This window comes from Desarmillaria tabescens (genome assembly GCF_030435595.1).
Source record: "Desarmillaria tabescens strain CCBAS 213 chromosome Unknown EV420scaffold_1, whole genome shotgun sequence".
NCBI classification, from domain to species: Eukaryota; Fungi; Basidiomycota; class Agaricomycetes; order Agaricales; family Physalacriaceae; genus Desarmillaria; species Desarmillaria tabescens.
The window spans coordinates 1-986,023 of NW_026848300.1; the positions used below are offsets into that span (position 1 = coordinate 1).

General features: G+C 48.1%; 384 protein-coding genes and 4 non-coding genes across 388 annotated transcripts; 190 read left to right on the forward strand and 198 right to left on the reverse strand.

The window, feature by feature from the left end:
- Window positions 1–3,274: 3,274 nt before the first annotated feature.
- EV420DRAFT_1215778 (peptidase C14, caspase domain-containing protein) lies at window positions 3,275–3,802 on the forward strand (the record flags this gene model as incomplete). Its single annotated transcript, XM_060466404.1, has 1 exon — window positions 3,275–3,802. A coding segment is annotated over one exon (528 nt), but the record flags the coding sequence as incomplete, so codon positions are not given.
- Window positions 3,803–5,748: 1,946 nt separating this feature from the next.
- EV420DRAFT_1472291 (uncharacterized protein) lies at window positions 5,749–7,216 on the reverse strand (the record flags this gene model as incomplete). The annotated part of the gene is made up of 6 exons (XM_060469039.1): window positions 5,749–5,995; window positions 6,063–6,137; window positions 6,340–6,395; window positions 6,535–6,870; window positions 6,925–7,098; window positions 7,172–7,216. The coding sequence occupies 6 exons, from the start codon at window positions 7,214–7,216 to the stop codon at window positions 5,749–5,751; spliced, it is 933 nt and encodes a 310-aa protein (XP_060338773.1).
- Window positions 7,217–8,541: 1,325 nt separating this feature from the next.
- EV420DRAFT_1258021 (FAR-17a/AIG1-like protein) lies at window positions 8,542–9,417 on the forward strand (the record flags this gene model as incomplete). The annotated part of the gene is made up of 5 exons (XM_060466868.1): window positions 8,542–8,690; window positions 8,745–8,809; window positions 8,835–8,920; window positions 8,970–9,252; window positions 9,305–9,417. The coding sequence occupies 5 exons, from the start codon at window positions 8,542–8,544 to the stop codon at window positions 9,415–9,417; spliced, it is 696 nt and encodes a 231-aa protein (XP_060338774.1).
- A 34-nt stretch (window positions 9,418–9,451) lies between these two features.
- On the reverse strand, window positions 9,452–11,181 carry EV420DRAFT_132 (alpha beta-hydrolase). The gene is made up of 7 exons (XM_060468712.1): window positions 10,683–11,181; window positions 10,504–10,633; window positions 10,260–10,446; window positions 10,067–10,204; window positions 9,759–10,016; window positions 9,595–9,707; window positions 9,452–9,544 (listed from the first exon to the last, which is right to left on the reverse strand). Exons 1-7 carry the CDS (start codon window positions 11,124–11,126, stop codon window positions 9,486–9,488), a joined length of 1,329 nt encoding a protein of 442 aa, XP_060338775.1. The 5' UTR covers window positions 11,127–11,181; the 3' UTR covers window positions 9,452–9,485.
- Window positions 11,182–11,651: 470 nt separating this feature from the next.
- On the reverse strand, window positions 11,652–13,373 carry EV420DRAFT_1472294 (uncharacterized protein; the record flags this gene model as incomplete). The annotated part of the gene is made up of 12 exons (XM_060469040.1): window positions 11,652–11,792; window positions 11,847–11,911; window positions 11,955–12,075; window positions 12,138–12,193; window positions 12,235–12,261; window positions 12,307–12,383; window positions 12,424–12,493; window positions 12,576–12,714; window positions 12,821–12,877; window positions 12,990–13,070; window positions 13,229–13,246; window positions 13,296–13,373. 12 exons carry the CDS (start codon window positions 13,371–13,373, stop codon window positions 11,652–11,654), a joined length of 930 nt encoding a protein of 309 aa, XP_060338776.1.
- A 955-nt stretch (window positions 13,374–14,328) lies between these two features.
- Window positions 14,329–15,631, forward strand: EV420DRAFT_1491723 (VIT family-domain-containing protein). The gene is made up of 3 exons (XM_060470715.1): window positions 14,329–14,660; window positions 14,720–15,150; window positions 15,203–15,631. Exons 1-3 carry the CDS (start codon window positions 14,422–14,424, stop codon window positions 15,505–15,507), a joined length of 975 nt encoding a protein of 324 aa, XP_060338777.1. The 5' UTR covers window positions 14,329–14,421; the 3' UTR covers window positions 15,508–15,631.
- Window positions 15,632–17,124, forward strand: EV420DRAFT_1322400 (FAR-17a/AIG1-like protein). Its single transcript, XM_060468716.1, has 5 exons — window positions 15,632–15,908; window positions 15,962–16,026; window positions 16,085–16,128; window positions 16,189–16,492; window positions 16,543–17,124. Exons 1-5 carry the CDS (start codon window positions 15,763–15,765, stop codon window positions 16,653–16,655), a joined length of 672 nt encoding a protein of 223 aa, XP_060338778.1. The 5' UTR covers window positions 15,632–15,762; the 3' UTR covers window positions 16,656–17,124.
- EV420DRAFT_1258394 (AAA domain-containing protein) lies at window positions 16,856–22,282 on the reverse strand (the record flags this gene model as incomplete). The annotated part of the gene is made up of 25 exons (XM_060466888.1): window positions 16,856–16,945; window positions 16,995–17,123; window positions 17,173–17,198; window positions 17,254–17,301; window positions 17,356–17,482; window positions 17,596–17,654; window positions 17,706–17,752; window positions 17,806–17,847; window positions 17,898–18,051; window positions 18,106–18,289; window positions 18,344–18,421; window positions 18,469–18,625; window positions 18,675–18,810; window positions 18,870–19,079; window positions 19,134–19,458; window positions 19,514–19,523; window positions 19,576–19,604; window positions 19,659–19,901; window positions 19,955–20,392; window positions 20,444–20,600; window positions 20,648–21,589; window positions 21,643–21,674; window positions 21,724–21,846; window positions 21,893–21,959; window positions 22,008–22,282. The coding sequence occupies 25 exons, from the start codon at window positions 22,280–22,282 to the stop codon at window positions 16,856–16,858; spliced, it is 4,128 nt and encodes a 1,375-aa protein (XP_060338779.1).
- A 2,185-nt stretch (window positions 22,283–24,467) lies between these two features.
- EV420DRAFT_1633426 (FAD/NAD(P)-binding domain-containing protein) lies at window positions 24,468–26,797 on the forward strand (the record flags this gene model as incomplete). The annotated part of the gene is made up of 18 exons (XM_060476180.1): window positions 24,468–24,624; window positions 24,674–24,771; window positions 24,825–24,848; window positions 24,908–24,938; window positions 24,994–25,019; window positions 25,071–25,179; window positions 25,235–25,321; window positions 25,374–25,445; window positions 25,503–25,659; window positions 25,707–25,779; window positions 25,831–25,861; window positions 25,915–26,008; window positions 26,058–26,176; window positions 26,227–26,380; window positions 26,430–26,561; window positions 26,620–26,640; window positions 26,697–26,707; window positions 26,766–26,797. The coding sequence occupies 18 exons, from the start codon at window positions 24,468–24,470 to the stop codon at window positions 26,795–26,797; spliced, it is 1,428 nt and encodes a 475-aa protein (XP_060338780.1).
- Window positions 26,766–27,914, reverse strand: EV420DRAFT_785 (uncharacterized protein). Its single transcript, XM_060483453.1, has 3 exons — window positions 27,396–27,914; window positions 27,219–27,336; window positions 26,766–27,169 (listed from the first exon to the last, which is right to left on the reverse strand). The coding sequence occupies exons 1-3, from the start codon at window positions 27,735–27,737 to the stop codon at window positions 27,018–27,020; spliced, it is 612 nt and encodes a 203-aa protein (XP_060338781.1). The 5' UTR covers window positions 27,738–27,914; the 3' UTR covers window positions 26,766–27,017.
- A 200-nt stretch (window positions 27,915–28,114) lies between these two features.
- EV420DRAFT_1615832 (SYF2-domain-containing protein) lies at window positions 28,115–29,177 on the reverse strand (the record flags this gene model as incomplete). Its single annotated transcript, XM_060475074.1, has 6 exons — window positions 28,115–28,183; window positions 28,233–28,329; window positions 28,381–28,511; window positions 28,560–28,714; window positions 28,766–29,015; window positions 29,067–29,177. The coding sequence occupies 6 exons, from the start codon at window positions 29,175–29,177 to the stop codon at window positions 28,115–28,117; spliced, it is 813 nt and encodes a 270-aa protein (XP_060338782.1).
- Window positions 29,178–29,732: 555 nt separating this feature from the next.
- On the forward strand, window positions 29,733–32,861 carry EV420DRAFT_926 (uncharacterized protein). Its single transcript, XM_060484008.1, has 13 exons — window positions 29,733–30,290; window positions 30,349–30,424; window positions 30,488–30,618; window positions 30,668–30,685; window positions 30,744–30,849; window positions 30,903–31,114; window positions 31,226–31,439; window positions 31,489–31,513; window positions 31,562–31,807; window positions 31,858–32,057; window positions 32,109–32,177; window positions 32,231–32,558; window positions 32,607–32,861. Exons 1-13 carry the CDS (start codon window positions 30,092–30,094, stop codon window positions 32,664–32,666), a joined length of 1,884 nt encoding a protein of 627 aa, XP_060338783.1. The 5' UTR covers window positions 29,733–30,091; the 3' UTR covers window positions 32,667–32,861.
- Window positions 32,862–32,954: 93 nt separating this feature from the next.
- EV420DRAFT_1472301 (uncharacterized protein) lies at window positions 32,955–34,194 on the reverse strand (the record flags this gene model as incomplete). The annotated part of the gene is made up of 6 exons (XM_060469041.1): window positions 32,955–33,173; window positions 33,243–33,339; window positions 33,424–33,628; window positions 33,791–33,921; window positions 33,977–34,069; window positions 34,157–34,194. The coding sequence occupies 6 exons, from the start codon at window positions 34,192–34,194 to the stop codon at window positions 32,955–32,957; spliced, it is 783 nt and encodes a 260-aa protein (XP_060338784.1).
- Window positions 34,195–35,229: 1,035 nt separating this feature from the next.
- On the forward strand, window positions 35,230–37,798 carry EV420DRAFT_1472302 (uncharacterized protein; the record flags this gene model as incomplete). Its single annotated transcript, XM_060469042.1, has 14 exons — window positions 35,230–35,425; window positions 35,484–35,562; window positions 35,623–35,753; window positions 35,803–35,820; window positions 35,873–35,978; window positions 36,035–36,242; window positions 36,304–36,307; window positions 36,358–36,571; window positions 36,621–36,645; window positions 36,694–36,939; window positions 36,990–37,189; window positions 37,241–37,309; window positions 37,363–37,690; window positions 37,739–37,798. The coding sequence occupies 14 exons, from the start codon at window positions 35,230–35,232 to the stop codon at window positions 37,796–37,798; spliced, it is 1,884 nt and encodes a 627-aa protein (XP_060338785.1).
- Window positions 37,799–39,962: 2,164 nt separating this feature from the next.
- Window positions 39,963–40,573, reverse strand: EV420DRAFT_1258292 (transcription factor subunit Med10 of mediator complex-domain-containing protein; the record flags this gene model as incomplete). The annotated part of the gene is made up of 3 exons (XM_060466880.1): window positions 39,963–40,091; window positions 40,146–40,329; window positions 40,380–40,573. The coding sequence occupies 3 exons, from the start codon at window positions 40,571–40,573 to the stop codon at window positions 39,963–39,965; spliced, it is 507 nt and encodes a 168-aa protein (XP_060338786.1).
- Window positions 40,574–40,622: 49 nt separating this feature from the next.
- EV420DRAFT_1491789 (uncharacterized protein) lies at window positions 40,623–41,561 on the forward strand. The gene is made up of 2 exons (XM_060470716.1): window positions 40,623–40,940; window positions 40,990–41,561. Exons 1-2 carry the CDS (start codon window positions 40,874–40,876, stop codon window positions 41,451–41,453), a joined length of 531 nt encoding a protein of 176 aa, XP_060338787.1. The 5' UTR covers window positions 40,623–40,873; the 3' UTR covers window positions 41,454–41,561.
- Window positions 41,562–41,649: 88 nt separating this feature from the next.
- On the forward strand, window positions 41,650–42,758 carry EV420DRAFT_1296849 (uncharacterized protein). The gene is made up of 3 exons (XM_060468342.1): window positions 41,650–41,696; window positions 41,750–42,137; window positions 42,193–42,758. The coding sequence occupies exons 2-3, from the start codon at window positions 41,879–41,881 to the stop codon at window positions 42,429–42,431; spliced, it is 498 nt and encodes a 165-aa protein (XP_060338788.1). The 5' UTR covers window positions 41,650–41,696; window positions 41,750–41,878; the 3' UTR covers window positions 42,432–42,758.
- A 3,192-nt stretch (window positions 42,759–45,950) lies between these two features.
- On the forward strand, window positions 45,951–47,334 carry EV420DRAFT_1397 (uncharacterized protein). Its single transcript, XM_060468994.1, has 2 exons — window positions 45,951–45,986; window positions 46,047–47,334. The coding sequence occupies exon 2, from the start codon at window positions 46,182–46,184 to the stop codon at window positions 46,920–46,922; it is 741 nt and encodes a 246-aa protein (XP_060338789.1). The 5' UTR covers window positions 45,951–45,986; window positions 46,047–46,181; the 3' UTR covers window positions 46,923–47,334.
- A 458-nt stretch (window positions 47,335–47,792) lies between these two features.
- Window positions 47,793–49,003, forward strand: EV420DRAFT_1488 (uncharacterized protein). Its single transcript, XM_060470588.1, has one exon. It carries the CDS (start codon window positions 47,938–47,940, stop codon window positions 48,709–48,711), a length of 774 nt encoding a protein of 257 aa, XP_060338790.1. The 5' UTR covers window positions 47,793–47,937; the 3' UTR covers window positions 48,712–49,003.
- Window positions 48,770–49,231, forward strand: EV420DRAFT_1257251 (kinase-like domain-containing protein; the record flags this gene model as incomplete). Its single annotated transcript, XM_060466820.1, has 1 exon — window positions 48,770–49,231. A coding segment is annotated over one exon (462 nt), but the record flags the coding sequence as incomplete, so codon positions are not given.
- On the forward strand, window positions 49,004–50,021 carry EV420DRAFT_1487 (uncharacterized protein). Its single transcript, XM_060470470.1, has one exon. The coding sequence runs from the start codon at window positions 49,297–49,299 to the stop codon at window positions 49,948–49,950; it is 654 nt and encodes a 217-aa protein (XP_060338792.1). The 5' UTR covers window positions 49,004–49,296; the 3' UTR covers window positions 49,951–50,021.
- A 72-nt stretch (window positions 50,022–50,093) lies between these two features.
- Window positions 50,094–51,295, reverse strand: EV420DRAFT_1633437 (FSH1-domain-containing protein; the record flags this gene model as incomplete). The annotated part of the gene is made up of 9 exons (XM_060476181.1): window positions 50,094–50,233; window positions 50,291–50,475; window positions 50,526–50,583; window positions 50,636–50,672; window positions 50,719–50,739; window positions 50,789–51,027; window positions 51,082–51,124; window positions 51,173–51,206; window positions 51,264–51,295. 9 exons carry the CDS (start codon window positions 51,293–51,295, stop codon window positions 50,094–50,096), a joined length of 789 nt encoding a protein of 262 aa, XP_060338793.1.
- Window positions 51,296–51,683: 388 nt separating this feature from the next.
- Window positions 51,684–53,078, reverse strand: EV420DRAFT_1756845 (uncharacterized protein). The gene is made up of 2 exons (XM_060480500.1): window positions 52,035–53,078; window positions 51,684–51,980 (listed from the first exon to the last, which is right to left on the reverse strand). The coding sequence occupies exons 1-2, from the start codon at window positions 52,959–52,961 to the stop codon at window positions 51,906–51,908; spliced, it is 1,002 nt and encodes a 333-aa protein (XP_060338794.1). The 5' UTR covers window positions 52,962–53,078; the 3' UTR covers window positions 51,684–51,905.
- EV420DRAFT_1823 (uncharacterized protein) lies at window positions 53,062–54,861 on the forward strand. Its single transcript, XM_060481116.1, has 7 exons — window positions 53,062–53,335; window positions 53,405–53,857; window positions 53,914–54,121; window positions 54,179–54,290; window positions 54,348–54,388; window positions 54,439–54,497; window positions 54,555–54,861. Exons 2-7 carry the CDS (start codon window positions 53,522–53,524, stop codon window positions 54,717–54,719), a joined length of 921 nt encoding a protein of 306 aa, XP_060338795.1. The 5' UTR covers window positions 53,062–53,335; window positions 53,405–53,521; the 3' UTR covers window positions 54,720–54,861.
- A 44-nt stretch (window positions 54,862–54,905) lies between these two features.
- On the reverse strand, window positions 54,906–56,353 carry EV420DRAFT_1722 (uncharacterized protein). Its single transcript, XM_060479776.1, has 3 exons — window positions 55,949–56,353; window positions 55,768–55,900; window positions 54,906–55,716 (listed from the first exon to the last, which is right to left on the reverse strand). The coding sequence occupies exons 1-3, from the start codon at window positions 56,012–56,014 to the stop codon at window positions 55,004–55,006; spliced, it is 912 nt and encodes a 303-aa protein (XP_060338796.1). The 5' UTR covers window positions 56,015–56,353; the 3' UTR covers window positions 54,906–55,003.
- A 339-nt stretch (window positions 56,354–56,692) lies between these two features.
- On the forward strand, window positions 56,693–57,460 carry EV420DRAFT_1633441 (uncharacterized protein; the record flags this gene model as incomplete). The annotated part of the gene is made up of 4 exons (XM_060476182.1): window positions 56,693–56,903; window positions 56,949–57,118; window positions 57,169–57,349; window positions 57,402–57,460. The coding sequence occupies 4 exons, from the start codon at window positions 56,693–56,695 to the stop codon at window positions 57,458–57,460; spliced, it is 621 nt and encodes a 206-aa protein (XP_060338797.1).
- A 64-nt stretch (window positions 57,461–57,524) lies between these two features.
- EV420DRAFT_1633442 (cytochrome P450) lies at window positions 57,525–59,659 on the reverse strand (the record flags this gene model as incomplete). Its single annotated transcript, XM_060476183.1, has 13 exons — window positions 57,525–57,708; window positions 57,758–57,787; window positions 57,835–57,957; window positions 58,009–58,090; window positions 58,144–58,163; window positions 58,213–58,279; window positions 58,338–58,440; window positions 58,496–58,624; window positions 58,681–58,930; window positions 58,984–59,109; window positions 59,169–59,305; window positions 59,358–59,454; window positions 59,514–59,659. The coding sequence occupies 13 exons, from the start codon at window positions 59,657–59,659 to the stop codon at window positions 57,525–57,527; spliced, it is 1,494 nt and encodes a 497-aa protein (XP_060338798.1).
- Window positions 59,660–60,468: 809 nt separating this feature from the next.
- EV420DRAFT_1633443 (Smg-4/UPF3 family-domain-containing protein) lies at window positions 60,469–62,100 on the forward strand (the record flags this gene model as incomplete). Its single annotated transcript, XM_060476184.1, has 5 exons — window positions 60,469–60,707; window positions 60,758–60,867; window positions 60,920–61,015; window positions 61,073–61,147; window positions 61,196–62,100. The coding sequence occupies 5 exons, from the start codon at window positions 60,469–60,471 to the stop codon at window positions 62,098–62,100; spliced, it is 1,425 nt and encodes a 474-aa protein (XP_060338799.1).
- Window positions 62,101–63,032: 932 nt separating this feature from the next.
- On the forward strand, window positions 63,033–64,511 carry EV420DRAFT_1970 (uncharacterized protein). Its single transcript, XM_060481176.1, has 2 exons — window positions 63,033–63,138; window positions 63,198–64,511. Exon 2 carries the CDS (start codon window positions 63,426–63,428, stop codon window positions 64,413–64,415), a length of 990 nt encoding a protein of 329 aa, XP_060338800.1. The 5' UTR covers window positions 63,033–63,138; window positions 63,198–63,425; the 3' UTR covers window positions 64,416–64,511.
- Window positions 64,512–64,623: 112 nt separating this feature from the next.
- EV420DRAFT_1942 (uncharacterized protein) lies at window positions 64,624–66,675 on the forward strand. The gene is made up of 3 exons (XM_060481156.1): window positions 64,624–64,805; window positions 64,859–66,397; window positions 66,445–66,675. Exons 1-3 carry the CDS (start codon window positions 64,733–64,735, stop codon window positions 66,459–66,461), a joined length of 1,629 nt encoding a protein of 542 aa, XP_060338801.1. The 5' UTR covers window positions 64,624–64,732; the 3' UTR covers window positions 66,462–66,675.
- A 554-nt stretch (window positions 66,676–67,229) lies between these two features.
- On the reverse strand, window positions 67,230–68,111 carry EV420DRAFT_1853 (pyridoxamine 5'-phosphate oxidase). Its single transcript, XM_060481124.1, has 2 exons — window positions 67,445–68,111; window positions 67,230–67,391 (listed from the first exon to the last, which is right to left on the reverse strand). The coding sequence occupies exons 1-2, from the start codon at window positions 68,029–68,031 to the stop codon at window positions 67,289–67,291; spliced, it is 690 nt and encodes a 229-aa protein (XP_060338802.1). The 5' UTR covers window positions 68,032–68,111; the 3' UTR covers window positions 67,230–67,288.
- A 413-nt stretch (window positions 68,112–68,524) lies between these two features.
- Window positions 68,525–70,732, reverse strand: EV420DRAFT_1491840 (S-adenosyl-L-methionine-dependent methyltransferase). Its single transcript, XM_060470717.1, has 10 exons — window positions 70,500–70,732; window positions 70,433–70,440; window positions 70,068–70,384; window positions 69,833–70,013; window positions 69,656–69,777; window positions 69,415–69,597; window positions 69,336–69,360; window positions 69,246–69,284; window positions 68,978–69,199; window positions 68,525–68,922 (listed from the first exon to the last, which is right to left on the reverse strand). Exons 1-10 carry the CDS (start codon window positions 70,681–70,683, stop codon window positions 68,815–68,817), a joined length of 1,389 nt encoding a protein of 462 aa, XP_060338803.1. The 5' UTR covers window positions 70,684–70,732; the 3' UTR covers window positions 68,525–68,814.
- On the reverse strand, window positions 70,733–73,807 carry EV420DRAFT_1491845 (phenylalanine ammonia-lyase). The gene is made up of 10 exons (XM_060470718.1): window positions 73,556–73,807; window positions 73,328–73,502; window positions 73,251–73,275; window positions 72,571–73,193; window positions 72,320–72,521; window positions 71,942–72,269; window positions 71,794–71,885; window positions 71,683–71,745; window positions 71,167–71,624; window positions 70,733–71,111 (listed from the first exon to the last, which is right to left on the reverse strand). Exons 1-10 carry the CDS (start codon window positions 73,636–73,638, stop codon window positions 71,049–71,051), a joined length of 2,112 nt encoding a protein of 703 aa, XP_060338804.1. The 5' UTR covers window positions 73,639–73,807; the 3' UTR covers window positions 70,733–71,048.
- Window positions 73,808–73,880: 73 nt separating this feature from the next.
- Window positions 73,881–76,295, forward strand: EV420DRAFT_2221 (uncharacterized protein). Its single transcript, XM_060481281.1, has 11 exons — window positions 73,881–74,131; window positions 74,184–74,299; window positions 74,354–74,450; window positions 74,507–74,549; window positions 74,601–74,665; window positions 74,716–74,937; window positions 74,997–75,123; window positions 75,183–75,485; window positions 75,540–75,693; window positions 75,746–75,858; window positions 75,910–76,295. The coding sequence occupies exons 1-11, from the start codon at window positions 74,117–74,119 to the stop codon at window positions 76,257–76,259; spliced, it is 1,605 nt and encodes a 534-aa protein (XP_060338805.1). The 5' UTR covers window positions 73,881–74,116; the 3' UTR covers window positions 76,260–76,295.
- EV420DRAFT_1491854 (major facilitator superfamily domain-containing protein) lies at window positions 76,258–78,549 on the reverse strand. Its single transcript, XM_060470719.1, has 11 exons — window positions 78,137–78,549; window positions 78,018–78,086; window positions 77,887–77,958; window positions 77,771–77,837; window positions 77,663–77,722; window positions 77,541–77,607; window positions 77,363–77,483; window positions 77,081–77,306; window positions 77,002–77,026; window positions 76,858–76,946; window positions 76,258–76,806 (listed from the first exon to the last, which is right to left on the reverse strand). Exons 1-11 carry the CDS (start codon window positions 78,302–78,304, stop codon window positions 76,331–76,333), a joined length of 1,440 nt encoding a protein of 479 aa, XP_060338806.1. The 5' UTR covers window positions 78,305–78,549; the 3' UTR covers window positions 76,258–76,330.
- A 1,476-nt stretch (window positions 78,550–80,025) lies between these two features.
- EV420DRAFT_1491860 (major facilitator superfamily domain-containing protein) lies at window positions 80,026–82,677 on the reverse strand. The gene is made up of 15 exons (XM_060470720.1): window positions 82,539–82,677; window positions 82,444–82,486; window positions 82,097–82,388; window positions 81,917–82,042; window positions 81,764–81,859; window positions 81,683–81,714; window positions 81,567–81,631; window positions 81,498–81,513; window positions 81,410–81,442; window positions 81,253–81,351; window positions 81,032–81,196; window positions 80,888–80,976; window positions 80,656–80,833; window positions 80,525–80,592; window positions 80,026–80,474 (listed from the first exon to the last, which is right to left on the reverse strand). Exons 3-15 carry the CDS (start codon window positions 82,264–82,266, stop codon window positions 80,217–80,219), a joined length of 1,395 nt encoding a protein of 464 aa, XP_060338807.1. The 5' UTR covers window positions 82,267–82,388; window positions 82,444–82,486; window positions 82,539–82,677; the 3' UTR covers window positions 80,026–80,216.
- A 371-nt stretch (window positions 82,678–83,048) lies between these two features.
- Window positions 83,049–84,694, forward strand: EV420DRAFT_1491894 (uncharacterized protein). Its single transcript, XM_060470721.1, has 6 exons — window positions 83,049–83,647; window positions 83,698–83,905; window positions 83,962–84,073; window positions 84,125–84,165; window positions 84,214–84,272; window positions 84,326–84,694. The coding sequence occupies exons 1-6, from the start codon at window positions 83,312–83,314 to the stop codon at window positions 84,620–84,622; spliced, it is 1,053 nt and encodes a 350-aa protein (XP_060338808.1). The 5' UTR covers window positions 83,049–83,311; the 3' UTR covers window positions 84,623–84,694.
- Window positions 84,695–85,269: 575 nt separating this feature from the next.
- EV420DRAFT_1633453 (cytochrome P450) lies at window positions 85,270–87,455 on the forward strand (the record flags this gene model as incomplete). Its single annotated transcript, XM_060476185.1, has 13 exons — window positions 85,270–85,421; window positions 85,476–85,575; window positions 85,625–85,761; window positions 85,811–85,936; window positions 85,995–86,244; window positions 86,297–86,425; window positions 86,480–86,582; window positions 86,636–86,702; window positions 86,760–86,766; window positions 86,916–86,962; window positions 87,009–87,131; window positions 87,180–87,209; window positions 87,260–87,455. The coding sequence occupies 13 exons, from the start codon at window positions 85,270–85,272 to the stop codon at window positions 87,453–87,455; spliced, it is 1,467 nt and encodes a 488-aa protein (XP_060338809.1).
- On the reverse strand, window positions 87,104–88,832 carry EV420DRAFT_1658099 (uncharacterized protein; the record flags this gene model as incomplete). Its single annotated transcript, XM_060478875.1, has 6 exons — window positions 87,104–87,792; window positions 87,848–87,906; window positions 87,961–88,001; window positions 88,062–88,176; window positions 88,234–88,441; window positions 88,494–88,832. 6 exons carry the CDS (start codon window positions 88,830–88,832, stop codon window positions 87,601–87,603), a joined length of 954 nt encoding a protein of 317 aa, XP_060338810.1. The 3' UTR covers window positions 87,104–87,600.
- Window positions 88,833–95,076: 6,244 nt separating this feature from the next.
- On the forward strand, window positions 95,077–96,400 carry EV420DRAFT_1491989 (uncharacterized protein). Its single transcript, XM_060470722.1, has 2 exons — window positions 95,077–95,314; window positions 95,377–96,400. The coding sequence occupies exon 2, from the start codon at window positions 95,410–95,412 to the stop codon at window positions 96,169–96,171; it is 762 nt and encodes a 253-aa protein (XP_060338811.1). The 5' UTR covers window positions 95,077–95,314; window positions 95,377–95,409; the 3' UTR covers window positions 96,172–96,400.
- Window positions 96,401–99,617: 3,217 nt separating this feature from the next.
- Window positions 99,618–100,454, forward strand: EV420DRAFT_1472324 (uncharacterized protein; the record flags this gene model as incomplete). Its single annotated transcript, XM_060469043.1, has 1 exon — window positions 99,618–100,454. The coding sequence occupies one exon, from the start codon at window positions 99,618–99,620 to the stop codon at window positions 100,452–100,454; it is 837 nt and encodes a 278-aa protein (XP_060338812.1).
- A 1,277-nt stretch (window positions 100,455–101,731) lies between these two features.
- EV420DRAFT_1472325 (uncharacterized protein) lies at window positions 101,732–102,616 on the forward strand (the record flags this gene model as incomplete). The annotated part of the gene is made up of 1 exon (XM_060469044.1): window positions 101,732–102,616. The coding sequence occupies one exon, from the start codon at window positions 101,732–101,734 to the stop codon at window positions 102,614–102,616; it is 885 nt and encodes a 294-aa protein (XP_060338813.1).
- A 912-nt stretch (window positions 102,617–103,528) lies between these two features.
- On the forward strand, window positions 103,529–104,864 carry EV420DRAFT_1492002 (acyl transferase/acyl hydrolase/lysophospholipase). Its single transcript, XM_060470723.1, has 4 exons — window positions 103,529–103,642; window positions 103,700–103,838; window positions 103,893–104,132; window positions 104,187–104,864. The coding sequence occupies exons 1-4, from the start codon at window positions 103,591–103,593 to the stop codon at window positions 104,839–104,841; spliced, it is 1,086 nt and encodes a 361-aa protein (XP_060338814.1). The 5' UTR covers window positions 103,529–103,590; the 3' UTR covers window positions 104,842–104,864.
- Window positions 104,865–105,067: 203 nt separating this feature from the next.
- EV420DRAFT_1615847 (sodium:inorganic phosphate symporter) lies at window positions 105,068–107,397 on the reverse strand (the record flags this gene model as incomplete). Its single annotated transcript, XM_060475075.1, has 12 exons — window positions 105,068–105,507; window positions 105,556–105,714; window positions 105,767–105,991; window positions 106,052–106,183; window positions 106,237–106,386; window positions 106,442–106,589; window positions 106,652–106,761; window positions 106,818–106,893; window positions 106,951–107,001; window positions 107,061–107,192; window positions 107,243–107,262; window positions 107,322–107,397. The coding sequence occupies 12 exons, from the start codon at window positions 107,395–107,397 to the stop codon at window positions 105,068–105,070; spliced, it is 1,719 nt and encodes a 572-aa protein (XP_060338815.1).
- Window positions 107,398–108,507: 1,110 nt separating this feature from the next.
- EV420DRAFT_1492008 (uncharacterized protein) lies at window positions 108,508–109,891 on the reverse strand (the record flags this gene model as incomplete). The annotated part of the gene is made up of 2 exons (XM_060470724.1): window positions 108,508–109,664; window positions 109,715–109,891. A coding segment is annotated over one exon (678 nt), but the record flags the coding sequence as incomplete, so codon positions are not given.
- A 1,470-nt stretch (window positions 109,892–111,361) lies between these two features.
- Window positions 111,362–113,117, reverse strand: EV420DRAFT_1492015 (uncharacterized protein). The gene is made up of 8 exons (XM_060470725.1): window positions 113,037–113,117; window positions 112,952–112,980; window positions 112,849–112,898; window positions 112,744–112,802; window positions 112,369–112,694; window positions 111,802–112,212; window positions 111,664–111,747; window positions 111,362–111,608 (listed from the first exon to the last, which is right to left on the reverse strand). The coding sequence occupies exons 1-8, from the start codon at window positions 113,053–113,055 to the stop codon at window positions 111,576–111,578; spliced, it is 1,011 nt and encodes a 336-aa protein (XP_060338817.1). The 5' UTR covers window positions 113,056–113,117; the 3' UTR covers window positions 111,362–111,575.
- Window positions 113,118–113,245: 128 nt separating this feature from the next.
- On the reverse strand, window positions 113,246–119,340 carry EV420DRAFT_1492019 (uncharacterized protein). The gene is made up of 17 exons (XM_060470726.1): window positions 119,036–119,340; window positions 118,858–118,982; window positions 118,688–118,808; window positions 118,127–118,631; window positions 117,645–118,070; window positions 117,509–117,596; window positions 117,238–117,455; window positions 116,947–117,186; window positions 116,593–116,896; window positions 116,394–116,537; window positions 116,197–116,342; window positions 115,988–116,142; window positions 115,820–115,930; window positions 115,087–115,769; window positions 114,494–115,033; window positions 113,662–114,442; window positions 113,246–113,615 (listed from the first exon to the last, which is right to left on the reverse strand). Exons 1-17 carry the CDS (start codon window positions 119,131–119,133, stop codon window positions 113,366–113,368), a joined length of 4,935 nt encoding a protein of 1,644 aa, XP_060338818.1. The 5' UTR covers window positions 119,134–119,340; the 3' UTR covers window positions 113,246–113,365.
- Window positions 119,341–119,951: 611 nt separating this feature from the next.
- On the forward strand, window positions 119,952–120,240 carry EV420DRAFT_1492024 (uncharacterized protein; the record flags this gene model as incomplete). Its single annotated transcript, XM_060470727.1, has 1 exon — window positions 119,952–120,240. One exon carries the CDS (start codon window positions 119,955–119,957, stop codon window positions 120,183–120,185), a length of 231 nt encoding a protein of 76 aa, XP_060338819.1. The 3' UTR covers window positions 120,186–120,240.
- Window positions 120,241–122,168: 1,928 nt separating this feature from the next.
- EV420DRAFT_1492028 (uncharacterized protein) lies at window positions 122,169–124,239 on the reverse strand. The gene is made up of 5 exons (XM_060470728.1): window positions 124,113–124,239; window positions 124,029–124,057; window positions 123,780–123,979; window positions 123,612–123,728; window positions 122,169–123,557 (listed from the first exon to the last, which is right to left on the reverse strand). Exons 1-5 carry the CDS (start codon window positions 124,113–124,115, stop codon window positions 122,407–122,409), a joined length of 1,500 nt encoding a protein of 499 aa, XP_060338820.1. The 5' UTR covers window positions 124,116–124,239; the 3' UTR covers window positions 122,169–122,406.
- A 2,218-nt stretch (window positions 124,240–126,457) lies between these two features.
- Window positions 126,458–127,998, forward strand: EV420DRAFT_1633465 (alanine aminotransferase; the record flags this gene model as incomplete). The annotated part of the gene is made up of 3 exons (XM_060476186.1): window positions 126,458–126,676; window positions 126,728–126,899; window positions 126,953–127,998. 3 exons carry the CDS (start codon window positions 126,458–126,460, stop codon window positions 127,996–127,998), a joined length of 1,437 nt encoding a protein of 478 aa, XP_060338821.1.
- A 351-nt stretch (window positions 127,999–128,349) lies between these two features.
- On the reverse strand, window positions 128,350–131,008 carry EV420DRAFT_1633466 (origin recognition complex subunit 3 N-terminus-domain-containing protein; the record flags this gene model as incomplete). Its single annotated transcript, XM_060476187.1, has 13 exons — window positions 128,350–128,760; window positions 128,847–128,886; window positions 128,937–129,140; window positions 129,197–129,585; window positions 129,639–129,758; window positions 129,809–129,974; window positions 130,026–130,122; window positions 130,169–130,258; window positions 130,311–130,490; window positions 130,540–130,660; window positions 130,709–130,845; window positions 130,895–130,925; window positions 130,973–131,008. The coding sequence occupies 13 exons, from the start codon at window positions 131,006–131,008 to the stop codon at window positions 128,350–128,352; spliced, it is 2,022 nt and encodes a 673-aa protein (XP_060338822.1).
- Window positions 131,009–131,100: 92 nt separating this feature from the next.
- On the forward strand, window positions 131,101–134,478 carry EV420DRAFT_1296896 (cell division control protein 54). The gene is made up of 8 exons (XM_060468343.1): window positions 131,101–131,397; window positions 131,448–131,562; window positions 131,614–132,302; window positions 132,352–133,178; window positions 133,228–133,343; window positions 133,393–133,486; window positions 133,542–133,817; window positions 133,871–134,478. The coding sequence occupies exons 1-8, from the start codon at window positions 131,154–131,156 to the stop codon at window positions 134,444–134,446; spliced, it is 2,937 nt and encodes a 978-aa protein (XP_060338823.1). The 5' UTR covers window positions 131,101–131,153; the 3' UTR covers window positions 134,447–134,478.
- A 2,203-nt stretch (window positions 134,479–136,681) lies between these two features.
- Window positions 136,682–137,372, reverse strand: EV420DRAFT_1257915 (uncharacterized protein; the record flags this gene model as incomplete). Its single annotated transcript, XM_060466862.1, has 2 exons — window positions 136,682–137,143; window positions 137,193–137,372. Coding segments are annotated over 2 exons (642 nt in total), but the record flags the coding sequence as incomplete, so codon positions are not given.
- A 2,225-nt stretch (window positions 137,373–139,597) lies between these two features.
- Window positions 139,598–140,865, forward strand: EV420DRAFT_1258247 (uncharacterized protein; the record flags this gene model as incomplete). Its single annotated transcript, XM_060466878.1, has 4 exons — window positions 139,598–140,108; window positions 140,163–140,252; window positions 140,310–140,628; window positions 140,685–140,865. The coding sequence occupies 4 exons, from the start codon at window positions 139,598–139,600 to the stop codon at window positions 140,863–140,865; spliced, it is 1,101 nt and encodes a 366-aa protein (XP_060338825.1).
- Window positions 140,866–140,962: 97 nt separating this feature from the next.
- EV420DRAFT_4170 (tryptophan synthase beta subunit-like PLP-dependent enzyme) lies at window positions 140,963–142,778 on the forward strand. The gene is made up of 2 exons (XM_060482031.1): window positions 140,963–141,697; window positions 141,750–142,778. The coding sequence occupies exons 1-2, from the start codon at window positions 141,398–141,400 to the stop codon at window positions 142,506–142,508; spliced, it is 1,059 nt and encodes a 352-aa protein (XP_060338826.1). The 5' UTR covers window positions 140,963–141,397; the 3' UTR covers window positions 142,509–142,778.
- Window positions 142,779–143,260: 482 nt separating this feature from the next.
- EV420DRAFT_1492068 (uncharacterized protein) lies at window positions 143,261–144,786 on the reverse strand. The gene is made up of 3 exons (XM_060470730.1): window positions 144,651–144,786; window positions 144,464–144,600; window positions 143,261–144,410 (listed from the first exon to the last, which is right to left on the reverse strand). The coding sequence occupies exons 2-3, from the start codon at window positions 144,506–144,508 to the stop codon at window positions 143,541–143,543; spliced, it is 915 nt and encodes a 304-aa protein (XP_060338827.1). The 5' UTR covers window positions 144,509–144,600; window positions 144,651–144,786; the 3' UTR covers window positions 143,261–143,540.
- A 4,642-nt stretch (window positions 144,787–149,428) lies between these two features.
- EV420DRAFT_1492091 (uncharacterized protein) lies at window positions 149,429–150,251 on the forward strand. The gene is made up of 3 exons (XM_060470731.1): window positions 149,429–149,637; window positions 149,689–149,889; window positions 149,943–150,251. Exons 1-3 carry the CDS (start codon window positions 149,488–149,490, stop codon window positions 150,225–150,227), a joined length of 636 nt encoding a protein of 211 aa, XP_060338828.1. The 5' UTR covers window positions 149,429–149,487; the 3' UTR covers window positions 150,228–150,251.
- An 83-nt stretch (window positions 150,252–150,334) lies between these two features.
- On the reverse strand, window positions 150,335–152,285 carry EV420DRAFT_4424 (uncharacterized protein). Its single transcript, XM_060482143.1, has 2 exons — window positions 151,885–152,285; window positions 150,335–151,832 (listed from the first exon to the last, which is right to left on the reverse strand). The coding sequence occupies exons 1-2, from the start codon at window positions 151,910–151,912 to the stop codon at window positions 150,436–150,438; spliced, it is 1,425 nt and encodes a 474-aa protein (XP_060338829.1). The 5' UTR covers window positions 151,913–152,285; the 3' UTR covers window positions 150,335–150,435.
- Window positions 152,286–152,658: 373 nt separating this feature from the next.
- On the reverse strand, window positions 152,659–153,768 carry EV420DRAFT_1472340 (uncharacterized protein; the record flags this gene model as incomplete). The annotated part of the gene is made up of 4 exons (XM_060469045.1): window positions 152,659–152,684; window positions 152,735–152,944; window positions 152,995–153,056; window positions 153,107–153,768. The coding sequence occupies 4 exons, from the start codon at window positions 153,766–153,768 to the stop codon at window positions 152,659–152,661; spliced, it is 960 nt and encodes a 319-aa protein (XP_060338830.1).
- A 1,630-nt stretch (window positions 153,769–155,398) lies between these two features.
- On the forward strand, window positions 155,399–156,085 carry EV420DRAFT_4500 (uncharacterized protein). Its single transcript, XM_060482177.1, has 3 exons — window positions 155,399–155,648; window positions 155,705–155,746; window positions 155,799–156,085. The coding sequence occupies exons 1-3, from the start codon at window positions 155,597–155,599 to the stop codon at window positions 156,014–156,016; spliced, it is 312 nt and encodes a 103-aa protein (XP_060338831.1). The 5' UTR covers window positions 155,399–155,596; the 3' UTR covers window positions 156,017–156,085.
- EV420DRAFT_1658184 (uncharacterized protein) lies at window positions 156,086–157,154 on the reverse strand (the record flags this gene model as incomplete). The annotated part of the gene is made up of 2 exons (XM_060478876.1): window positions 156,086–156,977; window positions 157,035–157,154. 2 exons carry the CDS (start codon window positions 157,152–157,154, stop codon window positions 156,432–156,434), a joined length of 666 nt encoding a protein of 221 aa, XP_060338832.1. The 3' UTR covers window positions 156,086–156,431.
- Window positions 157,155–157,467: 313 nt separating this feature from the next.
- Window positions 157,468–160,022, forward strand: EV420DRAFT_1633476 (uncharacterized protein; the record flags this gene model as incomplete). The annotated part of the gene is made up of 14 exons (XM_060476188.1): window positions 157,468–157,508; window positions 157,556–157,580; window positions 157,632–157,713; window positions 157,767–157,799; window positions 157,848–157,859; window positions 157,915–157,928; window positions 157,981–158,089; window positions 158,140–158,207; window positions 158,263–158,325; window positions 158,386–158,496; window positions 158,666–158,676; window positions 158,728–158,863; window positions 158,917–159,000; window positions 159,816–160,022. 14 exons carry the CDS (start codon window positions 157,468–157,470, stop codon window positions 160,020–160,022), a joined length of 996 nt encoding a protein of 331 aa, XP_060338833.1.
- A 1,006-nt stretch (window positions 160,023–161,028) lies between these two features.
- Window positions 161,029–161,729, forward strand: EV420DRAFT_4937 (uncharacterized protein). Its single transcript, XM_060482364.1, has one exon. The coding sequence runs from the start codon at window positions 161,167–161,169 to the stop codon at window positions 161,605–161,607; it is 441 nt and encodes a 146-aa protein (XP_060338834.1). The 5' UTR covers window positions 161,029–161,166; the 3' UTR covers window positions 161,608–161,729.
- A 2,226-nt stretch (window positions 161,730–163,955) lies between these two features.
- EV420DRAFT_4860 (uncharacterized protein) lies at window positions 163,956–165,474 on the forward strand. The gene is made up of 3 exons (XM_060482344.1): window positions 163,956–164,177; window positions 164,240–164,441; window positions 164,494–165,474. Exons 1-3 carry the CDS (start codon window positions 164,113–164,115, stop codon window positions 165,388–165,390), a joined length of 1,164 nt encoding a protein of 387 aa, XP_060338835.1. The 5' UTR covers window positions 163,956–164,112; the 3' UTR covers window positions 165,391–165,474.
- A 507-nt stretch (window positions 165,475–165,981) lies between these two features.
- Window positions 165,982–167,193, forward strand: EV420DRAFT_1257359 (uncharacterized protein; the record flags this gene model as incomplete). The annotated part of the gene is made up of 2 exons (XM_060466826.1): window positions 165,982–166,242; window positions 166,297–167,193. 2 exons carry the CDS (start codon window positions 165,982–165,984, stop codon window positions 167,191–167,193), a joined length of 1,158 nt encoding a protein of 385 aa, XP_060338836.1.
- A 670-nt stretch (window positions 167,194–167,863) lies between these two features.
- Window positions 167,864–169,753, forward strand: EV420DRAFT_4844 (uncharacterized protein). Its single transcript, XM_060482338.1, has 8 exons — window positions 167,864–168,018; window positions 168,134–168,590; window positions 168,650–168,790; window positions 168,857–169,023; window positions 169,082–169,094; window positions 169,150–169,248; window positions 169,312–169,381; window positions 169,444–169,753. The coding sequence occupies exons 2-8, from the start codon at window positions 168,285–168,287 to the stop codon at window positions 169,680–169,682; spliced, it is 1,035 nt and encodes a 344-aa protein (XP_060338837.1). The 5' UTR covers window positions 167,864–168,018; window positions 168,134–168,284; the 3' UTR covers window positions 169,683–169,753.
- A 1,449-nt stretch (window positions 169,754–171,202) lies between these two features.
- On the forward strand, window positions 171,203–172,943 carry EV420DRAFT_1472346 (aromatic compound dioxygenase; the record flags this gene model as incomplete). Its single annotated transcript, XM_060469046.1, has 12 exons — window positions 171,203–171,420; window positions 171,475–171,543; window positions 171,596–171,656; window positions 171,714–171,818; window positions 171,872–172,098; window positions 172,155–172,198; window positions 172,250–172,343; window positions 172,400–172,503; window positions 172,553–172,573; window positions 172,630–172,655; window positions 172,708–172,778; window positions 172,844–172,943. 12 exons carry the CDS (start codon window positions 171,203–171,205, stop codon window positions 172,941–172,943), a joined length of 1,140 nt encoding a protein of 379 aa, XP_060338838.1.
- Window positions 172,944–173,669: 726 nt separating this feature from the next.
- On the reverse strand, window positions 173,670–174,990 carry EV420DRAFT_4960 (uncharacterized protein). The gene is made up of 2 exons (XM_060482369.1): window positions 174,939–174,990; window positions 173,670–174,883 (listed from the first exon to the last, which is right to left on the reverse strand). The coding sequence occupies exon 2, from the start codon at window positions 174,787–174,789 to the stop codon at window positions 173,752–173,754; it is 1,038 nt and encodes a 345-aa protein (XP_060338839.1). The 5' UTR covers window positions 174,790–174,883; window positions 174,939–174,990; the 3' UTR covers window positions 173,670–173,751.
- Window positions 174,991–178,797: 3,807 nt separating this feature from the next.
- On the reverse strand, window positions 178,798–178,888 carry EV420DRAFT_t35. Its single transcript has one exon. It is a non-coding gene; the product is annotated as a tRNA-Gly (tRNA).
- Window positions 178,889–179,384: 496 nt separating this feature from the next.
- On the forward strand, window positions 179,385–180,216 carry EV420DRAFT_1258355 (O-methyltransferase family 3 protein; the record flags this gene model as incomplete). The annotated part of the gene is made up of 4 exons (XM_060466886.1): window positions 179,385–179,608; window positions 179,662–179,743; window positions 179,796–179,981; window positions 180,037–180,216. 4 exons carry the CDS (start codon window positions 179,385–179,387, stop codon window positions 180,214–180,216), a joined length of 672 nt encoding a protein of 223 aa, XP_060338840.1.
- A 76-nt stretch (window positions 180,217–180,292) lies between these two features.
- EV420DRAFT_4987 (O-methyltransferase family 3 protein) lies at window positions 180,293–181,387 on the forward strand. Its single transcript, XM_060482387.1, has 4 exons — window positions 180,293–180,698; window positions 180,751–180,832; window positions 180,883–181,074; window positions 181,127–181,387. Exons 1-4 carry the CDS (start codon window positions 180,472–180,474, stop codon window positions 181,325–181,327), a joined length of 702 nt encoding a protein of 233 aa, XP_060338841.1. The 5' UTR covers window positions 180,293–180,471; the 3' UTR covers window positions 181,328–181,387.
- An 18-nt stretch (window positions 181,388–181,405) lies between these two features.
- EV420DRAFT_1492199 (uncharacterized protein) lies at window positions 181,406–182,634 on the forward strand. The gene is made up of 5 exons (XM_060470732.1): window positions 181,406–181,604; window positions 181,661–181,733; window positions 181,782–181,834; window positions 181,890–181,978; window positions 182,035–182,634. The coding sequence occupies exons 1-5, from the start codon at window positions 181,534–181,536 to the stop codon at window positions 182,361–182,363; spliced, it is 615 nt and encodes a 204-aa protein (XP_060338842.1). The 5' UTR covers window positions 181,406–181,533; the 3' UTR covers window positions 182,364–182,634.
- Window positions 182,635–182,813: 179 nt separating this feature from the next.
- EV420DRAFT_5662 (carbohydrate-binding module family 1 protein) lies at window positions 182,814–183,883 on the forward strand. The gene is made up of 4 exons (XM_060482610.1): window positions 182,814–183,038; window positions 183,098–183,319; window positions 183,378–183,665; window positions 183,717–183,883. The coding sequence occupies exons 1-4, from the start codon at window positions 182,958–182,960 to the stop codon at window positions 183,849–183,851; spliced, it is 726 nt and encodes a 241-aa protein (XP_060338843.1). The 5' UTR covers window positions 182,814–182,957; the 3' UTR covers window positions 183,852–183,883.
- A 93-nt stretch (window positions 183,884–183,976) lies between these two features.
- EV420DRAFT_5915 (uncharacterized protein) lies at window positions 183,977–185,385 on the reverse strand. The gene is made up of 5 exons (XM_060482723.1): window positions 185,056–185,385; window positions 184,890–185,001; window positions 184,452–184,832; window positions 184,080–184,397; window positions 183,977–184,027 (listed from the first exon to the last, which is right to left on the reverse strand). Exons 1-4 carry the CDS (start codon window positions 185,187–185,189, stop codon window positions 184,185–184,187), a joined length of 840 nt encoding a protein of 279 aa, XP_060338844.1. The 5' UTR covers window positions 185,190–185,385; the 3' UTR covers window positions 183,977–184,027; window positions 184,080–184,184.
- A 587-nt stretch (window positions 185,386–185,972) lies between these two features.
- On the forward strand, window positions 185,973–186,837 carry EV420DRAFT_1258313 (uncharacterized protein; the record flags this gene model as incomplete). Its single annotated transcript, XM_060466881.1, has 4 exons — window positions 185,973–186,293; window positions 186,351–186,421; window positions 186,474–186,546; window positions 186,595–186,837. 4 exons carry the CDS (start codon window positions 185,973–185,975, stop codon window positions 186,835–186,837), a joined length of 708 nt encoding a protein of 235 aa, XP_060338845.1.
- A 194-nt stretch (window positions 186,838–187,031) lies between these two features.
- EV420DRAFT_1492232 (permease for cytosine/purines, uracil, thiamine, allantoin-domain-containing protein) lies at window positions 187,032–189,830 on the reverse strand. The gene is made up of 15 exons (XM_060470733.1): window positions 189,624–189,830; window positions 189,523–189,536; window positions 189,369–189,474; window positions 189,255–189,320; window positions 189,085–189,201; window positions 188,825–188,963; window positions 188,626–188,693; window positions 188,363–188,566; window positions 188,083–188,313; window positions 187,883–188,028; window positions 187,782–187,835; window positions 187,649–187,724; window positions 187,537–187,595; window positions 187,418–187,483; window positions 187,032–187,364 (listed from the first exon to the last, which is right to left on the reverse strand). Exons 1-15 carry the CDS (start codon window positions 189,744–189,746, stop codon window positions 187,145–187,147), a joined length of 1,689 nt encoding a protein of 562 aa, XP_060338846.1. The 5' UTR covers window positions 189,747–189,830; the 3' UTR covers window positions 187,032–187,144.
- A 1,711-nt stretch (window positions 189,831–191,541) lies between these two features.
- On the forward strand, window positions 191,542–192,367 carry EV420DRAFT_5956 (uncharacterized protein). The gene is made up of 5 exons (XM_060482743.1): window positions 191,542–191,588; window positions 191,634–191,704; window positions 191,759–191,938; window positions 191,994–192,238; window positions 192,296–192,367. Exons 2-4 carry the CDS (start codon window positions 191,701–191,703, stop codon window positions 192,200–192,202), a joined length of 393 nt encoding a protein of 130 aa, XP_060338847.1. The 5' UTR covers window positions 191,542–191,588; window positions 191,634–191,700; the 3' UTR covers window positions 192,203–192,238; window positions 192,296–192,367.
- A 771-nt stretch (window positions 192,368–193,138) lies between these two features.
- On the forward strand, window positions 193,139–196,429 carry EV420DRAFT_1492263 (fungal-specific transcription factor domain-containing protein). The gene is made up of 10 exons (XM_060470734.1): window positions 193,139–193,749; window positions 193,811–193,863; window positions 193,918–193,971; window positions 194,026–194,097; window positions 194,147–194,211; window positions 194,257–195,137; window positions 195,188–195,436; window positions 195,493–195,550; window positions 195,605–195,879; window positions 195,937–196,429. The coding sequence occupies exons 1-10, from the start codon at window positions 193,225–193,227 to the stop codon at window positions 196,204–196,206; spliced, it is 2,502 nt and encodes an 833-aa protein (XP_060338848.1). The 5' UTR covers window positions 193,139–193,224; the 3' UTR covers window positions 196,207–196,429.
- A 124-nt stretch (window positions 196,430–196,553) lies between these two features.
- EV420DRAFT_t1 lies at window positions 196,554–196,639 on the forward strand. Its single transcript has one exon. It is a non-coding gene; the product is annotated as a tRNA-Gly (tRNA).
- EV420DRAFT_1492269 (kinase-like domain-containing protein) lies at window positions 196,639–198,447 on the reverse strand. Its single transcript, XM_060470735.1, has 2 exons — window positions 197,218–198,447; window positions 196,639–197,165 (listed from the first exon to the last, which is right to left on the reverse strand). Exons 1-2 carry the CDS (start codon window positions 198,338–198,340, stop codon window positions 196,939–196,941), a joined length of 1,350 nt encoding a protein of 449 aa, XP_060338849.1. The 5' UTR covers window positions 198,341–198,447; the 3' UTR covers window positions 196,639–196,938.
- A 1,447-nt stretch (window positions 198,448–199,894) lies between these two features.
- EV420DRAFT_6289 (uncharacterized protein) lies at window positions 199,895–201,610 on the reverse strand. Its single transcript, XM_060482846.1, has 5 exons — window positions 200,947–201,610; window positions 200,832–200,898; window positions 200,762–200,773; window positions 200,353–200,700; window positions 199,895–200,301 (listed from the first exon to the last, which is right to left on the reverse strand). The coding sequence occupies exons 1-5, from the start codon at window positions 201,330–201,332 to the stop codon at window positions 200,089–200,091; spliced, it is 1,026 nt and encodes a 341-aa protein (XP_060338850.1). The 5' UTR covers window positions 201,333–201,610; the 3' UTR covers window positions 199,895–200,088.
- On the reverse strand, window positions 201,611–204,651 carry EV420DRAFT_6288 (P-loop containing nucleoside triphosphate hydrolase protein). Its single transcript, XM_060482845.1, has 8 exons — window positions 204,482–204,651; window positions 204,368–204,428; window positions 204,108–204,319; window positions 203,855–204,053; window positions 203,039–203,805; window positions 202,707–202,985; window positions 202,153–202,647; window positions 201,611–202,095 (listed from the first exon to the last, which is right to left on the reverse strand). Exons 1-8 carry the CDS (start codon window positions 204,629–204,631, stop codon window positions 201,889–201,891), a joined length of 2,370 nt encoding a protein of 789 aa, XP_060338851.1. The 5' UTR covers window positions 204,632–204,651; the 3' UTR covers window positions 201,611–201,888.
- Window positions 204,652–204,723: 72 nt separating this feature from the next.
- EV420DRAFT_1492276 (batten's disease protein Cln3) lies at window positions 204,724–207,132 on the forward strand. Its single transcript, XM_060470736.1, has 12 exons — window positions 204,724–205,004; window positions 205,057–205,128; window positions 205,180–205,370; window positions 205,422–205,488; window positions 205,546–205,618; window positions 205,668–205,767; window positions 205,817–206,078; window positions 206,130–206,143; window positions 206,193–206,213; window positions 206,275–206,376; window positions 206,431–206,657; window positions 206,706–207,132. Exons 1-12 carry the CDS (start codon window positions 204,860–204,862, stop codon window positions 206,920–206,922), a joined length of 1,491 nt encoding a protein of 496 aa, XP_060338852.1. The 5' UTR covers window positions 204,724–204,859; the 3' UTR covers window positions 206,923–207,132.
- Window positions 207,133–207,214: 82 nt separating this feature from the next.
- On the reverse strand, window positions 207,215–212,063 carry EV420DRAFT_1492278 (uncharacterized protein). Its single transcript, XM_060470737.1, has 13 exons — window positions 211,828–212,063; window positions 211,584–211,772; window positions 211,423–211,461; window positions 211,306–211,371; window positions 210,936–211,242; window positions 210,175–210,804; window positions 209,962–210,063; window positions 209,801–209,909; window positions 209,526–209,741; window positions 209,266–209,471; window positions 209,083–209,214; window positions 207,626–209,026; window positions 207,215–207,561 (listed from the first exon to the last, which is right to left on the reverse strand). The coding sequence occupies exons 2-13, from the start codon at window positions 211,679–211,681 to the stop codon at window positions 207,529–207,531; spliced, it is 3,339 nt and encodes a 1,112-aa protein (XP_060338853.1). The 5' UTR covers window positions 211,682–211,772; window positions 211,828–212,063; the 3' UTR covers window positions 207,215–207,528.
- A 672-nt stretch (window positions 212,064–212,735) lies between these two features.
- EV420DRAFT_6586 (TB2/DP1, HVA22 family-domain-containing protein) lies at window positions 212,736–214,269 on the reverse strand. Its single transcript, XM_060482957.1, has 3 exons — window positions 213,973–214,269; window positions 213,758–213,913; window positions 212,736–213,663 (listed from the first exon to the last, which is right to left on the reverse strand). Exons 1-3 carry the CDS (start codon window positions 214,002–214,004, stop codon window positions 212,886–212,888), a joined length of 966 nt encoding a protein of 321 aa, XP_060338854.1. The 5' UTR covers window positions 214,005–214,269; the 3' UTR covers window positions 212,736–212,885.
- On the forward strand, window positions 214,121–215,614 carry EV420DRAFT_1492285 (uncharacterized protein). Its single transcript, XM_060470738.1, has 7 exons — window positions 214,121–214,277; window positions 214,331–214,376; window positions 214,424–214,532; window positions 214,578–214,639; window positions 214,690–214,766; window positions 214,817–214,926; window positions 214,974–215,614. The coding sequence occupies exons 1-7, from the start codon at window positions 214,145–214,147 to the stop codon at window positions 215,496–215,498; spliced, it is 1,062 nt and encodes a 353-aa protein (XP_060338855.1). The 5' UTR covers window positions 214,121–214,144; the 3' UTR covers window positions 215,499–215,614.
- Window positions 215,615–215,640: 26 nt separating this feature from the next.
- EV420DRAFT_1633496 (uncharacterized protein) lies at window positions 215,641–216,238 on the forward strand (the record flags this gene model as incomplete). The annotated part of the gene is made up of 3 exons (XM_060476189.1): window positions 215,641–215,694; window positions 215,743–215,861; window positions 215,917–216,238. 3 exons carry the CDS (start codon window positions 215,641–215,643, stop codon window positions 216,236–216,238), a joined length of 495 nt encoding a protein of 164 aa, XP_060338856.1.
- Window positions 216,239–218,061: 1,823 nt separating this feature from the next.
- On the forward strand, window positions 218,062–221,577 carry EV420DRAFT_1322514 (uncharacterized protein). Its single transcript, XM_060468717.1, has 6 exons — window positions 218,062–218,212; window positions 218,262–218,348; window positions 218,397–219,362; window positions 219,414–220,110; window positions 220,160–220,407; window positions 220,456–221,577. Exons 1-6 carry the CDS (start codon window positions 218,187–218,189, stop codon window positions 221,219–221,221), a joined length of 2,790 nt encoding a protein of 929 aa, XP_060338857.1. The 5' UTR covers window positions 218,062–218,186; the 3' UTR covers window positions 221,222–221,577.
- A 611-nt stretch (window positions 221,578–222,188) lies between these two features.
- EV420DRAFT_1615866 (beta-lactamase-like protein) lies at window positions 222,189–223,451 on the reverse strand (the record flags this gene model as incomplete). The annotated part of the gene is made up of 5 exons (XM_060475076.1): window positions 222,189–222,620; window positions 222,679–222,790; window positions 222,846–222,954; window positions 223,009–223,031; window positions 223,090–223,451. The coding sequence occupies 5 exons, from the start codon at window positions 223,449–223,451 to the stop codon at window positions 222,189–222,191; spliced, it is 1,038 nt and encodes a 345-aa protein (XP_060338858.1).
- A 1,131-nt stretch (window positions 223,452–224,582) lies between these two features.
- EV420DRAFT_1633499 (uncharacterized protein) lies at window positions 224,583–225,135 on the reverse strand (the record flags this gene model as incomplete). Its single annotated transcript, XM_060476190.1, has 3 exons — window positions 224,583–224,612; window positions 224,677–224,984; window positions 225,063–225,135. The coding sequence occupies 3 exons, from the start codon at window positions 225,133–225,135 to the stop codon at window positions 224,583–224,585; spliced, it is 411 nt and encodes a 136-aa protein (XP_060338859.1).
- EV420DRAFT_1492310 (uncharacterized protein) lies at window positions 225,124–226,098 on the forward strand. Its single transcript, XM_060470739.1, has 3 exons — window positions 225,124–225,392; window positions 225,442–225,522; window positions 225,574–226,098. Exons 1-3 carry the CDS (start codon window positions 225,198–225,200, stop codon window positions 225,799–225,801), a joined length of 504 nt encoding a protein of 167 aa, XP_060338860.1. The 5' UTR covers window positions 225,124–225,197; the 3' UTR covers window positions 225,802–226,098.
- A 250-nt stretch (window positions 226,099–226,348) lies between these two features.
- Window positions 226,349–228,498, reverse strand: EV420DRAFT_1472364 (uncharacterized protein; the record flags this gene model as incomplete). The annotated part of the gene is made up of 11 exons (XM_060469047.1): window positions 226,349–226,741; window positions 226,817–226,844; window positions 226,941–226,959; window positions 227,066–227,167; window positions 227,234–227,290; window positions 227,586–227,716; window positions 227,759–227,936; window positions 227,972–228,109; window positions 228,152–228,226; window positions 228,283–228,310; window positions 228,388–228,498. The coding sequence occupies 11 exons, from the start codon at window positions 228,496–228,498 to the stop codon at window positions 226,349–226,351; spliced, it is 1,260 nt and encodes a 419-aa protein (XP_060338861.1).
- Window positions 228,499–232,190: 3,692 nt separating this feature from the next.
- On the forward strand, window positions 232,191–232,887 carry EV420DRAFT_1633502 (uncharacterized protein; the record flags this gene model as incomplete). The annotated part of the gene is made up of 2 exons (XM_060476191.1): window positions 232,191–232,231; window positions 232,293–232,887. 2 exons carry the CDS (start codon window positions 232,191–232,193, stop codon window positions 232,885–232,887), a joined length of 636 nt encoding a protein of 211 aa, XP_060338862.1.
- A 240-nt stretch (window positions 232,888–233,127) lies between these two features.
- On the reverse strand, window positions 233,128–236,582 carry EV420DRAFT_6939 (SNF2 family DNA-dependent ATPase). Its single transcript, XM_060483121.1, has 12 exons — window positions 235,579–236,582; window positions 235,434–235,523; window positions 235,283–235,383; window positions 234,971–235,222; window positions 234,819–234,915; window positions 234,625–234,766; window positions 234,345–234,576; window positions 234,114–234,288; window positions 233,815–234,056; window positions 233,592–233,761; window positions 233,438–233,536; window positions 233,128–233,385 (listed from the first exon to the last, which is right to left on the reverse strand). The coding sequence occupies exons 1-12, from the start codon at window positions 236,124–236,126 to the stop codon at window positions 233,260–233,262; spliced, it is 2,274 nt and encodes a 757-aa protein (XP_060338863.1). The 5' UTR covers window positions 236,127–236,582; the 3' UTR covers window positions 233,128–233,259.
- Window positions 236,583–236,636: 54 nt separating this feature from the next.
- EV420DRAFT_1492337 (uncharacterized protein) lies at window positions 236,637–238,468 on the reverse strand. The gene is made up of 6 exons (XM_060470740.1): window positions 238,361–238,468; window positions 238,231–238,297; window positions 238,128–238,178; window positions 238,031–238,073; window positions 237,858–237,981; window positions 236,637–237,806 (listed from the first exon to the last, which is right to left on the reverse strand). Exons 1-6 carry the CDS (start codon window positions 238,428–238,430, stop codon window positions 236,911–236,913), a joined length of 1,251 nt encoding a protein of 416 aa, XP_060338864.1. The 5' UTR covers window positions 238,431–238,468; the 3' UTR covers window positions 236,637–236,910.
- Window positions 238,469–238,548: 80 nt separating this feature from the next.
- Window positions 238,549–239,228, forward strand: EV420DRAFT_1492339 (uncharacterized protein). The gene is made up of 4 exons (XM_060470741.1): window positions 238,549–238,639; window positions 238,685–238,761; window positions 238,815–239,028; window positions 239,077–239,228. Exons 1-4 carry the CDS (start codon window positions 238,568–238,570, stop codon window positions 239,161–239,163), a joined length of 450 nt encoding a protein of 149 aa, XP_060338865.1. The 5' UTR covers window positions 238,549–238,567; the 3' UTR covers window positions 239,164–239,228.
- EV420DRAFT_1741881 (eukaryotic translation initiation factor 4A-like protein) lies at window positions 239,229–241,455 on the reverse strand. The gene is made up of 5 exons (XM_060480036.1): window positions 241,338–241,455; window positions 241,173–241,278; window positions 240,429–241,098; window positions 240,244–240,372; window positions 239,229–240,194 (listed from the first exon to the last, which is right to left on the reverse strand). The coding sequence occupies exons 2-5, from the start codon at window positions 241,202–241,204 to the stop codon at window positions 239,670–239,672; spliced, it is 1,356 nt and encodes a 451-aa protein (XP_060338866.1). The 5' UTR covers window positions 241,205–241,278; window positions 241,338–241,455; the 3' UTR covers window positions 239,229–239,669.
- A 44-nt stretch (window positions 241,456–241,499) lies between these two features.
- Window positions 241,500–242,008, forward strand: EV420DRAFT_1256636 (DUF339-domain-containing protein; the record flags this gene model as incomplete). The annotated part of the gene is made up of 2 exons (XM_060466780.1): window positions 241,500–241,811; window positions 241,859–242,008. The coding sequence occupies 2 exons, from the start codon at window positions 241,500–241,502 to the stop codon at window positions 242,006–242,008; spliced, it is 462 nt and encodes a 153-aa protein (XP_060338867.1).
- Window positions 242,009–242,576: 568 nt separating this feature from the next.
- On the forward strand, window positions 242,577–243,845 carry EV420DRAFT_7049 (uncharacterized protein). Its single transcript, XM_060483165.1, has 4 exons — window positions 242,577–243,035; window positions 243,087–243,141; window positions 243,198–243,600; window positions 243,656–243,845. Exons 1-3 carry the CDS (start codon window positions 242,620–242,622, stop codon window positions 243,582–243,584), a joined length of 858 nt encoding a protein of 285 aa, XP_060338868.1. The 5' UTR covers window positions 242,577–242,619; the 3' UTR covers window positions 243,585–243,600; window positions 243,656–243,845.
- A 441-nt stretch (window positions 243,846–244,286) lies between these two features.
- EV420DRAFT_1658266 (acetyl-CoA synthetase-like protein) lies at window positions 244,287–248,888 on the forward strand (the record flags this gene model as incomplete). Its single annotated transcript, XM_060478877.1, has 19 exons — window positions 244,287–244,924; window positions 244,985–245,324; window positions 245,379–245,447; window positions 245,505–245,596; window positions 245,649–245,780; window positions 245,830–245,883; window positions 245,943–246,025; window positions 246,074–246,108; window positions 246,162–246,259; window positions 246,310–246,468; window positions 246,523–246,740; window positions 246,798–246,855; window positions 246,905–247,158; window positions 247,214–247,459; window positions 247,513–247,801; window positions 247,852–247,885; window positions 247,947–248,090; window positions 248,150–248,409; window positions 248,463–248,888. Exons 1-19 carry the CDS (start codon window positions 244,661–244,663, stop codon window positions 248,886–248,888), a joined length of 3,255 nt encoding a protein of 1,084 aa, XP_060338869.1. The 5' UTR covers window positions 244,287–244,660.
- Window positions 248,889–249,078: 190 nt separating this feature from the next.
- Window positions 249,079–249,543, reverse strand: EV420DRAFT_1257026 (ribosomal protein S8; the record flags this gene model as incomplete). The annotated part of the gene is made up of 1 exon (XM_060466804.1): window positions 249,079–249,543. The coding sequence occupies one exon, from the start codon at window positions 249,541–249,543 to the stop codon at window positions 249,079–249,081; it is 465 nt and encodes a 154-aa protein (XP_060338870.1).
- Window positions 249,544–250,276: 733 nt separating this feature from the next.
- EV420DRAFT_1633511 (Intradiol ring-cleavage dioxygenase) lies at window positions 250,277–251,884 on the forward strand (the record flags this gene model as incomplete). The annotated part of the gene is made up of 11 exons (XM_060476192.1): window positions 250,277–250,367; window positions 250,417–250,668; window positions 250,718–250,786; window positions 250,843–250,892; window positions 250,947–250,972; window positions 251,024–251,067; window positions 251,123–251,207; window positions 251,260–251,322; window positions 251,376–251,441; window positions 251,498–251,591; window positions 251,645–251,884. The coding sequence occupies 11 exons, from the start codon at window positions 250,277–250,279 to the stop codon at window positions 251,882–251,884; spliced, it is 1,080 nt and encodes a 359-aa protein (XP_060338871.1).
- A 65-nt stretch (window positions 251,885–251,949) lies between these two features.
- On the reverse strand, window positions 251,950–254,185 carry EV420DRAFT_7534 (amidase signature enzyme). Its single transcript, XM_060483350.1, has 9 exons — window positions 253,849–254,185; window positions 253,586–253,801; window positions 253,465–253,538; window positions 253,245–253,412; window positions 253,093–253,189; window positions 252,619–253,040; window positions 252,539–252,573; window positions 252,305–252,489; window positions 251,950–252,250 (listed from the first exon to the last, which is right to left on the reverse strand). The coding sequence occupies exons 1-9, from the start codon at window positions 253,982–253,984 to the stop codon at window positions 252,015–252,017; spliced, it is 1,569 nt and encodes a 522-aa protein (XP_060338872.1). The 5' UTR covers window positions 253,985–254,185; the 3' UTR covers window positions 251,950–252,014.
- A 911-nt stretch (window positions 254,186–255,096) lies between these two features.
- Window positions 255,097–256,234, reverse strand: EV420DRAFT_1615874 (uncharacterized protein; the record flags this gene model as incomplete). Its single annotated transcript, XM_060475077.1, has 5 exons — window positions 255,097–255,397; window positions 255,446–255,587; window positions 255,641–255,976; window positions 256,024–256,064; window positions 256,119–256,234. The coding sequence occupies 5 exons, from the start codon at window positions 256,232–256,234 to the stop codon at window positions 255,097–255,099; spliced, it is 936 nt and encodes a 311-aa protein (XP_060338873.1).
- Window positions 256,235–256,259: 25 nt separating this feature from the next.
- EV420DRAFT_1492393 (uncharacterized protein) lies at window positions 256,260–257,812 on the forward strand. The gene is made up of 10 exons (XM_060470742.1): window positions 256,260–256,439; window positions 256,499–256,569; window positions 256,623–256,654; window positions 256,705–256,919; window positions 256,971–257,045; window positions 257,093–257,151; window positions 257,204–257,335; window positions 257,389–257,468; window positions 257,518–257,617; window positions 257,675–257,812. The coding sequence occupies exons 1-10, from the start codon at window positions 256,291–256,293 to the stop codon at window positions 257,749–257,751; spliced, it is 990 nt and encodes a 329-aa protein (XP_060338874.1). The 5' UTR covers window positions 256,260–256,290; the 3' UTR covers window positions 257,752–257,812.
- EV420DRAFT_1492396 (GDP-mannose 4,6-dehydratase) lies at window positions 257,813–259,373 on the reverse strand. Its single transcript, XM_060470743.1, has 7 exons — window positions 259,247–259,373; window positions 259,172–259,199; window positions 259,012–259,118; window positions 258,436–258,963; window positions 258,248–258,383; window positions 258,094–258,192; window positions 257,813–258,038 (listed from the first exon to the last, which is right to left on the reverse strand). The coding sequence occupies exons 1-7, from the start codon at window positions 259,335–259,337 to the stop codon at window positions 257,903–257,905; spliced, it is 1,125 nt and encodes a 374-aa protein (XP_060338875.1). The 5' UTR covers window positions 259,338–259,373; the 3' UTR covers window positions 257,813–257,902.
- An 800-nt stretch (window positions 259,374–260,173) lies between these two features.
- Window positions 260,174–261,407, reverse strand: EV420DRAFT_7515 (CoaE-domain-containing protein). The gene is made up of 3 exons (XM_060483339.1): window positions 261,376–261,407; window positions 260,926–261,319; window positions 260,174–260,876 (listed from the first exon to the last, which is right to left on the reverse strand). Exons 1-3 carry the CDS (start codon window positions 261,380–261,382, stop codon window positions 260,576–260,578), a joined length of 702 nt encoding a protein of 233 aa, XP_060338876.1. The 5' UTR covers window positions 261,383–261,407; the 3' UTR covers window positions 260,174–260,575.
- A 71-nt stretch (window positions 261,408–261,478) lies between these two features.
- Window positions 261,479–261,580, forward strand: EV420DRAFT_t2. Its single transcript has one exon. It is a non-coding gene; the product is annotated as a tRNA-Tyr (tRNA).
- A 4,063-nt stretch (window positions 261,581–265,643) lies between these two features.
- EV420DRAFT_1253164 (uncharacterized protein) lies at window positions 265,644–265,928 on the reverse strand (the record flags this gene model as incomplete). Its single annotated transcript, XM_060466750.1, has 1 exon — window positions 265,644–265,928. A coding segment is annotated over one exon (285 nt), but the record flags the coding sequence as incomplete, so codon positions are not given.
- Window positions 265,929–266,455: 527 nt separating this feature from the next.
- On the reverse strand, window positions 266,456–267,028 carry EV420DRAFT_1256537 (uncharacterized protein; the record flags this gene model as incomplete). The annotated part of the gene is made up of 1 exon (XM_060466779.1): window positions 266,456–267,028. A coding segment is annotated over one exon (573 nt), but the record flags the coding sequence as incomplete, so codon positions are not given.
- A 1,511-nt stretch (window positions 267,029–268,539) lies between these two features.
- Window positions 268,540–270,410, reverse strand: EV420DRAFT_7992 (kinase-like domain-containing protein). Its single transcript, XM_060483496.1, has 7 exons — window positions 270,032–270,410; window positions 269,814–269,978; window positions 269,668–269,766; window positions 269,440–269,616; window positions 269,314–269,388; window positions 269,051–269,263; window positions 268,540–268,993 (listed from the first exon to the last, which is right to left on the reverse strand). Exons 1-7 carry the CDS (start codon window positions 270,134–270,136, stop codon window positions 268,790–268,792), a joined length of 1,038 nt encoding a protein of 345 aa, XP_060338879.1. The 5' UTR covers window positions 270,137–270,410; the 3' UTR covers window positions 268,540–268,789.
- Window positions 270,411–271,511: 1,101 nt separating this feature from the next.
- EV420DRAFT_7766 (uncharacterized protein) lies at window positions 271,512–273,499 on the reverse strand. Its single transcript, XM_060483423.1, has 13 exons — window positions 273,251–273,499; window positions 273,035–273,181; window positions 272,930–272,983; window positions 272,831–272,881; window positions 272,724–272,771; window positions 272,615–272,668; window positions 272,515–272,553; window positions 272,434–272,457; window positions 272,332–272,373; window positions 272,240–272,278; window positions 272,142–272,192; window positions 272,030–272,092; window positions 271,512–271,982 (listed from the first exon to the last, which is right to left on the reverse strand). The coding sequence occupies exons 1-13, from the start codon at window positions 273,371–273,373 to the stop codon at window positions 271,902–271,904; spliced, it is 816 nt and encodes a 271-aa protein (XP_060338880.1). The 5' UTR covers window positions 273,374–273,499; the 3' UTR covers window positions 271,512–271,901.
- Window positions 273,500–273,524: 25 nt separating this feature from the next.
- EV420DRAFT_1658325 (S-adenosyl-L-methionine dependent methyltransferase) lies at window positions 273,525–275,316 on the reverse strand (the record flags this gene model as incomplete). The annotated part of the gene is made up of 10 exons (XM_060478878.1): window positions 273,525–273,879; window positions 273,930–274,019; window positions 274,075–274,144; window positions 274,191–274,291; window positions 274,338–274,428; window positions 274,478–274,608; window positions 274,659–274,743; window positions 274,796–274,880; window positions 274,984–275,126; window positions 275,240–275,316. Coding segments are annotated over 10 exons (1,228 nt in total), but the record flags the coding sequence as incomplete, so codon positions are not given.
- Window positions 275,317–276,518: 1,202 nt separating this feature from the next.
- On the forward strand, window positions 276,519–278,310 carry EV420DRAFT_8026 (uncharacterized protein). The gene is made up of 2 exons (XM_060483513.1): window positions 276,519–278,014; window positions 278,068–278,310. Exon 1 carries the CDS (start codon window positions 276,906–276,908, stop codon window positions 278,004–278,006), a length of 1,101 nt encoding a protein of 366 aa, XP_060338882.1. The 5' UTR covers window positions 276,519–276,905; the 3' UTR covers window positions 278,007–278,014; window positions 278,068–278,310.
- Window positions 278,311–279,949: 1,639 nt separating this feature from the next.
- On the forward strand, window positions 279,950–281,865 carry EV420DRAFT_8086 (major facilitator superfamily domain-containing protein). Its single transcript, XM_060483545.1, has 6 exons — window positions 279,950–280,233; window positions 280,286–280,551; window positions 280,602–280,787; window positions 280,844–281,029; window positions 281,085–281,186; window positions 281,243–281,865. The coding sequence occupies exons 1-6, from the start codon at window positions 280,085–280,087 to the stop codon at window positions 281,785–281,787; spliced, it is 1,434 nt and encodes a 477-aa protein (XP_060338883.1). The 5' UTR covers window positions 279,950–280,084; the 3' UTR covers window positions 281,788–281,865.
- EV420DRAFT_8071 (uncharacterized protein) lies at window positions 281,865–283,444 on the reverse strand. Its single transcript, XM_060483541.1, has 4 exons — window positions 282,867–283,444; window positions 282,563–282,814; window positions 282,251–282,507; window positions 281,865–282,198 (listed from the first exon to the last, which is right to left on the reverse strand). The coding sequence occupies exons 1-4, from the start codon at window positions 283,413–283,415 to the stop codon at window positions 281,943–281,945; spliced, it is 1,314 nt and encodes a 437-aa protein (XP_060338884.1). The 5' UTR covers window positions 283,416–283,444; the 3' UTR covers window positions 281,865–281,942.
- Window position 283,445: 1 nt separating this feature from the next.
- EV420DRAFT_8194 (Metallo-dependent phosphatase-like protein) lies at window positions 283,446–286,451 on the reverse strand. Its single transcript, XM_060483595.1, has 13 exons — window positions 286,329–286,451; window positions 286,147–286,277; window positions 285,936–286,099; window positions 285,794–285,890; window positions 285,470–285,747; window positions 285,238–285,423; window positions 284,586–285,188; window positions 284,453–284,534; window positions 284,324–284,398; window positions 284,045–284,269; window positions 283,874–283,989; window positions 283,685–283,820; window positions 283,446–283,634 (listed from the first exon to the last, which is right to left on the reverse strand). The coding sequence occupies exons 1-13, from the start codon at window positions 286,384–286,386 to the stop codon at window positions 283,614–283,616; spliced, it is 2,172 nt and encodes a 723-aa protein (XP_060338885.1). The 5' UTR covers window positions 286,387–286,451; the 3' UTR covers window positions 283,446–283,613.
- A 36-nt stretch (window positions 286,452–286,487) lies between these two features.
- EV420DRAFT_1492458 (uncharacterized protein) lies at window positions 286,488–288,528 on the forward strand. Its single transcript, XM_060470744.1, has 7 exons — window positions 286,488–286,746; window positions 286,809–286,847; window positions 286,903–286,913; window positions 286,967–287,149; window positions 287,200–287,662; window positions 287,716–287,858; window positions 287,909–288,528. Exons 1-7 carry the CDS (start codon window positions 286,702–286,704, stop codon window positions 288,066–288,068), a joined length of 1,044 nt encoding a protein of 347 aa, XP_060338886.1. The 5' UTR covers window positions 286,488–286,701; the 3' UTR covers window positions 288,069–288,528.
- EV420DRAFT_8098 (uncharacterized protein) lies at window positions 288,312–290,143 on the forward strand. Its single transcript, XM_060483550.1, has 3 exons — window positions 288,312–289,576; window positions 289,625–289,716; window positions 289,768–290,143. The coding sequence occupies exons 1-3, from the start codon at window positions 288,554–288,556 to the stop codon at window positions 290,081–290,083; spliced, it is 1,431 nt and encodes a 476-aa protein (XP_060338887.1). The 5' UTR covers window positions 288,312–288,553; the 3' UTR covers window positions 290,084–290,143.
- Window positions 290,144–291,375: 1,232 nt separating this feature from the next.
- EV420DRAFT_1255054 (uncharacterized protein) lies at window positions 291,376–291,870 on the reverse strand (the record flags this gene model as incomplete). Its single annotated transcript, XM_060466759.1, has 1 exon — window positions 291,376–291,870. A coding segment is annotated over one exon (495 nt), but the record flags the coding sequence as incomplete, so codon positions are not given.
- Window positions 291,871–293,649: 1,779 nt separating this feature from the next.
- On the reverse strand, window positions 293,650–294,205 carry EV420DRAFT_1633528 (guanyl-specific ribonuclease C2; the record flags this gene model as incomplete). Its single annotated transcript, XM_060476193.1, has 4 exons — window positions 293,650–293,710; window positions 293,771–293,856; window positions 293,907–293,977; window positions 294,040–294,205. 4 exons carry the CDS (start codon window positions 294,203–294,205, stop codon window positions 293,650–293,652), a joined length of 384 nt encoding a protein of 127 aa, XP_060338889.1.
- Window positions 294,206–295,428: 1,223 nt separating this feature from the next.
- EV420DRAFT_1248757 (Ribonuclease/ribotoxin) lies at window positions 295,429–295,953 on the reverse strand (the record flags this gene model as incomplete). Its single annotated transcript, XM_060466709.1, has 4 exons — window positions 295,429–295,486; window positions 295,544–295,629; window positions 295,675–295,748; window positions 295,800–295,953. Coding segments are annotated over 4 exons (372 nt in total), but the record flags the coding sequence as incomplete, so codon positions are not given.
- A 603-nt stretch (window positions 295,954–296,556) lies between these two features.
- On the forward strand, window positions 296,557–297,324 carry EV420DRAFT_1633530 (uncharacterized protein; the record flags this gene model as incomplete). The annotated part of the gene is made up of 2 exons (XM_060476194.1): window positions 296,557–296,754; window positions 296,812–297,324. 2 exons carry the CDS (start codon window positions 296,557–296,559, stop codon window positions 297,322–297,324), a joined length of 711 nt encoding a protein of 236 aa, XP_060338891.1.
- Window positions 297,325–297,705: 381 nt separating this feature from the next.
- EV420DRAFT_1615884 (ubiquitin-related modifier 1) lies at window positions 297,706–298,086 on the reverse strand (the record flags this gene model as incomplete). Its single annotated transcript, XM_060475078.1, has 2 exons — window positions 297,706–297,823; window positions 297,872–298,086. The coding sequence occupies 2 exons, from the start codon at window positions 298,084–298,086 to the stop codon at window positions 297,706–297,708; spliced, it is 333 nt and encodes a 110-aa protein (XP_060338892.1).
- Window positions 298,087–298,879: 793 nt separating this feature from the next.
- EV420DRAFT_1258334 (hydrophobin-251) lies at window positions 298,880–299,365 on the reverse strand (the record flags this gene model as incomplete). Its single annotated transcript, XM_060466883.1, has 4 exons — window positions 298,880–298,927; window positions 298,976–299,063; window positions 299,115–299,185; window positions 299,237–299,365. 4 exons carry the CDS (start codon window positions 299,363–299,365, stop codon window positions 298,880–298,882), a joined length of 336 nt encoding a protein of 111 aa, XP_060338893.1.
- Window positions 299,366–299,854: 489 nt separating this feature from the next.
- Window positions 299,855–302,031, forward strand: EV420DRAFT_8559 (uncharacterized protein). The gene is made up of 3 exons (XM_060483739.1): window positions 299,855–300,012; window positions 300,064–301,636; window positions 301,693–302,031. Exons 1-3 carry the CDS (start codon window positions 300,010–300,012, stop codon window positions 301,734–301,736), a joined length of 1,620 nt encoding a protein of 539 aa, XP_060338894.1. The 5' UTR covers window positions 299,855–300,009; the 3' UTR covers window positions 301,737–302,031.
- A 113-nt stretch (window positions 302,032–302,144) lies between these two features.
- Window positions 302,145–304,298, forward strand: EV420DRAFT_8609 (uncharacterized protein). Its single transcript, XM_060483758.1, has 3 exons — window positions 302,145–302,195; window positions 302,252–303,842; window positions 303,896–304,298. Exons 1-3 carry the CDS (start codon window positions 302,193–302,195, stop codon window positions 303,928–303,930), a joined length of 1,629 nt encoding a protein of 542 aa, XP_060338895.1. The 5' UTR covers window positions 302,145–302,192; the 3' UTR covers window positions 303,931–304,298.
- A 1,083-nt stretch (window positions 304,299–305,381) lies between these two features.
- On the forward strand, window positions 305,382–306,598 carry EV420DRAFT_1258609 (uncharacterized protein; the record flags this gene model as incomplete). The annotated part of the gene is made up of 6 exons (XM_060466902.1): window positions 305,382–305,443; window positions 305,497–305,600; window positions 305,636–305,844; window positions 305,899–306,089; window positions 306,135–306,345; window positions 306,398–306,598. 6 exons carry the CDS (start codon window positions 305,382–305,384, stop codon window positions 306,596–306,598), a joined length of 978 nt encoding a protein of 325 aa, XP_060338896.1.
- Window positions 306,599–306,697: 99 nt separating this feature from the next.
- On the forward strand, window positions 306,698–308,634 carry EV420DRAFT_8520 (uncharacterized protein). The gene is made up of 3 exons (XM_060483713.1): window positions 306,698–307,356; window positions 307,405–307,545; window positions 307,596–308,634. Exons 1-3 carry the CDS (start codon window positions 306,922–306,924, stop codon window positions 308,265–308,267), a joined length of 1,248 nt encoding a protein of 415 aa, XP_060338897.1. The 5' UTR covers window positions 306,698–306,921; the 3' UTR covers window positions 308,268–308,634.
- A 1,482-nt stretch (window positions 308,635–310,116) lies between these two features.
- EV420DRAFT_8623 (aquaporin-like protein) lies at window positions 310,117–312,111 on the forward strand. Its single transcript, XM_060483777.1, has 9 exons — window positions 310,117–310,543; window positions 310,599–310,722; window positions 310,778–310,811; window positions 310,869–310,927; window positions 310,980–311,031; window positions 311,086–311,222; window positions 311,279–311,453; window positions 311,511–311,598; window positions 311,654–312,111. The coding sequence occupies exons 1-9, from the start codon at window positions 310,362–310,364 to the stop codon at window positions 311,820–311,822; spliced, it is 1,020 nt and encodes a 339-aa protein (XP_060338898.1). The 5' UTR covers window positions 310,117–310,361; the 3' UTR covers window positions 311,823–312,111.
- Window positions 312,112–313,233: 1,122 nt separating this feature from the next.
- EV420DRAFT_1492511 (heterotrimeric G protein alpha subunit) lies at window positions 313,234–316,066 on the forward strand. Its single transcript, XM_060470745.1, has 8 exons — window positions 313,234–313,727; window positions 313,783–313,803; window positions 313,860–314,436; window positions 314,713–314,905; window positions 315,184–315,472; window positions 315,528–315,610; window positions 315,665–315,900; window positions 315,958–316,066. The coding sequence occupies exons 1-7, from the start codon at window positions 313,514–313,516 to the stop codon at window positions 315,764–315,766; spliced, it is 1,479 nt and encodes a 492-aa protein (XP_060338899.1). The 5' UTR covers window positions 313,234–313,513; the 3' UTR covers window positions 315,767–315,900; window positions 315,958–316,066.
- A 797-nt stretch (window positions 316,067–316,863) lies between these two features.
- On the forward strand, window positions 316,864–317,061 carry EV420DRAFT_1247483 (uncharacterized protein; the record flags this gene model as incomplete). Its single annotated transcript, XM_060466701.1, has 1 exon — window positions 316,864–317,061. A coding segment is annotated over one exon (198 nt), but the record flags the coding sequence as incomplete, so codon positions are not given.
- Window positions 317,062–317,467: 406 nt separating this feature from the next.
- Window positions 317,468–319,186, reverse strand: EV420DRAFT_8760 (uncharacterized protein). The gene is made up of 7 exons (XM_060483836.1): window positions 319,124–319,186; window positions 318,590–319,068; window positions 318,451–318,539; window positions 318,188–318,386; window positions 318,058–318,136; window positions 317,636–318,003; window positions 317,468–317,592 (listed from the first exon to the last, which is right to left on the reverse strand). The coding sequence occupies exons 2-7, from the start codon at window positions 318,891–318,893 to the stop codon at window positions 317,576–317,578; spliced, it is 1,056 nt and encodes a 351-aa protein (XP_060338901.1). The 5' UTR covers window positions 318,894–319,068; window positions 319,124–319,186; the 3' UTR covers window positions 317,468–317,575.
- An 86-nt stretch (window positions 319,187–319,272) lies between these two features.
- Window positions 319,273–320,883, forward strand: EV420DRAFT_1633539 (aspartic peptidase domain-containing protein; the record flags this gene model as incomplete). Its single annotated transcript, XM_060476195.1, has 7 exons — window positions 319,273–319,336; window positions 319,390–319,598; window positions 319,651–319,756; window positions 319,815–320,156; window positions 320,204–320,516; window positions 320,569–320,809; window positions 320,866–320,883. 7 exons carry the CDS (start codon window positions 319,273–319,275, stop codon window positions 320,881–320,883), a joined length of 1,293 nt encoding a protein of 430 aa, XP_060338902.1.
- A 277-nt stretch (window positions 320,884–321,160) lies between these two features.
- Window positions 321,161–323,376, reverse strand: EV420DRAFT_1492550 (uncharacterized protein). Its single transcript, XM_060470746.1, has 3 exons — window positions 322,716–323,376; window positions 322,541–322,660; window positions 321,161–322,477 (listed from the first exon to the last, which is right to left on the reverse strand). Exons 1-3 carry the CDS (start codon window positions 323,320–323,322, stop codon window positions 321,246–321,248), a joined length of 1,959 nt encoding a protein of 652 aa, XP_060338903.1. The 5' UTR covers window positions 323,323–323,376; the 3' UTR covers window positions 321,161–321,245.
- A 2,829-nt stretch (window positions 323,377–326,205) lies between these two features.
- Window positions 326,206–326,856, reverse strand: EV420DRAFT_1472400 (uncharacterized protein; the record flags this gene model as incomplete). The annotated part of the gene is made up of 3 exons (XM_060469048.1): window positions 326,206–326,383; window positions 326,472–326,558; window positions 326,612–326,856. The coding sequence occupies 3 exons, from the start codon at window positions 326,854–326,856 to the stop codon at window positions 326,206–326,208; spliced, it is 510 nt and encodes a 169-aa protein (XP_060338904.1).
- A 1,027-nt stretch (window positions 326,857–327,883) lies between these two features.
- On the forward strand, window positions 327,884–329,943 carry EV420DRAFT_1257741 (uncharacterized protein; the record flags this gene model as incomplete). Its single annotated transcript, XM_060466855.1, has 14 exons — window positions 327,884–328,070; window positions 328,127–328,154; window positions 328,217–328,358; window positions 328,413–328,551; window positions 328,605–328,677; window positions 328,726–328,815; window positions 328,867–329,018; window positions 329,068–329,092; window positions 329,149–329,217; window positions 329,268–329,350; window positions 329,407–329,510; window positions 329,611–329,635; window positions 329,691–329,842; window positions 329,893–329,943. 14 exons carry the CDS (start codon window positions 327,884–327,886, stop codon window positions 329,941–329,943), a joined length of 1,320 nt encoding a protein of 439 aa, XP_060338905.1.
- On the reverse strand, window positions 329,901–331,985 carry EV420DRAFT_9041 (uncharacterized protein). Its single transcript, XM_060483939.1, has 2 exons — window positions 330,381–331,985; window positions 329,901–330,333 (listed from the first exon to the last, which is right to left on the reverse strand). Exons 1-2 carry the CDS (start codon window positions 331,703–331,705, stop codon window positions 330,309–330,311), a joined length of 1,350 nt encoding a protein of 449 aa, XP_060338906.1. The 5' UTR covers window positions 331,706–331,985; the 3' UTR covers window positions 329,901–330,308.
- A 746-nt stretch (window positions 331,986–332,731) lies between these two features.
- On the reverse strand, window positions 332,732–334,560 carry EV420DRAFT_9039 (uncharacterized protein). The gene is made up of 3 exons (XM_060483937.1): window positions 334,503–334,560; window positions 333,024–334,451; window positions 332,732–332,976 (listed from the first exon to the last, which is right to left on the reverse strand). Exons 2-3 carry the CDS (start codon window positions 334,442–334,444, stop codon window positions 332,952–332,954), a joined length of 1,446 nt encoding a protein of 481 aa, XP_060338907.1. The 5' UTR covers window positions 334,445–334,451; window positions 334,503–334,560; the 3' UTR covers window positions 332,732–332,951.
- A 16-nt stretch (window positions 334,561–334,576) lies between these two features.
- Window positions 334,577–336,740, forward strand: EV420DRAFT_9143 (class II aaRS and biotin synthetase). The gene is made up of 4 exons (XM_060483968.1): window positions 334,577–335,725; window positions 335,777–336,147; window positions 336,200–336,395; window positions 336,453–336,740. The coding sequence occupies exons 1-4, from the start codon at window positions 334,617–334,619 to the stop codon at window positions 336,649–336,651; spliced, it is 1,875 nt and encodes a 624-aa protein (XP_060338908.1). The 5' UTR covers window positions 334,577–334,616; the 3' UTR covers window positions 336,652–336,740.
- An 89-nt stretch (window positions 336,741–336,829) lies between these two features.
- EV420DRAFT_1633546 (uncharacterized protein) lies at window positions 336,830–337,733 on the reverse strand (the record flags this gene model as incomplete). The annotated part of the gene is made up of 3 exons (XM_060476196.1): window positions 336,830–337,119; window positions 337,175–337,384; window positions 337,442–337,733. 3 exons carry the CDS (start codon window positions 337,731–337,733, stop codon window positions 336,830–336,832), a joined length of 792 nt encoding a protein of 263 aa, XP_060338909.1.
- A 166-nt stretch (window positions 337,734–337,899) lies between these two features.
- EV420DRAFT_1492625 (uncharacterized protein) lies at window positions 337,900–339,701 on the reverse strand. Its single transcript, XM_060470747.1, has 4 exons — window positions 339,621–339,701; window positions 339,178–339,567; window positions 338,506–339,125; window positions 337,900–338,453 (listed from the first exon to the last, which is right to left on the reverse strand). Exons 1-4 carry the CDS (start codon window positions 339,693–339,695, stop codon window positions 338,381–338,383), a joined length of 1,158 nt encoding a protein of 385 aa, XP_060338910.1. The 5' UTR covers window positions 339,696–339,701; the 3' UTR covers window positions 337,900–338,380.
- A 110-nt stretch (window positions 339,702–339,811) lies between these two features.
- Window positions 339,812–340,172, forward strand: EV420DRAFT_1256780 (uncharacterized protein; the record flags this gene model as incomplete). The annotated part of the gene is made up of 2 exons (XM_060466789.1): window positions 339,812–339,952; window positions 340,005–340,172. The coding sequence occupies 2 exons, from the start codon at window positions 339,812–339,814 to the stop codon at window positions 340,170–340,172; spliced, it is 309 nt and encodes a 102-aa protein (XP_060338911.1).
- A 189-nt stretch (window positions 340,173–340,361) lies between these two features.
- Window positions 340,362–340,909, reverse strand: EV420DRAFT_1472407 (hypoxia induced protein conserved region-domain-containing protein; the record flags this gene model as incomplete). The annotated part of the gene is made up of 2 exons (XM_060469049.1): window positions 340,362–340,774; window positions 340,831–340,909. 2 exons carry the CDS (start codon window positions 340,907–340,909, stop codon window positions 340,362–340,364), a joined length of 492 nt encoding a protein of 163 aa, XP_060338912.1.
- Window positions 340,910–341,320: 411 nt separating this feature from the next.
- On the forward strand, window positions 341,321–342,482 carry EV420DRAFT_9244 (uncharacterized protein). Its single transcript, XM_060484003.1, has 6 exons — window positions 341,321–341,697; window positions 341,753–341,961; window positions 342,013–342,125; window positions 342,179–342,261; window positions 342,319–342,343; window positions 342,395–342,482. Exons 1-6 carry the CDS (start codon window positions 341,434–341,436, stop codon window positions 342,451–342,453), a joined length of 753 nt encoding a protein of 250 aa, XP_060338913.1. The 5' UTR covers window positions 341,321–341,433; the 3' UTR covers window positions 342,454–342,482.
- A 29-nt stretch (window positions 342,483–342,511) lies between these two features.
- On the reverse strand, window positions 342,512–343,574 carry EV420DRAFT_1615894 (uncharacterized protein; the record flags this gene model as incomplete). The annotated part of the gene is made up of 5 exons (XM_060475079.1): window positions 342,512–342,917; window positions 342,970–343,109; window positions 343,167–343,209; window positions 343,260–343,302; window positions 343,364–343,574. 5 exons carry the CDS (start codon window positions 343,572–343,574, stop codon window positions 342,512–342,514), a joined length of 843 nt encoding a protein of 280 aa, XP_060338914.1.
- Window positions 343,575–344,084: 510 nt separating this feature from the next.
- On the reverse strand, window positions 344,085–347,181 carry EV420DRAFT_1472409 (uncharacterized protein; the record flags this gene model as incomplete). The annotated part of the gene is made up of 5 exons (XM_060469050.1): window positions 344,085–345,966; window positions 346,101–346,619; window positions 346,643–346,719; window positions 346,765–346,870; window positions 346,958–347,181. 5 exons carry the CDS (start codon window positions 347,179–347,181, stop codon window positions 344,085–344,087), a joined length of 2,808 nt encoding a protein of 935 aa, XP_060338915.1.
- Window positions 347,182–348,790: 1,609 nt separating this feature from the next.
- On the forward strand, window positions 348,791–353,988 carry EV420DRAFT_9410 (uncharacterized protein). The gene is made up of 9 exons (XM_060484076.1): window positions 348,791–348,802; window positions 348,855–349,523; window positions 349,576–349,629; window positions 349,680–350,745; window positions 350,810–350,925; window positions 350,975–353,207; window positions 353,265–353,368; window positions 353,422–353,673; window positions 353,725–353,988. Exons 2-9 carry the CDS (start codon window positions 349,047–349,049, stop codon window positions 353,770–353,772), a joined length of 4,350 nt encoding a protein of 1,449 aa, XP_060338916.1. The 5' UTR covers window positions 348,791–348,802; window positions 348,855–349,046; the 3' UTR covers window positions 353,773–353,988.
- On the reverse strand, window positions 353,683–355,169 carry EV420DRAFT_9479 (uncharacterized protein). Its single transcript, XM_060484097.1, has 3 exons — window positions 354,460–355,169; window positions 354,042–354,405; window positions 353,683–353,992 (listed from the first exon to the last, which is right to left on the reverse strand). The coding sequence occupies exons 1-3, from the start codon at window positions 354,809–354,811 to the stop codon at window positions 353,965–353,967; spliced, it is 744 nt and encodes a 247-aa protein (XP_060338917.1). The 5' UTR covers window positions 354,812–355,169; the 3' UTR covers window positions 353,683–353,964.
- A 2,147-nt stretch (window positions 355,170–357,316) lies between these two features.
- Window positions 357,317–357,665, reverse strand: EV420DRAFT_1633556 (uncharacterized protein; the record flags this gene model as incomplete). The annotated part of the gene is made up of 3 exons (XM_060476197.1): window positions 357,317–357,350; window positions 357,400–357,461; window positions 357,516–357,665. The coding sequence occupies 3 exons, from the start codon at window positions 357,663–357,665 to the stop codon at window positions 357,317–357,319; spliced, it is 246 nt and encodes an 81-aa protein (XP_060338918.1).
- On the reverse strand, window positions 357,516–362,645 carry EV420DRAFT_1756948 (uncharacterized protein). The gene is made up of 13 exons (XM_060480501.1): window positions 362,524–362,645; window positions 362,227–362,475; window positions 361,970–362,178; window positions 361,504–361,919; window positions 360,459–361,455; window positions 360,246–360,407; window positions 359,800–360,192; window positions 359,549–359,746; window positions 359,193–359,496; window positions 358,890–359,143; window positions 358,545–358,834; window positions 358,370–358,488; window positions 357,516–358,320 (listed from the first exon to the last, which is right to left on the reverse strand). Exons 1-13 carry the CDS (start codon window positions 362,603–362,605, stop codon window positions 357,731–357,733), a joined length of 4,263 nt encoding a protein of 1,420 aa, XP_060338919.1. The 5' UTR covers window positions 362,606–362,645; the 3' UTR covers window positions 357,516–357,730.
- Window positions 362,646–363,111: 466 nt separating this feature from the next.
- EV420DRAFT_1615896 (haloacid dehalogenase) lies at window positions 363,112–364,049 on the forward strand (the record flags this gene model as incomplete). Its single annotated transcript, XM_060475080.1, has 5 exons — window positions 363,112–363,418; window positions 363,472–363,523; window positions 363,577–363,682; window positions 363,737–363,847; window positions 363,936–364,049. 5 exons carry the CDS (start codon window positions 363,112–363,114, stop codon window positions 364,047–364,049), a joined length of 690 nt encoding a protein of 229 aa, XP_060338920.1.
- A 3,535-nt stretch (window positions 364,050–367,584) lies between these two features.
- Window positions 367,585–368,181, forward strand: EV420DRAFT_1633559 (uncharacterized protein; the record flags this gene model as incomplete). The annotated part of the gene is made up of 5 exons (XM_060476198.1): window positions 367,585–367,615; window positions 367,668–367,738; window positions 367,787–367,950; window positions 368,007–368,035; window positions 368,096–368,181. The coding sequence occupies 5 exons, from the start codon at window positions 367,585–367,587 to the stop codon at window positions 368,179–368,181; spliced, it is 381 nt and encodes a 126-aa protein (XP_060338921.1).
- Window positions 368,182–373,955: 5,774 nt separating this feature from the next.
- Window positions 373,956–374,518, reverse strand: EV420DRAFT_1492658 (uncharacterized protein). The gene is made up of 2 exons (XM_060470748.1): window positions 374,250–374,518; window positions 373,956–374,188 (listed from the first exon to the last, which is right to left on the reverse strand). The coding sequence occupies exons 1-2, from the start codon at window positions 374,298–374,300 to the stop codon at window positions 374,015–374,017; spliced, it is 225 nt and encodes a 74-aa protein (XP_060338922.1). The 5' UTR covers window positions 374,301–374,518; the 3' UTR covers window positions 373,956–374,014.
- Window positions 374,519–375,147: 629 nt separating this feature from the next.
- EV420DRAFT_9699 (alpha/beta-hydrolase) lies at window positions 375,148–377,701 on the forward strand. Its single transcript, XM_060484193.1, has 11 exons — window positions 375,148–375,424; window positions 375,479–375,582; window positions 375,636–375,784; window positions 375,837–375,920; window positions 375,970–376,150; window positions 376,204–376,256; window positions 376,306–376,361; window positions 376,420–376,471; window positions 376,525–376,910; window positions 376,963–377,434; window positions 377,490–377,701. The coding sequence occupies exons 2-11, from the start codon at window positions 375,489–375,491 to the stop codon at window positions 377,619–377,621; spliced, it is 1,659 nt and encodes a 552-aa protein (XP_060338923.1). The 5' UTR covers window positions 375,148–375,424; window positions 375,479–375,488; the 3' UTR covers window positions 377,622–377,701.
- EV420DRAFT_9690 (TLD-domain-containing protein) lies at window positions 377,463–378,987 on the reverse strand. Its single transcript, XM_060484191.1, has 3 exons — window positions 378,448–378,987; window positions 378,182–378,398; window positions 377,463–378,083 (listed from the first exon to the last, which is right to left on the reverse strand). Exons 1-3 carry the CDS (start codon window positions 378,931–378,933, stop codon window positions 377,854–377,856), a joined length of 933 nt encoding a protein of 310 aa, XP_060338924.1. The 5' UTR covers window positions 378,934–378,987; the 3' UTR covers window positions 377,463–377,853.
- A 12-nt stretch (window positions 378,988–378,999) lies between these two features.
- EV420DRAFT_1492666 (CBF/Mak21 family-domain-containing protein) lies at window positions 379,000–381,285 on the forward strand. Its single transcript, XM_060470749.1, has 8 exons — window positions 379,000–379,385; window positions 379,433–379,692; window positions 379,742–380,259; window positions 380,310–380,370; window positions 380,422–380,532; window positions 380,582–380,751; window positions 380,800–380,984; window positions 381,035–381,285. Exons 1-8 carry the CDS (start codon window positions 379,026–379,028, stop codon window positions 381,200–381,202), a joined length of 1,833 nt encoding a protein of 610 aa, XP_060338925.1. The 5' UTR covers window positions 379,000–379,025; the 3' UTR covers window positions 381,203–381,285.
- A 34-nt stretch (window positions 381,286–381,319) lies between these two features.
- Window positions 381,320–383,456, forward strand: EV420DRAFT_1297056 (tryptophan synthase beta subunit-like PLP-dependent enzyme). Its single transcript, XM_060468344.1, has 5 exons — window positions 381,320–381,448; window positions 381,501–381,913; window positions 381,964–382,732; window positions 382,784–382,887; window positions 382,937–383,456. Exons 1-5 carry the CDS (start codon window positions 381,398–381,400, stop codon window positions 383,151–383,153), a joined length of 1,554 nt encoding a protein of 517 aa, XP_060338926.1. The 5' UTR covers window positions 381,320–381,397; the 3' UTR covers window positions 383,154–383,456.
- A 600-nt stretch (window positions 383,457–384,056) lies between these two features.
- Window positions 384,057–384,688, reverse strand: EV420DRAFT_1258370 (kinase-like domain-containing protein; the record flags this gene model as incomplete). Its single annotated transcript, XM_060466887.1, has 3 exons — window positions 384,057–384,344; window positions 384,396–384,470; window positions 384,524–384,688. Coding segments are annotated over 3 exons (528 nt in total), but the record flags the coding sequence as incomplete, so codon positions are not given.
- Window positions 384,673–386,846, reverse strand: EV420DRAFT_9744 (uncharacterized protein). Its single transcript, XM_060484225.1, has 8 exons — window positions 386,831–386,846; window positions 386,171–386,768; window positions 385,365–386,109; window positions 385,268–385,312; window positions 385,049–385,214; window positions 384,885–384,941; window positions 384,752–384,832; window positions 384,673–384,703 (listed from the first exon to the last, which is right to left on the reverse strand). Exons 2-7 carry the CDS (start codon window positions 386,524–386,526, stop codon window positions 384,807–384,809), a joined length of 1,395 nt encoding a protein of 464 aa, XP_060338928.1. The 5' UTR covers window positions 386,527–386,768; window positions 386,831–386,846; the 3' UTR covers window positions 384,673–384,703; window positions 384,752–384,806.
- A 334-nt stretch (window positions 386,847–387,180) lies between these two features.
- Window positions 387,181–390,529, forward strand: EV420DRAFT_1633566 (Utp14-domain-containing protein; the record flags this gene model as incomplete). Its single annotated transcript, XM_060476199.1, has 9 exons — window positions 387,181–387,567; window positions 387,614–388,151; window positions 388,204–388,436; window positions 388,486–388,563; window positions 388,613–389,422; window positions 389,471–389,980; window positions 390,032–390,106; window positions 390,160–390,441; window positions 390,491–390,529. The coding sequence occupies 9 exons, from the start codon at window positions 387,181–387,183 to the stop codon at window positions 390,527–390,529; spliced, it is 2,952 nt and encodes a 983-aa protein (XP_060338929.1).
- Window positions 390,530–392,205: 1,676 nt separating this feature from the next.
- On the reverse strand, window positions 392,206–392,748 carry EV420DRAFT_1258640 (uncharacterized protein; the record flags this gene model as incomplete). Its single annotated transcript, XM_060466906.1, has 1 exon — window positions 392,206–392,748. One exon carries the CDS (start codon window positions 392,746–392,748, stop codon window positions 392,206–392,208), a length of 543 nt encoding a protein of 180 aa, XP_060338930.1.
- A 389-nt stretch (window positions 392,749–393,137) lies between these two features.
- On the reverse strand, window positions 393,138–393,921 carry EV420DRAFT_9877 (uncharacterized protein). Its single transcript, XM_060484266.1, has 2 exons — window positions 393,669–393,921; window positions 393,138–393,613 (listed from the first exon to the last, which is right to left on the reverse strand). The coding sequence occupies exons 1-2, from the start codon at window positions 393,823–393,825 to the stop codon at window positions 393,396–393,398; spliced, it is 375 nt and encodes a 124-aa protein (XP_060338931.1). The 5' UTR covers window positions 393,826–393,921; the 3' UTR covers window positions 393,138–393,395.
- A 632-nt stretch (window positions 393,922–394,553) lies between these two features.
- On the forward strand, window positions 394,554–395,689 carry EV420DRAFT_1492686 (uncharacterized protein). The gene is made up of 2 exons (XM_060470750.1): window positions 394,554–394,680; window positions 394,737–395,689. Exons 1-2 carry the CDS (start codon window positions 394,597–394,599, stop codon window positions 395,526–395,528), a joined length of 876 nt encoding a protein of 291 aa, XP_060338932.1. The 5' UTR covers window positions 394,554–394,596; the 3' UTR covers window positions 395,529–395,689.
- Window positions 395,690–400,439: 4,750 nt separating this feature from the next.
- EV420DRAFT_1741924 (uncharacterized protein) lies at window positions 400,440–401,281 on the forward strand (the record flags this gene model as incomplete). Its single annotated transcript, XM_060480037.1, has 3 exons — window positions 400,440–400,816; window positions 400,895–401,101; window positions 401,167–401,281. The coding sequence occupies 3 exons, from the start codon at window positions 400,440–400,442 to the stop codon at window positions 401,279–401,281; spliced, it is 699 nt and encodes a 232-aa protein (XP_060338933.1).
- A 511-nt stretch (window positions 401,282–401,792) lies between these two features.
- EV420DRAFT_9934 (uncharacterized protein) lies at window positions 401,793–403,490 on the reverse strand. The gene is made up of 5 exons (XM_060484275.1): window positions 403,149–403,490; window positions 402,867–403,098; window positions 402,634–402,814; window positions 402,370–402,572; window positions 401,793–402,316 (listed from the first exon to the last, which is right to left on the reverse strand). The coding sequence occupies exons 1-5, from the start codon at window positions 403,343–403,345 to the stop codon at window positions 402,014–402,016; spliced, it is 1,116 nt and encodes a 371-aa protein (XP_060338934.1). The 5' UTR covers window positions 403,346–403,490; the 3' UTR covers window positions 401,793–402,013.
- A 902-nt stretch (window positions 403,491–404,392) lies between these two features.
- On the reverse strand, window positions 404,393–407,051 carry EV420DRAFT_1492694 (uncharacterized protein). Its single transcript, XM_060470751.1, has 11 exons — window positions 406,930–407,051; window positions 406,855–406,876; window positions 406,706–406,801; window positions 406,562–406,657; window positions 406,289–406,505; window positions 406,175–406,231; window positions 406,000–406,124; window positions 405,361–405,950; window positions 405,090–405,307; window positions 405,007–405,038; window positions 404,393–404,959 (listed from the first exon to the last, which is right to left on the reverse strand). Exons 1-11 carry the CDS (start codon window positions 406,959–406,961, stop codon window positions 404,645–404,647), a joined length of 1,800 nt encoding a protein of 599 aa, XP_060338935.1. The 5' UTR covers window positions 406,962–407,051; the 3' UTR covers window positions 404,393–404,644.
- A 380-nt stretch (window positions 407,052–407,431) lies between these two features.
- On the forward strand, window positions 407,432–409,399 carry EV420DRAFT_1258403 (CoA-transferase family III domain-containing protein; the record flags this gene model as incomplete). The annotated part of the gene is made up of 6 exons (XM_060466890.1): window positions 407,432–407,694; window positions 407,751–407,951; window positions 408,013–408,673; window positions 408,728–408,864; window positions 408,917–408,995; window positions 409,046–409,399. The coding sequence occupies 6 exons, from the start codon at window positions 407,432–407,434 to the stop codon at window positions 409,397–409,399; spliced, it is 1,695 nt and encodes a 564-aa protein (XP_060338936.1).
- A 554-nt stretch (window positions 409,400–409,953) lies between these two features.
- On the forward strand, window positions 409,954–411,511 carry EV420DRAFT_1615906 (uncharacterized protein; the record flags this gene model as incomplete). Its single annotated transcript, XM_060475081.1, has 8 exons — window positions 409,954–410,005; window positions 410,051–410,125; window positions 410,177–410,239; window positions 410,382–410,677; window positions 410,730–410,932; window positions 410,987–411,132; window positions 411,182–411,393; window positions 411,443–411,511. 8 exons carry the CDS (start codon window positions 409,954–409,956, stop codon window positions 411,509–411,511), a joined length of 1,116 nt encoding a protein of 371 aa, XP_060338937.1.
- A 60-nt stretch (window positions 411,512–411,571) lies between these two features.
- EV420DRAFT_10030 (uncharacterized protein) lies at window positions 411,572–413,810 on the reverse strand. Its single transcript, XM_060465276.1, has 6 exons — window positions 413,576–413,810; window positions 413,465–413,518; window positions 413,393–413,419; window positions 413,317–413,343; window positions 413,171–413,266; window positions 411,572–413,118 (listed from the first exon to the last, which is right to left on the reverse strand). Exons 1-6 carry the CDS (start codon window positions 413,789–413,791, stop codon window positions 411,688–411,690), a joined length of 1,851 nt encoding a protein of 616 aa, XP_060338938.1. The 5' UTR covers window positions 413,792–413,810; the 3' UTR covers window positions 411,572–411,687.
- Window positions 413,811–415,508: 1,698 nt separating this feature from the next.
- Window positions 415,509–416,730, forward strand: EV420DRAFT_1257991 (TPT-domain-containing protein; the record flags this gene model as incomplete). Its single annotated transcript, XM_060466864.1, has 4 exons — window positions 415,509–415,868; window positions 415,920–416,047; window positions 416,103–416,503; window positions 416,561–416,730. The coding sequence occupies 4 exons, from the start codon at window positions 415,509–415,511 to the stop codon at window positions 416,728–416,730; spliced, it is 1,059 nt and encodes a 352-aa protein (XP_060338939.1).
- EV420DRAFT_1658479 (P-loop containing nucleoside triphosphate hydrolase protein) lies at window positions 416,559–419,941 on the reverse strand (the record flags this gene model as incomplete). The annotated part of the gene is made up of 17 exons (XM_060478879.1): window positions 416,559–416,968; window positions 417,024–417,052; window positions 417,102–417,141; window positions 417,192–417,330; window positions 417,378–417,421; window positions 417,473–417,740; window positions 417,791–418,173; window positions 418,227–418,325; window positions 418,373–418,424; window positions 418,473–418,615; window positions 418,663–418,925; window positions 418,974–419,160; window positions 419,206–419,263; window positions 419,313–419,425; window positions 419,476–419,596; window positions 419,645–419,710; window positions 419,769–419,941. Coding segments are annotated over 17 exons (2,286 nt in total), but the record flags the coding sequence as incomplete, so codon positions are not given.
- A 1,173-nt stretch (window positions 419,942–421,114) lies between these two features.
- Window positions 421,115–422,264, reverse strand: EV420DRAFT_1633578 (uncharacterized protein; the record flags this gene model as incomplete). Its single annotated transcript, XM_060476200.1, has 3 exons — window positions 421,115–421,190; window positions 421,239–422,060; window positions 422,113–422,264. The coding sequence occupies 3 exons, from the start codon at window positions 422,262–422,264 to the stop codon at window positions 421,115–421,117; spliced, it is 1,050 nt and encodes a 349-aa protein (XP_060338941.1).
- On the reverse strand, window positions 422,243–423,647 carry EV420DRAFT_10220 (tubulin binding cofactor C-domain-containing protein). The gene is made up of 4 exons (XM_060465355.1): window positions 423,309–423,647; window positions 422,842–423,258; window positions 422,670–422,792; window positions 422,243–422,621 (listed from the first exon to the last, which is right to left on the reverse strand). The coding sequence occupies exons 1-4, from the start codon at window positions 423,579–423,581 to the stop codon at window positions 422,457–422,459; spliced, it is 978 nt and encodes a 325-aa protein (XP_060338942.1). The 5' UTR covers window positions 423,582–423,647; the 3' UTR covers window positions 422,243–422,456.
- A 3-nt stretch (window positions 423,648–423,650) lies between these two features.
- On the forward strand, window positions 423,651–425,556 carry EV420DRAFT_10291 (uncharacterized protein). The gene is made up of 3 exons (XM_060465390.1): window positions 423,651–424,049; window positions 424,097–425,079; window positions 425,128–425,556. Exons 1-3 carry the CDS (start codon window positions 423,725–423,727, stop codon window positions 425,431–425,433), a joined length of 1,614 nt encoding a protein of 537 aa, XP_060338943.1. The 5' UTR covers window positions 423,651–423,724; the 3' UTR covers window positions 425,434–425,556.
- Window positions 425,557–425,999: 443 nt separating this feature from the next.
- On the forward strand, window positions 426,000–427,035 carry EV420DRAFT_1492717 (uncharacterized protein). The gene is made up of 6 exons (XM_060470752.1): window positions 426,000–426,177; window positions 426,231–426,258; window positions 426,317–426,367; window positions 426,429–426,499; window positions 426,553–426,638; window positions 426,692–427,035. The coding sequence occupies exons 1-6, from the start codon at window positions 426,088–426,090 to the stop codon at window positions 426,702–426,704; spliced, it is 339 nt and encodes a 112-aa protein (XP_060338944.1). The 5' UTR covers window positions 426,000–426,087; the 3' UTR covers window positions 426,705–427,035.
- Window positions 427,036–431,116: 4,081 nt separating this feature from the next.
- EV420DRAFT_10319 (uncharacterized protein) lies at window positions 431,117–434,900 on the forward strand. The gene is made up of 6 exons (XM_060465409.1): window positions 431,117–431,784; window positions 431,838–433,838; window positions 433,890–433,994; window positions 434,046–434,159; window positions 434,210–434,260; window positions 434,314–434,900. The coding sequence occupies exons 1-6, from the start codon at window positions 431,230–431,232 to the stop codon at window positions 434,551–434,553; spliced, it is 3,066 nt and encodes a 1,021-aa protein (XP_060338945.1). The 5' UTR covers window positions 431,117–431,229; the 3' UTR covers window positions 434,554–434,900.
- Window positions 434,901–437,221: 2,321 nt separating this feature from the next.
- EV420DRAFT_10322 (uncharacterized protein) lies at window positions 437,222–439,791 on the forward strand. Its single transcript, XM_060465411.1, has 7 exons — window positions 437,222–437,387; window positions 437,512–438,652; window positions 438,707–438,781; window positions 438,834–438,925; window positions 438,983–439,077; window positions 439,130–439,407; window positions 439,463–439,791. Exons 2-7 carry the CDS (start codon window positions 437,584–437,586, stop codon window positions 439,576–439,578), a joined length of 1,725 nt encoding a protein of 574 aa, XP_060338946.1. The 5' UTR covers window positions 437,222–437,387; window positions 437,512–437,583; the 3' UTR covers window positions 439,579–439,791.
- A 247-nt stretch (window positions 439,792–440,038) lies between these two features.
- Window positions 440,039–441,201, forward strand: EV420DRAFT_1633582 (uncharacterized protein; the record flags this gene model as incomplete). Its single annotated transcript, XM_060476201.1, has 2 exons — window positions 440,039–440,807; window positions 440,858–441,201. The coding sequence occupies 2 exons, from the start codon at window positions 440,039–440,041 to the stop codon at window positions 441,199–441,201; spliced, it is 1,113 nt and encodes a 370-aa protein (XP_060338947.1).
- A 665-nt stretch (window positions 441,202–441,866) lies between these two features.
- Window positions 441,867–444,055, reverse strand: EV420DRAFT_1741933 (chromatin remodelling complex Rsc7/Swp82 subunit-domain-containing protein). The gene is made up of 4 exons (XM_060480038.1): window positions 443,160–444,055; window positions 442,840–443,112; window positions 442,280–442,786; window positions 441,867–442,227 (listed from the first exon to the last, which is right to left on the reverse strand). Exons 1-4 carry the CDS (start codon window positions 443,743–443,745, stop codon window positions 442,010–442,012), a joined length of 1,584 nt encoding a protein of 527 aa, XP_060338948.1. The 5' UTR covers window positions 443,746–444,055; the 3' UTR covers window positions 441,867–442,009.
- Window positions 444,056–444,417: 362 nt separating this feature from the next.
- On the reverse strand, window positions 444,418–446,565 carry EV420DRAFT_1633584 (alpha/beta-hydrolase; the record flags this gene model as incomplete). Its single annotated transcript, XM_060476202.1, has 11 exons — window positions 444,418–444,549; window positions 444,602–445,076; window positions 445,127–445,333; window positions 445,384–445,514; window positions 445,568–445,619; window positions 445,678–445,733; window positions 445,783–445,835; window positions 445,892–446,072; window positions 446,129–446,209; window positions 446,270–446,418; window positions 446,472–446,565. The coding sequence occupies 11 exons, from the start codon at window positions 446,563–446,565 to the stop codon at window positions 444,418–444,420; spliced, it is 1,611 nt and encodes a 536-aa protein (XP_060338949.1).
- A 757-nt stretch (window positions 446,566–447,322) lies between these two features.
- EV420DRAFT_1492744 (Thioesterase/thiol ester dehydrase-isomerase) lies at window positions 447,323–448,373 on the forward strand. The gene is made up of 3 exons (XM_060470753.1): window positions 447,323–448,011; window positions 448,069–448,149; window positions 448,201–448,373. The coding sequence occupies exons 1-3, from the start codon at window positions 447,439–447,441 to the stop codon at window positions 448,333–448,335; spliced, it is 789 nt and encodes a 262-aa protein (XP_060338950.1). The 5' UTR covers window positions 447,323–447,438; the 3' UTR covers window positions 448,336–448,373.
- A 1,384-nt stretch (window positions 448,374–449,757) lies between these two features.
- Window positions 449,758–451,677, forward strand: EV420DRAFT_1633586 (uncharacterized protein; the record flags this gene model as incomplete). The annotated part of the gene is made up of 4 exons (XM_060476203.1): window positions 449,758–449,811; window positions 449,869–450,115; window positions 450,171–450,236; window positions 450,287–451,677. The coding sequence occupies 4 exons, from the start codon at window positions 449,758–449,760 to the stop codon at window positions 451,675–451,677; spliced, it is 1,758 nt and encodes a 585-aa protein (XP_060338951.1).
- Window positions 451,678–453,836: 2,159 nt separating this feature from the next.
- Window positions 453,837–456,530, forward strand: EV420DRAFT_1633587 (permease family-domain-containing protein; the record flags this gene model as incomplete). The annotated part of the gene is made up of 18 exons (XM_060476204.1): window positions 453,837–453,869; window positions 453,926–454,006; window positions 454,068–454,097; window positions 454,156–454,173; window positions 454,233–454,460; window positions 454,519–454,598; window positions 454,647–454,754; window positions 454,816–454,829; window positions 454,891–455,044; window positions 455,098–455,296; window positions 455,352–455,362; window positions 455,416–455,468; window positions 455,529–455,538; window positions 455,593–455,759; window positions 455,815–455,956; window positions 456,007–456,087; window positions 456,138–456,296; window positions 456,356–456,530. 18 exons carry the CDS (start codon window positions 453,837–453,839, stop codon window positions 456,528–456,530), a joined length of 1,743 nt encoding a protein of 580 aa, XP_060338952.1.
- Window positions 456,531–458,160: 1,630 nt separating this feature from the next.
- Window positions 458,161–458,754, reverse strand: EV420DRAFT_1633588 (uncharacterized protein; the record flags this gene model as incomplete). Its single annotated transcript, XM_060476205.1, has 3 exons — window positions 458,161–458,349; window positions 458,399–458,465; window positions 458,516–458,754. 3 exons carry the CDS (start codon window positions 458,752–458,754, stop codon window positions 458,161–458,163), a joined length of 495 nt encoding a protein of 164 aa, XP_060338953.1.
- Window positions 458,755–459,031: 277 nt separating this feature from the next.
- On the forward strand, window positions 459,032–461,162 carry EV420DRAFT_1658523 (GTPase; the record flags this gene model as incomplete). Its single annotated transcript, XM_060478880.1, has 3 exons — window positions 459,032–459,184; window positions 459,235–459,277; window positions 459,327–461,162. The coding sequence occupies 3 exons, from the start codon at window positions 459,032–459,034 to the stop codon at window positions 460,790–460,792; spliced, it is 1,662 nt and encodes a 553-aa protein (XP_060338954.1). The 3' UTR covers window positions 460,793–461,162.
- Window positions 461,163–464,208: 3,046 nt separating this feature from the next.
- On the forward strand, window positions 464,209–467,137 carry EV420DRAFT_11072 (permease family-domain-containing protein). The gene is made up of 18 exons (XM_060465865.1): window positions 464,209–464,419; window positions 464,479–464,559; window positions 464,616–464,645; window positions 464,697–464,714; window positions 464,772–464,999; window positions 465,058–465,137; window positions 465,187–465,294; window positions 465,358–465,371; window positions 465,437–465,590; window positions 465,644–465,842; window positions 465,901–465,911; window positions 465,964–466,016; window positions 466,069–466,078; window positions 466,136–466,302; window positions 466,357–466,498; window positions 466,552–466,632; window positions 466,683–466,841; window positions 466,900–467,137. Exons 1-18 carry the CDS (start codon window positions 464,387–464,389, stop codon window positions 466,982–466,984), a joined length of 1,653 nt encoding a protein of 550 aa, XP_060338955.1. The 5' UTR covers window positions 464,209–464,386; the 3' UTR covers window positions 466,985–467,137.
- Window positions 467,138–471,305: 4,168 nt separating this feature from the next.
- Window positions 471,306–476,009, forward strand: EV420DRAFT_1492787 (uncharacterized protein). The gene is made up of 7 exons (XM_060470754.1): window positions 471,306–471,379; window positions 471,429–471,465; window positions 471,519–471,625; window positions 471,685–473,092; window positions 473,146–473,360; window positions 473,415–473,600; window positions 473,660–476,009. Exons 1-7 carry the CDS (start codon window positions 471,324–471,326, stop codon window positions 475,695–475,697), a joined length of 4,047 nt encoding a protein of 1,348 aa, XP_060338956.1. The 5' UTR covers window positions 471,306–471,323; the 3' UTR covers window positions 475,698–476,009.
- EV420DRAFT_11247 (Protoglobin-domain-containing protein) lies at window positions 475,852–477,420 on the reverse strand. Its single transcript, XM_060465939.1, has 6 exons — window positions 476,704–477,420; window positions 476,627–476,647; window positions 476,499–476,570; window positions 476,290–476,437; window positions 476,108–476,229; window positions 475,852–476,056 (listed from the first exon to the last, which is right to left on the reverse strand). The coding sequence occupies exons 1-6, from the start codon at window positions 477,076–477,078 to the stop codon at window positions 476,006–476,008; spliced, it is 789 nt and encodes a 262-aa protein (XP_060338957.1). The 5' UTR covers window positions 477,079–477,420; the 3' UTR covers window positions 475,852–476,005.
- A 1,254-nt stretch (window positions 477,421–478,674) lies between these two features.
- Window positions 478,675–481,255, reverse strand: EV420DRAFT_1322672 (uncharacterized protein). The gene is made up of 6 exons (XM_060468719.1): window positions 481,006–481,255; window positions 479,809–480,952; window positions 479,596–479,754; window positions 479,455–479,546; window positions 479,223–479,397; window positions 478,675–479,169 (listed from the first exon to the last, which is right to left on the reverse strand). Exons 2-6 carry the CDS (start codon window positions 480,936–480,938, stop codon window positions 478,782–478,784), a joined length of 1,944 nt encoding a protein of 647 aa, XP_060338958.1. The 5' UTR covers window positions 480,939–480,952; window positions 481,006–481,255; the 3' UTR covers window positions 478,675–478,781.
- Window positions 481,256–481,300: 45 nt separating this feature from the next.
- EV420DRAFT_1633594 (CTD kinase subunit gamma CTK3-domain-containing protein) lies at window positions 481,301–482,303 on the forward strand (the record flags this gene model as incomplete). Its single annotated transcript, XM_060476206.1, has 4 exons — window positions 481,301–481,356; window positions 481,412–481,511; window positions 481,559–481,821; window positions 481,880–482,303. 4 exons carry the CDS (start codon window positions 481,301–481,303, stop codon window positions 482,301–482,303), a joined length of 843 nt encoding a protein of 280 aa, XP_060338959.1.
- Window positions 482,304–483,353: 1,050 nt separating this feature from the next.
- On the forward strand, window positions 483,354–484,322 carry EV420DRAFT_1472442 (uncharacterized protein; the record flags this gene model as incomplete). Its single annotated transcript, XM_060469051.1, has 1 exon — window positions 483,354–484,322. The coding sequence occupies one exon, from the start codon at window positions 483,354–483,356 to the stop codon at window positions 484,320–484,322; it is 969 nt and encodes a 322-aa protein (XP_060338960.1).
- Window positions 484,323–484,531: 209 nt separating this feature from the next.
- On the forward strand, window positions 484,532–486,768 carry EV420DRAFT_1658541 (uncharacterized protein; the record flags this gene model as incomplete). Its single annotated transcript, XM_060478881.1, has 6 exons — window positions 484,532–485,184; window positions 485,257–485,494; window positions 485,605–485,618; window positions 485,679–485,930; window positions 486,602–486,625; window positions 486,680–486,768. Exons 1-6 carry the CDS (start codon window positions 485,022–485,024, stop codon window positions 486,766–486,768), a joined length of 780 nt encoding a protein of 259 aa, XP_060338961.1. The 5' UTR covers window positions 484,532–485,021.
- A 731-nt stretch (window positions 486,769–487,499) lies between these two features.
- EV420DRAFT_11459 (uncharacterized protein) lies at window positions 487,500–488,235 on the reverse strand. Its single transcript, XM_060466056.1, has 4 exons — window positions 487,910–488,235; window positions 487,758–487,852; window positions 487,615–487,703; window positions 487,500–487,561 (listed from the first exon to the last, which is right to left on the reverse strand). The coding sequence occupies exons 1-4, from the start codon at window positions 488,165–488,167 to the stop codon at window positions 487,545–487,547; spliced, it is 459 nt and encodes a 152-aa protein (XP_060338962.1). The 5' UTR covers window positions 488,168–488,235; the 3' UTR covers window positions 487,500–487,544.
- A 1,289-nt stretch (window positions 488,236–489,524) lies between these two features.
- EV420DRAFT_11483 (uncharacterized protein) lies at window positions 489,525–491,134 on the forward strand. Its single transcript, XM_060466077.1, has 6 exons — window positions 489,525–489,760; window positions 489,809–490,005; window positions 490,062–490,157; window positions 490,206–490,356; window positions 490,407–490,598; window positions 490,648–491,134. The coding sequence occupies exons 1-6, from the start codon at window positions 489,724–489,726 to the stop codon at window positions 491,007–491,009; spliced, it is 1,035 nt and encodes a 344-aa protein (XP_060338963.1). The 5' UTR covers window positions 489,525–489,723; the 3' UTR covers window positions 491,010–491,134.
- Window positions 491,135–493,974: 2,840 nt separating this feature from the next.
- EV420DRAFT_1658563 (phosphatase 2C-like domain-containing protein) lies at window positions 493,975–495,542 on the forward strand (the record flags this gene model as incomplete). The annotated part of the gene is made up of 3 exons (XM_060478882.1): window positions 493,975–494,077; window positions 494,129–494,216; window positions 494,267–495,542. The coding sequence occupies 3 exons, from the start codon at window positions 493,975–493,977 to the stop codon at window positions 495,327–495,329; spliced, it is 1,254 nt and encodes a 417-aa protein (XP_060338964.1). The 3' UTR covers window positions 495,330–495,542.
- A 135-nt stretch (window positions 495,543–495,677) lies between these two features.
- Window positions 495,678–499,136, forward strand: EV420DRAFT_1658579 (exocyst complex component Sec10-like protein; the record flags this gene model as incomplete). The annotated part of the gene is made up of 11 exons (XM_060478883.1): window positions 495,678–496,595; window positions 496,650–496,796; window positions 496,847–497,022; window positions 497,076–497,175; window positions 497,225–497,585; window positions 497,636–497,924; window positions 497,974–498,115; window positions 498,165–498,290; window positions 498,343–498,539; window positions 498,589–498,820; window positions 498,870–499,136. The coding sequence occupies 11 exons, from the start codon at window positions 495,678–495,680 to the stop codon at window positions 498,975–498,977; spliced, it is 2,796 nt and encodes a 931-aa protein (XP_060338965.1). The 3' UTR covers window positions 498,978–499,136.
- Window positions 499,137–499,174: 38 nt separating this feature from the next.
- On the forward strand, window positions 499,175–500,375 carry EV420DRAFT_11556 (uncharacterized protein). The gene has a single exon (XM_060466120.1). It carries the CDS (start codon window positions 499,293–499,295, stop codon window positions 500,220–500,222), a length of 930 nt encoding a protein of 309 aa, XP_060338966.1. The 5' UTR covers window positions 499,175–499,292; the 3' UTR covers window positions 500,223–500,375.
- Window positions 500,376–500,813: 438 nt separating this feature from the next.
- On the reverse strand, window positions 500,814–501,841 carry EV420DRAFT_1492840 (uncharacterized protein). Its single transcript, XM_060470755.1, has 3 exons — window positions 501,543–501,841; window positions 501,025–501,492; window positions 500,814–500,971 (listed from the first exon to the last, which is right to left on the reverse strand). Exons 1-3 carry the CDS (start codon window positions 501,759–501,761, stop codon window positions 500,954–500,956), a joined length of 705 nt encoding a protein of 234 aa, XP_060338967.1. The 5' UTR covers window positions 501,762–501,841; the 3' UTR covers window positions 500,814–500,953.
- A 2,285-nt stretch (window positions 501,842–504,126) lies between these two features.
- On the forward strand, window positions 504,127–505,888 carry EV420DRAFT_12021 (NAD(P)-binding protein). Its single transcript, XM_060466336.1, has 9 exons — window positions 504,127–504,471; window positions 504,521–504,543; window positions 504,596–504,762; window positions 504,818–504,853; window positions 504,909–504,982; window positions 505,041–505,234; window positions 505,296–505,427; window positions 505,483–505,563; window positions 505,619–505,888. Exons 1-9 carry the CDS (start codon window positions 504,354–504,356, stop codon window positions 505,724–505,726), a joined length of 933 nt encoding a protein of 310 aa, XP_060338968.1. The 5' UTR covers window positions 504,127–504,353; the 3' UTR covers window positions 505,727–505,888.
- A 239-nt stretch (window positions 505,889–506,127) lies between these two features.
- EV420DRAFT_1633602 (uncharacterized protein) lies at window positions 506,128–506,498 on the reverse strand (the record flags this gene model as incomplete). The annotated part of the gene is made up of 2 exons (XM_060476207.1): window positions 506,128–506,352; window positions 506,403–506,498. The coding sequence occupies 2 exons, from the start codon at window positions 506,496–506,498 to the stop codon at window positions 506,128–506,130; spliced, it is 321 nt and encodes a 106-aa protein (XP_060338969.1).
- On the reverse strand, window positions 506,330–507,502 carry EV420DRAFT_1492868 (uncharacterized protein). Its single transcript, XM_060470756.1, has 10 exons — window positions 507,480–507,502; window positions 507,422–507,433; window positions 507,352–507,365; window positions 507,191–507,299; window positions 507,073–507,140; window positions 506,940–507,017; window positions 506,670–506,838; window positions 506,599–506,609; window positions 506,403–506,516; window positions 506,330–506,352 (listed from the first exon to the last, which is right to left on the reverse strand). The coding sequence occupies exons 3-7, from the start codon at window positions 507,355–507,357 to the stop codon at window positions 506,710–506,712; spliced, it is 390 nt and encodes a 129-aa protein (XP_060338970.1). The 5' UTR covers window positions 507,358–507,365; window positions 507,422–507,433; window positions 507,480–507,502; the 3' UTR covers window positions 506,330–506,352; window positions 506,403–506,516; window positions 506,599–506,609; window positions 506,670–506,709.
- A 56-nt stretch (window positions 507,503–507,558) lies between these two features.
- EV420DRAFT_1492886 (uncharacterized protein) lies at window positions 507,559–507,984 on the reverse strand. Its single transcript, XM_060470757.1, has 4 exons — window positions 507,927–507,984; window positions 507,771–507,863; window positions 507,699–507,721; window positions 507,559–507,647 (listed from the first exon to the last, which is right to left on the reverse strand). Exons 1-4 carry the CDS (start codon window positions 507,947–507,949, stop codon window positions 507,586–507,588), a joined length of 201 nt encoding a protein of 66 aa, XP_060338971.1. The 5' UTR covers window positions 507,950–507,984; the 3' UTR covers window positions 507,559–507,585.
- A 192-nt stretch (window positions 507,985–508,176) lies between these two features.
- On the forward strand, window positions 508,177–510,588 carry EV420DRAFT_1633604 (WD40 repeat-like protein; the record flags this gene model as incomplete). Its single annotated transcript, XM_060476208.1, has 8 exons — window positions 508,177–508,792; window positions 508,851–509,292; window positions 509,344–509,739; window positions 509,787–510,006; window positions 510,055–510,241; window positions 510,295–510,373; window positions 510,426–510,494; window positions 510,540–510,588. 8 exons carry the CDS (start codon window positions 508,177–508,179, stop codon window positions 510,586–510,588), a joined length of 2,058 nt encoding a protein of 685 aa, XP_060338972.1.
- Window positions 510,589–512,141: 1,553 nt separating this feature from the next.
- On the forward strand, window positions 512,142–512,770 carry EV420DRAFT_11898 (uncharacterized protein). The gene has a single exon (XM_060466286.1). The coding sequence runs from the start codon at window positions 512,309–512,311 to the stop codon at window positions 512,669–512,671; it is 363 nt and encodes a 120-aa protein (XP_060338973.1). The 5' UTR covers window positions 512,142–512,308; the 3' UTR covers window positions 512,672–512,770.
- Window positions 512,771–512,832: 62 nt separating this feature from the next.
- EV420DRAFT_11810 (Di-copper centre-containing protein) lies at window positions 512,833–514,594 on the forward strand. The gene is made up of 10 exons (XM_060466231.1): window positions 512,833–513,113; window positions 513,164–513,257; window positions 513,306–513,340; window positions 513,403–513,520; window positions 513,575–513,900; window positions 513,950–513,984; window positions 514,035–514,105; window positions 514,158–514,183; window positions 514,241–514,378; window positions 514,431–514,594. Exons 1-10 carry the CDS (start codon window positions 512,937–512,939, stop codon window positions 514,530–514,532), a joined length of 1,122 nt encoding a protein of 373 aa, XP_060338974.1. The 5' UTR covers window positions 512,833–512,936; the 3' UTR covers window positions 514,533–514,594.
- Window positions 514,595–514,689: 95 nt separating this feature from the next.
- Window positions 514,690–515,402, forward strand: EV420DRAFT_1633607 (uncharacterized protein; the record flags this gene model as incomplete). Its single annotated transcript, XM_060476209.1, has 4 exons — window positions 514,690–514,740; window positions 514,809–515,069; window positions 515,130–515,270; window positions 515,334–515,402. The coding sequence occupies 4 exons, from the start codon at window positions 514,690–514,692 to the stop codon at window positions 515,400–515,402; spliced, it is 522 nt and encodes a 173-aa protein (XP_060338975.1).
- EV420DRAFT_1492916 (uncharacterized protein) lies at window positions 515,130–516,785 on the reverse strand. Its single transcript, XM_060470758.1, has 7 exons — window positions 516,651–516,785; window positions 516,362–516,599; window positions 516,244–516,303; window positions 516,155–516,189; window positions 516,031–516,102; window positions 515,332–515,981; window positions 515,130–515,268 (listed from the first exon to the last, which is right to left on the reverse strand). Exons 2-6 carry the CDS (start codon window positions 516,581–516,583, stop codon window positions 515,609–515,611), a joined length of 762 nt encoding a protein of 253 aa, XP_060338976.1. The 5' UTR covers window positions 516,584–516,599; window positions 516,651–516,785; the 3' UTR covers window positions 515,130–515,268; window positions 515,332–515,608.
- Window positions 516,786–516,820: 35 nt separating this feature from the next.
- EV420DRAFT_1492918 (MoaB/Mog domain-containing protein) lies at window positions 516,821–518,422 on the reverse strand. The gene is made up of 6 exons (XM_060470759.1): window positions 518,067–518,422; window positions 517,928–518,008; window positions 517,835–517,873; window positions 517,511–517,787; window positions 517,318–517,457; window positions 516,821–517,267 (listed from the first exon to the last, which is right to left on the reverse strand). Exons 1-6 carry the CDS (start codon window positions 518,312–518,314, stop codon window positions 516,949–516,951), a joined length of 1,104 nt encoding a protein of 367 aa, XP_060338977.1. The 5' UTR covers window positions 518,315–518,422; the 3' UTR covers window positions 516,821–516,948.
- Window positions 518,423–518,553: 131 nt separating this feature from the next.
- Window positions 518,554–519,468, reverse strand: EV420DRAFT_1633610 (uncharacterized protein; the record flags this gene model as incomplete). The annotated part of the gene is made up of 5 exons (XM_060476210.1): window positions 518,554–518,866; window positions 518,917–518,997; window positions 519,050–519,147; window positions 519,208–519,348; window positions 519,403–519,468. The coding sequence occupies 5 exons, from the start codon at window positions 519,466–519,468 to the stop codon at window positions 518,554–518,556; spliced, it is 699 nt and encodes a 232-aa protein (XP_060338978.1).
- Window positions 519,469–520,291: 823 nt separating this feature from the next.
- On the reverse strand, window positions 520,292–522,886 carry EV420DRAFT_1633611 (MFS general substrate transporter; the record flags this gene model as incomplete). The annotated part of the gene is made up of 19 exons (XM_060476211.1): window positions 520,292–520,463; window positions 520,517–520,596; window positions 520,651–520,729; window positions 520,778–521,040; window positions 521,094–521,134; window positions 521,185–521,410; window positions 521,461–521,479; window positions 521,530–521,579; window positions 521,639–521,675; window positions 521,733–521,756; window positions 521,811–521,882; window positions 522,075–522,105; window positions 522,156–522,237; window positions 522,287–522,326; window positions 522,378–522,390; window positions 522,441–522,452; window positions 522,509–522,516; window positions 522,571–522,623; window positions 522,683–522,886. The coding sequence occupies 19 exons, from the start codon at window positions 522,884–522,886 to the stop codon at window positions 520,292–520,294; spliced, it is 1,506 nt and encodes a 501-aa protein (XP_060338979.1).
- A 1,006-nt stretch (window positions 522,887–523,892) lies between these two features.
- Window positions 523,893–526,641, reverse strand: EV420DRAFT_1658635 (MFS general substrate transporter; the record flags this gene model as incomplete). The annotated part of the gene is made up of 20 exons (XM_060478884.1): window positions 523,893–524,218; window positions 524,272–524,337; window positions 524,395–524,481; window positions 524,533–524,795; window positions 524,849–524,889; window positions 524,941–525,166; window positions 525,215–525,233; window positions 525,284–525,333; window positions 525,393–525,429; window positions 525,487–525,510; window positions 525,565–525,636; window positions 525,688–525,771; window positions 525,827–525,857; window positions 525,908–525,989; window positions 526,039–526,078; window positions 526,133–526,145; window positions 526,196–526,207; window positions 526,264–526,271; window positions 526,326–526,378; window positions 526,438–526,641. The coding sequence occupies 20 exons, from the start codon at window positions 526,639–526,641 to the stop codon at window positions 524,047–524,049; spliced, it is 1,584 nt and encodes a 527-aa protein (XP_060338980.1). The 3' UTR covers window positions 523,893–524,046.
- A 767-nt stretch (window positions 526,642–527,408) lies between these two features.
- Window positions 527,409–528,362, reverse strand: EV420DRAFT_1257046 (Endonuclease/exonuclease/phosphatase; the record flags this gene model as incomplete). Its single annotated transcript, XM_060466807.1, has 2 exons — window positions 527,409–527,604; window positions 527,662–528,362. 2 exons carry the CDS (start codon window positions 528,360–528,362, stop codon window positions 527,409–527,411), a joined length of 897 nt encoding a protein of 298 aa, XP_060338981.1.
- Window positions 528,363–528,506: 144 nt separating this feature from the next.
- Window positions 528,507–529,978, reverse strand: EV420DRAFT_13558 (oxidoreductase). The gene has a single exon (XM_060468972.1). The coding sequence runs from the start codon at window positions 529,896–529,898 to the stop codon at window positions 528,708–528,710; it is 1,191 nt and encodes a 396-aa protein (XP_060338982.1). The 5' UTR covers window positions 529,899–529,978; the 3' UTR covers window positions 528,507–528,707.
- Window positions 529,979–531,743: 1,765 nt separating this feature from the next.
- Window positions 531,744–534,239, forward strand: EV420DRAFT_13527 (ATP-sulfurylase). The gene is made up of 11 exons (XM_060468969.1): window positions 531,744–531,940; window positions 532,006–532,086; window positions 532,135–532,217; window positions 532,271–532,428; window positions 532,476–532,649; window positions 532,705–532,835; window positions 532,888–533,019; window positions 533,075–533,421; window positions 533,477–533,637; window positions 533,690–534,037; window positions 534,089–534,239. Exons 1-11 carry the CDS (start codon window positions 531,908–531,910, stop codon window positions 534,124–534,126), a joined length of 1,686 nt encoding a protein of 561 aa, XP_060338983.1. The 5' UTR covers window positions 531,744–531,907; the 3' UTR covers window positions 534,127–534,239.
- A 1-nt stretch (window position 534,240) lies between these two features.
- EV420DRAFT_13626 (uncharacterized protein) lies at window positions 534,241–535,691 on the forward strand. The gene is made up of 2 exons (XM_060468977.1): window positions 534,241–534,351; window positions 534,404–535,691. The coding sequence occupies exon 2, from the start codon at window positions 534,421–534,423 to the stop codon at window positions 535,237–535,239; it is 819 nt and encodes a 272-aa protein (XP_060338984.1). The 5' UTR covers window positions 534,241–534,351; window positions 534,404–534,420; the 3' UTR covers window positions 535,240–535,691.
- Window positions 535,692–536,095: 404 nt separating this feature from the next.
- EV420DRAFT_13603 (uncharacterized protein) lies at window positions 536,096–537,864 on the forward strand. Its single transcript, XM_060468974.1, has 3 exons — window positions 536,096–536,255; window positions 536,304–537,149; window positions 537,203–537,864. Exons 1-3 carry the CDS (start codon window positions 536,207–536,209, stop codon window positions 537,610–537,612), a joined length of 1,305 nt encoding a protein of 434 aa, XP_060338985.1. The 5' UTR covers window positions 536,096–536,206; the 3' UTR covers window positions 537,613–537,864.
- A 570-nt stretch (window positions 537,865–538,434) lies between these two features.
- EV420DRAFT_13516 (S-adenosyl-L-methionine-dependent methyltransferase) lies at window positions 538,435–539,684 on the reverse strand. Its single transcript, XM_060468965.1, has 3 exons — window positions 539,492–539,684; window positions 538,739–539,435; window positions 538,435–538,688 (listed from the first exon to the last, which is right to left on the reverse strand). The coding sequence occupies exons 1-2, from the start codon at window positions 539,646–539,648 to the stop codon at window positions 538,759–538,761; spliced, it is 834 nt and encodes a 277-aa protein (XP_060338986.1). The 5' UTR covers window positions 539,649–539,684; the 3' UTR covers window positions 538,435–538,688; window positions 538,739–538,758.
- A 2,384-nt stretch (window positions 539,685–542,068) lies between these two features.
- Window positions 542,069–542,949, forward strand: EV420DRAFT_1492964 (uncharacterized protein). The gene is made up of 4 exons (XM_060470760.1): window positions 542,069–542,431; window positions 542,483–542,581; window positions 542,635–542,705; window positions 542,762–542,949. The coding sequence occupies exons 1-4, from the start codon at window positions 542,194–542,196 to the stop codon at window positions 542,771–542,773; spliced, it is 420 nt and encodes a 139-aa protein (XP_060338987.1). The 5' UTR covers window positions 542,069–542,193; the 3' UTR covers window positions 542,774–542,949.
- A 3,508-nt stretch (window positions 542,950–546,457) lies between these two features.
- Window positions 546,458–546,818, forward strand: EV420DRAFT_1633620 (uncharacterized protein; the record flags this gene model as incomplete). Its single annotated transcript, XM_060476212.1, has 2 exons — window positions 546,458–546,646; window positions 546,702–546,818. The coding sequence occupies 2 exons, from the start codon at window positions 546,458–546,460 to the stop codon at window positions 546,816–546,818; spliced, it is 306 nt and encodes a 101-aa protein (XP_060338988.1).
- A 936-nt stretch (window positions 546,819–547,754) lies between these two features.
- On the forward strand, window positions 547,755–549,178 carry EV420DRAFT_1633621 (uncharacterized protein; the record flags this gene model as incomplete). Its single annotated transcript, XM_060476213.1, has 9 exons — window positions 547,755–547,827; window positions 548,006–548,120; window positions 548,165–548,235; window positions 548,296–548,353; window positions 548,405–548,429; window positions 548,482–548,520; window positions 548,573–548,809; window positions 549,021–549,099; window positions 549,153–549,178. The coding sequence occupies 9 exons, from the start codon at window positions 547,755–547,757 to the stop codon at window positions 549,176–549,178; spliced, it is 723 nt and encodes a 240-aa protein (XP_060338989.1).
- A 2,749-nt stretch (window positions 549,179–551,927) lies between these two features.
- EV420DRAFT_14213 (cytochrome P450) lies at window positions 551,928–554,348 on the reverse strand. Its single transcript, XM_060469011.1, has 12 exons — window positions 554,101–554,348; window positions 553,919–554,051; window positions 553,684–553,872; window positions 553,356–553,623; window positions 553,214–553,299; window positions 553,148–553,151; window positions 552,935–552,986; window positions 552,745–552,864; window positions 552,613–552,694; window positions 552,457–552,566; window positions 552,376–552,394; window positions 551,928–552,316 (listed from the first exon to the last, which is right to left on the reverse strand). The coding sequence occupies exons 1-12, from the start codon at window positions 554,276–554,278 to the stop codon at window positions 552,133–552,135; spliced, it is 1,425 nt and encodes a 474-aa protein (XP_060338990.1). The 5' UTR covers window positions 554,279–554,348; the 3' UTR covers window positions 551,928–552,132.
- Window positions 554,349–554,998: 650 nt separating this feature from the next.
- On the reverse strand, window positions 554,999–556,494 carry EV420DRAFT_14038 (ATPase, F1 complex, gamma subunit domain-containing protein). Its single transcript, XM_060468998.1, has 6 exons — window positions 556,300–556,494; window positions 556,162–556,246; window positions 555,677–556,105; window positions 555,507–555,624; window positions 555,333–555,451; window positions 554,999–555,281 (listed from the first exon to the last, which is right to left on the reverse strand). The coding sequence occupies exons 1-6, from the start codon at window positions 556,438–556,440 to the stop codon at window positions 555,265–555,267; spliced, it is 909 nt and encodes a 302-aa protein (XP_060338991.1). The 5' UTR covers window positions 556,441–556,494; the 3' UTR covers window positions 554,999–555,264.
- A 1-nt stretch (window position 556,495) lies between these two features.
- Window positions 556,496–557,894, forward strand: EV420DRAFT_14032 (domain found in IF2B/IF5-domain-containing protein). Its single transcript, XM_060468997.1, has 5 exons — window positions 556,496–556,847; window positions 556,895–557,227; window positions 557,278–557,442; window positions 557,494–557,623; window positions 557,674–557,894. Exons 1-5 carry the CDS (start codon window positions 556,563–556,565, stop codon window positions 557,841–557,843), a joined length of 1,083 nt encoding a protein of 360 aa, XP_060338992.1. The 5' UTR covers window positions 556,496–556,562; the 3' UTR covers window positions 557,844–557,894.
- A 50-nt stretch (window positions 557,895–557,944) lies between these two features.
- On the reverse strand, window positions 557,945–559,357 carry EV420DRAFT_1472468 (mannose-6-phosphate isomerase; the record flags this gene model as incomplete). The annotated part of the gene is made up of 4 exons (XM_060469052.1): window positions 557,945–558,357; window positions 558,409–558,861; window positions 558,913–559,159; window positions 559,214–559,357. 4 exons carry the CDS (start codon window positions 559,355–559,357, stop codon window positions 557,945–557,947), a joined length of 1,257 nt encoding a protein of 418 aa, XP_060338993.1.
- A 761-nt stretch (window positions 559,358–560,118) lies between these two features.
- On the reverse strand, window positions 560,119–561,658 carry EV420DRAFT_14408 (uncharacterized protein). The gene is made up of 5 exons (XM_060469026.1): window positions 561,208–561,658; window positions 561,010–561,148; window positions 560,861–560,956; window positions 560,708–560,804; window positions 560,119–560,642 (listed from the first exon to the last, which is right to left on the reverse strand). Exons 1-5 carry the CDS (start codon window positions 561,363–561,365, stop codon window positions 560,275–560,277), a joined length of 858 nt encoding a protein of 285 aa, XP_060338994.1. The 5' UTR covers window positions 561,366–561,658; the 3' UTR covers window positions 560,119–560,274.
- A 335-nt stretch (window positions 561,659–561,993) lies between these two features.
- EV420DRAFT_1472470 (uncharacterized protein) lies at window positions 561,994–563,617 on the forward strand (the record flags this gene model as incomplete). Its single annotated transcript, XM_060469053.1, has 8 exons — window positions 561,994–562,250; window positions 562,301–562,463; window positions 562,512–562,703; window positions 562,766–562,893; window positions 562,948–563,035; window positions 563,087–563,286; window positions 563,343–563,478; window positions 563,561–563,617. The coding sequence occupies 8 exons, from the start codon at window positions 561,994–561,996 to the stop codon at window positions 563,615–563,617; spliced, it is 1,221 nt and encodes a 406-aa protein (XP_060338995.1).
- Window positions 563,618–563,861: 244 nt separating this feature from the next.
- On the reverse strand, window positions 563,862–565,182 carry EV420DRAFT_14437 (uncharacterized protein). Its single transcript, XM_060469028.1, has 4 exons — window positions 564,950–565,182; window positions 564,824–564,894; window positions 564,472–564,775; window positions 563,862–564,414 (listed from the first exon to the last, which is right to left on the reverse strand). Exons 1-4 carry the CDS (start codon window positions 564,963–564,965, stop codon window positions 564,224–564,226), a joined length of 582 nt encoding a protein of 193 aa, XP_060338996.1. The 5' UTR covers window positions 564,966–565,182; the 3' UTR covers window positions 563,862–564,223.
- A 150-nt stretch (window positions 565,183–565,332) lies between these two features.
- On the reverse strand, window positions 565,333–567,819 carry EV420DRAFT_14331 (pectin lyase fold/virulence factor). The gene is made up of 13 exons (XM_060469024.1): window positions 567,229–567,819; window positions 567,119–567,169; window positions 566,968–567,069; window positions 566,898–566,914; window positions 566,733–566,841; window positions 566,514–566,682; window positions 566,421–566,466; window positions 566,352–566,366; window positions 566,243–566,296; window positions 566,048–566,189; window positions 565,921–565,994; window positions 565,773–565,868; window positions 565,333–565,716 (listed from the first exon to the last, which is right to left on the reverse strand). The coding sequence occupies exons 1-13, from the start codon at window positions 567,427–567,429 to the stop codon at window positions 565,626–565,628; spliced, it is 1,167 nt and encodes a 388-aa protein (XP_060338997.1). The 5' UTR covers window positions 567,430–567,819; the 3' UTR covers window positions 565,333–565,625.
- EV420DRAFT_14259 (glycoside hydrolase family 28 protein) lies at window positions 567,594–569,951 on the reverse strand. The gene is made up of 15 exons (XM_060469021.1): window positions 569,945–569,951; window positions 569,714–569,888; window positions 569,352–569,658; window positions 569,245–569,295; window positions 569,090–569,191; window positions 569,016–569,032; window positions 568,854–568,962; window positions 568,633–568,801; window positions 568,537–568,582; window positions 568,472–568,486; window positions 568,381–568,423; window positions 568,175–568,273; window positions 568,046–568,116; window positions 567,901–567,996; window positions 567,594–567,845 (listed from the first exon to the last, which is right to left on the reverse strand). Exons 2-15 carry the CDS (start codon window positions 569,776–569,778, stop codon window positions 567,758–567,760), a joined length of 1,278 nt encoding a protein of 425 aa, XP_060338998.1. The 5' UTR covers window positions 569,779–569,888; window positions 569,945–569,951; the 3' UTR covers window positions 567,594–567,757.
- On the reverse strand, window positions 569,681–572,102 carry EV420DRAFT_1493011 (hexokinase). Its single transcript, XM_060470761.1, has 14 exons — window positions 571,914–572,102; window positions 571,815–571,850; window positions 571,671–571,761; window positions 571,551–571,623; window positions 571,271–571,494; window positions 571,203–571,219; window positions 571,044–571,155; window positions 570,784–570,987; window positions 570,636–570,734; window positions 570,432–570,580; window positions 570,165–570,381; window positions 570,052–570,116; window positions 569,945–570,003; window positions 569,681–569,888 (listed from the first exon to the last, which is right to left on the reverse strand). Exons 1-14 carry the CDS (start codon window positions 572,021–572,023, stop codon window positions 569,842–569,844), a joined length of 1,503 nt encoding a protein of 500 aa, XP_060338999.1. The 5' UTR covers window positions 572,024–572,102; the 3' UTR covers window positions 569,681–569,841.
- Window positions 572,103–572,192: 90 nt separating this feature from the next.
- Window positions 572,193–575,447, reverse strand: EV420DRAFT_1493018 (uncharacterized protein). The gene is made up of 11 exons (XM_060470762.1): window positions 575,263–575,447; window positions 575,148–575,214; window positions 574,791–575,096; window positions 574,517–574,740; window positions 574,119–574,468; window positions 574,044–574,070; window positions 573,890–573,990; window positions 573,628–573,839; window positions 573,512–573,574; window positions 573,275–573,461; window positions 572,193–573,220 (listed from the first exon to the last, which is right to left on the reverse strand). Exons 1-11 carry the CDS (start codon window positions 575,358–575,360, stop codon window positions 572,441–572,443), a joined length of 2,415 nt encoding a protein of 804 aa, XP_060339000.1. The 5' UTR covers window positions 575,361–575,447; the 3' UTR covers window positions 572,193–572,440.
- A 612-nt stretch (window positions 575,448–576,059) lies between these two features.
- Window positions 576,060–577,614, forward strand: EV420DRAFT_1493020 (uncharacterized protein). The gene is made up of 5 exons (XM_060470763.1): window positions 576,060–576,362; window positions 576,423–576,563; window positions 576,664–576,761; window positions 576,824–576,904; window positions 576,963–577,614. Exons 1-5 carry the CDS (start codon window positions 576,303–576,305, stop codon window positions 577,252–577,254), a joined length of 672 nt encoding a protein of 223 aa, XP_060339001.1. The 5' UTR covers window positions 576,060–576,302; the 3' UTR covers window positions 577,255–577,614.
- Window positions 577,615–578,128: 514 nt separating this feature from the next.
- EV420DRAFT_14608 (uncharacterized protein) lies at window positions 578,129–579,757 on the forward strand. The gene is made up of 4 exons (XM_060469035.1): window positions 578,129–578,930; window positions 578,979–579,425; window positions 579,477–579,650; window positions 579,705–579,757. Exons 1-3 carry the CDS (start codon window positions 578,384–578,386, stop codon window positions 579,509–579,511), a joined length of 1,029 nt encoding a protein of 342 aa, XP_060339002.1. The 5' UTR covers window positions 578,129–578,383; the 3' UTR covers window positions 579,512–579,650; window positions 579,705–579,757.
- A 1,905-nt stretch (window positions 579,758–581,662) lies between these two features.
- On the forward strand, window positions 581,663–583,812 carry EV420DRAFT_1633633 (cytochrome P450; the record flags this gene model as incomplete). The annotated part of the gene is made up of 12 exons (XM_060476214.1): window positions 581,663–581,829; window positions 581,879–581,918; window positions 581,970–582,123; window positions 582,181–582,308; window positions 582,362–582,711; window positions 582,763–582,961; window positions 583,017–583,079; window positions 583,137–583,185; window positions 583,242–583,381; window positions 583,434–583,472; window positions 583,532–583,633; window positions 583,687–583,812. The coding sequence occupies 12 exons, from the start codon at window positions 581,663–581,665 to the stop codon at window positions 583,810–583,812; spliced, it is 1,557 nt and encodes a 518-aa protein (XP_060339003.1).
- Window positions 583,813–585,399: 1,587 nt separating this feature from the next.
- EV420DRAFT_14870 (cytochrome P450) lies at window positions 585,400–587,886 on the reverse strand. Its single transcript, XM_060470471.1, has 12 exons — window positions 587,490–587,886; window positions 587,268–587,439; window positions 586,942–587,215; window positions 586,847–586,884; window positions 586,704–586,794; window positions 586,547–586,650; window positions 586,294–586,492; window positions 586,231–586,240; window positions 586,126–586,178; window positions 585,930–586,075; window positions 585,698–585,874; window positions 585,400–585,641 (listed from the first exon to the last, which is right to left on the reverse strand). The coding sequence occupies exons 1-12, from the start codon at window positions 587,674–587,676 to the stop codon at window positions 585,548–585,550; spliced, it is 1,545 nt and encodes a 514-aa protein (XP_060339004.1). The 5' UTR covers window positions 587,677–587,886; the 3' UTR covers window positions 585,400–585,547.
- Window positions 587,887–590,021: 2,135 nt separating this feature from the next.
- Window positions 590,022–591,088, forward strand: EV420DRAFT_1472477 (uncharacterized protein; the record flags this gene model as incomplete). Its single annotated transcript, XM_060469054.1, has 3 exons — window positions 590,022–590,149; window positions 590,254–590,291; window positions 590,436–591,088. The coding sequence occupies 3 exons, from the start codon at window positions 590,022–590,024 to the stop codon at window positions 591,086–591,088; spliced, it is 819 nt and encodes a 272-aa protein (XP_060339005.1).
- A 645-nt stretch (window positions 591,089–591,733) lies between these two features.
- On the reverse strand, window positions 591,734–593,872 carry EV420DRAFT_1633636 (cytochrome P450; the record flags this gene model as incomplete). The annotated part of the gene is made up of 12 exons (XM_060476215.1): window positions 591,734–591,827; window positions 591,878–592,054; window positions 592,102–592,247; window positions 592,301–592,353; window positions 592,407–592,416; window positions 592,479–592,677; window positions 592,727–592,830; window positions 592,884–592,974; window positions 593,026–593,063; window positions 593,116–593,389; window positions 593,444–593,621; window positions 593,671–593,872. The coding sequence occupies 12 exons, from the start codon at window positions 593,870–593,872 to the stop codon at window positions 591,734–591,736; spliced, it is 1,566 nt and encodes a 521-aa protein (XP_060339006.1).
- Window positions 593,873–594,901: 1,029 nt separating this feature from the next.
- On the reverse strand, window positions 594,902–596,426 carry EV420DRAFT_14911 (NAD(P)-binding protein). Its single transcript, XM_060470711.1, has 10 exons — window positions 596,018–596,426; window positions 595,925–595,970; window positions 595,758–595,871; window positions 595,681–595,707; window positions 595,568–595,633; window positions 595,445–595,513; window positions 595,340–595,392; window positions 595,192–595,288; window positions 595,130–595,137; window positions 594,902–595,077 (listed from the first exon to the last, which is right to left on the reverse strand). Exons 1-10 carry the CDS (start codon window positions 596,288–596,290, stop codon window positions 595,045–595,047), a joined length of 786 nt encoding a protein of 261 aa, XP_060339007.1. The 5' UTR covers window positions 596,291–596,426; the 3' UTR covers window positions 594,902–595,044.
- Window positions 596,427–596,434: 8 nt separating this feature from the next.
- Window positions 596,435–598,047, reverse strand: EV420DRAFT_1757023 (terpenoid synthase; the record flags this gene model as incomplete). Its single annotated transcript, XM_060480502.1, has 9 exons — window positions 596,435–596,910; window positions 596,957–597,000; window positions 597,061–597,343; window positions 597,398–597,491; window positions 597,545–597,591; window positions 597,643–597,676; window positions 597,731–597,775; window positions 597,831–597,876; window positions 597,931–598,047. 9 exons carry the CDS (start codon window positions 598,045–598,047, stop codon window positions 596,577–596,579), a joined length of 1,044 nt encoding a protein of 347 aa, XP_060339008.1. The 3' UTR covers window positions 596,435–596,576.
- Window positions 598,048–599,579: 1,532 nt separating this feature from the next.
- Window positions 599,580–602,428, forward strand: EV420DRAFT_1493104 (cytochrome P450). The gene is made up of 14 exons (XM_060470764.1): window positions 599,580–599,753; window positions 599,813–600,069; window positions 600,123–600,258; window positions 600,347–600,562; window positions 600,613–600,719; window positions 600,777–600,818; window positions 600,868–600,925; window positions 600,984–601,041; window positions 601,101–601,225; window positions 601,340–601,527; window positions 601,578–601,659; window positions 601,705–601,824; window positions 601,877–602,020; window positions 602,077–602,428. The coding sequence occupies exons 2-14, from the start codon at window positions 599,880–599,882 to the stop codon at window positions 602,150–602,152; spliced, it is 1,542 nt and encodes a 513-aa protein (XP_060339009.1). The 5' UTR covers window positions 599,580–599,753; window positions 599,813–599,879; the 3' UTR covers window positions 602,153–602,428.
- Window positions 602,429–603,094: 666 nt separating this feature from the next.
- On the reverse strand, window positions 603,095–605,824 carry EV420DRAFT_15285 (alcohol oxidase). The gene is made up of 11 exons (XM_060472515.1): window positions 605,376–605,824; window positions 604,737–605,320; window positions 604,512–604,682; window positions 604,411–604,459; window positions 604,067–604,355; window positions 603,919–604,009; window positions 603,830–603,862; window positions 603,662–603,774; window positions 603,551–603,602; window positions 603,378–603,499; window positions 603,095–603,324 (listed from the first exon to the last, which is right to left on the reverse strand). Exons 1-11 carry the CDS (start codon window positions 605,741–605,743, stop codon window positions 603,286–603,288), a joined length of 1,911 nt encoding a protein of 636 aa, XP_060339010.1. The 5' UTR covers window positions 605,744–605,824; the 3' UTR covers window positions 603,095–603,285.
- A 1,145-nt stretch (window positions 605,825–606,969) lies between these two features.
- Window positions 606,970–608,847, reverse strand: EV420DRAFT_15354 (NAD(P)-binding protein). The gene is made up of 9 exons (XM_060472836.1): window positions 608,810–608,847; window positions 608,269–608,754; window positions 608,187–608,221; window positions 607,969–608,135; window positions 607,884–607,919; window positions 607,760–607,833; window positions 607,523–607,710; window positions 607,250–607,468; window positions 606,970–607,193 (listed from the first exon to the last, which is right to left on the reverse strand). The coding sequence occupies exons 2-9, from the start codon at window positions 608,378–608,380 to the stop codon at window positions 607,086–607,088; spliced, it is 939 nt and encodes a 312-aa protein (XP_060339011.1). The 5' UTR covers window positions 608,381–608,754; window positions 608,810–608,847; the 3' UTR covers window positions 606,970–607,085.
- On the forward strand, window positions 608,816–611,041 carry EV420DRAFT_1297186 (O-methyltransferase; the record flags this gene model as incomplete). The annotated part of the gene is made up of 11 exons (XM_060468345.1): window positions 608,816–609,058; window positions 609,107–609,181; window positions 609,232–609,286; window positions 609,335–609,458; window positions 609,513–609,566; window positions 609,614–609,840; window positions 609,891–610,039; window positions 610,092–610,146; window positions 610,204–610,493; window positions 610,546–610,814; window positions 610,872–611,041. 10 exons carry the CDS (start codon window positions 608,816–608,818, stop codon window positions 610,678–610,680), a joined length of 1,407 nt encoding a protein of 468 aa, XP_060339012.1. The 3' UTR covers window positions 610,681–610,814; window positions 610,872–611,041.
- A 2,246-nt stretch (window positions 611,042–613,287) lies between these two features.
- On the reverse strand, window positions 613,288–614,558 carry EV420DRAFT_1615966 (uncharacterized protein; the record flags this gene model as incomplete). Its single annotated transcript, XM_060475083.1, has 7 exons — window positions 613,288–613,640; window positions 613,690–613,813; window positions 613,837–613,880; window positions 613,930–614,080; window positions 614,129–614,224; window positions 614,277–614,473; window positions 614,522–614,558. 7 exons carry the CDS (start codon window positions 614,556–614,558, stop codon window positions 613,288–613,290), a joined length of 1,002 nt encoding a protein of 333 aa, XP_060339013.1.
- An 815-nt stretch (window positions 614,559–615,373) lies between these two features.
- Window positions 615,374–618,522, forward strand: EV420DRAFT_15384 (uncharacterized protein). The gene is made up of 11 exons (XM_060473006.1): window positions 615,374–615,709; window positions 615,758–615,824; window positions 615,876–616,181; window positions 616,232–616,455; window positions 616,504–616,853; window positions 616,902–616,928; window positions 616,983–617,083; window positions 617,134–617,348; window positions 617,401–617,463; window positions 617,518–617,704; window positions 617,759–618,522. Exons 1-11 carry the CDS (start codon window positions 615,612–615,614, stop codon window positions 618,476–618,478), a joined length of 2,358 nt encoding a protein of 785 aa, XP_060339014.1. The 5' UTR covers window positions 615,374–615,611; the 3' UTR covers window positions 618,479–618,522.
- Window positions 618,523–618,670: 148 nt separating this feature from the next.
- EV420DRAFT_1297193 (uncharacterized protein) lies at window positions 618,671–626,004 on the reverse strand (the record flags this gene model as incomplete). Its single annotated transcript, XM_060468346.1, has 11 exons — window positions 618,671–618,926; window positions 618,978–619,432; window positions 619,483–619,584; window positions 619,635–620,879; window positions 620,933–621,251; window positions 621,301–622,729; window positions 622,783–624,023; window positions 624,076–624,260; window positions 624,310–624,634; window positions 624,695–625,336; window positions 625,387–626,004. 11 exons carry the CDS (start codon window positions 626,002–626,004, stop codon window positions 618,870–618,872), a joined length of 6,618 nt encoding a protein of 2,205 aa, XP_060339015.1. The 3' UTR covers window positions 618,671–618,869.
- A 943-nt stretch (window positions 626,005–626,947) lies between these two features.
- EV420DRAFT_15554 (NAD(P)-binding protein) lies at window positions 626,948–628,513 on the forward strand. The gene is made up of 9 exons (XM_060473643.1): window positions 626,948–627,189; window positions 627,255–627,289; window positions 627,344–627,510; window positions 627,561–627,596; window positions 627,653–627,726; window positions 627,778–627,965; window positions 628,019–628,094; window positions 628,146–628,288; window positions 628,345–628,513. The coding sequence occupies exons 1-9, from the start codon at window positions 627,087–627,089 to the stop codon at window positions 628,450–628,452; spliced, it is 930 nt and encodes a 309-aa protein (XP_060339016.1). The 5' UTR covers window positions 626,948–627,086; the 3' UTR covers window positions 628,453–628,513.
- Window positions 628,514–629,311: 798 nt separating this feature from the next.
- Window positions 629,312–630,960, forward strand: EV420DRAFT_15637 (NAD-P-binding protein). Its single transcript, XM_060473949.1, has 9 exons — window positions 629,312–629,517; window positions 629,565–629,791; window positions 629,846–629,861; window positions 629,911–629,942; window positions 629,994–630,018; window positions 630,069–630,159; window positions 630,208–630,313; window positions 630,365–630,475; window positions 630,525–630,960. Exons 1-9 carry the CDS (start codon window positions 629,438–629,440, stop codon window positions 630,797–630,799), a joined length of 963 nt encoding a protein of 320 aa, XP_060339017.1. The 5' UTR covers window positions 629,312–629,437; the 3' UTR covers window positions 630,800–630,960.
- Window positions 630,961–632,671, forward strand: EV420DRAFT_15638 (uncharacterized protein). Its single transcript, XM_060473952.1, has 6 exons — window positions 630,961–631,158; window positions 631,207–631,403; window positions 631,456–631,551; window positions 631,600–631,750; window positions 631,801–631,992; window positions 632,047–632,671. The coding sequence occupies exons 1-6, from the start codon at window positions 631,122–631,124 to the stop codon at window positions 632,397–632,399; spliced, it is 1,026 nt and encodes a 341-aa protein (XP_060339018.1). The 5' UTR covers window positions 630,961–631,121; the 3' UTR covers window positions 632,400–632,671.
- Window positions 632,672–632,710: 39 nt separating this feature from the next.
- EV420DRAFT_15662 (uncharacterized protein) lies at window positions 632,711–634,338 on the forward strand. Its single transcript, XM_060474054.1, has 2 exons — window positions 632,711–633,070; window positions 633,127–634,338. Exons 1-2 carry the CDS (start codon window positions 632,943–632,945, stop codon window positions 634,238–634,240), a joined length of 1,242 nt encoding a protein of 413 aa, XP_060339019.1. The 5' UTR covers window positions 632,711–632,942; the 3' UTR covers window positions 634,241–634,338.
- A 924-nt stretch (window positions 634,339–635,262) lies between these two features.
- EV420DRAFT_1493156 (uncharacterized protein) lies at window positions 635,263–636,938 on the reverse strand. The gene has a single exon (XM_060470765.1). It carries the CDS (start codon window positions 636,896–636,898, stop codon window positions 635,393–635,395), a length of 1,506 nt encoding a protein of 501 aa, XP_060339020.1. The 5' UTR covers window positions 636,899–636,938; the 3' UTR covers window positions 635,263–635,392.
- A 678-nt stretch (window positions 636,939–637,616) lies between these two features.
- Window positions 637,617–639,273, reverse strand: EV420DRAFT_15892 (uncharacterized protein). The gene is made up of 6 exons (XM_060474889.1): window positions 639,263–639,273; window positions 639,159–639,209; window positions 638,906–639,095; window positions 638,570–638,845; window positions 638,142–638,512; window positions 637,617–638,006 (listed from the first exon to the last, which is right to left on the reverse strand). Exons 4-6 carry the CDS (start codon window positions 638,836–638,838, stop codon window positions 637,717–637,719), a joined length of 930 nt encoding a protein of 309 aa, XP_060339021.1. The 5' UTR covers window positions 638,839–638,845; window positions 638,906–639,095; window positions 639,159–639,209; window positions 639,263–639,273; the 3' UTR covers window positions 637,617–637,716.
- A 2,663-nt stretch (window positions 639,274–641,936) lies between these two features.
- EV420DRAFT_1633652 (uncharacterized protein) lies at window positions 641,937–642,798 on the reverse strand (the record flags this gene model as incomplete). Its single annotated transcript, XM_060476216.1, has 4 exons — window positions 641,937–642,101; window positions 642,155–642,216; window positions 642,275–642,568; window positions 642,774–642,798. The coding sequence occupies 4 exons, from the start codon at window positions 642,796–642,798 to the stop codon at window positions 641,937–641,939; spliced, it is 546 nt and encodes a 181-aa protein (XP_060339022.1).
- Window positions 642,594–645,696, reverse strand: EV420DRAFT_1757038 (fungal-specific transcription factor domain-containing protein; the record flags this gene model as incomplete). The annotated part of the gene is made up of 9 exons (XM_060480503.1): window positions 642,594–643,712; window positions 643,770–643,826; window positions 643,876–644,090; window positions 644,144–644,271; window positions 644,322–644,883; window positions 644,934–645,197; window positions 645,249–645,315; window positions 645,362–645,505; window positions 645,557–645,696. 9 exons carry the CDS (start codon window positions 645,694–645,696, stop codon window positions 642,980–642,982), a joined length of 2,310 nt encoding a protein of 769 aa, XP_060339023.1. The 3' UTR covers window positions 642,594–642,979.
- A 752-nt stretch (window positions 645,697–646,448) lies between these two features.
- Window positions 646,449–647,318, reverse strand: EV420DRAFT_16262 (tRNA intron endonuclease). The gene is made up of 5 exons (XM_060476000.1): window positions 647,170–647,318; window positions 647,035–647,116; window positions 646,836–646,965; window positions 646,551–646,779; window positions 646,449–646,489 (listed from the first exon to the last, which is right to left on the reverse strand). Exons 1-4 carry the CDS (start codon window positions 647,185–647,187, stop codon window positions 646,659–646,661), a joined length of 351 nt encoding a protein of 116 aa, XP_060339024.1. The 5' UTR covers window positions 647,188–647,318; the 3' UTR covers window positions 646,449–646,489; window positions 646,551–646,658.
- EV420DRAFT_1297211 (cyclophilin-like domain-containing protein) lies at window positions 647,231–648,682 on the reverse strand. The gene is made up of 2 exons (XM_060468347.1): window positions 647,688–648,682; window positions 647,231–647,632 (listed from the first exon to the last, which is right to left on the reverse strand). The coding sequence occupies exons 1-2, from the start codon at window positions 648,574–648,576 to the stop codon at window positions 647,451–647,453; spliced, it is 1,071 nt and encodes a 356-aa protein (XP_060339025.1). The 5' UTR covers window positions 648,577–648,682; the 3' UTR covers window positions 647,231–647,450.
- Window positions 648,659–650,010, forward strand: EV420DRAFT_16864 (protein serine threonine phosphatase 2C). The gene is made up of 4 exons (XM_060479286.1): window positions 648,659–648,882; window positions 648,932–649,294; window positions 649,350–649,514; window positions 649,568–650,010. The coding sequence occupies exons 1-4, from the start codon at window positions 648,693–648,695 to the stop codon at window positions 649,996–649,998; spliced, it is 1,149 nt and encodes a 382-aa protein (XP_060339026.1). The 5' UTR covers window positions 648,659–648,692; the 3' UTR covers window positions 649,999–650,010.
- A 534-nt stretch (window positions 650,011–650,544) lies between these two features.
- On the reverse strand, window positions 650,545–653,447 carry EV420DRAFT_1615953 (pyridoxal phosphate-dependent transferase; the record flags this gene model as incomplete). The annotated part of the gene is made up of 11 exons (XM_060475082.1): window positions 650,545–650,898; window positions 650,954–651,072; window positions 651,130–651,241; window positions 651,297–651,436; window positions 651,489–651,551; window positions 651,613–651,741; window positions 652,668–652,923; window positions 652,981–653,093; window positions 653,145–653,213; window positions 653,266–653,381; window positions 653,422–653,447. 11 exons carry the CDS (start codon window positions 653,445–653,447, stop codon window positions 650,545–650,547), a joined length of 1,497 nt encoding a protein of 498 aa, XP_060339027.1.
- A 1,676-nt stretch (window positions 653,448–655,123) lies between these two features.
- Window positions 655,124–657,841, forward strand: EV420DRAFT_1258958 (S-adenosyl-L-methionine-dependent methyltransferase; the record flags this gene model as incomplete). The annotated part of the gene is made up of 5 exons (XM_060466922.1): window positions 655,124–655,241; window positions 655,296–655,975; window positions 656,846–656,910; window positions 656,956–657,068; window positions 657,126–657,841. Coding segments are annotated over 5 exons (1,692 nt in total), but the record flags the coding sequence as incomplete, so codon positions are not given.
- Window positions 657,842–657,962: 121 nt separating this feature from the next.
- On the reverse strand, window positions 657,963–658,443 carry EV420DRAFT_1472498 (Rhodanese-like domain-containing protein; the record flags this gene model as incomplete). The annotated part of the gene is made up of 2 exons (XM_060469055.1): window positions 657,963–658,232; window positions 658,288–658,443. 2 exons carry the CDS (start codon window positions 658,441–658,443, stop codon window positions 657,963–657,965), a joined length of 426 nt encoding a protein of 141 aa, XP_060339029.1.
- An 84-nt stretch (window positions 658,444–658,527) lies between these two features.
- Window positions 658,528–659,938, forward strand: EV420DRAFT_1493253 (S-adenosyl-L-methionine-dependent methyltransferase). The gene is made up of 6 exons (XM_060470766.1): window positions 658,528–658,886; window positions 658,940–659,104; window positions 659,157–659,439; window positions 659,493–659,564; window positions 659,630–659,692; window positions 659,744–659,938. Exons 1-6 carry the CDS (start codon window positions 658,674–658,676, stop codon window positions 659,815–659,817), a joined length of 870 nt encoding a protein of 289 aa, XP_060339030.1. The 5' UTR covers window positions 658,528–658,673; the 3' UTR covers window positions 659,818–659,938.
- Window positions 659,939–660,011: 73 nt separating this feature from the next.
- Window positions 660,012–660,961, forward strand: EV420DRAFT_1633661 (uncharacterized protein; the record flags this gene model as incomplete). The annotated part of the gene is made up of 3 exons (XM_060476217.1): window positions 660,012–660,209; window positions 660,263–660,453; window positions 660,505–660,961. 3 exons carry the CDS (start codon window positions 660,012–660,014, stop codon window positions 660,959–660,961), a joined length of 846 nt encoding a protein of 281 aa, XP_060339031.1.
- A 39-nt stretch (window positions 660,962–661,000) lies between these two features.
- EV420DRAFT_16942 (cytochrome P450) lies at window positions 661,001–663,424 on the reverse strand. Its single transcript, XM_060479388.1, has 12 exons — window positions 662,943–663,424; window positions 662,567–662,891; window positions 662,356–662,504; window positions 662,191–662,306; window positions 662,033–662,141; window positions 661,966–661,979; window positions 661,726–661,915; window positions 661,593–661,674; window positions 661,423–661,539; window positions 661,364–661,374; window positions 661,179–661,311; window positions 661,001–661,124 (listed from the first exon to the last, which is right to left on the reverse strand). The coding sequence occupies exons 1-12, from the start codon at window positions 663,139–663,141 to the stop codon at window positions 661,040–661,042; spliced, it is 1,530 nt and encodes a 509-aa protein (XP_060339032.1). The 5' UTR covers window positions 663,142–663,424; the 3' UTR covers window positions 661,001–661,039.
- Window positions 663,425–666,270: 2,846 nt separating this feature from the next.
- EV420DRAFT_1493265 (nucleoporin complex subunit 54-domain-containing protein) lies at window positions 666,271–668,368 on the forward strand. The gene is made up of 6 exons (XM_060470767.1): window positions 666,271–666,365; window positions 666,420–667,389; window positions 667,438–667,553; window positions 667,603–667,696; window positions 667,751–668,113; window positions 668,171–668,368. Exons 2-6 carry the CDS (start codon window positions 666,442–666,444, stop codon window positions 668,345–668,347), a joined length of 1,698 nt encoding a protein of 565 aa, XP_060339033.1. The 5' UTR covers window positions 666,271–666,365; window positions 666,420–666,441; the 3' UTR covers window positions 668,348–668,368.
- EV420DRAFT_1493269 (uncharacterized protein) lies at window positions 668,369–669,011 on the reverse strand. The gene is made up of 2 exons (XM_060470768.1): window positions 668,931–669,011; window positions 668,369–668,884 (listed from the first exon to the last, which is right to left on the reverse strand). Exons 1-2 carry the CDS (start codon window positions 668,965–668,967, stop codon window positions 668,478–668,480), a joined length of 444 nt encoding a protein of 147 aa, XP_060339034.1. The 5' UTR covers window positions 668,968–669,011; the 3' UTR covers window positions 668,369–668,477.
- Window positions 669,012–672,432, reverse strand: EV420DRAFT_1493271 (WD40 repeat-like protein). The gene is made up of 7 exons (XM_060470769.1): window positions 672,022–672,432; window positions 671,820–671,970; window positions 671,738–671,764; window positions 671,568–671,688; window positions 671,417–671,520; window positions 669,800–671,249; window positions 669,012–669,743 (listed from the first exon to the last, which is right to left on the reverse strand). The coding sequence occupies exons 1-7, from the start codon at window positions 672,214–672,216 to the stop codon at window positions 669,266–669,268; spliced, it is 2,526 nt and encodes an 841-aa protein (XP_060339035.1). The 5' UTR covers window positions 672,217–672,432; the 3' UTR covers window positions 669,012–669,265.
- Window positions 672,433–673,885: 1,453 nt separating this feature from the next.
- Window positions 673,886–674,454, reverse strand: EV420DRAFT_1633665 (ribosomal L27e protein family-domain-containing protein; the record flags this gene model as incomplete). The annotated part of the gene is made up of 4 exons (XM_060476218.1): window positions 673,886–674,086; window positions 674,135–674,326; window positions 674,380–674,396; window positions 674,445–674,454. The coding sequence occupies 4 exons, from the start codon at window positions 674,452–674,454 to the stop codon at window positions 673,886–673,888; spliced, it is 420 nt and encodes a 139-aa protein (XP_060339036.1).
- Window positions 674,455–675,670: 1,216 nt separating this feature from the next.
- EV420DRAFT_17277 (hydrophobin) lies at window positions 675,671–676,826 on the reverse strand. The gene is made up of 4 exons (XM_060479859.1): window positions 676,260–676,826; window positions 676,004–676,205; window positions 675,882–675,949; window positions 675,671–675,829 (listed from the first exon to the last, which is right to left on the reverse strand). The coding sequence occupies exons 1-4, from the start codon at window positions 676,399–676,401 to the stop codon at window positions 675,813–675,815; spliced, it is 429 nt and encodes a 142-aa protein (XP_060339037.1). The 5' UTR covers window positions 676,402–676,826; the 3' UTR covers window positions 675,671–675,812.
- A 2,945-nt stretch (window positions 676,827–679,771) lies between these two features.
- On the reverse strand, window positions 679,772–680,572 carry EV420DRAFT_1472505 (uncharacterized protein; the record flags this gene model as incomplete). Its single annotated transcript, XM_060469056.1, has 2 exons — window positions 679,772–680,317; window positions 680,375–680,572. 2 exons carry the CDS (start codon window positions 680,570–680,572, stop codon window positions 679,772–679,774), a joined length of 744 nt encoding a protein of 247 aa, XP_060339038.1.
- A 4,009-nt stretch (window positions 680,573–684,581) lies between these two features.
- Window positions 684,582–686,684, reverse strand: EV420DRAFT_1493290 (alpha beta-hydrolase). The gene is made up of 6 exons (XM_060470770.1): window positions 686,342–686,684; window positions 686,135–686,287; window positions 685,967–686,081; window positions 685,698–685,916; window positions 685,014–685,643; window positions 684,582–684,959 (listed from the first exon to the last, which is right to left on the reverse strand). The coding sequence occupies exons 1-6, from the start codon at window positions 686,548–686,550 to the stop codon at window positions 684,714–684,716; spliced, it is 1,572 nt and encodes a 523-aa protein (XP_060339039.1). The 5' UTR covers window positions 686,551–686,684; the 3' UTR covers window positions 684,582–684,713.
- Window positions 686,685–687,286: 602 nt separating this feature from the next.
- On the forward strand, window positions 687,287–689,568 carry EV420DRAFT_17391 (uncharacterized protein). The gene is made up of 10 exons (XM_060480035.1): window positions 687,287–687,814; window positions 687,871–687,951; window positions 688,020–688,209; window positions 688,262–688,322; window positions 688,384–688,484; window positions 688,596–688,783; window positions 688,841–688,853; window positions 688,908–689,015; window positions 689,073–689,327; window positions 689,383–689,568. Exons 1-10 carry the CDS (start codon window positions 687,687–687,689, stop codon window positions 689,485–689,487), a joined length of 1,230 nt encoding a protein of 409 aa, XP_060339040.1. The 5' UTR covers window positions 687,287–687,686; the 3' UTR covers window positions 689,488–689,568.
- Window positions 689,569–691,571: 2,003 nt separating this feature from the next.
- Window positions 691,572–692,458, forward strand: EV420DRAFT_1633669 (uncharacterized protein; the record flags this gene model as incomplete). The annotated part of the gene is made up of 3 exons (XM_060476219.1): window positions 691,572–691,964; window positions 692,022–692,376; window positions 692,427–692,458. 3 exons carry the CDS (start codon window positions 691,572–691,574, stop codon window positions 692,456–692,458), a joined length of 780 nt encoding a protein of 259 aa, XP_060339041.1.
- An 861-nt stretch (window positions 692,459–693,319) lies between these two features.
- EV420DRAFT_1256867 (uncharacterized protein) lies at window positions 693,320–694,498 on the forward strand (the record flags this gene model as incomplete). The annotated part of the gene is made up of 5 exons (XM_060466797.1): window positions 693,320–693,416; window positions 693,472–693,758; window positions 693,811–693,889; window positions 693,946–694,280; window positions 694,337–694,498. 5 exons carry the CDS (start codon window positions 693,320–693,322, stop codon window positions 694,496–694,498), a joined length of 960 nt encoding a protein of 319 aa, XP_060339042.1.
- Window positions 694,499–694,528: 30 nt separating this feature from the next.
- On the reverse strand, window positions 694,529–697,828 carry EV420DRAFT_17607 (P-loop containing nucleoside triphosphate hydrolase protein). The gene is made up of 23 exons (XM_060480635.1): window positions 697,496–697,828; window positions 697,384–697,438; window positions 697,143–697,330; window positions 697,000–697,093; window positions 696,895–696,945; window positions 696,784–696,844; window positions 696,695–696,729; window positions 696,542–696,644; window positions 696,424–696,490; window positions 696,330–696,377; window positions 696,271–696,278; window positions 696,162–696,220; window positions 695,929–696,100; window positions 695,784–695,876; window positions 695,700–695,730; window positions 695,530–695,651; window positions 695,432–695,476; window positions 695,348–695,377; window positions 695,167–695,290; window positions 694,944–695,111; window positions 694,874–694,893; window positions 694,793–694,824; window positions 694,529–694,741 (listed from the first exon to the last, which is right to left on the reverse strand). The coding sequence occupies exons 1-23, from the start codon at window positions 697,755–697,757 to the stop codon at window positions 694,642–694,644; spliced, it is 1,968 nt and encodes a 655-aa protein (XP_060339043.1). The 5' UTR covers window positions 697,758–697,828; the 3' UTR covers window positions 694,529–694,641.
- Window positions 697,829–697,988: 160 nt separating this feature from the next.
- EV420DRAFT_1658931 (P-loop containing nucleoside triphosphate hydrolase protein) lies at window positions 697,989–701,314 on the reverse strand (the record flags this gene model as incomplete). The annotated part of the gene is made up of 23 exons (XM_060478885.1): window positions 697,989–698,076; window positions 698,126–698,234; window positions 698,291–698,413; window positions 698,469–698,592; window positions 698,644–698,673; window positions 698,729–698,773; window positions 698,826–698,947; window positions 698,999–699,029; window positions 699,079–699,171; window positions 699,225–699,339; window positions 699,395–699,451; window positions 699,502–699,560; window positions 699,615–699,622; window positions 699,673–699,720; window positions 699,770–699,836; window positions 699,888–699,990; window positions 700,044–700,087; window positions 700,141–700,201; window positions 700,254–700,304; window positions 700,352–700,445; window positions 700,495–700,688; window positions 700,742–700,796; window positions 700,843–701,314. The coding sequence occupies 23 exons, from the start codon at window positions 701,312–701,314 to the stop codon at window positions 697,989–697,991; spliced, it is 2,193 nt and encodes a 730-aa protein (XP_060339044.1).
- A 987-nt stretch (window positions 701,315–702,301) lies between these two features.
- Window positions 702,302–702,383, reverse strand: EV420DRAFT_t34. The gene has a single exon. It is a non-coding gene; the product is annotated as a tRNA-Tyr (tRNA).
- A 505-nt stretch (window positions 702,384–702,888) lies between these two features.
- On the reverse strand, window positions 702,889–704,422 carry EV420DRAFT_18317 (uncharacterized protein). The gene is made up of 2 exons (XM_060481120.1): window positions 703,151–704,422; window positions 702,889–703,098 (listed from the first exon to the last, which is right to left on the reverse strand). The coding sequence occupies exon 1, from the start codon at window positions 704,149–704,151 to the stop codon at window positions 703,249–703,251; it is 903 nt and encodes a 300-aa protein (XP_060339045.1). The 5' UTR covers window positions 704,152–704,422; the 3' UTR covers window positions 702,889–703,098; window positions 703,151–703,248.
- Window positions 704,330–705,870, forward strand: EV420DRAFT_1493334 (uncharacterized protein). The gene has a single exon (XM_060470771.1). It carries the CDS (start codon window positions 704,695–704,697, stop codon window positions 705,616–705,618), a length of 924 nt encoding a protein of 307 aa, XP_060339046.1. The 5' UTR covers window positions 704,330–704,694; the 3' UTR covers window positions 705,619–705,870.
- Window positions 705,871–707,340: 1,470 nt separating this feature from the next.
- On the reverse strand, window positions 707,341–709,575 carry EV420DRAFT_1633675 (uncharacterized protein; the record flags this gene model as incomplete). The annotated part of the gene is made up of 8 exons (XM_060476220.1): window positions 707,341–707,404; window positions 707,458–708,406; window positions 708,457–708,750; window positions 708,800–708,846; window positions 708,897–709,110; window positions 709,163–709,342; window positions 709,397–709,511; window positions 709,561–709,575. 8 exons carry the CDS (start codon window positions 709,573–709,575, stop codon window positions 707,341–707,343), a joined length of 1,878 nt encoding a protein of 625 aa, XP_060339047.1.
- A 2,115-nt stretch (window positions 709,576–711,690) lies between these two features.
- EV420DRAFT_1258396 (glycoside hydrolase family 61 protein) lies at window positions 711,691–713,191 on the reverse strand (the record flags this gene model as incomplete). The annotated part of the gene is made up of 7 exons (XM_060466889.1): window positions 711,691–712,066; window positions 712,116–712,246; window positions 712,299–712,372; window positions 712,428–712,633; window positions 712,689–712,853; window positions 712,907–713,010; window positions 713,069–713,191. 7 exons carry the CDS (start codon window positions 713,189–713,191, stop codon window positions 711,691–711,693), a joined length of 1,179 nt encoding a protein of 392 aa, XP_060339048.1.
- Window positions 713,192–713,316: 125 nt separating this feature from the next.
- Window positions 713,317–716,101, reverse strand: EV420DRAFT_1493348 (uncharacterized protein). The gene is made up of 12 exons (XM_060470772.1): window positions 715,668–716,101; window positions 715,501–715,616; window positions 715,403–715,451; window positions 715,263–715,353; window positions 715,070–715,213; window positions 714,963–715,020; window positions 714,492–714,912; window positions 714,274–714,427; window positions 714,141–714,217; window positions 713,965–714,081; window positions 713,783–713,914; window positions 713,317–713,726 (listed from the first exon to the last, which is right to left on the reverse strand). The coding sequence occupies exons 1-12, from the start codon at window positions 716,001–716,003 to the stop codon at window positions 713,601–713,603; spliced, it is 1,821 nt and encodes a 606-aa protein (XP_060339049.1). The 5' UTR covers window positions 716,004–716,101; the 3' UTR covers window positions 713,317–713,600.
- Window position 716,102: 1 nt separating this feature from the next.
- On the reverse strand, window positions 716,103–718,573 carry EV420DRAFT_1297262 (serine palmitoyltransferase 2). Its single transcript, XM_060468348.1, has 3 exons — window positions 717,920–718,573; window positions 717,179–717,862; window positions 716,103–717,122 (listed from the first exon to the last, which is right to left on the reverse strand). The coding sequence occupies exons 1-3, from the start codon at window positions 718,460–718,462 to the stop codon at window positions 716,310–716,312; spliced, it is 2,040 nt and encodes a 679-aa protein (XP_060339050.1). The 5' UTR covers window positions 718,463–718,573; the 3' UTR covers window positions 716,103–716,309.
- Window positions 718,574–719,255: 682 nt separating this feature from the next.
- Window positions 719,256–720,965, reverse strand: EV420DRAFT_1472517 (uncharacterized protein; the record flags this gene model as incomplete). The annotated part of the gene is made up of 4 exons (XM_060469057.1): window positions 719,256–719,330; window positions 719,382–719,678; window positions 719,732–720,149; window positions 720,211–720,965. 4 exons carry the CDS (start codon window positions 720,963–720,965, stop codon window positions 719,256–719,258), a joined length of 1,545 nt encoding a protein of 514 aa, XP_060339051.1.
- Window positions 720,966–723,002: 2,037 nt separating this feature from the next.
- EV420DRAFT_1633680 (P-loop containing nucleoside triphosphate hydrolase protein) lies at window positions 723,003–726,215 on the forward strand (the record flags this gene model as incomplete). The annotated part of the gene is made up of 24 exons (XM_060476221.1): window positions 723,003–723,372; window positions 723,419–723,473; window positions 723,526–723,716; window positions 723,768–723,861; window positions 723,913–723,963; window positions 724,021–724,081; window positions 724,132–724,175; window positions 724,224–724,323; window positions 724,372–724,438; window positions 724,490–724,537; window positions 724,587–724,594; window positions 724,647–724,705; window positions 724,756–724,812; window positions 724,862–724,976; window positions 725,033–725,125; window positions 725,176–725,206; window positions 725,263–725,384; window positions 725,441–725,485; window positions 725,542–725,571; window positions 725,622–725,745; window positions 725,797–725,919; window positions 725,968–725,987; window positions 726,044–726,075; window positions 726,128–726,215. The coding sequence occupies 24 exons, from the start codon at window positions 723,003–723,005 to the stop codon at window positions 726,213–726,215; spliced, it is 2,028 nt and encodes a 675-aa protein (XP_060339052.1).
- Window positions 726,216–728,141: 1,926 nt separating this feature from the next.
- On the forward strand, window positions 728,142–728,944 carry EV420DRAFT_1633681 (translation initiation factor SUI1; the record flags this gene model as incomplete). The annotated part of the gene is made up of 4 exons (XM_060476222.1): window positions 728,142–728,259; window positions 728,318–728,425; window positions 728,474–728,604; window positions 728,657–728,944. The coding sequence occupies 4 exons, from the start codon at window positions 728,142–728,144 to the stop codon at window positions 728,942–728,944; spliced, it is 645 nt and encodes a 214-aa protein (XP_060339053.1).
- A 246-nt stretch (window positions 728,945–729,190) lies between these two features.
- EV420DRAFT_19601 (uncharacterized protein) lies at window positions 729,191–729,971 on the reverse strand. The gene is made up of 2 exons (XM_060481168.1): window positions 729,793–729,971; window positions 729,191–729,730 (listed from the first exon to the last, which is right to left on the reverse strand). Exons 1-2 carry the CDS (start codon window positions 729,804–729,806, stop codon window positions 729,238–729,240), a joined length of 507 nt encoding a protein of 168 aa, XP_060339054.1. The 5' UTR covers window positions 729,807–729,971; the 3' UTR covers window positions 729,191–729,237.
- Window positions 729,972–730,345: 374 nt separating this feature from the next.
- Window positions 730,346–731,306, reverse strand: EV420DRAFT_1256850 (proline-specific peptidase; the record flags this gene model as incomplete). The annotated part of the gene is made up of 2 exons (XM_060466795.1): window positions 730,346–730,576; window positions 730,653–731,306. 2 exons carry the CDS (start codon window positions 731,304–731,306, stop codon window positions 730,346–730,348), a joined length of 885 nt encoding a protein of 294 aa, XP_060339055.1.
- Window positions 731,307–731,661: 355 nt separating this feature from the next.
- On the reverse strand, window positions 731,662–732,928 carry EV420DRAFT_1258973 (uncharacterized protein; the record flags this gene model as incomplete). Its single annotated transcript, XM_060466924.1, has 5 exons — window positions 731,662–731,892; window positions 731,943–732,277; window positions 732,339–732,417; window positions 732,473–732,759; window positions 732,820–732,928. 5 exons carry the CDS (start codon window positions 732,926–732,928, stop codon window positions 731,662–731,664), a joined length of 1,041 nt encoding a protein of 346 aa, XP_060339056.1.
- Window positions 732,929–733,223: 295 nt separating this feature from the next.
- Window positions 733,224–733,924, reverse strand: EV420DRAFT_1633685 (uncharacterized protein; the record flags this gene model as incomplete). Its single annotated transcript, XM_060476223.1, has 2 exons — window positions 733,224–733,690; window positions 733,750–733,924. The coding sequence occupies 2 exons, from the start codon at window positions 733,922–733,924 to the stop codon at window positions 733,224–733,226; spliced, it is 642 nt and encodes a 213-aa protein (XP_060339057.1).
- A 2,380-nt stretch (window positions 733,925–736,304) lies between these two features.
- Window positions 736,305–738,262, reverse strand: EV420DRAFT_20060 (UDP-glucose dehydrogenase). Its single transcript, XM_060481183.1, has 7 exons — window positions 738,127–738,262; window positions 738,056–738,073; window positions 737,727–738,006; window positions 737,011–737,677; window positions 736,767–736,953; window positions 736,517–736,713; window positions 736,305–736,464 (listed from the first exon to the last, which is right to left on the reverse strand). The coding sequence occupies exons 1-7, from the start codon at window positions 738,158–738,160 to the stop codon at window positions 736,435–736,437; spliced, it is 1,413 nt and encodes a 470-aa protein (XP_060339058.1). The 5' UTR covers window positions 738,161–738,262; the 3' UTR covers window positions 736,305–736,434.
- Window positions 738,263–738,417: 155 nt separating this feature from the next.
- Window positions 738,418–739,063, reverse strand: EV420DRAFT_1633687 (uncharacterized protein; the record flags this gene model as incomplete). The annotated part of the gene is made up of 4 exons (XM_060476224.1): window positions 738,418–738,606; window positions 738,748–738,888; window positions 738,939–738,992; window positions 739,043–739,063. 4 exons carry the CDS (start codon window positions 739,061–739,063, stop codon window positions 738,418–738,420), a joined length of 405 nt encoding a protein of 134 aa, XP_060339059.1.
- A 673-nt stretch (window positions 739,064–739,736) lies between these two features.
- On the reverse strand, window positions 739,737–740,678 carry EV420DRAFT_1493430 (uncharacterized protein; the record flags this gene model as incomplete). The annotated part of the gene is made up of 5 exons (XM_060470773.1): window positions 740,598–740,678; window positions 740,532–740,544; window positions 740,451–740,472; window positions 740,343–740,392; window positions 739,737–740,289 (listed from the first exon to the last, which is right to left on the reverse strand). Coding segments are annotated over exons 1-5 (262 nt in total), but the record flags the coding sequence as incomplete, so codon positions are not given.
- On the forward strand, window positions 740,598–744,197 carry EV420DRAFT_20039 (BRO1-domain-containing protein). The gene is made up of 5 exons (XM_060481182.1): window positions 740,598–740,989; window positions 741,040–741,551; window positions 741,678–742,820; window positions 742,870–743,171; window positions 743,225–744,197. Exons 1-5 carry the CDS (start codon window positions 740,803–740,805, stop codon window positions 744,033–744,035), a joined length of 2,955 nt encoding a protein of 984 aa, XP_060339061.1. The 5' UTR covers window positions 740,598–740,802; the 3' UTR covers window positions 744,036–744,197.
- A 155-nt stretch (window positions 744,198–744,352) lies between these two features.
- On the reverse strand, window positions 744,353–748,069 carry EV420DRAFT_1615978 (transcription elongation factor Spt5; the record flags this gene model as incomplete). Its single annotated transcript, XM_060475084.1, has 10 exons — window positions 744,353–744,756; window positions 744,807–744,984; window positions 745,037–745,487; window positions 745,545–745,930; window positions 745,984–746,173; window positions 746,222–746,319; window positions 746,370–747,377; window positions 747,427–747,668; window positions 747,717–747,807; window positions 747,863–748,069. 10 exons carry the CDS (start codon window positions 748,067–748,069, stop codon window positions 744,353–744,355), a joined length of 3,255 nt encoding a protein of 1,084 aa, XP_060339062.1.
- Window positions 748,070–748,203: 134 nt separating this feature from the next.
- On the forward strand, window positions 748,204–749,998 carry EV420DRAFT_1493436 (uncharacterized protein). Its single transcript, XM_060470774.1, has 7 exons — window positions 748,204–748,394; window positions 748,455–748,518; window positions 748,567–748,907; window positions 748,954–749,127; window positions 749,176–749,523; window positions 749,579–749,755; window positions 749,808–749,998. The coding sequence occupies exons 1-7, from the start codon at window positions 748,221–748,223 to the stop codon at window positions 749,916–749,918; spliced, it is 1,389 nt and encodes a 462-aa protein (XP_060339063.1). The 5' UTR covers window positions 748,204–748,220; the 3' UTR covers window positions 749,919–749,998.
- Window positions 749,999–750,062: 64 nt separating this feature from the next.
- On the forward strand, window positions 750,063–751,328 carry EV420DRAFT_1757072 (class I glutamine amidotransferase-like protein). The gene is made up of 7 exons (XM_060480504.1): window positions 750,063–750,222; window positions 750,284–750,455; window positions 750,513–750,642; window positions 750,692–750,772; window positions 750,829–750,880; window positions 750,936–750,946; window positions 751,001–751,328. Exons 1-7 carry the CDS (start codon window positions 750,173–750,175, stop codon window positions 751,105–751,107), a joined length of 603 nt encoding a protein of 200 aa, XP_060339064.1. The 5' UTR covers window positions 750,063–750,172; the 3' UTR covers window positions 751,108–751,328.
- On the reverse strand, window positions 751,159–752,569 carry EV420DRAFT_1258801 (uncharacterized protein; the record flags this gene model as incomplete). The annotated part of the gene is made up of 5 exons (XM_060466917.1): window positions 751,159–751,275; window positions 751,324–751,689; window positions 751,749–751,911; window positions 751,968–752,272; window positions 752,321–752,569. 5 exons carry the CDS (start codon window positions 752,567–752,569, stop codon window positions 751,159–751,161), a joined length of 1,200 nt encoding a protein of 399 aa, XP_060339065.1.
- Window positions 752,570–756,240: 3,671 nt separating this feature from the next.
- Window positions 756,241–757,672, forward strand: EV420DRAFT_1633693 (uncharacterized protein; the record flags this gene model as incomplete). Its single annotated transcript, XM_060476225.1, has 3 exons — window positions 756,241–756,807; window positions 756,862–757,018; window positions 757,071–757,672. The coding sequence occupies 3 exons, from the start codon at window positions 756,241–756,243 to the stop codon at window positions 757,670–757,672; spliced, it is 1,326 nt and encodes a 441-aa protein (XP_060339066.1).
- EV420DRAFT_20368 (uncharacterized protein) lies at window positions 757,518–759,055 on the reverse strand. The gene is made up of 5 exons (XM_060481195.1): window positions 758,653–759,055; window positions 758,491–758,595; window positions 758,262–758,436; window positions 758,022–758,206; window positions 757,518–757,953 (listed from the first exon to the last, which is right to left on the reverse strand). Exons 1-5 carry the CDS (start codon window positions 758,797–758,799, stop codon window positions 757,831–757,833), a joined length of 735 nt encoding a protein of 244 aa, XP_060339067.1. The 5' UTR covers window positions 758,800–759,055; the 3' UTR covers window positions 757,518–757,830.
- Window positions 759,056–760,562, reverse strand: EV420DRAFT_1658991 (uncharacterized protein; the record flags this gene model as incomplete). Its single annotated transcript, XM_060478886.1, has 6 exons — window positions 759,056–759,555; window positions 759,630–759,719; window positions 759,780–759,958; window positions 760,010–760,184; window positions 760,238–760,342; window positions 760,452–760,562. The coding sequence occupies 6 exons, from the start codon at window positions 760,560–760,562 to the stop codon at window positions 759,313–759,315; spliced, it is 903 nt and encodes a 300-aa protein (XP_060339068.1). The 3' UTR covers window positions 759,056–759,312.
- A 954-nt stretch (window positions 760,563–761,516) lies between these two features.
- EV420DRAFT_1658995 (uncharacterized protein) lies at window positions 761,517–762,958 on the forward strand (the record flags this gene model as incomplete). The annotated part of the gene is made up of 7 exons (XM_060478887.1): window positions 761,517–761,619; window positions 761,675–761,848; window positions 761,898–762,000; window positions 762,053–762,086; window positions 762,139–762,223; window positions 762,275–762,291; window positions 762,354–762,958. 7 exons carry the CDS (start codon window positions 761,517–761,519, stop codon window positions 762,747–762,749), a joined length of 912 nt encoding a protein of 303 aa, XP_060339069.1. The 3' UTR covers window positions 762,750–762,958.
- Window positions 762,959–763,009: 51 nt separating this feature from the next.
- Window positions 763,010–764,920, forward strand: EV420DRAFT_1615983 (aldehyde dehydrogenase; the record flags this gene model as incomplete). Its single annotated transcript, XM_060475085.1, has 9 exons — window positions 763,010–763,449; window positions 763,510–763,654; window positions 763,708–763,812; window positions 763,871–763,969; window positions 764,022–764,093; window positions 764,151–764,448; window positions 764,502–764,636; window positions 764,689–764,752; window positions 764,806–764,920. 9 exons carry the CDS (start codon window positions 763,010–763,012, stop codon window positions 764,918–764,920), a joined length of 1,473 nt encoding a protein of 490 aa, XP_060339070.1.
- A 1,334-nt stretch (window positions 764,921–766,254) lies between these two features.
- Window positions 766,255–767,942, forward strand: EV420DRAFT_1472533 (carbohydrate-binding module family 13 protein; the record flags this gene model as incomplete). Its single annotated transcript, XM_060469058.1, has 11 exons — window positions 766,255–766,366; window positions 766,422–766,642; window positions 766,698–766,775; window positions 766,830–767,018; window positions 767,069–767,197; window positions 767,247–767,302; window positions 767,353–767,399; window positions 767,451–767,540; window positions 767,588–767,655; window positions 767,711–767,766; window positions 767,816–767,942. The coding sequence occupies 11 exons, from the start codon at window positions 766,255–766,257 to the stop codon at window positions 767,940–767,942; spliced, it is 1,173 nt and encodes a 390-aa protein (XP_060339071.1).
- Window positions 767,943–768,278: 336 nt separating this feature from the next.
- EV420DRAFT_1493469 (uncharacterized protein) lies at window positions 768,279–770,816 on the reverse strand. Its single transcript, XM_060470775.1, has 7 exons — window positions 770,570–770,816; window positions 770,195–770,521; window positions 769,113–770,142; window positions 768,912–769,056; window positions 768,784–768,861; window positions 768,674–768,726; window positions 768,279–768,620 (listed from the first exon to the last, which is right to left on the reverse strand). Exons 1-7 carry the CDS (start codon window positions 770,794–770,796, stop codon window positions 768,561–768,563), a joined length of 1,920 nt encoding a protein of 639 aa, XP_060339072.1. The 5' UTR covers window positions 770,797–770,816; the 3' UTR covers window positions 768,279–768,560.
- A 671-nt stretch (window positions 770,817–771,487) lies between these two features.
- On the forward strand, window positions 771,488–773,292 carry EV420DRAFT_20761 (uncharacterized protein). Its single transcript, XM_060481203.1, has 2 exons — window positions 771,488–771,563; window positions 771,614–773,292. Exon 2 carries the CDS (start codon window positions 771,638–771,640, stop codon window positions 773,189–773,191), a length of 1,554 nt encoding a protein of 517 aa, XP_060339073.1. The 5' UTR covers window positions 771,488–771,563; window positions 771,614–771,637; the 3' UTR covers window positions 773,192–773,292.
- An 850-nt stretch (window positions 773,293–774,142) lies between these two features.
- On the reverse strand, window positions 774,143–775,305 carry EV420DRAFT_1472536 (uncharacterized protein; the record flags this gene model as incomplete). The annotated part of the gene is made up of 3 exons (XM_060469059.1): window positions 774,143–774,592; window positions 774,665–774,755; window positions 774,815–775,305. 3 exons carry the CDS (start codon window positions 775,303–775,305, stop codon window positions 774,143–774,145), a joined length of 1,032 nt encoding a protein of 343 aa, XP_060339074.1.
- Window positions 775,306–775,937: 632 nt separating this feature from the next.
- On the forward strand, window positions 775,938–778,330 carry EV420DRAFT_20928 (uncharacterized protein). Its single transcript, XM_060481212.1, has 2 exons — window positions 775,938–776,095; window positions 776,153–778,330. The coding sequence occupies exons 1-2, from the start codon at window positions 776,039–776,041 to the stop codon at window positions 777,932–777,934; spliced, it is 1,839 nt and encodes a 612-aa protein (XP_060339075.1). The 5' UTR covers window positions 775,938–776,038; the 3' UTR covers window positions 777,935–778,330.
- An 8-nt stretch (window positions 778,331–778,338) lies between these two features.
- On the forward strand, window positions 778,339–781,688 carry EV420DRAFT_20844 (caspase domain-containing protein). Its single transcript, XM_060481208.1, has 8 exons — window positions 778,339–778,528; window positions 778,592–778,822; window positions 778,882–778,991; window positions 779,042–779,489; window positions 779,542–779,888; window positions 779,935–780,800; window positions 780,852–781,351; window positions 781,401–781,688. Exons 2-8 carry the CDS (start codon window positions 778,754–778,756, stop codon window positions 781,545–781,547), a joined length of 2,487 nt encoding a protein of 828 aa, XP_060339076.1. The 5' UTR covers window positions 778,339–778,528; window positions 778,592–778,753; the 3' UTR covers window positions 781,548–781,688.
- A 340-nt stretch (window positions 781,689–782,028) lies between these two features.
- EV420DRAFT_20830 (caspase domain-containing protein) lies at window positions 782,029–785,011 on the forward strand. The gene is made up of 8 exons (XM_060481206.1): window positions 782,029–782,117; window positions 782,169–782,375; window positions 782,434–782,472; window positions 782,523–782,976; window positions 783,030–783,385; window positions 783,439–784,316; window positions 784,371–784,771; window positions 784,830–785,011. Exons 2-8 carry the CDS (start codon window positions 782,326–782,328, stop codon window positions 784,926–784,928), a joined length of 2,277 nt encoding a protein of 758 aa, XP_060339077.1. The 5' UTR covers window positions 782,029–782,117; window positions 782,169–782,325; the 3' UTR covers window positions 784,929–785,011.
- A 419-nt stretch (window positions 785,012–785,430) lies between these two features.
- Window positions 785,431–786,614, forward strand: EV420DRAFT_1493490 (uncharacterized protein). The gene is made up of 3 exons (XM_060470776.1): window positions 785,431–786,072; window positions 786,127–786,177; window positions 786,225–786,614. Exons 1-3 carry the CDS (start codon window positions 785,845–785,847, stop codon window positions 786,405–786,407), a joined length of 462 nt encoding a protein of 153 aa, XP_060339078.1. The 5' UTR covers window positions 785,431–785,844; the 3' UTR covers window positions 786,408–786,614.
- A 47-nt stretch (window positions 786,615–786,661) lies between these two features.
- On the reverse strand, window positions 786,662–788,241 carry EV420DRAFT_1232522 (uncharacterized protein; the record flags this gene model as incomplete). Its single annotated transcript, XM_060466552.1, has 3 exons — window positions 786,662–786,809; window positions 787,788–788,148; window positions 788,196–788,241. Coding segments are annotated over 3 exons (555 nt in total), but the record flags the coding sequence as incomplete, so codon positions are not given.
- A 158-nt stretch (window positions 788,242–788,399) lies between these two features.
- On the forward strand, window positions 788,400–789,477 carry EV420DRAFT_20973 (uncharacterized protein). The gene has a single exon (XM_060481215.1). The coding sequence runs from the start codon at window positions 788,550–788,552 to the stop codon at window positions 789,318–789,320; it is 771 nt and encodes a 256-aa protein (XP_060339080.1). The 5' UTR covers window positions 788,400–788,549; the 3' UTR covers window positions 789,321–789,477.
- On the reverse strand, window positions 789,478–791,503 carry EV420DRAFT_20983 (uncharacterized protein). Its single transcript, XM_060481216.1, has 4 exons — window positions 791,387–791,503; window positions 790,974–791,338; window positions 790,591–790,926; window positions 789,478–790,540 (listed from the first exon to the last, which is right to left on the reverse strand). The coding sequence occupies exons 1-4, from the start codon at window positions 791,472–791,474 to the stop codon at window positions 789,635–789,637; spliced, it is 1,695 nt and encodes a 564-aa protein (XP_060339081.1). The 5' UTR covers window positions 791,475–791,503; the 3' UTR covers window positions 789,478–789,634.
- A 180-nt stretch (window positions 791,504–791,683) lies between these two features.
- Window positions 791,684–793,014, forward strand: EV420DRAFT_1633708 (Alpha/beta hydrolase fold-1; the record flags this gene model as incomplete). Its single annotated transcript, XM_060476226.1, has 7 exons — window positions 791,684–791,993; window positions 792,046–792,169; window positions 792,223–792,445; window positions 792,492–792,578; window positions 792,628–792,734; window positions 792,788–792,881; window positions 792,928–793,014. The coding sequence occupies 7 exons, from the start codon at window positions 791,684–791,686 to the stop codon at window positions 793,012–793,014; spliced, it is 1,032 nt and encodes a 343-aa protein (XP_060339082.1).
- EV420DRAFT_21118 (WD40-repeat-containing domain protein) lies at window positions 792,887–795,248 on the reverse strand. The gene is made up of 6 exons (XM_060481221.1): window positions 794,850–795,248; window positions 794,690–794,799; window positions 794,251–794,634; window positions 793,793–794,193; window positions 793,577–793,737; window positions 792,887–793,524 (listed from the first exon to the last, which is right to left on the reverse strand). Exons 1-6 carry the CDS (start codon window positions 795,196–795,198, stop codon window positions 793,208–793,210), a joined length of 1,722 nt encoding a protein of 573 aa, XP_060339083.1. The 5' UTR covers window positions 795,199–795,248; the 3' UTR covers window positions 792,887–793,207.
- A 54-nt stretch (window positions 795,249–795,302) lies between these two features.
- Window positions 795,303–797,257, forward strand: EV420DRAFT_21152 (uncharacterized protein). The gene is made up of 3 exons (XM_060481226.1): window positions 795,303–795,471; window positions 795,537–795,668; window positions 795,721–797,257. The coding sequence occupies exon 3, from the start codon at window positions 795,724–795,726 to the stop codon at window positions 797,083–797,085; it is 1,362 nt and encodes a 453-aa protein (XP_060339084.1). The 5' UTR covers window positions 795,303–795,471; window positions 795,537–795,668; window positions 795,721–795,723; the 3' UTR covers window positions 797,086–797,257.
- On the reverse strand, window positions 797,220–798,655 carry EV420DRAFT_21161 (uncharacterized protein). The gene is made up of 4 exons (XM_060481228.1): window positions 798,165–798,655; window positions 797,937–798,109; window positions 797,534–797,879; window positions 797,220–797,478 (listed from the first exon to the last, which is right to left on the reverse strand). Exons 1-4 carry the CDS (start codon window positions 798,289–798,291, stop codon window positions 797,354–797,356), a joined length of 771 nt encoding a protein of 256 aa, XP_060339085.1. The 5' UTR covers window positions 798,292–798,655; the 3' UTR covers window positions 797,220–797,353.
- A 4,144-nt stretch (window positions 798,656–802,799) lies between these two features.
- EV420DRAFT_21260 (uncharacterized protein) lies at window positions 802,800–804,338 on the forward strand. The gene is made up of 8 exons (XM_060481238.1): window positions 802,800–803,013; window positions 803,070–803,147; window positions 803,200–803,259; window positions 803,348–803,574; window positions 803,677–803,740; window positions 803,794–803,823; window positions 803,872–804,023; window positions 804,099–804,338. Exons 2-7 carry the CDS (start codon window positions 803,079–803,081, stop codon window positions 803,968–803,970), a joined length of 549 nt encoding a protein of 182 aa, XP_060339086.1. The 5' UTR covers window positions 802,800–803,013; window positions 803,070–803,078; the 3' UTR covers window positions 803,971–804,023; window positions 804,099–804,338.
- Window position 804,339: 1 nt separating this feature from the next.
- On the forward strand, window positions 804,340–806,866 carry EV420DRAFT_21217 (general substrate transporter). The gene is made up of 9 exons (XM_060481237.1): window positions 804,340–804,669; window positions 804,721–804,752; window positions 804,809–805,001; window positions 805,059–805,110; window positions 805,178–805,338; window positions 805,393–805,777; window positions 805,834–806,005; window positions 806,055–806,164; window positions 806,217–806,866. The coding sequence occupies exons 1-9, from the start codon at window positions 804,525–804,527 to the stop codon at window positions 806,668–806,670; spliced, it is 1,704 nt and encodes a 567-aa protein (XP_060339087.1). The 5' UTR covers window positions 804,340–804,524; the 3' UTR covers window positions 806,671–806,866.
- A 69-nt stretch (window positions 806,867–806,935) lies between these two features.
- EV420DRAFT_1633714 (uncharacterized protein) lies at window positions 806,936–807,685 on the forward strand (the record flags this gene model as incomplete). Its single annotated transcript, XM_060476227.1, has 4 exons — window positions 806,936–807,205; window positions 807,257–807,319; window positions 807,375–807,518; window positions 807,566–807,685. 4 exons carry the CDS (start codon window positions 806,936–806,938, stop codon window positions 807,683–807,685), a joined length of 597 nt encoding a protein of 198 aa, XP_060339088.1.
- Window positions 807,686–808,189: 504 nt separating this feature from the next.
- On the forward strand, window positions 808,190–811,340 carry EV420DRAFT_21211 (glycoside hydrolase family 16 protein). Its single transcript, XM_060481236.1, has 16 exons — window positions 808,190–808,670; window positions 808,718–808,777; window positions 808,824–809,017; window positions 809,067–809,151; window positions 809,204–809,386; window positions 809,438–809,546; window positions 809,596–809,611; window positions 809,668–809,809; window positions 809,858–810,139; window positions 810,193–810,375; window positions 810,433–810,442; window positions 810,499–810,518; window positions 810,576–810,686; window positions 810,748–810,852; window positions 810,906–810,970; window positions 811,021–811,340. The coding sequence occupies exons 1-16, from the start codon at window positions 808,581–808,583 to the stop codon at window positions 811,112–811,114; spliced, it is 1,749 nt and encodes a 582-aa protein (XP_060339089.1). The 5' UTR covers window positions 808,190–808,580; the 3' UTR covers window positions 811,115–811,340.
- A 21-nt stretch (window positions 811,341–811,361) lies between these two features.
- EV420DRAFT_1757092 (uncharacterized protein) lies at window positions 811,362–813,470 on the forward strand. The gene is made up of 3 exons (XM_060480505.1): window positions 811,362–812,287; window positions 812,334–813,139; window positions 813,195–813,470. The coding sequence occupies exons 1-3, from the start codon at window positions 811,462–811,464 to the stop codon at window positions 813,375–813,377; spliced, it is 1,815 nt and encodes a 604-aa protein (XP_060339090.1). The 5' UTR covers window positions 811,362–811,461; the 3' UTR covers window positions 813,378–813,470.
- On the reverse strand, window positions 813,456–814,874 carry EV420DRAFT_1258008 (uncharacterized protein; the record flags this gene model as incomplete). The annotated part of the gene is made up of 1 exon (XM_060466866.1): window positions 813,456–814,874. The coding sequence occupies one exon, from the start codon at window positions 814,872–814,874 to the stop codon at window positions 813,456–813,458; it is 1,419 nt and encodes a 472-aa protein (XP_060339091.1).
- Window positions 814,875–816,096: 1,222 nt separating this feature from the next.
- On the reverse strand, window positions 816,097–817,976 carry EV420DRAFT_22007 (thaumatin-like protein). Its single transcript, XM_060481270.1, has 14 exons — window positions 817,557–817,976; window positions 817,474–817,502; window positions 817,407–817,413; window positions 817,302–817,351; window positions 817,183–817,252; window positions 817,022–817,120; window positions 816,902–816,968; window positions 816,748–816,840; window positions 816,630–816,694; window positions 816,538–816,562; window positions 816,423–816,482; window positions 816,350–816,373; window positions 816,206–816,299; window positions 816,097–816,154 (listed from the first exon to the last, which is right to left on the reverse strand). Exons 1-14 carry the CDS (start codon window positions 817,617–817,619, stop codon window positions 816,133–816,135), a joined length of 768 nt encoding a protein of 255 aa, XP_060339092.1. The 5' UTR covers window positions 817,620–817,976; the 3' UTR covers window positions 816,097–816,132.
- A 1,925-nt stretch (window positions 817,977–819,901) lies between these two features.
- On the reverse strand, window positions 819,902–826,055 carry EV420DRAFT_21944 (1,3-beta-glucan synthase). The gene is made up of 11 exons (XM_060481263.1): window positions 825,622–826,055; window positions 825,308–825,564; window positions 823,646–825,256; window positions 823,278–823,598; window positions 821,842–823,222; window positions 821,614–821,793; window positions 821,180–821,561; window positions 820,663–821,125; window positions 820,280–820,610; window positions 820,034–820,227; window positions 819,902–819,986 (listed from the first exon to the last, which is right to left on the reverse strand). The coding sequence occupies exons 1-10, from the start codon at window positions 825,827–825,829 to the stop codon at window positions 820,133–820,135; spliced, it is 5,229 nt and encodes a 1,742-aa protein (XP_060339093.1). The 5' UTR covers window positions 825,830–826,055; the 3' UTR covers window positions 819,902–819,986; window positions 820,034–820,132.
- A 1,529-nt stretch (window positions 826,056–827,584) lies between these two features.
- On the reverse strand, window positions 827,585–828,235 carry EV420DRAFT_1257622 (DUF775-domain-containing protein; the record flags this gene model as incomplete). The annotated part of the gene is made up of 2 exons (XM_060466844.1): window positions 827,585–827,981; window positions 828,033–828,235. The coding sequence occupies 2 exons, from the start codon at window positions 828,233–828,235 to the stop codon at window positions 827,585–827,587; spliced, it is 600 nt and encodes a 199-aa protein (XP_060339094.1).
- Window positions 828,236–828,400: 165 nt separating this feature from the next.
- Window positions 828,401–830,690, forward strand: EV420DRAFT_1493630 (uncharacterized protein). The gene is made up of 10 exons (XM_060470777.1): window positions 828,401–828,540; window positions 828,607–828,702; window positions 828,756–828,904; window positions 828,954–829,045; window positions 829,095–829,326; window positions 829,375–829,443; window positions 829,494–829,624; window positions 829,673–829,792; window positions 829,842–830,269; window positions 830,319–830,690. Exons 1-10 carry the CDS (start codon window positions 828,437–828,439, stop codon window positions 830,461–830,463), a joined length of 1,566 nt encoding a protein of 521 aa, XP_060339095.1. The 5' UTR covers window positions 828,401–828,436; the 3' UTR covers window positions 830,464–830,690.
- A 609-nt stretch (window positions 830,691–831,299) lies between these two features.
- Window positions 831,300–832,451, forward strand: EV420DRAFT_1493638 (Mn superoxide dismutase). The gene is made up of 7 exons (XM_060470778.1): window positions 831,300–831,522; window positions 831,578–831,740; window positions 831,793–831,971; window positions 832,028–832,091; window positions 832,143–832,180; window positions 832,231–832,266; window positions 832,318–832,451. The coding sequence occupies exons 1-7, from the start codon at window positions 831,409–831,411 to the stop codon at window positions 832,387–832,389; spliced, it is 666 nt and encodes a 221-aa protein (XP_060339096.1). The 5' UTR covers window positions 831,300–831,408; the 3' UTR covers window positions 832,390–832,451.
- Window positions 832,452–832,760: 309 nt separating this feature from the next.
- On the reverse strand, window positions 832,761–834,027 carry EV420DRAFT_1659114 (velvet factor-domain-containing protein; the record flags this gene model as incomplete). Its single annotated transcript, XM_060478888.1, has 6 exons — window positions 832,761–833,083; window positions 833,146–833,322; window positions 833,389–833,528; window positions 833,589–833,668; window positions 833,732–833,848; window positions 833,903–834,027. The coding sequence occupies 6 exons, from the start codon at window positions 834,025–834,027 to the stop codon at window positions 832,925–832,927; spliced, it is 798 nt and encodes a 265-aa protein (XP_060339097.1). The 3' UTR covers window positions 832,761–832,924.
- A 1,383-nt stretch (window positions 834,028–835,410) lies between these two features.
- Window positions 835,411–836,126, reverse strand: EV420DRAFT_1472560 (uncharacterized protein; the record flags this gene model as incomplete). Its single annotated transcript, XM_060469060.1, has 3 exons — window positions 835,411–835,805; window positions 835,867–836,041; window positions 836,100–836,126. 3 exons carry the CDS (start codon window positions 836,124–836,126, stop codon window positions 835,411–835,413), a joined length of 597 nt encoding a protein of 198 aa, XP_060339098.1.
- A 2,028-nt stretch (window positions 836,127–838,154) lies between these two features.
- EV420DRAFT_22944 (uncharacterized protein) lies at window positions 838,155–838,632 on the forward strand. The gene is made up of 2 exons (XM_060481311.1): window positions 838,155–838,314; window positions 838,379–838,632. The coding sequence occupies exons 1-2, from the start codon at window positions 838,238–838,240 to the stop codon at window positions 838,515–838,517; spliced, it is 216 nt and encodes a 71-aa protein (XP_060339099.1). The 5' UTR covers window positions 838,155–838,237; the 3' UTR covers window positions 838,518–838,632.
- Window positions 838,633–838,655: 23 nt separating this feature from the next.
- EV420DRAFT_22910 (uncharacterized protein) lies at window positions 838,656–840,183 on the forward strand. Its single transcript, XM_060481308.1, has 6 exons — window positions 838,656–838,877; window positions 838,936–838,956; window positions 839,007–839,135; window positions 839,185–839,380; window positions 839,437–839,588; window positions 839,647–840,183. Exons 1-6 carry the CDS (start codon window positions 838,794–838,796, stop codon window positions 840,163–840,165), a joined length of 1,101 nt encoding a protein of 366 aa, XP_060339100.1. The 5' UTR covers window positions 838,656–838,793; the 3' UTR covers window positions 840,166–840,183.
- A 291-nt stretch (window positions 840,184–840,474) lies between these two features.
- Window positions 840,475–841,247, reverse strand: EV420DRAFT_1493664 (uncharacterized protein). Its single transcript, XM_060470779.1, has 4 exons — window positions 841,116–841,247; window positions 840,904–841,059; window positions 840,727–840,850; window positions 840,475–840,669 (listed from the first exon to the last, which is right to left on the reverse strand). The coding sequence occupies exons 1-4, from the start codon at window positions 841,172–841,174 to the stop codon at window positions 840,604–840,606; spliced, it is 405 nt and encodes a 134-aa protein (XP_060339101.1). The 5' UTR covers window positions 841,175–841,247; the 3' UTR covers window positions 840,475–840,603.
- Window positions 841,248–842,295: 1,048 nt separating this feature from the next.
- Window positions 842,296–843,671, forward strand: EV420DRAFT_23156 (uncharacterized protein). The gene is made up of 3 exons (XM_060481314.1): window positions 842,296–842,756; window positions 842,813–843,492; window positions 843,542–843,671. The coding sequence occupies exons 1-3, from the start codon at window positions 842,488–842,490 to the stop codon at window positions 843,628–843,630; spliced, it is 1,038 nt and encodes a 345-aa protein (XP_060339102.1). The 5' UTR covers window positions 842,296–842,487; the 3' UTR covers window positions 843,631–843,671.
- EV420DRAFT_23028 (uncharacterized protein) lies at window positions 843,658–844,648 on the reverse strand. The gene has a single exon (XM_060481312.1). The coding sequence runs from the start codon at window positions 844,337–844,339 to the stop codon at window positions 843,713–843,715; it is 627 nt and encodes a 208-aa protein (XP_060339103.1). The 5' UTR covers window positions 844,340–844,648; the 3' UTR covers window positions 843,658–843,712.
- A 154-nt stretch (window positions 844,649–844,802) lies between these two features.
- EV420DRAFT_1633727 (uncharacterized protein) lies at window positions 844,803–847,357 on the reverse strand (the record flags this gene model as incomplete). Its single annotated transcript, XM_060476228.1, has 9 exons — window positions 844,803–844,839; window positions 844,906–844,939; window positions 844,991–845,120; window positions 845,171–845,455; window positions 845,511–845,518; window positions 845,572–845,609; window positions 845,662–846,902; window positions 846,951–847,007; window positions 847,055–847,357. 9 exons carry the CDS (start codon window positions 847,355–847,357, stop codon window positions 844,803–844,805), a joined length of 2,133 nt encoding a protein of 710 aa, XP_060339104.1.
- A 2,950-nt stretch (window positions 847,358–850,307) lies between these two features.
- On the reverse strand, window positions 850,308–852,006 carry EV420DRAFT_23219 (uncharacterized protein). Its single transcript, XM_060481315.1, has 3 exons — window positions 850,999–852,006; window positions 850,493–850,945; window positions 850,308–850,437 (listed from the first exon to the last, which is right to left on the reverse strand). The coding sequence occupies exons 1-3, from the start codon at window positions 851,840–851,842 to the stop codon at window positions 850,415–850,417; spliced, it is 1,320 nt and encodes a 439-aa protein (XP_060339105.1). The 5' UTR covers window positions 851,843–852,006; the 3' UTR covers window positions 850,308–850,414.
- Window positions 852,007–852,512: 506 nt separating this feature from the next.
- Window positions 852,513–854,507, reverse strand: EV420DRAFT_1258853 (uncharacterized protein; the record flags this gene model as incomplete). The annotated part of the gene is made up of 2 exons (XM_060466918.1): window positions 852,513–853,983; window positions 854,035–854,507. 2 exons carry the CDS (start codon window positions 854,505–854,507, stop codon window positions 852,513–852,515), a joined length of 1,944 nt encoding a protein of 647 aa, XP_060339106.1.
- A 2,765-nt stretch (window positions 854,508–857,272) lies between these two features.
- EV420DRAFT_23231 (uncharacterized protein) lies at window positions 857,273–858,252 on the reverse strand. Its single transcript, XM_060481316.1, has 2 exons — window positions 857,919–858,252; window positions 857,273–857,862 (listed from the first exon to the last, which is right to left on the reverse strand). The coding sequence occupies exons 1-2, from the start codon at window positions 858,179–858,181 to the stop codon at window positions 857,589–857,591; spliced, it is 537 nt and encodes a 178-aa protein (XP_060339107.1). The 5' UTR covers window positions 858,182–858,252; the 3' UTR covers window positions 857,273–857,588.
- Window positions 858,253–859,620: 1,368 nt separating this feature from the next.
- Window positions 859,621–861,348, forward strand: EV420DRAFT_23298 (uncharacterized protein). The gene is made up of 7 exons (XM_060481318.1): window positions 859,621–859,744; window positions 859,803–860,176; window positions 860,237–860,265; window positions 860,315–860,388; window positions 860,444–860,486; window positions 860,539–861,037; window positions 861,090–861,348. The coding sequence occupies exons 2-6, from the start codon at window positions 860,050–860,052 to the stop codon at window positions 860,998–861,000; spliced, it is 735 nt and encodes a 244-aa protein (XP_060339108.1). The 5' UTR covers window positions 859,621–859,744; window positions 859,803–860,049; the 3' UTR covers window positions 861,001–861,037; window positions 861,090–861,348.
- A 53-nt stretch (window positions 861,349–861,401) lies between these two features.
- Window positions 861,402–862,560, forward strand: EV420DRAFT_1633731 (uncharacterized protein; the record flags this gene model as incomplete). Its single annotated transcript, XM_060476229.1, has 5 exons — window positions 861,402–861,614; window positions 861,723–861,839; window positions 861,888–862,077; window positions 862,126–862,154; window positions 862,204–862,560. The coding sequence occupies 5 exons, from the start codon at window positions 861,402–861,404 to the stop codon at window positions 862,558–862,560; spliced, it is 906 nt and encodes a 301-aa protein (XP_060339109.1).
- Window positions 862,561–863,149: 589 nt separating this feature from the next.
- EV420DRAFT_1757106 (uncharacterized protein) lies at window positions 863,150–864,933 on the reverse strand. Its single transcript, XM_060480506.1, has 2 exons — window positions 864,143–864,933; window positions 863,150–864,091 (listed from the first exon to the last, which is right to left on the reverse strand). The coding sequence occupies exons 1-2, from the start codon at window positions 864,746–864,748 to the stop codon at window positions 863,414–863,416; spliced, it is 1,284 nt and encodes a 427-aa protein (XP_060339110.1). The 5' UTR covers window positions 864,749–864,933; the 3' UTR covers window positions 863,150–863,413.
- A 5,586-nt stretch (window positions 864,934–870,519) lies between these two features.
- EV420DRAFT_23358 (hydrophobin 2) lies at window positions 870,520–871,402 on the forward strand. The gene is made up of 4 exons (XM_060481319.1): window positions 870,520–870,756; window positions 870,810–870,880; window positions 870,934–871,021; window positions 871,078–871,402. The coding sequence occupies exons 1-4, from the start codon at window positions 870,619–870,621 to the stop codon at window positions 871,123–871,125; spliced, it is 345 nt and encodes a 114-aa protein (XP_060339111.1). The 5' UTR covers window positions 870,520–870,618; the 3' UTR covers window positions 871,126–871,402.
- Window positions 871,403–872,253: 851 nt separating this feature from the next.
- Window positions 872,254–873,508, reverse strand: EV420DRAFT_1257942 (2-nitropropane dioxygenase; the record flags this gene model as incomplete). The annotated part of the gene is made up of 5 exons (XM_060466863.1): window positions 872,254–872,361; window positions 872,415–872,698; window positions 872,747–873,137; window positions 873,186–873,281; window positions 873,338–873,508. The coding sequence occupies 5 exons, from the start codon at window positions 873,506–873,508 to the stop codon at window positions 872,254–872,256; spliced, it is 1,050 nt and encodes a 349-aa protein (XP_060339112.1).
- Window positions 873,509–874,501: 993 nt separating this feature from the next.
- On the forward strand, window positions 874,502–876,713 carry EV420DRAFT_23745 (voltage-dependent anion channel). The gene is made up of 13 exons (XM_060481338.1): window positions 874,502–874,760; window positions 874,812–874,965; window positions 875,019–875,083; window positions 875,131–875,222; window positions 875,270–875,372; window positions 875,425–875,436; window positions 875,493–875,589; window positions 875,636–875,684; window positions 875,736–875,745; window positions 875,795–875,901; window positions 875,952–876,115; window positions 876,171–876,194; window positions 876,244–876,713. Exons 1-13 carry the CDS (start codon window positions 874,665–874,667, stop codon window positions 876,489–876,491), a joined length of 1,221 nt encoding a protein of 406 aa, XP_060339113.1. The 5' UTR covers window positions 874,502–874,664; the 3' UTR covers window positions 876,492–876,713.
- A 678-nt stretch (window positions 876,714–877,391) lies between these two features.
- Window positions 877,392–880,830, forward strand: EV420DRAFT_1493762 (uncharacterized protein). The gene is made up of 18 exons (XM_060470780.1): window positions 877,392–877,650; window positions 877,703–877,772; window positions 877,823–877,900; window positions 877,953–878,017; window positions 878,068–878,147; window positions 878,197–878,558; window positions 878,610–878,688; window positions 878,738–878,804; window positions 878,859–878,914; window positions 878,965–879,108; window positions 879,160–879,326; window positions 879,378–879,526; window positions 879,583–879,705; window positions 879,761–879,846; window positions 879,905–880,074; window positions 880,126–880,299; window positions 880,351–880,427; window positions 880,485–880,830. Exons 1-18 carry the CDS (start codon window positions 877,543–877,545, stop codon window positions 880,665–880,667), a joined length of 2,238 nt encoding a protein of 745 aa, XP_060339114.1. The 5' UTR covers window positions 877,392–877,542; the 3' UTR covers window positions 880,668–880,830.
- Window positions 880,831–880,903: 73 nt separating this feature from the next.
- Window positions 880,904–883,661, reverse strand: EV420DRAFT_1493764 (major facilitator superfamily domain-containing protein). The gene is made up of 10 exons (XM_060470781.1): window positions 883,527–883,661; window positions 883,384–883,463; window positions 883,153–883,318; window positions 882,975–883,090; window positions 882,742–882,921; window positions 882,540–882,675; window positions 882,439–882,495; window positions 881,795–882,378; window positions 881,658–881,746; window positions 880,904–881,605 (listed from the first exon to the last, which is right to left on the reverse strand). The coding sequence occupies exons 2-10, from the start codon at window positions 883,406–883,408 to the stop codon at window positions 881,402–881,404; spliced, it is 1,557 nt and encodes a 518-aa protein (XP_060339115.1). The 5' UTR covers window positions 883,409–883,463; window positions 883,527–883,661; the 3' UTR covers window positions 880,904–881,401.
- A 268-nt stretch (window positions 883,662–883,929) lies between these two features.
- EV420DRAFT_1493769 (uncharacterized protein) lies at window positions 883,930–884,218 on the reverse strand (the record flags this gene model as incomplete). Its single annotated transcript, XM_060470782.1, has 1 exon — window positions 883,930–884,218. The coding sequence occupies one exon, from the start codon at window positions 884,213–884,215 to the stop codon at window positions 883,985–883,987; it is 231 nt and encodes a 76-aa protein (XP_060339116.1). The 3' UTR covers window positions 883,930–883,984.
- Window positions 884,219–886,120: 1,902 nt separating this feature from the next.
- On the reverse strand, window positions 886,121–888,023 carry EV420DRAFT_23973 (major facilitator superfamily domain-containing protein). Its single transcript, XM_060481350.1, has 8 exons — window positions 887,948–888,023; window positions 887,589–887,890; window positions 887,416–887,531; window positions 887,176–887,364; window positions 886,975–887,110; window positions 886,868–886,924; window positions 886,230–886,806; window positions 886,121–886,173 (listed from the first exon to the last, which is right to left on the reverse strand). Exons 2-7 carry the CDS (start codon window positions 887,627–887,629, stop codon window positions 886,296–886,298), a joined length of 1,050 nt encoding a protein of 349 aa, XP_060339117.1. The 5' UTR covers window positions 887,630–887,890; window positions 887,948–888,023; the 3' UTR covers window positions 886,121–886,173; window positions 886,230–886,295.
- A 121-nt stretch (window positions 888,024–888,144) lies between these two features.
- EV420DRAFT_1633740 (uncharacterized protein) lies at window positions 888,145–889,783 on the forward strand (the record flags this gene model as incomplete). The annotated part of the gene is made up of 6 exons (XM_060476230.1): window positions 888,145–888,318; window positions 888,370–888,433; window positions 888,484–888,827; window positions 888,878–889,396; window positions 889,452–889,628; window positions 889,682–889,783. The coding sequence occupies 6 exons, from the start codon at window positions 888,145–888,147 to the stop codon at window positions 889,781–889,783; spliced, it is 1,380 nt and encodes a 459-aa protein (XP_060339118.1).
- A 1,820-nt stretch (window positions 889,784–891,603) lies between these two features.
- Window positions 891,604–892,708, forward strand: EV420DRAFT_1257559 (uncharacterized protein; the record flags this gene model as incomplete). The annotated part of the gene is made up of 2 exons (XM_060466840.1): window positions 891,604–892,061; window positions 892,123–892,708. Coding segments are annotated over 2 exons (1,044 nt in total), but the record flags the coding sequence as incomplete, so codon positions are not given.
- Window positions 892,709–893,415: 707 nt separating this feature from the next.
- EV420DRAFT_24276 (O-methyltransferase-domain-containing protein) lies at window positions 893,416–894,816 on the reverse strand. The gene is made up of 5 exons (XM_060481361.1): window positions 894,632–894,816; window positions 894,195–894,580; window positions 894,058–894,139; window positions 893,778–893,969; window positions 893,416–893,721 (listed from the first exon to the last, which is right to left on the reverse strand). Exons 2-5 carry the CDS (start codon window positions 894,431–894,433, stop codon window positions 893,542–893,544), a joined length of 693 nt encoding a protein of 230 aa, XP_060339120.1. The 5' UTR covers window positions 894,434–894,580; window positions 894,632–894,816; the 3' UTR covers window positions 893,416–893,541.
- Window positions 894,817–895,731: 915 nt separating this feature from the next.
- On the reverse strand, window positions 895,732–897,567 carry EV420DRAFT_1493813 (uncharacterized protein). The gene is made up of 6 exons (XM_060470783.1): window positions 897,180–897,567; window positions 896,913–897,133; window positions 896,801–896,865; window positions 896,476–896,746; window positions 896,259–896,427; window positions 895,732–896,198 (listed from the first exon to the last, which is right to left on the reverse strand). The coding sequence occupies exons 1-6, from the start codon at window positions 897,347–897,349 to the stop codon at window positions 895,895–895,897; spliced, it is 1,200 nt and encodes a 399-aa protein (XP_060339121.1). The 5' UTR covers window positions 897,350–897,567; the 3' UTR covers window positions 895,732–895,894.
- On the reverse strand, window positions 897,568–898,844 carry EV420DRAFT_1493818 (uncharacterized protein). Its single transcript, XM_060470784.1, has 7 exons — window positions 898,775–898,844; window positions 898,688–898,724; window positions 898,562–898,636; window positions 898,420–898,514; window positions 898,018–898,371; window positions 897,860–897,967; window positions 897,568–897,810 (listed from the first exon to the last, which is right to left on the reverse strand). Exons 1-7 carry the CDS (start codon window positions 898,802–898,804, stop codon window positions 897,655–897,657), a joined length of 855 nt encoding a protein of 284 aa, XP_060339122.1. The 5' UTR covers window positions 898,805–898,844; the 3' UTR covers window positions 897,568–897,654.
- Window positions 898,845–899,337: 493 nt separating this feature from the next.
- Window positions 899,338–901,907, forward strand: EV420DRAFT_1257424 (amino acid permease-domain-containing protein; the record flags this gene model as incomplete). The annotated part of the gene is made up of 12 exons (XM_060466830.1): window positions 899,338–899,711; window positions 899,764–899,871; window positions 899,924–900,158; window positions 900,208–900,379; window positions 900,433–900,605; window positions 900,654–900,726; window positions 900,774–900,951; window positions 901,000–901,179; window positions 901,227–901,434; window positions 901,482–901,605; window positions 901,663–901,700; window positions 901,758–901,907. 12 exons carry the CDS (start codon window positions 899,338–899,340, stop codon window positions 901,905–901,907), a joined length of 2,013 nt encoding a protein of 670 aa, XP_060339123.1.
- A 2,675-nt stretch (window positions 901,908–904,582) lies between these two features.
- On the reverse strand, window positions 904,583–905,773 carry EV420DRAFT_1256824 (nucleoside phosphorylase domain-containing protein; the record flags this gene model as incomplete). The annotated part of the gene is made up of 6 exons (XM_060466792.1): window positions 904,583–904,717; window positions 904,766–905,177; window positions 905,215–905,266; window positions 905,317–905,401; window positions 905,453–905,532; window positions 905,581–905,773. 6 exons carry the CDS (start codon window positions 905,771–905,773, stop codon window positions 904,583–904,585), a joined length of 957 nt encoding a protein of 318 aa, XP_060339124.1.
- A 1,508-nt stretch (window positions 905,774–907,281) lies between these two features.
- Window positions 907,282–912,428, reverse strand: EV420DRAFT_1493851 (fungal-specific transcription factor domain-containing protein). The gene is made up of 15 exons (XM_060470785.1): window positions 911,664–912,428; window positions 911,514–911,600; window positions 911,124–911,278; window positions 910,691–910,863; window positions 910,016–910,636; window positions 909,769–909,951; window positions 909,233–909,717; window positions 909,117–909,175; window positions 908,953–909,064; window positions 908,680–908,905; window positions 908,605–908,625; window positions 908,456–908,544; window positions 908,308–908,400; window positions 907,611–908,258; window positions 907,282–907,556 (listed from the first exon to the last, which is right to left on the reverse strand). The coding sequence occupies exons 1-15, from the start codon at window positions 912,157–912,159 to the stop codon at window positions 907,528–907,530; spliced, it is 3,477 nt and encodes a 1,158-aa protein (XP_060339125.1). The 5' UTR covers window positions 912,160–912,428; the 3' UTR covers window positions 907,282–907,527.
- Window positions 912,429–913,559: 1,131 nt separating this feature from the next.
- Window positions 913,560–917,401, reverse strand: EV420DRAFT_24787 (Sds3-like-domain-containing protein). Its single transcript, XM_060481383.1, has 4 exons — window positions 915,903–917,401; window positions 915,693–915,844; window positions 915,544–915,643; window positions 913,560–915,490 (listed from the first exon to the last, which is right to left on the reverse strand). The coding sequence occupies exons 1-4, from the start codon at window positions 917,296–917,298 to the stop codon at window positions 913,698–913,700; spliced, it is 3,441 nt and encodes a 1,146-aa protein (XP_060339126.1). The 5' UTR covers window positions 917,299–917,401; the 3' UTR covers window positions 913,560–913,697.
- A 1,818-nt stretch (window positions 917,402–919,219) lies between these two features.
- Window positions 919,220–920,871, forward strand: EV420DRAFT_1297367 (Cation/H+ exchanger). The gene is made up of 2 exons (XM_060468349.1): window positions 919,220–919,765; window positions 919,815–920,871. Exons 1-2 carry the CDS (start codon window positions 919,285–919,287, stop codon window positions 920,753–920,755), a joined length of 1,422 nt encoding a protein of 473 aa, XP_060339127.1. The 5' UTR covers window positions 919,220–919,284; the 3' UTR covers window positions 920,756–920,871.
- On the forward strand, window positions 920,872–922,983 carry EV420DRAFT_1493868 (uncharacterized protein). The gene is made up of 7 exons (XM_060470786.1): window positions 920,872–921,392; window positions 921,449–921,514; window positions 921,564–921,704; window positions 921,760–922,160; window positions 922,211–922,440; window positions 922,490–922,767; window positions 922,816–922,983. The coding sequence occupies exons 1-7, from the start codon at window positions 921,249–921,251 to the stop codon at window positions 922,858–922,860; spliced, it is 1,305 nt and encodes a 434-aa protein (XP_060339128.1). The 5' UTR covers window positions 920,872–921,248; the 3' UTR covers window positions 922,861–922,983.
- A 1,429-nt stretch (window positions 922,984–924,412) lies between these two features.
- On the reverse strand, window positions 924,413–926,227 carry EV420DRAFT_1633752 (uncharacterized protein; the record flags this gene model as incomplete). Its single annotated transcript, XM_060476231.1, has 8 exons — window positions 924,413–924,469; window positions 924,524–924,566; window positions 924,622–924,749; window positions 924,804–924,981; window positions 925,031–925,479; window positions 925,535–925,813; window positions 925,863–926,082; window positions 926,139–926,227. 8 exons carry the CDS (start codon window positions 926,225–926,227, stop codon window positions 924,413–924,415), a joined length of 1,443 nt encoding a protein of 480 aa, XP_060339129.1.
- A 74-nt stretch (window positions 926,228–926,301) lies between these two features.
- EV420DRAFT_24908 (cysteine proteinase) lies at window positions 926,302–928,013 on the reverse strand. Its single transcript, XM_060481389.1, has 4 exons — window positions 927,572–928,013; window positions 927,385–927,513; window positions 927,078–927,334; window positions 926,302–927,019 (listed from the first exon to the last, which is right to left on the reverse strand). The coding sequence occupies exons 1-4, from the start codon at window positions 927,799–927,801 to the stop codon at window positions 926,562–926,564; spliced, it is 1,074 nt and encodes a 357-aa protein (XP_060339130.1). The 5' UTR covers window positions 927,802–928,013; the 3' UTR covers window positions 926,302–926,561.
- A 306-nt stretch (window positions 928,014–928,319) lies between these two features.
- EV420DRAFT_25223 (NUDIX hydrolase domain-like protein) lies at window positions 928,320–929,720 on the forward strand. The gene is made up of 5 exons (XM_060481405.1): window positions 928,320–928,982; window positions 929,035–929,226; window positions 929,278–929,435; window positions 929,480–929,603; window positions 929,654–929,720. The coding sequence occupies exons 1-4, from the start codon at window positions 928,402–928,404 to the stop codon at window positions 929,482–929,484; spliced, it is 936 nt and encodes a 311-aa protein (XP_060339131.1). The 5' UTR covers window positions 928,320–928,401; the 3' UTR covers window positions 929,485–929,603; window positions 929,654–929,720.
- Window positions 929,721–929,906: 186 nt separating this feature from the next.
- EV420DRAFT_1297373 (Chloroperoxidase) lies at window positions 929,907–930,961 on the forward strand (the record flags this gene model as incomplete). Its single annotated transcript, XM_060468350.1, has 5 exons — window positions 929,907–930,126; window positions 930,178–930,318; window positions 930,382–930,444; window positions 930,499–930,712; window positions 930,763–930,961. The coding sequence occupies 5 exons, from the start codon at window positions 929,907–929,909 to the stop codon at window positions 930,959–930,961; spliced, it is 837 nt and encodes a 278-aa protein (XP_060339132.1).
- Window positions 930,962–932,093: 1,132 nt separating this feature from the next.
- On the forward strand, window positions 932,094–933,901 carry EV420DRAFT_1659196 (pectate lyase; the record flags this gene model as incomplete). The annotated part of the gene is made up of 10 exons (XM_060478889.1): window positions 932,094–932,138; window positions 932,206–932,282; window positions 932,335–932,435; window positions 932,498–932,566; window positions 932,615–932,785; window positions 932,876–933,088; window positions 933,145–933,237; window positions 933,293–933,349; window positions 933,410–933,430; window positions 933,483–933,901. The coding sequence occupies 10 exons, from the start codon at window positions 932,094–932,096 to the stop codon at window positions 933,596–933,598; spliced, it is 963 nt and encodes a 320-aa protein (XP_060339133.1). The 3' UTR covers window positions 933,599–933,901.
- Window positions 933,902–934,113: 212 nt separating this feature from the next.
- EV420DRAFT_1258489 (uncharacterized protein) lies at window positions 934,114–935,900 on the forward strand (the record flags this gene model as incomplete). Its single annotated transcript, XM_060466891.1, has 8 exons — window positions 934,114–934,369; window positions 934,418–934,471; window positions 934,532–934,551; window positions 934,616–934,901; window positions 934,960–935,177; window positions 935,229–935,369; window positions 935,420–935,679; window positions 935,735–935,900. The coding sequence occupies 8 exons, from the start codon at window positions 934,114–934,116 to the stop codon at window positions 935,898–935,900; spliced, it is 1,401 nt and encodes a 466-aa protein (XP_060339134.1).
- Window positions 935,901–936,107: 207 nt separating this feature from the next.
- EV420DRAFT_1493953 (lanosterol 14-alpha-demethylase) lies at window positions 936,108–938,434 on the forward strand. The gene is made up of 8 exons (XM_060470787.1): window positions 936,108–936,505; window positions 936,559–936,672; window positions 936,729–936,851; window positions 936,907–937,374; window positions 937,423–937,595; window positions 937,651–938,119; window positions 938,172–938,264; window positions 938,317–938,434. The coding sequence occupies exons 1-8, from the start codon at window positions 936,368–936,370 to the stop codon at window positions 938,377–938,379; spliced, it is 1,641 nt and encodes a 546-aa protein (XP_060339135.1). The 5' UTR covers window positions 936,108–936,367; the 3' UTR covers window positions 938,380–938,434.
- A 1,358-nt stretch (window positions 938,435–939,792) lies between these two features.
- Window positions 939,793–940,408, forward strand: EV420DRAFT_1493959 (uncharacterized protein). The gene is made up of 4 exons (XM_060470788.1): window positions 939,793–939,881; window positions 939,933–940,139; window positions 940,191–940,214; window positions 940,271–940,408. Exons 1-4 carry the CDS (start codon window positions 939,866–939,868, stop codon window positions 940,336–940,338), a joined length of 315 nt encoding a protein of 104 aa, XP_060339136.1. The 5' UTR covers window positions 939,793–939,865; the 3' UTR covers window positions 940,339–940,408.
- A 172-nt stretch (window positions 940,409–940,580) lies between these two features.
- EV420DRAFT_1232249 (Chloroperoxidase) lies at window positions 940,581–941,492 on the reverse strand (the record flags this gene model as incomplete). Its single annotated transcript, XM_060466548.1, has 5 exons — window positions 940,581–940,737; window positions 940,791–940,905; window positions 940,960–941,022; window positions 941,081–941,221; window positions 941,273–941,492. Coding segments are annotated over 5 exons (696 nt in total), but the record flags the coding sequence as incomplete, so codon positions are not given.
- Window positions 941,493–943,554: 2,062 nt separating this feature from the next.
- Window positions 943,555–948,310, forward strand: EV420DRAFT_1493966 (linoleate diol synthase). Its single transcript, XM_060470789.1, has 29 exons — window positions 943,555–943,685; window positions 943,738–943,899; window positions 943,956–944,012; window positions 944,064–944,145; window positions 944,199–944,391; window positions 944,448–944,466; window positions 944,513–944,577; window positions 944,628–944,844; window positions 944,897–945,038; window positions 945,086–945,162; window positions 945,220–945,282; window positions 945,346–945,527; window positions 945,581–945,643; window positions 945,694–945,737; window positions 945,791–945,870; window positions 945,917–945,932; window positions 945,985–946,134; window positions 946,185–946,566; window positions 946,629–946,851; window positions 946,907–946,989; window positions 947,041–947,143; window positions 947,195–947,363; window positions 947,412–947,492; window positions 947,541–947,570; window positions 947,628–947,685; window positions 947,739–947,766; window positions 947,815–947,894; window positions 947,953–948,049; window positions 948,096–948,310. The coding sequence occupies exons 1-29, from the start codon at window positions 943,623–943,625 to the stop codon at window positions 948,147–948,149; spliced, it is 3,063 nt and encodes a 1,020-aa protein (XP_060339138.1). The 5' UTR covers window positions 943,555–943,622; the 3' UTR covers window positions 948,150–948,310.
- Window positions 948,311–949,107: 797 nt separating this feature from the next.
- EV420DRAFT_25522 (uncharacterized protein) lies at window positions 949,108–950,271 on the forward strand. Its single transcript, XM_060481429.1, has 3 exons — window positions 949,108–949,351; window positions 949,406–949,472; window positions 949,526–950,271. Exons 1-3 carry the CDS (start codon window positions 949,303–949,305, stop codon window positions 950,190–950,192), a joined length of 783 nt encoding a protein of 260 aa, XP_060339139.1. The 5' UTR covers window positions 949,108–949,302; the 3' UTR covers window positions 950,193–950,271.
- A 1,183-nt stretch (window positions 950,272–951,454) lies between these two features.
- EV420DRAFT_1472594 (uncharacterized protein) lies at window positions 951,455–952,092 on the forward strand (the record flags this gene model as incomplete). Its single annotated transcript, XM_060469061.1, has 5 exons — window positions 951,455–951,615; window positions 951,678–951,745; window positions 951,803–951,853; window positions 951,906–951,939; window positions 952,002–952,092. The coding sequence occupies 5 exons, from the start codon at window positions 951,455–951,457 to the stop codon at window positions 952,090–952,092; spliced, it is 405 nt and encodes a 134-aa protein (XP_060339140.1).
- A 555-nt stretch (window positions 952,093–952,647) lies between these two features.
- On the forward strand, window positions 952,648–953,735 carry EV420DRAFT_26079 (uncharacterized protein). Its single transcript, XM_060481457.1, has 4 exons — window positions 952,648–953,160; window positions 953,215–953,368; window positions 953,422–953,469; window positions 953,520–953,735. Exons 1-4 carry the CDS (start codon window positions 952,894–952,896, stop codon window positions 953,663–953,665), a joined length of 615 nt encoding a protein of 204 aa, XP_060339141.1. The 5' UTR covers window positions 952,648–952,893; the 3' UTR covers window positions 953,666–953,735.
- Window positions 953,736–953,936: 201 nt separating this feature from the next.
- On the reverse strand, window positions 953,937–954,407 carry EV420DRAFT_1235369 (uncharacterized protein; the record flags this gene model as incomplete). Its single annotated transcript, XM_060466579.1, has 1 exon — window positions 953,937–954,407. A coding segment is annotated over one exon (471 nt), but the record flags the coding sequence as incomplete, so codon positions are not given.
- Window positions 954,408–955,137: 730 nt separating this feature from the next.
- Window positions 955,138–957,209, reverse strand: EV420DRAFT_25662 (uncharacterized protein). The gene is made up of 3 exons (XM_060481444.1): window positions 956,525–957,209; window positions 955,984–956,463; window positions 955,138–955,930 (listed from the first exon to the last, which is right to left on the reverse strand). Exons 1-3 carry the CDS (start codon window positions 957,053–957,055, stop codon window positions 955,367–955,369), a joined length of 1,575 nt encoding a protein of 524 aa, XP_060339143.1. The 5' UTR covers window positions 957,056–957,209; the 3' UTR covers window positions 955,138–955,366.
- A 1,090-nt stretch (window positions 957,210–958,299) lies between these two features.
- EV420DRAFT_25669 (tRNA-guanine(15) transglycosylase-like protein) lies at window positions 958,300–960,482 on the reverse strand. The gene is made up of 5 exons (XM_060481445.1): window positions 960,431–960,482; window positions 960,323–960,376; window positions 959,769–960,270; window positions 959,513–959,696; window positions 958,300–959,457 (listed from the first exon to the last, which is right to left on the reverse strand). Exons 3-5 carry the CDS (start codon window positions 960,008–960,010, stop codon window positions 958,318–958,320), a joined length of 1,566 nt encoding a protein of 521 aa, XP_060339144.1. The 5' UTR covers window positions 960,011–960,270; window positions 960,323–960,376; window positions 960,431–960,482; the 3' UTR covers window positions 958,300–958,317.
- EV420DRAFT_25546 (uncharacterized protein) lies at window positions 959,971–961,522 on the reverse strand. Its single transcript, XM_060481434.1, has 7 exons — window positions 961,072–961,522; window positions 960,992–961,021; window positions 960,864–960,927; window positions 960,610–960,810; window positions 960,431–960,535; window positions 960,323–960,376; window positions 959,971–960,270 (listed from the first exon to the last, which is right to left on the reverse strand). The coding sequence occupies exons 1-7, from the start codon at window positions 961,370–961,372 to the stop codon at window positions 960,132–960,134; spliced, it is 894 nt and encodes a 297-aa protein (XP_060339145.1). The 5' UTR covers window positions 961,373–961,522; the 3' UTR covers window positions 959,971–960,131.
- A 41-nt stretch (window positions 961,523–961,563) lies between these two features.
- EV420DRAFT_1258631 (uncharacterized protein) lies at window positions 961,564–962,185 on the reverse strand (the record flags this gene model as incomplete). Its single annotated transcript, XM_060466904.1, has 3 exons — window positions 961,564–961,849; window positions 961,904–962,000; window positions 962,053–962,185. The coding sequence occupies 3 exons, from the start codon at window positions 962,183–962,185 to the stop codon at window positions 961,564–961,566; spliced, it is 516 nt and encodes a 171-aa protein (XP_060339146.1).
- A 499-nt stretch (window positions 962,186–962,684) lies between these two features.
- On the reverse strand, window positions 962,685–964,794 carry EV420DRAFT_25598 (DnaJ-domain-containing protein). The gene is made up of 7 exons (XM_060481439.1): window positions 964,269–964,794; window positions 964,142–964,217; window positions 963,641–964,082; window positions 963,475–963,579; window positions 963,260–963,419; window positions 963,078–963,211; window positions 962,685–963,028 (listed from the first exon to the last, which is right to left on the reverse strand). Exons 1-6 carry the CDS (start codon window positions 964,566–964,568, stop codon window positions 963,107–963,109), a joined length of 1,188 nt encoding a protein of 395 aa, XP_060339147.1. The 5' UTR covers window positions 964,569–964,794; the 3' UTR covers window positions 962,685–963,028; window positions 963,078–963,106.
- A 775-nt stretch (window positions 964,795–965,569) lies between these two features.
- Window positions 965,570–966,360, reverse strand: EV420DRAFT_1616033 (HotDog domain-containing protein; the record flags this gene model as incomplete). Its single annotated transcript, XM_060475086.1, has 5 exons — window positions 965,570–965,647; window positions 965,701–965,770; window positions 965,820–965,921; window positions 965,981–966,038; window positions 966,099–966,360. The coding sequence occupies 5 exons, from the start codon at window positions 966,358–966,360 to the stop codon at window positions 965,570–965,572; spliced, it is 570 nt and encodes a 189-aa protein (XP_060339148.1).
- A 2,008-nt stretch (window positions 966,361–968,368) lies between these two features.
- EV420DRAFT_25805 (uncharacterized protein) lies at window positions 968,369–970,712 on the forward strand. Its single transcript, XM_060481452.1, has 9 exons — window positions 968,369–968,424; window positions 968,481–968,580; window positions 968,633–968,808; window positions 968,868–968,896; window positions 968,951–969,548; window positions 969,607–969,757; window positions 969,814–970,109; window positions 970,161–970,305; window positions 970,358–970,712. Exons 2-9 carry the CDS (start codon window positions 968,562–968,564, stop codon window positions 970,465–970,467), a joined length of 1,524 nt encoding a protein of 507 aa, XP_060339149.1. The 5' UTR covers window positions 968,369–968,424; window positions 968,481–968,561; the 3' UTR covers window positions 970,468–970,712.
- Window positions 970,713–971,187: 475 nt separating this feature from the next.
- Window positions 971,188–973,359, forward strand: EV420DRAFT_1472601 (Zn(2)-Cys(6) binuclear cluster domain-containing protein; the record flags this gene model as incomplete). The annotated part of the gene is made up of 11 exons (XM_060469062.1): window positions 971,188–971,279; window positions 971,333–971,345; window positions 971,418–971,661; window positions 971,715–971,767; window positions 971,832–971,860; window positions 971,911–972,472; window positions 972,526–972,685; window positions 972,735–973,030; window positions 973,081–973,165; window positions 973,212–973,237; window positions 973,291–973,359. The coding sequence occupies 11 exons, from the start codon at window positions 971,188–971,190 to the stop codon at window positions 973,357–973,359; spliced, it is 1,629 nt and encodes a 542-aa protein (XP_060339150.1).
- A 183-nt stretch (window positions 973,360–973,542) lies between these two features.
- Window positions 973,543–975,454, forward strand: EV420DRAFT_1742092 (uncharacterized protein). The gene is made up of 2 exons (XM_060480039.1): window positions 973,543–973,979; window positions 974,037–975,454. Exons 1-2 carry the CDS (start codon window positions 973,673–973,675, stop codon window positions 975,284–975,286), a joined length of 1,557 nt encoding a protein of 518 aa, XP_060339151.1. The 5' UTR covers window positions 973,543–973,672; the 3' UTR covers window positions 975,287–975,454.
- A 1,495-nt stretch (window positions 975,455–976,949) lies between these two features.
- EV420DRAFT_1659320 (uncharacterized protein) lies at window positions 976,950–978,853 on the reverse strand. Its single transcript, XM_060478890.1, has 6 exons — window positions 978,570–978,853; window positions 978,395–978,521; window positions 978,214–978,344; window positions 978,031–978,161; window positions 977,971–977,980; window positions 976,950–977,929 (listed from the first exon to the last, which is right to left on the reverse strand). The coding sequence occupies exons 1-6, from the start codon at window positions 978,778–978,780 to the stop codon at window positions 977,220–977,222; spliced, it is 1,320 nt and encodes a 439-aa protein (XP_060339152.1). The 5' UTR covers window positions 978,781–978,853; the 3' UTR covers window positions 976,950–977,219.
- On the reverse strand, window positions 978,854–980,664 carry EV420DRAFT_26494 (uncharacterized protein). Its single transcript, XM_060481464.1, has 10 exons — window positions 980,619–980,664; window positions 980,489–980,560; window positions 980,339–980,433; window positions 980,189–980,231; window positions 980,066–980,139; window positions 979,844–980,005; window positions 979,665–979,795; window positions 979,461–979,608; window positions 978,998–979,393; window positions 978,854–978,927 (listed from the first exon to the last, which is right to left on the reverse strand). The coding sequence occupies exons 1-10, from the start codon at window positions 980,637–980,639 to the stop codon at window positions 978,888–978,890; spliced, it is 1,182 nt and encodes a 393-aa protein (XP_060339153.1). The 5' UTR covers window positions 980,640–980,664; the 3' UTR covers window positions 978,854–978,887.
- A 98-nt stretch (window positions 980,665–980,762) lies between these two features.
- On the forward strand, window positions 980,763–982,044 carry EV420DRAFT_1494068 (uncharacterized protein). Its single transcript, XM_060470790.1, has 5 exons — window positions 980,763–980,927; window positions 980,983–981,784; window positions 981,833–981,880; window positions 981,933–981,964; window positions 982,023–982,044. Exons 1-3 carry the CDS (start codon window positions 980,774–980,776, stop codon window positions 981,849–981,851), a joined length of 975 nt encoding a protein of 324 aa, XP_060339154.1. The 5' UTR covers window positions 980,763–980,773; the 3' UTR covers window positions 981,852–981,880; window positions 981,933–981,964; window positions 982,023–982,044.
- Window positions 982,045–983,681: 1,637 nt separating this feature from the next.
- On the reverse strand, window positions 983,682–985,997 carry EV420DRAFT_1659392 (uncharacterized protein; the record flags this gene model as incomplete). The annotated part of the gene is made up of 2 exons (XM_060478891.1): window positions 983,682–985,350; window positions 985,400–985,997. The coding sequence occupies 2 exons, from the start codon at window positions 985,995–985,997 to the stop codon at window positions 983,852–983,854; spliced, it is 2,097 nt and encodes a 698-aa protein (XP_060339155.1). The 3' UTR covers window positions 983,682–983,851.
- Window positions 985,998–986,023: the final 26 nt, after the last annotated feature.

A 986,023-nucleotide genomic window follows, 5' to 3' on the forward strand; every position in this document is an offset into this window, starting at 1 on the left:
CATCTCTTGATGACTCCATCGGCATCTGTCGCTTGGTAGCCATGTTTAATGACTGTGGTTGTGTAGGATTCTGTTGAGGTTGCGAGTTCAGATTTGAACTGAAGTTGGTGGCTGGCCTAGTGCTACCAGGAAGACTAGAACTCGGTGAATCAAGTTCCGGGGAAGCGTCATGCAATTCTCTTTCGATCCTTGCTCGGTCCGAGGCTGCTGCAGCAGTGTTTGCTTCTATCTCGGCTTCTAGATCCCACTGATCTGCTTCTTGTCTTCTCCGTGTTACATTCGGAACTATACCAGCTGCTACTTCAGCTTCGTGGTGCAATCTGTGCTCTGCTGCCTCTCATGCTGCTTGTAGTTTCCGTGTGTCTCGTGCGGCTTTCTGCAGCGATTGAACACTATTCGGATCAGGTAGAAGACGTGAATCTTCTTCCAGGTTGTGGAACTATTAATTCCAATACAAGCTTCAACTAGATATATACCCCCTCGCGGTGGGCTCCAGATGAAAGGTACTAACTATGCTAAGGAAGGTGAAGTGCTACACACACACACACCCTAACACACTCAATAATTGCGGTTCGAAGGGGTAAGTTACACCGGGTCGATGCTTGTACTGTGGATACTAGTTCCGGGTTGATAATGAATATAATTTGTTTGATTGCAATATTCTGAAACGACACAAATCTGGACTTTCTGTGTTACCGAACACAATCTGATACCAACAGGCTGCCTGGTGCAGTTTCCTGAATGCGTACTAACTGCCTGGTGCAGTGTCTGAACTGATACTGTCTGCCTGGTTGCAGTTTTACTGGTGCTAACATGGATTCTGGACTGTACTTCTGACTGTCTGTCTGTATCTTTCTGAACTGACTGCTTTCTGAACGGTTCTTGCACACAAAACGTGACCAGGTCACTAAATACAATTCCAGGTGAGTCTAGGACTCAAAGCTCTTAACCAAAACCCGTACTAATTTGCTTGGTAGCGTTCCGGGGGTCAGAAACCTGACCTCCTGCTAGTTACATGGACAGTATTTATACTATTCTACCCTATCTATATTTCCAATCTTTCCAGGTACTATTACTGCGCCTGCTGACTGAGCCGGGTGGATATGAGCTCATATCCCGGCTCCCAGGTGAACCCGATCATGATCTTGTGCCACAATCTGGTGTCCTGGCTCATGATACTAAGTTTTACCTGTACCGGGTCAGAGCCCCTGGTGTTACGGTTCTTGTTTCTCATCTACCCGGTGAGCCAACCGTCTGCCTGAGAGACTAGGAAAGCTGCCAGGTAAGTAAAGCCGTACACGATCATTCTTTGTTTTGTTATTCTTACTTTCAGACCGATGCCATCAGGCAGCCATCAGTGCCTGGGATGCCGGTTCAGCTGGAGCCATGTGCTTTCGACCTGCCTGGACCTTCGGTCACTCGAGCTGAGTCATCAGATCACCGGTCTGTTGCCCGAGCCCTTAGGCTTGTCATGGCTGAGTCCTTACTGACGCAGTGGGGTTTAACACTTCTTGCTGTGTACCTTGCAGGTTCTTTCTTACTCGCACAGCTACAAACGTAGTTTGTAGGATAATAAAATTAAGATTTATACGTGTTTTCCAAGGGTAGACGCCAGGCAGGCATATCACTATCGATAAAAGTACTTTATCATTTGACAAAAGTAAAAAAAAAAAAAAAACAATGCACAGATTGATTAGACATGCATCAGGGGAATTGAACCTCCGGCGGGTCGACAAGGACGTATACGCTAATCGATGGCAATGACCCCGGACCACCCCATTCATACATCTTTCGCCTTTCACCTTTCTCTGCTCACATTCCACAGAATCAGAGCGGAATACGGAGTGACCAAGTCAGAATCTTAATCCAGGTTGACGATATCATCCGCGGGACCTATCATCTTCTCACCAGTACTGGCTGATGCAAACTGATGCAGGATCAACCAGCGTTGACGTTGAAAAGTGATATGCTCCACCGGCCGCACGACGCCCAGGCCCACGTTTTCCTTCGGGCCTATCACTCTCGCTCCTGCATCCTTGCCTGTGCTGACTAGTACTCAGTCACTCAAGTAAGATGCACCTGGTTTTGTTCGCCAATGAGTAGAACACAGCGTCAGCGAACGGTACTGACCTTGTCTTCCCTCCCTGTGATTTGTCTCCGTGGAACCTTTCTCATAGCATCGACGCTAAGCTCAAATCTCCCATGCTCATTTCATGCTAACTCCCAACAAGCAAGCCTCTTGGACTGACAATCAATCTTGGCGTCAATACCATTCCACTAGTGAACTGCATAGCTGCATGATCAGTATAATGATATTTGGTGCACATGGCTATGCATGAAAGGACACACTCACATACAGTAGGTCGTCAATGTGACTCAGGTACTGTAATAAAATGGCGTCAACAATGTGTTCTTGAAAAGATCCGGAGCTGCCTACCAGCCCGGTATGTTTGCCCTTTATTCGATAGAGTTCCGTCAGGGTCAAGTCAGGGTACCATTGACTCGGAAGAGCAGCTGCGTCTAATATTTTTGTCCTTTATTAGACAGAGTTTCATCAGGGCACCATTGGAAGACAGAGTTTCGTCAGGTACCATTGGAAGAGCAGCCGCGTTTGGTATCTTTATCCTTTACTAGATAGAGTTTCATCAGGGTACCATTGGAAGAGCAGCTGCGTCTAATATCTTTGTCCTTGATTAGACAGAGTTCTGTCAGAACACCATATCGGAAGACAGTGTTTCGTCAGGGTACCATTGGACGGGCAGCCGTGTTTGGTATCTTTATCCTTTACTAGATAGAGTTCTGTCAGGGTCAAGTCAGGGTACCATTGGAAGAGCAGCGTCAGCAGAGCGCTCTTGAGTTTCCTGCACTTAATGGCCATCTCTAGGGCTGCCAGTTTCAACATGGTCTTGGTTTGCTATATTTATCTCATCCACGCTGCAACTATAAAGCACATATCAGATGCTCTTAGCCATTACTACAGTTCTACCTTCTTTCTGGAGCATACACAGACCCAAGTGTGCGTATAACATTCAAGTACGCATATTTACATGCATCTCTGGAGTCTGGACTAATACCATTATGCTCTACTTAGGGCTAATATCGTCGACTCTGCAATAAATCCACAAGAGCCCGAGGCGCAGCTAGCAAAAGAGCACGACAATGGACAATTTTGTAAAATTGGATGTAAGGATACACAAAGTATACACTTATTTCCATCGACTTTCAATACTGATGAGGAACAATCCAGTTACGGCCGCGTATTGACCCCCGTCGAGTTTGGGCGGTTGTCATTGGAATTGACGGGTATGCATACTACCCATTGCGCGGCTGCGTGGCGGACGCCTTAACAATAAAACAATACCTTGAAGAAGACCTTCTCGTGCCAAAGGAACGAATCCAATGTCTTCTCGGATCGGCGGACCGGAGTGACAATTCAAACGCTCCTTCCTCCACCCCTTCCCGGGCAAACATTCTATCTGTTCTTTTCGGTCTCGCCACCAACCATAACATCGAGCACGGCGATTCCATCATCATCTTTTTCGCTGGACACGGCTCTCGCTACCCGTTGTCAGACGACGACGACGAGCCCGATTTCGACGAGGAGCACGATAATGAACGCTCTCGTAAATTCGTCGAGGTGCTTTGTCCAATGGATCGCAATACCCGGGCCGACGGTAGTGGGGCGCTCATCCCTGATATCACCGACCGAGAGCTCAACACTATCCTCTCCCAAATCTCTCGTACGAAAGGGCATCGGATTACCATCATTCTGGACTGCTGCCACGCAGGCAGTGTCACTCGAACATTGAGTCCAGGAGTGCGGACTGCTCCTCCACTGGAGCGTGCTTCGCTCAAGGATATGCTCTTCGCTGCTGAAGAAGCCCTCAAAGACCTCCCTGGTTATCGATCCGTCGTTGTAGAGGACTGGGTCCCGGATATGGATTCTCATGTGATCGTAGCGGCGTGCAGGGGAGATGAGGTTGCAAGAGCGAAGCGGGTAAAAAAGGAGAAGGGCGCGGAGGTATGGGGCGGTGTCTTTACGAGTTCGCTCATAAAGATTCTGAGGTCTGATGTGTTGGGAGACGGAGCGACGTATGTCGATCTTGTTAGGGCTCTGCCCCGATTCCGGTTTCAGACGCCGATCACAGCGGGAGGACACATCAATACGCGTCTTTGGTATCAGGACTGATGTAGATCGTCACTTCAGCTCCACTAAAATATGACCATGGATGTTGTTATGCCAGGTGTTGATATACATTCCATAACAGCAAAATTACTGGCGATACGTTCACAGTAAAAATTCTGAAGACATGACGAGAGAGTATCGGTGGGAGCGAGAAACTGTAAGGGGTAGCTGGTTTCCGATCATAGATAAGTAACAATGACAGTGGACTATGAATCGTATCGCAATCCTAGGTTGGGGAATTAGTAAAGAAGGATATGGACATGGAGACAGGAATGAACTTACAGGAAAACCAATCGTCGAAAACATTGCAAGAAATAAGCCACTGGCTGATTTCGCGATTATCAGGGACGCGTCGCGAAGATTATCTTGTCACTAACTCTAGCTATCATCTTGAGGTTTTCGCAACCGGTAACAAAGCGCGAAGAGAGTAAGGCAATCGGATCTAGAGATCAATGAGTACGTATTATCCGAACAGATATACATTCACATCGGAAAGATGGGAATTTGAGGGCAACCAGAACCTGTGCAACAAGGTGACGTTTTGGGAGGTGGATCTTGGCGATTGTTGTACATAAAATTTCAAGTGTCCTTCCGAAATGTATCTCTGGCGGGCGGCATAGGATTTAGATTCCTCCAAAATGCGAAGTTCGTTGTCTCCCAAACGATGCTCTCAAAACGTAACGATTGTGCTCAAATTCTGGTTTGTCGAAAATGTTCATCTTCCCAGTGTGATTCTGTTTCCACGGCTGACCCTTCGATTTAAAGTACATCCAAGGCCCACGCCGCGAACCCGATAGTGTCCTGACTATTGCATAGTACAGACATAAATTGAACGGATGGAAAACGAAAATCATCTCCCAAACCAGGGTCAAGAGATGCGGGCTGTGGCCAGTTCATAAGAGGTCAAAAGAAACTTGTGTAGCGAGCAGGAAGTGGAGGCGGAGTCAGAGATTGTTCATGATGACCTGAAGTCAGGAGTCGTCCATGTCCGACGTGCCATCGGCTTGTATCTCTGCCAGTCTTTCGCTACGAGAGAAGTAAACAGAAGTAGGTTTGGAGGGAGAGACATGGTGGTGGTCGGAACCCAAAGGTGATGGTCGCCACGTGGGTAGTTGCGATTTGTCCAAAACTTATCGTCCATCCTTGCTATTTGTTCTTTGACACGCAAACAGGTCCCAATGCTGATACTTGAGGATCAACTTGCCGATTTCAATAACGATTCTCACCAATTCCAACGATTCACCAGTTACCTTACGCCATCGAACGCGACCGAGACTAGACAAAGTCGTCTTTTTACCAAGAGCCGCAAGAGATAGGGAAGCGGAGCATTCTGCCTCGTCCGATTGTATGCGATAAGAGGGCAGATGAAAGTATCACGAGAGGAGGAATAGACGTCTAGACGACTATTTGGGAGGTTTTAGGTCCGTTCACGCCTCGATTTCAAGGTACAACTTGGCCAGCGTGAACGAGCTTTTAGTATTAGCCTACCCCTCGGATTACCCTCAGCGACGATCCTTGCTCACCTTGCCTGGAGGGAGAGGCATACAACATCCTTCCTTATTCTATACATTTCTCAGAGCTCTGTGTGACCCGACGGACGGTATGTGCGCCTGTTGATGGATGCTGCTTTGGGTTCCATAGTGCTTGCGGTACATTCGGTCGGATCCTTGGCTCAAGATGCCGACCTGGAGAGATGTCTTGCCGTACTCCCCGCTCCCGACCCCCACCTTTCTTCGTTGCTTGTCGGAGGGCTCGCTGCTGGGTGGAGATGAGCGAGGGTTTGTTTGGCGCGAAGTGTGTACCCTCCACCTAGGTGGAGGGGTAGGGGAAGACGAGTTTCTGATTCAATTTACATTTGCTGTCATTGCGTACGCACTTCGTTTGCGATTCCTCTTTCACTGGAAGCAGCTTCGCGCTAATATAGAAGTACAGCTTTGGTATCAACTCTTGACTTCACGAATGTAAGCAAGAAATTTCGTTTTCAACTACAAGGATATGTGTCGACGCGGAATTCAGCCTGAGCAGATCAATCGATCCCGTTTGACGAATCTGGCACTACAGAGCCTGTCCAAGGAAGAACCATGCTTCTTGAACTTCAGGTCCTCCAGTCGCTACAGAATCTCACTGGCACCCCTCATGTTTTTCCACCCTACCTTGACGTAGATCTGCGTCCTCGGGACTTGCTTATCTCATTAGCTGGAGGAACGTCCTATCCATAACATGGGATTGACGAGGGAAAGGGAGGTGACTGCGATGTCATCGAGCTAACTCGAATTCGTGGGATACAGTATCGTGGACTAAGAAGAGATCAATCAGTCGACAAGAGAGCAAAGGAAGATTTTTAATACCAACTTCTTCAGTCCACGATTTGCTTGATCTGAGGCGTTCTGCTCGCGTCCAAGCTCGGACAGCATGCGCAAGTCGCTTTCCCTGAGGTGTCTACCCTCTTTGCGCAGGACAAGATCGTCTCGGAGTATGGTGTGCGTCTGTTTTACACGCTGTCCCTCCTCGCACCGAGCACTCCCCCCAAAGACTCTCCTATCCCCCCAACCTATCCCGTGTCTCTCCCCGCCAATGCACCCGCAGAAGGCCCCTCCTACTTTCTCGGTGTCTTTGCTCCCAACTCCACCAAAGTGACCCTCCACCCCGCGCATCATGACGTCCTCGCTGTGACCACCATCTGCCTCTGTGAAATACAACAATTTCAATTCCTAATCGAAATCACTGAACCAGCGCACCTCCGCGATTGGCTGTTCGTCAATGAAGGTCCTTTCAAAGACCGTTCCCGACCCCATTTCTTTCTCCGTCGCATGTGTAACAATAGCCATCCCATTTTTCAAACGAAAACCCCGATACTTGAGGCTTAAATCCCGAAGACCGGAGTAGTAGCAGTAGTAGTCGTCGTAGTCGCACTGGCAAGAGAGTGGCTCAGTTCAAGTTTAGTTGCCGACGCCGTACAGCCACTAGAAAATGTCCGGACCTTACCGGCACGCCCTTAAACAGCCTTAAAATGCTACCCACCTGCGTCATAAGGCGCGCAACCGTGTATTCAGCACTCGCAGTACACAAGCATTCCGCTTGCACCCAACCTGCACCATCACAACCATGACCAACGACCTTTTCTTCTGGTTACCTTCTGTATAGTAAATACCCTGTAACCGACGACCGAGCTTGATATGACACGAAAGTTTCGCATCTGAAGATGACCACGAACGCGCTACTCTCCACCTTGGTAAGGCCAGTCCTTCGGCGGATTTATTGAAGACTGATTTGCCCTAAAATTAAGCATCCGGAATTCACCGAAAACATTCGGGCCGTTCATTACAGACGTTCCGAAAAACCTTGTCCACACTGCCAAAAAGGGCAGGTAAAATCAAAAAATCAGATAAATACAAGAAAATCGTAGAAATAGCATACAGACTTCATTTGTGCGTGTCATTTAGTAGAAAGATACAAATTTAATGATCCATGGGTGCTGCAGTGTGTCGTAAAGATAATACTTGAAATAAGAACATCTGACCGATGAAGAACTAGTGAGCGCCACCAGATTTACATGTTCAGGCTGTCTCGCACCGAACAGCCGGTCACACCTTCGTTCTTGCCATCATCTTCATTCAAGAGACAAGAAAAGACAAGACAGCTTTGAAGAACGATTCTGCATTCAGTCAAGCAAGCCGCCACCGTGATTTTGCCACAGTTTGGACGTCGACAGCTCCCGGTCTCCTGCAACACAACGCCATAGTCCGCCCGCACCATTTCACTGCGACAAAGACATCTGCAACTGGATATCCTGGCTTTATTTCGTCAGTTTTCACGGTTAGGACTGGGCTGGTGGGGGTTCAGGCGTTGTAGACTGGGAAGCTTTGGAGAGGGCGCAGTGGCTGGTATGCTAAACATACATCTTCAAGGGAAGTTACCCACTTTCATTTTGGAACGACTTATTACTGTTTACAAGGGAGAAAACATCTCCACAGCCTCCCACACCACTCTAATGCTCCGCCGCTGCCTCCCATTACCGCTAGCACAGACCCCGCTCATGACGTCCTACCATTGACCTATTGGCCTCATACCTGTTACATTACCTCTATACACCTCGTACATCCTCAACGAATCTATTTATGATACATTATACTCACGAATGAAGGCACCATGCTATTTTCACAATTTTCTTGCATTTTTTTATTTTTTTAATTTTACTTGCCTTGTTTGGCAACCGTGGACAAGGTTTTTCGGAACGTCTGTATGTGAAACGAATTACTACCTTGACCTCGCCGGGGAACAATCACGGAATTGCACGACTCTCCAACCTTGATCTTCTACTCTATTGAAGCTCTGAGTCCTGTTGTTTTAGCATAATGACGTTCTCCCTGTGGCCAGTACTATTGCACTGTTCAGCTGCAGGCGTCATGGTCTGGGCCTTCAATTGGTTAAATCAATCATTCCCATTGGGTGCTCTCGCATCAAAGCAATATGGTTGGCACTATCCTGCCCTGACCGTCCTGGGGTCAGTGTTTTTGTGTATTGATTCGCGTTAATCTCTCATTTCCTTGTTATTCAGGCTTCATATCGCATTTCTGGCCATGATCGTAGGGCTACTTGTGGACTTCGCGCCTTCATTCAAAGGTAAATACCAATAGCAATGGACTAGGACGCGTCAGCTTGAGTACTAATCCGGCAACTGTTTCTCAAGCCTTGAGGACACTCAAGCGTGCGTTAATCATGGTTGCCATGCCGGTTAGCATTCAGTCTTCCTGCTGCGCCTCGCGGCCTCATGATGGTTTAGGTTGAAGCCGTGATAGCTTCGATCTACTGGACATTGATCACGTTTTTCCCAAGTCTCATAAAGATCAGTGCTACTGTAGATGGCACGCCCGTACCGTTTCTCCCGTTATCCATCGATCTTTCCTTGCATGCGATTCCAGGCATCGCTCTCGTTGCCGATTTTCTTTTGCTGGAGAAGAAATATTCTCAACGTACCGTCGCGCGATACTCAATTCCTACTATGGTAGCGTGTACTGTGTCATATGGCGCTTGGGTAGAATGGTGTGCTCATATTAATGGCTATTGTGAGTTGTCTCCGCGCCAACAAATTCTTTAATATTGATACTTTGGTCCTAGTCACTTACCCTTTCCTCACAAACAACCCTTTTCCGATACGGCTGTGTATATATGCTGGCGGTGCTACTGTCGGATATTTATCCTTCAGAATACTTAATGCCATCCATTCTTAGCCAGTAGATTCTTCGCTTACTAGCAACTGATACCTGATATACAATCATTCTTTCATACTCTAACATGATTATAAATTTGCTTGGGCCTTGCCATACTTCCTTTCCAAGAACAAGGATAATTCCTTTGCTAGACGATCTCCTTTAGTGCAGGTAATCAGATGAAAAGTCATCACTAACCGAGCTCCTTTGGCCTTTCCTGGGCTATCAAATGCCCAGCGCCATCAATTAAGACATTCGACGCGTTCTTCCGAAGGGAAACACGCTCTTGGGTTGCTCCTGGCATGCCCAGCCTGACGCAGCATGAGATAGATTCTTATCGTGGCGATGAACTGGGCGCTTACTCTATCTCTCCAAAACCGGGAACCACCCATCGTACTTCTATCCGCTCGTCTAGCTCTCCTCTGTATAATCTAACCCATGCCTCATCGCAGCCAGTAAATGTATCGACAAACATGATCGCTTCTTGCAATGAAGGAGTCTTCAGAGTGACCTGGCCATCCTCTGTCTCGCACATCCCAAAGTCGGCATAGGACTTGACGACTGCGGGATCCCATCTCTGGAAAAATGGTGATGAAAGTAGTTGAAGAGTAGCCTCTTCTCTGCACAGTGTTGTTAGCGTTTGTCAGCAGGTAAGGGGTTAGTTGATTACCTATTTTTCCACCTGTCTCTGCGGGTGAGCGCACCGCGCATAAGGTCATACGAACGCGGGGACCCGGGCTTTACAATAACGGGATCAACGAGAAAAAGGGAATCGAAAAGAACTGGGCAGTTGATTGCTGCCAAGGTGCTACAGGGAATGGGTTATCGTCAGCAAGAAGTTGATTTGAAACAGCGAAACACACCTAACTGCCCCGCCAAAGGAATGTCCTACCATAACAATCTTTCGGTCGAAGAATCCCTGAGACTTGCGAAGTGCCGATTCTGCGGAGGTGACACGTGAGAGGTGCGTTGGGACGGACAAGGACGGCTTTGAAGGTATATGATGAAACAAGAAATTGAGAATATCACGGGTAGGATCGTGCCAATGGCCTTGAGAACGTCAGAAGTATTTAGTGAGATGCTAGCAAGGAAGTGTCATGGACCCACATAGAGAATTAAGTTTGCCTTGATTTAACAACGCTGAATCGCCCTGATTGACAGCGTCCCAAACCCACATCTCGGATACGTATCGTTCGGATCTCGACGAGAGAAAGGATGAGATAGTTGTCTCCCATATCTGAAAATGCTGAATGCAAGTGCTGGGGTAGGAAAATTGTGTTCCATACCTCCTTGCAGAATCCATTGGCGTGAGCGAAGAAGAGTGTCAGACCCTTGCCGTCCGTGTTCTTCCGAGTGTATTTGTTGAAACAGAGCCACAAGAGCTTGTCGTTGCGGCTAGTTCTGCCGTTTTCCTTCTCTCGTAGTGCCAGTAGTTGCTCGAGTCTTTCAGCCGTTAGCTTCTGTCTTTCAGATTTGTTGGAATTTGCGTCAAAGACGGAGGCCTCTGGGAGTACGACATCAGGAGAAGAGCGAGGATACGCCGCTGGGACGATATGAGTCGTATGGATCCATCCGTCAGGTAGCCATGCAGGAGAACGCTGCGGGGACGAGAGTTGGGGAAGCACTGTGGGGATAGGTGGTAGTTCCAAGGGAATCAACGGTGGGTACTGGTAGCCATCCGGGTTAGACAAGTTAGTCTGTATGATACTCCAAGATTCGAGACGTGGCATGACATGCGCGAAAGTAGTCCAGCTGGTCAATGGAAGAGGTCGTGTTGAACATAAATGGTTGGTCGATCATCCGGCAACACAATACCCGAGCATCCGCGATTAAGGGCTTATTTAACAAAACATTACTTGAGCGACGGACACGGACACTTGTATGATTCTTGGACGAGTACCGGCAATCATCTCATCTCACCACCGACGCTCTTCCAGCTACTATCACCATGTAGAACTAGTTTGTCTGTATCATGCCTCCTCGAAGTTATCCAACTCCGTGAGATGCGTTTGGTCCGGAAAACCAATGATGTTCACAGCGGCATGGGTTTTTGCGGTCTACGATGCTGAATTGTTTGTCAACAACGGCGTAGAAAACCTCGACTGTTCCCTTGATAGGGACCATTTGCCAGTGCGACTACTATTACTACTAAGTAGCTAGTATCATAACCGTAGTCATACTAGCGACGGATTGAATATTACGTGAAGTCAACGAGATAAGATAACAATCCACTAACTTCAATAAAATTACGGTGCCTAGACAGCCCAACCCGATTGATAGTTTTCCGGACCAGTCTTGTTAACGGCTGTGTCAAGGTTGTGCAGAAGATATGCTTCAATATTAGCATAGCTTGCCTTTGGAGCAGGAACACCAGAAGCTGCAGAATGCGAAGAGGACTGCGAGCCGAATAAATCAGTGAAGAAGGCCAGGTAAGAAAAGATATCACCGACCTCTCGCTCCCGACCGGCTTCCGATACATCTATCCGTGCGGTGTGATGGACGTCTTTCAAGAAAGCTTTTCAGTAATTACGTGATGGGGAAAGGAAAAAGCAATTTACGTATGCCTCCATCGCTACTGAACAGTTCCGCGTTAATATTGACCGCTCGATCTTGATGTCCACTACTATGGCCTGAGGAACCTTCGGCACGAAGAGCACTCCTCTTGTTCAGACTGTACAGCTGCAGACACGACCATGAGGGGGTTATAAATATAGTCAGTCATAGAGAACACACACACACACCATTGTGAACGAATAAAGGCGGCCCAAGCAAAAAGCCACCCCGGTCGAAACTGGTCCTTGATTAAAGAATGTCATTTGGTGTGCAACAAAGACCTACCGTTGATCATAGGCATCTTTAGAAAAACTGACAAAATTGTGGATTAAAGCATTGAGGAGCATACACACATACCTATCAGAATTACGATGGCTGCGGTCGTAGATGCTGTTCCCGTAGAGATGACTGACCCGATGAGCCGGTTGATAACCCTTTTTTTAGTGTCAATACAAGGTGTGAGAGGGATATCACTTTACAGGGTACCGCTTGCTCTCCTGAAATGTAGGATTCATCTTTCTCGACTGGAATGTGAGGCTAACGGCTATGCAAACATCACAAGGCACTAGCAAGAAGCCGTATAATATCACGCGATAATTAATCGTGGACCACGGAAATGGACACACAAACGTACGTGACATATACGCGACCCTTGTATCGTTCGGCGTACTGAGGGCACATAATCTGGGTGGCAGCAGTGGCGATTAATCCGGCAGCCTGTGCAGCGAAATCGATGTCATATAGGCCGAGTAGGATTCGACGAGTCTACGCACCGATGTTAACATTCCAAGTCCAAGTATCGCAGAAATATCCATTGGCGCGTTCTTTGGTATTTGTTAGGCTGTATAACGGAGAGCTTAATCGCGCTCACAAGCTCCAAAAACGATATATCAGAAAGGATTACACCACAGCGGTCGTTACGCCTGTACTGAGTAGATACGTTGGTATGGGCTAAGGGGCGGTTTGTGAACGTATTTCATAGGGTTGTTATCATGGAGACATACCAAGTATACACAAGCAAACTGACTTATGGTACAGACCGTATCCATCACCAAGCTGATAATTATCCCAGCCTTGATGAGTGGTCGATCTCGACGATAGTGCTTGAAGAAATAAATAACCTGCCAGCGCGCCCGAATTAATGTGGTGCGCAATAGGCACGTAGTGGAGAAGCAGCTTGCCTGGATAATCTCCAGCATATACAACATCTGCAGGGCTGCTTGATGAGGAGAGGGTAGGAAGTATGGATAAGCAAGTGCAACTGACCGCATTAACATACGATCCAACGACTAGCGACCTAGTGTACTCGGATCAGAGAGATCAGAAGTGCAAAAAACGCATCGCACTCGCCCAAGAAGCTTGTCTTGAAAAGCCGGAGGTACTGGAGGGTCCGTCGCCAATACCTCATTCCGAACCGAATACATGGTCGCTAAACAAGAGGCCTAGGGAAGAGCACAAACTCCCACCCCAGTATCGCGCCTCGAGGCAAAATCATTTTGGCAGACACGGCGGCGTAGGATGGGTGCCTAGAAATTGCACATCCCTGCATTAAGTGCAAATCGTGAGCTGCCAACCGTTTGAACGGCGTCCGAGTCATGGTAGCCGGGTTGCAAGGGTTTCTGTCTGGCAGGAAATTTCGAAGTCGGCGGCCTTTTGGAAGACTGCGAGTCGGAGAGGTGATTAGTTTACTTCTATATGGCGCAATTGGGTCATCATCGAGCGGAGACGCCAGGAGACACTCTTCTGCGTGCACAACCCTGCCCATCTTAAATTTTTGAGATTGAACGCGTTGACTCGCGCTGATCGTTGACCGGTTGACCGGACCTGTTGCCACGTTTGAGTCTCCTTTGAGAATCCTGTCTGATCCTTTTCATGATGATACGGTCTAATAAATTAAGAAGTTAGGCCGGGTTTTGGTGTTAACTCTAGATCAATAACCCCTCTCGCGTATACATTCAGTTGAAGGACATGGGTTCATGTTACATACACACCGTGTTTTCAAGTCGAGACTTTCTTGAGTCAACGTAAGTAGCGTTTTCATCGTAGTCCAGATGCAGCCATGAAGAAGAGGCATATCTTGAAGATCTTCAGATATGATACCAACTTGCCAGCTAAAGTATACGAGCGCGATTCGTCCTGAATAATTTCAATTTACAACTGCAGAAAATGGTCACGTACGAGCCACGTTGTTACCATGTCGTATACATACCGCTGCTTGTCTTTCAACTTCGAGCCGAGGACACGAATACGCCGCACGCGCAGCAAAATCCGCAGAGGAACTCATGACGCATCCCCATGGCCCAATCACATCAAACCACAAATGTGCACACTTTCATTGGCTGATAGCAGTGATTACTGAAGCCGATGAGTCACATGGATGACGTGACGCCCCTTGGCATTAAAATATTTAATCAATGAAGCTGTGAAGATCTTCCTTTTAGCCTTTCACCACGTCCACCACTGCCGTCTGCCATGTCTACTAGCTCTCAGTCCACGGCGGCAGACCCCGCCCTCGCCGTTGCTCTACCAGGTCGCGACTCCTCAATAAAGAGCCGCAAACCACCTGTGTGGCCCATTGACGCCTCGGAAACATCCCAACCGACGCCTTTACCCGCCAAATGTGCCATGAATTCAAGAGAAAATGGTATCTGCTGCAAAGAACTAAAATCCGAAGAACGTCACTTGATTGACCCCGACGTTGTGCGAGATGTGTAAGTCTCATACCCTTCAAACACGTCCTTACTTTTAACCTGGCTCTTTTCGTGACTAGAATTATCGGTCTATCTGATGGTCTAACGGTTCCATTTGCCTTGACCGCTGGTTTATCTTCCCTTGGAGAATCAAAGCTTGTCGTCCTTGGTGGCATCGCCGAGCTGATTGCCGGTGCTATCTCTATGGGTATCGGAGGTTTCCTTGCCTCCCAGGCTGAACGTGATCATTACCGTTACCTGCGTGCGCAGACGGCGTCTCGTGTTGTACGCAGCTGTGCGGGTGAAATGGAGAGAGAGGTGTCGGAGGTTTTGGGACCCATCGGTGTCGACGAACCCACTTGCAGAGCAGTGGCGAAAAGCTTGAGGGATGTTGAGGTGGATGGATATGAAAGTGGCGGACCATCGTCGTCGGATGAGGAAAGCGCAAGTCTTCGTTGGAGTCAAGATGTTGGGTTGACTGCTTTTCTACTCAAGTTTGGTGAAGGCTTAGGTATGTCGGTGGTATTTAATTCCGTATCTGCACGCTGACCATGTTCTCGCAGAGGAAATTCCGACAAAACGACTTTACATCTCCGCGTTCACGATTGGCATGGGATACCTTCTTGGCGGCCTTATACCCCTTCTCCCCTATTTCTTCTTCGCTAGTGCAGCTGTTGGCCTAATCTATTCATGTCTTGTCACTGGGATTGTCCTCCTGATATTTGGTGCTGTCAAGGCTCGCGTAACAGGTGCTGGCACGGGGACACTTAGTATTCTATGGGGTGCTGTTTCCACTTTACTCGTTGGAGGCATTGCAGCCGGGGCGGCCTTCGGCATCGTGAAAGCTTTGGAGGGGTCCTCGGGCTGAGCGATTGGGTGATTTACCATTGTGTATATTAGTTTCTGGTTACCCATGATATCGTTAGATAATTTTAATATTTAGACGCGTACTCTGCAAATTGGAATTGCATTTCATTTCATTATTGTCAACAACAATTTTGACATCACGACAATGACGTAGATTCGCGCCGTCAATCCGTTGGACCCTGGCACTGCCCTGACCTCTTTTTTCCTTTATCCACCATCATCATCTGTGAGCTGTACCGCGCACTGCTGCACCGTCATGGCATTTTCTGCTTCGCCCGTCCTGCTGCACTCCGTCGCCGCAGCCACCATGGCCTGGGCTCACTCTCAGCTCGGAACGAGTCCCATAGACCCTCTCGTCGAGACCCAGTACGGTAGCCATTACCAGTTTCTGACAATTCTTGGGTGAGCCTAGTCCTATTCATCATCTAGGTACTCTATATTCACTAACTGTGAAGGCTGGTCGCGTCGTTGTGCACCATGGGAGTGGCTTTACTTGTCGACCTCTTTCCTTCAATCTCAGGTTGGTTTCGGGCCCTCCTTCCATTCCTTGGCAACCAGCATTGATACATCATCTCTAGCTCTCAGGTCACTCAAGCGCGCTATGCTCATGGTTTGCATGCCGGTTCGTCGTGTCTGTTAATAATCTAAGAGAACCTTGTTATCTCAATGTGGTACGGTCTAGGTCGAAGCTGTCGTGGTCTCCGTGTACTGGACCCTCCTCCTGCTTTTCCCCAGTCTTATTCTCCAAAAATACGTTCCCACGGAGCTTACATCGTCTCATGATGCGCTGCCGCTCGCTCGGATACCCCTGCCCCTGGATCTAGCCATGCACGTCGTTCCAGGCCTTTCGCTCGTGCTGGATTTCCTGGCCTTCGAGAAGAAATACTCGCAGGAACATGTCAAACTTGCGGTTCCTGTGGTGCTTACGTGCGGTGGGATGTACAGCTCTTGGGCCGAACGGAATGCTAAATTAAATGATGGCATTTGTGAGTTTCTGTTCAGCTACATACAGATTCTTTTGTACTGACTTTCACAGTCCCATACCCCTTCCTCACTGAAAATCCATTTGAAACGCGATTGGGCATCTACATCGGTGCTTGTGTCATTGGATACGTTTACTTCCGCGTGCTTAATGCTCTCCACGCTTAGAATATTTAGGGAACATTAAGTCTCCTTGGGCCACAGCATTATCGTTATATTCAGTCTAATGTTGCTTAGATGTATAGACGTATTATGCACTGACAGTTAGTATAACTTATACCAGATACCCGGATTATTAGCCAGATTCGAATAGATCGGTTTGCATTTGTGTTATTCAGCGGAAGATAACTTCATATCGTAACGATCCGCTATACACGGTCTATCATCGTAGACAGAATGCTCCGAAGGACAGTAGGTATGTCATTGGTGTTAGCAACTCTAAAACCTTGTCCAGGGAGCTGTTTGCTTATCCTAGTGGGGATTAGTGTCATGAGTAGCTCGAAGTACCGCATGTACGTACCACGGAGCTTCAGCCCCTTCCCCAATACAAATCAAAGCTGTATGGACCTTGGGATTGCGCTTCATTGCCTGAGATAGCTGCTCCGGTGTAATGTTGTATCGGCCGAAATTGGCATCCTATGTATCATTGCTTAGAAGAGACCTGACCTTGAAAGAGATTACTCACCGTGATAGCAATAACGAACCAATCATCTGCGTCAACGTATAAATCGACAGTCCGGTTGGCAATACGCAGAAAAACACTTACCTGCATCGAATTTACCTACTTCTTGTACGCCTTTCTGTATAGCTTCGACTGTTTTCTATATCAGTCTACCGTTATGGAAAGTGTATAGCACAACCATCTCACCGGTATAATCTCCAGCGAAAGCGTACTGCGGGATCATGTCCATCTTCTCGATTACTCTCCAGCGATCCCGGAGGTCGACAGGCGGTTTGTCTGCTTCAACGAGAGGTATCTCGGGCCCATCCCCGGACTAGGTACTCTCAGACGTCATAAAGTCCTTGATTAAGAGACTGGCTTACGTGACCATACATCTACCATATCCCAGTCAGCGATTGCGAGAAAATAGAGAATATAATAACTCACGTCCCAGACATATTTATCTTTTCGGGAAAGACGGTCGAATGTCTCCATGAGCATGGCCGCTAGAAGCATCTGTCAAATGCAAACGAGTGCAGGATAAGACGTACACCAACCTGTCTCTAAGCTTCGTTTTAGTCGGCCGTCATACTGGAATCGGTACCTATAGAGGCGTTTAACTAGGCTAAAGAACTGCTATCTTCTGTCACAGCTCACATCGAAGCACTGAGGTCAAAGATGAACCGGATTCGTTTGGGTCTATAAACCTATGAGTCAGGTATGGCGACAGTACTTTGAAAAAAGCTGACTTGATCTGGGGCCGCCCCAACTCCGGCTTCTCCATCCCCCGTCGTTTATAAACAGTCGCTTCCCCAGTCAACCCCTCCGTCAACCGTGTATCATCCAGTTCTCCGTCGGTTTGACGTTTAACCCAAACACGTTCCTCTTCTTTCGCAGCCAGGTCTACAAACAGGAATCAGGTTAACGACCACCAGATACTTGAAATGGGTCGCTTACGCTCTAGGAGGTCATAGAGGGAAGCCATGTGAGCTTGCGTGTTTCTGATGATTTCGCCGTAACCTCTAGCCTCATGAATGTTCATATCAAGCTCCTCAAGTCGGCGCTGTAGCTCTTGCTTAGCCATTTCTCGCGCTTTCTCTTTGATGTGTTCAGGAACATCGTCCTTTAATGCGTCTGGTATCTATCATGATGGACTGCTTTAGTTTCATGACGAAAGCGTAGACTAAAAATGCACCTGCTTGATATCTCCACCTTTCCACAGCCGCTTGTACCCACCACGACCGCCTATTCCAGCTGTATCTCGACCGCCAGTCTGCAGTACGATCGTTAGCTCCGAACAACCCCAGACTGATAGCTCACCCCTCCTGCATACGTATTCCCACCGGAATGTTCTTCATTATCATGCTTCCCCTCTTTGGGTCCGCCCAAATCAGTCTCCTTGGGCTCGAATTGTATATCCTGTATCTTCTTTGCAGACTCTCGTGCCGCATCTAATCCAAGGTGTGGAACAGTAAGACTAGGGACATTGTTAGCGGAGCACACATCATTATCGCTTTTTCACTTACCCGTGCTTCTTGAGAATCTCGCCGAGCTTGTCAATTGTCTCCGGCTTGTAGATATCAAAATCAAAGACGTTACGAAGTGCGTCACCAAGTGCATCTGTAGGGTATGTCTGCATGTGCCGTACAAGATTGATCAACTCTGCCGACAACAAGATAATCAACTTAGCTCAAAACTCGAAACTCGAACTTATAGCTCACCTCTCAGCGAATATGGGTAGCCTAAAGAACCATTCTCATATCCTACGCGCAAATCTTGGAAAGCACCGACCAGCCGGTGGATGACATCCTCAGGGAGTTCAGGCGCGAGCTGCTTAAGCAGTTTACGTTCCGAAGCTTGATCAGGGTTAGGCACAGAGTGGGGACTGAAGTTTTCTCCGAGCACTTGTAGGAAGTGGTTTCCGAGGAAGGCTACACGAACATCGTCACTGACAGCTGCATCGAACATATCAAACGAAAGCTTACGATAACCAGGTCTATTTGCAAGCAACACAAGCCTGAAGTTCGGATGGACAACGATGTCATCCTCTCGTTCTCGAGAGGAACATACTCGGCGTCCGTCTGATAGCGTCATCTCACTTTGCCCAGCGAGACTGCGGAAGATGGCCACGACGTGTTCAGGTGCCTTGTCTGCTTCATCAATGATAATGACCCGTCCAAAGGTGATCGCGCGGAGAAGAGGCGAATCCGTGAATTTCAGTACACCCGCCTCGAGAGAGGTAGTGAACATTAGCTGATTGACAGTCGTGTCACGATGCAGTTGGATGTATTCACGAGGCCGACCAAGCAGCTAATAATGTAAATGTAAATATTTGCATGCCGATCACCACAAGAGAAAGCTGTACCTGACACAAGCTACAAGCAGGGGCGTCAGAATTGCTCGACGCATCTGTACAAGGATGCTTACCGATCGACGATCTTATTCTTTCCGACACCCTACATATTGGGAGAAGATAAGAATGGTGCCAGTAAAGACGTCAGTGTACTTACCTGATTGCCCAACAGAACAACATGCTCGCGCATCAGCTCGAGATCGATTGCTAGGTCACGCATTAGCCCAGTTTGCAAACTATTGTCATAAAAGTGGTCCATATGCGGGACGAGTGATTCCACGCCCGCGTGGTCTTGAGAGGGATCGAACAGAGGGATGGGCGTGGGGTTTGTCATCGCACCAGCACTAGTCGATGCAGGGAAGTACAAGGAACTGTCTAGAACCACCGGACTTGGATGGAACTTGGCAGAGGATCAGAAAATATACAAGACGAATAAATGTAGAACGCAGCAACTTTTTCTGTCATCTTCTGGATATCAGCCTCATCAAGCAATGCATCCAAATTCATACGTTCCGCCGCGGGCAAAAAATCAGCAAGAAGTGAACTGCTGATTATGGCGTGCAAGTCATGATCCTCCGGAAACATCGCCAGGCGTCTGGCTATTCTGACTAAAGAACGTGTGCCCAATTTGCGGTGCTTCTGGACACTGTCAGCAGAAATACTACGCCTGTATTTGTCGGCGAAGGATAAAAGGGTCTCGACGAAGGCCGGAGCACATCCCGTGCCGCGCAAGATGAGAGCCTCTTCTTCAACAGACATAGGTTGGCTAGGGACGGGGAAGAACATGTTGGCGTGTTCCTCTGTCAACCAGTCTTTCAATGGGATGGACTTTGATGCGGTGCTTATGACCCGGAATGATGGTTTGGCTAAGGTCAGCTCCCCCGAATCGATCTAGCACAAGGCTTGTGAGTGAGAGTGAAAGGACGCAGGAAAGAATTTTACCCCCTCTTGAGAGGCTTCAGAAACGATCCTTTTCCCCTCCCAAAGCTCAATTTCTCGATCCTGAAGCAGCCTTGATAATGATCCTGCCGTTGACCCTAGAACATCAAGACCGGAAAGATGCACCATTCTTCCTTTCCATGCTGCCTCTATGATGGGACTTGAACAGGATGAGTCGGAAGACTTTAGAACTACGAAAGGTATTACCTAGGCTCCCAAGTCGTCGCACCTCCATTCTGTATTTTCCTTCGCATCACCAGTTCGCGGCCTCCTAGTTCCTTGTACATGTGTACCGCCTCCGTCTCGTATCCTAGTATCCGTCCAAATACATTGACCAAGGTTGAGGTCGACGTCGACGCCGTTGAGGGCTGGGCAGGCGGCATAAGAGATATATCCCATCCCAGCGCGTGAGCCTGCATAAAACACGTTAAAAGCCCAACGAACCTCTCCGTGACATGGAAGTTTGGCGTGTCTGTTAGCGGATATTTCAACAACGCTTTGGGACCTGCTGGCACATTACAAGTTATCTGTTGTGGACCGTCAAATGTGACATCTGCTGTGCGTTCACCCGTCCTTTTGACGGAGGTAAGACGATACCCCAATAGGCCTTCTGACGCCATCGATGGACTTCCCATAGGCCCTAGTCCGCTGTCTTCAGTCTGCACACTGAGAAGTGCCCAGGCCTGGAACGGCGCATGAATTAGAGCAGGGTGAAGGATTAAAAAAAGCTGTCCGAGTTGTGAGGGAGTGACTTGTTCGGAAGGAGGAAATAGAGATAATAACGCGCGAAGTTTGAGAAGGGAAGTCTGAGGGAAAGGTGGTAATACGGATTTTGAGACGGCTTCTAAGGCGTGACGCGATTCGCTAGAATACTGCGTGGATAGAATAATGTCGCGAATTTTGGTGTATAACGAGGTGGTCTTGGAGTCTAGAGAGTTGCTGAGGCTGACCATAGCGCCTACAGGATCCATGAAGCGCGCTTGGAAGCGACTTCGGAATGGGGGATCAAGAGGATAGCCGGGATACGGAGGGACGGGTGCTGCGATTGCGATAACTCTAAAGTTCTTATGCGCTGGTATGAAATTGGTGGCGACATCTAAGAGGGCATATCGATGTGGGTGTATGATATGTGTACCGTCATCAAGGTTCCTGTGGACATATTAGTACGTTTCGGTAAAAATGATATGGGACGCGTTATCTACATTTCACGATTTTCTAGTAAATTGTTCAGAACCTAAGAACAGAAATCAATGACAATCGAAGAGAAAGGATAGTACACACACAGGCATGATTCCTCGTTCGGCCTTCTCTATTCCTTCTAAGATCAAGAGTCTCCCATACTTGGCCGCGTTGACGGCTGGGCTATCCACGTACACCAAATTTCCACCTTCTCTGATTTCTCTTCCCTGGAAGAAGCATTAACAGAGGTCCCACCATACCAAAAGCTCTTACCTGCTTCAGTTCTGTCTCGCTGACGTCTCTATGCAGTGCGATGTACTCGTACTCGGAATTGATTATACTGCCCAAAGGCGTTAGTACAAGAAGCAATCCAGTGAAGCACTCATACCTCGCAAAGGTAAGTGCCAGTCGCCTAGCATAAGGACCAGGCTGCGACACCAAAAACACGTCCTGCCCCAAAAGATACTTCTGCAACATGAAATGGAGGTTGTCGACATTGGCGGGATCGCGTATATCGAGTAAACCCTTCGACCTCGGCAGTCTTGACGGCGTTAGCGATGCTGGGACCTGGTACTCGATAGCGCCGAGCTTCAATGTCCCAATGGATCCTGTCGGAGATGCTAGCCCATCTAAAAGTTGGTGTAACCGACGTCTAGGCGTCATTTTCACGAGAAAACGACGCAGTCCAAGACTTGCTGCCACTGTGACGGCAGTTCACGTTCAGTAGTGTTTCGAAGTGCAGAGCGGTGATGTTCGCAGAATGAGAGCTACACTGAATTTGCTGATACATCGTCGAGGTTGAGACCGAACCGGCTAATAGTGGCCCGCAGCCGGTCAGCAGAATTTCAAATTCCTACTTATCACTAGTCTCGTACCCACCCGTTTCGTGAGATCTTGCCCTCCTCACTGCGTCCGGAGAGATCGGACCGTGTCACGCGAGCGGAGTTACAAAAGGGAGGGCAGAGACCTCCTCCTATGTTTTCAAATAATGATGCCATAATATAACTATATTTAGACCACTTTTTGTAGCGCAATAGCACTCCCTTCGTCTAATGGCCAGTCGAACCTTCCGAGAATGGACTTCACTGATCTACAATGTTGACGGTGATCCAGACAGGCATTCAGAATCTGATTCCGAACCCGAAGATTCACTTTCTCAATCCCTCGGAAGACCACGCCCAAGGAGGGAATTAATCAGCCGAAGTGGAGGAAACTGCAATTGCTGAGCAGGTCTTACCAGTCCTGTCGTTTATGAAGATTGTCGGGCTTAGTTGCCTGAGTTTCTGGATGCACTCAGCTAGCAAAAAATGAACCAAGATGCCGGATGGCAAGAGAGGATGCTGGCGACGATGTCAACGATCGCGGTACGCGTATGACAAAGATGAAATCATAGTAAAATTTGAAAATAGTAGGAGGAGGGGTGAAATCGAGCCCAAATGCCCCAGACGTTCTGGCGTGAGTCCTGCACCAAATTTTCAACTCCGCCGCACGTGGCAACTAACACGTGGTCACGCCAGAACGGATGGGGACGAGACTAACTTATCACTTGTCAGTGATCAATTAAACCACCGCTCCTTTGTACACCGTGTAGAACATCGTACCAATATCGTTCTCCTCATGATCTCAGGTCATGTTGGGCCTTCAAATTTAGTATTAAATCCATGTTTCAAATTGAGATACTTTCTGGGCCTGTACATGCATTGTTTGAGTTGTGGAGGACCAGCATATTATTCTAAAATCATGAAAATATTCATTCAACATGTATAGCCAAATAGAAAACTTTGAGGCTGGACAGAATTACGAAAAACAGCTAACGAGGATTAAAAAATTTGATGTCAAGTTTTGATGTACAGATTGATAACTGTAGAGATTTTTGGGCTCGTCTCGGCTTTGGCCCAGCAAAATTGGAAAGCTAGATTGATTGGCCATCTCCCCTATGGCTCGTTGTGAGCAGTAATGCCAGTGACAGTCGTAGCAACATTCTACTAGCGGACCCTCAGCCTCAGCCTTCTTGACGTGCCGCGGCTCGTCCCGGCCTCCATAGAGCCGCGGCTTTCAAGTAGGTCACAAGAAAGATTCGAACGAACTTCTTTTACAATTGGAGACCACTGTTAAAGATGAATATCCTTTCCAAGATGAGGATATTGTACCTCCTCAAACACAGAGGTAAGCCTAGGCCTGAGTCGGCTTCGCAAATGTGAGCCTTAGAGCCGGCATAAGCCGCGGCAAGGACCGGCTGGCTTCCGGCTCTGAGAGCTGGCAGATTTCTATCGACGAGAGATAGATGTCTACAATAAAGCGGAGCAGTCCAGTGGATACGTCCATCGCTGCCTCTACCTTTTGACAATTCGTTCAGTTAAGGATCAGGACGAAGAGTCCTCCATCTCGCTCCGCATTGCCCAAGAAATCTCGATTTGCGGAGCCCCGCCGGAGGCAAATCCACTTCGTTGCTGATAACCGTTCCGAAAGTTCTCCTGTGAATCCAATGTCTGAACAGGATTAACGAAGGTTTTCTAACGTTTTCTCGGTCGTAGTAAACTGCATCGAACGAAATCAATGTTAAGTCTTCTCAGCAGTTCTGGACGGTCTGGATCCAAGTCGGGCCGCCACCCCCTCGGATTTGTACGTCATCTCAACCTGCGGTAACTTTCTCTTTTGCCTTTCACTTCAATCCCCCAAACGAACGGATATCTTGGTGGATGGAACGGTTCTACGCTGAAATTTTTGTCTCCGTGGTGGTCGCGTCCCCAAAGTGCGCAATTATATGTTCCTGACGTAATTTCGGACCTATATAAATGGCTACTTTCGAATCCGAATCCTCCCGCTCCTATCTTTCTACCTCTCTCCAATGCTTTCCGTGACTAGGAAACAGGCCAGTAGGCCGTCCCAGATATTCGTTCGTACACTGTTCTCTCCGCCGACGCGTGGCAAGCAGAGTCTTGTTATCCTAGGCTCGGGCTGGGGTGGATACGAGGTCTTGAGGGGGGTCGACAAGAAGAACTGGAGTGAGTCAAGCCCCATTAACGTGGATATTGTTTTTCTGATTTTCCGTAGACGTTACTATTATTTCTCCCAACACGTACTTCAACTTTACCCCTCTCTTGGCGAGCGCGGCTGTAGGGACTTTGGAATTCAGGTGTACGGTTGAACCTGTGCGTGTTTCATTCTACCTTGCTCTTCTGCTTTACTTACACGTTGGCTTTAGGTGCGCAGATACACACCTAAAGTGGTCTGTCTTTTATTCACTTCTATCAGTCGTGCATGATATTAATAATTTGCCCCGGGTAGTCGTACTATCAGGCTTGGTGCGACAACATCGGTAAGACAAACCTTCATGTTTACTACTGTGGGCCGGGAATTCACGACTTCGTAAGATTTCAAGCACAAGACCCTCACATGTGTCCGTTCGATATGTTTTAACCAGGCAAACCTAGCTGATCACTCAGCTTAGGTCGCAGCAACGCCTCCGGTCTCTTTTGGTGACTCGCCTCCAGCTACGCCCCAACCATTTTCCATCAAATATGACAAGTTGGTAATCGCCGTCGGTGCCTATCGCCAGAGTGCGCCGGTTCCACCCGCTATATCCCCTAGTCTCCCCAGCTTACGGTTTCCTAGCATTTGGGATCCCCGGAGTCAAAGAACACGCCCATTTTCTGAAAGATGTCAAAGACGCGCGTAGAATTAGGACAAGGATTCTTGAATGTAGGATTTTGCTATCATCGGGACGCGTCTACAGCATTCACGTTACATCAAGGTCTTGAACAAGCGAATCAACCGGATATGACCGACGCAGAGCGCCGGAAGCTACTAAACTTTTGTGTCGTTGGTAAGCCTTTACACACATCCCCAAAAGTTTTGAGACTTATTGGTGTTTGATCCTTAGGAGGCGGACCTACTGGCGTCGAGTTCGCGGCCGAACTACACGATCTGTTACATACCGAAATAGCCCATCAACATCCGGAACTCGCGAAGATGGCCCGAATCAATCTGTATGATGTCGCGGACAGTATCTTGGGAACATTTGACAGGAGTCTTGTGAGGTAAGTCTGCAACACCGTTCACACGACCAATGATAACCCTGCCCCAGGTATACTGAAAACACATTACGACGCGACGGTATCAACATTCATCTGAGGCACCACGTTGAGAAGGTTGAGAAGGTATGTGTTTCGTTACAGCGGTATTCATCCGCCATTCTAATGATCTCGCAGGGAAAATTGTTCATAAAGGATGTCGGAGAAGGTGCCTTTTTCAGAACGATTGATTCAATTAGCCATACTAACATGTAATATCAGTACCTTTCGGACTCCTTGTGTGGAGTACTGGTCTTGCACCCAATCCTCTTATCAGCGCTATCACAGAACTGAAGAAACGGGACACCACTAGCAGGTGGGATCTTCATCATGCGTACCATATCTTGCCATTAATACTTGTGCAGAGTACTCACAGATGGATACCTCAATGCCCTGAACGTAGACGGAACGCCCAATCTTGATGTATGGGCTATTGGGGATGCCGCCTCAATAGAGTCCGACCCTTTGCCCGCAACTGCTCAAGGTGAACACAACTTTTTTGCTTTGACGGGTCTTAGACTTACTTTCCCGAAGTCGCAAATCAGAAGGCTAAATATGTTACCAAGACCCTTAACAAACTTGCTAACCTCAGCCATTCCCACGAAGATGAGGAACCCTTGAAGGGCGCCCACGTTGATGAGCCTTTCCAGTTTAGGAACCGAGGCAGTCTTGCATATATTGGCGGATGGTACGTTCCTCTCTATCTTTAGCCCAGCGTTTTGTCGACCATGTAATAGGCGAGCCATATATGACCGGTCGAAAGCCACGGGTGACGGCGAAAACACATTCATGAACAAAGAATCAGGTCGTGTAGCGTGGTTACTGTGGCGCTCTGCGTACTTCACGCAAACGTTGAGTTGGAGAAACAAGTAAGATCATATTCAGCCCTTGAAATGCCTTAGTGAGCTCACATATGCTCTTTGCTAGAATCCTAGTCCCCACGTATTGGTGCGTATTCTACATCCATGTTGCCTTGTTACTGAATCTCTGTTACTGTCGATCAGGTTCTTGAACTGTGAGTCATCTAACCTGTCTGTTTTTAAAGTAGCGATTAATGTCTTCCTTCGCATCAGGGATATTCGGGCGCGACTTGACAAGATTCTGACCATAAGTTGTACATAGAAGTAATAGAGATAGAGACAATAAATAGACTCGTAAGCTTTCATCTACACGAACATACGCATATACTGACTATGAGTGATAAATAGTTAACTTATCCGTAAAGCATTCATCGTAGTGGTACATCATACATAGCTCACCGAGCTTCATAAATGGTATATGAATCGTATCTGAACTGCACGTTCTCCGGGACAACACTCAGCAAATCATGAACGCTTCGAACGCCATATTCTAGGTATAGACTTCTTCCCAAAGTTGCTTGCCGCCATAGAAGATCGGCGGATTAGGCTTGGTTTTATGCTGAGTTGGAGGGAAACGACAGAGGAAGAGCCGAGAGTCTTCGTCTTCAGTCGGCGACCTGCCAATGGTTGAGTTAGTTGTCACCACAACCTGATCGAAGAACTGACCACTGTCACTTTCGAACGAGACAGGAGAAGCAGTTGCCCTCGTGTTCCGCTCGCATATAACTCTCGCGAACACGCTGGCATCGTCATCATCTTCGAACAGGATCCCAAATTTTCGCGTCTAGACACAAAGAAGAAATGTCAGTTCTCTCGTAACTGCGCACGGCACTTTCCACTTACCAGTCCGTGGAACCAATGGAAGCTTGGCAAGTTGTCCACTCTGTAGTCGAACCCCTTGCCATCGAGTTTGAACACCCAGAGTGTTCGCCATGTACCCTCATCATCGCACAAGAACAGCTTGAAAGAAAACTCGTCGTCTTTCGTCGCGGAGCTTTCTCTGCCAAAAACCAACACGCCCCGATGTCCGTAGTACTTCCATTCAGTCGAAGCGGAGTGGGTGTGATATATCTTGACTGGGGAGTTGGTCATGCAGAGCGGTGTGTACCGAGAGGCAGGTGAGTGCTGGACGATGGACATGGTTGTAACAGAACACAAGGGAAAGTGGCAGTAGAAGTCCACCATATATCCAACGCCACATGTCGAACCCTCGTGTGAACAGCGAGTTGACTTCTATGGATAAGATAGGCATGTCTGTCATTGAAGCACGGGTAGGGCCATAGAGCGTCAGTTTATGCCAAGCGTGGCTAGCTGAATCACGTCTCCCGATGTGGCGCATCAAAAGAAGTCACCTTTAAAAGCCAGAACTGAATGGTTCCTGTTGAAAAAATATGAACAATTGCGTTGACTCGAAAACGTCTGATATTCGCTTTGCATATTAACAGCGCTTAAACCTCTGCAGTATAGAATGAATGCCGTGTTGGATGATGTAGAGTAAATTGATAACAAATAGAATACACTCAAAATACAATATAACGCCCCAAAATTGAATGATTGGCAGGTTAGAGAGCTGTGCCCCGTTCGAAGCTCGCCCGAATCTCTGATGTATACTTGTCGTAGTATCTGGCAATCTAGGAGGATATTCAGTCATGCACTAGTGCTTACCACAGATAGCCATACCTTTTTGTTGAACACACGATTGGCCTCGTTGATATAGGTGATATCTCCTTCTTCCTCGTTGGGACGCTTCCGCGAAAACTTGCTCTTCTTGTCGATGCTAAGACGAAACATGAGAAGACTGCTTATAGTGCGGCGAAACATGACATACTCTTTATTAATCTTTGATACCACACGATCAATGGCGTCCTCGCTAGGCTTACTATCACCGTACATTAGTGTATTTGCATCGCGGTAAAGGTTGTCATGGGCCATCTGCTGTTCAAGGGTCGTAGGAACGACCTGAAAAAAAAATTAGCATATAAATAGAAAGGAACCAGGAAGTCTTACCGCTGTTGACATTGAACCATTCTTGGGGTCAAAGGAGGTCAGAGTCCCTGATGCCAAACCCATCGCAATTTCCTTCTGTTTATTATAGGCTATCAGGTCAGGTTTGATGAGATCCAGCTCTTTCTTGTATCGTCGTCGTGCAGCATGGGCATCATCTACATTCAAATGCATTAGCCATGACAACATCAATGTGGGACGGGACGCACCATGGAACTCGAAATCCGCTCTTCTTGCCTTTCTCGCCTTCTTCTTCTCCCAGTTGTCATTCTCCTCTATTGTCCACTCCCAGTTCTTCTCGCGCTCTACATCTTCCCCGCGTTCCTCTGCCTCTGCCTTGGTCCGTAGCGTTTCAGCCAGCTTTCGCTGCCGCTCTAGTCTTGCTGCGTCGCGCGCTGTCATTTTCAGTTTGGCGCTTTCTTCTATAAGGGATGCACGGTTCGCCTTTGATGACGCAGCCTGAGGCAGCATAAATAACGATGGCGAACAATCATAAGAACAGAAACGCACCAATTTCTTCCGTAGCTGTTCCATCTTAGCTTTCCGTTCCTCCATTGTCATATTTGGAGCTGTCTCCTCAGACGATGGAGTCTGTTCTTCTGTCGGTGCGGCCTCTTCCATCATCACGTCTTGTGAAGGTTCTTCAGCGACTGAGTTGTCCTCTGCAGGGGGTGCTTCCGTTTCTACGATTTTCGTCTCTTCGACTGAATCTTCAGGAGCTTCCTCAGCTGCAGGAGCAGCATTTTTAGGGTTCCTTTTGTTCCCTTTGGCTCTTCGTGAAGGAGGCATATGTGAGTCGAAAGCTTCAGGTTGCATAGTGGCAGTGCTAAGTTGTCAGTCGATCACATGACATTTCATTTGTCAGCATCAGAACCAAGAAGGATTTGCCCGAACTGGCCGCCATGTAGTCTCGTACCCACCCGTTTCGTGAGATCTTGCCCTCCTCACTGCGTCCGGAGAGATCGGACCGTGTCACGCGAGCGGAGTTACAAAAGGGAGGGCAGAGATCTCACTGAAACGTCTGGGGCATTTGGGCTTGAGTCCTGCACCAAATTTTCAACTCCGCCACACGTGGCAACTAACACGTGGTCACGCGAGAACGGATGGGGACGAGACTAGCCGCCATGATGAAAAAGGATGTAAAGACCACCTTATACCGCCTCTCCGTATCTTCACCGTTTTCTTCATGAAGCAGCTTTCTTGATCTCTCGAGAAACAATGGTATCCGGTTTTGTTCCTTACATAGAACTTTTTTCAGTTACAATCCATATTTTTCATGTGGATAGTCCTCCTTCTCTTCGAGTCACAAAGTGTGGTACAATCACGCATTCCCTATGGGCACTGTTAAACATGTCCCATTGGCCCCCGAGCTGGGTACTACCTTGGTTGTTGGGTTCCCACATCTGCAATGGCTGGTATGGTGCACGACCTTCGGACCTGAATTCCCCGTTTTACGTGGCCGCGGCGTCATTTAACGAAGTAGCTTCAGATAGAAGCTCGTTCAACCTTTCTTCCCAACCTTTCTTTTTATACTCATGGTCGAGAGCTCTACTGGTATTCTGCAACGCGCTAGTTCATTGAGAGGCCTGCTGGGCTTGGTCGCTCTCGTTATAGTGCTGCGATATCGACGCTCTAAAGTATCGAAATATGTGAAGGATCTTACCACCGTTGGTCGAAGATTGGATGGCGTGGGATGTGACTTTGATGAGTTTGATATCATTATCATCGGGGGTGGTTAGTTTTCGAGTTTCTATTCATATATTCTTCTACTTCGATTAATCGAGAACTTCAGGGACAGCTGGTTGTGTTCTCGCGTCGCGATTAAGCGAAGATCCTCGTATTCGCGTCCTTCTGGAGTCTGGCGGAAGGTCTGTGTTTGCTGGAACAGAGCGAACGAGTCAGCTACTTATTTTGTTCCGCTTACACAACAGCTCCCAGGGTGTGCCAGAAAGTCGCATACCATCTGGATTCGTCAGCATTCTACGATCAAAATATACCTATCATATCTATACGGAACCTCAAACATTTCTGAAAAATGGCAGAAAGTTATTCTGGCCTCGAGGTGTGTGCTTATGTTTACGTTCTTCGTTTTGTCTTCATTCCGTATGTAGGTAGATTCTTGGGCGGATGTACGTTGCACCGCGATTACGAACTTGAAAGTAGTCTTTGTTCATCCACGCATTCCAGGCTCTTCCATCAACGCGCAAATGGCGCAGTATGGTTGTCCAAGCGACTTCGATCAGTGGGCTGAATTTATCCACGATGATACTTGGTCGTGGAACAATCTTCGTCGGTGAGTAGAGAGGACAACACACAATTCTAGTCCGAGTCAAATCATGCTGACAGATACTTCAACAAATTTGAGAAATACTCTGCAGACCCTGACTATCCCCATGTCAATCCAGCTCACCGCGGATCTAAAGGGCCTATACGTATTGGGTATTTCGGTACCATAGCCCAATCGTCGAAAGACTTCATCAAGGCATGTGTCGATATAGGAATTCCCTATAACCCAGACTTCAATGGCCCCGACGGTACTATGGGCGCGGGCAGAGTATGTGTTTCATTTGGGTATTAACGCCTATACTGTCACTGACGGGTGATACCAATTACAGATCAGTAAGTACTTGCAAGTTATCAAGAAGTGCCACACCTGAGCTTCGGTATAGTGACGTACATTGACCAGAACAGAGAGAGGGTATCCTCAGAATCCGCCTATCTTACCCCCCAAGTCTTAGCGAGGCCAAATCTTAAAGTCGCCATCAATTCGCATGTGACGCGAATACTTTTTGACGGCGAAAAGCGCGCGGTCGGCGTTGAATACGCTAATTCAGAGCGTGGCCCTCGTTACCGCTCTCGTGCTCGGAAGGAAGTCATACTCTCGTGGGCCGTTCCAATTTGTGATGATTTAATTTCGCTTACGACATTTCAGAGCGGGTGCCATCCATTCGCCCCACGTCAGTACGCAGATACATTCATAGTGTGGAGTACTTACAATCCTTTAGATTCTCATGCTTTCAGGCGTTGGCTCAGCTGAACTTCTAGGAAAATACAACATCCCTGTTGTTCACGACCTGGCAGGAGTCGGTGGTAACCTCGTGGATCACCCTGCCATAGACGTCTCTTATAAAGATGCGACCAACAGTTCACCAAACTATCTGATACCGCGAACGTTAGCAGACAAACTGGAGCTTTTCAAAGCTCTCCTACACTACAAATTCCTTCCTTCGGGCGGCCCTTTGGCGACGAACGTGAGGCTCCTTTGGTTCCTCTCTCTGTCCCTCCGCTGACGTAGGTTTAGGTCGGAGAAGCTGTTGCCTTTATTCGTTCGGACGACCCGAAATTGTTCCCTCCTAGCCAATATTCACAGGTATTGGAGGACAGCACCTCTGGTATGGGAGCTCCGGACGTGGAGTTCTTCTGTTCGCCTATAGGGTACAAGCCTTATGCGCAAGCCTCATTTGATGTGCCAACGAGAGCTTTGCATGTCTGCTTGTTGAGGTGTGTCGATCAAGATCTGTATATCACCAGTGACTAAAGGACTTGTCATAGACCAATGAGTTGTGGTGAAGTTCTCCTCAGATCAGCCAATCCTTTTGATCTTCCAAGTGTCAATCCCAAGTAAGAACATCATCAACACGCGAGACTGATTTCTGATTTCAGTCATCTTTTAGCTACATGAAGAACCCTGACGACCTTCAAAAACTCCTTCGCGGACTCCGTCTATGTTTCCGTATCGCACAGACTGAACCTTTGGCTTCCCATCTTGACCATACATTCGAGCACGCCGAACTGGACCATAAGATGCATCTTAAATCCGATGAAGAGCTAACTGAAATTCTCAAGTCCCGGATAAAGACTTTATATCATCCCACTTCCAGCTGCAGGATGGCACCACAGGAACAAAATGGGGTTGTAGATGCCAGATTACGAGTTTATGGTTTGAAGGCTCTCCGGATCTGTGACGCGTCGATATTCCCGTGGATCGTTTCAGGACATACGGTATGTTGATCTGCTTTGATTTATTGGCTGTCACTGGACGCTTTTTAGGCGGGTGCGTGTTTTGCGGCAGCTGAGAAGTTGGCAGATGAGATCAAAGCGGATTTGTAAAGGTCCTTTTTCAATCTTTGTTGCGTTATGATTAAATCTAGCGGTTCGGAAAAAAGACTGCAACTTCCGTACACTGCATACTGACATATGCATCAATCTTATATACTCTCTTCCATTGTCCTGAGATAGATGCTGATGCTCCTTGGTCCGTGCCGGTCAAAATTTATTCCAAGTAAGTCACCATATTATTATATTTATAGTCATCTGAGCTTCGCATGTAAAATTTAAGAAAAAAAACATGCGTACCCTTGTTGATTTAATCAAGTTAGAACAATACATAGCAACATCTCACCGGCCCAAGAGCATAGTATAGGTTGGAGTGGTGCACCGAGATCGAACACAAACGAGACCGCTAATGTGGTCGAGGCAGAATCCGATGTAGACAGTAAAGTGGCCATAAGGACTGAGGCAGAGGATGTCAAAAAAGGCCTCGGGATAGATGTTATCTTCAGTTATCTTCGTGATCAAAGACGGCTCATAATACCAGAAGAAGTCGATGAGGTTGCCCTAGGCACCATGTATCTAGATACCCAGTCCTCTCCCTAGGGCTTCCATCCTCGATGCCAGCTCCGTTACCTTCACCTCCATATTCACCACTATTTTCCCCAAAGCCTCTTCCGTTATTTCCTCCGACACCTCCACCACCAAGCTGGTGACTGTGATGCCTCGATCCCTTCCAAGCCGCGATCAGGTCCGCCGAAAACAGGTCCTCAGATGCCAACATGTCCAGGAGGAGGCGTTGGAATCGCTGACGTACCACCATGGCTTGGCTTTGGGATGGTAGTCGAAGTTGACGGGGGCGTGATAGTTGATCGTGGAAGAAACAGAGCCGGCTTCGGCGATAGTAGAAGATGGAAAATCTTCATGGAGGGTACGAACCCGAGGGCAGGTCCCCCGACGCTCCCCTCCTCCGCCAGGGCCCGAATTCTCCCTAGGAACACCACCATCTCCGGTGAGAGTGGCTGTAGGGGAAAACCGAATAGCTTGCAGAGGGGTCAATAGCCGTCGCACCGGGAAGATGAGAATTTGAGGACAACCAGAATATACGCAACAAGGTGACATTTTAGGTGGTCAATCTTGTGAGAGATTTTACATAACATTTGTGTGCTCCCGAAATTTCGCACTGGCCGGCGTTATGGGGGATCCTCCAAATCGTAAAGTTTGCTGACGTCCAAACTGAGGTCCCAAAACATAACGATTGTGCTCAAATTCAGGTGTGTCGAAAATGTTCATCTTCCCGGTGTGCGTGTAACCCCTGCCATGAAAGAAGGTCAGAGTAATGAAAAGAAAATGTCTGGGAGACTACCCACACGAACAGGCCGTCATCATATTCAAGGACGGGGTCGATACCGTAGTTCGTGTTCTCCACAGTTCCCACCAAGATCGGGTCATCAAGCAAGCTGCTGGGTATTTGTATTGTAAGGAGAGAGATCAGGGATTGATTGAAGAAAAGCCGACTTGTTCAATGAGAGTAGAAGCGAAACACAGACGACAGGCAATGGCTTCCGATTTGACGATCGCTGGACATTTTGAAAGTGTTGGTCTCGAAGACACTTCCATCACTTTGTGCGATGATATGGATATGGTATGATTGACGCGACTGGTGTGGTGGCCTAGCAGTAGAGGTTCAACGCTCGGTCAATGTGAGCACTGGTAGCGTTATAGTGCCAAAACTCCAAGTAAACATTGGCTTCAAAATAAAACCACCGCAAAAGATAACGAGTCAAATTTGACTGTCAAATTTAGGCCCGAGGTGTGATCACCATCATGATCGTACCGATCTCTTCCAGTCTTCCTCGAAAATATGATAGAATGCACACGCACTAAGTGCAATGACAGTATGAAGACTCGATGTTTAATTGTAACTGCATTGAATGATATCGATGATAAACGCGTGAAGACTACGCTCACCACCAAAAGATTCTCGGCCCTGCTCAATCTGACTCCAACAAACATGCTCCCATATTGTCATCGAGTCTTGGCATCGGTAGACACAAGACTGCGTACAATACCATCCCGGGTCCTCTCAATCTCCTGGTAAGAATACCGGGTAAGCTGCCAAGTCTAAGTCACATGACAGTTCATTTGTCAGCATTAACCCGAACCGGCCCGACTGCATGATGTAAAAACTGTCGGCGTTAGTATCTGACTCGGACCACATACTATCGTCTCTTCGTATCTCACCGTTTTCTTCATGAAGCAGCTTCCTTGATCTCTTGGGAAACAACAGTATGGCTGCAGTAGTCTCGTTCCTTGCACCGAACTTTTTTTTTCAGTTACGATCCATATTTTCCATGATGCATCAAAATTCCTTGGACAGTTTTCCTTCTCTTCAAGTCACAAGGCGTGGTACACTCACGCATTCCCTGTGGAAACTGCTAAACGTGTCCTATCGGCCCACGAGTTGGGTACTATCTTGGTACTTGGTTTCCCACATCTGCGATGGCTGGTATGGTGCATGACCTCTCGGACCTGGTTTGAGTTCTCCGGTTTAGGTGGTACCAGCGTCATTTAATGAAGAGCTTCAGATAGAACCCCATACCCAACCCTTTTCGTTACACTCATGGTCGAGAGCTTTACTAGCATTCTGCGCGCTAGTTCATTGAGAGGCTTGTTCGGCTTGGTCGCCCTCCTTGTAGTGCTGCGATATCGACGCTCTAAAGTATCGAAGTATGTGAAGGATCTCACCACTGTTGGTCGCAGATTGGATGACGTGGGATGTGACTTTGATGAGTTTGATATCATTATCATCGGGGGTGGTTAGTTTTCGAGTTTTTATTTGTATATTCTTTTACTTCAATTAATCGAGAACTTCAGGGACAGCTGGGTGTGTTCTCGCATCGCGATTAAGCGAAGACCTTCGTGTTCGCGTCCTTCTTCTGGAGTCTGGCGGAAGGTACGTGCTTTCTGAAACATAGGCGAATCGGCTACTCATTTTGTTCCGCTTGCACAACAGTTCTCAGGGTGTACCAGAAAGTCGCATACCATCTGGATTCGCCAGCATTCTACGATCAAAGTATACCTACCATATCTATACGGAACCTCAAACATTTCTGAAAAATGGCAGAAAGTTATTCTGGCCTCGAGGTGTGTGCTTATGTTTACGTTCTTCGTTTTGTCTTCATTCCGTATGCAGGCAGATTCTTGGGCGGATGTACGTTACACCACAATCACGAAAGCAGTCCTTACTTATCTACCCATTCCAGGCTCTTCCATCAACGCGCAAATGGCGCAGTACGGTTGTCCAAGTGATTTCAATCAGTGGGCTGAATTTATCCACGATGATACTTGGTCGTGGGACAATTTTCGTCTGTAAGTCATAGAAGGGACACTACGCAATTCTAGTCCGAGTCAAATCATGCTGACAGATACTTCAACAAATTTGAGAAATACTCTGCAGACCCTGACTATCCCCATGTCAATCCAGCTCACCGCGGATCTAAAGGGCCTATACGTATTGGGTATTTCGGTACCATAGCCCAATCGTCGAAAGACTTCATCAAGGCATGTGTCGATATAGGAATTCCCTATAACCCAGACTTCAATGGCCCCGACGGTACTATGGGCGCGGGCAGAGTATGTGTTTCATTTGGGTATTAACGCCTATACTGTCACTGACGGGTGATACCAATTACAGATCAGTAAGTACTTGCAAGTTATCAAGAAGTGCCACACCTGAGCTTCGGTATAGTGACGTACATTGACCAGAACAGAGAGAGGGTATCCTCAGAATCCGCCTATCTTACCCCCCAAGTCTTAGCGAGGCCAAATCTTAAAGTCGCCATCAATTCGCATGTGACGCGAATACTTTTTGACGGCGAAAAGCGCGCGGTCGGCGTTGAATACGCTAATTCAGAGCGTGGCCCTCGTTACCGCTCTCGTGCTCGGAAGGAAGTCATACTCTCGTGGGCCGTTCCAATTTGTGATGTTTTAATTTTGCTTACGAGGGTTCAGAGCGGGTGCCATTCATTCGCCCCACGTCAGTACGCAGATACATTCATAGTGTAGAGTACTCACGATCCTTTAGATTCTCATGCTTTCAGGCGTTGGCCCAGCTGAACATCTAGGAAAATACAACATCCCTGTTGTTCACGACCTGGCAGGAGTCGGTGGTAACCTCGTGGATCACCCTGCCATAGACGTCTCTTACAAAGATGCGACGAACACCTCACCAAACTATCTGATACCGCGAACGTTAGCAGACAAACTGAAGCTTTTCAAAGCCCTCTTACACTACAAATTCCTTCGATCTGGCGGTCCTTTGGCGACGAACGTGAGACTCCGTCGATTCCTCGCTTTGCCATCCTGCTGACGTAGGTTTAGGTCGGAGAAGCTGTTGCCTTTATTCGTTCGGACGACCCAAAGTTGTTCCCGCCTAGCCAATATTCACAGGTATTGGAGGAAAGCACCTCCGGTGCGGGCGCTCCGGACGTGGAGTTGTTCTGCACGTCTATAGGGTACAAACCCCACGCGCAAGCCTTATTTGATGTGCCGACGAGGGCTTTGCATGCCTGCTTGTTAAAGTGAGTTGATTATGATCTGTATATCACCAGTGGCTAAAGGACTTGTCATAGACCAATGAGCCGTGGTGAAGTTCTCCTCAGATCGGCCAATCCTTTTGATCTTCCAAGTGTCAATCCCAAGTAAGGATGGCATCAACATGTGAGACTGATTTCTGATTTCAGTCATCTTTTAGCTACATGAAGCATCCTGACGACCTTCAAAAACTCCTTCGCGGACTCCGTCTATGTTTCCGTATCGCACAGACTGAACCTTTGGCTTCCCATCTTGATCATACATTCGAGCACACCGAACTGGACCATAAGATGCATCTTAAATCCGATGAAGAGCTAGCCGAGATTCTCAAATCCCGGATACAAACTTTATATCATCCCACTTCTAGTTGTAGGATGGCACCGCAGGAAAAGAACGGAGTAGTAGATGCTAGATTACGAGTCTGCGGTTTGAAGGCTCTTCGGATCTGTGACGCGTCGATATTCCCGTGGATCGTTTCAGGACATACGGTATGTTGATCTGCTTTGATTTATTGGCTGTCACTGGACGCTTTTTAGGCGGGTGCGTGTTTTGCGGCAGCTGAGAAGTTGGCAGATGAGATCAAAGCGGATTTGTAAAGGTCCTTATTCAATCTGGTTGCGTTATGATTAAATCTAGCGGTTCGGAAAAAAAGACTGCAACTTTCGTACACTGCATACTGACATATGCATCAATCTTATATACTCTCTTGTATTATCCTGAGATTGATGCTGATGCTCCTTGGTCCGTGCCAGTCAAAATTTATTGCAAGTAAGCCACCATTTTATTATATTTATAGTCATCTGAGCTTCGTATGTAAAAAACAAACATGCGTACCCCTTGTTGGTTTAATCAAGTTAGAACAGTACATAGCAACGTCATACCGGCCCAAGGGCATAGCATAGGTCGGAGTGGGTGCGCCGAGATCGAAGACAAAGACGAGACCGCTAATGTGGTCGAGGCAGAATCCGATGTAGACAGTAAAGTGGTCATAAGGACTAAGGCAGAGGATGTCAAAAAAGGTTTCGGGATAGACGTTATCTTCGTGGTCAAAGACAGCTCATAATACCAGAAGAAGTCGATGAGGTTGTCCTAGGCACCATGTATCTAGATACCCAGTCCCCCCCCCCTAGGGCTTCCATCCCCGATGCCAGCTCCGTTACCTTCATCTCCATATCCACCACTATTTCCCCCAAAGCCTCTTCCATTATTTCCTCCAACACCTCCACCACCAAGCTGACGACGGTGATGCCTCGATTCCTTCCAAGCCACGATCATGTCCACCGAAAACAGGTCCTCAGATGCCAACATGTCCAGGAGGAGGCGTTGGAATCGCTGACAGTCGGCTTAGCACCACCATGGCTTGGCTTCGGGATGGTAGTCGAAGTTGACGGGAGTGTGATAGTTGATTGTGGAAGAAGTAGAGCTGGCTTCTGCGATAGTAGAAGATGGAAAATCTTCATGACGGGTACGAACCCAAGGGCAGGTCCCCCTACTCTCCCCTCCTCCGCTAGGGCCCGAATTCTCGCTAGGAACACCGCCAAGAGTGGCCGTAGGGGAAACCGAATAGCGTCGCACCGGAAAGATGAGAATTTGAGGACAACCAGAATATACGCAACAGGGTGATATTTTGGGTGGTCAATCTTGGTAGAGATTTTACATAACAATTGTGTGCTCCCGAAATTTAGCACTGGCTGGCGTTATGGGATTTGGATCCTCCAAATTGGCAAAGTTTGTTGACGTCCAAACTGAGGTCCCAAAACGTAACGACTGTGCTCAAATTTAGGTGTGTCGAAAATGTTCATTTTCCCGGTGTGCGCGTGTAACCCCTGCCATGAAAGAAGTTTAGAGTAATGAAAAGAGGATGTCTGGGAGGCTACTCACACGAACAGGCCGTCATCATATTCAAGGACGGGGTCGATACCGTAGTTCGTGTTTTCCACAGTTCCCACCAAGATCGGGTCATCAGGCAAGCTGCTGGGTATTTGTGTTGTAATATTGAGAGAGATCAGGGATTGATTGAAGAGAAGCCGCCTTGTCCAATGAGAGTAGAAGCGAAACATAGACGACAAGCAATGGCAACCAAGGATTCCGACGTGACGATCGCTGGACATTTTGAAAGTGTTGGTCTCGAAGACACTTCCATCGCTTTGTGCGATGATATGGATATGGTATGATTGACGCGACTGGTGTAGCGGCCTAGCAGTAGAGGTTCAACGATCGGCAAATGTGAGCACCGGTAGTGTCACAGCGCCAAAACGGCTCCAACATAAGAATCAAAGAGGTCCGAGGTGCGATCACCGTCGTAGTCATGCCAATCTCCTCCAGTCTCGAATATATGACGCACTAAACGCAAGGAAAGTGTGAAGAGATTTAAATTATAACTGCATTGAATGGCATCGATGACAAACGCGTGAAGACTACATTCACCACCAAAAGATTCCCAGCCCTGATCAACCTGACTTCAACAAACATGCCCCCATAATACCAGATTCTTGGCATCGGTAGACACGAGACTGCGTACAGCACCATCCCAGGCCCACTCACTCTCCTGGTAAACTCCCTTGGACATCAGAGTCCAGAGCCTGCCGCGAGATATTCTCGGAGTCTTGTCCTCGAGGAAATCTGATTCCTAGGCTTGCGACATCGTAGGATTGATGCCTATAGAAAGATTTCGCACCGGCGTGCTCCTTATGCATGTTATCATGCCCTTTATGGCGGTCAGAGAGAGAAAGCGTTCAAGGTCTGCGGGTAAAATACCTCTCAGTAACCATTTGGAGGCAGAATCCCGTTCGGCTCCACCGTCGTATTAGTATTAGCACTAGGCTGCAGATACTCCTCCAACTCTGGGAAACTTTGTACGAGAGCCTCATTGAGGTATTTGCGATACGACTTTAGGAGAGCTTATTAGCACAACCCAACACGGAGAAAAGAGTAAGCACGCACATCGACAGCAGCAATCTTGCCATTCATGAACTGATTCTCCGTCGCCGTACGCTCGAGCCTTTCCCTCGTGAGCTGCATCGGATTCCGCGCGTTGTCGATGTCCGCGAGGACCTGCATGGGGATCCGGGTCGGGGTCTGCATGGCCATGTCGTCGATGGTGGCTAGGTGGTTGATGACTTCATTTCTGGGGGATCACAGTCAGATGTTGTGGAAGTGAGTAGGGTGGAGACGTACACTCTCATCCCTACGGGTTTGCCACCGCCTGAGCCGGGCTTGTCGCGCTCTTTGGTCGAGTCGTTGATGACTGTCGTCCCGAGGTTGTACAGAGTGTTGGCGAGGCCTAGTAATTCAAGCTCGAGATCGCCTTGGAGGCCTGAGGGCGGTGGTGATTGGGATGAGCGCGGCGAGTCTGGTGCTGGTTTCGCCATTGACGGGGACGTCGAGGTCAGAGTTCACGTTGTGTTGGTCACTGTTTGTCACGGCGTTGACGAGGCTTCTTCCTTTCCTTCCTTTCATCACTATCGAAATCTATTATCTAGGCTCGGGCTCTAAGGCAACTTCGCTACTTATCGTTATCCTCTGAGATTTTCAACTGCCTCCGGCCTACGATGCCTCAAAACGAGCTGCCGTTGCCGACGCACCACGTATCAAGTGACGCAATTCTCCTATATTTCAATACAACCTAGGCTTGGTCTCGGCTTGCTATACACGACTTCCTCCCGACCACCATGTCTGATTCCACCAGCGTACGTGCAGCTCAAGTGATTGGAATCGCAGGCTCTGCATTCGTGTCTGGTACGTCTTATGATTACTGTAGGGAATAAAAATTGACCTTCCCCTTCAGGTGCCATTCTCTCTATATCATTCGTCACCGTCCCTGCGCTGGTCGCCCCTCCCCCAGACTCCAAAGTCCAGTACTCGTACATCGCCGTCCAATGGCGACGTCTTTACACCCTGGGAAAATCCCTCATCCCACCCATTGCGACGACCGCTGCGACAGCCTATACGTATGCTGCGTACCAGATGCATCCCTTCCCCGAATGCACGTGGTATGCTACCGCTGGAGTGCTCACCTTTGGCATCGTGCCCTTTACCCTCGCGGTGATGAAGAAGACCAACGACAAGCTGCATGATAAGGCAGGGGTGGTGGATGACATAGGACTCGAAGGTGCTGAAGAGGCTGAATTGCTGAGGACGGAAAAGACTGAGGATTTGGTGACACGATGGAAGTGGTTGAATGCTCAACGAGGATTATTCCCGTTGGTTGGTGCAATTATTGGTGCAGTCACAACGACTATCTATGCTTGATCCTTTCTGCCTCTTATAAATGTAACATTTTGCAATCTGATTTTTATGACTTTACGAACGTATTATAAGCAGACCGATGTACGGCTCATGAGAGTCGACAAGGACATGGCCTGAAATGGCACTTGCTTTTGTGCCATTGCGTAAACGCAACGAGGCCTTGAGGCCCAATTGTATCAGACGGCGGGGAATTCTTTCTTGGCCGGATTGGCTACAAAGTACGACGGCAATCCGGGGAATTGGTTGGTACGGGTTTCCATAGATCCACTATTTGGCCGTATTTGAATTCCCATATACAGCTATTTCCCTGCTCGCTTCTCTTGATTGACTGCAATGATTCACCGCTATATAACCTCAGACGATGATCCCAACATCCCCCATTACATCCACCGTGGACAGCAGACTCACCGCCTCATCGACCACCGAAAATGTCTTCCTCAGCACCTGCCATCGTTTCTCCCGCTGTCATCCACAGCAACAGAAGCTCTCTCGCGACGATGAGCCCTGTCGGTGACCTGGGATACAACTTCTCCCTCTCCTCCACTCGCCAGAGCCGTCATGACCACCACCGCACCTCTGTGGAGATGCCGCCTTCCTACCTAGAATCGGACCCCGCTCCACCTCCAGAGTACACGCAAAAAGACGAGCCTGTCACGCTTGCGATGTACCTCTTCAAGTTCGGTTTCTGTGAGTTTCTTCATGCTCATGCTCAATCCAGTTCCTCATCTCTCATCGCGTGTAGTGTTCCCACCATTCTGGATTATGGGCGCGTTCATCCTGTTTTCGCCCCTCCATGAGCCATCGTCGTCGCCCTCGGACGCGTGGCTTCCAGACAAGACCGATGCCGAGAAGGAGATGATCATCTCGAGGCTTAGGAAGGCAGAGGTGAAATGGGCTCGACGCAGCCTGGTCGCAATCGTTTTGTTGTTGGTCGTCGGCGTTGGCGTTGGGCTGGCTGTGTGGGCCGTTACGAAGGACTAGAAGAGTCTTCCTCTTCATTCCATTCTCCGCTGTGTCTGTCCCATCATTCTTCTCGGCATTGCATCGACCGTTCTCCTTCATTCTTCTGCATGCACACACATTCATTGTACCACCATGAACCCACCACACTCGCTATGACTTTTTTTTTGCACATGTTGTATCTCTACTAGCTTTGTCGCATCTCTAGCTTTGTCGCGCTATGTTTTCGCTATGTTTATTCGTAACTCGATATGTCTCCATCATGTACCACTTTCTTCACAACAGGCACATAAAATACTTTTTCCCAGGCACTTTGAGGCACTGGATGAAAAAATTTTCTGGCTTGGCAAGATTCCGATTTGCTTCCGAAGTCCGATATAATTTCAAAAAGGACTCGGATAACTCGGATCGGAGCCCGACCCATTTTCCCGTCGGTCTCGCTTCAAAGTCAAGGCCTCACTAGCACTCCTGACACGCCATTTCCCTTAGACTTAACATGCTCTCTATATAGGACAACACTTCGTTCGAGACTGCCTTTGCGGCCAGCGCATCCGAGTCTTCTCTCGAACTCATAACAGACGGCACCTAAGAGACCGGGAATCATCAATGTAGGACTAGTATTGGATCAGCCTGTGCCTTTGGATCAATTCCTCGTGTCGTTACCACCCGTCAAATCCACATCTTTGTCGCTACTTGAGAGCCGGGCATACAATTTCGTGTGAACCTGCAAACAAACATGATATGAGACTATGACTGGTGAGTCTATCGGACCCGTGCTTGCTTAATATGTCAATGACGTGCTGGATAGCTACCGCAAGTGACAGCCTACATCGTAACGATTTCGAGTGATCATGATTGGCACGGAAATGATCACGCATCGTATCTTCATACATCAATGGCGGTCTCTACTCCGCTGCTGTCCCAGAACATGTTCACGTCGATTAATCATTTGTCGATGAAGATCCCTTCCAAGAGCCCCCTCCCCCTCGAGGCTACATCAACGATCGAAGGACTCCGTATCTGAGGACTTCCGTAGAGGCGTTTATGTCCTGTCTGGTACACGGCTGGCAAACTATGAAACCAAGAGTTTCTCTTCTCTATTCCGCACCACGAGTCTTAGTCCGATATCACGGATGACACAAGTCCAAAATCTGTACGCCATCGGAACAGCGGTCCTCACCACTCTTTGTTCAAAATGATGGGTGCGTTTTATGACTAGCGACAACCATACAATTAAACTGAATCCAGGTACGGAGCCATCTAGACTTTTTTTCACTACTCTGCAGCTCAACTCATGCAGCTGTACAAAGAAATCACGAATTCCGACCCATCTTCGGTTGTCTCACACCGGACAGTTCGTTCTCGTTCTCCGTCTACGTCCGGACGAACCTTCAAATCATCGGAATTTTCGCCCAGCTTCTCTCCTCGGCGTCTGTTTAGTTGCAAGTGCTTTCAGCTCTCGACCATCAACCATCAATTCTCTTCTCGAACACAGGATAGTGTTGGGTGTCAATAATCAGCGGATTTTTATATTTTGTGCCGTCTCGCGTTTCGAGGAAAGAATCGAAAACGCAGGGCGGAAATTTTATCTCTCGCGAATAGATTGTACGCTCAAGTATCAATGTTTCCTCAGTTTCGGATATTGGGTTTTGAGCGCATGTTCTTGAACGTTCTTGTTTCATGACCCAATATGTGTAGGAGATCTGACGTCGCATAGAAAGACCATAGACACAGGTCGCTGATACTAGGATGGATTCTTGTGTCCTCGGGGTGTGTTCTCATTTTATTCCGCGGGGAAGTGATAACCTAGGTTGTTTTCATAATGTAGGCATAGACTTTTCGTTCAGCCGAAGGAACAATGATCCCGCTGATATCATGCTCGTAAAATGCCGTTTTGCTCTATTATCGCGATTGAAAATGAATGCGAAGTCACCAAACTTGACCGGATATCTGACTATCGTTGAGACAAAGGATAGGAATACGATTTTTCCACCAATTTTAGCCTGTTCGTAGTTATCGAAAAAGGAATTTTCAGATAACAAACACAGACCTCCAATGATGCATAGTTCGTAAGGAGTTCAAAGTACTTATTGATAGTTCTGCGCCTTCTTTCCAATCCTCTGCGGTCAAGCACAGAGTTTGCTGGAAGCCATACAGGTCTCAAGAGAAGAAGATGCACTAGAGAGAGAGCTAAGACCTTGTCAAATGTTAACGGGGATGCAGGAATAAGCCAGAGATCGGGCCAGACCTAAGAATTGCACACATGCAACCACTGCAAAATGTGAAAGTGCCGGTAGAGCACTTACTACACAGCCCAAGGCTTTACCACTTTAACGAATGATGGGGTTCCGTAACAAAGACAGTGTTAACCCGAGAATATAATTTGACCTCGCCAATAAGACAGTCAATGTTTAATTAGACTGAAAAGAGTCGCTGGGGTCGTGACTGCATGCATCTTTGAACAAAGACGATAGAAGAAGCATGCGGTTAAGTCAAAAAAATGCTGTTCATAAGCCCTTATTTCAATATCAATCTCTTTAAGGCATAAAGCCTTGTCGCGAGGCGTACCTGTCCTTGTTCAAAAATTGGAAATCGTAGATTAAAAGGAGATAACGCCTGTTCTGGACACAAAAATAAGCCTGAATGGTTTGGTCTATGACGAAATTAGAGCGGTTTTTGATTGGCTGAAGTTATTGAGTGGTGAACTTGAAGAAGCGCGCCAGGAAGCCCTTATCCTTTATCGAAGGGCTAAATCTTACCAGACTACTTTGTAGAGCATCGAGATATATATCTAAGTAAATCATTATCATATGTACCCCAAAATAACGCGAAATACCAGTTTCGACGCGAGATATACATTTAGCAAGATGGAACGCAGATGGGCACGTGATCGAGTTTGAGATGGGAGGTAAATATGTATAAACAAAAAGATCGATCTTTAGATTTGATTTCGACGATGCTTTCACCTAGGAAATCTAGCTGAAAAAGCTCTGCATGTGCTTTTCTGGCAGTGTCCCGAAGACAAAGTTTACCGTTTTTGGACAAAGGTAGCGCATTTTTCTCATACTTCCTAGCCTTTTTCTTGGTAGTAACTCTTCTTCAGGGTTTACTTTACGCTTCCTCCTCGCTTCTATGTGCTTCATGCCCGAAATAGGCCATGCGAATGGTCATCTACATTCCTTGTTGCTCCAATACTTCTCTCCTTGGGCATGGACTCTCAAAAACTCACTGTAACACGGATCGCCGCTCCTTGGACTTTCGGTCGAATCACTTCAGGCGTCTCGGCATCTCCTCGAACACACACTTTCGGACAAACATTTAACTCTTCAGGCACAGGTTCAGGGCTCAAAAAATTAATTCTTGGATGAGAAATATGGTATATTGAAATATGAAAATATATCTAACTAGGCAATTCACAGGCGACGCGTGTACGACAATGTCCATGATGGCACAGGTATACTTTGACCAAGTCAAAGCATTGACTCTCGACATATGGCATGCCAAAGACAAGTCCGATACTGTCGAAGCGGGACAAGCCATCTATTGTGTCGTGAAGTATTTAACTGAGGGTTTTCGGTGAGTTGACTGCCACACCCCAGTTCCTCAGTGCTATCTCACTCTAAAATGTTCGACCAGTACAATTACCAGTCCTTTCCTACCGAAAACTCCCCTGCCAGAGGGCACAAGGATGACAAGCCCAGCTGGACAGCGGAAGGACGCATAGCGATTCAAATCACTGGTGCCGACGTCTTCCAGGTTTATAACGCGTTCATGGCACTCCAATACACACCCAACATACCGCCCGAAGACTCCGACGCCATCATATCGAATGCCGCACCCCTTCTGGAGTCGTTTCGTTGCCAAAAATGGCCTGCCGTGACCTTGGACTACTTTCCAACGTCGATACCCTACCAAAGCGCTAATGAGACGGGCAAGCCCGACTGCGCCATCGTGTTCGCCAATTGCCTGGGCGAGGGACTAATGTTTCTCACACACCACCGCATAATCGAAACTAACTGTGGAAGTGTCCCATTTCTTCCCGCCTCAATCACACCCGGAGAGCTCCCAGTCATGGCCATGTATGCAAACACCGACATGATCCCTTTCTGCATTTATCCCGCCACCATGACGTACTTGTACAACCATGATCAGTCGGAGCTCTTCTTCGCAGTGGTCGGACATGTCTTTCCGCCCTGGAATCCTCTCCTCTTTCCTGCTGGCCAGCGGATGACATCCGCCCCTCCGACCATTATTGCCGATGACGTCTTGGAGGTCGTTGCCAGGCGTCTTATGGAGCACATTACGCCGAAGCAACTGGAGTCGCTCAAGATCCATGTCGAAGGGTTCTCCCATATCTGGTTATCGCTCAACATCACCGACTTGGGCTTCCAGGAGGTCGTCTTGACTTCTCTCGAGATCGTCAACAAAGCTCCCAACGGGGGATATCAGGCTGTAATTGATGATCTATTTGGATCGGCAGACCTATTGGATGGGGAGACCCAGCTGAATTGATGGGATCGGATGAATCGTTCGAGTTGGATGAGCGGGTTGAGCTGGACTGTCATGCCAAGGAGGCGTCGAATAAACGATCGCGAACGCATTGTGCCTCGACCGTGCCCATTCTCCCAATTTTGTTGCAGCATCACTTCGTTTATTCGATTACATACTCAGGATTTTCTTATGTAGTATTGATACAATCACTATTTCTATGACAGCTTCTTCGACATTGTTCATTTACGGTCTAGTATGATATAAGTATACACCAGGAATACAAGGATGTATCACTACCTCACAGATGCTGAAGCAATATATTACTTCTACCCTAAGGCTTGTTGCTACGCTCAATGCCTTCATCGACATCTTTTGACACTTTACAAATGTCTGAATGATGTGTGTGTCTCGAGTTAGACTCAGACTCAGAGGTTCAAGTATGTTATCCCCATCGTTTTGGCCCTCGTGTTATTCCTCAAAACTCATTTGCCCTTACAATTGTTCTTTGATATATCCTAGTACGTGTATACACTGTGTATCATATTTTTTTTATATTTACTAGTAGTGATGCAGCCACTGAACTCGAGTTCTAGTAACTGTGATATTTGTCAAGTTACATAGTAGCGATAGAAACAGGTCATGATCAATATTACCTCTTTGGTGCCCGCTGTTTTCTCCGAGAAGACAAAGTACAAGAAACCCGACACGCATAAAAAGGAGTTCGTTCCCCTGACACGGCCCGCCCATCCGACTGCCGAGACGTCGGTTTGAAACCTTCAATAGGAACCCCCACGTCGTTCCAGCACAAGCTCTACTTCTCGAAGAAGCATCCGTATTCTGTACGTGGCGCACGACACCCAGACGACCAACTCTTCTATCGCCGATACGACCCTCGAAAGTTAAACTTGGACTGGAGGCGCGATAACCTATATCTAGGCTAATAACTTCTTACTACCGGGCTATTACTTCTTTCGAGGCTCGCGGTCCTTTTTATTTGATCTGGCCTAGTAGTCCCTCTTTTTTTGTTCTTGGCGATATGTCCTACTCGCAAAGCGATACCTCTCATTCAACCTGTCATGTCCAAGCGAACAAGAAAAACGTCTTCCGAGTCAGTATTGGCGACACAACATCATGTTCTTCTCTGTCTGCGGCTGGGCCACAGACCCCTCCCAATATCAATTTCGGGCACGGACGATTTCTCTCTCTGACTTCCATGAAGACGAGTGCACAGGAGCCGTGTATTATCGCTGATGTATTCTATACTCTCCCGTCTTCGCCATCGCTGGAGTCGAGTCCGGGCTCGACCAGAATCCTAGACGACTCCTTTCTTCAAGACTCGACCTCACAGGATGTCCTGCCGAGTATTCCCCCATCAATTTCGGCATTCGACATAATCGGGACGCTCGGTCGGGGAACGTACGGGAAGGTTCTCCTGGGTACGCGTCCAGACGGATGTGGCCTGCGCGCCATCAAGGTCCTCCAAAAAAGAGGAATGCATCGATACGGGATGGAAGAAGTTCAGCGAGAACTTCGAACGCTCCAGCTGATAGCCGAGCAACCTATGTCCAGGAACGGTGCAGCCTTCCTTCAAAATATGGTGGAGTCTTTTGAAAATGAGCGCTTCGTGTTCATCGTTCTCGTGCGCCGCTATATCTCCTGTGTATTTTGCTCATTACTCACACCTGTGTATATAGGAATACCATCCTACCCCACTCTCCGACCTCGAAATTTCGTCCCGCCTGCGTCTAGGTCGAATATCAGGCATCTCTACTTCCATCTCTGTTCCATACACCTTCCCAATAGCGCCTAGCCGTCAGCAAGTGCACGCCGCACTACATTCCCTGCGCCTTCTCTCCGCTGAGCTAGTACTCGCGGTTCTCTTCCTCCACGAAAATGGAATCATCCACCAGGACTTGAAGCCCGCAAACGTGATGGTCTCGGCTGCAGGACACGTTATTGTCGGTGACTTTGGTGCTTCTTCTTACATGGACAGATGTGGGAACCGGGCCGGGGTAACGCTCCAGCCCACAGACGTCGTAACATTCACCCCGCTGTACGCAGCTCCTGAGTTGAAGTGCCGTAACACAGAAGGACTGGTGGTGTTTGACGAAAGGGTGGACTGGTGGAGTCTCGGCGTGATGCTGTACGAGCTTGCTATGGGATCTGTACCATTTCGCACGGGAGACTGCCGGACGGTGGGAGATTTTAGCCATGCCTTCGGTGAAATGGAGAAGATCTCGTCGTCTGAGGAGTGGTGGGATAGGAGATTCGAAGATTTCATCCGAGATGTTCGTTGTGCATCGCCTTCTTCGTCAACAGTTCTGTGCTAACGTCCAGATTACCATCACAGTTGCTCGTTCACGACCCACAACACCGGATAAACGATCAGAATATCATGGATCAGCCTGTTTTCGATCCAATCTGTGATCTTTGGGATGAGATAGTGGCAATGAAGCACCCGCCTTTGCCATGTCCTTCGATAGGCCCTGTGGACTCGGATGTGGGACTTTCATTGTACCACAAAAACGAGCATTTCGAGCTTGACCGACTTCCTTCCGACCTACCACTACAGGACGACGATACTCACAGCCTGCTTCAGCCCCTCCCTTCCTCCGCATCAATCTATCAACTCTGCACAGACATCGGTGATGAATTCTCTGATACCCCTTCACCCTCATGTTCTTCGACAGCGGACTCGGGGCTGGATATTGGAAACGTGATTTTCAGTCCTTCGTCTAATTTCAACATTGCTGTGCGCGTGGCATCGCCTTTGCCACGGGAACTTGAAGGAGAAATGGAAGCGAGACATCATCATATGCTTAAGCGGCGTCGGGGGAAACGGCATCTGGCTCGAAATCATCGGGAATGGACGCTGGACGAGAAAATCGCGATATCTTTGTTGAGGGCCATGGAACATAGGAAGACGGTGGAGATTCCGCCTCCAGTTACTCCTTCGACCATGGACGAACAGGAGTCGAAACCGAGCGTGGTTGGTAAGGTGTGGAGAAGGCTCAGGCGGATTTCGTTGCGACGATCGTTTGTTTCGTAGGACATGCCTGGATTGTTTTTTTACGCACATTTGTACTTGTAGTCTATCAGAACTTGTAGTTCACAGAGTCGTTTTGTAGGATCTATGTTATTGGATATGTATCAGCACCACATTTGTATCTTCAGAATCACATAGTATTAGTCTCAATCGGTGGCGGCGGGTGTTGCGGTTCCGGAATTGGGGGTTGAGGAAATGTTACTGGGTGAGGGTACATTGCCTAGCGGATCGCGCAGGTAAGCAACGAGAAATTTGCGCCAGTTGGTTTTCGAGGGTACAAAATGGCCTGCGCGTCCATATTTGTCAAATGACATTTAAGAGGAGGGAGAAGGTATAAGCTCACCGCCATCGTGACCTTCGATTCGTTTATTAGCTGAAACTTTCAACAGACCATTCGCCCGTTCTTCGGTGACTATAATGTCCGTCCTGCCAATGACGTGCAGCGTTGGAGTGGCATAAGTTGGGTTGTATACGGTGTCTGATAGTGGATCGGCTATCTTAAAGCCTGCCACGGAAATGCAGAATTGGCTAAATGAACTTATCAGAGAGTGCATGAAATCGATGTGGATGTAGCTGACAACGGAGGATGTGGGGCTTTCCCGTCAACAAGGAATGGAGGATATGCTTCTGGTTTTTCTAGCTGTTGAATGTTAAATGTAAAAAAAATGCGTCTGAGTTTGAAGCGTACTAAAGCTGACAGGAAGGCGGCCAACGCTGCTCCTTGGCTAGCGGAATTTATTACTTCAAGCTTTCAAGTTGTGTAAAGACGACATGCCTGAATCCAAAAACGCCCTAGTTGCGAGTCAGAAACGTAAAGAAATACGAGAGAAAGACTACGCACATCAAATTTCCTCTCCTTGAGGATATCTCTCAGGAACACAAGCGAATCCTCGAGTCCGATGGCTCTCGTCCTGTCATGATTGGTTTTGTACCAGCCCCGAGGGGTGAGAGACGGATCCTCGGAATTCTTGGCTTCTGAGGCACCAAACGCAGAAAGCGTACTTTCTGTCGATTGCGTTACGGAAGCCGTATTAAACTGTAGGTCCACAGGTTGCAGAATGTGTGGTCCGTCGACGAAGACTACGTGGATGAGATGAGACGGGTGCCCGACCTGGTAAAACAAAGACGGCGCACCCAAGTCTATATCCTTCCCACATTGCTTGCGAAGTGCTCCTAGCTACAACGCGATATGAGTCACTGAAGATGCGAGTTCAATATCACGGACTCGTTTGCTGAAGATTGAACCATTTTGGGCATACCTACCTTGAGAATTTCAGCGTGATTCGGGGATTTCAGAGCTTCTAGAAATAACACACCCGTGGAGAACCAGTATTGACCGCGTTGCCATGATATCTGGGGAACAAGAATCTGGAGATGACAAACACGAAGAGAGGTTCCGGGCCGGTGATGCCGAATATCTCTGGGCCCTTTTTACCCTTTCTCTGGAAGTCAGAACAACATCATTGCTACAATATCACAACGAGTATGGCAGAGGGCGTGGGATTGGGAGAATACTGTCTTATGTAACACTTTGAACTCAAGGAATGATAGAGCTCACATGTGACAGTCTGGAAAGAGGTATTATTGTCATAAACGCGAAATATCAGGTAGTTTGATAGTATGGACAAGACTTCCGTAGAGGTGTTTGTGTCCTGGTACACGGATTAATCTACCGGTTGCCCACAGTCCATCACTTGGTTGAGTCTTGACTTTGAAGCATTCATTTGCGAGACCGACACGCAATGGAAAAATAGGTCGGGCGATAGAGATTTTTATAGTATAGCAGAAACAAGGCAAGTACAGTCAGACAGAAAGATAAGTTTGAAAGCGAGATGGCAAGTAGTATTACATAGAACAGTCGAAGATGGTGAATGAGGGAGAAATAAAGACTTCAAGCATTGGTGAACACATTACCAGCAGGCTGCTCAAGTTCAAGTCTCGCTATCGTCGCGAGAAGCTCATTGATTTCGGCCTCTATCTGTAGACGGGCTGCTCGTCCCTGTTGAGGGGCTTCGTTGCAGAGCACGAAGTGCCTGACGAACGCATCAGATGGGTCTATTCTTCTGAAGAATGACGATCAAGCTCACCTGTAGCGACGCAGCCCATTCTTGGTTCGCAAAAACCTTTGCCACTTCCCACTGCAATTTGATCGTCTCTGGCGTACTCACCCCATTCACTTCATTGTCTCCGTCGAAAGAATGTTTACCTGACAGCCACAGCCAAGAAGAATGTTTGCCCTGGCGTACAGCACGCCTTGTTCGCTCTACGGGTGCTCCTGTCTCCAGCGCGAGAACCTTCCAAATAGTGTAGGCAAGCCAAAAGCACTGATTGTGCAGCGGGGCATTTCTCGAGGTGGTCCTGACGAGGAGCAAAAAGTCCTCGAAGGTGACCTGTCTGGGTGCCTGGCGGAGGTCCATCGTCATAAGAACATCATAAGCGCATTGGCCCTGAACATCCAGAGCGTCCTCAATGTTGCGCAGGACGACGAGTCTTTCGCGGGTGTCGATAGGGTCCCATTTCTTTCTGCGGCGATGAGGACGGCTTGAAGTTGCTGTGGGGGGCGGCGAGGTCGTCGAGGAAGGAGCGAAAAGCCACGGAACCGGTCCAATGAAAAAGTATAGAACAGTGAGGAGCAAGGACCAAACCCATTGAGTGATAGACGACAGAATACTGCCGAAATATGACGGAGCCGAAGTGTCGGAAAATGGAGGGTCGTCGTCCAGCCTGTCCACCAAGAGGAACCCTGTCCGCATGAATCTTGACGATTCCTTCACCGTCACCACCAGATACTCATGCTCTGAGTCCTCGAAAAGTGAATTCGATTTACGGTATTCGACGCATTCGACATGAATGTTTCCGAGGCCCCGTAGGAGGAAGTCATAACGAGTCTTGAGGGTCTTGAGAAGGAGCGTGGCGCATGATGCCCCTCGTCGAGGCTCCTCTATGAAGATACCCATATCGGCAGAGTCGAGCTGCATAATAAAGTCATAGGTGGTAAAGGGTCTTTCCCTCATCGTCGTTGAGGAAAAGGCAGTTGGTTGTCCTACTACTGTCTCAATCGTCTGGACAGGGGCTATTTCCTGCTGAGTAATCAATAGCCGATATTCAGCTTATTGGTTCTTCAAATCCAACCACGTATCTCTGGAAGATCGCCCTCATTTCAAGCTTCAAATTCCAACGTTGATTATCTGATCAACGGGCCACATTCCCATATTTTTATTTTCGCTACAATAGGACAAGAGATCTACCCAACAGAGTACCGTCACGCCTACCGACACAATGCGAGCGGCTAGGGAACAGTTAAGCTATAGAATGTGTATTTTCGACTACATTTGCACATGCAACGCCTGCAGTTTGGGGAAACAGTGGAGCCGAGTGCTATTCAATGGTAAGCAGAAATATCATACTCGCTTCCTGAAGCCGTTTCATAATCAAACAAGCCGTAGATGCTGTTTAGATGCTGATGAACTGGATCAGCCGCATTGAATAGCTCTGTTCTGATATATGAAACGGCATACCTCATAAATAAACTCCATCTGGCCCGGCGGAAACAAAGATCTCTCCACATTCGTCCATGGCTCTTACTGAACAAGAAGCCAGCATTGTAGCACTGTTCGTGGAGGGCACCGCCTGGGGCGTCTTCCTGGTCACCTTTGGACTATGCCTTCGCTCCCTCCTCTGGACAGAGTCCGGAATGAAATCCTGGCCTGAAATTAATCGTCCAATGCTTCTCGTTTGCTTGGTCATGCCCATAATTGCGACGGTGCAGGTGATTCTGAATATCATTAGAGCGCTTGAATCACTCGGCTCCACAAGAGTCAGCGAGCAGTTCACGAACCTTGGAAGTGCCGCTGAGGTTTTGAAGTTCATCTGCGTAGATATGCAGACCCTCATCGGGGATGGCATTCTGGTGCGGATAGTCCCAGTTGAACCGTAATCGACTGACTGCCTGACCTTGTACTTCAGACGTATCGTTGCTGGGTGGTTTACGGGAGATCCTGGACCGTGGCTGCGGTACCAGCGCTCCTTTGGATAGGGGCATCGGTGACAGCAGTATTGAATATTGTTGTTCTCAGCCAAATCCATTCCGAGGCCCTCACCGCACCAACCAGCTTACGGCCCATCATCAGTTCTTTCTGGGGCATAAGTATCGCGCTGAATATAATAACGACGTGTCTGTTTCCAGCCACTTGTTTTGATGGTCATTGACTCCCAGCCTTCTTTTTTCCAGGTCTCATTGTAGTCCGTATCTACAACGTTGATCGGACAGTGTCCAGACATCCAGTCACTCGTTTGTCAGGATGTCATTCTGACAGACTCAACAGACTGCAGCGAACGATAAGGTGGGAGGGGAATCTCCATGTAATCAGCCCCCATGCTCACTCGTCACTGTCATCAAGGATTATCATCGAATCTGGTGCCATATATACTAGTGCTGCTAGTATGTCGATATTTTTGTCTTCGAGAATTAATTGATCTTAGACGTCATAGTTATAACCTGCGCGACATACGTCTCTGGAAGCGTAGCCGTGTACTTCACGAGTGCTTTGGTTAGTTCAAGTGCCAAGGAACCGTACTCTTGGAGTTGGTACTGAAGAAAACTATAGGAGGTCAAGACAGCTGGGATTGCCTTCAACCTCATCATTATTCGGGTCCACAATAGATCCCACGATGAAGAGACGAGGAATATGCATGTGTCCACTCCATTATACTTTGTTAAGCGGCCTCGCCAAATGGACACAGAGGTTGAAGCAACCACTGGAAACAGGTGACAGATATACAAGAGCAGAAGCCACACCTTCCTCTCGCGTCTCTGCTAGTTGTCAATCTGGTGATCATCGTCACTGCGATATTCCTTAACATTGCAATCTGTAACCTAGCACCTACAGTTCAAAAAATTAATGTGACGTCTAATGCTTATTGTACTTACCATGCTGTTTTCAACTTAGGAAGCCATCAGCCTTGGTTGATGACGCGGACGTCCACCTTCAGGATAAGTAAATAAATATAGTGAACAACTACTAATCAAACATAAAATATTGTAAAATGCGAAGGACTAATCCAATTTCCGTGACCATTTCCTACCACCTGATGGTGGTGGTGTCCCAGTCCTATACGTCGGTGTGTGAGGACGGGGTGGTGTCTGCGGACGAGGAGGCGGTTGCTCATAGGCTTGCACCTTCTCTTTCACCTCCGTCATGACCTCTTCTTCCTTCACCGGCTCAGGCACTTTCTTCTCAACCTTTTTCGCTTGTGCGCCCCAGTACATCCACAACTGGGCGCCCAACACACCATTTAGCACGAGGGCCAGCGCAAAGCCGGTCAAGACCACGGGGTCACCCACTTCTTGCGTCGTTGTAAACAGTCTAGCGACGCATCCCAGGATCTGAGCTATCACTGCGAATGCACTGAGCTGGCCCGTACTCTTCGATCGGTAATTTTGCGTTATTTGGGGAATTTTCGCGAACAACGATAGCGGAAGAGTGGCGATTTGGAGGTAGGAGAGGATCTCAGTAGGTAGGGAATAAAGCGTAGAAACAAACACAGTCAACCCCGCCGAGACAAGGGTTACCCTTCCTTGAGAGTCAGGGGAGTAGAACACGATGAGTTGGGTGATGAGGGCGTTTTGAATGGTCAAGAAGAGATTCTCGCCATACGTTGAGAAAGGGAAGTCATTCCTGAATGAGTATAGAAGATTTATGCAGTACGACAGCGTCTCGAGGATGTATGACCCGAGCGACAGGCCTTGAGCAGAATGCGATTTCAAGACTACAGGGCACTGTTAACGTCGCGCCGTATACAAAGGGAAGTAGAACGTACCCAAAATAATCTGAGGCACCTTCACAATCGATCCTCCAACAACAATTCCAAGGCCTACGCCTTTGGAGAGGGAGTATTTAATGCATTCAACGTTATTGAAGTCCAAATTCTCTATCAATGACGTGTAGCATTCCTGTCATCTCTTGTTAGACCCGGTCGAACAATCAGAAAAGAGTATTACCTGCCCAATAATCGAGACTCCCAAGTCGCGCACGAAAGGTGGAAGATTTTGGGTGAGCGCCGTCATGGTGGTAAGGTGTAAACGTCGCGAATAGCTCGTGTCTAATTTTTGGCCGCTATTTGCTCCGCAGGCCTGGGACAAATAGCGACACAGCCTCAACCAGGCCCGCGGGTGCCTCGAAGACTGCTCGGCTTCAAGCACTCAGAAAGCAAGCTGAAGTGCCAGTGGGAACTTTGGTATCAAGAACAGGGCCACGAACATGGCAAATAGTAATGAATTGACATTTTTTAGCCACAAGTATTCCTTCAAGTGCACTTGGTGCCAGGTTAGCAGAGTCAAATGATGACTATGTTGCGTAGCCGTTGGCGAGCTTGCATATAACGAGGTAAGAATCCATTCTAATGGTCATCTACTTCTGAACATGAACCGGGGCAGCTGAATTACCACTGGGACGTGTATCGGTAACTGGCAAGCCGCGGGAGGTGACTATGACGTCAGGATAAAACGACGGGGATATGTATCTTCATGCCTATGCAAGCATTCAACAAAGCAAATGCAGCAAACGAGTAGTTACGCCGAGGCAGGCCTCACAGTCATGACTGTTTGGGACATCGAGACGCCAGAAGCAGTGCTTGACTCGGGCCGGAGGTCCCAGCTTCCCACGCCTTTTGTTCTTCAACCACTCTCTTCAATTTTCTTGCTCCATCTCTTCGACGCGTCTCATCTTATTTCGTTTCCACAAACATGCTGAACACGAACATTTCATTGATATCCAACTACATCAAGCCTCATCGTGCAGAAGCTATCGCTCGGATACGAACCAACACTTTCATCCTTGTCCTTCTGGCAGTCGCTACGCATCTGCTTCCCGTGCCATCGCTTTTTCGCGCTTTTCGTGCAGTATCCTCAAGCTCGGATGGGTATGATGGGATATATGGCTACCTATGTCTTCTAGGTGCGTCTTCTTAGTTCCTTTGTTCTTCGCTGACTGTTGAAAAAGAGGTGGCGTTGAGCAGTGTGCTCGTGTATAACATATTACAATCCGTCTATGCCATAAAATACCCTCGCCCGATACCATCGCCACCTGCTTCGTCGGCAAAGGCAAAGCGAAAAACCATTCAAGCGTCGCCGACCCCTGCTCGGAGGCTCTCCGAGCTTGTAACACCCAAAGTAGGTTACGTGTTTTATCACGTTACAAGCAGCACTGATGAATCTGGTAGAAAACCTCTGACCCATCATTCGTACCCTCTTCATCTGTCCCTCATCCTACTGCGTCTCCGTTGAGATACACTCTCCCCGGGTCGTCGACCAGTACTTTTGCGTCGACTGGTTCTTTACCACCAACCCCAAGCCCAGTGGTCTCAGCTTATCGGGGGAAACAGTTGACGTCGAGTATGGGCCGTAGGTTACAGCAACTCTTTCTCTATTTATTGTTCTCACTTGCCATACATAGGTCCAGTAGATGGCGCTTTCATCAGCCGTTTAAAGTCAGAAAATGAAGATGATATGTGATGAGAATAGAATGGGCTATGTACAATTGTCTATCGCAACAATACGAGTCGAGGCATTTACGATATTACACGGGATCATTCAAGATCTGCTTCAAGTCATCTACCGGCATCCGTGTCTCGAACTGGACATTAAAAGGCAAAGGATGGAGGTTAACTGTAGGCGTGAAGGCAAGAGTGTCAATGGGAGAGTCTTTCATTTGCTTCAGACGGAATGCCCAGAGTACAAAAGCCGTGGTGATGAACAGAGATCTGCCTCAGGATGTCAGGTGTGTCTACAAGGGCTCCAGACATAACGTACTTGTTTGCTAAATGCTGGCCAGGGCAGACTCTGGACGATGCTGTGAGCGCAACCCGAAACAAAAAAATATCGCCTACCTTCTACCGAAACCAAAGTTTAGCGATTTGAGGTCATCTCGTATTGCGCCGTCAGAATCCAGCCACCTCTCTATGCGGAAGTCTTCTGGGTCAGGGAAAACCTCTGGAGAACGGCCGATTGACCTATGTAAATGCACCGTCAGAATGTGTTGGGACAAGGACTGACAGAAATACCAGTGACTACCAATCACAGTTGCTCCAGCAGGAATTCTGTACCCTTGCCATATGATATCCTTGGTTGCTCTATGAGGAAACCCTGTCCATATAATTGGTACACCGTATTCAGCTCTGTCAGAAGGTGCTCCTCACCTGCAGCAGTTACTGGTCGCCTTGACTGGTGATCAGTATGAGAAGGACGGGAACGTGAAAGAGGCGCACCACCGATAACACTCATAGATGAACGCAGTAACGAATGGCAGGTCTGATTCGTCTGCATATGTGGGTGCTGTCGTACAAGGTCTGAGATGCCGATGGCAGAGGGTTGTCATATAGAAGGTGCTTACCACGATGCAAACCCACGACAGTATCTAACTGCGCTTGAACCTTGCGTTGTGCCTCGGGGAAACACGCCGCAGCCATCATCATTATGCTTATCGCGGAAGCGGTCTGGATATATGAGTATCAGCACCGGAGATCTTCCTCTGAGCACTGGCATCCTCACTGTATCAGCCCCAGCAAGAAATAGCCCTCCAGACAGAAAGGCAATCTCGTCCTCATTCATCTGATACTCGGCATTTTTCTCCAGCAGATTTTGGACAAAGTTGGGCTTGATAATTTCCTCGTTACGTCTCTATAGTACACGGGTTAGAAGCGAGAAAGGGAGGGGCAAAGAAAAACTAGACCGACGATTTTCTCTTTGACTGTGTCGACGGAAGAACGAGAGAAGGCTAGTTCCTCCTTGTGCCATTTATGCAGATCGGAGAGGTATCCGGGGACATATCGGAGTATTGGCACAGTGTCAACCCAGTACGCGCCTTGTCTTGCGACAGTGCCGAACCGGCGCATGAACATCATGATTTTTTGGACCAGGGGGTCGGCATACGTCGTTGTGGAAGGCTTGCCGTAGGTAAGGGTGATGACCACAGACGCCGCATACCTTGCGGATAGGGATAATAAGACGAATTCTTTGACGAGACGTATCAATCTCACCGTTTTGCGTGCTCAATATGCTGTGAAGGATCGTCTAGTAGATCCATTATCAGGTTTACGGCATTCTTGACTTGCAACGGTTGATACGTCTGTATGACTCGAGGATGAAGTTGGGATTGGACAGCTCTTCAAATATCGTTTTAGGGTCAGAAAGAAACGGTTGCTTAAAAGGATGGTCATCGTACCTACGAAACCGTTTGTAGCGCTCTCCAGCACGCATCATGAGCATACGCATGTTTCTGCATAGCGTTTCCTGGACAGCAATGGATCTCGGGCGGTCTTGCAGAATGGCATTTTCTTTTTCCATGATCTCGAGGGCTGGCTGGAAGCCGGATGAATGGCACTCATGATCGACAATGGCCTGATATACATACCTCATACCGTCCAATGACTATGATGTCTGTCATTCCTCGTCTCATTGAGAATATAGGGCCATACTTTTGAGTGAGCTCTTCGTAGCGTAGGTATGGACTACATGATATATGAGTCCTAGAGTTGTGCGAGTTGAAAGGTGAAGAAGTTGGGCTTACGTCTCAATGGAGACTTCACTTCCAAAAAGCCAGTGTCGAGGTGGTCCAGGCGGTAGCGGCAGTTTTGATCGTGTATTGAGGAACCATAGAGCAGCACTCAGAACAGTAACGAGGAATAAACCGATACTTGATGCATCGAGGGACATGGCAGCTTGTTACCTGCATATGCATACGCGTGGCCATCTTATCCACAACCCAGAGCCGAACCAGTCTGGAAGTAGTGCTTGTCATTTAGTAATGGTTCGTGCGTAGAACATCCAGAGTGACGGACTGATGGGTTCGAGGCAAATTTAGGTCTTTCATTCAGTTGAATCAAACTGTTGGGAAGCAGACGGTCTTCTGATATGTGCGCCTCAAACCCGGGTTGATGACATTCCAACGATGCTCCCCGAGGCAGCCATCCAACGCTCCTCGCATCACACAGAACTTGATAAACAAATAAACAGGACCCTGTTTTTAAAGGTTGACGCATGATTGGACGACGCGCCTACTCCAAGATATAAAACTCGCACAAGAAATAAATCAAAACGATGTATTATTCGCGGCATGTATCTAACAAGGGGAGGCAATGATAATGATGGGCAGCTTTATCTAAGGAAGAGAGGAATTAGTATCATGTCGTGGAGCGTCGAACCAGAGAAAAAAAATTCAGCATTGCAGAAGTAGTTAGTCACCACTGGGATACAAGATCCGTATGACTGTTGAGCTTGATAATGTGATAGGTATTCATCATATAAAGAAGGGCCAGGGAAACAGCGAAAAAGAGGATTGAAATACTCACCAAAAGAGAGGGACAAACGACGACGTTGCGGACAAGACGAACAGAGAATTTTTTTTCGGATTAAATGCAAATCAAACTCCGCTCTTGCCGATGTCATGAATTGTTTCTCCGAAGAAAACTGCCGTCCGGCCGAATCCAGTCACAGCTCCAGCACGACACTCATCGACCTAGTGCATGTCTAGCGTAATTCCCGCGAAATCCTCCCCTTCCAAGAACAAGAAGAATCGTGATAAAGACAAGGAGAAGAAGGAAAGGGCGCTATCACAAGCGGCACCCACCGAGCGTCTCAAAACTGTTGTACGACGGCTACCCCCCAATCTACCCGAGGAGATATTCTGGCAGAGCGTGCAGACATGGGTCACGGACGGGACTGTGATCTGGAAGACTTACTATCCGGGCAAGTTTAGGAAACGGTGCGCGTTGTTCTGTTTAGTAATATCAAGCAGAATCTTACTTTAAACAGCTTGAACAAGGAGAATATCCCATCTCGTGCATATATCGCATTCAAGACTGAAGAACAAGTAGCGGAATTCGGCCAGAGATTTGACGGCCATGTATTCAAAGACAAAGCTGGTTGGTGCAGGCTGTTGGGACCGCTAGAGGTGTTGACTATATACGTCCACAGGGACTGAGTCTCAAGCTGTGGTGGAATTTGCGCCATACCAGAAGGTACCTACAGAGAAGAAGAAACCGGATGCAAGGGTTGGTACCATTGAGAAAGGTATGTCAACCAACAAAAATATCTATCCGCCTTGGACTCAATGCAATAACTCAATAGATGAAGATTACATATCCTTTATAGAGTCCTTGAACGCGGCTAACAATGCCGAACTTGTTTCCGTCGAGGCTCTCGGTGAGTTCTAAATATTTCACAGATTCAAAGTTATTCATGGTTGTTCAGTCGCCTCGGCTCAGCCAGTTCCACAGCCCAAGACCACAGCTCTGCTAGAAGCATTAAAGGCAGAGAAGAACGCGGTCAAGGAGAAAGAAATTATACCTCGCATTCAGATCAAGGAACCGATAAATGGCAGGAATGATTCGAAGAAGAAAGGTGGCCCTCAGAACCAGAAACCTGTCGAAACACCGAAGAAGGGCGCTTCAAAGGCTCCCCCAGCGGCGGCCCCCACGGCGAATGCAAACCAGAAGAATGCACCCAAAGGTGCTGCTCCATCTTCCAATGCGCCTGCAAAGGCTCCCAAGGCTCCCAGAGCGCGCAACCAACCAGCCCAGCAACCTCCGAAGGTTCCTGCGACTCTCAACACCTCTGTGCCTCTCTCTGTTGGTGCAAGTTCTCCATCGACAAGTACCGCTCAGCCTCCTCCCTCTCCTGCAGCTGCCGCTCGTCGTACGCGGCCTATCGTCGGGCTGGCGTCCAGGCAATTTGAAGCGGCTTTGAATGGAGCTGGCGTAGCACCCGGTGAACGGCGTCCCCGTCGTGGGGAGAAAGAGAAGGAAGCTGGGGCTAGCAAGGAGCCAGCTGAGCAGCGCGAGGTCAAAGAAAGACCGATCTCCCCGAAGAAAGAGAGAGGCGGAAGGCGCGGTGCTCCTGCGAACGGTGGTGAAGCCTCTGTCAAAGTCCCCAGCATTTTGAAGCGGGATTCCCCTAAAGCGACAACGCTGAACATCAACGGAAATGAAGGAGCGGGAGGGAACCCTGTTATCGTGAACAAGCTTGAAAAGAGTAACCCGAGTAATGACAGTCATTCCCTCCCGGCTTCGGTGATGCCAAACATTGTCCTTGGTCGTGGCGGAGGCAGGCGAGGAAGAGGCAGGGGCCGAGTCTTTACCGGCATGCGTGGAGGATAACAGCAAGGTGTCGAAAGTTCGTTCGTCCCTCTTGTTTTGCCGTGAATGAGACACTCAAACGACCACTCAGATTGCACTACTTTTGTTTGATTCGGTTTGCAAAGCTAATGGCCATGGGCAATCGCCTGACAGCGAATTGCTACGGCCCTGACGGCACGTCCACCCAGCTTGAAGCAATGAAACACGCTTGCAGTAGTCGTGGCACCATTCAGTACTACAGATATCCTGGCTTCATGGAATCCGCAGCCATGTCTGTGTACGTTATTCTTTACTTTTCAACTGTGTACTTGTAAATTGTCTAGGATGTAACGAATTGAGGATGTATACGCAGAACGTGTGATGGTGACAACCAATCGGACATAGCTGTAGCCCCTGACAATGTATAACCCTCGTTTCTTTCTGAGTGTTGCGACGTCCGGGATTCTCGAAAGCCTCAAACCAGGTTGATGGCCAGTGGCATTCGTCGCCAGTGACTTGCACTGCCTTTTCATAGATGGAAGTACGTGCCCTCTCTTATCTTGTCTCGCGTCCTATAGAGCATCTACTGAATTGTATCTTACAGTCCAGGCTTTGACGATAAGGTTTACATCTCACCATTGTGAAAGACCCCTACAAGTTTGGTCCATATTCTCACTGGCACTTACGACATCACGCTCTCACCCAGATGAAATAGTGCTTTGAAGACAATTTCTCGAACGTTATATATCGTGGTATCTATTTGAAGCTGACGATCGCATGGACGCATCATTGTCAATCAAAGTATTCGGGGGCTAAAGTCGGCAATGGACTTCTCACACAAGTAATGAAGACTCGGAGTAAGGGCGTGGGCCCATTATTACATGCTGTGCGCGGAAGCGCAGAGATTTGTCCGTTCCGTCATTCAACCCGTCCATGGCAAACGGCTAGACTTGGATCCAGCAATGTGCATGACCACGCAAGGTAATATACTAACAGTCTTCCAGCCTTCGGCGTAATCTCTGCGATTTCTTGGGGGTTGTAGCGGGAGGTGTACTCAGATAGAAGCCGTAAACCATCCATGTATGTTCTCTTCTTCACAGCATCTCCTTCTTCATAATGATAACATTAGTAACTTTGAGTTCATAGATAACGCCTACCTTGTAACAACCGAAGCCGATGATATTTTCATTCGTTATCGAACGTGTGCTGATGCCAGCTAATCAGCCAATCACGTCACGCCCAAAGGTGGTCGTGTGCGCGAGCACGTTCATGTGCACACGAGCGAATGACCCCTTTCAGTCTCAGCGAAATAGCAGGGCCTTCTAATACCAAGGTTGTCTTTCGATAACCCCGTCCTCTGCTCCGTCATGCCATATACCAAAGACACGTACGCCGCCAGCTGCAATCCTACTCGTCGGGTGAAACAGGCAGCTCCCAATGTCTCTGCACCTATCTCACACCCCACACTCCTTCCCAAACGACCGAGTCTGCCTAGTCCTCCTGCGGAAGATATGGAGGCGACACCGGCTCCAGTAGCCCCGGTCCCCGCCCCTGCTAAGCGAGGTCGGAGGCCTGGGACCATGTCCCGCAGCGCGCGCGAAGCCCAGCGAAAGCTGAACCACTCTATCATCGAGAAAGCTCGGCGGACCAAGATAAACGAAGCCTTAGCCACACTAAGACAACTCGTCCCCGATAACTTTGGCCAGGCCGAGGAGCAGGCCACTGGGGAGGACGACGATGACGACGGTGACGATGGGGAGTATGGCACGAAGAAGAAACCGGCGACAGGCAAGAAGGCGGAGAAAGAGAAAGAGTTCAAGCTGGAGATCCTGGTCAGGACGGTGGCGTATATGCAGCATTTGCTTGAGAAGGTGAAGGAGATAGAAGCCGACGGCCCGCAGAAGAAGCGTAAGCGGGAGGATGGGGAGCAGGAGGATGAACGAGAGACGGTTGCAAGGAAGAGGCCCAATCTTGAAAGCGACTCCGAGCGTCTTCCATCGATATCGTCGTGGCTCCCGAGCATCGACCCTAGTCTATTGTCGCCGTCAGAGCGTCAGATCCAAACCTCTCCCCGGGCTCCATTCGACGGAGTCACCCAGCTACCTTCCCCGCCGTCCTCGGCTCGCTTTATACCCATTGCACATTCATTTCAAGCTCTACCTGCTCTAACCCTCGGGCCTGTGGCGATGGAAGTGAGAACGCTGGACGAAGAGTCCGCTGCGTCCTTGTTGCTCCATATCAGCTCATCGAGGTCTTCCACTTCGAGATCTTCGTCTCTGGATGGTCAACGGCCGTCAGAAAAGGTTAACAGTATTCAGCCTCTGACGCCGGGCTCAATGTTGGGGTTGAAACGTTGAGGCTTGGGGTCGTTATCATTATTTTCTTTCCCGGCTGAGATGGTCGATTTACTTGTATCCTGTTGTATAACTGTTTCACTCAACCGAAGTGGTCCATAACGATAAATGTAGTTTTCTTCTTTGTAACAGAGTATGTACCGGTGTGAAAGTGAAGTTTACGAGACTTGACGTCGTAATTTGTGGTTGGGTTGGATGTGCCGTCAAATAGCCGCCACTTTCCACTTTCAGCATCACTTTTCTTCTGTACCTGTCAGGTCTCCAGTTTTCAAAGGCGAGTCTGCTCGAAACGTCTGCACCACAATGTTAAAGTTACGTCGATGGCAGCGAAAAGAAGACCACGGTCTTCAAGCGCTATGCAGGCGCATCGTGTTGGGGACGACAGCCATGCAGGTACGTGTTCCTCGAGAGTAACTATAAGAATGTTTACGCTAACGGCTCTGCAGAGTCTCAGTACACTGACGAGGTTCACAAGTACCTCGACAGGACTTGTCCCCATCTTCTCAACAGCAACAGTCCTCCCTCAGAGATAGAAGCCAGGAATATCGCGTCTTTCATTCACGATGCCCGGTCTGAGCTACAAGAAGCGGACATGGAGATCTTATCGTTGCAGCAAGCGATGAACCTGGCCAAGGAGAAGCGTTCTCGCATTGCCCGTTGCATCGCAGCCCCCCAAGCGATTCTTTCATCCATCCGTCGACTCCCTCCAGAGATACTAAGCCTTATCTTCGCATGGGGCCTGCCCACGAAGACGTACCACGTTTTCGATGTCAAGGGTGTACCATGGGTGCTAGGACAAGTCTGCAGTCGCTGGCGAGTCACAGCATTATCATTCGCCTCTCTCTGGTCAACCTTCACACTCACAAAATACCCCCGTCGTGCCTCACTGCACCCCGACTACCTCATCTTCTTACTAAATTCGGCTCTATCACGTTCGCGCCACAAAGGATTGACATTCCACTACTCCCCCCACACACGCAGATACCCTCACAACCACCTATTCATCCAAGCCCTCGTTCGCCACGCGCCTCGTTGGTCCCACGTTACTCTGACCGGTGTACCGGAGAACCTCGTTCCGCACTTCTTCCCCGCAAAAGGCAAATTGCTGTCTTTGCAGCGTCTGGTGCTCGGGCGGCAGAGTATGGGGTATATCGATCTCTTCGAACAGGCCCCCCGGCTACACGATGTCACTTACCAGCCTCCACCCCCGCAGTCCTCAGCATTCTCGTTCCCGTGGTCCCAGCTGACGAGCATCGCCATACAAGACCGCTTCAACACAGTCATGTCGGTCATCACCCTCTGCACAAAGCTCGAATGCCTAACCCACCAACTTGGATTTCTCGCTATCTGGTGGGACAGGAACGGTGTCGTGGGCCCGAGACTCGTGCATAACAAACTTCGCGTGCTGCGGCTAGACTATCCCGCTATCCTTCTCCCCATCGTATCCTTCCCATCTCTACAATCTCTCGAAATCGATGGACCCAGTCCTGAAGAGTACTTGGGGCCCCTCGCAAGCTTCATCCAAACATCAGGCTGTTCCCTCCAGACACTGAGTCTCCAGATGTTCAAGGGTATCCCGCATGAGCTCTATGAGGTTCTGAAGTTATGTCCTGAGGTGTACAACCTCAAACTCGAAATCAAAGATCCGGGGCCAGCCTTTGAGGGTCTCCTCAAGTTCCTCTCGCAGAACGGGGAGCACTGTGAAGCGGACGTCAGCCCTGTGTTACCAAAGCTGAGGCATCTTCATATTGGCGTTCGACGAGATCCTGGTGATGATACTCTGACGAGTGAGCAGGAAGCTTCTTCGTGTTATACTATGGTGGATATGATAAGCAGTCGATGGGCCGTGAACACTGGAGATTCTAGGGAGAGACTGCGCTCAATTGTCTATTGCGCTGATTTTGCGAATGATTTGAAGCTATCAGAGATAGACAGGCTGGAGGAGATGAAGAAGGAAGGGCTCAAGGTCTCGGTGTCGCTTAATGGTGAGTCTTGATTTCATTTCTGCGGACGGATTCTAAATGATATACAGACAAAAAAGTCATCTGAATATTTTTTTAGTGCTCTTGAAGCTCGAGCCAGCGTCAAATTGCATATATCCAGTCCTTTCAAGTAACATTCACCAGACCTTGAGCTAAGATGCTCCCATACGAACTTCTCTCGCCGTTAGTCAGCTTATATCTAGATGTTCCTCCGTTTTTGATTAATGGAGTCGAGTTCGAGTCTACCATTTTATCTCTCGGGACTATTTCAGACTGCCATCTATGTTTTTATCTCTTTTGGCCGACTTGTCATGTCTTGGATTGACTCAAGCTCCGCCTCAACTGTGACTTGAACGTTTGAACGTCAGGACTACCTCGCGTATTTTCAAAATCTAAAACTACTTGGCGCAAGTGGCTACATATAAATATCGTTGATAGGGACATCTCGCCATCTCATTCACCTTTGAGAACGTACACTGCATATCTGCTAATTGATGCCGGATGGCTTAGGTACCGCGCCTTCCGAATCGTGTACCGCGCTACTTGCTGGATCACACTTGAATACAATGAGTGGTGACCTTACCCGGTGTCAATTAATTACGGTTCTGCACGCCATTTTGATGTCGATACAGGCCCGTAGCCTGGAACGGGATCTAGAAGGCAGATTCATCGCGGCCGCTAGTCGTCAGTCTTATGGGCGAAAGCGGGATAACGCAATTAGTACAACTAGCGTATTCAAATACATGGTAATATTACTAGACGTCGCACTAGCATAGCGTATCGAATGAACGGGTCTAGATTCAATCCGTGTATAATAGGTGTATCTGCCAGCATAATGGTAGGCATTTTGGGTAACAATGTAAGTGCTTTACTGTATTGATCATACATCATGCATCATGGCGCTAGTCTCTCAACATTCCATTCGCCGTCGGCCTTTCTAAGATACCTCACGCGGTCATGGAGCCTTGATGGCTTCCCCGACCAGAACTCTACCTCGCTAAACCACGGATGAGTACTCTTGAGATGAAATCCGAACAAAACAAGACACACCTAGGCAATACTCTCCATCCGCCCCAGAAATCCGGCACTTCCACTTCTTTACCCTCGAACCGTACCCTGAGTTCTTCTAATCGAGCCGTAAGTTCCCCTTCCCCAACTACACTGCTTTGCTTGCTAGCCCAAGCCCCCAACTGGCTCTCCCTCGGCCTCGAGCGAAAATACTCCTCCGTCTCCTCCTTCGACACCCGCTCAGCCTTTCCTACCACCCTTACGCTCCGATGCGCTTCCCGCCAGTAGAACACCAACGCACAATTCGGATTCGCGCTTAGCTCGATACTCTTCCGCGAGGTGTAGTTGGTATAAAAGACGAATCCCTTGGCATCGACTTGTTTCAGTAGAACTTGACGGGAAGAGGGGATACCATCTGGAGTGCAAGTGGAAAGTGCCATCGACTCAGGTTCCAATACGGGGGAAGACTCGGAGGAGACTTCGGAGAACCATGCTTTGAATTGTTCGAGGGGATCGCTGTCTACGGATTGGGGAGATAGGGATGCTGTAGCGTTGTATTGGTTACGACCGACGACTTTAACCGTAGTCGATTCGGATGCAACAGTTGCCAGCGAGGTTGGGAGGAACATGATGAGTCGGATGAGAAAGCAATTTTAAGCCCAGGCTCGTTGAGGAGCAGCGGCGGAGCATCGGATCGTGACTCCGGGCTTGGTCGGGTCCAATAAAGTTCTGGCCGCCCTTTGGGTCCGTCTTTTCAGGTCTTCTCGTTAAGAGGCGTGTCTAGCACTGGCTACTGTAAAATCGTCTGTACCAAGTTGTTGCACGTATGATGCGATAATAAGCAATGCAAAAAATACTTATTCTTGATCCATCCCATCTTGGAAGAAGGTATATTGCAGGAAATAAAGCCCTTAAAACTATCCATTTCGCAGGTTATTCCTGGGTCCCCATTTCGCGGAGAACAACTTTTGAGTGAATCGCCACGATACACTGTTCTCTGTGCATATAATCTCTCATGGACGTAAATAAAGAGCCTCGAACAGAAACAGGATCCCAAATTCATTTGGAATTTGGATCTGGTTTGAACGGCCGAACCAACCCAGACTTCATCGAAATGGAGATCCTGAGTCTTGTCTGTCGTTGTGGAAAGCCAGGTGTCATTTTGAGCCTAGACTGCAAAATTTTTTGGTAAGGTACGGTGTCGCAGTGGAGTAAGTCGCCTAGTGGATTTACAGAGAAGACCATACCATAAGTATTTGGTACATAATGCACACAGATTCCTCGATCTCACTCTAGGTCATACAAACTGTCGCTAATGTCCTTGAACGTCTTCGCATCTAAATTGACCACGGATAACTCCACACCCTATTCAGAGCGTTAATGGCGCTACTCCATTAGCGCCACCTCGTCGCTCAATCTGAAGCCACAACATCGCATTCAATAACGGACAATTTAGTTCGAAGCGGATACACTGCAGCTATTTGCATTCCCGCGTTTCGAATTATATTGTCCCACTCAAGCTAGAAGGCCTATTAACACTACAGCGGCGCGCCATCAAGTGTCAAGGTAACGTACCAAAGATCGTTCACGGGCGTTGTACACTCCGAGGAGATGGACACCAAGGCCAAGGTTCATTTTCGCGCAAACACCGAAATTCAAGGGCACGTATGGTGGCGGTAAAGTTGCAGCGTACTTCTCGGTATCAGTGAGCATCCTGAGGCTCTCGTCGCATTGATCCTGTGCCATCGACGATATGGCGCAAGGTTGAGCAACATACTCGATGATGATGACTTTGGTCTGTGGGACTTAGCATTGATTGGCTTGATTTCTGTGGAGCACTTACTGCTCCATATATTGCCGGAATGTTCTTGAGTATCGCAGTCTGCAGGCTATAAGTGAGTATCAATGGCAAGCTGAAGAGGGCCAGACATACGCAGTCTTGATCTGTCCAGTCATGACTACGCGAATATGTAAGGGCTATCAGAGAAGGCCAGGACAGAACAGTAACTCACAGAACCAATCGAAACACATAGGTCGTATTTCCAGATCGTCGCACTTGCGGTGTCCTGAAGTCGTGCGCTTCAACGATGATCCGCCCATCTTGAGCTGCTGCTGGACTTTCCCGGCTAACGTTCGCTTTTGTTATAGGAATGACTTCTGGTAGATCTTGAATCACAAACGTGACATCTTCGAGACTACAAATCATTGAGTTCAACAAAATGCCGCTATATGTGACTTAAAAATAATGCTTACATTCGTGCCAAGGAGATGGTAAGATATCCTTGACCCCCTCCACAATCAACGATAGTTTGGCTATTCAGACTTTTCCAAGGAAAATCCGCCATCAGAGCCGATTCTGCAGCATCTCCGTAAGTCTAGCGGGAAATGAGCTCTAGGCCCCGAGATGCTGAAAAAAATAAATCTACAAACCCGCACTGAGTTTGCCCATTGTTGAAGTTCGGCAGGGTTGGCTTTGAGGTAGTCGAAAAGAGACAATGGAGTGTGATGGGAGAGCTGGAAAGCTGTCTCCAGTGGCGAAGTCGAGTATTTCCAACCAGGATGGGTGATAGCATCGAGCAGAGAATCTGCAATTTTACCCTTTCCCTGTGTACTGGAGAAGAGTCATGTAAGATAGGCAATTTCGGAAAGATACTAAGATTCGTACAGCGCCCATTTTCGTCCATTTCTCCCTAGGCACAATTCCAATGTAGGACGATTGAGTGCATATATTCCTTCACTCTTTTCGTGTAACCATCCTTCCGCAGCAAGATACCGGAGAATTGCCGTCAGCTTGAACGGATCAAGGTCCAAGAATTGGTGGAGCTGTTGCACATGCAATCCGGTGCTTCTGTAGGCATCTTCCGAGAGCTTGTCGATGACCCCAGTTCTAAGAACTATGTCCAAACACGCTGCGTCATAAGGAGCCAGAGTCTGCTCAACTACTTTCTCATACGGAGACTGCAAAAGTGTTTTGAGTTGGCCCTAAGTGCAACGTCAGATAGTGCGCCGACTGGAATCATGAAAACTTACAACGCATGCTTCGTAATCTATAGATAAGCATATAAAAAAAGAATAGAACAGTATCGAGACTTCACACCTAGTGCGAGTCTTCGAGCTTCATATAAGCGTGGAGAGGGCAGGAACTCCGGAGCATCCAACGGATGGGGTTCAATACTGAACGTTGATAACTGTGGCAGTTTTGCCTTCGTCAGTTCCTCTCGGAACGCATCCAGAGCGTGGTTTAGGCTGCTCTGCAGTGCGTCAAGTTCAGACATATCCATCGAGATGGCGTTGCAGTGGGCCGCTCTTCCATCAATGCAACATTTATGCTCATCGATTAAACAAGGTTAGGGCTGAGCGGGGATGCACTATCATAGCTAACTCACTTCCAGAAGCAAGGATAATTTTGGACGACTGGAAGGTTTTCCCCAAAAGTTGCTTAACGGATGCATTGAAATGTGAATTCCGGAAGCTAGTAGACATTTGAAACCAACTGGAGTCCCCCGTGAGATCGAACGGGCGTAACAAATCTTGTTACGGACTCTGTTAATTCATCTCAGCTCGGTGACTGAGAGCCAGTTCGGCGGTCAAAACAAGCTATTATTCAGTTCGAGCGTTTACTTGGGCGGTGTCTTGGCTATGTATATTACAAGTCCCGCTTGCCAATCATCGCTGTAATAACATCATGCATCTTCCCGTCCATGACGGCCTAGATAGAAGTTAATCACGCTTGATGCTCATCTTTATCAGAAGCCCATTCTCACCTTATAGATGACGGAGACTTGATGTCCGATGGTATTGGTGTTTGCATAAGGCGCATTCTCAAACCGCTTTAAGTTTTCCTCCCCATGCATTGGGACTTCCAAATCGACACGGATAAATTGATAGATGTCACGGGTACGACCAAGATACGGGGAAGCAGGTGTACGCCCCTTCGAACCCGTAAGATATTGATCCCTCAATTGACTCATGAGGTCGATACCGCGTGTAGCGAAAGAATTGGTGACTGCCATGATATCAGAAAGTGTTGGTTGGTAATACAACGAAGGATTGGTTGCAAAGAACTTGACAATCACTGGTATGCAAGACGATGCGACTGCTTGCATTTGATCTTTCAGATCCATCGTGGTCGTGGAATGAAATGAATCTCTGAGAGCTCTATTGACCAAAGATGAGAGATCCAAGACATCGGGGGTTTTCAGTTTGAATGCACTCGTCAATTCTGCGTTTAGGCCGATCAGAACGAACATAAACATAAGATGGACAGGACATTCCCTCACCGGATTCCACGATGTCTTTGATGCCAGCAAGGAAATCGTGCTGCATCGCGCGAAGATCCAGAGCTTACGGTAACGATAAGTATAGCGACGTCACTACGGCAGATGACTTGCCTTGACAGAGAATATACAGGTGCGACGAGATCAACATGGCGAGAACTTCTAGAGAGGATATCGTGGCGCGCGCAGAAAGTAAGGCCATAGAGCTATTCATAAAATGAAATTTGATAATAGCCAGAGGGGACGACAAAGAGACGCATACTTCACCGATTCGTTATGCATCTCAGCAGCCTGGGAATGCGTTGAAGCGGGGTTTGCGAGATATCCAAGTTCTGTCACATAAGCTGCCATAACGACATCTAATCCCTTAGCATGATAGTTGAGAGAGGGATCGGTGGCCGCCAGAGATGGAGGTAGGCCTTTATTGATATGTGGATTCAAGATCTCGCTTGATTGCGCGAAGGCGAGTTTCCCGATGTGATCAAGAGCAAGGCGAGTCTTTTCCATGGCATTCGTGACTGCCATGGCCTGGAAATTTCCGCCTAGATGTATCGTTTGCGTTTCGGCCTCGATGAGAGGATTGTCGCTGCCTTTGTATCGCCATTAATAGATATGGAAGTACTGACATCTCTATACTTACTTGCGTTACACTCAAGATCAATAGTCTTTACAGCAGCATGAATGTCTTCTAACTGAGGACCCAGATATTGAGGAGAGGTACGCATTGCATAGCGGTCTTGACGAAGAACTCCAGGATCTTCATTCAAGCGGACTTCGGGGTCGTCGTTCTTTGCAAATTTGCTGCCTTCCAAAAGCGACCATATACATTGAGCCGCTTCCACCTAAAGAGACGTTAGTACTAGTAGTAGGAATGAATTGACGACATCAAACCTGGCCCGGATGAGGTCTAGCGATGGCATGGATGAAAGGAGCAAATGATCCCCTTGCCCCATGCAAGGCTTCGACTGTAAGTGCAGTGCAGGCAAGCGCTAACAACGACAGGTGAGCAGCATCATAGACGGCAAGTGCAGCTACAGCGGCCGAGAAGGACGTTCCGTTGACTACGGAAAGCGGCTCCTTAGCTTGGAACACGAGAGGTTCTATCCCCGCTATAGCAAGGGCGTCTTTCGATGTTGTGATGGTACGATTGCCAGGCGGGCCGCAGTTCACACGAATGAAGGGGTTCCCTGTCGCAGCACCAGCAAGGTAGGATAGCGGTGTGAGGTCGCCCGAGGCCGAAATACTACCCCGGAGTGGTACTAGAGGGAGTATATTCGCATTAAGCATATGCGCAAACTTCTCCAAGACATCCCAACGAACACCCGAGTGCCCGCGAATCATACTGTTCATTCGCATCGTGAGGGCGCCTCTGACCCAAGACTCCGGCATTTGTGTGGCAGCGCAGTTATGAGAGATCGGTAGACTATCGCTTTCTCCATCTATAGATAAAATGCCGCATTGAATTTGTTGCAAAATCGAAACCCCAAGGGCTAGGACATCAGCGGATCGCGTGTCTGCTTGAAAAATCGATGTTGAGGGCAATTATGAAGTTGTTTTGGACAGATATTTACCGCTACCACCAACGCCGGTTGTTACCTTGAGAAGAAATTTAAGCGATCAAGTAGCTCGTGGATGATATGGGACTCACGCCATATATGCTCTTCTTCACCAATATCGCATCGTCAAGGACTTTCCTGCTCAGATAAACGCGTTCCTTTGCCTCAGCTGAGTTGTCGACTTCAGGGTTGATCCCATAACGTGCGACAGCCACCGTTGCGGGTATGGATAAAGATCGTCCGTCAACAAAAATTGGTTTTCCGTTCCTATTTCCGAGATCAAACTCCAAGATCAGTAATTATAGCTGCGGATAGCATACCGATACGCCTTGGTCTGCCTCAGCAAATTGAGAAAGCTGGACAATATACCAGTATTCTCATCGACTGTGCTGGGCGTTGACATGCTAGATGATGTCGGAAAGTGGTGTGCATCGCCGATGAAGACTAGGGTTTATATGTGCGAGAAGATGACTGGCATTGTTGGCCACGACTTGATCATATCAGTGTCTGAAGAATACAGTTTGCAGGGCTCATCATCTAATCTGCCATGGACAACGGATGGAAAGAACAAGATGCTCCGAGTCGGCAGTTACCGCAGAGCCGAGTGAGCGCCGGGCCGTCAACCGGCAAGTATCTAAAACACCGCTTTGTTGTTCCAAACGGTTGAACTTGGACCAAAATCTAGCTTCTTCATTGATATTGCGACGATATCGCGAGATTACCTCCTGAATAGTCAATGGGAAGTTTACAACAGATGGTCACGAAGCTTTCTACGCCTTTTTCTCCCTAGCTGGGCGCTTATAAGCGGCAGGGATGGAGCTGTACATATAAAGTCGACTCGTTTCACCATCCTGGAGAAATCCAGTACCTGAGCAAACATCATGAGCTCACAACCCGTCTGTTATTTGCCTGTATCTTTCGTATGACCAGTCTAAAGTCGCCTTATAGCCTTCCCATGCTCAAATTCTAGTCATCGGCGGCGGGCCCGCAGGGAGCTACTGTGCCTCCATCTTGGCCAGAGAAGGATTCTCCGTAGTCGTCTTGGAGGCCACGAAGTTCCCTCGGTAAGTACCATATCTATCTCTTATTGCCATGTCTTACCGAGAACTTCAATTCAGCTATCACATTGGAGAAAGCATGCTTCCTTCAGTCCGTCCATTTCTAAAATTCTCAGGTGCAGACAAAAAGGTCGCTTCACATGGATTTTGTCCCAAGGTAGAACTATTGTATCAATCTTACTACGTGCCGTAAGGCTGACCGTCACTGACCAGCCTGGTGCGGTGGTAAAGTTCCAGCAACACAAACGTGAAGGATGTACGGCATTATTGCTCTTCACGGTGTACCTTACTGAACTTGAAATTCAAGACACCGACTTCTCTGCCCTTAGAGGCAGCAGCGACGATCCTGATAATGCTGCAGCTTGGAATGTGGTAAATTTGTATTATTGTGTATATTGCGATAAAAGTTGAACTTGATTCAGAAACGTTCGGAATTCGACGAGATCTTGTTGCGCCATGCCGAAGAGCTTGGTGCCCAAGTATTCGAGAACCATAGGGTCACCAGCCTCACATTTTCAGATAATAACGTCAGTGAATGCAGGCCTATCAGCGCCGAATTTAGTCGTCCTGATGGGGAGTGTTATTCAATCTCCTTCGACTACCTTGTCGACGCTTCTGGTCGAGTGGGGATCATGTCAACCAAGGTGTGTACATAGTTAACCGATCGTTCTTTGTATTCTGACAACTTGTACCCCGGATTCAGTACCTGAAAAATCGTAAGATGAACAACACACTTAGAAACTTGGCATCCTGGGGTTATTGGACTGGGGCAAAGCGATACATGCCAGGGAGCCAACGTGACAACGCTCCATTTTTTGAGGCATTAACAGGTTTTATATTCTCTCACCATCAAAATGTTAGTTCGGCATTGACTTGCTATTTTCTCCAGATGGTAGCGGCTGGGCATGGTTTATACCCCTACACGACAGCACGGTTTCAGTAGGCATTGTCACTGACCAGGAATCAAGCACTGCTAGAAAGGCCCTTTCTGCGAGAAAAGGCGTGCATTATTCCTCAAAGGACGACTACCTCGCACAGCTCAAACTAGCGCCTACAATAAGCGAGAAGTTCCTCTGCGAGGCAACCCTCCAAGGGGAGGACAGCCCCATATGCATCCGTAGAGCCAGTGATTTCAGCTATGCCGCTGACAAATATTCTGGCGATCACTTCAGACTCATCGGCGATGCATCCGGTACGTTCCCAAGCCAAAACCCGTCTAAATACTATATAACGACATGTTTTCTAGCCTTCATCGATCCCTTCTTCTCAAGCGGAGTTCATTTGGCGCTTTTGGGTGCGCTAACTGCTGCTGCGTCGATATCGGCCTCGATCCGAAAAACATGTTCGGAACCGCGGGCAGCTCAGTTTCATGACAAAAAAGTCGCTGTTGCGTATACTCGGTACGCCATTCTCTTCGAACGTAGTATTCTGTATACTAACGACCTCCATCAGCTTTTTACTTGTTGTCATGGGTGTCTATAAACAGATTCGCAATCAAGACTTACCTATTTTGTCTGAGATTGACGAGGACAACTTCGATAAAGCCTTTGATATTCTTAGGCCGGGCAAGTAGTGTTTTCAACCTCTCTTTTGATCTTATTGACGTCTACTATCAGTGATCCAGGGCACAGCTGATGTCGGCAAAACCGTATCGGAGGACGAATTACAAAAGACCATGGACTTTTGCAAAGATATTTTTGCCCCTACGGACCCGCAAATGCATGAGGCTGTAGGAGCACGACTCGGACCGGAGTTGTGCTCACCGTCGGTACCAATCATGACTGACGATGAGATCAAGGCTTTAGCCCAGGACGACGACGAGGCCAAATGGGTATTGAAGGAGATCAACGCACGCAGGGCCGTTCATACCATGTATAGTGGACCTATTCACGTTGCAGCAGAGAGTGTTGACGGTTTGGTTCTAAATCTCGAAGTCGGAAACTTTGGTCTGAAAAATGTGCAGTAGTGTAACATCGTGAATAGAGCAAACTATATTTATATACTACATTTGTGATTTTTGGGATCAGGTCGTCCGACCTACAGCCTGTAAAGGAAGCCATCGCTTCTGTCATCATTGACAGGTCCAGGATTCGCCACCCCTCTTCTCTTTTTGTTCTGCGCATTCAACCATACGATATTCGCCAACGCTGCCACTACCATAGCAGCAGAAAAGACTATAGATACGATAGTCGCGTTGTTGTAATCCGGGGGCGTGGATAACGACCCGAACAACCACGTTGCTAAGATACCGCCTAAACTGGTCGAGGTCAGTAAGAACGCTATCACTGCTGCTCGCCTGAACCGAGGAGCCGAGTTGTTGGCCGCCCATGCGAGAAGCGATGGAGGGGTGCAATATACACCCGGGACGAACAGGAAGAGTGAGCCATATCGGACATCATGGTTCTTACTGCCGAGAAAGACGGCAAATCCGATAGTAGCCACCATAGAGTGGAACATGATGGTGACACCACGCAGCCTATATCGGTCGGATACGAAAGCTGTGATGATATTTACTAAAAGAGTCTGTGAGATGAGCCGATCCCGTTCGCGAAGGAAGAGCTTACCCGCCCAAGCCACGGCAAATGGAGGGACAGACATTAATTGCGCTCGATTAGCCGTATAACCAAGGCTTTGGACTATACTAGGTTCGAAGCTATGGTATTGTCATCAGTAAGAGAGACGTGGTGGAGAGGGACCAGCCGACGTACTATGCAAGAGCGGTTAGTGTCAGACCTGCCATAAGTACGACTTGTAAACACACTTCTCAGTGATCCAGACTATACATACCTCCAAAGAATCCTAAGACAAAATACAACAGTACATGAGGTTGTAATAATGCACCCAGGGTCGAAGACCAGCTGAAATGGCCGTCTTTTTCAAGTGTGGTATGCTCTTGAACGAGGAGTGCCTCGGCGTTGGACCTTTCTTCGGGAGTCAAGAGTGGAATCGTCGAAAGTGAACGCGGCATAATGACAAAGCAGACAAGTCCATACAAGATCGTAAAACTTCCTTCCTGGAAAGTAGCTGGATCTAGAGCTGAGTCGTAGATCAGAAGTATCGCAATCGTACCAAGATGAAGATATATTTCCATGCCGGTCTTCCATCATGACCGTCCAGATGACCGATAGCTGATGCCAACAGGCCAGAGAAAGCTCCGGCCAATGCAGTAGAAGCAAAAAATAGCGCTATCCTATCGTAAGAGTCTGTGTCAATGAGCTAGGAACCGACAAGGTACAAAGATACGTGCCTGAGCTGAAGCTTACTCCGTGGATAGAACGATGCAACGTATAAAGATAGTCCTGGGAGCAGTCCACCTGGGAAACATGACTATTTAGTTGATTCAACTGTGCACATGGGTCATTCTATTACCTTCACAGCAACCCAGAATAACTCGACAAGCAACCAGACCGCCGTAAGAAGTAACCAGCCCTTCGATTATGTGAAAAACCCTGAAACTCCGAAACTTCAGAAAGGTACCTTGGAATGCGGTAACTGCGCCCCATATGACGACCAAAGTAGGGAGGACGATGTGAGCTCCGATGCGCTGGCAATCGCTCTCAGTAAATTCCAACAAACCATGTACTGGCACATACCGTCAGGAACAAGTTACTTGGAATCTCGACCAATGCATAGGGGATTAACGTAGCTGTTAAGAGAAGACTATACTGAAAGATAAGGGTGTTAAACAAGATATCGATGACAACTCCGAACCAACACAACCTACCTGACTATCCGTGATTCCGAGATTCGCTTGCAATCCAGCCACCCGAGCATTCCCAATATTTCCGCGATCCTATAAGATGTCGTAAGGAATGATCTCGAAGTGGTTGTTGACGGACTTACCAGGAAGTTTAAAAGATACATGATCGTGACTACCGGAAGAATCTGTACGTCTAGTTTCCACCATGGGACACTTCGAACGTCCACCGATGGTGAGAGGATCCTCGGAGAGTCCTCATTGGACAACTTGTCTCCAGGTAAACTCTCTTTATGACTGGATTTTTCATCCATGGTGGAGTGGCGACTGTAGGCGATGAGCGGATGAAGAAAACAGTTGACTTGCTCTTTAAATCCAGCCAGAAACGAGGCACCCTGTCATATGCTTAATGGATCAATCAAGGATAACTTTAAGAATCACGTTGCCCCCTGGGAAGGACTGTTGATGAGCCCCACCCGACCGTGGTGAATGGGCTTGAAATGAATAGAACAACTGCCGTGTCCAACTCACATCAGAGACGAGCTGAATTAGGTCCGAGGCCTGATGTCGGCGAGGTACAAGGCCGAGGTCCTTGATTTGATGCTATAGATACTGACTGCGAATTATTGTTCACACCTCTATATCATGGACATATAAAATACTTTGGTTGCACACTGCAACGAACAGAGAATGAGGCGACTGCGACTCCGAGTCGGCATCCGACAGAGACCTGACAAGTCCTTGCAGAGAAGGAAGTCATTCGTAGGTATTCCTTTCGCTATCTTTTCCCCTTGTCCTGATGACCACGTCCTCATCACTATTCAGATGTTGATGACGCAGGCAGGCGAAACAAGTACGATCCACGAAAGTGGACGAGTTGAAGATGAGAATATCTTGGGCACAGGGATGATGAAACATAAAAGTTGTTCCCGTCCTGTACTGCGCATTAAACCGTGCCGTATGGTGGAGGACATCACTTCATGTCAAACCGCAATTTTGATATTTTGACCCAGATTTCAACTTTTTTAGAAGGAAACTAGGTATGTATAAGGCCAAATCTGCCATTTTGGACCGTGGGAATTTTGAGAAGTAAAAACGGCCAAATTCCTGCAAGATCAACGACATCATGACTGCCTATTTGGGGGGCCAACTCCTTCCTCATGTAACGGAAGGTGCTTCAAGAAGATTGGAAGCAGCAGTAGTCCAAATTGTCCAGTCATGTCCCTTTTAGATCTCTCGAAGGACTCAATAATAATTTTTTTTCAAACCCAACTGCCATATAAGGGTATTATGTAAGAATTGCACAGCCACCCAACGGCCAAATTCATGGCACTTTGACTCGATTTTTGACCAGGCAAAAATTGGCTCCGTAGAAATGTTCATATGGTCAAGATATGTTCAAATTTACATTAAGAGGCTAAGGTGTACTGAGTTGTGGGAGCCTTAGGCAAAATAATAATTGACATCAAGGTTTGTCGCGAAGTGATGTCCGCCACTATAAGAGAGAAAGATCTTGGCGGGTATCCTATGATAATGCCAGAGCAAGATCTAGTCAAGAGCAGGACATGTCTCCATTGAACGAATGTGAGATAGAAGTAACGGACCAAGATGTGCGCTCATAGAGCTGTACAAAGCATACAGTATAAGGGTTGCCAGCAGCATATGATTAGCGCCCGTCCCGTCCCGTCGCATGTTTGATATACACGGCGGTAACGAACGAAGGAAAGAATAGAAAAAATCTCCCTCAGCTCCGGCGGGCCGGAGAGGTGATGTCGGCCCGATTTTCCGCTCCTCATGGGGGGTATATCGTGCAGTTCGTATCCCAAGTCTGGCATCTCGCTCGCTCACGAGAGAAACAAGAGACTCACTTCATGTGCCTATTTCATCTCCCCCCAGTTTAGGTAGTGTTGGAAAACGGGGTATCGGTTCGTTCCCAGTGTCACATGCGCGGTAGCAAGCCAATAGTATTGCGCTTGGCTGAGCTCTGCAAACGCATGAGGATCTACGCTAAAGTACCTACTTTTATACTAAATGTACTTTTACTAGAACTTTCCACGCTTTTCCTAAGACTTCTACCTTAATAAGCAAACTCGGCATGATGCCGGATTGCCAAATCCCAACAGGTAGCTACAAGTTTGGGGAAAGGTGGTTCTATAACTAAATTATCTTCCGCGGAGTTGCCGCGGAGAACAGACAGGACTTAAAGGTTCTTTCAAAAAACATATTCTAACATCTATCACCTCTCGATCGCTGCTTCTCGTCCTCAGCATGAGCCCCGTTCACGCTCTCGCCTTCCCGTACAGCTCCGACAGAGCGTTTCCTGGAGATTCTATGAAGCAGCGAGACAAGGAGTGTCGCGAGACACCCTCCTATGAACCAACTTCCACCATACAGTTGTACAGGTAAGAAATTGATTTCTCTGTTAGAAGACGTATTCGAGTCAATAATTGCCCCAGCAATAGATGGCCCCACGATTGTTCCAGGCTATCAGTACTATAAGTGAGTAAAATAAATTTAAGTGGATGGCGACTTACAATGTTGCCGGACAGTATCAAGCCGGTAATGCTCGCAAGCTGCTGAGTGCCGTATATCTCTGCCAAGACTTGTTGAGTGAGAGCGTCAGTGAAGTACCTGGTGCTAGAACGGCCTATAGCATTAAACTCACCAACTGGAGGTAAGCTAACGATTCCGCCAGAGAAAAATCCGTACACGGCGGAAAACGCCATAACGTTCGGAAGGCTCCTGCAAAATGGCCATACCGCCATTTGCGCAATTCCGGCTATAAGTTGGCATATGGACAATGCCGTCAGGTGTCCAACGTAGTCACCCATTAAACCGGTAAGCTAAAAGTTGAGCATGAGCAATACCCTTACCAAACGACTTTACAGATATTTTACCACGCGACCAACAGCGGAAAGACCAGCCTGAAGGGCGAGAGCGATAGCACCGTCTTGCGCAGTACGTTGGAGCCTATTCCTAACATATTCTGTACAAAGCAATGACGGTCAAAAATATTCAGCGGAGTATGATAAAGAAAAAACCTGGTGTGTAAAAAGTTGGGATATAATAACCGAAGGCGGACAGAAGCATGAATACCCAGAGGGCATATATGACGGGGTCTTTCAGAAGGTGCGAAATCGCAATAGAATCATTTCTTTTAACTGGTATGCTCTTGGATTTCATGAAGATGAATGCGGCTCCAGCCACTGTTCGGAAACAACTCGCGTAAGGCCATAAAGTCTTATGTAACTGTACAACATACCGGCGAAGGTAAGCAAAGCCATGATGCGTAGAGTCCATCGGATCCCCAGTTCACCGATGAGCTTTTCAGTTACTGGACTAAGAACCAGTCCGCCAATCCCTTAAGTCATTCATGAGTCGGATCACGAACCTGATTTGCGACAATGACTGAAACTCACCGTACCCACTAACACCGACTCCCGTCGCGAATCCTACGTTGAAGGAGCGTAAGGAGTGGCCTCGCCAAAAGTTAAGGACGACGTATACCTCGATATTTGACAAACTAGACCGACATGTCAGCCATTCTAATACTCAAGAAGCCCGATGTATCCTCACCCACTGCGAGGGTATAGTGAGGGCCGGGATGACGGCAAAGGCACTCCCGATAGCGAAGACTATCCCTGCGGAAGCGCATAGTCAATATAAACCTGTAGAACGGAACAACTAAGAACCTTGATTGAGGTACAAATGCCAGACCTTGCTCCTGCCATTTCATGTTCAACAATTGCTCACTTGAGCTCTCACACACTTACGAGAACGAGGCACCCAGAAGACCGATGGCCATCAATGTACAACCAATGATTCCAGTCATCCGATAGCCAATCCTCTCGGCGAGCTTGCCTGCCGGACTGCAACCGGATATCATAAGTGTACACAGTGCGAACAGGAGAGAATACGTGACTCACAATCCCAAAACCGACACACCGACCGCTTGAATAGCTCCCACCCACGCGAGGTTCGAGTTCGAAACGTGACCAAGTTCCGCCGTATTGAAGTAGTAGTCTTGATAAACGCCCCAGGTACTTTCAATGCTAGCCAAAGAGTAGGTAACGTAGCAGATTTGGACGAAAATCTGATGCGCTCACCCCAGAGCCAAGAAGTTCACAATGAATGAGCAAAGCAGACATATCCATGCATATACTCCTTCGTGAGTAATGCCAGCATCGGAATTTGAAGGACTCTGGTGGACAATATCATCGTTACAAATTTGCGTAAGCGGTATATCAGGATTCTCTTGAAGTTGGTTGGAGTCCATCGTCTATGTGGGCCGAATGTGGCGAGCCCAACACTTCTCATCGATCATATACTATTTATGCGGTAGCCAAGAGTCCGCCTAGTCATTTTCGGCTAGAGATTCTTCTGATAGGATCTTATTGACTATCATTAAGGTAAGACGAAGTACTGTCACAAGGAGCGTTAGTAGGAAATTTACAGGCTAATCAAGATTCTCGGACATGCTGCGATTTGACACGGTTCTACCGGATCGGGACTTCAGCGGGGGAGAGGCCAGGGTACAAGATGACGAACCCTTCGCACAGATAACATCAAACACAAGTCAGTCCACGAAGAAGCGAGCTTTCCAGCGCTATCAAAAGTTTCAAAACATGACTTGTGAACTTGGTTTGACAGCGCATGAACCGTACTCCAATATTTGTATCAAATCAGCTTCTATTTCTTTTACCTGATTAGTTCTGGGCGAGAAGGTGCATGGAACACAAACCGAAAGTCCTTTTTCTACGCGAGGTCGTGATATCCACAACTTCCTGGAGTGTAAAAAAGAGACCGGGCGGAGCGGAGTTGTATTACTCGAGGCTCGAACACTGGGATCTCACGGCCCGAAAATGGGTTCTTCCAAACCTTTCCTAGCACAAAACGTCCAAACAATTGCATTGTATCGCGGTTTCCTGCTTTCCCTGCGGCTATCGGCTCGTCCCGGCTACCTTGCCGCATTCCCCGGTTCGACCATGTGTCCCAAACTGATGACGGGCTTGAAGGGAACCGGAATCTTCACGTGCATACATATTACAGCAACCGACTCCCAAATTACCCATTAAGATCCGAGCTCTCCGCACCAAGCCTGCCTCCATTGAATAGCTTTGCCACTATATCAGCCCAGGTTTACGGCTTCTGCAATGTTTGTTTGACAATGTCTTACGTGTACAGCCGTGGTGGGGCTTCTTGTTGGCAATGTTACACTCCCCAGGAATAGGCATCATAGATCATGATGTTCTTGTCCTTTGCTCATTGCTCTGGATAAATATCACAGCAACCGCGCTAGATACCAGCTTCAAATCTCGACTATGGCTCTCACTGACCAAGAAGCAAGCATAATCGCCTTGTTTGTGGAAAGTGCCTTCTGGGGCATTTTCCTGGTAACGTTCGGGCTATGTCTTCGCGCTCTGCTCTGGTCAAATATGGGCTTCAAACCGTATTCCCAAATTGATCGGCCGATGGTCGCCATCTGCATTGCAATGCCAATCTTCGCCACGGTAAATCTGGGCCTCAACGTTCTTCGCGCCGTAGAATCCGTTGGCCCATCCGGGATAAGTGAGCAATTCACAAACCTCGGAAGTGCGACGGAGACCATCAAATTCATTTGCGTAAATGTTCAGACGCTCATTGCTGACGCTATGCTGGTAATAAACATTCATAGTTTTCTGCTTGCGGCTGATGCGCTGATTTCAAGACATATCGCGTCTGGGTCATATACAGTAAATCGTGGGTCGCAGCCTTTATCCCTGCGATTTTGTGGCTGGGAGTCTTGGTGGCTGCGATTCTAAACATCATTGTGCTGCATTCAATTCACTCCGAGGCCCTCACCGCTGCAAAGAGCCTCCGACCTATCGTGACATCGTTCTGGTCAATCAGTATTGCCCTGAATATTATTGCAACGAGTTCGTCCTGTCACCTTTTTTATTTTATTTTCCGCGACTGAATAGTGTCGTCCCAGTACTCATTGTGGTCCGCATATACAGCGTCGATCGTTCAAACGCGGAATTTTCGATTGCTAGCCGCTCTACGTCTCGTTCGAGACGTTATAGCAGACTACAGCAAATCATGAGGTACCACGTTGTTCGCTATCCCTGGCGACGTTTTCTGACAGACTTATGAAGAATTATTATCGAATCCGGAGCACTTTACACAAGCGTAGCTAGTACGTTCACAGAAGCATTAATTTCGTGACACTTACTGTGACTGCCAGTTACAACATGCGCAACCTATGTTTCAGGAAGCCAAGGCGTTTACGTGACCAGTGCAATTGTAAATCGTACGCTTGGCGTTTTCTCCCCTTCCATACTAAATATCGTTCCCAGGAAATGCAAACGGTCGGAATTGCATTCAATTTAATCATCATTAGAGTTAGTCAGGCAGGACGCAATGCCTACGCTACCAAGACCTCCACGCAATCGCATTCTATTCCTTTACACTTCACCAGGCGGATGCCTCCGAAGGACTCGGAAACCATTGAAGTTTCAGTCGACCATCAGGTCGAAGACGATTCAGACCGACACAAGATTGATTCAACGATGACTGAGTCACAAAATCATAGTATCGGTGTCATTCCTGATTTTGATGTCAAAGGCGTGATGGATGAAGGAGTACGGAGTTAGTTGTTTAACTATGTCAACGAATGATCTTCGTGTACTTATATTCTTTAATCCGTGATTGCATCTTACTGTCATTAATTTGACTGAACTTTTGTTTGTGTTACCAGGCGTCTCCTTTGCACGGAACTTTTTTTCCTGGGCGCCAACGACGTGTGGGATGCGCGTATCCATATCTCGTTTTAGGGGGGCCTGAAGAACTTGTACGACGTCCACTGCACCTGATGCTCGAGTATCTACGGTACCAGTGACATAAGTATCTCGTTGATTGTCATCGGGCTTCGGATTTCAGTATCGGTGATAACGCAGCCTTTCTCAGGGAAAAGAGCCCTTGATTGATGGCGAACACGATGGAGTAAATGTATCGGAGAACCCTGATATAGTTCAGTCGGGTTGTCTAGCCAGCATCGCGTGAGATCAAAAATATGCTAGTCGAGCTGGTTCGTGCGGCGTCAAATCAGCACCTGATGGACTCAATGGGTTACTCTGTGTTTGTCACGTACAAAGCGATCGAGCTTATTGGGTGTTGTATCGCAACTTGTAGAGTGTGCATGTTTGCCTGAGCCTGGTAACGTTTTCTGCTTCCCCTATCGGATGTTGATGTTCGATATCAGCCGCCCATGCTGGTAAGGACCTACTTTTCACAAGCAACAATGACCGCTGATACAGCCACTTTTTGCTTGCTATTGGTTATTGGTTTTACTTTAGCTCTGACTGTATGGCTCTCCAATCGACAGTCTAAGCTTCCTCTGCCGCCTGGTCCCCCTCATCACTGGCTATTTGGAACGGAAGCTCTGACTGGATCGTAAGTCAGACTCGCAACTTGGCTTCGAATTATGTATTCACATAGCGCGCGCAGACCATGGTTGCGCTACGAAGAAATGACGCAAAAATACGGTCCCATATTCTCGCTGAGGCGAGGATTGACTGACATCATCATCATCATTGGTCGATATGAGGTATTACTCTAGACGTGGATTCCGAAATAACCCACTGATGATGGCTCAGCCGGCGCTAGAGATAATGGAGAAGGAAAATGCAATCCTGCAAGATCGTCCAAGGTCTATTTCAGTACAGGAAACGATGTGTAAGAATATGCGCCTACTCATGATGAAGGCGGGAGATCGCTTCAAGAAGTTCCGCAGGTACGCTTCGAAACTATTCGATAACGTCACTTAATGAAGGAGTGTGCAGAGCTATTCAGTCCCAACTTCATGCAAGGGTCATTCAAACCTACCAGCCGCTGCAAGTGAAAAACGCGGTTAATCTTATCACGGATCTCTTGGATGACCCTTCGCAGCATATTGATCATGCAAAGCGGTACATCCCATCTTCTTATTTCATTTTCCTCCTCTTATCAGCAGTCGTCCCTTTCTAGTTACGCGGCGTCGGTGGTCATCACACTCACTTACGGAAAACCCTCTACGACATCATACTCTGACCCTCTTGTTCAAAAGATCTTGCTGTTTGCGCATCGATTCGGTACTGTTGTGCGACCTGGTGCTTATTGGGTTGATTCAGCACCTATTCTCCAGTATGTGCCTGGATATCTTTCGCAGTTGCGCCAATGGCACAAGGAGGAGCTTACCTTCTCTCGGTCATCAGTCGACGTAGTGAAAGAAAAGATTGTCTGCCCCGCTACCGCCACGACTCAACAAGAACGCTAATCATCATCACTAGAGCCGCGGCGAGCACATTATCAAACCGAACTTCGTACAAAATCTATTGGAAAAGAACTCGGAGAATGGCATGTCCGAAGATGAAATTGCTTTCCTGTCCGGAGGATTATTCCTTGCTGGTGCCGATACGGTGGGTCATTCGTTATGGGATCCAATATCAGCAGGAATAACATGAATTCTATAGACTGCTTCCGCGATTAGTATAATGATGATGGCCGCCGCATGCTTTCCTGAAGCCCAGAGTAAAGTTCAAGGTCAACTGGACGCAGTCGTGGACCAGGGTCGTGGTGCGTACGGCAGGGACCCACCTTTTGAATATGACTCATGCCGTCATTGTCAGCTCCTACGTTCGCGGACGAAGCGTCTCTTCCATTCATTACTGCATTCATCTTGGAATGTTATCGATGGTAGAACCCTCGCTATTCTCCGATTCTCGTCATACTCACGCTAAAACTTCCCAAAAGGCGACCTGTAAGTGCTACAGGTGGGTCACTTCATTTTCAGAAGAGGCGAGAATATTCCAACGCCATCTAGGCTTCCCTCATAGAGCCATGAAAGATATTATCTGGGCAAGCTTGATATTTCAGCTGCTTTGACATAACCTACTAACAAAACTCCAGCGCGGTTACCGTATCCCCGCCGGTGCAACTGTCATTGGAAGTCATTGGTATATTCCTGACGTCTCATTCAACTTAAAATTAACCTTTGTGCAGGTCGATTGGTCGCTCGCCAGATGTTTTCCCTGAACCAGAGAAGTTCCGCCTGGAAAGATGGTTAGACGACTCTGGAAATTTACGAGACGACATAAAGTCAATGAATTTCGGCTTTGGGAGGCGGTGAGTCGGCTTAGCGCGCCTCCAACCGAAGCTTACCGTCGGACGTAGAGTCTGTCCCGGACAACAGCTAGCCAATAGGTCTGTATCTATCTCTTTCCACGAAGGCTTTTGACAGAGCACACGTCCAGATCGTTGTTTATAACGACCGCTTTCGTATTATGGGCCTTCCGCTTGAAGGAAGTGGATGGATCTCCGATCGATACCCATGCATTTACCCAAACGGCTAACTTGCATCCCCTACCCTTCGCCCTTGATTTCGAGCCAAGGATTCCAAAAGACCAAATCAAACGAATTCTCACCAGTGACCATGAAACGCTCGTATGAACAATGCGAAGCTCGGACACATATCAATTGTCATGGCACCGCCTAGTGTAAGTGCTCCGAAAATAACATTAATACTTTTCTTTCCATAAATATACAAGTTGAACGAACACTCTAATTAATCACCTAAGTGGGGTAACTCTCGAATCTAATTCGAACCCTTGTCATCGACGGTGCCCCTGCTGTCTTGAGGTTTCGTCAAACTGGTCTCAGCGTCCCAAGGACGAGAGCGTAACGTGAATCGCAATGAGGCGGTCATGGGTTTCGTCTCTTCTTCATAAGTTCTGCTATGCACTCGGATAATGACCAGATTAAACGCGATTCCAGCCGTTTGGACCTCCTAGGATACAGACGAGGTGAGCAGTGAAGGAAACATCGTCTGTGGCAGGCCTTACTAGTGCGCTTGTGATATACACCCCCACGTTTCCTGAGACGTATGTGGCAAAAGTAATGACTATCATGCTGATGATTTAGCAGGAACCCTTGAAACAGAAGCGAATTCATTTACTCGCTATGCCGGTATAGATTGCACCGGATTCAATGATGATCCTTTAGAGAAAGAATAACCGGATCAGTGGACGATACCTCTCGACATGAGTGTGCACTAACCTCATTGTCCGCTGCAGTGCACTGAAACGACGCTCCGAGCGAGAAATCGACAACCCAGAAATGGGCTGGAAGACCAATTTCCGATCAACAGCAAAAATGCGCATTACAATGAGAACTGAAAATAGAAATGATGTGAGCGAATAATCAAAATGGAGACCAGAAAACCACGGACACGTCGTAATGATGTTCAGCGCGATGCTTATGACCCAAAATGAAGTAACGATAGGACGAAGTTTCGTCGCTACTGTCAGAGCTTCGGAATGTATGGTGCTGAGCAAATATATGTTCGTGATGGTCGTGCCCAAAACGCCTATCCATAGAAGCAAAGGCGTGGCTACTATCATCCACGACTTGCCGTACACGATCCAACAACGGTAAGTCTGCTCAAAGCTAGTTAAAATATTCAAAGTTCATTCACAGAGTTAAGCTTACCAGAATACCATCCGCGAGAAGTGTCTGTAAATTGACACACGAGAACTTAACGATCTCGATAGGACTCCCGAGGTTCGTGAATTGCTCGCTGATACCTTCAGGGCCAACAGAATCCAGTGCTCTTTTCGTATTGATGGCCATATTTACCGTTGCGAATATCGGCATGGTCAAACACACTGCCAGCATTGGTCGATTGACCTCAGAAAACGGTTTGAGGCCAGACTTGTTGAACAGAAGAGAGCGAAGGCATAGTCCGAGTGTGACCAGGAAGATACCCCAGGCCGTACTCTCTAGGTACAACGCGACAATGCTAGATTGCTGCTCGGTGAGGGGAGCCATCGGGGGGTCGTTATAGCGTTAGGTAGGTTATACAATGGTGAGAGCTTGAACTGCAAGTGCATTTATCAGAAAAAGAACCGTGATGGGCATCAGTTCAGCTGATTTGATGTACAACGTTAAGTAGTGATTCCAGGAAGAAAGAAGCCACGAAGCAGTCAAATGGGAATCAAGCCGATGAGCTGCTTCGTAGATAACGAACCCTAAAAATTCTTACATATCGTGAGAGCAATATAATTGAGCGGCCTCGTGAGCCCTTGGCGTGCACAGTACCCGGGCCCCATGTAGGAGATTCTGCAGTGCCAATCATAACCCTGTTCATTATGCGTGTAGGGCAAGAGTTTACACACGATGGAGTCGTAAGTATTGAAGTGCAAGACCCGTGTGTCGACCAACGATTGAATCGAATCCCCTCTGTTGCTCCCTAAGATGTCGATAAGGTTCATTAGAGTCGTTTTCAGTGGCGTAAAGATCTCTTTGCAAGGTGGTAATGTTCTGATGGCAAGCAACCTGACCGTAGTCGATAAACACTGGGGAAACGGTTAAAATCAGCACACGAGTATACTATATAGGTCGTCGACGACAGTACCTTTTTTTTGAGATCTTTGTTGCATAACTCCTTTTTCAGACATTTGGACCTCAGGCTAGCTTTAGCTCTTCTGATCCTTTCCAAGCACCATAATTGCGGCGGTGAGAGTTTTTCGATGAATTGTAGCCAGGTTAGTATTCGACCAATGTATACTTCAAGCTATCCAGAATTACGGCGGTTCGCAATGGATGTGGAAGAGAGATAGAATAGACCTCAAGGCATCCGTGAAGATGTCGAATGACTCGAATTGAGAAAGGCTTGCAGAACGTAGACGTGACCGTATTTGGTGGGCACCGTTCGGCAGCCTCAGAGCCGTCGTTGCTTCTTTGATTTCTTCCCGCGATACCACGCTTTCCTCGTCCCGCCGTTATCGGTGTACGGACAATTTCTTTCACTGCGCACTGGGTTATGTGGGAGCAGGTCGATTGATCAGCTAGGAAGGACGGGCCTAGGTGAGTACACGTCGGCTTTTCGCGATTGGTCCTTACCATAACGAAATGACAGGGCTGCAAAATAACGGTTAGCTGCGATCTTTTCACCTCAAATTTTTCAGCAGGAAAGGAACCAACCGTGTGGAAAGTAACTCATCTTGACCGCAGTCATCTTGGATTCAGCCTGACAGCGCCGAACACGACTGACCTGTTGCACGAGACAACGGTCAGTGTCTGAATTCGCCATGTCTGTTGTCTGGGAAGGTGCTCCATCGACATATACAGGGCACTAGGTGCGCTTCATTCTACGTGACATAGTGCTCGGCTGTACTAATTTCCTCACAAGGTTTACTGCCAACAACTATTATTCCGTCAGGACGCGCTGCCTTGCTCAAAGGACCGACAGTAAAGGCTGAATGCACATGTCTCAAGGTTCACATCCCCCGCGGATCATCTTCGTCCTGGTCCTACTACCTCATTCCCCCTACCCTATCGGGGTCCGTCAGTCGACGCCAATTCACATCGACACCCGGGTTTATTTACCAGTTAGTGCTCTTCTGAATATCGCCAGGGGAGCACCGGGAGGTTACAATGTTTCCGTGAAATTTTGCTTGTCCCAAAATCCGACAAGGATGGTCTTTTACGGTGTCACAACTTGAATAGTGACTAAGAGTCTGGGCGTCCATTGACCCAAGAAGACTCTCGAGGCCGCCAGCTGGGCCAGCTGCTATGGACAAGGTTGAATTTCAAGGGTGTGTACACCGTTGCTTAGTTGAGATTGCTTCTGACTTCCTTCCAGGACTGCCTTGGTACCAACCAAGAATATGGTTCCTGTCTCGATGACATTGATGGAAAGCACAAATGAGGAGGAGATCGTAAGTCGTGTAGATGTTTAGTGTAACGACACTGACTTCGATCTCAACAGCACGTACAGCACGTGAATACGCATTTTTACCATCCTTGCGCGAATATTGCATCTGAATACCTCGTAGCGGATTGTTCATATCTGGATCCCCGATTCTTTCCGAATGTAATGAGGAGAAGAGAGGGCTTTGTCAAATTGAAAACGACGTTTTGCCCACTGTAGGGTGTGGGCAGGGGCTATTTGGTCAAAGTTTGTTGATGCGTGCAAGATATTGTCGAACAAACACATTTTCCAAGAGCTCTGGCCAATAGGATGAGATCGTCGTGCTGAGTTTGAGTCATAAAGTTGGTTTCGTCCGCTCAGCCATTTTGGTTCTCCCGTTTACAATGTCTCCGCCGCTTTGTGGTTCGCACGTACGTCACTCCTTGTTTTTAAATAAATGTGCTATGCTTGGGAGAGTAGTTTCATCCCCCAGATAATCTGTTGTAGGCATCTAACAGACAGGTGTTTCCATGTTTTTTGCTTGCTGTTTCCTGTTGATCTTTTCCATTCAGCCCGGAACACTGTATAACACATATACGTCGTCCGATACTGACGGTAAGGCTTTGGATCTGTGTTCAACGCTTACTGGTGACTATAGGCACACTTGATCTGTTTCTTGGGGATTCAAGGACGGCATCGATTTGAAGCTGTTCTACTCTATTTGTTGTGCTCGGCGCCCCACCCCCCTCCCCCGGCGTTTGCACTCGGCACTCCTTGTGTTTTGTGCTCGCAGCTCAGCGCTCCTTGTGTTCTGTGCTCAGCGCTCTCAGTGTTTGTGCTTGGCGCTCCCAGCATTTTTGCGCTTGTCCTTTTATATCTCATGTACACTGCTCGGTTGGCGACATGTTTTTTGTATAAATGTCCGTGTCGTGTTACCCGTGTCCTCGCAGAGGAAGACCATCCTCCTTGGGTCGTTGGACACAGTGTTTCTGACTTTCCGGTTTACTATGATGCATTGTACTACTCAGAACTTCATGTTTTCTTCCTCAAACGGGTGTGTAAGTGGTTGGAGCGATCATTTGCGCTGTATGCAGGCTGGGTATACGCGGGCGCATTTTATATCAATGGCTATTTTGTGATTGAGGACGCCGTACTCGATGCTCGTATTGTTTTAAGTGCGAGCGCTGATACTAATTGAGGACTTACATCAAAGAGCAACCGCCCTTAAGAATCCGGAGTGCCCAAACACTAGCGTTGTAGGTGTGTCTCTGAAGGTGTCCGGAAATAAATAATAATGGTGACGGAGCAAAACAGAAGTAAAGGAAAGAATCGGGGACCGGCTTGGAACCGCCGCTACAGGGATATCTTACCCGGACGAACTCGCTGCCGTTTTACAGCATGCCTCGCGCCGAAGGCCCACTGCATCCCCGACCGCAGACATGACGAAGCGTTTAATGTCTTGCTTTCGCTCTCACATACTGTAATCTGGATTCCTGCTATCCAGACACGGCACCGAAGCACCTGATGAACAGTGAACCGGCCTGCTGCATCCAGGATTTCTGATGCCCACAACCAGCAGCGTTAATTCACGCGAACCTGGCACACCCGAAGTGAGAATGTCTAACGGCATGTTGGCGGATCGCAATATTTTTGACTATTACGATAAGTTGGTAGGTGATATATCAAGGAGTTCGTACGCATCTTTAACTGAGTTCGGGGTCAGGTTAACATGCAATCCACCAGGAGGCTTTCTGGATCCATAGAGAAACGTGTCCTCTCCTTGAGACCTACGGTTGGGATCCGCAGATGCTCCTGAATGTGTAATGTCCCATGAAAGCTGTTGGAGGACATTCAGGACCCTGATCACGATCTGCGAACAGTCTGTCTCTACCATCAGTTTGGCACGGCTCCATTCCAAAGAGTCGTACTTGATGTGTCGGATCATATGCCGCCTGAAAAGAGGAAGGCGGGAAGACACAGGAAGCGGGCACGGTATTAGGGCAATAGCGATTTTAAGAGACAATGAGGATGAGGATGAGGATCTGGAGGAGGATGCCTGGTATCGTCGCGTGTCAATGCAGTTGATGACGGTCTGGCTTGCTGTTGATTTATCCAGTCGGGGCGTCCACGGACATCTGTTTGGATGATATCGGTTGTTTACACCTCTGAACGTCTGTAACGCCACTCCAAGAAGATGCTTCCCGGAGCGGAATATTACAGTCCTTTTCCAACCTCTTTGATAACTTCCTGTATGGGCGTCGAACAGTTATCTTGTAAGACCCACTGTTTCATGATACGAGTTTTTGGTCGTATGAATATCGCTACGTACGTCTCCCACCACAAATCAAAGTTGGGACATGAGAATTGAGGAGTGTCATTGTGATATTCTTTCAGAGTTCTAATGACTGCGACTTTGGTGCATATAGGAACTAGTTCCGCTGGCTATCCTCCAAGAAACCGATAATGCGGCCGGCGGGTTTATACGCTGGATAATCAGATGCACGCTCGACAACGGAACGATGTTGTGTTATGCATGGTCCAACAATTCCCATTCACGCTGGCTGTCATCTTGGGAAGCGGACGCGTAATGTTGTCATTCAGATACTCGTGAAGGGCTACGCGAGCGAAATCTTCTTCATCGCTTGAGGCTACCGAGTCGGTAGCATTGGCGTCCGTCGCTTCTCGCAGCAGCCTAACAAATCGCGATTGGAGCTCCAACAGATATAGTTCAAAACGACGGGAGAAGGAACATGATGCCAAAGCTGAACAGCAATCCCAACAGGAAATTCGTGCAGCTGTTGTGCTCACGAGCACGGAAAAGAGGTGTAGCCTGTGTTTGGAGTGCACGGACCTTGCTTCACGTTCGATGGTATGACCTCTACTAGAGACGATGCCGTTTGACATGATATTTTATGATGGCTTTTAGTCGCCGGTGTGAGGCGTCGATTTCTCAAGGGGAGGGTCTTTGCGTAGATCTTCGTGGACGGAGAGCTGATTGAGGAGATGGTATTCTGGGTCGTCGGCGGGATATTGCAGTCGATGTATCTTGTAGATGCGGATAGTAGCGATAGGTAATTATTTCGGCGGCAACTAAATATTTCTAATCATCGAGATGCCGGGCGTCACTTGCTCGAGCTATCTGGCGTATCAGCTTTCGCATATCAAGCAAACAGTCAGTTAGACTCATCAGTCGCAGACTCATATCATCCTCGTTCGTAAATTCGTAGAGATGGTTCTGAAATAACTATCCAAAGAACATATGGATGCAAAGGGTGTTAATAGCGAGAAATTCATCCAAACGTATAGGGCCGGCCCAATGGTCCTTCCTGGGTATTACATTCAAGAGAAGACGAGTCGCTATGGAGAAATCAGGTCTCATAGACCAGGGATGGATCCTGTCTATCGAGACCTAAGAATAACAGGCGCAAAACGCGAAAACGCCAGCGCGTGACACGCCAGGAGGCCAGGCCCGAAGAAAAGTCACTGCACAGCCGGAGTTTCGACACTTCGGCAAGTGACTGGGGATCCGTAACAAATGCAGAATCAACCCAAGAATGCTTACAATTTGACCTCGCCAACAAGGCGATCAATGTTTAATTAGACTGAAAAGAGTCGCTGGGGTCGTGGCGACATGCATCTTTGAACAAAGACGATAGAAGAAGCATGCGGTTAAGTCCAAAAAAGGTTGTTCATAGGTTATTATTTCAATATCAATCTCGTTAAGGCATAAAGACTTGTCGCGAAGCATACCTCAGGTCCTTGTTCAAAATTTGGAAATCACAGAGTAAAAGGAGATAATGCTTGTTCTGGACACAAAAATAAGCTTGAATGATTTGGCCTATGATAAAATTAGAGAGCTTTCTAATTGGCTGGAGTTATAGAGCGGTGAACTTACAGGAGCGCGCCAGGAAATGCTTATCCCCTCTAGAAAGACTAAACCCTCTCAGAGAACTTTTTTAAAGGATAGGAATATTTGGGAGAAGCTAAAATCATGGTAAAAACCGGGAATCAAAGCCAAGTACCAGTTTCGACACGAGATATACATCCAGCAAGACGAAGTGCAGATTGTCACGTGATCGAGTTCGAGATGGGATGTAAATATGCATAAATAAAAAGATCGATCTCAGGATCTGATTCCGACGACGCTTCTACCACTGCCAGTACTAGGGAAACCTAGCTCGATTAACCCTGCAGCCGTGCGAATGGTTACCTACACTCTTCGTTGCTCTAACACTTCCCTCTTTGGACATGGACTCTCAAAAAAATTCACTCAACATGGATCGCTGCTCCCTGGACTTTCGGTCGAATCTCTTCAGGCGTCTCGGCATCTCCTCGATCATCCACTTTCGGACAAAGAGTTAACTCTTCAGGCCGAAGTTCAGGGCTCAAATAATTAATTCTTCGACGAGAAATATGGTATATCAAAATATGAAAAATATATCTAACTAGGCAATTCACAAGCGATGAATGTATGGCAATTTCCACAATGGCGCGCTAGTATCTTTGACCAAGTCAAAGCATTGGCTTTCGCCAAATGGCATGCCAAAGACAAGTCGGATGCTGTCGAAGCTGGACAAGCCGTCTATTGTGTCGTGAAGTATTTAACTGAGGGTTTTCGGTGAGTTGACTGCCACATCCCACAGTACCTCAGTGTTTTCTCACTCTAAAATGTCCGACCAGCACGTCCCTCCCACTGTATATTTCCCTGCCGAAATGCGCAGACATGACGGGTCCGGATGGACATGGGCGGATGAGAGCATAGTGCTTCCCGTTCGTCCAGTCGGACTCGGCCCACTCTTTAACGCAGCTATGGATCCCCCCCAAGAATCTTACGTACCCCCGGGCGCCCGTGACAGTATCAACGCGAGCGGCCAACTCCTTCAGGAGGAGTTTAATAATCAGATATGGATAGAGGAAAGCACGGACCACATTCCAACCTACGTACGCTACATCGACGGCAGTGGTAGACCCAAGCCCGACTGCGTCCTCGCGTATGTGAATTGGCGGGACATCGGGTGGATGGTTGCCACCAATTATTTCCTATTCGCAATGAACTGCCTAAACGTCCCACTTCTTCCTGCCCCGTCCAGACCCGGCGAGCTCCCAGTCTTCGTCATCTATGCAAACACCGATACCATCATTCTCCGGGTTTTTCTCGACACTATGACGTACTTCTACAACCATGATCAGTCACAGCTCTTCTTCGCGGTGCTCGGACACGTCTTTCCTAACTGGTACCCCTTTGCTGGTGGCCAACGGAAGACATCTGCCCCTCCGACCGTCATTGCGGACGACGTCTTGGAGGATTCTGCCAGGTACCTTAGGCAACACATTAGGCGGGAACGGCTTGAGTTAGCCAAGGCCCAGGTCAAAGGGTTCTACGATATCCAGAGGGCATTCAAAATCACCGACTTGGGCTTCCAGGAGGTCGTCTCAACTGCCGTCGCGGTTATTAACAAAACTCTTACTCAATAATAAAGTTGATCCGATGGAAGACGATGGCTTATTCAGATTGAGAGACCTACTCGAATAGCAAAACTCCATCAAATCGAATCGGATGCCCGAGCCGAATCAGGCGATAAAGTCGAATTGATTGATGGAGTCGAGGAGACTGTCGCTTGACAAATATATATCATTGTTCTTTTATTTTACCTTGATTCGACAATTTTACTTTGTTCATTCAACGATGGAGATTCACGAATCATAATATGACTTTAATACAAGAATACTCTGTCTACCGCATCTCGAAACTTGTGAAAGGGAAAGCTCATTATTTGCAATCAATCTGTTCCGTCCTTATATCAGCACTAGCGCTTATCCAAGCGTCAGGAAATCACCGGCGGCGCTACCTCGCGTGACAGTTTGAACCCAAAACATAGCGGAAACATGGGGAATTGAGGAGCAAAGTGGTGGGTGGTGGCCAATCTGGATCGGAGTCGTCGTGCCCGGGGGAAGGGAAGGGGAAAATGCGTGACTGTAGGTGAGGACCAAAGATGATGCGCATTATAGAGGTTTGGGTCAATGTTTGGGTTTGACAAATCGTGTAGTCGGGGAAGAGAAGTTACATACAACCGAGCGGTGTCGATCCTAGCATAGAACTATCGCTTGGTGTTGGTTGGTCATGGAAGGGGAGCACATCCGGAGTGCTTACTGAACGAATCGATGAGTAAACTGTTCCTCGGAGGCCTCGGACGGCAGCAGAAGCAAGACATCGTGAGCCGAATTCTACTAGTGACATTAAATAACCAAGAGCGAGATATGGAAAGAAAGTTGGTGCTACAGCCGTGTTCGACCCGCCAGGGGTTTGGGAGTGTACGTCGCATTGTGCCATGGGATTGACCCAAACTAGTACCGGTCAGGTCAGATCGCCAGAATTAATATTGCGGAAGCAAAGAGTCCCAGACATGCGTCGCTTATGAAATGGAGCTGAGCATGGCGACGGTAGGACCAAGCCGGACATAAGCTGCGAAAAAGTTCAATGAGCCTTGTGAGGTAGGGCCGGCGGAGGCAAATCGCAGGAAGGGATGAGGGCTGGAGACGTAGGACAAAGTTTGCAACGGGAAAGTGATAGAGGGAGTACGCACCTTATACCTGCTTCATCCTTCTCCACGCCTTACAGGTTCTGCTGTATCTGTGACGTTGGCGTATACTGTAGGCGATGTCTTCCGGAGTGGGATGTGGGTCACTAACCACGTAAAGATCGACGCTGCGAAAAAGGTTCCGTGGAAGCGAATCACAGTTTGAAGAAGTTATGGAGAAACACAGTCACTGTTAAACACAAGAGAGCCGGGTGATTTGTCCTGGATGTGGCGTAGCGATGTCAATATAGATCGGAGTCAAACATCGCATCCTCCTCGGGCATCTCCGCTCCAGCACGTTAGGGCTAAACGATATATCTGACGTGAGGTCAGGGAGTTCAACCATGGAATGCTGGACGCAACGAAGGACATGATACATGACAACGGGAACGGGCGATTCCAAATCGTCTTGATGATTGTTCGCTCTCAGTGGATTTGAGTATCATAGTCAATATATATCTACAAGTTCTACGTGTGAATGAATTAGACCTGTAATCAAGGACAAGAAGTTCATGACTCGCCGATCGACTGACCTGACGAGGGTCTTTCAGGACCGCCAACGTAAATGGCGAGGTCTCAATCGGTGAGCATTCCCTCTCCGTTCAGGAGAATAAGGATGTTGCCATCAATTCCAAAGACGATACTTTTCGTATGCTCCCTGATGAACTGTGATATCTCGCGTTAGAAGGTTTCGGATTCAACCGTTTGGTAGCACTCACCTATGAACACCTGCGACACCACCCCCTCAAGAACGTGAACGTGCTTCCCAGAGCGAAACATTGACACTCCTTTGCCAATCTCTTTGGTAAATTCTAGTGCTGATGTCGAACACTGGTCTTGTCAGATCTACAGTTCCGCGATGCGGAAGCGTATTCATGTTTTCATCGTATGAGCATCGTAGCGTACGTCTCCAACAAAAATCAAAATTGGGACACGGGGAAGAATATGATGTTCGTTCAGAATCCTAATGAACTCCGCTTCTGGTTTGCCGTAGTTGAAGTTCGTCACACCAGCTATCCTTCAAGAAATCGAGAATGCGAGCAGCAGGATCATACGAGACATACACCTGCCGACAATGTGGAAGGCGGCCACCATGCAGGTAGTCCAACAAAAATTTCCCATCCCTGCCCTCCCGTATGTGGGACCGATTTTGAAAAGCGGATGCGTTACGGTGTCATCTAGATGATTGTGGTCACGAGTGCGCAGATATTGACTGCACGTTCGGTGATATGGCCTCGAGTAGATTCCAAGCCTTTGGTTGTGATACCTACGGTGTGTGATGTGTGTTTGCCCTAAGGTCCCTTTATTCAACTGTAGTCCAGTGTCCGCCGTCTCAATAGCCGATACACGACTTACTCAAGGAAAGAATCTTACGATTAAGGAAATATAACGCCGTTCATGTCAGCTCTTAGTAAAGTCATATTATGAAGCGCAATCAACAATACTTATTCGACTCACTAGTGTTAGACGAGAGGCGCACACAGCAATTCCAGAATCGAAATCCTTCACTCATTCAAGAGGAAGTACAATATGCGATGCGCAAATAAACCCAGAAGCCTATACGATTTACCTTATCGGATGTATTGCAAGCAGTCACAGCAGTCTGAGGTCGACGTTGCCAACACGAAGAACGACAATACGAGCCTATCTGTTTCATGCCTAGTCTTAGAACCGAAGACAGCGAGCTTCCTGGAAGGAAATCAGCTCTCGATTGGGACGGAATCGCGTCGTAATAACTCGGACGATGCAATAATGGCCTAGTAGTAACCTCTGGAGTCGTTGCCATAGTCGCATTCATGTCGTCGTCGACCCGCCGAAATTTTGATTCTTCCTAGTGCACTGGAAGAGCTACATATTCCCTTGTAGACAGATGGGCGACACATGCTTATTTGAGGGTGGGTAGAAGCCAACATCTAGCCCAGTCACTGATTGTGAAGAGATGCATTTATAGCCTTAATTACCCTGAAAGAATAGGTAGGATCGCGACTTTATCCGTCTTTGAACAAATACCATGGGATTAGCATAGAGGCTCCTCCTTGGATATCTATTCCAGAAGGAACTCTTGGCGACGCGACAGGCTTTGGTCTTACGGTCGATGCATTTAAGCACCTCGCAGATACCTACTTTTGGAAGGACTACCTCTCTAGGCCAACCTTCAGCTTCAGGATCAAAGGATCAAATAGATTGATTCCTACTTCACTGAACAATGTGTGATGTCAAAGCATTTGCGAGACATTATTAAATCGTAATGCCACCGAGGCTGCAAAGACAACCAATTGTGTAGCGTAGTATTTAACGGTGAGTTGGTCTGTCACATGCATCGCTATCATTCTCTCATTTCGAATGTCCTACCATCACCAAGAGAAAGAGGATACAAACATAGCACTCGCAATATGTGGTGTTAGTTCACACCAGGTCTCTAGCGTGTTTCAAGCTCCACGCTATAAATTCGACCTGCCACCGCACATCCACGAGAACATTATCTCGAATGCTCCACGCCTCTTAGAATCCGTTCTAAGCCAACGTTGGCCAGTCACAAGCGTCAACTTTTTCCCATTCTCCGTACCAAGTCCAAATCGCAGTGGTACAAACGAGCCCGACTGGGCCATCGCGTTTGTCAATCGGTTTGGTACTGGGTGGATGCTAGCCCTTCACTCCGACGTGCTCGCGATTCATTGCCAAAGTATTCCACCCCCTGTCGGTCGTTCACCTCCCGGAGAGCTCCCAGTTGCTGTCATGAGGATGGACATGGACATCGTCTCTCTCTGGATTCTTCTCGCTATCTTCATATATATTTACAATCACGACCAAGCACAGCTGTTCTCCGCGATCTTTGGTGGCAATGTATATCCACTCTGGGATCCTATGCCTCTCTTTCCCCCTGGTCGGCATAGAACATCTACGCCTCCGCTTTCGATTGATGAAGGCACCTTGGAGAACTATGCGCGGGTCATCATAGAACGCACTACGCGAATGCAACGCCAAATGATTTTGAACAACGTCAAAGGGTCCCTCAATATCTCTTTCGCGCTTAAAATCGTTGACACCGGGCTCCATGAAGTTCTTTTGACTGCGAGCTCCATCGTCAGTAGGGTTGTTAACATGGATCTGGTTGATTCGGCCGGATTGAATGGCCAGGATGACTTATACAAATCGAGTGTCTTATTTGATTGGAAATGACCAGTCCAATTCAATTTCATGTTGACCTGCGGCATCTATCTACTGTGTTTTTCTCCTCGAGTAGGATTTGTTCCCCCCACACCCCCTCCCCTTGAGCATATCTTTGTCGGTCATTCGACTCCATGTGGGTCTAATCGCTGTCAGTCTTAGTCTACTGATTGCGCGTGATGGGATGCATTCATAGCCCTAATGAACATGTCTTTGAACAAAGAAGATGGTGTTAGCGTGGAGATTCATGCAGACAATTATTTGACATCACATCGAGGCGTAGATGTTCTTTGTTCATAATTTGGAAATTGCAGGGTCAAAGGAGATAAAACCTGTCCTGTCCACAAAGTAAGCTTCAATGGTCTGTTATATGATAGAATTAGAGCGCTCGCCAATTGACTGAAGCCATTGGGTGGCGAACTTGTGGGGGGAGTCGTCTGAGGTCTTCCAGCCATTTATTCAGTGATGCCCATATTTGCTATTTAAAAAATCCGAAAAAAAGTCGAATGACTTACTAGAGTTGAATCTAATCCATAGACCTCAAAATTCGAAGGAAACAAGGGGTTTAGACGCGCGAAGTATATGAGATATATAATCTAGCCGAAGTGGCATTTGACACGTGATCAAGATTGGTATGGGATGCAAACATCAGTAAATAAGCAAAGAGTCCGGCGTCCGCAAGCTTGGATGTTACTCTGCTCTCGAATACCTTTATCTGGGGAATCTAGGTCAAACAGTTTCTCAAATATGCGGGTTTTTGGGAAAGCCCGTATCTTTTCTTATTCTGCTGTCGGCATCTTAACTCTTTTTAGTCGTTTTCTGTCTTTTTCCGAGACGTCCAGGTGATGGGATCCGGAAAGACCAGCTTCGTTCCCCGACTCTGCAAAAACTCCTTGGAAATCTGTCTTTGAAAATTCTCTCTGTAACGTGTATTCTGGTGGCTCAGTCTATGCATTTTGGTACCTCGCAAATGCCCACTTTGGACAAAGGACTACCTCTTCTGGCCAAGCTTCAGGACCCAAAGAATTAAATCTTAGACGAGAAATGTAATGTTTTGGAACCAAAATAGGCAACTGTTTGGATTTATCTAGTCAGGCGATTCCTACCCTGGCGAACAACGCATGGTGTCAAAGACAATCCTGGCATTTGCAAAACATTGTATTTGTTGAATGCCATCGAGGCTGCAGAGACCACCAATTGTGTAGTGCAGTATTTAGATGAGGATTTTTGGTGAGTTTTTCTGCCACATCCCACAGTAACCGCGGTCATTTCAGTCATCTCACTTCAAAATGTTCAACAAGGCCAAGGCTGAATCGTCTTCTGCCACTGGACAGCGCACAGTTGGTACACCCAACAATCACCAAAAAGAAGAGGATACAAGCATCGCAGTCGCAATATGTGGTGTTAGTCCCCTTCAAGTCTCTGACGCGTTCCAAGCTCCACGCTACAAGCCCGACCTGCCACCACACATCTGTGACAAAATCACCTCGAACGCTCCACAACTCTTGGAATCGGTTCTACGCCAACGATGGCCGGTCACAAGCATTAACTTTTTTCCATTCTGTGTACCCAGTCCAAATTGCAGTGGTACAAATGAGCCCGATTGCGCCGTTGCATTTGCCAATCGGCTTGGTACAGGGTGGATGCTGGCACTTCACTCCAACGTACTCGCAATTCACTGTGCAGATCTTCCACCCCTTCCCGGCTGTTCCCCTCCCGGACAGCTCCCGGTTACTATCATGAGTCTGGACGTGGACGTCATATCTCTCTGGATGCTTCTCGCTATTTTCACGTATGTTTACAATCACGATCAGACACAGCTGTTCTCCGCGATCTTTGGCCATGTATATCCACCCTGGGATCCCGTGCCTCTCTTCCCCCCTCGTCAGCATAGAACATCCACTCCTCCGCTTGCGATCGACGATGTTACCGTGGAGAACTACGCCCGAATCCTCAGAAAACGCACTACCAGGATGCAACGCCAAATGATTTTGAACAATGTCAAAGGATTCCACAATACCTCTTGCGCACTTAAAATCGTTGACACCGGGCTTCATGACGTCGTCTTGATTGCGACCCGGATCGTCGGTAGAGTTGCTAACATGGACCTTGCTGATCCAGCCGGATTGGATGACCAGGATGACCTATACAAACAAAGTGTCCTACTTGGGTGAGAATACCTAGTCGAGTCCGATGGACGAATTGATTTTCACGAAAATGTTGAATAATGAGAATATTTGTATTTTCACAATTTACCGCATTCTGACTCGCAAGCCATCGATGCAGTTTCATCGTCTTTACCATCCTGAAGTATGTGGTAGATGTTAAAAATTTCTAGGCAACTGCATGCATTTTGGCTGATGCGGTGACATCTATACCCTAAGTTTCTACTTGGCGTCGGCTTCGCCACTCTCGCCATCGTTCTTGGTAGACTGACCATGCATCCCTTCGCGCCAATTTAACACATGGTCAACGAGGGCAGGACCCGGTTCTTCAGGTGTGGAACTGTCGACATGCTTCCAACAGAACAAAGCTCCCTTCTCCTTCCTTTCAAACACACCCGGATATGTATCTAAAACATCTTTCTCGAGACCTTTTGCGATCCGCTGGAGATTGACCAGGGCTAATCGCATATGCAAAACGTCTAGAGGTCGGTTAAAGTCCCAATCTACGAGCATGACATACTGCGTGTCCAAAGAGATACGGAACTGGTTTTAATGTGGACTCAGATAATAGAAGATAAGACAAGGCAAGTCATCCTCACATCATCTGGGTCAGTGTCCCAAGCAGCATACAATGTCGCCTTAGATCTGTTAACAAATAGACCGAAGACTGAGAATCTGTCGTTTAAACCCAGAGTTTATTTGCTCACCAGCAGGATCATCCCAAGAGCTAGGGAAGAGTCGGCAATCTTGGATCTCCTCACCATCATCGGGGCTGATGCTCATTAAGTATTTCAATGCGCAATTTCCACTTGAACAAGAGTTGAAATTTTTACCGGTTCCGGCGTCTAATTCCGTTTGAGGCTTTCGCCATCATGTGACTCGGCACTATAACCGAGGCCCGACGCTTAGCGCTCGCTTACTCGACAACATCTTACTGCTCAACAGGCACCTTGAAATTTCAATCTATATTTTGCCGCGCTGCGATGCTCCCCTCTCCAACAGTTAGTGAGCCTCCCATTAACTTGCTCTCGCTTGGTGAGTTTCTGTATCTCAGGAGGGCCGTCGCTTGACTGGTATAATCGCTATCGCAAGACGGGGGAGGTATACTCGGCGCATCCGGAATTCTTGTTCTTCACGCGATCATGAAAGGCATCAAGCGGCGTAACGGCCTTGACTACATACCCAAGCCTTGTGAATATTTCCACCTTATCGGTGGTTCTGGTACCGGAGGGTGAGCACCAGAGTAATGCAAGTATTAAGGACCATTCCGACAGTGTTATTCCAGAATTATTGCAATCATGCTCGGGAGACTAAAAATGTCCACCAGGCAAGCCCTACGACGTTACAATCAAATCGCTTCACGCGTCTTCAGTTGTACAAACCAACGGCATCTAAAAGATGGCAGATTCGAAGCGTCTGCTCTGGAAACGGAGATGAAAAGCATAGTTAAAGGACGAAAGGAAGATTACAAAGAGGATGAGCTTTTAATTGATCCTGAATCAGGCAATGAATCCATGGGAAATGCGTTTGTGCCCTTCAAGTTTAAGTTCATCTTACATCCACTCATCATTACTTGCAGTTTTGCCTGCGCATTAATGGGCGTTGCCATGAAGTACCCTCAGCGTCTCCGCACATATAGGATGCCTAACGGAGGTCCAGTCTCTAATTGCACAATCTGGGAAGCGGTCCGTGCGACCACCGCTGCTCCAGCGTTGTTCAACCCTATCGATATTACCGGAGATGGAAATTACAGACATCGATTCGTCGGGACGAGTACTGGAAACCACAATCCTGCCAAGGAAGTGAGGGACGAGGCCATGCGGTTGTATGGAGGCAGCCGACGCATCGGGGTCTTCGTGAGCATCGGAATGGGCCAACCCGTGAACGACGCGTATGTATTTCGGGAGACGGAAAGTATGCAGAAGATATTTCGTTCGCAGCTCGTTAAAGTCTTAACGAGTACTGCGATGGATTGCAAGAAAGTCGCCGACGAGCTCGCGAGACAATATTCCGATATTCCGGGTACGTACTTCAGGTTCAACGTTAGATACGAGGTGGAAAAGATAGGCCTTGATGAGTGGGATAGTATGGACGAGGTACTTGCTCATGCGGACAGTTATATACGCGATCCAGAGGTTTTTAAGTCTGTTAAAGCAGTCGTAGCCTGCCTATACCAGGAAGCATCACGTCAACGGAACTGCCCTACATTGGCTACGATATGTATGTCTTCGTAAAGGCTAATATTAATAAAACTATGGTTTTAACGTATTATTAGTTTGCTTGCAAATAGAGACTGATCTCGTGTGTTCAGCGTTGTGAGCTGCATTGTTCCAAACTAGTTCTGTAAGGGATTCTTTCGCTGACACGACAGGGAGAAAAGGCGGGCACATGAACATATGAACAAGCTAGTGATATAAAATCTATAGTAAATATAGTATTCATGCGAAGGCATTTCTCGAGTTAGAAATGAGGAGCATTTAAAATAATACCCATAACACATCCAGCGGACACACCAGCAATGGGAACAGTCAAAACCCATCCCAGAACGATCCATCCAAGACCGCGCCAATTGAACGACTTGAGGTCATTATTGCACAAGGCAACACCTAGCGTCGCACCGGTGATACACATCGTTGTCGAAACCGGGATAGCGTATTGAGAGGCAAAGACGACAGTGATGGCAGATCCTAGTTCCATGCTGTACCCGCGGGAGGGTGAGTGCAGAGTCATGCGATTCCCGAGGACAGCCATAATATTGTATCCGTACGTTGCGAGCCCAAGGACGAGGAAGAGTGCACCTGCAACTAATATCCACACAGGCGTCTCGCTCTGTTTGCCTGCGGCGACGCCGGAGCTCCAGATGGCGTAGATAGCAGAGTAGGGACCAACGGCGTTGCCAACTAGAACGAAAGTTAAGTAGATATATAGTGATAAAGAGGAAAACGTACGGTCATTAGCGCCATGAGCAAAAGATGCTGTGCAAGCTGTCATGACTTGGAGGAATGAATACAGATGCTCCGTTTTGTTGTCGTACTGTTTAGCCCGTTCATGCATGGCGCGAAGGCGTCTCTGGTCAGTGCCTTCCGTCTGCAATTTGTGGATGTCAACTGGATAAAAAAAGTCAGGAAGTACTTAACAAGCTAAATGACATCTACAAACTAGTGATTCCGTGGGTGAGAAGTTTGTACAACGTAGCCACGAACTTGAAGCGGAAGAATATATAGATGTTTGTGGGGAGATACCACGCTCCTTCGATTGGGTGAGGATCTTCTACCGACGCAAGTGGAATCGATGGTTCGATTGCAGGAGGTACGCCTGCGAGAATTTCTTCTTTCTCATCGGTGGACGTATCTTCCGAGGCGAATCTCTCTTCCTTTGTAATGTCTAATATCAATCAGTCAAAAAGCTGAAAAATCATACTCAGTAGCTTGGAGAGAAACGTACTAGAAGGTCGGGTGTCCCCTTCATGAATTACATGATAGTCAGGCACAGCGGAAATGTCGGTGACGAGAGCATCGGTAGGAGGTTTGCGCCACCAAAGTAGAGGTCCCAAGAAGAAGTGGTAAAACCTCACCGCTGCGTAAAGTTCTTGAGTAAATATATAACAATATTCAGTAAAATGAGCTCACTGTAGTCGTTCCTAACTGTTTTGACATAGACAAATGGTAGCCAAAAGAGAAGAGACAGGACCGTAACCACCGCCGAAGTCCCTACAATCGCTGCAGCAGTGATGTTGTCAGGAAGTTCTTTGAGTTTGAGGGTCGGTGATCCTTTCCAAACTAGAAGGTCGATGATTAATCACAGTGTTTTGAATCTATGGTGCAAAAGACATACTGATGCACATAGTGAGAATTGCGGTAACGCCGAAGAAGAATATGGGAACAGTGAAGAATCCAGCACGAAGTGAGTTCTTGCGAAGCAACACACAATATTTGGTTAGCATGTAGATGATAGCCGCAAACCCAGCAGATATACCGGGTGCCTGTGGAATGAGTAATTGACGATGAGGGACTTGGTCAAGTTGGAACAGGGTAGGCTACTCACGACGACGAACCCAGCAAAGATAGCAGCAAGACCGCTTCCATTGTTCCAGCCCCATTGTACGGCATCTTTCCCGCCGACTGCCACGCCGACACCTGCTACAGCAGACACAACTGCGAGATTGATCTTCAGCACGCACACCAATATTGCTTTCAGGCTCGGCACTTACTAGAGTATGTGGTAGATACGGGCCAGGAGTTCCTCGTTGCTATCATGAGCCATGTCGCCGAGCAACACAAAGCAACCTGTTTTGATCATGAGGATACCGACGTCGGCATGTTTACAAGCGATGCAGGCCGTACCGTGAAACCAAGTAACTGAACCCCAGCATTGTTTTGAAACGCATCAATAGGCTGCGGGCAGTGGTAATCTCAGTCGCGGTAATACTGACTAGCAAAATTTTCACACGTACAACGATGCTATTCTTGATCGTACCAGAAACCCGAGCGCCGACGAGGACGCCACCAAGGAATTCCATCAAGGCAGCCACCATGCACGCTTGCAGCATAGTCAACGACTTTGAAGATACGGATGTCGCGAAAGACTGTATTGGTAGTCAGTACCCGCGGCAAATACCATACTTAATTTACACACGTTAGCGACATCATTGGCACCTTAAATGGCATTTTTATGAGTGATACTATTCTCCAGATGTGCAGAGAAGACTACTTACCAATATTGTACGCATCAAGTGCGGCAAAAATGGTGCCAAAGGCAAAGAGGTAATCCCACTGGTGAAGCGCGGGCATTGCAACTGAGATGAGGCGGTTGGCGCAGTGTACATAGCTCCTCCGTCTACTTTATACAGCTTCAATAGACGAACGTGCGATGTCCATACGCTAGTGATCGCGCCTAGACAGAAAGTAGTGGCTTGGTACGCTTGGACTATGCCAAGTGGTGGTGTCGGAGACCATTTTTGGAAATCGGAACTTGAACGTACCTGAGTGCTTGGGCTTCTATCAGCGTCTCTTCGAGTCCTACCAGAGTTGAGAAGCAAAGAAATAAACACGGTTGGTTACTATATCCGTGCCAATCTTTTGTCGGTGTGTATTCGTCCCGATAGTTTTAAGGGTGCGCATACATTGCTATCGTTCTTTCCGCACGCGACCGGCCGAATTGATGATAAGGGCAGGCAATTTCTTGATTCCGCATCAGCGACATAATACAAAGCAGTGATTGATCCTACTCAAGCACTTTATAATTTCCTGTTGGAGGAAAGCTTGACAGAAGCAGGTGGTCGTTGTCAAGTATCACTCGTCGGGTCAGTAAATCCTGGCGGTCTCGTCTCGGAAATCGGAACTCGCAGAACAAGCTTTTACTTGATCCATTGCTGATAGCATCCGACAGGACTCTCCATTTCAACCTTGGCAATTGCGGATATCAATCCTTTCAGTTAATCTCAGGGACAAATGGTACCTGTAAGTAAATTACTTAGGAAAAGGCCATGAACGTGAAGTTGAATCGGACCGACTCACGGTATTATAGTTCAGCAGAAAGGGACAGTCTCCCGGTGCCTACAAGAACTATAACACTACAGCGTGCTGGCCCGATGATAATGGAAGCGAAGATACCATATAAGAACTGTACTCTCTTCAGAAACCGAGGTGAATCTGCTGCCTGGGTGGCGGAGTTGCGCAGACGTAAGGCCTTTCATTCCTTCGGCAAAGATGCATTGAAGTCGCTAGGATCATGTCAAAACCGGCAAAGTTTGAGTGAATTACGAAAGAAGATGTGACGGTATTTGCCGAAGACCAACACATCGAATTGTCTAGGTGTTGAACTGCAGATAGTTCCAGGTAGATGCGAGCACTCACGCGTGTTCTTCCTCGAGAGGAACGAACTCCTCAACAAACCTAAGTATCTCCGATGAAGAAATGTAGAAATGAACATCAACAAAACGAGACTTGGGTACATTGAATGCGACTTGAACATATTTTGATACTACATTTCCTCCTTCAGAAGTACTGAATGCTAGTCAGATGGTGTGATATACAGATGCAAGTACATAACGGTAGAACAGTGCTGATGGTGTGACAGCAGTAACAGGTAGGTGGGAAAAAAATGTAGCGCGAGCGCCTCTATAAAGTTAAGCCCAAGAAAAGGGAAAGATCGAATCGTGACAGGTCATACACAGCACTCAATGGACGCCACTCCGTCAAACTCAATATCTGAAGACCCGAATCAGCAAGGTTCCAACGTGTGACATCAAGGGTGCCTACCGGGAATGCTCAAATGCTAACGGCAACTCTGGACAAGCTGCTCTTCACATATGACCTGTTTTCCTTGGACCTCGGCGAGGATCGCCCATCGAGCACGCGACTGAGTAGAAGCCCAGCCACTTGTTTTGCAAAAGCGTTGGGGTCAGCTGCGTTATATGAATCCACAGTAGGAAGGGGCTTGTAGAACGTGGATGGAAGTACTACATCAGGCAGCGGGCGGTGAGTCGTGGGATCGTAAGTGTGATGGTGCGTGTAGCGATTTTGGTTCCGATTCGTTGATTCCTCCGGTTCGCATTCGGACTCGTCCTCTTCATGAACAGCGTTGAAGCCCGATGCTCCGGAATGCAGTGGCACGATCCTGGCGTTTCTTGAAACTCCTTTCGGAGAGAGTGCGTGAGCGTACGGACTAGTCCTACCACGGAGGTACGAGGGCCGCCTGGGAATGCTAGGCCTAGATACCGCAGCAGTCACACCATCCCCTTGAGTGAAAGAAGAGGTTGATACGACACTCTGACCACCACCTGGTCGAGGCCCCCGAGGTCTAGCAGCCGCTTGTCGGAAGGCAGCGGCCGTTTTGGGAGTGGAAGGCCGCGGGCTACGATTGTGGTCGATAGAGTTAAAGATGCCTGCATCGTGGCCGGTGGCGGTGGAGAAAGAGGATGAAGAGAAGAAGGCGAGGAAAAGGGCGTCTTGATGAGGCGAATAGACATAGTCGTAGGCAAGTGGTGGGAAATAGCGAAAAGCAGAAGTAAGAATCGCTCAGGGAGCTCGTAAATTATATGTTGGCAACACGGTAGCTAGAATAGAGAGTTATTGAGGTAGAAAGATAGAGAAACAACGGACTTACTCATATAGCAACCAACGTCAGGGAAGTCAACAAAACAAAGCCTTTTCAACAACCGAACCGGTCAGGCCAGGAGAACCTGGAACACCGTCCTGCTCGTATATCTTGAGTGTGCTCTGTTGTGAAAGGAAATGGACGGCTACAAGGAAGTAGGGCGGACACTGTAGTAGTGAAACACAAGAAACAAGGAGGCTGAGAAATACAGCAACTTCATATATTTGTTTGGCTTTATTGTGACAGATAGGTCCTTATTGTCCGATCATCTTGCTTCACCACCATGCGGTGCCGCTGCCCGACGACCAACAGAGGCTAGGCTGTCAGTTATCCTCCAACGTTTAAACTGTCCATTCTAGGCGCTGCCAGGGTATGCGGACTGAATGCTGAAGCTGGAGGTCGGCGCCGCTGTCCCCCCGCGAGACGTTCATGATTCCAGAATGTTCGCTTGTGTTCGCTTCGCGTCTCTCCAGCACTACGAGAATTGTCTGGTGATCATCTCTCATGATAGCTCCTCCACCTAAACCGGACTGCTTCTGTGTAGTGCCCATGGTGATCACGGTCCTTTTTCCGTTATCTATCCCCTTCTGTTGCAATGCGTAACTGATCTGTCCATTCATCTACATTCTACCATTCCGGCCTTCTAGGAACTACGTCCAAGCTGGTTCATCGCTTAATGTGTGCCTCTAGGGCATTTTTCTCGCTTCCACTAATACAGAGGTACCTATACTCTCAATCAATATACCGCTGAAGCAGGATGAGATAAGGGGCCGCTTGCAAGTAACCATAAAGCGGACAAAAGAAGTAAGCTGTGTCTAGGAAACTCCCGTTGTCGAGGTGTTCTGGGCCTGGCCGGACATTACGGAAGTCCTGGAGCTCAAAGGCAAATCTGGGGAGCGTCCTAGGAGCGTCCTCGAAATTGAATGGGTCCGATAGACGACCCAAGTTGTACTGTTTGAATTCTTCAACCATATCTGACCAAGGATGTGTTTAGAACTAGCAATAATCATGTCTGTTCCGCATAACTCCAAGTCTAGACGAATTCAGAATCACACGGAATCCCATTACTTTCAATTGAATAGGGAACGAGTACTCGGAAACTGTTGCTCACGTACACAACTAGATACTATGGAGAAAGTTCGCGGCCTATGTCATCGTCATGGGACTTGATGGTATGATGTCAAGGGGGGCTACCGGTGTTTCTAGTAGTATGAAAATCTAGATTTTAGAAAAGGCAGCAATTATTTATCGAGAGGGTTTCGTTACAAGTGTTTGTACCGCGATGAAAATAAGGGGAGCGGCGATTCCCCGGAGAATTTGGCTTTTGCCTGACAAAAAGGAAAACTCGCAACTTTATTGAAAAAGGACCAACTGCTATTACTGGCTCCTGGGGGAAATACGCGTCATGGCGGCATTACCTATATGGAATGTTGCACTCGAGCGGGGGCGCACCACTTACGGAGTGTGTAGTAGTTCGCCACTGCGCCTGGACTATATCGATTGTTTCATCACGGCACCGAATATAGAGACTCGAAACTCGAAGGCGGAAAGCTTGAACCTGAGGCTTCGGGACTCAACAGTTGAAATCAGGCTAGGATCCTACCGACACCCTACAGTGATCCTCGAAGTTTTACCACTGCCCAGTTAGCTCAATCTGATTCAAATGATAAGTACAATCAAAATAGCATCATTCGCTGCGGCATTCCATCCAGTTTCCTGTGAATCTGTGATATGATGGTAAAATTTTTGATTTTTTTGGACTTGTAAATAGCATACATCGAGTATCAAAGTTCGAACCTGTGGATTCATTATATAAATAACTAAGCCTCAATCCGTCCTCGAAAAGACTAGTACATGTCTGGAATAGTACTCATGTAGTTAGTGACCCCAAGAATTGCGCACGCTGAAAATGTACGCCTTCAATAAAGCCACAGTCGGCATGGTCATGAAACACTCACAAGTTGCTGGATCGCCACACGCTCGCCTTCGGGAAGAGCACCAATCTGATCGGGCGTCATGGCCAAAACTTGCATCAGCATAGCCTATTATTCAAAGTCAGCATCTATGAAATCCTCGAGAACAAGGATGCAACTGACCCTTTGATGCTCGCTGATATTATCCTGCGACTGCGCCGGCGCCGGCGCTTGTTGTTGGGGAGGAGCTAACTGCGGCGGAGGCTGAAGTTGCTGTGGAGGTGGAGGACGGTAATACGACGCCGGCTGTGGCGGTGGTACGAACTGCTGTTGAGGATACATCGGCATGGAAGGCGCAGGCGCCTGTGGCATGCCGTTCTGTGGTGGTGGGAACTGTTGTATGGGAGGCGCGAACGTTGATTGAGGTAGCTGTTGCACAGGTGGAGGCGCAGCCGATGTTGCTGCAAGCATTCGTTGAAGAATCATAGGATCCACTATTTGATTCAACAGGAGAGCTTGGAAGAGCGCATAAGCAAGTTGGGGATGTGCGACTAGCAGTTTTCGTGCTTGCTCGGGATGCGTTATCACGAAGGCCTAGGCAGAGGGATTGAGTCAGGAGGGCTCAGACTTTTTCACAGTCGTACATGAAGAGTTGTTTCTAGTAAGTAATATTCTAATACGTTATCCCAACGTACCAATACCACAGACCGTAGTAGGAAGAGACTATTAGGAAAGTAAACGAGAGCTCACCTTCATTTGGGCCAGAACCTCCATGAGTTGGTTCGGAGCCATCGTACCAAGAGTATGGCTGATAGCATCTGCAGACGACGTGCCAGGAGGTAACTTGATGCCGGGAGGCAGACTGGCTAGAAATGCATCCGTTTCACTGCCTCGGCCGGCTCCACTCCACGTTCTTTGTTCAGCTGGTCCTGGGACACCACCATCGACAAGTTCTCCACGGACAGTAGTCTTTCCTTCAAGGAATGGATCTGAATCAGCCAAATCTATTCGCAGTGGCCGCCCTCCAACGTCAACGTTGTTTAGATTCCGTACAGCTGATGCAGCTGTTTCGTGGTCTGCGTTGTGTGAATGGAAGGCGTTTGCGATCTAGCGTGTGAAACACACCAGTGAATTCGCAGAATCCATATCCCCTAGGCTTTCCTGTTTCGCGGTCGAACACTAATCTGCGGGGGATGAGCAAGTGGCTGGGTAGAGCAGCAGTTTGCTTACCTGAATCCAACAACCTGTCCGACAGATTTAAAAACATCTATCAATTGCTCCTGCACAAAGAGTAAGGTTTCTGCTGATTATTGTAGCAAAAGAGAGGACATGCCTCTCCCATGTTATAAGGAACATTGCCAACTGTTCGAAAAGCATTTCAGCCACACGATGAAGAAAATGAAGGTTATAGCACTCACCAAAAACTACTTTGCTCATCGTTGATACTGAAATGGTCTTCAGCTAAATGATCCTTCAGTCGAGGAAAGGTTAAGGAAAAGAAATTATTGTTTAACTGTTTACACGGTTCCCGGTCCGGGGTGGTGCCACGTGGTCATCCACGTGTTATGACGCAGCTTTTTAAATTTTCTTCAACACAGGTCCCACGGCGATGAAAGGAACTTCAAAACCTGAATCGTCTCCATCTAAGGAGTTGCGCAATGAATACAAGGATATATACAACATACATATAAAGCGAACAGATGCATCTACCGAAAGTGCCAAAAATCTACTGACACAGCGTATAACGCTACGGTTCTCCTGGCTCAACTCTCCAGACCTTGATGATACCTGCACGATCTCCACTCACAATGCCACCGCGGAATGGCGAATCTATGCGTGCCAATGCGGTAACAACATCTTGATGAGACTTCAGAAGATTCTGCTGATTATAAGTGATCAAAGCCATCCGCTGAGGTGCGCGGTTTCCCTGCCCACTCGATGCAGCAGACGGTGGCCACGTCTCGATGTAAGTAGAAGCAGTTCCACTGCTCATGGCACTGCAATCTGTCAGCAAAAGTAGTAGAAGACCGTCAGGGAGCCTACCTATACGAAGGTCTATCATGTTCTGATTCCAGACCGCTAAGAACAGTGGACCTCTCAGGTCGTCCCAAATCCCATAATCGTATCTTGCGGTCTTCCGACCCAGAAATTACAAACCCGCGTCCGGCAGATCGTGTAGAATGGACATCCGTCGCAATGTCGTACATCTCTGTTCGGTGAGTACCACCGAACTCAAATCCTACGACCATAGCGCGAACATCGGGAGCGGGGGATGTAGATAGTTGAGCAGAGTTACGTCTATCGTCACTCCCATTCCTGACTAGTGCCGCAATAGCCGCAGAAGAGGTCGTATCAGCGTCTACCCCAGCAAGCTCGTGAGGATCTGCGAGCGGTTCTGATGCCGACGAAGACGTGCACGTTACAAATGTCTCCACCAGAACGGACCTTTCTATATCCCACACTTCTACCAGGTTGGTAGAACTCTTGTCGGACCCCCACTTGGATGCCTCGACTGCCACCATGACATATTTCCCCTTGCCCTTTGACGGATGGACGACACATTGGTGTATCCGGATTGATCTGCCTGTAGATGCCACGCCAACATGCCAGCTCTTCAATAGCAACCCGAATCGTCTATCCCATAAGGTCAGGACGCCGGTGGAAGTGCCCACTATTATCCAGGTCCGCTTCCGATCAATACACATGCATGTTATAGGCCCATAGTGACGAGGGTTCTGCATTATCTGTAGTTCGCACATCGTCCGCAAGTCCAAAATTGTAATGACAGAATGTGTCGTCGCATAGACAAGATTGGAAGCTAAGTCTGCTCAGAAGCGTCAATGAGTGACAGAGTACCAAGAAAAAAGTGGAATACCTGTGTTATAATGAGCCATACAGGTGATGTATTCGCCCACATTGCCGAGCCTATGTTCACGGATCACCTGAAGCTTACTGTACTTCGGCAGCGCTCCACTCTGAGATATATGAACCCGAACGACATGTAGGCTGCCATCATCAGCCGCACTGGCAAAGCAGTGAATCCCTTCCAGCATACAGACACATTTCACTCTGGCGTGGTGCTGACCGTACGTATGTCGGGGTTTACTTGTAACATTGCGTTCCAATCTCGCGGTATCCCAAACCTTGAGTGTCTTATCATCCGAAGAAGATACGAAGAACAGATGATCAGGAGACACCGCCAAACCAGTGACGGCTTCGGAGTGTGATGTTAGATGGGCAATCAAGGTTGATTCCATCCTTCGCGTGCCATCCCGAGACGTGAAACTCTGTCTAATGGGATTTCGTCGTCGGACTGGACCCTCATGCACGCGTGGCCCAAAATCATTCTCCAGTTCTCGATTGTTATCCAGATAGAGATTCTCCAGGAGTTGGTTGATGCCAGGCTCTTGGCCGTCTATACACAATAAGAATTAGCTTGGTCTATTATTGATCACAGAGCTAGCTTACCATAGGAAGAGATAGGCAAAACGGAGGGGGCATGCGACCGACTGGGATTGCGTATAGTTGCGGTCATGGATAGAGGCGTAGATCTTCCTGATGGCTCAGGAGAACCCTCAGATCGCATTTTCGCATGGGTATCTAGCACGCCGGCCACATTCGTCTTGAAAGATCCTACAGCTGGAGCAGCCTTTTGGCCATCCATGCTACCAATATGTAAGCGACTCGACGGTCGGATGGTTGTGGAATTTGCGGCAGATAGTACAGACTCAGAGGGACTGACAGATCGTTCTGCAATTGTAGGAGATAGAGGTCCTGAAACGGAAGAGGAAGAGCTGGAAGGTATTATCACAGGCGACAGAGTATTGCGAGGTTCTCGAGGAGATTGAGCAACACTGAGAGAAGAAGCAGAGCCATTAATTGTCGCAAGCCTGCGACGAAGGTCTTCGAACGGCGCGCCCTGGCTGATATTGAAATCACCGCTAGGTACCCGATGCAGATTTGGCATTGGACTCGTCACAGGTGTCGACTTCTTCGATGAAATGGATCGCAATGGTCCGGGTGAAGCGTCAGTACCGCGCGACTTGAGAAAGACCGTCTGAGGTTGGACGTCCAATTTTCGAAGCTCAAGGTCAGCAATGGTCTTGAGATTCTTATCGGTCTCGGGTTCCGAACTCAGACGAGATGCAAAGCTGACTGAAATTGAGAACAGAAACAAGCATTTAATACTCATGTGACACACCTTGAGATGGCGTTCGCCAGCTTGGTTATGTAGTCGCGCATAGCAAGGAGCTTAGTCTCGTCGCTTGGCGTCATACCTAGCTGATGCAGCTTGGATAATTGAACTTCGTCACTGCAATGATATGCGAATTAAGATCGTCTCTGCCAGTTCATGGAAGAGATAACTGACTCGTCTGATTTGGTTTTAGGCGTCGCAGTCTTTCGAAGAGACATCACGCTTTCTCTTGGTGTTTCAACCTTACTGCGCCGGGCACCTCGCCAAAAACTGCTCTTCTCTGCGCGCATGGCCCATTGTACAGCGGCATCAAATATTTGTCGAGGTATCTACACGTAGATCATAAGGTAAGAGTAACGATAGGCAGCTGATGAGTTACTGACCGGAGGTTTCATAGCGGCTAAGAGGCTCTGCTCGTCAATTGTGGCAATATCGGATTTGAGGAAGTGCCGAAGGGAAGGGTACACAATACACCAGACGTCACTTGACGGAAGCACCTTTGCCGCTGAAGCAATAAAAGCAGCAGCTCCTAGACAAGAAGTCAATATATAACGGTACACTAACGACCGGACAAGCGAACCTTGACGGATCCACACATTAGGGTGGTAAAGGAAACCAAGTGTTGCGCTCATCAATTCCCAAACACGCATCTTCTGGAATAGCCCCAGCGTGCACAGACTAGTAAGGGCGGCAAGAACCTTCGTTACCACCGTTTCCTCCACATCTGCCGGATGCTCGTCAATGTGTCACTCTGTCGTACCGGAAAGGAAAAGTCGTACCTGAAAGAGCCTGAACCATCAGAGGAAGGATATATTCGTCCAAGCTTCGGCCTCCCGCGCATGCGGCAACATCCACGATACTCTCGAAGAAGGCGTATCGTAGCAGCCAATCACGATCGTTTAGATACGTTATCATATGGCTAAGCAATACATCATTCGTCCTTTGCCGTCCAAGGAAGATACACAGAAAGGAGATATCGTGCAGTACGGCACGCTTAACGACACTAGAGGGGTCCATTAAGAGTGCAGACAAATGTTCCTGAATTCCCAGCTGCAATTCCTGGACACTTGCATCGTATGAGACCTGTACCTTCGTCAGCATCCATGCAAACAAGCCCTATCAAACACTAGTACCTCAAAATGCGCATTCTCATACTCTTGCGCCTCGCTGGACAGCTTGAACGTACCATGAGCCTTCAAAGCATGTCCCATTTCCAGATATCGCATAGCTGTATTGGCTAGTTGGGCAATACACTGCGCATATAAGCATCTCACCGACACCTCAGGGTCTTGAACCAGGTATTTGACATTGGGAATAATATATTCTGGGAAGATGGCAGCGTTGGAGGGAGTGATGACGGTAACGACCATCAGCTAAAAATTGATATGAATGGTGTCCTTGTTAGAAACGAAAACGAGGCTCACCACTTGAATAGCCGTACGTAAAGCAGCCATCCGGACAATCGCGGCTTCATCATGGAAAAGATCTACGATGTAAGGAATCATTCGATCTAGCTTCGCTTCGTCCGTCAAGTGAGGCGACAGTGCCAAAAAGACATCGAGAGCCTTTATTTTCGAGCTTGGAAGTACGCAATTCCGTATGTTAGATGTCACGAGTGCAAGGATGATCAGCGCAGGCCCATCTGAGAGAAGAGCATAAACAATAAGAAATTTCCGGTACCAAGTGAAGTTTCACCTTCTGCTGGAGCTCGCGAACCCGCTTCTACCGCTATCCGTAGTTTGGATTCGCGGTTGGGAATTTGTAGCTCGACGGGGAGAATATCCTGTGGGCTTATGACCGGCGTGAAATGGCAAGTATAATGTGACTTTACCTGAAATGGTTTGGATGTGCTTATTGGTAAGTTGTAATCAATCTTGACATCCATGACTGTATCCTCGGTATTATCAGGAACCAAGTATGGTTCTACACTTTCATAATCATTCCACATCCGCTGCATGCGGTGGTCTGAATCACTAGGAAGAGGCTCATTAGAAGGATCTCCGGGTGGGCCTTCGAGTGTCGAGGAAGGCGCTCGAGCGGACTGTAAGGGGGCAGAGGTTAGCGTAGAGGAGGATAGCCCTGCGTAGAGACCGGAGGTGAAAGGAGATATGCTGGGGAGCTCATTGATAGAAGACACATAATTGTGTAGGAAACTGAAAAATGATTCTGGGAAGACCGATCCTCGAGAAGTGTGAAGCAACGTATCGAATGTCGGACGCGCAGCGAGATCCAGATGTATCATTTGTTTGATCAAGTTCTACTGTCCTGAATGAGATCGCGAAAGAGGTCAAAAAATATTACAGGGTTGCTTACCCGAATGCCATCGTCTTCAATATTCGCCAAGTAGCTGTCAACATTGAATTCCCCTTCCCGGTACTTGAACAATTGACTGAGCGTGAAAAGTGGTGCTCCCTCAAGAAAGAGCTCTGCAATCACACATCCGGCGCTAAAGCAGTCCATGGCCTCCGTCAACTTCCCGTCTCTTTTGCCTTCATTGTCCTCCATTGCAATCTTCGACTTCTTCGCGCTGATTTCGGGGTTCGTCGCCGCCGTGTAGAACCGTTCCGGTGCTATGTAGCACGTACGTCGCCCAGAAGTGTCAAAGAAGAAAGAAAAGTCCGACGGATCGTCGAGAGGAAGATATGTTGGTTTGTAGGACGCAAAATCCGAAAGATATATCCAGTTCCACGACGTGACTAGGATGTTCTCAGATTTGATATCACCATGAGACACCTTGCGATTGCGAGCATCGCGAAGCGCCGTCAGTAGTTGGAAAGCTATCCATTTCTTCTCAATCAGACTCAGAAAAGGACGGGTACTGTGTTCATAACGACGCGTTAGAAGTAGCCACACAGCAGTAGAAAAGCAACGCACCTAATACGATCATATAGGTTACTAGCAATCCACTGCCGAATGATGTAACCTGCTTTGTCCGTTTCAATAAACGACTGATAGTTATATACATTGGCGATATCCGTCAATGCCTCGCGGTCGACTGCTTTGTATGAGACGAGACTGCTAATCGATACCATTCAAGGACTCACTCTTCAAACGACGGTGATAATTGCGCAAAGTCAGCCCAGGATCTGGCTTGATGAATATCTTGACCACCAGGTATCCATTGCTGTGCCGACATTTCACAGTCTTTAAGAATCGCGCGGAACCCAGACTGGGGGGTATTCGTCACATAATTTCACCATAAAGATGGAAGATACGACAGACCTTTTCTCATACAAGATTTCGCCTCCAAGTTCCGCAACGAATGAATCTAAGGCACCAGTAGTGCGTGTCAAGGTCGACCCGGATTGAGTGTTTCCCATCTATTCTCTCATTCACGGTGTACAAGTCATTGGTTGAGTACCAGTGTTAGTTTGAGGGCCTCGAACTAATCGATTATGTATGTGACGAAGAGAGACACTGAAAGCCGTCAAAGAATGGTGGTGACCGTCGCGGTCGAGAAAGGCTTGCACAAGTCAGGCTTCCTAATGGGTAGGGTACAGCTGTGGACAATCAAAGACGACAATTTGATTTCCGGCTAAACCAGATTTTCTGGGGCAAAAATAAGTTCAGATTCAGAAAGCCAGAGGCCGAAAACGTCCAAAAAACACCCTCCGAAGTTTTTCCCACGACATTTTTGCGGTGCCAAAATTTTGGACCAAAAAATCGAATTGTGTGTACAGTTATTTACCGGTCATTGCAACACCATGGTTCAATGAAACACTTAGCCTCTTGCTCTCCCTCCTTTCATCCTTCATCATTAATTTGTATTACATTGCTGATGTGTATTGTATCTTCATGTTCTACAGTAATTCTTCATATGTGACATGGATAATATTCCGAGAAATTGAGGCTTCTGTTCTAAAAATATCTATTTTCTCATGAACTCAAAATCTGACCCAGAAATGTGTGTCCTCCATCTGAATGTAATCACCCACAAAGGCCTCAATAATGTTAATGACCTTCTGAAGAACCTGTATGACAAGTTTGAGACCAGGCGCCCATTATCTGAGGAGTCTAGGGCATAGATAAAAGTGTGGTTCTGCCAAGCTATTGCCTTTGATGGACAGTCTGACAGTCCAATGTGCCTATTATTGCCCCATTGCCTCCGAATTTTATTTCTCCTCTTGCTCAATTTTTTACTATGCCTGGACATGCTAAATCAAACTTGAAAAAGTGCCAGATTACTTGCAAATGCCATGACCAGCTAATGGAAAAGGCAGTCATTGCACACAAGAATGAGCTTGCCAAACTACCCAGTGCTCCTCAGAAAGATGCAAGAAAAATCTGCAAAGATTTCGAGGCTGTATATCAGAGGGAGACTGGAAAGGAGATCTCGCTTTCTTATAGCACTCGAGTGATTCCAAGTTGCTGACTAATGAGGTTTGGGTACATGGGCCGGACTGTTTCAATGACTCAAAATAGCCCAGAATACCCACGCCACAATAATGCTGTGAAAGCGGACTTGTACCTGCACCTTTGAGCATCTTTTTTTTACTGTATCTTATTGTTGCATAGTATTACACATTCTTACATTCAAACCTAGTCAAAATTCCCAACCAATTGGAACCTACAGTAAATATCCAATTTTGCTGTTTCATTGACCGGTAAATAACTGTACCCCTTTTGGCCTCGCCAGCAGACATCACTCAGTCATTCGACTCTATCGGCAATATCCACGGCTGGAAACCACATGGCGCTGATTCTGCTACAGTTGTGGACAATCAAAGACGACAAAAAATCTGACCCATTTTTAGAAGGACCCTGGTCAGGTAAACAGCCGGGTTTTTCGCATAAAAGTGAAGATATAGACTTAATAAAGATACTTGCACGAGCCGATTTTGCAGAATGTGAGTTTTGACCGAAAATTATCCCAAAAATTTGGCGTACCCCCAAAAAGTCGTGGGAAAAACTTCGGAGATAGCGCAATCGACTCCTTTTCAAAATCCACATCCGATGGCGTCAAGATCATTACCGGGTTTCTACAAAATAATGAGAATCGATCGAACTTTTTTTTCGGCTGCCCAATATAGTAATTCCCCATCTTGGATTCCACCAAATGCATAAGCACTGCGAATTATACCTTCCTGACGTACAACTGGGCTATGTTTCTCCAAATTATCCATCAAAGGCTCTGATATCACAACCTGGGCCTTTGGTTTGTGATCCTCATGAATCCGCTAATCTGGTCTGTCAAATCCCAAATCAGCGGTATTTTCTTCATCACTGCAGGCTCCATTGCATGACTTGATGACACCAAAACATTGTGTACTGCTTCAGGAATCAATTCTAAACCATTTATTCTATCATTACTGTTGCTCTTGGTGTTGAGTCGCTGTTGAAAGAAAACCGGTATCTATGAATTACTATATTGGGCAGCCGAAAAAAAGTTCGATCGATTCTCATTATTTTGTAGAAACCCGGTAAATTTTATCGAGCCATTTGCCCACAAACCGGCCGTCATGAAAGGCAGGGGCAAGCCTTCAAAGCTTCAAAATAGGCGGGTCATAATATAAATGGGCTCGGAAATCATGCTGCCGAGTTGGTGTCTGAGAATTGAAGGACCAGGTATTTGCCTGGCCCAGATCCAAGGGACTAAGAGTGAGGAAGAACTTAGCAACCAGAAGTCACAAACTCTTAATAGCATTTATCTAGAGATGTACTCCAAAGCAATCCAGATCTTCTGTTATCCATCAATATAAGTGCTACCTGAGTGACCTGTAACACTCAGCAGCGTTCAAGTGAAGGGCCCGGGCACAGGACTGGTGTAATTAATATCGCTGCCTCACGGAAGATGCTTGCCGAGTAAATGGGATCTTCGGAGATTCAATTTGTCATTGGCTGATGAGCATATAGGGATGTCTGAAAGGTAGCAGAATCAGCACCATGTGGTTTCCAGCCGTGGATATTGCCGATAGAGTCGAATGACTGAGTGATGTCTGCCGGCGAGGCCAAAAGGGGTACACACAATTCGATTTTTTGGTCCAAAATTTTGGCACCGCAAAAATGTCGTGGGAAAAACTTCGGAGGGTGTTTTTTGGACGTTTTCGGCCTCTGGCTTTCTGAATCTGAACTTATTTTTGCCCCAGAAAATCTGGTTTAGCCGGAAATCAAATTGTCGTCTTTGATTGTCCACAACTGTAAGTGCGGCGTGCTCCACGTGGTGGCTGTGCTCCGGGAGCACAGTACAGGCCAGACCTAGGCCCCTCGATATCGCTGCGATTCAAGTTCAAGTAGTAATTTCAGCTACAGATCTCCAAGCTTCTTATATCATACCCCGATGGAACCAATCGGGAGAGAAGGAAGAAAACGCGACCAGCTGCTTCAGTCGCACCTTCCAGATTTTAAGCGCACTGATAGCCCATATTCATGAAATAACAGATATATTCTGTACATGAGTTAGTATAGATAGCTTCCAGTCAAGTAAGATATCAAAAGTACTAGATACTAATACTGACGAAGAAGTAGTCGGACGAACGAGTCAGGTCAATGGCAATAACCGTGATGCGAAAAAAAGGCAAATAATTATCGAGATGACGAAGAAATTGAAATGAAACGAAGAGAAAAACAAATGCAGGAAATGCAGGAAAGTCCATTCACATATCGCTGAACCGAGAGAGCTTGATGTCTGGGTTACTGTCCGTGTATGGAGGGGAGATACTCCCCGACGAATCACCACAGCATGACAGCTTACCTCCAGGCGACGCACGACCCGAAGAACTGGAACGGGAAGACGTCGAAGAGGAACGACTTCGAGCTAGCCCTGGCACCGCCAAAAACCCATCACCCCCAACTTGCGCACCGAAACCTAAAGGTATAGTCGGCAGGGTATAATCGAACGGTGACGGCAATCCGTTCGATAACTCCTTTCGCCTACAGCCTTTCTCGCACATGGTGGTAAGCGCGGTATTGCTTCCATCCCTCACCATGTCGCACTGACAGGACCCTGGCAGGCAGCCATTGTCGATTGGACAAAGCCTGGGCCGGTCTTGGGTCATCCAAGAACCGGATTGAGTCAACTCATTGAACGATGTTGTGCTAAACTGGCGCATCCATTCATCGAGTGTACTAGTCGGGTCCTCGGTCTCCATGGGAGGTGCTTGTGAAACTGAAGGCAAAGACTGCACAAGACAGTCAAGGCAAGCTCCACAAGCACTGGGATTGGAGCAGGAAAAAAAGTTGTACGCAGCACGATCGCCAGACGGATCGTGTTGACGACAACCTGGACAACCGCAGTTGTCACCACAACCGCACATGGAAGACATAGGAAATTCCATGGCGGTATCTGCATTCTGTGGTTGCGACCACAGAGCAGTATTGAATGCTTGAGTCAGAGATTGATTGATTGGAACGCTAGAGCTGGATGGAATGGCACTATACATGTCACTGGTCGGCGGGGAACCAGGTCTAGATGACACATGCGTTTGTCCGTAGGCGCGTCCATACGGACTGAAAGAAGTGTCATGACCATGATGACGGACCGCCGGGATGTGATTAATGCCAGCTGATGGTACATGGACAGGACCGCTGTTAACGGGTGGCTTCGGGAGAACAGGCCGTAATTCAGCAATCCGTGCAAGGATATGGGAGGAATTTGGGGATGGGACTTCGGGAGGATGGGGGGACATTGATGCTCGGGTATCGCTTTCGACCTTGGGACGACTTCGAGGAGCGCTCTTCCGAGGCGTCGCGCAAGCACAGAGCTCATCGGCGGAGAGAACGCCAGACAAACAGGCACAGTTATCACCTGCGAATTTGATCTTTTAAGTTGATAACATTTCAGTCAATGAATTGGACATACCACTGTGGTCTGAATCGGACGATACTCCATCTGAAGCTGCTTGCAGTATCACGGACGCCTCCAGGTCTTCGGGCAACCCATTTGGAAACGCGGCAGTTTCCAGTGTCTTGCTAAGGCCTAGATGAAGGGATCAGCTCCCCCGCACTCGGGGGTGGCGGTACCGCATACCTTTCTTCGCACTACTTGAGGTAGACGCCCCAGGGTCCTCCTTGGCCATGCATATGCATTTAACGTGAACTTGTTTTCTCTTTCGTAATTCTCGACAGTGCTCGCACTGGGTTACTGGTCTGCCTTTCTTTTTAATTTCGAACAATGGACGATCGGTGTGTTTGCATGCAGATGAACGGTGGCCTTTTATACAGGTTTCACTAAAAAGACCGTCAGCGCATTTTGCTAGAAGGAGACGGTGAGACTGACCATGCATACTTCTTACTGCTGATTAAAACCTGTGCAGACGTCTGCTGTCAACGGGGCGTCAGAGACAGGAAAAATGATACACACCATTTTGTGACTACTAGAACCTGTGACGCTGGGGCGAGTACGCCCGCCAGCGACGTGCGCTGGCTCTGTTATTGCGACTCGACCTTCAACGACAGATATACTAACATCGAGTGGGGGTTAAAGGAGGGTTATGTTGACATCCGTTGACGGGCGGGTCTCCATTTATGTCCCCGCACGGACCATTTTCACAAACAGTGCCATACTCAACCGGTCCGACTTCCCCGATGTTCCTCAAGACTCTTTCCGCCTGTCTTTCATTGTCTCTCCTCGATTCATATCGATTACCATTATTTTTCTGCGACATATTATAGTGCCCTCCTGCAAAAATATTACAACATACATACCACCCAGCAGCCCCGCGCTCAAGGTTAACGTTCAATATCCAGCTATCAAGGGTTAGCAATCATACCTGAATGGTGATATGTAGGGCGTGATGATGAATTTCCTGATATCGAACCAACGTTTTTCGAATCGCTGGTGGGGTCGGAGCAAACCTTGCCTCCTTGAGGCTTACCCAACCTGCGCTTTTTTCGCCACAGGCTACAGTTCGACGAACCTGAATTCCTAGCTGGCTTTGAACGCTCTCGGTAGAAGCATGCCATCGATATCTTCCACCCGCTGTTCAGACGACGTCGTCTTTCCCTTTCGAAAGTGTACGGAGTTACCATGTGGATACCCCCTCTTTAGGTGCCTAGTTTCCCGTTTGTCTTTCGGTCTTGCTGCACTGGTCAAAATCAGACTGGCTTCGTACTATTTCTGACCACCTTCACTACTAGCACACCTGCAAGGTTCCGCAGTGAACTTTTCCTCGTTTACGAAAACTTCTCACACTTCTCAAGTTGATCTTTCACTGCACACATTCAGCTTCTAGATGCAGACAATCATACAATTGTCAAGGTCATGCAGTTGATGGTGGCGAATTTAACTTCCTGCGGGCGGCGGTCTATGCAACCTGTATATGGCATGGGTTGCAGTACACTATCGGCACTTATCATGTTGCTGGTCTAAGCCAGCCCTCGTTCTGGTGGAAACACTGCCTCGTTACATCATTCTGCATTTGCTTCCTCTGCCACGGGTCAGGCATGTTTTCTCCTTACATGCATCTCTTCTTACAATTGTCCTCAGAATACTCCCGAATCACGAAATTTGATCCATCGGATATGGTTTGTACAAAATCTGGATGATTCTCAACTACAAGAATCGCAGTCCTTGCGAAGGGTGTTGTCGACAGTTGAGATCTCCTTCCCCCAGGCTTGGGAATCTTAAATATGAATCATTATTCAAACAATCATGACATCAGTGATTAGAATTGAAGGAGGATTGGTCCAGACGTGTACTAAAATTGGCGGAGCACCGAGCTCTTCCAGGGGCTCGAGGAACGGTCAAAAATCGTGCTTTCGAACCCGATCTGGTTTAGAAAGGCTTTCGACTCATAACATTGAGGAAGACAGTCCATCTCTCTTGGCACCATCTTTGTTTATTCAAGTTATTGCTGTCTAAGCTCAAGCGCTCAGCGCTCAGCGCTCGCTCAAGTTTGATCTTTGATCTAGTAAAATGCATTCGATTATGACGCACGATGTACTGAAAACGCCCGGCGAAAGCTATACTGGGTGCTACAGATATTTATAGTCTCAACCTTGCTAAAATTCCCCTACTCTCTAAATACTTCGCGTCTTCTTTCGGTCGACGACTTATAGGGCAAGTCATAAGGACCGTTTACGACACCGTCTAAGCTATAGTAGGCCAGAGTGTTTGTCCGGATAAATATGTATACTTCCTAGTCCGCCGAAGCCTGGGCAAAGCCCGGGTAAGGTTAGCTAAATCGAGAAGATCGAAATTCGGAATATATTCGATCACAATGTGCACCATTTTGTGGGTGGATCTGTTCGTATATGTCGTTTTGTCAGGAATTTTTGTCTGGCCCAGTGCCGCTTTTGTCCATTCCATATGGCGCAGTCCATCACGAAGTCTAGCTTTATCGATTGCACGAGCTCAGGAAAGTCTCGAAAAAAGCATGCTTTATCATTTGTTTTTAGCTGAGGTTCTTTAATGTGCTGTAACGTGCTGTAGAGACATTTAACATCCCATAGCACATATCTCTCAGCTCCACTGCTGTTTCTGCTGTTCGCACCGTCATAGCTGTCAAACGTGTCCGTATAAAAGTTGTACATAATGCCATCGATCCTCGTTGCGTCCTGCCATTTCCAAGAGTTTCCTGGGGTCTTACCTAACACATAATCTGGTCTGTTTCTGGCATGTTTCGCCAGGTCTCGGTTCCTGTGTCGAGGTCCCGTCGGAAGACCACTTTGCTTTTAACTTCCATCTACCCTCGTCCTTCACCAATAATGTCTTCGCATCGCTCACTAACTGTCGAACATTTGAATCCGTCGGTCTTGAAAGTGCAGTACGCCGTACGCGGGGAGCTCGCAATCAAGGCTGAGGAGTACCGCAACAAGCTCAAGGAACCAGACCATGGCCTTCCTTTCGACAGAGTTATCTCCTCGAACATAGGAAATCCCCAGCAAAAGGGATTGGATCAGCCTCCGATCACTTTCACTAGACAGGTAAAAAAATCGAATCTGACTCAACATTGAACTGGACTGACGGCGCCGTAGGTCGCGGCGTTGATGGAATGGCCAGCATTGGCTGAACTCGCACCTAATGCATTCCCGAAGGATGTTATTGCGCGCGCGAAGGAGCTCCAGGAAGAAATAGGCTCGGTCGGTGCATACTCGCACAGTATGGGTGTCCCCTTCATCCGGCAGAACGTTGCCAAATTCATTGAGAGTACGTGTCCTTGTTTCCAAAACATATTTCTAGACGTGCTAAACCATATGTAGAGCGGGACGGGTACCCTTCGAGCCCAGACAACATTTTCCTTACCGCTGGTGCCTCGGCTGGAGTCTCCCTTCTGATCTCGATGCTCATTTCGGCTCCTCATGCTGGTATTCTCATTCCAATCCCGCAGTACCCCCTCTATACCGCAACGCTCGCACAGCATAATGGCGCGGCGATCCCGTATCACCTGGATGAACCCTCCGACTGGGCCACGTCGGTTGAAGAGATCGAGGCCGGAATCCAGAACGCCATCAAATCCGGAATAACGCCCAAAGCTCTCGTCATCATCAACCCTGGTAACCCGACGGGCGCTTTGCTTGACGAAGCCACCCAGGAGGAAGTTGTTAAACTCTGCGAGCGTCACTCGCTCGTTCTCCTCGCCGACGAAGTCTATCAGATTAACCTCCACAGTCCCTCCACTCACCCCTTCACTTCTTTCAAGAAGATTGTGGCCCGGATGGGCTCTCCCATCGGCCTCATCTCCTTCCACTCCATCTCCAAGGGCGTCTCAGGCGAGTGTGGACGCCGTGGTGGATACTTTGAGTGCACCAATCTCTCGCCAGAGATTCTCGCTCTGATTTACAAGATGGTTTCGGTCGGACTGTGCCCTCCGCTCACAGGACAAATCGGTGTGGACTGCATGGTGCGTCCCCCCAAGGAAGGCGAGGAAAGTTATCCTCTTTGGAAGAAGGAGACGGATACCATCCATGAGGCGCTCGCGTCCCGCACTAAACTCATGGCTGCAAAGCTTAATGCACTACCGGGTGTCTCATGTGTTGATTCTCCGGGGGCTTTGTATCTTTACCCTCAAATTTCGCTGCCAGACAAGGCCATTGAGGAGGCAAGGAAAGCTGGGAAGGAGCCCGACGCGTTTTATGCCTTGCAACTGCTCGACGAGACCGGTATCTGTGTCGTTCCAGGAAGCGGGTTCGGACAAAAGGAAGGCCAGTGGCATTATCGTGTTACATGTTTGTGTCCTGGTGTTGAGGAGTACGTCGGCAAGCTTGAGTCCTTCCATAGGGGATTCATTCAGCGATACGGTCAGTAAAAGGTAAATCAGTACAATCGTTAAATGGTTAAATTGACAGACAAATAATCGATGGTCTACCTGAACTCTTATCATCAGACGGAATGACAGTCCCAATGCCAATTTAGGGTGTTATTAAAACGGTATCGGGGGACTCCCAAATCTTGGAAGACACCGATTTTCCTCAACACGGATGTCACATCAACAGGACTGCAGGTCACCAGGGTGTGCGCTGGTGTGCGAAGCTCGCTTGCTCCAAGGATTGCAAGACTTCTGGTATGTAGTAATCTTGGCGTTCGATGTTCTGAACCTGGGTCCTACGAAGAAAGCAAGGCTTCGAAGGTAACACTCGAAGTCAAGAGGAGGTCAACATTACATATCACAAACATCGAACGCGGTCCTAATGACATGATCGGCCTTTCTCCCAGTGTGCTTTATAAAGCCAAGATAATCGAGCTCGTGCAGCGCACGGATGAACCTAGCCTGCACCTGCAATTTCCATTTGTCCTCGTTGCCTCCGACTACCTTCTTTCCCCGTTTTCTCCGGGAACCTTTCCTGGGACCCAAGGTCTCCCTGCGCTGAGTCTCCAGGACCGGCTGAAAAGACTCAAACCAGTCATAGACATTGATCATCTTCCCGCTGTCCAGATACCGTCGGAAAAGAATACTAGTATCCGGAAGCTCCCATAAATTGATCTCTTCCGGGTTTTTGACATTGTCACTGAACTCATGTGAGCGCAGCAGACCCGAGATGATGGATGCTCGTATCGATGGATTTATGAGCTATGCATGTCAATCAGAATAGGGATTAATTGTGAACGTCTGCAACGTGCCTCCATTGGAAATGGTGTTTGCCCTGTGGACCAGACTTCCCACAGGGGGAGTTCCTCGAGGGGTTGCACGAGTTCACTTCAAGGGTACTTCAGAATGTGGTGGATAACCGGGGTTGATGGACGCACTCTAGATAATTAAGTAACCAATCTCCTATGTCAATGGCAAGCTGTCGCATTTTCCCAGAATATTGATCGTCGTCCTCTTGCGGTAAGCCCGAGATGAAAAGGTCAATATGTTGTTCCTCTCGGTCCCGAATATCGGCAGGTGCATCACGATAATAGGCATGTAAGACATCCAAGAAGGGGCGTATCTCAGAAAACTTCAATTTCCTGCATAAGTATGTGTCAGTAACTTTGCAATGAGATCTGTAGGTGAAAGAACGAACCTGACGAGGGAGCTTAACGTCTCAGCATGTTTCGTTGATCGCCCTTTGAGAAGGTCAATAGCAATTCTTAACAAAGCGGTACCGTGATGAGAGTCCCATTCGATACTCTTAGATCCTAAGCGCGCGAAAAATTCGTGGACGACCATCATTATTTCGAAAGCTATCCGTGATTTCCTGACACGAGCATGAAAAACTTCGCGAGCGTCATCGACCGCTGCTATCAATGTAGGCAACGGTTGCTCATGCCAGGCAGCCGAGGTTTTTGTAGTACACAACCGACCAAACAGCGTGTCTACAAAGGAAAAGGATGTTGATAGCATGTCTATCGCGGGAGTAGTCTTCGCTAATAAGGAAAGTGGGTTGATCATGAAATGTTTCAAGTAAGCGAGCTATCAAGTCAGGATCAATCAGAAGATATTATTGACGAAGCAGCTTGATTTACCTGGAACATGTTCAATAAGGAATCCAACGAGGGATTATATCGGGAGTAGTAGTCGACTATGAAACTGAGCGCCGCAGGACCAATGATAACATCAGGGTCGAAGGCGGTAGTAAAGAAGGTCTGCAGAATGTGTGAGGACGTTATTACTCTCATCAGGTAGATGCACATACCTGCCGCAGTATTTCTTCAAGAATATGCAAGCCGAAAGGTACGTGGAATTGTCTAATCCGTAGAACTGCTAGAGTCGAGCGAGGATATGTAACATGCAGATACGAAGGGGATTGGGCAGATGAGAGAGCCACGATGAAAATAAGGGGAAGCTGAGGGATTTGGAGGCTACAAGAACAGTTATAACCTGACGAAAATGAAGGTGCCGTGGCAACAGACCTGCAAATGTCGAAAATATCTTGCATTACAGATGGGTTGAATTGCTCAAAGTCGTGCAAAACAGCAACTAGACTCGGCACTTTTGTGTTGTGCTTTTCTGAAGAGGGCGTTAGCAAAAGCTCATACAGAATTCTGATAGTTACCTCGGTCGTTTCGGACAGCTGTGAACCACACATCAAGAAGGTTAATGTCATAACTCGCAAGCGAAGTTGCTGAGTTTCTTTTGAATTGGGCTAAAGCAACAAGATGAAGCAAGAAGCGGGCAAACAGAGCGCACAGACCTACTTTTCGCTTGATCAGGTGGTTTGTCCGTAAATCCGGTAATCAATGTTTTCATTCCGGCCATGATATTCGAACATTCCACGGGATGCAGGTGTGTGACGAACGTGCTAGGGTTCACTTCATCGTTCGAAGAGTCGAGCTGATTGATGAGTTCATTGAAAAACGACGGCCCACCAGCGGGGTCTGACCAGTTAATTAATGTAGAACTCTAAGCAGCGAGGGTGGGACGTACTGGATATCGTTATGGTAGGTAATTCGGGATAGGGCAATCCGGGCAGGGTGTCTGTGTACGCGCTTTTGACTTCTTCAACAATCGCTTCAACAACGGGTTCATGCAGCTTCCGGATAATAGACTACAGAGATGCTTAGTGTAGGACAGATTTGCAAGCATGGACACTCACTTGAAGCTTGTCAAGACATTTTGCCCATGCAGATTGATACGCCTCCCACCTCAGAAGATCGCCATCTTCAAGGTCATTATCAATAGTATCACGAGCCTCTCGTAAGAAAGTCTCATTTTCTTCTTCAGAATCGTCATCTGCCACAGCTGTCACGACTTGAATTGCATTGGAGAGGCCTCGACGTACCCGGAGAGCTATAAGGTATCAAAAACACAGACTGTTTGACATGAGCGAGCGCTGCAGGAGCTGGACAGGAGACCGAACCTGGCTTATGTCTTCAAAATTCGGCGTCGGGGGCATGACTGAAAAGAAGGAGAAAGTGTGGAAATGTTATTGTTGAGGTCCGGGGTTCTGCGACCGGCCCTAAAGAACCATTTGACGCGTCGCGGTCGTGACGCGACTGCTTCCCTTTACTCCTTCATCTGATCCTTGTTTCGTGTTGAACATGTCTTCTCCTCCCGAAATCAACCTACCGTCCGACGACGTCGATATGGAGGATGCCACTGTTCCTCAGCCATCATCGGATGCCAACCCAAATCCCCTTTTTTTCAAGGGTAGCACCCCGTCAGCAGCAGGCACCCCAGTGTCTCGACGAAGACAAAACGCGCCTGATAGTACACCTATGACAGGAATTATAGCGAGGAGGGCAGTCGGAATGGCTACACCGAAGAGGACACCACTTTTTGCAGGTGTGTCAGACGGCATGCGCTGTTACTGGTCTTACTGACGATGCTGTAAGGTGGAAGCTCGTCTCCAATGGCATATCCAAGTTCTTCTCCTGCTAAAGGAAGTAGACAACGCGTGACTATCGCTTCAGATGGCCCACCAGATTCAGACCACCTCGATTTCCCTCAGTATGTTAACATTTTTTGTCGCATTTTTTCTTAGCTAATTCGCGTGGAAAGGAGCCCTTCTCTCCTTCAAACGCCTACTCCTAGGAACCGTCGAGGAGATATCCATTCCTCTCTATCGATTACTCCCAGCTCAAGTGCACGTCGCCCCCGTCGGTCTGCCCCCAATGTCGAGCGATCCGACCCTTCCAACTCTGACGGTGCTAACCTCGACACCGCTCCACCTCTTTCTGCTCCAGAAGCATCTTCCGAAGAACCAGATGAGATTCGTGCCATCTGGGGTACCACCGTCAACCTCGCAGAAACTATGAAGCTCTTCCGCGACTTTCTCAAAGGCTTCAAAACGAAGTATCGTGTGGCTCACGACCGTGAGCACGGTCGGCCAACGCGTGCACTTGCCACTCCGGAGGAAGGGGAGGTGTTGTTGTATGAGACTTATCTGCGCCGATTGAGGCAGACCGGCGAAACGAACCTGAATCTGGATATGCAAAATCTCCTGGCGTATCCTCCTTCGAAGAAGCTTCATGGACAGTTGGTCAAATACCCACAGGAAGTTATACCAGCTATGGATCAAGTCTTGAAAGATCTTATGCTAGAGACAGCGGATATGGATCAGCAAGCTGGTATGGAAGGAATGGAGGGCGCTGATGGCGACGACGAGATCGCAGATATCATGGGCAAGGTATACAAAGTACGGCCGTTTGGCCTGAAGGCAGTCAATATGCGAGATCTAAATCCTACAGGTGAGAATACCATAAACTTTATTCGTCAAATTGCTAATCATGCCAACAGATACGGATAAGCTTGTCAGCATCAAAGGCCTTGTTATTCGTGCCACTCCCGTCATCCCTGACATGAAAGTTGCGTTCTTCCGCTGCTTGACATGTTCACACACTGTCCAAGTTGAAATCGACCGAGGCAAGATCGAAGAACCAGCACGGTGTCCCCGAGACGTCTGTGCCTCCATGGGGACAATGTCGCTCGTCCACAATCGTTGTGAATTTGCCGACAGGCAAGTTATCCGCCTGCAGGAGACTCCTGATGCCGTACCTGATGGCCAGACGCCTCACACTGTATCTCTCAGCGTATACGATGAACTCGTCGACGTCTCAAAGCCCGGTGATGGACTCATCGTCTCTGGCATTTTCCGCAGCGTACCCGTCAGAGTCAACCCGAACCAGAGGACAATGAAGAGCCTTTTCAAGACGTACTTGGATGTCGTTCATGTTAAGCTCGGTTCGGGGACAGGGCTTGGATTTGACAAATCGACGCGCCCGGCCGGAGGTGACCGCGTACCAGGAGTTGGCGGAGTTGGGGACGGCGTTGATGACGAGGAAGAAGAGCGAGGCCGGGATGGGAGACAAACTCGCAGGGCTGAGATGGAAGATAAGATTCGGCAGCTGAGCATGAGACCGGATATCTACGATGTGCTTTCACAATCCCTTGCGCCTTCGATCTGGGAAATGGACGACGTCAAGAAAGGTATCTTGCTGCAACTCTTCGGAGGCACCAACAAGAGCATTGCTCGTGGTGGAGGTGGAGGTGGCCCACGATACCGAGGGGACATCAATGTTCTATTGGTCGGTGACCCGGGTACGAGTAAATCGCAGATCTTACAGGTTGGGTTTCCATTACTATGAGACGAGAAGTACTAACGTTTTTCCTTAGTATGTGCATAAGATTGCTCCCCGTGGGGTATACACGTCTGGAAAGAGCTCGTCCGCTGTCGGTTTGACAGCGTACGTTACTCGTGACCCGGATTCCAAACAGCTCGTTTTGCAAAGGTAAGCCTGGTGCTGTTGTTTCCTAATCGAAGGCTGACGATGTTCCCAGCGGAGCACTCGTTCTGAGTGATGGTGGTGTCTGTTGTATCGATGAGTTTGATAAGATGGCGGATGCCACACGGAGTGTGTTGCACGAAGTCATGGTAAGTCTGATGACCCCCGTTTGTGACATGCTGTTCACCGCACACATACCTGAAGGAACAACAAACTGTATCGATTGCGAAAGCGGGAATTATTACGACCCTCAATGCGCGAACATCGATCCTAGCCGCAGCTAACCCGGTCGGGTCTAAATATGATGTTGACCTCCCCATTACACGGAACATTGATTTACCTCCAACGCTTATATCTCGATTCGACCTTCTATACCTCGTCCTAGACCAGGTGGATGAGACTCTTGACCGGCGACTAGCACAGCACTTGGTAGGACTTTATCTGGAAGATACACCGGCTTCAGCAAATACTGACATTCTAGTAAGCCCGTTTCATTCAATTAATGCTGTTTCATTGACATTTCCTTTTTGCAGCCCGTAAATGAGCTCTCTGCATACATCGACTATGCACGTAATAAAGTCTATCCCGTGATCACCGAAGACGCAGGAGCAGAACTCGTCCGTTCCTATGTCGAGATGCGCAACATGGGAGACGACCCGCGCGCGAGTGAAAAGCGGATTACTGCGACGACTCGACAGTTGGAGAGCATGATCCGACTGTCGGAAGGCCATGCACGGATGCGATTGTCTGAATTCGTGGAAGTGGACGATGTACGGGAGGCATACCGGTTAATGCGTGAGGCTATCAGGACGAGCGCTATGGATCCTCGGACTGGGAAGATTGATATGGGCATGTTGAATACGGGTACAGGACAAGGACAGAGGAAACTGAGAGATGATATGCGGAAGGAGATATTGAATGTTCTGAATAGCACTGGAGGAGGAAGGGGAGTTAGATGGGCCGATGCTATCAAAGCTCTTGGCAGCCAGAGCAGCGTCAGGATCGATCCCGCAGAGTTTTCTGAAGTCATCAAAGGTCTGGAGAACGAAGGTCTGTTGAAGGTTGTCGGAGAAAGGGATAGGCGTATGATTCGGAAGATAGATGGTTGATGTACAGATATCTTGCTTTTGTAGCATGCTTGTTGTATATGTATTAATTTATTCGGCTGTATCAACGTATTTCAGAGCTACGACACGTGCTTCAAACATTCGCTGAAGATAGGCTATCTCTGGTGCATCTTTATCTCACAAAGTTTAACATTCTTATCAGCTAAACCTGAAGCCCCTGTTCCGGCGTACCCTTCGGCTTTCGACCAAGACACCGTCCTAAAAAACGATGTATATGGCCTGCTGGGGGCTGCGATGGCGATGAATCAGAGAGGACCTAGATCGACAGTCTGTGAAAGGCAGCATTTGAGGAAAGGAATGTCAGCTTACTACGGTATGTGTTCTGCCATCGAAGAAGTCATCAAGCACCTGTATCGCGTATGTGATGTTGGCTTTTTTGGTTTGTACTTCGTCGGTCTGCAGTGGGCGAAGCTCATTATTTCGCCATACGAGCTGTGTACCGGATAGGTCCTCGCCATCACTTTCTACCAGATCACGAAGTTTCCTGCGACACTCATCCCAGGCAGCATCTCGTGGACGCAGCTGTACTAGCGTCGTGATGTCCCTGTACAAGAAATCCTGGATCGTATACTTGAAATTGTGTATGGCCAAGATCGAACACGCAGTGTAAAGATTAGGTGGGCTATGGAGGTAGTCCATGTGCATCCGAAGCGTTGCTCCATCCGATTCGTGTTGCAGGGCAGAGACTCCTGCAACGTACTCGCTAACCATGGGAACGGAGGCTTCATGAAACATGTGAGTTCCAAGAAACTCCAGAAATTGATTTTCAAGGAACGCAGAAAAAGCTACTGGAATGCGCCTTGCGAGGAGATCTGTCAACGCGTCACACCCTATGTTGGACTGGTAAACCGAAGGGGACGTATTGTCCCAATGTGCTGTGATATGGTGAAGTATTGATCGTGGACCGCACAAAGAACAAGCTGAAGGGGAGATCTTAGTCAAAGATTGATAGGAAAAGATTGCACCGTCTCCCAAGTTGCACAACTCGTTCCACTGTGGCACGATATCATGTGAACCTGGTTCCAGAATGGCGCAAGGAACAAGGATATCTTCAAGCACCGTTATGAGAGCAGCAGCTTCCTGGGGTATGAACGTTTTCCGACGGATTGAAGAAGTTGCATCGTTTAACATCCCAATAATGGTGGTATGAGACGTATCAGGATCGGGAAGAGAAAGTCTATGAAACAGGAATTTGATGACCGCAACAAACAGCCTCAGAGATTGGGGCAACGATGGATCTTTGATGAACTTTGAGAACATGTAGAGGACATCGTCGTAGATTTTGTCAAGAAAATAAGGTAACGCATACACGAAATCAACAACCAATGGAGAATTGAAGTCCTGTGTTAAGCCCTGTGATGTGTGGAACGAGCGTACGATGGCAGAGCAGAGATGGAGGGGAAATGCATTGGTGTAATCATCATTATCGGGATCCAAGGGATTAAGGTCCTGTATCGACGCCATTATAAGATGAAACCAACAACGTGGTGGCAGCTGTGAAGAACGGACAATGTCCATGAAAAATTTGCCCGGAAGGACGAACTCTTCATCTTCCTTGACCAAGGCATAATCACCGACGGATAGGATCGCAGTGGCGAGCTCAAAGGAATCAATATTGTGGAAACAAGTAAAATGATCCCTTCTGGTAGAACGAGGATTGAAGCGAAGTAGACGATCGAGTTTGAGTTCCATGCCAGGCACTGGTTCATAATCACTACCAAAACCGCCATGATTCTGCAAGCAGCATCCAAGCAAAGACTCCTTCAAGGTATCCATTGCCCTGGTATCTGCTTGAAGTGCAAAAAACATTTCTTGGGATGCCAGCGGTAGCCCCCCAATTGACTGCATCACTATACTTTGGACAGTGGGATTGGAAGAGACTGAGAAGAGCCAGTCCAATGCTTCAGCCGCGAGACTGAGTGACACGCACTGCACGGACTCGGACTCTATCATTGTCAGCGACGTTGTATTCCTGGTTTCCAGAGGGAGACAATGCATCATGTCACTGAAGCTTCGTCGCTTCCATGCATCAGGGAAAAGATGTATTCTGCTCCATGTCACTCGTGGGACAATACGACAAAAAGAGGCGTAGACAAGATCGCAGAGAGGAGTACGATAAGGGCACTGAGGGAAGATAATGGGGAGGATAGCTGCCGATACATACGCGGCGTAGACGATGGCAGTTGCTGCACAAATGGTCCACGACAGAGCGGCCCGGAGTGGATGAAGGAAAACTACCAAGCCGCCGAGAAAAATTGCTAGAGCGAGATGCATAAAGACAGGGAGGAGTCCTATGATAACTTGAACATGCCATTTTTGAAACCCGGCATACCGAAACTGACGAGTAAAACTGCGGTCGCGTGGTGTTCCTGAAGGGAGGGCAACATAATGGTGCAGCCACTGCTTCACGAGAACGGCAACGAGTGCAGTCGTAATGCTTAGGAACAGACTCGTGAACCAAAGTCCGTTCACCCAAACGTCCGTAGTAGCAGGAACAAAAGTGATGGTGGGATTGAGTGAAGAAGGGGTGATGGTGTCGACCGGGGAGCCGTTGACAATAGCACGTTGAATAAGGACCGATTCATAAAGTAGGGAAGCCGACATGGCAGCATAGTCTGGTTGCAAACTCTGCGACGTTTGGACCACAAATGTCGTCACAATGGCCGAGAAAAGACCCGCCTTCGACAATGCTCAGTAACGAAGTAAAGCAAGGCAACCATAAACTCACAAATACGAGCAATACGTCGACATTATCTCGGGATTCTTCGACCATGTTGGCGTCGTGAATCTTGCTTTCGTCTTCGTACGTTCTCCAAACCCTCGCATTCGGTGTTGTTTCTTCATAGATGGCATCCTCGGGGTATTTCTCTTCATAGTTGTACTGATCATTTCCTGTGTAGCATTTCATAAGATACGAAGCAGAAAAAGAAGGATTCTCCACACCTTTCCTAGCTGTAAGATTCGATCTTCTCATTGCCCCAAAAATCTTCTTTGCATTGGCCATATTGTCAGGATAATTGACAGGGGTGGCGGGGACATCATCCTGCTCCTTCTCTCCTCCACCTTCCTCGATTTCTATCTTCCGGCCATTCTCAGTCTGGTCACGTCCGTACTCCCCACTTTGATCGGCGACTGGTGCGTTCTCTTCCCGTTCGGCAGCACTTGGATTCGAGGAGGCATTGCTTTGTGAGTTCGACATGTTGGAACGTTGTGGGTGGCGCCTAAGTCATTAACAGCCGCTTCTGATTTGAAAGTGCGGTGCCTATGGATAGATGCGATGAACCGGCGATTAACAGCTGACTGTCTATGGTGTTGGTGCCAATACAAGTGTGGCTCGAGGGCGCTGAAGAAAGCGGTGGTATTACCGACCTAGAAGGACACGCTATTGAACGAAAGAGCCTTGCCGGACTCGACTGGATTGACCAGAACAGACCAGAGCGGCAGTCTCGAGTGAGTGGTTATATCTCGATCCCGGGTACCTGAGGATGTTGAAACGAAGAAGCCCCAGATGAAGCGAAGTACAACGGAGAAACTCGGATGATCAGGCCTGACTTACTCGGACTTCCGCGGACACCGTCGGCTTGCAGCAATGTACGCTGAGTTGTGGTATTCTTTAGATTATAGCAGAATTAAAAGACATTTCTACACTGCTACTGGCTCAGAAACGCTTGATAAGGTTCATTGGGGTAAAACATCAACACCGACTCAGCCCTCGTCACCATAACAAGGTTATGATCCGGTCGTAGGGCCTATGGAGCCAATTGCGGGAGCCGTTGAACCTCTGGGTATCCGGCACCTTCGTGGCAAGTGTTTGGCTTATTGCGGGTGGTCGGCATGTGCAAACGGATAGCGACGTGCAAATTTCGACACAGCACGGCTTTCTCTAGACCCACAAATAAATTTATTGTGCATTACTGATTATACAACGTTGTTCAGTTGTAACATTTTTAAAAACGAGGTTGTAATTTGTCGATATAGAGTGTTTAACGTTTAACGCTAAAAAGCGGACTTGAGTCTTGAGAAAGCCAGTGATGTAATGATAAACTGAGGAATTGACAATGGCATTGCAGCAGTAACTTCCACGATAGTCAAGAAAATACCATAGTACCATAGTACCACTGAAAAATCACGATACCTGGAGAGTCGACAATGCATAGACTCTCTCGAGTGTCGGAGTCTCGAAAGCATCCATTTTCATTTCTTCATGTACATTTATTATTTTCTAGATACTATGTCAGTTCGGACTTTGTGCCTTTTCTCCTCTTACGTCTAAGTTCGACATTGAATAATCGACTCAACACTGGCCCCGGGGCAATCCGGCAGATAAATAGCAAGGTGCCGAATAGTTGCTCAGGAAGCGGATGATACCGAAGTGGGGGATCGAGATATAACCACTTACTACAAACTCCCAGAGCGGGTACGGTGCAGGGCCGTCCAAAAATAAATAAATAAAAAGAAACTCTGGGGTAGTTCTCTTGCACAGCCATCATGTGGATCACTTCCTACCCACCGCCGTTCTCAGACGACTACCATCCTTTTTACTTGGCGTATGCATACCATCGATTTTCAAAGTAGCTCTGTGATGTAACCAATCGCTTGTACACCGTTAATAAGAACAAATGGGAAATACACGCAACTATTACCGTTGTTTGAAGAGTGAGTCGGTTCCAGTGATAACCAGTATGTTCTGTCTCAAATCTCTCTGGTGACTGTCCTTATTGGTGTCTTCAATAATTTGGAACTGATGCTATGCCATGTCTTGCAGCGATACTGGACACTGATATGTCTCGTCTCGATGCTCCCGTTCGGTCCGTGCGCCTGTCTCAGTGAATCCACCCCACGCGGCGTCGTTTCATCCTGCGACTCTTCCGAGGAATTGCCGAGGATGGAGCTCACAGGAATCCAGAAGGATACCGGGTCAATGTCTACCAGTGTCTACCACATGGAAGCCAATCACAGACATCCGCGCCCACGTGTGTCTAATACCGTTTGTCTCTCAGTGTTGCCATAGTCGCGTCCTCTGTACTGTGTTTTTCTAGACGTGGTGCGCTGACTAATTCCTGTGCCTCTCAGCAGCATATAACTACCACTCTCCTCACATTCGTTTTTCTCACTCGTTCATCGTCCATCACTATGCGATTCACTTCTATCTTCCTTCTCTTCGTTTTGGCTACTGCTCGAGCCACGCCAGTAACATATCACTTGTCGCTCGGTTCTCCGAATGAGGTCCTTTTATTCGACGCGCCCGCCTTTCAGGACCCGGATAATATTTCCAACAGTCTCGTCAGCTTGCAATCCTTCGTCTATTTCAAACAGCCCGATTTAACGGCCTTGACGAGTACCCTCACCCCGTGGCTGACATTGCTGAAGGTTAGCGGTATCGACACGGCACTGGAGAGACTAAAGTTGTTTGCTGCCGTTGGAGTGCCAGGTGTGTCGCTTTCGGTGGACGTCGCCGGGTGCAATGAGAAGGCGACGCTGTCTGCCACGTCGGGCTTACCAGACCTTGGATTGGCTGCGACTAATGCATCCGTGGGACACTGCAATGGAGGAAGCACTTTTACTGGGACGTTGTCCCATGCTGGCGATACGGTCACTACAACGATATTTCCATCAGGCACTGATGGCTTTGGAGTTATTTCCGGTACGCGTCCATTTAGATTCGTTTGATTTCGTGATGGACTGACTCTTTCTCTAGACATCGACGATACCGTTAAAGTGACCCACGTTCTGGACCGGCTTGAATCCATTAAGACAACTCTCTTCGATACTCCGGAGCCTGTATCAGGTGACTTGCCAATTGCTTGCTTAGTCCTTCTCTTGAGGCTCACTCAGTGATTTCTAGGCATGCCTGATCTGTACGCGTCTCTTGCTCAGTCACTCAACGATCCTGCATTCATCTATATCACGGGATCTCCTTACCAGCTCTTCCCATTCCTTCGCGACTTTTTGAATACGTCTTTCCTCAAGAGCCGCGGTCCTATCTTTTCACAGAATGTGACCCTCGAAGATGTTACCCAAGTCATTGATGTCCTCTTCAACCCCAACGACATCTTGAACTTCAAGCTCTCTCAGATTGATCGCGTCCATGGCATATACCCGGGCAAGACGTTTTTAACTGTCGGCGACTCGACACAGTCGGACCCAGAGGTATATGCTGAAGCGTGAGTCAGATATTTTGACTCGAATGAGCGTGGGTTGATTGATGATGGTCTTACAGGTACAGGAAGTACGGCGACTTTATCCGATGTATCTGGATTCGCCAAGTGGATGGTGCCAACAATACCGACGCGAGATTTGTTACCGCTTTCCAGGGTGTTCCAGAAAGCAAGTACAGAATTTACACGGATGGTGACATTGCCGGCCTTGCAAACATTGATGTTGCAGGAGGTACATGTTAACGCACGGTTATTATAGATATCTATCGTGTTATTTATACCCTATTTGATACTATTCTTGCAGACGACTTCCGCTCACTTCTATGACGCATAGATGCTGCCCAAAAGGTTCGGAGACCGGAAGCTAATTATCTTTGCTTTTATACGTATGATTGTGGATGACTGACACGGCTTGCCTGCATCTTCTTAGGTCGGTTGGTCTGAAATCAGCCGCCTAGGGACAAATCCGATTTGTTCAATCCTTGGATAGGCATGACCTTTTGTGACTTGCAGATTCCTTCCAGATAGCAACTTCTCAGTCACCTATGGAGGTCCTATGATATCTTTCGACTTCGATTGACTACCTTCCATGGCGCATAGATGTCGCGACAGCCTACAGGCAATATTGAATGAATTTGGAATTGATCGATCCGCTTCCCCACACTACGACTTGGCCACGGCGTCTGGACTCTGACTGAAATCTGATAAAGAAATTCCAGTCAGATTAAGTACTGATCTGCGAGAATTATCTCTCCCTCCCTTCACGCACACGACGATGGCCTTTACGCTCCCATCCCCATTTAACGAGCTCCCAAGGGAGCCTTTGCTCTTCGGACCCTCGCCTATCCATACCCTCAACCGGATGACCGAGGATCTTGGCGGCACAGTCAAGATATGGGCTAAACGCGATGACTGCAACTCCGGACTTGCTTTCGGCGGCAATAAAATGCGAAAGCTAGAGTACCTCTTAGCGGAAGCTCTCGCCAAAGGTGCCGACACTCTGGTGAGCATCGGAGGCGTACAGAGCAATCATACGCGACAGGTCGCGGCGGTCGCAGCGAAATACGGGCTAAAAGTACATTCGAACACCACCGACGAGTTTCATTCAATACTGACCTTCGCATTAGGCTAAACTGGTTCAAGAGCACTGGGTAGACTGGGAAGACGTCGTTTACGACAAAGTAGGAAACCTGCAGCTCTCACGGTTAATGGGAGCCGAACCTCGGCTGGATCCCTCCACCTTTGGCATCGAACACAAACCCACCGCAGCCTCTCTCACCGCAGAAGTCGAAGCCGAGGGTGGGAAACCCTACTATATCCCCGCTGGAGCCTCTGACCATCCCCTCGGCGGGCTCGGATTCGCTCGATGGGCATTCGAAGTCGCCGCGCAGGAAAAAGAACTGGGCGTGTTCTTCGACACGATCATCGTATGTGCCGTGACCGGATCCACGTTCGCGGGTATGATCGCGGGGTTCAAGCTCCTTGCCAAGCTTGATCCCTCCTCCCCACCCCGTCGCGTGATTGGGATCGACGCGTCTGCGAAGCCTGCAGAGACCAAGGCACAGGTTCTGCGCATTGCGAAGAACACTTCTGTGAAGATTGGGTTGAGTGAGGCGGATATTACTGAGGCGGATGTGATTTTGGATGAGAGGTACCATGCGGGGTCGTATGGTATACCCGATAAGCAGACGATCGAGGCTATAAAGTACGGAGCGAGGATGGACGCATTCATTACGGATCCTGTGTATGAGGGGAAGAGTCTTGCTGGGATGGTTGATATGATTAAAAAGGGAGAAATTAAAGGAGGGAATGTTCTTTACGCGCATTTGGGTGGACAGTTGGCGCTCAATGCGTATTCGGACATGGAGAACAGGGTGGGAGCCTGAACGGGGTCATTGTTGTGTACCCGGGTGTAATATTAACTAAGAAATCGATGTACTTTAGTCTCGTACCCACCCGTTTCGTGAGATCTTGCCCTCCTCACTGCGTCCGGAGAGATCGGACCGTGTCACGCGAGCGGAGTTACAAAAGGGAGGGCAGAGATCTCACTGAAACGTCTGGGGCATTTGGGCTCGATATCACCCCTCCTCCAAATAATGATGCCATAATATAACTATATTTAGACCACTTTTTGTAGCGCAATAGCACTCCCTTCGTCTAATGGCCAGTCGAACCTTCCGAGAATGGACTTCACTGATCTACAATGTTGACGGTGATCCAGACAGGCATTCAGAATCTGATTCCGAACCCGAAGATTCACTTTCTCAATCCCTCGGAAGACCACGCCCAAGGAGGGAATTAATCAGCCGAAGTGGAGGAAACTGCAATTGCTGAGCAGGTCTTACCAGTCCTGTCGTTTATGAAGATTGTCGGGCTTAGTTGCCTGAGTTTCTGGATGCACTCAGCTAGCAAAAAATGAACCAAGATGCCGGATGGCAAGAGAGGATGCTGGCGACGATGTCAACGATCGCGGTACGCGTATGACAAAGATGAAATCATAGTAAAATTTGAAAATAGTAGGAGGAGGGGTGAAATCGAGCCCAAATGCCCCAGACGTTCTGGCGTGAGTCCTGCACCAAATTTTCAACTCCGCCGCACGTGGCAACTAACACGTGGTCACGCCAGAACGGATGGGGACGAGACTAGATGTACTTGTAGTGCGCTCCTAGGCTATTGGAATTCGGCGATCAATTATGACGATATAGTTGGCAACGCCTCGTTCCCTCGTTCAAACATTTATTCGTAGCCACTTTTTGTTTTACGATTGTACCCCTCACCGACAACCCTTATTTTGTTTCTTATCGTCGACAGACAATGTAGAAAGACGAAAATCGGGCCATACTACATTCTCTTGGAATTCAAGGAAACCTGCACCATAGTGTTTGTATTATGACCCTAATACGACAACTTTCTCGGCGTTATGAGCGGATTTTTTTTCCGCGCCTCCCAGCCTGGATGGACCAGCAGTTCGCCAGCAATATCAGCATCGTCTGCGCTGTGATATTACACTGCTCGATTTCCGCCATTTCCTTCCAATTTTCATCCTCTTCTGTATCGTCGGAACTAGAATCGCTCTCTGTATCACTGTCTTCATCATCGTGACAAGAACATGGCCGCTTCCTGCTCCTTCCTTGCTCCTTTGCCTTTCTCTTCGGAGACGGTAGGTCACCTGCTACACGTTCTATGATGTTGTAATAATTAGAGGTGCCGAAGGAATGGTAGAAGGAAATGATCGTTCGCAAATCTTGGAGCTGGACCTGCGAAGGGTCCTGCTTGATCTTCCGTGGTTTTCGCTCGCTTTGGTGCGCATCACGTTCAGCCGGATGCACCTGTGGATCCCAACCATACACCTGGAAGAGAGGGCATGGCTTGTCGTGAGTCCAAAAGGCTTCCTGTCGATCGCAAGTCAAAAATTTCCCAAAATAAGCACAGGAAAGGATGCATACTCCCCGATATATGAACCACCAATACCTATCGTAAGTCTCATGGAACTGGCACTCCAGCATCATGCCATTTACTGGCATTTCTACGTGGGGTAACCAACCCAGCGCGTAACGCTTTATTGCCGATATGGGAAATCTTACATCTAGAAAACCCTCGGGCTCGCCGTTATAAGTTGGCTCCAATTGAGGATAACAGATGTCATGAATACGATTTGAAAGCCCCGGTAGAGCTTCGTATGCTCCATCGTTCTGTCCACATTCAATGATGTGACAGGCATTTGGCAATAGGCAGTCCGTGAAGGGACAGCGAGCGTCAGGGTAATCCCCTTTGGCAGAAATGGCCCACTATAAGATGCAGACTTCAATCATGATCACTACTACAGCATAGATTATCTTACATTCCTGGGGTGCTGAAGACACACAGCTTTGAGGTCGTTTGTCATCACGTTCAAAAATTTTAGTACTTACGTTGCTCTTGTCCTCGACGGTCAATTGCATGCGCAGTTTGGTCAGATTCGCGGTGGGCGGCGAGCTCCTATGAAAGGGTAAACAAAGGGCATATTGAGGCAATAGCATGATACATACCCCTCCACCTTGATCCATAGTATTTTCCCTGCCAGTTCCTTCAGCGGCATAGAGAGCTCCTCTTGGGACAGACGACGCCCAGGCTCTTGATTCGTTGCAGAGTGCACGCCGTGAAACGTGAATCGGTAAATATTGTCTTTGCGCGGATTTGAGTCGGCGAGAGCATCTGAAGGAATATAGAATCCGCACAATGAGCCTCGAGCGATACTCAGGAGAGCCTCTGCAGTTAAAACCGCTTGGGTATCGATGGGCATCGGTAAGCTCTGACGAGTTTTCGAGGAGCTGCCAGGCAATAATGGAACGGCGAATATAGTTTCTTTGTGGAGTTTTGTTTCCTTCCACCAGCAAACTACTTGAACGTATCTTGAATCTGGCTGTACCAAAGGCATTGGTGATGAGAGATTGAGGGACGACTGTTTCATGCAGACTCCAGAATTTTTATTTATCAGCAAGTGAAACAAATGACTCCATGAAGACCGAAGCATCAAGAAAGAGGTGGAGGATTCTCTAGTCGTCCGTATAGACATCCAGTGTTTACTTTCGAAAATTCCTATCATTGATTGTCGTGGAATGAACGAAGTAGGGGGTCGACGTATCTGCCACGGTACGAATGATCAACCCAAGAAACGGTGCATGCGCTATGAGGAGACGCACACAAAGGTCGAGTGCCAGGAGGTGGTTGATCGTTTGAAACAGAACTCCGGTCGCAGCCGACGCCTCTTTCTCTACAACCACGATTATCATCGACACGTGCCAATTCCATTCTTCAGGGCATTCCTCGTCCTTTAGGTCTTTAGGGATCATCCCCAGTCACCAGTGCACATAGACGGAAGACGAGGTCAACGGATATGACGCAGTGATGTTAGGCTAATAGACGAGACGAGCATTTACGTCATTTCTGATGGCACCAGGCTATTCAAAGTGGCATTATGATGAAGAAAAGAGCCCGACTCGGAACTATGTCTCCACTAGAGTCCAGTCATTTGCGTAGGCGCAAGTTGATCTTCAGCTTGGACGTAGACACGGCGAGGAATACGCCTAGTATGATAGACTCGAAGGGGCCACGTTTCATAGATACAGTTGGGATTCGAAGAACAGCACAGTTCACTCGCGAGGAGATTGATTACACTGAAAAAGAGGTCGCGACACGATTCATTGTACTACTTGTACCTGCTGAGTAAGGGTTAGTATATTGCGTTCAATTATGAAAGATTATATGGGTAACAGCGTACACGACACTGTACTGTTTATCCCCTTGACGAGATACCACAAGTAGACGAAAATGCGAATTCTGCAGACAGAGCGCGAAAGATCCTCAAGATGGGAAAAGTGGTTCAAGCAAGGACTTGTTTGCAGAAGAGGTATCGCGGTAAAGGAGCGTTCGACATGCAAGCCATTTTACCGTCAGCATTCTTGCCAAGAGGTGAGCCCATTGCCATCAGCGAATCGAACAAAAATATATATGGCCGTATAAGCCCGTGGCAAGGCTCGAAATGCGTGGCAACCTCCGAAATAATTGCACCAGCGTTATATGCCCATATGAAGCGTGGAAAAATGACAATTCTACACATATCCTTATGAGCATTTCCGATATCAGTAATGCATGCCAGGCTTCGAAAGGTATTAGTACAATTACTTGATGCCATAGGCAAATATAACACGAGCACCATTGTAAAGCGGGCCCGTAGCAGCTAGTGGTTTTTGGGTGGCTGGGAGCATATATAATTTGTATAGTTTCACTCTTGAAGACTTGGAGAGGCTTAGAACAGTGTATTTATTATTACGGTGAACATAATACAAGTACAGCGGTTTACACAAGTGACCTCAAATTTATACTGTATGTTCTCGCTCCTGCTCCTCCCTCTTTGCCACCAATCACTTTCCATAGTTACTCTTAGGAGGGGACCTAGATATTTCAGTCTTTTCAGCCTTGAAAAGACCTCTAGGAAAAGGAATGTCACCTCAATTTGGCGCCTGACCTGCTCATCCACGATGCTCCGGAGTCCGGACACTATTAAAGAGTGACATCGCATGGGGAAGGGCACAACCCATCGGCCTGAACAATTCCCTAAGATGCTATGGAGTGAATCCCAAGGAGAGAGCCATTATCAAACTCACCGATGCTTGACTTGAGTGCCCTTCAACACGACCACTTCCTCCTCCAACTCTGCAATACGTCACTTCAAAAGACCACTAGTTGAACTTGATGCATTGATAGACGAGAGGATCTGGGCAGGCTGGAAATTTGCGATTCTTGGAGAGGTGAGGGTACGTTGCTTGAGACATTAGCGCTTTGGCCGCGACTTCAGACAGTATTTATATTGAAAGAAATTACGTTGGAGTTCCGAGCTCGGAAGAAGGAGTCCGCATCGGAGAAGAATAGGCCTAGAGGTTTGAAATAGGTCTTCTAGATCTGAGTCTGGCCTAATAGGTCTCCACGACGAGAAGGAAAATGAGTAAGTAATGGTGAGTATAAACTCGGAACGAACCACGAGCTATCACGTGGTACATCACACAACACGATCGCAACTAATCGGGCCACTAAGTAGTCCAATTGCATACTCGTTTTTCATGCCATGCACCCGTCTCACTTCTCGTAATTTTCTTAGTGTCCGATCTTTTTCCTTTCTCCCATCTCCCGCCGATTTAGCAGGGTGTGGCTGAACAGTGAAAATTCAGTAGAGCATCCGAAGGACCGTGAGTCGTGACTTTCAAGAACAATATTCGACTACAGGGTTAAATAAAGCTAGGCAACCCTCCACACACAAAACGGGAACGGCGACGGACCAGGCGATGAAGCTAGCATGGGCAAAGATACAGAGGAAGGTGATGAAGACCGTGATAGCGAGAGCCTTTCCATAGAGGGTGCCGATTCTGCAGTGGATCTGTAGAGTCAAACAACCTCGAGCTCGACATCAATGATATGAGGTTTGCTGACCTGTAATACATTTATGTCATCATTTTAGACACCTAGTAAGAATCAAATTCAATTCTTACTACCATTTTTCAATCAGTCTTAAACCAGTCTGTGCAAGCCAGGCCATATTTTATTGTGCTTACAGTATTGATACATGAGCTGAAAATAATTCTATGCAATCTCAAAGGGCAAGTAATTATTACGTGGGTTTATAATAGCCTATGAAAAGGGCGCAACATCACGCCTTGGTTATATGGACTTGTGAGGCCTTGACGAGGCGGATAAGAATTCCGCCGGACCGTGGTCGCCGCAATCCCCGGCAATTTTTTTCCCAATCTGCTGATGGCCGCACTGTTGATACATGAGCGTGCCGGCGATCATTGTGGTAACGGGCAAAGGGGTATCGGCGACAGCCGAAGTTCTGTTTACGGCATACCACCACCATTAAGACCCACTACTCCATGGATTCGTATGTGTCCCTTCAATACAGAAGACTTTTTTTGGCGAGCACCATCACGACTAATACACAATGCCATTACTTCGTTTATCCAAGAGGACATCGAGCTGGAAGTCTTTTGAACTCATTACGAACCCTGCCCTCTCTTTGAGACATATGGTTCGGGTTCTGGTCGAGCATAATACCTACGAAGGTGAACCATAAGCGTACATCACGCCAGATCATAACCAACGCCGAGTCATCAATTGACAATGATAACCGCCACTACAACTGGTTGATGGATCTTCCGCACCTCAGCAAAGGTATCGCTTATTATGCGACAGTCAACGATTTACTTATGGGCATTCAATAGGCATTTGCCAAGATGTAATGATGTGGCTCAACGACCACTGGCGTTGTGTGGTTTCTAAAAAAGCTAAATATGCGATAGCATTAATCCAACACTAAAAGTTGAAGTTTCGTTATTGCCTCTCTCGAGTTCATTTTAACTATTTGGCCTGTTCGGCTCTAGGGTAGCACGAGCTATGTTTATCTTTTTAAACAAGAGGCCTTTCAACAGAAAGAGTTCCGACTGCACTTGATGCAAGGTGCATCGCTACGATCATGACCTCCAGAGACCCGACACGATCCCCTTCCAAATTACTTACACGACAATCAAATGAACTTGCCGCCGCCGTAGTAAGAGCTTTCCAGACCTTTTTTTTTTCCACTCATGGGAGTGCCGACTAGATCGAACTGATGTTTTGCAGTGCGCGCGGAGTAGTGGTTTGCACGTCGGCACAGACCGTGGTAGGCCGCAGTGAAGGCATTATTCGCCACTTGTGTCTGGTGACTCAAGTTTTCCCCAACTACGGTGTTATAAGAAGAGTGCGGGCTGCCGAGCTCTTGGGCAACACGACGGGTCGTCGTTCATGGCATCGTGTCACCTTGCCGTACTACGTGTCTCCGACCTCAAAGTCTTACCGGTCATCTCGCCTCACTTAGAGGACTAGGTAGGAAGGTATTGCCGAACGATTCCATGGCTACGTAGTATGGGAATATGCTGCTTTTCCATTAGACTAACTACCTCACATCTGCCAGGGCTATAAAGGTGCAAGCGCGAGAGCCATGCATCTCAGTGCATTCAGTCGCTCCAATACTCCTCAACTCATTTCTTATACCGGCTGGTAAGATCGCATTTGCCATCTCCAGGTGCACTTCTGACAGGAATACAGGTTCCGGTCTAACTATTCACGAAAAAACTACTATGAAATTTACCGCACAGTCTGCTATTCTTGCAGCTCTCTTCTGCTCCTTTGTCCTCGCGACGCCTACGAGGGAAAGGCAGATGGCCCCCTTCGGGCATTTGACTACTCCCTCTTTGACCAAGCGCGTGGCAGACCCGGCTGAGGGAGGGTGTGCAAAAAAAACGACTTGCGAGGCCTGCAGTGAGTGAATTGTCACACATATTTTAATCAGGAATTATGATATGCCTTGTTTCAGTTGCGGTCAAGGGAAAAAGTGGAAGTGCGTGCGGCTACGACGGCACCACGAAACGGTGTGCCGGGCTTTCCACAGCCGGCGCAAACCCACTGGCACGGACCACAGCCGAATGTAAGGCTATCACCTCTCAGGTACCCTATATCCAGTTACTTCCTCTATTCGTCGTTGCTTACATCCCGCAGCAAAATAGTCAACACGCCTCTGCTGCAACGGCACAAGCGAATGTGGATGCGGCATGGAATAGCATGAAGGCCCACGTTTTTGGAGGAGCCAAAAAGGCGACGGCTGGGACACATCTAACCAAGGAATGGCTAGAAAAGAATCCTAAAGTCAAGTTGCAGTCTAATCCGAAGACGGGTATAAGTGTAACCGTTGATGGGAAGGTTAGTACCCTCTCTCTGGTCCCTGCCAAATTCTAAGACACAACACATTGCAGTCCTCGAAGAACAGCAATCCTAAAACTCTATGGAACAATAACAGAGAGTCGGGTCATCAATACACTGAAACTGATGTTGAGAGAATGTGCAAAGCCGCCATCAGCTTGGTTCTGGCAAAGCTCAAAACCGACACTCTTCCCAAAAGCCACACAACTCAGAGTTTTTCCGTACTTGCGTTTGGCAGTACGAATATCTGTGTCTCGGTGCAGGGTGACACGAGCTGCTTCCCTATGTCAAATCAAATTGCAAACGCTGAAGCTGGCCAGGAGTGCGATAGCCGGTAAATGGTAGAGGAAGAAGATACAAGGAATTGGCATTAGATATATGGCGATGTTAAATGTACAAATTGTAGTTCGAAGCTATTGGCGTATGTGTGTATGTATCAGGAAGTCGAATGAGTTCTAAGGCTACAAAGAGATGCACGTTTGCAAACAAATAATTAGCGGAGCGCATAAAATATCATAAACTGTCATCATGGCAAGAACAAGAGCATCAAGCCCTCAAAAACATCTCGATAGGAATTGGCTTCCTCCTCAAACCGGAACTACTCGTACTCTCAGCACTAGTTCCGCTACCGGTAGTGCTCGTACTCGTTCTCCGCTTCAATGATGGAGCATCAATCTGCGAGAACCAAGAGGCAGTCGGTGAGAACACCGAGTTGGTCGGAGAGTCGACGCTACTTCGGAAAGGATTTCCACGCTTCCTCCCGCTAGGACTCCGCTTGGTCTTATCCTTTCCTCCCTTGAAGTACGGCAACACGCGCTTGACCAGGGTTGGGCCCGGGGAACGTTCTTCTTTCACGGAGCCCAGAGTAGAGGTACTAAACCTGCTCCGGAGCACCCGCCCGTCCTCGAGCTCGGCTGGGTAGTATGGCTGTTCTCCCTCGCCGAAGGACTGCTCATTGGACGAAGGCTGGGCAGAAATCTCCTCCTCCTTTGCACGGAGCTCTTCAAGACCACCCTGGATGTCTGCTTCCAAGTCAATGGGCGAGCAGGGGAGGGAAAGAGGAAAACGAAGGTTGGTAGACGAGTCCAGGTCGAAGGCGAAGTCGACGAGTGAGACATTGGATGAGATATCGTCTTCGGGTGCTGGGGATGGAGAACTTGACTCCGACGCGGAGTAGTGGCTGCCTGAGCTGAGGGAGATGCCTTCGAGGTAGTAGAGTAGCACGTCGGCGCCGTCCTCGTCAGCCTCAGCAGGTACGGGTAAGGAGGTGCGGGGAGGTGGGCGGACGATGGTGAGAGACTTGGGACGCGTTTTCTGGGTGCTGGGAAGCGCACAACCAGATTCGGGTCGCGACGCGGAACTTTGGGAGTGGACAGGCGCGTAAAGCGATGAAAGGGAAATGATCTTGTTGAATTCCTGCGTGTAGTACTCGTAGTCCTCGTCCAGGTTGCCACTCAACTCCTCACAGCTGATTTTCTTGTGGAGTCGGCGGTGGATTTTGTTAATGACGAGAGGCTTAGTCGCAGGGTATGAGAAAACGTCGTCGTCGTCGTCTTCCGAAGAGGAAGCTTCCGGGGACGTAGGGAGACTAGTGGTGTGAGATCGAGGACTTGAATAGGGAGAAGGGGTGGCGCTCGTGGAAGGCGAAGATGAACCTGGTGAAGGTGGGCATATGGAAGGGGGCATCGAGCTTGGAGTAGGAACTGGAGGATGGGGGAATGGATAGGTCACTTGGGTGAAGGTAAGATGGAAGGGGTCTGAAATGATATTTGCCCGTCGCCTCCGTGACTTCAAGTCTTTGGTAGCGCTCGAAGCGCTGGAGCTGCTTAGATTGGCTGCATCGTCCTCCTCTAGAATCATCGACAGTGGTGCAGCCGATGTGGAAGCTTGGAGATCTCGGCGTGGGCGTATACGTGCTTGTCTTTTCAGCATTGGTTCGTTGTCTGAAATCTTATCAGTACTATGCTTCTGCGAAGACAAAACGAAGGAACATACGGTATGCAGATTTCGTGCTCGGGTTCATAATAATAGGTCAAGGGGGGAAAGTCTGATTCCCAGTCGCGGAAGGGAAAAGAGAAAAACAACGACCCATCCCAGGATGAGGATCGATGTTTATAATCTCTTCGGTCTATTCACGTACCCATTGACAGGCAAAAGCATTGTTTTCTCAATGGCCCAACGCACAAAAGGATTGCCGTTTCGGGAACAAAAGAGATTCCCAATGGGTAAACCACAAATAAGCACAAACAACCATTCATTGTCCCCATTGTTCGCTCCGTTGGTCGCTACTCGTCATCGTATCAATGCGACGCTTGATTCTTGCAGGGTCGAGTCTTTGTTTTCCAGCTCCAGAGCCTTATGATGGGGGTAGAGTGCCGTTATCAGAGAGTCGCGCTATCGCGTGACGCGTCAGCATTTCCGGTCCGGTATGTCGATAGAATGTTACGGCTTTTGTTTTCCTACACTGTAACGTTGTAATGTACATCCAAAAGTTGCAAGAAAAAGAACCAACATTCTTTCCCAATCATGCCCGTTATACGATGGCAAGATAATATGCAGTATCCAAAGGAAATAGGTAGGATAAGCCTTTGGATACCCATCCTCGGCGTCGGTCTTCGCGTATGGAGCATTGCCGCCACCCAAAGTACCCTGTATCTAGCGGACTTAATCAGACCTGGCGAAGTACAAGACAATTGCGAAATGCTACCTATGTTATTGCCTTTATTCGCACTGACACCGCCGCCAGAGAACAAGAACCGCTGTTGACGTTTACGTTGATTCCAAATGTTTTCGAGCTTAGGCCAGGTTGAGTTGAAGGGTTGGAATAATAGAGGGCTCCACTTACTGGTTTTCTTCCGACGCGGCACTCTTGATACGCGTTTTCTTCTCTTTTCCTTCTGTTTCGTTCTATCCTGACGCTTAGTTGGTTCGGGCTCGACTTCAGGCGTCGAAGGGCGTTCGGCTAGAGTGAAAAGGCTAGCGTCATATGGCCCGAGAAGATCAGCTAACTTGTTCCGCGAGTTAATTGTCTGCTGAGCGCGATGACTCGCGTGCACTAGTTAATTGTCAACGATAGTTGAAAAGAGCTGGTTAACATGAACTCACATGGTACAGTGCCATTGGCATCGTACATAGCCCGTAGACGCGTTTCCGCTCGCTCGATAACCCTAATCAAAGTGACAATTAGCAAAGACAAAGAGCAGAGTATTAAACGCACTTGGGATGAACAATTTCCTGGCTGACCAACACATTCAAAACAAATCGCCAATCGATGGGATTCAGCCTATTCTGCATGCTGTCAGCTCGGAGAGGAGTATGAGCAGCAATAGTCGCAAGGATGGCCTCAAGGCAATTAGACGTTGAGAGATGCAGATGTGGTAGGTATTCCCGGTCTTCGTCAGTATCTTCTTCCCCTTCCTCTTCGTCACCCCCGGACTGGTTCTCCTTCTGAAGCTGCGACACCATGACGGAAATCTCATCTTCCAATCCCCACTGCGGTTGAGCCAGATCTTCCGGCAGCAGTGGCCATTTCGTCCATATATCGGCTTGCTTCTGCTTTTTCTTCTTCTTTCTGGGTGCAGGTGTTGGGGTCGGAGACGATGCACCAGCATCTCTGCGTTTGCGTTTTAGAGTCGCGGTTAGAGATGAACTGGGACCTGCTACGGGCGACGTCGAACGTGACTCTTCTTCGTCTTCGTCTTCAGAGTCATCCTCATCGTTCTCCACAATGGCGGGAGTGGACCGGAAGTGTTTAGAGATCTGGCTGCTGACGTCCAATGTACTCTCAGTTCGTAAGGCCCGTAACAGTGAAGAGTACTCGGTCAGTTCACTATGTAGTGCGACAGGGATTCGCTTTTCTTTCCCCTTGCCTTTCGTCATTATAGAATCGAAGAAAATATCATATTCTGAGTAGCAAATCAGTCGGTAATGCGGCATAATGGTGTGGCAACTAGATTCGTACCGGTGCAATGAGTTCAAGAGCGCTTACGCTATCGGTATTCGTCATTTTGCTTGGCAACTCTCTGAAAGCCATCGTGAGATAGTCTTATGTAACAACTGTACAGTCGCTTACATCAGCCGGAACTATACCCCCGCACCCCGCTTCTCCAACAGCTCACCATCTCCACTCACAACAGCTAAGTACGCACCAGTTTAATATTTTCTGTTGCTATCTCTAACGTTTCCTCTACAGAATGAGAGAGAAGTGGAAGAAAAAGAGGTCTCGCAGACTCAGGCGCAAGCGCAGAAAGATGAGAGCCCGTTCCAGTGCGTATATTTTCGTCCATCTTGATTATACTCTGTCTGATGATATTCATCTTGCAGAGTAAAAAACGACCTAACATGTACTGTCGTACTGCAAAACGGGGGAAGGGCTCGATCCTTTCCGACGCTGCTGTGGTACAATGTATAGTTGCACCTCGACGTGATCCTATGGGGTGCGCGTAGCTGGAGCTTTGGACAACTGCAAGCTGTAGCTATTGTTTTTGGGTCGTTTGACTGTATCCGCTATTTTGCAACAGAAATGATATTTCTCGACCAGAATTTCGCATGATTCCTCAGAACTGTGTACTCGATGAAGCTTGAAGTATGAAGTCGGTTGTATTGTGATGGAAACGGCTCGGCATGCCGACGCCTGAACAGTTCATTGGTTTCACTTCGACCCTTGAAAATAACGAGTATAGATGCACGAACCAAATTCTTTCTGAACTCTGGGACGTGGTACTGGTTGAACTTGACCGATCCTCATCAAGTTGTTGGCGGGGCGAGTGCACTCTTCTACAGGGCTTCCATGCCTTCTTTTGTCTTTGTTGGTAAAGACATGTGCACCTCGTGTTGCGATATTGACTGTGTTTTCGTTCTCAATATTATAACATATCAAACTGTTGGTGCGTTGCTGTTCCATCCTGCTATCACGCCCCTCATCTCTCTTATGTCAGATATCTATGATACTCACTGACGGCGACATCAGGAAATGCTACAGATCTTGTCGCGTGCACCATATGGAGAAACCCCAACAAGATACTAACCAACAAGCATCTTGTTTCACCGTGAACTAGTAAGCCCAAGCTTCGTCGAATCTAACATACGCAGAACGTTCTCAGGAATTTCGTCTCTTGGTTATCAGGACATAATTCCGCTATTTTTTTTATACCGATGAGAACAAACATTAGATGGCGTCAACGGGTCAGAATCAGAGTCTTGACGGGGCTTCGTGCTTGAATGGGTTAACTGGAGTCAGTTGGCGTTGGGTAGCAGCTGAGCGCTGAAAAGCGCGGGTAGGCATATCTTCAACTGCCATCAACCTCAGCCGCACGGACATAATTGCAGTGCTAGGTACTCTGATGGTAGACCGTAGTATACTCTAGCATACTGCCCGAGTCTTGAATAAGGAACAGTAAGATGGTGATCTTTTGTCGATTGCACAAGGAGGAGATTGCTGTAGATCCCTGGCCGGTACTGTGGAGAAGTGCACTGAAAGTCGATATGTTGAACACAGCCACAAGCTTCCCAAGGCGAATGCGATGAATCGTGATCGGCTTTTGAGACTTGTGATCAGCATCGACAAGGACGGGCGTTTCACGTTCCCTCCTACCATCGGACTCGGTCGGAGTCTTACAGTTATAAGATCAAAGATAGGGCACCATTCGTATAAAGGACGTACTCTTCTAAGAGGTTGACCACCAACATACTCTCTGTTTACTAAACTATGGCCGACGGCGGTGGTGATATCTGTGCCTCAATATGTTGCGGTTTTTGCTGTACGTTTTCCTTTTCACTGTAGGGGTTCACATTCGCTCAAACAGGTCGTATATAGGCGTGGCTGGGTGTTCGGCTCTCAGCAATTGGTGTATGCTCAGTGCGTATACGTACTACCATGGTCACATAAACTCGGTCTCATGCCCCCACAGAGAGCTATGGTAGCGGTTCGGGCACCTCGACCAGTGGATGTTGTGGGTCATGCTGCGACAAGTCTTTCAACGAGGACTCGTTCGATGAGCAAGTGAGAAGGGATATGGAGGCAACTCGTGATCCTAATGCACCCATCCGCCGGCCTGAGCAAATGCAGCCAGCCCCGAAGATGACCGCTGCCGTTCCCAAAGAAGCTGATGCTCAAGAGAAACCATAGTACTTTTTTGTGCGCCTTCAGTGTTTGTCAGAGCCTTTTCCCTGAACTCTTGTTACTTCTGTAAATCGAACGATACCGAATGAGAGAAAAGGTGCATCATAGAAGTGATGATTCTCCTCCATCCAACTAACTTGCAATCAAATCCTGAGCCTCGTGGTCGCGGGAACATCTTCATTTTGTCCCCCCTGCCCGAGTGCTCGCAGTGTGGCACATTGGTATGCGTCCCAGACAGCCATAGGGACAGACCATCTTACCGGCGTATAAGGGAGACTCGAGAAGCAGGAAAAAAAGTAGGCGTGTATCTGTTCTATCTCTAGGGTCTGTACGTCCATTCATCAAAACGAAGTGTTCAAGACAAGATAACACGCTACAGGTACTTCCAGCACAATCCTACAAGTGTATTAGAAACACGACGCTACTGTACTCGGGAAAGCAACTCACACTCAATATCCCATCCTTCAAATTCATCTTTAGGAACAATATCCTTGAACCACCTGGGCTTACATCCCAAGTATTTCCCCAGTAATCGCATCTGCTTCAATGAAGGGCGCCTGTAGAACAGCTCCCTGCTCTTGGTGCAAGCTACTGCGAGTATCCTCAGCATCTTTCGTCCGTCGAATTCCACGATCTCTTCCGGCTTGGCTGACTCATCAACCTCGGCATTAACAAGGTAAAGATCCGGATAACCAACAAGCCTATCCTTCAGAATAAAGAGCCCAATTCCCGCCACTAAAGAGGTCTTCTTGCTAGCCTCATCCTGATGTTCATGATAGATCTGCTCGAGTTTTTTGAAGGTCGTAGCAAAGCCGTAGAAATAGTAACAGTCGCCATCGGTGGCGTCACTGGGGGGCGCAGGAAACTTAGGGATGTACTTGTATTTGGGGAGGCGCCATTCGTCGCAGTAGAGGACTGTACGAGGAGGAGCATACTTGATTGCCTTGTCTATGTCTTCATCGCGAGACTAGCGGGGCGGTTATATTAATGGCGCTGTCGACAAGAGCATCATGATACAACTCACATCATCACAGTTGAGGCGCTTGAGCAGCTCTCTGGCCTTCGATTTCCGCATGACTGCTACGGACTTGAGTTCTTCAGCCTTGGATGCCTTGATGCTGATAGAATCCAAAATGGGTGGCATGTTGAGTACGGTGAGCAGGTTGGAGACAAGTACTAATTGTCGACATAAAACCAAAGTACTTAAAGCTCAAAGCCCAGTGGACGCGGTCACCCTGTCTCGTGATTGTCCAAATAATGACGTAAAGGTACAAATAACAACAACGCGTCCTTGTATCTTCTTGTCCTTTCCTTCCATCTTCTACCATGTTGGGGTCAGCTGAAGTCATGTACGTGGCATTGTATTCTCTCGTGCTGGCGGAATCATTTGATCCACTGTGTACCAGACATGGCCCTATGTTTATCGGCTTCGTGTTCAACGAGTTCTCTATGGAACCATGATCACTCAGGTGTACCTATACTTTGCTGCATACAAGCAGTGAGTCGCTTGTCGAAGAAGTTGACTCTCATTTTTATTTTTCTCAGAGACAAGCTTGTCGTCAAGCTATTCGTGAGCGCTATTGATTTCGTTGTTGATGCGCATTCTAACGCTTAAAACAAGATCCTCTTACTGTTTCTCTGCGATATCTTAAACACCGTTTTCGACTTTGTGTATCTCTATGATTGTTTTGTCCTGCATTTTTGTATGCGGTGCATGTTTCTATCACTTGCAGAGGATGTCAACAAAGTATCACAGCAGAAGTCGCATACTTGACGAAGGTAACTTGGGGTACGATCGGTTGTTCTCAACGTTCTCATCTATCTAACTTTTTTCCAGTATTTTCTACAGGTACGCTACTGGCCACTGAGAACTTGTCCTCCATTTTGAGCTGTTCCGTTCCCAGATCCTCCCATGACGGTACGTCGGTAGCATGGCCTTTTTGACCTTTGCAATGCTTAGAATCATGAAGGGTATTATTGCCGGTCTTGTTCAACTATTCTTTGCGTGGAGGATTCTAGTCTTGACTTCCAATGTTTACCTATGCGGTATTGTTGTGCTTCTTGCTCTTCTTGGAATTGGTAACCGTTTCTTCTCCTTGTCATCTGCTATTCTTACTTATATATGATAGCCGGTGGATTAGCTACTGCTGCAGAATGCGGTATCATATCTCAATCCGTACAGTTTCAGAGGTATCGAGTTAGTCGCACCGCACTTCTACATCTCCCGAGAATGATGGCTGGTGCAACTATAGGACGTTGTCACCATTTGGCTAGGGTCCGCACGCTCGTGCGATGTTGTTATCACATTTCTTCTTGTTCGCCATCTGTTTGTGTTTTCGAAGCCTCGGTAACTCGTTTGCTGACGGTCATAATAGGGTAAGCATCCTCTACTTGCGCGCGAGTCAATATCGACACTGGTGATGGATAGAGAAGACAAAAAACTGGATTCAAGCATTCAGATAACGTGGTTGACAGGATCATTCGGAGTAAGCATATACTTTCAATGACTTTGATTTCTTCTGGTAACTCCATACAGTCATCGTTCAAACAGGCTTGATCACGTCTGTTTGCGCGCTAGTCAACTTGAAAACATATTGGTCATTAGTAGCATTCATTCTCTTCGTAATTCATCATTCCTGACCTCGTGTTCTTTAGCCGACAGGAATGTGAGTAATCAACTACTCCGTATGCCTTGCTTTCAAGTCCCATTTGAATAGTCACCTCATCTTTAACATGCCTCTTTCCAAGGTTTACACAAACTCGCTCATGAGCAGTCTCAGCTCGCGCCAGGAATCAACAACATCAGCACCGAATCTACTCTCCTCCGCCAATACAACTGCATACAAACATACTGTACGTATCGTCCTCCTGCAGTCACTGAATGTGTGCTAATCAGACGGTAGTAGCAATATTCCTTTGCCCGGCCCTCACAAGAAGAAGAACACAATACAAGTGCTCTCAATTCCCAGGCCAGGCCCCAATTCCCGCAGGTTCTTGGATGTCACGGTTCATTCTGGAGGCGATATTAGTTCATGTCTTTCTACCGAGATGCTTTACCGAGACTCGAGCTCTACTACGGTTAGAAACATCGGCTCCTCTGGTTCTGTATCTGGGACAACGCCCGACTTTGGTATATGCAATCCCGTCTGACCGTGATCCTTCGGAAATTCTACAATCCTACCTCGGCCTCCGTTCCAACGTTCAGGATCAGACCTCTTACAGTGTAGTTATGAACGAAGCAAGGTCTCAGTTTGTATACATACACGTACGTTCTGTTCTATACTCGTATTACAAACAGATTTATCGGTTATAACGTAGACGTTATCGCGAAGCGTTTAGACATTTTAGCCGGACATCACCGTCGCTGTTCAGCGCTGCAGCCTCCATCTATCATCGTCTCAATTATACCACACCTGCCCATCGACCTAAATGATATTAACATTATTTCCAGATCTGGTCCCTGAGGCTGAATAATAGTAACTCCATGCCGATCTTCCTCTGATTCTCTATCTGGGTTTCATCCTTGCAACGACCCTCTGGTGCACCTTGATGATCATTTTCCGTATATTGAGGGTTGGACAGGCTAGTACCGGATCAGAGAGACCAACTAAAGTTTATCGTCACATTATAAAAACTTTGGTCGAATCGTCAGCACTCTATGCAATATTTCTGCTTCTGGATATCGTCCTCGTGGCTCGCGGGAGTATAGCAAAGTATTACATAGAAACTATGGCAGCATTTACAAGGGTACGATAATAACCGTTACTTTCTTGATTTCGACAAGGATCTCACCGTGATGTACCAGGGTGTAAGCTCGACACTTCTCATTGGGCGCGTTGCAGCAGGACACGCGCGACTGGAGGACTCTTGGCGTGATGTCGTCGCTCATTTTGGAACGCAATCGCGTAATCGCGAACAGATCAACTCCCAGGACGATGCTACGCAGAGTGTCATGACCGAAAGTGACCTAGAAGTTTCGCCAGAGAGAATAACCTCGAGGGTGTCTGAATAGAGGGAGAATAATCAAAGTTGCGTTTTTTATTGTTATGATTGTTGGTGTACATCGAAGCATACCCCTGGAACCGCTTTTCCATCATCCTTTATCTCCTATTGATTAGGACGATGATACGATTATATATAGTTTCAACAATCCGTGAACAGAGGTTTTGATTGCGATGCCTAAAAGTCCCCTCTTCATGTCAAGCCAGTTACTCTGGCGTTGCATGGATTCCAGATGTTCTGTGCATCAGTAGATTGAGTGATCAAAACGTCGAAGCAGACTTTTTGGGGGGCAGAAGGATCGAAGTCGCAGAGACGCGGTATTTTACTTTGGCGCCCAATATTTTGACGGAGATTCTCGAGCGATAGTTTGACATCACATCGTAATGCTGTAGAGAAAGCTGTGCCGGTCCAAGGATCATAGTGCGATGGGTCTCTCCTCCCGTGATTAGAATCAATGATACTTACATCTAACTGATCTTGAAAGTTAGGCGGAGAAGCCTGCTTCCTTTGCAAGACGAAGACGGTAATATATCACCCCGCAATTGCTATGTCGATTGTTCTAGGATAACGTAGAGCAACAGTCGGTAAGTCACAGCATCCGCGTTTCAAACATAACGCGAGCAAACTTACATAGCCTTAGGTGTTATATAACTTCGGATGATGATAGCGTAAAATTCATTTTGAAAGCCAGCGGTAATGTTCGATTAGATGGCGCCCATGAGGGAATTTCGATGCGCCGGAATGATATGCGAAGATAAGGCGTCGAAGATGTCATGCTGTCCCAAAGTGGCTTGCCGTCAGCGGTCAAAGTCCAGGGTTTGATAACAGACAGGGAAGATTGTTCGTATGTATTAACAGAAAAGGGTGAAGGATTTTGCGAGTAGCGCAATGTTATGTGCAGGTACCTGATGCGTCCTTTAGAATTCCAAAGACGAGAGAGATACTCACTGCGCAGTTTGGCGCTAAAAGGTGATAGGCACGTTAAGGGCGCTGCCACCGCCACCGTCCTTATGACACGTCGGTCCGATCTCCGGTCTTGCGAAGCCACTTCAACGAACACCATCACGTGCCACTGTCCAACTCACACTCAACCACCGACGACGATTCGGTTCACGCGCCAGAGCGGCTGATACGACGAGAACGACATCTATAGAATGGATTTGACGGCAACAGAAGACATTCTACGCAATCCTGCGGCCCTACACTCCCTCAAGCGTGATCAGTTGATCCGACTTTGCAAGATTCACGGTGTCAAAGCATCAGGGAAAAATGTGGACATTGCTGAACGTCTAGCGAACATACCACTGAAAGCTACACAACAAGTGCCGCAATCGCAACTCGTCACAATCAAGGAAGACACCGTTACCAGCATTGGTACCACTAAAACAGGAAGCGACTTTGGGAGCGTCAAATGTGTGTCTGTCAAACAAACTTCTTTAACTTCTCCTCATCCCAAATATAGCATCATTATCATTAAAATCTATTGTGTCTTCTTTCGGTTTCACTTCGCGCAAAACCACCTCTACTCCGCCCACGTCAATATCCACCACCGCTACCTCTCTACTATCTACAATGTCATCACAAGTCTCATATGAAGCCAGCATTCCTTTACCACCATCCCCTCCACCTCCACTGATTACCCCGTTCACGCCTCCTCCTAACGTCGATACAGTACGTCTGGTCGCTGCTCCCCGTCCGAGCATGGGTGGCACCCCCAGGTTACCGGCTTTCAAGACGACCTTCGATCTGGTGCTGGGTACCCCTGCGAAGTTCGGAGATACCTCTGCAAGGGTAGCCAGGCACATAATGGCCGCTGAAAAGGACCAAGAAGAGAAGAAAGATGATGCTGAGAAGATCGAGGCAGCAGAAGTGGAGAAGGAGCTGGTCGGGAATCTGAAGAAAGTCGAAAATGAGGATAGTGTTCCGGAAAGAGATGTCCAAGTTACGATTCCCCAGACTCCTTCCCGATCCAAGCTCCCGACGCCCGCCCCAGCGTTCACTTTTGGCTCGCCTGCTCCACACGTCTTCCGCCCTCGATTAAGTTCGAATGTCAAGGCAAGCGTATTTGAAGAGATGATGCGGAGGGCCGCAGGCGAGTCGGACACAGCTGGTGATGATACCTTTGTCGTCGTCGGTGAACCTGCCACGCCAACAGACCCAAACAGACTCATTCGACCTCTTCCTAGAAAGTCTCTGCGCGTATCTGGTCCCCCGCCTCTGCCCCCTATCAAGTCTCCCGTTACCACAGCATCAGGACGATTCGACAAAGCCCATGAAGCGGCGTTCAAAAAGATGACCGGAATCAATGAGCCTCGCGGCGGGGCGAAGCGGAAGATCGAAGCCGATCCTAGTATCAACGACCGCAGAGTAAGCACAAAGCTTGCACCGAAGGCTTGTGCTGGCAGGCCGAGTGTTATCGGTGCTAGTGGCGTGAGAAGGACTAGCGGTGTGCATGGAGGTAGGAGGAGCAGCGTTCGCCCTAGAACGAGTGCAGTCGGTGGGCGGAGAATTAGTATCAGGCCGCCTCCTCCGCCTCCGCCGAGAAAGGGTTTCAACTTTGGGTTCTCGGGCTTAAAGGGCTTGTTCTTTGGAAAGAAAAAGGAGGAACCGGAAACCGACGCAAAACCTGCCGCTCCGCCTTCAAATATTGCCGTTAAGAAGAAAGAACCGGAGAAGGGGAAGAAACCAGGTTTGACGGGTTTGGGGCTGGGCAAAGTCGCGGCGACTACGGCTACAACTCAGAGTACGGCGATGGCTGCGCCTTCTCGTAAAGTCTCTGCGCCGGCAAACTCAAACAGCTCCTTCGCCCCGACCACCAGGAAGGCCTCTGCTCCCTCTACTTCTTCCATTTCATCTACCAGGGCGATGGGTCCCCCCACTACCACGACTCAGAGAAAAGTATCCATGAGTTCGACATCCAAGGCTGGTCCCTCAAGTGCGTTGCGCCCCCCAATCGCGACAGCATCAAGTGCGACGACCAGAGGCAGCTTATCGTCTACTACAAGAGGTTCCATTTCAAGTACAACTGCTCGTGCCCCTGTATCGACAAGAAATCCGTCTTTGTCTTCGACGGCACGCACGTCGTCCATTAACTCCACAGCGCGGACGTCTTCCGTATCTTCTGGTACACGTCTCTCTTCCGTGGCTGCTAATACCCGTAGTTCTACGACAAGGGGATCGCTCAGTTCGACCACTGCTCTTGCGCCCGCGTCTACGAGGAATTCTTCACTGACTTCCACGACCCGTGGTTCTATTGGGCGCCCCTCCGTGACTTCAACGCGCCCCTTACGACCGTCTGCTGTGGGTGTATCAAGGCAGTTAAAGCCCACGGTGGCGCGTGGGGAAAAAGAGAACGTCCCATTGCGAGGCGTTCCGGAGAAAGTCGAGCCGGATTTGCAGGATAAAGAACAAGGCATGGTTCCGAAGAAGATATTCAGCCAGCCTTTGACTGTGCCTTCCGAACCTTCGAAGGGTACGTTGAACCGAAGTCTGTCCGGGCGAAGGCCAAGAATATCACGTACAACTGTGGTTGCGAGATTGGCAGCTAGGAGGGCTGGTCCGACGACTGCGCTTTCTACTGCTGGTTCGAGGAGGAGTTTGGTCGGTGGGGATGGTGGGGGACGGGTGCGTTCGAGTTTCGGGACTGGTGGGAAGGCAAATGTGCTCGGAGTTAATGGTGGGCCTAGGAAGAGTATGCCGGGTAAGAGAGGAAGCATGCAGTTGGGGAAGGGTGGAGCTAGGAAAAGCATCCCGGGAAAGAGGCCTAGTATGAGAATCCCGGTGTAGACCCCGAGATCTGGACGATCTTTTTGTTCATATTTTGCAAATTTTGGACATATTGTATACATATGTATCTAAGTATCTATATATCTGCGCTGGTACGAGAACTAATATTATGTATGTATTCAGTGCTGCGGCCAAGGAGTCGTGTACATTGTTATTCAATCAGTACTCATTACTACTCGACGTCTAATAGGTCACGACAAAAAATTTTCTGTGTACAATTGTTTACCGTAAGAATGCACATTCATACTGACGTACCTAAACTCGAAGTACGGCCAGTCACTTTGTACATCTTCGGAATTTGTTTTTGTTAGTGAATGCAGAAATTCGGGCACCAAGACTTACATAACTTATTACCGCGCCTCATCATGGCACGTTCCGGGTTCGTTTTTGCTGGTCGACTCCAACCTCTGCCTTGGGGTAACTTATGTGGTCGCCTAGTAGCAGAGAACCGCCCAGCTGGTCATCTTTTACCGCGATTTTATTGCCTTCGCTGGTGTGCTACTATGTGAGCGCCATCCTCACCATTCGACTCTACCCTTTCCTCGGCCGCATGTTGTACCGATGTTCCGTGTCTCTTGATATGTCGTACACAGATGGAGGCACCCAGAATGAGTACTTGAATTACCGGAATGAGACCTTGTTTGTATGTCACCGTCACTTTTTTGCGAAAATACTTTCTCATTAGATTCGCTCAGGCAGGCTTGACCTTCTTGGCTATGCGTGCTACAGCCTGGACCGTTTCTGCGACACCGCCCAAAAGGCTGGACTCCAAGAAACCCAGTGCCATACAGCTATGCTTCGCAGGCCGATACCACGAATGGAATTGGTCTTCAGGGCTTCATGTACCAGTGGAATGGCGTCCGACTAATTCAAGGACCATGTTTGTTCTCGCCACACTGGCCTCCCAACTCATACATACTGTCATTTTCGATTCCTTGTATTTTCATCTTCAGTCCCTCTCACCGAACACGTTCGGTTCCCCGACTGGTGGGACCATTTTATCTGCCAACGGTGCCCCGAACCTCCGTTCCACGTATATAACCTTCCTCAGCGGTATGGTCCTTTACAGTGCTATCCAATCTGCGCATGACGCTTGCGCCGTGTTCTGTGTTCTCTTCTTCCAACATGATCCCACGCAGTGGCCTCAATTGTTCGACCACCCATGGCGTTCGACATCTTTGAATCGTTTTTGGGCTAAAGGATGGCATCAAGTCTTTCGACATGAGTTCCTAGTTTTGGGGGGCAGACCACTTTACAAGCTAGGTTTCGGACATACCGGTGTAGTACTCGGCGTATTCACCGCCTCTAGTATACTTCACCTCTTGAGCCACTGGGGTCTCCGTCGTGATTCCGAGTGGTCGACTGTCGGAGGGTATTTTATCATTCAAGACGTTGGTATCGTCTTGGAAGGTGTATGGAAGAAAATAACCGGGCATCGGGTTGGAGGTATTCTAGGCTGGATATGGACCGTCACTTGGGTGGTAGGATGGGGTAATATTATAATTGACGCATGGACGAGGGCGGGGCTTATTGGTAGCGCTTTCTTCCCAAATGGGATGAGACCTGTGGATGTGCTAAGGAAGTTGCTGTAAGGTATCACTTCTGCTTGGAAAAGCAGATTATCTCGGAGGATCTGGTCTGACTAGTTAGGTATTGGTGACTTTGTACCTCTATCTGTCCGTTCCTTTTGATTTCATGTTCTAGAATTTAATTTTGTGACCAACCTTCATCGTGAGGGTTTGCTTTACGTGAGTCGGGGTCAATCGGGAGTCGAGGTATATATCACTTCTGGTATCATTTTTCGGGATACACCATGCCGTCTGCGCCTCCCGTCTCGAAAACAATCTATGAAAGAATCAGAATGGTTTTATCTGATTTTCGTATCAAGGGGTGAAATAGTCAGGAAAAAATTAAAAAAAGAACAAACGGTTGTCCCGTGATCGCGTCAATGACATGTGATACATTTTAAATTCGACTTACCGGGTGTAATTAACCGGAGTCTCCCCCCAGGCTCCCCCAGGCTTGTTAGCCATCGACCACAACAACTTGAAACACAACAAGTCACGATCATTCACCGTTTCGCCCGGCGTATTTATTTTCTTGGCTACTGGCCAGATATTGTCAGTCTTATATTGTGGTCTGCTGATTTCCATCTGACTCTCATCCTCGTTTTCCTAGGGAGAATGCCTTTTTCTCCACCTACAAAACCTGACAGCAGGCAATCACTCAACTGGTCGTCCTTCGCCACAATTCTACTTCCCTCTCTAGTGTGCTACTATGTGAGCGCCGTTCTCATCATTCGATCCTATCCCTTTCTTGTTCGCCTGCTTGTCCTACCAGTAACACTGTGCATGCTGTACAGATGCTCCGTCTCGCTTGATTTATCCCGCTTGAACGGGTCAGAGCGGAATGAATGGTTAAATTATTGGAATGAGGCTCTGTTGGTAGGTGGTTGTCCTATCATTAAGCGTCTTTCTCACCTGAGCATCACATGGCAGTTGGGCATGACCCTCTTTAGCATGCGTGCTATTGTCTGGACTTTTATAGCCACACCACCTAGAAGGATCGACTCTAGAAAGCCAAGCGCAGCTCAGCTTTGCTTCACAGGCAGATATCACGAGTGGAACTGGTCATCCGGGCTTCACATACCACCGGAATGGCGGCCGACGAATTCAAGGACCATGTTCGTTTTGGCGACGTTAATATCCATGCTCATCCATATTATCGTCCTCGACGTCCTCCTCTTTCATCTGCAATCTCTTTCACCAAATACGTTCGGTTCCCCGAAAGGGGGCACAATTTTCACTGTCATCGGCATCCCTGACTTACGTTCCACATATATATCCTTCTTCAGCGGCATTGCTGTCTACTGTGCCATACAATCTATGTACGATGGCTGTACAATTTTTGGTATCATCCTCTTCCAACAGAACTCTAATCAATGGCCTCCGCTATTCGACCATCCATGGTGCTCAACATCCTTGAACCGTTTCTGGGCTAAAGGATGGCATCAAGTTTTTCGACACGAATTCATTGCTGTGGGTGCCAAACCGCTGTATGCGCTAGGCTTCGGTCGCGTCGGTGCAGTTCTCGGTGCTTTCACGGCCTCTGGAACTCTTCATGTTCTGGGCAACTGGGGCCTGAGTCACGAGACTGAATTCTGGGCTGTAGGGGGGTATTTCGTCATTCAAGGTGTTGGCGTTGTATTGGAAGGTGTATGGAAGAAGATGTCTGGACGCAAGGTTGGGGGCGCTCTGGGCTGGATGTGGACTGTTGCTTGGGTGGTAGGCTGGGCCAATTTTCTGATCGATGCATGGGCGAGAGCAGGACTCATTGGGAGCGCTTTCTTCCCCAATGGTGGCAGGCCTGTGGATGCGATAGGGAAGTTGTTATGAGACACGGATAACATCACACTTGTTTCGGTTCAGTGGATATTGTTGGTCAGTGAGGCACCCAAGTACGCATGGTGGCGCGTCACGCGTCCAGGACCAACAACTTGCTACCTCCATCTATTCTATTCGATAGCCGGGACCTCAGTACACTCTTGTTCTAGCCCCTTCGTCAGTCGGATTAGGTGTTTCACCGGAATTGGCGCGTAGGCATACTTGCTTCTTAAGCACCCGCTGCGTCTACTTGACTTTCCTTTCGTGGCAACTGCGCCATCGGACGTCATCCAGTCAGCGTTCTCCGCTCATAATCCAATGCTCAAACCGATCTTTCATGGTGAAGGTTATATGAATGGCCGCGGAGCCGTTTCATCTTTCTAGTTCTAGATGGTATCAGGCCAGCAGATCTTGATTTAGTAACGCCAGTACCGTCGCGCTTGATGGCGCGTCAAAGAAAGGGAATTACGTCACTCTTCGACGCTACTAATTACCACCCATAGTTTCGATCCTTTCGATGGACTTCTGTAGACTACGCTCTGAAATATGCTCACGGACATTTTCACCACCGGGCACTTCGGATTAGCATGCGGTGTTGAAGTGGCCGAAACATGCTATGCATGACGCCTGTGTAGATGAAGCTGTGGCTATTCTGTTCTGGCGGTTCAAGTGGAAGCAGGATATCATTCCCCGTGGTGTGTACATTTACAAAGTCACCTTGAACTAAGGAGCGGGGGACGAAGTCGGCGATTCCGATTGTACACGCACACGCACCTCCGTCTGCCTACTGCCTATCAATGACCGGCTTGTCGTTCAGATAGGAGTTTATCTTTACCGGTAAGCAACAATCGTCTTCTCCTGACTTGGCTATCCATCTAATCTTGTAAGTTGCTACCCTACCTCTACAGTATTTGCAACTTACTTGCGTCATCCATCTTCCCAGTTTGGATAGGATCTACACGCCTACCGGAGTCATTATATGATGCTGTATTGGATCACCCACCTACCTGTTGACGTCTGAAATGTATCCCCGCCCGGAGATAAACAATCCCTTAGACAAATATTAACCCAAACATCCACTGATTCGCCGTGTGTGGAGTGCAATGGGTATAAGTATAGGACTTGCCGATTCTAAGCCAAGCACATATTACATTGCTATGGCTCTTTCTACCAACTCCTTTGGACGTATTCTACGCGATGATATTTCTACCAATCTCGCCGTTCAACAGCAGAAGATGGTGGAAGATTCTCGAAGGCGTGTCGATTTCGGACGTAGGCTCGAGACCTCGTTCGACAATATTACAGGCTGCCTTCAGAATCTTTCTGCAGACAGCGATGACTGGAATTTTCTACAAGAGCATGGCCAACAAATTCAAGATCTCATCATCTCGTGGCAGAATATCGCGAAGGTATATCGTATTCTCTGGTCAAAAGTCAAGAGGCACTGACTGATTATTTATGCGATGAGGACTTCAGAAGGGCTCGCCTGGACTCCCAGCTAATCATCCGACTCGCTTCCCTTGCGTCCTGGATGTTCTCAATGGAGTTCCTTGGTGAATTCGAGAAGCGGGAATATTGGCCTCAGGAAGAAATACGAAAGTTCAAGTCTGTATGTACTCATCTTCTTCCTGTACTTCCATCTTATAGTTACCAAGTCATCGGTTCTATTATATAGGACATCGACAGACTTCATATTCCCGAAGCTGGACGCCTCGTAGAGCGCTTTAGGACCCTGGCGGATTCCGTGAAGAAGGCGACAGAAGAGTGGAACGAAGCCTGCGCTGGCAGTAATAATTTTGAATATACTGCTATTACTTGGGACGCGGAGGACAAACTCCACGAGTTAGTATACTTTCATAAACTCCATCAATAAAATTTAGCTGACAGCGATGTTCTACAGAGTTGACCGCGAGGTAGCGTTACTGTGCCTGTTCTCATGCTACGCATTTAATTTTCTGGTTTCTCTAGATTGCTTCGACGATAGAGTTGTGTGGCGTCCCGATGGCGCGTGCCGGTATCTTTGACTTGATGCATACCATCTGTCCATCGGCCTGGTTTACAGCTTTGGTGAGTCCGTGTTATCTGCAACTAATCGTACGGCTTTCTTATATTTCCTTGTCTTCTTCGCAGAGATCTATTCCCCATCACGATGGTGGCGGAATTGCTGACATGGTGTACACGAGATGCGAGGATCGTGATCGTAAGACCAATACAAAGTCACCCATTTTGTCATCATGTTCTCATGTTCCCCATGTTTCTCAGGCATCTTTTTGACCGTGGAAGAAGAACGACGTAGACTGGAGCAATCTTGTTTCCAAGCAAGATCCTTCTCGAAGTTAGATGCCATGATGCGCATGCACGAGCATGATGTGAACACCTACGTTGGTATCATTGCTAAAGCTTGTCACGTATGGGATACGGTTAGGCAATCGCTCATGGATCTCTTCCGGCAGCTGCTGACGGACTTTTCAGATGGATGCAGATATTCGTCTTCTCCTTGAAGCACGTCCCGAGTTCCGGTCTGGAGGTCAGGACAATGAGGACGCTTTAAAGACCATGAAGTATGTTCAGAGCATGTATGATGCTGCCGGTTATGCCCTGTTGGAGCATGAGTTTTGATCTACGGTATATACCATCTTTCTCTTATTTACTTGAATTGGACTTCTGAATACACGCGACTCGAATGAAACTCAGCGTTTCAAGATGACTGTCGTGTGCTTTGACTGACGATATGTAAGGCAATACTACTACCGAAAAGATTTCCATCTCAACCCAACGGCGGACGCCACTAAAGGAGAAGCATTTTAGATTTTCGTCTCCGCGAGAATGTGGACAATGATTCTGGGGAGGATACCTTCTCATTATTTTCAGCGAACGTTTAAGGTTAGAGAATATGCACTATGTCGGTCACTTAGATCCCGGTCCCGGTCCCGCCGCCATCAATGATGGTAATCCAGATCAGATTTCCCGAGTCACCATGATATCAAGTCTCCGAGTACGCCATGCGGCATCCAAATATGTCTAGGGAACATGTCAACTAGCTGTATTCTTGATGTGCATGGAGTTGCGTAAATACAGACGCTAACAGACGTCTTCTGTGCATTTTTTGTAATTGTACTGAATGCGGTAAACTTCGGTCGATACCGGTATTTTCCGATTTCGTATTGGATCGGTCCGAACTCTTTCTTTGGTTGCCTAACGTATCCTCTCTTCTAGATGTACTAACTATACACCTTTTGGCTTCTTGATTCATATATCTCAGGCAGCATGGTAACTGCTGGCAAGCGCTACAGAAACCATGGGCTTCATCGGTTGGACTTGGATCCTCTCGGAGGTATTTCTCGCAGCAAAAGGCTAGGGTTACTGGCTCTGTCCGATCTCTCGCAACTTGATATGGGTTAATCACTCGTATTTTCAGCTTTGCAGCTACACGGCGTCATGGAACTGAATACCCCTTCCTCCGACGCATCGCGTCAATGCTTCACGCACACAAGACTTGATGGGACCGCTAACGGTCTTTACAGCCATGCAGCTCCGTGTTTTTGTTCCCGAAGCGCAGAAACCCTATGCGTAGTTCCTGCGCGACAACGTAACTCTAGTCGTTGGGCAGCCGCAATGATAGCAGCCTTTTATCAAGCAAGTGTTCTTACTCGATCATAAAATCAGGTTTTCAGTTCTATTACAGCTTCGTTCGTTACTTCTAACCTCGACAGCCTCTTAAAGCAACCTCTGCTGTTTGGATATACACCCTGATCAGCAATGCTGATCGGTCTCCGTTAATCACAAGGATGCTATGATCAACAACGACGCAGTACATCGGACATATATCATCGCATGAAAGGACATTTTTCCGTATTAAAAATTGTCTACTTTTTATTGGTCGTATACTACGCGCAGCAGTTGTATGAAATGACCGTTATTCTCTGCGTTCCTAGCATCATTGCAGTAACTGCGGGAATGTCTGTATAAAAGCTGTCAGAATGGCTACTACCATTATACTCAACTCTTATTTTTCTCGACAATGGTTTCTGCCTGGTCTACCCTCATTCTGGTTGCTTCAGCTGTTATGTCTGTTACCGCACATGCTTCTCCTGCTCCGGTACACTGGAAGCGTGACAACCTTGTTGTGCGCGAGTCTCTTGAGAAACGATGCGGCGACATCCTAGCTGCACGTAGGCGCAAACGAGCTTTGCATGTATCTGAAAGTCTTTGGTCGCGTGGAAGTTACTACATGCCTAGGTATTTCCTACTTACTCTCCCAGACTCGGCGTCCAACTAATAATGTTATTGTAGAACAACATCGAGTAATGATAGTACCTGTTTTGTGACCCCAGAGGTTACCCAAGGTCCCTACCACATTTTGTAAGTTGCATCCCCATCTTTTTTTTCATTAGTTAACAAATACATTGTTTAGAGGTGAAATTGTGAGGCAAAACATGACTGAGGGACAAGCTGGAATCCCCTTGGAAATTTCTGTACGTCTTTTATTATACCCAGTAGATTATGTTCACTCTAACGCACGACTAATTCAGGCTGATTTCATCGACATCAACACCTGCGACCCCGTTCAGGTTTGGGTCGACGCCTGGCACGCGAATGCTACGGGATTCTACGCCGGATATATTGCAGAGACGGGTGTAAGTCATTGAAATCAACGTATATCCTAACTTCTAAAACACGTTTCTATAAGTCATACATTGCAGGCGGCGATTCTGGTGAAGGCAGCGGAGATGTGGAATCCATGTCCGGCTCTGCCGGTGGTAGCTTTGGTGGTTCGGGAGCGTACACCCAAACCACGACGTCGGCCACCACCAGCTATGGTGCTTACAGCGGCGCCGACTCTACAAGTGCTGCCAGTATGCTCAATACACCTGTGGATGACAACAGCACGTTCCTTCGAGGTGTTTGGCAATCAGAGTAATGTTTCATCAATCACTGATTCTCTGTGATTCTGAAACTGACATTCCCTCCAGCGAGGACGGACATTTGACCATGTATTCAATCTTCCCTGGATGGTGTATGCATCTCTTCTTCCTATACCCTGAGATAAATTTGAAAATGCCGATAGATTCTCAACGGGCACAACATTTCCATATCAAAATCTACCCTGAAGGAGAAATCGCGGCAAACGGCACTTTCATTGCTGGTGGAAGCGCTGTACAGTACGTTGCTTCATACACGAGGCTGACATGTAATAACAGGCTGATTCTTGGATTAGTGCAGGCCAGTTCTTTTTCGACAATGACACCTTGCAGGCAGTTGCTGCCAATTCCATCTATGCCGCCAATGCTATATCGTGGTCGGACTCTGTCAGCAACGAAGGTACGCTCTCACTATTATGAAGCTCTCTTACCCACGACGTCCTCTTCAGACGACCAATGGTATCCTTACCGTAAGTTTTCTCTTCTCTAACGCATTTGATAGAACTTATGTTATATTCTTTAACAGAGTCCGCCACCGGCTACAATGCTAATGTACGTCCTTCAACAAATTGGTGTATAATACTTATTGACACGATGCTAACAGATGGATATCACCTGGGTCGGTGACGATATCACAGATGGACTTATCGGAACTATAACAGTAGCTCTCAACCTGTACGTAGTCCCCTCTCTCATCTCCGTCGCGGTCGCTTCGGAGTTCTGATCTTTCTGATTTTCAGGTCCTACACAAGTGTGGAGCTCAGTACTCAATTCGCCGCATTCGATGTCGAAGAATACGAAGCTGAGGGTCTTCTTCCATCTGCGTCACTATCTCTGTAATTGTGAGAAGGAATGCAACTCTTAATTTCATTAGTTGCGCGAATTTAGTCAGTGGGAATGTAAACAAAAACCCGCATTATTATAATAATCGCAGCATAGGCTGAGAGAGATAGAAAGAAACTCGAGACTATGGGAGCCTTTTCCACGTCTCAAAGACGTCCCAGCACTGTTCTCCATCCTGTCTCTCCACCATTGGATTCGCGCTAGCCATGAACCTGATCAAGTCAGCAAAGAAATATTTTAGAACGTTCTGCAATACGAAGTTCATAAAACCTCTGTCCTTCTTTACGATCCGCCACGCGAATCACCGACAACTTCACAAATTTCCCATCCCGTCTCTGCCACCCGACGACCCAATGTTCTGAGAAAACGGAAAAATAGTTGCTGCATATAAGTGTATATGACCCATCAGGTATCGGGTATGCGTGATTGGCAAGGATCTTGAATGTATGGGGCGCCCCGGTGAAGTCTTTAACCACCAACTCTCCCTGTCGAGGTATCCCTTCCTTTGATACATCGACCAATCCCCGCACGTTGCCTGACTTTATACAGGGACCCTCATACCAGTCGCCTTCCAGCTCCCTCGTCTGGACGACCTCATAAGTCCAAATAAACCCACTAAATGACGGAAGTGTCCCTGCCATTGCCTGGCTCCATGACGGTCGCCAACGTTTGCATCCGTTCCCAGGTTCAGGTATAAGAGCAATACCTGCAGATATAGCTTGGGCATAACATCCACGAGTGCTGCCCAGGCATCCTCTTCGGATTGTGTCTCATCGTATATTGGGATAGATTTTGCGGAGAGAACCTATACCAGGTCTGCGACTTTATCCAGAGGCTTAGTTGACACGCGATTGCGCATCTGCCACAGGACGTCAAAGACGCTCCGTCTGGTCATCGCCTGCAACGCTTGCAGTTCTTCCTTGAACATCAGTCGTATGGATGTTTCCATGATCCAGTAATTGTCGGTCTCCCCGCCAATTATCAAGTTACTGCTGACCTCCTGTAGCGTCCATGCACGTCTGAACCAACACCGCTCACTTTCCAAATAGCCTGGCTTCAAACAAAAAGGCCGACCCAACCCGCTGAGGTAAGACACCACCATCGCGTTGCGGTAGATAGATCCAATGGTGGGCACGTCGACCTTCCACTCTTCTTTGCGCAGATCGACCTTCCACTCACTCTCTTGCCTCAAACACAGAACTTCTAACCACACGTACTCTGCTCCGATGTTCAACATCTCAATTCGGATGAGATCAAGGTTTGCATCTTTAGGGATCGGCACTGGCCATTCAAATCCATTGATGGGCGTCCACACATTCATGCGCTCCTCGTCAGACACCCACGCATACGAAATCGGCCATGGATATTCGAAGGCGACCCATAATGGCACCACACGATTAGCATACAGATCCCAAATTCGCCGGGGTGAAAAATTTTCGCCGGAGATCATGTTATTCACAAGGATATTTTGTCGCATCTCCCAGTGTCGGTTCCATGTTTCCCCGATGTATCTGATGGTGGTCAAGTCATACCAATAAGGACGCAAATTGGTGTAGACAATGCCAAAGTCGTAATTTTGTGCGATGAAGGATTCGAGAACCGAGCGCAAGATGGAGCCGTTCAGAGTATATGAAGTGCCAAGTGTTGCATTAAGCCTCTCTAAGACCCCGTGAATACCAAAGTCGATGCAGGGAGTATTAGCCAGGTTTTCTACCAGTGTAGGACCGTTGCTTCGGCACTGTAATGGTTGATTCTGCTTGGCCGGTCTCGGCGAGGGCAGAGAGCATGATTTGAGAGAGACTTTCATACTTGATACGTGTCTGGTTTCTCTGCCATGCATCATTCCTTGCCTTTCTGTGCATTGATTGAAGTCTTTACCAGTTTTTCCCAGTTTTATCCGTCATTTTCTGCCCTAGATTGCATCCTGAGTTTTCTAGCTAGTGAGAGCAGAATGAGGATATCAAGTATTGAAGGCTAGACCACCACACATACCAATGTCCAGATACGACGTAATTTGGTTTCAAGTGGCGGTTGTACCAAAGGTGTCTTCCATGCTGTCTTCGTAGTACAAGGTAGGCTATGCGGACCAGCGCCCGGATCATTAAATCGTGTAGTAACTGCCACTGAAAGTTTGTAGGTCGAATTTTATGGAATTTTCCTCGCCTGGAGATTACGTTTCTCAGAGCCATACTCATATAGCAAGTGGTACCAGCAGTGTTAAGGTGTTTATGCCGACATCGATGAGTCGCAAGTTTAGAACGCTGACATGATGTTGGTTTGCAAAGTGGGCTCGGGTCTGCGGCCCGGACTTCTATTTAAAAAGTCCTCCGGCACGGTTCGATCGTCCCGATCGGACGAGGGCGGAACTCACTATCAGATTCCGGGGACATAGTTTAATGTACACTTATCCTGTAATCCGCTTGAATTCGCAACGCTTCCATAGAAAGGAGTCTTGCCCCAAATGGTAGTGACTTTAGCTCGAGCCTTTAGGGTTGCCGAGCTGTCTCAGGCAGGTTTTCGTTTTGCGTAACAGTGCATAACGCAAATCGGTTTGAGCGGCTTTAAGGCACGGCTCCGTGTCCGGATTATAGACCTATTTTTAGCGCCGCCTCTGGTCTGGCGTACTTTAATGACTGTACATACCACATTGAAGGTAGATAATTCATGGTTTAGATGTTATATCATGCAAAGACTGTTGGATTGGTTGCTGTTTCGCGCGGACTACTGTACATGTAAGTAGGGTGGAGCTCGTGAGCATTTGATCGTAAAGTTCACTGGCAGCACATACCACTTTTGTGCTTAGTACAACTCTCGACAGGCATGAAATGAAAATTAGCTGAGGGTGAAAGGGAATGATATTAGAATGTGTGCATTCTCCCCAAAGTAGAGCGCATTTTTGTAGCACGCAGTAGCCTAAGTCGGACGTATGGCAAGAAATACTGTTGCCTTTCAGGTAGCTCCAGTATCATCTAATAGATAAAATTTGATGCAGTATCTGGCTTCATGATAATTCAGAAATTACCATCATTCAAATTTGATGTTCACCTTAAATTCTATTGTTCAATTCCATCATCACATTGGAAGTAGCACATCTGACGAAGCATACCTGCTTGATATTACCTTACATACATTGACCTGTGTCTTCTTTCCGGAATAATGGTATCAGTAGCTCCTCTGTATATTATCAGCTTAGATTCCAAGCCGGCCGTATATGGGCCATACTCACATGGCGCGAGCCTGCCATTGCTCTTCAGACTGAAAAAGTCGTAACAGGGTTTGTTCACTCTGATATTCCTTGGGTATACCATAAAGACACCAGTTGAATACACCATTGGTCCAGCAACTGGCACAAGGAGTCTGTATTGGATTTTATGCGTTAGTTTTACATTCTTGTTGTTGCTTTCGAACTTTTCTTGGGCCATAAATGCTCAATCCTAATGTCGCGTCCAAGATACCTGTCATTTCCTGGCCCCGTCAGCCACAGATCCAGACCACCGTAACACAGCACATTTTGATCAATGCCCATTAAGCTTAGCTTTATTATGTAAAAGCTCTTACAGGAAAAATATCAACGACTCGCTATTATGGGTCTTTGTGAGAGCAGAAAACATGTTTGTGAATGTGAATACCATGTAAATGCATGTTTTCCACAATAAAATGCGCTCATTTTCTCTTAGAAACTACGACAAATCTATATTTATCCCTGAGAGGGAGGCACATCCTCAAGCCGAACAGAGCGATTCTCACAATGCAAATCGAAAACCTGCCTGAGACAGCTCGGCAACCCTAGCCTTGGAGTCTAGCAGAACATCATCCAGACGAATCTCTACTAGCCGATCAAAGAGGCGATGGTCTCTGCACCCCAAGGCAACCTTGATAGTCTTGAGAAATAAGGCACGGGAATATATTACGATACACCATCATGGATTTCATTAAAGTGGGTCAAGGGCAACGTGCTGGCATATTATCCGAGAGGAACATAGTTAATTCCATAGCGGGGATGGTGGGGAGGGGTGTAATCGCGGTGGTCTCTTGTCCTCCTCGGAAGCCCGCAAAGAGCTCGGCGTACTTATACGAAGAGCACCCCCTCACCGAGGGTGTTGTTGAGTCCCCAAATGCTCTTCAAGTAAATGTCCAACTTCAAGTTGCAGAAGCAGTGTTTTAATTAAAGTTCAAAGCACACTTTGCATTTCCTGGAGAGATTTCCGAACCGTACCATGGGGAAACCTTACTGGAAGTATGTTTTATAGCTAGCAAGGACATTGAGGCTGATGATATTGATAGGAGAATTGGGTTTCATGGGAGCCACAAAGCGTTGAGCATGGCATCCGCTGCAGGGTTTTCTGCAGCTGAGCCTGCCAAGATAAGGACTCGGATGCAACTGATGAACGGTTAGCTTGCCACAGGAGACCTTGACACCTTCCTTGAAGTCCTGAAACACCGGCTTCATTTCGAAGCATGCCATTTTGAACTCAATGGCAAGGAACACATGATAGGCAACGATAATGACTCTAGGCTTTGGAGCATCGATTCAACTATCGTAAGTTTAGACCTATTCTTCAACGGCTTTTAGTAATTACTAATAAGGACGCTCCTCCGGGTCCGTGGACGTTCGAGAAAAATGATTCTTCCCTGGTTGATGATTATCGAAGAGACCTCGAGGAGATGATCCCAGGTTTCAAGTCAATTCTCTGAGATATCCCTCGAATCTGGAACTCCCATATTAAGTGACGGAATTGTGAGTGAAATACGTTGAATTTTGTTTATAAACAAGAAGGATCGATGACTTTCTGTGCTCAAACTCACTAATTGTCGAAATGAGTCCTGCGCCACAGTGGTTGCGTATCATACCGTGTAGGAGAAGCCACTAGGCAGCTCGCTGTGGTCAGACCACATTATACAGAGAACAAGATGGCACAGGATAGGTATCAGGATCAAGAAGGGGATGAAGAGCCTAGCACCGTTGCTCAACTGTGAACCGAGCTCGAGATTGAGGTGAGAGATCATGGAAGCAAGTTGCGACAGGACTAATCAAAGCCAGCGGCTCTGAAATCAACATCTCCATACTGATAAGTCACTCTCGAGGACAACATCTAGGTGTAGTATACGTTGGGATGGGAAGTCGAAGGTTTTTACATGAGTAACATAGAAGTGAAGAACAATCACCGGGGCCTCGATAGCGAGCGTAAACGACTCTGCACGGAGGCCTACAGGTGGCAGGTTCTGAGCTTGGTAGAGAGCTTCCAAGTCTTCCAGACAAGAACCCAGAAGAACAAGTTAGCCCAGAAAGCAACCTCAGTTAATGGACCTTGTGGTTAAAAGGGTGGCCATAGCTGCGGGGCCTTCAAAAAGCACATAATTGTCTACAGTGGGCTCGACAGACCTGGGTGACTTGATTTCCTGAAGTCTTTTCATCATAGAAAGCCCCCGGTCATATGCATGTCAGTTTGACTATTTCAGCATTGGTTAGCATATGGTCAGTGTCGAGCAATGGTCGCGACCCACGTAGAACGTAAAAAACTGGGCTGCTGGAGCTCAGGATGGTTTCGACATTGCGGCCGACATACCATTTGCTTGAGAGAAAGGATATTGACGAATTCATAGTTATTGCATATCAGGCACTATAATCTCGAATTCAGATAAGATTTAGGATGTAAAATCATTGTCGAACTGACATTTATACGTTCGTTAAAAGTTATACACTCGGTCAAAAGAAAAACAATATATCGAAGTGTTGATGACAATAGCAGATCAATGTTCGACTTCAAAGACCGCAGCACACACAACGCATGAGGCCACTGGCCAACTAAGTTTAAGAACCAATTAAAGGAAACACCAAATTGACTCTGTATGCATTAAGAGGGAATCGAACCCCCGGCGGGTCGATATGAGACACTTTTCTGTGATGGCAACGACCCAGGTTACCACTACCCCATTAATGCATTCCCTACTTCCGTTCCTTCACTCTTAATTCTCAACGATCCTTTCGCATCCACCTGACCGGGCAACAAAGGCTAGCAGCTACCCTATAGTAATCTCAAGCGAGTGTTCCATCAAGCCCGTGGTGAGAGAACCAAAATCGCCATATCGACGACGTCTACGTGAAAATCCGAAACTCCCTGAAGCAGAGGGACCGCTTACCTGCAATTTGAATTTACCTTAATCTTAATGGGTGACCACCAACACCAACACGCCACCACGACAAGATTTTCTACTGTCGCTTCTAGCTCGGGGCTACTCCTCGGTTCGCCCTATGCATGCCTACCTGAATGTATCTCAACATACCTATAACGCCATAGTATATGTGAATGATACCACTCTGGTTCCATCCTCTTTTCTTTTCGTATCGGCCGATTAACGGCATGTCCTATATCGGTTATCACACAAACCCAGATATTATAAAGGTCGCAACTTTCATCGTTACACACACCATTCACCATGGCACACAACCCAGCCACCTCATTCGTCGACTGGGATCGCTCCGATAAATATCACAATTCTTATCTGCTACAAAAGGATGACAGTCTTGAAGCCAACATCAAGAACAGTATCGCGAAAGGGTTACCAGATGTAGCCATCAGCGCTGCACAAGGACAGTTCTTGAATCTTTTGGCGAAGACAATCGGCGCAAAGAGGATCCTGGAGGTCGGGACACTTGAAGGGTACGTTTGACTTTTCGGGCAATACTTCGTTCTGTGTCAACCAGAACAGACAGTTATTCAGCCACATGGCTTGCGAGGGCTCTTCCTGAAGGAGGAGAGTTGGTCACTTTTGAACTGAAAGAACTCCATGCGCAGGTACATGATACTGTTTCGACTTATTCCTGTCCCTAATCACAACTGCACGTAGGTTGCAACGGAAAATCTCATCAACTCCGGGGTAGCCTTCAAGGTCACGATTGTCGTTGGACCTGCTTCGGAGTCTTTAGCAAAGACTCCGTCTGAGCCCAAGTTCGATCTCGCCTTCATCGATGCGGACAAGGCCTCAATATTGCAGTATTTCACTGAGGCCAAGCATCTTGTACGACCGGGCGGTGTTATAGGTGATACGTGATGTCGGACATCCAATGTACATTTAACTTTTTCCACAGATTGTAGATAACGTCGTCCGCAATGGAAGAGTAGCGGATCCGTCTTACTCGGATGAGAGTGTGGAAGGTGTGCGGAAACTGCTTGCTGTTTTACCTGGCGATAACGAGGTGGAGGCGATTACGATGGGAACTGTCGGGGAGAAAAGCTATGATGGGTTTTTGTACGCAATCAGGAAGTGAGAGAAGTGATTTGGTTCTAACCATGTCTCTGTCGACGCCAGTGCTAACGGCTTACATGTAGGTGGAAACGTAAGATGTATTTTTACTGTATGTATGGAGTCATCCTATCTCAGAGTTGCGAATTGAACAAACGCGACGCCGATTTGCGTGTATCTCCTCCTTTTGTACCATTCCTGGTGTACATCGTTTCCCGCTTTCCTCGGAATGCATGGCAGCTAAAAGTCGACTGACATCCTTTTGAGTTCCAGCAGAGTTATGGCGAACTTCTCTGCCACCACTTACACTGATTGGACCCGCTCAGACAAATACCATAGGTCTTTTCTTACGCCCACGGACGACATCCTCCGTGCTGCTGTCCAGAATAGCGATGCCCATGGTCTACGGACAGAAATATCCGTTAGCACTGCGCTTGGGAGATTTCTGAATTTACTTGCTAGATCTATTGGTGCAAAGAGAATCCTCGAGATCGGAACCCTTGCAGGGTAAGCATTGCACTTGTGTTGCTGTTGACCTGCCTTGTAACAGTTATTGTAGATACTCGACTATATATCTGGCTAGAGCACTTCCGAAGGATGGAAAGGTCATCTCACTGGAACTTCATGAACTCCACGCTAAGGTAATAGCAGATCGTCCTTACTCTGCTTTCAAAGTCTTATTCCAGCCTAGGTTGCCTCAGAAAATATCGCACTAGCTGGATTAAGCTCTCAAGTTGACATCGTTGTCGGTCCTGCGCTCCAAAATCTTGCAAATTTTCCTACCGAACAAAAATTTGACCTGATCTTTATCGACGCAGATAAGCCTCCAATGGCCGAGTACTTTGCGGAGGCGAAACGGTTGGTAAAACAAGGAGGAGTTATTGTAAGTACCTTGATGCATTGTGAGCAATGTTCATGACATGTATTATGCATAGATCCTCGATAATGTCGTTCTGAATGGCGATGTCGCCAGGGAATGTCTTCCAGATACACTGTCCGATTATGATAAAGAGAAAGTTATGGGGATTAAGAGGCTGCTCGCTTCAATTCAAGGAGACAATGAAGTTGAGGCAACAACTATCAGTACAGCTGATGAGAAAGGTTACGACGGCTTCATGTATGTTATTCGAAAGTAGCTCGATTCATTCGACTTTGGTTTTTGAATGTCAAAAATTTGTCAGTATTGTGCAATGGGAAGGGAACCAAACATCCGCTCACGCCAGCGTGTTTCTCAGGTTCGCCTTCGCATCTCACCAGCTGCACACGAGCTACGGTCACCAGCTAGTTTTGTGTCCGATTATCAGTAGCTCATCTGGAGACTCGCTGGCACTGGATTGCCTTCATGAATCCCGACGAAAGCCTCGCCTCGTACTTTGACCGCAGTGCCAAGATTGTCCATGCGTATGCTGACCGGTGAGCTGCATGTCGTCGAAGGAGACGAGAATTTGCTTGGCTAATGAACATACAAGCATTGAGCATGGGTGTGCACGGCCGGCACTGAAAACTGCGAACGAGCTCTTGAATGAGCATCCCATTCCATTTGTGAGTTGTGTTTGCCGTCTTGTAACGCTTTCGTTGACGTATTGCTAGGTATTCTTCCTGTTCTTTGCTCTGCTTAGCATCTTTCCAGTTTTGCTCTTCCTGTTCGTCTTCACCTTTTTTAGTTGTCTTGCCTCGGTGCACTTATAGTTTCAACAGCGGCTGCTCTGTTATAGTCACTCTGTCCTTTGTATTGTTTGCACTAAGCTCGGCCATACTGGCGTCGGGTATCTTCATTTTCACGTTTGGTGCGTTCACCTTTCAACTGCGCTTCCGTCTCACCTCACCAACGTCACATGTCTAGCATGCATTTTGATCTTCGTCCTCTTCATAAACGTCTGCATTGCTGCCCTCCCTACCATTGCCTTATTCTCGGCATACTCTGTCATCAGATTCTTCGTTTTGACTCGATCCAGTGGAAGAGCGGGTGCTGCGGAATGGATCGATGAAACCAAAACCTTTTTTCTCAATTCGGGATCTAAAAAGCCGCCGGTAAAGGAAGATGATGATACGACGTCAAATGCGTCCGCTGGATCCATAGTCGTAGTTGATAACAAGGAACACGAAAACGTGGCGACTAGCTCCAATCCAGAGAAGTCCGACAACGGTGTCACGGTAAAGGAGGAGGATTGATTTTGCCGCAGGCTCTTTGTAACGAAAAGGTTCGGAATTTTTAAATTACAATCAACATGTATGGGTTAATAGGATTACAACACGTGTAGTATCATCATCAATGTCAGCATCGGAATTGGGACGAAGACTCGGGCTATACTACCCATTGCTGACCAAGCTCTGGTCGTAATCCCGAACAATGGCAGCATTGCGAGACTCGAGTGAAAGTTTCATCATGGGAAGCCATCCCTGACCTATACTACTCATGATGTGGGTTTTGAATCGAATAAAGGTATTTTAGGCATCACATCTCGGATGAACCTCTTGCGGCCCTGATGCTTTTACCTGGTAGACAGTTATACAGGAACCAAGAATAGACAAGTACGCCAGCAATCATCCAGAGTATATCCAGGTTCGATGGTTGCCCAGTCGAAATACCTCTGCAATGAATCAACCTCACGCTGATCTAGCATGTGTCCAACCCTGACCACACCGAGGATGCACCGATCCAGGTTGAGCGCGTCGTCTTTCCGAGAATAAGGCATTTGCTCGGAGGCCTCGCCTTTTATAACAGTGGATCCTGCGGGCGAGGGTCGCTCACAACTATCTGTTGCGATGGCAAAAATCTTGTATCTTCCGCTATTTTTCGTGACGTTGAGGGCTCTTGCACAGTCTACAGCTGCACAATACGGTCAGGTGACTACTTTTCTTTTGCTCGGAGTCCAAATTCCCAGTCCTAACCTTCTCCGATCCAGTGTGGGGGCATTGGGTGGAGTGGGGCTACTCTGTGTCCTTCAGGATGGACTTGCAATGTACTGAATGATTGGTACTCCCAATGTCTTCCTGGCGCGTCCACAATAGGGACTACAACGACCTCCGCCGCTGGTGGAGGGTCGACTTCCACCGCCACATCAACGACATCTGCTTCCGGAGGCTCGGCAACTTTAGTGCCTGGTTATTCGTTCATACGCGCAGTCGTAGGTCTCCTTTATTCTTATTCTCTCTGTAACTCACGCACCGCACGACCTTCAATAGGAAGACCCCAACTTCCACAAATATCTGCGATCCGAGATCATCAACACGGCATCGGATGCTGTTCTCGGAGAACCCGCTGATGCTGCGCAGTTTGTGATTACGAATGGCCAACTGATTCAAAATGCCGCTGGCACTCCGTTGTACGCTATCGTTGAAAACAGAGCTAACGATACGGTAGTTATGTTGAAGATGTCGTGGTCTGAGAGCCCTGCGACATCCGGGACATTTGTATTCAGCGGCGACACGCTTGAGTGGAGCATTCCGACCATCAGCAGACCCCAAACAAATGTGTGCTCGTTTATCACCCCACCTTGACCGTGTTGCTGACGATATCGGTAGGCTTGGTACGTGTGCGCGGATAGCCAAGGCAATCTCGATGTATACGTCAATTTGGGGTTCTATTCGTATAACACTCCAGCGGGTTGTGCGGATGAGACCATACATGCTTATACGGGATCAACGGCGACAGCATAGGGAACACCACTTCGGTTTTCTCACTGAAAGATCTGGTAGAAAAAGCACCTGAATCTGTAAATTTTCATGCTTTGTTAAGTGGTCCGGTGTAAGGGAACTTTTCACGCCAATGGTGAGCGATCTCATCTCGTCTCGCAACCCATACATCCGGCTTCTGAGAGATGTACGCCATAAACCTGTCATAGTTGTAAGCGCCACGCACTTCTAATGAGCTCTAAAACGGCTTACTTTTGAAGACAGCGAAATCTGCCGGGCCTTCCGATGATGCGGTTATGAAGGCTTCGAAGGTTTATATCAGAAGTTGTGCGCAAAATGACAAGATTAATAGAAGCATTACCCAATTGTCATCATCTTTGGCCTTCCCTCGAGGCCCTCTTCGTAGAGGTAATCGAATGTCTCCTTCATATGCCAAAAGAAGTCATCAGAACTTGACCATCCAGATCCTTTACAAAGGAATCGGTGATCACTGCAGTCTAAGCTGTAAGGTATCATGAGTAAGCCTTCATCCTCGATACCCTCGGATGCTAGAGGACTTTCAACCCAATACTGAACGTTATTTCTAGTGAGGAAGCGCCCAAGTCCAATAAAATGAAGACTAACCGGGAGATCATCTGCGTAGGTGTCGGAACTATAGAGTAAAGGTAGGCCACGCTTAAAATGCTCCCGCGCAATGATTCTGGCGCTCTGATTGCTTCCACGGCCAAGGTACCATCCGCTAGGTACACTGCTGTCACCAGTGAGGCGCTGAAGACGATCTATGCCCTCTGATACATGTGCAGCCTCCTCCTCGGGAGAAGCAGTATAGAACGAGCGCCATCGGTTTCCGTGGCAAGCTATTTCATGACCTAGCTTTGGCAAGAGTTTCCCATATTGAGGACAAACCTCTATTGCCCTGGCCACTGCGTGTGTAGTGAACTTGTAGTCGTACTGATCAAACAGGCGTAGGATACGCGGTAACCCCTGGCGGATGCCATATTCAAACTGTACTCGTTATGGGTTTAGGTCTCCGCTTTAATTCAGGTGGACAGAATCACAGACCATTGTTTCCAGCTGTTGGTCCCTCTTGCCTTTCAATGGTGCTTTATGAAAAGCTTCGTGGAGATATCCTTCTGAGTACTCGTCCCCATTGGCGAGGGTGCTCTCTCCACCTCTGCAATCTCGGGTCAAGGCTTAGCCGGAATGGAGAACGATGCCTGGCACGTACTCTTCAAAGTTGATGACGAAACTAACTGCGATTTTGGCACCGTTGGGCCAGCAGTCCTGAGGGGTATCCCAACCGTAGCCCACAAAATCGCGATTAGGTAGGAAAGGTGGGCAATCTGTTGTTGCTGTAGGCATGACTAAACTGGGGATTGTGGACTAGGGACGCGGCGTTCATGGCTGTCATAAATAGACGAATTCTACAGCGCTGAAGGGCTATCAATTTATTACGGCAAAGGAACCGGCATAAGCAAGCTATTGTAACTAGCAGACTTTCCAGCGGCAGGCAGTGAGATACGTACGGGGTACACGGTTATGGTCCTCTGACGTGGAGTAAGTACTTAAACTCCTCCTTAAAATGCTCCTGCTACGGATTGGGCAAACGCGGCATTCTAGCGATATTATACTCTCTCTCTCTCTCCTAAAGGCTAAAACGAGCACCAATATCCCATGGCCCCTCTCAGCCGCTATGCAGAATACCTTCCCGAACGACCAATAATCGGTTATGGGATGGACCAACCCGATCCACAATGGCCAAACGGTGCGAAAATAGCAATTTCATTCGTGAGTTTCCTACCTTTCCCCTACGTTTTCTGATTCGTACGGGTCAAAGGTTATTAATTGGGAAGAAGGCGGTGAACGCAATATTCTTGACGGTGACGATGGCTCTGGTGGGCTCAGACTCATCTCTCCTGATTTAGATTAGACGCTCACAAGCCGGCCACAACGGATTCTACAGAAAACTTCATCACCGAACATTATGCTACTCAAGTTCTCGGTGGTAGAGACCCTGTGACCGAATCGCAATTCGAGTATGGTCCCCGGGCTGGTCTCCCCCGTTTGATGCGCTTATTCAAGAAGTCAGTCAACTATGGTGACTTATCCGTTCACCTAATTGATCGAAACATTTTCAGATACAACATGCCTGCGACAATGTATACAGTTGCTGCCGCACTAGAACGAGCCCCGTACCTGGGACCTATGCTTGTCGAGCAAGGGTTTGAGATAGCCTGCCACGGCAATCGCTGGATCAACTTCATGGATGTCCCTCCTGAGGAGGAGGAAAAGCACGTACATCAAGCCATTGACCGGCTGCAAAAGTACACGGGCGATCCCAGCGTACCCAGGGGATGGATGATCGGACGAAGGAGCAATGCCAGCCAACGCTTGTATTGCCATGCGGCAAAAGAGAGAGGTCTCGAGTTCCTGTATAGTTCCGATAGCTACGGAGACGACTTGCCGGTAGGACCTGTCTTAAATGAACGCTGTTTTCCTGACTGATAAGGCATCACTTTTTAGTATTGGCTTGAAAGCCCACTAGCGTCAGAGGGCCTACCTGACGAGGGGATGCTAATTCTGCCGTATACATTGTATGCGCGGCAGTTCATTGTGATGGGATCTTCATTGAAACTACCAATACAGGGACTGCAATGACTTCCGATTCGTGGTCGCGGGATCGGGCTGGTCTTCCGGCGAGGACTTCTATAAACACCTGGTTAGTATCCTTTGACCTAAATCAAGCGGCTTATTCATATAGTGATAGGTCGACACGTTTGATGTTCTATATGAAGAAGGGCAAATGAGTCAGGCAAAGATGATGTCCATCGGGCTACATAATCGTTGTGTGGGTCGACCAGGACGGCTTGCTGCTGTGGAAAAGTTCATGCAGTATATTTCTGGTAAGGAAGGTGTTTGGGTGGCGAGAAGGGACGAGATAGCCAGACACTGGAGGAAAAAGTTTCCTTATGACCCGTCCAAGGCACAGGGCAAGGTAGTCGTCAACTGATTCGCATATGCCCGGGCCGCGAACTTTTTGTAAGGCCTGAACATTATCATGTTTCGTAGTATCTTTAGTCAGACCCGGCCATTAGGGCCAGGCTCATAATGTCGGTCGTATTATTCATTTTAGGTTTCCTTATCTCTCACTTTGTGGTTTCGCTCCCGTATTGGTAAGATGCCACCCACCCCATGTCTCGTAGGTACGGAAATTTCCATCTATAGCAGCTGAATGATGACGCTAAGCCAAGCCATGTAGACACATTAGAACGAATACATCCGTCATTAAAACCATCTAAACCGAAAAATATATTACATTAATTGACATAAATACCTGCATCCACGTTCTTGTCCGACTCCGGAGTCGAACGGCCTCCACTATCTAACCTCTTACTTGCAAGGCGCCTCTTCTCATCCTCGTCTTGGGCATCTGCCACTGCTTCAAATGGCTCGGCAGTCCGCCACTTCACATCCCGGGGGTATATCTGATAGGATATATAATACAAGAAGCTGGCAATGAGGTAGGTCAATATGAATCTAAAGGAGCGCTGTAAAGGCTGCCAAAAGATGAAACGATGATAGGAACGCACGAAAATGTATTGAGATCTTTAGCCGCTTCGGAGATGTGTACCGAGTCAGAAATACTAGCTGCAAATCTAAACGAGCGCGTCAGGCACAGTGATGTAGAAAATAAAGAGGAAATACACACCCGGGCATGCAAGGAATCAAAGATAAGATGGTCACAACCGGGGCGCGAATGTTCCATCCCTATGTCATGAGTCAGGTGAGCCCCAAAGGATACCATGTTGGGGCCAACTTACGCCGGTATACCAGTAATGGCCGGTAGGTGTCCCGTTGTACAGGTCCTTCGTTATGATGTTCCCACGCTGGATGACGCTTTGTATTGATGCAAAATGAGTGACATCATCACCATAAAACACGGATCAGACATACAAATAATCCACGAAGAGGATGGCGGCAAGGGGGGCTAACCAATATCCGTAGCCGCTACGAGACCATCAGATAACTATCAGAAGAACAGGATCTGAGCTTACGATAAGAAAGCTAAAAATGTGGTTCCATCCTTCAAAATCTTCCATGGGACGATGGCTATACCCAATAGACAGGCAATAAACTGGCCCCGTCTGATAGTCATGTACTTGGGAAACAGGGCAGACACATCGCTTCCAAATGGCAGGCACTGATCAAAGTAATTAGACGAGAGGTCTATGTTTTCGAAGAATCAGGTTTTTACGTTAGTAGCGAGATTGACGGCAATCAAAGCTAGCGCGACACTCGCAGATGCAAGAAAAATACCGAAGCGAGCCGCCGAATTGTGAGGATATTGATCGAGCATCATCTGACAGACATCCCAGAGGTTCCAAGCTGCCTCACCGTATATCTCCTCGCTAGCTGATGCTACCAAGATTCCATAAAGGCCTGGAAGTGCAGACGCGATGGGGAACATAAAGATTTGGCCCCAAAACTGTCGTGACGCGTTCAAAGGTGATGCAGATGGACATATCATAACATACCTGATCATTGGGTCTTCTTGCATAACGTGCTATATCAGCTTGATTGACCGTCAGTGACGACAGAGTCCCAAATCCGCTGTTAAAGGCTTGCATAAAATACCAGCCGGTTTCCGACCTGGTCAGCTGGTTCGAAGCTTCAAAAGGGAAGGTCGCGCCTCCGTTCTTCTTCATCCACCATATTAAAATGGCGTGCATCGCTGTAAACTAAACACGTTTGACATGAATTGAATCTCCACATTCGTCTCAAAGATGATCAGGCTTACTACTATGAAAGATTTGACGGCATAGAACACTCTCAAATCTCGAGGATGAAATAAAGTTAGACATTGGACTGTATGATTTGGTAAATATTCAGTCAACGGAGAGGAGAAAACGGCGTTAGCACGAACAGATAAACCACGCAATAATGACTATGATGTCAATCAGCAACGCACTAGACCCAAAGGAATAATATCAACGTACAGCTTGCTAGTTGGCGGGTAGTGATCCCGGACGATTCCGGTAATGTATTCTTCACGTTGGCCCAAGACGGCCAAATGCACTGAAGACATACATCCACCATACGACCGGCGTAGAATGTATTGACACCGTTCCAGATGATCTGATGGACAATGAGTCAACATATTATATTGAGCGATGGAATGAGGATTGCTAACACAGACAATGGCTCTGACAAGTCATGCACATCAACATCGAGGAAAAGATCATTCCGACACTTGGACATACCTCATGGATACAGCCATGTAAGACCCCCACATGCCCCAAGACGCCCTTATACACGCCGGGTATCCAATGTGATAGCGGGCGGCCATCCTGCCATTTGCAACTATCATAAGTGTCTGGACAATGCCCCGTGAGTTGTAGGAGAACGTAGGATTGTCTCCGAACATACTCCGATAATGTGAGCAATGTTGAGAGCAAGCCATGCTTGCCACCACCTCAATCCGAGACCCACGGCCTAGTGAACGAGGTCAAAACGTTTCAGCAAGCGACAGGAGGGACGCACCGCGGAACCCGCAGTCCAAGCAGACGCATTCATGGCATGGGCCATCCAAAATGCGGAGAAAACCCAGGCAGACCATTTACGCTCCTCTGGAGGGGTAGGATCGATGCTAAAAACCGGTTAGTCTGGAAGATTTAACAAAGAAGAAGGATATTACTCGTGGTTGCTCCACTGATACACGCAACGCAGTGAGCAACAAAAGGGAACTTCTGGACGAGTAAAGTTACCTGATAGCCTTTACAAAGTAGTCAAGACAACGAGCAAGCCCAAGTGCGCACGAGACGTACCTTCAGAGTGGTACTGGTCCTCTGGAACCTGGAGAACGCGCCTAAAGTTCTCCCATGAAGACAAGGTCTGTCGAACCTTTGAAACGCCCACCATGGTAAGGAATGAAACGCAGAGTAGCGGTCATTCACCACGTAAACGTATTTATCGACGAGCACATATCATGAAAAGATATAAAAGGCATGATTTATATATTTTATTCGCCGGAGTTTTTTCGATCGTTTATCATCATTTTTGCCGGCGGCATCTGACCTTGGTCTTCCAAAGCTTGAATGGCAGTATCAAAGTTCAGAGGTACCCAGCAATAGAAACTCATCTGGAAAAAGGGTACAACCTTCCATAATACCTGCCATGGCGATCCCTTTACATTCCGTAGCCGACTCCGAGTCCCAGGCGCTGCGTTTTCTATCAGATCTGAAACTCTTCATGGCCAGTCTGCTTTCATTTCAAAAATTTCGGGCTCTTGCAGTTGATTTTCTTCTTATCTTCCATGAATTGGATGCAACCATGCTATGATTCTCGGCGAACAATTTCTGACCCGCTTTCTCCAAGGCACGTCGGCACTCGGTACGGTTCTACCTCAGATCAACGAATCTAACTTGGGGGGCGGCTAGGCGAACTTGATAGTCCTATCTGAACGCGTTTGATGTGGCTAAAAACGAACAGGATCGGACTAGTCGGCTATGTTTCTGCAGCCTGCTAGTCAAATGGTGCTAATGAGGTTCTCCACTGCCCTGGGATAGTTGTCTTGCATCGCATCGGAGATTACGTTCTCGTAAGTTCGATGTCCACAGAGGAAAATCATGCTTATGGCAGCACCAAGAATACGACATATGGCACTCTCACCATTGGGTGTGTCCCGTCCGCAGTTTCTTAGTGCATGGGACCTTGTTTTCAGTTATAATTGTCTGATCGTAGAGGCACTTATGCTCACCCTGTGTCGTTAGGGACCTTTTCCCTCCCAGCACGCATCATTGCTGCTCATTGGGGCCTCTCCTCCGGAAGGTTCTTTCCGGGAACTTCGCCTATTGATTTCCCTGGAGGCATTCTAAGTATAGCAAAGAGAATTCTTCTACTTGTTGACCATCCGAAACGTGCTTGTGACTCTAGGCCACTATCTAGGGGCGGAACTGAATATCCTGGGTAAGCTCCGTCTGACCGATCTACACAAGGCCAACTCATGCGAGAACATTACTAAATTAGATCCTTGTTGCTGCGTTGCTAATGTTAGGCATCACTTATGACCTTGGCGTATCTGTTCAATACCGCCACGCAGGGATTCCTATCTTTCCTGTGTGAATCTTCAGCTACCGTGCCGTGTCTTGGACATTTACTTAAGGTTATACCAGGGATGGGTGCGACATAAGCAGATCTTCTTCTACCCGTTTACGATTTCTTCTTTTCACTCAAGTTGATATGAGCTCAAGTGCTCGCAGCACAGATATAAATTTCTGGAGGTATTCTGCCCTGACAAACGGCGTTTTGTAGCTACCTATGGTACTGCTACAGTTCGTCATCGGTGGCCAGATGATTCCAAGGACACAGCTGTTCAAGTTCAGGTGCAGTTTGGCCATCCCCTTTGGACTATTGGTACTTCCTTGTCACTTCGTTTCCGACGAGAACTTGTGACTGATAAATGTATTCGTGCTATAGATGTCGGGCGCGTGTATCAATTCAGTGGGTGGATCCATCATGCTCGGACTCATGATTTCTGCATTGGTTCTCGCTGACATGGGCACTGCCTGTCTTCTCCCTTCCATAGTCACGTCCTTTCAACGGCCGTCAACTTAATTAGCTATCGTAACTGTCCAGCCTTCTAAAAAGGACCAAACTGTCGTTGTTGAACACAAGAAGTACTAGTTTTCTTGGCTCGCGGGTTTGGCCCACCCCATCCGAGTTGCATAGTCTGCGGCAACCCTCAGAGCAGTCCTATCCAAGGTAACTCACCAAGATTCTAACATTTTCTTTGTCAACGGCCGTTAGGTATATCCGCGGTCGACAACGATATCACCGACGTCATGTTAGGCAAAGTCGGACCTGCTGTGATGAAATGCGTGAGTGAATAAGTGTTTTTTAATACGTTTCATATTGGCTGACTGCTCAAGTAGTCTTGTGCCTTTTTTTTATCTCCGTCATGACAATAGCCACGCTGTTGGCTGCTGACCTCGTCAGCTTTCGGAGAGTTCCAGTTTTCTCTCCTTTTGTCAGAATCTCCGAGTCTGACAAAGAGAATAGGCAGATCGAGGCAAAGCGGATAGACAAAATATGCGGCTCAGGGGAAAAAAAAGGTAGGATCGAAGACTGAAACCGAACCGTTTGGTGACCTTACTGATGGGTCCGAAGTCCTCCGAGCGTGCATATCCAAAGGGTGCGTGGACGAACAGCAGCTGCTATTTTCTAGAACGATACATTTGAAGAATATATTCCCAGAACACGGACATCGACAGGGTTATTTCTACCCTCTGAGCACCTTCGCTTGTTTTGTCGTGGCTTTTGTCAACACAGGAATCAAAACCCAAACCATAAATGACATGAGTCTGCTCCTCGACTAGGCATCGCAAGGCGTTATCGGCCGCGAAGAATAGACTGTATGTCTCCTGCTGCATATGCTCTTCGCCAGATTAAAAGACCTTATATCATTACAGCTTACAAGACTCCTCTTTGCATATCTCGGGTAATTCTTTAGATTGGCCCCGGTCCTCCGAGCTGACCAACTCTCACTGTAGGTTGAAGCTTAACGGGAGCCGTCGGCACAGGTAGAATGTCGGTGCTTGAACTTCAAGTGACAATTGGAAGTTCTTTTGATTTCCGAATTGGCGATCGATCATACATCGACGCTGACTTTCGTAACGCGACGCGTCGACGCGTCTCGCATGGGCGAGCTTATTCGGATAACGCCACATACTGCGGTTGGATTGGGCCCGACGAATCTAATTTTGTTTTTGGCGCGCGTGTGAGCGATTTTAATGGATTTGGACTTACTCGTAGTCAAGGACCAGGGTACAAACCATCTTCTGGCTATAGAATACGGGTCGGAGGACCTGGCAATTAAGGCTGATAACCTTCGTGGATCATGAAGCAATATTCCAAGATAAAGACCTAGCTTATTTCGGAGCATGTACAACAGATTAATTGAGCCTTGTCATAATACATCCATCAGATCCTAAAACCATGAAAACATTGCAGGGCAAAGATACGCCGGATTTTCCCAAGACTTGCCGCTCTAACCGTCATCGATTCATCCTTGATCATCTAGCAGGCTGACTGCCAGTGCATTGCATTTGCGCTAGCAGAATGGAGATGTCAAAGGCACTATCACTTTCTCGACAGTCAAGCTGTTCCACCATTTTTTTCATTCCACAATGTACGGCCGTTTTATCAAGTCCTCGCGGCCTCGGACTGTAGACCCTGTGCCACATTGTTACGGAGAAAAGGATGCTCCATTTTGTCCGGGCCGTACAAAGTGAATACGAATTTTGAGATGAGGAGCCTGACTTAGCTATTTACGGTATATTCCATACCTCACAGGAACATGGATGTATGGAATCGGAGCAATTGTGCATGAGCGCAAGACATGCCCGAGCACGATACTGCCCTTCAGAAGGATGGTACGGGACAGACTTGCAGCGAATACAAAGTTCAAGTCAATAGGAACGTCACGTTTGCCGGCGGCAATTGCTTTTCCCCTCATACCACCACCTTCACTGCGCCCTCTGGCTCCGTATCCTGTCTGCGACGGCCGTCCTTGCAGCAGCGGCGCCGAAGCAAAAGACAGACATTTTCATCCCTGTTTGAGTATAAATTGCCGACAGGAAAGTGCCGTGCCGGTTCCTGCCTGCCAGGTTCAAAGTTGTCACCTACCAACCGCCACGGGAGAATGCTAGAGCCAGATTCGACCGCATCCACTTCGCTCGGCGATGAGATCCTCGTCCCACCGCCGAAACAGAAACGGTCCAGCGTAGCTTGCAGACGATGCCGTCGTCTCCGAGCAAAGTGCGTCAAAGACGAAGAGAAAGGTCGATGTCGCGGCTGCATCGAAGCAGGCGTGCCTAATGAATGCCAGTTTTTGCCGCGAGGCATGAGTGCCATCGACAGAGCCGTCAGTTGTAATCTGCCTGTACAAATGCCTGCGCTAACCTTCTTTTTCCTTCCTTTTATAGCCCCGACCCCCCCAGAATCGAAAGCGGCAGACACGCCCCAAGGATCTTGATGGGTACGATTCTTTCGTTGTTCTTCACGATGGGAACAGATGCTTACTGTGCTATAGAGGACGCCATACCGATGGCTATGATGGCGCGAAGGCGGGACCGCTGTCCCCTCAGTGAATATCATCATATCATATTATCACCGCAGAAACTTACAAATCCTTATACAGGAGCCCTGTTGAACGGTTTTGCGATAACTGTTCACAATCCTTGACCTCAAAATCGTCTTCCCACCAGGATCTGTTCGTGCTATGTATCTCCATACCTTCCCACTGATCTGATCTTTGTTAGGCTCCCTCCTCACGAAGAACTCGTCGAAGCGTGCGAATGGTTCTTTTCAACCTATTTTCAGCTAGGTACGGCATCAATCACCACTTCACTCATTACTCATGTTTAAGCAGGTTTCCTCCACAAGCCGACTTTTATGCACACGCTGCAAACTTCCCCGCAGTCTCTGAGCACCTTTCTCCTCCTTTCGATGCTTTCAGTCTCGGCGCGATTCACTCCTACCCTGATACAGCGGTTTTCAACACCTGTCAATGCAGCCAACACCTTTGCAAAGCGTGCACAATCGTTGGTTGGCCAGGAATTGCTGGCCGCGGCATCGCTTGATCGGGCCCAGGCGTTCTTCTTGTGCAGCATATGGAACTGGGGAAGTGGATTTCGGGATCGTAGCTGGATCTTTCTCGGCATCGCTGCACGGATGGCTTCCGTCCTCCGACTTTCGCAGGAAGAGTCCTTTGACCTCGGCCCTGATGCGACAGTGGAACAGATCATTAACGCCGAAGTATCTCGGCGGACGTGGTGGGTAATCTTCATGAGCGACAATCTGTTGAGCTCCGGATGTGGGCGGCCCATATCATTTGACCTAGACAAGGTGACGATCCCACTGCCCTGCGATGAGGATCACTTCACTTTTGGATACAATGGACCAGCAACGGTAATGGAAGGTACCCATGCGCGACCGCGACTAGCGCCGCAGTCACGCTTCCCCATTGACCCACAATTGAGCAGCGAAATTGCAGACACTAGTGCAACGAACGTCAATGGTGGTGAACGGTCGCTCTATGGTAACTTGGTCATAATCGCCGACATCTGGGCTCGAGTAGCAAGAGGTACATTGCTGAGATCAAAAGCTGGACCTACGATAGCTCCATGGCGAAGTGAAAGTGATTACTTTAAGCTGGCCACCGAGTTGCAGAACTGGGAAAATAAGCTGTCCAATAGACAGACGTGGTCACTGTCGAATCTTCTAGCTTATCAGAGCAAGAGTTTGGACCTGGTATGCATCTTCTATGTATACTATTGTCCTTGTATTGAGAAGCATTCTAGGGTTACCGATGCATTTTCTTAATCATGCACTTGTCACACATCGTGCTGCGTCGGTCATATCTACCAATGATGGCCCGGGACGTCCATTCGTCAACGATTAATCCTTCTAACTATCGATCTGAAGTGGCACCTCCGAGATTTTGGGAGAACGTTGTTCACGAAATGTTCGCCCATGCACTTAAAGTCATCGAGCTCGTAAAGAGTTGGGTGCCAACTATGCCTTTTACTAGAGGCTCGACGCCAATGATGGTACGGTCTTTGTTGCATCAGGCAAGCAATGTTCATTCGTTGACTATATCATTTAGGGCTTTGCTATTTACATGTCGGGGTCTGTGTTATCATACCTCAAGCGTTGGACTTGGCGTAAGTCCATTGCACATAGGTCTACTATCATCTCATTTTATTGAATCTATCTAGTTTGCCCTCCATTAGCCGAGTACTCCGGAACTGCTATCCAGGATGCGTTAGCACTTCTATTGGAGTTGTCGGTAGTCTGGCCCACAATGGCAGATCGATGGCATTCTAGCCTAAAGGAGGCATCTTGTGCCATTCCAGCTCGCCATGAAAATCCGCATCGGCAGGTCGAAGGCTTTGGGTCTGCCGCGGAAGAGGACCTGAGCACCGACGATAGAGAGGGTATGTACAGACACAAATACCGGGGCACCTTGGAGGAAGCCGGAGTCCACGAGGAGGTGGGTATGGACGAGTCAGCGATCCAAGAGGATACTAAACTTCCACGTCCGCGGCAGCCGGTTCCGATTCCCGATAGCGTGCCAAAGGAGGAGACCAGTCCGATTCCACATCCACACGGCGCGGACATGTTGTACTCGCTGGCGACGGCTGCGTCCCATAGGATGCAGCCTCCCCCACCTTCTGGGGGCGTACCATTCGCCAATGGCACTCAGAACGGGTCTGTCCCGGCGACCTGGGTTAACTACCAGGAAGACCTCGTCACTTTATTCAACAAAGATGATCTTTCATCGCACCTGGAATACAGTGGTGATGGATGGGCATTTTAATGATGATATATTTATTATGGATTATACCCTTTTCTTTGTATGGGTTGTACTTGAATGAATTGTATTTGTATTTTCGCTAACTCTAACAATTGTTTCGAATGGTTCAGATTCTATTCAGCTTTTCTGCAAGTTCCTTGCAATCTTCTCTCTGGCTCGGTCAGGATGTCTAGATCTGCACAGGAAGGATATCCTGCATCGGACAGTGAAAAGTGACATGTTCCCTCCTGTGAATTTTAATTTGTCCCATGGGACCGTGCTTACATTTGCTGAGACAATGGGTAATGAAAATGCCCTGAGCTCTTTATTCTATTGCATCTAGGATATAAAGAGGCAACTCTTATTTGTGCGCATTAATGGGGTAGTGGTAACCTGGGTCGTTGCCATTGAATAAATTTAGCTCGACCCGCCGGGGGTTCGATTCCCCCTTAATGCAATAAAGATCGGTTCTGATAGACTGACTTTTTAGTATACAGTACAACGGTCATTGGTCAACCGGCCAAGTTCTGTTCAGTGATTCATTTCCGACTGAGGGTCTCAGAATTCGCCCATACCAAGTATGTATACGTAGCATAGCTGGCAGGACCTGTTCTCTCCATCGATGCAGGCTCACACCGACTCACTTCAATCAGAGCTTCTGTGGTATATTTATATCCCTACTAAGCACCGCAACCCATTATAATTGATACAAAACTACCCTTAACCAAGATATCTAAGCAATGCGACAGAACAGTATTAAGATGGTATGAAATGATTGGTATATGCAGGCGAGGTCTTTACCCAACTCTCCAAGCGCACCTCCCTTGCACTCAACCGCTTCTGCGGGTCAACACAAACAATTGTGCGCAAGAAAGCGCAGAAATGCTCACGGTCACCGCTTGCAGGTGATGGGATCTTCCATACGCCCTTGACAATCGCCTCCAGAGAAGTCATTTGCAGCGGGAAGGGACAACGGAACGTTCCTGGAAGATGTAGATCAGCAGAGTACAGCCGGAAATCAAGATAAGAACTCACCATCTGAATCATAGAACTCTCCGGCTCGTCCCCTTGTCCCAGGATCCTTCATCCATTGCGGTACTTCCCCAACCTGCTCAATAATCTGCAGGAGGTGCACCTGCGCAGGGGTCATAGCCTCATAATCTGGCGTAGGCTGGAAGAAAGGATCAAAAAGTGGTCCACCGGTCGCAAACTCGTACACCAGGCAACCTAAATTCCACACGTCGATCTTCTCATCCCAATTCAAACCCAAAATAACTTCAGGAGCGCGTAGGGCATGCGGCTGAACGTTTGACGAGGAGTGGCGTTTGTGAGGAAGCTGGACGGCGTGGCCTAGGTCTGCTAGGACGAATCTCCACTCTGATGAGTTGAGAGAAAGGGCGTCGGGTAGGGAGAGGAGGATGTTTCGGGGCTGGACGTCAGCGTGAACGAGATGTTGGGAATGAAGGAAATCGAGTGCGGCCAAGACGTCGTTCGTGATGCGTCTCACAATAGGTAACGGTAGCCAGCGGCTGGAAAGGTGTTGCCTGAGATCGCTGAGAGTTGGACCGTGAAGGGAAAGAACAAGACATGTTGAGGGTAGTGGAGCAGGTATGGGTAAGTTGTGCCGAGCAGGAAGTGCGGAGGGAAAGGAGACCCGTCTACTTCGTTTCCCCGGGTTCTCTGTAGACTGTCGCTCGTTACGGTTGGAAAAGGTGAAATGGTCGAGCAATTTGACGAGCTGGTCTGGCGGGTGATCCAGTCTGAGATGCTTCGACAGTTCACGAGTCCGTTCGCCTGCTGTTGTGAGGACCTTGATGGCAACCAGGTTCGATGCTGGCGGCGAGAGATATGTCAAGGCCGTATGGAAGGATGCGTCGTCGTCGACAACGTCCTCTTTATCCGTCTGGGCCAACCAAACTGTTGAGAACCCCCCATTCCCCAGAGGTCGCACCAACGTGTATTCCAACCCACGGCCGAGAACAGTCCCTGGCGACAACTCCGGTGTCTTCGTAGGCGAATCCGGCTTGGGCGGGTAAGTTCTTGAAGGCGATTTTTGCTTCGATGAATGGACAAGACTGAAACGAATGAATTTGAACTTTAGAGCAGGAGTTGTGAAGAGAGGGAAAAGTTTAGGGCGTTTGGTGGACTTGGTGGTCATTGGTGAAGCTGCGCAGCATATGGTCGCTGGGCATGATTCAGTTGGTGAGAATTCATGATAGAACCGTTGACTGGATCAACCGTCGAGTACAGGGTCGGCAATTGCCGAGCCGGAACTTGAGAAGCCGCCGCTGTCCATCACCTCTCTTTGTCTTTCTCTTCTCTCGTAAGGGCCCCATCACTCTAATAATTCTCTTTTTCTTTGCTGATACTGGCGACGTTCCTGCTCATGGACGGGCTTCTCTCTGGATCTCACGCTGGCTTGCTAAATCTGAATTACGTGAAGAACAAATCGCCGTATCCTCGGACGGCGACTACATATAAAATAAACGAAGAACGGCTCGGAGCTCTTATTTTGCGCCTTGGAACGACGTCGGCCTATGGCGTTAAGCGCATAGCCTAGAACTTCGCTAAGAGAAAAATTAGCCTCTCCTACCTTGCAGACTTAGCAATCTAGTCGCTCCGAACTAAGAAAATCGACTCTATCCACGGTCTGAATCGTACCAACAGAAATTCTCAGTGGCGTACCTATCTCCTACTTCCCTTTACATGACACCGGTCTATCGTAATCGAGGAGGCAATCAATGATACGTGATGTCCGAGTCGAGGAATATACGCTATGTCCGCGTCTTATAATCACCGACTCGTCGTTAAAAAAGTGTCGGGCCGAGATGCATACTCGACGGTAAGCCCATGCGTTCGTTAAACAACGGTTGAAGATCACATACAATCGACTAACACTAAACCGCTAAAGGAAGCGCTCGGGGATGTCGGGTGGCGTCGCGATTTATCATGAACCGGGAATCCGAGATTCAGTATTGAAATCTTGAACGGAAGGCTACACAACTCGGACGTCGTGATTTGGGGGTATGCCCCTTGTCACCTCGTTGAAATTGGGGAACATCCTGAAGGTCCTATGGAAACAAGAAGCACGAATCACGTCAGGTTTTTGAGAGTGAGTGCGGCGTAACTGGACATTGAACATTTGACTGACTGGAAGAATCGTAGGTCAAATTGCATACAATACCCTAAAATTTCTGTACGGTAGAAGACACAACATGCTCGTGTTATAGTGGTGCCAACGAAAGTGATAGTTCAAAGAGGAAACTTCACGGAATAAACACGAGAATCCGAATCTCAATTTGAATCAGTGCAACGATTCGTTATCACGTTGTACCACTATGTCTGCCTCTAATCTGTACCTTTCTTCAAGAAATGCCGGATTGGTACACCTCCTAGTGACACTGTTCCCGCCGCTAGTGAGAATACCGCATCTCGAGTCGCTGCTGGAAATTTTGGAGAGTTCACCTTTATCGGCTCAAGCGTTGGCTTTGAAGGGCAGCCAACTCGAGTGTATCTAATAAAGCGGTGCTGGCTTGCCAGACTAATTGAAGGGTCCCGCGCGCGTATTGTCACGCTGGGTTACACTTCTGATTTTGAACCAAGTAGTAGAAATATACATATATACTAGACGCTATCCATTATTGTTCTGCTTAGCCTGAATGGACCAGCAGTTCGCCAGCCATATCATCATCATCTGCGCTGTGATGTTACGCGCCTCAGTGTCCACCGCCTCTAGCTTATGAGCAAAGAGAATGTCATCGTCGCTTTCCGAACCCGTATCGTCATCAGTATCAGTATCTTCGTCGCATTCACTATCATCATCCTGCCCATCTGAACGTGCACGCTTCCTGCTCCCGTCCTGTTGCCTTGGCTTTCTCTTTTTCGGCGGCGGCATACCCACCACATCTAGTATGATGTAATGATACCTAAAAGTGCCGAAACGATGGGTGAAGGAGATGATCGTTCGCAGATCTTGAAGTTGGGCTTGTGTATTGTTGCCTCTAGTTTTTCGAGGGCTTCGTTCATTTTTGTAGTCGTCGCGTTCGGCCGGAAGCATCTGTGGGTCCCAGCCATACGTCTCGAATAGAGGGCACGGTTTTTCATAGTCCAAAAGGCTTCCTTTTAACCGCTAGTCAATATTTTGTCTGTGCTGAATGAACCACTGCTTACTCCTCGATAGATTAGCCACCAATATCTTCTATAGGTCTCGTGGAACTGCCTTTCCAGGGACATCCCATTCGTGTGTGTTTCCACCGCAGGCAGCGAAACCATCGCATAAGCATTTCCCTCCACTATAGGATACCGGATATCTAAAAAACCAGGCTCGCCAGAGTAATCCCAAATTTGCAACCCAGGGCGGTAGATGTCGTAGATAGCCGATGAGAGTTGCATTAGTAATTCGAATGCTTCGTTGTTCAGCCCGCATTCAATGATGTGGCAGGTTATTGGCGACAGGCAGGCGGTGAAGGGGCAGCGAGTCATCTCCTTTGGATAATGTCGCTCAATATAAGCAACCCACTATAAGACGAAGATTTTGATTACAATACCCGTGCCAGAAGAGTGTGATGTATTATCTTACATTGCTAGGGTGCTAAAGACGCATAAGTAATTAGCGCCCCTTGTTATTACATGCCAGAATTTTAACTTGCGTTACTTTTATCCTCAATGGTCGATTGCATACGAAGATTGGTTATATTCGCAGTAGGCGCCAAGCCCCTATAAAAATGTAAAGGACAAGCTACGTTGAAGCAACGGTGTACGTACCCTTTGACCTTGATCCATAATACTTGGCCTAAAAATCGAGTCAGCGGCATCGAGAGTTCCTCTTGCGACAACCGAGGCCCAGGTTTCTGAACATTTTCAGGGTGTTGACCGTGAAAGGTGAATCGAAAGATACTGTCATCGAGCGGTTCCGACTCGTCTGAAGGGATATAGAAACCGCCCAATGACCCGCGAGCAATATTGAGTAGCATCTCTGCAATGAAAACTGCTTGAGTATCGGGGGTCATCGGTTCTCTCTGACGGGAAGGACAGCGCCCGTCGACGAAGGGCAGTAGAGGAACGGCGAATGTGATTCGTCTGTGAAGTTTAGTTCGCTTCCATGAGCAAACGACTTGGACGCATCGTGATTCTGGGTCTATCATACACATTGGTGTTGGATGGAACAGTGAGACAGTAATCGTCGGCGACTCCGTTTTTCGTCATTGCCGCCACGTCTACCCCTGATTCGTCCCAAATGCTCATTCTACTCCTCCGAGCCATGTCATTCCTGCTGCTAGTGAAAATACGATCACCAATCAATTCGACACTCCTGGTCAGTTTGAAGTACGCGACGACCCATCACGGTCTGCCTCCGAATCAAGTACCAGAACATGGACTCACCTTGCCAACACCTTGAAGATTCTCTTGATGACCTTTCCAAAGTTATATCGGGCGATCTGGACAAAATAACTGCTACACTGTCAAAATTTAACAAGAGTGAATATCTATAACCCATGTGTTCTTCCCAGCGTGTAGTTTCGCCGTATGCGTGCCGTCAACTGAAGGGCAGGTAGGATCGAAGGTTGGTAAGAGGGTTAGGATAAGACGCTAACGTTGAGATATACAGTATTGTAAAATCAAACACGGCCCTGAATTCAATATCTCAATGGAGCGTGCAGATCTTTGGGTGATTTCACATAGAATAGTAAACAGAAAAACACGTAGTTACCGGCGACTCCCAAGCAGCTGCAGCGCAAGCTCTTCATCGTCCTCAATAAAATTCTGACCTCCAGATTTTTGGTTACTAGCGCTCTTCTGGCGTTTCGGAGGAGGGGCTATTGCATCGTCTTCATCGTCGGAACTCAGATCGAACGTTGGAGAGACATAACCGTCATCCTCGGGTAACGGCTCCACGATAGGTCCATCGTCCATCTAAAAGAGACGGGAAAGTCAGGTCAATACGAAAAAGACACGACTGGGTTCACATACCATTACCTCCTTCTCCCTCTCCTTCCTCTTCCTCTTTTTCTCGCGTTTCTTCTCCCTCGCTTCTTCTTTATCCACAACATCCGCAACCTTCATCTTACCCCGCTCACCCTCAGCGTACTTTGCACCTTCCTTCATCACACCCTCCATCCCTCCCCTCTCCTTGACCCACTCCTCCGCATCAGCCACACCATACACTTCCTTCGCTTCTCCCGCATCGTTAAACACTATTTTCTTCGACGAAGGTGCGTTCAAGATCAACGTCCGCTTCGCCCGGCCAAGCTTTAGCTTTCGGTTGGACAGGTTGTCTATCTTGACGAGGTTGAGAGGCTCGGCGGATGGGTCCTCTTCGAGTTCGTGGTCGGCTCGTTTGAGGGTCATGAAGTCGTCGTCATCGTCCCCTGGTTCGCGATCGACGAGCTTGTTGTAGTGCTCTGATAGGACGCCTTGGTTTTTCCGTTCGAACATCCGGTCGTATTTCGTTCGTACGGTATCGGCCTAACGATGGTAATCAGTTTACATCGAAGAACCTTGTAATAAACAAACCAATGGTATACCTTAGTCGTTGTCTGTTCCAAAGCATTGTCTTCTTCCTCGCTCGATGAATCCTCTTCCACCTCGGACCCGCTATTGTCCTTCAAGGCCTCGGCCGTTGCTTTAGCAGCCGTGCGATCAGCGTTCTTCTTCTTTTTCGCCATCTCCTTGCTGAGGAACTTGATCTTCGGCGTGCCTGGAAGACCTAAAGATTCCGCGAACTGATCGACAGGCAGTTCCGACACTTTGAATATAGATTTGTCTTTGTGGAGGTAGACAGATCGCAGATAGGATACGAAAGCCTGGATCCGACAGTATTAAGCATGACGACGATGTCTCTTCGGGATGAACTCACCCTTTGACCAAGGTACTTGATCTCTGGATCTTGGAATGCGAGGTTTTGGAGTTGATTGTCAACGTTCTGTGTTTTGCTCCCTCGGACCTTGAGCTTGTCGGCGGTGATCGACTTGGTTTTCAGAGCCGCCAGCATGCCTTCCTCTTCACTGGGCATCAAGAAGATGAGGCCTTTACCCTTGCTCTCATATCGTGCGGTTCTGCCGACCCGGTGAATATACGTTTCCGCGTCTTCTGGAGCATCGACCTGCAAAACCCAATCTACCGACGGAAAATCCAAACCGCGCGCAGCAATATCTGTCGCAAACAATACTGAATGCTTGGATGTTGTAAATTTGTTATACATGTTAAGACGTGCAGTCTGTTTTTGCTTGCCGTGCAAGTGAAGGAGGGAAATGCCGGGATGCATTTTGCAAAAGGTTTCGTAAACGAAGCGGACCTGCTTGCAGCTAGATAGGAAGACGAGGACTTTAGATTGCAGATGCGACTTGATGAAACTCCAAAGTAGCGAGAGCTTTTGGTCCAGCGTGCAGACAAGATAGTGCTGCGATAGATTTTCGGGTGTCGCCATCGTACCAGAGACTTCTTCATCATTATGTATACCGATATGGACAGGATCCTTCAAACTTAGTCGCGCCAGGTCACTTACTGACTGGGTCTGCGTGGCGGAGAAGAGCAATGTCTGCCTGGACTTGGGAAGATGGGCGAGGAGCGCAGACAAGGTACGGGAGAATCCCATGTCTAATATTCTGTCGGCTTCATCCAATACTACAGATAGATGAGAATAAACATCGAAACATTACGGTAAACAACTGACCAAGGACTTGCAAGTTGTCTGATTCAAATCCAAACGTTTGGTCCATGTGCTGAAGCAGCCGCCCTGGAGTGGCAACAAGTATGTTCATTCGAGACAAGCGATCTCGTTCATCTTTCAGATTCTTTCCTCCAATTACGAGGCCGGCAGAAAATGAATGGTAGCCACCGATAGACCGTAGAACATCGAAGATTTGAACAGCCTAACAACGCGAATTAAAAAAAAAACGAAGTTGGGATGGCATTTAAGGACATACCAGCTCCCGCGTTGGTGATATTATTAGTGCACCCAATCCATCCGAAGGACCCCACTTGCGACGGTAAAGGATTTCCAGCACAGGGATAAGAAACGCAAGCGTCTTTCCACTTCCAGTACGAGCAGCTCCCAGGACATCCTTGCCTTTGAGTGATACAGGTATACTCTTCGCCTGAATATCTGTCATGTTTACGAAGAAGGCCTTTTTTAATCCTGGTGACGATCAGCTTGCGCGTTGCAGAACGAAAGGCTGGTATGCACCTCGCTTAGTGTAGTCAGATATTGGCAAATCAGTGAATGCCTTCAAGTTCTCCGGAGAAACCTGTCCTGTACTAGTGAGCATCCAACATTTTCATTGCGGCTTTTGCAACTCACAAAATTCAGAGCGTCTTGATCTAACGCGTCTATCTTCTGGTTTTCGGACATCTGCCTGATTTTTGCAGACCGAACCGCATTTTTTGCGCCCTTCTTTGCCTTGGAGGCCTTGGAAGGTCGGGAAGGACCAGCTTCGGGTTGGTATGTCATGGAGGTATGAAAAAAAGTCCCGGAAGTACGGGCCGAATACTAGTCGCTGAAGGTTAGGGTTAGAGGTTCCGAATTCAGTCCAGCGCCATGCTCTTTCTTTGTTACTGGCTACTACACTACGTTATTCGACACGACAGCGCTCATTTTCAGTTTGACTTTATTCCTTATTTATTTCCTCAAAGAGGACCACGCACGTTCCAGTTGGATCCGAACCGGGGCCATGGTCGCATGTTTGATCCCTTAAGGCCACCGTCATCATCCGAAACTTTAGAAATGCGACCTACATTGAACTCGACATCCTCTGCTGCTGGCATCGATGGACGGCCAGACGCTTTCTATGATGCTGCAGATATCGAAGATGAAGAGCCCAAAGGTGAGGATTTCGCCTTTACTCGTCCTCGTCGTCATGACCGTTCTACGCATAGGCTCGAATAATGACCGCAGAGCGCTAGTCAGGCTAGCCTCTTCGTTCTTCCTTTTCGGCCTCATTAACAACGGTTAGTGTGCTTTTATCGTCGTTCACGTTCCCGGTCTCATTCAAGGGATAGTGCTATATGTCATCATTCTGTCGGCCGCCCTCGACTTGGTACCCCCTTCTACTCCAAAGGGAATAATCGCATTCTGTAACATTACCCCCGCACTCATTGTTAAGGTTGGCTGGCCGTATGTCCTCAAGGGTCGAATTCGGTACGCCAAGCGTGTCATTGGCTGCTGTCTTCTTAGTGTGCTTGGAATGATTGTGCGTCCTAAATTGTCCCTTTCTCCGCGGTATATGCTCACCCAGAGGCAGGTCGTAGCCTTTTCTGATGCTTTATCAATGAGGCTTTTAGGCATTAGTCTTGCATCATTCTCATCAGGTATTCCTTTCACCTGCATAGACAATACAGCTTAACATTAACTAACTCATCCTTTAGGCTTGGGAGAATTAACCTTTCTTCAGCTTTCCACCACATATGCTCCTCCATCCATCGCTGGACATAGCGTAGGGTGTGTTTCTTTTTGTGCCCTTGTCGCAGTCTTCTGATCTCATGTCTAGGTACTTTGCCTCTGGTACTGGGGCAGCCGGTTTAGTCGGGGCCTTCTTGTGGTGGGAGCTTCGCAGCTTGGGTGTCCGCTTTGGCGTCGGACTTTCTTCCGTACGTCTACTCCACCTATCTGCGACATCATTGCTCATTGTATTCCTAGGTCCTTCCATTCGTCATACCGCTAACTTTCTACTTTCTTCTCCCTCCTAATTCTGCTTTCTTGCCGTCTTCATCCTATGATGACGATGAAGATTCATCGTGTGCGATTACGTCCACTCTTCCGTACACACCATTGCCTACGGAAGAGGATGTCGCCGAAGAGGAAGGCAGTGTGCCTGCAGGCCCGAAAAGAGTATCCTTAACCCCAAATGATAAACTACAGCTTGTCAAGCCTCTCTTGATAAAATATATGTTACCATTATGTGAGTGCTCCATATAAGCCTTTGGGCGAAACTAATGCACCATATCGACAGTCTGTGTATACTTGGTATGCAGCGGCCTTTCTGGTTTAGTTCATCGTATTGATATCATTATAGTTTGAGTATACCATTAATCAGGTGCGCAAGCGCCATTTCTGCCAACGTCTCAATCGCTCTAGGCTGAAACTAAAGCATACAGGGCATAGCTCCTACCCTTCTGTATCCAGTTCCTTCTCCTGACAAGTATTCCTTTCTGAGCAAATTCATACACTCAGTTCGCGACTACTATCCTCTTTGGCAGGTACCGTACTTTTCTCCGTTGCCCCGTTTCATCTAATATCCGATATTCAAACAGCTCGTTTACCAAACAACCGTGTTCTTTTCCCGGTCTTCGATATCAATGGGACTTCCTCCGCTACCGGCTCGGCTACTTTCTTTGCCTTCTATAGTACAATGCTTGATACTTCTTTCACTGGCATACGAGTCTGCCGTAGGTTTCTATTCTGATGATTCAGAAGGACTGAGCATAATCACCGTGTTCCTCCTGGTGAGCCTAGAAGGTATATGCGGTGGCTTGGCTTAGTACGTGCCCGCTTTTCACGTCCTGGACCGTGCTCACGTTTTACTTAGCGTCAACGTCTTTTACCGCGTCAACCAAGAGCACCCGGACCCAAACTCAGCCAACGACGTCGAACGAACACGCCAAGAACGCGAGTTCAAGATTGGTTCGATCGGATTTGCAGATTCATCTGGAATTTTGCTTGCTTCGCTCGTTGCCGTTCCCACAGAAGTTAGATTATGCAGGGCGCAAGTCAGAAGAGGGAAGCTGCTGTGTCAGGGTCTGTAATTATAATATATCTTCGGAAGTCTCCTCGAATCGGAAGGGTCGTGTTTAGTGTTTAAGACGCCGATGTGATTCCAAGATTGGGGCATCATATCGCTGCTGTCTCTTACGACACTCACCCTAGTTCAAAGGTCGCTGTTATTGCTAGGATGACTGAATTGTTGGTTGTACCTTGTATTCAATGAACATTGTTTCTTCCATCTCAATATTAAATAGTAAGGAAGGACCCCAAGATCAAAGCCTGAGGACTCCCAAATCACAATCATTCTCGTAAGTGGGCGGAACCGACACACCCGTAGCAATTACTGTCAAGATACCATCAACTGCGAGATGCACACGCATATGTAACAATTGAATCACTATCACCGACCGAAACTTCACTGCTCGTATGCACTCCAGGTATTTGGTATTATTATTATTAAAACAAGAGATACTAGCATAGCACGATGACAACATATATGATAGCCAGACATGAGCCGTTAAACCCAACGAATAGATGCAATTGAAATAGCACTGGCAGAGCATGGAGAGGAAAGAGATGGGAGGTTCGTAATGCGCTAAGAATACAAATGAGAAGATGAAATGCCGTGAATTTTTTTTCCCCTTCTTCTAGTCTTCCAGGAGGTGCCGTGGAGAGCCGACCTAGCACGTTCAGTGGTGAGTAAGGACCATCCGGGGAAAGCAAAAAAGAACAGTTGAAGCTTACATTGTGCATGTACGACTGCCACGTTTGCTGGAGACTCTGATCATCAGCGGCGATACCCCTCATGGCACCCTCAGGCGTATAATACTGCTGTGGGTGATACTGGTACATGCCGTAATGTGAGTGCTGCTGCTGCTGCTGGTTGTAATCCGCCGTCGTGTCCATGGCTTGATCGGTCCAATATTGTTGTTGGGCTGTGGACGTAGTAGCGGTCTCGGGGGAGGGATATTGCTGTTGGGAATAGCTTGTAGACGGCGAGATCGACTCGGCCGCCATAGGTTGTTGTTGTTGTTGCTGCTGGTGGTACACAGTTTGCTTCGAGTAGTCATACACGTCTTGCTGATGTTGATGTTGCTGCGGCGGTGGCGGAGGTTCCTGCGGTGGCTGGTATACACGAGGCGCCGGAGGAGCTAGTTGTTGGTATTCTTGGTACGACAACTGATGGAGACTGGAATGAGATTGAGAGTGTCTTAACGCGTTGAGATTGGAGTGAGATTGCGAGTGTGTCAAGGCATGGCGCGGCTGGACTGGAGCAGGAGCAGGAACCGGGGCCGTATGTTGAGCGTATTCGGTGGCCGTCTGGTATGTCTGGTGAGCCACAGCGGCGGGGTACTGGTGCACCTGAGACTGAGCAATGGGCTCGGGTTGATGCACAGTAGGTTCGACCTCTCGGTGATGTTCGTAATGCATAGACCGGGAACGACGAAGAGAGTGTTGCTGATACTGCTCCGAAGATGTTGGTTGAGCATACTGTTGCTGAGACGGCGGTGGTACGGGAGGCGGTTGATAATAGACCTGTTGCTGTTGTTGCTGCGGGGGTTGGTGTTGTACGGTCGGAGGTTGCTGTACGGCCGGTGGTTGATACTGCGTAGGCGGTGGTTGATGCTGCACGATCGGAGGAGGCTGCTGCTGCATAGGCGGGGATGGCCGCTGTTGTTGTTGTTGCTGCTGCTGCTGTAGCTGCGCTTGACGGTGCTGCGCCTCTTCAGCGAGATACCGCTGCTGCTCATCCTGGTACGGTTGAGTCTGACCTAACAGCGCTTGCGCGAAGACCTCATTGCCCTGTTGATACGCGCTCTCAATCTGGGCACGGATATGCCCTTCGAACCCATTCAGCTCATTGACCAAGCTAGGGTGAACACCCGTGAATGACGGATTATTAGTCTGAGGCGGCGAATCGGAAGGAGCTCTTGAGTCTGATTGTGAAGTGCGAACTTGCGGGTTCGGTCGTGGAGGGTACTTTGTGGTAAGCGTTCGGGTCTTCCCACTGAATATATGCATCTCGTCATCGTCCTCGGTCTCGGTTGAAGGACGGAAGATATCCTTTCCGACGGTAGGTGCTATACCGTTTCTCATGTCGAAATAAATCTTCTGCGCCTTGCCTTGCAGACGCTTAACAATAGGCTGCAACACAAATCAATAAATCCGATGACGTTAACAATACAGAATCGCCGACTAACCAGGAACTTCACAGCCCTCCCACCATATTTCGCCGCAGTATCAAAGAGATCACAAGCCGCCTTGAGCTCCAACAACGCGGCCGGAGCAACTTTGCAAGTAGGCCCGTGTATAACGACCGAAGAAATCATCACCTGTGAATATTACACGTCAGCTTGAAGAAAACCACATGCACGCAGTCTCACCGTCGACGAAAACGCATGCGTCCACAAGACCCAGAAGCGAGCTATCTGGGCCGGGAATCTCGTAAACTGCTGTCTCACTGACGCAAGCAAATCACACGCGCTCCGGTAACCAGCCAAGAAAGATGGCGCGTATTGGCTCTTGATTGGATCGCTCGGGTTGCTGTTAATAGCATGCACGAAGAAGCAACGATGAATATAGAGGAGCGCTAGAAGCAACATCATCAGCACCCACAGTCAGAGATAAAACAAAATCACCCAACTGAGTTCGCGATAATTAGTCGGCATGAAATGACTCATAGTCTCGCTCAAACCAACACCCTCCGGAGGTGATCCTTGTGCATATTTGGGAAGCTCCATATCACGGACTTTGCGGTCCAGATCCAATATGATAGAGTATTTAGGTGCGCGTGAAGTCAGAGTACCCTGAACGACGGCAGCGACGCACTCGGCTCCAAAACGAGCCTTCCAATATGGAACTGCAGATATCAGATATCGTTAGCAACAGTTTCCTACGGGATACGATCACGAGACTCACAACTCGGTTGTATAGTACCATCCGCAGCCATAGTTTGATCGGCATCCTGCGGAAGTTCACAGTCGACAAAAGGGAGGGAGAACGTTGCTAGTCGCCCGGTAGCGAGGCTCTATACATACATGTTGAGTAAGATACAGGAATAGGATGCTAGAAAATATTACCTGCCAACCATCGGTAATGAATAACTCCCAGAAGAGGGCACGTCGTTTCTGCACCTCCGCTGGGGAAAGCTTCCAACGCGCACAGTCCCGATCTGATTTGCTCTTTGCTTAGCCCCATCTCGATGTCTGTATCTCGTCAATCAACTTACGGAGACCAATCTGCAGGGATGGTTAGTTCATCTCATGACCCTCATCCGGGAGCAGTCAACGTACACTCTGAGCCAGTTTCGTGGATATTCCCATAAGCGTCCATGTGGATTCGATGCTATTTTCGCCGCTTTTCAGACCCTCGTAGATAGCCATTAAGGAAAGGGTTTGGACTGTAGCGACAGAGGGAGGTCTCTCCATGATAGGCTCGATAGACAAAGCCGCCTTGGTCAAGTCGTAGTATTGCTCGCTGACCGGGTTATCCGGTGCAGGCGGGAGATTCATATCGGTTAGCGCTCCGAAACAGAAAATAATGAAGAGTAACGCCAAGTCATGCGCTCCGCCCTTAGTTACTGGAGCGGAGGTAGCCGACGGAGGTGACGAGTTGGTTGGCCTTCTCGCGCCGTCCTGGTACCACAGGGGAATAAGTTCCTCAAACAGCTGACGCTGATGTACGGCACCAAAGAACCAAGGAGCGGTCTCGAGATACAGACTGCAAAGACGATAACCTTCGCTCCATTCCGGAATGTGGTTTTCGACGAGATAATCAAGACTGATCCCCGCGGGTACTGTCGAGAATGGGAAACTGGTTGATAGCTGAGTAACAGGCGGTGCGAGATCTGAAGTCCAAGTGGGAGTAGTCGAATGAATCATTTCCGGACTTGCGGAGGATTCCTTGGCCTCGTTTACTTCACCCTAGATAGAGACTAGTCTGAGTGACCGAATCGGGAGGGAGAATTACAGCATGGCAGACATACAATAAGGAGACTCTGGAGCATCGAGGTCATGAGGCTGCAACGTTGACGTGAAAGGTTCCGAGTACTCACCTCTTGACCGGCGGACCGTCCGTAGAAAGTAGCAGCACCATCATCGCGTATGGCAAGCGTACCAAAAGCATCAATATACTGAGAATCATCAGATTCCTCTGCTTGCGCCGCATTGTTTCCCGACTCTTGTATGGCCGCGTGAAGCTCAATACTAGACTTAATCTTTAGCAAATCACGGTCGAGAAGCGGATGGGGCTCGGTTGTCACGGTCGACTGTAGGATCATAAGAGCGTCCTCAAGTTGACGAATCCGGTCACTCATATGCGCAATTTTCTGATGGAGCTTTTCGGTATCTGCAAGTACGAACCTGCAAGAGTTGTACGTTGGCATGACATCGACACATAAAATTATCAATGAGGGACAGATGTACCTGGTTCCTTGTCCCGTGATAAGACTGCCATTGGGACAAATTGCAGAGCAGCCTCTTCGTTTACAGCTGAAAGTGGATGAGTACAGTGCGAAGGGTCCCTCTAACGATGAACCTCACCTGGAACAGGGTACTGTCTTGTCGCATTTGAGCTTCAGTCTTGGTGAGAGGAAATATGATCAGAGAGCATTTCAGAGACAAATGACGCGCCGACTTACCGTCTGCGACACAAGGGGAAAGTTTCAGTAACGTAAATCACCAAGAATGAGCAAAACACGTACCGGCACTCTGCGCATGACAAGCGACCTTGCGAACGCTTGGACTCCTTGTCTTGAACGCGCTGCCCAGTGTTGTTGTCTTTCCGCGGCTGCGGAGCCATGAAAGCTAACCAAAGAGACACAGGGCGACAGATATATCAAGTCGAGTGCAACACTTCGATACGGTACGCGGGGAATGTCGCAGAGGCTCCACTGCAAAAAGCAATGTCGATTAGATGGACTATCACCACTCGGGATGACAACCAACCAAGACAAAGCACCAGTAAGCGTCAAGAAATGACGAGCAACAAGTATAGGAATAAAGAGAAAAAACACACAAAGCCCAGACACACAAGGTGGTGGTATAAAGTCAAGTTGCAATCCTACGAGTAAGCATGATGGCAAATAGCAAGGACAAGAGTACCGGTCAGGCACTGCAGCCGTAATTTCGTTTCAAAATACCCCTAATATATCCTTATCCAGGCATTTTACTGTTTATTTGGGCGGTTTTTCTACGAAGCCTTTTTTAACCCCGAATCGGAGGAACACCTGTGTCCATCAACAGGTGTAGATCGATCAAAATCCCAAGATCGCTCTCAATTTTTTTTTTTTACTTCCGGTTCGAGGGAAGACTAATAGGGCCCTGAATGTCATATGCATTGCTGAGTTGTTGTTGGGTTTCCTCGCGAGAGCCCGGGCCAACAATCCAGCCTGCGGCGGAGAAGAGTATGTTCTCCCACTAATCATCGTGACTCATGGATAGGCTACGGAAAGCCGTTCGATTCGATGACGGCTTGGTTTACATACAAGGCTTTCGGCGTTATCGTCGCGTGTGCTCTCGGCGTGACTAGGCGTCTCGGAGAAAATATGCATAGAAGGGAGAAAAGAAATCATACGCAGCAGCACCCGGTCTTGAGAAGCACAGACGAGCTGGCTGCAACGCTTCTTTGGGGTACGAAAATGATGGAATCACGTCAACGGTCATCTCGGAGATCCACTATGGTGCTTGGATCTCTGCCCAAATGACGATTTCCGTTTTCCAGGAGGATGAAAATGAAATTCTTCTCGAGGGAGTAACGATACTAAATCTTCGCTCTACATCCGCCGTTCTCCTTGTGATGAAGCGGTGAAAAGCGCCACGGCGCGCTGCATAATGATTGACGACGTCGACACCATTCGATCATGGCCGTCGATCCCGTGTAGTGGGAAACCCCGGGGTCATTCGAGCAATCCATTGTATACAATTACACTGACAGATACTGATAGTCCAAATATTATGACTAAGTGGGAAAACAGTAGATGGATAATTGGCAGGCGGACAGGCCATCACTCATTCTTGACCGTCTCATACTCAGACGTGCTAGAAGCGCCACCCCAGCCGAACCAGCTGCTTCCCCGCTTCTGAGCAGCAGGGCGCGAATCGTACGAGTAACCAACTCCGTCTCCTCCAGCAGGCCCCACATCGTACCCTTCGACGTCGCTCGGTACTTCTATCTCCTCATATCGCCCGGACACAGACGTGGCACGTTCTCGCAGGTACATATCCTGGTCTGAGGACACCCGGGGGGGACTCAGTAGGGGCGATCCAGATGGCATCGGCTCGCCAACTTTGGGCAGGGCTGCTAGCTCGGCCTCTAGCTGCCGTCGTCTCTCTAAGATGGACTTTGTGGTCGGCCCCGATGAGGAGGTCCCCATTCGCGACGATGTAGGTGTCGGGGCCGGGGTCGCCTGTTTCAGAAGCGCCGCGCCTGATGCGACGATGCTGGGCCCATACGACCTCCAGAACGACGTAACGAGCTGAGCGGGACCCGACACAGGATTGTTAAGAGACGGCGGCGGCGCTTCTGATCCACCGCCCGCTACCGGATCCGGTGAAGACTGCTGTCCTACACTAGCCGAAATCTGGTCCCAGAGGGCCCGAGCGCGCGATTGGACAAAGGCATACAATTTGGCTCTCAGGGATGCCGTCGTTGCGTCAATTTGTGCTTCGTGAGTACTGAAGAAAGGCTCTAAGTGGTTGATATAGAGATATGTGGATCCCTGGGTCTGGGGAAGGGAAAGGTAGAGGAGGAAGAGCGTCTTTGTGAGGTAATAGAACGGGATCCTATAATGAACCGGGATCAGTAAAATGGACGATAAATGAGTATTTGTTGATGAAAGGAGCCATGGAACGTAAACACAAAGGAGGCAGGGCTCACCATGAGATCAGCCACTCGGCAACATATTCAACCGCAACAATGCATCCAAGCACCGACCAGTACATAAGCCATCGTTCTAGTTCCTCTTCCGATGCTGGTCGCTGGCTGAGTGTCTTGTAAGACGCGTAACCAGGATACAAAAACGCAGACACGGAACTGGTACACGTAGCATATAAGCACACCCATCGATGGCAAGATCTCGACGATAGACGCACCAGATTATTCGCGATGTGAGATAGAAGAGCATGTCTAGTGCGAGGCTTGCTAGAGGCGGTAAAGGAAAAGAGTGTAGGTCTTGCCTCGTGCCCAGTTAGGGGGGTGACGTAATAAGGCAGAGTTCGGTCACGTGCTTCGTACCCATCTTATCCACCGCTCACGAGGAGGACCATGGCCCGTCGTCGTCGTCCACTGTTCACTCGCCGCAAGTCAACAAGAGTTACCAACAGACAACTAGGGGGAGATCCAACCGCGCCATCGCGGGCACAGTTCACGTCCTGGAACAAGTTTGCACGGTTCGTTAGTAAGGATCGTCTATTCCTTCCTCGTTCTTTGGCTCATTGTTTTCGTCTCTAGTGCCGGATGTGGACGGCGTGGAACATCAAATAAAAGTGAATGACGAGTCCGTCCTTTCCCTTCTATCCCAGTGCACCATTCTAATGGACTCAGCGTTCTCGTCTGGCCACAGGGTCGATCAATCGACGAGACTCTAAAGATGGACGAGTACTGGCTGGCTAAAGTGCGCGACATACGGTCATCAGAGCAGGATCGCGCGGATGTATGTCTTCCTTTGATAACCTCTCCCAACTTCTAACCGGCCTAGGTATGGGTTTGGGTCCAGTGGTACTACTCACCGCGCGACGTGGCCGATGTGATCAAGTCGTTGTAAGTGCCCTTTGTTTGCGTCACTTTACCTTTCATAATGGCGCATATAGCGACCCCAATGCATGCGGAAAACATGAACGGATATTCTCCGACCATTACGACTTTATCCACTCGACAACTATAGACGGTAGGCGACTTGCCTCCACGTCGGTGCGACGGCGGTTCTAACTAGCTTAGGTACTGCTACTATAAAACGGTACAATGATGGAGATATGGAACAGAGCGCCATAGGTAAGGACAGTTATTGGTGTCGGTATAACTTCGAGAGGGAAGCGCGAACACTTGCCGTACGTGTTTCCTCCTTCGTCTATATTCTTACCAATTCCTTTCAAAGCCAAAGCCGAGCGACGCGTGCATTTGCCAATACCCCTACGACCCGGACGATGACACCGTGGTCATGCACTTCTGTCCTCGCCCAAGCTGTCGGAAAGCATATCACCAATCTTGTCTCGTAAAAGAAAAGTTCAAGGAACCAGTCACTCCGGATCGACCATTACGGCTTCTTTTGTCTTCGCCAGATAGCGATGAACCATTCACTGTCCCACCTAGACGCTCTTCTCGCTCAAGGAAAGCCCGGCCCGAACAAACGATTGAGGAGCTCTTGGAGGGTCTCCCGGATGAGTTGGTCAGAGTGGCGAAGCAGCCTATGGTGAAAGGCGCCAAGTACCCACTTGGTGGGATTGTTGGGAATATTACTTGGGTGAGCAGGGCAAGGCGGTTGGTGTACGATGCTCTCAGTGGCTTTGGTGTTCCGGATGACTGGAAAGACGGAATAGACTGCTCGAAGGCTATCGTAAAATTCAAAGATCGTAATGTCATTCCAGCTCTAATCTGTCCACAGTGCAAAGGTCCGATATGACTTTTTGGTGTATCTATTTTCCTGGTATCTTGCTAGATGTTGTATTTCTATTAGCTGTATATAATATTGTAGTATATTGGGGATATCCACTTGTCGTCCGATGCTTGATCGCTCTTTGATTGACAAAGTTTGCCTTCTTCAGATGGCTTCCACCACCGTAGCAGACGATTGGGATGCACCTCCAGCTTCGACTTCGGTAGGCTCCTACGATTTCAGGCTATGAGCTCGTCGTACTCATTACCAGACACGAGCTGCGGTAGCCTCAGCCCCAGTAAGGGACGACTGGGAGGACGACGACGACGATGAGGAGGATGAAGCCCAGGCTCCCACAGAGGAAGCGAACCAGAGACTATGGAACGATGCGTGCGTTGCCGTTCACTGCATCCAAAACTTACCAACCAACCAATCTCACCTCTAGTAACACCAAATCCGCCGCCCCAATGCCCACCGTCGTCTCAAGCTCAACACCCACACCCCCACCAGCCGCCTTCCAGCCCGTCATGCGTATCCTCAAGCGGCCCACGAACTCTCCCAATAGCTCGGTGTCATCTGTGCCTAGTACGGAGTCTTTCAGGGAGAGAGAGGCGAGGTACCAGGCAGCGAGGGAAAGGATCTTTGGGAATGGGAATGAGAATGGGGAGGGGCTGGGGCCGTCGTCGACGGTGGTACGGAATCCTAGAGGGCCGGAGGAAGGTTCTACTGAGAAGGGATTTACGCGACGTAGGACGGATGACGGGTAGTGGTTCCTATACATACTGTCTTTTGGATTTTCTTTCTTTCGGCGAGGGTTCCCGCGGTTTACATATGTACCATGGGCATGGGCATATGGACATCGTACAGTTACATAAAAATCAACAAAAAAATGAATTTTTGCGTCCATGTTGCTCCTTATTCTGAATGGAAAAAGTCAGAAACGTAGTAATAATGCTTTATCTTTTTGAAGGCGTATCTAAATGTAGCTGATGTACGGAGTTGTAGAGATACGAGTTCGAGAGTATATAATAAAGCCGGCTTGCCAGATTAGCTTGAAGTCCGTTCCGCTTTTTTCCCTTGAGATCCGAGACGACCTGTTTCCAGGGGATTGATATTCCAGGGTTTGCCTGGTGTCATTCATTGACGCGTCCCCTACAGGCTGCGCTTGTCGACACACGCACGTTCCATATTTTTACGGCTTTCCCCATACGAGCTTGACACACTCGGATAGGCATACTTGATGGGGATCGTATGGGCAGAAGAAAAACCCACTCTCGGTGCCAGTGGGACCAGTACGAGGCCGTCTGCGCGTGGATACTTATTACATAGGTCGCATTCGGATTCGGAGGACTAAACACCGTAAAGCCTCCGTGAACGCAGAGCCCCGTGAAGTAGAGCCAGATTCAAGGCCGATGTAAGGCATGCCACAGGTCCAGACGAGAGCATTTTATCCTCACATTGATCCAGATATCAAGATAACTACCGTACAGACCCCGTCGCGGCACCTTCCGTCTCGCATATCTTCCTAAATCGTAGGAAGACCTGCAGGCGATAGTACCGTTTAGTAATGCCGGGTTGGTTGGAGCACCGGAGTGGTGCGAAAAGCAGCGGCACTTGTAAATTTACTGTGTCAGGTCCCAATCACCGCACTTGCAGGAAGAACCGACATGGTTCAGCTGGGACGACCCTGTGTTATATAAGATATCTTGTCAGAAGAATTACATTTGACTAGAGTCGGGTTTACTTTGATGTCAGTGGTTCGAATGTGAGATGAACATCTAAACCCTCGTTTTCACTAGAGTAGAGTAGTATCATGAGATATCAGGGAAAATAAACATCACAGGATATTGGCACTGACTGAGGATTTGAGATAAAGGGTTATCAGTTGCATATAACCATTCGCGATTTGCTGTCCCTATTGATATGGGGTAATTAAGATCCATGATTTGTTATGTAGATTCTCCATCTCGTTTGCGCCAGGGTCGAGGGATGGGGGAGAGATTAATTAGGTTTATCCTTAGTGTAAAAGCCAGGAGTGTGGGAAATGGGTGGACAGGAAGAAGCTTCATATGACCATTTTTTAAGTGGCCCGAGCAGTAGCTCCATTGACTTAGAAGCGTAGGCACTGTTTTGTGAATGTTCGATGTTGTTGCGTCCCTTCATAAACAGTGATTTAATTCATGCAAACGGCTGTAGAGGAAAGGGTACCGAGATGTCAAAAGAGTTGCAGAGATGCTTGGATTTTAGAATGTAGAGGTAAGATGGAGGGTGCTGGGTGAGGCTCAAGGCACAGAGATCGACAATCGTTCTTTGGAATTAGTCTAAACCGAGATATACCGCTTTCACAATTTGTGGAGAACCGTGTGACTGATAACTGGTGCCCACATTTGTACAGTGAGGTCAACAAATTGCAAAGTCCTGAAGAAGGTGTAGAATTTCATGGAAAATATCACGACTAAGGAGAGCAGCATACTACTCACTAATTCTTCCCAATGTCCGCCTGTACGCCTGGGTAGTGGGCACCTAACTTGGCGTGGTCAAAGGAGTCATCGTTGACATCATTCAAGCTACAGCCAAACACAAGCAAAGAATCCCCTCCGTTAACCGCAACGTCCATCTGTAGCGTCTGAAATTCGCGTTCAAGTTGGTCTGATCCACTCGGAGACTGCTCTTACAACAATGCGTATTCAGTAACTCGGGATATACAAAGTTACTATGGAAGATCCACAATCTACGCTTAAGTGGGTTCAAGTTCTCATGCTTCAGTTCTACCACTTATTTGCGTTACAGAGAAGCGAAAGGTCTACACCAAATCTTGAAGGAGTCGCTGAAAAAGAAGGAACCATTCGATAAGGAAACGGATTTCCAACGGAAGAAGTGAGTTGTTTGCTGTTCAGACTTGTACTGTTGCCGAATATCCAACAGTCTGCGACGCTGTTATCTCAATCTTCTCCTCCTTCATCCCTATGAACCAGAATCTCAAGATGCAGAGAACCATCTTTGGATGCAGACTTCCTATGCTATCATATCCGTCTACAAGCAGCGTATCGCTACCCTTGATCGCATATTGCAGAGCCAACCCCAGCAGCACCACCAACACGGTCACGGACCCGTAGAATACCGAAAGCTCGTCCAACGTTTCCGCCAGTTCCTCGCCGAGGAGGAAAAGTTTTGGTCACAACTAGTTACTAGGTACCAGCGATCCTTTGGACTCGATGAAGCCAAATCGGCGCTTGTCACTTTGGAGATCATTCCTGCTACCGGAACCCCCGATAACGACGCTACACCCCCCAACGGCCGCAACCATTTCCAGTTTCCTCGGATGGAATCAACCGAATCTGTCATACCCACGACACCTGAGGAACGCGAGGACCGTCTGTCTATCCTCAGCAAAGCGCTTGTTTGCTTGGGTGATATCGCTAGGTACCGTGAGCAGTATAACGAGGGCGGAGGGAGAAGTAAAATCGGCCATGACGACTTCCCTAGGCGAGGACGGAACAGGAGAGGGGGTGCCCCAGGTGGAGAGTCTCTTCCTAGGCCCAGGAATTATTCGAAAGCGCGACTTTGCTATGAGCAGGCGCGTCTTCTAGTTCCTCATGACGGCAACCCTTCGCATCAGCTAGCCATCCTCGCCTCTTATCAGAAAGACTCTTTTGAGTCTTTGGCACATTATTATCGCGCTCTCTGCGTCCGTCAACCCTACGACACTGCGGCTGAGAATATGGGCACCGTGTTGACTAAAGCGCTGGAACAATGGAAGGTCCGCTCTAAGAAGGAGAAAGACACTGGTCCTTCTGTCGATCCGTCTCAAGTTCCCAAGATCATAGTTGTGACAGCATTTAAAGAGAAGATTGTAATCCTGCACGCTCTGTGGCGTCTCGGTTTGCAAAAGTAGAGTTTTCAAAGCCTGTTCAAAAAGTCGCGTCTGATTCTTGTTTTTAGGATGGACTCGTTGACAAGGAAGCAATCTAAGGAGATCTACACTGAGCTAATCGACCTTGTTTCCGGACGACACTTACCTGAAGACTTCATTATCAGAATCTTCGTGACCGCCCATGGTGCTTTGTGGAAGCATCGAATGTTCCGTGATTCACCGGCCTCGGTAGCAACCCGTAAGGCAGCAGACTCGTCGCCCTCATCTACATTATCCCCTACTGTCATTGAAGCTCGGATCCTCTGTCATGTTCTCCTCCTCCACCGAGCCTTACTTGAGGTTGGAATAGAGGAGCTGAAAGTGCCTCTAGACGATGTTGAGCAAACTGATCTCGCCCAACGGATAACCGCCACTTTCCGTCGTACTCTTAAAGCATTGAGAGTGGCGAGCAAATGGCTACGCGCCAACTATGCTTACGTCCTTGAGAAAGGAAAAGAATTTCGCGACGACGCCAGCGAGATCGCAGAGTTCTGGTCCGTCTTCGCCAAATTTATTAGCGCGCTCTCACATGTGTTCCCTGTGGATCGCTTACCGGAGTTGAAGTTTGGCTTGGAAGAAGATGTTGAACTACAGGGATTTTTGCCTTTGAAGATGGCCGTTATCAAGCGCCACACAGAGGGGGAAGAGCAAGGGCATCCTAATATCGAGCAGTTGATGAGAATCAGTGACCTTCTCATGGATGCACAGTTCTTCGCAGATGAAGAAGTAAGTGCTTTTGCACGCAATCCAAACATTAAATTAACACTATTTTTAGTGCTCACCTCTGCACACTGCGGGCATCTTGAGTTCGAAGACTTCTATTCCTGCTTCTCTGTCAACAGGCAGTACTGTTGCATTGGTAGACCACTTTGTGCCTTACCTCTCTGAGAGAAAGGAGGACGAAGTCATGACCGAGGCCACTAGTGATACAAATGACGATATTATTCACGCCGCGTTTGAACACTTGAATGCTCAGGAACAGGATGAAGAGGACGAAAATGAAGAAATGGTGCTTTATCCCAGGTACTTATCTTTTCATTTATATGTCCCACTGTTCAAATAGTTTCACAGGCCGACACCACCTACTATATCTCCGGTCTCGCGTCCTACTCCCATCACGCCTATCAAGCCATTGAGTCCAATAGCTCCGCCGGCCACCTCGCCTCTGAAGAATAGATCACCTCTCATCACACCCAAGACAGCTCACCCGCCCATAACTGCACAAGATCTGCTCCACACCTTCATGAGTGTGCCTCGCACTGCTTCTCGTAGTATCTCTGAATCAAGGCCGCCTCTTCTGTTTGGTCCGGAACCTAATCAGCCGCGATCCATCTGGTCAGCCGTTCAGGATGAACCGTCTCTCCAGCCCCCAGGCCATAAAAACCAAAGTCCTCTCATTTCTCATTCACAGCTATATGAAACGCCACCGTCTGCGCCGCAAGCGACTTGGCCCCCGCCATTGTCATCTTCGACACAGGTTCCACAAACATACATTCCTGGATCCATTCCATCGGCTTCTTTCCCTTCACAGTCACAGTCCTCTTCTTTGAACCACCACCAACGGAATTTATCAGCCAATGTAGGCAATTTGCGCGCTCCGGGTCTCAGTCCTAACATGTCCCAGCACTACGTGAGTGGGTACCCGCCACCCATCGAGCAGCCAACTTTTGTCGGCGGAACTCATGAGCTCTATCCGCCCACCGCGACGGCGATGGATGCCGATGTCGCTGCCTTGTATTACCCAGCGAGTCCCACCCACCCAATACACTCGCGACACATGTCTCTAGACCCCAGGCAGGCATACATGACTCCCTCAGTATGGGGACCAGCGGGATAAGATGTTACGATAACAATTCGCGTTTTTTTCCTTTCTAAGTAGAGAGAGAGCCTTGCTGCAGGATTGGTCAGTTTTCCAACACCTATAGCCAGCGCTGTAGGCCAAGATGGTCGGCACTTTTTTTACACGGCCGGAAATTTCCCTAACGTTGGCTATGCTTTCGTCCAGCACCCACCGTGCACGATGGTAGATTATGCACACTCTGTTATGCGTTGCTTTTTTTCGTCGTCGGTATGTTATGTGTACTGCCGGTGTACCAACATGTTATTCTCTGTTTTCTAAGTATGAGTTTTTTTAAAAGAATCTTTGAATGAATGACAAGTGGATTTGTTTCGTCTGGCAGCCTTCGAGCAGCTATATACTCGGGTCTACCCGTAACGGTTTTTGAGTTATCATCTCGGATTTATTCCGCTACTAATCCTCAGAGAAAGTCCTCGAATACAAACCAGCACATGTGATCTGTACGTTTTCTCAACACGAAATGGCTTGGGTTAAGACTGATCAACAAGCAGACATATACTTATGTCGTGTCTACAGCGTGATATTCTACGTCTGCACAGATTAGAATGCGTTTGTGTTTTTTGTGCTCTTCGCATTCTTCTTTTTAATTTTCAATCGAAATTCTGGAAGGTTTTCGGTAATCTATGACAGAAATATTGCCCATCACCGAGAAATACCGGATTAGCGCACGAGTAATACATGTATATCACTTCCAGGGAAACCCGTTCATCCCTATAGTTAACAACTGTCTTCTCATGAACCTCCAACGTGTACTCTTAAGGTGATACGGGCGCGCCGTGCGGCCCTTGCCTCAGGTTGTCTATCAACTTAACGGGGCCTACACCTCAGAGTCAGATTAACCTCCGCTCTTCCGTTCGAATGTGGTAAATATGCCGTCAGGGCTACGTTTGCAAATCGTCACGAGATGCCGAGTAGCAAATCAGTCTCGAGAGATGAGATCTTGAATTTATGCGAATCTAAACGCTGGACTGCCCCTCTCCAAGGATGCCCACGTCAACTTCTCTTTCCACCCCTTCGCCTTCCAGTTGTTCAAACTTTCCGGGAATTCATCGATCACCCCTGGAATAGTAGCGTCATGCGCAATTATAACCAGAATATCCGGACTCGCATCCAGCTTCCCCAGTTTGATGATTGTATTACGAGCCGTTTCCAGATCTGCATACGCCGACTGTTCTGATGGGAGAGCAAGGAGGGGGGTGGTACACGATGTAATGGAACGGCCTCTGAAGGACTGGAGGACATGACCAGGACAGGGGAAGTGCGTATGAAGATCGGCTGTAGGTCGCAGCTGACCGACATGATGGCAGGAGTCGCCACCGAGTAAGACGAATGACGTCGGAGTGACTCGTGCAAGGGCGGTGATGTGCCCAACTTGGTGCTATGTCATAGTTGGAGTTAGCTGTATCTTTCATGCAGCTCGGATCGGGAGGACTTACGCCAGGAGAATTCAGGATGTAGAGACTACCATCAGAGAAGTAGTCGAGCGCCTCGTAGTCGCCGATAGCGAGGTTGAAATCATTAAGGTCAAGCTCAGTTACTTTGCGGCCTCTGAGGAGTATGCCGACGTCAGCTACGCCAAGCAACAAAGTGTGAATGACCTTACGCAAAATCCGACTCAAAGAGATGAGACTCCGGCGTGGTCGGGTATGTGCGCATATCCAAACCAGGTCCAACGACTAGCTCGGTGCTAGCTGGAAACTTGGACATCTCACCTAGTGGATACCATAAGCTCTCAAATCCCATCTTCTGAGCTGGCGTAGACATACCAGTATGATCGAAATGACCGTGACTAGACGATGAATATACATTTAGCCCAGTTCATGGTTATCTTGGATGACACAACTTACCTCCAAATAACTGTATCAATAGTCGCCGGGTCAAACCCACCCTCCTGGAGCCTGTCAAAAACGTCTTTGTCGGCAAAATCCAGTATGAATCCTTGGCTCTTCCACAGTGCTGCTAGCTGCTGGACTATGGGAGGAAGGCTCATCGGATCCTTCCGCAGTCCCAGATCGAACATTAATCGTTTCCCTGAGGCGTGCTCAATATAGAAGGCGTAGATGGGCGATTGAATTGTTTCATAACCTGGAAGCACCGGCTCAATGACGAATGCAGCAGGTAACATTGATGATGGTGCGCCAACGTCGATAGCTTTAACAGTCACAGTGGATTGGGAAGGTGGGATGCCAAGATCGATGAATGAAGACATACTAGCGATACACAGTGCGTCGAGATCAGTTCTTGCGTCGAGGGTTGTATATAATACATTGACAACCGTAGCTTTTATATAGCCTAAGCGGACATACGGGAAGTTTAGTCAGACCCAATGAGATTCCATCCGGTGCGATGGCTCGGGTTTCGTGAGGCGCATGGTGTCACCAAATCGAACCCTACCAACCAAGCAAGACAGCGAGTAGCATAGGCCTCATTATCCACGACGAAGGAGGACCAACCTAAACGTAGGATCGTCCTTTTCCAAGAAAGCCACATTGCCCTTTCCTTCCATCCTTTCGCCTTTCAGTCATTCAGACTACCAGCGAGCTCATCAATCACCCCAGGAAGAGTAGCGTCTGGCGTAACTAAGATGAGAATATCCAGGTTCACGTCGAACTCGCACAGTGTGATGCAAGTCGTTTCCTGGTCAGCATAGGCACACTGTCTCGACGACAGTAGAGAAAGGAGAAATGTTGTGTGCCACGAAGTGGAAGACCAGAGAATATGTCTATGACAAGGGACGATCTTGAAGAGATTCGCTTCGCGTGACCTGAAAGCAGGCTCAGGTTAGGAGCTTTCAAACAGAGACAGAATGAAGATGCTCACGCAAAGTCCGTCTTGGGAGTTGGAATGATCCCGTTGCAGTCCTTGTCTATCCCAGCAAAGACTTCGCCACTGCTACGGCCTGCTTTTGGGAAGTTCGTGGGTGTACCGCATCAACTTTTTTGGATCATGCTGGAAACGGTCATCCTGGAGAAAGACGAGATGCAGGAAGGAACGGACGGCCGGCTTTAGGATAAGAATGAGGGAAGATCATTAGGTCAAGTGGAGACAGGTGTGTACCGATTTTCCACTTCTTTTGTGCCTACTACCAGAGCTTTCCCCAAGTTCCCAGTCCAGCTGTTGTCTGTACTGCTTGCTGCTGTATCGTGGGTATTATTTACATTGTTATCGTCATGGGTCGAGAGCGAGTGCTCTTCCAAGATGTGAGGCATCCCGAGTTCGGTCTTGTAAGGAATTCGATTCAGAACGAGCATACGGTATTCCCTCGCGAGCATCGTGTCGCCAAAATAAACCAAAGTGTTCGGCAATGAAAGGATGCCCAGTTCCGTCGCAACACATTCAGTTACAAGGCGAAAATGAGGGTCAATAGCCCCTATAGAGATATGTCGAGTTAGCGCGCAAACTCTAACCATCCACTAGCCGATTGATGTGATTACTCCACGCGAATCCTGATTTCGCGCTGTGAAAATAGCGGCTGAGATAGCAACGCCTCCAGCAGCAGCAAGGACATAGATCAACATCGAGAGCGGGTTGAGTCCCTTCACAAAGGTCGGTGGATGCCACAAGCTTGCATTAGAATCATCGAGCCCGATTGCCTCTGTGTACTTGACCAGAGCCTCGTCGAATTTGCTCTGAGTGGAGAGAGCATGTTCTTCTTCAAGTTGATCCGGGTCGTCTTCTGAAAGATACGTCAAACAGCGAACAGCGTCCACGATGTCCGACCCACAGAGTTCGGAAAAGGAGGCTAAAGAAAATCACAGAGCAGAGGTCACTAAAGAAGAGGATGTCATGTTGTGTGATGGATAAAGGAGAATTGGCATACCCCTACTTGCCGTCAGGTGGACAATAAGAACCCAGTCGGGAATTGGCGCCTGCTTAGGGTGCCTTGATGCCATCTGCCACGATTATTCCTGGAACCACGACGACGACGCGACGACGATAACGAGGACAGTTCATAATGTCGGTAGCGACGGCGACGGTGCTGCCTCGTGAGCGCAGGTTCCCCCACCTGCTTCCCCCAGTGCCTCGTACACATCCTATGCCACTGCGAAATGCCGGCTACGAGCCCATGTACGGTCGTATGAATGAATACCGCGACCTTCAACGTGAGATGGACGAGCTGAGTGAAGAGGAACACGAGCTAGAGGAAATGGTACGTGTCCTTGGCTCTGTCATTCGTCTTCGATGCTCACTCCTCCCAGGACAATAATATCCGTATCCGCGGTTTCAAGACCATCGTACCCATCGGACGGGTCAAAACACAGCAAGAAGAGAAGCAAGAGGTAAGGATAGTGTTGCTCTCTCGTTGCTTGCCGTAGTGAAAGGATGTAAAGGCAGATGAAGCCACTCCAGAAGATGACGAAGGTTCTGCTATCTCTGGTGGCCCTCCGTCTGTAATGGAAGGCGATGATGAGGAAGAGGAGGAAGAGGAAGAAGAAGAGGTTGATTTGGATGCTAGTATGGAAGATTTGGACGAAGGGTCAAGCGAAGAAGAGGAGGAAGAGGAACAAGACCTGGACATGGACGTCCCCGAGGATATCGACGCCACACACTCATTTTAGTGGGAAAACATTAAAGAATACTCTGACAGCGGTCAACGAAATCTCGACCCCAGTTCCTCGAACGCCTCTTCGAGCTCAATTCCACGGTTTAACGTTTATTTTCCAAAGTAGCAATAAACTGAGCCTCGCTAGTCAATGCCAACCAATTGACATCCCGTTCCCCCGAAGCCGAGTCGTGTACTTTGAATACTTGTAATAGCGAATGAGCTACGTAAAAGCTCAATATTTTGGCTTACAATATTTGACGAGTAATTTGTAAAGACCTCGTAATAAGACCAACTGTTGCTCACCCTGACCATCGTCACTCCACATTCATCCACGTTATTTAACCTCCAAGACGTTGACCTAGGTTAACAATACAAAACCCTACAAAACTTTATCAAATGGCGCGCTAGGTGATTATCAAAGTAGCCAGTCACTGTACATACTTTTGATTTTTATTTTGACTCTATATTTTGAACCCGCAACCCGTAATCTATGTATAGAAACGCGGAGGCACTTACTCGTGGCTAGCCCCAGTAGCTACAGAAGGTGTGCAGAGGGATGTTCAGTTCTTCAGTAGTATAGTTTTCTCGTGTCTTCGCATGTCAAGTTTGTGGTACCCAGGGGAGTCGACACCCACCATAGCTTGGGCTACGGGGCACGGGTTTATATGCATGGAACGAGTTCCCTTGATGTTCTCAGAGTCCGTCAGCATTGCCATCTTTCCTCTGACACTTTTCAACCCGGGATTTCCCCCCTCACTCCAGGCTATGATCTCCCAGCCAGTCTTCTGGTGCGAGCTCTTCCTCATCCAGCGTAGGTCGTAAGGGCGGGCCGTTTTGGGTTGCCAGTCTCCGTGAATGCACCCGACTTCTCTAGAGGCGATGCCAGGGCTTCTACGCCCCCTTTCGTCCCTGGGATGTCTGGCAAGTATATGCCTCTGGAGACTCTGTATAGCCTTACACGGTGTCCATCGTAGCGGGGACATTCACAGATAGTACGTACTTGTTAAACTAACAAGGCATCTGCCTACCAGCCGCGCCGTTGACAGGCATATCCCACTGAGAGAAGAGCAAGAGTAAGTTAACAGAAATGATATACAGCCTACATACCTAGATCGCTTCCGTGTCGATTGAATGCCATTCAGAAAAGCTCACCGAGTGTCCTGGATAAGACCTAAAAGAAAATATCGTAAAAGCTTAGGAACGACGAGTTCTACGTATATTCATGGCCCTATATAAACAGGTTAGCGGTCAACTTAGATCTGTGAACCCTAGCATACCAAGGAAAAGCTCTATGATATCAGGTGGCGCGTTGCTTAGTATGAAACATGGCGTATGTATCCACCAGCAAACTCCATTCTTGAAAACGTTGAGGTAGCCGGCTGTAAATACCGTCAGAACAATTTGTATTAGCGTGGAGACAGGCAAAGATCGTATAGGATACGTACGTAGAGAAATCACAGCATTGATAATGCTCAAGCGGCCTTTTGGCGCCGTCGGAAGAGCTAACAGATCATGTGTTAGCGTAAACATGCAAGAATACGGAAAACAAGGCCCGACGCAAAGCTAAAAGAAGTCAAGCTACTATCTCAATTCGTTGACCTCGGTTCAGTAGCATTGTCGTGGACTAATCCCAGGCGCATCACAGCCATTCTGCCAGATATTGACCGGGGGGCATCGTCTAGTAGTACTAGTAGCATGGGAGCAAACCGTCAGGAGGAAAAAAGTGACAATGCGGTGGAAAATGCAGTCTCGTAAACTAGACTCAACGATCTGTATGAAGATAAGTAAAACACATACCTAAGCGGGTTGTCGGGGAGATCGGAGGCCATAACAATGGCTTCCGTTGGAAAAAGTCGGCCCTGCCAGCAGTTTTGGAACTGTCTCTAGCTGTGAGTGCTTCAGATGTATTTTCGTATTTCACTTGCCGTCTTTCCAAGAAAAAAAATATTTGGTAAAGAAACACAAGTTACACATCATGATCTAGGACGAAATCTGGTTGAGGTCGGACCGCGGTAGTACGACATGGAAGTTTAATTGAGTTACTGAGCCTTGTGGCAGTGCAGTCTAGATTCCACCACCAACCACGATCACGTTTTTCAGTGTTCGCAACGCCACCCCCAAAGCTGTGGATTCGCAGCTTTGGATTCGCTGATAACGAGAGCGGGCATCTCTGGGTATCATACGTTCTAGCTTGATACTCGACGCTTGGGAATAGATCCTCCTAGTTCTGACAACGATGGGTAACAGTAACCAGTTCCCCGTGCGTGGATAATACGGCATTTCGTTGTTGGGCAGTGCAGATTTGAGGATGCTAACGACCACTGTAACAAGCCAGGCTTTTCAAGGCGGCTCCCGATACTCACCCCAATGATGAGTGAAAATTCGCCTCCGCTTGTGCCTGCTGTCCGACTCGTTACAGATGTCGATCCAATTGTCACCTGCGAGACTGACATCGGCTCAATGAAAACATGTGCATATGCTCAATAGGATCTACAGTCGATCTCTCTCTCCCACACTCCGACCTGAACGATAACACTCAAGACGCTAAATTTGTACGTAACCATGGAAAAAAATCGTCAAGGTCTCTGACACGACGCACATTAGGCCTCGGGGTAGTAACTCTGGTTGCCGTGCCTCCTTCTCCATTTAAGGGTGTTTCCTTGTACTCTAAGAGTGATAGAAGCTCTGTAGGATTGCCGGAGTAGACCATCTCGGGTCCACATCAAGAGATTTCGACATCTCCCCTCCTGATCAAAGCGGGTTTCACGTCCACAATCATGATCGTCACAATTATAGCAGCCTTCAAACTCAGATACCAAAATTATTTGTCCACGACTGTCGCTTCTCTGAGAATCTCGAGGAACATGTCTTCGCCGACTAAATCTGTATGGATCCATCTTCCTCGCGTTGCGATTTCAGCGTAGAACGTCTCAAACAAGAATCCGGTTACCCGACGGAAATAACATATACATCCTCCTTCTGCGTTGCTTGATTACAGGTCGACCCAGTCGCATCTCCTTCGATATCATACGATCCGTCGACTGCAATTTGTTCAACTTGCTGATTGTATGAAGGAACCCCCTTGATTTGCACCGGAAGCCTAGCTCTGTTGCCACGCCACCTTGATCTTCGTTGGAATCCCACTTCCGCTGAATGATAGTCTTCATTTTCGACAGTGAGAAGAAAATCATGATCCTTCCTCGAGCCACGTTTCCAGGTTATTTCCTCCGCTCCTGGGTATTCAGACCCCGGATATGATAACGTATAGACCGAATCAGCTGGCAATCTCAGTCACAAGTTCATAATGAATTATCAAGGCGTCGTTGGATGGGTTCGACAAACCGAATACGCGGTATGCTTCTTTTCCCCTGCGTTACTTATGTATGATGCCCCAACGCTGATTTTTACCTCTCACCACATGGCTATGTCAAACTATCCCTTCCGACATTCCACGTACTATACACGAGATGAGGACGAATTCATTAGCGAGCTTCCTGTGGGTGTTTCGATAGTCTAGTAAATGTCATTAGTGCTAACGCATCACTTGGTAGCCAATGAGTAGCGAGGAGGATATTTTGCAAGAGCTGCAAAATTACGAGCGTCAGGCCATACCTAATGTGTACCCACCACACTGGCGAAGGCGGCGGATAAGAAGAATACACGGGAATCGCTTTGCAGCGGCTTTCCAGGTGAGGTTTCATTGTGGACATGTTTGACCGTGCGCGCTTATCAACTTCTGCAGACACTAAAACGGAAGCTTCAGAACGGCATTAGGGCGATAGCTGCCACGTTGAGAGGGACTCGGTGATGGGTTTCCGAGAGCTTCAATACCAATCATTTTATCTGCACCACGACCAAAGCATTATTATCTTTGGTATAAGGACATGGACATTGGGGAATAAAATACGGACTCAGTATGTTTGTCTCACGGACCTCAATACCACTACTGTAGCTTTACTTTCCATCCCTTTTTGCGTAACTTGGGCTCTGACTTCTGTCCTTCACATGTCATTTTGAGCTTCCCGACATCTCGACATTACCTTAGCTTAGGTGCCAAGAGACAATTCATCTGATTATTAATCTAGCGCTCCATCGGCCTAATCTGTCCTGCAAAAAAATTGTAAGAGGTAAATGCAAATTCTTCCCCGGCATGCGCGTCTTGAATTTGTGGTCCGCGTCGTCGTACCTAGACTGTTGTGCTCGCTGGTTGAGTTATTATTCTACACGATACTGTGTCGACTTTATAATATTCATGGACTCGGAGTACCAGATAAATATCTTATATTCTAAGTAAAAACAGACTATCCACATAATCAGTTTGCGCCGACGCCAGTACGCATATTGCAGTAACTCGGTATGGAGAGACAACTCCGCACCGAAGACCCTAAGCCCGCACACGGTGCGGATTACCCGACTATTTTCCAAAATTTCCAGATTTTCAGGCGCATCCGTCATCATTGCCGAAATTTGATGGGGCCTGCTTCGACTTCTATTTTCCGGTAATAACTATTCGAGAGCCCCGCTCCTGGGGGCTCCCAATGTTACTTAATGAGGAGCCCTGCCCTAGCGGCGCCAGGGGGGAGCACCGGCCGGACTTGGCGAGTAATGATGTGAGTGGCTCATGGGTGCTCACGCACTCACGAGTTTGGGTTGCGGAACTGAAAAATGCATTTAATATTCGTTTATACCTTTATATACACGGAGAAAAGAGGTTATCTGATTTATATATCATTTTGTGGGGGCCAGGGGGAGCTTCGGTTAATTCTTTGCACAGCGAGGTAACAACAAGTAAGGTGAGATAAGTATAAGAAAATGGGCAGAATCGTCGCAGTTTGATATTACTCCAGGACAATATTTACTACTTACTGGTTAATGCTTGGTAAGTACTGGCTAATAAGTACAAGGTCCCACAAATTAGTCACCAGGAAATCACCAGCCTGAGGTCCACCTCATCTGTATGAATGCTTCTACCAGTCCATAGCTGACAACGACGGAACTGTGTTTACAACCGGCGAGGACTTGAGGAAAGACGCCGGGGACGCAAACCCAAATATGGTATGGGCATGGCCGCTCGGCCGAGAGTGAAAACTTCGAAAACCCTGGGGCTCCCCAATAGTTTTATTCCTATTTTCCCCTGCGTTGCCTGGATATTGCTGTGGACGTGCTCATCACAATGATCGTGCCAATTGTCCGAATCTGCACACGCGCAGCGCTACCGAGACCACGAAATAGCCACAAAGGATTGAGTTATCTCGGCACCGTTGGTTTCACCGGGCATTATTGCACAGTATGAGGTACGCCGGAGCAGGGACGATGGTTTGCTTACAGAGGGACTCGCTTGTGTACTAGACTCGAAGGCTTCTTTCGTCGAGGGCGCCAATTAGGTGTAAGGAGCTGGCTAGGTCATCAGGTCCGTCAAATCCAGAGATTCGAAAAGCCTTGCATTATGTCGTTCAAGCGTTATTGGAGTAGAGTAGGTACAGTTTGGTCTACTTACTCCGCAAACATATGTGCACTGTTATGCTCCCTGATTCGTTTTTGCCTTCTAACCGCCGAAGCCATACAATTCCCGTCAAATCTGGAAGTTCAAAGACGTACTCATTGGTTGCCAAGTTACGAGCCAGCTTTTTAAGCCCGGGAATCCACGCTGTAGGCTCCAAGATACCGATTCGCGATTAGTCGAGGGGAACGGATGGATACGGCGGTCGGGAGGAAAAATTTCCATCAAGGCCAGTTTGTCGGCGCATTCAAAAGACAATGATGTAGGCGGCCTCGAGGTAGCCTCAGCAGTTCTAGTATCAATCTTTTCCCCGAGCTGACGTTGATTCTCATGTCCAGAAGATATATATCTCTATACATCAGGTAGAGAACTTTCGGAGGCAGAACTGCATAGGTTGCGAGGAGACGGGAAATGTACCCATATGTTTAAATTGAGGAGAGGTATCTTCAGGTCCATCATAATGATCGGCCACGCGTATTTCCACGTGTCGCGTCTAGATCTATTTCCGGCGCTCTTTTCAATCAACGCTTTCGAGCGGTTATGTTTCTCATTCCTTCTAACCCTTTGCTCTTGTTCATACACCTTCATTTTTAACCCCCTCATTCGTTGACCGGATCTCCCCGATTATTTATCCGAGCTGTACGTCCGGTAAATTTTAGCCCTCTTTCCGATGCCAGCGGCGGCGACTAGTAGCACGCCTAAGGAATTTCACGTTTCATGTTTGCCGTCGTACGGTACACGTTTCGCTTATCCTCATTTGCGTCTCCCCGGTTCATCTGCTGATACGAACTCTCCAGATTATTTTCTTTGTGTCCTAGTCGACCATCGATCCGTTGCGACGCGTCCGCTACTCAAGTTTACGCGTAAATTGTAAATTGATAATAAATAAACCGTTATCGATGATGCAAAACTCCCTTCTCTCTCGCGGAGAAGACCCCCTTCGGTTGGTCAACGTTTCATCCTCTAGGAAATTTATATCACTAACGGCGCTTGATTGGAACTAGCCTTCTTCACTACCATCTGAATGTTCAGATGATTTCACCGTCATCCTTAGACCCTACCAATCTTCCTGCTACCATCGATATGAAGGCGCTGAGCGAGAATAATCTCCCTACACACGTTCTTGTATTATTCCCTCCCAGGCGGCCACCCGTGCTTATCCCAATAGATGCCGACCGTTATACTCACGGCTTCCGCGCCGAACTCGTATTGCCGTTATCTACGCGCGCAGCACCATATCGGTCTGCATCCAATGAACTGCGCATAACATTACCGCTTACTCCACCTCTCACAATCGTACCCCATCCTCCATCCCTCTCCCTCCTTCTCCTCTTCGGCATGGGCCTAGAAACTTGCCAGAACGACTTGGCGTACCGTATGCTTCCAGCTTCGGTCGTGGATGAGTTCCCGAATGCCGCAGCCATGGCACAAGTCATGAGCCTTTCCGGTGATGAGGAATTTGACAGACGAGTTCAATTCAATATGGGTCTCTGGAGGAACATATTGGGTTTAGGTATCAGGGATACCAGAATTGCGGAGTTGGTGCGAACGGCGGTAGGTGTTACCTCCGAGGCGAGGAAATTGAGGGCACGAGGATGAGTCTGCCAATTATCTGACCCTTCGTTGCATTGCATCATCCAAGTTGCCCTATGTCCATTACCTTACCTTCGAACTAATGTTCTCATTTGCTTTCGACTACGTACTTATTTCTAATACTCCTCTTTCGTAGATTATCTCTCTTTCATACATCAAGTGTAGCTATACCTGTATCTTGTAATATTGGTACCCCACGTAATCCTACTCGCAATTCGTTTGTTCACTTGAACATATTCCAAGCAGTTTTGAGACAGTATGCCTCGGCTGGTAAGATCTTATCAAGTCAATAGCATGGTATAAGATATAAGATAGTAAAGGTATGATACAAGTGAGAGATCATCCAAGAAATATCACAGAATACAAGTACCAATAACTCTAATCCTCATCATCATTGCCCCCATGTCTAAATAATGCCAAAAGCTCATCCATACCAAGCCGCATGTTCTTGAGCTTGTCACCACTCAAAGCTGCGCGCGTCAACTCGCGTTTCTTCTCCTGGAGCTGAAAATATATGAGACCAAGTACGAAGATACTCCCACCAATACAAGCATACCTCCAAAATTCTATCCTCCACAGTGCCATCAATCTTGAGCTTGTAGATGTTAACCTTCTTCTTTTGCCCGAACCGATGCGCACGATCAAACGCTTGGTCCTAGAACAGCCCATTAGTCCACAGAATGAGTAAACCAAAGAGCTCTAGAGCATACCTCCAGAGCAGGATTCCACCACATGTCTACCAGAATGACATTGTTACAGCATGTCAAATTGAGACCGGTACTTCCGGCCTTGAACGAAATCAAGATGACCTTGACCTTCGGGTCGGTCTTGATCTTATTCAAGGCCGCCTCTCGCTCACCGCTGACCATGCTCCCGTCATCTAACAAAGACGTGTCAGAACTTCAATCTATGATAGGGAGTGGAAAAGCTCACATCTTGCATACCGAATACCATTCTGCGACAGGAAAGGCTCCACCAAATCAAGCATGCTGGTGAATTGCGAGAACACGATGGTCTTGTCTTCGCCATCACTCCGTACGTCGATATCTTTCAGCAGTGAAAGTACCATACGAATCTTTGCCGAGTCCCCGCTGGTTTGCTGCTTCTGCGTGAGCTGTGCACAATCAGTGCAGTAAGCATCCCAGCTACCGGCAGCCGTATTTGTCGGCGTCAGCCTGTATTACGACCGGGTAAATGTACAAGATCGGCCATACTAGAAGAGAGGCACCCACTCGTTAGTGCATACACGACATTTGCGTACAACGTTTAGCTGGCCGAACGCCGCAGCGAGATCATCACCATCAACGCTGTCCTGACTCTGGCTTTCGGTGCCTTTGGCTTGCTTCGGATCGATTGCGTCTGCGTCGTTCTTAAAGTCCTTAGATACAAGAACCGGATGGTTGCATGCTACACTCCTATATTTAGCGATCAGGGACCTTAGTAGGGGTGCGCGGTTTTCTCACCTTGTCTCAGGCGTAACAGCAACAGCAATACGCTGATGTAACTCGACGGCTTGTCCATCAATGTTTGCAGTGTTGAATCCATTTTGACGGCGAGTTCATCATAGAATGTCTGCTCAGCGGGCGAGAATGGACATGAAATAATGTTGAGCTCCCGTGGAGGTAACTCAATCAAGACTTTCCCGTTGATGACCTGGTCTTTGCGACGGCGAAGCATCACCGACTTCAGAACGACCTAGAGTGCACTGTCAAAAGCAATTCTAGAAACCTAAAAAGAACCAACCTGAAGCTTTTTCATCGCGCGCTGAGCTCCCCTGCCATTCTTGACTGGCTTGGCAATCTGCTCATTAAATGTTTCCCATTCTGAGAACGGCCTGATACGCAAAAACTTGATCAAAGAGAACAGCTCCGCAACATCATTTTGCCTGAACCAGTCCAATGTCAACAGGGGTGGAAAGAGGAATGAAGGTTACGAACATCGGTGTTCCTGTCAAGCACCAGCGTAACCTGCCCTGAAGTTCAAAGCAGGCTTCTGCCGCTTTGGTGGATCTGTTCTTGATGGTGTGAGCTTCATCTAAAGATGATCCGTCAGAGAGGACCTATATTGAACAGAGAACATCGATTGATACCAAGAATAATGCGCCACCATTTGACATGGAACAGGGCATCTTTGACCTTCACCTTGCGTTTCGGTTTCTCCTTAGCTTTGAGCGTTCTTCCAAAATGTTCCGCTTCATCGGAGCTTTCCGAATCATCCTTGCTGGATTTCAACTTTGACTGCTTCGATTCATCCTTGGCTGGGGGCCTGTGAGCAGCAAACTCAGACTTGACCACATCGTAAGTGGTTACAATGATGTGACATTTTCGAAGTTCATCGGGATCTAGGAGCAGACGCGTGTCAGAGAACTGGTAAACTCGGCAAGACAGAAAGTAAAATTGACCAGAAGTACGACTGCCGCCGTGATGCGCTTTAACCTTCAAACTTGTCATCTTCTGGGCTTCCTCCACCCATTGAGGTAGAACAGCAAGCGGTACAACGACGCTGGAGCAACAATCAGTCAAAATATCAATGGAAGACGAGGAACATCGTACAGCGTTCCCGCAGCCCACCCATCCTCGCGATCCTTCTTGGTCGGTCTTCCCTCAACAATACGAGCAAGGGTCTGCACTGTCTTCCCGAGACTAGACAACGTCAGCAAAACGTCCATAACTTCATCCAAGGCACGGATAAACCTACCCCATATCATCCGCAAGAAGACCCCCAAATTGCTTTTTCTTCACATCTTCGCGGTCTCGCATCCACGCTCGGGCCAAGACCTGATGCGGAAGTAGCATGATGCCTTCTTTGAATCCGTCAACAATGGCATCCTCCATATTAATTTCCACTTCTTCGTCGTTCATAGCCCCACCCATGAGGTCGCGAAGGGCTTTCTCCGTCTCAGCGCTGTTCATGTACCCACCATTGTCGAATGGGAGGTTGTCACTTCGAGTATAATCAAGTCCAGGAACATGTTGGTAAGGCCTTTGTGATGGACCTGGTAGAGCGCGATCATCTGAGGGTATGGGAATCGGGTTGCCTCTCAACCCAGGAGTTGGGAACGGCCTGTGAGGGAATGCGCCCGGTGGAAGAGGCCCAGAGTTTGAAGGAATGCGTTGGTGTACAGGTGCCGCATTCAAAGAATGCTGGTAGACTGGATTGAAAGGCTGTGTCCTAGGCAGTGGCACAATGGGCGGTTTGGATGACTGGGAAGGCTGCCACGGCCTCTCAACGTTGGTATGCTCCATGAATAACCGAGAAGGAGCTTGCTGAGATCGTATTGGAGGCCTCTCGTCGTCATTGTCACTGCCGTCGTTTTCTTCGTCTGAAGAGATTACGATCGTGCTTCGATATTTGTCAAGATTGCGCGGAGGCGTCGGTTCATCGAACTAGGGTCCACTTAGAGCAATTCACGTGGAGCTAACTGACTTCCTCACTATTCTATTGATGTCAGTGGCGGTCGTCGGTACTGGCGGCTTGTTATTTCGTCCTAAGGGCACTGGGATGTCAATTTGCTTGACTTTATCTCGCCTTTACCAACATCAGTACAAACTGAAGAGAAAATGGTAGGACCATACATTCGTTCCATAGCCATGATGTAGTTCTTGCCGTTCTTGTAGTCTTGAGGGTTGTCGTGAAAGAAAAAAGAGAAGTAGGAAAAACAGCATTGGGCGCGCGTCTTTAAATAGTCACGTGGTTTTCCAACATTCACACGCGTCAACACGCGTCTCAATATTTGACACGGTCTGGATTCTGGATTACAAAAAGAATGCTGGTTGAGACGTCGCTTCGACAATAACCACAATACGTTGGCTCAGCCTTCATCAAATCTTCCACACAACATTATTGTTCTGCCGAAATGTACGATACAAATGATAAATGAGTAACTGCGTAAAAACAAAAATATCCACAAATTCCACGAGTCTTCGCGTACCCGAAACAAGGAAGCGCAAAAATAAAACCAAATTAGGCGGCCAGGTCCACTATTATTTTAAGTAGCAGAAAGGAGAGAGGTCGTAGTCTGTTGGGGCACTACATTGAGCCCCATTGTCCTTGCATAGTGTACCCATTATTATTGTTCGTGTAAGTGGGCTGCCCCCACGCTCCACCGCCCATCGGAGGTGGTCCTGCAGTAGCATATGTCTGCTGTTGCTGAGGTATGAACGAAATACCCGGGGAAGGTGTCAACTGTGGCGTTGTCGACATGAGCTGGGGCGTCGTAGACATAAGTTGAGGTGTATTGGACATAACCATGGGGGAGGCCGGTGAGAACTGACCCTGCTGCTGCGGGGTAGGTGCGAACACCTGTATACCAGGCGATTGCATCGAAGGCTGGCCCGGGAAGTATTGCTGCTGCTGCGGGACAAAGTTCTGCTGAGGGAAGGGGTTGTTAACCGATTGTTGTGGAGTAAAGGATTGCTGAGGGAACGGGTTAGTATATTGAAGTTGTTGGTGGAAGGGATTCAATCCCATTCCCATGCCGGTTCCCATAGTAGGCTGGAACCCAGTCATGTGAAACCCAGACAGCTGCGTATTGAGAGTGGGTAGAGAGGCAGATGTCGCAAATGATGGTATCTGTTGTGGTGGAGCTTGATATTGGAGTGGTAACGATGAGCTCACAGAGGGTGTCTGTAGCGAAATGAGGTCTGCCCATACCCCGCCCTGAGGTTGTTGCTGCTGCTGCTGCTGCTGCTGTGGCTGAACTACAGGTCGCGTTTGCACTGTAGAGATCATAGGCTGAGAAGCAGACCGGGATTGCTGGGGAAGGGCAGCGGTAGACGGACGGCTGACATTCGGCGGTGTCGGGGACGGCTTCTCCAGCGGTGTCGTCTGTGGGCGCGGCGAAATAGACCGTGCCGAACGTGACGGACCGAGCTTGGACGCGACAAGAGCAGACTTGTCCAAAAATCGTTTATATTCGTACTTTGCTGAAATGGAGTTAGTCATGCATTTATCTCGAGACCCGAATACACACGTACATCGGATGTACTGCTCAAGCTCGCTGTCTCTCTCCGGATCCATCAGACTAGGAGGAGGTGGATGGCGTATCTCATTAGGATTAAAGATCGCATTCGACTTGACGTTGCCCATGTTTTTCATATTCTGAGACCATCATGAATTTCTGAATATTCAAAAAAGCGAAGCGACGGACCTCGACTTGCTCTTTCGTCCACGAGTCCATCGTTAAGCTCTTACTGTCACATCGTCAATCAGAAGTGGCCAGTCATGCCAAGTGCCACTCGACATACACTTTCGTAATGTGAGTGCCGATCTTTCGGTGAATGCTCGCACAATTCACGCTGGTCGCCTGCCGTCAGCATAATCTCCACAAGGAAGGGCAACACAACTTACCAGAGGAATATACCCAGATTGTGCGATGTCCATCGAGGATTGCGAGCCTTACAGTCAGCACAGATGTCTGTTACGATTTCGAATGCCTGTCAGCGGCCCTGAATGCGGTCTCCTGTAGAACGGAGCTCACCATTCCCAGGAAGGAGCGCCAGCTCCCCAACGAGCTTCTGATTGCGTTCACTAGCAATTCTCGAAGTCATCACAGTCGCAAAGAATCGAGAAGAAAGAGAAGTACAAGGGTGAAGGGCCAGAAACAGAGACAAATCAGGGCGGTAATCCCGGCCCGGAGCTTAAAAATAAATAACTAAATAATAATCCCCTTTGGCCTCCTGCCATCATGGATCCAACACAGGCAGCAATTCTGCAGCAATTCCTCGAATATCCCTTCGAAACTGATGAGACCTACCAGGTGCGCCAGTACTGTCTGTGAAACGCGCGACTAACCATTCACAAGCAAGGCTTAGCTGGCATTCTCGCCACCGACCCTTCTGATGCCGTCTTGCTGAATACCCGAGTATTCTACTTCAATCGGTACAGCATATCTACTATCAATCATCCATAGCAAAAATCTAACCTGAAACAAGGTTAACGGGTAGCTCTATCACTGTAGCCGATGTCCTAGCATATCGTGAACGGCCCACCCCGGTATCCGAGTCGGCGCCGACTTCGAATCCTCCTAGCACCGCAAGCGAGTCGGAGGAGCCCAAGATCCTCACATTTGCACAGCTCAAAGAACTCATAGAGGCCGGGAAGTTGGACGAGATACCCAATAACAAAACCATATCTGGTGAACTGAACGTGCGTATTTGCTTCCCAGTCCGACCGTGATGCTGACCCAATTTTCAGAGCGCTCCTCCTAGTCAATCTGCGGCATCCGTCCGACGGAAACCATGGGAGACTAGTAATAACTCGTCCGACATCATGGAATCCTGAATCACATACCTCGAAAGTTGTACAATAGTGTAGAGTATCATCTCAATCGAACCAATGTTAAGACGACACCAGCTTCGCATTGAACATCGCACAAGTTCCCGGAAACTACAGTAAAAAGGCATCATCTCCGCCACAAACACACCAACAACCCAACCAAATCATCCAACTAACATATGCAACAAGACCGACGACCACAAGAGCACGAGATAATAGCTGTCGTGGGTAGTAACGTATAGATCATTGAGAGGCCGATGAAACTGAAGTGAGTATACGAGCGAGCCACAGTAGGGGAGGAGGAGAATAAAATACCGAAGCCAAAAGCAGAGGCAAGACGGAATGTGGCAATAATGAATGGGAATGGGTGAATGGTTTATCCGACTTGGTTGGGTCGATAATATATCACAAAGGAATACTCTTGCGGCCGTGAAAATGATGCAGTGTTTGAGCTGAATGATTGGTTGGGCACCTCCCTCCTCTACAACCTCCGACCCCATCTCTGAACGCACTCATCGCCCGCCCTGATATACGGGCCTCGTCTGCTGCTGCGTCTGTGCAACAGCTGTACCGTTCTGCTTCGCCTGCTGCTTGTTGTTCTCCTCGGGAGCAGCCGGCGCAACATACAATCCTCTGTCAATAGTCTGCGGGATGGGCTGAATCTCAGTGCCCAGCTCCTGCTCAATCTTATACAAGTTGAACCGATCCTCATAGGTCACCAAATTGATGGCCAGACCCAGATGTCCAAATCGCCCAGAACGACCAATACGGTGGAGGTACGTCTCGGAGTTTTTCGGGAAATCGAAGTTAATGACAACGTTGACAGCTTGAATATCGATACCACGCGTGAGAAGGTCAGAACAGACTAGATTGCGGCAGACGCCATTGCGGAAGTCATGGAAGACGCGGTTACGATGCGATTGGAGCATTTTGGCGTGTGAGTAGAAGCAGGAGTAGCCTAAGTCGGTGACTTTCTTCGCGAGCAATTCGACGCGGTTAGTGGAGTTACAGAAGATAATTGACTGATTGATTTGAAGCTAAGGTGGTGTCAGCTGGGACCAGGGCAATCCGTTACTTGTGGCGCACCTTGGAGAAGAGGGTGTTCAAGCAGTGGACCTTCTGTCGCTCCTCGACATAGGCGTAGTACTGCGTGACACCGCGAAGAGTGAGTTCGTCCATGAGGTTGATCTCGTAGGGGGTCCGCATGTGTTTGTCCTGAAAGATGCACTCAGATACGAAGCCACAGTCGGCAGTGGTGTGACAGGACACACCTTGAAGTCCTTCACAATCATTGGGAAAGTTGCGCTAAACAGCATTACTTGACGTTCTTCAGGCAGGTACGACAATAGCTGCTCCATAACGGGCGAGAACTCAGGCGAAAGTAGCTTATCAGCTTCGTCCATCACAAAGACAGGACATTCGCTCAAGTCTGCCACGTTCTTGCCTGCAAGGTCCAAGATACGACCGGGGGTACCAACGAGAACGTGCACGGCTTCGGATAATCGCATGATATCGTCCTTCAAGGTGGTTCCTCCCGTAGTCACCATTACGTTCACGCCCATGTGTTTGCCCAGGTGTTTGCACACCTGCGAAGTCTGCAGCGCCAGCTCTCGTGTCGGAACGAGAAGCAGGGCTTGGATCTTGGGCTTGGAGGTATCGATTTGTTGCAGTGAAGGAATAACAAAAGCGGCCGTTTTACCCGTGCCGTTCTTTGCTCGAGCAAGGACGTCACGTTTGGTGAGAGCAATGGGAATAGCTTCCTCTTGGATGGGTGAGGGCTTCTCGAAACCGGTTTCAAAAATGCCCATGAGGAGTTCTCGACGAAGGAACATGTCTTCAAATTCGAGGCCCTTTGTAGCGGTGACATCTTCAGTTTGAGGGCGTACATCTTTTGGTGGTGGGCGGAGACCGCTTTTCCACGATTCATTGTTGTTGGATGAGCTGAAAGGGAAAAAAGAGCAGCAGTTAGCACTTTTTTTGCACCAAGATGGGATTGAAAAAAAATGGTCACTCACGAGGCTGCTACAGCACTCGATGCTTGCGACATGGCTGCGAATCGAAAATATGTTCAAGGGTGAGGTTGATTGATACAAGCTTCAATATGGGGTGAGTTGCTAGGCACTGCGAACGACGGTCGGTTTTCAGGCAAGGTCGCTGTCAAAATCAATAAGGAAACGCACAAAAAGAATCTTCGCTGTAGTTTGCCAAAGAAAATTGGGGGCAAAATGGAGACGAAAGACGGTATCTCGCCTTGAGGAGCAGTGGCTGTTGAGTGGAGATGGTGGTGGTTGGAAGAAGAGATGGTCGGGATCACGCGAACGGTCTTTCAGTCTTTTACCATCATGTTCGCCAGATTCATTGCCTCTAGAGCCACGACGACGACGTCTCGCTTTTTCTCAGTGACAGCGCGTCGTCAAGCAGATCCTTGGCCGTTGCCTCACACTCCAGAACATCTCGCATCGACGACCACTCCTGCCGACCTGCCAGCCCCAACACCCATGCCACGCTTAAATGAATCTATTGACACTCTTCGCGCCCGTTTGGTCTATCAGTCACGCAAGCGAGGGACCCTTGAAAGTGACCTCTTGTTGAGTACCTTTGCTAGAGACCACCTTGCTGCAATGACAGAGGCCGAGCTGAAAGAGTACGACAAGGTATGGTGTTGCTTATATGCGTAGGACCCTGATTGACTGGTCTGTAGATGCTAGATGAACCAGACTGGGATATATATTACTGGGCTACAGAGAACAGGAGTCCACCAGAGCGTTGGGCCAACTCTGCAATTCTGGAAAAGCTCAAGGTACATGCACGAAATGAGGGTAAGGTCGTCAGGCGGATGCCACCGCTCTGACATTTACGAGACAGTGTAGGTCCTGTGCCTCTTACTCTGCCATATGCTTACACTGTACATAGCGACTCGCTTCCGATATATCAAGACGTAGACGTGTGTAATACGGTCCGAATTATATGTTTGCTATCCCTGCCCCGCCAACTCAATCATAGATCTTACTATTCTCCATCGAGGAAAGCGTTCACTGGCAGGCAACTTTATGTGATGTTTTGTGGAGGTGCCCTATCCTTTATCCCGCCGGCGGAGGAATCTGCCGTCAACAGCAACCAGGCATTTACAAAGTGTCCATTTATTCAGAGCCCATGGCAGATTCCTTTATCGTCTAGACCATAATAGCATGTCCAGGCCTCTAAATCCCCAGATTTTCTGATCAGACTGCGGCACCAACATAAATCCAATGTTATCATTTCCTATCTCTCCTTCTGTCCCCATTACATATTTTATCTTCATCGCAGACGCTGGTGATACCTAATCAGTATTTATTCCTAACCTCCTCGTTTGGTAGTATAGTAGAGGCACGACCAAGAGTTTTTTATTCGAACGAACAACTGGATTTTTTCCTCTTCGGATTAACGGGCCGAAATGCCGACAGAGGCTTGCCACTTGCTATCATGGCCATTTCCCTTCCAGTTGAAGTTCTCACTGACATCCTTACTTACGCACTGGCCATTCATCCCATTCCCTCAAATATTCTGTGTACACAGTCACTTTTTAGATATATCGGACTCCAAATACTCCACCAAGATCTCTGCTTTCGCTCTTCTCTCCAGCTGCAGCGATTTACAAGCTGCCTCTGTACATCATCACTTGCTTGTGCTCCTCTAACTCTGACACTCGACATCGCAGGAGGCGCGTCTGAATCTGTGTTTCCTACTCTGGACTCTGTCTTTACGCAGATATCTCTCGATCCTGCTTGTCGGAAGGACCCCCAAGGTCGTGTGATGCTCAATGGGTTGCATTTGATATTACACTCGCACATGCGCGATGAGAACCTGCATATGGTTTATGTAGCCCTGAGCAAGGCAAAGTGCGTTCTTTGCTCCTTGCTAAGCCTCGGTTAACGAACACATTGTTTCAGCCCTACGAAATTCGTCTGGACGGGTCCTGATCCGCCTCATCATTTCTCTACTGCTGTATGTCCATCTGTTTAGTCATCTGACAACTTGTCTCTAAATCGTGGCGAATATAGATTGTCCCTAGAGCTGTATCACATCTCTTCAGAGCGTTATCGACATATACCAACCTGCTCTACCTCAAACTCACAAACATCACCTTTTTCTATTCGGAACCTCTTGTGTTCCCCCACATACCCTCTTTGCGGTCCTTTTACCTCGGCCAAGCTACTTTTCTTCCAGCAGCCACAGTAGCGGCTTATCTTTCGCTTGGTTCAAGTGTACTTGAGAGTGTGCGCTTGGTAGATGTTTATTCCGAGAGCATCTGGGGTCCGCGTCTTCGCAAGAACGATATACTAGCCATTCTCAATGAGGATAAGAGGGACGTTGTGGCTGCAGTCCTTTTAGTTGATGCTAAGACGGAGAGAATCATGGGCGGGGATCGGGTTGATTCTTCTCTTTAATGCACTCTGACTGAACGTGAGCCATATATCCTGTCATGCCTTTCGAGGATCTAACTTGACTCGGGAATCAGCCTCGCATCATTAACTTCGCTCCGAAGGTCACTCAGGTGTCGGCAGTCAAGATCGCGAACTCCTCATATTCATATTGTTGCACCAGGCGATAGAACAGTCGTCGACAAGGGTACGGACAGCGACTAGAATACGTCTGCCTTGGTGATAACATTCCTAATGGTCTACTCCTGTAAGCGACTATTATTCCGAGCAATACTATTCGTGATTTCTTTTCATGCAGTTGGGGATCTGTGCTTGTTGGCTTTGCTGCAAGCTGCGAAATTCCTCTGCAGCAGTCGCTGGCGTCAAATGATATCTTCGGTGGTGGTGCACCTGTTAGAGATTTTCCTCGAGAGGGCGGGGGAACTTACGGTTCTTGGGGTTCAGATAACATTGGTATGCTGTACTATTTTATCTTAATTGAACAGGTCTCCGCTGGGTAATGTGTATATGAAAGACGACCGGGTACTTAAGGCGGCGTCACAATATGAAAATGTTACTTCTCTACCCTCGACCTGCTTTGCTCTCGCATCTGACCCAGAACCTCCCGTATGATGGCCATGACGGCACTTGCCGACGTACTAATTTTACGCCCAACGCTCAACGCTGACTGATGGTCATCACCGCTGTAGGCTAATCCTTAACTGTCTTGAATGCCTGATACAATTATCGGCCGAAAACACTTCTCTTTCTAATCTTCGAACGATTCTATCTCCTTCATTCGGCTAGGACGCAAGTCAACAACCTGATAAAGAAGCCACGACCGCGACCACCGGCTCAAAATTTGATTCACCATTGGTCCTTGGCACGCCCCAAGCGCGAGGTAGCCTACTTTCAATGAATCTGATTGGTACCCGAAGGTCTGGTACTTGCAATATCGTCCTATCACACTTCTAACTCCCAGTTTACCGTTTGCTCCCGGCATTTTGAGTTCAAGATGATGAAATTTAGAGCCATAAATGATCATGGGCGTCGAGGACTCTATATATAACGGCAGACTTGCATCCTAGTTCTTTCCTCGACTCATGGCCTTCCTACTACCTCCTCCGAACAAGACTCTTCACAGTATCGATGGCTGGACCATCCCCTCTCTCGATGGCTCCTTGACTGTTCCCGAGATCTACGATTTTCACTATGAGAACAACTCAAACCACGCCGTCTTTGCATATGGAAATCCAGAAGGCGATGGTATCACCTTCGTTCCGTATTCCAAAGTGATTCCAGCCGTGCACAGAGCCGGATGGCTGATAGCAAGCATTGCGAACATTGACTTGAAACAGGACCGCGCCGTACGCCCATTGGTAGCCGTGCTAGCCGCTAGCGGTAAGTCTGAATAACTTGCGTTTCAGGCTGTTATAGACGCATTGCTAGATACTATGACATTCTTCACGACGTTTCTTGGTATGTTCCGTGCTGGTATCCCCTTCTTGGCCTTGTCACCACGTAATTCGCCTGCTGCGCTTGCCCATCTCTTAAAGACAACGAAGCCGACCCATCTGTTCGTCAGTGAGGATGCCTCTCTGCTGGAGTTAGCGAGGGACTCCTTCAAGCTTCTTGACGATGGTCATGTCCCTGTGATTGCTCCTATGCCATCCTATGAGAATCTTTATATCGAGGATGAATCATTCACCCGATTGCCACCTCGCGGACGGGACTTGAATGCCAGAACAGTTGTAGCTCATTCATCGGGTAAGCTCTTCCTTCTATTTGCGCAGCTGGTAGGTGACCCAGCTTCTCACATAGGTTCGACTTCTTTCCCGAAACCTAGTGTCTGGAATGATAAAGTGTGCTCGCAAGCTTCCGTGGCACCGTGTAAGCAAGCGTCCCGAGAATGGCATCTTGTCGTTTCGTCCTTACTTCTTAGCATAGGGTTCGGTGACTACAACCTTTGTGGAGAGATATTCTCATGCCATTGTCTAGCGATGTTTCATAGTGCTGGTATAAATTTCATCAATTGGCTAGTGAGAAAATGCCGTTATCGTCTATTATTTTGTATTCAATCATTTCACGCAGTCTACAACTGGTATGATCATGGGTGTATTTCCCCCAAGTTCTCCTGCCGTAATCCCGACATTTGACACTGTTTTCAACGGATTTGTGGCGACACGTGCAGTGCACGGCTTTGTGCCGCCGATATTCTTGGAAGTGAGTACTCGTACAATCACTCTCACGCAGATGTCGACTTATTTCTTAGGAATGGAGTCGAGATCCACTCAAAGTTGCTCATCTTAAGACTTTGAAAGGCATCGTCAGTAGCTTATCTTTCGTTTTGTAATGGCAGGATGAAAAACAAACTGCGTCTCCTAGGCTTTTGGCGGTGCACCGCTCAATCCGACCGTAGGAAATTACTTAACAAACGAAGGGTGTAAACTCCTCCTACTGTATGGAATGTAAGTGGTCTCTTTTCTGATTATGTGATTCTACTAAGGAGTCCCAAGCACTGAAGCAGGAGTTCTATCCAAATTCTTCACCTGTATGACTTATATTCTGACCGCAATGCATTGACATTAAAATTGGTCACTCCAGTCGCTCTCGGAAAGGACTGGCAATACATGAAGATCAACCCCGCTTTCTCACTAGAGCTAGTCCCAGAAGGCGACGGGACCTACGAAGGCATAGCAGTGGTAGGCATTGTGGTCGCCTTCACCCAATTCTGAACTCAAGTTTATTCTAGGCAAACTTCCATACAGAGCTCTCCATTATAAACACCAAACACGGAGGCAAAGACGCGTACGCAACCAACGACCTCTTCCTTCCTCATCCAAGCCTTCCGGGTCTGTGGAGATTGGTTGGTCGTAAGGATGATCGAATAGTCCTTTCAAGTGGAGAGAAGGTATGTCCTCTGTTCCGTTCTCTTTTTTTGACAATAAGTTTATAAGACGAATAGACGAATCCAGGTCTCTTGGGTCGGCCACTCGTTCCTTCCAGCTACATAACCTTTAATCTTGTTACAGAATCTGTCCTTGCTCGAGATCCTCATGTAACGGCTGGCCTTTATTTCGGCCATGGGAGATTTCAGAATGGTCTCCTTGTCCAGCTCAAGCCAAAGTATCTCTTTCCTCCGAGCGATCAAGCTTCGGTCATAAAGTATAGATCAGTCATCTGGTCAGTATCCCAGTCTGCAATCTTCGGTTCATAGTTGTTAAGAGGTTGAAATTTTAGGCCTACTATTGAGAAAATGAATGAGTTCGCTATGGGACACTCTCAGCTATTCAAAGAGGTATGCAGCTTCCTGTTGCAGACTTTGGTATGTCACTAATCTAGTTCAGATGATTATTTTTTCAGACCCTTCCAAACCGTTTTCTTTCAATACAAAGGGCTTACCTAGGAGGGCTGTAGTCCTCAAGGAGTATCAAGCAGAAATCGAAGCTCTGTACGACACTGTAGAAGACAGCGTGGAAATAGAGCCTCCTCGTTCCTGGTCACCCATAGCATCACTGTCTTTCATCAGAGCTGTCGTGAGCAATACCCTGGCTCATCCCGTAATGGATAACGATGATCTTTTCGAGCATGGGTGTGATAGGTATGTCCACGCCTTCTTAATAATCTCGCCAATAATACGTGGTTAAAATGTTCAGTCTTCGAGCAACACGGATGCGTAACACGATCATTCACGCTCTGCGCAATACGCAACCTGAGAAGGTCAAACTAGTCAACCCGAACTTCATTTATGACCATCCGAGAATCACAGCTTTGGCCGAGCTCGTCTCGGACTCCGTTGACATCCAGAGGAGCGACATACGATCTTCAGGGCTTGAGAATATCCGAGCGATGTTTGATCGTTATGCGTCGTCGTTTTCTCATGCTGTCGTCCCTCAGCGGCCGTATGTTTTTACTGGCTTTCTTCTCACACGATTGCTTTACCCTCTTCATTCAGGTCCCCAGCACCCGCCCTTCACTCGAATGGGGATGTTGTTCTCATTACAGGAACGACTGGAGGACTCGGAGCCGCGACCCTTGCTAAACTCGCGTATTCCGAATCTGTACACAAGATCTTTGCTATAAACAGATCGGCGAAAGACGGTTGCAACTTGATGGAAAGGCAGGAGAAAGCGCTGCAGTCTCGAGGATATGACCTGGCCATCGCATCACTATCCAAGGTGGCTTTAATTGAAGCCGACCTGACAGAGCCTGGCTTTGGAATCGAGGCGTCTATAGCAAAAGAAGTGCGCCACATTTTCATTTTGTGCTGTGCGGAAGGCCGATCTTTCAGCAGATCCGTAATAGCGTGACCCATATCATTCATATCGGTAGGTGGTTCGCTTCAATGAGGATACAAACTTCCTAAGAAAATTTCTTTGCGGGTTCCAGCTTGGCGAGTGGACTTCAATTTGCCATTATCCTCGTTCGAAGGTAATTTGAAGGGCATGCGGGCGTTGATTGACCTTGCTTTATCTTCGCCGCAGTCAAAGACCCCCAATTTCCTCTTTACAAGCTCGGTTGGAGTTCTCGGAAGTAATTCGTCTTTTAGAACGATCAGTGAAATTGCGAAAGAATTGACTGGACCTTCGTAGATATACCCGGCACCGGAAAAGATATTTCGGAGCAGCCTATCGGTGACCCGAGGGACGTTGTAGGACAAGGATACTCCGAGTCGAAATGGGTAGGGGAGCAGATGTTGTATCGTGCAGCTAAAGAGACATCTCTGCGTCCTTTGGTTGTACGCGTAGGTCAGGTCGCGGGTGGTGTCGATGGCTCTTGGAATACTTCTGATTGGATACCCGCGATTGTCAAGTCAAGCAGAGCTCTCGGATGCTTGCCGGAATTCAAAGGAGTGAGTATCTCTTTACAAACTGAACATATGATTGTTATGGAATGTGCATGCAGATGAGTACGTGGATTCCTCTCGATACTGCCGCCAGTGCCATTGCAGATCTGAAGAGTGCGTCGGCACCGACATTGACAGCTCATTTGGTTCACCCACGACCAATTGCTACTCGGGAGATTTTCCAGACGATGGCGCAGTACCTCAGCCTTCCTCTTCAACCCTATCGGGAATGGCTCAGTGCATTGGAAGTTGCTACTGAAAACCCCAAGAGTTCTTCCAATGATATACCTGCCCTAAAGTTGTTGCAATTCTTCCGGAGTGGTATCCGAAGTGAGGAAGAAGGGAAGGAGCCCATTGGTATTCCGGCGATCGAATGTACGGAAGCGGAACGAGCATCCACACATCTCCGGAACGCAAAGTCAATTCAAACGGAGGACGTGCTTTCATGGTTACAATACTGGACGAGAGTTGGATTTTTGTCGTAAAAGTTGTAGTCTGATACCCAAATTTTTCATAGAATACCACAAATTAGAATGAGGGTAAAGCGTTATGCCAGGCTTGGAGTAATGCAAAGCAGAGCAAAGATATTTAGATATGTAAATATTGAATCTATTTCTGGCGAAATAGAATATTAGAGAAACGGCAGCAACAATTGACATGGTGACCGCTCACCTGTCACCCAGCCCGACAGACGACCTCACCAGCCAGCTTCAAGGCCAGTGCTTCCCGTGCCTCGAGCCATTTGTGCTCTGGATTCTCGGTCCTCACAACAGCGATCTCACCCATTCCCAAAGGCTTCACTGTCTTCGCTCGCCTCCCAGAACATATCAGCCTGATTTCCGACAAATCCATCTCGATTTTTTTGCTGGGCTTGCTGATGAGTTCCATGTGGTTCAGCACAGGACGGTCATCGCGATATTTGAGGTCGGCCCATATTCGACGCTGATGCAAGGGCACGGTATGGAATTGTGTAGGCGAAGGTGCTTCAATTGTGCCTCTTGTCAGATTAGATATGAATCCAGCACGCAGCAGGATAGTAAGGATTCCGAGATTTTGTGTGGTATGTTCGACGGAAATATTCTGGTGGCGCGCACGAAACGCATTTTGCATTCGCGCACACAAGTCGAAGGGAAGAGGCATGATTGATTATGTAATCGGAAAATTGACCCGCAACAGTGGCAAATACTATGCGTCATAATTTTTGATACGAGTTTGGCACCCATCCAACACCATCACAATGCAGAAAGGAGCTTGTTGATTGATGCAAATTGTCCGTTTCTTCTCTTTCGCAGTCATGCCTCTTGCTAAATTCTTTGTAGCATCCCAGTAGTATCATCCCCACGCTCATGCCGGTGGCTCGCACTCGCCGTGCCGGTCAATCGCAACGGTGAATGGCAATCAACCGCCTTTTTTCTTCTTCCCGTGCGATCACGACAATCCTTGCGCAGCCCGGATACAGCGCAGCGATGCGTTAAAATTGCCGCCCGGCTTCTTTATATCCGTATGGTAGATTTTAAACCTCCAAAAATCTCCCGAAAAAAAGTCCATAACGACGACCATGCTGATCGTAGCCTCCCGCAGTCTTGGCTGTGTCTGTTGCTCATTACTAGATTCTCCAAGGTACGCTTTGCTTTTCCCCTTGTCTAAGGTGGCTGAGCGACCAATGAAAGACTTTGCATTTGGTGCGCGTCGTCGGACTCGACCATGTGGGCGCAGTTTCGGAGGCAAATCTCAATACACCCCGCAGTACGCGTTTACCTTATAAAAGCGCACCACAAAAGTAACGGATCTGCATAATCACTTACACATTCGCCTCTCCCTTCAAGCATTCTCCAGCGTTCACTTTCCCTGATAAATCTACCCGTCGTCCAATATGCGCTTCGTTCTTGCTCTAGCTGGTATCGCGTTCTCCTACATTTCATCGACTTCCGCACATCCTCACAAGGAAACGTCGATGCCTGAAGGTATGTTATTTTATCACCACGGAACGGGTCGTCATAACATACTTTGTAGCTATGCTTCACAAACGCTCGCACGCGACTTCGCGTGGGCTGAGCCACTGTGCGGATTCCATCTCCAAGCGCGCAGGCGGACTCGCGGAGGAACGTCGCCGAAGTCTCCAGCAACGCAAAATAGAGGACACCAAGCTCGCTGCACGCAACTGGAACTCCCGAGGACTCGAAGAGAGAGCCAAGTACGCCGAGATCCAAAACGACACCTGTCTTTTGTCTCCCGACACCATCTTTGGTCCTTATTTCGTTGACGGTTGGTCTTTCTTTGGATGTCCTCCGGTCCTTCCTAACTCCTCTTACAGGCGAGTTGTATCGCCGCGATGTGCGGGAGGGCAATGAGGGTATTGATATGTACCTTGACATCGGGCTGAGTACGTCTACCTTCAGATAGGTCATTTATCATCTTTCCTAACAGCATCCCCTACAGTCAATGCAGATACTTGTGAACCGATCTCCGGAGCCTACATTGACTTTTGGGTAGGTTCAGATGTTTAGTCGAGGGTTACGCTAACATATATCGTGGATGTTTAGCACTGCAACGCTTCCGGTGTCTACAGGTCGGTCATTCATGCTTAATGTCTCGTATGTTTTCTCTAAAAGATGAATAGTGGTTACACCGGAATCAACCCCGACACTGTAGAAGCTTACGAAGGTTTGTTCTTTGAGCCTTTCTACTATCTAAGCTTATATGTATTCTCTCATGCCAGGTGTAACCCTTCGAAGTGACGGAACAACCGATGACGAGACATTCCTCCGAGGATTCACTGCCACTGACGAGAACGGAATTGCAGAGTAAATATCCTTCTTCGAGAGTACAAAACACAGCTTAACAGTTTGTCTACAGATTCCTTTCCATCTTCCCAGATTATTATGCGAGCCGCACGACTCACATCCATATCGCTGTACAGTTAGTCCATTTCTCCCGATATCTTGATGGTTCACGCATCAGCCTTGTCCCAGCATTAACGGTTCTGTTTCCGAGGACGGCACGAATACTCTAGCTACCTCGAGTATCCAGCACGTCGGGTGAGTAACGTACTTGGACAAACACGCTGAGCATAATTCTCACCCCGCTTCAACAGACAACTTTTCTTCAACGAGTCTCTCATCAACGAAGTATACGCCATGGACCCCTACACCGCTCACTTGAGCACATTGGACCGGGTCACCAACGATGTGAGTACATTTCCACTCCTCCAAGTTTGAAGCATCGCTGACAGTCGTCACAGAATGACAGCATCTACTCCGTTGCCAATGCCGATGGTTACAGTGCTGTGATCTCCGCGCAGCTCCTTGGGTCTACCTTGGCCGACGGTATCGTCGGCTATATCACCGTCGGTGTGAACGTTTCCGAAACCTTCGACACCAGTAACTCCAATCCTATCGGCGTTATCCCCACTGTCTCTCTGAGCGCCGGTGCCGAAGCGTCTGCAAGCGCTCTTGACGCTGCTGAGTCCTTGACTGTGTAGAACCATCTGCTATCTTCATACTGACCCTGAAGCGGTCTTGAGTTTTTTGGAGCCATTGTAATAATCACTACATTCATTATCGATACAAATACTATCATATCGCAAGAGACCTAAATTGGTTTTTTGCTATTTAATTCTTCCACTGTCCAGTCTTCCAGTTCCAAGTATCTTCCCACGCAGCGGCAACCTTGATGCATGTCGCATCCTCCCACATCCCACCTACAATCTGCATCGAAATTGGTAACCTGATGGTCTGGTCCTCAGGTGTCAATATGTCCTCTTTTGCGGGCGAGCCAAATCCAACGGGGAATGCTAGGGCAGGGTGACCAGTTGCGTTGAACGTGGTCGTGTTTACTACGATTCCGGCTAGAATCGAACATGTAAGTAAAATGTAAGAGAAAGGAAGAGATGATGTTTTACCGCATTTCTCAACGCATGCAAGTGGTCCTGCGCCAGGCTCGACATGTCGGCGGGCAACAAATGGTATTGTAGGCATTACAAGAACATCTACCTCAGACAGGGCTTTATCATAGTCGGCCTTGACACGACGCATGATATTCATAGCACGTCCATAAACCGTTGGGTAGTGCTGGAACGCATATTCGCTGGGAATTGATTGACATAGAGTAAGCAGGAAGTGTACGAGACACATACCCGCTAACTGACGTTCCTTGAACGAAAGAATGTACCTGACAAGTGTGAGCAGTGGACAAAAGAACGCGGCACTTGAATACCTCATCCCATTTACTCTGCTCCCAAGGAATCAACTTTTCTAAAAACCCGTTCACATACAAACCTCGAGCGCCAACCGCCCGACCTTGTCTAGTCTGATGGCTCCCCATTTTATTAATGATGTGCATTAAGTTCCCACCTTGAGAGTGTGAAGGGACAGAGACCTCTTTGACTTTAGCACCGAGATCTTTGAACTTTGCGATTGCGGACCGGACCACCTGTTCCACCTCGAGAGACATGTGTACGCTTGTGAAGCCTTCTTTCAAGATGCCGATCTTGATACCAGATAGGTCGCTGGAAGTGGGAACATACGAGGGTAGGCTATTGCACGATGGCGCGCCTAACTGACGATCATCCAAGCCGTCGTAGCCGGCCACAGTTTGAAGGAGGAGAGCAGCATCTTTGACAGTAGGAGCCATAGGACCTTATCCTACCGATGAAAAATATCCATATACCAATACGACCAAAATACATACCCACATGGTCAAGGGTCCGTTCCGACGATAAGACACCAGTGTAGGGCACAAGCCCAAAGGTCGGTTTCAAACCAACGACTCCACAAAACGCAGCGGGCTAGATGTACGATAAGATTGGGTTTATGACACAAGTCAGTCACGGTGGCGCTTACGATACGGACACTACCGCCTTGATCGCCTCCCATACCCATGTCTACTTCCCCCTTGCCAATGAGGGTTCCACAACCAGAAGAGGAACCTCCCGTGGAGAACCCGTCGGCATACGGGTTCTGTACGGGGCCATTGGGCGAGGTGAATGATGCTGCACCGTGGGACATGTTCTAGTAATACCGGGTGAGAAAGAGATCAGAACGTCTAGCGTTTGGAATGTACCTCGCACGTTGCTTTTCCGAGGATAGTACCTCCGTTTTGTAATATCCTAGACACGACAGTAGCGTCCACCTCCGCTGGCGGATGTGAGCCCGTGGCTGGATCCTGGGATCAGAGAGCTTACGGATAAAGTCTTTGACGACGTCTGTGCCGAACTGGCATGGAACACCCGCTAGGCAAATATTATCTTTGAGGCAGATGGTCTTTCCTTTGAGAGGACCTTCCGGAGCGCCCTTCACCGTGACTTTGCATGCCCAACCCCTCCGCGGGTTGTCCTCATTGGCTGGAATATAAATATCCGTACGCGGGAAGCGCCCATAGTCAACAGGAGGGATGAAATCTATCCCAGGGCTTGAGACAGATTATCACTCGGGTCAGAGAACGAACCAGGCATATCCATTATGGCTTTTGCAGCATTATCAGTAGCCGTTATAAGTGCGAGGTAATCATCGCGTTCTTCGGGTTTTATGGTCAAGTTCAGCCGCTGTTCGACGAAGACGAGGTCCTCTGGAGTGGGAGCCATGAAGAAAAGGTCACCAAGTAGTATACTTAGTTATCACCGAAAATAAGTGCCGGTGGAAATGCCTGCCGCTGCAAGAATTCCGCTAAGGAGTGATCCGTTCAGGGCCTCAAGCTAAAGCTCAAGTTTCAGGGACAGGTCAGGAGTTGAGCGGCAAACACGACAGCTCCGCAAGAGTTCCGTCCAAAGGATCTTCGCGCCGCATAATTACGAGGTGTTTTCCGCAGCAGATCTGAGCTTTACCGCATTCTTTCAGAGCCACAGTTGTTATCAAATCAGATATGGATGTGTTTTGAGCAAAGTGGGAAACGTGGGACGATGGTAAGGTAAGTAGTGGGATAAAGGACTGAGTGTTCGGCTTTTGCCGAGAGCCACCCCTCGCTTTAAGGTTCAAATGTTGGATTTATGCACAAAATTGAGAAACTGCAACGTCAGGGAATCTATCTCTTCTCGCATAAGCCTTATTCCCCGCTGCAAATTCGTCAAATTCTTTCACCAGCTCCGGCATACTCTTCAGCTGCAGCAGTCCTTCATCATGTAGATTCTGAACTACTGCTTGTGCCCATGGAAAACATTCTCCAAACTCATCATTTTCTGGGACAAAAACACTGCGACATTCTTCAGCTGGTCGACGGTGATTCTTGCCACTGCAATACAGAGAAGGCTACTGAGGAACACGTCTCCGGCGATCTTTTGGACACGGGTTTGAAAAGTCCACATTGGGGATACAGTCCTATCGATGCGAATTGTGAACTAGGATGCCTTCGATGGCAGATGTGGGAATGATGGGGCTGGCATGGGGTGCACGAGCTTGAATGAAACCTGCTAGATACAAGGATCCGATACCAAAGGGTTCTGCCATCTAAGCACAATCAAGAGTGAATCAGTCCTCACCAAGTGGACGGAAAATGTACCTACAGAATCGTGATAAAGCTAGTCTTATCTCGCTTATGTACGTACACGCAATGGTTAAAATGTTGTAAGTAGGGAAACGAATATCAAACCTTCTCTGAGTCACAGTTATTTCTGATCAAGTCCAGTTAACTGGGTCTATGCCCAAGATTAGTACATCTATGTATCACAAACTTCTTCAGTACTTCTGCTACAATCCCGTGCTATGCGCCGCCGATCGAAATAGCTGAACCCCTTCCAGCGCGCTCCAAGCTTCCCTCCAGTAGCTCAAAAGCCGGCCGGTAGCGTGGTGTGGATATTAATGAAGATGACGGACTTGATATAACACTGTCTGAACGCGAATGTGGTGCCGACGTTGGGGCAGTTGGCGGCAGGAGGACATCTGGTTGAGGTGGAGTATCGGTAGATGGTGGCGTCGAAGAATCCGACGTCAGTAACTCAGATTCTGGTACAAGCAAAGCAGGATTAGGGAAGGTGTTATAGGTGGACCCAAGGGATGTATATCTGCGAGTTTATTGAGCACCGCACAGTGTCCATATGGAAACAACTTACCCTTCATCGTACAAACTGCAATACGGTACTTCCAGTTGCCGCAAAAACTTCCATACGTCGCTGTATGACCAGTTGATAATCGGATTAATGCGCTCATAAGATGGCCATCCTTCGTCTGTCATATTTCGGTGGGAGAGCTTTGCTAGGGAAAAGGACATAAGCGCGTTGATTGCACCGAACGCCACCAACACATACCACCATGAGGATCTGCCCGTCGTGTACCGATAAGGATGGCACTGATTTCAGGAAACTTTTGCTTGTAGATCTCTAGAGCCTGTAGCATCCCGCCGCCTGCCCTAGGCTTCGTTGGTGCCTGTTCCAGTTGTTCTGGAAGTGTAACGCTGGTTTCGACCGGCGGCTTGCAGTGGAAGAGGTCAAGATTATAGGACTTGGCGGCATCGTCGATGAACTTTTCGAGTACAGGAAAGGGTGAAGGTACAGCGATGTATATTCCATGTATCGGCTTCATAGTCTCCGACGGTCCTAGTCGCCTAGCGAGCGCACCGGCATAGAGATACAGCAGGACAGTGCCTAGCAATGATTACTTGCTGCCCAGCTCAACGACGAAGGGTACTCACAGTCCTTGCCGCCGTTGAAGCTGATTGAAATACGATCCTGCCTTGGTGACCGTCACGATTGCGGGCGCAATGAACATCAGAGGCAGCCGACGCACCCATGGGTGTCCAAGCCCTCATCGATGACCTCCAGGGCTTCCTTGACGAGCGGCGCGATAGAGTCCTCCGACGCGGCGAGCGCATATACATCGTCCGCAATCTTTCTAAAGTCCATCGACGCGAGAGGAAGGTAAAAAACACGTGCTTACTTCTTCACTTCTGCCCACCATCATGTTGAATGTCATCCTTGTTACCGGTGGTAGCGGCCTCGTTGGACAGGGTATCAAGCACGTAATCGAGACTGAGCCAGCCGAGTCTCGCTTCGGCAAGCATTCGAATGAGACTTGGATATTCGCGACGTCGAAGGAGGGTGATCTGCGGTAAGGCATACCGTACCGAATTATCATTAGGCGGTAACTGCAACTATCGCTCTTGACAGGGATCCAGAGCAGACTCGAAAGCTGTTTGAAAAGTACAAGCCAACCCATGTTATTCATCTGGCAGCAGTCGGTGAGTATTCTACTGCGCATCGATAGTATACGATGTGCTGATTCCGTATCTAGTGGGAGGCGTATTCGCCAACATGAGGAGTAACGCCAGTGCTTGTCTCTATCCTGGGTTCCTTATGCATTGACATTACCACAGGCCAGTTTCTTAAGGGACAACCTTCTCATTAACGACAATGTCCTACACACGGCCTACCTCTTCAAAGTCAAGAAAGTCGTGTCGTGTCTCTCGACCTGCGTCTTCCCAGACAAAGTTACCTACCCCTTGGATGAGACCAAGATCCACCTCGGCCCACCCCACCCTAGCAACTTTGGCTACGCTCATTCGAAACGGACAGTGGATATCATTAACCGGTCCGCCTGCTACCCGTCGACATCGATATACAATCTAATCCTCTGAAACAGTGCCTACAAGGAGCAGTACGGCTGCAACTTCACCTCTACCATCCCCACGAACGTGTTTGGCCCTCATGATAACTTGTAGGCCTCTTGCGGCATATCAGATTTCCCATCCTGATTGTTCTCAGTGATCTGGAAGACGCCCACGTTATCCCCGCTCTAATTCACAAATGCCTGCTAGCACAGAGTACGTCAAACCGTTGCGTAACACATCACCTCACCCATTGTATTGCATTCAGAGAACAACACGCCCTTCATCGTCGGTGGAACGGGAAAGCCTCTGAGACAATTTATCTACTCACACGATCTAGCCAAAATGTTCATCTGGCAGCTTCGGGAGTATGAAGATGTGGAGCCCGTCATCTTTAGCGGTTCGTATCGCCTTTTTTTTAAAGAGATTTCATAATCTGAGGGACCTTTCTAGTTGGAGAAGATGAGGAAGTTACTATCAAGGATGTCACGGACGCTATCGTGAAAGCGTTGGACTTTAAAGGCGATTACACCGTAAGTTCTCTGTCTTTCATTATCTGCACTGCGAGACGCATTTGTACAGTTCGATATTACTCGCGCAGACGGTCAATACCGTAAACCCGCTTCTAACAAGAAAGTGATCTCTCTCATGGGAGGGTTCCAGTTCACTCCTTTCCCTGAAGGTCGGTTCTACACTACCCGTATGAGATAATGTGTTACTCATCGCCTGCGATTTAAAGCCCTCGACGCAACTGTGAAGTGGTTCCTGGCAAATTATGATACCGCCAGAACAGGGTTCAAGAAGACGTCTTCGTAGATAGAATGGACAGTTTCGCATTAGAAGCATAACGGAAATCAAACAACTTCATCCAGTCACTCTGAGGGTATATGTAAGAAACAAACAACGAATGTCCAGTCCGTGGTCTAATACAGCAAGATGCCTCCTTAAGTTTTGTACAGAATAATACCTAATTTTGATCCTCCACCAAGCTTTTGACAGCCTTGAGATCCGCATTGACCATCTCCTTTACCAGAGAGTCAAAGTCAACCTTGCGCTTCCATCCCAGAACACGCTCAGCCTTTGCAGGGTTCCCAAGGAGGAGGCTATGATAACAATAATGTTAGCGAAGGTCGTATCCTAAGATCAAGGTGTACATACTCGACTTCTGCTGGACGGAAGTACTGTGGGTCCACCTTTACGACAGCCTTGCCCGTCTTCACATCGATTGCCTCTTCATCAACTCCCTGGCCAGACCATCTATATTTGATGTGAATATTAAAAAAAAGAACAAAGCAAGAGGGGCATCTCGCACTTTAGCTCAATACCAAGCGCAGCAAAAGACTTGTTAACAAACTCTCGGACAGGGTGAGTCTCCCCAGTAGCGAGAACGAAATCCTCAGGAGTAGGCTGCTGCAACATGAGCCACATCCCTTCAACGTAATCGCGCGCTATCTCAGACGTAAGAGACATATAAAAGCCGAGCATCGCGCATACACTCACCATGTCCCCAATCACGCTGAGCATCCAGGTTCCCAAGATACAAGCACGATTGCTTGCCCAGCGAAATATCAGCCGCCGCTCTCGAGATCTTCCTCGTAACGAACGTCCGGCCTCTCCGTGGGCTCTCGTGGTTGAACAGGATCCCATTGCAAGCGTACATCCCGTACGCCTCCCGGTAGTTGGTGACTATCCAGAAGGCGTAGAGTTTGGCGCATCCGTAGGGCGAACGGGGGTAGAACGGGGTTGTCTCACTTTGAGGGGACTCTACGACCTTGCCGTATAGCTCGGATGTCGACGCTTGGTAGAACCTCACATGTTTCTCGAGCCCGCATGTACGGATGGCGTCTAGCAATCTCAGGGTGCCCAGTCCGTCGACGTCGCCAGTGTATTCGGCCATTTCAAAGGAGACCTTGACGTGCGATTGGGCTCCGAGGTTGTAGACCTCTGTGGGTTGGACCTGAGCGATGATGTAGACGAGGTTGGTGCTGTCGCTGAGATCACCGTAGTGCAGCTTGAATTTGTTGGGCCCTGGAGGATGTCAAAGGGGGCAACAGAGAGTAGGATGGGGCAACATACGTTCATGCTGATCTTCGTAAAGATGGTGCAGGCGACCAGTATTGAAACTCGACGAACGACGAATGATGCCGTGCACTTGGTAGCCTTTGGAAAGGAGGAGTTCCGTTCTGTTGCCCGTCGAAAAATGAGAGAAAATTGCGAAAAATGGGATGGTACGCACAGATACGAGCCATCTTGACCAGTGATACCTGAAGCCATCCATGAATAAGCGCGCCATCCGACTGTATAGACATACCGGAAATGAGAGCAACCTTTCGCTTGCGGTACTCCTCTGCAGACGGCAATTGAGGCTTTGCGAATGGAGGGACGACGTCTACGATGGACATGATGGTGGTAGGAGGAAGAAGAGGCTAATATTAGCGCCATGTTATGTTTATTATTTTTGCTGCGGTTTACTTTTCGTTTCACAATGATCTGCTTCGATTATTATCCGCTAAGTATCCGGACTGCGTTCCTACAACGCGCTTACTGACATCACGATACAGGGACATTACAGGACAAATGCAGGGACAAATTCATGTAAAATGAGACTGTACAATACCCCATCCTACACCGATATACAGTATTCTGCGACAAAGCAACTGATGGTTCGGGCAAAATTCACCGCTTTTGGGGTCTCAACTAGAACCATCAGAGTCGGCGATTTCAGTGCTGATTCTGGTCCGTCTTTCGTCTTCACGAAGATTCGCTCCTAATTATCTACGCCGCAGATAGGCACAAATGCACGTAATTCATCTTGTCGGCGATAGAGAGTGACCTGGTGAAGGTGTCTTATCAAGGAGCTGCTTGAAGTCGATGGACTGAAAATGTTTGAAACCCGAAGCTGAAGGCCAGAACATTGAACGCTCTAGAGAAACTCCACAAGGAGAAGAGGCTAATAATGCCGCAGAATAGGATGCCGCAATGTTCTCATGTCAGTCAACAATAAAAACTGTATTTCATCGTCATCAAAGAGTCCCGTCTAGTTTTGAGTAACGTTACTGTTCAACACGAAAATTTTTCCATCAGTACCTGCCAGCGCATGAAATAATAACCAATACACCCACGCTTCCCCACAGAATAGATGCATAAATCTCGTCGAACCACAAGCTTCAAGTGATAAAATCACTACCTTTTGTCAGGCAGCCTACTGTAATAATGCAAGCGGGCTGTTATGTAACGACGCTGAAAGAATAGCACCGGGTCACCATCATATGCATGGTCCAAACGTACGGGAGAGCATCAGATTTCAGATGTAGAAACGACATTGATAGATACCTGACAGTGTGCGGAGGTAGCATGCTTTGATCATGATAATGGTATTCATGCCACTTAAGCTTAAGGCGTAAGAGCGAACGGGTACTGAACCTGGCGTGGGTTCCGCTTGTCACGCAAGATATCAGAGGATACCTCGAAGTTTAACGTTATTATACATGAAAATTCTGCAAAGCGGCTTCATACACTGTCAATAGGAAAGAATCAAGCGAGAGCGCATGGTTGTGCAACTATATAGTTCTGATAATGCTTGCGACGGCCGCTGTCTTAGGAATATTCGAAAATCTGCCGGGCCATTCGATTGATGATTTTAATTGGCCTTGGTCTTCCTCGAAATTGCTCGCCTGGTCAATATCCACGCCGCTGACAGGATACCATACGGCGGAACCAACCAGCTCAGCATCCAGCTCCACCCAACAGCCTTCTCCAATTTCTGAACAAACGCGGTAACCTGTCCTTCAAGGTTCTCCCTGGTGCTCGAGTTGTCGATCACAACGTCCGCGTACTTCACCTTGTCGCTGACAGGCAGTTGGGACGATAATCTGGCAGAGGCATCTTCTCGCGTTGAACCGTCACGCTGCATCAATCGCTCAAGTTGTATCTCCTCGGGACTAGGAAGACGAGATGAGCAGACGAAGTAGCACATCGACAGCGACATACCAGTATACCACGACGACCTGGGCGACCCACTTCCATATAGGCCCTTCAATGAGGAGCGGCACATCCAAAACACAATACTTCCGTCCACCAAGCCAGTGCTTGACCACCTCCCAGACCATCATCCGACGAATAGCAGGATGCAGAATCGCATTCAACCTCTTCCGCTTCGACTCGTCGTTGAAGACGACCGAGCCCAACTTCTTCCGGTCCAGGGATCCATCAGGGAACAACACCTCCTCTCCAAAGTGTTTGACAATTTGTTTGAGCCCTGTCGTACCAGGCTCGACGACCTTTCTGGCTATGATATCGGCGTCAACGATGGGAACGCCCTTGTCGCGCAGCAACGCAGAGACGGTTGATTTGCCAGTCGCAATGCCTCCTGTAAGTCCTACGACTGTTTCTCTGCATGAGAAGGCAATAGTTGTTACTAGTAATGGTGACCTTACCTACCCCACATGATAGTACGGTAAAGGCCAGGCTCGGTAGGCGAAGAAGTACAAAAGTCGCTGTCATATATTGAGTATATATAAAATACGTTGACGGCATTTTGTATCCGACTTTAGCTCAGTTGGAAGAGCGCGAGACTGTAATGGATACATATGATTACGTAATAAGTTTGATCTTGAGGTCGCTTGTTCGAACCAGGTAAGTTGGATTTTTCCTGGGTAGACAAAATTTCTGTGTTTTTTTCTTAACTGAGCATCGAACGAGGAACTTCAGACAATCATGTCTCGTCGTCCGTCAAATGTCGGGAAGGACAGAGAGAGAAGGGGACAGAAGAGAACTGCTTTCGATCACAAAATTCTCAATTAAATTCTCATCTAAAACTGTACCAATGAAGCTGACTCCGAACTTTGAGGTTCGAGTTTTTACATCCGTCACCTGTTTTTTTTTTTTTTTAATTCCGTTTCGTACTATGTACTAATATCCTACACGCTAGCATATGTTCGGATTATACTACTATCCAATGGTGGTTTTTCTGTGTTCAACGCTTTGTTAATCCGTAACTGGCAAGCATCACTGTGCTCATTGCGAGGCTTCTCGCAACTGTCTTCATCACCAAGTTAGTGACATAATAAGATGATGGACCGACAGCTTCTCTTCTGACTTGGTCGTCCTCTTTTCTCTCCTTTCTATGAATTCTCTTCAATGTCAATTTCCACTTCTGGGAATCTTCCGAATGTATCCTTGAATCTCCCTGTGTCGTTGAGATATGTGATGAGGTGCGGTACGTTCTTCCGGTCTGCTAAAATATGTCTGACAGTCATAGCTCTTCCACGGATGCCCATGGCATTCTGCATTACTTCGCGTTCATTACGGAATGCTGGGCAACGGATGAGGAAATGGTGTGTGGACTCGTTAGGGTGTGAACAATTGGGGCATGCAGGTGAATTGATTCGACGGATGTTGAAGAGGTGGCGGTTGAGCCCGATGTGTCCGGTACGGAGCTGCATCATGATACTGGTGATTTTGCATGGTAAGGAAGTGGCCAGTTTCCTATACCTGCGTGCAGCTCGCTGCGCAGATGCTGAGTCTATGGTTCGGAACCTGGAGAAGCGGGGTGATTTTCTCCAGGTTATATCAGCTTTTCGTTTCTGCTTTGCGTAGAACTCCCGGAGTAGCGACGTTTTATTGATTGGTACTGGTTTTCGCAGTGACGCTGGTATATACCGCTGCTCACTGACATCGCCTTGTGCTGCGGCCTTCGCTTCTTCATCTGCCGTTTCATTTCCTGCAATGCCTTGGTGCCCAGGGACCCAACGAATCTTGATTTCAATGCCCGAATGTCGCCGTAGTAGCATATCCATGCGTTGATGGAGAGTGTCGAAGATATGATGAGATGGGGCTGGTCAGATCAGTGTCGTCGCTTGGATCGCAGATGTGTTATCAATGCTGATTGATGCACTTTGCATGTTCGTCATGCCACGTATCGCTTCCATGCAGAGTATGAGGGAGATGCCTTCGCCATCATATACCTCATGTTCACTTGCTTCGCCCACCTTCATCCTCACTGTCTTTACCTTCCTCCCTCTCCGGTATACCACTGCTGCTGCTCCTATCCCATTTTCGATGCCCGATCCGTCCCCATACGCTTGCACTTCACTTCTATCTGTCCTTTCCATCATCATTGCTTCCTGCATCGATTCTGGTACCTCAACCTGGACCTTCGTCTGCCAATGTGGTGGAAACCGTGCCGCCTTGATCGTCTCTACATCATCTGGTGGCATGTTGAAGTCCCGTGCTAGTTCATGAAGTGGCGACTGGTGTCGTTTGACGTAGCATCGTGAAACCCGTCTGATGACTCTGTGCAGCGGATGTCCTGGCAGTAGGCATGCCATACGTGTCAGTGCCCGGTGTTGGTAGACCTCTACTTGTCTCTGCATAGGCAGCAGGTTGGCATGTAGATCCAGTATGTCCGCTGCTGTCGTTCTCATTGCTCCAGTTATGAGTATTGCTGCCTGCCTCTGTATTGATGATAGGCAGTTTACGACTCGAATGCTGCTCTTGCCATCCTTCCTCTTCTTTCTTGTGCGTCTCTGGGGGTTTAAAAATACGTCAGCTGCATATAGAATCCTGGGGATAGCAATAGAAATGTAAGTGAGTCTCATATTCTCTCTTGATACTCCTGAGCTGACATGAGCTAGGCGTCGGAATTGAATAACCCAATCATCTCCCTTTTTGATGGCTGCTGTGCCTTGTTCCTTCCACCGTAATCCTGCATCGATATAGACTCCCAGGAATTTTGCGACTGGCTGTGGGTGTATGGTGTATTGGCCAATTTGTACTGGTTCACCCATCACTGGTTCGCGTTGCTTGGAGGTCATGTTGGGCTTGGGTAGGGGGTCTCTTGTTTTCGGTGTGAAGTCTACGAGTTGGAACTTCTCCATACCATATTCGCAGTTATGGTTTTTCGCCCATTCCAGGATCCCTCCCTGGCGCTCCATGATATCTTTGATTTTCTGGTGGGTTGCCGCAAAAGTCTTTCCCCACACTAGGATTGCCTTGTCATCAATGAAGAGGAAGCTTTCTTCGGTCTTCTGCAGGCATCGCAGCACGCTAGAGTTGTATATGATATACAAAATCTGTGATAACGGATCACCTTGGTCGAGCCCGTTAGTAACTTCGAAGATGATTGATTTGAAGTCGTCAAACGTGAGTATCGTTTTATGCCCGCTCAGCCGTCGATGTAACCATTCGGTATACTGCTTGGGTATACCCAGCATTAGCATTTCGTGTATGAGCATGTCCACATCAACGCTCGGAAAGGCTCCTTTCACATCAAGAAATAGAATGGTGACTACATTACCTTTACGCCATGCATCTTTGATTGAAGATACCATTAGATGCACTGAGTCTGTTGTACATCGACCCGGACGGCCGCCAAAGTGTCTGTCTGGTAGTATACCCAGATACTCGCACCACGTTACCAGGTCCTGATTGAGAGTGGCGTGGAGGCCACGTCCCCAACCGTTTGATAGTATGATCAGCCTGTGCGCATTTGGGTCCTCGTAGTTTGGTTTTCCGGGCTTGCGAAGGATAATGGTGTTCGTCGCACTTAGGTCATGAGGGTATACACCTGTGGTGAATGTTGCTCTGTATATCGGACCTATATGAGGGGCAAGTAAGTCGGCGCAGTGTAACAGTACACAATTGGGCACAGTGCCCGGCTTAGTGGCCTTCAGTGGTTTCATACGTCTAAAAGCTCTTTCGACCTGCTCATCTGTTATGAGCTGGAACTTCCATGCTGGTGGTGGATATTCGGTATTAGTGGGGACGCTTGAGTTAGCTGGTTTGGGTGGGAAAAATGCTGCTCGGAAGATGTCGCTCTTTTCCGAGTTATCCTGGATTCGTCGTGTTGTTCCTCCTCCTTCTTTGACAACGAAGTCTGGTACCTGTGATCTCCCGCCATCTGTTGATGGTTGTGATATGAAGCTGCATATCTCCCATATGCTGCTTCCGCTCACATTTTCCAGCCATTCTGTCCAACACCTCGTTTTGGACCTATCCATCATCTCTGCATATGCATTCCATGCTTGTCGTTTCTCCTTGTGTATCGGGTGGTCTGTGAACATTCTGTATTGGTGCGCCTTCCTCTGAATCTTCCGTAGTTGTTTGCGAAGGATTGTTAGCTCATCCGTCCACCAGCGCTTTGTATATGGACTGGGTTTTGTCCACGGCATGTATAGTTCTATGACGTCCTGTACTACCTGGTCTATATCGTTTAGCGCCTTGTACATCTGTGCTGTTGTTTCGATTTCTCGAGGGGGTGGTAGGGCATCTAGCTTCTCCCCCAGTTTTGTGTAGAATTTCTTCCAATCTACTTTGCGGAAGTTCCGTCATGGCTCAAAGCTGTTCCGTGGGGGGGAGATATCGATGGTGGAGAGGATAGGGAAGTGATCTGTACGTGGTGGTTGTGCTGCATGGTCGACAATGCATTTAGTAAATGCTGGCAGGAGCTCATCAGAGCAGAATACGTTGTCAACTCGTGTGTAGTTTCCGGTGGAGAAGGCTCGTAATGTTGGTACGAGTGCTGGTAGTGGCATCTTGAGGCGGTGGTGACCTACTATTTGCAGTAGGTGCTCTGCGTGTTCCAGAGCTTGATCTGTGAAAAGGTGAGAGTTGTGCGGTTCATCCCATAACGGGTGGTGCGCGTTGAAGTCCCCCGCACAGATGAAGCGGTATGGGAGGCCTCGTTCATCACGCCGTTTGGCAGTATATTCTCTGAAAAGTTTGTCAATAGTTTCCCAGATTGCTGTGGAACCACCGTCGCTATAGACATTGACGATGATTATGGATTCCGCTGGCGCTCGCAAATTGATGGCAACAGCATCTTGGGTAATCAATGGTATGCTAGACCAAGAGTTAGTAGAGACGGCTCGATTAACAAGGGTTACCGCCCTCGTCTGTGAGGGATCCTGATTATGTCCTGTTGGATACACAGTTATCCAGCCTTGTGTAGCTCTGGACTTTCCCTGTTTGCTGATGTACGGCTCCTGCACCAGTATCATGTCGTCGTCTTGATGGATTTGGTGTATGAGACATGAGTGTGCTGTGAGGGATTTGTTGACATTGAGTTGGTATAGCTTCAGTGGTTTGTGGTCTGCAGTATTAGTATTTTCGGGGCTCAGCATAGGTCTACAGGCGGTGTGTGAGCTCGTTGTTCCTCATTCGTTTCTGTGGTCCCTCCTTGAGGAATCTCCCCGTCTTCCTCTTGGTATGATCTCCTCGTAGATGATGCTGCACTTGTCGATCTGGCTTGTGATTGACTCGCTGTGAAGTATTGGTTGAGCATTGGTTGCTGGTATTTGTCGGATGTGAGCGGGATGTTATTGGGGTTTGTACGTCGGGTCTTGGTTTGTTTTGTGCTTCCACCATCTCGGCGATTCCTTGTTGGGTGGGACGAGATGTTGACACTTCCAAGTGATGTTGCTGTGGCATCGTTTTGAGAGCTCGCTGCTCGCCTTATCCCTTTGTTCAGCAGCTTTTGTGGGTGCTCAGACTCTGCTCGTTTTTGAACATCACTGGACACCCATGTCATGGGGTCCTCAGTAACGAAGTACTTATACTTCGCTTCAGGGTATCGACTGCGGATGGTATCAGTGGCCCTAATGAATGAGGGGCATGAATTCCGATCCACAGCCCCGTGGCCTGATGTTTTGCAGTTTACACAGTGGAATTTCTTCCGGTCTGTGACTGTGCATTCCTTGGTTGCATGGCCACCTGTACATCGCCCGCATTTCGTGGTATTAGGGCAGTTCTTCGCGTTGTGGTTCCGGGGTAGGTCAGAGCAATTGATGCATCGGGATGTGTCTGGTAGCTCCTTGTTGGCTTGGAGCTCCTTCCCTTCTATGATGATGCCATGCTGTATCACTTTGTTCGCTTGACTTCTAGAGTCAAAACCTATAATCAAGTGAGCTTCTCGCTGTCCTTCGTGGTGAAACTCCGCAGGTTTGAGGAATTTCACACTGCGGATGGTCCCGCTGTTTAGTCCACTGCTGTTTTCTATACCTTGCCATGTTTCAGTGTTCTTCACGTCAATTGTGGTCAGAGCAAATGGAACTACAACATTGTTCAGCTGTAGACTTATGTCGGTGTCTTCCCCAGCTGCCTGATTTATCAGGCTTGGTACCCCAGGCTTGCGTAGCCATGCCGCTGCATCGTCGGAGTTGAAGACGTACATCACTCCTCCACTTGCAAGTTTTCGTGATCCAACGACTCTGTGTTCCTCTGGGGCAATGATCAAGTCTCCATCAACTGTAGTCATTGCCAGGGAGAGAGCTTTATTGATGTCGGTGACCAGGTCTTTCTTGCTGGACTTGGTCATTGCAGACTTTGCGGTTTCTGTCAGCGGCTTCACAATGACGCGTCGATCTGCAATTTTGGCTTTTGCAACAACGTCTGCATGACGTGGGTCTGCGAATGGGCTTGGTCTGGTGACTACATCAGCGTATGATGCCGTGTGGGGCTGGGAGTTGGGCAGGAGTGGTGGTCGTGGTCGTGTTGCTTCAGTTTGGATGTCAGCTGCTGCTGCCTGGATGTCCGATACATTCTTTTTGAGCTCTTGGAGCTGTTCCTCGATGGTTATGCTGTATGCCTTCTGTGTATCAACAGTGGATTTAATGTTGTTAGTATTTTCCTGCAGGGTTTTGAAGTTCTCCTTCATCAGTCCCGCAATCGTTAGCGCATCCTGGCGAGCTCTGTATTCATCTAGGTCCAACCAAGCTTCCAACATTTCAACCATGTTAAGAATCACGCGAATCTGTTTCGCGGTAACCGATTTCGTCGCTTTTAGTTCCGTTTTGGCCATGTGTCGTAGAACGGCCATGACATCGTATATGGCACTCACTGTTGTGCCTTCTATTTCCACGTATTTGCCGTAGTCTTTTCCTACGCTTTCGGCTGCTGATTCGAGTTTCATCAGGTGTCCTTGCTTTATTTCTGCCATTTTTGACGAGGTTGTCGTGTCGTAAGACGCGTCACCTATGTTGTCAGGTGGGTCCGAGCCACCGGACATTGATATTTTGATTGATGTTGAGTTTTGTGAGAGTTTACAGAAGTTATATACGCTATTCTATCCTCGCTAGCCCTTCGAAATCCCTTTGAGCGGTGGTAGAGTACCGTGGGAATATTCGTGATGGTGACTGTAACGGATCAAGAGGCGTCCCCCGTCACCCGTTACGCATCCTCAATGCCCCGTTCCTGCCCCTGCGGTGGCACCCTGTTCCCCCACCCCCCCTGGTTCGAGCGTTCAATTGGTCCAACCCCGTCACCCGTCACACCAAGGTTCGAATTGAATGAAATATACAGTACAGCACTACAGTATGTTCATTGGAAAAATCTCAACAGCAATATGCCTCACCGCACACTGCGCACAGCTAGCACCATAAGCCAAAATTGGTATTGCTACCTCAGCGAATTATCTGAGTTTCACAGTATGGAATTGTTTCGCATTCTCTAGCATTCTCCCTGTAATGGATACTAAGGAATAAGTATGAAGGACAATCTATTAACCCACAAATATGTCCAGTTCATATCTCAAGGCCTCCGCTAAAGGTATTTAACTCATATCCATCTCGAAGTGCTCCTTCAATTAATATATCTCAATAAGCTCAGGCATACGTTTAGTCGAGCTCACACCACGAAGATCGTCGTAGACTATGGACAGGTCAGTGAGTGAGTGGAGACAAGCCAAGCCCTTGTATCTAGAGCAGTCGAGCAAACCGGCAGATTCCATCAGACGGATCGCGCTTTATTAACCGACGTTTCTGCGTTGTTTTGGTATCGAGAGTACGTACGCAAGAAGAAGAGAACAATGGGTATTTTTTCCACCGGATTAACAGATGTCAAATCTATTCCACTGTAGTTACAAAAGTGTCTCCAGATCACGAATCAAAGCCTCTGATAAAGGTCTGCGACTAGCATCCGTCTTGAAGCAGCCTTTCAACAATACCCAGATCTGCTTAGGCATTTCAAACGGCATCTTTGGCTGAGACCCATTCACCAGGACTTCATGGATAATCGCCCCTTCTGTCCAGATGTGAGAGAAGGGAGGCTTGCCACTGTATATCTTCCAAAAGCGAGTTGGTTTTGGTTTTGGAAATCGTGCTGCAGAGAAGAAACTTACCTCGATAACTGTACACCCATATGAGTAGACGTCTCTTGCTGTTACATATCGTTGATCGAAAAGTCGAATTGCCATCAGCTCCGGAGGAAGCCACCGTAAAGAACCGCCCAGACGAGACAACGACGAGCTCCCTGGGGCTTGAGATTCGGCCACCAGTGCTAAACCAAAGTCGGACAAGCAGCAATTAAAGTCGTTGGTAACAAGTATGTTAGCCTGCATAACTCGTTCATTAGATGATAATCTTGAAAAGGTGTTACACTGACTCCACGAATGTCGCCGTGGACTATAGGCGGGTTGAGTGAGTGGAGATAAGCCATACCTCTCGCGATTTCTATAATCTGAAAGAGTCAAAGTCAGCGAGAGCCATGGCTTTCGCGAAAATATTATACAGATTGCAGTCGATTGTGGCAAGGATTGCGCTCAAGGAAAGACATGATATTTCCGTTCTTCATCCACGGAGAAATCAGGCAAAAACTTGGGGCAAACAAGTCCCTCCGAACACCCAGGAAGGGAAGAATGTTTGGGTGCTTCAAATTCCTCCACAAAAGGGCCTCGTTACAGAAGTTCTAAACGACGAGTGAGAGGCCAACGATATGAATGCAATAATACCGACGTACTCTGATTGTTTGCTCTCTTTTTTCAATGCCATTGTCCGTAAAGAATCTGAGAACCTTGAAGCAGACGGGAGTTCCGTTCATTCGGCCTTTCCATATATCCTGAAAACGGTTAATCTCACAAAATCTACGTTGAGATAGGTCCTTACCGCAAATCCACCTCCCCAAACCGGGTGGTCACCAGTATGCCGTCTGGCGGCCGGGCAGGAAAGAGACATCGGAAGGATGCCATATATCTTGGCAAGCAGCAAAAGACTGTTCAGGCATCGCGATCGGTAGGTACCATCTAAATTTGATACAGTAGCATCGCATTCCTGCATAAGCATATGAGCGTCTATCTACTGGATGGTACTTGAGATATGCGTACCTGTTGCAGGAAGTTAATGGCTAGAGTCGGGTCCTCATTCGCAATAGCACATATGTCTCTCCACGGCTTGTTAGAGGAGAGAAAATCTTGCAGCACCGTGGCCATTGGCCCAAAAACTAAACGACTTTTCTCCAAAGAAGGGCTGTAATTAGACTCTTCGCCAGAATCAGACCCGGATTCATCAGATCTCCCATCAATGCTATCAAAACTCTCATTGAAAGTCGTAGCCCGAGTGCTGGCGCTTCCACTAGCATCGGAAACGGAATCAAAAGTGAGCGTAGTAGCAATAGATTCAGTATCTTTCGCAAGCTCAGGCCGACCGATGCGAGTCTAGAAGTTTTATGGGAGCACGCTTGATACGTCCACAGAAATAGCTCACCAGAAATCGACGGCGGATGCAACGAACATCTTCAAGAATGTCCATTCTGAAAGCGAGAAGCTTAGAATATTTGCGGAAGCCTCCATACCGCACCTGCGCCCTCTCGATCTTCTCAGAAAGTATGGCAAGTTCACTATGTTGCCATTGAGACGAGGCAAAGACGGCGAAGAGGGGACGGCGTACTGCATGAGCGCTACCTCACAGAATATTTCGCTGCATCCCTCCTGCAGAATCTGAATCAATTCTTTGGCACGGATCAACATACCGCCGATGTCAATAACATTTTCGCTATCAACAAAGCCCTAGGAAGAATATCAATCATGAATGCACGCTTTCGTTTGTCAACGCCAACAGTTTACCGTTAACGATTCCAACAACGCACAAATACGGTTGTTTGGATCAGGTATATCTGAATTTGTGCCACGGTCCTAGGTTTAGAGGTCGCGTGAAGATCGCAATACAGGAACGCGGAGCTTAGACGAACGGGCTCGTCTTGTGTAACGTCCGTTCTTGGAGCCCTACGCTGCGAACTACTAGCACCGATACTCGTAATAGACTGGGTGTTGGACGAGTCCTGTGCGAGACATTTAATATTATATAACTAAACGTGATAGATACTCACATCTTCACCAAAAGTATTCCAATATGCTACTATCAAACTTAGATCATCTTGAAAGTCTGGATCGGGCCCAAAGCCAGGCATGTTCATCATGATCGATGTGTTCTGCTGCGAGTCAAGCGAGGAAAGATGAGGACATGAGCCAGACAACGAAGCTGAGGAGCCTTTCCAAGGGAAGGGGCTGAGCAGCTAGCAGACAGAGAGGTTTGGCCCTATGGGACATTCGCACGAGGAATCGATCAAGGGTCGCATTGTTCCATCAGATGGTAACAGCCTGAAATAAGACAAGCGACGCTTCATCGACAACTAGTACCCGACGTTTCATACATTGTTTTGGTGTCGAGAGTACGAGATCGCATCATATCCACCCAATGTCGTATGAGAAATCCTAGCAGAGACTACGATTATGATTTCGACTTGCGCACGCAAGGCAGAAGAAAACACTAGTTGTCAACAGCAGGTAGGACTCGCCAATACAGCAAGAATTCTGGTGACATAGGCCACTGCACCTATGTGTAGGATGAGAAAGGTCTAGAGTGAAGTGATTAGCATTTGTTCAAGATTCGACTGATCCGGTTTTCTGGTAGAATCAAGAATATCAAACCTCTTTTGCATAGAGACCAGCTGAACCGATTTTATACTGTCCTCCCTCAATCTGGCTGACAATGTCTATTTCGATGGCTTTGAAGGCCAGTAAGGCCTACATGACTTATGATTCATGAGGGTTTGTCTGTTTCCGAGTGATGTACCTGTGAGTAGCTCGGTCTTCTTTAGCCACACATTCGTACCAGCCACCTCTAGTCATCGCCGTCACCATAATCATCATCGTCATCATACGAGTCTGGATCCGAGTACTAAGGGGCATTGGGTTATCAACCTGACAATACGTTTCCTGGACCCACCTCAGGGTCTGAATACGGCTCGGAAGAGGCTGGTGACGAATATGACTCGTCCTGAAAGAATATTAGATGTCATCGTGAATAACGTGCACCCAACTAGCCTCATAACCATCATCTGATTCACGGGAGCCTTCGGGAGAGGCTGGTGGTGAGTATATCCCGTACTGAAGTAATATTAGTTTCTCAATCTGAGAACATATCATCCGGACTCACCTCATGGTCCGAATGTAGCTCGGGAGATGCTGGTGGCGAGTACGATTCGTACTGGAATAACTTTAGATCCTATTGTGAGCAATATACACTCAACCTACCCCATATCCGCCGTCTAATTCAGGGGTGCCTTCGTATTCCTGGCATCGGCATTGACAATTAGATTTCCTTATGTTTCAAGAAAGAGACGCACTTCGTAATATTCGGAGTTGTCGCCGGGGAAAGGAGGCTCTTCCTGAGCATTCGGCCAATTAGACATGGTGTGTGGAATCTATATCAAAGATATAATACTGACTTGATCTAAGCCATAGCTATGATCCTGCCATACACGAGATTGTATGAGAACTCTGGAAAGTGGGAAAGAGGCAAAACTCACCTCGAACTCTTGCGCAGCGTTGTCGGAAGGCGGGTGATACTAAGTGTGAAAGGATTGCATCAGATTTAGTGTTCATGAATGCGCGATATTCATGACGCACCTCGTATTCTGGACTTGTTTCTCGCTGATAAGCTGTGCCGTCTTCGTAGTCGTCCTGAGGATGGTTCAGGCCTCCGCACATGCTGTACTTATAGTAAGCGTAGCCTGACCTCGCCATAATAGTTTGTAGGGGAATCATTTCTTCCACTTTCAACATCCTGTTCACAGAAAGCCATATTAGAACTGCCTCATCATAGCATATATGCGGTAATATTACCTCGTCGCTCCCATATCTTTCATACGAATTTTCTTCATCACTGGAATTGTTCTGGAAACACGTTGAATATGCCCATCTTTTAAACAATCAACAACTTACTCGACTTCCCAACTCTTGTTCAAGATACCCGGTAGGTGCGTATTCCCTAGCGCGCTGAATTGTGTAAGATTTCATTGTCCATGGGTTCTTCTCGTTGAAACTCACTACACCATCCGCTTGTGATCCTCGCCAGCCCATGTTTCGCGTATAATGCTTGTATGAACCAGAGTTTGTAGTCGCCCGGTAGTCGGTCACAACCTGCTCTCGGGTGCCTCTGGAGTACCTGACGCGCCCTCCTGCATCCACAAAGTCCTAAACGCAGATTTTATCAAAGAAAAAGTGAGAGACCTCTCCTTCATCAAGAGTACAGACAGGGCTCACCACTCTTTCCACGGTTTCTCGTGTTTCACGAACGTTGACTGACCTGGACGTGTTATCGTACCGCGAGTACACAAGCGAGCCACGCCCATCTCGAGAGTGGGCCCTGAGCATTTTAGAATCCATAAGACAATCGCCGTCCTTGGACTACGCGTGAAAATGAACAAAAAGTTTTGCAAATAAACGAATGAACGGACGCGTCAGTGGTGGTTGAAAGAAAGTGTCAGTCGGTCCGGTTGCCCCGATTTGGACGTCCGAGTCAACTATCGTTCCGCCAGGATTTTCCGACAAACATGACTACAGAAACTATCAAACAACCCTCTTTCCAATCCAGCTCCCCTTACCCATTGAAACTCAACTCCGCCTGTAAAAACTTTGATGGTACACACCATCTTGCAGGCCAAAGGAAGAGGAACGACGTCACGCTTCCTTTTCCTTCTCGCGCTCCTTGACCAAGTATCCTCCTTGGCCCTCACGAGCACATACTCATCGCATAACTCTGTCTCCAAGCCACTGATGGCTAGGAGAACGTCGTGGATATCGACTACTTTGTCTTCAGGAACTGATTGTTGGATGGTATTGTGTGGTGGCATAAGAGAGCGTAGAGCTAAGTTAGGTATACGAGACATTGACTGCTCAGATATCAGACGAGTGACACGAGAAAGAGGGAGTCATTACGAACGTCAGGGAGCCGTTCGTCAGTGAATGACCATCCGATTGCCCATCTTCTGGTTTGTCCTTGGACAAACTCGGTGATAGCGTAGTTCTCAATCTGCGTTGACGTCAATCTTATGCATCGCGAAGATCAGCCCTGAAAATTAACTCACCGAAAGTTCTCTTAACAATTCAACGACTTCTTTCAGAGAGGACATCTTTCCCAGCATTGAAGTATACCATCTGATCGTCTCGTCAACATGATTTTAACGCGTATTAACAGGATTACCTGCAACGTGCGCCTAGCTGCTTGCTCTCCCTCACCATCTGACACACGAATGACGCCTCGCCGCCAGAAGTTACCATCTCAATAGGCGCACCAGTACAAACCTTTCGTCTGCGTGAGAAGCAGCTAAGATAAATGATTGTTCTTTACAGCATTTGGATCCATAGCTTTCCCTTCTGCCGACAGCATTACTTCATCCAAGGATGCGTAAAAGGGTGGATTACACATCGTGAAGGAGAACCTTAGAGAAACATATTTATAAAAGCTGAAACGAGCTACGAGAAACTCACGATTCATCGGGGTACGTCTTCAGCGGGAAAAGAATGGGCTGATCGGGATGCGCTTGAAGCACGCGTATCCGATGGCCAAGATGATTTCTCGCGATGTTGGAGTCGGCTAGTTGGAAAGACGCGTCATCGAGCTCTACAGGTTGGTTCAAGAGTTATTGTACCGAGGCATCTCAATCTTAACCTTTGACTCGCCAGTAGCCACGAACGACCAGTCCAGTTCAAGTTTACATGCAAGCAGAGGGTAGATTGCAGATGCGCCTGTTCCTCTTATCAGGAAAAAATCAGTAGCATTCTCAATCAACCAAGGAAATGTCAGACATATCAACCCCACACACGCTCGAGGACGGATGTTCCCGCATAATGTCTTGTATCCAGAGTACATAGTTCAATCTACGTCCAATCACTCATCAGTTCTTCGGGATAATGATCGACGAGCACCTACCTGTTCGGTACCTGATTAAATAAATGAACTTGAGAAAGATATGAAGGACACAATATGCCATTACATACTGGAGGACATAGGCGATCCTCAGGCAACACGACGTCAACGCCAAAGTCCCGGTATAATAAAGCTTTTGTTAGACATCTAGGACGCGTCAAATTCGTGACTGATGAAGATATATGAGATGTTTTCTCGACCTCTGAGATTCTTCGTTTTTGAAGTCAATCGTCTTCAGGGTGCTGCTCGAAGGTGACGGTATCAGGCTGGATACCTTTGCCGGTTAGCAAAACGGATACCATTAAGCGTAAGCCGGAGCATACTGATTCTCAAGATCGGGATATGCCTTGGCTAGCTCGACGAAGTCTGTCGCTCGGCGGTAAATGTTCCGGTCGTGCATGGAGATTGTTGTGAAAGATGTCTGCAAATTGCCGTCACTATGGCTGTGCCCTATAATTGTGCTTGTTTTCTTTGAAGGATGCTCCCTTCAACGCGACATCCCCAGTGCACTGCCACAAACGCGTGTTTTTTTTTCATCACTCTACAATGAGTATCTCCGCTAAAATCTTCGTCGCACTCTATCGCGGATCGACATGAGCCTCACTGTACACGCTTCAGGTCAGGACAACTACTGCTGATCCCAGCGACCGACATACTGACTCAAGTCGCCGATTTTTTCATATCCGCGTTTTGGCCGCTGTGAGGATTACATTCAGGTCCATGACGACAGATGGATGCTCATTACTACCGACTCGTACATGCTTTCGCAAGACGCCGGCCAACTGGATCGTCGGTACCGGCGTTTTCACCTTTCACTCAGGTATGCTCGTGGCGGCGCATGTGTTCGTTCGGTGCCATAGCTACTGCGGAGGTGTAGACCTGCAAAATTAGCCGCCTCAATCGTACCTGCTTACGAGACGTTCACTGATTTTCTGGAGAACTCGCCGACTCAATTTAATCGGTCAGATAACCTCATTCCTTCCTTTGAAGGCCGGACATGCTCGGGACAGGAAAGTCGGTGCCGAGTGCTTGGATCACACGTTATTGTCCATAAATGTTCTCATTTTACGGAGCCGGCTGCCGAGGTGTCCAACTTGACATGAAAAGACGTATGATGATGGGTGGGTCAGGCCCACAATTAGCAGAACACTATGTTTTTGATACCTAACGGAAGTTCACAATAGGGAATACTGAGGCTTTGGGGGCGGGCGTAAGAGCTGGTTTTTTTTGTTGAGTCAAAAAACCATGCTGATTAGATGCTTTGACAGAATTCTCTGTTGATTCCTATCAGGCTGCTGCTGTGGCGTCGTCTTCCGGAAGGCAAACGTCCGCCAGAACAACTAACGACCATGCTAATTAGGAATGGTATCACGAGGCGCCACAAAAACTTATCGGACATTGTAAGCATCGTACAAAAAATAGCGACAGTACGATTCTTTTCCAGCGTTATCTCCAGCGTCCTCACATTCCATTGTGGCGGACAAGTCAAGTCTTGCGAAAGAAGCCTACCCAGCAACTAGCATAGCATCTTATCACGAGGCAGTCCCAGGTGCTCTAGCCAAGGCTTGGCCCGAGATGCGTACCGAGCGAACATGCTTCCGCTAGACCATCCGCTCCAAAATCTTTATCATTTTTCGAGGCTGGATGTCGCGGAATTCTGCAGACCGGAACCGACCACGAGAGAGTGGGTACGGATGAGTTCCGCAGGGAGATCGGCAAGAAAGAAACAAGTGGAGCGCAGGGACAGTGACACTGACGACGTGCATTTGGTGGTAAATGAAAGAAGACTGTCGTCAAGGACTCTGCAAGTGGGCGAGGCCGAGTTCCTGGCCAAAAGATCAGCGACTCGAGAAGGAGGATCACTTTCCCAATTCGGAAATATGACATTTTGACGCGAACGGATAAAAACGATGGCACCGAAAGCCAGGCCCATTTTTTCCTCCCAATTACCACCACCACCATCATCGTTCTCGTCGCTCGCTGTCCTCGATGGCATCCACTCGTTCAACTCCCTTCTCCATCGACGAGTTTGCTTCGCTCGTCGAGAACGCCCTCGACCTCGACCACGAGCCAGATGTCTCTATTAGCGTCCCTACTACAGCTTGGTTCGACTCGCCGTCGCCGCGTAGGCCAGCGTCGTCGTCTACTGTCTTTTCAAAATTCAAGCAGCTTGTCTCGCCGCCCCGTCAGCGCCTTCCTCAACCTGAACTCCCACAGGCTCCCGCCGTACCCATTCCCACTGTCTCTTTAGTAGCATCCAAGTCGTCCGAGTTTGTCCCTTACCTTCCCATTCCATCCCGACGGGAACTCGAAGCCCGTCAGGCATGTAAAGAACGGCCTCTCAGCACCCCGCCTAGTTCACCTACTTCGTTATCTACACCGACCGACACAGAATCAGTTTGGATGGATAGCGAGCTAGGGAGCATAAGAAGTGAGCCGTCGTCGACTAGCACAGGCGATATCGACGATCCCTTCGCCAAAGGCTCCGTCCAAATCATCCACGTCCCTGCCTATCCTGGATACCATACTCCCAAGAAAAAGCGTTCCCGCCCAACTCCGCTTTCTCTCGCCCCGCCCCGCCATGCTCCACCTTCTTGCCCTCTTCCTAGCCCTCCCGCGACTCCCTCTCCTCGTAAACGTCACCCATACGCGTCGGATTGGACGCTCGACCTGCCTACCGCTCCACGGAGCAAAGTACCACCTCATAACCCTCTCAACCCTCTCAGTCCACGCCGAGGGCTACATAGGCGCACTGGTTCTCCCTTCCCTCTTACCCTCACCCTACATGACACCCGACCTATCAAAACCAAAACGCATCTGACGCTGGATCACAATCCGTGTCGGTTGGTGTTGGGTGAGAATGGGCTTCCAGTGTCTCCTCCGGGGACACCAGAGCGTTTCTCAGTTGAGTTTGAGACTCGTGAGGCTGATTGGGTCGACATGACGGACTCTGACTCTGAGTCGTCCCGAGAAGAAAGTGTTGAGACTCCCGTTCAGTCCTCTTTCTCGTCACGGAATCAGGACGACGACGCTGAATCCGTGACCTCAGCGTATTACACCGCGCGGTCTAGTTTGTGCTCTCAGATTTAATTTGTCGGGTATGTGTTCTTATTTTTTGTGCCTCGTTAATCTGATATTGACGCCCATCCAGATTATTCTCTTTTTCTGCTTTCTCTGTATCGCTTTACCGCATCTATCGCCTAACCCAGCTTTCCTGCCACTCCTTAAATTTTCTGTGTACCTCAGACCCACATCTTCGTTTTCCTGACCCGTGTATCCCCGCCCGTTTCGTTATTTTATTGTTAAGATAATCCTAAAAGTTGTCTCTCATTCGCGCTTTCTGGTTTTTGTTTACATGTACCTGTATTCCCCCAGCTATTGCTCATACCAGCTATTAATTGTTGCTACGTAACTGTCCTTACCTGTAAGTAATACTCCGTCCGTCTTTGTCAGTCAGTGTTTTGATAGCTGTAGTAGTGAAATACGAGGTCTCTGACGTTGATGTCATGTATGCGCTGAATAGGGTTTTCTGAATGTCGCGGTCCCGTGCCCAGGCGCGCTTCTGGCCTATTAGTACGGTACGATCTTCTCAGTGAATTGCTAGATGAATTACATAAATAATTCGAGAAGGTAATAAATGCGATGTTAAAGAGAAGATGACAGCACCATTATGATTATTGCTATTTTCAAAAATGATGAGATTCTCGAAAAAGAAAAAAAAAGTTTTGACACAACGTCCAATGCCGTGGCCAGCCCGATCTCAGCATGCGCCATCTGAGACAACCCACAAAACCTATGATGTCGATCATTGCAGCCCCCTGAATGCCGGCTCAGAGACCTTTTAGCGAGGCCCAAAACTTTTAAATTATTTTTTCGGAATCTCATCATTTTTCGAAATAGCAATAATGTCGGGTTCGTGGGGATTGGGCTACGCGCTAAGTCACTAGCTCAAGTTAACTTAAACTTCAAGATGGATTGCTAGTATTCGACGCGGGAGCGACTGGAAGTTCGCGATGTTGGCAGTGCGCCGAAAGAGATAAAATATATGGTGTGCATTACCAACACCATGGTATGCGGTACCCCTTGGTTCAGAACAAAAGTCTTTAACAAGGTTGTCCAACGTCTGTGCAAGCCTCCTTTAAGTACGAAAGCAAATTTGAGAGTCGAGATTTTCAGCATTTCCGGATGAACCGGGTCGGAAAACTGGAAAACTGGATTTATCGAATTGTCCGGACCGTTGACCCGACTTTTCCTCTCAACTTGAGACCATCACCTATGTCTCTCACTTTGAAGGTAGCATTTGTTTCCAATTTGTTTTTCAAGTTTCTATATTCCAGTTCTCAAGATGTGGGCATATCTCTGAGTGAATTTTTGGAGGCCAAGCCTGAGTACCAGACTCGCTAATCGCCTCTGCAGGCACTACAACTCGTACCATCTCTTCTGTGGCGGTAGAACTCCTCGCAGATCGACGGAAATGGCCGCTTCTTCAGAGCAATGCTCGTGGTGGTGTTATCTACATTAAAGCTACTATCAGATGCGCGACCCCTTCGGGCTTGCGTTTATCGTCGTGCTGTATTCAGCACGAGGGGGATTCTTGCAGGGCTAGGCATCCCAGTGGAGTCCCGGTGACTGGATACATGATTCCTGTAGCATTCTGAAGCCACTTACTGTGTCTTCGAGTCGCCTTAAAAGCAATATGGAAGCGTTGGCTATCTATCGACGTCGATGAGCAACTGAGCCTAGCCTTTCGGAAATTTCGAGTCCTTCTCTCCGGCTGCCAGATACTTTATGTTCCCAACTCTCCGCAGTCTTCGGGTAATGTTCGTTCGTACGAGGACACCAGTGACAAGTAGCGATTTCCCTCATAATTCCGGATTTCCGATTGGTGAAACTACATGCCCGACTCGGAGAGACCCGTCGACCTTGGGATCATTACCCCAGTCAATCACACAGGAAAATCTAATTCTTACGATGAACCTAATAGTGACTGTACCTTGATTCGAATGCCCATATGGTAGCCCTGCTTCCTTGGGGTCACCCCATCACCGACTTCGAGTCAGGTGTCTTCGGCAGATGACCCGATCCAGCACCAAACTGTTTTCAAAGTAACACCGCGACTATTTTAACCGAGCAGTGGCAAAACTGTCTCTTCATCACCTTCACCCATCATGGTCTCTTCCCTGGAAAAGTTTTCCAGCGAAACCGTCCATGACGAGCTGGCGGTCAGCGACATTGACGAGCGCAAATTACTGCTCAAGATCGACTTGCATGTGCTGCCGTACATTTGTGTGATGTATACCCTGGCTTTCCTGGACCGGTATGTTTGATAAGCTGATGTGGGGAAGGCGTTGACTCCAGACGTTTTCTAGTGTGAACATTTCGAATGCGGTCCTGTTCGGACTCAAGGACGACCTGAAGCTCGTCGGGAATCAGTATAGCACGGCTCTTGTCATCTTCTTCGTCCCGTACATCCTGTGCGAGATACCCTCGAATATCTTGCTCAAGAAGCTGAAACCGCACATCTGGTTGTCTTTCTGCATGACCATGTTCGGTCTTGTCACTATGCTGCAAGGATTCGTACAGAACTTTGGCGGTCTGATGGCGACGCGCTGGTTCCTTGGGGTCTTTGAGGCGGGTGAGTATATGCGCGTCTGTGGGTTTCGGTGTGCTTACTGGAACGGTTAGGCATGTTTCCTGGATGCTTTTACCTCTTGGCGATGTGGTACCGCAGAGAAGAGTCGCAGAAACGGTATACGTTCTTTTTCTGCTCGACAACTTTGGCTGGTGCGTTCGGCGGGTTGTTGGCCAGTGCCATCGGGAAGATGGATGGAGTAAGAGGCTATGGTGGGTGGAGATGGGTGTTCATTCTTGGTGAGTTGACCGTGTATTGCTGTGATTGTAAGATCTGAGTGAGCTTGTCCATCCAGAGGGCCTTGCCACGGCTCTTTTCGGTATTGCATGGTTCTTCTTGCTGCCTGATTTTCCGGAAGAGGCGAAGTTCCTTAGCCAGGAGGAACGTGACTTTGTCAAGAAACGTCTGGCCGCCGACGTTGGCGCTTCTGCTCATCAAGAGAAGGCAACGTGGCGCGATATTCTAGGTGTTTTTAAAGACTGTCAGTACTTTTGTGTAACTGTTTTTTCGAAACTTGCTTATTCGTCCGTAACTAGACAAGATTATCATTGGAGGCTTCGCGTATTTCGGACTCATTGTGCCGGCATATGGATATGCTTACTTCGCACCGACTATCATCAATCAACTAGGATATGGAAGTACGTTCTTTATGCTGTCTCGGTCCTGCCTTTTTTTATCAAAGCCTGTTCTCTAGCTATCCAATCTCAGCTACATTCCGTTCCACCATGGGCGGCCGCGTTTGGTTTCGCCATGACATTAGCCTTTATCTCTGACCGCTTACGCCACCGATGGTTCTTTACCTTCATATCCGGCGCCGTCTGTCTCATCGGTTTCGCCGTACTACTATCAGACCCTGCGCGGCACAGTGTCAAGTACGGAGCGCTCTTTCTCGCCGCGTCAGGTGCCTATACTTCAATGCCCATCATCGTCGGGTGGTTCAACACCAATTTGGCGGGACACACGCGCCGCTCTGTGGGTTCGGCATGGCAGGTCTCCTTTGGTAACATCGGAGGAATCATTGCCTCGTTCTCGTTTCCGACGGGGGATGGCCCGAGGTATATAAAGGGATACGCGATATGCATGGCGTTTGTGTGCTTAAGCATGGTATCAAGTGCAGCTTATCTCCTTGCCCTCATATTTGAGAATAGACGGAGAGCGAGGAGCATACAGCCGGAGGTTACAGAGAAGGAAAGAGAAAGACTAGGGGACCTAAATCACGACTATCGATACATATACTAAACTATGGTCGGGTAATTATGTATAATGTCGGTCGGAATAAAACTATAGAATTTTCGTTGGGCAGTTCCACCCCAAGCACCTTGCCTCCTTGGTGTTCCCATTATGCTACCCGACGTCCGCGGGAGCCGTCATCTGTCTCTGCCGGTATGTCCTGCTCAATTTCCCTTTCCCACATACATACCGGAGAGGTAAGGCGTATACGAATTTCCTTTGCCATTAGCGCTGTCACTGAACTTTGCTCGTGCTTTATCTCTGAGAATGATAGGCTTCAGGTGAGGGGCATCCATGAAGCCTATAATAGCTCCTGTCAACCTGGGGAAGCCTAGGTTGAATATCCTCCCCATACGTATTACTGTGCGCATAGCCATGCTAACATTCTCGAACGTGATGAAAAACACAGTATCGTTCTCTCTGCAAACACCGTCAGCCTAAGGAGACAGTAAATATGGAGTGCTAGACGTACCTTTCCCGGCGAGTCACCTGTGTTAGGTTACCCTGATGCCTGAAGATTTCGCGTATTTCTGGTATTGACTTCGTGCCGTTGACGGTGAGGACTAGCGTGCGGCTGGCACCTAGGCTGAGGGCTGTGATAAGACTACGTGAGACGGTATATACAGTCTCTTGTATCTGCAACCCCACGCCCAATTCATCGGCCTTGGACTGATATTGCCTCACGAACTGCTGTGCGGCAGTGGAGGTGGCGAATTCCAGGTGCATCAACTAGGCTGGTTCGTTAGATTTATGATAAGAGAGAAGAATGGGTTGTCATTCTTACGTCTTTGGCAGGATGGAGCCCACAGAAAAGCAATGTCGGGGAGACGCCCTGCCACTCGTTTGTCCATTCTCGGCATGGGAGAGATTTTTCTGGGCCGGTCAGGTTGGTTACGAACACAGCGCGTTTTACGTTCTCCTGGTGCTCCTCTTCTGGATTGTACCATTCTGGAAAGTTGTAATCAGGTTCTTCGGCGTCGCAATAGGTCATTTTGGTGCCCTTGAGTAACGGGGAACGAAATATGTTTTCTTTTGCCTGTACAGAACCAAGATCAGATACAGGAAATGAAGTAGAAAAAAAGACGCACATCCATGGCCTGGGATAAACACATGAAACGGACGTCAAGCCGCGATGCATTCCGGTCAAAGTGCCACGATTCGAAATCCTGTCGATTGCCGCGTCGTTGAGGACACATGATGGCCTTGAGCTGCTGCTCTGGGACGTCTTGGGGTATGTGTTCGATTCTACATGTCCTTGATAGCCCTGTGTACCCAATCGCAGCTACGAGGTAGACGGCCAGGGATCTGTCTGTCCGGACGAGCTTTAAATTCAGCTTCGAGTCGTGATAATTTGCGATGCATTGTTCTGCACGCTTTGTACTGAGGCAATTAACGAGAAGACCTCGGCCGTAATACGAGGGAGATATCGTCTCTACAGGGTTCAACTTGAGAGGAGCAAGGACGCTACCGATATTATTGAGGTAGTCCTTTGGGAGATTTCGGATGGAGATGGTACGACTGGGTGAGAATGTATTCTCCTCCGCTTTTGCGTTTTGTTCGCCAAAGGTGAGATCGGGAAGAGTGTGCAAGCGACGAAGGCTGGATGTTACATGTCGTACGGGCAGACGGAGTATCATGGCATCGAAAAAAGTCGCAAGTTCACACGCCACTGACGCGCATGACACCGGTCCGGGATTGCCGGCTACATGGTGGAAACAAAACACAGATTGTACTTAGGGAAATATATGAAAGCATATATACAATCGTGGTCCAACGTATCAGTTGGCCCAACCATCCATCGTAAGCACCGTAAGCGCAAAACAAGTAAGCATACTTTATTCGCTGTCCGAATCGACCTATACAAATCCTTTAGTAAGTTCAATAAAATGAACCCTACTATGCTCACCACCATTTTCGCTTTCGCCTTCGTCGCAGCAGCTCTTGAAGACCGTCCTGCAGTGGGAGCAAAGCTGAGCTGAGATTGCTTCGCGGTCGTTGCTGTAGTCTTTTTCTTGGCTGGAGCTTTCTTTGGTGCAGGTTGGCTGAAAATGGTATGTTATGAACGATAAAATCCATCTAGAGTTATATCACATACCTGAGCACTGCAGCCCTATTCGTCCTCTTCGTGGGTTTTGGCGCTGGTTCCTCTTCATCTTCGTCGTCATCGTCATCGATATCATCGGGTATCTCAATGACTTCATCCGAGTCACTCTAAAAGAATGGTTTAATCCAAAAGTGGCTATCATGCATCGCAGGCTTTACATACTTCGACTTGTTTCTTTCCCCGACCTTTCGCAGGTGCTTTTTTGGCTGGTGCCTTTTTGACAGGTGCTTTCTTCGCTGCGGGGGCCTTCTTGGCAGGTGCCTTTTTCTTGGGTGCGGGCTCATCTGACTCGTCAAAGTCAGAGACACGACCAATGTTGCCCGTGTCTATCTCCATCATCATCGAATCCTCAGAAGGAGCATCGGATTCTTCCGCTCTCGCTTTGCCCTGCATTCGAAGATTAGTAAATGGGTTAGAGACAACAGAGAAACCGGAGCAGACCTTGGCTTTCGCTGATTTTGTCGGGCGTTGGCTTTCTTCGTACTCCTTCTCTTGTTGCGCTCTGACTTTCGTGAGCTTCAGGTCCGGTTAATCAGAAACATTGAAGATCGCGATGTAGGATTTACATACCACATCATCAAGGTCATCTTCGTCGATCTCTCCATTTGCTTTGACATCTTTCATCATAGACTTGAGAACTTTGCCGACGTGTCTAGGAAGGTATGGATGAGCTAGCAAAAGTCGCGCGAGACAGAGGTCCTACGATTGAATAGCATGTGTGTCGTCCTTTTCCACGAATATCTGTATCGCATCTGACATTCCATTTTCTCCAAGTAGTTGTGGTTCCTGCGCCGCAAGGTATTCTTTCACCAATGTCGATACCCTCACTTTTTCCAACTTTTCTGATGCGCTCATATTGGGATCGTCTATACTCAGTTCTGGCTGGTCGATAGCCACTTTTGAAGCCCGAGTGGATTTCTTCGTCCGGTGGAAGACGAGCAAGTCTCGCGGATTAGCTATCCGGCCTTGGAATTCCTGCCCAAAACGAATGGGATTTGACATTTCGCTGACGCCAGTAGTATCGACTTTGAGTCGGACGAGGGGAAGCATACGTGGGAGCTCCTCTTCTCCCTCTTCGACTGCGCGAGCATTGCGTTCGTCCCACAGTGTGTTGGCTTGGTCAATCAGAATGTTCACCTTGCCTTTGAGGAACTTCGTAATGGCCATCTGGTCGTCGAGTTCGAAGCCCTCCTCTTCTGCGACTTCGCTCAGGACGACTTCCTCGATCACGAAGGGTCGAACTGTGCGTAGGGGTATCGGAGACAACTGGAAGTCCTTGCCTTGGATTTTCAGCAGAGCTACATGTCTAAAGGAAGGTCGTTAGTTAAGGGAGACGGGGAATCTCAGCTGCCTACTTCTCCAGTGCCTCTCCATCGGCAAGGGAAGTTGCAACAGAGGAGCCAGGTTGAGTGATATAATATTCTTTGCCTCCAACTGGCTCCGGAACAATACGACAGTCGTGCTCATGTCCCCACACAACCAGATCTATGCTATCGTCAAACATACCCTCTGGAACGCACTCTTGAGGGCCATGTTTGACGCTGAAGATACTTAGCACATGTACATCAATGGAACTTCCACTCGTACCGGTTCTGGTGCAGGAGTAGTATGTTAAACCATTCTTCCTTGTTCTTTGGCATGAACATCCGAACGCGATTACTCCGAAGTTCAAAGTGCATTCTCTGGTCTTTAACATTACCAATACCATACAGTCCGAGATGTGTGTTCCCCTTTCGCAGAAGCACGGGCCGAATGGCGATCCCTGTCGTTGGGGCTTCGGCGTCTGATACCGGGAGATCAATTTTGCCCATATAATTTAGAAGACCAGAGACGGAGAGAACGTCCAGGGCACATAAGGCACCATCCTACTTGTGATTTAGATGTATAAAATAACGGGACATGCGAACTCACTGCGCCAGCGCCCTGAGGATCATCGTGGTTGCCGTGGATCGAAAACACTGGGATGCCAACATTAAAGTTGGGATCTTCGTAGTTGATGGCGGGGAACCTGACACATGTCAGATTGGCAAGGCAATCCTGTAAGGCGACGTACGAGAAACCATCCGCCTTTCCATCATCTGGGTCACTCATCAGTTCGACTTGGACCGGTTTGTCACCCATGGTGTATTCGCGCAGAAGTGCCATGGTATTATAGATGCAGCTGCGAGAAGGCTTATTTTCGTGGAAAAGGTCACCCGCGAGTAGGACGAAGTCGACCTGTACACCACTTAGGTGATGAAAGCGAGGAACGAGACGCCACATACGTCATGTTTCACTGCTAGCTGCAGGATCTCCCGAAAGGTGTTGATAGAATCCTGGCCACGAACTGGATCGCGCTCCAGGTATCCAATGTGATTGTCGGTAGCCAGCATAATCTTTACGGTATCGTCAGGGACTGTCAAAGACGTCGTCAATACCGTCCCGCAGTAGCAACGGCGCCACCAACATTCATTCTGTATCCTCGCAGCAGGTCGCGGAGAGCCTATCGCTGACTCTTCTTCCATAGTTTTCCTTGGACACAAAGGCGAGAACACAGGTGAGCAGCGAGAAGGACAGGTGCAAGAGTCAAATTTCAATTTCGGACGCGTCGCGTTGCCCGGTTACTTTCCCGATTGCCGGAATTCTCACGATCACCACTAGGGCTACGCCGCAGCTTGTCGGACATTGGTCGTAAACTCTTTCCGGTACCATCACTTCCTGTCGATGCACTGCTAATTTTGTTTCCATTCGCCCATCGTCCAATCCTTGCGTTCCTTATCTTCCTCCCTTTCTGGTGATATTCTCGGTGATATTCTTGGTGGTACAGAAAGAGCTTTGCAATGAGTCCTCAAAATGCTGGCAAACCAGCCTCCAAAGGCCTCGTCGTATGTATTTTCTTTACTGCGGGTGACCTTTTTCACAATGCTGAATTTTTGTGGATTTTCAGACAGGCGTTGTCGTTTTTTATCTCGTGGCCGCCTTGTCGGTGTGTATTTTTTCCTCGACTAATTTGCTCCGTAGTTGACAATGTCTTCCGGTAGATGGTAATGGCGTACGTGCCTTCCGTTCACCCCCTGTTTTTCCGTACCTCATCTTGCACTACAGTAACAAATGGGTTCTCAACACGACGGAGACTCCTCTTTTCTTCCTGCAAATGCAGCTTATGATCGCTGTCATCCTGTTTTTGTTTTCCGACACGATGCGATTCCTTCCGGACAGGCTCACCTTTGACCTCAAGACATGCAAGGGACTGGTACCGATGGTAGGCTTGAATGTTATTGGACTCAGGCAAGTTTTAGGCCTTTATATGCGTCTCACTTTTGCTCACTTCCCTCTAGCTTCAGCAACTACACACTCAAATACGTGGACGCTTCGTTCTACCAAGTCGCTCGGGGTCTTGTTTTGCCGTTCACCGTCGGGACGTCCTTCATCGTTTTGCACTCTAGGCCTTCGCTTCGCATAATCCTAGCATGTGTCGTTGTCACCCTCGGCTTTTTCATCGGCGTTTTCCTTGACGGTACCCATGTATCCCTCGTGGGTGTATCGTTTGGTGTGGTCAGCTCCGTGATCACAGCTACACATTCCGTTGTCATCAAGCAGAGTCTGAATGTCGTCAACGGCAGTGCCTTGTTGCTATCGTGGTACACCAACCTTCTCAGCGCAATTGTATTGGTGCCTATCATCGTTTTGGCCGGCGAAATACCAGGGGTGATAAAGCTGCTGTTCGGAGTTGACGAGCTCGTGAGGTCGGCGGGTACGATGAGCGCTCTACAAACATTCCTGTGGGGTTCCGCAATCACCGTGAGGCGTGCATAACATATTGCCGACTATCAGTCTGACCGTTTCATGTGCAGGGTGTTCTCGGCTTCCTGATGAGCATTGCCAGTCTTCTGTCTATCAAGGTTACCTCGCCTATTACCCATATGATTTCTTCCGCAGTCCGGGGCGTTGCTGCATCGCTCTTGGGAATGTGGCTGTTCCACGACATAATAACTACGTAGGTTGAATTGCCTATATCTGCTGCCGGTTCTATTAACAATTCAATAGTGGTCGCGCATCTTCCATCGCCATCATCCTTTTCGGATCACTTTACTATACATGGGTCAAGCACCAGGAGTCTCAGCCGGCCATTTCAAAGGAGTACGACCGAGTTCCCATGGACGATGTTGAGGCAGGTCTCAGAAAAGAGAACCCTAAACCGGAGTAGAGTTTCAATCTTAGGTATACCCGGTTTCTTGCATACTGGACGCCGCATAGAAGGTCGTTTAGACCCCAGCATATAGAACTAATATTTTTACTTGCATTGCGAAGGGTATCGCCCTCTCGGTCAAACAGGCGCAAACGGCCCGGTGGGTATATAGCCGAGGCTTTTATCTTTCTTCTTTTCTTCACCATCGATGCAGCAGTCGTGTTGCACTTGACACTTGGGTCTGTCAATTGTTCGAGTAACGGAGCGGTGGTAGATGAACGATAGGAAAATTTTCGGTCTGACCGAAAAGGTTCCTCTTTTCCTTTGTCGTCCAGGTAGTGCTTAGTAGACTGCTGTACGCAATTATAGAGCAGTCTGGCGGGGAAATGAACAGCATGTCATACCTTCTGTACCAATAGCAATACAGCTCGCTAAGCAAATTTTGCTGTTGTCAATAAAAATACAGTTCATCGAGTCAGAGATGTGGTTCAACTTTTTCTCCCATGTTGGCTGTCGCCAAACGGTTCTTGTCGACCGTTACAATCAAGTCGATCCCATCCAAGGCTCACCATCATCGGCCTCTTCCTTCGACAACATTGCCAGCAGGATATCTCCTTACTGGCATCCATGCAGGCATTAAAAAAGTCCCTGGAACGCCCGATGTAGGCATCATACTCTCGACGTCGAGTCGCCCAACGTCAGCAGCAGCCTGTTTCACCCGAAACGCCTTCAAAGCCGCGCCAGTCGTCGTCTCTCAGGAGATTCTGAACAAAAATGGTGGCAGGGCACGAGCTGTCGTTGTCAACAGCGGCTGCGCCAACGCTGTAACAGGGAAGCAAGGCCTAGAGGATGCATGGACGATGGTCAAGGAAACTGACTCGCTCCTCTCCTCCGACCCAGCAGCCCTCGAAAACGAGACGCTCGTCATGTCGACCGGCGTCATTGGCCAGAACCTCCCCATTTCCAAGATCGTCTCCGCTATTTGTTCCCAGCACGTCGACCAACCCTCTACACGCTCTCTGGACAGCGATTTCCACGCCTGGGAGCGCGCAGCAAGGGCTTTCATGACTACGGACACGTTCCCCAAGCTTCGATCTCGTGTTTTCACTATCAAGGGCGTGCAGTACCGGATGGCAGGGATGGACAAAGGTGCTGGGATGATCCACCCCGACATGGGCCCTCCGGTCGGCTCGCAGCTCCACGCGACACTCCTAGGGTGCATCATGACAGACGCAGCTGTCTCTCCGCGGAGCCTGCAGAACGCGCTGACCTACGCTGTCGACCGAAGCTTCAACTCTATCAGTGTCGACGGGGATATGTCTACCAATGATACAATTTTGGTCCTCGCGAACGGTGCTGCTGCTTCGGATGGTACAGGAAATTATGCCGATGAGATTGATGAGGAAACGGATAAGGAGTCTTATGAGATCTTCAAGCAGGAGTTGACCGCGTTTGCTATTGATCTCGCCAAGCTGGTCGTTAGAGACGGCGAAGGCGCGACTAAGTTTGTCACGGTGACTGTCAAGGTACGGTGGTCATCTCAACAAGCAGACTTTAGTTAACGAATCAGACAGGGCGCAGCGACATATGAAGATGCACACAAGATTGCCTCTCGGATATCAACTTCTGCTCTTGTCAAGACCGCGCTCTACGGTGAAGACGCAAAGTAAGTCTTATTTGATCCATTGGAGCATTTCATCCAACACCACATTCACAGCTGGGGTCGTATCCTTGCAGCAACAGGTTCTGTCCCACTGACGGTCCCTCTCGACCCTCAGAAGGTCAGCGTATCCTTCATTCCCTCCGACGGCACCTCAGCTCTTCCCGTCCTCGTCAACGGTGAGCCGGAGAACGTCGATGAGGAGAGGGCCAGCGAGATTCTAGGTTTGGAAGACTTTGAGTTGTGTGTAGAACTTGGAGGACTAGGATCTGAGGAAGCAAAATATTGGACTTGCGATTTTAGCTATGTGAGTGAATGCGATTCTACAGTATTGCTGTTACTGACTACCATACACAGGAATATGTTAGAATAAATGGTGATTACCGCTCATGATAGACAGGGTGTACGAGGTGATAAGTTACTCGACGGCTTGATCTTTTTGTGTATCAGACTACTCCTCGACATGGGAGGATGTAAACAGACAATCCATTTCTATCGAGCCATCATTATTTCCTCACCACGGTAATCGTACCTCGTGCCTCTGCTGTCACCAAAATCAGCGAGAGTGGTTGTAGGCAAAATCAAGGGCTCACCAGAACGTTTAACTTTCATTTCCATCTTATGCTCTAATGCATATCCTGCATATATTCGAAATATCCTCTCGGTGCTGGCGCAGAACTCGCGTTCGACTCCTGGCTGTTCTAGTTCCGCAAGACGCAATAACGCAACGTCTGGATGAGAGTCACTACATCGAGATCCTGAAACAATGCATAACAGGATTATAATATCATCTTTACTCCTTTTCACTATACCACGGCTGAAGAAGTTTGAGGGCGGACGAAACTCCACCCTCAGCGACTGAAGCCGAGGAAGCAAAATTTGACAGGGCCGGATGACGAGTCTTTGCAAGCAGCCTACGGCTACTTCGTGTTTGCAGAAAGTCATCGTCAAATGCGTCAGCCGGAATGCCAAGTCGAATGTTTGTGTGAAAGACACATATCCCACACAGAGAATAGTAAGCCGTTGTATCGGGGACCCAGAGCGTTGGAGGAGACCACGAAGATCGTCGTCTGGAGATGACGTGACGATGGGATCCCCTGGAAGAGTTATTTCAACCTCCTCCAGAAGTGGGCTGGTAATGTTTTGAAGGAGGGCTGAACCGATGACGTTTATCCGGGATAACGATGGACAATAAATCGGCCCCTTCTCTGCCAGCTGCCTTCGATTATCACCGTTGCATTCTTGTTCGGCTTCAAAGACTCGAAGTCGAGGGGCCATTGAAAGTATCTCGAGGTGCGATTTGAGATCACATCTATAATCGATAGTGAAGGTCTTCAACTGCGCCCAGGGAAATACAAACCGAGAAGAAAGGCCGAAGTACGTGGTAAGGCCGAGATAACCCTGATTGCGGACAGATAACTCTCGCAATCGAGGGGCGTCCTCAAAGATATGACACCTGCCGTCTTCATCGTATAGGTCGTTAAGGTCCTCGACCATCCTAAAATTCACTTCGAGTGTTAGCTTTTCCAGTGCGGAAAAACAACCTCGAACTCCTGCGAAATACCCCGTTTGGCCATGGTTGATTCCGATCCAAGCGTACCGTATACGAGGCCGGTGATCCAAGACGCGCTGAAGAAGCGCTTTGCTCGATAGCCAAGAAAATTCAATACTGAGAGGCACTGCGCCTGACCGGTCGAGGAAGTGTTTCAATATCTGGATATCTCGGTTTTGTATGGTCGACGAAGCAATGAGATTGTGGTAGGGAAGACTGATTTGTGACCAGAGGAATGGACATGAGCGTGAGACTTCCCTCCAGTATCTGCAGACGTGACCGAGCGACCACGGTTCCGACGCGTAGATGCAATCTATCTGCGTTGATGGGCGTCCATCTGGCGCAGTCTCTATTGTCCACTTGAAAATCTCGGCTAGAATGTCGTACGGGAGTTTTCGTATGGGAGCCACAAAGGCCGTATGGATAGCCACGATATTTTGAAGACGCAGTTTGTCTACTTTAGCCTGTCGTAGAGCAGCTCTTGTAAGTGACATCCTTTCATCTATTTCATCCATTTCCGCTTCTATAACATCAATATAGGACCTGATGAGTTTGATGTCGGAATTGGACGGCATTTTGTTGGTCGACAAAAGGTTCCGGAAAGGGGATGGTTCATCCGATGTCAGTGTTCTGTTTCCCCTACTATTGCAGCCACATTGGGAGCAGAAGCCGTGGCTCCTAGTTTTCCCATCTTCTGCGAAAAGATTTAGATCAATATTGAGAAACTGAGCCTCCACCAGAATGTTACATACGATGCATTTTAGAGTGAATATTATCTTCCAGGGAGGAGGCTGAGTCTAGGAAATTCATCAAGCCACAATGGTCTGTGGATCAAGTACTTATAGTCTCCAGAAGGAGTAAGACGAAGTGAGACCGCCTTGAACAGGTTCGGGGCTGGGCATTTGTTCCGAAGGAGTTTCAGTACATGACTTTCTAAGCGGAGCAGAAATTAGAACATGAGACCTGAAGTTTCGAACCAATCTTGTGATACTGTGCCTTATCGGGTAACGGGTCACGCATAGTAACGGGTCAAACACTCATTTCTCGACAACCATGCCACCTTTTCATGAACGGTTTTTTGTAGATGCTAGATATCATAGATTCACATACATTTACCAACTATCATGCATTCATGTTTTAAACTTGCTCAGTAATAAAGTGATTGTTGTGACAAATCATTAAAAATATCATCATCAATCTACCCTCATGCGAGTACTGGCCGGCACCGACTGTTAATATCAGTCTTGGACCCTTCTATTATATCAATGTCAACTTCCTTTTGCTATTTAGGTGGTGTCAGGGAGTACAAGGCTATCACACCCACCAGAAAATGAGTCCAGGATACATGCAGTTGGGTGTGTCTATCTCAAAATTGGCGAGGTCATAGCTTGTTCATTTGAGTCTATACTAGCAAATCTTTACCCAATTTTGTTCTCCATGTGTATCTCTCACTCATGAAAATTCACCGTGAATTTTTGTACATCTCAAACCAGCTCTACGAATATTTCTTAGAAGGCTATCTGATGGAGCCGAAGATTTCCCGCTGACCACAAATGAGTATTGCACAGACAGGAAATACCTTTAAATGAAGATTCAAGTAGATCCCAGTATTCAGCACGACTTCCTCAGACAATGAAGGCCTGATTTATCCTCAAAACACAAGCATGGTAGACTAACTTAAACTCAAATGCTGTAGTATTGAGCCCTGTCAAGTGGCGGGTGACTCGTTACTACTATTGTAGCTATGGCAGTCATCGGGAGTTAGATTTGCTTCAGGACCCACCATCCACATGAAAAGGACCACCCGAGGCCATATCAACGCCGGAATCAGAGGCTGATGGTTCATGTTCTGAGTCACTTGCTAGCAGCAGTCCAAGGTGGTCTTCACGGGCCAAAAAAGCAGTCAAAAGGTAATCTTTTACATTGAGGACATGCTCTGTATGCAGGGTTTGAGTTACGAGCTTGTGAGAAAAGCAGCTGTGATGATTGACGTGACGGAAATGGTGAGACGACGATGGTTGGCGGGTATCGGCTTCTTTTCGGAATTTCTTTGCCGGTTGACCCGGTTCCATGCTTTTGCCGGAATCTGACTCTCCCAATAAAAAAATTTATATCACAGAATCCGAAGCAGAAATAAATGTCAAAAGTACATAGAATAATAGCTTATATATTTCACTCATTATACATAACAAATTTTAGGCAGTTTTTGTTATCTACAAGTGCAGAGGTCTCAAAAATGCTGGGTTGACCCGTTTCCCGGTCAGGCACAGTACGAAGACGAAGTTCAGTAATTATTGAAAGCAAGGCAAGATGCATACATCGACGAACATCGATCAAGCACAATCGATATACAGCTTATACACATACACTATTCAGACATTGCAAACTCAATATCCCCTGCAAGTGACAAAACCGTTTGTAGTGGGGGCTCCGGTATGAGTCATGACACTAGAAGAGAAATATATCTATGAGAAAACCCATACAATGACCATAAATGAGAATACGTACGCGCAATAGTTACCGGCATTGTCAAAAACAACGCGGTCAGCCCCAGGAGAACCGCCATTGTACAGACCACTGGTAAGAATGGGATACTTATCAACGTCAGCAACCATCTGATTCGAAAAAACTGGCGCTCAAGTACCTCATTGAAAACCGTCCCAGCACACCGCATAGTCAGGCCTTCGTAGTTCCTGTACCTGTGCGGGTAATTGTCTGTAGGACAAGTTTTCCCGTCAGTAAATGCTGGGAAGAGAGACTGAATTGGTCGAACTTACTGATCGGACTGTTGAGGTGTGAAACGCCATTGGTGATAGCATTCTGAATAGCAGTAGGACTGTATGAGTTGCTACCGCAGGTGACAGTACCAGACGGCAATGCCGTAGGGGCGGCCAATGCGAGACCGAACAGGGTGACAAGAGTGAGTAGCGAGCGCTGGAACATGGTGTAAGAGTCTGGAAGTTCTTAGAGAAGATAGCTCTTGAAGAAAGCCAGAGAATCAGGCTCCAATATATACCCAGGAAATGCTTCATATTTATCCGCTTCGTAAGGAGAGATTCCGCAATATGACGATGTCCGTCCTACAATAGTCGACGACATAGGCCATAAGGAGAAGTGGTCGGCGCCTTCATCTGGAGCTTCAAATAGTCATCATCCGGTCGTGAAACCTGTCAACGACTATATTTATGTAGCGCCTTTGTGCTTCTAGTAGCGTCGGTATAGAGTACCAGAAGAGTTCTACACAGGTTTGATGGTGGGCGTTGTGAGATGAAACATAAACAGGGTGATCAGCTGGAATGCAGAAGCAAACGGCTGCTAGTGCTCATCGAGAAATGGAGTTCGAAGCGTCCTTCAGTTAGAAAAGTGACTTTCTCAGCCGTCCCAGTTGAGATGCGACCACGTGCACCTTTCAACTTACTTTAGCAACACTCTCTACACGATGTTCTCGATACACAATTTTCGCTGTCAAGGAACATCTTCGGGCGGTGTGGCGATATCAAGCAAAGCTTCAGAGGTCACGGATTGTCGATTGATCGGAGCGACTAATTTGGGTGAAGGTTCTAGAAGAAGGCTAGTACTCTTTGTTAGCTTCGTGTCGCAGCCCTTTAGATGACAAGGTAAAATATTCCACAACCGTTTCTGTATATGTAAAAAACAAACGTGCCATATGAATATCAAAAGTCATTGAAAAGCATTCACGTACCAAACACTCAAACCACTCACTGTCTCGCTCCTTCATCTTTTAGAGGGTTTTGATAATTCCCGACGGCATCGACCGGACATTTGCAAAGAAGTTTTTGCGGGACAGAATATACTTAGATCCATCATCTGACTATATCGATGTAAATTATAGAAAATCGCACGGCTATATGAATCGTGATTCCTCAATAGACACTGCAACTGACCTTTATTTGTCCACTAGTATACTGACACGGAGTAAACCCTCAGTGACCGGGGCCCAATGTCGCTCTTTCTCGCCGGAGATATTGATAGCAGAAGGCAGCTTTACATAGTTTGACGAGCATTCGGAATGTCACCTTACGCCCAAAAGCACCCCTTGTGCTTCCGAAGGGACAGACAGGCCTCTGAGTAGTTAGAAATTTGAAAGATTGATGTCAAATAATTTCTGATAACAATATTCAGTATATAAATGCAGACCCAGTTCATCAATCGCCATCGCAGGAGACAAAGTTGTTTCCAGAAGCTCCGGTATGAGTGATAACGCTGGAATAAAGTTATCAACTCTGGTTCACTCAGACGAAGATGTTGATGAATACATACGCGCAATAAATACCGTTATCAGAGAAAACAACGCGGTCTGCGCCCGGAGAGCCACCGCTGTAGAGCCCGCTCTTGAGGATGGGGAACTGCCGGACGTTAGTATCGCATTTCGGAATCAATCCCTCACATACCTCGTTGTAGGCTGATTCACCAGAGCACCACATGCTAAGACCTTCATAGTTGTTAAATGTGTGAGGATAGCTGTCTGGATCACAGTTAGACTAGCTGGTAATGAAACTCGGATAACTCGACTTACTGCTTCCGATTGAGTCATCAATCAGGGAGTATCCGTATGATACAGCACTTTTGACGGCGGAAAGACTGTAGGTGTTACTACCGCAAGTGACGGAGCCGGATGGCCACGCACGTCGCGTAGGAGCGGCCGTTGCAAGGACCAGGAGAGAGAAGAGAAGGAGAAGAGATCGTTGGAACATAGTTGACGGTTTCGAAAAAGCACCAAAGATAGCTCTTCAGATAATCCGTTGTAGCCAGGCTCAGTATATATACCTACGGGATGCCGAGCCAGTGTCAGGTTCAAAGGAAAAGATAACAATGCTCGCCACGCAGGAGCAGTCGACAATGTGGCTCAGGAAGTTAAGTAACGCGTGCACCATACGCTCATTTGTGCAGGTACCATTTGGCCTAGAAGTCCCCATCAACAACTGGATTACGTTTCGGTCCTCAGGTGAAATACAATAAGAGGGAACATACAGATAAGGTGTCAATGCTTGGTAGCTGAGCTCATGGTCCGTGAATCAAATGACAGTGTAGCACACGGCTACGAAGTCGAAGGTGGAGCTCCGTTCGTCGTTAGGCAAACGTTCTGGGTTTGAACGTGGCTGCTGTACAGTCTGATCTTCAAATAAATTGCCTGCACGTTCCCGAGTACATTATATTTGGCCTAACGAACGTTCAATTTAATCCGTCAGCGAAGGAAAGTTATCGCTAACGAATCTTTCGTTGAACTGCTTAGCGCTAGCACTCGCGGAACAACAGGAGAACCCAGCTTCCGGATGGCACAGATTGCCGATGTCATCGACTCATACCTCGCATCCTCCGTGGACGCGCTGGAGGCTGCTCGACAACTGACAGCCTCAATCGAGGCAGATCTCACAGAGCCTCCCGATGACTATTCGGCCAGCCCAATTTTCGACGAGATACTCTATCGTATCCGCTTGGTGACACACGACCATGCATGGCAAGATAAGCTCGTGACGCTCATCGCGCATGTTCAGGCAACCGAGTCGTCCAAATGAGATTGGACCGAGCTCAATCCACTGGGGCTAACTGTGAGGGAGCTGTGGAACGGTTCTCTGGAGAAGAACACAAAAGGGACGTGGGCAAGCCTGAACACTTTTGTGGCGCGCCTAACCATGGCCGAAATTATGGATTTCGACAGTTATGGTGTTTGGGCGATGAGGTATGCACTGGAGGATGATACGCTGGCGCCCAAACCAGAGGAGGTAATGGGAAAGGTAAATGAGGGGGAACTGAATCCTGAAGTCCTTGATTCGCATGTCCCAGCAGCGGCAGTTTGGGTGATATATGCGGGTAGACACATATGGGCACTCGCACCGAAGGGAAAAGAGGGATCTAAAGCGACGAGAGGCGGCCTCCGGTGGAAAGGATTCCCAGGCTATTGCGTCGAGAGATGGAACCTCTGGAAAGAAAGATTCCAATCTTTCGCGGGAAGGACGGATCTGAATGCTCAGACCAGAGAGATGTCGAAGATGGCTCATGTCATCATGACAAAACTTGACGGCGGTACCGTGCAGCGATGATTTCTTCGTTCCATCTCACTGCTGGCACTAGGAAAGCCTAAGGGTAACTATTTCGCTACAGATTCCAAATGGCGGCTCCGTTTTCCTTGATTTAGATATCAAGATCCAGTCGTTTAGTCGTATGCGTCCATCGGAGTCAATCGGAAGACAGTACCGACATCAAAGGAGACGAGTAGCACTCATTTCGCGAGAGCAAAAAAGCCGGGACAAAACAATGATAATAGAACCTGTCCTAACCACGGACGAACTACCGGAAATAAGCAGGACTTCTGGTGAAAGAGCTTTGAGAACGCACCAAAATTAGGCCAAATATACAGGTAGTAATAAATGTCCGCTTCAAGCTGAGAGCAAGCCAAAACGATTCTCATCCCACTCAATCGCCTAACCGCCGTGCAACGTTGAGATGAAGACGACTTCATCATTGTTCTGCAGGACGTAATCTCCCTCTCCCTCCAGTTCCCAGTCAGTGTCGTTAATGAGGACCAGTATCCCTGGCCGCCTAGAAAAGAGTGAGGATCAATCTGAGACACAGAAAACAGAGGCATACACCGTGTCTTTCTCCATGAACAATTCTTCTCTCTCTTTCAGCAAGTTGTCGCGTAGATGGTGGATCAGATAGTCGACATCAGCAGGCTTCCCTGGACCGTCCTTGGAAATAGTTGCGGGTATCTTGACTTTATGAGATCTTTGATTAGAGAAGAGCAGCTCGAGACCGCCACCAAACTCCACCCGTATTGTTATAGAATTTTCGGAGTTCGACATTGTGGTCAGGGTCGAAGCGAAGACAGCCACAGCCGGCTGCTCATTTCATTTTAAATCTCCGATTTAACACCGGGGCGGCAAGTCTTGTCGCGATCTCGGCTCGCCGGCGACAACATCCTCTTTTCATATTGACTGGTATCAGCAAGAACTTGCTTTGGACACGGAATGCCTGTATCACCTTTTCTTCTGGCGCTACTCTTGCTATTCATTTAGTCCGGTTTCCGGTACCTCCTACACTACGTAGAGATCTTGAGGCCATAACCGGGTCAACAAGCATACCGCAAGCACTCCGGACTCTGTAAATCGTTGAGAACTTGCAGCGTGAAGCTCCTGGAGTATTGGCTCCGAGGGCCACGATTCGAAACACTTGCGTGATCATGCATGATTAGACATGTCGACCAACTGGAATAAACCTTTCTTTCGGTGGATTCGTGCAGGGAGAATTATCCTCATTCATCGTCCTCGCCTCGTCCATCAACTGTAGCAGGGTAACAATGTTTCTCCCTCTTACGTTCAACTTATCAGCAGATGGCAGCTTCCAGTTTTCTGCATTATTAGTCTTGGACAACATCGCGAATCGCATCGGCCACCTCCACAGGTAGAGGAAACATTGTTGTACGTGCTTTCGTCGACTTTCAGACATGACAAGACTAATTATATTTCATCTGATATAGCGTCCACAGGCCCCGCTACTTGGAGAAACTAAAGTTAAAAATGAAAACTATACGCAAGACGGACAACCGTAAATCCTTTCAATGTTACAACCATGAAAGGCATGCGTTTCAGGCTTCGCTCAGACACCCAAGTTGATGGGGGTGCAGCCTAGGGCAACAAGGCCGTTCTGTGCCGGTCAGTCCCGATAATTCTCGCAGATACGGGCAATACTCACATAGTTGTTTCCCGTGCAGCAGGCGGGCTGGTTAGCACACTGGGTAGTGCCAAGGCCAACTACCGTAATGGGGTTGCAAGTGAGGCCACTTTGGTATGTATATCAGCATAATTTGAACCAGACAAAAATTATATCTTACACTTGGGCAGTAACACTTCCAATCGGGATATTGAGCAGGCCCAGGAGGGTCTGAATCGGCGAGGACGTGGGCTAGCATTTGTTAATAAGTTAGTGTTCCAGGAGAAAATGTTCTGGACTCACACTCTGGACAGACTTGCAGCACTCAAGGGTGCCGGTGTTGCAACTTCCTCCAGTGACGGTAGTAGCTGGAAGTGCACTGACCATGGCTGCCATGGAAAGAGCGAGGAGGGTGAAGATACGGGCGAACATTGTATGTTGGTGAGATGTACGACTGCTGGTGGTGTTTGAATGTTTAATTTGTTGAAGGTAACGACTGACTCCTGGTCCATTTTATACCTTCCAGTATCGCTTGTTCGCTCCGTTGAGGAAATAAAAATATCTTGACCCAACGGTTGACCGACTGAACGGTTGGACCGCCCTGAAGAGAATGACGGGGACCTAGTATTCTATTTTTCTCAACCGCAGACTATCATGACCGTTGGTGCTGTGTTCTTTTGAGGTTAGCTAAAGGGTCACAATGGACACAGAACTCATGCAACTGACATCCATCTTGTCTATTCATTGCTTGCGGTTTTTCTTTCGGGGCTACCTACATATGAACAATACACAGCGCTTCGACAGAGCTAAAGTTTCTCAATGTCGTTAATGTGCGCTTGGCGTTGAACTAAGGTATGTATAGATGTCGTGACCACCATCCTGAAGTCATACTACTTTTGCTTTTGGAAAGAATAGACTCGAGAGCCTCGATATGTCGTAGAAATTGGCAGGACACCGGACCGGGTGGTGAGAACTTGCGGCAATATCCGAGCTGAAGCCTTCGGTGGCGTGTTGCGTCCAATCTCAATCTCAGCCCCGAGCATAATATTCGCATCTCTTTGCGGTTTACTGTATGAATGGTATGACTTACAGTTTTATCTGTAGTTTTTGTTGACTCTGTTGTGTCACAGATGGCAATAAGGAGAGTGGTCCGCTGCCCCAATTGTGACGCCGCCACTCCCAAAAAGCCGCGGTTCACCGATGCGCCGTCTCCATTTCGTGACTTGATTGCTGTCAACGGTGCCGCATGTGGTTCTCAACTTGACCATTACCTCCAAGGGGTACGCGCCGATATTTCTGCTCAGGACGAAACGATCGGGCGTATTGAGATCGCTCTCAGGGAGGCCCAAGACGAAAGGAACCATCTTCAGAGGATTGCGGACAGCCACATTGGGCTCATGTCAGCTTTCCGCAGATTTCCCCCTGAGATCCTCGCCCAGGTTTTCCAGTCGGCAGTCGCATCTCCACCTGACGAACAACCTAAGGGTATATTCCAAGTTTTTCAGGGTCTTTGGAGGATTGGATCAGTCTGCCGACTTTGGAGATCCACAGTGCTATCGAATCCATCTTTATGGGCCTGCTTTACCATTGGGTTCGGTAGTAGAGACACCGTGTCTTTGTTGGAGACAGTGCTGGTCCGATCTCGCGAGGCCGGAATGACCGTCGCGATTCGAGGAAGCGTATGGCACTCCCACGAGAATTATACCCTAAAACGTGTGCTTGGTACAAGTCATCGATGGAAGCGCGTATGGATCGAAGTCTGCAGTGCAGATGCAGGTTATTATGAACAAATCCGTGGCCGACTTCCGCTACTGGAGCAGCTGTCTCTGTCTGCAGCATATAACAGGTTTCCGGGGGAGGACTTCCGCGCTTTTGAGAACGCTCCTCGATTGAGGAAAGTAGCTCTAGGGCTGGGCATATCGCCTGCATGCCATCGGTTGGTCCTTCCTTGGTCACAGATTACCAGTCTTTATATGCGTCATTCCGTTGAGACTTCTGATGTTCGCGCAGTTCTCTCCATGACTCCGAACCTAAGATCTCTATCCTTTCAACATAGCTATGGCCATGTCAATGACTGGGAGCCAAAAAGCAAGGAAGACACCGTCACCTGCGTATCTTTACAGAGTATCACAGTCCATGATACAGGATTTTTTCAAACGGTTACGTTTCCTGTAGCGGAAGAAATCAATCTGGCAACTTACGAGGAGCTTGATGGTCTGGAAGGTGAACGGTCATGGGTGGATATCTTCCATGATTTCCTGGACCGTTCTGGCTCTCCAGTAAAGAAACTGAAACTATATATTAGGGAAATTTCCCCCAATTACGAAAGGATGCTTTACAACGCCTTCAGACTCACGCACCTGGACATTACAGTGTCATCTTTGGCCGCAGCGGGAATGCTATTCCGGGTGCTGGTTTTGACTGGGGATAAGACTAATGTCCTTCCTCAGCTCCAGTGTATGAAAGCGAAGGCAGTTGAGGTTACGAAACCCGATACATTTGTGGAAGAAATTAACCTCGGGGAGAACATCGTCGATATGCTTGTATCGAGATATCACCTGCCCAGTTCATCTCTAGCCGAGATAGAGTCAGCTTACATCAACCTACCGCGCCTTCCGACGCTTTTCTGGACCCATGTTCGAGCTCGGGTGAGGGGCAACCCCAGGTTGCAAAGCCTTATTTCGACTACCAGTGAAAACGGCCGTGAGTCTTGGCATTGCATCAGTATTAAACTAAATTCTCATTTCTCGAATGATTAGGTGTTGTAATTTGTATGGGGAGAGCTACTGAATCCATCATGTAAAAAAAAACTGACCAGAACAGATATGGGACGGCCCGGATATTTTTCTTCGTCATACTCCGCAGACAAGTAGTGATACCTCTCATGAGGCTGCCCGTTGCTGGCTTGATGGATCTCATGAAACATGAGTTGTAGCCCCTTCAGCCGATGTTTACATTTCTCTTGTCTATCTTTTGCCCCCGTGTTCCAGGTCCATTTCCGCCTATTAGTAACTTGACGTCCGATGTATTTTTTGTCTCCTCTGCGTAGGACCTGTCGCTGTAGATCCACGTATCAACCTTCAGATATATTTTAAGATATTTTTCTGGAGGGTATTGGGCAAACAAAAAAGTATGAAGAATACGTAATTTGGAATCGATACCATCCGACGTGTTGTTCCTTCGGACATTGCCGTATTCTTCCATCAACCACCAACAGCAGACCAGCCAACAAGCCTTTTCAGTATTGTACGCTCTCCAAATGGTATTTACTCGAAATTTGCCTATGATCCTGGGCTGACGAGCTTTTTACTATTTCAGCCAAAAACGCAAGCGTGCTGTGTCAAATGCAGGTTTGACGTTACGACACCAGTAACACGGTTCACCGACGCGCCATCTCCATTTCGCACCCTAATTTCCACCAACGGAGTGGCATCTGCGTCTGATGATGACCTCCTTAGTAACTACCTCCAAGGAGTCGAGGCGGACATCTCCGCCCAGGACGATATCATCCGGCACATCGAAGCTGCCCTGAAGAAAGCACAGGACGAAAGAAACCGTCTCCGGGGAATTTTCGACCGCCACGCAGCACTCAGATCTCCCTTCCGTAGATTCCCCCCAGAGGTCCTCACGGAGATCTTCCACTGGGCAATCGCTGTTCCTCCCCGTCGACCCCCCAAAGACCTAAGAGAACTCATTGCCAATCTTTCCAGGATTGGCGCAGTCTGTCGCTTATGGAGGGCCGCAGTGTTATCAAGTCCATCCCTTTGGGCTAATCTTAGTTTCTCATGCATTGGAAACAAAGACTTGATGCCCTTGTTACAAACCGTGCTGGATCGTTCACGCGAGGCCAGTTTGCGCATCGGATGGCATTCTATGCTTGATGTGACTGAAGAGGAGGAACGCGTCTGTCTTGAGCGCGTACTTAGCACAAGTCAACGATGGACACATGCATGGATTGAGCTCTCCGAGAGCAACGAGGACATCTATGCACAGATTCGGGGTCGGCTTCCCAAGCTTGAGCGGTTGGAGCTCTTCGGTGATTATTTGGGCGATGAGGCAGGGAACAGTTCAATTTTTAGCGCCTTCGAGGATGCCCCTCAATTACGAACGCTTGCTCTGGGTCATGGTACGCTGTTTGTTCAGGAATTGGCACTTCCTTGGACCCAAATAACCAGCCTCTATATCGAAAGTGTCATTGAACTTGATAATCTCGGCCTTATGCTCTCCATGACTCGCAATCTCCAATTCCTAAACTTGACCCACCCACAAACCGATGGCTGCACCGATCGCTGGGAACCAGGAAACTTGGAAGACATCGTCACATGTCCATCTTTGCGGCGTGTCCACACCTGGGATGCAGCGTTGCTCCGAGCTTTCACCTTTCCCTCCCTCGAAAAACTTGCCGTCGAAGCTTTGGGGGAGCTTGACTGTCTAGCGGAAGATCATAAGAGTGCGGAAGATATCTTTCACGATTTCTTGGACCGCTCCGGTTCCCCCATAAAAAAGCTGGAACTTGGACTCATCACCAACCACTTCGATTTCCGAAGGATGTTCGATAAAGCGTTTCGGCTCACACATTTGGACATCGTGCTACCCTGTCCGAGTACAGCAGAACAGTTCTTCCGGGCCTTGGTCTTGACGGGAGGTCATGATGTCCTTCCTGAGCTGCAGTCTTTGAAAGCAGACTATGTTGCCAAAGCTTATGGCAGAAGAAGGGACATTTCATTGGACGCTATTGTTGATATGATTGTATCTCGACGCTACGTTCCCAGCACCGCTGTGGCTGAGATACGGTCAGTTCACATCACATCCCCAAGGTTCTCAACAATCAACCGAATGTCATTCCGATCCCGCTTGAGGAACTTCCCAGACTTGTCCGACATCATTTTGACTAGACATGAAAAAGATAGTGAGTCTGATTATCAGGGTTGTGATCTAATGACTCCTTACGCTCGTTTTTAGGGTCTTTAATTTGTATGGTCCGACCCTCTGGCTGAGACTCATTGGGCGATTGGCATTGTACGCCACGGGCTGCTTTCTCATTTTGATGCTCTCTCCATGCAGCGGCTAATTTCTCCCGAGTAATTCTTAGCCGTTGACAGAGCCGGTGCATAATATCATCATGCCATCCGATCGACATGCTCTTTCCTCTCCTTCTGCCTGCTGTTTGGGATATATCAAGTGTGTCAGAGCTATGCGAAGGACTAGGGTCATCCCTTGTATACGCTAATCATCAATCGACGACTTCCTGGCTATATGAACGCCGTTGTTCATAACTTCATATCGGAGTTCGAAGCCTGAACGAAAAGTGTATCAACGAGACGCACATGGTAAAAACATGTTCACGATGGCCTCCCTTGCTGGATGCGTGTTGTAACCAGCGTTGAAGAAAAACAGACATTAATTTGATGTGCAACGATGTGAATGGAAGATACATGATGATTCGCTGTGCGGCGAGAGTCCCGGCATTGTCCGAAATTTTCGTTACGCCCCATCAACGCTTGTTTATTAACAACCACGGCCTCGAACCGCCGTTCTTTCTGTCACTTCGCATATTATTCTCGGGTGTCTGGAGTATTACCTTCTTGTTAGCTGTTTGCGGTCTTTGCTAACCCGCCCTGTATCGATGAAGACACTGACATTCTCTAATTTCTATCAATGGCGGTGCTGGTGCCAATCTCGTGTGCTGGTGGTCACTTGATGTATTGAATCCACGCTGAAGAAGCATCGGCGAAAGAAACTCCGCCGTTTGCCTGTTTTCCGGTTATCATAAACGCCAAATCATGCGGAGATGACTTGCCTTCAAGTGTGTCTTGCTAGCAAGAGTACCGTTTCTCGCCAATTGGCATCTAAGCCAGAATATCTCCAGTCCTCCTCGAAATCGTTGTCGATTGTAAGATGCGTCCTTCGCTCGTGAATATTCCACCTTAAAACTTTGTCTTCCAGGTTCTTCGTTCTGTTGATGCTCATCGCTCTTTGTACTTGCCTGGTTTAACTAAGCCTGCAATACGTTGGTTTACATCAGACAATCTTACCTTCTTGAACGTACTCCCAAGCTCATCAACGGCGTAGAAAACATTGGCTGTTCCCTTGATAGGGACCGTTTGCCAGTGCGACGACTACTACTACTACTACTTAAGGACTACCAAATTCGCTCACCCTTATCGAGTAGTGAAAATGACCAGAAGGTCTTGGAATCGTCGCAACTGTCCCAGCAATTTTTTTCCTTTCATCAATCTTTGGATGAATCGGTACAGACGCCTTGCCGAAGATGAAGTGCACATCTCGCGTATCTTTCTGTTCACACTTTTCGAGCACCTTGGCAATCAACTTTTTTTGGAATCACGCACGTGTATGACGCACTTATGATGTCATGGGGCGTTTAGCTCGCGGCGACGTCATCGGTCAATCCAAGCCTTCGACGTTCACTCCCTCTACCTCTGTCACAATGGAGGGACTACCCATCGACATGTCGCATCCAATGGTGCGAGAATATCTCTCCCTCGTCAGGTCAGTAGGAGAGGAAAACGTATTGAAGGCCGTTGTTTGACTTGACTTCCCAGGCTTCAAGTTCTAACACCACTCTCACTGTTGATCAATATCGCCACTGTAATAGTGTGCTCAGTCGTCGTCGATCCTTCTATAGGCACGTATTTGCACAGAAATAGTGCAGTGTCCACCTCGGCTGACGCTCTGGTGCAGGAAAAATATCCAAGCTGTATCTTACAGTCATCTCACCAACACCAGCTGCGATAGCGGTGTACGTCATCGCGATATTTGCAGCTCAGATTGGGTATTGCGTACTCCTCGTACTCGCTGGGAAACCACAGACGAAAAAGACTTTGATCAAAGGCTCCGGATTCTCTCTTGTTTTGTCTAATTGGGTCATGGCATTGTGGGCCATAGCATGGGTACGTCTAACGATTTTATTTGTACAGTATATCCTCAACTTAATTTTTCGACAGATTCTTAAATGGTTTTTAGTGTCGACAATCCTTCAGGGCATCCTTCTACTACTGTTGCTGTATTCCAACGTTGTTCTTCTGATCTACCATCCACCCACGGCTAAACGCCCATTCGACACGATGCTCATTCATGCGCCGATGCGATTCTTTCTCGTTCTACAAATTGGGTTGATGTTTCCCCTTAGTCTGTTGTAAGTAGTATGTTACGTGCCTGCCATATATACTAACCTTTCCAGCGTAACGCTGGGGCTCGTACAAACTCCGACTGCGCCAGGACCCCCGATCGACCCCAACGCGTACCAATGGGCCGGGTTTGGAGTAGTTTTTGGAACAAACGTTCTAGGCTTCTTGGTTGTCGTGCTTCGCCGCGACATAGTGTGGTGTGTCGCAGCAACGTGGATATGCATTAGTATCTGGTCTTTACGACCTAAACCCGCACCTGTTTATGTGAGCCATGGCATATTTTTCTAGCTTTGTCTGTCCTCATGACGTTGCCAAGATAACTGCCATCTTGTTCACGGCATTTCACCCTCTTGGACTCGTAGCTTCTATGATCTATTCTCAGGTCTACAAGCCTTCCCGAATTTCACTGCCGGGCGACGAACACCCTGGGCTACATCCCAACAGGAGCGGCGGCAATCAAAGTCGCCGGGAAGATCGAGCAGCACGAGAAGTTGACGAGGAGGCGGTTTGGGGCTAGATTTCCAATTTCAACGGTCGGTCTACAACATGGTCGGTGTATATTCGTTTACGGTAGTGCTAATTTAATTACCGGCTCATGTTACAAAACGCCCTCAGTCCAGCAGACCCCGGAGACCATATAATAATGCACCCATGCATGATGCCCCTTCTCGGCTCGACATCACGTGATGTTCTTGATCCGGATTCCGAACCTAGACCGCGTTGCCTCCGTTGTTCACCTTCCAACGAGTCTTTTTGTGTCTTGAGGCTGTTAGCTACTTTCTACCTACCTATGTGCCCTTCTGACCGTGGACCGGCTACTGCTCAGTTCTGATAACCACCATGCTCCGCCCAGTGCCACCGCCAGATTTTGTTCACCTCATTTTGGTGCCTCAAGAACATCCATTTTACTTAGAAATCCCTAGGCAAATCGCGACAACAGTCTGCCTGTACCCTTTAAAATATCTCCGGTACATCGGCTGGTGTGTTCTGGGCGTTGTTGGGAACCTGGTGGATGAGAATGGCAATGCGGTAAAACTGAATGGCGAATTGGTTGATCGAGCAGTCTATCAGTACAACATACCCGGTGGAAACACCCTTGCTCACGCCGTTGATATTGAGGTCATCAGAACACAAACTCATGATACTGCATCAGAAACTACGAGCACCCGCGAAGACTTTTGTGAAAGGCTTCTTCAGCGGGATCACTGTTGTGTATGGACGGGTGTTAGTTTCGGGGAAGGGATGCATATTATTCCTTTCAGACGAGGCAGCAGTGCATGTCTATCTATTCTCTTCTTTCCATTCCAACTGACTTTGCTACAGTGGCTACAACTCATTGTCAGAAACCGACCTCACGAAGAAGACCTCAGCTCGCTCCTCAACATAAACGACATTCGTAATGGTTTTTTTGTCAATCCACTTATTCATACTATATTTGACCGTCGATATCTTGTCGTACTCGTGGTTTGTCTTTTCGTCTTTGTTTCCTTCTTGACATTTCTCATTCATGACAGACACCGAATCCTATCCTGCAACCCTCAGACATCCCCCCTCGCCACCAGCGTGATATAGAGCCCGATGTCAGTTATCCACACCAATCTCGATACACGCTTCAGTGGATTATTGCTCCAGGAAGCGAGTCCAACCTGAATCAAATACCCAACAACGACGATGCCACTTTTGGGAGCCATCGATCTCACAAGCCGGCTGACCTCTTGCTGCATTACACTTACGGGGCTGCTGGTGTGAAACACTGGGGCAAAAATATGAATGTTCTGACCCAGCGTCCTGGCATTTCTAAGCCGCCTAAACCTGCATCGGTGCCGATGGGACCAACAGAAGAGAAACACGATCATGACAACAGCTTCAAGAAGTGGGAGAAGCGGAGAAGAGAAGACGAGGAAGGAGAGGGAGAAGAAGGAACAGCTAAGGAACTAAGGACAAAACGATTGGCCGCAGAAAGGAATGAAGGGAATACTAGTGCAGAGATGGGCATTAAATCAGAGACTTCGGATATCTGGGATGAAGATGATGTTATGTTATTCTTCTGGGGTAACACGAAGGTTGCCCGGGAAAGGCATGCCAGGGAGGAGGAGGAGCGCCGAGAGTACTTTGAGAAATGGAGGTCTGGAGTACCTACTACATATAGTCATAGCAAAGAGGCGCGGTTGCAAAACATCGACTGAAGGACGATTTTCGCAACTCCGACTGCGCTGCAGTATTTTGCAATTCGCCGTTCCTTTCACGTTTTGCTACGATAATCATCTCAAAGACAAGGTCATTATCCTTCAGGCTGATCGCTGTGGGCGGCCTGTTGAAGCTCTTTCTTATTGTCTACACCTTTACGAGTAACCAACCCTTCTTTCGACTTCTTGCCGTTCTTGACGGAAGGAAGGATTAGGGCATTATGTATCACTCCAACGGCTACACAAATTTGTCTCCTTCCACTTCATCTGACTAACTAAGCGACTATCGATCACAAAAGATCGTGATAAGAGGACTCAAGTGACCCGCAGCTTTCCTAACTCTGTGCAGGCCTAAGACCCTAGCTTTCGTTGATGGTTCAGTCCCACCATAATCCGTCTTCAGTAGGATGCGGCTTCGCGGCGTCGACATCCTTGTAAGGAAGTCGGCGTGGAAGTTTCAACACGCGGCTAGCTGGAAGTGATTGAAGACCGCGCCTATCAGTCTACCAGAAGAGCCTGAAGTTCTACGGGGTCTGCCATTTCGTGATTGATATTCATACCGCCTGATCCGTCAAGTGCAAGGATAAATGAGCGTCCTTGTTCGTCGGCATACCGACTATCGGAAGGAAAGTATACGGTAACTTGAAGAAGGCTCGGCAAGACGACAGCTTGAATGTAAACCTAAGAGATTATCGATGACTGTTTAAGAATTGTAATGACTTATGTGGGAAGGTGGAGTGATAGTGGAGTCTGCTATTCTATAAAGTGGAACGTTATTCCTTCGTATGCAGTCCCCCAAAAGTTTATTAGTAAAGATATATCTGAAATGTGATGGCGATAGGCGAGCGATTGAAGCCGCCGCGTGTTTTCAGCATGTTAATGGTTAGCGCTGCGGATCGATGTAGCTAATTGAGGCTTGGTAGAAGCGTAGTAAAAGCGAGGAAGTCTCGATCATACGTACTGGTTGTAAGTTCGACTGAATGTGGTGGAAAAAATAGCATCCGATCAGATTGCTGATTACCATTTTTAGTATAAAATCTGCTTAATTGGACCGCGAGCCGACGGCTGGGGCGCTCCAAGGCTTTTCGTACGAATGACATTGAAAGTAGGCAAAAAACCGCCGTGATACTGATACACTCGATTTAACTCTGCGATGAGTTCAACTTCACGTGCGACAGAAAACTTTACGTAAACAAAGGGAGAGGGATCGGCTTGGACAAAAAAGGTGCAAGAACCGCTGGGGATGTAAGCTTATTCCGAATGTTTTGCACAGATGCTAATGGAACCAAAAAGGCAGTTTGGTAAGTTTTCTGCAGAGAAAGAAAAAACGAAGCCGTAAACGCGTGGTATGGAACCTAACACGAACGGTTGGGACTTTTCACTGCGCAACGGAAGCAAACTTCAAAGGAGCGGCATCTCGGGCCGGCCATAGACTATTTGTAATTGTTAGCTTCTAAAGCTTGCAGGTTCGGAACTGACAAGTGCCTCGGGCTTCTGAATTAGTAAGTCACGCTCTCTTGACTTCTCCCAAGACTTCTCTGTTTGAGTTAATGTCCGTTGCTGTGATCGAGGAGATACTACGACTGAGAGAACCTGCACCCTGACGCTGTATTGATAACTCCTTAAGATCTTTCCTTGGCTTCATTCAATGATTTTCTTGGACTCGAGTCTCGGAGTGACATACCCCCCAAGCGGGATCAGACCGAACTTGCTCTAATTACTTACTAGGCGAACCGAGACTCCAACTTATACTGCTTACAGAACTTTGGTCTCGGATATGTCCCTCTTTGCGGCGTCATCTGAAGCCACCGTCATATCTGGATCCTTCTGTCTCAATCGCTCGATGTAGGTCATGAATTTATTACATCCTTTTTCTTTGATGGGCCTCGTTTTGGCGCTTCTTCGATCTGTTCTACAAACGCAGGACCCGCGATCTGGAATCAAATGTCCTTTTGCGTAGTTTCTAGGGTCCTATCCCGGCTGACGATGATATCATGACCTTATGAGATTGTTCCGGAAAGTCTCCTCTACGAGTATATAAGCTGCGTCGCGCATAATTATATTTTCAGCATCCTCTCTTACGAACCTTTCACGATGGTATACACTCCTCCCACTCCATATGGGCACACGGATACCTCCTCTCCTGCCAAAGTAACCTCTGTTGCCAAGGCATATATCGACTCTCATGGGAGTCACCATGATCATGAATCTCCTCGACACAGTTTTGACTCGGAGCCACGGTCTTCAGTACCAGCGAATCGCCTGGGTCGTATTCGGTGAGTTACTCATACCTTGACTGGCCCATATTTTTCAACTCTTTCTCTTGCTTAGACTGGCTATTCGTGAACCCGCCGCGGAGTTCATTGGAGTCGCCATCCTTGTCATGTTTGGCTCTGGAGCTAGTTGTCAGGCGGTCACCTCCACCAACCCCGGTGTCGCTGATACTCAGCAGGGTGTAAGTAAATGTAACGCTATTGCTACCAAATATTTTCTTATTTGACTGTCTCCAGAGCTACTTTTCTATCGCGTTAGGTTGGGGGTTTGGTGAGTAATGCCAAGCTCTCATGCATTGGGCCAATGTCTGATACCAAAAATTTATAGGCCTTGCTTTGGGCGCGTGGGTTAGCGGAGGAGTTTCTGGAGGCCACATCAATCCTGCGGTAATTATCTTGCATCATCCTTAATCTGACAGATCTCTGAACATGCATGTAGGTCACCCTGGCTATGGCTACGTGGCGCGGGTTCCCATGGAGGAAAGTTCCAGGTGCGCTCCATTCGTGTTTTGCACGGGCGTCATAGTACTGATCGGCATAACAAGGGTACATTTTCGCACAACTCATGGGTGGTATATTCGGTGCCGCGCTGGTTTACGCCAACTATTACCATGCTATCAACATTTACGAAGGCGGGCATTACAGGACACTTGCTACCGCTGGTTTCTTTGGTACCTATGCTGTAAGTCTGACGTTCGATCTCTTGAGTCCAACAACTGAGGAGTACGGTTTCACCAGCTTGATTACGTGCCGAACGCCGCCGCGTTCTTTGACGAATTTTTGGGTTGTTTCATCCTTATGCTCATCATCCTCGCCGCCACCGACAAGCGCAACTCCCCTCCTGCAGGACTTCTTCCGCTTGCTCTGTTCCTCACCCTCTTTGGTTTGGGTGTTTGCTTTGGCATGCAGACAGGTTAGTATCTGCCTTTGACATTGTCTACTTTCGTTACTGACGAATCTTCTCATTAAGGATTTGCTGTTAATCCCGCCCGTGATCTGGGTCCCCGTATTCTGACGGCCATCGCCGGTTGGGGTAAACAAGTGTTCAACTATCGAAAGTACGTCTTTCCCGTAGCATCTTCTTGGTAGTTGCTCATCGTCCTCGTTCTCCAGCCAATACTGGTTATGGGCTGGTGTGTTGGCGCCTATTCTCGGTGCCCAAATCGCTGCGATGCTGTACGACACCTTCGTCTATGACAGTCAGGATAGTCGTATAGACCGGGCATTCATGAGAGTTCCTTCACGATCGACAGACGAAAAAGCTCCTGCCAACATGGTGTAAGCGCTTGAACAGTTGGTTGGTAAAAAATCAGCTGGTATGATTCGATAAAACAACCTTGTTATTTTCCTTCTTGGGTCGTCGTTTACTTCATGTCGCTATGTATGATCACGAAAAAATTTCCGTATCTAAACAGAATTGACATTTGGTCTGATATCTGGACCGGAAATTTTTGACGTCTTTGAATTGTATTCGTGAAGTTCCATCGCGACTAGTATTACCGACGCTGTCTAGAATATTCTAATGGAGGGAATAGTATTGATGCGATGAATCTGTCCTGATGCCGTCGCCGACCTATAATTATAAACGATTTGCTAGTTTTACCTTTGGTGGCGGTAAGCTTTTCTTCGCATTTTCTCCCCTCGTTTCCAGGATGGGGCGCATCCGATTTTACGCAGATCCTGCCCAATCTGTGGCTGGATTCTCTCTCAATCAATCAGACATCATTGTTATGCAGGCGCAGCCCGGTGATACTATGACGATCAAGGAATGTCTGATTCCGAGTCTATGACCCTCCGACGACCGCTATAATTGGCCTAATGGATTGATGGAAACAATCAATTGGTACGCGTACTTCGGTCGGTTGCGTGAACCTTGTCGTGTATTGTACCTCTTTTTTGTATATTGCCATGCCAAATGGTGAGGGGAGATCTCAGTAATAATTGGCTACCAAGTTGAAGTATAGAATGTATGTGTATGTTCCATGGAATTCATGCTCCTGGACTCGAACTTGTGCCTTGATTCTTGGCGAACCTGGATATACAGTGAATGTCTTTGATGTTTCCACACTAAAGATTTCTGGTGGGTATTGTCTTGTCTTGAAACGATACATTTCATGCACAAGAATTGGTCCCGTTCGTCATTTTCTTCTGGATTTATAACGAAGAGGGCTTGGCGATCAGTCGGTGAATCGATGGCGTCATGTTCAAGCTGAAGTGGCTGTGGACGCGGAGCTCCTGTGACTACGTAGGTACTTAGCTCCTACTTGACTCAATTTTGGGGCATTCAGTTGCTAGACTCGAAGCTAGCATTTGGATTGGTTCGAGCATAATAGACTAAGGATTTTCAGCTGCCGAACGTGGGTGACTATTAACCCGTTCAAACTGTTCCTTCAATCGCGTTCCTTCGATCCGACCTTGACTCGGAAACACGTTTTACCGCAGGCCCTAATACCCGGCCTCGACGTCGACCAGTTGATGGCTTGCAAATTGTCAGCATCGCGAGATCTCTACGAAGACCGAGTAGTAACAGTATCTCCGTGCGCTCTCCGCCGTGCAAGAGCCGCCGGTCGACATTGGTTTTTACAAGACGCCCGACGTGCCAGGGTCAACTCGAGGAAAATCAAATATCATTGTGTTTCATTTTGCTGATCGTCACCTCGGAAGAGAATTCAGAAAACAAGAAAATATATTTTCCCCGTAAACCCAGTATGTAAAAGTAATTTAGCAGCAGCAGATTCCGCTCCCCACTGGCGCCCAACAGCAAGCTAGCACAGGTATTTCAAGGGGTCGCGCGTCGGTCGGAGGTAGTATAGACGTCACGAGCCGGTTCGGCTGGAGGGCAAGCCGGTTTCCCATTACGTCGAACATGCGGTCCCTTTGGCTCAGAATATCATTGCCCATCATCGCCATCAAGGTCGCGGATATTTACATGTCACAGTCCTTGCTCTCCTACGCCCGTGTCGTTCTTCAAGCATGGTCTTCCATCCTGCAGAAACCGACCCTTTCCACGAGCTCATGCAGCCGCCGCCCAACGAAACTCCTGCTCAGATGACAGCCAGGCTGAAACGCGAAGCTGATGCGCAGAGGGTCAGTGACATGATTGACGAAGACATCAAGCAGGCGAGAAGTCTGGCGAGGAAAGAGAAAAATATCATTAGGGTCCTGTTGCTGGGCCAGGCAGAGAGCGGTACGTCGTCGTAAAAAGGCTCCAGGGCCGCCAGTGCTAATTCCCGGTCCAATAGGCAAATCAACAACTCTGAAAAGTATTCTAATTTCGCTTTCGGCTCACCTCGTGCTGGCCGCTGACGACGTCGAACAGACTTTAGGATGCGCTATTCCCAGGCCGCCTGGGAGCGCGAGCGCTCAGGCTGGCGCGCTGTCGTTCAGCTCAACGTTGTGCGGTCAATAGTGACGATCCTCGGCGTTCTTGAGGCCGAAATGAGCGGCGACGTGCCATATGACATTGACGACGAGGACTCTCCCGACGACAGCTCCGAGATTACAAAGTTCGATTCCTCAGAAATTTTGCGATTTACGGACCGCCACCAGCTCCTTATGATCAAACTAGCGCCTTTGCGTGGTGTCGAGGCAGATCTAAAGCGTCAACTCGGTGCCGGCACGGACCCCATCCAGCCTTCCCTGCCCATGTCAGCTACTCCCTTCGAAGTACCGACTCGGAGGCCGGATGCGAAGCGGAGGACCTTGGGCGAGTTTGCGGTTCGGTCTTGGGGTGACGTGGTGGGGTGCAACGATTCAGCAAAGGGCTTCATGTCTATGGAGTCCGTCACTATGACCCTTGCTAGCTGCAGACACGAAATGAAAGCCCTCTGGACGGACAAGACCGTGCAAATGGCGCTGGAGAGGAGAAAGATGCGCTTGCCTGATTCTGCTGGATTGTGAGTTCCTTTTCAAACATTAACTTTCGAGAACTAGGCAGGCTTCGTGGAAGGCATTGAGAGGTCCTGCTTCTCCCTCGTTCCCATGCCCACATCTTGGTCCGAATCCACAATAAGAACCCAGTTCATTTGGTACATGTCTTTCATGTCGTCTTTGGAACGAAGATCGGGGTCGTAGAACCAAAGGAAGAAGCAGGACCTTTCAATGATCTTTACGAGAGATCTCTGGCTTCTCTAGTGTGTCCCATTTTTGCTCACTTCTTATTATCCCTGCAGCTTCCTGAATGAACTTGACCGGATAGCAACACGCGACTACCATGTAACAGACGACGACATTGTCCGAGCTCGCCTACGGACTGTTGGTATACAAGAATACCAGGTACGATTCAAGTCAGGTCCTATAGATGCACCCAGAACCGATGGTGCCTGGGAGTGGAGAATCTATGATGTCGGTGGATGTCGAACAACGGTGCGTTTCTTTTTCCGAACAAACGCTGCGTCGAAGGCGATGTGGCTGCCAGAATGGGCATGACTAGACTCTGTATGTTATGCGGAATGACCGGCACATCGATTTCCGTGATAACCTGTCCTTGAGAAGTTTTGGTTACACCAGAACATAGACGTGTTCTCCGCTGTATCCTGAACCACAAAATCATGCGTACCAGACTTTCCCGAGGCCTGTTGTTTCTCCTTTGAATGCCGATAGTCTCTGTTTGAAATAGTTGACGAATGCTAAATCGTTCACAGCGAGCTGCATGGCTACCCTTTTTCGAAAACACGAATGTTATAATATTCCTATGTCCTGTGTCCTGCTTCGACGAACGGCTGGAGGAAGATTACAGCGTCAATCGCCTTGAAGACTCGACGATCTTATGGAGATCAATATGCTCATCAAAGCTATTGGCAAAGACGCAGCTTATTCTTTTCATGAACAAATGCGACCTCCTCAAGCGAAAACTGAAGAGGGGTGTTCAAGTAAAGAAATATCTCCCCAGCTACGGCGATCGGCCAAACGATGTGACTAACGTTGTAAGATGTAGGAGTTTTTTGCGACTTCTAATATAGGCCGCGTTCTTAACTCCTTTGAATAGATCTCCGGGAGAAATTCAAGGACATGCAAAGGCAACTATCACCAGCGGCTAGGCATGCCTATATCTATCCCACCACAGTGACGGTACGTATACCTTGTTTTCTGGCCATTTCAGAGCTCTTAGAACGGTGTCATCAGGATACGGAAGCGACGGCCAAAACCCTAGAGTCTGGTATGCTTCGATTTCTCATGCTTGCCAGCTTGGCGCCTTCTAATGATAACTATCTCCCCAGTTCGTGACGGTGTTCTTCGCGAGAACCTCGTAACATCCCAGCTGTTATGATACCCCGGAAGCCTTTATCATTATTTTTCACGACCATCTGTACAGCGCTTTCACTGCAATCTTGCTTGTATATGCTGCCTCCCTGCGTTTTCTGTGTATTTTAAATGGTGTTTAATATTGGTGATAGATGTGTACGGTGTAAATTTACCCATAGAATACAAGATCTTGTTCGTATCGAACCGCGTCCACACCGTGGTTCAGCTGTAGCAAAAGGTGTGCTCTGGTGCTCTGGCGTGTAAACTTGACTAATAAGATGAGAAGGCACATTCAGCACCCGACAGATTCGCTGATTTCTGCCCTCGAGCTAGGCTTTTAATGGTCCAAAATTCACAGCGACGAGTCTAAACGTCAGCACCGTGTCCACTCCGGTATTTCACTGGTATAGATCATGAAAACGGCTCAAGCACACAAAGTACTAGAGGGTATATGCTCGCGTGTTCGCTCTCTAGACTCGGATCGTCCCGATGACAGCATGAAGTGCGGCTGCAGTGTTCATTTCCCTGCGCCGCGGTGCAGCCATCCTTTGGGCCCGGGTAGAAGACAGGCTCGGATCTTTGATAGCTGAAGCTTCTCAAGGCATACCCACACCGGTAGAACGAGTAACTTTCCTGGGTTCGACCTCATGGTGGAAATAGCGAGGTGTTTTACTCGTTTTTATGCTGTGCGCCCGTTCCAATCATCCCAGGGTGTCTCTAATGGATCCTAGCCGGATTCTTCTCGACCATTGTGCGTAACTTGTTTCATGAAAAGTAATGGTGATCATATGGTGGCGTTCTAGGGTCGTCACGCCACTAGAATGTTGATTCAATGGGTTCGATTTCCCAGGCTGTTACAATATCAATCAAGATGAAGAATACCATGACCATCCTGTTTCCGAGTCAGCATGACTTTCCTCGCACCCCAAGCTGCAGCCATCTGATCCTCCACGGAAGAACCACGCATGGCCCCCGCACGAATCTCACCTACTCCATCATTCTTGAGCTGAGCGAACTGGCTTGGTAGAAGTGACCCGTCCAGGGCAGCCGCTACAGAATACAGCGTGAAATACGCCTCTTTACCCTCCCTGAAGTGGGCCGTAATGATAAAGACCGAGAGGACCGCGAATAGGACCGTGGATGCCACGATAACGGGAAGTGACGAGGTGAAAACCGCTGTTTCTGCTGCCGTGCGTCCAGGCACATATGCAGATCCTAAATTCCCGGAGACGAATACCTTGCTAGCCGATTGGAGCAGGCGGGTGTACATGTCTGTAATCTCCTGGTCGGAGACGGGTGTGAATGTGAACGAGTCGAGGGAGGTATTGAATGCTTTGACTTGGTCGAGGCCGAAGAATAGTTGTGCTTCGAGCTCGGTGCCGAACCCGTCGAATGTGATTTTCGGGCCAGCACTGTCATGAAGGTCGGACAAAGCGAACGATAAAAGAAAAGCAGTCTGGGATGGATGCAGGTTCCCTTGATTATACCGCGGTATTCTGGGTTCGATCGACAGGTTTCCCAAGCCATCGTTCACCACTTCTCGCGTTTCGATTGTGGGGTTCGGAGAACAAGCCATAATTCCGACCTGGTAAACATCGGAATCAATAGCTAATGTAAAAGTGGGTTTATCGGTGAAGTCGAATTCGACCACGGGGGTGCTTTGTAAAGATGTATTCGTCGGATACGCTATGATCCAAACAGAGGCGCCATTGGATGCTGGATCATGACTCGTCGAATTCAAGACGTCGAATAGGTCAATTGGTATTATCCCAATTTCGTAGATGGCTAATTTTAGTCACATATGAGCACTACTTAAAGTTTGGTATAGGTTTAGTTGCAATAGAAACTCACAGATAGTATTCCAGGGCAGCTTGATATCGGTGGAGACAGCTGGCATGTTCACGTATACATCATCTGACAGAAAGCTAGTGTTGTTGGACGTCGTGTTCGAACTGATCTGGAGCGTCGAGGAGACATTGGTCTGTTGCCAGGCACAGGATGGGTTAAGAGCGACGACATCTGTAAGCCACCGTGCACTAGTCGTAGTAGGTAGGTTTTCCGGAATAGGAATGATATACGAGGTGCCGTTCGATGGGAGTCTGAACATGTATTGAGATCTTAAAGAGCTCTCAGCCCACGCAATAGCCGCAGCTTCTTGCGTGTTTCTGCGGACGTTTTCTGCAGGCATTTGGAAGGTAAATGCATCAATATCAGAGACGCTGGCTAAGGGTCAACAATCATCGATGTCAGTAAGCAGAACTAAAGCGACTCACTTCAAAGCGGAGTTTGCCGATACTGCACCAACGGAGAAGGCTAGAACTTGGCCATCCACAAGCATGGAATCGACCGACACTGAGTAAATGTTCTAGGAGTGATTTCAAACAGAGAAAAAATGTCACACACACGCGGAAGGAGCTAAAGAAGATGCAGCGAGAACTATAAAACTAGAAATGAAAGAGAGTGTGAAGTATGAAGAACAGTGCCGACGAGCGATGGCCATAAATGAGTTGAAAGTGCCGAAAGAGGGAGAAGAGATTGTGTTTATTGTAGACAATGGGACACCAGCTTGGTGCGCTGTCAAGACACGGAAAAATTCTTCGCTCTACAAATTTCAATAATTAGGAACTTCGAGAAATCAACTTTAAGGATGTAACAGCGTCACTGACGTGAAGGTCCTGGACCAAGGACTTCATCGGCCAAAGACCTATGGATACGACCAAGATGCTGATGGCGGTAATCCCAGATTTCACGTTCGCTGATGCGCGGATCAGTCTATTTCATCAAGGCATTCAAGATAAAATCCACCCAAGGAGTAAGACGAGAGATCGACAATGCCTTCGCCCGTAACGGGAGCAATGTGGTTATGAACTGAGTAGCAAAAAGCGAGATACCCGATTGCCACGACCGGAAGAACAAGGGCTTTAACGACATCTAGTGCAGAACGCAAACCCGATATCCTCCTTTTTTCAGCCGGCGGTAAAGGAAGAAAGGAGTGATTGAGATGTTGACGCGACGATGATGGAGACGGTGAGCTGGATTTGGGGATGGTAAAAGAGTGTGGGCTTTGGTCGTACTTTTCAACGGCCATGTAGACTTGCGGGTGAGCCATGGTGGATGTTGGGGATAAAGTTCGAAGCTTATTCAGGTGTTAGGGATCATCAATTTGGAGATTTTGGCACAGATGCTTTCATGGATTAACTTGGGAGGCGGAAGTAGGGAAGCAACAGACGTTGCAATCGATATCGATCTGGTGTTCACCCTATGTGCCAGGCTCAAGTCTAATCCTATAAAGGATTGTCAGTCGCGGGAGAAGCCCAGAGAAGTGTTGTAGATCTTTACCAAAATGAAATGATTTTCCATATCCATCACATCTACATTAACCTCGACCTCTGGTCGACACAAAAAATGTTAGAGATCAAAGTTCACAGGCTTGTCAGTATGGGGTGCTCGTCGCAGAATAGGGACGCGGAATCTTGTTTCCTTTCACGATGACTAAATTCGCCTTTGGATGGCTTGCTGCCTTCGTACTTGCAGTGTACGCTGCCGACCCTTGTAAGTTTTCTGAACCAGGTCGAATGGATAAGAACCCTAATAAAATCGGTCAGCATGGGTATCGTTGAACGTAACGGTCGCCACTACAATGTCGGATCTCGACTATATGTATAGTCAAGTTCCTCTTCTTTTCGGAACTCTCCAGCAATCTATGGACTTGACGATAAACCTTTCTGGAGACCTCTTGTCCGCGTGGTCAGACGACTGCGTATTTTGTCAAGGAGAAGAATTGTTCGATAAGACCTTGTCTTCAACAATCAAGGTTAGGCCAATCTCTTTTTCTGGATAAATGTATTGATATGGGCGCGTTTAAGTCGAATGGTACCGCCTGGCCTGGAAGTCAGCCAAAGTTCAATGGAGAATACTACTCAGATGTCGTTAGTTTTGGTGGAGTCATTACCGCCCAAAACATGGACTTTGGTGCGTACCTCGTAGTATTTTTTTTGCCGCGCGCACCCGCCAACTCATGATGCTGCAGTCTTGGTGGAAGAAATGTCAATGAATTTCTCTGCACGTATCAATAACGGGCATCTAGGATTATTTGTGAACAGCACGGCGCCAAGATCTCAGCGGCTGTTGACCAAGCTGTGGGACGACGGTAGCCTTCTGAACCCAGTTGTTGGCTTGCGACTCGATCCTATCAAGCCAAGGCTGACTATCGGAGCTCTGGATCCCGAGGACTATGCCGGAGAAATCAATTGGGTCGAAATGGAGACACCAACAGCTGATTTCACCAATGCCATCAAGATCGACGGAGTGAAAGGATTCAATGGATCGTTCCTTCCCTTTGGCGGCGACCTAATAGCATCTCTGAGTACTTGTGAGTGTATAATGCATACAGTGAAGTGAATCTAACGCACGTTGAAGTCTCGAGGAACATTGCCGTACCTCCCAACAATCCCTACGCGTTAGACGATGGATATGTGGGGCCCGTCGACCTCATTAATCTATATCCAGACGGAGGATTCAGCTTCCTTTGCAACGGCACCGAATTGCCATACGTCTATCTCACCGTGACCATCAACGGCGTGGATTATCAAGTCGATTCTCAAGACAACATGCTCCATAAAACGACGATGGCAGCAGCCCCCGGCTTCTGTAACGTTGCACTGAAAAATACGACAGCAGATACGAAGCCGGATGTGGTTCTGGGTCAGCCGTTCCTACGAAGCGTATATCTGTAAGAAGGCAAAATCAGAGTCTGTCTGAAGAAAATGTTGAAGAGCTTTTAGTGCATACCGTTTCCCAACTGACGATTGTCCTGGATATTACGGATTCACATTTCCATCCGGTGCCAATAGAACCCAAGAACAGATTAATCAGGTGCCAACTTCTACGCCTACGCTTAGTAGCCAATGTCTGGCGTTGACTGCTCCTACGTCGACACCGACGCCATCGACGATGTCAAAATCGGTCAAATCGTTGTTGCAAACAGGGTCGTACGAGGTCTTTGGAAACAGTGGAGAGGGCCAGGTAGCGTTAACAGGTGCTGATGATTTACCGAAGACCACAAGAAACAAATTGGGTAGTACGCCAAGCAGATGTAGTTATTCAAGTTCCAGCATTTTCTTCGTATGTTTTTGATTTCGTATGCCGTTTTCCATGTAAGGTTATCACCGAGAGTCACGATGAAATTTGTATAAACTGTATAAATACTTGCCTGCTGTTTGAGAGATCGCGATTCGGAGAACCCGCGGATGTACGGGTTCAAGGAGGAAACCTCCACAAATACTCTGACACAGCCTCACGCACACCCCTGTTGTCATGGTTACTCCGTTTGTATTCAGTTCAATATAGAAAGGGCGTTTCTCCCGGTGGTGGGCGTAACGATCTAGTATGATTATCAACAAAACAGAGAGAGTAAGGTATAGTGATGTCGACGACAGAATTTGTTCCGCGCTGGATGTTTTCAAGAATCTGCATGATTGACCATCATAACTCTCCGGATGTCTTCAACCAACTCCCTAGCTTCATCTCTTTCTCGCAAAGTAATCACCAGGCTCTCTTCCAACGTCCTCACCCTCTCACGCAACACACAATTCGGTTGACAGCCATCCACCACCAGAATTTTTGCTGCACGACTGGCGACACTTCCCGTTTCATTCTTTGAAGTCATATTCTTAGGCACGACCTTTGCTGCATCGGAAATCTTCAATTTCTTCTCCAACTCCAATAGATGGTCTGAACGAGGAGCATAGTTCAGTATAGCCTGAAAAGTATGGTCGAAGTCGGTTATTGGTGAGGTAGAACCTGAAGTCGAAGTCGAGTTCGAGGAGCCGGAATTAATGACACGTAAAAGGGGTGGAGAGGATGATCTTGCGACGACTGGAGATGCGGGCAGTGTCACATCGAGTAAACGCTCCTCCAAGGCGGAAACCGTACTGGGACACAAGCTACCATGTTCCGACGCATCATCGTCATCAAGAGCACTATCGCCTACTGGAGACTCGGTAAGCCGACGAGGACTAATATGTTCATCGATCCCGGCCGATGCTTGTTCTCCTGGTCTAAAAGGAGACGTATCGGATGGCGAAGACTCAGGTGTATCGGCAGGAACGTTCAGGGCAGACATATCTCCCAATCGAACAGGAACAGGTGATTCGACTTGAAGTCTCGGATAAGACCTGCGTTCTTGGCCAGCTAAAGGCATTCCTATATCGAAGGGCAGCTCGAATAGTCCCTTCACAACAGCTCCCCAGTTCTTGAGGAACCAGATCATCATGGGCGTTCCAGCTTCAGTTCCAAAGATCCAGTCTCCGAAGGCGTTTGCGATATTTTCATCTACTCCAGGCTGCTCCTGAACAACCTGGCTTAAGAAAGCCAGTAGATAGATGAACAGAGAGAGATTGGCAGATGGCAATAGGCGAAGTAATAATTGTACTGTCCTCAGTCGAAGGTCTTGAAACTGTGTATGGTGCGTCCCGGTACAGAACTGACGAAGGGTGTGCATGATGCCCTCAGGGTATATCACAGGCTCAGGTAGGCGCGAGAGGAAGGTTGTCAAGAGAGCATAGACATCGCCTTCGGACTCCTTGAAAAGAGACGTCGTGCAGCCGAAATGAGGCGGAGAGTCAAAGGTTTCGACGAGGTGCGCAACACGAGCAGACGAAGAACCTGCAACAATCGGTTGAGACTTGATGCCTTTATACAGTCATGTCAGATGTGGGTAAACGGCGCTGAGAAGTTGTATGTCGCTAAGCTCACCACGGTAGAGCTCCTCCACACAGGAATATACAACGATTGGCAGTTCATGCTCAAGACCACCTAGGATGGCTGCTGTAGACGCATACATAGACACCTGGCGAAGCGGAACTCCAAAGATATCTAAGCGATTTCCCTCAGTCTATTAAGAAAACAGAAAATTGTATAGGGAACCCACTCATTGACATATCCAAAGAGCTCTGCCGTGACCCTCTTCCGTTTCGCCGCTCCATCAGTTCTCGCTCGTGCAAGGCGAGCAAATCGTCCATTTCGAGATGCCAGGTCACATTCACGATATCACGGCCCAATACATCGTGGAGATAGTTCATCACAAGGGTAGGGCTGGGCTTGACCAGATTTCGTGGCTTGGTTTTGAGCTGCTCGCAATATGAGGTCGATATTGAAGTTGGGATTGAGACTGGGGGCGACGAATTATGCGGCGTCCTATTTTGTGGTTGAAGTACAGTGGGATATTGTCGAGACTGAGGCCGCGGTAGGCGCGAAGGAGACACAGTTCGTTGACATGCTTGCCCTGAAGGCTGAGGAATGCGAGAGCTGGGGCCACCACGTCCACCGCCGTATGCACGCGGTCCTCTTCCTGTCGGGTCAATACTTGGTAACGATGTTGAGCGATTTCGAGATTGGAATTGTGTGGGAGGCTGTAGAAAACTTGAAGATGAAGATCCGGCCGTGCTGAACTGGTTAGAGGCGCGTCTTGGACGCGGGCTACGAGGAGTTAGAGTAGTATATGGATCAGAATCATCGGCAGTCTTCTTGAAAAACATTCCTGAACAACTTAGTAAAGGCGATAGCAAACGATGGAGATGAGGAGGTGGTGGTACAAGTTGAAGAGATAAAATTATGTAACCTATGGGTCCATGTGGGACCAAGCTTCCGTTCCGATCAAGTTCCGATGCGAACTAAACTGAACCAAATTTTCTAGCAGTGTCCAGCTACACAGGCACCAGGTGAAAGAAGCGGTAATTTGAAAAAGAGTTGCTAGTAGACCCCCCTGGAATTCCAATATCATCTTACTATAAACGTGACGAATAAAGCTCCGCATAACTGTTGTGCTTATGCATCTGGGAAATAGCGGGCACTGAGCTGGAGAGCAGAGGCTCACATCCAGGGTAATATGTAGATCGAGTGTACGCCACAGTCGACCCGGAGCGGTATGTGAGTGTATCACAGACCGCAGCGATACAATGATTTTAAAATGTCGTCTTTGATGAACTGGTCTGAACATAGATTCATTCGGATCCCCTTCTTTGAAATAGAAACGTGAATACGGGAATCATCAAGGAGGCCAATGAATCTGATATGATTTAACTTAATGTGAGCACGATTTTAAGGGGCGGCGTGATTTCGAACGTACTTTCTGGCAACCTGTTCGGTAGGCACAGATTGGTACAATTCGGTATTCGTACCGGCGCTGCGAAGCAAAGAATATTTTCAGGCGTCTCCAGAGGACATAGTAGTCTAGTGGTGGAACCGTCATTGTCGTGGATCGTGGACCCGGGCCGGGATGGCACTTTCGCACGGTTCTCTTTTACACTTCAACCACGACCAGCAACAGACTACTTCTATCAAACTATTCATGCGGGTATCTGTACGGCACGAATACCTTGACGTCTTTTTAATACCTCAAAAAATATGTATATCATGTTCTACTGAATTCTAGGCCGGTCACCTAATGATGCGAATTCTCGGTACTTGTTACTGATTCTTGGACAGACTTGGCCGAACTTGGTTCATACTGATATCTAGAACCAGGGCCCGTTTGGGCAGACAGGGAGAAGGGAACTCAAACTTTTTCCCAACATAGATTACGAAGACAAAAGTCCTGCGTGTTGGACACGTCCGATCTATTAGCACGACAGGCGGCCTGTGGAGCATTGTATACGTGTACCGGCTTCGCTGAAACGCGATTGGGCACCGTCCGCCGTGTACGTGAGCGATGGTATGTGCATTGAATTCGTACTCGCTGCCTATAGTCGGCTCCCGTCGACAGAACACGACTTGAAGCTTCAAGCTTCAAGAGGCATAAACTGCCGGCGAAACGCAGGCTCCATCCGGCGATCATTCGTCTATGCTTGTTTTTCCTTTCGTCACGGTGTTCTCTCGGTACCATCGTGTATCCATATACCTGACTTTGGGTACAATTATCCGGCAACTGGGTCCAAACGAATTGTACACTTGTTTGGCAGTGCTGGTCGGCCTTTTTTGAAGCGTTTCGCTCTTTATTCTTACTACGGCTACATTTAATGTTCTCCATGACCGCCTTCTAAATGCCGTGAGTCTCTAAGCTTGGGGGGAGATACTGGGGTAGATCTTATGACTGTTGCGCCACACCTTGAATAGGGCCCAGGATTCCTAAGTTCTTTGGTTTTTGAATCATAATTCTTCCTTGGCGAGTTCCCGCACTATCTCTATATCCTACTTCGTCTCCATTGCGGTCTTGTTGCGGTCGGATTTATTGCCGGCGCTATTATTATCTCTGAAAAAGCTGATATTTCACTCAATTTCCAAGCGCAGCGACGCCTCACTTCAAATTCGTCGTGCAGAGGCACCAGTTCCTGGTAACGATTTTGACTTTGCTGTCATTCGGGCTCATGGGGAAAGCAAGATAGGTTCGGCAGATTTTTGAAATCGCGATCGACCATCAGAGCCTCTTTTTATTTTGTACTAGGCGCGAAGCTTGATAAAACATCTAAGAAGAAAACAGGCCGGATCTTGTAACCTGTGCTTTGGGGCTTCTATCAAGGCGAAACAGTGTGGTTATACGCCACATAGGCTGGTCGGTATCCTGTCTGTAAGCCATTACTTCATCTACAGCCAGCATGAGTTGAATTAGGACTACCGACGGAAAATGCGGTAGGGCTCAACATATACTGCACGGAAGCCGCCCGAGAAACTGAACAGGGAATTCGCTTTCTATGTCGGCGTTATAGCAGACAGGACAGCTTTGCCTGCCGGTGCTAGAATATCTTAGCTTGCATCTGATCCTCACGTATATGATATTCCAGTACTAGGGCTGGCAGGGGGCAGGCGCCGCCCACCACTACCAGGAAGAATAGGCCCCGGGCCAGGATCACTAACATCGGTAGAGAACAGAAGTTTTTTTTTATCTGATTTGGACTCCCAAGTTACAAAACGCGTTTACCTTGAGCCGCGAAGGTTCCTATCGGATATCGGAGAGAAGGTATCTGAGTCAACAAGCTTGTGCTAGTGGCGCTTCAAGTTGGAAACAAAGGGGCAAGGAAGACAAACGGCATGTTGGAGCGCGACCCAGGTTACGGGTGGAAATTGGCCTTTTCGGTGAAGCTTGGTCCGAGTACATCATCTTCGTCTGTGCGGGCTACCAACTTTGACTTCCGAAGCGAAAACTGCTGTCATTGGTCTCTCCGAAAAGCATTTAATAGGAAGAAAATTATTGATCAAGGATGGTGCGCACTCCAACTTTCCGCCGGCCTTGATTCTGGGTGCTGCGGCCTACTACCGGAAGACTTTGTTTGTTCCATGAAAACAGTAGTTGTAGGCTGAAGCAATATACTCCTTGTCATTTAACGACAGTAAAGGATGATATAAAGTCCTTATTAAATCAAATATGTAAAGATAAAGTCCGTAAAATAAAAAAGAGAGCCTTCACACCAATAAACAGATACAGTCTAAGGCCCAGAGGCGGCCCAGAAATCGAAGTTCTGGTTGTCCTCCCCATTACAAGGAGCAGTAAACATAGCATCCGTTCCTTTAGCTCCGATCTGCACGCAAAGTCCGCTGGGAACAGAAGTTATGTTGCACCCAAAAGCCACATTTCCGTGGAGCTGGGATATGTTGGTGCTGCAACTGTCACAAAGGACGTTCCACTTCTACGTCCTAATTAGTGAAGAGACGAGATGAGTGAGGTAACTCAAGATAAGCACAGTAAACGTACTGGTCATTGTCACTAGCGTCGACGTTGTCCAAAGTAAGAGTACCATCGGGGCGAACGGCAACTGCCAAATTGGGGTTCGTAATATCCCTGAGCAGAAGATCATAGAATTTTGCTGAGAAAAGGAAACAGAATGAACACACTTGATAGTGTAGCTGACTGCAGGCTGTCCGTTCTGTTGGAACAGAAAATCGGCAGTACTGAGGGAGCCAGTAGGGGCAGTCACATCCGCACCAACGGTGTGAGCAGAAACGCCCCATTCACGAGCGCTATTGGTGACGGACAGACCAACGCCCTCGAAGTTGGGGCTACACATCATGGAGGTCGTCTGTCGGGTATTCAGTTGCATGGGAACAGCAGCGACGAGGCCAACAGCGGAAAAATGCATAGATGAAGAGGGCAGATGAGGAAGGCATGATAGAAATAAAGAACAAAGAGGCGATAGTGAAAATGATCAGTTTTCAAGAAGGAAGATGATCAAAAGGGAGAGTTACGAAAGTGAATGAGTATGTAGAGAGTCATGTACAGAGGTATTTATACGAGAAGTAGAGCCAAGTCGAATACTGACAGGACAGTTTCAAGATTTGACAAGAGTCACGTTCGTGTTTGAAGTTACATAGCAGCGCGTAGAGATCATACTGGGTCCGAGGTATTGAAATTGGCACCAAGAGAAGCGATTCAGAATGGCGGTGTACAAGATCGGGGAGGGAGGAGGGTCCTAGTGCCAAGGCAGTGCCCAAGTGCTAAATTTCAAGGTAGGGCGCCTTGAAGCCTCTATCGTGAAGTTTCAGAGTCAAGTAGGAAATAACTACGGCAAGTGCTATGCTCCTTTCAAACCAAGAGGAAGACATAACGTAGCGACTACTGAATGGCAGATGTATGAGCTAGAGAAATGGAATGGAGACGAGATGGCGTGGCTAACCTTGGCGACGAGTTTCGATGACTCGCCAATGGAAGGTGAAGTTGATGAGAAAGCGTCAGCCCTTCAGCATGACATACGAAAGGAGTCGAATCCCGACACATCGCCATAGTCCTGAAGGTTTGCTGTGGGGGTACTGCATTAGCGTCGCGTTAATATAATTGCCTCTGGAAACTGATATTATTCCATCCTTCCTCAAAACGACTGTGACTTCGTCAAAGTCATCTTGGAGGCCAATATTGATTTTACCATCGTCGAGGGAAATGGGGAGATAAGAAGTCATCCCTGGCAACGGCCAGCAGCAGGAGACCTTGGCCGTCGCTCTCGCCGTCGGTTGGATGCGGAAAGTGCGGTTCCGGCCCGTATTTGCCGGTTTCTTCCTATGACGTATGCTTACGTGGCCGGGATTGACTCTGATTTCATTCAACCTATCTTATCTGACAATTTCTTGATACAACTCTCCTCCGCCAATCGTACCACTTGCTATCAGTACGCGATGACAACGGCAGACCTTGAAACCGTCTCTCCGCCAGTTCAGGCATGGCGACCAGAAGACACAGAAAAACCGACCCCCGAACGACCGTCTATTGCTGGCATTTTCCGACCTGATATCATGGCTGTTATTGAACAGAGAATTGCCGAGTTGGATGCAGATTTAAGAGCTCTTAGTCTGGATATTCATGGTGAGTGGTATATCCTTTGTATTTTCAGTTGTGATGAGGCTGAAATACAAGGGCAGAGCACCCTGAAATAGGGTACGAAGAAAGGTCTGGGCTATTTCGGCTTGTAGCTACGGAAACAATCCTGACTGAGACTTCATCTTTCCAAGACGAACACACGATGTTCTTACTGATTTCATGGACAAACAAGGATTCGAAGTAGAGCGACACTACCTTCTACCTAGTCAGACAGCGTGGAAAGCCACTTACAAACATGGACGCGGCGGAAGAATCATTGGCGTCAACTCAGAGGTCCGTGGAGCATGATGTTCATCAATTTTATATTTAAAGTCCTTTATCCGTCAGATGGACGCGTTAAAGGGCATCGGACACGGTTGCGGTCACAATCTCATCGCCATTGTTGGAGTCGCCGTCGCGTGCGCTATGAAGGCCGCCTTTGAAAAGTTCAATATATCCGGTGCAATTGAGCTACTGGGTACCCCTGGTACCTTTTCATGAATCTGATCTTCGACTAGTATATTGAAATCAATGTCTCAGCCGAGGAAGGTGGTGACGGAAAAGTTCACCTGCTGAAGCAGGGCGCGTACAAAAATATGGCTGCGTGTTTAATGTGTGTTTCATTGCTTCACTTTGCTTATTCATTGGCTAACAGCGATAGGTGCCATCCTGCTCCTGGTCCAAAAGGCTCCGTTAGTCTCAGTAGCTGTCTTGCACTACACCGCATACAAGTCCAGTATTTCGGTCACACGTATGGGCTCAAATGATCCGTTGTCTATCTCTGAACTGTCTACGTATCTAGAGCCCATGCTGCTCTTTCTCCCTGGGAAGGCATCAACGCGTTGGACGCAGCAGTATTGGGATATAACAACATATCTGCTCTTCGGCAGCAATTGAAACCAACTCATCGCGTTCATGGGATATTCCACGAAGGAAAAGATTGGCAAACAAACGGTGCGTATTTCATCAGCTAGTCGGACTGCTAGTGCTGAGTTAGTTACAGTTATTCCTGACTTTGCGGAGTTTGTGTACGTCAAATATTTCTGTCAGTCAAGTGGTATCTCCATCAACATGTGCAACGTAGCTGTTATGTCCGAGCTCCAACACGCGCCGAGGTGCAGACCACCTTGAAGCGCGTGTTACCCTGCTTCGAGTTCGTCCCTCATACCTATAAATACGATATGGACTGATTGTCTTGCGTAGAGGTGCTGCTATGGCTAGCGGATGCACAATCAAGATCGAAGACTACGGTGCAACACACGACCTAAGGCAGAACAAAGCTCTCGGTAAGAAACCTGTTTCTTCTGCAATATTCGTGGTCAATAGTGACGGTTTTACGCAGGGGACGAAGTTGCCAATATTGTACGTAGCAGATACGGGTCAATTGATTATGAGTGGGGCATTAAAAGCGCGTCAACAGATTTTGTGAGTATGCAGTATTGCCTCGTCAACTGAGTGTTCATGTTTTTTTCTCAGGGGAACGTAAGCTACGGTAGGGGTTTTAACTTTTCCGTGCCAGCAGCAGTATAATTGAGTATCCTTAGAGCTACCATCCTTGCACCCCGGTTTCGGTAAGGAGACTATCCTGCAACAAAGATCTATCGCCTGATTCGTCTTTTACCTTAGCGATTCCTACAGAGGAAAACGGCGGAAATCATACACCAGGATTCACCAGAGCTGCGGCAACAATTGAGGCGCATTATGCTTGTCTGGATGTTTCCAAGGCATTGGCCGCCACAGGCGTGCGCGTGGTTATCGATGACAGATTTTTCAAACGGGTGAGTTTGAACTTGAGAGTATTCGCATTTTCATACGGTGTGATGTACAGGTCCGAAATGCATTCGAGGAGGATAAGATCATTCGGGATATGATCGTGTAGCAAACACGTGTATCTTTCACACGTCAATGATATCCCCATTCCTGTCAACTGAAAACCACACTTTTCCTTCCTTACAGTGGCAGTTCGTGGGAGCTGCGCTTCTGTCATTCCTGCGAAAGTGTTATCGAGTAATGACGTTGTAGTTGATATTCGAACTTTGTGTGTCAGTAAGTCAGGAACATCGATTGCGCAAATCCCGGTAGCATAACGCAAACGTTGTCGGCACTTATTACAAGCTCTCTGAGCGGGTAGGTACTTCAAGTCGGGTATATGAGCTCCTTCTCCATGCCAAACCATGATTCCAAAAATGTGTCTTGGGGAAGACGTCGAGATATGATTCTGGAGTTCTGCCGAAAGCTGCCTTCTCATATTTCGATGAGCTCTTCGTCACTGTCAACGGAATAAGAATGGCACTCAGAAAAACGTCACCGACTTACAGGTCAATGACAAGGTCAAGGCCGTCATCGATGAAGACTTTCAACTGGTCCAAATAAAACCTTCGGTCCTCATCACCGAAGAGTAGCTCATCCTCCTCCGGAAATAGCCTCTCGCAATCGATGTGAAGGGATTTCAACGATCCCATTCCATTCCCATAACGGCTTTGGACGAATTCTAGCACCTCCTTCAAATCACAATGATCCCGACTGTTTGAGCCACTGAAGTACAGCCTCTCGAGCTTGGGCAAAATGTGCGGATCTTTCTGTAAAGCCAGCAAGAGCGAACTCTGCGAGGTGGAACCTGTTTCGTTTACGAATGTTATGTCCGTAACATCGGTCATGGCTGTACGGAGCATAGTCAACAGATCGTCAGATGCCATGTCGATAGTGATTCGCAAGCTTTTCAGGCGACAACCAGAACGACCGACAAATCGAGACACCTTGTCCCAACCTCTAACTGCAGCCTCGTTCACACCTAAAAGTGACACCTCGTCCATTTCGCTAGATTCGTCTATGTGTAAAGACGTAAGAGAAGGCAGTGTCAGATATGGAAGGAATTCGAAATCCCATGTCTGTAACGTCTTTATCGCGTTGTTTGTTACCGGTATTGGGGTGTCTCCCTGAGGGTCTATGTGGACACATTCCATTAAAAAGGTCTCCAGATGTACAGCCACGCGACAGATGTGTAGCAGCTGCTCCAGGGATAGGTCGGTTGTGCACAAATATGTCATCTGGGACCAAGGGAGACACATTGGAAAGAATGGACGGATGGAGACTGAACGTAACATGGGAGCGTCAGCGAAGATAGTGATTGGATGCTGGTCAGGTTCATGAGCGTCCAGGGATGAAATGTTGATATGGAGTGTTTCCAAAAGTGAAGGCTGGACGGTCAAATCAGAGAACAGACCTACAACTTCGTTAAAATGGTTGTATGAGGACATCCCGAATTTAACGTCTTTCCAGGCAGTGGAGTGAGCAGCGAGCTCGGTAATGATTCCCTTCATAGGCATTTCCAACAACGAAATGTCCCGCTCTAGCCACATTCCGAATGACAACGGCGATCCTTCAGAACGCTTAAGCACTGTTTGTAACAGTGCTTCGGGGTCTTTGATGCTGGGCAGCGGCGATGCAATAAAAAAAGAAGACCACAAAGAGTTCAACGAGATAGCGATTTCCCTCCACTGGCGACAGATATGGCTCAGAAGCCATGGTCCATCTCTGACCACGGCTACATTGTAGAATGTACTGTCGGTCAAGTACCAGTGGAAAATTTCTGACAGCAGTTCGGGTGGGAGGCGATGGATGGGGGGAGGTTTCAGCAACATAGAGGTCCTGTAGATTGAATTTTCATCTTTCAAACGGTAGACTCATGCATCTGTCCTTACCTCGATAATCCGAGACAGTGCACTTGGTTGGAGTTGAACTTTTTTTTTGAGTTCAAGTTACACCGGCAATCGCCGACGGAGGTTCTCACCTTGACACCTGTTGAAATGGACGTCCTAGTATATTTCGGACCAGATTTGCTTGTCTCTGGGGGACACCATTTCTACCCTTCGTTCCCTTCTTGTTCTCTTCTCGTTCCCAATTATTGAAACCGTTCAGCTACTTTCCTATCAGGTTCTCAAGTCTCAGGCTGAATCACGCTCTAATGCAATGTACGACAAGGACGGTGCACAACCAAGACATCCAAGCAGAGCTCGAAGATAAAACGGCTCCTCTCCGACTCCCACGATGACCTACCACAAATCGCCTCGGATGCTCCTGTAGCTGTCGCAACTTGACATGCAAAATTTGACTAGTACATAAACGGTCAAGACGAGTTGGCTAAGAAGGTCAGGCCAGGCCAAGCCCGGCTAAGATCAGTCCATTGTGACATGGTGGGGGTATGTCTATCATTACCAGTATTCTCGACATTCACTCTATGTACAGCTCAACTCGCAGCGCCTTCCTGTGCTCAATGATGACTGAAGACGCTCTTGAGGAGGTACTGAAGGAAGTGGACATAGCGAAGGAGTGGGTTTTGGATACGGATTGTTTTCTTGAAGATAGCGTGGCTGTTGGTACTACACATATGAGGACTAATTTTGTTATCCCCGCTGAATACGTTAATATTATTATCACTTCGTACTAAAAACCAGGGTTCATGCTTGTGATTTCGAAAGCCAGGCCCGTCTCAAACCAAGCCCAAGCCCTAAAAGCCAGGCCAAGCCGAGCCTTGTACATCACCAGTCTCAGCCATGACCCACTTCTTGCGCCTTGCTCGTGGTGATAATTCGATATTGAGCAACAACGGTAAAGAGATAGAGGCCAACTTGAAACCAGGAGCCATCTTCTATGAAAACAAGATGTTCCTTCCAGTGGCAATCCAGTGGAGTGAGCCAAAAGACAAAAGAAATCCTTAACCCTTTGTCGATACTTATTACAAGCTCTCTGAGCGGGTAGTTACTTCAAGTTTGGTATACGTATCCCTTCTCATGCCAAGCCATGATTCCAAAAATGTGTCTTGTGGAACTTGTGGAAGACGTCGGGTTACGATTCTGGAGTAATCATCTTTCTTTCCAAACTGCATTCTCATATTTCGATGAGCTCTTCGTCACTGTCAACAGAATAAGAATGGCACTGAGAAAAACGTCACCAACTTACAGGTCAATCACAAGGTCAAGGCCTTCATCGACGAAGACTTTCAGCTGGTCCAAATAAAACCTTCGGTCCTCACCGCTAAAGTGCACTAGTCCGTTCTCCTCCTTCTCCTCCGGATACAATACCTCACAATCGATGTGAAGGGATTTCAATGGTCCCATTCCATTCCCATAACGGCTTTGGACGAACTCCAGTATATCTTCCAAACCACAAAGATCACGACTGTTTGAGCCATCGAAGTACAGAACCTCAAGCTTGGGCATAAGCAGCGGATCTTTCTGTAAAGCTGGCAAGATGGTACACAGTGACACGCAACCTGCGTCATTTATGACTGTCATGTCCGTAACATCAGTCATCGCGGTACGGAGCATGGCGAATAGACTGTCGGTCGGTTCGCCGACGCTGATTCGCAGCCATTTCAGGACACACCCGGAGCGACCGACGAAGCGGGGCACCTTGTCCCAATCTACAAATGACACCTGGTTCTCGTGTATGAAAACCATGTCCTCGCTCAGATCGTTCTCTATGCGTAAATAGATAAGGGAGGGTAGTGTCAGATACGGAAGGAATTCGGTATCGCAGAGCCTCAACGTCTTTATAGCGTTGTTTGTTACCGGTATTGGGGAGTTCTCCTGAGGGTCCGCATAGCTATCTGACATCAAAAACAGTGTCTCTAGATGTATAGCTACACGGAGAGTATCGAGCAGCTGCTCTAAGGATAGCTTGGATGTGCACAGATACGTTATCTGAGGCCAAGGCAAGCTGATTGGCAAGAATGGATCCATGATGACCGAATGAAGCATGGGGGAGTTGGCGAAAGTAGTAGCGATTGAATGTTGGTCGGGTTCACTGGCATCCGAGTCCGAGTCCTCGCTGGTATCTTCGCTAGTGTCCTCCGGTGATGTTTCGGAAATACTGATACGAAGTTTCTCCAACAATGGAAGCTGTAACGGGGTGGGCAAACTGGAGAGTACACCCATAACTTCGATATAATACCCGTGCGAGGGCAACTCAAGCTCAATGTCTTTCCAAGTAGTGGAATGAGCAGCGAGCAGGGCGAGGATTCTCGGGATAGGCATCTCCATCGACGAAAGAGCTGATAGCCACATTTCAAATGACAGCGGTGACTGTCCAGAGCGCCTCAGCACCGTTTGTAACAATGCATCAGGGCCCTTGGTGCCGAGTAGCTTCGATCTTATAATAAAAGAAGACCACAAAGAGGTCAACGTGGTGGCAATTTCCCTCCAGTAACGACAGACATGGGTCAGAAGCCATGGGCCAGCTTTGACCACATCTACGTCGTAGAATGCGTAGAATGTACCGTTATAGTTGACAACACCATTGGACGAGAGCGAGTGCCAATGGAAAATCTCTGACAGCAGTTCGACAGGGAGGCGATGGATGGGGGGAAGTTTCAGTGGCATGTAGGACCTGAAGATTGGTATTTTTATATTTCAAGTAGATGCATGTATTGACCCTTACCTCGATAATCCGGGACAGTGCACTTGCTTGGAGTCGAACTTTTTAAGTGCAAGTCAGGCCGGCAATTGCCGACGGCGGTCCTTATCTTGACATCACCACCCTCCTCCTGTTGAAATGAACGTCCTTGTATATTCCGGACCAGAAGTCATTCAGTTGTCTCTTGGGGACACCATTTCTACCCTTCGTTCTCTTCTCGTTCCCAATTATTCTGTACAGCAAGTTTCCTACCAGGTTCTCAAGTCTCAGCCATGGCCCACTTCTTGCGCATTGCTCGTTTTTCCTCGATGTCGTGCAGGATTTCCGTCGTCGGTGCCTTCTATCAATAGTTTTGTCGAAAATGGGGGATCGCTGCTGGCCTTTGGCACAGGCGTCCAATGCTCTCCCCGTGGAATCTCCAGTTTTGGTTCTCTAAGTCTCGCCGACGAGGCTTCGTTCAGGCTCTACGATCGTGCCTCCAGATGTTATCTAACGCCGATAATTTCTCCTCAAGCAAAGGAACAGTCTTCAATAACTCGAATCCTCTCCAAAGATGGGTGTATCGAAGGGATCGAGGGACTTTCAGGCTTAATCACTGGCTTCGAGGATAGTGGAAATTACGAATCGCTGGCCACCTACTCCAATGAACAATCCGAGTCCAACATTGCAGGGGTAAAATGTGCTGTAGGTGGTGGTTCCGTGATATTTTGGTCTTTCAATATCGAGCATCCCGTTACCAATGAAGACCCCGAGCTACTTCGGAAATCCTTGCTTCGTACCACTCTCACAAAACTTGGTCTCAGGGTTCCCTCCCCTGATGCTCACTCCGTATCCCGTCCTTTACCCCAATTCCTCGTGGGCCATCCCTCCAAACCGGAAATTGTCGCACGGATTATTAGTGCCATATCGGGTGGTTCTGGATCGGAGTTGAAAGCATTTGAGGACGAGAACGATAAGTTGCGCTTCCATGAACCGCAGGAGTATCCAGATGTCAAAGTCGAAGCCCAGAAGGCGTATCTGGCCTCAGAAGATCCCGCCGCATGGCAGCCAAAACATATCATCGTTTATCCCAATGGCGATCTTCCTGACGACAAGTCTACACCCTTGTTTCAAGTCAAGACTTTCTTCGATAAGCTGTCTGTGGCGCGTTCGGATGCCGGTTGCTCCACAACGAGCGACACCTGGGGTTTTGGTGAAGCCTTGCTTTACGGCGAAATCGTGACGAGCACCCAGACAATGGTTGACAAGTATGCCTCCTCGATCTTGCGGTCTGATACCTGTTGACCTCGTTATACCAGGAATCCTCGCCTTCTCGCAGCGCTTCCTACTCCCTTCCTGTCTCTAGCATCGTTCCAGCTTGCAGGGCGCGGCAGAGGAAGCAATATCTGGCTCTCACCCGCGGGCTGTCTACAGTTTTCCCTTTTGTTACGCGTGCCTTTAGCATCGTTCCCAACGAACAAGCTGGTCTTTGTCCAGTACTTGTTTGCCCTCGCGGTAACCGAGGCATGCCGAGATGACAGCGTCCTGGGAAGAAGGGGTGAAAGTGTTCGTATCAAGTGGCCGAATGACTTGTATGCCGTCTTTGGGCCCGAAGACGGGGACAAGAAGAAGATTGGAGGGATTCTTGTTAGTACGAATTTCTCAGGAGGGAAGTGCGACATCATCATTGGTATGTCGACTCGTTTGTAGCTTTTATTTTACTTACAATAACGATGTCGTAGGTTCAGGGCTGAATGTGCTCAACCCGCCTCCCATCTTCTCTTTATCCCAGCTACAAGGCAACGACTTGCCGCTTAGCATGGAGACTATCGCTGCCGTGATTTTAGCAAAGTTCGAGAAGATGTGGACCGTTTTCGTACAAAGCAAGGGCTCGTTTGAGTCATTCATGGCATTGTACTTGGATAGATGGCTTCATTCGTAAGTACAATACATTAAACGGTTACTGGGGAACCTGACGTTGCTTTTACGATCTAGCGATCAGCTGGTGACTCTGACAACAATGGTCCCTTCGAAAAAGGTTCGCGTCAGCGGTTTAACATCCGACCACGGGTTGCTGCGCACTGTCCCGGAACGAACGGGCTGGTCATCTGGGGAAGAAGGGTTCATCGACTTACAGCCAGATGGCAATAGCTTCGACTTAATGGCCGGACTGATCAAATCGAAATCCTCATAAAATTGTGGTGGACAGTTCTAGGTATGGCTACATTATCTACGGAGGTTTCCTGCACCACAGTGACAACAGTTAAGGCTACACTTGGAATATGCGAAATTTGGATGGATACATGCGTAAGAAGTACAATGCTGCAGGATATGAGCTGATAAGTTAATGAAGGAATGTCGTGCGTTGGGGGCTACTGGTCACTGAGAGATAACATTCTCAGCGGAGGGAGCTGAAGATCGTCGAGGGGAGACTTTTCCCGTAATATGTCGTATATGGACGGAAGTCGGTCTGTTGACTCGGATGAATAATCATCAACATCCATTACCCCCGTCTCTCTCTCTGGCGTAGGCGGACAGGATAAAGAAAATTCGGAACTTGATGAAGATGAAGGTGTAACGGGAGGGGGAAGTTGCCGACCGGCATCTTTTTCTTGTTGAAGGCGCTGATACTGCTCCTCAAGACTGCGGATGTACGTCGTCGCTGGTGGGGGATACGGTTTAGCCCCATCGCGCTGAAAGGCAGACAAGTAGCTTACCTTGTTCGAGGAGCTGTATTTTGCTCTCGACGCCTGAAAGGCCCTCGACCACTTGGCAGAGCATCCGGATTGTGCAATTCTCGTGATACGTTCGCTGCTGTGTAAGCGATGCTCCCTGGAGCTCGTGGGAGATGTATGCCGGGAGACTCTCCATCGACCTCCCTTGAATGACATGTAATGCATTTTTGAGACCGACAATATAGTACATGGCTAACAACAAAAGCCATCAGCCATTAAAATCATTTCAATGATGTAACAATGACTTACCGTTTTCCATGATGGCTACTCTATCTGCCGCCTTGGGCTTTAAAGGTGCAGGGAGAGCGTCGCGCAGTTCCAAAAACTGCTCCCTTAATCGGCTCTGGTAGGTTGGCCTCTCCCGAGGTTCTGGTTCGGCAGCCATGACGACATTCCGCCTCCATCGGTCAATCAAGAACCGTTTATGCAGTATCCCAGCGAGCACGCGCCGATGACGCTCAATAATGTGAGGGGGCAACTGATGTCCGTGAGCTTGAGGGCGGAGTCGGAAGACGGTCGTGGAGGAAGAAGGTGTCGCCATTTTTCGAGAGGGGAAGTGAAGTATTTACATACGGGCAAGCTAGACCTTTATATATAAGAAGGATACGCTTTTGTTAAGCGTTTTTGCATTTCAGCAGCCACATGCTTCGTTGGCGCATCATCATTGTGTATTCGAACATTGTATTGTACTTTCCTAAAAGAGAATATGTTGTCTTATAAGGAGGTACCGAATGATGCTTGTAATAGTCATAAGTTCTGTGGGGAAAACAAAAAGAACAAAAAGGGCTGTGAAGGGCGAGTCGTGTGCAGGGTAAGGCCCAGTCGAGCTTCGCAGTGCACCTTGTTTGTCTATTGTTCGAATGTTTAGGTTTCATTCCACGGGTAATTATTGGCAGATGGGTCCCTGTTGCTCCAATGCTCCCAAATCGATGTCTAACAACAAAAGAGAGAAAAGCGGAGCAAAGGAGGAGCAAAAGCATACAAATTTCAAATTTGCGATCGTTCAGAATTTGCTTCCTTTCGTCGCGTACAAGGTATTTCACAGCCACACGACCATAACCCTTACGTTGTTCGACGGTCGGATACAAAATACAAGGCCTCTCTCGGCTTCCAGGGTATACCGCCCAAGAAATTTTGCACCAGAAATGCAACCATCACCTCTGTGTCATTGTCAGAGCCCTGCGGACTTCACGTCCTTGCGGCCATCTCAATTTCCATGATCTCCCGCATGCGGTCTATTTGTTCTGCGAAGACACGTAACCTTGGCTGACTGTTAGTACAAAGAAATGATGACGATAGACGGCAAGACGCACTTATGAGTCAGCTCATCCTTGGGACCCGGAAAGACGAGGATATCGATGGAACGCTGACTTGAAACAGAGATACCATCGATTTGATCTGGACTGAGCACTTTCGGGACGGGTCTCAAGTCTCGGAAAGGACAAGGAGTCTTCCGGGGCAGTTTACCGCCCTTCCAGATATCTTGCACTGTCGCTGAAGGGGGGATTTCCAAGAACCGCCCCTCTCTTGTGATGATGATGGCGACAGCGCCTACGAAAATCATGTGTCGGGATTGTAGCGCCACGAGTTCAGCATGGGAGAGCGATGCCGGCTCGTGATGATGTAGCATATGTGAAAAGTAGGTTGAGAGGGTGCCGTCCACGGCCTCGTACATGTCTGTGTCTTCCGTGACACGCGTCTTTACAACGCATGTTTCTCCAGGACGGAATGGGTTGTGATGGAATTCGGGAAGGACAAGCTTGAGCGGCACACATAAGGGCGTTACATCTGGGTTACGAAGGTTCTGGTAGGGGCGACCATCGTCCGTGTCGAATTCGAACAGGTCGCTGGGATCTTCCATAGCAGCAATATACGGGTCTGGATGGTGGGGGAACGTGCCGCGGTGATCCTCTTCGACTATTGCTCCGCGGTACTGGGGAATCGTTCTGAGTAGCTGATGCTTCGAGAGGGTAAAGAAAACGTACATCGAGGGCTCTGAGAAGCTCGTCTTTACGTCTCTCGTCCCTATCCTCGGGACGCGATAGGGCGACATCGATGTCTATGAGCAGTTGTATCTCCGTATCAGATAAACGCGAGGCGCTGACTGATTTTTTAAGGCTTTCACATTGCTCCAGGCATGTCTGTGCTTCATTGTATCTGGAGAACTTGTACATAATTTTTGCTTGCTGGGAACAACAGGTAGCTGTCAAAGCCTTGGGCGAGTCGGGGGTCGTGTAATCCGAGGAAAGTGCAAGCTCATTATCTCTACGTGCAGCGTAAAGATCACCAAAGTCAAGGTAAACTTGTGAACGACTAGAGAGAATTTGTCTTTTAATTTCCACAGTCGTAATGGAATCCAGCGCCTGGCTGTACAGCTACTCCGGTATGTCATGAGCAAAAGGTCCCTCCTGCTGGGGAACGAACAGACCTGTATTGCCTGTCGATAGGACTTTCTGCGATGCGCATTGTTTGCTCGCTCCTTCAATTCTTCAACCGAGGTCATTGTGAGAAAGAAAAAGATAATTGAAATTGATAAGATCAAACGGGCAAACAGTTGATTGATAACATTTTTGCTTAGTCAGAGGTCCACTTTCTGCCGACCTTTGAAGTGTATCCACCATGTCTGGCCCAGCAGCCCCAAGCAAGCAAATGATTTTGCACCTATACCACTCAACTCTTCGGGCATCAGGCTCCTTCAGTTCCTACAACTTCAGGAATTACTTTCTCCGACGGACGCAAGACACTTTCCGGAGTATACAAGTGCGTACTGTACATGTTTTCATTGTTATTGCCCTAACACTCTTGTCTGTAGGCTGAAAGCGACCCTTCCAAGGTCGCAACAATGTACTCTGACGCCATGAAAGACCTCGTGGTTCTACGGCGGAGCGCCATCGTGAACCAACTGTACGGAGGGTGGAAGCTGGCAGTGGAAGAACCTGCGCCAAAGAATGAGGAAACTTTGACGAGAAGCGATAGTTAGACAGCAACATAAGGATAGGCAGCTTGCAATGAAAAGGGCTGGAGCATGGCGAGCTGAGCGAGGAAGGATTGGGATTGTTATTATCAAGCTGTATCATTAATGCACTCTGCCCTATTCCTTCCGTTATTGTTGGCTTGCCCAAGTAAAGCAACTCACCATGAGTATATCCAACTGCATTTTTGCCATTTCCTAGGCTTTTTCATCAGAATCCGACTTGGGCGTCGACCGCGACCAGCCCAAATACTGGTACCACCGTTTGCCAGAGCCTTCAGTCGGTGTCGCTGCGTCACCACCCTTGCTACCGAACCAGCTTTTTGCAGCACGAGCTTCAGCCTCGTACGTTACCTCCGCCTCTCGCAGTCTCTCCTCGAACGCTGCTCGTTCCCTAGCCTTTTCTTCATCCACCCTGGCCACTTCCAGCGCAAGCTTCTCGTTGTACTTGACTGAATCTTGCTGAAGTCGATAGAACCCCCAGACGATGGCAACGACCGTGAGACCCTGTGCGATTACTCGTGCTCGCATCCAGAGCTGCAGCTGTCTTTGATTGCCTTTTCGAGCATGGTATACAACGCCACCGAATACGCCTGTTGTAAGAAGCAGTCCTGCAAGAATTGCAAGGTTAACAAGGCTAGTTTGGCACAGAATGCAGGGTACGCACCGGCCGGGATGAGTGGTTCCCTTTTCATTCGTCCCCAGAATCGCTCTGCATAGGTCTCTCCGGTACTCAACGTGGCCATCTTGGGTGCTGCTTTCGAGAAATAATACGACCAGGATATTGGGTAGGCGCTGAGATGGGAATACGTCTGAACAAGCCTTCCAAATGTCTAGACCACTGGCAGCATTCCGAATTCGGAATACTCCGGCGCGGCGAACCGACGGTCGTTCGTCAAACGTTTTCTTGTACTACGACCACGACTTTTTCATCGACGAAGTACCACCTCTCAAGCTCAAGGCTTGGATGTTATCTTGCTTCCGTGTCTCAAAAGGCGCTCTATCTGACTATGACATGCTTCACCTCTCTACTGGCGCTATAATCTTGTGGAACATGATATCGTCCGACTTGTATCCAGTACTTTCTGACGTTATCGCTACCATGCGCCCCTCGGGGAGAATATCAGAACAATCCTCATCTTCTCAATACTCCACACGACCAGCTTGCACGGTTACCTCAAGCCTCAAGGCCTAACCTTTTCAGTACCGCCGTAATGTATATAAAGGCTGATGAACACTGCTCGGTTGACCACGAATCCCCTGTCCAGCGATGTTCGTTTTCTTCCTCCTCTTCCTGGTCCTTCCCCTAGTCCTCGCTTCGAACCCCAAGCGCGGTCTAGGTTTCGATCCAGCAGGGCACCCCGAGGATATCTCCAAGGCCAGCAGCGGGAGTTGTTCCTGGTTGTACAACTGGAGCCCCTCCTCACCGAGCCCCTCAATCTCTGGTATTGAATTCGTTCCCATGCAATGGGGTACGGATGGACTTAACGGCTTCCTCTCCAATGCACGATCGAATAGCGCTATAAACGTCCTGGTAGGCTAAATTGTTATTTCATTATCGGCCTCGGTCATGAATTATGTGATATCAGGGCTTTAACGAACCGGACTATGGCCAACAGTCGAATATACCTGTGGGGACGGCTGTGCAGATGTGGAAGGCCGATATCAACCCCTTGGCTAGCTCTGGCATACGGTTAGGTTCACCTGCGGTGACATCGGCGGATTCTGGGCTTCAATGGCTATCCGATTTTCTGGGCCAGTGTTCGGGATGTACAGTAAACTTTTTGGCCGTTCATTGGTACGTGTTTTTCATTTGATGCCTTTCATGAAATGTATTCATTTTTATTAGGTACGGAGAGGGGGCTCCGAACTTCATTCTCTACCTTCAGAAAGTTCATAAGATGTTTCCTAATTACAAGATTTGGGTTACGGAATTCGCTGATACGCGGACTGATTCTGGGGGTATGTCGCTCTTTGTCCGGGATTGAGGTTGTAAATTGATTAATATTTAATAGCCGTCCTCGAGTTCATGAAGCAATCCCTAGCCTTTATGGATGCGACTGATTGGGTTGAGAGATATGCCTGGTTTGCATACAAGGTATGATGGTTTCTCAATCATGTTTTAACTCTCACGCTCATTTCCTTTTTCGTGAAGCGAACCACGAGTCCATTAGCGTCAAGTAAGTGACATGTTCCCATCATGGTTCAAGGGACTGATTAAATTCTATTAGACCTGCTAGACAGTAATGGAAACCTCACGCCCCTGGGCCAATGGTACATTCATGGCTAAATAGTCTCACCAGCAATGTAGTATATGTAGCAATCGATACCCGATAAATCATCCGCTATCACTCGTCAAGGAAAGAATATCTATGTACCCACCCCAGAAGTCTCTGTGCCTTATCACAATCAAAGAATCCCTTGTTCCCACTAACGTCCTTCCCTTCTGTGATAACCACCTTCGGCCAGAATCTTTCTCTGAGCAACCTGGAATCTTCTTCTACTGCTATGTCAGGCGCCACAATAAAGAAAGCTTCGTGACCGGACCATTTGCCGTTGTCCTGGGTTACGGCGAGGAGGAACGCGTCAGCGGCAGACTCTTCTTTGACGTAGCCCCATAGATCGTTTTTGGCTTTGTCGACAGGAAGAGAGCGGGGTTTGGTTTTGTCGGGGACGGACCAGTGGAGGCGCAGGCTGGCGATATGCATTGTGGGGTATCGACGGACTATAGCGTCAGCTTGGAGTTCGCAGATACTGTAGAGAAGGAATCAGGGAACTTTCTGAAAGAGCGCTTGAGGGGACTTACACTTTGGACAGTCCGTAAGGCTCATCTGGGAGGCATGGATGATTTTCATCGATAGGGAAATAATCAAAGTGGGGATCCCTTGAGTACACTAGTGTCAGGACGTTCACAGAGGATGCTTGTGCGATTCGCGTGATCCCTAACTAATCAGTCGCGGTGCGTGAATATTTGAAGCCGTAAAGAGTTTGGGTTGCGCGTACTTCTGCTGCGCCACGGAGGACGTTCCATGATATCACTACGTTGCTAAATATTCGATCAGTTGTTGTTGAAGATACTCTTGATTTCAAGCTAACCTATTGTGTGCAGTGACCCCGTAGTCTCCTGGGTTAGGAAAAGCTACACCGGCGATGTCGGTGGTCGATCGTGCGGTATCATATGAAGGGCGAGATCACAATACCAGCGAGGTGTATGATCCCTTCACATCCTTGCAGTACCCTGAGCGTGTCTTCATACACACGAAGATCGGTTTGGTGGAATACATAGTTCTCGTCGGCCAAGGAAGCTGGGCCATTGAGGTCGATGCCAACGACTGAATGACCCCGTTTGAGGGACATGAGGACGACCTGTTTCCCGACGGATCCGTTGCAGCCAGTGATTGCGAGTCTCATTCCGCGTGTCGATGCTAGACAAAAGAGTATCGATTGATCATCGATCGCTGACAGGGCAACGGGATGTGTAATTCGACGGAGGCTTTCAATAATGGCTTTCAACAAATACACGGAAGCTTTTGTAATTGTATAAGTACAGATACAGTTATGAGTAGATAATAATATCCAAGAAAAGGAAACAGAGTATGGTAATGTTAATGATAGTGAGTCTCGGTGTAAAAACACAGGTGAAAATGTGTGGTATAAATAAGATACACGGTGAAGAGAGGCCGCCGCCGCGTCCACAATAGAATAGCCGGACGGTTCTGACTTCTGGCTTAGAACCCACAGTATATAGTATGTTGCGAATGAGCGTAACGAGCGAACTAAAAAAAAAGAATGTGATATGGTTTTTAACGTACGAGTGATTGGTGGACGACGCGAATAGCGTCTTCTGACAAGACGATGTCCTCGGAACCGGACATTTAAAGGACGGAGATCAAAAACGGACGTGCGGGAAAAAGGTTCAGGCTATGGATTTTCGGTTTGGTCGAGTATTTGCCCAATGGATGGCGGGCGTGCTTTCTGGAGATTGGCAGCGTAGGCAGCTGCAGGGGTAGGAGCTGTGTTCATCGATCGAGCGACTTTCTTTTGCTCTTTCTCCCGTCTCTGCTCCGCCGTACCTATTGCGGCAGCTATAGCCGGATCACGCGACATGGGTTTCTTCGGTGGGACAGGAGGTGGGCCCTCCGGAATAGCAGAAAGTGTAGTCGTCGAGGGGCTCGATGGGAGCATCATTGACGAGGAACCCGATAACGATGATGATGCCGCCGACGAAGCAAAAGACGACACGGAAGCCCGCTTATCCACCTTGGGCACATCCTTCCTATCCGATTCCAGCGCAAGACGCGTACTCCCCATTCGCAATGATGACCCTCTCAAAAGCCCTAGCTTAGGTGCCAATTTATATGACTTGACTTGCTGAGATGGAGAGGACGATGATTCGCCACCGGAGAGTGAGCCTCGGGCCGACTCGGTTCGCGACGTCGGATAAGACTCTGCGCCAGAGTCATCGTAATCCGAGTTGATATGCTTATAAGTCGGGGATTTGATCACGGAAGATGTCGTATCGCCTTTGCTGTTCTTATCCGACTCCAGCGCGGGCGTCGACCTGGACCCGGTGCTAGAAAGCTGGACGCTGCCCTGAATACGATTGCTGCTGACAAGCCAAGTGAGACCCTTAATTTCCTTCTCGCGCCGCGCAGCCTCTCGTTCTAGAGAAGCAATCTTTTTCTCGAGAGCGTTCTTTTCGGTAACGTGATTCTGTGTCACCTTGAGCAGGTAGCTCGCGAGCTCTTCGAGTTGTTGATCACGGAGAACGAGGGCTTGCCGTAGTTGGTCTGCTGTCGCGGTTTCGATATCAAAGGCGGAAATTTCCTTCTTGGCGTTCTCGTCAGTGGACTTCCGATCCCGGGATATGGATTTGCTGTGCCTTGGCGGGAGTGATGTGGGCAGCGGAGAGGTAGCGATATTGGCACGAGGAGAAGCCGAAGAAGAAAGGGTAACGGCCCTTGGTCGGGTACCACTATAAGGTAAAGACGATAGTCGAGCTGGAAGCGTCTGAGAAGGACCGGGGGTAGCTGGCAGAGGAATCGTTGGAGGTTGATTTGGCACAGATTGCATTGACGATCTGATCATGGACTTTGATCTCCGTGATTCATTATGAAGCCACGATGTCATGGAGGACCGCTTGTCTGTGCCACTGGCAGACGTTACCGGCATTGAAATTGTGGAAATCGCCTCCGACTCCTCGCCTGAGGTTCTGGGAATATCATCGGAGACAACTCTCCGTGAGCTCCTAGTGGATTTTAGAGAACTTGTTTCGTCGCCAACAATCCGCCATTCGCGGAGGGATGTAGGTGACATAGGAGTAGATGAGGCAGGTTGAGGGGTGTTATTTGACGAAGACGAAAGAGGGAATAGCTGGAACGATGTCGGGGACATGTCACCATCACTATGGAAGGCTCGATCATCATGATCACTAGAAGTCGGGGCGTAGGGGGAAGCGCTGGCGTGCAATTTCTTGCGGGGTTTAGTGAATAGATCGTCGTAATTATCGTCTAGAAAACTAGTGGGTGGTTGGGATATAGTAATTGTCGGCTGCTTTGGTCGGGGGGTAGTGGAGCGCGTCTCCTTGGAGGTAGTAGAGTCTATGCTGGGACGCGCTTTTTTGGGCGGGGGCACCAGGGAATCGGACGTGTATCCGGTAGGAGAACGGACGCCGGTGATCCTTCCATTAGGTTTACGGAGGGTCCGTAGTTTTGTGACACGAGCTGTCGTATTGGGCAATTGATTTTGGGAAGCAGAAGCGACAGACGAAGCAGATTCTGGTGAGATCACCATAAAACTGCGCCTACATCAAACACAGATTAGTCCGGCTCCACATATCGTGAATAGACGAGCAGGGTAGTAAAAGAAGCTGATCACGATCTGGGGCGGCTTCCCAAAAAAGGCAAACTAAAAACGGAGCCAGAGGGAAAAACTTACTGATCATCTGCTGCTAGTGCCAATGACTGCGACCTCTTGTCACCTTCCTGCTCAGACGCTTCGCCCGCAGAGGTACCGGACACGTTGGACTTCCTTCTGACGCGTCCAAAGAACGGAATCAATGTTTTCTTGCGCCGTACGCCATCCTGCGCGTCCGATGTCGATGTAGAAGGTGTCGGAAGGTTATCTGGCGCTCGTCGGGGGGTGCTCGTGTGATGCTGATATTGACCAACACCTCTGAGAAAGTCCGCAAAATCGGATGTTTTTGTACGGAATTTATTAGCGGGGGATGGGGTAGCCATGCCGAGGATGATAATGAAAGAAAATGAGCGTCGTTGTCCAAACGAGCGGTGAAAGACCGTGGTTGGTTTAAATTGTAGTGGGAAATGAAAGCCAAGTTCTTCGAAGATCAGCCTGGGTGCCGTTAGCTCCCTTACGGATGCAGTGGTAATGCGAGAAGCAGAAGGCGCTTTTAGCGGTGCACCCACGCGGAATTGGTTTTGGCCGATTGAAAACGAACTGGAGAAAAAATCCTAGGTCACGGTTTAGCTCTAGGCGACGTCACCAACGGGGCTCGTTCCTGCGTGCCGAAGTGTCTGATCAATATTTCTGACAATACCTGTAAATATGAAATATTCAACATTGACAATTTATAGCAATTTACCGGCCCTGATGATGCCAATCCTCCATTCAAATCACCAATGAATGCAACTACGGAGTGTCGCTGACGTCCTTCCGATTGGCTTATATCGTTATAGGTGTTCCTCTCCCTGTCCCAGGAATATGACCGTTTACATCAACGGCATCTGGAATGACTGACCCACACTCATCCAGAATCAGAGGCAGGGGGCACGCACTTGGGGTCGCCGTTACCGAAGTTGAGAATTTGAGTCTCCATTGACGTGAGAGAAGATTTGATCTCCACGTGCTCGCAATCAGCACCTCCGGCTCCCATGACGCTCGCACCAGTTTCCGCTCTGGCGCAAGCTTTTCCAGCGCGGCGCTTCCATGATTTTTGTTGATGCTTCTGGGCGGCAAAGGTCGCTTCTTGACAAAAGAAAAAACATTTCCAACAAGACATTTTAATTCATCAAAATGCCAAATTATTCATTATCAAGCCGGCGGTCCGTCCATCACGTCGGCGGGTTAACTTGTTGAACTCCTGATTACGCAGACGTCTTGTGTGGGTTCAACGTTCATATCTTATGGCATTGTAAGGTAACTTGAATGATTGCGAGATCGAAACCTATTCAAACTTGATCCAATCTCCGGTGTGAATTTGGCCATGAGGCATCCGTACATGTCCTTCGCTTTGTCTTAAGGTCCCCAAGTCACAGCGTCGTTCGGTAGATTTGATGGTCCGCTGCATGCGGCATAGTCGTGGTTGATAATGGAGATTCAATCGCATTTGATGGTATCGTGTGGAAATGAGGCTTCTGTCTATGACATATAATAGCGCTCACCATTTCGCTCCTTCGCCGTACTCCCCATTAGATACCGAACTGCCCACTATCTCCATGTTCATGGGAGGACATCGCCTTAGTTTTCCAGTAGGCGTTGGTGGAACAGTGGCGGAAAGATTCAACGACAACTGCATTGACACCGTGAGGCGGAAATGATCATCGATAGGTAGCCAGGGGCAGTCGGCACTTCCAAGCTGTAAATAGCCGTGCTCTCGAACCTCCGGATTGAGTCTAAGTCCCCGGTTGGATCGCGAGATATTCAAAGGTGGTGACCGGAAGGCCCTGCAAGGCCAAGAATAAACAAGTATACTATGTAGTTCAGAGTACTGTTGGGGGAATTCATCGCTGGAAGATTAAACGGGAGTGTGTACTGGCGCGCCAACGCTGTGGTATTCTATGCAAAGCTTGATTGTTGTTCGGAAGCCTCCCAGTACCTTTTTTTGAACTTCGAAGTCTACAGCATGTTCTGTTCTCCCACCGTGAGCTCCAAGAACGGTGATAGGTGGCCCAGACAGTTTCTTTAAGAAGATAAAGAACACCAAAGCAAAAGTTCGCAAGCATGAGGTTGGGGAAGGGAAATGTCGGCACCGAAATGGGATCCCTAAAAACACGGAAGCCAGAGTAGAGTACAAGTCGTATTTGCCGGATAACCAAGTCAGATGAGAGATCTTGTGACAGCGTAGAGAACCTCGGCAACAAAAAAGGAGATTCCAGCGATGGGCGACAGGTATAAAAAAATCCAGTGGCGGTTGGAAGCACGAGGATGAGGGGCATGGTCGATTCTACGTGCAGGCGGCCCGGCTTAGCCGGCTTAGTAAGCTCACTATCCAATTTTGTCAGTCTGTATTATGTATTTTCCTCAGATTTTCCTCCACTTTCTCAACAACGACGACCACGGCGCTGAAATCGATGGCATTACTCCTCTACAGTTCCTGTACCTTCAAGGTGACGACCAAGGCACTGGAAATTCTTTGCCTATGAGCATCTCGACCATGTGTGCCTTTCCTTGTGAATTTCATTGACGAATTTTTGGGCGCAGGCACCAATACCCCGGGATGATTGACGACAAACGCAACTGTATGCACTCAGCTTCGACGTTATCCGCTGTATCCACCTAGGTGATGCCTCTGCCACGCCCTCTGGCTGTACAGCTCTGCGTATAGTATCGCCATGACCCAATCTTATCTCAAGTGATCCGACGCGTGATGTGCTTCAGATTATGTACTTCGGGAAGGGATGGTGTGTACTGTGTTATATCCATCAGCTACATCATTGACCTAATTGATGCTAGTGACACACGTACAAACATACCTGAGTGATGAGCCTTCGAGGCTGTTACCATCGACGTTAGCACCCGACCACCAGTTACTGCGCCCCATACCCGCTGGCACATTCGATTCTGCCCTGTCCTGCCCTTCAATTCTTCGTCTGACAGACGGATCTGATAATTTGCAGCCATTCAATTCCCAACTGACACCGGGCCATGCCCGCGTTCCCTTCCTTCATTTCCTTGCCAAGGCGTAACAAGAACAAGAACACCAAGTCGCCGTTTGATGTACGGCGCAGAAACACACCGACTTCTCCACACCCATACGCCGCTGTATTCGACATCAGTCATGACAAGCGGGTATCGATGGACTCCACGGTCTCCACGGTCTCGCAGGGAACAGATAAACGACCACGATGCCCTGGGGCGCCAGAACAGTCGCTGGGGGTGAAATTGGATATTGACCTCTCTCCTGAACCTATTACGAATTGGTTTCCAGAGCATCTGCTTTCAGGAGGTGAAGATGGAGCATCCGGTAGTGGCAGTGGTTCACGGAGGCGGAGTGTAAAGCAGCTTCAGAATTCTCAAAAGGCTTCCACTGTTGACGAAGATGGAGGCATGTATGGTGATTCTGAAGATGACGGGACATCGTCTACATCCGACGATATTTTGGCGAATTTGGAGGCGTTGGACGTGCGTATTCTACTTTCTCTTTCATCGCTCTCAACTTCTTAGCATCTTTCAGGCGTCTCATTTCGTCAACTTCGTAGGTTCGGGCAACAATAGACCAAATCGTATGGTGCGTATCGTAGTGTTTGAATTGTACTCTAAAGTTGAACGCAGAAATAGTCAATGTTGTATAAAAGAACAGCACCTACGCCCATCAAGATTCCAACAGCAACTTTGCACGGTGCGAAAGTCCAGCTCATACGCTCGACTTCCACTTCAGATCGTCGGTCGCGGCCCACTTCTCAGATTTCATCAGTCGAAGAGTCATCTGCCGTCTCAGGTTCTACCTTGGCGCGAGCGTTGATGGCGAATTCGTTTGTCCTATCCAGTGATACAAGATTGTCCCGGCACCGAAGTGGCGCATCGAGTCTTGTCCGCACGGATTCTGCGACGCTCCCTCGAGGAGAACATCCTTTCTTGAATTCTCCAGTGATACAGGATAGGACTCTCAGCTGGGGAAGTCAGTTTTCGTCTTCGCTTTCGCCTGCATCCTCTGAGGCCGTTCCACCCATTCCCTTCAACGCAGAATTGGTCTATTCTCCGCCGAAGAATCCGAGACTGGAAACCAATAAATCGATGGATGCGCCGAAACGAGCTAGCATCGGAGGCATCACGAGATTGTCTGACGACATGGATACTAGCCCATCGATCTCTCCTCCGTGCTCGAATAACATGACTCCCGCAGCCTTGAGCGACCATCATTACTCGGAGCCTTTGGAGAAGATAAACGAAACCTCTCCTGTTGATTCTAGGGAGTTTCGCGAGAATGATGCCAACTCGCCACATGCCTCCTGCGGCGAGTTGGCATCCGCAGTTGATGTAGTTGAAGGTGTCCCAGAAGACATCCCTTCGCATCCTTCGAACGCAGCAAATGCAACATCACCAATCGAATCCAACTCTGATCATGATCCTTCACCGTCGTGCAGTAGCGTGCAACATCTCGTGACTCCTTCAACAGATGCTTCTGTGATATCAGGCAAGGATCTTGGAGATGTGCTCGACTATTACGAACACTCACCACCAAATGATCCTGCGGCGGAGAGTAATGAGTATAGATTGCCATTTTCTCCAATCCCGGAGGAATTGAGCTCTCAATTATCTCCTCCATCTCCCTTCAAGCAGGACGCCAGGCCCCATCCTGGTGGCTTGATTTTAAGTACGTCAGCGCCTTCTGCGTCTGGTTCTGGTCAGTTCTTTCGATCTGTATGATCACTTAGGGCACAACAAAATTAAATGCCTGTCCTCTCTAGGTCGGATCGAGTGGGTTGCACGACGGGATTCTGTACGTTCGGCGAACTCCTCATCGGAGGATAATGGCAACAGATTATCTCTGTTGCCCATTGGCGAGCGCCCACGATCTTTACAGGTACGCTCACTTCACAAGTTAAGTACTGCATCTGTAATCTGTTTCCTAGTTTTCGCCAAATGCTTCTACGGCGAGCACGCATTCGAGTCCAAGTGCTACCTCCGTTACTCACCAACGAACGGGTAGCACTCGAAGTCCCATCAAAGGTGTCGTCCGTGATCTCAGGGACATGGATACCTACCAACTTATGGTTGCGCCCACCGGAAACTCCGAATATTCTGATAGCACTCCCAATAGCAGTGGTAGCAGTTACGGCCAGCAGACATTTCCTGAGACACCTGATCTATCCAGCCCAACGTACAGTCTAAGTCTTGAGTCGCCGATACGGTCCGATTACGGACAAGACGAATTCCCGCAGACGCCTGCGTCTGCCGCGCTTCCGAGGGCAAGTATGATGCCTAGCATTACTCAGCAGGTGTTGTTGACGCGGGCTGCCTCGTCTGTACACGGTGCTAGGCATTCTCGACAAGTTAGTATAACTCGTGCCCGGACCGTAGCACCATCCTCGGACAACTCCGCTTTTGTTTCGGCAGATGCTCGTATCCTTCCGCAATTTTTCGTCGGGGGTCAGTCTGTTCCACAGGACATTTTGTCACCCCCTTTGCCTCCAATTCCAGATGAAAGCACTATGGACCTTGGTGAAAATGTAATGCCTACGGTTGTACCAGAACCCAAGCCGGCTACCCCTCCCATGCTTCATCAAGGCCCTTCTGGAAGCACTCTTTCTCTCCTCTCTCGGCGGACGGGAACTGGATCATCAACGTCATTGGGGACCGAAACCAATTCAGAGGTCCGATTGTTGAAGGCCCTACCGCCTTTGCCTCCGTCACCTCTACCTTCCTCTCATTCCTCACCTTCTCCCTTGACCTCTGTGACCCCAGAAATCTTGCCCTTACCGTCCACCGCGGATAATCAACATCCCCGATCCTCAAACGTAGACACCGCATCTGACCTGATGACTTCACATGTTGAACCCCCGAGGTCACCTTCAATCCGCCGTACTGAGCCCCCGCCTAGGCCTTCTCCACTTTTTATGCCTCCTGATCTGCCAGTGCCACCTCCGCCTCCACCTGCAATTCGTCGGAACGTCGCACCCCCTGCTCTTGTTGTACCGCCACCACCGCCGTTGCCTACCCTTATCCAAAGTCGTGGTAACCCGCCGCCGGTGATCCATGCTCCCCCAGCGCTCGTAGTTCCACCACCTCCGCCTTTACCCACTCGTTCGTATTCTGCATCACCACAACTAGCTCGACCGCCACGCAGAGTCCCCCTTCATGTTGACCATGAGAGTGATGCTTATAAGGCTCTAGGATCACCTCCGCCGTATGACACAATCGTTCATAACCATCCTTCAATGAACACGATACAAGGCGCAGACGTACGCCAAGCCGGGTTTGGGCCTCTCTCAACTGAAAGTAGTTCGGTAGCCAATCCTAACGATCAGTCATCACTGGCTCTATCGCCGACCCCAACTGTCAGGCGCAGAACGAGAGCCCCGGCTGGCCCTCGAGGTCCGTCTCAGCCCAAACGTGATCGAGTGTCATCCGTTCCTTCAAGCAACACCAACCGAAGAACGTATTTTGCTGCCCTTCCGTCTCCACGTTTCCAGACACCTACGCCGAAGTGGAGAGGCTATACAATGGATGCAGCGAAATGGACATTCAGTTCGGCTGAGCTACAAGCGATAGTATCTAAAGCAATACGCCAGTCTGCTGAAGCATCGTCAATTAGGCTTTTGCATCAAGAAGCAGTTGATCTCGAGATCCCGGTTGAAATGGAGAAACTGGAGAAACAAAGGATGGACGTGAAGTCCCGATACAAAATGTTCACCCGGCGTCGCACAGAACTTCTGGAGGCATTGTCTGCAGCCATTAACGACAATTCATCTCGGGAAAATACGCCTTTAGCTGTCCGTCACGTCGAAGATTTGAAAGATGTTTCGGTGGCGCTCGACAGGCTGGCAGAAGATCTACACAGCATTGACCAGCAGATTGCGCAATTGAGCTCTCTGTGCGACGTACATATCGCTAGCGCGTTGGCGATGGCATTAAGGAAACTAAACTCTAGCTTTCTAAAGGAATTTGCCCAATCCCGTGTCTTACGAGAGCAACTTCAAATCCTAGAGGCGGAGAAGAATGAAGCTTGGCAGCAAGCAGAGAGTGTGGCGCAGGATTTTGACAACCTAAGTGAACGGGCGGAGCTCGGATCACCCGATAGCCAAGGCAAACGTTTTAGTCGTATCTCGGCTGTTCGCAAATCCAGCATCAGGATGTCCAGGGCAGGTTTAAGATCCGCTCGGTCGTCTACTATCAGCAATAACAGATTAAGTACTTCGTCAGGCGCGAAGTCGACGTTTTCAATCGAAGACATTCCTCCGGTTCCTCCGATACCTCGTCATCGGCCCAATGATATTATGACTAACTTATCATCTAGGATTTCCACGGTACGCAACGCGATTGTGTTTGTTTTTTCTTGACGCTGAGACTAGGAAAGCAGGGCTTCTCCACGGATGGTTTCACGCCTAACACTGAGACCAGAGCAATGATCCGAGCCCATGAAGAGCTTTGTGATATGCTCGGCATCACTTCCAAGGACCTTAAGCCTCGGAGGGCGCTCTCACTCATAGCGTCTCCCTCTAATGGTGAACGGGCCAGAACACCCGAGCCGCGACACAGGCGTCGTTCTAGCTGTGACCGCCCAAGCTCGTTACCAGACAGCTCTGGGCTTTCTCATGTGTACAAGGCAGATGTAAGTTTGAAGGGACCTCATTCACTGACGTCGGCCTGACATATTTTCTAGCCTAATGGAATTTTGACAACTCTCGGTATGCTCTCCGATACAGATTAGCAATATATTATTTATTCCATTCGTTTTTCTATCTTTATTATGGAACATTCCATTCGTTTCACAGCAGTTTGTGTTATTACGCCATTTTATATTAACGTACATACATATGACAGTAGCAAAATCCTGCATGGTTTTATCCTTGAACTAGGTGAATATGACGGCCGTTATAAAAATATAAGTTGACCTGCCTACTCATTTCTGGTTCTGAGCTGGAGCACCTCTTGAGAAAGGGCAATTAGCGTTTAACGAAGGGAAAGGAACGCACGTACCGCATATTGGCATGGAATGATTTCATCGTATGGATAAATACCTCGGGCTTGCTTTTGTACATCCAGCGCGTCCAGCCCATCTTGGTTTGGGACGTAACTTGTACGAGGTAAAATCCCGTCCAAGCAAGCTTCATCGGCATGTCACGTTCATAGCAGCCTTCGGTGGTGTCGACCAAGAACCAATGGTTGTTGCCCAAACGATCGCTGAGACGGCGATAGTCGAGAAGTATAACGCTGTATAAAGGACCTTTCGTTACTCCTTCTTGGTTAAAGAAAAACCACGTCTCGCTAGAGCTAGCGTAACCTGTGGGTAGACCGCACTGCAGACGCCAGATGAGGATAAGAAATAGCCAAATGCTTTTGCCTACAGATCCAAGTATTTCAGTCCAAGATAGAAGATATGGTACAAGTTATATGCCTGTTTCGTGCTCTCCATTGCATACAAAAGCAAGGTCGATGCTGATTGGTGACTCATTGTAGCCAATAAGTGGATTACGAGGTGGAGAGAAGGGATTCAGATGGGGTGTCTCTGCCATTGCCGATTTGTGCTGAAGAGTCGTGAAAGCGACGGCGATGTTTGCTGCCTTGATATATTCCTCGGAAACAATCGCTGTCGGTATACCGAACGCTGCTTCCATGAATCCACTGGGGTCTTCGAATAGCCAACGGATCTGATTTGTTGTTTGACTTTTCTGAAATATCTGGACATCTGGATGCATCCAGTAGGTGTCATACATGCGTTGGTAGTGAGTATCGTTCAACTCGGGCATGCTGTTATAGCTTGAGCGAGGGGGTTATATCATAGTAGTGAGACAATCTGTCGTCATCTAAGACCTCAGCAGGGCTACGAAGAACTAATGGCTCAGCGGCTGAAACAACATCTCAGACCCAGCGGGAAATCGGCCAAGGTTCCGTCATCATGCCAAATCATTGCGTTAGTAGCGGTAGTAGTTGCACTCTGTCTGCTTTACCTTGTTTCCTTTACATTATCTTATTCCCTATGAGTCGGCGAAGTTCACAGTACTGTTCTATTTCGACCGTAGCTTCACGGGGTGTTACGCGTTATGCCTTATAGCCGTCGGACCATAGCTTCACAGGGTCAGGTTGCGTCAGTGTTGTCATGACCCCGGGTCAGACCCGGGTCAGTCAAATGAGGGGTCAGCGAGAATTTTTATGACCTCTATGACCCCCTGGTCATGACCGGGGTCAGAGGGGTCAAGCAAAGTTCATTTGTCTGGTGAATAGTGGTGTTATTTAGGGCTCTATTCGACTACAATTTCGTTTTGATGTGATCAGTCCTTCTTGCATGGCTTTGAGGTCATCTTGGCGCGGTACGGCAACCTCGAAACGAAGCTCAGTGAGGCACCAGGCTTTTTTGTGTAACTGATCATTCTTGTAGTTAGTACCTTTGTTCGAAAACTGTTCCAAGGCCCATATTTTGTTGTGAACCATCTCGCAAGGCAGTAGAATATTAAAATAACGAAAATACAGTGAGAAAAATAGGTATCAAATTTGAGCATGTGAGTGCCTTTGACCCTTGCTTGACCCCCCAAAAAATCTTCATCTGTGCTGACCCATTTGACTGACCAGGGGGTCAGACCCGGTCAGAGTCAAGTACTTGACCTGACCCCGACATCACTGGGTTGCGTGTTACAGTTTATGGATTTAGCTTCATTTGTAATTCCGACACCTTGACGCAGGACCCCCCAAAATAGGTGAGAAGGCCGTGCCACGAAGCTCGAAATCAGGCCCAAAAGATTCGGACAGCAAAACGGAAAATCAGTTGATTTCGTCCGGATAAAATCCAGCCTTCCCCAATTTTCTTTACTATTGTCCGGATGATTGCGCGTGACAGACACGGCTTGCCTGTCTTGTTTGAGGTCTGTTAGCTCTGAAATTGGCCCAAAATCTATATTTGGCTGCTTTGGATATCCTAAGGAGTATTCCTCGCTGAATTTATGCATCGAGTCGCGTTCAAAACGTTCGGACTGGAACATGGCATCGTCCTATTTTGAGTGCTGATGTCCGGACAAAACAACTCGGCCCTTCGCAGAATTTCTTCAATTTTGTCCGGATAAAACACGACATAACCCTTTTTGACCCATAAATTTGGTCCGGATGGCGACACGGCTTCCCAACCTATTTTGGGGGGTCCTCTTGACGCCAGGTGCAGTACCCGTGTGTATCAGATTAGATTGTTGTCCTGACGAATTAGACATTATGGAATCGTTTGCAAAAATAGGTCTCCTACTTTCCGTGACACACATATTCCCACTAAGCCTTCAGTCAGCAGGTTTGGTAGTATACAGAGGCCATCAAAGCTTTAAAGGTATGGGAGAAGTAGATCTTTTGTTGTTTGACAAGCGGTAGAATATGGTTGTTTTCACCAAATCCCTTCGGTTTCGCTCAAAGGCACCCTTGTCATATATACAGGTACGACAACAAACAATCCTTTATTACCTCCTACATAAAGTTCTCTTGGATCTTGCAGTCAGCTCCTGACACCGTGAAAAGAGAAAAGTGCATACCATTATACCACAACATAGGATCATCCATTTTATATGTAAGGACCATCTTACAATAGCGATTTCAACGTATCCTGTGTGTTGTGGTCTGCACAAGGTAACAGCACGAAGTTACGAGCAAGCTAGGTATATCCTCCTCATAGCAGCCCACCGTAGTGTCGACCAATATCCAAAAACGATCGCCAAACAGGCTGCTGACATAAAAGGTGGCAGCGGTTTTACAGTTCATATCAACGCCCAAGTTGTGGAAGCCTTTATCAGTGAAGACGACCCAATACGAGCCGTGACTAGCATAACCCGTTGTCAGGCCACACTGAAGACGCCAAATGAGGATAAGACACAATCAGACACTTTTGCCTGCCAATATTTGAGCATAAGGACCAACTTGCACTGAGGATGTCACATGTCATACCTGATCTGTGGCAGCCATTAACAGAAAACCCGCGTTTTATACCCACTACCGCATCTTCATGGCCTTGAAATGGATTACAAGGTGGGAGAGGATGTGTCAAAATGGGCTGTATCCATTGCGAGGGGACCCTCTGTATCCTTTGAGAAGCTAATCGTCTTGTTCACTGCCCTCATGCATTCCTCGGAGACAGTCACCGTCTTTGCATCGAATGCGGCTTCCATGAATCCGCTAGGATCCTCAAGTAGCCAAACGTATTTTCCCTGGCTGTCACATTTGGTTGTTCGACTCTTTTGAAATATTTAGATGTCTGGGCGTCTCCAATAAGTGTCATAGAGGCGTTAATAGTGGGAATCATCCAGCTCATTCATAATTCTGTGGAAAGGCTTTAGTACGTATGACGGGGGAGCACTGAAGCGCGTACAATTTGTTGGTAGCAGTGATAGAATAGAAATAGATAATTTCAACGGGGCGCTGCTCACACCACTGTCAGTGAGACCAGATGTCAGATATATATCATCCAGTAAGAGTTTAGAAAACCGGTATGCGGTCCCAATAAGGAACACCGGGAGTAAGAAAGATCGAAAAGGTGAGACCCTCACACCAGCTTCCGCCCTCGGAAGCATCTAATAATGTTGTTACACCATTCGCGAATACAAATATAATGTATACATCGACAGCAGCGAGCATAGCAAAGGCAGGAAATTAAATATAAATCATAAAAACGAAAATCCACACCGAAATCAGTCCGTTCGTCAATGCCGAGCTCGCTTCCTCCGCACTTGCATATACCCAGAACCCTCAGCCTCATCGTCTCCTCCCTCTGCTGTAGATCCAGCAGTCGGCTCCGCCTCTTCTGTCGCCTGTCCCTCATCTTCATCCACCCGTGTCCTCTTTCGCGACGGAAGAACAGCGTCGTCCAGATCAGACTCAGCTGGTGTCAGCGGCGATGGAGCAGAGGTTTCGTCCTGTGGACTGTGAGCAATAGGCACAGGCGCTGCAGTATCCTCTATCTCTGTCACTATCGCATCCCTAGTAGGAGTCTTGGTTTTTGACTTGTATGTTGGCCGCGGTCGCGGTCGCGATTTTGGCGTTGCGATATTTTCCTCAGCAGTATCGTCAGGGTCGTGGTCGCTTTGTTGCTCGGCTGCGCGAGCGCGAGCACGAGATGCGGTTTTACGTTGTGGTACCGTACGCTTCCGTGTTCGAGTCGCCGCAGGCACTTTGTCCTGCTCCACGTTACGATCAACCAGATGTTCCACTTCGCTCTCCTCATCAGTCGTGACCATCGTTGAACTCTTCGCCTTTCCTTTGCCAGTGGCTTTCCTCGTTTTCGACCCAGGCACTGCTCAAGCAATTAGCTTAGATACGATTATCGCCTGAAGTCACCATACCTTTTTCTTTATCCTTTGACGTCAGCCTTCTTTCATAGGCACGTTGTGGCTCCCAGAGTGAGGAAGTCGGAGAAACCTCCACCTTGGCCTCAGCCAAGACCTGATCCATATGAGCTTTACTAATGATGAAAGGCGAACATCAGTCAAGTATCATAAGTGTGAAAGCAGTACGAACATTTGCAATGCTTCCCGACTTTGTATAACACTGAGCATTTGAGTTAACACGCGGAAGCACAGTATCGTCCGCTTTAGGGACTTTTTATTGTTGTTGCTCTGGTAAGTCGACAGCCGCTTGCCCAACCACGAAATCAGATTTGTGTGAATCTGGACAATGTATTCGTTGTCAAGTCGGCGGACGATGGAAAGCTGGACTCCTCGAACGACAAAACAAGACGATAGCTGTTTCGCAAGCTGAACAGCATTAGTCTCGTCTCGCACGACAGAGTCCAAGATGAGTGTAAATGCCTGAAGACGAAAAATGAGTCATAACTGCCAACACGAATTCACTATGGGTTGTTACCTCTTGAAGCGCTTGCGTGACGACCAAAACTACAACATCGCCATCGTCATTAAACATGCCTGCTTCACGTAGGACTTCTACAATGACCTTAGTGCAAAGGTCAAAGGAAGGTCCCAAACGGCCATAGTGTGCGAGAAGAATGGCACCGTGGCGAACATGAATTGCGCCAGCCCGTATTGCTCGCAAGAAGGTAGACATCACATCGATGAATACGTACTCCTCTTCGAGCCGAGCACGAGAATTGGCATCTTCATCTAAAGGCAACGGTAAATTTAGCAGAGGAACAGCGTATCAACGACTTGCCTTCCTTCTCTGTCGCTGCCGGTTTCGCTACTTCCTTACCCTTCTTCTTAACTTTCTTAGCAGGCTCGTTCTCATCCCCTGAGTCATCATCACTACCATCATCACTCTTATCCTCTTCCTCATCTCCTTCTTGAACAATCTCTGCATACCTCTCGATCTCAGCTTGCACATATCCCGCACATCGATACTGGGCCTCGTCTTCCATGGTCAGCGCCACTGTAGCAGTCGGCAATGGCGACCCATCTGCCGCGACAGTTTGCGTCGCCGAGAATAGTACATGGAGATCCAAGAGATTCTTGAATGCCTATGTTTCATGAAGTGAGTCATCAGTCGAAACGGTGCGAGTAAACACATACTGTTCTCTGAATACCTTCCACCGTATTTGATTGAGTACCAATCGCATATTCCGTCAGTTTTTCCAGCAAAACCTCCCGTTGAAGTACCAGGTTCTCTCTATGTCGAACCTCCTCAGCAGAAGGCGAAGGATCTGTCGTAAGGGCCTTTCCTTTCCAAATAATATGCAACGTCAATAAATGCAACACCTGCTCGATCATCTTTGAAGCTTGTCAACGAATATCCGACGGTGATAAAACAATCAAAGACTCACCACCTCTTCGTCCTTATATCCCAGTCGTCCCCGCTCCGCTATAGCGTTCAAAAGATCCCATATCTTACTCTGCTTACCGCCTTCATCGTCTTCGATCCACCCTGTCATATCTCTTGTTCCAGCAAGTATCCTTAACCGCATACATGTGGACCCAAGAGACAAGACCTCGTCTTCGTTGAATGACGCTACTTCGATCTCTTCACGGTCCGCAAGGGCGGCACGGAGGACCGATGAGAGCTCGTCTTCCAGCTCAAGAATTTTCGTACTGTTGGTATTGGAGAGAGACGTTGCAGAGAGTAGATATGTGATGGTGTTCATTGCAAGTGCCAGAATACCAGGAGACGCATGCGTGAGGAATTGTTTGAGAATGTCATCCCATAGATTCGAGTAATCCTGATGTAAAATAAAATAAGATTGAGGTTGCCCTAGAATGTGATAAAACCTACGCTGATGGCTCGCATTTCGAGATAAAGATCCAAATTCATAAGAGTAGGTAGGACGAGAACATCCTTGATCCGATTCTCGTCTGTCTGGTACTTCACGAAAAGGCGCGGGAGACCTTTCATCAAAGCGCGAGTAATCTCGTTGGCAACAGTGTCCTCCTCGCCCTTTATTCGCAGTGTAAGTATGTTTTTCTGATTGAGTTATTTAGTACATACCTTCTTACCTCCGACCGCTTCCTTCTTAGTCTTCGCCAAGGAAGCGACCAAAAGTTCGAGCAAAATACCTTCCTCCACTTCCTCCAGTCTCCAAGAATCATCAACATGAACAGATTCGGTTTCGTCATCATCATCCACCTCCTGAGAGGCTGCACCTTTGCTTTTTGCTGGTTTTCTTCCCTTTCTTCCCTTTTTGCCGCGTCCATTGGAAGACGGGCCTTGATCTGTAGATGCAGAATGATCCAGCAACAGCATATCGAGAATGCCTGACCAATCAGTAACAGGGTCCACTTCGTCCCACAACGCTTCTGCAGCCAAAGCTGTGCGATTTCCTCCACCAGACCTATGTCTTCCCGTAGAAAGGGCGGCAATTTCAGGTCTCGTCCTCGTGCGTTTAGCTTGGATCTCGTCTTCTTCATCGTCATCACCCAGAACCTTATCCAGTGCCTCCCCCCATTTTACCAGTAGTGCTGCGATGCCCTTTATTCCCATCCGTTCCTTGTCAGTTTTGCTCTTCCCGCCCATCTCAGCGTCGCGCTGCTCCACCCACTCTTCCCAGACGCCACGCACAAAACCTGAAACAGCCCTGCGTACCCGCATTTCCTCACAGAAGACAAGCCCGCCTAGCCGTTCTCGCTCCTCCTCTTCAAGCATACCACTCTTCTCAATTTCTTCAAGGACGTTGAGTACACCGACACGAACACCCACATCCACGTCGGCCTCGGCCATCTCGACGAGACGGGGTTTGAATCGTTCCGTAAAGTGATTCAGAGAGGTGAGAACACCATCAGCGACTGATGATGAGTACACGATTTGCAGAGCCTTAACAGCAGCTAGACGGGCGTGTGTAGCGGAATCCGAGAGTACCCATCCGACATATCGGAGGTAAGAGGTTGAAAGGAAATGAGACGGGTGTTTCTTGAAGAATATGCCGAGGGAGGTGATACATTCCGTTCGTATTACGGGGTCAAGGTCGCGAAATCGATGGACGAATACGCTACATGACAATGAGCCCAAACAAAATTCAGCAGATGAGGAGCCGTACCCGTCAATGAATTCTTTCAAGAATTCGTCTAATTTGGCCGCTCTCTCCTTGACTTCTTTCAGCTTGCCCTCAAGTTCCTTGTCCTTCGCACTAGCCCCTCCCTTTGCTCTACGCTTCTTCTCCCCTTCTCTCTGTCGTCCAAGTACTTCAACCTCCTTTTCAACGCCCCGTGTGACGTCGCAGAGTGCTGCCTCGACATCGAGGGCAACAGCAGTTGACGTGTGCCGGAAGCTCCGTATTTGGGACGAGCTCATAGCTACAACCCAAGTTTGGAGAGTAGGTATCAAATCTGATGTGTATAGCACACCAAGGTCAGCAGCAGATGATATCAGACGAGCAAAAAACTCGGAAAGATGTGTGCGGAATTTCTTGAAAATGGGATTTTTAGATGTCAAGGGGTACGTGGGCGATGCTTCCTAGAGACATAGTCCAGTGCTTGCTAGACGAGGGAAACAAAGAACCACACCTGTTTGAGACCTTCCGTAAAATGGTCCAGCGCATCGACGACACCGTCATAGTCCACTGCCTGATCCTCGTCAACCGAATCATTGCATCCACAGGACCGCAGAATAAGATTAATCAGTTCTGCTAGTGCGGCTCCAGAGTGTTGCTGGAGGGACTCCAGGAAATCTTCTGCTGTTCCCTGTAATGCAGCCGACGGGTTCATGATAGCGTCTGCCAAAGGACATTAGGTGTTATGGACACGAAAACGGCCAGACGTACTATACAAAGGGTTATCTGAATTAATTTTGGTGTCTTTGGCAAGCTGCTCCGGGTCGAATAACGCGTCTTCAGCATCCTTAAGTTTGCGTCCCCTCTGCGTGCGCGGTTTTTTCGCCGCAGGTTTCGCCGTTTTTCGCGCTGTCTTTGGCTTCGGTGCATGATATTCCTCTGTGGCATCCTCCTCTCCTGCCTCTGCGTCTTCATCGGCGTCGCTCTCTGCTGTACGTTTCCGTTTACCGGTGTTCGTGACTGACAACAGTTAGAGACAATAGTGGGGGTAAACCGAGGCCGCCTCACTGGTATCTATACGTTTCGGCTGCTTCCTATCACGCTGAGAACGTCGTGGACCTGCAGGCGACTCATTCTGGGAGGAATCCATGGGAAAACGCGTCGCGTGGTCGCGGTAAACAGGGTAAAGGAGAGTGGCGCTGTCACGGGAGTCACACAAATCATGTGTCGGCATGGTCGGCATAATCGGCAGATCCCGACATGGTTTAAACATACTTTTCAAGCTTAGCCGTGTCCAACCCTGTCCAACCGTGTTGCTACCTCAATGTCGGTGAGATTTCTGAGACAACAACATGTTACTTATTCGGACGATGAAAACTTGAATATTTGAGCAGTTCTTGACACCTTCTCCTGCCTTCTGCGTGTTATATGTAGTGAGTATTCCACATCTTGCTCATCAGCCCGTACCGAAGGCTCTCGCAGCTAGGTCTCTGCTTTTCTATCAGCTAATAACAGCCGTAGATCGCAGGCCAATATAACTGGAGTCATAGAAAGGAACTCAGTCACGTGGTCGCGGTAATCTGAAAATGCAAGTCGGCATATCCCCGGCGCTTGTTAATCAGTGCTCCAGTGCCAGCTCGTTGGTTAACTCCGAAGATGATACAGGCTCTCGTCCTTGATCTTATGGGCACTTGTACCGACTGGTGTTCCTCCATACTGTCTGCCTTGGGCTCCAAACCACCACTTGTTGACCCGCGCTCCTTTGCCATGGACTGGCAGGCTGGTTTCTTTGAAGAAATTCACCACCGCTTTCAGGCAGGCGAAGACCCTGAAGACCCTGAAGACATAGATGTCACTCACCGACGGGTGCTGGATCGTATCCTATTAGAACGCAAAATTGGAATGGACTTTTGGGATGAGGAAACAAGAAACGACATGGTCCAAAGCTGGCACATCCAACAAGGTACCGACCTGAGTGATGTCAGGGATTACACTTATTCACGATATCTACCGCAGCTTGGCCCGATGCAATCAAAGGCCTCGAGATACTGAAGCACAAATTTTTCGTGTGGGTAAAGATTGCTGACGTGAAAGAAAATGTTCTAATCATGTCTTTGACAGTATCGTCCTGGCCAACGGCACCACACGTCTTCAGCTCGACATCATCAAGTCATCTCAGCTCCCATTCCATACCTTGCTGTCCTCGCAGCTCTTGGACCTCACGAAAGTACGTACTTGAGTCACACCAATCTCACAATCTTTTTTGACTCTTAGATGACAGCCCGATCCAAAGATTTATCAGAAAGCAATAGATTTGCTCGATCTAAAGCCCGAGGAATGCCTTATGGTAGCTTCCCATGCCTATGATTTGAGAGCTGCTGCAAGAATGTGGGTTGATCCCACCGCAACTATGCAAATACCATACTCACTGTATCTTTTACAGTGGGATGAAAACAGCTTACATCCACTGATCCACCGAGGATCCAGAGGAAGATATGGACCATTTAAGACAAACTTTTGACTTTTTTGTCGAAGGGACAGACGGAAGCGACACCAATGGATTGGTTAAATTGGCAACCATCTTACAAGCATGAATACCGCTGGGGGTTACCGAAACAGAGAGCGACGGTGCAGCTGGAGTCGAGGGGGTAGAGATAACGACGGAGCGGACACCGAAGACAACGGCATCGAAGATACTCGCTCCATCCAGCGAGTCTCATGCCATAACATAAGGACGGTGGTGGTCGTGAGGGGGCAGGAACGTTCCTATTACTCCATCGACTAGGACAGGGGGCGAGAGGCCACGGGAGAGGGGCCATTCGGCCCTCCGGGAGAGGCGAAGATGATGGTGATGCAGGGACCGGCGGTGAAGGAGAAGGCAGTCTTGCGAAGGAGATCGTGCCGGAAATACAAGGATACGTCTATCACTGTCAACGGGAGGATTGACAAATGGGAGAGTCTCTCCGGAGGTGCGTCAGCGTATATGTCTCTTCAGGGTGGTATTCAAAGGCGTTCAGATGGAGATTTAATGCAAATACATTTTTCTTTCCCAGTAGTAATGATAAAATACCCTATTCGCTCGCCGTTGACCCAGCGCGGATGTTAGGCTTCCGAGACTTGGCATGTTACTTTCGTTGGAATTCTCTTGCATTCAAACGCGACACAGCCAGAAAAGACTCTCATTGGGCCAAGGCAGCTTGGTTCACATTCGCACAAAGACTGTTAGTACCCTCATCTCTCCTTTCCTTGTCGACCCTGGTGACGCGCGGTCTAGGTCGCCGACGTGAAGTAGATTGAAAGTGGACCACGCTTCCGAACCCATACTTAGGGAAACCAAGGCTGGAAATATGGTCTTAGGTCTTTCGAGGCTTACGCGTCGCCAGCATTATGGCTTAAACATTGTCTCCTGGCTTCGGTCGATACAATTATGGAACTTCGCGTAGAGGACGCGAAAGCGATGAACGGAATCGAATACTAAGAGAGGCTGACGAACTGTGTACTGGTGTGGTGATTTATGTATTAAGTATGGCCATTGTGGACAAACATCCACACCTCACTCTCATCCTTCTTTGCCCTGACCACTGATGGAAGGGCCAACTTTCTGGACCCTTTGAGCACCCGCCGTGGGTTTGTTACATGTAACTCGCCTGTCCTCGGGAAAGCTTATACATGGTCACGTACGGTGTCTCGCATCATTGATCTATATCCGCTGCCCTCCTGACCTTCTACAGTAACAGAAAATTCAGTGGCTGCTGTTCCAGCGATCACACGGAGGCGCGAATATATGTTCCAGCACGTAATACTGTCTTTCCGAACTAGCTCTTTTACCTTTTGCGGCAGCTGCTTTCATGAAGATACGTTTCACCTATTAGTATGATCACGGGCCACGACCTATGTTTATTGGAAATTCCCCTTTCAGAAGCATGAGGAGGCAGGAAGGACATGGTAGAAAGTCAGTAACCTGCTCCAACACGTAATAACATTGATCATGCAGCTCCCCTCCTAGTCTCGTTCCCAGTCGTAAAAATGATACCGCTCTGCGGGAGCTGGGATAAACCACGTGTTGTGGTGTTCGAAGATGGAATTAATTCGAATTGTTTTTAACTGGGTACACAGGTCACGGCCCGGCCTTCTGTAGGCAATTATGGGTCCATGTTTATAATCGGTACATGAAACTGGGGGCCAACGCAAGCGTGGCAAGACCGAGTCCTCTGATATTTTTTCGTGATATCAAAATAATATCTATTAACAGCCCCGATGCTCAAAAAAATCCCCTACTATTTATTATTGAGACAGATTTGGAGCGACCTACGAATTTATCCCAGGAGAGGTGCTACAGGAGTACATCGTTAACAGCAGGGGGGCTACCACCCACCATCTCGCAAACAAACCTCAGGTAAGACGGAAGAAATAATTTAATACCGAGAAGACTGACAGTACTACTATCTGGTCCAGCAGTCTACGGGATAGCTGGCTCAACAAGGTAACCCTGATAAGTGTCGATGGGGAGATGACTTGGTGTGTGGTCGAGACCAATAGTGACAACCAGCTAGAATAAGTATCTACCACCTGTAATTGAATCACCGATGTAAGTCTAGCATTCATCGCATAAGAGAACATGGCTTACCGGACAGTCTACTAGGAAGGAGAATTATACATTCCTACAGCAACATGTTCAGATTACCGGGATGAGAGGCGACACTTTCAAGGATATGGTGGACTTGATAATGGAGGCGCAACTAATATTCGAAGGACAATTCCGCAGATAGTGCTTGGGAGAAATGGTTCCCTGACAACACGGATGAAGATCTCGTACTGGACATAAGCAACATGTATTTCGAAACAATGAAGACTCTCCCGCAAGAACAGGCCGAATTCGAGCAAGGGGTGGATCCCAAGGGAATACTAGCGTCCGCCAGTATCAAGAAGAACTTCATCCATACTGAAGACAACAAGGTCAGATTCTACACGAGCAAGATTGGCAAGAACGGGAAGAGAAAGTGGGTACACAACTAGTGGGTGAGGGCCATCTCATCCGAGTGGCAATTCCGAGTCCTATTTTTGTCAGCCCTTCAGTATACCTATTAGTCGTAACGTCCGTACATGAAAGTATCTGGTACCTTGCTGTTTGGATCTCGTCACATATTAATACCCCCAAGAGGACCTTCCCTCGACGCGCGTCTTCCCTGTATCATACCGTCGTTGAACCATACTATATTATTGGCGTCAACAGATCTGGCTGTAAAATGACTATTGCCAAAGTATACTATGCCTACAAGCTGATACAGGGTGGGATCCTCATTAGTATGGAGCTCGATGCTGATAAGAAGAAGCCTGCGGTAGAAAGGCAGACATTGCACAAGGTGGAAGAGGAAAATCAACACAACGCACATCAATCAGAACAGCCCAGTGCCCGCACGATATGGAGGCGTAGAAGGAACATGCACATGGTCAGATAAGCAATGATCGATGCCCACAAGGTCGAGCGATGAAGAAAAGAGGAAGATGATAACCAGCAACAGAGAAAAAGAAGCAAGAAGAGGGTTTTTTTTTGCTAAAGAGGACGCGTCGGGTCCAGATTTGAAGAGGAAGATGCGTCACACATAAATATCATGTACCTGAAATGAAAATGATCAATGCATACAGACACGGGACATTAAAAAAATGAAAAAAAAAAATAAGTATATGGGGCAAATACAGTAGCATTCACAAATGGGATTGTTCATGAGGTACACTGTGCATGTCATACGGTCATGAACGAGGCAGTCAGACAGCGACAGGGTGTTTCATTTTCAGCAAGTTGCAACGGATGGGGCAAGGGAGAAGACGATCGCATCTGAAGATCCAACCAAGCATGAGAGCCTGAGGCGAGATCATAACTGCAAAGGAAACATCTGGCAGGACCACGATGGAAAGCACCAACGATAGGGAGGGTAGCAGCCAGGGGGATAGAGAGAGGGGAGAGAATCCCAACGCTTATGGGACAATAATATCAGTCATACAGAGATGAAACGGGAACAGGAACACTACATACCCGTCCATCACACCCTCACCCTCCTTACGCCAAACCCCACCAACTCTGAACACATTCTGAATAACTCTTGATTCCTCTGCAGCATATAGTACAAAATGGACAGATTCTACAACAAAGACGACGCGAGTGAGCGATTATTAGTCAACAAATCGACGTCACTCACCATAGATCACGCCAGAAAACATAATAGAATTGCTGACACAAGAGAGAGTCAAAAAAGACAGGATGCACCTATCGAGAGTACTGAAGGTAAGCGTCACCAACTGCTATGAGAGCTGTACTAACCAGGTATGCTAGGACAATGAATTCATTAAGTCGGCATCCATCAAGAGAGACGATGAGGCAGAGGTATGGAGGATCATCAAGCAGTCCGAAGACAAAGGAACGATGGAAGAAATGGTATTCACTATCACAGGGGCCATATACATGATGGACCTGCCGCCGGTGGCAAAGGAGACGAGGTGAGATTGAACCATGACATGTAAGGTCAAATAACACTGACGGCACGCCGGATTAGGGCACAGAAGGAGAAGGTCGGGTTCTTGAGTCAGTGCAGTTGGTAGGACTGAGCAGCAAAAGCTTTGACGACGCAATGGATGCAATCAGAAGTATGCAAGTCATGGGCGAACGAGAGTTCAGAGATTGTCGAAGATGCGCCAGCCGCATCTGGCAATCCAGCAATCGGACTATAGTTGAAGCCACACGAGAATCTTTGCGTCTCTTCTCCTCGAGTCATTCGTTCGTCTGCTCACTCAGCAATGAGTCAGACATGGACACTGGTAGGTAGTAGTATGTTCTGGAAGCACTTACCTTGTAGTATATATACCAGGGATCTCAACCCCCAATACACATTGCTTTAACTACTTCCTAACACAATCTCTCTCAAACGGTCGAGTCTCTCAGTTTACCACTGTGTTTATCACCTTCATTACACTCTATTTTACAACAGGTTATGGGCCCCGGTCCTAACTAAACTACAGAAGACTCACCGTAATCAATTACCTCACTGAATTACAACCCATCCCCATACATTATGTCCGACACTACACCCTCATCATTATTCCGCATCGAGCTACTCCAGGAGCATAACTGGGTTCTGTGGAAGCGTCACATCACTGCGATCCTGCGAGAACGAGCCCTGTTGAAGTATGCTGATGGGACATCAAAGAAACCGATTCCAGCAGATGTCAAAGCACTGACAGCCGAAGAATCAGAGAAGATCACAAAGTGGGAAGAGGGAGATGGACGAGCACAGACTCAAATCGAGCTCACGTTGAGCGACTCACAGATGATACACATCGCAGGAGCAAAGACGTCGGCCAAGATGTGGACGCAGCTTAAACTAGTAAAGGAAGCTAGAGGAAAATTAGGAATACTAGCGCACCGCCGCCGACTTTACCGCACCATTGCCGATGAGTCAACAGACATTGTTGAACATACCACAGAGATGCGCTGCATCCAGGAAGAGCTTGGCATGTTGGGGAGTATCGTCACTGATGAAGACTTCCTGATGCTGCTCGTATCGTCACTACCAGAATCCTGGGACCAGTTTACATCAGCATATCTTGGATCAACTGGAAACAACCCCACCGTCACGTCGCATGAGTTCATAGCCATCATCCTTGAGGAAAACCGTCAACGTAAAGAGAAATCCAGTGGAGGCGAATCTGCCATGTATGGACATAGCAGGAGGACAGGTAGCAGGAGCGGACATAACCACTCCTCATCAGGAAAGAGTCCCGATGACATTGAGTGCTATAATTGTCACAAGAGAGGCCACACCGCGGCCCAGTGTTGGTCAAAGGGTGGTGGTCAGGAAGGAAAGGGACCAGGCAGGAGCAATAAAGGACGTAAGAAGGAACGAGCTAATCAGGCAAAGGAGTCAGGAGACGTCAAGGACGATGTAGCGGAAGCAGCATACCAGGCAGAAACACCCCAATTTGATCCACATTTCTCACGTTACAGCTGGCTTGCAGACTCCGGAACCACATCCCACATATCCAACCGACGCAAAACCTTCTCTGACTTCAAACCACTTGAGTCCACATCCATTGCAGGTATCGGAAGTGCATCAGTGCATGCGCTAGGAAGAGGAACAGTGATGTTAGACTGCAAAGTCAATGGAAAAACCATTACTCACCAGCTCAAGGATACTTTATATGCCCCAAAAGCTGTCAACAACCTTATCTCCATCAGTAGACTGGATGATGCTGGAATGGAAGCATCATTCAGTAATGGCAAGGTCCAATTCAAGAAAAAGGATGGGACAGTCATATCAGAAGGGAAGAAGTCACAATGCCTGTACTTGATGGAGGCATGTGCATGCGATGTAGTCCCCGAACAATCCAACATTGCAGCAGATGCCAGCGAAAATACGTGGGACGCATGGCACAAGAAGATGGGACACCTAGGAAAGGCAGGGTTAGAAAGACTTGAGAAGGAAGGACTTGTGGAAGGACTCACTATCGCAAAGGATTCACCACCACTCAGCCAATGTGATGCCTGTATCCAGGCAAAAATGACTCTTCGCCCGTATCTGCAGGAGGCACAGCATCGACGAGATGAGCCAGGAGAATTAGCCCATGGAGACATCTGGGGCCCAGCCCGCATTGAGTCCCTGCAGAAATCAAAGTACAACATCACATTTACTGACGACGCCACACGCCGCTGTACACCTGAATTCATGAAACTTCAGTCAGAGGGATTTAAGAAGATCAAGGAATACATTACCTTGGTGGAAACACAGCTAAAGCGAACACCGAAGGTACTACGTGTTGATAATGCGAAGGAGCTAACAAGTGAGGAAGTCAGAGGATGGTTGAAGCAGAAGGGGATTCGCTTACAAACGTCAGCACCATATGCACACTCGTCAAACGGAGTAGCAGAGCGGTTCAATCGAATGCTCATCGAACTTGCCAGGGCCATGTTGATAGGCAGGAACCTGCCATCATTCCTATGGCAGTCAGCCATCGAGTATGCCGCCTACATCCGAAATCGAGCACCAATGCGAGCCCTTGCTGGAAAAACTCCGGAAGAAGCATGGACGGGCACTAAGCCCAGTGTTGCACATCTCCGGGAGTTTGGATGTGAAGTCTGGGTGAAAAGAGAAGGGAAAAACCTATCAAAACTCGGAGGAGATCAGACAAAGGCAGAGAAACATACCTTTGTAGGATTCACGGATGACCCCATTGTCATCAAGTACTACGACATGCACCTGTGTGACATTCGGGAGTCACAAAACTACACATGGGCAGAACCATCACCTATTGTCGATATCGAGCCCATCAGCAATGTGCGGATTGAGGGGGAGCCACCAGATGTCAATCCACAATCACCGAAAGGAGCTGAAGAAACAAGTCAGCAAGCACCACCAGATAATACCCCCATGCCAGCACCATGACGAAGCTCACGTATCACAGAGGATCACGACTATCACAAGCTTAATAATCCCAACGCACGCAAAGCAGCACCATCACGTACTCCATTGATCCCATCTGAACATCCCCCAGAATCAGCCAATGTTGCCATAATCCAAAGTTATTTTGCTGGTGACGGCGAGCACATTAATCGTGATGACTACCCACGAAGCCTTGCAGAGGCACAAGCATCAGCAGAATGGCCTGAATGGAAAAAGGCTATGGATGAGGAAATGTCAATGATTGGAGAGATGGAAACTTACAAGCTTGAGGATCTACCGGAGGGACGCAAGACTGTAGGCTGCAGATGGACCTATGCAAAGAAATATGATGAGCATGGGAATGTGTCACGCTATAAGGCCCATCTTGTAGCGCAAGGCTACTCGCAGATCCTCGGAGTCGATTTCACCGAAACATTTGCACCAGTTGTCCGTCTTGAATCCGTTCGTGCCGTGCTAGGCATAGCCGCCATCAACAACCTTGAAATTGGTCAGATGGACATCAAAGGGGCTTACCTCAATGGAGAACTCGAGGAAGAAATATACATGCGCCAGCCTCCAGGCTACGATGATGGATCTGGACGTGTCTGCAGATTGTACAAGACCCTGTATGGACTAAAACAGTCAGGACGCGAGTGGAACCGTGAATTTGATAGGAAGCTCACCTCCATTGGATTCTCAAAGCTCGAAGTCGACCACTGCATCTATAAACGCGTCCGAGACAGCAGGACAGTGTTCCTGACTGTATGGGTCGATGACTTGTTAATCTTTGCTGAAACACCCGAGGATCTAGACAGAATAAAAAGGGAGTTAGCAGGGCTGTTCGACATCAAGGACATGGGAAAGCCAATGAAGATCATTGGGATCGAAATAGAGAGGGACCGTGATAATGGCACGATCTCATTATCCCAGCCGCAATACATCGATGGAATACTCACACGTTTTGGTCTCCACAATGCATCACCCATCACAACTCCACTCGACCCAAACGTTATCCTACACAAGCGACGTATCAACGAAGAAGCTAACCCCGATGTCCGCAGTGGCTACCAATCTGCGATCGGTTCATTAATGTATGCTGCGATTTGCACACGCCCTGACATCACGTATGCTGTGCAGTTGTTGAGCCAGTTCTCAAACAATCCAGGTCCTGAACACTGGGCAGCTGTGAAGCGAGTGTTTAGGTATCTATCCAGAACAAAGAACTTAAAACTCACCTTCCGAGCAAATGAAGAACATGAAGTTCTAAGTGCCAGCTACACAGACGCAGACTATGCATCCAATCCCGATGACCGGTGATCCACTTCTGGCTATGCATACCTCCTAGGCAGTGCAGCGTTCGCTTGGTCATCCAAGAAGCAGTCGACTGTGGCTTTATCATCCACAGAAGCAGAATACACCGTGCTAGCACATGCAACACGCCAAGCCATCTGGAACTGCAACTTCTTAGCGGAATTAGGATTTATCCAGGAAGAACCTACCCTGATATTCGAGGATAATCAATCTGCCATCGCTATCGCGAGAGACCCACAATATCACGCGAGATCCAAACATTTCGATGTTCAAAATCATTTTGTGCATGAAAAAATCGAGTCCCAAGTGATCAAGTTGTTGTATTGCCCAACCGACAAAATGGTTGCTGATATTTTTACAAAGGCGTTGCCGAGGCCTAAGCACGAGAAGTTCGTTCGTGAACTGGGCCTATTGCCATCTTGAGGGGGAGTGTCGAAGATGCACCAGCCGCATCCGGCAATCCGGCAATCGGACTATAGTTGAAGCCACGCGAGAATCTTCGCGTCTCTTCTCCTCGAGTCATTCGTTCGTCTGCTCACTCAGCAATGAGTCAGACATGGACACTGGTAGGTAGTAGTATGTTCTGGAAGCACTTACCTTGTAGTATATATACCAGGGATCTCAACCCCCAATACACATTGCTTTAACTACTTCCTAACACAATCTCTCTCAAACGGTTGAGTCTCTCAGTTTACCACTGCATTTATCACCTTCATTACACTCTATTTTACAACAGAGATGGAGAGCTCGAACACTGGAAGCCAATGTCAATGAAAGAATTGGACGTTATAGAGTTGTCTAACCGATACTTTAGACTGCGCAACTCCATGAACGATGAGGAAGGCATACCTTCTTCAAACGATGTTGATCCTGTGGGTATACTTGCCAAGATAGCGCAGTGAAAATGGATTCACACTGAAGACAACGAGGTACAATACTACAGAGGAGTGATGGACGAAAGAGGGAAAAAGAGGCAAGCATTCTTTGAATTCGTGTCATCTTTGTATTTTTCTCTTGTCCTGTGCGGACCGGATATGCGACTGATGATGGCTTGCAAAGCAGATACGTGTCGGCGAAGTTGCAGATGTTCCGAGTAGGAGACATAGTGGAAGCGCAATGCTCAATGGTGTTCTTGAGGACAAACGAGGGTACAGCGAGGATGAAGATGATACTGAGGGCATTGGCCCTTGTCAATAGTGACAACTCGACAGTGAGTAACGGAATATATAAGGACAACATGGGATAATAACAGAAAGCAACCGTGGAATGCAGAAACGCGACGAACACGCAATCAGAGATGGTCATAAGGATAAAACAGAAGATTGGATTCAAAGAGGAGGAGGAAGATGTTGGTGTGAGGGCCAAAAAGACAAACAGATCGGATGATTATGAGAGAGAGAAGAAGAAGATGATGGAACTGTAAAGTAGCACAGAGAGAACTGTTTGATAAATCAAAGAAAGATAAGAGAAACCAATACTAGATACTTACGCTGAATACAACGATGACCGAGATAACTCGGAACGATGATCACAAACAATTTTTTTGTATAAAAGAAAAGAAAATAACACAACGAACACGACGAGAGGAATAGAGAAGAAAAAGAGGAGTAGAAAAGGAACACAAGATGAACAACAAAGCAACGTAGCGAGAGGGAAGATGCCGGGACGGAGAAAGCCGACCATGAATAGATAGTTTCCCACGAAAGTCTAGAGGGCACGGAAACGAGGCAAGTCGGCAAATGCCGTGATGGATTGATTCCACGAATAGAATTTTCCCACGGGGTTTAGCACCTGGATAATAACCGAGTATCCTATATTCATAGGACTCGGAACAAGTTGAAATAACTTTGGGTGAAGCGAGGAAAAGCTGATTGTAACACAATGACAGATTGGTACCAACGGAGCCACAGATATTCCGGATTGAAGACATAGTTGTAGTGCAGTTGTCCATTGTCGCGGTATCGATGAAAAAGTCGCAGAGAACACTGGAGCTGAAATTGAAGACGGTCGCTATGATTGACGAGAGTTTCACTAAGCCATTATATGACATACCGCAGCAAGGAAAAACTGAAGTGAGAGTAGGAGAGAGCCAGGGCGATGCATAAGAAAGTACGGACCGAAAAGGCGGGGATGAAAGCAAGAGGTGCAGTCGATGAACGGAGGATGAACAGCCTAAGGCAGGGTATCACATGTTAAGATATGAATAAAAATGTGCTTAGTTGTAGGCAAAATGACATCAAATTGAAATGCATAGTAGACGGAAAAAAATGAGGGGGTGCAGAGATATCACAGCAAAGAAACAGATGAATTGGGAACTATTGGGAAGGGCTCGGAACGGTAGAAATCGTAAGCCAAATGAATAATGCAGGTCACGTGTTATCCGGAAAGGGGAACCTGCCGCCCGGAAAACTGAACAGTGAGAGCTTACGAGGGCAGCGCACATACTGACTAAGCGAGCGCGAGTTTGTCTGATCTCTCTCGCTGACTGCAAACACCATCGTCGCCGGAACTCGGAAAACTTTAACAGGAGAATTGAAACCTCCAGAGAGTAATCCAAAAACACAGCCACAAATGAAAGCTCAAATCCTGTATACACAAAACTCGGAACATATCCTTCGCAATTTGAACGTCACAAGTCGGGGTTTCAACCAGGTCTCAAAAATATAAGTAATGCTAATAACTTCTTAGAAACGGGATGTTAAGCATGTTTATTAACCGTTGCAATGTCTAGCAATGTTGTCGAAAGAAGTTGGACCTGATAGTAGTGTCAAAGGCCTTGCGTAATCGGACACCACAGCCTCATCTACAGTAGGCTATGCCGATCAACATGGTACTACGAGCAACGTAAGCCCAACCAGAGGTGCACACCATTTTTTCCGAGGATTAGTGACAATTGAATTGAACAAAATTTTCACAAGTCATGATATGAGCTCCGGAGTGTCAAATCCCGTTGTGCGCGCCGTCGCTATTCATATATCCTAGGGCGGACAGAACGCTGATTTCTGCTTTGAAACACGGCGAGAAGGTCGGACCTTTCTATTCGAAAACGTTTCTTGTCTCCCCGTGTGGTGACTTTCCTTTGAAGATATAATTCATTGATAGTTATTCCTGAATCCCATATGCGACACAGATATATGTCAACCTGGGAGCCTGTCGGTTGGCCGTAACCGCTACGGGGCGGGCTATGGCATTGCTAGAAACTTATACATTCTGGAACAACACATCAGGTAATCTTGCAATGGGCTCTATTTAAATGAGTCCACTACATAGTAATCTCCCAGCAAGCTATCCATGTTCTTCGTTGGTTCATCTGCTTTATTCGCCCTCCTCTGCTTTAGCCCGTTGCTCACAAGAGGGCAGTCGAACGCGACTGTTGTTCTTGACTGTTCGTATCTTGCGGCTTTCGCCTGTATCGCCTTGTATTTATCCTCTATTTAGATGGAACCTTCAACGGGGCGACCAACGAAACCTCTGGCATCGTATCCTACCTTGGAGTTCGGTTCGCCGACGCGCCTATCGGAGACCTACGCTGGCATGCGCCCGTCTCTCCGCCAACAACCCACCTAGGCGAAGTCGATGCTGCCAGCGTAAGTAACCTTCTCAACGTCTCAAAAATCTGTCAACTCACATGTAACACAGTTCGGTCCCGTTTGTATCGCAACATCCCAGAGTTCATCGACAGTAGATTTCAACAGGTCATCGGAAGATTGTCTCTTTGGAAATGTATGATCCCTCGCGATTTCCCCACAGCTACATTGAACTTTATACACAGGTTTACGTGCCCATCGGTGCCAGTACATCTGCTCCTTTACCTGTACTCGTTTATTGGCATGGCGGCGGCTACCAAGGCGGAAACTCGCGCTCGTACACCCCGGAATGGCTCATGCAGTCGTCCACGGAACCGTTTATTTTCGTGACATTCCAGTACCGACTAGGCCAATTTGGTTTTCTGGGTAAATGTCACGATAAAGTACTAGACACTTGTTGGCTCACGTAGGCGAATCAGGTGGATCTCTACTTGCAGCAGATGGCGTGATCAATGCGGGACTCCTTGACCAGGTGAGCGTCTGTTCAATTCATTGCTAGGCACCTGACGAAGTTCGCGTAGCGCGCAGCTCTTCGATGGGTCCAACGTTATATAGGCGAGTTTGGAGGCAATTCGAGGTATGGGATTTATCGGTTCCAGGTTTATACCATGCTAACAATATGCTGGTAACCTCAGTCATGTGACCATATGGGGTCAGTCTGCAGGAGCAGGTTCGACGATGTTCCAGGCAAATTGTCTGTTGCTAGTGTCTATTTCCCAGCTTCAATGACTTCACTCCAGGTTATGGCAAACGGCGGTGATAATGAAGACTTATTTCACGCGGCCATGGGAGATAGCGCATCTGTGAATTACATGCCTCTTTACAACGAAAGTTATCCTGAGGAATTATTCTCGCAATTTGCATCACTTGCGTATGTCACTCCATCCATTACGAGATGCTTTTCATTTGTCTTTTGTAGTGGTTGCGAAGGGCTGGGAAACGACACATTAACGTGCTTACGAGCTGCAAGTAGCAACACGCTCGCAGTGGCTGGCAACACGACTATCAAGCAGCGAACGTCGACTTTGTATTCATTCTCTCCAATCATCGATGGTACTTTTATCCGTGAAGGACCGGTAGAGGCATTTACCAATGGCCAATTCGCACAGATTCCCTTGTTCTATGGGTATGTTCACTGAATCCTATGTACCCATGCCATACTAACAGAGAAGCAAAAGATCCAATACCAACGAGGGAGCAAATTGGTCGGCAAGGCTCACCAATGCTGCTGCAAACACCTCTACACCTAACGCCACTGAAACAACGGTGTACAACTTCCTCCAAGGCCAGTATGGCAATTTCACACTCGAGTCTTTCAATAAGGCACTTGAATTGTATCCCATTGAGGACTACAACAACTCCCTCGTACTGCAAGGGCAACAGATGTACGGAGAGATGAGATTCATCTGTACTGCCGTTCTCATCGCTGGAAGCGCGGCTGACGCTGACCTCGACGTATATCATTATCACTACGACAATCCTCATCTTGGCGACTACCATCATTATGAGCTCCAGGCGATGTTTCCGGACGAAGAGCCTGACACCACGCCTGATGATAACGATGAAGCACTCTTCGAGATTATGAGGGAATACTGGACCTCGTTTGCTACTTCGGACGTACCGCAAGCGGCATCTGGGCCGGACTGGGAGGTTCGTTTTTTATTTGTTGAACAGGGACCAAATTTACGGTGACTATGATTTACAGATTGCATCGTCGAGTGATGGAAGCCCGCGGATGCTTTTACAGCCTGGAAATGTTCAGTTGGAGAATGTTACAGACGCATTGAATGAACGATGCGAATTCTGGTACAGCATAGCTGAAGAGTTACGTATATAATTCTCGTACAACTCGCGCATGTGTAGATATTCTAGTAGATCTTGATTGTTGGAAAAGATTTGACCTAACCCAACCAATAAATGGAGTTGGTAGTTGCAGTCGCAGTTTCAAAAGTCATTGAACGTAGGAAGTTAGAAAGTGAGTGAGAGTAATTGCAAGTGTGAGATAGGAATGTCTGAGGGTCAATAATAATGGTACAACAAGTAAGTAATTAGGGTATATATCGATGAAATCAGCCCACTCTCCACACTTCCACCCCCACACACTCAAACGGCACTGTACCTCTTATACTATGCCCCGGAGAACATAGCGGCTCATTCGCAAATGTCGGACATGGTGCTGATGAACCCTCCAACAGGTTCGCATCGATGTACAGTCCATACGACCCGTCTCCACCACCAAAGCTCATGTAGCCCGGCTCGCACAGTGCAACATAACCGTTTCGCCCTGTCCATTTAAATACTGAAAGTTTATTGCCGGAATAGCGCCATAAGAAGCTACAGAGAAACAGGTGAGAAGGAAAGATGGGGAAGCGAAGGAAACTTACGATTCGCCACTACCATAGTGCCCTCTTCCCCTGCTCTGCCGTATCCCATCACTCACAAATGCACCGAAAATGGTCTCTCCTTCGTCCTTGAACACGACAAGTGCGCCACACGGCTTCGGCTGTTCACATCGCGTGTAAAGCGTGTTGAGTGATATGCCGTGCTGATCTAGTGAGTAGAGGAGTGACCATGAACGGGGAAGGCGGGAGAGAGCAGGAAGGTAGTTCCGGATCTACACTGCTTAGCATTATATATTACCAAGGATAGTGCTGCAAACCTACCATGTTGGCTAGGTGCACATCTAATATACTCACAGTATTCTCTCTTCTTCCTTTCAAATCAACATAGGAAGCTTTCTTCTCAAGAGCTCCTGTGTCCCAGTCATAGGCTTCTCCACGGTACCCCGGCGCTCCTGTAGGCGGAATGTAGACAATAGATGACGCCTCTGATGCGTTGCCATGCGGTGCGAAGGGGGTTTTGTGCGAGATATTCACAGGCGTAGAAGGATATGAATGCTCACGGTGTGCTGGCTCACCAAGATGATACAGTGAATCTATCTTGCGAAGAGAATTCATCCAGCGCGACGACGGTCGTGACTGGGAATCATCAGCAGGCGGTGTAGAAGAGACCGAGGACGTGGATGCTATGGGAGGTGCTGGCATTGCCGCAGAAAGCGTCGGCGAGCGCGTAGGTGAATGGTTGTGGTGTCGAGATGACGTTCTCGACACTGGCGACGATGGCGAGCTCGATGAAGGGTGCACGGACATGAGCGTGCAGGAGGAATGACGGCGATTCAACGGATGCCGGTCCGGCTTCCTATTCAGGGATCGGCCAATTTTTTCTTGGCCTCTACAACGACATGCGTGGTCCCCGTTCTCTACCACCCCCGAGCAAGAAAAGAAAGCTCAGCAACGATTCCAAAGTCCTTCAATCGATTCAAGATACTGAGCAACAGCTTACTCGTGCAGTTGCCAATAACGGATCTCTGAACCTGTTAGCGGACCTTTTGGATCTCACTTGTTCACGGAAGGATTCTCAGGAAGTTTCGAAGGGCATATATGCACTGTATCGGGGTTTCGTGCTGGTGATAAATAATGGGAAGCTGTCGGCTGCTGGTGATGAGAACGCAAAGACCGTCAAAGCCTGGCTTTGGGATCGACTGAACGAGTACGTCGATTTTCTCGTGGGATTACTCAAGGATGAGGAGAAATCTTTGAGAGTGCGTAAATTTTTCTATATTATAAATGTACCTGACCTTTTGTACAGGTATCTGCCCTCCAAATTCTCTTCTCTCTGCAAAAGCATCTGTCCAGCGCGGCGACCAAGTACTCGAATTCTTCGGTACCACAATTCCATATCTCTCACTTCCGAAAGATTGTTTCCGCTCTCTTACTATGCCCTTCGTCTCCTCGGAAATCCTCCCAGGCTTCAGACACGTACATCGACGCCGACGTCCTACAGGTCTTTCATGAAACTTGGTTCAGCGTACACGACGATATTCGATGGTTCTTTTTACGGGAAGCAGGGTGCGTGAATGTTGCTCGTTGAAATACGACGTTATTGACTCACCATCAGGACCCTGTTGACTACGACGTCGACTAAGGAGCACCCCCAGCTTCCCGTTAACCTTCTACGAATCCTCGAAGGCCTCACCACATTCCCCACAGAATCTTCGGAGCTAAATGCTTGGTGGGTACCGGAACTCGGCGCTCAACCACCGAAACCAAAAGCCGCAAAAAATCAAGACGGTGCTGATGACGAGGATGAAGAACCCGTCGGAGACGCGCCTGAGGACGACTGGCGGAAGTTTTTCGACGATGAGAAAACCGCAAAAGATACCAGCAAGGGCAAGGCACCAGGCGCGCGCGTTCATACATTGACGATCCATCAATCTCTTCATTCACTGCCTTCGCATCGTGCAGTCTTTACTAGAACCTGGCTGGAACTTCTTTCTCGCTTGTCTGTTGTAAACGATACGACAGCGACAAAAGCCCTTGCCGCCCGTGTATTGAATATCATGCATCGGGGTATCATGCCCCATTTGACAAGACCTATGCTGGTGATGGATTGGATTGGCGCATGCGTAGACTATGGTTCGTTGGGAAACCGTTGATGCCTGTCCCGATACTCATATGTGTTCTAGGTGGTACTGTTGGCCTGTTGGCGTTGAATGCGCTGTTTGTATTGATGAAGGAGTATAACCTGTGAGCAATTATCTCTGTTTTGTCTAGCATTGCCGCTGATCATGTATGTAGTGACTACCCTTCGTTCTACACGCGTCTCTACGCGTTTTTGGACCGCAATTTATTCCATCTAAAGCATCGCGCTCGCTTTTTCCGAATGACCGAACTTTTCCTCAGTTCTACGTATGTTGAAGCTTATTTTGTATTCTTTCAATTTCCTAACGTACACTAGACATCTACCAGCGACACTCTTAGCATCATTTGTCAAACGTCTGGCACGCCTATCTCTTTCTGCACCTCCAGCTGGAGTCATCATTCTCATACCCTTCACTTACAATATCCTCAAGCGCCATCCTGCGTTGATAGTTATGATTCACCGGACAGATATGGATGGGACAGAAGGTAACCTTATATCCTGTGTCTATTTCACATCGGTTTATCATAACATAGATCCTTTTCTGCCCGCGGAGCCAAACCCATTGAGCACAAATGCCCTGTCCAGTTCACTCTGGGAGCTTCAATCGCACCAATCACATTACCACTCTGGTGTCTCAACTCTGGTGAAGGTGTTCTCTGAGGCATTTACCAAGCCTGGTTTTTCAATGGAAGATTTCCTCGATCACACATACGGGACAGTGAGTCGATGTTTGTGTGACGGCGCGGGCGATGATGCTGATTTCCAAAGCTCTATGATACAGAGGCGAATCGTAAAATCAAAAAGGAACCGGCGCTTGGAGCTTCTTTGGAATTGGGAGACCAGGCGAAGATTGCGGCGAAGCTCTTTGGTTGTAGTCAGGAAGATGACGTTGGGGAAGAGGATGTGATAAATAGTTTGTGGACATTTGGAGTCTAGAAATGCTAGCATCTTCGAATTTTATCGTCTAAACATCAGCCAGCGAGGATGGGTTACATGTGAACGCAAGACGTAGTCAAAAAAGTATTGGAAGAATGCGGCTGTGCAAATGTTTTTCCTGGAAGTCCTTGACGTCACAATGACTCGAAGAAAATTATTTCGGCCGAAATCCAAAAATGCACTTCTTCACCAACGATGAAGTACTTTTCCACCCGAGGAGGCGACCAGGAGCTGTCCTTTGAAGAGGTCAGGTCGGATACTGTCGCAATTGTTCGTTTTCTAATTTCTTTTCTCCTAGACCGTCCTCACTGGGCTCGCCCCGAATGGTGGCCTCTACATTCCAGTCGACATTCCCTCACTTCCAGCAAACTGGGAATCAGAATGGAAGGATTACTCATTCGTGGAACTCTCTGTTGCCGTCCTGTCGCTTTATATCTCCCGTGAAGAGATCTCTGAGCTGGAACTCCGGGATCTCGTCACAAAGTCGTACGCTGGATTCAGACATCCCGATGTGACTCCGTTGAAGAAACTGGGTGAGAAGAAGTACGCGCTAGAGCTATGGCATGGACCGACGTGGGCATTCAAGGACGTCGCGTTGCAGTTGCTTGGGAACCTGTTTGAATTTTTCTTGAAGAGGAGGAATTCTCGGCATATAGATGGCGGAACCGATAAATTGACTGTGGTCGGTGCGACTAGCGGGGACACTGGGAGGTACGAAGCGATTGGATCGAACCCATCCAAGGTACTCATTTCCTCCCCAGCGCAGCAATTTATGGTCTTCGAAACAAAGCCAATATCTCGATATTCATTTTGCATCCTAAAGGGCGAGTCTCGCCCATCCAGGAGGCGCAGATGACGACCGTCACCGACGCCAACGTACATAATTTAGCCGTCAAGGGGACGTTTGACGATTGCCAGGATATCGTCAAATCCCTCTTCTCCGACACCGAATTCAATGCTACCCATCATCTCGGCGCCGTCAACTCCATCAATTGGGCCCGGATCCTTGCACAGACCGTCTACTATTTCCTTGCCTACTTCCATCTACGCCGGGAAACCCAGAGCGAGGTGCAGTTCGTCGTCCCAACAGGAAACTTTGGTGATATCCTCGCGGGGTACTACGCGAAACGCATGGGGCTCCCCATGTCAGCCCAGCTCGGTGTAGCGACCAACGCTAACGATATCTTGGCACGGTTTTGGAAAACTGGACGATACGAAAAGGTGGATTCCTCGCCGGAGTTGCCAGTGTCGGATGGCAAACAGAGAACTCAGGACGCTAGTGGGGTCAAGGAGACGCTGAGTCCTGCGATGGATATCCTCATTTCTAGTAACTTCGAGAGGCTGCTGTGGTACCTCGCCTTCGAGAGTGTGGAAGATGTTTCTGATGTCAAAGTGAGGAGGTCAAAAGCTGGTGAAATCCTCGACGGATGGATGGGAAAGATGAAGAAGGATGGTAAGGTTGAGGTGCCCGTGAAGGTTTTGGAGTCTGCAAGAAGGGACTTTTGTGCTGAACGGGTCAGTGATGAGGAGGTATGGGCTTTCTCTCTAATCCCTTTCGTTTGCACTAATTGTTACTATTAGACACTAGAGACAATCAGGTTTCACTTTTTGGGATTGCCCCCGTATGTTGTGGACCCTCATACAGCTGTCGGGTTGACTGCAGCTGCAAGGATGGCGAAATACAAGTATGGTGAATCCTCGTACTGGTTTATTCATCTCTAACATCTTCCATAGCTCACCTTCGACCACCCAAATTATCCTGTCTACTGCCCATCCCGCTAAGTTCTCAGAAGCGGTGTCGCAGGCATTACAGGGCTCCTTACAGTTTGACTTTGACCGAGATGTCATGCCTGAGGAACTCAAGGGTTTACTGCAAAAAGAGCGTCGTGTCATCGATGTTGAGAAACCAGATGTCGAGTTGGTCAAGAAGGTCATTGAAGGATATGTGTAAGCGGAGTAGTTGTATTCAAAAGTTGTAGAGGATCTAGATAAGATGTATCAAAATATCATAGGCGAATTGTCTGAATACGGCCGACCCTTAAGGTAGCCGTCCTGTATTAGATCTGCGAAAATCAAGTTAATATGGGCAGCATATTCTCGCGGCCCTATACTTGTGATTTCCTCACCTCGTCGATTCGATTTTGCGCATTCTACCTGGGGGCTGAAAGTAGGGCTTCAAAATTGTTGACGTCGGATCCGGGATAATGAGATCAGCATGAGCTTCCAGGCTCCTCTGCACAAGTGTCGACTATTGAGGCATGAAGAAGTAAATTGCAATGCTAATAACACAGATATGCCAATTCTACAAATCATCGAGAGCGTCGTGTAGTCGGAACCCCATCAATTCAAAATGTTCGTCGAGTGCGCGGGCATAGCGCGGATCCGGTGGCATCAGATTGGTCAATGTGCCACCGGATCCGCGCCATGCCCGCGAACTCGACGAACATCCTGAATTGCGGCCAGGTAAGGTAGACAATCACGCCGGACAAGCAATAGTTTGGGGGTATTAATTTGCTTGTTTTCCATATAGCATTAGCTAACCACAGGGAAAACGAGCAAATGAATATCTGCAAACTATTGTTTGTCCGGCATAGGTTATCGGGAAATATAATCGAGAGTGCCTGGCAGCATCGACGTCGTTCCGCATCCGCTATCACGTTCTTCCTTTATTGTCTGCAACTCAATTAGTACTTGGGCTGCGTTTGGTCTATCGGCCGTTGATCCCTCGAGGCAATGCTGGATCAGGTCGTACAGGCGTCCAGACGGTAGTTGGTCCGGCAAGATGGAAGGTTTCTTTCTCGCGAAAACTTGCCCATAAACCTCTTCCTCGTTCACAATATCTGCGTATGGATAATTATTTGTGTATATCTATAATACAGTGAGTAGACGGAGCTGTCAGAATTGATGTTCGTACCTCAACCAGCGTGCATCCAAAGGAATATATGTCTCTTGATGCAGGTTCCACCCCAATCTGCGCTTCTGTTTCGTCAGAGCGAATCAGTTCAGGTGCCATCCATCGTAAAATGGGATATCGAGGTGTCTGTAGCGTTGTCAGCGGGGAAGCGCAAATCTTGTCGACCGCAAAAGATGTCCCGAAGTTTCCGAGACAACAGGTAAAGTTGTCATTGACAAGTATGTTAGCCTAGGAAGGAAAAGTAAGCATGAATTTGACCGAAATGCATTATGAACTGACGCCGCGAATATCGGAATGTACGATAATAGGATCGAGGTTATGAAGGTAGTCAAGGGCATTTGCTACTTCGATGATCTGATACGGGAGAGTCAGAAATCCTTTCACGTGTCGTAGTGAAGAGAGCTCACGGATTTTAGCCGATCATGACCTGGGTTTTGCTTTAGGAACGACATGATGTCACCATTGCTCATCCACGGTGACACGAGGCACACGTAAGGTGCAAATAGGTCGACGTTTGCACCGAAAAATGGGAGAACATTTGGATGAGCGAGTGTGCTCCATATTTGAGCTTCCGGGGGACGTTTTTCCTACACCCAATCAGCATAGGGTAACTCTTGAAGGGAGGAAGAAATCACCTTATAACCACTTTTTGTTTCGCTCCGGATAACCTTCAAACAGACAATGGCATTCTTACTCGTTCGCCCTCTCCATATGTCCTACTTCCATTTCAGTACGGCTAATACATCGAGGTCTGGAGAGTATACTGACCACATTGTCTAAACGTCTCTGGAAGGTCGCTTCCACAACAGATAAGGATTGCGGAGCCTATTAGAATGTCAAACATACTTCGCAGCATTCTATAATATAACAACTCACGATTAGGTGATCGAGTTGATCATCCGGATCTTGCTCAACGACCGTATTAACCGAGCTATTCAAACATATCGAGTCGATTGTGGATGGGGGCGACCTTTTATCTAGCTTTTCCCGAATCCGGGCCCAGAAAATCTCGTCCGTAGTGTCTTCATTCATGCCGGACTCTGGGACGATCTCCATCCATTCTTCGTCGTGTGTGACTACGATATCAAGGGTTGGATCCTAGAACATATGAATACAACATAATGGAACCATGAAACTCAAGTGATTCTCACCTTCTCCAAGAGATATGAATTCATAGCGGCGGAAGGATTCATGAGCTGATGGAAAAATGTGTTATTTTTCAGGTACGATTAGTGCCATTAGACTCACTTCACTGTAGCGCGGGGGAAATTCGGATATCGACGTCTCGCAGTCGAAGCCTATGTCTGATGGCGCCCAGTCCGTGTTTGAGTCCACGTCATCCTCACTATCCATTACTGATGGCGTGCCATGCAATATCCAGCTCATGAAAGAGCGGAGCGAAAAACAACCAGGCAAAGCAGCTTCCCTAGATAATTGTGGACAGGGCGCCTTATTATCAAAGGAAGGGACCTTGTCTTTGAGAGAGCCAGAGATGTTCGTTAAGACCGTTTTCCCGTCGGGTTTGAAAAGGCCTTCCGACAGAGATATGGTAAAGCCCCGCGCGAAAATGCACTGATTTTCACGATCCACAGGATAAGGATAACTAGTCGAAGGAAGAGGGTAAATGCGCGTATCTGCTGAGAATCCAGCACTCCATGTATGACCAGCTCTTATATCTCCACCCCCCATGCCAGCAGCAATAAAGCTAAGGCGGACCGAGCGACTATGAGACGGCTTGCCAACGGCTGCGGTACCCCAAGAATCTGTTTTGTCACATCCAGTGACAACATATAGGGACCCATTTGGTGCCTCTCGTCCCAAGTATTGCGAGCTATTGACATAGTTATACCAAGCTGCCCCGTTGGCAGTAGTGTACGCCTTGATCGCTGCCTTGTTCAAAATTTCGTGTTTTGTGGCACTATTAGGAAGACATAAGATAGCCGCAGATTCCTTTGTGGTGCTAAATTCGAAGGATGCTTCCGCCCGGGCAAGACTGATAAAAGGAATGTCAGCAAAAACTGACAATAATGGTCTTAGTGGTATGCGAGACTCACCCAGTAACGTCGGCGGAAATACCCGCTGATATCTCTGAATAGCTGACGTCGGCGCTGGTGATGTTATAGCCATAACAACCTGGCATAACTCGTAGAGGTTCGGAGTTCGATGGACGAAGAGGCTGGAAGTTGGGGGGTACATTGCCGTTGTTGACCGGATCTCCGGCATCACTAAAGATGTTGAAGAGATAATCGAAGCCGCCGATGTCATTCAGGATGCCTACGTCCCCAGGATGTATACCACGCTCGGTGTAGGCTGCCGAGCGGCTGGAATCTGGTTCAGGAAACCAAAATGGATATCCATGACCTTTGCGGATGAGATGATTGATATAGAGGACATGGGGGCGCTGCTCCATTATAGCGGGAGGGTTAAGCAGTCGCTTAGTGGCATGGTAGGACGTATTTATGTAGACGCCGGCCAATTTTAACAGCACCTGCTGCAATTAAGTCAGATGCAGACGTCCGGTGGGAGCTCTCGAGTCCATCACTGATGCTTCGAAGTCTCCGGCGATGAATCACAGCCTTCAAGATAGGACTAACGTGACTGCCCAATGTGATGCACGTGTACTTGAGCAGTGTAACCTGAGATTATCGATGCCTGTATGCAATCATGGGATGGGAAATCAGAAATCTAATAGAAGATCTTTTATATCCTCTCACCGTAAAGGGTTGGGTATGATGAGCTACTCTGCACGGCAATGCAGTGTTCGCTGAAATTATGTCAAGGTTATCAGAAGCCGCATACTGCTGTTGCGTGGGTTCTTCAGGAAGCTGTGCGTAGAATCTTCACAAACGCAAAGTTTATCGATAACAGCGAAGATTTAGTATAGCGTTCTCTAGGTCAGTAATTATTGGCCTTTTTAAAGGAAAAATGACCATCGCGCAATGATATCCCACCAATATGAGCCTGGCAGCCAAGTCGATAAGAGAGAAAGATGAACTTCGAAGTCAGCGTGAGAATATCTTCGGCAACACGGGCCGGGGACCTTACACATTTTTTCCCTACCACCATGGCCAGGTCTGCTCAAGCATCCAGGCGTCCTAACACGACGACAAAAAAACTTCATAGAAAGGCCGATTCCAAAGCAAAATTCAATGCTGCAGGATATGCCAAACGCCAGGCCCGCAAAGAGAAGGAGACTGCCCCATCTGAAGACGTATACGAATATGCACCAGACGTTGTTCGGAGGTCGAAGGTTAAACTCGACTTGGACAGAGATGAGGACTTTGGTGGCATTCCTGATGACGACGACGAGAGGGAGCAGCTTCGCGCCCGACTCATTGGTGAGAATGAGGACGACGAGATGATTGACAGTGAAGACGACGAGGACATTGACAGTGATGCTGCGTTTGAGGAGAGCGATGATGACAGGTTTGCAGGGTTCTTCTCGAGAAAGGTGATTATTGTCGTTGTTTTATATGCCTTGTCTGATGATCTTATAGAAGAAGGGCACAGCAAAGGTGAAGACGAAGCCCGCTGTACGATTTGCGGACGTGGATTTAAACGAGGATGAGGATATGGACGAAGAGGAGAAGGATGAGAGCGACGTAGATGAAGATGAAGAGGGTGAAGACGACGAGTTCATTGACGTTCTCGACATACTGGACGGTAGGGGTGAACCAGACAACGGCACTGACAACGAGGCGCAATCATCTTCATCAAAGAAATCGACACCACCGACTCCTTCTCGTAACCTTGAAAATGTGGAAGAAGGTGATGAAGAGGAAGATGAAGTGGATGAGGAAGAGGATGAAGAGGAATCAGGTGAAGAAGATCTGTTCAGTCCTTCAGACGAGGACGAAGCAGCCCCGGAAGCCCTAGAGAACCTTCAGAACTTCATTTCTACTCTGGATACCTCATCGAAAAAGCGCAAATCTTCTGCTGAGGACTTGCCTGTCGATGCACCACCACGAAAGCGTCGTATTCTGAAAGAACGGACAGAGGCAGGCGAAGAAAACGAGTTTCGCACACATGGAGCAGGTTTGGATTGTCAATATATGCCTGTCTTTCACTATTTCTAACGTATTCAAAGGATCTAAACTCAATTTGGATGATCTTTTGGCCCCCCTTGCGTCGCAGCCCGAAACACTTCTTTCTTTGAAAAAATCGACCAAGGTCCTCAACCCCTCATCGTCATCCAAGATACGCACATTGTCGGCACCACTTCCTCAAAGAGCCCAAGAACGCTTGGATCGAGAAGCGGCCTACGAGAAGACTAAGGAAGAGGTGGACAAGTGGAGTGCGACTATGAAGCGAATTCAGGAGGTGCATGAAAACCCATACAGATTGTATAGTTTTTGACCATTTCTTGTAGGCCGAGCATCTCAGTTTCCCCCTTCAAGCTAAACCAGAGGGTCGCGTTTCAGCACTAGAGCTAGCAGCAAAATTTCAGGTGCAGATCTATTCATTGACTTCCTAATGTTTTACTTATACAACGATAGCCTACCACTGCTCTCGAAAGTTCTGTCGACCGCCTTCTCAAGACTGCAAAATTGCGCGACGAGGATATCCACGAGACGGAGGAGGGGATGTTGAAGATGAACAATCTTTCAGTCGAAGAAGTCGCTCAGCGGCGTGCCGAGCTGCGAAAGACGCGTGAACTGATGTTCCGTGCTGAAATTAAAGCAAAACGAGTTGCGAAAATCAAAAGTAAAACCTATCGGAAGATAAAACGGAAGGAGAAAGAACGTTTGGGCGAGAAAATTGATGAGGGGGGCAGCGATGACGATGAGAGGGTAATGAAGAAGGAGATGGAGCGGGCACGGGAAAGAGCTACGCTGAGGCACAAGAACACGGGCAAATGGGCTAGGCAAATGCGAGGGAAGGAAAGCTGGGATGAAGAAGGCCGAAAAGGAATCGAAGAGATGCTGGATCGGGGAGAGCGGCTGCGGCGGAAAATCGCCGGGAAAGGTAGCGATGAGAGCGACGATGATAGTGACGACGAGGAGAGTGTTGATGGTCCAGAGGATATCCGGCAGCACGCTTTTGACGAGTTGGCTCGACTGGACAATGACGATGGGGAATTGCCGCAGAACAAAAGTAAAGGGAAGAACGTATTCGAGATGAAGTTCATGAAGGATGCCATGGCACGCCAACAGAACGAAACCAACAAGATGGTGGACGACTTTGTGAAGGAATTGGGAGGTGGAGGTGAGGCTGAGGATAGTGATAACGAAGGAGGTGATGACCCTTCGAGCGGTGTGGTAGTTTCCCGGACAGGCGGTCGGGTGACCTATCGGCCTGGCGCATCGGTAAAATCGTTATGGTAACATCTTTAATGGAGCTAACCACCTCTTTAGGTTCCCCAGCCTTCGTCCAAGACATCAAAACCTTCAGCTATCCCATCAATAGCGGTCGAAGAGGAAGTCGAGAACCCTGAGTCAACATCGCCAGCACCAGCACCGGCTTCTGCTGTGACTGTCGAACCGTCCAGAAACGCGGAGGAGTCCAATCCCTGGCTCGCCGTCGGCTCATCCAGCTCCAAAGTGTCCCGGAAGAAAAACGAGGTTGTCGTGGACAAGAACAGCAATCTCACCGAGAAATCCAAGAACAAGCTGAAAAAGAAGGCGAAAAAGACGGAGCAAGAGAAGGCTATCGCGCAGGACGACGCTGTTGTGGAAATCTCAGCCGAGAATGTCTTGACATTGGGCAAAGTCGCTCATGATAACGATGATGATTCGGACGGCAATAGTGAAGTTGAAGCACAGGAGAAGATATTGGAGACAAAGAACAAAAAGAAGGGAAAGAATGTCGCATTTGAACAGCGGGACCTCGTGAAAATGGCGTTTGCTGGAGATAATGTTGTTCAGGTATAACTAGTCTTTATACTGGACGGCATTCATATTCTAATACTTTCCTAGGAATTTGAAGAGCTCAAACGTCGGGAAATTGAAGCCGACGCGCCAAAGGAAGTCGACACTACTCTTCCTGGTTGGGTGAGTTCCCCTCGTTTATTGCTCACGTCCCATTCCGACAATGTCTTAATTAGGGCTCCTGGGGCGGCGCCGGAACGAGAAAGGCTCCTCCAAAGCCGTCGCTCATCAAAAAAATTGCCGGTGTCAATGCCGCTAATCGTGCAGATCATGGCAAAGGGCACGTCATCATCTCGGAGAAACGTGACAAGAAAGCGGCCAAGTACCTTGTCAAGGATTTGCCGTATCCGTATACCAGCAAAGCGCAGTTCGAGAGAGGCATGGAACAACCGCTGGGTGTCGAGTGGAATACGCGCGTTGGCTTCCAGAAGGCAACGTTACCTAAGGTTGTTAAGAAGGTAGGGATCGTGATTCTCATTTATGAAGGAGCTAATCGACTTTGTTTAGATGGGCGCTGTTATAGATCCGTTGCAGAAGATTTTTTAATACTTTCGACGCAGGGAGATTGGTCATAATGTTTATTCGATGCGTAGACGTGATACGTAAACAGATAGAGGTATACAAGGCAGCAAAATGCGAAAAAAATATGATACAGATGTTTGGATGATGGGATGCAACGGTATCGTGATATAGGAGATGCAAGAAGACGAAGAATGAGAAGAGATTTGTCATTTAGCAAGTGAGAACCTTCTCATCTTTCGCCTCGCTCTGAAAACTCCGAAGGAAATGCTGAGCGAAATGGAACACCGTTGCTTCTTCATCATCTCCGAACATGTAGCTTTGTCTCGTTTCATCTCGAGACGTTCTTCATTCGAATCTTCCTTCACTTCTGGTTGTCCAGTGAACTCTTCTGAGTCTTCTACAGCAGAGTTGCGCCGGAATATGCGCGACCTTGTTGCCTTCGTCGTACTATTGTATTGCTGCTTCTCCTCCTCGAACAGTGAGTCGACCTCTGATAAGACTGAGGAGGGATAGCAGGGAGGTGAGACGCGCATGAGGGATGATGCGCGTCTGCGGGCCTGGATGGCAAATGGATCAAAATGATCTACGTATGTGTCTTCGTCGTCGTCGATGGTGGAATAGCCAGCTTCCCATTGGGGACGCACATTGCGGCTGCTGAGTGACGAATTGGACGACAAGCTCGACGGGGAAACAGGGAAGAGACGGTATTCTGGATCGTGCCTGTTTCCGTTGCAGTCGACGTAGAAGCTGGGCTCTTGGGGGAGCAATATGAGGGGTCGAGGAGGCGGGAAGCCTCGGAACGCTTGGTGATAGTAGTTCTGTGCATATTGTGTTGTGATTGGGAAGATCAAGGAAGGATACTCCTGGCTTTATAGGCTATGAAAGGGGCTCTACTCACCGCGTCTGAGTGTAGAGTCAGACACGTGATCGCTCCCAGGTCAGAAGACAGAACGTTGGATTCCTAGACCCGGACCCCCGTCACTGCCTTTGAAGTGCGTCAATCGCCGAGTTGCTCTATAGTATCGGTTCGATGCCAGTTCAACGTAGCATGAAATATGCTCCTTGAACTTGTTGTATGCAGCGTGCTTCCACGTCCTGGGCCTCAGGGTGTCTTTTCAAGATCTGCTCTGGAATTGCTTACCATTGGAATCAATCCGAGTAGACAGAGAATGCCTTCTTGTGGAGTACTTTGCTACAACCTCAAGCTTACTGCTGGGCCTTCCTAAGGAACGCACCTTGGATACCACCACAGCCTCAGACACGCTTCGTGGCTGTGTCGCTTGACGAAGTTTCAAGAAGGATCGGAAGAAATTCTTACTGGACAGCAACGGCTCCTCTGCTCTTCTTGCTGTTGACCTTCGTTGCGAAGTCAGCGACATACACAGTAACGGCCTGAAGTTGAGGAGGCTTGATATCCCCACTAATATCCGAGCAAGAACGAGCAAATAGTGATAGTCGAGTAACGCCCTAAGCAACATATATGATCATGTTTAGTTTTGGCGATCAAACCACAGTTCAACGTTCAACTCTGTGTCTCAGACCTCAGGGTAGACCGACCATGTATCAAACGATGCCTCCGACGCGCCTGGGAGTAAATGCCTGTCTCTTGAGATTTTCAAACAGACTGATTGAGACCAACGAAGATACAGCGAACTGCGAATGAAAAATATATCGTCAGACCTTTCCCTCGATGCCCACCTCTAAATTTCTCCGATGAACGACCTGTCCTGGCCCTTTCCCTCCGCCAACTGCATTTCCAAATCAACGCTCACTTTCGTTATCTCGTCTTCAAACCACTGCGGACTCTCGCTACGATCCAAGAAACCCTTCTCCATCAACATGGCCAGCATGCTCTTTAACCAGGCTCTGCATGACATGCCGGCGTGGCGGTTCTCTAATAGCGAAGTGAATCCCAAACGATTCGGACCGGTGAACGCTTGCATCGCCATTTCTTGGAACGCCTCTTGGTCAGGCATCGTCTTCGTGCCTTTGACCTTCATGAAGGCGAAGACTATCGATAGCTTTGTAGTGTAAGTCGTCACAGGATCGACGGCAGTGATTGTTACACCCTCGAATCTGTCAGAATGAGGAGGGAGCTCCGTCCATTCGTATGTGGTAGCCTTGCCGTTTTCGTCTGTCTTGTAAAAGGCCCAGTGGAACCTGGCGAGTTGATTTATAAGCTGATTGGTGGCGATGTAGAGACTATTGGGCTCCAGAGGTACGATGGGATTACTGGCCGACATTTTCTTGTCTATCAGGACGCAGTAATTCAGAGGAAAGGAGCGGCTTACGCTGGCTGAGTCTGAATTCTGCAAAAATTCACGTCCGCCACCCGAGGACATAAGGGACCGTACGAGTCTTTCCCTAGGTATCATTCCGACATGTCTCTGTCCGCTGGATTTCGCCAACGTCTACCCCTGCAGCCTGATCATACCCCATTTTGATACAGCAGCACTAGTTTTGAGAAAAATTTGACGCAAGACTATACAAGCGATGGTGTGATAGAACTCGGGACTTGACGCCCCATATTGAAAGCGCCCTTGGATCCTCGTATCGCAAGACCGAAGAAAGGAAACCAAGGTATTCCTTCCAGGGTATGTAAGGTGGATTAGAAGTGCCAATGCCCAGGCTCTTGGGAAATGCTGCGATGGCGCGATATAACTCAAGATGAAACCTAACGGGCCACCAAAAAGTGCCTTTGGATTTTCGTATCGCACGACCGAAGGAGGCAATTCAAGGTATTCTTTCCATGGGTAGATTAGAAGCGAGAACGTCGAACGGTAGCTCCAGGAGACGCTGGATCTGGAACGTCCTTGCTGAACTTTGAAACTACTTCGAGCGTCTGCCACAGATGGAACATCGTGTCTTGCAACGTTCTCCGCCGCCGGCTCTACTGCTTCAGCAGAGACGTCAATACTGCAAGCACGGACACTCCCTTGCGGTCATAGACATAAGAGCAGCGTGTACACAAATCTGGTGCAAATATAGGGTATTCTGGTGACGGCATGATGGTTTTGGCTAGTCTAATGGCCCAGTCTTCAGTTTCCGGACGCGGAATGAGCACTAGAAGCCGTACAATCAAATCGATACCACCAAATGGCTGAGAACCTGCAAGAATCTTCGTACAGATAGAAATACGATTGTTTAGTACGGGTATACGCACCCCGAAGGTACTGCAGAGGCTCGTCTTTCATTTGTCTGTCGACAAGTTCAAAATGTGATTTCTTCGACGCTTGTGTAAATGCTAACATCCATTTAAGCTGGAGCACTGTTTGAGAATAGCCTAGATGAGCAGCCAGCCGTTGAAGGAGTGTACTCATCGCTGTCGGTCCATGTTTGTCGTATTGTCGGGGACGAAGTTCGCTCGGGAATTTCCGCTTACCATTTTTTTTTCTTCGACGTCCCCAGTAGGCTCTTGGCGATGGCTGCTACTCTTCGACACTGCCGGCCAGATAGGCGAACGAGAACAGGATACGCGTTAGGGCTCAGCAAAAAAAAAAAAACATTTACACGCTATTACGCGTGAACTCCGAAGCCGATTCATAACGTAGCCGGCCAATTACAACGCTTTCCACTGCGCGAGTAAAGACAGTGACTTGGAACGAGCGACTTTAAGTACTCAGTACCATAGGGCCTGGCCTTGCCAGCCTCACACCGCAAACAGAAAGCTTTCAGCTATACTGAAATTATCACGTGACTCCCGAAACTTGACCACAAACTAGTCCCGAAATTGGAGAAATGGCGGGCAAGGTCAGTTTCAGGACGAGTTTCCGGTCAAGTTTCGCGTCTTCCAGGTACACCCGAAATACTTCTATTTGCGGTGTGCCTATAGGCTATGACGCTGGTCACGTTTTATATTTGGTTTCTGGCCTTTTTGTTTACTAAGCAATGACTAACAAGAGAAGACCTTGAAGGACAAGGTAACGTACTTAATTGCCTTTCCACTTCCTAAAACTCGGGAGACAGCTTGAGACAAGCACCTTATAAAAGGAGCGGCCCTCTCTTTTGACTACCAACGGCTAAGGATTAACGCAACTATGTCTACATCCGGGCTCAATCCTCGGTTCAGAGTGCGTTAAAATTATTGCTCTATGAAATGCCCGTCACTGAGCGCTGACTTATGGCAGGGTATACAGAGTGAGGACTATTTGGCCATAATGAAGCATGCCTCAGAGGTATCCCTTCGCATCTATATCACATCTACGATATTGCGTTGACATAGCCCATCTAGGACCAAAACGAGATAACGGTCCTAGCTAATGCTGTAAACATCCTCCTCAACGACGTGGAATCGTTTCACTCAAATCTCATGTGCTTGATCACGCAAACGTCCCTCGCAGCTGTCTTTCGACGTTCGGCCATCTCTAGCATTCTTACTCCTATCCGAGATATTGCTGTAGAATTCTACGGGGCCATCTCCGCTATGTGGAAGGAGGTGTCTCTGTTTCTTAAGCAAGGGTTGAAAATCTTGCGCTCAGAAACTTCGCATAACGATATCGCAAACGCCGAACATTATATACGCGCCGCTCAGGTAGACTATCTGAGAGCCTGTCAAATCATTGAATCCCAATTTGAGGATCTTTTGTGGGACAGCGAGGAGCTCCTAATCGCAGAGCTCCGAGGCTCTTGTGGGTTAGAGATACTGCTTCGCCTCACCAAACAGTTTTTCACCTTATCCTCTTACCGGCTTATCGTTATGGAGGGTATTCCTCGGCGTCTTTCGATGCTCTGGGACGACGGGCGTGAGATTCTAGATTGCCTGAATCACCTGGGAGAGGTGATGAGCAGGATTCAGATACGCTTTCGGAGTCCCGAATGGCGAACGTATTATGCAGGTCGAGAGGACATTATCAGGCTGTTAACCGAAACTTTCCATTACACATCTAAGTGGCATCATTCGGTTGAAGTTCGCATCTGGCGTTCATATGAGTACAACTCCCAGGAACTCCTCGTCAAGAAACAGTACGTGGGACTATGGGATCCTAATGAGTTCGTGTGGGACTGGTATTCATGGTGGAGTTAGGGTAGGTCTGATAGGAATCAAATGTAAAAGACAATGCAGCATACAAAGGATGATATATACTATTGTTGTTTTACTTGCCGAGGTCTCCAGGTCCATTAGCATTGAAGTCTTTGGGTGACGTCGGTTGCATAACATAGTAGAACTAAGAAACTATGTCTCCCCAGTACGAGAAACGCCGTGGAAAAAAAAGCATCATCAAAAGCCTGGGAAGCTTTCATTCACTGGGTAATTCAGTATCATATTACCGATGTTTCCCACTATTTAAGTAGTACTTACCTCGTCGTCTCAGAGTCCGACCCAATGACTGGGTACAGGTATGTTTAGTTTATATTATTTGCTAACAAATATATTTTCCACATTTTTGACCAAGCAAACTCGTAGGGATGTGCACCGTATCTGTAATACAGTGGATACGTACGGCACATACGGATACGGGTCCGTACCGTTGCGAGTGCGAGACTGCAAGGTACCGTATGGTTCACGGTACGGTGAGTACCCATAACAACCATACGGGACAAGCCGTTATGGCCGTATACGGCAGCTGCAACTGATATCAAACTGAAGCCACTTTTGGTACTCCCTTTCCGCTTTCTCATCTGAAAATTGCTTGCCACGGTAATCTGTCGAGTGTTTCAACTTAAATAATTCAACCTGGTACAAGGTACGCCAATTACCTAACCAACCTACTCCAATGAGCCATGCGTAGTCCCCCTCTCTCTATGACAATTTGCATTTGTCTCAGCAATGTGCAAGTTCCCATCGTCAATCTGTTTTTTTACAAATCAAACCAGTACCGTATCACCTGGCACGATGCAACAAACTCCAGAGTATTAGATGTGCATACCTCACTCATTCCTTGCTTAGGTTCCCATTGTTGTCCACACTCACTGCCACTCTTACGATACAGACCACCAAAATGACTTTGCCCATGCGATTCATGAACACAAGATGTGTAAGTCTCTTTGATTCCCTGAAAGACTTCGAAACTGACTGTTTTTAAAGTAGATCTTTTCTCTACATGGAGACGACAATGACTATTAGTATTATGCTGCAGAGAGCATGCAGGTCTTTTGAGTGTATTCTACGACCGTAATATGGCCATTACGTCCGTACATATACCTGTACATACTGTGAACCTCACTTTTCTTGCTCCTACGGTACGGACACAGTCCATCCGTATCCGTATCCATCCGTCAGGGGTACGGCCGTATCTGTAATGGTACGGTGCACATCCCTAAAGCAGAGGCCCCCAAAACCGAGAATAGCATCGATAGCCCCCCATGGCTGGAAGTAAGAGTGGGAGGGAGGGATGGAGATCGGGTCCCCGATTTTCAACAATAACAGAGGCAGCGATGTTAACTCGATCGTCGACTATCCTCCCAAGGGCACCCAAACCGGCTCTGTCCATGAACTATGCAATTCTCGAAGGTGGGTTCATCATTATTTCCACCGCCATACTTGCCACTAATGCCTATCCTTCCAGATTCACAGCCCTTGGAGTGGCAAACAAGAATTTTGAGTAGTATTTGGAGAACATGCGGGAAGTCTATGATCTGCTCTGCCCCTATCAATTGCGCACGATTCGTCCACTTACATCTTCTATCTCTTCCTTATCATTCTTCTACAACCTGCCAGCTATGTACACTCAGGACCACTTAACTTCTCTAGACTTCGACATGCCCACCACAGCGCATCAGCTCATTAACAACCTCCCCCTTATATGCCTCACTTCTCAACACGACATGCACCCTTCCTACTTCAATTACCTTGATTCCCTTGTCTCTGTCTTTACCCGACTTTCTACCTCTCTCATGCAGCATTTTCACCCACGGATATAGAAAGCCTAACAGTCGTGCTTCAGACATATGCCATTCTGAATTTCAAAATACCATTTATAGTAATCGGACCCAGGGAAGTGTGCTGTTAGTATGACCAATTCAATGGAACAAGATTAATCAACCATATAAGGACAAAGTACTTAGGTCTTAGGAGTAGTCACCTATACACCTCATAAGGCCAGCCTTGTATACAATTTCCTGTAGGCTCAGGAAGTAAATTGTACACAATCCTGTGAGGCCTGTAGGCCTGATAAGTATACACATGTATGAGGGCCTAAATCCAACCTAAATCCGCATTTTCTCAACTATTAGGCACATTTCTCATCGGGATGGGCCAGAATTTTACGTGGGACCTTTCATAAAAATCTATAATTAGCCTATGAAGTCATCCCATCAATATCTGGCCGAAATCAGCTGGATGCAACCAAATGATAGCATCATAGGGACTATTTTCTGGTCAGAATAGGATTTAGGCTGGTTTCTGGGTGCTCGGTTGGTCAGGGAATGGTACTAGAATACTCATAAACCTAAATAACATAAAAGTGGACCTACTGATGAGGTATGGGGGCTCTGGAGAGTGTGTAATATAGGTAATTTCGCAAAAATGGCTGCAATATTTGCTTTTTTGGGGTTTTTTAGGGTGACACATGCATTGTATTGACCAGGGAACTTCACCAATGAATTTCCTGACCTTGAAAACCCCTAAATGATCCCTCTATAGCACTTGTGGCACATTTTATTACTAGGATTAGACGAGCACATTAGCTTTTTAAGAGAGGATTGGGGTGCACATATGGTTTATTTTATTTTCTGAGCTTCGGATGAGACTGGGATTGTTACCAATGAATTCCTTGACCTTGAAAACACTGAAATGACTATAGGAACAATTTATCAGGCTCCAGAAATGGTAGTAATGATAATATTACAGTTTAGGAGGAGCACATATGGAAAATCACTTTTCTGTACCTCGGAATACTTCGGAACTTCTACCAGTCTGTTCCTTGACCTCAAAATACCTCGTATAACACAAGGATTTAAAGAAAACCTACAAAAATACATGTTAAAAAAGAGTAATAGGGGATGGAGGAGATATACCTTGTATTACGCATTTCTAGTGGTTGGAGAAGGTATTCCTGTTATATATTAGACGATATATATTCTATAATCATTTGTACAAATTCCCACATTTATCCGAAATGTATTGGAAGAGATATAAGCAAATCATTTTGCAAATGATGAGGAGCACATCCCCAATTTCGATATTCTGATCATTCTATAGCTTGGGGAATGTTAGAATCGGATTCCTTGACCCAAAAAGGTAGGGACACCAATCATCCATGGTTATTTTATCAAGAAAACATCTAATGGTAAGAACAAATCAGACTGCAGCAATTATCAAGGAAAGTTCATATTGTACTTTGGAGTTTGACACTTCACTTCCCATGGATGATTGGTGTCCCTACCATTTTTGGGTCAAGGAATCCGATTCTAACATTCCCCAAGCTATAGAATGATCAGAATATCGAAATTGGGGATGTGCTCCTCATCATTTGCAAAATGATTTGCTTATATCTCTTCCAATACATTTCGGATAAATGTGGGAATTTGTACAAATGATTATAGAATATATATCGTCTAATATATAACAGGAATACCTTCTCCAACCACTAGAAATGCGTAATACAAGGTATATCTCCTCCATCCCCTATTACTCTTTTTTAACATGTATTTTTGTAGGTTTTCTTTAAATCCTTGTGTTATACGAGGTATTTTGAGGTCAAGGAACAGACTGGTAGAAGTTCCGAAGTATTCCGAGGTACAGAAAAGTGATTTTCCATATGTGCTCCTCCTAAACTGTAATATTATCATTACTACCATTTCTGGAGCCTGATAAATTGTTCCTATAGTCATTTCAGTGTTTTCAAGGTCAAGGAATTCATTGGTAACAATCCCAGTCTCATCCGAAGCTCAGAAAATAAAATAAACCATATGTGCACCCCAATCCTCTCTTAAAAAGCTAATGTGCTCGTCTAATCCTAGTAATAAAATGTGCCACAAGTGCTATAGAGGGATCATTTAGGGGTTTTCAAGGTCAGGAAATTCATTGGTGAAGTTCCCTGGTCAATACAATGCATGTGTCACCCTAAAAAACCCCAAAAAAGCAAATATTGCAGCCATTTTTGCGAAATTACCTATATTACACACTCTCCAGAGCCCCCATACCTCATCAGTAGGTCCACTTTTATGTTATTTAGGTTTATGAGTATTCTAGTACCATTCCCTGACCCATCCAGCTACCAGAAGCCAGCCCAAATCTTATTATGACCGGAAAATAGCCCCTATGGTTACTGTTTCTTAAATTGGATGTGACTGTTACAGCTGACCATCTGTTCTCAGTCATGCAATTGGTCAGCAGTGAGACCATGTGAAGGGATCAGAGGATCACATGACTCATACATGTTCACAGAGTAGGCCAATTTATCAGTGTGAGGTGAGGGTCTTGGTGCAGACATTGTGTGACAGAAGAGATTTAAGGCTATGTTGAGGGGAAGACACATTGTGTGAATAGTAAGGTGTGTACTCACATGCAGTGTACTGATGAGATACAAATGATTATTTAAATAGTTAGAACATTCTCATGCTTTCCATGATTTGACACACAAGATAGTGAAGGCATTTGATGCATATACACTGGGGAGCAGGCCCTATGCCTGCACTATGATGAAGATTCTGTATCAGACCAGTTATATGATAATCAGATAGATATGAAAAGTTATGATGATAGGACTGATGACTCAGTCTTTTTCCATCTGGAAAATCAGGTTAAGTGCAGGTGAAAGTGGTACTGATGCATTATATTTCTTGAGATAGGAGAGGAAGACAGACCCGACATTGTGCATATTATTAATATCAATATTTCTTGCGGTGAATAATCAAATACAATTTTGGTTATACATAATATACTTTTAGTTATTATGTATATTAGTATATATGATATAATGTCCAATTATTCTAAATCCATAAGCCATTGTGTCCCAGGGGTACTCAGGTACCGATCTATTCAGAATGACATATGTCTGAGGCGCGACCGTTAGGCTTTCTCTACACGGAAACCCCCGACGAATTTGTCGAACTGTCTTCTGCAGCCGGTAGGCTTTCGAAGCTTCTTGACGTAGTCACTCGAGATGCAGAAAAACTGATCCTGGAGTGCGGGATTAAACCTATCTATCCCAGCAGGAAGGATAAGAGGGAATCGGAAGATTCCCAGAAGACAGCCGTTGCCATATCGTTATCGTTGACGGATTCTGAGCCACCTACGCCTACTAAGAGTAGCAGGCCGCCTACTCCTTCGGATATACCTCCACTTGACGTGTCTCCTTCCGAAAAGAAGAGACCCTCTGGGAGAGGAGGAAAGTCTCGAACGGCCTCCAAGTGGAAAGCCTGGTTCAAGTGAGTGGTATTAGATTGGTCTTCCAACACTGATATTCAATCGGGGGTATCCAAAGACGCGGAGGTAGATTCCGGCAGGGCTCCTATGCTCTGTGGCATAGCTATCAATAACGTATTACGGACGGCATCTGCTGTCTTGGTTGCTATACAGCGTGATCTGAATGGTAACGCGGAGGCCATTGCATGTCTAAGTCCCGCCCACCCAAAACTCAAAGTTTACCTCGCAGGCTCAGTACATCATACTAAAAACAAACCAATCGATTACTCGTGCGGAAAGGATTATCTGTAGGTCAGTCAAGGTCAGTCCCTTTATCCTATCTTTTTCTCCTTTGTGACTGAACCCTTAACAGTATGATCTCGGGTTACCGACAAGCCCTAGAAGAAAACCAAGGTGGCGTTTCAAGAAGAGTAGAAGCACGTCGCGTGTGCAGGGATGTAAAAAGGCTTTGCGGAAGGATCATCTGAAGGAAGCGTTACCGCATTAATTGAATCTCTGCGCAACATGGTAACTCCCGGTAGAGCATGTTCTCATCTTACCTGACACCGAAAGGCCTTCACAAATGCATGTTGTATAAATTGAAATATTAATGGGTGATCCTGTCTATGTAGAGAATGGTCGCATCATCAAAATCGTTTTGAGATATATTTATACATAATCAAAATGTGGTGACATACTGGCTGACAATCCTGCGGAAGAGAAAAAGGTACTATAGGACTCGGTCCTGCCATGCGTATGTGGTGGCCCTCAAACTCTAGTTTGTGATTCTACCATAACACCTAACCACACTCGCAAACTTGTCAGCTCATGGCAATGAGTCACATAAATCGTTCCATTTGCAAAAGACATGTTGATAACATTGACTCGAGCAGAATGCAGCAGGAAGTAACTAAAGGAGTCCTCTTGTCTGGGTGATGCCACGCTAAAGGAGCAAAGGAGAGATCAAGTACAGAATCCAGATGATCGTTGACTGACAGATCCAGTTCAGGAGCTTTTTCGAGCGTGTACAAGGATAGCAAGTATATGCAGAGAGAGGCAGGACACCGACACTCCAGAATCGTTCAAAATCACAAGTTTCAGGGGCAGTGACGAATGTCCAGTGTAGATATCGTCGTTATTGAGGAGGAAGAGAAGCGCGAGTTGAGTTTGGAGTACTGTCAAAGCCGACGTCGATAAGGTGTACTGATTGGGAAGTCGAGCTATTTCGATGTGAGAACATTAATTGGGTTGAGTTGTATTAAAACACACGCAGATGCATCACGTCGTGATGGCCCTGGTTCAGGTTCAGGCGTTGAAGGCTGGTATGCTTCGACATTCTCATGGGGGGATGCGATAGGAACATCACGGCCTCCTATGGAATGGTTGTTACGATCGGTATGGGATGGCACCGGCTGTGAAAGATTAGGTAGTAGGGAATATGAAGGCAAGCCATTCCACGATGGATCCCTAGCAAAAGTTTCGTGTGCTATGCATAGTTTTTTCAGCCCACGTTTTGTGCTGAACTAAGCATGCGGATTATATGTAAGTTCTGCAAGATCAGCTAAATGTCACTTACGAAGATACAAAACCTGCGGAGGTCACATAAGACCCGAGCAACTGTCGCACAACGATCCGGCGACGACGGCTCTTTGTCCAACTCCGCTAATAAATTCAACCAACCCACGACCTCCAGTCTAGAGCACCCAAACACATATAATCGTTGATTAACTGCTTCTGCTGCTGTTTGGGTAGGCTCCAGAAGAGTGACTACCCCATACACTGTACCATATGGCATAGGTGAGTGAAAAGTGAATAATATTTGAAGCTGACAGATACCTACAGATGTACGATGGGATTCCTGACACTGGCCATAAAAGGGACAACAAGATACTTGCTGTGAGGATACCAATGATAACAGCGACACCTCCTACTACACCGACAATGACAATGGCGATGACGAGTGTCAAGACCTTGCAAACGTTACTCGATAGCCGGTCCAATAAACCGTTCTTTCGAAATTTCTAAGAGTATTATTAGGCAGACGCCGCAGTAACAGCACCGGAAAGGACTTGCCTGCATCATGCATCGGACATCCCCGACTAGTTGTGTTGCATCCGAGTCCATTGATTTTGATAGATCCAAGATTTCTTTAGTCAAGCCTTCGCCGAAGGTATCGTCAGGTTGTGAAAAGGCGGTCTCTACTCTCCGGATGATGTCTGCCATGTGGAGTTCATGCTTTACGGCGATGTCAATGACGTTTGCGATAGTCGCGAGCAAGAGCCCAGAGTCGCGTTTTTTTGCCACACTAAGACAAATGAGATGGCAGGAAGCATAGAGAAAGAGTGTAATACATACAACCATGCGAATTTATATAATCGCTTGTAAGCAGTGAAGAGGGCTTCGTACGCTCTAGTCAACTCGAATAAAAATTCTTCTTCTTCCGAATTGAGGTCGAAATAAAGGTCTATGCGTAGCCTTCGAAGAGCTGACTCTTCAACAGAGTCGCAAGGAGGAATGACATCGAAGCACTTCAGCTTGCGTTGGTAGGTCATGATTGAGAAAAAACACGGTCAAGTGCCTGTTTGTCCATGAAACGCTAGCACGTGTTCTTTAGGACTCACGTGGCGGCTGTGCTGAGGGCGAATATCAACTTGGTTCAAGTCTGTGGAACTTAAACCATTTTGCCACAGGAAGTTCACCATGGAGTCATCGGCTTAGTCACCGCTATTTTTGAATAGCGGCCATTTGGGTCTGCTCCGCCAAAATGTGTGATGTTACGCAGTGATGTGATGGCTGTTACAAGGGGTGTGACCCAGCCAAAAAGCGTGACTGTGGCCATTTCAGAAAAACCTACTTCGTGGATTTGATCCAATAAAAAATTCGTCTAACAGATTGATTCCTTGCTCAAAAAGAAGCACTTTTGTAAGATGAATAAGAAAAAGGCTGAAAACTGTGTGACTAGTAACAGAAATTCTTGTTCAAAAGTAGTGGTGACTAGGCCGATTGCTCCATAGTAAGTTGCTTTCAGTCCTGCATGACTATACAATATCAAAGATGGGGAGAAGGCAACTCCGGAATATTAAGCACGCGTCTGTCGACGTGTCGCTCTGTGAAAGCGGGGGGACAAGTTCGCTTAGCCTTAGTGCTCAGGTTTGGTACTACATCAAGGTTATGGATGGAGGACAACAGTATCAATACAGAACGGTATGTCCATTGTTATTTCATTCCCAGCAATACCGGACATCAATGACTGTTTTGCAGCGTCCCCAGGCTCGTCGTCACAACGCTTTGAATCTTTTTTAGATAATCGATAAGAGCAACGTCGACGTCACGGGAGAAGCAAGAAAAGTGTGAGAGAACTTTAATGCGGTGTGTATGATCATGAATTCTCTTCAAGACGACACTGACGGGACGTCAGACAATGAATGATGTCTATAAAGAGACATCTCGACACGTCGATTCCTCTCGATCCCAACGCCAGACGCACTAGACGGTCAGCCAGGGTTTCTGGTGCGAACGCTGCCTGATAGTAAGCCTTTCCTTCAACGAGTCCAGGATGACACAAGTTCAGGATCGTGAAAATGCATATATTGCACTTTGTGAAATCTTTGTGAAATTTATGTCAATATCAATTGTTCCTACTGAACCTATTTTTTTCTCTTCTTCGTTATTCGTTCAGTTTGCTGACGATGTCTTTTAGTCGTCTTCTATTATCGGGATCGTGTGGAGATCATAGACGCTAGGTATAGAGCATTTGATAAGAATACGAGTTTACACTCCCCTTTCACTGGTGCTGATTTGGTTGAACTAGAATTTGTGCCCTTTCAAAGCTACCCACGACATGTTCTTGTTCAATGCAAATACTCCCCGACTGCAGGTCTCTCCAAAAACTTGTCGGGAATATCAACTTTACGCGCTCGAATGAACTCGCCGAAGCTCTTAGCCAACCCGTCCAGGACTGACGTGGAGCTAATGCCGTCTTCAAGAATACCGTAGGTAACAAAGTGGACAGCACGAATGTATGGCATCTCAAATCGTTCAATACGATACTCGGGCTTGTAGTCATCGCCAAGGAGATATTTGAATGTGTCAATGGTCAGAAACGACTGCAACCATGGCCACTCGTCATCATTGCGTACCCACAGCCCGACATTGGCATTCCCGCCCTGATTTAGTTTTATTCGGATTCCAGAGGTTAATCCATCAAGCTCACCTTGTCTCCGGAACGTGCTAGCACGACCTTGCCTACCCATCGATGTTAATCGAAACAGTTAACAGACGATGTACCATACACACCGAGGTGGGCCTTCGTCGTAGTACCGAAGGTGCTCAAATCAGTGACCGTCTTGGGATCGTATGAATCCTGACCAGCGAAGGGTACTGTGACCGGCACGGACTCTACGGATATCACTTTGTCCTCCACGTGAGCCTTGGTATTGAGCGTACTCTGTGGTACGAGAGCTGGGAAGTACGAGATAAAGGGCTTGGGAGCCAAGGTTCGGAGATCCATGTTCCTGCAGAATGTTCAACACTACCACTTGCAAGACAAAATACGCATGGCTCTTACAGATGGTATCCTCCATACCCTGTCATCACCAATCCCCAGAAATGCTGTTTAAAGTCTTCAATGGCTTCTTTCGTAGGCGCCTGAATAAACTGTCTCAAGTGCACCGTCGCTTCCCGTTGCGATTTCGGGTCGTCCGGACAAGTGCCATACGCTTCAAGGGAGAGCTTGAAGTAGCGGGACTCATCTATTCCGTCCATTAGTTGGGCGCGTAGAAGGTCCAGCTTCTCTTTGATATCCAGTCCCACGGCAAGGAAATACAATTCAGCTTGATACCCGCCCATCGTGCACACAGCCAACTTTGTTGTCGGTGGTGGAGGCGAGCCTTTCATACCAGACAGTTTGATGCGATTATCCCCAACCTTCTCGATCTTGATATCTTCGAGGTGGGCGATGACGTCGGGATTGAGATACTTCGGCCCTTGGATCTCGTACACGAGTTGAGCAGTCACAGTGTCTACCGTTACAGCTCCGGTGGTGCCGTCGTGTTTAGTGATGATGGAGGATCCGTCACCAGAGATCTCGCATATAGGATAGCCGACATTGATGAGGTTTGGTATGGCTTTGAAGCCACAGAAGTTGCCGCCTGTCGTCTAAACACCTTTCGTGACTATGCCTGGATCTGCTTCAAGATGCACTCACATATGGACCACACTCTGTAACGTGTCCCGCCATCAAGGCCCCAGCAAGCTTGTCGTATTCGGTGTCGGACCATCCATGCCACCAGGCCGCCAATGCCATGACAGGAGATGCATCGCAGCAGCGTCCTGGGCTATAGATCAAGACAAAAGCAGGATAGAAATGTTAGCCCGCTTACCACATACGACGACCTGTACGCCATCATTGAGAGCGGCTATGATTCCTTTCATTCCAACTAAAGTATTCGAGCAGATCAGAATAGGCGGTTATTCGCGAAAGCTGATGCTCTCACTGTACGCATTCGCTGTCAGAATGTTATTCTTCACGTCACCTAATTTCTTGTCCGAGATGTCAAGGTGAGGAAACAGATTGGTGTCTGCTTTAACGTGATCTGTGATATTGTCGCCCTCAACCCAAGCAACCTTCACATCTAAACCTAGATCTGCGAAGTATTTTTTGGTCTCCAGGTAAAGTCCGCGGGGATTCAAGGCGCCTCCGTCATGGACCACCTGTGATCGTAGTCTGAGTTAATGAAGCTCTGCGGTTTCGCGAAAGCATGCGTTACACGGATTCCTTTGCTTGCAATTTCCTGTGCAGCTGTCTTCCATTTGAGCTGCGTGAGAGCAGCGACCTCATATCCCAGCTCTGGGTGGTCAATCATCTAACACGTGCATTAGCGCCTATAGGTGGAGCCAGACTACCGTTGGACCTCAAGTGCACGCCAGGCGATGTTCAGCTCTGCCAGGTAATCCCCGTAAATGGCATCTACTGGGCCCTCTGTTGCCAACCGATACATCTGGTCGGGCTAGAAGCATTGTATGAGAATCAATTGTTGGGCCAGGGTTACATTGAACTCACGCCATCTCCAGTCGCACCTGAACTGATACAAACGTCAGACTTACTGGAAGGTTCGTTGAAGAAGTAACTGCTCACGAGTTTCCGATTCTGATAGGGCGTCTGGTCATTTCGAGGGTCGGACAGCTCGTTCAATAAATGAAGGAGACCTAGATGTAGGGTGGGAGGTTGACAATGTTTCTTTCGTCCCGTGAACACAAACGGCGCATTTCTGAACTCACGGTTAAAAATAGCATAACTAAATCGAGTTTATCCGCGGTTTATCCATCTCCGCGGACTTGTCAGAGAAGGTACTCTTCGCAGCGTGCTTTCGGTATTGGAACTGCATCGAGCAATCCGGAAACTTAATCTCGTTCTATACCAGTAAGGCGCTAGAACCGTGGTCGTAAGTACGAAGACCGTAACGTCGACGCCAAGCCATGCACTCGCCAAATCGGAGGAGCATTAAACCGGTTGTCGCCAGAACCGAAAGTCGACGGACAATCACGCTCTCAGTGACTCGTGCTTTGGGCCGGCTATAAATGCAGCTTAGAGTCTGACGTCCACGCCTTTCTGACTGGATCTGGACTCAAAGTGCGCAATGCCAGCTTATTCTATCCCTCTACAGGCCGCCAAGCTACTTAGCACTGGGATCCTCAATAATCCTCTTCATGACTTTCCTGCCGACATCAAGGAAGCTGCTGGTCTAGTCAAGTACGTTGGTTCTGATGAACCTTGCATGCCTATAAACTGGCGGCTCGCGGAAAGCATTGCCTCTATCAAGGGTCTGGAAGGGGCAATGCTGAATATCCTTCTTAAGCGCAAGTATGGCATTCCATATCAGAAGATTGTATTGATACGTGAGTGTTACTGAACTTAAACGATTTGCTTTAGCGTGCTGACAGCATAACGATTATAAGGGATCACGCACAACTGTACTTCATTTCTCCTATGGTCTTTTCATTCGATAGCGAGGGCATCTTTACGTTGTCTCGTAATTCAAAATTTGCAAAGCACTTTCCGAGCTATGAAACACACGATGTCAAGAACGTTCACATGAATATTATGTGTACCACAATGTATAAAACGAAGGACTGCCGCTTCTATCATCTTCATGGTAGGTATCGTCGATTGACTTTGAGCGATACCTATTCTCTAATGATCATGATCACCTGCAGGAAGTATGAACCCGCGTGTTACTCTGACAGCACTCGACGTTCCCAAGTCTCACGAGACCGAAGTATCGTCCCTCGACCGTGCTGGCGAGATCATTGCCGAGAAAGTCGCAGAATACGAAGCCGAGGCCATCGAAACGCTCATGAACGTCAAATACAGGCAAGCTGGAACAGTCGCACACTCAAAAGAAGAATACCTTGCCAGCGAACACGGAAAGGCCCACGCACACATCGGTCTATACGAACTCCACCACATTCCTAATGCCAAACAGCTTCCTACCTGGTGGATTCCTGTCGACGGCAAAACCACACCGGAGAGACCTCTCTTTGGATTGAAGATCATCGACTTGACGCGGGTTATTGCCGGAGCTGCCATCGCTCGGGACCTCGCAGAGCTAGGAGCGAGCGTTCTTCGCATCACTTGCCCCGGCGTCTCCGACATAAATGTGCTCAATGCAGAGATGGGGTGGGGGAAGTGGAACACTCATTTGGATCTGAAGAAGGAAGAAGACCGCACTCTTCTACAAGAGCTTATCTTAGAAGCCGACGTAGTCGTCGAAGGGTATCGGCCTGGGGTTATGGCAAAGTGGGGATTCGGAAAAGATGATATCTTGCAGCTTTTTGAGAACAAGGAGAAGGGGATCATTTATGCTCATGAGAATTGTTATGTGGGTGTCTCAATGATGCCTTTCCTGCTGTGATGTGACCTCCTTTTCCTGTAGGGCTGGCATGGTCCTTGGACCCCTCGTTCGGGGTGGCAGCAGATAAGCGATGCTAATACAGGAGTTTCGTATAGTTTTGGCCGTGCTATGGGCGTGGACGAACCGGTGACACCAGTCTGGCCTAACTCCGATTTCTGGTAAGCCGACACCTTTGGTTGTACATCAGAATCGAACCAATCCAATTTGCAGTACGGGTGCTTCTGGTGCAATTGGAATTATCCAAGCACTCATTGAGCGTGCTGAGAAAGGAGGTTCATACGTTGTAGACGTAAGTTCCCTTTTATGACGAGGTATCCATTCAAATTTAATTCCATCCAGGCCGCGCTCAACTATTACAACCAGTGGCTCGTCAATAGCTGCGGCGAATACCTCAAAGATGTTTGGGATGCAGTCTATGTCAAGGCGGGTTGTCCGGTCTTCCACGCACGCGACAATATGCTCCAACTAATCCCGCCGGTCCTGGGTATCCTGAAGGCAACGAATGCGCCTATACTCAAGGATGAATATTTCGAGACGCGGGATAATCCTGGGGTGGTAGCAATGAGGACAGTCAAACCGGTGCTCACGTTCCCTGAGGGCGTGGTTAAGCCAGGATTTCAGGTTGGCTCGCGACCTAATGGTGTGGATAAACCAGCATGGCCTGCTGATTTGGCGACCCCTGCTATCGTGTAAGGTTTACGGGAATGGCATTTACCGGCGCGTTTCTTTGACGAAATTCAAGGGTACATCGGATTCTTGAATCATTCAAGAAGGGATGCTTATCACAGCGTAGCTTATGTGATAGGACGATAATCAAGCTACATAAAGATAATACTATCCTCAGGGTGATACGCTCTTCAGGCGAATTTCCCGTGAAAAGGCTCGGTTTGTTTACTGGGGGGCGGAGAGTCGACTTCTGCTTAAGCTCTCGGAGGATTTACGAAGATGCGCGCAGTTTAGATTGAAAGGTGACGGTGAGGTTCGATCAAGGTCCGATACGTATCGGAGAGATGCCTAAATCTAGCTTCCTGAAGACGATGATGTTCTGTAAGAACATAGGCTTGATATCACTGCTACAGGAAGATCCAAGGCATTAGCCGTATTTAAAGGCAGAGTGCAACATCCACGGCCGGCGAAAATCACGTCAGCGGCATCAGTTATCAGCAGGAATTTCTTGATTTCTCATGATATTATTTCAATTTGCAAATCAAACCTCCTTCTTGCTGACCTGACTCGATCTTGCTATTATGGCGGCTAAGAACGTTTTACTCGTTGGTTTTGGGGCAGTTGGTACTGTATGTGAGTACCCAATTTATCTCTAGCCTCATATTTTTATTCGCCCAGACTCTCTTATCTTCAAGCAGAGCGGCCTCGCACGAGTCACGGCCGTGGCGAGGAGTAACTATCACCTGGTGAACGGTAGGCTGTTGTAAATTTATGAGACTCTTTGAGACGCGATCTAGTGCATAGAACATGGGATGCATTTTAAAAGCCGTAAATACGGTGATATACCAGGATGGAGGCCTGATAGGTGTGAGTTAACTCAATTCCGTTGTCCCAATCTCGTAGGAATCTCAGCGGAACAGTAAAAGCGTTATTCAGCACTACCCACATTTCCTATCTTCCTATCTCTCGGTGCTGCTTCAAGCAATGACTTAACAATTAATTGTTACAGTGTGCCCCTCCGTTGCAAGCGCTGCGGACCAACGATATGACTACGTCGTTCTCACCACAAAGGCCATTCCGGAGCTTATCAGAACACCTAAAATTCTGGAGCCGCTTCTGTCTGCCCCATATTCTGACAAGTACCCGCAACCGGTGTATGTTTTAATTCAGAATGGTCTGGGCGTCGAGGTCGATCTCTACAATGCCATTAAGAACCTGGGTAAAGGTCCACCCAGGATCATCAGTACAGCAGTGTTTATTGCTACCAATCTACTTACGCCGAACGTCGTACAGCATGGCGCCTTTGTAAGCTTATCCCCTCATATTCAACTTGCAGAAAATTTGACGCTGTCCTTAGGATAGACCAACTCTTGGGATGTACAGGTATCGTGATTTCACGACCATGGTCAATACCCCGGAAGAAGACGCCATTCTTCGTGACATCGGCGGGATGTTAGAGAAGGGTGGAAGCACAGTCACCCTTGTCCCCGAAATACAAAGACTGAGATTTGCAAAGAACTTTTGGAATGTTGCCTTCTCCTCGTTAGCGACTCTGACGGGGTGAGCAACTTTTGGACTCCGTCGAATAGCCTTTTTACATCCATTTCGTAAAAGGTACACCCCTGCAGCCATATTTCGACCACCACCATCAGATCCTGGGGTTACATATGCACCTTATGTGTATCCGAAGACGGCAGATCTCATAAAAGGGAGCACCCTTCCTAACGTGAAGGCTGTATTGACTGAGCTAATTAACCTAGGCAAGTACCACTATGTTTTATGCGTTGTAATACTTATCATCATTTTTAGGAAGGGCAATGGGCTTTCCGGACACCGAAGACGGCCTACCTTCGTCTCTAGTAGAAGGCACCATAGAGAGAACTAGACTTCTGCACATAGAACCGGACCATTCACACAAGCCAAGTATGATGCTCGACGCTGAAAAAGATCTTCCTATCGAAGTGGAAGTCATTCTGGGCGAAGTCGTTAGATTAGCCAAAGAGTATAACGTCGACGTTCCAGTGCGTCTTACAATTTCTCCAAAGTCAGCCTTGCTGATTCTCCAAATAGCGGATTGAAATGATGTATTCACTATTGCTTATTGTCCAAAACCAAATTTTGTGCAAGCTAGGGAAGTAAGGGTATCGGTATGTCAGTAATAGAAATATACGATACATACAAAGAATAACCAGACGACATTCAATATCCTTATTCTCACTCGACGTTGCCAAGATAAGGAAAGAGGATCTGCTGGTAGTACATATTTACTTAAATCGACGGATATGACCAGTGCAAAACAACGGTCCTCTTGATCTTTAATAATACAGGTCATCATCTTCCTCATCGCTCCGATCCAAATAAGCACGAAGATGTGACGGGGGCCCAGGAATAGAACCGTCATCCTCATCCTCGGCCGGCCAGAAAACACCCTCATCGTCCGAATAACCATATAATTCGTTTGCACGATACCGATGGGCCTCTTCATCGCTGGCATCTTCTGGTTCAGCATACCCATCCTCGTCGAATACCTGATGTCGATGAACATCGTAGCCATCGTCAGCAAAGTTTGAATAAGCAGAGGTGGGGTGGACGTCGTCATCTTCCTCTTCATCAGACAAAGCCCGAAGGACTCTGTTCCCAGTACGACCTCGGGAAGTCATAGGAATTGGAACATCCTCGTCTTCATCTTCATCCGTTTCACCGCGACGATAGGAAGTTGCAACCTCTTCTTCATCGTCGTCGTCAATAACGATCGGCCGGATGGTCGAACGATACACGGCAGATCGTCTAGGGATGTCAGTGTCCTCTTCTTCGAAATTGCTGTCTTCACCATCCACAGAATTCGTACGAGTAGCGTCCCAGGTGTCGTGGCGGGAACTCGAGGGGGAGCTTGAATGAGGCGAAAGGGCCTGGAGAGAAGGATATACGCTTGAACGAGGAGGCGAAGACAACAGTGACAGCTCAAGTGCTTCTGACGGGCTGCCACGCGTCTCAGAATAGGCCCTCCCTCGCCAAGAGGAGACACTTCTTCTATCGCCTTCTGAATCCGAATCATGGACTTCAATAACCTGGTCATCACTACCATCGTCAATGAAGCTACCAACGCTACCCTCAAGGAAACTTTCGTCATAGTCTTCCTCATCACTCATCTCGACGTCCAAGTCGAAGATATCCCGCGGATGATGGTGGAAATTAGGAGGATTCCAGAGACCACGGAGCATTGCCCTGTCCATTCCACGTTGCGCACCCTGATTGCCGGGGTAAATACGATCACAATTCGAGCAGACTCCATCCCAAATCTCGTGCATGCAATCGCGACATCGGAATACGCCATCTTCGGGGTCGAACATCCCTTCCATATCCACACTCTGCTCGTCCTGCTGCAAACGGGCACCAAAAGCACCTTTCCAGGGATCATCCTCGGCAGCCGGTTCAGACTGAGGGTGATCTGGGATATCGGTAAGTAGACCCGATTTGAGAAGGCCGGTGACAGTGCTTTTGATTGTCCATATTTCAATGGGGCGCTTCGTAATGACGGCACGACAATGAGGACACGTCTTCGGTTTATGGGCAGGAAGTGCTCCGCCATCGACCGGGGGATTTGTAAACCATTGCAAGAGGCATTCTTGACAGGCGACGTGACCACAGGGAGAAAGAGCGTAGGGTTTGCGGAGCAAGTCTAAACATACTTGACATGTCATGGTCTGCTGGACTTGACGCAATGTTTCATCGTGCTTCTTCAGGAGCTGGGGGTTTGGTGAGGCCACGTACGATGTGGAGCACTAGAGAGAAACAAACCAATGACTTTGCTTGAAGCTCCTCTGTTAAACGAGTTATGATCTCTTCTGGAGACTCGGGGACCTCTTTCGCCTTGCCCTTTCCTTTCATATCGACCTGTTCCGTGTCAAAACTATATACCAATGCCCTAAAGGAGACCAACGCACTGGAACAATAGCCGGCCCTTCGGGAACCTAAAAAATTATGAGAAAAAATGAGGTTCCAATAGATAGCAGGACCTACATCACTGTCTGCTGATACTGACGCAAGCTGGAAAGGAGTCAGGTCGTACCGTGTAAGAAGTGATTCACTCACAGTGGCATCGCTGGCTTCCTGGGCGTCGGCGTCAACCTTCATTGTTGCCGCTTTCTGTCCAGCATTCGGTAAGAAAATTAAACTCTTGTGTAAACAAAGCGCCACACGTACAACAGATGTCGATGGCAGCGCGTTATCAACAATACTTTTCTTCTTTTTCTTCCGTCGCCGCTTCTTCTTTTCGCCAGCCCTGTCCTCGGTGCCCGTTCGTGGTCGTTTTTCTGGTCGTATATCGCCAAGGCTCTCTGTGCTGGATCGCTTGCGCGACGAGGAGGCTCCTATACTGCTGGGTCCTGGTGTGGATGCCACTGAGGGCATCGTCGTCATCGAAAACAAGAGAGCGATGTGACCGTGACCATAACGGCGCGACCCGTCGGCCCGAGCTACCGCGTTTACCTGGGTCCGTCATTGACCTCATCACAATCAAACTTGGATTCCAACTTACATTGTCCTGGGCGGCGACAGTCATATTCTATATTCAGACCTTAAATCTGGTGCTCTCACTGGCAAATCGCATCTGCCCTATTCAGCAGCAAAGTTATTTTCCACTCAACTGCCCTTCCTGTATATAAGTATGTTTTCGATCGCAGACTTATAATATTCCTGTGCCAGTCTCCTTAGAAGGACCATGAACACTATCGCGAGGTCGACGCATAATCCCATTGGACTCTGGCCCATGGATCACGATATAGCAGAGCTGCGACCTTACGACGTTATACAATCCAGCGGACCAGGATTCGTCGCCGTCGTCCAAGAAAACTACATTCTAAAATTCTTTTATGGGTCTGGAAAAGCAATGGAAGATGAGCTCAAGATGATGCTCCTCGCAGGGGATTGCTCTGTGCCAGTTGTTGGACGCTTGTACTCTGATGCCAAGATTGTCGGCTTCATAACGCAATATGAGGTTTGTGTTGCACCTGTTCTCGACGTGTTAAAGAATCCCTGCGTGCACACTGAGCTTTCTATGCAGAGGAGGCTGGAAATTATATCACAGCTCTGTGACCTCGTCGATCGTTTGCACGCAACAGGGATATTGCACGGCGACATAAAGCCTCCAAATCTCCTGATGTGCTCAGATGGTTCGTTACGATTCTGTGACTTTGGTAGTGCGATACTAGAGGCAGATCCTGTTTTACATAACACGGCGTTGAACTACTCATCCCCTTCATCATGCTATGTTCCCCCGCCTCCCTTACCACTGCCGCGTTACTCCATAAGTGATGATTTATACGCGACCAGAATGACTATATGGGAGGGCGATACCGATGAAGAAGTTGTCGAGGAGCTCATTCGCGCGGTTGTTCGTGTTGATCTTTCACGGATCGATAACACAGAAGTCAGGAAACGGGTTGTCGTGTACTTGGACGCCGGCACAATTCCAGCTGATATATTTCCGCAACCCTGGCACCGTTGCATCGCCGTGGACCATATATTTTGTTGTTGTATATCTACTCCGGCCCATACATATAGGAAAATACTTCGCTGTCGAGCCTGCGAGAAGGAATCCAATGCCGAATGCCCCTCCTTATATGTCTTACCTACGTCTGTGCCTCTCCCTTCAAATCTCATATGCATAAAATGCCGTGCTATACAGTATATTTTATGAATTTTCCTATGCTGTGTTTGTGCTGTGTGTATCGAGACAATCGGACCGATGAAATCAAAGTGCGCACGTGTGGGGCGCGAATCTTCCTCTGCCTTTCTTCGTGACAACGACGACGACGACGCCTTGGCATTTTATTACCGGCGACCTTCGCATGATTTCTGACGCTCTCTCAAGGAGATGCATAGGTCATCACTCCACTTGCATAACGATGTCGACGACTTGTTTTCCTCAAACGCTTCCCATTCGCAGAACAAGTTCCTTGCCATGAATAGCGCTCGTTTCCAGTCACAAGGTCGGCGGAGCAACGAGCGAGGTCAGAAAGAGAATGAAAGACCCAAATCCCGCTTGGCGGGCACGGACATTCGACGGACGCAGCATCACCATCTACGTCTGTCGACCCGTATGTATCATCGCGAGCCATTTCCCCAGCCGCCTAGCATGGTTGATCTTTCCGACATTCCTACTGAGCTGCCGCCACCTCGGGCCTCAGTATCTTCTTCCAGTGACAGACCATCATATTTATCGACCCAGGCTTTTTGGCTGGCCCTGTACTTCTGTTTTAACCTCGGCTTGACGTTGTACAACAAGGGCGTACTTTTGCGCTTTCCATTCCCATATACTCTCACCGCCATTCATGCTCTTTTTGGAACAATTGGAGGCGCATTACTCCTCCGCAACGAGTCCTTTCTTCCTGCTAAATTGGACCCTCAAGAAACCTTCGTTATCGTCGCTTTCTCTGTACTCTATTCAGTCAATATCGTTGTCAGTAACTTGTCCTTGCAGCTCGTCACTATACCTGTAAGATCACTCCCTTTTATCATCTGCTTCAATCTCACTTCATTTCTATAGTTTCATCAAGTCATCCGCGCTGCGACACCCATATTCACCATCCTTTTTTCTGCCTTACTCTATGGAAGGGAGAGCAGCTACGCCAAGCGAATATCTCTCATACCAGTTGTCATAGGCGTTGGTTTTGCGTAAGTATATAACGCGTCTCCATTGACCGCCATCATTGACGCATTCATACTGCAGGACATACGGAGACTATTATTATACTCTCTGGGGGTTTATCCTGACACTCCTCGGAACCGTTTTGGCCTCTCTCAAAACTATATTCACCAACGTCCTCCAGACCCCACCATTGCAAGCTCCGTTACCATCTCAAAATCCGCTGTCTATCATTTATTCCATTCGACGACCTCAACTACATTCCCTCGCACTGCTGCACCTTCTCTCACCTTTAGCTTTCATCCAATGTGTGCTCTTGGCGTATTTTACTGGCGAACTTGCGAATGTCCAGCACTATGCCTCAAAAGAAATGACGTTTTCCAAAGCTTGTGCTCTTGCGCTTAACGGCTGCATTGCGCTAGGCTTAAATATCGTCAGTTTTACTGCTAACCGAAAAGTGGGCGCACTCGGTATGACCGTCGCAGGTTAGTTTTGTAATGTCCTTCACCACAAGCCCAAGGCTGAAGCTGATTTTCCACTAGCCAATGTTAAGCAGGTCTTGACAGTCTTGTCAGCCGTGTTGATGTTTGATTTGAGCATAAGCACGGCAAATGGCATAGGTATAGCCCTGACGCTGATTGGCGGAGCGTGGTATGCTCAAGTTGAATTTATGGAACGAAAGGGAAGGACCACTGGACAGCGAAAGATTTGATTCGACGATATATCTTTATACTTTACCTCAAATTTAGATGGGGGTGTTATCATAGTGCATGTCCTACTAGGACACATGGACACGGGACATTGTAGAATTATTGTATGATATTTGTGGTACATAGAGAGCATTATTCGATACCAGCATACCTGACGTCTGCATTGGTGTCAAGCCAAGCGAGCCAGTTTTTGAGGTATCGGCCACCGTGTCGGACAGTGGAGGAGTCACCGACGACGCACTAAGGTGTCAATGATAATCAGTAAAGGCACCCCAAAAGATCATGAACAACGTACAAGATGCCGTTTTGCTCTTGTCATCGCCACTACAAACGTGTAAAAAATTGAACTGAAAATTTCTTTTGAGCAACTTACCATTGAGGCGCCGCTTCTCCTTCAAAAACCCTACCTCACGCTATGTATAATACCTCAGTAACCGTGGGCAGCCAGCGTATAGTAACAAACCTTGTCATTACTCCTCACCAAGCTGATAATCACAGCATCCTTTTCTCTACCCTGCATGCCGTCGACAGTACCTATCTCCAAGGCGGTTCCGTACTGTGGCCTCAGCAGAGATGTGAGTAGGGTCACTTGCGCTTGGTATCTGCATAAATGTCAGCTCAAGTTAGTGTAAAGGTAATGGGAATTTACGGTGTGATGACCGCTATCTGGGAAGCGAGGACTCCCATACTCGTCTATGCCGAGAATTAGGCAACACAAGAGGTTTAATAGGAAAAGGATCGTACCAATTTATCGATCCATTGCTTTACGACTGTGGCTTCATTCTCATTACACCGAGATCCCTCGTCGCCGTCTCCTTCGAGTCTCTCAAAATACTCACATCCAGCCGTATCGAAGAAGACAACAGGTGTCTCGAGCACCTCTTTTATCGTCTCTTCATCTCCTTCGGCTTGGACTACATCACTCAACAGGTGCGATGCTACAGATTCGTGTGACTCTAGTTTGGACTCGTAAAGTGTTTTGGAAGGGAATTCGCAGATCTGGGAGTGCATGCTATAATGGACAGTCAGTCAGATTATGGATCACCGAGGTGGAAGGCGCACCGATATTGAACCTGAAGCATTCTTTTAATCCTCGGTCCATACATCTTCTCTAAACGATCAAATAAAGTAGTTTCTAGTGTTCGTGGAGGTTTCAGGCTGGGTATTTTTGATGCCTTAGATGCAACCACTGGAGCCTGGGTCGGTTCTTCATCTTCCGAGTTACTATTCGTTCCTTCCGAATCCGAATCCACTATCATTTCGGACTTGGATTTCTGGCCATTCTTTCCCTTCGAGTCAGCAGGTTTCTTCATAGCAAGATGCTTCGCCTTCTTGTCGGTTTTAATTTTGGAGTCCTTGGTGACGGATAGCACTGTTGGTGGCAACTGCATCGGATCGCCTGCTAAGATTAGCTTCTTCGCCTTGAATATTGGGATCCAGCACACCTGAGAACGCCACACTGTTAATGCGTCCTGAATGAGATGCAAAATGAACCCACAGCTTCCAAAGCCTGTGTTGCCTCGTCAATAATCACCACATCGAACGTATGATTTCGTAACTGTCTGCCCCCAGAAGAATGGCATGTTGCGAGAACAATCTTACAGAGCGTGAACAGAAACATAATTGACACAAGGGACTGCCTACCTGTGATTCGCCCAAGACTGCTTCGACCACTCCTCCTTCACGCTGACGATACCTTGTAAATATTAGTATGTGGACATCCGGGAAGATTTGAGGACATCACTCTTTGCGCAAAGCCTTGACTTCTTCCCATAGCTTTTTCCGCTCCGCACCTTTGGGGCATCTTCCCTTGGCGTTCTTTCCTTTGCCTGAAAGGATGCCTAGTGTTGCTTCTAATTCCATTTTGACATCCTTCGCTAATGCGGCCTTACGAAAGGTGAATTTAAGACTACGTAGTAATTGGGACGCCAAACCTGATCTGTCCTGGCCGCCTTCACATCCAAGGTAGCGTCTAAGACAGAGTCTTGGGCCATAACGCGCGCAGGATGACCTATGCGAGTAACCTTGAGTCTTTGCGCCTTGGTTTCAACAGGAAGAGCCAAGAGTCTTTCCAAAATATTATCCACCGAAAGGTTAGAGGCACCACAAACCAGTAGTCTGCGGGGTTTCTCTGACGTCGATGGCACAGACACGAGCTGTCGAATTATTTCTATAAGAGTATGTGTTTTACCAGTGCCTTGGAAGAGTTAGAATAAAGGGCAATATCGATATTGAAGAGACAGACCTGGGGGGCCATGAATACATGCTACCTCTGGGGATTCTAGACAAAATTTTACGGCTTCTTGTTGACTTGGATTAAGGCTATTATCGAAGAATTGTATATCTTTCACCGGGATCCTTTTGGAGATCGCGGTCATGCCCATTAACACTTGAACGAGAGGCGTCAACTCTGGCACATTTTTGTCATCGGGCTATTCCCGAAATAAGCGAAAACAGCCATTGCCGTATCTGCGAACGATGCAAACCTTGGACCCTGTGACTGTCTTTTCGAGCTGATCTATGGCTTTATCCATTCTGGAAAGAGGTGTAAAATCGAAACAGGTCGAAGATCGGCATGCCGTACCTATCATAAGTTACGCTGTTCGCAATTTTCAAGACGCGACAGCGTTCAGGCAGATCGAGATCATCTGAAGAATCAGATGGGTCAACGGCGATGACAATTCGAGTATCCGATATCTAATCCGTGTATCAGAGGATGTCCCAAGTTACAGTCAGCAGGATTTGACCTTATATACAACGCCTTCAACTTGGGAGGTTTGAGTCTCAGAGGAAGCGGCAGATTTTTTCGGCTTCCTTTGAGCCGAGTTGGCTGTAACATTTGCTTCTATTCGCGTAAGATCCCCTGGTCTTCACAACTGATCAGTGCAGGTCCAAGGCTAGCACCGGAATGATCACCTGAAGGTATGCGGAGGAAAAATCGGGCTTGTATGATATGCAGTTGGACGTTCCAATTCGACTAAACTGTGCTAACACTGTGTCAGTTGGCCGCAATGATTTAGTATGAGTGACTGGTCTCTACGTTTTACCGCCGAGGCCGACATTTATAGTCACTACTCCCAAGCCAGCAAGAGCCAAACCCTTCTGCTCTAGAAGTTTGGGCCCACAATTGGATAGAAGGAGTGAGCTTCTTTGTATTTCTGCTAAGCGCTCTTGAGCCAACAGGAGCCGCTGCCCTTCAATAAATGCTGCCAAGTCTGGCGCGTTGAAGGACATGTATTATAGCGCTAGAGCATATTGATAAGTAAACTTGACATTAGTTTTAATTAATAACGCATTGAAAACGAACAGTTCTGGGGAGTGACAATGATAGAATCAATAAGCAGATGATCAACAGATGATGGCTTGAAAGGCGGAGATACTTTGTTCCTGTTTGGTCATGAAGCTGTGGACAAAAAAGGCAATGAACGCCAATGGAATAAATCTCCACTAAGTAGTAACCAATACAAGCCGGCATAAGTCCTTGTTGGCAGTATTGCGGTGGGAGGCTTGCAGTAGGAATAATACTGAATTGTTAGCTACTAGAGCTCCTAATGAGCTCCTTATATACTACGAAATGTATCTAGAATATTCTACCAAAAGTACTAAATATATCTAAGTATCGTGACAAAATGAGTAAGCCGAAGCTTCGGGAATCTTCTGGCATAAGCTTGAAGTTGCAAATCCCAACAGTCCTTAATATCTCCATGGAATATATTTGACACAGCGTTTATCCTAAAGAAATTTTGAACAATAGATCAATGAAATGCCAATGATCATTGGTGAGAGCATTCATCTTGAACTTGCTGGCTTTCGTCATCACATTTATTAAATAGTTGCTTGCACGATAATTAACACTAATTTTCAAGGCTCAAAAGTTGAAGGGAGTATTGAGACCTTGAGGTATGCAGCCGATTGAAACTTGTTTTACGCTCTTTCATTAGATAAACTGTCAGTCAATAAAGTCAAGAACAACATGCGCCATGATTCTTTATCGGCATTATTCCCCTGGCCTTAAATCACAAAAAGTTATCCGTCATGGTTAAATCTCAGTTGGATAACATGCTGAAGTGATAAAGCGCTGAAGATCAGTAGTTACGTTGCATCACCATCAGGCAAAGCTATCGTGCTATAAACTCTGAGACTAGGCTGATTTCGGGAGAGCTTGTGAGTCCGTGCTATACAATCTTTCCTAAAAATGATATGATTCGCCGTCTAGAGAATTTCCCCCGAGACATGTAGAACTTCAGCATTTCGCTTTCGAAAGTAGATGGAACAAATTTTGGTCATGATATCTTCAGTTCATTCGGCGGTTACTACTGCTTCGGCATAAGTAAGTACCCTTACATGAATTACATTTATCCCAAATGCACCGTATCACACACTCTTCTAAGTCTTCTTGTCGGACAGATCTGCTTCCAACCGTGCGTACAGAGAACCGTCAGACATGAGGTACGACGATCCTCTACATATCAATGAGATATGTTCAATAACATGATGACTCATCACTTACTCGTAGCGCAAACAATCAGGCAGAGCGGCCTGGACACCACCGCTGAATGGTGCAATATAAGAGCTCATGTTTACATGTATGGACGGCTTCTGACGCTGCACTTGTTGCGCCCGCGTCGTCTGTTCCGCTATACCCAAAGTCGCAGTGATATTCGTCGACGGGCTTCGTTCCATTAACGTCAGGTTGGCATACAACGACTGGTCGCCAGACCACTTCGTACGATTGTAGAACTGAAGTCTCCACATCCTTGCCTTCGCAATGAATTCAACGTAGACGATCGTTCCTACAACCAGACGCTTCTGGAACTGCTTGATGTGGACATCAACAGTGAACTTATTGGCAGAGGGGTCGGTCTCCAAAAAGTGTACCTCATCGTACTCCGCATCACTTGAGAGAATCATTTTGTCCATCTTTGAGCGCGGATTGAGGTTAAGTTTTCGCTGCAAGTGTTGGAAGAGAGGTTGATCTGATTTGGCAAGACATGCCCAGCGTAGTTCTGAGACCGTCGATTCCTCAAGTGGCTGTGAGAATTGGAGAAGGGCTGTGAGGACCTGATTCTCTCCTTCAGCGAAACGCGGCCCATTAATGATGGCCCAATAAATAGAGGTATGTCCTTCGATGTTGTGATCCTGAATGATACTGGAGAGGTTGAGCGAGCGGGAATTGCACGCTTCCGAGCAGCTTTCCAGAATCTCGCGGCACGGAGGTGCAGTAGACATCGAGTGAGGTCGAACAAGGTCATGAATGAGTGCTGTTATGGTGGTCTTCACTTGACCGCTGAAAGCTCGCATGATGCCGCCAGTGGGTCCGTACGGTTGAGGCCTACTTCAACCTTTATAAGCAATAAGGAGGATTGGTGGACATTGACAGTAACCTATTTGACGACTCGTCACTTCTCCAAGTATTGGCACCAGAGGATGAGGGTGTACTAGTGCGCGAGGTGTTCCTGCTCGTGCTAGCATCGTATGAAGGTGGTGCATCTGTTGATATGGGAACGTCGAGAAGAGGGCATTTGTCGGGCGTCATCAGTTGAATAGCGTTGAACGTTTGAAGGGAGGGATGGTTTAAAAGAAAAGGAAATATGAAACAGCACACCATAAGTAGCACCAACGTCTCGGATTCAAATCAGCCCCTATTAAACGAACACGGGGCTAGCTCTACTTTGTCATACACATAAATTGCAGTGCCCTGTCGGACCTGTCCGATCCAACGACAAAGTCATATCGAACGCGGCAACAGGGAACTTAAGAAGTCGCCGACCGTCGTCGAGCCCAAGGGCCAGGATGCCGGTAGTCGATCTTCAGGTAGGAGAGTCCAGTTTGGGGAGGGTGACGCTCTAATATGTGAAAAATCTTGGACAGATGTGTGTTTGCTTTCTGCGACCTGGTGAACGTCAAGCACAGCCTATACACAAGAACTCTTGGATAATACCTGTATCTCACGCTGCAAGGCGGAAGGATATCCCGCAAAACGAATATCAGAGCAATTTTCAATGACTGGATGTGAGGGGATGGAAAGGTAGATGTCAACAGTTCGCGATGTGTGCATTCGGAACTGTCCAAGAAAATGAGTATGGACGAGGGTTTACAACTGCCATATTTACCTGATGACAGCCAACGACGACCACACAGTTGTCCAAATCATGGAGCATGATACTTGATTGTATCATGGGCAAGAGGATGACGACATTCCGAAGATTTTGGGCGTGCACGGCAGAGATTGTCAATTTAGTAGGCGAGATAAGATTTACGACACAGTTCACTAGATCCGATAGTGTGACATCTCGTGCAGATACATCAGGCAGGTCAACAGTAAGAAGTTCATTATTTCGTGAGCTGAAGTTTAATATCGATGCTTGAGATGGCGAGGGCTCCGGAGAAATAGGTTCTGCTACTACGGCAACAGCTGAAAGAGGACGGGACTGATCGAAAGCGGCCTGCTTCTTCTTGAAAGAAAATCGAGATACTGGCTTGGATGCTTTTCTCAGTCCCTCCAGTTCAGCTTCAATGAATTTAAGTTGCTATTGAAAACTTCAATCATCGAGTCGGGCAGAGGAGGTCGACCACCAACATTTTCGTAGCCTTTCTGGTCATAAGCAGGCAGTGAGCCAACGGCATCGGCAAGATCCTTGGTCAACTTTGTGAATCGGGCTGATAGGTCAGCAACGATTTCGTTTGATATAGAGGAAGCCTCTTTGCTTGCAGATATCCGATTTTGTAGGTCTGAATGACCCTTAGTTGCGAAATATACTGGATGTGAAATCTTACCTGTTCTATCTTTCAAAAATCCAGAAGAGAATTGCTGAGAAAAGGTCCATTGCTGCTCGGTGGTAGCAGAAGACATGCAAGTTGATTTGCAGCGGTGAACGTTTATATATAGAGCGTGCGAATCTTGGTATGTTACGTAAGCGACGGCTGAACTCGAACGGTGACCACAGGGCGCGCTAAACAGCGACGTTCGTCGTCTTGTTGTCGTCTCGCCTGCTCATGGATAATGCTGCGCAAAAGCTATTGGAATCGGCAACACACAGAGCGCTCCATGCATCGAACTTCTCTCGGTCTTCTTCCCAGGCGTCCTTAGTTCTCACCGACCTTCTCTCGCGTTACTTGGCTCTTTTGTCGTCGACATGTGCGAAATACGCACAGCACGCAGGCAGGACGAAGTTGACACCGATGGATGCACTATCTGCTTTGGATGAGCTTGGGGTGAGCCTTGATGAACTGAAGGAATACGGGTCAACGGAAGGCATTGAGCTGAACCGTTACGCGGTCAAGTCCTTGCGGCGGGTCGAGGATCTGAATGAATTCCGAGGTGTGTCTTGGACATATGCTGCTAGATGGCGTGTTGATGGCTCTCAGCCCAACTGAATGACGGACTACGGCAGGATCGCAACGATGCGATCCCATTGCATTATGCGCCGTTCTCTGGCGTCGAAGCCTTGGAGGAGGAGGAATATGAAGATGAGGAAATGGAGGAGCCGGCGGTCGCTGACGGTGATGAAGATGCCGAAGCGTCGTTCGACGAAGACGACGAATTCAACGTTAATCTTCCTCCCAACCACGAACCCAGACATGCTCCTCCAATACCTACATTGCCGCTGTCTCCTATATCGAACCCATCTACGCCGCCACGGAAACGGCAACGGACCCTAGATTGGGATCCGCCGCCCCATATTCCTGACTTTCTACCTCCATTTCCTGCCATCCTACCAGCCTCTCCTCCTCAAACACAGACTGAACCGGCAGAGGACACAGTTCCTGTTGAGAACACAAAGAACCCCCGTCCTCATTCTCCTGCACTTCAGGCGCCACCTGCACAAGCGCTGACGTCGTCAGCCACAGCGGATTGGCTGATGCAGGTGCCGTACTCTCAGTCCTCATTGTCTTCTCAGCCAGAATGGCATCTTCCGTCACCGCCTACTGACCATTCCACTCTACCTGCGCGTATATCCCGATTCCCTACACCCCAAACTGATCAATCCCTCTTTGCCGCGTATCATCATATTCTCACGAGTCGGTCGTCAACCGACAATCTGGGAACCAGCAACCCTCAGAGACATAAAGTCGCCATGTCTCTGTTGGCGCTGACGCAAACGTCGTCGCGGTGGGACCCTCCGGATACGTTGCACTCTAATCTTGCAACAAATCAACCCAGAGTGTCGGCCATGGGTCCTAGCTTTGCTGTGCCTACTCCCGGAGGGCATGGCTTCGAAAAGGTGAAGGACAAAGATTTCAAGTTCCCTAGCATTCCAGGAAAAAGTGTTTCGTCGACTGAGCGACTTTCGAATGTCGTGAGTCAGCAGTCGTCGAGAATACCCGAACTTGCTAGGCATGTTCTTCCGGTATGTGTCTGGATAGATCTTTTAGTATTCTCTCTCATGTCTCTCCAGTCGAAGATCTTTAACCGTACAAGCAAGCTTAGCAACCCGCCTGTCATGACAGTGGATGGAAAACAGCTTACCTATGGCGTTGGTATTCCTGCGCCTTGGAATTCGTCTTCTGCGACGACCACGACTACCGACCCAACAACGGGGAGGAAGGAGGAAAAGCCGTGTGCTGTGCCTGACGCAAAGCTGTTCGCTACTTGGGATTCTGAGACAAAAAATTACAGGGAACCTCTAGGCCGTGGGAGACAGGTAGGACGAACTAGCAAGAGCATGCTAGGGTCCGCGTTGACAAGGAGAAGCAGAGTGTGAGCATCCGGACATTCGCTTTCGTCATGTATGTATAGTCGCATTGAATGTAATCTTATCGTCGGTTGCACGTTTTAACTTATGTGTCCTACTACTAGCATGAAGGAAGGTTGATAATATAGATTCAGGAGCAAGAGTATCACGGTTGCGTCCGGTTCACCAACGGTGCAGGGTAGGATGAAGACTGATACGGAAGGTACCAATTTACACCAGTTAATGGCTGGTAGGGTTATAGAAGAATGTGTATTATTATCCTGTAACTTCCTTTAACCGCTTTATTAGTGGGTTATATGGTCTAATGCCGCTGGTAATAGAGTCCAATATAAAACATTGCGGGCAGTTTTTGTATAGCAATAACTCTCGTTCCGCCTTCAGGCCTTCAGCTTCAAGGCTTAGGAAGGGAAATTCCTGCCTTGTCCTGAGCTCAGACCGCAACACCTCATAGATGACAAGTACGTTGGAATGTGATGGTTGAGCGGTTCGTGTTTGATCTTGGTCGTGGTAGCACCTCAGTGAGCGGTTCGGCATTTGCGGCAAGAACAAGTTGAGTAAGTCTGCCAGAGGACCGTCACAGTCACACTTGACTCTTGTCTTCCACCATCATTAGCACCGACAGACGCCCGTATCTTTGACTTTTTACGATCCAGAACTGCTGCAATGGCTGACGTCGACGTTGAAATGGACCCGCCTGTGAAGAAGGAGAAGACCGAAGACAAGAGTGGCAAGCAACGATTTGAAGTGAAGAAGGTATACTTCTCCCAAGGATATTGATTAGTGCCTTTGCTGATCCCTTGTTGTAGTGGAATGCCGTATCATTGTGGGCATGGGGTCTGTCCACATTATCTTTTGTGGGAAATATGGTGACGCCTGAACGTGTCTGTCATAGATATTGTCGTCGAGAACTGTGCCATCTGCAGGAATCATATTATGGACCTTTGTAAGAAATCATTTTGGCGCCTTATCCCCATAATTTCTTCTAATCCACGCTTCCTGCATAGGCATCGAATGTCAGGCTAATCAAGTGTCCTCAACCACAGAAGAATGTACTGCGGCATGGGGTATCTGCAACGTAGGTCACGCCACGCCGCCTCATCTTGCCGGCTCTCATACTCATTCTATTAGCATGCTTTCCATTTCCACTGCATTTCGCGGTGGTTGAAAACTAGGAACGTCTGCCCTCTGGACAACAGAGAATGGGAGCTGCAAAGGTCTGACAATTCTTATAATCTCTGCGGCTCAAGCATTCAATCTCATCTTGCAGATATGGCCGATAAACTGTATACTCATCGATTACATTGTACAATCACATACATTCTGATGTTTTCCTTCCATGAGATCTTTTCGGCATTGAACGATGATGCCGCGATAGCGAACTGCCATCTTCGGTCTTGTCCATGCAAGTCACGCCAAATGTATTGAAGCTGTTAACATCCCGTTAATTGTTATGACACCGAATGTCCGACTGTCGATTCTCGAAGCTCTCCATTCAATTTCGTTGAATTTCATGTCTAATATACGACATCGAAGTTGATTTGATACATAGTCAAATTGACGATCGTTTAGCATTCACTCTCTTTTGAGCATATAGTTCACTAGTTCATGGCGGTACACGGCAAGTGAGAGATGAAATACCAGAGTCTGGAGGCATCAGGACCATGGATACGGACCGAAGTCCAGATGACTCCGCACGGAAAAGCTGTGTAGTGACTTCACGTGATGACGACGCGGCCACGAAAAAACCGGCCCTAAAGCCTTGTTGAATACTGTTTTGGGAAGTATCCCCTTCATTATCAACGGCATTGTGCCTCATTGCGTTCAGTCGAGTCCTGCGATGACCTCTCAGTCATCTGGGCGTTGGTCGCCCTCAAACAGAGGCGGGACCTACAGCACATTATCGCCATCAGCAACACCGATGTCGCCTTCAAGATTATCATATTCTTCACGCTCAGGTGCGTGCGTCATTTTTCTGTTGACAGCGCGCTGACCTCCTTCAGATTCTTCTGATACAGCAGACTCTGCCCACAACATGCGCCGTGTAAACATTTCACCATCCGGATCACGAACAAATTCCTATACTGAAGAGGCCTGGGAAGAGGGAGATTCTGCTGACGAAGTCGAGGCAAACCTCAACAATTTAGACGATGAGCTCGACGAGACGGAAAACGCGCTCTCAACGTGGTCATCCTCTGATCCCCGCTCGTATACAGGCTCGTATACGGGCACTGGCACGTACACAGGTTCGGGCACGTACACCGGCACGTACACAGGTTCACCATCTGTACTATCGCTTCCATCTTTGCTGGGTACACCAACATACTCAGCAGCTTCATCATATCCACCCCCAACCGGCAACTCAGCATTGCGACTGAGCAGAATCACAGAAAGAACGGAGGGCACTCAGTCGCGTCCTGTTTCTGGGGCCACAATTCCTGCGCGTTCCTCAGCTCGAACACCAGAGCCTGCTCGTCGCTCTTTCTTTGGCGGAGCGGTATCACCCTCGCATTCCAGGTCGTCAACTGATCCTGGTGCAGACCGTGATCTTCCGCCACCCGGCAGAGCTACTGAGCTCATTGCAAGATTTGAAACAAACAGCCCCGCTAGCCCGAGTGGACATCTTCGGGCGTCTTCTGCTCCTGGTGTTCGTCGTTCCCCTTCGCCCACCAAATCAAGCTCCTCTGCATCGTCGGGCGACACGAGGCCGACATTCTCCACCCTTCTTTCTCCGCCCGTGAGGCCGTCGACTACATCCGCCACGACACGTTCCGGGACTACGTCGTACGCCACGCCAAGCACATTTACTACATTGACCTCCAGTCAGACTCCAACAAATACGTATACTTCGACAAGTCAAACAGGCAGTTCATACACTTCCTCGACCCAGACGCCAGCTTCAACTTTACGTCGCCCGCAGCGGTCATCACCGCGCTATCCCCTGGCATCTGTCCGAAATATTGTTGCGTTGTGGAAAGAGCGGACTCCTTCAAGATCGCCTACAAAACCGGCATCTTCGGCAGGTTCAGATACCGATCAGTTGCCTCCGCCTCCCTCTCAACCGGCAGAGGGCGACAATGGTCTTTTTGGTATCAGAAGGCGCGCTAGCTTACGGCGCAATGGAGAAGGCGATGCCCAGGATACAGGGAATGGGAACGGGAGCGCCCTTACACCGGAGGTCCTGGGAGAGTTAGGCCGCTTCGCCGGCGGGCCGGAGGAAACGGTAAGCATATTGGTAGCCGGTACACGTGGCCCAAAACTGACCTTTTTTCTCTTCAGCCCATTCATATTGGAACTTTATATTATCTCAATGTGCACACCGCACCACCCTATTTCTGGCAACGATGCCAGGCGCTGCTATACCGAAATACTCTTCTGTTGTCCTGGATAGCTCCTGGTGCCGGTCGTGGTGTTGTCCAGTTGGATTTGATTAACTGTGTTGGCGTTGAAAGCGCGCTAAGTTTAGGACACCCTAGGGCTCGTGATGATGTAGGAGCCATTGCAGCACACGCACAAGAGGAAAGGGAAGGACGTGAAAGGGGAGATATAGTGGAAAGCTTGGTCCCGTTCTGGATGGTTTACGGCGATGGAGTTGAACGTTTGGCCACTGAAAGTCTGGTTGAAAGACAACGATGGGTGAATAGGATCTGGTGTGTATTCTCTACAAAAGTATTTTTCCCCACTTACAAAATTTCTGTGTTCAGGGAGGCTGTCAATAGCCAACCAGCACCGTCTGTATCCCGCACAGGCTCGTATACTCAGACTCGCTCAAGGTCACCCACGGGATCTATTCGAACCATCCTTTCTATGGAAAGCCAAAGCAGTCTTAATTCTGCCACGAGCTCGGGTACAGGATCACGTTCAACCGTATACGTTCCACCTATTGGAGAAGTCCCGGACATGGGTGATCAATATGGATCTGAATTTGGAAGATCAGCGTCAGCATCGTCCCGAAGCTCGAGGTATCAATCGCTCAGCTCCGATTCCGAGCGGGGGCGCTCGCTTTTGTCGTCCTACCATGATCGCACTGTCGACGACACTGTTATTTCCGGCCAGGATTATCTTTATCCTGGCGATCCTCGAGTCATCTCTGGTGGTACACGTAGAAGGCTCAGTGGAAGGCTGAGGAGATCGGGCTCAATGACCGATTTGGGCGATGAGTTCGCGTCCAACCGATCTTCAAGTGAATACGGCACTCCGCAGTCGGGCGATGAAGATGATTCTAGGTTCTTCTCTGCCGGGGAGTCTAGTGGAAGGTCTTCATTCTATTCGTCGTCATCGTTTACCAGAGCGACGGGAACGGGGACGGGCGTCACACCCAGTGATACATTGACTACAACCAGGATGACCGGGTTTACAACGAGTGATACCCAAATTGTTCCATCGACATTGTCGTATAGAGGGACAGAGTCAGCGTCCCTCCTCGGTGACTCCCACAGTTCAGGTTCTGGCAGTTACACGTACAGTTCTTCATACGGATCCTCACCATATACTGCCAGTGATACTCTCACAGTGCCCTCGAGAAGTTCTTTATCCCGAGCTGGAGGAGTGCGACGACGCACTCGAACACACTCGGGCTCTTCTAGCGGCAGTGGCTATCAGCCATCTGGGAGCGAAGAGAGTTCGGAGAGGGAACGTAGAGCGGAGCTCAGTTATTCTAGCGGAAGCTACACTGGAAGCTATACAACGCTGAGTGGCAGCTATACTTCGGGTGGAAGCTATACAGTAAGTGGTACGGGTACAAGCGAGACTGGTAAGCTTCCAATCCGGAAAATTCACACAGTTATATTGACGAGCAATACTGTAGGCTATGATGTGTGTACGGCGTCAGATCTGTCGGATACAGCACCTAGGACGACTACCATTGCCACAAGTGCTACATGCACTCCGTTTGCATCGGCATCTACATCTTCCAAGGCAGAGGAAGAGTCGTCTTCGGAAGAAAATTATGTCACTGCATCTCAAGGCAGTAGCTATGCTACTCCAAGGTCTCCGTCCATTGCGTCGTTCGAGTCGCTACCCTCGATTCCGTCCCTCTATAGTACAGCTGATGAGGGAACGGCAACGTATCATACGGCTTCCGAATTCACTGAGTACAGTACAGCGGAATTGTGCCCTTCAAGTCTTGGTGATATTCCTTCTGAACACAGTACACCAGTGCCGTCAGTAAAGGACGTCGAGGAAGAAGCCATTGAACTCTCGAGAACTCCTAGCGTGAAGGAACTACCCCTTCCTCCCCTTCCAACTGAGTCACCCGTTGTCGTACAGCGTGAAACTCCCCCTGAACATATCGCTCTTCCAGAGTCCTCAACAGAATCATCAATCGGGGAATCGTCGCTTCCTTCCATCACTAGTGAATCACCACTCCCGACACCGACGCCGTCGACCTCGGAATTGCCAACACCGACGCCTTCTTCGTTGACACCTTCTGTTCCGCCGACGTCCCCGCAGCCCACAATACGGACCATCAAGAGTGTCTCTAGTATCAGCTCAGAAATCCTTCCTTCCAGCCATTTGACGACGTCATCGGTTCCTTCTTCTGCTGGTGTCCCAAGCAGCCCAAGTAGTAGTTCCGTTCCCGTGACTCAAGCAACACCATCCATACTTCCTACGTCGGCTACGATACCTACGGAGTCCAGTCTTAGTCTTAGCGTTAGCAGAACCCCCACGCCTAGCGTCTCAAGGTCTCCGTTGACTCCTTCCATAGCATCGACGCCGTCGACGCGCACAACGCCCTCTGCTGCGGGACCGTTTGCTGGAGAGACGGATACGACATGGGATTCATCACAGTTGGCACCGTCACCTTCGATGATGTCAGTCGCTTTATATGATGGAAGAGACGTCTCCTTCGAAACATCGGTTTTGAGGCCAACTGGATCAGTTTATTCATCGGGCGATAGGATGAGCACAATTCCTGAGACACAGTCTGCCATTACGCCTTACGAGCTACTACCGTCTCCTATTACATGGACTGAAGCGTCACTTTCTCCGGTGACATTTCCTCCTTCATCTTCGACTCCCGCGCCTGAATCTCCTTCTGTTTTGTACTTGAGTCCTCCTGGACCGACTAGCTTTACGCGGACTCCCTCAAGTGCCTCCACCAGCTCGTACAGCTCCGACAGAACCATTGATACCTCTTTCCTCGATTCAAGCTCTGTTATTGAAGAGTGGGAAATGGAAGAAGCGAGAACCCCCCGGTCCCTTCCTTCAACATATCCCAGTTTGTTGACGACACCGATTGCATCTGCCGCACCGTCTGGTGTACCATCCATGGCCCCTTCTACTCTTCCTTCTGTTGCGCCTTCTGCCGTCCCTTCTGTTGCGGCATCGGCGGTGCCGTCTGTAGTGTCATCTTCGAGATCTGTAAGTTTAATCATGTTTACTATATCCTAGTTGTCATTAACCGATCTATCCAGGGAACACCTCTTCCGGTACGCCCCCGTAGCATACAAACACCGCCTGTATCAACGCCATCGGAACCACCGTCGGTGCGGGCTCCCTCTGAGCGAGCACCAACGCGGCCTCCATCAACACGAGCACCGTCTGAGCGAGCTTTGTCAGCACGAACACCATCGATAGTACCAACATCGCCTGTCCCAACGCCGCCTGTCCCGTCGTCGTCGGTGTCAACGCCATCGATCCCAACGCCCCCATCGGGCCCAACACCGCCGTCGGTCCCAACACCATCAGTCCCAACACCCTCCGTCCCGACGCCGTCGGTCCGCACGCCGACTGGTATTTCGCCTTCGGTCAGTCTATCTACGCCTCGAGGGGATACAACACAGAGAGAGTCATGGTCCGACACGGTGTCGTTGGCAACTCCAACTCCGCGTCAAGTGTCTCGCAATATTTTTGATGATCTGGATAATCTGGCCAACGAAATTCGTGAATATGATCAGAACCGGGAGGATGAAAACAATGATTTACAGAACATGCTTAGGGGAATTCATAATGGCATCAGAGAACTATCTGGTCTTGTTCATCCTCGTAGCCCGCCTGAACCTGTCCGACCAGAGCTTGTTGAGGAACGAGTGGGAGGCAGCAGCGTTATGTCGGAGGAGATCGAGACTCCCCATGACTTTAGGCTCGTACCCTCCGAACTGGCTCCATCGAGTTTGGATAGTAGCGTGTCGTTCCTATCGTCCCCCTACAGTCTGCGTTTCCCTCCAACGGAAAGGGCGGACTCTCCCACCCCATGGGATTCTGTGAGCGCATTCTCTCCACCTTCGTCTTCGTCATCGTCTTCGTCGTCATCATCAAGTCCTTCGTCCCGTGTATCTTCGCCCGAGAGGGAGCCAACAGACGGCTCCGTGACACCCATACCAAGGAGGCCTCCACCCTCGCCGCCTATACCAATTCCGCCACCGACTATGCCTCTCCCTATTCCGGCACCTGTTCAGGCTCCGCTCGTTCCCCCACCCAGTAGTTCTTCGTCTTCATCTGACGTGGTTCAGATGCCTGATTATTCGGACATTTTGGCTTCTATCAAGGATGATCTACGATCATTGATTGATGGACAAGGGTCGATGGCTGACTTAATTCGATCCCGTCCCGCGCCAGATAACAGTGACGTACTCGAAAGGCTGGGCAGATTGGAGGACTTACTTCAGGGTTTGTGTGACAAAGTTCGTCAAGGCCCATCTTCTCCTCCGCAAGGTCCTCGCGATGTTCCACCCGAGTCTGAAGCATCAACGCCTCGGCCACCTGCACCGCCCTTTCCGGAGCCTGGAATCGTGCCGCCTGCACCCGTGTTTCCGCCGCCTTTCCAACCGATGCCAGAGCCTGAGGTTCCTCCCCCGCCTCTACCTCGGTCTCCTCCCCCGCGTATGCCCGAGCCTCATGTACCTCCACCCCCAGAGTCAGAGCCCGATGGATCGTCTTCATCAGGAAGTTATTTCCTTGATAGATTTGAAGACCTTTTAGACAACTTGAGGCGAGGTCAAACTATTGCTCCTACTCCGCGACCTGCTCCCGGAACACGACCCTCAGTTCTTCAAGAACTCGACAATTTGATCTCTGGTCGACTTGAAAGCTCTCATGTAACGCCACCAGAACCCTTTAGAGGATTGCGGTTTGTTCCAGGTCTCAGGCCTAGAGAGAGCATAGAATCACTGTTGCAGACACGTCCGGCGACAGAGCCTCCTCCGACGCAGTTTCCCGATATGGGCCCTCCTCGTCCCTCTGGTCCTGGTCGCCCAAGAGCACAGCCCCGACGAGGTCCCAGAGTTCCACGGCGCCAGCGCCAGCAGCCGCAGCCCCCACAGCAACCGCCCCCACAAGCACCGTACCAGCAGCCGCCACTATCATCGCCGCCTTCGCCTTCGCCTGTTGTTCCTCCACCCCCAATCTTTGATCGACAGGCGGATGTGCCCCAAGAGCGACGACCTACACGAGGACCAACTCCAAGGCCCGTCCTAGTACGTATCTTCAAGGTTACACGAAGGTGCATATTTATAGATTTCTTGTAGCCTACCAACTTGTACGACGATGGCCCTGACCGTACGCAATCTGCGCCGCCACCATCACAATTGGGTCGTGATGAAGACGTTCATGGGGAGAGTTGGTATAGACGCGTATGTCCTTCCCTGGTGCAGCATCTTGGTAATTAACTGGCCTTTTTCAAGCGACCACCCGGTGATGCCGGTCCAAGTGGGCCTGGTTATGGTGTCCCTCCTCCTCCAGTTCTACCGCAACAGCCAGCAGTGGGTCCCCAATATATGCCTATGCCGCCAGGACCTGTAAGTTTTCAATCATTGATCTAGACCTGGTGCTAATGTTATGATGATAGATCCGCGTGGATCTACCCCAGGAGTTTAATACCATTCTGGCCATCCTTCGTGTAAGAATAGCTTCAGACTTATCACTAAGCACATTTTCTGAATGCACTCCTAGGAAAACCGATTGGCTCAACTTGCGACCGTAGATCAACAACGAGAACTCATGCGATATTTGCGAGGGCTAAACGGATGGCTAGAAAATGACGTCCAGGACCGACAGAACGAAATTCGAGGAGTGATTGCTCGAGTGGAACAATTGGGCAATGAAATCCGTGGTTTGCGCAGTGGCGGACGTGAGTGTATCTATGCCTACACAGTAACACAATGCTCAACAAATTTCAGGCCCTCCTTCTGATGGTTCTTCAAGCTCGGGTTCGTCAGAAGGAAGCTCTCCGGACCAAGGGGCAGTACCGTTTCCCACGCAAATACCTGGAATGCCGCCTGGTTTTGTTCCCGATGCTCAGCAGGGTGCTCCTGGTCCGCCAATGCCACAGCCTGTGGTACCTCCTGAACAATACGTCATTAATCAACCTGCGCCGGTTATTCCAGGATTTGGTCAACCCGCACCAGTGATTCCTCCAATGTCGGGATATCCTCAGCACCCGCCAGTGATTCCTCCGATGACGGGATATGATCAGCCTGCTCCTGTGATTCCACCCATGGGTGGTTATCCAATGCCTCAGCCTGTTGTACCAGGTGTAAGCGGACCGGCTGAGCCTTTCTACCCACCTGCAGCTCCAGGAACTACGTTTATCCACGAGCCAGCGAGCCCCTCAAGTAGTAGTGCTGCAACTTCACGCTCGAGTGGGTCTCCGCGTTCGGATGAGTCTTCTCCGTCTGTTCACTACGTCCCTGTGCCTGGTGCAACGGTACATGATGCTGGCCTCCCTGGTACTCCTCATCCTGGTCGAGGACCGAGTCCGCCTATTGTTACGGTTCCTACAGCTGTCCCACATCCTACAGGGACTGATATCTCACGTCGTTCTCCGTCTGCACCTCCTGCAGGGCCCGTCCCCGCACAGCAGCCTACAATCATCATCCAACCTCCTCAACAGCTAGGAATGCCTATGGGTCCGATGGGACCTGTACCAATGGGACCCCCAGGAACTATGCCACCTATGATGCCAATGCCTCCGTCGAGCATTTTACCGGTACCACAGCCACCACTACCGCAGCCGCCAATCACCATCGTCCAGCAACCAGAATCGAGATCTAGCTCGGGGTCATCACGTTCATACCGATCAAGAAGGTCGCGTAGATCACCCTCGAGGTCCCGCTCACGACGATCGCGTTCCCGCTCGCGGTCTCTTAGCCCACCGCCAGCGCCCTTAGTGGTGGTGCCTCCTGCCCAGCCGTCGCGTCGCAGTAGTAGATCTCGCTCTCGTGGAAGGTCTCGTGAAAGATCCCTCCCTCGTGCAGCGCCGCCTATTATCATTCCGGGAGGCGCGCCAGTTCCCATGCCAGGTCTGCCACCAACTGGTCCAGTCATTGTACAGCAACCAAGCCGTAGTAGCCGTAGTCGAAGTCGAAGCAGTGGCAGCCGCCGTAGCTACCGACGCTCTCCCATCCCACCCGTGATTCCCCTTCCGACACAGACTCAGCCAACGATAGTCTTTCCTCCATCTCATCCTACACATCCTACAGAAGGAACGACCTACATTCCACCTATGCAGCAGCCAACACAAACGATTGTTGTTCCAGGAAGTAGAAGTTCGCGCAGCTCCAGGAGCAGTAGGTCAAGGCCGCGATCCAGGTCGCGCTCACGGTCGCGTTCACCTCGCACTCCGGTCTTGATTCCGGGTCGAAGCCGTTCTCCTACGACACCAATTATTGTTTCAGGCGGTGTACCGACTCAGCCGCCACCGACTCAATACCCTCCTACTCAATATGTACCAGTTCCTACTGGGCTCCCAAGTCAGGCGCCCACTCAACTTCCAATAGCACCTTCGGCACCCATAATCGTCGAGGGTCGATCAAGCAGATCGAGGAGCAGATCGAGGAGTAGATCGAGAAGACGTCATTCTAGAAGTCCGCGTCGCAGGCGCTATTACTCCAGAAGCCCACGGAGGAGATCAAGAAGTAGGTCAAGGACTAGGTCAAGATCAAGAAGCAGATCAAGACATTCACCAAGACGACGACGCAGCCGACACAGAAGTCCACCAAGACGTAGATCAAGAAGCCGACATCGAAGTGTATCAAGTGATTATGACGGTGGCCGTAGGCGCAGTCGCAGTCGCAGCCGCCGTCGGCGCCGTCGCAGTCCCCATCGTCGTAGCAGAAGTCGTTCTGGAGATTCGTACCGTGCTTACTCACCGCGCCGTAGCTATTCTTCAAGGCGTGGATCCCCTGGCCGCAGTCATCGACCGTTGGAATATGCAGACCGTCCCGGTGAACCTCATTATCCGCCAACTGTTGTTACAGGTCATCCGCCTGGCCTATCTGATCATCCGCTTCCTATCCCCTTCCATGATCCCGGTCGTGAACCTCATACGGTGGTCGTGCCTACCCGCCATTCCCCACCGCCTTCTACGGCATATGGGGCTGTGCCGACGGTTGTAGTGCCACCCAGCCGAAGTCGTAAGTTCTTGTTATAGTATCTCAGAATCTCTCTTTTATTCACTGTTTTTTAGCCTCGCGGTCGTCGTCGTCCTACAGAAGACACGAGCTGCCTGGAGCACCAGTATATATACCTTCTCCACCTGTTCACGAACCACCGGAACAGAGACCGGGCGATGTACCTTATGAAAGCCGTGCTCCTACACGTACGCCAACCCGTATTGCGCATTCGCTGTCTCGTCCTCCAACTCGTGTTCCTTCACCCTCTCCGTCCTCCTCTCCGTCTCACGCTGGTACTCGCATTCATACGCCCGTTGAAGACTACGATGAACCTACATACGTTCCTCATGAACCCCCGTACATTCACAGACCAGGAACGCCTGTTCATGAAGTGCCCATTGGCGCCCAACCAGTTCCTTACGGTGCTCCTACTCCCTCTCATGAACCGCCGATTGTACCTCCCGAAAGCCCTCGTGGACCTCCCATTGTTCCTTATCATGACCCTCATAGGACACCTCCCACAGTTCCTCATGACGATTATTCCAGAGGAGCTAGCGTCTCTCCTAGTACACCATCTGTTCCGGTTGTAGCTCCTCATCCTGAATATGCCGCCGAAGTTCCTCGCGAACCATCGCCACACCAAGTCCCGCCTCCAACTCATGGTATGGCATCCAGGACAGCATCTCATGTGCCAACTCGAGCCCCTTCACCGGCTCCTGAACGGTCGCGTTCAGCGACTCCTAGGCCTCGTTCGGAAACACCTAAACCAGTACCAACTCCAGGTGGTTCGGGAAGTTCGTATCGCAGTATTACACCGCCTCCGGCCCCCATGTCACCAAGAGAAGGTGATATAGGGTCGAGAGAAGGTTATCCAGAGTCTGCAGGAGACATTCCAGGATCGAGAGGTGAGGCTTCTGAATCGAGAGGTCGTGATCAAGAGGCAAGAGCGGAGGATCCAGGGACAAGAAGAGGGGATCAGACTCAAGGCCAGGCGACTCCCGTTATTGATCAAGGGATTGCTGAACGGTTCGCGAATCTTGACGAGTTGGAAAGCAGGCTACAGGATGTCGCGAGACATGCCGATGAGGCAGAGACTGATCGTGATAATCGGTTTATGCAAAGCGAAGGTGAACGTGATCGGATCTTTGGGGATGCGGAGCGGCGTAGGGATGCTGAAGCGCAAGAAGCTCGTGAAGCTCTATTGAGTGCAATTGAAAGTCGACTCGGGGCTCCGCCCCAACCTCCTGCTGTTGAACCTGTTCCCGAAGCCCCTCCACCACCACCGCCACCCGAATCAGTGCGTGAAGATGACGGTCTCTCGCTGCATTCCATCCAGGCCGCGACCCAGGAGGCGATGTCCAGACATTCCGAGGACCTCCGGGATATCGTCAAGATGGAAAGAGATGAAATGAGGGCCGAGTTGGAGAGAGAGAGGGAGCAACATGAACAAGAGCGTGCCCAAGCTCGAGAAGACCTTGAGCGTGCGAGAGCGGATCTCGACGCTGAGCGAGCCAAGTTGGTTGAGGAGAAGGATGCGAGGATCCGCGAATTGGAGAATGAGATGGCTAGGATGAGGGAGGAGATAGAGGCTGAAAAAGCCCAGCGGTCAGCTGAGTTATTGCAGCAGCGTGAAGATGCTAGCAAGGAATTGACAGACGGATTCACTGGATTGAATGCGGGCTTAGAGGCTTTGCAGAATATGATGAACGAGCAGAAGCAGTGCTGTGAAGAAAAGAAGGCAAAGGCTGAGGAAAGGTGGGCAGAGAAAGAAGCGAGGAGGGAAGAGAAGAAAGGTGATACAGCCGAGATGCTCGTTCTGTTGAAGCGGATCGACGAGATGGTGAATGAGTGCCGGGAAGAGCAAAAAGCAGACAAAGAAGCTGCTGCGGGCAAGCCTGGTGAGTGGTTTTCGTGTTTGTATTTTCTCGAGTTTGCGCTGATGATCTGAATAGGTCCTGAGCAAATTATTGAACAACTCAAAGAGCAGAATCGGGAGCAGCAAGATCTTCTGCGATCGCTGTCAGAAAGTGAGTATTGCTTGATGTATTGTTTTACGGATATTAACTTCATTGTTCGTAGCTTGGATGGCAGAATGTGCTAGACACCATCAAGAGACTGTTGATGCGGTTCGCCAAACTGCGAATGAACAAGTACCGTTCAACGTCCAAGGGGTAGGATCATAAAGTTTATCACCGGAAGAATTTATACTGATTTTTCGATATCTGTAGTATCTTGATGAGTTCAGTAAGGCTTTGGCATCCGAGGTCCGTATTTTGCTGGGTGAAGTAGGAAAACTCCGAGAAGAGCGTCGGGGACTTCAACAGTACGTCTCATTTATCGTTTCGTTGATCATCTGCCTAACTAAATTTTCTCAGCGAAATCGGTTTCTTGCTGACCACGAAGTCCAAGTACGGTCCTGGAGGCGAATTTGATGCTGACTGGGCGCCTCCTTCTGCCGCGCCGCCACCGCCGCCACCACCACCACCCGAGCCCATGCCGCCTCCAGAAGTTCCTCCCGCGCGACCTGGTTGGAGGACCGTCAATGTCCGGCCCAGTAAGAAAAAGAAGAGAGATAGTGGACCACCGCCACCTGCTGCTCCTCCGCCTGGACCGGATCCACGCGCCCAAGTACGTTCGTGGGCGCAATGGCAACGTGAGTAGTCGAGTGATTGACGTTTCGAGCACGTGAACTGATTTTTTTTCTCTAGCCGAGCCGGGCTTCGTACCCACTCCTCCCACTATAGAGCCTCAGTTACTCGTCCCTGATCAAGGTAGTCCGGGGTTGTTTGGGCCAAGGTCACCACGAGGTTCGATTCGGCAATGAGTTAGGCGCGGTCTTTGTGCATTTCATTAGATTTTTGCTTTCATCTACGAATTATTTACGTCCATCTCACGACATTTTTTTATACCGTTCATGCTTATACCGGTATGCATTTATTCCCTCATATTATGTTTTTCTTGTCTCGTATGTACAGTGTACACTGCTAAGAAATTTTAATGTTGTTTCCACATCTGACTCCAAGCTGTAAGGACTTATGTTTTTCTGTGCGACATGTGTGGAGATTAAGTGGTGGGCATATATGGTTCCGTCCGCGTTTTGATCAGGGGCCCGGCGCAATCTGACGGGTAATTCTAACTCGGACATATATGATTCCGTGCTACTACTATGACCTCGCACCCATTCCGTTCTGGCCCCCTTCACTTTTCTTCACTGGCCTCGTAGTAATTCCTCAGTAATTCTCCAATTTCTTTGCTGTTCGTCGCTCATTCGTCTCTCCAGAAACATGGCCTTGCTCAAGCACACCATCGTACCCATGGAACTCGTCGACACCATGTTCGACGAGCTCGACGCCCCATCGGATCTCTTTTCTTGCTCTGTTGTGTGTCGTAACTGGCACGCGTTCGCCCAGGCGCGGCTCTTCTCTCGTATTCAGCTCGATTCCAGCTTCGGCAAGCCTCCTGTGAACACTGTACACAAGTTCCACCAGCTGCTCTCGGTGTCGCCGCATATCGCCTCCCACGTCAAGGAGGTGACTATATGCGTGCGGCCTCATGATAGAGACGCCAAACTGCCGTGGATACTATCTAGGCTTTCGAATCTCAGGAGCCTAAAGGTCCGGGGGAGCGGTCGCGTCGTTTGGGAGAACCTGCCTCTGGACGTCCGGGAGGCTTTAGAGACAGCCATGGCCCGTGTCCCCCGTCTTGAACTCAACTCGCTCATCTTCTCCCGCGACATGCAGAATATCTTCTCGTTGTTTGCCAAGTCAACGGTGTTAACGGATCTTGCCCTGTTCCAGATCCTTCCACGAACACCTGTACCCGTAGACACGGATGGTCCTGTGACTCAGGGTATTCGCTTGCGCTCTCTATCCCTCACGCTCAAACCGGAAGTCCTGACGGATACACTGCACGTCCTCAGGACTGGGACGGACGCGTCGGAACTTCGACATTTGGCGGTCCATACGTATTCGTGGTGGGACAACAAACCATTGCAAGAGTTTTTGAAGATCCCTACTCTCGAGTCGCTCTCTTTCGCGCCTGCTTCTCCTCTTTGTGAGTCTTGGCACTTACATTCGTAAATTATTTCGCTAACATTTCGAAAGCATACAATGAATCGGTAACATTTCCCCGCGTTCGTCAAATAAGCCTGACGACATGTGTTTTGTCTGAGCTTCCTTGGTCTCTTTCAAGTGTCGTCGCGTGGTGGACTGAGCTTTTCAGTCAGTCTGATATGAGAATGCTTGAGGAGGTTAGTCTGGAGCTGGTAGCGAAATCTTTGCTGGATCTTGGAGACGAGATGTGGGTGGATCTCGATGCTGCCTTGGTGCGGCTGCCTGTCAGGAAGGTGGTGGTGACCGCTAAACATCCTCGGGTGAGCGCAAAGGCCATCGAACACGCGTTTCCTCAGCTTAGGCGTGCGGGTGTGCTGGACGTATCTGGGAACTGATTTTACTGTACATACTAGCGGATCTTTTTCTTTCGTAGGATATATTTGGGGACTAACTTTTCTCAGGATATACGGTATATTTCGGGTCCATGTTGTTGTAGGATATAATGTAGGGTACATCTCTGGTCTTTTTGTTGTAGGGTATACGCGGTCTTGTCTGTCAATAATACTAATGGTTATTGGGGTCTTCAAATATTTCATTGGCGGTTCGGTTTATATGTTCATGCTAAAAATACCTCGGAGACAAAAAATGTGACTTTCTCGAACTTTCTTAGACTCCTACAGAAGGAAGGGTAAGGTAGAAGGAAGGAAATAGATATGCAAGAGAAAAGTCCGGAACCAATGAGTTTTTGGTTTCCCGGGCCAAATGAACTGAAGAAAGTCAACTCTCTCCGCGTTTGAAAATTTTCAACTTTCAAGACACGAGAAAAAGAAGCTGGCACTAGTCAGCCTCAGCAATGAATCAGCAGTCGAAGCATTCCATGCTGGCAAAACGCTACTGACTACTATGAGTTACAAGTTCCCACTTATTGAACACTCATGCCTTCTTGTGGGATCTTCGGACTTTAGGAGGAAGAACTCAATGATTACATTCAGTGAGTACGACAGTGCTTGAAATCAGAAGCCTCCGCGTGGGTAGAAAATCTATGATTAGTGCGTTATTTTCAGGCATTGGATATGACACGATTATAGACAAGACCGAGAATGTTAAAAACTCGCATTCGATATGTTTCTTCGACAAAAATCAGCCCCCAATCATGGCAGCGAATCCAATTAACGACGACAGCACTTATCGATACGTCAAAAGTTAATCAACTATCATAGCAGTAGAAACATTATGTTCATCAACCTCTTCCAGTAATCGTTCTCTTTCATGCGCGTTCTCGTCCTCTATCCGAGGTTCCATGATTGTATCGACCCAGGCTAGGCCCCAGGCCATATTCCCGGCTTTGGTTCCCCCAAGCACGGGTTTAACTGTATGGTCCACTTCCAGTCGACTTCGCGTTGGCTGTGTATCCGAGCGATCTAGACCGTGCGCGGTTATGGCAGGCATGTACAAGAATAAAACAGAACTCACAGCAAACATTCCCGGTATGAGGCTCGTACACGCCCAAGGGTAGGAGATCATCTGACGAAACTTTCCTCTTCTTCTTCAAAGGCTCAACATTCTCCTCCCTTACCGTTTCCAATCCACCACCAAGCTTCAGTCTGTTCCGTCTCCACTTGGCTAGCTCCTCGTCACTTTCACGTACCCGCTGTGCCATCATCCACATCCAGTTATCTTCCTTCACACCATCTCTGCTGAGGAGACTTTTCCTGACGGCGTTTAACGGTCCGTCACTGAATGGCCCCCAGCCGCTTCCGCCGAATATTGTTGTTGGCCCACCAGCACGATATATTCCTAGTCCTCCACCACCACCGCCTCCACCTTGGGGGTTTGCGCGGTCAGGCCGGGACGCGGTCTCAGCTGATTGAGCGTTTGGGTCAGGAAGGTCTCCGACTAAGTCGCCTGCTTTAATCCCTCGTTCGGCTATCTCTTGAAGGGTCTTTTCTTCATAATAATCGTCTGTCACCCACCTGCCGTCTGTAAGACGCGATTCAGCGGTGCTTTGCGAGTCACGGTAGCTAAACACGTACCTAATACCATCTTGCTTCCATGGAGCTTGAACGCGCTACGCGCCGTGATGAGAGTAACGCTCCTCGTGCGAAGATGTGAGCCAAGTTTTCCTTCTCCAATGAGATAGTCTTTTTCTGGCTGTGTCGCGTTGAGTTTGAATGCGAGAGGATTCCGGCGAAAGTAATACAGGGAATCTCGGAAGCCTGACGTTCGTGCGGCGTCGATGGCGAGCATGTAGAGCCGTTTATCATGACGATTGGGAAGAATAAATGTATTTGCCTTGAATTTCCGTCCTATTTCCTTTGAGTACGCCACCCGGAAACATAACAAACTGACCCACCTCCAAGGAGATTCCCCCATTTATCAATCTTCTCGTCGCCTTTCGGGTCGTCGGGTGTGACGAACTCATCGCCTTCAATGACATAGACCTGTCCTTGTATTTTTCGAAATGGCTTGCCCCCGCCCAGAGGAACAATTTTTCCCTTTGATTCTTCAGCAACTTCAGTATCAACCTCGTCTTCGCCTTCTCCTTCACCACCCGTCCCAGCGTCAACATCGTCCTCACCCCTCTTTGGCAGCTTAATCGTTATCGCCCCACGCGGCGGCCTGCCTCTCCCCCGTGGTCTCCCCCTTCCCCGAGTCCGAGTCGACTGAGCAGGAACAGCAGCAACGCTAGCACCCCGTCCTCTTCCTCGCGGTCGCCCCCGCCCTCGTTTTATGACACGGATCTCGCTTGATGGTGTTGGAGCATCCTCTGTGCCACCTTCTTCATTGTCCGCTTCCTCGGTGTCTCCACCCTCACCCTCGACTTCAACTTCAGCTTCACCGTCGCTCTCCGTTTCGACGAGCTCCTCCGGTTCTGGTTCTGGTGGCGGTGGTGGTGCGCGAGGCTTGATAATTATTTTCGGTAGGCTTCCTGATTTCATGGGTGGTAATTGGGGGTACGAACGTGTCGGATGCTGGTTGGAAGAGCGTAGTAGGCCGCAAAAGCGTTAGACTTTGTTTGCAAGAAGCTGTGACGTAACGCCGTGACCTGTTCTCACGTGCGTGATCGTAATTTCGGCACCGGAGTCCACAAGGACCCACAACGCGTTATCGTTAAGAGTTTCAGGGCTCGAACAGTTAGTTATACGAGCTCAGAGACACACACATTTTGAAACATGCGCCCGGTCAGGTGGTATGATTGAAATAACTATAGCACGAGCTGGCATGAGGTGTTGAAGTGGTGCAAGTGTGGAATCATTGAAATGGCATTGAAAATTGAAATCCAAGACTAGTCTCGTGACATTTTGAAATACGTTCCAAAGCCGTCATCACGACAGATGACGTTCTCATCTCATGGATCCAGCGGCTGAAATTTATACCCGACACCCTTTTCGAACCCTGTCCGATTAGATTGAAGGTAACTCCTAGTACTAATCATTGTGCTGCCCGCTTTCTTTCGTTCTTGCTTTACAATACTTCCATTGCTCTTAGGTTGTGGCTACCCGTATCAACTGCACTCATTAGTTGGCTTGGCTCAAATCTAGTCAGAAGTCAAGATGTCTCTCGAATACTTTGCCATTTGTCATTCTATACATGCGTGAATCGCACCAGAATCATGTTCGTAGCTCTTTAGATAAACTACGCCAGAACTCGCACCGATCGTTCAGCCCATCTGTAACATCTTCCAAATGAATACTGCCAGGCTGCAAAAGCATTCGCTGACTTGCGCCACTCAATGATGTCGTCTGCAAGATAGTCAACATAAATTTGGTCCAGATAACAAGTAAATGTACGGACCACCTGCCAGGTTGGCGCAAATCCGGCCGTCGGTGCTCCTAAAGTAGCAAATGAGGTCCAGTATTCCCTCATAGTCTCGAAGAGTGCTTCGTCATTAGCATCAGGCGTGCGATCAGGTTCTTCTGACGAGAACAGCGCTTGGAGCTCATAATGATGGTAGTCGCCAAGATGAGGATTGTCATAGTGATAAAGATATGCGGCGAGGCCAGCGTTGGCCACGCTTCCAGCAACTAGCATGGCAGTACAGATGTACCTCATCTCCGCATACATCTGTTGCTCCTGCAGTACGAGCGAGTTGCTGTAATCCTCGATGGGATACAACTCAAGTGCCTTGTCGAAAGACTCGGAGGTGAAATTGCCATATTGACCTCGGATGAAATTGTACGTTGTTGTTTCTGTGGCACCCGGTGTAGAGGTGTTCGCAGCTGGATCGGGGAGCTCTGCCGACCAATTTGCTCCTTCGTGGGTATTGGATCTTTTGCTTTCTGTCAGCGTCATAGGGTGGTGCGGTGTTTATAAACGTACCCGTAGAAAACAGGGACCTTTGCAAATCGGCCATTGGTAAACGCCTCTACGGGTCCCTCACGAATAAAAGTACCGTCGACGATTGGGGCGAATGGATACAAAGTCGAGGTTCGTTCATCGATAGTCGCGTTACCCGCCATTGTGAGCACCGTGCTATTTGCAGCTCGTAAGCACGCTAGTGTATCGCCTCCTAGCCCTCCACAACCACTGAAAGAGTAAGTTGGATCATCTCGGTGATAAATGGAGTTATAACGTACGCAAGTGATGCAAATCGTGAGAACAGTTCCTCGGGATAGCTATCATTGTAAAGAGGCATGTAATTCATAGATGGGCTGTCTCCCATGGCCGCGTGAAATAAGCCTTCATTCTCACCGCCATTTGCCATCACCTAGAGTAAAATACTTGAGGCTGGGAAGTAGACACTAAAAGCGGACATTTTACTTGGAACATTGTCGAACCTGCTCCTGCGGACTGACCCCATATGGTCACACGACTGAGGTTACCAACACATTGTTAGCATGATATACAGCTGGACGCGATAAATCGTATACCTCGAATCGCCTCCGAACTGGCCGATGTAACGCTGGACCCACCGAAGAGCAGCACGCTATGCAAGCTCCGTCGGGTGCCTGGTAATCAACTGAACAAACACTCACCTGGTCAAGGAGTCCTGCATTGATCACGCCATCTGCTGCAAGTAGAGAGCCACCTGATTCACCTGCGTGAGCCAACAAGTGAATAGTAAAGCTTTATCGTGACATTTACCGAGAAAGCCAAATTGGCCTAGCCGGTACTCAAATGTCACGAAAACAAACGGATCCGCGGATGACTGCATGAGCCATTCTGGGGTGTACGAGTGCGAATTGCCGCTTTGGTAGCCACCGCCATGGAAAAACACGAAGACAGGCAAAGGATTAGATGTGTTGGTACCAATCGGCACGTAAACCTGCGTATATATTGTCGTTGTTAATGCTGCTAGAGAGCCGTCTATGCGTGCCATACATTTCCGAAGAGACAATCTTCTGATGTTTTCTTGAAATTTATTGTTGATGACTGTGACGTCGAGATACAGGTCGCACCGTACTGTATTACACATTAGTTGATCAACGCGTAACATAGATTGACGTTAAGAAGTTTACTTACGCTGGTAGCATCGACTTCGCCGAGGTGGGTTGTCGGCGGAGAGACGGGCGCACGCCACCTTAGGTCCCCGACAGGTGCGTCAGCGAACCGAACTCCAAGGTAGGATACGATACCAGAGGTATCGTTGGTCGCCCCGTTGAAGGTTCCATCTAGATCGAGGATAATTACAAGGTGATGCCGACGAAAGTCATGAGATACGAACAATCAAGAACGACAGTCGCATTCGACTGTCCTCTTGTGAGCGTTGGGTTGAAGCAGAGGAGTGCGAATAAGGCAAGTGGACCGATGAAGAACATGGCTAACTTGTTGGGGGATAAATGATACAGTGGCCTCGTTTAAATGGGATCCATTGCGAGATCACCTGGTGTGTTTCGTCGAAATCTCCGAGTGTCTAGCAGTGTCAGAGAAGAAAAGCACACGTATAGATAGATAATCACATCTGATCGTGAGTATGGGGAAGAGATATTATTAGCACAAAAAGTGACCTTTTGCCGCATGCCGTGGCGTTTCATTAACGCATTTTCCAGAGAGAACAACAGTTTTATGTAAATGTTCGCAATGGCGAACACAGCGGATAGCTTACTTCAGCGAAGAATTAACAGGGAGTGTTTTCTGAGATTTTTAGTTTAAGCCCTGGAAAGGCGCGCAAGTCAAGGTGAAAGTCCACTTTTTGAATCGACGTATAGTACAGACCCAGCTGACTGAAATCCTGGGGACCTGACAAGATAAGAGCACTATATACCGAGGCAGTGATGTTCTTGAAGCACATGGAACCCATAGAGTAATATCACTAGTTCCCTGACCGAGCAATTGAATGGTACCTCAGTGTGGTATCTCCAGGATAATTGTCAGTCACGGTACTGGCCCTAGTGCCATAAGGATTGAACAGCTCGAGTTCCGTCTGCAGGTGACAGTGGGACAAACCGGCAGGCTCCCATAAATCCATGCAGTTGCCAGTATCATATGAGAGTCAAAATCATTATCGATGGATCTCTTCAAGGGAAAAATGTCACCGCAGCAGAAGATAGAGTAAAAGAGGGAGGTGGGGTTCCAACTTCGGAAGCCGCGATGTTTGGCAAGCGTCTGTTTGGAAAGCCCGGTTCGTGCCGGAGCCGGTTACCGGCCCTTGCCTCCCACCACCACCACCACCCCCTTCCTGCCTCCTCGTCATGCTTCTGAAAAGACTACAGGCTAGATTTCCGATAAGTTTTAGGTCACGGCCCTTCATCTCGCCTATCTGCAGAAGACAGCTGACGACGGAGACGCAGGCAAGGCCCTCGCGTCGTCCACACTATCTGTTTACTGGCATTGTCGCGGGAGTAGGATTATACTTGGGAGGTGCAATTTTCCCACCGCAGGAGCTTGTTTTTCTCTATCCACGTCATGCGCCTGGTCCTCCGTCTGATTTAAACTCGCCCGATGTGATCGCCTATACGGAATCGCTGGAACAGAAGCTGCAGAATCTTCCATTACTGCAGAAAGTCCGAAACGCGGCGGATGCAGATGATTGGTACGAGACACGGCCATATACGAACTTCCCAGAGGAAAGGCGCGTTAACAACCTAACGGCAGGTGCTCTAAGGGGTCCGGGCAAGCTGGCACTTCCACCAGTAGTCAGGGCAAAGAGGGACGAGAGTGAAGCGTGGATATTTGCTCACCTTGGTCGAAGTTTGTGCGGACATGATGGAATCATCCATGGTGGATTATTGGCTACCCTGCTAGACGAGAGTTTGGGTAGACTGGTATATCATTTTCTTCCTCAGCTGAGCTCGTTCGGTGAGCTGACTCTCAAACACCAGGCTATTGTCAATCTTCCTGAGAAAGTTGGTGTCACTGCGACCCTCTCACTCACATACAAGGCTCCTACGATCGCCGATCAGGTCTGCCAGTTCCGTAGAAAAAATCAGTGATCATCTCACATCATAATACAGTTTGTTGTCATCAAGACATCTCTCAAAGAACTCCAAGGGCGAAAGATTACTGTCACCGGACGCATAGAGGATTTAGAGGGAAAAGTTCTCGTTGAGGCATCGTACGTCAGTCAATATCATTTAATGCTACCGTGATTGATGCATATGCAGTGCTCTATTCGTCCAACCCAAATACTCTGGTATGCTGAACAAGAGACCGCTCCATGAAGCACTAGGTATGCCGACGCCCCTTCCGCCTCTCTCGGATGCCGAGAATTTGTAGTCATGAGTATGGTCCTTGTTGTAAGTCGTTAGCTGCCGTGCATTGATGCTGTTTTGACGCATGGACTGCAACCAGGGTCACGCTATTCCGATTATTAGACCGTAGAGTGGGCGATGCAGGCGCACGTTTCACAAGTTCGCAGCTGCATGGACACTTTAGACGATGCACTATTGACGACAACTTTCATATCCTTATAGATCGCACAGATTCCTACGTACTCTTTTTACGATGATCCCATCAACTGGGGTCTCGCTAATTACTTCGGGCAGACCAGTGTTCGACCGAGAAGGGTCATCCCCGGTTCATTACCCTTGAATTCATCTACTACCAGGCAAGACTCAATTTCAAGGGGTGCGTTGCTGCGGACCAACGCCTTGAGCGTAAGCACTTTTTTTATCGAGTCAGAGGTGGTCCATTGTCCTTCTTGATTGATGTGTGTGGTGTATTCATAGCACTCCTCATTGTTCGATCTTTCGGAGTGTGAGCCGGCGGTTGCTCTTCGGAGATACGCGATTCGTGTCGCTTAATCTTCTACTTACGGTTTGGCGCATTGCAAAAAATATCTCATACACGCGCTCACGCGTTGTATCATGATACAACACCCGGCGTTCCTGGAATCAGGGTACGACCACCATCTGCGGGATTTGGCCGCCGCTTGGATTTTCTTTTCTGCGATACCTTCTGCTTCCTGAAATGACTCCTTACACCAACACTCAGAATGCAGTGAGAGTTGATAGCATCGCACGTGGAAACTAATGGTCATGATATACGCTGATATACGCTACTGGAATGTATGATGACCAAGTGCCTGATCTTGTTGATGGGGTTGGTGCACCATATTAAGGAGTATTCCTCCTACTCTGCTTTTTCGGTGTTTGTACTGAAACAGCGGGTTCAGTGAACCCCTAGGAATGTCAGTGCCTTGGATTTTCTAATACTCAGTGCAAGCTAAAACTAAAGAGAAATTTCAGTTACTTACGATGCTGAGAGTAAGCATCTGCCCACCGGTACGATAAACACGGTCTGTGAGGGTCTCCTGAGCTGTGTACTTGCCGACTAGGCCGTCGCAAATCATGATGGTAATCAAACTATCAAAAAAGGGTTCCTGATCCGGTTACGATGATGAACCTGGATGAACTCAAACACTATATATTCGCAGTAGTTTGGAACTAATTACTCATTCGATGCTTAAATGATTCTCACCATCAGCAGCACGAGCCATCAACTCCGGTCACTGGATGCATGAGGAGACACTCTTAACTGCATTGTTTATTTCGGACTGATCTTTTACACCTATGCCCATGATCCCTCCCGCGCCCCTCTCACAAGGCTTGTCATTTCCGCCAAAGGTCTGCCATCTGCTTTCTTTGCGTCCGACCCTTGTTCACTACTGATTTATCTATTAGGACATCCAACCCTATTCTACATCGTTTCGCGCAACCATTTCAACAACTAAGCTGCTTTCTCTCATCATCTTGGAGCCTATGACGCGGAGCCCGTTCAGAAAAACAAGCACAACAAACTCCAGAACCAACACCTCTGAAACCTCTGTCAACTCCAGTTCCAAGCATTCTCACTCCCAGGCAAACTTGTCTACTTCAATACCTGGAATACCAGGCGAATTCCGAGGTCCACTTCAGGTGCTTCCAAATGGTACATGATCATATCAGGTTCTCTGTTTCAGTTGATTTGACTGATGACTGCTTAGGAAGACACCATACCGCTTCTACATCTATTCCCGCGATTCTAGGGGATTTCAGAGGACTAGTTAGGAGTGCGCTCTTCATTGTTGTTTCAAGTATTTCATTTGACGGTATTCCTTAGATGATCATAGGCTGCACACACGATCATCTTCCTCTGACCTTCGGAGCATCATCGCTACTAGTTCCCATGTCGGGAACAATGATATCTTGACCAGCAAAGGCAAGGTTGGATCCTCGCACCGGAAACAGAAGGGCAAACTGTCACTGTCAATACCGCACATAGTTTCAAATTTCCAGGCACAGGAGCGCGAGTCTGGTTTTCCTAGCAGTCCGGACCTTTCAAAAGGCGCGCCCAAGCATGGCTTTCGCATAATAGGGCGCGGAGGTTCGGGATCTTCTCATCTGGTCACGGCCCCTTGGCCGAAAACCCGGAAAAGCGAGCCTTGCTTGGCTCAGACTCGTGGAACTCAGCTCTCTCCGATCGCGGGACCATCACGTCTCCCTCCTCTGCCTGTCAATACTGCGGCTTCTGCGCCGCCGCAAGTCAAGATTCGTTATTCTGGTCGAGGAGGCGCAGGGTCTAAGCTTCGTTCCATTCTTCCCAAACCTCACAAAGAGCATAATTTTGGATTCGACTTCAAGCTTCCAGCGAAGTGGAAAGGAAAAGCCAAGGTTGAGGAGGAGGAGGAGGAGGAGGCCGATAGTACTGCGTTCATCGGGGACTCGGAATCAGACGTTAGCTCGATACACTTCGCGGAGCCTGTTCTGCCGTTGCCGAAGCCTACTTCGCCATCTCGACCTCCTCATGATGATGATGCGTTCGAAGAAGCTATTGATGAAGAACAGCAGTCAATTCCAGAGGTGATAAGGGAACCCGTTGATGTTGAAGAACCAGATACGGTCGCATCGTCACCGATCCCCTCGTCGTCCGGCCTCGAGATGCAACAACGGAAAACGACCAAACTTCTTGGAGAGGATACCCGATACCCAAGAACAGGGTTTGTTTTGGTGCCGAAGAATCACAATCGGGTAATGTCTGGGCGGATTGTAATGCCCTCGCTCCCTCCTCTTCTGCCGATGTCTTCGACGATGCAAAAGAGATCATCCCATCAGCATAGTTTACCCATTGTGATGCCCGACCCTAAACCTGCAAGCACTCTAGGAACCTTCGAGGACCCATGTACATGCGACGATGACCGGTGCGAAGCAGAAACGACGCCAGTCTCCTCCATGATATTTTCCAACTCGCCCTCCCCAGCGTCTTCATTCCAGGATCCCATCGAGGAGGTGCCCTTACATATTGAGCCTGAAGAGCTAGATTGTGCGCTTTTGAGTCTCCGACCAGATTCACCATTCGTGGATTCAATTGCTCCCGTTTCACCGCCGACTTTTGAGCGCGTTATAAGCGAGACTGGGACTTTCGTGTCGATGGTTGAAAAAAAGCAAGGGTGGATGGGGCAGTGGAATCGGGGGAATATCGGGGAGGTCATTAGCGCCCTAAGGGAGCTGTAGGAAGGGTATTGGGGTTTGGGTATCCAGTTGAGCATGCTATTGTTTTACACATTTCTTTTTGAATTAGTTACTGCCATGATTTTATTCTAGCCAGGAATATTCCTCGTATTAGCCCGCGAGTCTATCGTTCACAAGTGTATACTTAATACAAATACATCAGCTTCATCGACCTACTTTAAAAGATGGATAGTCAAGGCTATACGTTACATAACTCGTAGTAAGTTCTTCACGACATAGGACTCCATGGCTACTGTCTTGTATTAGACCGGGATGTATCTGTCATATTGAAAACGGTTGTTAAGAAACATAGGCCATCTCCTCATTTGTCAACAATTGCCCCTGTGGACAGGCTAGTATCAGCGCCGCTTTCGACCAAGCTATCAGGAGAGGATAAGCAGCTCGAAAGCTACGTGGCAGTTGTTGCCGCCGGCAGATACTCAATGGTATTAAAGATGAATCGATGACCGGTGACCCCTTCTACGGGCAAGACGGTCTATCCGTGATGTATGTATTGTTCCTCTCGAGGCCCCACTGTGAGCTCTTTAACGGGTACCTTCATCCCGGTTTGAAATTCGAAAAGGGAAAATTTCCAATGATGAATTGACGCGTGACGTCATCTCTTTCTATCCTTAATTATGTACTACTACCAGCAGCCGAACCTCTTGGCTAAACCATTCTCGACGCTAGTTCGCGTACGGATTCTTTTGCTTCAGAATACTACAAAAGGACTCAGAGACACACGATTAGCGAGATAAAGGAAGGCCAGCTCTATTCTGTTTCTGTTTGATCCGTTTTTTGCGTAGCGCTTGGCTTACGATATGCTCACAGGCCAAGGCAAGTATAGCCACCACAGCTGTCGTACTCTTGTACTTTCAGCTTGGTATAAGTATTTGCATAGCGATTCCATTGGGACTAGACTGCAACCGTTAGTGCGACTGACTGATTTGCCCACAGCTCCGGTCGAAAAAAGTCAATATTCGTACGGTACTGGCTCAAGTTATCATCCACTGACGTAGAAGTATCTATTTCAGGCTTCCTGCGGTTCGTCTTAAGTGATCTGCGTACCATCTCGGAACAGAGCCAAGGTCATCGATCCTACGATTCCATGTGAACAACTTCAAAGTCACGGAGGCGGAGCAGTAATCCCTTCACCATGCATGGTAAGTCATTCTATGAGATTCATATGACACGTGTGTTCTCGACCTTCCTCAACATTTATCATGTCATGGCGGTAGGCAGTGTAGCACCCCCTCACATCTTATCGCATACACTGTAGGACATCTCCGGGGCGCTCTTCGGCCAAGTCTATAATGAATCAACGCACAGTGTTTGTTATGGGGAACCCCTCATGTATGTGTGAAAGACAGTCCATCGCGGTCGACACAGGTGTGAGTCTTGCTCCACTAGAATGCCGACCGAACCAATCAGCAGTGCTGTCGTTTTTCGTTCCTGAAGTGACTGAATCCCTTCTATGAACTAGATCCTGATATCCGAGAAGTCCAAGGTGTTCCCAGAATCTGTTACGGAAGCGATGATCATATTCTGATTAATCGGTGAAGTCCTGTATATTCTAGGGCTGAACTCGGCTTTGTTCGTTGCCTGACAATGATGACAACATGTAACGAATTGATACAATGTCTTCAAAACCGCAGACTACTACAAGCAGCGTTTTCACTTTTCCAAGCTGAAAGACTCAATGCAGAGAGCGCTAGTTCCGCTTCAGGTACGCTTTCTGTATAGATTGTTAGCGAATCATGTGTTTATGGAACGCATACGGAAGGCCCATGTCTGTGGGATCGACCAAGGGTTCAAAGAACCTACAGCGTTCTGATCCCGGTTGTACCGGCTCGTACAGATATCTTCGCTAAAGAACGGCCTCGATATCTATGGCAATTTTCTGTGAGCAGTAAGTAGAACTAACCCTGTCAGCGGGGTGCGAATTTGACCTTAATTAATTCAGTTATTTCAAGCTCCAGATGAATATTTTAGGTTTAGATTGATTGCATCCGTCTAGCCAAGAAAATATCTCTATTGGGTCAACTGATGCCGATTTTCCGCTTGTGGGAGAGAGAAGCTTCGTAAACAAGTGAAAAACTCGCTGATGTAGTATCATCGTGGCAAGTTTCCCTCTTTCCTCCGGTCCCCAGGTCCTAGTCAACATGGTCAACGTCTTTGACCGTCTAAATGCCCATGTATGTTACCATGAACACGTCTCACTACTAAGCACTGACTGATCTTTCAATTGTAGGTAGCTGATTCGTTTGTAGGAAGGTACTTTCGTTTGGAGGGCTCAGGCCATCCCAATGAACGAATCGGATCTCGGTTCACAGTAAGTCAAGATTTCGTATTATTGCTCTTTATCGTTACTAATGCACCTCTTTTTTCACTAGACTGAAATCCGAGCTGGTCTTACAACATGGGTGAGCACCGAGCAAGTATGAACTTGTGCACGAATTGACGGTTGAAACGTGCATCCAGGCTGCGATGGCTTACATCGTGCGTAACGTAGCTTCTCGTAATTTGAAGGACAGCTGGATGGATCCTTCGTTGTCTAGATATCGGTAAATGCGGCGATTCTATCAGACTCCGGGGGTACTTGTGTCTGTACATCCGAGACTGATCCTGTGTGCACTACCGACGTCGCCTATCTGTCTTGCGTCAATGATGTGCGCAATGATCTGATAACCACGACCGCGGCAATTTCTGCACTCGCCTCGGTTCTTGAAGGCTTGCTTGCAAACTTGCCAGTCGGAATGGCCCCGGGTCTGGGACTAAACGCCTACGTTAGTACCAATTGCAATTTATCGATTCAATCTCGGCTTATTTCTTCGCGCATTTTAGTTTACTTATTCCATCGTTGGCTTCCATGGTTCTGGAGTCATCACTTATCGCGAAGCTCTGGCAGCTGTATTTCTCGAAGGGTATGCGTCCCGTTGTGCACCCTCTTACGCTGCTGACACCTCCTTTAGATGGATATTCCTAGCACTGTCTTTACTCGGAATTCGACAATGGCTCGTCAGAATCATGCCCCAGTCTTTAGTTTTAGGGATTGGCTCCGGAATTGGTCTCTTCATTGCGTACGTGATTTTATTTCTTCTCTGATCCAGCCCCATCTCACTCCGAGGATTATGTACATAGGCTAATCGGATTATGTGGGTCGCTCGCGCTTCTATCAGTCAGTTATTTTGTCCTAAATAGCACGCTAATTTATAGCGGCTAATGGACTTGGTGTTATCGGAGGTGATACCACGAACTTCGTTGGACTTGGGGGATGCAAACCAGAAGACTGGATGGAGGGTTTGCCTAATTACTGCGCTCATGGTGTGCTGCAGAGCCCAACGATGTGGCTTGGTATTTTCACTGGGGGGTACGGTACCATCAGTTCTTTCCCTATTGGAGGTACTTACGATGCGCGGTCAGATTTCTAACTGTCCTTCTCATGCTGTATCGCGTTCGCGGCGCCATCCTGATTGGAGTATTCTTGACGTCCATCATTTCATGGCCCAGACCGACCGCCGTTACGTTTTTCCCGCACACCGATGCTGGTGATGTTCTTTTCGACTACTTCAAGAAGGTCGTTACATTCCATCCTCTCAGCAGAGTCGGTAACACCATAAACGTAAGTGAATTAGAAACTCTATTTCAAACATTTTTTAACTTCTCGGGATATTTAGTACAACTATGGGTGCGTGACAATTCATTCTTCCCGTGGCGACTGGATTCCAACGATCCGTTTAGGAACGGCAGAGTATGGTATGCACTGATCACCTTCCTTTACGTCGATATCCTCGGTATGTGGATCACATTCCATCTTCCATCATAGCACTTGATGCTGAACCGCTTCCATTCAGACACCACTGGGTAAGGTCCCGACAATCCTATTCATTTTTATTGAATAATTAATCTGATTGACAGTACACTTTACGCAATGGCCAAGTTTGCTGGGTTACGGGATCCCGTCACGATGGACTTCGAAAATTCTACCTGGGCATACTGTGTGGACGCGTTTTCTATCAGTATGGGTGCGCTAATGGGAACCAGCCCTGTGACCGCGTTCATTGAGAGCGCGACCGGTATAAGTGGTATGATTTTCTTCTTTCCTTTTATTGGAAGACATTCATTGAAAAACGCGTATAGAGGGCGGTAAGACCGGAATCACTGCAATAGTCACCGGATTGGCATTCTTTGTTTCTGTCTTCTTTGCACCGATCTTTGCGTCAATACCATCATGGGCCACTGGAGGCGCACTCGTCATTGTCGGCTCCCTCATGATTCGGAAGTGCGTCATGTTTAAGTATACACTGGTGTTTGGCTTATCTCTTGCTGCAGCGTTCGGGAAATCAACTGGGACTACATTGGTGACAGCGTTCCTGCTTTCTTGACCATAATTATCATTCCTTTGTCTTACAAGTCGGTGCCACTTCTGTTGACGTTCTCAACCGCGCTAACGAAACCTGTAGCATTGCCTATGGCGTCATTACCGGAATTCTATCCTATTTGATCCTCAACGGCCTCCCTTGGGTCATTCGAAGACTCACAAATGACTATATCGTTCCTCCGAACATGGAGAATTCGGAAGAGTGGTCGGTTCCTCCTGGTAGCATGATACCCTCTTGGATGTGAGTTCTCAGCATAATTGGCCCATTTTATCGTTTTCTGACAAGTATCCTGTCACCAGGTTACAACTTGGCGAAAGATTGAACCTCATCGAAAAGCGGTCTGAGTCTCAATCGTCAGCTTCCAGTATGGAAATGACCTCTCGGGAAAATATCAATCAGAGCAGCAAGAGCCTGGAGGGCATCCATTTGGATGTCAAAGGAAAACCATCTGCTATGCAGTACATGCAGCGATAAATCTATACCCACAGTTTTTTATTGGTATTTTTTTTGGACGTGTTGTATAATTTTGTACTACACCCTATATAGGTTGAACTGCGGTCATTTCATTACAAAACATGTTATACTTTTTTTTGAAGAGCCTTCGTAACAGCGATGGACTAAAAAGCTCTGATACGATGTTGAGCTTTTGTTGACAGATTGAAGTTTTAGCGTATTCGGGTTGGGAAATTTTCGGAAGCGAAGTAAATATAAAATAGATCTTGCTATATCTTGCTTGATGGAAAGAATATGAGAAGTTTATGGTTTTAGCCTCGGCGTCGATTAGTTCGCTTCAAAAAAGCTTTACCGGGTTTCTACAAAATAATGAGAATCGATCGAACTTTTTTTCGGCTGCCCAATATAGTAATTCCCCATTTTGGATTCCACCAAATGCATAAGCACTGCGAATTATACCTTCCTGACGTACAACTGGGCTATATTCCTCCGAATTACCCATCAAAGGCTCTGATATCACCACCCGGGCCTTTGGTTTGTGATCCTCATGAATCCGCTAATCTGGTCTGTCAAATCCCAAATCAGCGGTATTTTCTTCATCACTGCAGGCTCCATTGCATGACTTGATGACACCAAAACATTGTGTACTGCTTCGGGAATCAATTCTAAACCATTTATTCTATCATTACTGTTGCTCTTGGTGTTGAGTCGCTGTTGAAAGAAAGCCGGTACCTATGAATTACTATATTGGGCAGCCGAAAAAAAGTTCGATCGATTCTCATTATTTTGTAGAAACCCGGTAAATACATCAACGTTGCATGTGATCGAGACACCACCAAACTCGGTAAGACGGGGCTGTCAGATTAATAGCAGTACTTGCAACCCTCGACAGTACTAGATGTGTGGCAATGAAGCATGTCATGTAAGGGTAGAAATGATAGAGTGCGTTTGAATTGGTCAACAACAACCATCGTCATCGAAGGAAGCCGTTTAAAATATGGAGCGATAAGGACCCGATAACGTTCGCTTCCAAGGAAGGGACGTATATTTTAGAGCAGGGTAAAAACGAGATGGAAAATATAATTGTCCTCATTTAATCGTCCGAGTCTGAGTAGCATCGGGTATCGGTGCTAGCTTCACGATCATCCTAGCGGAGGACAATGTAATGTCAGCATTGAAAGGATGTAGGTTCGCCGGACGTCGCAGATATTTTTGCCCGCAATTGGGTACAACGGTTCGAAAATGTCGGAGCGTTAAGCAAAGCAGTAAGTTCTCTGCCAATGAATTTTTGGCAGAGTATCCATCGTAACACCCAAGGGCCTGTAGCAAGAGGCCGTAGCACATCTGAAGAAGAGTGCCCATTCGCGCCAGTTCGAGATTTCATAAATGTTAACATCTTGAGTTGTGAAATTTTGAAAGGTAGTTCAGCGCGAAAAGTTAAAAGCACCAAACCTCGGTGCTAGATATTGGTCAGAGGTTAATAGGAGATGATACTTGAACGCATAAAAGATACTAGTAGAAAAGCTTGATAAAAAATTATACATATATGATACCTGGAACCTATAAACATGCAAATAAATGACACAGAAGAAACACTTACAGCCAAAAGCATAAGGAACGATATCAACTTCGTACACAGACTAAAGAGAAGTTACGCGTTCCGTCTCCTCCGTCTCTCGCGTTTCTGTGCCACGTAAATGAAGGTCGCCACAATCTCGTCGGCTATTGCAAGACCGTCTGGATTGATGGTCAACTTCGGTGGTCTCGCTTTGGAAAATATCCCAATTGATCCTCTATCATAGGTCGCAACAAGCGTATGGGATCCGTCGTTTTTGACGAGCTGATTCAGTTAGAAACCTGAAAGTGGAACGAATGCATTGAAGGCATACATATATATCCCCCATGTCCTGTTTCCATTTATATGGCTGGCCGTCTGCACCGACCCATGATTCGGACCTAAAGCCTCAGTTTAGGTGTAAATAGCGAGCTAGATGGTTTGCACGCACGCTGAGAATATCCCCATTCGTTGAGGGCATACATCGCGACCCCATACTTGTACGACACTTGCGTCCCATCCATTGAGTTGTATGACGGCCATATCACTCGAAGTAGCGCCAGTGATTTTCTTAATCGTTGTCGTAGATCCGAACAGTTTGAATGGCGTATCGACGTGGTAAGCAGGTGTACCATCTGGTAGAACCAGTATGGTGTTGTATAGACTGTTTTCAAGCAGAGAGAAATCCATGGATGGTCGCAAGGGAAAGGAGTGGAGTGGAGCGCCCTTCTAGCAACGCTTTGATATTCATCTTTGAGGCTGTGCAGAGATCTAGCGGTCTTGTACTGTCTCGACCATACTATCTTCAGATAAAGTTTCCGTTTCTCAAAAAGGATTCGAGTGTGAAGCTAGACCTAGAAAGGCAGGGAACTGGATGGTGGGGGTGACAAGCAATTAAATTCTCGACATTATTATCCAGTTTACAAGTAACATAAATAAATAAAATTTATTTTTCTCCCTCTTGCTTATGCTCAGTCGTCTCTGTGTGCCCCGACGTTGCACTTTTCCCTTAAAAACTGCGAAATATGCTGGCATAAGCACTTCACGGGATATCATTGATGACGAAGACCGTAACGAGTACCTACGGAGACGCAAAACGGAATGGAAGCGCAAGCAAGGGGTAGGTCCTCTCGAATTCTCTTTCTACATTAGATTTTTATCCTGCGATAGGGCCAGACTTTCCTCGACCATCTTATCGTGACAGTACGCGCAGGTAAGTTATCTCTCTCTAACCGTTTTAGTAGCTAATACCGCGCACGCAGGCAAAGGTGGTAATGGCTGTGCTGCATTTCATCGCGAAAAGTTCAAACCTTTTGGCCCACCCTCAGGCGGTAGTGGAGGCCGTGGAGGCGACGTGTACATTATTCCGACATCATCCCTCACTACCTTGACCTCAGTGCCCAAGCGCGTCCACGGTCACCCCGGCGGGAACGGTCAAGGAACTTGGCAAAACGGCCGGAACGGAGACCCCACTATCATCCGCGTCCCGTTGGGCACTGTAGTCCGAGAACTGCCCCCTGATGACCCCAGGACTGCACCGGATGAATGGGAGACCGAGGAAGAGAGCCTGGAGGGTCTTGACTACGAAACAAAACGAGAAAAGATGAGAGAGAGACGATGGGTGCATTATCCGCGGTTTTCAGAAGCAAATCAGGAGCGTGACTCCTTCAAGGAGGCTGAAGCGGTGCTCTACAGTGAGGAGAGGGAGCGAAGGTTTGAACGGCGCAAGAGGCAGCTTAACTCTCCAATATTTCTGGATCTGGATACGGAAGAAATCATGGAGGACAACACGAACTTACCGCTGGGTCAAAGACGTACCGACTCATTTGGGTATCTCATCGCTTCCGGCGGACAGGGCGGTCTAGGGAATCCTCACTTCCTTACTGACGTGAACAGGTCTCCCAAGTTCGCCTCCAGAGGGCACGAAGGCGAGAGGGTAACGCTGTCACTAGAACTCAAGATCCTTGCAGACGTGGGACTCGTCGGGATGCCCAACGCCGGTAAAAGCACACTACTACGTGCTTTCACTGGCGGCCGAGCAAGAACCGAGGTCGCTGGATATGAATTTACCACTCTTAACCCTGTCGTTGGTGTCGTTCGCGTTGCTGAAGATGGCAGTTTTGAGGGTGGACTCTCCAGTAGCTTAATCCACGACGAGACACTGACCGAGGAACAGCGCGAGCAAGAAAAGCACCGGCAAGGCAAGTATGCCCACGCCCTAACACGGAACCAACTCACCTCTGTCACTGGTCACCATTTTGACTTGTTCGAAGCTTTCCGTTTCACCATCGCCGACAATCCCGGGCTTATTTCGGGCGCTTCAGACAACGTAGGCTTGGGGCACACCTTCTTAAGATCAATGGAACGTGCACTAGCACTCGTCTACGTTGTTGACTTGGCTGGTCCTGAACCCTGGACGGAGCTGGGCGTTTTGCGTGACGAGCTGGAACAGTACCAGCCGGGCATGAGTGCTAAAGCACGCATGGTCATCGCCAATAAGGCCGATCTCCTGGGAGGTGACGGAGATCCCGTTCTTGTGGAACAGGCGCGAGAGAAGCTCCAACAGTTGGAAGAATACGTCAGAACGCAAATGATCATACCGGGGTCAAGACGTAGACTCGATGTGGTCCCTACTTCGGCAAAGTTCAGCCAGAACTTGTCGAAAGTTGTTGGGCTCATGAAGGACTATGTTTCAGAGGCTCGAGAGGCGAAACGTATGATGGAGTAGCGTCTCACTTATCCCAGCCCTGTGGACCATTCATTCTATCACTGTCCTTGTGACACGAACACGAAGCAATCGCAATGCCGGAGCTAGCTTGCACCGACCCTAGAAATTGTGGGAGCTTGGCAGTGGTCGATTGTATGAACGTCATTTTCTGTGACGGGGAGGAGGGGAAGAGTGGGAAGATTCGGTGGGTTTTGACGACTGTAACTCAGCCCGTGCAGGGACGACGAAATTATGTCTACGAATATATCTCCAGGTGCGCTTTTAGAGTGACAAGATCGAGTGAAAGCAGGAGTTTATTCCAGCTGTGGTGATAAGACGTAGCGGTATGACAACAAATTATCTGAACCAATCCTGAATATTTTACCACTGTTTGGAAGATACCGTATCCGACGGAATCTTCGTATCGGGCTCTCGATGAAACATGAACGTTGCACTCTTCAGGAATGTGGACGACGATATCAGGAATAAACGCCGCGCCCTGTGCCACCTTCACAATTCGCGGAGGACTTGGAAATGAATTGGGGCGTAGCCAGAGAGTGCAGAGGGGAAACGGCCAGGTTTCGACTTGCTTTGAAAGGATCGGTAAACTGAGGCACGTCTGAGTCTTTGGAAACTAGAAGCCCGCAATATGGTCATGAGCGATGCGGGCGAAAAAGGGACTGCTAACTGTGTTTGGCTTCTTGAAGCCCGTTGATGTCTTGGTTCGAGTTAGATGGACGTTCATCAGGCGGACCAAGAACAGGATCGTCGAGTCGTCCTTTAGGATCGTGATTTCGTTGGTCTGGGTAATATATGGGTGTATGGCCTTGCAGGTCGGAGAGAACTGAACGGCGAGAATCGACAGAAGACTCTGCAATTACACGGGTTCAAAACACTCAACTTGGTGTCGAATTGGCTTACAAGGTACTCGCTGTTACGTATCTTGCGATAGAAATCAGGCAAGCAAGCATACGGATATACAAGGGAGGTTCTGACATTGACGTGGCTAGGCCGTGATTATAGGATGTGGAAGATGAATGTCCTATGTTCTGAGTCCCGACGTGACGCATCTGACGCGTTATTTGTTCTCGCTGCCACTCTGTTAGCAGGACCTGAGTCATTCCTCTAGCAAGTGCAGTATTAAGAGGACAACTTGACTACAAACTGAAAAGGAAGGAAGTTTGAGAGACTTTTCACCGTTCTTCTGTGATCTAATAACCAGTGAATTTCCCATGTTCGAGCCACATTAGATGTCATATGAGACCATATTTCTCCCGGAATTCATACAACTGGATAGGGTACGAGAGAGAGCTCTGAGCTTCCGTGAAATCATAATGGAGCGAACCTCACCATACACATGATGAAACAAGTACTGTACTTATTCATGAATCGCATCAGTTTCGGCTACGCAAAGATCCAGGTCACTTATTCAACAGATAGGTCGCCTGTTTTGCACAAGCTCAAGGAGGTCGCAAGCATGTTCATATTTGTTACGCGGAGACGTAGAATCGTGAGCGGAAGGAATTGACTACGCCTCGGTCTGGTCCTGTGGACGGCACTACTGCCCTTATCAACGGACCGTAGTTTTCATAGAAAGGAGAAAAATTATCCCAGCTTCCTAGCAAAGAGAGAAAACGTGCCGAAGTAAGTAACATCGATTTATTCGGAAAACCCTTCCAGGGATGTGGACTATTGATCGGTATCACTCGGTTTCAGATATTGATGGAACAAAGTAACTGTAGTCATGCCGCAGCGAGAACGATGGAGATGCATCAGGGCTTTTCCAATGCGGCGAGCGGCGCTGTTGACAAGGCGAATTCGAACTCGTCGATAACGCGTGATAATATTGTCTGAACCTCGTCTCAGATAGGTTGTGGGCGTCACGGAAATAAGAAAGGCTGATCCCTCGGTAATTGCCAAGGCATCAAGGGTGTTATAATTCTGTGGCTTGGTATTAGAAGCCATCTGGCGCTTAAAATGAATATCAATCAAACACTGAGCGCCTTCAGCTTACATCGAATGTGAATAATTGAAAGGTCTTGACGAAGCCCCGTGAAAGGAAACTCTATGTAGGTACGCAGAAAAGGTTGTCCTGGCCGTTGACACCCCGAACGTCATACTATTGTAGACTCCAGAGTCGGACTCGACGCCACTCGACGCAAGGAGGACGTTAGTCACGCGACCGTGTAAAAACGATGCATCCCTGCATCCCCATGTATTTAAAGTCTACCGTCGATGCCGACCGAGGACGTATACTTATTACCCTATTACCCATAGCTACGGCAACGACATACAAGGAGAGGCTGTGGGTCCGTAAAAACAGAAATAGACTTTCAATAGATGTTACTTGATATGGAGCTTCAAGTCGGTTCTGAACCAAGTCGGATGATGGGTGCGAAGGGATGCTTCCCTCCGAGTGCATACGTTACCATGAATCATGATAGCTTTGAAATTTGATGTACGAATTAGCGAGCCGAAAGATGCTGCGATCTGGTAATACACAAAGAACGTATTCAGTCGAATGTTGATATTCGAGAGCCTATCCGGATGATTAAAGACCGACATAGCGCCAAACTTTTCCCAGACGATTCAAGCAATTTGAGGCATATGTCACTAGCTGATAGAAGTTGAGAAAATAGAGAAGTGGTCACCTTGACGTGAAAGGGGGTTGTAAAAGTTAAGAAAGTGATATCGATTCGACATTATTCAAGTTAAGCCTACGAGGGTCCGAGCGACCGGTGTGGGGAAAACATACTATAAATAGAGCTAATCATCGAATTTCTTTGGTAGAACGCACAGCCACCGGCAAAGTGTCGATCCCGGTATCCGAGTCTTTGCCCCGAACAGCTCCGAACCTAAGTACTCACCGTCACACCGCACAGATATGGTTCTCATAAGGTGGGATAGATTCAATTTATACTGCATACATGCTGATACTACATAGACCTGCCTAAATCTAGGGGCAGCAATTAAGGTCTCTTTGAGGTTTGAGCCAGAAGCAAGTGACTATATTCTGATTAGTCGATGAAGCCCTATGTATTTTAGGGTTGAACTCGGTTTTGTTCGTTGCCTGACAATGATTACAGCATGTAACGAATTGATAGTGTCTTCAAAGCCCTAGACTACTACTAACAGCGTTTTCACTTTTCCAAGAAGAACTCGTTCAGAGAGTACTAGCTTCCTTTCAGGCACACTTTCAGTATGGGTCGGTATCGAAGTATGCATTTGTGAAACGTATACTGAAATCCCATATCTGTAGGATTAACCAAGAGTGTCCCGGTTCCGTTGTTGCAACTCTCTTAAGAGGAATACGAATATCTTTGTTAAAAAAGGACGGTGTCGACATCTGTGATTTTCTGTGAACAGTAAGTAGAACTTTCGTTGTCAGTGGGGTGTGAACTTGACCTTAATTAAGACAGCTATTTCAGCTCCAAATTGATTCTTTGATTTAGCTGATTGGAGCCGTCTGACCAAGAGAAAATTTTCTATTGGGTCAAATGGTACCGATTTCCCGCTTGTGGGAGACAAAATCCTCGTAAGCCAGTAAAAACTCACTGATGTAATATCATCGTGGCAAGTTTCCCTCTTTCCTCCGGCTCCCAGGTCCTAGTCAACATGTTCAACGTCTTTGACGATCTGAATACCCGTGTATGTCGCCATCAACACATCATTTTACCACTAACCATTGACTGACCTTTCACTCATAGGTAGCTGATTCGTTTGTAGGAAAATACTTTCGTCTGGAGGGCTCAGGCCATCCTAATGAACGAATTGGATCTCGGTTCACAGTAAGCCAAGAACTCGTATCAATCTTCGCCGTTACTAATGCATTCTTTTTCAATAGATTGAAATACGAGCTGGTCTTACAACATGGGTGAGCAAACATGTACTCGTGCACGAACTGACAGTTAAGATGTGCATCCAGGCTGCAATGGCTTACATCGTGCGTAATGTAGCTTATCGTGATTTGAAGTAGCTGGATACACCCTCTGTTGTCCAGATATCGGTAAATGCGACTATTCTATCGAATTCCGGAGGTAGCTGCGTCTGTACATCCGAGACTGATCCTACATGCACCACCGACGTCGCCTATCTCTCTTGTGTCAACGACGTACGCAATGACCTGATAACCGCGACTGCAGCAATTGCTGCTCTAGCCTCTTTCCTCGAGGGTCTTCTTGCAAACTTACCAGTCGGGATTGCTCCAGGCCTAGGACTAAACGCCTATGTTAGTTCCAACTGAAAAAACTTAGCGATTCAATTTCGGCTTATATTAAGCATTCTAGTTTACTTATTCCATCGTTGGCTTCCATGGTTCTGGCGTCATCACATATCGCGAAGCTCTGGCAGCCGTGTTTCTTGAAGGGTATATATTCTGTCATACTGCATCCTACCCTGCTGACATCTTCTGTTAGATGGATATTCCTAGCACTGTCTTTACTCGGAATTCGACAATGGCTCGTCAGAGTCATGCCCCAGTCTCTAGTTTTAGGGATTGGCGCTGGGATTGGTCTCTTCATTGCGCACGTTATTTCACCTCTTCTTTGATCCACCTCATCTCACTCCGAGATTATGCATATGTATAGGCTAATCGGACTATGTGGGTCGCTCGCCCTTCTATCAGTCAATTGCTCTGTCACTCATTATTAACGCGCCTACATATAGCGACTCATGGACTTGGTGTTATCGGAGGCGATACTACGAACCTCGTTGGACTCGGGGGATGCAAGCCCACCGACTGGATTGAGGGGATGCCGAATTACTGCGCTCATGGTGTGCTGCAGAGCCCAACGATGTGGCTTGGTATCTTCACTGGGGGGTGCGATGTTATCAGTTCTTTCTTTATTGGAGGTACTGACGAAGCGCGGTCAGATTGCTAACTGTCCTCCTCATGCTGTACCATTTTCGCGGCGCCATCTTGATTGGAATATTCTTGACGTCCATCATATCATGGCCAAGACCGACCGCTGTGACATATTTCCCACACACCGATGCTGGTGATGTTCTTTTTGACTATTTCAAGAAGGTCGTTACATTCCATCCTCTCAGCAAAGTCGGTAACACCATAGACGTAAGTAGAGTATGAATTCTGTTTGAAACATTTCCTAATTTCTTATCGTCACATCTAGTACAACTATGGGTGCGTGATAATTCCTTCATCGGCAGCTGGATGCGAACTTAAATCACCTCAGAAATGGCAGAGTATGGTACGCATTGGTCACCTTCCTCTACGTCGATATCCTAGGTACGTGAATATGTGAATCATAACTCAGGCCGCTTAACACTAAACCACTCAGACGCCACTGGGTAAGGCTTCCGACAATACCGTTCATTATCATTAGATTTGATCGATTTGATTGACAGTGCACTTTACGCAATGGCCAAGTTCGCAGGTTTACGAGATCCCGTCACAATGGACTTCGAGAATTCTACCTGGGCGTACTGTGTGGACGCGTTTTCTATCAGTATGGGTGCGTTAATGGGAACTAGTCCTGTGACCGCGTTCAGTGAGAGCGCGACCGGTATAAGTGGTATGGTTTTCTTCTCTTCATTGTATCGGAAGACATTCATTGAAACGCGTATAGAGGGCGGTAAGACAGGAATCACTGCAATGGTTACTGGATTAGCCTTCTTTGTTTCAGTCTTCTTTGCACCGATCTTTGCGTCAATCCCATCCTGGGCCACTGGAGGTGCACTAGTCATCGTCGGCTCCCTCATGATGCGAAAGTGCGTTGCACTTTAAGTATACGCACTGGTGTTTGGCTTATGTGTCGCGACAGTGTCCGAGAAATCAACTGGGACTTCATTGGTGACAGCGTTCCTGCTTTCTTGACCATAATTATTATTCCTTTGTCTTACAAGTTGGTGCAATCTCTGCTGACGTTCTCAGCGGTGCTAACGAAAACTATAGCATTGCCTACGGCATCATCGCCGGAATTTTATCCTATTTGATCCTCAACGGTCTTCCGTGGGTCATTCGAAAACTCACAAATGACTGTATTGTTCCTCCCGACTTGGAGAATTCGGAAGGGTGGGCAATTCCTCCTGGTAGTATGATGCCGCCTTGGATGTGAGTTTATAACATACTTGGCTCCGCTCATCGTTTTCTGACAAGTATTCATAACAAGGTTACAACTTAGCGCAAGATTGAACTTTATCGAAAAACGATCGGAGTCTCACTCATCAACTTCCAGTGTGGAAATGGCCTCTTAAGATTAACGGAACTTGCACTTGCATTCGTCTACGTCGTTAACCTGGCTGACCCTGAACCCTGCACCGAGCCAGGTGTGCTGTGTGACAAACTGGAGTAGCACCGGCTGGGTACGAGTGCTAAAGCACGCGTGCTCATGGAGAAGGCCATGACGTAGATCCCGTTTTGTCAAACAAGCGCGAGAGAAGTTCCGGCGGTTGGAAGAATATGTCAGAACACAGACGATCATACCTGGGTCAAAATGTAGGCTCAATGTGGTCCCTACTTCGGCAGAGTTTAGCCAGAACTTGTCGAAAGTTGTTGGGCCCATGAAAGACTGTTTCAGAGGCGAAACGTATGATGGAGTAACGTCTCGCCTATTCCAGCCTGTGGACTATTCACTCTGTCACTGTCCTTGTGATACGAACACGAAGCAACCGCAATGCCGGAGCTTGCTTATACCGACCCTAGACATTGTGAGAGCCTGGTGGTGGTCGATTGTTTGGGCATCTTCTGTGACGGTGGAGGCCGTTACTCAGACTGTGCAGGGACGACGGAATTATGTCTACAACTATATTTCCATTTGCGCTTTTAGAGTGTCAAGGTTAAGTGATAGCAAGGGTGTATTCCAGCTGTGGCGATAAGACGCAGCGGTGCGACAACCGCAACTGAACCGATCCTGAATCTTTTACCACTCATACAAAGACACCGTATGCGACGGAATCTTCATACCAGGAAGTGTTTGGGCTCTCGGTGAAACGTGAATTATCGATTGAGGATGTATGTCAATACCGGTGGATTCTTCTTCCGGAATGTGGGCAACGATGTCAGGAATACACACCACGCCCGATGCCATTTTCATACTTTGCGGAGAGGGATGACGAGGAATGAATTGGGGCGTAGTCACAGAACACAGAGGGGAAACGACCAGGTTTCGACTTGCTTTGAAAGGATCGGTAAACTGAGGCACGTCCGAGTCTTTAGAAGCTAGAAGCATGCAATATGGTCATGAGCGATACGGACGAAATAGGGACTGCGAACTGTGTTTGGCTTCTTGTAGGCTGTTGATATCATGGTTTGAGTTAGATGGACGTTCGTCAAGCGGAACAAGAACAGGATGGCCGAGTCGTCGTTCGGGGCGGTGACTAGGATGGTCTGAGTAAAACAATGGATATCTGGCCTTGTTTGTAGGAAAGAGCTGAACGGCGAGAACCGACAGAAGACTCTGCAGTTACACGGATTCCAAATATTCAGCTTACTGACTGTCAATATTGGTTTAAAAAATACTCGCCGCCGCATATCCTGCGATAGAAATCAGGCAAGCAAGCATACGGACATACAAGGGAGGTTCCGACATTGACATTGCTAGGCTGCAGTGGCTGTAGGATGTAGAAGAGGAATGTCTTGAGTTCTACGCGATGTGTCTGACGCGTTATTCATGTTCTTGTTGTCCTTCTGTTGAGCCTAGCAGTGGTCGGTTACTTCAAGAAGTACAGTATTGAGAAGAGAACTTCGTTACAAGCCGAAACGGAAAGAAGTTGAGATGCATTACACATTATACCGCTCTTTTGCGATCTAGCGATCTTTCAAGCATACTGTTTCCCACGCTCGACTTACATTAGATCTTGTATAAGATATTTTTCCCGGAACTCATATAGATGTAAAAGTACAATAGTGAGCTTCCATGCAGTCATAAGGAATCTGGAAACGAAAGCGCTAACCTCAGGAAGCACATGATGAAGCAATGTATTGTACCTGATTCGACTACGCAAAAATCCAGGTTACACATTCGACGGATATAGGTCGCTTGGTTTGCAAGCTCAAGGAAGTCACAGGCACGTCCGTATCCGACGCGGGGAGGTGTAGGACCGCGTAAGATCGGGAATAGAAGGAAGTGGCTATCTGGTCCTGTGAACAGCACCAGTGGGTCGACTGCCTGTTTCAACGAAGTAGAGAAGACTACAGCAAAGAGAAAGTGCGCCTTGGCAAGGTACATCGATATTTTCGGATATATCATCCGGAGATGTGGGTAATTGATTGGTATCACGTTCGGGTTTCAACTTCGGGGAGAGATACCTGATGGAGTGCGGTAGCCGTAGTCATGCAGCGAGAACGGCGGAGGGACGACAGCACTATTCGTGCTGTACAATGCGATGGGCGGTAATGATGGGCTGATCATAACTCCATAATGTGTGATGGCATTGTGCGTATAATAATAAGGCTGAAGCTCACCTCAGATAAGTTGTGGATGTCTTAAAAAAGGTTGGTCCCTCGGTAATTGTCAAGGCATGGAGGACGTTATTCCGTGGCCTGATATTAGCAGCCGTCTGGTGATGTAGAATGGATACTTATCACTGGACACCTTTGGCTTACGGAAGGCGTAAATAGATGAAGTGTCCTGGAAATGCCCTATGAAACGAAGCTCCCGATAGAGATGCTACGTGTGGGACGTGGTACACGGAAGAATGACATCCTCACCATTGACATCGCACTAATATAGACTCCAGAGTGGGGCTCGATGTAACGAGGACGCCAGTCACGCGACCGCGTGAAACCTACATCTCCCTGTATCACTGCGCAACACGTGTAGATACGGTTTAAAATCTATCAACCGATGCAGAGATCGTATACCTGGAAGCCGCGCGCGACAACGACGTACAAGGTGAGGCTGTGAGTTCATAAAAATATCTGCAATAGACGCTGTTTGATATGGAGCTCTAGGCTGGATGTAAATGCAGAAGGTCATCTGGTTGATCTGAACCAAGTCGGATGATGAATTCGAAGTGGTGCTTTCGTTGTGCATGCGTTGCCATGAATCACGATAGCTTCGTTTGATGTATGAATTAACCCACCTTGATGTGGATGTACTTGGCTTGCCGGCCGAAAAATGTTGCAATGTTGCAATACACAAATAATGTATTCAGTCAGAGGTCGAGAGCTGTTCGGTACAATGATTGAAGACCGACCCATCGTCAAAATTTCCCCACGCGATTCTAGTTTGGAGCACATGCCGCACGCTAATATAGATGCAGAGCGAATATTTCGGTGCAGTAGTGACCCTGATAGGAATTTGTCAGTAAGGGTGAGTTTGAGAAATTCGGCAAGGAAGGTATGAAGTTCACGGCATGTGAGGAAAACAAGCGAGGTAGCCTACTACACTATACTATATCCAAACTATACCTCACACCCACGAGTCGGGATCTAAATGAATCTCTGGGAGTATTATTTTGGGGCCTAGAAGGTTCATGGGCTCAGGAAGACTTGATACAGACGGCGCACGCATCGCCGTAGCCGATGCTAAGATCCGTGGATCTTTTGAAGGAATTCAGGGGACCGACTGTTGCTACGCCTCGGGTTTGCCCTTGGAATCGAAAAAGAAAAAAAGAACTCGCCAGAAAAATGCTTGAAACAAACAGCGGTGGAGAAAGAAGCGTAATGGACCTGAAATATATGAAATGAGTGGACTGCTGACTGTTAATCATACATACGTACTTCAGACAAGAGACACCTATTGAGTCAAAATTGAGATATGAACATTAACCGCGAAAGTTGCTTGCGTGCCTTCCTTGTGCTTCGGACGCCGGATGCCATGCAGAAGTACGGATAGCTGGGGGGTCGTGAGAAGTTCACTCGGAACGAAGTGCCGGTGGACATGCTGATGGCTAGGAGAAAAGCTATACCGGACAGCGGTACTAGGTGCAACTGGCTGAGATAAGACCACGCTACCGTCGCTGTAAATACTGAAACGAGCTAGCAAGGAAACGGTCGACAGAACGGAGAGGTGGATAAGCTGACAGCCTATCGGAGGAACCCCGCAAATTCACGAGTGGCAGTCTATTGGTTCCGTCGCGAATCAGAAATGAAATACGTCCTAATACGTTATATGTTTATCGGACAATAATGAACGCTTTGTATGGTCGGTACCGAGCGATTAATAGACGCGATCCACTGGTAGAGGCGCCAGGCAGAGAGGGAAATACCGCCCAGTTAAGTTCAATAACATCGCGGGTAAAGTTATATCGAGGGAAGACAGACAAGAGGCATATCATTTTGATCGGAGACATTTGGTCAACAATGAGCCAATGCAAAAAAAATCCAAACTGGTTCAGCTTCCCCCTTCCAGCGTAGGGGCTCGAAAGGCATGTATTCCATCCAGAGAAGTTCACCTTGACTGTGCAAGTTCATTAGAAAAACAACGAACGGTTGATTGTTTCTGCCGGGAAAGATAAGAAGTGAGGATTAACTAACCAGGGCGGGCGAACCACCGTGTGGTCATAGCCCTGTGCAGCTGCCAAATGCGGTCAATTAAAAGATCCCTGTCTTGGCCTACCCGAACTCCCTTTCCCTCTGACCACCATTCCCATGGATGCTGACCAGTCCCAGCCCCTCTCGTCGTCGAGTACAGCGACGACTGCTCCGTAAGTATCGTGCTCGTCGTTGCCGTCTCCTGTTGACTCTGTCGTCCAGTCAAGTCCGCTCTCGTATCACCGTTGTCTGCGCTGAGGTACATACTCTATTCCGCACCCTGCATTCTCTGTTTACTTAGCATTTTCTCAGTGCAAGCGCCTTAAACTGAAATGCGACAGAAGAAATCCTTGCGGGAGCTGTACTAAACGCGACACTGTCGCTAGATGCATATATTCACCTGCTGCCGCCGAGAAAGTGTACGTCTCAGTGTATTCCATCCTTGCCGCTCCATCTTACCGCTTTGACACCCATTTAGAGACCTACATTCCCTAAATAACCGACTTATTCAGGTGGAAACGCTATTGGCACAGTTGACCTCGGGCCAGTTCAATTCCTCTTTTCCTACGTCAAATTGGGCGCCGCCGCCGCCACCATCAGCAGCATCAAGCCTTCCGGTGCCTGCATCTGCATCTCTTCCTATACTGCCTCAGCAGCCTGTGTCTACACCCTATACATCTTTGGCTCTTCCCTTCGAGGACTTGTCTATCGTATGGCTCGATCACCTCGAACTGGGCGATTCCCACCTTTCTCTTAAAGGCACGGCACCATCGACAAGTAACGGATCGAATGGCATCAAAGCTGAGGGCGCTTCTGGCGAGGTCACATCTCAGCAGGACTCATCCGACCAAAGCCTCGGCGATCGCACACCATTGTCTTCTATGACCTGTAATCTCTTTTCCTCGTCAGAATCGTCGTTGCCCTTCCCTCAACAACCGCAATCTAGAATTGTGCAGCCGCTACCACACCTCAACTTATATTATGCAACGCCTTCACGAAATTTGAACGAAATCCCCTCTCTTCCTCCATTTACCGGTTCTTCCCAAGCAAGTCCCGAAGTCCTACCGCATTCACCTAATCAAAAACCTCGAGTGACAACAGGGCTCCTCGAGCTTCTTCCGCCATCCATCTCATCGGCAACGGTCCCTCATACTTTACAATCCCTCCTCCAACTAGCCGAACAATCCACCTGTCACACTTATCCGTCCATAAATTGGAAACATTTCCGCGCACGCGCCTCACGTATGATAGCGACAGCGTCTCGGTCGCCTCCCTCGGATAATTCCCTGAGAGATCGCGACCGAGACAAGAACAGAAACCGAGGCGGAAAGCAGACGGTTTACTTTGGAGCGAGGGCTGATAACTCTCTTCCTGGCACTCCGCCTTCTAACGCCCCTGCACCCGACGACCCAACTGATGCACAACCGATTATCGGAGAGAGTGTGCCTTTCTTTGGAGCACTCTGTGCGGCCCTTGCACTAGGGACGCTGGAGAGCTCACGCGAACTCGATAACCCGGATGCCATGCAAGTGGATTCTGCCCGTGCAGTCTCGAACTGTTCCGATCCTGAATACTGGTATAGAGTCAGTGTTCAGGCTCTATCTGTCTACGAGGGGTCCCTGGCCCAGGTTTCGGCGCCCGCTCCTCCAGGTACCAAGGTCAAGGCCAAATCAGATGATTATGGTTTAGATTATTTGGTGGCCTGTTTGTTTCAAGTTATCTTTCTGATAAAGGGTGGCCTGGGCCCAGCACTAGTGGATTCTGCGGGAACTGCAGCTGGACGTAGTGGTGAAGGGGGTAACAAGAGGAAGCGGGAGCGGGAGCGGGAGAAGCAGAATGACAGGGTCAAGAATTTCGGCGGTGTGGGAGGAATTGTCTTTCCTCTGGTAAATATCAATCGTTATCTCTTCAGTTATTCCTGATTCTGATTCTTGTATAGGTTGGTAAAATGGTGAACATCGCAAGGAGGATGGGTTTAGCAAGAGACCCGCAAGAGATTCCCGTCTCTTCAAATGACTTGTCCGGATCAGCAAGGAAGCTGAAGAACAAAGGGAACGAAAGTGACGGAGCTTCTTCTGCGATCCGTGGCATTGCCAATCTCTTTGACGTTGAGATGAGAAGGCGAATCTGGTGGGATGTTCTCTACTATGATGTGTATGTCACTTTACTTTCGCGTGGTCTTGTGTTGCTCATGTCAAATAATTTCAGCTTTGTATCAGACGCGCTGGGACATTCTCCGCTCATCGGCGACGACTTCAACACTAAGCTTCCTGTTGCAGATGTTGATGAGAAGGTCTTCTCGCCCGTTTCGACTCGAATTCCGATGCCCAAGGATCTGGCGCAAGGATCAGGTTTCAGCAGGGATGGATTTAGATATTTTGACGTTAAGTGTCGGTATGTTTTGCTTGTGATATTAAAGAAGGATGGTGTATTAATATCCAAACCAACTTTAGCCTTGCCTTGCTCGTGCGAGCGATCCAGCGCCGAATATGTGCGCCAGATATGGGGAGCAATAGCCGTTTCAGTTACGGCCATGGGTCATCTTCCACCTCGAAGAACGGATACGGCTATACTATCGACCAGGCTGCATCAATGGAGTCAGAGATTCGTTCATGGTTGAATGACTTGACACCATGTTACCGCCTGGATCTTACTGATCTCGATCTCTCCGATCCCGACCCAGTACTGGCCGCTCAGCGCTGCGAGGTGTCGATTACTGCGCACCGTCTGATCATGAAAGTGTATATGCCATTCTTGAAGAAACATGCGAGCGTGGCCGAGACAGTCCCTGCTCCACATCAAGCGTCGTTTGGCTCGGTGAACGCTGCCCATAGCATTGTGCGTGCTTGTAGTTTTCTGCATTCGGTGTGGAAGAAGTCGTCATTCAATGGCATCCGGCCATCATCATTGTCCTCAGCCATGTTTGATTTCTATCCATTCGCACGTTGTCTTCTGGATGCTGCCGTTGTCTGCGCGCACACTGCCATCAAACAACCTATGGACATGCTTGCTAGTGCTACTTTGGAAGATATCGATTGCGCTTTGGAGGTGTTCAGGGATGGTCGGCTGATGTCTCAGTTTGGAGGCGGTTGTGGGTTTGGGTCCGGTCAGGACGTCAATGAAGGTGAGGCGATCAAGCTCATGGAAGAGCTGAAGGTCAAGGCCACCCATCGAGGCTATGGTTCAGGATCGCCGGGTTCGTTGAAGAGGAAGCATGATTTTGTAGAGGAACGCAATGAAGAAGCAGGGCAAGATATGGAAGTCTTCCCAGAGTATGCGGAAGATGATAATGAACCACACGCAGAGATTTTCAATGATCTGCTGTCCCCTCAACCGCCGCCTGAGCCTACGCCACGAGAGCCTGAGCTTCCTCTGCCACCGTTCAGGTCACCTAACTCTAATCCTTCTTCAATGGATTTGTCGAAATCGGGAAAGGATGAGAAGAAGAAGCACGCGAAGAGAAGCCAGCACAGTTATCCGGCGGTCGGTATCCGGATTAGACCTGGGAAGGAAGGTAGTTCGCCTTTCACAAGGCGTAAGCTTGATTCTGTGTCTGTATCTTCGTCGAGCTCTGATACGCCTTCGTCAGGCGTTGACAATCACCATCCTCCGGTTTCGTCGCCATTAGCATCTTCTACGCCTACCGCCGCATCATATCAACCGCCTCAACACATCCAGCCTCTTACGTCCCCTTTGCACATGACCATTGTTGAGTCTGAAGCATTCCGTTCGAGGTCGGCTTCTGTATCTCAGGATCCCCCATTGCCGCCGTTTACTCCTCGTCGAACCGAGCAACAGAACACGACCGTAAACTATCCTTATCCTAATGTAGACGGCTCGAGACCAGACGCTCCTCGACGCTACACTTTGCCTGGATATCAGCAGCCTTCCCAATCCCAGCCTCTCCAGATTCAGTCACAAGGGTCAAGCTTTGCCCCCGGGTTATATGACCGTGCAGGTTCTTACGATTCTCGCCCCAGTTATGATCAAAACGATAGTCGTTTCGAGCCTGGAGAATCGTATGTTTCTGCACAGAGTCCGTATCCCGCATCAAGTCCCTTTGGGGGAGCTGTAACGACATCCAGTGGTCCGCTTTCAGCAGCAAGTTCTCCTTATACGACAGGTTCGACTCATGTTCATACGCCGACCTATGCACCGACGCAGAGTCCTCCTATAGTCCAGTCTCCTATCGTTGCACCACAGCAGTATTATGTGCCCACTCCGTTTGATTCGCCGACGTACCCCTCACCTTTTGCCAATGATGGTGTGAATATTGGTATTCCTCCTTCACAAGCGCAGGAGATGTACGAACGGCGTGAGGGCGACGTGAAGCCTAGTTTGGAGAGGCAGTCGTCCTATGCTCAGCAGTATCAGGGGGAACCCATGGCGCAATCTTGGCCGCCTCAGCAGAGTGCGGAACAGTCCAATGCGTCGGGTCCGTATTGGCAGGCTTCAACAGCGGGGGAGTATAAATTCTATTCGAATCAGTAATGAATTCTTGGCGAGGGAATGGGTAGAGATTAAATGCCCATCATCCTTCTTTCTGTATGCGGATCCATATCTTAACCTTGTTTTGCTAAAATATTGTACAGTACATCATCGTATACCCTTTCTTCATTGTGGCATGTGCATCACCTTGTATTGATAGATTCTAAGCACCATTGTTATGCTACTATCTTCTTCATTTCATACATCAGTTAGTGGAGTGGAGAAGAGGAGATCTTGAAGTTGGATATATTTAGTGTACAATTAGTGTCGGTATCGTTACGAAGTAAGGCTACAAATGTGAAAGAAGATATTCATTCATTGATATAGTGTCGTGCAAAGAGGTCATTTTGGATCCATATCACCTAATAAAGTGGGTTAGGCGGAATATTTGGGAGGTAATAACAACAGCGCACCTTGGTGATCGCGCTGATAGCTTCGATCTTTTCCTGCATTGACAACTTATCATCGGGTAATTGGAGGATAGCAGTCTGTAGGACGTCGCAAACCCAGCCAAGAGCCAATGCACAATCTCTATCTGCAGGTAAATTTTACAGTTAAACGGAAAGCAGAAATGGCAGGGGGGAAACCCACGCACAGGGTACAATCAGCGGTTTCGCATGTGCCCTATGCTTGAAACTCTTGACACCAGTGTGCATGATACCGACTTTGTCGAGGTATGCCCAAGTCTTCGGCGAGGAGTAGTCAGCGGTGATGATTCGTCGGGCCCAGGCCTTCATGAAAATCTGATGTACCACGAGTTTTGGGTGAGTGGAGTGGGTAATCTAGCGGGCGAGGGAGTCATACCTTCCGGTACACGAGCTGTGGGCTGTCTAGGGTGAGGTCTTCCAGTTTCGCTGGTAGCGGCCCGTCAAAGCCCTGATAGAGGTCAGTGACTCGCCGGTACTCAATAAACGGGGGAGGTAAACTCGAACCTCATTTCGTTCCATGAAGATCTTATTGGTAGAAATGAGTAAACACGTCGAGGAAAGGTTCCATCCAGCACACGCACCTGTTTCGTGACATCAAACTCGAACAATTTTGAATAGAGCCCATCCACGACCTCGGGGATACTGCCGTATATTAACGGGCTAGTCTTATTGAGTATGTCCTGCTGGGGCTTCCCGAAACCAAGGAAATCCTTCAGGTAGGCCATCCGGGCGTTTATCGAAGTGCGTAAGAGTTCTGGGTCGATTTCCTGGGCTGTGGGATCCTCATGGAGGGAGGCGCCAGTAACGGGGCAAGTCGCCGTCGTATCAGAAGGGATGGCGCCAGAAGCTGGGCACTTGGCTTCATCCTCCTTCTCGACATGTGGTGTCTCCAGGCCGACCTCCTGGGTTGGCGGGGCTGAGATATTCAGCGAGTCGAGTTTCAGAGCGTCCGTCATGATTGGCCTGGTTAGTGAGTGAGATGGAGTGCACGGTTGCTTTATAACCAAGCGAGCGTTCTGTACGACAGCCGGGAAAGCCAATAGACGTCCGTCCCCTCCAGCAGATATCGTCTAGGCCCTTGGAATAGCCAATGACATGAGGCCGTATTGAATATGAAACGCTCCAGACATTATTTTTCGGGGCCTGGACCTGGGTGAGAACGGCCGAAAACGGGTAGTGGATGGTGGGTCTTCCGAATTGTTTACTGCCAAGGCGCAGCGGTAGTGTCGACGGCGAGTTTTTTTTTTAAAAAGGGACTGTGTTAGGCTCAACTTGGGCGTCGACTGCTTGAGTTCAGATAATCTCACGCGCATGTAGCCATGTGACGAGTCGCTTAATATTTGCAGACACTGACAGGCGTCTTTTTGCGGTGACGATCATGCAAGCTTACTGCGCTACTATACTCCAGCAAATCACAACAAAGGCATTATGACACACAGAGAAGTATTATTTAACAATGACCACGGTGTAACCATGCTCAGTTCATAACAAGGTCGTAGAACAATCATCTACAAAGAAGGCTGGACGTTGCCCACCCAAAGAAGCCTCATCGCCACGCATCTCAACGTTAACGGTTAGGTAGTCATAGAACAACCTCGAGAATTTGGGGTCCTCCTTTAGAGAATTTACTATTAATGACTCTTCAACAGAACAATTGCACATGCTTCCATAGTCTCCAGAGAAGTAATATGAATTCCAGAGCTGTTTCGAACCGATGGAACGGTTGTTAATCCCACAGGGAACGATCCTCAGTCCAGGGCCTCGCGTATGTCGCGCAGCGTGTCCATATGAAGAGTATTCCATACTGTACCATAATACCCCCGCCACCTGCCCCACAATTAAAAATCTCCACCTTATGGAGAAGAGTACGTCGGGAGTTTCGTCAATATAGAACAACATTTATAGCGACCATAGATTCAAGTCGGGGAACAGAGTGGTGCTATGAGCAGTGAATCAGCAAGTGCCCAAGACCTTGTTCTCGACCTGTGAGGTAAACCTCGGGGGGATGCGGTGGTAGCAACAGATGACGGGGACTAGAATCGTTAGGAAAGCAGCGAGTTGGTCTTAGGGCGGTACGCGGTACGATTCGAGCAAAAGGCCGTTCTTGCGGAGGAAAATAGGCAGCGACGAAAGAGCGCCTAGTCTTGAATGGCGCCTCGCAACGTCTTGGTAATGTATTTGTTGACTAAAAACAGACTCAGTGGACTGTTCTAGCTTCCTACCGGTGAAGGATAATGCGAACATACCAACGTCTGATTTGCCTGTCGATACTATAAGTGCACCTGAGGTCATAGATATGCCCAGAACCTTAGATTCGGAATCCTTCAATCTGCGTCGTTCAAACACAGGAAGAAATCGGCGTGACCACAGGAGACTGATCCATAATCTTTCGTCAGGAATTCGGAGGCAGGAGCAAAGCTTTAGTCATCGAGCAAGAATTCCGAATTTGGCGCATCTTGAAGCTTCCGAATTTCAATCCGAGCATAGCAACGAAAAAAAACCATGACGCGCTCTATCAACGCCAAAGCCCGAAAAACAAGAAAGGAACAGATCCCACCACTCTAAAACTCATCCTGGCCAGAATGAGCATCCAAATCCATTGAGCAGTATAGTGATTATTAACTTATAACAATACCCAAGATACCCACCCCTCATCACATCACCCTCTAACAACTCCCACAGTGACCTCCCTCTCACCACCCAACGCGTTCGTACATCGCTCCCAAGTCCATTTAGTCAGTGACAACACCTCATCGTCGCCCAAGTCCGGCCGTACATGGAGTTCCATCGTCACCACGAGCGTTCCGCCTTTAGACGTCGGTGTGAGCTGCCATATATGTGGGGCGGGGAGGTGAAGAACTTGGGGATGTCGTTCAACCTCGCGCATCGCACGTAAAAATGCCTCCATCCGCCCGCCTGCGGAGCCTCGGGGAGGTGATGTCTGAAGGAGCACAGCTCCTAGTATGACGGACGCGCTGTAGGAGACGTTGAAAGTCACCACGGTTATAAGAGTTGCGATTACGAGGTCGCAAGCTTGGTGTTGGGATCTAGATCAGATCAAACGTTAGATAGGCGCATGATACGAATAGATGCCACTTACGATGGGATGAGGAAGGAAACGAAAAGGATACACGATGCGAATAAAAGAGAGCTCGATATGTATGGATTGGAGAGTATGATCGCAGAAGGAGATGTAGGTGGAAGATCGCGCACGTGGTGAGTAGCAGACAACGAACGAATATATGCGCCAAGCGAGGGGATCCGGTTTCCGGTCACTGAAAAAATGAGTGGTCAAACAAGGTTCGCAGTGCATGAATGGTCGAAAATCATACCGGTGACCAACTTGTCATGATTATTGAAAAAGAATGCAGATGCTACTATCGAGCAGATAGAAAGCAGTATTGATATAACGGGAAAGTCAATCCTGGGTTTCGTTAGAGAGCATTGAACAGCAAAACGTGAAATAGACATACCCAAATCCAGTCTCCTCATCCCCATGGTGGTGGTGATGCCCGTCTCCGCCTCCCATACTCAACAAGACGTGTTCGACGGTCTCTTTGCAGACATAGACCGAAGAAAACATCAAATACACGGACTGGGCGAACATTAACACAGTTTCTATCCGCGCATTCCTGCTTCACCATCAGTATCACAGTCTAGCACAGATATAGAAATGCCAGACTAACCCGTACGGCCGTCGTATCCTCTCCTTTTTCCCACTTCCATTTCCTAGCCAGCCAGGAAGGACACTCCCCAAACCAAGCCCAAATGCATCAAACACGACCCAATATCCCAGACCTGTACACCCTAGAGAGCCTATTTGCTGTCCGCATACCCACAACCACGCGCCCAAGACAAATTGTGCGAACGTCAATGATATGGCACCCATTGGCACACTTGGCTCTAGGTCTTCGTCATCATGAGTGTGACTCGTAGAAGAAGCAGAGGTCGGTATAGGTGACACCGGTGTCCACTGAGAAACAGGCGAAGGCGTAGGCACGGTGTGTAGGTCCTCAGGCCTGACCTGGGAGCCAGGCTCCAGGAAAGAGAAAAAGTTGTGAGAGAGGGAGTGTTTGTGATGGTGACCACGTCTTGAAGAGGATGTCGACGAGGATGACTTGGACATGAGCGGTGGCATCTGGAGGCCCGCTGAAGAAGGCGGACGCCCACCGAACGTGAATCCGGCACCAAGAGGTGTAAGGGGGGCACGCATGCTCACGCTGGGGTCGGCTGAGGGAACCGAAGATACTGGTGCTTCAATGTCACCAGCTGCTTCGATTTTCTGCGAGCCATCCTCGGATATTGTGGCTTCTGGAAGAGACCCGGGCCGCGGGAAGAAAACGGAGAGGTTGCGGGAGTGAATTCGGGAATGCCGACGGCTCTGTTTTGGTGATGTTTCGTTGGCGGAGGTCAATGCTGTAGGTGCCGACTGCGATGTCGGTATGGTTAGTGAGTTTCCAGGGAAGGAAAAGGAGAGTGGCGAAGGGAGCGGTGGGGAGTATGGTGTCGATATTGAACGTGTTCGAGCATGGCTAGAAGGAAACGTAGAGCGAGAAGGAGAGAGCATTGCACCGTTCGCCCCTGGTGGAGTACGTGGAACGTGGAACGTTGTTCGAAACGGGCCGGCAGAGGAAAGTTTTGGCTCGAAATTTGGTGTCGACTGGACACGACTGCGAGGCGGCGGTGGGGGAACGACGATGGACGGTATCATTCTCGGTGGTGTCACTGGCGTCGTCGACTGCTTAGCTACGAGGATGCTCTCATCGTCGTCTGGGTTGCTTGATTTGCGTCGGTGAAGGGCGGGTACTGATTCCATTTTACGACAGGACCCTTGTCCAATTGTTCAGTAGGATTCTAGAAGAAAAGATATGCAGAATACTCACCTAGGATAGCCAACGACGTTTCTCCTAAGTAAATGCACTGATATCGCTCTCTAAGTCGGCTCCGGTGCTTCTTCACGTAGAGATAGCCCTGCACGCGTACCTGTTGTCGAAAATCAGCTTTTCTCGGCGGAAATACAGGTCTAGTGGAAGATACAATTACCTTTGGTCGCTCAGTACATGAGGGTGACTGTTGAGAAGGACGTGGAGGCAAAAAGACAACAATCTCGGTGAACCCTAACCCTAGTTGGCCACTTCTCACTTTTAGATCATTACAGCTTTAATTCTTACTCTCATCATGGATCCCTTTGAAGTCAGGATCCAGTTCCTAGCCCTGTTGCGTCGCTTGAATGCGTATGTACTCCCGTTTTACCCCTTCGTGTTTCCTCCTCAACGTCGCTCAATTCAGTACTCAACAGTCAATCCACAAAGCAGTGGGCTTTGCTGTGAAATACTTTGCACCATGCGGAGAGGACCTCTGGGATTGTATCGTTGAGGAGTGCCAAAAAGTATTCACATTGATAAGATACTGTCCTTCTTCTCTGACTGCTTACAGGGTTCAATAAACTCAAGGATAAACACTTTGTACTTCCTTGATTCTCTCTGCGAAATGTCTCTCCTCGTCAAATCCCATGCAAAGGTCGTACGGTCGAACAGACCTGAAAGCAACCAATATGTGGACTATGTTGCTCGCGATTTGGGCAAGATTGTCGAATATGTTGTACCTTCCGGGAGGGAAGGTCTTCCAAATCTCATCAGTACACGTCAGGTCGGTCTACAACCTTCCATACTGAATGCCTCATCTTCCCGGGACTATGTGTATTTTGACACCAAGATGTGACATTCATGCGGCTTATTGTTCCAAGCTCTACTTCAGCCGCTTACCACCTCTTCAGATCCTCGAAAGCTGGAAATCCAAACGTGTCATCGACCCCGAAATAATCGATGAAGCCCTATCCAATCTCAGCGCCCGCGAGAACAACCCAGGGGAGAGCAACAGCACCCACCGTGCCCACCTCCCTCGACAAGAAATATTCAAAAGAATAGAAGAGGACCGAGAACGGCACAAACGGCTCCGAGAGCGCCGGTGGGTGCAGCCAATATCGCACAACCCGTCGACTCAGCAGTTAACATCATTCATGCCATTCACGGAGAAGGGTGATGGGGAGTTTGAGCTGAGCTTGGATATCGAGTTTGAGAATGAGTGGGATACGGTGAGCGATTGGAATGAGGACGACGAAGAGGCATGTGCGGAAGAGAATGCGCTTTGTTTTCCTTCACCGAATAGCAGCATCGTGTAGTTTTCCTCTACTCTTGAGATGCTGCAGTCGTGTCGCCAAAGGAGTATATACAAGAGTAGTGAGATTCGACTCAGAGTTAAAAGTCCCGAGTCTGACTCGACGGGCAATTGGATTCAATTCTGTCCAATCTTTGAGGAAGTTTGCCGGTTTTCCCGCCATCCACCATTAGTGCCACATGCTGCGCCTATGTCACCCCTCCTTAATAAAAAAATCCTACTATTATTAAGTGTTATATGCTACCCTCCGAGTCCTCGGCCCGGGTCGAATCTGACCAGCTGGTCAACACTCCAAAAGCGGTATGTGCATACGTTCCGCAAATAAAATAATATTTAATCACAGCGTTCGCAAACTTCCTCCGAAGCAGGAACACGGTGAGTCCGAGGACGAAGAAACGGAGACCTTCGACGACGATACCTAGCGTGCCCAATCCTCCCCTCCCTCCGAATCATACGACTTACCCCTTGTAGTAATGCCGAGGCCCGTTTACTCGGTATAACCGTCCGATCCTCGTGGATTCCTCTTAGGTAGCTTCTTCCATAGGATCCTAACCGACGACTAATAAAATCTACTTCCCTGTTTCCTAACAGTTGGATGGCGTAGTGGTTATTTTTGTCACCGCGTTGGTGTTCAGTGATTGCGACAGATTGATCTCAGTACAGTGGCACACACCAAGTCAAGAGTCGGAAAGACTTCAAAGACACTGTCTTATTTGGCTTAACGCACCTACCCCCCAACATTGTAAGATATCTACAATGACCAGTAGATCTAGTGGATTTAATGGCTTGGCGATTTGATATCCGTTGTGAAAAGACATTCGATGCGTGATGAAAGGGTGAAGTCGTCAGCGGCAAGGAGGATTTTGATTAAGTGCTATCTGGAGAATGATGTCATAGCACGTGAAGACCTTGGCTTTGTAAGCGAAGATTTTAGACCCGGTCCTCGTGGCGTTCGCGCGAGAGAATCACGTAATACTGAATTTGAATTCAGTATCCAGAAATTGAAGCCGACCTTTCAACTCCGACGACACACCAGTTCGCTTAAAACTCTGCGATGTCGAGCATCAACAAGGTAACATCGACACTGTGCGATGCTATTAGAGACCCCAATGCCATATACTTGCCAAGCGCTCGCTACGATCTTTATCCTGCCAAACCTCCTCGATTTCCCAAGGGCAACAAGTGGTGCAAACATGATAACCGCTCTCGCCAGCGTCAAAGGGCAAATGGATCATTCGCTCTGTGCCTCACCAATCGCATACGCATCCCAGCACGGTCGCCGCCACCGTTGTCCATCACATTATCCCAGAAACTGTGCGGAGGTCTCCGAGAACATGTTACCCACGTCTGGACCGCTACCGCCTCGTTTTCTAAGCCGAAGAAAGCCCCTACCACCGTCGTCGCCAAATTTTATGATCCCCTATATTTCAATGATTCCGATGGCACAACTATCACCGACCCCCTCCGCCTTGCTACTTGGTCCGCGGCCAGTGAAGTGAGAGCGTACGAGAAGCTCGAGCCTCTCCAAGGGACCAGCATTCCTCGATGTTTAGGCCTCTACGCCACGCGTTTTCACGAGCAGGAGAGTAGAACCGTGTATGTTCTGCTGCTGGAACATGTCTCTGGAAAGGACCTACGGTATCTTTGTAGGCAGGGAGATTCGGAGCAAGAGGTCCTGGGCGACTACCTGTGCGATAAGCACCGTGATGCTATATTCTCCTCCATCTTCCAGTTGGCTATGGATTCCATCAGCCTTGGTGTCTTTCATGAGGATTTAGCCCCACGGAACATCATCGTCAGACCCCCAGCTCATCGAGGACCTTTTTGCTCTGCCGAGCGTTGTCCAGTCCGCCTCGCAATCGATGCTGATAGTGTTCAGGCAGTGATGGTTGACTTGGAGAGGGTGCAGCTTGATGACCCGCCTGACCAGCGTGCGGTTGGACGTTTCCGGAACAGGTTCGTCAACGCCACACCCAGCAAATACTTTTATGACTGGTTCAGGGACCTGCGTCAATATCCTTAACGTTGCGTTTGCTCGGGTTTCGAGGCGTAGCATAGGAGCTGCACAGAATTGAGCATGTTTTTTTTTTCGTTTTTTTCAGGAACTAAGTATTTTTGCTCTAGGATCATATGTAGCACTCTTGAAACTTGTATCTACGTTAAGGTTAACTCTGGAACGAGAAGAGTCTTCGTCGCCAAATATGTCACGATGCTAATAAAAACTTCATGTGGGCTTATCGGCTTTGACCGGACAAATTTTTAGAAAGGCTGAATTTTCTGTACCAACCTCTGGGGTAAGTAATCACGCGATTCCAACAGTTATCTATCTATCTTCGACGTATGTGTATAGCACCTTGAGCATACCGATGGTATTGTAGCCGGACCTCCCTTCTTGGATCGATTTGCCTTACTGGACCGCAAAATGACTACTTATCTCAGAGATGCGACGCGATAGTAGGGTCATGAAGTGGGAGAACTTCAATTTGACTTCAATTAATATCCAGTCACTATTGAAAAAGCTATTACATGAATACAACTGCTCCATGCCAAGTAATGTACCGGTAAATGGGCGCGGCTATGCATTGATGGCCATTCTTTACAGATTCAAACAGCCACTATGATTTGGAGTTGAATTGAACACGTGGTTAACCAAACTTCTATATAATAAAAATCCTTGTTGAGTCGTGTTAATCACCATTCGCACTGTACTCCCTACGGCTCTATGACTTCTACCATCAAGATGATACGCGCTATCGACGTTGTCAAGCAACGGCTTCCTAATCTCCCTCGAACAGACGCACTGTCTACAGGGTATATGCGTCTGGACGAAGACAGCGCTTCATCGACCGCAGCTACCGAACTTCCAAAGGCTTTCGAGACGTTCAGTAGCAATCTTAAATCGTGCTACGAATCCCCTCTTCTACAATGAGTTCTCGTGGACTTTTTGCTCATGCCAGTGACCGAAGAACACCATCTTCTCGTCAGTGCAGCTGATGTCAACCACGTTTCTACGCTATATCTAATACACCATGTTAACCTCATCATTGCAAGGGTGCTTGATGAAAAGGGCCTAGGAACAAGAAGCCTGAGATGTTGTAGTCCGTCGCAGGATAGCGATCGTCCAGACCTTGTCTGGCAGTTCTCGCTCGATGGTCACCGCTTCTGTGACCTCTTCCAGCTGAAGTACAAGGCCATGTAAGTGTAAAATTGTTTTATCTGACACTCTAACTCACTCATTATCGTCCCAACTAGCCAGACGTTGTGACCGACCGACTGGGATCCTAAACCAGCAAACACTGATCTAGACAAACGAAAGCTCGTCGGTCAGATTTTTTGTATATTTATATTTTATTAATTTAATTCCTCAACCACAACGCAGTCCCCATCGTTCAGCAAGCAACTGAGTATGGTTGCGGCGTGTCAAGCAGTGGCGTAGTTGCCGTTTTCGATTATGATGGTATGGTTGCTCTGGATTTCAAGCTGGGAGGAGAGATGTATGACAATAAGGTCAATCCTGTCAAGTATCTGTTTTGCAGCAGCAATGATGACAACTGGACCTTTTGTCAACTTTTATTAGCAGTCATCATCTACTGCTTTCATAAGAAAGGCATCCTTGACTCGGACGCGCATGGTAAGCAAGCATTCTAATAGACCATGGTTGACTCCAAGTATTGACGTGCTGTAGAATGAAAGGGTATTGGGAACTGTTGGGGGTGTTGGATAATATGCAAGATTAGGAGTGGTCGACGAAGGGGACTCAGGTATTTGGTGGAGTGTACTCAGTAGATGAGGATCAGTAGGATTGTTGTGCGAGGTCCAGAAGAAATTCTATCAACTACCACCACCATTGATTTCCTATTTTTCTTTGTTTCATCTTCTATTGGCTTATGCGCTCACAATATGTACATGGAGCTTGGCTAGCACCTTTTGTTGATCATTGGACGGGTGCATATTGGGCTGGTGCAACATTTTAGACCCCCTTCCGCTGTCTTTCGCTATCCCACACCTGAATCACATGTCATTGCCACGCTTCCTCAGTTTTTGTGTTAATGAGCACTGTAGAATGTTCTTCTGATTGTTGCACTATGGGCAGACAGTTCCGCAATGCAGGACTACTTTAATCACATCTGAATTATGTCCCTTCGAAGTCATCCAATTCCGTGAGATCATGAATTATTAATTGACACCAACCTGCAGTTACAATGAATATTACATTACAAAGGGACTCCTACGGTGGTCTATTAATTAACTAGAAGGACATTACTATTTAATGCTTGACATTGACCGAAACTGCACCCAAAGAAGTAACGATATTGGACGGCGATGGTAAGTGCAAAACTGATCACATTAAGATTATGTCTATCAATCTCAAATGAATAGGTACCGGTTTATCGGACGGCTACCTCCCCGGTGGCATTGACGGACACGAACTTTGTTCGATCGTTGTCATGGCCTCACTTGAACAATGACTTCTCATCTCCTCTGTCTACAAGTTCCTTGCCGAACTTCCTTACGATGTCATGGCTATTGGAAAGTATGTGGTTCATGAATCACTGCATAGACTATCTGATGTTTGAATGCAGTCACGAGTTATAGGTTTACACAAACAGTCTCGACATGACGGTCTACCTCGTTGAATATGGCCTTTCGCACAAGCTAATGTCCAGTGTCTCCACCCGTAAATAAACAACCGCCGGTTCGTTACCTTATCACGATGACTTAACGATGGTGATACAACTATCCTCTCTCGCTGTGCGGATACCCCAATCAAATGGGACGCCCCTCGATATATTGACCTTCATTCTCTTCTTATGTACTCGGTTATTCGGAGACGCTGCAGCTTTATTTAACTTGCACCCCCAGGGAATTTACAGAAGCTTCAGGACATGTCCCAAACACGTTGGAAGAAACTCGTGCTGTATACCTTCTTTGAAAGATTGTACGTAGTGCAGTTGACGCCTTCTCTTCGACTATCTCACTGCTGTGCCACAGCTACCGAGAATTTCGTGGATACCTGCCGCATTCCACGCATTACTTGCGCGTTCTCGACATACGACATCATTGGGGGCCTCCCAGACGTTTCCGAGGGCATTATAGTCGCGAGTAATGTTCAATGGAAATCTGAGAACCAAGCTTCAGGGAGACATACTCTCTGACCCGTCATTCGAGGAAAGATGGCAAGTGAAAAGTACATAAGTATTGCGGGAGTATGTACCATGGCATTGAAGAATTAAAACTCGCATGTTCATAAATCGCATAAGGCTACAAATCGCGTGAGCTTCTAAGCAGACTGAGAGACAGAGATGATTACCGACCGTCTGCACAACAGAAACAGCATACTCCGGCACAACAGGCTAGGCAAGGACCGCAACAGCCGCCACTGCTCTTCTCTTCTTGTTGTTGACTACAAATGGGAGTTATTACTTGTATTATTCTCGCTGGGAAGATAGAGACATACATGACAACAGTCTGGGGTTGCGGCTGGGGTTGATATCCTTGAGGCGGTCCATCGTACCCTTGAGGGGGACCCTGGTCATATCCCTGGGGTGGTCCCTGCAAACGACGTGTTGGCTTGAAACGATTAATCTTTTGATTTCAAAGAAGTCGTACCTGAGGGTAATAGCCGCCTTGTTGTCCAGGCGGGGAACCTGCATGTAGATTAAAAAATCGTACGAGGATTCTTATGGTACGACAAGCCTTGGGGTGGGTAGTAGGACATGATGATGATGTGCGAGTGATGTAGCGATAGCTTGGCGAAGGCTGCTGGTCTTTATAGTTATACCAAGGGATTCGTGACGTCGCCGGTCTTCTGGTTTCGCTTGGCATTAACGCGTAGCCGTAATGAAGAAGCTGTAGGATGGAGCGCATCGCGGATGTGGGCCAACTGGAAGCGACTTTCGACTTTCTTGGCCCGAGAGTCAATTCTTTGTTTGTGCCCGCGGGACCAGATACACTATCTTACTAGGTTCTCCGTCTTTCGTCAAATCAATCTATCATATATGGTTTATGAGCTCGAGCACCAATCTGTCAAGTTCCCGTTGGCATTTGTATGGATTGAATGATACATCGAGAGCAAAATAATATCATCTTAGGACTTGAGAGTTTGTTAGACCTGATGGAAGGTAGTCCACTGTCCCACAATTGTAGCTGATCCAACTCGGCCTCCATTTTATCCATTAGTTTACATATAAATGAAATATACGAAGGTAGACTCAATATCACTGGTTTTTTCACAGACATTAGTCAAAGAAAATTAGCTACTATCTCACTGCTGCAAGGCTGACTGCCGTTGACCGGCATACTCGGGACTAGGTTTGTACTCCGCTTGAAATATGTACCGTGCCGATGTCGTCATTCTCCTTCAACTCCGAAGTGACCAGGATTCGAGGTCTCAATGTTGTCGCTCAATAACTGCTCATTTCCTCCCTGTGTTTGGTTCATGAGCACTTATCACGCATTCGCACGTACTCTGCGCAATTCACGTCGTATCACCTTGGCATCGGGAACTTCGAAGTTTGAGGCGGCCCATCCCCCGTTGGAGCCGAGATTAGCACATATGTACATCATGTACTGGAGATTTTTGGAACGACGGCGATATACGTCACGCCATAATCACTCTGGAAATCTGCTAGCTAATCATAGTAGTACACTTGACCCTCCGGAGTTGTCGCCTTGCTTAGGGTAAGTACTGCTATGGTCTGTGACACATTATGTGGCGGCACAGCACCCCCGGTGTTCCTTATTGGGACCGCATACCGGGTTTCTAACCTCTTGCATTTTCTTATTTTATTGACAGTTATTGACAGGTCATTGCAACACCATCAGTCACTGAAACAGTTGATTTAGCCTCCTTCTCCCCAGTTCCGCTGCCTGACAGTGTTGTATAATCGGAGACATAGATGTTATAGATTTTTAGTGATTTTTTGGGAATTTTAGCGCTACTGCTGACCCCGTGAAAAATCGAACAGTGATGCAAATTTGGCAGGGGTTTGCCATGTGGTCATTTACCAGTCAATGAAACACCGTAAATTAAGAATATCTCAATACTAGATGCTTTGATCCAGTTCATACTTTGTATTGACATCACTGAGTAATATTAAAAATTTTGTGGCTACTTTATTTGAGGAAAAAGACGATGTGTGGTGGATGAGACAAAAAATATTTTTCGGCGTTCCAATGACCGGTAAATAACTGTATTTTACTTGCCTTGTTTGGCAACTGTGGACAAGGTTCTTCAGAACGTCTGGATTAAGCTGTGATTGGCTTCTACTACATCGTGGTCTGCGACGGCAACGCTCAATGGCATCATCGACGACGCTGACTGAGCAACTTGATGACTGAGCATCGAAGCTTAGATGACACCAGTGATGATATAAAGGATGTGAAAATCCGGGTGTTCAGCAATTTCATTCTTCGCATTCGATATGTCGAAAGTCAGCATATTCTTTACTGGAGGGACAGGTGCGTCTGCATTTCATTTCCTAGCATAAGGAGACTAATGCAGTCCAGGTTACATTGGAGGCACCGTTCTGTCGCGTCTTATAGAGCACAAAGACGCGAAGAATTTCGACATTACTATTTATCTGCGTCCTACCAGATCTCCCACTGGATACGAGGCTTTGGGATTGAAAACTGTCTTGGGAAGCGACTCTGATTTTGCGTTGTTGAGGGCACAGGCAGCGGCAGCCGACGTTATCTTCGCCACCGTACGTAGTCCCACTGCTCCAGCGACCTTCGAAGGAAGGAACTTACAAGCTAATAGGCAGACTGTGATGACCTTCCTGCTGCCCAGGCAATTCTGCAAGGTGCAAAAGATCGCTACGAGAAGACAGGGAGAGCTCCCATCCTCATCCATACCGTGAGCCCAACCTGTTGTGCACCTTCACGATACTGATATCGCGGATAGTCTGGCACTGGCGAACTTACCGACAACGCGCAAGGGCTGCACGGAACCGATGTCGTTTATTCAGACATTGATGTTTCTCTCTATGAGGCTCTTCCCCCACTCCAGCCTCACCGAAATGTTGATCTCGCCGTTCTCGCTGCGGACAAGGAAGGTATGTCGAGCTGTTGGTCGTGTCCTCTGTCATTCTAATCATCCACACAGGTTATGTAAAATCATACATCGTTCTGCCCCCTACTATCTATGGAGTACCCAATGGTGTCTTACACGAGCATGGTCTTCATCGCTCGCTCGTTAACCAAATCCGCCGACTCGTTGAAGCTAGCATTGCTAGGAAGCAAGGGGGTGTGCTCGGTGAAGGCAAGAACATTTGGCCCAATGTTGACGTGAACGAAAGTATGTCATTTCCTTTCCTTCTTATGCCTATTAACCGTCATGGCCACAGTGGCCGATCTGTACTTGATTATCTTCGATCTTGCCCTCTCGCCCTCTTCTCCGCCTCCTGACTTCCAGCATGGTCGGTCTAGCATTTACTTTACTGTCAGTGACGAGCATCAGTTGTACGATCTCTCCAAGGCCATAGCTGAGGGTCTCGCTCGCCGAGGTATCGGATCCCCCGAGCCTACACCTTTCAGCAAGACTGAAGTGGAACCTTTACTGTATTTATTGGGCACCAATTCACGAGTGGACTTTGAGAAAAGCAGAGGTAAGGCCCTAGGATGGAAACCGACTAAGGGGACGAAGGATATGTTGGCCTTTGTCGAGTACGAAATCGACCGTCAACTGAAGAACTTCAGGAAAGATTAGAAATTTGAATGTGTATCTGTATTCAATTCACTGTCTACAACAAACTCCACCTTCTGTTCGCGTCAACTTCTTCTCATGTTGTTCTCAAACACTCCTTAATTATATCTCCTTTTTCAATCTATAGCTCGAACGGCTCTGTACCGGATCATAGTCTTGATTGGATTGCGTTCCTTCGAGAGGACATCTTCTTTGTAGTGCCCTACACTTTCGTCTGCAGTTTCGGCCATATGGCGAAGTCTCCGAGGGCGTGATGATCCTCACTCCGTTTCTCCCTTCGATTGCATATCGGTTTAGTTCGGCGGTCTCTTCCCTCTCTAGCAGGGCATTAACCCCCACGAAGTTCTATTTTCCTGCTATTCTGTGTTGGAATGTAACTCTGGTCTCTTGCAGACTCGCTGATTGTTCGTGGATCATCATATCTACAACAAGGGCTAGCCTGTTCTATTCATGCTCTTAACTTCTATGTCTTCACGGTGAAGTACTGGTGAAGTCGTACTGGATAGCCAATAAATTGTGGATCAGCTTGAAGTTTTAAAAGATCGAAGTCTTGACTCACCACGGCCGCAGTTGCTCAGACCCTTCAAATCAGATCCTTGTCTTTTCACGAATGGATGTCTGTAAAATGCTGTTGGTCCTCATCATACTGACTAAGATGCCATCCCGTTCATACTGGTAAGTTTTCCTCCCGCTGTTCGAACTTTTTTACTGACTTGATGCTAATACAAGGCAATTTAAGAACAAGAGACGTCGAATAAACCCAACCTATTCACCCTCAACATAACCCCTTCCAAGCTTTGATCCCTCCCTCAGTGTGAGTCTTGTGTTCCGCTCCAAATCATCCGGCCCAAAAGGGCACCTTCATCTTACACTCTAGCGGTTGCCTCTCAGCATCGCAAAATATTCAAGATTCCATGTTACCTCTGATCTGAGGCTCTGAGCTTCATTTTCCTGATCCTTACAATTTCATCGTCTTCACACACTAAACTGTCATACCTGGCTGAAGAGTATTTTCCTTGTTGATCGGAACTACACCCAAAGAAGTCACGATATTGGACGTCCCGCCCATGCATGAATAATCGCTGGTTCTTTACCTTATCGTCGTTTTGAATATCTCTCTATGCGTCGGATATCCCAATTAAATGGAAACCCTCGAAATGCCAATGGATTCTTCGTTCTCTTCTTATGTATTCGGTTACTCGGAGACGTTGCGTCTTTATCTAACTTGCACCCCCAGGGAATTTACAGAAGCTTCAGACTACGTCCCAAACATGTTGAAGGAACTCGTGTTGTATACCTTCTTTGAACGATTGTACGTAGTTCAGTTGACGCCTTCTCTTCGACTATCTCACTGCTGCGCCACAGCTACCGAGAATTTCATGGATACATGCCGCGTTCTCGACGTACGACATCATTGGGGGCCTCCCAGACGTTTCCGAGGGCATTATAGTCGTGAGCAATGTCGAACGGAAATCTGGAAACTGAACTTGAAAGAGGCTACCATACTCTCTGACACGCCATTCGAGGAAAAGTCAAGCTGAATCATTCAAGGACAAAGGTATTGCGGGAGTAGGTATATAACATTGAGAATTTAAAGCACGTGTTTTCATAAATCGCATAGGGCTACAGATTGCGTGAGCTTCCGAGAAGACTGGGAGACAGAAATGATCACTGACCGTCTGCACAACAGAAACAGCATACTCCGGCACAACAGGCTAGGCAAGGACCACAACAACCGCCACTACTCTTCTCTTCTTGTTGTTGACTACAAATTGGAGTTATTACTTGTATTATTCTCGCCGGGAAGATAGAGACATACATGACAACAGTCTGGGGTTGCGGCTGGGGTTGATATCCTTGAGGCGGTCCACCATATCCTTGAGGGGGGCCCTGGTCATATCCTTGGGGTGGTCCCTGCGAACGACGTGTTGGAAAACGATTAATTTTCTCATTCCAAAGGTGTACCTGAGGGTAATAGCCGCCTTGCTGTCCAGGCGGGGGACCTGCATGTAGATTAAAAAATCGTACGAGGATGTTTATGGTACGACAAGCCTTGGGGTGGGTAGTAGGACATGATGGTGATGTGCGAACCTGGGAGTGATGTAGCGATAGCTTGGCGAAAGATGTTGGTCTTTATACCAAGGGATTCGTGACGTTGCCGGTCTTCTGGTTTCGCTTGGCATTACCGTGCCGCCGTAATGAAGAGGTTGTAGGGTGGAGCGCATCGTGGATGTGGGCTAGCTGGAAGCACGACTTTCTTGGCTCGAGAGCCAATTCTTTGTTTGCGGCCGCGGGACCAGATAAATTCTTAGGCTCTCTTCTTTCACCAAATCGACCTGTGCCACATTGCTTGCTAACAGCATAATTTGTCGATGAGTCCCCGTCACTTGGATGCGATTAAATGATACATCAAGGGCAAAATAGTTTAGGACCTGAAAGGTAATCCCACCGTTATAGCTGGCCTTCATTTCTCCGAATAATTTAAATACAAGTATACTTCAAGTCCCAAAGGTGTGCTTGTCACTGTTCATTCACAGAAGCCAGTAAAGAAAATTAGCAATCATACCGCTACACACATAAAAGTATACCTGATAGTGATTGATTCGAACTCTCAGTGTCAGTGAGCCACTATAGATATTAGGTAAATCAATCGGCGTCTGGCGTAGTATTACCGAGAAGTAATATCACGCTATGAGCGGGTGAAACCGCCCGTCAACGCGTCAATAAGTGGCAGTGGCAGGGGGTAGAAACTCAAGTAACAGCGCTAAGTAAAGTTCCGAGGGTGGAAGGCCAGTCGACCGGCATACTCGGGACGAGTTCAAACTCCGCTTGAAATATGTGCCTGCCGATGTCACTCTCTTTCGATTCTCAAGAAGTAACAAGGACTCGGGCTCTAGATCTCAGTACTCAGTACTCAGTACTCAGTCTTCTGGCGCAGTAGCGGCTTCTATCTTCCCTCTGTCAACCCATGAGCACTTATCACAAATTTGCGCGCACTCTGCGAAACTCACGCCGTTTCGTCCTGGCGTCGGGAGCAGTGTATGCCGCACTCAATGTTCGTCTAGTAAATGGTAGGTGTGTTGTCTTTTTGGTTCCTTGTGCAGGGATTCATCCGTCTTGAGATTTGACCGGGTTTTCTCAACAGTACTCCGAGTCGTCGTTGAGACCGGTGCCAGGGATTGCGAGGTTCGACTATCACGTCGTTGCCAGGTGACTACAGCTTCTTTGTCGCGACATATGTGAATGTAACACTTTTACAGAGATGAACTAGGCAGTAATCATATACAGTCTATCTCCACCGGTCTACCAGACCGCTTCTGGTCCTTCTTTGCTCTGTACGACAGCTACAATGGCGTCGACACCAGTGCGTACCTCGCAGGAAACCTTTTAAATGCGATTATCGGGAGTTTAGCCGACCTTTTCAGCCGAGCGAAGGAGAGCAAGTTCAGCAGCCTTTCTGACCGTTCCGAAGTTGGTCCTGACCCAGCCCCCGACGAGATTGATGAAGAAATCAAGGAGACGTTTAATCGGCTCGACGACGACATCGTCAACTTCAGTGCCATGCTTGCTTCTAATAACAGGTCTTCTACGCGACATTTTCCACACATTTTGGACGCAGCATACTCTGGGTCCTCCGCTACGCTTGCCTTCTATGACACAGAGACGCGTGCGTTGCGTGTTGTACTGACGGGAAATTCACGCGCTATTTTGGGCCGGAGGGGTCGGGCGGGAGAGTCTTATCGTCTGGAAGTTCTCTCGGTAGATCAGGATGCGACTAATGCGGAGGAGCTGGCTCGAGTGAAGCGGGAGCACCCTGGGGAGGAGGTGATAAAAGACGATACGCTCTTTGGTATGGCACCATTTCGGCTATTCGGAGCAGGGCCGTACAAGTGGTCCAAGGCGGTCCGCGAGAGGCTTTCGTGGTCCGATGTGAAAGAGAAAAAGACATACAGCGATGTGAAGACTCCGCCATATTTCACTGCTGAGCCAGTCATCACGACGACACTCATTCAACCTGGAGATTTCCTTGTTATTGCGTCTCCGGGACTCTGGAAGTCCTTGTCGAACAAGGAAGTGATAAAAGAGGTTGGGTCAACCCTGCAGTCCAAGAAAAAGAAGCCCTCCGAACGCGCTGTTGTCAGCGAAACCGAAGAGCCGCAAGCCTCGGCTTTGCTGGTGTATGATCAAATCGTGTTTTCTGTGTGGAGACATTTCGAGGACCAAAATTTGGCGAGTCGTCTGGTAGACAAGGCTTTTGGTGGTGAGAATGAGGCTGGATCAGTGTCGTCTCGGTCGTCTGCTATAGATGACAGCATAAGGTAATGAATTTTTCAAAGCCATAAGACAAGTACTGAATGCCCAACGTTTCTTGTAGCGAATCACTGTCCATTGGAGTCGTTGTATTTGAGTGATGTTGAATGATGTCTGTATGCGAGATACTATGATCTAGTTGATTTTAATCCAAGCCGGCTGGCTGGCAATTGCATGAGCACCTTCAAGACCTTGAGCATCTACTTATGTAAATAATAGACTAAGACTATCAACTTGTCAGCGTTGATGACGCGTCGGCTTCTGCCGTTTTACTTTCCTTGCTCTACAGTGACGAGCTCGTCGGGCCACCGTCGCTGCCCATTATTTTCAATCCATGCTTGCAACACATAGGATAGCAACATGGACAAATTTGCTACGTTGGAGCCGGTAAAACTCTATGCATCAGCGACGTCGACAGGTGCTCGCCTGCTCTCACGAAATCATACGACGTCGAAGCCCGTTGGTTCACCTCTAGTAGGCCGTCTGCCAACGGACTTGCATCTCCTCATTTTATCCTACGTCCTAATACCAGATTTCCCTGCATACAGTCGATGTTCGCGGTCTACGGCCAACCTTGCTCGGAACGAGACCGTCTGGGAAAAGCGTTGGAAGGCCTTGGGCGTGGAACAGCACTCACTATCGTCTGTTCTCGAGGACCTGGAGGCAAAATCGAGGGGACAGGTAGCAGCGAGTCGTGCAGCAGCTCCACCGACTATTGCAGTCGACGATGAATTCGGGGACTTTGCGACTGTCGACGTTCTCAGCCCACCGCACGCGGAGATGGGCGACTTTGTGGGCGCATTCGACAACGTCGTGTTCACTCCAAAGTCGCCGATGCCTGCACATATGGAGCCTTCGTTTAGGGAGCGGTACATCCGGGCGCATAAGCTACTGAGGCCCCTTACACGGATACTGTCGTCGCCGCCTCATATAGTACTCAACGAGCTATCCAATTCGGTGTCACATACACTGCGGCATGAAGCGCAGACATTACGTCTCCTCTCCCTCTTCCTCTCACCCCAGGTGCAGCCTCTTCGGCAATGGGACACCCTGTCCTCGTCATTGCGGTCGGCCATGGACCGGTTCGATGCCAACCTCCTCGCAGCGTTCGACCTGGCAGACAGTAAAGCGGATGAGGCAGGGATGAAAGATGCAGCAGAGTCCAGCTGGCAGATTTGGGACGGGCGCGGCGACTGGGAGATGGGCAAGGTGTGGGCTGAGAAGAGAGAGATATTCTACGTCCAGGAGAGATGGAATCCTATGGACAACTTTACGTGCGTTTCGTGCCCTGTTTTCATATTGTGACTCGGACTCTGACTTGTATGTAGGAAGAATCGAGAGCTTGATTTTGATGCCATGGATGAATTCATAACCGCGATTCTCGGATCCATTGTCGAACATGGATCGCGTGCGGTACGCGTATTTCCACCGGCATCGGATGTTCTCGTATCTTTTGCTGACCGTGTCGCTACCGAAGTTGTACGTATGCAGTCTTGCATGTCAAACTACTATTCTGAACTTGATTACAGGTCGGGGAATATGTGACATCCCTTCTCACGAGAGCCCGCGAAATCTCTAACGAGACGTACCTCAAAGCGGCAGCAGCCAGCTTTAAGGAGTCTTGGCGTATGGTAGATGCAATTCTACAAGCTGCTAAAACCAGTCTCAACTGCAATTTGACGCAAACAAGGGCAGAGGATGTTGTGTCAGAACGTCTCCTCTATCTACGTTTGTCGTCTTATTGATATCCCTAACTAGGTACCGTATGTTTGAGATTAACATGGACGAGTACCTCGATGAAGAGGTCGAGTCTGTAAAACAAGCGCTCGATGTGATATGTAAAGGTTGGGAACGACAGGTGGGTTCTCATCGCACTCTTTTATATTTAGGACTTATGAGCGATCTAGCACGCCGAGACATCGTCAGCAATGAACACTGCTCGGTTTTTGAGCTCCCACAACCCTGCGCAAGTGAAGAGAAACGTGCTGGCCTCTTTCACTAGCGTCTTGTTACTTCCTGTTACCATTGTACCAAGGACTGTTGGAGCAGTGGGTGGTGCCATCATGACTGGAGGTACCGCTGCCGCTCAAGGGATCGCAATGCTTAACCCTCAGAGATGGGGAGGTGGTGGTGCGGTCACGTCTAATGGGTATTCCAAGAATTTAGCAAAGGATGGCGAAATGCTGTTCGATAATCCTGATGATGATGATGAAAATGAAAATGACGAGGAGTCCTCTGAGAAGGAGCCCCCGAAACTAGAAATTTCATGTCCGTTGGTACTTATCCGCCCTATATGATTATCTGACTTTGCTCTCTAGCATCTACCCCGGACCTTCCATCGTCGGCTCCGACACCTCCTGCATCAGGCTCGAATGGAACTATCACACCACTCACAGGGAGCTCTGGGATCAATCAGCTTGACCTTCTACTTTCCCTAGACGTGGCTTTGGAACTCATTCATGCTGATCGTGAAGGCTTAAAGCGAGTTGAGACGTTTGCCGGGTACCCGGGGCACTATGGGCATAGAGTTCGGGATACTATCGAGGAGATTTTCATCCTGATGCTTCAGACGCTTAGTGAACGACATGTGACCAAAGGATTTTCTGCGTGAGTCGGTAGTTTTTTCCTATTGAATGGCGCTATACAATTTATCTAGCGCTATCGAGCAAATGAGAGCCTACAAACCTGCGGAGCACGAAGAAACAACAAGTGTTGCTCCACTCCTGCAGTTTTTTGAGCTTGTCCACATTGGAGACACTATCCAGTCCATGGTTCAAGTGTATTTCGACAAGGAGCTTGTGGGTATCCAAGTTATCATTTGGGATAATTATCCTTACTGTTACGAAGGTACCTCATATCGATCGACACGACTTCCTCAATGCAGTTGTGCGGGAGAAAAAGCGGTTCGAAAATGCTCTGGACGATTCCGTTGCTGGTGGACTTAATGCTGGCACAGAGGTGTTGATGAATCAGGTGGATTTTACTGTGACGTGGTAGAATTTTTTTACTGACCGTAGATGCGAAGGTGGAGCACATTATCATCACTTTGACACAGCCGCGTGAATACTACCCTCCCGAAGACAGGCCCCTTGAGCTGGGAGCGACCAACGGGTGCAAGGAGGCTATCAAGTGCTTGGAAATGCATTGTAAGCTGTTGAAGGGAAGCACTAGCAAGGAGGTCCTGGAAGTGTTTCATCAAGAGGTGGGGATCCGGCTCATTGCGTAGGTCCTGAGGCTTTAGGGAGAGTTAATATTAACATCATTGGTGTAGCATCCTGCAGAAACACATCAAGAGGCAAATCATATCGCTGAACGGAGGATTCCAAGTTATCGCTGATTTAAATGCATACCATGCGTTTATATCTTCGCTTAAGGTTCCTTCGATTGTCGCGGATTTTTCGCACTTGAAGATGCTGGGGCATGTGTATGTTGTTGAGGATGCTAAGGATCTGGCGCAGATCGTCAGGGATGTTACCCGATATGGGGGTGCATACAAGCCCGAGGTATTTTCACGTTAGTCGATATCAGGAATTTTGCTAATAGATCGGCTAGGATATCTACGAGTTTATCCAGCATAGATCGGATTGGAAGAAGATTGAAAAAACGGTCGACAAGACGATGTATAATCTCAGTTTCAAGGAGGATTGTATTATTTGTTGAATTATACTGATACGTTGGATACGATTCCAGAAATTTTTGCGCTCAAATACGCCTATCGCAACGTGCAGAATGATGTTCATTCAGACGCCAAGCGACGGCTAATATTTTGCTTTCTTCTGTTCGTTCGTAAGATCGACGAGCAAAGATCATGTTATGACATGACGATCGAGGCAGTAGACGATCCTAGGCTTTGATCTATTCTTAGTTCTACAAATACCTTACCTTACCTTTCTTGCCCTCCTTGTCTATCTACCGTCTACCCTGTCTGCTCTAAGGTGGTCGGTTTCTGTTCACGCTTTTGTATGTTTTCCCTTCATGACACCAATCATCTTCTTACGGATAGTTTCAGGTTTCACGATGTATTCAGTCTCGACCACGAACAAATCTACTACTACTCGTCGCACCCAACGTGCCAAGTCAAAGATACCTCTCTATCCTTCTGCTTCTATACTACAGTCATTTACGATATCGCCCAACTCACCGCCTTTGCTCGAAGATCCCTCTTTTCTCAGCCTCGAGACCTTTAAGCAAATACAGGGCAAGCTGGAACGTGAAGCTAGTCTCTTTGGCGATAAACTACCCTGTACGCCTACGACTCCTTTCTTCGTTGAAAGACGCGTCCTATTCTATCTCAACACGACCAAAGCGTGCGTTCCTCTCTGGGATCGCAAGTCCCATACCGAAGTCTTCCGTGATTTCGACTTGGAGCCCGCATCGCCTAACAACATTGACCATGACACAGCGATTCGTATCATTCCTAGCCACCGCAAATCCGTGAAAGAGGTACAACCTCTGGTTCTGCGCTACCAGAAGAAGCTCGTTGCTTCATGGAGTCAGCTCTACGCTATCTTCATGCGTCATCATGTCAAGAACGACCACTGCTGTGCCGAAGAAACATTCATATCCATTGACGCCGTTTACGCCTTTGTGCCGCGTAGGGTTGTTGATCACATCGTGGGAGCTTGTCGTACATGCCGCCGTCAATCCACAGCTGTGACTCTGGCCAGACAGCGGACTGGCCTTGTGGATATCACGAACCGAGCCATACAAGACCACGCCTTTCCGAATGCCTTAGCCAAAGGGAAGCGAAGGGACACTGTCGATGATGGATTGAACAGCTCTCCAATCCCCGCCGGCAACTCTTTGTTTGGGTCTCCTGTCAGCGAAACCGCCAGAAAGCGCGCGAGGAGGATATTGGACCTTGATTCTCCAGTTAAGAGGAAAGTGAGCGCGGATTTTGCCTGAAAGAGGAGCGCTCGCGTCGCTTCGATTGTTCGACATTTTAGAAATCATACCCTTGCTATATACATGACGCACTACGCACTACACAGTATCCATGGCTATCTTTCGTGTCGTCTCGATATCAATGACTACAATGCTTACATTGGCACGCCGAAAAGTTTGAAAATGGTTCGTGTTGGTGCTAACCGTAGGGCAACTTTGTCACAAGTGACGCTCTGGGCATAAAACACGGAAAGGTGGAATATAAGTACCAATATCAAGTTCCTCCTGCCGTCGATACTGGAGTGACCGATTTTGGCAGCATTCCGTGTCATAATTGAAATCCATGTTTTGCGACGATAATATACAATCCGGTTTGATACATAAAAACCCACTACAATTTAGCCTTCTCCTTTTCGGCTCCTCTATCTCTCTTGGAACGAATTGCTCTTCCTGCTCGACTAATACTCTCCCTTCCCAGTTTTTTGCTGATCCACCAACCGATGTTGACAATTTCGTCTAGATCTGGATTGCCAGCGACCGAGTATGGAGATGTCTGTAGTGCATATAGTACGTCCTCGGTGGCGACATTACCTGTCGCTCCAGGGGAGTACGGGCAACCACCGAGACCGCCGACGGAAGAATCGATGGTTCGCACGCCATGAGAAAGTGCGGTGAAGACGTTGGCGACTGCGGTACCGTACGTATCATGGAACTGCCAGAAAAACGTCAGTATCTTGCTGAAGATGAAAATACTACTCTCTTACATGTCCCTGAAATAAGACGTCAGATGAACAGAATGATTGTGAAAACAACGCTAACTCACGGCCAGCTGTTCAACAGGAACACTTTTCTTGACTTCCTCGAGCATCTCTGCAACCTGTGTGGGTGTACCCATACCAACTGTGTCACCGAGACTGACTTCATAGCATCCCATTTCCATCAGTTCCTTTGCCACTTCTCGGACACGCGCGTAGTCTACTAGACCGGAATACGGACATGCGATAGCCACACTGACGTAACCACGGACCCGCAATCCTTTATCTAATGCTGACCGAGCCACTGGAGCTAGACGTTCCAGTGATTCTTTTGTAGTAGTATTGAGGTTGGCCTTGGTAAATGCGTCTGTTGCAGCTGTGAAAATGGATATCTCGTCTGTCAACGGCGGTGAAGTCGGATGTTCATCGAGCAAGTGGGTAAGGTTATCAAGTCCCTTTTGGTTGGGCACCAATACAGGATAGTGAACGCCAGCAATCCGATTCATTTGGCTTATCACGTCTGAAGTACCCGCCATCTATAACGAACATCTAGCTTTCATATCGCATATAGGTGAGTATTGCGCACCTGAGGAACCCATTTTGGACTGACGAAACTTCCAGCTTCTATCGTCTGCATCCCAGCGCTGGCTAGGCGGTTAATGAGCTCGACCTTGACACCAGCAGGTATGACGCCCTTCTCGTTCTGCAGCCCATCCCTTGGTCCGACCTCAACGATGTTGACGACATCGCGCGCTGTCGCGTATTGTCGCCGGCCAAACGCACGATAAGAAATGGCGCGAAACATTTGTGTGAGATAGAAGAATCCCGCTCGTTGTTTATAGGCGCATGTCGCCAATTGAGTTACCCCAGATGTGGTGGGAGTGTGGGGAAAAGAATGGATTCGGCCGATAATTCCTATCGGGTTTACTCGGCATTTCAATCATACACTAGGAGTTCGACAAAGCAACATATTACTCGTTCTCCAAGGTCAACAACCCTGATTTTGTGACCACAAAATCTCCATCAACAGTGTTCTTCACGGCCAGGAACTACACCAGATTTGTACACCACAAAGCCGCTGATCGTGTACTCGTGAAAGGGTGCACGGAGGAAATACACCTTTCCCATCCAACATCAAACCTGGTAAACATTTCTCACTGAACACTATTTCTGACCTTGATACTGATCGTAACAAACTTGTGCGAGGAGTCCGCCAACAATGATGTCCGGTAATGCAGGAAGATGGCAAATATCTCCAACACCGTGGATAGATGATCTTCTTGCATCCATTTCGCTCTCAGATCGCCGCGACGACGACCTCCGGGCAAGGAGATGAACCCCTATAGCATCTTGAAATTTGATCTTCATTGGTGTGGATATCTCATCTTCCATTTCGAAGTGATTAACAATGTCCGCGTTGTCCAGATAACGATTGCACGCCTTGTGTTCAGTACCGGAAATTTGCATCTATCAGAACAATATGTACCTGAGTAAATTTATCAGACTGAGCCCCACTTGTCGCCCAATCATCGTCATGGAATAGCCTGGAATAGTAAAAGGCTTCAACGCCAACACTTAGGCGGGAAATAATTTGTCTACATGGTTTTTCTTGCCACTTCGCTGATCTCGGGAACAAGGAGATGTGCATCTGCAGTGCCTGCAGAAATTGTCTTCATCGGTGTGATCATTTCATCTCCCACTTCGAAGTTAAGTTTGATCAACAATGTCCGTTCCATCCATTGTGACAACCTGCATGCCTTGTGCTCAGTACCAAAAATTGCGCATATCAGAGTAATCATGTACCTGAGCAATCTGTCAGATTGAGGAGGACCCACTTTTCTGTCCATTAATCGGAGAGTAGCAATTTGCCAGATGCTAACAGGAGAATGTATGTCATTGCGACGCGACATCCTATATCACGGCCCATCGATCCAACCGATGACCCTAACCATGTAGAGAATGCTATACTCAGTTCCGAGAGGAAGTCTCAGCTGCTGTGATTCCACTGGTAACTCCGGAGCTGTATGCCAACCTGCGAAAACGATGCAAGTGAGACATGATACGACCCTGAGAGTCCGTTGGTCGCACAACATGTCGTTGATTGAAGCTGTAGCCCACCTACAGCATGAACTTTAATGGCCAGTATGGCCGAGGTTGAACACGGGCTGGAATCATTCCCAGAGGAGGATTAGACGCTGCTACAATCAAAAAGGTTTAATCACACTCACGTCTTCCGGAAAGCCCATACATTGTTATATGTGATAAGATGCACTTCATCCAGTATCTCCTCTTGGGAGGGGAGTAAGCGCTGTCTTTCAGCGCCGTCACATCTAGGGGAAAGACGCGACTTAAATAATGAGAAGTAGAACTAGCCCTCGTAGGTTACTTCGCTACGTATTAGCTGCGCTAGATCGTAGAGCACATGAATGAATCGAGACACGAATACGAAGTGCAGGGGCCTGTAGAATGAGGAAAGTAAACCAGGTCGTTGCCCTGAGTTATCGTTCTGCGAAATCGAGCGGTGGAGGCGTCATTGTGGTTAAGCCCGACTCTAGCCAAACAAGGCCATTCTACGGCATCGCCACCTAGTGTTTCGATAACGTGACTTGACGCGGCTCGGCGCGACTCTATTCGGCTTCGGCTTCAACGGCTTCACCAAGCCATAATTTTTGATGGCTTTGAAGCTAAGTTGCCGTCACGCCGCTCCAGCCGGTCAAGCTATGACTTCATGCATTTCCTTTAAATGGAAGCTCATCAGTAGATTTTAGGTAATGTAATATTCCAGAAATTTCGGAGAAATTGCGGGAAAAAATCAAAGTCGACCTAAAATAGCATTTCGGTATTTTTTACTCAAGTCGAAGCTCGGGCAACTTCAAGTCGCGCTAAGCCGCGCCGAGCCGGTACTGTGGTGTGACTTTGCCGAAGTCATTCGGCAACATCGGCGTGACTTAGTTCGGCTTGACTGGCGTGGCGCGCGGCTTTAAGCCGAGTCATCGAAACACTATCGCCACCCCCTTGTCTGATCGTGACGCGATCGGCATTTACTGAATTTTTTTGCTGGAAATCGAAACCGGAACTCATCCCAGCTGGGAAAAAAAATAAGATGCGTAGTGGAGATCAAAAGTGACAATCTGTCTTGCAAGAAATTTGTTAAAAAAAAAAGTTTCAAACGGCGCTCCTATCGGACCTGATGTGGGGCCCGTGCGCTGGCGGCAAGTTGGCGGCAGGTGAGTAAGCCACGACGAGTCAACGATCCTCCTGCCAGCTTAGCGCGTCAGCCACCAAATGCCGCGATGATGTGGCCTCCGCCATGAACGCGCATCTGCGGTGAACAATATTTATATATGCCTCATTTAATTAGGTGGCGGAACACCGTGACCTTTCCTATCCCATCATCATGTTCTCACGACTGGCTTCATTGTACACAGAATTCAAGCCTCCAAAGCCGAAATATTCGGCTGCCGATATACCTGACCTAGCGGGAAAGGTGATGCTAGTAACGGGCGGAGCTTCAGGTTTGATGGTCACTGTTTCGGTCTTATCCTTTTCCTCATTTTTGCGTAGGAATAGGCAAGGAAACGGCAAAGGTACCCTGGATAGATCCCTGAACATCTCAACATGTTCTAAATCAGCATCCAGGCATTACTAGAACATAACGCCAAGGTGTACATCGGAGCCCGTGACGAAGAAAAGGCTCAGGTGGCAATCGATGAGCTCCGCTCGACAACGGGAAAAGAAGCCCACTTCTTAAAAGTGGACCTGGCCGATCTCAATTCTGTGAAAGCTGCAGCTGAACAGTTCACAAGGTAGATAGTATTGCGTATTCCGCAGTTAAGAATTCTCACCGAGAGTCTTCTTCAGTCAGGAGACCCAACTTCACGTCCTTTACAACAACGCGTTCGTTGGATTGCCCATGATATCATTATGAGTCTTCACTAACACGAGGCCGCAGCGGCTTGCTTGCACCTCCTGTAACGGAAGTCAGCGCGCAAAATTATGATCTCCAATTCGCTACCCATGTCCTCGGTAATAACCCTATCTCCAATTCACGGGCAAGTCCAATGCTAACGTTGTTCCCCCCAAGGACCCTTCTACTTGACTAAACTTCTTCTTCCCCTCCTAGTATCCACCGCTCAGACGACGCCAGAGAAGAAGGTCCGTGTAGTCAATACATCATCCATCGCCCATGTTCTGCGCAGCCTCGATTTCGCGACCTTTAAGGACGGCCCCAAGCGGAGGAAGATGTATACAGATATGTTGTATGCTCAAAGCAAATACGTGGGTCCTTAACTCCGTAATTTGCACTCAGCAGGCAGCTTATGGACACATTCAAACCCAGGGAGTGATAGTTCTCTCCAGTGAACTCGCACGGCGGTATGGTTCTCAAGGTATTGTCACGACCACCCTGCACCCGGGGTGCATCAAGACAAATCTCCACCACAACGTTCCACCTGCCGTTGCTGCTAGGCACGTAAGTATTTCTACTGTCTCCATCATCATGAGATGCATGTCGATTTTCCACTTAGGGTCAATATCCAGCCGATATGGGGGCACTAACAATGTTGTGGGCTGGCACCTCTTCCGAGGGAGCTGAATTGAACGGCAAGGTGCGCGCTACCACCGCTTGTTCTACAATTGAATCTTAATACGGACGTGCGTCAGTATCTCATTCCATGGGCTCGAGTCGGGATAGCTAGTAAGGGCACTCAAGATCCCGAACTTGGTCTGAAACTCTGGGAATATTTAGAAGAGCAAGTCAAGGTCTATTAAATCACGGTCTCCCATCTGGATACCATGTTTACACTAAATACGTACTCATTCAGTGCTGGGTTTAGAAAAAAGTTAATCATGGTTCTCTATAATGTAATTGAGCTTGATGAAGCGTGCTTTAGTACAACCAGGCACCTAGCCCACCTTAACGTGCGGACCCATTTTCAGTGGCGTTGTTACAAGTGGAAAATCTCAATGAATATGTCCGAATGTTTCACGATAACGTCCACGTTATAACCGATGAATCTGTTTGTAATACGAAAAACGAGTATAGAACAGAACGCACGTGTAGGTATACACACTGAGACCTTGCTTCGCACATAACTACACTAGAATAGGTCTGATCTTGAACGTTTGAACGGAAGCCGAGGCAAGATTAGAAAATTTCCAAAGGATCACGATCAGACGGGATTGCGTATACCAAAGTCGGGCGGGGTAACAGATACAGAGCCAGAGGTACCGAAATTTCTGACTCCAGTAGAGCCCAAGTCTCGTTGAAGTATTTCGGTAGAAAGATATGAACTGATGTCGCTTCCAGAATGAGCTGGGACATCCAAGAACCTGCGGGAATTGAGAGCGCTTGCATTGCGGTCTTCCTCTTGTGAGGGCCGGGTAGAGGAATATTGCTACCATCTGGTTAGTACACATTCAGGGACTGCAGGAGGATGATACGTACAGTATGTTTGTACGCGGTGGTATTAGCGGAGGAGAGTGTATTTGGTGCTGATGCTGTTGGTTCCTGGCGCGACTCTCGCGAGTTGAGACTGCTCATGAGAGAGTTTGTGTAAAGCTTGGAAAGAGGCAGGTTGAAGATGAGGTGACTATTCAAATATGATTTGCAAGCGAGTTACACGAAGTAGTTGATTACTCACATTCCTCTTGGCTGAAGAACATGAGGTCAAGTATATAGGCAATTGCGAGGAGAATGAACGTTACCGATGACAAATACGTTATCAGGTCGACTAGCGCGCAGATAGACGTGATCAAGCCTGTTTGGACGGTGACTGTATGGAGTTGCCAGATAAAATCAAAGCCATTGAAAGTATATGCTCACTCCGAATGATCCTGTCAACCACGTCATCTGAACGCTTGAATCCTGTTTTTTGTCTTCGCTATCCATGCCCAGTTTTGATATTGACTTGCGTAACGAGTAGAGGATGCTTACCCTATGGGATAACTGTCAGCAGAAGAAATACCAAGGCTCCGAAAACACAAACAGATGGCGAACTAGAAAAAATGTGATAACAAGATCGCACGAGCATTCGGATGCTAGCCAGATGGTGACAGCGTCCTATAGTTGCACCAGCCGTCACTCTCGGGAGACGTGGAGATTCGATGCGACTAACTTGAAATCTCTGAAACTGAACAAATTGAGATATGATCCCGCATTCTGCAGCAGTGGCTATTCCACCGGCTATCATACATAAGTAAGAATAGCAGATGACAAGGAGAAGAAACGGTTACCGGTTCCAAGAAGAGCGAGAAGCACAACAATACCGCATAAGCAAACATTGGTAGTCAAGACTAAAATCCTCCATGCGAAGAATAACTGAACAAGACCGGCAATGATGCCCTTCATGATTCTAAACATCGCAAAGGTCAAAACGGCCATGTAACCAACGTACCGTCATGGCAGGATCTGAGAACGGAGCCGTTCAAGATGGGGTAGCTAGTTCTCAGTGGCGAGTATCGTACCTGTAGAAAATACTGAGAGAAATTAGGCAGATGAGAACATTGGGAAGCCGGATCGTACCCCAAGTTGCCTTAGTCAAGTATGCGACTTCTGCTGTAATACTTCGTTGACATCTCCTGCAAATAGTGGAAACACGCACCACGTACAAAAATGCAGAACAAAACAATCATAGAGATACACAAAGTCGAAAACCGTGTTTACGGTATCGCAGAGAAAAAGAAGGAGGACCTTGTTTTAAGCATTATAATGCGCATCGACAGCGAAAGAAATAGCATTCACGAATAGCTTGACGACAAGCTTGTCTCTAAGGAGAATAAAAATGAGAGTAAACTTCTTCGATAAGGGACTCACTGCTTGTATGCAGTAAAGTATAGGTACACCTGAGTGATCATAATTCCGTAGAGAAGAACATTGAACATGAAGCCGATAAACATAGGGCCATGTCTGGCATACAGTGGACCGAATGAGTCCGCCATTTTGCACACAATAGAATACGACGCCACGTACGCGACTTCAGCTGGCCCCAACATGGTAGAAGATGGAAGGGAAGAGACAAGAAGAGACAAGGACGCGTCGTTATTGTTTGTACCTCCGACGTCATTATTTGGCCGATCACGAGACGGACCGCCACTACTTGTTGTCTTGTGGTCGTCGTAGTGTCCACTACCACCACCGTCTCCAACGTCGAACCGACGTTCTCGACGCCGATATTTCACCCAGAGCAGGTCTTCTCTGCTATCTTGTCGTTCACTGGTCGATGTCCAACTCGATGACCACCCCATCTACGTCACGGCGAGCATCGGTGTACCACCCCAGGCCCTCGTCACCCTCCCCCAGCACCTCTGGTTTCTCCTTCATTGGAGAGGACGAGGCATCCAGCGATAGTGATCACCTCTACTGGGAGTATAGCAGGTCCCCGTATAAGAGCATAGGATCCTTCGGGCGTCGTGCTATCCATTCATCGCCTGCACTTACTAGCCATTTTCACTCTTCATCTTCATCTCCATTTATCTCGTGCTCAGATGCCTCGCCGTCGAATGGCTCATTTAAGTCCTTGCTTCCGCGTTTGTGGGACGTTCTCATAGCGTCGCCGACCAAAACCATCTTATCTCCTTCCCGGCCCGCTCTGAGCGGCTCAGGCCGTCACGCTAAGTTTACTTCTTATTCAACGGCATCCTTCGGTCGTTTCAAAGGGAAAAGAATGTATCGTGATCATGACTACTACGATGATTCTATCAATTTCTTGGACTTGCCACCTTTAGATGGTGACGAGGGAGAACTCATCGATGTGGACGATGAGGCCTGCTTCATCGCTGTTGAACATCCCTGGGGATTCATCAATGCTTCTAGAGCTAGGGTAGTGACTGGAATTGGTATGTGTCCTTCCAAAAAATCCCAAGACTGTCCTCTCTGATATCCTATGAATATCAGATATTCTCTCGCTCCTTCCCCCTGAACTTTCTTTGCAAGTTCTGTCAATGCTTGCATTAATCCCTTCTCGCCTTCCCTCATCAGCGTCGCTACAAGACCATTATCCGTCACACGAGGATGGGTTGCACGCGATCATCACATGTTTAGCAGTCTCACAGACGTGGCGACGCCTTGCCAACGACAACAGTGTTTGGCGTGCATTCTTTACCTCACGCTGGGGCAATCTGGAATGCCCAAAGAGGTTCCTTGAGGGAAAGAACTTGCAGTACGCCAACCATTGGACACGAAGAATACATACGGCGTCGGGTACCATCAATTATCGTCATCTATATCAAGAGCGCCTAGAACTCGAACGCCGCTGGGGTGCACTACCACGTCCGAATCATTCTAATCACCTACCATGGGAGCCCAAGATCATGAAATTGACAGGCCACAATGACAGGTTTGTGATCTTCTAAGTTTTAGCCTTCGCGCTTATCTTTAATATCGGTAGCGTCTATTGTCTTGAATTGTGCCGTACGGCTTCGGGACAGCAACATATCATTACCGGGTCTCGCGATCGCACCATCAAGATGTGGTCGTTAAAGACGGGAAGATGTTTAGGGACATTCGGTGGCAACACCGGCGATGTTGTCGACGGTCACCGAGGAAGTGTTCTATGTTTGAAGTTCTTCTGGGAGAATGACGGTCGAAATGGGGTGCTGTACTCAGGTTCTAGTGACTGTACCGTGTGCGTTTGGGATGTTTGGATCGCGAAAACAAGCCGTTCACGACATTTTGACGATACCGATGAAGACATTGAAGTTCAAGCACGCATTAAGACTGTGTTGAGAGGTCATGGTGGTGGTGTGTTGGATTTGAGAGTGGATGCTAACTGGATTGTTAGCTGGTACGTCGGCTTCGCTTCTTATCACGCCGTTCTTAATGTTCTCGTAGTTCGAAGGACACCGTCATCCGTGTATGGCACCGTGACACGCTGGAATTGTATCGAACTCTTCGTGGTCATGAAGGCCCTGTCAATGCCGTATGCCTCGAAGGTGGCAAATTGGTCAGTGCTAGTGGCGACGGAAAGATGATCCTGTGGGACATAGCAAAGGGAGAACGACTGAGGACCTTGGAGGGGCACGACCGGGGATTGGCATGTATCGAGTTCAAGGTTGAGTTATTTCACTGCTTCATTTACTATTCTCTGACGGTTTGGCAGGACGACCTTATAATATCTGGGTCGAATGACTGCAGGATCAAAGTTTGGTCGGCTACATCTGGGGAGTGCTTGACTACCTTGGTTGGGCATGATGCTCTTGTCAGGGCGCTGGCTTTTGATCCTCGGAGCAGGAGATTAGTGAGTGCCAGCTATGATAAGAGTGTGAGAGTGTGGGATGTGGGCACTGGTACGTCTTCTGTGGGTGACATACCCTATCACGGAGAGCTAATTTTCCGACAGGCAAAATGTTGCGAGAGTTCAAACAGAGTCATACAAGTCACATATTCGATGTCAAATTTGACGTATCGAGAATCGTTAGGTGTGTCTCCTCATAGTCGGTTGTTTGTTGTGGGTCTAACACTTTTGGACAGTACCTCCCATGATCAACGAATCGTTGTTTTGGATTTCTCAGAAGGCCTAGATGGTGCCGAGTTATTTATGTAAGGCCGCACACGCTCATATAAGTTATTCATTTTGTACAACAGGGATATTACATCTGTTTTATTTTCTACCATCTTCTCTAGGAACTATTAGTATTTTTGTAAATCATCAACTGTTGTATACCCTGTATATATATGTCCATCTTGTACCTCGTAATAGGAACATACACACTTGCTTCTTTGGATATTACGAGTGCGTTGCAGCGGAGTCTAATCTCTCACTTGGCGACGGAGCTTCCCGGGGGTGCTGAGAGTTATCGCATCGTTCAATATTCGAGAGCGGAGAACGGAAAGCCGTAACGGAGGCCACGATCGAGACTTTGCATATTAAACCAGGTACACGACTACATCATAGATTATTCATACCCCAAACAACCCCATGTATGTCAGGAATTGGGTAACTTGACCTCGTTCATCAGATGGAATATCTTTCAAGCCGAGAGCCTCAGATGCCTCCGCACATTGAGCGCCTAAGCAACAAATCAATTCATACAGCACAGGTAGCAAGATGACAGATGCTAACCAGTTAGAGCGAAAGCCTCCCGTTTTGTGACAGGAAGTGGCCCACCGGCGGCGTAGCCATCTGGGTACGAAAGAGGTGTATCAGGGCTACTCGTAGCGTTTGTCAGGCGCATGGGTTGCAGAGATAATCTGTGATGTCGAAATTGTTCAGCTGATGGGAGTATTCAATAGAAACGATGGACTGACGTGAGTTGAATATCATCGAGGGAGATAGAGTAGTCGCTGGCTGCCTGAATAAGGTGATGCAGACCTATGCTGACTGCCTGCAGCTGGTCGTCGTTAACGTGAGTGTTCTATCAGAGGTTCAGTATTCAATGGTACGGTCACACGATACTCGCACAAACCATATGTTCAGGCAGGGTTATAGATTCAGGCTGAGGTTCCTGGGGCATAGTCGCGATAGTGGCAGTCATCGTAAAAGATGTGATGGAGGGTAAACGGGACGATTAGAGGGAAGATATAAGATAGTTCCGGGGTATTTGAAAGACATTAAAGAAGAGAAATAGGGGCTATGTGAATTCGTGTGGGGTGCGGGCCGACTGAGGCCGGTCCGAATCTTTCCTTCTTCACGTCACCATTGCTACGACTTGGGTCCCCAGTTTTCCGTTCCAGAGGCATTTCATCAGGACGAGGTCCTTCATATCGGCGTCGAGAACCTTCGTGACTTGCCGTGTAATTACCTGAGGTACTTTATGGATCTGCCGCGGGAGAACTCGGAAGCCAGAATTGACAGATGCATTGCAAAGGCAAGCCTTGCGGTTCAGTGGAATTGGCTGCGAGGTCAACTGGTTCCATATTCCACCGATTTGATTGGTTGGTCCGACGTATGGACCCGGTTCGAATGGAACGTTCTCTCCCGTTATCGGCACTCGTGTTTGTCTAGCCATGCCAACATGTTAATGGGGTACTTTTGCCGGAAACTTACAGGGAATCGCTTTCTGCACATGCGAACCCGGTAGTCGGTCGAAGAGAAAGCTCCTTTTACGCTGAATCACCGCTTCGGTAGCGATGTTATGTTAACAACGTAAAGCCTCGTAAAGCTTCTTTGACGTGCCTGGGATTTTTACACGAGCTATGGGCAACGAAACAGGGGATACTTCTCTTTATGTCTCTGGCGTATCAGGAATGGTAGCGCTATTTTCGCTGCAACCCTCTGATTGTTGGCCTCAGGAACCCTTTACCTCGGAGGACTATTTTGGATACGGAAGCTACTTTTTACAGACATGCTTCTCGTGTTTCGGTAGTATCCTGATACTTACCATTTAATTTTACTTCGACAGCCAAATTGATAGATGATCGTGGCCGCGAAAGGATCTCTCGGTCGCGAAACAGGTAGCCTTTGCCAGGCAGTGCTACTGTTACAACTGCATAGTGTTCGTACATTCTACTTGACGCGATCGTCGCTCCTGAAGGATACGGCAGGGGAGAAAGGGTATAGTGTCTTTACGAAGTCCACGACGCACGCTAATATCATCTCTTTTTTCTGGGATGATCCGCATTGTTGTTCCGGAATTTTATCCGCGGGGTTTGTCTTACAGGCACACATATATTTTTTAAGCGTGTCTGTCAGCATTACAGACCTATCACACGCGTCATTTTCTCATGGTGCGCCTGCCTTTTGTCAAGTAACCAACTACATAATAAAACTTTGGTGAACAGTTAAATTTGAGTTTGTATAGGTCTTTCGAAATGCACGTGGGAATCTCCCGAGGTTTCGTCTACGATCTAATACAGGGACATTCATTTACTGACAGGGATTTCGGAGTGGCTCTTTGCCAAAAGGTCTTCCTGCGCCACGCATAGTCAAGGATTTTTGCGTGGATATCGAGGGACCAATCCGCATATCCGCCGTATCATCGCGTATAAAATTGGCCAGCTTTGAGAAGAAGAAAACATTCAGTGGCCCAAGACTCAAGTATCATGAAGCTGTCTTTCTTGGGTGCCCTTTCCCTTCTCGCCGCGTTTGCATCTGCAAGCAGTAGCGAAAAAGTCGGTGCCCGCGACAGTGAACACAACAATTGCAGCAATCCTGCTGTCAGGAAAGAATGGCGGTCTCTCACTGACGACGAAAAGGCCGACTGGATTTCCTCCATCAAGGTGAGGTCTTGCGAGCATAGACAAGGACAGAGCTAATCCCCATTTTTCAGTGTTTGGCTCACAAGCCTCACAGTCCAAAGTTCAGCCCTACTGTCAAACCTGATAACATACCACCCGTGAACGAGAACAGTTCGTATTGGGACGGTACGTGCCTCAATTATACCATGCGCAAATCAACTAAATCCCGCCAAGATATCTCTTACATCCACATGGACATGAACTTCAAGGTAAGACGAGCTCATATTTCGATGCTGCAGCGCGTCCCGACCCCTTAACCCCTACGTGACAGATCCATTTTACTGGTCTCTTCCTACCCTGGCATCGGTGGTATATGCACTCTGTGGAAGAATCGCTCAGAGAGATGTGTGGATTTTCTGGGACTATGCCGTACTGGGACTGGACGCGCGGTAGGAAATCTTTGCTGCCAAGTTTCAAATCTCATCTTGTGATACCCCTTGTAGATGCGGCAGATTTCGAAGGAGCGACTATTTTCGCTGAGCCCGATCTCAAAAGCGGACTCGGAGGTTGGGGAGGTCCTGAAGATGATTATCTTGTTCGTGATGGCGGCTTCTCGTATGATTTTGACCTCGCCTATCCCTCTCCACATGGTCTGCGTCGCAACTACACCTTGCGGCCTTGGTTGTCCGACCAATTTGCCGGCTTGAATGTTATTTTAGACCCTAGTCAGATGGCGAACATATCTTTCACCGCCGACAAGATCCAGGAACTAGTGAACGGTAGTGAAGGAGACTACGTAGGATTCCAATTCTCCTTTGAAGATTGGGAGGTAGGGGATTTTTTTCTCAGCGAGTTTCCTTATTGACTATTTTTGGAAGGCTGCTCATGCCAGCGTCCATGAAATGACGGGAGGGTAAGTGCATCTTGATTGACGTCACTATCATCACCTGAGCCTATTCACAGGGATATGGCTGGTAATTGCCCCGCAAGCGCTCCCGCGAGTTGCCAACCGGGACCGCTTTGGGCTCCAAATGGTATAGTCCAGTTTCAATGTATACGTCGGTCTCGTACTAATATTCCACCTAGAGCCGCTATTCTTCCTCCATCATACCGTAAGTGTCAATCCTGACCATTATATGCCGACACATGACGCACATTTCCATTCTTAGACTGTCGACAAAGTCTGGTATGACTGGCAGAACAAAAGTCCCGCTAACAAGAACGCTTTCAAAGGTGGTTCTGTTCAACGTGTTGATACCCGTGCCATGTATTTGGCGAATCCGAACGGAGGCCCACCTGCCCTCACGGTACGTTTCCTTATCACCGTTCAAGTATCGCCTTGTTGATTACAAACTTCAGCCCCAATCTGTCGTCACCGGTGAAGGCATATATGATGAATGGGTTATTGAGGATTACTTGAGCACTACAGCTGGGGCACTCTGCTATGTTTATGAGGAGTAGTCTCATTCGATTTTTATTTATTTATTAGGAACGGATTCAAACTTAGTTCAGTATAATCGAAATAGGACGTCGCGTGCGAAATGTCTCATGTCTGGGTCTAAGGTGCCCGTTTGAAGCGTACCGTTATTCTTGAGACTGTTCACCAACAACCACAACCATGGCAGCCGAACTCCCAGAAATGATTACCATCGGTAAAGGCATCACTGTCGTAAGCATTTCAATGGACCCCCTTCATTACTATGATGCCAGTCTATTCTGATTCTCGCTCTGAAACAGACCTTCTTGAAGGACGACAAGTATGAGACACGTATTTCTGCCTCAGGTGTACCAGGTGACGAGGAGCTTTCCATTCCTTTACACTGGCACGAAAAGCACGATGAATACATGCTCGTCGTCGAAGGAAAGTTGCAAATCACTCGCGGATCAGAAATCCAAGTGTACGGCCCGGAGGATGGTGAACAAAAGATTGAGAGAGGAATTCCGCATGCGCTCAAGAGCGTCGGTAATTGTGTTATCTTGGAGAGGACAGTTCCTGACGTTCGTGATTTAAAATTTCGGACGGTAATGGCAGAATGATGGCTAACCAATGAAATGCAGGACTCGATGAAACAACTCTTCTTCAGAAACATGGCGGCAGACGGCGCTTTGAGTACTAACTTTTTTGACATCATGCATAACTGTTATCACGGGGACGTAATCCCTTCGCTTCCGGGAGGTATCCGTTGGCTCGAGAAAGCTGTAAGTCAAGCCCCATGCAAGACTTCGAGAGACTTTGAAGTGTTGACTTGGATATTTGAACAGTTCCTGATATTGTTCGGATACTACATCGCGCCATTGTTAGGATATCGAAGAAAGATCAAGACGCTCTAGTCCATATGATTTGGTGAGTACTTTGGTCGTATCGTCGTGTCCATATTCTAATGGGATGCAGAAGTAAAACCAAGAAATCATGTACTATTACTATATATACAAAACCAGGACACTGAACGGTTGAATATGCGAGAAAGAAATGGTATCGCATGTAATAAAGATATCTGAAAACAAGGACCAAGAAAGTGGGTATCGGAAAATGTACATTACAAAACACAGACAATGAAGTAGCATAACGAAAGGACGCCCATGATCAGCGGGGATACTGCATTGGTGCGGGAAAGTGCGCCATTGGCAGTTCCGGATTGAGTACTAGCAGCTGCAGATGCAGACGTCGAAGTAGATTGTGGTGCTGAAGACGTCGACATTCTCGACGTGGTGATCGAAGAGGAAGAAGTGGCGGGGGATGTCGCAGACAAAGAGGTCAGAGGAGGTAAAGATGTTGACAGCGTCCCAACTATGATGGTCGACAGTTCACTGGTCGAATCTGCACTTGTTTGCGTCAAAGATGTTGGGATGGCAATACTTGCTGTAGCTGATTCCCAAGGTGTCGTGAAGGAACCTGTCATCTGATCGAGTCTACGAGGAAGTTTAATACAGTGTGTAGATGAAAAGGGTATACACTTACTGAAAAAACGGAGAGAAGGCCATCACGGCTGTTCCGTTATCAAAGACGGAGGTGGAAGTGAAACAGATATAGCTGTAGACGAATTTGTTAGCATGATATCATGCAGGAAGGTATGGTAACAAACTAGGTATCCGAGTTAGGGCCCGCCTCTGGGATAGGCTACAGAAATTTGGTTAGGGAATTTGGGGGAAAACACGCGAAGACACCGCGCACCGTGAATGTAAGAGAGTGAGTCGCAGACGTATCTACCGGGTCGAGAGTTTGTACAAGTTGCTGGATACGCGATAGATTATTTAGAAAATTTCCACATTCCGCATTATATGGGGCATACCTGAGTCCCGGTATACAGACCGACAGTACTAACTCCAAAAGACGACAACAGTGGCCAGGTACCATCGTCGAGCCACTCGACCGTGCAATTCTGGCCGCCGTGGCAGGAAGAACCACTGTTGGGCTCAATCACATAGAGGCTGCGAACTGACAAAGCAGCATTCGTATGAAGAATGAAGTCAAGAACGATAGACGCCAGAACCAGGGCCGAAAAGGGAAACATGATGTTTGATGTTTTGCTGGAAAGAAAGTTGACTGTGAAGAGCAAAAGAGTGACAGGTGAAGCAAACCGAAATCTATCGTGCTTTCAAGGCGACAGCATGCAGGAAAAAATGTGGAGAAAATGAGGTCCTGACGCCGCCTGCGTGATGGTTGCTTGAATGAAGCTTTGTTTGTTTGCCACGAGCCTTAGATTGCGATCTTATCAGCCTGAGCAACCTCTTATCTCAACACAAAATCATGCAGAACAAGATGAAGATGTAATAATTCCGTACCAACGATACAAGGAGTCTAATACAGGGCCTGGAGAATTATAAAGTACAAAAAAGTACAAGGACAGATATCTTAGTGGTACAGAGCAAAAAGTCGTTAAATCTTGGCCTTTATGGGGGATGTCGTGCAAGTAAAGTTGGTCGCGGTCACCGCCCTAGAACCCACCAGAGGGGAAATAGCGCCCTCCTTCTTCTTCTCTGCTACCTGCTTCTCATTGTATATCTTGCCGCCAATCTCCCTCTCTACTTCCTTCACCACATTGGTAATGCATTCGGGGCTGTTAAACACGGGCCGTCCAATGAGACTGACGAACACACCGATGCCCAAGACGGGATATGAGCCCACTCGGATACCACAAGATTTCAGTCGTGCTTGAAGGGTGGTCAGATATGGAGCTATCATTGATTCTGGCCGGCTAGACGGGATGTCAGTTGCATTGGAGAACGGCATGGCTGGGCGACGTACTCTGTGAAAATCTGGATCCTGAGAGGCCGTTCGCTTGGCGGAGGCAGGGGTAAAAACTGGGTAAGTTGAGTGAGCATGATTTGGAACAGCTTAGGTATCCCTGGGAATATGCATAATTTGCCTTCGAGGCGGACGACAGGCTTTGTTCGATGGTAAGACATACGACGACGGCAGCATAAAAGTGAAAGCATACCACCCATATATCGCTCCCTACAAAGATCACTTCTGCGCGCTCGGGAAATAGGGCCATTCGTTGCGTAGCTTCTCTCTGCAATTTCGTCTGCGATGATATCCATGGTCGGTGCTTGTTCATTTCGTCCAATCGTCGCAGCGTCTCCGTGTGGTGAGCTAGGCCTTGTCCAAATGCCTTCGCAAGTGACGCATAGGTGATGTCGTCGTGAGTTGGTCCGATGCCCCCGGAGGTGACCACAAAGTCGTAATTTTTCACCATTCGTTGGCTTGCTTCGATGCTGCGCGACGTCAGCGGAGCGCCCACCGAGAGCCACGATACACGTACATTTCAGCCTCGTCGTCTGCGATGACCTCTATACGTTTCCTGAAATCAGTTCAGGAAACAAATTCCGACGCAGCAATGGCCGCAGACACCCACAGCTCAATGCCATGCTCAAAGCAGTACTTTGCAAAAAAGTGCGAGTTTGCCTCGAGTGTCTTGCCATTTAGGATCTCGTCTCTGGAGGAAACGGAAACGGTAAGAGATGAAACAGAGAAAGGGCCGTGAGAAGCCGCACCCAATGATGAGCGCCGCCGCCGTACGAATGCACTTTCCCTCTCCTAGTGGATTCGTCGGCATTGGCGACAGCTCAAAACCAAAATCGACCTTGGGCGGTGTATTATTTGATTCTCTTGCTGGCATAACGGCGATGAAGTGGCGAGATTGTCGTGTGCAGGGTAGTACTCTGGGTCCTTTCCCCAAGATGCTCTTGTATGCTTGACGGAAAGGTGAGCTTGCTGGTATTCGAAAAGGTACTGGCAGCATCGAGGATGCAGGACTATCCTAGTAGCATTGAAAGAAAGAGAGAACGTGGAAACGAAGGGGTCATATTGTAATAGAACGTTATGGGAAAACCTTACCCCAGACTTTCCCCCAATAACTCGGCGCCCGCCGACGCGGCTTCATATTGGTGATCTGGTATCCAAATAATATGTATTCAATTACGGAACTCGTTTAATGCTAAGACATTACTGGAAACAATGCTCGCAATAGGGAAAGGTCCATTAGCAGGCGACAAGACCCAATGCTGCTGCTAACGCCACAGACAGCCATATCTTAGGGTTGCTGGCCGTAGCGCTGTTCCCGGTAGATGAAGCACTCGCAGCACTGCCGCTGTGGGTCGCAGTCCCCGAAGAAGATGCCTTGACGGTGCCAGTGGTTGAAGCAGAAGCTGACTTGGTGGTGCTTGCAGTTGCGACGCTGGAATGGCTCGCAGAGGCTGAGGCTGACGTCGAAGCACCGGCGAAAGGTGCGGTCGACTGGCCGTCAATCTGTGCTTGGACAGAGGAGTTGAACGAGCCGGACATTCCATCAATTCTATAACAGTATGTTATAAGTGTATGCAGGAAAATTCAAAGACCACCTACGTGAACTTGGCGGAGAAAGAGAGAGCAGGGTATTGAGAGTTGTTTGCATCCTTAAGGTTGTTAGAATCGACACGAATGAAGCTGGAAATTACTCTGTGAGATAGAACAGCGCCTCAGCAAAGTATACGCGTACTATTGGTCGCTTGAAGCTCCAACATTTGCAGATGGAACGAACTGCAGAGATGAAGTAGTGGCTACATTGACGTTCTCAGCAATAACTTGAAGGATTGTCTATCATTCGGGTAGGGGGGTTAGAGCAAACTTTTCCTCGATCCTTGCGCTTCTGCGTACTTGCTGCAAAGAATTTCCAACTGCGATGGCGAATTTAGCTTCACCAAACTCTTCCAACGTCGGAGAGGCACCGTCGTCTTGCCAGGAGACGGTGACAGTATCTCCTGCATTCCAGACGGTGGAACCAACCGGGTCTGTGATCTACGAACAGGTAAAAATCAGACGAATGCGATCTCCAAAAAAAAATGAACGTACATAGACCGTGGCGAGCGCCGATGTCGCGAGACCGAAAAGTACGAAGACTGAGGGTTTGGAGAACATTAGAGGGCGAAATTTAGGGGTAGGGCGAAGCTTTTCGAAAGGAAAGATTCAAACGAGCACAGAAAGAGAGGGTTAAAAAGAGCGTAAGGTTCGAGAGAGCGTAGGGGGAAGTCGCGTAGAGACAATAGGATGCAACCTCTGCAAAGTATAGGTTGAAGAGTAAAACAGGAGGGGGAAAAATCGACGTTTGGACCCTTTTCAGAGGGGCTTTCGGGTACCTTATGCCAGGTACATGACCATCCTGCTGGTCGATCGCTACATGGACCTATTTTAGAACGTCCTCTCATTATTTTTGGCGCTGGTAGTCATCTGCATGGGAGGCTAGAAGCGGAACAACGAGCCGTCCCGAAACCGGTACCATTAAGACCCAAGCCAGAGGTGAGTTAATAAAGCAGAGCTGAGAACCAAGAGACCAAGTAAATGTCCGGGACAGTAAGTTTGCCAAGCTCCTTAAAGAAAAATGGCTGGCAAACATCCAGCATGATACACAGATAACGTCAAAATTGCATGGAAAGACAAGATATTTGAGCCATACAGATCCGCTGAAGGGTCACGATAAGTCTGGAATCGAGGCGAGGTGCAAGCGAGGCGATTTGTCAGCCGTTCTTCAGTTTTAATTTCGAGTGCGGTCCGAAGTCCGATAAGTAGAAGACCATCCAAGCCTTGCAATAGAAAACCAGATTTTCGATCTATAGCTATTCGACATTCACTGAGATGCGAGTACCATCCACCTTTATTCCCTTTGATGATTTTTAATAATAATCACTACACTCACACCCGAGTTACCCAAGGTCCAGAGCATCCATCGACCCTTTGCGTACTCTTAAGTCATGAAGACATATCTAGGATCAGTATCCGGAATCTCTCCTGCCGGTCCTTCTTCTAGTTCCTTCTCCTCCGCCGACATTTCCTGTAATTTCTTCGCATTCCTCTTGTTCAGCGTCGAAAGACGGGTACGTAGAATGAACGCTGTCATGAAGGACACGAACAGACAGCTAGAAGAGGTGGAATGTCAGTAAATTGATTAGTTTGAGATAGCGATACTGACGCGGCTGATATGGTGTGGCCTTTTCGGTAGTTATCGTCATCGTCAAAATAAATTTGAGGTGAGACACTGTATACAGAAATCTTTTAGTAACTGTCACCTTGAACGATGATGGAGAAGGAAGCGTAAATTGATACGCAATTTGAGATTGACACTATGAAAGCCGTCCCGACACCTCTCTTCGATGTTGGAGAGAAAGCATTAGCGGCCCAACTCCTGTATATACCGTCAGTAAACAATACGCTTCTTGCATAGAAAACTTACATCACGAGAGGGAACAAGCTGTAGTTTCCACCTACAACAAGGAACAGAGCGAAATACACTGCTCCAATGCTTTTTTGCACAGAAGTCGCGAGGATGATGTAGCCAATTAAAGATATGGCGCATGACAGCATGATGTGCCAGCCTCGGTCCCGTGTACGATCACTATGCCATGCTTGGAAGAATACCATGAACCAGCCAACAAGGTAGGGAGCGACGGTCATCCCTTGAGCATTGATGGAAGAAAAGCCGAGGCCTTTAATTAACTGATCTGATAGGTTAGGATTTGCCTAATGGCGCAGAATTCGTAGATGCATACCGTGGGCAGGAAGTACGAAATAGTAGCAACTCCGACGTTGACTATTGTCATAATCAGTTCTAAAGCATAAGCATACTGATGGCGAACTTACAGCTAGCATAGATTAACATAAATAACCAGGAATTGATATCCAAGATCACATTCTTGAAGCCTTGCCATCCAGTCATGCCGCCGTGAGATTGAGGTTTGTGATCGCGATTCAAACGAGCTTGGGCAATGGCCCGCTCCCGGGCTGTCAAGAATGTTGACGAGAAAGGGAAAGAAGGGAGGAAGAACAAAATCATGGAAGCCATGATAATGGTGGGTATGGCTTCAATCTATCCCCCAAGTCAGTCAACGTTTCGAAACGGATAGAGAAACGACATACAAGAAAGAGGAATTGCCATCTTGAGAGTAGAGATTAGATTGGCGTTGTAAGATAAGCAGCCGCACTCACCCTTTTAGAACAGAGGTATGTGCTCGAACGAGGCCAAATGCTATGAGACCCTGTATAAACATTATTTGTTAAAACAGCGCAAGCCAGATGCTCAAGCCAGTCAACGAACCCCGATAGCACCCGAAAATGTTCCAGTCATACAAATACTATCGAAAGATACGATAAGCAAGTCGAATCTGGAGAACAAAGAAGATCTCATTTACCTGATACGCATGGCGAGTTCATGACTACCGGCCAAGTTCAGTCAAAATGATAACACATGTTCTCGGAACGTCACTTACCCCTTGTACCAAAACGACAGATAGTAGATCATGCCAGCGTAGTATCCAGCTTCTCCGATTCCGAGAAGAATCCTTGAGATGGTATAAGTCCCATGCCGCATCCTGCACTACACCGGAAGTAGCGTTTACCTTAGTACCATTAAACCTCCGTATCCTTTGGCGTAAATGAACGACAGAGCCGCGATCCCTCACCATGTCAAGGACAAGAAGAAACTAGGATATACGCAATTAAGTAGCAGGATGTAATGAGACCGGAGCACGTACAATCTATTCGCTCCGATGTGGCGTTGGAAGACTGATGATGGTGTAAGATATAGGATGCTTATCAGAAGGTTCCGCGCTTACCGTTCGCGGGCATCTCGAGGAGACAGTAGCCCACATAGAATATACTAAGTGCTAACGTCCATTTAGCGTTGGTCGTGATACCCTGGAAGAAGGTAAGATTGACATCGAGGAAAGAAAACAGTCTTCTGTACAAAATTGCGATTAAATTCATCAAGGACATGAGCATTTCCGCTGGAAGAGCTTGATGAGATGGTACTACGCGTAAGAGGAACGGGTAGTTACATATTAGTGCGATCTGTTTACGAGTCAAGCTCACAATTTCTTTGTGATATAACGTCGACGTACCGAATTGATTGACTATCAAATAACATGGTGTTTAATAATACATTCGGGACTCTCAGAGCGCCACTTACAAACATAACTGAAAACCACAGCATCAGCGAATGAACGACGTCGGCACGTTAGAACGACTTACCTGCATATCACCAAAGGCAATACCCTGTTATCGATCTTCCTCTTTACTTTGTACTGTATGAGAAGTTCAGCACCACACGCGGAGCTAAGAACGAAAGGCAAAAAGTGCTCACGTCTTCTTCGGGCGTAAATTCCACCGTCTCTGCGTCCGCGTTCACAGCAGCAGCATATGCAGAGTCCAATGGCGATAAGAACTGCTTCAAGCTCCTCTTCGGAACAGGTCCTAGAGCATTTTGATGCGCAGTCCCTTCCTTGTTCGGGTTCTCTTCGATAATAGAGCGTCTCTCGATATCGACTTGGGCCTTGCCTTTCGACATGATGAGGAAATTGGTGGAAGAAGACTGGACAATCAGATATTCGTGCGGCACCCTTTATACACGGAAGGGACTCCATTCTGTCTAGGGTTCCGTGAGAAATGTCGGAAAGGAGGAAGGAAGGAAGTTTTATAGTCGTTGGTGCTTTAAACATCGTGTTTATAGCATGGTTTATAGCATGTTTGAAACCGGTTCCAAACACGAGGGGTCCAAGTGGGTATGTCAACAATTGTTAACATTTATGACCTTGTAACAGCGTTTAAAGGCAGAAATTTGCCCTGTCTACTTCTAGAGTGACTAGAGTGACTGGACATCGTATTTGCTGACATTCTGGACAGAATTCTGACAGGTTTGGTTAGTCTAGTTGCCTTGGTCGTCTGCGTGAAATCCGCCGTGAATGCAGGGTCTCAGTTCATACGAACTTAGCCGAGACGCGACCCCGTCCTGAGTGCGAGCGATTATTGCGCGAGTACCGTTAAAAGGCTATATAAAAGAGAGTCTGAGCCAGTGCAATACAGAGGGCTTAGAATCGAGTGAAGTGCAGTCCTCGTCAAAAACGAGTGAGGATACCCGAACTGCAGGGGGAATAGCCCCTGTCTGCAGGGCTTTCGACTCGGAGACTGAAGGGTGGAGGAGGAGCCTCCAGTAGATAGACCAATGTCGCGACATGGGGTTCTCCCCAATGCACAATAATATATAGAATCAAAAAAAAAGGAGTCAGAGTAATAAGCTCTAAATGAACCACTCTGTCTGGGGAGAGTGTAAGAGCGACAGACCAAGAAAGAAACGGGACCCCCGATTATGCTCCCAGAGGTTAGGGCAGGATTTGTCCCGATTTTTCGGAGTTTAAATTTTATTGACACAGATTTGGGCACTTGTTCTGCGCGAATTAGGACAATTAGAGCGAAAACGCAAAACATACCCTCAACTTTTGGTCAAAATGTGTCCGAACTTTTGCCCTGACCTCTAGGAGCATAAACAGGGTCCTAATGGCCTTATCTGTTTGAACCTGGGGGTTTAGAAATAAGGGAATTGATGGTCTACGTATAACTGTTGAACCTCGTGGAGGTCTCGTCGGAAAAAGGTTATCGGACGGCCGTATAATTTTTTGCATCGAGTTTACTGCAGTACATAAGAACATCCATTGACCCTTTGCGTACTCTTCAAGTCATGAAGACATATCGAGGATCAGTATCCGGAATCTCTCCTGCCGGACCGTCTTCTAGTACCTTCTCCTCCGCCGACGTTTCCTGTAATTTCTTCGCATTCCTCTTGTTCAGCGTCGAAAGACGGGTACGTAGAATGAACGCTGTCATGAAGGACACGAACAGACAGCTAGAAGAGGTGGAATGTCAGTAAATTGATTAGTTTGAGATAGTGGTACTGACGCGGCTGATATGGCATGGCCTTTTCGGTAGTTATCGTCATCGTCGAAATAAATTTGAGGTGAAGCACTGTATTGAGAAATCTTTTAGAAGCCGTCTTGAAGGATAATGGAGAAGGAAGCGTACATTGACACGCAGTTTGAGATTGACACTATAAAAGCTGTCCCGACACCTCTCTTGGATGTTGGAGAGAAGGCATTAGCGGCCCAACTCCTGCATATACCGTCAGTGCACAATAGACTACACCGCGCAGAGAATACTCACATGACAAGAGGGAACAAGCTGTAATTCCCACCTACGACAAGGAACAGAGCGAAATACGCTGCCCCAATGCTCTTTTGCACAGAAGTCGCGAGGATGATGTAGCCAATTAAAGATATGGCGCATGACAGCATGATGTGCCAGCCTCGGTCCCGTGTACGATCACTATGCCATGCTTGGAAGAATACCATGAACCAGCCAACAAGGTAGGGAGCGACGGTCATCCCTTGAGCATTGATGGAAGAAAAGCCGAGGCCTTTAATTAACTGATCTGATAGGTTAGGATTTGCCTAATGGCGCAAAATTCGTAGATGCATACCGTGGGCAGGAAGTACGAAATAGTAGCAACTCCGACATTGACTATCACCATAAATCAACCCCAGAGCATGAAGACACTGCTGTTAAACTTACAGCTAGCATAAATCAACATGAATAACCAGGAATTGACATCCAAGATCACATTCTTGAAGCCTTGCCATCCAGTCATACCGCCATGAGATTGAGGTTTGTGATCGCGATTCAAACGAGCTTGGGCAATGGCTCGCTCCCGGGCTGTCAAGAATGTTGACGAGAAAGGGAAAGAAGGGAGGAAGAACAAAATCATGGAAGCCATGATGATTGTGGGAATAGCTTCAATCTACCACCAAGTGAGTCAAACTTTCGAAACCGATGGAGAGACGCGTACAAGAAAGAGGAATTGCCATCTTGAGAGTAGAGATTAAGTCGATGTTGTGAGAAGAACGGTCACACTTACCCTTTTAGCACAGAAGTATGCGCTCGGACGAGGCCAAATGCTATGAGACCCTGTATAAGCAATACTTGTTAAAAAAATACAAGTCGGATGCTCAAGCTAGCCAACGGACCCCGATAGCACCGGGAAAGGTTCCAGTCATACAGAGGCTACCGAGAGGTTTGATGAGCAAGTCGAATCTAAGGAACAACAGGGATCTCATTCACCTAATACGCATGGCGAGTTCATGCCTACCGGCCATGTTCAGTCAAAATGATTGCGCATGTTCTTGGAACATCGCTTACCGTCTGTACCAAAATGACAGATAGTAGATCATGCCAGCGTAATATCCCGCTTCTCCGATTCCGAGAAGAACCCTTACGATAGTGTTAAGTCCTACGCTGCGCTACACCGAAAGTTGCGCTTACCTTAGTACCATTAAACCTCCGTATCCTTTGGCGTAAATGAACGACAGAGACGCGATCCCCCACCATGTCAAGGACAAGAAGAAACTAAGATATACGCAATTGAGGGGTTAGTTGGATGTAGTGAGATCAAGGCACGCACAATCTATTAGCTCCGATGTGGCGTTGGAAGACTGGTGATGGTGTAAGCTATAGGATTCATATCAGAAGGTTCTACACGTACCATTCGCAGGCATCTCAAGGAGACAGTAGCCCACGTAGAATATACTAAGTGCTAGCGTCCATTTTGCGTTGGTCGTGATACCCTGGAAGAAGATAAGATCGAAATCGAGGAAATAAAGCAATCATCCTTACAAAATTGTCATTAAACTCGTCAAGAACATGGGCATTTCCGCTGGAAGCGCTTCATGAGATGGTACCATGCGTAGAAAGAAAAACGGGCAGTTACATATTCGTGCGATCTACTTATGAGTCAGCTGTGCAACTTCTTCGCGATATAACGTCGACGTACCGAATTGATTGACTGTCAGATAACATGGTGTTTAATAACTTGTTCGAGATTCTCAGAGCGCCACTTACAAACATAACTGAAAACAATAGGATCAGCAAATGACCGACGTAGGCACGTTAGAACGACTTACCTACATATCACCAAAGGTAATACCCTGTTATCGATCTTCCTCTTTACTTTGTACTGTATGAGAAGTTCAGTACCACACGCGGAGCTAAGAACGAAAGGCAAAAAGTGCTCACGTCTTCTTCGGGCGTAAATTCCACCGTCTCTGCGTCCGCGTTCACAGCAGCAGCATATGCAGAGTCCAATGGCGATAAGAACTGCTTCAAGCTCCTCTTCGGAACAGGTCCTAGAGCATTTTGATGCGCAGTCCCTTCCTTGTTCGGGTTCTCTTCGATAATAGAGCGTCTCTCGATATCGACTTGGGCCTTGCCTTTCGACATGATGAGGAAATTGGTGGAAGAAGACTGGACAATCAGATGTTCGTGCGGCATCCTTTTTATACACGGATGGGACTCCATTTTGTCATTGCCATCGGACAGGTGATCTTCCCACTAGAAGGACGCAGCGAACCAAATCATTCTATTAGGTCATGGGGATGGCCTTATCTATCTGAACCTGGGGATTTAAAAATAAGGGAATTGATGGTCTGCGTATAATTGCCGACCTTCGTGGAGGTCCCGTCGGGAAAATATTATTGGATGGCTGTATAATTTTTCGCATAGAGTTTACTGCAGCATATAACCTAGTCCAAGGACATGCAAAAATAATCCACGAGACACCGACCAGCTTCACATATATTTCTGGGGGCTTCCGCGACGGCACTTGAACCGACGTCCCTGTATAGGTGCATATTGATGTGGAGTGCACGTCTGGTTGACACGGTCCGGTCGTGCTAAGGCCCTCAGCAGCCTTGCAATGCGACTGACTGTTGCGCAAAAATCAAATCAGTGCCAGATTTATTTTTAGTTCAATTGCCTGCTCACTGACGCGGGAAAAAGTTTCAAGAGGCATGCCAATTGTAGGGACGGTCCGCGGTCCGCTATAAATATAGAACGCGAGTATACGGACCACAAGCGAGGTTTTTTGCGTTGGTTCGCATGTCAGATGTACTGCCAGATGATCAAGGCTACGGGAAGCTCATGGGGGGGCTCGAAATTTATCGTCATGAAACAGAGGAAAGGCGATAGGAAGTCCAAACCATTTTTTATCAGCAGAAGGAATGGAAACGAGGTGTTAGCCTCGAAGAAGCGTCATACGATCCATCGAGTGTGAAAACTGTTGCTAGTCCATAGTGGTCGCTGACCCATCTACCGGCCGGGGTCTTCAAGTTGACTCCAATTTGACGAGGAACGTCAAGGGTCAAACTGAGTGACTGCGGCAGTGTATGACATATTTTGTCCAACCTCGAGTCGGAGTATTCAGCAAAAAAATATGACATCGGTAGGAAAAATAAGTAATACCTGCCAGGTAGAAATCTGCTGGTAGGTTGATATCCCCATGTGAATCCACTTTCGTCATTATCTGCTCCCTTCCATGAATCTACTAATCCGCAGGCCTCAGGAAGGGCCCTGTCCGAATCAGAGATCGCGTTCATATCACCGCCTACAATGCCAAAGTCGACGCCGATATCGCGCAGTCTTTCGGCAGTAAGATTCAGCTGGATAGATCTGGCCCTAGCGCCAGATGAAAGGGATTCGAGGTGGACATTAGCCACTCGCACTTTCACCGGCGGGCGACCAGGGCCTGAAGCGAAAAGTAGGTCCGTCAATATGGCACTTCTGCTCATTTCCGATGGAAAGGGAAGCGACCAAGCTCCGACGAGGGGTATATTGTTCGAAATCAAAGTAACACATCCATATCCATTTTCATCTGTCGCTTCTGACTGTGGAATGACCGAAAAGTAGTTTTGGATCCAATCCGTAGACAAAAGAGTTTGGAAACCTGGACCCATTACTTCCTGGAGAAGAATACAACAAGGGTGAGGATACGATAACGGCGATTGTAGGACGATACGTCGCATATGTTCAAGTGCGCAGCGCAGCCTCTCCACAACAGGTGCCATGAAGTTTACGTTCCAGGTGACAATGATCATAGACGAGGGAAAATCTGGTAATACACGGGGCGCCGGAGAATATCCGTAGGGCAACGACCATACATTCATAGGGTAGACCCTTGCAGCAGCCAAGTAGGAGAGCCTTTGGAACGGCGTAGGTACGCAGAACATCGTGGTTAAAGGTCATAAAGCCAGCACTCGGGCCGGAGTGCCGTTTACTGGTGTTCCCACGATCAGCTCTCTCTCCAGGACCACCACCGTCAGCCACCGTCATCATCGCTTCTGCCTATAATGCGGTAGCAGCTCTTCAAGATGGGTATCTTAAGTTGTTTTTTACTTTCATGTTGTCCCATGGGTGCGTCAATGTTACACTTGGTTCCCTACTTCAACTATTAACCTACCTGTCTACGATTGCAGTACTACAAGAGAGAAAAAAAAGCGAAAATAAAACGTTTATACATCGCCACCACCAGCCTTGAATCCTTCCATCATTTCCTTGAATTCCAAAGGCGCATTCTTAGAGAAACAGACATCCAGATTGTGTAACGTCTCACGCGCTACAACTTGGACCCTCGCGAACATATCCTCCTCGTATTCCTTCACCGCCTTCGCCAAATTCTCCTCCGTCGTTCCCGTCGAGCCGTCTTTTAGCGCAGCAACCACCTTTTCTGCCAGTTCCAGTGCATCTACCATGGCATTGTTCACCCCTTCTCCGGCGAACGGTGTCATGACATGAGCCGCGTCACCCATCAGCGTTACTCCTGGTCGTGAAGTCCACCAGTGATCCACGGGGAGCATGACCAGCTTGCGTGCAATTACATGGTCATCATCGGCCAGGCGAAAGAGATCCTTGTTGGCCTCACTCCAATCATCGAAGTATCGCTCGAGCAGCGCGGCTTTAGTTGCTTGTGGGTTTGAAAAATCAATACCACATTCATCTATCCAGCTTTCTGGAGTACGGAGCATGGCATAGTTGCGGATACTGCCATCTCCCTGGCGCTGTGCGAAGAATGCCTTATCGTCGCTAAGGCAGAAGTAGCTCCCTTGTCCTACCAGCTTGGAAATCTCCGGATGAGCCGTGTCGACGTCGCGGAAACGGACCTCCACGCCGCTAATTCCTGAATAGAAGGGGAGAACGTCTGTTACCAGAGGGCGAACGCGGGACCATGCACCGTCAGCTCCCACCACCAAGTCGAAACTGCGTGGGTCTTCTGATCCATCCGCCAAAGTGACTCTGAAACGCCCGTCTGGGGTAGGCTGAACGCTGGCGATTTTGGATCCCCACTCGATGGTGGTAGCTGGCACAGAATCAATGAGAAGTTGACGCAACTGAGTTCTATCGATCTCAGGACGTCCTTCACCGGGCGTTTCTCCGTCTATATGTATGAAACCGGTCTTGTCCACCAGACGGAGGTAATCGCCTTCTGGGCGCATATATTTTTGGAATTCTGAAAGGAGACCAGCGGCTTTCAGGGCGCGTTGGCCGGTTCCTTCGTGGATGTCGAGAGTGCCGCCTTGACCGCGAGCAGAGGAAGAGAGGTCGAGTTCGAAGATGGTGGACGGTATGTTGCCGAGGTGCTGAAGAAGGCGGGCAAGAAGAAGACCGCTTGGGCCAGCTCCAATGATTGCTATGGCAGGAGTCATGTCGCGACTTCGTTGGCCAGTACACTGCAAGCAATCTCTTTTTTATATCATTCCAACGGTGACTCCTCTGCCGCGCCGGCACCAAAGTCCACGTGGCGACGCGCGTCGAAACCACGAAGATGCGTCATCCTTTTGACTAGTATTTCCGGGCTTCATGGGTTTAGCTTTGGAATCGGGATGTTGGCAGAGAACTGTGTATAGCGAGGGGTGCCATGCCTTTAATAGCTTTATCCCAGTCTGATTTGGTGAAGGGAAATGCACAGCTTTGGACCGCCATCTGATTGTATACCCGGCTCGGATACATCGTTGGCCCAGTCCATCTTGCCATTATCGTTTCTCCTTCAGCATTCATGAATTCAAAACACTCCAGACGTCAGAATTCCGAATGGATATCCGACGTCGAATGGTCGTTCTGATGGGTCTCCGAATCGGATTCATGAACATGCGGGGTCGAGGATGATGAGTATGTATTCTTTATCCTGTCTTCAACGACCTGAAAAAAGTTCATAGAGGACGCAGTAATATAGAGTACCTGCAGTTCTAGGGTGATTAAAACCGAACACCGGCAACATGACCACGAGAAATGACTTCCCTCACTGAGTCTTAGTCTAGGACTGCTTCACTGATGCACCGTTTCGTCCACATACGCGCATGATGGATTTTGTGCTGTCAAAGATCATATTTCCTCGGATATGGCTGGTCGTGGGAAATCCCAAATGGCTCATTGGCCTCGAAAACGAACCTGGGCGGCCAGCAAGGCGACCACATACCAAACTTTGACATCCTTGCGTGCTCATTGATCTTGACGCGACGTCATCTTTTCTGCCATCTTTTATCGGCGTGTTCCACTGTGGTCCTAGGATTCTATCGGTGTCTTCTAAAGTATCGCTACGTCTTTTTGTCACCAATGTCCTGGATACTAGGCCTACCACCTCAAAGTTCTCATGGGCCACTCCGCCTTGACGGATCCGCAGTATGCAGACAAAACCTCAGATTGAGAGTACACCCTGTTGATGATGGGTCATCAAACAAGTCCGACGTGTGGGTCCGCTGCTTGAAGCTTGTCAGGGCTGATACCTATCAATACTCCGTGAAGAAGTTTTCCCTCCTTTGACGATTTGCACCTGTCCACCTGTTTTCAAGTGCTCCACTCTGCTGGGGCATGAGCACCGGCTGTAAACATCCGACCCGTCTTCAATACATTTAGTTCTGCATCCTTGGGAGTTTAAATAGTTGTCCACGCAGTGCTCAGCTAAGCCCAGTGTCTATTCGTTTATCGGAACTTTTCAGAATCCAGGCGTGTCATGATATGTCTGTCTTCCAGTGTTCCGCCGTGTGGTGACGGGGCTGCATCCAGAAATCTTTCACACCAAATCCCGACGGCAAGCGATACTGTTACTAAGGACCATGTGACAGACGACCAACCAGAAATCGAGAAATCCTACTTGCGGTATCGGCTTCCGTTCATTGAATAACGATCACTATGCACGTCGCATGGAGGCACTTCCAGCGTGTGGCATAGAACATGAATTCCATAAACCAGTCAAGTCTTATCCTGTCGTCTTGTCAAGGCAGGGACTGATATGGTCGGTAAGCCTCCAAAAAGCCTTGTTTCTTCATCGTATCCTGGGCAAACTATGCCACTTTTCATCTGGGTTTCGACCTGTGCGAGTCATATAGTGAACTGGTAGTTCCCGCCCACTTCGGCTATGCCCAATGCGGAAAGATATCTACCATCAAATACCCGTCAGACCTGTAACCGTCTGATGCAACTTGGACTGTCCGTAATCTCCCCGAACATTCGAAGCAGGGCTGAACGCATCATGCATTCACTGTATTCCATATTCGACGTGCATGACACTGACAAACCCGACTGCATTAATTATAATTGCGTGATTCTGAGCGATCGCGCCGTCCTATAAAATGTCTGAGCCAGACGCAACTCAAACTGCACTTCAATCCTTTCTTTCATTCACTTGAATAACTCAAAGAACAAACATCATACCAATATGTCTACTATTCCTCATGGCGGTATTCTCAAGGTGATCGAAAAAATTTTCCATACGTTTCTTTTGAAACAGTACTGACTTTTCTGACTTCTTTCTAGGATCTCATCGCAAGAGACAATGCAATTTCTCACCAACTTAGAGAGGAAGTAGAGACCTTGCCTGATATCATCCTCACTGAGGTGATTCTCCCCCTATCTTTCTATTTCACGTACTGATTTTTTCCTAAGCGACAACTCTGTGATTTAGAGTTGATTGCCAATGGAGGCTTCAGCCCTCTGGAAGGTTTTATGACGGAGAAGGATTATAAGAGGTTTACAGACTTGTTTGTTTTTACAGATTTATTCTGAATAACTGCCTTCACAGCGTTGTTGATACTCTTCGGTTGGCTGACGGTGTTTTATTCCCCATTCCTATCACTCTGGATGTCTCTGGCCAAGAAATAAGCCGTCTCTCGATCGTCCCCGGCTCGCGGGTTACCCTTCGCGACCCACGGGATGAAGAGGCTCTTGCCATAATAACCGGTGTGTCTGATTCTTTTACCTCGCTCTTTGTTCTTATCTCGTGATAGTCGAGGATATCTACAAGCCAGACCGCGTCAAAGAAGCAGTTCAAGTCTTCGGTGCCGACGACCCTGCTCATCCAGCTGTCAGCTATCTTCGCAAACGCGTACAGGAGTTCTATGTCGGCGGAAAAATCCAAGCCATCCAAGCTCCCGCTCACTTCGACTATGTCGCACTCAGATGCATGTCTTTTTCATGGGAAGACAAAGAGCTAATCACTAATCATCATAATTACAGTTACCCCCGCAGAATTGCGAGCTCACTTCAAAAAACTGTCCTGGAGGAAAGTCGTTGCGTTCCAAACGCGCAATCCGATGCATCGTGCTCACCGTGAACTGACCGTTCGTGCTGCCCGACAAAGACGAGCAGTACGCGATCCTTCTTTTCTTATGGGACGCCATCCTTAAATAACGCGTTTAGAATGTCTTGATTCATCCTGTTGTCGGACTAACCAAGCCCGGCGATGTCGACCATTACACTCGGGTTCGCGTGTACGAAGCCATCATGGCCAAGTATCCCAATGGAATGGGACATCTTGCTCTGCTTCCTTTGGTTCGTGCATTCTTTCGAGTTTAATTCCCCGCATGCTGAGATCATTTTCGTTCAGGCGATGCGCATGGCAGGCCCTCGCGAAGCCGTATGGCACGCTATCATCCGTAAAAACTTCGGCGCAACTCACTTTATCGTTGGCCGTGATCACGCTGGCCCCGGAAAGAACTCCCAAGGAAAGGACTTCTATGGCCCTTACGATGCGCAGGACCTTGTCACCAAGTACCGAGACGAACTTCAGATCGAGATGGTGCCTTTCCAACAGATGACTTACTTGCCTTCGGCAGACGAGTACCAGCCTGTTGACGAAGTTCCCAAAGGAGTTCAGACCCTTGATATTTCTGGCACTGAGCTCCGCAGACGTCTCAAGACTGGCGCGCCCATTCCTGACTGGTTCAGTTATGAGTGAGTCCTCGTTCATTACCATCCCCTTTTAACCTCTGAACTGTCTATCTTCTAGCGCTGTTGTAAAAACCCTCCGTGAAAGTTACCCACCTCGCAATCTACAAGGATTCGTCCTCTTCCTTACTGGATTGCCCAATTCTGGAAAAGAGAAGATTGCCAAGGCCTTGCAGGTCTCGCTTAACGAACAAGGAGGCCGTAGTGTTTCCCTTCTCCTTGGTGGGTCCCAATTCCACTCTTCTTCATGTCGGAACTTATTCGACCACACTAGAGGATGGAAATACCGAAGAGAGTATTGACAGAGCTGGGTTTGTTGCCGCCGAGCTCGCGCGCGCTGGTGCTGCAGTCATCACTGCGCCATTTGCTCCCAAAGAGGACGCTCGACAGGCTGCCAAAGACACTATCCTTCACTCTGCCGGTGCTGGCGGTAACGTCTTCTTAATTCACGTCGCAACACCTCTCGAGCACTGCGAAAAGACGGATAGGAAGGGTATCTATGCCAAAGCACGTCGCGGTGAAATCACTGGATTCCCCGGCATAGACGTGGAATACGAAAGGCCTTCGTGTGCCGACCTTACAGTAGACTTGGTGTCGCAGAGCGTGCCAGAAGTTGTTCATAGTACGCATCTCCATATCTCGTTTGATCACTCAATTCTAATCCCAATTTCAGGTATCGTCTTGTTATTGGAGATAAAATCTTTGGTGTAAACATCTTGTAGAATAGCCATTGTAATTGTATATCTAGACATTTGAGGATCCAATGTATGAATTATATGCACGAATGGGAATCGGCAATCTCCCGGGGAGGACTTCTTTCCTCTTCTTTCTTCGAATGAACGTGACTATATGACTTCTAACTCTGCTCCTCAAGGCGTAGCGCTCACTCGGTTACCTTCTCCTTGTATCAATCTTAATTTCAGGATACGATCTTCTGTACAGTGCCCTTCTATCGCTCTCAGATCCTTGATTGACTTTGATATTCCAGTGACCGGATGGATTGCAATGTCTGTACTTAATTCGATAACGGATCGCGAGGAATACGCCATCTCATTCTTTGCTGCGTCTGTGATGGATCCAGATAGACCCAGGCATTGCGGACGGTGTCTACTGGGCGGCGCGACACAGATGACCTTGGGACTAAAGGAAGAGCACAAGGATCTACATGACCTGAATGCTCGCTTGTTATCCAAGCGACAGACTTTCTGTTCCAGCTCCATCTGTTTCTTGACGAAGGAACGGACTTATCAGCAGCTGTCTGAGCTCTTGCACAGGCTACATACATGTAATTGCGACATCACGACAAGCATCATCGCTCTGTACCATGCTCATGGAAACCACGCTCATAATGAACACAATCCATACAGTAAAACCTGTAATCACAACTCGAATCAGACCCTGTCCCTCGTTCATCTTCTCTTCGATCGACTCGCTGGAATTCTTCTGGCCAGTAGCCTTCCCAAAGTCTCCAAAGGCGCAAGTCATAAGCGCTGGCCGAATGATATCCATGACGTTATAGTCTACACACCTCAGATCCTGACTGACTCCGTCAGGCAGTGGAATCTTCTGCTTGCAGGTCCCGCTGCGTTGAACTTTCTGGCCGGCGCCCTCAACATCTGTGGTCGTGTCCTCGCTTTCACTCTCATTCGGTCCGACATTTTCTTGAAGCATCTCATTATATCCGTCCGCAGTTTGTGCAAACGTGTTCGCAAGCGTCAAGTAGAAAATACTACACTCCCCCTACCTACCCTTTATAATTTCTTTGCGGTCCTGACGAAGGAATGCCCCCAGCCACGATTATTTTGGTCTCTGGGCTTCCAATGATGGGTTGCAGGTTGAAACCCTTCGCATGTTATTCGACATGATCAAGCTTTGTCGTCATCCTGAATTGGGTGGTGCACAAGCATTTGGCACCCAAAGGAGATGCGATAAAGTCATCGATTTCTTCTGTTGTCTGGGAAGCTCCGTCTCCCTTCAGATGGACGTTATACCGGAAGAGTTGGAACCGAACCTTTGGGTCTCTATGGGGATGGGTGACAAACAAGACGAGAGTTTGATGTGGACCGTGTGCGAAATCAAGTTTTTACGAAGGAGCACAGCCTGCTGCGTCTCGAGATGTGGGAAAACATTTCAGGAGGTCAGAACTGTATTCAAGAGGTGCGCCGGATGCCAAATTGTGCCGTATTGCAGCACTGAATGTCAGACCAAGGACTGGAGCGATCCTTTATTCCCGCATAAGAAGACTTGCGTGTTAATGCGAAGATTTTTAGATGCGGGGAGAGCGTCTATCACCGGTAACGGAAACTCGACAGATTGGTTGAAGCTCGTGGACAGAGTGGCAAAGAGCGAACTGATGAAAGACGAAGGAGTATTGGACTATCTGGTCTCGTGGTCGCAGACAAAGAATGAGATTCGGACGCAGAGAGTTCATGTCCAAGCTATAAAGGGGCAGGTAAATGTGGATTGACCTGAAGTCCATCGTCATCACTTCGTTTTTCCGTGGATTTAGCTGAATGTAATGTCGTAGATGGTGGGCCGGGCTCGTAAATATCAGCTGAACAAACAATAACCAAGTTTCGAAAGACGATTACAGTAAAATAAGGTATGATTATATTTGACCACTGTCCGTCGGGTTACAGGCCGTAGCAGCCGCTGACCAAGAGAAGTTCGCTTGACAGAAGCTGACAGAAAAAAGGCGTCATGATGGTAAGCAAGAACAAGGAAGATAAGATAAGATCTGTCCATCAACCTTTCGAACCAATCCCTATCACTGAGCATATCAACTACGATCATGTCGTCCTCCTCCGCGGGAGCAATCTTGGGCACTGACTCGGATAAAGGTCAGCATGTTTGAAGAGATATTCCAACACAGATTCAATGCCACATAGGATTGAAAACTGCTGCTTCGGGGGACCCAAGCCTTCCCCAGGAGCTGATTGACGCTATCGTCGGTGAACTCGAAGGCGACGATGTCGTCCTCAGGAATGCTTCCCTCGTCAATCATTCCTTCCATTCCTCATGCCAAAAGTTGTTGTTCTCCCGTATCGAGCTAAAGTTTCGTCCCACAAGACATAATCCTTATATCCAATTCCATCGGCTAATCCTTGATTCACCACGTATCCCTGCGCTTGTAAAGACGCTACTGATTCACGACTTTTACGGCGGAGGCCTCGAGAGCACCTGGTTTTTACAAGACGACATTCTGATCCCGAGGATTATCGAGCTCCTGGTTAACTTAACCTCTATCACCGTCCATGGGGCGAGGTTCATTACTCGCAGGTGCCAGAACCTATCCAGCGCCACAAGGGCATCCCTCTTCTACACACCTTTGCCTCGATTGACCAGAATATCGCTTGTGAACGTCATTTTTCCCGACTTTCAGGAACTCGTCGACCTCCTTGTCGACCGTCCGACACTCCAGGAAGTCAAGCTCCTGGATGTCCTCATCCATGCACAAACAATCGCGGGATCATCACCGTATCATGGCGTTATCGATAGATCTCGATTACCACAACTATCTTCTCTCGCTGTCCGAATGTCCCAGCTGGAGGGGTCACCGTTCGAAATGTTGATGAATTCTTCGTTCTCTACTCATGTATTCGGACAATTGGAGAAGCTGCAGTTTTATTTAACTTGTACCCCCAGGTCTGTTCACTCAGGGAGTTTGCAGAAACTTCTGGACATGACCCAAGACACTTTGGAGGAACTCGTACTGTATACCTTCATTGAGCGATGTACGTGGTCTAGATGAAACCACCTTTTTTAACGTCTCACTATTGCGCTACAGCCACCGAGAACTTCGTAGATATCAGCTGCGTCCCACGCATTACTTGCGTGTTCTCGACATATGACTTCATTGGGGGACTTCCAGACCTTTTCCGAGGGCATTATGATCGCGAGCAATGTCGGATGGGGGATGTGACGCTGAGAGTCGTCTTACTTGACTCGCAAGCGTTGAATCGCTGCCCAGCCGAGACATGGGAATCGCTCGACGACCTCATGGTACGCGTCAAGAATCGCGTGAACTTTGTCGTTGTCACGGAACCCGAATCAGTCGGAAGACCAAGGAACAAGCAATTGGATAAGCAGAAAGTCATGGAAGGCTTGAGGAGGACAAACTTGACGGGTATTTTGGATGTTGAAGTTATCGGTGGAGATCTGAGAACCGAGCTTGAGAGAGGCTACATCACTCTCTGAGGCGTTCAACTAGGAAGGTAAGGTTGATCGTTCAAAGATCTGGTTGAGGAGCAAACAGGTGGCGCGGAAGTAGACACAACATTAAAGATTTAAAGCCAGTATGTTCATAAGTCGCGTAGGGCTACAGATTGTATAAGTTTCCGAGTAGACTGAAAATCAAAACAGAGATGCTAACCATCTGCATAACAAAAAAAAACACATCCCAGCAAAAGGCGAGGGTACACAATAGTCGCAACTCTTTTCCTCTTGTTCTAGGCTACAAAGGGGAGTTACATGTATTGCGCTCGTTGTTATGATAACGGTCTGGGTTGCGGCTGAGGTTGATATTCATGAAGGGGGAACCATACTGTTCCTGGTTATATCCCTACGGGGGATGAGGGGTCAAACAGTGCTACCGGATTCAATCAAGTTGTACCTGTCTTATTGTCTAAGCGACAGTCCTGTACATAGATAAGAAAACCGTACGAGGATGCTTATGGTGCGACAATCCTGGGTGGTAGGACATGTGTGCGAGATGTGATGCAACATCAGGTATCCTTAACTTGGTGATAGCTTGCTCATGTCAAGGACAACACGACGTTACCCGTCCTTTGGGTTTCATTTCGCAGCCTTTTCCTTCAAAGGTCCGACGTTTTCTGGCATTTTCCATCTGCCAAATACATCTTCAGATCAACGTTCACTTCCGTTATCTCGTCTACTCCTCCTCAATCCATTGCGGACGAATCCTTCTCCATCAACAGGGCCAATGATCCGCGACGGCCTGATAGTAGCGAGGTGAATATAAACAATTCGGACATCTTGCGTCGCCATCCATGGTACATCTCTTGTTCAGGCACCATACTCAGGCCTTGAACCCTTGTGAATAAAGATAATCGATAGCATTTTAGCGTAAGCGTAATAGGATAAACGGCAGTGATCATGAATCTACTGAGATGAGGAGGTAGTTCCATCCACTTATATGCGGCAAACTTGCTGCGTCGTCTGCCTTGTAAACGAGCTGATTTATGAGCCAATCAGTGGCTATGTAGAGACTATTACGCTCCAGAGGTACAGTGGGACTGCTGGCTGACATTTTCCTGCTTCGATGAATTAGGTTGCAGCAACTCAAACCAAAGGAGCGGCTTACCCTGAGGCCAAGTTTGAATACTACGATCGCCATCCGAGGACCGTACGAGCCTCTCCCCAGGGATCATTCCATATCTCTGTTCGCCGGACTTCGCCAACGTCGCGCAGAATGTCTTCCACCTCTTCCGCCTGATCATGTCCCACTTCGAGTGCCACAACAGCGTCGGGTTTGAGAATGCCTGGACGCGAGACTATACGGGCAACGGCATGATAGAACTCAAAACCTGACGGGCCACCGAAAAGCGCCCTTGGGTCCTCGTATCGCAAGACCGAAGGAGGGAGCTCAAGGTATTCCTTCCAGGGTATGTAAGGCGGATTAGAAGTGAGGATGTCGAACGGTGGCTCCAGGCTCTTGGGAAACGCTGGATCTAGAATGTTTCCTTGCTGGGCCTTGAAGCTATTTCGCATGTCGCCTATTACAGATGGAATGTCGTGTCTTGCAGCGTTTTCCGTCGCCAACTCTACTGCGTCAGCAGAGACGTCAACACCGCAAGCACGGACGCTCCCTTGAGGCCATAGGTGGCATAGTAGCAAGGGGATGCATCCGCTTCCTGTACACAGATCCAGGATTGATATAGGGCGCTCTGGCGACGGCGTGATAGTCTTGGACAGCCTGATGGTCCAGTCTTCGGTTTCCGGGCGTGGAATGAGCACTGGAGGCCGTACAATCAAGTTGAGGCCACCGAATGGCTGCGAACCTGAAAAATTTTCTTCGTACGATAGGAATACAATTATTTAGCACGCATATACGCACCGAGAATGTACTGCAGAGGTTCATCCTTCAATCGCCTGTCGACAAGTTCAGAAAGTGATTTCTTCGACGTTTCTGCGAATGCAGACATCCATTTCAGCTCGAGCGCTGCTTGGGAATGGCCTAGATGAGTAGCCAGCCGTTGAAGGAGTCTACTCATCGCTGTGGATCCATGTCAGTCGCGGTGAAGTTCCACCGGCAATTGCCGCAGAACTTTTTCTATTGCCACAAGGTCGCCAGGCAAGCTCATGCTTACTCAAAAAAAAAAACGCTGCTCCTTGGTCATTTCATTCTATCTATCGCACACCGGCGATCAGTCTTCTTTTGCTCATAACGCGATTTTCCTCTTTGGCATATCAAACATTGGTTGATATTTTGATTCCCTCGGGCTTGAATGAAACTTGACTCTCGTGGATCTGAACTGTTGCCTGCACCTGCTTGGCTTTTTATAGTGGCTCAACAAGACCTTTGAATATATTCATATCTGTTTTATCTGTGTAGCGGTGTTATTGGTAAACGTCTTCAGCGTTTGTGAATGAACATCACGATCATCCTAAGATGATGAAGGCGTACGAAAACCGCAGAGGCGCCTTTTATCAAATCTCCGAAATTCTAAGGAAATGCAAGGATGAAATAAGATAGCTGATTGTCTTTCGAAGGACAGTCAAAGTGCCTTTGCCTGCTCGTTCTAACGTTAATGTTGCAGGTGAAGCGATGCTTTGTCACACAACGTAAAGTTGCACCTTCTCATCGTTTAGTTTGCTCACTTCCATTCACTTCGTAGCTTCGATCTCAGTACTGATGTGATCCCGCCTTGACGCGAGATAACCAGTTCGCCCCATCGCGTTCTCTAGCACTGGAAGTTGATCGGCGTCCAGCAGTTTGCACTCACATGCAGCAGCTTCTAGACCTTTAATACCTGCGACGCAGAACTCTTTTTCGAATATTCGGCGAAAAGAAACCCGCCTGATCGCAGCCAAAGAATGCTCAATAAATTGATGGGATTTGTCGAGCTCTGAACAGACTGGCCCTTCGATGTTGTGAATTGACAGCCTGCCGTCTCTTACCGGCGGTGTCAAGGTATGTACATTGGAACGAATGATTTCCATACCTCCCCGCTTTCCCCCCTCTGTTTGGCCACTGTGAAATAGGCGAGTCGTTCAACACTTTGGGGATTTGAAGACAGTGAGCATTCAAGGTCCAGACCGCGATGGTGGGGAAGTTACGTGTGACGAAGTCAGGCAACAGGAGAGGACCCTTTCCCTGGGAACGATGTTGAACCACGTAGTATAGATCAATGAGATGCTCGTGTGAGCTATCGTATCCACGGTTCCTTCCTTTGAACATGATACACACAGCGGGGGAATCCTTTACGTTATTTTGAAGTCGAAGTTCTCATTTTCGCTACTAGAAACCACATGAATTTGATTGAAGATAGGCACCCGTACCGTGAAGCCAAAGCATCATGGTAAAAAGAAGGATAGCCTTTGACAGCTGAGCCTATAGGAAAAGTCTGCGACGCCGCAGCACCGATGTCATTGTATCGCAAGCAGATAAGCGTAGTGGCTCTTTAATACAAAAGCCATCAGAAGAGACTGAATATCCTTTGTGCATCGCGTCCTTTCGATGATGGCCTCGATTTCAAGTGCCTTCCCCAAAAATCGGATACAAATCGTAGAGGATGAGGTCACCCACCGGTAGTAGTATGGGAACTGCGATGGCGTCCTTCCCGGGTGTGATAATTTATCCTCGTCCGGTAGACCGTCTAGACGCAATGACGGATCAACATGTCGCGAGTTTTACTCAGTGATACCACGGAATGGAACCACAGCTGCATTTGGAGTTAAGACCTATACCGCGTAAGAGGCGGCGGTGTACTTGCAAACCGCAACGTCGCGTCTTCGTCTCCGGACCAAAAGAACGGCATGCAAAACTGAACACCTGAGCACCGGCTGTCGTTTAGTGGAGCTGTTGTGAACATGTGAACATAACTTTAAAGATCCTTTTGGACAGACAGCCAACAGACAGGGGGAATCCTGTAACGAGGTCGTCATCATATAGCTCGAAGACCGAAGCGACTCTCGGAGCGCGTCAGAGCACGTCTACTACTACGCACACGACCAAAAATTTCAATAGACAGCGAGTCGAGGCTTGAGAACTTTATGTAAGGAGCTGTTAGAAAGGCAAGCGCCATACGGGCGACAATTCCGTTTTTTCCAGAGCATCAAGAGTTGCCAGTAAATGCCAAGAAAGATGGTAGGAAACCTGGGAAGCCACGTCGACATGGAACTGGATAGAAAGGAGACGAAAATCGTCCATTTTTGGATATCCGTAACCACGTGCACGAAACTTCCCACGTTACCCCGCATTGGAGCTCTCTTTTCTTTATCAACTTTCCCCTTGAACGGCATGCACGACGACTTAACAAAGAAAAAACAAAGGGTAGGGAACAAAAAGGTGGTCTGACAAGGGCAGAAACAGGAAACGAGTATACAAGGATGTCATTGGCAACCAGGCCGGCCGACAAAAGGCCTAGATAAATAAGGGCCTTTCGATGGTCACGCGCCACTAATGATGTTCGCACCAACGTATAAATACGACCACCTTCAAGCTCCACCTCTTCACTAACACCCACCATCGTCTACTACTGTACCCTTCCTCTACCACTGTACCCTTCCTCTACTTCATCCTTACCTCATCTCGTTATGACCCGTACCGCCCGTGCTACTTTCCCCAAGGCTGTCCTCAAGGACCGTTCAGAATCCAGGTCTGGCTTTGATAAGTCCCTGCGCAAGAACGGTGGCGGCCAGCACAACTGGGGTCGTCTCGCTGACGAGCGCGAGCACGAGTATGCTGCTATGGACGACGAGGCTCTCGAACTCCAAGAGGAGTTTGAAGAGGCTGCGGAAGACAACGCCAGCGTCAGTGCGGCGTCCGATTCCAGTACGGTTGCTGTTACATCCACGTCTTCGTTCTCACTGACATCATACTTAGCTACCGAGTCCAAACCTGCACCAGCTAGGGCTTCCTCCATGTCCGAGGAGGAAATCGAAATCGCCAAGCAGTTCAGGAAAAAGGCTCTCAAGGGAGAAGGTTCGTCTTTTTGTTCCAATTTATCAAGTCATACTAATAATCATTGCTTGCAGTCGACCTTGCGGCCATTGCTCGTACTTCCTCTGCTGTGTCCACCTCTCCCCCCACCTACAAGACCGTACAGGTTCGCATGTCTCACCTTTACAGTCTCCGAACTTAGCTTAATGCGTCCAGTCACAGGTCGCTGCCTAATTTTATTCGCATCCCTATGACCTAGTTATCACCACTGGCAACCCTCTTTGTCCATTGAGCTTATCGAACTGAAAAACTCCACTCGTAGTGTACTTGTAGTATCGTCTTGCATCACAATCATCGAACTGTATTATTTTTCCAACCCAGAGTAGGACGTGCTTCAACTCTACCTGAGACATCTACTACAGTCTTGCGACATCACGAGTGCCGGCTCTCATAGGTAACATGATCATGTCGCCAAATGGTACCTTCCTTCCGTGATGAATCGAATGAATGGGCCGAGGACGAATGCTGTATTATTATTCGCGATGCCGAGCACAGGTGCAAGTATACTCGTCGAGCCGAAGTGATTAGTTGCACATGAAGATAACGTCTAAGGGATAACAGCACTAAGTTCGTTCGATGCCAATACATCGAAGAACCTCGATCACGGAACGGATGACGAAGGGATCATTTTGGAACCAGGGAAACGAAAACAAACACACATGACGGCCGCGAGATTCCGCAGCTGGCCAAGATCCAAAATCCAGGCTGAAGACAAACCTGCAAGGGAAACACAGGACCGGGACCTCCAGAAACCAGAGGCCGTATTCTAGTGATATCGAGTCCGAAACCAGTGAATACGCGGGATAACAGCAGGAACGGTTCAATGATAGATACCAAGTAAAGGGTGTATTAAAAGGGTACATCAAGGAGCCAAGGCGCTGTTATTTTTCGAACTAGGAAGTCAGAAGGGAAGCCTAAGGACTCTAGACCCAGTTCAGCAGTACTTAACCACGCAGCATGGGAACTGATATCAACTGACAGGGAGAGTTGCGAAGAACGACAAAAGTAGAGACCCCCGGTAGTTACAGATTTCCGGTTCCTTGCCCCGGCTGGTTGCGGTTACACCTTCTCAATATTTATGCGGCAACAGCCCAACAACAGCTCGAAAATCAACTGAGAGGGATCTGCCGGTGGGGTGCGAATTGACTAGTACAGCAGCGCAGCGCATGGGATATTACAGAGATAGATCAGACTCGTTTCATCTTGAGATGTCGCCCATTCCCAGTTGAGATTGTGCATTACCTTTGGTGGAATTCTGAGCAGTGAGCCATTTCTAGTTGGAGAACGATGCAGTAAGGTGGCTAATATTCATGGCGCACACGAGAGGACTCTTGGCGACTGTGCGAGCTTCGAGACTTTGAACTCGCAGCCCTTAAGCTCAAGGAAAAGCAAATCCAAAGCCCATTGACAATCTCCTGGACAAAGAACGCGAGACCATACACAGACACTGCCGGTCTAGGTAACCGACGATGAATTGTCAGAACATCAGTTGAAAGGAGCCTGATCTAAAGCAGCGAGCTAGCAAACACGGCACTGGTCTCAGAGATTTGGTGTACAGGGCTACTAAATTATGGATAAAAAACAGTTTGCAGCTTTGGGGTGTCGCAGAGTTTCTCGTGACCCGGCAAGACGTTACGCATTGACTTTGTTGGAAGACAACTTTTCGGGACACTGGTGTCATTATGAGCAAAAGTGTATGAGCTGGCACATATAACGCACCAGTCATCGCTGACTAGCCTCGTTGCCTCATGGTGGCATTACGATTCTGGGCGGAGATGCGTCGAGAACCACGACCACCATTCTCTCATCCGTGAGAATCCATATAAGAATGCTCTCCCAGTAAGAACGGCCGCGAAATCATCTCTGGGTCCATCCGTCAGCGTGGATATATGCAGTGAAATTTGATGCACACGTACGATAATTCATTCATAGATACAACGATAGCGCCTTTTCCGCTTTGCAAGATATGGTATGTGACAACATACTTGTTCACTCGTTCGCGTGCTAAGTAAGAGTCAATGATTGAAGAATTCAAATGAGCGAGAAGGGAAGACGCACCGGCTCCTAATATGCGTTTATAATCCTGCCGCCGGTCATCTGGCAAAGAGAATTACGCGATTAACAACGCGAGTCATGTCCTATGAGTCGCGTCGTCCTTCGATGCCTGCTCGTTGACCATGAGAATACCATAATATGCGGGAAGATTGGCACATACGAAGCGACCAATGAGAAATAACATGAAAAACAACACCGACTTTGGAGATGTCTTGGACCACGAAGGTTCTATGATAACGACAGTTAATTCGAGCTCATACGATAGAGAAAGCGGCGTCTTGTTGGTGCCTCCGTACTCAGGGACCTTCACACATTACGTCGCTTCCGTGATGGCATTAGAGAAAGAGGAAGTTCGGCAAACGCCGATACATCGGCAAGTGCTACGACTCTCCGTTATTCCATGTGCACCATTTTACTCTCAAAGTCTCTACCCCAGGATTATTTCACGCGTTTTCCCCAGGACTAGTAAGCAACTTTGCCGATCCAACTGCTAGTCATTGGTTAGACCTAAGTTGCATACTACTCTTTTGCTGCATCGCTGAGTCCGACCCGACTTGGAGTACTGAGTATGGACCACAAGATCGTACATCCAGTTCACCTTCGTATTTCCTACTCCAAAAGGACAATGACCGTCAATGGTCCCCCAGTAATATCTGTCTGAATCGCTGTCGCTTTTCTATATAACAGAACCTTTGTGGTCATGGCAAAGCATGATTTGAACTTTCTACGATATCCCCACCAAAGTAGGCGATTCTCCGGAAACTATGATAACCTGGCGAACGAGGTACATGGACATTCCGTACGGGTTCATCTCATAACTCACCGTTCGACTTTCCAGGTATTGTTCTAAACTTCAAAAACCTGCCATACCAGACTGTCTATGTCGAGGTCCTTGATATCGAAGATATCGAAGCTCTCGCCAAGAAAATTGGTGCTGCCTCCACCAGGCTGTAGCCAGATGAGGTTTCCACTGGCAAATATACGGTTGCCACAATCCAGGACCACCCCACGGGGGCTGTCATCTCTAATTCGCCGTGAATTCGGCTGCCAGCAGCCATACCCCTTTGAAAGGCGTTAGAACATAAAACAAGCTCAGTTCAGGGTTGGCCGTTAGGCGTTAGGTGAACTTACGGTCGTAATAGTACAGTATTTCGTCCAGTTCGAGTGATGCGTGACATTCGAATTAAATGAAATAGGCCAAGCGGAAATTTACAGACCAGATGGACCGGGAGCGATGCATGAGATGTAACCTGTCGAAATGCAACAGAGGACTAGATATACTATCTTATAGCCTTAACTTCACGCAGGATTATTTCAAAAATCGAGGAAAATACGAGCAAAAGGACGGTTCTAGTGATCACTGTTTGCTGTGTCACTAGTGCAGTGGCTTTGATGTTATCACTGTTATTATTAGAATTGACTAAATCCTTTTGTCGAATTCTCCTCCATCAACCCAGTTTAAGCGCCTTCCTTTCCTCACCTCTGTTTCTCTTACATGGACTGAGAAGATCAGCATTATAACAACCAAAACAAGTGGACGGCAGTAGTCTTGGCCGTGTTATCATCTACTAATGCGGGTATAGGCCCATACATACTACTTCTCATATTCCTGTCCACCTACCCTCTCGTGAACGCCATGCTACCACCCCTTAAACCCAGCCTGGCAGTCGGAACTTTCAAGGAAACAGTCAAGGCTACAATTATACGCTACGATACATACAAGAACCTACTGGATGGTGGCGCCGGCTTTGACATTACAAGGGTCAATGAGTAACGTCCTCCCCACCACCTCCTTGCGCACCCATGTCTATGAACTTCTCCGGGCTGCAAATTGAGGCCCTGACGCTCAAAGAGAGGCACTTCCAAGCGTACCAGAGGCTCTCCTTGTCAAATGCTTCTTCTTGGATTCGCTACGCGAATGACGGAAGGAAGACCTGGGTAGCAGCACGAGCGTTGCAACAGGAAATCGACGAGTTGAAGGGAAAGCTCAAGGTATGTGTCTATATTGTCGTCGAAACACGGTGCACTGATATTTGGGACGCCGTAGATGGCCATCCTCCAAGCGAAGAAGGATCGAGTTCGAGCCGCCAGAGCCCCCAATGGCCAAGACGGGGATGAGGTTTCGTCGGCGAACAGCTCGGGGCCCCCCGACTCAATCGTTTGAGGGAATATAAGAATTGTAAGCCGATTTTGCATCGTGATTCCCAGCGCGTTAATCTTCGTCCAGGTTTATAGATTACCATTTTTCCAAATTTGGACCGTGCTTTGGCTGCTTTCAAGTTTTCAATATATGCTTTGGCTTGTTTGTCTTGTATCACGGCCGTTGGGTGCATGGATCGTCCGAAGTACGCGTATGTTTCAATTTCTCTGAAACAAACTGATAAGCATAGGAATATTGACTGCAAGAGACACGAACCTGACGTCCCACCAACGCCAGCATCGTCACCTGCACTAATAATGCCCCAACAGTTTAATCCAGTCGTCACCAACTGTCGAGAAAGCACATGGGCAGCTGGACCACACACTCGGGCTCTGAATAGAGAGGACAAACCAGCTTTCAAGTTTGCGGCGAGCAGATGGACACGAGTATAACTATCCTCTTCGTGCTGGTCCCTCTTTCACCAATGTCAAATGATATGGTTGATGAGTCGTATTTGACCTCGTATCGATTTAGAGTGCGGCGCCGGGCGTCGAAAACGATTTCCAGTTGGATAGGACGACCCGACCAACCCGTAGGGGGTACAATCGGACCTTTCCATTCCTCACCCCAACGCTCGCAAAAAGCGCAAACCGTCTGCCATAGAATCGCTCTCCTTTTCCAGCGGCTTCTCCCGAGTTCCCCTTCCGGCCATTCCCGTACCCCTAGTCCCTCTTCAGCGTATGACTCCACGTTGGATGATTTATAGACGTCCGAGGAAGCAAATCAACAGTAACGTTAGACGGGAATGTCAGGAACCCTCGTCAGCGACGGCAGGGGTGACGACTGGGACCTTTTGGTCGCATTCAGGATGTTCCAGCACGTATTTCAAGACAAACTGAGTAAAAGTTTGACGACATTAAAGAGTTAGTATGGCGCCCTCGAGTTTCTGCACTTTCCAGCATGAGTAGCGAGGGCCGTCTTCAGAAGAAGGTATGGAACGGAGGTGGTGGTGGACTCCTTGTAAGCATCAAAGGTGTGCGTTGGAGCCAAGTTGCCAAGATTATGTAAGAGAAATATCAGAGCGAGCGACCTTGCCTTATATGGTGCCAACCGCACCATCACAGAACCCACCACCATGACCGCCATTTTCAGCTACCTAGGAGGACAGAGCATTTCGCAGCTATCCATACTTACCTATCACTCTCTCTGAGGAGCACAAAAGTATGCCCGCAATATTGGGATTCGATTAGTTGGAAGATGGGTAGACGAAGCGACCTGGTTTCAGCAAAGGGATCTTTTGACCTCCAAGCTCAAGCATAAAGGTCGGTATGCTGACAGGTGTCAACGAATGTTTCTAACGCATCACCCAGGTACTACTGTCAAACGTTATCCCTCACCATCGTCATCTCGATGGAGCTTGCCTTCTTACAAAAATGGGACGGTAACATAAACAGTCCCTGACGCTTGCCCGACACTGCGGTTAACTTGGCTTGCTCTCTAGGGAGTTTGAAGAGAGGTCTTGAAAAGGAGGAAGCTTGGGTGTGCAAAGCGATTTTATGGTGAGTATACCCGGCGCCTTTACTGCATTCTCAGCTCATGGAAAGATACAGGTCTGGTTGTCCGAGGGTAGAAATCGTATTCAACTCGCTTCTATCGTGACAGAAGGATCTTGCGCTACGTGTCCCAGAAGTGGACGCGTGCGTTTCGCAATCAATTGGACTTAATTGTAAGCTATTGAGCTTCTTCTTTGTTGGCTTCATATATCTACACGTACCTAGGACACGACCTACTTCCAAGGGCAAGTCATCCGAATTGCTGTACCCGACTCGGACATGGTTTCGATCTCCATTCACGGATGTCCTCAGGGAACGGGATCCCTGGCAATTTTGTCTTGCCCTGCGGTCCTCACCAGTATACCAGGTCCTGAATTGTATGGTTTGCAGGCGTTCCCCGTGTTCTACGGTCGAACAATCATTGCTCCAAGCTCGCATCTCCAAGTCCGAACGGAGGAAAAGGTAAGTTCATTTGCATAGATTCGTTTCCTGGCTAACGAAAGGATCTACAGAGATGTTGACACGGTCGCAACGCGCATAATTGTCCCGACACTATCTGATTCTTCAAAGAATGACAAAGTGATCACCGATTTATTGGGAAATGACTGTCATCCCTCGTAAGACATTTTAGAGTTATCTTCCCATATAACCTACGCTAACGCGCTCCCTGCAGAAAGCAACGTCCGAGCTGATCACACTATACGACGTCCCGACCAAAGATCCCGATGCTCAGCGACGACATGGCGTAAGAGGTATGTCTGCAAGTTCCAGATTTGGAACATTAGTGCTGATCAGCAAACATTAGGTATTCCCTCAGTGTCAAAAACCTGAAATGCCACGTCGCCTGGGGCGACTTTCCCGGCGTCGAGGCTCTCGCAACACGTATGACGTAAGATAAAATATCATGCATGATCCCCAACATCGAAGCTCTTGCCAAAAAGACTGGCGCTACCCCCCACTGACGTGATACTGGACAACATGTCTCCCGAATACCTCAACTGAATGCATTCATGAATCTCATAGCAAATGCAAGTGAGCCACGCCGACAACGACCAGCCATTCATCTGCATTCAATCGACCCCCAGTGCGGGATGGCGGGGATGCTTGCACGCTTGCGATTGCCTAACACACTGGGGCATACATCTAGCCGCCACATCCTAATGCTAACAGTCAGAATAGGTGTGTGTGTTGTGTTTTCTCTGCTCAAGACACGTGGCTTAGCCTCGGAGTCGTTCAGCCTGCATGATTCAATGCGACCATCCAGGGAATTTGTCTCCCATTTCGTTCCTTTTTTCGTGCGCTGTTTCCTACTATGTCTTGAGTTTTATTCAACGGAGGAAAGAGCCGAGTTAAAGAAAGTCCTAAGATGGAAACTGGCCAAGGAACGAAAGGATTTTGTCTCGATTGAGACCGAGATCAAACGCTAGCTCGGGTTCGACAAAAAGAATAATAGATTTGTTGAATAAATTTGTAACAGATGTCCATGTATCATCTCACGTTCCGGTACTTCAGCTACAAACCCTTTTCATCCAATTCTTTCCTCCTCTGCTGCAACCATTTTGGATCTGTAGAAAAATCAGACCAGTTCACAGTCACAGTCTCCAAACCGGGGCAGGCATCTCTCATCTTTCCCACGAAATTGAGTATTGCCCTTTCCGAAACGGAACACCACGAGAATGCACGAAACCGCTTCAGATTTGGGATCAAGGCAGCTGCTGCGGGGGTTTCGGGGGCTAGAATCACGTTCATAGAAGACAATGAAATCTCCAAGTCGGTGATCCTCGTAAGCAATGGTTCTGCCCTCTCCGCACCCAACCTTTTCCGCCGAGGAAACTTGAACTGTAGCCACTCACTCAAGTCTTTGAGGCAGAGGTAGAGGCGGTAGGCTGTACGTATATGGGATACCAAAAGAAGTGCTTCCTGCGTTTCTGTGATATCTCCATCTTTGATATTGGCCGATTCGAGGAAAGGAAATGCTGCCGGAGTGGAAAGTAGCGCACGGATGGCGACTGGTGTACCGGTCATGTACCTCAGCGACATGCGAGTAGCAGGTTCCAACGACGTCTTCAGGCCCCGTTTCGATTTCCTATGGCCCTTGCTTCCCGTGATGTTTGTTGTTGGGTTCCATGTTCTCGTGTCGAGCAATGTAATGCTCTGGTGGTTTTCAAGAAAGGCCGCAAATGCTGCAAAATTGAATGTACAACTCGAAAGCGTCACATCGCGAAGATGATGGAGGGGAAGCTTGTTCAACTCGAGAAGGTTGTCATCAGATAGGGAATGTAGACACAACTTCGTAACGGACGATTGATTCATAGACCGCAGCATCCACGCTACAAACCACTCAGGAGACTGGGATAAGGTGACGTCTGACAGTCGAGTAAGGGCGGGCGGGTCAGGCTTGATGATATCGTTCGTCACTGTGGGTACAGCCAGCCTCGAGCCTGCATTAGTTGTGTCTATTTTACGGCATTTGAGTTTGCTGATGTCTTCGAAGAAATCGATGTGTTTCTTTGTGAGCATCTTTGGCCAATCTATGCCCAAAAAAGAGACAGAGAAAGCCGTTCCAATAGCCTCGAGAACGGCGAGAGATCGCTTGATCTCTGTCATCTCCTTGTGAAAGTTATTGGAGAACGTGCAATCAATGAGGGACAGAGATGGTTTATAAACAAACGACAGGCGAAGCATTCGGAAAGAGGTGAAGGGCTGGCTATAGCCACCGAACGCTGCGTAGCAATCAGAGCCAAAATGATATGCCATGGCAAATTCGTTGAGTCGACGGCATATAGTAGCTAGAGTGATGATAGTTTCGACCGTGCCAGGCAACTCGACAATGATTTTGTGTAGGAGTTCATTGGGAAGGTCGGGTAAAGTCGCCGCCCATGGTCGAGATGGAGACGATGAGTGCTGCAGCGACCGGCGCGCAGGTCTCTTCCGTTTGCTACTGCACTTCTGTGCACGAGCATGAGTAGACGTGCCAGAGTTTGATGAACGTGTTGTACTCCGCGTTGAGACAACCATGCTACCCGGAAGATCTCCAAAAACCAGGACTAGAGAAAGGGGGCAGTGACTTGACGCAGTGACCAGTCAAATCTTGTTGGCGCCTTGCTCAACGTTGAACGTGACGAAATTCGAGTCTCACCCTAATCACGTGATACGCGTCGCGTTTAAACTCGTACGAGTTGTTTACGGTCCGGGTGTAGCCCAATAACTTTAAGGAGTGTACACTCTCTGAGGGTACGCTTCAAGTTCTATAGCATGTCATGCAATAGGAGCAGCCGCGGCTACTTCAAAGCCGGGAAGGCTGAATTGGTATCTTGTTATACCAAGGTATTTGGTACACGAGCGTATTTGCTATATCTCACGGGGAAGTTCTTCCTATGATTCTTGCACAGTCAGGATCTCGGCAGTAGCTTGCTTCTGATACATTGTGAAAATGAGTTATTCCCATCAGGGCTTAGGACTGATATCTGTTATTTTACGCGACGGTCAGATGATACAATGGTGCTGTGCCGTGCAAGGATGAAATGAGCTCAGATATATCTTGTCGCAAAGAAACGAATGCAATGATTTGCCAGTTGACCTCAAATCCAAGGACAAAGACATGTTATAGAAAGCTGGTTTAAGGCAGATTCATCTGCACATTTGGACCTACAGTAACTTTGCTAATTCACTGCTATAAAACGCGTCGACATCATCAAGCCGCAAGAGACCTCGAGACCACGTCCAAAAGGGACTGATATTCTGGATATCTCAAATCAATAGAGCATGAGAAGGGCTCTGGGTGGCTAAAGCAAAAGGTAGTGAGCAAACTTTGGGTGAAAGAATAGAGATCCGGAGTATAGTAGATCGTTCTCTGATTTGATGAGGACACCACTATCGCGTCTAACATTCGAGATACTGAAAACAGTGAGTGTACGAGCGATGGTAATGAACAAAGTCGCATCAGCCATTCTCAACCCCGGGCATAATCTATCATATGCCCTCCGATCAGAAATGCGCGAGCTACGAGGTCGGCGAAAATCGCCCACCTTCGGCCAAATCCAAACACTACTTGAAGTTCGCAAGCTGAAAATGCAGGTAATATAACAGGGACCGATTAGAGCACACACCATATTTTTCGGGATCAGGATTCATCCCATTGGCTTTCTCTCGATAGAGGAACCGTTCAGGATAGAATTGGTCGGGGTCAGGGTATAGCTGTGACTCGCGGCAGAGGCTCCTTTCAAGCTGGTCAGAATTCTCTCGAGTGCACAACAGGGATGTACCATATATTGTTCCATACGACAGTTCCAGCTGGGATATAAAAACCGCTGTAGACGTCGTCTCTTGTTGTCGCGTGTGGTAAACCTGTAATGGACATAAAATATTTGCGAGCAAGAAGCAAGAAAATCACATACCAAGAGGAAGGATGGGTTTCCACCGAAGGACTTCTTTGACGATAGCATTAACATAAAACAGATGCTCCCTGTCGGCGAAGACAGGAAGGCGATTTAAGCCAACGACTCTGTCGATTTCGGCTACATTCAAATCGTTATAGGTTGAGCGCGCCAGTCCTTATCATTCTAACGAAAGATTGGTACTACTTGCCTTGTGCTTTCTTTTGGACGTCTGGGTTCAAAGCCATCGCAAGGAAGAAGGTCTTGAGAGCGGAAGTAGACTGGAACAGTAACATAACAGCACATTACAAGAGGAAAATAAATTTGTACTTACTGTATCAGTGCCAGCTACGTATAAATCCAGCATCCAGGGATAATAGTAGATAAAGAAGTAGGGCGCACCTGAATAGAAAGCAGTACTAACCCATCTAGATAGATATCAACATTGAGTCATAAAGGAGGGAGGGAACACGAGACAAAATATACGTACCTCTGAATTTCGTCTTCATAGGCACTCGGATTTGGGTTTGTTCTGATAGCCTCGGCTATTAAGGAAGGCTCCGCAGTGCCCTTTTTCTATAAACAACTGAATTATGCGGTGCTGATGAGCATACCAATGACCAAACGCTCACCACCTGATCCTTAACCATATCAAAAGGCTCATCCCTCAAGCGTATTGCGGTCGCACGCCATTTGAAACCCTGCCGCTTCCATCTCGCTCCAGGGAACCACGCAGGTACCTTGAGTAGTATTGGGAAAACGTCGACAAGATATGCACCCGGTGCAATTGCACGGCCGAATTCATCCAGGGCTTGCTCCGCGAGTTGAACAATAGGGTCAGTTCCCATCGCCTGGATATCATATCCATGAGAAATTTTCAGGACGACGGCGGCAACGTGACTAGTTAGTTTATTGAATGTAAGATGACTGACTTTAAGTAAGGATCTGGGTAGCACGTACCGACGAATATGATCCATGATCTCATCCGGCTTTGCGAGGACGGCTTTCAAAAAGACAATCGTCTTTGACTCCTGAACAGACTGGTACATATGAATCTGCCGATTTGTTGTAGCTCTCAAGACAGCTTTACGACCATCTTTGTGATAACGACCAAGGGGAGCCATCGCAATGGAGCGGTCGTATCCCATACTAAGTAGTCAGTACGAATGAACGATGCCCAGAGGAGCATACACACAGTTGCCCCGACATGGGAAGGTTCGGACGATCACTGTATATCAGCCCTCGCTTTTCGCATAGATCTCTGATGACCTTCTCGGAGCTGAGCACAATCATTGACGTTCCAAGAGCGGAAAGGTGGAATATCGGGCCTTTAGCACAAGTTAGAACAGACTCAACTATACGATGAAGTCCACGGACCGAATTCCCTCGCCCGTTCGGTGAATTCCAGCCACTGGTACAAGACAGGCATCTGCGTAACATTGCCAATGATAGGAAAACCTGACGGTCCAGGAGGGTAAAAAACCCGCTTCTGGCGTACAGTCCAAAGCCACACAATAGGAAGAAAAACAACGAGGAGAAGAACGAAGTGGGGCATGACAAGTTAGTGGTATGACTGCGTACAGACAGACGGGCAGCGATAGTGGTAGGCCGAGGAGCTTCCCTTTGATATATTCACATTGTCTTGTGACCCAGTATCATAATAAGAACAGATGATTGGATTCCGCTCCAAGGGCATGCAGCATTCAAGTAACGGCGCCCCCGGATGCAAAGGATTAGTTAGAATACAGTCTGAGTCGTGAGCCACAGAAACTAAGCCATTCAGCCAACGCACGATTGACTGCGGGCTAGTTGTTATCAGATGCATTCTGACAAAGAGAACGGCCAATAAGTTAGTCCAATTCGGATGAGCAATACGCAGAAACGTTAACCTCAGCAATTTATTTGGACAGGCACTAGTGAAGCCCTCTTGCTCACCGAACTGACAGCAATGCTTCACTTTTCCATCTGAATCCATATGGATGGAACTAAGCTTAAACATTATCCCTTCATGATTCAACTATCAGCAGGGTCATTATATAAGTATTCGAGTACTCACTACAGCCTACCAGTAGACTTCAGGAATGAAGAAACGCTTAGCCGTCGCCGAGCTCGCATGTCTCTCAGATTCTCCCAAAGTATACATCTGAAAACTGGTTGAAGACTCGGAGGGAATCCACAGAATATAAGGGAGCTCCGGGACTAGTACTTGACGTCTTACCACAGAATTTTGGCAAGTTTAATTCCATGCCTTCAGTGAGGTCCAGAACAAGATGACAAAATTTAAGACATCATAGGACTCTCCTGACGGCCACAAGTGAACACAGATGAAATCTCGTCAGGGAATGCTCAAACCGAGCCACGCCTATCTGGCATTGCACATGATTGGCACCACACCACAGTTCACATAGTAGCTTAGTCGCAACCTGTTCCTCGAAATGTCTTCTCATTTTGATATTCAATACTCTTGCGGGTCGATAACTGAAGGTAATCGATATGTCTATGCAGTTCTGTTGACGTAACACAGCAAAACTACCCGCTCGCTCACAGAGCACTTGCACCTAAAGACATGTTTAATGAACGAGAAGACGAGATCATGTTTATGACCGTACCAGTAATGATATCGACCAACTCGTTGGTAATGGCGGCTTGGCGACCACGGTTGAACTGCATTTGGAGACGGTCAATCATGTCCCCTGCGTTCTTTGAAGCATTGTCCATAGCGTTTCGCCTGTGCATAAGTATGAGAACGGGCGAAAACATCGATGCTAGTCGATATTCCCTACCGAGCACTGATTTCACAAGCATGACCCTCGACGAGAAGAGCGTAGATGGCATTAGCAAGCGAGAATTGAGCGAGGTCTTTGGTGAAGTCATCCTCCATCTCGTAAGCCTTGAATTTGCCTTGCACCCGTCATCAGCGGCCTTGATAACCCTTTAGATTGACAATACTCACTGCTCTCAGCCAAAGACTTTCCACCCTTGATTTCCATGGCGGCGGGTTCGTAAGAGATAGCAGAGACGAACTTGTTGTAGACGAGAACGACGGAATCGTATTCAACGCCGCTTTTGGCGATCAAGTCGGCAACAGCAGAGGCGTCAGCAAAGGTAGGGACGTCCCTTCCGATTTGGTTGAAGGTAAGACGGATGTTCTTGGGCAGGGCGCGAGATAGCTGGGCCTTGGACTTGTCACCGACGATCATGATGGGTGAATCGGACTCGACTGTTGTGGCACCGAGGGGGGAGTCAGGCTGGTTGCCTATAGCCCTACGTGTCGCTTTGGTGACCGACGAGTGAATACCACCGCAAAGACCCTTGTCGGAGGAGATAACGACGAAAAGCTTCCTGGGAGTGGCAACGTCATCCTTGGACTGCTCGAATACCTCTGCAAAGAAAAACCCGTTATTCCGCAAACTCCGCTATGAATTGCGGTGTCCATACCAGCGTTGGCTACGCCGTAGTCCTTGGCAGCCCCCATGGCACGCTGTGCCTTGGCAAGACGTGCAGACGCAATCATTTTCATCGACTGAGACACCTGTGAGCGCCTTCAAAAAATATAAATGGTTGCCCGTGACGCACCTTGGTGATTTTCTCAATGTTGCGGACAGACTTGAGACGGAGCTCAAGCTCACGAAGGGTGGCCATATTCCTAGCATTGGGCCTCGTCGCAGCCAGCGACGACTGGGTCGCCACACGGGCAAGAGACTGACGAGCAAACATGGAGGGGGAAATGGGAACTGGTGGTAGGACCGTCGGACGTTCTCGGCTCAGAACGGGGAAAGTTCCCACGGTCACATAGTCATCCTTGGGCCAGGGGACGAGACAATTTCTTCATTACACTCATGGCCTCCGAGGAACCACTGTTCGACCCGTCGCTCAAAAAGCGAAAGAAAAAGGCCGTTGCCTTCACTGAAGACCCTCTAGGCGCTGATGCTGACCCAACGACGCCGGCACCAGAGACTATCGACAATACCACCACCAATGGCGAGGCAGTCGATCTCGGCCCAACGACTGCACATGAGCAGATGAAGCTGAACGGGGAGGAAAAGAAGGAGGACGATGAATTCAAGGCCATGTTTGGCGATCTCAAGAAGAAGAAGAAAAAGAAGGAGATCCCTCTGGATTTGGTATGCATACTTGTCTGTGATATTGATCTTACTCATCAGTCATTTAGGGCGACGATTCTGGCACATCGACACCAACGGCAGCACCAGCTGGCGTTGCCGATGACCTCGACTTCTCTGACATAAAAAAGAAAAAGAAATCGTCGAAGAAAAAGGCGGCATTTGACTTGGAGGCATTCGAGAAGGAGCTCAATGAATCGAAGGCTAAATCGGCGAATGCTGACGAAGACGAGGAGGAGGGTGAGGCCGACCATACTCATCTCGATAACATAGACGACGGTGATCTTGGCGATGATCCGTTTGCCCAACACGAGGCGTCGGCTGGCGGAGAAACTGGCGAGGCAGCTTGGCTAGGCAGTGACCGGGACTACACATATCCAGAGGTATGTGCCATCGAAATCATCGTACATGTTGACTCATCTACCAATTACAGCTTCTTACACGGTTTTACTCCCTCCTGCATGCCGCCAACCCTTCTCTACTCTCCACGTCATCTACAAAACGTTACACCATCGCGCCACCTTCTATTCATCGTGAAGGTAACAAGAAATCCATCTTTGCCAACGTCACCGATATTTGCAAAAAGATGCATCGTCAGGTATGCCAGTGTTCCCCGTGGAAATTTTTTGACACTGAGTCCTACTCGTAGCCTGAACACGTCATTCAATTCCTCTTTTCTGAAATGGGTACAACTGGTAGTGTGGACGGTGCTGGTCGACTTGTTATAAAAGGCCGCTTCCAACAAAAACAAGTCGAGAACGTTCTGAGGCGGTATATCGGTGAGCTTTCACATTCCTGTATGATAGTGAAGGTGCTAATGCTGGCATAGTCGAATATGTTACTTGTAAAACCTGCAAATCACCGGACACACTCCTGACAAAGGAAAACCGTATTTTCTTCATGTCTTGCGAATCATGCGGCAGTAGGCGTAGTGTGAATCCTATCAAGAGTGGATTCCAGGCGCAAGTTGGGAAGCGGAGTAAGAACAAGACAGGTTAGAGTACACCCCACTGGAGATCATGTCGCTTCATGTATGACACTTGTTATGCACTTTGAGATTCACAAAGCAGATGACTGAACTTTTGAGACGCCGTTTGCCTTCAATTGGCTTCTACAAGAGCTCTATATAGCACGATACCGGAATCGGCGGCAAAAGCAACCTCTGTCGCTGCACCGATAAAAACGACGTCTCCAGTACCAATGTTCAATGACGCGTCTCCCCACGAAACAGCCCCTTTACCCTCTATCACCACCACGAGACTAGGCCCCTCCACAGCGCGGTGCGACTCGGTAGCACCAGGACCTAATACAACCTGCACCACCGAAAACTCTGGGATGGGTGGATCATATAGCGTACTGACACTTGATGAGAATGGCGTGGGCTGCACCCGATGTCGTGAAGCATCCGCGGAAACATATGTTAGACCCGCCACAAGATTGGGTATATCTCTAAGCTTGGGCGTTAAACCGGCGCGAATCACATTATCAGAGTTTGCCATGCACTCGATGATATCTGTCCATTACCATTAGAATACGAGACACAGAACACGGCATGAAAGCCTACCTCCGTCTATATATGCATGTGGTTCACCAGCACCTAAGAAGATAGCCTCTCCGGGTTGCAGTTTGACATAATTCAACAAGAACGTGCAGAAGATGCCAATGTCCCCAGGGAACTGAGAATTTAGCCTCAAAACCAGCGCCTCGACACCTTCTGGGTCAATATCTGGCTTTGTAGAATAACGTTCTACAAGGGTGGATAGCTGAGATTTGAATGCGGTTTCTTGCGCAGTCATCAAGGCAGCGAAGAGGTCTTTCAATGCTGCCTTTTCCATCGGGCCGGTAGGCGTATCTAATCCGGCGATTGCGAGAAAAGCATCCACGATGGTGGGCGGAATAACCGCGGATAGTTCAGGGGTATTTCGGAGATGGTTGGCGATGTCGGGAAGAGGAAGAAATCCGCAGAGAGCTCGAAATGGAGTCAGAGCAAGAGCGAGCTCGGGTTTGTGGTTGGAGTCTATAAGGCGTGAATATTAGGACATTGAAGCAATCCATTTGAAGGAACTACCTTTATAAATGTTAGGCAATTGTGCATGAAGTTGTTCGGCGGTCTTCTTGTCAGGATGGGTCTGTATGCTGAGCGCTTTCTCGATAGAAAGTACTTTGAACAAGAAAGGGAGGTTTCCATCAACTGCATCGGGGAATCTGGACAGGACATTTGTGCCAATTAATGAAGGATTTTCTTTCAGAAGAGAAGATAGCGTCGCGCCCGATGAAAGTTTCGATGGCGAGGTAGGATGTGTGCCCATCCATAGCTAAGGACAGTTTTCTATACGCCAGCAAAGGGTAGGATTTTAAGATATACTCACTTCTGCGTAGGGTTTGCTATCATCCAATTGGAATCCTGGGGTTGCAGATGCGTCTGCGAGCTGCGCAACCTTTGAGCTGGATCCAAGTTTGCCCCAGTCGTACTGCTGTGTTGTAGGTATTATTTTGAAGACAGGAGAAGTCATTCTTGCAAGGATTTTCGTTCGAGCTGAGTTCAAGAGGTGCTACGTGCAGGCGCAGTATTGGGTATCGTGGTGATCCAGAGCGGTGGTGGAAGGAAAGGGGCACAGTTCCTGTTTTGGAAGGTATGCGTCATAACATACGATGCACATGGCTGGCCTGGTCTGGTTCTTGATTAGGCGGTGTATTCGAAATATTTTCATACAAGGAGTCAAAGTGAAAAATCTGCCTGTTATCCGTGGGCGATGCCTACTTAAAAGTCACCCAAATCTTGCGGCTTGTGGAAAATTTCGAACCCCGGGCTGTTTTAACTTTTCTTCCTTTATCCAAATAGTACAATAATGAGTAACATAAGATTTTCGGGAGATTTCATCCCGACAAAGGAGATAAGTGCGAATGCTATCCCTCTTGCCAACTTCCGAGTGACCAACAACAACGGCTTGGTCATGGCCCTAGCACCGGCTGCACTAGATCACGAGCGACCTTCTTCACGCTCTCCCAAATTGAAAATGCAGCATACTTTGTGTCTTCTCTTTCTTTGTCTGGTTCAGTGGCACCAGTTGGAACCGTTGCGACTAGAGTCTATTCGTCGTCCAATTAGACTGGAATAATAAAACAGTGATAAGACGAACCGATGTTCCACTGGCGACGGTATTGAGGCTGACACTACTTGGAGAATAATGGCGTCCTTGACTGGTAAACCGGGGAGGAATCAGTCTGGACGACTTTGCTTCGATTGTCCAATATACATCCCCCTCTTGTTTGAAAGCTTCGTAGACCTCTTGGAACAATTCTAACCACGTATCCCTTCGCACTTCACTTCCTTCAGAGTTCTGATGTCGAAGCATTTTGACGATTTTGACATTGGAAATTGAGTCTAGGCTAGATATCCAGTTCGCCGAGTGAAGATCTCCGATGGTTTCTAAAGAGAAACGCTCAAACAGCGTGTTACGGATAGAAAAGCGAGGATACCTTTCAAGATGAATTTGTTCACATCGACTTGCCAGATATTAGCAAAAGATTTCTGTGTGTCAACAGATTTGAGTAAAAGGACATTCTTGGATTTGTGATCATGGAGACAGTAAAGCACCAAGAAATCTGGAGGGTGCGGGATATCATGGAGGACGATATCAAAAGGAAGAGCGCTTCTGTGAAAGTTTTTGGCATCCAATTGGTCTTTGGCCAAAGTCCAGTCATAGAAATGGGGATTGTCTTGCAGTTTAGGTCCGTTTCGGAGTCCCATCAACAGCAGAACTATATTCAGAGTATCAGTTTCTCTGCATCCATCAACTAAACAGCGATGGACAGATGGTCAGCCAGTGCTTTAGATATCTCTGAGTAAAAGCGATACGAACGCAGAGGAATGATCTTTTGACTTTTCTCATCTTTAATATCCTCCCGCACCCTGATATCGACTTTGACGCGTGGGGATTTATCGGGGGCGGAACCTTTCTACCGCATGATATTTCAGGCCGAAAGGACCCTCCTATTCGCGAAGTCCTTCTTACCGACCGATTTGAATGCTTTGTTAATATCGAAGATTTTTTAGACTGGACCTCTTCGTCTTTGCTTCTCGCATTTGTCATACGCGCCCGAATATTTAGCTGCAACATGTCCAAATTAGACTAATTTCATATAAAAGAATTATGATGCTCACACTATTGGGGTCAAAGGTCTTCGATTTCACTGACAAGATGGCAGTGACGGCTTCCTCATAAGCCCCTGAAATGGTGTCCGCGTCTTTCACCTCTTTATTACTTGCTACATCGAGTGCTGAAAGCGCTCGATTCAAAACCCTACGTCGAAGTACGAGTCTATGAGACTACTATAATCATAGATAGAAGGGGGTACTCACTTCTCGACGATGTCAGCCCCGTCAGCAGAGACTGCTAAATCCTGATCCTGTACGATAATACGACAGCATCGGACTATCTCAACTGACTGAGAGAGATGCGCGCGACTGGTATGTGCAACCCTTTGACGAAAATTTCGAAACGTAAGGGTGAGAGGCATATTTCACTGAAGAGGGAAAGAAAAAGGCGGAGCAGCTTGCAGTCGGTCCAACACCTTCGCTTCAGTGATTCCTTTCGTTACTTCGGGTCTCTGTTTCTTTTTCACTGTAGCCCTAGATAAGAAAACAGAATAGAACGGCTGGAGGCGGGGCTCTTCTTTGAAGTGCTGAATGTTCCGTGCGCATGTGGACTCTTGAAACTTCCCATCGGGAAAATTGCGTGGGGACTTGTGCTTGGACCATCAGCGCGAGGTTCCAAGTTCGACAGCTGTCGGGATATTCCGTCAATTGCTAGCCAATCACAGTACCGGGCCGGCGCTTATCCTTGTGCTTCGTGTTCCTCGACTTGACCTTGGCCTCACACGCATATGGCGCTAAAGGTGTACATGTCGACCCTGTGTCTTGATTTTGATTTTTTGAGGTGGTACCTTTGGCGTCGTTGTAGGAGCATTCTTTTTTCCGTGACGCCCAAGATCTGCTCCGAGTCTGGTTGAGATCGTTGTCGAAATTGAATTGAATAGAATGGAACCAGCGCTTATCGACTGTCATGCCCTGCTCTGGGTATATAAAGATCCTCTCAGGAGGTGTCTCTACATATCTGTTTCTTGCTTAGGAAAATTTCTTGCCACCATGTCTCTTTACGACAGTCTCACGAAGCTCAACAACTCGGCTTTTCCTGCTACAGACGTCATTAATTCTCTCATTTCTATTCTCGCGCGCGAGATCTGTTCTTCAACCCTTCAGCGAAATTCACATACGTTCTGCACGTTGGTTTCTAGGTCCAGGGACATACGCGACTATATCAACTATCTCATCAAGAAATCCATCGACGAAGATGGCTGGACCAGTTATGACCAATATACTGCTATGATTGAACCTCTTGAGGCGTAGGTGCCAATCAAAAGGACAGTGTAGTCGTTGCTTATGACACTTGCAGCTTGCTTCTGTCAGTTTCCGAGGTTACAGACACCTCCCGTGTCGAAACTTTAACAGATACGGTCGACATCGAAGAGCGGATCCAAGGTGCACAGTCTTGGAGTATCGACCGCAAGAAAGTCAAGGACTCCCTGGCGTCCGCTTTCTCCAAGGAGGTATTCCAGGTAAATAATAGTCGGATCGATTTTATCCAGCCACTAACGTACCTATAGTCCATTGCGCCGACCCTTATGTCGGAAGATACTGCACACTCCTGGAGGCACGATGACAATGTTTTCCTCGACAACCTGATTCGTGGATTGGAGCATCGTTTGAACAAGGCCAAGGTCTCTGCGGGGGTTCGGTCTCGAATTCAATCGAAATTCACAGATATTCAAAAGAAGGCCAAAGACTCTAAATCAGAGGTATGCAGTCTTGCTTTTGTTTCGTTTGTTTCGTATCCAAACTGATGTCACCTCCCCTATAGGAAATCATAGTTATTGCTATCAAATCTACTCTTCTTGTCAATGGCGTGGTTGAGGTCTCCATCAATTCTACCGTTCCCGAAATTCGTGCGCATCTTGTATCCACGACTGTGCTTTCCGAAATGCAGGGGTATGCTTTTACGTTGATATTCTTATGTTCCAAAGGCTAAACCTGTCTGATCAGGCTGTTGGATTCGATTTCCCAAAACTTTAATCAGCCTCATATAGCCGACCTGGAGAAAAGATATTCCAATTTTGAGGCCCTTTTGAAGGTAAGCATCGGAGATTTTATTTATTTCCACTATGTTGACCCTCATAAGTAGAGAAAACAAGAAGTAGCACCGACTGCGCCCCCAACTAGCCTCCGCAGGACACCAGGGAGCTTTCTAGAACTTCGGAAGCTCCCTGGCAACATCAGGCCACCATACTACCTGCAAACGCTAGTCTTGGTGCAATATTGTCATGAGTTGGTGAATTATTACCTCAGTGTAAATCCGGAGCCGCCGCGCAAGCATATAGACGAGTCAGCGTCGAGTTTCTTTGATTTGTCATCAGCCTCTCAATGTATTTCTTCTTCAGTGCAATTTCTGCAACTAAGAGCGCTCTACAAGATGCCGCAAACTTAAAAGACAAGGCTTCCAGTAGAACAACCGTCGATTTTGAGAATGTGCACTCCGACGAAGTTACCAAGGCCTATCAATTCGCGACTGCGGCGGTCCGGTCTTCGTATAGCGCCTACAAGGCATGTTCTCCTATTGCCTGATCTCAGCTCTCAGTCTGATTTGGTGTACATTCAGATCAACTTTGATGCATCCCGGATGGACACGGCGAAGGAAACGATGCAAAGCGCTTGAAGGTGTGGAAGGATAGGGTGAAGGTTCGTAGTACCCTATTTCGCCTGTACTTAACCTGACCACTTTGCCTTCTGCAGGACAGGGACGTGAAAACACCAATAAATCATATGGAAATTGTTGTGGAAATTGTTGTCAAATTCAAGGATGAGGCCTCCCCACACAGCGAACTGAATTCAAAGGAGCAGAAAAGTATGATCGGAAATATTGCCTCTGATTCCATGCACACTGATGCTATTTCTTTTAGTTTCCGTTCCACCATCCACGCAGTTGGATGTGATCCTGTGGGAAGTACTTCAAGTTGCTCGCATGTCGCCCGAAATCCAAGATCGCGTTCGCAGTAGATCTCAATTTAAGACAGGATCCCCCCCAGAAGCCTTGTTGCTGTCTGATCCTGCCTCCAAGGTTGTGGGCCGCGTATTGCTACTTGCGATAGGTGTCTAATCGAAATTGAGAGAGTGGGCTCGCTCTTTGTCCTTATCCACATCACTTCTTAGGTCTTGACTTGTAATTGTTATTACGTCTTCTCAAATGATATCTGATCTTGGTGAGAGAGAAAAATGATCACAAATGACATAGATAGGAAGTACAGGCGGCTACACGATCGGGTTACGGGTACTTCGGACTATCACCAGGGTATACAGTATTATTCCTCTTGAAAAGATTTGGCATCAACCTGTACATAGGTAGAACTGAAAAAATCGTCACCACCACTTTTACCGACGTTGTTTGCGTAACGTATACGAATACGATGACCTGAAGAAAGAGACACCAAGCCCCCAGAACCAGTGAGATAATCCCTGATGAACAAAAAATCATCGTAACATTTATCTCAGACTCAAAATGAAAACACTTACAATGCCATCGTGTCCAGGTCCATGTATTTCCCAGCCCATAGTAGACCAAAATATCTGTATTATCTGGAGCAAAACCATCTTTTGGTTTGTCAAGATCGGAGGCAAGTGTGGGAAGGTCTCCCAGTTCGTCGATAAGAAACAGAGACGTGACAGTGGCACTTGCATTCAAGATGATGGCTCCAAACGATCCGACATAGAGAAAGTCAAGGACGTGTGGATTTGCCTTCTGCTTGAAATCCCCATCATTGACAACGTCGTTAACGGCTGATAAAAGGCCAGTAGCTACAGCCGCAAGTAAACTCGTCTATTCAAGTATTCAGCGATGTCCCTACTCGGAAATTGGTCGACTTACAACTACGGCTGCACTTGAACAAGTCGTCTGCCACCCTTGCCGATTGTATTCGACAAGTGAAGGTAATTGGTCTGTTCGAAGCAAATAATCAGGCTTCGGCCACAGGTATTGGCCACTATTACACACATGTTAGCTGTCCCATTTACGATGTCGTGTGATACCCTCGATGGGATAAGAGAGGAGGGTTGGACTTCGTTCGATATGAATAAGAAAGGAAATATTCCAGCCGTTGTTGAGAAGAAGGAATGAATGACTTGGGAAACTGAAGCGCAAAAAGAGTTGTCCCTGTGTCTATTAGCGTCCTGGGGCCGGAAAGGAAGACGGTATCTATGTGTTAGTCTTCGCAAATATATGGGAACATTCAGAGGGCGCTTACTTTGTTCGCAAACCAGTGACACCGAGGGAATTCAGACCTATATATATATAGATAATGTTCGAGTCCGGAGCTCAGGATCATACGCCCTGTCGAGCTTGTGTGACATATTATCATGATCAATTCAGTTACCAGGATAGAAGCCAGTCACTAACTTAACCAAGGATTCGGAAGTCATCCAGGGATTAACGGATGCATCCGAGGTATCAAGCAATAGATCGGGTAACACGGCACTTCACATTTTGTCACAAGACAAGGAACAGGCCGTCATGATCATTAACGCTGAGCCAGGACACTTAGCGTTCGAAGAGCTTTCCGAGTATCTTTGGAATTGATTTACGGACCGCCGTTGCCGGCGATGACACAACTTGAAAACCATGGCTAGTCTGTTGCGAGTTTCGCTACTGACGCTCATTGGTTTTACCTATCCTACGTTTCTGTGCATTCAGGAAAGAGGTCTACAGCATTCCCGCTCAGATCGACATTTTGGCACTCATACTTGGCGGTTCCTTTTCCAGCTCTATGGTGCAAAGTAAGTACAAGGAGAATACGAAATCAAAAATAATAGTAGCTGACTTCAAATTCAAGTCATTGACGTTGATATTGGTGCATCGACTATCAGGAGAGCATTCTAAAGATGCGACAGTAGCCCCGGATGATGTACCGAAGACACTAAGCAACAGTCAGTCCAAGAATGAGTAGATTAAAATAAAATAAAGCTTACTCGTCGAACCAAACATCTTCGATGAACGTATTGGATGGAAATTTGGAACATTCACTTGAGCTTGTCATATAACACTATCATCTTTGTGAGCTTGAATATTCAATTATCTGTAAGGAATTCCGTTTACCTGATCGATCACGATCGGGTTATCGACCTTGGATACCTCGAAGTTTGTAAAAGTGATATTCTTAACAATCCCACTCCCCACGCCAGACCCGGCCCATGCCTTTATACGAGCACCGTTTTGCGCGTTCGACATGGATATATCACTAGAATGGCAACCTTGAATAACGTCAGGAATCGGAAGGAGAAGAAGACCGACGTGGCCGTTATGTTCTCTACAATGTCAAAGATACCAGAGTATTGACCGAGGGATCTATTACAGCGCATGAGCTCTGTGATAGAGGTCATATAGTCGATCGATCTACTACCCTACAGATATTCCACTGCGTAGGATTCCGTCAGTTTCGAGATCAGCACAAATAACAGAGGTGACCTACTGTGACCCATTACAACTCAAGTTGGACACTAAGACGTTCGTAGTGTCTGCACAAGAGCTGAGTTAATCGTCTATAGATATACATAAAACTTACTGGGCTTGAAAGAGACGCAGTCGTCCCCATTCAGGATAGATGAATCTCGAATAATGACGGTATCGCTGCGATAAATATCCCATCCATCTGTATTCGCGATCTTGTTCTTCGAAGTCGACACAGCAGTGATATTGATGTTGCTGTATGTGACATCGTTACTCTCGTAGACCTAACAAAACATTAGTCAGACTGGGGCAGTCAAGTTAGAAGGATACATACAAGATTGAACCACATTGGACTGTTGATCATCTGTATGTCCTCGACTAGAGCGTTCGTCGCCTGATAAATGGTCAAGATGATAGGACGGCGGAGACTTGAGTTTGACGCGCTAAAGCGGGATATGAACATGAAAATAGTCCGGTCTGCCTGATGATGGTCACTTACAAAGCGTCATACCATGCCTATTACGCGATTGTTATCATAGGAGAATACTTTGAGATATCATTACGCGTACCTGACCGGCCCCATCGAGAGTGCTGCCTCCACTCAAAACGATATTCTCTCCACCAAGTAACCAAAATGTGATAGAATCCTGAAAGTCGAAATAGAAAGCGTTCTTTAAGGGGACATTGAGTATCTGAGGAGGCGACAGTTCTGCAACTTACTCCAGTCCAGTAGGGAATATCAGGTTCAAACCGGATGCTGCCTTCCAGGTTCTACAATTAGAGATTCTCAGATTCCTTTGTAATGGCTGAAAATTTTCATTGACGCTCACAATATGTGTATTGGTTAAACCCGTCATATTCATCCGCGTGGCAATGTTGAGCTGTTTGCCGACCGGGATGACAACGGTATCACAAGCAGCTGCAGCCGCCAGAAATTGGGGTGCATCGTCGCCACCTGAGGGTGTCAAAGTACATTCCTGCCCGAAGGCAGCCGCAAGGGTCAAAAGAAAAATGCACAACAGTCGAAGCATTGTTGGCGTCCCAACCTCGAGGCCTTCCGAGATATATGGACCGTGTACCGGACCGCTATGGACCGTCCGGACGCGAGTTGAAGGTCATCCTCACGATTCGATGTAGCACGCGTCCCGCTCGCTATATTTGCGGCGTGGAAAAACGACGAGAAGAGGTAGTTTTGCGGTCATTTCCTTCCAGATGGGGTTGACTGTGTATTTTTGGGTGACATGGGAAGGCAAGACTCAAGAATGACGGAGGAATCTCGCAAAGTCGAAGATCATCTTCGTCAGGTAACTAGTCCGAACTCGTGTGTAATTCTACCAGGGCCGAAAAATGGCTTCCGCACTATGCCTCCGTACAGCTGAAAAGATCAGCAGAATTACCAGTCAGGACTACGTTCGAACATTCATACGTGGTGGTCCCTTTTTCAGCTCTGCAAGTACGTATAAACCTCAGACCACTAAAAATGAAGGGACGCCAAAACTTACGTCAAACTCAGATCATTTACATTAATGTTCTCGCATCGGCCGTCAGGAGAGCAAACCAACGATGCAACAGTAGATTTCGAACCAGTGCCATAAACGCTAAGGTGCATTAGATCGACTGTCAATATCTTATAAAGGGCAATCGTACTTGGTGAAATAGACATCTTGGATGTAGGTGTTAGACGGGTATCCATCGCACTCGTCTTCGCTGAAGTAGCACTAGAATGCCGGAAAGACTAGTCAATTCCAGCCGTCTTCGCCCGTTGAAATAGCTCACCTGGTCAATTACAATCGGGCTGTCTACATCAGACACTTCGAAATCGACGAAAGTGATGTTCTTGACAATCCCACTGCCGACGTTGGGTCCTGCCCATGCCTTTATTCGGGCACCATTAGAGGCATTCGACATTTTAATATGACTAGAGACGGCGGGTTATGAAACTTCACCGCTGTAGAATGCAAGAAATCAAACCTTGCGGTGACGTTTTCTACAATGTCATAGACGCCAGCGTATTGCCCAAGGGAGCTACTTTGAAGTCAGCTTCATGACAATACAACGTACGGTCTGACATGCCCTACAGATATGCCACTGAAAAACGGATCAGTAGAATGGAAGAAAACACTGTCTTAAGTACTTACTGTGATCCGTCGCAGTCCAAATTGGACACCAAGACATTCGTGGAATCTGCGGACCCGATCAGCTTCAACATCACGATAAAATAAGGGGGTCTATACTTGGCTTGAACGACACACAATCGTCCCCGTTGATAATGACGGAGTCCTTGATAACAATTGTATCGCTGCGATAGGTATCCCAACCATCGGTATTCTTGGCAGCATTGTCTGATGTCGACTCAGCTGTAATGCTGATATTGCTGTAAGTAACGTTACTGCTCTCGTATATCTGTGAAAGAAAATCATGTACGAATGCAAGAAATGCTACAAGGATTGCGTACCAGATTAAACCAGTTTGGACCATTGAGCATCTGGATGTCCTCTACGACAACGCTATTTGCTTGGTAAACCGTCAAGATGATAGGGCGGCCAAAGGTGTCATTTGAGGCACTAAAGTATACCATGACACTTCCGCAAGTCGACAACCTACACATCTCACTCACAATTCATCATACCAGTCCTTAAAAAATTCAGTCATCATGAAAGCGAACACAGAAATGTAATGAAAAGACCGCACCTGACCCGCACCATCCAAAGTCCCCCCGCCATTCAAAACGATATTATTTCCTCCAAGCAACCAAAAGGTGAGTGAATCCTGGAACTCAAAATAAAACGCGTTCTACGCGAAGTGAATATATATATCCACAAGTGAAGTTGAAGTTGCCTGCTCACCCCAGTCCAATATGGAATATCGGGATCGAAGCGGATAGTTCCTTCCAGGTTCTGAATCGCGACGTCAGCGTTACTTCCGTGAAAGTTCGAAGATAAAATAAACTAACAATGATGGTATCGGAAACTCCAGTCATATTCAGACGTGTCGCGATATTCAATGTAGTATTCTTTGGAATCACCACGGTGTCACAGTTCTGGACGGCAGAGAGAAATTGAGACGCGTCATCTTCACCAGAAGCAGTCAGTGTACAGTTGTCCTGTCCGAGAACAGTGTGAGGAGCCAATAGCAAAACCGCTGCGAACAGCGACAAAAGCAGCATCATTGATGTTCCTCTCTTCGCTGCAACTGCGAAGTTTATGTAGAACTTCGAAAGCCGGCCCGCTCTATCACGGCCCGGAGAATAAAAGGCCAAGCTTTGAGCACATTATGATCAGTCTCCGCCCGTCGGACAAGTTCGTGATAACCAACCAAAATCTATACTCCTTCAAAGAAGGAACAAGAACAACGTAATAAAGTACATAAAACACATACATGGCTTCTTCTACTTGATTTTCTGTCAACAGTCCAAGTGTCTCAAGCGCCTGAATGCCTTGGGCCTACACGTGAGTAAACAGACCGGCGTCCTTTCTGAGCTTCGTCATGGCTACAGGGAGAATAATCGGTAAAAAGGTCAGATGAACAGTTACGACCGCAGCTCACCGGCGATGATTGCACTTCCTACACCACTTCCATCCTCAGCATGATATGTGACAACGTTCCTACTTGGAATCAGCAGGACACTATGGAATGTGTCTATTTATACGCACTTTCCCTTCTCACCGAAGATGTCTTGTAGACCTTCGTGAACTCGGTCGGCAAACCCGGGGTATTTCTATGGACTGTTTAGAGCAGGTAAGGCGAAAGATGCTGGAGCACCAACGTTGTACAAGGAACCATCTGCACCAACTGAGCAGCCCTCATCTAGGTATCCCATCTTGCTTACGATGGCAGCAATACCACAGGCACTCAAACGAGCGGCCCGTCGTCCAATAAGTTTCGCCAGGGCCCGGAAGAACTGACGCTCTGCTAGAGTCGTCTCGACGGCAAAAAAGTGTGAAAAGATTCCAATGATCATCAAAAGTTCATCGGTGGGGTCACTGAAATTGCCAAAACAATGAGTTAACCCCATACGAAAGATAGTCCTTACCTTTCCATCAGCGACAAAAATGCGGTCTCAAATACATAAGGTATTTCGAGCTTGTATGTCTCTTGACCAAGGAAAAGAACACCCTCGTCAATAAGTTCACATATAACCAATCGTAGGATTTCGCCCAGATATCGTCCAGAAATCAGTTTCTGTTCAAAGGACACTTAGTAATGTCACACGCTTGTGATGGAGAAGGCGACCCACTTCAAAAGCTTGTTCACCCGGCTTGTTGGATGTCTCGTCGACAATTATATCATATTTTGTACGAGGTAAATGTTCGTGTTCAAACGAGTCAAACGCACCCTGCGGCAAGGCGTCGTACCAGTTCAAGATGAAGAATAGTTGAACTCACCCATTCACAGTTGATTGCCATTTCGGCATCCGGATCGATGCCCAAGGAATGGATCTTCTCGATGTTACCAACCTTCTCCATGTAAGCCGCGTTACATCCCGTTCCAAAGATGACAGCAATCTTGGTCTTTGGGTTCACATAATGCGATGCAATGAGGGTTCCAGTGGTATCATTGATGAGAGCGGTCAGGGTGATGGGCAATTTCTATCGCAAGGTCGAGTGTTAGCATGATGAAGGATAAGTAGTTTAGGAGGACGTACATATTTAGCAAGAGAATGGCGGAACATCTCGGCCACGTCGCGACCTTCCGTTTTGCCAGCACCAAAGCCTTTGGTCCATCGAATGAGTACACCATGATCAATCCTCTCTTGACTAAGCGATCCGTTAATACTGCTCCCGTTCCACTGCACACATCTTACCTGCAGGGATACGAGAACTGTGCAAAAAGTGTTACAGAAAGGGATATGGAAATGAAGAGCGTACTCACCGTGAAGCCCAGAGGCAATGTCTCGCCTGGTTTGAGAGACAATTCCCCATTGTCATCTGCAAGATTTGTGTCCACAAAAGTCTTCAAACATTCGGCACAGAAATCAAAAAGTTTCTGCCCGTCGTCTTGTTTCTGCTCCTCGGTAAGACGGTACTTGGCTTGTGTGATTTCGAATTTCCCTTCACCCTGGAGATTCACGAGACAGACACGAAGGTTAGTACCACCTGACAAGGGAAGCGCGTCAGCGAGAAGCGAGAAATGCTATGATGTGAGTACTCACCAAGGTCCACCGACAGGAAATCGCCGACTTCTGTGCCAGTCGGCCATCCAAAGACATAGGTAGGAATCATGGGCTGTATCCATCAACATAAATCCGTGGATATGTGGTGGATGGACTCACAACAACCTGTTGTGGCTTCTGCAAGCCCAGTTCGAGTGTATCCTTGAATGCCTCTACTATCATGCGCATCCGTTGGGGTGTTAATGTAAACCTATCATCGTCCATCCATCAATGACCAAGGCCGCGCAGACAAATATTACTCACAGACTTTCATACTTCCGCAGATGGTCTGCCATAGTCCTGAGATATCGGACCGCTAATAATTAGCATGGATTTGAGGCGACGACACAGAAAAATACGCACTTTTTGGTAGCATGAGGCAGATCCTCCTCTTCGTGAGTTCGAGTATGGATCGCCATTGTCTGGCCAGATGGCAGCGTAATGCTACCACTTCCGCGACGAGAGAGAACCATGGTGGAAGATATCAAAAGAAGATGGTGGTAGTAGGTGGAATGAAGGCTTGTCAGGCAACAAACAGCATCCGGATTAGAGTCCCGTGTCGCGTGACGTGATGTGTGACTGACTTCATTTAAATTTGCTGCCCCAAATTTGATGACCCTGGCCTCGCTGCTCTCCCGCTGAATTCGGTTAGCGAATTTGCAACATTTTTACGATACAAAAATGTGCATACAAGCACCGACGTTGATAATATCGCTAGATTTCCTCCATATTTACAATACTAGTACAAAGCATAACGTATTTACTAGCAGCATCATAGGCTGAGAAAACTACAAGTGCATGTCCTGGTGGAAGCATAATAACATACAGTGTAGTAAATTAAATAATGTCTATAACATACAGTATTCAACAACCCGCACAACCCAGTGTAATCACATTGGACCAGAATGGTGCCGGTGCAAGATATCCCATAGACGTTGTGTACCAGCATCATACGTCCCAAAAAACTCCGGAGAAGCGACCGCAAAGTCCTGGGGTCCAAAAGTATTGGAAATGCTGCCATCATTGTGGGGCACATTTCCGTATCCATTATACGAGCCCATGTTATAATCCGGGACGAAGGGTTCAATGCCAAATGGCTCGCCACCCAACATTCCAGAGACAGCAAGAGATCCATAACCGTTAATATTATGATTGTTCGACGTGTGGTAATGCTGAGTTTGGAACCACTGGGACTGAGGAAGAGATGCCTCGGTTGCCATTGGCGAGACGTCATTTTGATAAGACCCAGATTCAGACGAACCCGCCTCAGACTGTGTTGTCGGAGGCGTCCCAACGTCCAGTTCGATTTCAACCTTAGTCTCCTCCTGCTTCGTTTGCTTTGAGGCACGCTTCGCGGACCTCTTCTCCAACAAAGGATCCAGCTGTCTATGCGAAAGATTCGATAAAATTCCACCGATTCTTGTGGCGGAGCTCCATGACTTTCCGATCTCGTTCAGATAATCAACGCACAGATCGGCTTGGGAGACAAATCGTTCAAGGTCCTTCTTGGCGACGCGAAGACCTGAGGCGGCCTTCCCAGCGAGGAGCAAGTAGATGGTTCCAGCAGAAAACAGTACTTGCACGAGCGTCATTGGAACGTATCGTAGAGTATAGAGCGATCGCCAGACAAGAAGAAGCTCCATGATGTTTTCTGACGCCCGCTTGCACATCTACGGTAAATCCGTGTCAGGGAAAGGATCCATTCAGGTGTCAGGGTGACAGACCTTGACGTGATCGATGTCTCCGTCCGACCCGCGTTTTCGACGATGAAAGAATGGGCGGTGTAAGAGGATGAACACCCACCAAAAGGCTAGGTGAAGCATTAGACGATGCGGAGTAGCAGTCGACTTGTTGCTGATAGTTATGTCCACTTCTGGCGAGAGTCGACTCTTCCATTCATGGAGTTGTAGACTAACGATACAGGTAAGTCAGAAAAGGGGTGATCAATAGTAAAAACCCACTCAATTTTGCTGATAATTTCGTCACTTATCTCCTGCCGAGTGCCAACGAGATTCAAACCATTTCTGCAGCGCTGTTAGCTGCACTAGTTCGAAAGAAGGACGCAAAATACACATACATAACGTCCATAACTTGCCTCGCTATCATCATCAGCTCGCAAGTCGCCGCGAGGGTTCTCGATAGGAAATTTGGCTGCGGGGGGATATTAGCAGGGGGATAATGCCATGGCGTCTCATCGAATTCGCTGTCGACGAAAGAAACCGGAACATGTCGTTCTATTGGTTGAGGGACGCAAAAGTCCCGACCAACGTAAACCGACCAGCAGACATCCTAGGTGAAAGATCGTAAAACAGAAGTTGATACTTAATGGATTCACTGACTTCGCTGAATGTAGTCCAGTACGCCCAGTTTCGGTCCATCATATCATCATTAGATATAAGTCCAGCTTTAACCCATTGCGAACTATCAAAGCTGAGACCCACTACGATAACATGATGAGTAAACTTTTCCCATGTTAGATCACTTTGTACGTACGTGCTTGACCGATACGCGCGCTGAGACCTAATGTTCCTGGATGAGAAAGGTTCGGAGAGAAATCGAGTTACTTACCGAAGTACATATAGCCGACGGTTTGGTCACCGTTGGTCGAATGAAAGCTTGATAGTATTGAAAGCGCTTGTACGACGCTGATGTTCGGCGTTCGACATTCGTCCTCCCACCGGCGCTTGGCCTCATCGGCGAAGTATTTACGTGACTTGAAATCGCGTATCCGAGGATCATCCGAGAAGGCTGTCGCCAAAGCCACAAGAGCATTGTGAAGCATGGGAGAATAATGGACGGTCCTCGGAGGTGTCTGGTGTGCAGGGACGCTTAGAGCTCTATGCATATCTCGAAGAAACAGTGCTGGAACAATACGAAAACACCACGGTGTAAAGAATTTGAAGAGAAGATCGAGAACTCTTGAGAGAACATTAATACCCTGAAAGAGTGATTCATGGGCAACCTACCTGTCATGTTCCTTCCTATCCAGAGGTACGACAGATGGGAGATGACGCGACCAGTCGAAATCTGGGTCGTAGTAATTTCCATCACCATCTGATATTTGAAGAACATGGCTCTTCTTAGGGTCGTCAACGTCGGGAAGTCTTGAGGTCACCCTAGATTTTGCAGGAGTCTGGTCTAGACGAAACGGTGCCGCAATACCATAGAAAACAAGTTGACTGTCCTCCAGCTGTAAAGACGGTTAGCAGGCACCCAGTAAAGGTGATGTCGGTGACGCACCTTTAGGTTCCGGGTAGGCACGCAAATCTCCCGTGTTATGTCCTCTCCGTCGACCTGATTGGCATCAACACCATCGTCATGCGGCGGTGGCACTTCATTGTCCAGAATGGCGCTCCCAGCGTCCGGCGGTCGGAACTGGAGGTACGACATGCTCTCTTCCGACACTCCTCCATGCTCTCTACGGCATTTCTCCAGCAACGACTCGAGCAGGTCAGCATAGGCTTTGAGAGCATCTGCTCGTTTTCTCAGCGCTTCGTAATGGGCCTCGGTCCTTGGTCGTCTTGCACTTTCGCCTGTCCATGAGCACTGCGCAGTCGGTTAGCAGACAATAGAGTAATTGCTGAGTGACGCACGGACCTCATCGTTACGTCCCGAGGCCTGACAGAAGCCACAGACAGGCTTTACCTCGTCGCATTTTACCCTCCTTGGGCACAACGTTAGGGGTAATTCCTAAGACGACAATGGGACGTACTTGGCTCTGCATACATTGCAAGCATGGGAAGCGTAGGTTCCCCGACCACGTGATGTTCCCGTCCCAGACGACCTCTTCGACGACGACGCCCTTGTCATTACAGTACTGGTTCAAGATTTTATCCCACTTTTATCGTAACGTGTGGAAATGAAAAGCGCTCAACACATACAAATGACTCGCTAAGGATTATCCGGCCGTTCTCCGATGTCAAATGCCGCCGATAAGACGCGTGCCGATAACGAGCAGATAAGCGTTCTATTGAAGAAAGATGAAGATCTTTGCAGAAAACAATGGCTATATCGTTTTATTATGCTAGTTGTGAGTGTAATCTCACCAACATCCACCCCAATCCGGAGAAATGAACCGGAAAATTTGTTAACCGGGATTCCGCAACATATGTTCCCAGCTTCCTCAGTCACGCGATGGCCAATCTTCCACGCTTCCAACCAACAATTACTTACTAGGAAGACCCTGGTATTTGGCCAAAAGAATGAAAGCAACGTGTAAACGCTCAATCAAGCAGCGCTTCAAGGTCTTGCCATTACTTTACCATGGTACCAGCTACGAATCTCTACGAATGAACAAACGCACCTTTAATTACCGGTCACCGGCTATCAACAATTGACGTGGGCATTACCATTTCAAAGTTCAGGCTACAAAATCACCAAAACTACAATCGCACACAAGGATCACTGCAGGGCGCTCAACAGGGTAGGAAGATATTTTGTTGAACAAACCGTTTCTGATTTTTCACATAAAAAGTTGGTATAGCGATGCCAGGGTCAGGCAACATAACAGCAAGTCGCGTGGCAAGGCACCATGCACGCTGCACGGCAGGATTTTGAGCGGAGCTTGGAACCAAAACGCCATCACGAAGGCGCTCATTTTCTTCATCTTTTTCCATATTCCCACCACTGTTTCTCGCGGAGAAGGTGCCTTCGTCTGAATATTATCATTAGATACCACCACCCCCACATTCTCTTGAATCTTCCACTCGTTTCTATCATTCAACTCCCCATTTTTGAACTTTGTTTGCAAAGATGTTCTCCTTGTCTTTCGTCCTCTTCGGTCTCGCCTCATCTGCCTTGGCTAACATCTACGTATGTTTCTGCACGGTTTTCTAATTTTACCAGCTGATAATCAGTCGGTGTCTGTCCCAGATCACGAATCCTGTGGCTTCCACTGTGATGACTGCAGGCCAATCTGCTAGTATTGCATGGCAGGACACTACCGATTCGCCTTCCCTAAGTGAATTTGGCGCGTCGAAATTCTCCCTAGCTGTAGGAAACGCGATATCCCAGGTGAAGATCCAGTGCTGCTCGTATCTTCACCATATTTGTACATGATCGACGTTCCGCAGCGCTCTAAATTACATCCGTATGACTGACTTTATTCTTGCAGACTATTCTCCAAGTCATTGCTGAGAATGTCGACGTTTCGACGACATCGACAATCGAATTTACCCCGGATGCGAGCGTTGGCGGTAACAGTGATCAATAGTATGTCTTCTTTTTACCATGCAACTTCTGTTTCGGTTTCAATAAACTCCACGTGAATCCAGCTTCATCCGTGTTGAATCCAATAGTCTCAAGGACGCCAGTGATGCAAGATATCCTGCTCTTGGATTTTCGGCAAAATTCACGTATGTGCTCATCGCTATACATATTTCTGTTCTCGCTGACGAGGAATGTGTAAACTAGAATCCAAAGCATGACCGGTTCATTCAACGCATCCGTCCAGGCAGAAATTGATGGTCAATCCACCGCGCCAATTGGAAGTACGACCGCCGGAGCTACCTCCACATCCGCACATGCGTCGTCGACCACTGCGTCTGGCAAGGCATCATCGTCTATCATTGCATCGGGCTCTGTCTCCGCCAAGAATGCCGCCTCAACCACCGACAGCAATGGCGCTCTTTCACTGGCTCTATGCAACGCCAAGATGTGGATTACTCTTGTGCTCAGCGCTGTCCTGGGTGCTGCCCTGTTTTAATCTCGGATTACTGCGGCATTAGAGCCAAACGGTTCAGTTCCTACAATATTCTCCGCATCATGGAAATTTTCTGATAGTAAATTGTTCCATGCATTGAATTTGCTATCTTATATTCTCTCCGGAGACTTTTCCGGGCCGCTATCATCTAAGGCTTATGAATCTTCAATCCTTTGAAGTTTTGGCGCCAAAGCCTCCTCAATAAAGTAATGGTGCTCGTCCCATGAGGTCTCTGACCATTGGTTGATGGCTGAGATGCTCGCTCCCACTGATCTTGTCGACTGTGTGGACTGAATATTGAGCGACGAGCCTTCGGATTCTCGGGATAGCTCGGTCCGAATGTGGACTGGGGTACCAGATGAGTATTAGTACGTACAGATCCACTACGGCCGTGTCTCTTCCCCAGGCCCAATCACCAAGCCTGGAAGCTGGGCGTATCTTGAGGCGGCTTGCTTGTTCATCTTGGCTTTGGATTTTTATCAAGAAACTTTCGAAAACATCAAAGTGTCCTCTCCCTCCCGGGATTGGTTCCTGCTTGAGGGAATGAGGGGACGTGGAACTTTAATCTTCATGCTGAGGTTGAGCTCCTCGTCCGGCGCGGTGACAATATGGGCTTCGTAATCGTAGGTGATGTTCTAGGAGTAACCGCCGTCTCATCTCCTTTGGCTCTAAAACACCTTGGGCGCTCCCGGCTCGGTTTCCTACCATGTCGGATCTTCGAGATGTCGTGACGGCTATCAAAAAAGCCCTACTTGATGCCCTTGGGCAACACCCACCAAAGGCGCCTGTAAGTATGGACCTAAGAGAATACCTTAGACAGTGGTGCTGTTGCTATGCTCTCCTAGGGACTAACACGGGGACTGATCCTTGGTGCAAGTTTCGGCCGACCGAGACATGACCGGTTACTACAACCCGATTAATTTCAGTCCCCACCATCATCATCTACTATGATTGTCCCTCAGGAGATACTGGAAGAAATTCTTGACTATCTTCGCTTCGACTTTCGCTCTCTCAAAGCATGTTCATTAACTCATTCCGACTTTCTTCCTCCCAGTCGCAGGCTCCTCTTTATGACCGTGGAAATTCGTCACGATTGTCACCTCATTGACAGTTGTCTCAAGCTTCAAAGTATATGCCAGCATCGATTCGCCACCTGATCTTAGATTACTGGTGTCTGGAGGAGCAAACTGGTAACCAGTGCATGTTTCTCTCCCTCTTGCAGCTCCTTCCCAATCTTCAGCAGGTCCAAATGCAATTTTCACTGACAAAGGCGATGATGCTCAACGTTGGCTCCTTTCCTTCGCCCTTTTCAATTTCCAGTGTTCGACATCTCATTCTGAATGAAATGGATTTCGACACCATCGCTCATTTATATTCCCTATTCTCCTGCTTCGAACAGCTTGAGACTATCGCCATGAGTAGAATAATCATCAAGGACATCAGCTTTCCGAACCATCTAGCACCGTCTCATCGATGTTACCCATCCACACTGGATTTAGAACTGAACGGTTCCATCATCGAGCATTTGTTCTCCCCACAGTCTACAATATCTTTAAGCAGTCTACGTATTCTCAAGGTCGTAGCAGTTGATGCGGATGTCTTCACTGTAGCATCCCTCCTTTCTCTCGTCAACTCTTCTTTAGAGAGTTTGACGTTGCGTCTTGAATGTTGGAAGTACCGTATGTTGTTTCTCCTGCATATCTGCATTTTATGACGTTCCTACTTAGCCGCTGGGAGCCCCATTGACTTACGGCAGCTGAGACACCTTCGTAACTTCTCAACCTGCCTGCGCTTTTACAGTGCGTTGGAACCGGTCGACGCTGTGGAACGATGGCCATCTCCACTGGGGCACCGGTTCTTCGAGACAATTCCATGCAGTGTGGAAGATATATATATCGAGGTTGCCGTCAGCCCCTTCGACACGAGTCTGTTGCCAAAATATCGATCGGATTGGCAAGAGCTAGATCACATCCTCGCTAGACATCCACTACGGTTCACAGTCCGACTTGGGATATACATCGATTATGGCCTTGCAGAGTCAGAGTATGAAGAATACTTTGATACTCAGTGGTCAGCTTACGGCGGTATGGAAGAATATTTTCCCAATTTTTTGCGGTTTGAATGCATGCCCGAAATGAACAAACTAGGGCGTGTGGATTCTAGGATTGTGAAGGGTGCGTTTCCAGTTCTAGAATTTTGATCTTTGACTGATACATTACTACTAGGCGAAATAACTCTTCCTCCTTATATTTTCTATTGAATCGGGCGGGAATATATTCAATTTTTGACTGCTACTACTGGAGTGGCAGATCTCAGTATGGCTATCTGTGGCCAGTTGCCACAACACCCGATGCTTTGTGAACATTTCACTTGGGAATCTGAGATCTGAGGGCCTAGCTGTGAGTATCTTTATCGCAGCGGCACCAAGAGCTTTTACACTACCGTTGACGAAGAGTTGGCACGCCGTTGCTGCATGTCGCCCTCACCAATGGCATCGAGATCTGTGTTCTCAGCAACGATTTTGAGGGCATAATGCCCCTCCGGCTCTGTCGATGTCGCTTCCAGCGGCCGCTGCGTTGATGTGCATCCAATGGACACATCCGCCATTCCATTGTGCAACATCTCAACTCGCCTCCAATCCCAGGGTGTAGGCGTAGTGAATACGCGCCGACTTCTTACTGCTCATCGCTGAACGAGTCACTTGGCAGGGGGGAGTGTCGGAACCCTGGCGGTGGTAATAGAATACGTTGAAGAAAGAGGAACTGGTGCTTCTCCGGAAAGGCAAGGATAGCGAGGTAGGTTTCCTTCGATACGACGAGCTTTACATGTACCGGTAAACTTGCGATTCCGTTCATATACTAGATGATGGCTTGGCATTCCTTACCAGAATATTTACCCGGTCAGGTTAATCGTGGGTAAGTAGTGGGAAGGTCGGACCTGGATCGGAGATAATCGGAGTGCCTTCTATCTTCATCACCCCGTCATCCCAATAATCCAACGTCGAATAGCCTTATCCTGCACAGTATCCGCTGTAAGCAACCCGGGTTGTAAGGCTATTTCTGCATGTAGGTGCATAGCACTCTTTGTCACTCGGAAATGAAGAACAGCGGAAAGGCCGGAGACTAACTGGTTCTTAACTAGTATCATTGATGGATTGCACGGTGCGCACTTACGCTTGCAGTTCGTCTGCCAGAATGAGGCTGACGGGTTGCAGACTCCAGCAACAGGATCTCTGTAAAGGATTGGACCATGAAGAACGATCGAAACACTGTGACAGCGACCTGCAACTTGCTCCATGCCGTTCAAGGTGCTTGTCCGCAAAACTAGTCGGAAAAAAGCCTGATCTCTGAATAATGGACCCGAAAAAAACCTGATAGTTTGGGTTCAAAGATGTCGAAATCAAGTATATGCTTTGTTAACTGCGGTTAAAACGTTATCTCACTGACCACAGAATGAACCGAGAAGGTAAAAAAAACCTTATAGTTTCCTTTTCCAAATGCATTTTGTACAAGACAAAAGGGCGATTATACCCGTGAGGCATTGTCAAACTTGCCTTCTGCAGAAATCAGAATATACTTTGGCGCCAAGCCAAGCGATGTAAAAAACGATGTATAAGCGGGTGCGAGTTGAGTCGTTGGTCAGTGAGAGAAAGTGGGTCGCTCATGCCCTTTCTTCCGGTGGCGATAGCTGCTTACCCCGTTCATGACAATGTCCAGACGTGTTGCGATTGTATGACGTGAAGGCCGACAGAGGCCAACAGTGATGTGGTGAAGAGTCTGGACTTCAGGCCAGTGCTACCATCAACAAGGAAGCCTTCCTTAGAACTTCGTATTTGTCCGACACATCGCGTCAAGGTTTCCCTGGATCGCGTGCCCCGTATCCACTGAAATTGCCTGTTGAAGGTATGTATCATTGACTTCTCCTTTTGCCAGTCCTGCTCCAAATCGAACACAGCTTGCACGGCCAGCGGTGCCGAGCAGGTACATCCGTCCGTGCGTATCCGTCGGATGTCCTAGTGAAACGGAAACAGCCAAAACCTTAAACTAGGATTTGGCTTGCAGCAAAAAAAGCCCATCAGCGTTCCCGCATTTGGAAAACCTGAGGCGTTTGCTGTGTTCAACATGGATTTTGATTTCTATCTTAATCTTTTTCGAATTTCCGATGATTTTGCAAACCCCAAAATAGTCGCCACCTTACAACCCGACCCCATATGCACCCGGTCCAAAATTGGATCCCGAAAGGTTGATGATAGCACTGTTAGATGAGCCGGTCGAGGTTCATGACGCTAATCATCTGAGCCAATACCTCCCGCATGATGAAATATGAGTAGGTTTTGGGTTTTTGCCGTACCCGTTCTCATCTGTATTAAAGCCAGCACAATTATCTTGACGTAATCTATCACACTCGGACAATGGCCCTCTTCTCAGCATACGCTCTTGCCCTTTCACTCTTAACGGTCCCCTTGATCCTCTACTTACTTAGGATCGGGAAAAGGGAGAGTGGCCTTCCTCCTGGGCCGTCGACACTACCGCTGGTAGGTAACCTCCACCAGCTCCCACAACATCATGTGCATCTACAGTGAGTGGCGGCGACATTCTATAGTCTTCTCCTGAACGTCCCCGGACAGATTCACCGCCTGGGCAAAGGAATTCGGGGGGATCTTCTCGGTAAGAATTACTTATGAAAGTTGTCATGACCATGTTTTGAAACTACGACAGTTGAAATTTGGTCCCGGAACAGTCATTGTCGCGACGAGCCCTCGCGCCGTTCGTGAGCTGATTGATCAGAAGAGTGCGAGCACCTCAGATCGTCCACCGTCGCATTTTTCGAACGTCGTTACTGGCGGGAACAACGTTGGGTTCGCCCGATACTGTACGAACTTCTCTGTACTTTGCCTTTTTGTTCAGTAGGCTAACTCCTTGTTCACAGCGGACTATTGGCGACGAGGACGTCGTGTCATGCACTCGATGCTTACGAAGAAAGCGTGTTTGAATCATTTAACTATCCAACGCGCCGAGGCTTCGCAGTTGATGCACGACTACCTTGTCGAGCCTAAGGTAAACTCTCTAAACTTACGCAAAAAGCGGCAAAAGCTCACAGCCATTGTCAGGATTTTGTTGCTCATGGCCAGCGTTACGCCAATTCGGTGATCACCTCAATCCTCGCTGGTACCCGATCGCCCCACCGCACCAGCCCGCTCGTCACCTCTTTCTTCCAGATGCAGCACGAATGGACTAACCTCCTCGAACCTGGTGCCCACCCTCCTGTTGACATGGTACCCATCTTGAAGTACATCCCCGGACAGTGGAAACAAATTTGTGCCAAAATGAAGGCCTCCCAGGAAGAGCTATACGGCGGACTTATCGACGCTTGCGCAAAGCGCGTTGAAAGGGGTACGCGCAACGGCTGTTTCTTGGAAGGTGAGCTGGAGAACAAGGATGTGGACCGTGGTTTGCTACGGTACGTTCAAAAAGTATGCTTGCCCATTTCCCGCAAATTTATGGTTTGTAGGGGGATGTGTTCCGCGCTTATGGAGGGCGGGTCTGATTCGACGTCTATATATCTGCAGAGCTTCATTCTTATGCTTGTAGCGCACCCAGAGGTCCAGGCGAAGGCTCGTGCGGAAATAGACACGGTCGTGGGACTGGATCGGTTGCCTGACATTGATGATATGGACAATCTTCCCTATGTGTCAGCCGTGATTAAAGAGGTGAACTCTTCTCATCGTCTTTGTTCTATACCTTCGCTTATTGTGTATACCATAGGTATTGCGCCTCCGGCCTATTACTGCCCTGGGAGCACCACATTACAGTACTCAGCCTGAAATTGTGCGCTTTTCAATTTCCAGCTTCTGACGTTCACAAAGTGATATTTACTCGCTTCAGATTGACGGTTACATGATTCCGAAAAACTCTATGATCTTCATCAATCAATGTGCGTATCGTACTTTCCGTGTACCATTACGAACTAAAGCTCCCATCTTATTTCAGGGGGAATGCTACACGACCCAGACTCATATGATCAGCCAGAGTCATTCATCCCCGAGCGTTTTTTGACGTCGCCGTTTGGCACAAAGCCTGGAGCGGATGACACAGGTCGGAGTAAGGATATCTTCTTCGGTGGCGGTAGGGTGAGCAGCACGCTTGTTTTATGTACATCGAGGTTGTCTGACTTTTTCCAAGCGTATCTGCGTTGGCATGCATCTCGGACAGAACTCATTGGTAAATTTGATTTAACGTTGCGATATGCCATTTCGTATGCTCACCTGGATGAAAAAAAGGCTATTACGAGCATGTATCTCATCTGGGCGTTCAACTTGACCAACGCTATCGACCCACAGACCAAGAAGCCGATCCCTGTGGATATCAATGAATATGACATCGTGCGTGTTGTCTCTTCTGCGAGGATCACCCTTATCTTGACAAAAAATTTTAGAGCCTCAATACGATACCGAAACCGTTCAAGTGTGACATTCAAGTGAGGAGCGAAGAACAGAAACGCATGGTCGAGAATGCGTTTGCAGATGCACGCCAGGTTTTCGCGCCATTTGAGCAAGATTAGAGGAACTTTGTCTGACAGACAATGTATGATACGATGCTATTCTCGTTAAGATTCATGAGAATAGGTCCGTCAGTTAGAATAAGACTATAGAATATACCAAATCTCCGGAATTTTATCCACAATGATCGCCACCGCTCCATCTGAACGAATGCATGTGAAAGGACTTATCAGAACACTTCTTCGGATTATGGCTACTTGCGCTCCGCCTTCGAAGACGCGTTATCTGCTTGCTACGTGCTAAGCGGGGGCCGAAGCTAATTCCTGATATGCCCACGTCAATATGACGAGGACGAAATTCTGTCATCGGCCAGTCTCCAAAAGCCGGAAAAATAACGTATGGTTCTGGTCAACTCAACAAACCAATTTGTTATGTGTACCCTCCAGATGGCCGTGTTCCCACTGAGAGGAAGTGATAGACCAAAAAAGCCCTTGAAACCCTCGGTCGGTGATGCGCGGTCACCCGAACCTGAAGAGAAGAACTTCTCGCCACCCATTTGGTCATCAGTACTGACTATTCGGTGTGGCCCAGGTAATTTGGGAGTTAGAGAACAACCCGTAGTAGACCGCAGTCAGCGCATAAGACAACTCACGAAGTGGGCCCCGGCAGTGTTTAAGCGGATCAACGCGAAGGGTATTACTTTCCGTCCGTTCCGACTGCGATACTACCAAGATTTGTGGAGCTGAAACCGAGTTATGCTTGTGCAAATGGAGAACTTAACGCTGCTGTTGACTGCGGAAGTTTCAGTTTTTCAGCGCTTTGAAAATAAGGAAACCCGTTCCATTGTTAGTACGCGTTATGACCGTATTTTTGGAGTCGCAACGGGCTGCGTTACGCGTTGCGTTTCGGAAATAGTGAAACTTGAATATAATAAGTGTGTAGCCGTATAACTTACGCGTATGCAACATTGCCATTCTTTAAAAGTTCCATTACTTATTATTCCCCAAGGTTCGGACTTACCTCCGCTATCGCGGGTGATCGATTTCCAAGGTGATCCACGTTGTCAACCTCGATCAGCCGCGGCATCAAAATCAAACCTGAACCAGTGACTTCGGACCTAGTGCAAGCACGCTCCTATACCCTCGTACCCAAGCTTTTTTATGGTGTTTTATTCATTGTACAATAACTCTCATCTCAACCGGGCCACAATGTAGCCTAGAAGACATTTGGACCTCGGTAGAATATAGTGATGGTTACTCACAAAGGTACCGAATTCATATCAATTAATAGTTATCATCTACATCATGTCAGCAGATTCTTGCAAAAGCCTGTGGCAACAGCATGTCATTCTGTCATTAGACCTAGCTGTCGCCTACAACAGTTGGTTTACAAGTTGCTGCAGTCATTCAAGAGACCGCCACTTCGCGTCCCTGGATCCTCCGATCCTTTGCGTCTTGAGGCGCGATTGCGACAGTCTTCATCGGCGGCGCATTATCGTTGAATTGGTCTAGAACAAAAACGACTGTCAACATATCGTACGATCTCTCAGGGTTCCTAGGAGTTAGCGAAATGAGAGTCCAAGGTCTCCAGGCTGTCGTAACAGTGCCCAAGCATAATCCAGCATAGGCTTTCCTTTCCAGACCCGCCTGTTGGATGATGCTCTCATCACATGCACACAGGAAGGCACCTGCATGGAATTTATGCGAGTGACGTCTTGTTATAACTGATAGCTTAATTCCCTATAGTGAAGTACACAAAACATTCGAGAAGATAGAACAATTACTGAATCCTTTCCATTTAGTAGTGACCAAGAAGCTCCCGTTCGTGTTCCACAATAGCCTGTGCTTCCGGGAACCTTGGAGTTACCTTGACCTTGAAAGGCATCGGGCGGCTACAAGACAGACGATCAATATAAATTGCACGCAATCCCAAACGAGGGCTACGCACACCACCACTCCGTCTTCAACACATCCGTCAACATCCAACGGAAGGGGAACACCCTTCTCATCCGTGGCAGGTTCTATGTCCATAGCCCAAAGCAACGTGGCTATGATAGCAAATAGGGTGTTGTTAGCGATATGTCGCCCAACACAGATACGCCGACCGAAGCCGAAAGAGACGTGACTTCATATATATATCAGCATAGGCTAAGGATGTTTCAGGAAGGACGTGATCGAACCTCTCTTCCTTGGTGCCTGCAAGTCCTGGAGCGAGTTGGCCTGCTTCATCGAGGTGTCGGGCAGGATTGAAGTGCTCGGCATCAAGCCCGAAGTTCTCCGGATCTCTATTAATATGCCAGACGTTGGCGAGGAGGATGCTACCCGCCTGTGCATGCCAGATGAGTGGGACAGCGAACAAAGTGTCATTAGACTTACAGGAATGAAGTATCCGTTATAGATATCGTCCTCTGTCGACCGATGAGGAAGCCCTGGGGACTCATTATTAATATCTTTCACGTGTATCTCAAGAGTCAAACACACCGACTGGATCCTACACGAAGACATCAGTTCGCATCAAGCAAGGTACCGAGACAGAAAACATACCACTGGGCGCCATCTGAGAGTTTCCTTTACCATTGCACGGACATACGGCAAATGCTCGTGATCTGCGAACGTGGGGAGTCGATCGCGACCGATGACCTTGTCGAGTTCTGCTTGGGCTCGTTTCTGCGCATCGGGGTACAAGATCATAGCGAGCATCCACCAGGATAAAGCCGCTGAACTCGATTCAGCACCAGCCGTGCTACCGAAGAATCAGATTGGGAGTCACTACACAGAAATTGATGAGAAGACATACTACATAGCTCCCGCCAGCCAGGAGTTTTCATGTTCGGTCAGCCCATGCCTTCGGGCGCCTTGCGCCAGAGTAGCTGCAAAGCTGGGACGCTCATCGCCTTCGGCCTACACAAGTGAATTAGTATCAGCTTTCGATGAGGCGTCCATCGGGCACATACAACTCGATCCTTGACACTCTTGAAGAGGCTTTCGAACATGGACGAATCTTTGGCGTACCAGCCCTCCGCTTCTCTTTTCCACTTCGCGTATCTGGCAAATCAGGTATCAGCCCGTGTTCCCGTGACGATTTGTATAATCTTACTTGCTGGGGATATGCTGCATCCAGGGGAAAGCCTCCACCTTTGGGGTCGCGGGTATCAATCAAAGATCGGGTTTAACAGATGAGAATAAACTCACAAAGTGAGCACCAGGCATAGCAGCACGAGTCAACCGAGTAGCAAAATCGTTGATGCGTTTGATGGATGGGTCTTGTTCGGAAGTTGGAGGCCTATCGTATACAATGGACATGATGGTAGATGCGGCGGTACGGCGAACATGCGCTAGCCATCGGTCGGGCCCTGCTAGCATATCAGCTGCAAGAAGGACTGCCTCTTTGATTTGGATCGGATGGTATTGGTTCACGATGTTTTTGTTAAGGCCTTCATGAGCTGCTTTGCGCATATGGCGCCAGCTAAGCTGCGATATCAGGTGCGTACATTAGACCAGTGAGGTCAAAAGCTTACGAATTTCCATAATGAGCGAACGCGACGAACATTCCTCCAGTCATTATGTCTGAGGCGACGATGTTGCGTGGCCGATCCGAAAACTTTGCACGATCTAAGAGATCTGCGGCAACCTTCAGAGAGTTGATAACTATTAGAGGCTGCCCAGCAATGCTGAAGTACATAAGGTCGCCTAGAGCATAGTGTGAAACTGGAAATCATGCGCAAATGGAGAGTGCATACCATATTTCGTTCCCAGCTCAGTGAACGTGAGCCATTGTTTGCCACGTAGCTGGAGAAGATTGCCAATGATAGGAAGCCCTCTAGGTCCAGGTGGGAGCTTGCGCCAAGAGCTACGGATGTGATGAACGACGATGAAGGTGGCAATTGCTACAGCAGCCAGAAACCATGCAGGCGATACGTGTGCCATAATACTCGAAAAAGAAGAGATAAACTTGGTGGTGGTTCTTGATGTGATAGACTAAGCCGTCACGCGCATCGAATTCCTGGAACGAGCGCCTAATATTCTTCTCACCATCAGGTTCCACGGATGGGTGTTCGGTGGACGTCCACCAGCAAAGGATATTGCTGAGCTCAGGAAGGCAAGTATATCTTGTCTGGACCTCGACTAATCGATATCATCATAGTTTCTTGGAAACGCCCGCCTGCCCGTCGTCAAAACCATTTTCGAGCTGACCTTTGAGTCGGAGTGCTGAAAACAATTCACAGGGGTGAAGAGATAAGTACCACACATCCTTCATTACGCACCAGAAGACTTACCTACGGGGGAAAATCCTCAGAAAAATTTTTCTCGTTGAGCTGCTGGGCAACATCGTGGCGGTACTGGTTCAAGCTGGATATCGGAGTGGGCTGATGACCATGACGTGCGACATGCACGGAATTTCAATAACCACGTTGTGCGACTCTCTCGGGACCGCAACAGTCCTGTTTCTCAATGCAGCACCCCCACCAAAGAGCGATGTATGCAAGAGCTCTTGAGAACGAGAGCTTGCAGAAAACATAGTCGTCGTTCCTATTCTCCTTGAACATGGGCCAGCAGATTTTCTGACAAGGAATTCCGGGGCATCCTGGCTCCTGAGTCGTTGCTTCACTCCGGTAATGCAGTCCACTTTCTGAGTTATATGAAGGGACTCCTTTGTACTGTCTGTGATACATTCTCAATCCGAAGACCATGCCTCACTCAACAACAACGGTCTGCAGACTTCCAGCTGGTTCATCGGCATTGTCCCTGTCGGTCGTTCTTTCTCGCTCGGCCACGTAAATGTTTCTAATATGAATTCTATCCAGTCAAAAGTTGACGATCTTAGTTCCTACACAATGTCCTGGCGGCTCTTCAGTAGACTTTACGCTGCTACTACTATCCACACCGATAATATGATAGAAAGAAAGTTTCACAGCTTTGCTTTGCCTTGCCTGCGACTCGCGAGATGTTGAATACATGGATTACAGACTGTGGATGATAATCAGGCTTTCTCACCTTCTCATATTCACAGGCTAAAGACCCAGTGCCTGGAGATTGTTAAGTAAGGCGGAAATAGTGGGTACTTATCAATTACAACCAAGCGAGAATTTTTTACATTACGCACAACCTACAGTTACTGCCGCAAATCGGCATATTTCGGCTCCTCCCCAACAGTCCCCAACTCGGCGCCGCAACCGTGTCGTCCAAATTTGGAGGCATTGCTGCTGGGGTATTGAAAGATAGATATTAAAGACAAACATCATGCCGCCAATACTAGCGGCTCCCTGCGATATAAACACTGGTACAATTCAAACGGTCCGTCAGAATGGCACAATGTCAGCCGAGATAGCGAATCTCGGCCCGCGTCAGCAAGCGATCGGTGATTCAAAAATTCCGATTAGGCAAACCTTGATCGACACAAGATTTCTGATCTCCATACCCCCTCCCACAAATTGTTTCTCCCTCATTTCTGAGTCCTGTACAATGAAAATTGTATCGTTCGGAAGCTGAGCAAGGCTAAATGTGCTAGTGGTTTAAGGCGTAGGTATAGTGACCGTGCACAATTCACAGGTATCCACTAGAGTTTATGGAGTTGATGCAAGCAAACTTTTTGCTGGCGTTTTTAAGTCTCACGGCGTAACAAGGTCGTATTTTTTCCGCCCCTTAATCCCGCCTTACCTTACAATCGGATATCGGACAGAATCTGTCCTTCACAAATACGAAACGGTACTTCGGCGCGCTTTTGGCCTCTCCGATCGCTCAGGCAGACCCTTTTCTTGTCAGAAGACTTCTATACCCCAAAATCAGTCTTGTTATCCACTCTATTTCGCTGCTTTTTCCGGACCTAAAATAGCTCGTTACCAGGAGTGGGTTCAGTAATTTCTCTGAATATTTTTGTATACAGGAGGTTGTCCTGAAATGTCAAGTTATGGTCCCTAGTATCCCGTCTGAAATACGTTGCTATTGACACATAGCACGGACAGATGATTTTACTATTTTATCCTGTCTACTATGATAACCACCACTTCCCGGAGAATTTTGTTCTTCACGAACAGCGAATACATACAGGCTAATGTGGTCCTTTCAGTTGCATACGAAATCGCTCTTCGGCCAAATGTAGCGGTACATATCGCCTCTTTCCCCGGTAATGTGAGTGTCACGTTCATGTGTATCTTTTGCTGACATCGACTTGGCTTGGGAAGCACTTCCTTTGGATCGAGAAACTCCGTAGGTCCATTCGGACTACGGGACGCTCTGCAAATATAAAGTTTCATCCTCTCGACGGAGTAAGCATGGCTGAAACCTGGGAAATTTCCGGGCTCGGTCCTATACCTCACTCAGCTATCAGTATATTGGGTGTCTTCGAGAGCTTCAAACATCTACCTCACTGCGCAGTCCCATGGTCGGGTCGAGAGTACGAGTAAGTCTACAGCGGCTGTGTCAGCATCATTAAGAAGATCGAAGCCCATACTACCGTCGTAGAGCCGTTATCAAGTCAGGCCATAGATGCTTGTCGTTCTCTAGGTCTAAAGTTCATTATTCTGTCGCCAAACTCAACCAGGGTGAGCCATTACCGGTTTTCAGGCCACATTCATGTTTGAACATATGTATTTTTCGTGCAGGACATCGTTGCCACCATTCAACCATTTAGATCGATATTCCGGTACCCAATTCTGTCGTCTGGTCTCTCGTACCCTGTACCCTAGTATCACATCCCCAAGAACCTTCTCCCACCTGCGCCTTGGTCTTCTTTGTGGGCTATTCCACAAAGATCCAGGAACTCAACAGGTATTGCCAGAGAAATGGGCTTACCGGAACCCTTCCTGTCTTTAACCCGTACATGCTGCAAGAACACTATCTCTGTCCAGCTACACCAAAAACTGAATTTCCTTGTGCCATCCCAGACAGCGTCACCCTATGTGATCCTATCCTTGTTTCCGCGTCTCCCGTCGAAGAACGTGACCGCGAAATCGTCGCATGGCTTGATCGTGCTGCCGCTATCCTCGTCAACTTGGAAACTCACGTAAAAATGGATGAGATGAATGTTCACCAGCTTGCGATGGCTCTGCGTATCTTGCCTGATCGCGAACGTAAGATCCAAGTCATTTGGAAGCTAAAAGCACCAAATGATGTGAAGGCTTCCTTGCTTGACATTCTCGGTGTCGACATGAACAGTGGGCGAGTGAAGGTTGTCGATTGGCTGGATATCGAACATTCGGCACTCCTCAGGCATCATAACATCGTATGTGTTGTTAGTCATGGTGCAGTCAAAAGGGAGATCAATATGGAATTAATCTCTACGAGGAAATTCCACTACACAAGTCAACCAACGAGGTCCAACATACCTTCGAAGCGGTGACGGTTCTGGCAAAAACGGACGACTCGGACACATGTCCACGTGGCTGGTGCTTCTTGGTCCTCAGCTTTCATCACTCCAATATCCGTATCCATCTCCATCGCGTGATTGACGTCGAAAATGGTACATCAAGCGATTAATCCGGTTTGTACATACAGATGTACACTCAGTGAGTGATGCAGATCTGCAATGTTGGATCATGGTGTGCTATTTTGGATTTTTTTTTTCTTTATTTATCATCACTCTTTTTCGAAGGTACCTTCATTAGCTTGTTTGCTTCATTTAGATCACGCCTCAAACAGCTATTGGACTACATAGCATCGATGAAACGATCTCCGGAGCTCAAGGAGCGCTTTAGGGCATTGTCGATAAACACGTAGCTGTACCGCTAGAAAATATTACTAGGAGTTATTCACAAAACACAGTCACCTATCATGGCTTGATCAAGATCCAAGGTAAGCTATTTTTCAATTTTAAATTCCGTATATCGGCTCACTCATGCCCCGCTCACGTACCATCTCAATGCTAGGAACTCTTCTGTAAGTAATCGAGACCAGTGACATCATTCTGATTAAATGATGGATTGTTCTACAGCTTAATGCACTATACATTGTGAAAATTAGAAAGAAACACGTTTTCCGACAGCCCTCAGTGATATCCAAGGAGTTCTCGCTCTTGTTCTACTATTGCCTGTGCTTCTGGGAACCTTGGAGTTATCTTGGCCTTGAAAGGGATCGGACGACTGTGGGGATAATCAATACTTGCCTGGACGTAGAATAGTGCCCGACTTACACGACCAGTCCATCTTCAACGCATCCATCGACATCCAGCGGAAGAGGGACACCGTTTTCATCGGTGGCACGTTCAATGTTCATAGCCCAAAGCATCATTGCTATATCAATGAACAAGGAGTTGTTTGCAACGTGCCGCCCGACGCAAATCCGTCGCCCGAATCCGTAAGTGACGTGACTGCACATAATCAGCTTATTGCGTCTGCGAACCAGATATTAACGAACCTTTCCTCCTTCGTGTCTACGGGTCCAGGCGCCAACTTGCCGTCCTTGTCGAGATGCCGGGCAGGGTTGAAATGTTCTGCATCATGCCCATAAATCTCTGGATCTCTGTTGAGGTGCCAGACATTCGCGATGAGGATGGTACCGGCCTGTGTGTATAGTGGATGAGCACCGTACGACACCAAGGGTATTCCACACTTACGGGAATGAAGTATCCATTATATACATCGTCTTCCGTTGACTTATGAGGAAGTCCTAGGGACCGTCTATCAGAAATCGGGAATGTTCGTCTCGAAATTCATACTCACCGACTGGGTCCTGTAATGGAGTCATCGATTAGTATCGTGCATCGTGCGACACCATAGAAAAAGTGGACGTACCACCATGCGCCATCTGAGGGCCTCCTTGACCATTGCGCGAATGTATGGCAAATGCTCATAGTCAGCGAAAGAAGGCAAGCGATCGCGTCCAACGACAGCATCGAGTTCTGCTTGGGCTCGTTTTTGTGTTTCGGGGTAGGCGACCATTGCCAGAGTCCACCAGGACATAACTCCTGAAGTCGTCTCTGCACCTGCAGCGCTATTGGAGCTCGAGACGAGGACATCTGGCAAAGTTAAAGAAGACGTACTACATAGTTCCGGCCAACCAAGAATTTTCTCTCTCGGTTAACTCGTGTCTTCCTGCGTCCTGAATCAGAGTACCCGCAAGACTGGGACGCTCGTCACCCTTGGCCTTACCAAAACGAATGAGTATCAACTACCAAGACGTGATTGCTGTTCACGTACTATGCGATCCTTGACACTGTTGAAGAGCCCTTCAAACATTATAGAATCTTTAGCGTATGATTCCTCTGCTTCACGCTTCCACTTTGCGTACCTAGAAGGGGAGTCGTCAATGCATGCTTACACAGGACCTCACGAAACTCACTTGCTGGGGATATACCGCATCCAGGGGAAGAATTCCACCTTTGGTACCATAGGCATGATTGAAACAAACCAAGCACAGAGAGCAACTTACAAAGTGGGCGCCAGGCATAGCAGCACGAGTCAAACGTGCGACAAATTCGTTAATACTCTTGACTGATGGATCTTGTTCTGATGTTGGAGGCGTATCGTATACCATGGACATAATGGCAGATGCGGCTGTGCGACGTAGATGTGAATTCCATTTTTCGGGCTCCGCGAGCACACCAGCTGTAAGAAGAACAGCTTCCGCGGTTTGAATCGGATGGTATTTATATACGACACCCTTGTTGAGTCCCTCGTGAGCTGCCTTGCGCATCCGACGCCAGCTGAGCTCTAAATATCAGATGGAAGAACCGAGTACGAAGTAGAAAGGACCTCACACATCCCCGTAACGAGTGAATACGACCAACATTCCTCCAGTCATGATGTCCGATGCGACAATGTTGCGCGGGCGGTCGGAGTATTTTCCAGCACGACGGTCAAGTAGATCAGCTGCCACCTTCTGGGAGTTGATGACCACAAGCGGTTGCCCAGCGACATTGAAGTACATGAGATCACCTAGAAACAAGTCAGCTATTCCGCATCCTATACATCGGAAAGAACAGACCATATTTTTTCCCTAGCTCAGTAAATGTGAGCCATTGTTTGCCACGAAGCTCCAAAAGGTTTCCGATGAGAGGAAGGCCTCTCGGTCCTGGAGGGAGGTTGCGCCAAGGGCTGCGAAGGTAGCGAACGGTGGTGTAGGCGACTACTGCGATCGCAGTCAAAATCCATATCGGCGACACCTCCTCTGAGAGTATCCGAATCATGACGCCTTATTTCCGATGAGAGACGGACTTCGAGGAATTGGGAGAAGGGAGGTTGATAAACTCGTCCTGAACATGCCGTTTCTCTCTTGTACTTTTTATCTCCATACTTTCTCACACTCGAAATCCACTCTATTAGGTATTTACACCACTCATGAATTTGGACGCTCAGATTCAATGCTTGGGAACCAGGTAATGATTGGCCCGGTTTGTTTCAATCATTGATCACAACATATCTTGAGGTCGATCGCCCTTTGATCTGATTCAAACATACCCCCTGGCCCGACATGGCCCGCCACAGCATCAATGTTATGTATTTCTGATTATCTAGACAACATTGACAGCTTGGGCACACATCTGCTCCGAGCACCGAGTTCAAAAAATACCAGCTTCCCCGTAAGCAATCCGCGTGTAGTAACAGTGGCACAGTCGGAAACGATGGGTGCTTGCTACTGCCTTATGGTCCTATATTATCTATTTCATAGGCTCCTTAGCCACAAAGCCGCTCTCGGAGTCGTAAAAGCATGCAGCAGCCTTATTTGGTCTGCGCGATTTTCAGGACGTAATGTAGCTACAGTCATGGTCATTGGAAAATTCTCGGAGATCCCAGTTTGGTTTTGGTTTACAAATGAGAGGACACAAGGGCCTGTCTGGAGCCACATACATTACAACTCCAGTAACTACAATCGATTCTTCCTATCCAATTTCGGTAACTTTTGGCCCTCCTCGGGCGGTCATTGCGGCAATAATCACACGATCGCCGGATTCTGAAAGCAAGCTACATAATATACGCAGCTGATACGTAGCTGCAATTATATAGCACTGATGCCCGTGCCCTGAATTCAAGTTAGACGTACTTACTTCAAGCTGTATCTCGTACTCTCTGGAAACTGTTGGAAACACTACATTCGATCAGATAGCGCAAGTTCGTAAGCCAATTTGAAACTCAGTGACAGTCGACGCACTGGGCGCTCTGATGTAACATCCCAAGGTCAACTCTTCCTCCGAAGAGCAAATTGGGACTTTAACAATGCTCCCAATACAACGCGGATATATGTCTCTAGTAACAGGATGAGAGACTAACGAGCGATTACTAAGTACAGAACCCCTCGCAAACAGTAGCGATGATGACATATCAAGCCGACAAACTAACGTAGAGTGAACACACGCAACCCTTAGTCGAACATGATACCACCATCGACATTAATCTAATTATCCTAGTTAGTTACAATAGCAACCATGGACACAAGAGAGCCTTACTGTCTGACCTAATAAGAAGAACAATTTAAAGACGGTTGATGACGGGAGAAGGAAATACTTACCAGTGATGAGACTTGCCTCCTTAGATGCAAGGAAGGATACTACAACTGCGATATCCTCGGGCAGGGCAATACGACCCAAAGCCGCTGATTTATTAAGCTTTGAAAGTGTAAGACACAAGAACATACAGTAAGATCGATAAGCTCTCACCTCTTGCTCAAGAGTTCCCTTGGATGCACCGATAATTGTTTCGAAATGATCATCTAGAAATATGCCGAACATCAGTGTAAGCAGAATGGAAGAGCGTGTTCATACACATAGGTGTCTTCACTGGCCCTGGGGCAAAAGAATTGACCGAAATTCCGTGAGGACCGAGTTCCAAAGCTGATAAAGAGTATTCGTGAGTGGGAACCTTTATGTATATTTAACGGAGCTCACCCGCAACCTGGGTCAGTCCTCGTATACCAAACTTGCTGGCCGCATATGCACTAAACAGCGGCTGACCTGAACACTGTCAGGACAGATACAGGATATCTTAAGCGACTACTCACCTTTCTTCCCGGTTCCCGAGCACGCGCCTAGAAGGACATTGATGAGGGAGCTCCGAAGACACCGACGTAGAGCTCACCAATGATCCTCCCACCCCTTCCCTGAGCGACCATTTGTTTTCCGGCGTGCTTGTAACACAAGAACGTGCCGCGCAGATTTACAGAGGTTATACGATCGAAGTCCTCGACAGTAGCTGGTTGAAAAATGAGAAATCTGGGAGAGAAAGAAAGAGCTGGGAAATCATACTGTCGAAAAAAGACTTCATAATGGATATTCCAGCGTTGCAGACCATCTTGGAGAAATAAGATCTCGTTTTCGACAAGCAAAAATAGAACGTACCACATCGAGCCCGCCTAGTTTTTCAACGACTTGTGAAATCATGTCTTCAACTTGGGTTTCCTGTGAAACGTCTGCAAAGACATAGCAGCCCTTCCGACCAGAAGCCTCTACAGCAGCGAGCGCAGACACGAGGTTCACTTCGTTTGCCTGAAGATCATTGAGCGCGACGTCAAATCCGTCGGATGCCAGTCGGAGTGCGATGGCACGGCCAATGCCCTGTCCAGCGCCCGTGACAAGCGCGACTCTGCCTTGAGAAACCGAAGCGGATGCCATTTTGTGGAGGAGAGGTATAAAGAAGTAATGACCTGTGGCCGCCTTTATATATGATTGCCATCATGACATAGTCAGCGACCGATCGCGTCGAGTTACTTCGTGGTGGTTCGGTTCAAACGGAGTAACGAAGCCTTTGCCAAACATGCGTAACATGGTGTCACTTTGGAGCCATTATCAAATTCGAAGTCCGTCTACTTGTTGTCTACACTACACTCTTAAAAATATTCTTCAAAACTAGCTTGCTCTACTTTATTAATATCTAATATATAAAATCACCATATACCCGTTAAAGATGGGATCCGTCAACGATTTGAGGACCAAGTTCCTCTGACACCATCTTGGGCAGTAGAGTTATCCACCTTTTTTGGATGATTTCTGGCCCCTTCTTTCCAAAGTATCTCTCGCTCTCAAAGCTCCACTGGTCGTTCGCCCTCACCCAGTTACCTAGACCATCGCAGTATCGAGCAACCTGTAGGTCAATGGGACCCCCCCATCTCGGCACTTTCTTGAAGTTTTCCATGAACCTGGACTCGAGCTGCTTGTGGTATTCGTCAATCCAAAGCATGGCCCCCGCTACATCTGTCCTGAGCTCGTTCATTGCGATGGTGACGATGTTGTGGCTAAAGCCCGTCAGATTGATAACGACGGCGAAACATTGGAACTCACCCATCATCATCCCGAGCTTGTTCAAGGTTATATGAAACGACATCCTGGGAAAGTGTATCAAGTGAGTCCTCCATTCCCCTGTTGAAGAAAGATGAATGGCTCACATTCCCCAAGCAGAGCATATCAATGCAGCTCTTCTCGAGCTCTTTGATCACCGGGTGATTGATGACTTCGTCTGGCAACTGCATATCAAACTCGAGAAGTGAAAACGATGGTTTCGCGCCGATAGTGCATCTGCGAACTTCGAGGTACGATTCGATGCTTCGAATGTGAGAGTTGTTGCGGTCGGCGGCCTGTTGTACGACAGATTCCAGGTACTCGTCGAAGGTGTCGATGAAACGCTTCTGTGCTTGAGTGCTTGCTGTCTTCTTTGCGAGGTCCCAGAACCTATGACATACGATCAGTCCATGGCTCATGAGTCTCTAACCGTGAGGTACTGACTGTCGAGCAACTTCTCCTCCAATCCACTCTCCGGCAGGTCGAGGTTTCTCTGTATTCCGGATAGCATCCATGACTATGTCCTTCTGCATGCGCACTGGATACGCCAGTCAAAACCGTTACCTCTGGTAGAAGCTACTGCTGGCTTACCTTCTGCCTCCGTCGAGACGTCCGAGTACTCGTCGATGACGAAGAAACTGTGTGATCCCATCAACAATATATCCCCGAGGAATAACTCAAACACCTACAGATTCATGAGGTCACACCCACTACGGAGACGCGCTGGAGACGGGGAAGGATTAGGCGCCTGGACAATCAGTTCTTAGGACTCGCAACACTTGCCTTTGTCCGCCAGTGGGTACGCAAATGAAGCTAGGAGATCTAAGTGATGGTGTCCAGTCAGTCCAAGTCCAATAGGCACCGCAGTTTGACCTACTGAAGTCGCAGCGGTCGAACGCTTCCTGGGCCTTCGTTTTGAATGCCTGATGCTCTTGGTCAGAATATTCGACATAAACGTATTCCACCATTCAACTTACTCGGAAGCTTTGCGCCCAGGCTGCCGATTCCTTCTTGACTTCAGCATAGTGGGGGTTGAGATGGCGCGGCCATTGCCAGTTGGCAAGCGTATCAGGAAGGAAGATGCGTTGAGACATTGAGAATAGTGGAGGGAAGGTCTGGGGATTTCTGAAAGGTCAGTCTGGAACGCTCTTAAACTAGTGGATCGCTGAATGGCCATTTTTAAAGGCAACCGGAGATGAACTGCTAGCGATAGCGTGGATGAAACCCGTTGCAACGTCCATAGATGGATACTGGTTCGCGAGATTTACCCTCCTTCTGGTTGGGATCTTACCAGTGTATCGAGGCTGCCGTGCCTTGCTGTAACATAATCCGGGCGCGACCTTGGCGTAAACTCCGGTATCTAACTCCATGCGTCGATGCTTCGAGCGCCACTCTGCGCGACCATTCCTGCGCGGAGTTGAAAAACCACCAGAAAATGAAAAGGCCGTCTCGCTTACATGCTAAGACAATATGAATTCAAACTGAGGTAGTTCGTTCATTGAATATTCTGACAGTAATAAACACGACTGAGAAAAGGTCGGTCCTTCACTCTGGGTCGATGATATATGATCCGCGTTCCGTAGCGGGATTACAATGGTTCATAACGATCCTGCATCAACGGTAAGTCGGCCTTATTTCAGCGGCTCGCAATCATCCTCACTGCCTTATTCTTGACTTTAAGCGAGCCGCGACGCTGCGAAATGGGTTTGAAAAGTATAAAAAAGGGTCGATGTATTATGTGAGAATGGCGCCTAATCAAAAAGGATTAACAGACGAGTCAAATGTTCACTCCCGTTCGGTGAGAGCGGTCAACTTACACTACCAACACGGCGTTCCGTGGTATGTCAGCGTCTACGGACCCGAACTTTAGCGCCAACTTATTCATGAAACTGGCGTCTGTTAGGCACCGTTCAAATCAAGGATCAGACGAACCGATAGGTAGTATTCAAGCCATGTGCATGTCTCCATGGCGGGCTCGTTGGCGTCTTATGAGAATTCAGGGTAGACTTAAGGTCAAACGTAGTATCTCTCGGCAGATAAAATGATAACCGGCCTGATCCATCTTCCACGGATTATTGAAGGAGTTAAAGCAATATACCACCACAGCACCTTTCGCCGGATTAGAATTTCCTTGTTGTATTGAATGGCAACCTTGGAAATATTACAACTCACTCCGAACACGACCGACTTCCCGACATCGGCGGCGGCCGCGCTAGAAACATACTGCGAGCCAAAACAAATCCCCAACCGCCCAGGTACATTCACACTGATTTGGGGATTTAGCCTCCCGTAGCTCCAGTTGGAAGAAACAGAGCCACCGGAACCGAGCGATTGACCACGCGTATTAGTCCAAGTGAACTCGGGTCGATCATTCTTTCTGAAAATAATCAAGTATGGACAACATTCAAGAAACAACCGCATAATAATTCAAGAAGCACATGGTAAGCGTCAAAAGAGGCGCTTAGTTCCAGCTCATGAGAAAATTTGTGAAGTCAATTGGAAAGGCAAAAATGTCAGTGTATTCCAACTAGGCCCTGAAGTGGACCAAAGGCGGACCGCGATGCATACGGAAATGATGGATGAACATATGGCAGTGCCGGCCCGGATAACTCATTTTGTTGTTTACCTCCGTCCTTGTCGAACATCTCATCTCCACAGGGCCTCGATCCATGAAATTCCACCTTTGAAAAAAGCACGTTGAAAAAAGTCTGTACTATAGTTCAGTTCACTGTTTCGAATCTGCGCCCGACCAGTGTCGATCTTGATACAACGAGCGACATGGAACCTTTTCGGAGCAACGGTAACTGATTACTATGGTTTCGACCCAATGGGTATGTCTCTCAGTACTTTCCTATGTAGGCAAACTGGGCATCGGGAAAAAGGACATCTCTAGGAGGCAGCGTTACCTCCTCACTTCCTTCTCGTCATGGATTCAGCATCTCTTGCCGTTGTCATATGGACTGTCCTGCTTTTCTTGTGGCTCAGGAGGACCTTCGGTCGACGTTCTTCCCTCCCTCTCCCCCCTGCGCCTCCTGGTTATCCCATTATAGGCAACCTACTTGACTTGGCTAACAACGACGTGCATATCAGAGCCAGTCATTGGTCTCGTAATTTTGGTGAGTCCACCTTGGAGGTTAATAGCAGCGAAGTAACACTGTTGCATGTTCAGATGACGATGTCATCTCTCTCAAAGTTCTTGGAAAGACCATGATAATCCTGAACTCGCCCACCGCAGTTTCTGATCTTTTTGACAAGCGAGCCTCTAACTACTCAGATCGGCCCGACATGCCCATGATTGTTGACTTGTGCGTAATTTCCGACTTTCTCGTAGCCTCTAATCCATCATTGATGTCTATTAGAATGGGTGCGTCTGACCACGTTGTGATACAAGAGCATTTTTTTAGACGTGTGCCGGATAGGATGGGACTGGACTTTTGCCCTCATGCGGTATGGGCCGCGTTGGAAGGAACACAGACGCGTATTCAATAACCATTTCAATATTGGCACTTCTGGCGCATCGGAAGACCGACATATCCAGCTCCGCATCCGTCGCGAGCTCTTGTCTTTAATGATCCATTCTCCCTCAAAATATCTTGAGAACCTTCGGCAGTACGTCAATGTATTCTCCGGAAGAAACTGTTCTTGACATCTTTTCCTAGCTACACGGGACATATCATTCTGAAACGCACATATGGACACACAGTAGTTGATGAGAATGACCCTTATATCCGTCTGGTCGAGGCAGCATCTCAAAGCACATCCGAAGGTAATCCATTTCTTCAGACCCTCTGAATGATGACGGTCCTCATCATGAGTTTTGTAGCTGCCGTTCCAGGAGCCTTCCTTGTCGATCTATTCCCATCTAGTACGTCTATCAGACCCGTCCATTCAGCCTGTCAATATGTATTCTGTAGTGAAGTACATTCCTGAGTGGTTCCCGGGCGCTCAGTTCAAGAGAAAGGCTAGGGAGTGGTAAGCGTTTGCTGATGTTATCCTTAATTCCTTCTCTTCACAACATCGGACGATGTAGGCGCAAACTCTCAGAAGCCATGATCAACGCACCGTATGAAATGGCGAAGGGGAAATTTGTATGTTGCAGTTCTTTGATCGGATCACAGTGCGAACTAACTTCTGTTGTATTGTTAAGGATGAAGGAAATGCCGAACCTTGCTTCGTCTCTGCTTGTCTCGAGCAGAACAAGACTGCTTCCGGTCAAGGCTTGAGCGAGGAACTCATCAAAGACACTGCTGCCGTCGCATATGCCGCCGGTCAGTTCATCTTTATTTCATTTGATTTGTATTCTTAAGAACTTGTTAATTAGGTGCTGATACGGTAAAAGACCTCTGGTTGTCATACGACTTACAAGACTAAAAAATAATGACAGAGCGTCTCAACTCTAACGACATTTATCCTCGCCATGACACTTTACCCCGATGTTCAGAAGGCAGCCCAAGCCGAACTCGACGCGTTACTGGGTGGTGAACGTTTACCCGACTTTGGTGATAAAACACAGCTCCCATACGTCACCGCGATATTAAAGGAAGTCCTTCGCTGGATTCCTGTATTACCGATGGGTAAGTACGGACCCGGTATCTTGACACGTCGTTAATCATTCTTATTTTAGCCGTGCCTCACCGAGCTGTTAATGCAGACACTTATAAAGGATACTATATCCCAGCGGGTGCCTTTGTGTACGGGAACGCATGGTGAGTCTGCTGTCGACGTGTGAATGCCGCCTAAACCTCTGTTAGGGCTATCCTTCACAACCCCGACATCTTCGCAGACCCCGAAACCTTCAAACCAGACCGATTCATTGAGAATCCAACTTTGCCCAACCCGATCGATAATGGGGTATTTGGGTTTGGAAGACGGTAGGCAAAAGTGCCGATATCTCGTTCCAGAGTAACCTAATTCCATTAATAGCGCGTGCGCAGGGAGGGTCATGGCGCTTGATACTATGTGGATAGCCATGGCGTCCATTCTGGCTGCCTTCGATATTTCGAAAGCCGTCGACGAACACGGGAATGAGATCACACCTCCCGTACAGCTCAGCCCAGGAACGATAAGGTGAACACTGTGAGATAAACGTCCTATTTTTAGCTGACTGCTGTTCCTATGAATAGTCACCCGGCGCCATTCCCGTGTATTATCAAACCTCGATCAAAAGCTGCTCTTGAGCTCATTACGCAGGATGATTGAAGTCAAACTTGGAAAAGGAAGAAATATGGGATTAGATTACGTAGTACCATGCCACGAGGTATATGAGTAACATTCCAAGTTTGCATGTAATTTGGTCGTAATTGTACTTGGAGGATCAAAGTCACTCGGGACGCGGCATCTCACCGCTACCTCAGGCTGAATACAAATTGAAAAGACCTCCTTTCATGAATAACGGTACAGCGTATGATACGTTGACCTCTGTTTTCTCCTTACAGAGTTTGACGTTGTAAATAATGATCTTCCGTTAGTTGACAAGCTATGACAATCGCAAGTGCCGCCCTACCTCCAAGTGAAAGCTGTATCCTCGACGAAGACAAACATTCAAGTGCTACATGTATCTGAAATGTAGTGCGTCCTAGTTGCTGACATCCTGGAATTGATTATCGCAAGTGACATCGGGGCATTCTGAACCGTTCATCTGAGTACTCCTTCCAGAGCAAAGATGCTTTAGGAAAAACTAGATACGTTGTACAATCCTTTGAAAGTATCTGTTCTTAAAGTTGATCTTGAAAAGTCAGACAGTACTTAACTGTAGGCTTGTAAGTCAACAAGCCGTCAACGAGGTCGCCAATCATAGTGAGCCGGCGGCTAATCGGATGTACGAGAATTGCCGTGATGTATAGCTACGAGAATAGGGCCCGCGGATACAGATCTAACCGAGATCTTGCCTCTGCTACTCACTAAGACCTCTGAGGCCTGTGACCTCACGGAAATCACATAACTTGCAGAAAGACGATTGTGACGGGAGAAAAATGACAGCAGCTCCGAACGCGGATGTAGCGGCTGCCAGTCTCCGCCCCGGGTGGTGATTTTTGTCAGTCGTGCTTTTACATGGAAAGGGGAAAGCGAGATACCTTCATTTGAGGCATACAGTACCACAGTGATAGTGGGAAATTTTATCAGACACTTAAGTCAATGTACAAAATTTAAAACCTAATAGATATTCGATAATATGTGGTGAATAATCTATAGACGGTGGATACCTAATGCAAGTGATAAAAATTAAATCTGATGAAAAGATCACGGCTAAATAGTAAGGCGTAAGTAATCTGGTAAAGAACGTCTGACACAGGTGTGCTAGCAAAAGAACGGTTGAAGTCCTGCATTCTAATTTAGTTAGCCTTCAAATCGCTCTTGATAGTATCGGCCGCCTGGAAATAAACTCAGATGTTGTGATTAAATGACTAGAAGTCACGCAACGTACCTTCTCGGCTAGCATGTACACAGTAGACATCGGTGCTACGCCAACAGGCATGGGAAACACTCCAGCATCAACGACGCGGACATTTTGAAGACCGTATACTTTGAATCGGGGATCGACGACACCTACATGGTGAACAGTGAATAGATATCACGGTCGATCAAAACTGCACATACCTCCGAGCTCTTGTGATGCCATAGCTGTGGTTCCAACTGGGTGATGGGCCGTCTAAAGCGTATGAACACCGTATCAGATAAGCAGGACAGATATGACAACGTTGTACGAACCCCGAGAACACTTTTCACGTATGCAGTCCACTGATCGTCACTCCAGGAATCTGCTTCCGGCGGAGGTGTACCAGGCGACTCTATCACATCCGCGGCCGAGACCCATCGGCGAACTTCGTTCGACAATAATCAAAAAGGAGACATGGTACACAATTTTCATCGACATACCAAACTGCATAACGCGGATAGTAGCCTGAACATCTAAAATGTGTGTCAGTAATCCGTCACACGACGGTAAATCAGAGCAATTATCTCACCCCAAGGATTTGTGAGGAATGCAGAGTCCATGAGAGGGTATGCAACTGGGTCTGTGGTATTGATGTGCACAGTTCCGCGGGAGAAAGGGTGCTATTGTCCAGAATGAGATCGTGTGGAAGGCCATTTGGCATGGAGAAGTAGTCTTACCCCTGGAGTCGAAACCACTGATATATAACCTTGGCCCGCTGCAGGAGTGCTGACCAGGCCACCACTTGGGACTAACAACAAGGAGGTAGTAGCAACCTTACCCTCGTCGATCAATTGCTTCACGATATTATATTGCACGGTCTGGAGTGGAGTGAGAGCCTCAGATGCGAGGTAATCATCAAGGACTGCGCGCATAGCCGTGAACTCCTCCTCAGGAACGACTGAGCGAATAGGAGTAGGAGCATTGACATGTAAAAGGTAGGTAAACGCTCCAGTCTTGTTCGTTCGGCTAAGGTAACCAATTTGATAAGATAAATTCTCGAAACAAGAACGTAAGCACGTACTAAAGGTTCTGTTGTTCAGCTAGGAGGGTGGCATTGTTACCGAGGGCGTCTGTCAGACATCTGTAAGCGAAAATGCAACAAAAGACATTAATACGACTTACCAAGCGTGACTACGCCATCACGAACCAAGAAGTCCGTTGCTGCGATGGTCTGCTCCACAAGGTTCTCTCCCACTTGAGGGATATCAAGGACGACTGAGATGTTGAGGCTCTCCAACAGTGTCTTGTTACCGACTCCGCTTAGCTCTAGGATCTGCGGCGATCTAAGAGCACCTGTAAGCGAAGTATATCAGCAGCATACATCTAAGTAGGGAAGAAACTGCTTACCAGCTGAAAGTATGACTTCCTTTTGTGTCTTCACTGTAAACTTATCGTTCCCAACAGCATATTCTACACCAACTGCCTTCGTAGCCGTCGTGTTGTCCCAGATAATACGGGTCACGAGGGCACCAGTCAACAGATGCAGATTAGAGCGGCACCTTTCGGTCTGGCCGTAGTACCCACTGGCCGCATAGCTGCGGTTTCCCGAAACGGGATCGAAGCCATGCGCCGCGCCGAAATTAGGGAAGAATGAGTCGTCGCCTCCGTCAGGGTTCTGGGTGGGTCCCAGACCGAGAGCGATTCCTGCTTGGGTGAGCGGGATGTCGACGTCAGGAAGCCAGTTGTTATAGCTTAGCGATATGGGGCCGTCGGTACCATGAACTGCGCTCAACTCGTCTGAGTTCAGGTCACCTGTGGCTGACAGAGTAGGTGCGTGCCAGTGTTCGTAGCGTTTGAAGTAGGGGAGTAGGGCATCATAAGTCCACTCTTGTCCGTTTCCGAACGCGTTTCCCCATGCATCATAGTCTTCGCGAGATCCACGCTGAATCGTAATACCGTTAATAGCTGATGAACCACCGAGGACTTTGCCGCTGTGAAGGATGAAGTTATGAGTGGATAAAAGAGTGGTATCGACCTAGAACACACCTAGGATACGACAGAACCCTGCCGTCTAGACCTCGCTGCGGAACACTTGTATACTTCCAATCATAAGTCGAGTTGCCGAATAGAGCACCCTCGTAGCCAAGGAGGTTCGCATCATTAGGAACGTCGATGAGAGGATCGTTGACGCGATCATCACCCGCCTCTATCACGCCGACTTGTAGCTTCTTGCTCTCCGAAAGACGAGAGGCAAGGACAAGACCGGCAGTTCCACCACCTACGATGACAACATCCAAAGACGTGGAAGAGAAGGAGGACGCCGTCACAGGAGCATTACAGGTCTGTTTGGATGGTAGAGAGTGAACGGACGACGCGCCAATGGCGGCCAGTAGCAGGTAAGTGAGAGCTGGCATGAGCAATTCCCTCTGAACGAAGAGATTCAACGAAAGAGAGGTTGCGTCTATCCATCAAGCAAAATCGGTCATCAAATATATATGGTCCCCTATCCTACTAAACTGTCATCGCACATCATACAGGTCAAGACTAGGAGGATCAAGGAACCAGTCGCGCAAACGGAGCTGAGAGTCGGAGCATAGCCTTAGGGCTGCAGGTTGTATGAGCCATCCTGATTCAGGAAGGCACTGATGCGACCTTGGCGCTGTCGCAGGCCGTCGCCTGATTCCATTTAGTTTCAAGCCAGTTTCCGATGAAGATTCGGACAATTTTCAATCATTGAATTACCATTGCATTCCAGTCGTCTGAAGTAATTCGGGAGACGGCACTATCTCGGTAAATCTGTAAAGAATCGGAACGAGCATTGAAGAAGCAATCCTGTGTAGAGCGAACACGTCGCACGCGCGCATCAAGAGTAGCGCCAAAGACCGAGAATTTAAAATAGCACCGACAGTCTGCACTGAACTAGCAAAAAAGCATGGCTGAGCGAAAGAAAAGGCGGCGGCTGATCGATGATGGTCGATTAGATTAACCCGTCTTATCTTATCAAAAATAACAAACGATATACAAGAATTTGCAAGAATTTACCCTTTTTATGATGATTAACATCTTCATGTGCGACACTACCAACTTGGGACCTGAAAAATGAAATGAAAAGTATGAATTCTTAGCCAAATTCCAAGTCCAGCTGACCTTGGCTGGAACACGTCTCGAGAGGTAATAAGCACCTCAATTGATTCCAGCCCCAGAGGATCAAGATTTTTCCCGTCGTATCTTGTACTTTGGGCCAAGCGACACAGAAATAACTTGTTATTGTCAGAGAAAGCAGAAGTTCCCAGTTAGGGACTTTCAATTCCGAAGCCAGGCGCTCGTCGTATGTTTTGATAAGCTGTACCTCTTCACACTGGCAACGTGCGACATTTACCGGAGCGCCTGTGCTATCTACTTTCCAAGAACAGACCGTTGTCCATCAATGCAGCTGGAGATAAGTCTCTCGTTTCAAGGTCCGCAGTGGATTTGGAATGACGCATGAATGTCTGTCAGCGGGGCCCATCAACCTACTCGGGCCCGCCAAACTAGGAAAGTAAATCCTCGCACAACTCCTTGTAGACGTTCTAATCAATCAACCTTTCGGTAATGACGGTGGCTTCGGTCGGTTGCCCCTTCACGTAAAATTTTCGTCAAATCCGGACATATTGAACTATGGTATCATTGAACAAAGACTCTGCATACATTATTGTTCTAGTTGTAATCTAGTATGTGGTATCAATGAAGAGTTTGGAAACGAGATGCAGGCAAGAATTAGTAGTCCTTGCACTGTGCTTCAAGCCACTCCCACAACTTCTTACCCACCTCAGGGTCTCCCGTCTCTTTACGAGCTTTGCCAAGCCTTGCCCATGGAATCATGAACTGGTTTCGTTGATGAGTTACGGTGTAATCACTCCAAATTCAAGTTGCAGACGTACCTCGCCATTCATCTGTCCTGCCTCGGGCGAGGTTCCAGCCCAAAGCTGAGTCAATGCGCCCATAGAGACGGGGAAGAGGAAGATATCTTGCATCTTATTGGCGAACGGGGAGAGATGGCGTTGTAAGTCGGTACGGATGCTACCTGGATTCAGAGAGTGGGAGATTATATTTTGCGCCCCGTAACGCCTGGCGAGTTCAACGGCGAAAACGACGTTGCCCTAGTATTGTGCAATGTATTAGATAATTCCTGAAGGATGCTGTATGAGACTTACATGCTTGCTTTGCACATACATATCGCCTGTGGCCTTCTTATTCCTTGCAGGCCCGTCGGTCCAGATATCAAAGTTCAGGGTGCCCATATAATTAGCGGATGAGGACGTAGTGATTACCCGTGCTTTCTCGGTAGGCGTCGCTGCCGCGAGAAGTGCAGGTGACACTAAATTAGTGAAATGGAAGTGACCTATGAAATGCGTTAAATGACAAGAACTCCCACGTCTTAAGGAACGTACCAATGACATTGGTACCAAATTGAAGGTCGTAGCCCTGCTTGGTGAGCATGTCCATCGGTGCAAGCATAACGCCGCTACAATAACGATTAACACGTCGACACGGCGCGGAACCCATGGCACTCACGCATTGTTGAATAGGATATGGAGCTGCTTCTCCTTCCTGCATAGCTGTCAGAAGACAAAACTGTTGCAAAAAGACTGGAACCCACGAAAGGAACTCTTCAGCACCACGACGAACACTGACCAAATCTGCGAGATCCAAAGGCAGGAATATGGCTTCAGCTCCCGTCTCTTTCTTCAGATCTTCGATGGCCTCTCTAGCTTTCCCCTCGCTTCGAGCGGCCAAGTAGACCTTGGCGCCGTGCAAAAGTAGCACCTACACAAAGAAATGGTGGAACCAAACATGTCAAAAAAGGGATTCACGCACCCTGACAGTCTCTTTTCCACATCCGGTATTACCGCCTAAGAAAATATGAGACGTTGACCTCACGTACGAAAAACAAACTGACCGGTGACAATGACGACTTTGCCTGTCAGATCTGGGATATCGTCGATGGACCATTTTGGTTTAGGAGGGAACATTTGAGAGGTGAGGGACCAGATATTACCCATGGCGGACATGGAAGCAGAATGAAAGGGACGCGTGTGTTGTGGTGACTATATGAGAAAAAACACAAAAGCCAGATCCACATCATGTTTGGTGGGTCAGCGGCAAAGGTGAGCCGGCGGGCCCCGGTTATCAATTCGTTTCGGTTCGCACTGCCCGATCCAAATTGATCGGTGAGATCGGTGATCATCGCACTGATCTTAACACCGGTGTGCCTAAAAATAAAGTCCACTCCAAAACCGACTCCGCGAACGCGTTCAATAGGAGCTGCAATATCACTCGTAAATGACTGTCAGACATCCGTGCTGTATGTCAACATTGGCGTCCATTCAAGTGCTTCCGCCTCTTTTCAAAGCTATATGTGGCCTGAAAAGAATTACAACAATATCTGGAATGTATACGCTTATAAGACTGAGAAGGAAGCGGTGGCTATCATACCATACCTTGATATGCTTTCCTCTCTCAAACTCCTTTCGAACCTTATCGCAGAGTCGGTAGACAAGATCGACCAGAAATGTGCAGCCCAATGTCTGCCGTTCCCTGAACTCGACGAGTTATTTTCGTTTCAATCGGAGGCCATACGAAACGACGCAGACGTTGCTGAAGCCATCCACGTGATCGCGGCAGCAGCAACACAGCTGATAGCAACAGCTAGAGCTCCCATTACAACGTTATCTGTCGTCGCTCACCAAGTGAGCATTCTCTTCATTGACAAATACTGACGACTAACGAAGTGATAGTGGGATGTACCTGCCTGCCTTCGGGTTGCAAATGATGCAAACGTCGCCGAGATACTACGTGACGTGGGCCCCGAGGTTGGTGCTAGTCCTTTGATTCGATTGGAGAAACTGAAGCATTACTCCAGGGCGCCCACATCGATGACATAGCCAAGAGAAACGGAATGAATGCGGCACGTCTTGGTATGATGACTCTTGTCGCAAGGGTCTGATTACTGATAAGACGTCAAGGTCGGGTCCTTCGCTTGCTCGCCTCTCACCACATCTTCCGAGAGGTATCTCCCGACGTGTTTGCAAACAATCGCATCTCGTCCCTGCTCGACTCCGGTAAACCAATCCAGGAGCTGGAGAAAAAGTAGGTCATCCCCATATTCACACTCCAGCATTCTTAGCTTACCTTTCGACAAAGCCCACAGGCCAAATACACCGAAACGTCCCTCATCAACACGTTCGTCAGTTGGGGGTAAACAATATCATCTTTGTTCTCTGTCATGAACTGACATCATACAGGACCGGAGAGTTCTTCAAAAGTGGCGCTTTCTTGTCACAAACACTTCGGGATCCCGTTTGCGGCCACTCTGACGAAGCTAATCAGAGCGCTATATGCAAAGCCTTCGACTTTGATGTCAGCTTCTTCGAGTGGCTCGAGCGTCCAGAAAACAAGGACGTGCTGTCCCGCTTCAGTCTACTGATGCGCGCGACGACTGACTTGTTGCCTGACGCTGCCATATTAAAGGGTAACCGGTTCTGAAAAACAGTAGAGTTCTTGAGCTGATGTATCATTCAGGCTTTGACTTTGGTTCTCTTCCCGACGGCGCCCTGGTCGTTGACGTAGCCGGCGGGATCGGCTCCCTCGAGTTGGTTCTGGCCAAAACATTCCCTAAGTTGAATATCGTGGTACAAGATCGACCTCAACTTGTTTCTGATGCTGAGCCAGTGCGTCACCTTTCCTTGCGCGTAAACTCTATTTAATTTTGTGCGACAACAGTATTGGAAATCGAACTTACCCGAAGCGCTTAAGAGTGGTCGTGTCAAGCTTGTTGGTATGCCGGATAATGATCTTGTATTCCGAGACATAACAATAACTCCTTTGATGACAGCTCACGACATGTTCACTCCCCAGCCGGATCTCGGCAGTACAGTCGACGTGTTCGTCCTTCGCGGGATCCTCCATGATTGGGCCAATTCGTATGCGATTCAGATCCTAAGTCACCTACGCGCAGCCGCCGGACCACAAACGAAACTCGTAGTAATCGACATTATCCTAGAATCTCCGTGTCGTGATACCGAAACCAAGACGATCAAAGGCTGTGAACCCCGCCCGGTCCCCGAGCCTCTCCTGGCCAATATGGGCGCGGCTAATACGGTGGCTTATTCTATGGATGTGATGGTTCGTAAATTTCTTTGTAGAACTCCGCGATCGTTGACTGATGGTGAAACAGATGATGGGCTTTGGTAACGGACAGGAGCGTACAGTCAGACACTTTGTTGATATCATGAACGAGGCGGGCTGGGAGCTAAAGGAGGTCATAAGCCTTGGATCGTGGCGGCCCCACTTGATTGCGGTGCCAGTGTGAGACGTACTTATTGTTTGCTTATTGCTTCGTATTATGGTCCTTTTGTTTAAACTTTTTTGGGCATAGAAACAAGGGGGATTGGTTCATTACTCTGAAAACATCAGATAGGCCTTAAGGCTAATGAGTTCTGAATGCTTTGATAGGTTGTCAGTAGTCTTGACAAAGGTATGAGCGAAACAAAGGACACGTACGTACAGGCAATATTGCAAGCCAATCTTGGTCCACCTTGGCATCAAGGTAGCCACATTACGATTAATTGGCCACTGCTCCAACATAAGATAGTACTTTTATTCCAATTCGCGTGGGACAACAAGTCGAGCTCAGAGGAAAGACATTGCAAAGCGTGGGGTCCTAGGTGGAGAAAAGGTAGCAACCAAATATAGCACTTGTTGAACACGGGCCCCGGGCCGACAGTCTCCGTTATTTTACTTACAGTTCCTCGCTATTTTACAAGCGTGTTCGAAGGACAACATGCATTAAATAAGTGAATAAAGCGACCGACTAAAGTTAAAGATACATGCTTGGAAAGGCCACAGAGTCGCGTTCATACAGAATTTATAGACTAACACAAGCCAAGCAGCAATTCCCTTGTCTCAGATCGCCCAGCCAGTGCTCCCAAAATCAAAACTGCTAGATCTAGGTGGATTATCCAAATTCATATGGACGTGTTCAGACATCCAAGCATATACTTGACTCCTTTGTGGCGCACGGCGGGTTCCTCGAAGGAGGCCACCTTCTCCCGTACAGTTGTGATGCGCCGCCGCATCAGGAAAGGTGTTTTTGTTGGTATAGACGCAGCACTATTATATAGTGCTAGATAGCAAAATTCTGTTCCTGGGCACTATAGAGCCCTATGTAGAGTCCTACAAGAGGTATATACAACCATAGAGCCATAGTTCCCTACCAATGACGTGCTCCGCTGGCATCGTTTTGACATCGCGGGTACCTCGCTCGTATCCGAACTACCAGCTCCCCAAGGGGAAGGACCCTGAACACAATCGGTATATTTACCACCACGAACAGTCACTGCACGCACACATGTAAGTACCTTCTCCTCTCTCTTTTGAAGTCCTCCTATACTAATAAGTCGGTTCTTTCCTTACTTTCAAGCTATGTATCAGTATGTGCTATCTTAGAGATGGAGTTATAATTTCCATTAGTTTCCGCTGTATGCCTAGGTACTGGTAGCCTGGTGGAAGTCGAAGCTCAGTAGCACGTAAATTATATGTGGTAGTCGTTCTGCGGTTGTAATTAGTCAAGTACAACATATGAATATATTTTGATACAATATTCACAACCTCTATGTCAGCCGAAACCCAATCAACAAATTTCAAAGCAACTGTGAGCCGCTTCAAATGAATTTCAAAAGCCGTCTCGTAGAGCTCCTAGTGCCATATACTCATATTCATATAGCAGAGACGCTAGTATATAGTGCTATCATAGTTCGGGGCTTATTATGAAGGACTGTATAGAGGGGTACATCATAGGAATGCTATGTCGCTATATACCTCTATATACTGTGTCCGCATTTTCCTGATGTGGGTTGGCTAGCTGTCACTCCGAGATGGTGGCACTTGATTTATAGGTGTAGGGTTTTCGTGGGAGTTGAATTAATTAAATTAATTCAAAGGGAGGAGAGAAAAGTTAAATATTGGGCTACTGAGAGGTACCCATCCTCCATCAGTGCTAGTATATGTTCTAATACCCTGAATATACTGTCTTGTAAAGCCCTTTATTTTTTCTTTCGCGCTTCGCATGGTAATACATTAAAGTACAGGTCCTCAGAATGATTATCGACACAGATTACATCTGGACAGACTGAAAACTCTGTGAAGAAAGGGATAATTCTTCTGCTATGCCATGCATAGCATAAAAACATAAATTGTATGATATTGTTTGCCATCACTGCTGTAGCAGGAGAAAAACTGCTCCTGCTTGGGTGAGATTTGCTTTCTGCTCATTCAAAAGGATATACATTCTTGGAACAAATGCATGCAAGCATTTAGGCTATACAACATGCCATTTCACAACTTTGAGAATGCGCAACCACGAGCACCTGCTCCGGAAAGTGCTGCTCAGTCTGAGACATCAAGATAATCTTGCACATATGGTGGCCTCACAGATAAATTAGGGCCTTTGACGAACTCAGATATTCATAAATGCATTATGCACTTCTACAGATACCCCCGCTAAGCTGAAGAGACGAAGGCAAGGCAAGCACAACTGCGTAAGCTGCCTCGATGCTCGTACAGGGAATTAATTAATTCAAACTCCGACTTCCGAATTAGTCTAGGACTTGTTTCTACATAGTTAGGTCCGCTTTGGCCTACACCCATAAATCAACTGCCGAGATGTGGTCCACGCTTATGTAATAACGAACAACAGACTTTTTCTCAGATTGCCTAGCCCGTTGTTGCATGCTCAACAGTTTCCAGTTGATTCTACTCCACCCGAAGGCATCGTTACTATCTAGGCCTACACTTTTATTGGATCAATTTAGTAATCCTCGACGGCCCAAATTACGGTAGTACTTCTTACTCTGTCGTTCATCAAAGTCTGGCTCAACTCGAGTTGGATTAGGTGGGCGTTGATACATATTTCAAAATACTAATCCTTCTTCAGTTGTCGGTCGATTTCAACCTCGACAAAGGCCAACATATCCTTCGTCCCCTTGGTCGGTTTCCATCCTAAGGCTTTGCCTCTGCTTTTCTCAAAGTCCACTCGCGAGTTGGTGTCCACCACGCGCCGCAAAGCTTCTGCTTCGGTCTTGCTGAAAGGTGTGGGCTCGGGAGATCCAATACCTCGGCAAGCGAGGCCTTCAGCTACGGCCTTGGAGAGATCGTATAACTGGTGCTCGTCACTGACAGTAAAGTAAATGCCAAACCGACCATGTTGGAAGTCAGGAGGTGGAGAGGAGGGTGAGACAGCAAGATCGAAGATAATCAAGTACAGATCGGCCACTGTAGACAGGACGGTGAATAGGCGTAAGAAGGAAAAGAAAGGACATACTTTCGTTCACATCAACATTGGGCCAAATATTCTTGCCTTTGCCGTACACACCACCTTGCTTCCTAGCAATGCTAGCCTCAACAAGTCGACGGATTTGGTCAACGAGTGGGCGCTGAAGACCATGCTTTGTAAGACACCATTGGGTACTCCATAGATAGTTGGGGGCAGAACGATGTATGATTTTACATAGCCTGTAAGATGATTAGAATGGTGGAGGACGCGATCAACAGGCCTACAAACCTTCCTTGTCCGCAGCGAGAACAGCGAGGTCGACATTCCGGTGAGGCTGGGTTGGGGGAAGGGCTTCATAGAGAGAAACATTGAGGTCCGAATAAACGACATCGGTGCCGTGCAGGCCTTGTGCGTTGTCAGCGAGTTCACCAGTTCCAGACTATCCGCGATATCAATATCGTGATGGTGCACAACAGGTTGGGCTCACGGTATGGATGAGGATGGGGGCTTTCCCTGTCTTTTCGTAGCGATCTTTTGCACCTTGTAGAATTGCCTGGGCGGCAGGAAGGTCGTCGCAGTCTGCCTGTGAGCCTGTAAGGTTCTTCGAACATCTCTAGAGCAGTTGGACTGCGTACAGTGGCGAAAATAACGTCTGCCGCCGCTGCTTGTGCCCTCAAAAGCCCGAAATCGGAGTCGCTTCCCGAGACAGTTTTCAATCCCAAGGCCTCGTATCCAGCGGGATATCTGGTTGGACGAAGAAGAATTGTGATGTCGAAATTCTTTGCGTCTTTGTGCTCGATAAGACGTGACAGAAAGGTGCCCCCAATGTAACCTGGACTGCGTCAGTCTCCTCATGCTAAGAAATTGAATGAGAACGCACCCGTTCCTCCAGTAAAGAAGATGCTGACTTTCGACATCTTGAGTGTGAGAATTCGAAGTTGTGGAATACCCAGATTTTCACATCCTTTATATTACTGGTGTCATCTGAGCTTCAATACCAGTCGATGCTCAGTCAGCGTCATCGATGATGCCATGACATAATGGGTGAGATACTGCAATATGCGTTGCCGTCGTCGAGAGCCACGATGCAGTAAGGAAGAGAGCCCTAATCGTCACGTTGATCAGCGACATCCATCATCTCCGCTCGCTAATGGGATGACGGTAGAAGTTTTCGGTGTGTGGTGAGGCCAAGTCATACAGCAGTGGGAATATAGACCGTCTTGAACGGGAGGCAAGACGACGGTTACACCAAGGTCCAACATGTCAAACTTCTGTGGCGGGGGGAGTGCAAGAAAGGTGCCGAGACGGCGGGATGCGGAGTTTTAATGTATGAGTGCCGACCCATTGCCGACGATTTACCCGACCTTCCAAATGAGCTTCTGCTCACTCAAAATTATCTTTACTCTAGCTATTACGTGTCGCCGACTCAACGGATTTGCCCTGGCTTATCATTTCAAGCGGGTCTCTTATGAATTGAGAACTACCAGGCTCTGACTCATCGGGAGACTCATTGCCGTACTGATTATACCCACTGGTTCAAGGTTGTCATTGACGACAACGTTGCTGAAATCCCTTCAATGGCGAAGGCAGACCGATTAAAAGATTCCACCATGCATCGATGTTCCATCTAGCACCGCGATCCTTCTGTGTCGTTTGAGTGATATAGATGGGTAGCGCTTAACTAAAGGTGTTTACTTCCTGAGGTAAAAGGCAGGAAAGGTAGCGGCTAATAAGGCGCAGTGGTCTTGAGCATGTGGTATCGAACATTTCCTAGCAATTCAGAAAGTAAAAGCAGGTTCTGTACTTGTAAGCACAGTGTGTGTGGAGAGGCGGAGGACAAGAGCCGGCTGAGCACATGCCAAGAAATATAGCTGAACGTCCCTTACGTTACTCGAAGGTTTCCATACAGGAAGACACAGCGCTTTCCCACCTTACAACAGAGTTGGATAAAATCTTGAACCAGTACTGTAATGACAAGGGCGTCGTCGTCGAAGAGGTCGTCTGGGACGGGAACATCACGTGGTCGGGGAACCTACGCTTCCCATGCTTGCAATGTATGCAGAGCCAAGTACGTCTCATTGTCGTCTTAGGAATTACCCCTAACGTCGTGCCCAAGGAGGGTAAAATGCGACGAGGTAAAGCCTGTCTGTGGCTTCTGTCAGGCCTCGGGACGTAACGATGAGGTCCGTGCGTCACTCAGCAATTACTCTATTGTCTGCTAACCGACTGCGCAGTGCTCATGGACAGGCGAAAGTGCAAGACGACCAAGGACAGAGGCCCATTACGAAGCACTGAGAAAACGAGCAGATGCTCTCAAAGCCTATGCTGACCTGCTCGAGTCGTTGCTGGAGAAATGCCGTAGAGAGCATGGAGGAGTGTCGGAAGAGAGCATGTCGTACCTCCAGTTCCGACCGCCGGACGCTGGGAGCGCCATTCTGGACAATGAAGTGCCACCGCCGCATGACGATGGTGCTGATGCCAATCAGGTCGACGGAGAGGACATAACACGGGAGATTTGCGTGCCTACCCGGAACCTAAAGGTGCGTCACCGACACTGCCTTTACTGGGTGCCTGCTAACCGTGTTTACAGCTGGAGGACAGTCAACTTGTTTTCTATGGTATTGCGGCACCGTTTCGTCTAGACCAGACTCCTGCAAAATCTAGGGTGACCTCAAGACTTCCCGACGTTGACGACCCTAAGAAGAGCCATGTTCTTCAAATATCAGATGGTGATGGAAATTACTACGACCCAGATTTCGACTGGTCTCGCCATCTCCCTTCTGTCGTACCTCTGGACAGGAAGGAACATGACAGGTAGGCTGCCTATGCATCACTCTTTCAGGGTATTAATGTTCTCTCAAGAGTTCTCGATCTTCTCTTCAAATTCTTTACGCCATGGTGTTGTCGTGTTGTTCCGGAACTGTTTTTTCGGGACATGCGTAGGGCTATAAGCGTCCCTGCACATCAGACACCTCCGAGGACTGCCCATTATTCTCCAATGCTTCACAATGCCCTTGTAGCTTTGGCGACGGCCTTCTCGGATGATCCTCAGATACGTGATTTCAAGTCACGTAACTACTTTGCCGATGAGGCCAAGCGACGGTGGGAGGATGAATGTCGAAAGCCGACCATCAGTGTTGCACAAGCGCTTTCAATACTGTCGAGCTTCCATACGACCAACGGTGACCATACTATTGGCTATATGTACTTCGGTAAGTAAATCGATCCCTATCCGGGCCTTTCTTACCCAGGGATATTAGGTCTCAGCACGCGTGTTGGTCAAGCACGTACGTACAAGGTTACCAACACGGAAAATAATTCACTCATCATGATTATGGTAGTGGGCCTCAGCTTTGACAGTTCACCATGGGTCAGGGCTGGACTTATATCCCGAGACGATACGATGGACCGAAACCAGGCGTACTGGACTACATTTAGTGAAGTCAGCTACTTCATCAAGTGTCGACTTCCGTTTTATAATCTTTCATCTAGGACGCTTGTTCTTCTGTTTACGGCGTCGGGCGGGACTTTACTGTTCCTCAACCAGTGGAACGACGTGTCTCGGTTTCCTTCGTTGACAGCGAATTCGACAAGATCCCATGGCATTATCCTCCTGCTAATATTCCCCCTCAGCCGAACTTTCTATTGAGGACCCTCGCAGCGACTTCCGAACTGATGATGATATTGAGACAAGTTATGGACGTCATGTATATGATTCGTATTTTTTGTCTCGAACTAGTGCAACTAACAGCGTTCCAGAAACGGGTTGAATCTTGTTGGCACCCGACAGGAGATAAGCGACGAAATTATCAGCAAAATTGAGTGGGTTTTTATCATTGGTCTCTCCCTTTCTGACTTACGTGTACTGCCATGTAGTCTGCAACTCCACGAATGGAAGAGTCGACTCTCTCCAGAAGTGGATATAACAATCAGCAACAAGTTAATTGCTACTCCTCATCGTCTAATGCTTCACCTATCCTTCTGGTGGGTATTCATCCTCTTACACCGCCCATTCTTTCATCGTCGAAAGCGTGAGTCGGATGGAGACATCGATCATGTCAAGGTCTGTCGTTCTGACACCTTAATGGGTCTCTTCCCTGACCCAGGTTTGCCGTAGATGTGTAAGCGGGCTTCAGAGAATATCATGGAGCTTCTCCTTGTCTGGCGGCCACTCTATACTCTACGATACGTTCCAATGACGCTCGTACAAGTACTCTTTTCTGCTGGAACCATCTACTTGCTCCTTGCTGGGAAGGCATCCTCCGGTCTTCGCGTCGCCAAGAAGGACCTCGAACGATTTATCTCTCAAGCCAATCTGTGCGTTGATTATCTGAACGAGATCGGAAAATCATGGAACTTCGCTATGAGGATCAGCGGGATCTTGTCGAATCTTTTGCATAGACAGTTAGATCCGTTGTTAGAGAAGAGGTCCGCGAAGCAGGCAAGGCAGGAGGAGACCGAGATTGCAATTGAAGCCGACAACGGGACGACACAGTGTGAGGCGGGCTCGTTTGGATCTGGGTTTTATCAAAATGCCGCCTCATCGATGCCAACTGAGGCATCCCATCCTCAGTCCCAGTGGTTCCCAACTCAGCAGCACTACCACCTGTCGGGCAGTCATGACAGCAATAGTTATGGATCTCTTGCCGTTTTGGGAATGCTGAATGGCGACTCGGAGCTGTTTGGTATCCAACCTTTCATACCAGATTATAATATGGGCTCTGAGTCGTATGATGGTTACGGCAATGTGCCCAATGACAATAACAACTTTTTTGGACCCCAGGATTTTGTGGTCGGTTCTCCGGAGTTCTTTGGGACGTATGATGCTGGAACATAACACCTATGGGATATCCTTCACCGGTATAATTCTGGTGTGATGTGAATTTAATGGGTAGTATGGTCTGTATGTTAGAGAGCTTAATTTACTACATATATGCTATTACGTATCCATCAGGACGCGCATTTGTGGTTTTCTCCTTTTTTTTGGAGAGCAATATAGACGGGTAACAATTAACTAAGGTGAATATGCCCGGAAGCTTACTTTCTGAGGCCTGAAGCTGAAGCCTGAGATGAAAGGCGGAAAAGGTAGCCCATGCTACATCTTCAAGTTGGTTTGGGGCGCGAAAATCCATTTTTGGCTATTTAACACATTATTTAAATAAAGCGGCTATCTATCAAATGGATCCATAAAATAAACTACCACGACGCTGCAGCAGAGTCTTCCTAAGTCAAAGCTCATCCAGATACGCACATCCATCAATAAGTGCCTGAGTCACAGCTCCCAACTAATGACAATAAGTCAGCACGAGCCAACGCAATCAAGAAAATATACTCACATGAGGGGTAGCAAAGGTCGTAAAGTGCGTCCCAGGAAGGTGTATCACCTTAATTGGTGCGCCCACCAGCCCCGACCACTCATCAGCCAAATGACACGGGTTCGTCCCCTTCTCCGACATCCACCGGGGAACAGGGTACGGCAAGAACGCATCAGGTGGGATCCCTTCCTTATTATGCAGCAACACCAAGGGAGGGTACGGCCTGCCAGCAATTCTAGGATCGTATGTCTTCAACAACGGCGCGTTTTGCTGCAGCTGCTTCCACATCATCCGTCCAATTGGGGTGCGCCCACCCCGCGTAAAGGCACCCGCAGTCACCGCCATGAACTCATTTGATGAAGGGACGTGGTCTACAGGGAACGGAGAATCGATGAGTACAACACCCTTCACAGGGACTCCTCTCCTCATTAGTTGTCGCGCTGCTTCAAATCCGACAACACCGCCAAAGGACCAACCTAGAGGCTCAACATCAGTGAAGGCCGATATACATGAAGATAACACTTACCACCAAATATCACGGGCCTAGAACCAGCAACTTTCACAGCATAGTCGGCGTAAGCAGACGCCATGGCTTCTAAAGATCCCCATGGTTTACCTGTCGCATAATCTGTTACGGACGGTCAGAAAACGAGACACAAATGCATAAAAAAACCTCACTTGGATTATTAAATCCCCAGAATTCGCGGTCAATGGAGCCCAAGCGACGAAGGTAATTCACCGCTCCACTGCCATCATGGAAAAGGAAGAGTGGAGATCCACTACTAGACGACTTCTGCACAGACATAGGCACCTCGTCGAGTCGCAAAACCCGGACGACCGACTGAACCTGCTCAGGAGTAAGATCAGAAAGATCTTCTTCCTTATCAGGATCCATCGCCGTTTCTTCGACAGGCTTCGGCAACTTTCCTGGTCGCTTGGAAGAGATATACTGGTTAACTGCCTTCACCGTAGTGTGTAACTCAAAGAGATTGGACGGGAGTTCGAGACCATATTTGGTCTGGATAGCATGAAGTGCCTCGATAGCTGTCAGGGAGTCGAGCCCAATGGTCTCAAACTCCGTATCGTCTTGAATATCCGACTCATCCAATCCAAGAACAGACACGAACATGGGCTTTGTATCAACCAGATCAGAGCTGGACAATGGCCCTGCTTGGACCTGTGCTGTGACCTCATCCAAGAGCTCTCCAATAGTGCTGCAGACAGAAGGTTTGGCAGGATCGAGGGTAATATCAGGGAAGAACGTCTGGAGTTTACTGAAGAGGGGGATGAAGAGGAACTTATCCAAGCCGTAGGCGGTATCTGCATCCGCGTTCAGATCAAGTTTTGATATTTCAAAGCCAGTGAAGGAGGATATGAGTTCCAGCAGGATGGAACGAACGTCAGCAGACTGAGGTGCATCACCCTGCAGAGTAGGTTCTGGAGTAGATGCCGTCTCCGGGGAAGGAACTGCAGTGGTGGCTTGCGATCCAGCTGTGGACGAGATCTCGCGCACGAGTTCCGTTATATTGTTGCAAGTACTAAAGATAGTCGCGTCAAATTGCATTTGAGGGAAAGACTCTTCAAACTTGCGCAAGATCTCGATGGACATGAGGGAATCAACGCCGTAAGTCTCGAGATCCGCGTTTACGTCAAGCGCCGAGACCTCGATGCCACATGTGTCGCCAACGGTGTGAAGTACTATGCTCTGGACATCGACGGAGGGTTTAGCGGGAGAGGAGCGGGGTCCAAGAGCAGGTGCAACCTCGGTGATCTTGGGCTTGGGAGCAGCCAGTGTAACGGAGCGCTTTTGGGCCGGCGGTGGCGCACTATGACCGGCATGCATAGCCAAACTGCGTTGAAGGGTGTTCAGGCGAAGTTTCTTGAAGCACATGCCCTTGAGCTGCGCTACAATTTGGCCGTGCCCTATAATACCATATTTGAGTGCCGAGAAAAATCAATCCTAAATGAAGACCTACCCGTGATGTCTACGGCAATGGCGTCCGACAACATGATACCTTCGGATTCCACCCAAGCATTCACGACAAACACACCGTACGTCGCATCATTGTTGATCAAACTTGGAATTGCTTTGACTGACTTGACCTTTGAGCAGATATATGCGTCGTTATCACCGCCTTGCATATTCGCAAGGAATCCGGCTACGTGGAGCATCGTATCCATGAATACGGGATGAACAACAAATTTGCTCTTGTCGTGGTCCTTGGGGAGCTTGACGATGGCATACCCTTCCATACCGTTCTTGTTGATCGTAACGCTCTTCATCGTATGGTACTCCTGGAAAGCGTGTTAAAGACAGCTGAAAAACAAGCATTGCAGGACATACCTTCGCATATTTGACAACCCTCGTAAAGATAATCTCATACGCCGTTCGGGTCGTAAATACTTCGGCTTCGCCATCTTCTCCCGAGCATATAGCCGCGGTCCTCCGACTGACGACAGGAGCCATACGGTTGAACTTTGTCGTCGTATCTGCTACTAGCAATGGGCGGAACTGTCCTGAACAATGCACAGACTCCGGCTCCGAATCAGCATATGATTCGACGGTGAAGAGACCAGAGCCATCGATGTTTATTGTAATAGTTGTCTTGACGACGCGAGCTACGTCTTTGCTGTAAACAAGAGGCTTCACGTAGTCGATGTTGAAGAGTGAGCTATGGCTACCTTGGAGGGGTAGGGATAGATGTGCCTTGGTAGCTTCAATCCCAGCGAGAGCCAACTCGTGATAAACAGAAGCTGGGCATAACGGAACGTCGCCTACAATGTGACCGATAATCGAGGTTTTGAGGAGGGATATGGGTGTTTCAAAAATAGCGACCTGGTTGTTGGCGGTGGATGGGAATTGTGCCCAAGACTGAAGCATACCAAAGTCGTTGACAGGGTGGAAGGCCTTAGTAGAAGAGGGTGAACCTTCAATGGGCGGGGCCGCAGCTGGCGAGTCTTCCTTCCATGCCACCCAGAACTTGCTTTTCTGCCATGGGTAGGAAGGAAGCGAGACGCAAGCCGCTGAGACATCAGCGAAAACATCTCTCCATCGAACAAGGACACTGGAGGTGTAGAGCTGAGAAAGCGACGACGAAAGTGTGACGTTGTCATCCTGTCGTTTTTTCAATGAGCTGACTAGTAATGCTTCCTTTGACACGCCAGGATGCACGGTGAGCATAGGCAACGTTGTAGGGTGAGGACCCAGCTCTATCCAGGCGGCAATATCCGTGAATGAAGCATCATCGATTAGTGCACTGATACCGTTTTCAAACTGGACGGGATCAGCACAGTGGCTGAGATAGTATTCGGCGTTGAAAGCGGACTTGTCTCCTGCAGGAATTACTCGGCCTAGAGGATTTGAAATAACGGGAAGTTTCGGTGGATGGACCGCTACGCGTTTCGCAAGAACTTCAAACTCTTCAAGAAGCGGTTGCATAGCAGAACTATGGTATCCAAACGGAACTTTGAGACGCACGCTCTTGCAGTGAACGGCCTTATCGAGATGGGCCTTGAGGGCGTCGAGCTGTCCGATTGGTCCCGAGGCAACGCAGTCAGTTGCACTATTGTAGCATGCAATTGATATGCCAGAGAAGTCGGGGGATGAGGAAAGAATTTCAGTGACTACTCCAGACGCAAGGTTAATGGCAATCATTCCCGTAGTGTCAAGTTCGCATGTACGCATCATGATACGAACTCGATGAGCAACTAGGGTGAGTGCGCTTTCAAGGCTGAGTACACCGGCGACAACGTGAGCTGCATATTCTCCCAGACTGAAAAAACTGATATCAGTAAATATAAAGAGAAGATATTTTAAGCAACTGACCTATGCCCGACGACAGCAGTAGGAGTGACGCCCCATGACATCCAAAGCTTCGCCAGTCCATATTCAAGCGCAAAGATTGCAGCCTGATTCGCTTCGAACTCTTCCACAGGCATCAACCCGCTAGACTCTCCATCCGAAGTGATGATAGGTAGAACTCCGGGGAAGTTGTTCTTCTTCAAGAAAGACTCACACTCGTCTGTGGCGTTCTTGAAGAGCGCCGATGTCTTGTAAAGGGAAGATCCCATGCCAAGGTACTGGCCTCCTTGCCCCGAGAACACGAACACGACCTTCCCTGGCGCATTGTCTGTGACAGTTTTCCCCGAAGCTAGCTCGAGCTTGTGCGCCAACTCCTCCTTGGATCTCGCAGTGACCGCGAATCGGTGAGAGTACATACGTCGGCGAGCCGTGGCAGTATATGCGATATCGGCAAGGGTGACACCTGTGCTCGCAGAGCTACGGAGATATTCAATGTAACTCGCACGCAGATCGACAAGTGCCTGCTCATTCTTAGCAGACAGCCCGACAACGAAAGTCGAAGAGACCTCGGTATCCTTCCCGGACGACTTCGGGATATACTCCTCAAGAAGTAGAGCGCCATTCGAACCGGCAGCCCCAAAGTTGTTAAGGAGGGCGACACGGGGCAGACTCTCGTCGGGGACGGTCCAGCCGACTTGCTTTGTATCAATGATAACATTGTCTGATGCAAGGGGTTTGATACGCGGGTTAAGGTTCTTTAACGAGACAAGACGAGGGATGGAGCGGTGGCGCAGCATAAGGAGCAGCTTCGCCAGAGCCGCTGCACCCGATGCAGCCTCCAAATGACCAATATTAGCCTTGACGGAGGTGATATGGAGTGGGTTGTTCGCTTTTCTATGCTTGGCGAATATACCGCGTATGCTCTCTAATTCGATGGGATCACCGGCTTGCGTTCCGGTACCGTGGGCCTCCACAACACTGATACGAGAAGCATCGAGACCGGATCGCTCGAGAGCCTGCGTGAAGAGGTTTTCTTGCGTAGGAGCATGAGGACGGGTGATGGAGTACGCGTTACCAGATTGGTTAACTTCGACTCCGCGGATGACACCGAGAATCTGATCATTTTCGGCGATCGCGTCCGAGAGACGCTTTAGGACGAATATCCCGCAGCCCTCTGAGCGAGAATAGCCGTCAGCAGAAGCGTCGAAAGCTTTGCATTGTCCAGTTGGGCTTAAAAAATGGCCTCGATCCAAGCCGAGGAACATCTGTAAGACAAAGTGAGAAAGTTGGTTTGTGAGTTGATGTAAAAAGACTTACATCCGGACTGCTGATGACATTGACTCCACCGGCAATAGCAGCATTACAATCTCGGTTCATAAGAGCACGACATGCTTGATATACAGCAACCAGAGATGAAGAACATGCTGTGTCAACGACGATCGAAGGACCACTGAACTGCAGCGCATAGGAAATACGGCCGCTCAGAAAGGCTCGTAAGGTTCCTGATTGTCATTTCAGAAGCTGTCAATCTTAGTCAACGTAATTGCTTACCGGTGCTATAATAAACATCAATGTCGTTCCTCAAATTCTGGACATAATCGTTCGTGGCAACTCCGACGTAACAACCAAACGTCTCCGGGTCATTTGTCGGCGTTGAGTTGGGTACATATCCTGCGTCCTCTAGAGCCTCGTAAGCTGTATGGAGGAGAATACGCTGTTGCGGGTCCATGCTACGTGCTTCGCGCGGTGAAATGTTGAAGAACTTGTTGTCGAACGCGTCTGGCTCGTCTATGAAATTTCCTGTGTGAGCACCCATGGTACGGCCTTTTTTCTTCGGATCATTGTAGTCCGACACCTTGAACCGATGTTCAGGAACCTACGTAGAAGGTGGTTAGTATGTCGGAATGAATTGACCAAAGGATACTTAAGAAATTACCTCAGATACAGTGTTAATACCTTTCTCCAGAACTTCCCAAAGTTTCGCAACGCTCGGAGCTCCCGGTATATTGACGGACATTCCGCAAATGGCGATAGGCTCCTGTACAGACGATGGCGTCTGAAGTGTAGCTGGACGAACAGGTTCACTCGATAGATCAGTCGAGGAAACGTTATCCGACGAGAAGAGTCGTTCTATACCCTTCGTTAAACCAGCACCAGGTCCAAAATTGAGGAGATGGACACCGCTTCCTTCGGGCACCGCACGGACAAGAGAGTCAGTGACCTTATCCCAGTTGACGGGTTGTGTGAGGATCATGTCCACAACCTGCTCAACAAACGACGGCGATCCCTTAATATTTTTGCTAAGGAGTTCGCCAGAATATGTCGAGCGAACTGGAATCTTGATGTCTGTATGCGTTGGGAAACGAATGTTGCGGCTTATTACATCGGCGAGAACCTGATTTCGCACTCCGTCATGGTGCGAGGAAGAATGATAGAGTGCATCTACAGTTGTCTTGTGCACTGGACCGGAAGGAGGGAGCTGGGCCGCAAAAGTAGCGAGAATGTCGGGACGGCCTGAGATGGTGACTGAGGTCTCGCTCATGACTGATGTAACGCGGAGCTCTGGTGTACCTTCAAACTAAGGACAATGAGCATGTTGTGCGTGAAAGAAATGATGTGATGGCTTACCGACTTGAGAAAAGTCTGGATGGCGCTTTCGGCTGCAGCAGGGCTCATGCCCAAGAATGCTAGGCTCCATGGCAGAGGCTCGGGCGTCTGGACCGACGCTTTGTGTATCTGCAGGCGAACTCCGATCCAAAAGGCGAGACGGAACGTCTCCACAGCATTGGAGATGAATTCGAGAACGGTTTCCGAAGAGCCTACAACGCATGCTGGTAGGATACCAGACGAAAAGCCTACTATTCCAAGACCGTGTTCACTGTTCGTCTGCAATGATGAGATGAACGATGTCGACGAAGTAGCTTGCACAGAAGCAAGGTACCGCAATGTCTGTACCAGGAACAGGGTGGCTGCAGTGACGACGGAATTGGTGAGATACGGTTCATGACTGGGGAGTAAAATGAGAGATTTCGGGTCCTTGAAGTGTTCAGGATTGATGCCCACGGCCAAAGCTTCTGAGGGGGAAAGTGTGGAGAGCTCGACGTTAAAGGCGTAGTGGCAAGCGTCAAGGAGCAGAGCGCCTGACGGCAATAAAGCGTCGGCAGCAGCGCGTTCTCTAAGTAATGTCGAGTTGATCGCGGTGGTACCGTGTCCGGCGAACACAGGAACCACAAGAGAAGGCAACATTATGGTAATAGGTCCAGTGAGAACCTAGCGAGAGCAGGGATCTCTTCCTCTTTTTTTGCATGGTATATCTGTGCCATCCTCCGGCCTTGCAGGATTACTGTCACGCAATTCATAGATGCTTTGAGATCGAGATACGAACGAGATTTAATTATCCAGGGGTACGAGCAGCGTCGCGACATGAAGAAAGAAACTGCGCGCGCTCCGGTTCCCCTTGGAGATGGTCGCGGTTTGGAAAAGAAAAGTTTCGGTCAGCTACAATCCCAAATAAGGCAACTACTCCAACATCAGCTTCCGTTCGTCTGTTCCGTTTGAACGGAAAACGTGCATAATTTCGATAACGCTATATCCAAGGAATTATTTCGCCAAGTTTGTCGGCTCTTTTGAGCAGATGTTGCAGGTTCAAACGTTCTCGGGCAAGGAGTCTCCATATGCCTTGACGCCCAACCAACCCGTCCGACCGTCGACGTGTTGTTTTTTGGCATCGGACACAATGTTAGTAGTGAAAGCAAGCCTCAATACCGGTAGGTACCCTTGAGACCGTTTATGGATGTTAACAAAGCAAGTATGTTGTGGCGCTCAGAATCCTCCAGAATAATTCTGGTGAGTTGAACCGACCCATTAAAAATTTCCAGCATCTTTGTGCCACATATCCGTTTGGAGTCTAACAGCAACCTCAGGTTCGTATGAAATTCGGAGCCTTGCGATTCGATCTGATCTAAACAGCTGCAACCACTAAGGCTATCCGGAGCAGACACACCAGCAGGAGATCCTCAATTCCTGTTTCCTGGACCAGAGTTGAATGATAAACTTGCAGAGCCCTTGTTCCATCCAGGGCGGACAACGTTTTCGGTTTCGACGGGGATGACGCTGCCTAGGAAAGATTAACGCTTTGTCGATCTGAGCTGGGCCGGTTCGACGACGCACCGAACTAGCCGCCGGCTGAACATATCACACGTCCGTCCCCCTTGATCCAAACCATCAGTGTGAACGTTGCCGTATGTGGTCAAGAAGGGAGAATGTGGCTTGGCGCCTTTGCATACTGACCATCACCACCATCGACGACTCAGACTCGGAATTCAGCTATGGGCAACGCATGGTCTCTAATCTCTCAAATGTTCCCCCCCAAACCTAAGTGGTCCGTGGACGATATTCCGGATTTAACGGGGAAAGTAGTTATTGTCACAGGTGAAGCCTTTCTGCCCTTTCTGCTATAGACAGAGCATTTCAAACTAACATATCCTTTCCAATAGGCGGTAATACCGGATGTGGGAGGGAAACGGTAAAGGTGCGTGGCTTTCGTCCTTTCTGGTAGAACAGCACCTTAGCTATTCGCCGATAGGCGCTACTGTCGCATGGTGCAAAGGTCTATCTGGCTGCACGAAGTGAGGAAAAGGCCAAGGAAGCCATCGTGAAACTTAAGGAGGAGACGGGGGCTGAAGCCATATTTCTATCCCTGGATCTCGCAGATCTGGTCAGCGTTCGTCGTGCGGCAGAAGAATTTCTTTCGTATGTCAATCCTTCTACTGTTGGGCAATCATATTTACTCTTTCTCGTAGAAAGGAAAAGAAGCTTCGTATATTGTTCAACAATGCGTGCGTTCATCGCCCTTTTGTCACACACACAGCAGGCTAACCCAGCACCTCTCTAGTGGCGTTATGTTGGCACCAATGGATATGCTCACCAAACAAGGGTATGATCTCCAGTTTGGCACGAATGTCATCGGTACGTCCCTTGACATGCTCATTAATCCCCCAAGCTCAACACTTGATGCAGGACATTTCTATTTCACTCAGCTCCTCTTACCCGCGCTTCTTGCTGCCGCCACGCCTTCCGAGAAAGCACGAGTGATCACAACGTCGTCATCGGCTAATTATATGGGTACGCTTGACTTCAACATCTGGGTCGACGGTCCTGCACGCAGCAAGAAGGCTTCTGGCGATCTATATGTCCAGAGCAAGCACGTGAGTTGCACATTAATCACGCAAAACTACAGAAGCTGACCATCAGAGCTTAGGCTAATGTCGTCTTCGCCGTTGAGTTGGCTAGACGGTACGGAGAGCAGAACATAATTTCCCACTCTCTCAATCCGGGTAAGCTATAGCGTCACCGATTGCCAGCTATCTAAATTCACCGTTCAACAGGCAGCATCCGGACGGATCTACAGCGCCATCTCTCCCCCTTTGCGAACAAGATGCAAGACATGTTCCTCTTCCCAGCTCATATGGGTGCCCTGACTCAACTATGGGCTGGGACTTCGCCCGAGGCAGGAAAATTGAACGGAGAAGTAAGGCTTGTCCTATCCTGGGTGTTCGAGAATGCGTTGACCGTTCATTTGTACAGTTCATGATTCCGTGGGCCAGACTAGGCAAAGCCCGTAAAGAGACGGCAGACCCGGCGGTTGGAAAGAAGCTCTGGGAATGGTTGGAAACACAGTGCAAGGACTACTGAGACTCTTAAGATCTTAGTTCCCACGTTAGCATATTCGTCGTTCCTTCATTTACTCCTCCGAGAATCATCATGACCTTGTTCATATTGCATTATTCATGCGTTATAAGCTGTCCGGCCAACACTACGGTCTTACGATGCAGTGGGCTTGGAGAAACGAAGCTGGGTACAGCTGATTCTCATTCTTGATTTTGGTTCCGCGGTAGGTAGGTAGCGCGGAACCAGGCTTCAATTCGACAGACCCGATGAGATCTGATCGACACTGATCAATAGAAACGGGAACAAATCTGTTAGGCTCGGGGACTGTCCCAACCATTGTGCGTTCATCGTCGTGAAACAGACTTTTTCAAGCCTGGCAACAGTGCGCTACGCAAAATAGTCTTGTCGCCTCATTTGTTAGCCTTCGACGATACTAGAGATGGAACGAAATCAAGAAAACATCGAAACTCTTGAGTTCAAACGCAAGCCTCAATGCCGCAGCCATTCTTGTCATATATTACGATAAAGACACCATGCCAGCAAGAGTACCGGACTCCAGTATGTTCATACATTCGTGCTACATACAGAAAAAAAGGCGGCCTATCAGCGGGGATCGAGGTAATTTCAGTTCTCACCTTGACCAAGAAAATCTCTCGCTTTTCGAGCAAGGAAGGAGAACGGTTATACTCGACACAGCCTGCTGAAAAAGTCGTTGTCGGTGCCACAATCTTAGAGTCGTACTTGTCGGATCCCTGATTACGATGGCGTCCGGTTCGCCTTGTATTCAGGGACACTTTTGATTTTCTTCCCGAAGTGGGAGTTGCGACGATACATTCCTCCGATCAAGTCTCCGTATGTAGGAAAACACTCGGGGCAGGTAAAGGTACTGTGACGCATCCATGGTACGTGTAGACACGTTGCGAATTCGTCGGACCGATAAGATGAAAATAACTATTTCCTGTTAATTGTAATAATCAGCCTTCAATCCCACCTCCAAGTCTCCTACATCATGGGTTCATCTTCGCGTATTGGAGATGAGAACTCCCTCCTCGACCTCACCGGAAAAGTAGCTGTCGTCACTGGAGCAAAGTGCGTACGCATTGAAAACAGCTTTCCTTGGCTGACCAACGATTCAGCTCAGGAATCGGCTTATACATCCTTTTCCACATCGCCCATTGCGGTGCTAGAACATACCTTGGAGCCAGGACGGAAGACAAGTTCAATAGCGCTATTGCCCGCCTCAAGACGGAAGGGCTTGACACCAGCAAGATCGTATGGCTACCCTTTGATTTGAGTGATCCTAGAAAAGCGAAGGAGTCTGCAAAGTGGCTTTTGGAAAGGGAGAGTCGTCTTGATATTCTTGGTGTGTTGCCACATCCAACGTCAAGGAATTCTATTTAACTTGTCTTATCGCTAGTCAATAATGCAGCAAAGTATGCTAGCGCTGACGTCTGTGAACTGTGGAACTAATCAGAGTCGTAGAATTTTGGGTCCGTATGCTCAAACTGCAGATGGTGCGTCGCTTGATCTTGAAGCAATTATCGTGTCCAACTTGTCGTGAACAGGTCTGTCAGATAGCATGGTTATCAAGTGGGTTTCTCTGTCTGTAATACTGGAGGTTCTTACGGTTCTTCATTCAGCCACATGAGTCCGTACTTGTTCACAAAGACCCTTCTACCGCTGCTAGAATCCACAGCACGTCAACCTGGATCTGACGTGCGCATCGTAAACGTCGGCACGCATCACTGAAGAAATTCGCATAAGCTAACTTGAATCCAGGTATCTTCCGTCGCCCACCGATGGGTACCAAATCCTCGATATGACAGTCTGGAGGCCTTCAACTCTGACTTTGCCGATACATGGAAACCCAAGACGAATCTGTACGGTGCGTCGTGGATTGCCTACAAGCCTGATATAATAGCCAATGCGTTGATAGCATATACGAAGCTGGCAAATGTTCTGTGGACAAAAGAGCTTCAGCGGTCGTTTGACCGTGCCAACATTCCCATCCTTGCGATGACGGTCCACCCAGGAAATGTCATGTCCGGTACGCCATTTCCTTCTCATCGTTAGCTACTCTATCTGACGGCTTTCAGAGGGAAATGTTAAGCTCTTCAAGTCTCTGATGTTTGGAACGATTATAAACTGGGTCTTTTCGCTATTCTTCATCAGCCCATTCGATGGAGGGTACACGCCCGCATGGGCAGCAGCCTCAAGGGCTATCGCTGAAGATCGCAGAAAATATGCTGGAACGTATCTCGTTCCGTTTGGAGTGATAGAGGAGGCGAGCGAACATGCACAGAGAGAGGACTTGGCGAAGGATTTGCTGGCGACGACGGACGCTGTCCTTAAGCAATACGACTATGCATAGAGCAGCATATACATACACTGTGTTTAATTGCAGACGACCACAACAGGATCAATATTAGCAATTGCAAGGATGAATAATTGCTGCGAGGATGATGGACGTAGCTGATCAGGCTGCGATTGGCTTTCTTCTCTACCACATCATGGTTCTCGACGACGGCAACGCCTATTGCAACATCATGACCCATTATGTTAATGGCATCATCGACGACGCTGACTGAGCAACTTGATGACTGAGCATCGAATGGCATCGAAGCTCAGATGACGCCAGTAATATAAAGATGTGAAAATCCGGGTGTTCAGTAATTTCATTCTTCGCATTCGATATGTCGAAAGTCAGCATATTCTTTACTGGAGGAACAGGTGCGTTGTCATTCAATTTCTTAGCATGAGGAGACTGACGCAGTCCAGGTTACATTGGGGGCACCGTTCTGTCGCGTCTTATCGAACACAAAGACTCAAAGAATTTCGACATCACAATTCTTCTTCGTCCTACCAGATCTCCCGCTGGATACGAGGCCTTGGGATTGAAAACTGTCTCGGGAAGCGACTCCGATTTCGGGCTGTTGAGGGCACAAGCAGCGGCGGCAGACGTTATCTTCGCCACTGTACGTAGTCCAACTGCTCTAGAGATGTTCGAAGAACCTTACAGGCTCACAGGCAGACTGCGACGACCTTCCTGCTGCCCAGGCAATTCTACAAGGTGCAAAAGATCGCTACGAAAAGACAGGGAAAGCCCCCATCCTCATCCATACCGTGAGCCCAACTTGTTGTGCACCTTCACGATACTGATATCGCGGATAGTCTGGAACTGGTGAACTCGCCGACAACGCGCAAGGGCTGCACGGCACCGATGTCGTCTATTCAGACATTGATGTCTCTCTCTATGAAGCTCTTCCCCCAACCCAGCCTCACCGGAATGTCGACCTCGCTGTTCTCGCTGCGGACAAGGAAGGTTTGTCGGCCTGTCGGTTAACATCCTTTATCCTTCTGATCATTATACAGGTTATGTAAAGTCATACATCGTTCTGCCACCAACCATCTACGGAGTACCCAATGGTGTCTTACACAAGCATGGTCTTCAACGCTCGCTCGTTGCCCAAATCCGCCAACTCGTTGAAGCTAGCATTGCTAGGAAGCAAGGGGGTGTGCTCGGTGAAGGCAAGAACATTTGGCCCAATGTTGATGTGAACGAAAGTATGTCATGTCGTTTCCTTTCCTTCTTACGCCTGTTAACCGTCATGACTACAGTGGCCGATCTGTACTTGATTATCTTCGATTTTGCCCTCTCGCCCTCTTCTCCGCCTCCTGACTTCCAGCATGGTCGGTCTGGCATTTACTTTACTGTCAGTGACGAGCATCAGCTGTACGATCTCTCCAAGGCCGTGTCTGCGGGTCTCGCTCGCCGAGGCATCGGATCCCCTGAGCCCACACCTTTCAGCAAGACTGAAGCGGAACCTTTACAATATTCTTTGGGCACCAACTCACGAGTGGACTTTAAGAAAAGCAGAGGCAAAGCCCTAGGATGGAAACCAACCAAGGGGACAAAGGATATGTTGGACTTCGTCGAGTATGAAATTGACCGTCAACTGAAGAAGGATTAGAATTCTGAAATGTGTATTTGTATTCAACTCACTGTCTACAGCGAACTCCAGCTTCTGTTCGTGTGGACTTTGTCTCATTGTTCATACAGTGTTCTTCTAAGCGGTATTCCCTTTTTTCAGTGGGGGATCTAAGATGCGAATGTCTCAAGCTTGTGCCGGATTACAGTTTTCATTGGATTGTGCATCTTCGAGAGGTCATCCTCCTTTTAGTTCCCTGTACCTTCCATCGCCTGCCTGCAGGTTCGGCCATATGCGTCTCTTGCTCATGATCCACACTCCGTTTCTACCTTCGATTACGTCTCGGTTCAGTTCGACAGTCTTCTCCCTCTCTAGCAGGGCACGAGGTTCTATTTTCCTGCCATTAGAACAACTCTGGTGTCTTGCGGACTCGCTGATTGTTCCCAACCATGCTCTTAACTTCGATGTTTTCAAGCGGTGAAGTCTTACTGGATAGTCAATAAATTGTGGATCAACTTGAACTTCTAGATGATCGAGGATCATATTTGACTCACCGCCGTCTTTCCTACCACCAACATCAACTCCATGACACTAGAGCTCCCACTCCCCGGACGATGCCTAAGCGATGGTAGTGCCAGCATTGCGCCAGCGGTAGCAGCCGAGGAAGAATTGAACCAGGAGGAATCTCAACAGGCACTCGCCATCAAGCTTGGGTACGTGCAAGGTGCAACATTTAGCCAAAAGTTGACCATAGTTTTCCACATGGTAGTTGGAATATCCAGGCCTCAAAAAAAGAAATTACGTTCATCTACGGACCGGCAGTTGACGAAGCCTGCGCCGAGTTATTGGACGAAGGCAGCAGGAGAATTGTCGAACATCTCAGCCCCTTTCTCTTAGGTGCACAGACACTCGAACGGTCTGTATTCATCGTCGGTCTAACGGTACAACATAAAATCTCCGCCATCAATAACCCAGGAGTCGTCGTCATCTTGGTCGACTCCCTTCAACCTCTTCTCCACGCTGGCCCCCCTGATTTGCCGCATGGCATTGGTCACCATGTATATGTTGTCCAGAGGGCGATGACATCTGAACTCGCGCCAGGGGCTAGATCATCGTATTCCAGTGCGGACGATGCCCTTTCTCCGATGCCCTGGGTTGGGGCAGACGTCGTACCGGGACGAGCGATATATGATTTACCATTGTCGCAGACTGCTGCCGAACAGAGCCGTGTCCATCGTTCCAGCATAGGGCTAGTTTTGTCAATTCCTCCCAACAGCGCGGACCACGAACAGGCAAACGGAAACCCCCTACAAACCCCCCTTTATGCACTGACTTGTGGATACAATATACCTTCAGAGCGAGCTGTTCCCATCTCGACCCAGAGGCGTTCCCGGCACCTTTATAATCATCACATTGTAGCCAAGCACCGGGACACAACAAAGCGTATACTTCGAGATCAAGGACTCCAAATCGACCGTGGCATCTTGAATGGGTTACGTGCAGCCAGAGGTGACGAATCGAAGCGTCAGCGTGTCCTGGTCCGGGAAGCAACGCAAAGGGAGAGAACTATTTTCCCTTTACAAGATGCTCTTGCCGTTCATGAGGCGATTCTTTCAAATCCATGTGGGGATACAGAGTACTGTATAGGAGAGGTGGTTGTCGCAGAGAACACCACCGTGGTTGATAATCCAGGTACGTACGCTCGGGCGTCTTGCCGACTTTCTTCAAAACACGCATCCTCAGAACAAGTACGCCCTACGCCGACGTGTTCTACGCCCTCTAGTGCCTCACAGCATACATCACCTCGATATGCCATGAATATGGACTGGAGTCTGGTTGAACTGACAACCGACCTTGCTACCAACACTGTGGGGCACCAATGACAACACCTACAGCCGACAATCGCTATCTCAAAGGCCAACGAAACTTTGTTCACGTTTCGGAACAATACAGACCAGTTGGAGGGACGATATATCGGTACGACAGCATACGAACTTGGATACCACAACACAGATCCTTCATCCGTAAAGCCGACAACAGACACAGAAATATCACGGTGCTGGGTGGAACACCAATACATGGTGGAATCCTTTAATCGATCTGCTTTCGCCTTCAAAGGGGATTCCGGTAACGTTGTCGTTAACAGCAACCTCGAACCAGTGAGTATCATCAGCAGGGCCATGCTTCTCCCGACGAATCAGAGCCTAGTGATTCTCTGCGACATCAAATCGATTTTTTGTCACATCAAGACACTTTTACAGCTTCCTCGAGGCGCCGTCAAGATTTACACGTAGCCTACGAGCCTGCTGGTGCAATGGTCAATCATCAAGTCTCCGTCAACAGTGGTTAAGGATGGCCTAGCAGAACCGAGTTCTATCTCTCTTTGGCCTGTAGTACGATAGCTTACAACGAAATAGCAGTGAAGTGATGCCATGTTGAGAGGATATGAGACTGAAATTGACTGGTAGAATTTACTGCTCAGAGATCATCAACTGGTCAGTGAGCTGTCGAGATTGTGGTCAAAATGGGTGGTCAAAATAGCAGAGCTGATCCAAGAAGTACTTAGTGGAAGGAGCGGAAGGGGTTCTGGAAGAAACTGACGTGACGATAGCCATGAGAATGAGAGTTCGCCTGTTCTGTGAATTACCGAAGGGTGGTGGATCGTACGAGTGCGAATATATCGGCGAAGAATGGTAGACAACGCTGACGTGGGAGATAGAGAAAGAGAAACCAGAGATGTTGGAGGAAGCAAGAAAGAGAAGTAGCAAGAAAAGTTGACGTGACGATGGCCGTAAGAAAGACTCGGAGTTGCCCTGCCCTGCCCGAAAGAGTTCGCCTATCGTCATCAACTCACGCTCATGGCAGGGTCTGACAGGCATGACGTTACGACTATCTCTAATCAAACCCCAGCTAAAGAAAATTTTTATTTGATCCAAGCTCTGAGTCGTGTACTCTGTAACCAGTCATTGTAAGAGAACAGGTACGTAGAACATAAAGTAACACTCAAGGATTGATATCATCAAGCGCCATGTGCTTCACTTTCCTTTCTTTTCCTTCAGTTTCATCTCCTTCTGCCGCAACCACTTTAGATCCGTAGAGAAATCAGACGAATTCAGAGTCACAGTATCCAAACCCGGACAGACACATTTCATCCTTCTAACAAAACCAAGTATGGCTTCCTCCGAATAGTTCGACGACAATGTGCGAAACCGTTTCAAGTTTGGGAATAAACCCACAGCAGCGGGAACTTCGACGGCTTCGATGACATCTACAGTAATGAAGGTAATCGAAAAGTCGGTGATCTTTGTGAGCAAGGGTTCTGCCCTCTTCGCGTCCCATCCTCTCCAGCGAGGAAATTTGAATCGCAGCCATTCGGCAGCATTCAAGCGTTTGAGAGTAACACTAAGACGGCCGACTGAAGGTATATGCGATATCAAAACTAGCGCTTCTTGGGTTCCTGAGGCATCTTCACCAGTGACGGTAACTGATTGAAGAACGGGGAATACCTCCGGATTGGAAAGTAGTGCGTGAAGGGTCGTTGCTGTACCACTGATGCATGTCAATGACATGCGAGTCGCAGGTTCCAACGACATCTTTGGGTGGTCTGATCCCCTAGGTTCCCTCTTCCCCCCAATTTTTGATATCGGGTTCCATGTTCGCAGGTGAAGAGTTGCAATGTGTGGGTGGCGTTCGAGGAACACCGAAAAGGCTGCGAAACTGAATGTGCAGTTCAAGACCGTCACATTTCGAAGTTTGCTAAGAGAAAACTCGTTGATTTTCAGAAGGACGTCGTCGGAAAGGGAGTTTAGATTCAACGTCTTGACGGGCGACTCTTTGATAGAGTTCAGCATCCAAACAATGTATTGTTCCGGACGCTTAGATAAGGTAACATTTAAGAGTTTGGTGAGAACGGGAGGGTCGAACGTTATGTTCCCGCCCGGCCTCACAAATGCAGAGATCGGCGAAGAGTGCGTGTTCATCGTCTTGCACTTGAGTTTGCTGAGATCGTGGAAGAAAGCAACGTGCTGCTTTGTGGGCAACTTTGGCCAATGCATGTTCTCACAGGAAACGGAGAACTTGCCCGGAAACAAGCCCATACGTTTGAGAGGGGCGAGAGATCGCTTGACCTCCCTCATCTCCTTGTAAAAGTTATTGGAGAACTTGCAGCGGATGACCGACAGAGATGGTGTATAAATGAACGACACGCGAAGCATCTGGAAAGAGGCGAAGGGCCGACGAGTGCCATCGAAAAGTTCATAGGAGACTCGCTTAAAATGATAAGTCATGGCAAATTCATTAAGTCGGCGGCACGTAGTAGCCAGAGCAAAGATAATTTCGACGGTGTCGGGCAACTCGGCAAGGATTTTAAGTAGAAGCTCGTTTGGAAGGTCGGGTAAAGTAGTCACACACGGTGGAGGTGGAGGAGAGTGCCACCGCGACTGAGATTCACAGGAAAGTCTGTCGCGTTTGCTAGGACAGTTCTGTGCAAGAGCATCATCAGATTCCAATGAACGTTTTCTTTTCAATGTCACAGTAGCCATCTTGGAGACTGCTTTCGTTGTTGGCTTCTATAAAGGAGGATGGTGGTGGTGGAGAAGAAGCAGCGCTGCGAGCGGCAAGGTGTCGGCACTCATACATTAAAGCTCCGCAGCCCGCCGTCTCGGCACCTTTCTTACCCCCCCCCAATCTCCCCCAATAGCCCCCAATGCCTATGCTACACAAGTTTGACATGTTTTCGGTAGACCTGTAATCGGTTGTCTTGATCGTGAGCTTGCCTCCTCAAGACGGTCTATATTCTCTGTGCTGCGTGACTTACCCTCACCACATACAGAAAACTTCTACTCTGTCACACTTCAGCGAACAGCGATTTTAACTTGACTCGAGATTTCTCCAGGCATAGTAATGATAACGCACCGATGCCTCAAAGATAAGTTTATGTTCTTGAGGCTTCCCCACTTCTGACTTCATCGATTTCAGCCTGACGAAGCTGTCGGGTGGAAATTCTCCCTTACATAAACCGTCGGCCTCAGACATTTTCCTAGATGACTCGTATTAGCAAAAAAAAAAAGACATCTACATCTTTGCGTTTCTCAATCCCATAAAAAAGACACACTGTTGGGCTTGCTATGACTGTTTCATGCCTATTGGAACCTGAAGTCTAATACTCTTTATGTCAGAAAATTTGCCAAGTGAGAAATTGAAGATTCCACGTCTTGACTCTTTTTCTGTAGTCGTTGGCTTGCTTTCCTTCTCACGCCAGTTGTTTCAACATGTATCATATCCAAGCATCCAGCAACACATCAACATCAACATCCTCAGGCTGCAGTACGCTCTGTCTTCGCCAGAGCCACACTAAGGTTCAAACTACGCTAATATCATGATGCAATTCCCACGTAGAAACGCCGCGCCATACACCCTCCATCTCCACTTTAACTCCCGCACTCTTCGAGGCGAGGTGCATGGTGTACGGCACATCGAGCGTGCCCTGCTGAACAGTCGACACTGCGTGAACAGTCTGTTGAGGCCCCGCCTTGACAGGGAAATGTGCAGTGTAGGTCTTCGAGAACGTGTTTTGGATGCCGAATCTCCATTCATTGTTGAGGGTCGTCGAGACACTGATCTTTCCCTCGGCGACCAAAGGGATTCCGACTGTGGAAAGAGGTGCATTAGAACGGGGACATTCATTCATAATGGTGCAACACGAATGGGAACATGATAGATAGGCATCGATGGAGGAGCCATTTGGTCCTGACAAACGGACGTAAAGGAAAAGCATGAACCCACCTGAGAACTCAGTCCCCACCGAAACCGTGAAGCCAGTGGTGTACTCGAACAGCGAAGTCTGAGTGACATTCTCCGAAAAGTCGAACGCCATCTCCTGCTCGCGGTCGGAGTTGTTTCTGAGCGTCTGGTTCGCCAGCACGTGTGGAGTCACGTTGAGGATCTTGCCGAGCTCCAGTTTATAGTCGACACTCTTGACAATCATGTCCTCAAAAATGAAACTGAAGTACTGGTCGGCAGCGACGTCTGCCTTGGGGTGGTTCCCGAACAGAGGCTCTGCGTTCGTGCGCGAGTAGAGAACGAGGCCTGTGCTAGAGCACAGGATGCGGAAACCCCCCGCGTACTTGCCGCTTCCCTCTTCGAGGTCGAACCAGCTGTGAGGCCGTGGTCAGCGTTAGGTACAGTTGTTGGGAACGCATGGCAATACGTACTTGTCCGGGTGAGCCCCGTCTCCTTCGATTTGTCCGACTCTAGGCGGCGGGGAGCCGCGTGAAAAGAGCACCTTTCCGGTACACTTGCTCTTGATAGCGTAGAGCCCTGCATGCGAGCCCGTGCCGTGGATAAGCGTGAAAAGCTGGTCCTCGTATTCCGGCCCTTTGTACTGCCAGACTAAAGGCTCTGGCCCGTTCCGCGCAAACAGAACGCACTGACTGACACGGCCAAGTAGTCTGAAGTAGATGCCTTGGGGTGGGATATACATTTGGATTCTGTCTGTGGGGATCAAGTCTTAGTAGGCTTTTCCACCGTGACTCTAAGAGATGACTGACTGTCTTCAGGGCAGATAGGTGAACAGAAGATGACGGTTGGCCATATCTGGGACGTCTGAGCAGCCTTTATATCCTCAGCCAGAGCGTTAACCGTACAACAAGCGAGAATAAGAACCAAGCTACCAATCCAGGCTTACGTCTTGCCTTGTCCATCTCGGAGCTTCTCTGTCCCAAGCATGCCCCCAATCATCTAACCATAGTTTGCGAAGTTTCATTGTGAGTGGGAAAAAAGCGCCTACAATGTGTAGCAAACCTTCTAGACGATAATAACGGTGCTGACGATGCGAAGAATGTAAAGATAGGGCTGTTTCTAGCTTCAGTGAGTGGAACGGGCACCTCGAAACCAGCTATGCTCACCTCTCGCCTTGTCCATCCCCAGAGCTTCTCAGCCCCGAGGATGGCTTCAATGATCTAACCATAGTTTGCGAAGTCAATGAAAGATTCATTATGAGTGGGAAAAAAGCGCCTACAATGTGTAGCAAACCTTCTAGACGGTAATAACGGTGCTGACGATGCGAAGAATGTAAAGATAAGGCGGTTTCTAGCTTCAAAGAGTGGAGCGGGCGCCTCGAAACCAGCTATGCATCTCATACATTCTCAGAGCAGTAATTTACACACGTAAAGTCACAGATCTCGAGAACGTAACCACTGAGGGCCCCGCAGTTCCTGGTGGGGAAGCGGTCTAAATGGATCCTGACAGTACAACTTGCAGAAGGCATCAGCTGGGAATACTCCAACATCGCCACCGGCAAGATAAGTATTATGCAATCAAGATCTTCTACAGACTACAGAATAGCATACGAAGACATAGAGAAAAGCAAGAGCAAAGCAGCGCTTCAGGTAAATTAACTGAGAGACCATTTTTCAGTCCGGGTCGTAGTACTTAGCCTGAGCAGCACGTGTTCAAAAACGGTAAACCAGGTCAAGATTTCTTCAGCGAGTTTCGACAGTCAGAAAAGTATCCCAGGTCAAGAAATTCGGTAGGAGTGACCACGAAGGTAGCGAGATGAGCGAGAGAGAAAAAGAATTACATGCGATCAAGGTTAAATGTTGATGTCAGTTGTTTCCGTAAGCACTACTGAGACTACCGATTTACGGCTGTTTCCGAGGCAGATGGAATCAAGCCGTTCGGCTTTTTTTATAGCGAATTAATGTTTCTCGACGTAAATCTGGTCAGTTGAGCATGGTCGTCATTGCGTTTCCACTTGATAACGCTTGGATAAAAATCCATCTCGTGTTGCTTCCTTAGTACATCGTCTGGTCCCCTACATTCAGCCTGAAGCATCACCAACAGAAATTCCGTGCAGAACTATGTTGAAGTGCTCGTTTTCCTATGACAGTTTCATTTTTGATAAACCCCCATTGCCACGTTTGGAGCACTGGATCGCAGACACTGCTTGAGAACACAATCAGCCACTTGCTGCGGCCCCTGTTGCCTCTTGGAATCTGGCCATTCGACTCAAATCGATGGTTTACCCTGACAAACCAGCATTTGACCGTTGTCTTATAGATATGCCCCAGCACCCAGCAACTTCGTCTGCGATTCAAGAAGTATTTTTCGAAGAGTTCGCAACCAAATTTTCTGGCCGGAAAATTACAATGACGAGTCGCCTTGTGAAAATCCGAATCGTCAGAGTCTTCTTCCTTATTCGCGTTGATTTCTGGCTCGTCAGCAACATCAATAGGATCCTTTACAATTTGAGCTCAGATTTACATTGATCATGAGCTTGCCTCCCATTCAAGACCATTGGTTACAGGTCTATGTAATTCTCAGGCCCGTCCTCTTTCATGAGCTTTAAGCATCCCTTCATCCCAAGTTTCCCCCCTCTCTCTGCAAACCCAGGAGATCAAGGATTTCTTGTCTTGTTTTCCCTCTACCTTTCAAACCTCTTGTCTCAGCTCTACAACTTTACCCACTTGGTCCACTATACATCACTACTTGGTACCTGGCACATCCAAGTCTTTCGCCTCATTATCATTCTCTGTAACGGCTACGTAAATCACAACTCAAGCTCGTCTAAACAAACATTTTATCTGACGCTTTACTTTTCTACGGCGAAAGGCCGGTCATTTCATGGCTCATTAACATTGTCGAGCTCCGTTTCCATTTCCGTTACTTTTTCGTCGGGAAGTAAACCTGCCCGCCCGCCGCGCTGAAGCCAAGGACGGCGATGATAGGCGACGTGCTAGTGCATATGCTTGCTCGGAGCAAAACTTGGAGCTATTGAGACCATGCGTTGCTTAGCTGGCGAGGTTTCTGCGTTGTCCCGTGCTGTTTGCTACTTGGGCCTTGGACGTCCGGACCCTGAGCTTGAATTTGTCAGTCTACGCAAAGTCTCCAGACTGCTTCTTGCAAGGTCACCAGTTTCGAAATCTGAAAAATTTCGGAACATTGAAACGGTGGCCCATTTAATTCGGCTGTGGTGCCAGCCATATCTTCGCAAAAATGAGCAGACCCATGAGGGCATTGGAAGGAATTCATTCCTTGTTTCATTTCTCGGAGCCGACCGAGCGCTCACAGTGCCCTGAAAACTGAAACGTCATCGCCTCTACAGCTGTCGTGAGTGTCGAAGCTACATTTTTCCGACCATCGAATCCGGTCCAGGTGGAGGTATGATAAATATGGTCATTCATTAGGAGCTGCCCCCTTTCATTGATATGTCGCAACACCCGCTCCGTCCATTACTCCCCCAGAACAAAAAAGTCCATAGATTATACATAACGAAAAAAAAAAGAAAAACCAACGGTAACGAACATCCGAAAACTGATAGATATAAGAAAAAATGCGAAATCCAAGAACTCGTGACCATAGTCCAAATGAAATGCAGAACACCGAAAGCAATATGGCCCCCTTCTCCTCTTCCTCTTCCCTCCTCTCGTCGGACAGGGCCCATCTGGTCAGCCCGAGGCGACGTCAAGCGAGCAAATAATCAGCGCCTTGCTCCCTCCCGGCGCGGTCTAGATCATAATACCGTGTAATAACATAACGTAATATTCCCTTATCTCGTCTTTCTTCGTCGGCGCAAAAGAATCACACCATCGAAGGCGTTACTGGCAGTTGCTGGCGTAGACGAGGCGGTGATAGTGAACGGGTGCGTCGTCCCGGCCCGCTCTGTGGCCGTGGTGTTGATATTGGTGGCTGTTGCGAAGGCCGTGGTGGCGGTGGTATCGAGCGAGGCGTTGGTCGACGAAAGGTCTAACAAGGCTAGCCTCAGTAATCTTTCATGCCTTGCAGACCATAAGACATACATGCCGCGACATTATTATCTTCGCCATCGACACCGGCGCTTGCGACTCGTAGTAAACCACACCTGTCGTTTGATTGTCTTTCAAAATTAAATCAATTAAAAATAAACGTAAAAGACGCACGCCGGTGTTGGCCTTCCAACTGCGACACAGACATGGACTCCTTCTCCTTCGTCGGCGTTGACTGTAGCGTCTCCAAGGTCAAGACGCCCCACTTCCACACACCCTTCTTATCGCCTTGCTGTTGGTGGCGACAGGCCCAGACACAAGCAAGGATGACGAGCACGACGGCCAGTGACAGAAAGCTGAGGGCGCATGTCGAGGACGCGGTCGTAAAGTCCACTGGAGCACAGGACAGATGCATCGCAGGGTAGATGGACGAAGGACGCAAAGAAAGCGTGGAAGCACTATCCCACCCTATGTATAAGGCAGATTATGTAATCAATTAATCCTGCTTCTATTATTGCATCACGTAGCCAAGGAACGCAACCTCCATCATGAACAGCCGGCCTAATGTATCACCATCCCGGCTGTTCCAAGTCCAGTTTCCGAGTTTCTCTCGACGACAGTGTCTTTGAATAGACTCCCATCGTGATTCACAACTCGGTCCGTGTCTGCTGACCCCTAGGTCTACGTGGAGCTTCCATGCCTGTGAAATATCCGGCTTCGGTCTCAATGAAGACAAGTGATGTATTATATAGTACATGATGACAAGATACGAGGAATAGATAACAGATACAATACCAGGACTATCGCGTACAGCGGAATTACAACATGTATACAGTATAAAATAAATGAAGGCAATAACACATACTACTAACCCACCGGTCATAGTACCACTCCAGAGTGGTTCTCGTCCAGAAACATTGCTATCTCGCTCATCACAGCGGGATCATTCAGCTGCTGTTGCCAAAAATTCGAATCAAACTCTCCTCCCGTGAGAGGAACCGGTAACAGGAAGTCCATGTTGGGGAAGGCGTTCAAAGGCGGCGTCAAAGGGGGAAGATAGTTCGGAGGCGGTCCCAAAGGAGGAGTATACTGCTTCAGCAACAAGGAGGAACGCGGAGCCTCCTCATCAACAGCCTCTGCGGCTGCCTTTCCTTTACCCTTCCCACCCTCCTGATCCTCCAACAACTGTTGTAAGATGGTGCCAATGTTGGTAGCGCACTTCCATGATTTGCCAATCTCGTTTAGGTATTGAATGCAAAGCTCCACCTTGACCAACGAGTTCCCTCCCAGCAGAAGAAACACCGTACCAGCAGAGAAGACAGCCTGAAAAAGCGTCACTGGGACGTAACGAAGGGTATAGAGCGATCGCCAGGTCTGCAGGATCGCGAGGATGTTCTCAGCAGCGCGCTTACACAGCTTCTTGTGATCAATTTCGCGTTCGGAGCTATAGACTGGCCGGCCCTTGCGATTAAAGAACGGCCTGTGGAGGAGGATAAACATCAACCAATAGAGAAGGTGCATCATGAGGCGATGCGGAGTGGAAAGGTTGCGATTGCTCGGCGTGATATCGACTTCGGGACATAGTTGCGACTTCCAGCTGTTCAATTGAAGACTATACAACGAAGATTAGTTGATAAATAGAACATGATATGACGGTAGTAGGACTTACTCCATCTTACTGATCAACTCGAGATTGGCAACATCTTGACGGGTGCCTAGGTGGTTCCTGGCGACGTGGGTCAGTACAATGAACAATCCGAAATGGATGAACCCACACAACTTCCATGATACGCCGAGCTACCACACAGAGCTCGCACGTCGCTGCGAAAGTCTTCGACAGAAAGCTTGGCTGAGGCGGGATGTTGGCACCAGGGTGATGCCATGTCATCTGATCAAAGGCCGAATCGACGAAAGGAACAGGTATATCTTCCATATGCGCTGGGATGGGAACGGAGCAGTCTCTTCCGACGTATAGGGACCAGCATACATCCTATATGGAGGAATGAGCTCAATGTAGGGGAAGAACAATGAGACCCAACGTACCAAACTGAAGGCCGTCCAGTGAGCCCAATTCCTGTCAAGCATATCATCATGGCTGATTTTACCCGCCGTCACAAGCTTAGAGCAGTCAACTTCTAAGCCCAGAATCTGGCCGACCCTGGTACTCATACCTGCGGAGCCGGTAAGTACCGGTTGCCGTTCCCATGAGAACCAAACATACCGAAATACAGGTATCCCAGATTCTGGTCACCATTCGACGAGTGAAAACTCCCAAGCAAGCTGAGAGCCTGTACGACGCAAATGTTCGGTCTCTCACACTCATCTTCCAGGTACGATTTCGCCTTCATCGCGTATTGCTCCCGAGTCTTGAAACTGTTGATGCGCGGATCGTCAGAGAATGCAGCAGCGAGAGCGATCAGCGCATTATGCAGCATTGGAGAGTAGTGGGGTGTCTTGACTGTTCCGGATGATGCAATAGCCCGGTACATGTCGCGGAGAAACAGAGTCGGGACGACACGGAGGCACCAAGATGTAAAGAAGCTGAACAGGAGGTCGAGGATCTTATCATGCTCGTGCCGAGTAAGGGGGAGATTCGCAGGAAGGTGACGAGACCAGTCGAATGATGAATTGATGTGAGAAGAGGACACTCCGTCGAGCCAGAGAACGTAGTGCGCGTTGGGATCTGCAATGATCTCTGGAAACCGGGAGGTGCGCTGGGAAGGAACCGGCGCAAAGCGGAAGGGTGCGACGTTTCCGTATATGACTAGGTCACGATCCTCGAGCTATTCAAGAGCTGAGTAATGAGCGCCGAAAGTGATAGGAAAGGCAGCACCTTGAGATTCTCTGTTGCAGCTACCAACTCCTGAGAAGAATTGCTTGATTCGTCTATCTCCACTTCTTGATACTCAGGCGAAGGTCGAAGTTCAAGGTATGTAGGGCGATCGCCAGACGATAGTCCACCGTGATCCTTGTTGCATTTATCAATCATGGACTCGAGGGTCTCGCAGTAAGCCTCAAGTGCGTCGATACGCTTGCGCAAAGCCTCAAAATGAGCCTCTGTTCGTGGATGGCGGACACTCTCGCCGGTCCAAGAGCACTATATGACCATCAGGGACGAATGTGCATAGCTCTTATCATGATGACTCACCTCATTATGGCGCTTCGATGCCTCACACGACCCACAGACAGGCCTGATCCCGTTACATCTGGTCTTCCTGGGAACCGTTAGACACGAAAGAATGCGACAAGTATATGGCTCACTTTCGACGACAAACGTCACACGCTTGCGCAGCGTAAGGAGCTCGTACTCTGGAGGTCGCGTGCCTTGCGGCAACCGCTTTCATAGCGTCGACTACGATCGATGAAAAGTTAGTGGGGTGGGCAGACGGGAAAGGAGCATAAGCACTAGAGAGAAATGAGGCGCGCGTTTTTATCCATCAGCTCATTGAGGCAAACGGAGATAACGGATTATCGGACCGGCCACTGAGGCGGTGTGTATCACCACAAAATTCCCTGCAATGACGAGGAATAGAGTACGCATATGCACCAACACGTTTTAACAATGGGGCTTTGATGAAATCAAGGGAGAAGCTCATCAGAATAGGAACGAGCGCCTCAGAAATGCAGCCCAATGATTGCAGACGTGGGAAGGCAAAGGCGGTGTGTGGCGTCGAGGGAACATTTCGGGAGGCGGGAGTCTGACAGCAAAAAGACCTCATGATGTCATCCCATTGTCTGCACATGCGTTGCTGCAAGTAAATGGCGAGCTGATGAACGTTTGCCTGAGATATGATCCCCTACAGGAAAGTGGGACACCGAATTCCTGCACAATTCCTTGGCAGCATGGCCTCAACCTATTAACGGTAGTTCGTTACATCGGTATAAAAGATCTTTAGGATGGTAAGGATCTTCTCCGATCTGCCGACGCTTGTGGATCCATGGTCAGCGGGCGTGAACTGACTCCACAGTCAGAACGAAAAGATAATTCAACTACGACTCACACGGTCCAGCACGAAGGAGAAAGTCGTATGCTCGTCTTGATTGTTACGATGACCATCGCTAAACTATTGCTGCGAACCACGAACGTTGCTTGGTCATGGGTTGTTTGTGTGTTATTTTCGACCCTGGGTGCATTCCGTGCTGTGTTTTGAAGGAATAGCAAAGCCAAAGAAATTTGTTCTGCTTCAGCCACCAAATACCTGAACATAGCACTCAAAGGTATTAGGAGGCCACAACACGGGGCAGCTTTCAGTGGCGCCGAGGCCGAAGATTCTTGTCAAGCAAAGAAGTCTTGTGCTCAGCGGAGCTGGTGCTGTTGCGGAACGAGTAGAAATACGGTCCAATGATAACATTGTTGCTGACCAAGTGCTACATGATAATACGGCTTATCTATTGATACTTTAGCACTGCTTATATGCACCCATGATCCAAAAGTACGGATTGGACGTACATTTCCGCGGATTCTACACGTTCAATCTCCTGTCGTTTTCCGAGACTGTGTCCTAGGGTGTCGTATCTGAAGGTCCAAAGGAGGTATTCCCTCTCTACTCCGGATGTACTAGACTGGTGGCTTGACGATACCGGAACTAATCTTGTAGTACACTATTGAAGAGTCATCTGCAGTTATTCCCAGATAGATTTCAGATGGATCTGAAAGTGATTTGAAAGCGGATTGCAGCCTGGGAATGGTAAGATCCGGAACATACGGATATATGATATATAATATATAACGGACCATGCATAGGACACGGTTTCGGCCAAAGAACAGGGAACGATGTAGACGGGCTCATTTGATTCAGTATTTGGTCTGCGACCCTTGATTGCGCCTCTAGGGCACTGCTCTCCGAGATCCACCGATTCAACGTCTTTCCATGATTGGCCTGCAATGGTATCAGGCCGAAGAAAAAGGTGATCGGCGAGCAAGAATATCTCACCATGGACTACATCATTATAGACCAAGAACAGGCTGCCAGAAGTCTTTGGGTACTTGGAAAGTAGAGAAGTAAGGGCTGGGGTCTAAAGTACGAAATTTAACTGTCGAACGTGCAGGAATACTCGTGTTGCCTTACAGATGGGTGCACGTTCATGACTGTCGGGAGCAAAGTCGGGATTTGAAAAACAAATGGGTGACAGAGTGATTGTCACGCGGATCCCGACGCAGCCGGCCCGAATTCACCAAGCAAGTGCAACGAAAGTATGTATATCCCACACAACCCCGCACATATACCGAAGCTGTATAAGCGGAGGTACCATCGAGACAAAATCCTTGCAGCCACCATAAAAATTCTACAGTTTAAATTTTTCTGTGGCGTTGTGATAAATCTACATTTATGTTTTCAAACCTCCGTCCCTACGCAAACATTTTTCGCATAGCCTTCTTCTCTTTATCCCTCTTCTCTTTCTTCCGCGCTCGAAGACGGGTAAGCTCCTGAATGACAGCGCCATCATCACCTGCAGCAAGGAGATCTGCCTCTGCGGCATCATCATCTTTTAGGGCGATGTACGAAAGTGCGCGTCTGTATAGAGCTTTGGCTAGAGAAGGACCGTCAGTTTTGAAATCATGACAAGACAAGGAGAGCTAAATTACCTCTGTCGGCGTCAGACAAACCATCGACACCCAAGACACGCGTCGCGACCTCAACTCCGGTTGCCGGGTCGGCTTTAGCACCAGCCAGGGTGGCGTTGAGTAGGAGGGCAGTACGCGTCGATTTAAAGGTATCTTTGAGAGTCTGTGGGGAATCATCTGGTAGCACAGGATGAACATCAAGGTACCGGAGAGCCTTAAGCCAAGACTGGAGTGCGTCGGCGCGTTTCCCCTCCTTCCACAGCGACGCACCCGTGTCCTTGATCTTAACTGCGATTTCCAGTGCTAAAGCCGGGTCAGTCTGGATCTGTTCAGCTCGCTCGTCGTCCTCGGGGTAGTCCTCCACTTCTACGACATCATCAGCCAGCTCTGCTTCCGTGATCTCCCCCGCGTTTACAATCAACACCTCCTTCAGAGGCTTATCCTGAGGTCCCGTCTTGTTATTCTCTATTGTTCTCACAATACCCTTCCCCCGCCTCACTTCCCCGAAAACGACGTGTTTGTCATCAAGATGTGGTGTGGGTGCAACGGTGATAAAAAACTGCGACCCATTTGTGTTTGGTCCCGAGTTGGCCATCGAAAGCAAGAACGGTTTACTGTGCTTCACGGGGAAGGCTTCATCAGGGAACTTGGCGCCGTAGATCGAGAGTCCTCCGGTGCCATTGTGGGCAGTAAAGTCACCACCTTGACACATGAAACCCTTGATCACCCGGTGGAACCCCGATCCTGCATACTTGAGCGGGACGCCATCCTCGCTTGTGGTGTCTCCCCTGCACAGAACACGAAAGTTCTCTGCAGTCTTGGGCACCAAGTCGGCGTACAGCTCGAACACGATTCGCCCAGCAGGGACACCACCGATGCTGATATCGAAGTAGGTGAGTGGTCGGGACATGGTGGTAGAGAGCAAAGAGCAGAAGACGCGTACATCAAGTGAAGATGGATTATGTAACACTGGAAAGGGATGGAAGCTAATCGAAATTCTGGTCACCGTCTTGCTTCCGCTCTCCGATGTCACAGCAAGTCGATGAACAGCTCCGTACAGACTTGGCACGAGTATCTAACGCGACTGTCAAGTGTGGTGCCCACATTGTCGCATTCCAGCCCTCTACTCGACTGCAGGATCGCATTGAAGACCGGCACGTTGTAGAAGAATGGGAGCTTGCTAGTGGTACTTGGAAATTCATTAGTGTTTTCGATGGTGAATAAGGAACAGTTCTCTATTTCTCTGGTACTAATGTGAACCGAAGGCCATGGAGCAGGTCACGAAACTGTTGATTTCGTTGCAGAGACCTTACCGGGCAAGGTCAAAGCCTCATTGCAAACTTTGCCTTCTCCCTCAGAATCCGCTATAGAGAAGATCCTGGTTGATTGCATTTCCGACATTGACGAGCGCATTAAGACTGACTTTCTCGACTTCTTTCCTGGTGGACTGGCTCAAATATCTGCCCTGAACGACTACGAAATTAAAGAGATCATTACAGATCCTTCAAGCGAGACAGGGAACTCTTATGTGCAACTTATGCGTGCCAGGACAGGTACCACTGCCTTGGTAGCTCTAATCAGCCCATCCAAGTCTCTTTTTGTTGCTAGCCTCGGCGACTGTGATGCCAGTGAGCCGCCGTTCGTATTTTGCATTCGTACGAGTGCAACTGATGCATCGAATAGTTCTTGGCACATTGGACTCGATTGGGCGACAATCCGTCAAAATCCTCAGCGCATATCATAATTGCCGTAACGACGCAGAGGCAGACCGTGTTAGAGCTGAACATCCAGGTGAAACCGAGTGCATATATGAATACAGAACGCTGGGTCTGATTACTTTGACTCGCGGTGAGCCATTTGTTGATCATTCATGAATCGTATTTATGTATATGCTTTGCTAGCCATAGGTGACATGCCTTTTAAGCTTCCAGTTATCTACGCCCGACGCGTTCTCGCCCTAGCCACTCCGCCCTTTCACCCAAACTACAAAATTGACGCGCTAATGGCGCGTAATCTCACGCCGCCCTATCTCTCTAACCAGGCTGATGTCGTGCACGTCTCAGTTGATCAACCCAGCGTGCTTATCCTTAGTACGGACGGGCTGATCAATTTGTACTCGAGAAGTTCACAAGTGAAGAACACGGCTGATGCTGCACCCCTCTGGTTTGCCGCTATCAACCGTGCCCGACAGGATAGTAGTAACCTGGCTCTCGATCTTCTGTGGAATGTCTTGGGTGGAGATGGCGAAGCAAACTTGTATAGCTTGATGATGCAGCAACAGTTCAACAGTCGAAGAGTCGATGACACCACCATCATTATTCTTCCTCTCTAAAGATCTTAAAATGATCAGACATCGCTAACATGGTCCTTCATGCTCTTCTTCCCTTGTTTCTAGTCTTTCCACATAGATAGCGACATCATACAGGGCTGGCCTTGAGCGCTTGTCTGAGCGCCATGGAGTCCCAGCGATTGGGAAGGCAGACATCGAAGTTGTGTTCCCCATGTGCTCTGTTGCAGAGGCCAGACCGCGAACCTGCAAATTCGACTCGCAGATTCTCGTGGTCTCTTTTCGTCGCGTCCGAAGAAACATTTTCTCCGTGTCACTGCTGTTGAACTACAGAACCCTTACCACAGTTGTTGATCAATGCGCCTTGAACATAACCCATATCCTTATATAAATACTCTTAGTCCTGAACGATCTCATCGCAAGCACGACAAAGGAGTGGGATAATAAACAAGACGTATCTACCTTGAAAGAATGGATATGCTTAAAGGTGTGGAAGTTCATTCCGAGTCATGATTAAGTTAGGTTGCCAATTAAAAAATGAAAGCCCTTTTTTGAGCCTAATACCTCCATTTCGCATATTAGGGGGCGGCATTACAACGCGGACTGTACAGGCCGCTGTTTCCACTCATCTATTGCCAGAGTCGCTTCCTTCACAACAATACCAAACGCGTTCCGTATATGACTTTCTTCGGTTTGTACGGCACCAACAGCAAGGCGTATGCAAACCACCCCGTCCAAAAGCGTTTGCGTGAGGTAAATATCGTTCCGAGTGGATAAACGACCGAAAAATGCCGTGTTGAGGTCGTTCAAGGACTCCAGGTTGTGTCGGTGATGAGAGGGTGGATTCACTCGGAAGACAGTCAAGCCCAAGGAAGGCGGGACCAGAATTTCAATGATATCAGATTGTTTGGCCAGGCTGACGAACAGATCATTGAGACCGATTGACTGCGAGGTTTAAATAAGTGCCAGAGTCGACAAATTCCAGAGAAAAATGAGGCACCTTTCGGATATGTTGTTGAAAACCTTGCACTCCAAAGCTGCGCAACACGAACCACAGCTTCAAAGATCGGAACCTTCGACTGAGTGCAAGGTGCCAGTTGCGGTAATCGAGGGTCCGGTCTGAAAACTCCATGCTCAGTGGTTTTAGCCACCATAAAGCGAATAGATTGCGCTGACCGTTGTCGCCTTGTTTTGTTCTCATATACGGCGGAGTTACGTCTAACGCTTCCGTAAGGTATTTCCGATTCTTAACCCAAAAAGCAGAAGATTCCAAGTTGACGAGACCACACTGTATGCATAACAGGTCAGACCAGAAGGTACTCAACGAATGAAACGCCCCGGACCTTGTGGAAGTTGGTACAGAAGGAGTCTGCAACGTCGTTGATATCGGCGAGATAGCCCGTCTCTCGATACTCGGGACAGCTGAACGCTACACCGGCCCAAGCAGCGTCAACGTGAATGCGTAAATAAGGATGCTCCTTGACTAGGTTAAAGTTAACCATTGCAGACCTTTCTATCTCATGTTCCAGTCTTACCGACTTCCTTGATCTCACGAATATTATCGATGGCCCCAGAGGACGTAGTTCCCACAGTAGCAACTGAGAGTAAACAGATGTCAGTGACCTTGGATGTTATAAGTAGAAGAAATTTTAATCTCACTGAAGATAAACGGCTTTTTTCCAGCCCGAGCATCTTGCTCCAAGGCGTCGCTGAGAGTATCGCCTCTCAATGAATAGTTGTCCTCAGATTGGACCTCTAGGATGTGCACAGATAGCCCTAACACTAGACCTGTGACCGGTCCCCTACAATGAGCAAGCGTCGATGTAGGGGACCTGTAAAGCTGGTTAGGCATTTGCCGAGGCCCAAAAAGGACATTCGGGTCGTTTCCATATTGGGGTTTTGGTGGTGATTCACCGATCTCGTTCAGATACCATCGCGTCTCGACGTGAAGCCATGTAATCTGACATTGTAACTTCATATTACCATCCTTAAAATCCATATAATCAACGAAATCTGTTTTAACAGCACAAACATTGTCAGAGAAGAAAGGAGAGAGAGGACTGGGCAGTGCAGAAGATAAATGGTCTGTAGCATGGGTTACGACAGAGAGCGTCGGAGTTTCCATTGGATGTGGTAGCAATGCAGCAGTAGAAAAGAGAAGTGAGGAAGACATGTTAGATGCAGCATAATCATCATCAAAAGTCGGTGCAGGAATTGGGTGTGAAGGTATGAAGGTGTGCCAGAGGCCGGAAAAGCGAGAGTACTGGACTTCTGAGAGTAGCTGGGGGCAGATATTGAGAACGAGGATATTCAGTTGTGCTCTTTCCATCTCCTTAGCTGCAGATTTCGACATGGTCACCTTCTTGGGCTTTGGATTGAGAATGAATTGGGTCGATGAGCTGGCAGCTGTTGGCGCAGCTGAGGATGAAACAAGAGTATAGAAGACATGTGTAGAGCAAGGAAATTCTTTTGGTAATGAATTTGATTGCTGGATCATGGCTAATGAAAAGTACAGAGCAAAGTCGCGTCGAACGCGTCGAGATCAATATGATCACCACCAAAACCCCAATATGGAAACGACCCGAATGTCCTTTTTGGGCCTCGGCAAATGCCTAACCATGTCGCCTATGAATTAAAAGTCAGCTTTACAGGTCCCCTACATCGACGCTTGCTCATTGTAGGGGACCGGTCACAGGTCTACCCTAACACCATGCCAGCTTTTATGCCAAGCGAATGAGTCTGGGACGTGACATAGATAACAAGGTCCTCGAGCTTAGTGTCCGGATAGCTTCGTTGATACGATGCACGAGCAGCTACGATAGCTATCATCGCAGATTCTGAAGCAGTCGAAAGAATCACTCCTCCGCCAGTCCCAGATTCATGCATGAAGCCAGGAGACAGACCCAACAGCTTCGCTGCCCAATCCATGACGATGGCCTCTAGTTCACTGCATGCGGGGCCGGATGCCCACTGATACATGTTAACGGCTTCATTGCTGTAAGTATACAACAATAATCGAAGACTTACGGTAAAGACAGGGTTGGCGACACTGCTGGCATAGAGGTCTCCGAGAATGCCTTCGAATGTGCTTGCAATTGGGAAGTAAGCGAAGAAGGACGGGTGCTGCCAATGCGCGAGACCTAGAATATAGTATTGGATCACCCGGAAAGCAGAAAACGCCGGAGACATACCAGGTACAATGAGTCTTTGATAATCATCGGCAATAGTTTGAAAATCTTCTCCCGACTCTGGAGGAGCCGCTAGATAACTGTTGTGAATATCCTGGCATCTGATGAGAATTTTGTTACACACATGGTATTAAAGGCTTCAGGTAACCAGGTTGTACGTTGGGTAGAACCGCTTTACTCTGTAGTGAATAGTGGTGATCACAAATGCGATCAATTGCCTGGTAGCCAGCTTTACGAAACCTACGAGTGAAGATGAGTAGCTGTGCGAGGGTTAAAAAACCGAGAAACTCGCTGTTCAACATTCATTTTGTGAGATGAGGGGGAAGTTGAATTGAAGAAACAACAAGTCCCTTAGGTTTTATACTTCGCGTTGGGCCTCCATGGAGTTACTTTGGAACGGTTGAACGATTGACAGAAGATCTAACGGATTGCTTGTATCTCAAATTTGGGATTAGCTTCCGTAGCGAACTTAACGTCCAAGAGAAAATGTCGGAGTTGAGACGCGCCACTTCGCGCTCATGACGCACAGAAGGCAGATGCTGGCTGTATAATCGGATTTCATCAGAGCACAAAGGACAAAGGTGGCGAGCTACAGCTGCTAGAAAGGCCCTGAAACCATTCGCAGTAGCTTGACGGCCACCGGGATTAGTTCACCCCTGCCATCCCACTGATTTACTCGTAGCCCAGCCGCCTCCTATACAACAGGCAGCATAGTTAATGTCGAAAACGCCGCGGGTAATGAGAAACACGAAAGTAATAGGGAAGAGCAAGACGGCCAAGAAGTAAGTAGCTAATGTTTCATTGGGCTCATTGTGGTTCTGGCTATCTGCGTTCAATTCCCCGGGATGAGACGAAACGCGAGAAGCCGTCACCATTTTTGTCTGGCTATTGAAGTTCCTGTCGCCACATCGAGTTCACTGCTAGTAGCTTGAGGTTCCATCAGCTGGCGTATCATCTCCGCCAAGACGCATCTATCGTTCCTTGTATAATCGCGCGCACCAGTTCATCGCGCACAAGCAGCAGTTACGAGTCTAAGCATTGAGCAATTCAGTGCAACGTCGTTGATCGACAGGTTCCTCATTGGAAAAAAAAAATAGGTATAGACACATCGAGAAGGGAACTTGGTGAACAGAAGACAGAAGCTGTTATGTTCGGTGACGAGAAGAAATCAGGCCACTGAATGATGCTTGTTCAAAAGGTCGGATTCCAAGCTATTCCAAGGCTTATTGTCAGGGTAAGATCCAAGATGACTGTGGCGGTATACTATAAAGTCACAAGTGTTTGTACAAGTTTACGGCATACTGACTCCGTCCAAGCCCGAGTTCGAAAATTTGTCGACGACAGCTTCCGTTTCTACATTTCGTCCGTCCGTATGTATCAAGTGACTTCAGAACTGTCCCGCCGCTGAGGACTACGTACCATGTACCTCCAAAATACTTACCCCATTGAACGTGAGGGACAGTGCAGAGCCTAGGCATTGAACATGGTCGCAATTGTGAACTGTCCATGTCAGTCGTTGCGCCTGGATAATGTACCTTGGTGACGCTTTAGTGACGCTTCACCTCGTGGAAAGGTCGTGAAATAGTTCCGACGTAAGTTTACAAACATATGTCGCGGTAGTTGAAAAATACTCACGTGTTGATAGAAGCTCTTTAAGATGAAAGATATTCCCTGCTCCAGGAATCCGCGTGTGTTGCACTTCGGCGCCACAGAGAATGCCTGTGAACATTGAGTCTGTCAATCGTTCTACACCAGCCTTTTCGTCGTAGAAATACGAGATAATGGGTTTGATTTGGACCCCGTCGCGAAATGTTCTCGTTCTCGTCTCCCTTTTCTTTCCTCAGGGCTCCCGTGGCAAGATCTCGGCAATCCCAGAGGGCTTGGCCATCTTCGCCCGACACGCACTACATATTGCCCTCCGATATTCAGGAGAAGCAGCGGCAAGTTAATTAATAGTCTGTTCCGTTGGCTATATTGACTATCGAAGACTTGAGTTGCAGCACTCTCTTCTCAGGCGCGCACTGTGCGATGGCAAATCTGTGTTGCCACCTATAGTCTTGAGGCCCGGTGACAAGGTATTAGATTCGGGTACAGGAACCGGTAACACTTTACGTTTGTAGAATGTCGTTTCTCTCCTCTTACACTTTCTCTCAGGAGCCTGGGTTATGTCGCTGGCGAAAGAAATTCCACCATCGGTTTCTCTTACAGCTATTGATATACAATCCAAAATCTTCCCCGAATCATTTCCCAGGAACATCACATTCTCTATCTACTCGGTTACAGAGTTACCCGGAGAATGGACCGACACCTACTCGCTTATAAACCAACGTGTTCTCTACGCAGCCCTGACGGAATCACAGTGGAGGGCGGCCTTGTCAGAGATTTACCGCGTCCTCGCTCCCGGTGGATGGGTACAAATCATCGAAGGCTCGACAATCTCAACACGTATGGGGCCTTACTCTGAGAAGATAGGAAACATCTTGGGCAAACTTTACGCGCATAAAGGCCTACTTATAGACATCGCAAAGCGTCTCCCTGACATGTTAGGACGAGAGGGATTCATCAACGTTCATAGCGAAACGCGGGCTTTGCCCCTTGGGGCATGGGCTGGTACGGATGGGCTGGAGCACAGAGACAACTTAACCTCAGTATATTCTGCCATGCGCGGACCTATCTTTGAAGCAGATGGATTCGGGCTGGTCTCGTCAGAACAGGAATACGATGACCTTCTCGGTGGCCTGGCGAAAGAGTGGGATAATGGACAAAGCATATCTGCTTCGAAAGACTGGACAGCTGTGTACGCTCAAAAGGTGCGCGATCCCAATGTAGGTCAAGTTAAAGCTACGCTGACGATCCTCACCGAAGCCCACGGTTTAAATTTTAGATCATGGATTGTAGAAACAAAGAAATTACTTTGCTATATATTCATACCTATGCTTCATGGTGCGCCCTACAAGACCTCCCAGTACACACTTAAAGCCAAGGAAGAGTTAGGTGGAAGGAGAATTGATCACGTCCTTCATGAGTAAATCCGTTTCGATGTTCCAATTAGACTCTATATCACTTGATTGAAGTGCGCAATGAGAGTGCACATCATTATCCACGCTCAGGATCTGACTCGGCTTCGAGTTCGCGTCGTCCCTGTATATTAGGTCTTTGTACGCAGAAGGGGATATGTAAGGGTTTGTTCTCCGTTTCCGGCGCGTTCTTACAATTGTTCTCACCACAACCTGAGCCGTGCTCATTATCAACGATAGAATCTCGAGGCGTCTGACCTCCGACAGTTCCTGTTTCGACTTTTCGTCCCTGTTGTGGGCATCAAGTATCTCCTGAACCGTTCCGTTACTGTATGTTGTCACCTTCTACGGTTGCACTTGTATAATGTACTAACAATATTTCAGCTTGTGGTAAAGGTCAGCAGTCCGATGAAAGCACACATACGCTGCAGTAGTGCAGGCTCAATTAGAAATCTCCACAACAACACGTCCCTTGTTCCAGGATCCGCATGCATCGCAATTGAGTCTGATGCCACAGGAGGACCCTGCGAAATTTGAGTCCGTCAATTAAATAATCTATACCAACAATATTGCCGTAGAAATACGCTGGGGCGTTGAGATGATGGGGTTGTTTTCGTATCCTGTCCCCAAATTCCCTTGGTTCCTTCTTCGCCGATGCGTTCTGTAAGAAGAGCACAGCAACCACAGAGGGCTTGGTCGTCTTCACCAGATGTGCATTACTTATTACCCTCCGATGCTCAGGAGAAGCAGCGGTAAGCTATTTGTTAATCTGCGTTTGCTGTACTAACGTATTAAAGGCTCGAGTCGCAGCACTCCTTTCTCAGGCGTACGCTATGTGATGGAAAATCCGTCGTGGCGCCTATAACCCTGGGGCCTGGTGATAAAGTTTTAGATTCGGGAACTGGATCTGGTGGGGGTCTACGCTACGAGCTGTATGTTCTTCCTATAGTCTTATACCTCTTTCCAGGAGCATGGATCCTCTCGATTGCCAAAGAAGTGCCCTCGTCTGTTTCTCTCACGGCTATTGATATACAGTCCAAAATTTTTCCAAAGTTACTTCCGCCAAACATTGTTTTTCACCACCACTCGGTCACAGATTTACCTGGCGAATGGACTGATTCGTACTTACTGGTCAATCAACGTGTTCTCTATGCCGCCCTGACGGAATCGCAGTGGAACTCTGCTTTGGTAGAGACGCACCGTGTTCTCGCTCCTGGTGGATGGGTGCAGTTCATTGAAGGTTCCTCGATTTCACCCCATACAGGACCTTATTCCGCAAAGATAGGGAAAATTTTGGCCAAATTATATACACATAAAGGCTTGGTCATAGATGTTGCGGAACGTCTCCCTGGTATGCTGGCCCGAGAAGGTTTCGTTAACGTACACAGCGAAACGCGGGCTTTGCCTGTGGGAGCATGGGCTGGTGCGGATCGGACTGAACTCAGGGATAACCTGATTACAGTATATTCTGCCATGCGCGGGCCTATCTTCGATGCAAATGGATTTGGGCTGGTATCATCAGAACGAGAGTACGATGATCTTCTTGATGGCTTGACGAAAGAGTGGGACGACGGACCAAACATATATGAAGACTGGACAGTGGTGTATGCTCAAAAGGTACGCAACCCTATTGAAAATCATGGTCAAGGTAGGCTGACGATGTGGCCAAAGTCTGCTATTTAAATCTTAGCCTGTAGATCGTTGAAACGAAGGATTCCCTTTTATGTATCGGTATAACCGCTTGATTCAAAAAATGCGTGGCTGACACCCTACGTTAACGGCTAGTCCTTAGAGTCACAATCCATTAAAGCCTGGAGGTGAGTTCATCGTCACTGTACTTGCTGATCCAGCCTTTGATACCTCCCTCTAGAACCGCCGCTCGGCTCTCAGTTAACCCTCGTCTGTTCAGTTCATCCTGGTACCAACCTGCTGCACGAGGTCCACGTCCACCGGGCTTGCAGTTGTTGCAATGAAAAACAACTAGCGGATATCGGGTGAGAATCGGCATCAATGATTGAAGCGTCGGATAGAACGAATGAGCCGGAAGATTGATAGCGCCCTTGATGAATGAACCCTATTCGACGTTCCATTCAGACTTGATATGGAGTGCGTACTTAGAGAGCACGTACCTCAAAATCTGTCCGGCGGACATCTACGACCAAGATTTGGCCTGACTTCGCGTCTGCTAGCAGCGAATGGAGATCCGCAGCAGATATCATTTCTACGGTGGACTGAGGTTGAGGAAAGGCATCATGCCAAAGTTCCGAGGACGTGTTTCCAGACATTATGCTGCAAACAATCACAGCTCATTCCTTTCTTTATAGAGAACTAGGTAGCCAATAAACAAGTATAATTGACAATCACTGATGTCATCATTTTGCTCCCATCCAATCACCGATCAGTAGTGACATCAATGACATACACTGCTTGCCTACTTATAGTCGTGGACATGTGAGTACTCGCCACTGAGCTACTGCAACTACTACCACTACTATCACATTGTCGAACTAAATCAATGGAAACCGCTAATATCTATCGTGCTGTTGAAGAGCATTATTCTTCTCGCGCTTCAGCCGCCTCCGAGTTTAGCCAAACGGAGGCTATCGTGGACAGTGATCGCGTTGCAAGCGCTTTTGGATACACCACCGAGGAACTATCGACTATTCCTGTCACCTCGAATCTCGGATTATCATGCGGCAATCCTGTTGCCACTGCAAATTTAAAGGAGGCGAGCTGCAATTGTGCATCTTGACTACATACCTTAGTGACACGAATACCCAGGGTGAGACCTTTCTTGATTTAGGATCAGGAGGCGGTCTCGACGTTTTTCTTGCTGCAAAGCGCGTAGGTCCTGCGGGAAAATGCATCGGAATTGACATGAACGATAAGATGCTCGAACTTGCACGAACCAATGCCACCAAGGGTGGTTACACTAACGTGCAATTCGTATGTATTTCCAGTCAAAATACCCATATTTATGCTTATGAGCTATGTGTAGGTCAAGGGACTAATTCATGATCTACCGCTTGCTCCACAATCCGTGGATATAATATCCTCCAACTGTGTTCTTAACTTAGTTCCTGAAACGGACAAACCTGCCGTGTTTTTGGAGATTACTCGCGTTCTGAAACCAGGCGGGCGGTTGGCTATCTCGGATATCCTCTTGAAGAAGCCGCTACCTGAAGACCTGCTGTCGGATGTTTCTTTGTATGTCGGATGCATCAGTGGTGCAAGCACCCCGAAACAATACCTGGAATGGATGGCATCAGCTGGGCTTAGTGGTATAGCATTTTCCGACGCCCTCGTTTCATCGCTTGAAACCCGTCTTCTCCAGACATGACAATTGTAGACACAAAGAAAGACTTGAACGTCTACAAGTTGAACAGGAGCAACCAGGAGAAACCAAGTAAGTGTCCTCATCTAATTTGTTAGATTTGTCAGTGACCATCTCAATCTTTTGCAATTATCTAGGAGCTTGCTGTGTGGGTAGTGAATCCAGTGGATGTGGTCTGAAACCTTCAGATTCCAAGCCTAGTAATTATCTATCTTTCGACGATCGTCCTTCGATTAACGCCACCCCGTTAGCACCTTCAATTCGAGATCTTGACTTGAATCATTATGCAGCCTCTTATCAGATTTATGCCGTCAAGAACAAGTAGATGCCTATAGCGGGGACGGAGTGCCAGATGGTGATCTTCTGGTAAAAGTCTTCAAGGCGAGCCTCGTGGGAATAACTTGTATTTTGTATTTTGTATGGGCGCTTAAAGTTATGCTAAGTTGAAGCTTCTTGGCCACGTTGTATACATGCGGTGCACGCATGCAAGTCGCTTTCTGTCTCCACCCATCGCCTGTCATGAATGAGAAGAACCTCGATAAGATGTCTGAGGATGATCAAGTCGAAAATCTTTGGATAGAGGCATTTGGCTCAGGAGACTCGGATCGCAATCTGGACGTCCCATCTCCTGGGGCAGACGGAATGCCTTCGACGTTGTCCCTGCCAACATCTAGAAACCAGAAATTTTATTTTGACGACGATATGACGGTTTTCATTGTCAGTATCCTGATTTCTGGGCCAGTGAACTGTTAACCTCGTCAAACTTCTAGGTCGAGAACGAACTCTTCCGTATTCATCGCTACTTCCTCACACGAGAATCAGAGTTTTTCTGCACCATGCTTAGCTGTCCTCCAGGTTCCGAAGGACCTGAAGGTACTTGTGATGAGAAACCAATTCCGATTGATGCTGGAGCGACATGTAAAGAGTTTGAATGTGTGCTTGACTATATTTTCAATCGGCGGTAGGTATATTCGACTCCTGTCCTTAACTTGCAGAGTAATATCACGAGTAGGGGAAATAACACTGCTCGTCATCAGACGGATCGCTATTGGATCAATATTCTATCATTCTCCAATCGGTTCGACCTGGACGACATTCGAACTGTGGCAGTTGCCCACCTTCAAATGTATCCCATTTTGAACCCCATTGACGCCATCGCCCTCGCTGAACAAGTTGACATGAAGGAATGGCTTCTGCCCGCGTACAAGGCGTTATGCCAAAGAGTCGAACCTCTTCATTACCTTGAAGGGGAAAAGATCGGTCTTGAGAAGGCGCTGCAGGTTGCTAGAGCCAGAGAAGCAGTGAGGGATGCTGCTGGAAGGGACATCCCTATTACTCCGAGTCCTGCTATGCCTCCCGACATTGCCTGGTCATCTAGACCATCGACGCCAGAACCACCACCTTTGTATAGTGATTCATTGGTTACTCGTGTTGTTAAAGAGGTTTTATGCCAAGGCCCCGGCGCATGAGATTTACGGTGCAAAGTATTATAGTGCAAATATAGGCGAAACTTTATAGCTATCAGCATCAATACACACCATCCTCTATCACAAAAGATGTTCATCCGCGCTGATAAGGGCAATAGTTTTTTTTGTTCGCGGTTGGATAACGCACTTAAACGGTGTAGGGTGACTGAAGAACAAGAATTTAGCTGTTGCTATGACAGGCTGACAACGTATCACCTGCCTTATCGTTCCCGTGGTCTGCTCCACGTCGGGTTCAGTCACAACGCCTTCAGGAGAAAAATACTTTGAAACATCATACACTGCTAACGACATAGCAATGGAGATGAAAATCGAAGCATCAGCAAGCACTCGTCCTGTACAGTTTTGAGCTGGACTTGTTTGGCTAACATAGGGCGCTAACATTACCAGGACAGATACTGAAACTGTGTGAGTCATAAGCCAGAAAAGAGGTTCTATTGACATACCGACGACCAAATCCAAATGCCACGGTCCGCGGATCGGGCTCTGGCGTTGAACCAAGAAACCTTTCGGGCTTAAATTTAAATGGACTATTATATATCGCAGGATCATGAAGCATCTTCCTACATCCCGCCTATAAAATGATAATCAAAACGGCAGATCATGATCTACGTACCATAGATTTGCGACGATTAAAGACCCTTTCGGGATGAAATAGCCATCATACACATCATCTTCGATGGCTCTATGGGGTACCGCTGTTGCCCTTGGTTAGCAAGAAATAAGCGCAAAAGAAGGCCACAACAAACCTGTAGGTGTGACTGTATGCCATCGTATGACCTCCAGCACAAGGGCATTGATATAGGGCAGATGCTCTCGATCATGGAACCCAGGTAGCCTATCGCTGCCAACGACAGTGTCAATCTCAGCTTGCGCCTTGGCTTGTATCTCAGGGAACAGTGTCATGGCTTTGAAAAAGGCGTGGATCGATGATACAGTCTGGATTTGTCAGGAAGGAATGGACTTAGAGTTTATTTAGTAAGACTTACAGTATCTGCACCACCTATGAAGAACCCAGTGAGATAATTCTGTACCGGTGAGTGGCATACAACACACCGGAGTACAAGGATGCAGCAAGCCATTTAATGTCAAATTCTTCCTCCACACTTACTTGTCGACCTTCGAGCAGGCTCGAAACAAGAGATAAAGGAGCTTTTCCGGCCGCCTATATGCATCTTTGAGAACGAAATGTCGAATATCATAAAAATAGTCACAATTTGGGATTTCACAAAGTTATAAGGGCGGTCGACCATATTTTCGAGCGTCTCCGCCCATTCATTCGCCTTCTGCTGGAACCCAGCACCGGGAAACCATGCCGGTACGTGACGTACTGCACCAAATATTACTAAGGTGGTTTAGCTTATGCAATGGAGGCTTACAGGCCGGAATATGGTTGACCAAGAAGCCGCCAGGAGCCGTGGAGACAGAAAATTGGTCGGTGGCTTGATCGGCCAATGTGACAAAAGGGTCGTTTTCTTCCTCGATGTCGTACCCGTGAGAGATATGTAATATAATTGCCCCGGCGGTTCTGAAGAAAACAAAAGAGAGTACTCAGTATAGCATCCGAAATACCACGATACAATGGCGTACTTCCGAATGTGCTGCAAGAGGTTCTCAGGATGTGCCAATACACGCTTTAAGAACCTATGCGTCTCCCTCTCCTCGACTGGCAGGAACTGTTTCATGGTTGCTTGGTTACCGAAAAGTTGATGCGCGAGCCGTCGATAATTGCGAAAGCGTTTACCATAGGGAACGAGGACAAGGGTGTTCTTCCATCCGACCAGTTCGCCGCCCATCGGTATCGATGGACGGTCGGAATAGATGGAACTCTTCTTGTCAAGGAGATCCGTAGCGGTTTGTGCAGAGTTCAATACGATTAGACGTTGACCAAAGAATGCCACAGACGCTATGTTACCTGCAAACGACACGTCAGCCTGCGACGCGGACAATAAGTCAGTACACGTACCGTAAAGCTCGCCCCACTTGGCGAAAGTTAGCCATTCTTTCTCGGTCGGCATGTCAAGAAGATTCCCAATGAGCGGCAATTCTTTGGGTCCAGGGGGGAGGAGTGTCCTTCGAGTCTTAGTCACGCTAAAGAGACGTTGAATCAAAATCAACGCAGTGATAGCGGCGCAGACGTCGAAAATAACGAAGAGAGTAGACATGGTCAATGAGGAAGGGATACGAAGGAGCAGCGAACAGAAAGTATGCCGTATTATATGGAGATTCAAGATTATACATCTCACGCTAAGGAGACGTCCTTGTGATCATTGATCCATCTGCGAAGGGCTTCTATTACATATGAGGAGTGAAAAAATACCATCGGTATCCAACGGTGCCTGCGACCGAAGGTCAAGGCTTCCCATAATGAAGTATACCACTAGGACTTGGGTTGCGTGGAACAACAGTCGCAACACTCACCCCACCTGAAAGAATTCAAAAGTCAGCATCGCATTTGTGATAAGTGCTCATCACAAACTCGGAGGCAGACGGAACTTTGAGGCGGTCCCTCTAATTTCAGGTCAATTGAAATCGGATCTCCGCGTATCTTGCGGTTCTGCTTTCATGGTTAGCCCTTCTCGCACCAGCCAATCATGGGCTTAGAGTGGTCAAAAATAGCACTGCTGGCTGGAAACACACGAGATTATCTGTGTTCCGTCATACCGGGACCGAGAACGCGACAAGCTTAAGCGTTTCAGCACTGAAACGCTCGTCATTCATAGTTCTCCTAAGCCGAAACTTGTGGACAGTCTTGCGTACTGATGTAATCAAATGAGCAAAAGTCAAGGACCAGGACAGTTGATACCACAAACCTTTGCCTGGACCGTCGTCTGCATGACAAAAATACTCTGCTTGGCGGCTGACAAGACTTATTAATGCAGGTGAGTTTGTTCGACGTCTTGTTCAAGGGCAAATTAGGCGGCCAGAGTGGACAAACGGCGGCAGGGTTAGGAATATCATCTTGGGACAACTGACGAAACTAGCACATTGTTAGTTCTGTACCTGTTTGTTCGAAGTTTCTTTGGCTTAATTTCACGTTTCAAATCTGGGAGAGGAAGGGAGCACTTAGCAGGGTATACAGCCATGTAGATATTTTTGAGAAAGAAACGCAGTATCACCTATAGGATTCGTGCCAACGAGAAGAAGCAATAAAAATTCACAGGCACAGCGATTCTTTGTTAGCATGAAAAGAAACGTCATTACTCTGGTATTTATTCCCTGTATGGCTGTGGTATTCGTGTCATGAAGAGCGCACAGGAAAGTGCTGCAGGTGGCTCATGATTCGATTTCGCTCAAATCCCGACAGAAGCGCCAAAGCACTGCTAAAATGGAATGATCGGTCAATTATGCTTTCAGAACGAGACTTGACAATGTCCAGAAAATAAAGCCAATTATAACATGCAACCTTGCGCGCCAAGCATAGTTTAGTACATGCCATGGAAGGTAGGCTGAGACCTGCTTACACGCGGAAAACAATGTGAATGTGAAGGGAATTCCGCCCATCCTTCCCTTCATTGTCTTGACGCGCTCTTCCTCTGCAAATGTCATAGTCGACATAAATGATGGCTTTCAGAGCAAATTAAGTAGATTTCTGACCTTTCTTCTTCCAATATGGCCTAGTCGGTCGCGTCGGCTGGAAACTACCTGGACCTTCCTTACAACGTTCGGATGCGCCCAGGCGTTCACCTCCACTTAATTGCCGCCACATCGGGATTTTCGTGGCAACGCGACCACAACGGCTTGAGGATATCGTGTTTGGAGGGGAACAAGGTCGTGAGGGAAAAAAAGAAGGAGAAGGTGTAGACTCAAAGGCCAGATCGCCTGCACCATCTCCGAGGCAATTTTTCATCTACGGCCGTCCGTCTCCCGATTGCTCAATTTGCTAGTGGGCCACCTGCTAGCCATTATTGCATCACGAAAAGAACGCCGAGGAGGTCGTGCGACTCCAAAAAGGACATATCCTTTCCATGTAAAGATCCTTGTATCATCTCGGCCATCTGGGTACTAACCGTGAGGTCCCGAAAACGGGGACAAATTTTCTCCCGGTGGACTTCTTGCTTGCAGCACGACTGTTGTTGATAATACATCGGATTAAGCGGGGGTTATCCAACTAGTACTTCTGCGTATGGCATACGTTAATCCATCCGGTGCTAGAGACTCAAATAATGTACGTACTTGAATAAGATCATGTAAATGGAGAACGCCAGCGCGTTGTGAGTCAAGTTATGACTCGTATCAGTGAAAGATGGGAGGGTAGTTCTTGATGTATGAAAGCTCTCATACGAATACTGGCCCTGCGCCGGTCCGAAACTCGAACGAGAATTCCCTTCTACGTGGATGAAGGACAGGAATCGTCTACATGATGAAAAACTTCCGAGATCGGCGGCCCGACTTGATACGAACGGCTTCCAGAACTAGTGCTTGAATCTTCAGAATACGGATGCAGCGGTCAGCGGGTTGTAAGCGCCTGTCGTTGGACGCGACCTAGTTTGAGAGGACAAGGATTGTTCGGGTTGGAAGATGAAGAGCGTCCCTGAGATACCGACGTCTCCGGTTCTGCCAACGCACGAGTCACCAAGTCCGAGAATATTCTTATGAAAATTATAAGCTTGTGTATGACTAGTATAGTTGAAATAGATGCTAACCATAGAACAGCAGCGAAAAGAAAACCTGAACAAGCGCCACTGGGCACGCCAATTAACCGTCGACATTATGAAACACATTCCAACAGAAACACACGCAATGGCAGACTCCACAAGGACCAAGGAAATTTTGAGACTCTGGATAACTGCCGCAGAAGAAAATGCCTCCTTGACAAGGCTCTGAAAAGAAGCTACAGGCTTTCTCGTTCTGATACAAAAAACGAGGATATATGCGCTAGAAACGTATGAGAAACACGGAAAACGTTGCAGAGACTGGACAGATACCGGTTGTTATTAGTCCACTATGACAACTTGGAAGCAGAGTTATTTGTAGCCATCTCATAGTTATTCGCTGTTACTGCGAGTTCCGCGAGTATCTATAAAGCAGGCTCCCGGGCTAGAGCAAAGAAACACCATCACGGGCAAGTAAGATGAGTAGGCGTCTTTACCGCCAGTGGCTGCTCGAGAAATCACAAAGGAATATTTATCGCGGAAAGAAATCATTGTATAAGATGAATGCATGACTGACAATTCGCGCGCAGGACGAGATGAAGGTGACGGGAAGGTTCATGTCTACCGGCCCGGTGAAGCCCGCCTATGTCACCCATGTCACGAAGGTCACGACATCACCGTGGTCACGGTCACGATCCTGTAACGCGTTTCTGCTCTGCTCTTGTCTCTTCCTCCAAAGTGGATTTTCTTCTCTTTATCGGGGAATCTTACGTTTTTTGGAGACTATCGTGAAGGTGAGCTCCCTGCTAAATTCTTTTGTGGCTCGCTAAAAGATTTGTTTGATCCAGCGGCCCTTATTCCCCTTCCACCATGTCATTATTCGGCGCTACCAACACAACCACTCCGGCCGGAGGGAATCTTTTTGGGTCGAATGCTCAGCAGCAACCAGCCGCAACGGGCGGAGGACTTTTTGGAGGCAATTCCACCCAGACACAGACAGCCACTCCCTCATTGTTCGGTTCTACCAATACAGGTAGCAGCGCTTTCGGCCAAAATACTGCCTCCAACACGAACACTGGCTCATCGATATTTGGAAGTACCGCAACGCAACCACAGACGAACCAGAATAGCGCGTTCGCTTTGAAACCCAGCGTGTTTGGTCAGACAGGAACTGGGACAACGGTATCGCAACCGGCCCAATCAACGAGCAGTTTCTTCTCGACACCACCAGCTGGGCAGCAGAACCAGCAGAATCAGCAGGCTAAACCAAACTTATTCAATACAACGAACCCTTCATTCGGTGGTACCAGCACGTCAACAGGGACGAATCCACTGTTTGGATCATCCACTACGAGTCCCAATACCAATACTACCACCACTAACGCAAACCCTCTGTTTGGCTCAACATCAACCAATACAACCACCCAAAATCCTCTTTTTGGTTCCACAACGAATACCAACACTGTGAATCCCATGTTTGGCTCGTCGAGCACCACCTCAGCTCCCACAACTAATACCAACATCTTCGGTACTACCTCGACGTCGACTAACCCCATGTTTGGCTCATCTACAAACACGACTTTGGGCAATAGCACCTTGGGCACAAGTGCACTTGGAGGAAGTACACTTGGAACCAATGCATTTGGTGCACGACCTCAGCTGCAGTCAACCCTAGGAGCCAACAGTCTCCTTAAAAGCACGGCCCCTGCTTCCCAGCAACAACTCGTCGACGCACAAACCCAATTTGCCAAACTATCACAAAAGATAGAATCGATCGCCAACGCGTGGAACCCAAGCTCCCCCCAATGTCGTTTCCAGGTAAGCCTTTAACTGCTGTTTTATGGACATGGTTGTAACCGTCTTTAGCACTATTTCTACAATCTCGTCGAGCCCAATCAAGTTAACATGTACGGTCGTCCTCCGAACGCCACCAATGACGCGTTGTGGCAAAAAGCCGTCCAAGAAAATCCTGATCCATCTTGGTATGCCTTCTATTAATCCGGTTGGATGCAGCTGATCCTATTCGCACAGTCTTGTGCCGGTCATTGCAAACGGTTTTGATGATCTACGGCAACGTGTAGATGGCCAATCAGAGCAAGCTACAGCGCACAAGGGAAACATCAAGGTCAGTATGTGTGCTGGATTTCCTCTTTCCTTGCTTTATATGACCTTTCTCTAGGATCTACAAAAGCGCCTTGCCGATCTCCAAACCCAGCATTCTACCAACACCATCTCGCGTCTTGCACGATTCTCACAAACTCAAATACAGCTCGCGCAGCGGATAATGGCGCTGGTACAGCACCTGCATCTCCTTATTCCGACTGTACGGTCATCTGCGATACGACCGGAGGAAGAAGAGTTATTTGCCAAAATAGAATCAATAGAGGAAGAAGTAAGGGGAGGGAAAGGAAAGATGAAAGCTAAGCTTGACGAGTTGTGGGCGGTGTTCGGCGCTCTTAAAGCAAGAGAGGAAGGTATTCGGGAGCGAAGGAACGCTGGCGACTGGAAGGTCGATGAGGAAGGGCTGGCTAGGATTGCTCAAGTTGGGTTCGCCTTCTTCATGTCTTGTGCGGTACTGATTGCCTTGTCTCCGTCGTAGATCCTGTCAGAGCAACAGAATGGTCTAGCATATCTCACCACGATCTTGCAGAAGAATCTGAAGGATCTTGGCGTCATCATGGGGACGGGACCGACTATTACTGCGGGTGATGACTCGATGGAAGGTGAAAATTTATGGACGTCAACTAGTACACTCAGAGCAAGCACACTGCGCTGATTATCTTCACTGTCGTTGCCTCTAATTTATTCTTCTTGTTTCCGATTGTGAAGAAATTTGTGTCCATCTACATGGTAATTACAGCACATTACATACCTAAGAGCTTCGCCTCGGGCGCTTCTAGATCTCATCAAGCCGTCTCGCCCACCAGTTTCTCTACAATCTCGACCGCCCGCTTGAACTTGGCCTTATCTTCATCGGTTGCCTGCACTATGCTCGTACCGCCTCCACATCCCGAGGGGCCTCCATTCTGCCACATCAGATCCTCGCTACCCCATGCGATGCTGATGTCCATGCCGTAGATGTCCTCACTTCCGGGAGGTGACTCGGTGGGGATCTCCTTGAGGATCCCATGCAACTCGTCGACGAGCGCATCGGTCTCAGCATCGTGCTGGATCGACTTGGGCGCAGCGCTAGCCAGACTCGGAGTGCCGATCTCGCGAATCGCAGAGGTAATATTGAGCTCGTCATGATTCAAAGGACGAGTGAGGGTGAAGATTGCGCTTGGAGTGGGTGGTGCGAAACCGCCAGTGATTCCTGTGTACTATGTAAGAAACAACCAGGTGTAAATGATGATAAGCACCTTTCTGAAGCCTCAGTGAATACTCTGTGGGTGCCATTATTAAGGTAGTGGTTGCTGTGTAAGACGAGCTGATAGTGCATCTGGAGGTGATTGCCTAATATAGGCCTGTGATCCACTTGAATTCCGTACCAAGCCAAACTCCAAGCCAACAAAATCTCTTCGCTCAGAAGCTACCTAAGGTTACATTTACACAAATGAATGAAGAAAATAATAGAAAAAAGGAGACAGCATTATCAGAAATAGTATAACGTAGATGCAAATCATATGTTACACATGATACAAGCAAAAAAACAAGAAGCTTCAAAAAAAAACTTGCAGCTGGTATAATTGTATGTTCATGAACCTACGTCTCCCACTCTCGTCAACGCAACACGACGTTTCTTTTTCGGAGGCTCGGGGGTTTGGTCCTCCGTAGCACTCTCTGGCCCTGTCGTCGTTTCTCTCTCTCGTTTCGCAGGGAAGACAAAATCGCCTGCAAGCTGAACAGATGCATCTCCACCATCGACACTCGCTGCTGGTGTAAGTGGCTCGCCTTTCGTCATGGGTGTAGTAGTAGTACTAGAAGCAAACGGCAGCGGCACACTTCCAAAGACGGGTGTGGCGATGGGCGTCCCCGCTCGAGAACTCGTCGATGCGCTCCGACGGTGTGACGGAGACGGTGTTATATCCAATGGCACTGAATGTTGATGTGCAATCGACTGAAGCTGCAGCGCTTGTTGCTGGGTAGGATATGCTGGAAGGATTTCGTCAAACACAATCAAAGTGCAGTATCCGTCCCTCGACGAGAGGATAAGACTTTGACCATCTGGAGACCTAGTAGAAAGAACTATTAGCTCACGATTATTACTTGATAAAACACAGAAGCTCACCAACTGGCATCTGTAAACTCGTCGTAATGAAGTTTCGTTAACAGGCAGATGGGTCCAGCCTGCTGTGTATCATAGATCGCCACAGAATCCATCGTGACTACTGCGAACAGCATGCGATAAGGAAGGGCGAAGACAGAACCAGACGTTGACGCCACACTATTTCCTGATCCTACAGCCCCGACGTGTATCGGCGTACCAGGTTTGGAGGCCGCGGGTGTAGGAGGCCGCAGAGCGGTCGCGTCCAGCGGTGATATCGCAGGAGAAGCCACGAGGTTAAACATCGAGGCGGCCGAGCTGCTCGGAAGCATAGGTGCAGGCGCAGCAATTTTCTGCTGAGACGACACAGGCTGCGTTTCTGACGCAGATGTCGCAAGTTCGCCCACAATGTTGACTTCCATTGAACCTTCCGCATTTTTTCCCTTCTCCAAAACCGCGGTCTTCGGGCCTGTCTCCCCACCAACGCCACTCACACCACCCCTCAATTCAAACAGAACTGGACTAAACCGGACACCCACGCTCGCCTTCTTATGCCCAGGTAATTGCGCAACGGGAGGTCGCGCAAAGTTTGCACGTGTGTAGATATACACGCAAGAATTCTTGTCCGCTTCAACACTACTATCTTCTGCGCTGTCTGTTGCCTTCGCTTTTCGGCCGCGTTTCGTAGCTTCGTCGTCCTTGACCACAACTTCTGGGTCCTCAAACTGTCCAGCGGGCGTCAAAAGTAAACCGCCGTCCGGGCTGAACGTTAACCGGCGGAAGAAGTTGGTATAGCTTTCGTCACCATACAGGCCGATGTTCCCTTCACCAACGGCATGAAGCCAGGGCATGGGTGTGGCTGTCCTGATAGCCGGAAGAGGGGGCATAGGACTGGGGGACCGCCCACCAAATCGGCTGCTCATACTGAAGGCCGGAGAGGAAGGCGCGTTAGAACCGCTGAACGAAGACCGTCGAGAGGAAGGTTGAGGCATTCCCTTCTCAGCTGCTGGACCTGGGGGAGGAAACATAGTAGGGAACAAAGGCGTCGACGCAACTGACGTGGCGGGGGTGAGAGGTGTCAATTCTTTATTAGCTATAACCGGAGTGGCAACTGGCGGTATAACAGGCGTAGGCGCTGACGTCGACCAGAGTGCGGGGCCGTCTTTTTCATCCAGAGCGGACTCTGCATCACTTGTGGTGCTTTCACGTCGTGCTATGTGCGGTCGAGTGGCCTGCCTTCCTCTTCCATCCTCACTGACAATGCTGGATGTGCGACCATGTCTCCGACTTCCCGTTAGGCTCATTTCTCTGTTGCGGCCGACGGCGTGGACTTCGAAATGATTTCTGCTCGTGTTGATACGATACACGTGCATAGAGTGGTCAGAGGATTGCGTGGCTATGTACTCATTGAGAGGGTCCCAAGAAACGCCTTGCACGTAGTGGTTATGCTCTGCTATTTCGTGCACACATTTCCCTGCAGAGATGGTGAATCAGTACCAGAAACATCCAAATTCTGGGAGGTAAATTCTTAGGAACACGTTTGAAAAGAGCCGTGGGCAACACGAACCGAGTCATATAGAAAGACGTGGGAGGCCGGTCGACAGGTACGTCGCGGAGACACAGATAGGAATCAGAACTTACCGTCATTGGATTGGAAGACCCTGGCAGCATTGTCTGTACTTCCAGCTATTATGTATTCACCCGTTGGGCTCCAGGCCAGATCGTAAACTTGCATGGCAGTGCATCTAAGAAGTCTGAGCCCAGGGAGGTGGTTGTGTTCGACAACACGTACCTGAACATACACCGTACCCTCCAGTATTCCTTCTCATTTTGTAGTTCTTCGGTGCTCAGATCACTGCCGTACGTAGATGCTTGTGGCGTCGTGGACGGAGACCAGATGATGACCATGCCGTCTAGATACTACTTCAGCCACGGACAACACGTTCAACTAGACCAACATACCGTCGCCAGCAGAGGCAATGAGCTCGCCTTGGTGCAAAATATCTTTAGTTAAACAGAGATATTCTACTACTGCTTCACCCACCGTTGGGACTCCATCTGACGACGTTCACCGCTGCTGAATGCCGACTCAGAGTGGCAAGATATTCGACGCGTGGAGGTCTTGGCGCGGTCACTTGTGACGGCAAGGGAAAGGAAGGATCTGTCGGCCGTATACTGGGATAAACCATCCATACCTTCGCGTACAATAAATAACGAGCAGATATATTGCAACACGAGATGCGCACCCTGACGTGGTTATCCTCGCCGCCTGTCGCTAAGCGATACCTCTGCTCAGCCCACCTCTCCGCCCACTCAAGATTGGGCTCTCCAGAGGCGTTTCCTGTCGGCCGAGCCTTTTTGAACGAGGGAATAGGTTGAAAGTCGCACGTTGAGATAGGCTTTGAGTCGTGCCAACGGATCTCGAGCGTACGAAAACGCATTTTTCGACGCCCTCACACTCAGCAGAGCAGTACGATACGCGAACAGGGGATAAACGCGTAAATGAAGAAGAGGAGAACAACGAAGGTGGTAGAAGAAAGGAAGGCTCTGGCATGTAAGAGCACCAAAATGTCCGATAGGCGAGCCCCATATTTGGGAAATTCGATTACATAATCGACTTTTTGGTCCAGATTCCGGTACCAATATTTCAATACAAGTCCCAAAATAGATCTTCCGACGATACCGTACTACCTCGCTTGCTACTTACTTGAACCTCGTTCCAGTGCTATGCTCACAGCAATGGTAAGATTGTTCTGTTAGTAAGATAGATAGCAATCGCGCCAATAGTGATATATAAGTAAAGGCCAACGAAACTCAGAGCTTATATATAGCGTATTGTGAGGAACCACTGAGACATACTCGCAGTTTGGAGGAAGATAGATCCGACCTCGGTTGTTTCTATTATCATTTACCCTTTCACGTACTTCCCCTGACGCTGGCCCGGGCAGAGGGTCAGTGGATTCACTTATAATAGAGTCGTGAATAGCCTGAGAGCCCAAGAAGACGGATCCTGTCTTTTTCAGAACACGGCAGATGAGCAGGTCCTGGGAAGGCGACAACTAAGCGGCTGGGAATTTGATGCACCATACGATTCCCCGCCTCCTCTCCACCAAGCTGACTGTCGAGGACGAAGCAGATTCGAAGGTTGTAGCATTTACGTTCCAGGACACTGCGTATCTTGTCGCTAATGTTGGCTCGGTGTCAGTATGATGTGGAGAACTGACAGCAGCATCCCACCCGAGCTGTCAACAATCTATTCTGCTAATCGGCCGACATGAATCGAAAAATTCCAAGGAGAAGCTGCATTAACTCACATAAAACATGAATATTAAACCAACGACATGAAACTATTAATGGTCTAGAAGCCCTTCACTGAGTGCATCGTTTGCGATCAAGGCTGGATGACTCAGGCGAGGGCTCTTGTGAGAGAACAATACTAACCCAGAACATATCTAGCCCAAGGCTGCGTTCCATGCTAAGCACGTCTACTCATCAACGAATCCGTCTGACAAGGCCTGTTTTTACTCCATTCACAGAACCATTGATAGCGAAGGATTCTAGGACCGAGCCAGACATCACACCTCCATACCAATGCCGAGATCACAAATGAATGGGGCAATGCAAGCACAAACACAAAAACGACTCGACACAAAGGAACGGACAACAGATTCATTTATTTAAATGACAGAGGTCGGCAACTCGACCTAAGTGCAATTGACGCGAGCCTGGCGCAAACTTTGAATATATAGTCTTTGTGGACTTTCGTAAGAATCAAACCTTCGGCGTAGACAGAAACAGACGCGAAATCTTATTCACCTAATACGCCAGCACGGAACTGTTCAGCGATGAGTGCACACTCTCAATAAAATGAATATGACTTCGTGAAACAGATGAGAAAACGAGTTTCAATAATTTTTGTTGCAACTCCGAGGTTACGCAGTTTGGTGGATTGACGCAACCACATGCATAAAAACATACAGGCATGAACATACGGATTGCATAAGTAGCCGACGTCGCCCATATCACCGAACGCACCCAAACTCCAGCAGTACGGCAGGTAGCAGATCAGAACTGTCATGGAATGGGTATGAGTATGTTTATGCGACCAGGTCAAACAGCACTCACACGAAGAGGAGTGAAGAACCACTTGTTCTTGCCCGACACATACCGTTCCTCAAGCAACTTCTTAATCGTCTTCTTCGAATCTTCCCGCTGCGTTGGCTCCTTGAAAGTGTCGGAAGAAACAACACCCTTGAGGCCTTCCAGCTCAAGTGCGTACCGTGTAGGGAACAGGTGGGAGTAGTTGACAACCTACACCCTATCAGACACCATTTCCAAACTAGCCCAGTCACAACGCACCTTGATGAAAGGCTTGACTTTACTCCGCAAAGCCAACTTTTTTTGGCCCATTCGCCTCGTCACCTTCCTGGGGTAACGCTCAATGCCGGCGACGATTGCGTGGGGGTAGGGGCGCTCTTTTGAACCCTCATCGTGCTGCTTGATGACCACTACCTTCTTTCCCGCCTGCCTTCCGTGGAGTACGATGGCAACCTGATGTATCGTCAATACATAAACCCTTCGACGCGCCGCAAAGGCTTCTTTACCTTGCCAGGTTTGTATACTGAGAAAATAATCAGTAGATGCCATTATCCAGTGTAAATTAACTCACCTTTGACCATTTTTCTTGAGGGTTATCGACGGCGACGAGACTTTTCGAGACTTTGTGGTTGTTTGGAAGGGAGGACAGTCCGGCTATTGCCGGGTGCTAGCTAGCAAAATAAGGTTCATCATCACCTCGGACCTATATATTATGTAATGTCCATCAAGCCGGTTCCCGGCTTCGACGATGACTACTTATTGAGGTTCCGAACTAGCTTGGAATTCGTGTCGATAGGGCTTCAAGCGGATAGATAGGTTCAGGTATGTTCACATCGTCAATCCTACATTTCGTGCGGCATGGGGAGTCTGTTGTGACCCGTGATCGTCGGGCCGCCGTCCGCCATGGTGATCGCGCCATCACCCCGATTAAGAAAGATCAACGTTTCTAAGATGGTCTGTCTGCGTCACGCGTCAACTTCAAGGAGATCGAAGAGATTGACGGTCTATTGTTCCACCTTTTTCTATTCCTGTCGTGATTCAACAATATGCGAGCCATCTACCCACAACTCTTCTCGTGTGAAAAGGGTCTCGATCATGACAGTGGGAGACGGTACTCTTACGTCTAGGGCATGCTATCCTACCAAAACATAAGGTCCTATCAGCCACAATTTATCCTTGCTTTTGTCGCACTAACGGAGACCCAGCATGCAACTGGGTTGGCTCTACTCGAGGCATGCTCTCGCTGTGTAGAAAACTCCGTAACGGCAGGCAGCCTACCCTCGATCAATGTAAGTCGTATACATGCATGAAGCCTAGAAGTTCATTGCGACAGCTTGGCAATGACATGGGCCAGCGCTTGCCAATAGCTTTTACTGTGTTCTTTCAAGTTGTGGATAAATAGAAGTCAAGCAAAAACAATACTACCGCCGATAGGCCTTAGGATTAGACTTTTTAGAACCCCTGCTAATCCTGATATATATAGCTTCAAGGTCTTGTGTCTCGCAGCAGCACTGTTGTAGGGTGTAATTTTGACGCATCCACATGGAGATGAATGATGGTTCTCTTCTACAGCACCGTGGTCCTCGAACACCACCCCACATCCCTGCCACTGATCATGGCACAATTTCTTAAAACAGGTTACCATTAACGTTTGCCTTCGCACATGGTAATAAAAAAATGAAGGTAAAATATGCTCAGTGGAATAATTCAGAATAAACTATTCTTCTATTCCATTTTGCATCAACATGTTCGCATGGAGATCATGTCCGCGCGGCCCAGAAAAAAGTCAAGGGATAACATGGTGGCATACTGAGCGGGTATGTACTGTAACCGATATATATAAGGAACGGGTGTTAAATGAATGACTGAAGAGCCAAAAAAAAAGTCCGAAGCGTTCATTAAGAAGAACAACGTCTGAGGAGAGGCTCATCAACACACTTTAAAGGCCGATGTTAACTGATAAGAGAATAAAGTCAGAGCATGGAAGATGTCAATGAAAGGCACATACTGGGAGTGCAACCAATGGCAATAAGTCCATTAAAACTGTTGTTTTCACAACAGACGGTTTGCGCTGAGCTGTAAGACACATCAACAAATTTTCAGGTGATATTAAAGAATTCAGAAGCATACCAAGAGTTTCCTCCGATACCAATAACGGAGAGCGGCGAGCAGGTCAGGCCAACGGGAACATCGGCGCTACCAAGGTTTATACCAAGCAAGCCCAAAAGCGTGGCAACCAAGCCACCGCTTTTTGAAGACTGGACGGAATCGCAGCATTGGACAGGTCCCGTGGAGCATTGGCTAGGTGTGCCGGAAGGACTGTTACGCGCAACTGCAGGAAGGAGTCAGACCAGCATCAAGGAACTACATTCGAAGAGCAATGTACCTCTGGTTGGTGACCTTACAGTGGGAGGCAAAGGCGGAAGACCACGAGCGAGCCTGTCAGCATTGGTCTCCCTACTAGGAAGGGCAGCTGCGAAGGACGCAAGGAGGACAACGATAGAGAAAAAGACGCTGGCGAACTTCATGATGAAGATGGGGAAAACTTTTGGAAAGAACGCTTCAAAAGATCTAGGGAAAGATGACGGGAAGAATGAATGTCAAGCCTGTAGGATATTCTTTAAAGCCTTTTTATATTCGGCAGCGCGAATGTGCGAAAAGCTTGTCATGGCTTGCCGTAACAAGGCAAGGAAGTTAAAATTGGCGGTATTCTCGATCTTGCCCTGTTTGATGGTTCGCCACCATCGGTTCTTTGGCAGCAGTTCTCCGTCCTCGGCAGGCTGTACAGCATTGCCGTATTTCCAAGAGATTGTTACCTGAACTGTCACTCCATAGATCAACAGAGGAACACACCTTCCCAGAGGACGCGTGGTAAAGGTCTGGTTAAACGGGGGTTTAGGGCTTGACAAAGCACTGATATTTTCTTGATGTGCCGTAAGAGAAGCGAAGGGAGGCGAATAATAAGTTATCGTTGCTGATGCATTTTGATTCGTGCAGTTCCTTTCACTGTCGAGAATGCTTTGCATGGCCGCGGATGGAGTCAATAGAGTTGATTCGTCATATCCCGCCCCGTCCGTTGCCACAAAGTCAGAGTAGAGTTAAACAGTGTTCTGTGGAACTCGCCCCCGACGCGTTCAGGGTTTTCCCAGGGATGTCAGTATCGATCTCGGCTGAAATAATAACGGGATATGCAATGATTGGATCACCCGCAGGAGCATTCATTAAGACTTTCCATTTTTGCACCACAACGGTCGGTCCAGAAGAAAAGTTTAATAATGAGTAGTTCCGTCTCAAAGAATAAGAAAGGGCTGTTACGATTTAGTCGCTAAAAGAGGGGGAAATCCTTTTGCAGCGCTGGATTTTTGGTTGATTTCGCATAGGAGATGAGTGTTCGCATCGTCACACACAATCAATCTATTTGCGAGAAGCGGGCAGTCGCACGCCGAGCTGCGGGGGACCGGGGGTATGTCAGGTTTTTCGTTGCCCCCGTCGGTGAATCAATGTTAACGCGCCAATCGCAAGGTACGGAGAAGCACCTTATGACAGAAACGGATGATAATACAACGCCACCGGAAAGCCCATCCCGTTAAATAGTATCGATATAACATGATTCCATCATGGAAAGTTTTTTGGTAGACTATTGACGCATCGCATGCACCAAGTTGCAGAAAATGCTTGAAGCCTGAAGAGATAGAGAGGAGTCGAAGTTTTCCACGCGGTCACACAAGGCCTTTGCCCGTTCTGGTGTGTGATCCGGGATATCCTTGAGCACCATATGATAGATCTTTGTGAGTTATTCTGAGCTTCCTTGAAACAAGGAGATCATTGGTAGGCTTGATGGAGAAGAAGCGGTCGAAGATGAGATCAAAGGAGATTTGCGATTAAAGGCCCGACCCTGCGCAACATATCCAAACAACTGGTCTTGTTCATCATCTATTCTCGTCCGATTTTTTACTAAATTACCGATTGAAGATGCAAGTTGTTCATTTTTTTTGTTTTTATTAGGCAAGAATGTCGAGGCCAGCCCCTGTGCGCAACAGAATCCCACTGTAAAAAGTTTTACTTGGAAATCCAGCGCAGAAAGAGGTGAAGGTGTGTTCGGGTCAGCGCTTTTTGACGGCTACAATCTACTGTGTTCGTTCCTCGTTCGAGACTGTTGACAATGGATGAAAATAGGAATACCATACTATATAGACCATCGCTAACCCTAGGGGGTGTGCGGAACCGTAAACTTTGTCCTTCGGCCCTTGGTGATCGGCGGCTGGACTCAGCGACTACTATTCAAGCGTTGCTTTCCGGTTACAGGGAGAATGCTTTACCCGCAACATTGTGTTCTCTCAATGGAGCCACACTTGTTCCGATGCACAGAAGGTTTGCCTCCATTGTTAGTATGTGTTAAGCAAAAGAAACCGATAGTTCTCTTCTATGTAGGAAACCCTAGCCTCATCGATTATTGTGCATATCATCTCCTTGGAGCCCGCCGGGGACCATGGCTGCAATGTGGCCGCGTCATTTTGTACCGGGCCGCCTTGGAGATGATTCGTCTAATTGGACTCTCAGCTGAACGTTCACCTCAAAGCCAGTACCGTCTTCCTTTCTTCTAGAGTATGTCTAGGCTTGTACCCCAATTCCTGAGGATCTAACTGGGCTTCGTATTTCAAGTGATACCACTCTACATAGAGGACCGAGAGCAGTTGGCGCCGACATACGGATCTCCGTGATTGACATCCGCCCGCAATCACCGCCCATAGTACCAAACTGTAAAACCCGGGAGAAAGTATGCATTAGTCTCTTTTCCGACCTTCCTTTCTGATTTGCACGACATGAAAATGGGGGGCCTTTCATCCGTTGGTCCTTGATTATCTGCGTCCTCTGACCTCTGAGTGACAGATAAATCGCGAGCATGTCACAGATCAGGTGACGTCGTGACGCGACGTGTCAGTAATATTTTAACTTTTCCTTGCTCAATGCACAGTGACTGCCAGAAAGACGTTCACAGAAAGGCCCTCAGATCTTGTTTATTTTTGTACCTACTTCAAGCTCTCTCGCCCGAAACTCAGATGTCTTTTAAGCCTTCCAATCCCCTTTGTCCCCGAGGTTGTACCGTACTTTTTTTTCTGTAGTTCGGATTCCTTCTTCATTACTATTGGATTGCACAATCGTCCCTCCATCTCATGTTAGGATTGGTGCCGGAGATGTCCTCCATATCTACTTTACTACTTCCTTTACTCCATTGGACTCTTACGTGACTATCGATTAGTTTGTCTTGAGGCCGGGACCAAATTCTCACCGAATTCATTTCGAGCGGTGCCTATACATGATAATATTACTGGTGAATTAATTTTGAAATCAACCTATTTTTGACGCTCCTGCTCAGCTGGCTTGCTTCATAAGATGAAGCCCTCGTGTCCGAGGGGCACTACTAAGGATTATTGTTAATTTTATTGAATGTTATGCCCATCATACGATCGAAAGATAAGAAAGAAGTCATGATTTTTTGTCTTTTATGTTTATGAGTGGATGGTTTCTGGCAGTGAATCACCCATGGAGAATAGAATTTCTTATATTCGTTGCATCCTTCCAGCAAATTGAGGCGCTTGAATATCAACACCGTCATCGGTCCCTTCTAAGGATATGATCCGTCCATCATGCTAACACACCAGTAAGGGCTCTATTCTCGAATGTTTTCCATCATTCGATTATTTCGAAAGATACTAGACGAAGGTTATGCACCATGCGTACGTTGGGCTGCAAGAGTGGCGGTCACTGTCATGACGTCAGATACTCATGCATACATCATGGCAGCAAGGTTATTTCGACACATCCCTTTATTGTTGACATGCTGCGCATGCTCTCCGACTCGTACACCGAAGCCGATTAAATACAGTCTTATTTCAGTCAGTAAAGTCCTGGTACTAAGCGATACGGAACGTCATTTGCCCATTTCTCCCACTTGTCCCCAAATTCCCTCTTCAGAAAATCGTCTTCGCTTTTCACTCTCATCAACACGGAGAGAACAGCGATAAGCATACCGAATTTCCAGACTGCAACCACGGACATCCCTAGCACGGAATTTAACACCCCACTTTCCCTTATCCACGAGCCGTCTCCTAGATGGATACTCGTAATGCCTATGAAAGCCATCACCATTCCGGCATACGCTGGATGGCGAACGATAGAGTAGGCGCCCGATGTGACAAGTTCGTGGTCCGACGTACGAGTGATCTCGAAAGTGAACGCGCTTCCTAGCTTGCGATAGCAATGACACCGTAGCCATCCGCCTCCGACCGTCAAGATCACAAACAGTATAAATGATAGTGAAGGGGAGACGGCCTGGACAGTCTGGTGGCTTGATGGGACGAAGCGGGAGTGGCTTTCGTCGAACTGAGGATAGGATAAGAGGATGGTGAAAATTTCCGCCAGACATGCAATCCAATACAACACCTACACATATATATTGTCTCATTAGTTTGAAAGAAAGTCAATCCTCCAACAACGTACAAGAAAGCAAAGTGTTGGCCTGAGGCCAAAAGCCTTCTGGCTAACCAAGCTGTTTGCTATCGTCTCCCCTATGGAACAAAAACCCTTCTGCGGTACGAAATGCGCGGATCGTGGGGGAGACTTGGTTGGCGATCTCATACTGACATGAACGGCGTAAGTAGCGGCAAGGTGCAAGAAAATCTTCGCGCAGTAAAACATTTTCTGCGGGGCGTGTAGACAGTGAGAATAGAGAGACATAGACGCGGCGCGCTTAAGAGGCCTCCGTGTACATCCACTTGTACGTATGCCTGCGTAAAACAGAGAGTCGCAAGTCCTACAAGCAACAGCTCTACTATTCAAAGGGTGCGCGGGGATACAAACGAAGAAGTTCCAATACACCTAAATGGAGTAGCAATTGCTCCTCACTCATCGGCATCCACAGAACCAGATATCCCTATCCGGGATACGAGACGCCCTGAAGTGGTGAATGCGGTATCCTATGACGAGCCCGAAGAAGCGTGGGACACAGAACTGCGAACCGCACGACCGAGAACTCTCAGAAGACTCGACCTGTGAACGGCATCGGATAAGATACAGCACCGCTAAGACACCAACGAGGTCGAAATTTCTCATTCCTAGTCAGTCAAGTGTATTGCCCTCCAGGATCCACAGCGGTGCATCAGAGAGCGGCAACACAATAGCCTGCAGATGACCAGATCTTTTACACGCTCAATTTCCGGAGAAAGTCCGCGAAGGTCGTTGTCTCGGTCACGCTGCTCGTCCTGGAGAATGCCGCGTTACCAAGTGGTGCGTCTCGAATAACCGAATCGTTCCTCTGCAGTGCGTAAGGCCATGACGAATTTCCAAGACATGCCATTGCTTGAGACTGATCCGCTAAAGCGGCTGCACAGCAATGACGCCACTCAAGGATCATCAGCCAAGAGCGGCAGAGAGCTTCCTTGTTCACGCCTTGTCATGCTCTTTCGAAGAAGAGATGGGTCTTCGATACACTTCTGGACCCGTCAACCATATATAAATATATCCTATAGCCTCCGTCAATGCGGCTCAGGTCACAGCCAGTAATGGGGCCACGATGGACGATCACACCTTGCGATGTATTCAGTTTTCCGTTGAGACCTAGATTGTGCAGGATCAGTTAGATAAGAGAGGAGTGCTTTAAAGGCTTGTTTTGGCTTAGCATGAAACAATACTGGTTCCGGAGGCGAACCGCGCATTCTGAACCTTATTCCGAGGCTCGTAAAAGCACGTACGTGCCTCTCGAACCACCAGAGCGAAGCTGATCCCATGACACGTCAACCTTAAGTAATATACCGAAGCCCTCTTATCAGAGTAAGGGGAACTGAAGAGACGCAGACCTAAGAAGGCACCGAAGACATGAGAGGAAACAGAAAATATCCTAGGGCTTGTCAACGAAGCTCCAGCGAGGCACAGCTGCGCTATTGACCGGTTATAGCCCGTGTCAGTCACGAGACAGAGATGAACAATCCAAGTTTCCTGTAAGACTTCCCTACTAGACTCAAGGCATAGACTCGAAGCGTGTAGAAAGAAGTGCTGTATGCTCACATTAGGTAGGCGGCGCTGGCGCGAAGTCCTCCGGAATTGAATCCCGTCATCGACTTCGAAAAATAATTACTCGTTAGCGACGCACCTCTATGTGGCGGATCCACTGCTCCTATTCTGAACTTGAGTATCATGATAAGTCTAAAAGAGAAGATGAAAACGATTTTCTCCTACAAGGACTAGAGCTGAAATGCTGACGACCTCCGCTTGAGCCGAAGATCCGTCAGTGATTGAACATATCCTGAATATAAACAAGGGTTCGTCCAATCGTTGAACGGTTCGGTGCCTTAATTTTGAGGAAAAGACGACGTCAGAGGTAGCGATGACTTGTTTCTCGGCAGTGGATAGTGCCTGGCATGAGACGCATTATGCGAACAGTCCTGTGAATACTGGCTGTCTAAATGAATACCATGATGATGATGATGATGCTCGGGAACTAGAGATTGCATCCCTGCATATGAACGATAGGAGGACTATTTGTGGAGCTTCACAGACCTGTTGCGTTGCAAGAATTAATTACTACAATATTATTTTGAAGAGACTTACCACTTGTGTGTTCTCTACGGGAGCGATCCTCGAACGATCATGGCCCTGTGGTGGCACATCACTTTTCATTTCGCTGGCTATATGTAGCTTGCTCAGATCAGTCCTCGATCAGACTATATCCGCAACCCGAGCGTTGACAGTACGTTAACGCCCTCGTCTGAGTGAGCGGCTTTCAGCGAACCTGCAATAGTTGTCTCGCAAAATTGCATAGCCGCCAGCGCCAGCGCCACGGCGCTTCTCCTGACAATTCTCCTAGTCCCGCTTAAACACGAGGCGTAGAAAATATCCGAGGGGCATGATAACAAGAATAGTCTGTAAGGCTCCGGGATTCTGACAGCTGGCGACGCGGAGTTCGAGGAGGATGGTAAGGATTTGAAGGGCTGCGAAATTTTCCCTGTAGGAAGACAAAGATAAGTTACGACGAAATCGAGTGGCTCTCCGGACAGCGAACCAAAATTCGGAGTCCGAAGAACTGATAATATCAGGTTCAACCATAAGACGAGGTATTATGCCGTAACAGATAGCTCCTCGGGCCCATGCGCGCTGCCTGTACAATTTGTGAGAATAAAGGATAGCTCGAGAGTAAATTTCAAGTTGTCATTTTCTTACATTTCGAATGTTTTTCCCCTCCGTGTTCCCGTTCTTACGGCCATCAAAAAAGTGCGAGCCGCCAACTGCTACCGCCGGACGAATTACATCTGCTGAAACAGACCTGAATGCTCCTGAATGAATTTTCACAAAGTCGGGCCCGAAGAATTGATTCTGCGATTGATGAATGGCAATAGGATTAGCCCCAGATGCTTTTGATCATTTCTGGTTGACGGCCCTGGACCGTGGTGTACACCGAGTGGTACGGCAGGCAAATGGCTGGCGTCTGGCCAGTAAACGGAAGTCCCAGAAACCTTGGCAGACATCTTACACCATTAAGACAAGATCCTCGGAGGTTTTCCTGGATTTAACAAGGTCCCGAGAAGGTAGACTCTGTCGAGGGACCTGGCCTGGTATACGTACTACTAGATGTCTTCAATAACTTCCTAGTCAGACGGTCGTTCTACATTGCTACAGCGGAGGTAAGCGTTCTGCATTGGAACGAGAAATAAACCAACCTTTGTTACTCTACATGGTAGTTGCTTAGAAAGGAGCTAAGCGGACCGGCGGCGTCTCGTCTCTTGATCTTCGACCACCATCATCTCCAGTGGCCTTCGATTGCCGTTGTTCTGCCATTCCTTGTATACTGAAAAACGTCTCAGGAAAATGTCGTAAATGGTTGCGCTGATCACTACCGAGCCTCGCTTGTCAAGCATTTTTCATTCGGTATGACAATCGGGCCACCATTCGCTAGCACAACTAACTGTACAAGGCCGCCCCGGGCTCGTTACAAAAATACAAAACCTTGAATGGCTCTCTTGTCAACGTAGGGTATGCTCAAGTTCACTTACGTAGCTTCTGGTGGAATATGCAAGGGTCATTTCAAGCGGCGCCTTCAAGATTAGCTCGTGGACGGTCAGTTTTACACTGGGCTGGGTTGCACAGGTTCATACACAGAAAGAGTAGACGCTGGGAAGTTTCCGTTGTTTCTTTTATGTTGGCTACCTGACTGTTCGAGCATGCTAGTTCAACACTGTCCATCAGTTTGTGACGCGCCGTCTCCTTGATTCTTTTCATCGAACCCCCCGAAGACTGGCGCTGTATATAACTTGGCCGAGCGTTCTGCATAATTCGCCATCTATCTGTCTACGTGATTCTAGCTTTCCATCAAATCCCCGAAGGCTGGCGCTGTAGACAATCTGATCTGCCGTGCAAGCTGGTCTTACTATTCGTGTATCAGGCTCAGCGGTATATAATCCTATACTGCATTCCAAATAGAGCAGGTCTCCTCTTCAACCATCCCACGCTGCTACTACTTTGGCTTTGTACATAACGTCTCGTTATACTTTCGATGCACAAGAAGCCCGCTTCTTCCATTCTCGCACACCTCGCCGCTGTTCTTGTCCATCGAGAAGGGGTGCAAAGCCCGTACTGGGTAACGCGGATCGCCGGTTATGACAATGATCAATACAAGGCCTTCAATGACCCTTACGTGACTCTTCTCTGCAGATGAATTATATGATGAGACTGGATTTTTGAAAACAAGAAAGCGATGGGTATCCAAGTGTTAATACAGAATCGTAGACAATAACATGCGCGTATTACGACGCGGTTGAGCAATAATCATCTTCAGCCGTGGTGTCAATCAGAGTCCATAGACCTGGTAGTCGTATTCTACGGCGGAACCCCAAAAGGCAGGCTTGCAAGCTCCAACCTTAACTTTGCCACAACCACCGAGATTATATGCGTGAACTTTGGAGGTCCCAGCTGCGCTCCATTCTGGAAGGCCAGGTGGGTTGGGATGCCCCGCGCAGAGAAACGATTTATACCGCTGTTGAATTTGAGAAATCAGTTTCGTATGCGCCTGGTCAGGGTTGGATACGGTGCCGAACTGCAGACACAAAAAAGTTACTACAACGAAACACTAGGCCAAGTAAAAATATACCACAATCTCAATGTCGTCCGAGTGGCATACCGCTCCGTCTTCCTGACAGAACGGGATATTCGCATTGCTATAATAGTGTGCACCGACAGTGAAGAGTCCCACATACGCAGCGCCTCCGTTACCAGCCCAATTTCGTGCCATTGTCCAATCAGGACATCTCCATACGTAATCCGTCCCGAGTTTCACCAGGAGATCACGCGCGTCAGATGCGTTCGATTGGTAGTAACTCGACGATGCGACTGTTGCAGTTCTGTCGGCCCCCAGCAATTCAGACACGACGGCATCAAATGATGTCTGGGGTACGACATCGGGAAACAGGTCGTAGATGGTGGCCGCAGCTTCATCAAGGACGGAGGTGATGAGGATGGATTTTGTGACGGTGGGATATTTGGCAGTTGAGTCGAGTGGCGTGGTGATAAGGGTGTTATCCCGTACGGGTCGTATGGGTATCACGAAGCTCGCTGATGCGTTGATGGCGGATGCGTTGTTGTAGAGGATCGACTGTGCTTCTAGGATCTCGTCAATAGTTAGAGAATCCCAACAGGAGGAATCTGCCGAGTCGCAAACGATGAGCTGGTTGTAGTAACTCTGCAGAGTCTGCTGAGTAGAAACATTGAGGAATCCGTAGTTCTGTGGGTCCCTTAGCAAAGGTTAACTGGGGGGGATCTGTGGCGCAACACATACCATAGGATCAGACTGTATGATTGCAGACTGGAACAGTGACGACGCCGAAGGAACAGCAAGCAGAGTGCGAACCATCATGGCACCCGCGCTCTGACCGGCGAGTGTAATTTTGGAAGGATGTCCTCCGAAAGATGGCACTATCGTTTGGAGAAATTTCATGGCATTGATCATGTCCTTCACAGCGAGATTCGTGTTACCGTCCGGGGACATAAATCCGAGCTATGATTGTTAGTTTCAAATGACGCGAATTCAATAGCAGCGAAACTCACAGCTCCCAGGCGGTACTGCACGACCGCGACGATGGAGTTGGTGGCGACAGCAAGTATAGAACCATCCAAACCGTAGTCACTGGCGAATCCTTCGGTGAATGAGCCTCCATGGATCCTGTTCCACTGTGTGAGATTCAAACTACGGTGATACCGGGTATCTGTACGCACCACATAAACGTTGGAGCATCATTGCATCCTGATACAAGGAGATTCCTGGGAACATACAGCACCATGGACAAGCAATCCTCGGAGTACGCCGACGCGTCCAACGTGTCTTGAGGACAGGCAAGAGGCATCTTGTTAGCATCAGTGAATCCATTTCTGCAACAGAAATCTGAAATCAACACTGCCTGATGTTGGGAAAACATCACTTACGGCAACGACCATGTTGAGACAACCTCAGACTCTTTCCATCTTTCTGCAGACGCGTATTTGACTGAGAATCTGACCGCACTACCGTTTACGACGCCCTCTGCGGTTCCCAACGGTGTCTCCTCGTGTTGATGGTGGGGAAAACCGCCTGATACGGAACTGGCCCAGGCGAGCAACCCGCTGACCACTAAGAGCCAGAAATATGGACCCATCGGCTCGGGTGGAGGACTTTATGAGGAAGACGATAATGAAGGTGCTCTCTAGTTGGATAAGGCCATTCTCCAACAATAAAGAGAAACGGAAAGATGTCGGCAAGGAATGGGTGCTGTTGACCAATTGTTTTCGTCACGATTCGCTTCCGTTTACTGACTCTCACGGCGGTTATGCCGGACCGGTACCATTAGTTTGCGCATATTTGACCTCAACGACAGCCCCCTCTCGACTGCTCGGGGAGAACAATTCCGACGCAGACGCAGACGCCTCATATTGTCGCTGACGACGAGTCGGACCTGTCTGAAATTCGGGAAATTTTGCTTGGCCGGACATTTGAACCCCCCGCGGCTACAGTCCCGTCATTTAGGAGAGAAAATACCGTCGTTTTGTTCCGCCGTTGACCCATAGTGAGTCAAATGACGAACAACATCGTAAATGATAGAACAAAGTGACTAGTGGTGATTTACTGAATGATTTTTCAGTCGATGAATGCCATGTTTGATGCTAGTGTGTCGGAGAGGCAAGACCGGAAGTAAACTAAAGGAGGACGGGATGTCAAGTCTCTTTCCGTGGCAGACGTTGATCCGTTGGCTCCCTGTGATTGGACTCTTGAGGAAATGATCAGCAGTGGCCAGCGGAAGCACGGAGGGAAAATAGTTTAATGTTTCATGACGTAGACATCATCTTGCCTTGACACAGTTCCACAAGGCGGATTCGAGCCTCTGGGCACTACCTGACCATGGAGCAGAACCTGCCATATCTCAACGTATGTCGTGGCGACCAGTGATGGGTGCCTTGGTGGCCACCGGCTCAGGGAAGAGTTGTATTGAGCGAGGCAGAAACGTGGTCACTGAAATATCTTTCCCCCTCAAGTTTCAGTGACATGCAACTTGGGAGAATGCTGTTCACAGGTTGCTTGAGACCGCGCTGGGACAATCACCAGCGATATCAGCTGGAAAGAAGTTGGCGAATAATAGGAATGAAAAGTAAGTGCAAATGTTCGCAGACATCGGCTCAAACGGGCAATCGGGAACGAGGGGGGCGGCGACTGGTACTTAGCGCTCTGCTTGCCACGTGTATGTGGTGTTCAGGATCCGAGATTCCGACACATATTTGACTCCTGGACGTCGATTCAATGGTTGACTCAATGTTGACTCTTGCTGGCGCAAGGGCATCAACGATTCCCGATATTTTTCGGCGATCATCGAGTTGTTGCTATCGGACCGCTCAAAATACGACCTTCAATCACGCGCGATATTTCCAGTACATCACCCTCCCACACAGCTTCTTTTCTCGGTCTCACAGGTCATTAACATTAGCGGATTCACTTGGCGTTTTCCCCTTACAGCTATCGTATACCGTGCTTCACTTCTAATGAGCACGTATATAAGCGCGTCAAGGTAAGCCCGTCTCAATCAAAGCTCTATTCACCAATGTCTTACAAGTCTTCCCGTCCTACTATCCTCAGCTATTCTGAAGCAACCCGAGCCCTCAATGACACCACCTTTATTCTCGACCTGAACGAGGCTACCCAACAATACGCCAAAATGCAAAATGCGCTCTTTACTGCGTTCGCTACTATCTCGGCACAACTGCATAGCTTGGACTTGCAGCGCATGGCGCCACCATTGAGACCAAAATGGAACAGAATTCATGCAGTATGTGACCAGCCGTATGTAGCAATGAAGAATCTAACTCGAGCCTCAGGAGTTTGAAAACGTTATGAAGCATATGCGTACGAATACGGTCGATCTCTCTGGGCGCGCGAAGAGTCGGTACTTTGATATCAACAACGTGCATCGGCGCTGATTAGCTTCCTTTACTTTTTTCAGTGTTCTGTACAGTCGTGCTTCCCATTCTAGCAAGGAACCTGAACAATGTGACGCCGCGTTCACACCAAGAAAAGATTCAAATTCTTCAATCTTACATGAAGGTACGTTTGACCGTGTTGTTGACGCCCATGGCACCTGGCGATCAGAAGCCGCCGCTTTGCCTTCCGCCTATTTCCCGTTATCGTCGGTATATGCTCATGCGCGAATTTCAGATAACTTCAGACCATCTCTCCCTCAACCAGAACTACGTGGGCGCGATCTTGAACATAATATCAAATTTGACAGCATTCCATAACGAACTAGCTCAGCTAGCCTGCCAACACTCGTCGTCGGTGTCGGACCGCAGCCAGCTACGTGACCTAGCCGCGAAATTTCTTCAGCTCGAGAACCACCTGAAACAGTACGCCACCGCCGTCCTGCTCCTCGTTTCATGCAAGTTACTGACGCGTTTTGGTAGATTATTTTACTTAGTACGTCTATTACTGGGATGCAATAGCCGTTGAATCTCACGCCACCCCGTCTAGTTTAAGAACACTCAACCCGATACCACAACGGTCACAAAAACATCCACACGATTAATCGCATTCTCTGTCAGTCGACCAAAAAAATCAAAATTGTCCCCACAACGGGTTGTAGGTCCCAGTTTATCCGTCTACGAAATACAAACTCAAATTTGACCTCGATACCAGGCACTCACGGATGAAAATATGGCGCGGGTTTACGACCAGCTCGAACAGTGCAAGAGCGAGGTAACACACGCACAGTACACTGCACAAATCCATAAGCCGACGGACGCGCTTAACACCGCGCGTTCCACAGTTTCTTCCTTCGTGTTTGACCTCATGGTCAATGTCGAGCACGGTCTTTCGCTCTTTTTGGCAGTCTGGTCGTCAATTATAAATGACTGCCGCCAAATGGTGGTTTGGCTGCAGAATCCTGTTACGGTACGTCTCTGAAACCATCAACTCGTGCATTATGTTGTTGATAGACTCTATGCAGAGCATACCGCCGTCGATGTCGGTGTATGCTGACACCGGGATGATGTTGTATGCCCCTATTGGAGCTGCATTAGATTTGTACAACGGCAAGCTGGATATAAAATAGAGGATTTCATACACGGACCTGAGGACTTGCAACGGACTTCCGCCACATATTTATGTAATAAGGCATACTTGGCATTATGTAGAGTAACCCATAACACTGTAGGGGTGCATTGGCAATCGGACTAGAATTGCATATATGCGATATTAACCTGAATAAATGCAATGGTATATATGTATCAAAGTCAACTTGGGGCATTGATGTCTCCCTCAACAAGTAGACAGCACTTCTGTTATTGTCGAATAACACCATATTCCGTTTTTCTTCCTCTTAACAGACGGCTTACTGGATTTTTCAAAACCTGGAATATTCATTTCTTCAGTCAAGATCTGCACCTGAGGATCGAGCGAATTCATGATCTCTGCAATTCCTTTCATGCTGGGATACGCGTGTATCGTGATAGAGTTTGTCGTGTATTCACGCGTAGCTATAGTGAGGATCTCTTTCCGAAGAATACTAGGGGTCCAATGAATATCACTGGTTTGCGTTGGTGTTATATCGGTACATACATGAGCACCGGTGTTGACCCTCTCCGCGTTGATCCATACATCGTTCGAACCTTCCCCCCCAAAAAAGTGAGAAGGGGATGCCGCCAAGGACACTGCGGCAATACATACAAATGACACTTTAGTTGCAGCAAACTCGAGGGACGTGTGTGGGATGCCTTGACAACAGCCGTGACACGTGTGGTTTCGCTTGACCCTTTTTGGATCTTCTCGAGTGCTTTCCCCGATATGTTCGGCCCAGATATTGACCACGTTATCGTTGCTCCTCCGAATGTAATTTCGCCTATAGCTTTGTTGGAGATGATGCTAGTGATAATAAACTGAAACGGGATATTATTGAGGACGTCAAAGGTAGAGTGCGTGGCACACAACGACATACGGCGGAAAACATTGGCAGGAGGAACGAGAGATATCGACGCAACAGTTCTTATCGGTAGACACCAGACCCTTGTTGTCCCACGGCTAGGGCTGTACTGATAAAGACTAGGACTGAGTAAGGACTTTCAGGAAAATTCAAGAACACGTGACCGCGACTGTGACATGATATAATGTGTGACAACAAGTTTTTGGGCCTCGGATTTTGCCATCACCTTTCTCCTCGTTGTTCTTCATTTCCTTCCTGATGAAACAATACTATGTTTTTCTGCCATTCAGCTATATCATGACCATCGTGTAGCGACTATCGGATTCGAAGGGCATTCTCTGCCGAGTGACTTTCGCTGGACATCTAACTGCTAAGGACAGTGCACGAACTCGAAGAGGTGGACACCAAAGGGTTAATGTTTAGCGATAATCATGTGCGTTGCGCTTATTTTATGGGTAGACATCTTACCTCAACTTTGGACTTTACAGGCGCAGACGCCGTTATCGAATATCATTGTCAAGTTATTGGCCTCATGACCACAGCCGTGAAACCCGTTTCTTCAGCTATACAATAATCATTAATGCATAGCTCGATCTATGAGGGATAATAATGGACTTCTATCGTGGGCGCGCGTCTAGCTGGAGCTGTTTGCGGCATTGGGTCAGCCGCAACGGTACACATGCAATGGGCACTAACTGAATATTAGAGACTGGAGCACCGTTTAAGGGGGATCCCGCTACGTTTTATCTCGGAAACGCTATCAAGTCCATCTGGGGAAACGTCTATCGAGTTCCACGTAGATGACTATGAGGATCACCTTGTTCAAAGTCTGTATCTGCAGCACAGGCTTCACTTCTTGGGATGGCGAGGCCACGAACAAGCAGGGCTCCCCCGAACAGGACGGTCAAGCATGTGACGAGCTTGCGACCCTTCATGGTTGATTGTGGGCCGGATGGGAATGAATTCGTTGGCTGCTACTTTAGGAGGACTGCTCTGTATTTATACGAGCGTCCCCTCTCTATGGGCAATTGCATGCTTAGGCTAGGGTTGAATCAGAAGCATCTTCCCATGCACCGCTTCATTCGGTTTTTCCATCATTGCATCATACCGTTACAAAAGTTCCGCAACTCGTCTCCAGCATCTCTCGCTCACTTTGTTTGGACGCTTATCCACTTCCGCCGTTCTTGTATAACTCTTTATCATTTCATATCCCTACCATGCAGTATCAACCGGTTAATTCAGACGATCGTATATCCCGGCCCACCGTCAACTACTTTTCGATTCGAGTTTGCGTTACTGTTGCCGTACTGTGCACCATCGTCAACGTCATTCTTACCGCCTCTTCCTCCACGATAACATCACAGCATTCTGCGCGCGGCTTTTCAAGGCAGGATATATCTCTGCTGCGGCGCCCGTCTCAGTTCATCGGTTTTGATAAGATCGAACGACCCTCGCCTCCAAAACCTCGCCAGTTCCATAACTATCCAATTCTAGTAGCCACTGTTGATAGCGCTGCTGCGGACAAAGCTTTTGGGTATGATCTGAAACGAGTCATGTCACCTGCGGGTACTATCTCATTCGACGAATGGCATGTTATTATCAACCAAACCGTAAGTGCGCCCATCTTTCTGTCTCATGGTCGTGGCATAAACCTCCACTTTCTATAGGTTTCCACGATCGTACAGTTCAGAGCGTTTGATTGGGGGATGGAGACGTGCCAACTTGGCCTATCCCTTCCAAGCGCGATCAACAACTCGACAACGGCGCAGGCACCTCTGACCGTGTACCGTCTGGATTCATCCCATGCCTTGAATCCTCTATCTCTCTCGTATCGCACTCATCCAGAGCGCGCATCGCAGATTGCAACCATTGAACTGTCGGCGGAACCTTCCCATTGGCAACGCAATTTCACCTGCGCTACCGAGGAAGTGTTGACCTTCGAATTTGCCTGTTCTGGTCTGAGCCTGCCGGAACTTTGCAGGTTCGATTGGTGGCAAGAGAAAAGATCCGATATTACTCCAGGTAAGGATCCTATATCCGCAAGCATTGTAGCGTTTGTTGATATCTCCCAGCTGTGTACATGATTCAGCATGCAACGAAGTAGAGAAGGTCCAGCATCCGACTTTCATGTATATCTAGACAAATTTGTGGCGTTGAAATGAACAAAGTAAATCGACAGTTTTCTGCGCTTCTCTTTCATCTTCCTTCTATGGGTCGGCCTATCTTTCTGGTCCAGCGTACAATATGCAATGCGTAACAAAAGACTCTATTTTATTGTGGTCTTAATAATGGTTTGTTTCCCTCTCCGTATCGGCTTCTCATACAGGGCCATGAATGACACCGAAACTCTAATCTTGTTCTAGAGTCAATCCACACTTCATCTCATGATTCGGACACCTAAAGTCTGTCCATTTCGACTCGCTCTTCCCCTTATGTGTAACCTCCTTGATTGTTTCAGCTCCAGAGTTGACGACCGAGACCACCTGATTTCACTCTAGGGAAAACGCAAGTACCCCGAGACTTAAGTAGGCCCCACGGAACACGGCAATTCCATACGATGCTGATGTGATATCTCTTGGGTCATGTCCCCCAAAATTTGTTGGGTGTGTACCGGCCACAGCAGGCTACAGCTGAAGAAAATTATATGCATTAACCTTTTCCCTTCCAATAGCTCGTGTTAGCTACAATTTTGTTGCCTAGTTTTCCACTTCAAAGATGAGTAGGACTAACTGGAATAGTGAACCATCGGCATCGGGTTTATGTGATCCACACCACGTTTTGATGGCATGGCATGGCTATAGAAACAATCCACGAGAAATCGCGCAAGGCACGATTGATCCACTCATTCCTGGGTCCAGTAAGCTATCTTTGGCTGCGATATATTGCGCCGGGATGCTACCGGGATGACAGTACCTCTCCACGGTCTCTTGCTTGCTCCCTCGCACGAGCGCTCTGTCTTTGAACTATGTCGGCAGAATCAGACAGACCCAACCTACCTGCGGATACGCTCTTCGCGGAGCGAGCCAATCTGATCGGCGACTGCCTCTCTCAGATAGTTTTTGGTCAGTCGCTTTCACTGGACGCTTGTCGTGCGTTGACCATGATGAATCCCCACAGGAGCGATAGTGGTCATTTTCCTCCAAACTATGTATACTCTTTTCAACTATCCCAAACAGTGGAGAGTAAAGAGGAATTGGTTTCTCATTGCCTACACATTCGTCTTGTTCACCTTCGCAATAACCTTTATTTCGGTTAACATGAAGTGGCTCCAGCTCATGTTCATTGACCACCGCGAGCATGAGGGTGGTCCACTCGGGTTTTCGATGACGCAGTACTCCCAACCCGCGGTATCAACGGCCAACGTAGTCGGTGTGATGTGTGGGTGGATGGCAGATGGTTATCTGGTAAGATTTCATCATGGGCTCGCAGGTTCTGGATTGATAACGGGATCTTCAGCTGTACCGTTGCCTGTCAAACTTCCGGATACACGTCTGTGTAATGTTGGTTCTGTTCCTTATATATCTCGGGTCCATTGGTACTATCTAGTTCAGTCTTCGTCTGTTTCTTCTTCGCTTAAAACATCATCTGCAGCAATGGGATCCCTGTTCCTCTATCAAGCATTGCGACCTGGGGCGAGCCTCTTCAACCATCTCAGCGTTAACTTTGGTGTTCCCTACTTTTCTCTCACCGCCGGTCTTAACGTCTTGATCTCGTCACTTATCGTTGTCCAGTGGTTGATGTTTCGTCGCGAGGTCAAACGCGTGCTGGGACATGACTATACCGTGTTCTCTCCTTACGTTGCTGCAGGTCCTCTGCTGATTGAGAGTTCATTGATCTACGCAGTCAACTCCATCGTATTTGTTGTACCTTATGGGCTGGGCAGTCATGTAGCAAATATTTTCCTGCCCCTGCAGGCTCTGGCGCCGGTATGCCGTATTTCTGACCCTTGTTATTACGGGACCACTACTTATACCCTGCGAAGGTTTTATCATCCATGCTCATTGTACACCGTGTCGCCATGCGACGTGCTTGGGATTCTCACACGCTCACCACCTCATTGACCACCATCGAAGCGCGTTCTAGGCATCAAATTCAAGCAGCTGTGAATGTGGAAGCGTATGGTGATGAGAAAAGTCGCGTTTGAGTTCTAATCAAGTGCTATGTTATAGTGTCAATATCAATACACATGTAAAGGCAATTGGTTGAAACATGTATGTGCACTTTCCATTGTCCAATGCGAGGGAAATATCAGAAAGGGAAATGTATCCGTGTACAATCAAAGCCACACTACGGCTTGACTGATCTATTTACAGTCGAAAAGTCGTCCAGGAACTTTTCTTGGGCTTGCAGTACTACCTGAACATGCTTGATGCCAAGCGGTTGTTTGCTGTGAAGACGTTTAGATCACGGCGATAGATGGTCACAAAGGTGCACTGACTCTGAGAGCGCCAAAGCTTGAGCAGTTCGGATCTTTAAGATACGGTTAGACTAAGAAACAAAGACGTGCACTCGAGCTCACAATATTCTTAATGGTTCGTCCTTGATGGGTGTAAATAAGGCCAACAGGTATATATGAAGGGCGAACGTACCATTAAAATTCTTCTGGGACAGTGTTTCGAGGTCAACTTGGGAGACGCTGCTTGTTCCCTTCTCTACAGAAACCGTTCCATCCTCAACGATGGTGGACCCAGCCATTTCAAAGAATTTGCGCCAGACAACATATCTTCCTGTGCAGTCTAGCTCTTTATACTTGATAGCTGCACGTAAGATCCAAATTAGCATTATCAAACAAACGAGAGGTAAAGAAGATACCTATCGAGAATCGGGAAAGAAATGCTTCATCGAATGTGCTGATACGATTTGTGGTCAAGAAGAGTACACCACGATGATACTCAAGAATACGGAGGGCAACAGAGACGAGAGCATTGCGTCCCAGCTAACGAGCGTGTGGTGTTCAGCCCTCGGTTCTTTTCAGCGTAAGGTTGAGACTCACTTCATGAAGGCTCCGCTGTTCCAAATAAACCTGTCGCAGAGAGATATCAGAGACCTAGTGACTAGTTAGAAAATTTGAGCGTACATCAGCCTCGTCAATCAAGAGAACGGCGTCCCAGGCTGTAGCCAACTGAAGAAAAAAGATGAGTTCCTTATTTCCGACGTGTACCGGTGAAAACTGACACTCAGAATACTCTTGAGACTACGCTCCAGGCCAGATGGTGATGATGGAAGCTCAGAAGATCCCACCATGTACAACGGGCGACGAAGAAGCTCGGCAACAGCCTCGGCCGTCAATGTTTTGCCTTGAAACGTGCATCAGCAGAGGGAGTAACAATGAGAAAGTTGCAGACCTGTTCCGGGTGGGCCATGAAGGACAGAAATCTACACGGGCTCGTCAGTAAGGCTAATATAGACGGTGTGGATCGTTGCTTTACCAAACCACCTCCTTTACCAGATATAACATCGCTGATGATCTTGGAAGAAGAATTGGAATTTTTTGTCACTTCGACGAGTCCCTTGATCAAAGTCTTTGGCGGGCTATGAACATGCCAACAACTAAAAAGAACTGAAGGGACGCACTTTAACATTTTTATCAAGGACCAGATGATCCCAGGCATTCTCATCAAACACGACTGGTTCTAGATGCTCGACCAGAAAGCGGGTCCACTCTTTGGTTCCTAAATTGAATCCATATACTTTAGTGGGCAGGAGGTGGAGATCCTCTTCATCGATATCAGGGATCTTCTGGTTACTAGAAATGTCACAAGGCTGAGAACATCCTCTCTATGATTCACAACGATAACACCACTCACGGATCACGTATGTAACCCGACTGATCGTCGTAGGCAAGTACATCGACGATGACTCGTTTCTGAATGATAGTTGAAGCAACAGCACAAAAAAGTGTGGGTGCTTGCTTACCCCTCGATCTCAAGCCACTAGTCAGCATCAAGTAAGAATGACACATTGAAAGGCTTTACATATTTTATAGTGCAGTCCTGAATAACTAGCATAAAGGCGACCTCGCTCTGCAACAGATTTAGACTTCAAACAGAATTTCGTAGCTTGACATACTAGTTAGCTTCTCCTTCAGCGACGGAGTGAGATGGATGATCGGCAGAGAAGAAGCTTCTCGCGTTCCCTAGAACCCATGTTAACGATGAAAGGGTTTTCAGATGATTACTAAACCCACTTCAAACGATTCGATGGCACACTCTAATTTTCTACGCTCGTACGCATAGCCATTCCAATACAACCCATAACCTGAAACGCAGAAGATTCGGCGGTTATTTATCCTTAGAACAGAGATTTAATTTATGGACAGGAAATGAGATACAGCACTCACGTATCGTAACGTCTCTTTTTGATCACCAAGGCAATCTATGGCTCAGGAAGTTAGCATTTTGACAAGCTGAGCTTATTTCAGTCGCTAACTGGTAGATCATCAGAGCCCAATATGGAAACGTGCTGCCCGGGTTCGAAGAAGTATTGGAGTCTGCCAGCACATGAGTTCTCTAGGGCTCCAAGACGGGAATGGTGACTGACAGATCGAATTCGATATGTCCGTAGCCTGTAACTAGCTGTAGACGGTAAGCCCTAACAAAGAAATTAGGGCGAAAAGATAATAAAATTTAAAAATCAGATACATACGTTGGTCGGAATTGTTCCTCAACATACCCCACCAACACAACAAGGTGTTCGGCGATATCAGCCAGTCGCAGTAATGTGTCGGATTTAGAAATCTCTACACGTAATCTCAGTACACTGGCGGCACATATTATCAGCACACATACTTTCGTCCAGATCACAGGTACCCAAGCTTTTCAAAAGATCCAGAATGCCTTCTTGCGTAGAATCCGCTTCCGAGGATAACACGGACTTGGCAGAGTTCAATTTCTCTCTGAGCATCTTCAGGTCCGGGAAGAACGCCACGACTTTGTAATGCGGTTCCCGACTGAAAAACTCACTTCCAATGAGCTTTCTGTAAATGGAGTCAAGATCATGTCGGTCGGGGTTGAATATAAGAATGTTTACCTCAGAATTGAGAGAAGGGTTTTGCTCCAATGAGACAAGGCGATGGAAGGATCAGCTGCAGCAAGGTAAAGAGTTGAACTTGAAATGTTGACAACGCCTAGGTTCAACGCACCTCCTTTCCGATCATATCTGACGTTCACATAGAAATAATTGTTCAGATCCTCTCTTTCCGTCTTGGGCTTCACGTAGGTGCTCGGATCGTAGGGAACCCAACGATAACCTTCGTAGAGGAGGTGGCGTTGAAGGTAGTGCTCGCATTGTAATTCAGTCCTCTTCTTGAGCTCTTCCATAGCCTTTTCGGCGGCTGCTTCATCTTCGGAAATGGCAGTGCCATCCTCTGAGGCATCTTCGAGAATGGGGTCAACGGAAACCATGATGCGATAGGTAAGGGTAAAAGCTTAAGGTGGAGGGATCCTGGGAAGTTGAACTAGGCCGCTATTTATGTGCGGGTCACCCCTTTTTGCCACCCAAGTGTTTTTCTTCCATTGTTTCCGGATTCGGGGATTTTTCCACGTGAATCTATATTCGCTAGCCAACGACGAACAAAGGAAGGTACTTAGTATCAAATTGATCGAAAATCGACGGTACAGGGTCTAGCAACACAATCACCGTTCCAAATGAGAAAATTCATCCAGGAACTTTTCCTGAGCTCTCGAAACCACCAGGATATGCTCGATACCAAATGACTGGTCTCTGTAAAGATGTTAGTTTTGGGAGGACTCTGAGATATAGAGGAGCTCACGTCGAAAGAGCCAACGCCTGCGCAGTTCGGACCTTGATTCCGGGAATTATGAGTTTAACACTAGCCAATGGCGCCGGACAGATGCTCACCATGTTCTTGATTGTGCGGCCTATGATCGAGCTGAGTTTCTGCTATAAACTTAGGAGGGAATGTTTCACTACTTACCATTGAACGGTTTCATCGCCAGGACCTCCAAATCCTCCGCAGACACGGTGCAATCAGCGAGGGTAAAGAATTTCTTCCAGATGGCACGTCTACCAGAAACGTCAAGCTCGGGATACTTGATAGCTGTAAAAAGAGTGATTAGCATCATTACAGCGTGCTCTGAAGGAAGAAAACAGACCGATTGAGAAACGAGACAGGAAGGCTTCGTCAAATGTTTTGATCCGGTTTGTAGTTAGGAAAAGAACGCCGCGGTGGTACTCTAGAACTCTTAACGCCACTGAAACAAGGGCGTTTCTTTCGAGCTGATAGTATAAAGTTAAGACTGAGAGATGCCGACTAATAAACCAACGTACTTCGTGCAGACTGCGCTGCTCTAGGAAAACCTATCACAGTCCAATGGTCAACAGAGTGGCGCCAAGGTTCTATGGCTGTGCTCACATCCGCTTCGTCAATCAACAACACCGCGTCCCAAGCTGTTGCTAACTGAAAATTCCGACCATAAGTGTTGGTATAACCTGAAGAGGCTGACACTTACACTGAGAGTGGATCGAAGGTTCATCTCTAGCATAGAAGGACGAGCAGAGAGCTCCGATGAACCAACCATATAGAGCGGACGACGGAGTAGTTCTGCCACAGACTCAGCGGTGAGGGTTTTTCCTGATAGCTGCTGTTAGGATCGAGCGGTATCACCAACACCTTGAACCCTACCTGTTCCCGGGGGACCGTGAAGGACAGAAATCTGGGTATATTTTCAATACCATTGGTCAACCACTTCTTTCGTAACTCACTAGCCCACCACCCTTCCCGGAGATGACATCGTTGATCATTTTTCTGGAAGAGTTCTTGTTCTTGGTCACCTCGACAAGGCCTTTGATCAGTGTCTGAAGAATCATCGATCACACTATGCTTCTCATACGACACGACATATGCGAACCTTGATATCTTCATCCAGGACGAGATGGTCCCATGCATGCTCGTCGAATATGACTTCCTTTAATTCCTCGACGAGGAAACTGGTCCACTCTTTCGATATGAGGTTGAATCCGTAACTAATCGAGAATGTCAGTCACTGGCAAGAAGTTACAAGATAGCATAGTCTCTCACACTTCAGAAGGAAGGAGATGAAGACGCTCTTCTTCAAGTTCGGGTATGGGTTGATCACTAAGGCAACGGTATAAGCGTACGTACAAAACACGAGTTGTTCACTTAACGGATCGCGAGTGTAGCCCATCTGATTATCGAACGCCATCCGATCGACGATAACACGTTTCTAGAGGAAAGACACCATGATAAAAGAAGATGGAGACAGATTCATCATATTTACAGATTCATCTAAGCATTATGTCAGTTAGAGTAGCGTGAACCCTCAAAGTATCACTTACAAACTTTGTAATGCACACCCGAGTGCGCGGTATATAGCTTGCCACGAGCTAAGGTTGTGTACAATTAGTCTAGTACGTGGAAGTGATATGTACTGACCTTTAAGTTGTTCCCGAATATCGGGATTCAATTTGGTCCAAGGGAGAGAGGAGATTTCCCTGGTACCCTACGTCGAAAATCAATTCCAGCATTCGATAATCATGTGATGTCTGCGAACCTTGTACTCTTTCACTTTGCGACGTACGTGGTATCGAGAATAGCAGGAGCCATTCCAGGATAATCCGTGACCCACAACATAGAAGAATCGAGCCGGTTCAGGGCTGAATTGACTTGGAAGTAAGCCACAAAAGGACAATCTAAAGCAGTAACATACCAGGTCTCGTAGTCATAAAAAGTCTTCTCGATTATCACAGCAATCTTAGAAGGATTTCGTCAGTATTGTGCAGACAGTCTCATCCGAATGTACTTACTGGCTTATCGAACCTGTCCGTGGTAACCATCTCCTGCCCAGGTTCGGAGAAGTATTGAAGTCTAAGCATAGTATACATTAGTTCGGCTCTCATACCGAAAGACAACGACTTACAGATCAAACTCAGCATGCCCGTAACTAGTAGCTAACGCTACTCGATCAGCACTAGTTCACATCATCAGCCAGTGAAATGAAATTTAGTATCCGCATACATTGGTTTGAATTGATCCTCAAGGTATGTCATGAGAACTTCGACATGCTCTACCAATTCCTTGATTTGTTGGATCATATCGGATTCCGGGGTTGCTACCTTGCGTAATGAGAGTCAGAACGGACGAAGTGACGATTGACATACAGCCTTCCTCTTCTATGCGATTCAGTCCTACGGACTTCATAATGTGAAGACATTCCTCGGGGGTATGCGTCTTGTCCGATAAAAGAAAGGAATGCGCGGTCGCCAGCGTCTTTCTCATCAGAGAAAGCTTTGGGAAAAGGGACGTGACAAGGACCTCGGGTTCCTTGAGGAAGAAGTCATCTCCAACAGTGATTCTGTATACAAGCATTGAGATAGATTGCCCAGATGACAGATAATAGAGACATACCGCAGAAAAGCCAGCGACGGCTTGCTGAAATTTGTCACCCAGGCCTCCGGTTCAGCTACACAACAATTAAACGCAGTTCTCGGAAATGATGTTCGGCATACATCGTTCATTTTTGTACCGCATGTCGAGGTAGAAATAATTGACATGGTCTTCTTCCTTGGGAGTAGGAGAGGATTCGTTCACACTCAGGTCATACGGGACATATTCGAAGTCTTCAGGGTCCCAAATCTGGAAGCGCTTCAGATAACGGTCGCAAGGGACCTCGGTCTTGCTCTTGTCTGGTATCGGTTTCTTCTCCTTGACAGCGGGTCCCTTCTGTGCGATATTGATTCCATTCATCGTCGTCCTCACAGTGTGGGGGAACACTGCATCAGACGGTAAAAATGGGCTCATAGGCGGAAGCTGGCACATATACCCCGGCATGGGCGGTATATCGGAGAAAGAGGAGAAAGACATGGGGGGAGGTGAAGAGATGGCCAGGATAGCATAGGGATTATATAGGACACCAGTAGACGAGCTAGTTGGCCAGGTATCGATGAAGTCTGATTGACGCGGTCCCCGAGTCACCGACATTTAATAAATCAAAGTCCCAAGGATGAGTGCCATTGTCCTGAATCACGACTAAGATTAGATTGTATTAGTATTGTTAATCAGACTCGAGGCCTTGAGACGTACCCTTCTATCTTGTTTCATCAATGGAGGCGCCAAGTTAATAAACCCTAAGTTCATGTGCACCCCAAACCGAAGTGTATACAGCTTCGATCATAGGCGCCTTCAACAGCTTATAGCCAACACGTTACATCAGGAAACTGCGCACGTTTGTTGAGGTCCAGATAGATTCTACGCGTCTAGTGTTGTTGGTGGTAGTCGCAGTCTGACATGCAACCTGCCCTAAACACGACAGAAGCCTTCGGATACCCGGTCCGTATGCGTCTTTCTACTAAAGTCTTGAAGGAAGGAATTTTATAAGAATGTGCTCCCTCCCATTACGTCGCAGATAAGTCTAGTACAGTTCGACGGCGATTTATAAATACACGAAACAGATCCTCAAGCATTGACCGGTGACCGGGGAAGTTCAGCGCTTATTTTTCGACACTCTTCCTCCACCACAGTAACAGTGCTAAATTCGACTTGACTATACCTATTCTGAGGGAGAAGATGGGAGTAAGTTATACCAAGATGTATATCACATTCTTATCTCTCCACCGACATCATTTTATAGACGAGCTCGAAGCGCTGGATGATGGATCAATCATCGTGGAAGCGTAATTCACAATCGCTCTTTCACCATGACTCCGACAAGGGAGGCCAAGTTGCATTCCCAAACCTCTATAGCGGCAGTACAGGAATCCATTTGGTAGTCGTCCCACAAGGGCCCGAGAAATACACGGCAGGGCAAAGGGAGACGCTGAATGATTGATCGGTCCTCGGAGGGTACCCGGTACCGGTAGTCGAAATAATGAGAGAAGAGCCATAGGTCTTGATAGTAATCCGTAACGGGTTCTTTGGCAAAAAATTAAGAACACTTGAACGGCGACATACGGATTTGAGCAAATGATATCCGACCTATGTGAATTGAACACATGACATTTAGATAAACAACCATTACAGTCTGACGCTCTTCCAGCTGAGCTAAGGTCGGCTGGTCCAGGTTGGCGGGTCGACAGCTCAGGCACGTGGAGTGCTTTGAAATGCCTCGAAGTATAGCTTACATCTAGTTTCTGGACATTCATGTGAATCTTGTACCATCTCAAGTTCTTCAAACTGGCGAAATTTCTGCGGCGGGTCATGGAAAGGTGGTCCTACGCATACTACAGCCACACCTACTAACCACTCTGGACCGACGCTGTCACATCGGGCCTGTCTACGGTATTGATTTAATGACACTTGTTTTTGCTGTATGTCCTTTTAGCACATGCTTCCTTGATAATATTGGGTCAGGTCCTCCTACACGTGAGGTTGAACAAAGGACATGAGAAGTAGATAATGTTCGTACTGAATACAGTGAACCTCTATATTACTGGAAGTCGGAGCCGACTGGACTCAAGTACAAGAAGATAGAACAAGCAGAGAGGTCAGGGTAAGAGTATAGACACTGCGATGATGAGAACATAAGACCAGTGCTGTCTCCTGGAGTATACCTTGAGCATATCATGATTGACCAATCAACGTTAAGCTTCAAGATATGCTCCAGAAAAACTCCGGGTAGCCACAGGAAAGAGGGGAAGGAAACGCTACACTCCCTCTTCCTCGAAAACCAACCTCTTGATTGATCCCAATCGTGGCGGAGGATTTCGAGGTCAATTAGTTATTATCCTCGTGTGCGGTATCATCGAGATCGGCGGGGTTGACAAATTCTGTGAATTGAGAGAACTTTAGGATTGCCCATCATCCTTAACTATCTCTTACATAGCGGTCAGAATTATTAGCTAGCAAAGAAAAATGACAGTCCATGATGTTATAAATACTTGACCCATTAGACTTAAATGGAGACGAGAATCATACCTTCAACTCTTCTCAACCATCACATCCCCCACTAAATCTGTGTGTACTGTACGCGTAACACAATCAAACACTTGAAAACAGGGCCACAAGAAGTTACATAAACCAAGAACTGCAGCAGAACACAACATCAAGCAGGCGATCACCAAGCTCCCCTCTGTAGATGTGTTGATTGCAAGCGGGATAGTCGCGTAGACCAACAGCGTTGCAAAGGATGTGGCATATCCCTCTGCCGTAGATCTCTCTCGCCACTGACGCGAGGTGACAGTTTGGACGTCGTCGACCGTACCTCGCAAATAGATCTTCTGACCCGAATTTCGAGTCAGAGCGACAGAGAAAGTTTCTTCTGCCGCAAAGTGGTTCCTTTTGCCCGCCCGTCCTATTCTTCTCTGTCTAATGATAACCACATTGACCAATCTCGACAGTATGAGCATCACTATCATCCCGAGGCCCCACCAATCCCGTATAGCAGCTAGGAACGTTGCTGCAGCAATGGTCAATGCCGGGCCGAGCAAATAAAGCGCCGTTACAGCGATCCCGGCGACAAAGAAAGACTGGTCCCAGGAGGACAGTCTGGTATCGTAAACTGGGTTCATGGATATATGTACAGTGACGGAATGGCTGGTGCATCCAATGGATTGGAGGTACCTTAATGTGGCAGGATTCTCGATTAGACAAAGAGACCTGCTGGTCTTTGACGTTGCTATGGGATTCCCATTATAACTGGAGTCGCAGACGGGCTCGTCACAGATGGACTGCTGGCGGTGCATACCGGGTGCGAGGAGAAGGATGTCGAGGTAGGAGGACGTCCCAATCAGAGGTGTTTTGGTGGCGACGACGGGGAGATCGGTGAGAACGAGGAGTCCCACACAATCAAGTAAATGTCTTGATACATACGAAGCCAACATGCAAGTTTGAGGAAGAGGTGTGGCAAAGCGTGCGATGAGATTTGGGGAAGGAGGAGGTACTTATAAAACCGGCGTTTCGATAACTGCGTATTTGGTGTTGGTGTTTGGGGTACACAGGGGACACAGCCACTTGCTCCGGATATACGGCGTAGCCCGTCCTGGCTAAATTCACTTGCCAACACCAGGCAGATTTCCTACGCCCCCAAACGTCCCGTTGTTGCCTTTTCAAACATCCCCAGCTAAGCGTCCAACGTCTTCCAATAAACATCGGCACGACGTTGCAGTAGCTGGCACAGTATCCGGCCCTGGATCATGAGATAATCCTTATGTTCGTCCTCTAACAGTGCATTCCCCGCGAATGATTGATATCAATAGACAGCGCCCATTCAACCTTCCTTTTGCTATGTTGATTTCTCCACCACAGATTACGTTCAAGAGCTGTGTGGTTTGCCCATATCGGGCCTATGATTGCATCTTTTTCCAACGCATAGCTCTCAAAACACAACGTTGACGTTCAACAGTGGTTACTCTTGCCAGTAGAACATGTTCTACACAGATCGCCTCGCCGGCTTCATCGTCTCGTCGGCTGCGTTTGTCGCCCTCACGGACTTTTCCCGTGCTGCGAACAGAACCGCTCAGACCGGGACATCCTCCTACGCCGACGTCTTCATCCTTGCCCCCCTTTTCTCTCACGACAGCGTAGAATTACCCAATTCTCAGACAGGGCTTGCATACATCGGCAATACTGCTCTAGTCAGATACCTCCAGTGCTTCGGACAATCTGGGCACATTGTCGAGGGACGGGTATTCCCCAACCCAATACATAACACCAACCTATCCCTAATATATCGCCATATCAATGCTTTCTTGGTCAGAGGACCTCTCCCGACTCTGCTTTATACCCTTGGTCTGGCAGTGACCTTCGCTATGGTTATGTTCCTGATCATCGCACGAGAGTGGTGGGGTCTTGGGATGGTAGCGATGATTTTTGCGTCGAGGTTGACCAACATCGTGATTGCTAGACGGAGAATCAAGAGATACCAGGGAGGAGAGCTTGACAGGATGGCTTACATGGAGATCTTAATGAATCGAGATCGGTGGATACGGCTGCGGGGAATGTCAGACGACCTCGAAGCCATCGTATCGTTCAGGCGGTTGCGAGACAAGTCTACGATCGAAGGACTTGCCCTATCCTGTGCCAACCTTTTGGTTTTAGCTGCGGCCGCGTTTGCTGGTAACATATCGCCGGTAGGGAGTCTGACAGTTATCGGCTCAATATTGTCCTCTGCCGCTCTGTTCAGTTTATCCAAGTCATTTTCCCGGCGTTTGCAAATCTTCGGTTGCATCGTGACTATGGATGAAGTGGCGACGGTGTTCGAGAGGCAAGTGGAACGTGGCGCCCGTGACATGGTGGAGAGGAGCGACCTTGCAATTGGTTGGGGATTGACCATTCATGACGGTGTGTAATAATGATTAGACATACCCTGAAAAGACTTTCACCGTTCTACACCCTCGGACCACTAACACGGTTTTCTTCTATCGTTTGTTCGCATTGTAACAGTAACACAGCATCCTTCTATCGTTTGTTCACATTGTAACAGTAACACAGCATTCTTCTATCGTTTGTTCACATTGTACCACTAACACAGTCTGCAGTCTTATCGCTATATATTTTTGTACTGCTAATCGATGTCTGTTTTTCGTTTTCGCCTTCCATTCGCTCATATACTCGCAAGGCTGCAAGGACTCTGGTCACTGCATCCTCAGACCCTCCAAAGTGTGCCTCCTCGTTTCATGATCACTACTACTTATACCAGTGATTGCATGAACTAGGATGTATTTCTGCTTTCATTGCAACGAGAAGTGCTATGGTCATGACCGATACCTCCCCGTTTGTGTTTATGCCGAGTCATCATATGGAATGATATCTACTACCGTACTATTGGTTGCAGTCCTCGTTGCCTTCTCGTATCGGTCTCACGAGCCCGCACTCTATCAGTAGTACAACACCATGGCCGAATCTTTGTGCCTGACCGAGCGATAAGAGGACAAATCGGACGATGCGTGGGAACCTTCTCTCTGAAACAGACAAGTTCCGGGACCTTGAAAGATCGCATATCTCAACCACAGGTGTTGGATACAGCAAGTTTGGTGGAGGGAGGAGTGATGCAAAGTCAAAGGGTAGGGGTTGACCAGCAACGACACTTGCAGGAGGTGGACTCTGGTACTTCGAGCCCCTCGGCTGATGGAAAATGCAGATATCATGTCCTACTGCAAAGGCAACCACGTCGTGCTCAGTCAAGCCGGGTAAGGGATGGGACGAAGAATGATAGGTGCCTTCAACACCTTACAGCCAAAATTACATCAGGAAACAGCACGCATTCGTAGGTCTAGGTAGATTCTACGCGTCTAGTTCAAGGTTATTGGTAATGTGGCAGCAGCCTGCAGAAGCCTTCGGAGACTCAGTCCGTATACTACATCTTTCCACTAAAGTCTTGAAAGAAGAAGAAATTTTATAAGAATGTATTCTCTCCCTGTTGGGATAGCAATCCCGTGGCACCTGGCAGCCACAGGGTCATCAATATTCCACAACCAGTGCTAAACTCGACTTAACTATAATACCAGTACTGAGGGTGAAGATGGGAACAAGTCACGCGGAGATGTACATCGCATTCTTATCTCTCCGCCGGCATCATTTTACAGACGAGCTCGAAACGCTGGATGATGGATCAATCATCGCGGAATTGTAATTCAGTCCCTCCTCCACCGTGACTCCAACGAGGAGAGTAAAAGATGTGACGGCCAAGTAGCATTCCCAAATTACTACTATAGCGGCAGTGCAGAAATGTATTTGGTAGTTGTGCCACGAGGGGTTGAGAAAGACACAGCAAGGAGAAAAGGGAGGGGTACCCTCCGAGGAGCGATCAATCATTCTGGCAGCGCGGTACCGGTAGTCGAAATAATGAGAGAAGGACCATAGGTCTTGATAGTAATCCGTAACGGGTTCTTTGGCAAAAAAGTAAGAACACTTGAACGGCGACATACGGATTTGAGCAAAAAATATCCGGCCTGTGTGGGTCGAACACACGACATCATCGCGATGGTACCCATTACAGTCTGACGCTCTTCCAAACTGAGCTAAGGTCGGCTGGTGAAGTTAGGTGGGTCAAAGAGGCGCGGATGTCGGCCTCAGGTTCGATCAACGTCGGCCCCATCTAAATTGGTTCCGGATCCGTCTTTACTGACTCCGTACCTGTGAATAGTTAGTGTAGCAGAGACATAATACACGAGATGGCGGCATCATACCTTAACGGTACCCGACCCACACCCTTATCAGCCACAATTCCCGGCAGCCCCGACCCACGCATTAAGGCGACCGTCTCCCCAAACCTCGTTCCCTTCAACGAATCTCCAGGGCTCAAATCCGTCTTCATCCCCAACAAACCCACCGCCAGTACCACCATCACCAACGAACACCCCACACTAACCGTAGCTCTCCATATCACCACCTCCAACCTCGCCTTCGTCTCCGTCCTCGTTAAGTCAGCCGGAACCCACCTGTCCCAATTCGAGGCGGTCAGGAACCGAAACGAATCGCATTCCACATAATCAGGCGTGAGCGCCTTGGGAAAATCACAGGCCTGCCAGTAGTTCCAAAAGTAACTCGCAGATAGCAGCTCCATGTCGCTCTCCAGTCGACTCAAGTTCATCCCTGTCGGTTGCCAACCGTCCGAGCCAACCAATGCTCTTTTCATCAGCCTTTCTGCACCTGTATACCCTCTATCAATTGCCACTTGTCCTGTAGGATCGTCGAACGATGGTGCAGGACTGAAGGTAATAAGAAATTGACGATCCATAATAACCTCGCTCTGTTGCTCCCACTCAAACGAACCCCATTCATGCGGAGAGTGCTCTCTCTGAGTGAACTCTTCCGCTAACAATCCGGTCTCCGTAACAGAGACGTTCACCTGAGTCGTATGCATGGAACACCCGATAACCTGCATGTATCCCGGCACAGGTTGGGGCTTACAACGACTGCCGCAATCTGTGCTCTCCCAAAAATCGCACCAGTGTAGACAGTCGCTTACGTTCCGCCTGGGTATAATGGTAAAATTACTGTATACACCGGTCGAGTTGTTGGAATCGCGAATCAGAACCGAGGGATCTCCCGTCACAAGAGCAAAAATAACCTGATGATGACCGATCGAAACATTTGTGTTGTTGGAAAAGGCCCAATCTTGAAGGATAATTTTGGCTGCGAAAACATACTTAGATCTTAGCTTCGTCAAGTGCAAGGAAACATACTCGGTAACTCCATACTCGTCTGGTCAGTCTCAAAGGAATAGGGCAACTGGGACCACATGCTTGAGAAGTTGAGACCTGGCACACGGCTGTCCCAATACGGCGGCACGGACATTGACACGTTCAACCAGACTTGGTCATCATAATCGGTGTTAGTTGCGTTGCTAACGTATTTGCTGCCATTGGAACGAAGGGCGACCAGGGTGTCATCAATGCCTTGAGGAAGCAGTAACGCCTCCATAAGGACATCTTGAGGTTGGCTACACTGGACATTTATCCTCGTACCATTCACATGAGCTATCAACGCTCAGTCACTTTACAATCACCAAGAAATTGGTTACCATACCTAAATCAAACGTTTTCCGAAGGACATTCGGTATGTCATGGAGGAGGCTAGCGTATCTATGTCAACGCGAGATCATCCGGGCCCCGAGCGTACGTACCGCCCTTGAAGTCCAGGCGTCTGAGTATTATTGATATCCGGAAGAAACATATTTTGTCGAGCAGCCTGCCACAGTCCGATGTTATCCTGCGCGACGAACGACCAAGTAAGCCCTCTGTTGCCGAAGATATCGTCTAACCCAGAATATGAACCCATATGGTTGTTAGCAGCATAATCATCTGTGGTCGTCGATGTATAGTTGTACACGTTAACGCCTAGCCATGATCGTCAATACAGAGAATCAATACCAAAGGGAGACGATCTCACCCAATACACCTGATGATGTGATTTGAAGCACAGTTCCCGCAACGAAGTACAGAGGTATAATCGAAAAAGTTGTGTTTAATCGACTAAGCACGCGTCCGGGTTCGTACAACCAGTTCGTCAGTGAAGGTCCTAGACCAGCCCATGCTTGAAGGCGCATGTCGAGCTCTACCAGTGTTCGAGCTAAAGCCAAAGGTGGTCGTGACTCATGAAAGAATGTCGGAGGAAGAAACTCACGATGGCGAATAGCGTCATCTATAGCAACACTTCTGGAGAGCCAGAATAGTAACAGGATAGCTGCAGTGAAAAACGCCTGGAAGCCGACGCTGATGTAGCTGGTAACTTGACTAGCCTAAGGGTGCGCATCAGAGGTGCTGATACAAAAACGATATACTGGTCACTAGCCTTTTGGACATTGACAGAAACAATATGCTCCCATCTGTTTATCCCAGCGACCAGAATGATTACGCAAATGGTCAACAAAGCAGAATGTAGGAAATGAACAATGAAAAGCCTTTTTGAAATCCGACTTTTCCTCGGATTTTCCCGCAGGGTAGTGGAGGAAGAAGAGGCGATATTACTGTCACGAGTTTCTTCTCTTTCCGTCAAATGGACCATCTCATAGTCGTGCGCCATGTCCAGGCGGTAGTAGTAGCATAAGTGTAAGGGTAAATGACAAGGATCTCTCGAGCATGTGGAGCATTAAATAACGATTCAGGGTAAGGAAAACCTTGAAACTCGTGCCGAGATCCTAAATGCAAACATAAGTACTGCAAAACATACCGGCGTCTCCGAGATAGTCATCTCTAGATCTATCATCAGGTACGGCGTTTAACAACTGCTGTCACCATAACAACGAAAAGCAAATGAAAACGTAGCACAAAATATGGCTCAGTGAAGCTTTCGGTGACATGGTTGCTACAGAGTTAGCTGACAGGCAGAGATTCGCAGTCGGATATGAGTGTTTGAACTGGCAGCGACGCGGCGTACTGTTCTTGGCCCCTGCGACCGGACATAAATGTTAACAAGGACTGTCCATTGCTGTTCGTGACGTAGTAAGGAAGAAATGTGGTAGGCTTTGCCTGCTTTGGCCTCAGTGGCTTGAGAAAGTTCTCAAGGAGCAGTACTGCGTCTTTTCGTTTAGAGAGATTCCAGCTAAAGCAAAGTATTAGAATGCATAGAGTAAGAAAAGGATGACGCGATGGGCGTTGGTGATCAAGCAAGTTTCGATCATACTCCCACAATGCCGGGTGCGGCCTAGTTTTTTGACAGGCAGACCGTTGGCTTATTCGAGCTTGTTCAACGCCGCTATGTCACGCAACGAGACGACCTAGCCGAGGTTAGTCCACCGTTAGTTGGTACGCTTGCATTGGCTGAAAGCAAAGAATTCAGAGGAACGAAACGTCATCCGGCTCTTATGATGGGCTCTATACGTTTGATGATTCTGTTTGAAAGCCTTATGATGATCGGTACGGAATTAATATCTAGTACTTAAAAACACCACATCGGAAATCAAAGCATTTTTAGTATGAACCATTACATTCCGGTACCCATTATAAGTATCTCCGTTATTGGTATTACTGGACTAGAATGTGAACTCACTGGGATGTGTGGGAGCCTACCGTATGAATTGGACATTGCGGCGATAACGAAAAATGGTCCTGAAAGTCGAGCTACGGTGAAGCAAGGCCGGGAAAACCATTCCATTTCTTCCTCCTGCTGCATGCACTGTCCGACTTGCTTGGCACCGAGTCATGAAATCAGAAGCCTCTCGCGTATGAGCGCTCAGCCACGGAGCCGACCTTACGCTCTTCCTCCACTCACGACCTCGAGGCTGGTCACCAGAATGAGTACAGCACTTAGGGAAGATATGCACCTGATATCGCTTGTGGAGAAGCCATATGCTATTGGAATAGTATCGGTGATAAATCGTTCCCAATTGCAACCCCATTCTTGTCTGCCAATGGCAATAGTAACGACGTCGAGTTAGTGGCACGTCAAGTAAACTTTCAGTCAACTCAGCACCCAGCACAAGAAGAGAACGGGTACTTTCTCCTTGGGTGAACGATACCTGTAATTGGTCAACCACCCTAGCTCCTCAATTTGACCGTAAACAGGAGACCTAGCTTCAAGCTCGAGAACGATATTCGGGTGTTCTTGGGTGGACGGTCGACTCGGAAAGGGTCCGAAATCGTCATCCTCGGCGACGCGCAGCACGTCTCGGAACCGGACATGGACCGCCCCTGGATACCGTGGAGCGACGTCGGCAACTATGGTTACCCCTGAACGAATACCGTCGGTAACAATAACGTCCCGCGGAAACATTCACGACTCAACGATTTTTAGCACAAAAAATACAGAGGTATATACGCATGATATGTTTCAACAATTGAGATGACACAACAAAAATGGATGCTAGAGATGATGGCTTGTCGCACAGCGAAGCAAGGTAGTAACAAAAGGAGGTATCAAAGATGCACCAGACCACACTATTATAATAGTGGGTACCTGTCATCACAAACAAAAGAAACTTAGTGAGTATGGGGGAAGGGTTGCCTCTTCATGTTCTTGTGAGACTCCATGCGCTTCTTGATGCTTCGGCGCTCGCGGCAGGCTCCAGTAGAGTTGCTGCTGCCTGAGGTGGTCTCTGCAGAGGCAGTAGATGTCAGTGTCGTGGATGGGGCGTTATTGGTAGCATCAGAAGACGAGGTAGCGGTCTGAGCGGGAGCTTCAGACGAAGAGGCCTCAGAGGTGGCAGAGGAGGAAGAGGAAGAGGAAGAGGAAGAGGAGCCGCTTGAGAATGACGAGGAGGACGAGGCAAAGCTCAGAACATCCGGGAAGGGGTCTTTCCACTCGTCGCCGGCGTAGACGTTGAAGTTGGCAAAGTCACCGCTGGGGGAGTAGAGCCTACATGTCGTTAACATCAAAAGTAGGTAATCAATTACAAACGACTTACGATCCAGCTTGGGTGCCAGCAGGAAGAGTCTGGGAACCGCCATCTTTGACATTCACTTGAACACAGGCAATGTACATCTGCGGTCCAGGACGGTCACCGCCGGAGCTGAGGGGGTTGTGCACTGCCGTCATCTATTGTCGACAATCAGCGATCATTCACGATATCCCGTATTCACTGCCTCACCTCGTTCCTTACAATATATTGGCCGGCTTCGAGCTCAGCGGGGATGGTAGTCTCCCACCAGGAACCCTGTTGCACTGATACACCGGTCAGTGCCCATCAGTCACCCAAACGTCAAACAATTTGACACACCAAGCTTGGCCATAGCCCACAGCCCACTTCCGCTAGTCGGATAGTACTTCTCCGGCTTATTGGTCATCGTCGTCCTAAGGCCGTCAGAAATGGTCTGGCTGTAATCGATCCCCATCTTGTCGAGTAAGGACCAGCCGGCGGTAGACGCGTCAAAGGAGCTGCAGTCTCCATTGCAAGAGGCAATGTAGTCGGCGATGGGACCCATGCTAGGTATCGCAAAATTAGCGCGCTGCAAGGAAATTTCCAACAACTAGAACTTACGCATGGACCCAAGGGTAGTTGGTGGAGTCGGTTCCTCCAGTGTCGCCTACACCGGCCTTGCCGAGCAGGTCATTGGTGGCACCTGCCCAGTAGATACGAAGAACACTGCCAGCAGTGATATCAACGGAGACGGGAGCGCCAGAGGCACCTTCACAAGACATGGCCCTGACAAGGCAAAATTAGCTCAAACACGGTCGTCCCAATGAGCGCTATCATACGAGTTGTCACTCCATTGCGAAGGCACGTTAAAGGCGGTTCCCGAGGCCTGATATTGCACACGGACAGCTGTGCCGGCATTCTTCGAGTCGGCGGCGTAGTAGATCTACAAAATGAAAGGCGTCAGTCGAGCTGGTCGTCCTGACGGTGTGGTTAACACGTACATTGGGTCCCGACGTGTACACCCCGTCAGCCAAGACACCCTTGACCTGACCGTGGGCGTGCACCGCTGGTAAAAGAGCAGTGGCGACGGCGGCGAAGAGGGAGAGTTTGTTGAAGGAAGGCATTGTGGGGCTGAGCAAGGCTGTCGTCAAGAAATACAGGTTTTTATATAAAGGAATGTGCTTGGTCCGCGAGGGACAAAGTGAAAAAAGGACGGTGAGCGGACACCAAGGTGGGCGTAAGAAAGAAAGAGATAATGGAAAAAAATTGGCGCGGTCTTCTTCTTTCATCTCCTCCCCCATTTGGCAATTCACAATTCATCTTGCCAAGACGGTTCGATTGAGCCTTTTCAGCTGATCATCACACAGCAATATTGTCACATTGTTTCCAGTATCCAGGGTAAACCCTTCGCAACGGATTCAGTTTTTGCTTGCAAAAAGTTCCTGGTCAACGAGCTGTGGCGTGTAATCCACGACTGGTCACCCACGGGCGTCGATTCCAGGCTGTCCAATTTCCGTAACATAAATGCCTCATCTACGCAGTCGTATCCATCATAGTATCCCCATGGCTAACCTTACTCTCCGTCCTCGGTCGGGCCTTGGCTGCAATCTCAGGTGGCAAAGAGTCCAGAAAAGTCTTGTTATTCCTCTCTGTCATCTCCTATGACAGAAACGAATTTACAATCAGTCTTTGCTTCGCAGAATACCCACACGCACCGTGCTCTCCTTCGGCCACTGCACCGGCGCCTCGAGCTCCTCCTTGGATAAACTGCGGCTGTAGAGCAGCATGTACGGTCCAGCGCCGAGCAACATCCCTGTGCTATCCCGTAACACATCCTCTTCCGGTACCTGACAACCATCAATATGGGGAAAAACTAAATGGTGAGATGTCGCTTTACTTCAGTCACGACTGTGTCCACCGTTTTCCACCAAATCCCCCCAGCGTCCTGCGTGTATAAATAGACATGCTTCCTCCCCGGCAGTCCGTCGTGCATCAGAACAGCGCGGAGATCGTACTAGATAGAATTCAGGCCAAATTCCGTTAGCTCCAACGAAGAAGAATTGTTTGTCTTACAGGGTGGTTCTTGAGTTCTGGACAGTCAAGCACGCGTTGTGACTCCTCTAGCAGCCTCGTGCTCTCCACATCGATGACTATAAGCATGGTCATGAGTCAACTTGGACAACTTAAATTCGTTCCAATAACGAACCTTCAAGTTCCTTCTCAATCGCACCAATCGAATTTCGCAGTTTGCTAGCCATGGCGTCAATCTGAGCACGTCGTTCAGGATCGTCATCTTTCGCCTGCGCCACCTCTTCGTAATAGTACAATGTCGTTCTTAGATCCTTCAGGGTGTCTTTGTTCTTCAGGTCCAAGAACCTCATTTTCAGCCACAATTATAGTAAAATGAACGTCAGTCACACATACATTAAATCTCGTCAGAGCCTGCTTTCTGTGCCATAGCTTCCTGACAGCATCTTGCATATCCCGCACCTCTTGCTGCTTCTGGTGCGCAAATTCGGTGCTCTCGTTCAAAAACTGATCCATGTATATTGTCTTGGGAAATGTTAGCGCTGGAGGAGATAAGCATTTCCCTTGGTTTTTAAGAACGAAGGCCACTACGTCCGGAGCCGGTTCGACGATCACTTCATACTTGAACTGGACTGAGTTGAGTTCTTGCGTCAGAGTCACGGACAGACGTTGCACAAGATCCTCATGCACATCGTTCCACCCATATTCCACATATACAGGCATTAGGATTTCGTTCCTGTTATGCGGAGTTTCGTTGTGGCGTTTACTGTCGATAATATGTACCGTCCCGGACTGCAAGGCACCCAAAGGGACTCCTCTGTGGGTGGATACGCCTCAGAATACTTGCAATAAGAAGCTGAAGCCTACTCTGGATCCTCCGCTCTCAAATAGCGCGTTAGAACAGCCATAACTTCGTTGTAGAAACCTTTGGTAATAGAGTCAGCGGATGCTTTGCGCAGAAAAAACGTACGTACCGATCGATAAATCGCAGATGCTCTGAGTATCATGGATTGGCTGTGCTCGGAAGGCTTGTAAGACTTCTTGATCTAGAATAATGGAGAGTTGCGCGAGATCCTGATGTACAAACATATCCTGGAGTAACCTTAGAGCTTCCCTTTCTGCTTCCTGGTTTTAGCTATATGCAGCGAGAGCAGAAGAGTTTCCTACCGACAGGATACTCCTGCATCACAGGCGCGTCAAGGTTGACTTCAGATACCCTGCGTCGTATTTGGGGTACAGAGTACAGTGCTTGTACAATCTGTAGCTTTCTCATAAGTCTAACCTTGCGCAGATATCAGCGAACTGACCAAAGCAGCATATGCAAGATTCGATATTTCCGGTCGAATCGCCACGGGCCTGCGAGACGATGAGCATCTAGGAGGACTGAATGCATGCACACACATACCTTCCGCCCTCTCGTACAGCCAGCGCAACAGACAGATGGCCATCGTCTTCCATTGCAAAGTCCTCCAAGCTGTTTTGAATGGCCTGTTCCATCTGGGCGTCATTGGATGTAGATACCTGCGCATATACTCAACATCAACATCACCACTTCCGAGAGATAATCCTCACATTCGATGGTACGACTTGCCAAGCTGGATCCGGCGCACGATTGCTCGGGCCAAACTTTGGCGGTGGCGTCTCTTCCTCATTCAAAGACATTCGAATGGCACGGTTCACTTCCTCATTATCATCACCCGTGAGGTCAATGACAGTGGGCTGGGTGGTCCCTGCGGTATGGATAGAGACCACAGCATCGTCCTCGCCCTCGTCGCCTGCGAGAAGGGCTTCGGCTGCCTTATCTGCGCTGCCATTGTGTTTTCGGAGAACGCGACGCGCGACTTCGGTGCTGAAGTTATCGCCCATCATGGAAGATAGAAATTGCATTTGTTTTTCTTCATCGTCCATAGTGGTGTCTCAAGGAGGTGGAGGTCAATATCGAGTGGTCAGTAGTAAGTGCACAAGTCCGGAGCGCATTGTCGCTATTCGGATCTTCGATCTTATCTTGAGATACTTAATGTTATTATTTTACTTATTTATTTTATGAAGGTATAACTCGTCGACTTTGTACAGGAAAAGGTATATATGTCACAGATAGATTCGTTAAATACTCGACAAGAGAATAAAGTACTGAAAGTAAAAAGTCATCATCATCCCAGCGCGCACTCATCTATGTAACATAGATTACCGAGTTCATGCCTTCGCGTAAAAAGTTCAACATGCATTAATGGCCAACTCAACAGCCTTATCGACAATATCCTCGATAGCCCACCTCTCCGATTTGCGGATTCCATGCTTCAAGTCAAGGATATCACCGACCTCATCACATGCTCGTAAGATGCAATCAATGTCCTCCTTTGTATGTGCCGCGCTCACGCAGAACCTGACGCGACTCGTGACCAATGGAGTAGCCGGATAGGCAACCACTACGACAATAATGGGAGTTTTCCTATCTATCATCATCCTGTGGAACATATTCATTTTGCCGGGATTGAACACCAGAAGGGGAACAACTGGAGAGGCTGGATGGCCGTAGGTGATGAAGCCGAGCTTGACCAAACCAGAATGGAGATATCGCGAATTAAAGGCGAGACGACGTAGCCGGTCATGTCCCTCTTCGCCAGAAGACAAAGCAGGTGGAAGAGTAATCCATGAAGGAAGTGAGCTTGCTGGTGCGGGGCCAGGGTGCTGATATATTTCGTCGGTAGGACCAACACTTCCGTGTCGAGACGAGGTCGCAGGTGGAGGTAGATTGACACCCATGATACTAGCCATACTGGCGATAATCTGGGTTAGCACTGCAGGGGTCATGGCCTCGGCATAGGCTCCAGAATAACCGCGGAGACGAAGGCGGTCGATAAGCGTCTTGTTGCCGGCAACGTATCCACCCGCGGCACCGAATGATTTTGTGAATGTACCCATCAGTACGTCAATAGAGCGAGGGTCAATATTGAAGTAATCCGCCACACCACGGCCATGAGGACCAAGAGCGCCTACAGAGTGTGCTTCGTCAACAAACAGATAAAACTAGACAGATGAGCATGAGTAACTGGTTCTCGAGCCAATGTCTATAGAGCACAGACCTTGTACTTTCGCTTCAACTCCATTATCGCAGGAAGGTGGACCAAAGTGCCTTCCATACTGTACAAACCCTCCACGATAAGTAAGATTTTCTTCCATGGCCTGTGAGTCTTGAGCTGGCCTTGACTAATGACCTCCCTGAGAAGCGACTCCAGGTTCGCCATATCATTGTGCTTGAACGTGCGCACACTTGCCCCACTCAAACGTACACCAAAACGGATTGAGGCGTGGTTAAGTTCGTCGGAGATAACCAGGCAGCCCTTGTTGACTAGCGCAGGGATCAAAGTCGAGTTAGTCGCGAAACCCATGGAGCTGATTAACGCGTCTTCCATTCCGACAAACTGAGCAACAAGTGCCTCGCTATATGTGTGCAATTCGCTTGACCCCCCTTCCAGACGCGTACCGCATGTTGTCACGCCATAGCGCTTGATGGTCTCTTCCACAACGTCGGCGCAGCCACCTCGGGCCTGTGCAAAGCCGAGATAATTGTATGAAGAGATATTAAGCGCACGGGTACGCGATCCGGTGAGGATTTGGGTGTGGTTGTAATCAGGAGAGTAGCGATCTAAGAGCTGTATGGTACGACCTGCAACACCGGTGATTGGTTGAGAGAAGCACTCGTCCATGCGCAATTTCAGACGACGAGTGTAGAAAGAGTCAAAATCTGAATTCAAAGGGGCATATCCCTGCGAATAAAACGCGTTAGTCAGTGAGCGGAAATTTTCGTCGTGATAGGCACGCACGTCATGAGGCATCAAATGTCGGTAGGCAGATGGATTGAAACGCTTTCCAAAGAAATCACGGAAGTGACCAAGACAGATTAGAATGAGGTAGCTAATGTACGTTGAAAGAAGGATGTAGTAGGGAGGGTCCTGCTCGACGTGGCCGGGGACAGTAGTACCGGGGGTATGCTGGGAGACGCAGCGATATTCTTCGTTGGCACAGTGTCCAAACTCGGAGTGAACGGTGGTGAAAACCTGCTCAGACGTGGGTGGACGTGCAGGAATGACCAGACCGTCGCTATTGTCGAGTTCATCGTACTCGTTCAGTACAGTGTCTTCCGACGACGAAGTGACCGACGACGACAAGGACAACGCCGGTGTCGATGTAGGCGACCGACCGTTACTGCTTCGTGCACGAGCGTCCGCTTGAGACAGTGCAGATAGATAGGATGCCGCCGAGGCCATGTGAGACAGCGACTGCGACGACCGTTTCTTGAACATCGACTGCTGCGGTGAGGACCTCTTCAAGGCCATTGGTGATGGCAAGGGAGAGCCAGTGGGCATGAGGGTAGAAGTGTCGTTGTCGTCGTCGTACACAGCGAGCAAGATTGTGTTGTTCAGGTTCTTTCCGAATCCGAATTCAATTTTCGCGCTTAGGCAGACCCGAGTGTCAGCATTCATGACATTTTGATGGCGGGTTCACATACGGAGGATCCCGATGCCGGCCGTACAGTGCCGATTTTTCGGCACGACTCCTGCCGAACCACCCGAGTGGACCCGGGCTTATCGCTTTATTATACTTACCTCGAGTCAAATACATTTTCGAGTCTGGAGCTAGCTTGAAGAGTATTGAGTATACATCTTCGTATTTCTGTTGGAAATTCCCCTCACATGAACACTTTTCTTCTCTCCAATCAGCATATATAGAAGCTCCTATCGTTCGACTCTGAGGAAATTCAAGATGCCTCGTTGACCAACGTTTTAGTCCCAAGGTCGGTCGAGGCATGTCCCGTCCATTTCCCAACGATACGACGTAACTCCGCTCACGGAAAAATGTACCGCTAGTTGATCTCTGTGGTTTCTTCTGATTCTCTTCGACTTCTTGACATAGCTTCCCCGAGTTGCTCGGTTAGAATGCCCTCGGGTAGCGCTTGTAGGTTCCGGAATTCGCATTCCCATGGTTGTGCAAGTGGCCGTGTTTGTTACAACATTTACCTTCGAAACAAGGAGAAATTCACGACGACCGCAGATAGCTTTAACAAGAGATCCGTTCCCAATCCAATTTTACAGCATGAAATAATATACATTCCTCGGCAATTCCATTTATACAACCAGCAACTTAGAAAACCGGCTTTTATCATTCAGCTTGTGGATTTAGTGACTGTTGGAAAGCCGACCATGCCGACCCAGCTCGAAGCCTCCCTACAATCCCCTGCATGTAGAAATAAGCAAGAGGTTGCTTGAAAAGCCATGGATAACACACCATAACAATTGCCTGTCCATTTTTTATGCCTTCACCATGAACATATATTCCATTGGCATTTTGTGCTAGCTTCTCGCAGAACACGTGGAAAAGTGCGCTGTGAGCTGGACGGAACAACATGTCGTTGTAACTGCCGAGAATAGCGCTCATAGCCGCTATATGATTATGTGCGGATGGTGTGAGAAGTGTGTCCAGGGCGACGAAAAAATCTTGTCCATCAAGAAGTCCTGAAACGAAAAACTCCCCTACAGCCTCCGCGAGGGTGATGGATAGCCGGTCACTGAGAATCGAACCTTCCTAAGGGTTACAAATTAGCCCTTCAGTAAGTGAGGTACAAAGAGCAAACTTACCCCAACGAAGTACTGTCGGTACGCTGTCATGAGTATACTGGTTAACGATAATCGTAATTGCATTTCGGCATGTGGTCCATAGCGTGTTTCTGCTTGACGAAGCATTTGCAGGGCCATCCTAGTCAACATAGAAGCAGTGCAAGCAAACGAGAGTAGATGATCCAGTAGTGTTCGTCCCAACTCGTCCATTTTGTCGCCGCCTTGGTCCATGATCTCCATCGCAGCGGAGGGTATTTGAATCGTGCCGTTGTCCAAGATGTTGTCCAGAGATGCCGGCCTGGGCATGACTACCGCCTGATAGGGCACAGCGACGGAGAGAAGCTGTGATAACCTTGAATCGTGATGATTGTCTCCTGCCAGTGTCGGAAGCACGTCGTTCGAAGGATCTGCTGGTAATGTTGGATGATATTCGAGGGCCCTTCAATGGCAAACAAGTCATTCATTTGTCATCAACCATCATAAAGAAAGGTGGCTCTTACTGCATAATACGCTCGACGTTTTCATCATGAGCAGGGTCTGCGTTTTCCGTCCAGCCGCGGGGAGTCCTGGAAATTTGATTCATTGAGGTATCAACGGCTTGCCGTCCTGTGTCGGGAAGCAGAGGAAAAGGAGAAAAGCCGCCGCCATTGGGTAGATTTTCTTCTGGTATGTTGTCCAAGGGAACGAATGGTTGACGTTGAGGCCCATAAAACGGTTTTGCAGGATTTCGTTGGTGAGGATGGTCCGCTTGCATTGTTGGCCAGTCATTTGAAGAGCGTCCATTTTGTGAGAGAGCCGTTGTACACGTCGCAGGTTTTGAGATGGTTGGGTGCGAAACGGTTTGAGATTGGTGCGAGAGAGGGTTACCTACGCTGCGATGTGTACCCCTTACCGCCTGTGGCCGTTGAGGAGGGCCCACTACAGGACGTTGATTTTCGCGACCCTGATTTTGATGACCAAGGTACGGTACCGAATATCTTCGTGTCGGCTCGGGACGCACAGGACCGGTTTGAGTCGCATTGAGAGGCGGCATGCCACCGGTCATTGCTGTACTGTATCGTGATGCATTGGAATTCGGACGTAGAGCACCATGACCAGCGAGAAAAGGACCTGAAAGGTAGTTAACAGCACGAGGATTTTTGTCCGCACCAGGTAACGAAGTGTTCATCCAGCCTTCTGAATCCTGCGACACCACGGCTTGCAATCTTGGGTTCGAACAATACGCTGGCCTTGACGCTTGTGTTGCACGCTGCATTCTCTGTATGTCGTATGTCTTACAAACCACGGTTAGCGAAGAACGAGCAAAGAAAGTGGTCCTCACGATATGGACGGGATTTAGATGATGGTCGAAAGACAAGATAGGTTGCAATGAAAGACGTGACTGAACGCGCTTTATTATAACTGAGTGACTGATAGTAACAGCACATGATTTGCGGGACAAGGACAAAGACGCGGATGATCTAAGCAGGGACAAATATCACTCATACCAGCCTTCAAAGAGACTGAGTATCCAACGTACACCAAAGTATGATAGATTAACAACTAGGTAAGGCTGCTCTGGTAGATTTAGGCGGATGTGTGTTGACACTAGTGCCAAGAGATATGTATGGGCAGATGAATCATTTTGATTAAAATCTGGGGACTGCAGGCGCAGATGATATGGCTTTGGGGTAGTGATGTTAATAGGGACCCTAGAATTCGACCGTGTCATAGAACCGAACTCAAGATGCACGCTTCACAGTAAAGGACGTGGCAACCAAACGCTGTAAATCCACGAGTACCGGAGAAGCATCGATGATATGACAAGCCAGCCAAGGGCACGTTCATTTTTAACCCAGAAGAACACAGTAGTTAGAAATTACCGAAGGATTAAAGAAATACCCGAGAGAACAGCTGCGTTCGATTTTTAGGAGAGCAGGGTATCCCAAGGAAGTTTGTGATGTTCCAGTGCAGTAGACGAAGGCTGTAGTAGCTGAGATGTCCTGGGACGTCAGTAACACGAGCCTCAATTACGGTACTGCAAGGGAATCTCGCCGAGATGAAGACCGAGGTTAGTTGATGAGTTAACCAGTTCAGTCCTGCATAGAGTTAAGGACTGTTCTTCAAGTAGTACAGTGCTTCCTTGGAGAAAATTCAGGAAATATCTGTGTAGTCTTCGTAAAGATGTCATAGGTGCACAGACAGTGTCAGATTTTGTCCGATAGATCACGCTAATGTGAGTCCGCGGAACTAGCTGAAAACCACTCACCGAGGCCATGCTGAGTCCGGTTCGTCCTGGCATTTGTCGCTCATCCAGGTACAGCTTATGCGGGATAAAGTTCCTGCTGTTGAATTCGCCGTGCACAGCTGTAGATTTCGGTGTGTGAAGGGCAGAGCCAAGGTCGTGCTAAACTTTAACTGACAGGACTGAGGAATGCCGGCCTGGGATCGAGTCCAAATCGAGGTCTCAGTCACAACATGTGAACATATGTCACATGGCCCTGTAACTTCGCTTTCGCCGCCACCTGGACTCGCCGATTCAGACGCGTAGGACGTGGATGATGTCGATGACAGTAGCAATGATGAGGTGGGCTCGAACTCCGACGATACTACTGTACCATTTCGATCAATTCGAACGCAATCCAAGAATTTTCGTCCAAAAAAATTCAAAAGAAATCGGAATAATCAAGAAAAATTTGTTTCCGCCGTTTCCGCTCTCATATTTTTTCGCTACGACGCGTGACGTTCGAATTGAATGAAATGGTAGAGTATAGCTCGTATGCTGTCTGGCATAGGGCGCTAATCATACTTCCCTGTGATGCCTGCCGCATGCCATCAGACACTAGGTGCTGTCCTTCAAGCATTTTGACGTAACACTCTGTGTTTCAGTCTCTCCACGAAGGCGCCTATTGGCACGATGCAAAATGCAAGCATCTTTCCAAGGGCCACGAGTATGGACATCTCAACAGCAACCTTGATGGGGTGCTGTGGTGAGCGGCGAAAGGTGGCGATATCGTGACCAAACACGACATACCTACGAGCACTGGTGGTGCGCTCTTTAAGTCTTTTATGCCTCTCAATGCTAACATTGATATTGAGCACAGTATAGTCTTATCTTTCTAGAATGATATTGAGTTTCCGAACACGACCCAATCGTTGAGAGCCCGTTCAACAATGATTGAGGATGGGCGTCAATCAGATTATTTTGGGTATCGATGCACCTTTCTGTGCGACACCGTCTAAGAATGTCCGCGGTAAGAGCACCACACCCTATAAAACCGTTACCTCTTCAAGCCATCTCTTCATCTCCTTCATGCCTTCCACTGAGTGCGTAAACGTCTTGGTTGTCGTCCACGGTGACACGCCTTCTTCAATCACGTTGAACGAATGTCGACCCTCGTCTCCACCTACCGAGGTAGAGTCTGACTCTGACTCCGAGACTACGAGCCACACCGAAAAGGACGAAACTACTACCAACGAGAAAAAGCCGAAACCGGACAAGAGCAAGACAGAGATTGCGTGCGATCGTTATCTGAAGCGCTTTCAGATTTGGGACCCTGAAGAATTCGAATACGTCCCGTACGACCCCAGCTCGAACGCTGAATCTCCTTCTCAGGCTGCTCCCAAGGAAGAAGACAAGACTAATTACTTCTACATCGATGAACGGTACCACAATGAACGATGTACGTCGCACTATTTTTCTGTGACCTACATTTAAATGCTGGGTAGCTCAACTGAAAGTCTGGGTGACAAAGTTCAGTAAACCATTGCTTGCTTTCTTGCGGTAAGTATACTTCTCTTTCGACCGTATAATGTACCTCAATGCTTTCACACAGAGTCACTGTTGGAGATGATTTCTTCGATAACAAACCCGAGTTCCTTGTCACGTCCTTTTTTCCAAAGCTGTCGTTGATGAGAAAGACGCTGGACATCGCGCGGTCTTTCGCTTTATCGGACAAGACGCCTGCGCGCGAAGAATGCCTTCAAATCGCGAAGTCTGTGGGACTAAATGACCTGGACGAAGATTGTATGACAATTGTCACCACCTTGTCCATTCTGCGCTCACCAAATATTTTAGCAACCTCAGAATCCGATATGATCCAACGAGTCAAGGAATTGGTGGAACACATCACAGTTCTCATGAACTTTCTTGAAAAAGAGTTCAAACCAATGTACGTGCCATACCGAACTCTGTTCGTGCGTTTGGCTGATAGTATGGATAGCGCTGATCGAGTGGCATTAGCGCGTAGCTACGGTCACGCCGAATTCGACCTGTAACCAGCCTTCTTTCTTTTTCCATTGCGAAGGTATACCCACCTAAATATACTCAGGCTGCAATACTTCTTCGAACCCGGCCAGGAGATGGTCACTACTGACAAGTTCGGTAAACAGGTAAGTGCGATCCATTGTGACAGCATCTACATGGATTAACTCGTTCTAAGATTGCTCTCGTGATTGAGAAAAATTACTATGACGTGGCGGGCATGTAAGTTGAAACTTTCATTGCTATTGTGCATCACTAAAGACAGCCCAGGCCTCCGGTCCGATATTTCAATGTTGAAGGGTACGGATGGCTATGGGACGGCTCTAGCTATTCCCGATATGACGTAGAGCGCTATTGGAAAGAGTACAAGGTTCGTGTACCTCAGACCTACCGACTGCCAAAAGTGACTGTCTTGCAGGGTACTCGAGAAGTATCCTCTCTCCCCGTCACTGACTTGAAGCCTGATGTCAAGGCCAAACTCAAAGGTTGGCGATCTTTTTGCCCTCGTACACGAGGCTGATTCTTCGTTATCACAGCTCGTGGAAGCTTGTACACTGCACTTTCTGGCGTGCATTACAAAGTTTGTAAGTGACACATGAAGATACGCAGTTCACTAGCTGACCTAGCGTCTAGATAAAACTGTAATGATCTGAATTGTCTCTGTATCACGCCTTTGTTGAGATCTTCGTTTAGAAACGTGTTATCGTTGATAAGAAGGCATATGACAACCAGTCTGGCTACACTCGCGATCCGTTGAGTCAAATTTTGCTGCATTCTGTGCACACTGAAATAATTGTTCTAGTGACGAATGTATTCCCGACCTAGAAGAGAACCGTCTCCATCTCCTTCCCTCGGTAGTGTAAGCACCTCCGTTATTGTTTAACTCTGACACTGACGTTCCTTATCAGTTACGGATTCAATCTAGGGACCAAAGAGTGGTCCAGTTTCCTTGTCGAGGAATTGAAGGAGGTTGTATTTGATGAACACGCATGGGATCACCTTGTCTTGGACCAAGACATTAAGGTAAAGACGGAGTGCTCCTGACATGAAAACCTGATAGCCTAACCCATCGTTGAAAGACTTTGATCAGAGGCCTCGTTGAGGTGACCAAGAATAAGAACTCTTCAAGCAAGATGATCGGCGATGTCATCTCTGGGAAAGGTGGCGGACTAGTAAGTCACAGAAGGACTAGTAATTATCGATTTTCTAAAGGTGTATCTAGATTTCCGTCCTCCACGGCCCACCGGGAACAGGTTGGCTTCAGAGTTCCCCTGACGTTTCTCAATTTCATCCTAACAATTAAGCGTAGGCAAGACACTCACCGCTGAGTCTGTGGCAGAGCTTCTTCGTCGACCACTTTACATGGTCGGCTCATCGGAGCTTTCTTCTGATTCTTCGGATTTAGAATATAACCTTAGATCGACTCTCAGTGTAAGTGGTGATGATGGTCTGAAGACTGTTCATCACTTGATTCTTATTCCTTTAAGTTGGCAACAGCTTGGGACGCTGTGTTATTGATTGACGAGGCGGACGTGAGTGACTATTTCGAAGCTTTAGTAGTATCTGCTAACCACTTAGATACTGCTAGGTATTTTTAGAGCAGCGTAGTCTGCACGAGGTACGCTCGTAGCTCTTGTCTCCGAAGATCCATTCACAGTCATTTCCTAGCTTGAGAGAAATGCTTTAGTTTCTGTGGCTCTACGAGTACTTGAGTATCACCGGGGTGTTCTTTTCCTCACCACAAACAGGATTAAGACATTCGATGAAGCCTTCCTGTCTCGTTTCTCTATCGGTTTGCCCTCTTCTTGGCTGTGTTTGATGGTACTGACTGCATTATATACAGCTATCAAGTATCCCGAACTCGATGTTGCGGGTAGACGCGCCATTTGGCAAAAGTTCTTCGCTCTTGCCGATTGTTCTGTTCCTGAGAATGATCTAGAGGAGTTGGCGGCGAAACCGTTTAATGGTAAGTAACTGAGATTGATCATGTAGCAAGACACTAAACCAGTTACAGGTCGTACCATTAAAAATATGGTAAGTATCTGTCTGGGCTCCTCTGGTATACCGAGACTCATGTTATATATGTGTAGGTCCGAACAGCACAAGCGTTGGCCCTTTCCTCGTGAGCACCGTTTAACAACCCTAAGTTTTCAATCATTGATGTTTTTGTTCAGCGACGAACCACTTGGCGTCAAGCATGTTCAGGTGGTTCTGAGAGCTCAAGAGAAATTCTTGGATGAGTTCTCGCGTTTGGAACGGTGAGTGTACCGCCCAAATAGGCTCCATCTCTTTTTAGTCCAAGTTGAGATTCCGTATATCTAACATACTACAAACGTGAACGCAAACTCTCATATAGCTTCATCCTTACAAGAATCGAACTACCTCTCCATATATTGCGTTTGTTACCTTGCAAGGCTTAGAACAGATCAAGTCGCTTCTCTGTCAAGATCTATTGGACCCAGCTCTGTTGCCGACCACTTCAAAACATAGATTCCTGTCAAGTCTAAGTCTGGCTGGGTCTCGTCATGCGATACCGGGCGGATGAATGTTACACGTTGAGCTACTGGTAACGTTCCCCCTCAAAAGAAGGGGCTAGAACTACCGTTACTGCTGCCGGCGTCGATACCCAGGGGTTGTGCAAGCGGCACCTTGTGGAATAAATACGATAACGGGACAGACGTGAAGCAAGGTTTTCGGATGAACTGAAAGCCAAGTCTCGAGCTAGATTTCGAACATCTACGTCAATAGCCGTAGCTTCGGAAGAACGGACCGGATTGCAAGGCTCAGCTGCCCTGACTGTTCTCGTAAATTCACCATCCATTCACTTCGGCCTGGGGTCCTTTTTAGATAGGCCAGTAATGACTGCGGGCGATTTTCTCGGGATTACGTTGAGTCTGGCGGCCCTAGCACAGTATGCAATAATATGCGGTTACCACTTATTCATTCCCAACGAATTATGCATCATTTATTGCGGAGGTTGTCTCCTCAAACTGTATTCAAGGGGTTCTTTATTCGAACTTGCTCCCGGTGACCTCTTGAGTCATAGATGCGGTGGAAAAAGAGGGAGTTCTCGGTTTGGAATAGAGGCCGACAGCGCCCTCACCAGTTTGGCCCGATGCTATGGCGTAACCTGTGACGCAGTAGTTCTGTACGAATTTCTGATTTTCATCGGTATTCATAAGTCAGCGAAGGTACAAATATTATCACCGCCAAGCAGTACGCGAATTTGACCGAGAGAATTTAGAAGGCCGAGCGAACCATCTGATAGACTTCTCAATGTCACGGACCTAATACGCCAACGAAAAATGGATTGCCCGTTTCACCGAAATCCCAAGGGCACTGTCCTATCCTCAGAAAGCGGAGCATGTGGTCCCCAATGCCCCGTTTTCGTAATCGCCGCTTTGTTATCTTGCAATTCCAAGTTCACAAGAATGACCATCGCGTAGCATCATATAGCCGCGCCATCATCCAGGTTCTCATATGGCCTGTATCCATGGTCCAGAAAGCAACAGTTCTATCGAATAAGACAATCGACAAGAACCCAGAGTCCTATGGAATATCGATGGTCCAGATGGGAGAGGTTTTCAGACAGACATTTGAGCCTGTGTATATAAGCACAGTCTGTACGCCATAGTGGATTTCCTTCCGTTGTTCGTTACTAATTTCTTCAAAGAAAACCCTTGTCACTCGGGTAGAAGTGGTTTATCTTGGTGTACACAAGAAAAATATGAGAGACTTCAGTGGAAAGAGTAAGGAATTTTTCTCGTGGTTATAATCGTGTAGATTCGACAGAAGCTCGCCCGCAGAAGGTCTTAAGAGTTGGATGTAAGAACTGAGAAATCAAAGGCAGAATATACAGACTGAGGAAGAGATGACCATTTATTATAGAGAGTGCCGTACCTTTCATTTTTTGTGTCAACAATAGACATAGCAAGGTCTTGTCCCAACCCAGAATAATATGGGGCGAGTGGATCATTTTCGTTTGGGTTAACGACCGAGTTGTAGCACTATCATAAATGTCTGTTTTTGCTTGAGGAAAAGCCAGGACAGGAAGAATTGACAGACGGACTAGGTGAGTAACCGTTTCTAACACGGAGCAGAATGCAAACGGATAACGGACCGAACATCCGGATGGTGCTGACCCCATTAGGGCAAGCCGGTAATCCGATACGTACTTACCTCTCCTCCATGGCTCCCAAGAAAAACCGTAATCGCGAGCCTTCTCCACCACCAGCACCTACAGAACAAGCAGATGCTCCACCACCAGTAGAACCAACGCCTCCGGTCCAAGTTCTGTATTGCGCAGGTCTTTTACACCTTTAGCTCCATTGCGATTGGATTGCTCACCCAAATCCATCATATAGTATGCTCGTATCCACCAGAGTACTGCGAATTTGGCGAACATCTCACGCGATGTAAAGAATGGCTGCATGAAGCGCATCCTGATCTGTACGAGAAATACTACTCCGATGGTTGGCTGGATAATCTCATTTTTAGATGGTGATGCTGACTGGCTACAGAGGCGCTACAAGCAAAGATTGGTACTTTAAGTTTGCAAGCTCAGGAAAAACTTGAGAAGGATACGGCAAAGAAGGAAGCCAAAGCAGAGGCAAAAGCAGATGCTGCTCTGAAGAAGAAAATGGCATCACAGGTGCGTACTGCTTGCTTTTCCGGCAGTGAGAAAATTCAATTATCTTTCTCAGATTACCGTCAAACGGATCGAACGGAATAAGCGGAAATATGTCACATCTGTTCACGGTCTTGAAGCTTTCAGTGTCGACCTGAAGAAAGTTGCGAAACAGTTTGCCTCAAAGTTCGCTACGGGATCATCGGTTACGAAAAATCCTCAAGGGCAGGATGAGATCGTTGTACAAGGAGATGTGAGCGGTGAGATACTTGAGATGATAGAAGATGGGGTCGGGTTGCTGAAAGGTATTCCTGCTGACAATGTCGAGCTTGTTGAGGAGAAGAAGAAGAAAGGAGCGGAATGAGCCGTCATTAGGGTACGTGATATTATTTTCTGCTGCACGGGAAAAATGCTGACCTTTACTGCAGGACATATGTATCGTTTCAATCCATGTAATATTAGTATTGTCTTCCAAGGCGACCATCACACAAGACAAGCGGTCAGTTTGTTTGAGGTTTTCTTTGGGTTTCTCTTCCCGCATCCAGACCGGTATTTGTGAATAGAGCGACAACTTCGGCTTCATGAATTACAGTGCATAAAACTACCCTTGAGCCTCACGGCAACCGGCTACTATTTGTATCCTATCCTATCTGCCGTTCAAGTCCACGCTTTTTTGAACTCGAGCCACCTCTCGTGGTTCCTATCCATGTCCGCATATACTCTCCCCCAGTCCTGGCAAATTCGGGTATCACCAACTCTGTCTGCATCCGATTCATAATCTTTCTCTAAGAAGTCTCCCCTCTCTACTGCATCCGTCGCCTCGCACAGCAGCCACTGTCGAAGGTAATTTAAGCAATGTTTCACATGTTTTGGCATCCCCTCGTGCGCTGGGTTCAACAGCGCGATATGCAGAATCCGAACACAATGCATTTCGTGGTAGTGGACGGGAGCAAAAACGCGGTTCTCTGGTCCTAATCGAACGCGACCAAAGTTCATGGCTTTGAGAATGGAGTACCACTCATCAAACGCCACTTGGTCGGTTTTGTTGTAGTCAAAACGAACGGATTCACGGAATGTCAAGGCGACAGGGTTTACATCGAGAGGGGGGCCAGCGAGGGGGTAATAAAGAGGAAAGTCACCGCCAATGTAACTGTAATCATCTGACATCGGTGAGTTGCTCAGTCTCTTCAATAAAAAAGCTCATGGGCTCACCAGACGACCCCCATCTATCTGAATACAAGAATCGCCGACTCCTCCATAGCACTATACCAATGTTGACGGCGGTTAAGATCCAAAGAACATATACGTGAAGCGGTCGCCCGGCCATCGCCAACCGTAATCAATGGTGGGAGAACGAATGTTAAAGCTGCCACAACATCCTCATCAGTAATACTGCTTTCAGATGGTATTCTTTCCTAACTCGAGGTTGGCCTCGCTTTCGGAGAGACGGCCAAACTATTTGTTTTCGGTTGTTACCGTTCCCGCTTCAATCTTAGGGCATTGAGATAATATCTGAGTATAACTACGCCAGAAGCAGAAGTACATTCATCATGTAATATGATCCATGATGGGCGGATGTCTACCCTGGGCGGTGATGGATGGCACCACAACTTTCCAAGGGTACAGTTATCTGCCTTCATTCTACGGCCCAGGGTTAGGCTATCAGTCTCTGATTATTGGACCATACTGATGGTTATCGAAGCTCTGGTAGCAACTCGCTGATTTCCAAGTATCATTGCGCAGTACCGCCGAACAGCATCTAATCTTACACCTGACCAAGAAATTCGTCTACAACATCGATATAACGTTCCCTCTCCTCCCATTGAGGCATATGGCTAGAATGCGCAAATTTCACCCATTTGACCTTGTCGATTCTCCAGAAGAAGGGCGCGCAGACTTCGTCGGTCATATAATCATATTCGCTATTGATGATCAGGGTCGGGACGCGGATGAGATGGATCTTATCGATGATATCCCATTCAAATTCAAGGACATTCTTTCGCCTGCGGCATATTGACGTCAGAGAGCGCTCAGGGACTGAATAGCAAGCAGCCTTACATGTTGTCCAGAACTATAGCTCCTCCATCATCATCTTCAGTCTGCCCGATGGTATGAATGACTTCAGCTGGAATAGGCTTCATTCGGCACGCGTAATTTTCGTAAAAGACGCGCCATGCCGCTTTGTATTCCTCAGCAAGCGTCGTCCCTTCCTTTTCGTGCCTCTTGATGGTCTCTCCCACCTCGGCCGGGAGCTTTGCCATGAGTTTCCACCTCGCTTCGTTCCGGAGCTTCGCACTGGCAAGGCCATTTGCGAGAATAAGCCGTCTGAGCCCTCGTGGCTGCCGGCGAATGATGAACTCGGCCCCGAGTTGTGCTCCCCATGATTGCCCGAGCAGATCGTATCTTTTATCGGCCAGGGAGAAGTAGGCGAGGAGGTTTTCGAGCTCGTTGACGAAGAGCTCGATGGACCAGAATGAAGAGGGTTTGTTCTGGATATGCGAGGAGCGCCCGGTCCCGATTTGGTCGTAGAAGATCACGGTGGTGGGAGGATCTCTGGTGGTGAGGTCTACAAGGGGCAGCATGTAGTCATGAGAGCCTCCAGGGCCGCCGTGAAGGACAACAAGTGGAGGGCGCTGAGCGGATGTTATGTCTCCTGCTATCTTGTACCACGTGTGAAAGGTTTCACCGTTCACTGTAAATGGGATGGTACCCTCTGTTATAGACATCGTTTTGAAGGTGTAAGCATTGGTGACCATAATATCAATATCTTTTATAGCCTCTGAAGCTTACATGTAAGGCAGAATGGAGATCCGAAATTGTAACGCATTACATAGCACGTGATTAGTAAGCTTCTTTTCTTTACGCCGTCATCGTGTACACCATTCTCAGTGAATAGAAAGGGTTCGCACTCGACTGGCGTGACTGGAAGCTCACCCCATAACTTTTACAGAAATATTGTGATGGGTTCGACTTCTCTGGCTCCCATGTTCATCAAATACCATGTGCAAACGCGATTATGATCAAATGCATGGTCATCCTTCCAATACACAATCTAAAAAATTACAGATGCGAGATATCAATTCATGGCTTGGGACTACTTTGCGCGCTCCCGCCACTATCACTCCCACTCGAGTTCGTTGTTGGAAGACGAATTCCATCAACTTCACCGTGCCAATGGGACTTTTCTTGTTCCTGAAAGGTCGGAACAGACCTGTGTTGGAACTGCAGGCTGGATACGGGTGCTGACAGCGTCTTGGAATCCCAAGCTCGCCGAAGTGCTACACGGAGCATGATGAGCATGGGAGCTAACACCTTTGGGGATATGTCAGCAAGTTAAGATAGCACGGGCACAAATAACATACCGGCGCTAAAGCCTGCAGAGGCAAGAATATGCTCGCTACATGGCTTCCTAGGCCGTAGGGCACAACAAAACATATAGAATTGACGGCATATATGAATGAGCTTTCGATGATCAAGGCAGCTGCAGAGACATAAGGTGCTGCCGAAACGTACTCATGCCCGAAGAGACGATTCAGTTGTCGGCGATACATTAGCAGCCGGCCTGCGATGAGTACCGAGATCAAGACATTGAGTCCTGCCGTCATGGAGAAGTATGGCACGCCAAAGTTCACGCTGAGGTGGCCGAAAAGACTCGCCCCGGGTCGCAAGGCTTGGAAGAGGAACAACGATCCCATAGCTTCAAGGTCGATGATTAAATCAAGTAAACTAAGGAGGAGGGGGGGGGGCATAGTACTTACCAAGCGTTCCAAGGTAAATTAGGATTGGAAGCGTAATCACATATAACTTGAAGTGGAAAATGACCAAACAACGATACAACTGTAGTCGAGAGATGTCAGGTAGAATTTTACAGAACTTGCCAGGTTACACGTACGAGATATCCGTCTGCCATCCAACCACACATAACACCCACCACATTGGCGGTGGCCACAGCAGGCTGAGAGTACTGGGTCATCGAGAATCCAATCGGACCACCCTCGTGGTTACGATGATCAATAAACATAAGTTGCAACCATTTCATGTTCACAGAGATGAAAGTCGTGGCGAAGGTGAACGCCACGAATGCATATGCTATGAGGAACCAATCCCTCTTCTCTCCACGGCGTTTGGGGAGATAAACGAGGGCATGGATCGTCTGTATGAATACCACTACTATAGCACCTAGAAATGTAAGTAACAGAAAATCAGTGATCTGTGTGTCAATCAAGAAAGAAGGATCACTACCGAAGAGGATTTGGGAAAGGCAATCACCAATCAGATTGGTCCGCTCCATGACGAGAGTATCTTCAGGCAGGTCGGGCCTGTCCGACGACGTAGATGACGATGACATGAATGAGACTGTGTTCTGGGGGGGAGGGCGAAAGCAAAGCGTGGGTGCTGTGCGTGAGGACGCCTCATCCAGAAATACCAAATCGAACAAATCGACATCCAGGTTGTCAAAAAGGGTCGGTCTGATAGCTAACGAGGTTGGAAGTTTCGTAATATTCAAGTTACTCCATGGGCGCATATGATTGATATGGAAGAGCCAATCAAATCAGTTTCCGTACCACATGAGGGGCTTACTAGTTCACCAGGTAAGTTCCGAACTTCCAGCCAAAGCTATGGAGGTTGTAACCCTGCGGATCCTATACCGAGGTGAAACTAGAGTTCACCCTTGCCCAATTATTATACGACCGCTGATTACGTTCTGCTTCGCTATATATCAAAGTCCAGTCCCTGCATACAGCATCATAATCTCGAACAGCATGCCCTTCCAGGTCACGGGCGGGCTCAAGCCAGAGATGGGGTTGACAAAGAAGGGTGAGTCGAAGGTATTGCAAGCAATGCTTAATCAAAGGGGGAGGTGGCGTTTGGGCCGGGGTGGTGATGAACTGTTGCCTAACGATATCAAGGCACTTGAGGCTATGGAAGAGAGAAACAGTGTGGACATGCGGTACACCATCTTCATCAGCAATGTGAACAGTGTGCCCATGAGCAGGTAGTAACTGGGCCCATTCTTGAACGCCTTCTTCAGTGTCGATATCATAATATGCGGAATCCACGATGCGCATGGCTACAGGCTCGTCGAATTTAACCGAAAATGAAAATGAGTCTACGGAGAATGTGATGTAAGTTCGCTACGGGATGGACCGACAACAGTAAAATCCTTACTCAGCTCTGTTGGTATATGTGGGTTATGTCCTGAAGGACTTTCCAAGCCATCTTTAGAAGACACCCAAAGAATAAACATCGAAACACCGAAAAGCGCGAGCGCCCAGACACTCTGCCTAGTAGTCACGCTCGTACTGAAGGCATTACGTCGGTATGATTGAAACACTAGGGTCATTCTGTGAGAACATGAAGTTATCAGCTAGTAACTTCGGTAAAAAGAAGGACGAACCCTTAGAAACGGCTGTAGAGAAAGTTGCGACAATCGTAACAGATACAGCAGACAAGGTTCTCAGACCAAGCGCCGAGTTGGAACAGAAAGGCTGTGAATATAGCTTCCCCTTTGAATGCGGTCGTGAATCAAAGCTGCGGAAAACAATGCCAGCCGCTTCGAAAACAAGAAGTCGTAGTCATTTGCAAAAGGAATAGTCCATCTGGCACACATCAGACGATGTCGTATCGTCATTTGACCGCAGTTACGATAACAATCTATTTTCTGTTAGCCGCTTGCTCGACATCACTTCATTCGTCATATGAGAACCGCCGAAGACCGGCGCTAGTGCCTTTACCTGGAGTAGGCAGTATTAGGCTTTGGGATATTCCGTTTACATCGATCTCGAATATTCAAAGTCGGATAAAATATTCAGAGGAAAGACTGAGATTAAGACAAATTGCCTTTAACTGTACGGAGAGAAAGCATTGTTGGTAGCAGAGACGGAACTGACAGAGGCTCGATCTGAACTCCAGATAAGAAGATATTATGAAGTCGAAAGGAGTCATCGAAAGCGGACTCTCACCATACAAGCAATATGCCGACTAGGATATACCGTCTGAGTCCTGGTAGACCCTGAAGGCTATGACCGCACTGTGGCGACAGACCTTCTCTTCCTCCCTAGATCATAGATGATAGCAGATGAGATGAGATAGCCGCCGTAGAGAATTTCAGGAGTGTCAGGTTCGTAACGTATGCAGCACGGAAAGCAAGTACTTAAAAGGTGTTGGTATCAATGTCGGCGTATAGGGTTTGATACTAGATAAAGTTCTTGAGCGCGACTTACTGAGGTACATACTTGACCAAATATTATTCTATTGAAACAGAACAGAACCGGTCACTTGAAATATAGACGGCGGTTGCAGCGCCGTTCTCTGAGGAGAATTACACAAAAATGCCTGAATCCGGATATTAGTGAGATACGGACATAGGAAGAAGTTCCGTGCAATTCATACCGGAGACATGCGCTGAAGGATAAATAGCAGCGCTGCTAGGTTTGTTTGGAATCACAATCGCCATGATACTGAACCGCGCCATCTACATCCTCTTCACCGCTATCCTGGCTGGATCCTTGATGTCTCATGGTCTTGTATTGCCCAGAGACGAGGTCGAGAGTGACTGCGCTAGGGATACAGACTTTGCCCGAGGTATTGTTTCCGTGAATCCACAGACAAACCTGACTGACACTGTAACGGCAGATGGCATTGATAATTTGAAAGAGATTCGACGCAGTACTTGCTCCAGTCTTTGAAAGACCTATCGCTTATCACTCATCATGTACGACGCTGGTAAGAAATCACCAGAGGTTGCTTATCATCTCAGGCTTATCTTTGTTTGGCGCTGCAGAGGATTGCAAGAATCGTTGCTGTAGAGAGAGTCTCCTTTACAGCATGGGTTGGCAGTGTTAATGAAGTTTTAACGTATTTTTAAATGGCTGAAAAGAGTACACCTCTACAAGAGCAGTGGAGATTAGACGTTGACTAGAACGGTGATCGTGTAGTCGTCAGAGACCGAAAAATCTCCATGAGCCGCATGTAACATTCTTTAGCGGCTATAGCTGCAGGCATTGTCTTCGTTCACCGGATATTCGCGAACATCGCTTTCTGCCGTGGAAACAGTCTTGGCGCCTCTCGGACATAACTGGGAAGGATCCACAATGCATCCAACATGACCTAATAGCACACGAAGCCAAGAAAATACCTTCAAGGCTTCATTCGACCTGCTCCACCTATGTCTCAGCGATTAGCTAAGGCATGGTTCTATGGACGGACAGAATGAAGGCAGGACGTTTCTGTTCCACCGGTGGAGTCTCCATCAAAACCTCAAGCCGACAAGCACGCCAGTTGAGTGGTCTTCGTGTTTCCTTCCTCGGGTAGAAGGTCTCGCTTCGGCTACCTACCCGTCGTGATTCTAGCGTGCTTCAATGCAAGAGTGAGTTCTAGATGCACTATCATGAGCACAGAACAGACGTGCCAATATAGAAGTGGTGAGTCGACGTCCATTGCTTGCATCCAGTCCTCAAAACGCGTCTTGCGCATCCATTGTGGGTCCGAAAGAGCTGCTTAGTCTCTGCGCTCGGCTCACTTTCACTTGCCGATCAGGATTATAATTGACCCGGAAAGTCACTGAAACCAGGGAATAGGCGTCAGCGAAAGCCTTATGCCACTAATCGATACACTTGCCTCACATGGACTTCAGTCTGCTATAAGCATGATGAGAGATAATGACAACATGCATTTGAGAATTAAATACGAAACAGCCCCAAATTACCATCCGAGTCCAAGAGAAAAGGTAGGATATAGTATCGGTGTCTAGTCCTGCCCATACCGATATGTGCTTTCCTAGACTGCATTAAAAAAAAAGAGGGCGAGTCGGAAAAGTTCATGCGAGTCTAAGCATCTACTCTTCTAAAAAAATTACACAGCGCCCCGACCAATGACAGTCACCTGTCAACGACATATTAACCACGCAGTTCATTAGCCAGTAGAATTAACGAACCTTGAATCCGATCGCCCTCAGCTTGTCCGCATCTACCAACATCCGCCCATCAAATACGAACGCCGGCTTATTCATATGCGAGTAGACCTCCTCCCATGCGATGGACTTGAACTCGTTCCACTCCGTCGCGATCACCACGGCCTCGGCATTCTTGCATGCCTCAATAGCAGATGAAGATATTGTCACCTGCTTCTTGACTGAAACAAATGGTCAGAGTTCTCTTATAAGGTGAGATGCAACGAAGACATACTCGCATCCAACGATGTACCAGGGTTCACCTCCTGCAAATCGCTCCAGATCTGTGACTCCGAAACCTGCGGATCGTATATGCTGACTTTGGCCTTCTCATTCTGGAAATTCTTAATGAGTGTAATGGCTGCGGATTCGCGGGTATCGCCAGTATCGGCTTTGAATGCGAACCCAAGGACCGCAATTTTCTATTATAGGAGGCAGTCAAGTCAGCCTCGTCTGATGTCAGGAGAAAATGATCCCACCTTTCCAGTAATAGTGTTGAACAAAGTGTCCACGACCCTTTTTGAGAACCTTGCCTTCTGATACTCATTCATCTCGACCACCTGGCGCCAGTATGCCGCGACCTCCGGCAGATGCAAACTTTCAGAGAGATATACCAAGTTTAGGATATCTTTCTGGAAGCAAGATCCACCGAATCCAACAGATGCCTTAAGGAACTTGGGGCCTACACGTGAATCGTACCCAACGGCGTGGGCGACTTCATCAATGTTGGCACCAGTCGCCTCGCAAATGGCGGAGAGGGCGTTAATGGAAGAGATACGCTGAGCGAGCATAGCATTGGCAGCGAGCTTGGAAAGCTCAGAAGACCACAGGCCGACGTTGAGAATGCGATCCTTCGGCACCCAGTTGGCGTACACCTGTGTAAGCGACTCGCAAGCATCCCTGCCCTCCGGTGTCTGGAGAGAACCGATGAGGACACGGTCGGGACTGAAAAGATCCGTAATTGCAGTGCCCTCTGCCAAGAATTCGGGGTTAGAGAGGATATCGAAGCGGCAGTTGGGCTTGGAGTTGGCCTCGAGAATCGTGCGCATAGACTCGGCCGTGCGACACGGGACAGTAGACTTCTCTACGACGATCTTCGATGATGTAGCAACTGCCGCGATTTGGCGCGTCGCGAGTTCAACATAGCTGATTTACGTGAGGCACTAGGCAGAGAAAGAGCGAGAAAAGAGCGTACTTGAGGTCAGCAGCGAATCCAGCTCCAACACCGCTCTTTTTGGTAGGCGTATTGACACTGACAAAGATGAGGTCGGCCTCCTGGATGCCCTTGGTGACGTCCGTCGAGAAGAAGAGGTTGCGGCCTCGGCACTGACGTACAACGTCGACCAGGCCAGGCTCGTATATGGGAATGTCGAAGCCAGGACTGTTCCACGCATCGATACGTTGCTGGTTGAGGTCAACGATGGTGACCAGGATCTGTGGGCACTTGAGTGCGATGACGGCGCATGTTGGTCCACCTAGGCGAGTATTAGCAATCCTCTGGAAAGCGGACAAACGTGTCCGTACCAACGTATCCAGCACCGACTAGGCAGCAGTCAGCAACGAAGACAGCGAGAACATGTAGTATACAGACGCACTGCAGCAGATTTTCTTGACTTGGACGGGAGCCATGATGAGAGAAGGACGGAAACAAGTTGGATTTTAAGGAAAAGGAGCGAAAAGGAGTACTTGACCAAATATGAGCGCCCATGTTGTTTACCAGATCTTGCTTTTAGATCGGCCTTATCGTACCCTTTCGTCTCTATAGATCAATTCTAGCTCCTTCACTTCGGATTTTCGCGTACATCATGTTTCTGTATACTACGATAGAATAACTCGCTATATGTGCTGGTATTTACTGAAAGATGTTCAGGCAATGCTACCCCTAGCTAACTTTCATTCCACGCGGAGACGGATTCGTGTGGTTGGCGGTCGGAATAATACGTGTGCTGATCACGATCAATTGCTGCCTGGACCCCCTGGACTGGTCCAAGACGCCTCTTTTGAAAAGCGGCCACTAAAATTTTCGGAAAAAACGCTAGGCTGCAGGCAAAGTCTTCAAGATCCCCGCGAACGAACTGCGGGAAGGTGTCAGTTATTCGGTCCGTACTTGGACCCGTCATGAAATCCGACCTATTAGCCACAATCTCGTTTTCAGAGCATAAGGAAAAGCGCATCGCGCCGTTGGTTTATCTCCGCGAGCGAACTTGCTCTCTTACCCCGTCCACTTGTCTTTCAAGCGCCTGCATGTCATTTTGACGCTGCCGAACCTGCCCCTCAAACCATACATTCAACTCCGTAAAATATCTCGCCATCTCGCGTTGCTGGTCGACAGAGGCGAGTTGTGCTATTCGGATGGTCTAAAAGAGCGCAATGGTAGATGTTTATTCGTATAGCATTGTCTACTCACTCGCAGCTCCTCCAGGGCCGCATAGAATTCCGCAGGGAGTTCGACTTGAACCGTCTGAAAGATAGATCAGTAAAGGATAATAAAGTGGATGGAATTTGACTAACGTTGGTCGGCTGCTCGGACATGGTGGACAGTGAACAGATGGCCGCGCGCGGCGAAGCTTAAGGTCCCGCTCTCACGGTCCTAAGCGCAAACGGACTTTTTGTGACGAAATTCTGCTGATATCCCGTGGTCTAGTAGTTGACCAAGATAAGACTAGAAGAGGAATATGCACCGAGACCACGCAATAACGGCACGAGTTGACGCAAGTAACAATATTCAATAGAGTTCGTTGTACTTAGCACTTTTGAAGTAACAGAGAACCGGAAAGAGCCGTCCTTATCGTTCGTGATCGAAAGATAATGGACGAACTGATCAGTCCGCTGTTCAACGTTAACTTCGGCAGAGAAAAGAGCCCAACGAAATTGGGATAGTAAATGAGTATGGTTCCATGCCAATGTAAAGCGGGAAAATCATCCCGCCTGGCCGATGTTTTTTCAGTTTGGATGAGAACTGGGCTGGCCCGGGATAAGGCACTGTGCATGCAAGGTCATGGGCGGCGGAGTACTGGCTGTCAAAAGATAGACAGGTAAGCGTTTCAAAATGCGCTTTGAAGGGATGTTGGCCTGTTGAGTCTTCACGCTATCAGTGTCATCTTAGAATAGTTTTAGTTCATGAACATTGACGGACCAGGCGGGCGGGAAAGCGGTCCGTTGACTGTCACGCATTTTGACGTAACATCACGCGTAACACTCGGAGAAAGTCGCGTTCGCTACTCAAGCCAACGCGTCGACGTCGCTCCGTGTGCCATCCATGGCAAAAAGAAAGATACCAAAAGAACTGCCAATTTCTGGCCGCCAAACGGCTCGAATACTCGCTTTAGTTCCCCTAATAGGGGTGACTTCCTGTTCGTTAGCCACTTTTTCAACCTGTCAGCAAATCCTTAGGTTTTCTGTGTAGTTGTTTTGTACAAGCGGTTGGTCTTGGGAGAACCTCAGAGAAAGATCTCTGGATCGACGACGGAGACGACAGCACAAAGTTGGAACAAAGGACAAGGGCAAGAGAGCATGAATGATGATTGAAGGTGCAGGAATGGTGTTTGTGCTCGAATGATAGCTGATTACTGACCGACGCCTTCATAACAAAAAAGTCTAGCTGATGTCTGACTCTCGCCAAAATCTCTATTTTAGCTCCTCCTTGGAAGTGATGATGCGCGTGCCGGGTATTCTGGCAGGGTTGAAGGAGCGGTCGCAGTCAGCGTAGGCGGCACCGGCGCCGAAGCCTGTAGATAGTGCGATGGGCCATGTACGTCCTAATAGAAATTATATCAGGAAGAGCAATAGCAGGGTTTGCTGGTGCACCGACGTCGGAATAATATGACAGAGGCAACGACGCCCACGCTGAAGCCAACACCACTGCATATATGCGTCGTAAGTATCGAAAATGCCCTGCAAATACAAGAAGGATACGCACGCTTTCACCAACAGATCCGCCACTGTTTCCGTGGATTCCCGTCAAGATGGCAAAGTCAGGATGGATTAAGACAGGACGTACAGCAGCGGTCATACTACAGGGAAAATATAAGCAATTTATTCTACTAGAAAGAGAAATTCTACTTGCCTTTTGACCGAGAATATCTTCGCTGGATACAGACTTGTTTGTCGACGACATGGGTGTCAAGAAGAGAAACTGCCGAAAGCGGGCCTGTGACGTCCTTTCTATTAGACCATCATCATCTACCAGCAATCGCCTCCGCAGCTCGCAGTACTCTCCAGCTTAAATATCTAGTACTGCAGAGTTTCCACTCTTGCCAACGACCCCCAAGATGGCTAACCAATCGCCAATGATATCCATTCCCAAGAAGACGACAGAGGAAGTCGACTGGACGACACCCATTCGCTCCCTCATCGCCCACTCTTATGGAGAGAGCCCAGACAACTATGCCGCTGAGTGCGCAGCGCTACAGAGGTGCCGCCAGGACGCTGTACGGGGTGCAGGTAGCGATACGACTGGTGTGTATCTCACCTTTAGCGCCGGTGTACAGCTTACTCACAATATCCAGCTCGCGACCTTTTATACAAGTACTTTGGCCAGCTCGAGCTCCTTGAGCTCCGGTTCTCCGAAATTAAAGTTAACTTTCCTTGGAGAGACGCATTTACGAACAAATTAACGACACAGACATCCATCGCTTTCGAGAAGGCATCGATACTATTCCAGATAGCTGGGACACATTCCGCTATCGCTGCATCGCAGAGCCGATCCGATCCGGAGGGTCTCAAACGTGCATTTTACTACTTCAAGACATGCGCGGGGATGCTAACATATATCAATGAGAACTTTCTCCACGCGCCGTCCACCGATCTGAGTCGGGAGGTCATCAAGTTTCTTGTCAGCCTCATCTTGGCTCAGGCAACAGAGGTGTTCTTTGAAAAATGCACCGACGAGAAGAAGGGTATTGTTCTAGTATCCAAAGTTGGGGCCCAGGCAGCCTCAATGTATAATTCGTTGACGGAGGAAGTTAAGGAATTCATGGGAAAGGGCATTTTTGACCGAAACTGGGTAACTCTCCTTCAGGTATGTTCTCTCTTCTCACCCCGTTTGACTGGACCCAGAATGATCTTCGTCACGCCTGAAAACGTTCTGGAGATCCAGTCAGATGGCTTTTCTTCGAATATCTGTAGAAGCTCATCAAACGTCTAGGTGAAAGCGAAATATTTCACTTCCTTGTCTCAGTATTACCGCGGAATGGCTGACAACACCGCTGGAAAGCACGGCGACGCGTTGGTACGCTTCAATCTTGCCGAAAGCCTGGCAAAGGATGCTTCCCGGACCGCCTCGTCTTTATTCACGTCGACGATGTCGCCTACTCTTCCTGCAGATGCTAGCACTGCGCTACAAGACCGCATGAAAGCTCATCTTGCCATCTGCTCGGACCGGAAGTCCGAGGCACAGCGCGAGAACGATCTCATATACAACGCTGTGTTGCCTGCACCTGAAGCACTCCCAGCAATCGACAAAATTGTTGTGGCTAACCCCATCCCGATCCAAGAGGTTTATGGGACGCCTGAGGTGCAGAAGACGATAGGGCAAGACCTATTCCTGCGGCTTGTCCCTTTGAGTGTGCATGAAAGCGCCAGTGTGTATTCGGAAGAGAAGGCGAAGCTTGTTCGAAGCGAGGTGGAGAAGGTGGAAGGGGCGGAAGGCGAAGTTCGGAGTGTATTGGATGGCTTGGGCATAAAAGATGGTTTGACCAGGTTCCGGGCCATGGCAGAAGGCGAGGTTGGTGGAGAGGATGAAATCCCGGTAGACGTGAGAAGATGGAAAGATGATATCTCCTTGATTGAGGAGAGAGAAGGCGTCGAAACCCTCATGGCGCAGATTTCACAACTCAAGAATGGTGTACAACAGCAACTGGAGACCACCTCGCAGGAGTTGGACACTGAATCGCGGAATTGTGAGATGATGAGGGTGAAGTATGAGCATCTCTGGACGCAAGAACCGTCGGGAGGCGTGGGGAAGACCTATAGACAGGATCTCAAATCTCATTTTACAACCCTGGACGCAGCTGCGCCTTCGGACCAACAGGTCGCGATGATGTGGCAGTCGGTAAAAAGTGATATCGGACTTCTTTTGAGCCCTCAGTTGGAAGATGTGTTCAGGGCTAGTACTGAACATGGAGGAAACGGATCTGAAAACCTTCTAGATTTCGATCCGAACGAAGGGAGCGATGCACAAGAACGAGCGAAGATTGGCAACTTTGTTACAGAAATCGAGGAACGAACGGGACGCCTAAACAAGATTGCCAGAGAGAGAAACGAAGTCTTGAAGGATCTCAAGGAAAAAGTATGCAGTGTTTTGATTGAGAATGACACACGCTCTTATCTTTTTGTAGGTCCAAAATGACGATGTTTCGCATCTCCTTTTGCTCAATCGACGTAATACTGGGGTAGAGCCAGCTTTGTTCGCCGCGGAATTGGAGAAGTTCCGTCCATACCAGCAGCGACTAGAGGCAACGCTGCAACACCAGGCCATTGCTTTGCAGGAGATCACAACACTATGGAAAAGTCTCAAGGATCTTGCGGGTCGTGGTCCAGGAGCTCGTAAATGGGAAGAAAGAGAAAAGCGCAAGAAGGACACAGTCCGGCGCTTCTCTCGAGCTCGAGACGTGTACATGGAAGTCCGAGATGGCTTGGCGTGTGTATCACTGAATTTTCTCTACTCGTTTTCATACTGATTCGTCACAACAGTAAAGGATTGCAATTTTACAACGATCTGACGGGTTTGACGAAAAGCCTCCACGAAAATGTTAATTCCTTTATTTTCAGCAGAGTCGCCGAGAAAGATAATCTGGTCTCTCAAATTGAGGTGGAAAAGCGACTTTCTTCTGTATCCTCGCAGCGTCCACCTTTAGCTCCAAAGCCACCCTTGCCGCCTCCATCTAAGTCGGAAGACCTCAGCTCAGCCTTCTCCTCCATGAGTATGCGAGGATCTTCTCCCACTCCTGCCGATCGTTCATGGCAGAATATGTCGTCGTCACCGCGACAATCATATTCGCCTTCATCATACAGCTTTTCTACTTCATCCTATCCCCCGCCTCCACCTTCGTCTACATACACTTCTTCCCCTCCCCCGCCTCTCCCATCTTTATCTAAATTATCTCCACTACCGCCCCCACCTCCGCCGCCGTCACAGCTGTCTTCGTCTTCTTATTTGCCTCCGCCTCCCCCACAACCTCGGCAATCATATTCATCTTCCCCTCCCACGCAACAGAATGACCCTTATGCTAATCTTGGAGTGTTTGGCGTGTCCACCCCATCAGCACCACTGCGCCCACCTCCTCCGGGTCAATACCAAACGAGTACACCCTCTCGGCAGATGTCGATACCGCCTGCTTCTCAGCTACAGTACCAGAACCCATCCCAGTGGATGCCCCCGCCACCCGCACCATTGTCATATCAAACTGGAAATAATCAGCAGCAGCAGCAATATCAAGGATTCCCTCCACCTTCTCAGCCTTATGGGTATCTGCCCCCGGGACAGGGGTCTTATGGACGTTGATACTAGGATAGTGGAAAGCGACAATAGAACAGTTGTATAATACCGTATTTATGATGATACACTATGGACCATGATGACACTAAGTGTACTGACTCGGCTTGTGCACGAATTGCTAAAGGTTCTTCACGCTGACTGTTAACGCAAACTGGAAAGGACTGTACATGCATATGTGAGAGGCTTCAGACAATTAGTCAAACCTCCGGAAAGACTGGGTTTACGGCGCAGACAGGAGGTCTCTAGAAAGCCCGGTTGAACCAAAGGATCCATTATATGACATATAATCAAGTAAAGGTACAGATTACAATGATAAGTAGTAACTATGCAGGAGCAGCCGTCAAGACAGCAAACTTATCTTGTGAAATTTCCGCAAATCCAAAATACCCATCACAAGTTATCATGCCATCTTCGCTTAATGACCGCACCCGAGCTTCCTGGCCTTTATACGGGCCATCCAACAGAACCCCGTTCTCTCCATCCACTCCACCAGGCTGCATAGGAACAACAAATTTCATCAATATCGACCGCTGTTCTCCATTATCGAAGGCGATCATTGCAGTTTGTTCCATGTTCGCTCCTACTCGTGTCGCAGCCATCACCCGACCGGTTAGCCCTTCGTATTTCCCATCCAGGTAATTGAAATTGCGTGATCCTTCAATACGTATCTTGATGCGCTGCAAGACACTGCTTAAGGCACTGTCAAGGAGCCATTCCTCAGATAAGCCTACAAAAATTGTTACAGTCAATGTCTTCCTGGTGCAGAAATGAACGCACCCTCTGTATCTTCCTCTCGCCATCCTGCTGCAGCGGGTGTCGGGGCCGAGGCGGGCGTTTGTGCTGACATAGCGCCCGTTCCGTAGCTGAACGGTGTAGCAACATCGTAAGTTCCAGGTCCAGGTGTCGGTGCAGCATATGCAGGTGAAGTTGCCGCAGCTGGTGTAGGCGCGGCATTCTTTGATACCGGTTAAATACTAATTAATGTTGATCACAAACAAAATACCCACCCAACTATCGCTCCATCCAGTACTTGTATCCCAAGCATTTCTTCCCGGGGTTGCACCCCCCCAAGTATTCCTCGCAGGTGTAGCACCTCCATTGTTACTAGCATATGGGTTTGGTGTCCGTGAGCTGACGTTCCACGCCGGTGTCTTGCCTCCATCGGCATACGGGTTTGGAGTCCGCGAAGATACGTTCCATGCCGGTGTTTGTGCATTGTTGGCATAAGGGTTAGGCGTCCGTGAAGATGCATTCCAGGCTGGCGTACGAGAATCCGATGAAGGATTGGGAGTACGACCGCCCCCACCCCATGCAGGTGTCCGACCACCAGCACCCCAAGTAGGAGTGCTTCCTCCTGACGCGTACGGATTTACTGATCGGGTTCCCCAAGGCTTGCCTGGTTCGCCTGGCGGGCCCATAGCTTTAAGTCGGTCGAATGCACGACTGGATCCGGGAGTACTGGTTCATGATGAATATTGATAAGCGTTATCATCATGGAAGAAGAGCTATACTCACACTTTCTCAACAAGCTTCGACTTCTCGATTGTCACAACTTTGTTGTTGGTATTTAGCTCGACGCGAGCGATTGGACCGTTGGTATCCTTAATGGTTCCAACGTAACCCTTATGAGGACCTCGGGTAATCTGTACAATAGTCCCAATCATACGGTCCCGGGGCCCCCGCCCAATGCTGGAACCCGCCATCCCGCCTGGGTGAAGGGCAAGAGCGGGGTTCATCTTGGATAAATCTGCTCCTGGCTTGGGGAAGACACTGGATTTCGGTGCCAGCGATACCAATGACCTAGCGCGCGTGACGAATACGCCTCCGTTCTCGGATATTTCACGATTATAGAGGAAAGCAAAGAATGATTGATGAATGTGTAGAACTTGACCTTTGCGACCCTACATATATATTGAGGCTTGATGAATGAGAAAAAAGCCGGTAAAGTGCGTACCTCGCCATCTACTTCTTTAACGTTATCCTCTACGCGCAGTTCATGGCCATCATGATCTGTGGCAATGGCACGCCGAGAATCTCGCCTCATTGTAATCTGACGAGGCTGGACCATTCGAACTTGACCGTTTTGGTCCAGGACCCGGAATGAGTCTCTGTCAGTCTTGAATATAACGCCTACAGTTTGAAGGCTATGGGAAGGTCAGAAGTTTGACATAGAGCTCGACAAGACGACGTACTCAAGCTGAACAAGATCATGCAGCTCATAATCTCCCACGATGTTGGTACCAGAACCGACTTCTGCGGCTTCGCGGAGATCTTTTGAGAATACAGAAACCTGAAAATATATTAGATAAACCGACAAAAATTGGATTACCTCAGACATACCTCTTGCATTGACATGTCAGACAAAAAGGTAACAATATTATCTGCAACGGCCACCACCAATCCAGTTTCGTCGGCATTCTTTCCAGTCATCACCTTGACATGGTCTCCAGGTTTGAACCGTTTCCTGACACTCCTTGCAGGAATGTCTACTTTTTGGCCTTCGATGTCAACACCGACGGCAGTGATAGTCACGACGTCGCCTGACACCTCTTCGACAGTACCGTGCACACCAGCCTGCTCGCCCTCAAACACCTCAACATGATCACCAGGCTGCAGCACAGATACGGCTGCTTTCCGGGAGGCCTCCGCGATGACAGACAAGTCGACCGGGTTTTCACCCCCCAGACCGTCCTGCCTACGCGAGAATTGGGTAATCTCGTCCAGAGTTGGATTCACATCGTCCAGTGATAAAGCGTTCAACTTGAAGTCCTTCTCGATGAAGCCATCCTTGTAGGTATCACCCTGGAATACGTAGACTTGATTTCGCTTGGCCACTGCTTGTCGTCCGTAAACTTTCACGACTTCCTCGAAGTTGAACAGCTTCTGCGGAGGGCGCATGGTTCCAGCTGCGGTGGAGCCTTTCTTCCGCTTTTTTCCAAGAGCATCTAGCGAACCGTCATCCCGCGGGTTCAGATCTATACGGGGAATGAACTTTAGGCCGACATCCTCTCCATTTTCCGTAACGTCCACGACCTGGGCGAGGTCTCCCAGATATTTCCCTCGCCTGATGCGAACCCAGCTTCCCGGTGTCACTGTGAGCTCCTTTTTCCTGATTTGCAATAAAGAGGCCATTTCTTCGATTGGGACCAGGTTCACTTTGACGGTATAGGTGCCGTTGAGGCCCTTCATTGCATCTTTCACTTGCTTGGAACTCCGAGCTTCGACGTATATCATTCCAGGTAGAGTATCACGTTCAAATGCCGACAAGATTTGCAGCGGTCGAGCGGTGAACTCGACGTCGATGAACTTTCGCATGAGAGTGAACACAATGTCGCGTTCGCGACCAGGCTAACAACCAAATAAGAACTATGCTATATACACCAAAAATTTTCCATACCTTGACTTTGACCTGCCATAGACTAGCATCATGCACAGAAGGCATGAGAAGCCGTTGGGGAATCTCATTCATGTCACCACTGTAGCGAACCGCATTTCGACCACCATAACGATGCTTGAGGTCCGTCGCAATCTCTTCGGCAGTTCTGTCCTCTCCGTCGAAAGTTTTGCTGTCAAGTCGGGCATGATGTGCTCTGCCCACATCCTCGTCGATGCCGCCGTCCACATGTTCAATGAAGCCATCTGGAAAGAAATGAGCACAATTCCGAGTCAGCCAGAGCGTATGCTCACCGCCTCCATAGTCTTCATCATCCTCTTCACCTTCATCCTCATCACTGACCTCAGCTTCGAGATCAATGAAACGGCTTGCGCCTTGCTTTCTCTGCACATGGAGTCAGATTTTTTCTGCTACAATCTGTTTCAGCACAAAGACACACCTTGCGCTTCTTTGGCTTTCTACCTGCCGCTTCCTCTTCCTCGTCTTCCTCATCTTCCTCGTCCTCCTCATCCTCTTCGTCCTCATCGTAATGACGCCGTCGAGGTTTGCTGTGTTCGGCTTCACTTTGAACTTCTTCTTCCTCTTCATCATGCATCACATCGTCGGTATCATTTTGCATATGTTCGTGTTCGTCCAGGTCCGACATGACAACAGTGAGAAGCGAAGGATGAATGTACAAGTTCAAGGACTCTGAGCGGTGAACTTCCTCTTTCAGATGTTTGGACTAGATGGCCTTGGTCAGCACAAAGTTTCGGCTCACGGGCCGTTGTATCCGTGACAGCCTTCACCTTAACTTCATGCATTTCTTAGATTTACCCCTGGACATCCTTCCTTTGGTTCTCTCTCACCTTCAGAATACCCACCATCTGGCTCTCACGTGTCGCGTTGATAAAACCTTCTACCAGTTTGCTGCTCCAATATTATATGAGCGTATTTCCATATATTCCTGGCATAAACATGGGAAGACAAAGGTGAGAGCAGCAGTCGCATCCTTGATCCAAGACTAATAAACCAAACCAACATTTGGATAGGTAATCCAGTTGTTTGACACCCTGTCCCAATATCTGCGTCTTGCCCAATATGTTCGTCGACTCGGTCAGTATATCTCGCGGTTTGGGCATGACCAATCTTACTCCTTCGTAGAGATTCGCGACTTCCCCAAAGCCCTCCCTCATGATGGTATTAATATAATGGAGGTGGTTATTTCTGGTATCAGGAACTGCACCAATCTGAGGTCCTGCACTTGGACCCGTGACGGCTCTCTGAATTCTGAAATACTAGAGGCATTCCTCTGTTCCACGGAACTACGTGAACTAGAAATCAACGGTCACAACGATGGAAATTATGACCCAAATATCTTGAGATCCTTCAACAAACTTGGACAAATATCTCTGATTATGCCCAGCTCATCGGTTGTTGCCATGTTGCCATCCTGGATGTCTGTTACGGGCACGAGCCTCCACAGTTTGACTCTGATATGCAAGGTATCCTCTTCGTTAACTTATCTACACGGCTCCTCATATTCATTAGTCGTCGCCTATCATAACGGACACCGTCCTAGAATCAATGGCGGCGGATCTTCAGTACTTGCAATACTTCTATATAACCGGCTGCCCAAAGGTCTCTCATCATGGTATATGGTCTATCCTCTCTGTCAATCCATCCATATACGGTCTTGGCCTCGAAGGATTATCCCCGAAATTTGTAAGCCTTCCGGCTGAACCCGGTCCTTTTCTCACTAACATAATACAGAATATGCATGAACTCGCGCGATTGTGTTCTCGGTCACCTGTTCTTCATCAGCTACGATCAATAACTCTTACTATAAACCAACAGACGCCTCTACAGACATGGATGGCAGATGTGCTACAGTTCCTGACCTTTTCTCCTCTCGAGGTCTTCCAGATATATTCTACTGGTGCATTTTTTGAGTCACCGATGACTTGCGACTTTTGGAGGGAGATAATCAACACACATGGAGCGCGCTTGAAGCGATTTTCGGCTCATCGGATGCTCGTCGGACTGGAATCCATAGAAGACATATGCCGAAGATGCCCCAACCTAGAGCAGCTCTTTGTTGTTATCGAACAAGGGTCATTGGTAATTCTTGATACTATCCCTTGAGACCTCCTGTCGTTAACGAGCAACCTTACAGGTTGCTCTTCAATCATGTCTCCCGATGGCTACAAAGCTGAAAGCTCTACACATCAACTACCCTGTCGAGGCGCATACCGAATCGTTGCCTGTTCTCTTACCTTCTGAAGCCCTTCAGATCGTACAGCAATGCAGCACATCATTAACACAAATAGGTTGCAATGCCAAAGTTTGGCAGGTAATTTATGATCCCCATCATTTTCTCGATTTATGTTCATCAGTTTTCCCAGGTTGAGCGAAACATTGAGATCGATTCCTCTGGATGCCTGCATACACGACGCTATCTGTCGAAGTATGAAAGCCCTGATATCCCCGAACCATTCTTAGTCGTCCGTACATGAATCCAACCGTAGTAGAAGCCATACCTTGAGTGAAACCTGTCGTTACTTACACCAATGCTATATAAACCATGATGAAGCCATTAACAGTTGCCTCAAATTCATGGTGGCTGTACGAAGCGCGAATTCTCAAAAACTACTGCCACTACTTTCCTTTGCACGCCGTCGGTCCGAGGCGCCATGATATCGCTTGATGATGACGTCAATCATCCTCGCTGCTCTGTTTCATACCACCACCAGCGCAAAGTTGTCCCGACATGCCTTCTGCTCTCATACTTATAGCTGATGGAACGGAGGAGATGGAATTGTATGTGAACTGTTATACTACAGTCGCCCATGCCCAAGAACTAACAAATTCTTACTATTAGTACCATCACCTGCGACACTTTCATCAGGGCGGGAATCGTCTGTGAATCGGCTTTTGTGCCCGAAATCACAAAAGATAATCTTGCAAGTTCTGCCAGTCCTCCGGCTGCCAAAGGATCTCGTGGGATCCGTATCTTGCCTGATCTATACTTCGAAAGCAGCATCTGTGGACCAGTGCGTTTGGATCTTCGACATTACGGTACAAGTTAATTGATACGGTCATTCGTCTAGGACAAGTACGATGCGCTTATTATTCCCGGAGGCGCAAAGGGGGCAGACACCATGTCTAAATCCAAAGAGGTTCAAGTTCTTGTGAGGAAATACCTAGACGAAAAGAAGTATGTGGGAATGGTCTGTGCAGGTAGGACGTTTCAGTGTTGCCATATGAGCCATCTAAGGTTTCATTCCAGGTAGTCTCGCTGCGTTAAGGTCAGGCCTTAGCAGACAACCTTTGACGTCTCATCCTGGCGTGAAAGACCAGCTCGTTGCAGGTCAGAATCAGAGTTTAATGTATCAAACATTGACGCATTGATCATATTATACGCAGACTTCGACTACTTTGAGGAGCCCGTAGTTATCTCGGGAAACTTAGTAACTAGGTAAGTACATAAGTTATATCAGCTACTGGACTCACGAATCACACGCCCCCGTTAGCCGTGGTCCAGGTAAGTAAAAGCCATTGACATCCCCCACAGCTGACATTGACTACCATAACAAAGGCACCACATTCCCGTTTGCTTTGACTCTCGTTGAGCTTTTGTGTGGCGCCGACAAGCGCAAGGAAGTATCTACGCCAATGGTGTTTCCCCCGGGTACACCATGGTAAATCCTAGCAAAACACGAACTGCAATCGTGTACGAAGCGAAGTGAAACCAAATCAATTGTCATTCGGAGCGTTTGCCCAAGTGTCCGTGACGAGCAAGATTGGAATGTAGCCTTCTGTCGAAAGGAAGGGAGAATCGGGAGGAGGTTTCAGCAAAATCACAATGTAATCCTGGATATTGTCAGAATAAATATTTTGAGAACAAAAACTCTATCGTACCTTCACCGAGGCACCTGCGGCGCTGAATCCGCCTACTGTAACATTTGAAGTGCACTTAACTTCACCTTCCCAGTCTAAGTGATCGTCTTGGCTAGTACTCTCACTGCATGGATAGCGACAGCCCTTCGGATACGGTGGTACAGAGCGAATCTTCCCTTCGCCGATTTTCGTAGTCTGATATGAACGAATTCCACGGACTATAACTGAAATTTGCCTACGGATAGAAATACTAAGAACGTTCTGTACTCCCAAAGAGCTCGGGAGAGTAGAGAAAAGTTTTCGGAGCGACGTGAGTGGACCGCTTAGTTGCACGTGGAAGGGGATAATATCGGAGATGGCGAATGTTTGGACAGAGGGTACAAATAACTGGGAAGGTAGTCGTATGAGGTCACGAATGGCAGCTAATCAATATGGGTGCCACCTACGTTACATTGAACTGGGCAAACTCTTGCGTTGGCTTTTGTTTTCACGGTGACAAGGGTTTGCGTCCATTCTTCGGGAGACGACTTGATGCCGGAGAAAAGAGGAATGGATAACGTCGGTCGTTCTGGCCGAGTTCTAGGTAAATATGTGAACAGAATACGAAGGCTACAGAGTATCAATGAGAATCCGACGTATGGCGGACATTGGAACTTAGCACTTACGTCTCTACTTTGTCACGAAGCAGAAGTCTCGGACGGCGGGCGCAAGCTACAGAGACAACGAAAGTATAGACGGAAGTGATCAATAGGCCAGGAATTCCAGAACAATAGTAGTGAAAACTAGGCGGGAGAGGATAACTCAGGCCACCGTCTTCAAATATGAGCGGCAGGGATAAAGAAAAGGGCAATGAAGTAGGGCACGTGGCGTTTTCTGTCCGGTCACAGTCCCATAGGGTAATGCTGCGAGAAGCAGTAGAAACTGACCGTGGACCACTAGAAGAGCCCATAATATCCAGCTTCCCTTCTATCTTTGAGGGAATGAGTGACGAGAACGCGAAAAAAAAAATTGGACTGACCATCAATTTTGCTTGAGAGACATCATTAGGTCTCTCCAGTAGTAAGCCACCTTGAATATTCCCTCCTCGACCATATGACGGAGTAGCAATACCATCCTTTTGCTCTGTCAATACGACAGTAATGTTCCCTCGATGCTTCATAAACGTCCCACTGGGAATCTGAGAGCCTAACCGAGGAGAATGGTCGATGATAGCTTCTCCCTGTGAAGGAAGACAAGAATAATGTGGTGGCGGGTCCGAAGAGACCATGGCGTCGAAAACTTCGCTCATTCTGAGTCAGGGCAGTTTGAGAAAGGATGTTTAGTGGTAGTGACAACTAACCTTTTTATGCATTTTTCCTGAAAGACTTTAAAGGCAAGTGAACTGAGTCATCTAGATGTCACTTCCGGAAATTCTGTTGGAAACAAATGATGGAATCAGTTTTCTCGAGCGCTTGTCCCTTTCCGGTTCCAAAGTGGCCTTCGAATCTCCCACTAATGTTTTCCGTCCAAAGGTAAGTTTATACGAAGGAAAAGGTGCAGTAGTCTGTCCTCACCTGACTCCGACTTTGTGCTTGGCATGGGGTGATCATTGCACAGTATTCCGCTACATAACGTGGTCAGGCCCTGGCACGTTGGTGATCGAATTTAGAGCTAAGATTCGTGAGAATTAAGAATTGTGACTCGGTCCTCAGGCTCACGCGCTTGCAGGGACATCCGAGGCGCTGTTTGGGCAGGGGTAAAGACGAGCCGACGGTCCTCTCGGATATCCAGGTTTCGTCGGAACGGTGATTCCGTAGAGGTATTGCCATGACGAGCTAAATATCGAACCTGCCTCCGGGCCCAAGCATAAGGCAAAACAGTTGCTGTCGGCGATGTGCCTCTACTGCCTCCCGAACAATATCATCTTGACGTACTTCCTGAACATGATACAGCCTCCGATAAGGCACTCGTCACGTCGTAGTTAAACACCCATGCAAAGGTTCCACTTCTGTTAGCGAGGTTCGAATTGACGCGCGTGCCTGTGAACAAAAGAAAGGGAATCTGTGGGGGCCTTTCAAACAGAGAAATTGTCTGAATTTTCAGAATTGCTCGCAGGCGGTATTCCGTATAATTTCCGACGACATGATTTCCGGGTATGAGATAGCGGCGAGGGTTATACGCGACTTATGCGTGGAACAATAAGCGCTAGCATATAAATAGTTTCATGTCCTGAATATTCACCATCATGAAGTGTCATGATGGACTATGTCCGGAGGCGCTACGAGGCTCGAAGTTTGAACACCATAGGCTGGAGCTAAAAACCGCCAGGAACTGTCTTGAAACCTTGAGGTCACGATGCCTTGAACCGGGCCATAGTACACGGCAAGATGCCCAAGCCAATTGGAAGAAGCGAGAACGCTGTCTCCAGGATGAGACTATCTTGCATCATTGGCAGCGCTACTTGAGCCTGATATAGGGAAACCGGAGCAACTGAGTTTGAACATCCGCGAAAGAAATGACGCAAAAGGTGAACGCAACAAATGTATGCAGTAATGTATTTTTTTGATGTAACGTAAGAATGTAGCGGTGCTACTGGCTGTCCTGTAGAGTGGGTAAGTCCGGTTGTACTTTACTGCGAACTCAAACAAGACACTCACCAGATACCCTTCCATACGCTAGCATCACCCTCCAGGGAGCTATATGAGAAAATATTTCTTCAAGTGCCGATGTTTCTGCAAAGGATACCACAATTGCGTCTCCTTAGTCCTAGGTCGATAAGCACTGCAGATCCGGTCGACATTCAATGGTTGAAGCCCTGGTGCATTGAAGGTGACAAGCAATAATAGGATCCTTATATCGACGGCCTTGTGCTCATTCTTGCTTGGATAGGGATATAGTACTTGAGCGTTTGAACAGTGAAAAAGGAATGGTGGAGAAGCGCATCGGACTTCGGACATGTTTCCACGTGGTTTTCAGCCGTAAACGTCGCAAATCGTACTTGCTGCAAATTTACCGTAGCATGCATCAAATAGCCGTTTGCCAGCACTCATCAGCTGTAAGCACCGAGTACTCCACGAGCTAGACTTTCCGAATTTCCGACACGCCAATGCCTCGAGTTTTCTACACGTGGTGGGATGGAGAGCACTTATAGGTGGGACCGTGGCCATCAAATGCCAAGTCGGAGCCTTGCCTTCATTGTTTCTGTATGTCTTACTTTCCTCCTCAAGGTTCGTGTCTAATGCTCCCTGAGGTTTCCGATAGGTTTTGGTGACTTGTCTTTAGGGCCGCCGCCAGGTCAAGGTCAAGGTGGTTACTATCCCCAGGTTCGAATACTCACATCTGCTTAACTATTAATAATTTGACACAAACCTTTTTCAAGCAACCCCCTCAATCATACCAGGGATACGACCAAGGACAGTATCAAGGGGGATACATGCCTCAACAGCAACCCCAGACTATCATCGTGTAAGACGCATTTCTTCGGCCCCCTGGAGGCCGGCGTATCGATCAGGGAATTCACCCAGTGATTTCCAGTCAGCAGCAGCCTCAGAAAAATGATGATTCAAACTGTTGTACGGCTTGTTTAGCTGGAATGTGCTGCTTCTGTTGCGCTGACGGTTAGTCACTGTTTCCTTCCCTTGATTCTAATAGGAACTCATGATAATCCACACTTAGCACTTTGTGATTGAGAGGTTCAAGGGTGGCCCTATATGTATCTAAGTATACCAGTACCCGTCAATTCATATTACCTTTTCAAGCAGTTCGAAGTGTTCCCGGCTATTGTTTCCCATGATCTGACGAACCTAGACGGAATCCAAAGAGGAATCCTCTACCATTCAGTTCATGAATTCTATGTCGACGTTAATGCGTTGGATATGCGTACAGAGTCAACTCTGGACACAGTCTAGTGTTGAAGTAGGGTACGAGATCTTTCTTTCCGAGGCGAAGAAGCGACACTGATGTTTTATGCAGTTTCCATTTATCGAGGAGCTAGGCACAGGTCCACAAGTCCAAGCGCAGTTGACGCGTAAATCTTGTCGATCATATCGAACCATCATATGGAAAGCCCTAGTTATCACGCTGTCGACGCTTCTATGTCAGAGAACGGAGAAGTCCCCTCTTATCGTCTTGCGCAGCCCGATGGTCGCTAGCATACCTGAGGGCTCGCATTCTGGCATAATAGTATGCTTTACCGCAGTCGGCCATTTCGTTTGGACGGTACTATTCCCCGTTGGACGGAAACATTTACGGGATCCCAGCTCCACGCTCCACGCTGTGTGTGAAGATATATATCGCACAATTCCGACTGTAGCGCCGCAGACAAGGTATATCCTCCGAAGTTAGTCATTTGAGCATCTAGAATGCGGCACGTAACGTTAATAGCGGTGCCAATTCATAGTTCTGGTGATGACTCCTAGCGAATGGTGAGGCTTCTTTGAAGGATAGAAGTGCGGTACCGAAACGCCAGAGAGATTCAGGTGAATCGTAGGCTGTTTTCGAATCATCCTCCAAGTCAGTGATCTGTGCCAAGTTATCCGACGGACGACTTTGATTTTGGAATTACCGGTCCGGGCATCCAGATCTTTATTATGCTTTCCTTTTAGACTGTTGACTGGACGTTCCAGCTCCCAGCCTGAGCGCAGCGTGTAAGCTGTGTACCTAGTCTCGATGTATTGGGGTCCGGTGGTCGAAGAAGAAGATCCATAAGGAGCGGATACCTTCTTTGAGGTCCAGGTCATACAATAGCACATTTATTTCGCACTCGGCGTCTGTGTGTTGCGACGACAACTTCACGTCCAGACCCTGCTAAAAGTAGCGGATGTGATAAGATGATGATAAGATCAGTGATCTTATCTGATAAATTTGGCGTCTTACTTAAAAGAAGCACCCTTAATGCATCCATGTCCAATGTTGTCTTTCTCCCACCACCAGCCCGTCCCTTCGTTTTCCTGAGCAACCATGGAATGCACCTCTATCAGCACCAGCGCCTCTACGATTCGTTCATTGCACGGTAGTTTCGTCGACCAGAATGTCTCAAGCGTATCTCTACCTTCGTCACCGCGTTCCAGCACCAGCGCCCTGCCATCGCCACCGGACAGCCCGTCTTTGGACTCCGTCTCATCATTTCCCTCCGTTTCTTCCTCGTTTTTCTTCAGTTCCACAGGCGCAAGTCCTCCATCTCAGCAGTCAGATCATGGCCGAGACTCAACACAGGGGCTCATTATTCCGTCATTGACACTACCAGATCCTCTACGCTACCCAACGCCCTATGGCCAGACTTTGGGAGACATTCGCCTCATTACACTTGGGACGAAGGGTGTCGGAAAGAGTTTCCTCACCAAACTGCTACTCGAAGACAACGAGGATGTGGTAGATGAGGGCATCTGGGAAGACGGGGAGTATGGGAAGGTGGTGCGTGCGTCGACTGATTGGATAGACCGACGGGATGCCCACGGTCTAGAAAAGTTTGAGCCAGCACGGAATGTCGAGATTCACGAGTTACCGGGATACGAGTACACCGACAACGTGAGTCCTTGCTCCGTTCATGATGGATCTACGACCCTTGACACATTTACAAAGGAACTAATAATGCATATCAAGTCGATGATCCAAGCACCTTTTTGTGCTGTATCTGATATCTTGGATCCATCATGCGATCCTTCTACTGCATCCACTAACCTCGTGTCGTCGGCTTACACACCGCTCTACACGGCGCTAGTCCTCTTGTTATCGTCAAGTAAGTTCGTCTCTTCTTATTCGGATCTGTGCCTTATAACGGTGGCTCTCAGATTCCTCCATCGAACGGACACTAATCACGGAGCTGTCCAACTACATTCCTATTATTGCCCTTCCCCATGTTGATCACGACGATGTCATCTCCCCGTCGATATCATCATTCCGACCGTCATCTCCGATAGCTCTGCGTCAGGGCCTTTTCCGCAGCCCCACAACATTACTGACCTTAAGAAGTGAAGCTGCTGACCGCTTCTTCCGCTGGCGCGAAGTTTCCTATCTCACTGATAGCATTCGCGCACAGCGCCAACGCCAAGTTTCCACCCGAAGCAAGGCATGGAAAGATAAGGATTGGGAAGCCTTGTTGTCCTACGACGTTGCGAAGAGATTGAGGGATCTTGATAGGAAATGCGAAACCCATGCGCCTAGTTTCGATCAGAAGTCCGAACCAGATCTACCTTGTTTCGGTGTGCCCGGTTTAGACCCCCTGCACTTCACGTCGCTGTTCATGTTTTCGATATCGATGCTGGGACCTCTGCAAAGGCGGACGCGGAGATCTATTCGGGGTTTCTTATCAGGCGTGACAAATTGGAATGTCTGTGTTGCCCTTGTTGGGGGATTTTGTATCGGGTTGGGGATTGGGATTTTGCTTAGATAGGACGACACGTCCTGCTTCTCACGTTTGATCATGTGTATTTACTTTCTGCAGATTCGGAGGATTGTTATATCTTGTTTGTAGTACTAGTTTGATATACGTAGTTACCTCCATATAATGGTTCATATTTATTTAAGATCGTGAAAGTGAACGTTGGACTGTCATCGGCGTCTACGTACATCCTGATTATCCACCCTTCTATTGATTCCGCCCGTCAATATCTTGATCATATCGTTCGCGCTAAGGTCGTGGCCTGCTTGTGCGGGAGTCGTGTCAACGATATCCTGTGTGACGGTCAATGAGTTCGTAATGCCAAGTGGAAAGGCAATGGCACTCAATTAGCCCGACTTACTCGGATTTTATATTTATGCATGAGGTCGTCGTCAAGGCTCTGAAGAAACTTGGTGGCTGAAACAGAGTGGCCGATTTGTACAAACTGAATACCAATTTGGACTTGGGGCGCATGTAACTCGTCAAGTCTCTTAGCTGCTCTGACGATGACTTTATCAGGATACAACTCCGAACTCTTGCTTTCAGCTTGAGGGGGGGGGGGGGGTTAAGACATGCGGCACATATTCACGCAAACACTTACATGGTTCGCCATCAGTCAGAAGAATGTAGTTTACTTTCTTCAATTTCGTCCCATCGCGTCGCAATTCCTCATACTTGTTTATGTAGGCTGTCAACAGGTTGTCCAGTTTACGGCCTATGGGCGTTCCAGGAGTAGGAATGACTCTCTGAAAGAGCTCGTCGATTTCTTCTTTTGTCTGTAGTAAAAGAGATGAATTATTTTATCCCACAAAGGCATGAAGAACACTGACTGTTAGCCCGTGTTGCACAGTAGGGTCATTTAAGAAGTGTATATCAATTCCATCGTCGTCGTATCGAGCTGCAACTACAGCGAGTTCACCGAGTACCTTTCTCGCCTATTAAGAGCCGTTTCAGAAGAATAATGATGGAGAAAAGGGAGAAAAGAGACGTGCAATTTCCCACCGTCTGCCGACCATAGACCTGGAATCATCAACGATGAGAACTGTATCGAACTTGTCCAGATATTGGAACTCGTCCTCTATGACGGGATATTCTGGAACCTGGGGAGATGATTTTACATGGGCCGCGCGAGAGTGCATGTTTTGCGGTGGTGGCAGTCTGAGTCTGAAGATGTGGCCGAGTGGCTAATGAACACACGTGGATACTTGCAGTCGATCAGAATATGTGAGACAATGACAGTGATAGATATCGTCGGCAGTACGAGTCTCAGTAAACCAGGCTGAGTGACGAATAGCACAGAGAGCCTCTTAGAATGCGAAGCTTTTTATACCAAACTAGCCACAGATACGCTGTGGCATTGGTAGAAGTTATTAGGGCGAGCGTTAGGGCCCCGTCGCCCGAAGTGGGATTCAAGGTGGCTGTCGTTCCTTAGTTTATTGTTCCAAGAGCGAGGATCTATGCACTGGTCATGAACAGTACAGCTTCCAACGATTGCCCCTCAGTGTGATGCGCGTCAGAAAATAGGGACAGCATAGGCCCAGAATCGAAATTCTAGAAGGTAACGGTCGTCCGTTACTGATAGTCGAGGAGATGCAATGGAAAAACAGAGACGGCTAACAGAGCCTCAGGTACAGCCATCTCCGGAAATTTTGCTAGGTAGACCTGTGGCAGGCACCCGTTTCTTCTGAAGCAGTTATTATTGCTGTTACTAGCATCAATAGGCTTGAGAGCTCAATGCACAGTGCCCGTGGTGGTGGTGGATTGCAGAATGCCCGGCCGGATAAAGTCGGCAGAAAGATTTGATAATCCAAAATGCGTGCCAAAATTGGCCACACAGTCTGGTCACGTAGAATTTTTAGGATTCGTTTATATTGCTGTGGATTATGTAGATACCTCTGCAATACATTATTGTCTATGTAGTTTGAAACAGCAGATTGATATCTCTTCCGAGCCTTCCCTCATTATCTACCCTCCTGTTAATTCCCCCGGTCAGAATCTTTATCATATCTTGTCCGTCGAGATTGTGACCTGCTCGTGCGGGCGCCGTGTCAACGATATCCTACGTGACAAATCATGAGTTTACAACGCCACACGATAAAAATCATCATAGTCGACTGACCCGAATGTTATATGTCTGCTTGAGATTGTCATCCAGTCTCTGGAGGTACTTTGTGGCGTTCGTATCGGCACCGACCTGTACAAACTGTATACCGACTTGTATCTGTGGCGCACATATTTCATCAAGGACCTTGGCGGCCTTGACGATAACCTCTTCTGTGGTCAAGGGTTTCTTGTCGGCTTGTTGAAGGAATTGAGCCGACTATGCGCCGCACATACTAAAATGCTTACTTGGTTCGCCGTCGGTCAGGAGGATATAATTCACGGGCTTGGGTTGCTTGTCACTATGCCTCAGTTTCTTGAAGTCATCGATATAGGCCGTCATTAAACCATCTAGCTTGGCGCCGATTGGCGTCAAACCACTTGGAATAACACTTTGGAAGAGTTCCATTACGTCTTCCTTTGTCTAAAAAACGGCGTTCAAAAGTCAATAGAGAGCTCAGCACCAAGAACACTTACTTTCAGCCCATGCTTCACAATGGAATTATTAAGAAACTGAATCTCGATACCGTCGTCATCATATTGAGCAGCAACATAGGCAAGTTCGGCAAGTGCTTTTCCTGCCTGGAGAGACGTAAGCATAAAAGTAAAACCTCGCGGAGGGGTGGAGGGGACTTGCGATGAGCCATCGATCCTTTCCATTCATGGAGGCGGAGTCATCGACGATAAGGACCGTATCGAACCGGGATAGATACAAGAATTCGTCCTCCTTCATCGAATCGGAGGATTCGGCAACCTCACGGGAACTTTCAAAGGACTTTTCACTTGAGAGATGGTTGCCCATGGTTGGTAGTTGTAGGACGATGGGAATGGGCGGTTAAAGAATACAAAACCTCGCATTATATACTTAGGCGAAGGATCTGGATTGATCAGAAGACAACAATCTCAGCGCCTAATGATAAATATCTAGAATTACCGAGAGTAATAGTACTCTGGCAACGGAGGTGGCACATTAGACCTTCGTAGAGCCGGAGAGAATCTTCTAGTTCAACTTTTTTGGACAGTATAGATCCATGAGTGAGCCATTCGAGAGCTGTGAATTACTTGGACATGCTGTGAGACTTCGGCCGATATAAAACGCGGCCGCGGGCTATCACTTAAGCATAGAAGAAAACGATACAGCTTGCAGTCAGCTGGTTTCCTATCTCCGGAGCGGGTAAAAAAGTACAGCTAGCGCAGCTTTGATGTCGAAAGCTGTTGTCAAGGTATTGACCAGGAAGTCCATGTAACATCCAAGAAATTCCTTGAGAAAACACAGCCAGAAGAGCGAACTGGGAGATATAGCGACAAGAAAAAGATTCTCATGGCGAGCTATTGCCCCTCTGTTGATAAAACCAATAAGTGATCAGATACTTAGTTGGAGGTGGAGATTGAAAGAAGGGTATGCATCGGATTACATGTAAACCCGGTTAAGTTACTGAAACTCCGGTTGTGTCGCCACCATCGGCTGTTTTTTGATTTTATTCCTAGATTGATGGAGCTTTAAATCGTCGATAATATGATAACAGTTATACTCACAGGATAGTTGTCTGGGTTGTAACTTGTAGAAAGCTAGAAAAAAGTTCAAAAAAACACCGCGAAAGTGTCGGTACATATGATGTCGCAATTGGTTGCAGATCTCCCAAATTGGGCGAGAATCGACGCAAAAATATACTGACGAAACTCCGCCGCGACGCCGTGTTGCTTTTTTACGACCACTGTTGGTGAGTATCCTGTTGTGCGCTACTGATTCAGCTAAATGCTCTCAATCATCACAAAGCACCTGGGCGTAGGTTCTGTTCGATATATCCTAGGAATTCTTTTCCTTTTGAGCATCCGAGCATTTCCCTTCGCATGGCACGGTGAGTATGAAGCACCTTGATTTGCATTTGAGTATTGCGCTAAAAAGTCGCGTAGGACGCGTCCTTTGGCCCTACTTTGCATTTCACATCCAATACCGGTTTCATGGACTCAATCTTATCCGTAAATCCACGTCGGCGAAGCAGGCAGCGACTCAGGCATGGTGGGACTCGCACTCGCCCATCGGAAAGAACCCGTTTGATTTGGTCTTGAAGTATACGGACTGGTCGAGTGCGTTCATTGTTGGTTTTCCTAGGCTTGGCTAATGTGGTTTCGCTAGGTCCCGATGTTTGTGACTACAACTTGCACTTGAGTAAAACTCGTGTTATGCAAAGGTACGCCGAACACTGCTCGCTGAACGTGTTTAACCGCAAAACGGATATGTAGACGCTGGACGCGGTTCGGATGAAGTGGGTGCTTGCTTTTGTCTCGCAGGTGTTTCGTGTCGACGGCGTTCTGCCCGTGGGAGGTGCGCTAACTTCACCTCTTCCCCATCTCGTCCTTGAATCACACCCGTTCAGCAACATCATTTCTACTTATCAGAGAGATACCCATACTCCAGCGATTCGAAGTCCGTTGTAGTGTCTGACATGGGGGGAGAAGTGGGTTCGTACGTCTACTTGCTTAGTTGAGGTTGTGGGTCTCATTCATAAACAGCTGTATCTGGTCGCAAAGTTCGTCACGATGGACAGGAAAGTGACGCCCAGGACGAAAGATACGACTCCATCTTCTTCAGGGACTCCATACGACAGTGACGCTGGCCTTCTGCGAGAAGTTTCCGATAAACTCTCCGAAGAACCTGACGGAGCCGTTAGTCCATTGTGTTTCGATTAGCCAGGTCTGCTTCAAGATTGGACGCATCACTGTACCTCCAGCTCTGGTACTGGCTTTGAGTGGATGTTCTGACGGCAACTATACTCTTGCAAATCCCCCATCCGGGTACCTAGCGGCGCAGAGAGCAGTTGCAGAAGGGACAGTTAAGGATCTTTTGAAGGGCCACTGGAAAGACGTCCCAAAGAGCGAGCGATGGTGGGAAGAGTCCCTTGGTGGAAATATTGAGAAGATTAGAGCGGAGCGATTGGCAGTCATGGACGATATCCGGTTAGGAATGCAGAAGGCGAAGGCGTATTGATGAGACGTTGAACTTGCATGTATGCTGAGATTTCTCTGATGAACTTACGGTAACCTTAAAACGCCTGGTCAGCCACATTCCTAGCTGATTGCCAGTAATAGGCAAGCTCAGGTCCCGCTTCGCATACTGGCGCCTATGTGACTGCAAAAAAATGAATACCTTCGCATTCGTCAGTTTGATTACACCATTCGGAGACTAACACGGTTCCAAAATAAGATAATGCTACAAGGCTGAATCAATCTTCATCAACCACCATCATCATGACCGACTTGCTTCCCTTTACACAGCTGTACATCGATGGCGAGTTCAAGGCTTCAGCTCAGAATTCTGTCTTTGACGTCCGCAATCCATATACTGACCAAGTGTCAGGCCGGTCGGCCTCGGCAACCAGTCAAGATTGCCGTAATGCTATCGATGCTGCCCACAAAGCCCTTCCTTCATGGGAGAGTACCGACATCTCGTCTCGTCAGAACATCTTATTGAAAGCTGCCGACATTCTGCAAAGCACGTGGATGCAAAAATGCATCGAAGCCAACACCGCGGAGACTGGTGCCACTCCCGACCTTGGCGCGCTTAATTGGGTCGTGGGCTCCAGTACCCTTCGGACCGTCGCTGGGATGTCAGGTGAACTCAAAGAGGAATCCTTTTCTAGCGCCACTGGCGGGCAAGTTGTTGTGAAGAAACGTGCGGTCGGCGTTGTGTATGTCTCTCGGCAATCACTATTCTTGGTTTGCTCTGTTACTGACGCGCGAGGCGCTAGTTTGTCAATCGTTCCTTGGAACGCCGCACTGTGTTTGTCCATTCGTGCTGTTGCAGCAGCGATATTTTGCGGGAACACTGTCGTCTTGAAGGCATCCGAGTACAGTCCTCGAAGCCATGCTCTCGTTTCGGAACTGTTCCATGAAGTGAAGTCCAGCGCTTCCGCCGGTATTCTCTTGCTAACTAGCGATCATTGAAGGCCGGTCTTCCAAAGGGGGTCCTCAACTTTGTTGCCATGTCAAAAGAAACAACGCCCAGCTTGATTTCGGAAATGATCGGCAATCCCAAAATACGTCTTGTCAACGTAACCTCCCCTCGTACTTTCCGGGCCTTGAATCCACCGCTAACACTTCGCCACACAGTTTACTGGCGGTGCGACAGTGGCTAGGGCGTTGGCGGCAGAGGCAGCGAAACACCTGAAGCCTTGCATTTTCGAGTTGGGAGGAAAGAATCCTTGTATCGTACGTCCAAATCACGTATTACTTTTCAGACACGTTCGAGCCTCTTGTCAAGGTATTGAATGATGCGGATGTTGAAGCCGCTGCCAAGAGTATCGCATTTGGAGCAATGTTCAACGCCGGACAGGTTCTTGATTTTGTCTTTTATTTTGCAAAATGCTTGATTGACGTGCGACTTGCTTAGGTTTGCATATCGACGGAACGCGTCATTGTCCAGCGCGACGTATCCAAGGCTCTCATTACGGCTGTTGTGGAGCTATGCAAGAAGCTAAGGGCCGGAGCCCCGATGCACAACTCGTTACCTGTGTTGTTCAGTCAGGCCTCCGCTGAGAATGTCATTAGACTAATTCAAGATGCCGTAAATTCTGGTGCAGAGCTTCTCCTAGGAGACCTTACCAAGGATGGATCCACCGTACAACCTCATTTGTTGACTAGCGTTACCCGCGAGATGCCTATCTGGAAACAAGAAACCTTCGGTCCTGGTAATAGACTCTCTGTTTTGGTGCACTGATCGTGATGCTGATGTTGCGTACAGTGACTGTTTTTATGGTATGCGACACTGTCGATGAGGCCGTCGAGCTGGCGAACGATACCGAGTATTCCTTGGCTGCAGCGTTATGGACGCAGGACATCACGAAGGGTAAAGGAGTGGCGGATAGGATATATTCCGGTAAGCAAGTTTACGTTCCGAGAGGATTATCAAAGGAGTAAATCTTGCCTAGGGTTCACCAACATCAACGGATGCACGATACACGGCGAACCTTCTATCGAACCTTTTGGGCTAGGGTAAGTTGTGGATTACGCTCAATTGGCTGACTGTACTAATATCATGACATTAGCGGTGCCTCCGGGTACGGGCGGTTTGACGTCGATCATTTTACTCAAAAGCGCGTTTGTGTAATTCATGCACCGGGCGCGAAATATCCCATGATTGAGAGGCTCAGTGAAAAGTAAGACAATGTATATACCACAGCTCACTTGTAATCCATCTGTTTTCGCCGCGCGGACCCGTTCTGTGTTAAACCATGATGCTTGGGTGGTAGGTATGATGAATAGCACATAAGGGCCGCTACATGTGAAACATGGCAGGGATGACGCGACAAGTCTTTACCATCGCACAGCCAAGTTCGGTTCTGACCTCTTAGCAACGCGAATATCATTTTACGAAGCCAAGCATATTTGAGAGACGGTATGTAAATTCAAACCATGTCAACTGCGAGTAGTAATAGCGAAAAAAAACCGGATGCCGCTCACCTACCGACGCGTGTTGTCGTCGTCAGAGAGTAATGACAGTAAAAAAGGCCAAGGTACATAATAAGTGAAAGGCAGCGGATCGTATAGACTAGTACTGGCAGGTAAGGACAGGTAAGGCCGAAACGCGGCGATATCGTAAGATACAAGCTTTTCCTCCGACCCGCACAAGGTAGCTCTAGGACTGATTCGAAGGGCTCCAGAACTTGAGAAGATATAAGGTATCGAGCACCTCTCAGGGCCTCCGATAATGGCGGGGAGAAGCTCCAGCGGGTGTGGGAACTTGTCACTCAAACTGCGACGGATGAAGCGGGCCGGGTCTTTGTATGTTGCTTTTCGCGACGACAATCAAGAGTACCTTTCCCGCTAGCAGCTCAACCCATGCAAGAAATTTACCCTGAAAATCAGGCTAGATTTCTTGGGCATGGGTGCGATATTCGTGCATGTTGGCACCTTCTGTCACTGTCATGCGCCACAACCAGCAGCTCTATGAGCACTGGGATCAAGGAGTCGCGATGTAATGAAGTTTGTTGAGCAAGTCACGGTACCGGGTTGAGTCTAAGGGTCATGATGCATGATGGAGCGCCGGCAGATAGTCGGTTAGTATTACCGTCCATTCTGTCTTTCATTAATCATGAATTCTTCTAGTTTTATGGGTTTCATATGATATATTCATGGTCGCGCTGCAGATTCCGGTTCTTCTACAGCAAGGGGAGAGCCTTACAGTCGATACTGCATAGAAAACAAAGCGCCAGGGTCAACGGATCTTCTATTGAAGACCGATCAATCTTCTTCAAAATTTGCAGAATTCATCTCTGGGGTGGCGCCTTGATCAGGCTCACGCTCATTTTTTTCCAATACATTTATTTTAACGGCGGCTGGGCATGGGACCCAGACTGCCGATGGGGTTGATGCTTGGTCCTTGATGTTTTACGGTCTTTTCACGCCGAACAAGGATCTACGGTGACCTATAAAACGCGCACGAGTGTCCTCAGTTCGTTTCTACTCGTCTCTTCTCTCCTCACTCATTCGGAACCATGTCGATCGCGCAAAAACTACTTGGCGTCGTGGTTGCGGCTGCTGCTCTTGCATCTGCGCAGGCACCTTCGTATCGTGGGGAGTTGCTCATTGAACCCCTTCTCAACAATGGTGAGGATGAAAGATTTGTTAAATAACGTGTTCTTCACTAACGTTGACATTGCAGGCATGTGTTTGAACGCGGCGAGCGACAACGACGGTGCTATTGTCACTATCGAAGCCTGTACTGGAGCGACTTCTCAAAAGTGGACCTTCACTGGTGGCACTGTCCAAATATTCGGCACAAAATGTTTGGATGTCACTAACGGAAGTACTGCTGATGGCGTCAAGTTGCAAATCTGGACTTGTTCCACCAACTCGAATCCCAACCAGCAGTTCTACTACACTGTAAGTCTGGCGGTTCTTTCTTTCGCATTTTTATGTTGGCTCAGACTGTCTGTAGTACGACAACCATCTTGCTTGGACCAGTCACAGCACGTGTGTCGATCTCACCGATGGAAATCAATCAGCTGGGAACCAGGTCTGTGTCTTCTTTTTCCCCGGCAGAACGATTTGGCTAATACGACACTATTAGATCCAACTCTGGTCTTGCGGAAGCAACCCTAACCAAGTTTGGTACACTGGTTACCACGTTTCTTCTCTTCCTACTGTTTCGGAAGATGGTCAGAGCGGAACCAATAACTGTGGAACCGGAAACAGTAACTCCTCGAACTGCCAGACCGCTTGGATTAACTCTGCGGAAGATTTCTGTCTCTGGGCTCCTGTAGGTTTTGGACATCGTCGGAGATATCCTTTTTGATTCACTGTTCCCAGCCGTCGGTCGATACTATTGGAAACAGTGAGCGAGTTGAAGTGGCCTGGTGCACCAAGGCTGGTCGTGGCACGCGTCTCATCCCTGATGGAACTCTGCAAGGAGTGCATTTCGTGAAGACACCTGATTATGTTTGTCGAATTTTTTCTGAAAAGGTGTATTATTAATCACGAATCATAGGTTCAAGTAACTGGTGTCGGCGACTTCACGAAGATCAATATCCCTGCAGGTGATGCGTACGTTTAGTTTGCATGTGGTTGTCGAGCTTGGCTGAATACTATTGTAGGGGCGGAGAGCTAGATCCTCATGGCGCTGATGGGAATGGAAACCCGAGTAAGTAATCAATCTAGCTTCCAATTTGCAGCATGTTCTAAGTGCGACTAGTTGGTGGCCTGGTCTACGGAGATGGATTCGGCAGTGGTCTGCAGTACCATGAATGGACATCTTTCATTTCATCGAATGAATTCTGTTTCCGTAAGTTCCGTCGTTCTTCCAAATGATGTCTGCTAAACGAAATGTAGGTGCCTGTGTTCACTCGGAGGCTGCGACGCTGTGCCAGCACATCTACGATGTTATGGGTTGCTACTGGGTAAGTTATGCTCACATACTTGGCGTAATGCACACTAATAAAAAAAACTGTCTAGAATATGCCGGCAAACTACGATTCTGGTGTCTTTGAGAACTGTGCTGGAGACAATGAGTGAGTGATCCCCTCTTGCGAAAAGTTGTGTGCCTAATGAGCCACGTAGCCTTCCTATGGGAGTTTACGGTACATCGACCTGGTATCAGGGTGTTGAGCCTACTCCTAGTGCCCACCCGGTGGCGAGCTCATCGAACTGTGCCGCACTTCCGACTGTTTCGATCAGCCCTGCTTGAGCTCTTGGATGTTATGTTGAGGGAAATATCTGTCGTTTGGACTCAGTAGCAAAACAATAATAATGTACTTCGAATAATTAATACCAACTTTGATGATGATGATGAAGGTCTATTTTGGTAACCCGCAATATGCCATGCTATGGGCGAAGATGTGGGGGTACAGTACGCTAAAACTATTTAGGGCTATACTACTACTCGTTGATATGCTATTCTACTTTGCAGCTCTATGGAAGGTATAACTCTCGTGTGTAATTCTACGTGTACCAACTTTGATGGTTCGCTTGCATTCTGTGAGCCCTTCGGGATTAATACGGCCCTATGCACTATAAATTGATTCCTGGATATTTTTCCTTGTTCAGCTCTGCCCGTTATCGAAACCCCCGGTAAGGATAATACTTCAGGTATTGTAGGTAGTATTACACGGCACGGTCCACAGGGGGACGCCGGGCGTAGCATTGAGCACTCGTGAACCGAGAACATATAAATGCCCAAAGATTAGTGTATATTAATGCGCGTGTATAGATAAAAATAAGTATAGGTATATTGTTAAAATTGCAAAAAGATTGTCTACCCCCTGATAATCTGTGAACGCTGCTAAAGGTATATCGACTCAAGCTTTCATAGTGGCCTCTTGCCTAGCGCATCCATAGCGGCGTATGTACGCATATGAAGAGCACTCTGAAAAGGGTTGATCAGTCTTGAGCATATCTAGCGGAGAAGGGGAAGCCAACCTCCATGCTATATCTACCCTTTCTCCCCGACGGTCCAACCTCCAGGTATTTGCCTGTCAGAGAGCGCGATCACTGCATACTGCCAATCTTAACAAAGCACAGGAACTCACCAGAAAGTACAAGGTCGAAATGAGTTCGCGCCTCGTTGATATCGCCTTTGCATGCCAGCAATCGGCCAAGTTCGTAATCTATGGATGATGAGCGTCAATCGCAACAAGGGATATTTGCCGGGACTTGCGTGCGTGATACACCACGTAGTGATCTAATTCGATCTTGGGACCGTTCTCGAATATCGCTTCGAATGCTGCAATGGCCGCGACCGCGGCTTCTTCTTGAGTTATCGCCACAGGTGGAGCGTCAGGCAGAGTGAGCGCATGGGGATCCTAAGTCGAATGGTGATCAATAGACACTTGGATTTCGCAGAAGTGACAAAACATACTGGATACGCGACATATCTCATGCAGACACCTTCGAGGAACTTGGCCAGTGTCCAGTCGTCCCAATACCCCTTCGAGGAGCTGTCCTTCTCATCCAATACCTTTAGACATTCTTTGATTGCCACAAGCATCTTATCCACAAGAACGTCCCGCGGCGTGCGAGAGAGAGCCAAGAACATGTAAGCTAGCTCCATCGCAGGTAGCATTAACCATCCCTGATCCAAAAACTTGCGTGCTTTCCTCGCCACAAATTTCTCAGCTGGTATACTTTTTCCCGCAACCTTCTGTCTGCAGCCCGAGACCTTCTCAATCCATGACCGAGCCTCATCCGATTGCTTCGAACCTTCAATCAGACACGCAGCCATCCCGTAAGTGTAAACCGCTTTAGACCACGTGGATTCTTTCTCCAACACTCTCCAGCAGTCTAAGCTCGCAGCGATATCCCACAACGCCAGATTTGCGACAGACATCTCCCAGAAAGAGAGGTGATGCAGATTTCTATACTGCGTCTGCACCTCCATAGCACGAGTATAGTAGCCGATCGCCTCCTTCGGCTGCGACCTCATGAGAGCGAGGCGACCGCGGCCAAAAAGGAAGAACACGCCATTTGGGTAGCGTTTCGCGTTCCAGTGAATAATCTTTTCGGCCAAAGAAACGTCGACACCCTCAAAAGTAAAGTCGGAAAGGAAGAGATGGAACACCATGAGTGACATGTCACATATGGACCGGCGAACGCCCTCCTCGGATTCGGAAATGGAGGGTTGGTCAGAATCTGAAGTCCAGCCACCAGCTTTGCAAAGCAGGGAAAGGGCCTCTGTGCGATCACCGTGGTACCCAAAGAGTTCGACGACCGTAAGGACTTTAGCGGGCATTAGAGTGATAACGAGACTGCTCATTCCTGTGCCGAGGTAAACTCCTGAGCGGAAATGCTTGTCAATGGAATCATCGTGGCCAGTTGGGGAAGCTGCATCCATAGTAGTTATGTACTTGTACAAGGAACGATATGTGTTGAACGTCGTCCTCATATTAAGTCTGCCGCCGATGTTAGCACGGCATAGAAGTATTGTAGGATTGAGCAGCTTACGCTTCTTTAATGAATGCCAACCAATCACCGGAATAGACAATACCCAGCAGAGATTTTTCGAACAGACTCTCGGCGTAGACGAGCTCTGCATGCCGTTCTACTGGGGTCATGCTCTTGATGAAACCAACTCCAGTCGTATTCAACGAAGTTACGACATAGCCTGCTAACCGTGAGGTCAGCGAGGCAGCCTTCTTCCGATGTTGAATAGCAATATGATTTCCCTGCTTTGTATGCTTGATTCCGGCCAGTATGTCCTCGTCAGCATACGACATGAACGCCTTGACGCACTGAATGATCCCGTAGGCCGTAGACATATAGAGTCGCTCCCTACACCGGCGTCAGTGGCAGATTGTTCACGCAAGACAGCCGACCAACTTTTTCGGGTCAGTCTTGTCGCAATATTCCTCTGATTCTACCATTTTGGAAGCAAGAAAGAGATCGAGTGCATGGGCGACTCCCGGTATGTCGTCCAGGGCATCCTTGGGGGTGTAAGGCGATTTAATGAGCGGTGGAGGCTTGGAGGCAGCCTTTTCGTTGTCCGGTTCGGTAATGGAATCCGGCTGAGCGAGGGAATCTGGGGAAGCAGCGACAGCAATGGCCATGTCAGCAGCTAGAAGAGAAGCGTCAGCCACACACGGAATTCACCGGCGACCGGCCCGATACCCGCGTTCGTTGCTCTCCTCGTACTTTTGTCGTCGAACTTCGATATCTTTGCCGAATGCATCAACTTTAATCCATAGAGCTAAGCGATATGAAGCCTTCAAATTGCGATTCGCGAACCTTACAGGACCTCGACCTGTCGACGGCAAGATCTTTACAACCCTATCTTAACGGTCACTGATGGGACCATCACTCAACTTTCCTTTAGTTGATTTTGAAGCTTAGGCACACTGCGCCATTTCCAAAAAGCAACTATGGTTGGCCCCGGTAGATTTCGCCTGCATCAACTCGAATTAATTTAGCAACCCTAAAAGGTAAACGGCGGCCGACAAATGACAGCCTGTCCTTGGTCAATCTCATCGATGGTGCTCGAAATGGGGGGAAAATGGGGTGCAAGGTTCTCTTATCGCAGGTCCCTTTTCTCCATTGGATTTCGAAGTGGGGTTGGAGATCAGCTGACGTTGGAAGAGCGCAACGTGGTCGCCGAGCTCAATCCCGGCAAGGCCTCGTTCGGTGCGGCAAGCGTGGATGAACAACAATGAACCATCGGCAAGGGGGTTGCCCACACAAAGCGGGTCCGAGCTAGATCAGACTAGTATATTAAGCCAGACTTTACGAGAAGGTGTTGTAGATAAGTACTCGCGTGTCTGACTGGCAGTTCGACGACTTCATTTCCTCCCCCCCATAACATATTGAGGACTTGCACAAGGTGATTCTCGCTGATTTTTTGCATTATATTCGACTAACTTCATGTTCTAGTATCCAATCCTTGGTTCACAGTTCATGATGATTTCTTGTTTGATTCAGTACGACGCAATACCCTCTGGCAGGCATTGCTTGATATGTCCCTCGCGAAGCCTCTGTCCCCATCACCCTGCATTCTATGACGAACCTGAAGTCCCCCTCGCCATTTCGCGCGCTCCCTATGATTTGAACGCGTGCAACGCGGAAATCGACCGCGTTCAGAATATTTTGCACAGCCTCGTCCTACACAAAGCGCGACTGCAGAGGAACAGAAACGATACTCATGCTATTGTCGGCACAGTCCCTACAGAGATTCTCACTCTGATATTCAGGGAGGCCTGCCTACCCCAGGATCCTGACGTCGGCACCTTGGAGGTGCTCTCTTTAACAGCGATGGACATATCTAGCGTCTGTCATCGCTGGCGGACGATAGCGCTGGATATTCCTGACCTGTGGGCGACCATTTCCATAAAGCTCCCCACCACTCCACCGCCCCGAACCGCAGCTTTTGAGGCAGCTCTCCATCTATATCTAGAACGTTCACGATTCGCCCCACTTTCCATCTATCTATGTTCTTCCGCCGATCCATTGCATCGCATCGATATGTCTTACGAGAACAAATTCATACTTCCCCTCTGCCGAGAGTCTCATCGATGGCGACATCTTCACGTTTCCTTCATGTGCAAGCGGTTCTTTGAATTATTTCTTCAAACGGTCCATCGTTCTTGCAGCGACCTTCGCCAGTTAGACGTGTTGTCCATCACGGACACGAGCGATGACCCGAGTAGCTACTCACCTAAGGGATTTACTTCTCTCTGTGGCGTTACAACTCTTGAATTACGTGGAAATATCATCCACATTGAGGGTTCTCCCTTCGCAAAGACCCGTTCTCTTTCCGTACAGGCCACGGGGTCAAGGTCTAATGCCCAGATATTGGCGTCAACCATCGCCTCAGCGGCAGGACTGAAAAGTCTCACGGTTCTCAGTAATATTCACAACTTATACAGTGGGGATATTCCTGCCGTCACCTCCCAGCTTACTACCCTCACTCTCCATCTTTCCAATGCTGATTACACCTCTTTTGGCACACTGCTGGCCCCACTCATTCTCTCATCGCTTTCGAAATTAACCCTCATTCATGCGGGTCGACATCCCGCGTCAGCTATCCCTCTCCTCTTTACTCATCTCGCAACGTTCTGCTCCAAGCATCGTATCACCGACCTCACCCTTATCCAGGTCCCAATCCTAGCTCCCGATCTTGTCCTTCTCTTCGAGGAGATGACTACCCCACTCACCGCTCTCTACATCCACGAGACCCCTGCAGTTCGCACCATAACTCCGGTCCTCCTTCGAGGAATCATGGATACGCTCCCGGTCCTTGCTCATCTTGGACTCATTTGGAGCGACAATTCTGAGATCGATGAGAGCGCGGTCATGGGATTGATCGAAATGAGAGCAGGGATTGCAGGTGGTCTGGAAAGTGCGACGGTCGGAAGGGGAGAGGCTCATCATAATTTGGGTCGTCGAACGAGGGAGCGATTAAGCTTGTTGCGCAATGAAGGCCTGAAAGTATATGAGAGTGTGTTAGATTGAATTGGTGCCGTCACTGTTTTCTTTCGTATCAGCTCAAGGCTGAGTCGTTTTTAGGGTCACCTCCTCGTTGAGCATGCTCATTTTATGAACGTAACGTGCGCCCACTAAGAATAGACTAAAACCATCAACAACGGTATGTGTTTTCTTTGCCGGCAATGTGTCAAGACCAAGGTATTCGTAGATGACACGGGTACATAGAAGACTAGACAGTGTACGATGTGTCAAAGTTCTCTGAACTACTAGATGTGTATTTAAAATGTACAATGACAACGATTCGAGTCATATGGAGCAGTACGGAATGTCTTCAGCGCGTAAGAATTCAAAAACATTTTGGGACAAATAAGGTATAGTTCCTATGGCATCACCTTTACTCTCGGAGTCTAGCAGTTAAGAAGATGCTTCAATGATTTCTGCCGTGAAGATGTACTATAAAGGTCCCAATAGAAACTGGTGGCCTGTGATACACGATGCGTGTCATGTGATCGCGATTTGATCATGTACGATAATGTATCCGATATGCGCTCGTGTTTCAAATTCCTTCCGCTGATAGGGAAACAGAATTAGTCCCTTTGTTCCATACTGGGAATAACATCTTTCATTCACTGCTGGGGAGCGGTACATTGTCCCATCGGTAAAACGAGACCTCAAAATGTCGTGACATTTCATTTGATCTTCTAATGGTAAAAACTAGTTCAGAAAAAGAAGCTGAAAGACAAGGTCATTTTTGTACTCTTTTAGGTAAGGAAAACAACCTGAAAAATGGAATGGAAAAGACGTTTCTCGCAGTCCGAACACAGGAAACCACTTTTTATTCACAGAAAAGCAGGTATTTTTGGCACACGAAGGGAGCAATAAAAAGAGCATGTTTTTCATTATGTTTTCTGTATCCCATTTTAGCGCAACACAAAGGGAAAGAAAAGTCACAACATTTTCAGAATACCTTTTTCCGTCCTAAAAAGACTCGTACTCGGAAACCGGCTCCAGCAGTGATTGACGAAACATGGCGAACCACTCTGGAACGACTGCAAACTTCCTCTCAAACTTCAAATAACCACGAGACGCCAGGGTAGGCATGCACTTCCTGATCATGGATGAGATATCAGCTAGAACCAAATCGTCGACGACGTCGTCTTCGTCCAAGAATGTTCCACAAATCACAAACTCCCGGAGATGTGGAAAATTTGGGCCGGAAAAATGTGCGTCGAAGTCGCTCCAAACAGAAGAGTAATCGCCATGGTCCACCGAGAATAACCGCACGGAAACCTGTATCTTCCACAGGTTTGGAAACGTATTGTGAGCGGTAAGAGGCACAATCGATTTGAGGTCAAGAGAAAGGTTTCTCTCCCGGTCCAGTGTAGTCCTGAACTCCACTATCGCTAATTGCTTGAAATAACTGAAAGCCTGGGATGAAATGACAAGGTCTAGTGTTGTGACGATGAGACACAGGTGAACATCCATAAGTCTTGGGCGCACCTTGAAGGCTGGTGCCATTGATTTCAGCACCGTTCCCTGAAGGTGCAAAGGAATGCAAAACTGCAGTTTTTTAATTCTAGGCCCCACTGTGCTGAGAAAAGATTTTGTAGGGACTAGAATGTTCTCTGTCCTTCCTTCCTCTGAGTTGACGTCAACCCAAGATCGGTGAGGCCAGTGAGGTCAAAGGTACCCCCGAGAAGCCACATAACAAGGTAGATCACATTGCGCTTGTTGAAGGTGACACTGTGCGATTGCAACGCTTTGGGGACTGGATCGGTTGCATCATGCAAACCTGCAACGGCTCTGGCGTTTTTCGCGAGGTCCAAGTAAAGGGAAGAGATGACGGGTTGCTTTAACTGGACCATTGGCGAAAGGAATTCTAGCAAATCCGCCGCCTCTCCAAAAGTGACGTCGGCCATTTCCAAGGACTCCAAATCCGTGAGCTGGTTAAGGGTCCGCAACCGCATTGTACCGAATGGATCGGAGAATCCATGGACTTTCAAGCGTTTGATATTGGGGAGACGGTCAACAAGGTTGTATGTGTTTGACCCTTCCAGAAACTCGGGCTTAACCAGAAACCCGGCCGTTGTGCCGTCGACGAGGTCGACGAGGTTGACTGCTCCCCAATCGGAGTCGCGCATGTCTAAACCCTTCACGTAACTGGCCAAATGAGGAGCCTCCTCTAGCCTTTCATTCCAGAGAGTACTTTTTGAGTCGAGCGACAGGCGAAGATCAGCGAATACGAGTGGCTGGGTGAGCTAGCGCCAAGTCCGGGAGACAAGACAACAGTTGAAGAGGGAGTCAAAGTCAGAACGTTCGACGTATTTCAGGATCTCCAAAACTAGCTCCGGTGCGAAATTGGGGGGAAAGCCTTTGCCCTTCTTTATTGAAGTCGGAGGCGACGCAATCTGCGAAGAAAGAAAATCAACCCCTGAACGTAGCGCAGACGATAGCAGAAAGAGACATACTTGAGCTCGTTTTTTGGGTGGCATTCAGATGGTTTACTCTTGGGTTCGGAAATTAGTTCGTCAGTGCTGAAAGAAAGAGAAGGACGGAAGAAAGTGATGTCTATTTGTTCCTACGGCGCCGCTGATTTCCGCCACTCGCCCTTAGGCTGGTATGTGCCACTGCCACTCACAGAGAAAGTTGGGTGTGAGCTAACTTGAATGACAGTACATGTAGGCCAATTCTAAGCCTTGAAGCTTGAAGCTTGAAGGTCGAGGTAGCATTGAATGATCTACGTAGCACTTATATCCAACGTGCCTCACCTTGACTTGTGCCACCGACACATTCAAATCGACCCGAGCATAGTACCAAGTAGTTTCTGATCAAGGCCAGTTTCTGGCTGTTCCCGGATTTCGGGCCGGTACCGACATGCCAATTCAAACTCAGATCTTTACAAGCTTTACAGCAACCACCACTTGGAAATCGGTGAGCATGTTACGGACTCTGAACATGTCGTGGTACCTAATCCCTTTGCTATCTCAGAAAATTACCGCCGCCTTCATGTATAACGACATAGGCTGTCCACAATGTGGATTCTGTTTGTCCACTGGTGCTCGCCTTCCTGATGGTATACCATCTGACAGAGCTAATCAACTACTTTCCTCTAACGAGCCTCCAATTGGCGATGAGCTTGAACAATGCGAGGAAATCCTTTCCAACGGCAGCGAATTTCTTCGTTCCCTCAACCGGAGTATCTCGCAAGCCCGCCATCTTTTGAATCGACTCACGGCCGAGAGCATCCGTATCGAGCACAAGCTTCATATATCCAAGACTCTCATGAATCCAGTACGCAGATTACCGTGCGAAATCTTGGAGGAGATTTTCTCGTGGGGCATGGATGACGCGATGAATGCAACCATCGCCTGCCCTGCTGATTCCCTTGATGCACGAGATTTCCTTTGGACAGTATCCCAAGTCTGTTCATCGTGGAGATGTCTGACGCTGTCTAGGCCGCACTGGTGGGCAAGTATTAGGTTGGATTTGAAGGCGGGCCCGGAGAAACCCACCACTTTGCAATGGCTCTTGAACCGTACATCCCGAGCTCCACGTAATGAGAGCCCTCAAGCTTCTCTCCCGCCATTCCTCGCGTATCGTTTTTCATTACATCTGGAGAGATCTGGAAATCACAGTCTCTCAGTTTTCGTGGGTAGCAAGCAGGACATCTCCGCACATCCATTACTCCCTCTTATACTCTCATCATCTCCACGATGGCGGCAACTACATGTTTCCTTCTACAAAGCCGAATCTTTCCGTACCCTAGAAGCCGTGTCCGATTCCCTGGATTCGTTGCATGAACTTCGCATTTCGGTGTATAATGATCATAGGTTCCCGTCTCTCTGGAACACCACCGCTTTTCGTAATGCACCAAAACTCCAGGCGGTGACCATCAATGACCGTCCTGATTTCTTTCAGCTACCGTGGTCGCAAATCTCGAACGCAGATATCGGCGGCAAGCTTTTGGATGTTCTCCCAGAGGTCCGAACCGCGACGGCGCTTACCCTTCGTCCTTCTACGAAACGCCTGACATTCACTACGATATTTTCATCTTCGCATTTGACTAGACTGAGTCTGTGGGAGATGCACCACCATGTGCCTCAAGGGACTATTGCATCCTACTTCTCCATGATGGCACTGCCGAAACTATTGTCATTGGAACTCCATTATCACGGTCGTGGCACTCACCTTCCACATTTTGGCAGAAGGTCCCTCCCTTCATTGACCTCCCTGCTTATTTCGGCTCCTTCGAAGACCCTTGACTGGTCCGATGCTTGCACCGTGCTTCCCGCCTTATCAAGCCTCGAATCACTGTCCCTCGAAGTGATCATCGACTCAGATGAAATATTCCATACTCTGGTATCTGAACAGCCATCCTTGCGGCGCCTTGACCTTACAGGATCACAGATGAGCTTTGATCACAGAGAACTCGTCAATATGCTCGATGGTCGGAGAACTGAAGAGAGAACTGTTCTCGATGAGCTAGTTTTGCCAAGTCCGCTCATGATTGTGGACTCTGAAGATTGGCGGTGGAGTAATGTTTGGATATTGGTGGTTACGGGAGGGTTGAATGTTGTTTGTCGTTCTCATCGGTCGACAATTTACATCATTCCCGACGAGACTGCAGATGTTGCAGACGCGCCGTCCGCTTCTCTTTTGCACACAGATTCGGTGCACAAACGAGACGTGTCGTCGGAGGAACGTTTGACAGTGGAACATCCAAGAAGGATGCAAGGGGTGTCTCTTGCAGGGATTGTAGACCTGTGGTAGGCCGCGCCGACCTAAAAGACTGTAATCAACCGGGCAGAAGATGTCTAGACATGTACGACCGCGAGAGTTTCAATCGAATTCTCCTTTACGGTGGAATTATGACTTTGGCCGTAGCGAGCGAGGTGCAATTTCAAGATCACGTTCCCTGGGAATTATGAATGTTTTTTTTGCAGTGTACCTGAAACTTTCCGATATGATTCTGTCATAGACGTTCTTTGACATACTCAATTCTACTCCGCGATTGACTCATTAATCCGTCCTTTCATTTTTATGTCTTGACGACCTGGACGTCGCTGGGTTGTCCGTCACACATGAACTCGATGGCTCGCTCGCCGTTGGCATACGATGAATGTACACCAGTTCCTCGTGCCTTCAGCGCGGCGGACTCGTGCGCTTGGTACATTTGCACCTGATACGGTACCCCATTGACTATGCCATCTCTTTGTTTACTTGGAAGGCAACACTGTTCATGAGTAATGTACGCTTGCTAGAAAGCTAGAGGGGCTCCATGCCAATGCGACGTCCTGACGCTGCATTTCGTGGGTGTGCCGCTACCGTGGGGAATTGCTGGACGTTATTAAGGGGTCCGATAGAGTATGTCTTGCACCCATGTTATGAGGTTGCAGAATTACTGAGTACTTACATGGGTACTGACAGCCAAAGACATTCTTTTAAGTGGAGCGTCATCGGTGGCCTTCGCATTAATGTTAATGAAGGCTGACACGGCAGGCAGAACTCGTTTCCGAATGTCGGTCTCTGAAAGAAGCTTGCTTAGAGGGTATAATTGGAGCACGCTTGAGGCTCCCTCCACTATCCCCGATGGCACATTCTCCTGATTCTCAGTTTTCTAACGCTCACGATGGACGTTGGGCGGATATAATGAGAGATGTAAGTCGTCAACTTTCGCACTTTAAGCGATATGTCGTAGGCTAAAATAGTCTTTGCAGAGCCGGAATCCTCCTGACGTCCGGCTTCCAAAGAATACTATGGAGAACAACCCGCTTTCAGCTGGGGTAGCAAAGGGAGCAACATTGAATGGCGTTGAACCCCTTATTCCGTGAGTGCTATAGCGCTGGGGCCTGGCCGACTAAACAATGGACTTTGTAGAGAGACTCGTGGCATTCTTGCTCTAGTGATTGGCATTAACGAATACGAATGCGGAGAGTACGGGAATCTACAGGCTGCTGTTGCTGATGCAGACCGATTTCAGAATTATCTTCTCGAAGGTCTACGGACCCCAAAGGAAAACATCATCAGCCTCCGCAATCAGCAGGCGACAAGAAAAGCTATCGTCGAGGGATTCAGGAGCCTCATTCACGATCCCAGAATTGTCCAAGGAATGGCAGCCATGATCATATACTATTCGGGTCATGGCGCGGTGGCTCCCAAGCCAGATGAATGGACGGATTGGCAGACCTACGACAACGAAATCGAAGTGTTGTGTCCCACAGATATTGGGATCCTGGACGTCAACGATAAGGTTGTAGAGGGTATTCCGGATCGAACGATTAGCGAGCTTCTACTAGAGTTGGCAACTGCCAAGGGGAATAATATCGTTTGTCGCTGAAATCTAGACTACTTATACGATGAAGTTAACAACTCTTTAGACACTGATTCTCGACTGCTGCCATGCTGCTGGGATCAATCGTGGAATGCAACCCGCCGACATACCGAACGCGAGGCCGCGTCGGATCCTTAACCCTCCAAAACTTTCTGCCAGTTGTGACTCTACGACACTCTGTCGTGGATCTTCTGGAGTGAAGGTCATGTCAGGATTTTCAGGTTCGCTTTGGGACTCGCATGTACTGCTGGCGGCATGCAATCGTCGTCAATCGGCCTGGGAGGTAGATGGGCACGGAATCTTTACTCGCGAATTGCTCAAGATCATGGGAAAGAACCCTATCAATGAACTGACGTATAGGTCATTGATACATCGTTTAATTATGCCAGCATTGTAAGTGTTGGTGAATCGCACCGCTCTAAGCTGAAACAACTCATAGCCAAACACCGCATCTAGAAGGGAGACATACCCTTCGACGTCTGTTTGACTCATGGGAAGAACCGGCAGATAGTTCCATGATTCTCTGCCGCCATGAGCACGGCGAACCTCACCTTGTGCTACATGCGGGGCTGCTTCATGGCGTAACCGTCGGTTCTACGTTTGGGATCTTTAGAACAGATCTCTCGGACCTACAGCATCCACTTGCAACTGTGACCATCAACAAAGTAGAGACATTCACTTCCCTCCTCGTGCCTTCGGACCCTACATTCCTGACCTCCAATAAGAACCGTCGTGTCTGGTACGCCCGATTACTCAAAGCTTCCGGCGCCAACTTTAGCGCTTATTGCAATGACCCGAACTACCTGACCCGGATCCTCAGTGAGGATTGTGAACCTAGGATTACGGTTCCTGTTATTGTCGTCCACACCCCAGACGAGGCAGAGCTCTGTTTGACGGTAAGGGACGAAGTCGTCTTTTTTGACAGAGGGAACAGAATCGACCTCTTCGGTCCGAGCATCGGGTTTGCCTCACGGTTCCCTCATGTTTCCCAAGTCAGCGACTATGCACACGTCCTCAGAATCATTAATCACTTTGCCCACTTTACCGCTCAATTGACGATTCAAAGTCCGTTGCCTATCACCCAATTCATTTCAATCGAAATGAATAAACTGGACGGATGCAGTCTGACTCCTGTCGGCGACAATTTGCTGTCTGCTATGGAAGACGAAAAGCCCATTGAGTTCGTCGTAGACACATCTCTCTCTCGGGATCGATGTCCTCGTTATGGGTTCACAATCCGTAACGTATCCGATGTTGATCTATACGTGTATCTCTTCTACTTTGACGCTACCAGCTTTGAGATAGGCATGTTCGTATTTCATATCGATACTATGACTGACCTTCTGAATCATTTAGACGCTTGGTACTCCTCGAAAATGAGCCCCAACAACTTGAAGAAGGAGGAGCAAGGGTCCGTTGACACTAGCCTCCAAAAGCGTTCAACACTTACTCTTGGCTACGGGAACGGTGGCATGAACCCATTCACATTCACTGTACCAGACGGCCAAGATGTAGACGTCTGCTTCTTCAAGTTGTTTGCAACCGCGAAGCCAGTAGATCTCGGAAGTATCTCACAATCCTCACCGTTCTCGGATTTGAGGACCAGCCGTGGTGAATCTCCTGTCCGATCTCCTCCTCCCGATCTTACAGAATCATGGGCTTCAATAACGATACCTGTCATACAGAGACGCGCCCAACCTAAGGTGTCGAACATCTCGGAAGCAAACAGGCATGAGACAAATAGTACTGAATCGTCTACTGTTTCTTCTCCAATTTTAGATTCCTATTCACCGCAAGTCTGTGTGACTTCCATCAATTCACCCACGTTGCATCCGTCTCCGGACAAACATACTCATGTGAGTCTTTTCCCCTACAGCTGCACCTCATTGTTCAGTTTATGCCCAGATTCCTCAATGGCTAACGAACGGTATGCAAGGACTGAAAGAAACCTTATCATCCAAAAAATTCACCGCTGTACCCCATAAAGTTGCCGTTCAATTTTACGCGAAGGTACATTCTTACCTTCGGTCTTCGCGTAGCCATCCAACTTGAAGAGGAACATGGCCAATGCTACAGGCTCGTTCTACCTATGTCACACATATTATTGACCAAAATATTTAAAGTCTGACATATATTGAATTTGTGATTATCAGCTACAGTAGGTATCTTACATTGCGCTCATTTTGGTTCCGGGACTAAGTACTTGCCAGGGTGCGACTGGAATATTTGCATACCCTTTAGGGCATGCGCGCTTAAGTCGAAGCTCAACATAAAGGGCACTGCTCATCTTTGCTTTCAATGTCAGCAAATGCAGCAAGTTGCCTTCGGTCTTTCCCACTCGTGATTGGTGAAGAGTTGCCAGACTAAGCAACAGCTGCTGAGCTAGCACCGCGTGTGATCGATTCAAGGTGCTCGCAGATTCAGAACGTATCACTTCTACCGTTCAACTACCACGACGTACATCTCCCGAGGTGGTGCTTTCCTTACCGTTGTCCCTAATCACAACCCAGGACCTTGAATTGGTCTCCGATCGCGAATTATAGAGATCGGTAACCGCTCTGCATTCCTAGGCTCCTTGCCGCCCGACTCCTCCGCGATCACTAAGGTTCAGCATCGATCATTGTGAGGATTAAGTCTGCTTCTATTTTTTGGACGTTCAATTGACTATTGTAGAATACAGTACTGATTTTCCGATTTGTGAAAGCAACGAGGCTTATGAAGCATGTACTATATATTCTCACAAAGACTCAAAATGCTCTAACTACCGCACCTCACCCGCCTTTTCTCAATCCCTCATTGATACTTGCTGTAGTGCTACATTCCACCTGACATGGGCAACGCTAACTCTGGCAATAGACATCACCCTCCTTCAGCTAGCCAGTCGGTCGAATTTAATTTTTTGAGGCTATATCAGCTGACCGTTCTGAACATGATGTAGACCCGACCCGGACAAACCTGTATCGGACAAGCCTGTATCGTGAGCCTCCATGTCTTGAGACCCCATGCTAGTTTATCGATAATATGTAGGCGAAGTTACCAAACTTTTGCACTGACTATTGGCATCGACACATACCGATCGGAGACTTTTAGATCGGAGAGCCTGCAAGGTGCCGTCAACGACGCTAACAAATTTGACGAATATCTACGCAAGGACCGTGGAACTCCGGAGGAGAATATCATTAGCCTTCGCGATGAAAAAGCAACAAGATCTGCCATCATAGATGGATTCAAGAGGCTCGAAAGCGATGAAAGAATTGTCTCGGGCACGGCTGCCATCATTATTTACTATGCAGGCCATGGGGCCATCGCTCATAAGCCAGTCGAATGGAAGGACTGGGAAACGCCTGGAGACGAGATCGAGCTGCTGTGTCCTAGTGACATAGGATTGCGAGACCAAAATGACAAGATCATAGATGGGATACCGGATCGAACGATTAGTCAACTTCTCCTAGATCTGTCTGCAGCCAAGGGAAATAATATCGTACGTCGCATATCTCAGCGCAAGCTCTATATACACCATTAACTTCCTTTCAGACATTGATTCTGGATTGTTGTCATGCCGCTGGAATCAACCGGGGAGGGGGAGGGGCAAGGGGCCCCATTGACCTTGGTGTAGGTCAACTGGTGGACGTGCGACCACGGAACTTCCGAAGTGTCCACGATCTTTCTCCGGGTTGCGACGAAGACATTTATCGTCGGGGATCCAGCCTTTCACGTTCACTTCGGGACTCTCATGTGCTTTTGGCAGCGTGCAGACGTGGCCAAACCGCCTCAGAGATAAACGGAATCGGCCTCTTTACGGATGCCCTACTCAGGTGCATGAGAGATAAGCCTCTAGCAGGCGTTCTTACGTATGCTTCGTTGTTGCATCATCTTGATATCCCAGAAACGTAAGTGTTGACTTGGTTGGCACCATTTTAAGCTGATCAACTTGTATAAATAGCCAGACACCACAGTTCGATGGGAAGCATATCCGTCGACATCTGTTTGACTCGTGGGAGAGTCCTGCGGATAGTTCAATGATCCTATGTCGTCGTAAGGAGCTCCAAGACCCAGACCGCCTTGTCCTCAGGCTAGAGGCCGGGGCCCTTCATGGTATCACTCCTGGCTCCACGTTCGCAATCCATGAAACAGATGTATCTCACCCAAACAACGAACTACCAACTGCGGTTGTGACTACTGTTGAACCATTTTGTTCTCACCTTGTGCTCCATGACGAGGCTTTCTTCACCACGTATCAAGACCATCCTGTCTGGTACGCGCAATTGAAGGAAGCTTCTGGATCCAACCTCGCCATCCATTGCAATAGCTCAGACCTCTTTAATCACATCCTCGCGGAGGACAGTGAACCCAAGCTCACAGTTCCAGCCATCGCCGCCGAAAGGCAGTCTGAAGCGGATCTCTGCTTGACGATGAAAGATAACTCCGTTTTCTTTGACCGAGGAGATAAAAATGGTACCATTAGTGCGAGCATGGACTTTCCTTCACGTTTCCCAGCTCGCCCGGTGGCTGTCAAAGACATCGCCAGGATTCGCAGGGTCATTGATCGCTACGCACAGTTCAGCTCTCACCTTTCTAGACCAGGTTCAGTTCCCATATCCCAGTATGGTATTTCTATAAAAATGCACGAATTGAAGCTCGATAAAGGCAGTTTATCGCCTACTGGCGACAGCATTCTGCCCGATGGTGAAGGGAAGCCTGTTGAGCTTGTCATAGACTCTTCGTCTCGAAAGAAATATTATGGGTTCACAATTCATAACGAGTCCGAGCTCGCTCTATACGCATATCTATTCTACTTCGACGCTTCTACCCTGGAGATAGGTATGTTTACATTGCAAATTCTGGCTGCTTATTGATCATCTTTCCCTACTACAGAGGAATGGTACTGCCCGATTCAGGGAAATTCTAAACAGAACACTGCCATCGACACCTGCCTCCAAGGGAATTCAACACTCACTCTTGGCTTCGGAAGCGGTGGCATGCAAAAGGTGGAATTTTCCGTTCCAGACGGCCAAGACGTGGACGTCTGCTTCTTCAAGATTTTCGTAACAACGAAGGCGGTGGACCTTGCAAGCATCTCCCAGCCATCTCCCTTTAATGAAATGATTGGACGGGGTGCCAAACGTGTCCCTCCATCAATTACAGACGACTGGGCTTCAACAACAATTCCTGTTGTATTACGACGTACTCAAACATCCAAAAGCCCGGCTGTCCCACCTAGTATTGCGTGCAGTGAACGTGAATCAACAAAGCCAGCAGAAGACTATATGCAAGGAGTGAGTATCGCTTCTTTGTCAGTCTGTGTACGCTCTGGTCTTAGTTATACTTTCTTAGCTTGGGAAATGGCTTATCGCGTCTTGGCAACGTGTGGAAAGATTTCTTCAATCTCGAGTCCCCCAGCCCTATGCCGTCCCCAATGAAGTTTTACTATAGGGTCGCTCTGAGGGGGAGAGAAAGTAACTATCATTGTAAATTTTGAAGATATGTTCGATGGTCAGTTCGTATTTAGTTACAAATAGGTAGCTAGCTTCCTGTTGAAGTTTTAGGGTTTAGTGATAAGTATTGTGGTACTCTGTTATTATGATTCGAGTCTGTCTACATGCTAAACACGCGTGACGCAGAGTCCACACTGTTTTCCGATAATGCTAATAATAATGAGCTGGCGAGGATGTGTAGGGATGTGTTTGATATACGACTACTGAACTGTGAGCACTACACTGTGAAGGCTGAAGTTCTGATGCCCAAACATTTTCGAAATAGCAATAATGGGTTCTAATTTCGCCTTGATGGGTTTATATGTGAGTAACATCATAGCGCTGGGGGATACTATCGATTCATAGTCTTCGCGGCGACGGCAGGACAGAGATAAGTATTCACGCTCCCACGCCTCAGACGCGGAGTCATTCGGGCCGTTTCTTTTCCTCTGAGTACTTACCTAAGAACGACATCCTGTCTTTCACAAACGTGTGCGGTACTCAGGGCTGCTTTCCGCCTCGTCTGTCCTGTAATCTGTTCTACTGATTCGGCGGCACCGGGAATTGGATCCTGTACTTTGATCAAAAAGATTACAGCCATCGACTTGGATATCAATTCGCCGCCCCCGGCTAGGAATTGACTCTGGTTATGCATCCCCATGCTTGGCCAGTCGGCAAAATTAAACGACTACTGATTGGCTTTAGACTGTTCTCTTGTCTGCTTAGCTCCTCGGATCGTCTCTTTTGTCACTCTGGTTCACGGGAGATCCCCCGGCCTCCGTGGTGTTACTGGAGGCAGTACATGATGACAAGGAACTCGGCTCCAGGACTTATAACGGAATCTCTATCCCCGCCATTGCTGTAACCCGTCCATCATGGTCGCATATGAACCCCCCGCAACCGCTTCTGCTGCCCACAAAGCATTCGCCGAGTACGTCAACGCCTTCGATGCGTTTGACGCCGAGCGGCTCCTAGCTACTTTTGATGATGACGACTTCACGTTTACGCTTCTGCCGAAAGCGATGGCGGTTCCTTCTATGAATAAAGCTCAATTCAAGGGGTACTTCTCTGCGTCCGTGTTGCCTGCGTTTGATGGCATGTCTGTGAGTATTATCCCGTATCTCACGTTCTGTACTTTAACCTGATGTTTTGTTCAGCTGAAAGTACACGAAGTCATCGAAGCTGGGGAAAGCACCATCGTTGCCCATGTAGGTCTTCGTAAACATCGTGCGACTTCTACTGACATGATTTTCAGGCGCAATCTGACAGTGTCTCCAAGCTCGGGACGGAGTGGCACAACGAATACATCTTCATCTTCAAATTTGCTGCTCCCAAAGGCGGTGAACTTCCCAAGATCACTTCATATACAGAATACGTGAACAGCGCCATGGTCGCTGGATTTATTGCAGAGGAGACAAAGAAGAGGGCCTCGTTATGAGGAATCCGTAATTTAGAGTATGTTTAAGAGTACAGCGTTTATCATTCAATTTTTGTTATTAATCTTTCTGATGGCAGTAGTTAGAACAAATTTTCGCGTGTAATGAAGTCTCTGTATGTTATGACTAACTTTCTCTCCTGGAACGGTACATAGTCCAGCACAATACGAAGCAAAAAATGACATTATACATGGCGTCTAATCTGCACACGAGATTTAATGACCACGAGATAACGTGACAAATATCATCAAGGATTATCGAGACCAAGGAACCCTCTCATCATGGTGGCTATTCCTCCAGCTGTAAGATCCTTGGAGCGTGAATCCGGTCCTCTCGGCAGACGGAGACCCATTCGCGTCGCGCTCTGTTCGTGGTAGATGCTATCCGGGAGAGCTTTTCCCATCCTATCGGCCCATCAGACGAGGAGTCTTTTAAACAAAAGGCCAAAATACTCACTTGCAAAAGTCGCACGTACAAGGTGACGGACCTGTACCATGATGATCGCACCCCAAGTCATACTACCGTCCATGCCACAACACGTCCATCGAAAGCCCTGAGGCCAGTACTTGTAAAACTTCCTTGAGTCGCCTCCATATTCATCCTGGAATTTCTTCTTCATATACTCCTCCTCTTCCAAGATAACGTGTCCCCAGCCCGTACCCTCGTCAGGGCACCTCCAGGTGATAAGCTCGAGTTTTCCAAAGTGCTTGGAGCCATCCTGGCTCAGCCGATAACGATCGTACCATTTTTCACCCTTTTTGCACTCGGATTTGTGGGATGGCCAGCGCGTTGGCATTCGAGGCCTGGATAACTCCAAGTAAATTGATGATCAGTGATAAGATGCGACGCGTTACTCACTGCAGTACATGCGCGCCTTGCAGCCGGAGCATTGCTTGATATTGGATGCATCACCTTCATTTTTATTGCAGACAGCGCAAAATTTCTCGCGGGAGAATGGAGCCATACTTGGTGGAGGTGAGGTGAGGGATAGTGTAGTAACTGTAGCAATTAGCTGACCTTTAAATAGGCAAGCCCCTGTGGCATTAAAATACTTTGTTTCAATGTTTGATTGTTATATAACAAAACGCCGATCATCTCACGGAAGCACATGGCAATGGTTACCGCAGAGTTGAATGATAATTTATTTATTTCATCTTCGACTACTCATCGATTCATCAAACAGTGCCGTAATATCCCTCAACGCGCCTATCATTGGCCCAGTAAAGGGATTTCTTGAACGAGGATCAGGACCTCGAGGCAAGGTTAAGCCCATCCTTTCTGCACTCTGCTCAAAGTAAATATCGTCCGGCAAAGGCTCTCCCATCCTGTCTTGTATATCAGAGGCATTCTCTTTTTTTTTAGATACAAGACGTGCCACTCACTTGCAGAAGTCGCATGTACAGGGTTTGACGCCAGTACCATGATGGTCGCATCCCCAGGTCATGCTACCATCCATTCCACAGCACCGCCATCGGAAGGCCTGAGGCCAATGATCAAAGAGCTTCCTCAAATCGCCTCCAAACTCTTCCGTAAATTTCTTCTTCATGTATTCCTCCTCTTCGACAAAAACATTACCCCAGCCCGTACCGTCCGCAGGACATTTCCAGGTGATAAGCTCAAGGTCACCGAAATGCTCCGAGCCATCCTGGCAAAGTCGATGGCAGTCATACCATTTTGCGCCGGCCTTATTCTTGTTACATTCGCGTTTGTGTGTTGGCCAATCGGTACGCTGACAATCAATACCTGAGACAGAAAAAAATGAGCCCCTTGACGCGTAGACTTCGGAAAACACTTACTGCAATATCGGCGCGTTTTGCAGGCCGAGCATTGTTTGATATCGTAGTCCTCTCCTGAAGTTTTCTGGCAGACGGCGCAGGACGGTTTTGGAGCCTCCATCACGGTTACAATTAGAGGGGGGGGGGGAAATTTGAAAGACCCTTAATAAAAAATATCGGGAGCGCGTGGCGTCATTGTTGGTGCTCCGGACCGAGTGGCTGAGGTTCATTGTCCAGATGTAGACGCGCCAGGTCCTGCAAAGTATAAAAGGTGGCACAATATCTGCTGACTTCGTTATCCCTCATCAAGACTCCCCACACACATCATCACCTCTCTAACTCCTTCCCCTTTAATTCCCCTTCTTCAAGATGGAGTTCCACCTGCCCATGCTGCTTCCCCACAGTTCACTAAACATACAAAATCTAATTCACTCCGTTAATCCCAAGTCCAAGCCTGCGAGGGAAATCCAGAGAACCTTTTCTGCCACCAAGACTACCAAACACACCGCCCCATCTACCGACCCCACGAAACGCGTTCCCTCAAAGCGCAAAGAAGGCCGAGTCGAAAATGCCCAAGCCGGTCTTCGCCGCCGCATGCTTCGCGAGAGGTTGGATCGAAAGCTAGGTGCCATTAACCCCCGTTTCCTGCCCGGCAAGGACCCCATCCCATCGGAAATTTACGAACCAACGAACGATATCGAAACATGCATCGCGTCTCTAAACACAAAGCACATCTTCATGTTCACAGCACACAGAAATCAGCAAGCATTTGATCGAAATTCCAAGCGAAAGGCGATGAAGAAACGAAATGCCCAGATGGACGTGCACGACCAGATGGCTGCAGGACTGAGGCGCGAGAAATGGTTGGATGCCGAAGCAGCGGCGCTCGAAGCGCAACTAACTGAGGTGGAGGAAAACAGTAGTCACGTACAGCAGGATAGTCAGCCCAATGAGGTGCAGGAAACATCTCAAGAATCTTCTGTACGTATTTCCTTGTCTTGTGACTTGGATGAGGTCAGTACTGATTCAGTTGTTAGTTGGACGCCGCAGGTAGCAGCGAACCAGACGTCGATTACACCGCCTTCTTCTACGAAGCCGTGGACGCGAGCGAACGGCTTAAACATCAGTACTAGGGCGTAATCGAATCAGAGGGCGACGAGTTTGAGGACCGTCTCGTTGGGCAGCTCGTTGACGAGAGACCCAATTCCACTTAGGCCAGCACCGCTCAGAGGAGAAGGCTGTCGTAAAGGCGATAGTGTATTTGCCGCAGGATTATGCTTGATCTTCAAGCCTTTGTCATTCATTACAATTTCAATCACCTTGTCTAGAAATGCGATTCAGGTATGAGTATCAGAGCGAATAAGATGGATTTTTGTCTCGTATTGCGACTGAACACCGACCGCGCGCTTGGCGAGCTAACCACCACGCCTGAGGCAGTCCACCACCAAAGTGCATCATCGACGGTCACCTCCGTCGTCTTGCTCATACACCTCGGACCCTGAATGACCATTCCCTGCAACCAGGCTCCGGTTGTATATCTGAGAGACTTCTACCTCAAAGTCTTTGGCTATCGGGTAGCCTTGTTCCTGCATCTCCTTCATAGCAATCTCATATCGATAGTCTCCGCGAGATGCACACGTCACGACAATAGCCTCGTACGTCTCCTGAGTAGGTTTGAAGCCTGCAGCCTTCATCTCCTCCAGGTGGATGAACGCATCATCATATATCTCTTGCGTTAGGCAAAGCTCTATCATTTGCCTGTACGTTGTTGCGTCTGGCGCAATATCCAGCTCTTTCATGCCCTCTAGCATGATAGTGCCGAGTTGTAGATGCCGTGCCACTATGCTACCGTCGAGGAGCGTTCGGAAAGTGTCCCGATCGGGGACAACGTTGTAATCTGAGAAGCTCTTGTACGTGCCAACGGCACGCTGGAGGTCGCCTAGCGCGACTGCGGATTCGATGATAGCGTTCAAAGCAATAACGTCTATGGTGGCTTTCTCAGCTTGTAGCTCGTCGAGAATTGGCCAGACTGAATCTAGCGCGTCTACGTCTTTTGATATTATTTCGGATATCGGGAAGGCCGTTGAACGTAGTGGGAGGATGTTGTTTGATCGCATGATATTCAAGGAGAGGATAGCCTCTTTTAGACGACCAGCTCGGCAGAGCGCCTCGACGAGGGGCGCAACGTGATACTCCCGCCATTGAACTCCGGCAGTCTTTAGCGCGCCTAGGACTTCTGTCGCCAAGTCGGACAGACCGTGCCGAGCTGCTGTTGTGAGCACCGCAAGACAGAGGCCTTCATCTGGGTTGATATTAAATCGTTTGACGACAATCTCCCAACACCGCTGCACCCCTTCATCCTATTAATTATAAGTGTCGAGGAAACCCACAGAAGCATTATGCTACCCACCCAAACATCCTCTGCAGAAGCAATCAAGCAGCTAAGCCACGGCTCGGGACCAAGTCTTCGGACGGAAGTTTCCTCGAACTCTGTTGCGAGATCCACTGCTAACCTGCTGTACCCTTGCTCAGCTACGACGACGACCATATCCTGGACTGTTCGGAGTGACGGTTCAAAACCGGCCTGTTTCATTTCATGCAGGAATTGTAAGGCATTCTCCACGTTTTTACCAGCGGTGAAGAACTGGATAATCAATTGGTAGGTTTCGCCATTGGGGCGTAGACCTTTTTGGGTCATTAGATCGAGGATGTACCAAACTTGCGTGGTGGTTTTGTCCTTGACAGCCTAGAGATTCATTGAGTAAGCAATCAAAAGACGAGATAACAACTTACAAAAATAAGGTGATTGAAGGTAGCGACATTGGGTTCCACCCCGCACGACACCATGTCTTCGTAAACCGCAAAAGCATCCAGTGAGTTTGAACCATAAGCCGTCGCCAATGACAGAGCATTATAGGTCGTCGTATCTGGGGCAATTCCGTTTTTCTTCATGTTCATCGCTGTTTCAAAGCAAGTTCGTATGTCGCGCCGTTTGAAGGCGTCATGTATAGCTGTATTACACCGGGCGAGGGTGGTTCCATGTCGGGATTGTTGGAAAGCCGTATCAGGCTCGAATTTCCAAGGGGTGCTACACAGCTCTGTAGATGAAGACGGCTCTGCTGGTTGTGTCGCGGTGGACGTATGTCTCCTAGGACATTCTGGGAAAATTGTAAGGTAGTGATATGTGAAAAATTGCAGACACCTACGAGATACCACAGCAGAGATGCACTGAAAATTTTTCTTGAGGAGATAGGAGTGGCCGCGTTTTAACGACGACCGTGAAGAGGAGAGCATTGGCGTGCCGGCTCGAGTTGTGTTCTTCGGAGAGGCCGGGAAATTGACCGTAACGCTTCAGTCAAATAGAGACAAATAGTCGCGTGACAAAGCGCGTTTGCTGTCGCGATCGGATTCGGTTGCTCAATGACCCGGTGGTATCCCGGCCCGGTACCTGCACGTGAAAAACTACACTTGTACTTAACTTCGATGATCCACCGGTATCCTTGATGGCTCCCTTGTCCTCCCAGTCCTACGTTTTTGATCCTAGGCCCAGTTACCCCCTTGTATCGACCGTCAAGCGATACTGGAAACCCTCCTCGCCGTTTCTTGAGGATAACGACGCTCTGACCTTGATATTTGCTCATGGAACAGGATTTCACAAAGAACAATGGGAACCTACCGTCGAGGACTTGTTCTCCCTTATCGAAAAACGTGGCGGCCTTAAAATCCGTGAGGTTTGGTCGATAGACGCGTCTAACCACGGTGACGCTGCTATATTAAACGAAGAAGTTCTGCAATGGGGTTATGAAGAGACATGTACGCGAAAATCAATACATTCTCTTCGAATAACGTAGACGCTGTGTTGCAGTTCGATGGGAAGAATACGCCCGCAGTATACACGCACTGTTAATGGGGTTAGGCACTGGTGTCGACGTGGACTTTACCAGCCGTTGTCTTGTGGGTATAGGGCACTCAATGGGAGCTGTATCTCTGTAGGAAGTTTCATTCTAGTTAGATCCGTTGGCCCTAACCACGTAAATCACAGGCTTTTATCCTTAACGTTCAATCCCCGTCCTACCTTCGAATCTCTAATCCTGGTTGAGCTGATGACCATGAACCAGGAGCATAGCCGGGGTCCCGGAACATTTCTCTCGAGCGCCTCCGGCAGCCGCAGAGATACATGGCCATCAAAGGAGGAAGCCTATGCCACTATGAAAGGCCGAAAAGCATGGCAGGTGTGGGACGATCGAGTGCTACGACTTTTTGTGGTAAGCATGAACCTAATGAAGTACTTGGTCGGCTTATCGATAAAAGGAACACGGCCTTCGGTCACTACCTACGATGGACTACCCAGACCAGGTCAACGGCGTCACTCTAAAATGCTCTAGGAAGCAGGAGATCGTACGTGTAGCCTCGCCAAAGATTTTATGAATGCTAGACATTTGAGCAGGCCTGTTACCGCGACAGTTTAGGTATTTCCCGAGCATATCGCGGTATGGCGCATTTCGTCAAGCTGCTTCCAATACACCTGATCTATGGTGCTATTGATGACATCCTGTAAGCATTACAGCACTTGTTCGTCTTTATCATCGTGAGACGCCCGTTTCAAGGCCACCAGAGATTAAAGATGATATAATTAACAACGCGTGTGGAGGCATTGAGAATCTGGCATCTGTCTCCCGAGTCGAGGGTGGAGGACACCTAGTAAGTGTCTATTTTTGGACTTCATCAAAGTCTCACGCTTTCTTAGGTTGTTCAGATGAACCCTACTGGTTTGGCAGAGAAGATTTGGGCAGCTTTGACGTCGTCGAAAACTACGGCTCAAGCAAGACTTTGAGATATATTCCGCCAACGTCCATCAAGGATATGGTTTGTCACCTTCTTTTAGAGTTGTTACCTTCTTGTATACTTTCATGATGGATTTATGAGTGGTGAGGTAAATGGTAGCATGGATAGAAACGTGTAAGATCGCCGGGTGTAGTTGTCTACCTACTAGCACATAGAACAAGTTTCGTAGGAATCCAAAAACGTTATGATGATGTCCGAGGCGAAAGTGCGACAACCAAAGCGCGATTCCAGCCCTCTTTAACATTCTGCCAACGTCCGAACTTGTGTTCCCGACCCATGCCAGCGATTAGCAAATACCGACCCGCATCCCTCCGCTTTGACGCGCCGTCAGTGCCAAGTTGTCCTTCCTTCGTCCATTCCGCTCCATCGAAGAAGCTTTTTGGGGGAGACACAAACTGCAGGGAATTGACCACGCCAAGCGCCGGTATTGTGCCTACTAGGGAAAAGGACTTCAATTTAGAATCGAGCTTCCACAGTCTTATATCGCCCTCCCATGAGCCTAAGGATGGAACGTGAGCGTCACGAAGATGAGATGGTTGCGAGAGACAAACCAGATGCGAACAAATCAGAATATCGGAGACTGGCTAGGGCTGTTACCCACCGAGGTGTCTTTATAATGCCCTCGGTTTCCGAAGAAACTTCGTTGAAGCCATGGCTCAAAGGCTGAGTGAACACTGGCTTCTTTTTCTGTGTCATCCATAGACATATGGATCTGGATACAAGTAATTAACCTTCTTTCCGCAGCAGTAAACATGGAAAAGACGCACCCACTGTCCCCACCACTGACGAACATGGATTCGTCAATCATCGCGACACATTCGAGGCGCCCCTCAACGAACTTCATCGTAACGTCTCGTTTAGGCTCAGGCTCGCCGTCTTCCTGATCAGCAAGACCCCCTTCCAAAACGTCTCGCACACGGCTACGTCCTCCGCCTCGAAACACGAGCTGCGTCTCTTCTACTATTTTCCAATACCGCGCTGTCTTGTCTCGTGCGCCCACACTTACGCACGTCTCACCTCGCAGGGAGTCAAGAGCAACGACATGATCCTGATGGCCGAAAAGCGTCTCGACGTAGCCCATAACTCCAGGAGATAAATCGAATACTTTGAGTGATCGGTCTAATGAGCCTGAGTATAGTTGATGCGTGCCTTTACGGAAGGATAACGCCTATATAAAAGTGAATGAATTCGCGACGAAAGACCCTAGTCGAGAGGACGAACGTACTGATATTGTATCTTTGTGACACATTGGCTCAATGAACCCTCTTATCCACTGTGCATTCTCCGCGTCCCACACTCCGAGTCTACGATCCTTGCCTCCACTTGCAAGGTATTTTCCATCATCGCTTAGAGCCAACGCCAAAACCTCGTCAGTGTGACCCTTGACCTCCTCACCAGATGCCTGCGCTTTCCCTTTCCCTTTCGCCTGAGTTCGTATTGAGTGGAATATTGCCGCCTTCTTTCTGGACGTTAGATCCCATTTTGTGATGGTGCCATCCTTTTCTGACGTGAAGAGATATTGCCCGGATTCTGCAGCCACGGCACATGTAACGGAAGACTTGGATGTTTTGGTGCGAAATATAGTCTTGGGAGGTTCAGAAAAGTCAAACTTTGGACAAAGACGTCAGTGAGAGAGATGAAGTTGTAATACAGAATGCACGAACGGAGTCTGCGATGAAGAGATGTATTTTTCCTGAATGCTCTAGTACGTCCTGCTTCAGCCTGGCAGTAATGAGTTCTCGGTCAATCTCAGCCGCGTCGAATTCACCGTCGGCTGGTTCAAATACTTAGTAAATTGTCTCATGCAGCGGAACACAGACGAACCTAATTTCAGCCCTTCCTTGACACCGTCAATATACAACTGAGCCAGTCTCAATCGTTTCTCGGCTGGTGTTTCGTCTGGATCCTCCTCCCCACTGACTTCATCGTCATCACTCGGCGCCCTGAGGTCTATATCATCTATGTCTCCCGCGTCGTCGTCAGGATGGTCAGAATCCAGCTCCTCGTCGGCTGTCTTCCTCTTCTTCTGGGCACCATTGGACTTGGGACCTTGGAATCTGACACCGTTCTGTTGCGCGCCCTTACGCGGGACTTTTTTGGAACTACTGGGCCCCGCATCGTTTGTGCGCTTCCTTTTCCGAGGTTTGGAGGATGTAAAGAAAGAATCAGGCATGAGATGGACGTTGGACCTGGAGTGCAAAAAAAATCTGGTGTACAAATTAGGAAGGAGCTGCTATTTATTTATTTTGTTTATTTATTAGAATCTCCTCAACTTATCCCGCACTCGCATTGAAAATTGAAACACATGGACCCTTCAACTTGTGTCTGTCTGAACCGGAAGGGCTATGCAAGTTTACGACAACGTTGATATTGCGTTCCTGTCGTCCAACTAGAATCCGTCGAACTGTTCACGAGTCTGCCAGGTTCTCTTCCATTGCTGCACGAGGTCTGTTTTGATTCGTTCGTCTCAATCATCTTTCGGGCTGTTTCTACCTTCTGCCGCCACAACAGCCACACGCAGTCGCGTAAGAGGGGCTCAGCACTGCCATTCTACCCCAGATCATATCAGTTTCATCAAACGTGCCAGTTGCTTTTGACGACCACCACTGCACAGCGAGCACTACGAGCTACAGCTCTAGTTAGGTATGTACCGTCTCTGGGTCTTCGCAATGAATACCGACCACAATGCTTGCAGGAAATGGCACCATCCCACTCGTTGTCCTGGTCTCAAAGCAACCTTGAAGAGGACCTTGACCTGCCGCCGTCTTATCAATCAGTGCTGAATGCAGACCTTGGTGAATCATCAGCGTTTGCATTGGTGCAACATCGCGATGCTCCTCTTCCGCCTCTTCCGCCGGCTGAGCCGATCGCATCCGAGCCGGCATCGCTGCCTAGTCCACGCCCGACACCTTCCCAGCCGACAATGCCGGAACCAATCACTTACCCGCCGACCCCCCGCCCTCGACGTGATCGTCGGGCCGATACGGTTAACCGTGTCACCTCCCGGCCTTCCCCACCAGTACACCCACGTCGACGTAATAGCACACGAAGTCCTCAAGTGCCCGAACCTATTCGCGAGCGACGGCGGAGGCGAACTGCACACCCTAATGCCCAACGATCTGTCACTGAGCCCGTATTCCAGACAGCTCGGGTCAGTCCTGGCAGATCCAATACCGTGCCACGTCGTTCGACCGTTGCACCTCAGCTTGAGTCCCCTTCACCTCTTCTGCGCACCTCCAACGAGCTCCTACTTCGTACACAGCAACGCCAGTCCCGCTTTTTCGCGTCCAAGTCCAAGACAGAACGAGAGCTTCGTGAGGCGATCAAGGAGATCGTACCACAGCTCGTTGAGGGAGAAGAAGGCGTGCTGGCCGTCCTGGAGAATGCCTGCAAGTTAACCGGCGGTAAACTCACTCTGGGCAGTGTCCTGAGGGATCGGAGTGGAAAGGTTCAATGCGGTAGTCTCAGCAAGAACGCATCCACGGCGTCGTTGAAAAGGAAGGACTCGAACCGTTGCTTGCTATTTGCTGCTGTGAAGAATGTGAGAGGCGATGGAATCTTGAGGGCTTTGCTCTTGCATGCAGCTCCAATACCCGCTGTTTCACCCACGATGGAGGATATCAAGCTCGCATGTCTCCTTCGTGGCGAAGGCAACCCCTTCTTTCAGAAAATTCGCGGGTGGATAGGGTTCAGACCGCTTGTCAATGTCATCGAACAAGGCGATGCAGAAGGGTTCCAAGCTCAGTTCGATTGGGATGGCGGAGACGTCGAGTTCATTGCGCGAGGCCGACTTTGGTCTCTCTCACATCAGACTCAGCCAGCACCAAGGGTGATTCTGTCGCTCCTATCAGAGTCCCCGCCGACGTGGTTCGATGGTCATCTTGTCACTCCCAAGGCGGAAGTGCCGCTGCGATCAACGGCACAGCTTATCCCTGACCACCGCGGTCGTGGTAAGGATATTCTTAGTGTCCCGTGTACGGGCAAACTTGGCCGAGGAAGATGTTATATTGAGGCGAGGCTGGAAAAGCCTCGGGACGATGGGTGGTGTGTTATATGCTAGTCGCGATTGGACTCAATCACGGTGGACGTATTATACGATACCGGACTTTCACTTTCGCTCATTCAAGAGTTCGTCATACAATGATGTACACTTGTCCTAGCAGGATTATGGACCAGTAAATCTATTTGGGGTAGTGTTACAGAAGTACAAACGGTGCTACAGTAGTGCAGAAGTATAGCAATATTCAAAAGATGTTCGTGAGGAAGATTACATGTATCATAGTCGTAACAGAGCGTAGGGAATGGTTGATATGCCATGCCTGGGAGTATCAGGTAAAGGAATGGGTCATAGGCGTCCTGTAGGGCGAGTTCGATGGACCCGCGCAAAACGAGGTATCTAAGAAGCTAGGGACGTGGTACGATGGAACATGAGCGGGAGGAAACTGTGATAGACCTATGCTCAAAGGCAATGTAAGTAGATATTTTTAACTTGCTGAAAAAACACATACGACGAAGAACATCGTTCGTCCCATACAACTTGGAATAGGACACCTCTCTACGCATCCTGTAAGTATCTTCATGCAGGAGCTGGCTGGCCCGTGCACTCATTATCGCATCCAGTGCCGGATCCTCCATAACAGAACGTCCCGACCATGAATCTTCCAGGTCGCTCTCTTGACTTTCTAACCATCCAGATTGCCACGCAGCGCTATCGTCAATGCGACCAACAGCTGAGTCAGAAGGAAGTTGCTGCCGTCTACGAGTGGACTTGCGACGGTAGACATAATGAGGATACTTTTTCTTGAACTCCACCTTCAGCTTTTTAGCCTGGTCTTGGTACCATTCCTTGTCGCTCTAAAACGACAGAATATTAATAAATCTGTCCTAAAGATTGTAAGAAAAATAACTGACAAAGGACATTGTGGCCCATTCTTTACTCAAAATCTTGCTGATGTCCCCAGTGCGGAGACTATGATCTTCGGCAGAGATTTGTGGGCGCCTCAGACGGGCAAAGATCATGAACGCATTCATTGGTCGCTTGGGCGTTCCATCAGCATTGAGAGTCTGAGCTCTCAAAGCTTCGCCTAGAGTTGAGTATTAGATACATGTATCGTTATACACGAGACAACGGGGACCTACAGTCGACGAATTCTCCATACGCGGGGAACAAACTAGCATGATCGGAACCATCTGGTGTCAACGGCGAAGTGGGATCTGCGGAAGATCTCATGGTACTGACGTAGCTGGATTGAATGGCGCGGGGCATTCGAGAAGCAACGATGAATTGGCTGAAGATGATGGAATTGATCGAGTACCGCACCGCCGAGACGAAAAGAAGGAGGAGTGGGGGAACAAATTGCGGGGAGGGAAATTTCTGAACTGTCGCTGACTTGGCTAAGTATTCAAACGACCTCCCGCTGTGGACAAGAGGCCGTTGTTACGTTGGCGCTGTTAGATATTCAATCTTTTTCGTCTACACAGAGTAGCCAGGCATGCAGCTGCCAATGTGTGTGGCCCAGGGGCGGGTGAGGTTCCGAAAGATATTCAGCAATCTGGAGAATTGAGGTCTAGAAGAGGTCGGGCACAAAGGTGAGGCACGGACATATGATCACCGATACCTCAGGTTAGCGCGCTAGGCCACAAACAAAGGGATATAGTGCAGCGAAAGCATACCCCCGCTACGAACATTCGTCTTATAGGCGGTTATAATCAAGATGATGAGGTAGGCGGTGACAAGTGTGAGCACTCTTTTCGCATTGAGAAGCTTCTTTGATACATACTGAAAGACCAGAGTGCCCTCGGAAGCGGTAGTTATCGGGAACAGATGCGCACAGCGCATTTAATATTTTGATCGCCTCCCGTGGTAGCCACAGAGAAGCGCCGAACCTGGCATTGATCTCGTCACAGGTCTTGCATTCTGTTTGCTCTACACAGTGATTCAAATCACTTGCGTCACGTCCCGGCAGGAATGTACTCACTTTACTTGGTTTATCTATGCCAGCGAGAAAGAGAAGGTAGGTTTTATCCAGGATGTCGGCATGGTAGCCTTAAGCCGCCGCTCCGAACCATGGTCCCGCTCCAGGCAGGTCCCGACCTTTGGCTATTCGGACTCGCGTAGATGTACGCACGACCGGCATGCGGTCAGGCTGAACGCTATAAAGTCGAAGTATCATGGATAAGCGTCCGAGGCTTCGGTTTTTGGCGAGCAGGATACTGCGTAACGATAACAGCGGCGGAGGCGCTAACCTGGCATAGCATCGAGTGAAGTTCAACATTCATTTATTGGCGGTCGGATTCTACGACGTAGATGCTATAAAAATAGAGCAAGTACGCAATGGTAACCTAGATAGATAAAGAACTGGACACAGTTTGAGAAACATCACAAACGAGAAGCAGACCTACCGCCAAACTTTCACAACCCAACCACGTGCATGATTCAGGCCGCTAAGATAGGCTAAGATAATGTGTACTGAGATGATGCAAAACATGCCGTCCGGAGAGAAATCAGGTGTGAATGTCGGAAAAACGGAATCGTGTTGAGATGTACTGGATTAAAAATCTTCCCACCAGAAGGTTTGCAATTGACTGTCTTGCGCATATTGATATTGAATATTGAAGGGTTTCGTGGAAGGGAAATCATTAAAAACGCGTCTTAGCCATTTTTCCCATGCCTCCAGATAGGAAGTCTCGTCTAGAAGAATTTCCTGAGGTCCTTTCCAAGTGGTCAAGGTAATTCGCAAGTCTTTGTGAGACGCCATATAAGGAGGCTATCCTGCTTATTATCCTCCATGCCCTCCACTATGAGAAGGTTGATATCCTCGATCTGGAAAACGATGTGAAGCTCAGGTAAAGACGCATCTCCTTGCATCTTGCTCAGAGCATGCGCCAACCACTGCAAGTCCGTGAAGGCATAGGCCGCGTAGGGTGGGCTGGCACCGACGTAGACTCGAAGGGTGAGCGACCGAATGCGATTGATATTCGGATCATTAAGAGACCCCCAGCCTCTCTCTACATAAGAAATTGTTAGTGGACATCGCTCCCCTGTAAAAGCCACTTACGTTCCACAGAAGGGTTGATGAGGCACAATTCTCGAAGCGTGTTGCGGGTAACATCCATGAGTGTCTGAGTGGTCTCAAATGTTCCGGAGATGGACCCTTCAATGGACAATTTTCGAAGCCTACGAAAGACAGAATGTGGCATGATGGATACCAAGGTCGACGAGTCGTACAGGGAGAGCTCATCTATGAGGGGTCCTTTGTGCCACTCGTCAACAGCATACGGTTCGACGAAAACAGAATAAGCAGAGAAACACTTGATTCCGGAGAACATAGTGAAGATCTCGTGAATACCTGGGTTGCCCTGGAATGTAACATGCCTGAGAACCAGAGTAGTCACAGACAATGGCGACAAAACATTTAGAACATCTTGTAGGATAGGGGAGTTGGAGGAGTTAAGATACAACGTGTCGACATTAACAAGACGACGGAGAGTTTCCAAAGCAGCGAAAGTGAATTTAAGATCAAGAGAGGTATAGCGTTTTGACGAGCGGCGGTATTTCAGCCGACAGAGTACACAAAGCAAATTGAAGTCCCGGATGTGCTTGATTTTTATGATACGAAATAAATAGACTCGTGCACGAGAGCGCGATGGTCGAGAGACGGAAAGAAGGGAAATCAAGACGGAACGATCATCTTGCAGATTGTCAACAATGTCATCGACGATTTCTTACGGTAGATCGAGAAATCATGCCATTTCAGCCAATCCTAAGACCAACATTATATAAATCATTTCCTTGAGTTAACCATCATAATTGAACTCACGGGAACCTCTTCTTGATTGTGAATGCGGTGGTTGTCCAAGCCTGAACCGGCTCATTCCGAGCAAGGTGGACATCGGAACTTTCGGGCCGAAACAGATCTGGCTCGATTCTTCCAAGTTCGCTTTCGCAATCACGGTACCTCTCCTCTTGCTGTCATCTAGGAACCGGAACCAATTACCAGAGGCCTAGGTAGGGCGCAAATTTTGACTGATACATGAATGCAGTCGAACTGATGAGCTGAACAGGACGTTGGAGTCATTTGTGAACTTGACGCCAAAGATTCGTAGCAATTTTCATTCCTTGGTTCCAGTAGAGATGACAGAAGCACCGATTTCAACTTTCTGACCTCTCCAATAAGCTGCCTATGGTATCTCTTATCCCCTGGACATTGAAGACTAGCGAGGGACGAGCTTCTATCTTCGACTATCTTAACCTCTTCCTCTGAACTTTGTATTCTCCGAAAGGCTTCAGGACTATAGTCTAGGACTTCTAGAAGGGTTTCTCACAGCTATATCCCAAATTTTTGCATCTAAATCGCGTGCTTGATGCCCACTTCATGGTCGCTATCACCTAATAACCCACGCATCGGTGTTTACCAACAGAGAGATCAGACTTCTTGCTCCTTTATCTGGGATTTAGCCCTCGCACTCGCATCGTTGTACAGTGCTAGGCATTTCCCTTGATCAGCAGCGATAACTCGTGAGAGTCGCCTTACCACGGTCAACTCGTGCCAAGACATCCCGAACTCTGTTCTTTAACCGGGGTACGATAGCAGTACAATTGATACGTGGAGCCTGCGAACTCCCTTCATAAGGGTCGTACTCTCCCGTATATCCTTTTCCTAGCATGACTGGAGCGCGTAATAACGATCGGGACGTGTGGAACGTGTCGTCCACAAATACCATCACGACTCAAGAAGTCCAATCTATTACAATAATTGTTCCACAGACCGTTGTCGCCTCCGGCTCGATCATCCAAATTGAGTCGGACACGGTTTTGTCCTATCCTTCCAAATCCCAAGTATCCTCCTCCAATCCTACTTCCTCAGCACCAGCCTCTGGAAACACAGATACTTCTGTTGTCAGCAAAGGTCGGAGGGACGTAACCATCGCTAGTGGGGTTGTATGCGCTGTAGTTGTTTTAGCCATTGGGGTCATCATTTTTGTCATTTTTCGCTACAAGCGCAAGCAACGCTACCCCTCAGGGTCGCATATTTATTGGTGACCGAAATATTCAAGGAATGTGGGTGATTATTAGTGGTCTCCGAAGAATAAACTCTGATTTCTTTGATAGATCAAAGCCGAGAGCTTTGTTTTGTTTGCGTATGGTCGGCGAGTGCTTCTTCTGCACTTCCACGCCCTGACGATGCCCCGCCCCCACGAATCAATATCAGGACCCCAATTTCCCCACCGATCAGCCCATCTTATCCAGGGTTGATCCACATTCTATTGGACATGTTCGGCCTCTAGGTGGCGCTTTCCCCCATTTCCTGGTCATGAGGAATCCCGGATGGATATCAGACTGTTTGTCATCATTCGACTGCCGTTGGACCATGGTAGCTTAAGGGAACGACAGCGTGTCACTACGTTCCATGGAGGTGGATGTACTTTATTCATCGTATTCCCAGAACTGTCACTATCTTGTTACTCGTTACTCGATACATAGAATCCGTGCCTATGATGTAGTATCCCATCCCACGAAACGCCGACAACTGTCTTATGGCTTACATAAAAGACTTGGTGTCTCATCTACCAGGTCCTCGAACTTGCATTGCACTGAAAACTTACATCTCTTCAATCTAACTTTGGATTAGAATAGCTGACATTTATGCAATTGCATAGATCGCTGTTCATGTGAACTTGAAAGGATGAAAGGCTCTGGAAGCTACCGCTTAACAAGTAGCGAGGCAACATTTGCTCCGTACAATCATAGATATGCTGGCTAGACTTCGAACAGATCACCTAACTTTCATTCCAGCCCCATAGTGACTTGAGTTCCAGTCTGGAACATGTCCACCCTATTTGCTACAAGCGCTCTTCGGCCCGTATCTGGTGTGCCCCCACGGGCCGCCGTTGTCCATTTCGAGGAAGCGCCACCACGTGTAACTCCCGATGCTGAATCCTTGATGCCATCGCTTTTTGAAATGAACGCTGTATACGACCCGACTACGTATGCCGTTACCGACAAGCTCGTCCTAATTTGCTCAAGTGCTTCTGAGGCTACAGTATGACTGCATGCTAATCTCGTATTTTTGGGTATACATCCATTTGGGTCTGTCATGTCTCAGCATATGTCTGTCTCCAGTGCGTACTCTCTCTGAAATTCGTCTTGATGGCTGCTCTAGCTCGCATCTAGGCAGCAACTGTTAACTTTCAGGCGGATCGTTTCTACCAGTACTGCGCGATGGCCTCGCAAGTGAGCTAAGTTTCTATGTCCTTTTTCGAGCCGCTTTTCTCGAGGCCGCCGTAGATGCTGATAATGATCACTTTCTAATGGCTCTCAGCTGCCTTACTGGCTCGCTCACGCTCATCCGCCAACCTTCTTTTTAGCTATGCTTCTGCAGTTCCTGCGGCCGCGAGTCTGTCCTTACAGCACGCACAGTCATTGGATGATTCGATCTATTAAAATATTTAACAAGACACGAGGAGTGAAACACCTTGCTGAGATTTCTCATATCTGCCATATTCTCATGCGGCTTTTCAGGATTCCTAGTTGGCCCTACGAGAATTTGTAGGCTGGTAAGTGCTGTTCGAGCTCCGCGCCGTTCAAGTCATTACTAACATTTGATAAAGAGCTACATCAGTCTGGCGCCACACTAATTTTCGTGTTTAGTAATTCAGCCCGGAAGAAACATGGGCCACCGGGCCGTACTGATTTGGAGCTTGGGAGACCCAAAGTAGGTGCTTCAACTTTCAGGATTGACAATTCGTTGTTCATTGTTCGCTGAAGCATTTCGCATTTACTCTGCTAATTTTAGCGGTGCTTCTGGTACCATTCATAGCGCTCCTTAATGCTATAAATATACAGAAATTATTCTCTTCCGAAGGCGTGTTAGGACCAAGAATGCTGGCAGACACCCGAAACAACCCGACCCGATGCGCGCTAGTCGGCAGTACAAATTCATAGGTCCGCTCTCGGTTACATGGCTGCATGATTGTGGAGCTGATTCCTAAAACAAGGTTCGACGCCCCACAAATAATTGGTTTATAACAACATCCGGACTTACTGGTTTTCTGATCGGTCGTTGGTCGCAGAGTCGAAATATGTGATGCCAGAAAGAATCGTGAATGTTGGATCAAAGAGAACGGGCGAACGGAAAAACTATGAGTATGGAAATGAAATACAGTGTACTTCGAATTTCCACGGGAGGAGTGTGGAGAGGTTCTATTTATGTTACGTTTCGCCAAGGGCGATCAGGAATACTTTTCCGCGTGGTGTACCTTGGTGCGTCACTAGCTCTAAAAGCTTCGGACTTACTAAACTGCCTTTATTTTTGTATATAAGACGGGATAACGTCGAGATGGCTTCTTTGTTTCCCTCCAGTCGCTGTCTGCTTACGCGTGATTTGATCTATCCGCCAATAACAGTCCGACTTCCAGCAAGCTTTCCGATTTGAGGCTTGCTCACATCCTGACTTCTATTGCTTATCTCTACCATTGACATCTATCTTGAAGACTGTCATGACCGACTCTCCCCCATCTGAGAAGTACGAGGCAAAAGTCTCCACGGAGAGCGTTCGCGCCACTGTCAAGGATGGCATACCTCATTACATGGGACTTACTGGCGATAGGCTCCTTACGGCTGTCACTATTACTGCTACTCTCGGTGAGATAGGCCCTTTCCACATTGTCCAGGGCGGCATCTGACCAGTCTTAGGATTTCTATTGTTTGGATATGACCAGGGAGTCGTGCGTCTTCCCGTCCTGTGACCCTTCTTCTCTTCTGATGAACATACACTTCGCAGATGTCGGGGATCATCTCTGCTCCTCAGTTCTATCGAGTATTTCCGGATCTCAATCCAGACAATGTTGGAAGCAAGCACTCGTCCACAATGCAGGCATTCTACACCGCCATCTATGAAGTTGGATGCCTTGCAGGGGCGATCTTCGCCCTCATGTTCGGCAATAAACTGGGACGCAGAAAGATCATCATGATCGGTGAATTTGCATGTTTTCACGTTCTATCAGTTGTATTCACTGACGGGGTTCCGGCAGGCGCTTTCTGGGTCTCCATCGGAGCCCTTATCCAGATCACTTCTATGCCTGGGTACGTTGAATGATCCCTTTCGTTTCCGATGAATTAGGACTTACGTTTCTCCATATCTCATGTGCAGTCATAAAGCCGGGCATCAATTCGTGATTGGACGTATCGTCACGGGTTTCGGAAACGGTCTCAATACCGCAACGATCCCCAGTTGGCAAGCAGAGTGCTCAAAGGCTCACAACCGAGGTCTCCATATTTGCATTGAAGCAAGTATGATCGCTATGGGCACTGGTATGACCGACTCTTCATTCTAGTTATGCGATTGGAAACTGATCGCAAATATAGTCATTGCGTATTGGATCGATTTTGGACTGTCCTATATCGATACGTCACTCTCGTGGCGTCTCCCCATCGGTCTTCAGATCATATTCGCAATGTTACTTATCCTAGGTATTTCTCAACTACCCGAGTCTCCGCGTTACCTACTGTCTACCGGACAAACCGTGGAGGGAGAACATGTCGTTGCGGCCTTGAGTGCTGAACGCGTCGACTCGGAGGCTACCCAACAGCAAAAGCGCGTCATTGTCGAAGCCCTCGAGTCTGTCGGAGAACTTCAAATTAAACACGTCTTCACCGGCGGTCCTTCACAGCACTTTAGGCGCACGCTCATCGGTGCTTCCAGTCAGCTTTTCCAGCAGATTGGTGGATGCAACGCCATCATTTACTTTGCGTGCGTCTTATGAATAATCTCATAATCACTGATGAAATTCACGCTCGTGCCGTCAGCCCTGTAATTTTCCAGACGTACATCGGTCTTGACCGTCAGCTTGCACTCATATTAGGAGGGGTCAACTCTACAGTTTATGCTCTCTCTGCCTTTGGTTCCTACCCCATGATTGAACGTCTCGGTCGGCGTAAGATGTTCCTGTGGGGTACTGCTGGTCAAGCATTGTCTATGGTAAGTGTCAACTTGCGATTTTACAGCAAAATCTCAATGCTTCGTTTAGTTCCTTGCATGCTTTTGTCTCATCCCTTACAATGTGAAAGGTGATACAGAGAACACTGCGACGTACGGTGCTGTTGTGGCCCTCTTCCTCTTCCTTATGGCCTTTGGATGGTACGGCGTTCCGCAATCTTAGACCGCTACGATCTTCTAATATCTATTATAGCACATGGCTTGAATTGCCTTGGCTTCTACCAGCTGAAATTAATCCCAACGCCATCCGTACGAATGCTAATGCCATCTCTACCATGACAAACTGGCTATGGAACTTTGCTGTCGTTATGTGGACTCCTCCCATGCTCGATAGTCTCGGTGGTTTCGGCACCTTCCTCTTCTTTGGCATCGTCAACTTGTGTTTCTTCCCTTTCATTTGGCTCTTCTATGTTGAGACCAAGGGTCGTACGCTGGAAGAGATCGACATTGTCTTTGCCAAGGCCTACACAAAGGGCGAGTGGTATGTCAAGGTTGGCAACGAGCTACCTCGGCTCACTACCGCTGAGATCGAGAGAGAGGCGGTTAGATGGGGTCTTGCAGGCGATGAGGAGCACCGTGCTGGATCGACAGCGCCCTCCGTGTGGGAGGAGGATCAGGGCGATAATGAGAAGCAACGACGCTCGTAAATTGCGGTTGTCTGTCAACTTTGCTGATCGGATCGGCTTAAAGCCACCAAGTCGCACGTACCACGTTGCCTCTCGAGTGGTAGGACCGCCCCGTCCATGCGCCCCCCATTTACACCGTATATTTCCATGCTGTAGCCAGTATAAACTGTATTTATCCTAGAGCAAGACGCTTTTTATGGATACTCCCACTCTTGTGGCTGTGAGATGACGTAATGTTGGTACTTCTCTCAACAACCACCTTGAAGGTGCTCTACGTTTCTAACATATGAACAAATTGAAACGACCTTTACCGGATTCGCCCACGAAAGTACCGTTCTCTGGTGCCGTACAGGTCGTTGGTACCAGTGTTTCGACCAAATATTCGCTTGACCACGGCGGGACAATACCAGCACCTCAAGGCGATGTAACGCCCCGAAATCGCGTCGAGCAGTACTGGGCTGCTCGGGCTCTGACTGCAGAGACTTTACTGTCAGCACGAACAGAGCATCATCGGGAACTGCGGACACTTTCGTTCGGTGAAGAACTGAAGCGTTCAGTGAGCATTGGTTGTTCGTTTTGGTGTCTCCTGACCACAATGACCTTGTAGCGAGAACGTAATGCCCTCATGAAGGCAAACGAGGATAAAATCGCGAGAATGGAGAAACTGACGGTGTGTTCTTATCCTGTTGGTGTTCGACGCGTCCTTTCCTGATCGCGTATCCTAGTGGGCCCTACTTGGTGTCATAATATTTCTCGCAATCTTAATCGTCTGCATGTCTCATGTGAACCAGCGTCGTGCACAACGTCCACAACGTTGGTTCCTACCCTCTCATTTCACAATACCTATACTTTCGCCCTTCACGTCTGTGGTAGGTCATGTCTTTCTTTTTGTCACCCCCATTGAGCTCTTCATCAGGTTGAGAAAGAGGTGTCTGTCATTGGGTCGAAGACCATCGTTTTTGCCATCGCAATCATCGCCTGCCTTGTATATTTTGTATATCGACACTGGCTCGTCTCGCGTCTTCACAAAGAATGAATTACGGTGTATTCTGCTGAGTTGTTAGTCGGTCTTTTTTAGTCTGTTGTAAATCATTACACTGTTGATTGTAGCCAATAGATGCTACAGCTGTTGCACTCAACCATCTGCGATTCCCTAAACTGTGAAACGTTTGAGTCAAGGCATAATTTTGATGCATTCAAACATCAGTCTAGGAAATGAATCTTCTGTATTGTCAAGTCGTCAAATCACGACCCCGCTTCGGTTGTTTTTTCAGGTAGTGGACGTCCTTCCAGCCGCCATATCACCAATCACAGTAACGTCGGAAGCGGTGCCTTCTGTGGCGTCAGGTTAGCTCCCACAACTTGTCAAACGGCCACCATCTCACAAGGAACTCTTACCCTCATCTAGCCTTCGATGGATGGCCTGTCCCATTGCATTGACAGCACCGTCGCAGATTCCCAGTGATAGTTGCTTGGCTATGTGCATCATGGATCCAGTGCCGCGCCTGGCCGCGCCGCAGCTACCGCGTAGCGCCCTGCCTCGCAATGCTACAACGTTTTAATTTCATTTGATGACGAAATGGCTACGGATTCGAGGCCGACCATCAAAGGTGGTAGTAGAACACCGGTAGGACGGAGGTCGACTTGCCTTCTCTCATTCGATCAACGACAGACAACATCCATTCTTCGACATTTTCTCGGGTGCTACTGAGGTGCTATATGTCATTCTCAGTCAGTCACTGAATGACTAGAAGTCCATCGGTGCATCTTCCTTGACCATAACTGCGCAGTCATATTTATAGAATCCGCGGGTGATGTTCAGGTATCACAATGACTTTTTTTGGGATGACTGCGCGACGAGCGTGATGACTTTAATCTTCCTCCCGTCTCTTCTCCACCACCTTTTCATCCGTACGTTTTCTGCCTGAATCATGGCACGGAGTGGCCATTTCGATTCGTCCACTATAAGTCTTTTGACCGGTAGCCCATCACAAAGGCTGCGCAATCGTGATTCAGAATGGGTATGCATTTCTTCTCTCCGCCTGCAGGTTTCTCACCAGCCTTCTAGGGTGACAATCCATATCCTGCGGGGTCAACAAGTTCGAGAACGCCGTCATTGTCTGGCAAAGTACGTGCCAACTCATAGACCATGATCATCCATTAATGTTCGATAGTTTTCGCTCGGTGCTGACCCGTTGACGTGGGGCTCTAATCTGTCACCAAACGTCGAAGAGCCTGATGATGCACTCCACTTACCTATGGTGCGCGGCGGAAAGATAGTAGAAGATGCAGATCTTTCTTTCTCAAGGCGAGGGATCGCAAACGTAGGCTGCTTGGCGATTCTTTGTACGGGGATCCTTATGCTATTGTGAGTACCTGTAGTGCTGTTGACGCTATCAGTCCCTTACACTTCGCAGTATCGGGTATCCCATTATGACATACGTGCAAGACCTAAATACGACAACAACAAGTTCAAATCTTGGAGTCAACGCTTCAGGCCAGGTCAGCAGAAGATGGTTTATGTTGGCGGCGTTTTGATGTTATTCCTATTCAGGTTCCCGATATTGGTAACTTCGGCCTCATTGACGCGGACACCCCAGAAGATGCTTACACCTTCACTTCGTGGCGAGATGGAACTGAGTGGCAACTTGTCTTCTCGGACGAGTTCGAGACAGAGGGGCGTACGTTCTATTCTGGCGATGATCCTTACTGGGAAGCAGTCGATTTGCATTACTGGGTGCGGTTCATCCGGATAGTTCCTGATGATTTATTCATGACTTCTTTTCAGGCAACAAACAATATGGAGTGGTATGATCCTGCAGCAATAACGACTGCGAATGGCTCTCTACAAATCACTTTGTCCAAGAAAGAAACACACGACTTGGATTACCAAGGAGGTAAGCATTAACCTCCGCACACATACTGCCACTGATGCACGCGACGTAGGTATGGTGTCGACATGGTAACCTTCTGGCAGATTTGTGCAACCTGTGTTACCGTCTGATAGATTCCTTGCAGGAACAAATTCTGCTTCACCGGTGGTTATTTAGCTGCCTCTGTTCAGCTTCCTGGGATCAGTAATGTTGTCGGTTTGTGGCCCGCCGTATGGGCTATGGGAAATCTAGGGCGTGCAGGGTACGGCGCGACGCTGGACGGAATGGTATGTCAAATATCATCCTCATTGCGCGTGAATTACATTCGCTTTCAGTGGCCTTACACGTATGACGCTTGTGATGTCGGAACAGCGCCTAACCAAACTATTAACGATGAACCCACGGCTGCACTAACTAGCGGTTACTCAAGTTCGAATTATGAGCTCTCATATCTGCCTGGACAGCGTCTCTCGCGGTGTACCTGCGACGGCGAGAGCCATCCAGGTCCTAAACATTCTGATGGCACATACGTCGGGCGCTCTGCTCCCGAAATAGATGTCTTCGAAGCCCAAGTTAGCGATGAAATTGGCGAAGTATCGCAATCTGGACAGTGGGCAGTGCGTGAACTTCTTGCGCTTCGTTAGCCGCATTTGACCATTCTATGTGGTAGCCATTCAACAAGGGATACGTTTGGGATAATAGCACGAACAACTTGATCATCGCAGATAGCAGTATATCTACACTGAACTCGTACATTGGTGGATCGACACAGCAAGCAACTTCAGTGGTCTCAACGACAAACTCGGAATGCTATCAACTATCGACTGGATGCTATGCTACTTACGCTTTTGAGGTGACCTTATTCGACGCTTCGAGATGAGAGTCTGCTGATTTTGGGATATTCTTTCAGTACAAACCTGGTAAGCTACTGTCGGAGTTCTGAGGCCGCATGGCGAGCTAATGCAATGTTCTTCAGGGTACGATTCTGACGGCGCTGTGAGAGGGTTTGATTTTCGCTAGCATGCCCTTATGCTAATGATATCATTTCCGCAGTATATCACATGGGTAAACGACGGCAAGGTGGCTTGGACCATAAACGCCGCAGGCGTTGGAGCTGACACGGATACCGAAATTTCTGCCCGACCTGTTCCAAAAGAACCCATGGTTCGTAGGCGCTTCTTTCATGCGCCTGTCGTACGTTTCCTTACATGTTGTTGATGTGCAGTATATCTTGGCGAATCTCGGAATGTCGACAAACTTCGGAGATGTAGACTTGGAGCACCTCACCTTTCCGGCAATCATGCTCATAGATTGGATCCGCGTATACCAGGTTGGTTGAAACGTTTTCTAAGGGTGTTCTGCTGTTTTCTTACGCTTGTTCAGGATCCGGATAACATTAACATCGGGTGCGATCCGGAGGATTTTCCGACGGCTGATTATATCTCGACGTACGTTCACTTCCCCTGCTTCTATAAGATGCATCTGAAACTATTTGAAGCTATTCGGGTGCATACACCAACCCTAATTATACAACATGGGTCGACGACTATGGCCAGACGATCCCTAAGAATTCTTTGGTGAATGGCTGCTAGATGGGACATTTTGGTTTCCTGTCAGGACTTTATAAACAGTATTTGTCCATCATTAATGTATTATCAGCGTTCAGGATTTTCTGTCTTATTACTGCCTACACGTATTACGCATTACAAGCAGTCATTACATTATTTATTCCTCCTCATGTAGAGCAGTTTAACTGTTCAGGCAATACTGATATTTGTTGCCAGCTGGAAGAAATCGTCATTTTCGGAAGTCACCTTTCAGTGACTTTCACGTGGGCCACTAGCATGGACACACGTGCCCACTGTCTCGAAGCTGCCCTCCACGACGAGCAAGCTCGATTCTCTATTGTGCTCACTGTGTGACCGCCAAGGCTTAAGGCATGAGCCTCAACAACTCTGCCAATGGACGTCCTGTTGACAAGGGCAAAGGAAGAGCCGTGGAGCCTCCTACCGAACGCACGCCTTTAATCCCGCCCGCCTCGAGCTCGCTATCCTCGTCCGTGTCCGATATCGAGCCATTGCACACGCAGTCTCGACGACCGCTCCTGTATAAACTGCTTTATGTTTTCTTTATCTCCCTATTGCTTTGCGTTGTCGTTGTTGTCGCCCTCGCATTACTCGCATGGTCTTACGCTTCACGGGCCTCAAACCTGTCTCCCGATACCATCATTAACGATGGACTCGTCTTTGAGGGCCCAAGTCGCGTGGATGTACTCAATATGACAGATACCGGTGAAATATGGGCTCTAATAGAGGGAAGAATAGGCCTGGACGCTGGTGGTGTTACCGGTATGAACAGTGCCGACCAGGATAATCTGGTGCAGGACCTGTGGAAATCACTAGGCAGATGGGGGATTCGGAAGTTGGACCGTGTTTCAGTCCATATGTCCAGTGTACATGTCGTATCGGAGCATGGTGAACGACTGGCAACTCTCACCATTCCTTCCCAGGAAATAGCCATAACGGCTGATCCTCCTGACGACTTATCATGGCTTCAGCCCGTCTCCACAACCGTATTCATTCAGCCAACGACTAACGGTTCTGTCCTGAAATCCTTTGTCCAAGAGGCATGGAGAGAAGGCTCATTCGCTCTGAAAATGGATATTGGAGAGGTTGCCGTTGAAGGGGGTAGCTTAGGCAATACTGGTTGGAGGCATAATCTTCACAATAAATTCAGAGATGTCAACACTGTCATACGGTTGATAAGTGAGTTTGTGTATACCACTATCTTGGCCATTCTGACATGTGCTAGTTCCTAGACTTCCAGGACTACCCCAGCCTGGTCGAAATGTTCCATCTCCTTCCCTGGAAGATCTTATAAACCTTGAATCTTTTTCAGTAACGACTGTCAACGACAAGTTGACTCTGGCGGCTTGTGCGACCATCATCGATCCTGCACCTCCATCATTCAACTTCACTTTGCCACCCCTCCCATTCGTCGTATCCTTTCCTCCAGACGTTCCAATTGCTCATGTGACGACAGAATCATTCACAACGACTCATCCGAATATTACCCTGCACATGACGGGATCAGTACTTCCCCTACCATCTGGTTCTTCTTCCGTTCTTTCTACCTTTCTATCACGGTACCTCTCCGCACTACCTAATCCAATAACTATCTCAACACCCTTGGTATCAAATCTATCAGTGGATGCCGTATTTCCGGGACCTCGGCCTCGACCTAAGGTTTTGCGCAATGTCACTATTCATGACATGAAGATCAAGCCTCGGGGGAGCATTTTCTTCGCGAGTGGCACTGTCTTTGCTCGCATTGTCTTGCCGAAGGGTATGAACATCGACTTGGACGTCAGCCATGTTCTACCTGGTGTGCTGGTGTTCGATGGGGAGCCGCCACAAAGCGACGCTGCCCTTCCCGATCCACTGCCGGATCATGCGTTTGCGCACATACAGCCTGACGAATGGCTGGTTTCCAAGTGCGTCCCGGCAGAAAGCAACGAAGATGGAGGTAGTGCTTTTGCCGTAAGCGCGAAGATAGAAGAAGTCCCATTAGAGGTACTACCTGGACGACAGAAGGAGTTTAGTAATTTTGTCAGCAAGGTATTTACGTTCTCTCTTTCTGGACGACACAGGTACTATTAATTTACTTTCGCAGGTTATATTTGGCGCTGACGGTGCGCTGGCTGGTCTTGTAGGAACTGTTGCTGTCTGCGTGGATGTGCCGGGATTACCTTCAGAGGATGATAGCCTGCAACTAGATGGGCTGCCGTTTCAGGGGAGTGTTCGTGTTGGGAAGAAGAGCATATTTTCATTGACTGAATGGCTACCTTTGCTATGATTTGGACTGATTTTGTAACAACATATTGTAATCACGCATTCATGTATAGATAAGGCATTTCATACATTTACTCTGAAGTTAAGGGCTACGAGATCTAAATGAATATGAACTCTCGTCTTCTTCTGAGTCGGAATTGGTATCTATTGTTACAAGAACACCGGCCTGTAAAAGAGCTTGTAAATTATCGGGCTCTTGTTGAAAGATGACATGAAAGTTGTGCAAAGGAATGCCGAGGTCACGTCTGGAATAGACCAGAGAACATACTTTAGACCAATCGTCATAAGAACGGTACTGTAAAGTGCGAAGTAACGGACAAGGAACGACGCCAGGACTGGGCTCAAGAGCACCCAAAGGGATACTCTCAGACAAATCCATCTCCGTCACCGAGGAAAGGATTGAGAAGAAACTATCCAGCGCCTCCTCCTTGGTAGTATAAATTTCGTTAAGCTTCAGAGACCGAATCCCATGCAATGGGATCGTTGAATTCGTCACTCGGACAAAGCATTCCAAAAGAGCGGACGCGTCTTGCATGGCCTGGAAGGGATCCAAGGCATTCCTGATATCCTCCAACGAGAGGCTCTCCAGTGCCGGAAAATGCATACTAGAGACGAACTGAACGGCATCGTCCACATCCACGAATCCCAAAGTGAAATGAGACAACATCAGGGCTGAAATTAAGGTCGATCCTGCTGCGCCACCGGGACACGACCCGATCACCGAGAGGTGGCGCAAATCAGGGGACCCGGCTATAAGGTCCGCAAATTCCTTCCAGGTAGGAAGGACGTCGGGGGCGTGGTATTTCAGCTCTAGGCTGGTGAGATTACTAAGGGACGAGGCTGCAGCGCTCCAATCAACGTGGACTCCGACGAGGGAGAGGTGATTGAGTCCCGGTAGAGGGATCCCACCGAATAACGGTAAGGGGTCTCGTAAGTGCTGGGGTTGGAAAATCTGGCCTTTTAGAGCAAAATAGGCGTTGCAACGAGAAAGGGACAGTCGCTTTAACGCTGGTAATGACGCTACGTCGAGTTTTTGAGTCTCTAATAAAAAGGTATGCATCGGTGCCCAGGTATCGAGAAGGATATCTACGTCTTGCAGGCGGTTGATGTGCGGCTCAAGGAGTCGGATTACGGATCGCATGCCATTGGAGGTGAAGCCGTGAGGTTCTTCTTCCCAGTCCCAAGACGGATCACGGAAATCCATTAAAAGATCGAGCGGGAATGTAGGAGACCTCGACAGCATGCTGTTCGCCCGAAGGTACTGAATAGATGATAGTGGGAAATTGAAACTGATGAATTTCCATAGATCACTGGTCGACAGCGCGACAGTCCGCCAACGTTGGCATGTCTGTGAGATGATAAAAGGAGCTGGTATAGAGTCGTGCCTGGTCTCCATTGCCGCAAGGTAGAAAATTTTTGCCAACAATTCGTTGGGAAGCTTGTCGATGGGCAGGTTCGACGAAGAGTCAATGGAGAGAGTAGAGAGTTCTCTCTCTAGCATTCTTGAATTAGTTCCTGTGTTCAAAAGAGGTTAAGTCTTCGCTTGGACGTTGATGTATGATGCGACACCTACAAGGACAGTGTGCATCAACGTGAGGCTATGGAGTAGCTAAAGTAGACAGTCAACGGTTGTCACGTCTTATACGATCATCCTTCGAGGGCCCATTGAGTCGCCCGCCGGTGTCTTCGGAAATCAGGGAGATTATGGTTAAATTTTCAAGACGGAAATGCTTAATCGGTGGTGTTAGAAGAAATGCAGGAAGGGCTGCCTGAAAAGAGAACAAACACTTGGACGCTTTGAAACACAGGGTGAGAAATACTATCGAGCCGCAAGGCAACCGAGGCATTGAATTGTTGAGACGAAGCTCGTTCACATGCTTGGTAACCCCACGTAGCTCCGGAGGAGGGTTCTTTGTAACAACATGAGGAAGGAGCCGGGACTTCTCCCGGTTGTAAATGACTTGCCTATTAGCGCCTGTACCTTCAATATCCCATTCACGGAAATCTGCCGTTGAAAAATTTGCAACCCTAAATAAATCAGAGACACGATAAGAAGACCTCGTGTTATGTAGCTCACAGATTTATCAATCCCCCGTGTTTTGACAGTTATGTGTTAGGAACAATTGAGAATTAGGAGAGTTAAAAAAAGTGACCACGCTTCCTGGGAGAAGGGGGGAAGGAAATAAAGAAAATAGGAGAGTCCAAGCTGCGGTCGAAAAGCTTTGAAACCCTGAACTGAGCCGATTTGACCGAACATTAACGACGCCACATAAGAAGTGGAAGGAAAGTGACGCCACGTGGCTGAATAGTTATGCCAAAGGTTTTGCCATACACGACCAACCTTTAGCACTGCTTCTACAGATCGAAGAGAACTTATGGATGATATTTGGGAGGTTTCCGTAATGTCCCTCAAGAGCATGCATCTGCCATCTGCTTTGGAACCACATACATCTCGACTAAGATCTCTAAGATCTCCATCGGGAAATCCTTGGAAATATCGCTACCATCGGTTTTGCCCTGGTTTCAAGGCAATAACTTGGCATGACGTCTCTTACAAATCGTTTTTCCAGCTGAATGAAAGTGCTCAATGCGAGAGTAGAGCTATTGGGTCTTCTGATGTCACCGTATCCCTGCGAAGATTAAGGAGATTCCAAGACAAGAAGACTACTATCTTGTTACATCACTAAGACATTGAGAAGGGGTATGACTGAGGTCAAACAGAAATTCTGAGCTACTAATGAATTTGGAATTTAGCTCAATCAAGGCGGGCAGAAGGTCAACCTAAGACACCACCGTGTCAGCAGAGAAAATGGATGGACTAATGCAACATACGTGTAATCGGCCGCCAGGTTAGAATCGCAAGTCCACAAGGCCGTGCCGCTAGGCTCATCGAACGCATAAGCATAAGAGTTAGGGCAATTGCTCTCTGTCAATGTGTTGTAAGAAGAGGAATGGTTAGTACCAAAGTTCACGTACTAAAGTAGCTGTAGTATGCGACACCTGCTGCGTTGTCAGCTCATCATCAAGGGGAGGCTGAAAACGGACTAACCAGATGAAGGACAGGTAGCAAGGGTGTTGTGGCTTCCGGAACAGCAGTTGGCCGAGTCGGCTATTGTTTACAAAAAAAATCAGAAAACGTTTAATGGATTGATGGCCGGGCAGACCTGGGTTGCCGTCCAAGTTGGCCACCTGGAAAGGGGCAATCGTTATGAGTCATAACAGTACACGACTAGAATGTTTAGTAGCGTGGACATACACAAGCTGATTTACATCCGACCGGAAATCCGGAAGAATCAAAGGGTCCCTTCAACGCGGCAGGACCTAGTATACTTCCAGTCAATTGGTGTTCTACAAGTAAAGGAAGGATCACAAACAGTTGGGACCCAAATCCACGGGGCACGACGGGATACCACAGCCGACGTTGTTGTCAATTCTGGCAGGAAGGTTGTAGCCGTCAACCAAAGATACTGAATACCGCTGTGATGAGCAACCAAGCTACAATAAGAAATCGGAGCATGATATGCATACCATCATAATAATCAAGCCAGCCATCTCCCTGGAGGGTCCATTCCGCGACAGTCGCCGGTGGTACCCCCTTTTGTAGGTGTAAGCTTATTCTGAAACTCAACTTACACGGTTAGGACTTACCGTCCCGGTGTGCGGATCACATTCAAGACCGCCATTACATCCTCCGTCGAGACATGAATTCGGTCCCGGGTTGCTCGAGAAATCGCAGTCCCGGCGCGCCTATGACAAAAAAGTTTCGATCTCAAAACGCGAATTCGTCGGAGAAAAGCAATAATCATCACCCAAATTCTGCCTGCCTTCCAATTGTCCGGGACGTAGAAGGTTACGTGGGTATAAGCAGCCGCTTCCCATCTAAAAATATAATCAGAATGTAGTATTGACACCGACAAATACAACGAACCCGGTCGGGAAGCTGGGTACGTTCGAGGCGACGTTCAAGTCGGTAAAAATCTGCGATGGACTTTCAGTCTCGCCTGAGAATCATAGCGATTTTGGTGAAACTCACGGCAGGCCTAGAAATGAGCTTTGATTACAATCGAAGAATTCTATAGAGCATCATTCTTTGAACTTACCAGATGGTGAAAGGACAACCATTATACACCTGTTCGTATGTCAGTTAGGCAGACGCGAAACATGACAGCACCGTGGTACACACCGTAAATGTACGCGCCAAAGCACTAGAGGCAAAGACAAGAGCAGTTGCAATAGAGAGCTTCATCTCTGCAATGAGAATCGAGGCGACCGCAAGGTGCACTGAGAAATAGCCCAGCTGGTTATCCCACTATTTATACTGCTTTAGAGGCTATATTCCGTACGGATCCAAGCCAGGCCCGCAAAACTCTATAGAGACGCTCTGGCAAATGACCATGAGGTCCAAGCATCCAATGATCCTGGTCTACTTCCTGCAAAGGAAATGGTCTTATTCATTTACGAAACTATGGCGATGGTCCATGCTCACGGGTTATCACGCTCTGGTGTGCTAGAGAGCTTCTTGTAGGTAGAAAGGAACCCCCTTGTGCTTTTAGGGCTCTATTTTGGTATACACCGCGTGAACATCAGGAAATTGGATCACAGGATTGTACTTGCCTCCACCCGGCGTAAATATTGATGTTTGGATGTTGACTAGAACACAGCAACTGGATTCATGGCCATGCGTTGAGCCTTCTCGGACCAGATTTCTAGTTCACCACCAAGGGATGAAACTGGTTGAATGAAGCGACGTGCATCACGGATATTGAGGATCATGCGTCCGCTATAGTTTGTCGGAAAATCAGTTGTAGCTTGAATTTAGCCGAATCTTTAACGGCGAAGTATACATTTGGAGAACACCGCGAGTCCATTGCAGACGATACATCAGCTTCATTGAAGTAGACGATCATTTAATTGATATAGAAATACAAGCGGATGATGACGAACTTACCGTGCTTTGCGTACTTTGCTGAACGATTATAATAGACACAGCTACCGTCTCAGTTGATTGCTTCTAGGGCCGTGAGGGCACACTTTGAAGGCGGTGCCGCTCCTTCATCAAAATTATGACAACGAGAATGTATTACTCGTGTGATCATTGGTGTAGGTGTGGGATTTACTTGAAGCCTGCTATCAATGGGCGATTGCGAGTATGAGCGACTAGGGATACAGGACACGAAGGAGCGCACTACTTACAAGCCGAGGATCTTACTGTTCCTGATAGATTAGAAATCTGACGGGTTGATATCCGCATTGGCCCTGCTTTTTTCCGAGCGGCGCAAGATCTTGTGAAGCAGCCGCCGCGAATGCATATAAGAACAGCCGCTTCCGAGTCGAACGGGCAAAAAGTGGTGTATCGAAAAGACCGTCCATATCGTGCCTTGGTTCAATCATAGGCTGCAAATTGTATTCGAAAGGTGCAGCACATTCACCCAACATGAATAACGGTATCCATCAGGGAAAAATATCAATGTGCGGCTTAATTTGATGTGACTCATGATATCATGTTTGTAATCCTGCCATGCTGTTCCTTGTAACTTACCGTCCATTTGGTGGCAGGCACACACTTAGATATTGGATAGTTATTGACCCACGGCGGCGATGTAGCGACCGCACAACGGCAGACAACGGCCCGCTCGCAACCCCTCATGCAAGGGACACTGATACCCTGCTTGCAATGGCCTTGTTCCTCCGTCATATTATAAGAGAAATGATGAGAGTCGTTACAGGTTGAAACGCACCCAGATCCGCCCAGCCTTTAAACTGATATCGACGTTGCCGTTCGCCCAGGCGCCATCGATGTTCTAAAAATGCAGAGCGTATTATTATAGGGACACCATCTTGAATAAAAAGTTCGAGTTCCAAGTATTGTGACCACGGTTGTTTTTTCTGCCAAGATATCCGTAACAAGGCCGAGGGAGTGTCGCTTTTAGCGCAGACCTGGAAGGCATTGGACTCTATAGAAGCGAGTTTCTATCCAGGTCTTGACTGCAGCACTTGCAGTAGGAAGCGCCTTCTTTACATTGTATAGCTAGATGACGGATGCCGAAATAGATTCCCAAGTCTTGAAATATCTTTCGTTCCCATGAACATATCAGGATCGGAACGAAATATCAGCTGTCGCGTAAAATTGTCTACATATCAGGGAATGGGGTAACCAAAACGGCGCCGAAGCGGGAAACAGGTACTTGTTCAATGATCGTCTGCACCAAGATAATTGGTATCTATAAAACATTTTGCGGTCAATAGATTATCGACGATCAGAAACACAAACATTAACCCCAACCTTAAGCTCGTGTATGAAGTCCAAATGAAACATTCATTACTCTGGGAACCCGCTCGGAACATGACGAAACCATGGACGACAATATGATAGAATTGGTATTGATAGGCTTACAGTAAATGTCCTTGTGATAAAATTATCCACGGCGTGCTGTGCGAGACAGCCTTGGAAATAGTCCATGAGAGTATCCCAGCACAAATGGAATCATGACGGAGAAATCAAAAATAACAAAGTACAGTGCGGAGAGTCTAAGAATCGTGAAGAAATCGTAGTCCTGTTATAGGCTGTTGCATACGGAACAATCGAAGTGAAGGGTCGTGCGGAAAACAGCGGCTGAAGATAGTTCAGTGAATACTCACCGTCAAACTCAAAGAACTTACGAAGAGCAGTTAGTAACACGAATAGAGCGATTACAGCGACGTATATTGTCCCGTATTTTATTATCTGAGAACATCAAGTTAAAAGTTAGATCTGCAATGTCAAAAACTAGTAGCACGCACGATCCAGCGACGCTGTCGTTTCTGTTTTATAGAATACAAGGGCGCGCGGATTTGTTTTGAGGGACGCAGCCAGACTAAGAATCATGTCAGAACATCAAGGACTGGATGAAGAAGAAAAAAACATACATAGTATTGTTGCGTGGAACCGATCGAAGTAAGGAACCAGTATAGGCGGGGTCAACATGAACAGCAGAATATGTCCGATGATCAAGTCAGAACTCCACAGGGATAGTTCGATGATTTTCACAATGTACTCTCGTGCCGGTTGAGACATGACATGAGCACCGAGGCCACGACCGTACCACCGACCAGTCCACCACGCGCGATTGGTCTCATCGTGCTTGAACTCTCGAGATAGGAAGACAGAGATGAGAATTTTGTGAATCGCGCGCTGAATCGATATGACAGTGATCAGACCCAATACAGCATGTGAAACATTCCACAGTTCGAGGAACCACTGTTACTGAAACATCAATATCTAAACAATTCGCAGATGAGATGATACTGACCAAGAATTCGAAGAATCCAACCATTCCAACGGCACCAAGTAGATGTGCTGTAAACGCCATGACGGAACCGAAGAGTGGGAAAAGCGGATCCAACATAGGTCCAAGGAAAAGACTGATAAGGAATAGCGTCAACAAAATTGCTGCGTTCCATACGATAGGCCCCAAAGAGATGACTGCAATCCGTACAAGGGGGCTGGGAGGTGTATCACCGTTCACAGGGAACGACTTCACGAATGTATACGCGATGGTGAAGAGAATTGCCATCACCACAGGGAAGATAACCTCTGAGAAAATGACAGCATGCCAGCTTGCGCGTGGTACGTCACCGGAAAGCTTTTCAGACGGGTGCCCAAGTTTCTTCTTCTTGTAGCCAGTGATCATGGTTCGCGAAAGCCTGCAATATCCAATCCACGAGTTGTTGTGAGATCGAGAGTTACCCCTTGACATCCATCGCAGGAATTCCCTGGGATACGTGATCAGAAATTTTCGAGGATGAGAAGAATATCGGTATCGTTACCTGTAATCTATTATAAAATCAGAAAAGACAAACTGATGGGGGTTGAACAAGAACGGAGCGACACAAAGAGCGACAATGGATATCCAGAAGTAGATCAGGAATGGTGTCCAGAGTGACAGGGTGACATAAAGCAGCATGACCAACGTTCGCATGCCAAGGTAGATGCTAGGACCGGCGAATCGAGAAAACAAGATGTTGAAATATATCCTGCTAGTGGCAAAGCCACGTCCAGTAGCAATATAACGCGCTCCACCGAAGGTCAAGTTACTCAAGATGGAATGGGTATAGATCTGGGTGGAGAAGATCTCGAACACGGGCGACAATGAACCGAATTGCTTCGCCAAACGGAAGATGGCTTTCCATGTTCCACGTTCAACCAGTTCTGTAAAGATAAGTGTTACGCTATGTCTTTTAATGAACCAAAATAAGCATACCTTGTAAAAAGAGGGGTAAGAAGGCGATCATGAACACCAGGAAGATACTGAGAATGCAACGCTTGATCCAGTCGAAAACAGGGTCCAAATTGTAGCATCCTGCCTGTCCGCCGATGAATTGCCCGTCTTCCGTGTACCGACAAATAGTAACGCTCGAGTTCAATGTACCCAAGAACACCACTGGAAAATCTCAGCTCTGGAACTAGAAGGCAGACAGATTGAACTTACTGGTTACGATGAACAATTGCACTGACAGGATGACCAGCATGTTGTTGATATGGAATCCGGGATGTCCATAGTAGAATGTGAGGAACCGATCGATGGGAAGCTGGGTACCCAGATAGTAATACTCTCGACTCAACATCTGTTCACCCATACCCGTTCCAATCTTAGTCTGGAAGTTCAGAATCGTGCCGAATCCAAGATCTCTACCCTTGCCGCACTGGAAGTACTCCGTGTGCTTGATCCTGGCGCCACGACCGAAAGCGTTCATACCAGCATAGATATCCTCGTTCAGGTGTAGACCCTTCTGCGCCTTTGAGACACCTCCGCGGGTATTCATGAACAACGCGTTCAGGAAATCAGGATGGCCATAGTGCAGCTTGCCGCCAATCCAGGCCATGGACCGCGCCGAAAGTGTACCGAACGTCTGCTCCTTTCCAGCGGCAAGATCACCGAGAATACCGATATTCTCCGAGAAGATGTACTCGCGGGCACCAACGATGGCTACAGGGGAGCGCTTGAACTCTTTGTGACCCCAATGAGCATAAGGACTCTGAGTCGAAATATTGTACTCTTCGAACTCAGACAAAACGTTCCGAATCTTCAGGCATTCCTCGAGATAGTTGTCCTGATTGGCATCGATCAGCTGTAGGTACTCTCCACGATAGAAGATAATGGCATGGTTTTGGTTGTCAGACTTGCCATCACCCAAGATAGGGTTCCCAGGGAGTTCAATACGGAACTTCGGTTTGCGTCGACCAGTCTCAGGGATGAACTCGCTATGCCCGTCAATAAGCGCCGAGAAAATCCTGGGATCGCCACCCTCCTTTCTGGGCGGCTCTTCCTCGAGGTATGCGATCTGCAAGTCTGGATATGCACGCAACAAGAACTCCGCATTCTCCTGCTCCTCCTTGTTGAACTTCGAATACCTCTGCATTGATACCACAAACTTGAACTTGCGGCGAGCCATGCGCTCAAGCTCGCGTTCAAGCTTGTCCGTATTTCCGCCGAACATTTGGACAACTTCAGGATTCTCGACACGGTACAGAAGTTTGATGGCTTTCGAGTAGTTCATCATACCGGAGACTGTGCGGTACAGGGTCTGGGCACGAAGGGAGGCCCAAATACGTGTTCGAAGAGTAAACTCCGGTGCGGCGCTCTTGAAACCGATGAAATAGAACGGAAGATCATCCGTCTTCGACTGCGCCTTCTCGTTGTCTCCGAATGGATTCGTACCGTTAAACATAGCCGATTCTTCAGCCAGAATTTTGGTATCCTTCACGAAGTTCTCCCATTCTATTGGGTGGAGCTGCTTTAGATACTCCAAAAGTGTGACGCGAGTATTCTTGTCCTCCTCACGAATGATCTCCCGAAGAGAAAGTAGAATCTGAACAGAGGGATAACGTCATTTCGGAGTATGCGACATTCAATTCAAAACCCACCTTTTCGCTATAGTGTGGCGTGAGAACCGTGAAAGTAGGCATAGCATCCACTGGGAGAGGCTCCGGCATGGCTGTCGTTAGCGACTGCGCAAAGAACGAAATACGCCGTTCTGCCTCGCTACCCTTCGGGAAAAATTCACCCTTGAAACCTTTGTCATTCTGCGAGATGAAGAAGGGAGGCGCCCGTAAACTGCGTCGACCATTTGCACCCGGACCGCCATCAACTTGGTGGTAGAGGAGTTTCTGAACATGATCAATAGACAGAAGATGTTCTCGATACATGGAGATAATGATGGCATTCCAAATTTGGGAGACCAGCACCTACAAGAATTCAATTCATCGCCCGCATTACGAACATGAAAACTTACCTTGGGCTTGTATTTGACTTCCATATCGCCGGTCGCTAAAAGCTTGGCGTAAATACGCTTTGGCAGCCGAGTGTAAATGTCCTTCCAAGGTGTCCAAATAGAAAGACCAAGCGAGAACGACCGTCCAATGCTGAACACAGTATTCCAGATAATGTACCATAGGAAAGTATCCAGGAAGAACAGGGCCAAATCCATGACATACATGATCGTGAGTGTGAACGCCGCTTGATTTGTACAGAGAGCGTCGCCCCACAGTCGATCATTGCAGCCTTGAATTTTCATTCCCACCATTACTCGGATAGGGTCCCGGAAAGAAAGCGTGAGGAAGAAGTAGGATTCGACAAATTTGCACGAAAAGATGAGGAGCCATAGGAGGAGGGAGGCAATGCGGGGAGCGGTGTCCAGAGTAGGATAGCTAGCAGTAAAGGTCTGGCTAGCTAGATACTTCCTCGATTTCCCAGCCACCCTGTCTCCGAACATCCTACCTGACGGCATGATGGCAAAGAGGAGAGTGGCGACTACGGAAATAAAGAACTGGACAATACCGAGGATGAGGGAGAGCTGGCCGCCAGAGCCATTGTTTTCAGCAATGGCAACATAAAAGGTTGGCCCACAAGTAAGGCCGAGGGTGACAAAGAGGAAAAGAAGGCGGCGGGTGAGATGGGACGTATTATTCCAGGTGGTTGGGATGTAGGAGAATTCTGTAAGGGTGGCGAGGATCATGATGACTGTAGCAACTGCGCCGCCAAGGGCGGTAGCGCTCCATTGTAGAGCGGGAACGTTGTTTCCGTTGACCTGGTAAACGGTAGGAGAATTATAGGCGGTATAGAAGTAGTAAAGGGATATGTGGATGACCCAAACTCGGTTGAAGTTGACAAGAAGATGACCAAAGGAGCGTCGTTCGTAATATGTTTTGAAAAAGGCGCGATTCCAATCGATGCGATCAAACTTCATGAACCGCTGTGCAGGTGCGAGATCCACGAGGCGAGTCTTGTCGGTCAACACGATCCGAGCGATTCCTTCAGGGTACCAGAACAGCTGGTTCACATCATCATAACCAATAACATCCTCGTGATCCCGCTCCCTTCTCACAAACTTGCCATCCACGACCTCATATCCTTGGTCCCGAATGAATCTGTAGAGCGGCTTGATGACTGCCCTCAGATACAGACCTTCTGGAACAGGTTCCACCCGATTCTGGCACTCTGGTGAGCGATAGTAATCATCTGCGCACTTGAAAATGAAGCAGAGGCACTCGGGGACAAAACGGACTTGAGCGGCCTCTCCCCACAGCAACAGATACAGGGCGATCTGTCGGAGTCGGTCATATTGGCTCATATTGTTCATGGCTTGACGCCAGCGCTCGATAGCGGTGTTGAGGGACTTTTCATGCGGGGGCCGTTTTCCAGAACCTCGCTTGGACTTCAAGCGGGTTAGGCCGGGGTTCTGGGTTTGACCGACAGCGTCGTCGAGGTCGAGTTGGGCGGCAAAGTACCATTTACGGTAGTTGGCGTGATGTCCACCTATGTAATCGGCATGGAGGGTAAGCAGTGCTTGATTTGGGGACATGCGAGAGGCTCGGCTGTCAAGAAGCTGCATGAGGAAATCGAACTAACCAAGAGTGTCAGGTGAAATGTTGAACAGAGCACGGAGTTCACGGACCATGTTTCTCATAGAATCCCTCTGAAATCCGAATTTCTGGGTAAGGTCGAGGAAGATGTCTTCGATCTCTTCCTTGGAAAGAGGAATTTGGCGTTCTGAACTCCAAGCAGGGTAAGCATCTCGACCACTTTGGCCATAATCGACGAATGTTGGCGTCGACGACTCTGAATTTCCCATCCTGGGAACGCCCAAGGACTCCGCAGAAGGGGCATAGCGTGGGCCGTAAGCATCGCCATCGGAGTCGGTGTCTTGTGGGGCTTTTACCAAGAACCGGGTTAGTTACGTTGGAAAACGAGAAAACGTAGCAAACGCACGATACGGGTCGTAAGCTCCATTCTGATCATAGAAACCAGTATTGCTGTTGTCTGAAGCATATGTATCTCTGCGACCATAATCCTCCGAGTCGTTATCATAATACCGGCGTTGTGGGGGGCTGAATGGGTCGTTCTGGTGAGCGTCGAGGGAGGAGGGCGACGATGAAGGGTAGCCCTCCTGGCTGTTGTGCCCTGGACGACCAGACATGGGTGGTGGTCAGGAAGAGAGATGGTTTGAGGACGACGGCAGGCAGAAAATGACGAAACAGAAAGCGTGGCAACCAATCACAGCCACACTGCGGACTCTCAATTTTGCTCCCACCGTTTCACTTGGCTGACAATTGCTGACTCCAGTATAATAATGCAGATTCTGTCACTGTCTTGCCTTTGGAACCAGTACGATTTTCTAGTTTTTCTTTCCAAGAATATTTTACCAAGGACGTTCACTAGCCATGTCTCGGCCAGAGCGGCCGCGTGAAACTTTGGCCCGGCACCAGCTCTGAATCCTACTAAATAGTAGAACCTTCATTTTCTGGGGTATCCGCCAGTTTCCAAATTTATTCTAGGGCGCATCGCTGGCGGTCTTCCTTGACCTTTTCAGCGATAGGAGCGTCAGATTCGATTGACAGCACAAGGCATTTCAGAAGTACAGCTTTGGCCGATGCTTGTTCTGTCTCGGAACAGCATTACGCGTTACGGCTCATCATTCGATAAACGCGTATCCATACTATCAGTGTCGCCATCATTTGCGTACAAAAGTATCTGGCGTAGGCTATGTACAACACTCTGCAAGGTTGCACTATGCTCTTGTTTACGGACTGGTTACCACATGGAACACTATTAGCACCCTTTACCCCTTCCTGATGGCTGTTCCCGAGACCATTCACCGATGTCTGCCATATGTTCCTGGAACATTATATGTAATAATAATGACCAGTTCATCCGTATACCCTTTTCTCATGACAACTTTTGTCATAATAGGAACTTCTGGTTCTATTCGTTTGACTTTCGAGAATCTTTTATTCGTCCTGACTGCGAGCATCATCGTTCGCCGAAGATGAACCTCCGACAAAGCGACTTCCAGGTTTATTTATTTTTTGAGGATCTAATATGTCGTGCCGGCGCTGCGTTCACCGGGACAGAAACCAAAAATGCAACGCATGTTCGTCCGGGTATCAACATGGCCGCACTAATTGAATCCAGAACACAAAGCGAAGTGCACGTTAGTGTGCATATGTGTTGACCCCATGTTAATGACTAGCAGAAATCGCTTACTTGGACGTCAATGGCCGCTCATCGATCCATGGTCTATGTAGCAAGGACTCCCCCTGCCTCTATGGTCACGTGATCGCGAACACAGGAAATACTAAGTATCTGGGTTCCTAGAAACAATGGCACCGCTGCCCAGGTAGGTCCCGGTCCCCCTCAGTCTATCCAAAGAAGCACAGTTTCCTGAGCTGACAACTTTCGAATTTCAGCCAAAAGGAGCTTAATATTTTTTCTGCAATCTATATGACTCCTTTTGTACCCAACACACTATCCCAGTCAGGCAGGGCGGTCTCGGACTGAGCCTCATATTCGAGCCTCATTCTCGATACCAATGTCCTCTTCCAGGTTCTTTGACTAGTACGTACGTCGAGCCACGGTACATGCTTAAAAATGTTGAGTGCGGAGACAGCTTGGCTCTAAATCATCCTGACACCCAGTAACACGATCTTATTTCAATGTCATTCAATGCCAATAATATAGACTCCGCCATTATTCTCCAACGCCATGAACACCGTCCAGTATTCAACGCAAATGCTTCTTTGCGGATAATCATGTATATGGGGTTTATTGTTGCCAACGTGCGGCGTAGGAGCGCATGCTGATATGTGTCCTCGAATATGATCGCGCTAAATGAAATGTAAATGCAGATATCCTTCATCGATACTAGGTCGAGACCTACCATCGACGAGATCGTCTATTCCTCTCTCTCCAAAAATGCCAGTCCACTGTTTCTAACCTTTCCAGTGAAATTCTCATACCATCTCGCGATCAATCCCAACGGGACTGCGAGCTCAGGTGTCATGGGCCCCCCGCCCGTAAAACCAGATAGGTAGTTGAACAGGTTCTTCACAATCTTCTCTGCGAGAAGTGTAGGGTTAGCGCTCAAGTCGTTTCCAGGCTTCGTAAGGGGAGCAGGCAGGGCGGCCAGTTGCGACTCTATTACATGAACGGGCTCAATGGACAATCCGAGGATGGCGGTGACGTCTCCATTGTCCTCCATCGGCGCGTTTTGGTCGAAGGCACGATATGTTGATGTTGAGGAAAAGGAACCCCGTAAACGGAATATCGCTGATGGCTTGTCGTTAGATATCCTGGGCAGCTAATCAGCAAGCTAATCGACATCAATGATAGAGTGAACTCACATTCCAAGAAGCTGGAATCCTTTTCCAGGCCAATGGAAGTGGACTGCAGCACCATACCCTTCCGGGAATGGCACATTGCCCAAGACGAAGACGCAAACATGGTTAATGGTACTGGCGTTCGGTAGCTCAAACAACGCGTGCGTCTCGTCAATCTGTTGGAGATTTGTCTGTAGCAGACGGCCAGCGACACAGCAGCCAAACATTTCTGTTGGATAGAGAGGAAACGGTAGTCGTGATTGCGAAAGGAAGAGTGACGATGGCGCCTATAAAGACAAGTCAAGAACTCTCCCGAAGTTTGGAGAAGATGTCTCGGCGTTGATGACCAAAATTAGAAACCTATCCGACCCGATGGAACCGTGGCGTGTGAAAATAATTGTTCCCTTTCCCATTCCTCCACCGTCATCATGTCCGACTTTGACGACGAATTGCTCGAGCTTGTCGAGGCTGGCTCAGACAAGAAACAGAAACGAAAATCGAAAACAAAGTCTTCAAAGAAACGAAAAGCCGAGTGAGCCTAGGAATCTGATCTCGCAGCATCCCCATTTCAGAACCGGTTTTTCTCCACCCTTCTTAGCATCTCTGACTACGAGAATGAACCTGAAAGCGAGGAAGATGAGGAAGATCCCTATCCTTTGGAGGGAAAGTATGTGGATGCAGCCGACAAGCACAGGTACGTCTTCCAGTGGCGACACGACAGCAAAGGGTCGATGTTTTCTGTAACAGGCTCATGCAGATGTCCGAGATTGAGCGTGAAGAGATCATCACCGGACGATTAGAAGATAAGCAGCGCATGCTGGACAAGCGAGCCATTTCACGCATGGTCAAAGACCAGCGTTCTGGTGACATGGACGGCGTCGCAAGAGCGTCGAAAAGTTTGTCGGTCCCTTTGGCGTGTTGTTTTGACATCTTAAAATGCCCTAGGACCACGCCCATCACGGGGTTTTACGAAGGAGAAGTCACGCAAGCTAGATGAGCTCAAGGCCAAACGCAGAGCTAAGAGCGACAAGCAACACGTGTGGCCTTCCTTTGTCTGATTCGTATCATAATGCTTATCTTCCTTAGAATGAAGGTTCACCTTTCCACGATGGATCTTCGTCTGCCATGGATATGGGCACCTCAGATGAGGATGACGAGGACGGTCAGATCAGCAAGACGGAGCAAGATGGTGAAAAAGACCGTAAAGCCGTCAAAGACGAACAACCCATCACCATGGATGATCTGGAAAAGTGTCATCTTACTCGTGCTATGATAGCGAAGTACTATCTATCGCCGTGGTTTGAAGAATACGTCAAGAGTAGGTGTTCAAATTGAGTCTCCACTTTTCCCTGTTTAATTCCTGCAGATACTTGGGTTCGCTATCTTATTGGTAGCGAGGACGGCAAGAACATCTATCGTATATGTCAAGTTATCAGTACGTCACATACCTGTGCTCCCGTATCCTGTCCATTCATTTTCCCTCAGACCTCGGAGCTGACATAGTCAAACCGTATATGGTTGAGAGCACACTGGTCAACCAGACTCTCGAACTTCAACATGGCGCATCAAAGAAACTCTGGCAGATGGACAAAGTATCTAATTCTCCGTTCGAACCGGTCAGTGGAAGTCTGTGGTCATAACAATCTCTTATCCATAGGGAACAGAAAGAATTTCTCCGTCTCAAAAATACCTGCGAAACTGAACATGTCAAGCTACCCTCCAAGGGGGAGCTGGAGAGCAAGGAAGCTCGTATGGTACATCTGGTTACGCAACCAAAGACCGAGGTGAAGTTTTCACGTTGATGTACGATGGGTGGCTGACACGATAATCCAGGCGGATGTTAGTGCTATCTTGGCTCGCAAGCACCAAATATCAGCGGCCAAATCACAAAACTGGGTTACTCTGGAACGAGCGCGCTTGGTGCAGCAACGTACGCTGGCTCAACGTCGTCTAGATTATCATGAAGTCGCAGAACTGGATGCGAAATTGGCTGAATTCGTCGCTCAATACGGCGAAGATGTCGGCAGCCCTCAGAAAAACAGCAGACGTGAGGAAGACGACACATTAGCCAAACTCAGCGAGAAGAACCGTAAGGCTAACGCTGAGGCCGTCCGCAAAGCCGAAATTGCGGCGGCCGAACAAAGAAGAAAGGAGAGAAAACGTGCCCTCGCTGGGAAGAGTGGGACTGCTACTCCGACTGATCCGAGTGCTAGGTTAAAAACTGTTCCACGGACGTTCAACTCTGCCACACCAATATCTAGGTTCGTTTTTCTGCTCTTGTGTTATGTTTGTGAACCTCCTTTTCTTCAGGCCGGGGACTCCTAGCGGGCTTCAGCCTACGCCGATGACTCCGGAGAGAAAGACCTCGCTGCTTGTTCCTTCGACAAATGGCAAAGCCAAGACGTTCGAAGCCGAGGTTATTGAGACGATGGAAGTAGACCTTGGAGATTTTTAGATCCGTAGAATTGCTTTCGTTGTTTTGCGTAGTACGACATCTCTATCAGCCTATTTAATTGTCATGCATCGTACAACTTGTCGACATCATTGCATCAATTTATGGATTTCTGTTATCTAGATGCTGCGTGTTATGTAGTGTGTAGTGTAGCCTGTAAAATGTATGTCGAATAGCTGCAATAAAACATTTTTTGGGTGATTCTGTGAAGGGCATTGCTGAGGCATTCGTTGCACGGGTGACGGGATACTAGTCCTGTGACAGTACCTTCTATGTGGCAAGCCGACGATAGAAGGTCCTGGCTTTCTGAGTTTAAACTTGGCAGGCGGTACAGATTTCGCCTAAAAAGGCTATGATCGAAGTTTCGCGTGGCTCGTACGGACCCTCTGAGAGCGTTGGAACTCCCCGGACTCAAATAAGAGCCCGTAGGGCCTTGGAAACAGTGTAGAATGTGTATATTAATTATTTTTTCCATCTACTTGGTTGCCCACGGCTTCATTTCTGCCCAATTCACATCTATCTCACAGTTTTTGGTACCTTCATGTGTTTTTGCACAATGCAGACAAATGTTGTATAAAAAAAAGACATCCTTGCAAGCTTGGTGCATTTATTGGGTATTTCAACAGATAACGATACACCAGGTGCGAAAACAGAGTGTCGAACATTGAAATAGTGCTCTGTGCATGCCACGCGAAACCCGATCATAGCCTTTTTGAGCGAAATCTGTACCGCCTGCCAAATTTAAACTCAGAAAGACCAGACTGTATATCGACAGCTTGCTTCATATACAGGATGGTAACGAGACTAACGGGATACTTGGTAGAAGCAACTGCCCTTCCCGGAAGCAAAATGAAGCGGGGAAAGGATTTGCCAAATATTAGTAAACCATGACATCATCGACGAGGTTGAACCTGCATCCTGTTTGTTGCTTGCGTTCCGACTCCCACCATGCTCTCCATTGCTCGAACTGCCTTGCGACCTGCATTCTCTCGTCGCTCTCTTGCTGGAGTAGTGCGTCTGGCTTCTCTCCATACCGTTCCCGACTTGCCCTATGCATACAATGCGAGTAGTTCACACCGGTTTACTTCCTAGGTAGGCACTGACCAGGATTTCTTAGGCTCTTGAACCTTTCATTTCGGAGGAAATTATGAAGCTTCATCATCAAAAGCACCACCAGGCATATGTAAATGGCCTTAACGCTGCTGAGGAGGCGTATGCCAAATCGACTTCGACCAAGGATCATATCGCCTTGCAGAGTGCGTTAAAGTTTAACGGCGGTGGTAAGAATAAATCTGTACCTTTCTTGCATCATTATTGACGTTTTCCCTACAGGACACATCAACCACTCTTTGTTCTGGAAGAACTTGGCTCCCGCCGCTGAAGAGGGTGGAAAACTCGAGAGTGGCCCACTCAAGACTCTTATTGAGCGTGACTTTGGCTCCTTTGAAGCCTTCAAGAAAGAGTTCAATACCAAAACAGCTGCTATCCAAGGCAGTGGATGGGGTTGGCTGGTGTGTAGCGCGTCGTCTCTTCACACAATCATGTCTCACGTAAACGGCATTTGAAGGGGTACGACTCAAAGTCCGGCAAGTTGGACATTGTCACTACCGCCAATCAAGACCCTCTCATCAGTGAGTCTCTTTTCTTTTGGGCCATCACCGCAGCTCACTGATTATATCCAGCGCATACTCCCCTCATTGGTGTTGATATCTGGGAACATGTTCGCTTGAGTTCTTCTTTCATGTACGCTTACTCATGCTCATACTCTAGGCCTTTTATCTCCAATACAAGAACGTAAAGCCTGATGTACGTGTATATTTCGACCCCTGGTGGTTTCGCTCACTTATTTTCGTTCAGTATCTCAATGCCATTTGGAATGTCATCAACTTCAAAGAGGCCGAACAGCGACTTGCTGAAGCGACTAAATAGATCATCTGTATATGTACTAACTTCCGGTTAATGAATTGTGACTTACGCGAAGTAATTTGTCCTCATGCATGAGACCGTGGCGAATCCGCCGTTATGATCTACCGCTGATCTATTGAGTCCCTAGGACTTTTATGCCTACATAACCTTCGATAGCCTAGAGCCAGTCCTGATGTGTTAGGATGACACAACCGTTTAATAAATTTATACGGCAGAGAAATGCGACATTTGCCGGGACAAATCTTGCCAAAACGCTTGAAGTTGAGCCACATTCCGGGGTTACGAATGATACCGGTTTACGTCCAGGTTCCAAGAGGTACAAGATTGATACAGATGCCACCGGCTACTAGATCTGCAAACGCGTCAATACAAAATTAAGACTGCCCATCAAAGTCGTAATTATTTCCCAGTCAAGTGCCGAACATCAGGAATCGAAGTAAATAGTACAGAATTACACGCATAATGGGTATTACAAAGAGGGGGATACGAATACATAGTGCATAGCGACAACGAACGAAAATAGGAACTGTTCAAGACTTTAACCTCCACTATCATGTTCATATGGCTCAGGATCGCTCCCGTCTTCATGTTTTCGTTTCTTTGACTGACCAGCTTCTTCTGGAGGTCTCTCGCTGGGTTTCCGGCGTTTTCGCTCGGTCTCTCTAGCGTTAAGACGTACCCCATAACGCTGAATATGCTACAAAGGACGCAGTCATCATATCAGATAGATCTTCTAAAAAGCGTGATGTTTCTTTTTACCTTTGTCAACTCGGTAGAAGGCGGTAAGCCAGGGAACTCTTTGGTAGAATAGACGCGAAATACGCCACCAAAACATTCCGCCTGTATAGTCAGATCGGATTGGCCGTGCGCACGGGCGAAAAGATCGAAAACCCGGTAGCGGAGTAGGAATTGCCCTTCTTGTCGTACGGCTAAATCCTGTAATAATCACACCGTGGCGCGTCAGTTGTGTCAGATATATCTGTAAGGAAGCACGGTACTTACGGAAAACACGAACATGAGCTGGCGTTTTCCTTCCCAGTCTATGAGGTTGGGTTGGACAAACGTAGCTCCGACAAGGGATGTTGTCATCTTGGAGCTTTCGAGGATTGGGATCCCCGTGTGTCGCTCCCGATACACGATATCTGAGAAGAAAAGTTAAACTTGAGCTTGAGATATCAAAGTTGGTAAACGGAAGGCCTTACCGGTCAGAGGATGTTCTGGAGGTGGAGGAATAACTGGAAATAGATCAACCGTGCACATTAGCCCGGCTGTCTGTACTTCGCTATAAAATATTATATATACGTCAGAGATGGACACGCAAACGATTCAAGAATAAAATATTGACCCGTAGTCCTCAATCTCCTCCTCGCGTTGGCGACTCGTCCCCGCGTCGCGTACGGCGCTGATGGACATCGAGATGACGGGTGGAGGGTCTAGAGGTCGACGGTCGACATTAGCATATCTATTTTTGCGTTGGTTACCATTAAAAAATTGGGCATGTTACGAAAAGACTTACTTGCGACCCAGAACTGCTTTTTGGAGTTCCCTAACGCGAGTTCGCATAGTGAAGCCGCGATATTGGCCTGAGGAATACGGTATTGGTTGGTCTATAAGACCTGTACCACGTGGGAGACTGCTCATAATGAACGAGCTAACTTGGGGCCTTATGACAAGTGCAAGACGGTGAGCACGTTTATAACCCCCCGCCCCCCCAATTCAAAGGTCGCGAATGGCGATCGGATTTCCTGGTACGCAATGTGGGGGTAAGGGAAGAGCTGAGTTCCAGGGAAAGGGCGCCGGGTTTTATGGATGTAGATTCTTTCCCGATATGGACGACTGGATGCCACGTCCACCACGTTCTTGGGGCACGGATGCTTTCGGACCTTTATATCGGGTACGACCAGAACTTTGGCGCACTCAGCTCGCAGGGTAGCGAGGAAGAGAAGGTACTACACCGCACCGGTCAGTGCATGCTTGGATCTTGTCTCCGACTCGATGCCTCAATTTTTTCATATCGATGTGGTCTTCTATGAATCCGACGTCGCGTTCCTTGTGCTTTTTGCGGCCTTCGGAACTCTCAGATTTCCCAAAGCGATCCGGATCTACCGAGTACCCTACTTGGCTAACAAAGGATAACTTAATAATTGACGAAGCAGAAGGGGGGAAGCAAGTTGAATACGCCCTGGAAACCAGGCTCTTCTCAGGGGGAGATCAACTGAACCTCACAAAGTGCGTTCGCCTGTAAGAGGCTGTAATCAGGAAGAAATGATAGATCCTAATTGTGGGCCGCGAAGCTTTGATATCGTTGATTAGCCACAACGGGAATTCATAGTGAATAAAGCTGTACCCTCAATTCTCGACTAAACGCAAGTTAAATCTTAGTCAAACGGTTCGGGTAAGACAGTACTTTATCAATTTGCAGATAGCGGCGAGGTCTTGAGTATCGGTTTCTTTAGCATATACCTTTCAGCCACTGCAAGACCCCCGGCGCATGTATTTGACGCCATCGATGACGCCTCCGGCTTCTTTCAGAACCTAATCCAAGTGTAAAGGCACAGATAAGGTGCTGCCTGCGGAAGCGGCCGTGAAAGAAGTTTCCACAAAAGTAGAGACCGTCTGCATGCCAAGTTCTCTCCGACTAATTACAACACTCTGGCCACATCGATCCCAGAACTCGGAATCTTATGGACATTGATAAAACTGGGGGTCAAAGTTACAAGTCGTCGCGGAGTCTCATCGCAGGTTCTTGCACGACAGATGCCTCATAAAAGTCGCATGACAACCATGAGGATCCACAGCTTTGATGTAGGTCGTAGGGTAGTATAAAATTATCGTGCATTGAGGTCAGAACATTTGTGAGGATAAGGAAGGATGATGACAGTTACATATACATACAGAATCTACGATAGATACAATTCGAGCAAAGCATTGGCAAAAAGAAATCCAAAAGTTCTACAAAAAGGTAGGGAATAATCCATCGTCTTGACGACTACCGAGTATATCGATGGGGGGACGCCACTGGTTTCAGACGCTGGACTTTCTCGAATGAGTCTTGGTATACTGGTACTGTGAACGCTGTGTGGCAGAACTCTTCGATCGACCCACAGTGCTAGCTGAGACTGAACTGGCAGTAGTCGAGGTCGAAGGGATCCGCAGCAGGCCACGCCTCTCATCGTCGTAAGAGTGGCCAGATTTATTCGCGGACGTGGTGGATCGACGCAAGCTCTGGACAACGCCCTGCATTTTGGGAAGCGCAGTCCGCCTTGCGGCATTAACGAACTGCATACCAGGCGACGGCGGTGATAGTGAATTCCGGTCCGAGGACGATGAGGGAGATGTTATAGCGGAGGAAGGTAGAAAGTCATGGAACGTCTTGGCAGCAGGACTAGTCGAGACAGAGACTTTGGGTTTTGTTCTGTCTGAAGGGACGGACATGGATTATTAAGGTGTAAATTATTAACAAAAGAAAAGGCAGCGAACCTGAATAAAAGGCTTCTGGTCTGCTAGTCGACGTAGAAATGACTGGTGTCAGGGTACCGTACTCCTCGCCAGGTGGACTTTGGTAGAGCTTCCCCCTTTTGTCGGAGAATGTATAACGCATGGTGTCTGCATCATATCCTATTCTCCGAAAACCCTCGGGAAGGCGATAAGAATCCTGGAAAAAAAATGTTTCAGCAATGCTTCCACTGCGGCGGCAAGTGAACGGTACGCACCTCATTGTACTGCGACCAACGAACCATTTTCAGTGTCAGATGTGGTAAACGTGTAATAGAGACTGGTGGACCCCACTAGGCTCCATGATGGTAGCTTTATAAGTTTTTCTGGGCACGCCTCGCGGCAGCAGGGTCGAACTTGATGCACAGCCGCATGATTCAATACAGAGTCGTCCAAATGGGGTTACAGGTCCTGCGCATTCACTTGGCCAGCCGCGATTGCGCAGCGACGTCCGCATCGACGCTGGCTTGGCAGCTGTACCGTCCAGAACCGACCCATTCTCGTGTGCTAGAAGGGCACCTAGGTCGAGCTTGCCTCATTTTTATGCGACATTTCGCTGGAATACACGGATCCAACAACGGGAAGCCTAGCGCCAATCATTCAATATCACGATGGTATTCGAAGTTGAAGATGAACACTGCAGACAGGGACGAACTCTGATCAGTCTTTCCGACATGCCCAGGTGATTTCTGGGAACTTCAATTCCAACGGAAGGAAACCTCAACAAAGACAATTCTCTCCCTTTTTCGTGCTAACCGACTCTTCACCAGGCCTCCGAATTCTTCAGCTTACTACTTGAGTATGTGTTCGTATTGTTTTCGGCATCTCGAGACCAAGTTACGTACAGATGATTGGTTCAACTCTTTACGCAAACTGCAGTGCCTATGATAGATCTCACAAAAGAAGGTGAAGACTGCACCGGTTACCGTGATTCTTCGTCGGCTGTACGCCCACAGAGCTGTATGGACTGTCTTTGTCGACCTGTCCTTTTGGAAAATGCGTTCATTGCATCGTCGAGAGTCGAAATCTTAGTATGGTTCCCTTCGACCTTCGGCAACGCATCTTATGAAACTGATTCCTGGCTATTCCATTGACAGGTATCAACGGCACTTTAGCCTTTCCCATGCTCCTGGGAGCCGAGTCAAGAATCAACAAGCTCTTGATATGATAGAGTCTTCCAGTACGATAGACTCATCAAGAAGTACAGCTTCGACTGTTGTCGGCAACTATTTGGGCTACTCGGTCTTCCTTTGACTGGTCTTCGCAGAGAACAGGCGCCTTATTTACCCAAGGTCAGAGCCACAGAACGCGGCGGCATCCTTCGGTAATATATTTTGAAGCCGGAGAATCGTCCACTGAACCGAGTTAAGTACAGGCCACCAGGATTGCGCACTGTCGTAGAACAGCCTTCGTTATTCGTTCCAATGGCGAGGTTAGCGTTCCATCGTTTTCTTCGTCCACGTCGTTGTAGACTAAACCTTCAAACTGTACGCCTAAGACGAATCAACCTGCGACGTACTCTTTCGGAATCGGGACGTGGCAGGTGCGTGTCTGCACGACTCGTTTGCAAGGCGGACGCCAGAATTCGGTGGAAAGTTTTGGGAACTTCGTACCCGGCTCCGCCACCTTGCGGGTGACTAAACGGTTCGTGCCTTCCGAATGTGTGCTCTCACGGGTTTAGCCCATTTTTATTATCAGCCCTAGCAAATAGTACACGTGCTGACACGATGCCGTTTACACAAGACAACAGATATCTCTGAAGACATCAGGACGTCAGCAAGGGGGAATGCTGGCTCTTACGTAGTGGGTGTAACCGTGCGCGACTCTGGCTATGATACATACTTGCAGAGAAATCCGAACGGTGTTATATCCGATCAGTTTCCATCAGCACTAAAACTTTACTCCTCACCAATTCTTCAACGCACCATGCGTCTCTTTGCTAGCGTTTCGAGCCTCAGCCTCTAGGTTGTCTAGCAACGCATCATCAGACGGCAGTGGTTTTTTGTTCGTGAAGCCAAACTAATATCTATGGATCGACTCAGCGCCACCATTGATCTGCACTCACCTCTTCTCTATTAGGAGATTCCGGTACGCCCTTTCTAAAATTCCCTTTCCGTACGCTTTTCATAACCGACGCAGTAGGGGTGTCAACATCATACTCATTGCTGCATGGAGCGTACCTGAATTGACCTCCGCCTACTCCCAAAAATGATTCAGAAGACTGACTACCTCTCGCCCCTAGTTTGATCTTGATGATAGTGCAGCGCATTCGTCGTTTTTTCTTCTCACAGCCTGAGCGTGATATATACAGCAGATTTGAATTACACGGGACAGAAACCTGCCTGCAAATGAGGTGATGCTGTGGGTGCGCTTAGTTACCGTTTTGGCCACCGTGTACGAAGCATCATCCCGTACACGCACCAGTGCCGTCAGGTCAGTAGGTAAGCAACTTGCTCCTGCTTCTACTTAGGATGCATGATGACGCCTGGTTAGATAGACTCGAAACTGTCTTTGCTCAAATGTACGCTCTCGTTCGTGCTTATGTGAACATGAAAATATCTGCAGACAGTATTTCTTCCCTATGTCGTGACATTTCACTGTTGGTATGCTTGTGGAAGAACTTATCGTGCCTATGACGCATGCCATGTTGCCCAAGTTGCTATGGTTTTCACCAGTGTACTTCCTTTTACGTTGACCCGGTGTCAAACCTCAATGCTTGCCCCCCAAGATCCATGTTGGCAATGAAATGGCGCATCCTTCCTGTGCGCACGAGTCGTTCCTGTGAGTTGTCTAGTGAACAAGTTGACTCACTCACAGACGCCAACAGGCCATGCTATTAACATAATGGGTATAAATTATATTCATTTCGGAAGCTGACTATATCGTTCCTTCGCCGCTGGCCGGTAAAAGATATGCTATCACTCCCTCTTGTACTTCTCTCTCTCCACGCGCTAGCCGTGTACAGTGCTCCTCCAATAGATAGCGATGATGCCGCTGTAAGTCATTCCTGGCTACTTGGCTCGATTGCGGAGTAAACTCATTCATTGTACTCAGATCCTACGACGAGGAGGAACGGTTAGCCTGCTTGTCTCCATTCGAAATTTAGTCTAAACCCTCATGCGCAGATACCTGGTCTTACACTCCGCCGCGAAGAGTATCATCAACTCCAAAAGCGTGCTGTCTCAATCTGTGGTGTTGCCGCACGGGACGCCTCTAATAGCGATTGTACAAAGAGGTACCCATCAAACCTCCATGTGAGAACATGTTCTTCTTTTCCCTTTCATTCCTGATTTTTTTGCCCAGAAACGAGGGCGAAAGTCATCAAAGACAACACCAGGATACTACCAGGAAAGTAGTGGATCGAGCGCCGGGGCTGGTGGCAGCAGCAGCCCATCCGAATATACTCAGCAGACGAGTTCTACTCAGCAAAGACAAGACCTTCAGGACGACCAGGATATGGAAGAGTACGAGAATCAGCAGGCCATGGGCAATCACTGTGGTATGTCCAATCTGCATTGCCTCGATGTTTCTTGTCATTGAGTTTCTTGTTCTTAGATCATCTTGTCGAGTTGCAGACCGTGTCATATGTTTTGACACCTTATTGTACCAACCCAGGCGTCTCTCATACCAGAGCGACCAATATCGTTCGACTTCTAAATGATCCGAACAGAAACTTATACCTCATCAGGGGAGATGTCAACTTGGCTGTATGTTGATTATCACCTCGATTTCTCTCCTTCCTGTTTGCTCATTATTCACTTGCAGAAAGGTGCCGCGACCAAGCGCGCCATTCTGAGAGCGCAAGACGGACGCTCTCTGGCCTATGCTAGTAGATTTGAACAGTCCACTTGGATTGGTGTCGTTGGATATCTCGAAGCCAAGGAGTCCGTCGCACGCACTACTGCAACTGCGATTAAAACTGCTTCGGGCCTGACTCAGAATGTCGATACGGCTATACATAACATATACCGAGACACTCTTGCAGTTGCACGAGCAATGCGTGACTCGTTTGTTTCCAGCCAGCAGTCGAGCCAACAGGGAAGCCAAGGTGGAAGCCAAGGTGGAAGCCAGCAGGGCGGGAACTCACCGGGGCATCAGAGCGATGGTGGCACTTCTACAAGCTCGGGCTTGAGCGACGTCCAGACTCAGCAGGTCACGTACAACGGCCATGCTCTGACTCTGTATTGGGTTTCGGATGCCTGGCATTATGTGTATTACTATAACGGCCGGGGCACCTACGTAGAATATACTTCCGCAAACTTAGCCCAATGGCCTCCAGCTTAATTTACATATAATATACACCTTTCTCATGATTTCCTATCAGAAACATGCAAGAGATAAAAGACGAGGCGATTGGCTACCTGACAATGCATCCACGACGTGGATATTTCCAAGATGTGTTACTGTTGATGAAGTTTCTAGACAACGAGGTGATTCGGAACCAACACAGTGAATAATCAAGGTGGAGACAGGGTGGAAGAATTGTTAAGTATCTCACCGCCTTGAAAGTTGAAGGTTTCCTCCATGGCAGGTGATATTATGATAGCAGGACAACTGTCAATGTATTCCCAGCCATTCCGACCAGTTGAATGTCGTTGCTTAAAGTTCAGAGGAAGTTAAATCAAGGCTACTTCGCTGTTGACGTTGAACTGCTGAGAATATCATTCAATTGGCTACGCAGGACTAGTATGTGTTCCCTAGGTAAGTATAGTCCCATGGTCTTCATCTCGTCGACGTGCATCGACGAAGGAGGATCTTCACGAGGGTCTCTGTGCTTTTCACTTTGTTCTGAGTGTCAATATGTCAATCTTACATAGTGGTACAACCTATTATCAAAAGGCTCACCTTCATAGTCTTTTTGTCCCAGTTTCCGGCGTTCTCGGTTGGGGCTAGAATGGTCACACCCACAATATCCAACGTGGACTCGCTAACGAGAAACAGGAATTTATCGCAGGTAAATCCGTGGTACCTATGCAGCCAAGTTGTTATTGGACACAGCGAAGGAGTTAGGAAGATACATACAACTTCTTATTGATCTGTAGCTGTATTCGAACTCCCACCATCACTTTCTGGACGGCTAGATCGAGTAACTTCTCGTAGTCGTCGCTGTCAGGAGTTACTTGATGTTGACTGAAAAAGCTGTCGAGTGAAACTCCCTCGCTATTAGCGTGTGTCGATCTGGATTCAAGGGTTAGTAGAACAAAACAAACGTAGTTGCTTGAATCACGGCTCACGTAGCATAGAGACAGAAGACAGTAAAAATTACGAACAGGAAACTGTAATTCAGGCGCATTAGAAATCTGTAGGAGAGCCAGCTCTACGGGCTGTGACGCCGCACCATACTTTAAGTACCAGAATGAGGTTGTCATGGATAGCTTGATGCTCGTTCCGAACTGGATTCTTGATCTGAGTTGTCCCTGTAGTCACTAATCATTCGTTGGACTCGGATACGAGAACAACGAATTACTCCGATTAGATTCACGTACACGTATTGAGCACGCTAGAGTGTAGCAATGGATAAAAGTAGAGGTAGGCTTTGATAGCGTACACCAGAACACCTGGTCGAGTTTCTATCAAGGAAGCAACTCTACGCTTTCAATCATGATCTTGATGGCGTCAACGGCCTTGAGGATCCTCGGGCTATTGATGCACCACTAAACGCAACAACGGATGAAACTCACATTTGACATCCCCAATTTCCACTTCGCTGCGTCCCTGAATATAATCACGACGACGGGAGGCTATGGGAGATGCCTTCATCATGTTTGTACAGGGACTAAGTAGTAGCGTTTGCATAGCATCAGCCAATAGTGAAATTTTATTCTGTTATCCATACTTGCGACATATAAAAACACGCCTAACTTGAAGTAGGTAGATGGTTGGCGTCCGATAGTAGATACGCAAGTAAAAGGTCGAAGTTAGGGCACGTCTTGAGCAGGAAATTTCTATGGGTCGGCATTGAACGGCATCTCCGCTGCCTGTACCGTGGCACGTGATGAGCTTTCCGTCCCTTCCCTCAGAACCTCTTTTTCGATCTCGCTTCTTTGCTTGTCTTTGCTTGCGGTCGATGGCAAATACCCTTTGCTCAGCTTGAGTATTTCTTTCTCCGATGTGCATCGTACACTGCATCTCCTCAATGTGGTAGGAGATATTGCGAATTCTATGGCAAACCTTAGTACTCTCGAGAGCATCAGGAAACAGATTTACAGTTCGAGCTTGTGAAAATCACGCCAATTTGTCAGTTTACTAGTATGCGCATAGCCGTATCTGATCCTCGTAAAATTTGTATACTGAGGATGAAGAACCGGGAAAATCTACTACTTTTGCCTTGGACATACAATCAGCTCCGTATGATGCTAATATGGCGCCTTTCCGTACTTCGGTTCTAAGCTCTCCAAAGCTGGTCGGAGCTATATTCCCCTTTACCCTGTCGCCTATCTCGGATAAGCCTGTCTTTCATATCTATCATCTCAGCCGAATGCTGCGCCATGTCTGGTCTGCAGGCTTGTTCCCTCATGTGGACCATGCACCGGTAACACCTCTATCTCTACCTCCACCGCTGAGAAGCCAACCGCTCCTGAACTGTCTATTTTATCGTTGATAGACATGGACGTTGATAGCCGCGGGGGGTCTCCTGATGAGGGATTCGATTGCTCTTCCGTCTGGTTCGAAGACGGGAACATCATCGTTCAAGCGGAATCCACTCAATTCCGCGTCTATCGCGGCATATTAGCCATGAACTCCTCTGTTCTCCGGGGAATGTTCGAACTGGCACAACCAGATGAAAAAGACATGCAGGATGGTTGCCCGGTTGTTCATTTTTATGATTCGGCGCAGGATGTCCGACATTTTTTGGGCGCTCTCCATTTCCCCCGGTATGTTACCTGGAACTCATAGATACGACGTTTCTCATGGAGATCTCCTCACCTAGGTACTACCACCCCTCGGAGACTACATCCTGGGACATAGTTTTCGCTATGCTCCGTCTGGGAAAGAAATACGCAGTACATCACCTTCACGAGTCAGCCTTCAAGCAGTTTTCTGCTTTGTATCCCATTAAATTCGCGGATTGGTGCTCTAGACCTATGCATTCTATACAGCGGTTTATAGCGCGCCCCTTGGCTGTATATCAACTCGCAAAAGAGACGGGTCATCTCAGTTTACTACCTGGATGCTTGTATAGCATGACCACAGTCCATAGGGGAGAAGACATCATTCACGGTTTTACCCTTCCTGATGGAACGCATGCCGAACTTGAAGCCCACGAGAAACTCCTGATCCTTCAGAACCGGGAAAAGTTCACAGCCTATCTAAGAGAGAACATATTAGGATTTCTCTTTAGGTCACCTTCGAGTTGCCAGTCGTCGAAAATGTGCAACTTGGTGAAGTATGCGACCTTGCAAAAGCTTCATGCTGACAACAGTTTGGATCTTCCGGGTAGAGGGACAGGCTTATTTGGCGTCGAGATCCCGTGGGAGTCCATTGGCCTCTGCGCTCCATGCTACGCTGCCGCTTTTGTCCAGTGGAAGAATGCGCGGGAAGACTTTTGGAATAACTTACCGCAGATGTTCGATCTGCCAAGCTGGAAAGAGATCGAGAAATCATTGGACAGTCAGTGTCTAAACCAGTATGCGATATTGTTACTTATTTTTGCTTATAGCAGTCCTTCCTTCCCATCGTACACGAACAAACTACGATGCACGCGCAGTGACGCGAGGTAACCGACTCAGATTTGGACCAGCCACATAAGGCTCCGTTGAAAGACTGGTAATAGTTCTGTTATCTCCTAATTTTACTGGACTGGGCTGTGAGAACACGTACTATCCCTCTCTCAAGTGTCTTCTACAACTACCACCGTCCTTTGAGTTTTCTCCGCTATGACGTCCTCGAGAGTTGTCTCTGCTCCCCGCAACGTTATGTTAAATTCGTTGACCGCCTTCCAAACCTCTTCGCCGAGCAGAAGTTCCAGAAAAGTGATTGGTGTAAGCGTCTCCGAGCCCCCGTCGACACCGGAGTATATTCTCGAGTAAATCATGCGCCCCACCATCCGACGCTCCCCATCCGACGCTCTGGTCGGATTCTCCCAGCAACAGACAAATGCTTCACTCTTTGTGTCCCCATACTCTATATCCAACTGAACCGAAGTAGCAACAGAATCATCTGGACCGCTTGTCCGCAAGAGCCGGAATTGAAGCGCCAACGAACGCGTATAGTCCCTGATCGGAGAAACTTGATAATGAAATCGACGCAGCATCGTTTCGGACCAGTTCAAGGGTTCGCTAGGCTGAGGTTTGAATTCGTCGTCTATTGTGTTGGGTCTGTCATATTCCAGAGCGGGGACGACTTCGACACGCTCCTTCAGAACGGAAGGTATGTCGTAAGGGGTACGAGCGTAGAAAGCTGCTGTATCTTGAGCGGCTTGGACAGCAGCCAAAATACGCTTGATTTCATTGACCATGACAGGGAACCTAGTCACGTCGTTGGCGTACTGGGCCAGGGTGACCCGAAAGTTGTTGAATGCATCGGTTAGGGTAGGGCGTTACATGATGGAAGGTAGTTAAGGGATATTGTAAAAGATTGGGACTTATATGTGTTTTACGATTTACAGCAACGGTCGAGTGGCTCCGCTTATGCGGAATGAAGGACGCCTTGTGGCATCAGGTATCGTATGGCATCCAAGGCATTGTTCTAAATAACAATAGGAGGATGCCGTTGTCCCCGAGCTACCGATGATAGCAAGCTCTTAGCTGACTGGCACGTGGTATCAAGGAATCCGCGTGATGCATACCTTGATCATTTCACATTCGCCCTCCAGTTAGGCAGACGTCAATCGACATCCAGTAAGTAGTTGAATAATAGTGGACCATATCCAAGCCGTTTCCTCGTCATTACTATAATTTCTCCACCCTTCGGCGTCGTTATCAATAGGTGCCGCGCCGTGCAGGGACGTCATCAAAGCTAAAAAGAAACGATGAGTAGATTGATGCTACAACGCGAGACATAATAATGCGCGTGTATAAATACTATGGGCTCGATATTTTCCATGCCCAACAAGGACCTATGAACAACGTCAACAACCTATCCAATCTCAAAGGGAACGTGTAGTTACCTATGGGGTCTGATCTGGCATGATCCACTCCAGTCCACATCCCAATCATTCCCATGGCACTGCCCACCTGTCCTATTTGTACACTCTCAGTTACCCACTCCGGATCCTGAATTCCAGCTTCACTCGAAGTCTGGCATCGCATCAATACTCGGATAACCTTTATAAAATCAAAGAACGAACCAGGCTCCACCTCACAGCACCATCGCCGATCATTCTGACCGTTCCTCTAATCTGTCTATGCGCGCCATCATCCAAGTCTGATCCTCGAGACTCTCCCTCGACACGGATGATGGGAAGCGTATAGACCAATGAAGATAGAGGGTTGTCGCCGGATCCATGGTAATCAGGCGGAGGGGTGGGTGGCTTGGAATACCCCGACACCCGCAGACTCATAGGCATGACACGAATAGTCTCAACCACCATATTTGTGCTCTCCGAAAGATGAGAAATGGCCGTCTCTCTGCCCTGCTATGAATCAGGTCAGCATGGATGCCTACTCGGTACAAGACTCAGTGCTCACGTTGTGATCTAGAATGCAAAAGATGTCAGCTAAAGAAGCACAATCGAGACACGGGACGCACGTATCAATCCATGGTAATCCATCCAACACACAATTCGCCTGTATGAAAGGGATCAAAAAAAGGTAGATAGATTCAAGAAGCGACGCAAACCTCCATTCTCCTGTTACACCAGCCCAATCCCAACCATCCACCTCGTCGTCACTGGCTTCCTTACCCTTGCCCTTATCATCCACAGTTAGATCCATCTCCTCCGCTTCCTCCGCTTTCCCATTCAGCCGTCTCCATTTATCCCACTCAAATCCTGGTGCACCGCCCATTCTCAAGTGATCCAGATTCTTCAGCGCCTCCATAGCTTCTAAGAATGCTTCTCGATCCCTTGGATCAGAATGCACAACATGAGCACGATCTCGAACATTCGCTTCGATAAGCACTCGAGCGCTGGCCAAAAAGCTCCAGTCCGGCTTAAGCTCGTGCGGGAATGGAGGAAAGATAAATGTTGGATGTCGCTCTTCATCAGGATCTCCTCCAGCCAATGCTTGGTTGAGAAGGAACAGAGGAAGATATGGCGGAGGTCTGTTAGGGTCATCATTTTCGTCTTCATCAGCATTATCTTCGCGATCCTCATAGTCCGTGTCATTTGGATCGTCCTCGTCGTCTTCATCAATCCGGGCGTTAAATTCCAGTATACTATCTTCACCAAGACCAATCAAAGGGCCAAATGCCAAGATCTGAGGGCTCCCGTTCCTAAATATCGGTAAAAGTTCAGGGCCATTAGCTGGTTTCCGGGGTTCGAGTGACGGTATGGGCATAAACGGTCCCCAACACCGCTGTGGATCAGGAAATTTCATGTTATAGACGCGCAATTTGGCGGCGTTCCGAGCCATCTTCATCTGTATGACATTGTCGAAAGTAATCTCTTCAATGTCTCGTGCCTTCGCCTTTCCCTTGCCTTTATCTTTGACTTGAGTCTCGTCCTCCTCCGTAGTTGCAAATCTTGTCCTCCTCCTGGTGATTTTCTCCACCAGGCTGTCCCTTGTCAACCCTTTCGTCCTCCAGAACTTGAAATTGGGTGCGCACTTGAATCCAAAGAGTAATAAGATGTGATGGAAGGCCTGCCCTGTCGAACTCTGGTCCCAGGTTTCCCTGTCTCGGGGATTGGTTTGTTCATCCAATTTCGGCTGGAATAAGAGAAACCGAGAGACCGCATTGGCAGGGTAACCATGAGATAGGGCACCGTCTAGCCAGCCCGAATTGAGTGAGCTTGATATTACTGCTTCGCGTGAAAGTGGGGGCCACGGGCATATTGGCTCGCTAATGGTTGAAAAGGTATCGATGGACGAGCTAGGTATGCTTGGCGCCGCAAGTACCATGGGAACGAGCGGCGCCAAGTTCTAGAACCGAGTAAAGGTCAGTGATAGTCGTATCTCAAGTGTAGAAACACTAGCCTCTAGATCGAAGTCATCGGATACAGACAGCGGGTCGTCTAGGTGTGCTTTCTGGTAGCAGTTAATACGTATTCAGAAGCCAGTAACCGTCGACTTACAATATGATTTTTGGCTTTAATTCTTTGTTTATATTCACCTTCCCAATCCACGGAAGCGTCTACACCGAGCAGCGAGCCCAATTTTCTGGGGTCATCAAACTGGGACAAGAAGACCTCCCTCCACAGATGAGAGTCAGGGCTCTTGTATATCAGCTCGTAGAAAGTGCTCTTTGCTTTGGAGAGCGAAACAATAGCGCTGGGCCCATCGAGGTGGCTGCTGGAGACAATGATGCTCTCCAGGAGTTCTGCAGGCAAAGAGAGAATTGTCGTGGGAGACGACGGGCCAGTATATGGGGACGACATTGAGGCTGTAGTCGTCGTCAATTATCAAGAGTCAGATCTAGGTTGAGGTAGGTTGAGGTAGGTCCTCGGCAGCGGCTTTGTCATATCTGCCGCAACATCGGTCGTAAGATTATACCGATCGATACTACGGGCCGCTACGACCAGTTACTGTAACGGTTTCTGTCCTCCTCACACCGCAAACGGAAGAATTTCAGTCTGAGTCAGGTAGTATATACTGAAATCATCACGTGACTGAAGAAACTTGACTGCAAACTAATCCCGAAATTGGCGAAATGGTGGGCAAATCGGGACGAGTTTCTGGTCAAGTTTCATGACTTTCCAGTTTGCGGCGTGCTTGCGGATACTTTCAGCAAGCCATCATGTACGATGTCGCGATTCTGAAAAAAGAATTGCCTGATATTGGGACGGCTCCAGTAAGATATTTATTAACCGTGTCGGCCGTAATCATGATGACTCACGCGAAGCTCCAAAGAAATGTGTTGAGAAGGCATGCTAATGAAGGGCTAATCACACCGGACAGATAAGAATTTGAGGGAAACCAGAATGTGAACAATAAGGTGATTTTTTGGGGGGTCGCCCTTGGCAGTGACTTTACATAAAAATTGCGTGCTCCCGAATTTTATCTCTGGCAGGCGGCATGGATTTTAGATCCTCCGAAACGCGAAGTTCGTTGATCCCCAAACGATGCTTCAAAACGTCACAGTTGTGCTCAAAAATCTGGTTTGTCAAAAATACATATCTTCCCGGTGTGAATTGACTTACCAGGACGTACATTTATAAAAGATGGTTGGCCGATTTGTTGAGATCCTTTTCAGCGTCTATGCAAGAAGAATTCAATAAAGCCTTCGTCGTACTGTAGCGGACAGCATGCTGCTCCAGAATGATACGCAGGCGTATACGGCGCGTTTGTGGTCATGGTCATCCTTTCAGTGGCACCAAGGATAATATTGATGCCGGGGAAGCATCCGCAATGCTTGCTTTGAAGGTGTTGTTGAAAAAAAAAATTGTTAAGTCCACGCTGTAGCCGTCGTTGACAGATTCTGACGGATAACTCACGTGCAGTCCCACGACACGACGCGATACCCATTCAACATAACCAAGATTGACTTGCGTAAAACAAGTTTTAAACCCGAGTAAAGAGAATGTAATGTAGTTTTTAATACGTCATAGAAACATGGAGAAACGCAGTTCACAAGACAGAAACTGTCAATGGTGTACTTCCGGTTATCATCATTGCAGCACAAGTAAAATGATTCACCGTGGACACTGTTAGCGACGTGTCCTACCTAGCACGGCCAATAAGAACACAGTTTTTCGAAGCTAGCTTCGGAAGCTGGTCCGTGATCATTCTGGTTACCTTCTCTCTAGCAGACTCGAGATCCACTTGGGTGAAAAATCAACACGCAAGAGCCGGAAAGCTTTCAGACGCGAGGATGGAATCTAACAAGCCCCAGGGAATATTCCAACAACCCGACTCGGGGTCTTCCGCGACGTTACAGGAAATGCTGATGTGGAGCTGTATCCGATGTAGGCGAGGGACATCCATAGCTTCTAGGATCCTTACGACGGCATTGATACCCTCCAACGCAATACAATCTGCAACAATCACGTCGCAGGAGAATGTGATTGTCTCAATGTGGCAGAATGATGCGAAAACTTTCGCTTCTATGAGATGATCTTAGGCCAGACATGAATCTACAGAAAGACGGATCGCTAACACTCACCAAGCCAAAAATCAGGATTTCCTGGCATCACAAAATGGGATATCGATAGGGTGAGGATGCTTAGCATGAGAACACGCCAGAATCAGTCATCGTACAGCGCGCACGTCCCTGGTTCTGGTGCAACAACATGAATTTTCCACATAATCTTCATCGTATTGAGGCTCGACAAAGTAAAAAAATGTCCCAAGAAGCCAAGAGAACAGGTCGACCTCGACATCCGTGTTACACTGCCTACACAGCATCAATGTTTTGAGGCGGATGGGTCCTGAAGTACTAACTGCCTGCCGCAAATCGTCTATGGCCTTGGGTCACACAAAAATCAAGTGAGAGGGCGGAGATATTTGGCATTTGTTCTAGAAAGCGGCAAGATTCGTGATGGTTGGAAAAATAGACGCGAGAAAGGTCTAATGCTTCCACGCGCGTCATGTTCTGAAACGGTAGGAGCTGATCAGGTTTTAAATGCAGTTTGTCCAGGGAGAGGTATCGGACGTGCACAAGGCGGGATAGGAGGCGAATAACTTGTGGCTCGTTCATGAGAGGGATTACATATACATCCATGTACGAGCCCGCCTAGGCCTCCGGGTTAGCTAAGATATACTCCTTGTCGCCATAGAGGTGTACTTCTTTGACCATGGATAGCAGATCATAGATGAGGGTACGCGTCAAACTTCCTGTTCCACCTTGCACAATACGACGCGAGCCATAGGGAGAGGGTATGAAAAACAAAAGGCTGGGCAAATCCAACCCAGGCGCGGCAAACGCGAGAGCATGCGTAGAGATCTTTCCTCAGTGGGACGTTTCGTATTATCTGTGGAAATAATTCTGGAGGAATGCTAAGCGCCAGGCCCCACTTCATTGTTCGTGTTTGCGTGCATTTCCTCGGACTGTTTTTCCATGAAATAGCTGATCACTGTTGATGTTAGTAGACTCTCGTGGGTGTCACTGTGAAGGCGGAAAGGACTCAGACGACAAAACGTCAGAATTGAATCAGCTGATATTCACGTGACTGGTATGGCATCGAGCCGGCTGTCAGTAAACCAGCTTTATGAGATAAGAGATAAGTGAGTACTCCGGCTGTGTAGGTACTCGAGGTACTCATAGCTGTGGATAGGTGTGTGCCACTGTGAGCACTGCCGACACGTCAAAATGTGATTGACATTAGCATGTAACCTTAGGACGCGCAGATATAAAACTTGAAATTATGGACCCTCAATTATATAAACTTGATTATAAGAAATTTGTGATTCAGATTCATTCTGTGTTCCGCCCCGTGAATATGGCCAGTTACAATGTATACAGTATTATATGGAGCCTCTTCAATCATCAGGCGTTATTATATTGCTTGTTCCTTCAATGCTACAATCAAAATCATCTGAGCTGCCTTATCGGAAGAAAGGAACAGCAAACTGACCGTCCCTATCCCACACATTAGCATAATCGAACCGTAGACAATCTCTCGCAGCCAATCGAGGAAGATAACACGTAACCAAATTCATGAAATGATCCCTAGTAGGGAACGCCTCTCGTTTGTCACCCTCCCAATTGAGGTCATCAATGCAGAAGCAAAATATTACTCGTCGGAGAGCAGGAAAGCGGGACGAAGATAATAGGTTGTCCAGCTCCTCCCACGGCAAGGGATAAGTGGAACGTTCGAGATCTCCAGACGTTCTTGGACCGACCATCAAGTGAAATGTGATTTGATAGACTGAAAGCCCTGGGAGACATTCCAGGATCTTCACAGGTACGCCAAGATTCTTCAAATCAATACAATGATAGTTGCCAACATCTGTAGATGTTCCGCTTGAGAATGAAATCGTCTCCAGCGACTGGAAACAACGAAAACTCTTGGCCTTAACGAAATGTTCTAAATAGCTAGATAAGACTGTCGTAAGAAATCAAACGGTGTAATGAACATACCAAGACACTGATCAACATGGTTAGTCCTGCAAACCGAAAACGACATATGCCTGACCGTGAAACATGCAATAAAGAGCTTCTCCACTAGGTTATACCTCGTCGGATGCGCCTTAATATCGGTGTTTGTCGGCACGTCCCAAGAGATTCGCAGGGTTTCCAACCCCCTCAAATCGAAAAAGCGGCCGAGAAGCCACACAATGAGGTCCACACGTTCATACGCATCAAACAGCATGAGTGTTCTCAACTCAACCGCTCTGGGAACGCAGACCTGCATGAGCAGAAACTTGCCGGACTCGTAATAATCCGTCCAATCGCCCACACAGTGGAGGGCAAGCCAATGAAGGTTCGGCATGAGAGCGAGGAGCACGCAGAGGTCGGCAGGTTCCGAGAAATACACGTCTGAGAGGTTGAGGGCCTCGACGCGCGACGCGAAGCTGGTGAGGTGCCAACAAAGGTCGGAGCTAAAGTCCTGGAAATCAGAAAGTGATAGGTACCTGACATTTGTCAAGCGAGAGACGAGATGGGTCGCTTCTGGGCCCTCCATGAACCAAGGGTCTGAAGCTTCCTCGTCGTTATCGTTGCTGGAGAAATACTCCTGACTGCCATTCAGGATGACCTCTTCCACCATCGGTACGAGTCTAGGGAACGCGTTAAATTGCGCGTTCCATATCGCGCACTCGACTTCGTAGGAAAGGTCGAGGGTACGGAAAATGTATCGCTGTGCGAATCGACACCAGGCGCGGCAGACGAGACAACAAGCCTCCAAATCTTCCCTCTCCTCGACATGACGGATAATCTCTGGAAACAGCTCTGGGGGGATGCAAGCTCCCAGGCCGACTTCCATGCTCCTGCTTGCCTTTCTCAAGCCAGAATGAAAATTTCACCAGTGGCGCTTGGTGGTGATGGAAGGAGAATGAAAATTTGAATGATTATCCGTCTTCTCCGTCTTATCCGATTGCGACAGAGATCACATGTCCATTAACGCGTTCCAACTTGAAAGTCAGACGCGTCGTGCGACGCCACAACCTAAAAATGCCAAAAGATCTTGATTGATTGAGAACGGAGTGAACATTAATTACCGGTATATACTAAAGAGGTCGTAATGCGAATCATTGATATCGCGGGACATGATAAGCTTGATGCATCAAAAGCAAAGTTCAAGAGCAAAATAAAGACAGCAATGCAAGGGGAAATGGTATGCTAATAGATGGTACATGAAAAACCGGAAGTCCGTGGTGATTGCAGGGGTATTATTATGAGTGGTGAATGAATGAAGTGGGCTATAAAGATATGTGATATGTATGCGTAAGAAAATATTAGAAAAATATGTATATTGAAGTTAAGACGATTGAGATTGATGATTGATGATTGAGACCCTTGGTGAATGCGCATCGTAAAAGTACAACGGGTGATTGTTTTGACGGGGCATGCCAGCGAAAGCAAGATGAAAACAAGAATGCTAGGGCCGATGATGGCGAAGGACCGCCGGGGTCCGATTAAGAGAGGCGCGTATCTTAAGATACGATTCCCTCGTCTGCGAACCGAGGAGATAGCCAATCTCTCTCCGAATTTGGGTCCATCTTGAGAACAGGGGGATTATGCCGTTTCATCAGAAGATCCTGCTCCTGGACCCGCATCCTAAGAGGGACGTCCATAGACAATGTAAACTCGTCTCCCAGTAACCGCTTATATCCTCCAAGCTCCAGATCAGTGACATCAACCTTGGAGTAGCCGGGTGGTCGCTCTATTCTCAACGGCTGGCAAAGCAGGGAAGTCGCGCTAAGAGTCGAAGAATGACGAGGGAGAGATTCGACGTTGACGTTCGGCCTTAGGCCTAGTCGGTTTACGCGCAAGCTGTTGGCTCGTATTCTGGAGTGGATAGACGGCTTGCCGATTCCAGCATAATTAACGATGCCCTCCTCATATTCATCTCCATCTTCTATCTTCCAGGCCCTCAAGGCTGCATCAACGTCATCCAGGCCGTCTAGGCCAAGTTCGAGTTCGTATTCCTGCGCATTAAACGGCTCTTCTTCGTCTTCCTCGCTGACAGGAAAAAGTTTGGCATCGCTCCTTCCCTTCGTCCTCTTCGATCCCAAACTGAGCTTTCCATCATACTCATACTCCTCCACGTATTCTTTCTCCGCATCGTTGTCGTGAGACAGCGGCATATATTCATAATCCTCACCGGACCAAGACACCTGAGCCAATCGCGAGCTTGTGTAGGGAGTCGCCAAACCAACATTCATGTCCCCCACACGGGCTACCAAGGCCTTGTTTTGCCATGCTCGCCTTCGGCTGCGAATCTCCAAAATAGCGTCGCGCTGTCGGACTTCGTTTGCGTGATGCTCCTCCTTTGCTTCTTGTAAGATGAGAAGCTGTCTCAGTCGGACGCAATGCGATGATAGGCTTTGATACTCCAACAATTCGTCAGATGAGAGTCCTTGCAGGTGCCGAGGCACAGATGTATAGTCCGTCGGAGTTTCCGGTGCATGCGAATGACGAGGATGCATGCTTCGGAGACTAAAGTAAGCCGTGGAAGGAGTGTGAACAGAACTCCCGTCCGTATCGGTGTCGCCCTCGTCATCCTCAATGGAAGAAAATGGGGAGGTAACTAAAGATGGCGGAGGGAAATATCCCTCGTCTTCAAAGGGGCTAGTCACGAATGTGTTGTTGACCTCCACAGCTTGTTGAAGAAGATCTGCCATAGTGTCAGAAGCCCTGCGAAGCATGCTTCTTACGATCCAGGGATAATATCCACCCGAAGGAAGACGCCGTTTGAGCTCGCCCACGACATACATGCGGAAAGTGTCAACCAGCGTAGAGCGAGCACGACGACGCAGAGCTTTCGGAGTGAGCGTCGGAGCTGATGGCACGATTATTTGCTCTGGTGAAGGCCTGGATGGGACCGGAGATGGTACTCGAGTGATGGGAGCAGACATAGAATGAGTATGGGAAGCCAACGGTGAAGGTAATTGCACGATAGACCTAGGCACGATACTTGTTAGATGCAATAGGCAAAAAAAATGGCGGACTTACGCAACCAAAGACATAAGCAGGGAACGCTGTTTCTTATGTCGTGGGACTTTAACAGTCGTTGGTGGGGAATTCAACGATTGCTGTCCGTCCTTGTGCTCCTTCTCCTTGACCTTCTCCCGCTCCTTCTCCCTTTCAGTCACGACGGCCGACTGGTTTACATCGTCCAAGACGCTGTCAAGAGCTTGAAGACACCCAGCAGTCCTAAGAGGCCACTCCTCGGTTGACCCATCCGCAAAACGACAGGAAATCGTCAACATGGGTACATCAAAGGTAACCTCCTTCAGGATACTCGGAATGAATGCCGCTTTGTCGAGACAATGAACAAGTTCAGGAGCATCGAGGCCATCGACGCTCAAATTACTGAGATGGGTCGTCCAAGCGTGGGGATTGTATAGATCATCAGGAAGATTCTGAAATGTGATAGCAAAGAGCACGGTAGGATGCGAAGCTGCTGGTAGGAGCCTAATGAGCATTGCAGAATCGAAACGAGGATGGGTATTGGAGTTCTTTGAAAGCCTCGAGGTGCATGCAGTGGAAGAAAAGGTCGGTTCTTAAAATTAAAAGAAGCTACCGGTAATATCAGTGCCTTGTTCAAGGCCTGCGAAGCGCAAACTCACCTAATGAAAAATAGCAAAAGCGAGGATCCAAGAAGTGCTTCTAACAGCTGCCAAAGGCTTTAATGACGATGGCTGTAAAGATAATGAGCTCCTGGTCGGCTCTGCAGCGACCAAAGGACAGGAAATATGGATAGAAGCGTCCCAGCTATTTGGAGACGATGACGGGAGAGGGAGAGGAGAAAGGTGGGGGCTCAGGGGTGCTAGTCAAATTATTCAAAGCTCGCTTCTTATCTCCGGTTTCGTAATGTTCCTCGCTTCACTTTTTCTGTTTCGAATACGACGCAGATAACGAGAAGAACTCTGGCGGCCAAATAGCGGTGCAACGATAATGATAATTAGACAGGCTATATGAACACTATTACTTTGCAGACCTGAGCCCAGCACACACAAATGGGGACTTTGCGGTCCGGAATCAGTGACAATCCTTCTGGCATAGACAGCAGAAGAGGGGCATGACAGTCACTGTTCCCTGTTGCCCCTTGTTCCGTACCCCTTATACAGATAACAATCCTTAGCTACGTCGTTTTGGAACGTGTTAGAGCAAAATTGGAGCGTGTAGAGATCCATTACCCGTTCGACTTCCAGTAACGTATCCAGCCAGGGAAACTTGAGCTGAGGTGAGGCTTTGAGCTGGAAACGGTCACCGAGGCAAAACCGAAGGAACGTTACCCGTGTATTGAAATCAAAGTGATCGACGCCGTCAATGAAGTTTCACTAACCATCCGTAACCATCCAAGATGTGAACGCGGTTGCAATCTCAATGGCTTTCGGAGGATCACTTGAGGAAGCGGCCGCCAAGTCCTAGAACAAGCGGGGCGCATCAAGACATCCAGCTTGAAGGTGAGGGACCTGGTAGGCACAGAATCCCCCGCCACCTGGGCCTGATATAGGTAGTCTAACATGAAACAACGGGAAAACCTCGATACGCCGCCGGATTTATCGCTGGGGCTTCAGTCCCGCGAACGTCATTCAATCCTGAGAAACGATCAATCATACGCAGAGGAGTATCACTCCGGTACCCTCAACACGGGAACGATTGTTTCGATGTATCTGAAAACAGAAAGCGCATTGAACGGCCGTACCCACGTCTGTAGGAGAATACCCTTGAGTCTTGAGAGCATACACGTATCAAGGGGCGGAAGCAAGAAATAACGAGACTAGGCACCCTCTGCCGGTGGCTCATAGTAAATGCAAGATGCCACTGTAAAAAAAAATAGGCCGATAAACAGAGAGCCAACAAGCAACAAGGAAAAACATACTTGAAATGGAACTACAGCACGCAATAGCGCCACCTACGCGAAAGTTCACGAGGTCGACCACCATCTTAGTTTCGTAAAATTGTGTCCGACGACATGCACGCAACGGCCTGGGCATCTGTAACTGTGAAAAGTCTACACGAGACGAGTTGCAGAAAAACTGATGGAATCGTCCTCAAGCCTAGATTTCATGTTATCCGTAGATTTTGTATTACTGCCACTTTGAGGGCGCGCACTTGTTCTGGAAAGAGGTTACAGAATATCGCATCGCTAGTAACGATAAGCCTGCCAAAATGCCGAGTGGACTGTGGGTAGTAGCATCAGCAAAGAATTTTCAATTGAAATCGAAGGGAAACTTACAGATATCACGAGGCCACACGCGGTGTACTGAGCTTCAACTTAGGCTAACGCAGCGGGCCTAATGGCGACCCTTTGCCAGAAATACTCTTCTCCCACTCTGCTCTGCTTCTGTACCGTGGTTATTTGTATTGCGAAAAGACGATACCTTCCCTAGAACACACTTGCAAGTACCGGCCGAACGAGACAAGCGTCCAGTTGCGGTAGATTTCCAGTTCCAATTTAACAGCGCATCGCTAGATACATGCAGGAAATTTGCCACGAAGGACTTTCGAGCACATGTGTTAACGAGTTCTTGACTCACCGGCGATGGAGCGGGAGTGCTCAAGCATACGCGCACATTTTGAACCGAACAACTGGGTGAAGTTATCCATTTGTGACCGGTCAGTCGGTCTGCAATCACTTGGGTTAGTTTCCGACAGAGACGCAGGCGCTCTTTTAGGAATGGAATATCATTCTTTCGCCCCACCTCGGACCGGGGGCCTTCTGAGATGTATGGGTGGCGTGATGATAGGTGAATCGAATGTTCCTATCTGCATGCTTATGGCTTTCTTCCGGGAAGAGACATGAAATCCTTGTGAGGCCTTTTCAGAACAAAATACAGGTGGGTAGTTCTTACCAGCTCGGATCATCACTGACCCGGATTTGCCAAAGCTTCGATAATTTTCCGAACGTCCGAAGGCTTCGCGAAATGCTGCGGATTACCCCAGGAAGCGCTGACTCTGGCTGATCCGAAGTTCTGTAAGGCCCGTCCTTTCAGCAATTGGCCTCAGTCTATGCCACGATAAGGCAGATACGTCAAATGCGTAGTGACAAGACCTGATTCTGATAGTACAATATTACATGGTTCACAATTTCTCACTATTAAGAAGTCAGAGACAGTAATCAGAGGGCGAGGGGCAGAGAACACGGTACCTATGGACTAGACTTATGAAGGTCCTGCCAACTGGATAACTTGAGGATCACTGGCAAGTTCTCCCACATTTTCTCCCGCGCCGCGGTCCACTGTTCAAAAGCCGTATTGCCACAAGACATGCAGAGCAGGGTCTTGACTCCTTCCCAGATCAGAGGTACGTCGAACAGTCCAGGACCGGGCAAATTGAACACGCGCGTCGACTTCGAAAGATCACGTATAATGCCGTACTTATGATTGTTGCACAAACATTGATTCTGGCACCCTGGGATATCATCAAACAGGAATCGGAGAATTTTCGTGCGGAGGAGTGTGAGGAGATAGCTGCGCATTTGACACCATAGGATTTTGTCGGTTTGAGAGATGTCGACGTGGGATCCGTCAGGAAGTGTGACACCATTGAGAACCTGCTCAACCTTCATGGTGATGATCATAGTGTACATGGATGCAGGAAGAAGAGAGGCACTGAGTTTCTTTGGCTAGCTGGTACATAGCCAGAGGAAGTCCATTGAAGTTTTCTATGCCTTCATACGTTCTAGAAAGCCAACCAGAGAGAGTCGAAGGGAAAATTGTTGACAAGTGTTTGAAAGCAGGCTTGAAGAGGTGCTCGACTTCGTATTTCTTGCCAAGGCACAGCATAGCTAAGATGATACTCCAGGTGGTAGTTGCTAAAGGCTGATAGTAGCTATCCGAAAGAAAAGCGTCAGCCAGCTACTGAAATATCGCAGACAGCAACCGCACCGAGGAAAATGCAAGGCTTTCAAAAAATGCACCATATCCTTCGGAGAATCGTGAAAATGAACAACGGGGCAGTCGTCGACCATGTATTTTTTGTCTGGCTGAGATAGAGAGAGCATGTCGCTTAGCACTAGAGAGTTTGCAGCAAGGATTCCGCGGTAGACACGAAACTGAGTCGACTCTGTTTGGATGATGATGTTGCCATCAACGAACCAGACTTCTGATGAGCGTCCTGGGAGCTCTGCGTCAGATACCTGCACTTCCATAGAAAGATTTGAAGCAGAAAAAACGGTGCTGTAGAGTTAGGCGTAGCAGGGCGATGGACGTTGCAGCTCGGATATTCGGCGAAGCCCGGTACAGAAACTCGATCATGTGACTTTGAGGAATTCGAATTTTTCTAAAATAGGAAATATATAACTTAACCGTAGCTGCTAGTAGCTTGCTCGAACACACAAGAGGCCGACAGTGGGAGCCTCCTTCCAGTGGCTCCCGCGATTGGGCTTCCACCGCTTCATCCTACAAAGAGGGAAAATCATCTTTCCTAAAATCATCAAAGATTTCAGCACATAACGCATCCGCCACGTCGGCGGCCAAGAGTTCACGTTCAAGTTATCGGCCCAGGCACCCTAGGTTGTTGATGGAAATGCTCTCAATGAACTCTAGATCAGTGGCAGCGTCCTATGCATTCTACAGCAGAAAAATCTGACTATGGCAGACCACGACCAGGCTTTCAATAGCATCTTGTGCATGAACCCCATCTCCGAGTCACCTAAAGTGACAGCGTTGAAATTTTCAAGGACCGCAGCATCAAACTTATCTCCCAAATTCTACCCTATTCTACCTCCCTTCTTCTGGCATGACGATCATCTTCCGAATATTAGCAATGGAATGTCCGACAGTTCGACGTATTTCCAAGACTCGTTCGTAACGAACGATCACCTCCAATGTCCAGTCCTAGTCCCTCGGAACCACATTCTGCGTGTACCAGGATGACCACACGTCTCCTGACATCCATAATCAAGCACGAATAGAAGATTTCTCATCATTAATTGCCAAGATCAATTCGAAAATGCGTCTTGAGGCTCGATGTAGGAGTCGAATGGGGTATATGTGTCCCGAATATTACACTAATAATGCCACATCAACATTAAATCACCCCTTTGACAGCTCTCGCTTGACCTTAAACCTGTTTTCCGTGGTTTATTGGACCTGCAGGAACCCCTACCTAGCCCAATGACTTAAACATACCCTCCACTCCTACCTATAGGGCATCACTATCACTCGACTGTTAATAGGTCCTCGAATGACTTCGAAGCAACCAGATAACATTTACTGGTACCTTTAGAACTGTCTTTCGTTGCTTCTCTGATTTGTTTGTCTAGCATCGTTCTCATAGTTACAGGCAGGCTTTATCGCGGACTCTGTAGCGCATCTGAGCATGTGTCTTCCAGGGCTGACAGAAAACACATAAGTCCATGGCAGGCATAGAGAAATATCCATTACTAAGGGTGAAATCCTTCGACAGCCCAAGCGATTAAACGTGGCGTACTTGTGATACAAGTCACTTCAGTGGTTAATTTCGACTATCACACATTTATAGCAAACTGATCACTTTGTGATTTAGGATTGTATAGACTGCGATGCTTGGCCAGTTCTAGATTGATACTGTCTTTCAGACACAGAAATCAACTGCGGTGGGCTCAGCTATTGAACAGAATTAAGAAAGACGCATCATAAAGGCCATGAAGCACCTTTCTCATGGATTACGTTGATATGCAATCAGAGTGTGATAGGCCCAGTGCACGAAGAACAACCTCGGTATTGCATGCGTCAGTAATCGTGGCTCGATAGTAGCTTATGGCCATTTACATGTTAGTTATAAGAAAGACGCAGTCTCGCGAACGGTATCATTGGAAACAATAGTCAGCACTGCATCCAGTTCAGCCTAGGGAAAAAATCCCCTACACGAACCCTGACATCAATCTTTTTCTTTTTCTGTACTGCGGACGAGGCATCTAGTTCCAGCGGTGCCTTCGTTCACTTATGACCCATCAATAACGCTACGAACCTGATATCACACCTGCTCTTCTAGGTTTGTATATATACTCCTCGACAATACCATCTTCTCCACCCCATGAATTCGTGCTTCACCAAAGATCAGGACGGAAATACTTCTATGCTACAATCGAGGACCTTCGAGTGCTTATTCTGCCCAGCCAGTTTCACTCGGTCTACACACCTTTCAAGACATCTCCATATACGTAATACTAAGTGTATCCACCGCTCTTCAGCCCGTTACACTTACTCTAATTTATTGACAGACACTGGCGAGCGTGCTTACAGGTGTACGGTCAGTCATATGATTCATGACTTTGCATCTATACCATGGGACCTTCCAGGCTTGTTTCGCCAAGTTCAGCAGAAGCGATGTCCTGAACAGACATGCAAAAACATGTAAAGCTATTAACGGCCAGCGAGTATTCTTTGTTTCCTTTCTGCTAACAGAGGTGCTAAGATTCTTATTTTAGGATCACTAAGACTGTCCGTCGTTCCCGCCAGATGTCTTGTCAGGTATCAAGTTCGTCTTTTAAGCCTCTTATACAGCGTTGATATATTCCCGAAGGCTTGCGCTCAGGCGAAAGCCAAATGCGATTTGGAGCAACCGTGCTCAAAATGTACCACCCGCGGCAAGGACTGTGTGTACGTGAACGATCCCGCGGTATCACGGCACAAAAGGAGTTGTCATGGACGAGACTCTGACAACCCTGACACGGCGCCTGCTGCGCATTCAAAGTCAAGTGCGAGCTCGCCAATAGATTTCTCCTTTTCCGAGTCAGCTCCTGGTCTCAATAACGATCTGGTTCTAGCCGACGCATTTCTCTTCCCAGCCTGCACCCCGAGGCAAAGTGGGTGGCTGGAAAGGGATGGCAGCTCGGAAGGCTATGATCTATTCACTGAGCACAGTCATGCAGTGAGCTTGGATTCGCATACGGTACCGTGCATCCCATCAGACTCTCCCTCTCCGACGGGTATACCATCATATGAATATACCAGAGCTAACTATCGAACGGCTCCGCTCGGATGAAGCAGGTGCGGACGTAGGCTTACTGAGGAACACTGCGGTGAGTTTTTGTTTTCCAACAATGTGCTTCTTAGTTAATTCAGACGAGAAAGTGATTCGAGAGAGATTAGAGGAGCTGGTACTGGCAGGCCGTTTGGTGTCTGATACCGAGTGGCAGAAGGATGTTTGACAATCTGAGTCTCAGAGTGGTACCCTGATTTTCTTTTTCCGAACCAATATAGGAATCGTCTGCTAGCCAACGAGAATGATAGTGAAATTTCCCGGTCGGATAGCTTGAGACAGACAGATCGTGACACGTTGGTTAGTCTTCAAATGAGTGCGCGGCTTCGAGTTGATGATGCAATGATTGTCGATCGGATCGTCTGTCAGTGAGCGGCTGGCTATCTATATCAAGCCTTCAGGGGATGCCTTTAAATGGCACCGTTCCTAATCTCATTAGGGATATGCCCCCCTCCAATCCTCCCACTATCATCGCTATCGGACCCGCAGAATTTCAGGTCTGCATCACGCCTGGACCGAGACTTGCCCCGTATCATATTGGTATCCTAGAGGCTTACTCGAAGGCTCTTGTTGAAGCTCTTCAGTTGCAACGCGACGATGAGATTCACCGGCTACAGGTGATGTAAAACTTGGTCGTTTGACTATGTTCATTGATCTCTGTCTCTTAATGCAACTACTGGCTGTTCTGGCAGAGAAAGACGTAATCAGACATTGGGAATGTATAGTTGGCGCTGAAATGCTCCAAAAAACCGCTGTGGGTATTCACCCTAGCTTTGGAGTTTCGACTGAAGACCGCCCAGACACCTCCTGCACCTCCTCCTGACTCCGATGGCCTCAAGAAGGTACACACGCACCTAAACTTGGTCCAGTCAACTCTAACTAAACCTTAGATCCTCCGTATCCTTACCTCATCTGACTGCGCACCTCCTGAATCAGTCAGCGAGCGCAATGAATGGTGCACCAAGATCATCGAACTCGCATGGAATCTTACACAAGAGGAACTCCGCTCATTGAAAAAGAGATGCCCTACTGCTGTCTGGACAGCGCTTGTCTTTACACGCATACGCCCCACCCCCGCACGTACGTTGGTTGGAGGGTCCGTCTGCAAGGTCAAGATAGAGGATTGAGACCTCTTTCCTGTCGCCATGGAGCCAGCGGTGGGTATCTCTCCCTCCTTACATTTCAGCTTAGCTGAGCTTCCCTCAGTGCCTCAATTGCGTAAAGAAAGGCCACCCATGCATGTTCCAAAACAGGAAGACCTCAAAATGCCGCGAATGCTCGCTGTTTGGGATTGCGTGTCCCAAAGGCCAACCCGGAATAGGGAAGCGCAAGCTGGATCACGATGACGAGCGGGTTCGGAAGAGGGCTCGACATGACTCGAATATGACTGTGGAGGAGGAAATTGTAGAGTTGAAGGCACAGATTGTGCAGTTGCAGGAGCAGGTTGGGGGGATGAAGGAGGTATTAGTCAAGTCTGAGGCTTCTCAGCGTTTCGCGAAGGATTTACTGTGGGAGATATTCGATACACTTGTGGAGCGTATAAAAAGGTTTCGACAAGGATAACCTTCATCCGTTGCTGTGCAAGTCATTGCGCCGGAAACATAGAAAGAATAGCTGTATTATATTTTTAGGTTATCCAACAGGGCGCCTTGAGAATGGGTGCTCCAGGTTTTGTATGGTTCATGCATACGTAGCAAATAGCAGCAGGACATGCTCGTCCAGCGGTGGGTCAGATCTTGAAGGGTAGTACTGAAAGGGATGCAATCAAGAGCTCCGATAGATAGACACTAGACAGGCCTCGAGAGAAAGCAGGAATCATTGGCAAGAAAACCGTCCTGGGAGGCCTAAAGAAAAGCCAAACTGGAAGCCGAATAGTCGTTCTTCACTGACGGTGAAATTCTAGGAAAGCGTAGAGATGCTCCAGGCCTAGGACTGGAAGGGTATTCAGCGCTCCGCATGGCCTTGGCCATCGTGTTTTATGCAGTTCGCTAATACCTAAAATCCGAGGGTATCCACCAAGGTACGCATGTGCACCAGAACGCCTAGATTCGCTATACACACCTCTCGAATCCTCCAAGACACCGGCCGGTCGTTCTGTATCGCAGGCTGAACCTGAAGAAAGCCGAATTCCACGCATTGATCAAACAAACTGCTCGCATCATTGCACCAAGTTTTGTGGCCGACGGCGAGCCACATTCAATTCAATTCTAGATAAAACAAAAATGGCAGGGAGAAGACTGCCAAAACGAAAAGCGAAGACAAAGTGAGAAAATCGAAACGACAACAAAGAAGTGATAGATAATACAACCCCAATTGCAAAGGGGAACCAACAACGAATAGTGCTCAAAGCACGAGAATATTCCTCTTGCATGCAAGAGATTATGCAACCCAAGAGAGACGGGTTGACTCTTTTTTTTCAATTCCAGTTCACGTACCCCTCCGTGACGCTTTCATCTTCCTCTTCGTATGCCTTGCCCTTACCCTTCCGATCGATGACCTGCACAGGCTGGAATGGCACAACTTGCAGCGGTTCTCCTTCCATTTCCTGAGGGGGAGAAGAGGAGAAGCGGAATCCTTCATCGATGAAGCGCAAGTCGCTAAAAGTGCTTGCGCTGCCGACCTGAAAGGGCGAAGTTGGGGAAGGGACAGACGAGGGAGGTCCAGGAGAGCTTGGCCCAGGGATCTGATACTGATTGAATTCAGATGCGTAGGAAAAGGGATTGTGCAGCTCGTTGCTATCAAAAGAATAGTGACGCTCCTCGTGCCATGAATTGTATGACGCGTCGGCAAAGTTGTCGTACGTCTGCATCTCGCTGTATTCACGGGGCTGCTCTACGTTGGTGGTTCCAAAGGCGCTGGTGGTTGGACTCTGCATGTCAGAGTCGCCCGCCCACCCGCTGAGCGTGCTAAAACTGGATATATGCGTAGATCCGGGGTTCGTGTAAGAAGACTGATACGGGTTCGTGTGCCATGGCGACTGGGCGTCTTCGGTAGGACTGTAGACTGATGGATCGAGTGTGAACGAATACACGCCCTGCCTGGACTGAATCACGTCGCCTTGGGGAGGTGCGACGGGAGCTGGTGCTGCGAAATCCTGTAAAGAAAGTCAGTGGAAAGGAAGAAGAAATAAAAAGAATAGACGGACCAGAGCCTGGTATCCGGTCGACGAAGACTGGGTACGCGCATGATTCGCCGCCTTGCCGGGTCGTTTCTCGGAAGGTACCGAGCGGCTGCGCTTTCCCGCCCTGCCCCGCTCTCTGTCCCACTCTTGCACCGCCCTCTCCAGATCCTCTCTTGGCCTCCCCTCGACAAGCAAGTCGAGAATCTTCCCGTTCCGCTCGGGATCCCCTCCTCGTTTCTCCCGACCCCGCCCGTCGCCCTCGCCGCCACGTCCTCGCCCTCGTCTCCCCCTCCCGCCACGGCCACGTCCCCGACCACCATTCACTCCCGGCCGGAACCTCCAGTCCGGGTATCGCCTCCGGTGCTCCTCCAACGCGACCTTGGCCTTGGCCTCCCATTCTTGCTTCTCTTCATTCGTCAGAGCGCGCCAGTACATGCCGATGATCTTGCTCAGAGTTGAGTGGTTACCCTCGACGCGCCCCGAGATGCGCTGAGATCGGATGAACGCCGATCGGAAGAGAATAAATGCATTCGGAGGCCGGGGGATGTACGAGGACGATGTAGACTCGACTAGCGGAGGCAGGTCATCATCGATAAAATCGTCGTCGTGTTCGTAGTCGTAGTTGTCCATAGTAGTAGGCAAACGAAGTGTTGTTGGCCATGATGCATCCTGGCTCAGAAGCACACCTTGGATGAGGTAAACAAGGGGAACAAAGGGAATCCCTTCGGAGGTTCCCTTGGGGCGAACACGTGGTCTTTTCCGATCGCGCGTCTTTTTCCCCCTCTGCCACGATCGCGTCGAGCCTTGAATCCTTGGTTGTACAACCAGAAGTTTATTAAATATAAGGACAAAAAATCCTGCTATACAGCACTCACATAAACGCCTTTGCTTTCTGCTAATCTCACCCGGGTAATCCTTGGCGTGATGCCGTCCCGGCCCTGACTACCGCCACCCAAAAGACAATAGGACAATGTCTGATTTTTCCCGGACGCTTTGATCAACTTTAGCCTGGAATTCCGATATGCGCGACGCGTGATTTCCAAATACTCGCAAAGCGGTCATGTTTGATCAAACTGAACATGCTAAATCCTTGGAAATTCCTCAACGCCATCTCATCGATCACCTTCCAGACCTGGCCACATACATGCTTCTTCGGTTCCGTACGACTGGCTCTTTCGAGCACACCTCCGCCTCCCGACACACGCTCCTCTGGCTCTCAGCAAGAATAATGTCTCTTCCCGTCTCTGCGCTTGCATTTTTATCCCGTATTGCTTGCGAGATTGACGATGATCAACCTTTGATACAACCATTAAACCAATTGTAGAACACATACGAAACCATTCAAATCTTCGGTTCCGTTAAACATACAAATCGCGAAACCAATCATCTGTCTCTACCCCTTACGTCTCCGGTTATCGGTAACTTTTGCAAGCGTACGGTTCTTTTACAAACGACATTCCGTGTTTGGGAGAGCGGCGTTTACAAGTCGCCAGTACCCGAAATCTCGTCATGAAGAACCAAAGTCCATAAAGGATCTCCCATGTATATGCTTTCTCTGTCCGTGATACAAAGGACAACCTATGTATGGTGCCCGTGCGAAAGCGGTTGGAGAGCGGATTTTTGATCAGGAGCCGCCGGGAATCAGCGTCTCTTTCCACCCTGCACCCATTAATCGTGCATGTTGAGAACGTCTGGAATCGCCATGACAAACGAACGCGCGGCTTTTGAGCTCGAGTTCTTTTCTGGCAACCAATGATGTTCCATGCACACGATAAGTGGTTTCCCCGTTCTTGCGCTTGGAGTTGCGTTCCGGCTCCATGTTCGAACTAGAGAGCATGAGCAGGAGGCTTGCGCAGTGATGCTCCGAAATGCTATGATACTGAGCAACACGTTGACTTGAGCTCCGGGTCTAGTACTTTTTTTTTTGGCAACGGAGTAGCAGGGACAGTTTAGCCTCGAGTTTCGCCCCGTGCGACACTGATTGCAACCGCAAATGCGAAGGTACGTGTCGAGGCAAATCTGGACGGAACATGCTGCTCTCGTATTGCCATTGAGACCTTTCCGGGCAAAAGGTTGGTTGGCGGGTATGCAGTGCAGGAGAGATCCGAGTCTGAGTCTGACTGAGGCTGTTCATGAACGCCGTGCATTTGTAATTTCCGAGATGTGTAGCCTGCAAATAAACTTATTTAGCGTGTGTAGAAAACGTGGGGCAGTGTGGTCAACAGATTAATTGAGAACTCACGCTGAAGCAGTAACTGTCCGCGCTACGCTTTTCCTCGTGTGCTAAAAAAGGTCCTGCAGCATATTTGGGGGTGCTGGCCAATGGCAGAAAGGAGGGAGAACCCTTCATAGGCCATTGAAGATATAGGCGAATCTGCCATCATCTGTTTGATACTACAAGATCACCAATTCTTGTCCCAAGACTTGAAAGCACCAGGAAGCCAGAAAGGCCGCCCAGCATCCAGTATTAGATTTTCTTGACCACCATAGAAATTGCGAGGATGACTGCATGTCCAAGGCTGTCCAAGATATAAGTAAACTCCAAAGCCGTCCGAGCGTAAAACATGAGTTCCTTGAGGTTCCTTGACATCGATCCAGAGCTGAGTTAAGGAAGGCAAAGGTCTCCCAAATGGCACACAAGCACGCTGTCAACTACAACCTGCACAGATAGTTCGTTGACCGTACTCGCAGTAACAGTGGAGCTAGACGTACAGGTTTATACTCCGAATGAACCCAACTCTTGCCGTAGCGCTCTATGAAAAGGAAAATCGTCGATCCTGCTGTTCGATTTCGACCGTAGTTTAATAGCAACTTGCTACGAGACTATGGATGATATTTCTGGCTCCAAAGAAGAAGAAGCTGGTTTCCTCAGAGAATCGTCGTTCCATGGTCGGTCCTCGTACGTTCTGGGTGGGGCTCGATGTTAGGAAAGGTTGACAACGAGGTCAAGGTGAGCAGTCGCTCTCCTGGATAGCATTCCGTTCGATACTCTTCTCTAACCACAGGATAACGGTGAGTCAGAGGGAATTGGACCCGATGATGATTCTGGTGAAAAGGATCTTGGCCTTGGTGCTGGCGGCATATACCGAATTCCCAAGTCTTTCCACGGGCGGCATTGGGTAAGTAGCACGAGTAAATATAAATCTTACAGTAATATCCATTCGGACTTCTATCGGCTTTTCGAGCAAGAAAACTACACCAAGTACCCCGTCCCGTACAGGTGCGCGGGAGATATCGGGATTGAGTCTGTCCAGCCACAGCGGCACTGCACCCATGATTAGTCAGCCTACCCTGAGTAAACCCCTGGACCGACCGGGCCGTCGGAACTCAGTGGCAAACTCTAAGGTAATCTTTTTTTGTATGTTAAATATCTGCATATCAAGGCAAGAACACCGTGAAAGATGACTCCCCTCTCTTTCCAGGACGTAGGCCTGTACAATTGGAGCATTTTTACCCTCAAAGAATTCGTTCACTGACAATAGGAAGTTCCAGGGAAACATATACGACCGTGAATACATCAATGCACCTGATGATCAATACTTTCCGTTGCGTCGTCCTCGGAGTCCTTGAAACCTCTTCACAATGTCCTAGAATACAAACAGCCTTAGGCCCTTCGCGATGGAGCGTAGTCGCTCTCGATCCCGCTCATGTTTACCGCTCATTCCCACGGCGTTACCGGGATCGCCAACCCTGGACCTCACTACTTGAGCCTCGCATTCTTACTGTCATGCTAGGTTGATCCATGAAGCGATGCAGGATCCGACAAAGTAAGGGACCATAAATTGGCACGAGCCCTTGTCAAGTGCGCAAGGTAAGTGTGGATGTGAGTACAGGCATAAGTCCCTCGATGAAGTTACTACTATCGAGTTGTCACCTCAGCGGCGGATGATCTGTTTGGACGAGTGTTCTTCATTCCAACGATCAGCGTCTCGGAGAAATGCGACCGGACTCTGTAGTGGTATGGGCCCATTCAGTTTTTATCCCTCAGGTATCCTCACTTGTTTGTAGCATCGTTTCTACAGGCTAAAACAAGAACTTGCGCACCAGAGCATCGGGCATATACTTCATCTAATTCACTCTTGTTAGAAAAGTCGGGGACGTCGGAATGTAAGTCTCATATATCCGTCCAGGACACGACGTGAGCTTACCAGCTGTTTTAGGTGCGTCACGAATTCGTGTATGTTCTATCCTCACGATTATTGTTCCCGTACAACGTGAACGTGTCGTTCCTGACATTCTGATTAAATGTTCCGTCAAAAATCATCTTTTCGCGGCTTCGACGAGCACAAGCACTGTACCATGAGGTAGTTATAGTACTTTTCTGGAATAGTGCATGACTTACAACAGCTGTTCTGTCTGCGTTTTGAAAGCCACCCTCGACCTTGTGATCTCTCCGACTTATTTTTGCCGTGGGAATGCTACTACCAGGATTTAATTTGCGAACCACAGGGTCGAAAAGATCACGGAACACCCGCCTACGCCCGCTAAGTTTTGAACCATCTTCGTTCAAGAAATCGATCATAGCTTGGTTTAATTCCTCGGACTCATTGCGATATTTCTGCCTTCCAAGGTCACAGTTGTTCTTAGGCCTTCTTCGGTAAAATTTGTCCTATAGTACAGGATACTCCGATGTGCCGCTTGAGTTTTTCGGCAGGCACCTTACTGTTCTTCGTTTGTTCAAGCGAGCCAATGACAATACGTGTCGTTACGAAGTTGCAGGCTTCCGTCGTAAAATCTGAGAAGTCCTCGATTTCAACGTGGTCGATGAGCATGAACAGCAGGTGGAGCTTGAATGCATGGGTCTCGTTGGTAATTATGTTCTGACGTCGAAAACCTATAGTATATGTAGGGATTGACTGGCGAAGATATGCTCGTGTTTCGATTCCTGGAAGCTAACGGAGCGACTAGAATACCGGACTGCTGAATACCTACAGGATTTTTCAGTGTTCTAATTCGTTTGCTGATGTGCTTCCTGACGATGCCCCTGAAGGAGTGGGAAGACATAGTTAAATATGGAGCATCAGATCCAAGTATTTCAGTGGAAGAGACATCAGCTAGAATAGTAGATCTGTGATAGATACGTCGCACGAGGAGTCCGATGAGAAAAGAGAGCTAAGATCGCCTGTAGACACTTTCCAAACCTCACCATCCTTCCCAAAGAAATATAGATATTGCCTAGCATTTAGGAACCGGTACCACAAGTCTTCAAGTACAAAGCGGAAAACGATAGAAACAAGGCTGGTTCTAGTCCGAAGCTATGCGCTTAAAAGCTGTCCTATTAGAGGAAGGAGTACGGGTCTTGAGCATGAGGACTCTACCGATAATTTTGGTTCAACTCTACGACGGCAAAAAATCGGGGACCACGCCAAAAAGGCTTTTTATTCCATGCCATTCATAATTTGCCATACCACTTTAGGTCTTCGAGTCGTCGCGGTACCTTAGCGAGACGTTACCCAGGAGCGGCCAACGCACTTAGACTTAATCGGCAGGAAAATGGGCCGACTACTACACCAATGATTAGGCGGTGTTCGGGTCCTTCAAGCTGACAATAATGTTGCGCTCACCGCCCTGCACAGCCTAGCCATTTCGATTTTATGTCCGTCCTCTTCTTCGCCTTGGTGGCTGGGTCTTCCCTGCGGGTCATTACCAGTTCACCTCCGTCCAATATCGGTACATCTTAAGGACAGTACATCCCTGCATTACTATTTGAATTACGAAACAGTCTGGAAGGCGTTAGTTGTTGATTTAACTAGGGAGAGGGGGAAATGTCATCCGATTTGAAACTTCGACGCTCAGCGGCTCAAGCGAAATACAGGCGCCAAGAGACTGTTGAAAACCTCGGGACGTCGAGCCATATGATTATACATAATAAAGCGGCATGTTGAGGATAGAAAGCGCAAACTCACGAACGCCAATGACGCGGGTAGACCAGCTTTCACGAACCCCCAAAACGGAAGGGTACCCATCCAAAGAATGTGCACGTGGTCCTTCGCATGAATGCCGTTGGTGTGCTTTAGGTTCTTACCATCCATAAAAATTATGGCCAAGACACTGATCTGGAGAGACATCAGATTGATTATTCGGACAAGCACTGATTAAAATAAAAATAGCCTGGAACAACATCCTGAAGAGGGATGGCCATGCGTCTGCCCGTCAAAGTTGGCAGAAGGGCAAGGTGCGGGAATCAATGCGTGCTGGGGATGAGTACATCTTTGAGGGATTAGAAAGGTGCCGGTTCGGCGGGCATAGCTGTGATGTGCCAAATGAAAGCAATGGAAGGATAGGTCGGGGAACGTAAACATCAGATCGGAGGATAGGGCTCTCACATGTCTGTTTTATTTTTTTGCGCAAAAAAAATTTTGAGGAATCATAGGAATATATCTGTTTTGAGAGGTACCGATGGTTCTGAAAGGTATAAAAGTCATGCATGAACACTACGACTCATCAGCTCAAACAGCCTTTGCAGTTTTACCACTCGCCTACCTGCACCGAAGCACACCATGTTCGCTCGTATCTACGCTCTTGCTTTCACCCTCTTCTTCGCCATGCCCTTGTTCGTGGCTGGCAGTGCTATCCCTCGTGGCGGAACCAGCGGCTGCACCACTGGAGAAGTCCAATGTTGCCAGTCTGTTCAGAGTGTATGCGCCGCCCGCCGTTCCTCTCGATGACAAGAATATTTACCATTATATAGGCAACCTCCAACCCAGTTTCTACCCTTCTGGGCCTCCTTGGCGTCGTTTTGGGTGACCTCGGTGCCGATGTGTAAGTTTCTGTGTATGCATCCCCTGGTGTTTATCGCTAAGCAGTCTTCGCAGCGGTATAACTTGCTCCCCAATCAGCGTCATTGGTGTCGGAGGAAACAGCTGCTCAGCTCAGACCGTCTGCTGCGAGGACAACAGCTTCGTAAGTATCATTCAAGTGCTGACAGTTCAATGCTGAGGTCTAAACTCGTTTTCCAGAACGGTCTCATTGCCATCGGTTGCACCCCCATCAACATTGGACTCTAAAGAGTTGAGGGGCCTTCTCATCGTCATATCACTGACACGGACGAAATCACATACCGATAGCTTCACTCGTTTTACATACCTATTTTTCATTTGGTCGATTTGCGCGTTGATTTGAAAATGATATTATCTTTTTCCTGGTCAAATTTGAGTGTTTTAAAATGGCAACAAACGTTGACTTCTACTTGCACCGATTCTTCTGTCAGAAGGTAGGACAAGCTGGTTCCAACTTCCGCCGTCCTTAACGGGTGCCTGATAGAATCCTGCACTGCAGAGAATTCTAAGTTGCTATATCTGTGCCAGCCTAGGCTTGCGGTGCCGCAACGAGTCTATTTCTGAAGGAATGGTGGTATTAACGGCGATGACTATATCTTCGCGGTTGTCTTGCCGTCGTGGGAACTAGACTGAAGTGGTCGAAGGGTGATCCTCGAACCTTCGAGATTTCCTACCCAGATAGACACATTTTTATCTTCCCAAACTGGCGTGATATGTCTTTCCTAAACAGTGGGCATTGACGTAGTCTAATTGATCCGTGGATCGATTCCGAAAAAAATAAATGAGGTGCCTTGCGCTGTCTCTGAGGGTTATTGGTAATACTTGCAATTTTTGCCTAGCGAAAGCGAATGTAACTGGGGTTAGAGGTGACCAGAACTACAGAGAAGCTGATCGACCACGGTGGTCGAAGACCAAGTTCACGCACCGCCATCAGGTTGCACGTGTTCGCGTCGGTGCTTACCTTCCGGCACCTCTCGCTGGAATCTCTCCACAGGATTTAAACTTGACAGAATTATCGCGCGGAAATGTCAACACGAGGAAAATACCCAAAGAAAAGAACCCGCATTCTACTATTCGGCGTTCCATTCATCCAGCGACAAAGTAGCGCTTGACGGGTCCCGAAGCATCCGGACTCGCATGGCTAATCCCCAATCGGACAAACCTCGAAGGCCGCTTGATAGATAACCGCAGAAAACTTTGTGCCTGTGTATCCATGATCGGCGACCGAGCTCATGATGACTATTCTCGCGATTTACTAAAACTTCGAGGGTTTCGGTGCTGTTGATAGAGCGTAAGGGGCTAAATAATCGAGTCAATATTTACTGCTCAGAGACGAATACCACTACAACCGACTGTCTACAACTTAGCTTTTACCACACGGGATGCATCCCGCTGGATTATCTCGGCTGCCTCGTTGATCATGTTTTCAATGATATCTTTGGCCGGAAGAATGTCGTGAATGAGCTGAGCAGCACAAAGTATGAGCGAAAAGATGCTGGAAGAACCAAAGGACGTACCGCAGAAACCTTCCCCATCAACCATGGGCGAGCTGAGATAGATTTCTCCGGATGTTCTTCAAGGTCCTTGTCTGCGGGAATGATCCCCTTCGACGTCAATTCTTTGATTTCGTCTTGGCGATTTGTTTCCCAGTCCTGTACATAAGGTGTCCGCAAACATCGAAGCGGTCGCCCAGTATAGATCAAGGTGGTGATAACGTCGTCAAAACTAGCCATCGTAACGAGTTCTTTGTGGATTTTGGGGGCACCGGCCTCTACTGATGCAACAAAACGGGTACCAACCCCTACTTTTTGTCAATGTCGTCCCAGAACAAGGTAACAGAAGGACGTACAAACGGCCTGGGCTCCCCAAGCTAAGTTAGCAGCAAGGCTTCTCCCATCATGAACCGCACCAGCTCCGATAACGTATATAGGCTTTCCATTGAGCGGGGATTTATGGCCTTTGACTGCGTCCACGCATGCCGGAATGAGAACAGTAGCAGGTACATCACCAGTGTGACCGCCACCCTCGCCGGCTTGAGCGCATATAATGTCGACACCTACACTCAGTGCCTTGGAAACATGTTTCGGATGTCCGACCATATTCATCACCGGAATTTCTGCTTGATGGAGACGGTCGACCGCAGATTTAGGCGGCACTCCGACAGCGCATACAAAGAGTGATGTCTTCTCGTCGATTATTACGTCGATAAGTTCGTCGAGTTGACCTTTGGTATAGTCGTACTGAAGCCATTATCAAAATATGGGAAAGTGAACGTTTCGAAGCTTTACATTGGTTTTTCGCGCGCTACCTCCGACTTGAGGGAGTAGAAGGTCAACACCGAAGGGAAGGCCGGGGTTGTTCAGGTCTTTCTTAATGGCCTTGATCTGCCAACAAAGGTGTCCGGAATCATGAACAATCACGGAAGAATACAGGTACCCACCTGCTGCCGCAACATAGTGGGTGTGTATCCATGTCCCCCAATCACTCCTAAGCCCCCCGCATTGGAAACAGCAGCAGCTAACTCTGGCCCAGCGGCTACATTCATTCCAGCTAGAAATACCGGGTGCTTGATGCCAAAGAGTTCTGTAATGGGTGTCGATATTACTGCCATACGTTCAGATGTGAGGGAGAAGGGAAGAAGCAGATGATGGTTCGACGCTGAGCGTCTATGGTTCAAAAACGTGTTTTTCCGATTCTCCGGCACGTTAATAGGCGGACAGGGCCATGAACCAAATTGATTACGGCAAGATAAGCATCCTTCAACACCTTGGCGGCTCCGAAAACCGACAGACGCAGAAGGGGTAGGAGGGTTGGTTACCCTTTGAACGTCACTTGATAGTATCTGATTCTGATGAAGCCCCTCACTCACATAATAGAACGCTGGCCAGAACGGGCGAAACCAGAAATCAGACGTTTCCTTTTCTTTTCCATCATTATAGAATAATTGGTTTTGTAGCGATGAATTGAGGAACGTTCAACGGTACGCAGTCATATAGTGATATTTCATGGTGAGGCGAAAAGGAAAGGAAAGGAAAGCGATCGACAGTCGTAGTTTCTCACGTGGTGGCGGTGCCCTTCCGCTTCGGGAATCCGGAGTAATGCGGGTTTAACGCTGGCTCTTGCTCCAGCTCTCATCCCATTATTAGTTCCTTCGTCCAGCATGTTGCTTCCAACAGCGCTCTTTGAAACATTTACCTTCGACGGCAAAAAACGTCTAGTATTTGCGAGGCATGATCGCAACCGAGACTATATTGCTACTGACAGAACTGAGCGCGCAGCGTGCTCGTAATGAGTGTGGGAAGTTAACTGGCTCATCTTCAGAACGGACGTCTCGCTGCGGTACCCAATCCATGCTCGGAGCAGAGCCAACGAACCTGGAGTTATGAAACTTTGCGGGACATTTTGTTTCGTTACATGGTCAGGACTGGGTGTTTGATGCATGTGCTGTCATTGTTCGCCCTCAAAAAGGCGCCTTATCTACAGAGCGCAGTGCAAAAGTAGCAAAAAGCTCTTAGGCGGCGGCAAACCGACACCACATAGTCCTTATATGTCAACCGCCCTTGCCCAGACTTTCTCTCGGCTGTGCTGGGGTTCTTCCTTGGTTCTTCCGATATCTTCCGATGGGGCCCATTGCAATGGCCGTGGGTGGATGCTCGGCCAGCGTGTTTGCCGTGCAAAATTCATGACGAAAATGAGTGAAAAGGCCTGAGGTCGTAGCGCACATTTTCTCCCACTGCTTTCTCTCGTTGTACGAATTCCTCCCCCCGATGTCTCTCAATCGAATCGCTGAAGCTACTATTACAAAGACACCGAATAGAGTTAGCTCACTTACTCGCCACATACATGGCTGGTCCTGGCAGTCGGTGCGCATTCTCTATTTCTCGGCGTGCGCCTAGCTAATGAACAGCTTTTAGTTTCCAATTGGAATGGGGACGGGCGCTGTCTTCGTGACGCTCTCTGGATTGAAAGAGCATCCTAGTTGGTTGACGTCGGTAGAAACCGGGTTCTGGTCTTTGAACATGGCCATTTTCCTACTGAACGTCATTGCATTATCAGTCCAAGCGCTCGGTGCGTTATGATTTGTGGGTCGAACATATAGCAAATACTAATGGTAATCTCAGAGTTCCCTCACCGAGCTTGGCGTCTGCTGCAAGATCCGGTGGAAGGGCTTTTCCCTCCGATGATGGTGCGTCGTACAGTATGGACTGTCCACAACCAATAATCGTTGCTCAGGTGCTATCATTTGCTACGATCATCATCGGGACGATCAACTACGCAATTATTAATGGACCTGCCAGCGGCAACGTCGCGTATGTCTTATTTTGGTGAGCAGATATCTAGAGGACCCGAGCACGAGTTTGACATCTTCCAGGATTTACGTGGGCTTGTCTCTGATGACTTGTTTCCCAATGCTCATGATCTGGTTCAATCAACCTCACGACATATTGCGCTTCACACCCGGTTATGCTTTTTTAGTAAGATGACTTCCTTACAAAATCTCTTGACCCTCTAACATGTAAACCGCAGGTGTTTCCTCTGGTATTGCGCTTTCTCTGTCGCCCAGATATGCTGTTGACCAGTCATCATTTGTTTAGATGCTTACTGGGGTTGTCGCATTTAATGTTCTGAGGGTTATGGACCCTTCGGACCCCAGAGCATTGGGAGTATTGTTTGTCGGGTACTTTTTCCAAGGTAAGCTTTGTACGCCTCCTGTTTGTTTATCTAATCACTGTCCCAGGCCTCGGGTTCTTCATGACCTTCTTCTATCTTGGCATTTATCTGTTGCGGTAAGTTGGAAAACACATGCAAAACTATCACAACTGACTTGAGTATCCTAGGCTTGTCATGGTATGCATCAGTATTATAGCGGTATTGCTTTGGCTCAGCGACTGTATAGACGGGCTTTCTAAAAGGACACCAGGCCAGTAGTGCCTTTGTTGCTTGCGGTCCTCCAGGTTTCACTGCCCTTTCTTTAATCAACTTAGCCGATCACGCTAGTGTTATGTAAGTCGACTCGGTTCCCCTTCTGTCTTACAATCGCTGATTGCTTGAAGTCTACCGGCGCATGGCATCATATCCAATGCTGCCGGGGAGATTTGGTATGCTGCAAGTGTGATGGCAGCCCTTTTACTCTATGGTTTGGCCGTCTTCTTCTTCCTCCTTGGGATTATACCGTACTGGTTCAAGCTCCACAAAAGTTTGGACGAGATATTAGGATGTGAGTACTCATATCTGTTATGCGATAAAATGCTAATGCAATGGCCCTGGAAAAGGCTGGGCTCTGACATTTCCAAATGGTGAGTGGTTTTCATTTCTGTCGTGCTGCGTTCTTATGATGTCTTCTAGCGGGGTGGATCTCCACTACAGGTGTACTCGGGAAAATCTTGAATATTCAAGGTCTATTCATTGTCCACGTCGTCATGGACACCCTTCTTTTTCTCACTTGGTTGGTCTTGATCGTCCTAACCGTCAAGGCGATTTGGAAGGGCCTCATCTTCAACGCAAAAGATGAAGATGTTCTCAAGGACTCCATTTTTACTGTGGATGAGAAGGTTACTGCTGACAACCACTCGGATGCTGGAACTTTGGTTTGAACCGTATTATTTTTGGACCACACATTCTTGGGCTCTTTCGGGAACAGATACATATACCACGCTTTGATAACAGATATATACTTAGACCTTCATTTCTTGGATAGATTCATACATAGATTGTGCATAGCGGATATTTATAGAGCATTGTAATACCTTATAGAATATCTCTTCTTGTCGATAGAGCATATACATCTCGTATTCATTTCATTGGGTTTAAAAAGGATGTTTACACAAGGGCAATTGGTAAGAGCCCATGACCTCCCTTTTTTCTCTCTCTCATGTCTGCCTCGCACACATCGTTTCCGCCTCAGGTGGTCACGGCTTGTCTCACCGTTATTGATATAAACCTGGTGGAGACGACGAGACCTCTCAACGCTCTCGCCATCCTACCAGGTACGTTGATTCCCTTTCATGTATTCTTAGTACTGAATGCTCATTGCTCTCGCCATCCTATTAGGTGTTGAATACTTTTTCGTGTACCCACCCCATTGTATTTGTATCTACACTTCCTGTACTTGTACATAGTTATCTTTCCCACCCAGAGTGCTCGCACATGAAAGCGCCGGTTGTAATTGTATGCCCGAATGGGAGAGTCGTTGGCTATGCGAAGGGACCTTGGGGTGCCTCGAATACCAATTAGTATTTTGTTATAGTCATGGGTGAATGCTTGCATTGGATCATGATACAAATAATGTATGTGATGTCCGACGGCCATGAGAACCGGAAGCACGAAAAGCAACGAGTAGTGAACAGGACCATTCACTATTTCGGCACTGTATCAGTGTATGTACTGTACCATTTCGTTCAATTCGAATGTCACGCGTCACAGCAAAAAAATCTGGCAACGGAAATGATTTTTTCTCGATTATTCCGATTTCTTTTGAATTTTTTTTGGTCGAAAATTCTTGGGTCGCATTCGAATTGATCGAAATGGTACAGTACTCGGAGTGACACGGCCGCATCGGGATCGGGCCGACCTCCGCAGAACCGTACCCACAACCGCCACGACCACGACGACACTCAGTGTCATATCTGCCCTCTACCTCTGTCAATGGCGACAGAGGCGCTGCGATCGCAAGTCGGCAAGAAATGGCAGGACGCGTTTGCTCGTCTCAACCACGGAGAGCCTGGAATATCGGGCCTTATGACCTTCAGCCAGGTGAGTGCTGACGCGTATTGTCAGAGGATTTTCTTGACTTGCATTGGTTCAGGCATGGACTCTTCTGACAGATTTTGTGCGTCCAAAGGACCTCAACGATCCAGCTCCTCCCAAGGAATACAGTGCGTCCAACTTGGTCTTGCAGCATTCACGTTTAAGTATGTCCAGGTAGACATGGAGCTTGTCAAGCACGCGTTCGATCTTGTTAGCCAATGCCGCAGGCTGCCTGTGTTGTTGGAGGCATTTATGGGTACTCTTCGTCTTCAGTGACCCTTTCGGCAATACTGAGCATGGGAATATAGACGATGTGCGACAATACTTTTACTTGATAAAGCGGGACGTTGACCGGTACATGGAGCAGTATGGGGTGCGTCGTGGCGTTACATTCTTTGGAGCAGCTTTTTATTCTCGACAAAGGCTTCCCTTGATCCTGAAATCATCTCCAGCCTCGTCTATCGTCTGTTCAAATGGTTCAATGCCTGGCTACCAATTGCAGAGTAAGCCTGTCAAGCTTTTTTTTACACACCTCTCATATGGAATCTCCAGCCTTGGTCAAACCATTCGCGCGGCATACACACTTAACTTTCAAACTCAGCTATTTGCTATCCTCCCGCCTAGCTTCGTTTCCGGCTTCAAAGCATATTGCGCCTCTACTCTACCACCATTTGATCCAGATGTTCCCCAAAGGACGCTCAGTGGCGAAATATGGGACATATTCGAAATACTTGGTCTCCTTGATCGATATGAGAGTGTTATTGCTAGTGTGGGGTACGAGCATATAGAGACATATGTACTCGCTACCTGCACCAGTAAGTGGGAAACAGCAATGTTGCCCGAACTTCGGAATTGGATGTCCCAAAAAATCGTGCCTTGGATGTTAATGATGTATGCTAGAGGCGCAGCTACAAGTACGCCTTTCGCCCCTTTTCTTTTCAAGTACATGACGAAGTTCTGCTTAGATGAAGATGCAGTGGTAATGCTGTCCAGTGTTGGATCGAGGTTTGACTTCCATATGACAAAAACGCTTTGCGATTTAAGGTGATATTGACGTGGTCTGTAAAGATAATGCACTGAGAACCTCGCACAGAACACGAGAAATTTTTGATATCATCATAGACTTCCCTGAATCGTCACCCGCTCTAGTGGATCTCAAAGTGAGCTCGGTTAAGCAGAGGCCGTTCCCATAAATTGCTGACAACTGATTGTAGGAATGTTTGCAACGAGTGGATCAGCGAGCGGCACTAGTGAAATCTTTACGGAAAGCGTATGAGTTAGCAGTTCTTCTAACGAGAATTATATCTTACGATGTTACAGGAACCACAAGAGATTGCTTCATCCGGGTGCGGACACAAAACTTATCCTTTCACAATACGTAGCCACAATCAAGTGCATGCGGATCATCGATCCTCCTGGCGTTCTCTTATTCAAGGTTGCGGATCCAATACGACGGTACCTCAGGTAGGCTGCGTATGTTGCATTGACGCGGCTCCCGCTGAAGTATCTTGCAAGGGAACGGCCGGACACAATTCGAAGTATCGTTGCGAATCTCGTGGGAGATGAGGATACTGGTGACTCACTTGTTGACGACAACGAGCCTCCTCAGCCACTGCAACAAATCGAAATTGAAGACTACAGCGATCCAAATTGGGAACCAGAGCCTATTGATGCAGGACCAAGTTCGTTGTTATTGCTCGTAGCGACAATCGCCATTCACTTTGATTTTGCAGATTTCCGAGCAAACAAGCACACTGATGTTCTTGGCACTTTGGTCAGCATCTATGATTCGAACGACCTTTTCATCAAGGAACTCCAGATCTTACTTGCCCAACGTCTCCTCGCGATCACAGATGGAAATACCGAAAAGGTTGAAAGAGAGGTGTGTCAAATCTGGTCCTTTGGCTGTGGTCATTCGCAAAGCGAGAAGTCTTACAGCGACGAAACATCGAAATCCTCAAGATTCGCTTTGGCGAGGCGGCGCTACAAGTCTGTGAAGTCATGCTGAAAGACATGACGGATTCAAAGCGAATAGATGGGCATGTGCAATCGCAGATGACAGTAGGTGATTGTACCGCGTTGATTTCATAGGTTTCTGATTATGGCTGTGCGCAAGTCCATCGTCCATCCGACCATCATTTCAAAGCACTTCTGGCCCATGTTGGGTTCCGACGAGATTATCATGCCCGGACAGTTCCAAACGTATGTGCTTTCGACTTTACTGATATTTCCTGATCCTCAGCGGCTTGGATATCTGTAGCTTTCAAGAACAGTATGCAAAGGAGTTTTCTACCTTCAAACCAGACAAAAGACTGCGTTGGCTACCTCATCTCGGCGCTGTACACCTTGAGCTTCTTTTGGAGGACCGGACTTTGGAAGTTGACGTTCCTCCGCTCGAAGCTGCCTTTATTGAACTTTTCTCAGAAAAGAGTACTTGATCTTGTATTTCCACAACCGTTTACTGATCTGTTTTGTTCATAGATGTTTGGTCTATAGACGAACTGGTCACTCGTGTTGGACCTATCAGCAAAAGTGCAGCCCTGAAGGCGCTCCTCACGTGGGTTGATAAGGGTGTTCTGAAGGAGGAAAGGGATGGCTCGTTCAAGTTACTTGAAGTCGCCGAGACCGTCGAACCTGTGGATCCCTCCCGTTTAGGTACTCATACATCTCCTGAGATTATCACTAGTGTTCTCACATCTTTTGCAGCAGTTGTAGAGGAGTATACCCCTACCATGTTGCCCGCACAACAACATCAGGCCGAACAGATGAGAGTTTACTGGAAGGTGAGCGTGGATCCGTCATTTTTATTTTGCTATTCATTCGCTGGTTTGTTTGTACAGTTCATTGAAGGTATGCTCACGAATCTCACCGCTCTTCCTCTCGAGCGTATACAAGCGATGCTTCACTTTGCGCCTGGGTACGATCAGACCATCGAGCAACTGTCGGCATTCATGGATGCTGCTCGGCGAGAAAAGTTAGTAGATGTACGGGAAGGATTATGGAGGCTGACGAGCAAACCATAACGGAGCCACTTACCTACCCATGAAGTTCTTTCATATTTTACGGTAATTTGAACTGTAACTCGTCCTTTGTTGTGACTGTTATTGGTACTTTCATATATGGCAAGGATACGATCGCGTGATAAGTAAATCTCATCGACAAAGACTCGAGACTGAGCAAGAGCGCGTGGGTAACTAGTGTTTGCCTATTTCTTCCCTACTAACACCACCTTCTGTTTTATTGTTAATCAGAAATCGAAAATACTCCGCAAGTGTTATGCAGTCGAAGAATTAGTTTGTCAATCATCAGGGATTGTCCTCGAAAGAATTCGCGTAGATATTTGTTCCGTGTATCATAGAATTTCGAAAAGGTGAAAACATGATCCATTTTCAATGATTGTCTCCAGTTTCATTCGATCTCAGCTATCAGTCCTTCCACCTCAACCCTAATAATCCCACCTTACTGTAGGAATTTTACACGGATCGCAGCCTGCCCCGATGTGAAAGAATTCTCAGGGTCCTCTCCTCCACTTGGACGTGATCACCGAGCAGAGGAAATGGCCTGGCTATATCGAGACCGCATACACAACGGTAGTGAGCACATTGTTTGGACGAACAGGGACCAGCCTACGATTCGCCGAAGGAGAAAAACGTGAGCATTGCAGTGTATGTATGTAAAGCACAAGAGTTACTAGCGTTTTTACTAGAAATGGGATGCGAAAGGAAGGTTCTTTATTATGTCTTCTATACCAAAGCAATCAGACAGAGGCCGGCGGGGCATCTCTCTGTCGCCGACGCCCTCGACAATTGGGGCCGATTTTAATCTGTAAAAACACCATAGGAAGCATAAGAGCACAAATCGCTCCCAGTATTGTGTAGGTCCATCCGTAACCGACGCCCGAAATAGCCTTGTCCTGCACCGAAATTAAAATCGCAGCAAGCGAGGCTCTCATAAAATTGACCTATCGAAGATTCAGATCTGAAGACAATGACATCGCTGCATAAAAGACATACACAAGCAGTTATTGACGAACTTTGATTGGGTATGAGATCCACCATAAGCGTCATGATAGTATTGATAACTGATATGCTCGCGAAACCGACTACAATGGCTGTAAGCATAGCCATGAAAATTATTAAAGAAAACTTACGAGCAACTTGTAAAGACAGGGGTCCTGCGAGAAACACAGACTTCTCTACACACCAGCCCCAGCCTATCACGCATGCCGCATACATGATAACGAAATGGGGACTCCATTTAAGCCGTACAGATTCCAGCGGAAAGTTTTCGAAGTTCCGTAGTACATGTCCATTTATTGCCTTGTCTTTGTCTTGAGCAGCACGCAGGAATTTACCGCGTGCTCGACGATAATCAAAGTCAAGAACCCTGCCGTTAATAATTGCGCCGAGAATCAAGCCTCCTCCATTGGCTAGATAACAGAGACCGACATTGGCGCTATTGAGAAATGGGTAGTGTACTTTGTATGCATTCGCTAGCGTTCCAGAAATACTATATTGTATGGCGAATGAAACACTTGCATAAAACAGCCCGACGAGAATGTCGAGATGTGCAATCAGTGAGAATGGATTGCAAAGGGGCTTCGGAGGTGGTCTGTGGGCGATAACTGAGTCCTGACAATCGCTTCGGCGAAATACTTTGATCCAGGGTCTGTAAATGAATGACGGCCTTATACTGCCGTCTCCAACGATACAAGGCAGAGTTTCTGGGAGGAATCTGAAAAAACCATACTAGTGAGTGAGAAACATGAAAGCGATCCTGAAAAAACACACAGACAGGAGCAATAATGCGAGCAATACTGCTGAAAAAATTGCCAGAAACCAAAAAATGGAACTGGGTACTTCAGTGAAGGAATGCTTACGCAAATATTGACTTACCGCCAACCGAGATACTGAGCAAGTAAACCACCGATTACCGGACCAACACAAGGACCAACCATAGGGCCAACGTTAAAAGCTCCGAAATAGCCGCCACGATCGGCGCGCGTCGTGATATCCGCAATAGCACCGGCACCTACGCATCCACAGCCGGATGAGACATCAGAGATACTATTACGAAGATGGAAAGAGCGATTCGAACCTAGAGCAACAGTGCCGGTACATCCGGCAGATTGAAGGAATCGAAGAAACATTAATAACCAGAACGCGTTAGTTGGTACGAGGGCAAGACCGACGCAAGTAAGGGTTAAGATGACCAAGCTTGCGATGATGCAGGGTCGTCGGCCCCATCTGTCTGATAGTGGTCCCCATACCATAGGGACTATGTACCTAATATTAGATCGGTAGCCGTATACAAATTTAAAGGAATCTCACAGACGGCCATAGGTACCAGAAAGATGGTAAGAGTCAAGTTCAACCGTTCGGTTGTTTCATGAAACACCTGCGTCAAAATGGGGAGGGAAGGAAAATATATGGTTGCAGGAAATGGGCTTGTAGATACGACCTATCCTTGAGTGCATTTCGAGGGACCGCGACGCGATAGGTAACTAACCTTGCAAGACCCGCAAGAGATACGAGGCCGACAACAAACCAAATGTTTCCAGGCGTATATGACTTTGGGACTACGTCTGGTACAGTAGCCGTATCTATAGCCCGAGTACTTTCGGAAGCTTCAGAGGCTGGGTCTCCGCAGACCGTGGATTCTCTGATCCTTTTTGCTGGACAGTTTGACAAAGATTTAGACATGAGGGTCAAGGACAAAGAGCGACGAGGTGATACTTACAAATGCATGCTTTAAGTAGTCTCATGACCGTTCATCGTAATAAAGAAAGCGTGTGGTACATTCTATGCGAGTCGAGCCTTCTTCAGAGCCACAGGGTCAGCCCTGGCATCAAAATAGTGCTATAGATAGCAAAACTTACTCACAGAGACTCATAAATTTCCCGGGACCAGGGTTCCTTGGAGTTTCTTCCAAAAAGGAATAGCCTTCCCGATTCTTTCCGAAGAATGAGGAAACGATAGAGGGTTATTATCGGGGCGTAACTGTCTTGAGCAGTGCCAAACTGTCTGGACAGGGGCTATACTCGGGGTCGGCTTAGTAATTTTTGGTGATAGGCGATCATCCGGCACGCAACGGCTTACAGTTATTTACCGGTCAATGAAACAGCAAAATTGGATATTTACTGTAGGTTCCAATTGGTTGGGAATTTTGACTAGGTTTGAATGTAAGAATGTGTAATACTATGCAACAATAAGATACAGTAAAAAAAAGATGCTCAAAGGTGCGGGTACAAGTCCGCTTTCACAGCATTATTGTGGCGTGGGTATTCTGGGCTATTTTGAGTCATTGAAACAGTCCGGCCCATGTACCCAAACCTCATTAGTCAGCAACTTGGAATCACTCGAGTGCTATAAGAAAGCGAGATCTCCTTTCCAGTCTCCCTCTGATATACAGCCTCGAAATCTTTGCAGATTTTTCTTGCATCTTTCTGAGGAGCACCGGGTAGTTTGGCAAGCTCATTCTTGTGTGCAATGACTGCCTTTTCCATTAGCTGGTCATGGCATTTGCGAGTAATCTGGCACTTTTTCAAGTTTGATTTAGCATGTCCAGGCATAGTAAAAAATTGAGCAAGAGGAGAAATAAAATTCGGAGGCAATGGGGCAATAATAGGCGCATTGGACTGTCAGACTGTCCATCAAAGGCAATAGCTTGGCAGAACCACACTTTTATCTATGCCCTAGACTCCTCAGATAATGGGCGCCTGGTCTCAAACTTGTCATACAGGTTCTTCAGAAGGTCATTAACATTATTGAGGCCTTTGTGGGTGATTACATTCAGATGGAGGACACACATTTCTGGGTCAGATTTTGAGTTCATGAGAAAATAGATATTTTTAGAACAGAAGCCTCAATTTCTCGGAATATTATCCATGTCACATATGAAGAATTACTGTAGAACATGAAGATACAATACACATCAGCAATGCAATACAAATTAATGATGAAGGATGAAGGGAGGGAGAGCAAGAGGCTAAGTGTTTCATTGAACCATGGTGTTGCAATGACCGGTAAATAACTGTATTTGCCGAGCGGTTGCCGCTGTGGCTGAGAAGTCTTTCTTTCCGAATTCCTATTGGTTTGCGGGCTGGTCGGAAAACTGTCGACCTCAATTTCCTCTTCATTTCCTCTCACCTACTATCACCTTTTTTGCTTGCACGTCGCAAGTGATTCCTGCCTTCACTGTCCTTTTTCTGCTCTGTGACTGCAGATGCCCTCAACTACTGTCTGTTCTACAGCCCCACTCAGCGGGTTAATAAAAATCTGCTTCAGTGCTATCACTCTGGTAATGCATTGTGGTATTATGCATCTGCTTATCTTCAATGGATTTTCCTGTTACATCATGTAGATTTGATATAGCGAGAGAATTCAGTGTTGATGTGAACCTGCAAATCAGAACATTTTGCTACAGCAAGTAATGTGTGCTGATTGTTGTGTCTGGTTTTCGGGAAGTGCACTGTACCCATTCATGGTCAGATTTTTACTGTCATGTAACAGTTTGATGAACGTTGTGATGTGCTCATTGTGGACTAATCGACCTTGTGATGGCATGAGGTGCGCAGTATTAGAGATAATATTTTCTTTCTTGAGATGGTGCCAGGTGCGTAGGGCATGTAATTATAAGATGCTGTTCAGACGCCCACCAACTTGTGATCTCTTGCATACTAGATGGCAGACTGAGTTACGTTCACCTTCCTTGGGGCCTCTAGTGTGAAATGACAATTCATCAATGAGTTCGATTTTAATGCCGGAAATTTTATTGTTCTTTGCAATCTTAGTATAGGTCATCGAACGGAGCGCACTCAGGTGATTAGATTTAGACTGTGCAAAATGCGAGCTGGCGGCGCAGCCGCCGAGCGAGCTTTTTGCACTACCACTTTATTGAGCAGCTTGAACCAAGGGAAAGAATCGGGGACCCGGCAACTGCCGCTACTGGATCAATAAAGCTCACAAAGTCATCATCGCTGGGACCGTGGCTGGATAACTGCAATACAATCTTGCACGATCACGTGCGACTGAGAAGTGCTTGTACGATATCGGCTCCTCCTTGTCATCCTACCAGCTCCGGCATGTTTGGATTCACAGCGACATATTTGAAAGAAAACATGGTGACTTCAGAGTTTATTCCACAAGGCAATGACTCGGTGACCGAGCCTATAATATATCAGTTTGATACCGACGCCGCAGTCGTGACGTTCTCTCGCCTGTTTTTCCGGCAGTTGGATCCAATTTTCATTTCTAGGACCACCGAAGGAAGCAGCAGAGTGCATATTCCACCCAAAACTGTGTAGGTCCATCCATAACCGCTCCTCGATATGGATTTGTCTTGCACTGAGACCAAAATAGCAGCAAGCGAAGCTCTCACGAAATTGACCTGCTGAACGTTAGCTGCCGGTGAAAGGAGGCCTTCCTGGGTGAAAACATACACAAGCGGTTATGGATGAACTCTGACTAGGTAAAACATCTATCATGAGCGTCATCGTCGTATTCATGATAGATGTAGAGGCGAAATCGACTATGAGCAATTCATAGTCAGCATAACCGAGAAGACTAGATGGTGAAGAAACGTACGGCCAACTTGGAGCGCTAGGGGACCTGCGATAAACACTGACTTTTCGATGCACCATCTCCGACTTATCAAGCACGCCAAATACATGACAATGAGATAGGGAGTCCTCTGGAGTCGCACATATTCCAGTGGAAAATTCTCGCTATTATAGGTACTTTGCTCTGGCATGCCCTTCTCCTCAGCTTCGCGTGTAAGTTTCTCGCGAGCTCGACGATAATCAAAATCGAGTAGTTTTCCGTTTGAAAATGCGGCAATGAGCAATCCTGTTCCACTTGCCAGATAGCAGAGACCAACATTGCCACCATTGAGAAACGGATAGTGAGATTAGTATGCGCTTGCCAACGTTCCTGAAATGCTATATTGTATGGCAAATGGTAAACCTCCGAAGAAAAGGCCAATGAGCACATCCGGGTATATAAGCAGCCGAAATGGATTGTAGAGTGTTTTGGAGACGGTATATCAACAGGTGACAAGCCCTCCTGTGTCTTGCCTTTGAATACGTTAATCCAAGGTCGATAAACGAATAGTTGCGAAAGGTGCCCATCCCAAACTATGCAAGGTAGAGTTTCTGGGAGAAAACTAGTAGTATCCACGTGTACATCAGTGGGATACCCTCAAAAAAAGACAATTGAGTACATACACAAGTATCAAGACAACAGATACGGTCGAAGAGATTGCCAGAAACCAGAATATGGACCTGTGTACGTGGATTTGAACAAAAGACTGACAAGGGACAGAATGACATACCTCCAGCCCAGATATTGTGCAAGGAAGCCACCGATTACAGGGCCGACACAAGGGCCGACCATATAACTTGTAATAAACACCCCAAAGAAGCCGCCACGATTTTCACGGACAGTGATATCTGCTATAATACCGGCACCTACGAGCCCCACGATATTACATAAGAGGCAAAAAAAACTATGAAGATAAAAGAACCATTCGAACCTAGAGCGAAAATTCCGGAACATCCGGCAGATTGAACGAATCGGAGAAGTATCAATAGCCAGAATGTATTTGTTGGTACGAGGGCAAGGCCCACAGAACTTGCAATCAAGATGATGAAACTTGCGAGTATCCAAGGTCTCCGACCCCACTTGTCAGACAGCGAGTCACACAACAGGGGGGGTTTACCAACACGATAAGATTAAGTATTAGCTGTAAGCAGGTGTTATTGGAGCTGCTCACACAAGGCCATAGGAACCAAAAAGACCGTGAGAGTGAGATTAATACTTTCAGCAGTTTCATGAAAAACCTGCGTCAAAGTAGGGATAGCAGGAAAGTAAACCATAGTCGGGAGCGGGCTATAGTAAGCGCAGAAAAGCATGAAGAAATATGGAGTTGAAAAATGTGATACACACCTTGTAAAACAGCAAGAGATATAAGGCTGACAATGAACCATATTTCCCGGTTGGAATAGAAGCTTGGCGGTGTGTCCACATGCACCGGCACACTGGCCAGAAAGCCCGCTGGAGCTTTCGAGCCTTCATCTACAAGAGCTCTTATATCGTCAGCTGGAGATTTGGAGAGGGAATCCGGCATGGCGGTAGAGAGGAAGTGGTCACAACTTATCCTACATATAGCAGTATTCAAAGAAGACTCGCAACTAATCTAACCGGTACTAGTGACACATAGCACCGAACGTCTTGTCAAATTCGACAGCCTATATGCAAGAACTGCTTGGTTTAGGAAATTTAAAATGTCGATAAAACTAATTTACTGGCAGTGTTTCCTAGGAGAGCTGCACTAACGTGATTGAGATTCTGTGTCGCGTTGAGTCGTTTGTGATGACGATCGGAACCTTTGTGTGACGTAAGCTGTAGCCAGCGGCCCGATGCCCCGGTCAAGCAGACGCAAACAATCTCTGCTTCCGACGGTCACTAGTGCTAACACGCAAAAGTTATCGACTGCTCAAGAATGGTGACAGCGGACAATCTTAATCTCGACGTCCTTGAACTCATCTTTTCGTATCTCTCTGGCAATGATTTGCCTTCGGTGGCTTTGGTCAGCAATTTCTTCTACGGTGGTGTTTTGCCTAGACTATACAAGACGTTGTGGTACTCAATTCGACATGGAAAAAGATATCCAAAAGTTAGTCTTTTCGTTAAAATATAGGTAAACGTTGTGCTCACTGGGAGATAGACGATGTCCCCATTTGCTTCTATCCTAAGAGCTAAACATCTGGCGAAGTATGTACAACACGTCGGTACGTCGACAGAGTGGCGTCCGTAGGTTTGCGTCATTAATTGGCTCCAGAAATATCTTTCGTGCCAACTATCAAGTCCGCTGGCCACAAATCTCAATTCGACCCTCGATTTCTCCGCGACTGCAAAAAGGCCCTGGATCTGTGCGACAATCTACTTTCATTTCGGTGTAGCGAGCACGTCCTCCCGTCTCTTTTGCTGGGCGAAGAAATAAAGCCATCACTCTGCAACCTTCGTATCTTTGCAGCTGAAATCATGCCAGAACCGGCGCAACGTCTAATACAGATGGAGCATCTGGAGACGCTCTGTCTCGATAATGGGTCGTGGGCTGTCATGGACCTCCTTCCAAAATGGTCGGCATTGCTAGGGAAGACGCTGACCACTCTTACATTATCCGTAAGTATATTTAATTCTTTCCTGCACTTTTTCTTTAACTTCCTGTCCAGAATTCTCCCGAACTCAATGAAACTGTCCTCGAACCTGCACTGAAAAATCTACCTCATCTTCTGCACCTACACGTAATGGGTTGTCAGCGAATTGACCATGTGGTTCTGTTCCGGCTTGTAGTCCACACGCCTTTACTCGAAAGCCTCTCGCTCACTGCTTTCGAAAGTTCTCGTCAGCTAGAAAAAAACCCACCCTCCTTGCATCGTCTCCGCCATCTTTCAATCGATACTCGTTATTCAATGATTTCATCTCCAATACCTAGCATGCTAGCGGACATTCTTGCGCACCTGAAGCACTCTGCTCCACCTCTGACCTCTTTCCAGATTCGGATTCCCGAACCCCAAGTCGTCGTAGGAAGCAGTTTTATTGACCAACTCCTAGCCTCATACGCTCTCACACTCCGGAGGCTAGCTTTTCTTGGCTGCGAGATGAAGCTTGAATCCCTCACAGCTGTTTGCAAGTCCTGTAGAAACCTGGAGACATTGCACATTTGCATCCCCAATTTTAAAGATCCGCTGGTACGTGTTTCACCGCTCTGAGCAACGACTCCTAATATGCATTCCCTTCTATCAGACTCACGCCAGGTTTATGGATGCCATTGGACGCTCTTCGACACTCCGTACTCTGGTTGACGCGGACGATCACACCGCCCACGGCGCTCATTTTATTTTGCGACCTGCAGACGTTGAAAAGATGATGCTGGCCGTGCGCAATTTGAATAAAGTCGTTTGCGACAAGAAGCGATGGACGGTAGGCCTTGTCATCTATAAGATCCCTGACTGTCGCTAAGTATACTTTCACAGGCACGCAGAGATTCCTCTGGAAAATTGCACATATCGATGGATCGTCTAATTACACACGTCAGGCCAAGGCCTCACTGGTTTATGTCTACAGATCTCGAATAAACAAGGGCATTGATTTCTTCTTTGGTGGGTATATCTCAACTAACCTACATCAACAACCTTTGAAATATAATCGAACGGTTGTCGCTTACTTGACCTTCAAGTACTTTTGTAATACATAGTGAGCTCTACTTTATCTTCCAAAAAGGCGGTCTGACATACTTTGCACTCTAAGATCTTATTCACTCGCATTAGCTACCGCTACTGTTGCTCCCAGGACGGTAAGACCCGTTGCGACAGCCAATTTATTCGCCGTACCCTAACCATTTCGGTGAAATCATTGCAAGTACAGAAGGAGCTACAAACAAACCTTGCCCGAAGATGTCTTTCTAGCAGCGCGGGGCCTTGAGGGCCCATCAAACATTTCCATAATGGAGCCAGCTACTGGTGCAGCGTTCACGACATGCTGTGAATAAGCTCTTGGCCGAGATCCTGACGGCCCGTCGAATATGATGGGAGGGGGGAGCGATGAGATGTATGTACTCTGCTGTTGTAAAGGGGGCGTCGCTGCTCGCCGTGTAACCTTTGTCGGTGCATCGAAGACGTCTAAGATTCGCGACCTGTTGAAGGACTCCCCATCTTCGTAGAGTGCCACGGGTGACTTCTTCGACGAGCTATTGGAGAAGCGTCGAGGCGAGGACAGAACGTTCAGTGTAGTGGTTACTGGTCGCTTGGCAGCCATGGGGAACAGTGAACGGGCTTTCTTGTCCCACTCTTTTTTTAAATACCTTTTGGGCAGCGGCAGGTTAAACCTCTATAAATTGCCCCCGTCTTCAGGGTAACCAAGTTTGTGACGCTTCTTTCCCCGCTGAGGAGAGGCGTGATCATAGCTCAGCGCTAATGCTCAGCATTCAGTTCTCCCACTGCCCGGGTGCTTTTAGAGTTCTCTGCAACTGGTGCGGAGTGGTGACTTGAATGTTGAACGCTGGATGTCGAACCGCCAAGGATGTGCGGGTATGGTGCGGATTTAGGGTGTACAATGCTCTGGAGAACGATGTCCGACTTCAACGCAAAGGCCATCAGTCATCCGACGTTCTACGCAGATTACGGAATTGTCGGCAGCTTCAACACAATATATAACACAAGACCACGCTGATTTCTCGCAAAGTAAAAAGTCATGGGTACCGCGACTCGTGGTCAAGGACGACGCGGGGGTATGGCTACATGTGAGGTAAATATTGTGTTACGTTCTGCGAACACCAAAGAGCTTGACGCACCTTTATACTGTATAACCCCATGTATCCGAAGAGAAAACTGATTCCAACAGTTGCAACGGTGGGGATGGACAACCGCATGACTTGAAGTTAGTGGTCCATATAGTAATTACCCTCGACGGATAAATGAGGCCTTGAGGCTTGTGTTACAAGGAGCTGCTACTCACCTTCAGATCTCAGGTTACGAAGAGAAATGAAGCTACGTCGTTTAATTCTTATTTTCTGATCGTCATATGCATATATTGATCATTTCCGTGTCGGACTCGGCTCGGGTCCCTTCCCAAGATGATATTCCATATCTCGGACCGCATTCTTGAAAGACACTGCAAATATTTCTAAACTAACTATTTATTCCCTCTTACATTCTTGCAGCCTTGCGTTATCCGTACCTAGACGGCCAGGCAGGCTGTAAGTGCCAGGTAAGTGCGCCATGATGTGCACGATGTTACATGTATCACGCTTGTATCATTGCACGTGTGATCCGGGAGGCTTATTCCGTTTCACCATCCAGAATGCGGCCAGATACCTCGGGGCCATTTATATCGATCCTCGACTCGAAGCTTCCTTAACTTTCACCATCACCGCTCTGCTGTATCGGATAACAGTGACATGCCTGACGACGACTCCCGATGTCTACCCCGACATGGCTTCGAAGGAGAATATGACTTCGATTCCCTTGTCGACAAAAATCCATTCCTTTTCCGGGTTTATACGCCCAAAGCCGCCTCTCCATCGATCTCGTACGACCCCAAGATATTCTGCATAGCGCCCAAATTTGACGCCAAATATACATCACCCCCTTCCGCTATCGAGTCGCTCAGTCCAATTGGGCCATTGACTGAAATCGCTACATGCGAGGAAGTTGCACGTCATTTGGACTGGACAACTCGTTCATCCTCTCCGTTCATTTCTACGTCTTTTAGCTTTGCCTGGGCAATATGGGAAGCTCTTCGACGGTATAAATCAGGCGTCAAGCATGACGTTGAAATCGCCGTTATCGATGCGGCTTCCCTGAAGGGAAAGGCAGCAACAGCTGTTCAGATCTTGAGAAAGGCTACATTTGATGAGTACGATTCCTAATCTGTTTATTGAGTATTCCGAATGCTGATACATTCATTGTTTTGACAGACGGCCTCATCATTATTGGCGCTGGTACCATTTCTCCCAAGAGTCGCAATCTGTTGTTGTATACGGGTATATCCCGTTAACGTCTGTTATGGCTTCTGTCCCCCTTCTTTCTATTCTCGAAAAGATGCCTTCATACTTCCTTCGGTCGGAAATCCCCGCCAACCCTTCGATGACGGAAACGTCTCTAATCAATCGCGTTGTGTGGGATTTTACAAACAAAAAATCCACATATAAACAATTTTGTGAAGCCATGACAGACCGACATTTCAAACAATCGACCGAAATGCGACTAAGAGAGTCCATAGTTGGCTCTATACGTCTCGCAGTTGCTCTGCTTAACCCATGGTTCCATAAAACCGCTGCAGATGACATTGACTGGGCTGTCCACAAGACTGCGGAGTTAGCATCTCTAATAGCTGCCTGGCCTGATCCTCAAGATCCCGCGGAGATGCAGGATGTCTTGAACGGAATGGTGTCGTTGCTGGCGGAGGAAGTGCGGGAAAAACACCATGCTTCACTCCTTGGAGAAGTCCTAGAGTTGGCAGGTGTTATTGACGACATTGAAGATGTTGTTTATTCGTTGGAAGATAGGCTTGATCAACATGAAGCGGCGGCAGGCAATACGGTGGACCAGACAAGGTTGAAGGACGGGTTCACAGCAAGTTCTCCATCGCAGCATCAACTAGGCACTGCACCATCCTTGCGGATTACTATTCCCTCGACCCCCCCTTCTTCTTCATCGAGCGACTCTTCTCCTCTTTTACCCCTTACTCCGACTTCATCAGACGATTCTACGGAGACCCTCTCTAAATGTGACGAAATATCTCCACCTCGAGTCCATTCCGCGAATACCATGTCACTATCGCAATTTCTGACTTCCCAATCTTCTCCTCATATCCTGCGACGTCGTTTTTCATCGACTGCAACTACGCCAAGAGTTCATTTCATTACAGCACCATCTACACCATTCTCTGCAGTCATGCATCCGTCTCTGGAGCAATCATGCCAGGAGACCGAGTCGTCCACTTCTGCATCTTCACCATCTACACCCCGGGGAATGATCGCAGAGACCATCTCCGTTGCAATAACTGGATTCCTTTTTGGTACTTTCCTCACTCTATGTGTTGTGTCATCTCAGCGACGAACACTCTTGACGCATCTTACCTAGACTCATTTTCGTTTCTTTGCATATGTATCTATTAGTTTTCGGAGGGACTTTTTTGCTGTAGAGATATTGTACATTGTAGCTAGAGAGTGTAATTGGTATTTGTTAAAAAATTAATTGTATATACAAGAAACGACACCATCCCTGGAAATCCTAAAAATCATTGTAGAAATCATGATGGTAGATGAGAGTAAAATTATTAGTAAAGCGCCATTGATCTCCGAGTCCACATCCATGTCCGATAAATGTGCAGCCTATTTTCTGACGGCATAGAGAAACCCATCAAATCCTTTATAGCATGCAGTCCCAACGGCAGTACAATCGACATCAGGATCATTTTTGAGCTCCTTCAGAAGTGCCCTAACGCCCTCGACGTTGTCGTCCGTATATGTCGGATCAGCCACGAGACCAACTAGCATCATGTTGTCAACAATCTGAGACGCAAGGTTTTTACCAATGAGAACGATGTCGGCAAATGGCAGAGACCTACGATAGTACCACCTCTCCGTACCAGTCGCTTTGCGTGCTTGAAGTAATCAGTGTTCGACGCCTTGTCCGCATCGATGAAAATAAAATCAAACGGATGCTCGGACTTCATTTTGGCAAGCGTTGCTCTGGCGGGACCCACAACGACATTGACTTTAGATGATAGCCCGGCAATTGCTATGTTCTCACGAGCCACCTGAGTAAGCGAAAGGATCAACAATTGTATCATCAATGACATCAAGATGAAATTCTATTGGTCACTTTTCAAACAAAAGTTCACCGACCTGCGCATATCTCTCGTTTAGCTCAAGAGTAACGAGTTCACCGTCCTCAGGTAATGCGCGGGCTAGCCATATCGCTGAATAACTATGCAAGACCACAGTTAACTACCAAAACATGGTGACCATCGTGCTGAACGTACCCGCCAAGTGTACCAATTTCCAGTATTCTCTTCGCTCGTATTGATGTGGCGAGGAGCTGCAGGAGCTTTCCTTGCTCTGCGGGTACCGCTATCTCATGCGGCAACCCCTTATCTTCTGCGTTCTTAAGAGCGGCCCGCAGCGCTTGGTCCTCATTGAGCAAGAACGAGTTTGTGAGTTCTGCTGAGCATGCCCAGTCCTCAATGGTCGTGGGATTGACGTTAGGAACAATGATAGCCATAATCGGAGCGATCGCAGGCAGAGTGAAAGAGCGAAATTGTAAGATGGCGGATAAACCAAGAGAGACATAGATTATATACGCGTTCGAAACTCAATTCACACGCACCCACGATCGTCATGAATATCAGTTATCCGGAACCGGAACCGTCTAGAAAGTCAAATGGCGAGTAGATCTTCCGAAAACGATTAACATACCCACCAAGAGATATCTGATTGAATAGACCATCTAACCCCCACGCTGCAAGATTCTAGCGCGTGTCTTTCCCGTCGCGTTCCGTGCCAAAAGTATGGTCAATATTTCCGTATGAGGAGGGTTATACTCACAGCAGACCCCGGAATTATGTCTCTCCAATTTCAAAGTGAAACGTGCCACCGGACCCCTTATTCTTCTTTCTAGAGCGTGAGTACTATACCTGGCGAGTTTTGGTACAAATTATTGCTAGTTCTAGCTTCTAGATCCTCACACTCTCCGAGAAAGCGATCTGGTCTGCCCCAAGTCGGAAGGATGATCGGTCGCAGTATTCTTCTAATACCAATCACCCAAGAGATCTTCAGTAAAAAGGCACACACGCAATCTAAGACACAATTCTTCCGACGGATTCAGTACTAGACTACTAAAATAGAGCCGACCAACTTTGTATCGTCGCAGAGCGTCCGCGTGGTGCCTGAAGTCCCAGTCATGATAAGTAACCGCGGCATTCTTTAACTTTGACCGCACCGAAATTGATGATCAGCTGTGGGGAGGAGGTAATTAGAAAAGAAACTTGCTCTGCGTAGGATCAAGGACCTCAGTGTGAAAGAGTCAGCTCAGGACTATCAGGTGAGTAGTGCATCTATTACGGAGTGGCTGAAACACCGTAGAACCACCGAGCCAAGTGGCACAGGTGTATTGGGACGATCGAGGGTGTGGTTACTTCTGTGGGTCCATTGAACCCAATACAACCCCATACCCCACGATGTGGATCCGTAGCTTCGAAGAATTATCATCCTCGTCGCTTCGGGACCGAGCCAGAGACTGTTAAGCATGGGTCAGTCCCCAGAACTATACCCATTCATTGTCGGCGAACGAAACGGTATCACTAACCCTTGATTCGGGGTAGAAATGCTAGCTTCTCAAACAGAAAATCACAATATACTGAATTGACAGGAATGTCTTATCTTGAGAACCTAGAGCGCATGCCTGGAGGGTGGCAAAGGCACAGTCGGCGCTTCGCGGGAGTTTTAATGTAACTTCTCCGAATTTTCATCACGGCACGGGCGGTGTGCTTAATAAAGTCGCGTCTAGTAGACGAACTCGTCACTTTGCGACTTGAAACAGAGATCGTTGCGTGCTTATCGTTCAAATAGGTCTCAGCGCGCAGCGCTTACAAGGTGAGAAAAAGATGCATCACACGGAGAACCTGTCCTACAGCATTGCATCAACAAGAAATCATGACGGAATCTTCTCATCCTCCCAAGCGCCTCAAGCCTGCCATTGTAGGTACTGCCCAATTTCCCGGACGCGCCTATCCACCACATCTTGAACCTTATCGTTCCATACGTTTTTCGGATCTTGAATCTCGCCAGCTTCTGTCCGACAAGCCTTCATATGCCTTTCGCCATCGCTGTGGCCCATCACAACGCAGTTATCCAGACTAAGAGGACGCCGTAAGTCCCACCGTACCAAAACTGGCCGTGTAGGAACCTCATGGGGTGGAATAACGGATCTACCACGGTAGAAATCTTCCAAAATCAAAGAAACATCGTCATCGTCAATAGGGAGTTTACTACGCGTGATCCACCAAGGTTTAGTTGGCATTTCGACAAAAAGATGAAAATAGGCCTACTTGATCGTTTCCCCGACAAATTGTGACTCTCGTTTGAGAAGATCTCGAAGCATTCTTTCGTATAGTTTTCTTCGGTTCTTAATGGGTAGGGGATTTAAGATGGGTTTATCTGCCAAATCACAGAGTATATACGTTGCAATGTGCAATCCAAAGATCGAAGGGAGGGGACCTGTAAAATGATGCTCAGTAAGAAGATGGCAGACATGGCAAAACATACCGAGCACGGGTAGGATGCGGACCCTAAAATCGTCGAACACGCCGAGCTCTTTGACAGCGCCTTTTTGGAATTCTTCCTCGGGGAGAGGGAGGAGTTTGACATCGCTCGGTACTTCTGTGGAGTATACCACCGGTATTCCTGAGGAGACGCCGAGCAAGCGCAGTCTCCTTCGAACAGAACGGGCAAGCGGATCATAAATGGTGTACGAAATATCACTGATTTGGACCCTCGTGGGATCACATTTAGCGCCAGCACCCATGGAGGAGAAGACCTGGAGGGTAGTGTTATCTGATAGGACTAAGTTTGGAGAAAAGGACAAGCGTACCTTGATGTTATTATCGTGGCAGTACTTGAGTAAGTCAACTTTGGTCGTGATGTTATCAATGGCATCTAGGGAGGGATCAGTAAAACCGCTTGCCTGGCAAAAAAGTACGAACCGATGACCCAGTCAACACCGTCAAGCAGCATGGCACCCTCTTCCTTTCGCCAAATTTCTACTCGCGAATCGACCTCTACCCATCTAGAAATCTGCTTCAAGGCCTTCTCAATACACTTGACTTTCGGCATCCCCACATCTGACACTGTCGCCGTGGCATGACGATTGAGCGAAGACAGCGTGACATAGTCAAAGTCTACTAAACGTATTTTGGACACGCCACTGGGGGAGTTCAGCATGGACGCGTCAAATTTGGCGTCGGACGTACGATCTAACCAGCATGACGGCTGCCCAGCTTCCCACACCACCACAGCCAATGACGGCTACGCTGCCAGAACGAACTTTGGCCATGCCTTCGTCGCCAAAAAACGCGTAGTTTCGAGCAAGCTGTTCCCTGATGAGTCCCTCATCGAAAGGAGTGTCGCGAGGCTTGAACATTATCTCCTCAGTAGGCTTAGGCTTGTCCAAGAGCTTTTGAATATTGTAATTAGACCCATTGGTTGAGATAGAACGTAGAACATCGTCATTGAGAGCACGCCGTTTGGCACGTCTAGAATATGCATTGAGCGCAGAGAAAAGACTGCCAGTGGCGACGGTGGCCACGACAGCCGTCGCAACGAGTTGTGCCTTGTGAGAGTGAAGGTCAAAAAAATTCATGACAGATTTCGCAAGGTAGGGTTAGGGTTTCCTCATAAATTACAAAATGAATGCTAACTCTCTACCAAGTCTATGCTACGATGCTACTAGGGCGATGGTTCGTCACCGCCGGGAAGAGGGATATCCATCCCAATCTTGTCAATCACATAATAGCTGAAAAATAGCACTTTGAAGGACAATGCCAGTCCAGCATGTAGCACAGCGATGGCAATGATTATAAGTCGGGTCGCTTTAGCCTCAGCCTAGAACATGATCAGTAAATATAGAACAGAGGCGAGAGATAGGTCGCACGGAGGCCAGAATGGGGTACACGTTTCTGACTAAGAAATAGCCAGACTGAACAAATGCAACGGCCACGAGGATCCAACGCAGAATTGGCACGGGGATCACACAGAGGACCTACACAAGTCAGGTGCTGGAACAGATGGAAAGATGGAATGGAAGCGCACGGAGACAGGTATCCAGACGAACATAGCATAACCCCATATTGCTACAGCTTCCACGACACTCCATTCACCGACGCCAAGGTAGCGAAGAGCTATCCAAAGCAGGACAGGCAACCCTAGTCCATATGCGTATACTAGAGAGACGGCGATGGAAAGAAGTTGAAAGTCGTAGTCGTATTCTGCTCCCGGGGCCGACAGGTACGCTGCAATGGATGCACCGAGACTTGAGGACAGGAACAGGGCAAATATCAAGGTTGTCAATGTCCAAAAGGGACCGTAGAGGTCCGCAGGGTTGAGGTGGGTAGACAGGTAGTCAGTTGACGTTGGTAGAAGGGTCGAATAACACCGCGTCAGCACCTATGACGACGTTCAGCAGCAGCCAACAGACGTTTACGACCTACGTACTGTTTTAGTATCAATGTCGAAATATGGCTGATAATATTCTATCGTCCAAAAGCCGCCGCCGCCTTTAGTCTGGTGAGGTCGGTCCTGAAGGTAGCCTGCATTCGCGTCAATACCAGCATCAACGACAACGGGGATGACGCACCTCTGTCGGTATTTCCTACGCCTCGACCAATCCCTCCATTATCCGAGCCATCATTAGTATTCGATCCTAAAAATGCTTCGAAGACGTCAAGAAATGGACGGGCATTGAGCTACATTTCCACAGTACATTTGAACTGGAGACCCTCTGGGCCCTCTTCTAAACGCTACCAGTCTTTAGCACGCTTCTTTCAGGAAATATAGGCAACAAGCGCACCTCGTCGGCTTCGACTGCAACGTATGCCATGGTGGATGTCGTGGAAGGTCAGTGTGATGAGGACCCCCGCCACCATAGCAGAGAATCTTATCTAAAACCATGCCGGCATACTTATTATTTCTTTCTTCGTTGTTCTTGCTTGATCTCTTTCCACGACAAGCTCTAGAGTCAATAATGTTAACAGACATGCATATGCATGGTCTCCACATCTGTTCCTTGTACGCCGACGCTCACCACGGAGCGACGAAATGCAACCTCCTTCGCCAAAATGCCGACAGGTCGGGTATGCCCAATCGGGTTTCACTGTCACCACTTTGTTGTCTTTCTTTCTGTGCCACCACCACACAAATCTGTCGTTGAGAGAAGGACAGGGAAAACCAAAGAGGTTAATGTCCGGTGACAGCAAATGGCAAGAAAATCGGTCCTCAGTTCACCAGAACTGTGACGACCGCTCGCTCGAGCACGAAATAGAACGAGACGCGTCTTGGATTGCCATCAACCCTCTGCAACGAGATTCTCGTGAGTAAAAGGATGGCTCTCTTCGCCTAGCTGTAGCTCTCATGATGGCGTCTCTCTATCTAGCTACTACGCGCGCGTGTGTCGTCGACAACATTGAGCCACCCAGCTTTCATGACTCCCATTATGATGTTATTTTTCGTCGCCAGCGAAATAGACCCAAGGATGGTGGAGGTCTCAAGTCTACAACGGTGCCCTCGCGTTTCTTGAACCTCTCTGGAAAGTTTGAATTTGCTGGATGGGGCTCCTTTTCCCAGTTCAAGCTTGACGCGGCAGAGCGCGATGCCGGGGAATCGCATGTAAGAAGTGCTAGGGATTCCAAGGTGCTCGGTCAATTCACTGCAAGTGCGCTGGCTGGCAACGCTGTACTGGGTAGCGTGTTCTATGCCCTACTTGCCGTTGTTGCAGTGGCAAGCATATAGTGAGCCACTCCATAGCCATTTCCTTTCTGACGTCTCATGGATCTCTTTTAGTTCCCCTATATCTCTTTTCATCGCGACTATGACGCTGTTCTTATGGCGCCCAATCATGGCGGAACTTGGTTCTGCTCTGCCCATAACAGGAGCACCCTACTCTTATATGTATGCATATATGCTGTTCTTTTCGTTCTGTCTCTCATTCATACTGGCTTAGACTTAACGTCTCCACCAAATCTTTCGCTTTGATCAGCGCAGCGCTCTTATTGCTAGATTATGTCTGTACGTCGGTTGTTTCTGCGGCAACGGCGGCGACGTATTTATCAGGGGAGGTTGATCTTCCGTTCCCTTCCTTTGTCGGAGCTATCATTGTCTTGGTATTATTTACCATTATCAGTCTCAGCGGTATCAGAGAAAGTGCCCGGCTTGCCTTAGCGTCTCTCTCTTTCCACGTATGTCTGCTGGCAAATCGGTGTAAACAGTCTGACGCTCTTGCCGTAGGTCGGAACCATGATCGTCCTTATGGTCGCATCGGCCATTCATTGGGGGAATATCGGTAATGACCAACTTCGCGAAAATTGGATTTCCAACCAAGCTCCTTCGACGAGTAAGCTCGCAAGGCATGTATTCGATGGCTGGTGCCTTGGAATGCTCGGCTTGACCGGATTTGAATGTTTGCTTTTACGTTCCCTCGAAGGCTGATTTCTTTGTGACGTCCATTTTCAGGTGTACCTGCCTACATCGCTCGAATTAAGCCCGGTGCACTGCCTCTTGTATTTCGGAATTTGCATTACCCCGCCATAATCCTGAATACCCTTATCATGGTTCTGGTGATGGCGGTAGTTCCCTTGGAGGTTGTTCTGCAAGCAGACAATCTCCTCAGTGTCCTCGCCGAGATGGTAGGCAGAACCTTTGTCTTATATGTTATCTCACTCAGTTCAATCTAGTCAGCAGGCAGGTGGCTGAGAGTATGGGTAGTTGTAGACGCTATCATTGTGCTATGTGGGGGCGTTCTAACTGGTATGTCAGCTACTTACTATTGCATCACTACTTACTCAACTCTATAGGTATACTGAGCGCATGCGAATTATTTGAGAAGTTGACCCATGATCACGTCCTTCCTCAACTGTTCGTTCACCCGCTTCCATTCTTCCGATCTTCTTATGTGTCAGTGCTCTCGTTCGCGGCATTCAGTGGTGTCATCTATGCTAGTACAGGCGCTAGCCTTGTTATTATGTCGAAAATGTATGTATTTGACCTACTCACCGATTCATTTACTGATGTCACGGTCAGATTCTCATTAGTGTGGTTATCGGTTATGGCGTTATTCCCGCTATGCCTTCTACTTCTGAAATTCAATCGTGGCCGTCTAACAAGGACTCCTAAAACTCCTGTATCAATAGTGTTCTTGACACTGGCTGTTGTCCCGACTGTATTTGCAGGTAACATTGCTATCGATCCGATCACGTTTGGGTACGGGACTAGTATTTGCTTCTACACTTTTTCTCAGCCTTGAACAGGTTTTTCTCAGCCTACTTTGTCTTCATTACCATGCTGTTTTCAATCACGCAACAAAAGACTTGTCTCTTGCGGTGGATTTATTGGATATATGATCAATATCCAGTCCTGCAGCGGTGGAATGCAACAAAGTTATGGGACAATAAATTGATGAATGCGATGACTAGACTAAAGCGTAAGCCCGTTTGTATACTGGCTAAAACTGATGAAGTATCCTCTCCAGTTCTCCTCGTCGACATTTGCTGATAGTACACCAGATCAGCTACTTGATGCGTATGATCCTCTATGTGCAAAAGAACGAGGAAACCTCGTCCCTGAATATCATCCACTTTGCCGAAGAAGAGGAGGGTATCCCTTCGGAGTTAGAGGTAAATGCCAGAAGTGAGTAACACGTTAGTTGTGTGTATATCTGACCATGCTCAACATGTCCTTTAACAGTATTGGATGAAGCCTTTCCAGAAATTACGATAGATCTGGTGAGTAGCTTAATCTTGACGGCGAATTCCAATGCTGACGCACATATTCTTCTTCAGATAATCGTTCGCAACTCCTTCGATCCGCCCAATGTCGTTGCTCTGGCACATAGACTACAGATACCCCTGTCTCTAATGTTCATGACTTGTCCTGGGCCTGCATTTTCTTATTCCGTAGCTGATTTCGGCACACGTATCGTAACTCTTTGAGGTCTTGCTTTTACCAGTCACCCTGACCTGACACTGCTTTCTTGTTAGCCTTTGAACTCAACACTAAGTATTATATTTGGTTTTATATCACATGCTTATTCTGCGTCCACGCTGATGCAACTAAACCATTTTTGTACGTGTGTGCTTCTGTTGTCTGTCGGTGTTGTCGTCTTCGGCGGATCTTAAGCCTTTCATCAGGGATACCTACAGTATCTGGGGTACTAGGTATGTATTCATGTTACTGCCTCCAGAAGGATTCCTGCAACATCATGACCACAAACTCTAAAGGGTTCGTAAAAATGCGCGACCCTTGGGAACAAGCCAGAGTGGCGGAACTAAGAAGCCTTCGGGCTCCCGTTATCTGATTCTCTGTGAATCTATCTGGCATTTGAAAGGCGCTTGCGTGTGCATCTTGCATCACATTCTGGCAACTACTAATTAAACAATGCTTCTTAGCAGTTTCGGTTGCAAACAACATGACATCTATTGTTGCAGAAGGACGATGTGTAATAGTCAGGGAAGAAGCATTTCCAGAAAATCCAGCTTATCTACGTCACCGACAATGAACTAGGCCCCTTGTTTATGACTGTGAATGACAGGGTAACTGAATTCAATTACAATTTACAAGGATCTTTACTTGCAGACTCGCAGAACCAGCATGATTTCTGGCCCTTGGAAACGAACGTAATTTCTGGCTAGGCATTTGTTACACTACATCCTCTTCCATCTCAGGTTTGATTGGCGTCGCATGCGCTCCCGCGATGCGTTGATCCGATAATCACGTGGTCTCAAGAAGTTCAACTTTAAACTCGATTTTTCGTGTCGATGAGCGTTCACGGCGGTTAGGTAAAATTTATCTTCTTTTCGAACGCGGAATGAAGAGAAAGCGTCATCTAGACGGCGGCGAATTAGAGATGTAATAGTTTAATTTCCGTTCTACACGCCTCTTAGGGTGACAACATGCTCCCACATGATTGAATGCGCAACAAAGACGCTTCCTACAGAGTTCTTTAGGGCCTTGAACCGCTCGCTTATCTGCGGTGGTGAAATATAACAGTCATACCTCTGACTGCAGATTCGGTAACTGAGCTACAAGAAGAAGAATAAAAGAAGTCGACAAAAATCTATGTAGTAACAATTGCATCATTGACATTTGCCTTACTATTAGATATAGCTGGAATGACTGGTCCAGGATCGGCGGATGTCTGAGCAGCACTCATACTACGAGCATTTAAAGGGTGATGGTTAACACAGTTATGCGCTACATCAGCCCGGGATATGCCGAATTGATATTCCCTCGCAGCCATTATAGAGCTATCTAGCTGGGAACTTTCTTCACAAAAACCAGTTCTCGGAATACATGCTCTCATTTTGCTTATCTTCTGTGGAAGTCACTGGCAGGTCAATTACTTCCCAGGACATCCCTACACCGAAAAAAACCCTGTCGAGCTCCCTGTCGGCCTGGCTTGATTCGGTCGCCGCTGGTTCTCTATCGATTCATGCTTCTCATGATTCATGCGGCGTCATCTCTGTGCAGAGGTTCTATGACAACCGAAGTAGGGAAGCAAACAGTGCCATACCTTGAGAGGCGCTCAACCCGAAGGGACTACGACCCCAACATGTAGATTGCGATTTATGTCTCATATTTATCTCGTATATCAGAATACACGTCTTTGTGAAACTGAAAATTTTATGACTTGGATTCACATACCTGCAAGTCAGTATAAATCGACAAACGGCGGAGAATGTATGGCAGGAACTGTAGCCATGCCTGCGCCTAGCCTCTCCTAGCCTGCGCTCTCTGTTACCGACGTTGTTACGAGCTGTCTATCATCATCCAATTTTTTGCCTTTACGGGGTAGGACAAATGTTTATTGCAAAAAAGAATCTGAAATTTACAGATCCGTCAGGTTCATTAACCACGCGCCCTCGTTATGGTTTTGCTCCGTCCATGTCACTGTCTTTGTTGCCATTCCTCTGTCTGATGGTGTGGCTGCTTAGCGGAGCTATCGTCTGTCGCCTCGTGAACAAGGGGTGCAAGTCAAGCGACTTTCTTGAATATCTCGGACTCTATATATTTTTTGAACATGCGCAATCAGAAATTTCCCGTCCACCGTCAAGTATTTCCAAGCGAGCGGCGAAGGTCCTGAGCATTCTTTAGTCACCCTTCAGTGTCGGCGAAGTCGGTAACCTAAATCATTCTGTGAAACATGACAGGCTGTGCCTTTGGAGCTTACAGTTCACACACACAGCGGTTTGCCCTGGGCTTGGGCCGATTCAGTCCGGGGGACTCGCTAAATCGTCTGGCTCGTTCAAAGGGACATAAGGACGTACGCAAAGGTTATGTCTTGATTAAAAGCAGAAGCTCAGGCTCGAATACCGAGGTCGTATTTCCGAAGGGCCCGAAGAGGACTTCCGTGCAAATTATTCTATTTGATCGTTGTTTGACACTTCCAGGGGACGCATAAGTACAGCAGGAAACAAGAATGGTTCTGAGGCGTCGAAAGCATCGCTCTTGTCTTTGTAGAGTAGCCGAATCAGTTCTATAAGCGGCAATTTTTGCATTTTCGAATATGAACCACCGACCATACTGTAAAGAAGAATATCTGTCTACGAAGCATCTGCGTTAGCTAGCGGTATCGCCTAACTGTATGTCTCTTGATAATATCTATTATCTAACTGTGCGAAAGCATTTCAATAACCCGTTCTACTAGCTGGCGCATTACGTTGCCTTTCTCTTGACCAATTGTCAACACCTCTGCATGTGACACAACTTCAGGCACAGAAAGTTCAATCGCCTTCCCCATGAGCTACGGCCGATCAGCGTCAATTCTAGGCGTACATCGCAGACGTCTCACCTCAGCCTTTACTTCCTCCTTGACGCTTCTGTATTTGTCCGGAATAACGACAGCGTTGGTGACCAGACTTAATGCCAGGACATTCAGGCCTTCCTGTCTGGCAGCTACAACTTCTGGAACGGTACTCATTCCAACTACATCTGCGCCAGCGTTCCGAAGGAATCTTCCTTCTGCGGGACTCTCGTAAGTAGGCCCACTGACCCACGCGTAGACGCCTTCCGCAAGTGCGTCTGTTCCGAGAGAAAGTTGATGTGAAGCGAGGAAGACAAGACGTCGTAGGGATGCTGAGTACGCATCAGATACCGCCAAGAAGCGGGGATGTTCTGGAGAGATCAGGGGGCCGAGCAGAGGGTTCATCCCTGTGAGGTTTGGCAGCGCCAGATGGTCATGGATAACGACAACTACGTACGTACTCATGTCATAGAGATCAGAAATAAATGAACGAAAACACACTTGTTCCGACAGCAAGATCAGGATTGAGGGCACCAGATGCATTAGTCACTGAACTCCATAAGTATTAGCCAAACAGCCAAGGCGAAACAGGCCCTCACCAATAACATCAGTGACTCCAAGTTTTGCCATGACTCGGACAGGATAAACGACAGTTGACAACTTATGGCCCTCATAGGGATGAAACTATCGGACTCTATGTCAAATCGTGTTTCAACCAAAAATGAGGAAACGGACTCTGCCAAGCATTGCAACAACTGGCACACCTTCCCCAGCGCCAATTATTCCAAACGCTAGTGAGCTTTTATGGCCAGGTACTAGAATTTGTTCAGCTCTGAACAGTCCAGACTAAAACATTCGCATACCGCTGCTTTGTGCGAACCCAGGAATGGTATCATACGGTATCAGGACGATTTCTCGAAGAGTATCTACAAGACCACCCAGCCCAGACCCACAAATGATACCGACCTTTGGCTTGCGAAGCTTTTCTGGTAGTCTGGGGATAATAGCATCTAATGTAGCTGGGAAAGAGTTCGCAGCCGGTTGGTCAGATATCATTGTGCGGAGGAGGAAATTTGATGGCAAATGTCGATCATTCAACCACCACGTGGTTTAACCTACTTCAGGCAGCCGCCACTTCCCCTGCGGCCATCCCGCACCTATGTAGGCCAAACTTAAAAAATGCGTGCGTTTTGTAAGTTTTATTTGCACTAAACGCCAGTTCCATGACATTTGGTCACTTACCGTCTGGGCGCGATATCTTGAGGAGCCGTTATCTCTGGAGGCACCATTATCGAACTGGAGTTAAATGTACTTTTCATAACAATTCTTACCATGCCACGTCACGCGAATTCGACGTGAAACGTGCTCATACTCTTCTCTTCCGAAAACAGACCGAGAGAGTGATACGAATGCGAATTCAACACGAGAAGAAATGAAGAGACTTCCTGTTCTAAACGGACGAGAATATCTGCCATCAACCGCTTCGCTCGCTATGTGATGCCGGGTTTGCTCACTATTTGCCTAAGCATTGACGTTGCAGTAGTATGCGCAATTGAGCAAATCGAATTACGGTGGCTCAGCTCATCAATACACATCCTGAAAGTGGGTTTAGGGAGGGTCGAGCGAATTTATGAACCCGAATTTCCATCTAATCATTATTTGTGTATTGGTTCTTTTGTAATTTTAGAAACGACTGGGATATCTTCCGAAGGTAGAACTTGTATGTCCGATGAAGGATATGAGATGGATCTAGGTGGAAGTGTGGAAGTAATTATGGTCGGCGCTATTCATAATGATTTTTAGGACCACAGGCTTGATCAAATTCGGTGACCAGTGGCCAGGGATGGGCGCCGCCGGGACCCAGGCGCATGCTCGGACGTCCCAAAATCGCACCCGCGTTTGTGATATTGGTGTACGAGAAAAACCACAGATAATCATCCATTTAAGATGACACCGAGACAACGTCATTTCCAACGACGTGAACACCTCGTTTTTGGCTAACTCAGGTCTTGGCCATGTGAAAGAGACTGGAGTGCGCCGAGGAAGGCAGACGACAGTTAGTTGCGGGGACTTAGTACTACTCAATAATAACCTGGAATTGCCATAAATGTTTGTTCTGACTGAATGACATTGCATTGTCCCCAATTGTCCTCTATTGCACTTATTTTTGAACACTCCCTGACTCTGATAATAGGGCATCTGTACCAGCGAACCGGAATTTTGATCGATTTTGATGCTTCTTTCTGAATAGCTAAGTAAAGGTTAACGGAAAAGTTGAGCGTGCCTCCCTGACCACAGGAGGTCCAAATTGTCTGCGTAAGGTATTCAAGTCAGTACTAGTGAGATTTGGACACCATTGGATGGATTTATATGGGTCCGCCAGGAACGTCACACCAAGCCGTGTGAAGCGGAAGCGTCCCCCTTTGGAAGTCGAGCCATGCAACCGAACTGATTGATCATTCTCTTGGGATTGGTGAGGTGCTTAAACGGCTAGGAGTTTGAAACGGTCGATTATGCTGTCACCAGTACCCTTGTACGGGAGCTTTAGATATCTTCGTTCATTCTTGGCTTCTCAATGATCAACATGAAATTCATTTTGACTATGTATATCGTATATCACTACCGATCAGTGTAGGTCATTAATTATCCAATTACTTTTGCGTTAGCAGTGGCGTGTAGAGAGTACGAGAAAGGCTACAGGATACAGCAATAGATTTTAAACTTTTGGGTCTTCTAATAGGAATATCATAAACTAGCCGAGCGAAGGGACAAGGAAATGCTACAATACAAAACAAGGACAAAGACAGGGATTACTGTGGGTTGGAGGAAGTGGTGTTATCTATGCGAAGAGAAGTTTGAATGCCGTCAACGACAAGGTGCGGTGGGGACTCACTATAAACGTTATATTGTTCCGGCATGAACAAATGGGTGAGAGGGTTTTGAGGCTCATGAACCGCCCCTGTCTGAGGGTATTCAACCCCGTGGTCCAAAGGCGAATAAGTAGAATAATCATTCCAGTATTGAGGATATCGGGGATGATGCTCCATTCCGTGGCTAACAGTTCGGTTTAAAGAAGGACGCCCGTCAGCCAGACCAGTACTGTATACCTGTGGAAGGGCAGAAGTAGATAACGGTCCAGGATATGGGACATGTTGACTTGAGTGTTCTGACGCCCAAGGACGATCATAGTTTGAGTAATACGACGAGGATTGGGTATACTGGACGTCCGTGGTGCCGTTCGCTGGAAATGCTTGAGGGGGGTGAAGATTAGAGGCAGTGTAGTTATTAGACGGTCGCATATTGGTGTAAGTCTGCATCCCGACGCTGCGATCATCGAGAGACCCTTCGGCTGGACGCTTGTACCGATCGACTGGTTTTAGCGGCTCAGCAGAGCGAATCTGATGTCCGAAGTTCACTTCGGCACCGCGAAGAAGCTCATGAGCTCGACCAGCGCTTGGCCAGAGAACGGCCATAGCCTTGAGAACCTCCATACATTTAGAAAGCCGTAGGCGTGCTTGGGGGTCCCCGGGGGAGACAGAGGCTAGAAGCTGATGAGCATGGCAAATATCAGGCTTCGAAAGATCACTCACCGCTTGTAACATGCATAATGCTAGCTGTAAAAACATAGTAACAAAGGAAGACAGGACATCCCCTCAAAGAGTACGTCTCTTTGTATAAGGTAGCTTCGATTGAGAAATTTTAATGATGGTTCTGCATCCAAGATAAGGAAAGGCCTACCGATAGCAGTGATATGATTCGCCGCTCCCACGCAAAGCTCATAGCTCTTTTGCGACGCCGTACGGCCGTCCTCTTCATTAGGATTTGGACTACCATAGAAGAGAAATGAGATGGCATTTAGGATTTTAACAAGGGTGAATTCAACGTACCTTCGGATAACATGCCTGATGCTATTATTATGACGCGCCTTAGTAATGATAATGGAAAAGCACTCATAGACTCACAATGGCCTATGTAAAAGGAGGACTGCGCACCAGTATTGCATATGAAGCGTTAAGACATGTGGCAGCGGGACCGGGTGTTTTAGAGATACAGGATCGTGTTGGAGATGGGCGGGCAATTCCAGGTACCATTTGTCGAGCATACTCTCTAGGTAGACCGATTCCGCATGACGACTAGACACCGGACGAACAGCATAGATGGCTTGGACAATCATGCTGATTATGCCGGCTACAAGGAAGTGAATATCATCTTCATCCGAGAGAACACGGACATACATAGAGTGGCTGATGCATTGAAGCAAGATATAATATAACTAGGCCTTCCAGATTTTTCTCGGGTATCTTGCATTAGAGGGGTACGCGGTTTCCAATCTTCCAGCTCCTCTGCCTGCAATTCGTTAACAAGTTGACATCGGCATCCGAGGACCGGGGATACGTACATCCAACTCACCCGGCAATTGAGTGTCGAAATCCCGCTCAAATATAGCCAGCGGCCGACCTAGCGCACGGGCACGAATTCAGACGCAAGGACCCAGAACGATGAAAATGGACCAACCAATATAGGACGAGACATACTTGTCCATGACAACACATGAATACCAAATCCTTCGTCGTGTTTGTAACTCCGCCTCCGAAAAGAGTTTCCCGCCTAACTCTCGCCGCGCCCAGCCATCCGCGCTCCGTTGCATACCTAAATCCTGTGCCATGCGTATGGCCATGCCAATGTAGGTCCATGCCTGAGCCATAGCACCTATACCAATTTCTCGATACCCCATAAGGAGCAAGGCCTGACAAGTTGTCGGTCTTGAGCTCGAGTAAGACCCGTCGAGCAATACCTTAGCGCGGTCGAGATATTGGTCGCCGGCCGCCCACATCACACCACTATCAGGCGATGGCATTGGATTTGAAGGGTCATCAACGTATCGGGTAGCCAGGGAAAACATGACGAGGAGGAGAAGGTTCGGTACATGTCGAGAACGGCGGTTGAAGGGAGATCCTGAAGGAGACCGAGCACCCGACTCCGACAGTGGCGTGTCGGGGCTATCGCGGATAATCAGACATTGTTAAAGTGCGAAAGATAAATGTACTGACCCCGCCTTGTACGCTTCTTGAAAGGAGCGCTTGTGGATAACGGGAAGAGATGGATGCACGTAAGTGAAATAAAGATTAAGTAGATGGTCTTGCAACGCAGGTGAAGGAAGGTCGGTAGATGATTTTTCCTGCACGGGAATACTAGTGGGTAGGGCGGGCCATACCCTAGCCTTGGGAAAGCGCCTGTTAGGAGTTCACAAACATTCAGGCTCAATGATTCAAGCGGGAACAAATAGAGGCGACTGACCAGATACCGCCTTCGTTTCTATTGTCATGTCGTTCTGTTCCCCCAAGGAGGTAGAGGCCACTGGCTTTACCGTGATAACGTACCTCCTCGTCCTCATTCAAGCTTAACTGACCAACAGCGCCAAGGAGATCATCCTCATCGCTCTCAGAACTGAAGCTTGCGGGACTGGCACTCCGTGTCGGTACCGTTCTGTTTACAATGTCACTTACAGACCTCCGGATGACACCAGCACTCTTCCCTGCACGCCCCGGTGATACCGACGAGCGGAAATCAAACGCACTGTTAGAACGGATTGGAGACAACGCGGAAGGTGGGGCGGATGAGGGATAAGGTACATCGCCGCTGTCGACTTTTCGTCGTAATCTCCTACCAGGTGAGTGGCTACCATCGCTTGCAGATGCAGATTCGTGCTCAGGGTGTTGATACGAAGTTGACCGGCTCAATGGAATTGAAGTTATCAGAGAAGGCAAATCGCGTGCCGAACGGGATTGGGACGTTTGTTGATGGTTCAAACTTGGTAAAGGTGTATCTGAAGGCCCGGAAACAGTAGATCGGGCGGCTGTATCCCGGCGAAGGAGGTCAAGCATATGTGTGACTCGATCCTGCCATTCATTGGATGGACTTTGAAACAGATCATGAGTTAAAAAAATGTCCGTCCGACAAGAAAGGACATACTGTGTTGATGTAAGTTCAGGTTTGCTGTCTTCAGCTTTCTGAGAAGCTAGTTCGGCCGTCAAGTGCCGCGACTTGGAAGGTCCTGCTGTTTTCTCGCCATCTCCGCCCTTCCGACCCTTTACGCCGTAAGGGGAATTGTCGACGCGATTAATGATCTCTCTTGCAAGGGAATCCTGAGTAAATAATAGAGTCAGCAAAGTTCAACTTCCCTGCAGGGAGCTAAAGCAAAGTCGGAACGGAACAGAATGAACGGATCTCATGGGCTAGAGTTCCAAGCAGCAAAGAAGTACGAGTATGACACCCGTGGACACATTGATGTCGCTCTTGATGAAATCAAGGATGGAAGCATTCATTCTCCCATGAGAAAAAAAGAAAGTTGATAGATGTTTAGTACCGAGAAGAACACGGAAGAAAGATAAATTAGGACACGAACCTGCGCAATGTCTTGAAGAAGCGTCTGCGCTCTGGGGTCCGCTGATGAGATCATGATCCCCAAAAGGGCTTCGGTTTGGTGAAGGCGAGCCTCAATGGCATCAATGTATCCCTTCGGTGGTCCTCGTTTCCGCGAGGGCCCGAGGAAAGTGCATGCTACAGAAATAACCGAAATGGTCAGCAAAAGAAAGACAGGGTAGCGCCACGGAAAACGCGCGGAAAACAAGAAGGGCTAGAAGAGTGAGAAAAGCACAATGTGCATGGCATGCAGGGAAATCACGCCAAGCCCAGAAAGGAAATGACGGTGCTGCTATATCAGTTATAGAATCTGATCAAAGTGGCGAGCCAGACAGACAGCAATGAAAGACAATAGTAAAAACTCGACACTCACGAGTACCGAGCATCACACAGCTGCGACAAGGTTCTTCGGGAGATGTGCGCTCGCATTTACATTTGGATTTACGACATTGGTCGCATGCTGGGCAGTACGAGATGGTAAGGTCAAACATAGAGCTCGTCAAGTAAATTATTGGAGGCGCACCTTTGCTACTTCTGCGACGGATTGGCTTCTCTCCTGTGACACCCGAGAGATGTGTTAAACCACCACTGCTTCCAGCCATGGAGGGCAACTCTATGAGGTCGCCCACTTCGTCATACTCGTCGCTGAATGACATCGCGTTCTGGAGACCAATGTGTCCGTCCATTTGAGAGTCTTCGTGCTGAGGAGACCAAGAGTTGACGGAGGACATGAGTCCGTAGTCTGATGAAGTATCCTGACTAAAACGGTAGACGGACTGGGGAACAAGTGGAGGCGCTTCGGAAGGTTGACGAGAAGATGAATGAGAAGAACCGTGGGATGAAGAGGGCTGTGAGCGAAACGAGAAGCGAATATTTTGGAGAGAAGCAGAAGCCGGTAACAAATCCGGAGACGGCGAAGACTCAGTCTTCACAGGGACCTGAGAATGAACTGTAGAATCAGGATGTTCAGGATTGTCATTAATAAAATAAGACGAGTCCTGGACTGAGAAGATGCTCATTCTCAGGAACCTGGACAGGAATGGCTGCACTGGGCGACCTGAGGGGGGACGAGGAAGGGAGAGCGGCCAAATGGACGTTAACGACGAAAGAGAGAAACTCACAAAGCGTCGGATGCATCCATAAGGTGAAAAGCAAAGTTCTTAGACCGATTGAAAATCGCGATTCGGCCGAGGTTAGAACGCGGTACGAAATATCCCCTCAATCTGATAAAAACATGCAAAATTACTCTTTTCTGTGGATCGAGATAATGCGCCATATCCGTTTATAGGCAGGATTCCGGTTATCCCTGAGACTCAGATCCGCAGTCACACGCCTTCAGTACGCGATTTGCTTTCCTCGTTCGGAGCTCGGATGCGGTTCAACTCAAAATTTTTTGAATTGCGCTTAATAACCACCACCGCGGCCATTCCAGTGTGAGAGCCTTGGAACTTGGAAAGGACATTCAGTGGCGCACTCACGGGTCCGTATCCGTGCTAGTCCCTAATTCTCGACTTTCCCCCTCTTCCGCGATCGTGAACAATCGCTCCATGTTTCGGCCTGACTCTTGCCCTTGCATTTGCCGTGGCGCTCCTAGCTGGCTTCCAGAACTAACGGTAGCGCAACACTACCGCATGTTTCGAACCGTCGGAAACCATTTCAAACTTTTTGCTCTGTGCCTAGGTTCTTTTTTTTTTCTGCGAAGACGTGCGTTTTGAGTTTTTATCCAGAGTTGATGAAAACGCAACTGACTAAACTGCATGCGTCGCTCCGGCATCTCGTACTGATCGTGACACCCCTTTCTCCTATGTAAAGTGAAGTATAATGGTCCGCGTGTTCGCTGGGCGGTATGTAGGCGTTGTGCGTACCGCAGCGGATGACATTCGGATCGGTCCGTGCCGGTCCGCCCCCATCGCATTATGAAATTTTGTTTGTTTGGCCTAGATATTGCGTCACGACAGAATCTCTCCGTATGATCGCTTCAGATATCTGATCGAACCAGTCGGTGCCGTATTGACAGAAACGAAGGATCATGCTTCCTCCAATAACTACGGAACTTTTGTTTTCGTTCATGAAATCAGCCCAACTTTTTTACAGAAGATCACAGGTCGTTTTTCCCGGCGTTTTTCCCGACGCTGACGACTCTCATCAGCACGAGTTCGTACTCCTAAATAGGTTTTCTATATTTTTGATTGTGGTAGTCGCTAGTAGTCGGAAGCAACAGCAGTTCCGATCATCGATACCCGTCAAATCCACAAGGGCTACTTTCCACGTAGTCAAATAGGCAAATAAAAATTCTTGGCCACATGCATACGCGATCATAGAGCCTGTAATTAAAAGTGAGGCACTTTTAACTTTCTGCTGGTGTTACAAGACAATAATAGCCTCACTATATTGCGACAGGCAAGGACGTTATGTATGTAGACAGGTAACAGATAATATAGGGAACCAAATATATACTAAAAAAACGGAAGACAACAGCAATATAGGAAAACCATAACTCAAACAACACGACGGGCGACACGGAGGGGACAGAAAAGAGTAAACAGCATATACAACGCTATAGTCCATCGACCATCAACTTGGTTGGTGGTGCCAACCCTAACCGCGGTGGCGGCGAAATTCTCCTTTCCATTTCTCTCATCCCTGCGTGCAGGCCAATGCCCACAGCCCCGTCTTTCAGGCCAGGTCCTTCCCCGTTGACCATTCGCAATGCGCCATTCTTCCCCTCTCCAGGCACCAAGGCGGAGTTTCTGCCCTCTAGTGGAGGCAAGATAGGAATGCCCATCTTCGATACCGGCGGCGACAACGCGCGGTGTTTTAACGGATCGTCTCGATCCCGGTACCGATTTGGTGAGGTAGGGGGAGGTAGTGTCCGTGTCTGCGGTGACACCGTCATGGGATTCGGTAGTCCGGCTCTTGAAGAGGTAGAGGAGGCCGAAGAGTATCTATGTCCTGGTGAGCTCACATAGTTTGGTGCGGCACGATAGTCATCTGGTGCATTCCACGAATTCCGCGGTGACCGATTCGGTGTTGACGAGCCCATCACGAACGGCACCGCGACTGGTCGCTCACGATCATCAGGTGCTGGCGGTCGACCATTGTGTTTGCTCCTGAAGTCTGGAGGTTCCTCCCCTTTCCAATGATGTGGAGGTGCAAGCGATGGCGGTGGTTTTGCAGCAGAAAAGCCCATCATCTCGGCGCCAGGATGACTATGTGGTCGTTCGAAATCACGAGACGAACGGGGACTCAACGAAGGGCCCGGAGGGACCGCGCCATGGTGGTGGTGGACAACATGATGGTGATGGGTCCGATGGTGATGGTGGGAGTGCGGTACAGGATTAACGTGGGGATGCGAAGAGTGTCGATGCATTACGTGCGGCGGCTGCATATGGTATCCTTCTCTCTCCCTTTCTCGTCGCTCCATCTCCTTGTCCCGGTCCCGGTCCCGTTCTCGCTGCTCCCGCTCTCGACGGTCGGCAGCTTCCATGTGCTCCCTTTCTCGTTCTCGATGTTCCCGCTCTCTCCGATCTTCTTCCTCCAAATCAGCTCGACGATCCATCCAATCAGGCGCTTTTGATGGTCCACCTAGGCCGAACGCACCCATTCCCATTCCAGGACCCATCCATTGCCCAGGACCCTTATTAGATGCGCCATTTGGGGCAGGAGACATCGATGACCTCCGTGACGGAGCATGGTATCCGGAAGGAGGCTGTGAAGAAGACCCAAAGAATGGGTGTGGCGGATGATGGGAACCACTTGCCCCAGGACCAGGTAAATCCTGATCCATGGGTGCAAATGGTGAAGGCCCATGAATCGTACTCCCAGAAGGGTTATGTATGGAAGCACCACGACTTCCAGGTCTAGAAGATATGTGTTGGTGGTGACCGCGATTTGAGTTTGGACCGCTAGAATTACCGTTGAAGCCGGGAAACGCCGGTATTGAAGATGGACCAGCTTGTGCCATCATTGGTGGGGGGAGTGGTGGATGATGATACGATGATTGGGACGGTGGAGGCATCCTTCCATCTCTGCCAGAGAAGCCCGGCGGATACGACTCGGGATAAGCATCATAGGGCATAGGAAGAGGTCCTGTTGGTCCGTTAATGTGAGAGCCCATACCAGAGGGTGGAATTCGCGGTTGTTCGAACTGGCGTCGAAGTGAATATATAAAGTCCAAATCTCTGGCCACTTCTGCAGGGGGCAGCGTAGACAATTCTGGATAGACTGTGTGGGTGTGGGAAGTAGAAGGAACACTCTTTTGCTTCTTGGAGCCAAAGGGAAATGAATCAATGATCTGGCGTAATGTCGGGGGTTGGGGTGCATCTTGTGGCATACTAGGAATTCGTCGGACTGAAATGCCAAGGATCAGCAATATGGCAACAGAAATAAAACTGTAAACGCACCGGACTGGGGCCGCTCGACGGCCCTTCGCTCTCTTTCCAACTTTCTCTTTTTACGATTGTTATCCGCGATCATATCAGTTTGGAGCTGATCTCTCTCATGCTATGCATATCATCAGAACCAGTAAAACAGCGCGTCAACGGTAGCATACCTTCCACCAACTCCAGGTTCCATCTTCATGTACGCGTCTCCTCTTCATGATAGTGGTAATTTCGAGTTCACGCTTACGCGACGCGAGTTCGACGCGTTTATCTCGTCGGTTAGCTAACTCCTTCTGGTAATGAATGAGCTCGGGATGTGTACCTGAATAGGAAAACAGGACATGAGTGAAAAATTGGAATTTGAGAAGATTATAACACACCCTCGAGAATAAGAGTCTCTTCCCAGGCCAACTGCTGCATTCTCTCAACATAGAGAATTTCCCTCAACCGTCCAAATTTGAATTCGATGCCGGCGAGTACCTCTAGAGCCTCCGCACGGTGAGCAGGTTGTAAATCTGACTCCATCTCTACCTCCATATCATCATCAAGGGATACATCGGCGTCAATATCGACGTCCTGATCTTGGTCCTCGGCGTCGATGTTAAGTTCCGGCTTCTGCTTTCCTTTTCCCTTCCCTTTCGTGGTCGGTGGAATGTCTGGCTTTGGGGGTGGCTCCTCGGCTTCTTCTTCCTCTTCTTCTTCCTCTTCCTCCTTTTCATCTGCATTATCTGGCGGGGCCGCAGTAGCAGGCTGGGCCAAGAGTGATGTATTGACGGGAGATTTAAGCGGTGAAGCTGGGGACGGAGAACGCGAGGAGGCAGGAGAGGGGGAACCTTCGGAAGCCGAAGGAGATGGGGAGCCAGGGTCGACGACACCTGAGCCCGCCATTATAGACGATGCGGAAGCAGCTGCGACGACGGGAGCAATAGATTCAACAGGAGGAGCAGTCATATCGACGTCTTCCTCGAGCTCGTCTTCAAGAACGGCCTTGGGATCGTCGTCATCTTCCTCCTCTTCTTCCTCCTCCTTCAGCTGCTCCTCCTCGGAATCGGTGTCATTGTCATTGTCGCGATCGACGTCGGGCTGCGCAGGGTCATCATCGGAGACCTCGCCGTCAGTATCGTCGGCGAGCTCATCTTTTCCATCGTCATCGTTGTCGATAGACTCCTTGCGTGACATGTCGGTGTTCTTTTCCTTTTCGGCCACTGCCAAGGCCAGCCCCACGAGGTCCAAAGCTGCCATTTCGTGACTGGAAGGGATTGGAGGAGCGGGAGTAACGGAACCGAGCGACTGGTCGACGGGTGGTGGTGGTGCAGGAACAGAGTGATCGAGCTCATCGTCAGCCACGATGGGCAAGCCGGATTGCTTAGGCTGGTCAGCGTCTGCGGCATCCTCCTCACCCTCCTCTTCCTCCTCCATGATATTATGAGGCTTACTGCGCTCTTCCTCTTCCTCTTCTTCGACGGCACTCGACGACTTTGTTGCAGCCCATCCCCACATGGGTGCTGGTACGATACTGTTGCGTTTTCGTCGACCACCCCGACGCGAAGGACGCATGCCACGGCCACCTGAATGGGTTCTTCCACGCCTGCTACTGCCATTAGCGCCATGCCCATTCGTTTGGTCGTCCTGCTCATCCTCCGTCAATTCTGAAAGCTCTGAATCACCGTCCAGACCCGCGCTGCTAGGTTCTGCTTTAGACAAGTTATCTGGTGGAGGCGATGGTGACGGCGAAGGTGAGCTGAGGGAATCGAGCGAAGTTGATGTGCCCGGCATCGCGGACTGAACAAAGGACGATGAGGAACAAATGCGGAAGACAGTGGAAGGCTCGTGCGCGAGAAACAAGATTAGGTTTGGTGTTATCTTATCTTATCTTTTTCGGAAATTTTTTTTGACCCGTCCCTTTACTTATTCTTCCGTTGTCTTTTGTCTGCGTTTCTTTTCTCTCTTTATTAACAGGATAGGTCGGGATTCTCTTATCATTGATCTCTCTTGATGTGTGTTGAAAATTGCCGGTTTCCTCTTCGCCCACCGTCCTCCCAATGTGACGGCATGCTATTCAATACCCTATGTCGCCGCTCATTTGCTTCTCTGTCACTACCACGCTATTCTAGAACACCCATCAGGCTCTAGACAGCTTTGCGTACAAATTCATGTCGGGTTTTGGTGCTTTGGAAGGCTCATGTTTGAACTACACAATGCTGGCACGATTCTCGGCCAACGAGCTTTCTTTAGTCTGTGATCTGCTTAACGAACCAACCCAGGACTCATCGAATTCTCAGGCTAGGGTATCGACTCGACTGAGTTCCTGAACTGCGCCGCACTATTAATTGACCGCCCCTGTTTATTTCATAACATCCAAGTCGCTGTCTGTCTTTCTGTTATGTAAAAACGATTGACATACCGTTGCAACGGAAAAGTCAAGTTTTATGGTCGCCGTTGAAAGGAAACATGGCACTCAAGTTCCAAGTTCTGGTCGTCACCTCCTAGAATGTACCGGCCATTATACCATGAAATGATGCCTTCGAAGTCTTGGCTCGTTCAAGTCGTCATTCCTGCGTATATGAGCAGGAAGCATGGGGGTGGCACGAGGGAAGAATCCATAGTGAACACTGGCATTTTTAAAGTTATTTCTGGACTTTTACGTCTCCGATGCTGCAGACACTTTACTCAATCCCGCTAACTTAGTACCTTGGCATGCAAAAAAACTATCGATGCGAACTTGGTGATGATGACATTCAACCTCATGAGGAATCGCCACAGACTAGTACAAAACTTCCTGATGAGCGACAATACATCGATGCTTGGTGGCGGGTTGAGGGCTTGCAACCTGACGTTGATGCTGGTGTATGTTTTTGTCCGGTTTGGATGTGGACTTTGGAGCTTTTGTCTAGATTTGAGCCCAAGACCGCCTCATGTCAAGACCCTGACCTTTGATATCTCAGAATCTGTCACGCTCTTCGTCTCATATCTCACCTCTACCAATCTTGACATTGACAAATCCGAGGCGATTAGTATGTGTGAATGTTCACAGATGAGTTCCTATTCTTGTTTCACGGCTATAACATCTCCCTAATATTTGTCTCCGTACAATATCTTGTGACCTCAAACGAAGCGAAAGGAACAAAGTGGTCAACGTTGTATCCCTCGCTAGTCAGAAGCTTTCCAGGATCTTCGTGATCTACCGATCGTCAGCCTGTACGGTACTAGGGTCTAATGGTTATGGACCACTTGGCGACCAAATGACTCGCACGAACATCTTGCAGATTGTCACCATCGTGGTTGAAAGAACCGCACGAGTATAGATTAAGAGATGCGCTTAGTACTCAAGTCTGCATGATGTTGTCTGCAAAGAGTCGGTAGTCAATAGTCCACATTACTTCTTGATTATCTGGGCTTGGTACTGTTCGCTTACTCTCCTGAATTTTGGAGGTCGGTTCGAACCGTATATTCCCGTAGTCCGAGATTTGAGCTACCGTACATATTGTCCGCCTCGAACCGCGGCTACATCCTAATGACCGCACAAACAATATCTCCGCAATCCCCAAGATGTAAGGATAACGCTCTTTTTTCATAGGCGAGAAACCTTAAGAATCGTTGTCCGGACTATGATGGCCGGGAAGCTATGAACCTTCTATAGAGTACTTGCAAAATAAAGTTGAAATTACCGATCACATCAAAATCGTGAGAACGGTGAAGCGGAGAGCCTTTCCATTTCTTCCGCGACTTGGCGTAAGGCGAAAGTCAACGTCTCCTACATGGATGTCCGATACAGTTACTCTCAAAATGCTAGAATATACGCTTCCTGAAATTCCCGTCCTTCTTACTTTCGCCTCCTTTCTTTTCTTCATTAACCTTGCGGAAGGGGTCGCCAACTATCTTATCGAGGCTGGGCTGCTAGGTTCCCTGGTCGTAGGGATAATTTATGGACCAGAGGCCGCCAATATCCTTCCAACGGACGTACAAACCACTTTCCAGATCATTGGGTACATCGGGCTCCTGCTAATAGTCTTCGAGGCAGGGCTGGCTACCGACATGTCCCTGCTGTACAAGAATATCTGGTTATCCCTCTTGGTGGCATTGACCGGTGTGGGCCTCCCCATCGGACTCTCCATCCTCCTGCTCAGTGTTGGATACAAGTATACAGTTCTCCAGGGATTCGCCGCTGGTGCAGCATTATGTTCCACATCTCTTGGTACAACCTTGGCTTTGCTAAGTCCGGAGATCAAGAACACGAGGACAGGTCAGTGTCGTTACTGGTCACCTTTACAGACTGCTTACTCCCGGTCCAGGTGTAGTGCTCTTGAGCGCCGCTCTCATCGATGACATCGTGGGCCTAGTCATTGCCGCCATCATCTCTGAGATCTCTTCGGTCGACGAGGCGTCTGTGTCCATCAAGTGGCAGACTATCGTGCGGCCAATCATGGTCTCGGTGGCGTTTGGACTGTTCACTTTCATCATATCACGGCTCCTACGCTTCTTACTGTTCCATCATCCAGCTGCGTGGAAAGACAGACTACGGACTCAACGTGTACAGCTGTCGATGTTGATTTTCGTAATGGCAGGTTACGTGGCAGGTGCGAATTACTCGGGGACAAGTGAACTGTTTGGAGCATATCTTGCTGGCACGTTGCTCACTCATGTTTTCGCGCTATCATCGCGCGAGGAATGCGAGGATAAGACAGAAGACCATCAGATTATCACACCTATCCATGCGTTCACTATCTACATCATACCTATTCTGCAAGTGTTGCTATCGCCCTTGTTCTTTGCGTCCATCGGGGCTGCTCTCCCCATCAGGCTACTGGGGTCAGTTCATGGTTCTCATCGGGTTGTATGGCGAGGAATAATATATTCCCTGCTCATGGGCGTCGCGAAAGCCGCTGTGGGAATCTGGATGCTCGTCTGGCCTGACCGAGATAGTGGTCTCCATATATTGACAACCATCGAGTCAGCTACCCTGCTAGGTACAGCAATGGTGGCTCGAGGCGAGATTGCGCTCATTGTAGCCGAGATTGCTCGACCGATACTAGGTGATGATGAACCGTTTGCCGTCGTTGTATGGGCTATACTGCTCAATACTATTGGAGGTGCCGTGGGCGTCGGACTCGTCTTACGAGTTCGTACCATGGATAAGCCATCAGTATTTTCTAGTCTTTTACGGCGTTCCGTCGGGCGTTCATCGGCCGAGGCGCATGTAAAATCGGTCGACGTAGAGGCGACGACGAAGTAAATTACAGCGACGTAGAACATTTCATTCTCATGTAGCTCAGGTTTTTTTCCCGTTGTTTTTCCTAGAAAAATAGAAAGTGGTATGTCTCCGATATTGCGGCTAAGGAAGATGCCTAGACTCTTCATCGTGATCACTGCCAGCGTGCAACTTTGAGCGTGTGATCACGAATCCGGATTATATATCTTGTTGGACCTTACCAATATCCTTGACTTGATTATCGTTGTTCCTTTCGGCTGTGAGAGGAATTGAAATTTCGTGCCAACTTTGAAGCGGCGCGTTCAGTTCTCCAGCCTATTCATCGTCTTCTACGACCGCTACCACCATGTTGGGAAGGTACTCGACACGAAATATCCGACTGCTGGCATGCAGTTACCTAGGGCAGGCTCACCGACAGACAGCGAAGGGACTTGGGCGGTATTTTTCGACGACGCGTGAGTGCCGATTTACTCTGTGGCGATCCGGTTTGGGATAGGACGGCCCCCAGAGCTATAATATGCCCCCTATCTCTTCCGTGTTTCCAACTAATACCATCCCATTAGCCAGCAGCATGAGCACCAAGATTGTCGTCGAAGGCCCCGTCGTCGAACTCGATGGCGACGAGATGACCAGGATCATCTGGAAAAAAATAAAGGAGGAGGTTCGTCTCAGTCTTCAAGTCGTGTGCTGCAGCTCGCCCTTACCTGTACTTGCCAGCTCATATTACCCTACCTTGAACTCGATATCAAGTACTTTGACCTTGGCCTCGAGAACCGCGATGCAGTGCGTCGGTTATTCTCTTCTGACGCTCTCTTACTGAGTCTGTTGCCAGACCAACGACCAGGTGACCATCGACTCTGCCAACGCCATCTTGGAGCACAAGGTTGGCATCAAGTGCGCTACGATTACGCCGGATGAGGCTCGCGTCGAAGAGTTCAAGTTGAAGGAGATGTGGAAGAGTCCAAACGGAACGGTAAGCCTCACCTGTACTCTTCGGAGCTCCAGCTGACACTCCTGTGCGGCAACAGATCCGGAATATCCTGGGGGGCACGGTGTTCCGTGAGCCAATCATCCTCGAGAAAATTCCAAAGCCAATTCCTGGCTGGGTCAAGCCAATTGTAATCGGTCGACACGCTTTTGGTGACCAGTACCGAGCTACAGACTTTGTTGCACCTGGTCCTGGAAAGCTGCAACTCGTGTATACTCCGACTGATGGCTCCCCGGCGACAACACTGAATGTCTACGACTTCAAGGGCCCCGGTGTGGCCATGAGCATGTACAACACGGATGAATCCATCGCCGGGTTCGCTCACTCTTCCTTCAAGATGGCTCTGGCCAAAAAAATGCCTCTATTCATGTCGACAAAGAACACTATCCTCAAGAAATACGATGGACGATTCAAAGATATCTTCCAGGAAATTTACGATTCGTGCGTCCGTCAGACTTTCTTCGTTCCACAAAACTTTAAATTTCGCGTAGTCAATATAAAGCACTCTACAAGGAGGCCGGAATTTACTATGAACACAGGCTCATCGACGACATGGTTGCTCAAGCAATCAAGTCGTCCGGCGGATTCGTCTGGGCCACCAAAAACTACGACGGAGATGTCCAGAGTGACATTCTCGCACAAGGCTTCGGCAGTCTGGGTATGATGACCAGTGAACTTATCACACCAGATGGCCAGATTATTGAGAGCGAAGCTGCACATGGCACGTTTCGGTCTTTCTCGTATCTGTCTCACTCTGACGCCTCGAACAGGAACGGTTACACGACACTACCGGGAACACCAGAAGGGCAATGAAACGTCGACAAACCCTGTCGCGTCCATCTTTGCTTGGACCCGAGGTTTGATCCACCGTGCCAAGCTCGACAACAACCCGGCTCTTCGTGATTTCTGTCTTGACGTCGAGAGTGCCTGTATCGAGGTTATCGACAAGGATGGTATCATGACCAAGGATCTCGCGTTGTCCCTCTATGGTTCTAACATGAAGCGAGAACACTGGGTTGTCACTACTGCCTACATGGATGCTGTCATCGTACGTTGTCCTTAATTGCAGCATACTCGCGCTAACAAATTTTAATAGGCTAAACTCAACCAGAAGATAGCGAAGCGGGCTGCGGCACTGTAAACACACCTAGTTTCCGGATCGGATCTCAGACTATACCTTCGTAGGAGTTACCACGGCTGATCTTGTACATACTAATGGCCTCTATGGCCACATCCTAACAATGGGAGAGAACATTTCATCATCATTCCACGGAGCGCGACTCAACATCATTACGCGAATGCATAGGTCTCGTGATAGTCACCAGCTGACAATGCAGGGTCGCATTTTGAAAAACATTGACCTGCTCACTGCTCAGCTGCTCCTCGTCGCGTTGTTGGTCGTGTGCTCATTTTTTTTTTACCTGGCGCTGACAGTGAAGGGGTAAGTATATACCGTACAGGGGTATTTTTTTCCGGGACTGATGAGTCTAGCTGTGGGGATCTGAAATACGGAGCAGCCAAGAACATCAACCCGAGATTCCTCGGACTGTGCCAGCCTTGGTGTATGCTAATTGTTCCCGAAACAGGACGTTCAATATGTTACGTTTACACAGGATAACCATACCCTTCAATTTCTATCTAATTCTATGTCTTCAACTTTCGCTTGCCCGCAGTGCAGTATCACATCACAACTCGCCAATGGCACGTCTAATCCCAGTATTCACGCGTCATAAGCCTGTCATAAAATAATGAAGCACCATCCGACCCCCAAAAATCTGTTCTAATCGCCACGGTAGCCGAATCAGTCGCGTGTCTTGCAAAATCTTGATCACCGAACTACTCTGGCCCGCAATAAGCTCAGCTCGCTGATTTCCCGTCGCCAAGAGACTGAGACCCGTATCAAAGAAGCCAGAATCATCTCACCTCCCATTAGGGATCCTCTTTGATTCTGTTCTACACAAGATACTTCTATCGTGCGCGGGCACCAGGGACCAGGATTCTTCGGACCCTAGATATCCTCCGTGGCCACTCACTGCAGTGTGTCGTCATTGGAGGACCGTAGCGCTGAACGAGAACGTCTCTAATTTCGTATCTCGCCTTACGGCACTCACGCTGCAGGGCCAAAACCTTAAGCTCTTACCGTCCACCAGAACCGAGAAGTTATGCTGCCTTGCTTGAAGGCTATCAATCTCCCAAAGTCTACCTTTCTTTGTTAACATAGTACTGTTACGGAAATACTCACTTCGCGCTTCGTGATAAGACGAAGAATAGCAAAGAAAAAGACCCTGTTTTATGCACCAGGTTATGGATTGTTGATCTGGACAAGCACCTTGAAGTTTTTGATAGGCAGGTGGCCGATCGATGGCGGAAGATTCAAACCTCGGTTTGTATGTAGCCAACATTCCTGATCTACGACCAGAGCAGCCGTTCCTCTGAGAAGGTATGCTGTCGAAAATACCGCCCTAGCTTTGAGACTGAGATATGTTGACTGCGGTAAAAATTTCCTAAGATAGTCCCTTCGCTGGAAAAGAAACAGCCCACGATTTTGGTGCTTCAAATACAGGAGCACCGCAGAGCTAACAGAGGATCTTTCATAACAGTTCAGAATCGAAAAGTCAAGCCGACGATTGACGTTCCGCACTTGTTAGTATACAGTCTTCCACTCCTTCCATTTTACTAGTACATCAATCAGTTTACTTCTTCCCCTGAACGGCCGCAAGTTCGTAGAGATAAGTGCCTAGAAGCTTAGACTATTATCGTTACATCAGTGTTCTTGCCGTTGAAACTGAACTAAAAAAGCTTACTCCTTCGATAAAATTGGAGCGATCTAGCTTCTCATTCGTGGAACTGTCACATAGAAGATAAATGCTAGAAACGAGAAGAAAAAAATCAATGAACTTACTGTGCACCATCATCCCCTCTCCCCATAGGCAGAAGGACAACATTCGCACCAAGAGCTTCGGCAAATGTTAACGTAACGGGTATGGATCCACCTTCCCTCGTCATGTCGGGCTCCTGCTTGTACACCGCCTGCAAAAAAAAAATTTGAATACGAAGTCAATGGTGAATAGAAGGAGTTCATACCCTGGTAGCTGCCTTGGCAGCCTCAAAGTTCCAATGATTCAGGTCTGCCAGCCACGGCCTACCTCCATGAAGCTCTTCTATCACCATCTTATTCTTGCTTCCCAGTTTTGCAAATTCAGCTTCCAGATACGTGTTTACAAGGGGCGCAATGTTCTCTGGTGTCTGAGGGGGTACTAGTCTGTAGAGGCGTGATCAGTGAAAAGAATTCGAGAGTTACACATACTTACCTGATACTGAACTTCCCAGCGACCTTGGCTGGAATGACAGTTTTAGCGCCAGCACCATAAAATGCACCTTCAATTCCGTGAAGCGATAGACTTGGCGATCTCATCCGTCCCATCAGCACCTCAACCTTGTCGGAAGACAGTGCGATGCTAGCACCGGCGGCTGCTTCGATGTCCTCGATGGCATAATCCAGTTTCTCGTATATAGAGCGTTCATCCGCAAATGCTGGCGGGACCATTTCTTCCACGCCGGGAATAAGGATATGGCCTTGTGTATCCACAAGCTTGGACATAAGCATAACGAGGTCGGTCATAGGTTCGTGTATCGTGCGTCCGAAGACACCAGAGTGCAGATCCCAACTAGGACCGGTGATATTGATCTTGAAGTAAGAAATTCCGCGTAATCCATAAGTCAGGACGGGCGTTCGGGTGTTGAGCCAATAGTTATCGGACTAAAAAGTCGGGAGATTACCACCACAAATAAATCTTAAATGAATGAAGACATACGATGCAAACACAGTCTACGCCGTCAAACCAGTCTCCAGGTTGTGCCTCCTTCTCAACAAGTTCATCAAGTCCCTCGCTTCCGCTCTCTTCCATCCCTTCAAAGCAGAATTTGATGTTGACTGGTAGCTCTTTCTTGTTCTCGGCGTGGTACTGGAGAACATTGAGCCAACCAAGAATGGGACCCTTGTCATCTGTGGATCCACGTCCCACTAGCTGTCCATTCTCGTGGTTGATGGTCAACGTAAACGGTTCAGAGGACCATCCATCAGAAAGATTGGCCTAGAAAATCATGAGATTGAAGGACATGATGGTCGACCCAAGAACGTACGGGCTGAACATCAAAATGGCCGTAGATAAGCACGGTCTTCTTATTCGGGTCGTTTCCAATCTTTCCCAGAATCGCAGGAGGCAGCTGGAGCTCCTGACCATCCATAACGTGCTTTCCGAGATCGGTAAGCCGGGTTTCAACGCCGTATGATTTAAGCTGAGCGTTCAGCCAGTGGGCCATCTTGAAGACATCCTGTCTATGCTTGGCGTCGCCGCTCACACTGGAACCGATAGATCAGTTAGGCAGCATTGCACAACGAGTCACGACAGATCTGACCTTGGGATTGCAACTGCCTCAGCGAGACGGTTGATAACACTTTCAGCATTATCGTCGATGAACTTGATGAATTCTGGAGGTGCAGGCATATTGGCAGAGGGCGATGATGGTGGTATAAGTTCAAGAGGGCGCCTCTCACATTGCTGCTATTATTAACCGACGTCATCGCTCTTACGAAGTCCCTTTGCGTCCTATTTTTCCTTCCTTCCACGACCTAGTTGCTACGACTGACGCGTCGCTACGCCTGTGAAGGCCGCTTTTAGGATATTCTCGTTGATTGGTGGCATCGGTATGATTTGACCAAGTGTGTGCACATAGGATAAATATCCACCTGCCTGCAGTACGCCCTCCCAAGTGCTTGCTGCACTTGACTGTACTGCCGTTTTCTCGAATATTTCTACTGATATCAGTTTTCAGGCTGTTTTATTGTACATTGCATTTGGCTTTTGCTGTGCACGCTGCAAGAGCAGCGGCTCGTCCTACAATGTTGCACACAGCTTTGTCATCAATATCGAATCCAAAATAATCTCTCAACGCCTGTATTCGATCCTCTTCGCTTCTGAATGTTTGAAGCACTTGCTGACAGCTGCCCACCGACCTTCGAATCTCGTTGCCAAAGAGGATATACTTCCCAAGATGCACATCCTTTGCCCTTGATTCGAGTCCTAACCGCCTTTGCTCTTCTCCATCGACGACAAAGTACCTGACACAAATGAGATTCTTCCAAAAAATACTTTCGCTCGGTATCTGTGAAATATAGACTGATGCCCTCATGAAGTCCTCTGGGAAGGACTCGCTTTCTGAGAATGCATATAAAGTCTTCCATGATGACTCGGACTTGCCGGATCGAGATATTTGAAGATGCCATAGTAAGGCGGAATCTGCATCTGCGCATTGGTACCTTATCGTCATTCAAACGTGGTCGAACAATACACTCACCTTGGCTGTCCATGCTCGACGAAGGATGTGGGGCCCGAATCAATCGATGTTTTTCTGAGGATGTCGCTCCCATCACAATGGCACAGTCACGAAGATAGATCGGCCTCGTAAGACATGTCCCACCAAACCCTACATCGACGAGGCAAACTGGTTGAAAATGGGTCTCGGAGTCTGGTTGGACTAGCAAGATCATGTGCGATAAAGGACCTAGTTTCCGCGGACTTGATTCGTTAACTCGAGCGGACCCTGCGTACGCACTATGTACAGTGTTTCTAGTTCACTCCTTTATAGGACGGAAGGAGCTTACCGATATCCTAGCCCCCTCAGCATTCCGAGAAATAGCGTATTGAGCCCAAAGCTGTACGACCCTCTTCCGCGAAGTATGGCGCATCGAAACATACCCTGAGGTGTCACATCCATGGAATGGTCTGATGTGCTGATGTAGTCCCGCGTTTAATGAGCTGGCTAGATGCTGACTGGGGTTTGGAACTCACTAATGCATATCGCAGTTCTCGAAGGGGAATGCGACGAGGTGCAAACGATTGAGCACATGAAGGTTCTCGAGGGTTGTCTGGAATCTCCCAGAAGCTATGTCAGATTCCGTGAGTTCATGTCTGTATCCTATAGATTCTAGCCATTGAATGACTTCTCGCGGGGTGTAAGGAGATTCGACTTTCTTGATAAGTGTGCGGCTTGATGAAGGGCCGCTGAAACTGTAGGTCATGGATAGACGTTGAGTGGGAACAGGGGGGTATCTGTTTCCAGGTAGCTTTTGAGCGGTTTCAAAGAAGTCTCAAAGAACCACGAATGGAACGGGGGAGTGGCCGACACGGATCCTATCCGTGTCATGCTCACGTAGACATAACCATCCTCATTTGTGCATCAATAACGTGCTGCTTGTACTCGCAACTTCAATCAAAGATATTGACTAGCTTACCGCAGCTTATGAACATCAGAACGAAAATCATCTTCTTTCAATAGTTAGACAGACTGCGAAGGATACCTTACTTTGGTGGCAGGCAGAATCGCACGTGCATATAAGCGATGGTCCGATAGATAACAATATAACAAGAGCGAAACTAAGAACGAAACCTCCACATGGCACTGACACCGGACGAAGTCAGTCGGAAGTCTCCTGAGCTCGGTACAACCGTTGTGCATTAGTTTGGTTGATCATTGTATTGTGCTCGAGCATCGAGAGCTCCTGTAGTCGTACCTTTTTCAACCCTCTAACAAATCCAAGTTGAAGGTTCGAATTTCAATTTTCAAAGCAGTGCTCAGGGCGCTGGCTCTCGGGTTAGGGTTCGGCTACCTCTTCCAGACGATGACGTTCAAAAGTCTATCGTTTCTGGATCTCGTCAACATCTGCGACAATGTACGGCCACATGGCTCTTCTCCTCATCCATCGACGTTCGACAGCGAGCGGCTAGTACCTTTCCATCTATCTCCATCATCACAGGCTCCCATTATCGGCCTATTGCGACCCATCATCATCGAGAAACTGGAAGTGGAAAATGCGACCAGTCACGACAACAATCTTCCGGACATCTGGGATATTCAAGACGCGCGGGTCTCTTTTCGATCGTGGCTCGATACTTCATCGAAACGCACAGCTGCCATGAAGGAACTGTGTGAGCGATGGCGAGATACAGAACTCTTCCCTGATGTTTGCGGACCTAAGAAATGGAGAGCAGAGATGTATCCCATCTATCGCGACCCTTTTGGCCCTCACGACTACCCGAAGGATGACAATTCTGACGAAGGACTGAACTACGCATTCGAGATGGAGCGCTCGGCCTGTGCTCTTTTCGGCGTTGTGACATACGGCGTACATATGTCCATCTACCAAGAGGACGCGTCAGGTCTTCGTATGTGGATACCGACTCGTGCGCGAACAAAGCCTACGTGGGTTATTATGTCTTGATAAATATTCTTACCTCATCGCACATATATGCAGCTGGCCAGGTTACCTTGATAACACTGTTGCCGGAGGAATCCCCAGTGGAATGGGCATCCTCGATTCTTTGGTCAAGGAATGTATGGAAGAAGCTAGCATTAAAGAAGACGTCGTTCGACAGTACGTGCGAGGAACTGGAGCTGTTAGCTATTTCTTCAGGACGTCCGCGGGCTGGCTGCAACCAGAAGTGGAGTGAGTACCTTCTTTTTTGCTGTAATCTATATACTTTTAATCTCCTACAAGATACGTTTATGATCTTGCTATCCCCGCAAATCACCCAGATCCCTCCGTTTTTGAGCCTAAGCCTTTGGATGGTGAAGTCGAGTCATTTGAGTTTCTTCATCTCGACGACCTTATGCCAAAGTTACGTTCGGGGTTGTTCAAACCTAACTGTGCAGTGGGCAAGTCATGCACTCAGTACTTGAATCATCGTCTGATTTTCAAGAATAGTAATTATCGACCTGCTAATACGTTTGGGCCGTATAACACCCGAGAACGAACCCGAGTACATGAAGATTTTGACACGCTTACACGGTCAATTTGACTATGAGAAATGGTAGAAGAGCTAGGTATCTGTTTTCTTCTACTTTCCCACTCCAGAGTTGCTGAAGTTCCATAGAAATTTAGCGGACGTGTATTATACTTTGATGCAGAATAAGAACTGCTTGGCTTAGCCCAAGACTCAATTAATGCATTAACGGGAGCTTCCCAAGGTACATTCACGTCACCATTCAAACATTACAGCTGTCATTGGCCAGCGTCAGAGGCCTCGTGCGTCTCACGTGCAACCATTCCAGCCATCGAGATGATGTGCAGCTAAATGCATACGGAAGTTACGTCGCTCTTCTTTCTCCCTCACCTCATCTCTTGCCATGGTACTCCAAGGCATCGTAAATGCTGCCCAGAATTTTTACATCCTCACCTGGGATGTTGGACTCTCCATTTTCAATCTGTTAACACCAAATCTCAAACCTGGACATGTCATCCCAGAAGGGCACCCCGGCGCAGGTGGGTCGTGGCCCGAGTATATTGCCCCCAAGGAAGGCGATAGCAGATGTTCATGTCCTGCTCTGAATGCCTTGGCTAACCATGGTGAGTGTTGGTAATACAACGCTAACGGACTCGTATTTATCAAAACGCTAGGTATACTACCTCACGATGGGAAAGGCATTCCACTCCAGGAGCTAACACGAGTCGTTCGGGCCACATACAATTTCTCCCCTTCGTTCTGTTACTTCGTGCCGTTGTTCTGTGCAAGAATGCTAGGAAAAGATTATAATCAAGGTTCGAAAACTGACTCGGCTCAAAATTTGCCCTTCTTTTTTTTTACTGAGGCAACAATCTTAGACGTCGTGGATCTATCCGAGCTGGATTTACATAACGGTATTGAACATGACGCCTCACTCACAAGTGAGTATTCGCCATTTCCAGTCTCCATTTGTTTGTCTCTAATCTCTCTCAAAGGACAGGATCTGTATCATGAGCCCAACCAGGCGACTCCTCATCTTCCTTATATCGAAGAGCTTCTCGCCTCCCCTTCCGGAAAAGCGGCGGATGGTTCGGCCCTTCTCACCGCCGACGACCTCGCACGTTTCTCAGCCAAACGCCGCACCGAAGCGGCCAGCTCTAATCCCGAATTTTCGCTGGATTTCGGGCACAAACTTTTCGGGAGCTCCAAGTACGCTGCTTTTATGATCCTCTCTACAACACCATCTGACTGAAATAAAGTTCGTCGACAATGCTTACGATAATGGGTGGAAGAGTTAAAGATCTAGAGTCGTTCTTGGTCGAGGAGCGTATTCCGGATGGTTGGGAGTCTAGGATTCTCTCGAGGAAGGGACTAACATTCCAGGCTTTCAATAAAACTGTTTTCAAGGTGGAATGGAAGACAAAGAAACTCACGGACAAGGCGAAGAAGGAGCAATAGGTCCGTGTACTCATGCTACGAAGCTCCCTTGTTGATCTCATCACGGTTCACCAGGTACTAGTTCTCGGCACGAGGAGTCTGTTGTCATTTTGCTTGTGTGCATGTGTATCGCATTGCAAGCTGCGACAACTAGCAATAGCCAGCAATCTTTTTCCTGATGTCCTCTCGTAGCCATGCCGTAAAGCTCGCGTTATTGACATGAAATACCGTGACTTGTCCGAAGAAACCTGTGGTGAACATTAAAGAAGTACTGGTGAGAGCAGCTATATCTCACAGTTTCGTTCACTGGGTCAGCTGAACTCGAAGTGCCTGCGAAGGTTTGATGTTTCCCGTTGTGGTTGACCAGGTGGACGGTAACGAAAGGCCGTTGGATTCTTTCCATCGTCTGATACGCCGTTCAAGCGCGTGAACATCAATGTCCACGAGATAGTCAATGTCTCCGAGGTTCAAACTTCTCGTACGCTGCGCATCGGAAGTGAATGAACGTGAATTTCTTTCATGTGCATGCTAGCTCGAACCATCGTATGCTGCTGTCTTCTTTATTGACTTCTTTTCACTCTTCAATGTTGGGAATTTCGCTTGAAGCGTGTCTTCCGTTGTCATTGATCCAGGGTATACCAGTTGGACTCATGTGCAGTGGCGGGCCCGAGAGGTCGTCATGACGGAAAAATGTTGGATTTATTATCCTCTGGAAAATGTTTCTTCGAACGTAGCGCTGTCTATGCTAGTTCCTATTGGGTGCATTCCATCAATTCGTGGGGCTCAACTGACCCATGCCGACACTAGTTATGACCCCCAGTTATAACAATGCTATTTATAGGGCGACCATTACCCTTGGATCACAGCAAGCTAGGCACCGTCGCGCAACAAATGATTCCACATCGTGTGCTCATCCGGCGAACTTTTCTGGTGACCTCCAAAATTTCCCTGAGTCTCGCGAAATCTTCAAGGCCCGGACGGTCAGAACGGTCCGCAGAATTATAACGCCTTCATTGCAGTTCTGTAGTCTTCCTACGGAATTACTGGTTCTCTCCGACACATATCCGATTTAACAGTATAAAAGAGCTTCAAAAAATCCATGGATAGTCAACCAGCTGTTGGTTGAACTGGAATCCTCATCTATCGCTCTACCATGAAGTGGTTCGCTACTATTGCCGCTGTTACTGCTCTTCAATTCGTTTCCGTCATTGTGGGCGTGTTCTCCTTCATGGCAGAACTGTGCTGACTTCATGTCCTATCTCTAGTCTGCACCGCCGACAGTGCTTAAAAGAGCTTCGGTCAGCGATGTGGCCACCGTCGGTTTCGCAACTTTGAACGGAGGGTTTGCATTTCTTGGTCTTCGATATTTCCGCATTTCATTGACTCTGGGTTAGAACTACTGGTGGAGCGGGTGGAACCACAACAACAGTGACGACTCTGGCCGCACTCACTTCTGCTGTTTCGGGTGACAGTGCCAAGATTGTCATCATCTCTGGTTAGTCTTTGCTCCTTGGAAGTGTCAGAAGGACACAGGCATCTGACATTTCATGTCTATAGGAACTATCTCCGGAAGCGCTGTTGTTAAGGTTGGTTCTAACACGTCTGTGCTTGGAGCGGCCGGTTCTTGTAAGTTTAATGTACTCCTAGTTTCCCACTTGATTCAACCACGTCTAGTGCTCGACGGTGTTGGACTTCGTGTGCTCGACGAATCGAACGTAATCATCCGGAACGTCAAGATCCAAAAGGTTCTTGCAGATGTCGGAGATGCCATTGGTATCCAGGCCGCGTCTCAGGTATGGGTCGACCATGTCGATCTCTCTAGTGACAGAGACCACGATAAAGTAAGTATCAGGTCATTCTTTCTATGTTAGCCATCATTGACCATCTTCTAGGACTAGTGAGCATGGTTTTCGCGCATCAGAACATCTAGTGAAGCTGCTGAATTTAGCTACGACGGTCTTCTCGACATCACTCATGGCTGTTACGGAATAACTGTCACCAATAGCAAGCTCTACACACATTGGAAGGCTTCCCTCGTCGGTCATTCCGACAGTAATGGCTCCGAAGATGCAGCCATTCGGGTTACCTTTGCCCTCAACTGGTGGTACGACCTCAACTCTCGTACCCCGTCTTTCAGGTTTGGTATAGGTAATTGACGTTCTTTCTTCTATCACATCTTGCGCATGTATTCAGCATTCTGATAGGACACATCTTCAACAACGTTTACGATGACAACAATGACGGAATCAACACTCGTGACGGTGCCGAACTACTTGTTGAGAACAACGTTTGGACAGGTGAGAGATTCGTTGTATATTCTAGAGCCTTTAGGTTGAGAAGGTTATTCGAAAGGCACCGACAAGCCTTTGTACTCCACGGACGAGGGATACGCAGTCGCCACAGGCAATGGTCAGTATGATTGTGTGTTTTTTTTTGCAGATAGAGTGCGATACTTACCTATTTGTGCAGACTTCGGAGGTGCAGAGAATAGTACGTCCCTGGTTCCTCAATTTATCAGCGTACCAACCGAGATAATTTGTAGCTGCCGACGTGGGCACCATCACTGCTTCCCAACTCGGATACAGCTACAGTCTCATCGCTACCGCCTCTGTCCGTGCTACAGTAGAGGCTAACGCGGGTCAAACACTTACATTCTGAGGATTTACATCTTGCATTTTTACAAGTCGTGCCAGGTCATCATCTTCTCGTGTTATTGTGATAGCGTATAAAAATTTGATCTCTCGGTTCCCATCAGTTCACTGCCCTTTATGCACGAGGCATGCGTACATTCCTGGATCATGATGATAAGTTCGCGCTCTGAAACGACAGAATTGCCGAGCGGACAAGAAGCGGCACAAGTGCGAGTCGGCATTTAGGCTCCGGCGCCGCCTTTGAATCACTGTTCTCACTTTCATTTGAGGATCTTCGAATTTCAATATGGAGGGGTGGCGTCGAGCAAAGCATGTGCACCAGCGAACCAATTTGGGGGGAAACAAGGTAAAAATGAATTGAAAGGTGCGGTGTCAATCAGTTCCTATTAAAACTGGCTGATGTCGATGGTCACGGTTAGGTTCAGAAACGACGTATGGTGAGAATGCCAAGGCCTCCTTATTCCTTAGCATATTCATCATCTACATCTCGCTCGTGTCTTCATAGATAGTCAACAGTCATCTATGGACGGTGCAGCCTTGCCGACACATTCACGAACGGACTCTTCCACTCCGCTCTGGAGCAAACCCAAGAGCAAAGGAAGCTTTTTCATTAGTGCCGCTGTTGGGGTGTCTCTGGTCGCGCTCGTTTCTTTGGTGGGATTTTGGCTTTGGACATCATCAGAGGCGTCGCCCTTGTTGGAATTCTCCAAGAATGTCAACGTAGATCCATTCGATCCCTTGAACTCCCTTGTTGGGCCACCAACTGAGCACTTTGGTGGTAGGTGATAAGCATTTCTATTGTTTTTCGCTGTTCTCAGTTTCGCAGATAATCTACTCCCTGACATCAAATACATCACTTCATGGATATCTGCCGGTTGGAGTGAGTACCTATCTCTTTGTTTCAGCAGCAGTGGGTACCGACGCTCATGTTCCTATGCAGCAAATGATGTGATGACTTATGTTAGTCGTTCAGGCTCTTTCTGCGCACTTGCTTGAGCTGCTGCTGACCGTTTCACATGCCCAGATCAACCTGATATATCTGGGCATGATCACCGAGCGTGTACCAATATTGCCCATGTTTACTCCCTCGCATATTGGTCCCGCGGCACCACCAATCGCATTTGGCGATGTTTTTGATGTTCCTCGCCTTCGGCAAGCGCTAGAAAGACCTATTCTCGAATGGCGAGATGTGAAGGATCCGAATAGTCCAGAACTAGATGGACTCGGGTGCTGGAACGTTTGGGAAGCGACATCACAAAATCAAGATAAAGGTCCCCGTGGGAGCACCGTCCTAGACCACCTGAAGCTTGGTAAGGGCGATCATCTATCACTCGCCATCTTAATTTCTGGTTGACCTCTTGTGCATAGACATCTCATATACGAAGCTACCTGACTGGGTGAAGTTAATTCAGAATTATGAACACGATTCACATACTACGTTTTGGACATTGGCGAAATTCGCCTTTCCAGAAGCGCGAAACGCCAATCTCGTAACACCGCTTCCTTCACCAATTTTAAACGTATCACTTCCACCGGACGAACAACTTCTTTGCTATGACTATTTATATTATGTCTGCGCACAACAGGTGGGTCGTATCGGCTTCTCATAGATATCAAACAATATTCAACGTTTTCAGCCCTTCGAATACGATAACGACTATAGCCCTGCCTGGCGCTTCGTTGCTCAGCACATGCATTGGGTTCCCTCCCTCGAAGCTTTAGCGAAGAAGTATATCAACCGTGCACTAAGTTTGGAAGACGATGCTCCCACACCCGCGGTATCATTCTATCGCCTTCTCTTCTTTCTGATGTACTAAATCTGGCGCAGTACATTGGTATTCATGCTCGGCACGCTGACTTCAAGAACTACTGCTGGGGTGCACCGCAGGGAGAATGTTTTCCTTCTATATCCGTCATTGCTAGACGGGTACAGGAGGTGAAAGACGAACTGCTACAAACTAAGGGTATAGATGTTAAGCATGTTATTATGACAAGCGATGAAAGGAACGCGAGTTGGTGGGAAGAGGTTGCACAGCAAGGCTGGTTTGTGCCCGACCACTCCAAGACGAAGGAACTTTACGGAGATTGGTGAGCTGCCGTTTGACTCGGCTTTGGTTGTCTTGTGTTCATCATTGAATACTAGGTACCCCGTCCTCATCGACGCAGTCATACAGTCGGGAGGAGTTGGATTTATTGGTACGGATAGATCTACCATGTCGATACTGGCAAGACGACGCGTAGAATCGTGGCAAAACGGTGTTACGAGGACCCTTCTTTGGGGGTCACCTCATGCAGATGATCATAGATAGCTATAGTGAGGTACGGTGCATGCCCTTCGCGTACATGATGAGAGCAGAATATAAAAACGTATTGGCGGGTCAATCAAATGTATTAAACGTTAGCTTTCTATCTTGAAGACCGTCAAGAAGCCGTACGGTCCGTACCCCGCACCGACCCAGGCGTGGGAAAGTTGACTACAAAAGTCGGAAAGTACGGCCCGAGTCTGTTCCCATCGACGATGCTCGAGATGCAGCCTAATCTCTTTCGTCAACCTCCAGCCTTCATCGATGCCATATTCCTCCAACACAACTTAGAATCAATGCCCTCAGTACCAAGAATTAAAGGCCGGGCATCCTATTGAAATCTGTGGTCTGGCCTGACCCCACCAGTCTGGACCCGGCGTGATACGATTCCACAATATTAATGGAAAAAATGTGGTTCGATGGGAGGGATAGGTACATAAAGATGGCAGATACTCAATCTTGCCATTTTCTCCATGGCTTTCAACGCATCGGTACCGCTCATAGACCACTTCCTCGATGACCCAGCTCAGGTCTTCAACACGCGCTATGCCCTATTTTTTCTCGTGAACATTCCAATACTTGCAGTCGTCTTCAATGTTTTGAGGCAGATGGTGAGTATTAATGGCTTTTTTCTCTAAAATAATCCATTGACCTGGGCCTGCAGTTACCTCAAGATCGCTCAAGACCTCCAGTAGTCTTCCATTGGTTCCCGTTCATAGGCTCGAGTGTACAATACGGTAGCGACCCATTGGAATTTCTATTTGCATGCCAGGAAAAGGTTTTTTGCTCTAGGTTCCCTTGGCAAGTTGACGCTACAGCTGATATCTCATGTAGTACGGCGATGTATTCACCTTCATTTTACTTGGTCGTCGTGTCACTGTTGCGTTGGGAGCCAAAGGCAACAACTTTGTGTTGGGTGGAAAGTCTACGGTATTTAATGCCGAAGATGCCTACAAGGTTCGTTCTTCGTCCGGCCGCCCATGTCTTTTGTAGATTAAGCGTTGATTTCCAGCATATGACCTCACCTGTGTTTGGCGATGATGTTGTCTATGCCATACCCAATCACCAGTTCATGGAACAGAAAAAATTCATCAAATTCGGTTTATCAACGGAATCATTCCGCACGTACGTTGGCATGTTTGAAGACGAGGTGGAGACGTACTTGAGCAACGAACCTGTGTTCAAGTCATACCAGGATCCAAAGCGCGCTGGAGAGTGGGGTTCGTTTGACCCTTGCCAGGTTATTGCGGAGATCACCATCCTCACCGCGAGCAGAACTCTGCAGGGAAAGCAGATCCGTGCGGCCCTCGACAAGTCGTTCGCGGAGCTCATAGCTGACTTGGATGGCGGGTTTACACCAATGAACTTTTTCTTTCCTAATCTGCCTCTGGAGCACTACCGGCGACGTGATCGAGCGCACAGGAAAATATCTGACTTTTACATCGATATCGTCAAACAGAGAAAAGCAAAGGGGGACGACGTAAGGCTTAACCATGTTACTCGTTATCATTGCTGACGGCTGCTTCAGCAAGAGTTAGATATGATCGCTGCACTCAGTGGACAAGTATATCGCAGTGGAAAACCAATGACAGATTCCGAAGTAGCACACTGCATGATTGCGCTTCTCATGGCAGGTCAACATACGAGCGCCTCGACAGGCGCATGGGCGGTTCTTCGGTTGGCAGATGACCCTGATTTTGCGTATGAGATATCTGTTTGTTCTGCGTTCCTTGATAAACTGACAATCCCTCGATAGCGAGAAGATCTACCAAGAACAAGTAAAATTCTTTGGCACGCCCGACAGAAAACTGCGTCCCATGACCTACGATGAAGCCCGCGAACTTCCGCTCATGAACACGCTCATCCGCGAAACGCTTCGTCTGCACCCGCCCATTCATACTATCATGCGACACGTCAGGGAGGACGTTCCCGTCCCTCCATCTCTTGCTGCACCCTCGAAGGATGGCGTATATGTCGTACCAAAGGGAGATTATGTTCTTGCATCGCCGACAGTGAGCCATACGGACCCGCGAGTGTGGCGGAATGCTATGAAGTTTGATCCATACAGATGGATTGACCCGGAAGGCATGGCTGCGCAGGCACTCGAAACCTATGTTGATGAACATGGCGAAAAGATTGATTACGGGTTTGGTGCCGTTAGTAAGGGAACGGAGAGTCCATATCAGCCTTTTGGCGCTGGAAGACATCGATGTGTAGGGGAACAGGTGAGATCGGCTCTTTTGTCTCGTTGAGCTAGCTGACTGGTTCTCTTCATAGTTTGCATATCTACAGGTCGGGACGATTCTCGCCACACTGGTGCGGGAGCTGGAGTTCCGCTTGCCAAAGCCATTCCCTGCTAATAATTATTACGTGAGTTGACTCTCAGAGCTGACAAGACCTTCGACATACTTATCCTTGGCAGACAATGATTCCTACACCGCAGACTCCGAGAAACGTTGAGTATCGACGAAGACGGCGTAATTAGTCCTTCAATGTATTACAGCTTCCGTTTATCGGGATTTTATGATGTTCCTTGTGGCATTCAAGTTGACTTCGAAGTGCTTGGCGACGTGTTACACCAAGATGTCAATTCTCGCTTATGGCGGATCAGGTTTGCTTCGATTGCAGCTGTCGCGTCGCACTTCATTTCAAAGCTGAATACTGCTTCTCAGTAATCTGCCTCTTGGTAATTACTAGGAGTACTCTTGAGTTGGCAATGAGATAGCGAACTCGGTTCTCTAGCCTAAATTCAACGTGGAACTCGACTCAATATTTCTGTTTCTCTGCGGACTTTGTAAGCGTATCTGCAATGCGAGGTCAATCCGATCCCTCATATCTTACACTTGAGCTTACTTTCAGCAGGCTGATGCTCATTTTTTTTGTATCCCGACCAGTAAACCGCGCCCGTTAAAGCTGTTAGAGTTGCCACACCAAAGCCCTATTCAAATTTCGTCAGAAGAAGGCTCGACGAAAGCAACAACATGTACAAGATTCTTCCGGCCAAAGTGGAATGCCTTGTTGCGCATGAAGCCAGCTGAATAATCGTAGTACGGTCTTGGCAAGGATGCGGAGTGTGTCGGTCTCATTGGAAATATGGAATGAAAGGTTGATGTTGCTTCGGCGTGCAGGGAAGGTCTGGGATAATGGAGCGGTATCTTGCGTCACTGGTGTCGAACTGTGGTGCATCTGTGACGTCGAGAATGTTCACGTCCCACCACAGACCTTCTCCACGATGTTTTCCCAACGTCCAGAAATCTATGATCGTCCGCGTCTCGAAATTCTGGCTACTAGAAGAATCATCCTGAAACACGTTGTACTTAGCCAAGCCAAGCCCGGCACGACGACATCCGTTCGTCGAACGCTGTTTGGGTTTCCGCTGACACCCATCACTCCATCCGGCGCCACGAACTTCGACCACTGACTTCTGCCAGTGACTTACATATCGCATATCCAGTTGATTCAGAAGAAAGAACACGCTCCCGATCCAAAGCCACAGCCTTAAACCGATTTCCCTACGGTTTCTACTTGAATCTGCGATCGAAGCAGGACCCAGCGATTAGGCATCACCCTTCATGATTTTGGGCATACGCCGCCACATGGTGGGAGACTTGTTCCGGCCAAGACACGCTCCACTGCTTCCTATCCAGTGAACCCTCTATGTCTCGGCGTAAGCTTGCAAGTTCGGAGAGGCTCAGCTACAATAAACATTTATTCAGCCTGTCGAACTCATATTCTTCGCGCCGAAGGATTGTTTATGGTAATGATTCATAACTAAAGTCCTGATGGATTCCTAAACACAATTTTTATGATGACGGAGACTTTGATCATCGATAACACGCGTAGTTTCACTGTGGTCACTTATGGCGTCAATGATCCACCATTATATCATGCATGCGCTCATTTGTGGTTTCTCTCGAATATAAGACCAGCGACTTATCCCTTTTTCCCCCTCCAATTTACCTCTTTCAACCATGTCTACTCAGCGCGGTATATTTATTGGCACCTACGCACCTATTGATAGGCTGAACAAGGTTTCAGAAACTTCTGGCAAGGACCCCGTCCGCGTGGCGGCCGGTCTCAAAGCAACCGTTCACAACCCTAATGTCTCTGAGGAAGCCAAAGAGCGTGCCACCGACCAACTGCAGCACATGCAAGAAGGCGAAGTGGACCCGCAGTCTTACAGCCAAGGCGCTACTCGCGTACCCGTCAGCGACGATGATGTCAATTTGAGCGGCAATCAGCGTGGTATGAACGATTTTTTCTGTAGCCCCATTATCTGACCCATGTCTCCGCTAGGTGGATACAAGGCCACCTTGAAGAGTGAGCTTTTCTTGTATACTTGCAACACTTCACTTTGAGTAATCCATTTTTTTTAGATCCTAACGTTTCCAAAGAAGCTAAAGGCCATGCTCGCGAGATCTTGGAGGCCGACCAGGAGGAGTAAATATTGATTTGCGTTTTAAATATCTCATGTATGATTATTGGCCAGAAGGAATTCAAGTATTTGACAAGCCTGAATGCGTGATTAAGTATTCTTTGTAATTCTAGAAAAGGTCTGAATAAATATCTGCAAAAAAATACGCTCAGAGCGAGAATGGGATACAGAGGTTTTGTCATAATTCTTCTAAACTTGTAAATCTGCGCCTAATCTTCCTTCTCAGCTTTGTCCGTCAGTTTTTTCGTCTCGTATCCCACCTTCATGGCTGTTCGATTGAAGCCCAGGATCGTTAGCCCATTCCTCGACAGGATCTTAGGCTCCCAACCATCTGGTATGCGTTCTTCGACCAAAAAAGATTCGAGGTCTTTAACTCTTCCACCCATTATCGTAAGCATTGTCGACGAACTTTACTCCAGTCAGATGGTGTTGTAGTTTGTAGAGAGGATCATAAAAGCAACGTACTTGGAGCTCCCAAAGAACCATCCACCGCTTTTCCGGAAGGGGAAGCGAGAAGCTCTTCGATATAGGGAAGATGAGGAGTCGCCTGGTTGGGCTCATGATACAGATCCTGTCCTTTGAGAGAAATTAGAGACAAACAAATGGAGACTGGGAATGGCGAATACTCACTTGTGAGTAAGGCGTCGTGTTCAATACCGTTATGTAAATCCAGTTCAGATAGATCCACGACGTCTAAAATTGTTGCCTCAGTAAAAAAAGGGAAAATTTTGAGCCGAGTCAGTTTTCGAACCTTTATTATAATCTTTCCCTAGCATTCTTGCACAGAACAATGGCACGAAGTAACAGAGCGAAGGAGAGAAATTGTATGTAGCCCGAACGACTCGTGTTAGCTCCTGGAGTGGAATGCCTTTCCCGTCGTGGGGTAGTATGCCTAGCGTTTTGATAAATACGAGTCCGTTAGCGGTGTATTACCAACACTCACCATGATTAGCCAAGGCATCTAGAGCCGGACACGAGCACCTGCTATCGCCTTCCTTGGGGGCAATATACTCGGGCCACGACCCACCTGCGCCGGGGTGCCCTTCTGGGATGACATGTCCAGGTTTGAGATTTGGTGTTAACAGATTGAAAATGGAGAGTCCAACATCCCAGGTGAGGATGTAAAAATTCTGAACGGCAGCTATGATTGGTTTGATGACCATGGCGAAAGATGAGAAGTGAGAGCGAAATAGAAGTACACGCATGTATAAATACACCTAGCTGCAATTAAACTCAACGGTCAGAAGTAGGATTCGGATCTAGTAGTATTGGATTCTCGGCCTGCTTTCCTGGCACTCGATCTGATGCGTAGGAAACACTGGCACTGAGGCAATGTACCGCTAACAATACATGATACACCAGTCGTAAAGTGACATTTGGACGAGTTGTGAGGCCCTGAGGAGGGAAACGAAGATGAGTCGATCCCGGCAAGTGCTGTCACTCAAATTCGCAGTGAGATATCGCGTGTGATCCAATACTATTCAAAGGATGTTTCCTCGCCTGAATCAATTCTAGTTATCTGCTAGTGCACTAGTATCATTAATTGTCAGCTGGAGCTACGGGTGATACTGATGGTATCACCTTAATCATACACAAACCAGAAGGATAAAGCGCCCTATGAACCTGCCGCTATCGGGTCTGGCTTCGCTAGGTTGTCCACCTTTGAGACCATAAAGCGCGACCATGACGCAATAGTCAAGATAGTGCCACCTGTATGCTAGAAGCGATCGTCATGTACATTAGTGTAGAATCACAGGAACAAGCTGCACCATACTCAATGGAAAAGAAGGGTGCTCCTCGTGTGTTGATCATTACCAGAGTAGGGCCGTGAACTCACGGATCCTAATGAAATGGTTCTTTCCCTATCAAATCCAAATCTAAACACCGAGAGTGCCAAGATTTGTATCAACGTCTGGATCATGAATCGTCCTGCGAGGTCAAATTGCACCGACCGCCCGTGTAATTGCTTCCAATTGAAGCTTATCATAAATTACCAATCCGCACTTGAAAATATATACACCGTCTTGAGGTATTAAGTGCCTCAAACTTCGGAGTTCAATCCACAAGAGAGGTTTGTGAAAAGAAAAGTAAGTCACTGGAAGGTAAATTAACAGATGATAGAAAGCAAATGAAAAGGACAAACCAACCAGAAAAACTGGACTTTAAATAGAAATGTGTTAAAATTTTTATTATCTCCATTCTGAGTAAAGGAACTGCCAGTACAGTAACTGAACCATTAAAACGGTATTGATCAACTTGAAGAGTCCTCGCTGGTTCGCCTCAGGTTTTCCGAAGGGATACTGGAGATATTTGGGTCGCCTTAGACATCGGTACATACTAGTAGTGACGCTATCAAGTTAGCTTGAGCTTCAGTTAAGCAAAGCAACGAAGTTGGCAACGCGCGTCGTGGTGTCGAATCTCGATTAGAGTCAACGTGATCGAAGCTATTATTACATAACTTACCTCCTTTTCTGTCAGTCACCCGCCACGAGGCCTTAGCACATTGCGACTTCAATCTTCAAGCTTTATCTGGGGGCCGTTTGTTTCTTTTGAATCTCGAAAGAAAAGACATTGCTGCACGGGGATAGGGTTTGAATGCCCGGGAATTAAAGTCTTTCGCCATCTTACTACATGAGGCATCTTTAGGCTCCTGGCTCAATTTGCGTGGCGGCCGGGTCTCCAGGAATTAAATATGTCTGCCATTACAGTCCATCAACTTCCATGGTTCGACCGGAAGCTAAGTACAGCAGAAGCTTCAGCCCCATACGTTCTTTTCAAACATCTGATTGAGAACGTTTCCGATACCTAGAGCTCGTTAACGCAGCTGCAGGACGTTCAGAAGATTCCCAGAGATAGAAATAGCGGAAGAAGACAGGTGACAGGGGAAAGGACGAGAAGGATGATGGAACAGCGATTGACATCCATCACGAGGTGGGCGCGGGTAATCACCTGCAAGGAACGACAGATCGTTCGGTAGTTGAGGTTCAGCAGCAGAGGAAGAGATGCGAGAGGTAGGTGGAACTTGTGGCTGTCATATCCGGACATATGTTTACATGCAGGATAATACATAGGTATTATTTTTTTTTTAACTTAAACAAAACGCAGCTGCAGACATTCAAACACTTTTAATCAAGATCAAGTTTCACCCCACTCCGTAAGGACCTTCAGTATTGAGTTGAGCATGTGTGCACGTCGATAAGGATCTTGGACCTGTTGTCTGGAGCTTGGTATATCAGCATATATCGAGCTGGGAGCCCACAACAACTTCCCACCGCGCTGCAACCTACGCTGTGATGTCCCAGTCTACCAGGATTTCCCCCATAACCCATCATCCTGAACTTCAGCCGAAAACATATGTATGTTGTATCAACAATGGTGTTCACACCCAACGTGACGGTCTCGTTATAGGCGCTCGAGTCGAAAGACTCTAACAAAAGGACAGTTAACAGCATGTCGCAACCTGTAATATCGGACGATCTCACCAGTAGCAGTGGTCTTGGACTTCCAAAGATTCTCCAAGATTTCCGAGAACTGGTCAAGAAGGGGTTACCACTGGATCACTCTACACTTGTAAGTCATCCTGCCGCATCGATAGTATGGCAAGAATATGACATGTAAATCTCTAGGCTGCGGTCATCGATGCGATACGTCATAACGATAGTTTGGATGATAGAAAGCTCCTGGTAATTACAATCGCATTTATATGATCCTTTTTGCTTACATCCTCTTATCAGCTCGAGCATATTCTCGCCTTCCTCGCTCGCCTTCCTTCCGGATCAGTTTCTCAGAGTCTCCAGAACAAAGTTATTGTTTTATGTACGTCTCATCCGGTTCTGACTAGGCATCAGAAAGTCAACACGCTTTTCTAGTGTATAATGACCTCACTCACCCTCCCGCTACGTATATTGGGAACAAATATAAATTTCGCACTGCTGACGGGTCAAACAACAACATTCTATCTCCAGACATGGGAAAGGCGGGAACACCTTACGCTAGGAGCGTACAGCAGTCCAATCCCCTACCGGGGCGGGAAATGCCAGACGCTGGCCTAATTTTCGATACGTGCGTGAACGTTGGCTCCAATCTTGCATGAGTCAACCCTAATTCCCCAGTTTCAGTCTCTTGAAGCGTGACGGGGTAAGTATTTCCTTTATTCTTAGCACTATGTCAATGCCTTGCGCAGTTTGTCAAGCATCCGGGAGGATTGTCTTCCCTCATGTTCGCATTCGCCGCACTTGTCGTACATACGTACGTGGAATATCAGACATCTTAACTCTCCCCTCTGAGTCTCTTCACAGGGTATTCCGAACATCACGCCATGATATCAGCATCAACGAGACGTCTTCCTACGTAGATTTGGCACCTTTGTATGGGCATAACGAAGCAAGCCAAAGCAAAGTTCGAAAGTATGATGGTTATGGAAAGTTGCACAATGACGTATTCGCCGAAGACAGACTTATGCTGCTTCCGCCCGCTGTCTGTGCTCTGCTAGTGTTGTTCTGTAGGAATCACAACGTGAGTGTAAACCGACAGTCCTGACGGCAGAGAGGCTAACTTGTCTGTTCAGTACATCGCCCAAAAATTGTTCGAAGTTAACGAAAGTGGTGCATATCTGGATCCATTACTGTTATCAGCAGCTGCTGCTCTCAAACAAGATGAAGAGTTATTTCAGACTGCTCGTCTGGTCAACTGTGGCTGGTTCGGAAATGGTATGCACCCACTTAATTTTACATGAACGAAAAGTTGATATAACTAGTTGTATTTTCTGACTACTTCTCATGCATTTTGGGTCTCGTACGAGAGGGTAGCAGCTGGAGTCTAAACCCGTTTGGTGTCCGTACTTTTTATGCGGCGACTGCCTGTTCACCATAACGCTCACTCTTGTTCTAGGAATTTCGAAAAGATGATCATTCCTTATTCGAGCGCGGAGAAGGGAATGTTTGCAGCGTTGAGGTACGGCTACTATGTTCTCTGATATTGATTGAATGACATCGATTACTCCTAACTCATGTTTAGTTTAACTGCCTTTACCGCTGGCATGCTACCACAAGTGCCAAAGACGAAACCTGGGTGAATGACCTGATGGACGATATGTTTGACGGGAAAGCATACGATGAAATTTCCTTAGCCGACTTCAAGGTTGTTGGAAAGAAGTTGAGCGAAATGGATCCGGACGTGACCCGTTGGACTTTTGGACAGTGAGTTAAGTGTTTGGATAGAGCGGAAGGAGCGGCTTAATATTTTTTTCCAGCATGGTTCGAAGAAAGGACGGCTACTTTAAGGACGAAGACTTGGCCAAGATTTTGCACGATGCGTAGGGTGTGAGCCATTTGAGAAACTCAAGTCGTTGCTCACTACTTCTAGGACCGACGAGCCTGCAGCCGCTTTTAGAGCAAGGGGAACACCTCGTACGTTTTCTTCGCCTGACGGTAGGAACATGCACACTGATGCTGGTCATAAGCTTCCATGCGGCTCCATGAGATATTAGGAATAGAGCAAAATCGGCATTGGGGTGTATGCTCTCTTAACGATTTCCGAAAGGTTCGGCATTCATTTAAGCATGGCCAATCTCGTTGACATTTTCCAGTTCCTAGGACTAAGACGTAGGTGATACCAGGCAATATCAAGTACCCAAGTTCTGAGATATAAAGGCAGCTTTCTCTACATTCCTAGAATGGAATTCCGACCCCAACATTGCCTTTGCTGCGGAGAAGCTATACGGCAACATTGATAGTCTTGAGCTGTATGTTGGGCTGCAAGCTGAGGAAGCCAAACCACTCGTTGACGGAGCCGGGTTATGCCCGGGTAAGGTACTCCGACTGCCGCCGTATCTTCATTTCTCAAATGTTTTGTAGGTTACACAATTAGCCGTGCTATCCTCAGCGATGCGATTGCCCTTACACGTGGTGACCGGTTCTTCACTCGCGACTTCACGCCTGCCAACCTCACCGCCTGGGGTTTCGCCGATTGTCAACGTGATCCCAATGCCTTCGGCTTTGGAGGAGCTCTCGGGAAGTTATTCCTCAGAACCCTTCCCTGTGAGTTCGGCGAGGATGGGAACAACGTTTATGCTTTTTTCCCATTGATGACACCCCAGTCAATGAAGGTTCACTTGACAAAAATGGGATTAGAGGATCAATATGGCTTGAAGAGACCGGTGAAAAAGGAAGCAACTGCGAGTGTTGGCTCTAAACAGGCTCGAAAGGCGGCAAATGTTCTAGAAGCCGAAGGCAAAGGGTAAGCCTTCTCTTCTCATCCTCGTATCCTCGTATAATCGTATAGTTAACGATATTCTATAGCTTCTACATCGTTGAAAATAACGAGGAGCGCCGTCGAGTTGTATTGAACGCGCTCATTGCGTTCATGGGGTCAGAGGACAAGATCGGACAGTATTTCTACGCCCAGACCATTACGCTTATGTCGGAGCAATCATTCTGCAAGGTGGGATGCGAGAAGCGTGTGATCGATATCGTCCGTGACGTTTTGAAACCTCTAACGATTGGTTTTGTTGCAACGGAAGTGGTGCGTGTTGTAGGTTTTTTTAGTACATCTTTGGGTTCATGCGACGGATTTATAGGCCGGCATTTCTTTGACCAAGGGTTCCCACCGTGGATCGTATACCCCATTGGAGTTGTATGACATCCTGGGAAATATCTACGAGTACGTGACAGCCATCCCTGCAATCATTTGGCTCAATACGCAGTATGACAGATGCATACTCTTGGACGTAGAGGGATCCAGACTCGTAAACTTGCAGCAGAAAGTACGCCACGATGTCAAGCACTTGGCCAATCATTTCAGATATGCTGATAAAGTAAATCTCTGCGAATGTGCAATTCTTTCCGATGCTAACCAAGCACGTCAGTTCTCCATCGTCAACTTCGTTGAAAATGCGTTTTGGCTATACGGGCGCGGTAACCAAGGACCCGACATCAACTTTGCTAAACGTCTTGTCGACCTCGGGATTCCTGGAGATGAAGTCACCAACACGATTTTGGCCGTTATGGTGGGTGCGTCCGTGGAACTGTCTCTGGGTGGGTCGTCATATATCACATTAATACGTGTCATTCACGCGCTCTTAGCTCTGACCAACGTTGTTAATATCTGTCTGAGGCCTGAGTCTCGAACAGGGGACATTGAAAGCCGTGTTCGCGGTGCCATGCGTAAGTTCCACTTCGTTTACTTCCCCCATTGCATGCTGAAAAGCGCAGGCGAAGATCCTACTTTCCGCGGGGCGTCAAGTGCGTGTTTATCTCGTACTACGGTACAGAATCTGAGAACTTAAATGTGTGCTATAGTTGGCTTAGAACCAGCTCTAGATGGAAACATGCAGCAAGAGATCTTCGGACTATCACAGTATGTAGGCATCTTTTAAGTCATCGAGTCTCGCTCATGGATTCGTCTAAAAGATGCCTAGGAGAGTCGCTCACTATGAAGGTGTGCTTATTCGTCGTATTTCTGTACCATGTTTATAGTGTTCTTAAGATTCTGAGCGAAACACTGCGAGCTGTGTGCAGCTATCCTGGCATATGTCGGGGACCAGGTCAATCGGGTGTGTTGTGTCGGTAAGGATGGTTCCAAATAGCATTGTTCTACAATAATAGCACTGAACAATGTGTATAGGTTCAAGATTGAGGACAATGTTAGACGTCAACTTCGGTACGGGTATCTGGATAACAACAAGAAAGTATCCCCGTGGCCTACATCTTTAATGTTGCAGGTAAGATTATAGATATTCCGTATCTTTCTGCTCTAATTGGCTTCAGTTCGACGAATCCTTGGAAGATTTTATCGATCTCTCCCTCCAGACTGTAGTCTAACCTCAGTGTGGAGACAGCTGTTATGTAATTACTTGTTGCCGTGTATCCTCCAGTAATGCAGGAGATTTCCGTTGTTTTTATCACTGTGTCTTTGCCATTTTTCCCTCACGCTTCTCGTGATATCTCTAGAAAGATGGACGAGAACAAAAGTAGAAAACGACAAGCCTCAATATACTGAATGATAGATTCAACACCCTTGCACTAGACCCTGCCGCGAAAGGTGTTCCAACATCATCCAAACTCGTCTTGAAGACGTACAATGATTTACGACAAAGTCAAGATCACTCTCTTACTGTGAGGATGGTTATACTCCATGCAGGCAGCGGGACCAAAGTGGCAATACAGAACAAGGGTAGTGCGGTGTTCGGCCCGGTTTCCGCTTCTTTTACGACGACCACTGTCGCTCAGCTGTCTTGCCACTGGATTGTAACGAAGACTTCTTCCGCAAGCTCGGGTGTCTCTGTTTAAAACATCTTGGTCGTGGATAGTATGGAAAAAAATGGGAGCGCAGAATTTTCGATGACCAGGGGCTAGTCTCAGGATTTCTGTGATTCATCCACATCGGCACCCACGCAAAGGCTTTGGCGACTGCCACGGTCACGTTAAGGAATAAACACCGATTTGTAGTTGTTTTCTCTTCGAGGACGCCTAGCTTGCGCTTTCGCCACATCCTGGCAGGACCATATGCTTTGGTCTCATTGCCGTAGTGTTTGACGTTTGATTTCCATCGAAACCGAAATCCTGCTTGATTCCTCGTTGTCATCAACCAAGATCACCTTCTTTGTTTTTGATTTAGAGTGATGTGATGTCACTAGCATCGCAGACACCCTATTCTAACTCGCTCGGATTCCAAGTTTAATGCGTTCTTAAACATAACTCTCCACGGCTCCAAACTTGCAGCCTTCTTGCAACTGTCTCGGGGGCCTTCTGTTCCATATCTATACACAGTGACGCCACTTGGCAATATAACATGCCCTTTAATCAGATCAACATCACGAATCGCTAGGAGACGTCCCTTCAGCTACCTTCTCAGCACTCAGCGCTGCTATATATCCAGCATCTTTCGTGGACAGTGGCCTCTAAAATATCGCTACGCCGCCCCTCACCTTCGTGCTCCCCGTGGTCACTCGTCTTTCCTACTTTCTACCTCAAGATGTCTTTCTTCAACGGCGTAAAGAAAGCATGCCGATGCATTATGCAAGGTTCTTGTTCATAATCAACACAATGAACTTGCAGTTTACTGATGACCTCTACAGGATGTAGCGAATCCAACGAACAAACCAACGAATCTTCAAAACGATACAAAAACATCCGTTGGAAAAGGTCAGTTTTTCAGGAAGATTTTTTAAAATATTTGCCACTAAGCGCTGTCACAGAATATCTATTTCATCGCGGAGTCTTTCGTCCTCATCCGAGCGCGCAATTCGGCAGCGGCGGGAAGAAGCACTTCGGGATAGAGGTTTACTGCCCCCGCTTCGATCGACGACGAGCATATGCGGTCGGGAATCCCAATGGGATGCACGAACGCTTGTGGAAGAGATGGGTACAGGAAACGAACTGCGCGAGGATAAGATATGGCACGAAGATGAAGCACGCCCAGTCACGCAAGATGTACTACAGTGGCTCGCCGAAGTGGATGCGCACCGAGGGTCCATGGGAAGCGATATATCATATGCTGAAACGAGTTCCAGCCGTGGAGAAGGTTCGGATATATCCGCAGATATTACTCTCTCGCCACTGCTGGATAGGACCCCTGATGATTGTCGCCACTCTATGCGTCCTGGCGAGTGTCGGTCGAACGACGTACAATCTTCTACACCTTCTTCGCCGTCACTGTGCTCGTCTCTGACTTGTGCCACAGATTCCTCTTCAGTTTTCGAGAAGGGATACAAAGAAGGGGTTCAAATCGGCAGTTCGTCTCCGTTTATATTGAGACCATTACTCGATATTACCATTCATAGTCACGGCACCATTATGACGGAGACCAGTCATATTGAGGATGATGAAAGTAGGAGATTGACGGAACTTGCGTACTTGGCATGACTTTAACATTGTTGATTATGACTGCATCACGACTGTTTATTACTTATAATACATAATTCAGATTTGTTTTTTCGCCGTGGAGTGTGTGTGGAAGGACTTTAATCTTGGCAGAGCCAGCGCGGATTGATATTCGAAGGATACGGATTGGAGGCATAAGATATCTCAGATAATTCCAAGAAAAACAAGTTTAGTACTCAATGACTAGAATTTGAGGTCAAAAAGCACCCAACAAGATCGAAAATTGAGCAGCAAGCAGAACTTGAGCTGATCCAGAGAGAATCGGAACAGGAGCCGGGAATTGGCGGAGTAGCCTAGAATGGAGATGCCGGACCATTCCGAGAAGGAAGATTACGTCAGTGTTGTGGTTAAGGTCTTAAGCTTAGCTTAATTTAAGCCTTAAATGGCATTTAAGTTAACCCTTGATTGGCGAGGCCAATTTTCCTAAGGCTCAATTAACCTTAAGTGGAACTCCGGCACGGTTGCCGAAGAAGCCGGAGCGGCAAGACTCCCCTTCCTTCCTGGCACTTGACCCTTCCAGGGTATGAAAAATGGAGACACATGCATTCCACAGGTATATACTAGCTAGTCTAGGAAATAACGAGCCGTAAAATACCCTTAACGACCCAAAATCAGGTCGTCTATAGCCCCAACAATAGCTTTCCCCTACTGAGATTAACCTTAAGAAAATACCTTAATTACGGACTTAATTAAGGTTTAAGCCTTAAGAAAAAAAAAGTCCTTAATTAAGGCCTTAACCACAACACTGGATTACGTTAGCGTCACTGCCTTCAGTTTCCGTTCTCCATTTCGCATGAACTTTGTGTCGGGCATCGGTCAGGGATTCCTTTATTTCTGTGCTGCAAAATCTCTAGTACCGTATCTTGGGTGCATTCAGTCGCCGAATGGACATAGCGCCTTCTCGTCGAGGACTTAGACTCACACCAGGTGTTGAGCGGCGAGGATCGCAGCACAACCTACAAGCTTCCTAGGCTTAAATGAATGTCTTCGGTGGTTCATATATTTTTGGCGCAACTGAAATGTTTTTCCTTGTGTTATCATCTTCCTGTCATCTGCACCGTATCTAACTGGCACTCACTCGAAGGATCAGATACGGACGAATCGTTTCCTCGTTGCTATCCTACTCTCAACACGATGCTCTTCGGGTTCAGAGTGGTTGGTCCCAGACAATACTAGTATCGCTTGGCATTTGAGGGGAAATAAAAGTGCACTAAATATTCCAGACGGACAGCCCATTCATCAACATGCGATTCTCAGTCGTCGCTTTCATCCCTCTCGCCGTCCTCGTGGGCCCTGCCCTCTCTGGCACCGTCCAAACCAGAGGCGACTACGATGGCAAAGTCGATTACAACGATAAATACCACAAAGACAACGACCGCGAGTTTGGTGACCACAAGGACGACCGGTCGGAGAGGAAGAAGCCCAACAATAAATAACGCACCTGAGAGAGTACAAGAAAGACTTCAGGGGATGGAAGAATGGCAAGTACACCCCCTACAGCACCGGGTTTATCAAGAAGGACACCTTTGAGATCGGTACGCACCTCTCTTCTATGTTGTCCGAGTCCATTTTCACTTCTGCCTTCTGTTCAGATTGCAAGAAGCACGGTTGCAAGGACGACTACAAGTGCCACACTTGTCAAAGTACGTCTGATGTATATATTGGTTTCAGTATTTACCTGACCCCTTTTTTCAGTTTACTCGGAGGAGGAAGAAGCAGAGGAGTTCATGTGCGAGCTATTTGAAGAAAAATCATCGACATCCTGACCTGGGAGGACGATTGTGATGATAGCAAGTACTACGATGATAAGTACGACGGCAAGCACGACGACAAGTATGGCAGGAAGTATTACGACTCTTCATGCTGGAATGTCTACTACTGAGCTCCATGATGATTCTTTATTTCGGGAAATGCGGTGTTGTACATACAAAGTGCTACAAAGGGTCAACAATTCATTGGTATGCGGCGTTTTCGTTGTGGAGAGCGTCTGCTGCTGAATCTTCTAGGGCGTATCATACTGGCGGGTTAGAATTGCTTCTCCACTCCTACGGGTATTTCGACACGGCTGTCTGGTGCCACTTGCTCTCCCGATCGCAAAGGTTTGAGCCGCTCGGAACATATCAGTGAACGAGGTAAATTCGCCGGCCATACGTAGAACTTCACCTCTCACAAGCCATGTCTGGCGGTTATCAACAGTTTGAACTGTCTTTCGCCAATTTCCCTCCAGCATTTCTCAGATGTTAGTTTGAGCCGTTCGAAACGGTGAACGAGGTAAATTTGCCGTTCGTACGACAGGACTACTTTATCCTGATCTCAAACGTCACTGTTCTGAAACTTTACTTACGTCGTCAGCTATCCTTAGCAGCAAAAATTCAACGCAAAGGATGTCGAACATCGAGGTCGCTCCCCTCCGTACTAGACGCTATTTTTTGCGCGGATCGAGCCTAGGTCAAAACGTAGCCGCAAATCTTTTCAAGTGCGACCACACCAACCGCCATGAAACGTATTTCCTTCCAACATCATCACCTACGTCGCGCTCCTCTGAGATAGACGTCACAATCTCAGAGTAAATTGGCTACGGACCTCCATGTCCGCATGGTGTTGAAGTATAAAAAGGCTCCAGAAATGCCAGTAGCTCCCAGATAAACTCGCTATCCTTGTTTCTACAGTCACAATTACCAATATGCGTTTCTCACTTGCTGCTCTGATTCCCCTTGCCGTACTCGTCGCTCCCGTTCTCTCCGGCGTTATCAATGCCCGCGAGTTTGAGCGCAAGGGCGAACACCACAAAGGCGAACATCTCGCCAAAGTCAAGCACGTCAAAGGACACCACCATCATGGCAGAGACGTCGGCGGCAATGGTAGCGCCTGGAAGCCCACTTGGACTTGGTCTGGTAGCGGCAAGCAGTGCCCCTCGGACGTCCACAAAGACTGTCCTTGCCTGATGGATGTACGTCTGCTCCCAACTCTGCTCAGTCGCGATTTTCAACTTATTTTTGAACAGTCTGAATGCGGATTCAAATGCCCCCAACAGTGGCCCGTTACCAATTGTACCTGGGAACCAGTGTTTGAGAATAAGAGCGACTGGAAGGAATGGAAGTCGGGCAAGTACATTCCCATCACTACTGGGTATGTTAACAAGGCCACATCTGAGCTCGGTAAACCCATTTCCCCTGCTGCCAGTCTGCGCCTACTCACTGCTACAATCTAGACTGTAAGACCCTCTGCGAGGCTCACGAGAAATGTTACTCTTGCCAAGGTACGTCCAAGTCTCGCATTCATTGGACTCTCGTCTGACGGTTTTGCTAGTCTTCTCACCAGAGAAAAAGGAGCAGTCCATCTGCGCACTCTATGGGGAGTCCGTCGACATTGCGACCTGGAAGGCGGACTATGAGGCGGGGCACAGCGATCACAACGATCACTACGACACTTCTTGCTGGAATGCTCGGTACTAAGTGTGATATGCAGTTTAGGACTTTTACATTTCATAGGACTTTGTACATCTTGTTGTACGCGAATTAGTATTTTTTCCTCTCGAGTTATAAACGTCAGGACGATGGGAATGCTTTGTGAGTATGGGCACCATGATCCAGTTTACCACAAGTAGAACAGATATGCTGGCGACCTCGGGAACACTGCTCCAATGCATTTACCGATGTTGAAGTTGCGGCATGGCGTGGTTGAGCGATCCGCAGGCGTTGCTTTCTTCAAGGTGGAAGAAGACGCCTTGGCTTTCCTGTTAGGGAAAAGATACTCACCAAGAAGCTCAAGGTCAACACGCCCCCATCCTCCGTAGTCGCCGTGGATCATTTCGCGTCGTCGTCTAGTGAAGAACGCCATATGGTATGAGACGACCGCATGCCACTCGTATTCGGAAGCAATTCTCGCGAGATGAACAATGTAGCGGAAAAGCTGGACTGCAAGCAAGGCAGATTTCCCAGTCGGCTGGTTGTGCGTGATGAGAATGGAGAAGTAGGTGGACAGAGGAACAATGATGGAGCTGAGAGCCTTGCACTCCTTCAACGACAAATCATTGGGGTGCTCAGGAGCAGTACCGCTGTGCTCCAAAGTCTTCCATTCTGCGTTATAGTAAAGATAACGTGGGTCGAGTTTATACAGGTCAGAGCTGCGAAACTCATGTTGAATGATCGATGTAATTGTAGCCTCCTCGACCTCGGGAAAGAGCTTGAAAAGGGAAGGAGATGCACCAGCTGCAGAGTTGCCCGTTAGAGGGCTTATAAAAAGGGCAGAGGAACCTTGGGGCGCTGGTTGCTGCGTAAACTGAGATAGGGAATCGAGTTGAACTTCAGCTTGAAGCGCAGAGAGCTGTGACGAAAGAGCGGTGACCAGGTTTTTCAGCTTGTCGAAAGCCTCGAGTGTGACAGATGTGTTTGCAGCGGATTCCGACATAGTAGGACACGGTGAAAGTGGCAGTGGTGGCAATAGTTCTGAGGATCGGGAAATTCCGGACCGTAGTCCGAGGTCGTGGCTAGTTGAGAAAAGAATTTGTCTACACGTTACGAAGTACTGCAAGCAGTGAGTACAGTACGAAGGTGAGGAGAAGCTGTATGTAAACTTACCTGCAAGCACTAGATACAAAGGTGAGGATTCTTGCTGTTTGGTCTGTATACTATATAGTCGCATATAGTACAAGGGAAAGACAAAGACAAAAACAAATATCCGAAGAAGTAATGCGATGAAAAGCCACGTATCGAGACATGAAATTTGAAAAAGACATGAGATAAGCCATGTTGATCGGGCTTTTTTTTTGTTTTCAGCATTTATTAGCCGCCACAAGTAAACTGACTACTAACTTGACGCGGTGGAGATACCGGTCCTCAGGATCCCTTTCCCTCTTGTTCCGGTCCCTCCGTTCTTCCTTCTGAGTTCCCCTGGTGTTTCGACGTATGATGTGGAGTAGAGTAACGGACATGTATGGTACTTTTACGCCCGGTGGTGGGCTAATTGGTTTGAATCTGCGGTTGAGATGATCGGGCATTGACCCTGCTAATTTCTCGCGGTGATACACGATCACCAACTGACACGAACCCAAACAGCATACAAGATCTGCGCCGAAATGTAGCGCAATTAGATATGTTATCCATGAGTTCCAAGTCCGGTCTTGTTCCGTGATACTGACAAGCAGATCGCTACAGTCAAAATCCAAGCTCCTTTTCTCTCCACTGATAGCTAGCCCTCAGTGGGTCCTCTGCCAGATGATCATCATCAGGTTGGTCCGTCTCCTCTACTACCAAGTATCCCATATGCTTTGCATGACGCGGTCTCTTCATCGGTATGCCCAAATGCTCCCTCAAGAGCTTCGTTACATCCTCAGGATTGATGATCATATCCCGTCCCCCTGGGGAGCTAGGCTCAACCACCAACGCCGCATAGGTCTGAGAAAGTACCGGCGCTTCTTCGTATATTTCCATGGAGGTGAACGTTGTAGGCATCATCTCTATGACAAGCGTGCCTCGAGCCGCCCAGCGGTGATGATACATAGCTCCTCCATGAGGGCCTACAACCGCCATGACGTTCTCGTTGAAGTAGTCAAAGATTTCGGACAAAGAACCATATTGAGTTTCATCAAAGACGATTAGTTCTTCTCCCTTGCCTCGTTCTGCAAGCAGCGCATGGATGGCATCAAGAAGCGCATATTCGTTGAGTACCCTGCGTCCTCCGTTCTTAGCATGAATGTTGAATCGTATTATGTACATGATCTAGTCATTACGACATGGTGAGTAAGCAGAGGAAAGTAACCGATACCACCCACCTTATTCCTGGTAGAGGACTCCTTCATCGAATCAATCGCAAAAGCCTCGAGCGTCCTCAACGAGAGAAACGGATGAACCGAGACCGCCCGACACGAAAAGATCATATTCTCCGCATACACATCTGTGTTGACGCTGTGCAAGACGTGTTCATCGTCAAAGCCCAGTCTTTCCCAGAGCTGTTGCACGAACTGGTTGCCTTGCCGTCCTGTGATAACATATGGGAGATCACTGCCAAGGGTGAGATGTGCGCCCTGAGTGACTATATGAGTTATACGGTCCAGATGGTGTTGGAAGGAGGACAAGTTGGGTGAGGAGGCTATCATCGCATTTCGATATATGGTGGGGGGTTTGGACCTTCCCAGCAATTCAAGCGGGTCAAATATCTTGAGGCCGTCCGAAGAAACGAGGCTTGACATACACGAATCAGCCGACCAGCGGTCATAGACGTCTGAATGTCTGTATGAAACGTTTTCAAACACCTATAATTATAAATTATACCGTAAGGATCCTACGCAGGAAAGCACAATCTAACGCGCTCACAAAGTTATGCCCAGATTGTCCCTTATACACGAGCCAACCGTCATTCTGTAGCACCCCACGCTCTATGATTCTCATTGCAGCCCCCTTCCATCGTTCCTTATGTGCTTCCGAGGCAAAATAAGGCTGGCGAATCTCGAAAGACGGGTAGAGAAGCTCTTCTGCATAGAGGACCTTCTGTTCTAACCTTTGCGCTACGCACGGCGCGTAATGGCCTGGCATACCAAAGGTGCACTCGCTCAAGCTCAAGGGAACCCATGCAGTGCTCCGCACCAAAGAGTGATCTTCACTCGTTGACAATGGTAGAAAGTCTGCATATGTGTACGGTTTGACCTCAGATAGTCGCGCAGACTGGGATATGGCTCGCAGCGGCTGCACCTGATACTGAGGAGCGAGATAGCGCCCGATAATGTTGTGAAAGTTAAGGTATATAGTCCCGGACAAGAGAATGACATTTATGGAGACAAACGTGACGATAGGTATCGTCGTGCCATGATATCGAGACGAGAAAAGCAAGCAAAAAGGGCAGTGCATCACGGCTAATGATGACCGGTTAGTTGCTCTGGGCGGCTCCTATAGCGGTAAATTTGTTCCGCGTGCACGGATGAATATGGGTAAAGCTGAAAATTACTGGCGGATGTAGCGAGGTGTTGTACCGCCACTTCGGACCTGGAAAAGCGGTCAAGTACGCAAACGCTACGACGCTCAGCTGTCGCTATTCCTGAGCCAAGCAACCCCACGCGGTAGAGCAGAAGAACCCAATCGCAAGAAGTAGTGAGGCAAAGGCAAGACGAGTAGACGATAATCTGACTCTGCTCATATCTATGAGTCTGTATCCAGGGTTAAGCTCCTATGTCCTCTTGTTTGAATGGCATCACACAGGAGCAAGACCGCAGCAACGTAATGATCAAGTCGTATTTCTGAGCGATGTCAAGGAGATTAAGAAAGTCAGACGCCAGGATATGAAGGTCTCTACGGCAAATCGGCTGCCAGATAATAGGTCCAACTGAACAAGCGTATGTCCAAAGCTGGCAAGGAATCAAATGGTCGGACATATTCATCGAGGAAATGGACATCATAAATAATGAGCCAATCATCCAATGGCATCTCATCTCCCTGAGCCATAGCATAAACGACCGGGTGTGTGCTGCTTCTGAAATCACCGGCTAGAAGGTATTGGCGGAAGATGCCCTGGGTTTATACTGATCGGTATTTTCCGTGGAAGTCATTGACCCATAAGTGCAAAGAACAACCTGGAGAATGGGTAGTCGCATTTGGATGGATGAAGCTTGATACACTCACAGAAGACAGCAGGGCTTGGCTGAATGAGAAGGTAGAATGTTTTCCCCCCAGCGAATTGCCGGATGACAGTGGCCAAGCACTGTACAGCGGATCTCAAGATAACAAAGTAGTGGGTAGGCATAGCCAACGGCCTTTTCAATCATTTATCTGCTATACGTATGTAAGGCAAGATTGAAGAGACAAACACAGAAACTGTGGCATCCGTGAGACCCATCAATGGTGGAGATGAACCATGGTGGGTAGTGCCTATCGGCGTTCAGATCGAACCGGTTGCGGTCGAGTTTATACAAAAGTCCATCTTTTGTGGGAGCTGGCGTGGAATTGTAGACAAATAGCATATATGCCTCTATGTGGGTGGGTACATACAACTGCCAAGCACGATTAAACTTCTGGATGTCGCTGTAGCACAGATAAAATGACAAGTACCTTTAGGGCATTATGAAATGAATGGTATATGAGACGACATCTCCATACAGCTGTCGTGCACCTTCCATTCAAATTGTCTCTTTTGCCTTCTCTCTACTGAGTCGTCCCTTTCCCCGAGCCATCTCAACTTCGCCCCACATGGCTTTCGATTCATCAAAAATTAGCAGTTCTTCATCGTATTCCTGGAAGAACTTCGAGAACTCTAGATCCAACGTCTCGTCGTCGAGGCTCCGGATGGTATCTCGCACACCGGCAAAAAAGGCATCAAGAACAATGAGATTATGAAGCACCAATAGGGAATACGCCGACATCTCATGCGTATGCAACAGGTGATGTAAATATGCTCGTGTGAACGCTGGTCCAATCTCACCGCCATTTGGTGCATTCTCGTCTAAGTAGGAGTGGCTTATCCGTGCATGTGGGGAAACGGGTGAACAGGCTCCGCACATGCAGACAGGCACATCACCACTGTGAGCCGCTTGTCCGACGAAACAATTTGCCAATGGGGAGAAGTCTTCTGCATATGAGTGATCGAAAAGATTATGACCAAGATCCCGTTTGCCATTCGACCGTCGCCGAGTCCCGAAATTACCTACGGGGAAGGTGAAATCTAGCGCGATTCCGATGTCGGCAGCCCGTTGAGCCCACTGGGCATCGAAGAGGTCTACCCCAATTTGCTGAATAAGGGTCAACATCTCGTGAGGTGACTCTGCAGAGCTCACGAGACGGATTTTGTGCGCCGGTAGAGGGGATAGTGATGAGCGGAGTAGGGGAACAACATCAGATGTTTTGATGTCAGGATTTGTCGGAACAGGAGATGTGTCGATATTAATGGGTTCCGAAACGACTCCAGACAAGGCTAGACGAAGGGGGACCAAGTCCAATTGGTAACCTGTGACGCCTTCATCTAATGACTTTAGTGGCTTAACTGTGTCTGCATCTTTACCATGCAGGGTTTCTAGAAGGCTTTCAGAGAAAGCCGCTCTCGCTGCAATGCTGGCTCCTCCTCCGAGATGGACAAAGACGTTCAGTGGATGTAAGCCATCGATAGGTTGAAGGAAGTGGGTTAACCAAGTAAAGGATCGCTCAATGCTTTTCGTTAGCCGTTTCTGAGAATAAGGTGGTGGTGTGAAGGGGGTATCAGACAATGGCACGACGATATCGGGTTTGCAGGCTAGGACATATGATCGCCATTCATCCGGTGAGACCTACAACACCGAAAAATAAGCCCGTAAAGAATAAATAGTATCGTAGGGCGCGCACCTTACGAACGCCACGGATACTATTGGCTGAAACGAAAGCATTTCCGTTCGGAGGCACCTCCCGTCCATCATGAGGATCCCGAAGGGACATCGAGACCACAAATTTATCGACAGGATATCCAAGAAAACGATGCAGAGGATCCTGTCCGGTCTGTAGGGTTGGTACGGGAGGCTTATGCTCTAGGCTATGATACAATGAAGGTGCGAAGCGTCAAATGAGAACTACGGCAGCTCACCATATCAACCGACGGACTCACAACGTCTCGAATGGAACGTGCACCCAGCGCACAGCTGAGCATTGCTTGTGTTGATCTCTGGAAAGATGAGGTATAACGCCGCGCGACGTGTTCACAAGTAGTCCAGGGGTGTCAATATTGATTTTATCAACGCCATTGCGCGTCAGCGAGACGTTTCCTACGCGAGGAGAAAACAAGGATTTCGATATACCTGTTTGCGCAATAGTGAAGGATAAGGAGCATGACTGCCTCGACGTCGACATGGACAGTGGTCAAGGTTTTCTCAGCCAGGCTGCTGACAAACATCGGATGTCGGAGCCGGTACCGACTACCGAGATATGTATGTGACTGATATAAAGGATAGGTCTAATAGGTATACGATGTCTAACTGGCAAAATCACTATCCAACCGAGTGATAAGCCTCAAGATAGTGTTTATCTGCTCTACCGCAATGGGTATCGATAGCTTGCTCCACCCACCATCCACCATTGCCGCCCATAAATAGTCTGGCTGAGGTATAATTCTATGGCGATAAAAGTCAGATAGAACAATATCAGATGATTGATAATTCTTACCCGAGTGTTGGGAGTTTGGAACGGCCCATTGTGCTACTACCGCCTGCTCCGTACCTTGGAATGTTACAATTACCAACAGCGTCCCGAATGAAGCACAGAAACGCGTACCATCTGGACCTAACACCATCAACTGTCCGGGGATAGAGAAGGGCCATTCGGATATCTTGGTCAATGCCCTCCAGCGAGTGCATGTATGAATGCCGAAGTAATGTACTACGAGACGAGTTATTTCTGAGAGGGCGGCGGAGATTTGAGGTGGACAAGATAGCGACAATAACGGCACTTACGCCATAGTCCACATAGGCTCAATCTTTCCTGTCGCTTTGTATTCCGGAGCTCCGTTGCTAAAATCGTCCTTCCATTCAGTCGCTCCAAAATGTTCACAAACAACTGCTGCTACAGCATTTGTCAATAGCTCCGGACGCTCTTTCATCCAGAGTGTTTCACTCAGATGACCACCGGACATGTGCCCTGTCGTAATAACGAAACTAAACCGCCGATAAAATCAGTCACACCATAAGATGATGAGATGAAAGCGTACTCAATATTGATTCTTGGCCGATGGCGCGCAAAGTATTCCGCCATCGTAAGGAGTAGAATGGGACCTGACGCGCAACGTGTGGCGATTCATTATTTGACAATGGGTATCAGAAAATTAACGTGACCCACCATTTTCTTCGATGATTGAAGGCCCATCACCTATTCTCTACACTTAGATCATTGTTTGAGTCTCCATGAGACGCACTTACTATGAGTATACACAATGATGGTTTCATTACCGCCTGCAATACCCGCCAAGTGCCCAATAACAGTCTGAGTTGACGAGTTATAACTTGGCGCGTCCAAGACCACAGTCGCCGTGTCCACTTCGGCATCCGTGAGTAGTTGGCGTATCGTCTCTCCTGTGGAGTTTCCGACGTATAGAGCAGGAACCTCGTTTGGTACGTACTGGTCCTCGGAACCGTCATTCGGTAGGAACTGCAAAGCAGCATTATCGTCTGAAGTATGAACCCAAGACGCCACAACAGCAGATACACCCCGAGCTTTCATATCCGTCCAGTTCAAGGTTTTTGCTGATTGCCAATGCGGGTTGGTCAGATTTCCAAGCTATCGGGCGATTATTAATTTAGAACGGCGTAACAAAATTGAACACACTTCTGGGATATCGCCAGGATCAACATTAGAACTGAGTTTACGGGAAAGCTTTAGTACACATCCAATGAGACACATTTTTAGGCTTCTTACCCAAGTAAGCTATAACCAGGTAATGAATAGTTCCTTGTTGGACTTGGGTTGTCGAAAAACAGAACAGTCCCAGGAGTTTCTGACCGGAGCTGAGTTAGGTTGAGCGTGCTTTCATCGGCAGTCTCATCTGGATAGAGACCAAAAGTTCCTCCGTCGATCATAGGTGCTGTAACTCCCTCCAACCCGCTATCGCCACTGTACGGCCAGTATCCTGTAGTAGGCAGTGCGATAGAGGAACCATTACGAAGATTAAGTGTGAGTGACCACCATCGCGCATCCCATCTGCATAACGAATAGACAGTCAGTATAGTGTGGCTGAAAAAAAAATTCATTCACCTATTGATAGTATAATTTAGCGTGTCGACTGTCAGACCTGCAATTCGCATGGATCTTGCAACAGAGTCCGTTAGTGTGTTCTGGTTGTCGCTACCCGCTACATCATAGGTCCACGTCAGAACGACGACAAGACAATGAGTTCAACATACTCCATCGCGGGCCTCTGAGATTAGTTTGGTACAGCCTGTCGCTGAGTAACTGCTGGAGCCGTTGATCAAGCTCTTGGGCACAGACTCCAGCCCAGGAGGCTGAAAGCAGGAGAAGAGCTGTCCAGAGGAGCATTGTGTCGCGGTGAAGGAGAGCACACATCGAAATACCATGTGGCTCCTACTTATACTGAAGCGAATCAGCGGCGCCGAGAGATAAGAATAGAAAGCACAACCGTACATCGGAGACAGAAGCAAAAGGACCCACTGCTTTTGTCAGAAATCATTTTGAGACCCGATTTTCAACAAGTGACGGTATGACAGTCGATCCAAGGCGGGGTGATGACGTCATACTGTTCGGTGAATAGCACTGAGTAAATCATAAGGTTTGCGACAACGGGAGAGAATGCTGAACGGACAGCATAGCTTTGATATATTATACGATGGACGTATAGCGTAGTTGGTCTTACGCCCTCAGCAAAACATAGCTAGAGAGAGAGACTGACCATTCGAACTGTCAAAACATATAACGGTGCCTGTTCCTCGAGAAGGAAAGTCAAAAATAGCGTATCTTTAAGCTAATCAGAAAGCTTCAGAATATTCTCCCGATTGGTGAAGCTCGGGGGTAGCCACTATGAAAGCCAAGACGTCTTTATCCGCAACGTCTTGGCGTACAAGTTGGTGGAAGAGTATATCGAGTTGCGACATCCTAGGATTGATCCTCAAGGCCTCATGGATCATCGTATTAGGGAAAACGAGAGTGGTATATAGCTTGCTTTAGTAGATAGTGAAAGGCCTTCAAAGTTATCATGCAAACCATTCGCATGATACTAAGTCATCTTCACCAATTGAGGGATTGTATCATCAACGAAAGCACCGATTGATTAGGCATGGCTTCGGCGCCATCTCTACAGCATCGTACGTAGCAGCAAAATTTAGACGTTGGCTAAGCCCGAGCCCGTACATGTGGTGCACAACTCTATAGGATATAATAAGATTTTTGAAAATTTCCCGGGATTATTACATACATCATATATTCCCGGGGGTATGAACAAACTTATGCCGCGCCCGCCTCTGCCTCTGCAGCTCTTTGCAGTCTCCGGGCTTTTTTGGCAGCGTTGGCAGCAGCAGCCTTCTGCTTCTTCGCCTCAGCCCTAGCAGCCTAGTCGACAGATTAATACAGCAAGGACGAAACATAGTACAGACATACCTTCTCCTCCTCCTCTTTCTTCTTCTTTTCCGCCTCTTCTTCGGCCTTATTCTTCCCTTTAGGCGTGTTCGCTCCTGATGCTGGAGCAGACCTTGCGGCCTTCTTCAATTCTTTTGCTTCTTTCTCTTCTTGTTTGATGCGCTTGATGCGAGGATCCAAACTGCGACCGCAGACATTCAGAAAACTTGTATACTGTTACGCCTGGAGCCACCGACCTCAGAGTATGATCAACTATTTTCCTCACACGAGCGATGTCTTCTTTCTTGCGCCTAGCACGCTCACTCTTGTTCTTCTTTTCGGTATAGCGCTTATCATCACGGCTACAGTCAAGAGAAACTGTCGTCATTCGAAATTCGGAACAAGAAAAAGGGTATCACGAACCTGTCACTGCCTTCATTGACCTCCTTGTCATACCATTCGAAACTCCGCCAACTATCAAAGTTGTACCAGAAATCGTAGAAGCTTTCCACATGTTGCTTGTTGGCGTCGATGCTGCCAAGCATAGGTACTGGCTGTTTCTTCGAAAACCTGGCCTCCCGCTCGAAAATGGGCGTGAAAGCTTGGATGAAGTCCTGCTTGTTTGCCTTCATCGACTGTGCCGTAGGGAGGTCTTCTTCCAGTTCCTCCAGCAGCTGGGGATCGGCGGAATCGAATTGTCTGCGCTTCTCAGGGTTAGTGAGGACCTCGTGGGCTTTTTGGATGCATTTGAAAAAGGCATCATCGTTGGTGTTGAGATTGATTCCGGTGAGGAGAGAGGTGGTACTCGGCGGAGTCGACATCGTGACTTTCTTGTCAGGGTGATGTTTTAAGACCTTCTTTCGGTCTATTTCAAAGAAAAAGCTGTTAATGCAAAATGAAAATAAAAGTGGGAGGAACACATACGAGCAATCTTGATTTGTTCAGGCATAGCTTTGAACCTAAGATGAGAAAGTCCCAGCACGGCATAATGATCTTGTTTCTGTTGATAAGATTAGAGACGGGGAACGTCTGCAGGGTAACCATGCAATACCTTCCACTCTTTGGGATCTAGCGCCAAGAGCTCTTCCGTTTCCGGTTCATCGCCAACGCCCAAATCGTCTTCGCCATTTGAAGACGCGCCTTTGAGCTCTTCAAGTCGTTGACGTTTTTTCTCATTGTGGAAATCGTGCTTCAAGAAGGAACCTTGATGGTGAATGGTTAATCGAAGATGTTCGATGAATGCGGGGCCTGCGGGCAAGAGCCGTCGTTTTTTGAAGGATGAGAGTTGCGACACTGGAGCATCGGGAGCCGTGTAAGTCTTCGGTAACGGGTTCGTCTGTATCGTCGCCATCCTGAACTCGACGCGCAAAGAAAAAATATGAGGAGGAGTACGTAATCAGACAGCTGCCGATGGTAGTTGAATCGGAGAATATCGGAGTCTTAAAGTGCGTCGGGAATCGGGAATCCCGTACTTGCCGCCGGTTTGAGTTTTGTGGATGAAATTTGGAAGGCGATATCGATACATGCATCATTTCAAGCTATGACTGCAGGTTAGTAGTTAGCTCTGACAAACTGCTTTTTGACACCCTGAGTACTCGTTGACAGAGGCGGCCGTTTCACTTTGAATTTCATGTTAGTTTCATGCTTTCCATTTCAGTGGTACTACGTCCGACGAAATCTCTCACAATCTCCATGGAATAAATCCTTCGAGCTGCGAAAGGCGCCTATCCGAGGCCTCTCCCACAACGGGAATCGGAATCCCTGGATCAAACCGACCCTAGACCACAGTGGGATTTGAGCATCTGCATCCACTTGTCCGATAATTATGCAATGTGGCTGAAACGAAGCGTTGAATGAGTTGCTTTTTCTTTCCAGTGGTCTTGGATATTATTGCCTTGACCTGTGCTGAGAGAATTCTTAAGCAATAGAAAATGACTGACGTTATCTGCTCTGAAAATACCTTGGTCATGTAGTATAAGTATACACCAAGCGCCTATTGAATATCAGTGGTGTCATGTCTTGTCCATAGGTGTCATTAACACCATACAAGTCGAGCCAGCGGCCATCGGATCGAGAGTGATAGCTCCGCCGAATGGCCAAAGTCCGCGCTTATGAAGGCAGGGCGAAAGAGATAGACGAATAAATACATCTACAGGGTCGATAGCTTGTGCTCTGATTCGAGATATGAAAACCCTCGGTGTTCGAACACCACGGAATATAACATTTGCAAGTGTCTAATGATACAACGATGCTTTGATGAAACAAGATCCTGAAAACCGAGAATAGGCAAGAAATAAACAAAAAAAAATGTGCATAGTGGATATACGATGCGCAAGAAAACACGAGTCAGGATCACAGCTTCGACATATCTGGCTGCATTTTATTCAGGAAAGCCGAAGCGATGATCCTCCCGGTGTCTTTGTTGACAACCTGAAGATGATTTTAACACGAAACCGAAAATAAGGGACAGAATGTCAACGTACCTCACACTGAGACGTCATAACTCTTTTGCCTAATGATACCGATGTACTTATGATGCGAATGCGAGCGCCCCTGATGACGCGGTCAGAACGTGTTGAAAAACCTTGAAACACGGACTCACAAAAATGCGGGGGAATGGAAGACAACGTTCATCCCTTGTGTCACGCCAACGCCGTTGGAGCCTTGCACTAAACCGAGGACGACTAGTGGGGTGCTGCAGCAACTGATTTGGCACCGTCGCATCAGAACTACAGGCTTCCTCCCAGAATTCATATAACTTACTTGTCTATGAGATATGCTATGCAGCCGCCATGGAGCATGCCAGCACCGTTTAACATATCTGTGAATGAATAGCACACGTTTAGTGGAGCTTTAATGCATCAAGATGAACCGAACGTACTTTTACTAACGACGACTTCTGCGATTGTGGTTGCTTCAAGCCGGCCATGATGTTCCAGGCGTCTGTCGACGTTGATATCGACAAACTTGACATCTTTGCCGGCGTGGTAACCGAAACAATCCTCATCTCCAACACCATATGAAAAATACGTGTTGTAGTTGAGCCGTTTAATATCGTCACTGACATTTCCTGTCGTCGCAGAGGTGTCGCCGTGATCAGGCAACGAGGCGGGATCTACCCAAGTGGGGGCCTCTGGGGTCATTCTCGACGATCGAGAAGATGGAACGGAAAGTGGTGTTTCTGTTGAGGTTGAAGCAGAAGCGTGCAGTCTACCAGCAGACATGGTAAAAGGTCAAAGAAAAACAAGAGGCTGGATCCGGGGGTTGCTAGAATTGAGAGACGGATTATGATGGACTGTGGGACCAGCTTTTATATCGAGTTTATATTACGGAGTGGGAGACAGAAGTATGGAAGCTACACGTGCCTGGACCCATTTGGTGAAGGTCTTCACAAGATTCAGAGGTTATCCACGGAATCAGAACTTCTTGGACAGATTTCTCCGCGCGACTAAAGAAGTAACTTCCCGGGAATGGATACCGTGGTTATAGCCGATGGATTTTCTGCGGATCCCTATAAGAGATAACGACGGAGGGTACCCGCGAATCAGAAAGCCGAACAGCAGGCACAGTTTGATTCTTCCCCCAATAACAGCGAGGAGCGAGCGGATATTTGGGCCCCAGGGTACGGATACCAGAGTAACCTATCAGATGGACACGGACGGACACTTTGAGATGCAGGGCTGGATGTGAATAAAAGGGTCATCGATTCATCAAGCGGTTTGGGAGTCGAGATTCATCTCAGCTGAACATCGTTGATGGTGATTGGCTATAGTATGTAATGGACTAGATTACGTACCGATTTGTAGCTGGGCCGTCCGAGATTTTGCTGAGGCGTTTGTGTGAGGTGATGGCAGCGATGATATTTAAGTACGACTCCACGTGGCATATGTACCCCGCTCTTCCGACGACACCGACTGAGTGCTAGTAACAGATTTTCTTCAGTTTTCTGGCATGGCGGGCTCAGTATCGTGCGTCAAGAGGTAGAGTGACTTATCCGTGTGTATATTCATCAATCACCTGCTCTGATTTTTTCCCGTCGACTTGAGAGCGCAGCCCGGTCATATTTTCGGACTGAATACATGGCACTGGTTCTTTGCATCAGAAGACCGTACAGCTGAGATATCCATCTTCCGGTGCAGCATGGAAGAGTCGTACCTTCATTATCTCCCACGTCATCTGCTCTGATGCTTTCAATTAAGATGTACTCCTTTGTCTTCGAAAACTGCAAATGGAGCGTCTCGAAGAGATATGTCTGATACGACGCGCGATACGGCATCTCCCGAAAGTTTGATGCTTTTCTGCTCCAAGACAGTCAGCATTCATGAAATGAGATGCTAGGCAGCGATTCGGCCATCACTGCCTTTGCACAGTCACTCACACTCAGCGGATGTGCTAAGTAATACTACCGCGCTGCCAACCGAAGACTAGAGTCAGATAAGCGATTTTCCTGCAACTCTGTTATTCCCAAATCACCGAAAGCAGTGTTGAGTTTTACAAAAGCTGCTTGTCGTTCGGAAACCGATGCGCTAGCCGGGATTGGCCATACACTGTGCAGGGAATATGAAGATGACCATAAGCTTTCCCGCCGCTAGGCTCTCAACGTCGCGCTAGGAAACGGGCACCAAATATTCGTGACCGAACATGTTTCTCTCCGCACAAGTAATAACACTGCTCGGGGGCGAATCGTCGGTCTCTGGATTAGAATTCTTCCAGAGAATGATACATATTTCTTGCTCAGCCACCAAGGTCCAGCCTTGTCGGATAAAGGTATGACTCGCTCATGTGGAACACATGCGGCATTTGACTCTGCAACTAGGGCAACGCTCGGCATCTGCGACGCGTAAGTTATGGCAAGAAAATATCGAACGCTCATTCGCTCTTGGAAAACTGACTCGACCTTCGCTTCCGTCCAATGATGGGACCTAAGTGACGTCACCAACCCATTGTTGCAAATGCGTCCACGTCTCCTAGAGTACTTATACACCATGAAGCACAACTTGGGAGATTCATTCATCCTATTGAGCGACTACGCAAGCTTCCCCACCTTCGGCAGATCTCAGCGTATATAAAAGCCAAGACGCCATCTTCAATCGCCAGTCTCAAATGTCTTCTCTTCGCGAAATAAGTTCATCCTCTCGTGGCAGCTCGTCGTCGTCGTCGCGGTCCTCTGGCCATTTACACAAAGGTTGCGCATGTTTGAACTGCAGGTAGGAGATACATTGTTGCTATGCGCAAATATGTAACTGATTTTGCATTTTCCAAGACGTCGCAAAATAGTGAAATAATTACTTGTGCTCTCCTCTCGTTACACATATGCTGACCGTTTTTTCCTTGTCGATCAGAAATGCGATGGTCAGAGGCCCGTATGTGGGCCCTGCCTTGCATCTACAGGTTTTAGTGACTGCGAATACTCAGATAGAGGAGTAACCAGGGCACAGACTCTTGAAGAACAGATATCCGTCCTCCAAAGTCGAATTCAAGATTTAGAACAACCAGGTCACTCTGACTCTTCAATCACCCTTAGCCACCCTTACCATCAACATCGTCCAGCAGAGTTTGCGTCGGCGACAGGACAACCTCTCCTAGATGACGTAGTGCGCAATCTCCAACTATTACACTGAAGCCTGACTGACGTCCTCTGTTGTTTCAGGACTTCCCTATCAAGTATCGTGAAACAATGTGAGTATAATCATATTGTGTTTCCACGGGCCTTTGACTCAGATGCACCTCAAGTTTACAACACTTCGTACAACGAAGCTACGAGATCGGATTCTTCATGGACATTTCCCGTTTTATAGACTCTCTTTCCAGTTTCAGTAGAACACCGCCATCCACAGCACTTCTCAGCGCAGTGTATCTCTGGGGTGTTCACCTCTCTCCAATTAGCGAACTGTCCGCATACGAACCTATAGTTCTCCAGCGCGCGATACAAGCGGTCGCCCAAGGCCTCTCTACTCGCCATCCACAGATCATTCTACATTGTATCCAAGCTGAAGTCCTTCTCGCAAACTACTTTTTACGCAAGGGCAGATTGCTAGAGGGAACATACCATACAAGTACAGCAGTATCCCTCGTTCTTAGTGCCAGACTTCACAGAATTCGATCCACTGAGCCGACATCGGCTGATAGCCTATATGTAGGTGTTGAGGCTACGCTTCCGCCGCTAGTGGATCTGGTCGAGGAAGGCGAGAGGATAAACGCCTTTTGGGCAGTTCTCATTCTCAATAACTGCTGGTCCGCGGCTGATGGTTCCCCTTCCAATATATCGTACATGGCTCCAGACGCGCGAGTTGATCTTCCATGGCCATTAGATATGGCTAGCTACCACCAGGTTAGTCTTGTTGTTATCAACTCATAGTTGCCTGTATTCACGAGCTTCCCCACGTCAGGTCAATCGCCCCCCACAATATCGAACTAGTCACACTATTCAAAGGTTCCTTTCTAATAATACTGATGACTGCAATTCTATAGTAGCTCTTCACGCCAAGGCGTCCATTCTTTATGAGCAGGCTTCTCGCGTGGGCGCCCAATTCAGGCCTGGTAAGGCATTCTATCTTCTACTATATCTTTGATTTATCATGAATTTACAACACTAGGTATGCAACAACAAGAGGCCGCGCGTTTCTTCGCTACTTTCTCTACCCTCGAAAGGGTCATTCAGAGATTCTTGGAGGAGCTGCCATCACTAATAGCCATGGCAGGCCAGTCAAGCCTGGGAACGACCGTTGTCGTTCATACCCTTGCACAGATGGCTATGATACAGCTTCATGCCCCCTTTCTCGCCCGGAATCCTTCTTCTCACGGACGCACCGTGACAGGATTTCGTGCCATTGCTCAGATCATTCAGAGCATTGACATATCAAGGAGCCTGTTTCTGGATCCTATAGTTGGAGTATGTCCGTTCTGCTATGACGTTCATCAGCCTCTGAATTGTCGCCTTTAGGTCCTGTGGGTAAACACTTGCAAATTATTGATGCGAGAAATATCCGGTGGTCAAGGTGCTTCCACAACTGGAAATGAACCTTTGCAACTGCTGAATCTCATCATGGCTGCGATATCCACCGGGGCTAGACATTGGCCTCACTTAGGTTCGTCTTTGTTTCATGTCATTCCTTCGCATTGTAACCAAGCTTTGTAGAGGCTCAGCTCACCGATATTCGCCGTCAGTATACCGCCTCATTGCAGATATTTGGGCATCAGCATGGATAATGGGCCCAATCCCGGAGGGAGTCGCTTGTTCATCATTCTAATTCTTAATCGTTAATTCCATTGTTGAAGAAAATAGAGAGAATGGATTCCGTGCCTCCGTATTTCCGTGACCCTTGGCCGAAAACTTGTTCCTTTACATTTCCCGACTTTCTCCAACTATGTACGCAACTGCTGCTATAGTGGTAAAGTGCCTATGACGTTTCCCGGTTTATTCCAAAAGCTAGAAGATATTTTTACTTGCCGATCCAGATCCTATAATTATCCCTGATCCGATGCATCCCGCACGATCCGAGTAGCCCTCCCAGCGGGCTATCTTAGGACCATCTTACGCTCTTCGTCATTGCGAGGCAACCCGTTAGTAACTGTCGACAATGCTCTGTATCTGACCAAGCCCTAGCAGTCAAGTTTCCCTTGGAAAACTATAGCAGCAAGGTTTGAAAAGAATCACTACGGATTGACTACGGATGTGCTCCAACTTTATATTGAACCTTCTTGTCAGCCCGGTGGCGCTCTGTTCATGCAAGCGATTCGAGTCATCATGCCGGCGTCAAATTGCTGCCGCTACTACGCCCTTTCCCGAGACCTTCGTTCGCCGCTTTGCGCGGTCGCATTCAAGTACTTGCACTACCGTGACTGCCGGACAGAGAAGAGACTTGTATTATGCATGAGAAACTCAGAATTCTGGAGGTATTGATATATATATGCCTCATTCTCAAAGACTGTCCTCAACTCGTCTTCCGTCTTCTCTAAGACCCTTAGTAATGTCGTCTTCGCTCGGCCATCGAAAATCCTCATCCACGTCTTCTGGCACTTCGCATCCCCTACAGAAAGGTAGTGCATGCTTGAATTGCCGGTACGATGTTCAATTTCGAAAAATCCTAAGCTGCAAGGCTAACAATTTACCAGACGCAGGAAAGTGGTGGGTGTCCTGACCGACGGCGTTCGTGCAAGCCGGAAGACCCTCGGAACTGAACTTTTACGTATGCTTTAGAAATGCGACGGTGTAAAGCCCATATGTGGGACCTGCGCGTCTGTACCTGCCTTACGGGACTGCGAATATAGCGACTCTGGAACTACGCGAACGCAGCTTCTCGAAGAACAAATTGCCATTTTTGAATCTCGAATTCGCGAGCTTGAAGCCTTACCCGCAAATTCTAATGCAGCGGTCAGACTTACTCAGCCATATTCAGTGGCTGGAAACTTGCAGAGTTCTCAGCATCAAGCCTCAAGCTCTGGTACGTCGCCGGTCCATTCATGCGTGAAGGTGAATTCTCATGTCCCGCTTCAGCGTCGAGCTTTTCGCCCAATCCTGCGTCTCCTCACTTGCTGTCCGTACCGGAGGTATGTTAAAGAATCAGAGTATCTGTTCTTTTTTCACGAAACTTGATATCACCATAACTTGTAGAAGCTCCCGGTACAACTCCACCAAGCGATGTGAGTTTCTATCTCCTTCCTCATACATAATAATTTTATGCCCTTGATAGAATCGGTTCTTTTTTGCGATGTTGCACCGAGATTGGATTTTTTCTCAACGTAGGACGCTTTACCAACACGGTTATGAATGTTGACGATTTTGGATGGGAACCACCTTCTATTGCATTGCTCCAGGCAGTCTATCTGTGGGGCGTCCATCTATCCACTTCCCCAGAACTATTGACTCTTGAGCCCTACTTTTTGTCTACCGCAGTGCAGCAGACTTCCGCAGCTCTGTCAAGTACTCATACACACAAGATCATCCATCGTACTCAAGCAGAAGTTCTTCTCGCGCAATATTTCTTCCGAAACGCAAGGATGCTTGAAGGGAAGTACCATACTAGTGCCGCTGTTTCCCTCCTCCTCGGTGCAAGATTCCACAAAATTCGCTCGATTGAAGGAGGCGGGGTCGTGGGTCTCCCCGATCCTAGTGATCTTGTCGAGGAAGGAGAGAGAACTAACGGATTCTGGACTGTTATGATACTCAATAACTGCTGGACTCCCTTAGAGTCGAATATCATATACGAAACGATTGATACACCCTGGCCATTGGAAATGCAATCATATTCGCAGGTGTGTTCCTAGCCATTGTCGTCAACACACCGTTTACTTTTACTCTTTTGAAGATTTATCGTTCTCCCGAATTCCGAACGAGTCAAACTGTCCAGAAGTTTTTGTCTCGTGCAGTTCCTGACGGCAGCGATGGGGCTTCTATGATTGCGTTATATGCGAAAGCCAGTATTCTATTCGAAAGGTCGTCGACAATCAGTCACCGGTTCCAGCCTAGTTGGTCTTATACATGCTCTTCGAAGTACATCTATTGATCTATTAACAGACATGCCTCAGTCATTAGCGCGACAATTCTTTGACTCTTTTTCTGCTCAGGACGCTTTAGTCCAGCGATTCTTGCAAGATATGCCGTCGATACCCGCAATGACAGCAGCCATCTCGCATGGGATGGCTCTTATGATCTATACTCTTGCGTATTCCGCCGTGATCCAGCTGCATAGGCCGTTTATTGCGATTAACCCAGCATCCAGGGGACGTATCATTTCTTCTGTTCGACCAATCGTTCACATTCTAGATACCATCAATGTTGCAGAAGTTCTGTCGCTTAACGCATTTCTGGCCGTGAGCCTGTTGGGATCTCTTACACGTGACGCTGCTGACGTTTGTCGTAGGTTCTATGGACTTATGTATGTCAGTTTCTTATCCAAGAGATATCTGATGCACGCGACGACAGCATTAATTCGTCAGGGGCGCCAAGTGAGCCCGTTCAGCTGCTTAAATCACTGATGACTACCATGTCTAGTGTCGCAGAACGAGGGAAAATATTCGGTAAGACATTCGTGATGAATATTAATAGCGTACCCTTTCTAATATCTTATTAGAATCACAGTTGGCCATTGTCAGAGAACGTCATGCCCAAGCGTTTAGTTAGACAATTAGATTTAACTTAGTTGAGTCGATAAATACCTTCGATAGATAATACCTTATGGCGCTGTTTCTTTCAATACCTACAATAGTGTACTAGCCTATGTATAATTTTAGAGATACTTACTTTGATAATTCCTTTTGCTTGTATTGCCCTCTGAATTTCGACGGATGGAGAACTTGAGCTAGGACAGATTTGGCAGTTGCCGATTGCGGCGATTTATCCCGGCTAAACTTGTGGCGACGCTGACATAATTATGACGGAACCAAGGCATCCAAGTTACCACGTTCTCGCCTACCGTGCTTCACGTTGCTTTCCACCACTATTAAGTCCAATATATGAGCACACGGCCGCTCTCCCTACACGTCTCTGCGCTTAGTGACGGCGAGTACGCCGCATATACCTCGATTCTCGATGGCATCGCACCGGCAGACGACGAGAACTTGAATGTGCGAGAGACCAGAGCATGGCTAAGGGGACGATATCCCGATGCCCCGGTAGACAATGTGCTCAAGATTTTCTCACCGAAGCTGGCGTTGAAGGACACATTGACGAGAGGACAGTTCTACGTCGCGATGCGCCTTCTCGCGCATGCGCAGGCGGAACCGGGACGAGAGCTGGATCGAGGCCTGGCATTTATCCAGCGTACGTATATATATTAGTAAAGTTTGTTTATTTTACTGACTAGTCACGTTTTGGTAGCCCAACTACCCTCACCGCCATTATCAGCCTCCCCGCCGCCTCCTTCAACTTCGCCGCCGCCGCAAACTAATCCATTCACGCCTGGTCACCGTCCCAACAACCCTTTTACAGCTTCTCCGTCGCGAAGACCATCGACGACGTCCTTGCCACCGCCACGACCACCTTCTATCTCTCCCACACGGCGACCACCACCGCCTCTAAAACCGGCATCAACCTCACTGCCTGCTACACCAGCACGACCAACGGCCCGATCTACTTCACCTAACAAACCGTCTATATCCGCTCCAGCGCCAGATCTTCCCCCACGCAAACCCAGCAAACCCCTCCTTCCCCCTCCAAAGAGGCCTGCCGTACCGCCTAAGCCATCCGTAAATGGCCCAGTTATACCTCCGAAACCTTTGTTACATACCAATGGGAAAGTGCCGGTTCACACAACAGTATTAATGAAGCAAAGTCTGCAGGCGAGTAAACAAGGGAGTGCAATGAAAAAGGCCGAGGAGATGCTGGAACGAGAGAGGATTATTGGGGTGCTGAAAAGCTCTTCCAATTCTGTGCCATTGCATAACTCCAATAATCCCTTCCCAGTCAAAAAGGCCAGTAGTTCCAGTTCCGACAGCGGTAGCAGGAGCGGAAGTGCGAGTGGAAATCCACTTCCCAGCCCACCGATGTCTGTGAGCTCCTTGGAACAAGTTGCACTGGCCACAGCCAAGTCGGGACCGCCTCCACGACACCCAGCGCTCAGTGAGGATGGAAGTAGACCGCCGCCTCGTCATCCAGGACTCAGTGATGACGGAAACATTGGGCGTGGACCTGCGAGTGTCTCAACTGGAACGTTAGGTCGGAGCAAGACCCTTCATCATCACTCATCCTCAACTTCTTCCATGGGTCTCAGTGCATCCACCATTGGACTTGGGAGCCGAAGGAAGAGACCGGAAAGTGTACAGCTTATAGCAAGGGAAGCTGAAGACGGAGTGGCCTTCCTATCGCGTCATGCTAGCTTAGGTCCTGGTCTTCAGAAAAAGCTTCACGGACTTCAAGGATTTGTGGAAACCCATGAGCGGAGAGAGTGGGGAAAACGTGGCGTGCAGGAGGAGAGAGAGGGTCTGATGTACGAAGAAAGACTTCCGAACGGAAGGTGGGGTGATACTGTTGAAAGTGCTGAAAGTGGAGCAGAGACACCGACCGTTGAACTCGAGAGGGACAACCTGAAGTGGCCAGTGCAGGAGGACGATGGATGGAAACGGCTATAATATTATGCCGCTAGCTTTGGAGAGGTATTCGTATTTTTCGTGCTTCATCATGCCTTGTGTATACTACAATATTACTTATCTGAAGAACCTGCAGGTTACATGTATATTATTAAATAATACTCATACTGGGAGATCGGTGCAATCTAGACATCTGCAGTCATCGATTCTTTCGTTTGGAATATGAGAATTAGAAGGATGACGGACTTACTAGTGGTCACGTCAAGACAGGCCTGCGGTAAATGGCTCATCGAGATAGAAGCATCATCAATCAGAAAGTAAGTAAATCACTGAAGAGAGATGCTAGCAGCCGCATACCCACTAAAGATCTTCGATAACTAAAACCATATTCTGACAGCAATCGACCTGAATATTGTACGTACAACAAATATAACCTGGGAATCGCGAGAATACCGATTGCCTACTTTCTATATATCGTAGATTTCTCCGTAATAGTCGTGTCTTTGATTGATGCTTCCTGAATCACCAAGGGGGCTGATAGCGGTGGCGTACAGCGTGTGTTGCGCCTTGATCCCGACTGTGGCAGTAATATTATCAAACGGCTTCGCGGTGACTGTCAGATAGAGAAATTCCCGTGGAGATAGTCATTCAGATATCGATGGCCGAGAAGCGATAGAGAATACTCAATAATACCACTTTCGAGGGCCACATCATCTCATATTATGCGTATATGTAGAAATGCAATAGTTTGAACGAAACCCAGATGAGCGCCTTGATTGATTCAGCTCAAAGAAGCAAAGAACGCACAGGAGATCGACTAGGCAACTGTGCCCATTCATCATGATAAGAGTGGGAGCATGAGTTAGTAATGAGACGAAAATAACGCCTTCTGTTCACACCAGTACACACAAGCGGTAAAAGTGAAAGCTGATACAGATGGTTCAGGCAGGAACATGTTTGTGTACCCATGTCAAGCAACGTTAGCTCAGCTGAGGAAACAGGGCTAGTACAGTACGCGGGCCAGTAAATCCCATAGTGAAGCACCTCAGAACGTAGAACGGAAAAGAGGAAAATACGAACTCTTTACGTTAACTCCTTCCGCTAGGCCCACTACCAATGTATTCTGCTGTAATTCCCCGTTTGCTATGCCCTTCTTATCGCTCCATCATGCTCCTAGGTTTTGAAAGAAACGTGAGGGATGGTGGATCGAGTCTTTATTCTGGGAACCTCAATATAGCACGACGAGTGGATTCATGCTCCAACTTTTGTTCTAAGAACATCACTGTAGCAGATATTTCGTCGCATCTGACATCAACATGACGCTCTTGCCCCCGTCTGTCCTGTGGGGCTTTGTTCGTCCTGGCGATAAAAGACGAAGAGATCGAAAGGATGCACTATCGCACTTAGCTGGTGTCCTGCAACCCAGCCATGTCCCAGCCCGAACCTGAATTCGCGCCCTTCGCTTTCACTGACATCGAATCGATGTCTCCTTCTCGTGCTCCCTCTCCCGAACGAGGAGACGCACCCCGCCGACGTCGCCGTGGGGCTAAAGGTAGCCATGCCGTCGCGGGAAACCAAAAAAATGACAGTCCATTTTCCGACCCGGGAAAGGATACGCTCAAGCTAAGGCTGGATTTGAACCTAGCTGTGGATATCTCTATCAAGGCAAGGGTACATGGGGATGTTACCCTGTCTCTATTGTGAGTACCTCCGCTTCATGAATGTGGCTTGAACCCGGACAAACGTTTTGAAGGGATTAGATCCGGATAATGAGCTGCGCCTGGTTGTGGTTGGCTGTGTGTTAGGGGCGGTGGTAGGACACCATAAAATAAGACATTGCATTGGCTGTAATGACTTTTATGACTTTTTCCATCTTGTACTTTGACACGAGGAACCGGTTGAACGTTCTTAAACACTTTGATCAAAAAAATACACATCAGAAAACTCGTAATTTTACATCAACACAAGCTTACTGTCAAAGATCTACCGCCTTTCCATCCAACTTGTACACTTTCCCTCCCCTCATCACGAAGCTCACCTTATCCAAAGTTCCTTCGAAATCATCTTCCAAGCTCCCTTCCAATGCGACTAAATCAGCTGCCCAGCCAGCTTCGACGCTGCCAAACCGAATATCATTATCTCCCGCGCCTCCATTCTGATCCTCCTCCCTGTTTATCGGTCTGATACACTTCCAACCGCCTAATGTGCCCCATCTCAGTACCGTTTTCCACGGTGCACCAAGTCTGACCATCAACTTCATCTCCAGAGCATTATCTCCGTGAGGGAATGGACCTGTATCCCCTCCACATGCGATATTGTCCATACCCATCGCTAACGCTTGCCGGAAGGAGGTCTGAACGTCTTCCCATCCCTGGGGACTGTCGTGCCGCATGGAATGATAAACAGCAAGGGTAGGATTCCACATTGTTGACTGCGAATTACAGAACGCGCCCATTAAAGAAACATCCTTGTACATTTGAGAGCCATGTTCGATGGAGTCCGCGCCAGCATTGAGAAGATTTGATACCGCTTCTGCTGTCTTGGCGTGTCCAGCGACTTTGACACCCAGGGCGCGTGCAGTATCAACCATAGCTTTGATCTCGCTGTACGTGAAAGTAGGTATGGCACGAGCTCCAATGACAGGAGAGACAGGCGCGACTCTAGAACGCACAGAAGAGTCTGATACTATGCTATTAGGATGTAGTGAATAAGAACGTGAAGCATACCTGCATAAATCTGACGACAGGTGAACAGGGATAAGGAAACGGAGTGGTTAGAGGACATACCTTGATCCAATCTACGCCAGCTCCGACCTGTCTTCTAACGGCTTTGACGCATTCGTCTATGCCATCAGCGACCTCTGCTCCAGTAACGCCTTCTATTCCTTCACTGTGTGGATGTATCGAACTTTTCGGACCTGCGACGTCTGAGCCCTTCAGGATGTCTCCTTGTTTCGAGCCGTCACGTACCATAGCTTCCAGTGGCAACGAGAGCACGATTAGCGCAGAAGTATCTTGGGCCAGGAATGATAGGATTCGGGCCAGCAAGGCATTGACGCAAGGCGAGATCAGCATCGCCCGCTCCTTCTGTTCCCAGGTCGCTGACCGCCAAGACTGAGCCTCAGTTGGAATGGATAACGGACATACATACCGAACTGTCGTGAATCCTGCCAGCAAGGTCTTTCTGGCGTGAACAGTAGCCCTGATGGTGCGTTCAGCAAGACTCTCCTTCGTTAGCTGGTCCATCCACGATGTCTCGGCATACGAATGAAGGAACACTAGCGAAGCTCGTCACTTGAGGATGAAGGACATGAATCGTCGCATACTGTGAACATGAGCGTCCACGAATCCAGGCAAAACCGTGAGATGGCGTAAATCGATGTCGACAGAGCCAGTGATGTAGTCATGCACATCGACAATCAGCTCAGTTCTTTTCGATACGACAATGAGTTGACTCGCAACGAAATCTTCAATGTTAGGGTTGAAAAGGCGACCAGCGAGGATGGTGAAAATGTCTCCGTTCTTGCTGGCGTCCATCGACAAGGAACTGCTCACGATGCGGAGTGTACATGCTGATGATGGCCGTGAATTATTAAAAAATGTCGATTGCTTGGCCACATGAGTAGCCTTTACGAAATGCAGACTCAACAACGTGAGATCTCGTTGCAATAAGAATTATTACTACTAAAATATTCAATGGACATGTACAAATGCTCTAAGCATTTTCGTCTCCAGACCTGTCGAGTATGCCTACCTCCCCCAACTAAACCACCCACCTGACTTGACATCCTCTGTACTCTTGCCGGCACGCTCTCCAAGTAGCGGTTCCCTCTCTCCTGACCTGGGCCTAACAGTGATTTCTAGCACAGGTCTCACGCCTGCCGATCTGACGTCGGTTTCGACTGCGCTTTCCAACTCGCTTGCCAGAGCTACCCTCACGGCGACTTCGTCTTCGCCTTCACCAATAACAAGTCCAGGCATCGCCTCGGGAAGAGGAGAGTACTGCTGTAGCGGGGTTAAAGGTTCACCAAAGTCGTCTATGTGTAGCCTGCGTTGCCTGATTTTGAACGCGATGCAGAGAGCCAGGAGAGTTCCTTGCATCATTCCAGCGACAGCAAAGGTTATCCATGAGGTCCAATTTGTGCCGGGTCTGGTTAAGAGGTCATTAGTGCGCGTATGCAGAAGGATGAATAAAAGAAGATGAAGGTTGAACTCACCTCAGCGCGATACTTAATACCATTAATACAGCACCAGGGCTTTGAATTAGCATCATCGGAATACTAAGTGCACCAACCAATCGTGCGCGCCAAGTGTGTATTATCTGAGGCGCATATTGGATGGCCGCTAGAAGTGCGGAGGAAACACCTACAAAGATACATAATGTTAGTATGGCGCATAACATAGAACAAAAGACAACATACCAAGGAAAGTAGCCCAATTAGCCAACGTCTTGTCCATGTACTGCGGTGGTGTGTAGGGGTCAACGGGAGGAGAAGCTGACGGGGTAGGTGACGTGAGAAGGAGGAAGAAGGTTGTGAAAGTTATTATTGCACTAAACAATTTATTATCTGAAGTACTGTCCACGAAAATATGTACTCACAAATGGGCTGCCGTAATCCAACCGAGAAATATCGATTGGCTCCATTCGGAAGTGAAGGTTGGCGTCTTCACTCTCCTATGTATCGGACGAGAATCATGCACGTCGACATCTATCTCCGAATATTTGAGATGGGGAGGGTAGTATATCATATATAGAACCATTCTGGATACGCCAGAGTCTCAAGTCAATAGTGCCATCAGGTGTGCAGAACGTGTAACTCACATAAACGTAAACATGGCCCACTGCAAACCGACTTGAATGACGCCAGCTGTCATCTCGAGGCAGCTTCCAAAGCTCTATACACGGCGTTGAGCAGCGGTATACAGCAAGAGAAGGGAGACATACAAAGAATCGGCAGCATCGGACGATGCCCCATTGCATCGTCACCCTAAATCGAAGAAGCTTCTGTCAGCTTTCAATTATATAGAATGTGATGCAGAACAAATGACAGTGACTGGAAAGGAAAATTGTGCTCTTGGACTGAAGGCAACGCACATGTTCAGCAGGCCCGAGGCAGACGATGTACTGCCCAAGAATAGAAACCATGGACTGAAACCTTCCGAAGAGCCTTTCTGTATGATTCTCAAGTGCTAAATTCGCCTCCGTGAGTTCGACTGGTAGCAAGTAAAAAGAAGCGACACTGACTTGGGGCACATACGAAATGACCAGTCCAGTACAAAGACCAAACGTCAATGTCGCCGTGAACCAGTCGTGTGTCTAAATAAATAAAAATTCCCGTAAGAAACAATACACATGGAGATGTCGAGCTACTCACAGGTGTACAGCTCTCCGACATGACTGGCGAGACAAGGAGAGCAGCAAGACACGTGTGGGAGAAGCACGCGCATACGGGGATCCGGTCCGACTGCCAGGCAGATAACCACGTGCGCCCCTGTGAAATACAAACCCTAACCTCAGCACCACCAATCGATGCCGCCTCGTTCCACTCCACCACTACGCCGCCCATTGTCGCCGTCGCCGTTCCCTCCCAACGATTCTGCGACTTATAGAGACTTGCTGCTCTTTGAAGAACGTCTCAAATCGAATGCAGCCTCGTTGCAAGCTCGAAAATCGCGGTACCAGTGTGCGTACACGTCATGTCGGCCGCAACCTTGACCCACTGATTTCTTTGACAATAGTATTCCTGCTGCAGTTGCTGCTCTCTACACTCTTCCTGCTCATTGAAATTGTTCTTCCTCCAGAATCATCTCTTCTGCTAAATCCTTACAGAGCAATCCATGCGTCTCTGTTCAGTTCACGGCCAGACTTCCGGCCACCGGCTGAAGTTCCGTTTTATCCCTACCTTCCCACCACTCTGCTCCTTATCTCTATGACTACGCTCGTGCTTTTCTTTGCTTCGGGAATGTATTCGGAGAAGATTGCCTACGCCAATAAGTATGTTCCACATGCCAATCGAGCATTACGCTCCTTCAACATGTATCTCAATGTACGGAAACCTGGATGGAACTTGTTTTTCTGGCGGAAACCACGTGCACATTCCCCGCCGCCACGATCTTCCAGCCGTGGATCCAGCGTGCAAATTGCACCTATTCCTCCTTCCTCCAACCCTCGTGGCGAGCTCATATTTTCCTCGCGTATATCTCAATCATTCCAAGATTCGTACGGCCGCCATCGTGCAACTTTTGAGCGCAAGAGGGCGGAGCGAGCTCGGCAGGAGTGTTCTAACACTTGGCTTGGAAAGGTTACGAATACTTTAAAGTTTTGGGATCGTAGCCCACCTGTATTGGACGCTACACCCACACATATGAGATCGGGCAGCACGAGGAGAAGGGGTAGTAGGAGTGGGACACCTCCAAATGGTCGACAGATGGAGCGAGAACGGGAGAGGTCAGGTTCTCCGCCACTCATGATGAAGGAAAGGGATCGGAGTCCAAGGCCGTCATTGCTTGGTGCCGGAAGTAGTGTGTCTAGCGATTCCGAGTAATGTGTCTCCCATAAAGTGAGCTTGTTTGCTAATATTCTTTCAAGGCAGCTGCCTCCCGTTTAATTGCCATCCTCTGAAAGAATGGATAGAATGTGAGCTTTTATGAAGAGATGTATTCGTGTGGTTGAATTACCATGTCTCAAGGCTAACGTTTGTATGAGCTTGTCTGATCGTCGGTGCGGCGGATTCCCTACGTTGATCTTCAAGATGTCCTTATTCGGAACTATCCCCAAGGAGCTGCTATCCGACTGTTGTCGACGGTCCTTCAGCACATTTATCAATTGGGGTGTTTGGCGCGGAGCCGGGAAGGAGAACTTGACGGTTACCGCCTGTCATGTAAGATGTGTATGACAACATTCCAAACATTCACTTGCATTTCGGAGACGGGCTTTCGATCGAGGCGTACAAACGACGATTGTCGCGTCGGGTATGCTCCGCCGCAGCTTGAAGACAAGCCATTGGTTCAGCCGTCGATACCAGCAACAAGCTACGGCATTGATTCAGGACGAGAATCCTATATGTCATACGCTGGCGTTAAACATATCTGTCATTCGTGACTTACCGCAGTCAGCTACAATAGTGTTTCAGAAATAAGCGTATTGGAAAAATGTCGTGGAATACCGGGGTTTTCGCGAGCTGCGCTTGCAGGTTGCGGTTCAACAGGACTTTCCTAACTATTCTAGTCGCCGTCATACTCGTGCTTGTTTTTGCCATTATTTTTCTCTCTGTGTATGTTCCAGAAGATGTACGCGTTGAAACGACATTTCTAATTTCAACGGCGATTAAACTGCCAAGGTTTTTATTCGGTTTTTACATTGGTTTGTTTTTCTGGAAAGTTCATCGTGCTGTCTCCACACTTCCGTTCAACCGACTGCGTGCCGAATGGATCATCGCAGATCTGCGCACCTGAACCAAAAATTATTTTTGATCGCAGTCTTCTTCTTTTCCGCAATTAATGCCGACACCTGCATTAACCCCATCGTTCATTACGGAAAGCAGTTTTGGTGAGGAACACAAAAGCTGGTATAAACAACGTAACCACCAAAGCAGGCGAATTATAGAAACTAAAATCAGAACTTCGACATCCGTGTGGGCTTTGTAGGTGGTACTATCAGTCAACTGTCAAAACATCCAGCCAAGGTACATATACGAATAATATTTAACGTCAGCGTTCACAGACAAATACAATATAAATGACGGAGTTAAGACGCAGGCTTTCAAATGAGCGAGGTTTACATGACACATGGTATCGTGCTTTCAGAATCAGTAGTCTTTGGGTTGTGTAGAGTAAATGGAGATAATGCTGCCATATCGGGGTTGCGATGTGGCTGTGTAATACAGCATTTTCTGTTATTGCTCGGAGTTGATATTACTTAGCTTGAAGAGATACCTACTAGGATCCACACAGAGGGGTCACAGGAATGGAGCATACAGCAACCATGCGTTTCGTGGATCTATTTTTATGTTCCCAGCACGCATGTCAGAGCGGAGTGAAATATTGAGGGACTAAAAAATTGAGTCTACCTCGTTGAATCATCGCGAGAGCAACGGAGAGAAGGAACATCAGCTTCTCATAGAAGCTGATTGCCTCACTGAAAACTTCCTGTCTTCCGAGTCGCTAGGAACCTTAGGGCGGTGGAACTGTGCCACCCCGCAATCGCGAGGCATGCTGGAGGGACCCATGAGCACATATAAGGCGTACCTTACGATCACGGAAAGCAATCAATTATGGAAGCTGTGTCTGGTGTAGCTCAACGGACAAAAATAGCGCATTTACAAGCGCCTCCGCACATGGCTGAACCAACTTGCTCATGATGCAACTCGAAAATAGTGTTACATATTTATTTCAAGATATGTATCTTTAGCACCAACGAGGTTGAATATAGGTATAAGAAATAAAGTAGTGCAAAGCGGCGAGCCTTGCAATAATCCCGAATAGATAGGCAGGTATATCAGGAGAAAAAACGGTATCATCAAGAGAGTGGTCCGTGCTCAAGACGGTATACAAAGAGCGATTAAAGTTTTAGTTTCAATATAATGAATTTCCGTAGTAGATCCCCAAACTACATGCCGGAGCCAGCGGTAGTCTTTCTCATTGTCAGGGCGCGCCATAATCGCTTTACACCGCTACTACCCGTTGGGCTTGAGGTAGTGGTCTGCGGTTGGGATAGTGTAGGCGGCATCGGAGGAAGCGCATTATGTCCACTTTGCATTGTAGATGAAGGTGGAAGGTCTCCAATACCGAGGAGTAAGAGCGCCTTTGCCTTCGACTTGCGACCTTGTGACGGAAAAGTAGACGGGGGCCGAGTAGGCGAAGTAGGTAGCGAGTTCGACGTGAAGGAGGAAGATGAACGTAAAGATGGACGTGTGGCAATATCGGAAGATACGACCCATGAGGTTGGACGATGATTGACCGGAGAACTTAGAGCAGAAAGGGATTGTCCAAGCGTGGTCTCGTCCGTAGCTATGCCAAGGAAGCTCTGGGACTTACTCTTTACGACTGGACGTGCCGCAAGGAAGGACGGAGGACGCGTTATCGGACTGAGATTAGTCGGCGTTACCAGGGAAGTACTCGCGCAACTTCCTTCCGTGCAGGTGGGAGAAGGGGTCAAAGCGCGTAACTGTGCGCCAGTTGACAACGTAGGGGGAGATCGAGTTGGTGTTGAAGGAATGGGAATGACAGGGGGAGGCGCTGGCTGCCTTCTGATGGTAGGCTTTGGTGTCGTTGGAGTAGGTGGCGTAGGTGTCTGGCAAACCAATTCAGTGGTCAGGTTGTTGCCACTTTCAGGGGTAGAGTATTCATGATGATCCTCGGATGATGAGAACGACAAGAAAGAGAATCCTTTCGTATGTTTTGATCGTGGCGCCGGGGCGACAACTACCTGATCCAAGACTTGAATGGCTGGATGCCTCGCAGGCACCGATTCAAGAGAAGAGGGAAAAGGAAGAGGGGGTTCGGCATTATGTGAATGAGCTGACGCGTCATCTGCGGCGGCTCTTTGAACATCTTTGAGTGAAGGGGATTGAGGAAGAGTGGTACGAGGCTTATTCTTCGGGGAACCCACAGATTGCGACCTGGCTCTCTTGAGAAGAGTAGACAATCGAGGGAGTGAAGCTACGCGTCTTGGAGGGATTGCAGACGTCGGTGGTTCCTGAAACGGTTTTAGAGATGAGTCAGAGGTGGACAAAACACAAACACCGACTTCAATGATAGGATCAGTGTGATCTACATCCGACTTGGTCGAAGAAGCCGGTGTTGGTAGTGAAGGAGCGGACGAGGCAGAATCTGACTCCGATACCGAAATCACGTCTGCCTCCTTGATTGTACCAAATTCGTCTTGGATCTCTGCGATAACATCACACTCGGAGGTGGATGTGGAAGTAGACCGTCTGCTGCGAAAGCTCCGCAGTGAGCGTAAGCTTCGGGATGTACGGATACTAGATGCGGAGCGCGTGGAAGTCGGCGGTGCTGGAGGGGGTGAGGAAACGGAGACATTCGGTGACTTGGAAAACATAGAAACAATGGACTTTCGTCTTGACATCGTCGCCTTCCTATCTGTGTCTGTACCTTGGTTAGCAGCTGGATGAAACTACCGAGAATAGGATCTTACCAAAGGTCGCCGATGAAACTTTGGTGTGCCCATCTACAGACGCCGAAGCCATGCTTCTTCTTCTCTCTTTCGCCGACACTGGCATTACGACATTAGGTGATCCCAAACTCAGCCTAGAAAACTTAGGGGTGGTGAGGTAAGGATTAGCAGTAAGCCACGACTGGTCCGGAAGAGATGTATACGACGAAGACGGCGAGGACGGGGTTGACTTGGAGGTATAAACTCTAGGAAAGTGAGGGACTTGGGTATGAGTTGGCAAAGAAACAAAGCTATCGCGAGGCTTTGAACGGTGTGAAGCATTATGAGGTGACGGAGGAGGTGAGGGTAACGAGGATCTAATGGGTATCATTGGCGGTGTCGATATGCGTTTGGGTAACTGCAAGTGAGCATCACTGAGCGAGGGCAAGTCTGGTGTAGAGGATATTCTATTTGGCTTGGCCTTTGCCGCGTCCAAGGGGGACAATTCGAGCCTACCGTCGGGAGAAAGATTGAACGACGGCCCTGCCAACGGGGAAGAACGCAGAGGACGACGAGAAGGCGGCGTCAGACTGTGTCGTCGGGAAGGGGGGACTGGAGAGGCCAAAGAGGTCGTCGCCATCGTGGATAGGGAGAGGAAGAGATAGA

Bases quoted from the DNA above. Each gene is read 5' to 3' on its own strand.
- EV420DRAFT_8026 (XM_060483513.1), top strand. From the start codon at position 276,906: ATGGCATCCACTCGTTCAACTCCCTTCTCCATCGACGAGTTTGCTTCG.
- EV420DRAFT_1492744 (XM_060470753.1), top strand. From the start codon at position 447,439: ATGCTTCTGAAAAGACTACAGGCTAGATTTCCGATAAGTTTTAGGTCA. The intron at 448,012-448,068 runs GTATATCATTTT...CTCAAACACCAG, and splicing joins ACGAGAGTTTGGGTAGACTG to GCTATTGTCAATCTTCCTGA. The intron at 448,150-448,200 runs GTCTGCCAGTTC...ATCATAATACAG, and splicing joins CTCCTACGATCGCCGATCAG to TTTGTTGTCATCAAGACATC.
- EV420DRAFT_1297056 (XM_060468344.1), top strand. From the start codon at position 381,398: ATGAAGTACTTTTCCACCCGAGGAGGCGACCAGGAGCTGTCCTTTGAA. The intron at 381,449-381,500 runs GTCAGGTCGGAT...CTTTTCTCCTAG, and splicing joins AGGAGCTGTCCTTTGAAGAG to ACCGTCCTCACTGGGCTCGC. The intron at 381,914-381,963 runs GTACGAAGCGAT...TTTCCTCCCCAG, and splicing joins ACTAGCGGGGACACTGGGAG to CGCAGCAATTTATGGTCTTC.
- EV420DRAFT_14608 (XM_060469035.1), top strand. From the start codon at position 578,384: ATGCCAGCATCGATTCGCCACCTGATCTTAGATTACTGGTGTCTGGAG. The intron at 578,931-578,978 runs GTATGTTGTTTC...GTTCCTACTTAG, and splicing joins TCTTGAATGTTGGAAGTACC to CCGCTGGGAGCCCCATTGAC. The intron at 579,426-579,476 runs GTGCGTTTCCAG...CATTACTACTAG, and splicing joins GGATTCTAGGATTGTGAAGG to GCGAAATAACTCTTCCTCCT.
- EV420DRAFT_1493265 (XM_060470767.1), top strand. From the start codon at position 666,442: ATGTCATTATTCGGCGCTACCAACACAACCACTCCGGCCGGAGGGAAT. The intron at 667,697-667,750 runs GTCAGTATGTGT...ACCTTTCTCTAG, and splicing joins CGCACAAGGGAAACATCAAG to GATCTACAAAAGCGCCTTGC. The intron at 668,114-668,170 runs GTTGGGTTCGCC...TCTCCGTCGTAG, and splicing joins GGCTGGCTAGGATTGCTCAA to ATCCTGTCAGAGCAACAGAA.
- EV420DRAFT_18317 (XM_060481120.1), bottom strand. From the start codon at position 704,151: ATGTTGGCTTCGTATGTATCAAGACATTTACTTGATTGTGTGGGACTC.
- EV420DRAFT_12021 (XM_060466336.1), top strand. From the start codon at position 504,354: ATGTTCTCACGACTGGCTTCATTGTACACAGAATTCAAGCCTCCAAAG. The intron at 504,854-504,908 runs GTTCGTTGGATT...ACGAGGCCGCAG, and splicing joins CACGTCCTTTACAACAACGC to CGGCTTGCTTGCACCTCCTG. The intron at 505,428-505,482 runs GTAAGTATTTCT...TTTTCCACTTAG, and splicing joins CTGCCGTTGCTGCTAGGCAC to GGTCAATATCCAGCCGATAT.
- EV420DRAFT_1493156 (XM_060470765.1), bottom strand. From the start codon at position 636,898: ATGGCTACTGTGACATTGAAAAGAAAACGTTCATTGGAATCTGATGAT.
- EV420DRAFT_23358 (XM_060481319.1), top strand. From the start codon at position 870,619: ATGTTCGCTCGTATCTACGCTCTTGCTTTCACCCTCTTCTTCGCCATG. The intron at 870,757-870,809 runs GTATGCGCCGCC...ACCATTATATAG, and splicing joins GTTGCCAGTCTGTTCAGAGT to GCAACCTCCAACCCAGTTTC. The intron at 871,022-871,077 runs GTAAGTATCATT...CTCGTTTTCCAG, and splicing joins GCTGCGAGGACAACAGCTTC to AACGGTCTCATTGCCATCGG.
- EV420DRAFT_14870 (XM_060470471.1), bottom strand. From the start codon at position 587,676: ATGGCACACGTATCGCCTGCATGGTTTCTGGCTGCTGTAGCAATTGCC. The intron at 587,440-587,489 runs GTATGCACTCTC...ACTATGCTCTAG, and splicing joins TGAGCTGGGAACGAAATATG to GCGACCTTATGTACTTCAGC. The intron at 585,875-585,929 runs GTTCGATCACGT...ATATATATGAAG, and splicing joins GCAGGCACCAAGGAAGAGAG to TCACGTCTCTTTCGGCTTCG.
- EV420DRAFT_15662 (XM_060474054.1), top strand. From the start codon at position 632,943: ATGACACTAGAGCTCCCACTCCCCGGACGATGCCTAAGCGATGGTAGT. The intron at 633,071-633,126 runs GTACGTGCAAGG...TCCACATGGTAG, and splicing joins GCACTCGCCATCAAGCTTGG to TTGGAATATCCAGGCCTCAA.
- EV420DRAFT_1492276 (XM_060470736.1), top strand. From the start codon at position 204,860: ATGTTTGATCCCTTAAGGCCACCGTCATCATCCGAAACTTTAGAAATG. The intron at 205,489-205,545 runs GTATTCCTTTCA...CTCATCCTTTAG, and splicing joins TCTTGCATCATTCTCATCAG to GCTTGGGAGAATTAACCTTT. The intron at 206,658-206,705 runs GTACGTGCCCGC...CGTTTTACTTAG, and splicing joins ATATGCGGTGGCTTGGCTTA to CGTCAACGTCTTTTACCGCG.
- EV420DRAFT_1493638 (XM_060470778.1), top strand. From the start codon at position 831,409: ATGCTCTCCATTGCTCGAACTGCCTTGCGACCTGCATTCTCTCGTCGC. The intron at 831,523-831,577 runs GCGAGTAGTTCA...AGGATTTCTTAG, and splicing joins ACTTGCCCTATGCATACAAT to GCTCTTGAACCTTTCATTTC. The intron at 831,741-831,792 runs GTAAGAATAAAT...TTTTCCCTACAG, and splicing joins GTTAAAGTTTAACGGCGGTG to GACACATCAACCACTCTTTG.
- EV420DRAFT_1491845 (XM_060470718.1), bottom strand. From the start codon at position 73,638: ATGTCAACGCCCAGCACAGTCGATGAGAATACTGGTATATTGTCCAGC. The intron at 71,746-71,793 runs GCAAGTCATCTG...CGTTACCGTAAG, and splicing joins CCTGTATATTCTCTGTCAAG to CTCTGGATCTTCGCGCGATG. The intron at 71,112-71,166 runs GTGAGAATGGGC...ACTTCTATCTAG, and splicing joins AAGTCTCCGTCATCTATAAG to GCCGTCATGGACGGGAAGAT.
- EV420DRAFT_9039 (XM_060483937.1), bottom strand. From the start codon at position 334,444: ATGCCACTGAAACTTCCCCCCATCCATCGCCTCCCTGTCGAACTGCTG. The intron at 332,977-333,023 runs GTAAGTTGGTGA...TTCTGTTGACAG, and splicing joins CTTGACCTTGTGATTGACCT to TGACGAAGAGCTCATCGAAA.
- EV420DRAFT_1493290 (XM_060470770.1), bottom strand. From the start codon at position 686,550: ATGGGTCCATATTTCTGGCTCTTAGTGGTCAGCGGGTTGCTCGCCTGG. The intron at 686,082-686,134 runs GTGCGTACAGAT...ACAGTGGAACAG, and splicing joins GATGCTCCAACGTTTATGTG to GATCCATGGAGGCTCATTCA. The intron at 685,917-685,966 runs GTGAGTTTCGCT...TAACAATCATAG, and splicing joins TGCAGTACCGCCTGGGAGCT to CTCGGATTTATGTCCCCGGA.
- EV420DRAFT_9479 (XM_060484097.1), bottom strand. From the start codon at position 354,811: ATGCCCGAGTTGAACGATACTCACTACCAACGCATGTATGACACCTAC. The intron at 354,406-354,459 runs GCATATAACTTG...TTGGATCTGTAG, and splicing joins CAATGGAGAGCACGAAACAG to GCAAAAGCATTTGGCTATTT. The intron at 353,993-354,041 runs GTACGTGCGTTC...CCCTTTCTCAAG, and splicing joins TCATTCCATGCCAATATGCG to AGGTGCTCCAGCTCAGAACC.
- EV420DRAFT_926 (XM_060484008.1), top strand. From the start codon at position 30,092: ATGGTCGAGAGCTCTACTGGTATTCTGCAACGCGCTAGTTCATTGAGA. The intron at 30,291-30,348 runs GTTAGTTTTCGA...CGAGAACTTCAG, and splicing joins TATCATTATCATCGGGGGTG to GGACAGCTGGTTGTGTTCTC. The intron at 31,808-31,857 runs GTGAGGCTCCTT...ACGTAGGTTTAG, and splicing joins GCGGCCCTTTGGCGACGAAC to GTCGGAGAAGCTGTTGCCTT.
- EV420DRAFT_7992 (XM_060483496.1), bottom strand. From the start codon at position 270,136: ATGGCCACGGTGCTGCAAGATTTTCTCTCCTCTAACAAGCCGTGGAGA. The intron at 269,767-269,813 runs GTAAGGACCTAT...AACCGTTTTCAG, and splicing joins TTTGGGGAGGTGGATTTGCG to GATATATGGAAAGGCCGAAT. The intron at 269,264-269,313 runs GTCAGTGTAACA...CGAGTTATGCAG, and splicing joins TCCACGGCGACATTCGTGGA to GCTAACATACTTGTTACCAA.
- EV420DRAFT_8623 (XM_060483777.1), top strand. From the start codon at position 310,362: ATGGTATACACTCCTCCCACTCCATATGGGCACACGGATACCTCCTCT. The intron at 311,032-311,085 runs GTGCGCTCCATT...CGGCATAACAAG, and splicing joins CCCATGGAGGAAAGTTCCAG to GGTACATTTTCGCACAACTC. The intron at 311,454-311,510 runs GTTAGTATCTGC...CTTCTCATTAAG, and splicing joins TTGCTTTGGCATGCAGACAG to GATTTGCTGTTAATCCCGCC.
- EV420DRAFT_9410 (XM_060484076.1), top strand. From the start codon at position 349,047: ATGCCCGCGTTCCCTTCCTTCATTTCCTTGCCAAGGCGTAACAAGAAC. The intron at 349,630-349,679 runs GTGCGTATCGTA...ACGCAGAAATAG, and splicing joins ACAATAGACCAAATCGTATG to TCAATGTTGTATAAAAGAAC. The intron at 353,369-353,421 runs GTACGCAACGCG...CTAGGAAAGCAG, and splicing joins TATCATCTAGGATTTCCACG to GGCTTCTCCACGGATGGTTT.
- EV420DRAFT_20928 (XM_060481212.1), top strand. From the start codon at position 776,039: ATGCCAATTCAAACTCAGATCTTTACAAGCTTTACAGCAACCACCACT. The intron at 776,096-776,152 runs GTGAGCATGTTA...TTGCTATCTCAG, and splicing joins CAACCACCACTTGGAAATCG to AAAATTACCGCCGCCTTCAT.
- EV420DRAFT_1491789 (XM_060470716.1), top strand. From the start codon at position 40,874: ATGTCTGATTCCACCAGCGTACGTGCAGCTCAAGTGATTGGAATCGCA. The intron at 40,941-40,989 runs GTACGTCTTATG...CTTCCCCTTCAG, and splicing joins AGGCTCTGCATTCGTGTCTG to GTGCCATTCTCTCTATATCA.
- EV420DRAFT_15638 (XM_060473952.1), top strand. From the start codon at position 631,122: ATGTCGAAAGTCAGCATATTCTTTACTGGAGGAACAG. The intron at 631,751-631,800 runs GTTTGTCGGCCT...ATCATTATACAG, and splicing joins TCTCGCTGCGGACAAGGAAG to GTTATGTAAAGTCATACATC. The intron at 631,993-632,046 runs GTATGTCATGTC...TCATGACTACAG, and splicing joins CAATGTTGATGTGAACGAAA to TGGCCGATCTGTACTTGATT.
- EV420DRAFT_1493490 (XM_060470776.1), top strand. From the start codon at position 785,845: ATGGTCGCATATGAACCCCCCGCAACCGCTTCTGCTGCCCACAAAGCA. The intron at 786,073-786,126 runs GTGAGTATTATC...TGTTTTGTTCAG, and splicing joins CTGCGTTTGATGGCATGTCT to CTGAAAGTACACGAAGTCAT. The intron at 786,178-786,224 runs GTAGGTCTTCGT...CATGATTTTCAG, and splicing joins AAAGCACCATCGTTGCCCAT to GCGCAATCTGACAGTGTCTC.
- EV420DRAFT_23219 (XM_060481315.1), bottom strand. From the start codon at position 851,842: ATGGAAGTCGGCCTGGGAGCTTGCATCCCCCCAGAGCTGTTTCCAGAG. The intron at 850,946-850,998 runs GTATGTTCATTA...CTAGCTATTTAG, and splicing joins CCATGTTGATCAGTGTCTTG to AACATTTCGTTAAGGCCAAG. The intron at 850,438-850,492 runs GTCAGTTTGCTG...TTTTGATTGTAG, and splicing joins TAATGTGTGGGATAGGGACG to CATTGAAGGAACAAGCAATA.
- EV420DRAFT_1492263 (XM_060470734.1), top strand. From the start codon at position 193,225: ATGCCCGAGCACGATACTGCCCTTCAGAAGGATGGTACGGGACAGACT. The intron at 194,212-194,256 runs GTACGGCATCAA...ATGTTTAAGCAG, and splicing joins TTCAACCTATTTTCAGCTAG to GTTTCCTCCACAAGCCGACT. The intron at 195,551-195,604 runs GTAAGTCCATTG...GAATCTATCTAG, and splicing joins CCTCAAGCGTTGGACTTGGC to TTTGCCCTCCATTAGCCGAG.
- EV420DRAFT_1491723 (XM_060470715.1), top strand. From the start codon at position 14,422: ATGTCTACTAGCTCTCAGTCCACGGCGGCAGACCCCGCCCTCGCCGTT. The intron at 14,661-14,719 runs GTAAGTCTCATA...TTTCGTGACTAG, and splicing joins CCCGACGTTGTGCGAGATGT to AATTATCGGTCTATCTGATG. The intron at 15,151-15,202 runs GTATGTCGGTGG...ATGTTCTCGCAG, and splicing joins CAAGTTTGGTGAAGGCTTAG to AGGAAATTCCGACAAAACGA.
- EV420DRAFT_132 (XM_060468712.1), bottom strand. From the start codon at position 11,126: ATGCCACGTCTCGAATCTTGGAGTATCATACAGACTAACTTGTCTAAC. The intron at 10,447-10,503 runs GTGGGTCCATGA...GACGTTCTCAAG, and splicing joins AGGCAAACTTAATTCTCTAT to GCCATTGGCACGATCCTACC. The intron at 10,205-10,259 runs GTGTGTTTCGCT...CATTCCCTGTAG, and splicing joins TCCTTTGGCGGGGCAGTTAG to CACCTTGGCAGCAATCAACT.
- EV420DRAFT_1493469 (XM_060470775.1), bottom strand. From the start codon at position 770,796: ATGGCCATTGCTGTCGCTGCTTCCCCAGATTCCCTCGCTCAGCCGGAT. The intron at 770,522-770,569 runs GTTGGTCGGCTG...ACGCCGGTGTAG, and splicing joins GACAAGACTGACCCGAAAAA to GGAGCGACTCTATATGTCTA. The intron at 768,727-768,783 runs GTGAGTTCCTGT...GCTCTCTGACAG, and splicing joins TTTCGACCTTGTACTTTCTG to GCAAATACCTGGAGGTTGGA.
- EV420DRAFT_14911 (XM_060470711.1), bottom strand. From the start codon at position 596,290: ATGGCATCCGCTTCGGTTTCTCAAGGCAGAGTCGCGCTTGTCACGGGC. The intron at 595,708-595,757 runs GTGAGCTCTACG...ATGTCCTTCTAG, and splicing joins AAGGGGTGGGAGGATCATTG to GCGCGTGCTCGGGAACCGGG. The intron at 595,634-595,680 runs GTGAGTAGTCGC...GACAGTGTTCAG, and splicing joins CTCGGGAACCGGGAAGAAAG to GTCAGCCGCTGTTTAGTGCA.
- EV420DRAFT_4860 (XM_060482344.1), top strand. From the start codon at position 164,113: ATGCAGAAATTCGGGCACCAAGACTTACATAACTTATTACCGCGCCTC. The intron at 164,178-164,239 runs GTTCGTTTTTGC...GTCGCCTAGTAG, and splicing joins CTCATCATGGCACGTTCCGG to CAGAGAACCGCCCAGCTGGT. The intron at 164,442-164,493 runs GTATGTCACCGT...AGATTCGCTCAG, and splicing joins ACCGGAATGAGACCTTGTTT to GCAGGCTTGACCTTCTTGGC.
- EV420DRAFT_1297262 (XM_060468348.1), bottom strand. From the start codon at position 718,462: ATGCCCACTGGCTCTCCCTTGCCATCACCAATGGCCTTGAAGAGGTCC. The intron at 717,863-717,919 runs GTGCGTGCCTAT...TTTTATTCGCAG, and splicing joins GACATTTGATGCCTCATGAC to GGATATGCCCCTTTGAATTC. The intron at 717,123-717,178 runs GTCTGTGCTCTA...TCATCTGTCTAG, and splicing joins AGTTGAAGCGAAAGTACAAG to TTTTATCTGTTTGTTGACGA.
- EV420DRAFT_25223 (XM_060481405.1), top strand. From the start codon at position 928,402: ATGACGTTCAAAAGTCTATCGTTTCTGGATCTCGTCAACATCTGCGAC. The intron at 928,983-929,034 runs GTGGGTTATTAT...ACATATATGCAG, and splicing joins CGTGCGCGAACAAAGCCTAC to CTGGCCAGGTTACCTTGATA. The intron at 929,227-929,277 runs GTGAGTACCTTC...ATCTCCTACAAG, and splicing joins TGGCTGCAACCAGAAGTGGA to ATACGTTTATGATCTTGCTA.
- EV420DRAFT_13516 (XM_060468965.1), bottom strand. From the start codon at position 539,648: ATGAGTAGACTCCTTCAACGGCTGGCTACTCATCTAGGCCATTCCCAA. The intron at 539,436-539,491 runs GTGCGTATATGC...AAAATTTTTCAG, and splicing joins ACCTCTGCAGTACATTCTCG to GTTCGCAGCCATTCGGTGGC.
- EV420DRAFT_1970 (XM_060481176.1), top strand. From the start codon at position 63,426: ATGCCATATACCAAAGACACGTACGCCGCCAGCTGCAATCCTACTCGT.
- EV420DRAFT_9690 (XM_060484191.1), bottom strand. From the start codon at position 378,933: ATGTCCGTGCACCCTTCATCGAGCTCGCCATCGTCGCCAGTGTCGAGA. The intron at 378,399-378,447 runs GTAGGTTTGCAG...TAAGCAGTGTAG, and splicing joins ATGTGCACCTAGCCAACATG to ATCCGGAACTACCTTCCTGC. The intron at 378,084-378,181 runs GTAGTGGCGAAT...ATAAACTTTCAG, and splicing joins CAGGGGAAGAGGGCACTATG to TATTTAAATGGACAGGGCGA.
- EV420DRAFT_1492916 (XM_060470758.1), bottom strand. From the start codon at position 516,583: ATGTTTCCCTTTTCGGCCCTGGTTCTGGCGTCTATCGTTCTTGACTTC. The intron at 516,304-516,361 runs GTATGCCCCATA...TCGCGTATCCAG, and splicing joins GTCTGTATACCGGGACTCAG to CAACTTGTACAAACTCTCGA. The intron at 516,103-516,154 runs GTTTGTTACCAT...ATTCGTCTACAG, and splicing joins GGCCCTAACTCGGATACCTA to CTATATCTGTTTCACTTCCA.
- EV420DRAFT_25598 (XM_060481439.1), bottom strand. From the start codon at position 964,568: ATGGCGACGATACAGACGAACCCGTTACCGAAGACTTACACGGCTCCC. The intron at 964,083-964,141 runs GTATGTGTTCCT...TCTTTGAAATAG, and splicing joins TGAACAAATCAAGATTGCTC to ACCGAAAGAAGGTCTTAAAA. The intron at 963,420-963,474 runs GTCGGTGGCTCC...CTGCGGTCGCAG, and splicing joins ATAGTTGATCATACTCTGAG to TTTGGATCCTCGCATCAAGC.
- EV420DRAFT_22910 (XM_060481308.1), top strand. From the start codon at position 838,794: ATGCTATCACTCCCTCTTGTACTTCTCTCTCTCCACGCGCTAGCCGTG. The intron at 838,957-839,006 runs GTTAGCCTGCTT...CCTCATGCGCAG, and splicing joins TCCTACGACGAGGAGGAACG to ATACCTGGTCTTACACTCCG. The intron at 839,589-839,646 runs GTATGTTGATTA...ATTCACTTGCAG, and splicing joins GGGGAGATGTCAACTTGGCT to AAAGGTGCCGCGACCAAGCG.
- EV420DRAFT_1493334 (XM_060470771.1), top strand. From the start codon at position 704,695: ATGTTCTACACAGATCGCCTCGCCGGCTTCATCGTCTCGTCGGCTGCG.
- EV420DRAFT_1493818 (XM_060470784.1), bottom strand. From the start codon at position 898,804: ATGGCATACGTTGCAGTCGAAGCCGACGAG. The intron at 898,725-898,774 runs GTGCGCTTGTTG...AAAGACTGGTAG, and splicing joins TTGCAGTCGAAGCCGACGAG to CGTTTAGAAGAGGGCCCAGA. The intron at 897,811-897,859 runs GTGCGACCTATC...ATCATGTTCTAG, and splicing joins TGTACCCCATTCTGGCCTCC to GCTGAGGCTAAAGCGACCCG.
- EV420DRAFT_1493348 (XM_060470772.1), bottom strand. From the start codon at position 716,003: ATGGACGATGAAGAAAAACAAATGCAATTTCTATCTTCCATGATGGGC. The intron at 715,354-715,402 runs GTCAGTTCGCTG...AGAAAGCTACAG, and splicing joins ATCTTGCATATGCTGCTTTG to ATTGTACAAGCACTGTACTC. The intron at 713,915-713,964 runs GTAAAGCGACAT...GATGGTTGTCAG, and splicing joins TGGACACAGTCGTGACTGAA to GTACCGGAAGAGGATGTGTT.
- EV420DRAFT_7534 (XM_060483350.1), bottom strand. From the start codon at position 253,984: ATGGCTCCCACTCCAGAGGACCTCGTCTTCGTCGAACAGCGGCTGAAC. The intron at 252,574-252,618 runs GTATTCAAGTGC...CACACTTGTCAG, and splicing joins AGCAGAGTAAATGGGATGAG to GTACATTCTTTCGTTCAAGG. The intron at 252,490-252,538 runs GTATGTGTCTCG...ATCAATTCCCAG, and splicing joins CAAGGAACGTCAGTTAGCGG to CGAATATGCGTTCCAGCACT.
- EV420DRAFT_25662 (XM_060481444.1), bottom strand. From the start codon at position 957,055: ATGCACTGCCCTTTTTGCTTGCTTTTCTCGTCTCGATATCATGGCACG. The intron at 956,464-956,524 runs GTGAGCGCGTTA...TTATAATTATAG, and splicing joins GACAATCTGGGCATAACTTT to GTGTTTGAAAACGTTTCATA. The intron at 955,931-955,983 runs GTGGGTGGTATC...CGTAATGACTAG, and splicing joins AGTCCTCTACCAGGAATAAG to ATCATGTACATAATACGATT.
- EV420DRAFT_1492868 (XM_060470756.1), bottom strand. The intron at 507,141-507,190 runs GTAACCGTTTCT...TATGTATGATAG, and splicing joins TCTCGCTCTTCTTGGAACCG to CCGGTGGAATAGCCACTGCT. The intron at 506,839-506,939 runs GTGTTTTCGGAG...GGGCATGGATAG, and splicing joins TTCTAGTTCGCCATCTGTTT to CGAAGACAAAAAACAGGATT.
- EV420DRAFT_6288 (XM_060482845.1), bottom strand. From the start codon at position 204,631: ATGACATACCAACCCGAAGCTGGTCCTTCCCGACCTTCCAAGGCCTCC. The intron at 203,806-203,854 runs GTCAGTTGTTTA...ATCTATCTGTAG, and splicing joins AGACAACTTGCAAGTCCTTG to TATTGGATGAAGCCGACAGA. The intron at 202,986-203,038 runs GTGAGTTCATCC...TGTCGGATCCAG, and splicing joins TCAAGTACCTTGGTCAAAGG to GCTTTCGTATCCTATCTGCG.
- EV420DRAFT_6939 (XM_060483121.1), bottom strand. From the start codon at position 236,126: ATGGAGCATACCAACGTTGAGAGGCCGTGGCAGCCTTCCCAGTCATCC. The intron at 235,524-235,578 runs GTAGGTTTATCC...GACGTTGTCTAG, and splicing joins CTTCTTGCGGATGATATGGG to TCTCGGGAAGACAGTGCAGA. The intron at 233,762-233,814 runs GTGAGCTTTTCC...CGTCTTTGTTAG, and splicing joins TGGTATTCGGTATGCAAGAT to ATGACGGGAGCATGGTCAGC.
- EV420DRAFT_5662 (XM_060482610.1), top strand. From the start codon at position 182,958: ATGGCAAAAATCTTGTATCTTCCGCTATTTTTCGTGACGTTGAGGGCT. The intron at 183,039-183,097 runs GTGACTACTTTT...TCTCCGATCCAG, and splicing joins CAGCTGCACAATACGGTCAG to TGTGGGGGCATTGGGTGGAG. The intron at 183,666-183,716 runs GTGTGCTCGTTT...CGATATCGGTAG, and splicing joins TCAGCAGACCCCAAACAAAT to GCTTGGTACGTGTGCGCGGA.
- EV420DRAFT_17277 (XM_060479859.1), bottom strand. From the start codon at position 676,401: ATGAAGTTCGCCAGCGTCTTTTTCTCTATCGTTGTCCTCCTTGCGTCC. The intron at 676,206-676,259 runs GTACATTGCTCT...TCCTTCCTGCAG, and splicing joins TGTAAGGTCACCAACCAGAG to TTGCGCGTAACAGTCCTTCC. The intron at 675,950-676,003 runs GTATGCTTCTGA...TGTGTCTTACAG, and splicing joins GGTATCGGAGGAAACTCTTG to CTCAGCGCAAACCGTCTGTT.
- EV420DRAFT_1492918 (XM_060470759.1), bottom strand. From the start codon at position 518,314: ATGCTGCCAGTACCTTTTCGAATACCAGCAAGCTCACCTTTCCGTCAA. The intron at 518,009-518,066 runs GTGCGGCTTCTC...CGTTTCCTCCAG, and splicing joins GCGGCGGCGCTCATCATTGG to AGACGAGATCCTAAATGGCA. The intron at 517,788-517,834 runs GTACGTGTATCG...GACGTCGCGCAG, and splicing joins GCAGACGACGAGGCTGAAAT to CATCGAAGCAAGCCAACGAA.
- EV420DRAFT_5915 (XM_060482723.1), bottom strand. From the start codon at position 185,189: ATGCCTACAGCAACAACAGATTGCCCACCTTTCCTACCTAATCGCGAT. The intron at 185,002-185,055 runs GTACGTGCCAGG...CCGAGATTGCAG, and splicing joins TTCGTCATCAACTTTGAAGA to AGGTGGAGAGAGCACCCTCG. The intron at 184,833-184,889 runs GTCTGTGATTCT...TAACGAGTACAG, and splicing joins ACCAACAGCTGGAAACAATG to TTTGAATATGGCATCCGCCA.
- EV420DRAFT_14437 (XM_060469028.1), bottom strand. The intron at 564,776-564,823 runs GTAAGTCGACCA...ATACTTGAATAG, and splicing joins GTTCAAGTGCAGCCGTAGTT to ACGAGTTTACTTGCGGCTGT. The intron at 564,415-564,471 runs GTAAGTGTTTTC...TTTGTTCATCAG, and splicing joins GACCTGGACACGATGGCATT to GGATTATCTCACTGGTTCTG.
- EV420DRAFT_23231 (XM_060481316.1), bottom strand. From the start codon at position 858,181: ATGGAAGTGCAGGTATCTGACGCAGAGCTCCCAGGACGCTCATCAGAA. The intron at 857,863-857,918 runs GTGCGGTTGCTG...TCTTTCGGATAG, and splicing joins AAAGCCTTGCATTTTCCTCG to CTACTATCAGCCTTTAGCAA.
- EV420DRAFT_1493011 (XM_060470761.1), bottom strand. From the start codon at position 572,023: ATGGTTCTCTCTCGTCGCGGAAGTGGTAGCATTACGCTGCCATCTGGC. The intron at 571,495-571,550 runs GTGAGTACTCAC...TTCCCTTGTCAG, and splicing joins TTTCCTGTCGGTGGACCTTG to GTGGTACTAACCTTCGTGTC. The intron at 570,735-570,783 runs GTGAGTTCAACT...GCCTTGCCGCAG, and splicing joins TGGCAATCAACTGTGAATGG to GGTGCGTTTGACTCGTTTGA.
- EV420DRAFT_1488 (XM_060470588.1), top strand. From the start codon at position 47,938: ATGTCCTACTCGCAAAGCGATACCTCTCATTCAACCTGTCATGTCCAA.
- EV420DRAFT_1741933 (XM_060480038.1), bottom strand. From the start codon at position 443,745: ATGAAATCAGGAAGCCTACCGAAAATAATTATCAAGCCTCGCGCACCA. The intron at 442,787-442,839 runs GTACGTGTTTAG...CGCGTCTTACAG, and splicing joins TGGAAGCAAGATGGTATTAG to ACGGCAGGTGGGTGACAGAC. The intron at 442,228-442,279 runs GTGAGTTCTGTT...CGCACGGTCTAG, and splicing joins TCATACCGGGAATGTTTGCT to ATCGCTCGGATACACAGCCA.
- EV420DRAFT_17607 (XM_060480635.1), bottom strand. From the start codon at position 697,757: ATGGTTTCCGTTGACCCCATTCTCGAAGATGCCTCAGAGGATGGCACT. The intron at 695,378-695,431 runs GTACGCTCAAAT...TCTCTGCGACAG, and splicing joins TCTTGATTGACGAGGCTGAT to GTTTATTTGGAACAGCGGAG. The intron at 694,894-694,943 runs GTACGTTCGCCC...ACACCCATCAAG, and splicing joins GTCCCAGAAGAATTTTAATG to GACGAACCATTAAGAATATT.
- EV420DRAFT_1492886 (XM_060470757.1), bottom strand. From the start codon at position 507,949: ATGTTGGGGCCAGCTGAAGTCGC. The intron at 507,722-507,770 runs GTGAGTCCCTTA...TTCTCCTTAGAG, and splicing joins TACTTTACTGCATACAAGCA to ACAAGCTTGTCGTCAAGCTA. The intron at 507,648-507,698 runs GTGAATGCTATT...GCTTAAAACAAG, and splicing joins AGCTTGTCGTCAAGCTATTC to GTCCTCCTTCTTTTTCTCTG.
- EV420DRAFT_25669 (XM_060481445.1), bottom strand. From the start codon at position 960,010: ATGTCGACGTCGAGGCAGTCATGCTCCTTATCCTTCACTATTGCGCAA. The intron at 959,697-959,768 runs GTGAGTCCGTCG...ATTGTATCATAG, and splicing joins CACGTTCCATTCGAGACGTT to CCTAGAGCATAAGCCTCCCG. The intron at 959,458-959,512 runs GTGCGCGCCCTA...TCGGTGTTGTAG, and splicing joins GTATCCGTGGCGTTCGTAAG to GTCTCACCGGATGAATGGCG.
- EV420DRAFT_15554 (XM_060473643.1), top strand. From the start codon at position 627,087: ATGGGCAACGCATGGTCTCTAATCTCTCAAATGTTCCCCCCCAAACCT. The intron at 627,511-627,560 runs GTATGTCAATCC...TCTTTCTCGTAG, and splicing joins GCGGCAGAAGAATTTCTTTC to AAAGGAAAAGAAGCTTCGTA. The intron at 627,966-628,018 runs GTGAGTTGCACA...ATCAGAGCTTAG, and splicing joins TATATGTCCAGAGCAAGCAC to GCTAATGTCGTCTTCGCCGT.
- EV420DRAFT_1491840 (XM_060470717.1), bottom strand. From the start codon at position 70,683: ATGGATATGTCTGAACTTGACGCACTGCAGAGCAGCCTAAACCACGCT. The intron at 69,361-69,414 runs GTGAGTTACTGT...ATATTCGCGTAG, and splicing joins TATGTGTTTCGATTGGTTCT to TCATGACTGGACAGATCAAG. The intron at 68,923-68,977 runs GTACGTTACCTT...TAGGCCTTCTAG, and splicing joins ACGCCCGTGAACGATCTTTG to CTTGAGTGGGACAATATAAT.
- EV420DRAFT_15637 (XM_060473949.1), top strand. From the start codon at position 629,438: ATGGGTTCATCTTCGCGTATTGGAGATGAGAACTCCCTCCTCGACCTC. The intron at 630,160-630,207 runs GTCGGCACGCAT...ACTTGAATCCAG, and splicing joins CTGACGTGCGCATCGTAAAC to GTATCTTCCGTCGCCCACCG. The intron at 630,314-630,364 runs GTGCGTCGTGGA...ATGCGTTGATAG, and splicing joins ACCCAAGACGAATCTGTACG to CATATACGAAGCTGGCAAAT.
- EV420DRAFT_8559 (XM_060483739.1), top strand. The intron at 301,637-301,692 runs GTGAGTCTTGGC...TCGAATGATTAG, and splicing joins GACTACCAGTGAAAACGGCC to GTGTTGTAATTTGTATGGGG.
- EV420DRAFT_9143 (XM_060483968.1), top strand. From the start codon at position 334,617: ATGAACGTCCTTGTATATTCCGGACCAGAAGTCATTCAGTTGTCTCTT. The intron at 335,726-335,776 runs GTATGCCTCCTC...TCGTTATACCAG, and splicing joins ACCCAGACAATGGTTGACAA to GAATCCTCGCCTTCTCGCAG. The intron at 336,148-336,199 runs GTATGTCGACTC...ACGATGTCGTAG, and splicing joins GAAGTGCGACATCATCATTG to GTTCAGGGCTGAATGTGCTC.
- EV420DRAFT_10030 (XM_060465276.1), bottom strand. From the start codon at position 413,791: ATGACGACGATGCCCTCAGTGGCATCCACACCAGGACCCAGCAGTATA. The intron at 413,519-413,575 runs GTACGTGTGGCG...AATGCTGGACAG, and splicing joins CGCTGCCATCGACATCTGTT to AAAGCGGCAACAATGAAGGT. The intron at 413,420-413,464 runs GTGAGTGAATCA...ACTCCTTTCCAG, and splicing joins AGGAAGCCAGCGATGCCACT to CTTGCGTCAGTATCAGCAGA.
- EV420DRAFT_1493018 (XM_060470762.1), bottom strand. From the start codon at position 575,360: ATGACAAGGGCGTCGTCGTCGAAGAGGTCGTCTGGGACGGGAACATCA. The intron at 574,741-574,790 runs GTGCGTCACCGA...CCGTCTTTACAG, and splicing joins TGCCTACCCGGAACCTAAAG to CTGGAGGACAGTCAACTTGT. The intron at 573,462-573,511 runs GTGGGTTTTTAC...CTGTATCGTTAG, and splicing joins GAAATTATCAGCAAAATTGA to TCTACAACTCCATGAATGGA.
- EV420DRAFT_16864 (XM_060479286.1), top strand. From the start codon at position 648,693: ATGTCACAGCAAGTCGATGAACAGCTCCGTACAGACTTGGCACGAGTA. The intron at 648,883-648,931 runs GTGAATAAGGAA...TGTGAACCGAAG, and splicing joins ATTCATTAGTGTTTTCGATG to GCCATGGAGCAGGTCACGAA. The intron at 649,515-649,567 runs GTGAGCCATTTG...ATGCTTTGCTAG, and splicing joins TCTGATTACTTTGACTCGCG to CCATAGGTGACATGCCTTTT.
- EV420DRAFT_16262 (XM_060476000.1), bottom strand. The intron at 646,966-647,034 runs GTGAGATATTCT...AATCATGGAAAG, and splicing joins CTATAATGATGTAGTCCATG to ACGTTGAATCGGTGGATCTC. The intron at 646,780-646,835 runs GTCCGTTATATA...TACCATTCCCAG, and splicing joins GAAACCGTGTCCTATGCATG to GCTGCAATCCGCTTTCAAAT.
- EV420DRAFT_1492717 (XM_060470752.1), top strand. From the start codon at position 426,088: ATGGCTGACGTCGACGTTGAAATGGACCCGCCTGTGAAGAAGGAGAAG. The intron at 426,178-426,230 runs GTATACTTCTCC...CCCTTGTTGTAG, and splicing joins AACGATTTGAAGTGAAGAAG to TGGAATGCCGTATCATTGTG. The intron at 426,500-426,552 runs GTAGGTCACGCC...TCATTCTATTAG, and splicing joins CGGCATGGGGTATCTGCAAC to CATGCTTTCCATTTCCACTG.
- EV420DRAFT_10220 (XM_060465355.1), bottom strand. From the start codon at position 423,581: ATGTCTTCTGCTACCACCGAGCAGCAATGGACCTTTTCTCAGCAATTC. The intron at 422,793-422,841 runs GTAAATATGGCA...TTTCTTGGACAG, and splicing joins TCGTCGTTGGCTGTCATCAG to TTCCGAATGCACACATCGCG. The intron at 422,622-422,669 runs GTATTATCCAAG...GACGTTCACCAG, and splicing joins CCTTGCAGCGTGAGATACAG to GTCGCAGAAAGCAAACACAC.
- EV420DRAFT_1492269 (XM_060470735.1), bottom strand. From the start codon at position 198,340: ATGACCACCAAGTCCACCAAACGCCCTAAACTTTTCCCTCTCTTCACA. The intron at 197,166-197,217 runs GTGAGTTCTTAT...TACATCTTCCAG, and splicing joins AGAGTTCTATGATTCAGATG to GAACGTTCCGTTGTCCCTTC.
- EV420DRAFT_7766 (XM_060483423.1), bottom strand. From the start codon at position 273,373: ATGGATTCTAAAATGCTCAGGGCCCACTCTCGAGATGGGCGTGGCTCG. The intron at 272,193-272,239 runs GTAGGTTGAGTG...AAGTTATTCCAG, and splicing joins AATTAGACGGCGGATATGGG to TACGAATCGTACTCGCCACC. The intron at 272,093-272,141 runs GTGAGTCCGGAT...ATATTACTTCAG, and splicing joins AGCTACATTCGGACCATGAG to TACGGGATATACTCACCACC.
- EV420DRAFT_13626 (XM_060468977.1), top strand. From the start codon at position 534,421: ATGTCTGTACTTAATTCGATAACGGATCGCGAGGAATACGCCATCTCA.
- EV420DRAFT_6289 (XM_060482846.1), bottom strand. From the start codon at position 201,332: ATGTGTATGATAGACCCAGAATCACGATGCGTCCAAGTCGTTTGCTCA. The intron at 200,899-200,946 runs GTACGTACACCG...ACATTTTTATAG, and splicing joins TTATGGATCAAGGTCAAAGG to GGGCTTGGCGCCTACTGCGA. The intron at 200,302-200,352 runs GTAAGCAGTGGT...AGCGGTTAAAAG, and splicing joins GGTGGCTAATCTATCGAGGA to GAAGCCTTTTGGACTATGAA.
- EV420DRAFT_20368 (XM_060481195.1), bottom strand. From the start codon at position 758,799: ATGCACTCTCGCGCGGCCCATGTAAAATCATCTCCCCAGGTTCCAGAA. The intron at 758,437-758,490 runs GTCAGTGTTCTT...CTTTTACTACAG, and splicing joins CTGTGCAACACGGGCTAACA to ACAAAAGAAGAAATCGACGA. The intron at 758,207-758,261 runs GTAAGTGTTTGC...CCCCCCCTCAAG, and splicing joins TCTGACTGATGGCGAACCAT to CTGAAAGCAAGAGTTCGGAG.
- EV420DRAFT_1492964 (XM_060470760.1), top strand. From the start codon at position 542,194: ATGACCCGTACCGCCCGTGCTACTTTCCCCAAGGCTGTCCTCAAGGAC. The intron at 542,432-542,482 runs GTACGGTTGCTG...CATCATACTTAG, and splicing joins CAGTGCGGCGTCCGATTCCA to CTACCGAGTCCAAACCTGCA. The intron at 542,582-542,634 runs GTTCGTCTTTTT...CATTGCTTGCAG, and splicing joins AAAGGCTCTCAAGGGAGAAG to TCGACCTTGCGGCCATTGCT.
- EV420DRAFT_21152 (XM_060481226.1), top strand. From the start codon at position 795,724: ATGGCACCATCCCACTCGTTGTCCTGGTCTCAAAGCAACCTTGAAGAG.
- EV420DRAFT_4500 (XM_060482177.1), top strand. From the start codon at position 155,597: ATGGCCGACGGCGGTGGTGATATCTGTGCCTCAATATGTTGCGGTTTT. The intron at 155,649-155,704 runs GTACGTTTTCCT...GGTCGTATATAG, and splicing joins AATATGTTGCGGTTTTTGCT to GCGTGGCTGGGTGTTCGGCT. The intron at 155,747-155,798 runs GTGCGTATACGT...ATGCCCCCACAG, and splicing joins CAGCAATTGGTGTATGCTCA to AGAGCTATGGTAGCGGTTCG.
- EV420DRAFT_24908 (XM_060481389.1), bottom strand. From the start codon at position 927,801: ATGACCTACAGTTTCAGCGGCCCTTCATCAAGCCGCACACTTATCAAG. The intron at 927,335-927,384 runs GTAAGCTCCTTC...CACTGTACATAG, and splicing joins CTGAGGGGGCTAGGATATCG to TGCGTACGCAGGGTCCGCTC. The intron at 927,020-927,077 runs GTGAGTGTATTG...GCGCAGATGCAG, and splicing joins GTCGAGCATGGACAGCCAAG to ATTCCGCCTTACTATGGCAT.
- EV420DRAFT_11459 (XM_060466056.1), bottom strand. From the start codon at position 488,167: ATGCGCTCCATCCTACAGCTTCTTCATTACGGCTACGCGTTAATGCCA. The intron at 487,853-487,909 runs GTACGACTTCTT...CGTCGTTTGCAG, and splicing joins AAGGCGGCTATTACCCTCAG to GGACCACCCCAGGGATATGA. The intron at 487,704-487,757 runs GTATGTCTCTAT...TCCCATTTGTAG, and splicing joins CAACCCCAGACTGTTGTCAT to TCAACAACAAGAAGAGAAGA.
- EV420DRAFT_5956 (XM_060482743.1), top strand. The intron at 191,939-191,993 runs GTAGGATCGAAG...ATGGGTCCGAAG, and splicing joins CGGCTCAGGGGAAAAAAAAG to TCCTCCGAGCGTGCATATCC.
- EV420DRAFT_1853 (XM_060481124.1), bottom strand. From the start codon at position 68,031: ATGTTCCTCCCAACCTCGCTGGCAACTGTTGCATCCGAATCGACTACG. The intron at 67,392-67,444 runs GTGTGTCTTGTT...TCCGTGGTTTAG, and splicing joins GGATGGAGAGTATTGCCTAG to CGAGGTAGAGTTCTGGTCGG.
- EV420DRAFT_9877 (XM_060484266.1), bottom strand. From the start codon at position 393,825: ATGAGTACACTCCTTCAACGGCTGGCTGCTCATCTAGGCTATTCTCAA. The intron at 393,614-393,668 runs GTGCGTATACCC...AGATTCTTGCAG, and splicing joins GCCTCTGCAGTACCTTCGGG to GTTCTCAGCCATTTGGTGGT.
- EV420DRAFT_4960 (XM_060482369.1), bottom strand. From the start codon at position 174,789: ATGATGCATGGCAGAGAAACCAGACACGTATCAAGTATGAAAGTCTCT.
- EV420DRAFT_1757106 (XM_060480506.1), bottom strand. From the start codon at position 864,748: ATGGACAACTACGACTACGAACACGACGACGATTTTATCGATGATGAC. The intron at 864,092-864,142 runs GTCCGTCTATTC...CTTTCTTTACAG, and splicing joins CGACCGGATACCAGGCTCTG to GATTTCGCAGCACCAGCTCC.
- EV420DRAFT_23298 (XM_060481318.1), top strand. From the start codon at position 860,050: ATGAATTCGTGCTTCACCAAAGATCAGGACGGAAATACTTCTATGCTA. The intron at 860,177-860,236 runs GTAATACTAAGT...ATTTATTGACAG, and splicing joins TTCAAGACATCTCCATATAC to ACACTGGCGAGCGTGCTTAC. The intron at 860,389-860,443 runs GCGAGTATTCTT...TTCTTATTTTAG, and splicing joins TGTAAAGCTATTAACGGCCA to GATCACTAAGACTGTCCGTC.
- EV420DRAFT_1492339 (XM_060470741.1), top strand. From the start codon at position 238,568: ATGGATCCAACACAGGCAGCAATTCTGCAGCAATTCCTCGAATATCCC. The intron at 238,640-238,684 runs GTGCGCCAGTAC...ACCATTCACAAG, and splicing joins AAACTGATGAGACCTACCAG to CAAGGCTTAGCTGGCATTCT. The intron at 238,762-238,814 runs GTACAGCATATC...ACCTGAAACAAG, and splicing joins CGAGTATTCTACTTCAATCG to GTTAACGGGTAGCTCTATCA.
- EV420DRAFT_11898 (XM_060466286.1), top strand. From the start codon at position 512,309: ATGATCGTGGCCGCGAAAGGATCTCTCGGTCGCGAAACAGGTAGCCTT.
- EV420DRAFT_1493020 (XM_060470763.1), top strand. From the start codon at position 576,303: ATGTTCTCCTTGTCTTTCGTCCTCTTCGGTCTCGCCTCATCTGCCTTG. The intron at 576,363-576,422 runs GTATGTTTCTGC...TGTCTGTCCCAG, and splicing joins CTGCCTTGGCTAACATCTAC to ATCACGAATCCTGTGGCTTC. The intron at 576,905-576,962 runs GTATGTGCTCAT...TGTGTAAACTAG, and splicing joins GGATTTTCGGCAAAATTCAC to AATCCAAAGCATGACCGGTT.
- EV420DRAFT_1492019 (XM_060470726.1), bottom strand. From the start codon at position 119,133: ATGGGAAACACTCAATCCGGGTCGACCTTGACACGCACTACTGGTGCC. The intron at 117,187-117,237 runs GTGAGCCTCGTT...ATCAATTTTTAG, and splicing joins TACGTACGGCTATTCAAGTG to CTGATGGTCGTTACCGTCAT. The intron at 113,616-113,661 runs GTAGGCTCCCTG...GACAGATTGCAG, and splicing joins CATGATAGACCTTCGTATAG to TGCCATGAGCAGTGGAACTG.
- EV420DRAFT_23745 (XM_060481338.1), top strand. From the start codon at position 874,665: ATGTCTCTCAATCGAATCGCTGAAGCTACTATTACAAAGACACCGAAT. The intron at 874,966-875,018 runs GTGCGTTATGAT...TGGTAATCTCAG, and splicing joins ATTATCAGTCCAAGCGCTCG to AGTTCCCTCACCGAGCTTGG. The intron at 875,902-875,951 runs GTAAGTCGACTC...GATTGCTTGAAG, and splicing joins GCCGATCACGCTAGTGTTAT to TCTACCGGCGCATGGCATCA.
- EV420DRAFT_14331 (XM_060469024.1), bottom strand. From the start codon at position 567,429: ATGCTTCGACTGTTGTGCATTTTTCTTTTGACCCTTGCGGCTGCCTTC. The intron at 567,170-567,228 runs GTGAGCGTCAAT...CTCTAATTGTAG, and splicing joins GTTTAACCAATACACATATT to AACCTGGAAGGCAGCATCCG. The intron at 565,717-565,772 runs GTCAGCTACTAT...TTTGCACCATAG, and splicing joins GTCAATGACTTGAATTTGAA to AGCTGGAAAAGGAACCGCCA.
- EV420DRAFT_1757072 (XM_060480504.1), top strand. From the start codon at position 750,173: ATGCCTTCTGCTCTCATACTTATAGCTGATGGAACGGAGGAGATGGAA. The intron at 750,223-750,283 runs GTATGTGAACTG...TCTTACTATTAG, and splicing joins GGAACGGAGGAGATGGAATT to TACCATCACCTGCGACACTT. The intron at 750,643-750,691 runs GTAGGACGTTTC...GTTTCATTCCAG, and splicing joins TGTGGGAATGGTCTGTGCAG to GTAGTCTCGCTGCGTTAAGG.
- EV420DRAFT_1492310 (XM_060470739.1), top strand. From the start codon at position 225,198: ATGTCGGTAGCGACGGCGACGGTGCTGCCTCGTGAGCGCAGGTTCCCC. The intron at 225,393-225,441 runs GTACGTGTCCTT...CACTCCTCCCAG, and splicing joins AACACGAGCTAGAGGAAATG to GACAATAATATCCGTATCCG. The intron at 225,523-225,573 runs GTAAGGATAGTG...AAGGATGTAAAG, and splicing joins AGCAAGAAGAGAAGCAAGAG to GCAGATGAAGCCACTCCAGA.
- EV420DRAFT_4937 (XM_060482364.1), top strand. From the start codon at position 161,167: ATGGATTTGACGGCAACAGAAGACATTCTACGCAATCCTGCGGCCCTA.
- EV420DRAFT_7515 (XM_060483339.1), bottom strand. The intron at 260,877-260,925 runs GTATGTCGCTGT...TCGTCTTCCTAG, and splicing joins CAGGTCGTCGTGGTATACTG to TCCCGAGGAGATACAACTTG.
- EV420DRAFT_1756948 (XM_060480501.1), bottom strand. From the start codon at position 362,605: ATGGATTCCTCCCAGAATGAGTCGCCTGCAGGTCCACGACGTTCTCAG. The intron at 362,476-362,523 runs GTGAGGCGGCCT...AACTGTTGTCAG, and splicing joins GCCGAAACGTATAGATACCA to TCACGAACACCGGTAAACGG. The intron at 359,144-359,192 runs GCAAGTCGTTGA...CGTTGCCTTTAG, and splicing joins GGCAGCGACAGAGAAGGAAG to ATGAAGATGCCAATTCTCGT.
- EV420DRAFT_15384 (XM_060473006.1), top strand. From the start codon at position 615,612: ATGACAAGGGCGTCGTCGTCGAAGAGGTCGTCTGGGACGGGAACATCA. The intron at 616,854-616,901 runs GTAAGTAAATCG...CAGGGATATTAG, and splicing joins TATTGGCTATATGTACTTCG to GTCTCAGCACGCGTGTTGGT. The intron at 617,705-617,758 runs GTCTGTCGTTCT...GGTTTGCCGTAG, and splicing joins GAGACATCGATCATGTCAAG to ATGTGTAAGCGGGCTTCAGA.
- EV420DRAFT_8071 (XM_060483541.1), bottom strand. From the start codon at position 283,415: ATGATACTCCGTCTGCCCGTACGACATGTAACATCCAGCCTTCGTCGC. The intron at 282,815-282,866 runs GTGCGTCTTTTT...GGTTCTGTACAG, and splicing joins GTTTATCCCAGGCCATGGAT to GCAAAAGAAAACATATTTCG. The intron at 282,508-282,562 runs GTAAGAATGACA...GAACCAGCCTAG, and splicing joins GGCTCCATCCTGCCAAAGAC to TTGATGCACCTGGAATTCGC.
- EV420DRAFT_1493966 (XM_060470789.1), top strand. From the start codon at position 943,623: ATGTCCCAGTCTACCAGGATTTCCCCCATAACCCATCATCCTGAACTT. The intron at 945,738-945,790 runs GTACGTTTTCTT...GCTGGTCATAAG, and splicing joins TAGAGCAAGGGGAACACCTC to CTTCCATGCGGCTCCATGAG. The intron at 947,364-947,411 runs GTGGGTCGTCAT...ACGCGCTCTTAG, and splicing joins GTCCGTGGAACTGTCTCTGG to CTCTGACCAACGTTGTTAAT.
- EV420DRAFT_9244 (XM_060484003.1), top strand. From the start codon at position 341,434: ATGTTCGTTTTCTTCCTCCTCTTCCTGGTCCTTCCCCTAGTCCTCGCT. The intron at 341,698-341,752 runs GTAGGCTAAATT...ATGTGATATCAG, and splicing joins ATAGCGCTATAAACGTCCTG to GGCTTTAACGAACCGGACTA. The intron at 342,344-342,394 runs GTAAGTGACATG...AAATTCTATTAG, and splicing joins CACGAGTCCATTAGCGTCAA to ACCTGCTAGACAGTAATGGA.
- EV420DRAFT_1722 (XM_060479776.1), bottom strand. From the start codon at position 56,014: ATGACGGCGCTCACCCAAAATCTTCCACCTTTCGTGCGCGACTTGGGA. The intron at 55,901-55,948 runs GTAATACTCTTT...AAGAGATGACAG, and splicing joins GAGTCTCGATTATTGGGCAG to GAATGCTACACGTCATTGAT. The intron at 55,717-55,767 runs GTACGTTCTACT...AGTGCCCTGTAG, and splicing joins GGTGCCTCAGATTATTTTGG to TCTTGAAATCGCATTCTGCT.
- EV420DRAFT_1492232 (XM_060470733.1), bottom strand. From the start codon at position 189,746: ATGGTGGGCGTTTCAAAGGTTCGACAGACCTTGTCTTCATGGGAGAAC. The intron at 188,567-188,625 runs GTAAGCCTGATC...AAACGTGTTTAG, and splicing joins CCGTCAAATCTTTCATAGTA to TTTACAGCGATGCACGCCAT. The intron at 187,365-187,417 runs GTGCGTTCCTAT...GCGCTCCTTTAG, and splicing joins AAAGATCTCAATACATTTTC to ATTCATATTGACCTACCTCA.
- EV420DRAFT_24276 (XM_060481361.1), bottom strand. From the start codon at position 894,433: ATGGCTATCATTGTTCCTAACGTCAATCCCACGACCATTGAGGACTGG. The intron at 894,140-894,194 runs GTACGTTCAGCA...GGTCTTGCATAG, and splicing joins GAAATTGGTACACTTGGCGG to TTATTCAGCGATATGGCTAG. The intron at 893,970-894,057 runs GTCGGTGAACTT...TCGCTTACTCAG, and splicing joins TAAACGAGAGATATGCGCAG to GTGGCTCGTGAGAACATAGC.
- EV420DRAFT_14408 (XM_060469026.1), bottom strand. From the start codon at position 561,365: ATGCCTCTCACCCTTACGTTTCGAAATTTTCGTCAAAGGGTTGCACAT. The intron at 561,149-561,207 runs GTGAGTACCCCC...ACTTCGACGTAG, and splicing joins GGGGCTGACATCGTCGAGAA to GGTTTTGAATCGAGCGCTTT. The intron at 560,805-560,860 runs GTAAGAAGGACT...ATCATGCGGTAG, and splicing joins CAAAGCATTCAAATCGGTCG to AAAGGTTCCGCCCCCGATAA.
- EV420DRAFT_8520 (XM_060483713.1), top strand. From the start codon at position 306,922: ATGCTCCGCCCAGTGCCACCGCCAGATTTTGTTCACCTCATTTTGGTG. The intron at 307,357-307,404 runs GCATGTCTATCT...ACTTTGCTACAG, and splicing joins CTTTCAGACGAGGCAGCAGT to TGGCTACAACTCATTGTCAG. The intron at 307,546-307,595 runs GTTTGTCTTTTC...CATTCATGACAG, and splicing joins GATATCTTGTCGTACTCGTG to ACACCGAATCCTATCCTGCA.
- EV420DRAFT_15892 (XM_060474889.1), bottom strand. From the start codon at position 638,838: ATGTATATCCCACCCCAAGGCATCTACTTCAGACTACTTGGCCGTGTC. The intron at 638,513-638,569 runs GTACGTATTGCC...ACGGCCTCACAG, and splicing joins GACGGGGCTCACCCGGACAA to CTGGTTCGACCTCGAAGAGG. The intron at 638,007-638,141 runs GTGGGTTCATGC...CTCTTTCCACAG, and splicing joins GGTGGGGACTGAGTTCTCAG to TCGGAATCCCTTTGGTCGCC.
- EV420DRAFT_9934 (XM_060484275.1), bottom strand. From the start codon at position 403,345: ATGACCTACCAACGCAAGCTGAAGTGCTTCGATGTCATTCCTCCTTGC. The intron at 403,099-403,148 runs GTATGTATTACA...CATTTGTCTTAG, and splicing joins TTATATAAATTCGCATGGTT to TGTGGCAAAAAAACGCGACT. The intron at 402,815-402,866 runs GCAAGTCCTTTC...TAATACTCTTAG, and splicing joins ATGTCCGATGCATGATGCAG to AAATTTCGAAAGAACGGTTT.
- EV420DRAFT_1492278 (XM_060470737.1), bottom strand. From the start codon at position 211,681: ATGGCTCCGCAGCCGCGGAAAGACAACAACACTGGGCAGCGCGTTCAA. The intron at 209,910-209,961 runs GTAATATTTTCT...ATGTATGTATAG, and splicing joins TCATTACCGATGGTTGGCAG to AGCCTCGCTACCGGGCGACT. The intron at 209,742-209,800 runs GTGAGTCTCGTG...TGATATCTGCAG, and splicing joins TGGTACTATACAACCGAGTT to TTCCATATTGGAAGGCTCGT.
- EV420DRAFT_1493253 (XM_060470766.1), top strand. From the start codon at position 658,674: ATGGAAACCGCTAATATCTATCGTGCTGTTGAAGAGCATTATTCTTCT. The intron at 658,887-658,939 runs GCGAGCTGCAAT...ACGAATACCCAG, and splicing joins CCACTGCAAATTTAAAGGAG to GGTGAGACCTTTCTTGATTT. The intron at 659,693-659,743 runs GTAATTATCTAT...CCACCCCGTTAG, and splicing joins ACCTTCAGATTCCAAGCCTA to CACCTTCAATTCGAGATCTT.
- EV420DRAFT_15285 (XM_060472515.1), bottom strand. From the start codon at position 605,743: ATGCCAGCTCTCACTTACCTGCTACTGGCCGCCATTGGCGCGTCGTCC. The intron at 603,863-603,918 runs GTGAGATAATTG...CACACATTTTAG, and splicing joins ATTCCTCACAAATCCTTGGG to ATGTTCAGGCTACTATCCGC. The intron at 603,500-603,550 runs GTATGTGCAGTT...TTCACCATGTAG, and splicing joins GGCATCACAAGAGCTCGGAG to GTGTCGTCGATCCCCGATTC.
- EV420DRAFT_1492015 (XM_060470725.1), bottom strand. The intron at 112,803-112,848 runs GTAAGCAAACTG...CATCCCCCGCAG, and splicing joins GGACAGGTTGTTGGATTCAG to ATTAGTGTTCGACCGCGAAA. The intron at 111,748-111,801 runs GTCAGTTGCATC...TTTGAATAATAG, and splicing joins ATATCAGCGAGCATCAAAGG to GCTATGCTGATGCAAGTTTT.
- EV420DRAFT_15354 (XM_060472836.1), bottom strand. From the start codon at position 608,380: ATGTCCGCCATGGGTAATATCTGGTCCCTCACCTCTCAAATGTTCCCT. The intron at 608,136-608,186 runs GTGCGTGAATCC...TTCTTTGTGTAG, and splicing joins GTGGAAAAGAGACTGTCAGG to GTGCTACTTTTGCACGGCGC. The intron at 607,194-607,249 runs GTACGTCTGCAA...CAACGAAACCAG, and splicing joins CAGGACAGATGAATGGCGAG to TTCATGATTCCATGGGCAAG.
- EV420DRAFT_1493762 (XM_060470780.1), top strand. From the start codon at position 877,543: ATGGCGACAGAGGCGCTGCGATCGCAAGTCGGCAAGAAATGGCAGGAC. The intron at 878,559-878,609 runs GTACGCCTTTCG...AGTTCTGCTTAG, and splicing joins TGCTAGAGGCGCAGCTACAA to ATGAAGATGCAGTGGTAATG. The intron at 879,327-879,377 runs GTTCGTTGTTAT...TTGATTTTGCAG, and splicing joins GCCTATTGATGCAGGACCAA to ATTTCCGAGCAAACAAGCAC.
- EV420DRAFT_1493271 (XM_060470769.1), bottom strand. From the start codon at position 672,216: ATGCGTTTTCGTACGCTCGAGATCCGTTGGCACGACTCAAAGCCTATC. The intron at 671,971-672,021 runs GTGCGCATCTCG...TTGTACGCGAAG, and splicing joins GCGAGGATAACCACGTCAGG to GTATGGATGGTTTATCCCAG. The intron at 671,250-671,416 runs GTAAGTTCTGAT...CCATCTCTGCAG, and splicing joins GGTCTTCCAATCCAATGACG to GGAAATGTGTGCACGAAATA.
- EV420DRAFT_25546 (XM_060481434.1), bottom strand. From the start codon at position 961,372: ATGAAAGCTCGGGGTGTATCTGCTGTTGTGGCGTCTTGGGTTCATACT. The intron at 960,928-960,991 runs GTGGGTCACGTT...GTTGCGCGTCAG, and splicing joins TTCAATCATCGAAGAAAATG to GTCCCATTCTACTCCTTACG. The intron at 960,377-960,430 runs GTACGCGTTTCT...TAACATTCCAAG, and splicing joins GATGGTGTTAGGTCCAGATG to GTACGGAGCAGGCGGTAGTA.
- EV420DRAFT_1741881 (XM_060480036.1), bottom strand. From the start codon at position 241,204: ATGTCGCAAGCATCGAGTGCTGTAGCAGCCTC. The intron at 241,099-241,172 runs GTGAGTGACCAT...TTTCCCTTTCAG, and splicing joins TCGAGTGCTGTAGCAGCCTC to CTCATCCAACAACAATGAAT. The intron at 240,373-240,428 runs GTGTGTCCTGTC...TGCATCTTTCAG, and splicing joins TGATTGTGAAGGACTTCAAG to GACAAACACATGCGGACCCC.
- EV420DRAFT_1492658 (XM_060470748.1), bottom strand. From the start codon at position 374,300: ATGCATCGCCCTGGCTCTCTCCTACTCTCACTTCAGTTTTTCCTTGCT. The intron at 374,189-374,249 runs GTATGTCATATA...CTTCAATTTCAG, and splicing joins TTCAGTTTTTCCTTGCTGCG to CTCCAGTGTTCTCTGCGACT.
- EV420DRAFT_1492840 (XM_060470755.1), bottom strand. From the start codon at position 501,761: ATGTTTCGCGCCATTTCTTATCGTGCGTTTGGCCGGCGACAATACGCG. The intron at 501,493-501,542 runs GTGCGCAATACT...TGTTCGTTATAG, and splicing joins GTCCAAAATGGGTTCCTCAG to ATGGCGGGTACTTCAGACGT.
- EV420DRAFT_1492686 (XM_060470750.1), top strand. From the start codon at position 394,597: ATGAAATGCCCGTCACTGAGCGCTGACTTATGGCAGGGTATACAGAGT. The intron at 394,681-394,736 runs GTATCCCTTCGC...TAGCCCATCTAG, and splicing joins TAATGAAGCATGCCTCAGAG to GACCAAAACGAGATAACGGT.
- EV420DRAFT_8086 (XM_060483545.1), top strand. From the start codon at position 280,085: ATGGTCTCTTCCCTGGAAAAGTTTTCCAGCGAAACCGTCCATGACGAG. The intron at 280,234-280,285 runs GTATGTTTGATA...GACGTTTTCTAG, and splicing joins ACCCTGGCTTTCCTGGACCG to TGTGAACATTTCGAATGCGG. The intron at 281,187-281,242 runs GTACGTTCTTTA...CCTGTTCTCTAG, and splicing joins CAATCAACTAGGATATGGAA to CTATCCAATCTCAGCTACAT.
- EV420DRAFT_20039 (XM_060481182.1), top strand. From the start codon at position 740,803: ATGGCTAACCAATCGCCAATGATATCCATTCCCAAGAAGACGACAGAG. The intron at 740,990-741,039 runs GTGTGTATCTCA...CACAATATCCAG, and splicing joins TGCAGGTAGCGATACGACTG to CTCGCGACCTTTTATACAAG. The intron at 743,172-743,224 runs GTGTGTATCACT...TCGTCACAACAG, and splicing joins GAAGTCCGAGATGGCTTGGC to TAAAGGATTGCAATTTTACA.
- EV420DRAFT_1493813 (XM_060470783.1), bottom strand. From the start codon at position 897,349: ATGTTCAAGCCTCGCGACACTCCTTTCGATGAGGGACTCATCAGGGAA. The intron at 896,428-896,475 runs GTATGTTTTGCC...ATCATTTTACAG, and splicing joins CCGCATCCTACCCGTGCTCG to GTCCCCTCCCTTCGATCTTT. The intron at 896,199-896,258 runs GTAGGCCTATTT...GATCACGCGTAG, and splicing joins TTTGTCGGGGAAACGATCAA to TAAACTCCCTATTGACGATG.
- EV420DRAFT_21211 (XM_060481236.1), top strand. From the start codon at position 808,581: ATGGCACGGAGTGGCCATTTCGATTCGTCCACTATAAGTCTTTTGACC. The intron at 809,018-809,066 runs GTGAGTACCTGT...TACACTTCGCAG, and splicing joins ACGGGGATCCTTATGCTATT to TATCGGGTATCCCATTATGA. The intron at 809,152-809,203 runs GTCAGCAGAAGA...ATTCCTATTCAG, and splicing joins GAGTCAACGCTTCAGGCCAG to GTTCCCGATATTGGTAACTT.
- EV420DRAFT_24787 (XM_060481383.1), bottom strand. From the start codon at position 917,298: ATGCCGGGCACATCAACTTCGCTCGATTCCCTCAGCTCACCTTCGCCG. The intron at 915,845-915,902 runs GTGTGTTATAAT...TTTCCTATTCAG, and splicing joins AGAGACTCTTATTCTCGAGG to GTACACATCCCGAGCTCATT. The intron at 915,644-915,692 runs GTATGCTACCGT...TGATATGCATAG, and splicing joins GAACCTGGAGTTGGTGGAAG to CATGAGAGAGATCAGCTCCA.
- EV420DRAFT_1492393 (XM_060470742.1), top strand. From the start codon at position 256,291: ATGTTGAATGTCATCCTTGTTACCGGTGGTAGCGGCCTCGTTGGACAG. The intron at 256,920-256,970 runs GTCCGCCTGCTA...CCTCTGAAACAG, and splicing joins ACAGTGGATATCATTAACCG to TGCCTACAAGGAGCAGTACG. The intron at 257,152-257,203 runs GTACGTCAAACC...TATTGCATTCAG, and splicing joins CAAATGCCTGCTAGCACAGA to AGAACAACACGCCCTTCATC.
- EV420DRAFT_1757092 (XM_060480505.1), top strand. From the start codon at position 811,462: ATGAGCCTCAACAACTCTGCCAATGGACGTCCTGTTGACAAGGGCAAA. The intron at 812,288-812,333 runs GTGAGTTTGTGT...GACATGTGCTAG, and splicing joins CACTGTCATACGGTTGATAA to TTCCTAGACTTCCAGGACTA. The intron at 813,140-813,194 runs GTATTTACGTTC...TTACTTTCGCAG, and splicing joins TTAGTAATTTTGTCAGCAAG to GTTATATTTGGCGCTGACGG.
- EV420DRAFT_23156 (XM_060481314.1), top strand. From the start codon at position 842,488: ATGGACGTTGATAGCCGCGGGGGGTCTCCTGATGAGGGATTCGATTGC. The intron at 842,757-842,812 runs GTATGTTACCTG...CTCCTCACCTAG, and splicing joins GGCGCTCTCCATTTCCCCCG to GTACTACCACCCCTCGGAGA. The intron at 843,493-843,541 runs GTCAGTGTCTAA...TTTTGCTTATAG, and splicing joins GATCGAGAAATCATTGGACA to CAGTCCTTCCTTCCCATCGT.
- EV420DRAFT_1492787 (XM_060470754.1), top strand. From the start codon at position 471,324: ATGGATGCTGACCAGTCCCAGCCCCTCTCGTCGTCGAGTACAGCGACG. The intron at 471,380-471,428 runs GTAAGTATCGTG...TCTGTCGTCCAG, and splicing joins AGTACAGCGACGACTGCTCC to TCAAGTCCGCTCTCGTATCA. The intron at 473,361-473,414 runs GTATGTCACTTT...AAATAATTTCAG, and splicing joins GATGTTCTCTACTATGATGT to CTTTGTATCAGACGCGCTGG.
- EV420DRAFT_1492091 (XM_060470731.1), top strand. From the start codon at position 149,488: ATGATATGCCTTGTTTCAGTTGCGGTCAAGGGAAAAAGTGGAAGTGCG. The intron at 149,638-149,688 runs GTACCCTATATC...TACATCCCGCAG, and splicing joins GTAAGGCTATCACCTCTCAG to CAAAATAGTCAACACGCCTC. The intron at 149,890-149,942 runs GTTAGTACCCTC...AACACATTGCAG, and splicing joins GTGTAACCGTTGATGGGAAG to TCCTCGAAGAACAGCAATCC.
- EV420DRAFT_20973 (XM_060481215.1), top strand. From the start codon at position 788,550: ATGGAGTTCCACCTGCCCATGCTGCTTCCCCACAGTTCACTAAACATA.
- EV420DRAFT_25522 (XM_060481429.1), top strand. From the start codon at position 949,303: ATGTCTTTCTTCAACGGCGTAAAGAAAGCATGCCGATGCATTATGCAA. The intron at 949,352-949,405 runs GTTCTTGTTCAT...TGACCTCTACAG, and splicing joins ATGCCGATGCATTATGCAAG to GATGTAGCGAATCCAACGAA. The intron at 949,473-949,525 runs GTCAGTTTTTCA...GCGCTGTCACAG, and splicing joins AAAAACATCCGTTGGAAAAG to AATATCTATTTCATCGCGGA.
- EV420DRAFT_1942 (XM_060481156.1), top strand. From the start codon at position 64,733: ATGGCAGCGAAAAGAAGACCACGGTCTTCAAGCGCTATGCAGGCGCAT. The intron at 64,806-64,858 runs GTACGTGTTCCT...ACGGCTCTGCAG, and splicing joins TGGGGACGACAGCCATGCAG to AGTCTCAGTACACTGACGAG.
- EV420DRAFT_20761 (XM_060481203.1), top strand. From the start codon at position 771,638: ATGATGATTTCTTGTTTGATTCAGTACGACGCAATACCCTCTGGCAGG.
- EV420DRAFT_1322400 (XM_060468716.1), top strand. From the start codon at position 15,763: ATGGCATTTTCTGCTTCGCCCGTCCTGCTGCACTCCGTCGCCGCAGCC. The intron at 16,027-16,084 runs GTTGGTTTCGGG...CATCATCTCTAG, and splicing joins CCTCTTTCCTTCAATCTCAG to CTCTCAGGTCACTCAAGCGC. The intron at 16,493-16,542 runs GTGAGTTTCTGT...TGACTTTCACAG, and splicing joins TAAATTAAATGATGGCATTT to TCCCATACCCCTTCCTCACT.
- EV420DRAFT_21944 (XM_060481263.1), bottom strand. From the start codon at position 825,829: ATGTCTGGTCGTCCAGGGCACAACAGCCAGGAGGGCTACCCTTCATCG. The intron at 823,599-823,645 runs GTAAGTTTTCAT...GAATTCTTGTAG, and splicing joins AAGTCAAATACAAGCCCAAG to GTGCTGGTCTCCCAAATTTG. The intron at 820,228-820,279 runs GTATGTTTTTTT...CATGATTCTTAG, and splicing joins GTTCCACGCAACAATACTAT to TCTGGCTGCGTCCCTCAAAA.
- EV420DRAFT_1492458 (XM_060470744.1), top strand. From the start codon at position 286,702: ATGAGTCCTCAAAATGCTGGCAAACCAGCCTCCAAAGGCCTCGTC. The intron at 287,150-287,199 runs GCAAGTTTTAGG...ACTTCCCTCTAG, and splicing joins TTGAATGTTATTGGACTCAG to CTTCAGCAACTACACACTCA. The intron at 287,663-287,715 runs GTGAGGCGTGCA...TTTCATGTGCAG, and splicing joins TGTGGGGTTCCGCAATCACC to GGTGTTCTCGGCTTCCTGAT.
- EV420DRAFT_9041 (XM_060483939.1), bottom strand. From the start codon at position 331,705: ATGTTGCTGAAACCTCCCCCCATCCATCGCCTCCCACCCGAACTGCTG. The intron at 330,334-330,380 runs GTAAGTCGGTGA...TTCCGTTGACAG, and splicing joins CTTGACCTTGTCATTGACCT to TGACGAAGAGCTCATCGAAA.
- EV420DRAFT_1322672 (XM_060468719.1), bottom strand. From the start codon at position 480,938: ATGGAATCAGTACCCGCCCTTCACCGACGCAAATCAAGCAACCCAGAC. The intron at 479,755-479,808 runs GTTAGTCTGGCA...ATGGTGAAGCAG, and splicing joins AGGATACGACGGCCGTACGG to GAATGCGCGGATAGAAACTG. The intron at 479,398-479,454 runs GTATGATTTTCG...TCATTTTTTCAG, and splicing joins TCATGACAAGTTGGTCACCG to TGACCGGAAACCGGATCCCC.
- EV420DRAFT_785 (XM_060483453.1), bottom strand. From the start codon at position 27,737: ATGGTGGACTTCTACTGCCACTTTCCCTTGTGTTCTGTTACAACCATG. The intron at 27,337-27,395 runs GTAAGTGGAAAG...CTTTGTGTCTAG, and splicing joins TCCATTGGTTCCACGGACTG to ACGCGAAAATTTGGGATCCT. The intron at 27,170-27,218 runs GTCAGTTCTTCG...AACCATTGGCAG, and splicing joins CTCGTTCGAAAGTGACAGTG to GTCGCCGACTGAAGACGAAG.
- EV420DRAFT_1492666 (XM_060470749.1), top strand. From the start codon at position 379,026: ATGCGTGGTCCCCGTTCTCTACCACCCCCGAGCAAGAAAAGAAAGCTC. The intron at 379,386-379,432 runs GTGCGTAAATTT...CCTTTTGTACAG, and splicing joins ATGAGGAGAAATCTTTGAGA to GTATCTGCCCTCCAAATTCT. The intron at 380,371-380,421 runs GTGAGCAATTAT...TCATGTATGTAG, and splicing joins TTGATGAAGGAGTATAACCT to TGACTACCCTTCGTTCTACA.
- EV420DRAFT_1492511 (XM_060470745.1), top strand. From the start codon at position 313,514: ATGGTCTTCCATCCTGCAGAAACCGACCCTTTCCACGAGCTCATGCAG. The intron at 315,473-315,527 runs GTAGGAGTTTTT...TCCTTTGAATAG, and splicing joins TGTGACTAACGTTGTAAGAT to ATCTCCGGGAGAAATTCAAG. The intron at 315,611-315,664 runs GTACGTATACCT...CGGTGTCATCAG, and splicing joins TCTATCCCACCACAGTGACG to GATACGGAAGCGACGGCCAA.
- EV420DRAFT_1397 (XM_060468994.1), top strand. From the start codon at position 46,182: ATGGCACTCCAATACACACCCAACATACCGCCCGAAGACTCCGACGCC.
- EV420DRAFT_1493868 (XM_060470786.1), top strand. From the start codon at position 921,249: ATGCCCCCTATCTCTTCCGTGTTTCCAACTAATACCATCCCATTAGCC. The intron at 921,515-921,563 runs GTGCGTCGGTTA...GTCTGTTGCCAG, and splicing joins GCCTCGAGAACCGCGATGCA to ACCAACGACCAGGTGACCAT. The intron at 922,768-922,815 runs GTACGTTGTCCT...AAATTTTAATAG, and splicing joins CCTACATGGATGCTGTCATC to GCTAAACTCAACCAGAAGAT.
- EV420DRAFT_4170 (XM_060482031.1), top strand. From the start codon at position 141,398: ATGGCCTTTACGCTCCCATCCCCATTTAACGAGCTCCCAAGGGAGCCT. The intron at 141,698-141,749 runs GTACATTCGAAC...CCTTCGCATTAG, and splicing joins CAGCGAAATACGGGCTAAAA to GCTAAACTGGTTCAAGAGCA.
- EV420DRAFT_4844 (XM_060482338.1), top strand. From the start codon at position 168,285: ATGGGTATAAGTATAGGACTTGCCGATTCTAAGCCAAGCACATATTAC. The intron at 168,791-168,856 runs GTATGTACTCAT...TCTATTATATAG, and splicing joins AAATACGAAAGTTCAAGTCT to GACATCGACAGACTTCATAT. The intron at 169,249-169,311 runs GTGAGTCCGTGT...TCTTCTTCGCAG, and splicing joins CGGCCTGGTTTACAGCTTTG to AGATCTATTCCCCATCACGA.
- EV420DRAFT_1297211 (XM_060468347.1), bottom strand. From the start codon at position 648,576: ATGTCCCGACCACTCACCTACTTCGATATCAGCATCGGTGGTGTCCCT. The intron at 647,633-647,687 runs GTAATTTAGCTC...GTCCTTCTCTAG, and splicing joins TTTGTCTGACGCCGACAGAG to CCAAAGCTCTATACAGACGC.
- EV420DRAFT_9699 (XM_060484193.1), top strand. From the start codon at position 375,489: ATGTTCTTCGTTGGTTCATCTGCTTTATTCGCCCTCCTCTGCTTTAGC. The intron at 375,921-375,969 runs GTATGATCCCTC...CTTTATACACAG, and splicing joins AAGATTGTCTCTTTGGAAAT to GTTTACGTGCCCATCGGTGC. The intron at 376,472-376,524 runs GCAAATTGTCTG...ACTTCACTCCAG, and splicing joins CAGGTTCGACGATGTTCCAG to GTTATGGCAAACGGCGGTGA.
- EV420DRAFT_13527 (XM_060468969.1), top strand. From the start codon at position 531,908: ATGTCTACTATTCCTCATGGCGGTATTCTCAAG. The intron at 532,836-532,887 runs GTACGCGATCCT...TAACGCGTTTAG, and splicing joins CTGCCCGACAAAGACGAGCA to AATGTCTTGATTCATCCTGT. The intron at 533,638-533,689 runs GTGGGTCCCAAT...CGACCACACTAG, and splicing joins TAGTGTTTCCCTTCTCCTTG to AGGATGGAAATACCGAAGAG.
- EV420DRAFT_1492002 (XM_060470723.1), top strand. From the start codon at position 103,591: ATGCTCCCCTCTCCAACAGTTAGTGAGCCTCCCATTAACTTGCTCTCG. The intron at 103,643-103,699 runs GTGAGTTTCTGT...CGCTATCGCAAG, and splicing joins CATTAACTTGCTCTCGCTTG to ACGGGGGAGGTATACTCGGC. The intron at 104,133-104,186 runs GTTTGTGCCCTT...CATTACTTGCAG, and splicing joins AATGAATCCATGGGAAATGC to TTTTGCCTGCGCATTAATGG.
- EV420DRAFT_1296896 (XM_060468343.1), top strand. From the start codon at position 131,154: ATGTCTTCTCCTCCCGAAATCAACCTACCGTCCGACGACGTCGATATG. The intron at 131,398-131,447 runs GTGTGTCAGACG...CGATGCTGTAAG, and splicing joins GAGGACACCACTTTTTGCAG to GTGGAAGCTCGTCTCCAATG. The intron at 133,818-133,870 runs GTAAGCCCGTTT...TCCTTTTTGCAG, and splicing joins CAGCAAATACTGACATTCTA to CCCGTAAATGAGCTCTCTGC.
- EV420DRAFT_2221 (XM_060481281.1), top strand. The intron at 74,938-74,996 runs GTGTGTACATAG...CCCCGGATTCAG, and splicing joins TGGGGATCATGTCAACCAAG to TACCTGAAAAATCGTAAGAT. The intron at 75,486-75,539 runs GTACGTTCCCAA...CATGTTTTCTAG, and splicing joins ACTCATCGGCGATGCATCCG to CCTTCATCGATCCCTTCTTC.
- EV420DRAFT_8760 (XM_060483836.1), bottom strand. From the start codon at position 318,893: ATGGCTCACCCGCAAGTCTACATGGCCGTTGAAAAGTACGACCAAAGC. The intron at 318,387-318,450 runs GTCAGTGACGCT...TGAAATTTGTAG, and splicing joins CCTTGGTCCAGGACCTTCAC to AGCGAAGAATTTTTCCGTGT. The intron at 318,137-318,187 runs GTGTGTGACATT...ACATTTACTCAG, and splicing joins TTCTTTAGCTCCTTCCGCGT to TGTCGGTCGATTCCATGCTT.
- EV420DRAFT_17391 (XM_060480035.1), top strand. From the start codon at position 687,687: ATGGTTGACTCAATGTTGACTCTTGCTGGCGCAAGGGCATCAACGATT. The intron at 687,952-688,019 runs GTAAGCCCGTCT...TACTATCCTCAG, and splicing joins ACGTATATAAGCGCGTCAAG to CTATTCTGAAGCAACCCGAG. The intron at 689,016-689,072 runs GTAGGTCCCAGT...CCTCGATACCAG, and splicing joins AATTGTCCCCACAACGGGTT to GCACTCACGGATGAAAATAT.
- EV420DRAFT_1491854 (XM_060470719.1), bottom strand. From the start codon at position 78,304: ATGGATGAAAAATCCAGTCATAAAGAGAGTTTACCTGGAGACAAGTTG. The intron at 77,838-77,886 runs GTATGTGCCAGT...AGCGATTGCCAG, and splicing joins CAAGTAACTTGTTCCTGACG to CGCATCGGAGCTCACATCGT. The intron at 77,484-77,540 runs GCACGTATCTTT...CTCTTACGATAG, and splicing joins CGGAGTAAGCTTCAGCTCAG to GATAGCGCTATTTTTTGCTT.
- EV420DRAFT_1493851 (XM_060470785.1), bottom strand. From the start codon at position 912,159: ATGAGCATCTTCTCAGTCCAGGACTCGTCTTATTTTATTAATGACAAT. The intron at 910,864-911,123 runs GTTCGTGTCCTA...TTATTTACTCAG, and splicing joins TTCTTCAAGACATTGCGCAG to GATTCCCTTGCAAGAGAGAT. The intron at 908,259-908,307 runs GTGAGTGATCTT...ATCAGCTTCTAG, and splicing joins CATTATGCATGTTACAAGCG to CCTCTGTCTCCCCCGGGGAC.
- EV420DRAFT_1493664 (XM_060470779.1), bottom strand. From the start codon at position 841,174: ATGCGCCTGAATTACAGTTTCCTGTTCGTAATTTTTACTGTCTTCTGT. The intron at 841,060-841,115 runs GTGAGCCGTGAT...CCTTGAATCCAG, and splicing joins GTCTTCTGTCTCTATGCTAC to ATCGACACACGCTAATAGCG. The intron at 840,670-840,726 runs GTGAGCCTTTTG...ATTGACACTCAG, and splicing joins GGGACAAAAAGACTATGAAG to AACAAAGTGAAAAGCACAGA.
- EV420DRAFT_1742092 (XM_060480039.1), top strand. From the start codon at position 973,673: ATGAGCACACGGCCGCTCTCCCTACACGTCTCTGCGCTTAGTGACGGC. The intron at 973,980-974,036 runs GTACGTATATAT...ACGTTTTGGTAG, and splicing joins AGGCCTGGCATTTATCCAGC to CCCAACTACCCTCACCGCCA.
- EV420DRAFT_13558 (XM_060468972.1), bottom strand. From the start codon at position 529,898: ATGACTCCTGCCATAGCAATCATTGGAGCTGGCCCAAGCGGTCTTCTT.
- EV420DRAFT_8609 (XM_060483758.1), top strand. The intron at 303,843-303,895 runs GTGAGTCTGATT...GCTCGTTTTTAG, and splicing joins GACTAGACATGAAAAAGATA to GGTCTTTAATTTGTATGGTC.
- EV420DRAFT_6586 (XM_060482957.1), bottom strand. From the start codon at position 214,004: ATGCTCTTCTATCTCACATCGCGAATAATCTG. The intron at 213,914-213,972 runs GTGCGTCTATCG...TACGTGTACCAG, and splicing joins CTCACATCGCGAATAATCTG to TTCCGTGTCTGCGTTTTTGT. The intron at 213,664-213,757 runs GTGAGCCCTGCC...GGTTCATTATAG, and splicing joins GCCGAGTGGCTGATCTCATG to GATCCCGTTCTATTACCTCA.
- EV420DRAFT_1494068 (XM_060470790.1), top strand. From the start codon at position 980,774: ATGCCGCCTCGTTCCACTCCACCACTACGCCGCCCATTGTCGCCGTCG. The intron at 980,928-980,982 runs GTGCGTACACGT...CTTTGACAATAG, and splicing joins TCGAAAATCGCGGTACCAGT to TATTCCTGCTGCAGTTGCTG.
- EV420DRAFT_25805 (XM_060481452.1), top strand. The intron at 969,549-969,606 runs GTTAGTCTTGTT...TCCCCACGTCAG, and splicing joins ATATGGCTAGCTACCACCAG to GTCAATCGCCCCCCACAATA. The intron at 969,758-969,813 runs GTAAGGCATTCT...TTACAACACTAG, and splicing joins GGGCGCCCAATTCAGGCCTG to GTATGCAACAACAAGAGGCC.
- EV420DRAFT_20830 (XM_060481206.1), top strand. From the start codon at position 782,326: ATGGGCAACGCTAACTCTGGCAATAGACATCACCCTCCTTCAGCTAGC. The intron at 782,376-782,433 runs GTCGGTCGAATT...AACATGATGTAG, and splicing joins CACCCTCCTTCAGCTAGCCA to ACCCGACCCGGACAAACCTG. The intron at 782,977-783,029 runs GTACGTCGCATA...ACTTCCTTTCAG, and splicing joins CAGCCAAGGGAAATAATATC to ACATTGATTCTGGATTGTTG.
- EV420DRAFT_10319 (XM_060465409.1), top strand. From the start codon at position 431,230: ATGATGTCAGTCGCTTTATATGATGGAAGAGACGTCTCCTTCGAAACA. The intron at 433,839-433,889 runs GTACGTATCTTC...GATTTCTTGTAG, and splicing joins CAACTCCAAGGCCCGTCCTA to CCTACCAACTTGTACGACGA. The intron at 434,261-434,313 runs GTAAGAATAGCT...ATGCACTCCTAG, and splicing joins CCATTCTGGCCATCCTTCGT to GAAAACCGATTGGCTCAACT.
- EV420DRAFT_1492028 (XM_060470728.1), bottom strand. The intron at 123,980-124,028 runs GTCAGTCTCACC...CGGTCTTTTTAG, and splicing joins AGCAGTAAGAAGTATGCATG to TGAAACCTGTATAAAAGGCC. The intron at 123,729-123,779 runs GTATGCGGTACC...CCCTTCATCTAG, and splicing joins CTCAAGTAGTGCGAAGAAAG to GCCTTAGCAAGACACTGGAA.
- EV420DRAFT_8194 (XM_060483595.1), bottom strand. From the start codon at position 286,386: ATGGAAGAAGAGTCAGCGATAGGCTCTCCGCGACCTGCTGCGAGGATA. The intron at 285,891-285,935 runs GTACGTCGCCTT...GACATGTGTCAG, and splicing joins GGAAAGGCGGATGGTTTCTC to GTTCCCCGCCATCAACTACG. The intron at 284,535-284,585 runs GTAGGACCTCTG...ATACCTTCCTAG, and splicing joins GACACACATGCTATTCAATC to ACACGTCGGCAAAGTTCTCA.
- EV420DRAFT_4987 (XM_060482387.1), top strand. From the start codon at position 180,472: ATGGCGAACTTCTCTGCCACCACTTACACTGATTGGACCCGCTCAGAC. The intron at 180,833-180,882 runs GTAATAGCAGAT...ATTCCAGCCTAG, and splicing joins TTCATGAACTCCACGCTAAG to GTTGCCTCAGAAAATATCGC. The intron at 181,075-181,126 runs GTAAGTACCTTG...TATTATGCATAG, and splicing joins TAAAACAAGGAGGAGTTATT to ATCCTCGATAATGTCGTTCT.
- EV420DRAFT_11810 (XM_060466231.1), top strand. From the start codon at position 512,937: ATGAAGCTGTCTTTCTTGGGTGCCCTTTCCCTTCTCGCCGCGTTTGCA. The intron at 513,901-513,949 runs GTAGGGGATTTT...TATTTTTGGAAG, and splicing joins TCTCCTTTGAAGATTGGGAG to GCTGCTCATGCCAGCGTCCA. The intron at 514,184-514,240 runs GTAAGTGTCAAT...TTCCATTCTTAG, and splicing joins TATTCTTCCTCCATCATACC to ACTGTCGACAAAGTCTGGTA.
- EV420DRAFT_20844 (XM_060481208.1), top strand. From the start codon at position 778,754: ATGGCACATTCTCCTGATTCTCAGTTTTCTAACGCTCACGATGGACGT. The intron at 779,490-779,541 runs GTTTGTCGCTGA...ACAACTCTTTAG, and splicing joins CTGCCAAGGGGAATAATATC to ACACTGATTCTCGACTGCTG. The intron at 779,889-779,934 runs GTAAGTGTTGGT...AACAACTCATAG, and splicing joins CGTTTAATTATGCCAGCATT to CCAAACACCGCATCTAGAAG.
- EV420DRAFT_1491860 (XM_060470720.1), bottom strand. From the start codon at position 82,266: ATGGACTCCAACCAACTTCAAGAGAATCCTGATATACCGCTTACGCAA. The intron at 81,715-81,763 runs GTAAGTGTGTGA...ATGAAATGGCAG, and splicing joins CTTCTGGGTGCCTCGTTCTC to GAGCAAGGTCTGGCATTTGT. The intron at 81,352-81,409 runs GTGAGTTTCAGT...GAATGACTTAAG, and splicing joins AGTCGGTGTTAGTGGGTACG to GGATTGGCGGACTGGTTCTT.
- EV420DRAFT_1492694 (XM_060470751.1), bottom strand. From the start codon at position 406,961: ATGACCAGACGCCCTATCAGAATCGGAAACTC. The intron at 406,506-406,561 runs GTAACGCATGCT...CTACGATCACAG, and splicing joins TTGCAAGCAAAGGAATCCGT to GTGGTCCATGACGGAGGCGC. The intron at 406,232-406,288 runs GTGAGAGCATCA...CGAATACTTTAG, and splicing joins TCTGACAGCGAATGCGTACA to TTGGAATGAAAGGAATCATA.
- EV420DRAFT_1659320 (XM_060478890.1), bottom strand. From the start codon at position 978,780: ATGGACGCCAGCAAGAACGGAGACATTTTCACCATCCTCGCTGGTCGC. The intron at 978,522-978,569 runs GTATGCGACGAT...GAGCTTCGCTAG, and splicing joins CGTGGACGCTCATGTTCACA to TGTTCCTTCATTCGTATGCC. The intron at 978,162-978,213 runs GTACGTGACGGC...CAGACGTCGCAG, and splicing joins CGTTGCCACTGGAAGCTATG to GTCCGAAAAGTTCGATACAT.
- EV420DRAFT_1823 (XM_060481116.1), top strand. From the start codon at position 53,522: ATGGCTCTTACTGAACAAGAAGCCAGCATTGTAGCACTGTTCGTGGAG. The intron at 53,858-53,913 runs GTGCGGATAGTC...CTTGTACTTCAG, and splicing joins TCATCGGGGATGGCATTCTG to ACGTATCGTTGCTGGGTGGT. The intron at 54,291-54,347 runs GTGGGAGGGGAA...ACTGTCATCAAG, and splicing joins AGACTGCAGCGAACGATAAG to GATTATCATCGAATCTGGTG.
- EV420DRAFT_11556 (XM_060466120.1), top strand. From the start codon at position 499,293: ATGACACCAATCATCTTCTTACGGATAGTTTCAGGTTTCACGATGTAT.
- EV420DRAFT_1493959 (XM_060470788.1), top strand. The intron at 940,140-940,190 runs GTATGAACGATT...TGTCTCCGCTAG, and splicing joins TTTGAGCGGCAATCAGCGTG to GTGGATACAAGGCCACCTTG. The intron at 940,215-940,270 runs GTGAGCTTTTCT...CATTTTTTTTAG, and splicing joins ATACAAGGCCACCTTGAAGA to ATCCTAACGTTTCCAAAGAA.
- EV420DRAFT_1487 (XM_060470470.1), top strand. From the start codon at position 49,297: ATGGATCAGCCTGTTTTCGATCCAATCTGTGATCTTTGGGATGAGATA.
- EV420DRAFT_8098 (XM_060483550.1), top strand. From the start codon at position 288,554: ATGTTGGCTGTCGCCAAACGGTTCTTGTCGACCGTTACAATCAAGTCG. The intron at 289,577-289,624 runs GTACGGTGGTCA...CGAATCAGACAG, and splicing joins TTGTCACGGTGACTGTCAAG to GGCGCAGCGACATATGAAGA. The intron at 289,717-289,767 runs GTAAGTCTTATT...CCACATTCACAG, and splicing joins CTCTACGGTGAAGACGCAAA to CTGGGGTCGTATCCTTGCAG.
- EV420DRAFT_1492199 (XM_060470732.1), top strand. From the start codon at position 181,534: ATGAATCCCGACGAAAGCCTCGCCTCGTACTTTGACCGCAGTGCCAAG. The intron at 181,605-181,660 runs GTGAGCTGCATG...TGAACATACAAG, and splicing joins GTCCATGCGTATGCTGACCG to CATTGAGCATGGGTGTGCAC. The intron at 181,979-182,034 runs GTGCGTTCACCT...TCACATGTCTAG, and splicing joins TATCTTCATTTTCACGTTTG to CATGCATTTTGATCTTCGTC.
- EV420DRAFT_1756845 (XM_060480500.1), bottom strand. From the start codon at position 52,961: ATGAGGGAAAGACCCTTTACCACCTATGACTTTATTATGCAGCTCGAC. The intron at 51,981-52,034 runs GTGAGCTTGATC...TGCGTTCGTCAG, and splicing joins AATGGGCTGCGTCGCTACAG to GCACTTCGTGCTCTGCAACG.
- EV420DRAFT_1493764 (XM_060470781.1), bottom strand. From the start codon at position 883,408: ATGAGACTACTTAAAGCATGCATTT. The intron at 883,091-883,152 runs GTTAGTTACCTA...CGTATCTACAAG, and splicing joins TCTCTTGCGGGTCTTGCAAG to CCCATTTCCTGCAACCATAT. The intron at 881,747-881,794 runs GTAAGTTTTCTT...CAGCCATTGTAG, and splicing joins CCTGTCTTTACAAGTTGCTC to TCGGTTTCGCGAGCATATCA.
- EV420DRAFT_21217 (XM_060481237.1), top strand. From the start codon at position 804,525: ATGACCGACTCTCCCCCATCTGAGAAGTACGAGGCAAAAGTCTCCACG. The intron at 804,670-804,720 runs GTGAGATAGGCC...GACCAGTCTTAG, and splicing joins CACTATTACTGCTACTCTCG to GATTTCTATTGTTTGGATAT. The intron at 805,339-805,392 runs GTATGACCGACT...TCGCAAATATAG, and splicing joins TATGATCGCTATGGGCACTG to TCATTGCGTATTGGATCGAT.
- EV420DRAFT_1493953 (XM_060470787.1), top strand. From the start codon at position 936,368: ATGGCTTTCAACGCATCGGTACCGCTCATAGACCACTTCCTCGATGAC. The intron at 937,596-937,650 runs GTATGAGATATC...ATCCCTCGATAG, and splicing joins GCAGATGACCCTGATTTTGC to CGAGAAGATCTACCAAGAAC. The intron at 938,265-938,316 runs GTGAGTTGACTC...TATCCTTGGCAG, and splicing joins TCCCTGCTAATAATTATTAC to ACAATGATTCCTACACCGCA.
- EV420DRAFT_11072 (XM_060465865.1), top strand. From the start codon at position 464,387: ATGTTCAACGTCTTTGACGATCTGAATACCCGT. The intron at 465,591-465,643 runs GTGCGATGTTAT...AAGCGCGGTCAG, and splicing joins CTTGGTATCTTCACTGGGGG to ATTGCTAACTGTCCTCCTCA. The intron at 466,499-466,551 runs GTGCGTTGCACT...GTGTCGCGACAG, and splicing joins GGCTCCCTCATGATGCGAAA to TGTCCGAGAAATCAACTGGG.
- EV420DRAFT_1492068 (XM_060470730.1), bottom strand. From the start codon at position 144,508: ATGACAAACGACCTCAAAGCTGTGTGTCTTCAGCACCCCAGGAAT. The intron at 144,411-144,463 runs GTAAGATAATCT...TGCATCTTATAG, and splicing joins GTCTTCAGCACCCCAGGAAT to TGGGCCATTTCTGCCAAAGG.
- EV420DRAFT_1491894 (XM_060470721.1), top strand. From the start codon at position 83,312: ATGGCTCTCACTGACCAAGAAGCAAGCATAATCGCCTTGTTTGTGGAA. The intron at 83,648-83,697 runs GTAATAAACATT...GCTGATTTCAAG, and splicing joins TCATTGCTGACGCTATGCTG to ACATATCGCGTCTGGGTCAT. The intron at 83,906-83,961 runs GTTCGTCCTGTC...GTGTCGTCCCAG, and splicing joins CCTGAATATTATTGCAACGA to TACTCATTGTGGTCCGCATA.
- EV420DRAFT_1493269 (XM_060470768.1), bottom strand. From the start codon at position 668,967: ATGGCACCCACAGAGTATTCACTGAGGCTTCAGAAAG. The intron at 668,885-668,930 runs GTGCTTATCATC...CATAGTACACAG, and splicing joins TTCACTGAGGCTTCAGAAAG to GAATCACTGGCGGTTTCGCA.
- EV420DRAFT_1296849 (XM_060468342.1), top strand. From the start codon at position 41,879: ATGTCTTCCTCAGCACCTGCCATCGTTTCTCCCGCTGTCATCCACAGC. The intron at 42,138-42,192 runs GTGAGTTTCTTC...CATCGCGTGTAG, and splicing joins CCTCTTCAAGTTCGGTTTCT to TGTTCCCACCATTCTGGATT.
- EV420DRAFT_7049 (XM_060483165.1), top strand. From the start codon at position 242,620: ATGGCCATTTCCCTTCCAGTTGAAGTTCTCACTGACATCCTTACTTAC. The intron at 243,036-243,086 runs GTGCGTTCTTTG...ACATTGTTTCAG, and splicing joins GTAGCCCTGAGCAAGGCAAA to CCCTACGAAATTCGTCTGGA. The intron at 243,142-243,197 runs GTATGTCCATCT...TGGCGAATATAG, and splicing joins CTCATCATTTCTCTACTGCT to ATTGTCCCTAGAGCTGTATC.
- EV420DRAFT_1492396 (XM_060470743.1), bottom strand. From the start codon at position 259,337: ATGTCCATCGTAGACGTCGTCCCTCCATTCGCAAAGCCTCAATTGCCG. The intron at 258,384-258,435 runs GTGAGTGTATGC...CGTCTGAGATAG, and splicing joins TCAGCGTGATTGGGGACATG to CGCGCGATTACGTTGAAGGG. The intron at 258,193-258,247 runs GTGCGAGATGCC...CATCAAATATAG, and splicing joins GCGCTTGGTATTGAGCTAAA to ATGGTCTGGCCAGGGAGTTG.
- EV420DRAFT_14259 (XM_060469021.1), bottom strand. From the start codon at position 569,778: ATGTATGTGTTTTATGTACTTTATTACGTTGTTCTTGTTCCTTCTTTG. The intron at 569,296-569,351 runs GTTAGTTTATTT...GTCGCGATTCAG, and splicing joins GAGTTTCCGATACCATCATT to AACCTGGAAGGAACTATCCG. The intron at 568,117-568,174 runs GTGAGCTATTTC...CCGGCATTCTAG, and splicing joins GCCCGATTGTAATTGACCAG to TGCTACTTCAGCGAAGACGA.
- EV420DRAFT_1493104 (XM_060470764.1), top strand. From the start codon at position 599,880: ATGGATTCAGCATCTCTTGCCGTTGTCATATGGACTGTCCTGCTTTTC. The intron at 600,720-600,776 runs GTAATCCATTTC...TGAGTTTTGTAG, and splicing joins ATCTCAAAGCACATCCGAAG to CTGCCGTTCCAGGAGCCTTC. The intron at 601,528-601,577 runs GTAAGTACGGAC...TTCTTATTTTAG, and splicing joins GATTCCTGTATTACCGATGG to CCGTGCCTCACCGAGCTGTT.
- EV420DRAFT_23973 (XM_060481350.1), bottom strand. From the start codon at position 887,629: ATGGTTCATTGTCAGCCTTATATCTCTTGCTGTTTTACAAG. The intron at 887,532-887,588 runs GTGTGTATCACA...CGCTTACTATAG, and splicing joins ATCTCTTGCTGTTTTACAAG to CCCGCTCCCGACTATGGTTT. The intron at 886,807-886,867 runs GTATGTACTCAA...GGATACTACTAG, and splicing joins TCTGTTGTCTTGATACTTGT to TTTTCTCCCAGAAACTCTAC.
- EV420DRAFT_1492625 (XM_060470747.1), bottom strand. From the start codon at position 339,695: ATGACCTCGGTTGAAGAATTGAAGGAGCGAGCAAACAATGCGCATCGC. The intron at 339,568-339,620 runs GTCTGTTCGTTC...ATACCGGAGTAG, and splicing joins CCTATCGACAGGCAATACAG to CTGTACAGCCAGGCGCTGGA. The intron at 339,126-339,177 runs GTACGTTTTCTT...ACGATTCCCCAG, and splicing joins AGCTTCTCAGAGCCCTCGAT to TACCGCGGAGCAATAGTCGA.
- EV420DRAFT_1492337 (XM_060470740.1), bottom strand. From the start codon at position 238,430: ATGACTTCGAGAATTGCTAGTGAACGCAATCAGAAGCTCGTTGGGGAG. The intron at 238,179-238,230 runs GTAAGTTGTGTT...GCAGGCGACCAG, and splicing joins AATCTGGGTATATTCCTCTG to CGTGAATTGTGCGAGCATTC. The intron at 237,982-238,030 runs GTCCGTCGCTTC...TGATGGTCTCAG, and splicing joins GGACGAAAGAGCAAGTCGAG to AATATGAAAAACATGGGCAA.
- EV420DRAFT_11483 (XM_060466077.1), top strand. From the start codon at position 489,724: ATGTCGAAAGTCAGCATATTCTTTACTGGAGGGACAG. The intron at 489,761-489,808 runs GTGCGTCTGCAT...AATGCAGTCCAG, and splicing joins ATTCTTTACTGGAGGGACAG to GTTACATTGGAGGCACCGTT. The intron at 490,357-490,406 runs GTATGTCGAGCT...TCATCCACACAG, and splicing joins TCTCGCTGCGGACAAGGAAG to GTTATGTAAAATCATACATC.
- EV420DRAFT_1491989 (XM_060470722.1), top strand. From the start codon at position 95,410: ATGCGCAGACATGACGGGTCCGGATGGACATGGGCGGATGAGAGCATA.
- EV420DRAFT_4424 (XM_060482143.1), bottom strand. From the start codon at position 151,912: ATGAACCCGAGCACGAAATCTGCATACC. The intron at 151,833-151,884 runs GTATGTTCCTTC...ATAAGATTTCAG, and splicing joins GAGCACGAAATCTGCATACC to ACAACGAACCAATGCTGAAA.
- EV420DRAFT_20060 (XM_060481183.1), bottom strand. From the start codon at position 738,160: ATGGCTCCCGTCCAAGTCAAGAAAATCTGCTGCA. The intron at 736,954-737,010 runs GTGGGATCATTT...CTCCTATAATAG, and splicing joins TCAACACTATTACTGGAAAG to AAAATTGCGGTCCTTGGGTT. The intron at 736,714-736,766 runs GTATGTCTTCGT...CATTTGTTTCAG, and splicing joins TGGTACATCGTTGGATGCGA to TCAAGAAGCAGGTGACAATA.
- EV420DRAFT_21118 (XM_060481221.1), bottom strand. From the start codon at position 795,198: ATGCCTGATTCTTTCTTTACATCCTCCAAACCTCGGAAAAGGAAGCGC. The intron at 794,194-794,250 runs GTACGTTCGTCC...ACTTTTATATAG, and splicing joins GTCACAAAGATACAATATCA to GCGTTATCCTTCCGTAAAGG. The intron at 793,525-793,576 runs GTTTGTCTCTCG...TTCCATCCTTAG, and splicing joins TTCTGATTTGTTCGCATCTG to GCTCATGGGAGGGCGATATA.
- EV420DRAFT_20983 (XM_060481216.1), bottom strand. From the start codon at position 791,474: ATGCTCTCCTCTTCACGGTCGTCGTTAAAACGCGGCCACTCCTATCTC. The intron at 790,927-790,973 runs GTAAGTTGTTAT...ATGAATCTCTAG, and splicing joins CCTTCAATCACCTTATTTTT to GCTGTCAAGGACAAAACCAC. The intron at 790,541-790,590 runs GTGGGTAGCATA...TATAATTAATAG, and splicing joins CTTCTGCAGAGGATGTTTGG to GATGAAGGGGTGCAGCGGTG.
- EV420DRAFT_16942 (XM_060479388.1), bottom strand. From the start codon at position 663,141: ATGTCTACTCTCTTCGTTATTTTCGACGTCTGCGCCGCTATCACTGCG. The intron at 662,505-662,566 runs GTACGCCATTGT...TGTTTTCTTCAG, and splicing joins CTCTTGCAGCACATTCGGAA to AACCGCCGGGGCAATTATAT. The intron at 661,125-661,178 runs GCAGGTGATACG...CTTGTTCTTCAG, and splicing joins CAGACCACGGGAACGATAAG to TCACCCTACACCGTTTAAGT.
- EV420DRAFT_1493630 (XM_060470777.1), top strand. From the start codon at position 828,437: ATGTCCGACTTTGACGACGAATTGCTCGAGCTTGTCGAGGCTGGCTCA. The intron at 828,703-828,755 runs GTACGTCTTCCA...TTTCTGTAACAG, and splicing joins GATGCAGCCGACAAGCACAG to GCTCATGCAGATGTCCGAGA. The intron at 829,046-829,094 runs GTGTGGCCTTCC...TATCTTCCTTAG, and splicing joins CTAAGAGCGACAAGCAACAC to AATGAAGGTTCACCTTTCCA.
- EV420DRAFT_13603 (XM_060468974.1), top strand. From the start codon at position 536,207: ATGTCGTCCTCCTCCGCGGGAGCAATCTTGGGCACTGACTCGGATAAA. The intron at 536,256-536,303 runs GTCAGCATGTTT...AATGCCACATAG, and splicing joins GGGCACTGACTCGGATAAAG to GATTGAAAACTGCTGCTTCG. The intron at 537,150-537,202 runs GTACGTGGTCTA...ATTGCGCTACAG, and splicing joins GTATACCTTCATTGAGCGAT to CCACCGAGAACTTCGTAGAT.
- EV420DRAFT_26079 (XM_060481457.1), top strand. From the start codon at position 952,894: ATGCGTTTCTCACTTGCTGCTCTGATTCCCCTTGCCGTACTCGTCGCT. The intron at 953,369-953,421 runs GTAAACCCATTT...GCTACAATCTAG, and splicing joins CAAGGCCACATCTGAGCTCG to ACTGTAAGACCCTCTGCGAG. The intron at 953,470-953,519 runs GTACGTCCAAGT...CGGTTTTGCTAG, and splicing joins GAAATGTTACTCTTGCCAAG to TCTTCTCACCAGAGAAAAAG.
- EV420DRAFT_21260 (XM_060481238.1), top strand. From the start codon at position 803,079: ATGCTAATCTCGTATTTTTGGGTATACATCCATTTGGGTCTGTCATGT. The intron at 803,148-803,199 runs GTGCGTACTCTC...GCTCGCATCTAG, and splicing joins TCAGCATATGTCTGTCTCCA to GCAGCAACTGTTAACTTTCA. The intron at 803,824-803,871 runs GTGCTTCTGGTA...ATAAATATACAG, and splicing joins TTACTCTGCTAATTTTAGCG to AAATTATTCTCTTCCGAAGG.
- EV420DRAFT_10291 (XM_060465390.1), top strand. From the start codon at position 423,725: ATGGATAATGCTGCGCAAAAGCTATTGGAATCGGCAACACACAGAGCG. The intron at 424,050-424,096 runs GTGTGTCTTGGA...GATGGCTCTCAG, and splicing joins GGATCTGAATGAATTCCGAG to CCCAACTGAATGACGGACTA. The intron at 425,080-425,127 runs GTATGTGTCTGG...ATGTCTCTCCAG, and splicing joins TTGCTAGGCATGTTCTTCCG to TCGAAGATCTTTAACCGTAC.
- EV420DRAFT_14032 (XM_060468997.1), top strand. From the start codon at position 556,563: ATGGCCTCCGAGGAACCACTGTTCGACCCGTCGCTCAAAAAGCGAAAG. The intron at 556,848-556,894 runs GTATGCATACTT...TCAGTCATTTAG, and splicing joins AGGAGATCCCTCTGGATTTG to GGCGACGATTCTGGCACATC. The intron at 557,624-557,673 runs GTGAGCTTTCAC...ATGCTGGCATAG, and splicing joins CGTTCTGAGGCGGTATATCG to TCGAATATGTTACTTGTAAA.
- EV420DRAFT_9744 (XM_060484225.1), bottom strand. From the start codon at position 386,526: ATGGAGCAGCGCCCCCATGTCCTCTATATCAATCATCTCATCCGCAAA. The intron at 385,313-385,364 runs GTGAGTCTAATG...TTTTTCCATCAG, and splicing joins TTCCCCCGCGCTACAGTGAA to CTCATGAATCCTTCCGCCGC. The intron at 384,833-384,884 runs GTCAGTATACTC...AAATGGAAGTAG, and splicing joins AGAGACGTTTAGACAATGTG to GACATATGGAGAGGGCGAAC.
- EV420DRAFT_14213 (XM_060469011.1), bottom strand. From the start codon at position 554,278: ATGCCCCACTTCGTTCTTCTCCTCGTTGTTTTTCTTCCTATTGTGTGG. The intron at 553,300-553,355 runs GTGAGCGTTTGG...AGTTGTTTATAG, and splicing joins ATATGGTTAAGGATCAGGTG to AAAAAGGGCACTGCGGAGCC. The intron at 552,865-552,934 runs GCAAGTAGTACC...ATTTGAATGTAG, and splicing joins CGTCCAAAAGAAAGCACAAG to CCGAAATCGACAGAGTCGTT.
- EV420DRAFT_1297367 (XM_060468349.1), top strand. From the start codon at position 919,285: ATGTCCGATACAGTTACTCTCAAAATGCTAGAATATACGCTTCCTGAA. The intron at 919,766-919,814 runs GTCAGTGTCGTT...CTCCCGGTCCAG, and splicing joins GATCAAGAACACGAGGACAG to GTGTAGTGCTCTTGAGCGCC.
- EV420DRAFT_23028 (XM_060481312.1), bottom strand. From the start codon at position 844,339: ATGGTCAATGAAATCAAGCGTATTTTGGCTGCTGTCCAAGCCGCTCAA.
- EV420DRAFT_14038 (XM_060468998.1), bottom strand. From the start codon at position 556,440: ATGTTTGCTCGTCAGTCTCTTGCCCGTGTGGCGACCCAGTCGTCGCTG. The intron at 556,106-556,161 runs GTATGGACACCG...TTTTCTTTGCAG, and splicing joins CTACGGCGTAGCCAACGCTG to AGGTATTCGAGCAGTCCAAG. The intron at 555,452-555,506 runs GTAGGGAATATC...ACTTATGCACAG, and splicing joins GCTTGTGAAATCAGTGCTCG to GCGAAACGCTATGGACAATG.
- EV420DRAFT_22007 (XM_060481270.1), bottom strand. From the start codon at position 817,619: ATGAAGCTCTCTATTGCAACTGCTCTTGTCTTTGCCTCTAGTGCTTTG. The intron at 817,503-817,556 runs GTGTGTACCACG...ACATACGAACAG, and splicing joins CTTTGGCGCGTACATTTACG to GTGTATAATGGTTGTCCTTT. The intron at 817,121-817,182 runs GTGATGATTATT...TTTTTGTCATAG, and splicing joins GGAAGGCAGGCAGAATTTGG to GCGCGCCGGGACTGCGATTT.
- EV420DRAFT_21161 (XM_060481228.1), bottom strand. From the start codon at position 798,291: ATGCCCCGCGCCATTCAATCCAGCTACGTCAGTACCATGAGATCTTCC. The intron at 798,110-798,164 runs GTAGGTCCCCGT...ACTCAACTCTAG, and splicing joins GTATGGAGAATTCGTCGACT to GCGAAGCTTTGAGAGCTCAG. The intron at 797,880-797,936 runs GTCAGTTATTTT...CTGTCGTTTTAG, and splicing joins AATGGGCCACAATGTCCTTT to AGCGACAAGGAATGGTACCA.
- EV420DRAFT_1322514 (XM_060468717.1), top strand. From the start codon at position 218,187: ATGGAAGATCCACAATCTACGCTTAA. The intron at 218,213-218,261 runs GTGGGTTCAAGT...TTTGCGTTACAG, and splicing joins GATCCACAATCTACGCTTAA to AGAAGCGAAAGGTCTACACC. The intron at 219,363-219,413 runs GTAGAGTTTTCA...TCTTGTTTTTAG, and splicing joins TGGCGTCTCGGTTTGCAAAA to GATGGACTCGTTGACAAGGA.
- EV420DRAFT_10322 (XM_060465411.1), top strand. From the start codon at position 437,584: ATGTCACCAAGAGAAGGTGATATAGGGTCGAGAGAAGGTTATCCAGAG. The intron at 438,653-438,706 runs GTGAGTGGTTTT...TGATCTGAATAG, and splicing joins AGCTGCTGCGGGCAAGCCTG to GTCCTGAGCAAATTATTGAA. The intron at 439,078-439,129 runs GTACGTCTCATT...AAATTTTCTCAG, and splicing joins GAGCGTCGGGGACTTCAACA to CGAAATCGGTTTCTTGCTGA.
- EV420DRAFT_1492285 (XM_060470738.1), top strand. From the start codon at position 214,145: ATGGCCCGTCGTCGTCGTCCACTGTTCACTCGCCGCAAGTCAACAAGA. The intron at 214,533-214,577 runs GTATGTCTTCCT...TAACCGGCCTAG, and splicing joins CAGAGCAGGATCGCGCGGAT to GTATGGGTTTGGGTCCAGTG. The intron at 214,767-214,816 runs GTAGGCGACTTG...TAACTAGCTTAG, and splicing joins CCACTCGACAACTATAGACG to GTACTGCTACTATAAAACGG.
- EV420DRAFT_1492550 (XM_060470746.1), bottom strand. From the start codon at position 323,322: ATGTTTTTCAAGAAGACTGCCGATGATTCTGATCCATATACTACTCTA. The intron at 322,661-322,715 runs GTGGGTTCCCTA...GAAATCGCTTAG, and splicing joins CTCTTTGGATATGTCAATGA to ATATCTTTGGAGTTCCGCTT. The intron at 322,478-322,540 runs GTGAGCTTAGCG...GACTGTATAAAG, and splicing joins TGTGGAGGAGCTCTACCGTG to GCATCAAGTCTCAACCGATT.
- EV420DRAFT_11247 (XM_060465939.1), bottom strand. From the start codon at position 477,078: ATGACGGACGCTCTGAAACTCGACTCGCTGAATATCTCAGCCCCGCCA. The intron at 476,648-476,703 runs GTGCGTGTGCTG...TCTACCAATAAG, and splicing joins AGTTTGATGTCACGAAACAG to ATCTTCATGGAACGAAATGA. The intron at 476,230-476,289 runs GTGCGTGGGTTT...ATTTACCTGCAG, and splicing joins GAAACCGCTGATTGTACCCT to ATAGAGATTGTGCATTGGCT.
- EV420DRAFT_1493436 (XM_060470774.1), top strand. From the start codon at position 748,221: ATGCATTTCTTAGATTTACCCCTGGACATCCTTCCTTTGGTTCTCTCT. The intron at 748,519-748,566 runs GTCAGTATATCT...ACTCCTTCGTAG, and splicing joins CCAATATGTTCGTCGACTCG to AGATTCGCGACTTCCCCAAA. The intron at 749,128-749,175 runs GTAAGCCTTCCG...AACATAATACAG, and splicing joins AAGGATTATCCCCGAAATTT to AATATGCATGAACTCGCGCG.
- EV420DRAFT_26494 (XM_060481464.1), bottom strand. From the start codon at position 980,639: ATGTCGGAGAGCTGTACACCT. The intron at 979,394-979,460 runs GTGAGTTCAACC...CCTCTTAACCAG, and splicing joins GTATTAAGTATCGCGCTGAG to ACCCGGCACAAATTGGACCT. The intron at 978,928-978,997 runs GTAGGCATACTC...TGAATATTTTAG, and splicing joins GGGTGGTTTAGTTGGGGGAG to TAGTAATAATTCTTATTGCA.
- EV420DRAFT_22944 (XM_060481311.1), top strand. From the start codon at position 838,238: ATGCTGTGGGTGCGCTTAGTTACCGTTTTGGCCACCGTGTACGAAGCA. The intron at 838,315-838,378 runs GTCAGTAGGTAA...CTGGTTAGATAG, and splicing joins ACACGCACCAGTGCCGTCAG to ACTCGAAACTGTCTTTGCTC.